A 1,153,433-nucleotide genomic window follows, 5' to 3' on the forward strand; every position below is an offset into this window, starting at 1 on the left:
TGTAAGCACAATACTGAAATGCCTTGTGAGTCATCCCTATATTCATATGCCCAATGTTGCTTTCCTCTTCCGATACACAATGCCTTACAGGACTGTCAGTAAATGAGTGTGTTGGAGGCCAGCTCTGTCCATCACTGTGGCTGTCGGATAGAGAGACCAACAGCTATGCAGGGGCTCCAGGTGCAATTCCTGGCCAATTTGAGAATTTATCCTCTCAGAGTTTGGGTGTTGTGTTGTGCTTATCACCATTTTACCATTTCTTTAGATGCAAAAATAAGCAGTATCAACTGATGTAGACTTGCAGTAGGCAGCCGATTTCTCCTGCATACGATCTCCCGGCCAGAAATGCCATACTGTCATTTCATTTCACGCTACGTATGAAACTGATTCTCTGATATGCACATTATTGAATTGTGAGTCATCTCTTAATTTGTATATGCTCAGTCGGTTTAATATTAATTTCCAGGGCTCTAGAGTAAGCAGTGTTTAGTTGTGTGCACTATGGTGAGTTGTCGTGTCACCTAGCATGGCAATACAACATGTGACTGCAACAGTGCCAACAGCACTGGGTAGTGTTGTCTACTTCACTGCATGAGAAATAGAGCTATCACGATGGCCAGTCTGACCTCAGTACTACATGTTTGCATGTTGGCCAGTGGATACTTGGAGCAAATCCAGTAATACTCACATATGAAGATTCGTTTATCTTTAACATCACAGAATCATGTTTCTATATCTGCTCCATCCCCATTCCCCAGTGGAAGGGGGTCACAATTATTTTGTGCACATGAGGCTGCTAGCAATTGGATCCTTTCTACTTTTCAAAATTGCATTAACTTTCCCGTGCTCATCCATCCCTGTCCTCAATCCTTTCCCTTGCTTACATTGGCCTGGCTATCTTTTTTTTGTTGATATCCCTTACAGTATTATTCCTCTTGCTTTACAATTCCCTTTTTGGAAATTTTGGTCCCTCTTTGGGGATTGAACTACTCTAAATTTTGTCTCCATGGTGTGAGCCAGCTGTGGAACAACACCATACATGAAGTCTTTGGCATGTGGGCTTACCACCTCTTCCATTTTTTACCGGAAGCCATTGCCCTTTTTGTGCTGTACAGCTAGCACAGTAGTCATTTCGTGTGCTTGGGGTGTTATGTACTCTTTTGATGGAGTCCTCTGAAAACAGGGATGACAGTTCTGATACATGAGCTGCTACCTCCCTGTGTATGCCTAGGAGTAGTGGCTTGTCATTCTGAAGCATTGGAACTCCCAGCAACAGCCCCTATGGCATTGGCCCTTGGTTTGGCTGAGTAGTGCACAAGGGGAGAGCCCCTGATTGGTTTTGGTGCTATTAGGGTCTACACTTTGTATCAAACATATCAGACTTAAAAAACCGGCCGTCTTTGGCTGACCTTTAGTCAGGAACGACTTTTCATGGTACCCCTTTTCAACTTACAACTATCCCCTCATGGGAGGAGGGTCAGACTCGCTTGCTTGGGGTCAAATCTTTTCCCCATTACCTGGTCTGCATCAAGACTGACAAGGACACCTTCCCACCATGAACCCATTATTTTGGTAGAAACTATCAAAGACAAGTTTGGCAAACCATTACTCCTCACTAGCCTTTGAATATGCTTCAGGGTGTCTTTTTCATAGAGACCTCATCTTCCAAACTGGTGAAGCGTGGGCCAGTCTGGAGTGGCAAGGCATTCATTTTGTTCATCATATTCAGAAAGGCACTAAGGACAACCACACTGATAATGACCACTTTATTCTGGTCTTTGAAGTGGATACCCCCAAGACAAGGTCAAGGTTATGGCTTATCACTGTGCACTGTGATGTATGTCCTGCCACTGCTAAAATGTTTTTGGTGTTTATGATTTGTACACATGTATTAATCCTGTATGCAATGAATGAGGATGCCCAGGTGTGCCTTTGTTCTACTGACCACATGTATTCATTGTCACAACTGTCGCTGGTTTGTAAGAAGGAAAGAATATATTGGGCTTTACGATCAGCTTCGCCTTGTGTCTACAAAAATCTACTATTGACTCTGTTACATCCTTTCCCCCACCTTATCCCAGTGATGCCTCACTCTTCTCTCCCTCTCCCCTCAACTTACATCTTCCTCCCCTCCAACTGTTGCTCCTTTCATCCACCAGAGAAGTGCCTCTTCTCTGGTGTCTGCTGCCATTAGGGCCTCCTCTCAGTCCAAGAGTCTGCTGGTACACATTGGCCATGGAACCGTCAGCTCTAGCATCCCCAAGGTTGCCTGGTCTCTCTTTATAGAACTAGCAGAAGCCTCTCTCCCCCCTTACCTCTCTGGCATCTAGCGTGTGTCCTCCTCTACTTATGAAAGAGAAGAAGGGACATAAGTCCTGGGATGAGGACACTCCATTGCTGAGGAGGATGGCATTCCATAGGGTTCAGTGTTAAGTATCCTTTTCCTCATCACTATTAAACAACTTGTGACCTCCGTCAAACTGTTGTTGGTCACCCCTGCTCTGCATGTGGATGACTTCTGTGTCTAAGTTATTTAACACTTGGTGGCTTTTGTGAAGTGACAGTTCCAGGGTGCCATGTGGTATGCTTCTGCATGGACCTTCTCACACAGTTTTCAGTTTTCTCCTCTTAAATTGTGGGTGGTGCATTTCTGTCACCATATTGTGTACGATACCTACTGGAGCTCTATCTCGAGACCCAATTTCTGATTGTGGTCCACCACTTCCATTTCTTGGGTCGTCTTATGACATTTACTTGTGTGTGTGTGTGTGTGGGGGGGGGGGGGGGAGGGGGGGGGTGGCATGGTAGCCAAATTTAGGGCTCTGTTGCTCCTTCCATACTGATCCTCTTGGAGCAGGTCCACCATTGTGGTATCTGTCTGATCATCAGTACCTTTTGCACTAACCGTATTGTTTCCTGGTTGAAGCTGGGATTGTCCCCCACTCACTGCCCTTCTGGTTCAACAGTCTAAGCTTCTTGTTTCCTATGCCATCACCATCTTCTCTTTCCCCACACATCCCTTATATTTTATACTTTAGCAGCAGGAAATTGCTCACTCTTCAGGTGAGTTTAACAGTTGGGCTCCAGCTTGCAGTCCTTTGCCATGATTTTTATCTTCCCTCTTTGTCCTGTTCCCCGTTCTCTCCAAAAACCTCCTCCTCCTCCTCCTTGGTTAGTTCCTTGATCCCAGATTCAGAGGGGTCTGTGTTTCATTGTTTGTTCTGCCAGCTTTTATGGGAGTTTCAGGCTGCTGTTGTGTTTTAATGGAATGGCTCTAGGCTCTAAATCTGCTAATTAGAAGGAATGTGCCTTCTGCTGGCAAGTAACACCATCTCTTACCTGCCCCATGTAGCATGTGTACTGCATAGCTAATGGCCATTTACCAGGTTCTTTAGTATGTTTAACAGTCCTCTCCCACCCACGTTATGTGCAGACTCGATAACTGCCCTTGAGGCTATCAGACAGTGGTTTTCCCTCCCTCTTCTTGGTCTATGACATCTAAGACCACCTTACCAATCTTGACCATGCTGGTTGTTCAGTTGACTTTCTTTGGGTTCCCACTCATGTGGGTATCCCAGGTAATGAACTGCTGATCCTGTGGCTGGAGGGTGTGCCCCTTTTGTGTGACCTCTCTGGTGCTGGGTTTGCAGCCTCATGTCCAATTCCTTTTTGCTCAGCCTTGAGCTGACCCTTGGAGGCCAACCCCCTGCCTAATAAACTTATTGCGATAAGGGGACTCTTGCCACATGGCCCACTGGGGATCTACCATCCTCTGCGAACTTCGTATTGGTCATACAAGGTTGAATCTAAGCCTCTTACTCCATAATGATCTGTAACCCCCACATTTTATGAGACTCCCCTACCATTTGGCCTTTTGCACTAAACACACTCTTCCATTCTCCATTATCACAGATGGTAGCATACAACCTTACATAGTTACATCTGTCCTTGGTTTTCATCATAAAAGTGGTTTGTTCCATGGATTTAAGTACCTGAATTGTCTTCCACAATTGGAGGCCGTCAGTTAGGAAGGCCTGCATCATTGCTTTCATGCTGGTCAGGTTTTCCTCTCCATTTTGTGCTGTTTCATCACCCCCCCCCCTCCGCCGCCACGGTGTTTTCCCCACTGTGTCGCACTCATGGTATGAAGTGCGAATGGGGTGGGTTAGCAGTGATTCCAGCACCATGTCACACATAGCACCATTGGGGTGTCTTATGATCTCCCCCTTCCTCCCTCCAGTTCTTTACTCTTCCTGCCACCCCAGTGTTCCATCTTCATTTGCCTGTTTTGCTTCGCCATCAAATAGATTGTGCTGTTGGTTTGCTGCTCCCACAGTCTCTGCCACTTTGGATCTTGGGACAAATGATGTCACTGTTTCGTTCCTCTCCTCATTCAGACAATCAATCAACATCTGCAGCCAGCAGGCAAGCAGTGAGACTTGGTATCTGCTCTCTTAGCATCTGTGTCAGGGTGTTACTAGCATTAATGACAAGTTTGAAATTATTACTTGTTTCCAAATAAAAACAGCCACTTTAGTGACCTGGTGAACTAGAACTACAAAATTATATGCTTAAATTTAGGAAATAATGGCCCGCTAAAAACAGAAAATTCTGGAATATGAGTTATTTGGTTACAGATAACTTTTCAAAAAGGGGGATTTTTTAAAAAAGTAAAATTATACTGTAAATTGGAACGTGAAAGGCTTTCAGTTGGGTTATATTTCTAATTCATAATTACTCATTCCTAATTCCAACTGCATGTGTTTGTACTGATATTGAAATTATTATTTATTCACCAAATTTATTTTTTGGTAAATGAGTTACATTATCAGGAAAATCGATTGTGAACAATCAGATGTTAGTGTATTCTTTGCTAGAATATGAAAATATTTAATCTGTTTAACAGTTGCACTAGTGTTACCCATCTAGCTAGATCAAAAAATAAATATATATTACAAGTTGACGATTGCAACTCACTCTGTTGTCACGTTGGGACAGTTGTCAAATGTGTGGCCATCACCAGCAGTGCGCTGAGCCTCAGTCACAGTCATCACTGCCCAGCACGGCTTGGGAGGGGGCTGACCCAGTGATGCCAGCATTCTAGGCTGCTGGCACAAGCCGCAGCAGTTTCTGGTGGTCCCATGTGTCAGCAGAACTGCCGCACCAGAGGCCAGTGAAGAAGGAAGGAATATCGACATCTGACATTCTGTCAACAGTGAGGCCGTCAGAGACAGAGCATAAGCTCTGACTGTTTCAAGGATGGGGGAGAAAATTGGCCTTGGCCTTTCAAAGGAACCATCCCAGAATTTGCCTTGATTGATCTAGGGAAATAATGGAAAACCTAAAACTGGATGGCAGGACACGGAATAAAGCCATCATGTTCCTGAATGTGAGATCAACACACTAGCTAATGTGGTGTAAACCTTCATCCAGAAGTGTTCACAGTTTCTTCTGTATCAGGAACTGCCATGAGTATGCAGCTTGAGGAATTTGCTTTCTTTGCTCAAAACAGTCTCCTCTGTACTGCAAGTTTTCTCTTGTGACTCCTTTGTGGGCTATTGAAAGAGACGCCACTACTGGCATGAACAGCACCTACACTAGCCTTCAGTGAAGTTACCATTTTGTTGGCCAGCTAAACTTCAGTAACTGAAATACCAGAAACAATTTCTGCCAGTACCTCTGTGTCACAGGAACAAACTGGCTTCAGAATTTTCCTCTCCAACATTCATAAGTAGTACATCTGGTAATTCAGAAATTTCAAACGGTTTTTCTTCTATACTCTCTACTTCATAAACATTATGTATATGCTTGCACGTATTTAACTTAATGCTATAATCAATACATGCATAGTAATATCTATGAATTCTTACTTTACAGTCAGTGCACACTAATTTGGAGTTACAGTGGATAATATTTTCTTCCACAAGGTAAACTTCAAGTGATTTTGTGGCTGGTACTTTCCAACCTCTGCCTACCTTTCTAGTTGAGTCCTTATTCATCAAAATACTGGATTCGTGCTTATGGTGGATGTTTTCATTTTACTTGTTAGTTTTGCTTTCACAATGACAATGAGCCTGTCAAACAGATTTGCTGTTACAAGCAACGTGAATGCAAGTACACCTTTATCCAAATGTTTCACCTGCTTTGCATTACCATGTAGAGTAAGTGGTGGTAATATGCACCCCCCCCCCCCCCCCCTTAATATCTTAATAATATTTAGCTGAACTCTAGTGGTGTATTAACATACCATTATTGGTTAATACTTAGATGCAACCTACTAAGTATTGGCAACAGTTTCAAATAGATTAAAAGTATGGTATTATTGCATTTTTAAGCTGTCTACACTAGTTTACAAGGTGTAAGTGACTGTAATGTGGACCTCAGGGTCCATATTATAAGCAGACCGTAAAATGTTTTTATTTCTGTTTTCAGATGCCTAGGACTAATCTGGCACCTAAATGAACCCGTAAAAGGCAGGTGTGGGATAAAAACAAAATGCGAGAGGCAGTGTCTGCTGTTGTAGTAAAAATCATGGGAGTTAAAAAAGCAAACATTGCGCTGTCCCAAAAACAACTCTGTGCCAGTATGTGTATGAGGCTAATACCTGACAGATGTTGAAACTAAAAAGTTTGGAAGAAAACCAGCTGCCCTGGAAAGAGAACTAGTGGTTTACATACACTATATGGAGGCCAAATTCTATTCTTTTACTAGTATGGATGTTAGAAAAATGGCCTACCAACTTGCAGTTGTGAATGGAAGGGCTTGTCTTGGCCATTTTCTTCGACGTCATCAAGATAAGCTTTCGATTAGAAAGCCAACTGGAACATCATATGCTCGAGCAAAACGCTTTTCGCATGAGAGAGTTAACTCATTCTACGACTTGCTATAAGCTGAATTCTGGAAACATAAGTATCCAGAAGATCGTGTATGGAACGTTGAGGAAACAGGCCTTAGTGTAGTTCAGACTGATACTGCAAGCAGAGGTAAACGCCAAATTTGTTCTCTGACTGCTGCTGAGTGTGGGTCTCTAGTAATGGTCATCTGTTTGCTGAGTGCAGGAGGTTCTTATGTTGCCCTGATGTTCGTATTCCCGAGAATGGATGAGGGGAAAGACCATTGTTTCAACTGATTTGCTGTACAAAAAAGAGTTAGAAGTCATTATTAAAGAAAAGAGAGGAAAAGAACTTTGCCAAAGACCCCCTAGTGAGATAAGCTTCTACATCCTTACATTTGTCCTCTAGCCATCCATTTCTGCTTCGCCATTTTGCGCTTCCTGTCGATCTCATTTTTGAGACGTCTGTGTACCTTGTTGGCTGCTTCATTTATTGCATTTTTATATTTTCTCCCTTCATCAATTAAATTCAATATCTCTTCTGTTATCCAAGGATTTCTAATAGCCCTCGTCTTTTTACCTATTTGATCCTCTGCTGCCTTCACTACTTCATCCTTCTACTGTATTTCCTTCCCTTGCCAAAGAAACACACTATATCATAGGATCCAACAGGTTTGCTTTCATGGAGCATCCACTGCCAAATATTCTCGCTGTAGTGAGTCTTAAGTGCACCCATAAATGTACGATCTAGCAGTTGCAGGACTAGAACAATTAGCCTCAATAACTTCGTCATTCTTGGGCGGCAGTTCATAGTTACAATTCGCTGAAACCTGCCAGCTTGATCACCCAACCTGTTGGCGTCGTCTTTTTTACCTGGTGTGCTAGGTGAAGGCAACTCCAATCGTTCACCTCCAGATACAATAACCTCTTTATCTGACGGCCTCTCAAGTCCGATGTCAGTTTTGTCTTCCGGGAGGAAATCTGCATCGGTGAATACGGACTGGTCCGTGGGCCATACTCCAGTAGCTTTCAAACCTTTAATAGCAAATAGCATTGTTGCACTTTTGATGAAAAATGCGTTGAAATTTGAAAGACCACCGCGGCCTGCACATCCCTCGGTCCATACGCGGAGTCCATACGGAGGGGAGAGGCGACAGGTATATATACCACACCGCCCGCCGGCATTGGACGTCAGTCAACAGGAGTAATCTGATGATGATGGCACGCTACGCCGTGACTGGAACACGATAGTGGGAAAAGGAAGAGAAGGAAACGTAGTAGGTGAATATGGATTGGGGTTAAGAAATGAAAGAGGAAGCTGCCTGGTAGAATTTTGCACACAGCACAACTTAATCGTAGCTAACACTTGGTTTCAGAATCATGAAAGGAGGTTGTATACATGGAAGAACCCTGGAGATACTAAAAGGTATCAGATAGATTATATAATGGTAAGGCAGAGATTAAGGAACCAGGTTTTAAATTGTAAGACATTTCCAGGGGCAAATGTGGACTCTGACCACAATCTATTGGTTATGTCCTGTAGATTAAAACTGCAAACAGGTGGGAATTTAAGGAGATGGGACCTCGATAAAGAGAAAGAACAAGAGGTTGTACAGAGTTTCAGTGAGAGCATAAAGGAACAATTGATAGTAATGGGGGAAAGAAATACAGTAGAAGAAGAATGGGTAGCTTTCAGAGATGAAATAGTGAAGGCAGCAGAGGATCAAGGAGGTAAAAAGACGAGGGCTAGTAGAAATCCTTGGGTAACAGAAGAGATATTGAATCTAACTGATGAAAGGAGAAAATATGAAAATACAGTAAGTGAAGCAGGCAAAAAGGAATACAAACGTCTCAAAAATGAAATCGACAGGAAGTGCAAAATGGCTAAGCAGGGATGGATAGAGGACAAATGTAAGGATGTAGAGGCTTGTCTCACCAGGGGCACCCAAAATCAGTTGCCTGTTACCTGTCTAGCGGCGTAGATCGGCGTGCAGTGGTGTACAATACGTCGTTTCTGTTCGTGAGATCCTTGTTGCCAGCATCAGTCACTGACATACTTCGGTATCTGGAAGTGCTGGATAACAGCGTTGCATTGCAAGAAAATTGCAGAAGACGAAGAGGAGCTATTTGCGGAGTACATTTCCCCATCATGTTCTAGTTCTGGGTGGAGATTTTAATTTGCCAGATACACCAGGTGACCAAGAAGTCAGTATAAATTTGAAAACTGAATAAATCACGGAATAATGTAGATAGGGAGGTACAAATTGACACACATGCTTGGAATGACATGGGATTTGATAAGAACAAAAAAAAAAAAAATACAAAAGCTCAAAAAATGTCCGACAGGTGGCGCTTCATCAGATCAGAATAGCATGACAAAGCAAAAATGATGTTCTTTACAGGAAATGCTCAATATGTCCACCATCATTCCTCAACAGTAATTGTAATCGAGGAATAATGTTGTGAAAAGCACTGTAAAGCATGTCCGGAGTATGTGGTGAGGCATTGGCGTTGGATGTTGTCTTTCAGCATCCCTAGAGATGTCGCTCGATCACGATACACTTGCGACTTCAGGTAACCCCAAAGCCAACAATAGCACGGACTGAGGTCTGGGGACCTAGGAGGCCAAGTGTGACGAAAGTGGCGGCTCAGCACACGATCATCACCAAACGACGCGCATAAGAGATCTGTCAAACATTTTGTGAATTTGTATTTTCTAATAAATCCCCATGTCATTCCAAGCATGTGTCTCAATTTTTAACTCTCTATCTACATTATTCCATGGTTTATCACTTTTTCCAATTTATACTGACTTTTTGATGACCCGTTAGACTGGGAGACTCAAACGTTTATAACGGGTGGCAGGGACAAAGAATCCAGTGAAATTTTTTTAAAGTGCTTTATCTGAAAAACTACCTTGAGCAGTTAAACAGAGAACCGACTCGTGGCGATAACATATTGGACATTCTGGCGACAAACAGACCCGAAACAGTTAACGCAGAACACGGAATCAGCGATCATAAAGCGGTTACTGCATCACTGATTTCAGCCATAAGTAGAAATATTAAAGAAGGTAGGAAGATTTTTCTGTTTAGCAAAAGTGACAAAAAGCAGATTACAGAGTACCTGACGGCTCAACACAAAAGTTTTGTCTCGTACAGATAGTGTTGAGGATCAGTGGACAAAGTTCAAAACCATCGTACAATATGCGTTAGATGAATACGTGCCAAGCAAGATCGTAAGAAATGGAAAAGAGCCACCGTGGTACAACAACCGAGTTTGAAAACTGCTGCGGAAGCAAAGGGAACTTCACAGCAAACATGAACATAGCCAAAGCCTTGCAGACAAACAAAAATTACGCGAAGCGAAATGTAATGTGAGGAGGGCTATGCGAGAGGCATTCAATGAATTCGAAAGTAAAGCTCTATGTACTGATTGGCAGAAAACCCTAAGAAATTTTGGTCTTATGTCAAAGCAGTAGGTGGAGCAAAACGAAATGTTCAGACACTCTGTGACCAAAATGGTACTGAAACAGACTGAAGGCCGAAGTACTAAATGGCTAATTCACAGAGGAAGACTGCACTGTAGTTCCTTCTCTACACTGTCGCACATATGACAAAATAGTAGATGTCGCAAGAGACGGCAGAGGGATCGAGAAACAATTAAAATCGCTCAAAAGAGGAAAGGCCGCTGGACATTATGGGATACCAGTTCGATTTTACACAGAGTACGCGAAGGAACTTGCCCCCCTTCTTGCAGCGGTGTAGCGTTCCGAACGATTGGAAAAGGGCACAGGTCATCCACGTTTTGAAGAAGGGACTACAAACAAATGTGCAGAACTATAGACCTATATCTCTAACGTCAATCAGTTGTAGAATTTTGGAACACGTATTATGTTCGAGTATAATGACTTTTCTGGAGACTAGAAATCTACTCTGTAGGAATCAGCACGGGTTTCGGAAAAGACGGTCGTGTGATACCCAGCTCTCGCTATTCGTCCATGAGACTCAGAAGGGCATAGACACGGGTTCACAGGTAGATGCCGTGTTTCTTGACTTCCGCAAGGCTTTCGATACAGTTCCCCACAATCGTTTAATGAACAAAGTAAGAGCATACGGACTATCAGACCAATTGTGTGATTGGATTGAAGAGTTCCTACATGACAGAACGCAGCATGTCATTCTCAATGGAGAGAAGTCTTCCGAAGTAAGAGTGATTTCAGGTGTGCCGCAGGGGAGTGTAATAGGACCGTTGCTATTGACAATATACATAAATGACCTTGTGGATATCATCGGAAGATCACTGAGGCTTTTTGCGGATGACGCTGTAGTATATCCAGAGGTTTTAACAATGGAAAATTGTACCGAAATGCAGGAGGATCTGCAACGAATTGACGCATGTTGCAGGGAATGGCAATTGAATCTCAATGTGGACAAGTGTAATGTGCTGCGAATACATAGAAAGATAAATCCCTTATCATTTAGCTACAATATAGCAGGTCAGCAACTGGGAGAACGCATTAGGAGTGATTTAAAATGGAATGATCATATGAAGTTGATCGTCGGTAAAGCAGATGCCAGACTGAAATTCATTGGAAGAATCCTAAGGAAATGCAATCAGACAACAAAGGAAGTAGGTTACAGTACCCTTGTTCGCCCACTGCTTCAATACTGCTCAGCAGTGTGGGATCCGCACCAGATAGGGTTGATAGAAGAGATAGAGATGATCCAACGGAGAGCCGCGCGCTTCGTTACAGGACGATTTAGTAATCGCGAAAGCGTTACAGAGATGACAGATAAACTCGAAGACTCTGCACGGAGACGCTCAGTAGCTCTGTATGGGCTTCTGTTGAAGTTTCTAGAACATACCTTCACCGAGGAGTCAAGCAGTATATTGCTCCCTCCTACGTATGTCTCGCGAAGAGACATGAGGATAAAATCAGAGAGATTAGAGGTCACACAGAGGCATACCGACAATCCTTCTTTCCACGAACAATACGAGACTGGAATAGAAGGGACAACTGATAGAGATACTCAAGGTACCCTCCGCCACACACCGTCAGGTAGCTTGCAGAGAATGGATGTAGATGTAACGAGCGTTCGATCGTCTGTTATGTTACAGCGTGTGTTAAGGAGGTGACACGAAAAGAACTGTTACCCGTTCCAAGCAAAGGGCTCCAATTTATGCAAACGTCTGTCACGCCTAAGGAAGGAACGCAAAAATAAACCGCGTGGTTTACAGGGATCGCCACGAAGGAAAACTAGTAATTTTGGGAGGAAACCCGTCGTCGTAGACAATTTCATAAAATCGATCCTTCCACAAACGATGGAGGGCTTTTACATCAATCTAAAAATAGTGCCGACATTACGGAAACTACAAATTGTCGTGAAACAAAAAACTCCAGTTTTACTCGTAACAGGCTCGCCAAAAGGAATATTTAACTTTTCTAAAATTCCATACTCTTTATGTAAGAAAGATTCTCTAATCTGTTTTTACACAAAACAAATAATCGTTGATGCTACCAAAACACATGTATCCTTTTTGACAGCTGACAATAGAGCAAATAGCCAATGGATATAACATTGTCCACATACTTTTCACGTACGTTTACGAAGGCAGTGACAAAAAATGTAGTGCAAATCGGACTAGTACAACACAAGAAATTGTAAATTTCTTGTTACTTTTTAAACACTCATCGTGTTGCAAGACCTGTTAAGTTTCAACGCAATCCTTCAAAGAAAACTTCTATCCTTTAGTAGAAACACAAAGTGAGAATAATTCTTAAATTCTACAGTTTCATTGCGCTTTATGGGGTAGAAGTAGAGGAACGTACATTCACATGAACAGGCATTCGGTTCCATGTTTGTAGTAAAATCCCGACTTACGTTCATATGTTAATATTATTTACTCTATAGCGTTATGTTTCGGAAGAAGCTATCGGCTTTTGTATTCTTTAAGGTACTAAAACACTCGTCTAAAAATTAACGCTGCCGGGCCGTGTATGCAGACGGCGTCGCCGCCGACTTAAAGCGCGCGCCGCGTCAGGGCGGTACTGCGTCGTGAGACAGCCTGTGGAGGCGCCCGGTGACGTGGCTGGGTAGCCAGAGTGGGGACAGACTGTAAACGGGCACAGTGAGGATCCATAAGAAACGCATTGTCGTTGATACAATCTGTCATATTTCAGTGTCAGTTAATAACGTATCTACCATTAAAACTTTCAGTCGGTCAGATTCAATGTATGGCCATTCGAAAGTCACAGTCGGTAGAGCGAAATGATGAGGTAGCTGGTAATGTGATTCTTGTTTGCGCCTCAGTGGATCCGAATATTTTTATTACTAGTCTTCGCTTTTTCTGTTAGGATCTGATACTTTTATTGCACCGAAAAGAAAGTATATTCTCTAATATTCGATGTTACATATGTACGTTCCATCTGAGGATGGAGTTTGTTCGAATGGTTTAATCTACAAGACAGATTGCACTACATGCAGTAAGATATAACAAGAAAGTGTAAAACAATTCTTTTTTATTTCACATGTTGTGAAGATTCTGCTGCTGAATAGGAACAAATATAAAGTAAGACTTTGAATCGCGCTATTTGTTACGGAGCTTCTCTTTCTGCCTTATAACATGTCCGTGGACACTACACGCAGAACACCGTGACTCTCACGTGGACAAGAGAGGAAAGGCGCGTTTTAATAGCGCTAGCTTAAGAATTTTACGCCCATGCATTTTGTAAAGTGGGTGATAGAGAGAAACGTGTGACGAGGGCCTCCCGACCGCTCGCCTGGTGCAGGTCTTTCGACTTGACGCCACTTGCGCGTCCTTGGAGATGAAATGATGACGATTAGGACAACACGACACCCAGTCCCTGAGCAGAGAAAATCTCCAACCCAGCCAGGAATCGAACCCGTCTGTCACGCTGACCACTCAGCTACCGGGGCGGACAACCGGGTGATGTGTGACCCAGATGCTGCCGCTGCGGTCGCGTGTACCACGTTGACACGCACATGCTTTATGCACAAGTCAGAGCGTTCGGCAGCACTTTCAACTTGGCACGCTCAAGACTGATGTTCACAACACCGTCCGTGTAGTGACGGCATTACACTTTCCTAAAACAGTGCACGGAGATCGGCGCAAATACTGTTGAGTGGTACTTAAGATAGGGAAATAAATTAGTGAAATCAAGGTGAAGTGATGTAGAAATTTAAAATTAATGAGAAACTTCGTTTAGCTTAGAAGAGTTACACTCTGGCAAACAACGGGCAGAGCAGAAGAGGCAATGACCGCGAAGTCAACACATTCAGGAGAAGCTATCGTCCTCCCCCACGTAAGCAGAAGCTGTCGATTCAGCCGTCAGGGCATCGCCCGTCCGGCTCACGTGTTTCTCAATTGTCACACGTGATCAAAGGCTCTCGCCTACATTCCGAGAGCCAATGACCGACGTTAAGAAGATTCTTCGCGAAGCTTTTCGACGTGACAAAAGAGGCAACGACAGCGATGTTGTTCACCTCCAGTGAAGTGAAGTGAATAAGTACGCGAGACGCAGGGGGCCCGACAGGAGTAGCTTTCAGTTCAGTTCCGGTACAGTCGGTGCTCAAGACCGTCATGCAGGAAGATACTACATCGTACACAGAAGCACCGAGTCCGCCAGAAGACAGAAGGTATTTGAGGCCAGATTTTTATGTACCCGAGTGACTCGTGAGGACGGGAAGGAGACAGCGCACATCAGCAGTCACATCCGAGTCGTCACCGTCCGATTCACGACTTCTTCCTCAATAATTAAACGGACCACCTCGCGATGCGCGTCTCCAGTCAACTGGGCGAAACGGCGACACGAGATACACACCGCCGTGCGTAATCAGACGCCGCCGCTCACGCAAGCAGAAGGCTTCGCAAACGACACAGTTGCCAGTATCCCAGCCAGAAACCCTTGTACAAAACTTTTATTGAAAGTTATCTTATGTAAAACTGCTGTTTCATTCTACCTCATACCTGAGCCAAGGATGAACCCACCCTGCAAAAATGTTGTTAAGAGAGAAAAAGTAATTTATTTAGTGTTTTTCACCCTGACATAATGCTTTAGAATCAAATGCCCTTTGCAATAGTGCTCATCCTGACAGATGACCATCACAAACAGAGAAAACCCAGTTACAGTACGGAGTAGAGAGGAGCGGAGAGTATTCGTTGTGAAGGGGTGCCGTCGAGAATAGATACGATGTGTCAGGGGACGAAAAGCAGTTCGCTATAAACTTAACGAAGAATGCCAACAAGTTAGGAATTACTACAATAATAGTGATTGCGATATTTCTCTCGGCAGTTTAAACCGAGTAGGTGAGCGAGTAAGGTAACCAGGAAAATAACAATAGCTACAGTTGTATGCTATAGCATACAATGTAAAGAATTTCAGGCAAATAGTTTCAGATCAAGTAATACTACAGTTAACGGTAACAGTCGAAGACACTAGCAGGAAGATAATTACGGAATTACAGTTACAAGAACAATAGGTAAAGGCACAGAAACAGAGATAGTTGGAGAGTAGATGCAATTTCAAGATAGCATTCAGAGAAGGAGAGATGTTGCAAAAGATTAGTATTAAATTAAGGTGAGAGGTGCTAGGTTTTCGCTTTGGCTCGCATAGTTTCTCTTGATGCTGTTCAGTTCTGACACGTTTCTAAACGCATTCTTTTCAGGGGGGGGGGGCGGTCTTAATTATGCTGCCGCCCAGAGTACATACATTCTGAAGGCCGAAATGGGGTGTGGCATTGTTTTAAATCCTTAGATGGTCCTTTGTACACTCCTGGAAATGGAAAAAAAAACACATTGACACCGGTGTGTCAGACCCACCATACTTGCTCCGGACACAGCGAGAGGGTTGTACAAGCAATGATGACACGCACGGCACAGTGGACACACCAGGAACCGCGGTGTTGGCCATCGAATGGCGCTAGCTGCGCAGCATTTGTGCACCGCCGCCTTCAGTGTCAGTCAGTTTGCCGTGGGATACGGAGCTCCATCGCAGTCTTTAACACTGGTAGCATGCCGCGACAGCGTGGACGTGAACCGTATGTGCAGTTGACGGACTTTGAGCGAGGGCGTATAGTGGGCATGCGGGAGGCCGGGTGGACGTACCGCCGAATTGCTCAACACGTGGGGCGTGAGGTCTCCACAGTACATCGATGTTGTCGCCAGTGGTCGGCGGAAGGTGCACGTGCCCGTCGACCTGGGACCGGACCGCAGCGACGCACAGATGCACGCCAAGACCGTAGGATCCTACGCAGTGCCGTAGGGGACCGCACCGCCACTTCCCAGCAAATTAGGGACACTGTTGCTCCTGGGGTATCGGCGAGGACCATTCGCAACCGTCTCCATGAAGCTGGGCTACGGTCCCGCACACCGTTAGGCCGTCTTCCGCTCACGCCCCAACATCGTGCAGCCCGCCTCCAGTGGTGTCGCGACAGGCGTGAATGGAGGGACGAATGGAGACGTGTCGTCTTCAGCGATGAGAGTCGCTTCTGCCTTGGTGCCAATGATGGTCGTATGCGTGTTTGGCGCCGTGCAGGTGAGCGCCACAATCAGGTCTGCATACGACCGAGGCACACAGGGCCAACACCCGGCATCATGGTGTGGGGAGCGATCTCCTACACTCGTCGTACACCTCTGGTGATCGTCGAGGGGACACTGAATAGTGCATGGTACATCCAAACCGTCATCGAACCCATCGTTCTACCATTCCTAGACCGGCAAGGGAACTTGCTGTTCCAACAGAACAATGCACGTCCGCATGTATCACGTGCTCTAGAAGGTGTAAATCAACTACCCTGGCCAGCAAGATCTCTGGATCTGTCCCCCATTGAGCATGTTTGGGACTGGATTAAGCGTCGTCTCACGCAGTCTGCACGTCCAGCACGAACGCTGGTCGAACTGAGGCGCCAGGTGGAAATGGCATGGCAAGCCGTTCCACAGGACTACATCCAGCATCTCTACGATCGTCTCCATGGGAGAATAGCAGCCTGCATTGCTGCGAAAGGTGGATATACACTGTACTAGTGCCGACATTTTGCATGCTCTGTTGCCTGTGTCTATGTGCCTGTGGTTCTGTCAGTGTGATCATGTGATGTATCTGACCCCAGGAATGTGTCAATAAAGTTTCCCCTTCCTGGGACAATGAATTCACGGTGTTCTTACTTCAATTTCCAGGAGTGTAAGATCTTGTCTTATTGTAAGCCCTGCCCTTGCTAACTATTTTTTCTCGTGGCTGAAGATCTGCGTCCTTTTTCGGTGTGAGACAAATTTGACAATTATTGGATGAGATTTCGAAGCACCTTATAATCCACGTACCGTCCAGTGTCTACCTTACCTATGTCAATGCCTAATATTTCTCGTGCAACCTGTATAATGAGGTCATCTGTGTCTTCCGGCTCATCTTCGCCGCCGGCTATTTTTCCTTTTTATGTAGACTGTAGCGAGGAGAAAGGAAACGGAAGGAACTATTAAGGTAAGCTGCACTGAGACCTTGCGCGGAATCTGCGGCAATGAGAAAAAATGTATGCAACCCTGGAACTCGAACCCGGGGTCCGCTGCTACATGATTCATTGCCCGTAGAGGCGAATCAGTTATATGAAAGCGTGCTGTCCGTTTATTCAAACATGTCACAAAGAACAGACATTGCGTATCCCTAATATTTCGCCTTTACTGCCCTCTCTGAAATTCGTCACACACAAATTATTCTCGGGACCGAGAGCTGTCTGAAACTCCAAGTATAAAGCTCTGAAATGTTTAGCGATTCGTTAAACGTGTAACGAAAAGACATGTTAAACGCCACTGATGGGGAAGCGTTTACCGAGGGCGACAAAAATGTTGTTTCTACTCAAGTCGGATTTCAGTGTGGCTGTGAAGTTATCTGGTAACGCACAACAGGTCTAGGTGAAAAGAAGGTAATTGTTGGATGTTATTAACGGCCTCCGGATTCCGTCGAGACAGAGTTATTCAAAGAAAGTCTACGCTCAGTAGTGCGGAAGTACCCAAATCGTGCAGTATTAGTTCCGAGCATAGACAAGGACACCGATGGATTCATTACAAGGTTTCCACATAAGTAGCCTTGCAGAGTACTGTTGAACATTTTCTTTCGAAAACTGTCTTGAGCACCTAGTTCGAGAGAGCACATACAATGGAAATACACACACAAAAAAAATTGCGTGACCCCGGTTACCAGAACTCGGGAAGATAAACGTTGGCTGTGGATATCGTATCAGATACACAGTCCCTTTGACTTTTTAAAGATGTCACTAAGCCCGACCACAGATGTGAGCAACCGTGTATGAGCAGCGCCTATTAGACAGACGGGGTCCGACAGCCGATCCGTTCCAGTCATTCCACCACGAAGGAGGTACACGGCTCGTGTTGTCTGTAGTTCAACCGTGCCTACACCGTCAATACAGCGGTCCGCATTGTTCGTTTGTGCCAGGAAGGGCTCTCAACAAGTGAAGTGTCAAGGCGAGTCGGAGTAAACGAAAGCGATGTCGATGACATGTCTCGCTCAGGATGCCCGGGGGCGACTACGGCAATCGATGACCGCTGCTTGCGGATTATGGCTCGGAGGTACCCCGACAGCAAAGCCAACATGTTGAATAATGCCTTTCGTGCAGCCACAGGACGTCGTGTTAAGACTCAAACAGTGCACAGTAACCTGCACGATGCACGTCTTCACTCCCGACGTCCGTGGCGAGGTCCATCTTCGCAACTACGACACAGTGCAGCGCGGTACCGATGGGCCCAACAACATGCCGGATGGACCTCTCAGCATTGGCATCACGTTCTCTGCACCGATGAGTCTCATATATACCTTCAACCAGACAATCGTCGGAGACGTGCTTGCAGGCAACCCGGTCAGGCTGAAAGCTTTAAATACACTGTCCAGCGAGTGCAGCAACATAGAGGTTCCCTGCTGTTTTGGGGTGGCATTATGTGGGGCCGATGTACTCTCTCGTGGTCATGGAAGGCGCCGCAACGGCTGTACAATACGTGAATGCCATCCTCCGACCGATTTTTTAATTTCGTTTTTAGTGCAACGAGATCGGCAGTATACAGTATATGGCCGAGGCATTCGTCTTCATGGACGACAATTCGCGGCCCCATCGTGCACATCTTGTGGCTGACTTCCTTCAGGATAACGACATCGCCCGACTAGTGTGGCCAGCATATTCTCCAGACATGTGCCGGCCGGAGTGGCAGAGCGGTTCTAGGCGCTACAGTCTGGAGCCGGGCGACAGCTACGGTCTCAGGTTCGAATGCTGCCATGGGCATGGATGTGTGTGATGTCCTTAGGCTAGTTAGAACTAATTAAACCTAAGTTCTAGGCGACTCATGACCTCGTAAGTCAATTTGCATAGTGCTCAGAGCCATTTGAACCATTTTTCTCCAGACATGTACCCTATCGAACATACCTGGGACAGACTGAAGAGGGCTGTTTATGGCCGACGTGACCCTCCAACCACACTGAGTGATCTACGCCGAATCACCGTTAGGAATGGGACAATCTGCCTTGATGAACTTGTGGATAGTATTCCACGACGAATACAGGTGTGCATTAATTCAAGAGGACGTGGTAGTGGGTATTACAGGTTCCGGTGTGTACACCAATCTGGGCAACCGACTCTGAAGGTCTCGCTATACGGTGGTACAACATGCCATGTGCTATTTTTATGAGCAATAATAAGGGCGGAAACGATGTTTATATCGATCTCTGTACAAAAAATTGGAATAGTTTCCGGAACCAACCGAAGTGATGCTAAACTTTTTTTGATGTAAGTATTTTAGAGCATGTAGCTACAAAGATGCCTGGACTCACCGAGGGTGTCGCTACAGAGACAGGCGTTAGTGATAATGACGTCACCGTAGCGACGATGGTTACTTAAGTTATTTAATCAATCAAGAAAGCTAGGAGATTAGTTGAGCAGAAAAGCGGTTGTTAGAATCTCAAACAGTGAATGGACATTATTTAGTTCCAGTATGATGGGTGTAGAGTAATTATAAGCCAAGTCTGAACAGATTCTAAATCGTGCCGTGGAAAAGTATGTGCCTAGTAAGCGAATGAAGGATGGAGAAGATACATTGCAGAAAATGATGAGGAAGCAGAGACTGTTGCACTCTCAGTTCAACAGGGAGCACGCTAACAACAATTCAAGGTTAGTAGAGATTCGTGATTCTGTGGAAAGATCGATGCTCGAGCATAAAGCTGCCACCGTCATACCTCAACAAATTATCTTGAAGAGATCGCGAGACTATTCTGGTCCTGCGTAAAACCGCTGAGTGGGGGGCGAAGCTTCAGCCTGGTGTGCTAGTAGAAAACAACAAAAGGAATGCTCAAGTTTTAAATTTCATGTTTAAGGAATATTTCACGCAGCAGAATCTTAGAAACATGCAGTCGTTACACTCTCGTGTCGACACCACGGTAATGGACATTCCTAGCCTAGAGAAGCAGCTGGAACATTTGGTAGCAAATAAGTCGCCAGGTCCTGACCGAATACCGATTCGGTTTCACAAACAGTACTCTACGGCATTGGCCCCTTACTTAGATTGCATTTATCGTGAATCTCTCGCATAACGCAAAGTCCCAAGTGACTGGAAAAAAGTGACTCCTATGTACACTAATGGCCATTAAGATTGCTATACTACGAAGATGACCTGCTACACGCGCGAAATATAACCGACAGGAAGAAGATGCTGTGATATGCAAATAATTAGCTTTCCAGAGCATTCACACAACATTGGCGACACCTACAACGTGCTGGCATGAGGAAAGTTTTCAACCGATTTCTCATACACAAACAGCAGTTGACCGGCGTTGTCTGGTGAAACGTTGTTGTCATGCCTCGTGTAAGGAGTAGAAATGCGTGCCATCACGTTTCCGACTTTGATAAATGTCGGATTCTAGCCTATCGCGATTGCGGTTTATCGGAGCGCGACATTGCAGCTTGGTCGAGATCCAATGACTGTTAGCAGAATATGGAATCGGTGGGTTCAGGAGCGTAATACGGAATGCCGTGCAGGATCCCAGCGACCTCGTATCACTAGCAGTCTAGGTGACAGACATCTTATCCGCATGGCTGTAACGGACCGTGCAGCCACGTCTCGATCCCTGAGTCAACAGGTGGGGACGTTTCCAAGACAACAACCATCTGCACGAACAGTTTGACGACGTTTGCAGCAGCATGGACTATGAGCTCTGTTACTCTTGACGCTGCATCACAGACAAGAGCGCCTGCGATGGTGTACTCAACGACGAACCTGGCTGCACGAATGGCAAAACGTCATTTTTTCGGATGAATGCAGGTTCTGTTTACAGCATCACGAAAGCGTGTATTCGTCATCGCCATACTGCTGTATCACCCCGCGTGATGGTATGGGGAGCAATTGGTTACAGGTCTCGGTCACCTCTTGTCCGCATTGGCGGCACTTTGAACAGTGGACGTTACATTGCAGATGTGCTACGACGGAAAAAATCGCAACACCACAAGCAGTTGTGAGAGATAAACGAAAGTTGGTAGGCGTGTTTCTACAATTGAAAAATAGTGTCGATTTAAATTTCGCGCCAGTCGCATAAGAATGGCGTTAGTGGGGGGGGGGGGGGGGGGCACTGTGAGGGTGCAGATCAGGTCTGCTGTAAATACACGCCGTGGCGGTTGTGAGCGTTAGTTACCTTCTAGATTGGACGTGGTGGTTTGATCTTAGCCAAGAATGCCTTTGAGGAGACAGAGACGCCATTACGATCATCTTAACGAGTTTGAACGAGGTCGTGTAATAGGGACACGAGAAGCTGGATGTTCCTCCAGCGATTTCGCAGGAGACTTGGCAGAAATGTAGCACTGTATACTGGCAACGGTGACCGCGAGAATGTACGGTTGCAAAAAGCTCGGGCTCCGACCGGTCACGTGGCGCTACCAAGAGGGAAGGCAGTCGTGTCTGGCGTACGTCTCTGGCACATCACATTTCTTCTGCAGTAGCAATTCGAACAGCAGTCGACGACATAACGAAATAAAAATCGATTACTTCAGGGACAGCCCCGAGCCAAGGCGCCCAGTAGCATGCATTTCACTGACCCCCAAACCACCGGCATTTGCGACACAAAACTCACATCGCACACCATTACAACACAATGCGTGCCCGTTTCAATGTTTGCATTCAACTTTCTGATCGTTACATCTGTTATTAACTTAGCAGCATGTCACTTTTGCAACGGCTTATTTCGCGCTTACGTTGCCCTGTGATGCTGCAATGTTAATTACTTAAATATCCTACATAGACAGACGTATTCCCGAAATTTCATTACTCTACATGATTTTTTGTTCGTTTGTTTCTGTGATTTTTTTTTATCGCCAGTTCATTTGTCCAGTCGCGGAAGCCGTCAGGCTCTGATGCCACCCTGCAACACACCTCTGCCAGGCAGGCTGCATAGAACCTGTAAATCAGTAACTGCACAGTCCAGCGAGCTAAGAAAGTTGCAACTCGGTCCGCAGAGGTCCTTCGTGTACACGAGACACTAGAACAGGTGGTGCACGCATCCGCGACAGGGTCACTGCTGCATTCACCGTGACACGTGCGGCCACTGGAGTGTGAGTGTGCCTCCCGGGCAGTCCCGTCGTAGCCGACAATTGGTGCCCACCGCTACGAACCCAGCATCGCCTCCGACTGCACACCGCCTTCGCTTCCTGTCCACAGTGTTAACTATACAGACGGCGCTTCTATGAAATCGGCAAAAAATCTCATACACCATTTAAAGAGTATTATGTCTTTGAAGAAAACTACACTGTCAAAAATTCCCTTTAACTAACAGCTAAAATTAAAAACTTTTCCATTTCTGATGATGGTAATTCCGTATCCTTTAACGTAGTTAATTTACTTGCTAACATTCACATTTATGAGACTATTAAAATTACTGATGAGAATCTTCTCCAAGACAAAAACCTAATGTACAAGAAATTAAAGATGTAATTAGGTTATTACTTCTGATACTCTCCTACAACTATTTCCAGTTTAACGCTGAATTTTTTTTTTTTTTACGACCGTAAGCCTTTGCCGTGCCCATTTGTATAACAAGTACGCTTGGCAACAGTTTTGTTAAACATCACCAAAGGCAGTACTTTAAGAAATTGGTGTCACCTGAGCAATTTTTCAGTCTTTAGGTACGGATCTTTCTGTGAGCGGTTGTATATAATTACTAAACATGGAGCTATTATATCAGCACACTCAGAGGAACATGACTGGTATACAATCTGGAACGGAAACCTTGCCTTTAATAAGTGATTTAAGCTGCTTTGCTACACCGAGGATATATGCTTCTCATTTTGGCACTTTATGTTGACTGGGCTTAGGGAATGCTTAATTCGTATTCTTTGATGAAGGAGTTTCGGAAAACCACGTTTCTTAACTCTACTTTAGTGGCACTGTCATCAGTGACTCCACTGTTACTTTCGCCCAGTGAAGGTACTGATTGCGTCTTGACACTGGTGTACTCTATGCATGACCAGAATCTCTTTGGGTTTTTCGAAACAGAGTTTTGTTGCGGAAATTATCAAGAGCATCTCGCACTGTAGTAACCGCTATATTTAGAACTTCTTCAAAACATTGCCAGTCTTGCGGATTTTGGATTCTTTTAGATTTGTCATGCTTTTTCGTTACTTCTGCAACAGCGATTTCACCCGTTTTGTCCATAGGGGATCAGTACCATCACTTATTAATCTATGTGGTATATATATCTCTCAATTGCAATCGATACTATTTCTCTGAAATCATTCCACACCTTTTCTACGCTTACATGATCAGATCGGAAGGAGTGGAGGCTGTTTCCTTAAAAATCGTTAAGAGCATTGTCAGCTTTTTTTAAACAAATGTACTTTAAGTTTCTTTTTGATGGTTGTAGGTATTACACTAATCAGTGTACGGGCAACTGACTTGGGGTCGCTAATCCCTGTATTCGTCAAGTACGCTTTCGTAACCATTTATGCTTCGAGTGGACTCACGAACTAATAGTTCAAAATACTTTTTTTAGAAAGCATTCAGTACTATTTCAGGTGACGTTTTAAGCCTGCCGCCGGCTTTAAACGTGTAAATTTTCCACCATATCGAGGATACATTGAAATCACCACCGACTATAATTGTGTGAGTGGGGTACCTTTTGAAATGAGACTCACGTTTTCTTTGAACTGTTCAGCAACTATATCCTCTCACTCGGGGGTCGGTAAAACGATCCAGTTTAGTCCGATTGACAAGTACAGCCTCTACCCAAACTATTTCGCAGGAACTATTTACTTCAGTTTCACTACAAGGTAAACTACTTCTGACAGCAATAAATACTCCAGCACCAACTATGTTTAATCTATCCCTTCTGAACGTTGTTAGGTCGTTTGAAAAAATTTCGGCTTAACTTATTTCCGGCTTTAGCCAGCTTTCCGTACCTATAACTGTTTGAGAGCTTCAGTTCTTTCTATTAGGGCCTGGAGCTCTGGTTCTTTCCCAACACAGTTACGATAATTTACAACACCGATCGTTTCTACAACCACCTTACTGTGTGTTACCTGCCCCCTTTTAGACAGACGCCATTTCTATGTTTTCCTGAGACCCTCTAACCTACAAATCCGCCCCCGCTACCCGTGTAGCCGCTTCCTGTGTGTAGTGGACTCCTGACCTATTAAGCGGAATCCAGAAACCCACTACCCTATGGCACAAGTCAAGGACTCTGAGGCCTACACAGTAAGATAACCACCCGAGCCTATGGTTCATACCTTTCACTCGGCTCTGCACCGAAGGATCACAGTCAGTTCTGTCGATGATGGTGCAGATTGTGAGCTCCGCCTTAAACTCGCTTAACCATATCCGCTAAACAAAACCAGAGAGAATCTCCTCCAATCCAAAGCGACACACGCCATTGGAACCGACTGGGGCCACCACCTGCTATTGGCTGCGCCCTGTACTCTTCATGGCATCCGGAACACTCTTTACAAATCAGGAATGACTCCCTCACCTTGTGCACACTGCCGTCCTTCCCCTCCTTGGCAGCCATGTTATTAAGGGGGCCCAATTACTCGCCTATTATTGGAGTTCCGAACTACCAGCAAATTCACCTTCTGTGAACGCCCAGAATTTGCGTTCCAAGAAGCTTCCTCTGGAGGCCCTACGATCAGCCCCTCGCAAAGTCGTTCGCTGCCTGCCACACTTTGGAATGATCTCTCACTCGACCACAGGTGAGGGATCAACCTCAGCGCTGCAGACCAACATAAATGTAGGATAATGGCACCAGTGCTGCTCAGAAATCTGCAGTCTGAGAAGACAATTCACAAATGCAAGGGGAAAAGACACAACAATGCTGTAAGTGAATATCAGAGACTTATCTATTATAAAGAACGTTCCTAGATGTAGAAAGCGACCGAAATTGTTAATTCCACTTATGAGATTCTAAAAGAATTAACTTATATGGTAAAATAAACCAAGTCTGCTTTTCTTCATGGTTACGTGACGTTACGTATATATCTGTTTTGTATTTTTATTCGTCCATGCCTTCCGTTTAAGCACTCACTCAAGCTAAACAGGTCTCTGCTGCCAAGTCATTATCACTTGTCATCGATGAAGGGTAAAAAACAAAGGAAAGGGTATTCACTTTCTTTTGCCTGATGGCGGATTTAAGGAGTGGGTATGCATAGCAAAAGCGCATTCTTACGCAAATTTGGTAAAAATAAACGTACGTTTATACCGTAACAGCGTTGCGTACGTGGATTAGGACTCTAGAATCATATTGATATACTAAGAAGGACAACCAAATCAGCATCCGCTGAAAAGTGGATAGTAGCACGAGGAGATTTATTTTTACTTTGCAGACCCTAGAAAATTCGAAGCCCAAGGGCCAGTTACAATCGAGTCCGCACAATTCGAAGGATGTAAGAAAAAGTTAGAATTAATTATTCTATTTAACTCGCCTTTATTCCAGATGGAATCAGGAAAAATCGAAATAAAATTGCGACTTTTTTTCTATTGTATCCCCAGTTTTCTTACATGTTATTTCCTTTTGTATTTGAAACGGAAGGCACGCACAAATCTTCAAAAATACATAAATTCAGCTTCATTCATTTTTCAATATTGAACAAACTGTTACGAATGGATGCATTTTGTGAACTAAATTTCTTATAAAGCACCTTATGTCTTTGGATTTAGCGTGTCACTTCTTATTTGTATCTGAGACTTCGGTTCCCAGACTAACCGTTAATGATTTAGCGTTCCGTTAAGCTATAACCTCAGACAAATACCCTTGCTACCCTGCATTGAGTAAGCCAATTCCATAAGCTTTCAGCAAGAGGCGGGAACTCGCCTCGCCGGTCTGCTTGCTCCCGCCTTTTAACAATTATCAGCAACATTATCTTTCTGCTCGATGATCGTTTGCAGCATGGATAGTAAAATCCCGAAACAATTCGTCACCTACTACTTCTCGAAGCATTCCACAGCGTCGAAACTCGTTTCTGTTTTACGAAAGTCGAAAACTTCCTGGAAGGTATTCTGACGTGAAAACGTCTAGTTTCTCCTTGGTCGGAGTTTCTTATATGACAAAATGGCGTCAGATTTGAATCACTATTAATTACGAGACCGACAGTGCGCAAACAAAGGTTAAGTCACGTGGTTGTCGCTTATTGCCTGTGTTGGCATATGCGGGTCATTGTTAGGAATCATCTTTATGTAAAGTTGTAAGCTAGGATTCTCATTCGTGTGTCATTGCGATGAACAGCTTAGGGAGCGCCGCTAGGAGTAATAGAAAATAAAAGTATTTGCCGGAATATAAACGAAAATCTATATTGAGTTTAAACCTACGACACACAGGAAGAGTTCGTCTCAGGACTTGTAAATATGCTCTAAATTACAGAAAACGCGAGAAAAGCCTAAAAAGGGCAGCGCTGAGAGAAGGCGACAGCTCCCTCAGAGTCGGAAAAAAAGGAAGAAATTGCGCAACGCGATAACGTACTCAAAGGCTATATCGTACCCCAGCCACTGAAAAGTCCAAAATTGTGAGTGTGACCACTGTAATAAAGATATTGTTAACTAAATTTCATATTAATATGAAACACATGTTACGATTTTATCCCGACGTTTTCACGAAAAATCTACGGCGCAGACCTGAACTGCACACACAGAAATTTATTTGCAACGGATTAATAATATGCTGTGGTATTTCGTGCACTGTTAAAACAACTGATGAAACAGACAGAATTATCTGGTGTAAGCTAGGCGTTGACTTGTAATTACAGAATGTCTGCGGGTCGCTCTGTTATGACAGTCGACTCGATTAGTGAAGAAGTTGCTTCGGTTTTCTCGAGGCATTTGGGAACAGGTTGAAACAAACGATTAACAACCGTCGACTGCATACAGTCGCAAAGGCTGATTTCAAATGTCTTTGGTAACTGTAAAGCTACTTCACCTGGGTAGGGGGGACAGCTACTAGTCGGAGGTAAACACTTCACCCTCACAGCGTTCTAATGTTGCCGGCTACACTATGCCACTCAGCGTCCGATGTAAACACAGCCGACAACAGGAAGTGTGACAGGACTACCAGACCGAGTTCAGAGCAGGAAACGGCCGGGGTCCCCGGTGGTCTAGTGGTAAGGGGGTCTGGAACGTTCCAGCGCCTCGGCTGGGGCTATTCGCCCCAGCCGGGCCGGGGTTCAATCCCCGGCCGGCGCTGGAATTTTCAGATTTCCGAACACTAGCCTCCACCTCTGCCCTGGCATGTGGCGCATGCCGGGCACCCCCGTGGGGTCCGTGCTTCGGATCCCACGTGGAGCTCACTCCCTCACTACAAAATATATCTCATTATGCTGCTGCAATCACTTATTTTAAATTTTAATACGCACACTTTCTTCACCAGACCACATCTGCATATATTTTCCAGGTACTTTCTACATATTATATCTCACTGTCAAAAGAAACAGCATAGTATCATGAACATTTGTAGGATTACAACAATGAAATAATATCCTTACTAAAAAAACTAATACGTTTTATTTTCGTTTTTGTTCTAAATGCTGCTAAGATAACTACAAGAAATTGGAAGCTGTTTTGGTATTTAATAATCAGTAATTAGAAAAATAAATTTGGCTATAATACTGATACATATATTACATAATTACTTAGTGCATTCTCAGTGCAGGAACAGGATAAATTGTTTCAATGTCAAAAGAAATGCAAAATATTATATCAAATTGTTTTTAATTATTCAAGAGTCAAAATGAGATTATGATATGACACAGGTCACTAATGAGGTACTCTCTTTCTTTGTATGAAAGAGGATAATTATCCTGGTTTTATGTGAGCTGAATGTTAAATTAAACAGATAACATTTAACATTTAAAAAACGAATTTCTTGACGATTTTACTGACAGGTCTACATGTTTCATATTATATTTCTGACGGTAGTTAGCTGACATCCTCTCAGGCTGAGCTTTATATGAAAGTATCTTGCAGGTCAGAAAATAAATTTTATTACTACCTCTACAGATTCAGTTGGTCTATTGTTGTTGTACTATTGTTGCATTGCGAGAGAGAGACTGCTACTATAGCTGTTTTCTTTTGCTATTAAATTCCGTGCCATATCTCCATTCTAAATGCTAAAAGGCGTGGATAAACTTTTAGCAATACTATTTCCTTTTCACCACATCGCTGCTAGGTGTCGCTACTGGTCCCTCACACAGTCAGTTGTCTGTAGCGCAGGGCTTCGCTACCAGTGGACTCTAGCGGAGCTGGCGACGACTCACTCTGCCGGGATTTGCTGCTTCATTCCTGAACGAGTACGCCGGCTGAAATACCCGCTAAATCCTCACACTAAACGAGAAGCGTAATAGCACCAATACCAAATAAGGCAACTCGTGGTCAGTGCGAATATTTTCAAACCACCACTATGATAACTCCTAGCTGAAAATACTGATACAAACTATTTGCAGAGGAATGGAGCACCTTACAGAAGCTGATTTAGAGGAAAATCAATTTGGAGGGTACAGCACCCATATTTATAACATCTTTCGATACAGAAAAAACTTTTGACGATGTTGACCAGAATATACAGTTTGAATTTAAGATGCAACCAGGAATAAAATATAGCGAGCGAAGCATTACTTAGAACTCCACCAGAAACGAGACAGCAGCTGTACGAGTTGAAGGACATGAAAGAAAGGAAATACGTGACAAGTGAGTGAGACAGGATTCTAGTCCATTCCCTGATGTTATTCATTCTTTATACAGGGTGTTTCACAAATCATGCTTCACACTACTCAGGGCTGTTCAGGGGACGTAACTGATGAAGTTTTACATAGGAATCTACTTCTGAAAACGTCAGCCAGCGACGTTACTGAGCGTCAAAGTTACAGATACCGGTGCCTACAAAAATAGAGGGATCCCACGAAGATGTTACAACCTTTCTAAGATGATGCAGATGGAAAAATGCATAAATTTGAGATTATGTCCTTGTACCGGAAAATTATAACAGAGAACCTTTCTGTTACCTCAGTATGTACCGTTATCGTTGTTGCTAAGATGTAGGACAGGGAGCTTTCAGGTGTGGTGGTACGGAACGAGAGAAGAAAACAATGTGCAGTACACATAGGCTGTTACATGCATACATCAGGAACCATGAGCACTTGTTCATCTTCGCTAGCGTTCTTTGTAGGAACTATATCGCTTCTGTCCGATATTTTGAGAATGATACAATTATTTTTTCCTAAAACCTAGCAGCTGAGTAGTGCTTGAAACGATATAAATGGTACTTATGATTTATGGTATGGAGACAGAAACGGTAGTTCACTTTAATGATAACAATATACAGCAAAATTCAGTAATGTTTCTGCAAAATGCCATAACACCCAAATCCTGAAACATAATCGGATATTTCGAATGTGGTACGACACCAGCTGTACAGTTTACTGGACAGATACAGAGTTTTCCGAAATTCTAGCACTTTTAGAGGGAACTAAGCGACAATATTTTTAATTTGAACCCCGTACGGAAACGTATACTTTCCGTGCTACAGCCGTTTGAATACATGTTTGCTAGGTGGGTATGCAACAGGGTAGCCTTCGTGGGATGGCGGAAGGGGTGGGGGAAGATGCTTACGTCGGATGTCATTCACCGTCAGCCCTGCCACTCTGACAAGGCTCGTGCGTCACTCAAGTGTCTGTCAGTATTAGAGCAATATTGCGGAGTGCACTTTTGCCGAATACACCGATATGATCCTACTGTATGGCGAAGTTCGTCGCCTTTATCAAGCTCGTTCTCAGCAGCGTCCAACTTCACGGCATACGCTTTTCGCCACAACTGCGCAACGACTTTGAGATAATGGTGCGTTCACCGTCAGCACGGGTGACTGCAGTGCTACAAAGAGACGCAGCGCACCTAAGTTTCAAAAGGCCGTATTGTAAAGAAGAGTGTTTCTAAAAACTTATCAAGTTTCCTTTCAATGAGTGGAATTGTGGAACTATCGATGTACTGGGTCACAGCTAATGACTTACTTGTACAAGTGGTCGCGTTACTAACATGTTTTCCGACGGCTGTAGCGAGGAAACGGTGCGTTACAGGAGATGGGTTCCAATTCAGAATACGAGTATTGTGTACTGATTCCCCATCTACACTAGGAGTTTGTAACGGAAATTTCGGAACATCGTGCATGTTTCCGGTATATTTTACAGTTGTTGTTCCACCATAATAGAAATTTCGAATACATTTCATAATTTCTGAGAGCTCATCAGGCGCGACCACCGTGTCCGCAGTATAAAACCCAGGGGGCCTCTTGCGTACGGGGGCTCTGACGCCCACGAGAACAACTGTAGGTAGAGAGCGCAACACAGCTTCTTTGATGGACATTTCACTCTAATGCTGCCAGATGTGTCTATTTTTAGAGGTATCTTGAACCGCCTCGCACCAGCTTTAAGCTCAAAGCCGAATGTCCCAAATTCTGGCCACTGCTAACATTCTGAAATACACTATCGGATCAAAAGTATCCAGACACCTGGTAGTGGACTTCAATATGCGGTATGACCACCTTTTGCCATTACGAGGGGTTAACCTCTGCTGGGAACGCTTTCAGTGTAGACGATATTTTATGCATCACACATGTTGAGAGTTTCATCTGTGTGTACGTACGTGACAATACACTGGCCAACAAGATCTCCACCTCTCTCCCCAATTTTGGAGCTATATGGGGTTATCCTTGCAACCAGGTCGAGATTTTGACGATGTAACAAATCAATTGAACTGAATATGATACGACATCCGTCAGGAGGACATCCACCAACTTTATCAATAAAGATCAAGTCGAATAGCTGCTTCCTTAAGGGCCAGAGGTGGCCCAACGCGTTATGACTTTCTCCTGAATGAGTCACCCAATTTAACAGCAATTGTTATCATTTGTTTGCCTTTACACGTACATCACATCTAACGATTTCCTTCACACTGGGATAATTTATTGGTGGTACTGCTTAGGGTGCAAATATGCAGGGTGTATCAAAAAGGATCAACCGATTTTTTTTTAAAAGTAACTATTATGTTATTCGACATATGTGCGTGAATAGCGTACTGCTGGAAAGAGCAAACCCTACGGCTTTACATGGTTACCGCTTGGCAGCAGCACTGTCCGACCATTTCAGTCCTAGTAAAAATGGTGTCGCGGCGACAGGAAGCGTTTTGTGTTCTGCATTTTGCGCAGTGTGGGCAGTAATAAGTGTTCGACGTGACTTTCGTACAAGGTACGATGATGATCCTTCTACAGCACAGAGCATTAGATGATGGCATCAACGATTAAGAGAAAGAGAAGGTTTGCGGAAAGGCGAATCGCCAGGCCGTCCCCGAATGCCTGACACAGACGTCAAACGCATCCGCCACAGTTTCACGAGGGGTCCGCAGAAATCCGTTCGCCGTGCAGCTCGAGAGCTCAGCACGTCCCCGATGTCCGTCTGGCGTCTCTGCGTCGACGTTTATGCATCAAACAATATTAAATTCAGCTAATGCGAGCTGTTCGTGAGGGCGATACATCGTGTGAAGTTCCATAATTTCACTCTTGTCAAGGTGGAGGATGGCCGTTTTCTCCCACAGTTAGTGTTTAGTGACGAGGCAACACTCCATTTACACAGAGAGGTGAACTGTCATAATGTGACAATATGAGGTACGGGACAACCACATGAAGGTGTACAACATAAAATAGACTCTCCTAAATTTAATGTATTTTGTACAGTTTAGAGGGAAAATGTGTATGATTCATATTTCTTTGCCGGAAACACTGTTACAGTAAGCATATATCTCGATATGCCTGAAAACTTTCTCTTCCCACAGTTTGATTCGAACGACTTCATTTTCCAATGCGATGGGGCACCGCGACAGTGGCATCTGGATGTGTGGGAATTTCTGAATCAAACGATTGCTGAACGATGGATCGTTCACACTGGACTAAATCACTCACCCTTAGACTACTAGACTCCAAGGTCACCGCACCCGACTATATGTGATTATATATGTATGGTTTTGTAAGAGACTCTTTATGTACCTACATTACCAACAGCAATAAATGAACTGAGACATCGCATAACAGCACCTGTGGAAACTGTAACTCCAGACATGCTTGCTGCAGTGTTGGTACAATTTGAACACCGCATTGACATGTTCCGTGCATCTCAACGATGCATATTGAACACCAATGAAAAGGATGAAAATAACTTTTAGTTTTCGTACATCAAAGGACAAAATTCATTGTATTCATTGTATATGTTTCTTAGTTCCAGAAATATAGACGGCCCAGGTCGGATGATTGTTTTTGATACACCACGTATAGATAATGCACTTCAAAACCTCCCAATAATTAGGCCACTACCAAGATGGGAGACAACAAGTAGTCACACATGCGTCTTTGCATGTGTTGGATAAAAAGTGGTAGCACAATGCCATAATATGACGGATGTGAGTCATTCGGTACGCACACTTTCTGTTGCTGACAGATGGTGGGCTGAAGTAGTAAAGTCAGCAGCACAAGTCGTGTTTGAGTCAGTTGCAGTGTGTACTCTCTCAGAGATGGAGAGGCTAGCTCGAGTGCCTTAATAGTATGTTTGGGAAACACGAAAAACGTGCTTGGGTGCAGACTGGAAGGGCACGTGGTCGGAGCGCGCAACAATCTTTCCTTCCAGTGCTGCATTCTACCAACTTACACGACGCCAAACGACGAGCCCTGTGCAGGAGCACCGCATACGTGGCAGCGGGACATACTGGGACATCCACCGTATTCATCCGGTAGAGTCCCCCCAATTATGGCCTGATCACCCAAATGAACTAAGTATTTCGTGGCACGTCTTACAGCAAATGATAAGACACCATATGGCGGTCCTAGCGAGACATCATCACAGATGGATGCACAGACAGTGTATGAAATCTTTCATGTGGGTGTGGAAAGTGATCGAGACGCGAGACGGAAATGTGATAAAGTGAATTTTAGTCAATGAAGACTGACATGAATTATAGCCAAACTGCCACTACTTTTCATTCACCTCCATGTATATTACCATACCCGTTTATTTTTACTCATAAAAATTTGTCAGTAATCTTGTATGAAATGTTTTCACAATTTTTGTTTGTTTTCTAGATGTATAGCAATTCGGTAAGAAAAATGGAAGAGTTTGATTTTTACTTACAATACTGCTCTGGCTGCACATTTTTCTGGGATCGGAACTGATGCCCTTAGCGTGAATGTACTTTGGCTTGCACCACAGCACATTTACTTGACGCAAAATACGACGAAATACTCTGCCAATACAGTTCGATTACCGTCTCGTAACTGTTGGACCTGGTGGTCTACCGGCACAGCGCGTGCCTGCAAATCGAGAATCTCGGGATCGAATCCCAGATGAACAAATAAATTTTTCTGTCTGCTTTTAATACAGCCTTCACCTCTCAATGATATGAGGAGTCGGTAGAAACAACATGTGGTGCGGATTCCACGTTAAACTGCCGATTCCCTTTCCCCGGTTGGACAACTGGAGTACGTTAATGATAAGCATGTCTTCAAAGTGCCGTCCGATTGAAAGACTTAAACGAGGGCACTGAAATAAGCGAAATTTAATATTATTATTACACTGTCCAGTCGCAGTAATCTGACCACGTGTTAAAATACGCAATAAACACCTTCTGCAGCACGAGACGTACAGGAATAGAGTCAATGATGTAACGACAGTCATAAGAAGCCATTCCTACCCCAGTACTTGTCATGCTGCGATAGAATTCTATCGATTGAGGATCCGTGGCACAAACTACTCGATCGAGGTGACCTTTCAGATTCTCGATTGGGTTTAAAGGCGGAAAATTTGGTGGTGAGGGCAGTACGGTAAATTCATCCTAGAGCTTTCAGAACCACGCACATACACTGCGAGCTATGTTACACGTGCATCTAGGGGTGGATTTGGTCCCCAAGGATAGGTGCGTACTAGGGTTGATCCATTGTGCCTTTCAGAACAACGAGATCACCCAGGGAGTGCCACGAAAACATTGCCCACACCATAACACTCCCTCAGGGTTGCAGGGCGTTTGCTTTCAATCTGTCCGATGGAGCACAAAATGTGATGAATATGGAGAGGCCACCTGTAGCACTCAGTGGACTTTCAGTTGTGGTACCGGCGTGCAAATGCAAGCTTTCAACGCCAATGAAGAGCAGTCAGCGTGGGTGCAGGGACCAGGTGCCCACTGCGGAAGCCCATAAGTTGTTGAGGAAACATTGGTGGCAGCCCTCGGTTCGCCTGGGCTGTCAGCTGCACAAAAGTTGCACGTCTTCTCGCCAGCACACACATCTGCAGCTATCGTTCACCTGTGTCGCCTACTGCCCGTAGTCCAACACACTTGCCTTGGAGCCGGATTAGAATACCGAGATTTTGCCACTCACGGTTTACTTTACATACAGTGGCATGTGAAAAGATTACAGATTTTGCCGTTTCGGAAATGCTTCCACCCTTGGGAAGAAAGCCAACGATTATGCCCTGTTGGACGTCACATAAATCGCCCCTTTTACGCATTATGACAACGACTTCACTGTTTCCAGCCTCCTCCCCCCACCCCCATTCATCACCTACTAATGCTATCTCCTGGAGTCTATGGGTTATTACACGTTGACCTCGAAAATAGGAGTTGGTCATATTAATATGACTGGATCTATTATTATTATTATTGAAACTTCCTGGCAGATTGAAAATGGGTGCCGCACCGAGACTCGAACTCGGGACCCTTGCCTTTCGCTGGCAAGTGCTCTACCAACTGAGCCACCCCAGCACGACTCACGCCCTGTCCTCACAGCTTTACCAGTGCCTCGTCTCCTACCTTGCAAACTTTACAGAAGCTCTCCTGCGAACCTATTATTGTTATTATTTCGTTGTTGTTCAGTTGCCTACAGTAATTTAATTGCTACAGTAAAATTTTCTTTGCCTTTGCTGGAGTTGTCTTTCAAGTTTGCAGGGTCCGGCGCTACTGGACTGCGATATTACTGTTATTTCAAAATGAGCCGTTTGTTACTCTTAAAACTAACAAGGAGAGCCCCCAGCGGTGGGATCGACTTTTTGAATCCAAATAAGCCGTAGTGCAACGTAAGATCCCTGCATCCAGGTGGCCCTCGGTTTGAAAGTAACTGACGGAAAAGATTTCAAAATTTTGCGTGATGCTACATAGCGTGAAGGAAGTCGTATTCCACAGTCTGGTTACGTGTCATAATGGTTACGATAGAAGCTTAACCATGCCTCGTCAGGTGCAGTAAAATTTTTTTAAAAATCTTTATCGAAATGACTTTGATGTTTATTTGTACTCTATTTATTGGTTTAAATGTAATTTATTTCGTTCTATTCTTTTGTCACATCGTTTTAGTCACCGTATGAACTTTTCCATTTGTTTAATTTTTCTTCCAATCGGAATTTTTGTGAATGTGTAATTTATTATACCTATCTGTTTGACTATTGAATTACTTCAAAACTCCGATAAATGAATTAAAAAACAAAAGACGAAATAATCTATTTATATTGACTGTGCATTAATGTGAAAAACGTTTTTCTTTGGGAGACGTGCCTTTTTTTGCATGGTAATCGATATACAAATATTTAAAACATAACATAAAATCTTTGTGCACTATGGAAATTATAGTGTAGATGAGGACATAAATGAGAGAATGTTTTCTAAGTAAAATAAAATTCAAGCAAAGTGAGAAATCGATATAATGTACACAATAACGTAGACGAAAATACAGGGTAATAAAAACAGGAGACATTAAATCGGAATTGATACATGAAGATAATTAAAAGTTCACAAACAAATATTTCCAGTGGAGAAGGGATGATAAGAAGAAAAACTAGACCAAATGAAGAAGTTCATATCACTATTGAATCACGTGACCCAGGAGTGGAACTAAAAAAATAAATATATATATTTACATCAGTTGAAGGAATATGATTATCAATGTCACTTCGATAAAGACCTAAAATAGATTTATTTCTCTGGTGAGATTCGAACCCACAACCTCATGCATGTGAAGCTAGTATCCTTTCAATTATCCTCATAACCAACTTATGTCATTCGGCTTTCTTCATACTATCGAGTCTCACACAAAATTCCGAATTTCTTTTCTCGTCACTTCCTCGCTAACGTCGACTCACCAGGATGAATGGCTGCAGTGTGCGATACTTGGGTGCTTAACCTACATAACCGTATAGATGGTTCCAGAAAGTCGATCCTACCGCTGGAGATATCTCCTTGTAAGGCATGACGAAAGAGGGCCGCCGTTTCATTATATACCCTGATATGGTGGTGGATACACATTTAGTAGTGTAGCAATACTAACACAATCGGTCTGAAACCTGCACGATCTAAGCAACAAGGAACGACTTCATACTTAGTCCAAAGGAAAATCTCCAGAATTACTAGAAAACTTATGGCCAATGCATCGAGTCCCCTGCAGTCATTTAGTCCGCGGCGACTGCTGAGAACCTTCAGAGCAGTCGACTACTTCGATGTTACACGTTCGGTGTCCTACTCTATGGAGCTGAGTCATGGACTCTATTAGGCATTTGAAATGCGATCGTATCGAAAAATATTAAGGATACCATCGACAGAGGGGTAAAATACAGGGAGCGAAAGGATATTTACAATTTGTACAGAAACCAGATGGCAATTATTAGAGTCGAGGGGCATGAAAGGGAAGCAGTGGTTGGAAAAGGAGTGAGACAGGGTTGTAGCCTCTCCCGATGTTATTCAATCTGTATATTGAGCAAGCAGTGAAGGAAACAAAAGAAAAATTTGGAGTAGGTATTAAAATTCATGGAGAAGAAGTAAAAACTTTGCGGTTCGCCGATGAAATAGTAATTCTGTCAGAGACGGCAAAGGACTTGGAAGAGCAGTTGAACGGAATGGACAGTGTCTTGAAAAGAGGATATAAGATGAACATCAACAAAAGCAAAACGAGGATAATGGAATGTAGTCAAATTAAATCGGGTGATGCTGAGGGGATTAGATTAGGAAATGAGACACTTAAATTAGTAAAGGAGTTTTGCTATTTAGGAAGTAAAATAACTGATGATGGTCGAAGTAGAGAGGATATAAAATGTAGACTGGCAATGGCAAGGAAAGCGTTTCTGAAGAAGAGAAATTTGTTAATATCGAATATAGATTTATGTATCAGGAAGTCGTTTCTCCGAGTATTTGTTTGGAGTGTAACCATGTATGAAAGTGAAACATGGACGATAACTAGTTTGGACAAGAAGAGAATAGAAGCTTTCGAAATGTGATGCTACAGAAGAATGCTGAAGATTAGATGGGTAGATCACGTAACTAATGAGGAGGTATTGAATAGGATTGGAGAGAAGAGAAGTTTGTGGCACAACTTGACTAGAAGAAGGGATCGGTTGGTAGGACATGTTTTGAGGCATCAAGGGATCACAAATTTAGCATTGGAGGGCAGCGTGCAGGGTAAAAATCGTAGAGGGAGACCAAGAGATGAATACACTAAGCAGATTCAGAAGGATGTAGGTTGCAGTAGGTACTGGGAGATGAAGCAGCTTTCACAGGATAGAGTAGCATGGAGAGCTGCATCACACCAGTCTCAGGACTGAAGACAAAAACAACACCATCGACAGATATAGTCAAAAATATAGCGGTACGAAAATGCAGAAATTCTCAACAGCATCCACATAGCAAAACTCGATTGTTTTGGTAGCGCAATTTCGCAACAATAAATAAAACTTGTTGAAATTAATAATTCAATGAAACATTAATGGCCGACCATTGTGGACGAGCTGTTCTAGGCGCTTCAGTCTCGAACCGCGCGACCGCTACGGTCGCAGGTTCGAATCCAGACTCGTGTGTGTGTGTGTGTGTGTGTGTGTGTGTGTGTGTGTGTGTGTGTGTGTGTGTGATGTCCTGAGGTTGGTTAGAACTACTTAAACCTAAGTTCTAAGGGACTGATGACCTCAGATGTTAAGTCCCATAGTGCTCAGAGCCATTTGAACCATTTCTTTGAAAGATTAATGGCATACGTGACCCACGACGCACAGGATTATCCAGGCTAAATAACTCAGACCAGCAGTTTGGGTTCAGCACTGAATCAATGGTCTGAAAAACCATGGACGGACAACAGATCATGCTATCGATCGACAGTGTTACTGGAAGACGAGGCACTTAAGAGAGGAAGAATGACAAGGCAGATAATGTTTAAAAATTACATAAATGCTCACCATTAAATCTAATAGTCCACTCATATAATCGCGCTAGCTGCCATTAAAATTAATCTGCAATTGGCATAGAGTTAAAATTTTTTGAACCTAGTGCTGTTAAAAGCATTCATGTTAACACTTATTTTGATCAATGTACGTATTTTTTGAGACATCCATTGTACGAGGACGTACAGAAAAGTAATGTTGAGAAGTTTTGAGTGAAAAGTCACAAAGATTTTTAAATAAAACAAACTTCATGAACATTCTGCATCGGTATTCTTCACGTCAATAAATTTAGTTTTCAACACACTCACCCTCGGAACCAGCACAATTTCCCCAACTAGATACTATTTTGTTGACACCGTCACAGTATATTGTTTGACTATGTTAACAGAGCCACAACCTTACCTCTGCTTGCACCGCTTGAAATAATTGAAGTGCTCGAAGGTTTTCTTAGTTTTGCACATAGACGAAAATCGAGACTGTGTGTAGGATGATCGACGGCAGTGAACCAAGGACGTCGGCTTGCTGCAGATGCCGCAGCGATCGAGTGTAGTTTGGCACTGCCGTGCTCAAGGAGAGTGTGCTCCACATGCGGACGAAGTCTTCGAATTCGTGCTTTTAGTGTTGTGAGCTTTTTCTCACCCCCAACATAGTCACGTCACACACCGCTATGTAACGCGGTACGAAGCAGAGGGCTGCAGATATCCATAGTAAAGATGTAGAATGTTACTGACTTCAAATAAAACAGACCGAGTCATTATCTTCTCAGCACGCCGTCGTGTTATAAGCACAAAAATCCAAAAAATTGTTTCAGAGCAAAGTATGCTGTATTTTTAAGTGAAGATCCTTGTAACGTACATCTGTGGTAAACGTTATGCTTGTGATATATGGTGACAATTCGTATTTATATTTACAATGGAAAGAGATTGACCAGTGGCCAACAGACAACTAAAACGCAAGTTGCTAGATGGATATTAACCGCAATAGCGCCCACGCTGCCACGGTAAGTAGGTGTTTTGGTTTCGCGATACATGTCGCCGTTTAACTGCCGCTCGTGGCGATACATTAAAGAGTGCTCTGTCTTATTGTCAAAGAGCCAGTACCCAGATTCAATCTAAAGAAATAAAGACGCGAATTCTGTGCGCCACATTTTCAGATGTCCCTCAAACGGTTCCAAAACTAGTTAACTCGAATTAAAAAAAATTCAAATAGTGAGTTGTGTCAGTTTTCCACATTTATGTTCAGTATACATTCACAGGCAGTTGAACAGTGGTTCCCAGCCTTTCTTAGGCCGTTGCTCCTGAGTGTCATCAGACATTTGCCAGTACCCCCTGTCCTACCCCCCCCCCCCCCCCTCCCTGAGGTCTGTGGCCTTCCCTCCCCCTCCCCCACATTATCACTAACTTTGGCACATAAATAAACTGTACAGTGAACAACTTTTCTAGGAACACTTTTATTTTCAAAATCATGAGAGGTGGGGGGTATTGTGTGTGTGTGTGTGGGGGGGGGGGGGGGGGGGGGGGAAGGCGATATTAGACTGAACGACGAAGGAATTCGTGATGCATTTCAAGGGCTAGCCACAATTACTTCTCAGATAAGAAAGCTAACTATCCAAAATAAGGATAAACACATGTTCCAAACGCTTCTCTTGCTCAACCTCTCTACAGTACGGTACTTGCTTGATCTGCACGTTGCAACCTCAATTAAAATCAACCGAGCAAAAATGTGTGCACGTACTGTTCATAAATCACTTGATTGTTACGCTCCTTGCTTCTGAAATATAAGACTTCAGGCTTTTAAATCTTGGTATCCGAACACAACATGTGAAGCTATTATCCTTTCCATTACACCTCACAACCAACTAACGTCACTCAGCTTTCTTAATGCTACGGAGTGTCACACAAAATTCAGAATTTCTTTTCTCGTCAGTTACTCGCAAACGTGGAGCCACCATTTTGAGTGGCTGCAGTGTCTTAACCTACATAACCGTACAGATGGTTTCAGACCAAGTGTTACTTGCAGAGCAGTAGGATAACGAGCTATCGGCCTGGCAATTGAGTTTGAGTTTGGCCGAAGCAACTTTAGGCACGAAGGGGATAATGATGTGTCCCTCCGAAAATAATTTCGCGTGGGCTGTAAGCGGCGCACAGCTCAGCGTTTACATAGTTTTCCAATTACATCTCACACAGGGAATATTATTATTAAGCCCAGTTTCAACAGCAGCGAATGGAAGCGAACTCAAGCGTACGAACATTTGCAGACCACTTGCCTGTATTCATTACCTTTCGTCTAAGAGGTCTGTTTAAAAAATTCCGGAACTTTGTCCACAAAAATTTTCTACGCTTACCTTCACATATTTGTATATGATCACCCCCACGACTGATAAACCGTTTCCACTTCTGGGAGCAGACTTGGTTCGCCTTTCGCTGGACCGTGCGTCTATCGTTACAAATCTTCGTCCTCTCAACTTGGTTTTCAACTTTGAAAATAAATGTCTGCAAGGGCCAAGCTGACCTGACAAGCTATTTTATATGTTGATCGTTCAGAACATTTCCCTACACATTGTGAAGATTGAACCTTCATGTCAACGTCATAACTGCAGACCCATCACCAGTTATAATTTTCTTAAGGAACATCTCGTTCTCATTTGGGTGATCCTAAGGCTCTTCTCAGATTGGGAGGTGGAGGTCTTTCTGCTCTTGACTCGTGAGCCGTGGCACGAACTTGGCGGCAACACGATACATTGCAAGATGCTGTATTAGGATTTCACGATCCAACTGCAATGTTACATTCTTCTGCAATCTCTCGGACAGTCAGTCTTCGTTCAGCACGCACAGGATCGTTGACGTTCCTGACACAAGCGTTGCTGGCAGAAGTCGGAGGACGAGCGTCGTCTTTAGCTTCCGTCCGGCCGTTCTTAAACCGTGTGAACCATCCGTAACACCGAGTGCGGCTTAAGCACTCATCACCGTAGGCTTCCTGCATCATTTGGCGTGTCTCTGTAGAGGTGTTCTTGAGTTTAGCTCTTATGTTCCTATGGGACCAACTGCTGATGTCATCAGTCCCTAGGCTTGCACCACTTATACACACCCACGCCCGAGTGAGGACTCTAACCTCCGACAGAGGGGAGCCACACGAACCGTGGCAAGGCCCCTAGACTGCGCAGCTACCCCGAGCGGCGGTTTTCTTGAGTTTCACGCAAAATTTATTGCAGGCGCATTGCTCCTCTAACTATACCCTCTCGAAGTTCGCCAACTGTGCGACACAACGTTCTAGTCAATACAGCACTGAACAATAAGCTAACAGACATACAACAGTGAAACTTCCCGCAGTTACACATTAAGCACACGCGCGTGCAGGGATGTCAACTGCATTTCGCCCCAACACGCCATTGGCGCGAAATTACGAACGTTCCCATTTTTTTTTAACACACCTCGTATATTCAAAATTTACGGTATGTTCTAGAAATTTGGCAAGTAAGCTTTCTCGGGATAGCTTATGTGTATCTTCAGGCATCTCCCAATTTCTTCAGCATCTCTGTTACATTCTCCTGTGAGCCAAACAAACCTGTGCTGTCTTTATTATGAACAGTTCAATATCCCCTGCTACTCGTATATGGGACAGGTCCCACACCATGGAGCAATATTAGAGTATGGGTCGCACCAATAGTTCAAAAAAGATCATCTTTGTGCACTGATTATATTTCTCTTTAATTCTAACAATAAATTACAGTTCGCCACCACCTTTATCTTTGACTGACACGATGTGATGGTTCCATTTCTTACTTCGTTATCACCAATGTTAAGACTCTCGCTTTTCCCGTTTATGCTTCATCTCATCACTATTGTCTTTGATTTACTCTGACCCCTAATTCTACACTCATTATATTGTATATTTCATTCATCAGATCCTGTAGTAATTCACTTTCACTGACAACGATAATATTATCAGCAAACACTGTCACTGATATCCTTTCAACCCGTATTTCAGTGCGAATCTTGAACCTCTCTCTTATTTTCTTCATTGCTTCTTTGATGCAAACATTGAACAGTATAGGCGAATAACTATATCAAAGTCTTACTCTCTTTTTAATCCTTGCACTTCGTTCTTGGTCTTCCACTCTTATTTCCTCTTGGGTCTTGTACTAATATATACCCGTCTCTGCCTAGAGCTATTTTCTTCACAACTTCGATCTTGCACCATTTTAAATTGTCGAACGCTTATCCAGGTGTAGAAATCGTTTGAGTTTTATTCAGTCCTGCTTCCATTCCGTATCCTTACAATGTGTTACACCGAGGTATTTGTGTGAGCTGACCGACTGAAAATGAGAGTTATTGATGCTGTAGTCATAGGACACTATGATTTTTCGTTTTGTGAACTGCACAATTTTAGGTTTTCGAACATCTAAAGCAAGCTGCAAAAACATCCGGAATTCTGTTTGAGTCTACGTACAAAAATGCATTGTTAGGAAAACAAACTAAACCAAGGAGGGACAAAATATCAGTAACGAACAACGTAGAATCTCTGTGGCTAATCTGGATTAAACTGCTACATCATCTTCAGCAACAACCAGGGCACAATCCAAGGAGGGATCTACACCCACATGGATATTGTGCAAATCATATCTAAGTGCCAGGCATAGGGTTTATCGAATCACCTTCACAATTGTCTATTATTCCAACTTCATGTCTTGAACTGCCCAAGATGTGGTGAAGACTAAAACGAGTCTGTCACGGAAGACTGTATTGAGTGTGATGTCTGCTCCCAACAGTGGCATGAAGAATGCACAGTTTACGAAAGTCATGGTGCATTTTCTTGTTATTGGTGTTAGTGCGTACTCTTGCCAGATGATGCAGCTACGAGCAGTGTCATATATATGACATTTAAGGTTTGGGTTAAACGTTACTCAGCTGTATCTGATAAATGTTGTTCCTAAATAAATGAGCAATGGTTTGCTACTTGTTTGTTTTAACTTTCTCATCAACTAGAAATGACCGACTAAATACTAAGCGCATACTCCTTCGTGAGTTTCCCCTGCAAAGCAAATTAATGAAGTCGAATAGTCCGTAGGAAGAATTTTTGTAGTTTCATGACTTTAGGATGGCATGACTGTGATGAGCTAAGAGCGGCTGACAAAAAATAATTGTTTTATTTATAACCTTAATGTTGCAATTGAGAATGGCGTGTCTGGTTGAAGTTTCCACATTAACTGAGCAACGTTCAACGATGCGTTTTCCCTTTCAGAAAGCAGAAAACGGCCGAAATATTTTCTCTAACGTTTTTTCAGTATGGTCGAAGCTGTGCGAAAGACGGAAATTTTTGATAAATACGTAGGACAGTTCAAAAACAATCTAACTTCAGTGACTAATAAAAAAACACCGTGGCCGGCCAATTGAACTGTCTCCTCCTTCGCTTAAAGCCGGCTCTGACGACATTACTTCTGATGGCCGACGTGTTGCAGTAGAACTGAATAGCAAAATAGCTGCAACAGGTAGTGGCACAGTCCACAACGTCGTCATTGACATGCTCAAGTACAGCGAAACAAGTCCAACGTGGGTCCCGAGAGAATTCACACAACACAAGGAAACAAAGAGTGCTATGAACGTGAAGGTGAACCTTTTTCGAACGAGATTTTAACGTGTGATTAAACTTTCGTTCAAAATGGGGAACCCGACTCGAAAAGACAAGGAGTGAAATGGAAGCACACTAGTTCACCTGTCCGAAAGGAATTCAAACTCGAGCATCAGCGAGGAAAGTGATGCTGGCCATCATTTGGATGCCAAAGTAGTTGTATTTTGGTGATTATTTGGAAGATCAGCGTACAGGATGCAGCGCTGACCACTCACTCATAGTGATGAGCAAAGTAAAGCCGAAAACGAGAGGAAAGGGTCGCCAATGTCAAAGAAAAGACGTGATACTATTACACAACAACGCTCGCCCAAACATAGCGCAGCTGATCCAAGAAACCACTGGAAGGGAAAAGAAACAGTAATGGGTTGGGAGACTCTGCGTCATTATCGCTACAGTCCAGATTTGACTTTCGTGAATTTTCATTTTCATATTGCTGATATTATGGAGAATGGAAGCTGTCTGCATTGTATTTGACTGGTAAGAAAAACTTCAAAAGTCAACCTCACTTGTAGAGCATTTATTGCTACCTGTTTGACCCGCTCAAGGACGCATCGCTTGGAAAGGATTCGGCGACAGCGAAGATGTTAAAACAATTTCAGTTTTACTTACTTCATTCGCATTTATCGCCTTTCTCTTGCCCAGCAGTATTTCGCAAAGGACTGGCAAAAGCGCAAGTTGCAGCCGTATATAACGAGATCAATATACATTTGCCTTCTGAATATTACACCTGTAATGGGTCCAACCTAAGGCAGTTTAAAAAATCGCAGGTGACACTCGTGTAAAAGAAGAGTAACAGAAAGGATGTGCAAAATTACAGACATCGATTTTCTGCAGAATCCTAGAACGTATTCTAAATATGATTATAATAAATTTCCTAGACACCGAAAAGCTTACGTCCAGAAATCAGCACGGTTTTAGAAAGCTCGTGTGAAACGCAGCTTGCCCTTTTCGCACATTATATACTGCGAACCAAGGATGAAGGGTCCCAAGCACATTGCACTCTCCTATATTTGAGAAAAGCCTTTGGCACGGTGCTCCACTGCACACTGTTAACCAAGGGCGTCGTATGAGCATACGGAGTCGGTTCCCAGATATGAGAGCGGCTTCAAGTCTACAACAGATACCAGTACGTTCTCGACGGCGAGCGTTGATCAGACACAAGGATATCGTCAGGAGTGTCTCAGGAAGTGTAACAGACAGCTGTTATGCTGTATAGACATAAATGAGGTGACAGGCTGAGTGAACAGCAGTCTGCGGCTGTTGATGATGCTGACGTGTACGGGAGAGTGTCGTCATTGAGTCACTGTAGGGGGGTACGATTAACGGGAAGCGCGGACAACTGAGAAACGCGCAGGAGTCAGTGAGGTACTGAGCCATGCCGACGCCGGTGCCTTAGTTAGCTGCGCTACGTTTTTCGGTTGAGGACCCAGGATACGAAGAGCTTCATCGAGGTGGTCCCACATATTCTCGATTCCGTTAAGCCCGGGAAGCCTGGTGGTCGGCGGAGTACAGCAAACTCATCCTGGTGCTTTTCACACTGCAAGCTGTGTCACAGATTTAGTTGTTCTGCTGGTAGATTCCGAGGGAAAAAAGACTCGACGTAGGTGTGGCAACGGTTCCGACCGATATTTCTGCTCATCCACTGTGCCTTCCAGAACGACGGGAGTGTCACGATAACGTTTGTGAGATCGTAACGATCCTTCCTCCTGTCCTAACCCTGCCGCCGACTGTTGCAGGGTGTTCACTTTCAGGTGAATCGCGCCCTACACGCCATCGTCTGTCTGTCACTTGGAAAGCCCGCAGGTCACCGTTCAGTGGACGCCCAGTCGCAGAACTGGCGTAAAAATTCCAGCCTTCGTCGAGGACGAACAGCAGTCAGCATAGGTGTGTGGACCAGGAGTCTGCTGTGGAGACCCACACATAGCATTTTTCGCTGAGTGGTCTTAGAGGAGACACTGTCGGTAGGCTCTTCGGTTCACGTGCATGGTCAGTTGCTCAGCAGTTGCACGTTATTCACCTGCGGTCTCCTTTAACTCCTGTCCTCTGTGGACCGTGGGGCACCACAACGGCCTCAGCGTCGGCTCTCGACAGCGCCATGCGCGGAGTGCTTTAAATATGGCAATACGCCAACATTTTACGAACTCTGCCGTTTCGAAAATGCATCCACCTGTGGCCCGAAAGGCAATGATCACGTCCTTTTGGATGTCACATAAGTGGCTGAGTTTCCGCGTTACGCATACCCTACTCATTAGCGTCGGACACAGGCGGTGATCACGTTAATGTGACTGGAGCCAGTGGTTAGAAAAAGGAAAGGAAAAGGAAACAGAAAGGGGAAAGGATGGTAAGCGGTGCCAGGAGCACCGGAAATGTGGTAATTATACGAATTGCTTGTACAGGAACTCCGAACGGAATAGGAGCAGCGGCAGTTTAAAAATTGTAAATGGTAGAATCACGGCTCAACAGTAAGTTTCTCGCCCAACCTGACGAAACAGATGTGGAGATTGAAAAACGAATGCATAACTGCTGGGAAACAGTCTGCGGTGAGTAGACAGTGCCTTTTTTCGGAGGGTTTAAAGAGCAATTTCAAGATTTGCGAGATAAAGGTTTAGATTACGTCGCAAGTATAACGAATTATGAGAAAGACTGCAGTGTGTAAGGGAAGCTTCTGGGATGTCCCATAACCGTGGCAGTAGTTCAGGGATTCGGCAGCACGAAGATATTTTGAAAGTGACTGAAGTTTTTTTGGAGACTGATAATAACCCTGTTCCTGACAAATGAATCCTGGTGATCAGTTACGAAGAAGGGGAGAAAATGTTTGAAAATAAAGCTCTTCTTATGGACGGACGTTTCAGAGGTGTTGGAAACAACTTGTTGATACCTGAAGCACGGAAGACTAGCTTTTTTACCAGAGGAAAGTCAAAATAATTGTGAAATATTTTTTCTCAACCGAGAAATGTCATAACTTGGTTGTCATTTAAAACTGCATTGCTTTACTTCGAAATGATTGCAAATTAAACTATGAAAACAGTGTTATCCGAGACATTTATTTTACAGTTGTAATTTTCATTTGAAGCAATGCCTGTGGAAGACATACAAGAACTGCGATTAGTGGAGCAATACAGGGATGAAGAAGTAGTTCGTTTGTCTTGCCGCACGTGTGCTGTAGAGTCCATCTTCCACCGGACTGCCTTGATGAAGCATGGAGAGTAACAGCGTAGCAAGTGCCCAGTGGCGTAGACTATTTAATCAGTCAATAGATGGAAAATGCTAGTACACAACCTGAAATGTGGAATTGGTGAAGACAGACAGTCGACTAAAATTATTTCGAAATAAATTCACTCTTAGGTTGGCTTCAGTTGCGTTAGATAATACTTCGATACCTAACACAACTGTATCAAAGTTATCTGCGTTCAGAGAATTTATTTCAAAGTGATTTCGGTCAGCTATCTACCGTCATCAATTCGATGCACAGGACCATGAATGCTGTCGAAGTTTGGCATAGCAAACGATACTCAATAAGGCAAAGGTATCTTAACCTACAATTTCTGATCAATACGCTAAAGGAGAATGCAATAAAACCAATATCTGAAATTGAAAAAAAATCTGTTGGTCAGCTTCTTCAGTGAAAGAGGTAAAAGATACATATGTGTTGAAAAAGAGTTAAAATATATTTTAAGAATACATAATGACTCGGTGGATCTAAGAAGTTTAAAATTTATATCATTCCTACGATAAAATGTGGAGAGGCGTTCTTATTACAAAACGGCACGCAGAGCCTCCCCATTGTCGCGGCTTCCTTTGCACGTCGGAGAACCCGCAGCTAAAATGTATGTGGTCAGAAACACCGCGTTGGCTCACAGGTCGCCGAGTCCACGGCTGCAGAATCCCATGACACCCTTCAAGAGGCGGCGAGGCATCTTGTACAGTAGTTATTTGAGAGTGAATTTTTTCCTCGCTCCTCAAGAGACGTCATCAAACGGATCTTCCTGCTTCTGGAGTGTCTACACGACTATGAGGGAATCCCGAAACGTTACATCTTCTTTTAGTTCTGCTCTCCGTTCCACACCTTCAAGGACCCACTTGTTTTCTGTGGCACTCGAACACTTGTACTTCTCCGATGTCATTTTCGCGAGGGATTTATGTACTGTGCTTATGCTTTATTAAGAAAAAACGGGAATTTTTTAAGTGTATAGGGGTGAAACGATTATCTTAATAACCGATAAAACAACTCCAGATATCGAGTATTACGTACCGGCTGACACTTCATTACAAAATGTTTACGGGCTGTCTGTTATCCCAGTCGCTTCCGTTTATGAAATGTACCGAACACATGAGCATTCTTCGATAAACAGTTCTGACATGGGTCTTGACAACACGATCGAATTACAGAGGTTCAAATAGTGAGATGCGACTGCGTGCAACTGCATAGGCAGATTTTCAGTCCCTGCATGTAATTGTAACGGAACTAAGGAGATTATAGCGACACGAACGTCAGCCGGGTAAATAAGTCGTACACTAAGTGGACATCCAGCGGACGCAAGTAAACACTTCCTGTTACACCACGCCACTGCTGCCTCGGTGTAAACACGGAGGACAACAGGAAGTGCTCTACGACCACTAGCTGGACTATGGAGCAAGAAACAGCCGGGGTCCCCGGTGGTCTAGTGGTAAGGGGGTCTGGAACGTTCCAGCGCCTCGGCTGGGGCTATTCGCCCCAGCCGGGCCGGGGTTCAATCCCCGGCCGGCGCTGGAATTTTCAGACTTCCGAACACTAGCCTCCACCTCTGCCTTGGCATGTGGCGCATGCCGGGTACCCCCGTGGGGTCCGTGCTTCGGGTCCCACGTGGAGCTCACTCCCACACTACAAACTAAACCTGGTTATGCTGGTGCAAGCATTTTAAATTTTAATTCACACACTTTCTTCACCAGACCACATCTACATATATTTTAAGGTACTTAATATATCTCACTATGGTATCAGTAATATTTGTAGGAAACTATGAAACAAAAACCTTACCAAAAAAATGATTTTTGTTATCCTTCGTGTGCTGAATACTTCTGAGGTAAATACCCAAACATCTGCCATTTTCTTGTAGTTAACAATGAATATTCGAAAAAAGTTTATCATACTGATTCATATATTACATAATGTATTTTACTCATTCTCAGTGCTGAAAAAGCAGTAATTATTTCAAAGTCATAAGAACATGCAAAATATTGTATCACAAGCCAACAAGGTGTTCTTTTTTGTATCATGATTTACTATGCGATTAATAAATTCTGTATAATAAATCGTTTCGTAACAATTGACAATACCTTTTAAAAATACATTGTTTTCACTTATTGCATTTTCAAAAACTAAAACAGGCCTTTTTTTCTCAAATTATTCTAGTGTCAAAATGAGATGTTTGATTTTACACAGGTCACTAATGACATAAACTGTTTTTTTTATAAAAACGATATTTCTCGTGGTTTTATGTGAGCTGAATGCTGTATCAAACAGATAACACTTAAAATTAATAAGAGGAATTTCTTGGTGATTTTACTAACACGCCCATATAGTTCATATAATATTTCGATTAATAGTTACATGACTACCTCTCTGCCTCTACTTTTTGTAAAAGTATCTTGTAGTTCAGAGAAAAAATTGTATTACTACCTCTCCAGGTTAAGTGCAGTTCAATGAAAGAGATTGTAAAGGCCGTACCGAAGATGCAGAATATTACGTTCTCTGCAAGGCATTTGCCATCAGTAATGAGTGAAACTGTAAAATAGAAATAAGGGCTGAAAAACGCCTATTACTGTTGTACTATTATATCACTAACGTTGCACTGCATAAACTTACTTACAGTTCTCGTTGCTGTTCAATATTCTTTAACTCACTATACTGTGCGATTATGTTGTTAACATTTAATGTAACAGTAGTCCTGTTCCGAGCCACATATCCATTTTTAATGCTTAAAAGTGTGGACAAAACTATTAGTAATACTAAATTACGAAGAGGGAATGATGAATGTAACATGCTGCGTACATTAATGTCGCTCGAGATGTAGTTTGCATTATATGTTATCAGAACAGAACTATTTTGTAATGTGTGAAATACACAAAAATACGGTAACAGACAAACCGAGCAGTGATGCTGTAATCTGTTTTGTAATAATAGTGTAAAGGAAGAAATAAACAGCATCTAGACATTTAAGTCACTCAATTTTCGCGGCCATTTTGCTGTTCATCACTTCGCTGCTAGATGTCGCTACTAGTTCCTCACACACTCAGTTGTCTGTAGTGCAGGGCTTCGCCACCAGAAGGCTCTATCAGCACCGGCGAGGACTCACTCTGTCGACGTTTGCTGCTTCACTCCTCAACATCTATGCTAACTGACGTGACTGCTAAATTTTCAGACTAAACGAAAAAAATAACACCAACACCAAATAAGGCAAATAGTGATAAGTGCGGATACTATCGAACCATCACTTTCATACGTCCTTGCTGAAAATAGTGATCCAAAATATTTACACAGGAATTAGAGGAGACGAGCTAGAGGAAAATCGATTTTGAGAGAACACACTAGCCGCTAGAGATCGGTTGAAGAAATTCAACCCATATTTATAACATCTATAGATGTTACAAAATAACTTCTGACAATTTTGAGCAAAATATACAGTTTGAATTTAAGATGATGCAACCAGCGACAAAATACAGTGAGCGGCATGTTATCTAGAGCTCTGCCAGAAATCAGACAGCAATTTTAAGACTTAAAAGACATAAAGGAAAGCTGGCAGTTGATAGTTGAGAAGAGAGAGTGAGAGAATGAAAGTGAGAGAATGAGAGAGACAGAGAGAGAGAGAGAGAGAGAGAGAGAGAGAGAGAGAGAGAGAGAGAGAGAGAGAGAGAGAGAGAGAGAGATAATGGGAGGGGGAGGGGGCGGTTCGGTTCTAGCCCATTCACCCATGTTATTCACTTTGCATACAGAATGTTTCACACGTCGTGCTACACACTTATCGCGTCTGTAGAGGGGACCTACCAGATGAAGTTTTACATAGGAATCGATGTCTGGAAACGTCATCCAGCGACGCTACAGGGTATCGAAGTTACAGGCGCTGGAGTCTGTAAAATATGTGTACACAGAAAGATTCAATGAAGATGTTACAAATTTTCTATGATAATGGAGATGGATAAATGTATAAATTTGAGGTTATGTCCCTATAACGGAAAATTGGAAGAGAAGACATTCCTGTTGCGTGTGACAGTATGTACCAGTAGTGTTGCAGCTAAGATGTAGGGCAGGAAACTTTCAGAGGTGGTAGTATGGACCGAATGTCCAGTACACATGGGCTGTAAAATGCATACCTTAAGAGCTGTGAGGACTTGTTCATCTTCGCTAGCATAAAACATATCTCCACTGTTGAACAAGTGCTCATAGCGCCTCAGGTATGCATTTTGTAGCCCATGTTTACCGGACATTTTTTTCTTACTTTGATCCATACTACCACCTATGAAAGTTAGCAACAACAGTACCAGTACTTGTATTCCGCCGTCAGAGGTATGATAACGATATTCCCTTGTAACTTCCGGAACATGATACATGATCAAATTGATAAATAATCACGGCATCACACTCTACTTACATACATTCGCCGGGGCTGGTGCCTGTATTTTGATGCTCTGTAGCCTCGTTAGATGACGTTTGCATGCATGAGTTACTAGGTAAAATTGCAAGCTCTAGAAATGTGAAACACCTTGTATAAAGAAAGCAACATACGAAATGAACAAGATATTTGGGAAATTAATCGAAGATAAGAAAGAAGAAATAGGAACTGTTTCCAAATCGACCTTTCATTTCGCTGCTGCTGATTTGAAATTTCGTGGCATTTATTCGCTCTGAAGAGGATCGTTCAAACGATGGTCGGAATGTAGTTATTTTAGTTGTTTCACTGATTTATAATGACATGGCATAGAACCCAAAATGATTTTCTCCAAGTTGTTTGTAGGAATTCTATCGCTTCTCACCGATATTTTCAGTATGGTACTGGTATTTTTTTTCCTACACCTACCAACTTTAATAGTGCTTGAAATGATGAAAATTGTCTCCATATCAAAAAGTATTAGGTACTGAGACGGTGCTTGGTTTTAATGATAACAATATACAGGAAAATTCAGCCATGTTTCTGCGAAGTTGCATTACGCCGAAATTCTGAAATACATCCGTATATTTCGAATGTCGTACAACAGCTGTAGGTAGGAGACGGGGTACTGCAGAAGTAAAGCTGTTTAGACGGGACATGAGTCGTGTTTGGGTAGCTCAGATGGTAGAGCACTCGCCCACGAAAGGCAAAGGTCCCGAGTTCGAGTCTCGGTCCCGCACACAGTTTTAATCTGCCGGGAAATTTCATATCGGCGCACACTCCACTGCAGAGGGATCTAATTCTGGAAAGAACTGTATAGTTAGTGGAGAGATACAGGATGTTGCAAAATTCCCGTTAAAAACTTCTAGGGAACTGAGTGACGATATTCTGAAGAGGAGCCCATGTATGGAAAGGTATATCCGTGCTACAGCCGTATAAATACACCTTCGCTAATGTGGTATGCAACAGGGTTATAATCACTGGAGGGGGGGGTTACTTACGTCTGATCCTATGCTGTCATTTGACGGCTGTCTCCTCTCTGACCTGGATCGAGTCTCGTTCATGTGACTGTGAGTGTTAGAGCAACATTTCTGAGTACACTTTTGCCGAATACACCGACACGAGTATCCTGTGTGGCCAAAGCGCACAGTACTGGAAGAGCTGCTGGTCGCCTTTATCAAGATCGTTGTCCACAACGTCTGACTCCTCCCCACACGCTTTTCGTTGCCATTGCACAACGTCTTCGACTATGGGTGTCTTCACCGTCAGCAGGTGGGTCTGTGGTGCCCCGTGGAGACGCAGCGCACGCGAATTGGAAAATATATTTATATGGATATTGTGTCTGTTCTTCCGGACATGTGCGAAAAGACGCTACGAATGTAGTGTGTGGACATACAAAGGTGAGAATGTGGGTCTCGCGGGAGGCGTGCGCGAGACAGTCCCTGTAGTCTCACTATCCTCTGTGCCGTCTGTGGCTCAGATGGATAGAGCGACTGCCATCTAAGCAGGAGATCCCTGGTTCAAGTTCCGGTCGGGGCACACATTTTCACCTGTCTTCGTTGATATCTATTAACGCCCGTCAGCAGCTGAAGGAAATAATATCATTGTAATTTCAAATTGGAAAACGCCCTCCTGTAAAACCAGTGTCTCTGAAGACCGATTTTTTTGATTCTTTGGTTATTAAAGAGTGAAACTGTAGAACAATAGATGTACTCGGTCACATCTACACTGAAATGCCAAAGAAACTATTATAATAATACGTATTCAAACACAGAGATATGTAAACAGGCTTAATATGGTGCTGCCGCCGGGAACGCCTATGTAAGACATGTGTCTACCGTAGTTGTTAGATCGGTTACTGCTGCTACAATGGCAGGTTATCAAGATTTAAGTGACTTTGAACGTGGTTTTATACTTGGCGCAAGGCCGATGGGACACAGCATCTACGAGGTAGCGATGAAGTGGGGATTTTCCTGTACGACCATTTCACGAGGGCACCCTGAATATCAGCAATCCAGTAAAACAATAAATCTCCAACATCTCTGCGGCCAGAAAAAAAATCCTGCAAGAATGGAATCTGAAGAGAATCGTTCAGAGTGGCGAAAGTGCAACCCTTCCGAAAATAACTGAAAATTTCAATGCTTGACCATCAACAAGTATCAGCATGCGAACCATTCATGGAAACATCATCTACATGGGCTTTCAGAGCCGAAGGCCCACTCGTGTACCCTTGCTCGCTGCACAGCACAAAGCTTTACGCCTCATTTGGGCCCATCGGTACGAACATTGGACTGTTGATGACTCGAAACATATTGCCTGGTTGGACGTGTCTCATTTCAAAATGTATATACAGTATGGAAGTGTATGGGTATGAATACGACATCATGACTCCATGGACCCTGCATGTCAGCTGGAAACTGTTCAAGCTGGTGGAGGCTCTGTGACGTTGTAGAGCGTGCGCATTCGGAGTTATGTGGGATCCCTGATACGTCTAGATACATCCTGTCTGATCACCTGAATCCATTCGTGTCCATTGTGGATTCCGACGGAAGTGGGTAATTCCAGCAGGACAATGGAGCGGCCCACACAACCACAGTTGCTACAGAGTGGCTGCAGGAACACTCTTCCGAGCCTAAACACTTTCGCTGGTCACCAAACTCCCCAAACATACTGTACGTTTCTAGTAAATTTTATAGCATTAACTAGCATATATGGAATGCCTTGCAACGTGTTGATCAGAAGAGATCTCTGCTCCCTCTTACTGGCAGCTCTGCAGGTTTCATGGTGTCAGTTCCCTGCAGCGCGACTTCAGCCATCAGTAGAGTCCATGCCACGGCGTGTTGAGGCACTTCTGCGTGCTCGCGGGGACCTTAAACGATATTTCTTTGGCTCCTCAATGTAACAAATTACTTATCAAAGTGACAGCGTTACCAACATGTTTTCAAGTGGTTCTAGTATACGGTACGTCTCGGGAGACAGGTTACAATTTAAAATAAGAGTATTATGTACTCAGTGCCCTCTACAAGTTGTAGCAGGTAGTGATGGGAATTTCAGAACATCCTGTACGTTTCCAGCAAACTGTATAGCCGTTGTCGTATTACAATTGGTATCTGCGAATACATTCCATAATTCGTGACAGATCGCGAGGCGCGACTGCAGAAATCCGTAGCGTTTACCCAGGGGGCGTCTCGGCTACGGCAGCTCTGACGGCTAGTTTGAAGGCCACTTTCAACTAGTGTTGCCAGAGGTGTCTCTTTTTAGAGATTCTACGACTCGCCCCACGTAAGCTTTAAAAAGGAAGACCAAATGCTCCAACTTCTGGCCTCTGCTAACATTTCGAAATACACTATCCTATCAGTGAGTGTACAGACACCTGTTAGTGGACATTAATATGCAGTGCGTCCACCCTTTGTCTTTATGGCGGCTTGAACTCTGCTCGGGACACTAAGTGAGGTGCCTACCGACAATTTACGCACCACACACGGATATCGTATCTACGTGTTTGTACACGCAAGGCAATAAATTGCTCAGCAAGATCGCCATATCTCTCATCAATTTTCAACATCTGGAGCACAATGGGCAGGTTCTTTAAAGCAGGTCGCGATTTTGAGGATGTAACGAACCAACTGAACTGAATTTGGTACGATATCCGTCAGAAGGGTATAAACTAACTTTATCAGTGAATGTCAAGCCTAGTAACTGACCGCGGAAAGGCCAGAGGTGGCCCAACACGTTATCGACTTATCAATTTGTGAAGCTCTTTGTCTTGAATTAATCATCCAGTTTTTCTTCAACTCTAATCATTCATTTGACCCTACACGTACAGTCATGCTCAAAACTATCCTAAAGGCCGAATTGAATTTCGCCTGATTCACATGCAACCCACATAACGCAACTGTCTAGCAGGTCCCCTTATCGCTCCTTGGTACAGTCGTTTGACTATTGGAAATGGTTCCAACAAATCACCACAAGAAAACACTGTTCTGTATCGCAATAACTCAAGATGTAAAGTAATACCACGATACTACAAATATCACGAAACACCTTACCACAGATAAGACTGCCCTTAAGGCTTGTAGCTCACATTTATTACAATAAATGACATACCTGACATTTTACCACTCTCATTATTACGTCAGATAGGTAATACACGTAGTAAATTCGTCGTATTCATGATTTCCTCTTCAAAGTAACATACCGTACTTATCATTGAACACAAAATGAGATTAAAAATTGAAGTTATTCACGGGCAACCAGTTGAGAATATGTATGAACTTCAAATGACACGACGAACCGTCTCGTTCTGCTTATGGATGCAAACTCAGGTCATGCAGACTAAGCAATGATTTCGTGCCTGACGGATACTAACTGTCACTCCTGATTAGGCGTACAGAGAGTGATATACCTCGATTTTAGACAGAGACAGTTTTCAAATTTCAACTTTAAATTACATATCGCAAGTATTTTTGCCGGACGCGAATTCCTACCCAGCACCTATTTTCACTGTTAACGAACGACGAGAGATGTTGAATCTTGGTTCTTAACAAGTAACTTACTTGAATTGCCGTGAGGTACGGCTTTGTACTGGGCAGGGATTCGAACGTATATCGGCAGGCAGTAACATCTCTTAGCTTTTGGTTTGGCAGCACTCGACAGCCATTTCTAGGCGCAAGTAATAGAAGAATGGCAGCGCGTTTTTGTTATCAAGTAACGTCTTCATCGATTACTTTAGTTTTAATGTAATCTATGAGTAATTGCTGATGTTTGATATTAACATGAAAAGAATTCTGTAGACAGAGAAAGAACCTCTTCTTGGGAAACTACTTGTATAGTGACCAAAAGGCACGAACTTATATTCAAGTACAGTGTTCCAGCAGCGGCATGAAGAAAATGATAGTAATAATGTCGGTAATAATCCAATTATCCGGTAACTTCACACTTCCCAGTGGATCTTCACGAACTAAGAAAATATCTGAATTTGTGAACATTTCAAAATGGCTTCACATCGAGCCTATGATGCCTACAAGGGTCTTTACATCCTGCTGACATGAGAATAGCATAATCTCCGCGTCAGAAGCTTTTTTCTACTTAAACATTTAATAGACTCGCGTTTTATCCACCGTGACTACTTTTGTAAGCTCAGCACATCATCCATTGCAGCTCACTCCTGGGGCTGGGAAATGTGGGCACAGTGGCCTGGTGGAACTATCACAGGAGCAATGCGTGGGTTCAGACATTTACTTTTAAGAAGCACAAACAGATTTACTTTGCGTCTGGTAACCTCAAAAGAAAGACGTTATAATCCAGAATTCGCAATACAAATCACGTTCCATCATTACCAACTGGGCAGAGCCAGGTTACGTTGGGAAATGACATAGCGGAAGTCATCGTAAACAGAAATACAGTCGCCAGTAAACTTACTTACATTAGAAAATTTTATTTTATTTTATGAACCGATAGCCATTTAAAGGATGGGGCTCTTATTTTACTTGTAATTGATTCAACTAGAGACGTTGAAAAATTTGGTGCTGGACTGTGATTCGAATTCGTTTCTCCTCTTTCGAGGATCTGAAGCTCTCGGGACATTATAGTTCAACCATTTCGTCCCTTTTCGCAAGACTGCAACCTTCTCTAGGTCTCCTCCAAAGGTAAGGATGTGGGTCCGAATCCTGATCCAATACAAAAATATTCATAGTTTCAGTTCAAGCCCTATAACGTGCACACCGTCCCGCTAGTGAAAACCAACGTGCGCTTTTAACGTCTATTCATGTGTTGCCAACAATCGCAATAGGTGTCATTATTTCTTGTCAAACACGCACACACCTTACCGTTGGTGAGTAAGCAACTGATATTTAAGCTATATTTGTTGATGCACGGTAGGCGTGTAGTTAGATTGTCACTTAGGTACAAAAGTTTGTATCCTTAGTTTAGATTCAAACACCTAGCAGCTGGTAAGGAAAAGCGATACGTAACATTTGATTTTACTTAATTAACAATACGATTACGTGTTGGGTTCGTATCTCCGTCATATAACTTCACATCATGCACTTAATCTTTAAATGCATGCGCACTTTGTTACTTGAGCTTGGAGGTATATCAGACATCTTTCGTGGTTAGTTAACAGGGACGAAATTGTCTTGTTAGGAGTCCAGGTTTATTACAAAAATTGTCGTCTTTTATTTTCAAGTTTAGATTTCATTACTGGTATTGGCAAAAATTTCGGTAATTCATGACTCTTCATGGATAGCCATCAATATGATATGATTAGATTACATTAGATCAATTTTTGGATCATAGATCATGAATACGATATTTCGTAATGATGTGTAACGTGTAATTTTAATGAAAGATTTCTTTACATACCATGATTCAATTTCTTTACAACAATTTCTTACTCTCTCTCATTCTTTTTGATTTCTCTCTCTCTCTCTCTCTCTCTCTCTCTCTCTCTCTCTCTCTCTCTCTCTCTCTCTCTCTCTCTATCATACACACACACATTCTTTTTTTCTTTATTTGTTTGTTTTGCTCGACTATCGGCGAGGCATCAAAACGTCTCTGAATGAGCTTCTTAGTTTTTAGTACACTTACGAAATAAATATAAAAACAACTGTGAGAGTTACTGGTATATGATGCTTAGTTTTCAGTCAGTTTGGAGTATTATTAGTAACCACGCTCCAGTCCCTAAACCTAGTTACAGAAATGCGAATCAGACGCATTACGTATTCCAGGCCGTAGCAACCGCGACTTGGAGACACCAGCTATGGTCACTTCCCAGCCCGCTGTACGATCACATCGGTTCGTCTTCTTTCTGCTGGTACTGTAACTGAGATTTGACAACAAGGCAACGTATGTTTGGCAACTCTGTGATCGACGAGTTCCTTCCTGGTGCGCACGGAATTTATCCTCAAAGTTCACTTGATTTTACCTGTCATTTCCATTGAATAATCTGATTTATTATCACGTTAGGTGTAACAAAAGATTGTAAATTTACGGTTTTCAGCCCAGGAAAGTCGTTGCACGTGGAAATCGCAACTAATCTCGTCCTTTAAATAGCGGTTTACGAGTGCTAGACATTATCGATCTCGTAAGAGTAAGCTAAGACACGTACTTCTACGCCAGCTCTATGGTAATGCGCTGACCTGAGAAATAGCATCTGTTATGGTTCGCACTTCCAGTCTCGCTGACTGTAACGTTTTTATCCCTTCTGTGAAAGAGCTACAAGCAGTCAGATAAAACATCGATAAGGAAATCGCAAAAAAATACTTTCGGCTCATAGTGCAATGGTGAAAACTTACAATGCTGCACAACAGGTAACTCCTCTTCCCGCAGCTGACAAACAAATTTTGGGTTTCTAGGAATACAAAACTTTACTTATGAAATGCGACATTTGCAATGCACGACGTTTTCAACAAAGAGATGGCGCAATACAGTAGCTCAAGTGGAAAGAAACACTTCCTTTTCAAATTTGTGCATCCTACACTGTTGGCTGTTCTGTGTAGGTGGCAGGTACGTGATTTTATTTCGGTGATTACAAAATAAAGTCGAATTTATGGACTGGGTAGTCGAGGCAGCTAGTTCATTGTGATTCGGTCAACCAAGTAAATGAATTTACTGAACCTGCTGCAAATTACTACAGGAAGCCTGTGTGTCAATTCTCATCCAGAGAGGTGCAACGGCGTTACGATAGAAAAATGAGCCACATACTTATAATATGCTTGTATATCTATGGACTGGGTTCGATTCCAACTTCTGTCAATGATTTTAGATAAGGAGAGACAGATTCCATTCTCTTCTGGCTACACCAAGTGAAGAAGATATAATGACATTGTGGTCTGAAATTGACATGAAAAATGATATTCCTTTTCTACAAAGTAGACGTTAGGATGAATCACAATAAAGACTGGAGCGGCGACACGTAGAAACCTTTCTTATACTTGTTATTTATTTCTAGTGACGAAACAAACGCTATGTAGGCTCACAGGACATTTAGTCCATATTTTATATGAGCTTCTGTATGTCGATAAAATCGGTTCTGATCTGGGAATGCAACTTAGACCGTACTTAACGCTGAATTTGATCCCTTCGTGAGAATACAGCACGTCTACAATTTGTTGTTTGTTCAGAACTGCAGATTCCTCAACATCTCCACATACTGCGCGTGAATGGGTTCGAATCCTGGCCCGGCACTATAGATTTCATTATGTATTATCAAGCTCTAGCATGATAACACCTATCTGCTGGTGGATAATTATTTTAATGTTTAATGTATTTTCATTCGTTGTCAACACTAACGATATGTGACGTTTTTGACACCCAGTGAGACGCAGAACTATTTGCGAGATCACTGTAAGTTCAAGATGTTAGTCCGAACCGGACAAAAATTCGGAAGCTGACGTATCTTTGTGTGTAGTCAAAAGCGATATGATGTGTGGAGCTGTATTCCCAGTGAGCACTGAACTCTTCGTCATATTATTCCTAGTTCAAACACGCTCACATGTCGCTGCTGGTGCAACAAACCCATATTTAACGTTCGTTTTCTCTAGAATATAACAGCGATAGATGCCGGGTTGGAGTCTTGGGAAGGAAAAACATGTATGTTTCGTCTCGTCATTTCAGTTAAAACATCTAGCTACTGCCGAGAAAACCCGAAATGTCACAGTTGATTGTGCGTCGATATCTATCCGATTAAGTTCTGAGTTCGAACCCCTGTCCAACACAAAGCCTTACCTCACGGCAATTCAAGTAAGTTACTTGTTAAGAACCAAGATTCAACATCTCTCGTCGTTCGTTAACAGGGACAATAGGTGCTGGGTAGGAATTCGCGTCCGGCAAAAATACTTGCGATATGTAATTTAAAGTTGGAATTTGAAAACTGGCTCTGTCTAAAATCGAGGTATATCACTCTCTGTATGCCTAATCAGGAGTGACAGTCAGTATCCGTCAGGCACGAAATCATTGCTTAGTCTGCATGACCTGAGTTTGCATCCATATGCAGAACGAGACGGTTCGTCGTGTCATTTGAAGTTCATAAATATTCTCAATTAGCTGCTCGTGAATATCTTTAATTTTTAATCTTATTTTGTGTTAAATAATAAGTACGGTATGTTACTTTGAAGAGTAAATCATGAATACGACGAATTTACCACGTGCATTACCTATCTGACGTAATAATGAGAGTGGTAAAATGTCAGGTATGTCATTTATTGTAATAAATGTGAGCTACAAGCCTTAAGGGCAGTCTTATCTGTGATAAGGTGTTCCGTGATATTTGTAGTATCGTGGTATTACTTTGCATCTTGAGTTATTGCAATACAGAACAGTGTTTTCTCGTGGTGACTTGTTGGAACCATTTTCAATAGTCAAACGACTGTACCAAGGAGCGATAAGGAGACCTGCTAGACAGTTGCGCTATGTGGGTTGCATGTGAATCAGTCGAATTTCAATTCAGGTCTTTCGGATACTATTGGGCATGAATGAACATCACGTGTATCGATTTCCATCGCGCTGGGGTAAGTCCTCCGGGATACGTTTATTCTCCTTAGTGTGTAAATATATTTGGAGCATGTCATTCAAAAACGTTTGAAACGACATAGACGGGAGCGGGTTGTTGTTAGGAGAGCAGAATGTATTAGACTCGCGGATCATGTGGTGTTATTGGCAGAGAGCGATAGAAGTATGACTGAAATGTTAAAAGAATTGAACAAGAGACGTGAGTAAATTGGAATGAGAAATAATAAGAAAAACGCAAAATGTCCGGTGATAGGTGCAAGAAAAGCAAGAACAACTACAATGTTAGGCAGGAAGATACACAACAATTTAGTGTTTTTAGATAACTGCGACGTGCTATTATGGACGACATTGGAAGTAATAAGGAGGTGAAAATACGCATAGCAATTGCCAACGAGACGTTTCATAACAGGAGGCTTTTATGTGGGTGCGTTGATAGGGGATAAAATAGGCAGGCACAGTGAGAAGTGAGGTGGTGTTGATTGGGAGAACAGAGAGAAATTTTAAAGGTAGCAGGATGAGCAAACACAATTGGCATGGACACTGAATGAGAATAGATTGTTTATTGATGGTATGAAGGAAATGGTGAATGCAAGAAGAAGAAGAAGAAGAAGAAGAAGAAGAAGAAGACGCAGAACATACCAGGTGGTGGACAGCGTAAGAACAGAAAATAGTTGTGAGAAAACAAGAGGGTAACAAATGATGGGACTGCATGGAGAACTACATGTGAAGACCTGCCCTAGGGCAGAACACTCATGGTGGTGGTGTTGATGAAGAGGAGACTTATGTAGGACATTTTGCAAAACGCCCATTTTCTTGTAATCCAAATTTAAACAAAACATAGGCAGCTTATAATTTGTAGTCTATAACCGACCGTGAATTGCGTGACAGATGGAACTTGCCAGTATACCAGTTATTAGGACTTATTCCCACTCCACTGACGTATGGAGCGTGCGAACCGTGGCTGCTTAAAAGCCTCTGTGCGTGCTGTGCTTAGTCTCTTCTGGTCTTCACGCTTCCTACAGTTACAATACGTAGGCGGTTTCAGTATATTCCATTCCTACTTTCATCATGTAACGTCAGTTCCAGAAACTTTCTAATTAGGTCTCCTCGAGATACTTTACTCTTCCACGGGATAGTCTGTGTCTACCATGAACTGTCCGTTAGTCAGTAAGTGGAATAACTGGTTTTCCGACACATGTCGCCATGTAACTGTCGCTCTGTCTCCACGCCAGAGAGACGGAAATTCTGTGTGCCACATTTGAAGATGAGTCTGTAAAGGTTACAAAACTAGTTAATGGAATTACAAATAGTTGAAAAAGTGAGTTTTTGCAGTTTTCCGTATTTACATTCAATGCACTAGTCACAGGCTCTAGGCGATCCTTAGGGGACAAGCTTAGTCGGTTGAGAGCGTGATGTGTCCCTCCGAGATTAATTTCACCTGGGCTTTAAGCGACTCACCGGTCAGCATTTACAGAGCTGCCAACTACATCTCACACCGGGAATATGACCAGGATTGGTTTGCATCGCAGCCTACGGAAGAGAACGCAAATCGAACGATCATTCGCAGTCATTCCCTCCATTGACTACCATTCGCCTATATTCAACAGTTAAGGATTCCTCCGGAAATATTCCAAGTAGACTTTCTCTGGATATTTTACGTTTCTTTCCAAGCGCCTGCCTGTTCAATTTGATCAGAAACTGTGTGACATTCTCCAACGGGTCAAAAAACCTGTGACCATTCGTGCCGCCCTTCTCTGTATACATTCAGTAAAGCCGGGCAGTTGTATCTGATTAGGATCCAAGAATCTCGAGCAATATTCGGGGATGGGTCGCAAGCGTGATTTGTAAGCAATTTCTTTTGTACACTGATTGTATTTTCCTAGAATTCTACCAACGAATTGCAGCCATCCACCGTATTTCCCTAAGACTGCGACTATGTGACGGTTCCATTTCAAATCTCTAGAAATTTTTACACCCAGGTATTCATGTGGGTTGAGCGATAGCGAATTTGACTCGCTGCACTATACTCGTAGGATAAGGTTATATCGTTTTGTGAACCGAACAATTTTACATTTCGGGAACATTTAAACTAAGTTGTCATGCTTTGCACTACACTGAAATCTTATGAAGGCGTGACTTCTTTCAAACAAACTTTATTACAGGCAACAGCATCATTTGCGAAAACACTGAAGTTCCAAATAGACCGCGTAACCACGGCCCCCTTCTCCTCTCCAAATTGCTGTCTGAAAACGGAAAGTCCCATATGTAAACCACCTTCAGAAGTTCGTTCACTTTCCGTATCAGTTAATGTGTTAAAAACTTGACCTGAAGAAACATAACCCTTTGCAGTTGAAGACGCTCAGTTGTAAGAGAAGCTAGTTTTTCGAAAACGTCTCAATATTTATGTACTGAACTAGGTGTTGTACAATTCTATAATTTTCAGGTACATTCGGCGACGTTTGTGGATACTGTCTGACAAATGTGTTGCGAATAAAGTGAGTAGTAAAGAAGTAATAAAGTGAAACATCAAGCCTGATGCTGACACCTTACTGCACGATCAGCGAAAATGTAGAAGTGATAAAAGTCTTTTTCCTTTCATCATTATGTCAGGGATGTCAGTGGGGAAAAAAAGTTTCGCCAAGTTTCAAAATTATGTGTGAAGTTTGTTGGAAGTCGCCACGTGCTGCCTTTCACAAATGCTCGGTGAATATAGTCTCGATAATTTGCGCGCCATGAAATTATGCTGCCTTAGACGAGTACGCAGTTTTTAACTTTTAACGCCCGACTTATTGCGTAAACCTATGCCTTTAAATGAAGGACGGAAGGAGGATTGCATTTAATGTGCTATCGATGTCGAGGTCATTAGAGACGGAGCAGGAGTTGGCACTGCGTCAGGGAAGGGTAAAAGAAGTCCGCCGTTCCCTTTCAAAGGAACCATCCCAGCATTTACTTGGAGCGATTCAGGAAAGTTACGGAAAACGTATCAGGATGGCCGGATGCGGATTTAAACGTCATCCTCCCGAATGCGAGTCTAGTGTACTAGTTGACAGCTCGTCGTGTAGAAGCTAGCGTTGTTGGTGATGGGATTCCGGGTTCGATTCACGGCTGGGTTGCTTTCTCCGCCCGGGAAGTAGGTGTCTGTGGTGTCATCATTTCATCATCATCCGTGAAGGTGGCGAAACTGGACTGTGTAAAGGTTGGGGCTTTGTACAGGCACTGATAACCGTGCAGTTAAGCGCCCCAAAAACCAATCATCATCATCATCATCATCATACCATGTAATAACCACTGCGGCAGCTCGTTCGGTATACATTTAAATGAGCAGATTAAGTCAGCATTTTTAGTATTTACATTGACTTCGTTCTTCATAAATGAAAGCAGGAACTATGACAAGACAAAGGAATTGGGATAACGAATGAGAAATACCTGATTGTGCTTCTGTTTGTAGATGACATGATTCACGTTCACGAAATGACCTCCAAAGATCTATATACCACCTGAACGAAATATGCAATGAATACAACTTTAAAATTTCTAGGAACAAAACGAAAATAAGTGCACTCCGAGGAAAATACTCAGTCAGTTTAAAACTAGTTTTGGATAATCCTGCTTTAGAACTGGTCTCTTAATCTTTCATCTAGGCTACGCTGTAAGATCTGATTTTTACTCTGATACTTAAAATAAATTACACAAATTCTAAGCTGTTTGTGACACTATTATCTGAATATTGGGCAATAAAGTACAAAAAGATTGTCCCGAAATTCTATAACGTGGTCGCGGTTCCTGTATTATGCTATGAAAGCGAAAACATGGTTAAAAAAAAAGCAAAGAAAATCACACGGCAGAGATGAGGTTCCTAAGAAATTCGAAGAGCTGCACAACAAGAAATGATTAGGAATGAAGATACTAGAGAAAAATTAAGTATTTTCAACAGAAACTAAAAAATTCAAAAATATCGTGAAGACTGGTGAGAATGCTACGTCCCAGACTTCCCCAAAATATTCTGAACTACAAGCGGAATGGAAGACGTGATATTGAAAGGCCTCGGACGTGGGAGCAATTTCGTTTGAGAGACTATCCCGCGCGGCGACTACTGAAGTACTTATACATTATAGAATTCTTAAGTTATACAACCAAAATAGTAAGTTTTAATGTAGTTTACGTTCACTGATGCAAAAAAAAAATATTTCTTGCTTTTTAAAGTGGGCTATGTTCTTTCTCAGGGTTCAAACTGTCTCCATGGAACAATATCTGTTAAGCGGTTTGGACTCTAAAACGAAACAGACTGTGTTACAAAGTTGGAAAGCAACTGAGAGAAAGAAGCAGCGTCGGTTTCTGCAGGAGGCGGCCATCATTTTGTAGGACAATGTTCGGGCACGCTCGGTTCAAGTCGTGACTGATTTGATCGGTATATAGGGATGGGGAGCGCCGCATCACGCACCACACTCATCTACATCTATATTTATACTCCGCAAGCCACCCAACGGTGTGTGGCGGAGGGCACTTTACGTGCCACTGTCATTACCTCCCTTTCCTGTTCCAGTCGCGTATGGTTCGCGGGAGGAAAGACTATCTGAAAGCCTCTCTCTAATTTTACATTCGTGATCTCCTCTGGAGGTGTAAGTAAGGGGAAGCAATATATTTGATACCTCATCCAGAAACGCACCCTCTCGAAATCTGGCGAGCAAGCTACACCGCGATGAAGAGCGGCTCTCTTGCAGAGTCTGGCACTTGAGTTTGTCAAACATCTCCGTAACGCTATCACGGTTACCAAATAACCCTGTGACGAAACGAGCCGCTCTTCTTTGAATCTTCTCTATCTCCTCCGCAAACCCGATCTGGTACGGATCCCACACTGATGAGCAATACTCAAGTATAGGTCGAACGAGTGTTTTGTAAGCCACCTCCTTTGTTGATGAACTACAGTTTCTAAGGACTCTCCCAATGGATCTCAACCTGGTACGCGCCTTACCAACAGTTAATTTTATATGATCATTCCATTTCAAATCGATCCGCACGCATACTCCGAGATATTTTACAGAAGTAACTGCTACCAGTGTTTGATCCGCTATCATATAATCATACAATAAAGGATCCTTCTTTCTATGTATTCGCAATACATTACATTTGTATATGTTAAGGGTCAGTTTCCACTCCCTGCACCAAGGGCCTATTCGCTGCAGATCTTCCGGCATTTCGCTTCAATTTTCTAATGCTGCAACTTCTGTGTATGCTACAGAATCATCCGCGAAAAACCGCATGGAATTCCGACACTATCTACTACCTCATTTATATATATATTGTGAAAAGTAATGGTCCCATAACACTCCCCTGTGGCACGCCAGATATTATTTTAACGTCTGTAGACGTCTCTCCAGTGATAACAACATGCTGTGTTCTGTTTGTTAAAACTCTTCAATCCAGCCACAGAGCTGGTCTGATATTCCGTGGGCTCTTACTTTATTTATCAGGCGACAGTGCGGAACTGTATCGAACGCCTTCCGGAAGTCGAGAAAAATAGCATCTACCTGGGAGCCTGTATGTAATATTTTCTGGGTCTCATGAACAAATAAAGTGAGTTGGGTCTCACACGATGGATGTTTCCGGAATCCATGTTGATTCCTACAGAGTAGATTCTGGGTTTCCAAAAACGACATGATACTCGAGCAAAAAACATGTTCTAAAATTCTACAACAGATCGACGTCAGAGATATAGGTCTATAGTTTTGCGCATCTGCTCTACGACCCTTCTTGAAGACTCGGACTACCTGTGCTCTTTTCCAATCATTTGGAGCCTTCCGTTCCCCTAGAGACTTGCGGTACACGGCTGTTAAAAGGGAGGGCAAGTTCTTTCGCGTACTGTGTAGAATCGAATTGGTACCCCGTCAGGTCCAGTGGACTTTCCTCTGTTGAGTGATTCCAGTTGCTTTTCTACTCCTTGGACACTTATTTCGATGTCAGCCATTTTCTCGTTTGTGCTAGGATTTAGAGAAGGAACTGCAGTGCGGTCTTCCTCTATGAAACATCTTTGGAAAAAGGTGTTTAGTATTTCAGCTTTACGCCTGTCATCCTCTGTTTCAATGCCATCATCACCCCGTAGTGTCTGGAGATGCTGTTTCCAACCACTTACTGATTTACATTGAGACCAGAACTTTCTAGGATATTCTGTCAAGTCGGTACATAGAATTTTACTTTCGAATTCACTGAACGCTTCACGCATAGCCCTCCTTACGCTAACTTTGACATCGTTTAGCTTCTGTTTGTCTGAGAGGTTTTGGCTGCGTTTATACTTGGAGTGAAGCTGTCTTTGCTTTCGCAGTAGTTTCCTAACTTTGTTGTTGAACCACGGTGGGTTTATCCCGTCCCTCACAGTTTTACTCTACACGTACCTGTCTAAAACGCATTTTACGATTGCCTTGAACTTTTTCCAAAAATACTCAACATTGTCAGTGTCAGAACAGAAATTTTCGTTTTGATCTGTTAGGTAGACTGAAATGTGCCTTCTATTACCCTTGCTAAACACGTAAGCCTTCCTCCCTCTTTTTATATTCCTATTAACTTCCATATTCAGGGATGTTGCAACAGCCTTATGATCACTAATCCCTGTTCTGCACATACAGAGTCGAAAAGTTTGGGTCTGTTTGTTATCAGTAGGTCCTAGATGTCATCTCCACGAGTCGGTTCTCTGTTTAATTGCATGAGGTAATTTTCGGATAGCGCACTCAGTATAATGTCACTCGACGCTCTGTCCCTACGCCCCATCCTAAACATCTGAGTGTCCCAGTCTATACCTGGTAAATTATTAACCTAGCTCGGCTGTTGCGTGTAACCTCCACCCATAATAATTCACAGCAACTATCCACTTCTACTTCACTACAGGATAAACTTCTACTAACAGCGACTAACTCTCCACCACCGGTTGCATGCAATCTATCCTTTATATCTGTCTGTACCTTTGTAAAAATTTCGGCAGAATTTCTCTCTGGTTTCAGCCAGCATTCTGTACCTATAACTATTTCAGCTTCGGTACTTTCTATCAGCGCTTGAAGTTCCGGTACTTTACCAACGCAGCTTCGACAGTTTACCATTACAATACCGATTGCTGCTTGGTCCCCGCATGTCCTGCTTTGCCCCGAAATCATTGAAGCTGCCGCCCTTTCTGTACTTGCCCAATGCCATCTAACCTAAAAAACCGCCCAGCTCACGCCACACAACCCCTGCTACCCGTGTAGCCGCTTGTTGCGTGTAGTTGACTCCTGACCTATCCAGCGGAACCCGAAACCCCACCACCCTATGGCTTAAGTCGAGGAATCTGCAGCCCACACGGTCACAGAACAATCTCAGCCTCTGATTCAGACCCTTTACTCAGCTCTTTACCAAAGGCCCGCAGTCTGTCCTGTCGACGATGCTGCAGATGGTGAGCGGTGAGCTCTGCTTTCATCCGGCTAGCGAGACTGGCAGTCTTCACCAAATCAGATAGCCAGGAAGGGTTTCCTCCGATCCATAGCGACACACATCATTGGTGTCGACATGAGCGACCACATGCAAATGGGTGCAAACTGTACCCTTCATGGCATCCGGAAGGACCCTTTCCACATCTGGAATGACTCACCCCGGTATGCACACGGATTGCACATTGGTTTTCTTCCCCTCTCTTGCTGCCATATCCCTAAGGGGCCCCATTACGCGCCTGACGTTGGAGCTCCCAACTACCAGTAAGACCACCCTCTGCGACTGCTCGGATCTTGCAGACCGAGGGGCAACCCCTGGAACAGGACAAGCAGCCACGTCAGGCCGAAGATCAGTATCGGCCTGAGACAGCCCCGGACTTGCGCCCTTCTGAGCTCAGCTTGATTCCTGACGTGAAGGTAGCGTTCTCGCTTTCCGCGTCTGGGTTCCCGGGTTCGATTCACGGCGGGGTCAGGGATTTTGTCTGCCTCGTGATGGCTGGGTGTTTTGTGATGTCCTTAGATTAGTTAGGTTTAAGTAGTTCTAAGTTCTAGGGGACTGATGACCATAGATGTTAAGACCCATAGTGCTCAGAGCCATTTGAACCATTTGTCGAACTTTGGGTATTCGGTTCGGAGCTGTTATGGAGATACGTCAGACAATAGACCGCTCCATTCGAACTACCTATACAACTGGCGTAGTTAGGGGTATCTTGCTCTTTCGACATCACTGGCGATGGCTTATATACATGAGCTGTTCAAAAAATATCCGACCTTTTTTAATTGTTGAAATCAACAATGGTATCAGGGCGCGCATGGGCTCATGTTATCAGGCATATTTAGCACACATACCTGATTTTCTCCACTACTTCGGAACACTTGCAAGTCGTACACGTTGGATTTAGTATTCTGAGCAAAGTGACGTCTTTACATCACATTTGGCTCCAAGCTTGGCGATTCTCAAGTTGAAACCATCGTGTGTTTGTGGACAAAGTAATGGGTACTGCAGGGCTAAAGGAGTGGTACAACCATTTCAAAGGTAGCCGCTAATCAATGAAGACAGAAGCCAGTTAAGGTACGCCCGCAATATCCGCAAATCAGGTCGTTACTGATCCCGCAATATTGCTGGTGAAGCAGAATGGACGAATCACTATCAGAGAAGTTGTAGTCTAATCCAAAAGCCGTAAAGTCAACTAACTAACTAGGTGTTACAATAACTAACGTCCGCCCGCGGTAGCTGAGTGGTCAGCACGACAGACTGTCAATCCTAAAAGACCGGGTTAGATTCCCGGCTGGGTCGGAGATTTTCTCCGCTCAGGGACTGGGTGTTGTGTTGTACTAATCATCATTTCATCCCCATCGACGCGCAAGTCGCCGAAGTGGCGTCAAATCGAAAGACTTGCACCAGGCGAACGGGCTACCCGATGGGAGGCCCTCGTCACACGCCATTATTATTATACAATAACGAACAACTTAAATTGGAAAGAACACATAGAAAATGTTGCGGTTAAGGCTAACCGAAGACTGCGTTTTATTGGCACAACACTTAGAAAACGTAACAGACCTACAAAGGACACTGCCTACACTACGCTTGTCCGTCCTCTTTTAGAATACTGCTGGGAAATGTGGGATCCTTAAAAGATCGGACTGACGGAGTAGATCGAAAAAGTCCAAAGAAAGGCAGCACGTCCTCCTATTATCGCGAAATATGAGAGAGTGTGTCACACAAATGATACAGGATTTTGGCTGGACATCATTAAAAGAAAAGCGTTTTTCTTTGCGACGGAATCTTCTCACGAAATTCCAATCACCAACTTTTTCCTCCGAATGCGAAAATATTTTGTTGACACCGACCTACGTAGGGAGAAACGACCACAACGATAAAATAAGGGAAGTCAGAGCTCGTATGGAAAGACACAGGTGATCATTCTTTCCGGGTGCTATGCGAGATTGGAATAATAGAGACTTGTGAAGGTGGTTCAATGAACAACCTGCCAGGCACTTAAATGTGATTTGCAGAGTATCCATGTAGATGCAAGTATAGGTGGTCACATTTTTACTATCCCCTGTATGTGCATATCGCTTCACACAACCTTTGTTACCTCAATGTCGATATCGGCATCATTTTCGAAATATGTGAGCTTTCTTATATTATCTGTAATGTTAATATACAACATGAACAGTAAGGCTCCCAACACGCTTCCCTCTGGCACAAGTGGTTACTTTTACACGTATAGATGAACTCTCCATTTAGGATGAGATGATGTGTCCTCCCTACAAAAATATTTTATTGGCCGTACTTTATACGGTGCAGGCAAATGGTCAACTACAATTGCTGTTTACTGTGAGGTAACCTCTAGCGTATCAGAAGCAGTTTAGGAACATTTTTTCAAATGAGTATACGCACTCGTATTTCGGCAGGTGCACAGTTTTGCCATTTCAATTTTTGCACGTTTCACAGATACCTTTTCGAAAATTTCGAGCAAAACAAATCGAAATCTTTATTACATCATGAAACAATGAAGAAGCAAATGCGGGTTTGTTCGCAAGCCCGAAGCAACATCTGGTACAAGAATCATGGATTTTAATAAAGTAGCTGTCGATAGGTTTTTTTCGTTGCTTACAGATGTAACTGACAATCACAAACTAATGACTTCTCAAATAACTAATTGTGTTGGAACAGGCGTCTCGGTTAATGCTAAAAACTAATCGAACATCGCAGCTTGCAAAGGGAACCGTCCAGTGCGATCGTTAACATCTGCAGAAAGGGGCGAAACTGCAACCAGCCTCATTAGTACGTCAGCAAGCGGAGCTGACATTCCTCCTACGATTATTTTTCCACGAAAGAAGAAGCAGAAAGAATTTGAGTTAGGACAGGCATCAGGAGGTTGCGCTGAGGTCCACAGCACAGCATGTATGGCCACAGAGTCCTTTGTATGGTTTCCACAATTAGTGGTATTTTCTAAGGCATCAAAGCAGGTCCCAGTTCTCCTTATATCAGATGGCCACTCAGCTCATACCACGAACATTGACGTTATGGACTACGCGAGGGAGAGTGGCGTTTCTTTACCACCACATTGCTCTCACAGACTTCAGCCGCTTGATGTTTGTTTTATAAATCCTCGTTATAGTGATCAGCTTCGAAAATGGCTACGGAACCATGCAGCGAAAGTCGTAACTATCTTTCAAATTTCAACGCTTTTTGGTTCAGCTTTCGTTTAAAGCGCAACAATGAAAACCGCTATTAAAGGTTTCGAAGCTACTGCAATATGGCCCACGGACCCATCCATATTCACGACGCACACTTCCTCCCGGCACACACAACTGACAGCGGACGTGATAGGCCGTCAGATAAAGAGGTTATTATATCTGAACAATTGGAATTGCCTCCAACTAGCACACCAGCTGAAAAAGACGACTCAAACGGGCTGGATAATCAAGGGGACGAGGTTTCAGCGAATTGTTACAATGAACTGACGCCTAAGAATAACAAAGTTATTGGGGCTAATTGTTCTAATCTTGGGTGCTCTTGGATGACAACTGACAACACAACCTCCTCATTTCATATTTCACCTGAGATTCTGATTTTCTTGTCAAAAGTTAACGAAAGCAAGAAAAGAGCGAGACTGAAAAGGGGGAACAACGTTGTTTTAACTGATTCGCCGTACAAAAAAAGAGTTAAAAGTCATTAATGGAAGAAATAGAAAAAAGAACTTTGACAAAGAAGAAAGAGCAAACAGAAAACTTTTTGCGAAAGAGAATAAAATTAAGAACTCAAAAAAGAGAGAAAGGTTCTGAAGGTAAATGGAAAAAAGGAGAGAGAATACAATACTAACGAGAGTGATTATGAGGAAAGTTCTGACTGTCAATGTGTATATTGTGGTGGGTTATATTCAAAATCAGTTGGAAGTTGGGTCGCTTGTTCCACCTGCAAAAAACTGACACACGATTCTTGTGCAGGAATAGATAGCGAAGATGATGAGTGTCTCCCCGTGTGTGAATTTTGTAAACAGCCTCAAGAAAAGGATACGATTCATGAAAACTGTAGTTTGACATTAATACTCACTTTAAACTAAAAAAAATAACGAGCAAGCCAATATTTTCTGCATTTCGGATAATTTTATACGTTTTTGTAATCACTTGTATTTACCACCCCATTGTGACGCATGCAAATGTTATAAATTTCTGTTTTTGAGTGAGAAAATATTGTTGTTTTATTTTATGGCAATGTTCTTGTATTTTTGTGATTAATACATCATAATGTGTTATTATAAAAATTTGTAAATCTCTTATTTATCAATTTTGTACATTTAATCAAAGTTTTCAACTGTGTACCCCATTATACCTTGGATTCCCCAACGTGTCGGATAAGAAAGATAAAAATACAATCACTACTCGTTTCTTCAACGACAATTTAAGCTGTGTTCTGTGGTTCCTCCCAGAGTTCATCACGATATATTCCGAAAAAAATCATAGTTAACGAACATTATAAATTGCTCTAGAAACGAAGGCAATCGCAGTTAACATTTAATAAGGCCACTGGTATCCTTCGAAATGCAACTAATCAACGTCATGCAGAACGTCGTGGGTCACAGCGGATGGGTGGAATCGAAATATGACATTTACCCACGATCGCTTCTTTTTGTCAATTTGTGCCATTAATTTCTCTGCTCCCTAATCTGATTTCGTATCTCCCCATCAGCTATTCGATCAAAACTTTTTTAGCATTCTTCTACACCACCACATTTCGGAAGTTTCTAGTCGTCTCCTGTTTGGGGAACCAGGCATGTTAACTACTGATTCGCAATATATTTATTCCGAAAGGCAAAAGGAACCCCGAAAACAATGAAAATAATTTTGTTTATTGGTGATTGTACCAGTTTTATTTACACTTAGTGTGAATATCAAAGTATTTTAGTCCAAATCCGTATTTAAAGGTTCTAAATGTCGGTTTAAATGGCAGCTTGCTATGTAAGACATGCCCACTTGTTTCTCTGTGCCATCTCTTCTTTGAGATGATAAGCCTAGGGACATTTTACCCGTAGCTTTGAGCTTTCACCTATTGAATACATTTTTTCTTGTCTCTCGTAGTCAGTTGTTTGCTAGAGTAATAACGTTTCTGAACAAAACAAATGCCAAGATCTACCCACAAAGTTTTCGAAAGAAGTTCTAGAAGACTTGCAAGAAATAAAAAAGTAAATATCATGAAACAAATGTTATGTTTATGTACAGCATGCGTACTATTGGAAAGTGAAAGAAACTATGAATTTAAATGAGTGCATGTACGACGGTAAGTGCAATACAACTTTAAATTTTCCGTAACTTTTCTAACTAAATGTACCTTTCCTCTCAAACCATTTATCCCAGAACCATGGAATTCTAACGACCAGTTTTCTTACTCGAGGGCATGAAGAGTCGAGGGATATGAAAGGGAAGCAGTGGTTGGGAAGAGAGTGAGACAGGGTTGTAGCCTATCCCCGATGTTATTCAATCTGTTTGCTGAGCAAGCAGTAAAGGAAACAAAAGAAAACTTCGGAGTAGGAATTAAAAACCATGGAGAAATTGTATTATAATGAACACTATGGTCTTTTAATTTTTGAAATTCGCCCGCAAAACCTGTCTTTCAAAATTTTTCTAAAAATTTCACTATTAATATATTATTCATGAAAAATTGTCAGCTTGTTGGAAAATAGTGGAAATGCATGTAAGAAATGTTTTGTGTTTTACCGTTAATATAACACAACTTAGGATAAGGGTCATATAAATAGATCAGTTAACTGGTGGAGATGGAAGATACGTTCTCCCCGTGAATATTGTGTTTAAAAACAAATGAATATTTTCAAATCAACAGATCATTTCATGAAGTCATAACTAGAAGTGAATAATCTCCACAAAAATTGGTAAGTTAATTACTTTGGTGCAAGAAAGTCTCCATCATTAAGGAGAACGATGTTTTCAATAACTTGCCGGCAGCCATAAAAAGCTTTACTACTGACAGATTTCAGTTTACGAGGAGCCTAAAGGATTTCTTGCTAACCATCTCTTCCGACACCATTAATGAATTGAATTACTTAGTAGAACAAGCGCGCGCGCGCGATTAAGCGTGTGTGTGTGTGTGTGTGTGTGTGTGTGTGTGTGTGTGTGTGTGTGTGTGTGTGTGTGAGAGAGAGAGAGAGAGAGAGAGAGAGAGAGAGAGAGAGAGAGAGAGAGAGAGAGAGAGAGAGAGAGAGAGAGAGAGAGAGAGGGGTCAAATAATACGTGTACTATCAGAAGTGTGACCAAATTTTCATTCCTCGTTCATGATCAGTCCATTTGCGGTCTGTGGATAATAAATTAGCATATTATTTTCCCATTGAGTATCTCCCCATTATGGATCAATTTCAATGGAAAGTACATATAATCTAACCCTCTTGTCTGCCCCACTTCTGTTGAAGGTTACACATGAGACAAATACCTTGTTGTTGTTGTTGTTGTTGTTGTTGTTGTCTTCAGTCCACAAACTGGTTTGATGTAGCTCTCCATGCACACACGCGAGACAGATGCTTCATCTCCCAGTACCAACTGCAACCTACATCCTTGTGAATCTGCTTAGTGTATTCATCTCCTGGTCTCCCTCCTCGATTTTTACCCTTCACGTTGCCCTCCAATATTAAACTGGTGATCCCTTGATGCCTAAGAACGTGTCCTACCAACCGACCCCATCTTCTAGTCAAGTTGTGCCACAAAGTTCTCTTCTCCAGTATCCTATTCAATACCTCCACATTAGTTATGTGATCTACCCATCTAATCTTCAGCATTCTTCTGTAGCACCACATTTCGAAAGCTTCTATTCTCTTCTTGTTCAAACTACTTATTGTCCATTATTCACTTCCATACGTGGCTACACTCCATACAAATACTCGGAGAAAAGACTTCCTGATACCTAAAGCTATACTCGATGTTAACAAATTTTTCTTCTTTAGAAACACTTTTCTTACCATTGACAGTCGACATTTTAAATCACTCCTAATGCGTACTCCCAGATAATTTATGGAATTAACTGCTTCCAGTTGCTGACCTGCCATTTTGTAGCTAAATGATAAGGGACCTATCGTTCTATGTATTCGCATCACATTACACTTGTCTACATTGAGATTCAATTGCCATTCCGTGCACCATGCGTAAATTCGCTGCAGATCCTCCTGCATATCAGTACAATTTTCCATTATTGCAACCTCTCGATACACCACAGCATCATCTGCAAAAAGCCTCAGAGACTTTCCGATGTCACTCACCAGGTCATTTATGAATATTGTGAATAGCAACGGCCCTATGACACTCCCGTGCGGCACACCTGAAATCACTCTTACTTCGGAAGACTTCTCTCCATTGAGAATGACATGCTGCGTTCTGTTATCTAGGAACTCCTCGATCCAAGCACACAACTGATCTGATAGTCCGTATGCTCCTACTTTGTTAATTAAACGACTGTGGGGTACTGTGTCAAACGCCTTGCGGAAGTCAAGAAACACGGCATCTACCTGTGAACCCGTGTCTAAGACCCTCTGAGTCTCGTGGACGAATAGCGCGAGCTGGGTTTCACACGGCCGTCTTTTTCGAAACCCATGCTGATTCCTACAGAGTAGATTTCTAGTCTCCAGAAAAGTCATTATACTCGAACATAATACGTGTTCCAAAATTCTACAACTAATCGACGTTAGAGATATAGGTCTATAGGTCTGCACATCTGTTCGACGTCCCTTATTGAAAACGGGGATGACCTGTGCCCTTTTCCAATCCTTTGGAACGCTTCGCTATTCTAGAGACCTAAGGTACACCGCTGCAAGAAGGGGGCAAGTTCCTTCGCGTACACTGTGTAAAACCGAACTGGTATCCCATCAGGACCAGCGGCCTTTCCTCTTTTGAGCGGTTTTAATTGTTTCTCTATTCCTCTGTCGTCTATTTCGATATCTACCATTTTGTCAACTATGCGACTTCAAGAGAAGGAAGCACAGTGCAGTCTTCCTCTGTGAAACAGCTTTGGAAGAAGACATTTAGTATTTCGGCCTTTAGTCTGTCATCCTCTGTTTCAGTACCATTTTGGCCACAGAGTGTCTGGACATTTTGTTTTGATCCACCTACCGCTTTGACATAGGACCAAAATTTCTTACGATTTTCTGCCAATTCAGTACATAGAACTTTACTTTCGAATTCACTGAAAGCCTCTCGCATAGCCCTTCTCACACTACATTTCGCTTCGCGTAATTTTTGTTTGTCTGCAAGGCTTTGGCTATGTTTATGTTTGCTGTGAAGTTCCCTTTGCTTCCGCAGCAGTTTTCTAACTCGGTTGTTGTACCACGGTGGCTCTTTTCCATTTCTTACGATCTTGCTTGGCACATACTCATCTAACGCATATTGTACGATGGTTTTGAACTTTGTCCACTGATCCTCAACACTATCTGTACTTGAGACAAAACTTTTGTGTTGAGCCGTCAGGTACTCTGTAATCTGCTTTTTGTCACTTTTGCTAAACAGAAAAATCTTATTACCTTTTTTAATATTTCTATTTACGGCTGAAATCGTCGTTGCAGTAACCGCTTTATGATCGCTGATTCCCTGTTCTGCATTAACTGATTCAAATAGTTCGGGTCTGTTTGTCACCAGAACGTCTAATATATTATCGCCACGAGTCGGTTCTCTGTTTAACTGCTCAAGGTAGTTTTCAGATAAAGCACTTAAAAATATTTCACTAGATTCTTTGTCCCTGCCACCCGTTATGAACGTTTGAGTCTCCCAGTCTATATCCAGCAAATTAAAATCTCCACCCAGAACTATAACTTGGTGGGGAAATCTACTCGAAATATTTTCCAAATTATTCTTCTGGTGCTGAGCCACAACAGCTGCTGAGCCTGGGGGCCTATAGAGACATCCAATTACCATGTCTGAGCCTGCTTTAACCGTGACCTTCACCCAAATCATTTCACAATTAGAATCTCCGTCAATTTCCTTCGATACTATTGCACTTCTTATCGCTATAAACACGCCTCCCCCTTTACTGTCCAGCCTTTCTCTGCGATATACATTCTAATCGGAGTTTAGGATTTCATTACTGTTTACATGTGGTTTCAGCCAACTTTCTGTCCCTAGTACTATATTGGCGTTGTGACCGTTTATTAATGAGAGCAGTTCTGGGACCTTTCTATAGACGCTCCTGCAGTTTACTATTAGCACATTAATATTGTTATTCCCTGTCGCATTTTGCCTACTCCTGCCTTGCCGCGTCTCAGGAGGCGTCTTGTCTGGCCTAGGGAGGGAATTCTCTAACCTAGTAAAAAGCCCATGTGCACTCCACACGTACTCCGCTACCCTCGTAGCCGCTTCCGGCGTGTAGTGCACGGCTGACCTATTCAGGGGGACCATACATTTCTCCACCCCATTGCGGAGGTCGAGAAATTTGCACCCCAGCTCTCCGAAGAATCGTCTGAGCCTATGGTTTAAGCCTTCCACTCGGATCCAAACCAGAGGACCGCGATCGGTTCTGGGAACGATACTACAAATAGTTAGCTCTGATTCCACCCCGCGAGCGAGGCTTTCCGCCTTCACCAACTCCGCCAACCGCCTGTACGAACTGAGGATGACCTCTGAACCCAGACGGCAGGAGTCATTGGTGCCGACATCAGCAACAATTTGCAGTCGGGTGAACCGAGTGCTCTCTATCGCCGCCGGTAGGGCCCCCTCCACATCTCGGATGAGACCCCCCGGCAAGCACACAGAGTGAACACTGGCCTTCTTCCCCGACCTTTCCACTATTTCCCTAAGGGGATCCATCACCAGCCTAACGTTGGAGCTCCCAATAACTAATAAACCCCTCCCCCCGTGTGCCTGCTCGGACCTTGCTGAAGGAGCAGCCACATGTCCATTCACAGGCAGAGCGGGCGATGCCACACGGCCAGCCTCCACATTGACCCTCCGCCTCGTGCGCCGCGAACGCCGCTGAACCCGCCACTCCCCTTGGGGAGAGGGTGGCCAGCCGCGCCCGGTACCCGCGAAGATGTCTCGACAGCAGGGACAGTGGGTGAAGCATCTAACACCTGGGGTGCACCATGCGAGGCACTAGACTCCCCACTGCCGCTACACTCCGAGGCAGCAAAAGCAAAAACACACGGAAGAAGAAGTGACAAGTAAGAAAAATACAGTTAATACTTAAATTAAGGTAGCTCGCTGCACAGCAGACGTGAAGCAGACGGCGGTTAGGGCGACACATGAACTTACAACATAAAAGTAATAACAGATAAAAATACATGTTCATGAACCTGAGAGAAAATCAGTCCATAAGTTTAAGCAAACGCTATCAGCAGTACAATGAGAATCAGCTTAATTTTTCAATTAACTCCTCGACAGAATAGAAGGAGTGACCCATGAGGAAACACTCCAGTTTCGATTTGAAAGCGCGTGGATTACTGCTAAGATTTTTGAATTCGAGTGGCAGCTTATTGAAAATGGATGCAGCAGTATACTGCACACATTTTTGCACAAGAGTTAAGGAAGTCCGATCCAAATGGAGGTTTGATTTCTCCCGAGTATTAACCGAGTGAAAGCTGCTTATTGTTGGAAATAAACTAATATAGGTAACAAGAAACGACAATAAGGAATATACATATTGAGAGGCCAATGTCAAAATACCCAGACTCCCTGAACAGAGGTCGACAAGAGGTTCGTGAACTCACACCACTTTTTGCCCGAACCTCTCGTTTCTTAGCCAAAAATATCCTTCTAGAATGGGAAGAGTTACCCAAAAACATAATACCATACGACATAAGTGAATGGAAATAAGCAAAGTAGACTAATTTACTTGGCGAAGTATCACTCACTTTCGGTACCGTTCGAATAGTGAAAATGGCAGTATTAAGTCTTTGAACAAGATCCTGAACGTGGGCTTTCCACAACACCTTACTATTTATTTGAACACCTAGGAATTTGAACCGTTCAGTTTCACTAATCATATGCCTATGCTGTGATATTAAAACGTCAGGTTTTGTTGAATTGTGTGTTAGAAACTGTAAAAACTGAATCTTACTGTGATTTAACGTTAGTTTATTTTCTACAAGCCATGGACTGAGGTCATGTACTGCACTACTTGAAACGGAGTCAATGTTGCACACAACATCCTTTACTACCAAGCTAGTGTCATCAGCAAACAAAAATATTTTAGAGTTACCTGTAATACTTGAGGGCATATCATTTATATAAATAAGGAACTATAGCGGCCCCAACACTGGTCCCTGAGGAACCCCCTCCCCTTGACAGTACACCACTCAGATCCCCCATCACACTGTATTACGTTCCCCCATTCCTGTAGATCGTTCCCTAATGCTCTTCCTGAAACACTGTACAACTTCTGATTCTGTCAGTTCTTTCAGGTCCCATCTCCTTAAATTCCCACCTTTTTCCAGTTTCTTCAGTTTTAATCTACAGTTCATAATCAATATATTGTGATCAGAGTTCACATTTGCCCCTGGAAATGTCATACAATTTAAAATATGGTTCCTAAATCTCTGTCTTACCATTATATAATCTATATGAAATATTGCAGTATCTCCAGGTCTCTTCCACGTATACAACCTTCTTTCATGATTTTTGAACCAAGTGTTAGTTATGATTAAGTTATGCTCTGGGCAAAAGCCTACCAGGCGGCTTCCTCTTTAATTTTTTACCCCCATTCCATATTCACCTACTACGTTTCCTTTTCTTCCATTTCCTACTGTCGAATTCCAGTCACCCATTAATATTAAATTTTCATCTCCCATCACTATCTGAATGATTTCTTTTATCTCATCACACATTCCATCAATTTCTTCATCATCTGAGGACTACTTTTACGACTTTGGTAGGCGTGGGATTCGTGGCTATCTTGGCCACAACAATGCGTTCACTATGCTGTATGTAGTAGCTTACCCGCATTCCTATTTTTATTAATTATTAGACCTACTCATGCATTAGCTTCATATTAGCCTTCCTAATACTTAAATCTATATCCGATGTTAACAATGACGCCGGTGGATGGACTATCACGAAATTACTGACCGTCGAGAATGTCACAAATATAACCGACAAGCTAATGGGCCCTTCACAGGAAAAGGTTTTTTGCCATAAAACGGGGAAAACTGAAACCCAGCAAATGAGTAAAAAAGTGTATATTCACTAACAAAAAAAATAGTGTACGCACACAACTTACACAACAATAGTCTGGGATTACTCTATTACGTAATACAGTTTTTGTGATTGTATCTTGCAGCTTTAGTTATTTTTAATTAAAAGAGGCTTTAAAAGGACAGAAAGAACGTGTTGGACTACGCTAGAGATCGTTCTGTTAGCACAGTCTTTACTTTGTAATCACTTTCGTTGACTTCGGCAACTCTCAACTAAAATCTCCAACCTAACCGAGACAATGCGCTACGATACAGCCGAGATCATGACAAGAGAATGGGCTACATCACACTCGAAGTAAATGTATATAGGTAAGGATCCCCATGACCTGTATACGTCTGTTATAAAAAATCTCCAAGCCACTCTCCTCAAATAGACCGCAATCTTCTCTTGACCTTCAACTGTTACTATTTCAGAATTGAAAACCAGATTCAAAGAAAATTTGGCTACAAGGCACAAAACTAGAAAAATAAAAATAATAAAAGTGAGAACGTGAAACATGTTAGCAATAACCATAAACAGGAGATTTTACAGAAAATAAAATTGAGAATGGAAATTATTAATATTATCGACCGTTTAGGAACTCTAGGCTACGAAAGGGATGAAAACACATATCGAATAAGTGGTGGAAGAGTTAGTGTGTTTTAAGATTAAATCCAAACAAGAATTAGAGAAAAACATATCGACGCAAGGCCTCTATTACGAAAAATTGCTAAATCTCGAGACAAATTGTGTCCTCCTGTATTTGATGAAATGTTTTGGCCCCTAGTACGGATGAAACAGTATCTGCAATATCAACAGGAACTTCGGATATGTGTTTCATATTTCATCCAAGCCTGCAGTCTATAAATATTTAAACAAAATACTATAACAAAATACCACTACAGGGGAATTACTTACGGAGTAGTTCTTGGTAAAGAAACACAGGACACAATTACGTATGTGGGCTTAATACGAACTACAACTGTGTTTATAAATCGCTATAGTTGCCTTGGACTAACGACGAGCGAATATCAATATAACCTGTACGCTTTTCAAAGCTGTTATCCATGAAAAAGCTAAACCACGTATCGCGAACAAAATACTATTTAACACCGAAACAATGATATTAGCTGACAATGGGCACAGACTTTAGTCAATGGGCACTGTTGAAAATTTGTGCCAGACCAGGATTAGCACCCGAGTCCCCTGGTTACTAGGGAGAGGCAATGATCACTGTGTCCGAATTACACAGTGGTCAACAGAATAGCACGAACTGCCCGAGCATGCCGTTCTTTAGATCCAAATTCTCAATTTCTCCATAGACTGGTAATGCACTGCTCCTTGAACATAATCCTCCTCCCCTTAATTATACAGTACATGGCCAAAAAAACAGACACCGAATATATGCAAACTTGGCCTTACGAACATTGCAGACGTCGTCTATGTAACACACGTCAAACTTCAAAGAATTTACCAATTCGTTGCATTGTTTACTATAGACCACAAATCAAGTAACGTAAAAAAAGCACTGCGTCTATTGAGATCATGATTCAGAGTTTAAAAAAAACTAATAAGTCGCCTACATATTACAGTTGCTGCCAAAAGAGGAGAACCATTATTTTCCCACAAAAGGAAATATAGTTAAAATGACGCTTCTATTTCGGTTAGTTTATGCGGTTACTAAAATTTGCCGTGAAAGTTACATAGTGGACTCTACTCTCCCCCCACCAGAAACGTAGTTATCGTGGCTGTTGTGAGACTTTTGTACACAGTTAGAGAAAGTGTGTTAAATGTGGCGCGGACGGAAACACTAGGCTACGCTACAGGGCAATCTGCTCGCACAACGTTTAGTCGGCATTCATAATCGTTGGCGTAAACAACTCTCAATCAAATTAACACCTTCCAACCTAACTTAGATCTCGGGCTACACTACCAATCGGCCTGTCATCACAACCAAATATTCATTGAGTGGGGGTGGGGGGATTTCCTGTATCTCTAGGAAAAACTGTCAGTTTTGTCAGACTCAACAGCAAGATTTACCAATGGTAAACACTTTTTAGACGGCTCGTAATTTTAGAATAGTCCTCTTCGTCTTACTTGGCATAAATTGTTCGCTGGCGTCCCAGCAGCTAGCTCCCTCAGTGTCTGCTTCTGCCATCGCACCACGCCAGTCTGCTGTTGTCCTAGCAGACCGAACGCACCGCACATCCGACACCTTCGGAACCACTCACTGGCCAGTTAGCAACTGAGCGGAACACTGTTTACATCGTGAAAGGAAAACTATGCAAAGATGTACACTTAAATGGCACGACTGAGTAGCACACACACAGTAATATCTGAGGAATGTCCTTCGACACGCGCAGAACGAAAGTCTTCTCGCGAACGTACAGCGTCTCTGAAAAAAAATCTAGTGACTATATTCCGGCGTTACGGCCAGGTTCTCATACAAATGAGCAAAAAAGGGTAAATTTGAAATTTTTTTTGAGACAATGAAAATACATTCGAACGATCTGTTTGGGAATTACGAGTGACAATACTATGAGCTTAATTTTAGATTTTCAATAAAAAATGGCGCCCGTAATTATGATTTGATCAAGGGCTTGCGAGACTGGAGTACGCAGAGTGCGTGCAGTGTGGCACCTCAGATGTTACCTGAATTCAAAAATGGGTAACATCAGTTGATACTACATTATTTCTCTGAACTTGAAAATGGATAACATCAGTCGATAATACATAAAATTAATGGGAGCGCATACCTAACCGCAATGAAACAACCTTCAATTTAACGATACAGTGCTAATTCGAACTTTGAGTTCGATTTTGAGGGGTATGTTTCACTCCTTATGCCTACACAAAAATTAGTTAATATTAACAAATGTCATATTATAGCTATAAGTTCCTAAGAAAAGTGTTTACTTTTAGGGGTCAGAGGTAGAAGTTAAGAGATCGAACCACTTTTAATTTATGCTGCATGCCGTTCTGAGAAAATCGTTACTCGAAAAAAAAAAGTGTTCAAAGTTTAGGGAAAACATTTAGTTATATTATTACTTCGATTTGCATGAACTGAGTGTTACACATATATTCTTAATGTCGCTGAAAACGAATCTGAAGTCAGATTTTCAATATTCAAAACAGCTAATCCAATACGGAGGGCAAACGATTATGTTTTGACCAATTTTTACCAAAAATGTATTTTCGTTATTTACGTTTAGTCTGCAATTCAAGGAGTATTTATCAGCCCTTCCTCGAGCTCTGATTGTTCCTAGACAGCAACTTCCTGTTCTTCTTGGCAGGAAAAGCCGATCTGTCTAAGCTGGATATGCAGCACTCGGCAGCCTGCACTTGATATTCGTCCGTATTTTCGGTGAGTATGTTTGCATGCATTCTGCAGTATGAATCCTTTTGAGCACGTGCGACACGGGACGAGTTATCATCTACATCTATATGGATACCCTGCAAAACACATTTAAGTGCCTGGCAAAGGGTTCATCGAATCACCTACACAACTGATAATTAATTGAAACCCTCAGCTGCCGACAGGTGTTGTTGATATACTTCGATGGGGACAGCTGAAAAGTGTGCCGCTACTGGGACTCGAACCCAGGATCTCCTGCTTACAAGGCAGACGCTCAATCCATCTGAGCTATCGAGGGCACAAATGAACAGCACGACTGCAGGAATTTATCCCTCGCACGCTTCCCGTGAGACTCACACCCCGAACCGCCCACAATCCGATTACGTAATGTACTTAATAGGTATTTGTCCATCCACTCATTACTGGCTCACACTAAGGTGACGATTCCCGTAAGATTTCCGGTAGCCTGTGCGCATTCGCAGACGAAGGTCAATGGCTGGGTGACGTTTAACCATAGATATGAAGATAGTAACTGTTCTAGAAAGAACAGGCGCCACTGACGACCGTGCAGCTCTTCTAGAATACATGATAGACCGGCCGATGTGGCCGAGCGGTTGTAGGCACTTCAGTCGGGAGCCACGCGACCGCTACGGTCGCAGGTTCAAATCCTGCCTCGAGCATGGATGTGTGTGATGTCCTTAATTTAGTTACGTTTAAGTCGTTCTAAGTTCTAGGAAACTGATGACCTCAGATGTTAAGTCCCAAAGTGCTCAGAGCCATTTGAACCATCAGTCCGTATGTTTGCACACTACTTACAGTAACTTATGCTAAGGACAACATACACACAACCATGCCCGAGGGAGGACTCGAACCTCCAACGGGGGGAGCCGCGCGAACCGTGACAAGGCGTTGGACACATGGCGGGTACCCCGCGCGGCTCATGGCAGCCGTGACACTGCTTCAAACAATGGACTGTAGAAACTTTTGTAAAGCACGGATTAAAAAAAAAAAAAACCTTTCCGTTCCAGGAGTCTAGACAAGTACACCTTTAAAAAATGCAACTACAAAGAAATTGAATTTTCGAACGGGGCAGGGCTTAAAACTTTGAAGAGTTAAATTTTAATGGCCGTTCTCTTGTATGCAAATAGTTTCACAGTAGAAATTTCTCTAGTTTTATTTATTTATTTATTTTTTGCTGTAGGTAAAGAAGGATAGGATTCTGAGAAGGGGGAAGGGGGGGGGGGGAGGAATCTCGCCTCTCCCACCTTGGAATTCTCAGTACAGAATTTTTATTCATTACGAGATTCTCAGCCACTTGCAGAAGTGATTTCGCGTGATTCTGCAAAACTTTTCCTTTAGCCAATCGTAGCAACTATAGGATTCCGTTCCTGCTGCATGACATGTCTCGGAACTTAAACTGACCAACTTATTTGCATAAAGAGCTAGCTTATCATCCGCTTCTTTACTTACTTAGACCGTTCATGGTCTGCAAAGCATTTTTTCTTTAATCGTTTTTTTATGTCTTTTATAAACTGCAACACTTTCTAAACTTTTCTAAACTTAACGCCGTTGAAGCATGGTCTTTTGCTGAATGACCAAAAAGCAATGCTGACAGCTGGGGTCCAAGGTTTTTGTTAATCAAGCCGTTTGTATTCTTGTTTGTATAACGCATATTTCTTTATATCTAATTGAGAAGTGAAATACCGGTTTTCGTAGATGCAGATTTAAAATATTTTAATATAACGCAATAAATATTTCATTAAAATTTTCATCCCCTTATGCTCGAAGTTAAAAACCAGTGAAACACGTAGTTTTTAAAAATTGTAACAGATTAGCCGAATACGAATTGTCAGATATGCTTTCATAATGGTTTCATAATGAACCATTTTCAGAAACGTGGAGCCGGATCTGGGGGTGAATTTCCTTCTCTCCGAGACACCCGGCTTCTTCTTCGACTTAGCCGGCAAACAGGCCGAGGACGCCGGGTGGGGACCGAATATGCAGCAGTTTGTGGATGGCGACGTCGTCACTGGCTGTTGCCTTCGTGCGGGCCTCTTGTGTAAAGGGGGAGCCAACCGTGGCCAAGTGAAGGTCTGTATTCCACAGGAACGAGTTAGCATGGCACTCAGATATTTCCACGAGTCGGCGGACGGGGGTCATTTGGGGTTCTTCAAGACCTTGAACCGAGTTCGGGAATACATGTTTTGGCCCAACCTATATCGCGATGGCAGGCGATTTCTTGGCAACTGTGTCCAGTGTAAGCGCGGTAAGCCCGATATGGGGCCGCACAGAGAACTACTACAGTCACTTAGGGAGCAGTGTCCTCTGGACTGCGACTCAAAGATCGAAACAACGATCGACGGAAACTGGCACCAGAAACGCACCAGCTCACTCTATTTCATCCCCTTAGGGGTTGAACTTCCAAGAACACCGAAACACGTATTTTCTTATTTGTAGCCTTCAAGTCAAATACCAATTTTCGTAGATGTAGCCTTAAAAATACTTTCATAGTTCTTCCATAATTATTTATCTCAAAATAAAATGTTCATCCATTATTTCACCTCATAGAGGTTAAATTCCCAATGATACTGGAACACATATTTCTTTATTTCTGACCTAGAAACCAGATACAAATGTTCGTATGCGTAGCTTCAAAATTACCTTAATAGCTACATGATTCAGAAATTCTTTCATGTCCTGCGTCTCCCCCTTAGAGGTGGAATTTTGAAATATGCAGTATAAGCGGTATAAGATCAACACCCTTTCCAAATCTCAAGGTTTATTTTCCTTGGCGGTCTGGACTGTGTGAGTTTCATAGTAATAGTCCTCCACACACACACACACACACACACACACACACACACACACACACACACACACACACACACCACTACCAATGCCACCACCACCTCCTGGGGAAATTTCTGCAGACGCCCTTGTTCCACTGCAGTCATATTTTGCCGACGACCTACATTTAGCAGCGTGGGAGGGATAGTGTCGTGCAACAGACAGTATACTCAGTAGACAACGAACTGTTCGTTGTGAAATCAGCGACGTATTAACCGAGACTGACACTGAAGGTGCTGAAGGTGAAGCACACTAGACTCGTGTCTACCACGGCTTCAAATAGTATCGATTTACTATGAACGGAAGTTCCGAAAAGTGAGCAAGTAATTTTACAGTAAATTCAGTACCGATGGTGAGGATATACAACGAAAAACATTTCTATAAAATTTCAGAAATAATGAAATATTCCACTCAAGTCGCTTGACAGAAAACGCAATGGATATGCTTGCACTTAAGACGGAAGGCCCTACGTGCTTACGCAGGCTTACGACAGATCGCAAAATTCGGCAGTAGGCGTAAGCCAACCTCTTGTGCTGCCATCTGTTATTGATGCCAGGCATCAAGGTCTCAGTAGTACGACCATCCACTGGAGAGTAGTTTGCTTTGTAAGCACTCCGTCTTCAGGCCACGAGTGACCTACTGGGACAGCACCATCCGACCGCCGTGTCATCATCCGTGGAGGATGCGAACAGGAGGGGCGGGGGTCAGCACACTGCTCTCCCGGTCGTTATGTTGGTATTTTTTGACCGGAGCCGCTACTATTGGGTCGAGTAGCTCCTCGATTGGCATCATGAGGCTGAGTGCACCCCGAGAAATGGCAAGAGCGCATGGCGGCCTGGATGATCACCCATCCAAGTGCCTTCAACGCCCGACAACGCACTTAACTTCGGTGATCCCACGTGAACCGATGCAACCTCCGCGGCAAGGCCGTTGCCGCAGATATTTTACAGTAGTTGCTTACGTTTCATAATTATCTAGTTTACGGGGAAAATGTAAAAAAGGCGATTGTCACCGAAGCTACAACTAATCTGAATTTCTGGTTAGTTATCAAGTGGTCTTGTGTGCGAGCCTGAATTTTTCATCCTTTGCGGTGGGAATGATTCAAACCCGTCATGTTCTTCTTATGAAGTGTTCTATTTATTTTGCACACAATGATCGTTTGTAGTTGTCTTGAGTTACTAGGTTGATAAATTTTTGTTTGGCTCACGTATCATAACTGAGATTTGCGCTTAATGGCTGAAGGTGAATTAGCGTAATGAGTAGTAGCGAATGTTACAGTAACATGTTTGTAAATTATTTCAGGTAAATTACGTTAGTCGTGTAATATTATCCGTATACCAGTACAGTATATGGGCCAATTACGTTAGTCATGGAATACTATCCGTATAAGACTATGTCACCTTGGTGTCCCGGAATTTGCTTCAATTTTGGAATCCACGAAAGAACTGGAAATTTTCCTTTACACAGCTTTCCATATAATTTCTATTACAGTGATTCAGTCTTGCCTGTCACTCGACTTTTCTGACTGTGAAATAAATTCTATCGCTCAGGTGCTTATTACCTCTTCGTGTTTCCATTTGCCGATATTGCGCATAAACACATATCTCAAAGTTGCTATGGACATTGATGGAGCGACACACTTTTCTATGGCGACACTGCAGTTTATAGATAGAAAAACCGATCAGTTAAAACGACATGGGTATTTTAGTTCTGAATAACCGATGTCTTTCAGTATTTGTTTGCTCTCGGTTATAACAAGTATCTTTTCATTTTTTCCTGATAACCACGTAAAAACAGATATATCAATTAGCCACAGATGTCGTAGTAAAATTTTTAGTTTTCAAATAAACCTTTTTAAAAAAAGACGAGTAATTTTTATTCGTAAGATTTCCATAGCACTGAAATACGGCGTTATTACAGAAAAAAATGGGAAAAGTTATGTATGCCACTTTAATAACACTGCTGATAGAAACGAGCAACAAATGGATTGGTCCAACATTGCCGAGACAATACTGTGCCTGTTATACAAGCAGAGCGCGAGACTGGACACAGTTTCTCGCTGTTGTCGAACGTCAGTTGTAACATAGAATGGCACCATCTGGAAGTCTGGAAGTATTTTACGATATGCGGTACGAGTGAAGAACAAAGTTAGATTTGGTCGACTTGCGACATCATACAAGGAAAAAAGTTAAAATTTAACAAATCATTCATAGTTCTGGATAAAAGTAGAAAGTGCCTGATCTGCTGCTGTGTCTACGTAGTATGCCGTTATCTGCTTTTAGCCCTTAAAAACAGAGAAATTAAAACGAAAAAGAGAGTTCTACTGCCGCAGTTTTCACTCTTTATCGCTGGACTATACGTAATGCCTGCATAGTGCTGTGATAACCGATTACAATATAATTTTTGAGCAGAGCTTCTAAAAACTATAATCAGTAGGATAATATTGCCAGTTTTCTGTAGTATAGAAGCACTCGCCAGCAGCGAAGATCGGACAAAGTTTTATTTGACTATTTAATTTAAAGAAATTAGAATTATATTAATACCGTCAGTTGCTCGCGGGCGTTGATAAATATCAACGTGGACAAGTGAAAATGTGTGCCGCGACCGGGACTCGAACCCGGGATCTCTTGCTAAAATGACAGACGCTCTATCCATCTGAGGCACAGAGGACACAGTGTATGGTTCGACTGCAGGGACTATCTCGCGCACGCCTCCTGCGAGACTCACATTCTCACCTTGAATGTCCATACACTACAGTCGTAGAGTCCCACTCCAACACACTCATTCCTCGTGGAAGACATGTCCATATCAATATAAGTATATGGTTCTGGCAATACCAGCCATGACCTTCTTCTGTGAAGATGCACACGTATTCCCCGAACTGGACTTGGTAAGAATGTGTTCCACGAGTAATGAGTGTGTCGGTGTGGGACACTACGAATGTAGTGTGTGGACATGCAAGGTGAGAATGTGAGTCTCGCGGGAGGCGTGCGCGAGATAGTACCTGCAGTCACACTATCGTCTGTGCCCTCGGTGGCTCAGATGGGCAGAGCACCTGCCATGTAAGCAGGAGATCCCGGGTTCGAGTCCCAGACGTGCACACATTGTCACCTGTCGCCGTTGATATATATCGACACACGTGAGCAGCTGACGGTATTAATATAATTCTAATTTCGTTCTGAACGGCTGCAGGTCATCATAAGGGTATTTAATTTGACATTTTGATTCCATTTATCAAGAAACTGAGAAAGTAAAAATTGTTTAATCTTTGTTTGATTTCTACGTTTACTAGAGAAAATAATGTAAATAAAAGACTGAAAATCGGTTATTACAAGAACTGGTATTGTGACGGGCTTTAACAATTAGCTTAAAGAAGGGTTGGGAAACTGATAAGAGCCGAAAACCAGTTATTTCAGCGATAACCAACATTCCCACTGGTGTTCTGAGTGGTAAGATTGACGCACAAGGACAACAAGAACAGTTTCTCAGAAAGGTTACTGGAGCTCTGATGTTCTCAAAATGAACGGGCTAGCCATTGGCGTCTGCGAGGGTGAAGGGGAGGGGGAGGGGAGGAGGTCGGGAGGGGAGGATAGGCAAAAGGGCACTTTCACCCATCGCCCCCAACCCTCCCTGGAATCTGGAGTAAAGAGTTTTTATTCGTTACAGTATACTCTTCCAGATAAGAATTCTCCACAATACTGATAAACCTTAGCTTTGGCCAGTTGTTGCGCTTATAGAGTTAGGGTCTTGTAGCTTGATGCACCTCGTAACTGACCAGCTGATTTGTACACAGAGTGCCAGTTTCAGAATCATGCACTCCAGCCCCGACGCGCCTTCCCCCCTCCCCACCACTGGAAATATTTCTGCAGACTCCAGTCTGCCACTGTGCATATATTTTGATAACATCCTGGTTTTAATAGCATCGGAGGAACAGCATTGTGCAGTAAAGGGTAGACCTAGCACAGAACACACCATTCACAATGAAACGCATCACTTAGTAGATGGTGAAGTACTCTGAAGCTAGCCAGATAGAAACAGAACCTCCTGGCACTGCATCTAACCCAAATTCTAATCTTACACTAATCTCTTGTATGTACCTACCACGCCCTCAAAGAGCCAACGATTTACTATTATCAGAAGTTCCGAAAAATGAGGAAGAAATTGACCCACACTTTTTTGCGTTGTTTATTATTTCGATTACACCATAAAGGGAATGGACTTGTAGCCACAGGTTACACAAGCGATAGATGGTTTAAAATACATAAAAAGAGATGACAATAAGAAACGCTTTTTAAAAACACAATGATGCACGGCTTTTACGATTTTTACAGGAAAAAAATGGATGACAAAATAAAGGTTTTTCAAAAATACGCTGGTAGACAATATTGGGGATTTTTTATCTTTATAGATGACTAGCGGAAAAGCTTGGTGTTGACCAGGCATTTATTTAGAGCTGTGCGTCCACGTCCGTACTATGCAGCGTCTGGCCTTGTCCTGAGTTTTTATGACGTATCTCCCGAAACATGTGTCGTACAATGATATAATTTTGTAGGTACATTCAGCGTCATATGCGGATACTGTCTGCAAAATTTATTGCGAATATAGTAGCAAAGAAGTAACAAATTTAAATGTCACGAATGCTGTGATGCCCACACACTTGGGTGTAACTAATGTACACGGGATGCTTGGCACGATCATTATGGCTACCATCACCTGTGGTCGTAATTGGACCAGCTGTGTCGACGTAGTGAAAATATAAATGTGCATAACATGGTAAACGTCCATTCTTCCCAGCCATCAGACCTGAACTACGATCAAAAATATCATAAAAAGTGGTAGGGGCAATGGCCTTGCCGCAGTGGATACACCGGTTCCCGTCAGATAACTGAAGTTTAGCACTTTCGGGCGTGGTCGGCACTTGGATGGGTGACCATATGGGCCGCTATGCGCTGTTGGCATTTTTCGGGTTGCACTCAGCCTTCCGATGCCAATTGAGGAACTACTCGTCCGAATAGTAGCGGCTCCAGTCAAAGGAAACTACCACAACGAGTGGGAGAGCCAGCTCCTCCTCCACCCTCAGTGAGAATGACGTGGCGGTCGGATGGTCCTGATTGGCCACTTGTGACCTGAACACGGAGTGCTTTTTTAAAGTAGTACTCCCTACATAAAACTGACAGTCTAGGCTCAGGGACTGTCCACGGTAAATGCTGCAATGGACCTACGAATACTATTAAAATAACGGTTTGAGTTCTCTTTAATTGTCCAATCATCTGAAGTGAGTCCTTATTGCAGTACGCTGAAAAATAGATTTTATGTTAATGGCGGATAAATTTTATGTGAATGGCGGCAAATTAACTTTACCCTAATGACACACAAGGTCAATGCCGTACTATCACGTAAAGTAGTCTCAGATCGAAATGTTTTGCATTACAAAATCTCCAATGTAGATTCATAATACCGCAATTATAATTCTCAAAATAATTTGGAGCTACGTTCAATGCATATTTAAATGCATCTTTCAAAACAATAACAGAATTCTCATTAGATCATCATTATCAATGGCTAGAGTATTCCTATTATTTCGTCTACCAAAAACCGCGTCTCACTATGGCTTCTTCAGTACGCTGTTTTGTTTTCCACTGTTGACAATAGAAACGATCTGGCAGATGTGACATTGTAGATGCGCAGTATGCGTGTCTTAATGCAAATAAACCGTCTGGAACATTTACCCTTGAACGTCCCTAGAATGGGATTTCATGGAACGTTATTACTTTCCTGTGTCCATTTCCATCACAAAAGCTGATCGCCACGACTGGGGAAGGGGAGGAGGGGGTGGGCTGAAAGTTGGCAGCAGTGGCAGAAAAACCGAAGAAAACCTCACGTTTTCGTCATTTGTTTTCATAATGAAGTAGTGCCAATTCATCACATCGCACGCTTTTCTCTCGGAAACGGTAAAATTCATCGTCTGGATATCAATGTCGCCTGCTGAGGTATGCAGTCGCACCACTCTGTACGAAATAGGTTCTAAGCTGATGCAGTCGACAAGTAACATCGAAATATATCGTCACCTAGAAATACATCGACACCTCGAAATAAATCCACACCTCGAAATAAATCGCCACCTCGAAATAAATCGCCACCTCGAAATAAATCGCAACCCTCGAAAAATCGCAACCTCGAAATAAATCGACACCGTGAAATAAATCGAAACCTCGAAATAAATCGACACCTCCAAACAACCGCTACACCGAAATGAGTCGATATCCCGAAGTATATCGACATCTAGACGCATTTCGGCTTACCATATAGACCGAAATCTCGATGCTAGTCGACATATCGAGATAAATTGAGGTACAGAAATATATCGATATCTCGAAATATATTGGTACCACGTAATATAAAGATATCTCTCAAAATAGCGATATCTAGAAATTTATGGATTACTAGAGATATGGAGGTACCTTGAATTATATCGATATCTCGATAAGAATCGATATCTGTAGTACACCAATACATGGAAATATATCGATACCTGGAAATATATAGACAACCTTAATTGTGTCGGTATATCAAAATAAATCGATATCTCGATATAATCGGATACTCTAAATCAATCGATATCTCGAAATAAATAGACTCCTCAATATAGATAGATATCTCGAAAAAAATCGATATCATGATTTAATGTGCGCATCTACGTAAGTCGATATATCGAATTGAATCGATAATGGGAAAAGTATGGACGTCTCAAAATAAATCTGTACCCCTAAGAAAACGATTATCGAAATAAATAGATATAACGAAATATATCGCTATCTTGATAAATACCATTATCTAGTGGTCGGATAAATGTTTCAAGATGACATGACATAACAGTATAGTCTACATACATGAAAATACTTTGGATTTTCAATATATCGATAGATTTCTAGACCTCGGGAAAAAAAATCTTTGATCCGACCTCGGGGCAAAAACGCAGACCTCGGGAAAAAACGTCGACCTCGGGGAAAAACGCCGACCTTAGGGCAAAAACGCCGACCTCGGGGAAAAACGCCGCCCTCGGGGGAAAACGCCGACCTCGGGGAAAAACGCCGACCTCGGGGAAAAACGAAGACATCGTGGAAAAACGCCGACCTTGGGGAAAAACGACGACATCGTGGAAAAACGCCGACATCGGGGAAAAACGCCGCTGTTGGGAAAAAACGCCGACCTCGGGGAAAAACGCCCACCTCGGGGAAAAACGCCGACCTCGGGGAAAAACGCCGACCTTGGGAAAAACGACGACATCGTGGAAAAACGCCGACCTTGGGGAAAAACGACGACATCGTGGAAAAACGCCGACATCGGGGAAAAACGCCGCTGTTGGGAAAAAACGCCGACCTCGGGGAAAAACGCCCACCTCGGGGAAAAACGCCGACCTCGGGGAAAAACGCCGACCTTGGGAAAAACGACGACCTCGGGAAAAACGACGACCTTCGGAAAACTGCTGACCTCAGGAAAAATCCAGTTCCATTAATTTACATAGACAATAATGTTAGTTACCATTAGGTTCTCAAAATGCAATCAAATTCCTGGTATTTATCACCTCACACAAAAGGTGGTCATGACAGAAAATTCTCGTTCTTTAGAAAGTTTAGAATGAGATGTTCTAAATAATGCAGATAATCCATTTACAATAATCTACAAGCACTGCACAATGAGAAGAGACTGTCAACCAGAGCACTTTGAAATAGTGCACAGCCAGGAAGACAGAGGTTGCATTGCTGTTTATAATCCTCTGGTGCTTGAGATTCAGAATCCAGGATTGCCTTGAATGAGAACAGCACGAATGAATGTCCTGCACCAGTATAGAACTTACTCTGGAACTCCACAGAAAATCACAAGGCACAATTATATCACATCATTTTCAGCAAACTACAGAAGCCTCTAGTGGACATAACAACGTCGTCACCTCCTTCACTAGTGAAAGATCTTAGTAGCTATTGAGTCAAGAGTAGGTGGCCAATTAATAATTTGTTGTTCAAAGCTAACTTCAGTGTATATGGGAATACTCAGTGGACATCTTTAACCATCATATTTTACTGTCTAAGATATGTCAACTTCCCAGACTATAAGTATAAGCAGAGCTTGGTCTTTACCAATCCGAGATTGTTTAGAATAGGTATCAATGGAATCAGATCCACTGGGCATTTAGAGCAACCTGCTTTAAACAATATGAGCAGGCAATAGACACAGACACAGAATTTGAAATTTCTCTGTGAAGCGGTTACCTTCATCGTCTTCAAACTTACTTTGTGTGCTGCGGTATGCGGAGGCACTAATAGCAACACAGTAAAACACAGAAGAAACTTATAAGTTGATGTAATCAGCCAGTAAGAAGCAGTAATATTCAAGTTTTAGTAATCGATTATTGACTTATTATCCGGCTTTGGTGCCTCAGACATGTCCGACGACCTTAAGATTTGGCATGAAACGAAGTCTGGAAGACACGTTACACGATAGAATTGGAAAAGTGTTCATGTGTTGTAAAAACCTAAGAAATCGTCCCGTTTTCGTCAATTGCCGTCGAATCGACGTAATGACATATCGTCACATTGGATGCTTTTCTCTATAAAACAGTTACATTTATCGTCTGGAAACTTATGTCCTGGCTGCGGCATGCGGAGGCACTAATAGCAACTCCATAGAACACAGAAGAAGCTTCTAAGTTATTGGTTCAAATGGCTCTGAGCACTATGGGACTTAACATCTGTTTTCATCAGTCCCCTAGAGCGTAGAACTCCTTAAACCTAACTAACCTAAGGACATTAAACACATCCATGCCCGAGCAGGATTCGAACCTCCGAGCGTAGCAGTCCCGCGGTTCCGGACTGAGCGCCTGAACTTCTTGACCACCGCGGCCGGCTCTAAGTTGATGTAATTGGCCAGTAAGAAGCAGTACAATTCAAGTTTTAGCTATCGATTATTGACTTATTGGCCGCCTATGGCGCCAGGGATATGACTGACGACGTTACGATTTTGCATGAAACGAGGTCTGGGAGCCACGTTACACGAGAATGTGTGAAAACTGATCATATGTAGTAAAAACTTAAGAAATCCTCCCGTTTTCGGCATCTACTATCGAATCGACGAAATACCAGATCGCCACAATGGCCGCTCTTCTCTCTGAAACGGTTACATTTATCGTGGGCAAAGCTATGTCGTGTGCTGCGATATGCGGAGACACTAAAAGCACCATAGTAGAACACAGAAGAAGCTTCTAAGTTGATGTAATAGCCAGTAAGAAGCAGTACAATTTAAGTTTATTTATCGATTTTTGAATTTTTAGCCTTCTTTGGTGCCTTGGATATCAGCTAGGTCCTTACCATTTTGCATGCAGGGACGACTAGCAGCCACGTTGCACGGGAGAATGTGAAAAGTGATCATATGTAGTAAAAACCTAAGAAGTCCGCCAGGTTTCGTCATTTGCTATCGAATCGACTTTATGTCAGTTCGTCACATTGGCCGCTCTACACTTTGAAACGGTTACATTTATCGTGTGGAAGGCTATGTCGCGTGCTGCGATATGCGGAGACACTAAAAGCACCATAGTAGAACACAGAAGAAGCTTCTAAGTTGATGTAATATCCAGTAAGAAGCAGTACAATTCAAGTTATCGATTTTGACTCTTTAGTCGGCTTTGGGGCTTGGACATGAACTACGAACTTAAGATTTTGCATGCAGGGAGGACTAGCAGCCACGTCGCACGGGAGTATTTGAAACCTATTTATATGTAGAAAAAACCTAAGAAATCCGCCCGTTTTCGTCATATGCTATCGAATCGATTTAATGACAGAACGTCACATTGGCAGCTCTACTCTCTGAAACGGTTACATTTATCGTGTGGAAGGCTATGACGCGTGCTGCGATATTCGGAGACACTAAAAGCACTATAGTAGAACACAAGAAGATTCTTAGTTGATGTAATAGCCAGTAAGAAGCAGTACAATTTAAGTTTAGTTATCGATTTTTCAATTTTTAGGCGGCTTTGGTGCCTTGGACATAAGCTATGACCTTAAGATTTTGCATGCAACGAGGACTAGCAGCCACGTTGCACGGGGGAATGTGAAAAGTGTTCATATGTAGTAAAAATCCAACAAATCCGACCGTTTTCGTCATTTGCTACCGAATCGACTTAATGTCACATCGTCACATTGGCCGCTCTACTCTCTGAAACGATACATTTATCATGTGGAAGGCTATGTCGCTTGCTGCGATATGCGGAGACACTAAAAACACCATAGTGGAACACAGAAGAAGCTACTAAGTTGATGTAATAGCCAGTAAGAAGCAGGACAATTCAAGATTAGTTATCGATTTTTTACTTTTTAGCCTTCTTTGGAGCCTTGGACATGAGCTAGGACCTTAAGATTTTGCATGCAGGGTCTAGCAGGCACGTTGCAGGGGACAATGAGAAAAGTGTTCATATGTAGTACAAACCTAACAAATCCGGCCCTTTTCGTCATTTGCTATCGAATCGACTTAATGTCAAATGGTCACATTGGCCGCTCTTCTCTCTGAAACGGTTACATTTATCGTGTGCAAAGCTATGTCGTGTACTGCGGAAAGCGGAGACACTAAAAGCACCATAGTAGAACACAGAAGAAACTTCTAAGTTGATGTACTAGCCAGTAAGTAGCAGTGCAATTCAAGTTATCGATTTTGTACTTTTTAGCCGGCTTTGAGGCACTGGACATGAGCTAGGAACTTAAGATTTTGCATGCAGGGAGGACTAGCAGCCACGTTGCACGGTAGTATGTGAAAAATATTCATATGTAGTAAAAACATAAGAAATCGGCCCGTTTTCGTCATTTGCTATCGAATCGAGTTTATGTCAGATCGGCGCATTGGCTGCTCTACACTCTGAAACGGTTACATTTATCGTGTGCAACGCTATGTCGCGTGCTGCGATATGCGGAGACACAAAAAGCACCATAGTAGAATACAGAAGAAGATTCTACGTTGATGTAACAGCCAGTAAGGAGCAGTACAATTCAAATTTATTTATCGATTTTTGACTTTACGCGTTACATAACTTGTAGGAACATGAAAAGTATTGACCTTGACGCTCTAACAGCCGATTGCTCAGAAATCTCATGGCCTCAAATAATCAGAGAACCTTCAATCGACGGCAAAATTAATGAACTTGGTGATAAACTCTTTGCCCTCTATGACAAACATGCACCTGCGCACACAGTCCGTGTAAGAAAATCTCCTGCTCCATGGCTGACAGCTGAATTACGTCAAAGGATGACTAATAATGATGCTGCCCACAGGCGTTTCAAGGCAGATCCGAAAACCGAGCGTTTCGAAGAATATAGAAAGCTACGGAACAGAGTGAAACAATGCATTCGCAATGCCAAAATCAGGCACGCTCGCTCCCTTGTATGCAGCGATCTGAAACCCACGACTCTATGGAAGAATCTCCGTAGCTTGGGGGTCGGAAAGGCAAAATCGGAAACTACTTTTCATGTGTCAGCTAACGAATTAAATGAATTCTTCTCTGCACCTCTGATTACCAGCACGGCTGATAATTACCGTCCACAAGAATCCCCAAACAGGATAACTAACAACGATACCTTCCATCTAAAACATGTAACAACAAATACGGCAAGAATAGCAATAATGAGAATCTCTTCTGATGCAATAGGCAACGACATTATCGGTATAACCATGATTAAGAATGTTGCCGATATCTTAGTACCTGTCTTAACTGACATATTTAATTTTTCCCTCGTGAACGGAATATACCCCACTGCATGGAAAAGAAGCATAATTCGACCCATCCCTAAGATCGAAAACCCGCAACTGCCTAGTGATTACCGACCAATTAGCATACAGCCAGCTGTTTCCAAAGCACTTGAGTATATTGTTCATGACCAAATCACTGAACACTTGCATGAATTCAGTCTATATGACAAATTTCAATCTGGTTTCCGTAAACATCACAGCACAAACACTGCTCTAATTAAAGTAACTGATGACCTGAAATATGCCATCGACAATCGAAAGGCAACAATATTGACGCTACTGGACTTCAGCAAAGCTTTTGACACTGTTAACTTTGACATATTACTCAGAAAAGTGCAACAGCTTAATTTCTCTGATAGTGCAATGAGATGGTTTGAAAGCTACTTAAAAGACAGACAGCAATGTGTTGTCTGCGCAAATGAAAAATCTTCCTCGAAACATGTTTCTTCGGGAGTGCCACAAGGATCAGTCTTAGGACCACTGTTGTTTTCGTCGGTTTTGTCCTCCTGTAAACATATGCCGACGACCTCCAGCTCTACCTAAGCGTCAGACCTGAAGACGTAAACACTGCAATCGCTCTGATGAATGATGATCTGTCTTCAGTAGTGACATGGGCGAAAAACCAGGGGCTTAAATTAAACGCAAAAAAGACGCAAGTAATCTTAATAGCCCATCAGAAATTAATAAGTTCAGATTTCCGCGAACGGCTACCTCCTATTCTGCTCGAAGGTACTCCAATACCATATCAGAAAACAGTGAAAAACTTGGGTGTAACTTTGGACGAGCATCTCAACTGGGCGGAGAATACAGTCGCAGTGTGCCGAAAGACGTCTGCTTCTCTCTATGCTCTCAAAAAGTTTCGGAACATATTCCCACAGAACTTGAAACGCCAGCTCGTGCAAGCACTCGTTCTACTGAACCTCCACTATTGTGATGTGATTCAACAAGGCATGAGTAGTGAAAACAAAAGACGGCTAGAGCTAACCATGAATGCCTGTGTGCGTTACACCTGCAACATTCGCCGATATGATCATGTTAGTGCTTCATACTCCGAGCTAGGGTGGCTGCGGCCGGACAAACTGCGTGACTACCACACTATATGTCTACTTCACCGACTCCTCGTCGCGCAAGCACCCCAGTACCTAGCTTCAGAGATTAAAAACGTGTAATGCCATCATAATCGAAACACGAGGTCGCTCTTATCTGGTATCCTAGCTGTGCCCACTCACAAAACAAAAACTTTTGCAAACTCCTTCTCAGTTGCCGCTGTTCGCCTCTGGAACAAACTGCCCCTCACCTTGAGGAAAATTCAATCTCCTGTTGCTTTTAAGAAGAAGTTGAAGCATTTCCTACTATCATCCGCATGAAAATTCTCCACAAAATTAATGTGCAAGGCCAATCCTCTCATATGTCAAATAGCAAAGCTAGCGTCTCCTATCTTGCTTCTGAGATGCCTTCCTCTTCATCTATCTCTATTAGCCACGCAGTCTTCTTTTCCTTTATATTTTCCTTAATTATGTTTCATCATGTCCCTCTATTCCTCTCCTCCCTTCACCATGAGTTCCCCCACACTCCCTGCTGCCAGCACTCCTATCTGAAATCTTTCTCTTCAATAATGTATTTTTCGAGGTGTACCTTTCTAATTGTTTATCTCACTTTTTGTATTAGATGTAGTTTAACATGCCTAATACAACATATGACTGTAAAATAAGTAGAGTGCCTGGTTAGATGTAAAAGAGGGGCTGATGGCCCTAATCTTGTCAGGTTAAATAAATAAATAAATAAATAAATTTGCTATCGAATCGACTTAAAGTCAGATCTTCACATTGGCCGCTCTTCGCTCTGAAAAGGTTACATTTATCTTGTGCGAAATGCGGAGACACTAAAAGAACCATAGTAGAACAGAGAAGGAGCTTCAAAGTTGAAGTAATAGCCAGTATAAAGCAGTACAATTAAAGTTTAGTTTTCGATTTTCGGCTTTTTAGCCGGCTTTGGCGCCTTGCACATGAGGTAAGACCTTAAGATTTTGCATGAAGGGAGGACTAGCACCAACGTTGCACGAAAGAATCTGAAAAGAGTTCATATGTAGTAAAAACCTAAGAAATACGCCAGTTTTCGTCATTTGCTATCGAATGGCCTTAATGTCACGTGGTCTCATTGGCCGCACATCTCTCTGAAAACGTTACATTTATCGTGTGAAAAACTATGTCGCGTGCTGCGGAGACACTAAAATAACCATAGTAGAACACAGAAGAAGCTTCTAGGTTGAAGTAATAGCCAGTAAGAAGCAGTACAATTCAAGTGTAGTTATCGATTTTTGACGTTTTAGCCGGGTTTGGTGCCTTGGACGTGAGCTAGGACCTTACGATTTTGCAAGAAGGGAGGACTAGCAGCCACGTTGCACAGCAGAATGAGAAAAGTGTTCATATGTAGTAAAAACCTAAGAAAACCAACCGTTTTCGTCATTTGCTATCGAATCGACTTAATGTCAGATCGTCACATTGCCCGCTCTTCTCTCTGGAACGGTTACATCTATTGTGTGCCAAGCTATGTAGCGTGTTGCAGAATGCGGAGACACTAAAATCACCACAGTTGAACACAGAGGAAGCTTCTAAATTGAAGTAATAGCAAGTAAGAAGTAGTTCAATTCAATTTTTAGTTATCGATTTTAGACTTTTTAGCCGGCTTTGGCGCCCTGGATATGAGCCAGGTACTTAAGATTTTGCATGCAGGGAGGAGTAGCAGTCACGTTGCACAGGAGAATGTGAAAATTGTTAATATGTAGTAAAAACCCGAGAAATACGCCAGTTTTCGTCATTTGCCTTGGAATCGACTTAATGTCCGATCGTCACATTGGCCACACGTCTCTCTGAAACGGTTGCATTTATCGTGTGAAAAACTATGTCGCTTGCTGCGGAATGCGGTGACACTAAAAGCCCCATAGAAGAACACAGAAGAAGCTTCTAAGTTGAAGTAATAGCCAGTAAGATGCCGTTCACTTCAAGTTTAGTTATCGATTTTTTGCTTTTTAGCCGGCTTTGGCGTCTTGGAGATGAACTAGGAACTTAAGATTTTGCACGAAGGGAGGACTAGCACCAACGTTGCACGGGAGAATGTGAAAAGCGTTCATATGCAGTAAAAATTTAAGAAATCCGCCCGTTTTCGTCATTTGCTATCGAATCGACGTAATGTGAGATCGTCACATTGGCCGCTCTTCTCTATGAAGAGGTTACATTTATCGTGTGCAAAACTATGTGGCGGAATGCGCAGACACTAAAAGCACCATAGTAGAACACAGAAGAAGCATCTAAGTTGATGTAATAGCAAGTAAGAAGCTGTACAATTCAAGTTTTAGTTATCGATTCATGACTTTTAAGCCGGCTTTGGAGCCTTGGACATGAGCTAGGACCTTAAGAATTTGCATAAAGGAGGCCTAGCAGCCGCGTTGCACGGGAGAATGTAAAAAGCGTTCATATGTAGTAAAAACCTAATAAATCTGCCCGTTTGCGTTATTTGCTATCGAATCGACTTAATGCCAGATCGTCACACTGGCCGCTCTTCTCTCTGTAACGGTTACATTTATCGTGTGCAAAGCTATGTCGCGTGATGCGGAATGCGGAGACACTAAAAGCACCATAGAAGAACACAGATGAAGCTTCTAAGTTGACGTAATAGCCAGTAACAGGGCGTAAAATATTAGTTGTAGCTACCGATTATTGACTTTTTAGCCGGCTTTCGTGCCTTGGCCATGAGCTAGGATCTTACGATTTTGCATGAAGTTAAGAATTACTGCCACGTTGCACGGGACAATGTGAAAAGTGTTCATATATTGTAAAAACCTAAGACATCCGCCCGTTTTCGTCATTTGCTATCGATTCTACTTAATGTCAGATCGTCACATTGGCTGCTCTTCTCCCTGAAACGGTTACATTTATCGTGTGCAAAGCTATATCACGGGCTGTGGAATGCAGAGACACGAAATGCAATATAGTAGAACACAGAAGGAGCTTCTAAGTTGATGTAATAGCTAGTAAGAAGCAGTATAATTCAAGTTTAGTCATCGATTTTTGACTTTATAGACGGCTTTGGTGCCTTGGACACGAGCTAGGACATTACGATTTTGCATGAAGTTACGACTAGCAGCCACGTTGCACGGGAGAATGTGAAAAGTGTTCATATGTAGTAAAAAGCTGAGAAATTCGCCCGTTTTCGTCATTTGCTATAGAATCGACATAATGTCAGGCCGTCACATTGGCCGCTCTTCTCTCTGAAACGGTTACATTTATCGTGTGCAAAGCTATGTCGCGTGCTGCGGCTTGATGTAATAACCAGTAAGAAGCAGTGCCATTCAAGTTTTAGTTATCAATTTTGACTTTTTAGCCGGCTTTGGTGCCTTGGAATGAGCTAGGACCTTACGATTTTGCATGAAGGGATGACTAGCAGCCACGTTGCACGGGAGAATGTGAAAAGTTTTCATATGTATTAAAAACCTAAGACATCAGCCCGTTTTCGTCACTTGCTATCGAATCGACTTAATGTCAGATGGCCATATTGGCCGCTTTTATCTCTGAAACGGCTACATTTATCGTGTGCAAAGCTATGTCGCGTGCTGCGATATGCGGAGACACTAAAAGCACCATAGTAGAACACAGAAAAAGCTTCTAAGCTGATGTAATAGCCACTAAGAAGCAGTAGGACTCAAATTTAGTTATCGATTTTTGAATTTTTAGCCGGCTTTGGTGCCTTGGACATAAGGTAGGAGCTTAAGAATTTGTATGAAGGGAGGACTAGCAGCCACGTTGCACGGGAGAATGTGAAAAATTTTCATATGTAGTAAAAACCTAAGAAATCCTCCCATTTTCGTCATTTGCTATCAAATCGACATAGTGTCAGGTCGTCACATTGGCCGCTCTTATCTCAGAAACGGTTACATTTATCGTGTGCAACGCTGTGTTGCGTGCTGCGGACTGCGGAGACACAAAACTCACCGTAGTAGAACACAGAAGAAGCTTTTAAGATGATGTCATAGCGAGTAAGAAGCAATACAATTAAAGTTTAGTTATCTATTGTTGACTTTTTAGCGTGCTTTGGTGCCTTGGACATGAACTAGGACCTTACGATTTTGCATGAGGGAGGACTAGCACTAACGATGCACGGGAGAATGTGAAAAGTGTTCATATGTATTAAAAACCTAAGAAATCTGCCCGTTTGCGTCATCTGCTATCGAATCGACTTACTTTCAGATCGTCACATTGGCTGCTCTGCTCTCTGAAATGGTTACATTTATATTTGCAAAGCTATGTCGCGTGCTGCGATATGCGGAGACACTAAAAGACCCATAGTAAAACACAGAAGAAGCTTCTAAGTTGATGTAATAGCCAGTAAGGAGCAGTACAATTTAAGTTTTAGTGATCGATTTTAAAATTTTTAGCCTGCTTTGGTGCCTTGGACAAGAGGTAGGACCTTACGATTTTGCATGAAGGGAGGACTAGCTGCCACATTGCATGGGAGTATGTGAAAAGTGTTCATATGTAGAAAAACCTAAGAAAATCGTCCGTTCTCAACAATTGCTATCGAATTGACTTTATGTCAGATCGTCACATTGGCCGCTATTCTCTTTGAAGCGGCTACTTTTATGGTGTGCAAAGCTATGTCGCGTGCTGCGATATGCGGAGACACTAAAAGCCCTAACAGTAGAACACAGAAGAAGCTTCTAAGTTGATGTAATAGCCAGTAGGCTGCAGTACAATTCAAGTTTATATATCGATTTTTGACTTTTTAGCCGGCTTTGGTGCCTTGGACTGAGCAAGGACCTTAAGAATTTGCATGAAGGGTGGACTAGCAGCCACGTTGCACGGGAGAATGTGAAAAGTGTTCATATGTAGTAAAAACCTAAGAAATCCGCTCGTTTTCGTCAATTGCTATCGAATCGACTTAATGTCAGATCGTCACACTGGCCGCCCTTCTCTCTGAAACGGTTACATTTATCGTATTCAAAGCTATGTCGCGTGCTGCGGAATGCGGAGACACTACAAGCACAATAGTAGAACACAGAAGAAGCTTCTATGTTGACGTAATAGCCAGTAAGAAGCAGTAAAATAATTGTTTTAGCTATCGATTATTGACTTTTTAGTCGGCTTTGGTGCCTTGGACATGAGCTGGGAAATTAAGAATTTATATTATGGGAGGACTAGCAGCCACGTTGCACGGGAGAATGTGAAAAGTGTTCATATGTAGTAAAAACCTAAGAAATTCGCCCGTTTTCGTCATTTGCTATCGATTCGACTTTATATCAGATCATCACTTTGGCCGCTCGTCTCTCTGAAACGGTTACATTTATCGTTTGCAAAGCTATGTTGCGTACTGCGAAATTCAGAGACACTAAAAGCACCATAGTAGAACACAGAAGAAGCTTCTAAGCTGACGTAATAGCCAGTAAGAAGACGTAAAATAATAGTTTTAGCTATCGATTATTGACTTTTTAGCCGGCTTTGGTGTCTTGGACATGAGCTAGGACCTTAACAATTTGTATTAAGGGAGGACTAGCAGCCACCTTGCACGGGAGAATGTGAAATGTGTTCAAATGCATTAAAAATCTAAGAAATCCGCTAGTTTTCGTCATTTGCTGTCGAATTGACTTAATATCAAATCTTCACATTGGCTGGTCTTCTCTCTGAAATGGTTACGTTTATCTATGCAAAGCTATGTCGCGTGCTGCGATATGCGGAGACACTAAAAGCGCCGCAGTAGAACACAAATGAAACTTCTAAGTTGATGTAATAGCCAGTAAGAAGAAGTACAATTTAAATTTAGTTATCGATTTTTGACATTTTAGACAGCTTTGGTGACTTGGACATGAGCTAGGACCTTACGATTTTGCATGAAGGTAGGACTAGCAGGCACGTTCACGGGACAATGTGAAAAGTGATCGAATGTAGTAAAAACCTAAGAAATCCGCTCGTTTTCGTCATTTGCTACCGAATCGACTTAATGTCACATCGTCACATTGGCCGCTCTTCTCTCTGAAACGGTTACATTTATCGTGTTCAAAGCTATGTCGCGTGCTGCGGAATGCGGAGACACTACAAGCACCGTAGTAGAACACAGAAGAAGCTTCTAAGTAGACGTAATAGCCAGTAAGAAGCCGTAAAATAATAGTTTTAGCTATGGTTTATTGACTTTTTAACCGGCTTTGGTGCCTTGGACATGAGCTATTAACTTAAGAATTTGTATTAAGGGAGGATTAGCAACCACGTTGCACGGGAGAATGTGAAAAGTGTTCATATGTAGTAAAAACTTAAGAAATCAGCCCGTTTTCGTCATTTGCTATCGATTTGTCTTTATATCAGATCGTCATATTGGCCGATCTTCTCTCTGAAACGGTTACATTTATCGTTTGCAAAGCTATGTTGCGTGCTGCGAAATTCGGAGACACTAAAAGCACCATAGTAGAACACAGAAGGAGCTTCTAAATTGATGTAATAGCCAGTAAGAAGCAGTACAATTCAAGTTTATTTATCGATTTTTGACTTTTTAACGGGCTTTGGTGCCTTGGACTGAGCAAGGACCTTAAGAATTTGCATGAAGGGTGGACTAGCAGCCACGTTGCACGGGAGAATGTGAAAAGAGTTCATATGTAGTAAAAACCAAAGAAATACGACCGTTTTCGTCATTTGGTATCGATTCGACTTTATATCAGATCGTCACATTGGCCGCTCTTCTCTCTGAAACGGTTACATTTATCGTGTGCAAAGCTATGTTGCCTGCTGCGATATGCGGAGGCACTAAAAGCACCATAGTAGAACACAGAAAAAGCTTCTTAGCTGATGTAATAGCCAGTAAGAAGCAGTAGAACTAAAATTTAGTTATCGATTTTTGAATTTTTAGCCGGCTTTGGTGCCTTGGAGTGAGCTAGGACCTTAAGATTTTGCATGAGGGGAGGACTAGCAGCCACGTTGCATGGGAGAATGTGAAAAGTGTTCATATGTAGTAAAAACCTAAGAAGTCCGCCCGTTTTCGTCAATTGCTATCGAATCGACTTAATGTCAGATCGTCACACTGGCCGCTCTTCTCTCTGAAACGGTTACATTTATCGTATTCAAAGCTATGTCGCGTGCTGCGGAATGCGGAGACACTACAAGCACAATAGTAGAAAACAGAAGAAGCTTCTATGTTGACGTAATAGCCAGTAAGAAGCAGTCAAATAATTGTTTTAGCTATCCATTATTGACTTTTTAGTCGGCTTTGGTGCCTTGGACATGAGCTAGGCACTTAAGAATTTCTATGATGGGAGGACTTGCAGCCACGTTGCACGGGAGAATGTGAAAAGTGTTCATATGTACGAAAAACCTAAGAAATCCGCCCGTTTTCGTCATTTGCTATCGATTCGACTTAATGTCAGATCGTCACATTGGCCGCTCTTCTCTCTGAAACGGTTACATTTATCGTGTTCAAAGCTATGTCGCGTGCTGCGGAATGCGGAGACACTACAAGCACCATAGTAGAACACAGAAGAAGCTTCTAAGTTGACGTAATAGCCAGTAAGAAGCCGTAAAATAATTCTTTTAGCTTTCGATTATTGACTTTTTAGTCTGCTTTGGTGCATTGGACATGAGCTAGGAAATTAAGAATTAGTATGATGGGTTGGACTAGCAGCCACGTTGCACGGGAGAATGTGAAAAGTGTTCATATGTAGTAAAAACCTAAGAATTCTGTCCGTTTTCGTCATTTGCTATCGATGCGACTTTATATCAGGTCGTCACATTGGCCGCTCTTCTCTCTGAAACGGTTACATTTATCGTGTGGAAAAAAATGTGGCGTGCTGCGGAATGCGCAGACACTAAAAGTAATATAGTAGAACACAGAAGTAGCTTCTAAGTTGATGTAAAAAACACTAAGAGGCATAGCAATTCAAGTTTTAGTTATCGATTTTTGACTTTTTAGACGGCTTTGGTGCCTTGGACTGAGCTAGGACCTTACAAATTTGTATGAAGTTAGGACTAGCAGCCACGTTGCACGGGAGAATGTGAAATGTGTTCATATGTACGAAAAACCTAAGAAATCTGCCCGTTTTCGTCATTTGCTATCGATTCGACTTAATGTCAGATCGCCACATTGGCCGCTCTTCTCTCTGAAACGGTTACATTTATTGTGTGCAAAGCTATGTTGCGTGCTGCGATATGCGGAGAAACTAAAAGCACCATAGTAGAACACAGAAGAAGCTTCTAAGTTGATATAATACCTAGTATGAAGCAGAACAATTCAAGTTTAGTTACCGATTTTTGACTTTTGAGCCGGCTTTGGTGCCTTGGACATTAGCTAGGACCTTACGATTTTGCATGAATTGACGCCTAGCAGCCACGTTGCACGGGAGAATGTGAAAAGTGTTCATATGTAATGAAAACCTAGGAAATCCGCCCGTTTTCTTCCTTTGCCATCGAATCGACTTAATGTCATATCGTCACAGTCGCAACTCTTCTCTCTGAAACGGTTACATTTATCGTGTTCAAAGCAATGTCGCGTGCTGCGGAATGCGGAGACACTACAAGCTCCATAGTCGAACACAGAAGAAGCTTCTAAGTTGACGTAATAGCCAGTAAGAAGCCGTAAAATAATTCTTTTAGCTATCGATTATTGACTTTTTAGTCGGCTTTGGTGTATTGGACATGAGCTAGGAAATTAAGAATTTGTATGATGGGTTGGACTGGCAGCCACGTTGCACGGGAGAATGTTAAAAGTGTTCATATGTAGTAAAAACCTAAGAATTCCGTCCGTTTTCGTCATTTGCTATCGATGCGACTTTATATCAGGTCGTCACATTGGCCGCTCTTCTCTCTGAAACGGTTACATTTATCGTGTGCGAAGCTATGTTGCGTGCTGCGAAATTCGGAGATACTACAAGCACCATACTAGAACACAGTAGGAGCTTCTAAGTTGATGTAATAACCAGTAAGAAGCAGTTCAATACAAGTTTTAGTTATCGATTGTTGACATTATAGGCGGCTTTGTTGCCTTGGACATGAGCTAGGACCTTACGATCTTGCATGAAGGGAGGACTAGCGGCCACCTTGCACGGATGAATGTGAAAAGTGTTCATATGTAGCAAAAACCAGAGAAATTCCTCCGTTTTCGTCATTTGCTATCGAATTGACTTAATGTCAGATCGTCACATTGGCCGCTCTTATCTCTGAAACGGTTACATTTATCGTGCGCCAAGGTATGTTGCGTGCTGCGATGTTCGGAGACACTAAATTCACCATAGTAGAACAAAGATGAAGCTTTGAAGTTGATGTAATAGCAAGTAAAAAGCAGTACAATTCAAGTTTAGTTATCGATTTTTGACATGTTAGACGGCTTTGGTGCCTTGGACATGAGCTAGGACCTTACGATTTTGCATGAAGGGAATACTAGCAGCCACGTTGCACGGGAGAATGTGAAAAGTGTTCATATGTAGTAAAAACCTAAGAAATCCGCACGTTTTCGTCATTTGCTATCGATTCGACTTTATATAAGATCGTCACATTGGCAGCTCTTCTCTCTGAAACGGTTACATTTATCGTGTGAAAAGCTATGTTGCGTGCTGCGAAATTCGGAGACACTAAAAGCACCATAGTAGAACACAGAAGGAGCTTCTAAGTTGATGTAATAACCAGTAAGAAGCAGTACAATACAAGTTTTAATTATCTATTGTTGACTTTATTGAGGGATTTGGTGCCTTGTACATGAGCTGGGACCTTACGATATTGCACGAAGGGAGGACTAGCATCCACCTTGCCCGGGAGAATGTGAAAAGTGTTCATATGTAGTAAAAACCTGAGAAATTCGTCCGTTTCGTCATTTGCTATCGAATTGACTTAATGTCAGATCGTCACGTTGGCCGCTCTTATCTCTGAAACGCTTACATTTATCGTGTGCAAAGCTATGTTGCGTGCTGCGATATGCGGAGACACTAAATTCACCATAGTAGAACACAGAAGAAGCTTGTAAGTTAATGTAATAGCCAGTAAGAAGCAGAACAATTCAAGTTTAGTTATCGATATTTGACTTTTTAGCCGGCTTTGGTGCCTTGGTCCGAGCTAGGACCTTAATATTTTGCATGACGGGAGGACTAGCAGCCACATTGCACGGGAGAATGTGAAAAGTGTTCATATGTAGTAAAAACCTAAGAGATCCGCCCGTATTCGTCATTTGCAATCGAATCGACATAATGTCAGATCGTCACATTGGCCGCTCTTCCCTCTGAAACGGTGACATTTATCGTGTGCATAGCTATGTCGCGTGCTGCGGAATGCGGAGACACCATAGTAGAACACAGAGGAGAAAGTTGATGTAATAGCCAGTAAGGAGCAGTACAATTTAAGTTTTAGTGATCGATTTTTAAATTTTTAGCCGGCTTTGGTGCCTTGGCCATTAGCTAGGACGTTAATATTTTGCATGAAGGGAGGACTACCAGCCACGTTGCACGGGAGAATGTGAAAAGTGGTCGAATGTAGTATAAACCTAAGAAATCCGCTCGTTTTCGTCATTTGCTATCGAATCGACTTAAAGCCACATCGTCACATTGGCCGCTCTTCTCTCTGAAACGGTTAAATTTAACGTGTGCAAAGCTATGTCTCGTGCTGCGGAATGCGGAGACACTACAAGCACCATAATAGAACACAGAAGAAGCTTCTAAGTTGATATAATACCCAGTATGAAGCAGTACAATTCAAGTTTAGTTATCGATTTTTGACTTTTGACCCGGCTTTAGTGCCTTGGATTTGAGCTAGGACCTTACGATTTTGCATGAAGTTACGCCTAGCAGCCACGTTGCACGGGAGAATGTGAAAAGTGTTCATATGTATTAAATACCTAGGAGATCCGCCCGTTCTTGTTCCTTTGCTATCGAATGACTTAATGTCATATCGTCACATTGGCCTCTCTTCTCTCTGAAACGGTTACATTTAACGTGTGAAAAGCTATGTCGCGTGCTGCGGAACGCGGAGACACTAAAAGCACCATACTAGACCACAGAAGAAGCTTCTAAGTTGATGTAATAGCCAATAAGAAGCAGTACAATTCAAGCTTTAGTTAACGATTTTTGACTTTTTAGTCAGCTATGATGCCTTGGACATGAGATAGGACCTTAAGATTTTGCATGAAGGGGGGACTAGCAGCCACGTTGCACGGGAGATTGTGACAAGTGTTCATATGTAGTAACAACCTAATAAATCTGCCCGTTTTCGTCATTTCCTATCGAATCGACTTAATGTCAGATGGTCACATTGGCCGCTCTTCTCTCTGAAACGGTTACATTTAACGTGTGCAAAGCTATGTCGCGTGTTACGGAATGCGTAGACGCTAAAAGCAACATAGTAGACCACAGAAGAAGCTTCTAAGTTGATGTAATAGCCAATATGAAGCAGTTCAATTCAAGTTTTAGTTAACGATTTTTGGCTTTTTGGCCGGCGTTGGTGCCTTGGACATGGGCTAGGACCTTACGATTTTGCATGAAAGGAGGACTAGCAGCCACGTTGCACGGGAGAATGTGAAGATGTTCATATGTAGTAAAAAGCTGTGAAATCCGCCCGTTTTCGTCATTTGCTATTGTATTGACTTAATGTCAGATCGTCACCTTGGCCGCTCTTCTCTCTGAAACGTTTACATTTATCGTGTGCAAAGATATGTCGCGTGCTGCGAATTGCGGAGACACTAAAGGCACCATAGTAGAAAACAGAAGAAGATTATAAGTTGATGTAATAGCCAGTAAGAAGCAGTAAAATAACAGTTTAGCTATCGATTATTGACTTTTTAGTCGGCATTGGTGCCTTGCACATGAGCTAGGACCTTGAGATTTTTCATGAAGGGAGGACTAGGAGCCACGTTGCACGGGAGAATGTGAAATCTGTTCATATATAGTAAAAACCTAAGAGATCCGCCCGTTTTCGTCATTTGCTATCGAATCGACTTAATGGCAGATGGTCACATTGTCCGCTATTCTCTCTAAAACGGTTACATTTAACGTGTGCAAAGCTATGTCGCGTGCTGCGGAATGCGGAGTCACTAAAAGCACCATAGTAGACCGCAGAAGAAGCTTCAGTGATGTAATAGCCAGTAAGAAGCAGTACAATTCAAGTTTTAGTTATTGATTATTGACTTTTTAGCCGACTTTGGTGTCTTGGACATTAGCTAGGACCTTAAAATTTTCTATGAATGGAGGAATAGCAGCCACGTTGCAAGGGAGAATGTGAAAGGTTTTCATATGTAGTAAAAACCTGAGAAATTGGAAAGTTTTCGTCATTAGCTTTCCAAACAACTTAATGTCAGATCATCACAGTTGCCGCTCATCTCTCGGAAATGCGGAATGCGGAGACAATGACAGCACCATAGTAGAACAAACAAGAAGCTTCTAAGTTGATGTAATAGCCAGTAAGAAGCAGTAGAATTCAAGTTAAGTTATCGATCGTTGAATTTTTAGCCGGCTTTGGTGCCTTGCACATGAGCTAGGACCTTTCGATCTTGCATGAAGGGAGGAATAGCAGCCACGTTGCACGGGAGAATGTGAAAAGTGTTCATATGTAGTAAAATCCTGAGAAATTCGCAAGTTTTCGTCATTTGCTATCGAATCGATTTAATGTCAGATCGTCACATTAGCCGCTCTTCTCTCTGAAACGGTTACATTTATCGTGTGCAAAGCTATGTCGCGTGCTGCGGAATGCGGAGACACTAAAAGCACCATAGTAGAACACAGAAGAAGCTTCTAAGTTGATGTAATAGCCAGTAAGAAGCAGTACAATTCAAGTTTAGTTATCGATTTTTGACTTTTTAGCCGCCTTTGGTGCCTTGGACATGAGCTATGACCTTTCAATTTTGCATGAAGGGAGGAATTTCAGATACGTTGCACGGGAGAATGATAAAAGTGTTCATATGTAGTAAAAACCTAAGAAATCAGCCCCTTTTCTTCACTTGCTAATGAATCGACTTAATGTCAGATCGTCACATTGGCCGCTCTTCTCCCTGAAACGGTTACATTTATCGTGTGCAAAGCTACGTCGCGTGCTGCAGAATTTGGAGACACTAAAAGCACCATAGCAGAACACAGAAGAAGCTTCTAAGTTGATGTAATAGCCAGTAAGAAGTTTTACAATTCAAGTTTCGTTATCGATTTTTGACTTTTTAGCCGACTTTGGTGCCTTAGACATTAGCTAGGACCTTAAGATTTTGCATGAAGGGAGGACTAGCCGCCACGTTGCACGCGCGAATGTGAAAAGTGTTCATGTGTAGTAAAAACCTAAGAAATCCGCCTGTTTTCTTCACTTGCTATCGAATCGACCTAATGTCAGATGGTCACATTGGCCGCTCTTCGCTCTGAAACGGTTACATTTATTGTGTGTAAAACGACGTCGCGCGCTGCGGAATGCGGAGACACCAAAAGCACCATAGTAGAACACAGAAGAAGCTTCTAAGTTGATGTAATAGCCAGTAAGAAGCAGTAAAATTCAGGTTTTAGTTATCGATTACTGACGTTTTTCCCTTCTTCGGTGCCTTGGAGATGAGCTAGGACCTTAAGATTTTACATGAAGGGAGGACTAGCATCCGCGTTGCACGGGTGAATGTGAAATGTGTTCATATGTAGTAAAACCCTCAGAAATCCTCCCGTTTTCGTCATTTGCTATCGAATCGACTTAATGAACGATCGAATCATTGGAGGCTCATATCTCTGAAACGGTTTCATTTATCGTCTTCAAAACTATGTAGCGTTTTGAAGTATGCGGAGACACTAAAAGCATCATAGTCGAACACAGAAAAAGCTTCTAAGTTGATATAATCGGGTAGTAAGGAGTACTACAATTCTAGTTTTATTTACCGATTATTGACTCACTAGCCTGGTTTGGTGACTTGGACATGAGTTAGTACCTTAAGATTTTGCATGAAAGGAGGTCTAGCAGCCGCGTTGCACGGGAGAATGTGAAAAGTGTTCATATGTAGTAAAAACCTGAGAAATCCTTCCGTTTTCGTTATTTGCTATCGAATCGACTTAATTCCAGATCGTCACATTTCCCGCTCTTCTCTCTGAAACGGTTACATATATCGTGTGCAAAGCTATGTCGCGTGCTGCGGTATGCGGGGACACTAAAAGCACCATAATAGAACACACAAGAAGCTTCTAAGTTGATGTAATAGCCAGAAAGAAGCAGTAAAATAAAAGTTTTCGTTATCAATTATTGACTTTTTACCCTTGTTTTGTGCCTTGGACACAAGCTAGGACCTTAAGATTTTGCATGAAGGGAGGTCTAGCATCCGCGATGCATGGAAGATGTGAAGAGTGTTCATATGTTGTAAAAACCAGAGAAATCCGTTCGTTTTCGTCATTTGCTATCGAATCTACTTTATGCCAGATCGTCACTTTGGCTGCTCTTCTCTCTGAAACGGTTACATTTGTCGTGTGCAAAGCAATGTCGCGTTCTGAGGTATGCGGAGACACTAAAAGCACCATAGTTGAACACAGAAGAAGCTTCTAAGTTGATGTAGTAGCCAGCAAGAAGCAATACAATTCAAGTTTTATTACCGATAATTGAATTTGTAGCCGACTTTGGTGCCTTGTACATGAGTTGGTACCTTAAGATTTTGCATGATTGGAGGTCTAGCAGACGCGTTGCATATGAAAATGTAAAAAGTGTTCATATGTAGTAAAAACCTGAGAAATACCCCCGTTTGCGTCATTTGCTATCGAATCGACTTAATGGCAGATCGCCACATTGGCCGCTCTTCTCTCTGAAACGGTAACATTCATCGTCTGCAAAGATATGTCGCTTGCCGCGGTATGTGGAGACACAAAAGCAACATAGTATAATACAGAAGCACATTCTAAGAAGATGTAATAGCCAATAAGAAGCAGTACTATTCAAGATTTAGTTGTCGGTTATTCACATATTTGCCACCTTTGGTACATTGGACATGACCGAAGACCTAAAGATTTTGCATGAAACGACGTCTGGAAACCACATTGCACGGGGGAATGTAGAAACTGTTCATATGTAGTAAAAACTAGAGAAAACCGCCCGCGTTCGTCATTTGCTACTGAATCTATTTTATTGCAACATCTTCACATTGGCCGCTTTTGTTTCTGAAACGGTTACATTTATCATCTTCAAAATTATGACGTGTTTTCCGGTCTGCGGAAAAACTGAAAACATCATATTAGAACACAGAAAAAGCTTCTGAGAAGATGTAATCGAAAGTAGGAAGCAGTACTATTCACGTTTTAGCTATCGGTTATTTACTAATTTGCCGGCTTTGGTGCATTGGACATCAGTTTAAATGGCTCTGAGCACAATGGGACTCAACTGCTGAGATCAATAGTCCCCTACAACTTAGAACTACTTAAATCTAACTCACCTAAGGAGATCACACACATCCATCCCCCAGGCAGGATTCGAACCTGCGACCTTAGCAGTCGCACGGTTGGACATGAGCTAGGACCTTAAGATTTTGCATGAAAGTACGTCTGTACGCCACGTTGCACGGGAGAATGTGGAAAGTGTTCAAATCTAGTAAAAACCTGAGGAATCCAATCGCTATCGTCGTTTGCTATCGAATCGAAAGTATTACCAGATCTTAACATTGGCCGCTTTTCTCTCTGAAACAGTTACATTTATCGTCTGGAAATTTATGTCGCGTATTGCAATATGCGGAAAAAACTGAAAACATTATATTAGACCACAGAAAAAGCTTCTAAGAAGATGTAATCCAAAGTAGGAAGCAGTAATATACAAGCTTTAGTTATCGGTTATTCACTTATTTTCCGCCTTGGTGCATTGGACATGAGCAAGGACCTTAAGATTTTGCATGAGAGTACGTCTGTACGCCACGTTGCACGGGTGAATGTAAAAGATGTTCATATGTAGTAACAACATGAGAAATCCGACCGTTTTCGACATTGTCCTTCGAATCGACTTAATGCCAGATCGTCACATTGGCTGCTTTTCTCTTTGAAACTGTTACATTCATCGTCTGCAAAGTTATGTTGATTGCCGCGGTATGCGCAGACACTAAAGGCACCATAGTAGAACACAGAGGATGCTTCTAAGAAAATGTAATCGGCCAGTAACAAGCAGTGTTATTCAAGTTTTAGTTATCAGTTATTCACATATTTGCCGGCTTTGGTACATTGGACATGACCGACGACCTAATGATTTTGCATGAAACGACGTCTGGAAACCACGATGCACAGGAGAATGTGAAAAGTGTTCACATGTAGTAACCACATGAAAAATCCGCCCGTTTTCGACATTTGCCATCGAATCGAATTAATGATAGAGCGTCATATGGGCCGCTTTTCTCACTGAAAAGGTTACATTTACCGTCTGCAAAATTATATCGCGTGTGGCCGTATGCGGAAAAAACTGAAAACATTATATTAGAAAACAGAAAAAGCTTCTAAGAAGGTGTAATCGCCAGTAAGAAGCAGTACTATTCATGTTTTATTTATTGGTAATTCACTTATTTTCCAGCTTTTGTGCATTGGACTTCAGCTAGGACCTAATGATTTCCATTAAAGTACGTCTGTACGCCACGTTGCACGGGATAATGTGAAAAGTGTACATAATATTAACAACATGAGGAATCCGCCCGCTTTCGTCATTTGCTATCGAATCGAATGTATTGCCAGATCTCCACATTGGCCGATTTTCTCTCTGAAACAGTTACATTTATCGTCTGGAAATTTATGTCGCGTATTGCAATATGCGGAAAAAACTCAAAACATCTTATTAGAACATAAAAACAGCTTCTAAGAAGATGTAATCGAAAGTAGCAAGCAGTACTATACTATTGACCTATTTGCCAGCTTTGGTGCATTGGGCATGAGCTAGGACCTTAAGATTTTGCATGAAAGGAGGACTAGCAGCCACGTTGCACGGGAGAATGTGGAAAGTGTTCATATGTATTAAAAACCTCAGAAATCCGCCCGGTTTCGTCATTTGCTATCGAATCGAATTATTTGCCAGATCGTAACATTGGCCGCTTTTCTCTCTGAAACGGTTACATTTAACGTATGCAAAATTATGTCGCGTGTTGCGGTATGCGGAAAAAACTAAAAACATTATATTAGAATACAGAAAAAGCTTCAAAGAAGATGTAATTGCCAGTAAGAAGCAGTACTATTCAAGTTTCAGTTATCGGTTTATTCACTTATTTGCCGGCTTTGGTGCATTGGACATGAGCTACGACCTTAAGATTTTGCATGAAAGTACGTCTGTACGCCACGTTGCACGGGAGAATGTGAAAAGTGTTCATATGTACTAACAACATGAGAAATCCGCCCGTTTTCGACATTTGCCATTGAATCGACTTATTGCCAGATCGTCATATTGGCTACTTTTCTCTCTGAAACGGTTAAATTTATCGTCTGTAAAGTTATGTCGCGTGTTGGGGTATGCGGAAAAAACTGAAAACATTATATTAGAACACAGAAAAAGCTTCAAAGAAGATATAATTGAAAGTAGGAAGCAGTAATATACATGCTTTAGTTATCGGTTATTCACTTATTTGCCGCCTTGGTGCATTGGACATGAGCTAGGACCTTAAGATTATGCATGAGAGTACGTCTGTACGCCACGTTGCACGGGAGAATATAAAAAATTTTCATATGTAGTAACAACATGAGAAATCCGCCCGTTTTCGTCATTTGCCATAAGAATCGACTTAACGCCAGATTGTCATATTGGTCGATTTTCTCTCTGAATCGGTCACATTCATCGTCTGCAAAGTTATGTCTCTTGCCGCGGTATGCGGAGACACTAAAAACACCATAGTAGAACTCAGAAGAAGCTTCTAAGAAGATGTTATCGGCCAGTAAGAAGCAGTAGTAGTCAAGTTTTAGTTATCGGTTATTGACTTATTTGCCGGCTTTGGTACATTGGACATGACCGACGACCTAAAGATTCAGCATGAAACGACGTCTGGAAACCACTTTGCACGGGAGAATGTGGAAACTGTTCATACGTAGAAAAAACTTCAGAAATCCGCCCGATTTCGTCATTTGCTATCGTATCGACTTTATTGCCACATCTTCACATTGGCCGCTTTTCTCTCTGAAACGGTTACATTTATCGTCTGCAAAATTATGTCGCGTGTTGCGGTATGCGGAAAAACTGAAAACATCCTATTAGAACACAGAAATATCTTCTAAGAAGATGTAGTAGCCAGTAAGAAGCAGTACTATTCAAGTTTTAGTTATCGGTTATTCCCTTATTTGTCGGCTTTGGTGCATTGGACAAGAGCTAGGACCTTACGATTTTGCATAAAAGTACGTCTGTACGCCAGAATACAGCATTTTCAGTTGTCAAACGGCTTCTAAAACCGAACTGTTCATTTGACAGCAAATTGTGTGATATCAAATGATCAATTAACCTTACATGCACAGCCTTTTCGGTAACTTTTGCAAACACTGATGGCATAGAAGTAGGTCTAAAATTATCTATATTATCCCTTTCTCCCTTTTCATAAAGCGGCTTTACTGCTGAGTACTTTAATCGCTCAGGAAACTGACCAATTCTAAAGGAAAAATTGCAAATATGGCTAAATACAGTGCTAACATGTGCAGCACAGTACTTTAATATGCTGCTAGGCACTCCATCATATCCATGAGAGTCCTTAGTCTTCAGTGATATAGTTATTGACTCAATCTCTCTCTTGTTTTTATCACAGAGGAGTATTTCAGACGTCAATCTCAGAAAGGTATTTGCTAAGAAATTTGTATGATTTCCTGTTGAAACTAAATTTTTATTTAGCTTGATTGTGACTACTTCTAACATTTTGATATAATTCGCCCTATGTTCTACATGAAATCATTATCCCACTAGTCAGCCAACTGTGCTGTCTATTACTGCTAGTACCCCATTCAGAATGTTCTAATGGAAAACAACTCTCAAAGAGCATGAGAAATGTGCCATGGAAAGCATTGTATTTATCATGTGTATTATTGGCACTATAGACATCTTGCCACTCTTGTTCCTTGACAAGTTTTAAAAAACACTCTATTGCTGTTGGATTGACTTTCCTACGTTGTTTGTAACTAAATATGACATTGGGTTGAGTACAAAAACCTTTTAGTGTTAAAATTTGTGCATTATGGTCTGAAAGGCCATTCACACTTTTACTAACAGGATGCCCATCTAGTATTGAGGAACGAATAAAAATATTGTCTATGACCGTGCTACTATTCGCCTGCACCCTAGTTTGAAAAAAAAACACATTTGGCATCAGATCATATGGATTTAGGAGATCTACCAACATCATTTTTCTTGGGACCGAGCGAGGTGGCGCAGTGGTTAAGGCACTGGACTGACATTCGGGAGGACGACGGTTCAGTCCCGCGTTCAGCCATCTTCATTCAGGTTTTCCGTGATTTCCCTAAATCACTCCCGGCAAATTCTGGGCTAGTTCCTCTCAAAGGGCATGGCCGACTTCCTTCCCCATCCTTCCCTAATCCGATGAGACCAATGACATCGCTGTCTGGTCTCCTTCCCCAAACAACCCAACCCCCCTTTTTCTTGCACAATCATATCCAAAATTAATATTGAAGTCCCCACATATAACTACTTTCTGGTACTTCCTACAAAGTGAATCAAGAACCCTCTCTAGCTTAAGCAAAAATGCTCTGAAGTTGGAGTTAGAGGCCCTATAAACACCAGCAATTAGAAGTTGAGTTTCACTAAATTCAACAAATGCTGCACAACTTTCAAATATCTGTTCAGTGCAGTGTCGTGATAAGTCTATGGTCTCAAATAACGTATTGTTTTTTATGTACGGAGACACCTCCCCACCCCGCAAGGAACTCCTTGAGAAACAGCCAGCTAATATGTAGCCTGGTAAAGGAAGCCTATAAGCTGGCCGCGGTGGTCTCGCGGTTCTAGGCGCGCAGTCTGGAACCGTGCGACTGCTACGGTCGCAGGTTCGAATCCTGCCTCGGGCATGGATGTGTGTGATGTCCTTAGGTTAGTTAGGTTTAAGTAGTTCTAAGTTCTAGGGGACTAATGACCACAGCAGTTGAGTCCCATAGTGCTCAGAGCCATTTGAACCATTTTTGAAGCCTATAAATTATCAATTTATTGAAGTGGTGCTCTGCGGTTCTAGGCGCTCAGTTCGGAACCGCGCGACTGCTACGGTCGCAGGTTCGAATCCTGCCTCGGGCATGGATGTGTGTGATGTCCTTAGGTTAGTTAGGTTTAATTAGTTCTAAGTTCTAGGCGACTGATGTCCCCATATGTTAATTTGCATAGTGCTCAGAGCCATTAGAACCATTTTTGAGCCTTAGAGGCACTTCCTTTATGCTGGTATACCAATCAGCTGACTTCAGTATTAAAAAGGTGCAGCTCTAACACCAAATACTACAGGAATTTTTCCATGAGTGACACCACTACCGCCACCACCACCCACTACACTGTCACCTATAAGCTTAGGTAGCCTCTCCTTCGCATACCTATTGAGGTGCAGGCCATGCCTAGTGAAACCCCATCTACTGATAGACCCAACTGGCACCACTGAGATGTGATCCATGCCCTCTCCCATCACTGCACTCCCCAGCCCCACAATTACGCCCCCAACAGCCGCATTAAGGTGTGGCCGATCATTATGCTGAAACAGTTGCACGAAAAGCACATTAGTGCCACCAGTTTGAGTAGCTATCTTAACCAAGTCACCACTGACATCATACCCCCTGTCCCTATTGCGACTGCTCCCAGCACCACCCACTATCACTACCTGATCCTCCTTTGTAAAATTCTTACATAACTCCCCTATGCTTTCAGCCACCTGAGCCAACCCTGCATTAGGCTTCACAATGCTTGTGACCTGGTACTCACTCCACAAAACCTCTTGCAAATGCTGGCCCACGCCTCTACCCGGTAACTACCTAGCAGCAGAACCTAGACCTCCTAATTGCTGAGGACGGCTGCAAGTTACCTCCATATACAGCTACACGAGGCTCCTCTCCGCTCAACTTTGACAGTTTGTCGTATCTATTGCATGTATGCAAAGTAAAACTGTCTGACTACCTCCTTTTCCTATCTATCTTCTTGTCAACTGCCAGTTCCCATTCCCCAGCACCCTTCACCCTCCTCAACTTATCTAGTTCCTCCTTTGCGCATTGTAACTGCACCTGAAGGGCACAGATCTTACGCTCCTGCTCCTCTATTAACTTGTTTCTACTACAGATTCTACATTCCCAGGACAGGATCACCCTCAAATGACCACTGGCTTCCCCACTGCATTCCCCCCAATGAAAATACTTTGAACAAATCCCACAGCGTAATCCACTACTCACAAACCTACGATATAGCCATCACTTCTCACTCACGATAAAATTTTACAGTTACTAAAAAAAACTATACGTCAACGTTACCAAAGTTCAGTTACAAAAGCAGCACTATTTAAGAACTAACAACTATGGTCTCGAAATTCTCTGCCTACTAAGAAAGCAGCTACTTGTATTAATACTACTACAACACAGCCGATACCAATACCAGCAAAACTTCACAAAATTATTGGCTAAAACCAAAAAATTTAAACGAAACGCCAGTTGAAAACTAAAGCACGAAATTTACTAAACGACTTCAACACAATGAAAACTCTATAAAACACAGCGAGCGAACGATTACAAGAGTTTATTAAGTCATTATTTCGCCTAAAATGGCAAGCAACACCACTGCAATCTATTCAGTTTAATAACTGTATTACAGAGCACAAACAAGTTCGTCAGTACTTAGCTTATAACCGCTGCAGATGCAGTGCACGCCGCAAAATGTAAACACACTGACGACGCGCGAGGCTTAGACGAACCATGAAAGCACACTTACACATAATAGACCACTTGAGTCAATACCACAGGAAGAAAGACTGAGATAAATGAAAATCCACTAATAATTTGCTTTTACGGCAAAAATAATAACACAAAGAAACTTTAAAATACGTAAATGAAGTCTAAAATTTATAAAACATTAACAAGCTATTTCAACAGCAGTGCAGCTCACGTGACGTCACACCCATGATGATCTGCCACCCCCCCTCCCCCCTGGGAAGGTGCCTATCTACCCCACCTTCGAAATATGCCTATCTATCCCCCTCAGAAGATATCTACCGAGCTACCCATCCATGGAAGATCTCTGTCAACCTGCACCTCCCCTCCCCCCTCAGATGATGTCTGTGTACCTACCCACACCCTTGGAATATGTGTGTCTACCTAAACCCCCCCCCCCTTAGAATATGTATGACTACCTACCCCTCCCCACAGAATATGAATGTCTACCTACCCCACCCCTCGGGAGATGTCTGTGTACCTACCCCTCTCAGAAGATATCTACCTACACCTCCCACATCGGAAGATTTCATACTACCTCTACCCCATCGAAAGCTGTCTGTCTCTCATCGCCCCATCACCTAATATGTAATTCTACCTACTTGCCTCCTTAGAAAATGTCAGTCTACTTAACTCTCCACAGGAGATGTCTGTCTACCTGCCCCCTCGGCAGATGTCTGCCTACCTCACCCCCCTAAGGAAGACGTTTGTCCACCTACCTCACCCTGTGAAGATGTCTATCTACACCCCCACAAAAACTCTCTCCCCACCTCGTAAGATGTCTATCACCCTGAAAGATGTCTCTCAACCCCCCCCCCCCAAACTAAGGAGATGTCTATCTACCTACCTGCCATCTCGGAATTTGTCTGTCTACCTATCCCAACCCTTACTCAGCCCCCCCACTCTGAAGTTGTTTACCCCTGTCTCGGAAGATGTCTAGAGACCCCCAAACTTTGGAAGGTGTCTTCCAGCCCCTCAGGCGATGTCTGTCTACCCCCCCCCCCCCTCAGAAGATGTCTGTCAGCATACCAACCACCCTGTAATTAGTCTGTCTACCTACCAACTGCCTCGGAATATATCTGTCTACCTCCCACCTCGGAAAATGTCTTCCAAACAGTCTCAGAAAAGCCCAGTCTACCAACTGCCAAATTTCAACCCCCGGAAGATTCCTATCCAACCCCCCCCCCCCCACTCGGAATATGTCTATCTACCTCCACTCTCGGTAGCTATCTACACCCCCCTCTCAGAGAATCTCTAACCCCACTCTCATAGGATGTCTGTCTACCTACCCTCACCACCATTCGAAGATGTATACCCCTTGGAGGATGTCTACTCCACCTGGAATATGTCTGTCTACCCACATTGGATGATGTCTGTCTATCTACTCAGCCCCCCTGGGAAGATGTCTGTTAAACTACCACCCCTTGGAATTTGTTTATCTATCATTACCTGCACAAAATATGTCCATCAACCTACAATCTCCTTCTGAAGATGTCTGTCTACCTACAGCTCCCGCTTGGAAGATGTCTGTCTACCTACAACCCCTCAGAAGACGTCTGTCTACCTATCTCCACATCAGAAAATGTCTGTCTCTCATCTCCCCACCCTTAGAATATGTCTGTCTACCTACACTCCCCATCGGAAATGTCTGTCTGCCTAAGCTCCCTCAAACCATGTCCGATTAGCTGTCCACCCCGGAAGATGTCTGTCTACCTACCCAACCATCAGAAGATGTCTGTCTACCTACCCCTCCCCCTCAGAAAATGTCTGTCTCTCATCCCCCTACCCTGAGTATATGTCTGTCTACTTACCTGCCCCCCCCTTGGAAAGATTTCTGTATACTTAAACCCAGCCCTCAGAAGATGTATGACTACCTACCCCTCCCATTGGAAGATGTATGTTTTCCAACCCTCCCTTCGGAATATTTCTGCCTACCTACCATCTATCACAAAGGATGTCTGTCAGCCTACAATTCCTTACAGGTGTCTGTCTACATACCCACCCACACTCGGAAGAAGTTTGTCTACCTGCCACTCCTTAGGAAATGTCGGTCTACCAACCCGCTTAGAAGATGTCTGTCTACCTATACACCTCTGATGACGACTGTCTACCTAACCCTCTCTGTAGATGCCTGTCTACCTACCCCCTTGGAATATGTCCGTCCTCCTACAACTCTTCAGAATATGTCTGCCTACCTACCCCCTCTCGTAAGATATCTGTCTACATATCCCCCCCCCCCCCGCCTGATCTGTCTACCTACCCCCTTCCCCTGTCATAAGATGAATGTCTACCTAAACCCCTCAGAAGATGTATGCCTATCTACCCCCTTCAAATGATTCGATTTTATCCCTCCTGTGGGAGATATCTGTCTCCCTACCCCTACCTCTGAGGATATCTGTCTGTCTACCCCCCCCCCCCTCTCGGAAGTTGTTAAACTACCACTCCTCTGGGAAGATATCTACTCCCACATCAGAGAATGTCCACACCCCTCTTGGAGGATGTCTGTATACCAAAACGCATACTTTGGAAGATGTCTCCCCCCATTTGAAAGATGTCTGTCTACCATGAACACCCCTGAGAAGATGTCTGTGTACTGAACTCACCCTCAGAATATATCTCCTCCTTACTTACCCCCCCCCTCCCTTGGAATATGTCTGTCTACCTACCCATTTCCCATAAGAAGATGACTGTCTACCTTATTCCCCCTCAGAAGGTGTATGTCTACATGCCACGCCTCGGAACATGTCTGCCTACCTAAAACCCTCGGAAGAGGTCCATCTACCTCGCATCTTGGAAGACATTTATTTACACCCCTCTTGGAAGATATCTACCCCTATGTTGGAGGATGACTACCTCCCTCTCGGATGATGTCTACCCTCTCTCTGAAATGTCTGTCTACATACCCTCCTCTCAAAAGATATTTCTCCTCCCTCAGATGATGTAAGTCTATCAACCCTCAAATGGAAAATGTCTGTCCTCCTAATCCCCCTCGGAAGATGTCAGTATACCTACCCACCTGTCTGTCTATGTACCCCCACTCCCATGATGTCTGTCTACCTCCCCCTTAGGTATATGTCTGTATACTTGCACCCGTTCGGAAGATGTCTGTATACCAAACACCCCTCCGAAGATGACTAGCTACCTACCCTGCCTCAGAAGGTGTCAGTCTACCTAACCCCTCGTTGGAAGATGTCTGTCTACAAAACTTCACTGGGAAGATGTCTGCCTACCTAACCCTGTCCATGATAATTGTCTGTTTACCAACACCTCTGCTTCGGAAGATGTCTGCCTACCTACAAATCCCACAACAGAAGATGTCTGTCTACCTACTTACACCCCTTGGAAGATGTCTCTCTACATCCCTCCAGTCATAAAGTATTGTCTACCAACCCATACTTCTGAATATGTCTGTCTACCTACCCCAGAAGATGATTGTCTAATTACCCCCTCATCTGAAGATGTCTGTCTACCTAGACCACACTTGGAAAATGTATGTCTATGTACACCCCTCAGAAAATGTCTGTCTCCCTACACCCTTCAGAAGATGTGTGTCTACCTACATGAACTTTTGTATGATATCTATCTACGACGCCCGTACTTGGAAGATGTTTGTCTACCTACCGCACCCATTGGAATATGTCTGTCTATGTACCCACCAACCATCGGAAGATGTATGTCCACCTACACATCCCCCTCGGAAGATGTCTGTCTACCTACACTCATCAGAAGATGTTGTCTACTTTCCACCATCGGAAAATGTCTCTCTACCTACCCCTCTTGGCAAATGTCATTCTACACCACCCCTCTGAAGAGGTCAGTTTACCTACAACATCCCAGAAGAAGTCAGTCTAACTCCCCCCTCTCGAAAAATGTCTATAGTCACCCTGCCTCGGACAATGTCTCTCTGCCTACGCCCCATCATGGAAGATGTCAGTCTACCCACCCACCCATCAGAAGAAGGCTGTCTACAACCATCCCCTCACATGATATGTCTGCCTACCAACCCCCTATTGGAAGATGTCTGGCTACCTACCCCACCCCACATCTGAAGATGTCTGTCTACCAACCCTCCACTTGGAAGATGTCTGTCCTCCTACAACCCCTCAGAAGATGCCCCTCTCAGAAGTTATCTGCCTAAATACCCCTCCTCGGATGGTTTCTGTCTACCTACACCCACAACCCGTCATAATATGAATGTTTACCTAAACCCCTCAGAATCTGTGTATTTATCTACCACACCTTGAATGATTTGTCTCTATCTTATCCCTATCTCGGAAGATGTCTGTCTCCCAACCCACCCCCTCTGAGGATGTCTGTATACCTACCCCCCTTCTCGAAAGTTGTCTGTCTACATTCACCACACATTTAAACATGTCTATCTATGTACCTCCTCTCAGAAGATATCTATCTATTGCTGCCATGGAAGAAAAGTATCTCCCCCCTCTCGGAAGATGTCAATCTACCACTCCTCTCAGAAGATATACACTCCCCATCTGAGAATGTCTACATCCTCTCTCATAGGATGTCTGTCTACCAAACTGCATCCTTTAGAAGGTGCTTCCCACCCCTTGGAAGATGTCAGTCTTCCAACACCCCCCTCCCCCCCTTGGAAGATGTCTTTCTACCGCACCCAGGCTCAGAAGATGTCTCCATACCTAAAACTCCTCGGAAGATGTCTTTCTACCTACCCACCCCATCAGAAGATGACTGTCGACGTTATCCCCCTCACAGAATGTCTAGGCCCCTCTCGGAGGATACTGTCTACCAAACTGCATCCTTTAGAAGGTGTTTCCCACCCCTTGAAAGATATCTGTCTTCCAACACCCCCCCCCCCCTTGGAAGATGCCTGTCTACCGAATCCAGCCTCAGAAGATGTCTCCATACCTACCACCGCTCGGAAGATGTCTGTCTACCCACCCACCCCGATCAGAAGATGACTGTCGACGTTATCCCCCTCAGAAGATGTCTGCCTACATACCCTCCCTCAGAAAATGTCTGCCTAGCTAAGACCAGTGGAAGATGTACAACTGCCTCCCATCTCGGAAGACATCCACTCCCCCCTCTCGGAGGATGACTATCTCCCTCTCGGAGGATGACTACCTCCTCTCTGAAGATGTCCGTCTATGTACCCTCCCCTCAAAAGATGTCTCTCCCCCCCTCAGATGATTTATGTCTACCAACCCCCACATGGAAAATGTCTGTCCTTCAAACCCCCTTGGATGATGTCTGTGTACCTACCCAACTGGAAGATGGCTGTCTACCTACCACCACTCGGGACATGTCTGTCTACCTTTCCCCTTGGTATATGTCTGTATACCTACACCCCTTCGGAAAATGTCTGTCTACCTACCCCATCACTTCAGAAGATGTAATTCTACTTACCACACATCGGAAAGTGTCAGTCTACCTATGCCCCACCCTCAGAAACTATCTGTCTACCTTGCCCCTTTGGAAGATGTCAGTTTACCAACCCCACTCACAAGATGTCTGCTTACCTACTCTCCCATCCAAAGATGTCTTTCTACCTACCCCCTCTTGGAAGATTTTGTCTACCCCCTCTCTGAGATGTCATTCTACACCCACTTGGAAGATGCCTATTTAACCCCTGGGAAGAAGTCCCTCCCTCTAAAAATGCCTACCTAAACCCTTCCACATCGGAAGACGCCAATCTAGCCCCCTTCAGCTGATGCCTATCAACACCCACCTCATAAGATTATCTATCCATACCTTCCTCGGAAGAGGTGTATCTACCCCCTCAGAAGATGTGTATCTGCCCCCATCCTTGGAAAATGTCTTTCTACCCCCCCTCAGAAGCTGTCTCTCTACCCCCCTTGGAAGATGTCTACCCCCCTTCAGAAGATTATCTACCCAGCCCAGGCGGAAAATATCTGTATCCCTCCACTCGGAAGGTGACTATCAACCAACACTATCTACCCAGCCCAGGCGGAAAATATCTGTATCCCTCCACTCGGAAGGTGACTATCAACCAACACCTCGGAAGATGTCTATCTACCCCACCCACAGATATCTACACCCACTGGAAGATACCTATCCCCACCTCAGAAGATGTCTATCCCCCAGGCGGATGTCTATAACTCACCTCATGAAAGATGCCTGTCTATCAACCCCCTCCTCTCAGAATATGTCTGTCTTCCTACCCCACCCCGTTAAGATTTCCATCTAGCTCCTCCTCTCAGAGAACATTTATCCTAGACTCAGAAGATTTCTACAGCCTCCCTTCATTTGGAATGTGTCTACTGCCCATTCTGAATATGTTTGTCTACCTCCAAATTCTAGGAAGATGTCTGTATGTCTGTCTACCTCACAAACTCGGGACAAGTCTATCTATCCCCGCTATGGAAGAAATCTATCTAACCCCCTCTCGGAATATGTCTATCTACCCTCCTTGCCAAAGATATCTACACCCCATCTTCGAGGAGCTGTATCCCCCCTTCATGAAAGATGCCTGTTTATCTACCCAAACCCATCAGAAGATGTAAGTGTACATACCACCACTCCTCACAGAAGATGTCTGTCTACTTACCGACATTTCTTGGAAGATGTCTGTCTACCGACCCCCCCCCCCAACCTTTGAAGATGTCTGACTACTCACCTCCCCCCATGGAAGAATACTATCTCCCCCTCCCAGAAGATGTCAATCTACTCTCCCCCTCGAAAATATCTCCCCCCCCCCCCCGGAAAATGTCTACCTCCCTCTCAAAAAAGGATATCTGTTTACCTATCTGGCCCCAGTCGAAAAATGTCTCCCCCCTTGGAAAATGTCGGTCTACCAAGCCTCCCCCTTGAAGACATCTGACTAAGAAACAACCCCTCAGAAGATGTCTGTCTAACTACCCCTCCTTGGAATTGTTTGTCTACCATTATCACCACAGAACATGTCTCCCCCCCCCCCCTCTTGGAAGATGTCTGTCTACCTACCACCCTTCAGAAGATGTCTGACCATGTACCCTGCTTTGGAATATGTCTGTCTACCTACCCCTCGCAGAAGATGTGTGTCTTCCTACCTCCCCACAGAAGATGTAGGTAAACAGATATCTTTCAAGAGGGAGTAGGTAGACAGACATCTTGCAAGGGAGTGGTATGTAGACAGAAATTACCAAGGGGTGGGGAATAATTAGACAGACTTCTTCCGAGGGGGGGTAGGTATACATACATTTTCTGAGTGTTCGTAGGTAGACAATCTTCTGAGGGGGTAGGCAGAAAGGCACCTTTCGAGGGGGTTGGTAGACTGACATCTCCCATTGGTGGATTGGTAGACAGCCATCTTCTGAGGGGTGTACTTAGACAGACATCATCTAGAGGGGTAAGTAGACCAACATCTTCCAAGGGGGTAGGTAGACAGACATCTTCTGAGGGTGTAGGAAGACAGACATCCTCGGAGGATGGGGGCAGGGGGTAGTTAGATAGACATCATCTGTGGAGGTGTGGATAAACAGACATCTTCTGAGGGGTAGGTAGACAGACATTTACCGAGTTGTGTTGTAGGTAGACAGATATCTCCCAAAGGGGGGGGGGGATAGGTAGACAGAGACTTTCCTGGTGGGTGGTTTGAGAATCTCCTGATGGGGGTTGGTAAACAGACTTCTTCTTAAGGGGGTAGGTACACAGACATCTACTGTTGGTGCGGGACAAATAGACATAATTCTTCTGAGGCTGGGGATGATAGACATCTTCTGAAGAAGGACACATAGACAGACATTTTCCAAGTTGGGCAGACTGACAGACATCTTCCGGGGAGTAGAAAGACATAGATGTTCCAAGGGTGGTAGGTAGACAGACATCTTCTGTGGGGGAGTAGGTTGGCAGACATCATGTTAGTTTGGGTATGTAGACAGACATCTTCCAAGGGGAGGGAGTATATAGGAAGATACCTTCTGAGGGGGATGATAGACATCTTATGGGAGTAGGTAAACAGACATAGTTGATAGACATATACATTCAGAGGGGGTAGTTAGACAGACATCTTCTGAGTGGTGGAAAATAGACCACTTCCAAGGGGGAGGTAGGCATCTTCCTAAGTGAGCGGGCAGGTTGCCTGACATCTTCCATGGGGTAGGTAGCCAATCATCTTCCAAAGATGGCTTGGGTAGGCAGATATATTCAATGGGGGGTAGGTAGACAGACATCTTCTGAGATGGTAGTAGATAGACATTTCTGAGTTGGGGTAGAAAGGCATTGTCCAAAGTGGGTAGATAGGAATCTTCCGTGTGTGGATGGAGTAGGTAGACAGACATTTTCTGAAAGGGGTGTAAGTAGACTGGCATCTTCTGTATGGGGGTAGGTAGACAATCATCTTCTGAAGGGGATGGGTACACAGACCTCTTCTGGGTTGTGGGTAGACAGACATCATCTGAGGGGGGGGTTGATAGACATCTTCTGCCAGTATTAGAAAGGCATCTTTGTGGGTGGAGCAGGCAGTTAGACAGACATCTTCCAAAGGGAGGCAGGTAGAGGGACATGTAGCACACGGGAGTAGGTAGACAATCATCTTCTGAGGGGGGAGATGGGTACACCAACGTTTTTGAGGGCGGGAGGTAGACAGTCATCTTTGGAGGTTGGGTATGTAGACAGACACCTTAGATAGGGGGTATAGGTAGACAGACTTCCAGTTAGGGGTTAGATAGAAATTCCTCCGAGGGGGGGGGGTAGATAGATAGACTTTTCCTTAGGGGGGATGGTTGGTAGTAAGACATCTTCTGAGGGGATTTAGGTAGACAGACATATTCTGAGGGCTGATAGGTAATCTTCCTATAGCAGAAGGGCAGGTAGACAAACATCTTCTGATTGTGGTTGGGAAAACTGCCATCTTCTGGGGGTATGTTGACAGACATCTACTGATGGGGTGGTAGATGGACATCTTATGACGGAGGTTGATAGACTTTTTCCAAGGGGGGGGGGGTTAGACTGACATCTTCTGAGGGGGGGATTGGTAGACAGACATCTTCTGATGGGTGTGTTGGTAACAGACTTCTTCTAAGGGAGGCAGTAGATAGACAGAAATCTTCTGGGGGGTGGTTAGGTAGACAGACATCTTCTGAGGATGGTAGGTAGACATACGTCTTCTGAGGATGAGGGAGGGGGGTAGGTAGATAGACATCATCTGAGGAGTTGTAGGTAGACAGAAACCTTCTGAGGGGGTAAGTAGACAGACATTTTCTGAGGGGTTTTGTAGGTAGAGAGGTATCTTCCAAGAGGGGGTAGGTAGACAGAGACCTTCCTAGGGGGTAGTTGGACAGACTTCTTCTGAGGGGGGCTGGAAATACAGACATCTTCCGAGGGTGCGGGACAGATAGACACACATCTACTGAGTTTGGTGATGTTAGACATTTTCCAAAGGGGGGCACATTGACGAACATTTTCCGAGTTGGGCAGGTAGACATATATCTTTGAAGGGGTAGACAGACATACATCTTCCAAGGGCGGTAGATAGACATTTTCTGAAGGGGTGGTACATTGGCCGACATCTTCTGAGGAGGGGGTAGATACACAATTTCTGAGCTGGGGTAGAAAGGCATCTTCCAAGGTGATTAGATAAGCATCTTCCATGAGTGGATGGGGTAGATAGACAGACATTTCCCGAAGGGGTGGGGTAGGTAGACATCTTACATACATGGGTAGGTAGACAATCATTTTCTGAGGGGAAGATGGGTACAGAGACATTTTACTGGGGGTAGGTAGACTGACATCTTCAAGGGGGTAGGTAGACAGACAACTGGGGGGGGGGGGTTGTTAGACAGACATGTTCTGAGGGGTTTTTAAGTAGACAGACATCTTCTGAGTAGGGGTAGTAGACATACAGCTTCAGAGGATGAGGGATATGTAGACAGACATCTTCTAAGGTAGCGTAGGTAGAGAGACAATTAGTGAGGGGGTAGGTAGACAGACATTATCCGAGGCTGGGTTGTAGGTAGACAGAAATAATCTGAGGGGTGTAGTTAGACAAGTATTTTCTGAGGCTAGGGGTATGTAGACAGACATTGTCCATGGGGATAGTTAGACACACCTTCTGAGGTAAGGGGAGTAGGAAGACTGACATATCCTGAGGATGGTAGGTAGGGGGTCACTTTCGAAGGGCGGGGGGGGGGGGGTAGTGAGAGAGACTTCATAGGAGGTGGGGGATGTTGGTAGATAGACATGTTCTGAGGGAGGTAGGTAGATAGACATGTTCAGAGGGAGGGGTGGTAGAAAGCAATATTCCGAATGAGTGTAGGTAGACATACATATTCCGAGGGGTGGTTGGTAGGCAGACATCTTCTGAGGTGGGGTAGGTAGGCAGTCGTTTTCTGAATTTGGGTATGATGACAGACATCTTCCAAGAGATGTGGGTATGAAGGCAGATATCTTCGTGGGGGGGAGCTAGGTAGCCAGACGTCTTCCGAGGGTGTTGGGTATGTAGGCATACATCTTCAAGGGCGGTTGGTAGACCGATATTTTCCAATGGGGGTAGGTAGACACACATACTATGAGTGGTGGTAAGTAAACACATCTTCCATGGGGTAGGTAGACAAACATCTTCCGAGGTGGGGTTGGTAGACATTCATTATCTGGGGTGTAGGTAGACTAACATTTTCGAGAGGGGTAGGACAGATATCTTCTGAGGGTGGTGTATTGGACAGACATCTTCCGAGGGGGTGTAGATAGACAACTTATGTAGGTGGTAGACAGACATCTGCTGACTGGGGGGGGGGGGGTAGGTAGACAGACATGTTCCAAGGGTAGGGTAGATAGATATACTACTTCTGAGGGGGGTGGTAGGTAGACAGACATCTTCTGAGAGGGGGCTGGTAGACAGATATTTTCCGTGAGGTGTTATAGGTAGACAGAAATCTTCCAAGGGGAGGGGTAGGTCGACTGACATTTTCTGAGGGGGCAGGTAGACAGACAACTTCTGGGGGGTAGATAGACATACATGTTCAGTTTGTGTGCATAAACAGAGACCTTCTGAGGTGGGTTAGGTTGGCAGCTATCTTATTAGTTTTGGCATGTAGAGGGAAGAGTATTGGTAGACAGGTATCTTCCGAGGGGGGTATGTAGACTGACATTGTCTAAGGTAGTTAGGTAGACATACACATTCCACAGGCAGATAGATAGACAGACATCTTCTGAGGGGGGTTAGGTAGCCATACATCTCCCGACAGGAGAGTTGGTGGACAGACACCTTCCAAGGATGGGGGGTAGGTAGACAGATATTTTCCAAGGGAGATTTAGGTAGACAGGCATTTTCCAAGGAGGGGTAGGTAGACATACATCTTGTGAGGATGGTTGGGGTAGGAAGACAGACAGCGTGGGGTAGGTAGACAGACATCTTATTAGAGGGTGTATGTAGACAGACAGTTTCCGAGGGCAGGTTGTAGGTAGACAGATATCTTACAGGGGGTGGAGTAGGTAGGCACTTATTTTCCAGGGCTGAGAGTATGTAGATAGACATAGTCCCGGTGGGCAATTAGACCGATATCTCCTGAGGGAGGGTAGGTACACAGGCATCTTCAGAGTGGGAGGATAGGTAGACAGACACCTTCTTAGAGTGGGATGATAGACATCTTTCCAACTGGGGTAGATAGACATTTTACGAGGGGGGGGGGAGTAGACAGACATCCTCCATGAGGTGGTAGACACACATATTACGAGGGGGGGGGGGTAGGTAGAAAGATTTCTTATAAGGTGGGGTAGGTTGGTAGACATCTTCTGAGGTTGAGTATGTAGGCACCAAGGGTACAGGATATGAAGACATATATCTTCCAAGGGGGGGGGGGGGGCAAGGTAGACAGAAATTCTCTAACAGAGGGATGATAGACTTCTTCCGAGGGGGGTAGGTATGCAGACATCGTATGAGGGGGTGTAGGAAGACATACATATACCAAGGCAGGGTAGGTAGACAAAAATCTTCTGAGGGGGATTGGAAGATAGACCTCTTCTGAGGGGCGAATGGAATACATACATCTTCCAAGGGGGTAGGAAGACAAAGTCCTCAAAGGGGGGGGGGGAGATGAACAGACATCCACCAAGGGGGTTAGATGGATGGTCATCTTCTCTTGTAGTGGGAGGGGGCAGGTAGGCTTCCATCTTCTGGGTGGTCAGTAGACAATCATCTTCTGAGTTGTGGTTCAGTAGGCAATCATGTTCAGAGGGGGGTAGGTAGACAGACATCTTCCGAGGTGGGATGATAGACATCTTCCAAAGGGGTGGAAAGTAGACAGGCATTTTACGAAGTGGGGTGCAGGTGGACTGACATCTCCCATGCAGTAGGTGGAAAATCATATTCCGAGTTCGGGTTCGATATACAGACATATTCAGAGGGAGGTGGTAGGTAGACAGCCATCTTCCGAGTGGGGATAGGTAGACATACTTTTCCCGAGAGGGGGTTGGGTAGACAGGCATTTACTGAGGGGTGGGGGGTAGGTAGATAGACATCTTCTGAAGGGGGGTAGGTAGACAGACATCTCCCGAGGAGGGGTGGTAGACATACAACTTTCGAGGGGCGGTAGGTAGACAGACATTTTCTGTTGGAGGGGTTGATTGACAGGCATCTTTCAGAAGTGAGGGGGTGCAGGTAGACTGAAATCTTCCGGGGGTAGGTAGACAATCATCTTCTGAGGGGGGTGTTGGGTAGACAGACATCCTCCGGGTTTTGGTAGACATAAATATTCCAAGGTGGGCAGGTAGACAGACATTTTCTGAGGGAGGGCCAGGTTGACAGACATCTTCAAATCGTGGGTTGGTAGACACACAACTTATGAGTGGGGGCGTACGTAGAGAGACATGTCCGGAGGTGGGGTAGGTAGACATACATGTTCCGAGGGGAGTGGTGGCTACTCATACATATTCCGAGTGTGTGTTTATGTGGGCAGACATCTTCCAAGAGGGGCTAGGTAGACAAACATCTTCCAAGGGGGGGGGGGGGGGTAAGTAGACAGACATCTTCCATGTGGGGTATGTAGACAGACATACTCTGACAGGGTGAGGCAGGCATATACCGTGGTTCGGTAGATAGACAGGCATCTTCGAGGGGTTGCTAGGTAGACATACACCTTCCGAGGGTAGTGGTAGGAAGTCATACATCTTCCAAAGCGGTTTTTTCGGTTGTCAAATGTCTTCCAAGAGGGGGGTCTGCACACATACATCCTCCAGGGATGGGAGGAGGGTTTGACAGAGATCTTCGGAGGTGGGGTAGTCAGTTACACATCTTTTGAAGTGGGTGTAGGTAGGCAGACACCTTCTAAATGGCGGTACCTAGAAAGATAGGCAGACATCTAGGGGGGGGGGGGGGAGGTAGGTAGACAGACAGTTTCTGATTGTGAGAATGGTGGTGGTGGTGGTGGTGGTTAGTGTTTAACGTCTCGTTGACAACGAGGTCATTAGAGACGGAGCGCAAGCTCGGGTTAGGGAAGGATTGGGAAAGAAATTGGCCGTGCCCTTTCAAAGGAACCATCCCGGCATTTGCCTGAAACGATTTAGGGTAATCACGGAAAACCTAAATCAGGATGGCCGGAGACGGGATTGAACCGTCGTCCTCCCGAATGCAAGTCCAGTGTGCTAACCACTGTGCCACCTCTCTCAATGTGTGAGAATGGTAGACAGACAGAATCATAGGGTGGGAGATCAGAGACAGTCATATTCTGAGGGTGGGGTATGTAGACAGCCATCTTCTGAGGGGGTAGATAAGAGTCTTCTGAAGGTGATGGAGAGATAGTCATCTTCCAAGTGCAGGTAGATAGGAACCTTCTGAGTTGGGGTAGCTTCCGAGCTAGGCGATAGATAGGCATCTTCACAGGGGGGATGTTAGATTGGCATCTTATGGGGTGGGGGTGGGGGGCGGCGAGTAGACAAACATCACCCGATAGGTGGTATGTATAGAGACATCTTCCATGGAGTAGTAGGTAGGCAGACATCTTCTGAAGGGTGGGGTAGGGAGACAGACATCATCAGAGCAGTAGTAGGTAGACAGACATTTTCCGAAGGGGGTGTATGTAGACAAATATTTTCTTAGATGGAGGGTAGCTGGGCACACATCTTCCAAGGGGTGGGGAGGGGGTAGGTAGACAGGCCTCTTCCAAAGGTGTGTAGGTAGACAGACATCTTCCAAGAAGGGGTATGTAGGCAAACATCTTCTGAAGGGTGGGTTAGGGAGACAGACATCATCCATGTGCGGAGTAGGTAGAGAGTGATCTTCTGAGGGGGGTGGGGGATGTAGATAGAAAGACATATTTTGAGAGGCTGGTAGGTAGGCAGACATGTTCCAAACGAGGGGGGGGGGGGGTTATGTAGACAGGTATCTTTCGAGGGTGTGTAGGTAGACAGTCATCTTCTGAGGGGGGGGAGGGGTTGGGAAAACTGACGTTTTCCGGTTGGGGGGATAAGTAGAGTCATCTTCTGAGGGGGAAGTGGGTAGACACACATTTTCAGAAGGCGTGAGTAGGTAGACAGACATATTACGAGGGGGGGGGGGGGGCGGGTGTACGTAGACAGTCATCTTACGAGGGGGGAGGAGGGTAAAAAGACAGGCATGTTCCAAGGTCCTCTATCAACTGCAAGACACCAGAACCGGCCTACAGTTGAATTTTCGATACCTAAAACTTGAGTAGTACTACTTCTTACCTGCCGCTTGCATCAAATTAGAAGCTCCTATTTTGTTGTTTGTGGTGCGACCGCATACCTCAGCACATGACTTAAGTTTCCAGATGTATATGTAAACAGTTCCGTGAGCAAAGCTGCCACTGCGACGATCTGGCATTACGATTAGGCGCGTGAGTGCGTGTGAAATCGCTCTCTAAGTTTTCATACATTTATAGGTTTCAGATACATATTTTAACGGTTTTTGTGATAATATTTACTATATAAGATACTTATTAATGGTTTCTTCATTCACATCCGCCTTTCTTGGGTAGTGACCTGATATTTGCGAGTGTTTCGTATCGAGCAACTTAACTTCTTACCTGTGTTTACATTCCGCGCTGACCAGTTGCAGCTGTAGCGGCGCATCCAAAGCTAAGTACTAATTAGTTGTTTGTGTATAGTGGTTTATTTTGGAACTTCAGTAGTCTTCAATCGGTGTCCTTGTTGTTTCCTGGTGAAATAATTACAGAAGAAATTGTCGCGAACTGTTTTCAGTTTCGTTACTGTGCCATTAGACGTTTGATAATCTTTCTGTTTTACCTTTTGTTTTATTTGCTGTTGATAAATACTGTTAATAATAGTAGCTACTTCCCTTGTACAGCAAGATTATGATTATTGTAGTCAGTTTTTTAACAGATTCTTATTGTACTAACGGAACTTAAATAAATGCGAAAGGTTTTCTTAGGTTTTTACTACATATTAACACGTTTCACATTTCCCCGTGCAACGTGGCGTTCAGACCTCGTTTGATGCAAAAGCTTGAGGTCCTCGATCATGTCCAAGGCACCAAAGCCGGCTAATAAGTCAGTAATCGATAACTAAAACTTGAATTGTACTGCTTCTTACTGGCCGAATACATCTTCTTAACACCTTCTTCTGTCTTCTACAGTGGTGCTTTTAGTGTCTCCGAAAACCGCACCAGGCGACATAAGTTTGCAGACTATAAATTTAACCGTCTCAGAGCGTAAAGCGGCCGATGTGACGATCTGCCAAAAAGTCGATTCGACAGCAAATGAAGAAAACGGTCGGATTTCTCAGGTTTTTACTACAAATGGACACTTTTCACATCATCCCGTGTAACGTGGCGTCCAGACCGCGTTTCATGCAAAATCTTAAGGCCCTAGCTCATGTCCAAGGTACCAAAGCAGGCTAATAAGTCAATAAATGATAACTAAAATTTGAATTGTACTGCTTATTACTGGTTCTTTCTCGCTGATTACACCAACAGAGAAGCTTCAACTGTGTCCTACTGTGATGCTTTGACTGTCTCACATAACGCAGCACGCGACATAAGCTTGCAGACGATATATGTAACAGATTCAGAGAGAAAAGCGGCCAATGTGACGATCTGGCAATAAGTCGATTAAATAGAAAATGACCAAAACGGGAGGATTTCTCAGGTTTTTACTGCATATGAACACTTTTCACATTATCCAGCGCAACGTGGCAGACAGACCTCGTTTCATGAACAATCTCAAGGTCATAGCTCATGTCCAAATAACCAAAGCCGGTTAATAAGTCAATAATAGATAAGTAAAATGTGAATTGTAATGCTTCGTACTGGCCGATTACATCTTCTGAGAGTCTTCTTCTGTGTTCTACTATTGTTCTTTTAGTGTCTAAGCATAGCGAAGGACACGATATAGTTTTGCAGATGATAAATATAACCATTGCAGAGAGAAAAGCGGCCAATATGACGATCTGGCATTAAGTCGATTCGATAGAAAATGACGAAAACGGACGAACTTCTCAGGTTTTCACTACATATGAACACATTTCACATTCCCCCGTGCAACGCGGCTGCTAGACTTCCATTCATGCCAAATCTTAAGGTCCTAGCTCATGTCCAAGGCACCAAAGCCGGCAAAAAAGTCAATAATCAATAACTAAAACTTGAATTTTACTACTTCTTACTGGCTATTACATCAACTTAGAACCTTCATCTGTGTTCTACTATGGTGCTTTTATTGGCTCCGCAAACCGCAGCACGCGACTTAGCTTTGCAGACGATAAATGTAACCGTTTCAGAGTGAAGAGTGGCCAATGTGACGATCTCACTTTAAGTCGATTTGATAACAAATGACGAAAACGGACGGATTTCACAGGTTTTTACTACTTGTGAACACTTTTCACATTTTCCCTTGTACCGCGGCTGCTAGTTCTTCTTTCATGCAAAATAGGAAGGTCCTAGCTCAAGTCCTAGGCACCAAAGAAGGGTAATAAGTCAATAATCGATAACTAAAACTTGAATTGTACTGCTTCTTACTGCCTATTACATCAACTTAGAAGCCTATGATGTGTTCTGCTATGCTGCTATTAGTGTCTCAGCATACCGCAGCACGCGACATAGATTTGCAGTCGATAAATGTAACCGTTTCATAGAGAAGACCGGCCAATGTGACGATCTATCTAAAAGCCGATTCGATAACAAATGACGAAAACGGACTGAATTCTCTGGTTTTTACTACAAATGAACACTTTTCACACTCGCTCGTGCAACGCGGCTGCTAGACCTCCCATCATGCAAAATCGTAAGGTCCTAGCTCATGTCAAAGGCACCAAAGGCTAAAAAGACAATAATCGATATGTAAAACTTGTATTGTATTACTTCTTACTGGCTATTACATCAACTTAGAAGCTTCTTCTGTGTTCTACTATGGTGCATTTAGTGTCTCCACGTACCGCAGCACGCGACATAGCTATGCAGACGATAAATGTAACCGTTTTAGAGAGAAGAGCGCCAATGTGACGATTAGACTTTAACTCGAATCGATAACATATGACGAAAACGGACGGATTACTCAGGTTTTTACTACATATGAACATTTTCACATTCTCCCGTGCAATGCGGCTGGTAGGCCTCCTTTCATGCAAAATCTTGAGGTCCTAGCTCATGTCTAAGGCACCAAAGAAGGGTAAAAAGTCAATAATCGATAGCTAAAACTTGAGTTGTACTGCTTCTTACTGGCTATTACATCATCTTAGGAGCTTCATCTGTGTTCTACTATGGCGCTTTTAGTATCTCCGCATACGCAGCACGCGCCATAGCTTTGCAGACGATAAATTTAACCGTATCAGAGAGAAGAGCGTCTAATCTGACGATCTGGCATTAAGTCGATTCGATAGCAAATGACGAAAACGGACGGGTTTCTCAGGTTATCACTACATATGAACACTTTTGCACATTCCCCCGAGCAACGCGGCTACTAGAGCTCCCTTCATGCAAAATCTGAAGGTCTTAGCTCATGCCCAACGCAACAAAGCCGTCTATAAAATCAATAATCGATAACGAAACTTGAATTCTACTGCTTCGTTTTGGCTATCACAACAAACTTAGAAGCTTCTTCTGTTTTCTATTATCGTGCTTTTAGTGTCTCCGCATACCGCAGCACGCGACATAGATTTGCACACGATAAATGTACCCGTTTCAGAGAGAAGAGCGGCCAATATGACGATCTGGCAAAAGTCGATTCGATAGCAAATGACGACATCGGCTGATTTCTCAGGTTTTCACTACATATGAACACTTTTCACATTCCCCCGTGCAACGCTTCTGCTAGAACTCCCTCATGCAAAATCTGAATGTCTATGCTCATGTCCAAGGCACCAGAGCCGTCTAAAAAGTCAATAATCGATAACTAAAATTTGAATTTTACTGCTCCTTACTGGCTATCACATCAACTTAAAAGCTTCTTCTGTGTTCTATTATGGTGCTTTTAGTGTCTCCGCATACCGCAGCACGCGACATAGATTTGCACACGATAAATGTAGCCGTTTCAGAGAGAAGAGCGGCCAATATGACGATCTGGCAAAAGTAGATTCGATAGCAAATGACGTAATCGGCGGATTTCTCAGGTTTTTACTACATATGAACACTTTGCACATTCCAATGTGCAACGCGGCTGCTAGAACTCCCTCATGCAAAATCTTAAGGTCCTAGCTCATGTCCAGGGCACCAAAGACGTCTAAAAAGTCAGTAATCGATTACTAAAACTTGAATTTTACTGCTCCTTACTGGCTATCACATCGACTTAGAAGCTTCTTCTGTGTTCTATTATGGTGCTTTTAGTATCTCCGCATATCGCAGCACGCGACATAGCTTTGCACACGATAAATGTAACCGTTTCAGAGAGAAGAGCCGCCAATATGACAATCTGGCAAATGTCGATTCGATAGCAAATGAGGAGAACGGGCGGATTTCCCAGGTTTCTACTACATATGAACACTTCTCACATTCCAACGTCAAACGCGGCTGCTAGACTTCCCTCATGCAAAATCTTAAGGAACTACCTCATGTCCAAGCCACTAAAGCCGTCTAAAAAGTCAATAATCGATAGTTAAAACTGGAATTGGGGTGCTACGTACTGGCTATCACATCAACTTAGAAGCTTCTTTTGTGATATATTATGGTGCTTTTAGTGTCTCCGCATACCGCATCATGCGACATATCTTTACATACGATAAATGTAACCGTCTCAGAGAGAAGAGCGGGAAATATGACGATCTGGCATTAAATCGATTCGATAGCAAATGACGAACACGGGCGTATTTCTCCGGTTTTCACTACATATGAACACATTTCACATTCACCCGTGCAACGCGGTTGCTAGACCTCCCTTCATGCAAAATCGTAATATCCTAGCTCATGTCCAAAGCACCAAAACCGTCTAAAAATTCAATAATAAATATCTAAAACTTGAATTGTACTGCTTCTAACTGGCTTTCACATCAACTTAGAAGCTTTCTCTGTGTTCTATTATGGGGCTTTTACTGTCTCCGCATACAGCAGCACGCGACATAGATTTGCACACGATAAATGTAACTGTTTCAGAGAGAATACCGGCCAATATGACGATCTGGCATTAAGTCGATTCGATAGTAAATGACGAAAACGGTCGGAATTCTCAGATTTTCACTACATATGAACACTTTTCACATTCCCCCGTGTCACGCGGCTGCTACACTTCCATTCATGCAAAATCTTAAGGTCCTAGCTCATGTCCAAGGCACCAAAGCCAGCTAAAAAGTCAATAATCAATACCTAAAACTTGAATTGGACTACTTCTTACTGGCTATTTCATCAACTTAGAAGCTTCATCTGTGTTCTACTATGGTGCTTTTCCTGTTTCCTCCTACGGCAACACGCGACATAGCTTTGCAGACGATAAGTACAACCGTTTGAGAGAGAAGAGCGGCGAATGTGACGATCAGGCTTTAAGTCGATTCGATAACAAATGACGAAAACGGACGGATTTCTCAGGTTTTTACTACATATGAACACTTTTCACATTCTCCCGTGCAACTCGGCTGCTAGTCCTCCTTTCATGCAGATTCTTAAAGTCCTAGCTCATGTCCAAGGCACCAAAGCCAGCTAAAATGTCAATAATCAATACCTAAAACTTGAATTGTACTACTTCTTACTGGCTATTACATCAACTTAGAAGCTTCATCTGTGTTTTACTATGGTGCTTTTAGTGTCTCCGCATACCGCAGCACGCGACATATTTTTGCAGACGATAAGTACAACCGTTTCAGAGAGAACGGCGGCCAATGTGACAATCTCGCATTAAGTCGATTCCATAACAAATGAAGAAAACGGACGGATCTCTCAGGTTTTTACTACATATGAACACTTTTCACATTCTCCCGTATAACTCGGCTGCTAGTCCTCCTTTCATGCTGATTCTTAAGGTCCTATCTCATGTCCAAGTCACCAAAGCCAGCTAAAAAGTCAATAATCGATACATAAAACTTGAATTGTACTACTTCTTACTGGCTATTACATCAACTTCGAAGCTTCATCTGTGTTCTACTATGGTGCTTTTAGTGTCTCCGCATACCGCAGCGAGCTACTAGCTTTGCAGACGATAAGTACAACCGTTTCAGGGAGAAGAGCGGCCAATGTGACGATCTGGCTTTGAGTCGATTCGATAACAAATGACGAAAACGGACGGATTTCTCAGGTTTTTACTACATATGAACACTTTTCACATTCTCCCGTGCAACGCGGCTGCTAGTCCTCCTTTCATGCAAAATCTTAAGGTTCCACATCATGTCCAAGCAACCAAATCCGGCTAAAAAGTGAATAATCGACATCTAAAACTTGAATTGTACTACTTCCAACTGGCTATTACTTCAGCTTAAGAAGCTACTTCTGTGTTCTACTATGGTGCTTTTAGTGTTTCCGCATAAGGCAGCACGCGACATAGCTTTGCAGACGATAAATGTAACCGTTTCAGAGAGAAGAGCGGCCAATGTGACGATCTGGCTTTAAGTCGATTCGATAACAAATGACGTAAACGGACGGATTTCTCAGGTTTTTGCTAAATATGAACACTTTTCACATTCTTCCGTGCAACGCGGCTGCTAGTCCTCCTTTCATGCAAAATCTTAAGGTCCTAGGACATGTCCAAGCCACCAAAAGCTCCTAAAAAGTGACTAATGGACAACTAAAACTTGAATTGTACTACTTCTTACTGGCTATTACTTCAACTTAGAAGCTACTTCTGTGTTCTACTATGGTGCTTTTAGTGTTTCAGCATACCGCAGCACGCGACATAGATTTTCAGACTATAAATGTAACCGTCTCAGAGAAAAAAGCGGCCAATGTGACGATCTGGCTCTAAGTCGATTCGATAACAAATGACGAAAACGGACGGATTTCTCAGGTTTTTACTACATATGAACAATTTTCACATTCTCCCGTGCAACGCGGCTGCTAGTCCTCCATTCATCCAAAATCTTAAGGTCCTAGGTCATGTCCAAGCCACCAAAGCCGGCTAAAGAGTGAATAATCGACAACTAAAACTTGAATTGTACTACTTCTTACTGGCTATTACTTCAACTTAGAAACTTCATCTGTGTTCTACTATGGTGCTTTTAGTGTCTCCGCATTCCGCAGCACGCGACATAGCTTTGCAGACGATAAATGTAACCGTCTCAGAGAGAAAAGCGGCCAATGTGACGATTTGGCTTTAAGTCGAATCGATAACAAATGACGAAAACGGACGGATTTCTCAGGTTTTTACTACATGTGAACACTTTTCACATTCTCCCGCGCAACGCGGCTGCTAGTCCTCCTTTCATGCAAAATCTTAAGGTCCTACGTCATGTCCAAGCCACCAAAGATGGTTAAAAAGTGAATATTCGACAACTAAAACTTGAATTGTACTACTTCTTACTGGCTATTACTTCAGCTTAGAAGCTACTTCTGTGTTCTACTATGGTGCTTTTAGTGTCTCCGCATACCGCAGCACGCGACATAGCTTTGCAGACGATAAATGTAACTGTTTCAGAGAGAAGAGCGGCCAATGTGACAATCCGGCTTTAAGTCGAATCGATAACAAATGACGAAACGGGACAGATTTCTCAGGTCTTTACTACATATGAACACTTTTCACATTCTCCCGTGCAACGGGGCTGCTAGTCCTCCTTTCATGCAAAATCTTAAGGTCCTAGGTCATGTCCAAGCCACCAAAGCCGGCTAAAAGTGAATAATCGACAACTAAACCTTGAATTGTACTACATCTTACTGGCTATTACTTCAACTTAGAAGCTTCTTCTGTGTTCAACTATGGTGCTTTTAGTGTCTCCGCATACCGCAGCACGCGACATAGCTATGCAAACTTTAAATGTAACCGTCTCAGTGAGAAAAGCGGCCAATGTGATGATCTGGCTTTAAGTCGATTCGATAACAAATGACGAAAACGGCCGGATTTCTGAGGTCTTTACTACATATGAACACTTTTCACATTCTCTCATGCAACGCGGCTGCTAGTCCTCCTTTCATGCAGAATCTTAAGGTCCTAGCTCATGTCCAAGGCACCAAAAAAAGCTAAAGAGTCAATAATCGATACCTAAAGCTTGAATTGTACTACTTCTTACTGGCAATTACTTCAACTTAGAAGCTTCATCTGTGCTCTACTATGGTCCATTTAGTGTCTCCGCATACCGCAGCACGCGACATAGCTTTGCAGACGATAAGTACAACAGTTTCAGAGAGAAGAGCGGCCAATGTGACGATCTGGCTTTAAGTCGATCGATAACAAATGACGAAAACGGACGGCTTTCTCAGGTTTTTACTACATATGAACACATTTCCCATTCTCCCGTGCAACTCGGCTGCTAGTCATCCTTTCAAGCAGAATCTTAATGTCCTAGCTCATGTCCAAGGCACCAAAGCCAGTTAAAAAGTCAATAATCAATACGTAAAACTTGAATTGTACTACTTCTTACTGGCTATTACATCAACTTCGAAGCTTCATCTGTGTTCTACTATGGTGCTTTTAGTGTCTTCGCGTACCGCAGAACGCGACATATCTTTGCAGACGATAAGTACAACCGTTTCAGAGAGAAGAGCGGCCAATGTGACGATCTGGCTTTAAGTCGATTAGATAACAAATGACTAAAACGGACGGATTTCTCAGGTTTTTACTACATATGAAGACTTTTCACATTCTCCCGTGCAACTCGGCTTCTAGTCATCCTTTCATGCAGAATCGTAAGGTCCTAGCTCATGTCCAAGCCACCAAAGCCGGCTAAAAAGTGAATAATCGATAACCAAAACTTGAATTGTACTACTTATTACTGGCTATTACATCAACTTAGAAGCTTCATCTGTGTTCTACTATGGTGCTTTTAGTGTCTCCGCATACGGCATCACGCGGCGTAGCTTTGCAGGCGATAAGTACAACCACTTCAGAGAGAAGAGCGGTCATTGTGACGATCTGGGTTTAAGTCGATTCGATAACAAATGACGAAAACGGACGGATTTCTCAGGTTTTTACTACATATGAACACTTTTCACATTCTCCCGTGCAACGCGGCTGCTAGTCCTCTTTTCATGCAAAATCGTAAGGTCCTAGGTCATGTCCAAGCCACCAAAGTCGGCTAAAAAGTGTGTAATCGACAAATGAAACTTGAATTGTACTACTTCTTACTGGCTATTACATCATCTTAGAAGCTTCTTCTGTTTTCTACTATGGTGCTTTTAGTGTCTCCGCATACCGAGGGCACGCAACATAGCTTTGCAGACGAGAAGTACAACCGTTTCAGAGAGAAGAGCGGCCAATGTGACGATCTGGATTTAAGTCGATTCGATAATAAATGACGAAAACGGACGGATTTCTCAGGTTTTTACTACAAATGAAAACTTTTCACATTCTCCCATGCAACTCGGCTGCTAGTCCCCATTTCACGCAGAATCTTAAGCTCCTACCTCATGTCCAAGGCACCAAAGCCAGCTAAAAAGTCAATAATCGATACCTAATACATGAATTGTACTACTTGTTACTGGCTGTTACATCAACTTAGAAGTTTCATCGGTGTTCTACTATGGTGCTTTTAGTGTCTCCGCATACCGCAGCACGCGACATAGCTTTGCAGACAATAAGTACAACCGTTTGAGAGAGAAGAGCGGCGAATGTGACGATCAGGCTTTAAGTCGATTCGATAACAAATGACGAAAACGGACGGATTTCTCAGGTTTTTACTACATATGAACACTTTTCACATTCTCCCGTGCAACTCGGCTGCTAGTCCTCCTTTCATGCAGATTCTTAAAGTCCTAGCTCATGTCCAAGGCACCAAAGCCAGCTAAAATGTCAATAATCAATACCTAAAACTTGAATTGTACTACTTCTTACTGGCTATTACATCAACTTAGAAGCTTCATCTGTGTTCTACTATGGTGCTTTTAGTGTCTCCGCATACCGCATCACGCGACATATTTTTGCAGACGATAAGTACAACCGTTTCAGAGAGAACGGCGGCCAATGTGACAATCTCGCATTAAGTCGATTCCATAACAAATGAAGAAAACGGACGGATCTCTCAGGTTTTTACTACATATGAACACTTTTCACATTCTCCCGTATAACTCGGCTGCTAGTCCTCCTTTCATGCTGATTCTTAAGGTCCTAGCTCATGTCCAAGTCACCAAAGCCAGCTAAAAAGTCAATAATCGATACATAAAACTTGAATTGTACTACTTCTTACTGGCTATTACATCAACTTCGAAGCTTCATCTGTGTTCTACTATGGTGCTTTTAGTGTTTCCGCATAAGGCAGCACGCGACATAGCTTTGCAGACGATAAATGTAACCGTTTCAGAGAGAAGAGCGGCCAATGTGACGATCTGGCTTTAAGTCGATTCGATAACAAATGACGTAAACGGACGGATTTCTCAGGTTTTTACTAAATATGAACACTTTTCACATTCTTCCGTGCAACGCGGCTGCTAGTCCTCCTTTCATGCAAAATCTTAAGGTCCTAGGACATGTCCAAGCCACCAAAAGCTCCTAAAAAGTGAATAATGGACAACTAAAACTTGAATTGTACTACTTCTTACTGGCTATTATTTCAACTTAGAAGCTACTTCTGTGTTCTACTATGGTGCTTTTAGTGTTTCAGCATACCGCAGCACGCGAAATAGATTTGCAGACGATAAATGTAACCGTCTCAGAGAAAAAAGCGGCCAATGTGACGATCTGGCTTTAAGTCGATTCGATAACAAATGACGAAAACGGACGGATTTCTCAGGTTTTTACTACATATGAACAATTTTCACATTCTCCCGTGCAACGCGGCTGCTAGTCCTCCTTTCATGCAAAATCTTAAGGTCCTACGTCATGTCCAAGCCACCAAAGATGGCTAAAAAGTGAATATTCGACAACTAAAACTAGAAATTGTACTACTTCTTACTGGCTATTACTTCAGCTTAGAAGCCACTTCTGTGTTCTACTATGGTGCTTTTAGTGTCTCCGCATACCGCAGCACGCGACATAGCTTTGCAGACGATAAATGTAACTGTTTCAGAGAGAAGAGCGGCCAATGTGACAATCCGGCTTTAAGTCGAATCGATAACAAATGACGAAACCGGACAGATTTCTCAGGTTTTTACTACATATGAACACTTTTCACATTCTCCCGTGCAACGGGGCTGCTAGTCCTCCTTTCATGCAAAATCTTAAGGTCCTAGGTCATGTCCAAGCCACCAAAGCCGGCTAAAAAGTGAATAATCGACAACTAAAGCTTGAATTGTACTACATCTTACTGGCTATTACTTCAACTTAGAAGCTTCTTCTGTGTTCTACTATGGTTCTTTTAGTGTCTCCGCATACCGCAGCACGCGACATAGCTATGCAGACGATAAATGTAACCGTCTCAGAGAGAAAAGCGGCCAATGTGATGATCTGGATTTAAGTCGATTCGATAACAAATGACGAAAACGGCCGGATTTCTGAGGTCTTTACTACATATGAACACTTTTCACATTCTCTCATGCAACGCGGCTGCTAGTCCTCCTTTCATGCAAAATCTTAAGGTATTAGGTCATGTTCAAGCCACCAAAGCCGGCTATGAAATGAATAATCGACAACTAAAACTTTAATTGTACTACTTCTTACTGGCTATTACTTCAACTTAGAAGCTTCTACTGTGTTCTACTGTGGTGTTTTTAGAGTCTTCGCATACCGCAGCACGCGACATAGCTTTGCAGACGATAAATGTAACCGTCTCAGAGAGAAAAGCGGCCAATGTGACGATCTGGTTTCAAGTCGATTCGATAAAAATGACGAAAACGGACGGATTTCTCAGGTTTTTACTACAAGTGAACACTTTTCACATTCACCCGTGCAACGCGGCTGCTAGTCCTCCTTTCATGCAAAATCTTAAGGTCCTAGGTCATGTCCAAGCCACCAAAGCCGGCTTTAAAGTGAATAATCGACAACTAAAACTTGAATTGTACTACTTCTTACTTTCTATTACTTCAACTTAGGAGCTTCTTCTGTGTTCTACTATGGTGCTTTTAGTGTCTCCGCATACCGCAGCACGCGACATAGCTTTGCAGACGATAAATGTAACTGTTTCAGAGAGAAGAGCGGCCAATGTGACGATCTGGCTTTAAGTCGATTCGATAACAAATGACGAAACCGGACGGATTTCTCAGGTTTTTACTACATATGAACACTTTTCACATTCTCCCGTGCAACGCGGCTGCTAGTCCTCCTTTCATGCAAAATCTTAAGGTCCTAGGTCATGTCCAAGCCACCAAAGCCGGCTAAAAAGTGAATAATCGACAACTAAAACTTGAATTTTACTACTTCTTACTGGCTATTACTTCAACTTAGAAGCTTCTTCTGTGTTCTACTATGGTGCTTTTAGTGTCTCCGCATACCGCAGCACGCGACATAGCTATGCAGACGATAAATGTAACCGTCTCAGAGAGAAAAGCGGCCAATGTGATGATCTGGCTTTAAGTCGATTCGATAACAAATGACGAAAACGGACGGATTTGTCAGGTGTTTACTACATATGAACACTTTTTGCATTCTCCCGTGGAACGCAGCTGCTAGTCCTCCTTTCATGCAAAATCTTAAGTTCCTAGCTCATGTCCAAGGCACCAAAAAAGGGTAAAAAGTCAATAATCGATACCTAAACCTTGAACTGTACTACTTCTTACTAGCTATTACATCAACTTAGAAGTTTCATCTGTGTTCTACTATGATGCTTTTAGTGTCTCCGGATACCGCAGCACGCGACATAGCTTTGCAGACGATAAGTACAACCGTCTCAGAGAGAAAAGCGGCCAATGTGACGATCTGGCTTTAAGTCGATTCGATGACAAATGACGAAAACTGACGGATTTCTCAGGTTTTTACTACATATGAACACTTTTCACATTCTCCCGTACAACGCGGCTGCTAGTCCTCCTTTCATGCAAAATCTTAAGGTCCTATGTCATGTCCAAGCTACCAAAGCCGGCTAAAAAGTGAATAATCGACAACTAAAACTTGAATTGTACTACTTCTTACTGGCTATTACTTCAGCTTAGAAGCTACTTCTGTGTTCTACTATGGTGCTTTTAGTGTTTCCGCATAAGGCAGCACGCGACATAGTTTTGCAGACGATAAATGTAACCGTTTCAGGGAGAAGAGCGGCCAATGTGACGATCTGGCTTTAAGTCGATTCGATATAAAATGACGAAAACGGACGGATTTCTCAGGTTTTTACTAAATATGAACACTTTTCACATTCTTCCGTGCAACGCGGCTGCTAGTCCTCCTTTCATGCAAAATCTTAAGGTCCTAGGACATGTCCAAGTCACCAAAGCCGGCTAAAAAGTGAATAATTGACAACTAAAACATGAATTGTACTACTTCTTACTGGCTATTACTTCAACTTAGAAGCTTCTTCTGTGTTCTACTATGGTGCCTTTAGTGTCTCCGCATACCGCAGCACGCGACATAGCCTTGCAGACGATAAATGTAACTGTTTCAGAGAGAAGAGCGGCCAATGTGACGATCCGGCTTTAAGTCGAATCGATAACAAATGACGATAACGAACAGATTTCTAAGGTTTTTACTACATATGAACACTTTTCACATTCTCCCGTGCAACGGGGCTGCTAGTCCTCCTTTCATGCAAAATCTTAAGGTCCTAGGTCATGTCCAAGCCACCAAAGCCGGCTAAAAAGTAAATAATCGACAACTAAAACTTGAATTGTACTACTTCTTACTGGCTATTACTTCAACTTAGAAGCTTCTTCTGTGTTCTACTATGGTGCTTTTAGTGTCTCCGCATACCGCAGCACGCGACATAGCAATGCAGACGATAAATGTAACCGTCTCAGTGAGAAAAGCGGCCAATGTGATGATCTGGCTTTAAGTCGATTTGATAACAAATGACGAAAACGGACGGATTTCTGAGGTCATTACTACATATGAACACTTTTTGCATTCTCCCGTGCAACGCAGCTGCTAGTCCTCCTTTCATGCAAAATCTTAAGTTCCTAGCTCATGTCCAAGGCACCAAAAATGGTAAAAAGTCAATAATCGATACCTAAACCTTGAACTGTACTACTTCTTACTAGCTATTACATCAACTTAGAAGTTTCATCTGCGTTCTACTATGGTGCTTTTAGTGTCTCCGGATACCGCAGCACGCGACACAGCTTTGCTGACGATAAGTACAACCATCTCAGAGAGAAAAGCGGCCAATGTGACGATCTGGCTTTAAGTCGATTCGATGACAAATGACGAAAACTGACGGATTTCTCAGGTTTTTACTACATATGAACACTTTTCACATTCTCCCGTGCAACGCGGCTGCTAGTCCTCCTTTCATGCAAAATCTTAAGTTCCTAGGTCATGTCCAAGCCACCAAAGCCGGCTAAAAAGTGAATAATCGACAACTAAAACTTGAATTGTACTACTTCTTACTGGCTATTACTTCAGCTTAGAAGCTACTTCTGTGTTCTACTATGGTGCTTTTAGTGTTTCCGCATAAGGCAGCACGCGACATAGCTTTGCAGACGATAAATGTAACCGTTTCAGAGAGAAGAGCGGCCAATGTGACGATCTGGCTTTAAGTCGATTCGATAACAAATGACGAAAACGGTCGGATTTCTCAGGTTTTTACTAAATATGAACACTTTTCACATTCTTCCGTGCAACGCGGCTGCTAGTCCTCCTTTCATGCAAAATCTTAAGATCCTAGGACATGTCCAAGCCACCAAAGCCGGCTAAAAAGTGAATAATTGACAACTAAAACTTGAATTGTACTACTTCTTACTGGCTATTACTTCAACTTAGAAGCTTCTTCTGTGTTCTACTATGGTTCTTTTAGTGTCTCCGCATACCGCAGCACGCGACATAGCTTTGCAGACGATAAATGTAACTGTTTCAGAGAGAAGAGCGGCCAATGTGACGATCCGGCTTTAAGTCGAATCGATAACAAATGACGAAATGGACAGATTTCTAAGGTTTTTACTACATATGAACACTTTTCACATTCTCCCGTGCAAGGGGGCTGCTAGTCCTTCTTTCATGCAAAATCTTAAGGTCCTAGGTCATGTCCAAGCCACCAAAGCCGGCTAAAAAGTGAATAATCGACAACTAAAACTTGAATTGTACTACTTCTTACTGGCTATTACTTCAACTTAGAAGCTTCTTCTGTGTTCTACTATGGTGCTTTTAGTGTCTCCGCATACCGCAGCACGCGACATAGCTATGCAGACGATAAATGTAACCGTCTCAGAGAGAAAAGCGGCCAATGTGATGATCTGGCTTTAAGTCGATTCGATAACAAATGACTAAATGGACGGATTTCTCAGGTCTTTACTACATATGAACACTTTTCACGTTCTCCCATGCAACGCGGCTGCTAGTCCTCCTTTCATGCAATATCTTAAGGTCCCCTGTCATGTCCAAGCCACCAAATCCGGCTATGAAATGAATAATCTACAACTAAAACTTGAATTGTACTACTTCTTACTGGCTATTACTTCAACTTAGAAGCTTCTTCTGTGTTCTACTGTGGTGCTTTTAGAGTCTTCGCATACCGCAGCACGCGACATAGCTTTGCAGACGATAAATGTAACCGTCTCAGTGAGAAAAGCGGCCAATGTGATGATCTGGCTTTAAGTCGATTCGATAACAAATGACGAAAACAAACAGATTTCTCAGGTCTTTACTACATATGAACACTTTTGGCATTCTCCCGTGCAACGCGGCTGCTAGTCCTTCTTTCATGCATAATCTTAAGTTCCTAGGTCATGTCCAAGCCACCAAAGCCGGCTAAAAAGTGAATAATCGACAACTAAAACTTGAATTGTACTACTTCTTACTGGCAATTACTTCAACTTAGAAGCTTCTTCTGTGTTCTACTATGGTGCTTTTAGTGTCTCCGCATACCGCAACACGCGACATAGCTTTGCAGACGATAAATGAAAGTGTTTCAGAGAGAAGAGCGGCCAATGTGACTATCTGGCTTTTAGTCGATTCGATAACAAATGACGAAACCGGACGGATTTGTCAGGTTTTTACTACATATGAACACTTGTCACATTCTCCCGTGCAACGCGGCTGCTAGTCCTCTTTCATGCAATATCTTAAGGTCCTAGGTCATGTCCAAGCCACCAAAGCCGGCTAAAAAGTGAATAATCGACAACTAAAACTTGAATTGTACTACTTCTTACTGGCTATTACTTCAACTTAGAAGTTTCATCTGTGTTCTGCTATGGAGCTTTTAGTGTCTCCGCATTCCGCAGCACGCGACATAGCTTTGCAGACGATAAGTACAACCGTTTCAGGGAGAAGAGCGCCCAATGTGACGATCTGGCTTTGAGTCGATTCGATAACAAATGACGAAAACGGATGGATTTCTCAGGTTTTTACTACATGTGAACACTTTCCACATTCACCAGTGCAACGCTGCTGCTAGTCCTCCTTTCATGCAAAATCTTAAGGTCCTAGGTCATGTCCAAGCCACCAAAGCCGGCAAAAATGTGAATAATCGACAACTAAAACTTGAATTGTACTACTTCTTACTGTCTATTATTTCAAGTTGGAAGCTTTTTCTGTGTTCTACTATGGTGCTTTTAGTGTCTCCGCATACCGCAGCATGCGACATAGCTTTGCAGACGATAAATGTAACCGTCTCAGAGAGAAAAGCGGCCAATGTGACGATCTGGCTATAAGTCGATTCGATAACAAATGACGAAAACGGGCGGATTTCTCAGGTTTTTAATACATATGAACACTTTTCACATTCTCCCGTGCAACGCGGCTGCTAGTCCTCCTTTTATGCAAAATCTTAAGTTCCTAGGTCACGTCCAAGCCACCGAAGCAGGCTAAAACGTGAATAATCGACAAATAAAATTTGAATTGTACTACTTCTTACTGGCTATTACTTCAACTTAGAAGCTTCTTCTGTGTTCTATGGTGCTTTTAGTGTCTCCGCATACCGCAGCACTCGACATAGCTTTGCAGACGATAAATGTAACCGTCTCAGAGAGAAAAGAGGCCAATGTGACGATCTGGCTTTAAGTCGATTCGATAACAAATGACGATAAACGACGGATTTCTCATGTCTTTACGACATATGAACTCTTTTTACATTCTCCTGTGCAACGCGGCTGCTAGTCCTCCTTTCATGCAAAATCTTAAGTTCCTAGGTCACGTCCAAGCCACCGAATCAGGCTAAAAAGTGAATAATCGACAACTAAAATTTTAATTGTACTACTTCTTACTGGCTATTACTTCAACTTAGAAGCTTCTTCTGTATTCTATGGTGCTTTTAGTGTCTCCGCATACCGCAGCACGCGACATAGTTTTGCAGACGATAAATGTAACCGTCTCAGAGAGAAATGCGGCCAATGTGACGATCTGGCTTTAAGTCGATTCGATAACAAATGATGAAAACGTACGGATTTGTCAGGTTTTTACTACATATGAACACTTTTTACATTCTCCTGTGCAACGCGGCTGCTAGTCCTCCTTTCATGCAAAATCTTAAGGTCCTAGGTCATGTCCAAGCCACCAAAGCCGGCTAAAAAGTGAATAATCAATAACTAAAACTTGAATTGTACTACATCTTACTGTCTATTACTTCAACTTAGAAGCTTCTTCTGTGTTCTACTATGGTGCTTTTAGTGTCTCCGCATACCGCAGCACGCGACATAGCTTTGCAGACGATAAATGTAAGCGTCTCAGAGAGAAAAGAGGCCAATGTGACGATCTGGCTATAAGTCGATTCGATAACAAATGACGAAAACGGGCGGATTTCTCAGGTTTTTACTACATATGAACACTTTTCACATTCTCCCGTGCAACGCGGCTGCTAGTCCTCCTTTCGTGCAAAATCTTAATGTCCTAGGTCATATCCAAGCCACCAAAGCCGGCTAAAAAGTGAATAATCGATAATTAAAACTTGAATTGCACTACTTCTTACTGGCTATTGCTTCAACTTAGAAGCTTCTTCTGAGTTCTACTATGGTGCTTTTAGTGTCTTCGCATACCGCAACACGCGACATAGCTTTGCAGACGATAAATGTAACCGTCTCAGAGAGAAAAGCGGCCAAAGTGACGATCTGGCTTTAAGTCGATTCGATAACAAATGACGAAAACGGACGGATTCCTCAGGTCTTCACTACAAATGAACACTTTTCACATTCTCCCATGCAACTCGGCTGCTACTCCTCCTTTTATGCAAAATCTTAAGGTCCTAGGTCATGTCCAAGCCACCAAAGCCGGCTAAAAAGTGAACAGTCGACAACTAAAACTTGAATTGTACTACTTCTTAATGGCTATTACTTCAACTTAGAAGCTTCTTCTGTGTTCTACTATGGTGCTTTTAGTGTCTCCGCATACCGCAGCACGCGACATAGCTTTGCAGACGATAAATGTAACCGTCTCAGAGAGAAAAGCGGCCAATATGACGATCTGGCTTTAAGTCGATTCGATAACAAATGACGATAAACGACGGATATCTGAGGTTTTTACGACATATGAACTCTTTTTACATTCTCCCGTGCAACGCGGCTGCTAGTCCTCCTTTTATGCAAAATCTTAAGTTCCTAGGTCACGTCCAAGCCACCGAAGCCGGCTAAAACGTGAATAATCGACAACTAAAATTTGAATTGTACTACTTCTTACTGGCTATTACTTCAACTTAGAAGCTTCTTCTGTGTTCTATGGTGCTTTTAGTGTCTCCGCATACCGCAGCACGCGACATAGCTTTGCAGACGATAAATGTAACCGTCTCAGAGAGAAATGCGGCCAATGTGACGATCTGGCTTTAAGTCGATTCGATAACAAAAGACGAAAACGGACGGATTTCTCAGGTTTTTACTACATATGAACACTTTTCACATTCTCCCGTGCAACGCGGCTGCTATTCCTCCTTTCATGCAAAATCTTAAGGTTCCACCTCATGTCCAAGCCACCAAATCCGGCTAAAAAGTGAATAATCAGTAACTAAAACTTGAATTGTACTACATCTTACTGTCTATTACTTCAACTTAGAAGCTTCTTCTGTGTTCTACTATGGTGCTTTTAGTGTCTCCGCATACCGCAGCACGCGACATAGCTTTGCAGACGATAAATGTAACCGTCTCAGAGAGAAAAGCGGATAATGTGACGATCTGGCTTTAAGTCGATTCGATAACAAATGATGAAAACGGACGGATTTCTCAGGTTTTTACTACATATGAACACTTTTCACATTCTCCCATGCAACATGGCTGCTAGTCCTCCTTTCATGCAAAATCTTAAGGTCCTTGGTCATGTCCAAGCCACCAAAGCCGGCTAAAAAGTGAATAATCGACAACTAAAACTTGAATTGTACTACTTCTTAATGGCTATTACTTCAACTTAGAAGTTTCTTCTGTGTTCTACTATGGTGCGTTTAGTGTCTCCGCATACCGCAGCACGCGACATAGCTTTGCAGACGATAAATGTAAGCGTCTCAGGGAGAAAAGAGGCCAATGTGACGATCTGGCTATAAGTCGATTCGATAACAAATGACGAAAACGGGCGGATTTCTCAGGTTTTTACTACATATGAACACTTTTCACATTCTCCCGTGCAACGCGGCTCCTAGTCCTCCTTTTATGCAAAATCTTAAGGACCTAGGTCATGTCCAAGCCACCAAAGCCGGCTAAAAAGTGAATAATCGACAACTAAAACTTGAATTGTACTACTTCTTACTGGCTATTACTTCGACTTAGAAGCTTCTTCTGTGTTCTACTATGGTGCTTTTAGTGTTTCAGCATACCGCAGCACGCGACATAGCTTTGCAGACGATAAATGTAACCGTCTCAGAGAGAAAAGCGGATAATGTGACGATCTGGCTTTAAGTCGATTCGATAACAAATGACGATAAACGAAGGATTTCTCAGGTTTTTACGACATATGAACTCTTTTTACATTCTCCCGTGCAACGCGGCTGCTAGTCCTCCTTTCATGCAAAATCTTAAGTTCCTAGGTCACGTCCAAGCCACCGAAGCAGGCTAAAAAGTGAATAATCGACAACTAAAATTTGAATTGTACTACTTCTTACTGGCTATTACTTCAACTTAGAAGCTTCTTCTGTATTCTAAGGTGCTTTTAGTGTTTCCGCATACCGCAGCACGCGACATAGTTGTGCAGACGATAAATGTAACCGTCTCAGAGAGAAATGCGGCCAATGTGACGATCTGGCTGTAAATCGAATCGATAACAAATGACGAAAACGGACGGATTTCTCAGGTTTTTACTACATATGAACACTTTTCACATTCTCCCGTGCAACGCGGCTGCTAGTCCTCCTTTCATGCAAAATCTTAAGGTTCCACCTCATGTCCAAGTCACCAAATCCGGCTAAAAAGTGAATAATCAGTAACTAAAACTTGAATTGTACTACATCTTACTGTCTATTACTTCAACTTAGAAGCTTCTTCTGTGTTCTACTATGGTGCTTTTAGTGTCTCCGCATACCGCAGCACGCGACATAGCTTTGCAGACGATAAATGTAACCGTCTCAGAGAGAAAAGAGGCCAATGTGACGATCTGGCTATAAGTCGATTCGATAACAAATGACGAAAACGGGCGGATTTCTCAGGTTTTTACTACATATGAACACTTTTCACATTCTCCCGTGCAACGCGGCTGCTAGTCCTCCTTTCATGCAAAATCTTAAGGTCCTAGGTCATGTCCAAGCCACCAAAGCCGGCTAAAAAGTGAATAATCGACAACTAAAACTTGAATTGTACTACATCTTACTGGCTATTACTTCGACTTAGAAGCTTCTTCTGTGTTCTACTATGGTGCTTTTAGTGTTTCAGCATACCGCAGCACGCGACATAGCTTTGCAGACGATAAATGTAACCGTCTCAGAGAGAAAAGCGGATAATGTGACGATCTGGCTTTAAGTCGATTCGATAACAAATGACGATAAACGAAGGATTTCTCAGGTTTTTACGACATATGAACTCTTTTTACATTCTCCCGTGCAACGCGGCTGCTAGTCCTCCTTTCATGCAAAATCTTAAGTTCCTAGGTCACGTCCAAGCCACCGAAGCAGGCTAAAACGTGAATAATCGACAACTAAAATTTGAATTGTACTACTTCTTACTAGCTGTTACTTCAACTTAGAAGCTTCTTCTGTGTTCTATGGTGCTTTTAGTGTCTCCGCATACCGCAGCACGCGACATAGCTTTGCAGACGATAAATGTAACAGTCTCAGAGAGAAATGCAGCCAGTGTGACGATCTGGCTTTAAGTCGATTCGATAACATAAGACGAAAACGGACGGATTTCTCAGGTTTTTACTACATATGAACACTTTTCACATTCTCCCGTGCAACGCGGCTGCTATTCCTCCTTTCATGCAAAATCTTAAGGTTCCACCTCATGTCCAAGCCACCAAATCCGGCTAAAAAGTGAATAATCAGTAACTAAAACTTGAATTGTACTACATCTTACTGTCTATTACTTCAACTTAGAAGCTTCTTCTGTGTTCTACTATGGTGCTTTTAGTGTCTCCGCATACCGCAGCACGCGACATAGCTTTGCAGACGATAAATGTAACCGTCTCAGAGAGAAAAGCGGATAATGTGACGATCTGGCTTTAAGTCGACTCGATAACAAATGATGAAAACGGACGGATTTCTTAGGTTTTTACTACATATGAACACTTTTCACATTCTCCCATGCAACGCGGCTGCTAGTCTTCCTTTCATGCAAAATCTTAAGGTCCTAGGTCATGTCCAAGCCACCAAAGCCGGCTAAAAAGTGAATAATCGATAACTAAAACTTGAATTGTACTACTTCTTACTGGCTATTACTTCAACTTAGAAGTTTCTTCTGTGTTCTACTATGGTGCTTTTAGTGTCTCCGCATACCGCAGCACGCGACATAGCTTTGCAGACGATAAATGTAACCGTCTCAGAGAGAAAAGAGGCCAATGTGACGATCTGGCTATAAGTCGATTCGATAACAAATGACGAAAACGGGCGGATTTCTCAGGTTTTTACTACATATGAACACTTTTCACATTCTCCCGTGCAACGCGGCTGCTAGTCCTCCTTTTATGCAAAATCTTAAGGACCTAGGTCATGTCCAAGCCACCAAAGCCGGCTAAAAAGTGAATAATCGACAACTAAAACTTGAATTGTACTACTTCTTACTGGCTATTACTTCGACTTAGAAGCTTCTTCTGTGTTCTACTATGGTGCTTTTAGTGTTTCAGCATACCGCAGCACGCGACATAGCTTTGCAGACGATAAATGTAACCGTCTCAGAGAGAAAAGCGGATAATGTGACGATCTGGCTTTAAGTCGATTCGATAACAAATGACGATAAACGACGGATTTCTGAGGTTTTTACGACATATGAACTCTTTTTACATTCTCCCGTGCAACGCGGCTGCTAGTCCTCCTTTCATGCAAAATCTTAAGGTCCTAGGTCATGTCCAAGCCACCAAAGCCGGCTAAAAAGTGAATAATCGATAACTAAAACTTGAATTGTACTACTTCTTACTGGCTATTATTTCAACTTAGAAGTTTCTTCTGTGTTCTACTATGGTGCTTTTAGTGTCTCCGCATACCGCAGCACGCGACATAGCTTTGCAGACGATAAATGTAACCGTCTCAGAGAGAAATGCGGCCAATGTGACGATCTGGCTTTAAGTCGATTCGATAACAAATGACGAAAACGGACGGATTTCTCAGGTTTTTACGACATATGAACTCTTTTTACATTCTCCAGTGCAACGCGGCTGCTAGTCCTCCTTTCATGCAAAATCTTAAGGTTCCACCTCATGTCCAAGCCACCAAATCCGGCTAAAAAGTGAATAATCAATAACTAAAACTTGAATTGTACTACATCTTACTGTCTATTACTTCAACTTAGAAGCTTCTTCTGTGTTCTACTATGGTGCTTTTAGTGTCTCCGCATACCGCAGCACGCGACATAGCTTTGCAGACGATAAATGTAACCGTCTCAGAGAGAAAAGAGGCCAATGTGACGATCTGGCTATAAGTCGATTCGATAACAAATGACGAAAACGGGCGGATTTCTCAGGTTTTTACTACATATGAACACTTTTCACATTCTCCCGTGCAACGCGGCTGCTAGTCCTCCTTTCGTGCAAAATCTTAATGTCCTAGGTCATATCCAAGCCACCAAAGCCGGCTAAAAAGTGAATAATCGACAACTAAAACTTGAATTGTACTACTTCTTACTGGCTATTACTTCAACTTAGAAGCTTCTTCTGTGTTCTACTATGGTGCTTTTAGTGTCTCCGCATACCGCAGCACGCGACATAGCTTTGCAGACGATAAATGTAACCGTCTCAGAGAGAAAAGAGGCCAATGTGACGATCTGGCTATAAGTCGATTCGATAACAAATGACGAAAACGGGCGGATTTCTCAGGTTTTTACTACATATGAACACTTTTCACATTCTCCCGTGCAACGCGGCTGCTAGTCCTCCTTTTATGCAAAATCTTAAGGTCCTAGGTCATGTCCAAGCCACTAAAGCCGGCTAAAAAGTGAATAATCGACAACTAAAACTTAAATTGTACTACGTCTTAATGGCTATTACTTCAACTTAGAAGCTTCTTCTGTGTTCTACTATGGTGCTTTTAGTGTCTCCGCATACCGCAGCACTCGACATAGCTTTGGAGACGATAAATGTAACCGTCTCAGAGAGAAAAGCGGCCAATGTGACGATCTGGCTTTAAGTCGATTCGATAACAAATGACGATAAACGACGGATTTCTCAGGTCTTTATGACATATGAACTCTTTTTACATTCTCCCGTGCAACGCGGCTGCTAGTCCTCCTTTCATGCAAAATCTTAAGTTCCTAGGTCACGTCCAAGCCACCGAATCACGCTAAAAAGTGAATAATCGACAACTAAAATTTGAATTGTACTACTTCCTACTGGCTATTACTTCAACGTAGAAGCTTCTTCTGTATTCTACGGTGCTTTTAGTGTCTCCGCATGCCGCAGCACGCGACATAGTTTTGCAGACGATAAATGTAACCGTCTCAGAGAGAAATGCGGCCAATGTGACGATCTGGCTTTAAGTCGATTCGATAACAAATGACGAAAACGGACGGATTTCTCAGGTGTTTACTACATATGAACACTTCTCACATTCTCCCATGCAACGCGGCTGCTAGTCCTCCTTTTATGCAAAATCTTAAGGTCCTATGTCATGTCCAAGCCACCAAAGCCGGCTAAAAAGTGAATAATCGACAACTAAAACTTGAATTGTACTACGTCTTAATGGCTATTACTTCAACTTAGAAGCTTCTTCTGTGTTCTACAATGGTGCTTTTAGTGTCTCCGCATACCGCAGCACGCGACATAGCTTTGCAGACGATAAATGTAACCGTCTCAGAGAGAAACGCGGCCAATGTGACGATCTGGCTTTAAGTCGATTCGATAACAAATGACGATAAACGAAGGATTTCTCAGGTTTTTACGACATATGAACTCTTTTCACATTCTCCCGTGCAACGCGGCTGCTAGTCCTCCTTTCATGCAAAATCTTAAGGTTCCACCTCATGTCCAAGCCACCAAATCCGGCTAAAAAGTGAATAATCAATAACTAAAACTTGAATTGTACTACATCTTACTGTCTATTACTTCAACTTAGAAGCTTCTTCTGTGTTCTACTATGGTGCTTTTAGTGTCTCCGCATACCGCAGCACGCGACATAGCTTTGCAGACGATAAATGTAACCGTCTCAGAGAGAAAAGAGGCCAATGTGACGATATGGCTATAAGTCGATTCGATAACAAATGACGAAAACGGGCGGATTTCTCAGGTTTTTATGACATATGAACTCTTTTTACATTCTCCCGTGCAACGCGGCTGCTAGTCCTCCTTTTCTGCAAAATCTTAAGTTCCTAGGTCTCGTCCAAGCCACCGAAGCAGGCTAAAACGTGAATAATCGACAACTAAAATTTGAATTGTACTACTTCTTACTGGCTATTACTTCAACTTAGAAGCTTCTTCTGTGTTCTATGGTGCTTTTAGTGTCTCCGCATACCGCAGCACGCGACATAGCTTTGTAGACGATAAATGTAACCGTCTCAGAGAGAAATGCGGCCAATGTGACGATCTGGCTTTAAGTCGATTCGATAACAAATGACGAAAACGGACGGATTTCTCAGGTGTTTACTACATATGAACACTTCTCACATTCTCCCATGCAACGCGGCTGCTAGTCCTCCTTTTATGCAAAATCTTAAGGTTCCACCTCATGTCCAAGCCACCAAATCCGGCTAAAAAGTGAATAATCAATAACTAAAACTTGAATTGTACTGTCTATTACTTCAACTTAGAAGCTTCTTCTGTGTTCTACTATGGTGCTTTTAGTGTCTCCGCATACCGCAGCACGCGACATAGCTTTGTAGACGATAAATGTAACCGTCTCAGAGAGAAATGCGGCCAATGTGACGATCTGGCTTTAAGTCGATTCGATAACAAATGACGAAAACGGGCGGATTTCTCAGGTTTTTACTACATATAAACACTTTTCACATTCTCCCGTGCAACGCGGCTGCTAGTCCTCCTTTCGTGCAAAATCTTAATGTCCAAGGTCATATCCAAGCCACCAAAGCCGGCTAAAAAGTGAATAATCGATAATTAAAACTAGAATTGTACTACTTCTTACTGGCTATTGCTTCAACTTAGAAGCTTCTTCTGAGTTCTACTATGGTGCATTTAGTGTCTTCGCATACCGCAACACGCGACATAGCTTTGCAGACGATAAATGTAACCGTCTCAGTGAGAAAAGCGGCCAAAGTGACGATCTGGCTTTAAGTCGATTCGATAACAAATGACGAAAACGGACGGATTTCTCAGGTCTTCACTACAAATGAACACTTTTCACATTCTCCCATGCAACGCGGCTGCTAGTCCTCCTTTTATGCAAAATCTTAAGGTCCTAGGTCATGTCCAAGCCACCAAAGCCGGCTAAAAAGTGAACAATCGACAACTAAAACTTGAATTGTACTACTTCTTAATGGCTATTACTTCAACTTAGAAGCTTCTTCTGTGTTCTGCTATGGTGCTTTTAGTGTCTCCGCATACCGCAGCACGCGACAAAGCTTTGCAGACAATAAATGTAACCGTCTCAGAGAGAAAAGCGGCCAATGTGACGATCTGGCTTTAAGTCGATTCGATAACAAATGACGATAAACGACGGATTTCTGAGGTTTTTACGACATATGAACTCTTTTTACATTCTCCCGTGCAACGCGGCTGCTAGTCCTCTTTTTCTGCAAAATCTTAAGATCCTAGGTCACGTCCAAGCCACCGAAGCAGGCTAAAACGTGAATAATCGACAACTAAAATTTGAATTTTACTACTTCTTACTGGCTATTACTTCAACTTAGAAGCTTCTTCTGTGTTCTATGGTGCTTTTTGTGTCTCCGCATACCGCAGCACGCGACATAGCTTTGTAGACGATAAATGTAACCGTCTCAGAGAGAAATGCGGCCAATGTGACGATCTGGCTTTAACTCGATTCGATAACAAAAGACGAAAACGGACAGATTTCTCAGGTTTTTACTACATATGAACACTTTTCACATTCTCCCGTGCAACGCGGCTGCTAGTCCTCCTTTCATGCAAAATCTTAAGGTTCCACCTCATGTCCAAGCCACCAAATCCGGCTAAAAAGTGAATAATCAGTAACTAAAACTTGAATTGTACTACATCTTACTGTCTATTACTTCAACTTAGAAGCTTCTTCTGTGTTCTACTATGGTGCTTTTAGTGTCTCCGCATACCGCAGCACGCGACATAGCTTTGCAGACGATAAATGTAACCGTCTCAGAGAGAAAAGCGGATAATGTGACGATCTGGCTTTAAGTCGATTCGATAACAAATGATGAAAACGGACGGATTTCTCAGGTTTTTACTACATACGAACACTTTTCACATTCTCCCATGCAACGCGGCTGCTAGTCCTCCTTTCATGCAAAGACTTAAGGTCCTAGGTCATGTCCAAGCCACCAAAGCCGGCTAAAAAGTGAATAATCGACAACTAAAACTTGAATTGTACTACTTCTTACTGGCTATTACTTCGACTTAGAAGCTTCTTCTGTGTTCTACTATGGTGCTTTTAGTGTTTCAGCATACCGCAGCACGCCACATAGCTTTGCAGACGATAAATGTAACCGTCTCAGAGAGAAAAGCGGCCAAAGTGTCGATCTGGCTTTAAGTCGATTCGATAGCAAATGACGAAAACGGACGCATTTCTCAGGTTTTTACTACATATGAACACTTTTCACATTCTCCCGTGCAACGCGGCTGCTAGTCCTCCTTTCATGCAAAATCTTAAGGTTCCACCTCATGTCCAAGCCAAAAAATCCGGCTAAAAAGTGAATAATCAATAACTAAAACTTGAATTGTACTACATCTTACTGTCTATTACTTCAACTTAGAAGCTTCTTCTGTGTTCTACTATGGTGCTTTTAGTGTCTCCGCATACCGCAGCACGCGATATAGCTTTGCAGACGATAAATGTAACCGTCTAAGAGAGAAAAGCGACAAATATGTCGATCTGGCTTTAAGTCGATTCGATAACAAATGATGAATACGGACGGATTTGTCAGGTTGTTACTACATATGAACACTTTTCACAATCTCCCGTGCAACGCAGCTGCTAGTCCTCCTTTCATGCAAAATCTTAAGGTCCTAGGTCATGACCAAGCCACCAAAGCCGGCAAAAAGTGAATAATCGACAACTAAAACTTGAATTGTACTACTTCTTACTGGCTATTACTTCAACGTAGAAGTTTCTTCGGTGTTCTACTATGGTGCATTTAGTGTCTCCGCATACCGCAGCACGCGACATAGCTTTGCAGACGATAAATGTAACCGTCTCAGAGAGGAAAACGGCCAAAGTGACGATCTAGCTTTAAGTAGATTCGATAACAAATGACGAAAACGGACGGATTTCTCAGGTTTTTACTACAAATGAACACTTTACAAATTCTCCCATGCAACGCGGCTGCTAGTCCTCCTTTTATGCAAAATCTTAAGGACCTAGGTCATGTCCAAGCCAACAAAGCCGGCTAAAAGTGAATAATCGACAACTAAAACTTGAATTGTACTACGTCTTAATGGCTATTACTTCAACTTAGAAGCTTCTTCTGTGTTCTACTATGGTGCTTTTAGTGTCTCCGTATACCGCAGCACTCGACATAGCTTTGCAGACGATAAATGTAACCGTCTCAGAGAGAAAAGAGGCCAATGTGACGATCTGGCTTTAAGTCGATTCGATAACAAATGACGATAAACGTCGGATTTCTCAGGTCTTTATGACATATGAACTCTTTTTACATTCTCCCGTGCAACGCGGCTGCTAGTCCTCCTTTCATGCAAAATCTTAAGTTCCTAGGTCACGTCCAAGCCACCGAATCAGGCTAATAAGTGAATAATCGACAACTAAAATTTGAATTGTACTACTTCCTACTGGCTATTACTTCAACTTAGAAGCTCCTTCTGTATTCTAAGGTGCTTTTAGTGTCTCCGCATACCGCAGCACGCGACATAGTTTTGCAGACGATAAATGTAACCGTCTCAGAGAGAAATGCGGCCAATGTGACGATCTGGCTTTAAGTCGATTCGATAACAAATGACGAAAACGGACGGATTTCTCAGGTGTTTACTACATATGAACACTTCTCACATTCTCCCATGCAACGCGACTGCTAGTCCTCCTTTTATGCAAAATCTTAAGGTCCTAGGTCATGTCCAAGCCACCAAAGCCGGCTAAAAAGTGAATAATCGACAACTAAAACTTGAATTGTACTACGTCTTAATGGCTATTACTTCAACTTAGAAGCTTCTTCTGTGTTCTACTAAGGTGCTTTTAGTGTCTCCGCATACCGCAGCACGCGACATAGCTTTGCAGACGATAAATGTAACCGTCTCAGAGAGAAAAGCGGATAATGTGACGATCTGGCTTTAAGTCGATTCGATAACAAATGATGAAAACGGACGGATTTGTCAGGTTTTTACTACATATGAACACTTTTTACATTCTCCCGTGCAACGCGGCTGCTAGTCCTCCTTTCATGCAAAATCTTAAGGTCCTAGGTCATGTCCAAGCCACCAAAGCCGGCTAAAAAGTGAATAATCGACAACTAAAACTTGAATTGTACTACTTCTTACTGGCTATTATTTCAACTTAGAAGTTTCTTCTGTGTTCTACTATGGTGCTTTTAGTGTCTCCGCATACCGCAGCACGCGACATAGCTTTGCAGACGATAAATGTAACCGTCTCAGAGAGAAATGCGGCCAATGTGACGATCTGGCTTTAAGTCGATTCGATAACAAATGACGATAAACGAAGGATTTCTGAGGTTTTTACGACATATGAACTCTTTTTACATTCTCCCGTGCAACGCGGCTGCTAGTCCTCCTTTCATGCAAAATCTTAAGTTCCTAGGTCACGTCCAAGCCACCGAAGCAGGCTAAAAAGTGAATAATCGACAACTAAAATTTGAATTGTACTACTTCTTACTGGCTATTACTTAAACTTAGAAGCTTCTTCTGTATTCTAAGGTGCTTTTAGTGTTTCCGCATACCGCAGCACGCGACATAGTTGTGCAGACGATAAATGTAACCGTCTCAGAGAGAAATGCGGCCAATGTGACGATCTGGCTTTAAGTCGATTCGATAGCAAATGACGAAAACGGACGGATTTCTCAGGTTTTTACTACATATGAACACTTTTCACATTCTCCCGTGCAACGCGGCTGCTAGTCCTCCTTTCATGCAAAATCTTAAGGTTCCACCTCATGTCCAAGCCACCAAAGCCGGCTAAAAAGTGAATAATCGACAACTAAAACTTGAATTGTACTACGTCTTAATGGCTATTACTACAACTTAGATGCTTCTTCTGTGTTCTACAATGGTGCTTTTAGTGTCTCCGCATACCGCAGCACGCGACATAGCTTTGCAGACGATAAATGTAACCGTCTCAGAGAGAAAAGCGGATAATGTGACGATCTGGCTTTAAGTCGATTCGATAACAAATGATGAAAACGGACGGATTTCTCAGGTTTTTACTACATATGAACACTTTTCACATTCTCCCATGCAACGCGGCTGCTAGTCCTCCTTTCATGCAAAATCTTAAGGTCCTAGGTTATGTCCAAGCCACCAAAGCCGGCTAAAAAGTGAATAATCGACAACTAAAACTTGAATTGTACTACTTCTTACTGGCTATTACTTCAACTTAGAAGTTTCTTCTGTGTTCTACTATGGTGCTTTTTAGTGTCTCCGCACACCGCAGCACGCGACATAGCTTTGCAGACGATAAATGTAACCGTCTCAGAGAGAAAAGAGGCCAATGTGACGATCTGGCTATAAGTCGATTCGATAACAAATGACGAAAACGGGCGGATTTCTCAGGTTTTTACTACATATGAACACTTTTCACATTCTCCCGTGCAACGCGGCTGCTAGTCCTCCTTTTATGCAAAATCGTAAGTTCCTAGGTCACGTCCAAGCCACCGAAGCAGGCTAAAACGTGAATAATCGACAACTAAAATTTGAATTGTACTACTTCTTACTGGCTATTACTTCAACTTAGAAGCTTCTTCTGTGTTCTATGGTGCTTTTAGTGTCTCCGCATACCGCAGCACGCGACATAGCTTTGCAGACGATAAATGCAACCGTCTCAGAGAGAAATGCGGCCAATGTGACGATCTGGCTTTAAGTCGATTCGATAACAAATGACGAAAACGGACGGATTTCTCAGGTTTTTACTACATATGAACACTTTTCACATTCTCCCGTGCAACGCGGCTGCTAGTCCTGCTTTCATGCAAAATCTTAAGGTCCTAGGTCATGTCCAAGCCACCTGAGCCGGCTAAAAAGTGAATAATCGATAACTAAAACTTGAATTGTACTACTTCTAACTGGCTATTATTTCAACCTAGAAGCTTCTTCTGTGTTCTACTATGGTGCTTTTAGTGTCTCCGCATACCGCAGCACGCGACATAGCTTTGCAGACGATAAATGTAACCGTCTCAGAGAGAAATGCGGCCAATGTGACGATCTGGCTTTAAGTCGATCCGATAACAAATGACGAAAACGGACGGATTTCTCAGGTTTTTACTATATATGAACACTTTTCACATTCTCCCGTGCAACGCGGCTGCTAGTCCTGCTTTCATGCAAAATCTTAAGGTCCTAGGTCATGTCCAAGACACCAAAGCCGGCTAAAAAGTGAATAATCGATAACTAAATCTTCAATTGTACTACTTCTTACTGGCTATTACTTCAACGTAGAAGCTTGATCTGTGTTCTACTATGGTGCTTTTAGTGTCTTCGCATACCGCAGCACGCGACATAGCTTTGCAGACGACAAATGTAACCCTCTCAGAGAGTAAAGCGGCCAAAGTGACGATCTGGCTTTATGTCGATTCGATAACAAATGACGAAAACGGACGGATTTCTCATGTTTTTACTACAAATGAACACTTTCCACATTTTCCAATGCAACGCGGCTGCTAGTCCTCCTTTTATGCAAAATCTTAAGGTCCTAGGTCATGTCCAAGCCACCAAAGCCGGCTAAAAAGTGAATAATCGACAACTAAAACTTGAATTGTACTACTTCTTAATGGCTATTACTTCAGCTTAGAAGCTTATTCTGTGTTCTACTATGTCGCTTTTAGTGTCTCCGCATACCGCAGCACGCGACATAGCTTTGCAGACGATAAATGTAACCATCTCAGATAGAAAAGCCTCCAATGTGACGATCTGGCTTTATGTCGATTCGATAACATATGACGAAAACGGACTGATTTCTCAGTTTTTTACTACATATGAACACATTCACATTCTCCCGTGCAACGCGGCTGATAGTCCTCCTTTCATGCAACATCTTAAGTTCCTAGGTCACGTCCAAGCCACCGAAGCAGGCTAAAAACTGAATAATCGACAACTAAAATTTGAATTGTACTACTTCTTACTGGCTATTACTTAAACTTAGAAGCTTCTTCTGTATTCTATGGTGCTTTTAGTGTCTCCGCATACCGCAGCACGCGACATAGTTTTGCAGACGATAAATGTAACCGTCTCAGAGAGAAATGCGGCCAATGTGACGATCTGGCTTCAAGTCGATTCGATAACAAATGACGAAAACGGGCGGATTTCTCAGGTTATTACTACATATGAACACTTTTCACATTCCCCCGTGCAACGCGGCTGCTAGTCCTCCTTTCATGCAAAATCTTAAGGTTCCACCTCATGTCCAAGCCACCAAATCCGGCTAAAAAGTGAATAATCAACAACTAAAACTTGAATTGTACTACATCTTACTGTCTATTACTTCAACTTAGAAGCTTCTTCTGTGTTCTACTATGGTGCTTTTAGTGTCTCCGCATACCGCAGCACGCGACATAGCTTTGCAGACGATAAATGTAACCGTCTCAGAGAGAAAAGCGGCCAATGTGGCGATCTGGTTTTAAGTCGATTCAATAACAAATGACGAAAACGGACGGATTTCTCAGGTTTTTACTACATATGAACACTTTTCACATTCTCCCGTGCAACGCGGCTGCTAGTCCTCCTTTTATGCAAAATCTTAAGTTCCTAGGTCACGTCCAAGCCACCGAAGCAGGCTAAAACGTGAATAATCGACAACTAAAATTTGAATTGTACTACTTCTTACTGGCTATTACTTCAACTTAGAAGCTTCTTCTGTGTTCTATGGTGCTTTTAGTGTCTCCGCATACCGCAGCACGCGACATAGCTTTGCAGACGATAAATGTAACCGTATCAGAGAGAAAAGCGGCCAAAGTGACGATCTGGCTTTAAGTCGATTCGATAACAAATGACGAAAACGGACGGATTTCTCAGGTCTTCACTACAAATGAACACTTCTCACATTCTCCCATGCAACGCGGCTGCTAGTCCTCCTTTTATGCAAAATCTTAAGGTTCCACCTCATGTCCAAGAAACCAAATCCGGCTAAAAAGTGAATAATCAATAACTAAAACTTGAATTGTACTACACCTTACTGTCTATTACTTCAACTTAGAAGCTTCTTCTGTGTTCTACTATGATGCTTTTAGTGCCTCCGCATACCACAGCACGCGACATAGCTTTGCAGACGATAAATGTAACCGTCTAAGAGAGAAAAGTGGCCAATATGACGATCTGGCTTTAAGTCGATTCCATAACAAATGATGAAAACGGACGGATTTGTCAGGTTTTTACTACAAATGAACACTTTTCACATTCTCCCGTGCAACGCGGCTGCTAGTCCTCCTTTTATGCAAAATCTTAAGGTCCTAGTTCATGTCCAAGCCACCAAAGCCGGCTAAAAAGTGAATAATCGACAACTAAAACTTGAATTGTACTACTTCTTACTGGCTATTATTTCAACCTAGAAGCTTCTTCTGTGTTCTACTATGGTGCTTTTAGTGTCTCCGCATACCGCAGCACGCGACATAGCTTTGCAGACGATAAATTTAACCGTCTCAGAGAGAAAAGCGGCCAATGAGGCGATCTGGTTTTAAGTCGATTCGATAACAAATGACGAAAACGGACGGATTTCTCAGGTTTTTACTACTTATGAACACTTTTCACATTCTCCCGTGCAACGCGGCTGCTAGTCCTCCTTTCATGCAAAATCTTAAGGTTCCACCTCATGTCCAAGCCACCAAATCCGGCTAAAAAGTGAATAATCGACAACTAAAACTTGAATTGTACTACTTCTTACTGGCTATTATTTCAACCTAGAAGCTTCTTCTGTGTTCTACTATGGTGCTTTTAGTGTCTCCGCATACCGCAACACGCGACATAGCTTTGCAGACGATAAATGTAACCGTCTCAGAGAGAAAAGCGGCCAATGTGACGATCTGGCTTTAAGTCGATTCGATAACAAATGACGATAAACGACGGATTTCTGAGGTTATTACGACTTATGAACTCTTTTTACATTCTCCCGTGCAACGCGGCTGCTAGTCCTCCTTTCATGCAAAATCTTAAGTTCCTAGGTCTCGTCCAAGCCACCGAAGCAGGCTAAAACGTGAATAATAGACAACTAAAATTTGAATTGTACTACTTCTTACTGGCTATTACTTCAGCTTTGAAGATTCTTCTGTGTTCTACTATGGTGCTTTTAGTGTCTCCGCATACCGCAGCACGCGACATAGCTTTGCAGACGATAAATATAACCGTCTCAGAGAGAAAAGCGGATAATGTGACGATCTGGCTTTAAGTCGATTCGATAACAAATGATGAAAACGGACGGATTTGTCAGGTTTTTACTACATATGAACACTTTTCACATTCTCCCATGTAACGCGGCTGCTAGTCCTCCTTTCATGCAAAATCTTAGGGTCCTAGGTCATGTCCAAGCCACCAAAGCCGGCTAAAAAGTGAATAATCGACAACTAAAACTTGAAATTTACTACTTCTTACTGGCTATTACTTCAACTTAGAAGTTTCTTCTGTGTTCTACTATGGTGCTTTTAGTGTCTCCGCATACCGCAGAACGCGACATAGCTTTGCAGACGATAAATGTAAGCGTCTCAGAGAGAAAAGAGGCCAATGTGACGATCTGGCTATAAGTCGATTCGATAACAAATGACGAAAACGGGCGGATTTCTCAGGTTTTTACTACATATGAACACTTTTCACATTCTCCCGTGCAACGCGGCTGCTAGTCCTCCTTTCATGCAAAATCGTAAGGTTCCACCTCATGTCGATGCCACCAAATCCGGCTAAAAAGTGAATAATCAATAACTAAAACTTGAATTGTACTACATCTTACTGTCTATTACTTCAACTTAGAAGCTTCTTCTGTGTTCTACTATGGTGCTTTTAGTGTCTCCGCATACCGCAGCACGCGACATAGCTTTGCAGACGATAAATGTAACCGTCTCAGAGAGAAAAGAGGCCAATGTGACGATCTGGCTATAAGTCGATTCGATAACAAATGACGAAAACGGGCGGATTTCTCAGGTTTTTACTACATATGAACACTTTTCACATTCTCCCGTGCAACGCGGCTGCTAGTCCTCCTTTTATGCAAAATCTTATGTTCCTAGGTCACGTCCAAGCCACCGAAGCAGGCTAAAAACTGAATAATCGACAACTAAAATTTGAATTGTACTACTTCTTACTGGCTATTACTTAAACTTAGAAGCTTCTTCTGTATTCTATGGTGCTTTTAGTGTCTCCGCATACCGCAGCACGCGACATAGTTTTGCAGACGATAAATGTAACCGTCTCAGAGAGAAATGCGGCCAATGTGACGATCTGGCTTCAAGTCGATTCGTTAACAAATGACGAAAACGGACGGATTTCTCAGGTTTTTACTACATATGAACACTTTTCACATTCTCCCGTGCAACGCGGCTGCTAGTCCTCCTTTTATGCAAAATCTTAAGTTCCTAGGTCACGTCCAAGCCACCGAAGCAGGCTAAAACGTGAATAATTGACAACTAAAATTTGAATTGTACTACTTCTTACTGGCTATTACTTCAACTTAGAAGCTTCTTCTGAGTTCTACTATGGTGCTTTTAGTGTCTCCGCATACCGCAGCACGCGACATAGCTTTGCAGACGATAAATGTAACCGTCTCAGAGAGAAAAGCGGATAATGTGACGATCTGGCTTTAAGTCGATTCGATAACAAATGATGAAAACGGACGGATTTGTCAGGTTTTTACTACATATGAACACTTTTGACATTCTCCCATATAACGCGGCTGCTAGTCCTCCTTTCATGTAAAATCTTAGGGTCCTAGGTCATGTCCAAGCCACCAAAGACGGCTAAAAAGTGAATAATCGACAACTAAAACTTGAATTGTACTACTTCTTACTGGCTATTACTTCAACTTAGAAGTTTCTTCTGTGTTCTACTATGGTGCTTTTAGTGTCTCCGCATACCGCAGAACGCGACATAGCTTTGCAGACGATAAATGTAAGCGTCTCAGAGAGAAAAGCGACCAATGTGGCGATCTGGTTTTAAGTCGTTTCGATAACAAATGACGAAAACGGACGGATTTCTCAGGTTTTTACTACATATGAACACTTTTCACATTCTCCCGTGCAACGCGGCTGCAAGTCCTCCTTTCATGCAAAATCTTAAGGTTCCACCTCATGTCCAAGCCACCAAATCCGGCTAAAAAGTGAATAATCGATTATTAAAACTTGAATTGTACTACTTCTTACTGGCTATTACTTCAACTTAGAAGCTTCTTCTGAGTTGTACTATGGTGCTTTTAGTGTCTCCGCATACCGCAGCACGCGACATAGCTTTGCAGAAGATAAATGTAACCGTCTCAGAGAGAAAAGCGGCCAAAGTGACGATCGGGCTTTCAGTCGATTCGATAACAAATGACGAAAACGGACGGATTTCTCAGGTTTTTACTACATATGAACACTTTTCACATTCTCCCGCGCAACGCGGCTGCTAGTCCTCCTTTCATGCAAAATCTTAAGGTTCCACCTCATGTCCAAGCCACCAAATCCGGCTAAAAAGTGAATAATCAATAACTAAAACTTAAATTGTACTACACCTTACTGTCTATTACTTCAACTTAGAAGCTTCTTCTGTGTTCTACTATGGTGCTTTTAGTGTCTCCGCATACCGCAGCACGCGACATAGCTTTGCAGACGATAAATGTAACCGTCTAAGAGAGAAAAGCGGCCAAATTGACGATCTGGCTTTAAGTCGATTCGATAACAAATGATGAAAACGGACGGATTTGTCAGGTTTTTACTACAAAAGAACACTTTTCACATTCTCCCATGCAACGCGGCTGCTAGTCCTCCTTTTATGCAAAATCTTAAGGTCCTAGTTCATGTCCAAGCCACCAAAGCCGGCTAGAAAGTGAATAATCGACAACTAAAACTTGAATTGTACTACTTCTTACTGGCTATTACTTCAACTTAGAAGCTTCTTCTGTGTTCCATGGTGCTTTTAGTGTCTCCGCATACCGCAGCACGCGACATAGCTTTGCAGACGATAAATGTAATCGTCTCAGAGAGAAAAGCGGCCAATGTGACGATCTGGCTTTAAGTCGATTCGATAACAAATGACTATAAACGACGGATTTCTGAGGTTTTTACGATATGAACTCTTTTTACATTCTCCCGTGCAACGCGGCTGCTAGTCCTCCTTTCATGCAAAATCTTAAGTTCCTAGGTCACGTCCAAGCCACCGAAGCAGGCTAAAACGTGAATAATCGACAACTAAAATTTGAATTGTACTACTTCTTACTGGCTATTACTTCAACTTAGAAGCTTCTTCTGTGTTCTATGGTGCTTTTAGTGTCTCCGCATACCGCAGCACGCGACATAGCTTTGCAGACGATAAATGTAACCGTCTCAGAGAGAAAAGCGGCCAATGTGACGATCTGGCTTTAAGTCGATTCGATAACAAATGACGATAAATGACGGATTTCTGAGGTTTTTACGACATATGAACTCTTTTTACATTCTCCCGTGCAACGCGGCTGCTAGTCCTCCTTTTATGCAAAATCTTAAGTTCCTAGGTCACGTCCAAGCCACCGAAGCCGGCTAAAACGTGAATAATCGACAACTAAAATTTGAATTGTACAACTTCTTACTGGCTATTACTTCAACTTAGAAGCTTCTTCTGTGTTCTATGGTGCTTTTAGTGTCTCCGCATACCGCAGCACGCGACATAGCTTTGCAGACGATAAATTTAACCGTCTCAGAGAGAAAAGCGGAGAATGTGGCTATCTGGTTTTAAGTCGATTCGATAACAAATGACGAAAACGGACGGATTTCTCAGGTTTTTACTACATATGAACACTTTTCACATTCTCCCGTGCAACGCGGCTGCTAGTCCTCCTTTCATGCAAAATTTTAAGGTTCCACCTCATGTCCAAGCCACCAAATCCGGCTAAAAAGTGAATAATCAATAACTAAAACTTGAATTGTACTACATCTTACTGTCTATTACTTCAACTTAGAAGCTTCTTCTGCGTTCTACTATGGTGCTTTTAGTGTCTCCGCATACCGCAGCATGCGACATAGCTTTGCAGACGATAAATGTAACCGTCTAAGAGAGAAAAGAGGCCAATATGACGATCTTGCTTTAAGTCGATTCGATAACAAATGATGAAAACGGACGGATTTGTCAGGTTTTTACTACATATGAACACTTTTCACATTCTCCCGTGCAACGCGGCTGCTAGTCCTCCTTTCATGCAAAATCTTAAGGTCCTATGTCATGTCCAAGCCACCAAAGCCGGCTAAAAAGTGAATAATCGACAACTAAAACTTGAATTGTACTACTTCTTACTGGCTATCACTTCAACTTAGAAGTTTCTTCTGTGTTCTACTATGGTGCTTTTAGTGTCTCCACATACCGCAGCACGCGACATAGCTTTGCAGACGATAAATGTAACCGTCTCAGAGAGAAAAGAGGCCAATGTGACGATCTGGCTATAAGTCGATTCGATAACAAATGACGAAAACGGGCGGATTTCTCAGGTTTCTACTACATATGAACACTTTTCACATTCTCCCGTGACACGCGGCTGCTAGACCTCCTTTCGTGCAAAATCTTAATGTCCTAGGTCATATCTAAGCCACCAAAGCCGTCTAAAAAGTGAATAATCGATAATTAAAACTTGAATTGTACTACTTCTTACTGGCTATTACTTCAACTTAGAAGTTTCTTCTGTGTTCTACTATGGTGCTTTTAGTGTCTCCGCATACCGCAGCACGCGACATAGCTTTGCAGACGATAAATGTAACCGTCTCAGAGAGAAAAGAGGCCAATGTGACGATCTGGCTATAAGTCGATTCGATAACAAATGACGAAAACGGGCGGATTTCTCAGGTTTTTACTACATATGAACACTTTTCACATTCTCCCGTGCAACGCGGCTGCTAGTCCTCCTTTTATGCAAAATCGTAAGTTCCTAGGTCACGTCCAAGCCACCGAAGCAGGCTAAAACGTGAATAATCGACAACTAAAATTTAAATTGTACTACTTCTTACTGGCTATTACTTCAACTTAGAAGCTTCTTCTGTGTTCCACTATGGTGCTTTTAGTGTCTCCGCATACCGCAGCACGCGGCATAGCTTTGCAGACGATAAATGTAACCGTCTCAGAGAGAAATGCGGCCAATGTGACGATCTGGCTTTAAGTCGATTCGATAACAAATGACGAAAACGGACGGATTTCTCAGGTTTTTACTACATATGAACACTTTTCACATTCTCCCGTGCAACGCGGCTGCTAGTCCTGCTTTCATGCAAAATCTTAAGGTCCTAGGTCATGTCCAAGCCACCAAAGCCGGCTAAAAAGTGAATAATCGATAACTAAAACTTGAATTGTACTACTTCTTACTGGCTATTATTTCAACCTAGAAGCTTCTTCTGTGTTCTACTGTGGTGCTTTTAGTGTCTCCGCATACCGCAGCACGCGACATAGCTTTGCAGACGATAAATGTAACCGTCTCAGAGAGAAAAGCGGCCAATGTGGCGATCTGGTTTTAAGTCGATTCGATAACAAATGACGAAAACGGACGGATTTCTCAGGTTGTTACTACATATGAACACTTTTCACATTCTCCCGCGCAACGCGGCTGCTAGTCCTCCTTTCATGCAAAATCTTAATGTTCCACCTTATGTCCAAGCCACCAAATCCGGCTAAAAAGTGAATAATCGATAATTAAAACTTGAATTGTACTACATCTTACTGGCTATTACTTCAACTTAGAAGCTTCTTCTGTGTTCTACTATGGTGCTTTTAGTGTCTCCGCATACCGCAGCACGCGACATAGCTTTGCAGACGATAAATGTAACCGTCTCAGAGAGAAAAGCGGCCAAAGTGACGATCTGGCTTTAAGTCGATTCGATAACAAATGACGAAAACGGACGGATTTCTCAGGTTTTTACTACATATGAACACTTTTCACATTCTCCTGTGCAACGCGGCTGCTGGTCCTCCTTTTATGCAAAATCTTAAGGTCCTAGATCATGTCCAAGCCACCAAAGCCGGCTAAATGTGAATGATCGCCAACTAAAATTTGAATTGTACTACTTCTTGCTGGCTATTACTTCAACTTTGAAGCTTCTTCTGTGTTCTACTATGGTGCTTTTAGTGTCTCCGCATACCGCAGCACGCGACATAGCTTTGCAGACGATAAATGTAACCGTCTCAGAGAGAAAAGAGGCCAATGTGACGATCTGGCTTTAAGTCGATTCGATAACAAATGATGAAAACGGAAGGATTTGTCAGGTTTTTACTACATATGAACACTTTTCACATTCTCCCATGCAACGCGGCTGCTAGTCCTCCTTTCATGCAAAATCTTAGGGTCCTAGGTCATGTCCAAGCCACCAAAGCCGGCTAAAAAGTGAATAATCGACAACTAAAACTTGAATTGTACTACTTCTTTCTGGCTATTACTTCAACTTAGAAGTTTCTTCTGTGTTCTACTATGGTGCTTTTAGTGTCTCCGCATACCGCAGCACGCGACATAGCTTTGCAGACGATAAATGTAACCGTCTCAGAGAGAAAAGAGGCCAATGTGACGATCTGGCTATAAGTCGATTCGATAACAAATGACGAAAACGGGCGGATTTCTCAGGTTTTTACTACATATGAACACTTTTCACATTCTCCTGTGCAACGCGGCTGCTAGTCCTCCTTTTATGCAAAATCTTAAGTTCCTAGGTCACGTCCAAGCCACCGAAGCAGGCTAAAACGTGAATAATCGACAACTAAAATTTGAATTGTACTACTTCTTACTGGCTATTACTTCAACGTAGGAGCTTCTTCTGTGTTCTATGGTGCTTTTAGTGTCTCCGCATACCGCAGCACGCGACATAGCTTTGCAGACGATAAATGTAACCGTCTCAGAGAGAAAAGCGGCCAATGTGGCGATCTGGATTTAAGTCGATTCGATAACAAATGACGAAAACGGACGGATTTCTCAGGTTTTTACTACATATGAACACTTTTCACATTCTCCCGCGCAACGCGGCTGCTAGTCCTCCTTTCATGCAAAATCTTAAGGTTCCACCTCATGTCCAAGCCACCAAATCCGGCTAAAAAGTGAATAATCGATAATTAAAACTTGAATTGTACTACTTCTTACTGGCTATTACTTCAACTTAGAAGCTTCTTCTGAGTTCTACTATGGTGCTTTTAGTGTCTCCGCATACCGCAGCACGCGACATAGCTTTGCAGAAGATAAATGTAACCGTCTCAGAGAGAAAAGCGGCCAAAGTGACGATCTGGCTTTAAGTCGATTCGATAACAAATGACGAAAACGGACGGATTTCTCAGGTTGTTACTACATATGAACACTTTTCACATTCTCCCGTGCAACGCGGCTGCTAGTCCTCCTTTCATGCAAAATCTTAAGGTCCTAGTTCATGTCCAAGCCACCAAAGCCGGCTAAAAAGTGAATAATCGACAACTAAAACTTGAATTGTACTACTTCTTAATGGCTATTACTTCAACTTAGAAGCTTCTTCTGTGTTCTACTATGGTGCTTTTAGTGTCTCCGCATACCGCAGCACGCGACATAGCTTTGCAGACGATAAATGTAACCGTCTCAGAGAGAAAAGCGGCCAATGTGACGATCTGGCTTTAAGTCGATTCGATAACAAATGACTATAAACGACGGATTTCTGAGGTTTTTACGACATATGAACTCTTTTTACATTCTCCCGTGCAACGCGGCTGCTAGTCCTCCTTTTATGCAAAATCTTAAGTTCCTAGGTCACCTCCAAGCCACCGAAGCAGGCTAAAACGTGAATAATCGACAACTAAAATTTGAATTGTACTACTTCTTACTGGCTATTACTTCAACTTAGAAGCTTCTTCTGTGTTGTATGGTGCTTTTAGTGTCTCCGCATACCGCAGCACGCGACATAGCTTTGCAGACGATAAATGTAACCGTCTCAGAGAGAAATGCGGCCAATGTGACGATCTGGCTTTAAGTCGAATCGATAACAAATGACGAAAACGGACGGATTTCTCAGGTTTTTACTACATATGAACACTTTTAAAATTCTCCCGTGCAACGCGGCTGCTAGTCCTGCTTTCATGCAAAATCTTAAGGTCCTAGGTCATGTCCAAGCCACCAAAGCCGGCTAAAAAGTGAATAATCGATAACTAAAACTTGAATTGTACTACTTCTTACTGGCTATTATTTCAACCTAGAAGCTTATTCTGTGTTCTACTATGGTGCTTTTAGTGTCTCCGCATACCGCAGCACGCGACATAGCTTTGCAGACGATAAATGTAACCGTCTCAGAGAGAAAAGCGGCCAATATGGCGATCTGGTTTTAAGTCGATTCGATAACAAATGACGAAAACGGACGGATTTCTCAGGTTTTTACTACATATGAACACTTTTCACATTTTCCCGTGCAACGCGGCTGCTAGTCCTCCTTTCATGCAAAATCTTAAGGTTCCACCTCATGTCCAAGCCACCAAATCCGGCTAAAAAGTGAATAATCGATTATTAAAACTTGAATTGTACTACTTCTTACTGGCTATTACTTCAACTTAGAAGCTTCTTCTGAGTTCTAGTATGGTGCTTTTAGTGTCTCCGCATACCGCAGCACGCGACATAACTTTGCAGAAGATAAATGTAACCGTCTCAGAGAGAAAAGCGGCCAAAGTGACGATCTGGCTTTAAGTCAATTCGATAACAAATGACGAAAACGGACGGATTTCTCAGGTTTTTACTACATATGAACACTTTTCACATTCTCCAGTGCAACGCGGCTGCTAGTCCTCCTTTCATGCAAAATCTTAAGGTTCCACCTCATGTCCAAGCCACCAAATCCGGCTAAAAAGTGAATAATCAATAACTAAAACTTGAATTGTACTACATCTTACTGTCTATTACTTCAACTTAGAAGCTTCTTCTGTGTTCTACTATGGTGCTTTTAGTGTCTCCGCATACCGCAGCACGCGACATAGCTTTGCAGACGATAAATGTAACCGTCTCAGAGAGAAAAGAGGCCAATGTGACGATCTGGCTATAAGTCGATTCGATAACAAATGACGAAAACGGGCGGATTTCTCAGGTTTTTACTACATATGAACACTTTTCACATTCTCCCGTGACACGCGGCTGCTAGTCCTCCTTTCGTGCAAAATCTTAATGTCCTAGGTCATATCCAAGCCACCAAAGCCGGCTAAAAAGTGAATAATCGATAATTAAAACTTGAATTGTACTACTTCTTACTGGCTATTACTTCAACTTAGAAGCTTCTGCTGAGTTCTACTATGGTGCTTTTAGTGTCTTCGCATACCGCAGCACGCGACATAGCATTGCAGACGATAAATGTAACCGTCTCAGAGAGAAAAGCGGCCAATGTGACGATCTGGCTTTAAGTCGATTCGATAACAAATGACGATAAACGACGGATTTCTCAGGTTTTTACGACATATGAACTCTTTTTACATTCTCCCGTGCAACGCGGCTGCTAGCCCTCCTTTTATGCAAAATCTTATGTTCCTAGGTCACGTCCAAGCCACCGAAGCAGGCTAAAACGTGAATAATCGACAACTAAAATTTGAATTGTACTACTTCTTACTGGCTATTACTTCAACTTAGAAGCTTCTTCTGTGTTCTACTATGGTGCTTTTAATGTCTCCGCATACCGCAGCACGCGACATAGCTTTGCAGACGATAAATGTAAGCGTCTCAGAGAGAAATGCGGCCAATGTGACGATCTGGCTTTAAGTCGATTCGATAACAAATGACGAAAACGGACGGATTTCTCAGGTTTTTACTACATATGAAAACTTTTCACAGTCTCCCGTGCAACGCGGCTGCTAGTCCTGCTTTCATGCAAAATCTTAAGGTCCTAGGTCATGTCCAAGCCACCAAAGCCGGCTAAAAAGTGAATAATCGATAAAAGAAAACTTGAAATGTACTACTTCTTACTGGCTATTATTTCAACCTAGAAGCTTCTTCTGTGTTCTACTATGGTGCTTTTAGTGTCTCCGCATACCGCAGCACGCGACATAGCTTTGCAGACGATAAATGTAACCGTCTCAGAGAGAAAAGCGGCCAATGTGGCTATCTGGTTTTAAGTCGATTCGATAACAAATGACGAAAACGGACGGATTTCTCAGGTTTTTACTACATATGAACACTTTTCACATTCTCCCGTGCAACGCGGCTGCTAGTCCTCCTTTTATGCAAAATCTTAAGGTCCTAGCTCATGTCCAAGCCACCAAAGCCGGCTAAAAAGTGAATGATCGACAACTAAAACTTGAATTGTACTACTTCTTAATGGCTATTACTTCAACTTAGAAGCTTCTTCTGTGTTCTACTATGGTGCTTTTAGTGTCTCCGCATACCGCAGCACGCGACATAGCTTTGCAGACGATAAATGAAACCGTCTCAGAGAGAAAAGCGGCCAATGTGACGATCTGGCCTTAAGTCGATTCGATAACAAATGACGATAAACGACGGATTTTTCAGGTTTTTACGACATATGAACTCTTTTTACATTCTCCCGTGCAACGCGGCTGCTAGTCCTCCTTTCATGCAAAATCTTAAGTTCCTAGGTCACGTCCAAGCCACCGAAGCAGGCTAAAACGTGAATAATCGACAACTAAAATTTGAATTGTACTACTTCTTACTGGCTATTACTTCAACTTAGAAGCTTCTTCTGTGTTCTATGGTGCTTTTAGTGTCTCCGCATACCGCAGCACGCGACATAGCTTTGCAGACGATAAATGTAACCGTCTCAGAGAGAAATGCGGCCAATGTGACGATCTGGCTTTAAGTCGAATCGATAACAAATGACGAAAACGGACGGATTTCTCAGGTTTTTACTACATATGAACACTTTTCACATTCTCCCGTGCAACGCGGCTGCTAGTCCTGCTTTCATGCAAAATCTTAAGGTCCTAGGTCATGTCCAAGCCACCAAAGCCGGCTAAAAAGTGAACAATCGATAACTAAAACTTGAATTGTACTACTTCTTACTGGCTATTATTTCAACCTAGAAGCTTCTTCTGTGTTCTACTATGGTGCTTTTAGTGTCTCCGCATACCGCAGCACGCGACATAGCTTTGCAGACGATAAATGTAACCGTCTCAGAGAGAACAGCGGCCAATGTGGCGATCTGGTTTTAAGTCGATTCGATAACAAATGACGAAAACGGACGGATTTCTCAGGTTTTTACTACATATGAACACTTTTCACATTCTCCCGTGCAACGCGGCTGCTAGTCCTCCTTTGATGCAAAATCTTAAGGTTCCACCTCATGTCCAAGCCACCAAATCCGGCTAAAAAGTGAATAATCGATTATTAAAACTTGAATTGTACTACTTCTTACTGGCTATTACTTCAACTTAGAAGCTTCTTCTGAGTTCTAATATGGTGCTTTTAGTGTCTCCGCATACCGCAGCACGCGACATAGCTTTGCAGAAGATAAATGTAACCGTCTCAGAGAGAAAAGCGGCCAAAGTGACGATCTGGCTTTAAGTCGATTCGATAACAAATGACGAAAACGGACGGATGTCTCAGGTTTTTACTACATATGAACACTTTTCACATTCTCCAGTGCAACGCGGCTGCTAGTCCTCCTTTCATGCAAAATCTTTGGGTTCCACCTCATGCCCAAGCCACCAAATCCGGCTAAAAAGTGAATAATCAATAACTAAAACTTGAATTGTACTACATCTTACTGTCTATTACTTCAACTTAGAAGCTTCTTCTGTGTTCTACTATGGTGCTTTTAGTGTCTCCGCATACCGCAGCACGCGACATAGCTTTGCAGACGATAAATGTAACCGTCTAAGAGAGAAAAGCGGCCAATATGGCGATCTGGCTTTAAGCCGATTCGATAACAAATGATGAAAACGGACGGATTTGTCAGGTTTTTACTACATATGAACACTTTTCACATTCTCCCCTGCAACGCGGCTGCTAGTCCTCCTTTCATGCAAAATCTTAAGGTCCTATGTCATGTCCAAGCCACCAAAGCCGGCTAAAAAGTGAATAATCGACAACTAAAACTTGAATTGTACTACTTCTTACTGGCTATCACTTCAACTTAGAAGTTTCTTCTGTGTTCTACTATGGTGCTTTTAGTGTCTCCGCATACCGCAGCACGCGACATAGCTTTGCAGACGATAAATGTAACCGTCTCAGAGAGAAAAGCGGATAATGTGACGATCTGGCTTTAAGTCGATTCGATAACAAATGATGAAAACGGACGGATTTGTCAGGTTTTTACTACATATGAACACTTTTCAAATTCTCCCATGCAACGCGGCTGCTAGTCCTCCTTTCATGCAAAATCTTAGGGTCCTAGGTCATGTCCAAGCCACCAAAGCCGGCTAAAAAGTGAATAATCGACAACTAAAACTTGAATTGTACTACTTCTTACTGGCTATTACTTCATCTTAGAAGTTTCTTCTGTGTTCTACTATGGTGCTTTTAGTGTCTCCGCATTCCGCAGCACGCGACATAGCTTTGCAGACGATAAATGTAACCGTCTCAGAGAGAAAAGCGGCCAATGTGGCTATCTGGTTTTAAGTCGATTCGATAACAAATGACGAAAACGGACGGATTTCTCAGGTTTTTACTACATATGAACACTTTTCACATTCTCCCGTGCAACGCGGCTGCTAGTCCTCCTTTCATGCAAAATCTTAAGGTTCCACCTCATGTCCAAGCCACCAAATCCGGCTAAAAAGTGAATAATCAATAACTAAAACTTGAATTGTACTACATCTTAGTGTCTATTACTTCAACTTAGAAGCTTCTTCTGTGTTCTACTATGGTGCTTTTAGTGTCTCCGCATACCGCAGCACGCGCCATAGCTTTGCAGACGATAAATGTAACCGTCTAAGAGAGAAAAGCGGTCAATATGACGATCTGGCTTTCAGTCGATTCGATAACAAATGATGAAAACGGACGGATTTGTCAGGTTTTTACTACAAATGAACACTTTTCTCATTCTCCCATGCAACGCGGCTGCTAGTCCTCCTTTTATGCAAAATCTTAAGGTCCTAGTTCATGTCCAAGCCACCAAAGCCGGCTAAAAAGTGAATAATCGACAACTAAAACTTGAATTGTACTACTTCTTACTGGCTATTACTTCAACTTAGAAGCTTCTTCTGTGTTCTACTATGGTGCTTTTAGTGTCTCCGCATACCGCAGCACGCGACATAGCTTTGCAGACGATAAATGTAACCGTCTCAGAGAGAAATGCGGCCAATGTGACGATCTGGCTTTAAGTCGAATCGATAACAAATGACGAAAACGGACGGATTTCTCAGGTTTTTACTACATATGAACACTTTTCACATTCTCCCGTGCAACGCGGCTGCTAGTCCTCCTTTCATGCAAAATCTTAAGGTTCCACCTCATGTCCAAGCCACCAAATCCGGCTAAAAAGTGAATAATCGATTATTAAAACTTGAATTGTACTACTTCTTACTGGCTATTACTTCAACTTAGAAGCTTCTTCTGAGTTCTACTATGGTGCTTTTAGTGTCTCCGCATACCGCAGCACGCGACATAGCTTTGCAGAAGATAAATGTAACCGTCTCAGAGAGAAAAGCGGCCAAAGTGACGATCTGGCTTTAAGTCAATTCGATAACAAATGACGAAAACGGACGGATTTCTCAGGTTTTTACTACATATGAACACTTTTCACATTCTCCAGTGCAACGCGGCTGCTAGTCCTCCTTTCATGCAAAATCTTAAGGTTCCACCTCATGTTCAAGCCACCAAATCCGGCTAAAAAGTGAATAATCAATAACTAAAACTTGCATTGTACTACATCTTACTGTCTATTACTTCAACTTAGAAGCTTCTTCTGTGTTCTACTATGGTGCTTTTAGTGTCTCCGCATACCGCAGCACGCGACATAGCTTTGCAGACGATAAATGTAACCGTCTCAGAGAGAAAAGAGGCCAATGTGACGATCTGGCTATAAGTCGATTCGATAACAAATGACGAAAACGGGCGGATTTCTCAGGTTTTTACTACATATGAACACTTTTCACATTCTCCCGTGACACGCGGCTGCTAGTCCTCCTTTCGTGCAAAATCTTAATGTCCTAGGTCATATCCAAGCCACCAAAGCCGGCTAAAAAGTGAATAATCGATAATTAAAACTTGAATTGTACTACTTCTTACTGGCTATTACTTCAACTTAGAAGCTTCTTCTGAATTCTACTATGGTGCTTTTAGTGTCTCCGCATACCGCAGCACGCGACATAGCTTTGCAGACGATAAATGTAACCGTCTCAGAGAGAAAAGCGGCCAATGTGGCGATCTGGTTTTAAGTCGATTCGATAACAAATGACGAAAACGGACGGATTTCTCAGGTTTTTACTACAATTGAACACTTTTCACATTCTCCCATGCAACGCGGCTGCTGGTCCTCCTTTTATGCAAAATCTTAAGGTCCTAGATCATGTCCAAGCCACCAAAGCCGGCTAAAAAGTGAATAATCGACAACTAAAACTATAATTGTACTACTTCTTAATGGCTATTACTTCAACTTAGAAGCTTCTTCTGTGTTCTACTATGGTGCTTTTAGTGTCTCCGCATACCGCAGCACGCGACATAGCTTTGCAGACGATAAATGTAACCGTCTCAGAGAGAAAAGCGGCCAATGTGACGATCTGGCTTTAAGTCGATTCGATAACAAATGACGATAAACGACGGATTTCTCATGTTTTTACTACATATGAACACTTTTCACATTCTCCCGTGCAACGCGGCTGCTAGTCCTCCTTTCATGCAAAATCTTAAGGTTCCACCACATGTCCAAGCCACCAAATCCGGCTAAAAAGTGAATAATCAATAACTAAAACTTGAATTGTACTACATCTTACTGTCTATTACTTCAACTTAGAAGCTTCTTCTGTGTTCTACTATGGTGCTTTTAGTGTCTCCGCATACCGCAGCACGCGACATAGTTTTGCAGACGATAAATGTAACCGTGTCAGAGAGGAAAGCGGCCAAAGTGACGATCTGGCTTTAAGTCGATTCGATAACAAATGACGAAAACGGACGGATTTCTCAGGTTTTTACTACATATGAACACTTTTCAAATTCTCCCGTGCAACGCGGCTGCTAGTCCTGCTTTCATGCAAAATCTTAAAGTCCTAGGTCATATCCAAGCCACCAAAGCCGGCTAAAAAGTGAATAATCGATAATTAAAACTTGAATTGTACTACTTCTTACTGGCTATTACTTCAACTTAGAAGCTTCTGCTGAGTTCTACTATGGTGCTTTTAGTGTCTTCGCATACCGCAGCACGCGACATAGCATTGCAGACGATAAATGTAACCGTCTCAGAGAGAAAAGCGGCCAATATGACGATCTGGCTTAAAGTCGATTCGATAACAAATGATGAAAATGGACGGATTTGTCAGGTATTTACTACATATGAACACTTTTCACATTCTCCCCTGCAACGCGGCTGCTAGTCCTCCTTTCATGCAAAATCTTAAGGTCCTAGGTCATGTCCAAGCCTCCAAAGCCGGCTAAAAAGTGAATAATCGACAACTAAAACTTGAATTGTACTACTTCTTACTGGCTATTACTTCAACTTAGAGGTTTCTTCTGTGTTCTACTAAGGTGCTTTTAGTGTCTCCGCGTACCGCAGCACGCGACATAGCTTTGCAGACGATAAATGTAACCGTCTCAGAGAGAAAAGAGGCCAATGTGACGATCTGGCTATAAGTCGATTCGATAACAAATGTCGAAAACGGGCGGATTTCTCAGGTTTTTACTACATATGAACACTTTTCACATTCTCCCGTGCAACGCGGCTGCTAATCCTCCTGTCGTGCAAACTCTTAATGTCCTAGGTCATATCCAAGCCACCAAAGCCGGCTAAAAAGTGAATAATCGATAATTAAAACTTGAATTGTACTACTTCTTACTGGCTATTACTTCAACTTAGAAGCTTCTTCTGTGTTCTACTATGGTGCTTTTAGTGTCTCCGCATACCGCAGCACGCGACATAGCTTTGCAGACGATAAATGTAACCGTCTCAGAGAGAAAAGCGGCCAATGTGACGATCTGGCTTTAAGTCGATTCGATAACAAATGACGAAAACGGACGGATTTCTCAGGTTTTTACTACATATGAAAACTTTTCACATTCTCCCGTGCAACGCGGCTGCTAGTCCTGCTTTCATGCAAAATCTTAAGGTCCTACATCTACATCTACATGACTACTCTGCAATTCACATTTAAGTGCTTGGCAGAGGGTTCATCGAACCACAATCATACTATCTCTCTACTATTCCACTCCCAAACAGCGAGCGGGAAAAACGAACACCTAAACCTTTCTGTTCGAGCTCTGATTTCTCTTATTTTATTTTGATGATCATTCCTACCTATGTAGGTTGGGCTCAACAAAATATTTTCGCATTCGGAAGAGAAAGTTGGTGACTGAAATTTCGTAAAAAGGTCTCGCCGCGACGAAAAACGTCTATGCTGTAATGACTTCCATCCCAACTCGTGTATCATATCTGCCACACTCTCTCCCCTATAACGCGATAATACAAAACGAGCTGCCCTTCTTTGCACCCTCTCGATGTCCTCCGTCAATCCCACCTGGTAAGGATCCCACACCGCGCAGCAATATTCTAACAGAGGACGAACGAGTGTAGTGTAAGCTGTCTCTTTAGTGGACTTGTTGCATCTTCTAAGTGTCCTGCCAATGAAACGCAACCTTTGGCTCGCCTTCCCGACAATATTATCTATGTGGTCCTTCCAACTGAAGTTGTTCGTAATTTTAACACCCAGGTACTTAGTTGAATTGACAGCCTTGAGAATTGTACTATTTATCGAGTAATCGAATTCCAACGGATTTCTTTTGGAACTCCTAGGTCACGTCCAAGCCACCAAAGCCGGCTAAAAAGTGAATAATCGATAAAAGAAAACTTGAAATGTACTACTTCTTACTGGCTATTATTTCAACCTAGAAGCTTCTTCTGTGTTCTACTATGGTGCTTTTAGTGTCTCCGCATACCGCAGCACGCGACATATCTTTGCAGACGATAAATGTAACCGTCTCAGAGAGAAAAGCGGCCAATGTGGCTATCTGGTTTTAAGTCGATTCGATAACAAATGACGAAAACGGACGGATTTATCAGGTTTTTACTACATATGAACACTTTTCACATTCTCCCGTGCAACGCGGCTGCTAGTCCTCCTTTTATGCAAAATCTTAAGGTCCTAGGTCATGTCCAAGCCACCAAAGCCGGCTAAAAAGTGAATAATCGACAACTAAAACTTGAATTGTACTACTACTTAATGGCTATTACTTCAACTTAGAAGCTTCTTCTATGTTCTACTATGGTGCTTTTAGTGTCTCCGCATACCGCAGCACGCGACATAGCTTTGCAGACGATAAATGTAACCGTCTCAGAGAGAAAAGCGGCCAATGTGACGATCTGGCTTTAAGTCGATTCGATAACAAATGACGATAAACGACGGATTTTTCAGGTTTTTACGACATATGAACTCTTTTTACATTCTCCCGTGCAACGCGGCTGCTAGTCCTCCTTTCATGCAAAATCTTAAGTTCCTAGGTCACGTCCAAGCCACCGAAGCAGGCTAAAAAGTGAATAATCGACAACTAAAATTTGAATTGTACTACTTCTTACTGGCTATTACTTCAACTTAGAAGCTTCTTCTGTATTCTATGGTGCTTTTAGTGTCTCCGCATACCGCAGCACGCGACATAGTTTTGCAGACGATAAATGTAACCGTCTCACAGAGAAATGCGGCCAAAGTGACGATCTGGCTTTAAGTCGATTCGATAACAAATGACGAAAACGGACGGATTTCTCAGGTTTTTACTACATATGAACAGTTTTCACATTCTCCCATGCAACGCGGCTGCTCAGTCCTCCTTTCATGCTAAATCTTAAGGTTCCACCTCATGTCCAAGCCACCAAATCCGGCTAAAAAGTGAATAATCAATAACTAAATCTTGAATTGTACTACATCTTACTGTCTATTACTTCAACTTAGAAGCTTCTTCTGTGTTCTACTATGGTGCTTTTAGTGTCTCCGCATACCGCAGCACGCGACATAGCTTTGCAGACGATAAATGTAACCGTCTCAGAGAGAAAAGCGGCCAATATGACGATCTGGCTTAGTCGATTCGATAACAAATGATGAAAATGGACGGATTTGTCAGGTATTTACTACATATGAACACTTTTCACATTCTCCCCTGCAACGCGGCTGCTAGTCCTCCTTTCATGCAAAATCTTAAGGTCCTAGGTCATGTCCAAGCCTCCAAAGCCGGCTAAAAAGTGAATAATCGACAAATAAAACTTGAATTGTACTACTTCTTACTGGCTATTACTTCAACTTAGAGGTTTCTTCTGTGTTCTACTAAGGTGCTTTTAGTGTCTCCGCATACCGCAGCACGCGACATAGCTTTGCAGACGATAAATGTAACCGTCTCAGAGAGAAAAGAGGCCAATGTGACGATCTGGCTATAAGTCGATTCGATAACAAATGTCGAAAACGGGCGGACTTCTCAGGTTTTTACTACATATGAACACTTTTCACATTCTCCCGTGCAACGCGGCTGCTAGTCCTCCTGTCGTGCAAACTCTTAATGTCCTAGGTCATACCCAAGCCACCAAAGCCGGCTAAAAAGTGAATAATCGATAATTAAAACTTGAATTGTACTACTTCTTACTGGCTATTACTTCAACTTAGAAGCTTCTTCTGTGTTCTACTATGGTGCTTTTAGTGTCTCCGCATACCGCAGCACGCGACATAGCTTTGCAGACGATAAATGTAACCGTCTCAGAGAGAAAAGCGGCCAATGTGACGATCTGGCTTTAAGTCGATTCGATAACAAATGACGATGAACGACGGATTTCTCAGGTTTTTTACGACATATGAACTCTTTTTACATTCTCCCTTGCAACGCGGCTGCTAGTCTTCCCTTCATGCAAAATCTTAAGTTCCTAGGTCATGTCCAAGCCACCAAATCCGGCTAAAAAGTGAATAATCGACAACTAAAACTTGAATTGTACTACTTCTTACTGACTATTACTTCAACTTAGAAGCTTCTTCTGAGTTCTACTATGGTGCTTTTAGTGTCTTCGCATACCGCAGCACGCGACAATGCTTTGCAGACGATAAATGTAACCGTCTCAGAGAGAAAAGCTGCCAATATGACGATCTGGCTTTAAGTCGATTCGATAACAAATGATGAAAACGGACGGATTTGTCAGATTTTTACTACATATGAACACTTTTCACATTCTCCCGTGCAACGCGGCTGCTAGTCCTCCTTTCATGCAAAATCTTAAGGTCCTAGGTCATGTCCAAGCCACCAAAGCCGGCTAAAAAGTGAATAATCGACAACTAAAACTTTTAATTGTACTACTTCTTACTGGCTATTACTTCAACTTAGAAGCTTCTTCTGTGTTCTACTATGGTGCTTTTAGTGTCTTCGCATACCTCAGCACGCGACATAGCTTTGCAGACGATAAATGTAACCGTCTCAGAGAGAAAAGCGGCCAAAGTGACGATCTGGCTTTAAGTCGATTCGATAACAAATGACGAAAACGGACGGATTTTTCAGGTTTTTACTACAAATGAACACTTTTCACATTCTCCCGTGCAACGCGGCTGCTAGCCCTCCTTTTATGCAAAATCTTAAGGTCCTAGGTCATGTCCAAGCCACCAAAGCCGGCTAAAAAGTGAATAATCGACAACTAAAACTTGAATTGTACTACTTCTTAATGGCTATTACTTCAACTTAGAAGCTTCTTCTGTGTTCTACTATGGTGCTTTTAGTGTCTCCGCATACCGCAGCACGCGACATAGCTTTGCATACGATAAATGTAACCGTCTCAGAGAGGAGCCGGCCAATGTGAGGATCTGGCTTTAAGTCGATTCGATAACAAATGACGAAAACGGACGGATTTCTCAGGTTTTTACTACATATGAACACTTTTCACATTCTCCCGTGCAACGCGGCTGCTAGTCCTCCTTTCGTGCAAAATCTTAAGGTCCTAGGTCATGTCCAAGCCACCAAAGCCGGCTAAAAAGTGAATAATCAACAACTAAAACTTGAATTGTACTACTTCTAACTGGCTATCACTTCAACTTAGAAGTTTCTTCTGTGTTCTACTATGGTGCTTTTAGTGTCTCCGCATACCGCAGCACGCGACATAGCTTTGCAGACGATAAATGTAACCGTCTCAGAGAGAAAAGCGGCCAATGTGGCTATCTGGTTTTAAGTCGATTCGATAACAAATGACGAAAACGGACGGATTTATCAGGTTTTTACTACATATGAACACTTTTCACATTCTCCCGTGCAACGCGGCTGCTAGTCCTCCTTTCATGCAAAATCTTAAGTTCCTAGGTCACGTCCAAGCCACCGAAGCAGGCTAAAAAGTGAATAATCGACAACTAAAATTTGAATTGTACTACTTCTTACTGGCTATTACTTCAACTTAGAAGCTTCTTCTATGTTCTACTATGGTGCTTTTAGTGTCTCCGCATACCGCAGCACGCGACATAGCTTTGCAGACGATAAATGTAACCGTCTCAGAGAGAAAAGCGGCCAATGTGGCTATCTGGTTTTAAGTCGATTCGATAACAAATGACGAAAACGGACGGATTTATCAGGTTTTTACTACATATGAACACTTTTCACATTCTCCCGTGCAACGCGGCTGCTAGTCCTCCTTTTATGCAAAATCTTAAGGTCCTAGGTCATGTCCAAGCCACCAAAGCCGGCTAAAAAGTGAATAATCGACAACTAAAACTTGAATTGTACTACTACTTAATGGCTATTACTTCAACTTAGAAGCTTCTTCTATGTTCTACTATGGTGCTTTTAGTGTCTCCGCATACCGCAGCACGCGACATAGCTTTGCAGACGATAAATGTAACCGTCTCAGAGAGAAAAGCGGCCAATGTGACGATCTGGCTTTAAGTCGATTCGATAACAAATGACGATAAACGACGGATTTTTCAGGTTTTTACGACATATGAACTCTTTTTACATTCTCCCGTGCAACGCGGCTGCTAGTCCTCCTTTCATGCAAAATCTTAAGTTCCTAGGTCACGTCCAAGCCACCGAAGCAGGCTAAAAAGTGAATAATCGACAACTAAAATTTGAATTGTACTACTTCTTACTGGCTATTACTTCAACTTAGAAGCTTCTTCTGTATTCTATGGTGCTTTTAGTGTCTCCGCATACCGCAGCACGCGACATAGTTTTGCAGACGATAAATGTAACCGTCTCACAGAGAAATGCGGCCAAAGTGACGATCTGGCTTTAAGTCGATTCGATAACAAATGACGAAAACGGACGGATTTCTCAGGTTTTTACTACATATGAACAGTTTTCACATTCTCCCATGCAACGCGGCTGCTCAGTCCTCCTTTCATGCTAAATCTTAAGGTTCCACCTCATGTCCAAGCCACCAAATCCGGCTAAAAAGTGAATAATCAATAACTAAATCTTGAATTGTACTACATCTTACTGTCTATTACTTCAACTTAGAAGCTTCTTCTGTGTTCTACTATGGTGCTTTTAGTGTCTCCGCATACCGCAGCACGCGACATAGCTTTGCAGACGATAAATGTAACCGTCTCAGAGAGAAAAGCGGCCAATATGACGATCTGGCTTAGTCGATTCGATAACAAATGATGAAAATGGACGGATTTGTCAGGTATTTACTACATATGAACACTTTTCACATTCTCCCCTGCAACGCGGCTGCTAGTCCTCCTTTCATGCAAAATCTTAAGGTCCTAGGTCATGTCCAAGCCTCCAAAGCCGGCTAAAAAGTGAATAATCGACAAATAAAACTTGAATTGTACTACTTCTTACTGGCTATTACTTCAACTTAGAGGTTTCTTCTGTGTTCTACTAAGGTGCTTTTAGTGTCTCCGCATACCGCAGCACGCGACATAGCTTTGCAGACGATAAATGTAACCGTCTCAGAGAGAAAAGAGGCCAATGTGACGATCTGGCTATAAGTCGATTCGATAACAAATGTCGAAAACGGGCGGACTTCTCAGGTTTTTACTACATATGAACACTTTTCACATTCTCCCGTGCAACGCGGCTGCTAGTCCTCCTGTCGTGCAAACTCTTAATGTCCTAGGTCATACCCAAGCCACCAAAGCCGGCTAAAAAGTGAATAATCGATAATTAAAACTTGAATTGTACTACTTCTTACTGGCTATTACTTCAACTTAGAAGCTTCTTCTGTGTTCTACTATGGTGCTTTTAGTGTCTCCGCATACCGCAGCACGCGACATAGCTTTGCAGACGATAAATGTAACCGTCTCAGAGAGAAAAGCGGCCAATGTGACGATCTGGCTTTAAGTCGATTCGATAACAAATGACGATGAACGACGGATTTCTCAGGTTTTTTACGACATATGAACTCTTTTTACATTCTCCCTTGCAACGCGGCTGCTAGTCTTCCCTTCATGCAAAATCTTAAGTTCCTAGGTCATGTCCAAGCCACCAAATCCGGCTAAAAAGTGAATAATCGACAACTAAAACTTGAATTGTACTACTTCTTACTGACTATTACTTCAACTTAGAAGCTTCTTCTGAGTTCTACTATGGTGCTTTTAGTGTCTTCGCATACCGCAGCACGCGACAATGCTTTGCAGACGATAAATGTAACCGTCTCAGAGAGAAAAGCTGCCAATATGACGATCTGGCTTTAAGTCGATTCGATAACAAATGATGAAAACGGACGGATTTGTCAGATTTTTACTACATATGAACACTTTTCACATTCTCCCGTGCAACGCGGCTGCTAGTCCTCCTTTCATGCAAAATCTTAAGGTCCTAGGTCATGTCCAAGCCACCAAAGCCGGCTAAAAAGTGAATAATCGACAACTAAAACTTTTAATTGTACTACTTCTTACTGGCTATTACTTCAACTTAGAAGCTTCTTCTGTGTTCTACTATGGTGCTTTTAGTGTCTTCGCATACCTCAGCACGCGACATAGCTTTGCAGACGATAAATGTAACCGTCTCAGAGAGAAAAGCGGCCAAAGTGACGATCTGGCTTTAAGTCGATTCGATAACAAATGACGAAAACGGACGGATTTTTCAGGTTTTTACTACAAATGAACACTTTTCACATTCTCCCGTGCAACGCGGCTGCTAGCCCTCCTTTTATGCAAAATCTTAAGGTCCTAGGTCATGTCCAAGCCACCAAAGCCGGCTAAAAAGTGAATAATCGACAACTAAAACTTGAATTGTACTACTTCTTAATGGCTATTACTTCAACTTAGAAGCTTCTTCTGTGTTCTACTATGGTGCTTTTAGTGTCTCCGCATACCGCAGCACGCGACATAGCTTTGCATACGATAAATGTAACCGTCTCAGAGAGGAGCCGGCCAATGTGAGGATCTGGCTTTAAGTCGATTCGATAACAAATGACGAAAACGGACGGATTTCTCAGGTTTTTACTACATATGAACACTTTTCACATTCTCCCGTGCAACGCGGCTGCTAGTCCTCCTTTCGTGCAAAATCTTAAGGTCCTAGGTCATGTCCAAGCCACCAAAGCCGGCTAAAAAGTGAATAATCAACAACTAAAACTTGAATTGTACTACTTCTAACTGGCTATCACTTCAACTTAGAAGTTTCTTCTGTGTTCTACTATGGTGCTTTTAGTGTCTCCGCATACCGCAGCACGCGACATAGCTTTGCAGACGATAAATGTAACCGTCTCAGAGAGAAATGCGGCCAATGTGACGATCTGGCTTTAAGTCGATTCGATAACAAATGACGAAAACGGGCGGATTTCTCAGGTTTTTGTTACATATGAACACTTTTCACATTCTCACGTGCAACGCGGCTGCTAGTCCTCCTTTCGTGCAAAATCTTAATGTCCTAGGTCATATCCAAGCCATAAAAAACGGCTTAAAAGTGAATAATCGATAATTAAAACTTGAACTGTACTACTTCTTACTATCTATTACTTCAACTTAGAAGCTTCTTCTGAGTTCTACTATGGTGCTTTTAGTGTCATCGCATACCGCAGCACGCGACATAGCTTTGCAGACGATAAATGTAACCGACTCAGAGAGAAAAGCTTCCAAAGTGACGATCTGGCTTTAAGTCGATTCGATAACAAATGACGGAAACGGACGGATTTCTCAGGTGTTTACTACAAATGAACACTTTTCACATTCTCCCATGCAACGCGGCTGCTAGTCCTCCTTTTATGCAAAATCTTAAGGTCCTAGGTCATGTCCAAGCCACCAAAGCCGGCTAAAAAGTGAATAATCGACAACTAAAACTTGAATTGTACTACTTCTTAATGGCTATTACTTCAACTTAGAAGCTTCTTCTGCGTTCTACTATGTTGCTTTTAGTGTCTCCGCATACCGCAGCACGCGACATAGCTTTGCAGACGATAAATGTAACCGTCTCAGAGAGAAAAGCGGCCAATGTGACGATCTGGCTTTAAGTCGATTCGATAACAAATGACGATAAACGACGGATTTCTCAGGTTTTTACTACATATGAACACTTTTCACATTCTCCCGTGCAACGCAGCTGCTAGTCCTCCTTTCATGCAAAATCTTAAGGTTCCACCTCATGTCCAAGCCACCAAATCCGGCTAAAAAGTGAATAATCGATAACTAAAACTTGAATTGTACTACATCTTACTGTCTATTACTTCAACTTAGAAGCTTCTTCTGTGTTCTACTATGGTGCTTTTGTGTCTCCGCATACCGCAGCACGCGACATAGCTTTGCAGACGATAAATGTAACCGTCTCAGAGAGAAAAGAGGCCAATGTGACGATCTGGCTAAAAGTCGATTCGATAACAAATGACGAAATCGGGCGGATTTCTCAGGTTTTTACTACATATGAACACTTTTCACATTCTCCCGTGCAACGCGGCTGCTAGTCCTCCTTTCGTGGAAAATCTTAATGTCCTAGATTATATCCAAGCCACCAAAGCCGGCTAAAAAGTGAATAATCGATAATTAAAACTTGAATTGTACTACTTCTTACTGGCTATTACTTTAACTTAGAAGCTTCTTCTGAGTTCTACTATGGTGCTTTTAGTGTCTTCGCATACCGCAGCACGCGACATAGCTTTGCAGACGATAAATGTAACCGTCTCAGAGAGAAAAGCGGCCAAAGTGACGATCTGGCTTTAAGTCGATTCGATAACAAATGACGAAAACGGACGGATTTCTCAGGTTTTTACTACAAATGAACACTTTTCACATTCTCCCATGCAACGCGGCTGCTAGTCCTCCTTTTATGCAAAATCTTAAGGTCCTAGGTCATGTCCAAGCCACTAAAGCCGGCTAAAAAGTGAATTATCGACAAGTAAAACTTGAATTGTACTACTTCTATATGGCTATTACTTCAACTTAGAAGCTTCTTCTGTGTTCTACTATGGTGCTTTTAGTGTCTCCGCATACCGCAGCACGCGACACAGCTTTGCAGACGAAAAATGTAACCATCTCAAAGAGAAAAGCGGCCAATGTGACGATCTGGCATTAAGTCGATTCGATAACAAATGACGATAAACGACGGATTTCTCAGGTTTTTACGACATATGAACTCTTTTTACATTCTCCCGTGCAACGCGGCTGCTAGTCCTCCTTTCATGCAAAATCTTAAGGTTCCACCTCATGTCCAAGCCACCAAATCCGGCTAAAAAGTGAATAATCAATAACTAAAACTTGAATTATACTACTTCTTACTGGCTATTACTTCAACTTAGAAGCTTCTTCTGTGTTCTACTATGGTGCTTTTAGTGTCTCCGCATAACGCAGCACGCGACATAGCTTTGCAGACGATAAATGTAAACGTCTCAGAGAGAAAAGCGGCCAATGTGACGATCTGGCTTTAAGTCGATACTATAACAAATGACGAAAACCCACGGATTTCTCAGGTTTTAACTACATATGAACACTTTTCACATTCTCCCGTGCAACGCGGCTGCTAGTCCTCCTTTCATGCAAAATCTTAAGGTTCCACCTCATGTCCAATCCACCAAAGCCGGCTAAAAAGTGAATAATCAATAACTAAAACTTGAATTGTACTACTTCTTACTGGCTATTACTTTAACTTAGAAGCTTCTTCTGTGTTCTACTACGGTGCTTTTAGTGTCTCCGCATACCGCAGCACGCGACATAGCTTTGCAGACGATTAATGTAACCGTCTCAAAGAGAAAAGCGGCCAATGTGACGATCTGGCTTTACGTCGATTCGATAACAAATGACGAAAACGGACGGATTTCTCAGGATTTTACTACATACGAACTCTTTTCACATTCTTCCGTGCAACGCGGCTGCTAGTCCTCCCTTCATGCAATATCTTAAGGTCCTAGGTCATGACCAAGCCACCAAAGCCGGCTAAAATGTGGATAATCGACAATTAAAACTTGAATTGTATTACTTCTTACTGGCTATTACTGCAACTTAGAAGCTTCTTCTGTGTTCTACTATGGTGCTTTTAGTGTCTCCGCATACCGCAGCACGCGACATAGCTTTGCAGACGATAAGTACAACCGTTTCAGAGAGATGAGCAGCCAATGTGACGATCTGGCTTTAAGTTGATTCGATAACAAATGACGAAAACGGACGGATTTCTCAGGTTTTTACTACATATGAACACTTTTCACATTCTCCCGTGCAACGCGGCTGCTAGTCCTCCTTTCATGCAAAATCTTAAGGTCCTAGGTCATGTCCAAGCCACCAAAGCCGGCTAAAAACTGAATAATCGACAACTAAAACTTGAATTGTACTACTTCTTACTGGCTATTACTTCATTTTAGAAGCTTCTTCTGTGTTCTACTATGGTGCATTTAATGTCTCCGCATACCGCAACACGCGACATAGCCTTGCAGATGATAAATGTAACCGTCCCAGAGAGAAAAGCGGCCAATGGGACGATCTGGCTTTAAGTCGATTCGATAACAAATGACGATAAACGACGGATTTCTCAGGTTTTTACGACATATGAACACTTTTTACATTCTCCCGTGCAACGCGGCTGCTAGTCCTCCATTCATGCAAAATCTTAAGTTCCTAGGTCACGTCCAAGCCACCGAAGCAGGCTAAAACGTGAATAATCGACAACTAAAGTTTGAATTGTACTACTTCTTACTGGCTATTACTTCAACTTAGAAGCTTCTTCTGTGTTGTATGGTGCTTTTAGTGTCTCCGCATACCGCAGCACGCGACATAGCTTTGCAGACGATAAATGTAACCGTCTCAGAGAGAAATGCGGCCAATGTGACGATCTGGCTTTAAGTCGAATCGATAACAAATGACGAAAACGGACGGATTTCTCAGGATTTTACTACATATGAACACTTTTCACATTCTCCCGTGCAACGCGGCTGCTAGTCCTGCTTTCATGCAAAATCATAAGGTCCTAGGTCATGTCCAAGCCACCAAAGCCGGCTAAAAAGTGAATAATCGATAACTAAAACTTGAATTGTACTACTTCTTACTGGCTATTATTTCAACCTAGAAGCTTCTTCTGTGTTCTACTATGGTGCTTTTAGTGTCTCCGCATACCGCAGCACGCGACATAGCTTTGCAGACGATAAATGTAACCGTCTCAGAGAGAAAAGCGGCCAATGTGGCGATCTGGTTTTAAGTCGATTCGATAACAAATGACGAAAACGGACGGATTTCTCAGGATTTTACTACATACGAACTCTTTTCACATTCTTCCGTGCAACGCGGCTGCTAGTCCTCCCTTCATGCAATATCTTAAGGTCCTAGGTCATGTCCAAGCCACCAAAGCCGGCTAAAATGTGAATAATCGACAATTAAAACTTGAATTGTATTACTTCTTACTGGCTATTACTGCAACTTAGAAGCTTCTTCTGTGTTCTACTATGGTGCTTTTAGTGTCTCCGCATACCGCAGCACGCGACATAGCTTTGCAGACGATAAGTACAACCGTTTCAGAGAGATGAGCAGCCAATGTGACGATCTAGCTTTACGTCGATTCGATAACAAATGACGAAAACGGACGGATTTCTCAGGTTTTTACTACATATGAACACTTTTCACATTCTCCCGTGCAACGCGGCTGCTAGTCCACCTTTCATGCAAAATCTTAAGGTCCTAGGTCATGTCCAAGCCACCAAAGCCGGCTAAAAACTGAATAATCGACAACTAAAACTTGAATTATACTACTTCTTACTGGCTCTTACTTCAACTTAGAAGCTTCTTCTGTGTTCTACTATGGTGCATTTAATGTCTCCGCATACCGCAACACGCAACATGGCCTTGCAGATGATAAATGTAACCGTCCCAGAGAGAAAAGCGGCCAATGGGACGATCTGGCTTTAAGTCGATTCGATAACAAATGACGAAAACGGACGGATTTCTCAGGTTTTTACTACATATGAACACTTTTCACATTCTCCCGTGCAACGCAGCTGCTAGTCCTCCTTTCATTCAAAATCTTAAGGTCCTAGGTCATGTCCAAGCAACCAAAGCCGGCTAAAAAGTGAATAATCGACAACTAAAACTTGAATTGTACTACTTCTTACTGGCTATTACTTCAACTTAGAAGCTTCTTCTGTGTTCTACTATGGTGCTTTTAGTGTTTCCGTATACCGTAGCACGCGACATAGCTTTGCAGACGATAAATGTAACCGTTTCAGTGTGAAGAGCGGCCAATGTGACGATCTGGCTTTAAATCGATTCGATAACAAATGACGAAAACGGACGGATTTCTCAGGTTTTTACTACATATGAACACTTTTCACATTCTCCCGTGCAACGCGGCTGCTAGTCCTCCTTTCATGCAAAATCTTAAGGGTCCACCTCATGTCCAAGCCACCAAATCCGGCTAAAAAGTGAATAATCAATAACTAAAACTTGAATTGTACTACTTCTTACTGTCTATTACTTCTACTTAGAAGCTTCTTCTGTGTTCTACCATGGTGCTTTTAGTGTCTCCGCATACCGCAGCACGCGACATAGCTTTGCAGGCGATAAATGTAACCGTCTCAGAGAGAAAAGCGGCCAATGCGACGATCTGGCTTTAAGTCGATTCGATAACAAATGACGAAAACGGACGGATTTCTCAGGTTTTTACTACATATGAACACTTTTCACATTCTCCCGTGCAACGCAGCTGCTAGTCCTCCTTTCATTCAAAATCTTAAGGTCCTAGGTCATGTCCAAGCAACCAAAGCCGGCTAAAAAGTGAATAATCGACAACTTAAACTTGAATTGTACTACTTCTTACTGGCTATTACTTCAACTTAGAAGCTTCTTCTGTGTTCTACTATGGTGCTTTTAGTGTTTCCGTATACCGTAGCACGCGACATAGCTTTGCAGACGATAAATGTAACCGTTTCAGTGAGAAGAGCGGCCAATGTGACGATCTGGCTTTAAATCGATTCGATAACAAATGACGAAAACGGACGGATTTCTCAGGTTTTTACTACATATGAACACTTTTCACATTCTCCCGTGCAACGCGACTGCTAGTCCTCCTTTCATGCAGAATCTTAAAGTCCTAACTCATGTTCAAGGCACCAAAGCCGGCTAAAAAGTGAATAATCGACAACTAAACCTTGAATTGTACTACTTCTTACTGGCTATTACTTCAACTTAGAAGCTTCTTCTGTGTTCTACTATGGTGCTTTTAATGTCTCCGCATACCGCAACACGCGACATAGCCTTGCAGATGATAAATGTTACCGTCCCAGAGAGAAAAGCGGCCAATGTGACGATCTGGCTTTAAGTCGATTCGATAACAAATGACGAAAACGGACGGATTTCTCAGGTTTTTACTACATATGAACACTTTTCACATTCTCCCGTGCAACGCGGCTGCTAGTCTTCCTTTCATGCAAAATCTTAAGGTCCTAGGTCATGTCCAACCCACCAAAGCCGGCTAAAAAGTGATTAATCGACAACTATAACTTAAATAGTACTACTTCTTTTTGGCTATTAGTTCAACTTACAAGCATCTTCAGTGTTCTAATATGGTGCTTTTAGTGTCTCCGCATACCGCAGCACGCGACATAGCTTTGCAGACGATAAATGTAACCGTTTCAGAGAGAAGAGCGGCCAATGTGCCGATCTGGCTTTAAATTGATTCGATAACAAATGACGGAAACGGACCGATTTCTCAGGTTTTTACTACATATAAACACTTATCACATTCTCCCGTGCAACCTGGCTGCTAGTCCTCCTTTCATGCAAAATCTTAAGGTCCTAGGTCATGTCCAAGCCAGCAAAGACGGCTAAAGAGTGAATAATCGATAACTAAAACTTGAATTGTACTACTTCATACTGGCTATTACTTCAACTTAGAAGCTTCTTCTGTGTTCTACTATGGTGCTTTTAGAGTCTCCGCATACCGCAGCTCGCGACATAGCTTTGCAGGCGTTAAATGTAAGCGTCTAAGAGAGAAAAGCGGCCAATGTGACGATCTGGCTTTAAGTCGATTCGATAACAAATGACGAAAACAAACTGATTTCTCAGGTTTTTACTACATATGAACACTTTTCACATTCTCCCATGCAACGCGGCTGCTAGTCCTCCTTTCATGCAAAATCTTAAGGTCCTAGGTCATGTCCAAGCCACCAAAGCCGGCTAAAAAGTGAATTATCGACAACTAAAACTTGAATTGTACTACTTCTTTATGGCTATTACTTCAACTTAGAAGCTTCTTCTGTGTTCTACTATGGTGCTTTTAGTGTCTCCGCATACCGCAGCACGCGACACAGCTTTGCAGACGATAAATGTAACCATCTCAGAGAGAAAAGCGGCCAATGTGACGATCTGGCATTAAGTCGATTCGATAACAAATGACGATAAACGACGGATTTCTCAGGTTTTTACGACATATGAACACTTTTTACATTCTCCCGTGCAACGCGGCTGCTAGTCCTCCATTCATGCAAAATCTTAAGTTCCTAGGTCACGTCCAAGCCACCGAAGCAGGCTAAAACGTGAATAATCGACAACTAAAATTTGAATTGTACTACTTCTTACTGGCTATTACTTCAACTTAGAAGCTTCTTCTGTGTTGTATGGTGCTTTTAGTGTCTCCGCATACCGCAGCACGCGACATAGCTTTGCAGACGATAAATGTAACCGTCTCAGAGAGAAATGCGGCCAATGTGACGATCTGGCTTTAAGTCGAATCGATAACAAATGACGAAAACGGACGGATTTCTCAGGATTTTACTACATATGAACACTTTTCACATTCTCCCGTGCAACGCGGCTGCTAGTCCTGCTTTCATGCAAAATCTTAAGGTCCTAGGTCATGTCCAAGCCACCAAAGCCGGCTAAAAAGTGAATAATCGATAACTAAAACTTGAATTGTACTACTTCTTACTGGCTATTATTTCAACCTAGAAGCTTCTTCTGTGTTCTACTATGGTGCTTTTAGTGTCTCCGCATACCGCAGCACGCGACATAGCTTTGCAGACGATAAATGTAACCGTCTCAGAGAGAAAAGCGGCCAATGTGGCGATCTGGTTTTAAGTCGATTCGATAACAAATGACGAAAACGGACGGATTTCTCAGGATTTTACTACATACGAACTCTTTTCACATTCTTCCGTGCAACGCGGCTGCTAGTCCTCCCTTCATGCAATATCTTAAGGTCCTAGGTCATGTCCAAGCCACCAAAGCCGGCTAAAATATGAATAATCGACAATTAAAACTTGAATTTTATTACTTCTTACTGGCTATTACTGCAACTTAGAAGCTTCTTCTGTGTTCTACTATGGTGCTTTTAGTGTCTCCGCATACCGCAGCACGCGACATAGCTTTGCAGACGATAAGTACAACCGTTTCAGAGAGATGAGCAGCCAATGTGACGATCTAGCTTTAAGTCGATTCGATAACAAATGACGAAAACGGACGGATTTCTCAGGTTTTTACTACATATGAACACTTTTCACATTCTCCCGTGCAACGCGGCTGCTAGTCCACCTTTCATGCAAAATCTTAAGGTCCTAGGTCATGTCCAAGCCACCAAAGCCGGCTAAAAACTGAATAATCGACAACTAAAACTTGAATTGTACTACTTCTTACTGGCTCTTACTTCAACTTAGAAGCTTCTTCTGTGTTCTACTATGGTGCATTTAATGTCTCCGCATACCGCAACACGCAACATGGCCTTGCAGATGATAAATGTTACCGTCCCAGAGAGAAAAGCGGCCAATGTGACGATCTGGCTTTAAGTCGATTCGATAACAAATGACGAAAACGGACGGATTTCTCAGGTTTTTACTACATATGAACACTTTTCACATTCTCCCGTGCAACGCGGCTGCTAGTCTTCCTTTCATGCAAAATCTTAAGGTCCTAGGTCATGTCCAACCCACCAAAGCCGGCTAAAAAGTGATTAATCGACAACTATAACTTAAATAGTACTACTTCTTTTTGGCTATTAGTTCAACTTACAAGCATCTTCAGTGTTCTAATATGGTGCTTTTAGTGTCTCCGCATACCGCAGCACGCGACATAGCTTTGCAGACGATAAATGTAACCGTTTCAGAGAGAAGAGCGGCCAATGTGCCGATCTGGCTTTAAATTGATTCGATAACAAATGACGAAAACGGACCGATTTCTCAGGATTTTACTACATATAAACACTTATCACATTCTCCCGTGCAACCTGGCTGCTAGTCCTCCTTTCATGCAAAATCTTAAGGTCCTAGGTCATGTCCAAGCCAGCAAAGACGGCTAAAGAGTGAATAATCGATAACTAAAACTTGAATTGTACTACTTCATACTGGCTATTACTTCAACTTAGAAGCTTCTTCTGTGTTCTACTATGGTGCTTTTAGAGTCTCCGCATACCGCAGCTCGCGACATAGCTTTGCAGGCGTTAAATGTAAGCGTCTAAGAGAGAAAAGCGGCCAATGTGACGATCTGGCTTTAAGTCGATTCGATAACAAATGACGAAAACAAACTGATTTCTCAGGTTTTTACTACATATGAACACTTTTCACATTCTCCCATGCAACGCGGCTGCTAGTCCTCCTTTCATGCAAAATCTTAAGGTCCTCGGTCATGTCCAAGCCACCAAAGCCGGCTAAAAAGTGATTAATCGACAACTAAAACTTGAATTGTACTACCTCTTACTGGCTATTACTTCAACTTAGAAGCATCTTCTGTGTTCTAATATGGTGCTTTTAGTGTCTCCGCATACCGCAGCACGCGACATAGCTTTGCAGACGATAAATGTAACCGTCTCAGAGAGAAAAGCGGCCAATGTGACGATCTGGCTTTAAGTCGATTCGATAACAAATGACGAAAACGGACGGATTTCTCAGGTTTTTACTACATGTGAACACTTTTCACATTCTCCCGTGCAACGCGGCTGCTAGTCCTCCTTTCATGCAAAATCTTAAGGGTCCACCTCATGTCCAAGCCACCAAATCCGGCTAAAAAGTGAATAATCAATAACTAAAACTTGAATTGTACTACTTCTTACTGTCTATTACTTCAACTTAGAAGCTTCTTCTGTGTTCTACCATGGTGCTTTTAGTGTCTCCGCATACCGCAGCACGCGACATAGCTTTGCAGGCGATAAATGTAACCGTCTCAGAGAGAAAAGCGGCCAATGCGACGATCTGGCTTTAAGTCGATTCGATAACAAATGACGAAAACGGACTGATTTCTGAGGTTTTTACTACATATGAACACTTTTCACATTCTCCCGTGCAACGCGGCTGCTAGTCCTCCTTTCATGCAAAATCTTAAGGTCCTAGGTCATGTCCAAGCCACCAAAGCCGGCTAAAAACTGAATAATCGACAACTAAAACTTGAATTGTACTACATCTTACTGGCTATTACTACAACTTAGAAGCTTCTTCTGTGTTCTACTATGGTGCATTTAATGTCTCCGCATACCGCAACACGCAACATAGCCTTGCAGATGATAAATGTAACCGTCCCAGAGAGAAAAGCGGCCAATGGGACGATCTGGCTTTATGTCGATTCGATAACAAATGACGAAAACGGACGGATTTCTCAGGTTTTTACTACATATGAACACGTTTCACATTCTCCCGTGCAACGCAGCTGCTAGTCCTCCTTTCATCCAAAATCTTAAGGTCCAAGGGTCATGTCCAAGCAACCAAAGCCGGCTAAAAAGTGAATAATCGACAACTAAAACTTGAATTGTACTACTTCTTACTGGCTATTACTTCAACTTAGAAGCTTCTTCTGTGTTCTACTATGGTGCTTTTAGTGTTTCCGCATACCGTAGCACGCGACATAGCTTTGCAGACGATAAATGTAACCGTTTCAGTGAGAAGAGCGGCCACTGTGACGATCTGGCTTTAAATCGATTCGATAACAAATGACGAAAACGGACGGATTTCTCAGGTTTTTACTACATATGAACACTTTTCACATTCTCCCGTGCAACGCGGCTGCTAGTCCTCCTTTCATGCAGAATCTTAAAGTCCTAACTCATGTCCAAGGCACCAAAGCCGGCTAAAAAGTGAATAATCGACAACTAAACCTTGAATTGTACTACTTCTTACTGGCTATTACTTCAACTTAGAAGCTTCTTCTGTGTTCTACTATGGTGCTTTTAATGTCTCCGCATACCGCAACACGCGACATAGCCTTGCAGATGATAAATGTTACCGTCCCTGAGAGAAAAGCGGCCAATGTGACGATCTGGCTTTAAGGCGATTCGATAACAAATGACGAAAACGGACGGATTTCTCAGGTTTTTACTCCATATGAACACTTTTCACATTCTCCCGTGCAACGCGGCTGCTAGTCCTCCTTTCATGCAAAATCTTAAGGTCCTAGGTCATATCCAAGCCACCAAAGCCGGCTAAAAAGTGAATAATCGATAATTAAAACTTGAATTGTACTACTTCTTACTGGCTATTACTTCAACTTAGAAGCTTCTTCTGAATTCTACTATGGTGCTTTTAGTGTTTCCGCATACCGCAGCACGCGACATAGCTTTGCAGACGATAAATGTAACCGTTTCAGAGAGAAGAGCGGTCAATGTGACGATCTGGCTTTATATCGATTCGATAACAAATGATGAAAACGGACGGATTTCTCACGTTTTTACTACTTATGAACACTTTTCACATTCTCCCGTGCAACGCGGCTGCTAGTCTTCCTTTCATGCAAAATCTTAAGGTCCTAGGTCATGTCCAACCCACCAAAGCCGGCTAAAAAGTGATTAATCGACAACTATAACTTAAATAGTGCTACTTCTTTTTGGCTATTAGTTCAACTTAGAAGAATCTTCTGTGTTCTAATATGGTGCTTTTAGTGTCTCCGCATACCGCAGCACGCGACATAGCTTTGCAGACGATAAATGTAACCGTTTCAGAGAGAAGTGCGGCCAATGTGACGATCTGGCTTTATATCGATTCGATAACAAATGATGAAGACGGACGGATTTCTCACGTTTTTACTACTTATGAACACTTTTCACATTCTCCCGTGCAACGCGGCTGCTAGCCCTCCTTTCATGCAAAATCTTAAGGTTCCACCTCATGTCCAAGCCACCAAATCCGGCTAAAAAGTGAATAATCCATAACTAAAACTTGAATTGTACTACTTCTTACTGTCTATTACTTCAACTTAGAAGCTTCTTCTGTGTTCTACCATGGTGCTTTTAGTGTCTCCGCATACCGCAGCACGCGACATAGCTTTGCAGGCGATAAATGTAGCCGTCTCAGAGAGAAAAGCGGCCAATGCGACGATCTGGCTTTAAGTCGATTCGATAACAAATGACGAAAACGGACTGATTTCTCAGGTTTTTACTACATATGAACACTTTTCACATTCTCCCGTGCAACGCGGCTGCTAGTCCTCCTTTCATGCAAAATCTTAATGTCCTGGGTCATGTCCAAGCCACCAAAGCCGGCTAAAAATTGAATAATCGACAACTAAAACTTGAATTGTGTTACTTCTTACTGGCTATTACTTCAACTTAGAAGCTCCTTCTGTGTTCTACTATGGTGCTTTTAGTGTCTCCGCATACCGCAGCACGCGACATAGCTTTGCAGACGATAAATGTAACCGTCTCAGAGAGAAAAGCGGCCAATGTGACGATCTGGCTTTGAGTCGATTCGATAACAAATGACGAAAACAGACAAATTTCTCAGGTTTTTACTACATATGAACACTTTCCACATTCTCCCATGCAACGCGGCTGCTAGTCCTCCTTTCATGTAAAATCTTAAGGTCCTAGGTCATGTCCAAGCCACCAAAGCCGGCAAAAAAAGTGAATAATCAATAACTAAAACTTGAATTGTACTACTTCTTACTGGCTATTACTTCAACTTAGAAGCTTCTTCTGTGTTCTACTATGGTGCTTTTAGTGTCCCCGCATACCGCAGCACGCGACATAGCTTTGCAGACGATAAATGTAACCGTCTCAGAGGGAAGAGCGGCCAATGTGACGATCTGGCTTTAAGTCGATTCGATAACAAATGACGAAAACGGACTGATTTCTCAGGTTTTTACTACATATGAACACTTTTCACATTCTCCCATGCAACGCGGCTGCTAGTCCACCTATCATGCAAAATCCTAAGGTCTTAGGTTATGTCCAAGCCACCAAAGCCGGCTAAAAGGTGAATAATCCATAACTAAAACTTGTATTGTACTACTTCTTACTGGCTATTGCTTCAACTTAGAAGCTTCTTCTGTGTCCTACTATGGTGCTTTTAGTGTTTCCGCATACCGCAGCACGCGACATAGCTTTGCGGACGATAAATGTAACCGTCTCAGAGAGAAAAGCGGCCAATGCGACGATCTGGCTTTAAGTCGATTCGATAACAAATGACGAAAACGGACTGATTTCTCAGGTTTTTACTACATATGAACACTTTTCACATTCTCCCGTGCAACGCGGCTGCTAGTCTTCCTTTCATGCAAAATCTTAAGGTCCTAGGTCATGTCCAAGCCACCAAAGCCGGCTAAAAAGTGATTAATCCACAACTAAATCTTGAATTGTACTACTTCTTACTATCTATTACTTCAAAATACAAGCTTCTTCTGTGTTCTAATATGGTGCTTTTAGTGTCTCCGCATACCGCAGCACGCCACATAGCTTTGCAGACGATAAATGTAACTGTCTCAGAGAGAAAAGCGGCCAATGTGACGATCTGGCTTTAAGTCGATTCGATAACAAATGACGAAAACAGACAAATTTCTCAGGTTTTTACTACATATGAACACTTTTCACATTCTCCCGTGCAACGCGGCTGCTAGTCCTACCTTCATGCAAAATCTTAAGGTTCCACTTCATGTCAAAGCCACCAAAGCCGGCAAAAAAAGTGAATAATCAATAACTAAAACTTGAATTGTACTATTTCTTACTGGCTATTACTTCAACTTAGAAGCTTCTTCTGTGTTCTACTATGGTGCTTTTAGTGTCTATGCATACCGCAGCACGCGACATAGCTTTGCAGACGATAAATGTAACCGTCTCAGAGAGAAAAGCGAGCAATGTGACGATCTGGCTTTAAGTCGATTCCATAACAAATGACGAAAACAGACAGATTTCTCAGGATTTTACTACATATGAACACTTTTCACATTCTCCCATGCAACGCGGCTGCTAGTCCTCCTTTGATGCAAAATCTTAAGGTCCTAGGTCATATCCAAGCCACCAAAGACGGCTAAAAGTGAATAATCGATTACTAAAACGTGAATTGTACTTCTTCTTACTGGCTACTACTTCAACTTAGAAGCTTCTTCTGTGTTCTACTATGGTGCTTTTAGTGTCTATGCATACCGCAGCACGCGACATAGCTTTGCAGACGATAAATGTAACCGTCTCAGAGAGAAAAGCGAGCAATGTGACGATCTGGCTTTAAGTCGATTCCATAACAAATGACGAAAACAGACAGATTTCTCAGGATTTTACTACATATGAACACTTTTCACATTCTCCCATGCAACGCGGCTGCTAGTCCTCCTTTCATGCAAAATCTTAATTCCCTAGGTCATGTCCAAGCCACCAAAGCCGGCTAAAAAGTGAATAATCGATAACTAAAATTTGAATTGTAGTACTTCTTACTGGCTATTGCTTCAACTTAGAAGTTTCTTCTGTGTCCTACTATGGTGCTTTTAGTGTTTCCTTATACCGCAGCACGCGACATAGCTTTGCAGACGATAAATGTAACCGTCTCAGAGAGAAAAGCGGCCAATGTGACGATCTGGCTTTAAGTCGATTCGATAACAAATGACGAAAACGGACGGATTTCTCAGGTTTTTCCTACATATGAACACTTTTCAGATTATCCCGTGCAACGCGGCTGCTAGTCATCCATTCATGCAAAATCTTATGGTCCTAGGTCATGCCACAGCCACAAAAGCCGGCTAAAAAGTGAATAATCGACAACTAAAACTTGAATTGTACTACTTCTTACTGGATATTACTTCAACTTAGAGGCTTCTTCTGTGTTCTACTATGGTGCTTTTAGTGTTTCCGCCTACTGCAGGACGCGACATAGCTTTGCAGACGATAAATGTAACCGTTTCAGAGAGAAGAGCGGCCAATGTGACGATCTGGTTTTAAGTCGATTCGATAACAAATGACGAAAACGGTCGGATTTCTCAGGTTTTTACTACATATGAACACTTTTCACATTCTCCCGTGCAACGCGGCTGCTAGTCTTCCTTTCATGCAAAATCTTAAGGTTCCACCTAATGTCAAAGCCACCAAAGCCGGCTAAAAAGTGAATAACCGACAACTAAAACTTGAGTTTTACTACTTCTTACTGGCTATTACTTCAAATTAGAAGCTTCTTCTGTGTTCTACTATGGTGCTTTTAGTGTTTAGGCATACCGCAGCACGCGTCATAGCTTTGCGGACGATAAATGTAACCGTCTCAGAGAGAAAAGCGGCCAATGCGACGATCTGGCTTTAAGTCGATTCGATAACAAATGACGAAAACGGACTGATTTCTCAGGTTTTTACTACATATGAACACTTTTCACATTCTCCCGTGCAACGCGGCTGCTAGTCTTCCTTTCATGCAAAATCTTAAGGTCCTAGGTCATGTCCAAGCCACCAAAGCCGGCTAAAAAGTGATTAATCCACAACTAAATCTTGAATTGTACTACTTCTTACTATCTATTACTTCAAAATACAAGCTTCTTCTGTGTTCTAATATGGTGCTTTTAGTGTCTCCGCATACCGCAGCACGCCACATAGCTTTGCAGACGATAAATGTAACTGTCTCAGAGAGAAAAGCGGCCAATGTGACGATCTGGCTTTAAGTCGATTCGATAACAAATGACGAAAACAGACAAATTTCTCAGGTTTTTACTACATATGAACACTTTTCACATTCTCCCGTGCAACGCGGCTGCTAGTCCTACTTTCATGCAAAATCTTAAGGTTCCACTTCATGTCAAAGCCACCAAAGCCGGCAAAAAAAGTGAATAATCAATAACTAAAACTTGAATTGTACTACTTCTTACTGGCTATTACTTCAACTTAGAAGCTTCTTCTGTGTTCTACTATGGTGCGTTTAGTGTCTATGCATACCGCAGCACGCGACATAGCTTTGCAGACGATAAATGTAACCGTCTCAGAGAGAAAAGCGAGCAATGTGACGATCTGGCTTTAAGTCGATTCCATAACAAATGACGAAAACAGACAGATTTCTCAGGATTTTACTACATATGAACACTTTTCACATTCTCCCATGCAACGCGGCTGCTAGTCCTCCTTTGATGCAAAATCTTAAGGTCCTAGGTCATATCCAAGCCACCAAAGACGGCTAAAAGTGAATAATCGATTACTAAAACGTGAATTGTACTTCTTCTTACTGGCTACTACTTCAACTTAGAAGCTTCTTCTGTGTTCTACTATGGTGCTTTTAGTGTCTATGCATACCGCAGCACGCGACATAGCTTTGCAGACGATAAATGTAACCGTCTCAGAGAGAAAAGCGAGCAATGTGACGATCTGGCTTTAAGTCGATTCCATAACAAATGACGAAAACAGACAGATTTCTCAGGATTTTACTACATATGAACACTTTTCACATTCTCCCATGCAACGCGGCTGCTAGTCCTCCTTTCATGCAAAATCTTAATTCCCTAGGTCATGTCCAAGCCACCAAAGCCGGCTAAAAAGTGAATAATCGATAACTAAAATTTGAATTGTAGTACTTCTTACTGGCTATTGCTTCAACTTAGAAGTTTCTTCTGTGTCCTACTATGGTGCTTTTAGTGTTTCCTTATACCGCAGCACGCGACATAGCTTTGCAGACGATAAATGTAACCGTCTCAGAGAGAAAAGCGGCCAATGTGACGATCTGGCTTTAAGTCGATTCGATAACAAATGACGAAAACGGACGGATTTCTCAGGTTTTTCCTACATATGAACACTTTTCAGATTATCCCGTGCAACGCGGCTGCTAGTCATCCATTCATGCAAAATCTTATGGTCCTAGGTCATGCCACAGCCACAAAAGCCGGCTAAAAAGTGAATAATCGACAACTAAAACTTGAATTGTACTACTTCTTACTGGATATTACTTCAACTTAGAGGCTTCTTCTGTGTTCTACTATGGTGCTTTTAGTGTTTCCGCCTACTGCAGGACGCGACATAGCTTTGCAGACGATAAATGTAACCGTTTCAGAGAGAAGAGCGGCCAATGTGACGATCTGGTTTTAAGTCGATTCGATAAAAAATGACGAAAACGGTCGGATTTCTCAGGTTTTTACTACATATGAACACTTTTCACATTCTCCCGTGCAACGCGGCTGCTAGTCTTCCTTTCATGCAAAATCTTAAGGTTCCACCTAATGTCAAAGCCACCAAAGCCGGCTAAAAAGTGAATAACCGACAACTAAAACTTGAGTTTTACTACTTCTTACTGGCTATTACTTCAAATTAGAAGCTTCTTCTGTGTTCTACTATGGTGCTTTTAGTGTTTAGGCATACCGCAGCACGCGTCATAGCTTTGCAGACGATAAATGTAACCGTTTCAGAGAGAAGAGCGGCCAATGTGACGATCTGGCGTTAAGTCAATTCGATAAAAAATGACGAAAACGGACGGATTTCTCAGGTTTTTACTACATATGAACACTTTTCACATTCTCCCATGCAAGGCGGCTGCTAGTGCTCCTTTCATGCAAAATGTTAAGGTCCTAGGTCATGTCCAAGCCACCAAAGCCGGCTAAAAAGTGAATAATCGACAACTAAAACTTGAATTGTACTACTTCTTACTGGCTATTACTTCAACTTAGAAGCTCCTTCTGTGTTCTACTATGGTGCTTTTAGTGTTTCCGCATACCGCAGCACGCGACATAGCTTTGCAGACAATAAATGTAACCGTTTCAGAGAGAAGAGCGGCCAATGTGACGATCTGGCTTTAAGTCGATTCGATAACAAATGACGAAAACTGGCGGATTTCTCAGGTTTTTACTACATATGAACACTTTTCACATTCTCCCATGCAACGCGGCTGCTAGTCTTCCTTTCATGCAAAATCTTAAGGTCCTATGTCATGTCCAAGCCACCAAAGCCGGCTAAAAAGTGAATAATCGACAACTAAAACTTGAATTGTACTACATCCTACTGGCTATTACTTCAACTTAGAAGCTTCTTCTGTGTCCTACTGTGGTGCTTTTAGTGTTTCCGCATACCGCAACACGCGACATAGCTTTGCAGGCGATAAATGTAACCGTCTCAGAGAGAAAAGCGGCCAATGTGACGATCTGGCTTTAAGTCGATTCGATAACAAATGACGAAAACGGACGGATTTCTCAGGTGTTCACTACATATGAACACTTTTCACATTCTCCCTTGCAACGCGGCTCCTAGTCCTACTTTCATGCAATATCTTAAGGTTCCACTTCATGTCCAAGCCACCAAACCCGGCTAAAAAGGGAATAATCAATAACTAAAACTTGAATTTTACTACTTCTTACTGGCTATTACTTCAACTTAGAAGCTTCTTCTGTGTTCTACTATGGTGCTTTTAGTGTTTCGCCATACCGCAGCACACGACATAGCTTTGTAGACGATAAATGTAACCGTTTCAGAGAGAAAAGCGACCAATGTGACGATCTGGCTTTAAGTCGATTCGATAAAAAATGTCGAAAACGGACGGATTTCTCAGGTTTTTACTACATATGAACACTTTTCACATTCTCGCGTGCAACGCGGCTGCTAGTCCTCCTTTCATGCAAAATCTTAAGGTTCCACCTATTGTCAAAGCCACCAAAGCCGGCTAAAAAGTGAATAACCGACAACTAAAACTTGAGTTGTACTACTTCTTACTGGCTATTACTTCAAATTAGAAGCTTCCTCTGTGTTCTACTATGGTGCTTTTAGTGTTTCTTTATACCGCAGCACGCGTCATAGCTTTGCAGACGATAAATGTAACCGTTTCAGAGAGAAGAACGGCCAATGTGACGATCTGGCTTTAAGTCGATTCGATAAAAAATGACGAAAACGGACGGATTTCTTAGGTTTTTACTACTTATGAACACTTTTCACATTCTCCCATGCAACGCGGCTGCTAGTCCTCCTTTCATGCAAAATCTTAAGGTCCTAGGTCATGTCCAAGCCACCAATGCCGGCTAAAAAGTGAATAATCGACAACTAAAACTTGAATTGTACTACATCCTACTGGCTATAACTTCAACTTAGAAGCTTCTTCTGTGTCCTACTATGGTGCTTTTAGTGTTTCCGCATACCGCAGCACGCGACATAACTTTGCAAGCGATAAATGAAACCGTCTCAGAGAGAAAAGCGGCCAATGTGACGATCTGGATTTAAGTCGATTCGATAACAAATGACGAAAACGGACGGATTTCTCAGGTTTTTACTACATATGAACACTTTTCACATTCTCCCATGCAACGCGGCTGCTAGTCCTCCTTTCATGCAAAATGTTAAGGTCCTAGGTCATGTCCATGCCACCAAAGCCGGCTAAAAAGTGAATAATCGACAACTAAAACTTGAATTGTACTACTTCCTACTGGCTATTACTTCAACATAGAAGCTTCTTCTGTGTTCTACTATGGTGCTTTTAGTGTTTCCGCATACCGCAGAACGCGACATAGCTTTGCAGACGATAAATGTAACCGTTTCAGAGAGAAGAGCGGCCAATGTGACGATCTGGCTTTAAGTCGATTCGATAACAAATGACGAAAACGGACTGATTTCTCAGGTTTTTACTACATGTGTATACTTTTCACATTCTCCCGTGCAACGCGGCTACTAGTCCTCCTTTCATGCAAAATCTTAATGTCCTATGTCATGTCCAAGCCACCAAAGCCGGCTAAAAAGTGAATAATCGACAACTAAAACTTGAATTGTACTACTTCTTACTGGCTATTACTTCAACTTAGAAGCTCCTTCTGTGTTCTACTATGGTGCTTTTAGTGTCTCCGCATTCCGCAGCACGCAACATAGCTTTGCAGACGATAAATGTAACCGTCTCAGAGAGAAAAGCGGCCAATGTGACGATCTGGCTTTAAGTCGATTCGATAACAAATGACGAAAACAGACGGATTTCTCAGGTTTTTACTACATATGAAGACTTTTCACATTCTCCCGTGCAACGCGGCTGCTAGTCTTCCTTTCATGCAAAATCTTAAGGTCCTAGGTCATGTCCAAGCCACCAAAGCCGGCTAAAAAGTAATTAATCCACAACTAAAACTTGAATTGTACTACTTCTTACTGGCTATTACTTCAACTTTAACAAGCTTCTTCTGTGTTCTAATATAGTGCTTTTAGTGTCTCCGCATACCGTAGCACGCGACATAGCTTTGCAGACGATTAATGTAACCGTCTCAGAGAGAAAAGCGGCCAATGTGACGATCTGGCTTTAAGTCGATTCGATAACAAATGACGAAAACGGACGGATTTCTAAGGTGTTTACTACACATGAACACTTTTCACATTCTCCCGTGCAACGCGGCTGCTAGTCCTACTTTCATGCAAAATCTTAAGGTTCCACTTCATGTCCAAGCCACCAAAGCCGGCAAAAAAAGTGAATAATCAATAACTAAAACTTGAATTGTACTACTTCTTACTGGCTATTACTTCAACTTAGAAGCTTCTTCTGTGTTCTACTATGGTGCTTTTAGTGTCTCCGCATACCGCAGCACGCGACATAGCTTTGCAGACGTAAATGTAACCGTCTCAGAGAGAAAAGCGGCCAATGTGACGATCTGGCTTTAAGTCGATTCGATAAAAAATGACGAAAACGGACGGATTTCTCAGGTTTTTACTACATATGAAAACTTTTCACATTCTCCCGTGCAACGCGGCTGCTAGTCCTCCTTTGATGCAAAATCTTAAGGTCCTAGGTCATATCCAAGCCACCAAAGACGGCTAAAAGTGAATAATCGATTACTAAAACGTGAATTGTACTTCTTCTTACTGGCTATTACTTCAACTTAGAAGCTTCTTCTGTGTTCTACTATGGTGCTTTTAGTGTCTATGCATACCGCAGCACGCGACATAGCTTTGCAGACGATAAATGTAACCGTCTCAGAGAGAAAAGCGAGCAATGTGACGATCTGGCTTTAAGTCGATTCAATAACAAATGACGAAAACAGACAGATTTCTCAGGATTTTACTACATATGAACACTTTTCACATTCTCCCATGCAACGCGGCTGCTAGTCCTCCTTTCATGCAAAATCTTAATTCCCTAGGTCATGTCCAAGCCACCAAAGCCGGCTAAAAAGTGAATAATCGATAACTAAAACTTGAATTGTAGTACTTCTTACTGGCTATTGCTTCAACTTAGAAGTTTCTTCTGTGTCCTACTATGGTGCTTTTAGTGTTTCCGTATACCGCAGCACGCGACATAGCTTTGCAGACGATAAATGTAACCGTCTCAGAGAGAAAAGCGGCCAATGTGACGATCTGGCTTTAAGTCGATTCGATAACAAATGACGAAAACGGACGGATTTCTCAGGTTTTTCCTACATATGAACATTTTTCAGATTATCCCGTGCAACGCGGCTGCTAGTCATCCATTCATGCAAAATCTTATGGTCCTAGGTCATGCCATAGCCACAAAAGCCGGCTAAAAAGTGAATAATCGACAACTAAAACTTGAATTGTACTACTTCTTACTGGATATTACTTCAACTTAGAGGCTTCTTCTGTGTTCTACTATGGTGCTTTTAGTGTTTCCGCCTACTGCAGCACGCGACATAGCTTTGCAGACGATAAATGTAACCGTTTCAAGGAGAAGAGCGGCCAATGTGACGATCTGGTTTTAAGTCGATTCGATAACAAATGACGAAAACGGTCGGATTTCTCAGGTTTTTACTACTTATGAACACTTTTCACATTCTCCCGTGCAACGCGGCTGCTAGTCTTCCTTTCATGCAAAATCTTAAGGTTCCACCTAATGTCAAAGCCACCAAAGCCGGCTAAATAGTGAATAACCGACAACTAAAACTTGAGTTGTACTACTTCTTACTGGCTATTACTTCAAATTAGAAGCTTCTTCTGTGTTCTACTATGGTGCTTTTAGTGTTTCGGCATACCGCAGCACGCGTCATAGCTTTGCAGACGATAAATGTAACCGTTTCAGAGAGAAGAGCGGCCAATGTGACGATCTGGCTTTAAGTCGATTCGATAAAAAATGACGAAAACTGACGGATTTCTCAGGTTTTTACTACATATGAACACTTTTCACATTATCCCATGCAACGCGGCTGCTAGTCCTCCTTTCATGCAAAATCTTAAGGTCCTAGGTCATGTCCAAGCCAAAAAAAGCCGGCTAAAAAGTGAATAATCGACAACTAAAACTTGAATTGTACTACATCCTACTGGCTATTACTTCAACTTAGAAGCTTCTTCTGTGTCCTACTATGGTGCTTTTAGTGTTTCCGCATACCGCAGCACGCGACATAGCTTTGCAGGCGATAAATGTAACCGTCTCAGAGAGAAAAGCGGCCAATGTGACGATCTGGCTTTAAGTCGATTCGATAACAAATGACGAAAACGGACGGATTTCTCAGGTGTTTACTACATATGAACACTTTTCACATTCTCCCTTGCAACGCGGCTGCTAGTCCTACTTTCATGCAAAATCTTAAGGTTCCACTTCATGTCCAAGCCACCAAACCCGGCTAAAAAGGGAATAATCAATAACTAAAACTTGAATTTTACTACTTCTTACTGGCTATTACTTCAACTTAGAAGCTTCTTCTGTGTTCTACTATGGTGCTTTTAGTGTTTCGCCACACCGCAGCACACGACATAGCTTTGTAGACGATAAATGTAACCGTTTCAGAGAGAAAAGCGAACAATGTGACGATCTGGCTTTAAGTCGATTCGATAAAAAATGTCGAAAACGGACGGATTTCTCAGGTTTTTACTACATATGAACACTTTTCACATTCTCGCGTGCAACGCGGCTGCTAGTCCTCCTTTCATGCAAAATCTTAAGGTTCCACCTATTGTCAAAGCCACCAAAGCCGGCTAAAAAGTGAATAACCGACAACTAAAACTTGAGTTGTACTACTTCTTACTGGCTATTACTTCAAATTAGAAGCTTCTTCTGTGTTCTACTATGGTGCTTTTAGTGTTTCGGCATACCGCAGCACGCGCCTTAGCTTTGCAGACGATAAATGTAACCGTTTCAGAGAGAAGAACGGCCAATGTGACGATCTGGCTTTAAGTCGATTCGATAAAAAATGACGAAAACGGACGGATTTCTTAGGTTTTTACTACTTATGAACACTTTTCACATTCTCCCATGCAACGCGGCTGCTAGTCCTCCTTTCATGCAAAATCTTAAGGTCCTAGGTCATGTCCAAGCCACCAATGCCGGCTAAAAAGTGAATAATCGACAACTAAAACTTGAATTGTACTACATCCTACTGGCTATAACTTCAACTTAGAAGCTTCTTCTGTGTCCTACTATGGTGCTTTTAGTGTTTCCGCATACCGCAGAACGCGACATAGCTTTGCAGACGATAAATGTAACCGTTTCAGAGAGAAGAGCGGCGTATGTGACGAACTGGCTTTAAGTATATTCAATAACAACGGATGAAAACGGACGGATTTCTCAGATTTTTACTGCATATGAACACATTTCACATTCTCCCGTGCAACGCCGCTGCTAGTCCTCTTTTCATGCAAAATCTTAAGGTCCTAGGTCATGTCCAAGCCACCAAAGCCGGCTAAAAAGTGAATAATCGACAACTAAATCTTGAATTGTACTACTTCTAACTGGCTATTGCTTCCACTTAGAAGCTTCTTCTGTGTTCTACTATGGTGCTTTTAGTGTCTCCGCATACCGCAGCACGCGACATAGCTTTGCAGACGATAAATGTAACCGTCTCAGAGAGAAAAGCGGCCAATGTGACGATCTGGCTTTAAGTCGAATCGATAACAAATGAAGAAAACGGACGGATTTCTAAGGATTTTACTGCATATGAACACTTTTCACATTCTCCCGTGCAACGCCGCTGCTAATCCTCCTTTCATTCAAAATCTTAAGGTTCCACTTCATGTCCAAGCCTCCAAAGCCGGCTAAAAAGTGAATAATCGATAACTAAAACTTGAACTGTACTACTTCATACTGGCTATTACTTCAACTTAGAAGTTTCTTCTGTGTTGTACTATGGTGCTTTTAGTGTCTCCGCATGCCGCAGTTCGCGACATAGCTTTGCAGACGATTAATGTAACCGTCTCAGAAAGAAAAGCGGCCAATGTGACGATCTGGCTTTAAGTCGATTCGATAACAAATGACGAAAACGGACGGATTTCTCAGGTTTTTACTACATATGAACACATTTCACATTCTCCCGTGCAACGCGGCTACTAGTCCTCCTTTCATGCTAAATCTTAAGGTCCTAGTTCATGTCATAGCCACCAAAGCCGGCTAAAAGGTGAACAATCGACAACTAAAACTTGAATTGTACTACTTCTTACAGGCTATTACTTCAACTTAGAAGCTTCTTCTGTGTTCTACTATGGTGCTTTTAGTGTCTCCGCATACCGCAGCACGCGACATAGCTTTGCAGACGATAAATGTAACCGTCTCAGAGAGAAAAGCGGCCAATGTGACGATCTGGCTTTAAGTCGATTCGATAACAAAGACGAAACCGGACGGATTTCTCAGGTTTTTACTACATATGAACACTTTTCACATTCTCCCGTGCAACGCGGCTGCTAGTCCTCCTTTCATGCGAAATCTTAAGGTCCTAGGTCATGTCCAAGCCACCAAAGCCGGCTAAAAACTGAATAATCGACAACTAAAACTTGAATTGTACTACTTCTTACTGGCTATTACTTCAACTTTGAAGCTTCTTCTGTGTTCTACTATGGTGCTTTTAGTGTCTCCGCATACCGCAGCACGCGACATAGCTTTGCAGACGATAAATGTAACCGTCTCAGAGAGAAAAGCGGCCAAAGTGACGATCTGGCTTTAAGTCGATTCGATAACAAATGACGAAAACGGACGGATGTCTCAGGTTTTTACTACGTATGAACACTTTTCACATTCTCCCGTGCAACGCGGCTGCTAGTCCTACTTTCATGCAAAATCGTAAGGTTCCACCTCATGTCCAAGCCACCCAAGCCGGGTAAAGAGTGAATAATCAATAACTAAAACTTGAATTGTACTACTTCTTACTGGTTATTACTTCAACTTAGAAGCTTCTGCTGTGTTCTACTATTGTGCTTTTAGAGTCTCCGCATACCGCAGCATGTGACATAGCTTTGCAGACGAAAATGTAACTGTTTCAGAGAGAAAAGCGGCCAATGTGACGATCTGGCTTTAAGTCGATTCGATAACAAATGACGAAAACGGACGGATTTCTCAGGTTTTTACTACATATGAACACATTTCACATTCTCCCGTGCAACGCGGCTGCAAGTACTCCTTTCATGCAAAATCTTAAGGTCCTAGGTCATGTCCAAGCCACCAAAGCCGGCTAAAAAGTGAATAATCGACAACTAAAACTTGAATAGTACTACTTCTTACTGGCTATTACTTCAACTTAGAAACTTCTTCTGTGTTGTACTATGGTGCTTTTAGTGTCTCCGCATACCGCAGCACGCGACATAGCTTTGCAGACGATAAATGTAACCGTCCCAGAGAGAAAAGCGGCCAATGTGACTATCTGGCGTTAAGTCAATTCGATAAAAAATGACGAAAACGGACGGATTTCTCAGGTTTTTACTACATATGAACACTTTTCACACTCCCCCGTGCAACGCGGCTGCTAGTCTTCCTTTCATGCAAAATCTTAAGGTCCTAGGTCATGTCCAAGCCACCAAGGCCGGCTAAAAAGTGATTAATCCACAACTAAAACTTCAATTGTACTACTTCTTACAGGCTATTACTTCAGCTTAGAAGCTTCTTCTGTGTTCTAATATGGTGCTTTTAGTGTCTCCGCATACCGCAGCACGCGACATAGCTTTGCAGACGATAAATGTAACCGTCTCAGAGAGAAAAGCGGCCAAAGTGACGATCTGGCTTTAAGTCGATTCGATAACAAATGACGAAAACGGACGGATGTCTCAGGTTTTTACTACGTATGAACACTTTTCACATTCTCCCGTGCAACGCGGCTGCTAGTCCTACTTTCATGCAAAATCGTAAGGTTCCACCTCATGTCCAAGCCACCCAAGCCGGCTAAAGAGTGAATAATCAATAACTAAAACTTGAATTGTACTACTTCTTACTGGTTATTACTTCAACTTAGAAGCTTCTGCTGTGTTCTACTATTGTGCTTTTAGAGTCTCCGCATTCCGCAGCATGTGACATAGCTTTGCAGACGAAAATGTAACTGTTTCAGAGAGAAAAGCGGCCAATGTGACGATCTGGCTTTAAGTCGATTCGATAACAAATGACGAAAACGGACGGATTTCTCAGGTTTTTACTACATATGAACACATTTCACATTCTCCCGTGCAACGCGGCTGCAAGTACTCCTTTCATGCAAAATCTTAAGGTCCTAGGTCATGTCCAAGCCACCAAAGCCGGCTAAAAAGTGAATAATCGACAACTAAAACTTGAATAGTACTACTTCTTACTGGCTATTACTTCAACTTAGAAACTTCTTCTGTGTTGTACTATGGTGCTTTTAGTGTCACCGCATACCGCAGCACGCGACATAGCTTTGCAGACGATAAATGTAACCGTCTCAGAGAGAAAAGCGGCCAATGTGACGATCTGGCGTTAAGTCGATTCGATAAAAAATGACGAAAACGGACGGATTTCTCATGTTTTTACTACATATAAACACTTTTCACATTCCCCCGTGCAACGCGGCGGCTAGTCTTCCTTTCATGCATCATCTTAAGGTCCTAGGTCATGTCCAAGCCACCAAAGCCAGCTAAAAAGTGATTAATCGACAACTAAAACTTCAATTGTACTACTTCTTACAGGCTATTACTTCAGCTTAGAAGCTTCTTCTGTGTTCTAATATTGTGCTTTTAGTGTCTCCGCATACCGCAGCACGCGACATAGCTTTGCAGACGATAAATGTAACCGTCTCAAAGAGAAAAGCGGCCAATGTGACGATCTGGCTTTAAGTCGAATCGATAACAAATGACGAAAACGGACGGATATCTCAGGTTTTTACTACGTATGAACACTTTTCACATTCTCCCGTGCAACGCGGCTGCTAGTCCTACTTTCATGCAAAATCGTAAGTTTCCACCTCATGTCCACGCCACCCAAGCCGGCTAAAAAGTGAATAATCAATAACTAAAACTTGAATTGTACTACTTCTTACTGGTTATTACTTCAACTTAGAAGCTTCTTCTGTGTTCTACTATGGTGCTTTTAGAGTCTCCGCATACCGCAGCACGCGACATAGCTTTGCAGACGATAAATGTAACCGTCTCAGAGAGAAAAGCGGCCAATGTGACGATCTGGCTTTAAGTCGAATCGATAACAAATGACGAAAACGGACGGATTTCTCAGGTTTTTACTGCATATGAACACTTTTCACATTCTCCCGTGCAACGCCGCTGCTAATCCTCCTTTCATGCAAAATCTTAAGGTTCCACCTCATGTCCAGTCCTCCAAAGCCGGCTAAAAAGTGAATAATCGATAACTAAAACTTGAATTGTACTACTTCTTACTGGCTATTACTTCAACTTAGAAACTTCTTCTGTGTTGTACTATGGTGCTTTTAGTGTCTCCGCATACCGCAGTTCGCGACATAGCTTTGCAGACGATTAATGTAACCGTCTCAGAGAGATAGGCGGCCAATATGACGACCTGGCTTTAAGTCGATTCGATAACAAATGACGAAAACGGACGGATTTCTCAGGTTTTTACTACATATGAACACTTTTCACATTCTCCCGTGCAACGCCGCTGCTAGTCCTCCTTTCATGCAAAATCTTAAGGTCCTAGGTCAAGTCCAAGCCATAAAAGCCGACTAAAAAAAGAATAATCGATAATTAAAACTTGAATTGTACTAAATCTTACTGGCTATTACTTCAACTTAGAAGCTCCTTCTGTGTTCTAGTATGGTGCTTTTAGTGTCTCCGCATACCGCAGCACGCGACATAGCTTTGCAGACGACAAATGTAACCGTCTCAGAGAGAAAAGCGGCCAATGTGACGATCTGGCTTTAAGTCGATTCGATAACAAGTGACGAAAATGGACGGATTTCTCAGGTTTTTACTACATATGAACACATTTCACATTCTCCCGTGCAACGCGGCTCCTAGTCCTCCTTTCATGCAAAATCTTAAGGTCGTAGGTCATGTCCAAGCCACCAAAGCCGGCTAAAAGGTGAACAATCGACAACTAAAACTTGAATTGTACTACTTCTTACTGGCTGTTACTTCAACTTAGAAGCTTATTCTGTGTTCTACTATGGTGCTTTTAGTGTCTCCGCATACCGCAGCACGCGACATAGCTTTGCAGACGATAAATGTAACCGTCTCAGACAGAAAAGCGGCCAATGTGACGATCTGGCTTTAAGTCGATTCGATAACATAGACGAAACCGGACGCATTTCTCAGGTTTTTACTACATATGAACACTTTTCACATTCTCCCGTGCAACGCGGCTGCTAGTCCTCCTTTCATGCGAAATCTTAAGGTCCTAGGTCATGTCCAAGCCACCAAAGCCGGCTAAAAAGTGATTAATCGACAACTAAAACTTCAATTGTACTACTTCTTACAGGCTATTACTTCAGCTTAGAAGCTTCTTCTGTGTTCTAATATGGTGCTTTTAGTGTCTCCGCATACCGCAGCACGCGACATAGCTTTACAGACGATAAATGTAACCGTCTCAAAGAGAAAAGCGGCCAATGTGACGATCTGGCTTTAAGTCGATTCGATAACAAATGACGAAAACGGACGGATATCTCAGGTTTTTACTACGTATGAACACTTTTCACATTCTCCCGTACAAAGCGGCTGCTAGTCCTAGTTTCATGCAAAATCGTAAGGTTCCACCTCATGTCCAAGCCACCCAAGCCGGCTAAAAGTGAATAATCAATAACTAAAACTTGAATTGTACTACTTCTTACTGGTTATTACTTCAACTTAGAAGCTTCTTCTGTGTTCTACTATGGTGCTTTTAGTGTCTCCGCATACCGCAGCACGCGACATAGCTTTACAGACGATAAATGTAACCGTCTCAGAGAGAAAAGCGGCCAATGTGACGATCTGGCTTTAAGTCGATTCGATAACAAATGACGAAAACAGACGGATTTCTCAGGTTTTTACTACATATGAAGACTTTTCACATTCTCCCGTGCAACGCGGCTGCTAGTCTTCCTTTCATGCAAAATCTTAAGGTCCTAGGTCATGTCCAAGCCACCAAAGCCGGCTAAAAAGTAATTAATCCACAACTAAAACTTGAATTGTACTACTTCTTACTGGCTATTACTTCAACTTTAACAAGCTTCTTCTGTGTTCTAATATGGTGCTTTTAGTGTCTCCGCATACCGTAGCACGCGACATAGCTTTGCAGACGATTAATGTAACCGTCTCAGAGAGAAAAGCGGCCAATGTGACGATCTGGCTTTAAGTCGATTCGATAACAAATGACGAAAACGGACGGATTTCTAAGGTGTTTACTACACATGAACACTTTTCACATTCTCCCGTGCAACGCGGCTGCTAGTCCTACTTTCATGCAAAATCTTAAGGTTCCACTTCATGTCCAAGCCACCAAAGCCGGCAAAAAAAGTGAATAATCAATAACTAAAACTTGAATTGTACTACTTCTTACTGGCTATTACTTCAACGTAGAAGCTTCTTCTGTGTTCTACTATGGTGCTTTTAGTGTCTCCGCATACCGCAGCACGCGACATAGCTTTGCAGACGTAAATGTAACCGTCTCAGAGAGAAAAGCGGCCAATGTGACGATCTGGCTTTAAGTCGATTCGATAAAAAATGACGAAAACGGACGGATTTCTCAGGTTTTTACTACATATGAACACTTTTCACATTCTCCCGTGCAACGCGGCTGCTAGTCCTCCTTTGATGCAAAATCTTAAGGTCCTAGGTCATATCCAAGCCACCAAAGACGGCTAAAAGTGAATAATCGATTACTAAAACGTGAATTGTACTTCTTCTTACTGGCTATTACTTCAACTTAGAAGCTTCTTCTGTGTTCTACTATGGTGCTTTTAGTGTTTTGGCATACCGCAGCACGCGTCATAGCTTTGCAGACGATAAATGTAACCGTTTCAGAGAGAAGAGCGGCCAATGTGACGATCTGGCTTTAAGTCGATTCGATAAAAAATGACGAAAACTGACGGATTTCTCAGGTTTTTACTACATATGAACACTTTTCACATTATCCCATGCAACGCGGCTGCTAGTCCTCCTTTCATGCAAAATCTTAAGGTCCTAGGTCATGTCCAAGCCAAAAAAAGCCGGCTAAAAAGTGAATAATCGACAACTAAAACTTGAATTGTACTACATCCTACTGGCTATTACTTCAACTTAGAAGCTTCTTCTGTGTCCTACTATGGTGCTTTTAGTGTTTCCGCATACCGCAGCACGCGACATAGCTTTGCAGGCGATAATTCTAACCGTCTCAGTGAGAAAAGCGGCCAATGTGACGATCTGGCTTTAAGTCGACTCGATAACAAATGACGAAAACGGACGGATTTCTCAGGTGTTTACTACATATGAACACTTTTCACATTCTCCCTTGCAACGCGGCTGCTAGTCCTACTTTCATGCAAAATCTTAAGGTTCCACTTCATGTCCAAGCCACCAAACCCGGCTAAAAAGGGAATAATCAATAACTAAAACTTGAATTTTACTACTTCTTACTGGCTATTACTTCAACTTAGAAGCTTCTTCTGTGTTCTACTATGGTGCTTTTAGTGTTTCGCCATACCGCAGCACACGACATAGCTTTGTAGACGATAAATGTAACCGTTTCAGAGAGAAAAGCGACCAATGTGACGATCTGGCTTTAAGTCGATTCGATAAAAAATGTCGAAAACGGACTGATTTCTCAGGTTTTTACTACATATGAACACTTTTCACATTCTCGCGTGCAACGCGGCTGCTAGTCCTCCTTTCATGCAAAATCTTAAGGTTCCACCTATTGTCAAAGCCACCAAAGCCGGCTAAAAAGTGAATAACCGACAACTAAAACTTGAGTTGTACTACTTCTTACTGGCTATTACTTCAAATTAGAAGCTTCTTCTGTGTTCTACTATGGTGCTTTTAGTGTTTCGGCATACCGCAGCACGCGCCTTAGCTTTGCAGACGATAAATGTAACCGTTTCAGAGAGAAGAACGGCCAATGTGACGATCTGGCTTTAAGTCGATTCGATAAAAAATGACGAAAACGGACGGATTTCTTAGGTTTTTACTACTTATGAACACTTTTCACATTCTCCCATGCAACGCGGCTGCTAGTCCTCCTTTCATGCAAAATCTTAAGGTCCTAGGTCATGTCCAAGCCACCAATGCCGGCTAAAAAGTGAATAATCGACAACTAAAACTTGAATTGTACTACATCCTACTGGCTATAACTTCAACTTAGAAGCTTCTTCTGTGTCCTACTATGGTGCTTTTAGTGTTTCCGCATACCGCAGAACGCGACATAGCTTTGCAGACGATAAATGTAACCGTTTCAGAGAGAAGAGCGGCGTATGTGACGAACTGGCTTTAAGTATATTCAATAACAACGGATGAAAACGGACGGATTTCTCAGATTTTTACTGCATATGAACACATTTCACATTCTCCCGTGCAACGCCGCTGCTAGTCCTCTTTTCATGCAAAATCTTAAGGTCCTAGGTCATGTCCAAGCCACCAAAGCCGGCTAAAAAGTGAATAATCGACAACTAAATCTTGAATTGTACTACTTCTAACTGGCTATTGCTTCCACTTAGAAGCTTCTTCTGTGTTCTACTATGGTGCTTTTAGTGTCTCCGCATACCGCAGCACGCGACATAGCTTTGCAGACGATAAATGTAACCGTCTCAGAGAGAAAAGCGGCCAATGTGACGATCTAGCTTTAAGTCGAATCGATAACAAATGAAGAAAACGGACGGATTTCTAAGGATTTTACTGCATATGAACACTTTTCACATTCTCCCGTGCAACGCCGCTGCTAATCCTCCTTTCATGCAAAATCTTAAGGTTCCACTTCATGTCCAAGCCTCCAAAGCCGGCTAAAAAGTGAATAATCGATAACTAAAACTTGAACTGTACTACTTCATACTGGCTATTACTTCAACTTAGAAGTTTCTTCTGTGTTGTACTATGGTGCTTTTAGTGTCTCCGCATACCGCAGTTCGCGACATAGCTTTGCAGACGATTAATGTAACCGTCTCAGAAAGAAAAGCGGCCAATGTGACGATCTGGCTTTAAGTCGATTCGATAACAAATGATGAAAACGGACGGATTTCTCAGGTTTTTACTACATATGAACACATTTCACATTCTCCCGTGCAACGCGGCTCCTAGTCCTCCTTTCATGCTAAATCTTAAGGTCCTAGTTCATGTCATAGCCACCAAAGCCGGCTAAAAGGTGAACAATCGACAACTAAAACTTGAATTGTACTACTTCTTACTGGCTATTACTTCAACTTAGAAGCTTCTTCTGTGTTCTACTATGGTGCTTTTAGTGTCTCCGCATACCGCAGCACGCGACATAGCTTTGCAGACGATAAATGTAACCGTCTCAGAGAGAAAAGCGGCCAATGTGACGATCTGGCTTTAAGTCGATTCGATAACAAAGACGAAACCGGACGGATTTCTCAGGTTTTTACTACATATGAACACTTTTCACATTCTCCCGTGCAACGCGGCTGCTAGTCCTCCTTTCATGCGAAATCTTAAGGTCCTAGGTCATGTCCAAGCCACCAAAGCCGGCTAAAAACTGAATAATCGACAACTAAAACTTGAATTGTACTACTTCTTACTGGCTATTACTTCAACTTTGAAGCTTCTTCTGTGTTCTACTATGGTGCTTTTAGTGTCTCCGCATACCGCAGCACGCGACATAGCTTTGCAGACGATAAATGTAACCGTCTCAGAGAGAAAAGCGGCCAAAGTGACGATCTGGCTTTAAGTCGATTCGATAACAAATGACGAAAACGGACGGATGTCTCAGGTTTTTACTACGTATGAACACTTTTCACATTCTCCCGTGCAACGCGGCTGCTAGTCCTACTTTCATGCAAAATCGTAAGGTTCCACCTCATGTCCAAGCCACCCAAGCCGGCTAAAGAGTGAATAATCAATAACTAAAACTTGAATTGTACTACTTCTTACTGGTTGTTACTTCAACTTAGAAGCTTCTGCTGTGTTCTACTATTGTGCTTTTAGAGTCTCCGCATACCGCAGCATGTGACATAGCTTTGCAGACGAAAATGTAACTGTTTCAGAGAGAAAAGCGGCCAATGTGACGATCTGGCTTTAAGTCGATTCGATAACAAATGACGAAAACGGACGGATTTCTCAGGTTTTTACTACATATGAACACATTTCACATTCTCCCGTGCAACGCGGCTGCAAGTACTCCTTTCATGCAAAATCTTAAGGTCCTAGGTCATGTCCAAGCCACCAAAGCCGGCTAAAAAGTGAATAATCGACAACTAAAACTTGAATAGTACTACTTCTTACTGGCTATTACTTCAACTTAGAAACTTCTTCTGTGTTGTACTATGGTGCTTTTAGTGTCTCCGCATACCGCAGCACGCGACATAGCTTTGCAGACGATAAATGTAACCGTCTCAGAGAGAAAAGCGGCCAATGTGACGATCTGGCGTTAAGTCGATTCGATAAAAAATGACGAAAACGGACGGATTTCTCAGGTTTTTACTACATATAAACACTTTTCACATTCCCCCGTGCAACGCGGCGGCTAGTCTTCCTTTCATGCAACATCTTAAGGTCCTAGGTCATGTCCAAGCCACCAAAGCCAGCTAAAAAGTGATTAATCGACAACTAAAACTTCAATTGTACTACTTCTTAAGGGCTATTACTTCAGCTTAGAAGCTTCTTCTGTGTTCTAATATGGTGCTTTTAGTGTCTCCGCATACCGCAGCACGCGACATAGCTTTGCAGACGATAAATGTAACCGTCTCAAAGAGAAAAGCGGCCAATGTGACGATCTGGCTTTAAGTCGATTCGATAACAAATGACGAAAACGGACGGATATCTCAGGTTTTTACTACGTATGAACACTTTTCACATTCTCCCGTGCAACGCGGCTGCTAGTCCTACTTTCATGCAAAATCGTAAGGTTCCACCTCATGTCCACGCCACCCAAGCCGGCTAAAAAGTGAATAATCAATAACTAAAACTTGAATTGTACTACTTCTTACTGGTTATTACTTCAACTTAGAAGCTTCTTCTGTGTTCTACTATGGTGCTTTTAGAGTCTCCGCATACCGCAGCACGCGACATAGCTTTGCAGACGATAAATGTAACCGTCTCAGAGAGAAAAGCGGCCAATGTGACGATCTGGCTTTAAGTCGAATCGATAACAAATGACGAAAACGGACGGATTTCTCAGGTTTTTACTGCATATGAACACTTTTCACATTCTCCCGTGCAACGCCGCTGCTAATCCTCCTTTCATGCAAAATCTTAAGGTTCCACCTCATGTCCAAGCCTCCAAAGCCGGCTAAAAAGTGAATAATCGATAACTAAAACTTGAATTGTACTACTTCTTACTGGCTATTACTTCAACTTAGAAACTTCTTCTGTGTTGTACTATGGTGCTTTTAGTGTCTCCGCATACCGCAGTTCGCGACATAGCTTTGCAGACGATTAATGTAACCGTCTCAGAGAGATAGGCGGCCAATATGACGACCTGGCTTTAAGTCGAATCGATAACAAATGACGAAAACGGACGGATTTCTCAGGTTTTTACTACATATGAACACTTTTCACATTCTCCCGTGCAACGCCGCTGCTAGTCCTCCTTTCATGCAAAATCTTAAGGTCCTAGGTCAAGTCCAAGCCATAAAAGCCGACTAAAAAAAGAATAATCGATAATTAAAACTTGAATTGTACTAAATCTTACTGGCTATTACTTCAACTTAGAAGCTCCTTCTGTGTTCTAGTATGGTGCTTTTAGTGTCTCCGCATACCGCAGCACGCGACATAGCTTTGCAGACGATAAATGTAACCGTCTCAGAGAGAAAAGCGGCCAATGTGACGATCTGGCTTTAAGTCGATTCGATAACAAGTGACGAAAATGGACGGATTTCTCAGGTTTTTACTACATATGAACACATTTCACATTCTCCCATGCAACGCGGCTGCTAGTCCTCCTTTCATGCAAAATCTTAAGGTCGTAGGTCATGTCCAAGCCACCAAACCCGGCTAAAAGGTGAATAATCGATAACTAAATCTTGAATTGTACTACTTCTTACTGGCTATTGCTTCAACTTAGAAGCTTCTTCTGTGTTCTACTATGGTGCTTTTAGTGTTTCCGCATACCGCAGCACGCGACATAGCTTTGCAGACGATAAATGTAACCGTCTCAGAGAGAAAAGCGGCCAATGTGACGATCTGGCTTTAAGTCGATTCGATAACAAATGACGAAAACGGACGGATTTCTCAAGTTTTTACTACTTATGAACACTTTTCACATTCTCCCGTGCAACGCGTCTCCTAGTCCTCCTTTCATGCAAAATCTTAAGGTCGTAGGTCATGTCCAAGCCACCAAAGCCGGCTAAAAGGTGAACAATCGACAACTAAAACTTGAATTGTACTACTTCTTACTGGCTGTTACTTCAACTTAGAAGCTTATTCTGTGTTCTACTATGGTGCTTTTAGTGTCTCCGCATACCGCAGCACGCGACATAGCTTTGCAGACGATAAATGTAACCGTCTCAGACAGAAAAGCGGCCAATGTGACGATCTGGCTTTAAGTCGATTCGATAACATAGACGAAACCGGACGCATTTCTCAGGTTTTTACTACATATGAACACTTTTCACATTCTCCCGTGCAACGCGGCTGCTAGTCCTCCTTTCATGCGAAATCTTAAGGTCCTAGGTCATGTCCAAGCCACCAAAGCCGGCTAAAAAGTGATTAATCGACAACTAAAACTTCAATTGTACTACTTCTTACAGGCTATTACTTCAGCTTAGAAGCTTCTTCTGTGTTCTAATATGGTGCTTTTAGTGTCTCCGCATACCGCAGCACGCGACATAGCTTTACAGACGATAAATGTAACCGTCTCAAAGAGAAAAGCGGCCAATGTGACGATCTGGCTTTAAGTCGATTCGATAACAAATGACGAAAACGGACGGATATCTCAGGTTTTTACTACGTATGAACACTTTTCACATTCTCCCGTACAAAGCGGCTGCTAGTCCTAGTTTCATGCAAAATCGTAAGGTTCCACCTCATGTCCAAGCCACCCAAGCCGGCTAAAAGTGAATAATCAATAACTAAAACTTGAATTGTACTACTTCTTACTGGTTATTACTTCAACTTAGAAGCTTCTCCTGTGTTCTACTATGGTGCTTTTAGAGTCTCCGCATACCGCAGCATGTGACATAGCTTTGCAGACGATAAATGTAACTGTTTCAGAGAGAAAAGCGGCCAATGTGACGATCTGGCTTTAAGTCGATTCGATAACAAATGACGAAAACGGTCGGATTTCTCAGGTTTTTACTACATATGAACACATTTCACATTCTCCCGTGCAACGCCGCTGCAAGTACTCCTTTCATGCAAAATCTTAAGGTCCTAGGTCATGTTCAAGCCACCAAAGCCGGCTAAAAAGTGAATAATCGACAACTAAAACTTGAATAGTACTACTTCTTACTGGCTATTGCTTCAACTTAGAAGCTTCTTCTGTGTTCTACTATGGTGCTTTTAGTGTTTCCGCATACCGCAGCACGCGACATAGCTTTGCAGACGATAAATGTAACCGTCTCAGAGAGAAAAGCGGCCAATGTGACGATCAGGCTTTAAGTCGATTCGGTAACAAATGACGAAAACGGACGGATTTCTCAAGTTTTTACTACTTATGAACACTTTTCACATTCTCCCGTGCAACACGGCTCCTAGTCCTCCTTTCATGCAAAATCTTAAGGTCGTAGGTCATGTCCAAGCCACCAAAGCCGGCTAAAAGGTGAACAATCGACAACTAAAACTTGAATAGTACTACTTCTTACTGGCTATTACTTCAACTTAGAAGTTTCTTCTGTGTTCTACTATGGTGCTTTTAGTGTCTCCGCATACCGCAGCACGCGACATAGCTTTGCAGACGATAAATGTAACCGTCTCAGAGAGAAAAGCGGCCAATGTGACGATCTGGCTTTAAGTCGATTCGATAACAAAGACGAAACCGGACGGATTTCTCAGGTTTTTACTACATATGAACACTTTTCACATTCTCCCGTGCAACGCGGCTGCTAGTCCTCCTTTCATGCGAAATCTTAAGGTCCTAGGTCATGTCCAAGCCACCAAAGCCGGCTAAAAAGTGAATAATCGACAACTAAAACTTGAATTGTACTACTTCTTACTGGCTATTACTTCAACTTTGAAGCTTCTTCTGTGTTCTACTATGGTGCTTTTAGTGTTTCCGCATACCGCAGCACGCGACATAGCTTTGCAGACAATAAATGTAACCGTTTCAGAGAGAAGAGCGGCCAGTGTGACGATCTGGCTTTAAATCGATTCGATAACAAATGACGAAAACGGACGGATATCTAAGGTTTTTACTACATATAAACACTTTTCACATTCTCCCGTGCAACGCGGCTGCTAGTCCTACTTTCATGCAAAATCGTAAGGTTCCACCTCATGTCCACGCCACCCAAGCCGGCTAAAAAGTGAATAATCAATAACTAAAACTTGAATTGTACTACTTCTTACTGGTTATTACTTCAACTTAGAAGCTTCTTCTGTGTTCTACTATGGTGCTTTTAGAGTCTCCGCATACCGCAGCATGTGACATAGCTTTGCAGACGATAAATGTAACTGTTTCAGGGAGAAAAGCGGCCAATGTGACGATCTGGCTTTAAGTCGATTCGATAACAAATGACGAAAACGGTCGGATTTCTCAGGTTTTTACTACATATGAACACATTTCACATTCTCCCGTGCAACGCGGCTGCAAGTACTCATTTCATGCAAAATCTTAAGGTCCTAGGTCATGTTCAAGCCACCAAGGCCGGCTAAAAAGTGAATAATCGACAACTAAAACTTGAATAGTACTACTTCTTACTGGCTATTACTTCAACTTAGAAACTTCTTCTGTGTTGTACTATGGTGCTTTTAGTGTCTCCGCATACCGCAGTTCGCGACATAGCTTTGCAGACGATTAATGTAACCGTCTCAGAGAGATAGGCGGCCAATATGACGATCTGGCTTTAAGTCGATTCGATAACAAATGACGAAATCGGGCGGATTTCTCAGGTTTTTACTACATATGAACACTTTTCACTATCTCCCGTGCAACGCCGCTGCTAGTCCTCCTTTCATGCAAAATCTTAAGGTCCTAGGTCAAGTCCAAGCCACCAAAGCCGACTAAAAAAAGAATAATCGATAATTAAAACTTAAATTGTACTACTTCTTACTGGCTATTACTTCAACTTAGAAGCTCCTTCTGTGTTCTACTATGGTGCTTTTAGTGTCTCCGCATACCGCAGCACGCGACATAGCTTTGCAGACGATAAATGTAACCGTCTCAGAGAGAAAAGCGGCCAATGTGACGATCTGGCTTTAAGTCGATTCGATAACAAATGACGAAAATGGACGGATTTCTCAGGTTTTTACTACATATGAACACATTTCACATTCTCCCATGCAATGCGGCTGCTAGTCCTCCTTTCATGCAAAATCGTAAGGTCCTAGGTCATGTCCAAGCCACCAAAGCCGGCTAAAAGGTGAATAATCGATAACTAAATCTTGAATTGTACTACTTCTTACTGGCTATTGCTTCAACGTAGAAGCTTCTTCTGTGTTCTACTATGGTGCTTTTAGTGTTTCCGCATACCGCAGCACGCGACATAGCTTTGCAGACGATAAATGTAACCGTCTCAGAGAGAAAAGCGGCCAATGTGACGATCTGGCTTTAAGTCGATTCGATAACAAATGATGAAAACGGACGGATTTCTCAAGTTTTTACTACATATGAACACTTTTCACATTCTCCCGTGCAACGCGGCACCTAGTCCTCCTTTCATGCAAAATCTCAAGGTCCTAGGTCATGTCCAAGCCACCAAAGCCGGCTAAAAAGTGAATAATCGACAACTAAAACTTGAATTGTACTACTTCTTACTGGCTATTACTTAAACTTAGAAGCTTCTTCTGTGTTCTACTATGGTGCTTTTAGTGTTTCCGCATACCGCAGCACGCGACATAGCTTTGCAGACAATAAATGTAACCGTTTCAGAGAGAAGAGCGGCCAGTGTGACGATCTGGCTTTAAATCGATTCGATAACAAATGACGAAAACGGACGGATTTCTCAGGTTTTTACTACATATGATCACATTTCACATTCTCCCGTGCAACGCGGCTGCTAGTACTCCTTTCATGCAAAATCTTAAGGTCCTAGGTCATGTCCAAGCCACCAAAGCCGGCTAAAAAGTGAATAATCGACAACTAAAACTTGAATAGTACTACTTCTTACTGGCTATTACTTCCACTTAGAAGCTTCTTCTGTGTTCTACTATGGTGCTTTTAGTGTCTCCGCATACCGCAGCACGCGACATAGCCTTGCAGACAATAAATGTAACCGTCTCAGAGAGTAAAGCGGCCAATGTGACGATCTGCATTTAAGTCGATTCGATAACAAATGACGAAAACGGACTGATTTCTCAGGTTTTTACTACATAAGAACACTTTTCACATTCTCCGGTGCAACGCGGCTGCTAGTCCTCCTTTCATGCAACATCTTAAGGTCCTAGGTCATGTCCAAGCCACCAAAGCCGGCTCGAAAGTGAATAATCGACAACTAAAACTTGAATTGTACTACTTCTTACTGGCTATTACTTCAACTTAGAAGCTTCTTCTGTATTCTATGGTGCTTTTAGTGTCTCCGCACACCGCAGCACGCGACATAGCTTTGCAGAAGATAAATGTAACCGTCTCAGATAGAAAAGCGGCCAATGTGACGATCTGGCTTTAAGTCGATTCGATAACAAATTACGAAAACGTACGGATTTCTCAGGTTTTTACTACATATGAACACTTTTCACATTCTCCCGTGCAACGCGGCTCCTAGACCTCCTTTCGTGCATAATCTTAAGGTCCTAGGTCATGTCCTAGCCACCAAAGCCGGCTAAAAAGTGAATAATCGACAACTAAAACTTGAATTGTACTACTTCTTACTGGCTATTACTTCAACTTAGAAGCTTCTTCTGTGTTCTACTATGGTGCTTTTAGTGTTTCCGCATACCGCAGCACGGGACATAGCTTTGCAGACGATAAATGTTGCCGTCTCAGAGAGAAAAGCGGCCAATGTGACGATCTGGCTTTAAGTCGATTCGATATCAAATGACGAAAACGGACGGATTTCTCAGGTTTTTACTACATATGAACACTTTTCACATTCTCCCATGCAACGCGGCTGCTAGACCTCCTTTCATGCAAAATCGTAAGGTCCTAGGTCATGTCCAAGCCACCAAAGCCGGGTAAAAGTGAATAATCGACAACTAAAACTAGAATTGTACTACTTCTTACTGGCTATTACTTCAACATAGAAGCTTCTTCTGTGTTCTACTATGTTGCTTTTAGTGTTTCCGCATACCGCAGCACTTGACAAAGCTTTGTAGACGATAAATGTAACCGTTTCAGAGAGAAGAACGGCCAATGTGACGATCTGGCTTTAAGTCGATTCGATAATAAATGACGCAAACGGACGGATTTCTCAGGTTTTTACTACATATGAACACTTTTCACATTCTCCCCTGCAACGCGGCTGCTAGTCCTCCTTTCATGCAAAATCTTAAGGTCCTAGGTCATGTCCAAGCCACCAAAGCCGACTAAAAAGTGAATAATCGACAACTAAAACTTGAATTGTACTACTTCTTACTGGCTATTACTTCAACTTAGAAGCTTCTTCTGTGTTCTAATATGGTGCTTTTAATGTCTCCGCATACCGCAGCACGCGACATAGATTTGCAGACGATAAATGTAACCGTCTGAGAGAGAAATGCGGCCAATGTGACGATCTGGCTTTAAGTCGATTCGATAACAAATGACGAAAACGGACTGATTTCTCAGTTTTTTACTACATATGAACACATTCACATTCTCCCATGCAACGCGGCTGCTAGTCCTCCTTTCATGCAAAATCTAAAGGTCTTAGGTCATGTCCAAGCCACCAAAGCCGGCTAAAAAGTGAATAATCGACAACTAAAACTTGAATTATTCTACATCTTACTGGCTATTACTGCAACTTAGAAGCTTCTTCTGTGTTCTAATATGGTGCTTTTAGAGTCTCCGCAAACCGCAGCACGCGACATAGATTTGCAGACGATAAATGTGACCGTCTCAGAGAGAAAAGCGGCCAATGTAACGATCTGGCTTTCAGTCGATTAGATATCAAATGACGAAAACAGACGGATTTCTCTGGTTTTTACTACATATGAACACATTTCACATTATCCCGTGCAACGCGGCTGCCAGTCCTCCTTTCGTGCAAAATCTTAACGTCTTAATTGATGTCCAAGCCCCCAAAGTCGACTAAAAAGTGAATAATAGACAACTAAAACTTGAATTGTACTACTTCTTACTTGCTATTGCTTCAACTTAGAAGCTTCTTCTGTGTCTACTATAGTGCTTTTAGTGTCTCCGCATACCGCAGCACGCGGCATAGCTTTGCAGACGATAAATGTAACCGTCTGAGAGAGAAAAGCGGCCAATGGGACGATCTGGCTTTAAGTCGATTCGATAACAAATGACGAAAACGGACGGATTTCTCAGGTTTTTACTACATATGAACACTTTTCACATTCTCCCGTGCAACGCGGCTGCTAGTCCTCCTTTCATGCAAAATCGTATGGTCCTAGGTCATGTCATAACCACCAAAGCCGGCTAAAAAGTGAATAATCGACTACTAAAACTTGAATTGTACTACTTCTTACTGGGTATTACTGCAACTTAGAAGCTACTTCTGTGTTCTACTATGGTGCTTTTAGTGTCTCCGCATACAGCAGCACGTGATATAGCTTTGCAGACGATAATGTAACTGTTTCAGAGAGAAAAGCGGCCAATGCGACGATCTGGCTTTAAGTCGATTCGATAACAAATGACGAAAACGGACGGATTTCTCAGGTTTTTACTACATATGAACACTTTTCACATTCTCCCGTGCAACGCGGCTGCTAGTCCTCCTTTCATGCAAAATCTTAACGTCCTAGGTGATGTCCAAGCCACCAAAGCCGGCTAAAAAGTGAATAATCGACAACTAAAACTTGAATTGTACTACTTATTACTGGCTATTGCTTCAACTTAGAAGCTTCTTCTGTGTTCTACTATGGTGCTTTTAGTGGTTCCGCGTGCTGCAGCACGCGACATAGCTTTGCAGACGATAAATGTAACCGTTTGAGAGAGAAGAGCGGCCAATGTGACGATCTGGCTTTAAGTCGATTCGATAACAAATGACGAAAACGGACAGATTCTCAGGTTTTTACTACATATGAACACTTTTCACATTCTCCCATGCAACGCGGCTGCAAAATCTTAAGGTCCTAGGTCATGTCGAAGCCACCAAAGCAGGCTAAATAGTGAATAATCGACAACTAAAACATCAATTGTACTACTTCTTACTGGCTATTACTTCAACTTAGAAGCTTCTTCTGTGTTCTACTATGGTGCTTTTAGTGTTTCCGCATACCGCAGCACGCGACATATTTTTGTAGACGATAAATGTAAACGTTTCAGAGAGAAGAGCGGCCAATGTGACAATCTGGCTTTAAGTCGATTCGATAACAAATGACGAAAACGGACGGATTTCTCAGGTTTTTACTACATATGAACACTTTTCACATTCTCCCGTGCAACGCGGCTGCTAGTCTTCCTTTCATGCAAAATCTTAAGGTCCTAGGTCATGTCCAAGCCACCAAAGCCGGCTAAAATGTGAATAATCGACAACTAAAACTTGAATTGTATTACTTCTTACTGGCTATTACTTCAATTTAGAAGCTTCTTCTGTGTTCTACTATGGTGCTTTTAGTGTCTCGGCACACCGCAGCACGCGACATAGCTTTGCAGACGATAAATGTAACCGTCTCAGAGAGAAAAGCGGCCAATGTGACGATCTGGCTTTAAGTCGATTCGATAACAAATGACGAAAACGGACTGATTTCTCAGGTTTTTACTACATATGAACACTTTTCACATTCTCCCGTGCAACGCGGCTGCTAGTCCTCCTTTCATGCAAAATCTTAAGGTCCTAGGTCATGTCCAAGCCACCAAAGCCGACTAAAAAGTGAATAATCGACAACTAAAACTTGAATTGTACTACTTCTTACTGGCTATTGATTCAACTTAGAAGCTTCTTCTGTGTTCTACTATGGTGCTTTTAGTGTTTCCGCATACCGCAGCACGCGACATAGCTTTGCAGACGATAAATGTAACCGTTTGAGAGAGAAGAGCGGCCAATGTGACGATCTGGCTTTAAGTCAATTCGATAACAAATGACGAAAACGGACGGATTTCTCAGGTTTTTACTACATATGAACACTTTTCACATTCTCCCGTGCAACGCGGCTGCTAGTCCTCCTTTCATGCAAAATCTTTAGGTTCCACCTCATGTCAAAGCCACCAAAAAGTGAATAATCGACAACTAAAACTTGAATTGTACTACTCCTTACTGGCTATTACTTCAACTTAGAAGCTTCTTCTATGTTCTACTATGGTGCTTTTAGTGTCTCCGCATACCGCAGCACGCGACATAGCTTTGCAGACGATAAATGTAACCGTCTCAGAGAGAAAAGCGGGCAATGTGACGATATGGCTTAAAGTCGATTCGATAACAAATGACGAAAACGGACGGATTTCTCAGGTTTTTAATACATATAAACACTTTTCACATACTCCCGTGCAACGCGGCTGCTAGTCCTCCTTTCATGCAAAATCTTAAGGTCCTAGGTCATGTCCTAGCCACCAAAGCCGGGTAAAAGTGAATAATCGACAACTAAAACTTGAATTGTACTACTTCTTACTGGCTATTACTTCAACTTAGAAGCTTCTTGTGTGTTCTACTATGGTGCTTTTAGTGTTTCCGCATACCGCAGCACGCGACATAGCTTTGCAGACGATGAATGTAACCGTTTCAGAGAGAAGAGCGGACAATGTGACGATCTGCCTTTAAATCGATTCGATAACAAATGCCGAAAACGGACGGATTTCTCAGTTTTTTACTACATATGAACACATTCACATTCTCCCGTGCAACGCGGCTGCAAGTACTCCTTTCATGCAAAATCTAAAGGTCTTAGGTCATGTCGAAGCCACCAAAGCCGGCTAAAAAGTGAATAATCGACAACAAAAACATCAATTGTACTACTTCTTTCTGCCTATTACTTCAACTTAGAAGCTTCTTCTGTGTTCTAATATGGTGCTTTTAGCGTCTCCGCATACCGCAGCACGCGACATAGCTTTGCAGACAATAAATGTAACCTTCTCAGAGAGAAAAGCGGCCAATGTGACAATCTGGCTTTAAGTCGATTCGATAACAAATGACGAAAACGGACTGATTTCTCAGGTTTTTACTACATATGAACACTTTTCACATTCTCCGGTGCAACGCGGCTGCTAGTCCTCCTTTCATGCAAAACCTTAAGGTTCCACCTCATGTCAAAGCCACCAAAGCCGGCTAAAAAGTGAATAATCGACAACTAAAACATGAATTGTACTACTCCTTACTGGCTATTACTTCAACTTAGAAGCTTCTTCTGTGTTCTACTATGGTGCTTTTAGTGTCTCCGCATACCGCAGCACGCGACATAGCTTTGCAGACGATAAATGTAACCGTCTCAGAGAGAAAAGCGGCCAATGTGACGATATGGCTTAAAGTCGATTCGATAACAAATGACGAAAACGGACGGATTTCTCAGGTTTTTAATACATATAAACACTTTTCACATACTCCCGTGCAACGCGGCTGCTAGTCCTCCTTTCATGCAAAATCTTAAAGTCCTAGGTCATGTCCTAGCCACCAAAGCCGGCTAAAAAGTGAATAATCGACAACTAAAACTTGAATTGTACTACTTCTTACTGGCTATTACTACAACTTAGAAGCTTCTTCTGTGTTCTACTATGGTGCTTTTAGTGTTTCCGCATACCGCAGCACGCAACATAACTTTGTAGACGATAAATGTAACCGTTTCAGAGAGAAGAGCGGCCAATGTGACGTTCTGACTTTAAATCGATTCGATAACAAATGCCGAAAACGGACGGATTTCTCAGGTTTTTACTACATTTGAACACTTTTCACATTCTCCCGTGCAACACGGCGGCTGCTCTTCCTTTCATGCAAAATCTTAAAGTCCTAGGTCATGTCCAAGCCACCAAAGCCGGCTAAAAAGTGAATAATCGATAACTAAAACTTGAATTGTACTACTTCTTACTGGCCATTACTTCAACTTAGAAGCTTCTTTTGTGTTCTACTATGGTGCTTTTAGTGTCTCCGCATACCGCAGCACGCCACATAGCTTTGCAGACGATAAATGTAACCGTCTCAGAGAGAAAAGCGGCCAATGTGACGATCTGGCTTCAAGTCGATTCGATAACAAATTACGAAAACGGACGGATTTCTCAGGTTTTTACTACATATGAACACTTTTACATTCTCCCATGCAACGCGGTTGCTAGTCCTCCTTTCATGCAAAATCTAAAGGTCTTAGGTCATGTCCAAGCCACCAAAGCCGGCTAAAAAGTGAATAATCGACAACTAAAACTTGAATTATTCTACATCTTACTGGCTATTACTTCAACTTAGAAGCTTCTTCTGTGTTCTAATATGGTGCTTTTAGAGTCTCCGCATACCGCAGCACGCGACATAGATTTGCAGACGATAAATGTGACCGTCTCAGAGAGAAAAGCGGCCAATGTAACGATCTGGCTTTCAGTCGATTCGATATCAAATGACGAAAACAGACGGATTTCTCTGGTTTTTACTACATATGAACACATTTCACATTATCCCGTGCAACGCGGCTGCCAGTCCTCCTTTCGTGCAAAATCTTAACGTCTTAATTGATGTCCAAGCCCCCAAAGTCGACTAAAAAGTGAATAATAGACAACTAAAATTTGAATTGTACTACTTCTTACTTGCTATTGCTTCAACTTAGAAGCTTCTTCTGTGTCTACTATAGTGCTTTTAGTGTCTCCGCATACCGCAGCACGCGGCATAGCTTTGCAGACGATAAATGTAACCGTCTGAGAGAGAAAAGCGGCCAATGGGACGATCTGGCTTTAAGTCGATTCGATAACAAATGACGAAAACGGACGGATTTCTCAGGTTTTTACTACATATGAACACTTTTCACATTCTCCCGTGCAACGCGGCTGCTAGTTCTCCTTTCATGCAAAATCGTATGGTCCTAGGTCATGTCATAACCACCAAAGCCGGCTAAAAAGTGAATAATCGACTACTAAAACTTGAATTGTACTACTTCTTACTGGGTATTACTGCAACTTAGAAGCTACTTCTGTGTTCTACTATGGTGCTTTTAGTGTCTCCGCATACAGCAGCACGTGATATAGCTTTGCAGACGATAATGTAACTGTTTCAGAGAGAAAAGCGGCCAATGCGACGATCTGGCTTTAAGTCGATTCGATAACAAATGACGAAAACGGACGGATTTCTCAGGTTTTTACTACATATGAACACTTTTCACATTCTCCCGTGCAACGCGGCTGCTAGTCCTCCTTTAATGCAAAATCTTAACGTCCTAGGTGATGTCCAAGCCACCAAAGCCGGCTAAAAGTGAATAATCGACAACTAAAACTTGAATTGTACTACTTATTACTGGCTATTGCTTCAACTTAGAAGCTTCTTCTGTGTTCTACTATGGTGCTTTTACTGGTTCCGCGTGCTGCAGCACGCGACATAGCTTTGCAGACGATAAATGTAACCGTTTGAGAGAGAAGAGCGGCCAATGTGACGATCTGGCTTAAAGTCGATTCGATAACAAATGACGAAAACGGACGGATTTCTCAGGTTTTTAATACATATAAACACTTTTCACATACTCCCGTGCAACGCGGCTGCTAGTCCTCCTTTCATGCAAAATCTTAAGGTCCTAGGTCATGTCCTAGCCACCAAAGCCGGGTAAAAGTGAATAATCGACAACTAAAACTTGAATTGTACTACTCCTTACTGGCTATTACTTCAACTTAGAAGCTTCTTCTATGTTCTACTATGGTGCTTTTAGTGTCTCCGCATACCGCAGCACGCGACATAGCTTTGCAGACGATAAATGTAACCGTCTCAGAGAGAAAAGCGGCCAATGTGACGATATGGCTTAAAGTCGATTCGATAACAAATGACGAAAACGGACGGATTTCTCAGGTTTTTAATACATATAAACACTTTTCACATACTCCCGTGCAACGCGGCTGCTAGTCCTCCTTTCATGCAAAATCTTAAGGTCCTAGGTCATGTCCTAGCCACCAAAGCCGGGTAAAAGTGAATAATCGACAACTAAAACTTGAATTGTACTACTTCTTACTGGCTATTACTTCAACTTAGAAGCTTCTTGTGTGTTCTACTATGGTGCTTTTAGTGTTTCCGCATACCGCAGCACGCGACATAGCTTTGCAGACGATGAATGTAACCGTTTCAGAGAGAAGAGCGGACAATGTGACGATCTGCCTTTAAATCGATTCGATAACAAATGCCGAAAACGGACGGATTTCTCAGTTTTTTACTACATATGAACACATTCACATTCTCCCGTGCAACGCGGCTGCAAGTACTCCTTTCATGCAAAATCTAAAGGTCTTAGGTCATGTCGAAGCCACCAAAGCCGGCTAAAAAGTGAATAATCGACAACTAAAACATCAATTGTACTACTTCTTACTGCCTATTACTTCAACTTAGAAGCTTCTTCTGTGTTCTAATATGGTGCTTTTAGTGTCTCCGCATACCGCAGCACGCGACATAGCTTTGCAGACAATAAATGTAACCTTCTCAGAGAGAAAAGCGGCCAATGTGACAATCTGGCTTTAAGTCGATTCGATAACAAATGACGAAAACGGACGGATTTCTCAGGTTTTTACTACATATGAACACTTTTCACATTCTCCCGTGCAACGCGGCTGTTAGTCTTCCTTTCATGCAAAATCTTAAGGTCCTAGGTCATGTCCAAGCCACCAAAGCCGGCTAAAATGTGAATAATTGACAACTAAAACTTGAATTGTACTACTTCTTACTGGCTATTGCTTCAACTTAGAAGCTTCTTCTGTGTTCTATTATGGTGCTTTTAGTGTTTCCACATACCGCAGCACGCGACATAGCTTTGCAGACGATAAATGTAACCGTTTGAGAGAGAAGAACGGCCAATGTGACGATCTGGCTTTAAGTCAATTCGATAACTAATGACGAAAACGTACGGATTTCTCAGGTTTTTACTACATATGAACACTTTTCACATTCTCCCGTGCAACGCGGCTGCTAGTCCTCCTTTCATGCAAAACCTTAAGGTTCCACCTCATGTCAAAGCCACCAAAGCCGGCTAAAAAGTGAATAATCGACAACTAAAACATGAATTGTACTACTCCTTACTGGCTATTACTTCAACTTAGAAGCTTCTTCTGTGTTCTACTATGGTGCTTTTAGTGTCTCCGCATACCGCAGCACGCGACATAGCTTTGCAGACGATAAATGTAACCGTCTCAGAGAGAAAAGCGGCCAATGTGACGATATGGCTTAAAGTCGATTCGATAACAAATGACGAAAACGGACGGATTTCTCAGGTTTTTACTACATATAAACACTTTTCACATACTCCCGTGCAACGCGGCTGCTAGTCCTCCTTTCATGCAAAATCTTAAAGTCCTAGGTCATGTCCTAGCCACCAAAGCCGGCTAAAAAGTGAATAATCGACAACTAAAACTTGAATTGTACTACTTCTTACTGGCTATTACTTCAACTTAGAAGCTTCTTCTGTGTTCTACTATGGTGCTTTTAGTGTTTCCGCATACCGCAGCACGCAACATAACTTTGTAGACGATAAATGTAACCGTTTCAGAGAGAAGAGCGGCCAATGTGACGTTCTGACTTTAAATCGATTCGATAACAAATGCCGAAAACGGACGGATTTCTCAGGTTTTTACTACATTTGAACACTTTTCACATTCTCCCGTGCAACACGGCGGCTGCTCTTCCTTTCATGCAAAATCTTAAAGTCCTAGGTCATGTCCAAGCCACCAAAGCCGGCTAAAAAGTGAATAATCGATAACTAAAACTTGAATTGTACTACTTCTTACTGGCCATTACTTCAACTTAGAAGCTTCTTTTGTGTTCTACTATGGTGCTTTTAGTGTCTCCGCATACCGCAGCACGCGACATAGCTTTGCAGACGATAAATGTAACCGTCTCAGAGAGAAAAGAGGCCAATGTGACGATCTGGCTTCAAGTGGATTCGATAAAAAAATTACGAAAACGGACGGATTTCTCAGGTTTTTACTACATATGAACACTTTTACATTCTCCCATGCAACGCGGTTGCTAGTCCTCCTTTCATGCAAAATCTTAAGGTCCTAGGTCATGTCCAAGCCACCAAAGCCGGCTAAAAAGTAAATAATCGACAACTAAAACTTCAATTGTACTACTTCTTACTGGCTATTACTTCAACTTAGAAGCTTCTTCTGTGTTCTACTATGGTGCTTTTAGTGTTTCCGCATACCGCAGCACGCAACATAACTTTGTAGACGATAAATGTAACCGTTTGAGAGAGAAGAGCGGCCAATGTGACGATCTGGCTTTAAGTCGATTCGATAACAATGGACGAAAAACGGACGGATTTCTCAGGTTTTTAATACATATGAACTCTTTTCACATTCTCCAGTGCAACGCGGCTTCTAGTCCTCCTTTCATGCAAAATCTTAAGGTCCTAGGTCATATCCAAGCCACCAAAGCCGGCTAAAAAGTGAATAATCGATAATTAAAACTTGAATTGTACTACTTCTTACTGGCTATTGCTTCATTTTAGAAGCTTCTTCTGTGTTCTACTATGGTGCTTTTAGTGTCTCCGCATACCGCAGCACGCGACATAGCTTTGCAGACGATAAATGTAACCGTCTCAGAGAGAAAAGCGGCCAATGTGACGATCTGTCTTTAAGTCGATTCGATAACAAATGACGAAAACGGACGGATTTCTCAGGTTTTTAATACATATGAACTCTTTTCACATTCTCCAGTGCAACGCGGCTGCAAGTCCTCCTTTCATGCAAAATCTTAAGGTCCTAGGTCATGTCCAAGCTACCAAAGCCGGCTATAAAGTGAATAATCGACAACTAAAACTTGAATTATACTACTTCTTACTGGCTGTTTCTTCAACTTAGAAGCTTCTTCTGTGTTCTACTATGGTGCTTTTAGTGTTTCCGCATACCGCAGCACGCACATAGCTTTGCAGACGATAAATGTAACCGTTTCAGAGAGAAGAGCGGCCAATGGGACGATGTGGCTTTAAGTCGATTCGTTAACAAATGACGAAGACTGACGGATTTCTCAGGTTTTTAGTGCATACGAACACTTTTCACATTCTCCCGTGCAACGTGGCTGCTAGTCCTCCTTTCATGCAAAATCTTAAAGTCCTAGGTCATGTCCAAGCCACCAAAGACGGCTAAAAAGTGAATAATCGATAACTAAAACTTGGATTGTACTACTTCATACTGGCTATTGCTTCAACTTTGAAGCTTCTTCTGTGTCTAATATGGTGCTTTTAGTGTCCTCGCATACCGCAGCACGCGACATAGCTTTGCAGACGATAAATGTAACCGTCTCAGAGAGAAAAGCGGCCAATGTGTCCATCTGGCTTTAAGTCGATTCGATAACAAATGACGAAACTGGACGGATTTCTCAGGTTTTTACTACTTAAGAACACTTTTCACATTCTCCCGTGCAACGCGGCTGCTAGTCCTCCTTTCATGCAAAATCTTAAGGTCCTAGGTCATGTCCAAGCCACCAAAGCCGGCTAAAGAGTAAATAATCGACAACTAAAACTTCAATTGTACTACTACTTACTGGCTATTACTTCAACTTAGAAGCTTCTCCTTTGTTCCACTATGGTGCTTTTAGTGTTTCCGCATACCGCAGCACGCGACATCGCTTTGCAGACGATAAATGTAACCGTTTCAGAAAGAAGAACAGCCAATGTGACGATCTGGCTTTAAGTCGATTCGATAACAAGAGACGAAAACGGACGGATTTCTCAGGTTTTTACTACATATGAACACTTTTCACATCCTCCCGTGCAACGCGGCTGCTAGTCCTCCTTTCATGCAAAATCTTAAGGTCCTAGGTCAAGTCCAAGCCATCAAAGCCGGCTAAAAAGTGAATAATCGATAGTTAAAACTTGAATTGTACTACTTCTTACTGGCTATTACTTCAACTTAGAAGCTTCTTCTTGTTGTACTGTGGTGGTTTTAGTGTTTCCGCATACCGCAGCACGCGACATAGCTTTGCAGACGATAAGTGTAACCGTTTCAGGGAGAAGAGCTTCCAATGTGACGATCTGGCTTTAAGTCGATTCGATAACAAATGACGAAAACGTACGGATTTCTCAGGTTTTTACTAGATATGAACACATTTCACATTCTCCCGTGCAACGCGGCTGCTAGTCCTCCTTTCATGCAAAAGCTTAAGGTCCTAGGTCATGTCCAAGCCAATAAAGCCGGCCAAAAACTGAATAATCGACAACTAAAACTTGAATTGTTCTACTTCTTACTGGCTATTGCTTAAACTTAGAAGCTTCTTATGAATTCTACTATGGTGCTTTTAGTGTTTCCGCATACCGCAGCACGCGACATAGCTTTGCAGACGATAAATGTAACCGTTTCAGAGAGAAGGGCGGCCAATGTGACGATCTGGCTTTAAGTCGATTCGTTAACAAATGACGAAAACAGACGGATTTCTCAGGTTTTTACTGCATATAAACACTTTTCACATTCTCCCGTGCAACGCGGCTGCTAGTCCTCCTTTCATGCAAAATCTTAAGGTCCTAGGTCATGTCCAAGCCACCAAAGATGGCTAAAAAGTGAATAATCGACAAATAAAACTTGAATTGTACTACTTCTTACTGGCTATTACTTCAACTTAGAAGCTTCTTCTGTGTTCTACTATGGTGCTTTTAGTGTCTCCGCATACCGCAGCACGCGACATAGCTTTGCAGACGATAAATGTAACCCTCTCAGAGAGAAAAGCAGCCAATGTGACGATCTGGCTTTAAGTCGATTCGATAACAAATGACGAAAACGGACGGATTTCTCAGGTTTTTACTACATATGAACACATTTCACATTCTCCCGTGCAACGCGGCTGCTAGTCCTCCTTTCATGCAAAATCTTATGGTCCTAGGTCATGTCCAAGCCACCAAAGCCGGCTAAAAAGTGAATAATCGACAACTAAAACTTGAATTGTACTACTTCTTACTGGCTATTACTTCAACTAATCAGCTTCTTCTTGTTGTACTATGGTGCTTTTAGTGTTTCGGCATACCGCAGCACGCGACAAAGCTTTGCAGACGATAAATGTAACCGTTTCAGAAACAAGAACGGCCAATGTGACGATCTGGCTTTAAGTCGATTCGATAACAAAAGACAAAAACGGACGGATTTCTCAGGTTTTTGCTACATATGAACACTTTCCACATTCTCCCGTGCAACGCGGCTGCCAGTCCTCCTTTCTTGCAAAATCTTAACGTCCTAGGTGATGTCCAAGCCACCAAAGCCGGCTAAAAAGTGAATATTCGACAACTAAGACTTGAATTGTACTACTACTTACTGGCTGTTACTTCAACTTAGAAGCTTATTCTGTGTTCTACTATAGTGCTTTTCGTGTTTCCGCATACTGCAGCACGCGACATAGCTTTGCAGACGATAAATGTAACTCTTTGAGAAAGAAGAATGGCCAATGTGACGATCTGGCTTGAAGTCAATTCGTTAAAAAGTGACGAAAACGTTCGGATTTCTCAGGTTGTTACTACATATGAACACTTTTCACATTCTCCCATGCAACGCGGCTGCTAGTCCTCCTTCCATGCAAAATCTTAAGGTCCTAGGTCATGTCCAAGCCACCAAAGCCGGCTAAAAAGTTAATAATCGACAACTAAAACTTCAATTGTACTACTTCCTACTGGCTATTACTTCAACATAGAAGTTTCTTCTGTGTTGTACTTTGGTGCTTTTAGTGTTTCCGCATACCGCAGCACGCGACATAGCTTTGCAGACGATAAATGTAACCCTCTCAGAGAGAAAAGCAGCCAATGTGACGATCTGGCTTTAAGTCGATTCGATAACAAATGACGAAAACGGACGGATTTCTCAGGTTTGTACTACATATGAACACTTTTCACATTCTCCCGTGCAACGCGGCTGCTAGTCCTCCTTTCATGCAAAATCTTAAGGTCCTAGGACATGTCCAAGCCATCAAAGCCGACTAAAAATTTAACAATCGATAGTTAAAACTTGAATTGTACTACTTCTTACTGGCTATTACTTCAACTTAGAAGCTTCTTCTTGTTGCACTATGGTGCTTTTAGTGTTTCCGCATACCGCAGCACGCGACATAGTTTTGCAGACGATAAGTGTAACCGTTTCAGAGAGAAGAGCGGCCAATGTGACGATCTGGCTTTTAGTCGATTCGATAACAAATGACGAAAACGTACGGATTTCTCAGGATTCTACTAGATATGAACACATTTCACATTCCCCCGTGCAACGCGGCTGCTAGTCCTCCTTTCATGCAAAATCTTAAGGTCCTAGGTCATATCCAAACCACCAAAGCCGGCTAAAAAGTGAATAATCGATAATTAAAACTTGAATTGTACTACTTCTTACTGGCTATTGCTTCATTTTAGAAGCTTCTTCTGTGTTCTACTATGGTGCTTTTAGTGATTCCGAATACCGCAGCACGCACATAGCTTTGCAGAAGATAAATGTAACCGTTTCAGAGAGAAGAGCGGCCGATGTGAAGATGTGGCTTTAAGTCGATTCGTTAACAAATGACGAAAACGGACGGATTTCTCAGGTTTTTACTGCATATGAACACTTTTCACATTCTCCCGTGCAACGCGGCTGCTAGTCCTCCTTTCATGCAAAATCTTAAGGTCCTAGGTCATGTCCAAGCCACCAAAGCCGGCTAAAAAGTGAATAATCGACAACTAAAACTTGAATTGTACTACTTCTTACTGGCTATTACTTCAACTTAGAAGCTTCTTCTGTGTTCTACTATGGTGCTTTTAGTGTCTCCGCATACCGCAGCACGCGACATAGCTTTGCAGACGATAAATGTAACCGTCTCAGAGAGAAAAGCGGCCAATGTGACGATCTGTCTTTAAGTCGATTCGATAACAAATGACGAAAACGGACGGATTTCTCAGGTTTGTACTACATATGAACACTTTTCTCATTCTCCCGTGCAACGCGGCTGCTAGTCCTCCTTTTATGCAAAATCTTAAGGTCTTAGGTCATGTCCAAGCCATCAAAGCCGTCTAAAAAGTTAACAATCGATAGTTAAAACTTGAATTGTACTACTTCTTACTGGCTATTACTTCAACTTAGAAGCTTCTTCTTGTTGCACTATGGTGCTTTTAGTGTTTCCGCATACCGCAGCACGCGACATAGCTTTGCAGACGATAAGTGTAACCGTTTGAGAGAGAAGAGCGGCCAATGTGACGATCTGGCTTTTAGTCGATTCGATAACAAATGACGAAAACGTACGGATTTCTCAGGATTTTACTAGATATGAACACATTTCACATTCCCCCGTGCAACTCGGCTGCTAGTCCTCCTTTCATGCAAAATCTTAAGGTCCTAGGTCTTATCCAAGCCACCAAAGCCGGCTAAAAAGTGAACAATCGATAATTAAAACTTGAATTGTACTACTTCTTACTGGCTATTGCTTCATTTTAGAAGCTTCTTCTGTGTTCTACTATGGTGCTTTTAGTGTCTCCGCATACCGCAGCACGCGACATAACTTTGCAGACGATAAATGTAACCGTCTCAGAGAGAAAAGCGTCCAATGTGACCATCTGTCTTTAAGTCGATTCGATAACAAATGACGAAAACGGACGGATTTCTCAGGTTTTTACTACACATGAACACTTTTCACATTCTCTCGTGCAACGCGGCTGCAAGTCCTCCTTTCATGCAAAATCTTAAGGTCCTAGGTCATGTCCAAGCCACCAATGACGGCTATAAAGTGAATAATCGACAACTAAGACTTGAATTGTACTACATCTTACTTGCTGTTTCTTCAACTTAGAAGCTTCTTCTTGTTGTACTATGGTGCTTTTAGTGTTTCCGCATACCGCAGCACGCACATAGCTTTGCAGACGATAAATGTAACCGTTTCAGAGAGAAGAGCGGCCAATGTGACGATGTGGCTTTAAGTCGATTCGCTAACAAATAACGAAAACGGACGGATTTCTCAGGTTTTTACTGCATATGAACACTTTTCACATTCTCCCGTGCAACGCGGCTGCTAGTCCTCCTTTCATGCAAAATCTTAAGGTCCTAGGTCATGTCCAAGCCACCAAAGCCGGCTAAAAAGTTAATAATCGACAACTAAAACTTCAACTGTACTACTTCTTACTGGCTATTACTTCAACATAGAAGCTTCTTCTGTGTTCTACTATGGTGCTTTTAGTGTTTCCGCATACCGCAGCAGGCAACATAGCTTTGTAGACGATAAATGTAACCGTTTCAGAGAGAAGAGCGGCCAATGTGACGATCTGGCTTTAAGTCGATTCGATAACAAATGACGAAAACGGACGGATTTCAAAGGTTTTTAATACAAATGAACACTTTTCACATTCTCCCGTGCAACGCGGCTGCTAGTCCTCCTTTCATGCAAAATCTTAAGGTCCTAGGTCATGTCCAAGCCACCAAAGACGGCTAAAAAGTGAATAATCGACAACTAAAACTTGAATTGTACTACTTCTTACTGGCTATTACTTCAACTTAGAAGCTTCTTCTGTGTTCTACTATGGTGCTTTTAGTGTCTCCGCATACCGCAGCACGCGACATAGCTTTGCAGACGATAAATGTAACCCTCTCAGAGAGAAAAGCAGCCAATGTGACGATCTGGCTTTAAGTCGATTCAATAACAAATGACGAAAACGGACGGATTTCTCAGGTTTTTACTACATATGAACACTTTTCACATTCTCCCGTGCAACGCGGCTGCTAGTCCTCCTTTCATGCAAAATCTTAAGGTCCTAGGTCATGTCCAAGCCATCAAAGCCGGCTAAAAAGTTAATAATCGATAGTTAAAACAAGAATTGTACTACTTCTTACTGGCTATTACTTCAACTTAGAAGCTTCTTCTTGTTGCACTATGGTGCTTTTAGTGTTTCCGCATACCGCAGCACGCGACATAGCTTTGCAGACGATAAATGTAACCGTTTCAGAGAGAAGAGCGGCCAATGTGACGATCTGGCTTTAAGTCGATTCGTTAACAAATGACGAAAACGGACGGATTTCTCAGGTTTTTACTACTTAAGAACACTTTTCACATTCTCCCGTGCAACGCGGCTGCTAGTCCTCCTTTCATGCAAAATCTTAAGGTCCTTGGTCATGTCCAAGCAACCAAAGACGGCAAAAAATTACATAATCGACAACTATAACTTCAATTGTACAACTTCTTACTGGCTATTACTTCAACTTAGAAACTTCTCCTGTGTTCTACTATGGTGCTTTTAGTGTTTCCGCATACCGCAGCACGCGACATAGCTTTGCAGACGATAAATGTAACCGTTTCAGAAAGAAGAACGGCCAATGTGACGATCTGGCTTTAAGTCGATTCGATAACAAAAGACGAAAACGGACGGATTTCTCAGGATTTTACTACATATGAACACTTTTCACATTATCCCGTGGAACGCGGCTGCCAGTCCTCCTTTCTTGCAAAATCTTAACGTCCTAGGTGATGTCCAAGCCACCAAAGCCGGCTAAAAAGTGAATAATCGACAACTAAACCTCGAATTGTACTCCTTATTACTGGCTGTTACTTCAACTTAGAAGCTTATTCTGTGTTCTACGATAGTGCTTTTAGTGTTTCCGCATACGGCAGCACGCGACATAGCTTTGCAGACGATAAATGTAACTGTTTGAGAAAGAAGAATGGCCAATGTGACGATCTTGCTTTAAGTCAATTCGATAACAAATGACGAAAACGGACGGATTTCTCAGGTTTTTACTACATATGAACACTTTTCACATTCTCCCATGCAACGCGGCTGCTAGTCCTCCTTTCATGCAAAATCTTAAAGTCCTAGGTCAGGTCCAAGCCACCAAAGCCGGCTAAAAAGTTAATAATCGACAACTAAAACTTCAATTGTACTACTTCTTACTGGCTATTACTTCAACATAGAAGCTTCTTCTGTGTTCTACTATGGTGCTTTTAGGGTTTCCGCATACCGCAGCACGCGACATAGCTTTGTAGACGATAAATGTAACCGTTTCAGAGAGAAGAGCGGCCAATGTGACGATCTGGCTTTAAGTCGATTCGATAACAAATGACGAAAACGGACGGATTTCTCAGGTTTTTAATACATATGAACTCTTTTCACATTCTCCAGTGCAACGCGGCTGCTAGTCCTCCTTCCATGCAAAATCTTATGGTCCTAGGTCATATCCAAGCCACCAAAGCCGGCTAAAAAGTGAATAATCGATAATTAAAACTTGAATTATACTACTTCTTACTGGCTATTGCTTCATTTTAGAAGCTTCTTCTGTGTTCTACTATGGTGCTTTTAGTGTCACCACATACCGCAGCACGCGACATAGGTTTGCAGACGATAAATGTAACCGTCTCAGAGAGAATAGCGGCCAATGTGACGATCTGTCTTTAAGTCGATTCGATAACAAATGACGAAAACGGACGGATTTCTCAGGTTTGTACTACATATGAACACTTTTCACGTTCTCCCGTGCAACGCGGCTGCCAGTCATCCTTTCATGCGAAATCTTAAGGTCCTAGGTCATGTCCAAGCCACCAAAGCCGGCTAAAAAGTGAATAATCGACAACTAAAACTTGAATTGTACTACTTCTTACTGGCTATTGCTTCAACTTAGAAGATTCTTCTGTGTTCTACTATGGTGCTTTTAGTATCTCCGCATACCGCAGCACGCGACATAGCTTTGCAGACGATAAATGTAACCCTCTCAGAGAGAAAAGCAGCCAATGTGACGATTCGATAACAAATGACGAAAACGGACGGATTTCTCAGGTTTTTACTAGATATGAACACATTTCACATTCTCCTGGGCAACGCGGCTGCTAGTCCTCCTTTCATGCAAAATCTTAAGCTCTTTGGTCATGTCCAAGCCACCAAAGCCGGACAGAAATTGAATAATCGACAACTAAAACTTGAATTGTTCTACTTCTTACTGGCTATTGCTTCAACTTAGAAGCTTCTTCTGTGTTCCACTATGGTGCATTTAGTGTTTCGGCATACCGCAGCACGCGACATAGCTTTGCAGACGATAAATGTAACCGTTTCAGTAAGAAGAACGGCCAATGTGACGATCTGGCTTTAAGTCGCTTCGATAACAAAAGACGAAAACGGACGGATTTCTCAGGTTTTTACTACATATGAACACTATTCACATTCTCCCGTGCAACGCGGCTGGAAGTCCTCCTTTCATGCAAAATCTTAAGGTCCTAGGTGATGTCCAAGCCACCAAAGCCGGCTAAAAAGTGAATAATCGACAAGTAAAACTTCAATTGTACTACTTCTTACTGGCTATTACTTCAACTTAGAAGCTTCTTCTTGTTGCACTATGGTGCTTTTAGTGTTTCCGCATACCGCAGCACGCGACATAGCTTTGCAGACGATAAGTGTAACCGTTTCAGAGAGAAGAGCGCCCAATGTGACAATCTGGCTTTTAGTCGATTCGATAACAAATGACGAAAACGTACGGATTTCTCAGGATTTTACCAGATATGAACACATTTCACATTCTCTCGTGCAACGCGGCTGCTAGTCCTCCTTTCATGCAAAATCTTAAGGTCCTAGGTCATGTCCAAGCGACCAAAGCCGGCTAAAGAGTGAATAATCGACAACTAAAACTTGAATTGTACTACTTCTTACTGGCTATTGCTTCAACTTAGAAGCTTCTTATGTGTTCTACTATGGTGCTTTTAGTGTTTCCGCATACCGCAGCACGCGACATAGCTTTGCAGACGGTAAATGTAACCGTTTCAGAGAGAAGAGCGGCCAATGTAACGATCTGGCTTTAAGTCGATTCGTTAACAAATGACGAAAACGGACGTATTTCTCAGGTTTGTACTACATATGAACATTTTTCACATTCTCCCATGCAACGCGGCTGCTAGTCCTCCTTTCATGCAAAATCTTAAGGTCCTAGGTCATGTCCAAGCCACCAAAGCCGGCTAAAGAGTGAATAATCGACAACTAAAACTTGAATTGTACTACTTCTTACTGGCTATTACTTCTACTTAGAAGCTTCTTCTGTGTTCTACTATGGTGCTTTTAGTGTCTCCGCATACCTCTGCACGCGACATAGCTTTGCAGACGATAAATGTAACCGTCTCAGAGAGAAAAGCGGCCAATGTGACGATCTGGCTTTAAGTCGATTCGATAACAAATGACGAAGACGTACGGATTTCTCAGGTTTTTACTACATATGAACACTATTCACATTCTCCCGTGCAACGCGGCTGCAAGTCCTCCTTTCATGCAAAATCTTAAGGTCCTAGGTGATGTCCAAGCCACCAAAGCCGGCCAAAAACTGAATAATCGACAACTAAAACTTGAATTGTTCTACTTCTTACTGGCTATTGCTTCAAATTAGAAGCTTCTTCTGTGTTCTACTATGGTGCTTTTAGTGTCTCCGGGTACCGCAGCACGCGACATAGCTTTGCAGACGGTAAATGTAACCGTCTCAAAGAGAAAAGCGGCCAATGTGACGATCTGGCTTTAAGTCGATTCAATAACAAATGACGGAAACGGACGGATTTCTCAGGTTTTACTACATATGAACACTTTTCACATTCTCCCGTGCAACGCGGCTGCTAGTCCTCCTTTCATGCAAAATCTTAAGGTCCTAGGTCATGTCCAAGTTACCAAAGCCGGCTAAAAAATGAATAATCAACAACTAAAACTTGAATTGTACTACATCTTACTGGCTATTACTTCAACTTAGAAGCTTCTTCTGTGTTCTACTATGGTGCTTTTAGTGTCTCCGCATACCGCAGCACGCGACATGGCTTCGCAGACAATAAATGTAACCGTCTCAGAGAGAAAAGCGGCCAATGTGACCATCTGGCTTTAAGTCGATTCGATAACAAATGACGAAACCGGACGGATTTCTCAGGTTTTTACTACTTAAGAACACTTTTCACATTCTCCCGTGCAACGCGGCGGCTAGTCCTCCTTTCATGCAAAATCTTAAGGTCTTAGGTCATGTCCAAGCAACCAAAGCCGGCAAAAAAGTAAATAATTGACAACTATAACTTCAATTGTACTACTTCTTACTGGCTATTACTTCAACTTAGAAGCTTCTCCTGTGTTCTACTATGGTGCTTTTAGTGTTTCCGCATACCGCAGCACGCGACATAGCATTGCAGACGATAAATGTAACCGTTTCAGAAAGAAGAGCGGCCAATGTGACGATCTGGCTTTAAGTCGATTCGATAACAAATGACGAAAATGGACGGATTTCTCAGGTTTTTACTACATATGAACACTTTTCACATTCTCCCGTGCAACGCGGCTGCCAGTCCTCCTTTCTTGCAAAATCTTAACGTTCTAGGTGATGTCCAAGCCACCAAAGCCGGCTAAAAAGTGAATAATCGACAACTAAAACTTGAATTGTACTCCTTCTTACTGGCTGTTACTTCAACTTAGAAGCTTATTCTGTGTTCTACTATAGTGCTTTTAGTGTTTCCGCATACGGCAGCACGCGACATAGCTTTGCAGACGATAAATGTAACTGTTTGAGAAAGAAGAATGGCCAATGTGGCGATCTGGCTTGAAGTCAATTCGATAACAAATGACGAAAACGGACGGATTTCTCAGGTTTTTACTACATATGAACACTTTTCACATTCTCCCATGCAACGCGGCTGCTAGTCCTCCTTTCATGCAAAATCTTAAGGTCCTAGGTCATGTCCAAGCCACCAAAGACGGCTAAAAAGTTAATAATCGACAACTAAAACTTCAATTGTACTACTTCTTACTGGCTATTACTTCAACTTAGAAGCTTCTTCTTGTTGTACTATGGTGCTTTTAGTGTTTCCGCATACCGCAGCACGCGACATAGCTTTGCAGACGATAAGTGTAACCATTTCAGGGAGAAGAGCGGCCAATGTGACGATCTGGCTTTAAGTCGATTCGATAACAAATGACGAAAACGTACGGATTTCTCAGGTTATTACACATATGAACACATTGCACATTCTCCCATGCAACGCGGCTTCTAGTCCTCCTTTCATGCAAAATTTTAAGGTACTAGGTCATGTCCAAGCCACCAAAGGCGGCCAAAAACTGAATAATCGACAACTAAAACTTGAATTGTTCTACTTCTTACTGGCTATTGCTTCAACTTAGAAGCTTCTTGTGTTCTACTATGGTGCATTTAGTGTTTCGGCATACCGCAGCACGCGACATAGCTTTGCAGACGATAAATGAAACCGTTTCAGAAAGAACAACGTCCAATATGACGATCTGGCTTTAAGTCGATTCGATAACAAAAGACGAAAACGGACGGATTTCTCAGGTTTTTAATACATATGAACTCTTTTCACAATCTCCAGTGCAACGCGGCTGCTAGTCCTCCTTTCATGCAAAATCTTAAGGTCCTAGGTCATATCCAAGCCATCAAAGCCGGCTAAAAAGTAAATAATCGTCAACTAAAACTTCAATTGTACTACTTCTTACTGGCTATTACTTCAACATAGAAGCTTCTTCTTGTTGTACTATGGTGTTTTTAGTGTTTCCGCATACCGCAGCACGCGACATAGCTTTGCAGACGATAAATGTAACACTCTCAGAGAGAAAAGCGGCCAATGTGACGATCTGGCTTTAAGTCGATTCGATAACAAATGACGAAAACGGACGGATTTCTCAGGTTTTTACTACATATGAACACTTTTCACATTCTCCCGTGCAACGCGGCTGCAAGTCCTCCTTTCATGCAAAATCGTAAGGCCCTAGGTCATGTCCAAGCCACCAAAGCCGGCTATAAAGTGAATAATCGATAATTAAAACTTGAATTGTAGTACTTCTTACTGGCTATTGCTTCAATTTAGAAGCTTCTTCTGTGTTCTACTATGGTGCTTTTAGTGTTCCCGCATACCGCAGCACGTGACATAGCTTTGCACACGATAAATGTAACCGTTTCAGAGAGAAGAGCGGCCCATGTGACGATCTGGCTTTAAGTCGAATCGTTAACAAATTACGAAAACGGACGGATTTCTCAGGTTTTTACTGCATATGAACACTTTTCACATTCTCCCGTGCAACGCGGCTGCTAGTCCTCCTTTCATGCAAAATCTTAAGGTCCTAGGTCATGTCCAAGCCACCAAAGCCGGCTAAAAAGTAAATAATCGACAACTAAAACTTGAATTGTACTACTTCTTACTGACTATTACTTCAACTTAGAAGCTTCTTCTGTTTTCTATTATGGTGCTTTTAGTGTCTCCGCATACCGCAGCACGCGACATAGCTTTGCAGACGATAAATGTAACCCTGTCAGAGAGAAAAGCAGCCAATGTGACCATCTGGCTTTAAGTCGATTCGATAACAAATGACGAAAACGGACGGATTTCTCAGGTTTGTACTACATATGAACACATTTCACATTCTCCCGTGCAACGCGGCTGCTAGTCCTCCTTTCATGCAAAATCTTAAGGTCCCAGGTCATGTCCAAGCCATCAAAGCCGGCTAAAAAGTAAATAATCGTCAACTAAAACTTCAATTGTACTACTTCTTACTGGCTATTACTTCAACTTAGAAGCTTCTTCTTGCTGTACTATGGTGTTTTTAGTGTTTCCGCATACCGCAGCACGCGACATAGCTTTGCAGACGATAAGTGTAACCGTTTCAGTAAGAAGAACGGCCAAAATGACGATCTGGCTTTAAGTCGCTTCGATAACAAAAGACGAAAACGGACGGATTTCTCAGGTTTTTACTACATATGAACACTATTCACATTCTCCCGTGCAACGAGGCTGCTAGTCCTCCTTTCATGCAAAATTTTAAGGTCCTAGGTCATGTCCAAGCCACCAAAGCCGGCCAAAAACTGAATAATCGACAACTAAAACTTTAATTGTTCTACTTCTTACTGGCTATTGCTTCAACTTAGAAGCTTCTTCTGTGTTCTACTATTTTGCTTTTAGTGTCTCCGTATACCTCTGCACGCGACATAGCTTTGCAGACGATAAATGTAACCGTCTCAGAGAGAAAAGCGGAAAATGTGACGATCTGGCTTTAAGTCGATTCGATAACAAATGACCAAAACGGACGGATTTCTCAGGTTTTTACTACATATGAACACTTTTCACATTCTCCCGTGCAACGCGGCTGCTAGTCCTCCTTTCATGCAAAATCTTAAGGTCCTAGGTCATGTCCAAGCCACCAAAGCCGGCTAAAAAGTGAATAATCGACAACTAAAACTTGAATTGTACTACTTCTTACTGGCTATTACTTCAACTTAGAAGCTTCTTCTTGTTGTACTATGGTGCTTTTAGTGTTTCCGCATACCGCAGCACGCGACATAGCTTTGCAGACGATAAATGTAACCGTTTCAGAGAGAAGAGCGGCCAATGTGACGATCTGGCTTAATTCGATTCGATAACAAATGACGAAAACGTACGGATTTCTCAGGTTTTTACTACATATGAACACTTTTCACATTCTCCCGTGCAACGCGGCTGCTAGTCCTCCTTTCATGCAACATTTTAAGGTCCTAGGTCATGTCCAAGCCACCAAAGCCGGCCAAAAACTGAATAATCCACAACTAAAACTTGAATTGTTCTACTTCTTACGGGCTATTGCTTCAACTTAGAAGCTTCTTCTGTGTTCTACTATTTTGCTTTTAGTGTCTCCGTATACCACTGCACGCGACATAGCTTTGCAGACGATAAATGTAACCGTCTCAGAGAGAAAAGCGGCCAATGTGACGATCTGGCTTTAAGTCGATTCGATAACAAATGACCAAAACGGACGGATTTCTCAGGTTTTTACTACATATGAACACTTTTCACATTCTCCCGTGCAACGCGGCTGCTAGTCCTCCTTTCATGCAAAATCTTAAGGTCCTAGGTCATGTCCAAGCCACCAAAGTCGGCTAAAAAGTGAATAATCGACAACTAAAACTTGAATTGTACTACTTCTTACTGGCTATTGCTTCAACTTAGAAGCTTCTTCTGTGTCTACTATGGTGCTTTTAGTGTCTCCGCATACCGCAGCACGCGACATAGCTTTGCAGACGATAAATATAACCATTTCAAAGAGAAGAGCGGCCAATGTGATGATCTGGCTTTAAGTCGCTTCGATAACAAAAGACGAAAACGGACGGATTTCTCAGGTTTTTACTACATATGAACACTTTTCACATTCTCCCATGCAACGCGGCTGCTAGTCCTCCTTTCATGCAAAATCTTAAGGTCCTAGGTCAGGTCCAAGCCACCAAAGACGGCTAAAAAGTTAATAATCGACAACTAAAACTTGAATTGTACTACTTCTTACTGGCTATTACTTCAACATAGAAGCTTCTTCTATGTTCTACTATGGTGCTTTTAGGGTTTCCGCATACCGCAGCACGCGACATAGCTTTGTAGACGATAAATGTAACCGTTTCAGAGAGAAGAGCGGCCAATGTGGCGATCTGGATTTAAGTCGATTCGATAACAAATGACGAAAACGGACGGATTTCTCAGGTTTTTAATACATATGAACTCTTTTCACATTCTCCCGTGCAACGCGGCTGCTAGTCCTCCTTTCATGCAAAATCTTAAGGTCCTAGGTCATATCCAAGCCACCAAAGCCGGCTAAAAAGTGAATAATCGATAATTAAAACTTGAATTGTAGTACTTCTTACTGGCTATTGCTTCATTTTAGAAGCTTCTTCTGTGTTCTACTATGGTGCTTTTAGTGTCTCCGCGTACCGCAGCACGCGACATAGGTTTGCAGACGATAAATGTAACCGTCTCAGAGAGAAAACCGGCCAATGTGACGATCTGTCTTTAAGTCGATTCGATAGCAAATGACGAAGACGGACGGATTTCTCAGTTTTGTACTACATATGAACACTTTTCTCATTCTCCCGTGCAACGCGGCTGCTAGTCCTCCTTTCATGAAAAATCTTAAGGTCCTAGGTCATGTCCAAGCCACCAAAGCCGGCTAAAAAGTGAATAATCGACAACTAAAACTTGAATTGTACTACTTCTTACTGGCTATTACTTCAACTTAGAAGCTTCTTCTGTGTTCTACTATGGTGCTTTTAGTGTCTCCGCATACCGCAGCACGCGACATAGCTTTGCAGACGATAAATGTAACCCTCTCAGAGAGAAAAGCAGCCAATGTGACGATTCGATAACAAATGACGAATACGGACGGATTTTTCAGGTTTTTACTAGATATGAACACATTTCACATTCTCCTGGGCAACGGGGCTGCTAGTCCTCCTTTCATGCAAAATCTTAAGGTCTTAGGTCATGTCCAAGCCAACAAAGCCGGCCGAAAACTGAATAATCGACAACTAAAACTTGATTTGTTCTACTTCTTACTGGCTATTGCTTCAACTTAGAAGCTTCTTCTGTGTTCTACTATGGTGCATTTAGTGTTTCGGCATACCGCAGCACGCGACATAGCTTTGCAGACGATAAATGTAACCGTTTCAGTAAGAAGAACGGCCAATGTGACGATCTGGCTTTAGGTCGCTTCGATAACAAAAGACGAAAAGGGACGGATTTCTCAGGTTTTTACTACATATGAACACTATTCACATTCTCCCGTGCAACGCGGCTGCAAGTCCTCCTTTCATGAAAAATCTTAAGGTCCTAGGTGATGTCCAAGCCAGCAAAGCCGGCTAAAAAGTGAATAATCGACAACTAAAACTTCAATTGTACTACTTCTTACTGGCTATTACTTCAACTTAGAAGCTTCTTCTTGTTGTACTATGGTGCTTTTAGTGTTTCCGCATACCGCAGCGCGCGACATAGCTTTGCAGACGATAAGTGTAACCGTTTCAGGGAGAAGAGCGGCCAATGTGACGATCTGGCTTTAAGTCGATTCGATAACAAATGACGAAAACGTACGGATTTCTCAGGTTATTACACATATGAACACATTTCACATTCTCCCATGCAACGCGGCTTCTAGTCCTCCTTTCATGCAAAATCTTAAGGTCCTAGGTCATATCCAAGCCATCAAAGCCGGCTAAAAAGTAAATAATCGTCAACTAAAACTTCAATTGTACTACTTCTTACTGGCTATTGCTTCAACTTAGAAGCTTCTTATGTGTTCTACTATGGTGCTTTTAGTGTTTCCGCATACCGCAGCACGCGACATAGCTTTGCAGACGGTAAATGTAACCGTTTCAGAGAGAAGAGCGGCCAATGTGACGATCTGGCTTTAAGTCGATTCGATAACAAATGACGAAAACGGACGGATTTCTCAGGTTTTTACTACATATGAACACTTTTCACATTCTCCCGTGCAACGCGGCTGCAAGTCCTCCTTTCATGCAAAATCGTAAGGTCCTAGGTCATGTCCAAGCCACCAAAGCCGGCTATAAGGTGAATAATCGATAATTAAAACTTGAATTGTACTACTTCTTACTGGCTATTGCTTCAATTTAGAAGCTTCTTCTGTGTTCTACTATGGTGCTTTTAGTGTTCCCGCATACCGCAGCACGTGACATAGCTTTGCACACGATAAATGTAACCGTTTCAGAGAGAAGAGCGGCCCATGTGACGATCTGGCTTTAAGTCGAATCGTTAACAAATTACGAAAACGGACGGATTTCTCAGGTTTTTACTGCATATGAACACTTTTCACATTCTCCCGTGCAACGCGGCTACTAGTCCTCCTTTCATGCAAAATCTTAAGGTCCTAGGTCATGTCCAAGCCACCAAAGCCGGCCAAAAACTGAATAATCGACAACTAAAACTTGAATTGTACTACTTCTTACTGGCTATTACTTCAACTTAGAAGCCTCTTCTGTTTTCTATTATGGTGCTTTTAGTGTCTCCGCATACCGCAGCACGCGACATAGCTTTGCAGACGATAAATGTAACCGTCTCAGAGAGAAAAGCAGCCAATGTGACCATCTGGCTTTAAGTCGATTCGATAACAAATGACGAAAACGGACGGATTTTTCAGGTTTGTACTACATATGAACACATTTCACATTCTCCCGTGCAACGCGGCTGCTAGTCCTCCTTTCATGCAAAATCTTAAGGTCCCAGGTCATGTCCAAGCCATCAAAGCCGGCTAAAAAGTAAATAATCGTCAACTAAAACTTCAATTGTACTACTTCTTACTGGCTATTACTTCAACTTAGAAGCTTCTTCTTGCTGTACTATGGTGTTTTTAGTGTTTCCGCATACCGCAGCACGCGACATAGCTTTGCAGACGATAAGTGTAACCGTTTCAGTAAGAAGAACGGCCAAAGTGACGATCTGGCTTTAAGTCGCTTCGATAACAAAAGACGAAAACGGACGGATTTCTCAGGTTTTTACTACATATGAACACTATTCACATTCTCCCGTGCAACGAGGCTGCTAGTCCTCCTTTCATGCAAAATTTTAAGGTCCTAGGTCATGTCCAAGCCACCAAAGCCGGCCAAAAACTGAATAATCGACAACTAAAACTTGAATTGCTCTACTTCTTACTGGCTATTGCTTCAACTTAGAAGCTTCTTCTGTGTTCTACTATTTTGCTTTTAGTGTCTCCGTATACCTCTGCACGCGACATAGCTTTGCAGACGATAAATGTAACCGTCTCAGAGAGAAAAGCGGCCAATGTGACGATCTGGCTTTAAGTCGATTCGATAAGAAATGACGAAAACGGACGGATTTCTCAGGTTTTTACTACATATGAACACTTTTCACATTCTCCCGTGCAACGCGAGTGCCAGTCCTCCTTTCATGCAAAATCTTAACGTCCTAGGTGATGTCCAAGCCCAGAAGTCGGCTAAAAAGTGAATAATCGACAACTAAAACTTGAATTGTACTACTTCTTACTGGCTATTGCTTCAACTTAGAAGCTTCTTCTGTGTTCTACTATGGTGCTTTTAGGGTTTCCGCATACCGCAGCACGCGACATAGCTTTGTAGACGATAAATGTAACCGTTTCAGAGAGAAGAGCGGCCAATGTGACGATCTGGCTTTAAGTCGATTCGATAACAAATGACGAAAACGGACGGATTTCTCAGGTTTTTAATACATATGAACTCTTTTCACATTCTCCAGTGCAACGCGGCTGCTAGTCCTCCTTTCATGCAAAATCTTAAGGTCCTAGGTCATATCCAAGCCACCAAAGCCGGCTAAAAAGTGAATAATAGATAATTAAAACTTGAATTGTACTACTTCTTACTGGCTATTGCTTCATTTTAGAAGCTTCTTCTGTGTTCTACTATGGTGCTTTTAGTGTTTCCGCATACCGCAGCACGCGACAAGCTTTGCAGACGATAAGTGTAACCGTTTCAGAGAGAAGAGCGGCCAATATGACGATCTGGCTTTAAGTCGAGTCGATAACAGATGACGAAAACGTACGGATTTCTCAGGTTTTTACTACATATGAACACTTTTCACATTCTCCCGTGCAACGCGAGTGCCAGTCCTCCTTTCATGCAAAATCTTAACGTCCTAGGTGATGTCCAAGCCCCCAAAGTCGGCTAAAAAGTGAATAATCGACAACTAAAACTTGAATTGTACTACTTCTTACTGGCTATTGCTTCAACTTAGAAGCTTCTTCTGTGTCTACTATGGTGCTTTTAGTGTCTCCGCATACCGCAGCACGCGACATAGCTTTGCAGACGATAAATGTAACCGTTTCAGAGAGAAGAGAGGCCAATGTGATGATCTGGCTTTAAGTCGATTCGTTAACAAATGACGAAAACGGACGGATTTCTTAGGTTTTTACTGCATATGAACACTTTTCACATTCTCCCGTGCAACGCGGCTGCTAGTCCTCCTTTCATGCAAAATCTTAAGGTCCTAGGTCATGTCCAAGCCACCAAAGCCGGCTAAAAAGTGAATAATCGACAACTAAAACTTGAATTGTACTACTTCTTACTGGCTATTACTTCAACTTAGAAGCTTCTTCTGTGTTCTACTATGGTGCTTTTAGTGTCTCCGCATACCGCAACACGCGACATAGCTTTGCAGACGATAAATGTAACCCTCTCAGAGAGAAAAGCAGCCAATGTGACGATCTGGCTTTAAGTCGCTTCGATAACAAAAGACGAAAACGGACGGATTTCTCAGGTTTTTACTACATATGAACACTTTTCACATTCTCCCATGCAACGCGGCTGCTAGTCCTCCTTTCATGCAAAATCTTAAGGTCCCAGGTCATGTCCAAGCCATCAAAGCCGGCTAAAAAGTAAATAATCGTCAACTGAAGCTTCGATTGTACTACTTCTTACTGGCTATTACTTCAACTTTGAAGCTTCTTGTTGTTGTACTATGGTGTTTTTAGTGTTTCCGCATACCGCAGCACGCGACATAGCTTTGCAGACGATAAGTGTAACCGTTTCAGTAAGAAGAACGGCCAATGTGACGATCTGGCTTTAAGTCGCTTCGATAACAAAAGACGAAAACGGACGGATTTCTCAGGTTTTTACTACATATGAACACTATTCACATTCTCCCGTGCAACGCGGCTGCAAGTCCTCCTTTCATGCAAAACCTTAAGGTCCTAGGTAATGTCCAAGCCACCAAAGCCGGCTAAAAAGTGAATAATCGACAACTAAAACTTCAATTGTACTATTTCTTACTGGCTATTACTTCAACTTAGAAGCTTCTTCTTGTTGTACTATGGTGCTTTTAGTGTTTCCGCATACCGCAGCACGCGACATAGCTTTGCAGACGATAAATGTAACCGTTTCAGAGAGAAGAGCGGCCAATGTGACGATCTGGCTTAATTCGATTCGATAACAAATGACGAAAACGTACGGATTTCTCAGGTTTTTACTACATATGAACACATTTCACATTCTCCCGTGCAACGCGGCTGCTAGTCCTCCTTTCATGCAACGTTTTAAGCTCCTAGGTCATGTCCAAGCCACCAAAGCCGGCCAAAAACTGAATAATCCACAACTAAAACTTGAATTGTTCTACTTCTTACGGGCTATTGCTTCAACTTAGAAGCTTCTTCTGTGTTCTACTATGGTGCTTTTAGTGTCTCCGTATACCTCTGCACGCGACATAGCTTTGCAGACGATAAATGTAACCGTCTCAGAGAGAAAAGCGGCCAATGTCACGATCTGGCTTTAAGTCGATTCGATAACAAATGACGAAAACGGACCGATTTCTCAGGTTTTTACTACATATGAACACTATTCACATTCTCCCGTGCAACGCGGCTGCAAGGCCTCCTTTCATGCAAAATGTTAAGGTCCTAGGTCATGTCCAAGCCACCAAAGCCGGCTATAAAGTGAATAATCGACAACTAAAACTTGAATTGTACTACTTCTTACTGGCTATTGCTTCAACTTAGAAGCTTCTTCTGTGTTCTACTATGGTGCTTTTAGGGTTTCCGCATACCGCAGCTCGCGACATAGCTTTGTAGACGATAAATGTAACCGTTTCAGAGAGAAGAGCGGCCAATGTGACGATCTGGCTTTAAGTCGATTCGATAACAAATGACGAAAACGGACGGAATTCTCAGGTTTTTAATACATATTAACTCTTTTCCACATTCTCCAGTGCAACGCGGCTGCTAGTCCTCCTTTCATGCAAAATCTTAAGGTCCTAGGTCATATCCAAGCCACCAAAGCCGGCTAAAAAGTGAATAATCGATAATTAAAACTTGAATTGTACTACTTCTTACTGGCTATTGCTTCATTTTAGAAGCTTCTTCTGTGTTCTACTATGGTGCTTTTAGTGTTTCCGCATACCGCAGCACGCGACAAGCTTTGCAGACGATAAGTGTAACCGTTTCAGAGAGAAGAGCGGCCAATATGACGATCTGGCTTTAAGTCGATTCGATAACAGATGACGAAAACGTACGGATTTCTCAGGTTTTTACTACATATAAACACAATTCACATTATCCCGTGGAACGCGGCTGCTAGTCCTCCTTTCATGCAAAATTTTAAGGTCCTAGGTCATGTCCAAGCCACCAAAGCCGGCCAAAAACTGAATAATCGACAACTAAAACTTGAATTGTTCTACTTCTTACTGGCTATTGCTTCAACTTAGAAGCTTCTTCTGTGTTCTACTATGGTGCTTTTAGTGTCTCCGTATACCTCTGCACGCGACATAGCTTTGCAGACGATAAATGTAACCGTCTCAGAGAGAAAAGCGGCCAATGTGACGATCTGGCTTTAAGTCGATTCGATAACAAATGACGAAAACGGACGGATTTCTCAGGTTTTTACTACATATGAACACTTTTCACATTCTCCCGTACAACGCGGCTGCCAGTCCTCCATTCATGCAAAATCTTAACGTCCTAGGTGATGTCCAAGCCCCCAAAGTCGGCTAAAAAGTGAATAATCGACAACTAAAACTTGAATTGTACTACTTCTTACTGGCTATTGCTTCAACTTAGAAGCTTCTTCTGTGTCTACTATGGTGCTTTTAGTGTCTCCGCATACCGCAGCACGCGACATAGCTTTGCAGACGATAAATGTAACCGTTTCAGAGAGAAGAGCGGCCAATGTGATGATCTGGCTTTAAGTCGATTCGTTAACAAATGACGAAAACGGACGGATTTCTCAGGTTTTTACTGCATATGAACACTTTTCACATTCTCCCGTGCAACGCGGCTGCTAGTCCTCCTTTCATGCAAAATCTTAAGGTCCTAGGTCATGTCCAAGCCACCAAAGCCGGCTAAAAAGTGAATAATCGACAACTAAAACTTGAATTGTACTACTTCTTACTGGCTATTACTTCAACTTAGAAGCTTCTTCTGTGTTCTACTATGGTGCTTTTAGTGTCCCCGCATACCGCAGCACGCGACATAGCTTTGCAGACGATAAATGTAACCCTCTCAGAGAGAAAAGCAGCCAATGTGACGATCTGGCTTTAAGTCGATTCGATAACAAATGACGAAAACGGACGGATTTCTCAGGTTTTTACTACATATGAACACTTTTCACATTCTGCCGTATAACGCGGCTGCTAGTCCTCCTTTCATGCAAAATCTTAAGGTCCCAGGTCATGTCCAAGCCATCAAAGCCGGCTAAAAAGTAAATAATCGTCAACTAAAGCTTCGATTGTACTACTTCTTACTGGCTATTACTTCAACTTAGAAGCTTCTTGTTGTTGTACTATGGTGTTTTTAGTGTTTCCGCATACCGCAGCACGCGACATAGCTTTGCAGACGATAAGTGTAACCGTTTCAGTAAGAAGAACGGCCAATGTGACGATCTGGCTTTAAGTCGCTTCGATAACAAAAGACGAAAACGGACGGATTTCTCAGGTTTTTACTACATATGAACACTATTCACATTCTCCCGTGCAACGCGGCTGCAAGTCCTCCTTTCATGCAAAATCATAAGGTCCTAGGTGATGTCCAAGCCACCAAAGCCGGCTAAAAAGTGAATAATCGACAACTAAAACTTCAATTGTACTTCTTCTTACTGGCTATTACTTCAACTTAGAAGCTTCTTCTTGTTGTACTATGGTGCTTTTAGTGTTTCCGCATACCGCAGCACGCGACATAGCTTTGCAGACGATAAGTGTAACCGTTTCAGAGAGAAGAGCGGCCAATGTGACGATCTGGCTTAACTCGATTCGATAACAAATGACGAAAACGTACGGATTTCTCAGGTTTTTACTACATATGAACACATTTCACATTCTCCCGTGCAACGCGGCTGCTAGTCCTCCTTTCATGCAAAATTTTAAGGTCCTAGGTCATGTCCAAGCCACCATAGCCGACCAAAAACTGAATAATCGACAACTAAAACTTGAATTGTTCTACTTCTTACTGGCTATTGCTTCAACTTAGAAGCTTCTTCTGTGTTCTACTATGGTGCTTTTAGTGTCTCCGTATACCTCTGCACGCGACATAGCTTTGCAGACGATAAATGTAACCGTCTCAGAGAGAAAAGCGGCTAATGTGACGATCTGGCTTTAAGTCGATTCGATAACAAATGACGAAAACGGACGGATTTCTCAGGTTTTTACTACATATGATCACTTTTCACATTCTCCCGTGCAACGCGGCTGCCAGTCCTCCTTTCATACAAAATCTTAACGTCCTAGGTGATGTCCAAGCCCCCAAAGTCGGCTAAAAAGTGAATAATCGATAACTAAAACTTGAATTGTACTACTTCTTACTGGCTATTGCTTCAACTTAGAAGCTTCTTCTGTGTCTACTATGGTGCTTTTAGTGTCTCCGCATACCGCAGCACGCGACATAGCTTTGCAGACGATAAATGTAACCATTTCACAGAGAAGAGCGGCCAATGTGATGATCTGGCTTTAAGTCGATTCGATAACAAATGACGAAAACGGACGGATTTCTCAGGTTTTTACTACATATGAACACTTTTCACATTCTCCCGTGCAACGCGGCTGCAAGGCCTCCTTTCATGCAAAATCTTAAGGTCCTAGGTCATGTCCAAGCCACCAAAGTCGGCTATAAAGTGAATAATCGACAACTAAAACTTGAATTGTACTACTTCTTACTGGCTATTACTTCAACTTAGAAGCTTCTTCTGTGTTCTACTATGGTGCTTTTAGTGTCTCCGCATACCGCAGCACGCGACATAGCTTTGCAGACGATAAATGTAACCATTTCACAGAGAAGAGCGGCCAATGTGACGATCTGGCTTAATTCGATTCGATAACAAATGACGAAAACGTACGGATTTCTCAGGTTTTTACTACATATGAACACATTTCACATTCTCCCGTGCAACGCGGCTGCTAGTCCTCCTTTCATGCAAAATTTTAAGGTCCTAGGTCATGTCCAAGCCACCATAGCCGGCCAAAAACTGAATAATCGACAACTAAAACTTGAATTGTTCTACTTCTTACTGGCTATTGCTTCAACTTAGAAGCTTCTTCTGTGTTCTACTATGGTGCTTTTAGTGTCTCCGTATACCTCTGCACGCGCCATAGCTTTGCAGACGATAAATGTAACCGTCTCAGAGAGAAAAGCGGCTAATGTGACGATCTGGCTTTAAGTCGATTCGATAACAAATGACGAAAACGGACGGATTTCTCAGGTTTTTACTACATATGATCACTTTTCACATTCTCCCGTGCAACGCGGCTGCCAGTCCTCCTTTCATTCAAAATCTTAACGTCCTAGGTGATGTCCAAGCCCCCAAAGTCGGCTAAAAAGTGAATAATCGATAACTAAAACTTGAATTGTACTACTTCTTACTGGCTATTGCTTCAACTTAGAAGCTTCTTCTGTGTCTACTATGGTGCTTTTAGTGTCTCCGCATACCGCAGCACGTGACATAGCTTTGCAGACGATAAATGTAACCATTTCACAGAGAAGAGTGGCCAATGTGATGATCTGGCTTTAAGTCGATTCGATAACAAATGACGAAAACGGACGGATTTCTCAGGTTTTTACTACATATGAACACTTTTCACATTCTCCCGTGCAACGCGGCTGCAAGGCCTCCTTTCATGCAAAATCTTAAGGTCCTAGGTCATGTCCAAGCCACCAAAGCCGGCTATAAAGTGAATAATCGACAACTAAAACTTGAATTGTACTACTTCTTACTGGCTATTACTTCAACTTAGAAGCTTCTTCTGTGTTCTACTATGGTGCTTTTAGTGTCTCCGCATACCGCAGCACGCGACATAGCTTTGCAAACGATAAATGTAACCCTCTCAGAGAGAAAAGCAGCCAATGTGACGATCTGGCTTTAAGTCGCTTCGATAACAAAATACGAAAACGGATGGATTTCTCAGGTGTTAACTACATATGAACACATTTCACATTCTCCCGTGCAACGCGGCTGCTAGTCTTCCTTTCATGCAAAATTTTAAGGTCCTAGGTCATGTCCAAGCCACCAAAGCCGGCCAAAATCTGAATAATCGTCAACTAAAACTTGAACTGTTCTACTTCTTACTGGCTATTCCTTCAACTTAGAAGCTTCTTCTGTGTTCTACTATGGTGCTTTTAGTGTTTCCGCATACTGCAGCACGCGACATAGCTTTGCAGACGATAAATGTAACCGTTTCTGAGAGTGGAGCGGTCAATGTGACGATCTGGCTTTAAGTCGAATCGATAACAAATGACGAAAACGGACGGATTTCTCAGGTTTTTACTACATATGAACACTTTTCACATTCTCCCATGCAACGCAGCTGCTAGTCCTCCTTTCACGCAAAATCTTGAGGTCCTAGGTCATGTCCAAGCCACCAAAGCCGGCAATAAAGTGAATAATCGACAACCAAAACTTGAATTATACTACTTCTTACTGGCTGTTTCTTCAACTTAGAAGCTTCTTCTGTGTTCTACTATGGTGCTTTTAGTGTCTCCGCATACCGCAGCACGCGACATAGCTTTGCAGACGATAAATGTAACCGTTTCAGAGAGAAGAGCGGCCAATGTGACGATCTGGCTTTAAGTCGATTCGATAACAAATGACGAAAGCGGCCGGATTTCTCAGGTTTTTACTACATATGAACACTTTTTCCCATTCTCCCGTGCAACGCCTCATCTAGTCCTCCTTTCATGCAAAATCTTAAGGTCCTAGGTCATGTCCAAGCAACCAAAGCCGGCAATAAAGTAAATAATCGACAACCAAAATATGAATTGTACTACTTCTTACTCGCTGTTTCTTCAACTTAGGAGCTTCTTCTGTGTTCTACTATGGTGCTTTTAGTGTCTCCGCATACCGCAGCACGCGACATAGCTTTGCAGACGATAAATGTAACTGTTTCAGAGAGAAGAACGGCCAATGTGACAATCTGGCTTTAAGTCGATTCGATAACAAATGACGAAAACGGACTGATTTCTTAGGTTTTTACTACATATGAACACTTTTCACATTCTCCCGTGCAAAGCGGCTGCAAGTCCTCCTTTCATGCAAAATCTTAAGGTCCTAGGTGATGTCCAAGCCACGAAAGCCGGCTAAAAAGTGAATAATCGACAACTAAAACTTGAATTGTACTACTTCTTACTGGCTATTACTTCAACTTAGAAGCTTCTTCTGTGTTCTACAATGGTGCTTTTAGTGTTTCCGCATACCGCAGCACGCGACATAGCTTTGCGGACGATTAATGTAACCGTCTCAGAGAGAAAAGCGGCCAATGTGACGATGTGGCTTTAAGTCGATTCGATAACAAATGACGAAAACGGACGGATTTCTCATGTTTTTACTACATATGAACAATTTTCACATTCTCCCATGCAACGCGGCTGCTAGTCCTCCTTTCATGCAAAATCTTAAGGTCCTAGGTCATGACCAAGCCACCAAAGACGGCTAAAAAGTGAATAATCGATAACTAAAACTTGAATTGTACTACTTCTTACTGGCTATTACTTCTACTTAGAAGCTTCTTCTGTGTTCTACTATGGTGCTTTTAGTGTCTCCGCAAACCGCAGTACGCGACATAGCTTTGCAGACGATAAATGTAACCGTCTCAGAGAGAAAAGCGGCCAATGTGATGATCTGGCTTTAAGTCGATTCGATAACAGATTTCTCAGGTTTTTACTACATATGAACACTTTTCACATTCTCCCATGCAACGCGGCTGCTAGTCCTCCTTTCATGCAAAATCTTAAGGTCCTAGGTCAAGTCCAAGCCACCAAAGCCGGCAAAAAATTGAATAATCGACAACTAAAACTTGAATTGTAATACTTCTTACTGGCTATTACTTCAACATAGAAGCTTCTTCTGTGTTCTACTATGGTGCTTTTAGTGTCTCCGCATACCGCAGCACGCGACATAGCTTTGCAGACGATAAATGTAACCGTTTCAGAGAGAAGAGAGGCCAATGTGACGATCTGGCTTTAAGTCGATTCGATAACAAATGACGAAAACGGACGGATTTCTCAGGTTTTTACTACATATGAACACTTTTCACATTCTCCCATGCAACGCGGCTGCTAGTCCTCCATTCATGCAAAATCTTAAGGTCCTAGGACATGTCCAAGCCACCAAAGCCGGCTAAAGAGTGAATAATCGACAACTAAAACTTGAATTGTACTACTTCTTACTGGCTATTACTTCTACTTGGAAGCTTCTACTGTGTTCTACTATGGTGCTTTTAGTGTCTCTGCATACCTCTGCACGCGACATAGCTTTGCAGACGATAAATGTAACCGTCTCAGAGAGAAAAGCGGCCAATGTGACGATCTGGCTTTAAGTTGATTCGATAACAAATGACGAAAACGGACGGATTTCTCAGGTTTTTACTACATATGAACACTTTTCACATTCTCCCGTGCAACGCGGCTGCTAGTCCTCCTTTCATGCAAAATCTTAAGGTTCCACCTCATGTCCAAGCCACCAAAGCCGTCTAAAAATCAAAAATCGATAACCAAAACTTGAATTGTACTGCTTCTTACTGGCTATTGCTTCAACTTAGAAGCTTCTTCTGTGTTCTACTATGGTGTTTTTAGTGTCTCCGTATACCGCAGCACGCGACATAGCTTTGCAGACGATAAATGTAACCGTCTCAGAGAGAAATGCGGCCAATGCGACGATCTGGCTTTAAGTCGATTCGATAACAAATGACGAAGACGTACGGATTTCTCAGGTTTTTACTACATATGAACACTTTTCACATTATCCCGTGCAACGCGGCTGCCAGTCCTCCTTTCGTGCAAAATCTTAACGTCTTAATTGATGTCCAAGCCCCCAAAGTCGACTAAAAAGTGAATAATCGACAACTAAAACTTGAATTGTACTACTTCTTACTTGCTATTGCTTCAACTTAGAAGCTTCTTCTGTGTCTACTATAGTGCTTTTAGTGTCTCTGCATACCGCAGCACGCGACATAGCTTTGCAGACGATACATGTAACCGTTTCAGAGAGAAGAGCGGCCAATGTGATGATCTGGCTTTAAGTCGATTCGATAACAAATGACGAAAACGGACGGATTTCTCAGGTTTTTAATACATATGAACTCTTTTCACATTCTCCAGTGAAACGCGGCTGCTAGTCCTCCTTTCATGCAAAATCTTAAGGTCCTAGGTCATATCCAAGCAACCAAAGCCGGCTAAAAAGTGAATAATCGATAATTAAAACTTGAATTGTACTACTTCTTACTGGCTATTGCTTCATTTTAGAAGCTTCTTCTGTGTTCTACTATGGTGCTTTTAGTGTCTCCGTATACCGCAGCACGCGACATAGCTTTGCAGACGATAAATGTAACCGTCTCAAAGAGAAAAGCGGCCAATGTGACGATCTGTCTTTAAGTCGATTCGATAACAAATGACCAAACGACGGATTCCTCAGGTTTTTACTACATATGAACACTTTTCACATTCTCCCGTGCAACGCGGCTGCTAGTCATCCTTTTATGCAAAATCTTAAGGTTCCACCTCATGTCCAAGCCAACAAATCCGGCTAAAAAGTGAATAATCGATAATTAAAACTTGAATTGTACTACTTCTTACTGGCTATTACTTCAATTTAGAAGCTTGTTCTGAGTTCTACTATGGTGCTTTTAGTGTCTTCGCAAACCGTAGCACGCGACATAGCTTTGCAGACGATAAATGTAACCGTCTCAGAGAGAAAAGCGGCCAAAGTGACGATCTGGCTTTAGGTCGATTCGATAACAAAAGACGAAAACGGACGGATTTCTCAGGTTTTTCCTAAAAATGAACATTTTTCACATTCTCCCATGCAACGCGGCTGCTAGTCCTCCTTTTATGCAAAATCTTAAGGTCCTAGGTCATGTCCAAGCTACCAAAGCCGGCCAAAAACTGAATAATCGACAACCAAAACTTGAATTGTTCTACTACTTACTGGCTATTGCTTCAACTTAGAAGCTTCTTCTGTGTTCTACTATGGTGCTTTTAGTGTCTCAGCATACCTCTGCACGCGACATAGATTTGCATACGATAAATGTAACCGTTTCTGAGAGTGGAGCGGTCAATGTGACGATCTGGCTTTAAGTCGAATCGATAACTAATGATGAAAATGGACGGATTTCTCAGGTTTTTACTACATATGAACACTTTTCACATTCTCCCGTGCAACGCCGCTGCCAGTCCTCGCTTCATGCAAAATGTTAACGTCCTAGGTGATGTCCAATCCCCCAAAGTCGGCTAAAAAGGGAATAATCGACAACTAAAACTTGAATTGTACTACTTCTTACTGGCTATTGCTTCAACTTAGAAGCTTCTTCTGTGTTCTACTATGGTGCTTTTAGTGTTTCCGCATACTGCAGCACGCGACATAGCTTTGCAGACGATAAATGTAACCGTTTCTGAGAGTGGAGCGGTCAATGTGACGATCTGGCAGTAAGTCGAATCGATAACAAATGACGAAAACGGACGGATTTCTCAGGTTTTTACTACATATGAACACTTTTCACATTCTCCCGTGCAACGCCGCTGCTAGTCCTCCTTTCATGCAAAATCTTGAGGTCCTAGGTCATGTCCAAGCCACCAAAGCCGGAAATAAAGTGAATAATCGACAACCAAAACTTGAATTATACTACTTCTTACTGGCAGTTTCTTCACCTTAGAAGCTTCTTCTGTGTTCTACTATGGTGCATTTAGTGTCTCCGCATACTGCAGCACGCGACATAGCTTTTCAGACGATAAATGTAACCGTTACAGAGAGAAGAGCGGCCAATGCGACGATCTGGCTTTAAGTCGATTCGATAACAAATGACGAAAGCGGACGGATTTCTCAAGTTTTTAATACATATGAACACTTTTCACATTCTCCCATGCAACGCCGCATCTAGTCCACCTTTCATGCAAAATATTAAGGTCCTAGGTCATGTCCAAGCCACCAAAGCCGGCAATAAAGTAAATAATCGACAGCCAAAATATGAATTGTACTACATCTTACTGGCTGTTTCTTCAACTTAGAAGCTTCTTCTGTGTTCTACTATGGTGCTTTTAGTGTCTCCGCATATCGCAGCACGCGACATAGCTTTGCAGACGATAAATGTAACTGTTTCAGAGAGAAGAACGGCCAATGTGACGATCTGGCTTTAAGTCGATTCGATAACAAATGACGAAAACGGACGGATTTCCCAGGTTTTTACTACATATGAACACTTTTCACATTCTCCCGTGCAACGCATCTGCTAGTCTATCTTTCATGCAAAATCGTAAGGTCCTAGGTCATATCCAAGCCACCAAAGCCGGCTAAAAAGTGAATAATCGATAATTAAAACTTGAATTGTACTACTTCGTACTGGCTGTTACTTCAACTTAGAAGCTTCATCTGTGTTCTACTATGGTGCTTTTAGTGTCTCCGCATACCGCAGCACGCGACATAGCTTTGCAGACGATAAATGTAACCGTTTCAGAGAGAAGAACAGCCAATGTAACAATCAGGCTTTAAGTCGATTCGATAACAAATGACGAAAACGGACGGATTTCTTAGGTTTTTACTACATATGAACACTTTTCACATTCTCCCGTGCAAAGCGGCTGCAAGTCCTCCTTTCATGCAAAATCTTAAGGTCCTAGGTGATGTCCAAGCCACCAAAGCCGGCTAAAAATTGAATAATCGACAACTAAAACTTGAATTGTACTACTTCTTACTGGCTTTTACTTCAACTTAGAAGCTTCTTCTGTGTTCTACAATGGTGCTTTTAGTGTTTCCGCATACCGCAGCACGCGACATAGCTTTGCGGTCGATAAATGTAACCGTCTCAGAGAGAAAAGCGGCCAATGTGACGATCTGGCTTTAAGTCGATTCGATAACAAATGACGAAAACGGACGGATTTCTCATGTTTTTACTACATATGAACCCTTTTCACATTCTCCCGTGCAACGCGGCTGCTAGTCCTCCTTTCATGCAAAATCTTAAGGTTCCACCTCATGTCCAAGCCACCAAAGCCGTCTAAAAATCAAAAATCGATAACCAAAACTTGAATTGTACTGCTTCTTACTGGCTATTGCTTCAACTTAGAAGCTTCTTCTGTGTTCTACTATGGTGCTTTTAGTGTCTCCGTATACCGCAGCACGCGACATAGCTTTGCAGACGATAAATGTAACCGTCTCAGAGAGAAAAGCGGCCAATGCGACGATCTGGCTTTAAGTCGATTCGATAACAAATGACGAAGACGTACGTATTTCTCAGGTTGTTACTACATATGAACACTTTTCACATTATCCCGTGCAACGCGGCTGCCAGTCCTCCTTTCGTGCAAAATCTTAACGTCTTAATTGATGTCCAAGCCCCCAAAGTCGACTAAAAAGTGAATAATCGACAACTAAAACTTGAATTGTACTACTTCTTACTTGCTATTGCTTCAACTTAGAAGCTTCTTCTGTGTCTACTATAGTGCTTTTAGTGTCTCTGCATATCGCAGCACGCGACATAGCTTTGCAGACGATACATGTAACCGTTTCAGAGAGAAGAGAGGCCAATGTGATGATCTGGCTTTAAGTCGATTCGATAACAAATGGCGAAAACGGACGGATTTCTCAGGTTTTTAATACATATGAACTCTTTTCACATTCTCTAGTGAAACGCGGCTGCTAGTCCTCCTTTCATGCAAAATCTTAAGGTTCCACCTCATGTCCAAGCCAACAAATACGGCTAAAAAGTGAATAATCGATAATTAAAACTTGAATTGTACTACTTCTTACTGGCTATTACTTCAACTTAGAAGCTTGTTCTGAGTTCTACTATGGTGCTTTTAGTGTCTTCGCAAACCGTAGCACGCGACATAGCTTTGCAGACGATAAATGTAACCGTCTCAGAGAGAAAAGCGGCCAAAGTGACGATCTGGCTTTAGGTCGATTCGATAACAAATGACGAAAACGGACGGATTTCTCAGGTTTTTCCTACAAATGAACACTTTTCACATTCTCCCATGCAACGCGGCTGCTAGTCCTCCTTTTATGCAAAATCTTAAGGTCCTAGGTCATGTCCAAGCCACCAAAGCCGGCCAAAATCTGAATAATCGACAACTAAAACTTGAATTGTTCTACTACTTACTGGCTATTGCTTCAACTTAGAAGCTTCTTCTGTGTTCTACTATGGTGCTTTTAGTGTCTCAGCATACCTCTGCACGCGACATAGATTTGCAGACGATAAATGTAACCGTTTCTGAGAGTGGAGCGGTCAATGTGACGATCTGGCTTTAGGTCGAATCGATAACAAATGACGAAAACGGACGGATTTCTCAGGTTTTTACTACATATGAACACTTTTCACATTCTCCCGTGCAACGCCGTTGCTAGTCCTCCTTTCATGCAAAATATTGAGGTCGTAGGTCATGTCCAAGGCACCAAAGCCGGAAATAAAGTGAATAATCGACAACCAAAACTTGAATTATACTACTTCTTACTGGCTGTTTCTTCACCTTAGAAGCTTCTTCTGTGTTCTACTATGGTGCTTTTAGTGTCTCCGCATACTGCAGCACGCGACATAGCTTTTCAGACGATAAATGTAACCGTTTCAGAGAGAAGAGCGGCCAATGTGACGATCTGGCTTTAAGTCGATTCGATAACAAATGACGAAAGCGGACGGATTTCTCATGTTTTTACTACATATGAACACTTTTCACATTCTCCCATGCAACGCCACATCTAGTCCTCCTTTGATGCAAAATCGTAAGGTCCTAGGTCATGTCCAAGCCACCACAGCCGGCAATAAAGTAAATAATCGACAGCCAAAATATGAATTGTATTACTTCTTACTGGCTGTTTCTTCAACTTAGAAGCTTCTTCTTGTTGTACTATGGTGCTTTTAGTGTTTCCGCATACCGCAGCACGCGACATAGCTTTGCAGACGATAAGTGTAACCGTTTCAGAGAGAAGAGCGGCCAATGTGACGATCTGGCTTAATTCGATTCGATAACAAATGACGAAAACGGACGGATTTCTTAGGTTTTTTCTACATATGAACACTTTTCACATTCTCCCGTGCAAAGCGGCTGCAAGTCCTCCTGTCATGCAAAATCTTAAGGTCCTAGGTGATGTCCAAGCCACCAAAGCCGGCTAAAAAGTGAATAATCGACAACTAAAACTTGAATTGTACTACTTCTTACTGGCTATTACTTCAACTTAGAAGCTTCTTCTGTGTTCTACAATGGTGCTTTTAGTGTTTCCGCATACCGCAGCACGCGACATAGCTTTGCGGACGATAAATGTAACCGTCTCAGAGAGAAAAGCGGCCAATGTGACGATCTGGCTTTAAGTCGATTCGATAACAAATGACGAAAACGGACGGATTTCTCAGGTTTTTACTACATATGAACACTTTTCACATTCTCCCGTGCAACGCGGCTGCTAGTCTTCCTTTCATGCAAAATCTTAAGTTCCTAGGTCATATCCAAGCCACCAAAGCCGGCTAAAAAGTGAATAATCGATAATTAAAACTTGAATTGTACTACTTCGTACTGGCTGTTACTTCAACTTAGAAGCTTCATCTGTGTTCTACTATGGTGCATTTAGTGTCTCCGCATACCGCAGCACGCGACATAGCTTTGCAGACGATAAATGTAACCGTTTCAGAGAGAAGAACGGCCAATGTGACAATCTGGCTTTAAGTCGATTCGATAACAAATGACGCAAACGGACGGATTTCTTAGGTTTGTACTACATATGAACACTTTTCACATTCTCCCGTGCAAAGCGGCTCCGAGTCCTCCTTTCATGCAAAATCTTAAGGTCCTAGGTCAAGTCCAAGCCACCAAAGCCGGTTAAAAAGTGAATAATCGACAACTAAAACTTGAATTGTAATACTTCTTACTGGCTATTACTTCAACATAGAAGCTTCTTCTGTCTTCTACTATGGTGCTTTTAGTGTTTCCGCATACCGCAGCACGCGACATAGCTTTGCAGACGATAAATGTAACCGTTTCAGAGAGAAAAGCGGCCAATGTGACGATCTGGCTTTAAGTCGATTCGATAACAAATGACGAAGACGTACGGATTTCTCAGGTTTTTACTACATATGAACACTTTTCACATTATCCCGTGCAACGCGGCTGCCAGTCCTCCTTTCGTGCAAAATCTTAACGTCTTATTTGATGTCCAAGCCCCCAAAGTCGACTAAAAAGTGAATAATAGACAACTAAAACTTGAATTGTACTACTTCTTACTGGCTATTGCTTCAACTTAGAAGCTTCATCTGTGTTCTACTATGGTGCTTTTAGTGTCTCCGTATACTGCAGCACGCGACATAGCTTTGCAGATGATAAATGTAACCGTCTCATAGTGAAGAGCGGCCAATGTGACGATCTGTCTTTAAGTCGATTCGATAACAAATGACCAAAATGACGGATTTCTCAGGTTCTTACTACATATGAACACTTTTCACATTCTCCCGTGCAACGCGGCTGCAAGCCCTCCTTTCATGCAAAATCTTAAGGTCCTAGGTCATGTCCAAGCCAAAAAAGCCGGCTATAAAGTGAATAATCGACAACTAAAACTTGAATTGTACTACTTCTTACTGGCTGTTTCTTCAACTTAAAAGCTTCTTCTGTGTTCTACTATGGTGCTTTTAGTGTTTCCGCATTCCGCAGTACGCGTCATAGCTTTGCAGACGATGAATGGAACCGTTTCAGAGAGAAGAGCGGCCAATGTGACGATGTGGCTTTAAGTCGATTCGTTAACAAATGATGAAAACAGACGGATTTCTCAAGTTTTTACTGCATATGAACACTTTTCACATTCTCCCGTGCAACGCGGCTGCTAGTCCTCCTTTCATGCAAAATCATAAGGTCCCAGGTCATGTCCAAGCCACCAAAGCCGGCTAAAAAGTGAATAATCGACAATTAAAACTTGAATTGTACTACTTCCTACTGGCTATTACTTCAAATTAGAAGCTTCTTCTGTGTTCTACTATGGTGCTTTTAGTGTCTCCGCATACCGCAGCACGCGACATAGCTTTGCAAACGATAAATGTAACCCTCTCAGAGAGAAAAGCAGCCAATGTGACGATCTGGCTTTAAGTCGATTCGATAACAAATGACGAAAACGGACGGATTTCTCAGGTTTGTACTACATATGAACACTTTTCACATTCTCCCGTGCAACGCGGCTGCTAGTCCTCGTTTCATGCAAAATCTTAAGGTCCTAGGTCATGTCCAAGCCACCAAAGCCGGCAATAAAGTGAATTATCGACAACCAAAACTTGAATTATACTACATCTTACTGGCTGTTTCTACAACTTAGAAGTTTCTTCTGTGTTCTACTATGGTGCTTTTAGTGTTTCCGCATACCGCAGCACGCGACATAGCTTTGCAGACGATAAATGTAACCGTTTCAGAGAGAAGAACGGCCAATGTGACGATCTGGCTTTAAGTCGATTCGATAACAAATGATGAAGACGGACGGATTTCCCAGGTTTTTACTACATATGAACACTTTTCACATTCTCCCGTGCAACGCGGCTGCTAGTCTTCCTTTCATGCAAAATCTTAAGTTCCTAGGTCATATCCAAGCCACCAAAGCCGGCTAAAAAGTGAATAATCGATAATTAAAACTTGAATTGTACTACTTCGTACTGGCTGTTACTTCAACTTAGAAGCTTCATCTGTGTTCTACTATGGTGCTTTTAGTGTCTCCGCATACCGCAGCACGCGACATAGCTTTGCAGACGATAAATGTAACCGTTTCAGAGAGAAGAACGGCCAATGTGACAATCTGGCTTTAAGTCGATTCGATAACAAATGACGCAAACGGACGTATTTCTTAGGTTTGTACTACATATGAACACTTTTCACATTCTCCCGTGCAAAGCGGCTCCGAGTCCTCCTTTCGTGCAAAATCTTAAGGTCCTAGGTCATGTCCAAGCCACCAACGCCGGCTAAAAAGTGAATAATCGACAACTAAAACTTGAATTGTACTACTTCTTACTGGCTATTACTTCAACTTAGAAGCTTCTTCTGTGTTCTGCAATGGTGCTCTTTGTGTTTCCGCATACCACAGCACGCGACATAGCTTTGCGGACGATAAATGTAACCGTCTCAAAGAGAAAAGCGGCCAATGTGACGATCTGGCTTTAAGTCGATTCGATAACAAATGACGAAAACGGACGGATTTCTCATGTTTTTACTACATATGAACACTTTTCACATTCTCCCATGCAACGCGGCTGCTAGTCCTCCTTTCATGCAAAATCTTAAGGTCCTACCTCAAGTCCAAGCCACCAAAGCCGGCTAAAAAGTGAATAATCGACAACTAAAACTTGAATTGTAATACCTCTTACTGGCTATTACTTCAACATAGAAGCTTCTTCTGTGTTCTACTATGGTGCTTTTAGTGTTTCCGCATACCGCAGCACGTGACATAGCTTTGCAGACGATAAATGTAACCGTTTCAGAGAGAAGAGAGGCCAATGTGACGATCTGGCTTTAAGTCGATTCGATAACAAATGACGAAAACGGACGTATTTCTCAGGTTTTTACTACATATGAACACTTTTCACATTCTCCCATGCAACGCGGCTGCTAGTCCTGCTTTCATGCAAAATCGTAAGGTCCTAGGTCATGTCCAAGCCACCAAAGACGGCTAAAAAGTGAATAATCGATAACTAAAACTTGAATTGTACTACTTCTTACTAGCTATTACTTCTACTTAGAAGCTTCATCTGTGTTCTACTATGGTGCTTTTGTTGAAATTATTACTGTTATAGGAATAATGATTCTTGATTTTTGGGACTTTATCTTTATAGATCACGAATTTTCTGTGTATGATATAATTAGAGCTGTGAATCTAATACGTATATAGTAGTAGAGTGTAATTGTAGTTAATACAACTATAATAGTTATAATAGTTTTCATATTGTTTTCTATTAACGATTGTATTACAATTCATTTTGGTAAGAATCCAAGGAATTGTGGTAGGCCACCTAAAGATAGTAATGATAAGAAATTTATGAATTTAATTTCGGTTTTTATATTTCTGGCTTAATAAATTCGATTTATGAAAAATAAAATTATTAGCTTAAATAATTAAACTATAATTAATCTTAATAGTGAGTAAATAATGAAGTATAGTTCTCAGATGTTTTCTCTGACTGTTAATGATCTAATTATTCAACCTAGGTGTCTGATTGATGAATATGCTAAAAGTTGTCGTAAGGATGTTTGATTTAAACCTCCTATTGCCCCAATAATAATTCTTAAGATAATAATTGTTCAAATGAAAGTTCTTAATTGAATACAATAAGATAAGACCATTATTGGGGCGATTTTTTGTCATGTTATTAATGTTAAACAATTATTTCATCTTGATGCTCCTATAACTTCTGGAAATCAGAAATGGAAAGGTGCAGCTCCAATCTTTAATAATAATCTAGATCTAATTATTATTGATGGGATAAATTCTGTTTCCCATCCCATGGGATATTTTATTTCTTCAGCAAAATTGAAAATAATAGTATTGGCGATGCTATTGCTTGGACAATAAAATATTTAATTGATGATTCGTTTATTATTATATTTTTATTTCTTGTTAGGAGCAGAATAAATGAAAGTAAGTTGATCTCAAGTCCTATTCAAACCCCAAATCAGGAATTTGATGAAATGGACATGATCGTTCCTATCATTAATGTTGATAGAAAGAGAAGTTTTGTAGAGTTGTTGGTCATTAAAAAGGAGAGGATTGATACCTCTATAAATGGGGTATGAACCCATTAGCTTGTTTAGCTTACCTTTTTACATTAAGGTGTATGATGCACATTAGTTTTTGATACTAAAGGAGGTAGTTTAATTCTGTCTTATGTAATTTTAATGAAGGTAATTTTATTTACTTTATTTACCCTATCAAGGTAACCCTTTAATCAGACACTTCATTTATTTAATATATAAATCGAAAGTTTTTTTTTTAATTCTTTTATGTATTATTTTGTTTAATTAGGATTAATTTATCCTGCTCCTTTTATTTTTTTATATATTTATATAATAATAATTTATTTTTATATATTACATTTAACTAAAATTAAAAGCTTATAAGTTTATTTTATCATTATCAATTGATTATTTTAATACACTTATTTACCTAGGATTATAGCTACTTATGTTTTTAGCTTAAAATAGGTTATTATAATATAATATATATAATAATATGTAATTTAATTTTTAATATTATTATAATTGGATATAATAAATAAGATTATTAATTTCAAATATAAAATATTATAATAAATTAAAATAATTATATTAATTATAATAATATAATTAATATAAATTATCTATAATTAGATTATTTAACTTACATATATATAAGTTAACTTAATATAAAAAAGAATTCATATTAATAACATATTATATTTCATTACATAATTGTATAAAATATATTTATTAAATTATTTTATCTTTCTTTATTTATTAGTGAAAAGAAAGATTAAATAAGAAAGAATATAATACATTTATTGCTATACATGTTCCATACTAATCTTTAATTATATATAATAGAGAAGTTGTTGTGGTCATACAGGGGAGCGTTTCTTTTTTTTTGTTAATGTTTGTGGTTTTTTTCTTTTTTTTCTTTAAATATTTGAATCTTTTATTTTTTCCTGATTTAATAAATTTAAAAATTTCTTATTTTTTATTTTTAAAAGTTTTATTCTTGCTTGTTTATTCACTTTTTCTTTGTATTATATGTAAGTTTTGTTAGACTAAATGTTCTTTTTGCAGTAATTTGATTTAATTATCAAGTGATTTTGGATTTAGCAATTGATTTAGTATCGGCATAATTCGTGCCAGCAGCCGCGGTTTTACGATTGATACAAGTGAATATTATTGGTTAAAACAGTTGTTTATACTACTAGGGTTGAAATATAAATTTGTAAGGTGAAATGTTAAAATTTATTTGTGGCCCTTTTTATGAATCTGTGAAATTTAAATAATAAACTAGGATTAGATACCCTATTATTTTAAATGTTAATTATATTTACCAGGGTACTATTAGTTAAGGTCTTTAAACCCATAGAATTTGGCGGTATCTCATTCCATTCAGAGGAACCTACCCCATGATTGATAATACACGATTTACTCTACTTAATTTATTTGTTTGTATATCTCCGTTATCAGAGAATCTTTTTAGAGTTATAATTCTCAAGATTTATAATTATAAAATATTTCAGGTCAAGATGCAGCTTATAGTTAAGAGGAGGTGGGTTACAATAGATTTTTGTTTATAACGGATTTGATAGTGAAATACTGTTAATGAAGGTGGATTTGATAGTAATTTAATTTATTTAATTTAACTGATATTGGCTCTGAGATGTGTACACATCGCCCGTCGCTCTCATTATTGATTATTCTATTTTATTTTAAAGTAGCTTCAATTTAGATGAGATAAGTCGTAACATAGTAGATGTACTGGAATGTGTATCTAGGAAGAGTTTCAAGATATAACTTATTAGTAAAGTGTTGCATTTACACTGAAAATTTTTCTGTGCAAATCAGGATATCTTGAATATTTATTTTATTATATTTATTTTTTGTTTATTTAATTATTTAATATAAATAATTTTATTGTATTTTGTCTTAGTATATTTTATAGAATTGATTTTTTAAATTATAGTGTATTGGTAATGTAAGTGTTTTATGAAATATTATTTTAAATTTTTTTAAGTAGATTTTATTTATTGTACCTTTTGTATCAGGGTTTATCAAAATTTTAGTATTTATTTTACTTGTCTCGATTTGGGTTGATTTATAAATAATTTATAGTTAATGTATCATAATTATTATTAAATTATTAATAGAAATGAGATGTTAATCGTTTCCCAAAATATCTAGTTTCTTAAGAAAAAATTTAATTTTTTAAAGTTATTTGTTTTTATTTAATTTTTTAAGTAAAAATATTAACTTATTTATTCTTCAAGGGATAAGCTTTGTGGTAATAACCTATAATTTACTTTATATAAATATAATAGTAAGCTTTAAACCAGCTATCTTTAAGATTACGTTTTAGTTCATTATTTTTTATTTTGATTTTATAAATATTTTAGGTTTTTTATTAAGATTATTAATTTAATTTTAAAACTTTTGTAATAATGATAGAATTAGTATATTTATTTGTATAAAATTTTTACCTTGTGAACTTATTATAAGGAACTAGGCAAAATTGATTTCCGCCTGTTTATCAAAAACATGTCCTCTTGTTAATACTTTGAGGTCTGGCCTGCTCACTGAGCGTATTTTTAAAGAGCCGCGGTATTTTAACCGTGCAAAGGTAGCATAATCATTAGTCTCTTAATTAGTGGCTGGAATGAATGGCTTGACAAGAAATCAACTGTCTCTTAATAAACTTTTGAATTTAACTTTTGAGTCAAAAGGCTTAAATTCTTCTTTAGGGCGAGGAGACCCTATAGAGCTTGACATTTTACTTTTATATAGTTTTTTTTGTCTTTCTATATTTAATGATGATGTTTTGTTGGGGTGACATGAAGAATAGATAAACTCTTCATTATTATATCATTTACTTATGTTTGTTATTTTGATCCATAATTTATGATCATAAGATTAAGTTACCTTAGGGATAACAGCGTAATTGTTTTTGAGAGCTCATATCGACAAAGCAGATTGCGACCTCGATGTTGGATTAAGAAAAATTTTGGGTGCAGGAGCCCAATGATTAGGTCTGTTCGACCTTTAAATTCTTACATGATCTGAGTTCAGACTGGCGTGAGCCAGGTCGGTTTCTATCCTAAGATTATTAATCCATATTAGTACGAAAGGACCATATGGTTAAAATATTTTTTGTTATATTGATTAATATTAATTTATTTACTATTTTGACAGATTAATGTGTTGAATTTAGAATTCGTTTATGTAGATTTTTTCTACAAATAGTACTGATACTGTATGATTTATTTATATTTATTTTGAATTTTCTTTTATTGGTTATTTGTGTTTTAATTAGTGTTGCCTTTTTAAATTTATTAGAGCGTAAGGTTTTAGGTTATATTCAGATTCGAAAGGGTCCAAATAAGGTAGGTTTTGTTGGAATTCCTCAGCTATTTAGAGATACTATTAAGTTAATTTGTAAGAAGCAGCCAATTCCTATTATATCTAATTACCTACTTTATTATTTTTCCCCTGTATTTAATTTAATGATTTCTTTAGCCGTTTGAGTAATTTTTCCTTATTTAACTTATATGTGTTCTTTTTCTTATGGATTTTTGTTTTTTTTATGTTGTACTAGATTAGGTGTTTATACTGTTATGATTGCTGGTTGATCTTCTAATTCAAATTATTCATTGTTAGGTTCTCTTCGTTCTGTTGCTCAAACAATTTCTTATGAAGTTAGTTTAGCTTTAATTTTATTGTCTTTAATTATTTTAATTGGTAGTTTTAATATGTTTGATTTTATAAACTATCAGCTTTATTTTTGGTTTATTATTATTTCTTTTCCTTTAGCTTTAGGCTTGTTTTGCTTCTTGTTTAGCTGAAACTAATCGTACTCCTTTCGATTTTGCTGAAGGGGAATCTGAGTTAGTTTCAGGATTTAATATTGAGTATGGTGCGGGTGGTTTTACTTTAATTTTTTTAGCTGAATATACTAGAATTGTTTTCATAAGAATATTATTGGCTTTAATTTTTTTAGGCGGTGATTTTTATTGTTTTATATTTTTTATTAAGCTTGCTATTATATCTTTTGGTTTTATTTGGGTTCGTGGAACATTACCACGGTTTCGTTATGATAAATTAATGTACTTAGCTTGAAAAAGTTTTTTACCTTTATCTTTAAATTTTTTTATTTTCTTTGTTGGTTTAAAGATTTTATTAATCTCATTTGTTTAGTGAAATTTTTTGAGGAAAGTTAATAGAAGAGTTAAACTTCTAATTTTAAGTTTTCAAAACATATGCTTTTCCTAAGCTAATTAACTTTTATTCCTTAATTAATTTATCTCATGCGTTTGCGACATGGACATTAATTAAGAAATATGTAAAGTAAATAATTGTTAAGATTTGACCTGTTATAATATAAGGTTCTTCAACAGGTCGTTTACCAATTCACGTTAGTAAGCATACAACAACTACTATAATTCAGAATAAAATTTGATTAATAGGGTAAAATTGAATACCTCAGAATGGTGTTTTATTATAAAATGGTAAAATTATTAAGATTCTAATTGATAAAAATAATGCAATAACACCTCCTAACTTATTAGGGATAGGTCGTAGAATTGCATATGCAAATAAGAAATATCACTCTGGTTGAATGTGAACTGGTGTTACTAATGGGTTGGCAGGTACAAAGTTATCTGGATCTCCTAATAGGTAAGGATTGATTAAACATAGTATAATTAATAATGATGTTATTATTACAAATGTAATAGAATCCTTAAAGGTAAAGTATGGATGGAATGGAATTTTTTCAATATCTCCATTTAGTCCAAGAGGATTATTTGATCCTGTTTGGTGAAGAAAAAATAAATGAATTGCTGCTATAGCAGCAATAATAAATGGTAATACAAAATGGAATGTGAAGAATCGATTTAATGTTGCATTATCAACAGCGAATCCTCCTCATACTCATTGGACTAAATCTGTTCCTAGGTATGGGATTGCTGATAATAAATTAGTAATTACTGTTGCACCTCAAAAAGATATTTGGCCTGAGGGTAAGACATATCCTATAAATGCAGTTGCTATAACTAAAAATAAAATCACTGTACCAATTATTCAGGTATGTATATATATATAAGATCCGTAGTAAATTCCCCGTCCTACATGTAAGTAAATACAAGTAAAAAATATAGATGCTTCATTTGCATGTAAGGTTCTGATAATTCAACCATTATTTACGTCTCGGCAGATGTGTACTACACTACTGAATGTATTTCAATATTTGATGTATAATGTATAGCTAAAAATAGTCCAGTTACGAATTGAATTACCAAACATAACCCTAATAGGGATCCAAAATTTCATCAAAATGAAATATTTGTTGGGGCAGGTAAGTCAATTAAAGAGTTATTAATAATTTTAATTAAAGGATGTCTTAATCGTAAGTGTTTATTCATTAGTAATTATCTTATTTTACGAATAGGTCCCTGATTAATATTAGTGATTTTAACAACTGCTAGTAGTGCTAAAAATAAATAAATTATTATTATTATTGTAATAATAAATGTAGGTCTGTTATATAATTTTTCTAAAGATATTGTTATTTCTTGATAATTGTTTGAATTATCAATATTTATAGTTTCGGTGTTTTTGAAAAAGTCTATAAATATTGATATATCTAGAATAATTATTATTGATATGATAAATACTCACATTATTAATGTAATAATTATAGTAATTGATTTAGGCTGAAATATTTCGTTTGATGCAATTCTTGTAATATAAATAAATAATACTAATATACCACCAAGAAATGTTAAAAATAAAATATATGATAATCAATATCTTTCTATTATTGTTCCTGTTATTAATCCAACTAGGAAGGTTTGAAGGATAATAAAAAGCATTATTGATATTGGGTGTCTTAATTTAATAAAATTAATATTTATTTTATTTGATAATGATATAATTATTATTTTGATCATTTCAGGGGTTAGTTTATTTAAAATATCGGTTTTGGGGACCGATGATGGAAGCTTTTCCACCTCTGAAGTTTTAAAAGTGGGGGCTGGACTTATTTCCGGTTTACAAGACCGGCGTTTTTTTTAAACTATTAAAACTAATTTTTATATTTTCTATTTTTAATTCTTTATTGATTTATTTTGCTGGTGTTTATGTTTTTTCTTCTAAACATAAACATTTATTAATGGTTCTTTTGAGATTAGAATATATTGTTCTTTCTTTATTTATATTAGTTATTGTTTTTCTTATTGAGTTTGAATATGATTATTTTTTTCCTGTTAATTTTAGTTTTTCCTGTTTGTGAGGGTGCTTTAGGTCTTTCTATTTTAGTTTCAATAATTCGTTCTCATGGTAATGATTTTTTTAATTCTTTTGGTTTATCTTTATGTTAAAGTATTTATTTATAACTATTTTTTTGATCCCTCTTTGTTTATTAAATAATTGTTGATGGTTGGTTCATTCTTTAATGTTTCTGTCGAGTTTTGTGTTTATAATTTGTGTTTATTCATATGCTGATTTGAATATAATTAGATATTATTTTGGTATTGATTATTTTTCTTTTAGTTTAATTTTGCTTAGTTTTTGGATTTGTTCTTTAATAATCACTGCTAGAGGTTCAGTTTATTTAAGTTCATATCATTCTATTTTTTTTGTTTTTATGGTTTTAATTTTAATAATTATGCTTTACTGTTCATTTGCTAGATTAAGTCTTCTTTCTTTTTATATTTTTTTTTGAGGCTAGATTAGTTCCTACTTTACTTTTAATTTTGAGCGTTTGCAGGCTGGTGTTTATTTAATTTTTTATACTTTGGTTGCTAGATTGCCTTTATTATTGGTCTTATTTAAGGTTTATGATTTTTCTAATATTTTATATTTTCCTTTATTAGTTGCTTTTGGTTCTTATTATTTTATGTTTTATGTATTTATAATTTTGGCTTTTTTAGTTAAGATACCTATATTTTTGGTTCATTTATGACTTCCTAAGGCTCATGTAGAGGCCCCTATTTCAGGTAGAATGATTCTTGCTGGTGTTTTATTGAAGTTAGGTGGTTATGGTATTTTTCGTGTTATAAAGGTTATTTCTTATTTGGGTTTAAAGTTTAATTATTTTTGAGTATCTTTAGGTTTATCTGGGGGTGTTATTGTAAGATTTATTTGTTTTCGTCACATTGATTTAAAGTCTTTAATTGCATATTCTTCTGTTGCTCATATAAGAATGGTTATTGGTGGATTGATGACTATGAATTGATGAGGTTGTGTAGGTTCTCTTTCTCTAATGGTCGGTCATGGTTTATGTTCTTCTGGTTTATTTTGTTTATCTAATATTATTTATGAACGTTTAGGTAGACGAAGATTATTAATTAACAAGTGTATAATTAATTTGATGCCAAGAATGGCTTTATGATGATTTCTTTTAAGATCATCAAATATGGCTGCTCCTCCTTCTTTAAATTTGGTAGGTGAAATTAGATTATTAAATAGAATTATATCTTGATCTTCTTTTAGATTCTTTGCTTTGATTTTTTTTATCTTTTTTTAGAGCTGTTTATACTTTGTATATATATTGTTATTCTCAGCATGGAAGTTATTATTCTGGTGTTTATACTTGTTCTCTTGGTTATTTTCGTGAATATCATCTTTTACTTTTACATTGATTACCTTTAAATATTCTCTGTTTAAAGGGTGAATATTTCTTTGTTTAGTTTGCTTAAGTATTTTAATTAAAAATATTGTTTTGTGGAATCAATGATATGAAGTTTTTCATCTTAGGCCGTGAATTTATTTTCTATTTGTTCTTTGAGTTTTTTTTCTTTGTTTTTTTCGAGAACTATAATTTTTATTTTAGGTATTTATTATTTAATAATTGATTATAGAGTTTTTGTTGAGTGAGAGCTTTTCAATTTAAATGGTTCTATAGTTGTTATAACTTTAATTTTGGATTCAATATCTCTTATTTTTATATCTTTTGTTATATATATTTCTTCTTTGGTTATTTATTATAGAGAGGATTATATATCTGGTGAAAAGAATATAAATCGTTTTATTATTATTGTTTTAATATTTATTCTTTCTATAGGTTTTTTAATTATTAGCCCTAATTGAATTAGAATTTTATTAGATTGAGATGGTTTAGGTTTAGTTTCTTATTGTTTAGTTATTTATTATCAAAATGTAAAATCTTATAGTGCAGGTATATTAACTGCACTTTCTAATCGTATTGGTGATGTTGCTATTTTGATTTCTATTGCATGAATGTTAAATTTTGGTGGTTGAAATTATATTTATTATTATGATTTTATTTCTAATTCTTTTGAAATAAAGCTCATTACTATATTAATTGTTTTAGCAGCTATAACTAAGAGAGCTCAGATTCCTTTTTCTTCATAACTTCCTGCTGCTATAGCAGCTCCTACTCCTGTTTCTGCTTTAGTTCATTCTTCTACTCTTGTTACTGCTGGTGTTTATTTATTAAATCGTTTTAGACCAATATTAGATACTTATAATTGTGGTTGATTTTTACTTTTAATTGGTTGTATAACTATATTTATGGCTGGATTGGGTGCTAATTTTGAATTTGATTTGAAGAAGATTATTGCTCTTTCTACTTTAAGACAACTTGGTTTAATTATAAGAATTTTGGCTATGGGTTATCCAAAGCTTGCATTTTTTCATTTATTGGCTCATGCTTTATTTAAGGCATTATTATTTATATGTGCAGGTTCAATAATTCATAATTTGAAGGATTCTCAGGAGATTCGTTTTATAGGATCAATTGTTAATTTCATACCTTTAACTTCAGTTTGTTTTAATGTTTCTAGTTTATCTTTGTGTGGTATACCTTTTTTAGCGGGATTTTATTCAAAGGATTTAATTCTTGAGATGGTTTGTTTAAGATGAATTAATTGTTTAATTTTTTTCTTTATTTTTTTTCTACTGGTTTAACTGCTTCTTATTCTTTTCGTTTGTTTTATTATTCAATATCTGGTGATAATAATTTTTATTCTAGATTTTCTTTTGATGATAAGGGTTATTATATTTCGTTTGGAATAATTAGTCTATTGTTTGTTGCTGTTTTTGTTGGTAGTCTTTTATCTTGATTAATTTTTCCTATTCCTCATGTGATTGCTTTACCTTATTATTTAAAGTTTTTAACTATTACAGTTGTTATTTTAGGTGCTTATATAGGTTATCTTATTTCTAATTTTGATTTCTCTCATAATTTATTTTCTTTAAGTATACTTTCTTTTGCTAGATTTGCCGGTTCTATATGATTTATACCTTTTCTTTCAACTAAGTTTATTAGATATATTCCTTTAAAAATACGTTATTATTCACCTAAGTCATTTGATTATGGTTGAGGTGAATTACTTGGTGGTCAACGTTTATATAGATTATTTATTTATTTAATTGATTATATTCAAGGTTGATATGATTCTAATTTCAAGATTTATCTTTTAACTTTTATTTTTTGAATATTTATTTTGGTAATATTATTTTTCGTTTACTTAAATAGCTAATAATTAGAGCGTGACACAAAGATGTTAAGGAAGTATTTTTTACTTTTAGGTATTTATAAATATAGATATATTGTTTTTAAAGTGAAAATGTAATGATTTATTTAAACTATATAAATTTTAGAAATGTTAACGGAGTTTAACTGCATACCGCAACACGCGACATAGCTTTGCAGACGATAAATGTAACCGTCTAAGAGAGAAAAGCGGCCAATATGACGATCTGGCTTCAAGTCGATTCGATAACAAATGATGAAAACGGACGGATTTGTCAGGTTTTTACTACATATGAACACTTTTCACATTCTCCCGTGCAACGCGGCTGCTAGTCCTCCTTTCGTGCAAAATCTTAATGTCCTAGGTCATATCCAAGCCACCAAAGCCGGCTAAAAAGTGAATAATCGATAATAAAAACTTGAATTGTACTACTTCTTACTGGCTATTACTTCAACTTAGAAGCTTCTTCTGAGTTCTACTATGATGCTTTTAGTGTCTTCGCATACCGCAGCACGCGACATAGCTTTGCAGACGATAAATGTAACCGTCTCAGAGAGAAAAGCGGCCAAAGTGACGATCTGGATTTAAGTCGATTCGATAACAAATGACGAAAACGGACGGATTTCTCATATTTTTACTACAAATGAACTCTTTTTACATTCTCCCGTGCAACGTGGCTGCTAGTCCTCCTTTTATGCAAATTCTTAAGGTCCTAGGTCATGTCCAAGCCACCAAAGCCGGCTAAAAAGTGAATAATCGACAACTAAAACTTGAATTGTACTACATCTTACTGGCTATTACTTCAACTTAGAAGTTTCTTCTGTGTTCTACTATGGTTCTTTTAGTGTCCCCGCATACCGCAGCACGCGACATAGCTTTGCAGACGATAAATGTAACCGTCTCAGAGAGAAAAGAGGCCAATGTGACGATCTGGCTATAAGTCGATTCGATAACAAATGACGAAAACGGGCGGATTTCTCAGGTTTTTACTACATATGAACACTTTTCACATTCTCCCGTGCAACGCGGCTGCTAGTCCTCCTTTCGTGCAAAATCTTAATGTCCTAGGTCATATCGAAGCCACCAAAGCCGGCTAAAAAGTGAATAATCGATAATTAAAACTTGAATTGTACTACTTCTTACTGGCTATTGCTTCAACTTAGAAGCTTCTTCTGAGTTCTACTATGGTGCTTTTAGTGTCTTCGCATACCGCAGCACGCGACATAGCTTTGCAGACGATAAATGTAACCGTCTCAGAGAGAAAAGCGGCCAAAGTGACGATCTGGCTTTAAGTCGATTCGATAACAAATGACGATAAACGAAGGATTTCTCAGGGTTTTACGACATATGAACTCTTTTTACATTCTCCCGTGCAACGCGGCTTCTAGTCCTCCTTTCATGCAAAATCTTAAGTTCGTAGGTCACGTCCAAGCCACCGAAGCAGGCTAAAAAGTGAATAATCGACAACTAAAATTTGAATTGTACTACTTCTTACTGGCTATTACTTCAACTTAGAAGCTTCTTCTGTATTCTATGGTGCTTTTAGTGTCTCCGCATACCGCAGCACGCGACATAGTTTTGCAGACGATAAATGTAACCGTCTCAGAGAGGAAAGCGGCCAAAGTGACGATCTGGCTTTAAGTCGATTCGATAACAAATGACGGAAACGGACGGATTCCTCAGGTTTTTACTACATATGAACACTTTTCACATTCTCCCGTGCAACGCGGCTGCTAGTCCTCCTTTCATGCAAAATCTTAAGGTCCTAGGTCATGTCCAAGCCACCAAAGCCGGCTAAAAAGTGAATAATCGACAACTAAAACTTGAATTGTACTACTTCTTGTTGGCTATCACTTCAACTTAGAAGTTTCTTCTGTGTTCTACTATGGTGCTTTTAGTGTCTCCGCATACCGCAGCACGCGACATAGCTTTGCAGACGATAAATGTAACCGTCTCAGTGAGAAAAGCGGCCAATGTGACGATCTGGCTTTAAGTCGATTCGATAACAAATGACGATAAACGACGGATTTCTCAGGTTTTTACTACATATGAACTCGTTTCACATTCTCCCGTGCAACGCGGCTGCTAGTCCTCCTTTCGTGCAAAATCTTAATGTCCTAGCTCATATCCAAGCCACCAAAGCCGGCTAAAAAGTGAATAATCGATAATTAAAACTTGAATTGTACTACTTCTTACTGGCTATTACTTCAACTTAGAAGCTTCTTCTGTGTTCTATGGTGCTTTTAGTGTCTCCGCATACCGCAGCACGCGACATAGCTTTGCAGACGATAAATGTAACCGTCTCAGAGAGAAATGCGGCCAATGTGACGATCTGGCTTTAAGTCGATTCGATAACAAATGACGAAAACGGACGGATTTCTTAGGTTTTTACTACATATGAACACTTGTCACATTCTCCCGTGCAACGCGGCTGCTAGTCCTGCTTTCATGCAAAATCATAAGGTCCTAGGTCATGTAAAAGCCACCAAAGCCGGCTATAAAGTGAATAATCGATAACTAAATCTTGAATTGTACTACTTCTTACTGGCTATTATTTCAACCTAGAAGCTTCTTCTGTGTTCTACTATGGTGCTTTTAGTGTCTCCGCATACCGCAGCACGCGACATAGCTTTGCAGACGATAAATGTAACCGTCTCAGAGAGAAAAGCGGCCAAAGTGACGATCTGGCTTTAAGTCGATTCGATAACAAATGACGGAAACGGACGGATTTCTCAGGTTTTTACTACATATAAACACTTTTCACATTCTCCCGTTCAACGCGGCTGCTAGTCCTCCTTTCATGCAAAATCTTAAGGTCCTAGGTCATATCCAAGCCACCAAAGCTGGCTAAAAAGTGAATAATCGATAATTAAAACTTGAATTGTACTACTTCTTACTGGCTATTATTTTCAACTTAGAAGCTTCTTCTGTGTTCTAATATGGTGCTTTTAGTGTCTCCGCATGCCGCAGCATGCGACATAGCTTTGCAGACGATAAATGTAACCGTCTCAGAGAGAAAAGCGGCCAATGTGGCGACCTGGTTTTAAGTCGATTCGATAACAAATGACGAAAACGGATGGATTTCTCAGGTTTTTACTACATTTGAACACTTTCCACATTCTCCCGTGCAACGCGGCTGCTAGTCCTCCTTTCATGCAAAATCTTAAGGACCTAGGTCATGTCCAAGCCAACAAAGCCGGCTAAAAAGTGAATAATCGACAACTAAAACTTGAATTGTACTACTTCTTACTGGCTATTACTTCAACTTAGAAGCTACCTCTGTGTTCTACTATGGTGCTTTTAGTGTTTCAGCATACCGCAGCAGGCGACATAGCTTTGCAGACGATAAATGTAACCGCCTCAGAGAGAAAAGCGGCCAATGTGACGATCTGGCTTTAAGTCGATTCGATAACAAATGACGATAAACGACGGATTTCTCAGGTTTTTACGACATATGAACTCTTTTTACATTCTCCCGTGCAACGTGGCTGCTAGTCCTCCTTTCATGCAAAATCTTAAGTTCCTAGGTCACGTCCAAGCCACCGAAGCAGGCTAAAAAGTGAATAATCGACAACTAAAATTTGAATTGTACTACTTCTTACTGGCTATTACTTCAACTTAGAAGCTTCTTCTGTATTCTATGGTGCTTTTAGTGTCTCCTCACACCGCAGCACGCGACATAGTTTTGCAGACGATAAATGTAACCGTCTCAGAGAGAAATGCGGCCAATGTGACGATCTGGCTTTAAGTCGACTCGATAACAAATGACGAAAACAGACGGATTTCTCAGATTTTTACTACATATGAACACTTTTCACATTCTCCCGGGAAGGCGGCTGCTAGTCCTCCTTTCATGCAAAATCTTAAGGTTCCACCTCATGTCCAAGCCACCAAATCCGGCTAAAAAGTGAATTATCAATAACTAAAACTTGAATTGTACTACATCTTACTGTCTACTACTTCAACTTAGAAGCTTCTTCTGTGTTCTACTATGGTGCTTTTAGTGTCTCCGCATACCGTAGCACGCGACATAGCTTTGCAGACGATAAATGTAACCGTCTAAGAGAGAAAAGCGGCCAATATGACGATCTGGCTTCAAGTCGATTCGATAACAAATGATGAAAACGGACGGATTTGTCAGGTTTTTACTACATATGAACACTTTTCACATTCTCCCGTGCAACGCGGCTGCTAGTCCTCCTTTCGTGCAAAATCTTAATGTCCTAGGTCATATCCAAGCCACCAAAGCCGGCTAAAAAGTGAATAATCGATAATAAAAACTTGAATTGTACTACTTCTTACTGGCTATTACTTCAACTTAGAAGCTTCTTCTGAGTTCTACTATGATGCTTTTAGTGTCTTCGCATACCGCAGCACGCGACATAGCTTTGCAGACGATAAATGTAACCGTCTCAGAGAGAAAAGCGGCCAAAGTGACGATCTGGATTTAAGTCGATTCGATAACAAATGACGAAAACGGACGGATTTCTCATATTTTTACTACAAATGAACTCTTTTTACATTCTCCCGTGCAACGTGGCTGCTAGTCCTCCTTTTATGCAAATTCTTAAGGTCCTAGGTCATGTCCAAGCCACCAAAGCCGGCTAAAAAGTGAATAATCGACAACTAAAACTTGAATTGTACTACATCTTACTGGCTATTACTTCAACTTAGAAGTTTCTTCTGTGTTCTACTATGGTTCTTTTAGTGTCCCCGCATACCGCAGCACGCGACATAGCTTTGCAGACGATAAATGTAACCGTCTCAGAGAGAAAAGAGGCCAATGTGACGATCTGGCTATAAGTCGATTCGATAACAAATGACGAAAACGGGCGGATTTCTCAGGTTTTTACTACATATGAACACTTTTCACATTCTCCCGTGCAACGCGGCTGCTAGTCCTCCTTTCGTGCAAAATCTTAATGTCCTAGGTCATATCGAAGCCACCAAAGCCGGCTAAAAAGTGAATAATCGATAATTAAAACTTGAATTGTACTACTTCTTACTGGCTATTGCTTCAACTTAGAAGCTTCTTCTGAGTTCTACTATGGTGCTTTTAGTGTCTTCGCATACCGCAGCACGCGACATAGCTTTGCAGACGATAAATGTAACCGTCTCAGAGAGAAAAGCGGCCAAAGTGACGATCTGGCTTTAAGTCGATTCGATAACAAATGACGATAAACGAAGGATTTCTCAGGGTTTTACGACATATGAACTCTTTTTACATTCTCCCGTGCAACGCGGCTGCTAGTCCTCCTTTCATGCAAAATCTTAAGTTCGTAGGTCACGTCCAAGCCACCGAAGCAGGCTAAAAAGTGAATAATCGACAACTAAAATTTGAATTGTACTACTTCTTACTGGCTATTACTTCAACTTAGAAGCTTCTTCTGTATTCTATGGTGCTTTTAGTGTCTCCGCATACCGCAGCACGCGACATAGTTTTGCAGACGATAAATGTAACCGTCTCAGAGAGGAAAGCGGCCAAAGTGACGATCTGGCTTTAAGTCGATTCGATAACAAATGACGATAAACGACGGATTTCTCAGGTTTTTACTACATATGAACTCGTTTCACATTCTCCCGTGCAACGCGGCTGCTAGTCCTCCTTTCGTGCAAACTCTTAATGTCCTAGCTCATATCCAAGCCACCAAAGCCGGCTAAAAAGTGAATAATCGATAATTAAAACTTGAATTGTACTACTTCTTACTGGCTATTACTTCAACTTAGAAGCTTCTTCTGTGTTCTATGGTGCTTTTAGTGTCTCCGCATACCGCAGCACGCGACATAGCTTTGCAGACGATAAATGTAACCGTCTCAGAGAGAAATGCGGCCAATGTGACGATCTGGCTTTAAGTCGATTCGATAACAAATGACGAAAACGGACGGATTTCTTAGGTTTTTACTACATATGAACACTTGTCACATTCTCCCGTGCAACGCGGCTGCTAGTCCTGCTTTCATGCAAAATCATAAGGTCCTAGGTCATGTAAAAGCCACCAAAGCCGGCTATAAAGTGAATAATCGATAACTAAATCTTGAATTGTACTACTTCTTACTGGCTATTATTTCAACCTAGAAGCTTCTTCTGTGTTCTACTATGGTGCTTTTAGTGTCTCCGCATACCGCAGCACGCGACATAGCTTTGCAGACGATAAATGTAACCGTCTCAGAGAGAAAAGCGGCCAAAGTGACGATCTGGCTTTAAGTCGATTCGATAACAAATGACGGAAACGGACGGATTTCTCAGGTTTTTACTACATATGAACACTTTTCACATTCTCCCGTGCAACGCGGCTGCTAGTCCTCCTTTCGTGCAAAATCTTAATGTCCTAGGTCATATCGAAGCCACCAAAGCCGGCTAAAAAGTGAATAATCGATAATTAAAACTTGAATTGTACTACTTCTTACTGGCTATTGCTTCAACTTAGAAGCTTCTTCTGAGTTCTACTATGGTGCTTTTAGTGTCTTCGCATACCGCAGCACGCGACATAGCTTTGCAGACGATAAATGTAACCGTCTCAGAGAGAAAAGCGGCCAAAGTGACGATCTGGCTTTAAGTCGATTCGATAACAAATGACGATAAACGACGGATTTCTCAGGGTTTTACGACATATGAACTCTTTTTACATTCTCCCGTGCAACGCGGCTGCTAGTCCTCCTTTCATGCAAAATCTTAAGTTCCTAGGTCACGTCCAAGCCACCGAAGCAGGCTAAAAAGTGAATAATCGACAACTAAAATTTGAATTGTACTACTTCTTACTGGCTATTACTTCAACTTAGAAGCTTCCTCTGTATTCTATGGCGCTTTTAGTGTCTCCGCATACCGCAGCACGCGACATAGTTTTGCAGACGATAAATGTAACCGTCTCAGAGAGGAAAGCGGCCAAAGTGACGATCTGGCTTTAAGTCGATTCGATAACAAATGACGGAAACGGACGGATTTCTCAGGTTTTTACTACATATGAACACTTTTCACATTCTCCCGTGCAACGCGGCTGCTAGTCCTCCTTTCATGCAAAATCTTAAGGTCCTAAGTCATGTCCAAGCCACCAAAGCCGGCTAAAAAGTGAATAATCGACAACTAAAACTTGAATTGTACTACTTCTTGTTGGCTATCACTTCAACTTAGAAGTTTCTTCTGTGTTCTACTATGGTGCTTTTAGTGTCTCCGCATTCCGCAGTACGCGACATAGCTTTTCAGACGATAAATGTAACCGTTTCAGAGAGAAAAGAGGCCAATGTGACGATCTGGCTATAAGTCGATTCGATAACAAATGACGAAAACGGCGGATTTCTCAGGTTTTTACTACAAATGAACACTTTTCACATTCTCCCATGCAACGCGGCTGCTAGTCCTCCTTTTATGCGAAATCTTAAGGTCCTAGGTCATGTCCAATCCACCAAAGCCGGCTAAAAAGTGAATAATCGACAACTAAAACTTGAATTGTACTACTTCTTAATGGCTATTACTTCAACTTAGAAGCTTCTTCTGTGTTTTACTATGGTGCTTTTAGTGTCTCCGCATACCGCAGCACGCGACATAGCTTTGCAGACGATAAATGTAACCGTCTCAGTGAGAAAAGCGGCCAATGTGACGATCTGGCTTTAAGTCGATTCGATAACAAATGACGATAAACGACGGATTTCTCAGGTTTTTACTACATATGAACACGTTTCACATTCTCCCGTGCAACGCGGCTGCTAGTCCTCCTTTCGTGCAAAATCTTAATGTCCTAGCTCATATCCAAGCCACCAAAGCCGGCTAAAAAGTGAATAATCGATAATTAAAACATGAATTGTACTACTTCTTACTGGCTATTACTTCAACTTAGAAGCTTCTTCTGTGTTCTATGGTGCTTTTAGTGTCTCCGCATACCGCAGCACGCGACATAGCTTTGCAGACGATAAATGTAACCGTCTCAGAGAGAAATGCGGCCAATGTGACGATCTGGCTTTAAGTCGATTCGATAACAAATGACGAAAACGGACGGATTTCTTAGGTTTTTACTACTTATGAACACTTGTCACATTCTCACGTGCAACGCGGCTGCTAGTCCTGCTTTCATGCAATATCATAAGGTCCTAGGTCATGTAAAAGCCACCAAAGCCGGCTATAAAGTGAATAATCGATAACTAAATCTTGAATTGTACTACTTCTTACTGACTATTATTTCAACCTAGAAGCTTCTTCTGTGTTCTACTATGGTGCTTTTAGTGTCTCCGCATACCGCAGCACGCGACATAGCTTTGCAGACGATAAATGTAACCGTCTCAGAGAGAAAAGCGGCCAATGTGGCGAACTGGTTTTAAGTCGATTCGATAACAAATGACGAAAACGGACGGATTTCTCAGGTTTTTACTACATATGAACACTTTTCACATTCTCCCGTGCAACGCGGCTGCTAGTCCTCCTTTCATGCAAAATGTTAAGGCACCACTTCATGTCCAAGCCACCAAAGCCGGCAAAAATGTGAATAATCAATAACTAAAACTTGAATTGTACTACTTCTTACTGGCTATTACTTCAACTTAGAAGCTTCTTCTGTGTTCTACTATGGTGCTTTTAGTGTCTCCGCATACCGCAGCACGTGACATAGCTTTGCAGACGATAAATGTAACCGTCTCAGAGAGGAAAGCGGCCAAAGTGACGATCTGGCTTTAAGTCGATTCGATAACAAATGACGAAAACGGACGGATTTCTCAGGTTTTTACTACAAATGAACACTTTTCACATTCTCCCATGCAATGCGGCTCCTAGTCCTCGTTTTATGCAAAATCTCAAGGTCCTAGGTCATGTCCAAGCCACCAAAGCCGGCTAAAAAGTGAATAATCGACAACTAAAACTTGAATTGTACTACTTCTTAATGGCTATTACTTCAACTTAGAAGCTTCTTCTGTGTTCTACTATGGTGCTTTTAGTGTCTCCGCATACCGCAGCACGCGACATAGCTTTGCAGACGATAAATGTAACCGTCTCAGAGAGAAAAGCGGCCAATGTGACGATCTGGCTTTAAGTCGATTCGATAACAAATGACGATAAACGACGAATTTCTCAGGTTTTTACGACATATGAACTCTTTTTACATTCTCCCGTGCAACGCGGCTGCTAGTCCTCCTTTCATGCAAAATCTTAAGTTCCTAGGTCACGTCCAAGCCACCGAAGCAGGCTAGAAAGTGAATAATCGACAGCTAAAATTTGAATGTTACTACTTCTTACTGGATATTACTTCAACTTAGAAGCTTCTTCTGTATTCTATGGTGCTTTTAGTGTCTCCGCATTCCGCAGCACGAAACATAGTTTTGCAGACGATAAATGTAACCGTCTAAGAGAGAAAAGCGGCCAATATGACGATCTGGCTTTAAGTCGATTCGATAACAAATGATGAAAACGGACGGATTTGTCAGGTTTTTACTACATATGAACACTTTTCACATTCTCCCGTGCAACGCGGCTGCTAGTCCTCCTTTCATGCAAAATCTTAAGGTTCCACCTCATGTCCATGCCACCAAATCCGGCTAAAAAGTGAATAATCAATAACTAAAACTTGAGTTGTACTACATCGTACTGTCTATTACTTCAACTTAGAAGCTTCTACTGTGTTCTACTATGGTGCTTTTAGTGTCTCCGCATACCGCAGCACGCGACATAGCTTTGCAGACGATAAATGTAACCGTCTAAGAGAGAAAAGCGGCCAATATGACGATCTGGCTTTAAGTCGATTCGATAACAAATGATGAAAACGGACGGATTTGTCAGGTTTTTACTACATATAAACACTTTTCACACTCTCCCGTGCAACGCGGCTACTAGTCCTCCTTTCATGCAAAATCTTAAGGTCCTAGGTCATGTCCAAGCCACCAAAGCCGGCTAAAAAGTGAATAAACGACAACTAAAACTTGAATTGTACTACTTCTTACTAGCTATTACTTCAACTTAGAAGTTTCTTCTGTGTTCTACTATGGTGCTCTTAGTGTCTCCGCATACCGCAGCACGCGACATAGCTTTGCAGACGATAAATGTAACCGTCTCAGAGAGAAAAGAGGCCAATGTGACGATCTGGCTATAAGTCGATTCGATAACAAAAGACGAAAACGTGCGGATTTCTGAGGTTTTTACTACATATGAACACTTTTCACATTCTCCAGTGCAACGCGGCTGCTAGTCCTCCTTTCGTGCTAAATCTTAATGTCCTAGGTCACGTCCAAGCCACCAAAGTCGGCTAAAAAGTGAATAATCGACAACTAAAACTTGAATTGTACTACTTCTTAATGCCTATTACTTCAACGTAGAAGCTTCTTCTGTGTTCTACTATGGCGCTTTTAGTGTCTCCACATACCGCAGCACGCGACATACCTTTGCAGACGATAAATGTAACCGTCTCAGAGAGAAAAGCAGCCAATGTGGCGATCTGGTTTTAAGTCGATTCGATAACAAATGACGAAAACGGACGGATTTCTCAGGTTTTTACTACATATGAACCCTTTTCACATTCTCCCGTGCAACGCGGCTGCTAGTCATCCTTTCATGCAAAATCTTAATTCCCTAGGTCATGTCCAAGCCACCAAAGCCGGCTAAAAAGTGAATAATCGATAATTAAAACTTGAATTGTACTACTTCTTACTGGCTATTACTTCAACTTAGAAGCTTGTTCTGAGTTCTACTATGGTGCTTTTAGTGTCTTCGCAAACCGTAGCACGCGACATAGCTTTGCAGACGATAAATGTAACCGTCTCAGAGAGAAAAGCGGCCAAAGTGACGATCTGGCTTTAGGTCGATTCGATAACAAATGACGAAAACGGACGGATTTCTCAGGTTCTTACTACAAATGAACACTTTTCACATACTCCCATGCAACGCGGCTGCTAGTCCTCCTTTTATGCAAAATCTTAAGGTCCTAGGTCATGTCCAAGCCACCAAAGCCGGCTAAAAAGTGAATAATCGACAACTAAAACTTGAATTGTACTACTTCTTAATGGCTATTACTTCAACTTAGAAGCTTCTTCTGTGTTTTACTATGGTGCTTTTAGTGTCTCCGCATACCGCAGCACGCGACATAGCTTTGCAGACGATAAATGTAACCGTCTCAGTGAGAAAAGCGGCCAATGTGACGATCTGGCTTTAAGTCGATTCGATAACAAATGACGATAAACGACGGATTTCTCAGGTTTTTACTACTTATGAACTCGTTTCACATTCTCCCGTGCAACGCGGCTGCTAGTCCTCCTTTCGTGCAAAATCTTAATGTCCTAGCTCATATCCAAGCCACCAAAGCCGGCTAAAAAGTGAATAATCGATAATTAAAACTTGAATTGTACTACTTCTTACTGGCTATTACTTCAACTTAGAAGCTTCTTCTGTGTTCTATGGTGGTTTTAGTGTCTCCGCATACCGCAGCACGCGACATAGCTTTGCAGACGATAAATGTAACCGTCTCAGAGAGAAATGCGGCCAATGTGACGATCTGGCTTTAAGTCGATTCGATAACAAATGACGAAAACGGACGGATTTCTTAGGTTTTTACTACATATGAACACTTGTCACATTCTCCCGTGCAACGCGGCTGCTAGTCCTGCTTTCATGCAAAATCATAAGGTCCTAGGTCATGTAAAAGCCACCAAAGCCGGCTATAAAGTGAATAATCGATAACTAAATCTTGAATTGTACTACTTCTTACTGGCTATTATTTCAACCTAGAAGCTTCTTCTGTGTTCTACTATGGTGCTTTTAGTGTCTCCGCATACCGCAGCACGCGACATAGCTTTGCAGACGATAAATGTAACCGTCTCAGAGAGAAAAGCGGCCAAAGTGACGATCTGGCTTTAAGTCGATTCGATAACAAATGACGGAAACGGACGGATTTCTCAGGTTTTTACTACATATGAACACTTTTCACATTCTCCCGTGCAACGCGGCTGCTAGTCCTCCTTTCGTGCAAAATCTTAATGTCCTGGGTCATATCGAAGCCACCAAAGCCGGCTAAAAAGTGAATAATCGATAATTAAAACTTGAATTGTACTACTTCTTAATGGCTATTACTTCAACTTAGAAGCTTCTTCTGTGTTCTACTATGGTGCTTTTAGTGTCTCCGCATTCCGCAGTACGCGACATAGCTTTTCAGACGATAAATGTAACCGTTTCAGAGAGAAAAGAGGCCAATGTGACGATCTGGCTATAAGTCGATTCGATAACAAATGACGAAAACGGCCGATTTCTCAGGTTTTTACTACAAATGAACACTTTTCACATTCTCCCATGCAACGCGGCTGCTAGTCCTCCTTTTATGCAAAATCTTAAGGTCCTAGGTCATGTCCAATCCACCAAAGCCGGCTAAAAAGTGAATAATCGACAACTAAAACTTGAATTGTACTACTTCTTAATGGCTATTACTTCAACTTAGAAGCTTCTTCTGTGTTTTACTATGGTGCTTTTAGTGTCTCCGCATACCGCAGCACGCGACATAGCTTTGCAGACGATAAATGTAACCGTCTCAGTGAGAAAAGCGGCCAATGTGACGATCTGGCTTTAAGTCGATTCGATAACAAATGACGATAAACGACGGATTTCTCAGGTTTTTACTACATATGCACTTTTTTTACATTCTCCCGTGCAACGCGGCTGCTAGTCCTCCTTTCGTGCAAAATCTTAATGTCCTAGCTCATATCCAAGCCACCAAAGCCGGCTAAAAAGTGAATAATCGATAATTAAAACTTGAATTGTACTACTTCTTACTGGCTGTTACTTCAACTTAGAAGCTTCTTCTGTGTTCTATGGTGCTTTTAGTGTCTCCGCATACCGCAGCACGCGACATAGCTTTGCAGACGATAAATGTAACCGTCTCAGAGAGAAATGCGGCCAATGTGACGATCTGGCTTTAAGTCGATTCGATAACAAATGACGAAAACGGACGGATTTCTTAGGTTTTTACTACTTATGAACACTTGTCACATTCTCCCGTGCAACGCGGCTGCTAGTCCTGCTTTCATGCAAAATCATAAGGTCCTAGGTCATGTAAAAGCCACCAAAGCCGGCTATAAAGTAAATAATCGATAACTAAATCTTGAATTGTACTACTTCTTACTGGCTATTATTTCAACCTAGAAGCTTCTTCTGTGTTCTACTATGGTGCTTTTAGTGTCTCCGCATACCGCAGCACGCGACATAGCTTTGCAGACGATAAATGTAACCGTCTCAGAGAGAAAAGCGGCCAATGTGGCGACCTGGTTTTAAGTCGATTCGATAACAAATGACGAAAACGGACGGATTTCTCAGGTTTTTACTACATATGAACACTTTTCACATTCTCCCGTGCAACGCGGCTGCTAGTCCTCCTTTCATGCAAAATGTTAAGGCACCACTTCATGTCCAAGCCACCAAAGCCGGCAAAAATGTGAATAATCAACAACTAAAACTTGAATTGTACTACTTCTTACTGGCTATTACTTCAACTTAGAAGCTTCTTCTGTGTTCTACTATGGTGCTTTTAGTGTCTCCGCATACCGCAGCACGTGACATAGCTTTGCAGACGATAAATGTAACCGTCTCAGAGAGGAAAGCGGCCAAAGTGACGATCTGGCTTTAAGTCGATTCGATAACAAATGACGAAAACGGACGGATTTCTCAGGTTTTTACTACAAATGAACACTTTTCACATTCTCCCATGCAATGCGGCTCCTAGTCCTCGTTTTATGCAAAATCTCAAGGTCCTAGGTCATGTCCAAGCCACCAAAGCCGGCTAAAAAGTGAATAATCGACAACTAAAACTTGAATTGTACTACTTCTTAATGGCTATTACTTCAACTTAGAAGCTTCTTCTGTGTTCTACTATGGTGCTTTTAGTGTCTCCGCATACCGCAGCACGCGACATAGCTTTGCAGACGATAAATGTAACCGTCTCAGAGAGAAAAGCGGCCAATGTGACGATCTGGCTTTAAGTCGATTCGATAACAAATGACGATAAACGACGAATTTCTCAGGTTTTTACGACATATGAACTCTTTTTACATTCTCCCGTGCAACGCGGCTGCTAGTCCTCCTTTCATGCAAAATCTTAAGTTCCTAGGTCACGTCCAAGCCACCGAAGCAGGCTAGAAAGTGAATAATCGACAGCTAAAATTTGAATGTTACTACTTCTTACTGGCTATTACTTCAACTTAGAAGCTTCTTCTGTATTCTATGGTGCTTTTAGTGTCTCCGCATTCCGCAGCACGAAACATAGTTTTGCAGACGATAAATGTAACCGTCTAAGAGAGAAAAGCGGCCAATATGACGATCTGGCTTTAAGTCGATTCGATAACAAATGATGAAAACGGACGGATTTGTCAGGTTTTTACTACATATGAACACTTTTCACATTCTCCCGTGCAACGCGGCTGCTAGTCCTCCTTTCATGCAAAATCTTAAGGTTCCACCTCATGTCCATGCCACCAAATCCGGCTAAAAAGTGAATAATCAATAACTAAAACTTGAGTTGTACTACATCGTACTGTCTATTACTTCAACTTAGAAGCTTCTACTGTGTTCTACTATGGTGCTTTTAGTGTCTCCGCATACCGCAGCACGCGACATAGCTTTGCAGACGATAAATGTAACCGTCTAAGAGAGAAAAGCGGCCAATATGACGATCTGGCTTTAAGTCGATTCGATAACAAATGATGAAAACGGACGGATTTGTCAGGTTTTTACTACATATAAACACTTTTCACATTCTCCCGTGCAACGCGGCTACTAGTCCTCCTTTCATGCAAAATCTTAAGGTCCTAGGTCATGTCCAAGCCACCAAAGCCGGCTAAAAAGTGAATAATCGACAACTAAAACTTGAATTGTACTACTTCTTACTAGCTATTACATCAACTTAGAAGTTTCTTCTGTGTTCTACTATGGTGCTCTTAGTGTCTCCGCATACCGCAGCACGCGACATAGCTTTGCAGACGATAAATGTAACCGTCTCAGAGAGAAAAGAGGCCAATGTGACGATCTGGCTATAAGTCGATTCGATAACAAATGACGAAAACGTGCGGATTTCTGAGGTTTTTACTACATATGAACACTTTTCACATTCTCCAGTGCAACGCGGCTGCTAGTCCTCCTTTCGTGCTAAATCTTAATGTCCTAGGTCACGTCCAAGCCACCAAAGTCGGCTAAAAAGTGAATAATCGACAACTAAAACTTGAATTGTACTACTTCTTAATGCCTATTACTTCAACGTAGAAGCTTCTTCTGTGTTCTACTATGGCGCTTTTAGTGTCTCCACATACCGCAGCACGCGACATACCTTTGCAGACGATAAATGTAACCGTCTCAGAGAGAAAAGCAGCCAATGTGGCGATCTGGTTTTAAGTCGATTCGATAACAAATGACGAAAACGGACGGATTTCTCAGGTTTTTACTACATATGAACCATTTTCACATTCTCCCGTGCAACGCGGCTGCTAGTCATCCTTTCATGCAAAATCTTAATTCCCTAGGTCATGTCCAAGCCACCAAAGCCGGCTAAAAAGTGAATAATCGATAATTAAAACTTGAATTGTACTACTTCTTACTGGCTATTACTTCAACTTAGAAGCTTGTTCTGAGTTCTACTATGGTGCTTTTAGTGTCTTCGCAAACCGTAGCACGCGACATAGCTTTGCAGACGATAAATGTAACCGTCTCAGAGAGAAAAGCGGCCAAAGTGACGATCTGGCTTTAGGTCGAATCGATAACAAATGACGAAAACGGACGGATTTCTCAGGTTTTTACTACAAATGAACACTTTTCACATACTCCCATGCAACGCGGCTGCTAGTCCTCCTTTTATGCAAAATCTTAAGGTCCTAGGTCATATCCAAGCCACCAAAGCCGGCTAAAAAGTGAATAATCGACAACTAAAACTTGAATTGTACTACTTCTTAATGGCTATTACTTCAACTTAGAAGCTTCTTCTAAGTTCTACTAAGGTGCTTTTAGTGTCTCCGCATACCGCAGCACGCGACATAGTTTTGCAGACGATAAATGTAACCGTCTCAGAGAGAAAGGCGGCCAATGTGACGATCTGGCTTTAAGTCGATTCGATAACAAATGACGATAAACGACGGATTTCTCAGGTTTGTACTACATATGAACACTTTTCACATTCTCCCGTGCAACGCGGCTGCTAGTCCTCCTTTCATGCAAAATCTTAAGGTTCCACCTCATGTCCAAGCCACCAAGTCCTGCTAAAAAGTGAAAAATCAATAACCAAAACTTGAATTGTACTACATCTTACTGTCTATTACTTCAACTTAGAAGCTTCATCTGTGTTCTACTATGGTGCTTTTAGTGTCTCCGCATACCGCAGCACGCGACATAGCTTTGCAGACGATAAATGTAACCGCCTAAGAGAGAAAAGCGGCCAATATGACGATCTGGCTTTAAGTCGATTCGATAACAAATGACGATAAACGACGGATTTCTCAGGTTTTTACTACATATGAACTCGTTTCACATTCTCCCGTGCAACGCGGCTGCTAGTCCTCCTTTCGTGCAAAATCTTAATGTCCTAGCTCATATCCAAGCCACCAAAGCCGGCTAAAAAGTGAATAATCGATAATTAAAACTTGAATTGTAGTACTTCTTACTGGCTATTACTTCAACTTAGAAGCTTCTTCTGTGTTCTATGGTGCTTTTAGTGTCTCCGCATACCGCAGCACGCGACATAGCTTTGCAGACGATAAATGTAACCGTCTCAGAGAGAAATGCGGCCAATGTGACGATCTGGCTTTATGTCGATTCGATAACAAATGACGAAAACGGACGGATTTCTTAGGTTTTTACTACATATGAACACTTGTCACATTCTCCCGTGCAACGCGGCTGCTAGTCCTGCTTTCATGCAAAATCATAAGGTCCTAGGTCATGTAAAAGCCACCAAAGCCGGCTATAAAGTGAATAATCGATAACTAAATCTTGAATTGTACTACTTCTTACTGGCTATTATTTCAACCTAGAAGCTTCTTCTGTGTTCTACTATGGTGCTTTTAGTGTCTCCGCATACCGCAGCACGCGACATAGCTTTGCAGACGATAAATGTAACCGTTTCAGAGAGAAAAGCGGCCAATGTGGCGATCTGGTTTTAAGTCGATTCGATAACAAATGACGATAAACGACGGATTTCTCAGGGTTTTACGACATATGAACTCTTTTTACATTCTCCCGTGCAACGCGGCTGCTAGTCCTCCTTTCATGCAAAATCTTAAGTTCCTAGGTCACGTCCAAGCCACCGAAGCAGGCTAAAAAGTGAATAATCGACAACTAAAATTTGAATTGTACTACTTCTTACTGGCTATTACTTCAACTTAGAAGCTTCTTCTGTATTCTATGGTGCTTTTAGTGTCTCCGCATACCGCAGCACGCGACATAGTTTTGCAGACGATAAATGTAACCGTCTCAGAGAGGGAAGCGGCCAAAGTGACGATCTGGCTTTAAGTCGATTCGATAACATATGACGGAAACGGACGGATTTCTCAGGTTTTTACTACATATGAACACTTTTCACATTCTCCCGTGCAACGCGGCTGCTAGTCCTCCTTTCATGCAAAATCTTAAGGTCCTAGGTCATGTCCAAGCCACCAAAGCCGGCTAAAAAGTGAATAATCGACAACTAAAACTTGAATTGTACTACTTCTTGTTGGCTATCACTTCAACTTAGAAGTTTCTTCTGTGTTCTACTATGGTGCTTTTAGTGTCTCCGCATTCCGCAGTACGCGACATAGCTTTTCAGACGATAAATGTAACCGTTTCAGAGAGAAAAGAGGCCAATGTGACGATCTGGCTATAAGTCGATTCGATAACAAATGACGAAAACGGCGGATTTCTCAGGTTTTTACTACAAATGAACACTTTTCACATTCTCCCATGCAACGCGGCTGCTAGTCCTCCTTTTATGCAAAATCTTAAGGTCCTAGGTCATGTCCAATCCACCAAAGCCGGCTAAAAAGTGAATAATCGACAACTAAAACTTGAATTGTACTGCTTCTTAATGGCTATTACTTCAACTTAGAAGCTTCTTCTGTGTTTTACTATGGTGCTTTTAGTGTCTCCGCATACCGCAGCACGCGACATAGCTTTGCAGACGATAAATGTAACCGTCTCAGTGAGAAAAGCGGCCAATGTGACGATCTGGCTTTAAGTCGATTCGATAACAAATGACGATAAACGACGGATTTCTCAGGTTTTTACTACATATGAACACGTTTCACATTCTCCCGTGCAACGCGGCTGCTAGTCCTCCTTTCGTGCAAAATCTTAATGTCCTAGCTCATATCCAAGCCACCAAAGCCGGCTAAAAAGTGAATAATCGATAATTAAAACTTGAATTGTACTACTTCTTACTGGCTATTACTTCAACTTAGAAGCTTCTTCTGTGTTCTATGGTGCTTTTAGTGTCTCCGCATACCGCAGCACGCGACATAGCTTTGCAGACGATAAATGTAACCGTCTCAGAGAGAAATGCGGCCAATGTGACGATCTGGCTTTAAGTCGATTCGATAACAAATGACGAAAACGGACGGATTTCTTAGGTTTTTACTACTTATGAACACTTGTCACATTCTCCCGTGCAACGCGGCTGCTAGTCCTGCTTTCATGCAAAATCATAAGGTCCTAGGTCATGTAAAAGCCACCAAAGCCGGCTATAAAGTGAATAATCGATAACTAAATCTTGAATTGTACTACTTCTTACTGGCTATTATTTCAACCTAGAAGCTTCTTCTGTGTTCTACTATGGTGCTTTTAGTGTCTCCGCATACCGCAGCACGCGACATAGCTTTGCAGACGATAAATGTAACCGTCTCAGAGAGAAAAGCGGCCAATGTGGCGACCTGGTTTTAAGTCGACTCGATAACAAATGACGAAAACGGATGGATTTCTCAGGTTTTTACTACATATGAACACTTTTCACATTCTCCCGTGCAACGCGGCTGCTAGTCCTCCTTTCATGCAAAATGTTAAGGCACCACTTCATGTCCAAGCCACCAAAGCCGGCAAAAATGTGAATAATCAATAACTAAAACTTGAATTGTACTACTTCTTACTGGCTATTACTTCAACTTAGAAGCTTCTTCTCTGTTCTACTATGGTGCTTTTAGTGTCTCCGCATACCGCAGCACGTGACATAGCTTTGCAGACGATAAATGTAACCGTCTCAGAGAGGAAAGCGGCCAAAGTGACGATCTGGCTTTAAGTCGATTCGATAACAAATGACGAAAACGGACGGATTTCTCAGGTTTTTACTACAAATGAACACTTTTCACATTCTCCCATGCAATGCGGCTCCTAGTCCTCGTTTTATGCAAAATCTCAAGGTCCTAGGTCATGTCCAAGCCACCAAAGCCGGCTAAAAAGTGAATAATCGACAACTAAAACTTGAATTGTACTACTTCTTAATGGCTATTACTTCAACTTAGAAGCTTCTTCTGTGTTCTACTATGGTGCTTTTAGTGTCTCCGCATACCGCAGCACCCGACATAGCTTTGCAGACGATAAATGTAACCGTCTCAGAGAGAAAAGCGGCCAATGTGACGATCTGGCTTTAAGTCGATTCGATAACAAATGACGATAAACGACGAATTTCTCAGGTTTTTACGACATATGAACTCTTTTTACATTCTCCCGTGCAACGCGGCTGCTAGTCCTCCTTTCATGCAAAATCTTAAGTTCCTAGGTCACGTCCAAGCCACCGAAGCAGGCTAGAAAGTGAATAATCGACAGCTAAAATTTGAATGTTACTACTTCTTACTGGCTATTACTTCAACTTAGAAGCTTCTTCTGTATTCTATGGTGCTTTTAGTGTCTCCGCATTCCGCAGCACGAAACATAGTTTTGCAGACGATAAATGTAACCGTCTAAGAGAGAAAAGCGGCCAATATGACGATCTGGCTTTAAGTCGATTCGATAACAAATGATGAAAACGGACGGATTTGTCAGGTTTTTACTACATATGAACACTTTTCACATTCTCCCGTGCAACGCGGCTGCTAGTCCTCCTTTCATGCAAAATCTTAAGGTTCCACCTCATGTCCATGCCACCAAATCCGGCTAAAAAGTGAATAATCAATAACTAAAACTTGAGTTGTACTACATCGTACTGTCTATTACTTCAACTTAGAAGCTTCTACTGTGTTCTACTATGGTGCTTTTAGTGTCTCCGCATACCGCAGCACGCGACATAGCTTTGCAGACGATAAATGTAACCGTCTCAGAGAGAAAAGAGGCCAATGTGACGATCTGGCTATAAGTCGATTCGATAACAAATGACGAAAACGGGCGGATTTTTCAGGTTTGTACTACATATGAACACTTTTCACATTCTCCCGTGCAACGCGGCTGCTAGTCCTCCTTTCGTGCAAAATCTTAATGTCCTAGGTCATATCCAAGCCACCAAAGCCGGCTAAAAAGTGAATAATCGATAATTAAAACTTGAATTATACTACTTCTTACTGGCTATTACTTCAACTTAGAAGCTTCTTCTGAGTTCTACTATGGTGCTTTTAGTGGCTTCGCATACCGCAGAACGCGTCATAGCTATGCAGACGATAAATGTAACCGTCTCAGAGAGAAAAGCGGCCAAAGTGACGATCTGGCTTTAAGTCGATTCGATAACAAATGACGATAAACGACGGATTTCTCAGGTTTGTACTACATATGAACACTTTTCACATTCTCCCGTGCAACGCGGCTGCTAGTCCTCCTTTCATGCAAAATCTTAAGGTTCCACCTCATGTCCAAGCCACCAAATCCTGCTAAAAAGTGAAAAATCAATAACCAAAACTTGAATTGTACTACATCTTACTGTCTATTACTTCAACTTAGAAGCTTCATCTGTGTTCTACTATGGTGCTTTTAGTGTCTCCGCATACCGCAGCACGCGACATAGCTTTGCAGACGATAAATATAACCGCCTAAGAGAGAAAAGCGGCCAATATGACGATCTGGCTTTAAGTCGATTCGATAACAAATGATGAAAACGGACGGATTTGTCAGGTTTTTACTACATATGAACACTTTTCACATTCTCCCATGCAACGCGGCTGCTAGTCCTCCTTTCATGCTAAATCTTAAGGTCCTATGTCATATCCAAGCCACCAAAGCCAGCTAAAAAGTGATAATCGACAACTAAAACTTGAATTGTACTACTTCTTACTGGCTATCACTTCAACTTAGAAGTTTGTTCTGTGTTCTACTATGGTGCTTTTAGTGTCTCCGCATACCGCAGCACGCGACATAGCTTTGCAGACGATAAATGTAACCGTCTCAGAGAGAAAAGAGGCCAATGTGACGATCTGGCTATAAGTCGATTCGATAACAAATGACGAAAACGGGCGGATTTTTCAGGTTTGTACTACATATGAACACTTTTCACATTCTCCCGTGCAACGCGGCTGCTAGTCCTCCTTTCATGCTAAATCTTAAGGTCCTAGGTCATATCCAAGCCACCAAAGCCAGCTAAAAAGTGATAATCGACAACTAAAACTTGAATTGTACTACTTCTTACTGGCTATCACTTCAACTTAGAAGTTTGTTCTGTGTTCTACTATGGTGCTTTTAGTGTCTCCGCATACCGCAGCACGCGACATAGCTTTGCAGACGATAAATGTAACCGTCTCAGAGAGAAAAGCGGCCAAAGTTACGATCTGGCTTTAAGTCGATTCGATAACAAATGATGAAAACGGACGGATTTCTCAGGTTTTTACTACAAATGAACACTTTTCACATTCTCCCGTGCAACGCAGCTGGTAGTCCTCCGTTTATGCAAAATCTTAAGGTCCTAGGTCATGTCCAAGCCACCAAAGCCGGCTAAAAAGTGAATAATCGACAACTAAAACTTGAATTGTACTACTTCTTAATGGCTATTACTTCAACTTAGAAGCTTCTTCTGTGTTCTACTATGGTGCATTTAGTGTCTCCGCATACCGCAGCACGCGACATAGCTTTGCAGACGATAAATGTAACCGTCTCAGAGAGAAAAGCGGCCAATGTGACGATCTGGCTTTAAGTCGATTCGATAACAAATGACGATAAACGACGGATTTCTCAGGTTTTATACGACATATGAACTCTTTTTACATTCTCCCGTGCAACTCGGCTGCTAGTCCTCCTTTCATGCAAAATCTTAAGGTTCCACCTCATGTCCAAGCCACCAAATCCGGCTAAAAAGTGAATAATCAATACCTAAAACTTGAATTGTACTACATCTTACTGTCTATTACTTCAACTTAGAAGCTTCTTCTGTGTTCTACTATGGTGCTTTTAGTGTCTCCGCATACCGCAGCACGCGACATAGCTTTGCAAACGATAAATGCAACCTTCTAAGAGAGAAAAGCGGCCAATATGACGATCTGGATCAAGTCGATTCGATAACAAATGTTCAAAACGGGCGGATTTGTCAGGTTTTTACTACATATGAACACTTTTCACATTCTCCCGTGCAACGCGGCTGCTAGTCCTCCTTTCATGCAAAATCTTAAGGTCCTAGGTCATGTCCAAGCCACCAAAGCCGGCTAAAAAGTGATAATCGACAACTAAAACTTGAATTGTACTACTTCTTACTGGCTATCACTACAACTTAGAAGTTTCTTCTGTGTTCTACTATGGTGCTTTTAGTGTCTACGCATACCGCAGCACGCGACATAGCTTTGCAGACGATAAATGTAACCGTCTCAGAGAGAAAAGAGGCCAATGTGACGATCTGGCTATAAGTCGATTCGATAACAAATGACGAAAACGGGCGGATTTCTCAGGTTTGTACTACATATGAACACTTTTCACATTCTCCCGTGCAACGCGGCTGCTAGTCCTCCTTTCGTGCAAAATCTTAATGTCCTAGGTCATATCCAAGCCACCAAGCCGGCTAAAAAGCGAATAATAGATAATTAAAACTTGAATTGTACTACTTCTTACTGGCTATTACTTCAACTTAGAAGCTTCTTCTGAGTTCTACTATGGTGCTTTTAGTGTCTTCGCATACCGCAGAACGCGACATAGCTTTGCAGACGATAAATGTAACCGTCTCAGAGAGAAAAGCGGCCAAAGTGACGATCTGGCTTTAAGTCGATTCGATAACAAATGACGAAAACGGACGGATTTCTCAGGTTTTTAATACAAATGAACACTTTTCACATTCTCCCATGCAACGCGGCTGCTAGTCCTCCTTTTATGCAAAATCTTAAGGTCCTAGGTCATGTCCAAGCCACCAAAGCCGGCTAAAAAGTGAATAATCGGCAACTAAAACTTGAATTGTACCACATCTTACTGGCTATTACTTCAACTTAGAAGTTTCTTCTGTGTTCTACTATGGTTCTTTTAGTGTCTCCGCATACCGCAGCACGTGACATAGATTTGCAGACGATAAATTTAACCGTCTCAGAGAGAAATGCGGCCAATGTGACGATCTGGCTATAAGTCGATTCGATAACAAATGACGAAAACGGGCGGATTTCTCAGGTTTTTACTACATATGAACACTTTTCACATTCTCCCGTGCAACGCGGCTGCTAGTCCTTCTTTCGTGCAAAATCTTAATGTCGTGGGTCATATCCAAGCCACCAAAGCCGGCTAAAAAGTGAATAATCGATAATTAAAACTTGAATTGTACTACTTCTTACTGGCTATTGCTTCAACTTAGAAGCTTTTTCTGAGTTCTACTATGGTGCTTTTAGTGTCTTCGCATACCGCAACACGCGACATAGATTTGCTGACGATAAATGTAACCGTCTCAGAGAGAAAAGCGGCCAAAGTGACGATCTGGCTTTAAGTCGATTCGATAACAAATGACGAAAACGGACGGATTTCTCAGGTTTTTACTACAAATGAACACTTTTCACATTCTCCCATGCAACGCAGCTGCTAGTCCTCCTTTTATGCAAAATCTTAAGGTCCTAGGTCATGTCCAAGCCACCAAAGCCGGCTAAAAAGTGAATAATCGACAACTAAAACTTGAATTGTACTACTTCTTAATGGCTATTACTTCAACTTAGAAGCTTCTTCTAAGTTCTACTAAGGTGCTTTTAGTGTCTCCGCATACCGCAGCACGCGACATAGCTTTGCAGACGATAAATGTATCCGTCTCAGAGAAAAAAGCGGCCAATGTGACGATCTGGCTTTAAGTCGATTCGATAACAAATGACGATAAACGACGGATTTATCAGGTTTGTACTACATATGAACACTTTTCACATTCTCCCGTGCAACGCGGCTGCTAGTCCTCCTTTCATGCAAAATCTTAAGGTTCCACCTCATGTCCAAGCCACCAAATCCGGCTAAAAAGTGAATAATCAATAACTAAAACTTGAATTGTACTACATCTTACTGTCTATTAATTCAACTTAGAAGCTTCTTCTGTGTTCTACTATGGTGCTTTTAGTGTCTCCGCATACCGCAGCACGCGACATAGCTTTGCAGACGATAAATGTCACCGCCTAAGAGAGAAAAGCGGCCAATATGACGATCTGGCTTTAAGTCGATTCGATAACAAATGATGAAAACGGACGGATTTGTCAGGTTTTTACTACATATGAACACTTTTCACATTCTCCCGTGCAACGCGGCTGCTAGTCCTCCTTTCATGCAAAATCTTAAGGTCCTAGGTTATGTCCAAGCCACCAAAGCCGGCTAAAAAGTGATAATCGACAACTAAAACTTGAATTGTACTACTTCTTACTGGCTATCACTTCAACTTAGAAGTTTGTTCTGTGTTCTACTATGGTGCTTTTAGTGTCTCCGCATACCGTAGCACGCGACATAGCTTTGCAGACGATAAATGTAACCGTCTCAGAGAGAAAAGAGGCCAATGTGACGATCTGGCTATAAGTCGATTCGATAACAAATGACGAAAACGGGCGGATTTCTCAGGTTTGTACTACATATGAACACTTTTCACATTCTCCCGTGCAACGCGGCTGCTAGTCCTCCTTTCGTGCAAAATCTTAATGTCCTAGGTCATATCCAAGCCACCAAAGCCGGCTAAAAAGTGAATAATCGATAATTAAAACTTGAATTATACTACTTCTTACTGGCTATTACTTCAACTTAGAAGCTTCTTCTGAGTTCTACTATGGTGCTTTTAGTGGCTTCGCATACCGCAGAACGCGACATAGCTATGCAGACGATAAATGTAACCGTCTCAGAGAGAAAAGCGGCCAAAGTGACGATCTGGCTTTAAGTCTATTCGATAACAAATGACGAAAACGGACGGATTTCTCAGGTTTTTACTACAAATGAACACTTTTCACATTCTCCCATGCAACGCAGCTGCTAGTCCTCCTTTTATGCAAAATCTTAAGGTCCTAGGTCATGTCCAAGCCACCAAAGCCGGCTAAAAAGTGAATAATCGGCAACTAAAACTTGAATTGTACTACATCTTACTGGCTATTACTTCAACTTAGCAGTTTCTTCTGTGTTCTACTATGGTTCTTTTAGTGTCTCCGCATACCGCAGCACGCGACATAGCTTTGCAGACGATAAATTTAACCGTCTCAGAGAAAATGCGGCCAATGTGACGATCTGGCTATAAGTCGATTCGATAACAAATGACGAAAACGGGCGGATTTCTCAGGTTTTTCTACATTTGAACACTATTCACATTCTCCCGTGCAACGAGGCTGCTAGTCCTCCTTTGATGCAAAATTTTAAGGTCCTAGGTCATGTCCAAGCCACCAAAGCCGGCCAAAAGCTGAATAATCGACAACTAAAACTTGAATTGTTCTACTTCTTACTGGCTATTGCTTCAACTTAGAAGCTTCTTCTGTGTTCTACTATGGTGCTTTTAGTGTCTCCGTATACCTCTGCACGCGACATAGCTTTGCAGACGATAAATGTAACCGTCTCAGAGAGAAAAGCGGCCAATGTGACGATCTGGCTTTAAGTCGATTCGATAACAAATGACGATAAACGACGGATTTCTCAGGTTTTTACGACATATGAACTCTTTTTACATTCTCCCGTGCAACGCGGCTGCTAGTCCTCCTTTCATGCAAAATCTTAAGTTCCTAGGTCACGTCCAAGCCACCGAAGCAGGCTAAAAAGTGAATAATCGTCAACAAAAATTTGAATTGTACTACATCTTACAGGCTATTACTTCAACTTAGAAGCTTCTTCTTTATTCTATGGTGCTTTTAGTGTCTCCGCATACCGCAGCACGCGACATAGCTTTGCAGACGATAAATGTAACCGTCTCAGAGAGAAATGCGGCCAATGTGACGATCTGTCTTTTAGTCGATTCGATAACAAATGACGATAAACGACGGATTTCTCAGGTTTTTACTACATATGAACACTTTTCACATTCTCCCGTGCAACGCGGCTGCTAGTCCTCCTTTCATGCAAAATCTTAAGGTTCCACCTCATGTCCGAGCCACCAAATCCGGCTAAAAAGTGAATAATCAATAACTAAAAAACTTGAATTGTACTACATCTTACTGTCTATTACTTCAACTTAGAAGCTTCTTCTGTGTTCTACTATGGTGCTTTTAGTGTCTCCGCACACCGCAGCACGCGACATAGCTTTGCAGACGATAAATGTAACCTTCTAAGAGAGAAAAGCGGCCAATGTGACGATCTGGCTTTAAGTCGATTCGATAACAAATGACGATAAACGACGGATTTATCAGGTTTGTACTACATATGAACACTTTTCACATTCTCCCGTGCAACGCGGCTGCTAGTCCTCCTTTCATGCAAAATCTTAAGGTTCCACCTCATGTCCAAGCCACCAAATCCGGCTAAAAAGTGAATAATCAATAACTAAAACTTGAATTGTACTACATCTTACTGTCTATTAATTCAACTTAGAAGCTTCTTCTGTGTTCTACTATGGTGCTTTTAGTGTCTCCGCATACCGCAGCACGCGACATAGCTTTGCAGACGATAAATGTCACCGCCTAAGAGAGAAAAGCGGCCAATATGACGATCTGGCTTTAAGTCGATTCGATAACAAATGATGAAAACGGACGGATTTGTCAGGTTTTTACTACATATGAACACTTTTCACATTCTCCCGTGCAACGCGGCTGCTAGTCCTCCTTTCATGCAAAATCTTAAGGTCCTAGGTTATGTCCAAGCCACCAAAGCCGGCTAAAAAGTGATAATCGACAACTAAAACTTGAATTGTACTACTTCTTACTGGCTATCACTTCAACTTAGAAGTTTGTTCTGTGTTCTACTATGGTGCTTTTAGTGTCTCCGCATACCGTAGCACGCGACATAGCTTTGCAGACGATAAATGTAACCGTCTCAGAGAGAAAAGAGGCCAATGTGACGATCTGGCTATAAGTCGATTCGATAACAAATGACGAAAACGGGCGGATTTCTCAGGTTTGTACTACATATGAACACTTTTCACATTCTCCCGTGCAACGCGGCTGCTAGTCCTCCTTTCGTGCAAAATCTTAATGTCCTAGGTCATATCCAAGCCACCAAAGCCGGCTAAAAAGTGAATAATCGATAATTAAAACTTGAATTATACTACTTCTTACTGGCTATTACTTCAACTTAGAAGCTTCTTCTGAGTTCTACTATGGTGCTTTTAGTGGCTTCGCATACCGCAGAACGCGACATAGCTATGCAGACGATAAATGTAACCGTCTCAGAGAGAAAAGCGGCCAAAGTGACGATCTGGCTTTAAGTCTATTCGATAACAAATGACGAAAACGGACGGATTTCTCAGGTTTTTACTACAAATGAACACTTTTCACATTCTCCCATGCAACGCAGCTGCTAGTCCTCCTTTTATGCAAAATCTTAAGGTCCTAGGTCATGTCCAAGCCACCAAAGCCGGCTAAAAAGTGAATAATCGGCAACTAAAACTTGAATTGTACTACATCTTACTGGCTATTACTTCAACTTAGCAGTTTCTTCTGTGTTCTACTATGGTTCTTTTAGTGTCTCCGCATACCGCAGCACGCGACATAGCTTTGCAGACGATAAATTTAACCGTCTCAGAGAAAATGCGGCCAATGTGACGATCTGGCTATAAGTCGATTCGATAACAAATGACGAAAACGGGCGGATTTCTCAGGTTTTTCTACATTTGAACACTATTCACATTCTCCCGTGCAACGAGGCTGCTAGTCCTCCTTTGATGCAAAATTTTAAGGTCCTAGGTCATGTCCAAGCCACCAAAGCCGGCCAAAAGCTGAATAATCGACAACTAAAACTTGAATTGTTCTACTTCTTACTGGCTATTGCTTCAACTTAGAAGCTTCTTCTGTGTTCTACTATGGTGCTTTTAGTGTCTCCGTATACCTCTGCACGCGACATAGCTTTGCAGACGATAAATGTAACCGTCTCAGAGAGAAAAGCGGCCAATGTGACGATCTGGCTTTAAGTCGATTCGATAACAAATGACGATAAACGACGGATTTCTCAGGTTTTTACGACATATGAACTCTTTTTACATTCTCCCGTGCAACGCGGCTGCTAGTCCTCCTTTCATGCAAAATCTTAAGTTCCTAGGTCACGTCCAAGCCACCGAAGCAGGCTAAAAAGTGAATAATCGTCAACAAAAATTTGAATTGTACTACATCTTACAGGCTATTACTTCAACTTAGAAGCTTCTTCTTTATTCTATGGTGCTTTTAGTGTCTCCGCATACCGCAGCACGCGACATAGCTTTGCAGACGATAAATGTAACCGTCTCAGAGAGAAATGCGGCCAATGTGACGATCTGTCTTTTAGTCGATTCGATAACAAATGACGATAAACGACGGATTTCTCAGGTTTTTACTACATATGAACACTTTTCACATTCTCCCGTGCAACGCGGCTGCTAGTCCTCCTTTCATGCAAAATCTTAAGGTTCCACCTCATGTCCGAGCCACCAAATCCGGCTAAAAAGTGAATAATCAATAACTAAAAAACTTGAATTGTACTACATCTTACTGTCTATTACTTCAACTTAGAAGCTTCTTCTGTGTTCTACTATGGTGCTTTTAGTGTCTCCGCACACCGCAGCACGCGACATAGCTTTGCAGACGATAAATGTAACCTTCTAAGAGAGAAAAGCGGCCAATATGACGATCTGGCTTTAAGTCGATTCGATAACAAATGATGAAAACGGACGGATTTGTCAGGTTTTTACTACATATGAACCCTTTTCACATTCTCCCGTGCAACGCGGCTGCTAGTCCTCCTTTCGTGCAAAATCTTAATGTCCTAGGTCATATCCAAGCCACCAAAGCCGGCTAAAAAGTGAATAATCGATAATTAAAACTTGAATTGTACTATTTCTTACTGGCTATTACTTCAACTTAGAAGCTTCTTCTGAGTTCTACTATGGTGCTTTTAGTGTCTTCGCATACCGCAGAACGCGACATAGCTTTGCAGACGATAAATGTAACCGTCTCAGAGAGAAAAGCGGCCAAAGTGACGATCTGGCTTTATGTCGATTCGATAACAAATGACGAAAACGGACGGATTTCTCAGGTTTTTAATACAAATGAACACTTTTCACATTCTCCCATGCAACGCGGCTGCTAGTCCTCCTTTTATGCAAAATCTTAAGGTCCTAGGTCATGTCCAAGCCACCAAAGCCGGCTAAAAAGTGAATAATCGGCAACTAAAACTTGAATTGTACTACATCTTACTGGCTATTACTACAACTTAGAAGTTTCTTCTGTGTTCTACTATGGTTCTTTTAGTGTCTCCGCATACCGCAGCACGCGACATAGCTTTGCAGACGATAAATTTAACCGTCTCAGAGAGAAATGCGGCCAATATGACGATCTGGCTATAAGTCGATTCGATAACAAATGACGAAAACGGGCGGATTTCTCAGGTTTTTACAACATATGAACACTTTTCACATTCTCCCGTGCAACGCGGCTGCTAGTCCTTCTTTCGTGCAAAATCTTAATGTCCTAGGTCATATCCAAGCCACCAAAGCCGGCTAAAAAGTGAATAATCGATAATTAAAACTTGAATTGTACTACTTCTTACTGGCTATTGCTTCAACTTAGAAGCTTCTTCTGAGTTCTACTATGGTGCTTTTAGTGGCTTCGCATACCGCAACACGCGACATAGCTTTGCAGACGATAAATGTAACCGTCTCAGAGAGAAAAGCGGCCAAAGTGACGTTCAGGCTTTAAGTCGATTCGATAACAAATGACGAAAACGGACGGATTTCTCAGGTTTTTACTACAAATGAACACTTTTCACATTCTCCCATGCAACGCAGCTGCTAGTCCTCTTTTTATGCAAAATCTTAAGGTCCTAGGTCATGTCCAAGCCACCAAAGCCGGCTAAAAAGTGAATAATCGACAACTAAAACTTGAATTGTACTACTTCTTACTGGCTATTACTTAAACTTAGAAGCTTCTTCTAAGTTCTACTAAGGTGCTTTTAGTGTCTCCGCATACCGCAGCACGCGACATAGCTTTGCAGACGATAAATGTAACCGTCTCAGAGAGAAAAGCGGCCAATGTGACGATCTGGCTTTAAGTCGATTCGATAACAAATGACGATAAACGACGGATTTCTCAGGTTTTTACGACATATGAACTCTTTTTACATTCTCCCGTGCAACGCGGCTGCTAGTCCTCCTTTCATGCAAAATCTTAAGTTCCTAGGTCACGTCCAAGCCACCGAAGCAGGCTAAAAAGTGAATAATCGTCAACAAAAATTTGAATTGTACTACATCTTACAGGCTATTACTTCAACTTAGAAGCTTCTTCTTTATTCTATGGTGCTTTTAGTGTCTCCGCATACCGCAGCACGCGACATAGCTTTGCAGACGATAAATGTAACCGTCTCAGAGAGAAATGCGGCCAATGTGACGATCTGTCTTTTATTCGATTCGATAACAAATGACGATAAACGACGGATTTCTCAGGTTTTTACTACATATGAACACTTTTCACATTCTCCCGTGCAACGCGGCTGCTAGTCCTCCTTTCATGCAAAATCTTAAGGTTCCACCTCATGTGAGAGCCACCAAATCCGGCTAAAAAGTGAATAATCAATAACTAAAAAACTTGAATTGTACTACATCTTACTGTCTATTACTTCAACTTAGAAGCTTCTTCTGAGTTCTACTATGGTGCTTTTAGTGTCTTCGCATACCGCAGAACGCGACATAGCTTTGCAGACGATAAATGTAACCGTCTCAGAGAGAAAAGCGGCCAAAGTGACGATCTGGCTTTATGTCGATTCGATAACAAATGACGAAAACGGACGGATTTCTCAGGTTTTTAATACAAATGAACACTTTTCACATTCTCCCATGCAACGCGGCTGCTAGTCCTCCTTTTATGCATAATCTTAAGGTCCTAGGTCATGTCCAAGCCACCAAAGCCGGCTAAAAAGTGAATAATCGGCAACTAAAACTTGAATTGTACTACATCTTACTGGCTATTACTTCAACTTAGAAGTTTCTTCTGTGTTCTACTATGGTTCTTTTAGTGTCTCCGCATACCGCAGCACGCGACATAGCTTTGCAGACGATAAATTTAACCGTCTCAGAGAGAAATGCGGCCAATATGACGATCTGGCTATAAGTCGATTCGATAACAAATGACGAAAACGGGCGGATTTCTCAGGTTTTTACTACATATGAACACTTTTCACATTCTCCCATGCAACGCGGCTGCTAGTTCTCCTTTCATGCAAAATCTTAAGGTTCCACCTGATGTCCAAGCCACCAAATCCGGCTAAAAAGTGAATAATCGACAACTAAAATTTGAATTGTACTATTTCTTACTGGCTATTACTTCGACTTAGAAGCTTCTTCTGTATTCTATGGTGCTTTTAGTGTCTCCGCATTCCGCAGCACGCGACATAGCTTTGCAGACGATAAATGTAACCGTCTCAGAGAGAAAAGCGGCCAATGTGACGATCTGGCTTTAAGTCGATTCGATAACAAATGACGAAAACGGGCGGATTTCTCAGGTTTTTACTACATATGAACACTTTTCACATTCTCCCGTGCAACGCGGCTGCTAGTCCTCCTTTCGTGCAAAATCTTAATGTCCTAGGTCATATCCAAGCCACCAAAGCCGGCTAAAAAGTGAATAATCGATAGTTAAAACTTGAATTGTACTACTTCTTACTGGCTATTACTTCAACTTAGAAGCTTCTTCTGAGTTCTACTATGGTGCTTTTAGTGTCTTCGCATACCGCAGCACGCGACATAGCTTTGCAGACGATAAATGTAACCGTCTCAGAGAGAAAAGCGGTCAAAGTGACGATCTGGCTTAAAGTCGATTCGATAACAAATGACGAAAACGGACGGATTTCTCATGTTTTTACTACAAATGAACACTTTTCACATTCTCCCATGCAACGCGGCTGCTATTCCTCCTTTTATGCAAAATCGTAAGGTCCTAGGTCTTGTCCAAGCCACCAAAGCCGGCTAAAAAGTGAATAATCGACAACTAAAACTTGAACTGTACTACTTCTTAATGGCTATTACTTCAACTTAGAAGCTTCTTCTGTGTTCTACTATGGTGCTCTTAGTGTCTCCGCATACCGCAGCACGCGACATAGCTTTGCAGACGATAAATGTAACCGTCTCAGAGAGAAAAGCGGCCAATGTGACGATCTGGCTTTAAGTCGATTCGATAACAAATGACGATAAACGACGGATTTCTCAGGTTTTTACGACATATGAACTCTTTTTACATTCTCCCGTGCAACGCGGCTGCTAGTCCTCCTTTCATGCAAAATCTTAAGTTCCTAGGTCACGTCCAAGCCACCGAAGCAGGCTAAAAAGTGAATAATCGACAACAAAAATTTGAATTGTACTACATCTTACTGGCTATTACTTCAACTTAGAAGCTTCTTCTTTATTCTATGGTGCTTTTAGTGTCTCCGCATACCGCAGCACGCGACATAGCTTTGCAGACGATAAATGTAACCGTCTCAGAGAGAAAAGCGGCCAATGTTACGATCTGGCTTTAAGTCGATTCGATAACAAATGACGATAAACGACGGATTTCTCAGGTTTTTACTACATATGAACACTTTTCACATTCTTCCGTACAACGCGGCTGCTAGTCCTCCTTTCATGCAAAATCTTAAGGTTCCACCTCATGTCCAAGCCACCAAATCCGGCTAAAAAGTGAATAATCAATAACTAAAACTTGAATTGTACTACATCTTACTGTCTATTACTTCAACTTAGAAGCTTCTTCTGTGTTCTACTATGGTGCTTTTAGTGTCTCTGCATACCGCAGCACGCGACATAGCTTTGCAGACGATAAATGTAACCGTCTAAGAGAGAAAAGCGGCCAATATGACGATCTGGCTTTAAGTCGATTCGATAACAAATGATGAAAACGGACGGATTTGTCAGGTTTTTACTACATATGAACACTTTTCACATTCTCCCGTGCAACGCGGCTGCTAGTCCTCCTTTCATGCAAAATCTTAAGGTCCTAGGTCATGTCCAAGCTACCAAAGCCGGCTAAAAAGTGAATAATCGACAACTAAAACTTGAATTGTACTACTTCTTACTGGCTATCACTTCAACTTAGAAGTTTCTTCTGTGTTCTACTATGGTGCATTTAGTGTCTCCGCATACCGCAGCACGCGACATAGCTTTGCAGACGATAAATGTAACCGTCTCAGAGAGAAAAGAGGCCAAAGTGACGATCTGGCTTTAAGTCGATTCGATAACAAATGACGAAAACGGGCGGGTTTCTCAGGTTTTTACTACATATGAACACTTTTCACATTCTCCCGTGCAACGCGGCTGCTAGTCCTCCTTTCGTGCAAAATCTTAATGTCCTAGGTCAAATCCAAGCCACCAAAGCCGGCTAAAAAGTGAATAATCGATAATTAAAACTTGAATTGTACTACTTCTTACTGGCTATTACTTCAACTTAGAAGCTTCTTCTGAATTCTACTATGATGCTTTTAGTGTCTTCGCATACCGCAGCACGCGACATAGCTTTGCAGACGATAAATGTAACCGTCTCAGAGAGAAAAGCGGCCAAAGTGACGATCTGGCTTTAAGTCGATTCGATAACAAATGACGAAAACGGACGGATTTCTCATGTTTTTACTACAAATGAACACTTTTCACATTCTCCCATGCAACGCGGCTGCTAGTCCTCCTTTTATGCAAAATCTTAAGGTCCTAGGTCATGTCCAAGCCACCAAAGCCGGCTAAAAAGTGAATAATCGACAACTAAAACTTGAATTGTACTACATCTTACTGGCTATTACTTCAACATAGAAGTTTCTTCTGTGTTCTACTATGGTTCTTTTAGTGTCTACGCATACCGCAGCACGCGACATAGCTTTGCAGACGATAAATGTAACCGTCTCAGAGAGAAAAGAGGCCAATGTGACGATCTGGCTATAAGTCGATTCGATAACAAATGACGAAAACGGGCGGATTTCTCAGGTTTTTACTACATATTAACACTTTTCACATTCTCCTGTGCAACGCGGCTGCTAGTCTTCCTTTCGTGCAAAATCTTAATGTCCTAGGTCATATCCAAGCCACCAAAGCCGGCTAAAAAGTGAATAATCGATAATTAAAACTTGAATTGTACTACTTCTTACTGGCTATTGCTTCAACTTAGAAGCTTCTTCTGAGTTCTACTATGGTGCTTTTAGTGTCTTCGCATACCGCAGCACGCGACATAGCTTTGCAGACGATAAATGTAACCGTCTCAGAGAGAAAAGCGGCCAAGGTGACGATCTGGCTTTAAGTCGATTCGATAACAAATGACGATAAACGACGGATTTCTCAGGTTTTTACGACATATGAACTCTTTTAACATTCTCCCGTGCAACGCGGCTGCTAGTCCTCCTTTCATGCAAAATCTTAAGTTCCTAGGTCACGTCCAAGCCACCGAAGCAGGCTAAAAAGTGAATAATCGACAACTAAAACTTGAATTGTACTACTTCTTAATGGCTATTACTTCAACTTAGAAGATTCTTCTGTGTTCTACTATGGTGCTTTTAGTGTCTCCGCATACCGCAGCACGCGACATAGCTTTGCAGACGATAAATGTAACCGTCTCAGAGAGAAAAGCGGCCAATGTGACGATCTGGCTTTAAGTCGATTCGATAACAAATGACGATAAACGACGGATTTCTCAGGTTTTTACGACATATGAACTCTTTTAATATTCTCCCGTGCAACGCGGCTGCTAGTCCTCCTTTCATGCAAAATCTTAAGTTCCTAGGTCACGTGCAAGCCACCGAAGCAGGCTAAAAAGTGAATAATCGACAACTAAAATTTGAATTGTACTACTTCTTACTGGCTATTACTTCAACTTAGAAGCTTCTTCTGCATACTATGGTGCTTTCAGTGTCTCCGCATACCGCAGCACGCGACATAGTTTTGCAGACGATAAATGTAACCGTCTCAGAGAGAAATGCGACCAATGTGACGATCTGGCTTTAAGTCGATTTGATAACAAATGACGAAAACGGACGGATTTCTCAGGTTTTTACTACATATGAACACTTTTCACATTCTCCCGTGCAACGCGGCTGCTAGTCCTCCTTTCATGCAAAATCTTAAGGTTCCACCTCATGTCCAAGCCACCAAATCCGGCTAAAAAGTGAATAATCAATAACTAAAACTTGAATTGTACTACATCTTACTGTCTATTACTTCAACTTAGAAGCTTCTTCTGTGTTCTACTATGGTGCTTTTAGTGTCTCCGCATACCGCAGCACGCGACATAGCTTTGCAGACGATAAATGTAACCGTCTAAGAGAGAAAAGCGGCCAATATGACGATCTGGCTTTAAGCCGATTCGATAACAAATGATGAAAACGGACGGATTTGTCAGGTTTTCGCTACATATGAACACTTTTCACATTCTCCCGTGCAACGCGGCTGCTAGTCCTCCTTTCATGCAAAATCTTAAGGTCCTAGGTCATGTCCAAGCCACCAAATCCGGCTAAAAAGTGAATAATCAATAACTAAAACTTGAATTGTACTTCATCTTACTGTCTATTACTTCAACTTAGAAGCTTCTTATGTGTTCTACTATGGTGCTTTTAGTGTCTCCGCATACCGCAGCACGCGACATAGCTTTGCAGACGATAAATGTAACCGTCTAAGAGAGAAAAGCGGCCAATAGGACGATCTGGCTTTAAGTCGATTCGATAACAAATGATGAAAACGGACGGATTTGTCAGGTTTTTACTACATATGAACACTTTTCACATTCTCCCGTGCAACGCGGCTGCTAGTCCTCCTTTCATGCAAAATCTTAAGGTCCTAGGTCATGTCCAAGCCACCAAAGCCGACTAAAAAGTGAATAATCGACAACTAAAACTTGAATTGTACTACATCTTACTGGCTATTACTTCAACTTAGAAGCTTCTTCTGTGTTCTACTATGGTGCTTTTAGAGTCTCCGCATACCGCAGCACGCGACATAGCTTTGTAGACGATAAATGTAAACGTCTCAGAGAGAAAAGCGGCCAATGTGACGATCTGGCTATAAGACGATTCGATAACAAATGACGAAAACGGGCGGATTTGTCAGGTTTTTACTACATATGAACACTTTTCACATTCTCCCGTGCAACGCGGCTGCTAGTCCTCCTTTCGTGCAAAATCTTAATGTCCTAGGTCAAATCCAAGCCACCAATGCCGGCTAAAAAGTGAATAATCGATAATTAAAACTTGAATTGTACTACTTCTTACTGGCTATTACTTCAACTTAGAAGCTTCTTCTGAGTTCTACTATGGTGCCTTTAGTGTCTTCGCATACCGCAGCACGCGACATATCTTTTCAGACGATAAATGTAACCGTCTCAGAGAGAAAAGCGGCCAAAGCGACGATCTGGCTTTAAGTCGATTCGATAACAAATGACGAAAACGGACGGATTTCTCAGGTTTTTACTACATATGAACACTTTTCACATTCTCCCGTGCAACGCGGCTGCTAGTCCTGCTTTCATGCAAAATCGTAAGGTCCTAGGTCATGTCCAAGCAACCAAAGCCGGCTAAAAAGTGAATAATCGACAACTATAACTTGAATTGTACTACTTCCTACTGGCTATTATTTCAACCTAGAAGCTTCTTCTGTGTTCTACTATGGTGCTTTTAGTGTCTCCGCATACCGCAGCACGCGACATAGCTTTGCAGACGATAAATGTAACCGTCTCAGAGAGAAAAGCGGCCAATGTGGCGATCTGGTTTTAAGTCGATTCGATAACAAATTACGGAAACGGACGGATTTCTCAGGTTTTTACTACATATGAACACTTTTCACTTTCTCCCGTGCAACGCGGCTGCTAGTCCTCCTTTCATGCAAAATCTTAAGGTTCCACCTCATGTCCAAGCCACCAAATCCGGCTAAAAAGTGAATAATCGACAACTAAAATTTGAATTGTACTACTTCTTACTGGCTATTACTTCAACTTAGAAGCTTCTTCTGTGTTCTACTATGGTGCTTTTAGTGTCTCCGCATACCGCAGCACGCGACATAGCTTTGCAGACGATAAATGTAACCGTCTCAGAGAGAAAAGCGGCCAATGTGGCGATCTGGTTTTAAGTCGATTCGATAACAAATTACGGAAACGGACGGATTTCTCAGGTTTTTACTACAAATGAACACTTTTCACATTCTCCCATGCAACGCGGCTGCTAGTCCTCCTTTTATGCAAAATCTTAAGGTCCTAGGTCATGTCCAAGCCACCAAAGCCGGCTAAAAAGTGAATAATCGACAACTAAAACTTGAATTGTACTACTTCTTAATGGCTATTACTTCAACTTAGAAGCTTCTTCTTTGTTCTACTATGGTGCTTTTAGTGTCTCCGCATACCGCATCATGCGACATAGCTTTGCAGACGATAAATGTAACCGTCTCAGAGAGAAAAGCGGCCAATGTGGCGATCTGGCTTTAAGTCGATTCGATAACAAATGACGATAAACGACGGATTTCTCAGGTTTTTACGACATATGAACTCTTTTTACATTCTCCGGTGCAACGCGGCTGCTAGTCTTCCTTTCATGCAAAATCTTAAGTTGCTAGGTCACGTCCATGCCACCGAAGCAGGCTAAAAAGTGAATAATACACAACTAAAATTTGAATTGTACTACTTCTTACTGGCTATTACTTCGACTTAGAAGCTTCTTCTGTATTCTATGGTGCTTTTAGTGTCTCCGCATTCCGCAGCACGCGACATAGTTTTGCAGACGATAAATGTAACCGTCTCAGAGAGAAATGCGGCCAATGTGACGATATGGCTTTAAGTCGATTCGATAACAAATGAAGAAAACGGACGGATTTCTCAGGTTTTTACTACATATGAACACTTTTCACATTCTCCCATGCAACGCGGCTGCTAGTCCTCCTTTCATGCAAAATCTTAAGGTTCCACCTCATGTCCAAGCCACCAAATCCGGCTAAAAAGTGAATAATCGACAACTAAAATTTGAATTGTACTATTTCTTACTGGCTATTACTTCGACTTAGAAGCTTCTTCTGTATTCTATGGTGCTTTTAGTGTCTCCGCATTCCGCAGCACGCGACATAGCTTTGCAGACGATAAATGTAACCGTCTCAGAGAGAAAAGAGGCCAATGTGACGATCTGGCTTTAAGTCGATTCGATAACAAATGACGAAAACGGGCGGATTTCTCAGGTTTTTACTACATATGAACACTTTTCACATTCTCCCGTGCAACGCGGCTGCTAGTCCTCCTTTCGTGCAAAATCTTAATGTCCTAGCTCAAATCTAAGCCACCAAAGCCGGCTAAAAAGTGAATAATCGATAGTTAAAACTTGAATTGTACTACTTCTTACTGGCTATTACTTCAACTTAGAAGCTTCTTCTGAGTTCTACTATGGTGCTTTTAGTGTCTTCGCATACCGCAGCACGCGACATAGCTTTGCAGACGATAAATGTAACCGTCCCAGAGAGAAAAGCGGTCAAAGTGACGATCTGGCTTAAAGTCGATTCGATAACAAATGACGAAAACGGACGGATTTCTCATGTTTTTACTACAAATGAACACTTTTCACATTCTCCCATGCAACGCGGCTGCTATTCCTCCTTTTATGCAAAATCTTAAGGTCCTAGGTCTTGTCCAAGCCACCAAAGCCGGCTAAAAAGTGAATAATCGACAACTAAAACTTGAACTGTACTACTTCTTAATGGCTATTACTTCAACTTACAAGCTTCTTCTGTGTTCTACTATGGTGCTCTTAGTGTCTCCGCATACCGCAGCACGCGACATAGCTTTGCAGACGATAAATGTAACCGTCTCAGAGAGAAATGCGGCCAATGTGACGATCTGGCTTTAAGTCGATTCGATAACAAATGAAGAAAACGGACGGATTTCTCAGGTTTTTACTACATATGAACACTTTTCACATTCTCCCATGCAACGCGGCTGCTAGTTCTCCTTTCATGCAAAATCTTAAGGTTCCACCTGATGTCCAAGCCACCAAATCCGGCTAAAAAGTGAATAATCGACAACTAAAATTTGAATTGTACTATTTCTTACTGGCTATTACTTCGACTTAGAAGCTTCTTCTGTATTCTATGGTGCTTTTAGTGTCTCCGCATTCCGCAGCACGCGACATAGCTTTGCAGACGATAAATGTAACCGTCTCAGAGAGAAAAGCGGCCAATGTGACGATCTGGCTTTAAGTCGATTCGATAACAAATGACGAAAACGGGCGGATTTCTCAGGTTTTTACTACATATGAACACTTTTCACATTCTCCCGTGCAACGCGGCTGCTAGTCCTCCTTTCGTGCAAAATCTTAATGTCCTAGGTCATATCCAAGCCACCAAAGCCGGCTAAAAAGTGAATAATCGATAGTTAAAACTTGAATTGTACTACTTCTTACTGGCTATTACTTCAACTTAGAAGCTTCTTCTGAGTTCTACTATGGTGCTTTTAGTGTCTTCGCATACCGCAGCACGCGACATAGCTTTGCAGACGATAAATGTAACCGTCTCAGAGAGAAAAGCGGTCAAAGTGACGATCTGGCTTAAAGTCGATTCGATAACAAATGACGAAAACGGACGGATTTCTCATGTTTTTACTACAAATGAACACTTTTCACATTCTCCCATGCAACGCGGCTGCTATTCCTCCTTTTATGCAAAATCGTAAGGTCCTAGGTCTTGTCCAAGCCACCAAAGCCGGCTAAAAAGTGAATAATCGACAACTAAAACTTGAACTGTACTACTTCTTAATGGCTATTACTTCAACTTAGAAGCTTCTTCTGTGTTCTACTATGGTGCTCTTAGTGTCTCCGCATACCGCAGCACGCGACATAGCTTTGCAGACGATAAATGTAACCGTCTCAGAGAGAAAAGCGGCCAATGTGACGATCTGGCTTTAAGTCGATTCGATAACAAATGACGATAAACGACGGATTTCTCAGGTTTTTACGACATATGAACTCTTTTTACATTCTCCCGTGCAACGCGGCTGCTAGTCCTCCTTGTATGCAAAATCTTAAGTTCCTAGGTCACGTCCAAGCCACCGAAGCAGACTAAAACGTGAATAATCGACAACTAAAATTTGAATTGTACTACTTCTTACTAGCTATTACTTCAACTTAGAAGCTTCTTCTGTGTTCTATGGTGCTTTTAGTGTCTCCGCATACCGCAGCACGCGACATAGCTTTGCAGACGATAAATGTAACCGTCTCAGAGAGAAATGCGGCCAATGTGACGATCTGGTTTTAAGTCGATTCAATAACAAATGACGAAAACGGACGGATTTCTCAGGTTTTTACTACATATGAACACTTTTCACATTCTCCCGTGCAACGCGGCTGCTAGTCCTCCTTTCATGCAAAATCTTAAGGTCCTAGGTCATGTCCAAGCCAACAAAGCCGGCTATAAAGTGAATAATCGATCACTAAAACTTGAATTGTACTACTACTTACTTGCTATTATTTCAACCTAGAAGCTTCTTCTGTGATCTACTATGGTGCTTTTAGTGTCTCCGCATACCGCAGCACGCGACATAGCTTTGCAGACGATAAATGTAACCGTCCCAGAGGGAAAAGCGGCCAATGTGGCGATCTGGTTTTAAGTCGATTCAATAACAAATGACGAAAACGGACGGATTTCTCAGGTTTTTACTACATATGAACACTTTTCACATTCTCCCGTGCAACGCGGCTGCTAGTCCTCCATTCATGCAAAATCTTAAGGTCCTAGGTCATGTCCAAGCCACCAAAGCCGGCTAAAAAGTGAATAATCGACAACTAAAACTTGAATTGTTCTACTTCTTAATGGCTATTACTTCAACTTAGAAGCTTCTTCTGTGTTCTACTATGGTGCTCTTAGTGTCTCCGCATACCGCAGCACGCGACATAGCTTTGCAGACGATAAATGTAACCGTCTCAGAGAGGAAAGCGGCCAAAGTGACGATCTGGCTTTAAGTCGATTCGATAACAAATGACGAAAACGGACGGATTTCTCAGGTTTTTACTACAAATGAACACTTTTCACATTCTCCCATGCAACGCGGCTGCTAGTCCTCCTTTTATGCAAAATCTTAAGGTTCCACCTCATGTCCAAGCCACCAAAGCCAGCTAAAAAGTCAATAATCAATACGTAAAACTTGAATTGTACTACTTCTTACTGGCTATTGCATCAACTTAGAAGCTTCATCTGTGTTCTACTATGGTGCTTTTAGTGTCTCCGCATACCGCAGCACGCGACATAGCTTTGCAGACGATAAATGTAACCGTCTAAGAGAGAAAATCGGCCAATGTGATGATCTGGCTTTAAGTCGATTCGATAACAAATGATGAAAACGGACGGATTTCTCAGGTTTTTACTACATATGAAAACTTTTCACATTCTCCCGTGCAACGCGGCTGCTAGTCCTCCTCTTACGCAAAATCTTAAGGTTCCACCTCATGTCTAAGCCACCTAATCCGGCTAAAAAGTGAATAATCAATAACTAAAACTCGAATTGTACTACATCTTACTGTCTATTACTTCAACTTAGAAGCTTCTTCTGTGTTCTACTATGGTGCTTTTAGTGTCTCCGCATACCGCAGCACGAGACATAGCTTTGCAGACAATAAATGTAACCGTCTCAGAGAGGAAAGCGGCCAAAGTGACGATCTGGCTGTAAGTCGATTCGATAACAAATGACGAAAACGGACGGATTTCTCAGGTTTTTACGACATATGAACTCTTTTTACATTCTCCGGTGCAACGCGGCTGCTAGTCCTCCTTTCATGCAAAAGCTTAAGTTGCTAGGTCACGTCCAAGCCACCGAAGCAGGCTAAAAAGTGAATAATCGACAACTAAAATTTGAATTGTACTACTTCTTACTGGCTATTACTTCGACTTAGAAGCTTCTTCTGTATTCTATGGTGCTTTTAGTGTCTCCGCATTCCGCAGCACGCGACATAGTTTTGCAGACGATAAATGTAACCGTCCCAGAGAGAAATGCGGCCAATGTGACGATCTGGCTTTAAGTCGATTCGATAACAAATGACGAAAACGGACGGATTTCTCAGGTTTTTACTACATATGAACACTTTTCACATTCTCCCGTGCAACGCGGCTGCTAGTCCTCCTTTCATGCAAAATCTTAAGGTTCCACCTCATGTCCAAGCCACCAAATCCGACTAAAAAGTGAATAATCAATAACTAAAACTTGAATTGTACTACATCTTACTGTCTATTACTTCAACCTAGAAGCTTCTTCTGTGTTCCACTATGTTGCTTTTAGTGTCTCCGCATACCGCAGCACGCGACATAGCTTTGCAGACGATAAATGTAACCGTCTCAGAGAGAAAAGGGGCCAATGTGACGATCTGGCTTTAAGTCGATTCGATAACAAATGACGAAAACGGGCGGATTTCTCAGGTTTTTACTACATATGAACACTTTTCACATTCTCCCGTGCAACGCGGCTGCTAGTCCTCCTTTCGTGCAAAATCTTAATGTCCTAGCTCATATCCAAGCCACCAAAGCCGGCTAAAAAGTGAATAATCGATAGTTAAAACTTGAATTGTACTACTTCTTACTGGCTATTACTTCAACAGAAGCTTCTTCTGAGTTCTACTATGGTGCTTTTAGTGTCTTCGCATACCGCAGCACGCGACATAGCTTTGCAGACGATAAATGTAACCGTCTCAGAGAGAAAAGCGGTCAAAGTGACGATCTGGCTTAAAGTCGATTCGATAACAAATGACGAAAACGGACGGATTTCTCATGTTTTTACTACAAATGAACACTTTTCACATTCTCCCATGCAACGCGGCTGCTAGTCCTCCTCTTATGCAAAATCTTAAGGTCCTAGGTCTTGTCCAAGCCACCAAAGCCGGCTAAAAAGTGAATAATCGACAACTAAAACTTGAACTGTACTACTTCTTAATGGCTATTACTTCAACTTAGAAGCTTCTTCTGTGTTCTACTATGGTGCTCTTAGTGTCTCCGCATACCGCAGCACGCGACATAGCTTTGCAGACGATAAATGTAACCGTCTCAGAGAGAAAAGCGGCCAATGTGACGATCTGGCTTTAAGTCGATTCGATAACAAATGACGATAAACGACGGATTTCTCAGGTTTTTACGACATATGAACTCTTTTTACATTCTCCCGTGCAACGCGGCTGCTAGTCCTCCTTTAATGCAAAATATTAAGTTCCTAGGTCACGTCCAAGCCACCGAAGCAGACTAAAACGTGAATAATCGACAACTAAAATTTGAATTGTACTACTTCTTACTAGCTATTACATCAACTTAGAAGCTTCTTCTGTGATCTATGGTGCTTTTAGTGTCTCCGCATACCGCAGCACGCGACATAGCTTTGCAGACGATAAATGTAACCGTCTCAGAGAGAAATGCGGCCAATGTGACGATCTGGTTTTAAGTCGATTCAATAACAAATGACGAAAACGGACGGATTTCTCAGGTTTTTACTACATATGAACACTTTTCACATTCTCCCGTGCAACGCGGCTGTTAGTCCTCCTTTCATGCAAAATCTTAAGGTCCTAGGTCATGTCCAAGCCACCAAAGCCGGCTATAAAGTGAATAATCGATCACTAAAACTTGAATTGTACTACTTCTTACTGGCTATTATTTCAACCTAGAAGCTTCTTCTGTGTTCTACTATGGTGCTTTTAGTGTCTCCGCATACCACAGCACGCGACATAGCTTTGCAGACGATAAATGTAACCGTCTCAGAGGGAAAAGCGGCCAATGTGGCGATCTGGTTTTAAGTCGATTCAATAACAAATGACGAAAACGGACGGATTTCTCAGGTTTTTACTACATATGAACACTTTTCACATTCTCCCGTGCAACGCGGCTGCTAGTCCTCCTTTCATGCAAAATCTTAAGCTCCTAGGTCATGTCCAAGCCACCAAAGCCGGCTAAAAAGTGAATAATCGACAACTAAAACTTGAATTGTACTACTTCTTAATGGCTATTACTTCAACTTAGAAGCTTCTTCTGTGTTCTACTATGGTGCTCTTAGTGTCTCCGCATACCGCAGCACGCGACATAGCTTTGCAGACGATAAATGTAACCGTCTCAGAGAGAAATGCGGCCAATGTGACGATCTGGCTTTAAGTCGATTCGATAACAAATGACGAAAACGGACGGATTTCTCAGGTTTTTACTACATATGAACACTTTTCACATTCTCCCGTGCAACGCGGCTGCTAGTCCTCCTTTCATGCAAAATCTTAAGGTCCTAGGTCATGTCCAAGCCACCAAAGACGGCTAAAAAGTGAATAATCGACAACTAAAACTTGAATTGTACTACTTCTTAATGGCTATTACTTCAACTTAGAAGCTTCTTCTGAGTTCTACTATGGTGCTTTTAGTGTCTCCGCATACCGCAGCACGCGACATAGCTTTGCAGACGATAAATGTAACCGTCTCAGAGAAAAAAGCGGCCCAAGTGACGATCTGGCTTTAAGTCGATTCGATAACAAATGACGAAAACGGACGGATTTCTCAGGTTTTTACTACAAATAAACACTTTTCACATTCTCCCATGCAACGCGGCTGCTAGTCCTCCTTTTATGCAAAATCTTAAGGTCCTAGGTCATGTCCAAGCCACCAAAGTCGGCTAAAAAGTGAATAATCGACAACTAAAACTTGAATTGTACTACTTCTTAATGGCTATTACTTCAACGTAGAAGCTTCTTCTGTGTTCTACTATGGTGCTTTTAGTGTCTCCGCATACCGCAGCACGCGACATAGCTTTGCAGACGATAAATGTAACCGTCTCAGAGAGAAAAGCGGCCAATGTGACGATCTGGCTTTAAGTCGATTCGATAACAAATGACGATAAACGACAGATTTCTCAGGTTTTTACGACATATGAACTCTTTTTACATTCTCCCGTGCAACGCGGCTGCTAGTCCTCCTTTCATGCAAAATCTTAAGTTCCTAGGTCACGTCCAAGCCACCGAAGCAGGCTAAAAAGTGAATAATCGACAACTAAAATTTGAATTGTACTACTTCTTTCTGGCTATTACTTCAACTTAGAAGCTTCTTCTGTATTCTATGGTGCTTTTAGTGTCTCCGCATACCGCAGCACGCGACATAGTTTTGCAGACGATAAATGTAACCGTCTCAGAGAGAAATGCGGCCAATGTGACGATCTGGCTTTAAGTCGATTCGATAACAAATGACGAAAACGGACGGATTTCTCAGGTTTTTACTACATATGAACACTTTTCACATTCTCCCGTGCAACGCGGCTGCTAGTCCTCCTTTCATGCAAAATCTTAAGGTTCCACCTCATGTCCAAGCAGCCAAATCCGGCTAAAAAGTGAATAATCAATAACTAAAACTTGAATTGTACTACATCTTACTGTCTATTACTTCAACTTAGAAGCTTCTTCTGTGTTCTACTATGGTGCTTTTAGTGTCTCCGCATACCGCAGCACGCGACATAGCTTTGCAGACGATAAATGTAACCGTCTAAGAGAGAAAAGCGGCCAATATGACGATCTGGCTTTAAGTCGATTCGATAACAAATGATGAAAACGGACGGATTTGTCAGGTTTTTACTACATATGAACACTTTTCACATTCTCCCATGCAACGCGGCTGCTAGTCCTCCTTTCATGCAAAATCTTAAGGTCCTAGGTCATATCCAAGCCACCAAAGCCGGCTAAAAAGTGAATAATCGATAATTAAAACTTGAATTGTACTACTTCTTACTGGCTATTACTTCAACTTAGAAGTTTCTTCTGTGTTCTACTATGGTGCTTTTAGTGTTTCCGCATACCGCAGCACGAGACATAGCTTTGCAGACGATAAATGTAACCGTCTCAGAGAGAAAAGTGGCCAATGTGACGATCTGGCTATAAGTCGATTCGATAACAAACGACGAAAACGGGCGGATTTCTCAGGTTTTTACTACAAATGAACACTTTTCACATTCTCCCATGCAACGCGGCTGCTAGTCCTCCTTTTATGCAAAATCTTAAGATCCTAGGTCACGTCCAAGCCACCGAAGCAGGCTAAAACGTGAATAATCGACAACTAAAATTTGAATTGTACCACCTCTTACTGTCTATTACTTCAACTTAGAAGCTTCTTCTGTGTTCTATGGTGCTTTTAGTGTCTCCGCATACCGCAGCACGCGACATAGCTTTGCAGACGATAAATGTAACTGTCTCAGAGAGAAAAGCGGCCAAAGTGACGATCTGGCTTAAGTCGATTCGATAACAAATGACGAAAACGGACGGATTTCTCAGGTTTTTACTACAAATAAACACTTTTCACATTCTCCCATGCAACGCGGCTGCTAGTCCTCCTTTTATGCAAAATCTTAAGGTCCTAGGTCATGTCCAAGCCACCAAAGTCGGCTAAAAAGGGAATAATCGACAACTAAAACTTGAATTGTACTACTTCTTAATGGCTATTACTTCAACGTAGAAGCTTCTTCTGTGTTCTACTATGGTGCTTTTAGTGTCTCCGCATACCGCAGCACGCGACATAGCTTTGCAGACGATAAATGTAACCGTCTCAGAGAGAAAAGCGGCCAATGTGACGATCTGGCTTTAAGTCGATTCGATAACAAATGATGAAAACGGACGGATTTGTCAGGTTTTTACTACATATGAACACTTTTCACATTCTCCCGTGCAACGCGGCTGCTAGTCCTCCTTTCATGCAAAATCTTAAGTTCCTAGGTCACGTCCAAGCCACCGAAGCAGGCTAAAAAGTGAATAATCGACAACTAAAATTTGAATTGTACTACTTCTTACTGGCTATTACTTCAACTTAGAAGCTTCTTCTGTATTCTGTGGTGCTTTTAGTGTCTCCGCATACCGCAGCACGCGACATAGTTTTGCAGACGATAAATGTAACCGTCTAAGAGAGAAAAGCGGCCAATATGACGATCTGGCTTTAAGTCGATTCGATAACAAATGATGAAAACGGACGGATTTGTCAGGTTTTTACTACATATGAACACTTTTCACATTCTCCCGTGCAACGCGGCTGCTAGTCCTCCTTCCATGCAAAATCTTAAGGTCCTAGGTCATATCCAAGCCACCAAAGCCGGCTAAAAAGTGAATAATCGTTAATTAAAACTTGAATTGTACTACTTCTTACTGGCTATTACTTCAACTTAGAAGTTTCTTCTGTGTTCTACTATGGTGCTTTTAGTGTTTCCGCATACCGCAGCACGAGACATAGCTTTGCAGACGATAAATGTAACCGTCTCAGAGAGAAAAGTGGCCAATGTGACGATCTGGCTATAAGTCGATTCGATAACAAATGACGAAAACGGGCGGATTTCTCAGGTTTTTACTACATATGAACACTTTTCACATTCTCCCGTGCAACGCGGCTGCTAGTCCTCCTTTCGTGCAAAATCTTAATGTCCTAGGTCATATCCAAGCCACCAAAGCCGGCTAAAAAGTGAATAATCGATAATTAAAACTTGAATTGTACTACTTCTTACTGGCTATTACTTCAGCTTAGAAGCTTCTTCTGAGTTCTACTATGGGGCTTTTAGTGTCTTCGCATACCGCAGCACGCGACATAGCTTTGCAGACGATAAATGTAACCGTCTCAGAGAGAAAAGCGGCCAAAGTGACGATCTGGCTTTAAGTCGATTCGATAACAAATGACGAAAACGGACGGATTTCTCAGGTTTTTACTACAAATGAACACTTTTCACATACTCCCATGCAACGCGGCTGCTAGTCCTCCTTTCATGCAAAATCTTAAGATCCTAGGTCACGTCCAAGCCACCGAAGCATGCTAAAACGTGAATAATCGACAACTAAAATTTGAATTGTACCACCTCTTACTGTCTATTACTTCAACTTAGAAGCTTCTTCTGTGTTCTATGGTGCTTTTAGTGTCTCCGCATACCGCAGCACGCGACATAGCTTTGCAGACGATAAATGTAACCGTCTCAGAGAGAAATGCGGCCAATGTGACGATCTGGCTTTAAGTCGATTCGATAACAAATGACGAAAACGGACGGATTTCTCAGGTTTTTACTACATATGAACACTTTTCACATTCTCCCGTGCAACGCGACTGCTAGTCCTGCTTTCATGCAAAATGGTAAGGTCCTAGGTCATGTCCAAGCCACCAAAGCCGGCTAAAAAGTGAATAATCGATAACTAAAACTTGAATTGTACTACTTCTTACTGGCTATTATTTCAACCTAGAAGCTTCTTCTGTGTTCTACTATGGTGCTTTTAGTGTTTCCGCATACCGCAGCACGCGAAATAGCTTTGCAGACGATAAATGTAACCGTCTCAGAGAGGAAAGCGGCCAAAGTGACGATCTGGCTTTAAGTCGATTCGATAACATATGATGAAAACGGACGGATTTCTCAGGTTTTTACTACATATGAACACTTTTCACATTCTCCCGTGCAACGCGGCTGCTAGTCCTCCTTTCATGCAAAATCTTAAGGTTCCACCTCATGTCCAAGCCACCAAATCCGGCTAAAAAGTGAATAATCAATAACTAAAACTTGAATTGTACTACTTCTTAATGGCTATTACTTCAACTTAGAAGTTTCTTCTGTGTTCTACTATGGTGCTTTTAGTGTTTCCGCATACCGCAGCACGCGAAATAGCTTTGCAGACGATAAATGTAACCGTCTCAGAGAGGAAAGCGGCCAAAGTGACGATCTGGCTTTAAGTCGATTCGATAACATATGATGAAAACGGACGGATTTCTCAGGTTTTTACTACATATGAACACTTTTCACATTCTCCCGTGCAACGCGGCTGCTAGTCCTCCTTTCATGCAAAATCTTAAGGTTCCACCTCATGTCCAAGCCACCAAATCCGGCTAAAAAGTGAATAATCAATAACTAAAACTTGAATTGTACTACTTCTTAATGGCTATTACTTCAACTTAGAAGTTTCTTCTGTGTTCTACTATGGTGCTTTTAGTGTTTCCGCATACCGCAGCACGCGACATAGCTTTGCAGACGATAAATGTAACCGTCTCAGAGAGAAAAGAGGCCAATGTGACGATCTGGCTAAAAGTCGATTCGATAACAAATGACGAAAACGGGCGGATTTCTCAGGTTTTTACTAAATATGAACACTTTTCACATTCTCCCGTGCAACGCGGCTGCTAGTCCTCCTTTCGTGCAAAATCTTAATGTCCTAGGTCATATCCAAGCCACCAAAGCCGGCTAAAAAGTGAATAATCGATAATTAAAACTTGAATTGTACTACTTCTTACTGGCTATTACTTCAACTTAGAAGCTTCTTCTGAGTTCTTCTATGGTGCTTTTAGTGTCTTCGCATACCGCAGCACGCGACATAGCTTTGCAGACGATAAATGTAACCGTCTCAGAGAGAAAAGCGGCCAAAGTGACGATCTGGCTTTAAGTCGATTCGATAACAAATGACGAAAACGGACGGATTTCTCAGGTTTTTACTACAAATGAACACTTTTCACATTCTCCCATGCAACGCGGCTGCTAGTCCTCCTTTTATGCAAAATCTTAAGGTCCTAGGTCATGTCCAAGCCACCAAAGCCGGCTAAAAAGTGAATAATCGACAACTAAAACTTGAATTGTACTACTTCTTAATGGCTATTACTTCAACTTAGAAGCTTCTTCTGTGTTCTACTATGGTGATTTAATGTGTCTCCGCATACCGAAACACGCGACATAGCTTTGCAGACGATAAATGCAACCGTCTCAGAGAGAAAAGCGGCCAATGTGACGATCTGGCATTAAGTCGATTCGATAACAAATGACGATAAACGACGGATTTCTCAGGTTTTTACGACATATGATCTCTTTTTACATTCTCCCGTGCAACGCGGCAGTTAGTCCTCCTTTCATGCAAAATCTTTAGTTCCTAGGTCACGTCCAAGCCACCGAAGCAGGCTAAAAAGTGAATGATCGACAACTAAAATTTGAATTGTACTACTTCTTACTGGCTATTACTTCAACTTAGAAGTTTCTTCTGTGTTCTACTATGGTTCTTTTAGTGTCTATGCATACCGCAGCACGCGACATAGTTTTGCAGACGATAAATGTAACCGTCTCAGAGAGAAATGCGGCCAATGTGACGTTCAGGCTTTAAGTTGATTCGATAACAAATGACGAAAACGGACGGATTTCTCAGGTTTTTACAACATATGAACACTTTTCACATTCTCCCGTGCAACGCGGCTGCTAGTCCTCCTTTCATGCAAAATCTTAAGGTACTAGGTCATATCCAAGCCACCAAAGCCGGCTACAAAGTGAATAATCGATAATTAAAACTTGAATTGTACTACTTCTTACTGGCTATTACTTCAACTTAGAAGTTTCTTCTGTGTTCTACTATGGTGCATTTAGTGTCTCCGCATACCGCAGCACGCGACATAACTTTGCAGACGATAAATGTAACCGTCTCAGAGAGAAAAGAGGCCAATGTGACGATCTGGCTATAAGTCGATTCGATAACAAATGACGAAAACGGGCGGATTTCTCAGGTTTTTACTACATATGAACACTTTTCACATTCTCCCGTGCAACGCGGCTGCTAGTCCTCCTTTCGAGCAAAATCTTAACATCCTAGGTCATATCCAAGCCACCAAAGCCGGCTAAAAAGTGAATAATCGATAATTAAAACTTGAATTGTACTACTTCTTACTGGCTATTACTTCAGCTTAGAAGCTTCTTCTGAGTTCTACTATGGTGCTTTTAGTGTCTTCGCATACCGCAGCACGCGACATAGCTTTGCAGACGATAAATGTAACCGTCTCAGAGAGAAAAGCGGCCAATATGACGATCTGGCTTTAAGTCGATTCGATAACAAATGACGAAAACGGACGGATTTGTCAGGTTTTTACTACAAATGAACACTTTTCACATTCTCCCATGCAACGCGGCTGCTAGTCCTCCTTTTATGCAAAATCTTAAGATCCTAGGTCACGTCCAATCCACCGAAGCAGGCTAAAACGTGAATAATCGGCAATTAAAATTTGAATTGTACTACTTCTTACTGGCTATTACTTCAACTTAGAAGCTTCTTCTGTGTTCTATGGTGCTTTTAGTGTCTCCGCATACCGCAGCACGCGACATAGCTTTGCAGACGATAAATGTAACCGTCTCAGAGAGAAATGCGGCCAATGTGACGATCTGGCTTTAAGTCGATTCGATAACAAATGACGAAAACGGACGGATTTCTCAGGTTTTTACTACATATGAACACTTTTCACATTCTCCCGTGCAACGCGGTGCTAGTCCTCCTTTCATGCAAAATCTTAAGGTTCCACCTCATGTCCAAGCCACCAAATCCGGCTAAAAAGTGAATAATCTATAACTAAAACTCGAATTGTACTACATCTTACTGTCTATTACTTCAACTTAGAAGCTTCTTCTGTGTTCTACTATGGTGCTTTTAGTGTCTCCGCATACCGCAGCACGCGAAATAGCTTTGCAGACGATAAATGTAACCGTCTCAGAGAGGAAAGCGGCCAAAGTGACGATCTGGCTTTAAGTCGATTCGATAACAAATGACGAAAACGGACGGATTTCTCAGGTTTTTACTACAAATGAACATTTTTCACATTCTCCCATGCAACGCGGCTGCTAGTCCTCCTTTTATGCAAAATCTTAAGGTCCTAGGTCATGTCCAAGCCACCAAAGCCGTCTAAAAAGTGAATAATCGACAACTAAAACTTGAATTGTACAACTTCTTAATGGCTATTACTTCAACTTAGAAGCTTCTTCTGTGTTCTACTATGGTGCTTTTAGTGTCTCCGCTTACCGCAGCACGCGACACAGCTTTGCAGACGATAAATGTAACCGTCTCAGAGAGAAGAGCGGCCACTGTGACGATCTGGCTTTAAATCGATTCGATAACAAATGACGATAAACGACGGATTTCTCAGGTTTTTACGACATATGAACTCTTTTTACATTCTCCCGTGCAACGCGGCTGCTAGTCCTCCTTTCATGCAAAATCTTAAGTTCCTAGGTCACGTCCAAGCCACCGAAGCAGGCTAAAAAGTGAATAATCGACAACTAAAATTTGAATTGTACTACTTCTTACTGGCTATTACTTCAACTTAGAAGCTTCTTTTGTATTCTATGGTGCTTTTAGTGTCTCCGCATTCCGCAGCACGCGACATAGTTTTGCAGACGATAAATGTAACCGTTTCAGAGAGAAGAGCGGCCAATGTGACGATCTGGCTTTAAGTCGATTCGATAACAAATGACGAAAACGGACGGATTTCTCAGGTTTTTACTACAAATGAACACTTTTCACATTCTCCCATGCAACGCGGCTGCTAGTCCTCCTTTTATGCAAAATCTTAAGGTCCTAGGTCATGTCCAAGCCACCAAAGCCGGCTACAAAGTGAATAATCGATAATTAAAACTTGAATTGTACTACTTCTTACTGGCTATTACTTCAACTTAGAAGTTTCTTCTGTGTTCTACTATGGTGCTTTTAGTGTCTCCGCATACCGCAGCACGCGACATAACTTTGCAGACGATAAATGTAACCGTCTCAGAGAGAAAAGAGGCCAATGTGACGATCTGGCTATAAGTCGATTCGATAACAAATGACAAAACCGGACGGATTTCTCAGGTTTTTACTACAAATGAACACTTTTCACATTCTGCCGTGCAACGCGGCTGCTAGTCCTCCTTTCATGCAAAATATTAAGGTTCCACCTCATGTCCAAGTCACCAAATCCGGCTAAAAAGTGAATATTCAATAACTAAAACTTGAATTGTACTACACCTTACTGTCTATTACTTCAACTTAGAAGCTTCTTCTGTGTTCTACTATGGTGCTTTTAGTGTCTCCGCATACCGCAGCACGCGACATAGCTTTGCAGACGATAAATGTAACCGTCTAAGAGAGAAAAGCGGCCAATATGACGATGTGGCTTTAAGTCGATTCGATAACAAATAATGAAAACGGACGGATTTGTCAGGTTTTTACTACATATGAACACTTTTCACATTCTCCCGTGCAACGCGGCTGCTAGTCCTCCTTTCGTGCAAAATCTTAATGTCCTAGGTCATATCCAAGCCACCAAAGCCGGCTAAAAAGTGAATAATCGATAATTAAAACTTGAATTGTACTACTTCTTAATGGCTATTACTTCAACGTAGAAGCTTCTTCTGTGTTCTACTATGGTGCTTTTAGTGTCTCCGCATACCGCAGCACGCGACATAGCTTTGCAGACGATAAATGTAACCGTCTCAGAGAGAAAAGCGGCCAATCTGACGATCTGGTTTCAAGTCGATTCGATAACAAATGACGATAAACGACGGATATCTCAGGTTTTTACGACATATGAACACTTTTCACATTCTCCCGTGCAACGCGGCTGCTAGTCCTCCTTTCGTGCAAAATCTTAATGTCCTAGGTCATATCCAAGCCACCAAAGCCGGCTAAAAAGTGAATAATCGATAATTAAAACTTGAATTGTACTACTTCTTACTGGCTATTACTTCAACTTAGAAGTTTCTTCTGTGGTCTACTATGGTGCTTTTAGTGTCTCCGCATACCGCAGCACGCGACATAGCTTTGCAGACGATAAATGTAACCGTCTCAGAGAGAAAAGAGGCCAATGTGACGATCTGGCTATAAGTCGATTCGATAACAAATGACGAAAACGGGCGGATTTCTCAGGTTTTTACTACATATGAACACTTTTCACATTCTCCCGTGCAACGCGGCTGCTAGTCCTCCTTTCGAGCAAAATCTTAATGTCCTAGGTCATATCCAAGCCACCAAAGCCGGCTAAAAAGTGAATAATCGATAATTAAAACTTGAATTGTACTAATTCTTACTGGCTATTACTTCAGCTTAGAAGCTTCTTCTGAGTTCTACTATGGTGCTTTTAGTGTCTTCGCATACCGCAGCACGCGACATAGCTTTGCAGACGATAAATGTAACCGTCTCAGAGAGAAAAGCGGCCAATATGACGATCTGGCTTTAAGTCGATTCGATAACAAATGACGAAAACGGACGGATTTCTCAGGTTTTTACTACAAATGAACACTTTTCACATTCTCCCATGCAACGCGGCTGCTAGTCCTCCTTTTATGCAAAATCTTAAGATCCTAGGTCACGTCCAATCCACCGAAGCAGGCTAAAACGTGAATAATCGGCAATTAAAATTTGAATTGTACTACTTCTTACTGGCTATTACTTCAACTTAGAAGCTTCTTCTGTGTTCTATGGTGCTTTTAGTGTCTCCGCATACCGCAGCACGCGACATAGCTTTGCAGACGATAAATGTAACCGTCTCAGAGAGAAATGCGGCCAATGTGACGATCTGGCTTTAAGTCGATTCGATAACAAATGACGAAAACGGACGGATTTGTCAGGTTTTTACTACATATGAACACTTTTCACATTCTCCCGTGCAACGCGGTGCTAGTCCTCCTTTCATGCAAAATCTTAAGGTTCCACCTCATGTCCAAGCCACCAAATCCGGCTAAAAAGTGAATAATCTATAACTAAAACTCGAATTGTACTACATCTTACTGTCTATTACTTCAACTTAGAAGCTTCTTCTGTGTTCTACTATGGTGCTTTTAGTGTCTCCGCATACCGCAGCACGCGAAATAGCTTTGCAGACGATAAATGTAACCGTCTCAGAGAGGAAAGCGGCCAAAGTGACGATCTGGCTTTAAGTCGATTCGATAACAAATGACGAAAACGGACGGATTTCTCAGGTTTTTACTACAAATGAACATTTTTCACATTCTCCCATGCAACGCGGCTGCTAGTCCTCCTTTTATGCAAAATCTTAAGGTCCTAGGTCATGTCCAAGCCACCAAAGCCGTCTAAAAAGTGAATAATCGACAACTAAAACTTGAATTGTACAACTTCTTAATGGCTATTACTTCAACTTAGAAGCTTCTTCTGTGTTCTACTATGGTGCTTTTAGTGTCTCCGCATACCGCAGCACGCGACACAGCTTTGCAGACGATAAATGTAACCGTCTCAGAGAGAAGAGCGGCCACTGTGACGATCTGGCTTTAAATCGATTCGATAACAAATGACGATAAACGACGGATTTCTCAGGTTTTTACGACATATGAACTCTTTTTACATTCTCCCGTGCAACGCGGCTGCTAGTCCTCCTTTCATGCAAAATCTTAAGTTCCTAGGTCACGTCCAAGCCACCGAAGCAGGCTAAAAAGTGAATAATCGACAACTAAAATTTGAATTGTACTACTTCTTACTGGCTATTACTTCAACTTAGAAGCTTCTTTTGTATTCTATGGTGCTTTTAGTGTCTCCGCATTCCGCAGCACGCGACATAGTTTTGCAGACGATAAATGTAACCGTTTCAGAGAGAAGAGCGGCCAATGTGACGATCTGGCTTTAAGTCGATTCGATAACAAATGACGAAAACGGACGGATTTCTCAGGTTTTTACTACATATGAACACTTTTCACATTCTCCCGTGCAACGCGGCTGCTAGTCCTCCTTTCATGCAAAATCTTAAACTATTAGGTCACGTCCAAGCCACCGAAGCAGGCTAAAAAGTGAATAATCGACAATTAAAATTTGAATTGTACTACTTCTTACTGGCTATTACTTCATCTTAGAAGCTTCTTCTGTATTCTATGGTGCTTTTAGTGTCTCCGCATTCCGCAGCACGCGACATAGTTTTGCAGACGATAAATGTAACCGTCTCAGAGAGAAATGCGGCCAATGTGACGATCTGGCTTTAAGTCGATTCGATAACAAATGACAAAACCGGACGGATTTCTCAGGTTTTTACTACAAATGAACACTTTTCACATTCTGCCGTGCAACGCGGCTGCTAGTCCTCCTTTCATGCAAAATATTAAGGTTCCACCTCATGTCCAAGTCACCAAATCCGGCTAAAAAGTGAATAATCAATAACTAAAACTTGAATTGTACTACACCTTACTGTCTATTACTTCAACTTAGAAGCTTCTTCTGTGTTCTACTATGGTGCTTTTAGTGTCTCCGCATACCGCAGCACGCGACATAGCTTTGCAGACGATAAATGTAACCGTCTAAGAGAGAAAAGCGGCCAATATGACGATGTGGCTTTAAGTCGATTCGATAACAAATAATGAAAACGGACGGATTTGTCAGGTTTTTACTACATATGAACACTTTTCACATTCTCCCGTGCAACGCGGCTGCTAGTCCTCCTTTCGTGCAAAATCTTAATGTCCTAGGTCATATCCAAGCCACCAAAGCCGGCTAAAAAGTGAATAATCGATAATTAAAACTTGAATTGTACTACTTCTTAATGGCTATTACTTCAACGTAGAAGCTTCTTCTGTGTTCTACTATGGTGCTTTTAGTGTCTCCGCATACCGCAGCACGCGACATAGCTTTGCAGACGATAAATGTAACCGTCTCAGAGAGAAAAGCGGCCAATCTGACGATCTGGTTTCAAGTCGATTCGATAACAAATGACGATAAACGACGGATATCTCAGGTTTTTACGACATATGAACACTTTTCACATTCTCCCGTGCAACGCGGCTGCTAGTCCTCCTTTCGTGCAAAATCTTAATGTCCTAGGTCATATCCAAGCCACCAAATCCAGCTAAAAAGTGAATAATCAATAACTAAAACTTGAATTGTACTACATCTTACTGTCTATTACTTCAACTTAGAAGCTTCTTCTGTGTTCTACTATGGTGCTTTTAGTGTCTCCGCATACCGCAGCACGCGACATAGCTTTGCAGACGATAAATGTATTCGTCTCAGAGGGAAAAGCGGCCAATGTGGCGATCTGGTTTTAAGTCGATTCGATAACAAATGACGAAAACGGACGGATTTCTCAGGTATTTACTACATATGAACACTTTTCACATTCTCCCGTGCAACACGGCTGCTAGTCCTCCTTTCATGCAAAATCTTAAGGTTCCACCTCATGTCCAAGCAGCCAAATCCGGCAAAAAAGTCAATAATCAATAACTAAAACTCGAATTGTACTACATCTTACTGTCTATTAGTTCAACTTAGAAGCTTCTTCTGTGTTCTACTATGGTGCTTTTAGTGTCTCCGCATACCGCAGCACGCGACATAGCTTTGCAGACGATAAATGTAACCGTCTCAGAGAGAAAAGCGGCCAATGTGACGATCTGGCTTTAAGTCGATTCGATAACAAATGATGAAAACGGACGGATTTGTCAGGTTTTTACTACATATGAACACTTTTCACATTCTCCCGTGCAACGCGGCTGCTAGTCCTCCTTTCATGCAAAATCTTAAGTTCCTAGGTCACGTCGAAGCCACCGAAGCAGGCTAAAAAGTGAATAATCGACAACTAAAATTTGAATTGTACTACTTCTTACTGGCTATTACTTCAACTTAGAAGCTTCTTCTGTATTCTATGGTGCTTTTAGTGTCTCCGCATACCGCAGCACGCGACATAGTTTTGCAGACGATAAATGTAACCGTCTAAGAGAGAAAAGCGGCCAATATGACGATCTGGCTTTAAGTCGATTCGATAACAAATGATGAAAACGGACGGATTTGTCAGGTTTTTACTACATATGAACACTTTTCACATTCTCCCGTGCAACGCGGCTGCTAGTCCTCCTTCCATGCAAAATCTTAAGGTCCTAGGTCATATCCAAGCCACCAAAGCCGGCTAAAAAGTGAATAATCGATAATTAAAACTTGAATTGTACTACTTCTTACTGGCTATTACTTCAACTTAGAAGTTTCTTCTGTGTTCTACTATGGTGCTTTTAGTGTTTCCGCATACCGCAGCACGAGACATAGCTTTGCAGACGATAAATGTAACCGTCTCAGAGAGAAAAGTGGCCAATGTGACGATCTGGCTATAAGTCGATTCGATTACAAATGACGAAAACGGGCGGATTTCTCAGGTTTTTACTACATATGAACACTTTTCACATTCTCCCGTGCAACGCGGCTGCTAGTCCTCCTTTCGTGCAAAATCTTAATGTCCTAGGTCATATCCAAGCCACCAAAGCCGGCTAAAAAGTGAATAATCGATAATTAAAACTTGAATTGTACTACTTCTTACTGGCTATTACTTCAGCTTAGAAGCTTCTTCTGAGTTGTACTATGGGGCTTTTAGTGTCTTCGCATACCGCAGCACGCGACATAGCTTTGCAGACGATAAATGTAACCGTCTCAGAGAGAAAAGCGGCCAAAGTGACGATCTGGCTTTAAGTCGATTCGATAACAAATGACGAAAACGGACGGATTTCTCAGGTTTTTACTACAAATGAACACTTTTCACATACTCCCATGCAACGCGGCTGCTAGTCCTCCTTTTATGCAAAATCTTAAGATCCTAGGTCACGTCCAAGCCACCGAAGCAGGCTAAAACGTGAATAATCGACAACTAAAATTTGAATTGTACCACCTCTTACTGTCTATTACTTCAACTAAGAAGCTTCTTCTGTGTTCTATGGTTCTTTTAGTGTCTCCGCATACCGCAGCACGCGACATAGCTTTGCAGACGATAAATGTAACCGTCTCAGAGAGAAATGCGGCCAATGTGACGATCTGGCTTTAAGTCGATTCGATAACAAATGACGAAAACGGACGGATTTCTCAGGTTTTTACTACATATGAACACTTTTCACATTCTCCCGTGCAACGCGGCTGCTAGTCCTCCTTTCGTGCAAAATCTTAATGTCCTAGGTCATATCCAAGCCACCAAAGCCGGCTAAAAAGTGAATAATCGATAATTAAAACTTGAATTGTACTACTTCTTAATGGCTATTACTTCAACGTAGAAGCTTCTTCTGTGTTCTACTATGGTGCTTTTAGTGTCTCCGCATACCGCAGCACGCGACATAGCTTTGCAGACGATAAATGTAACCGTCTCAGAGAGAAAAGCGGCCAATCTGACGATCTGGTTTCAAGTCGATTCGATAACAAATGACGATAAACGACGGATCTCTCAGGTTTTTACGACATATGAACACTTTTCACATTCTCCCGTGCAACGCGGCTGCTAGTCCTCCTTTCGTGCAAAATCTTAATGTCCTAGGTCATATCCAAGCCACCAAATCCAGCTAAAAAGTGAATAATCAATAACTAAAACTTGAATTGTACTACATCTTACTGTCTATTACTTCAACTTAGAAGCTTCTTCTGTGTTCTACTATGGTGCTTTTAGTGTCTCCGCATACCGCAGCACGCGACATAGCTTTGCAGACGATAAATGTAACCGTCTCAGAGGGAAAAGCGGCCAATGTGGCGATCTGGTTTTAAGTCGATTCGATAACAAATGACGAAAACGGACGGATTTCTCAGGTATTTACTACATATGAACACTTTTCACATTCTCCCGTGCAACACGGCTGCTAGTCCTCCTTTCATGCAAAATCTTAAGGTTCCACCTCATGTCCAAGCAGCCAAATCCGGCAAAAAAGTCAATAATCAATAACTAAAACTCGAATTGTACTACATCTTACTGTCTATTAGTTCAACTTAGAAGCTTCTTCTGTGTTCTACTATGGTGCTTTTAGTGTCTCCGCATACCGCAGCACGCGACATAGCTTTGCAGACGATAAATGTAACCGTCTCAGAGAGAAAAGCGGCCAATGTGACGATCTGGCTTTAAGTCGATTCGATAACAAATGATGAAAACGGACGGATTTGTCAGGTTTTTACTACATATGAACACTTTTCACATTCTCCCGTGCAACGCGGCTGCTAGTCCTCCTTTCATGCAAAATCTTAAGTTCCTAGGTCACGTCCAAGCCACCGAAGCAGGCTAAAAAGTGAATAATCGACAACTAAAATTTGAATTGTACTACTTCTTACTGGCTATTACTTCAACTTAGAAGCTTCTTCTGTATTCTATGGTGCTTTTAGTGTCTCCGCATATCGCAGCACGCGACATAGTTTTGCAGACGATAAATGTAACCGTCTAAGAGAGAAAAGCGGCCAATATGACGATCTGGCTTTAAGTCGATTCGATAACAAATGATGAAAACGGACGGATTTGTCAGGTTTTTACTACATATGAACACTTTTCACATTCTCCCGTGCAACGCGGCTGCTAGTCCTCCTTCCATGCAAAATCTTAAGGTCCTAGGTCATATCCAAGCCACCAAAGCCGGCTAAAAAGTGAATAATCGATAATTAAAACTTGAATTGTACTACTTCTTACTGGCTATTACTTCAACTAAGAAGTTTCTTCTGTGTTCTACTATGGTGCTTTTAGTGTTTCCGCATACCGCAGCACGAGACATAGCTTTGCAGACGATAAATGTAACCGTCTCAGAGAGAAAAGTGGCCAATGTGACGATCTGGCTATAAGTCGATTCGATTACAAATGACGAAAACGGGCGGATTTCTCAGGTTTTTACTACATATGAACACTTTTCACATTCTCCCGTGCAACGCGGCTGCTAGTCCTCCTTTCGTGCAAAATCTTAATGTCCTAGGTCATATCCAAGCCACCAAAGCCGGCTAAAAAGTGAATAATCGATAATTAAAACTTGAATTGTACTACTTCTTACTGGCTATTACTTCAGCTTAGAAGCTTCTTCTGAGTTCTACTATGGGGCTTTTAGTGTCTTCGCATACCGCAGCACGCGACATAGCTTTGCAGACGATAAATGTAACCGTCTCAGAGAGAAAAGCGGCCAAAGTGACGATCTGGCTTTAAGTCGATTCGATAACAAATGACGAAAACGGACGGATTTCTCAGGTTTTTACTACATATGAACACTTTTCACATTCTCCCGTGCAACGCGACTGCTAGTCCTGCTTTCATGCAAAATCGTAAGGTCCTAGGTCATGTCCAAGCCACCAAAGCCGGCTAAAAAGTGAATAATCGATAATTAAAACTTGAATTGTACTACTTCTTACTGGCTATTACTTCAACTTAGAAGCTTCTACTGAGTTCTTCTATGGTGCTTTTAGTGTCTTCGCATACCGCAGCACGCGACATAGCTTTGCAGACGATAAATGTAACCGTCTCAGAGAGAAAAGCGGCCAAAGTGACGATCTGGCTTTAAGTCGATTCGATAACAAATGACGAAAACGGACGGATTTCTCAGGTTTTTACTACATATGAACACTTTTCACATTCTCCCATGCAACGCGGCTGCTAGTCCTCCTTTTATGCAAAATCTTAAGGTCCTAGGTCATGTCCAAGCCACCAAAGCCGGCTAAAAAGTGAATAATCGACAACTAAAACTTGAATTGTACTACTTCTTAATGGCTATTACTTCAACTTAGAAGCTTCTTCTGTGTTCTACTATGGTGATTTAATGTGTCTCCGCATACCGCAACACGCGACATAGCTTTGCAGACGATAAATGTAACCGTCTCAGAGAGAAAAGCGGCCAATGTGACGATCTGGCATTAAGTCGATTCGATAACAAATGACGATAAACGACGGATTTCTCAGGTTTTTACGACATATGATCTCTTTTTACATTCTCCCGTGCAACGCGGCAGTTAGTCCTCCTTTCATGCAAAATCTTTAGTTCCTAGGTCACGTCCAAGCCACCGAAGCAGGCTAAAAAGTGAATGATCGACAACTAAAATTTGAATTGTACTACTTCTTACTGGCTATTACTTCAACTTAGAAGTTTCTTCTGTGTTCTACTATGGTTCTTTTAGTGTCTATGCATACCGCAGCACGCGACATAGTTTTGCAGACGATAAATGTAACCGTCTCAGAGAGAAATGCGGCCAATGTGACGTTCTGGCTTTAAGTCGATTCGATAACAAATGACGAAAACGGACGGATTTCTCAGGTTTTTACAACATATGAACACTTTTCACATTCTCCCGTGCAACGCGGCTGCTAGTCCTCCTTTCATGCAAAATCTTAAGGTACTAGGTCATATCCAAGCCACCAAAGCCGGCTACAAAGTGAATAATCGATAATTAAAACTTGAATTGTACTACTTCTTACTGGCTATTACTTCAACTTAGAAGTTTCTTCTGTGTTCTACTATGGTGCTTTTAGTGTCTCCGCATACCGCAGCACGCGACATAGCTTTGCAGACGATAAATGTAACCGTCTCAGAGAGAAAAGAGGCCAATGTGACGATCTGGCTATAAGTCGATTCGATAACAAATGACGAAAACGGGCGGATTTCTCAGGTTTTTACTACATATGAACACTTTTCACATTCTCCCGTGCAACGCGGCTGCTAGTCCTTCTTTCGAGCAAAATCTTAATGTCCTAGGTCATATCCAAGCCACCAAAGCCGGCTAAAAAGTGAATAATCGATAATTAAAACTTGAATTGTACTACTTCTTACTGGCTATTACTTCAGCTTAGAAGCTTCTTCTGTGTTCTACTATGGTGCTTTTAGTGTTTCCGCATACCGCAGCACGCGACATAGCTTTGCAGACGATAAATGTAACCGTTTCTGTGAGAAGAGCGGCCAATGTGACGATCTGGCTTTAAATCGATTCGATAACAAATGATGAAAACCGACGGATTTCTCACGTTTTTACTACATATGAACACTTTTCACATTCTCCCGTGCAACGCGGCTGCTAGTCTTCCTTTCATGCAAAATCTTAAGGTCCTAGGTCATGTCCAAGCCACCAAAGCCGGCTAAAAAGTGATTAATCCACAACTAAAACTTGAATTGTACTACTTCTTACTGGCTATTACTTCAACTTACAAGCTTCTTCTGTGTTCTAATATGGTGCTTTTAGTGTCTCCGCATACCGCTGCACGCGACATAGCTTTGCAGACGATTAATGTAACCGTCTCAGAGAGAAAAGCGGCCAATGTGACGATCTGGCTTTAAGTTGATTCGATAACAAATGACGAAAACGGACGGATTTCTCAGGTTTTTACTACATATGAACACTTTTCACATTGTCCCGTGCAACACGGCTGCTAGTCCTCCTTTCATGCAAAATCTTAAGGTTCCACCTCATGTCCAAGCAGCCAAATCCGGCTAAAAAGTGAATAATCAATAACTAAAAATCGAATTGTACTAAATCTTACTGTCTATTAGTTCAACTTAGAAGCTTCTTCTGTGTTCTACTATGGTGCTTTTAGTGTCTCCGCATACCGCAGCACGCGACATAGCTTTGCAGACGATAAATGTAACCGTCTCAGAGAGAAATGCGGCCAATGTGACGATCTGGCTTTAAGTCGATTCGATAACAATTCACGAAAACGGACGGATTTCTCGGGTTTTTACTACATATGAACACTTTCCACATTCTCCCGTGCAACGCGTCGCTAGTCCTCCTTTCATGCAAAATCTTAAGGTTCCACCTCATGTCCAAGCCATCAAAGCCAGCTAAAAAGTCAATAATCAATACCTAAAACTTGAATTGTACTACCTCTTACTGGCTATTGCATCAACTTAAAAGCTTCATCTGTGTTCTACTATGGTGCTTTTAGTGTCTCCGCATACCGCAGCACGCGACATAGCTTTGCAGACGATAAATGTAACCGTCTCAGAGAGAAAACCGGCCAATGTGACGATCTGGCTTTAAGTCGATTCGATAACAAATGACGAAAACGGACGGATTTCTCAGGTTTTTACTCCATATGAACACTTTTCACATTCTCCCATGCAACGCGGCTGCTAGTCCTCCTTCCATGCAAAATCTTAAGGTCCTAGGTCATATCCAAGCCACCAAAGCCGGCTAAAAAGTGAATAATCGATAATTAAAACTTGAATTGTATTACTTCTTACTGGCTATTACTTCAACTTAGAAGCTTCTTCTGAGTTCTACTATGGTGCTTTTAGTGTTTCCGCATACAGCAGCACGCGACATAGCTTTGCAGACGATAAGTACAATCGTTTCAGAGAGATGAGCCTCCAATGTGACGATCTGGCTTTAAGTCGATTCGATAACAAATGACAAAAACGGACGGATTTCTCAGGTTTTTACTACATATGAACACTTTTCACATTCTCCCGTGCACGCGGCTGCTAGTCCTCCTTTCATGCAAAATCTTAAGGTCCTAGGTCATGTCCAAGCCACCAAAGCCGGCTAAAAAGTGAATAATCGACAACTAAAACTTGAATCGTACTACTTCTTACTGGCTATTACTTCAACTTAGAAGCTTCTTCTGTGTTCTACTATGGTGCTTTTAATGTCTCCACATACCGCAACACGCGACATAGCCTTGCAGATGATAAATGTAACCGTCCCAGAGAGAAAAGCGGCCAATGTGACGATCTGGCTTTAAGTTGATTCGATAACAAATGACGAAAACGGACGGATTTCTCAGGTTTTTACTACATATGAACACTTTTCACATTTTCCCGTGCAACGCAGCTGCTAGTCTTCCTTTCATGCAAAATCTTAAGGTCCTAGGTCATGTCCAAGCAACCAATGCCGGCTAAAAAGTTAATAATCGACAACTAAAACTTGAATTGTACTACTTCTTACTGGCTATTACTTCAACTTAGAAGCTTCTTCTGTGTTCTACTATGGTGCTTTTAGTGTTTCCGCATACCGCAGCACGCGACATAGCTTTGCAGACGATAAATGTAACCGTTTCAGTGGGAAGAGCGGCCAATGTGACGATCTGGCTTTAAATCGATTCGATAACAAATGATGAAAACCGACGGATTTCCCACGTTTTTACTACATATGAACACTTTTCACATTCTCCCGTGCAACGCGGCTGCTAGTCTTCCTTTCATGCAAAATCTTAAGGTCCTAGGTCATGTCCAAGCCACCAAAGCCGGCTAAAAAGTGAATAATCAATAACTAAAACTCGAATTGTACTACATCTTACTGTCTATTACTTCAACTTAGAAGCTTCTTCTGTGTTCTACTATGGTGCTTTTAGTGTCTCCGCATACCGCAGCACGCGACATAGCTTTGCAGACGATAAATGTAACCGTCTCAGAGAGGAAAGCGGCCAAAGTGACGATCTGGCTTTAAGTCGATTCGATAACAAATGACGAAAACGGACGGATTTCTCAGGTTTTTACTACAAATGAACACTTTTCACATTCTCCCATGCAACGAGGCTGCTAGTCCTCCTTTTATGCAAAATCTTAAGGTCCTAGGTCATGTCCAAGCCACTAAAGCCGGCTAAAAAGTGATTAATCCACAACTAAAACTTGAATTGTACTACTTCTTACTGGCTATTACTTCAACTTACAAGCTTCTTCTGTGTTCTAATATGGTGCTTTTAGTGTCTCCGCATACCGCAGCACGCGACATAGCTTTGCAGACGATAAATGTAACCGTCTCAGAGAGGAAAGCGGCCAAAGTGACCAAAGTTTCGATCTGGCTTTAAGTCGATTCGATAACAAATGACGAAAACGGACGGATTTCTCAGGTTTTTACTACAAGTGGACACTTTTCACATTCTCCCATGCAACGCGGCTGCTAGTCCTCCTTTTATGGAAAATCGTAAGGTCCTAGGTCATGTCCAAGCCACCAAAGCCGGCTAAAAAGTGAATAATCGACAACTAAAACTTGAATTGTACTACTTCTTACTGGCTATTACTTCAACTTAGAAGCTTCTTCTGTGTTCTACTATGGTGCTTTTAATGTCTCCGCATACCGCAACACGCGACATAGCCTTGCAGATGATAAATGTAACCGTCCCAGAGAGAAAAGCGGCCAATGTGACGATCTGGCTTTAAGTTGATTCGATAACAAATGACGAAAACGGACGGATTTCTCAGGTTTTTACTACATATGAACACTTTTCACATTTTCCCGTGCAACGCAGCTGCTAGTCTTCCTTTCATGCAAAATCTTAAGGTCCTAGGTCATGTCCAAGCAACCCATGCCGGCTAAAAAGTGAATAATCGACAACTAAAACTTGAATTGTACTACTTCTTACTGGCTATTACTTCAACTTAGAAGCTTCTTCTGTGTTCTACTATGGTGCTTTTAGTGTTTCCGCATACCGCAGCACGCGACATAGCTTTGCAGACGATAAATGTAACCGTTTCAGTGAGAAGAGCGGCCAATGTGACGATCTGGCTTTAAATCGATTCGATAACAAATGATGAAAACCGACGGATTTCTCACGTTTTTACTACATATGAACACTTTTCACATTCTCCCGTGCAACGCGTCGCTAGTCCTCCTTTCATGCAAAATCTTAAGGTTCCACCTCATGTCCAAGCCATCAAAGCCAGCTAAAAAGTCAATAATCAATACCTAAAACTTGAATTGTACTACTTCTTACTGGCTATTGCATCAACTTAAAAGCTTCATCTGTGTTCTACTATGGTGCTTTTAGTGTCTCCGCATACCGCAGCACGCGACATAGCTTTGCAGACGATAAATGTAACCGTCTCAGAGAGAAAACCGGCCAATGTGACGATCTGGCTTTAAGTCGATTCGATAACAAATGACGAAAACACACGGATTTCTCAGGTTTTTACTCCATATGAACACTTTTCACATTCTCCCATGCAACGCGGCTGCTAGTCCTCCTTCCATGCAAAATCTTAAGGTCCTAGGTCATATCCAAGCCACCAAAGCCGGCTAAAAAGTGAATAATCGATAATTAAAACTTGAATTGTACTACTTCTTACTGGCTATCACTTCAACTTAGAAGCTTCTTCTGAGTTCTACTATGGTGCTTTTAGTGTTTCCGCATACAGCAGCACGCGACATAGCTTTGCAGACGATAAGTACAATCGTTTCAGAGAGATGAGCCTCCAATGTGACGATCTGGCTTTAAGTCGATTCGATAACAAATGACAAAAACGGACGGATTTCTCAGGTTTTTACTACATATGAACACTTTTCACATTCTCCCGTGCACGCGGCTGCTAGTCCTCCTTTCATGCAAAATCTTAAGGTCCTAGGTCATGTCCAAGCCACCAAAGCCGGCTAAAAAGTGAATAATCGACAACTAAAACTTGAATCGTACTACTTCTTACTGGCTATTACTTCAACTTAGAAGCTTCTTCTGTGTTCTACTATGGTGCTTTTAATGTCTCCACATACCGCAACACGCGACATAGCCTTGCAGATGATAAATGTAACCGTCCCATAGAGAAAAGCGGCCAATGTGACGATCTGGCTTTAAGTTGATTCGATAACAAATGACGAAAACGGACGGATTTCTCAGGTTTTTACTACATATGAACACTTTTCACATTTTCCCGTGCAACGCAGCTGCTAGTCTTCCTTTCATGCAAAATCTTAAGGTCCTAGGTCATGTCCAAGCAACCAATGCCGGCTAAAAAGTTAATAATCGACAACTAAAACTTGAAATGTACTACTTCTTACTGGCTATTACTTCAACTTAGAAGCTTCTTCTGTGTTCTACTATGGTGCTTTTAGTGTTTCCGCATACCGCAGCACGCGACATAGCTTTGCAGACGATAAATGTAACCGTTTCAGTGAGAAGAGCGGCCAATGTGACGATCTGGCTTTAAATCGATTCGATAACAAATGATGAAAACCGACGGATTTCTCACGTTTTTACTACATATGAACACTTTTCACATTCTCCCGTGCAACGCGGCTGCTAGTCTTCCTTTCATGCAAAACCTTAAGGTCCTAGGTCATGTCCAAGCCACCAAAGCCGGCTAAAAAGTGAATAATCAATAACTAAAACTCGAATTGTACTACATCTTACTGTCTATTACTTCAACTTAGAAGCTTCTTCTGTGTTCTACTATGGTGCTTTTAGTGTCTCCGCATACCGCAGCACGCGACATAGCTTTGCAGACGATAAATGTAACCGTCTCAGAGAGGAAAGCGGCCAAAGTGACGATCTGGCTTTAAGTCGATTCGATAACAAATGACGAAAACGGACGGATTTCTCAGGTTTTTACTACAAATGAACACTTTTCACATTCTCCCATGCAACGCGGCTGCTAGTCCTCCTTTTATGCAAAATCTTAAGGTCCTAGGTCATGTCCAAGCCACCAAAGCCGGCTAAAAAGTGATTAATCCACAACTAAAACTTGAATTGTACTACTTCTTACTGGCTATTACTTCAACTTAGAAGCTTCTTCTGTGTCCCACTATTGTGCTTTTAGTGTTTCGGGATACCGCAGCACGCGACATAGCTTTGCAGACGATAAATGTAACCGTCTCAGAGAGAAAAGCGGCCAATGTGACGATTTGGCTTTAAGTCGATTCGATAACAAATGATGATAAACGACGGATTTATCAGGTTTTTACGACATATGAACACTTTTCACATTCTCCCGTGCAACGCGGCTGCTAGTCCTCCTTTCATGCAAAATATTAAGTTCCTAGGTCACGTCCAAGCCACCGAAGCAGGCTAAAAAGTGAATAATCGACAACTAAAATTTGAATTGTACTACTTCTTACTGGCTATTACTTCAACTTAGAAGCTTCTTCTGTATTCTATGGTGCTTTTAGTGTCTCCGCATACCGCAGCAGGCGACATAGTTTTGCAGACGATAAATGTAACTGTCTCAGAGAGAAATGCGGCCAATGTGACGATCTGGCTTTAAGTCGATTCGATAACAATTCACGAAAACGGACGGATTTCTCGGGTTTTTACTACATATGAACACTTTCCACATTCTCCCGTGCAACGCGTCGCTAGTCCTCCTTTCATGCAAAATCTTAAGGTTCCACCTCATGTCCAAGCCATCAAAGCCAGCTAAAAAGTCAATAATCAATACCTAAAACTTGAATTGTACTACGTCTTACTGGCTATTGCATCAACTTAAAAGCTTCATCTGTGTTCTACTATGGTGCTTTTAGTGTCTCCGCATACCGCAGCACGCGACATAGCTTTGCAGACGATAAATGTAACCGTCTCAGAGAGAAAACCGGCCAATGTGACGATCTGGCTTTAAGTCGATTCGATAACAAATGACGAAAACGGACGGATTTCTCAGGTTTTTACTCCATATGAACACTTTTCACATTCTCCCATGCAACGCGGCTGCTAGTCCTCCTTTCATGCAAAATCTTAAGGTCCTAGGTCATGTCCAAGCCACCAAAGCCGGCTAAAAAGTGAATAATCGACAACTAAAACTTGAATTGTACTACTTCTTACTGGCTATTACTTCAACTTACAAGCTTCTTCTGTGTTCTACTATGGTGCTTTTAATGTCTCCACATACCGCAACACGCGACATAGCCTTGCACTTGATAAATGTAACTGTCCCAGAGAGAAAAGCGGCCAATGTGACGATCTGGCTTTAAGTTGATTCGATAACAAATGACGAAAACGGACGGATTTCTCAGGTTTTTACTACATATGAACACTTTTCACATTTTCCCGTGCAACGCAGCTGCTAGTCTTCCTTTCATGCAAAATCTTAAGGTCCTAGGTCATGTCCAAGCAACCAAAGCCGGCTAAAAAGTGAATAATCGATAGTTAAAACTTGAATTGTACTACTTCTTACTGGCTATTACTTCAACTTAGAAGCTTCTTCTGTGTTCTACTATGGTGCTTTTAGTGTTTCCGCATACCGCAGCACGCGACATAGCTTTGCAGACGATAAATGTAACCGTTTCAGTGAGAAGAGCGGCCAATGTGACGATCTGGCTTTAAATCGATTCGATAACAAATGATGAAAACCGACGGATTTCTCACGTTTTAACTACATATGAACACTTTTCACATTCTCCCGTGCAACGCGGCTGCTAGTCTTCCTTTCATGCAAAATCTTAAGGTCCTAGGTCATGTCCAAGCCACCAAAGCCGGCTAAAAAGTGAATAATCAATTACTAAAACTCGAATTGTACTACATCTTACTGTCTATTACTTCAACTTAGAAGCTTCTTCTGTGTTCTAATATGGTGCTTTTAGTGTCTCCGCATACCGCAGCACGCGACATAGCTTTGCAGACGATAAATGTAACCGTCTCAGAGAGGAAAGCGGCCAAAGTGACGATCTGGCTTTAAGTCGATTCGATAACAAATGACGAAAACGGACGGATTTCTCAGGTTTTTACTACAAATGAACACTTTTCACATTCTCCCATGCAACGCGGCTGCTAGTCCTCCTTTTATGCAAAATCTTAAGGTCCTAGGTCATGTCCAAGCCACCAAAGCCGGCTAAAAAGTGATTAATCCACAACTAAAACTTGAATTGTACTACTTCTTACTGGCTATTACTTCAACTTACAAGCTTCTTCTGTGTTCTAATATGGTGCTTTTAGTGTCTCCGCATACCGCAGCACGCGACATAGCTTTGCAGACGATAAATGTAACCGTCTCAGAGAGGAAAGCGGCCAAAGTGACCAAAGTGACGATCTGGCTTTAAGTCGATTCGATAACAAATAACGAAAACGGACGGATTTCTCAGGTTTTTACTACAAATGAACACTTTTCACATTCTCCCATGCAACGCGGCTGCTAGTCCTCCTTTTATGGAAAATCGTAAGGTCCTAGGTCATGTCCAAGCCACCAAAGCCGGCTAAAAAGTGAATAATCGACAACTAAAACTTGAATTGTACTACTTCTTAATGGCTATTACTTCAACTTAGAAGCTTCTTCTGTGTCCCACTATGGTGCTTTTAGTGTTTCGGCATACCGCAGCACGCGACATAGCTTTGCAGACGATAAATGTAACCGTCTCAGAGAGAAAAGCGGCCAATGTGACGATTTGGCTTTAAGTCGATTCGATAACAAATGACGATAAACGACGGAATTCTCAGGTTTTTACGACATATGAACTCTTTTTACATTCTCCCCTGCAACGCGGCTGCTAGTCCTCCTTTCATGCAAAATATTAAGTTCCTAGGTCACGTCCAAGCCACCGAAGCAGGCTAAAAAGTGAATAATCGACAACTAAAATTTGAATTGTACTACTTCTTACTGGCTATTACTTCAACTTAGAAGCTTCTTCTGTATTCTATGGTGCTTTTAGTGTCTCCGCATACCGCAGCAGGCGACATAGTTTTGCAGACGATAAATGTAACTGTCTCAGAGAGAAATGCGGCCAATGTGACGATCTGGCTTTAAGTCGATTCGATAACAAATCACGAAAACGGACGGATTTCTCAGGTTTTTACTACATATGAACACTTTCCACATTCTCCCGTGCAACGCGTCGCTAGTCCTCCTTTCATGCAAAATCTTAAGGTTCCACCTCATGTCCAAGCCACCAAAGCCAGCAAAAAAGTGAGTAATCGATAATTAAAACTTGAATTGTACTACTTCTTACTGGCTATTACTTCAACTTAGAAGCTTCTTCTGAGTTGTACTATGGTGCTTTTAGTGTTTCCGCATACCGCAGCACGCGACATAGCTTTGCAGACGATAAGTACAATCGTTTCAGAGAGATGAGCCTCCAATGTGACGATCTGGCTTTAAGTCAATTCGATAACAAATGACAAAAACGGACGGATTTCTCAGGTTTTTACTACATATGAACACTTTTCACATTCTCCCGTGCAACGCGGCTGCTAGTCCTCCTTTCATGCAAAATCTTAAGGTCCTAGGTCATGTCCAAGCCACCAAAGCCGGCTAAAAAGTGAATAATCGACGACTAAAACTTGAATTGTACTACTTCTTACTGGCTATTACTTCAACTTAGAAGCTTCTTCTGTGTTCTACTATGGTGCTTTTAGTGTCTCCGCATACCGCAGCACGCGACATAGCTTTGCAGACGATAAATGTAACCGTCTCAGAGAGAAATGCGGCCAATGTGACGATCTGGCTTTAAGTCGATTCGATAACAATTCACGAAAACGGACGGATTTCTCGGGTTTTTACTACATATGAACACTTTCCACATTCTCCCGTGCAACGCGTCGCTAGTCCTCCTTTCATGCAAAATCTTAAGGTTCCACCTCATGTCCAAGCCATCAAAGCCAGCTAAAAAGTCAATAATCAATACCTAAAACTTGAATTGTACTACTTCTTACTGGCTATTGCATCAACTTAAAAGCTTCATCTGTGTTCTACTATGGTGCTTTTAGTGTCTCCGCATACCGCAGCACGCGACATAGCTTTGCAGACGATAAATGTAACCGTCTCAGAGAGAAAACCGGCCAATGTGACGATCTGGCTTTAAGTCGATTCGATAACAAATGACGAAAACGGACGGATTTCTCAGGTTTTTACTCCATATGAACACTTTTCACATTCTCCCATGCAACGCGGCTGCTAGTCCTCCTTCCATGCAAAATCTTAAGGTCCTAGGTCATATCCAAGCCACCAAAGCCGGCTAAAAAGTGAATAATCGATAATTAAAACTTGAATTGTACTACTTCTTACTGGCTATTACTTCAACTTAGAAGCTTCTTCTGAGTTCTACTATGGTGCTTTTAGTGTTTCCGCATACAGCAGCATGCGACATAGCTTTGCAGACGATAAGTACAATCGTTTCAGAGAGATGAGCCTCCAATGTGACGATCTGGCTTTAAGTCGATTCGATAACAAATGACAAAAACGGACGGATTTCTCAGGTTTTTACTACATATGAACACTTTTCACATTCTCCCGTGCACGCGGCTGCTAGTCCTCCTTTCATGCAAAATCTTAAGGTCCTAGGTCATGTCCAAGCCACCAAAGCCGGCTAAAAAGTGAATAATCGACAACTAAAACTTGAATTGTACTACTTCTTACTGGCTATTACTTCAACTTAGAAGCTTCTTCTGTGTACTACTATGGTGCTTTTAATGTCTCCGCATACCGCAACACGCGACATAGCCTTGCAGATGATAAATGTAACAGTCCCAGAGAGAAAAGCGGCCAATGTGACGATCTGGCTTTAAGTTGATTCGATAACAAATGACGAAAACGGACGGATTTCTCAGGTTTTTACTACATATGAACACTTTTCACATTTTCCCGTGCAACGCAGCTGCTAGTCTTCCTTTCATGCAAAATCTTAAGGTCCTAGGTCATGTCCAAGCAACCAATGCCGGCTAAAAAGTTAATAATCGACAACTAAAACTTGAATTGTACTACTTCTTACTGGCTATTACTTCAACTTAGAAGCTTCTTCTGTGTTCTACTATGGTGCTTTTAGTGTTTCCGCATACCGCAGCACGCGACATAGCTTTGCAGACGATAAATGTAACCGTTTCAGTGAGAAGAGCGGCCAATGTGACGATCTGGCTTTAAATCGATTCGATAACAAATGATGAAAACCGACGGATTTCTCACGTTTTTACTACATATGAACACTTTTCACATTCTCCCGTGCAACGCGGCTGCTAGTCTTCCTTTCATGCAAAATCTTAAGGTCCTAGGTCATGTCCAAGCCACCAAAGCCGGCTAAAAAGTGAATAATCAATAACTAAAACTCGAATTGTACTACATCTTACTGTCTATTACTTCAACTTAGAAGCTTCTTCTGTGTTCTACTATGGTGCTTTTAGTGTCTCCGCATACCGCAGCACGCGACATAGCTTTGCAGACGATAAATGTAACCGTCTCAGAGAGGAAAGCGGCCAATGTGACGATCTGGCTTTAAGTCGATTCGATAACAAATGACGAAAACGGACGGATTTCTCAGGTTTTTACTACAAATGAACACTTTTCACATTCTCCCATGCAACGCGGCTGCTAGTCCTCCTTTTATGCAAAATCTTAAGGTCCTAGGTCATGTCCAAGCCACCAAAGCCGGCTGAAAAGTGATTAATCCACAACTAAAACTTGAATTGTACTACTTCTTACTGGCTATTACTTCAACTTACAAGCTTCTTCTGTGTTCTAATATGGTGCTTTTAGTGTCTCCGCATACCGCAGCACGCGACATAGCTTTGCAGACGATAAATGTAACCGTCTCAGAGAGGAAAGCGGCCAAAGTGACCAAAGTGACGATCTGGCTTTAAGTCGATTCGATAACAAATGACGAAAACGGACGGATTTCTCAGGTTTTTACTACAAATGAACACTTTTCACATTCTCCCATGCAACGCGGCTGCTAGTCCTCCTTTTATGGAAAATCGTAAGGTCCTAGGTCATGTCCAAGCCACCAAAGCCGGCTAAAAAGTGAATAATCGACAACTAAAACTTGAATTGTACTACTTCTTAATGGCTATTACTTCAACTTAGAAGCTTCTTCTGTGTCCCACTATGGTGCTTTTAGTGTTTCGGCATACCGCAGAACGCAACATAGCTTTGCAGACGATAAATGTAACCGTCTCAGAGAGAAAAGCGGCCAATGTGACGATTTGGCTTTAAGTCGATTCGATAACAAATGACGATAAACGACGGATTTCTCAGGTTTTTACGTCATATGAACTCTTTTTACATTCTCCCGTGCAACGCGGCTGCTAGTCCTCCTTTCATGCAAAATATTAAGTTCCTAGGTCACGTCCAAGCCACCGAAGCAGGCTAAAAAGTGAATAATCGACAACTAAAATTTGAATTGTACTACTTCTTACTGGCTATTACTTCAACTTAGAAGCTTCTTCTGTATTCTATGGTGCTTTTAGTGTCTCCGCATACCGCAGCAGGCGACATAGTTTTGCAGACGATAAATGTAACTGTCTCAGAGAGAAATGCGGCCAATGTGACGATCTGGCTTTAAGTCGATTCGATAACAAATCACGAAAACGGACGGATTTCTCAGGTTTTTACTACATATGAACACTTTCCACATTCTCCCGTGCAACGCGTCGCTAGTCCTCCTTTCATGCAAAATCTTAAGGTTCCACCTCATGTCCAAGCCACCAAAGCCAGCTAAAAAGTGAATAATCAATAACTAAAACTTGAATTGTACCACATCTTACTGTCTATTACTTCAACTTAGAAGCTTCTTCTGTGTTCTACTATGGTGCTTTTAGTGTCTCCGCATACCGCAGCACGCGACATAGCTTTGCAGACGATAAATGTAACCGTCTAAGAGAGAAAAGCGGCCAATATGACGATCTGGCTTTAAGTCGATTCGATAACAAATGATGAAAACGGACGGATTTGTGAGGTTTTTACTTCATATGAACACTTTTCACATTCCCCCGTGCAACGCGGCTGCTAGTCCTCCTTTCATGCAAAATCTTAAGGTCCTAGGTCATATCCAAGCCACCAAAGCCGGCTAAAAAGTGAGTAATCGATAATTAAAACTTGAATTGTACTACTTCTTACTGGCTATTACTTCAACTTAGAAGCTTCTTCTGAGTTCTACTATGGTGCTTTTAGTGTTTCCGCATACCGCAGCACGCGACATAGCTTTGCAGACGATAAGTACAATCGTTTCAGAGAGATGAGCCTCCAATGTGACGATCTGGCTTTAAGTCAATTCGATAACAAATGACAAAAACGGACGGATTTCTCAGGTTTTTACTACATATGAACACTTTTCACATTCTCCCGTGCAACGCGGCTGCTAGTCCTCCTTTCATGCAAAATCTTAAGGTCCTAGGTCATGTCCAAGCCACCAAAGCCGGCTAAAAAGTGAATAATCGACGACTAAAACTTGAATTGTACTACTTCTTACTGGCTATTACTTCAACTTAGAAGCTTCTTCTGTGTTCTACTATGGTGCTTTTAGTGTCTCCGCATACCGCAGCACGCGACATAGCTTTGCAGACGATAAATGTAACCGTCTCAGAGAGAAATGCGGCCAATGTGACGATCTGGCTTTAAGTCGATTCGATAACAAATGACGAAAACGGACGGATTTCTCAGGTTTTTACTACATATGAACACTTTCCACATTCTCCCGTGCAACGCGTCGCTAGTCCTCCTTTCATGCAAAATCTTAAGGTTCCACCTCATGTCCAAGCCATCAAAGCCAGCTAAAAAGTCAATAATCAATACCTAAAACTTGAATTGTACTACTTCTTACTGGCTATTGCATCAACTTAAAAGCTTCATCTGTGTTCTACTATGGTGCTTTTAGTGTCTCCGCATACCGCAGCACGCGACATAGCTTTGCAGACGATAAATGTAACCGTCTCAGAGAGAAAACCGGCCAATGTGATGATCTGGCTTTAAGTCGATTCGATAACAAATGACGAAAACGGACGGATTTCTCAGGTTTTTACTCCATATGAACACTTTTCACATTCTCCCATGCAACGCGGCTGCTAGTCCTCCTTCCATGCAAAATCTTAAGGTCCTAGGTCATATCCAAGCCACCAAAGCCGGCTAAAAAGTGAATAATCGATAATTAAAACTTGAATTGTACTACTTCTTACTGGCTATTACTTCAACTTAGAAGCTTCTTCTGAGTTCTACTATGGTGCTTTTAGTGTTTCCGCATACAGCAGCATGCGACATAGCTTTGCAGACGATAAGTACAATCGTTTCAGAGAGATGAGCCTCCAATGTGACGATCTGGCTTTAAGTCGATTCGATAACAAATGACAAAAACGGACGGATTTCTCAGGTTTTTACTACATATGAACACTTTTCACATTCTCCCGTGCACGCGGCTGCTAGTCCTCCTTTCATGCAAAATCTTAAGGTCCTAGGTCATGTCCAAGCCACCAAAGCCGGCTAAAAAGTGAATAATCGACAACTAAAACTTGAATTGTACTACTTCTTACTGGCTATTACTTCAACTTAGAAGCTTCTTCTGTGTACTACTATGGTGCTTTTAATGTCTCCGCATACCGCAACACGCGACATAGCCTTGCAGATGATAAATGTAACAGTCCCAGAGAGAAAAGCGGCCAATGTGACGATCTGGCTTTAAGTTGATTCGATAACAAATGACGAAAACGGACGGATTTCTCAGGTTTTTACTACATATGAACACTTTTCACATTTTCCCGTGCAACGCAGCTGCTAGTCTTCCTTTCATGCAAAATCTTAAGGTCCTAGGTCATGTCCAAGCAACCAATGCCGGCTAAAAAGTTAATAATCGACAACTAAAACTTGAATTGTACTACTTCTTACTGGCTATTACTTCAACTTAGAAGCTTCTTCTGTGTTCTACTATGGTGCTTTTAGTGTTTCCGCATACCGCAGCACGCGACATAGCTTTGCAGACGATAAATGTAACCGTTTCAGTGAGAAGAGCGGCCAATGTGACGATCTGGCTTTAAATCGATTCGATAACAAATGATGAAAACCGACGGATTTCTCACGTTTTTACTACATATGAACACTTTTCACATTCTCCCGTGCAACGCGGCTGCTAGTCTTCCTTTCATGCAAAATCTTAAGGTCCTAGGTCATGTCCAAGCCACCAAAGCCGGCTAAAAAGTGATTAATCCACAACTAAAACTTGAATTGTACTACTTCTTACTGGCTATTACTTCAACTTACAAGCTTCTTCTGTGTTCTAATATGGTGCTTTTAGTGTCTCCGCATACCGCTGCACGCGACATAGCTTAGCAGACGATTAATGTAACCGTCTCAGAGAGAAAAGCGGCCAATGTGACGATCTGGCTTTAAGTTGATTCGATAACAAATAACGAAAACGGACGGATTTCTCAGGTTTTTACTACATATGAACACTTTTCACATTCTCCCGTGCAACACGGCTGCTAGTCCTCCTTTCATGCAAAATCTTAAGGTTCCACCTCATGTCCAAGCCATCAAAGCCAGCTAAAAAGTCAATAATCAATACCTAAAACTTGAATTGTACTACTTCTTACTGGCTATTGCATCAACTTAAAAGCTTCATCTGTGTTCTACTATGGTGCTTTTAGTGTCTCCGCATACCGCAGCACGCGACATAGCTTTGCAGACGATAAATGTAACCGTCTCAGAGAGAAAACCGGCCAATGTGACGATCTGGCTTTAAGTCGATTCGATAACAAATGACGAAAACGGACGGATTTCTCAGGTTTTTACTCCATATGAACACTTTTCACATTCTCCCATGCAACGCGGCTGCTAGTCCTCCTTCCATGCAAAATCTTAAGGTCCTAGGTCATATCCAAGCCACCAAAGCCGGCTAAAAAGTGAATAATCGATAATTAAAACTTGAATTGTACTACTTCTTACTGGCTATTACTTCAACTTAGAAGCTTCTTCTGAGTTCTACTATGGTGCTTTTAGTGTTTCCGCATACAGCAGCATGCGACATAGCTTTGCAGACGATAAGTACAATCGTTTCAGAGAGATGAGATTCCAATGTGACGATCTGGCTTTAAGTCGATTCGATAACAAATGACAAAAACGGACGGATTTCTCAGGTTTTTACTACATATGAACACTATTCACATTCTCCCGTGCACGCGGCTGCTAGTCCTCCTTTCATGCAAAATCTTAAGGTCCTAGGTCATGTCCAAGCCACCAAAGCCGGCTAAAAAGTGAATAATCGACAACTAAAACTTGAATTGTACTACATCTTACTGGCTATTACTTCAACTTACAAGCTTCTTCTGTGTACTACTATGGTGCTTTTAATGTCTCCGCATACCGCAACACGCGACATAGCCTTGCAGATGATAAATGTAACCGTCCCAGAGAGAAAAGCGGCCAATGTGACGATCTGGCTTTAAGTTGATTCGATAACAAATGACGAAAACGGACGGATTTCTCAGGTTTTTACTACATATGAACACTTTTCACATTTTCCCGTGCAACGAAGCTGCTAGTCTTCCTTTCATGCAAAATCTTAAGGTCCTAGGTCATGTCCAAGCAACCAATGCCGGCTAAAAAGTTAATAATCGACAACTAAAACTTGAATTGTACTACTTCTTACTGGCTATTACTTCAACTTAGAAGCTTCTTCTGTGTTCTACTATGGTGCTTTTAGTGTTTCCGCATACCGCAGCACGCGACATAGCTTTGCAGACGATAAATGTAACCGTTTCAGTGAGAAGAGCGGCCAATGTGACGATCTGGCTTTAAATCGATTCGATAACAAATGATGAAAACCGACGGATTTCTCACGTTTTTACTACATATGAACACTTTTCACATTCTCCCGTGCAACGCGGCTGCTAGTCTTCCTTTCATGCAAAATCTTAAGGTCCTAGGTCATGTCCAAGCCACCAAAGCCGGCTAAAAAGTGATTAATCCACAACTAAAACTTGAATTGTACTACTTCTTACTGGCTATTACTTCAACTTACAAGCTTCTTCTGTGTTCTAATATGGTGCTTTTAGTGTCTCCGCATACCACAGCACGCGACATAGCTTTGCAGACGATAAATGTAACCGTCTCAGAGAGGAAAGCGGCCAAAGTGACCAAAGTGACGATCTGGCTTTAAGTCGATTCGATAACAAATGACGAAAACGGACGGATTTCTCAGGTTTTTACTACAAATGAACACTTTTCACATTCTCCCATGCAACGCGGCTGCTAGTCCTCCTTTTATGGAAAATCGTAAGGTCCTAGGTCATGTCCAAGCCACCAAAGCCGGCTAAAAAGTGAATAATCGACAACTAAAACTTGAATTGTACTACTTCTTAATGGCTATTACTTCAACTTAGAAGCTTCTTCTGTGTCCTACTATGGTGCTTTTAGTGTTTCGGCATACCGCAGCACGCGACATAGCTTTGCAGACGATAAATGTAACCGTCTCAGAGAGAAAAGCGGCCAATGTGACGATTTGGCTTTAAGTCGATTCGATAACAAATGACGATAAACGACGGATTTCTCAGGTTTTTACGACATATGAACTCTTTTTACATTCTCCCGTGCAACGCGGCTGCTAGTCCTCCTTTCATGCAAAATCTTAAGTTCCTAGGTCACGTCCAAGCCACCGAAGCAGGCTAAAAAGTGAATAATCGACAACTAAAATTTGAATTGTACTACTTCTTACTGGCTATTACTTCAACTTAGAAGCTTCTTCTGTATTCTATGGTGCTTTTAGTGTCTCCGCATACCGCAGCAGGCGACATAGTTTTGCAGACGATAAATGTAACTGTCTCAGAGAGAAATGCGGCCAATGTGACGATCTGGCTTTAAGTCGATTCGATAACAGATCACGAAAACGGACGGATTTCTCAGGTTTTTACTACATATGAACACTTTCCACATTCTCCCGTGCAACGCGTCTCTAGTCCTCCTTTCATGCAAAATCTTAAGGTTCCACCTCATGTCCAAGCCACCAAAGCCAGCTAAAAAGTGAATAATCAATAACTAAAACTTGAATTGTACTACATCTTACTGTCTATTACTTCAACTTAGAAGCTTCTTCTGTGTTCTACTATGGTGCTTTTAGTGTCTCCGCATACCGCAGCACGCGACATAGCTTTGCAGACGATAAATGTAACCGTCTAAGAGAGAAAAGCGGCCAATATGACGATCTGGCTTTAAGTCGATTCGATAACAAATGATGAAAACGGACGGATTTGTCAGGTTTTTACTACATATGAACACTTTTCACATTCTCCCGTGCAACGCGGCTGCTAGTCCTCCTTTCATGCAAAATCTTAAGGTCCTAGTACATATCCAAGCCACCAAAGCCGGCTAAAAAGTGAATAATCGATAATTAAAACTTGAATTGTACTACTTCTTACTGGCTATTACTTCAACTTAGAAGCTTCTTCTGAGTTCTACTATGGTGCTTTTAGTGTTCCCGCATACCGCAGCACGCGACATAGCTTTGCAGACGATAAGTACAACCGTTTCAGAGAGATGAGCCTCCAATGTGACGATCTGGCTTTAAGTCAATTCGATAACAAATGACAAAAACGGACGGATTTCTCAGGTTTTTACTACATATGAACACTTTTCACATTCTCCCGTGCAACGCGGCTGCTAGTCCTCCTTTCGTGCAAAATCGTAAGGTCCTAGGTCATGTCCAAGCCACCAAAGCCGGCTAAAAAGTGAATAATCGACAACTAAAACTTGAATTGTACTACTTCTTACTGGCTATTACTTCAACTTAGAAGCTTCTTCTGTGTTCTACTATGGTGCTTTTAATGTCTCCGCATACCGCAACACGCGACATAGCCTTGCAGATGATAAATGTAACCGTCCCAGAGAGAAAAGCGGCCAATGTGACGATCTGGCTTTAAGTCGATTCGATAACAAATGACGAAAACGGACGGATTTCTCAGGTTTTTACTACATATGAACACTTTTCACATTCTCCCGTGCAACGCAGCAGCTAGTCTTCCTTTCATGCAAAATCTTAAGGTCCTAGGTCATGTCCAAGCAACCAATTCCGGCTAAAAAGTGAATAATCGACAACTAAAACTTGAATTGTACTACTTCTTACTGGCTATTACTTCAACTTAGAAGCTTCTTCTGTGTTCTACTATGGTGCTTTTAGTGTTTCCGCATACCGCAGCACGCGACATAGCTTTGCAGACGATAAATGTAACCGTTTCAGTGAGAAGTGCGGCCAATGTGACGATCTGGCTTTAAATCGATTCGATAACAAATGATGAAAGCCGACGGATTTCTCACGTTTTTACTACATATGAACATTTTTCACATACTCCCGTGCAACGCGGCTGCTAGTCTTCCTTTCATGCAAAATCTTAAGGTCCTAGGTCATGTCCAAGCCACCAAAGCCGGCTAAAATGTGAATAATCGACAACTAAAACTTGAATTGTACTACTTCTTACTGGCTATTACTTCAACTTACAAGCTTCTTCTGTGTTCTAATATGGTGCTTTTAGTGTCTCCGCATACCGCTGCACGCGACATAGCTTTGCAGACGATAAATGTAACCGTCTCAGAGAGAAAAGCGGCCAATATGACGATCTGGCTTTAAGTCGATTCGATAACAAATGACGAAAATGGACCGATTTCTCAGGTGTTTACTAGACATGAACACTTTTCACATTCTCCCGTGCAACGCGGCTGCTAGTCCTCCTTTCATACAAAATCTTATGATCCTAGGTCATGTCCAGGCCACCAAAGCCGGCTAAAAAGTGATTAATCGACAACTAAAACTTGAATTGTACTACTTCTTACTGGCTTTTACTTCGACATAGAAGCTTCTTCTGTGTTCTACTATGGTGCTTTTAGTGTTTCCGCATACCGCAGCACGCGACATAGCTTTGCAGACGATAAATGTAACCGTCTCAGAGAGAAATGCGGCCAATGTGACGATCTGGCTTTAAGTAGATTCGATAACAAATGACGAAAACGGACGGATTTCTCAGGTTTTTACTACATATGAACACTTTTCACATTCTCCCGTGCAACGCAGCTGCTAGTCCTGCTTTCATGCAAAATCGTAAGGTCCTAGGTCATGTCCAAGCCACCAAGGCCGGCTAAAAACTGAATAATCGATAACTAAAACTTGAATTGTACTACTTCTTACTGGCTATAATTTCAACGTTGAAGCTTCTTCTGTGTTCTACTATGGTGCTTTTAGTGTCTCCGCATACCGCAGCACGTGACATAGCTTTGAAGACGATAAATGTAACCGTCTCAAAGAGAAAAGCGGCCAATGTGACGATCTGGCATTAAGTCGATTCGATAACAAATGACGATAAACGACGGATTTCTCAGGTTTTTACGACATACGAACTCTTTTTACATTCTCCCGTGCAACGCGGCTGCTAGTCCTCCTTTTATGCAAAATCTTAAGTTCCTAGGTCACGTCCAAGCCACCGAAGCAGGCTAAAACGTGAATAATCGACAACTAAAATTTGAATTGTACTACTTCTTACTGACTATTACTTCAACTTAGAAGCTTCTTCTGTGTTCTATGGTGCTTTTAGTGTCTCCGCATACCGCAGCACGCGACATAGCTTTGCAGACGATAAATGTAACAGTCTCAGAGAGAAATGCGGCCAATGTGACGATCTGGCTTTAAGTCGATTCGATAACAAATGACGAAAACGGACGGATTTCTCAGGTTTTTACTACATATGAACACTTTTCACATTCTCCCGTGCAACGCAGCTTCAAGTCCTGCTTTCATGCAAAATCTTAAGGTCCTAGGTCATGTCCAAGCCACCAAAGCCGGCTAAAAAGTGAATAATCGATAACTAAAACTTGAATTGTACTACTTCTTACTGGCTATAATTTCAACCTAGAAGCTTCTTCTGTGTTCTACTATGGTGCTTTTAGTGTCTCCGCATACCGCAGCACGCGACATAGCTTTGCAGACGATAAATGTAACCGTCTCAGAGAGAAATGCGGCCAATGTGACGATCTGGCTTTAAGTCGGTTCGATAACAAATCACGAAAACGGACGGATTTCTCAGGTTTTTACTACATATGAACACTTTCCACATTCTCCCATGCAACGCGTCGCTAGTCCTCCTTTCATGCAAAATCTTAAGGTTCCACCTCATGTCCAAGCCACCAAAGCCAGCTAAAAAGTCAATAATCAATACCTAAAACTTGAATTGTACTACATCTTACTGGCTATTGCATCAACTTAGAAGCTTCATCTGTGTTCTACTATGGTGCTTTTAGTGTCTCCGCATACCGCAGCACGCGACATAGCTTTGCAGACGATAAATGTAACCGACTCAGAGAAAAAACCGGCCAATGTGACGATCTGGCTTTAAGTCGATTCGATAACTAATGACGAAAACGGACGGATTTCTCAGGTTTTTACTCCATATGAACACTTTTCACATTCTCCCATGCAACGCGGCTGCTAGTCCTCCTTCCATGCTAAATCTTAAGGTCCTAGGTCATATCCAAGCCACCAAAGCCGGCTAAAAAGTGGATAATCGATAATTAAAACTTGAATTGTACTACTTCTTACTGGCTATTACTTCAACTTAGAAGCTTCTTCTGAGTTCTACTATGGTGCTTTTAGTGTTTCCGCATACAGCAGCACGCGACATAGCTTTGCAGACGATAAGTACAACCGTTTCAGAGAGATGAGCCTCCAATGTGACGATCTGGCTTTAAGTCGATTCGATAACAAATGATTAAAACGGACGGATTTCTCAGGTTTTTACTACATATGAACACTTTTCACATTCTCCCGTGCAACGCGGCTGCTAGTCCTACTTTCATGCAAAATCTTAAGGTCCTAGGTCATGTCCAAGCCACCAAAGCCGGCTAAAAAGTGAATAATCGACAACTAAAACTTGAATTGTACTACTTCTTACTGGCTATTACTTCAACTTAGAAGCTTCTTCTGTGTTCTACTATGGTGCTTTTAATGTCTCCGCATACCGCAACACGCGACATAGCCTTGCAGATGATAAATCTAACTGTCCCAGAGAGAAAACCGGCCAATGTGACGATCTGGCTTTAAATCGAATCGATAACAAATGACGAAAAAGGACGGATTTCTCAGGTTTTTACTACAAATGAACACTTTTCACATTCTCCCATGCAACGCGGCTGCTAGTCCTCCTTTCATGCAAAATCTTAAGGTCCTAGGTCATGTCCAAGCCACCAAAGCCGGCTAAAAATGAATAATATATACTAAAACTCGAATTGTACTACATCTTACTGTCTATTAGTTCAACTTAGAAGCTTCTTCTGTGTTCTACTATGGTGCTTTTAGTGTCTCCCCATACCCCAGCACGCGACATAGCTTTGCTGAATATAAATGTAACCGTCTCAGAGAGAAATGCGGCCAATGTGACGATCTGGCTTTAAGTCGATTCGATAACAAATGACGAAAACGGACGGATTTCTCAGGTTTTTACTACATATGAACACTTTCCACATTCTCCTGTGCAACGCGTCGCTAGTCCTCCTTTCATGCAAAATCTTAAGGTTCCACCTCATGTCCAAGCCACCAAAGCCAGCTAAAAAGTCAATAATCAATACCTAAAACTTGAATTGTACTACTTCTTACTGGCTATTGCATCAACTTAGAAGCTTCATCTGTGTTCTACTATGGTGCTTTTAGTGTCTCCGCATACCGCAGCACGCGACATAGCTTTGCAGACGATAAATGTAACCGTCTCAGAGAGAAAAGCGGCCAATGTGACGATCTTGCTTTAAGTCGATTCGATAACAAATGACGAAAACGGACGGATTTCTCAGGTTTTTACTACATATGAACACTTTTCACATACTCCCGTGCAACGCGGCTGCAAGTCCTCCTTTCATGCAAAATCTTAAGGTCCTAGGTCATGTCCAAGCCACAAAGCCGGCTATAAAGTGAATAATCTACAACTAAAACTTGAATTGTACTACTTCTTACTGGCTGTTTCTTCAACTTAGAAGCTTCTTCTGTGTTCTACTATGGTGCTTTTAGTGTCTCCGCATACCGCAGCACGCGACATAGCTTTGCAGACGATACATGCAACCGCTTCAGAGAGAAGAGCAGCCAATGTGACGATCTGGCTTTACGTCGATTCGATAACAAATGACGAAAACGGACGGATTTCTCAGGTTTTTACTGCATATGAACACTTTTCACATTCTCCCATGCAACGCGGCTGCTAGTCCTCCTTTCATGCAGGATATTAAGGTCCTAGCTCATGTCCAAGGCACGAAAGAAGGTTAAAAAGTAAATAATCGATACCTTAAACTTGAATTGTTCTACTTCTTAGTGGCTATTACATCAACTTAGAAGCTTCATCTGTGTTCTTCTACGGTGCTTTTAGTGTCTCCGCATACCGCAGCATGCGACATAGCTTTGGAGACGATAAATGTAACCGTTTCAGAGAGAAGAGCGGCCAATGTGACGATCTGGCTTTAAGTCGATTCGATAACAAATGACGAAAACGGACGGATTTCTCAGGTTTTTACTGCATATGAACACTTATCACATTCTCCCGTGCAACGCGGCTGCTAGTCCTCCTTTCATGCAAAATCTTAAGGTACTAGGTCATGTCCAAGCCACCAAAGCCGGCTAAAACGTGAATAATCGACAACTAAAACTTGAATTCTACTACTTCTTACTGGCTATTACTTCAACTTAGAAGCTTCTTCAGTGTTGTACTATGGTGCTTTTAGTGTTTTCGCATATCGCAGCACGCGACATAGCTTTGCAGACGATAAGTGTAACCGTTTCATAGAGAAGAGCGACCAATGTGACGATCTGGCTTTAAGTCGATTCGATAACAAATGACGAAAACGGACGGATTTCTCAGGTTTTTACTACATATGAACTCTTTTCACATTCTCCCGTGCAACGCGGCTGCAAGTCCTCCTTTCATGCAAAATCTTAAGGTCCTAGGTCATGTCCAAGCCACAAAGCCGGCTATAAAGTGAATAATCTACAACTAAAACTTGAATTGTACTACTTCTTACTGGCTGTTTCTTCAACTTAGAAGCTTCTTCTGTGTTCTACTATGGTGCTTTTAGTGTCTCCGCATACCGCAGCACGCGACATAGCTTTGCAGACGATAGATACAACATTTTCAGAGAGAAGAGCGGCCAATGTGACGATCTGGCTTTATGTCGATTCGATAACAAATGACGAAAACGGACGATTTTCTCCGGTTTTTACTACATATGAACACTTTTCACATTCTCCCGTGCAACGCGGATGCTAGTCCTCCTTTCATGCAACATCTTAAGTTCCTAGGTCATGTCCAAGGCACCAGAGAAGCGTAAAAAGTAAATAATCGATACCTAAAACTTGAATTGTACTACTTCTTACTGGCTATTACATCAACTTACAACCATCATCTGTGTTCTACTATGGTGCTTTTAGTGTCTGCATACCGCAGCACGCGACATAGCTTTGCATACGATAAATGTAATCGTTTCAGACAGAACTGCGGCCAATGTGACGATCTGGCTTTAAGTCGATTTGATAACAAATGACGAAAACGAACGGATTTCTCAGGTTTGTACTACATATGAGCACGTTTCACATTCTCCCGTGCAACGCGGCTGCTAGTCCTCCTTTCATGCAGGATATTAAGGTCCTAGCTCATGTCCAAGGCACCAAAGAAGTGTAAAAAGACAATAATCGATACCTAAAACTTGAATTGTTCTACATCTTAGTGGCTCTTACATCAACTTAGAAGCTTCTTCTGTGTTCTACTACGTTGCTTTTAGTGTCTCCGCATACCGCAGCATGCGACATAGCTTTGTAGACGATAAATGTAACCGTTTCAGAGAGAAGAGCGGCCAATGTGGCTTTAAGTCGATTCGATAACAAATGACCAAAGCGGACGGATTTCTCAGGTTTTTACTACATATGAACAATTTTCACATTCCCGCGTGCAACGCGGCTGCTAGTCCTCCTTTCACGCAAAATCTTACGGTTCCATCTCATGTCAAAGCCACCAAAGCCGGCTAAAAAGTGAATAACCGACAACTAAAACTTGAATTGTACTACTTCTTACTGGCTATTACTTCAACTTAGAAGCTTCTTCTGTGTTCTACTATGGTGATTTTAGTGTTTCGGCATACCGCAGCACGCGACATCGCTTTGCAGACGATAAATGTAACCGTTTCAGAGAGAAGAACGTCCAATGTGACGATCTGGCTTTAAGTCGATTCTATAACAAATGACGAAAACGGACGGATTTCTCAGGTTTTTACTACATATGAACACTTTTCACATACTCCCGTGCAACGCGGCTGCTAGTCTTCCTTTCATTCAAAATCTTAAGGTCCTAGGTCGTATCCAAGCCACCAAAGCCGGCTAAAAAGTGAATAATCGATAATTAAAACTTGAATTGTACTAATTCATACTGGCTATTACTTCAACTTACAAGCTTCTTCTGTGTTCTACTATGGTGCTTTAAGTGTCTCCGCATACCGCAGCACGCGACATAGCTTTGCAGACGAAAAATGTAACCGTTTCAGAGAGAAGAACGGCCAATGTAACGATCTGGCTTTAAGTCGATTCGATAACAAATGACGAAAACGGACGGATTTCTCAGGTTTTTACTGCATATGAACACTTTTCACATTCTCCCGTGCAACGCGATTGCTAGTCCTCCTTTCATGCAAAATCTTAAGGTCCTAGGTCATGTCCAAGCCACCAAAGCTGGCTAAAAAGTGAATAATCGACAACTAAAACTTGAATTGTACTACTTCTTACTGGCTATTACTTCAACTTAGAAGCTTCTTCTGTGCTCTACTATGGTGCTTTTAGTGTCTCCGCATACCGCAGCACGCGACATAGCTTTGCAGACGATAAATGCAACCGTTTCAGAGAGAAGAGCGGCCAATGTGACCATCTGGCTTTAAGTCGGTTCGATAACAAATGACGAAAACGGACGGATTTCTCAGGTTTGTACTACATATGAACACTTTTCACATTCTCCCGTGCAACGCGGCTGCTAGTCCTCCTTTCATGCAGGATATTAAGGTCCTAGCTCATGTCCAAGACACCAAAGAAGGGTAAAAAGTCAATAATCGATACCTAAAACTTGAATTGTAATACTTCTTAGTGGCTATTACATCAACTTAGAAGCTTCTTCTGTGTTCTACTACGGTGCTTTTAGTGTCTCCGCATACCGCAGCACGCTACATAGCTTTGCAGACGATAAATGTAACCGTTTCAGAGAGAAGTGCGGCCAATGTGACGATCTGGCTTTAAGTCAAATCGATAACAAATGATGAAAACGGACGGATTTCTCAGGTGTTTACTGCATATGAACACTTTTCACATTCACCCGTGCAACGCGGCTGCTAGTCCTGCTTTCATGCAAAATCTTAAGGTACTAGGTCATGTCCAAGCCACCAAAGCCGGCTAAAACGTGAATAATCGACAACTAAAACTTGAATTGTACTACTTCTTACTGGCTATTACTTCAACTTAGAAGCTTCTTCTGTGTTCTACTACGGTGCTTTTAGTGTCTCCGAATACCACAGCACGCGACATACCTTTGCAGACGATAAATGTAACCGTTTCAGAGAGAAGAGCGGCCAATGTGACGATCTGGCTTTAAGTCGATTCGATAACAAATGACGAAAACGGACGGATTTCTCTGGTTTTTACTGCATATGAAAACTTTTCACATTCTCCCGTGCAACGCGGCTGCTAGTCCTCCTTTCATGCAGGATATTAAGGTCCTAGCTCATGTCCAAGGCACCAAAGAAGGGTAAAAAGTCAATAATCGATACCTAAAACTTGAATTGTTCTACTTCTTACTGGCTATTACATCAATTTACAACCTTCATCTGTGTTCTACTATGGTACTTTTAGTGTCTCCGCATACCGCAGCACGCGACATAGCTTTGCAGACGATAAATGCAACCGTTTCAGAGAGAAGAGCGGCCAATGTGACGATCTTTCTTTAAGTCGATTCGATAACAAATGACGAAAACGGACCGATTTCTCAGGTTTTTACTACATATGAGCACTTTTCACATTCTCCCGTGCAACGCGGTTGCTAATCCTCCTTTCATGCAAAATCTTAAGGTCCTAGGTCATGTCCAAGCCACCAAAGCCGGCTAAAAAGTGAATAATCGACAACTAAAACTTGAATTGTACTACTTCGTACTGGCTATTACTTCAACTTAGAAGCTTCTTCTGTGTTCTACTACGGTGATTTTAGTGTCTCCGCGATCCGCTGCACGCGACATAGCTTTGCAGACGATAAATGTAACCGTCTCAGAGAGAAAAGCAGCCAATGTGACGATCTGGCTTTAAGTCGATTCGATAACAAATGACGAAAACGGACGAATTTCTCAGGTTTTTACTACATATGAACACTTTTCACATTCTCCCGTGCAACGCGGCTGCTATTCATCCTTTCATGCAAAATCGTAAGGTCCTAGGTCATGTCCAAGCCACCAAAGCCGGCTAAAAAGTAAATAATCGACAACTAAAACTTGAATTGGACTACTTCTTACTGGCTATTACTTCAACTTAGAAGCTTCTTCAGTGTTGTACTATGGTGCTTTTAGTGTTTTCGCATATGGCAGCACGCGACATAGCTTTGCAGATGATAAGTGTAACCGTTTCATAGAGAAGAGCGACCAATGTGACGATCTGGCTTTAAGTCGATTCGATAACAAATGACGAAAACGGACGGATTTCTCAGGTTTTTACTACATATAAACACTTTTCACATTCTCCCGTGCAACGCGGCTGCAAGTCCTCCTTTCATGCAAAATCTTAAGGTCCTAGGTCATGTCCAAGCCAAAAAAGCCGGCTATAAAGTGAATAATCTACAACTAAAACTTGAATTGTACTACTTCTTACTGGCTGTTTCTTCAACTTAGAAGCTTCTTCTGTGTTCTACTATGGTGCTCTTAGTGTCTCCACATACCGCAGCACGCGACATAGCTTTGCAGACGATAAATGCAACCGTTTCAGAGAGAAGAGCGGCCAATGTGACGATCTGGCTTTAAGTCGATTCGATAACAAATGACGAAAACGGACGGATTCCTCAGGTTTTTACTACATATGAACACTTTTCACATTCTCCCGTGCAACGCGGCTGCTAGTCCTAGTTTCATGCAAAATCTTATGGTTCTAGGTCATGTCCAAGCATCCAAAGCCGGCTAAAAAGTGAATAATCGACAACTAAAACTTGAATTGTACTACTTCTTACTGGCTATTACTTCAACTTAGAAGCTTCTTCTGTGCTCTACTACAATTCTTTTAGTGGCTCCGCATACCGCAGCACGCTACATAGCTTTGCAGACGATAAATGTAACCGTTTCAGAGAGAAGAGCGGCTAATGTGACGAACTGGCTTTAAGTCGGTTCGATAACAAATGACGAAAACGGACGGAGTTCTCAGGTTTTTACTACATATGACCACTTTTCACATTATCCCGTGCAACGCGGCTGCTAGTCCTCCTTTCGTGCAGGATATTAACGTCCTAGCTCATGTCCAAGACACCAAAGAAGGGAAAAAGTCAATAATCGATACCAAAACTTGAATTGTACTACTTCTTAGTGGCTATTACATCAACTTAGAAGCTTCATCTGTGTTCTACTATGGTGCTTTTAGTGTTTCCGCATACCGCAGCACGCGACATAGCTTTGCAGACGATAAATATAACCGTCTCAGAGAGAAGAGCGGCCAATATGGCGATCTGGCTTTAAGTCGATTCGATAACAAATGACGAAAACGGACCGATTTCTCAGGTTTTTACTACATATGAGCACTTTTCACATTCTCCCGTCAACGCGGTTGCTAATCCTCCTTTCATGCAAAATCTTAAGGTCCTAGGTCATGTCCAAGCCACCAAAGCCGGCTAAAAAGTGAATAATCGACAACTAAAACTTGAATTGTACTACTTCTTACTGGCTATTACTTCAACTTAGAAGCTTCTTCTGTGTTCTACTACGGTGATTTTAGTGTCTCCGCAATCCGCAGCACGCGACATAGCTTTGCAGACGATAAATGTAATCGTCTCAGAGAGAAAAGCAGCCAATGTGACGATCTGGCTTTAAGTCGATTCGACAACAAATGACGAAAACGGACGAATTTCTCAGGTTTTTACTACATATGAACACTTTTCACATTCTCCCGTGCAACGCGGCTGCTAGTCCTCCTTTCATGCAAAATCTTAAGGTCCTAGGTCATGTCCAAGCCACCAAAGCCGGCTAAAAAGTGAATAATCGACAACTAAATTTTGAATTGTACTACTTCCTACTGGCTATTACTTCAACTTAGAAGCTTCTTCAGTGTTGTAATATGGTGCTTTTAGTGTTTCCGCATATCGCAGAACGCGACATAGCTTTGCAGACGATAAGTGTAACCGTTTCAGAGAGAAGAGCGACCAATGTGACGATCTGGCTTTAAGTCGATTCGATAACAAATGACGAAAACGGACGGATTTCCCAGGTTTTTACTACATATGAACACTTTTCACATTCTCCCGTGCAACGCGGCTGCTAGTCCTTTTTTCGTGCAAAATCTTAAGGTCCTAGGTCATGTCCAAGCCACCAAAGCCGGCTAAAAAGTTAATAATCGACAACTAAAACTTGAATTGTACTACTTCTTACTGGCTATTGCTTCAACTTTGAAGCTTCTCCTGTGTTCTACTATTGTGCTTTTAGTGTCTCGGCATACCGCAGCACGCGACATAGCTTTGCAGACGATAAATGTAACCGTCTCAGAGAGAAAAGCGGCCAATGTGACGATCTGGCTTTAAGTCGAATCGATAATAAATGACTAAAACAGACAGATTTCTCAAGCTTTTACTACATATGAACACTTTTCACATTCTCCCATGCAACGCGGCTGCTAGACCTCCTTTCATGCAAAATCTTATGGTCCTAGGTCATGTCATAGCCACCAAAGCCGGCTAAAAGGTGAATAATCGACAACTAAAACTTGAATTGTACTACTTCTTACTGGCTATTACTTCAACTTAGAAGCTTCTTCTGTGTTCTGCTATGGTGCTTTTAGTGTTTCGGCATACCGCAGCACGCGACATAGCTTTGCAGACGATAAATGTAACCGTTTCAGAGAGAAGAACGGCCAATGTGACGATCTGGCTTTAAGTCGATTCGATAACAAAAGACGGAAACGGACGGATTTCTCAGGTTTTTACTACATATGAACACTTTTCACATTCTCCCGTGCAACGCGGCTGCAAGTCCTCCTTTCATGCAAAATCGTAAGGTCCTAGGGCATGTCCAAGCCACCAAAGCCGGCTATAAAGTGAATAATCGACAACTAAAACTTGAATTGTCCTACATCTTACTGGCTGTTTCTTCAACTTAGAAGCTTCTTCTGTGTTCTACTATGGTGCTTTTAGTGTCTCCGCATACCGCAGGACGCGACATAGCTTTGCAGACGATAAATGCAACCGTTTCAGAGAGAAGAGCGGCCAATGTGACGATCTGGCTTTAAATCGATTCGATAACAAAAGACGAAAACGGACGGATTCCTCAGGTTTTTACTACATATGAACACTTTTCACATTCTCCCGTGCAACCCGGCTACTAGTCCTCCTTTCATGCAGGATATTAAGGTCCTAGCTCATGTCCAAGGCACCAAAGAAGGGTAAAAAGTCAATAATCGATACCTAAAGCTTGAATTGTTCTACTTCTTAGTGGCTATTACATCAACTTAGAAGCTTCTTCTGTGTTCTACTACGGTGCTTTTAGTGTCCCCGCATACCGCAGCACGCGACATAGCTTTGCAGACGATAAATGTAACCGTCTCAGAGAGAAATGCGGCCAATGTGACGATCTGGCTTTACGTCGATTCGATAACAAATGACGAAAACGGACGAATTTCTCAGGTTTTTACTACATATGAACACTTTTGACATTCTCCCGTGCAACGCGGCTGCTAGTCCTCCTTTCATGCAAAATCTTAAGGTCCTAGGTCATGTCCAAGCCACAAAAGCCGGCTACAAAGTGAATAATCTACAACTAAAACCTGAATTGTACTACTTCTTACTGGCTGTTTCTTCAACTTAGAAGCTTCTTCTGTGTTCTACTATGGTGCTTTTAGTGTCTCCACATACCGCAGCACGCGACATAGCTTTGCAGACGATAAATGCAACCGTTTCAGAGAGAAGAGCGGCCAATGTGACGATCTGGCTTTAAGTCGATTCGATAACAAATGACGTAAACGGACGGATTCCTCAGGTTTTTACTACATATGAAAACTTTTCACATTCTCCCGTGCAACGCGGATGCTAGTCCTCCTTTCATGCAACATCTTAAGTTCCTAGCTCATGTCCAAGGCACCAAAGAAGCGTAAAAAGTAAATAATCGATACCTAAAACTTGAATTGTACTACGTCTTACTGGCTATTACATCAACTTACAACCTTCATCTGTGTTCTACTATGGTGCTTTTAGTGTCTGCATACCGCAGCACGCGACATAGCTTTGCATACGATAAATGTAATCGTTTCAGACAGAACTGCGGCCAATGTGACGATCTGGCTTTAAGTCGATTCGATAACAAATGACGAAAACGAACGGATTTCTCAGGTTTGTACTACATATGAGCACGTTTCACATTCTCCCGTGCAACGCGGCTGCTAGTCCTCCTTTCATGCAGGATATTATGGTCCTAGCTCATGTCCAAGGCACCAAAGAAGGGTAAAAAGACAATAATCGATACCTAAAACTTGAATTGTTCTACATCTTAGTGGCTATTACATCAACTTAGAAGCTTCTTCTGTGTTCTACTACATTGCTTTTAGTGTCTCCGCATACCGCAGCATGCGACATAGCTTTGTAGACGATAAATGTAACCGTTTCAGAGAGAAGAGCGGCCAATGTGGCTTTAAGTCGATTCGATAACAAATGACCAAAGCGGACGGATTTCTCAGGTTTTTACTACATATGAACAATTTTCACATTCCCGCGTGCAACGCGGCTGCTAGTCCTCCTTTCACGCAAAATCTTACGGTTCCATCTCATGTCAAAGCCACCAAAGCCGGCTAAAAAGTGAATAATCGACAACTAAAACTTGAAATGTACTACTTCTTACTGGTTATTACTTCAAATTAGAAGCTTCTTCTGTGTTCTACTATGGTGCTTTTAGTGCTCCGGCATACCGCAGCACGCGACATAGCTTTGCAGACGATAAATGTAACCGTTTCAGAGAGAAGAACGGCCAATGTGACGATCTGGATTTAAGTCGATTCTATAACAAATGACGAAAACGATCGGATTTCTCAGGTTTTTACTACATATGAACACTTTTCACATTCTCCCGTGTAACGCGGCTGCTAGTCTTCCTTTCATTCAAAATCTTAAGGTCCTAGGTAATATCCAAGCCACCAAAGCCGGCTAAAAAGTGAATAATCGATAGTTAAAACTTGAATTGTACTACTTCTTACTGGCTATTACTTCAACTTAGAAGCTTCTTCTGTGTTCTACTATGGTGCTTTTAGTGTCTCCGCATACCGCAGCACGCGACATAGCTTTGCAGACGATAAATGTAACCGTTTCAGAGAGAAGAACGGCCAATGTGACGATCTGGCTTTACGTCGATTCGATAACAAATGACGAAAACGGACGGATTTCTCAGGTTTTTACTGCATATGAACACTTTTCACATTCTCCCGTGCAACGCGATTGCTAGTCCTCCTTTCATGCAAAATCTTAAGGTCCTAGGTCATGTCCAAGCCACCAAAGCTGGCTAAAAAGTAAATAATCGACAACTAAAACTTGAATTGTACTACTTCTTACTGGCTATTGCTTCAACTTAGAAGCTTCTTCTGTGTTCTACGATGGTGCTTTTAGTGTCTCCGCATACCGCAGCACGCGACATAGCTTTGCTGACGATAAATGTAACCGTCTCAGAGAGAAAAGCGGCAAATGTGACGATCTGACTTTACGTCGATTCGATAACAAATGACGAAAACGGACGGATTTCTCAGGTTTTTAATACATATGAACACTTTTCACATTCTCCCGTGCAACGCGGCTGCAAGTCCTCCTTTCATGCAAAATCTTAAGGTCCTAGGTCATGTCCAAGCCACAAAAGCCGGCTATAAAGTGAATAATCTACAACTAAAACTTGAATTGTACTACTTCTTACTGGCTGTTTCTTCAACTTAGAAGCTTCTTCTGTGTTCTACTATGGTGCTTTTAGTGTCTCCACATACCGCAGCACGCGACATAGCTTTGCAGACGATAAATGCAACCGTTTCAGAGAGAAGAGCGGCCAATGTGACGATCTGGCTTTAAGTCGATTCGATAACAAATGACGAAAACGGACGGATTCCTCAGGTTTTTACTACATATGAACACTTTTCACATTCTCCCGTGCAACGCGGATGCTAGTCCTCCTTTCATGCAACATCTTAAGTTCCCAGCTCATGTCCAAGGCACCAAAGAAGCGTAAAAAGTAAATAATCGATACCTAAAACTTGAATTGTACCACTTCTTACTGGCTATTACATCAACTTACAACCTTCATCTGTGTTCTACTATGGTGCTTTTAGTGTCTGCATACCGCAGCACGCGACATAGCTTTGCATACGATAAATGTAATCGTTTCAGACAGAACTGCGGCCAATGTGAGATCTGGCTTTAAGTCGATTCGATAACAAATGACGAAAACGAACGGATTTCTCAGGTTTGTACTACATATGAGCACGTATCACATTCTCCCGTGCAACGCGGCTGCTAGTCCTCCTTTCATGCAGGATATTAAGGTACTAGCTCATGTCCAAGGCACCAAAGAAGGGTAAAAAGACAATAATCGATACCTAAAACTTGAATTGTTCTACATCTTAGTGGCTATTACATCAACTTAGAAGCTTCTTCTGTGTTCTACTACATTGCTTTTAGTGTCTCCGCATACCGCAGCATGCGACATAGCGTTGTAGACGATAAATGTAACCGTTTCAGAGAGAAGAACGGCCAATGTGACGATCTGGCTTTAAGTCGATCCTATAACAAATGACGAAAACGGACGGAGTTCTCAGGTTTTTACTACATATGAAAACTTTTCACATTCTCCCATGCAACGCGGATGCTAGTCCTCCTTTCATGCAACATCTTAAGTTCCTAGCTCATGTCCAAGGCACCAAAGAAGCGTAAAAAGTAAATAATCGATACCTAAAACTTGAATTGTACTACGTCTTACTGGCTATTACATCAACTTACAACCTTCATCTGTGTTCTACTATGGTGCTTTTAGTGTCTGCATACCGCAGCACGCGACATAGCTTTGCATACGATAAATGTAATCGTTTCAGACAGAACTGCGGCCAATGTGACGATCTGGCTTTAAGTCGATTCGATAACAAATGACGAAAACGAACGGATTTCTCAGGTTTGTACTACATATGAGCACGTTTCACATTCTCCCGTGCAACGCGGCTGCTAGTCCTCCTTTCATGCAGGATATTATGGTCCTAGCTCATGTCCAAGGCACCAAAGAAGGGTAAAAAGACAATAATCGATACCTAAAACTTGAATTGTTCTACATCTTAGTGGCTGTTACATCAACTTAGAAGCTTCTTCTGTGTTCTACTACATTGCTTTTAGTGTCTCCGCATACCGCAGCATGCGACATAGCTTTGTAGACGATAAATGTAACCGTTTCAGAGAGAAGAGCGGCCAATGTGGCTTTAAGTCGATTCGATAACAAATGACCAAAGCGGACGGATTTCTCAGGTTTTTACTACATATGAACAATTTTCACATTCCCGCGTGCAACGCGGCTGCTAGTCCTCCTTTCACGCAAAATCTTACGGTTCCATCTCATGTCAAAGCCACCAAAGCCGGCTAAAAAGTGAATAATCGACAACTAAAACTTGAAACGTACTACTTCTTACTGGTTATTACTTCAAATTAGAAGCTTCTTCTGTGTTCTACTATGGTGCTTTTAGTGTTCCGGCATACCGCAGCACGCGACATAGCTTTGCAGACGATAAATGTAACCGTTTCAGAGAGAAGAACGGCCAATGTGACGATCTGGATTTAAGTCGATTCTATAACAAATGACGAAAACGATCGGATTTCTCAGGTTTTTACTACATATGAACACTTTTCACATTCTCCCGTGTAACGCGGCTGCTAGTCTTCCTTTCATTCAAAATCTTAAGGTCCTAGGTAATATCCAAGCCACCAAAGCCGGCTAAAAAGTGAATAATCGATAGTTAAAACTTGAATTGTACTACTTCTTACTGGCTATTACTTCAACTTAGAAGCTTCTTCTGTGTTCTACTATGGTGCTTTTAGTGTCTCCGCATACCGCAGCACGCGACATAGCTTTGCAGACGATAAATGTAACCGTTTCAGAGAGAAGAACGGCCAATGTGACGATCTGGCTTTACGTCGATTCGATAACAAATGACGAAAACGGACGGATTTCTCAGGTTTTTACTGCATATGAACACTTTTCACATTCTCCCGTGCAACGCGATTGCTAGTCCTCCTTTCATGCAAAATCTTAAGGTCCTAGGTCATGTCCAAGCCACCAAAGCTGGCTAAAAAGTAAATAATCGACAACTAAAACTTGAATTGTACTACTTCTTACTGGCTATTGCTTCAACTTAGAAGCTTCTTCTGTGTTCTACGATGGTGCTTTTAGTGTCTCCGCATACCGCAGCACGCGACATAGCTTTGCTGACGATAAGTGTAACCGTCTCAGAGAGAAATGCGGCCAATGTGACGATCTGACTTTACGTCGATTCGATAACAAATGACGAAAACGGACGGATTTCTCAGGTTTTTAATACATATGAACACTTTTCACATTCTCCCGTGCAACGCGGCTGCAAGTCCTCCTTTCATGCAAAATCTTAAGGTCCTAGGTCATGTCCAAGCCACAAAAGCCGGCTATAAAGTGAATAATCTACAACTAAAACTTGAATTGTACTACTTCTTACTGGCTGTTTCTTCAACTTAGAAGCTTCTTCTGTGTTCTACTATGGTGCTTTTAGTGTCTCCACATACCGCAGCACGCGACATAGCTTTGCAGACGATAAATGCAACCGTTTCAGAGAGAAGAGCGGCCAATGTGACGATCTGGCTTTAAGTCGATTCGATAACAAATGACGAAAACGGACGGATTCCTCAGGTTTTTACTACATATGAACACTTTTCACATTCTCCCGTGCAACGCGGATGCTAGTCCTCCTTTCATGCAACATCTTAAGTTCCCAGCTCATGTCCAAGGCACCAAAGAAGCGTAAAAAGTAAATAATCGATACCTAAAACTTGAATTGTACTACTTCTTACTGGCTATTACATCAACTTACAACCTTCATCTGTGTTCTACTATGGTGCTTTTAGTGTCTGCATACCGCAGCACGCGACATAGCTTTGCATACGATAAATGTAATCGTTTCAGACAGAACTGCGGCCAATGTGACGATCTGGCTTTAAGTCGATTCGATAACAAATGACGAAAACGAACGGATTTCTCAGGTTTGTACTACATATGAGCACGTTTCACATTCTCCCGTGCAACGCGGCTGCTAGTCCTCCTTTCATGCAGGATATTAAGGTCCTAGCTCATGTCCAAGGCACCAAAGAAGGGTAAAAAGACAATAATCGATACCTAAAACTTGAATTGTTCTACATCTTAGTGGCTATTACATCAACTTAGAAGCTTCTTCTGTGTTCTACTACATTGCTTTTAGTGTCTCCGCATACCGCAGCATGCGACATAGCTTTGTAGACGATAAATGTAACCGTTTCAGAGAGAAGAACGGCCAATGTGACGATCTGGCTTTAAGTCGATCCTATAACAAATGACGAAAACGGACGGATTTCTCAGGTTTTTACTACATATGAACACTTTTGACATTCTCCCGTGCAACGCGATTGCTAGTCCTCCTTTCATGCAAAATCTTAAGGTCCTAGGTCATGTCCAAGCCACCAAAGCTGGCTAAAAAGTGAATAATCGACAACTAAAACTTGAATTGTACTACTTCTTACTGGCTATTGCTTCAACTTAGAAGCTTCTTCTGTGTTCTACTATGGTGCTTTTAGTGCCTCCGCATACCGCAGCACGCGACATAGCTTTGCAGACGATAAATGTAACCGTCTCAGAGAGAAAAGCGGCCAACGTGATGATCTGGCTTTAAGTCGATTCGATAACAAATGACGAAAACGGACCGATTTCTCAGGTTTTTACTACATATGAACACTTTTCACATTCTCCCGGGCAACGCGGCTGCTAGTCCTAGTTTCATGCAAAATCTTATGGTTTTAGGTCATGTCCAAGCATCCAAAGCCGGCTAAAAAGTGAATAATCGACAACTAAAACTTGAATTGTACTACTTCTTACTGGCTATTACTTCAACTTAGAAGCTTCTTCTGTGCTCTACTGTGGTTCTTTTAGTGGCTCCGCATACCGCAGCACGCTACATAGCTTTGCAGACGATAAATGTAACCGTTTCAGAGAGAAGAGCGGCTAATGTGACGATCTGGCTTTAAGTCGGTTCGATAACAAATGACGAAAACGGACGGAGTTCTCAGGTTTTTACTACATATGAACACTTTTCACATTCTCCCGTGCAACGCGGCTGCTAGTCCTCCTTTCGTGCAGGATATTAACGTCCTAGCTCATGTCCAAGACACCAAAGAAGGGAAAAAGTCAATAATCGATACCAAAACTTGAATTGTACTACTTCTTAGTGGCTATTACATCAACTTAGAAGCTTCATCTGTGTTCTACTATTGTGCTTTTAGTGTTTCCGCATACCGCAGCACGCGACATAGCTTTGCAGACGATAAATGTAACCGTCTCAGAGAGAAGAGCCGCCAATATGGCGATCTGGCTTTAAGTCGATTCGATAACAAATGACGAAAACGGACCGATTTCTCAGGTTTTTACTACATATGAGCACTTTTCACATTCTCCCGTGCAACGCGGCTGTTAATCCTCCTTTCATGCAAAATCTTAAGGTCCTAGGTCATGTCCAAGCCACCAAAGCAGGCTAAAAAGTGAATAATCGACAACTAAAACTTGAATTGTACTACTTCTTACTGGCTATTACTTCAACTTAGAAGCTTCTTCTGTGTTCTACTACGGTGATTTTAGTGTCTCCGCAAACCGCAGCACGCGACATAGCTTTGCAGACGATAAATGTAACCGTCTCAGAGAGAAAAGCAGCCAATGTGACGATCTGGCTTTAAGTCGATTCGATAACAAATGACGAAAAGGGACGGCTTTCTCAGGTTTTTACTACATATGAACACTTTTCACATTCTCCCGTGCAACGCGGCTGCTAGTCCTCCTTTCATGCAAAATCTTAAGGTCGTAGGTCATGTCCAAGCCACCAAAGCCGGCTAAAAAGTGAATAATCGACAACTAAATCTTGAATTGTTCTACTTCTTACTGGCTATTACTTCAACTTAGAAGCTTCTTTTGTGTTCTACTATGGTGCTTTTAATGTCTCCGCATACCGCAACACGCGACATAGGTTTGCAGACGATAAATGTAACCGTCTCAGAGAGAAAAGAGGCCAATGTGACGATCTGGTTTTAAGTCGATTTGATAACAAATTACGAAAACGGACGAATTTCTCAGGTTTTTACTACAGATGAAAACTTTTCACATTCTCCCGTGCAACGCGGCTGCTAGTCCCTTTTTCATGCAAAATCGTAAGGTCTTAGGTCATGTCATAGCCACCAAAGCCGGCTAAAAGGTGAATAATCGACAACTAAAACTTGAATTGTACTACTTCTTACTGGCTATTACTTCAACTTAGAACCTTCTTCTGTGTTCTGCTATGGTGCTTTTAGTGTTTCGGCATACCGCAGCACGCGACATAGCTTTGCAGACGATAAATGTAACCGTTTCAGAGAGAAGAACGGCCAATGTGACGATCTGGCTTTAAGTCGATTCGATAACAAAAGACGAAAACGGACGGATTCCTCAGGTTTTTACTACATATGAACACTTTGCACATTCTCCCGTGCAACCCGGCTAGTAGTCCTCCTTTCATGCAGGATATTAAGGTCCTAGCTCATGTCCAAGGCTCCAAAGAAGGGTAAAAAGTCAATAATCGATACCTAAAGCTTGAATTGTTCTACTTCTTAGTGGCTATTACATCAACTTAGAAGCTTCTTCTGTGTTCTACTACGGTGCTTTTAGTGTCTCCGCTTACCGCAGCACGCGACATAGCTTTGCAGACGATAAATGTAACCGTCTCAGAGTGAAATGCGGCCAATGTGCGATCTGGCTTTAAGTCGATTCGATAACAAATGACGAAAACGGACGGATTTCTCAGGTTTTTACTACATATGAACCCTTTTCACATTCTCCCGTACAACGCGGCTGCTAGTCCTCCTTTCATGCTAAAACTTAAGGTCCTAGGTCATGTCCAAGCCATCAAAGCAGGCTTAAAAGTGAATAATCGACAACTAAAACTTGAATTGTACTACTTCTTACTGGCTATTGCTTCAACTTTGAAGCTTCTTCTGTGTTCTACTATGGTGCTTTTAGTGTCTCCGCATAACGCAGCACGCGACATAGCTTTGCAGAAGATAAATGTAACCGTCTCAGAGAGAAAAGCGGCCAATGTGACGATCTGGCTTTAAGTCGAATCGATAACAAATGACGAAAACGGACGGATTTCTCAGGTTTTTACTACATGTGAACACATTTCACATTCTCCCATGCAATGCGGCTGCTAATCCTCCTTTCATGCAAAATCTTATGGTCCTAGGTCATGTCATAGCCACCAAAGCCGGTTAAAAAGTGAATAATTGACAACTAAAACTTGAATTGTACTACTTCTTACTGGCTATTACTTCAACTTACAAGCTTCTTCTGTGTTCTACTATGGTGCTTTTAGTGTTTCGATATACCGCAGCACGCGACATAGCTTTGCAGACGATAAATGTAACCGTTTCAGAGAAAAGAACGGACAATGTGACGATCTGGCTTGAAGTCGATTCGATAACAACTTACGGAAACGGACGGATTTTTCAGGTTTTTACTACATATGAACACTTTTCAAATTCTCCCGTGCAACGCGGTTAGTAGTCCTTTTTTCATGCAAAATCTTAAGGTCCTAGGTCATGTCCAAGCCACCAAAGCCGGCTAAAACGTTAATAATCGACAACTAAAACTTGAATTGTGCTACTTCTTACTGGCTATTACTTCAACTTAGAAGCTTCTTCTGTGTTCTGCTATGGTGCTTTTAGCGTCTCCGCATACCGCAGCACGCGACATTGCTTTGCAGACGATAAATGTAACCGTTTCAGAGGGAAGAACGGCCAATGTGACGATCTGGCTTTAAGTCGATTCGATAACAAAAGACGGAAACGGACGGATTTCTCAGGTTTTTACTACATATGAACACTTTTGACATTCTCCCGTGCAACGCGGCGGCAAGTCCTCCCTTCATGCAAAATCTTAAGGTCCTAGGTCATGTCCAAGCCACCAAAGCCGCCTTTAAAGTGAGTAATCGACAACTAAAACTTTAATTGTACTACTTCTTACTGGTTGTTTCTTCAACTTAGAAGCTTCTTCTATGTTCTACTATGGTGCTTTTAGTGTCTCCGCATACCGCAGCACGCGACATAGCTTTGCAGACGATAAATGTAACAGTCTCAGAGTGAAAAGCGGCCAATGTGACGATCTGGCTTTAAGTCGATTCGATAACAAATGACGAAAACGGACGGAATTCTCAGGTTTTTACTATATATCAACAATTTTCTCATTCTCCCGCGCAACGCGGCTGCAAGTCCTCCTTTCATGAAAAATCTTAAGGTCCTAGGTCATGTCCAAGCCACCAAAGCCGGCTAAAAAGTGAATAATCGCCAACTAAAATTTGAATTTTGCTACTTCTTACTGGCTTTTACATCAACTTAGAAGCTTCTTCTGTGTTCTATGATGCTTTTAGTGTTTCGGCATACCGCAGAACGCGACATAGCTTTGCAGACGATAAATGTAACCGGTTCAGACAGAACTGCGGCCAATGTGACGATCTGGCTTTAAGTCGATTTGATAACAAATGACGAAAACGGACGGAATTCTCAGGTTTGTACTACATATGAACACTTTTCACATTCTCCCGTGCAACGCGGCTGCTAGTCCTCCTTTCATGCAAAATCTTAAGGTTCCACCTCATGTCCAGGGCACCAAAGCCGACTAAAAATCAATAATCGATAACCAAAACTTGAATTGTACTTCTTCTTACTGGCTATTTCTTCAACTTAGAAGCTACTTCTGTGTTCTACTATGGTGCTTTTAGTGTCTCCGCATACCGCAGCACGCGACATATCTTTGAGGACGATAAATGTAACCGTCTCAGAGAGAAAAGCGGCCAATGTGACGATCTGGCTTTAAGTATTTTCGATAACAAATGACGAAAACGGACGGATTTCTCAGGTTTGTACTACATATGAACACTTTTCACTTTCTACCGTGCAACGCGGCTGCTAGTCCTCCTTTCATGCAAAATCTTAAGGTTCCACCTCATGTCCAGGGCACCAAAGCCGCCTAAAAATCAATAATCGATAACCAAAACTTGAATTGTACTGCTTCTTACTGGCTATTGCTTCAACTTAGATGCTTCTTCTGTGTTCTGCTATGGAGCTTTTAGAGTCTCCGCATACCGCAGCACGCGACATAGCTTTGCAGACGATAAATGTAACCGTCTCAGAGAGAAAAGCGGCCAAAGTGACGATCTGGCTTTAAGTCGATTCGATAACGAATGACGAAAACCGATGGATTTCCCATGTTTTTATTACATATGAACACTTTTCACATTCTCCCGTGCAACGCGGCAGCTAGTCCTCCTTTCATGCAAAATCTTAAGGTTCCACCTCATGTCCAGGGCACCAAAGCCGCCTAAAAATCAATAATCGATAACCAAAACTTGAATTGTACTGCTTCTTACTGGCTATTGCTTCAACTTAGAAGCTACTTCTGTGTTCTACTATGGTGCTTTTAGTGTCTCCGCATACCGCACCACGCAACATAGCTTTGCAGACGATAAATGTAACCGTCTCAGAGAGAAAAGCGGCCAATGTGACGATCTGGTTTTAAGTCGATTCGATAACAAATGACGAAAACCGATGGATTTCTCATGTTTTTATTACATATGAACACTTTTCACATTCTCCCGTGCAACGCTGCTGCTAGTCCTCCTTTCATGCATAATCTTAAGGTTCCACCTCATGTCCAAGGCACCAAAGCCGGCTAAAAATCAATAATCGATAACCAAAACTTGAATTGTACTGCTTCTTACTGGCTATTACTTCAACTTAGAAGTTTCTTCTGTGTTCTACTGTGGTGCTTTTAGTGTCTCCGCATATCGCAGCACGCGACATAGCTTTGCAGACGATAAATGTAACCGTCTCAGAGAGAAATGCGGCCAATGTGACGATCTGGCTTTAAGTCGATTCGATAACGAATAACGAAAACGGACGGATTTCTCAGGTTTTTACTACATATGAACACTTTTACATCCTCCCGTGCAACGCGGCTGCTAGTCCTCGTTTCATGCAAACTCTTAAGGTCCTAGATCATGTCCAAGCCACCAAAGCCGGCAAAAAAGTGAATAATCCACAACTAAAACTTGAATTATACTATTTCCTACTGGCTATTACTTCAACTTAGAAGCTTCTTCTGTGTTCTATTATGGTGCTTTTAGTGTCTCCGCATACCGCAGCACGCAACATAGTTTTTCAGTCGATAAATGTAACCATCTCAGAGAGAAAAGCGGCCTATATGACGATCTGGCTTTAAGTCGATTCGATAACAAATGACGAAAACCGATGGATTTCTCATGTTTTTATTACATATGAACACTTTTCACATTCTCCCGTGCAACGCTGCTGCTAGTCCTCCTTTCATGCATAATCTTAAGGTTCCACCTCATGTCCAAGGCACCAAAGCCGGCTAAAAATCAATAATCGATAACCAAAACTTGAATTGTACTGCTTCTTACTGGCTATTACTTCAACTTAGAAGTTTCTTCTGTGTTCTACTGTGGTGCTTTTAGTGTCTCCGCATATCGCAGCACGCGACATAGCTTTGCAGACGATAAATGTAACCGTCTCAGAGAGAAATGCGGCCAATGTGACGATCTGGCTTTAAGTCGATTCGATAACGAATAACGAAAACGGACGGATTTCTCAGGTTTTTACTACGTATGAAACCTTTTCACATTCTCCCGTGCAACGCGGCAGCTAGTCCTCCTTTCATGCAAAATCTTAAGGTTCCACCTCATGTCCAGGGCAACAAAGCCGGCTAAAAATCAATAATCGATAAAAAAACTTGGATTGTACTGCTCCTGACTGGCTATTGCTTCAACTTAGAAGCTACTTCTGTGTTCTACTATGGTGCTTTTAGTGTCTCCGCATACCGCAGCACGCGACATAGCTTTGCAGACGATAAATGTAACCGTCTCAGTGAGAAATGCGGCCAATGTGACGATCTGGCTTTAAGTCGATTCGATAACGAATGACGAAAACGGACGGATTTCTCAGGTTTTTACTACATATGAACCCTTTTCACATTCTCCCGTGCAACGCGGCAGCTAGTCCTCCTTTCATGCAAAATCTTAAGGTTCCACATCATGTCCAGGGCACCAAAGCCGGCTAAAAATCAATAATCGATAACCAAAACTTGAATTGTACTGCTTCTTACTGGCTATTGCTTCAACTTAGAAGCTACTTCTGTGTTCTACTATGGTGCTTTTAGTGTCTCCCCATACCGCAGCACGCGACATAGCTTTGCAGACGATAAATGTAACCGTCTCAGAGAGAAAAGCGGCCAATGTGACGATCTGGCTTTAAGTCGATTCGATAATAAATGACGAAAACGGACGGATTTCTCAGGTTTTTACTACATATGAACACTTTTACATTCTCCCATGCAACGCGGCTGCTAGTCCTCCTTTCATGCAAACTCTTAAGGTCCTAGATCATGTCCAAGCCACCAAAGCCGGCTAAAAAGTGAATAATCCACAACTAAAACTTGAATTGTACTATTTCCTACTGGCTATTACTTCAACTTAGAAGCTTCTTCTGTGTTCTACTATGGTGCTTTTAGTATCTCCGCATACCGCAGCACGCGACATAGCTTTGCAGACGATAAATGTAACCATCTCAGAGAGAAAAGCGGCCAATAGGACGATCTGTCTTTAAGTCGATTCGATAACAAATGACGAAAACGGACGGATTTCTCAGGTTTTTACTACATATGAACTTTTTTCACATTCTCCCGTGCAACGCGGCTGAAAGTCCTCCTTTCATGCAAAATCTTAAGGTACTAGGTCATGTCCAAGCTACCAAAGCCGGCTAAAACGTGAATAATCGACAACTAAAACTTGAATTGTACTACTTCTTACTGGCTATTGCTTCAAATTAGAAGCTTCTTCTGTGGTCTACTATGGTGCTTTTAGTGTCTCCGCATACCGCAGCACGCGACATAGCTTTGCAGACGATAAATGTAACCGTCTCAGAGAGAAAAGCGGCCAATGTGATGATATGGCTTTAAGTCGATTCGATAACAAATGACGAAAACGGATGAATCTCTCACGTTTTTATTACATATGAACACTTTTCACATTCTCCCGTGCAACGCCTCTGCTAGACCTCCTTTCATGCAAAATCTTAAGGTTCCACCTCATGTCCAAAGCACCAAAGCCGGCTAAAAATCAATAATCGATAACCAAAACATGAATTGTACTGCTTCTTACTGGCTATTACTTCAACTTAGAAGCTTCTTCTGTGTTCTACTTTGGTGTTTTTAGTGTCTCCGCATACCGCAGCACGCGACATAGCTTTGCAGCGATAAATGTAACCGTCTCAGAGAGAAAAGGGGCCAATGTGACGATCTGGCTTTAAGTCGATTCGATAACAAATGACGAAAACGGACGGATTTCTCAGGTTTTTACTACATATGAACCCTTTTCACATTCTCCCGTGCAACGCGGCAGCTAGTCCTCCTTTCATGCAAAATCATAAGGTTCCACCTCATGTCGAAGGCACCAAAGCCGGCTAAAAATGAAAAATCGATAACCAAAACTTGATTTGTACTGCTTCTTACTGGCTATTGCTTCAACTTAGAAGCTTCTTCTGTGTTCTACTATGGAGCTTTTAGTGTCTCCGCATACCGCAGCATGCGACATAGCTTTTCTGACGATAAATGTAACCGTCTCATAGAGAAATGCGGCCAATGTGACGATCTGGCTTTAAGTCGATTCGATAACGAATGACGAAAACGGACGGATTTCTCAGGTTTTTACTACATATGAACACTTTTCACATTCTCCCGTGCAACGCGGCTGCTAGTCCTCCTTTCATTCAAAATCTTAATGTCCTAGGTCATGTCCAAGCCACCAAAGCCGGCTAAAAGGTGAATAATCGACAACTAAAACTTGAATTGTACTACTTCTTACTGGCTATTACTTCAACTTAGAAGCTTCTTCTGTGTTCTACTATGGTGCATTTAGTGTTTCGGCATACGGCAGCACGCGACATAGCTTTGCAGACGATAAATGTAACCGTCTCAGAGAGAAAAGCGGCCAATGTGACGATCTGGCTTTAAGTCGATTCGATAACAAATGACGAAAACAGACGGAATTCTGAGGTTTTTACTACATATGAACATTTTTCACATTCTCCGGTGGAACGCGGCTGCAAGTCCTCCTTTCATGCAAAATCTTAAGGTCCTAGGTCATGTCCAAGCCACCAAAGCCGGCTGTTGTTGTTGTTGTCTTCAGTCCTGAGACTGGTTTGATGCAGCTCTCCATGCTACTCTATCCTGTGCAAGCTGCTTCATCTCCCAGTACCTACTGCAACCTACATCCTTCTGAATCTGCTTAGTGTACTCATCTGTCGGTCTCCCTCTACGATTTTTTCCCTCCACGCTGCCCTCCAATGCTAAATTTGTGATCCCTTGATGCCTCAAAACATGTCCTACCAACCGATCCCTTCTTCTAGTCAAGTTGTGCCACAAACTTCTCTTCTCCCCAATCCTATTTAATACCTCCTCATTAGTTACGTGATCTATCCACCTTATCTTCAGTATTCTTTTGTAGCACCACATTTCGAAAGCTTCTATTCTCTTCTTGTCCAAACTAGTTGTCGTCCATGTTTCACTTCCATACATGACTACACTCCAAACAAATACTTTCAGAAACGACTTCCTGATACATAAATCTATATTCGATGTTAACAAATTTCTCTTCCTCAGAAACGCTTTCCTTGCCATTGCCAGTCTACATATTATATCCTCTCTACTTCGACCATCATCAGTTATTTTACTTCCTAAATAGCAAAACTTTTTTACTACTTTAAGTGTCTCATTTCCTAATCTAATTCCCTCAGCATCACCCGATTTAATTTGATTACATTCCATTATCCTCGTTTTGCTTTTGTTAATGTTCATCTTATATCCTCCTTTCAAGACACTGTCCATTCCGTTCAACTGCTCTTCCAAGTCCTTTGCCGTCTCTGACAGAATTACAATGTCATCGGCGAACCTCAAAGTTTTTACTTCGTCTCCATGAATTTTAATACCTACTCCAAATTTTTCTTTTGTTTCCTTTACTGCTTGCTCAATATACAGATTGAATAACATCGGGGAGAGGCTACAACCCTGTCTCACTCCTTTCCCAACCACTGCTTCCCTTTCATGCCCCTCGATTCTTATGACTGCCATCTGGTTTCTGTACAAATTATAAATAGCCTTTCGCTCCCTGTATTTTACCCCTGCCACCTTTAGAATTTGAAAAAGAGTATTCCAGTCAACATTGTCAAAAGCTTTCTCTAAGTCTACAAATGCTAGAAACGTAGGTTTGCCTTTTCTTAATCTTTCTTCTAAGATAAATCGTAAGGTCAGTATTGCCTCACGTGTTCCAACATTTCGACGGAATCCAAACTGATCCTCCCCGAGGTCTGCATCTACCAGTTTTTCTATTAGTCTGTAAAGAATTCGCGTTAGTATTTTGCAGCCGTGGCTTATTAAACTGATAGTTCGGTAATTTTCACATCTGTCAGCACCTGCTTTCTTTGGGATTGGAATTATTATATTCTTCTTGAAGTCTGAGGGTATTTCGCCTGTCTCAACATCAAAGCCGGCTACAAAGTGAACAATCGACAACTAAAACTTGAATTGTCCTACATCTTACTGGCTATTGCTTCAACTTAGAAGCTTCTTCTGTGTTCTGCTATGGTGCTTTTAGTGTCTCCGCATACCGCAGCACGAGACATAGCTTTGCAGACGATAAATGTAACTGTTTCAGAGAGAAAAGCGGCCAATGTCACGATCTGGCTTTAAGTCGATTCGATAACAAATGACGAAAACGGACGGATTTCTCAGGTTTTTACTACATATGAACACTTTGCACATTCTCCCGTGCAACCCGGCTAGTAGTCCTCCTTTCATGCAAAATCTTAAGGTCCTAGGTCACATCCAAGCCACCAAAGCCGGCTAAAAAGTGAATAATCGACAACTAAAACTTGAATTGTACTACTTCTTACTGGCTATTACTTCAACTTAGAAGCTTCTTCTGTGTTCTACTATAGTGCTTTTAGTGTCTCCGCATACCGCAGCACGCGACATAGCTTTGCAGACGATAAATGTAACCGTCTCAGAGAGAAAATCGGCCAATGTGACGATATGGCTATAAGTCGATTCGATAACAAATGACGAAAACGGACGGATTTCTCAGGTTTTTACTACATATGAACCCTTTTCACATTCTCCCGTGCAACGCGGCTGCTAGTCCTCCTTTCATGCACAATCATAAGGTTCCACCTCATGTCCAAGCCACCAAAGCCGGCTAAATATCAATAATCGATAACCAAAACTTGAATTGTACTGCAGCTTACTGGCAATTGCTTCAACTTAGAACCTTCTTCTGTGTTCTACTATGGTGCTTTTAGTGTCTCCGCATACCGCAGCACGCGACATAGCTTTGCAGACGATAAATGTAACCGTCTCAGAGAGAAAAACGGCCAATGTGACGATCTGGCTTTAAGTCGATTCGATTACGAATGAAGAAACGTGCGGATTTCTCAGGTTTTTACTACATATGAACCCTTTTCACATTCACCCGTGCAACGCGGCTGCTAGTCCTCCTTTCATGCAAAATCTTAAGGTTCCACCTCATGTCCAAGGCACCAAAGCCGGCTAAAAATCAATAATCGATAACCAAAACTTGAAATATACTGCTTCTTACTGGCTATTGCTTCAACGTAGAAGCTTCTTCTGTGTTCTACTATGGTGCTTTCAGTGTCTAAGCATACCGCAGCACGCGAGATAGCTTTGCAGACGATAAATGTAACCGTCTCAGAGAGAAAAGCGGCCAATGTGACGATCTGGCTTTAAGTCGATTCGGTAACAAATGACGAATACGGACGGATTTCTCAGGTTTTTACTACATATGAACACTTTGCACATTCTCCCGTGCTACGCGGCTGCAAGTCCTCATTTCATGCAAAATCTTAAGGTCCTAGGTCATGCCCAAGCCACCGAAGCCGGCTAAAAAGTGAATAATCGACATTAAAACTTGAATTCTACTACGTCTTACTGGCTATTAGTTCATCTTAGAAGCTTCTTCTGTGTTCTACTATGGTGCTTTTAGTGTCTCCGCATACCGCAATACGCGACATAGCTTTGCAAACGATAAATGTAACCGTCCCAGAGATAAAAGCGGCCAATGTGACGATCTGGCTTTAAGTCGATTCGATAACAAATGTCGAAAACGGACGGATTTCTCAGGTTTTTACTAAATATGAACACTTTTCACATTCTCCCGTGCAACGCGGCTGCTAGTCCTCCTTTCATGCAAAATCGCAAGGTCCTAGGCCATGTCCAAGCCACCAAAGCCGGCTAAAAAGTGAATAATCGACAACTAAGACTTGAATTGTACTACTTCTTACTGGCTATTACTTTAACTTAGAAGCTTCTTCTGTGTTCTACTATGGTGCTTTAATGTCTCCGCATACCGCAGCACGCGACATAGCTTTGCAGACGATAAATGTAACCGTTTTAGAGAGACTAACGGCCAATGTGACGATCTTCCTTTAAGTCGATTCGATAACAAATGTCGAAAACGGACGGATTTCTCAGCTTTTTACTACATATGAACCCTTTTCACATTCTCCCGTGCAACGCGGCTGCTAGTCCTCCTTTCATGCAAAATCTTAAGGTTCCACCTCATAACTAGGGCACCAAAGCCGGCTAAAAATCAATAATCGATAACCAAAACTTGAATTGTACTGCTTCTTACTGGCTATTGCTTCAACTTAGAAGCTTTTTCTGTGTTTTACTATGGTGCTTTTAGTGTCTCCGCATACCGCAGCACGCGACATAGCTTTGCAGACGATAAATGTAACCGTTTTAGAGAGAAGAACGGCCAATGTGACGATCTTCCTTTAAGTCGATTCGATAACAAATGACGAAAACGGATGGATTTCTCAGGTTTTTACTACATATGAACACTTTTCACATTCTCTCGTGCAACGCGGCTTCAATCCTCGTTTCATTCATGCAAAATCTTAAGGTCCTAGGTCATGTCCAAGCCACCAAAGCCGGTTAAAAAGTGAATAATCGACAACTACAACTTGAATTGTACTACTTCTTACTGGCTACTGCTTCAACTTAGAAGCTTCTTCTGTGGTCTACTATGGTACTTTTAGTGTCTCCGCATACCGCAGCATGCGACATAGCTTTGCAGACGATAAATGTAACCGTCTCAGAGAGAAAAGCGGCCAATGTGACGATCTGGCTTGACGTCGATTCGATAACAAATGACTAAAACGGACGGATTTCTCAGGTTTTTACTACATATGAACACTTTTAACATTCTCCCGTGCAACGCGGCTGCTAGTCCTCCTTTCATGCAAAATCGTAAGGTTCCACCTCATAACTAGGGCACCAAAGCCGGCTAAAAATCAATAATCGATAACCAAAACTTGAATTGTACTGCTTCTTACTGGCTATTGCTTCAACTTAGAAGCTTTTTCTGTGTTCTACTATGGTGCTTTTAGTGTCTCCGCATACCGCAGCACGCGACATAGCTTTGCAGACGATAAATGTAACCGTTTTAGAGAGAAGAACGGCCAATGTGACGATCTTCCTTTAAGTCGATTCGATAACAAATGACGAAAACGGATGGATTTCTCAGGTTTTTACTACATATGAACACTTTTCACATTCTCTCGTGCAACGCGGCTGCTAGTCCTCCTTTCATGCAAAATCTCAAGGTCCTAGGCCATGTCCAAGCCACCAAAGCCGGCTAAAAAGTGAATAATCGACAACTAAGACTTGAATTGTACTACTTCTTACTGGCTATTACTTTAACTTAGAAGCTTCTTCTGTGTTCTACTATGGTGCTTTAATGTCTCCGCATACCGCAGCACGCGACATAGCTTTGCAGACGATAAATGTAACCGTCTCAGAGAGAAAAGCGGCCAATGTGACGATCTGGCTTTAAGTCGATTCGATAACAAATGACGAAAACGGACGGATTTCTCAGGTTTTTACTACATATGAACACATTTCACATTCTCCCGAGCACTTCGGCTGCTAGGCCTCCTTTCATGCAAAATCTTAAGGTCATAGCTCATGTCCAAGGCACCAAAGCCAGCGAAAAAGTGAATAATCGATAACTAAACTTGAATTGTACTACTTCTTACTGGCTATTACATCAACTTATAAGCTTCTTCTGTGTTCTACTATGGTGCTTTTAGTGTCTCCGCATACCGCAGCACGCGACATAGCTTTGCAGACGATAAATGTAACCGTTTCAGACAGAAGAGCGGCCAATGTGACGATGTGGCTTTAAGTCGATTCGATAACAAATGACGAAAACGGACGGATTTCTCAGGTTTTTACTACATATGAACACTTTTCACATTCTCCCGTGCAACGCGGCTGCAGGTCCTCCTTTCATGCAAAATCTTAAGGTCCTAGGTAATGTCCAAGCCACCAAAGCCGGCTAAAAAGTGAATAATCGACAACGAAAACTTGAATTGTACTACTTCTTACTGGCTATTGCTTCAACTTAGAAGCTTCTTCTGTGTTCTACTATGGTTCTTTTAGTGTCTCCACATACCGCAGCGCGCGACATAGCTTTGCAGACGATAAATGTAACCATCTCAGAGAGAAAAGCGGCCAATGTGACGATCTGGCTTGATGTCGATTCGATAACAAATGACGAAAACGGACGGATTTCTCAGGTTTTTACTACATATGAACGCTTTTCACATTCTCCCGTGCAACGCGGCTGTTACTCCTCCTTTCATGCAAAATTTTAAGGTCCTAGGTCATGTCCAAGCCACCAAAGCCGGCTAAAAAGTGAATAATCGACAAGTAAAACTTGAATTGTACTACTTCTTACGGGCTATTACTTCAACTTAGAAGCTTCTTCTGTGTTCTACTACGGTGCTTTTAGTGTCCACGCATACCCCAGCACGCGACGTAGCTTTGCAGACGATAAATGTAACCGTCTCAGAGAGAAAAGCGGCCAATGTGACGATCTGGCTTTAAGTCGATTCGATAACAAATGACGAAAACGGACGGATTTCTCAGGTTTTTACTACATATGAACACTTTTAACATTCTCCCGTGCTACGCGGCTGCTAGTCCTCCTTTCATGCAAAATCGTAAGGTTCCATCTCATGTCCAAGGCACCAAAGCCGGCTAAAAATCAATAATCGATAACCAAAGCTTGAAATGTACTGCTTCTTACTGGCTATTGCTATAACTTAGAAGCTTCTTCTGTAATCTACTATGGTGCTTTTAGTGTCTATGCATACCGCAGCACGCGACATAGCTTTGCAGACGATAAATGTAACCGTCTCAGAGAGAAAAGCGGCCAATGTGACGATCTGGGTTTAAGTCGATAAGATAACAAATGTCGAAAACGGACGGATTTATCAGGTTTTTACTAAATATGAACACTTTTCACATTCTCCCGTGCAACGCGGCTGCTAGTCCTCCTTTCATGCAAAATCTTAAGGTCCTAGGCCATGTCCAAGCCACCAAAGCCGGCTAAAAAGTGAATAATCGACAACTAAAACTTGAATTGTACTATTTCTTACTGGCTATTACTTTAACTTAGAAGCTTCTTCTGTATTCTACTATGGTGCTTTAATGTCTCCGCATACCGCAGCACGCGACATAGCTTTGCAGACGATAAATGTAACCGTCTCAGAGAGAAAAGCGGCCAATGTGACGATCTGGCTTTAAGTCGATTCGATAACAAATGACGAAAAGGGACGTATTTCTCAGGTTTTTACTACATATGAACACATTTCACTTTCTCCCGAGCACTTCGGCTGCTAGGCCTCCTTTCATGCAAAATGTTAAGGTCATAGCTCATGTCCAAGGCACCAAAGCCCACGAAAAAGTCAATAATCGATAACTAAAACTTGAATTGTACTACTTCTTACTGGCTATTACATCAACTTATAAGCTTCTTCTGTGTGCTACTATGGTGCTTTTAGTGTCTCCGCATACCGCAGCACGCGACATAGCTTTGCAGACGATAAATGTAACCGTCTCAGAGAGAAAAGCGGCCAATGTGACGATCTGGGTTTAAGTCGATAAGATAACAAATGTCGAAAACGGACGGATTTCTCAGGTTTTTACTAAATATGCACACTTTTTACATTCTCCCGTGCATCGCGGCTGCTAGTCCTCCTTTCATGCAAAATCTTAAGGTCCTAGGCCATGTCCAAGCCACCAAAGCCGGCTAAAAAGTGAATAATCGACAACTAAAACTTGAATTGTACTACTTCTTACTGGCTATTACCTCAACTTAGAAGTTTCTTCTGTGTTCTGCTACGGTGCTTTTAGTGTCTCCGCATATCGCAGCACGCGACATAGCTTTGCAGACGATAAATGTAACCGTCTCTGAGAGAAAAGCGGCCAATGTGACGATCTGGCTTTAAGTCGATTCGATAACAAATGACGAAAACGGACGGATTTGTCAGGTTTTTACTACATATAAACACATTTCACATTCTCCCGTGCACTTCGGCTGCTAGGCCTCCTTTCATGCAAAATGTTAAGGTCATAGCTCATGTCCAAGACACCAAAGCCAGCAAAAAAGTGAATAATCGACAACTAAAACTTGAATTGTACTACTTCTTCTGGCTATTACTTCAACTTAGTAGCTTCTTCTGTGTTCTACTACGGTGCTTTTATTGTCTCCGCATACCGCAGCACGCGACATAGCTTTGCAGACGATAAGTACAACCGTTTCAGAGAGAAGAGCGGCCAATGTGACGATCTGGCTTTAAGTCGATTCGATAACAAATGACGAAAAGGGACGTATTTCTCAGGTTTTTACTACATATGAACACATTTCACTTTCTCCCGAGCACTTCGGCTGCTAGGCCTCCTTTCATGCAAAATGTTAAGGTCATAGCTCATGTCCAAGGCACCAAAGCCAGCGAAAAAGTCAATAATCGATAACTAAAACTTGAATTGTACTACTTCTTACTGGCTATTACATCAACTTATAAGCTTCTTCTGTGTGCTACTATGGTGCTTTTAGTGTCTCCGCATACCGCAGCACGCGACATAGCTTTGCAGACGAAAAATGTAACCGTTTCAGACAGAAGAGCGGCCAATGTGACGGTGTGGCTTTAAGTCGATTCGATAACAAATGACGAAAACGGACGGATTTCTCAGGTTTTTACTACATATGAACACTTTTCACATTCTCCCGTGCAACGCGGCTGCAGGTCCTCCTTTCTTGCAAAATCTTAATATCCTAGGTAATGTCCAAGCCACCAAAGCCGGCTAAAAAGTGAATAATCGACAACGAAAACTTGAATTGTACTACTTCTTACTGGCTATTGCTTCGACTTAGAAGCTTCTTCTGTGTTCTACTATGGTGCTTTTAGTGTCTCCGCATACCGCAGCACGCGACATAGCTTTGCAGACGATAAATGTAACCGTCTCAGAGAGAAAAGCGGCCAATGTGACGATCTGGCTTTAAGTCGATTCGATAACAAATGACGAAAACGGACGGATTTCTCAGGTTTTTACTACATATAAACACATTTCACATTCTCCCGTGCACTTCGGCTGCTAGGCCTCCTTTCATGCAAAATGTTAAGGTCATAGCTCATGTCCAAGACACCAAAGCCAGCAAAAAAGTGAATAATCGACAACTAAAACTTGAATTGTACTACTTCTTACTGGCTATTACTTCAACTTAGTAGCTTCTTCTGTGTTCTACTACGGTGCTTTTATTGTCTCCGCATACCGCAGCACGCGACATAGCTTTGCACACGATAAATGTAACCGTCTCAGAGAGAAAAGCGGCCAATGTGACGATCTGGCTTTAAGTCGATTCGATAACAAATGACGAAAACGGACGGATTTCTCAGGTTTTTACTACATATGAACACTTTTCACATTGTCCCGTGCAACGCGGCTGCAAGTCCTCCTTTCATGCAAAATGTTAAGGTCATAGCTCTTGTCCAAGGCACCAAAGCCAGCGAAAAAGTCAATAATCGATAACTAAAACTTGAATTGTACTACATCTTACTGGCTATTACATCAACTTATAAGCTTCTTCTGTGTGCTACTATGGTGCTTTTAGTGTCTCCGCATACCGCAGCACGCGACATAGCTTTGCAGACGATAAATGTAACCGTTTCAGACAGAAGAGCGGCCAATGTGACGATCTGGCTTTAAGTCGATTCGATAACAAATGACGGAAACGGATGGATTTCTCAGGTTTTTACTACATATGAACACTTTTCACATTCTCCCGTGCAACGCGGCTGCAGGTCCTCCTTTCATGCAAAATCTTAATATCCTAGGTAATGTCCAAGCCACCAAAGCCGGCTAAAAAGTGAATAATCGACAACGAAAACTTGAATTGTACTACTTCTTACTGGCTATTGCTTCGACTTAGAAGCTTCTTCTGTGTTCTACTATGGTGCTTTTAGTGTCTCCGTATACCGCAGCACGCGACATTGCTTTGCAGACGATAAATGTAACCGTTTCAGACAGAAGAGCGGCCAATGTGACGATGTGGCTTTAAGTCGATTCGATAACAAATGACGAAAACGGACGGATTTCTCAGGTATTTACTACATATGGACACTTTTCACATTCTCCCGTGCAACGCGGCTGCAAGTCCTCCTTTCATGCAAAATCTTAAGGTCCTAGGTGATGTCCAAGCCACGAAAGCCGGCTAAAAAGTGAATAATCGACAACTAAATTTTGAATTGTACTACTTCTTACTGGCTATTACTTCAACTTAGAAGCTCCTTCTGTGTTCTACTATGGATCTTTTAGTGTCTCCGCATACCGCAGCGTGCGACATAGATTTGCAGACGATAAATGTAACCGTCTCAGGGAGAAAAGCGGCCAATGTGACGATCTGGCTTTATGTCGATTCGATAACAAATGACGAAAACGGACGGATTTCTCAGCTTTTTACTACATATGAACACTTTTCACATTCTCCCGTGCAACGCTGCTGTTAGTCCTCCTTTAATGCAAAATTTTAAGGTCCTAGGTCATGTCCAAGCCACCAAAGCCGGCTCAAAAGTGAATAATCGACAACTAAAACTTGAATTGTACTACTTCTTACTTTCTATTACATCAACTTAGAAGCTTCATCTGTGTTCTACTATGGTGCTTTTAGTGTCTCCGCATACCGCAGCACTCGACACAGCTTTGCAGACGATAAGTACAACCGTTTCAGAGAGAAGAGCGGCCAATGTGACGATCTGGCTTTAAGTCGATTCGATAACAAATGACGAAAAGGGACGTATTTCTCAGGTTTTTACTACATATGAACACATTTCACTTTCTCCCGAGCACTTCGGCTGCTAGGCCTCCTTTCTTGCAAAATGTTAAGGTCATAGCTCATGTCCAAGGCACCAAAGCCAGCGAAAAAGTCAATAATCTATAACTAAAACTTGAATTGTACTACTTCTTACTGGCTATTACATCAACTTATAAGCTTCTTCTGTGTGCTACTATGGTGCTTTTAGTGTCTCCGCATACCGCAGCACGCGACATAGCTTTGCAGACGAAAAATGTAATCGTTTCAGACAGAAGAGCGGCCAATGTGACGGTGTGGCTTTAAGTCGATTCGATAACAAATGACGAAAACGGACGGATTTCTCAGGTTTTTACTACATATGAACACTTTTCACATTCTCCCGTGCAACGCGGCTGCAGGTCCTCCTTTCATGCAAAATCTTAATATCCTAGGTAATGTCCAAGCCACCAAAGCCGGCTAAAAAGTGAATAATCGACAACGAAAACTTGAATTGTACTACTTCTTACTGGCTATTGCTTCGACTTAGAAGCTTCTTCTGTGTTCTACTATGGTGCTTTTAGTGTTTCCGCATACCGCAGCACGTGACATTGCTTTGCAGACGATAAATGTAACCGTTTCAGACAGAAGAGCGGCCAATGTGACGATGTGGCTTTAAGCCGATTCGATAACAAATGACGAAAACGGACGGATTTCTCAGGTTTTTACTACGTATGAACACTATTCACATTCTCCCGTGCAACGCGGCTGCAAGTCCTCCTTTCATGCAAAATTTTAAGGTCCTAGGTCATGTCCAAGCCACCAAAGCCGGCTCAAAAGTGAATAATCGACAACTAAAACTTGAATTGTACTACTTCTTACTGGCTATTACCTCAACTTAGAAGTTTCTTCTGTGTTCTACTACGGTGCTTTTAGTGTCTCCGCATACCGCAGCACGCGACATAGCTTTGCAGACGATAAATGTAACCGTCTCAGAGAGAAAAGCGGCCAATGTGACGATCTGGCTTTAAGTCGATTCGATAACAAATGACGAAAACGGACGGATTTCTCAGGTTTTTACTACATATAAACACATTTCACATTCTCCCGTGCACTTCGGCTGCTAGGCCTCCTTTCATGCAAAATGTTAAGGTCATAGCTCATGTCCAAGCCACCAAAGCCAGAAAAAAGTGAATAATCGACAACTAAAACTTGAATTGTACTACTTCTTACTGGCTATTACTTCAACTTAGTAGCTTCTTCTGTGTTCTACTACGGTGCTTTTATTGTCTCCGCATACCGCAGCACGCGACATAGCTTTGCAGACGATAAGTACAACCGTTTCAGAGAGAAGAGCGGCCAATGTGACGATCTGGCTTTAAGTCGATTCGATAACAAATGACGAAAAGGGACGTATTTCTCAGGTTTTTACTACATATGAACACATTTCACTTTCTCCCGAGCACTTCGGCTGCTAGGCCTCCTTTCATGCAAAATGTTAAGGTCATAGCTCATGTCCAAGGCACCAAAGCCAGCGAAAAAGTCAATAATCGATAACTAAAACTTGAATTGTACTACTTCTTACTGGCTATTACATCAACTTATAAGCTTCTTCTGTGTGCTACTATGGTGCTTTTAGTGTCTCCGCATACCGCAGCACGCGACATAGCTTTGCAGACGAAAAATGTAACCGTTTCAGACAGAAGAGCGGCCAATGTGACGGTGTGGCTTTAAGTCGATTCGATAACAAATGACGAAAACGGACGGATTTCTCAGGTTTTTACTACATATGAACACTTTTCACATTCTCCCGTGCAACGCGGCTGCAGGTCCTCCTTTCTTGCAAAATCTTAATATCCTAGGTAATGTCCAAGCCACCAAAGCCGGCTAAAAAGTGAATAATCGACAACGAAAACTTGAATTGTACTACTTCTTACTGGCTATTGCTTCGACTTAGAAGCTTCTTCTGTGTTCTACTATGGTGCTTTTAGTGTCTCCGCATACCGCAGCACGCGACATAGCTTTGCAGACGATAAATGTAACCGTCTCAGAGAGAAAAGCGGCCAATGTGACGATCTGGCTTTAAGTCGATTCGATAACAAATGACGAAAACGGACGGATTTCTCAGGTTTTTACTACATATAAACACATTTCACATTCTCCCGTGCACTTCGGCTGCTAGGCCTCCTTTCATGCAAAATGTTAAGGTCATAGCTCATGTCCAAGACACCAAAGCCAGCAAAAAAGTGAATAATCGACAACTAAAACTTGAATTGTACTACTTCTTACTGGCTATTACTTCAACTTAGTAGCTTCTTCTGTGTTCTACTACGGTGCTTTTATTGTCTCCGCATACCGCAGCACGCGACATAGCTTTGCACACGATAAATGTAACCGTCTCAGAGAGAAAAGCGGCCAATGTGACGATCTGGCTTTAAGTCGATTCGATAACAAATGACGAAAACGGACGGATTTCTCAGGTTTTTACTACATATGAACACTTTTCACATTGTCCCGTGCAACGCGGCTGCAAGTCCTCCTTTCATGCAAAATGTTAAGGTCATAGCTCTTGTCCAAGGCACCAAAGCCAGCGAAAAAGTCAATAATCGATAACTAAAACTTGAATTGTACTACATCTTACTGGCTATTACATCAACTTATAAGCTTCTTCTGTGTGCTACTATGGTGCTTTTAGTGTCTCCGCATACCGCAGCACGCGACATAGCTTTGCAGACGATAAATGTAACCGTTTCAGACAGAAGAGCGGCCAATGTGACGATCTGGCTTTAAGTCGATTCGATAACAAATGACGGAAACGGACGGATTTCTCAGGTTTTTACTACATATGAACACTTTTCACATTCTCCCGTGCAACGCGGCTGCAGGTCCTCCTTTCATGCAAAATCTTAATATCCTAGGTAATGTCCAAGCCACCAAAGCCGGCTAAAAAGTGAATAATCGACAACGAAAACTTGAATTGTACTACTTCTTACTGGCTATTGCTTCGACTTAGAAGCTTCTTCTGTGTTCTACTATGGTGCTTTTAGTGTCTCCGTATACCGCAGCACGCGACATTGCTTTGCAGACGATAAATGTAACCGTTTCAGACAGAAGAGCGGCCAATGTGACGATGTGGCTTTAAGTCGATTCGATAACAAATGACGAAAACGGACGGATTTCTCAGGTATTTACTACATATGGACACTTTTCACATTCTCCCGTGCAACGCGGCTGCAAGTCCTCCTTTCATGCAAAATCTTAAGGTCCTAGGTGATGTCCAAGCCACGAAAGCCGGCTAAAAAGTGAATAATCGACAACTAAATTTTGAATTGTACTACTTCTTACTGGCTATTACTTCAACTTAGAAGCTCCTTCTGTGTTCTACTATGGATCTTTTAGTGTCTCCGCATACCGCAGCGTGCGACATAGATTTGCAGACGATAAATGTAACCGTCTCAGGGAGAAAAGCGGCCAATGTGACGATCTGGCTTTATGTCGATTCGATAACAAATGACGAAAACGGACGGATTTCTCAGCTTTTTACTACATATGAACACTTTTCACATTCTCCCGTGCAACGCTGCTGTTAGTCCTCCTTTAATGCAAAATTTTAAGGTCCTAGGTCATGTCCAAGCCACCAAAGCTGGCTCAAAAGTGAATAATCGACAACTAAAACTTGAATTGTACTACTTCTTACTTTCTATTACATCAACTTAGAAGCTTCATCTGTGTTCTACTATGGTGCTTTTAGTGTCTCCGCATACCGCAGCACTCGACACAGCTTTGCAGACGATAAGTACAACCGTTTCAGAGAGAAGAGCGGCCAATGTGACGATCTGGCTTTAAGTCGATTCGATAACAAATGACGAAAAAGGACGTATTTCTCAGGTTTTTACTACATATGAACACATTTCACTTTCTCCCGAGCACTTCGGCTGCTAGGCCTCCTTTCTTGCAAAATGTTAAGGTCATAGCTCATGTCCAAGGCACCAAAGCCAGCGAAAAAGTCAATAATCTATAACTAAAATTTGAATTGTACTACTTCTTACTGGCTATTACATCAACTTATAAGCTTCTTCTGTGTGCTACTATGGTGCTTTTAGTGTCTCCGCATACCGCAGCACGCGACATAGCTTTGCAGACGAAAAATGTAATCGTTTCAGACAGAAGAGCGGCCAATGTGACGGTGTGGCTTTAAGTCGATTCGATAACAAATGACGAAAACGGACGGATTTCTCAGGTTTTTACTACATATGAACACTTTTCACATTCTCCCGTGCAACGCGGCTGCAGGTCCTCCTTTCATGCAAAATCTTAATATCCTAGGTAATGTCCAAGCCACCAAAGCCGGCTAAAAAGTGAATAATCGACAACGAAAACTTGAATTGTACTACTTCTTACTGGCTATTGCTTCGACTTAGAAGCTTCTTCTGTGTTCTACTATGGTGCTTTTAGTGTTTCCGCATACCGCAGCACGTGACATTGCTTTGCAGACGATAAATGTAACCGTTTCAGACAGAAGAGCGGCCAATGTGACGATGTGGCTTTAAGCCGATTCGATAACAAATGACGAAAACGGACGGATTTCTCAGGTTTTTACTACGTATGAACACTATTCACATTCTCCCGTGCAACGCGGCTGCAAGTCCTCCTTTCATGCAAAATTTTAAGGTCCTAGGTCATGTCCAAGCCACCAAAGCCGGCTCAAAAGTGAATAATCGACAACTAAAACTTGAATTGTACTACTTCTTACTGGCTATTACCTCAACTTAGAAGTTTCTTCTGTGTTCTACTACGGTGCTTTTAGTGTCTCCGCATACCGCAGCACGCGACATAGCTTTGCAGACGATAAATGTAACCGTCTCAGAGAGAAAAGCGGCCAATGTGACGATCTGGCTTTAAGTCGATTCGATAACAAATGACGAAAACGGACGGATTTCTCAGGTTTTTACTACATATAAACACATTTCACATTCTCCCGTGCACTTCGGCTGCTAGGCCTCCTTTCATGCAAAATGTTAAGGTCATAGCTCATGTCCAAGCCACCAAAGCCAGCAAAAAAGTGAATAATCGACAACTAAAACTTGAATTGTACTACTTCTTACTGGCTATTACTTCAACTTAGTAGCTTCTTCTGTGTTCTACTACGGTGCTTTTATTGTCTCCGCATACCGCAGCACGCGACATAGCTTTGCAGACGATAAATGTAACCGTCTCAGAGAGAAAAGCGGCCAATGTGACGATCTGGCTTTAAGTCGATTCGATAACAAATGACGAAAACGGACGGATTTCTCAGGTTTTTACTACATATGAACACTTTTCACATTGTCCCGTGCAACGCGGCTGCAAGTCCTCCTTTCGTGCAAAATCTTAAGGTCCTAGGTCATGTCCAAGCCACCAAAGCCGGCTCAAAAGTGAATAATCGACAGCTAAAACTTGAATTGTACTACTTCTTACTGGCCATTACTTCAACTTAGAAGCTTCTTCTGTGTTCTACTACGGTGCTTTTAGTGTCTCCGCAAACCGCAGCACGCGACAAAGCTTTGCAGACGATAAATGTAACCGTCTCAGAGAGAAAAGCGGCCAATGTGACGATCTGGCTTTAAGTCGTTTCGATAACAAATGACGAAAAGGGACGTATTTCTCAGGTTTTTACTACATATGAACACATTTCACTTTCTCCCGAGCACTTCGGCTGCTAGGCCTCCTTTCATGCAAAATGTTAAGGTCATAGCTGTTGTCCAAGGCACCAAAGCCAGCGAAAAAGTCAATAATCGATAACAAAAACTTGAATTGTACTACATCTTACTGGCTTTTACATCAACTTATAAGCTTCTTCTGTGTGCTACTATGGTGCTTTTAGTGTCTCCGCATACCGCAGCACGCGACATAGCTTTGCAGACGATAAATGTAACCGTTTCAGACAGAAGAGCGGCCAATGTGACGATGTGGCTTTAAGTCGATTCGATAACAAATGACGAAAACGGACGGATTTCTCAGGTTTCTACTACATATGAACACTTTTCACATTCTCCCGTGCAACGCGGCTGCAGGTCCTCCTTTCATGCAAAATCTTAATATCCTAGGTAATGTCCAAGCCACCAAAGCCGGCTAAAAAGTGAATAATCGACAACGAAAACTTGAATTGTACTACTTCTTACTGGCTATTGCTTCGACTTAGAAGCTTCTTCTGTGTTCTACTATGGTGCTTTTAGTGTCTCCGCATACCGCAGCACGCGACATTGCTTTGCAGACGATAAATGTAACCGTTTCAGACAGAAGAGCGGCCAATGTGACGATGTGGCTTTAAGTCGATTCGATAACAAATGACGAAAACGGACGGATTTCTCAGGTATTTACTACATATGGACACTTTTCACATTCTCCCGTGCAACGCGGCTGCAAGTCCTCCTTTCATGCAAAATCTTAAGGTCCTAGGTCATGTCCAAGCCACGAAAGCCGGCTAAAAAGTGAATAATCGACAACTAAATTTTGAATTTTACTACTTCTTACTGGCTTTTACTTCAACTTAGAAGCTCCCTTTGTGTTCTACTATGGTTCTTTTAGTGTCTCCGCATACCGCAGCGTGCGACATAGATTTGCAGACGATAAATGTAACCGTCTCAGGGAGAAAAGCGGCCAATGTGACGATCTGGCTTTATGTCGATTCGATAACAAATGACGAAAACGGACGGATTTCTCAGCTTTTTACTACATATGAACACTTTTCACATTCTCCCGTGCAACGCTGCTGTTAGTCCTCCTTTAATGCAAAATTTTAAGGTCCTAGGTCATGTCCAAGCCACCAAAGCCGGCTAAAAAGTGAATAATCGACAACTAAAACTTGAATTGTACTACTTCTTACTGGCTATTACTTCAACTTAGAAGTGTCTTCTGTGTTCTACTACGGTGCTTTTAGTGTCTCCGCATACCCCAGCACGCGACATAGCTTTGCAAACGATAAATGTAACCGTCTCAGAGAGAAAAGCAGCCAATGTGACGATCTGGCTTTAAGACGATTCGATAACAAATGACGAAAACGGACGGATTTCTCAGGTGTTTACTACATATGAACACTTTTCACATTCTCCCGTGCAACGCGGCTGCAAGTCCTCCTTACATGCAAAATCTTAAGGTAGTAGGTCATGTCCAAGCCACCAAAGCCGGCTCAAAAGTGAATAATCGACAACTAAAACTGGAATCGTACTACTTCTTACTAGCTATTGCTTCAACTTAGAAGCTTCTTCTGTGTTCTACTATAGTGCTTTTAGTGTCTCCGCATACCGCAGCACGCGACATTGCTTTGCAGACGATAAATGTAACCGTTTCAGGCAGAAGAGCGGCTAATGTGACGATCTGGCTTTAAGTCGATTCGATAACAAATGACGAAAACGGACGGATTTCTCAGGTTTTTACTACATATGAACACTTTTAACATTCTCCCGTGCAACGAGGCTGCTAGTCCTCCTTTCATGCAAAATCTTAAGGTCCTAGGTCATGTCCAAGCCACCTAAGCCGGCTCAAAAGTGAATAATCGACAATTAAAACTTGAATTGTACTACTTCTTACTGGCTATTACTTCAACTTAGAAGCTTCTTCTGTGTTCTACTACGGTGCTTTTAGTGTCTCCGCATACCGCAGCACGCGACATAGCTTTGCAGACGATAAATGTAACCGTCTCAGAGAGAAAACCGGCCAATGTGACGATCTGGCTTTAAGTCGATTCGATAACAAATGACGAAAACGGACGGATTTCTCAGGTTTTTACTACATATGAACACTTTTCACATTCTCCCGTGCAACGCGGGTGCAAGTCCTCCTTTCATGCAAAATCTTAAGGTCCTAGGTCACGTCCAAGCCACCAAAGCAGGCTAAAAAGTGAATAATCGATACCTAAAACTTGAATTGTTCTACTTCTTAGTGGCTATTACATCAACTTAGAAGCTTCTTCTGTGTTCTACTACGGTGCTTTTAGTGTCTCTGCATACCGCAGCACGCGAAATAGCTTTGCAGACGATAAATGTAACCGTCTCAGAGAGAAAAGCGGCCAATGTGACGATCTGGCTTTAAGTCGATTCGATAACAAATGACGAAAACAGACGGATTTCTCAGGTTTTTAGTACAAATGAACACATTTAGCATTCTCCCGTGCAACGCGGCTGCTAGTCCTCCTTTCATGCAAAATCTTAAGGTCCTAGGTCATGTCCAAGCCACCAAAGCCGGCTAAAAAGTGAATAATCGACAACTAAAAGTTGAATTATACTACTTCTTACTGGCTATTGCTTCAACTTAGAAGCTTCTTCTGTGTTCTAATACGGTGCTTTTAGTGTCTCCGCATACCGCAGCACGCGACATAGCTTTGCAGACGATAATGTAACCGTCTCAGAGAGAAAAACGGCCAATCGGACGATCTGGCTTTAAGTCGATTCGATAACAAATGACGAAAACGGACGGATTTCTCAGGTTTTTACTACATATGAACACTTTTCACATTCTCCCGTGCAACGCGGCTGCAGGTCCTCCTTTCATGCAAAATCTTAATATCCTAGGTAATGTCCAAGCCACCAAAGCCGGCTAAAAAGTGAATAATCGACAACGAAAACTTGAATTGTACTACTTCTTACTGGCTATTGCTTCGAATTAGAAGCTTCTTCTGTGTTCTACTATGGTGCTTTTAGTGTCTCCGCATACCGCAGCACGCGACATTGCTTTGCAGACGATAAATGTAACCGTTTCAGACAGAAGAGCGGCCAATGTGACGATGTGGCTTTAAGTCGATTCGATAACAAATGACGAAAACGGACGGATTTCTCAGGTTTTTACTACATATGAACACTTTTCACATTCTCCCGTGCAACGCGGCTGCAAGTCCTCCTTTCATGCAAAATCTTAAGGTCCTAGGTAATGTCCAAGCCACCAAAGCCGGCTAAAAAGTGAATAATCGACAACAAAAACTTTAATTGTACTACTTCTTACTGGCTATTGCTTCAACTTAGAAGCTTCTCCTGTGTTCTACTATGGTGCTTTTAGTGTCTCCGCATACCGCAGCACGCGACATAGCTTTGCAGACGATAAATGTAACCGTTTCAGACAGAAGAGCGGCCAATGTGACGACCTGGCTTTAAGTCGATTCGATAACAAATGACGAAAACAGACGGATTTCTCAGGTTTTTACTGCATATGAACAGTTTTCACATTCTCCCGTGCAACGCGGCTGCAAGTCCTCCTTTCATGCAAAATCTTAAGGTCCTAGGTCATGTCCAAGCCACCAAAGCCGGCTAAAAAGTGAATAATGGACAACTAAAACTTGAATTGTACTACGTCTTACTGGCTTTTGCTTCAACTTAGAAGCTTCTTCTGTGTTCTACTACGGTGCTTTTAGTGTCTCCGCATACCGCAGCACGCGACATAGCTTTGCAGACGATAAATGTAACCGTTTCAGAGAGAAAAGCGGCCAATGTGACGATCTGGCTTTAAGTCGATTCGATAACAAATGACGAAAACGGACGGATTTCTCAGGTTTTTACTACATATGAACACTTTTCACATTCTACCGTGCAACGCGGCTGCAAGTCCTCCTTTCATGCAAAATCTTAAGGTCCTAGGTCATGTCCAAGCCACCAAAGCCGGCTAAAAAGTGAATAATGGACAACTAAAACTTGAATTGTACTATATCTTACTGGCTATTACTTCAACTTAGAAGCTTCTTCTGTGTTCTACTATGGTGCTTTTAGTGTCTCCGCATACCGCAGCACGCGACATAGCTTTGCAGACGATAAATGTAACCGTCTCAGAGCGAAAAGCGGCCAATGTGACGATCTGGCTTTAGGTCGATTCGATAACAAATGTCGAAAACGGACGGATTTCTCAGGTTTGTACTACATATGAACACTTTTCACATTCTCCCATGCAACGCGGCTGTTAGTCCTCCTTTAATGCAAAATTTTAAGGTCCTAGGTCATGTCCAAGCCACCAAAGCCGGCTAAAAAGTGAATAATCGACAACTAAAACTTGAATTGTACTACTTCTTACTGGCTATTACTTCAACTTAGAAGTGTCTTCTGTGTTCTACTACGGTGCTTTTAGTGTCTCCGCATACCCCAGCACGCGACATAGCTTTGTAGACGATAAATGTAACCGTCTCAGAGAGAAAAGCAGCCAATGTGACGATCTGGCTTTAAGTCGATTCGATAACAAATGACGAAAACGGACGGATTTCTCAGGTTTTTACTACATATGAACACTTTTCACATTCTCCCGTGCAACGCGGCTGCAGGTCCTCCTTTCATGCAAAATCTTAAGGTCCTAGGTCATGTCCAAGCCACCAAAGCCGGCTAAAAAGTGAATAATCGACAGCTAAAACTTGAATTGTACTACTTCTTACTGGCTATTACTTCAACTTAGAAGCTTCTTCTGTGTTCTACTACGGTGCTTTTAGTGTCTCCGCAAACCGCAGCACGCTACATAGCATTGCAGACGATAAATGTAACCGTCTCAGAGAGAAAAGCGGCCAATGTGACGATCTGGCTTTAAGTCGATTCGATAACAAATGACGAAAACGGACGGATTTCTCAGGTTTTTACTACATATGAACACTTTTCACATTCTCCCGTGCATCGCGGCTGCAAGTCCTCCTTTCATGCAAAATCTTAAGGTCCTAGGTCATGTCCAAGCCACCAAAGCCGGCTCAAAAGTGAATAATCGACAACTAAAACTTGAATTGTACTACTTCTTACTGGCTATTACTTCAACTTAGAAGCTTCTTCTGTGTTCTACTACGGTGCTTTTAGTGTCTCCGCTTACCGCAGCACGCAACATAGCTTTGCAGACGGTAAATGTAACCGTCTCAGAGAGAAAAGCGGCCAATGTGACGATCTGGCTTTAAGTCGATTCGATAACAAATGACGAAAAGGGACGTATTTCTCAGGTTTTTACTACATATGAACACATTTCCTTTTCTCCCGAGCACTTCGGCTACTAGGCCTCCTTTCATGCAAAATGTTAAGGTCATAGCTCATGTCCAAGGCACCAAAGCCAGCGAAAAAGTCAATAATCGAGAACTAAAACTTGAATTGTACTACTTCTTACTGGCTATTACATCAACTTATAAGCTTCTTCTGTGTGCTACTATGGTTCTTTTAGTGTCTCCGCATACCGCAGCACGCGACATAGCTTTGCAGACGATAAATGTAACCGTTTCAGACAGAAGAGCGGCCAATGTGACGATGTGGCTTTAAGTCGATTCGATAACAAATGACGAAAACGGACGGATTTCTCAGGTTTTTACTACATATGAACACTTTTCACATTCTCCCGTGCAACGCGGCTGCAAGTGCTCCTTTCATGCAAAATCTTAAGGTCCTAGGTCATGTCCAAGCCACCAAAGCCGGCTAAAAAGTGAATAATCGACAACTAAATTTTGAATTGTACTACTTCTTACTGGCTATTACTTCAACTTAGAAGCTTCTTCTGTGTTCTACTATGGTTCTTTTAGTGTCTCCGCATACCGCAGCGCGCGACATAGATTTGCAGACGATAAATGTAACCGTCTCAGGGAGAAAAGCGGCCAATGTGACGATCTGGCTTTATGTCGATTCGATAACAAATGACGAAAACGGACGGATTTCTCAGCTTTTTACTACATATGAACACTTTTCACATTCTCCCGTGCAACGCGGCTGTTAGTCCTCCTTTAATGCAAAATTTTAAGGTCCTAGGTCATGTCCAAGCCACCAAAGCCGGCTAAAAAGTGAATAATCGACAACTAAAACTTGAATTGTACCACTTCTTACTGGCTAATACTTCAACTTAGAAGTGTCTTCTGTGTTCTACTACGGTGCTTTTAGTGTCTCCGCATACCCCAGCACGCGACATAGCTTTGCAGACGATAAATGTAACCGTCTCAGAGAGAAAAGCAGCCAATGTGACGATCTGGCTTTAAGTCGATTCGATAACAAATGACGAAAACGGACGGATTTCTCAGGTTTTTACTACATATGAACACTTTTCACATTCTCCCGTGCAACGCGGCTGCAAGTCCCCCTTACATGCAAAATCTTAAGGTCCTAGGTCATGTCCAAGCCACCAAAGCCGGCTCAAAAGTGAATAATCGACAACTAAAACTGGAATCGTACTACTTCTTACTGGCTATTGCTTCAACTTAGAAGCTTCTTCTGTGTTCTACTATAGTGCTGTTAGTGTCTCCGCATACCGCAGCACGCGACATTGCTTTGCAGACGATAAATGTAACCGTTTCAGACAGAAGAGCGGCTAATGTGACGATCTGGCTTTAAGTCGATTCGATAACAAATGACGAAAACGGACCGATTTCTCAGGTTTTTACTACATATGAACACTTTTAACATTCTCCCGTGCAACGAGACTGCTAGTCCTCCTTTCATGCAAAATCTTAAGGTCCTAGGTCATGTCCAAGCCACCAAAGCCGGCTCAAAAGTGAATAATCGACAATTAAAACTTGAATTGTACTACTTCTTACTGGCTATTAGTTCAACTTAGAAGCTTCTTCTGTGTTCTACTACGGTGCTTTTAGTGTCTCCGCATACCGCAGCACGCGACATAGCTTTGCAGACGATAAATGTAACCGTCTCAGAGAGAAAACCGGCCAATGTGACGATCTGGCTTTAAGTCGATTCGATAACAAATGACGAAAACGGACGGATTTCTCAGGTTTTTACTACATATGAACTCTTTTCACATTTTCCCGTGCAACGCGGCTGCTAGTCCTGCCTTCATGCAAAATCTTATGTTCCTAGGTCATGTCATAGCCACCATAGCCGGCTAAAAAGTGAATAATCGACAACTAAAACTTGAATTGTACTACTTCTTACTGGCTATTACTTCAACTTAGAAGCTTCTTCTGTGTTCTACTATGGTGCTTTTAGTGTTTCCGCATACCGCAGCACGCGACATACCTTTGCAGACGATAAATGTAACCGTCTCAGAGAGAAAAGCGGCCAATGTGACGATCTGGCTTTAAGTCGATTCGATAACAAATGACGAAAACGGACGGATTTCTCAGGTTTTTACTACATATGAACACTTTTCACATTCTCCCGTGCAACGCTCCGCTAGTCTTCCTCACATGCAAAATCTTAAGGTCCTAGGTCATGTCCAAGCCACCAAAGCCGGCTAAAAAGTGATTAATCGACAACTAAAACTTGAATAGTACTGCTTCTTACTGGCTATTGCATCAACTTAGAAGCTTCTTCTGTGTTCTAATACGGTGCTTTTAGTGTCTCCGCATACCGCAGCACGCGACATAGCTTTGCAGACGATAATGTAACCGTCTCAGAGAGAAAAACGGCCAATCGGACGATCTGGCTTTAAGTCGATTCGATAACAAATGACGAAAACAGACGGATTTCTCAGGTTTTTACTACATATGAACACATTTAACATTCTCCCGTGCAACGCGGCTGCTAGTCCTCCTTTCATGCAAAATCTTAAGGTCCTAGGTCATGTCCAAGCCACCAAAGCCGGCCAAAAAGTGAATAATCGACAACTAAAAGTTGAATTATACTACTTCTTACTGGCTATTGCTTCAACTTAGAAGCTTCTCCTGTGTTCTACTATTGTGATTTTAGTGTTTCCGCATACTGCAGCACGCGACGTAGTTTTGCAGACGGCAAATGTAACCGTTTCAGACAGAAGAGCGGCCAAAGTGACGATCTGGCTTTAAGTCGATTCGATAACAGATGACGAAAACGGACGGATTTCTCAGGTTTTTACTACATATGAACACTTTTAACATTCTCCCGTGCAACGCGGCTGCAAGTCCTCCTTTCATGCAAAATCTTAAGGTCCTAGGTCATGTCCAAGCCACCAAAGCCGGCTAAAAAGTGAATAATCGACAACTAAATTTTGAATTGTACTACTTCGTACTGGCTATTACTTCAACTTAGAAGCTTCTTCTGTGTTCTACTATGGTTCTTTTAGTGTCTCCGCATACCGCAGCGCGCGACATAGATTTGCAGACGATAAATGTAACCGTCTCAGGGAGAAAAGCGGCCAATGTGACGATCTGGCTTTATGTCGATTCGATAACAAATGACGAAAACGGACGGATTTCTCAGCTTTTTACTACATATGAACACTTTTCACATTCTCCCGTGCAACGCGGCTGCAAGTCCTCCTTTCATGCAAAATCTTAAGGTCCTAGGTCATGTCCAAGCCACCAAAGCCGGCTAAAAAGTGAATAATCGACAACAAAAACTTGAATTGTACTACTTCTTACTGGCTATTGCTTCAACTTAGAAGCTTCTCCTGTGTTCTACTATGGTGCTTTTAGTGTCTCCGCATACCGCAGCACGCGACATAGCTTTGCAGACGATAAATGTAACCGTCTCAGAGCGAAAAGCGGCCAATGTGACGATCTGGCTTTAGGTCGATTCGATAACAAATGTCGAAAACGGACGGATTTCTCAGGTTTGTACTACATATGAACACTTTTCACATTCTCCCATGCAACGCTGCTGTTAGTCCTCCTTTAATGCAAAATTTTAAGGTCCTAGGTCATGTCCAAGCCACCAAAGCCGGCTAAAAAGTGAATAATCGACAACTAAAACTTGAATTGTAGTACTTCTTACTGGCTATTACTTCAACTTAGAAGTGTCTTCTGTGTTCTACTACGGTGCTTTTAGTGTCTCCGCATACCCCAGCACGCGACATAGCTTTGCAGACGATAAATGTAACCGTCTCAGAGAGAAAAGCAGCCAATGTGACGATCTGGCTTTAAGTCGATTCGATAACAAATGACGAAAACGGACGGATTTCTCAGGTTTTTACTACATATGAACACTTTTCACATTCTCCTATGCAACGCGGCTGCAGGTCCTCCTTTCATGCAAAATCTTAAGGTCCTAGGTCATGTCCAAGCCACCAAAGCCGGCTAAAAAGTGAATAATCGACAGCTAAAACTTGAATTGTACTACTTCTTACTGGCTATTACTTCAACTTAGAAGCTTCTTCTGTGTTCTACTACGGTGCTTTTAGTGTCTCCGCAAACCGCAGCACGCGACATAGCTTTGCAGACGATAAATGTAACCGTCTCAGAGAGAAAAGCGGCCAATGTGACGATCTGGCTTTAAGTCGATTCGATAACAAATGACGAAAACGGACGGATTTCTCAGGTTTTTACTACATATGAACACTTTTCACATTCTCCCGTGCAACGCGGCTGCAAGTCCTCCTTTCATGCAAAATCTTAAGGTCCTAGGTCATGTCCAAGCCACCAAAGCCGGCTCAAAAGTGAATAATCGACAACTAAAACTTGAATTGTACTACTTCTTACTGGGTATTACTTCAACTTAGAAGCTTCTTCTGTGTTCTACTACGGTGCTTTTAGTGTCTCCGCTTACCGCAGCACGCAACATAGCTTTGCAGACGATAAATGTAACCATCTCAGAGAGAAAAGCGGCCAATGTGACGATCTGGCTTTAAGTCGATTCGATAACAAATGACGAAAAGGGACGTATTTCTCAGGTTTTTACTACATATGAACACATTTCACTTTCTCCCGAGCACTTCGGCTGCTAGGCCTCCTTTCATGCAAAATGTTAAGGTCATAGCTCATGTCCAAGGCACCAAAGCCAGCGAAAAAGTCAATAATCGATAAGTAAAACTTGAATTGTACTACTTCTTACTGGCTATTACATCAACTTATAAGCTTCTTCTGTGTGCTACTATGGTTCTTTTAGTGTCTCCGCATACCGCAGCACGCGACATAGCTTTGCAGACGATAAATGTAACCGTTTCAGACAGAAGAGCGGCCAATGTGACGATGTGGCTTTAAGTCGATTCGATAACAAATGACGAAAACCGACGGATTTCTCAGGTTTTTACTACATATGAACACTTTTCACATTCTCCCGTGCAACGCGGCTGCAGGTCCTCCTTTCATGCAAAATCTTAATATCCTAGGTAATGTCCAAGCCACCAAAGCCGGCTAAAAAGTGAATAATCGACAACGAAAACTTGAATTGTACTACTTCTTACTGGCTATTGCTTCGACTTAGAAGCTTCTTCTGTGTTCTACTATGGTGCTTTTAGTGTCTCCGCATACCGCAGCACGCGACATTGCTTTGCAGACGATAAATGTAACCGTTTCAGACAGAAGAGCGGCCAATGTGACGATGTGACTTTAAGTCGATTCGATAACAAATGACGAAAACGGACGGATTTCTCAGGTTTTTACTACATATGAACACTTTTCACATTCTCCCGTGCAACGCGGCTGCAAGTCCTCCTTTCATGCAAAATCTTAAGGTCCTAGGTCATGTCCAAGCCACCAAAGCCGGCTAAAAAGTGAATAATCGACAACTAAATTTTGAATTGTACTACTTCTTACTGGCTATTACTTCAACTTAGAAGCTTCTTCTGTGTTCTACTATGGTTCTTTTAGTGTCTCCGCATACCGCAGCGCGCGACATAGATTTGCAGACGATAAATGTAACCGTCTCAGGGAGAAAAGCGGCCAATGTGACGATCTGGCTTTATGTCGATTCGATAACAAATGACGAAAACGGACGGATTTCTCAGCTTTTTACTACATATGAACACTTTTCACATTCTCCCGTGCAACGCGGCTGTTAGTCCTCCTTTAATGCAAAATTTTAAGGTCCTAGGTCATGTCCAAGCCACCAAAGCCGGCTAAAAAGTGAATAATCGACAACTAAAACTTGAATTGTACCACTTCTTACTGGCTATTACTTCAACTTAGAAGTGTCTTCTGTGTTCTACTACGGTGCTTTTAGTGTCTCCGCATACCCCAGCACGCGACATAGCTTTGCAGACGATAAATGTAACCGTCTCAGAGAGAAAAGCAGCCAATGTGACGATCTGGCTTTAAGTCGATTCGATAACAAATGACGAAAACGGACGGATTTCTCAGGTATTTACTACATATGAACACTTTTCACATTCTCCCGTGCAACGCGGCTGCCAGTCCCCCTTACATGCAAAATCTTAAGGTCCTAGGTCATGTCCAAGCCACCAAAGCCGGCTCAAAAGTGAATAATCGACAACTAAAACTGGAATCGTACTACTTCTTACTGGCTATTGCTTCAACTTAGAAGCTTCTTCTGTGTTCTACTATAGTGCTTTTAGTGTCTCCGCATACCGCAGCACGCGACATTGCTTTGCAGACGATAAATGTAACCGTTTCAGACAGAAGAGCGGCTAATGTGACGATCTGGCTTTAAGTCGATTCGATAACAAATGACGAAAACGGACGGATTTCTCAGGTTTTTACTACATATGAACACTTTTAACATTCTCCCGTGCAACGAGACTTCTAGTCCTCCTTTCATGCAAAATCTTAAGGTCCTAGGTCATGTCCAAGCCACCAAAGCCGGCTAAAAAGTGAATAATCGACAATTAAAACTTGAATTGTACTACTTCTTACTGGCTAATACTTCAACTTAGAAGCTTCTTCTGTGTTCTACTACGGTGCTTTTAGTGTCTCCGCATACCGCAGCACGCGACATAGCTTTGCAGACGATAAATGTAACCGTCTCAGAGAGAAAACCGGCCAATGTGACGATCTGGCTTTAAGTCGATTCGATAACAAATGACGAAAACGGACGGATTTCTCAGGTTTTTACTACATATGAACTCTTTTCACATTTTCCCGTGCAACGCGCCTGCTAGTCCTGCCTTCATGCAAAATCTTATGTTCCTAGGTCATGTCATAGCCACCATAGCCGGCTAAAAAGTGAATAATCGACAACTAAAACTTGAATTGTACTACTTCTTACTGGCTATTACTTCAACTTAGAAGCTTCTTCTGTGTTCTACTATGGTGCTTTTAGTGTTTCCGCATACCGCAGCACGCGACATACCTTTGCAGACGATAAATGTAACCGTCTCAGAGAGAAAACCGGCCAATGTGACGATCTGGCTTTAAGTCGATTCGATAACAAATGACGAAAACGGACGGATTTCTCAGGTTTTTACTACATATGAACACTTTTCACATTCTCCCGTGCAACGCTCCGCTAGTCTTCCTCACATGCAAAATCTTAAGGTCCTAGGTCATGTCCAAGCCACCAAAGCCGGCTAAAAAGTGAATAATCGACAACTAAAACTTGAATAGTACTACTTCTTACTGGCTATTGCTTCAACTTAGAAGCTTCTTCTGTGTTCTAATACGGTGCTTTTAGTGTCTCCGCATACCGCAGCACGCGACATAGCTTTGCAGACGATAATGTAACCGTCTCAGAGAGAAAAACGGCCAATCGGACGATCTGGCTTTAAGTCGATTCGATAACAAATGACGAAAACGGACGGATTTCTCAGGTTTTTACTACATATGAACACTTTTCACATTCTCCCGTGCAACGCGGCTGCAGGTCCTCCTTTCATGCAATATCTTATGGTCCTAGGTCATGTCCAAGCCACCAAAGCCGGCTAAAAAGTGAATAATCGACAACAAAAACTTGAATTGTACTACTTCTTACTGGCTATTGCTTCAACTTAGAAGCTTCTCCTGTGTTCTACTATGGTGCTTTTAGTGTCTCCGCATACCGCAGCACGCGACATAGCTTTGCAGACGATAAATGTAACCGTTTCAGACAGAAGAGCGGCCAATGTGACGACCTGGCTTTAAGTCGATTCGATAACAAATGACGAAAACGGACGGATTTCTCAGGTTTTTACTGCATATAAACAGTTTTCACATTCTCCCGTGCAACGCGGCTGCAAGTCCTCCTTTCATGCAAAATCTTAAGGTCCTAGGTCACGTCCAAGCCACCAAAGCAGGCTAAAAAGTGAATAATCGATACCTAAAACTTGAATTGTTCTACTTCTTAGTGGCTATTACATCAACTTAGAAGCTTCTTCTGTGTTCTACTACGGTGCTTTTAGTGTCTCCGCATACCGCAGCACGCGAAATAGCTTTGCAGACGATAAATGTAACCGTCTCAGAGAGAAAAGCGGCCAATGTGACGATCTGGCTTTAGGTCGATTCGATAACAAATGTCGAAAACGGACGGATTTCTCAGGTTTGTACTACATATGAACACTTTTCACATTCTCCCATGCAACGCGGCTGTTAGTCCTCCTTTAATGCAAAATTTTAAGGTCCTAGGTCATGTCCAAGCCACCAAAGCCGGCTAAAAAGTGAATAATCGACAACTAAAACTTGAATTGTACTACTTCTTACTGGCTATTACTTCAACTTAAAAGCGTCTTCTGTGTTCTACTACGGTGCTTTTAGTGTCTCCGCATACCCCAGCACGCGACATAGCTTTGCAGACGATAAATGTAACCGTCTCAGAGAGAAAAGCAGCCAATGTGACGATCTGGCTTTAAGTCGATTCGATAACAAATGACGAAAACGGACGGATTTCTCAGGTTTTTACTACATATGAACACTTTTCACATTCTCCCGTGCAACGCGGCTACTGGTCCTCTTTTCATGCAAAATCTTAAGGTCCTAGGTCATGTCCAAGCCACAAAAGCCGGCTAAAAAGTGAATAATCGACAGCTAAAACTTGAATTGTACTACTTCTTACTGGCTATTACTTCAACTTAGAAGCTTCTTCTGTGTTCTACTACGGTGCTTTTAGTGTCTCCGCAAACCGCAGCACGCGACATAGCTTTGCAGACGATAAATGTAACCGTCTCAGAGAGAAAAGCGGCCAATGTGACGATCTGGCTTTAAGTCGATTCGATAACAAATGACTAAAACGGACGGATTTCTCAGGTTTTTACTACATATGAACACCTTTCACATTCTCCCGTGCAACGCGGCTGCAAGTCCTCCTTTCATGCAAAATCTTAAGGTCCTAGGTCATGTCCAAGCCACCAAAGCCGGCTAAAAAGTGAATAATCGACAACTAAAACTTGAATTGTACTACTTCTTACTGGCTATTACTTCAACTTAGAAGCTTCTTCTGTGTTCTACTACGGTGCTTTTAGTGTCTCCGCTTACCGCAGCACGCAACATAGCTTTGCAGACGATAAATGTAACCATCTCAGAGAGAAAAGCGGCCAATGTGACGATCTGGCTTTAAGTCGATTCGATAACAAATGACGAAAAGGGACGTATTTCTCAGGTTTTTACTACATATGAACACATTTCACTTTCTCCCGAGCACTTCGGCTGCTAGGCCTCCTTTCATGCAAAATGTTAAGGTCATAGCTCATGTCCAAGGCACCAAAGCCAGCGAAAAAGTCAATAATCGATAACTAAAACTTGAATTGTACTACTTCTTACTGGCTATTACATCAACTTATAAGCTTCTTCTGTGTGCTACTATGGTTCTTTTAGTGTCTCCGCATACCGCAGCACGCGACATAGCTTTGCAGACGATAAATGTAACCGTTTCAGACAGAAGAGCGGCCAATGTGACGATGTGGCTTTAAGTCGATTCGATAACAAATGACGAAAACGGACGGATTTCTCAGGTTTTTACTACATATGAACACTTTTCACATTCTCCCGTGCAACGCGGGTGCAAGTCCTCCTTTCATGCAAAATCTTAAGGTCCTAGGTCACGTCCAAGCCACCAAAGCAGGCTAAAAAGTGAATAATCGATACCTAAAACTTGAATTGTTCTACTTCTTAGTGGCTATTACATCAACTTAGAAGCTTCTTCTGTGTTCTACTACGGTGCTTTTAGTGTCTCCGCATACCGCAGCACGCGAAATAGCTTTGCAGACGATAAATGTAACCGTCTCAGAGAGAAAAGCGGCCAATGTGACGATCTGGCTTTAAGTCGATTCGATAACAAATGACGAAAACAGACGGATTTCTCAGGTTTTTACTACAAATGAACACATTTAGCATTCTCCCGTGCAACGCGGCTGCTAGTCCTCCTTTCATGCAAAATCCTAAGGTCCTAGGTCGTGTCCAAGCCACCAAAGCCGGCTAAAAAGTGAATAATCGACAACTAAATTTTGAATTGTACTACTTCTTACTGGCTATTACTTCAACTTAGAAGCTTCTTCTGTGTTCTACTATGGTTCTTTTAGTGTCTCCGCAAACCGCAGCGCGCGACATAGATTTGCAGACGATAAATGTAACCGTCTCAGGGAGAAAAGCGGCCAATGTGACGAACTGGCTTTATGTCGATTCGATAACAAATGACGAAAACGGACGGATTTCTCAGGTTTTTACTACATATGAACACTTTTCACATTCTCCCGTGCAACGCGGCTGCAAGTCCTCCTTACATGCAAAATCTTAAGGTCCTAGGTCATGTCCAAGCCACCAAAGCCGGCTCAAAAGTGAATAATCGACAACTAAAACTGGAATCGTACTACTTCTTACTGGCTATTGCTTCAACTTAGAAGCTTCTTCTGTGTTCTACTATAGTGCTTTTAGTGTCTCCGCATACCGCAGCACGCGACATTGCTTTGCAGACGATAAATGTAACCGTTTCAGACAGAAGAGCGGCTAATGTGACGATCTGGCTTTAAGTCGATTCGATAACAAATGACGAAAACGGACGGATTTCTCAGGTTTTTACTACATATGAACACTTTTAACATTCTCCCGTGCAACGAGACTGCTAGTCCTCCTTTCATGCAAAATCTTAAGGTCCTAGGTCATGTCCAAGCCACCAAAGCCGGCTCAAAAGTGAATAATCGACAATTAAAACTTGAATTGTACTACTTCTTACTGGCTATTACTTCAACTTAGAAGCTTCTTCTGTGTTCTACTACGGTGCTTTTAGTGTCTCCGCATACCGCAGCACGCGACATAGCTTTGCAGACGATAAATGTAACTGTCTCAGAGAGAAAACCGGCCAATGTGACGATCTGGCTTTAAGTCGATTCGATAACAAATGACGAAAACGGACGGATTTCTCAGGTTTTTACTACATATGAACTCTTTTCACATTTTCCCGTGCAACGCGGCTGCTAGTCCTGCCTTCATGCAAAATCTTATGTTCCTAGGTCATGTCATAGCCACCATAGCCGGCTAAAAAGTGAATAATCGACAACTAAAACTTGAATTGTACTACTTCTTACTGGCTATTACTTCAACTTAGAAGCTTCTTCTGTGTTCTACTATGGTGCTTTTAGTGTTTCCGCATACCGCAGCACGCGACATACCTTTGCAGACGATAAATGTAACCGTCTCAGAGAGAAAAGCGGCCAATGTGACGATCTGGCTTTAAGTCGATTCGATAACAAATGACGAAAACGGACGGATTTCTCAGGTTTTTACTACATATGAACACTTTTCACATTCTCCCGTGCAACGCTCCGCTAGTCTTCCTCACATGCAAAATCTTAAGGTCCTAGGTCATGTCCAAGCCACCAAAGCCGGCTAAAAAGTGTTTAATCGACAACTAAAACTTGAATAGTACTACTTCTTACTGGCTATTGCTTCAACTTAGAAGCTTCTTCTGTGTTCTAATACGGTGCTTTTAGTGTCTCCGCATACCGCAGCACGCGACATAGCTTTGCAGACGATAATGTAACCGTCTCAGAGAGAAAAACGGCCAATCGGACGATCTGGCTTTAAGTCGATTCGATAACAAATGACGAAAACGGACGGATTTCTCAGGTTTTTACTACATATGAACACTTTTCACATTCTCCCGTGCAACGCGGCGGCTGGTCCTCCTTTCATACAAAATCAAAAGTTCCTAGGTCATGTTCAAGCCACCAAAGCCGGCTAAAAAGTGAATAATCGACAACTAAAACTTGAATTGTACTACTTCTTACTGGCTATTGCTTCAACTTAGAAGCTTCTTCTGTGTTCTACTATGGTGCTTTTAGTGTCTCCGCATACCGCAGCACGCGACATAGCTTTGCAGACGATAAATGTAACCGTCTCAGAGAGAAAAGCGGCCAATGTGACGATCTGGCTTTAAGTCGATTCGATAACAAATGTCGAAAACGGACGGATTTCTCAGGTTTGTACTACATATGAACATTTTTCACATTCTCCCGTGCAACGCGGCTGCTAGTCCTCCTTTCATGCAAAATATTTAGGTACTACGTCATGTCCAAGCCACCAAAGAAGGCTAAAAATTGAATAATCGACAACTAAAACTTGAATTGTACTACTTCTTACTGGCTATTACTTCAACATAGAAGCTTCTTCTGTGTTCTACTATGGTGCTTTTAGTGTCTCCGCATACCGCAGCACGCGACATAGCTTTGCAGACGATAAATGTAACCGTTTCAGACAGAAGAGCGGCCAATGTGACGATCTGGCTTTAAGTCGATTCGATAACAAATGACGAAAACGGACGGATTTGTCAGGTTTTTACTATATATGAACACTTTTCACATTCTCCCGTGCAACGCGGCGGCTGGTCCTCCTTTCATACAAAATCATAAGTTCCTAGGTCATGTCCAAGCCACCAAAGCCGGCTAAAAAGTGAATAATCGACAACTAAAACTTGAATTGTACTACTTCTTACTGGCTATTGCTTCAACTTAGAAGCTTCTTCTGTGTTCTACTATGGTGCTTTTAGTGTCTCCGCATACCGCAGCACGCGACCTAGCTTTGCAGACGATAAATGTAACCGTCTCAGAGAGAAAAGCGGCCAATGTGACGATCTGGCTTTAAGTCGATTCGATAACAAATGACGAAAACGGACGGATTTCTCAGCTTTTTACTACATATGAACACTTTTCACATTCTCCCGTGCAACGCGGGTGCAAGTCCTCCTTTCATGCAAAATCTTAAGGTCCTAGGTCACGTCCAAGCCACCAAAGCAGGCTAAAAAGTGAATAATCGATACCTAAAACTTGAATTGTTCTACTTCTTAGTGGCTATTACATCAACTTAGAAGCTTCTTCTGTGTTCTACTACGGTGCCTTTAGTGTCTCCGCATACCGCAGCACGCGAAATAGCTTTGCAGACGATAAATGTAACCGTCTCAGAGAGAAAAGCGGCCAATGTGACGATCTGGCTTTAAGTCGATTCGATAACAAATGACGAAAACAGACGGATTTCTCAGGTTTTTACTACAAATGAACACATTTAGCATTCTCCCGTGCAACGCGGCTGCTAGTCCTCCTTTCATGCAAAATCTTAAGGTCCTAGGTCATGTCCAAGCCACCAAAGCCGGCTAAAAAGTGAATAATCGACAACTAAAAGTTGAATTATACTACTTCTTACTGGCTATTGCTTCAACTTAGAAGCTTCTCCTGTGTTCTACTATTGTGCTTTTAGTGTTTCCGCATACTGCAGCACGCGACGTAGTTTTGCAGACGGTAAATGTAACCGTTTCAGACAGAAGAGCGGCCAAAGTGACGATCTGGCTTTAAGTCGATTCGATAACAAATGACGAAAACGGACGGATTTCTCAGGTTTTTACTACATATGAACACTTTTAACATTCTCCCGTGCAACGAGGCTGCAAGTCCTCATTTCATGCAAAATCTTAAGGTCCTAGGTCATGTCCAAGCCACCAAAGCCGGCTCAAAAGTGAATAATCGACAACTAAAACTGGAATCGTACTACTTCTTACTGGCTATTGCTTCAACTTAGAAGTTTCTTCTGTGTTCTACTATGGTGATTTTAGTGTCTCCGCATACCGCAGCACGCGACATAGCTTTGCAGACGATAATGTAACCGTCTCAGAGAGAAAAACGGCCAATCGGACGATCTGGCTTTAAGTCGATTCGATAACAAATGACGAAAACGGACGGATTTCTCAGGTTTTTACTACATATGAACACTTTTCACATTCTCCCGTGCAACGCGGCTGCAGGTCCTCCTTTCATGCAAAATCTTATGGTCCTAGGTCATGTCCAAGCCACCAAAGCCGGCTAAAAAGTGAATAATCGACAACAAAAACTTGAATTGTACTACTTCTTACTGGCTATTGCTTCAACTTAGAAGCTTCTCCTGTGTTCTACTATGGTGCTTTTAGTGTCTCCGCATACCGCAGCACGCGACATAGCTTTGCAGACGATAAATGTAACCGTTTCAGACAGAAGAGCGGCCAATGTGACGACCTGGCTTTAAGTCGATTCGATAACAAATGACGAAAACGGACGGATTTCTCAGGTTTTTACTGCATATGAACAGTTTTCACATTCTCCCGTGCAACGCGGCTGCAAGTCCTATTTTCATGCAAAATCTTAAGGGCCTAGGTCATGTCCAAGCCACCAAAGCCGGCTAAAAAGTGAATAATGGACAACTAAAACTTGAATTGTACTACGTCTTACTGGCTTTTGCTTCAACTTAGAAGCTTCTTCTGTGTTCTACTACGGTGCTTTTAGTGTCTCCGCATACCGCAGCACGCGACATAGCTTTCCAGACGACAAATGTAACCGTCTCAGAGCGAAAAGCGGCCAATGTGACGATCTGGCTTTAGGTCGATTCGATAACAAATGTCGAAAACGGACGGATTTCTCAGGTTTGTACTACATATGAACACTTTTCACATTCTCCCGTGCAACGCGGCTGCTAGTCCTCCTTTCATGCAAAATATTTAGGTCCTGCGTCATGTCCAAGCCACCAAAGCCGGCTAAAAAGTGAATAATCGACAACTAAAACTTGAATTGTACTACTTCTTACTGGCTATTGGTTCAGCGTAGAAGCTTCTCCTGTGTTCTACTATGGTGCTTTTAGTGTCTCCGCATACCGCAGTACGCGACATATCTTTGCAGACGATAAATGTAACCGTTTCAGACAGAAGAGCGGCCAATGTGACGATCTGGCTTTAAGTCAATTCGATAACAAATGACGAAAACGGACGGATTTCTCAGGTTTTTACTACATATGAACACTTTTCACATTCTCCCGTGCAACGCGGCGGTTGGTCCTCCTTTCATACAAAATCATAAGTTCCTAGGTCATGTCCAAGCCACCAAAGCCGGCTAAAAAGTGAATAATCGACAACTAAAACTTGAATTGTACTACTTCTTACTGGCTATTGCTTCAACTTAGAAGCATCTTCTGTGTTCTACTATGGTGCTTTTAGTGTCTCCGCATACCGCAGCACGCGACATAGCTTTGCAGACGATAAATGTAACCGTCTCAGAGAGAAAAGCGGCCAATGTGACGATCTGGCTTTAAGTCGATTCGATAACAAATGACGAAAACGGACGGATTTCTAAGCTTTTTACTACATATGTACACATTTAACATTCTCCCGTGCAACGCGGCTGCTAGTCCTCCTTTCATGCAAAATCTTAAGGTCCTAGGTCATGTCCAAGCCACCAAAGCCGGCTAAAAAGTGAATAATCGACAACTAAAAGTTGAATTATACTACTTCTTACTGGCTATTGCTTCAACTTAGAAGCTTCTCCTGTGTTCTACTATTGTGCTTTTAGTGCCTCCGCATACCGCAGCACGCGAAATAGCTTTGCAGACGATAAATGTAACCGTCACAGAGAGAAAAGCGGCCAATGTGACGATCTGGCTTGAAGTCGATTCGATAACAAATGACGAATACAGACGGATTTCTCAGGTTTTTACTACATATGAACACATTTAACATTCTCCCGTGCAACGCGGCTGCTAGTCCTCCTTTCATGCAAAATCTTAAGGTCCTAGGTCATGTCCAAGCCACCAAAGCCGGCTAAAAAGTGAATAATCGACAACTAAAACTTGATTTGTACTACTTCTTATTGGCTATTGCTTCAACATAGAAGCTTCTTCTGAGTTCTACTATGGTGCTTTTAGTGTCTCCGCATACCGCAGCACGCGACATAGCTTTGCAGACGATAAATGTAACCGTCTCAGAGAGAAAAGCGGCCAATGTGACGATGTGGCTTTAAGTCGATTCGATAACAAATGTCGAAAACGGACGGATTTCTCAGGTTTGTACTACATATGAACACTTTTCACATTCTCCCGTGCAACGCGGCTGCTAGTCCTCCTTTCATGCAAACTATTTAGGTACTACGTCATGTCCAAGCCACCAAAGAAGGCTAAAAATTGAATAATCGACAACTAAAACTTGAATTGTACTACTTCTTACTGGCTATTACTTCAACTTAGAAGCTTCTTCTGTGTTCTACTATGGTGCTTTTAGTGTCTCCGCATACCGCAGCACGCGACATAGCTTTGCAGACGATAAATGTAACCGTTTCAGACAGAAGAGCGGCCAATGTGACGATCTGGCTTTAAGTCGATTCGATAACAAATGACGAAAACAGACGGATTTGTCAGGTTTTTACTATATATGAACACTTTTCACATTCTCCCGTGCAACGCGGCGGCTGGTCCACCTTTCATACAAAATCATAAGTTCCTAGGTCATGTCCAAGCCACCAAAGCCGGCTAAAAAGTGAATAATCGACAACTAAAACTTGAATTGTACTACTTCTTACTGGCTATTGCTTCAACTTAGAAGCTTCTTCTGTGTTCTACTATGGTGCTTTTAGTGTCTCCGCATACCGCAGCACGCGACGTAGCTTTGCAGACGATAAATGTAACCGTCTCAGAGAGAAAAGCGGCCAATGTGACGATCTGGCTTTAAGTCGATTCGATAACAAATGACGAAAACGGACGGATTTCTCAGGTTTTTACTACATATGAACACTTTTCACATTCTCCCGTGCAACGCGGCTGCAAGTCCTCTTTTCATGCTAAATCTTAAGGTCCTAGGTCATGTCCAAGCCACCAAAGCCGGCTAAAAAGTGAATAATCGAGAACTTAAAGTTGAATTATACTACTTCTTACTGGCTATTGCTTCAACTTAGAAGCTTCTCCTGTGTTCTACTATTGTGCTTTTAGTGCCTCCGCATACCGCAGCACGCGACATAGCTTTGCAGACGATAAATGTAACCGTTTCAGACAGAAGAGCGGCCAAAGTGACGATTTGGCTTTAAGTCGATTCAATAACAAATGACGAAAACGGACGGATATCTCAGGTTTTTACTACATATGAACACTTTTCACATTCTCCCGTGCAACGCGGCTGCAAGTCCTCCTTTCATGCAAAATCGTAAGGTGCTAGGTCATGTCCAAGCCACCAAAGCCGGCTAAATAGTGAATAATCGTCAACTAAAACTTGAATTGTACTACTTCTTACTGGCTATTGCTTCAACTTAGAAGCTTCTTCTGTGTTCTAATATGGTGCTTTTAGTGTCTCCGCATACCGCAGCACGCGAAATAGCTTTGCAGACGATAAATGTAACCGTCTCAGAGAGAAAAGCGGCCAATGTGACGATCTGGCTTTAGGTCGATTCGATAACAAATGTCGAAAACGGACGGATTTCTCAGGTTTGTACTACATATGAACACTTTTCACATTCTCCCATGCAACGCGGCTGTTAGTCCTCCTTTAATGCAAAATTTTAAGGTCCTAGGTCATGTCCAAGCCACCAAAGCCGGCTAAAAAGTGAATAATCGACAACTAAAACTTGAATTGTACTACTTCTTACTGGCTATTACTTCAACTTAGAAGTGTTTTCTGTGTTCTACTACGGTGCTTTTAGTGTCTCCGCATACCCCAGCACGCGACATAGCTTTGCAGACGATAAATGTAACCGTCTCAGATAGAAAAGCAGCCAATGTGACGATCTGGCTTTAAGTCGATTCGATAACAAATGACGAAAACGGACGGATTTCTCAGGTTTTTACTACATATGAACACTTTTCACATTCTCCCGTGCAACGCGGCTGCAGGTCCTCCTTTCATGCAAAATCTTAAGGTCCTAGGTCATGTCCAAGCCACCAAAGCCGGCTAAAAAGTGAATAATCGACAGCTAAAACTTGAATTGTACTACTTCTTACTGGCTATTACTTCAACTTAGAAGCTTCTTCTGTGTTCTACTACGGTGCTTTTAGTGTCTCCGCAAACCGCAGCACGCGACATAGCTTTGCAGACGATAAATGTAACCGTCTCAGAGAGAAAAGCGGCCAATGTGACGATCTGGCTTTAAGTCGATTCGATAACAAATGACGAAAACGGACGGATTTCTCAGGTTTTTACTACATATGAACACTTTTCACATTCTCCCGTGCAACGCGGCTACAAGTCCTCCTTTCATGCAAAATCTTAAGGTCCTAGGTCATGTCCAAGCCACCAAAGCCGGCTAAAAAGTGAATAATCGACAACTAAAACTTGAATTGTACTACTTCTTACTGGCTATTACTTCAACTTAGAAGCTTCTTCTGTGTTCTACTACGGTGCTTTTAGTGTCTCCGCTTACCGCAGCACGCAACATAGCTTTGCAGACGATAAATGTAACCGTCTCAGAGAGAAAAGCGGCCAATGTGACGATCTGGCTTTAAGTCGATTCGATAACAAATGACGAAAAGGGACGTATTTCTCAGGTTTTTACTACATATGAACACATTTCACTCTCTCCCGAGCACTTCGGCTGCTAGGCCTCCTTTCATGCAAAATGTTAAGGTCATAGCTCATGTCCAAGGCACCAAAGCCAGCGAAAAAGTCAATAATCGATAACTAAAACTTGAATTGTACTACTTCTTACTGGCTATTACATCAACTTATAAGCTTCTTCTGTGTGCTACTATGGTTCTTTTAGTGTCTCCGCATACCGCAGCACGCGACATAGCTTTGCAGACGATAAATGTAACCGTTTCAGACAGAAGAGCGGCCAATGTGACGATGTGGCTTTAAGTCGATTCGATAACAAATGACGAAAACGGACGGATTTCTCAGGTTTTTACTACATATGAACACTTTTCACATTCTCCCGTGCAACGCGGGTGCAAGTCCTCCTTTCATGCAAAATCTTAAGGTCCTAGGTCACGTCCAAGCCACCAAAGCAGGCTAAAAAGTGAATAATCGATACCTAAAACTTGAATTGTTCTACTTCTTAGTGGCTATTACATCAACTTAGAAGCTTCTTCTGTGTTCTACTACGGTGCTTTTAGTGTCTCCGCATACCGCAGCACGCGAAATAGCTTTGCAGACGATAAATGTAACCGTCTCAGAGAGAAAAGCGGCCAATGTGACGATCTGGCTTTAAGTCGATTCGATAACAAATGACGAAAACAGACGGATTTCTCAGGTTTTTACTACAAATGAACACATTTAGCATTCTCCCGTGCAACGCGGCTGCTAGTCCTCCTTTCATGCAAAATCTTAAGGTCCTAGGTCATGTCCAAGCCACCAAAGCCGGCTAAAAAGTGAATAATCGACAACTAAATTTTGAATTGTACTACTTCTTACTGGCTATTACTTCAACTTAGAAGCTTCTTCTGTGTTCTACTATGGTTCTTTTAGTGTCTCCGCATACCGCAGCGCGCGACATAGATTTGCAGACGATAAATGTAACCGTCTCAGGGAGAAAAGCGGCCAATGTGACGATCTGGCTTTATGTCGATTCGATAACAAATGACGAAAACGGACGGATTTCTCAGGTTTTTACTACATATGAACACTTTTCACATTCTCCCGTGCAACGCGGCTGTTAGTCCTCCTTTAATGCAAAATTTTAAGGCCCTAGGTCATGTCAAAGCCACCAAAGCCGGCTAAAAAGTGAATAATCGACAACTAAAACTTGAATTGTACCACTTCTTACTGGCTATTACTTCAACTTAGAAGTGTTCTACTACGGTGCTTTTAATGTCTCCGCATACCCCAGCACGCGACATAGCTTTGCAGACGATAAATGTAACCGTCTCAGAGAGAAAAGCAGCCAATGTGACGATCTGGCTTTAAGTCGATTCGATAACAAATGACGAAAACGGACGGATTTCTCAGGTTTTTACTACATATGAACACTTTTCACATTCTCCCGTGCAACGCGGCTGCAAGTCCTCCTTACATGCAAAATCTTAAGGTCCTAGGTCATGTCCAAGCCACCAAAGCCGGCTCAAAAGTGAATAATCGACAACTAAAACTGGAATCGTACTACTTCTTACTGGCTATTGCTTCAACTTAGAAGCTTCTTCTGTGTTCTACTATAGTGCTTTTAGTGTCTCCGCTTACCGCAGCACGCGACATAGCTTTGCAGACGATAAATGTAACCGTTTCAGACAGAAGAGCGGCTAATGTGACGATCTGGCTTTAAGTCGATTCGATAACAAATGACGAAAACGGACGGATTTCTCAGGTTTTTACTACATATGAACACTTTTAACATTCTCCCGTGCAACGAGACTGCTAGTCCTCCTTTCATGCAAAATCTTACGGTCCTAGGTCATGTCCAAGCCACCAAAGCCGGCTCAAAAGTGAATAATCGACAATTAAAACTTGAATTGTACTACTTCTTACTGGCTATTACTTCAACTTAGAAGCTTCTTCTGTGTTCTACTACGGTGCTTTTAGTGTCTCCGCATACCGCAGCACGCGACATAGCTTTGCAGACGATAAATGTAACCGTCTCAGAGAGAAAACCGGCCAATGTGACGATCTGGCTTTAAGTCGATTCGATAACAAATGACGAAAACGGACGGATTTCTCAGGTTTTTACTACATATGAACTCTTTTCACATTTTCCCGTGCAACGCGCCTGCTAGTCCTGCCTTCATGCAAAATCTTATGTTCCTAGGTCATGTCATAGCCACCATAGCCGGCTAAAAAGTGAATAATCGACAACTAAAACTTGAATTGTACTACTTCTTACTGGCTATTACTTCAACTTAGAAGCTTCTTCTGTGTTCTAATATGGTGCTTTTAGTGTTTCCGCATACCGCAGCACGCGACATACCTTTGCAGACGATAAATGTAACCGTCTCAGAGAGAAAAGCGGCCAATGTGACGATCTGGCTTTAAGTCGATTCGATAACAAATGACGAAAACGGACGGATTTCTCAGGTTTTTACTACATATGAACACTTTTCACATTCTCCCGTGCAACGCTCCGCTAGTCTTCCTCACATGCAAAATCTTAAGGTCCTAGGTCATGTCCAAGCCACCAAAGCCGGCTAAAAAGTGATTAATCGACAACTAAAACTTGAATAGTACTACTTCTTACTGGCTATTGCTTCAACTTAGAAGCTTCTTCTGTGTTCTAATACGGTGCTTTTAGTGTCTCCGCATACCGCAGCACGCGACATAGCTTTGCAGACGATAATGTAACCGTCTCAGAGAGAAAAACGGCCAATCGGACGATCTGGCTTTAAGTCGATTCGATAACAAATGACGAAAACGGACGGATTTCTCATGTTTTTACTACATATGAACACTTTTCACATTCTCCCGTGCAACGCGGCTGCAGGTCCTCCTTTCATGCAAAATCTTATGGTCCTAGGTCATGTCCAAGCCACCAAAGCCGGCTAAAAAGTGAATAATCGACAACAAAAACTTGAATTGTACTACTTCTTACTGGCTATTGCTTCAACTTAGAAGCTTCTCCTGTGTTCTACTATGGTGCTTTTAGTGTCTCCGCATACCGCAGCACGCGACATAGCTTTGCAGACGATAAATGTAACCGTTTCAGACAGAAGAGCGGCCAATGTGACGACCTGGCTTTAAGTCGATTCGATAACAAATGACGAAAACGGACGGATTTCTCAGGTTTTTACTGCATATAAACAGTTTTCACATTCTCCCGTGCAACGCGGCTGCAAGTCCTCCTTTCATGCAAAATCTTAAGGTCCTAGGTCACGTCCAAGCCACCAAAGCAGGCTAAAAACTGAATAATCGATACCTAAAACTTGAATTGTTCTACTTCTTAGTGGCTATTACATCAACTTAGAAGCTTTTTCTGTGTTCTACTACGGTGCTTTTAGTGTCTCCGCATACCGCAGCACGCGAAATAGCTTTGCAGACGATAAATGTAACCGTCTCAGAGAGAAAAGCGGCCAATGTGACGATCTGGCTTTAGGTCGATTCGATAACAAATGACGAAAACAGACGGATTTCTCAGGTTTTTACTACATATGAACACATTTAACATTCTCCCGTGCAACGCGGCTGCTAGTCCTCCTTTCATGCAAAATCTTAAGGTCCTAGGTCATGTCCAAGCCACCAAAGCCGGCTAAAAAGTGAATAATCGACAACTAAAAGTTGAATTATACTACTTCTTACTGGCTATTGCTTCAACTTAGAAGCTTCTCCTGTGTTCTACTATTGTGCTTTTAGTGTTTCCGCATACTGCAGCACGCGACGTAGTTTTGCAGACGGCAAATGTAACCGTTTCAGACAGAAGAGCGGCCAAAGTGACGATCTGGCTTTAAGTCGATTCGATAACAAATGACGAAAACGGACGGATTTCTCAGGTTTTTACTACATATGAACACATTTAACATTCTCCCGTGCAACGAGGCTGCAAGTCCTCATTTCATGCAAAATCTTAAGGTCCTAGGTCATGTCCAAGCCACCAAAGCCGGCTCAAAAGTGAATAATCGACAACTAAAACTGGAATCGTACTACTTCTTACTGGCTATTGCTTCAACTTAGAAGTTTCTTCTGTGTTCTACTATGGTGATTTTAGTGTCTCCGCATACCGCAGCACGCGACATAGCTTTGCAGACGATAATGTAACCGTCTCAGAGAGAAAAACGGCCAATCGGACGACCTGGCTTTAAGTCGATTCCATAACAAATGACGAAAACGGACGGATTTCTCAGTTTTTTACTACATATGAACACTTTTCACATTATCCCGTGCAACGCGGCTGCAGGTCCTCCTTTCATGCAAAATCTTATGGTCCTAGGTCATGTCCAAGCCACCAAAGCCGGCTAAAAAGTGAATAATCGACAACAAAAACTTGAATTGTACTACTTCTTACTGGCTATTGCTTCAACTTAGAAGCTTCTCCTGTGTTCTACTATGGTGCTTTTAGTGTCTCCGCATACCGCAGCACGCGACATAGCTTTGCAGACGATAAATGTAACCGTTTCAGACAGAAGAGCGGCCAATGTGACGACCTGGCTTTAAGTCGATTCGATAACAAATGACGAAAACGGACGGATTTCTCAGGTTTTTACTGCATATGAACAGTTTTCACATTCTCCCGTGCAACGCGGCTGCATGTCCTCCTTTCATGCAAAATCTTAAGGTCCTAGGTCATGTCCAAGCCACCAAAGCCGGCTAAAAAGTGAATAATGGACAACTAAAACTTGAATTGTACTACGTCTTACTGGCTTTTGCTTCAACTTAGAAGCTTCTTCTGTGTTCTACTACGGTGCTTTTAGTGTCTCCGCATACCGCAGCACGCGACATAGCATTGCAGACGATAAATGTAACCGTTTCAGAGAGAAAAGCGGCCAATGTGACGATCTGGCTTTAAGTCGATTCGATAACAAATGACGAAAACGGACGGATTTCTCAGGTTTTTACTACATATGAACACTTTTCACATTCTCCCCTGCAACGCGGCGGCTGGTCCTCCTTTCATACAAAATCAAAAGTTCCTAGGTCATGTCCAAGCCACCAAAGCCGGCTAAAAAGTGAATAATCGACAACTAAAACTTGAATTGTACTACGTCTTACTGGCTTTTGCTTCAACTTAGAAGCTTCTTCTGTGTTCTACTACGGTGCTTTTAGTGTCTCCGCATACCGCAGCACGCGACATAGCTTTCCAGACGACAAATGTAACCGTCTCAGAGCGAAAAGCGGCCAATGTGACGATCTGGCTTTAGGTCGATTCGATAACAAATGTCGAAAACGGACGGATTTCTTAGGTTTGTACTACATATGAACACTTTTCACATTCTCCCGTGCAACGCGGCTGCTAGTCCTCCTTTCATGCAAAATATTTAGGTCCTGCGTCATGTCCAAGCCACCAAAGCCGGCTAAAAAGTGAATAATCGACAACTAAAAGTTGAATTATACTACTTCTTACTGGCTATTGCTTCAACTTAGAAGCTTCTTCTGTGTTCTAATATGGTGCTTTTAGTGTCTCCGCATACCGCAGCACGCGACATTGCTTTGCAGACGATAAATGTAATCGTTTCAGACAGAAGAGCGGCCAATGTGACGACCTGGCTTTAAGACTATTCGATAACAAATGAAGAAAACGGACGGATTTCTCAGGTTTATACTACATATGAACACTTTTCACATTCTCCCGTGCAACGCGGCTGCAAGTCCTCCGTTCATGCATAATCTTAAGGTCCTAGGTCACGTCCAAGCCACCAAAGCCGGCTAAAAAGTGAATAATCGACAACTAAAACTTGAATTGTACTACTTCTTACTGGCTATATCTTCAACCCTAGAAGCATCTTCTGCGTTCTACTATGGTGCTTTTAGTGTCTCCGCATACCGCAGCACGCGATATAGCTTTGCAGACGATAAATGTAACCGTCTCAGAGAGAAAAGCGGCCAATGTGACGATCAGGCTTTAAGTCGATTCGATAACAAATGACGAAAACGGACAGATTTCTCAGGTTTTTACTACATATGAACACTTTTCACATTCTCCCGAGCAACGCGGCTGCTAGTCTTCCTTTCATGCAAAATCTTAAGGTCCTAGGTCATGTCCAAGCCACCAAAGACGGCTATAAAGTGAATAATCGACAACTAAAACTTGAATTGTACTACTTCTTACTGGCTATTACTTCAACTTAGAAGCTTCTTCTATGTTCTACTATGGTGCTTTTAGTGTCTCCGCATACCGCAGCACGCGACATAGCTTTGCAGACGATAAATGTAACCGTTTCAGACAGAAGAGCGGCCAACGTGACGATCTGGCTTTAAGTCGATTCGATAACAAATGACGAAAACGGACGGATTTCTCAGGTTTTTACTATATATGAACACTTTTCACATTCTCCCGTTCAACGCGGCTGCTAGTCCTCCTTTCATGCATAATCTTAAGTTCCTAGGTCATGTCCAAGCCACCAAAGCCGGCTAAAAAGTGAATAATCGACAACTAAAACTTGAATTGTACTACTTCTTACTGGCTATTGCTTCAACTTAGAAGCTTCTTCTGTGTTCTACTATGGTGCTTTTAGTGTCTCCGCATACCGCAGCACGCGACATAGCTTTGCAGACGTTAAATATAACCATCTCAGAGAGAAAAGCGGCCAATGTGACGGTCTGGCTTTAAGTCGATTCGATAACAAATGACGAAAACGGACGGATTTCTCAGGTTTTTACTACATATGAACACTTTTCACATACTCCCGTGCAACGCGGCTGCAAGTCCGCCTCTCATGCAAAATCTTAAGGTCCTAGGTCACGTCCAAGCCACCAAAGCAGGCTAAAAAGTGAATAATCGATACCTAAAACTTGAATTGTACTACTTCTTAGTGGCTATTATATCAACTTAGAAGCTTCTTCTGTGTTCTACTACGGTGCTTTTAGTGTCTCCGCATACCGCAGCACGCGAAATAGCTTTGCAGACGATAAATGTAACCGTCTCTGAGAGAAAAGCGGCCAATGTGACGATCTGGCTTTAAGTCGATTCGATAACAAATTACGAAAACGGACGGATTTCTCAGATTTTTACTACATATGAACACATTTCACATTCTCCCGTGCAACGCGGCTGCTAGTCCTCCTTTCATGCAAAATCTTAAGTTCCTAGGTCATGTCCAAGCCAGCAAAGCCGGCTAAAAAGTGAATAATCGACAACTAAAACTTGAATTGTACTACTTGTTACTGGCTATTGCTTCAACTTAGAAGCTTCTTCTGTGTTCTACAATGGTGCTTTTAGTGTCGCCGCATACCGCAGCACGCGACATAGCTTTGCAGACGATAAATGTAACCGTTTCAGACAGAAGAGCGGCCAATGTGACGACATGGCTTTAAGTCGATTCGATAACAAATGACGAAAACGGACGGATTTCTCAGGTTTTTACTACATATGAACACATTTCACATTCTCCCGTGCAACGCGGCTGCTAGTCCTCCTTTCATTCAAAATCTTAAGTTCCTAGGTCATGTCCAAGCCACCAAAGCCGGCTAAAAAGTGAATAATCGACAACTAAAACTTGAATTGTACTACTTCTTACTGGCTATTGCTTCAACTTAGAAGCATCTTCTGTGTTCTACTATGGTGCTTTTAGTGTCTCCGCATACCCAGCACGCGACTTAGCTTTTCAGACGATAAATGTAACCGTTTCAGAGAGAAAAGCCTCCAATGTGACGATCTGGCTCTAAGTCGACATGATAAGAAATGACGAAAACAGACGGAATTCTCAGGTTTTTACTTCATATGAACACTTTTCACATTCTCCCGTGCAACGTGGCTGCTAGTCCTCCGTTCATGCAAAATCTTAAGGTCCTAGGTCACGTCCAAGCCACCAAAGCCGGCTAAAAAGTGAATAATCGACAACTAAAACTTGAATTGTACTACTTCTTACTGGCTATATCTTCAACCCTAGAAGCATCTTCTGCGTTCTACTATGGTGCTTTTAGTGTCTCCGCATACCGCAGCACGCGATATAGCTTTGCAGACGATAAATGTAACCGTCTCAGAGAGAAAAGCGGCCAATGTGACGATCAGGCTTTAAGTCGATTCGATAACAAATGACGAAAACGGACAGATTTCTCAGGTTTTTACTACATATGAAAACTTTTCACATTCTCCCGTGCAACGCGGCTGCTAGTCCTCCTTTCATGCAAAATATTTAGGTCCTGCGTCATGTCCAAGCCACCAAAGCCGGCTAAAAAGTGAATAATCGACAACTAAAAGTTGAATTATACTACTTCTTACTGGCTATTGCTTCAACTTAGAAGCTTCTTCTGTGTTCTAATATGGTGCTTTTAGTGTCTCCGCATACCGCAGCACGCGACATTGCTTTGCAGACGATAAATGTAATCGTTTCAGACAGAAGAGCGGCCAATGTGACGACCTGGCTTTAAGACTATTCGATAACAAATGAAGAAAACGGACGGATTTCTCAGGTTTATACTACATATGAACACTTTTCACATTCTCCCGTGCAACGCGGCTGCAAGTCCTCCGTTCATGCAAAATCTTAAGGTCCTAGGTCACGTCCAAGCCACCAAAGCCGGCTAAAAAGTGAATAATCGACAACTAAAACTTGAATTGTACTACTTCTTACTGGCTATATCTTCAACCCTAGAAGCATCTTCTGCGTTCTACTATGGTGCTTTTAGTGTCTCCGCATACCGCAGCACGCGATATAGCTTTGCAGACGATAAATGTAACCGTCTCAGAGAGAAAAGCGGCCAATGTGACGATCAGGCTTTAAGTCGATTCGATAACAAATGACGAAAACGGACAGATTTCTCAGGTTTTTACTACATATGAACACTTTTCACATTCTCCCGAGCAACGCGGCTGCTAGTCTTCCTTTCATGCAAAATCTTAAGGTCCTAGGTCATGTCCAAGCCACCAAAGACGGCTATAAAGTGAATAATCGACAACTAAAACTTGAATTGTACTACTTCTTACTGGCTATTACTTCAACTTAGAAGCTTCTTCTATGTTCTACTATGGTGCTTTTAGTGTCTCCGCATACCGCAGCACGCGACATAGCTTTGCAGACGATAAATGTAACCGTTTCAGACAGAAGAGCGGCCAACGTGACGATCTAGCTTTAAGTCGATTCGATAACAAATGACGAAAACGGACGGATTTCTCAGGTTTTTACTATATATGAACACTTTTCACATTCTCCCGTTCAACGCGGCTGCTAGTCCTCCTTTCATGCATAATCTTAAGTTCCTAGGTCATGTCCAAGCCACCAAAGCCGGTTAAAAAGTGAATAATCGACAACTAAAACTTGAATTGTACTACTTCTTACTGGCTATTGCTTCAACTTAGAAGCTTCTTCTGTGTTCTACTATGGTGCTTTTAGTGTCTCCGCATACCGCAGCACGCGACATAGCTTTGCAGACGTTAAATATAACCGTCTCAAAGAGAAAAGCGGCCAATGTGACGGTCTGGCTTTAAGTCGATTCGATAACAAATGACGAAAACGGACGGATTTCTCAGGTTTTTACTACATATGAACACTTTTCACATTCTCCCGTGCAACCCGGCTTCAAGTCCGCCCCTCATGCAAAATCTTAAGGTCCTAGGTCACGTCAAAGCCACCAAAGCAGGCTAAAAAGTGAATAATCGATACCTAAAACTTGAATTGTTCTACTTCTTAGTGGCTATTATATCAACTTAGAAGCTTCTTCTGTGTTCTACTACGGTGCTTTTAGTGTCTCCGCATACCGCAGCACGCGACATAGCTTTGCAGACGATAAATGTAACCGTCTCAGAGAGAAAAGCGGCCAATGTGACGATCTGGCTTTAAGTCGATTCGATAACAAATGACGAAAACGGACGGATTTCTCAGGTTTTTACTACATATGAACACTTTTCACATTCTCCCGTGCAACGCGGCTGCAAGTCCTCTTTTCATGCTAAATCTTAAGGTCCTAGGTCATGTCCAAGCCACCAAAGCCGGCTAAAAAGTGAATAATCGAGAACTAAAAGTTGAATTATACTACTTCTTACTGGCTATTGCTTCAACTTAGAAGCTTCTCCTGTGTTCTACTATTGTGCTTTTAGTGCCTCCGCATACCGCAGCACGCGACATAGCTTTGCAGACGATAAATGTAACCGTTTCAGACAGAAGAGCGGCCAAAGTGACGATTTGGCTTTAAGTCGATTCAATAACAAATGACGAAAACGGACGGATATCTCAGGTTTTTACTACATATGAACACTTTTCACATTCTCCCGTGCAACGCGGCTGCAAGTCCTCCTTTCATGCAAAATCGTAAGGTGCTAGGTCATGTCCAAGCCACCAAAGCCGGCTAAATAGTGAATAATCGTCAACTAAAACTTGAATTGTACTACTTCTTACTGGCTATTGCTTCAACTTAGAAGCTTCTTCTGTGTTCTAATATGGTGCTTTTAGTGTCTCCGCATACCGCAGCACGCGAAATAGCTTTGCAGACGATAAATGTAACCGTCTCAGAGAGAAAAGCGGCCAATGTGACGATCTGGCTTTAGGTCGATTCGATAACAAATGTTGAAAACGGACGGATTTCTCAGGTTTGTACTACATATGAACACTTTTCACATTCTCCCATGCAACGCGGCTATTAGTCCTCCTTTAATGCAAAATTTTAAGGTCCTAGGTCATGTCCAAGCCACCAAAGCCGGCTAAAAAGTGAATAATCGACAACTAAAACTTGAATTGTACTACTTCTTACTGGCTATTACTTCAACTTAGAAGTGTCTTCTGTGTTCTACTACGGTGCTTTTAGTGTCTCCGCATACCCCAGCACGCGACATAGCTTTGCAGACGATAAATGTAACCGTCTCAGATAGAAAAGCAGCCAATGTGACGATCTGGCTTTAAGTCGATTCGATAACAAATGACGAAAACGGACGGATTTCTCAGGTTTTTACTACATATGAACACTTTTCACATTCTCCCGTGCAACGCGGCTGCAGGTCCTCCTTTCATGCAAAATCTTAAGGTCCTAGGTCATGTCCAAGCCACCAAAGCCGGCTAAAAAGTGAATAATCGACAGCTAAAACTTGAATTGTACTACTTCTTACTGGCTATTACTTCAACTTAGAAGCTTCTTCTGTGTTCTACTACGGTGCTTTTAGTGTCTCCGCAAACCGCAGCACGCGACATAGCTTTGCAGACGATAAATGTAACCGTCTCAGAGAGAAAAGCGGCCAATGTGACGATCTGGCTTTAAGTCGATTCGATAACAAATGACGAAAACGGACGGATTTCTCAGGTTTTTACTACATATGAACACTTTTCACATTCTCCCGTGCAACGCGGCTACAAGTCCTCCTTTCATGCAAAATCTTAAGGTCCTAGGTCATGTCCAAACCACCAAAGCCGGCTAAAAAGTGAATAATCGACAACTAAAACTTGAATTGTACTACTTCTTACTGGCTATTACTTCAACTTAGAAGCTTCTTCTGTGTTCTACTACGGTGCTTTTAGTGTCTCCGCTTACCGCAGCACGCAACATAGCTTTGCAGACGATAAATGTAACCGTCTCAGAGAGAAAAGCGGCCAATGTGACGATCTGGCTTTAAGTCGATTCGATAACAAATGACGAAAAGGGACGTATTTCTCAGGTTTTTACTACATATGAACACATTTCACTCTCTCCCGAGCACTTCGGCTGCTAGGCCTCCTTTCATGCAAAATGTTAAGGTCATAGCTCATGTCCAAGGCACCAAAGCCAGCGAAAAAGTCAATAATCGATAACTAAAACTTGAATTGTACTACTTCTTACTGGCTATTATATCAACTTATAAGCTTCTTCTGTGTGCTACTATGGTTCTTTTAGTGTCTCCGCATACCGCAGCACGCGACATAGCTTTGCAGACGATAAATGTAACCGTTTCAGACAGAAGAGCGGCCAATGTGACGATGTGGCTTTAAGTCGATTCGATAACAAATGACGAAAACGGACGGATTTCTCAGGTTTTTACTACATATGAACACTTTTCACATTCTCCCGTGCAACGCGGGTGCAAGTCCTCCTTTCATGCAAAATCTTAAGGTCCTAGGTCACGTCCAAGCCACCAAAGCAGGCTAAAAAGTGAATAATCGATACCTAAAACTTGAATTGTACCACTTCTTACTGGCTATTACTTCAACTTAGAAGTGTCTTCTGTGTTCTACTACGGTGCTTTTAATGTCTCCGCATACCCTAGCACGCGACATAGCTTTGCAGACGATAAATGTAACCGTCTCAGAGAGAAAAGCAGCCAATGTGACGATCTGGCTTTAAGTCGATTCGATAACAAATGACGAAAACGGACGGATTTCTCAGGTTTTTACTACATATGAACACTTTTCACATTCTCCCGTGCAACGCGGCTGCAAGTCCTCCTTACATACAAAATCTTAAGGTCCTAGGTCATGTCCAAGCCACCAAAGCCGGCTCAAAAGTGAATAATCGACAACTAAAACTGGAATCGTACTACTTCTTACTGGCTATAGCTTCAACTTAGAAGCTTCTTCTGTGTTCTACTATAGTGCTTTTAGTGTCTCCGCTTACCGCAGCACGCGACATAGCTTTGCAGACGATAAATGTAACCGTTTCAGACAGAAGAGCGGCTAATGTGACGATCTGGCTTTAAGTCGATTCGATAACAAATGACGAAAACGGACGGATTTCTCAGGTTTTTACTACATATGAACACTTTTAACATTCTCCCGTGCAACGAGACTGCTAGTCCTCCTTTCATGCAAAATCTTAAGGTCCTAGGTCATGTCCAAGCCACCAAAGCCGGCTCAAAAGTGAATAATCGACAATTAAAACTTGAATTGTACTACTTCTTACTGGCTATTACTTCAACTTAGAAGCTTCTTCTGTGTTCTACTACGGTGCTTTTAGTGTCTCCGCATACCGCAGCACGCGACATAGCTTTGCAGACGATAAATGTAACCGTCTCAGAGAGAAAACCGGCCAATGTGACGATCTGGCTTTAAGTCGATTCGATAACAAATGACGAAAACGGACGGATTTCTCAGGTTTTTACTACATATGAACTCTTTTCACATTTTCCCGTGCAACGCGGCTGCTAGTCCTGCCTTCATGCAAAATCTTATGTTCCTAGGTCATGTCATAGCCACCATAGCCGGCTAAAAAGTGAATAATCGACAACTAAAACTTGAATTGTACTACTTCTTACTGGCTATTACTTCAACTTAGAAGCTTCTTCTGTGTTCTAATATGGTGCTTTTAGTGTTTCCGCATACCGCAGCACGCGACATACCTTTGCAGACGATAAATGTAACCGTCTCAGAGAGAAAAGCGGCCAATGTGACGATCTGGCTTTAAGTCGATTCGATAACAAATGACGAAAACGGACGGATTTCTCAGGTTTTTACTACATATGAACACTTTTCACATTCTCCCGTGCAACGCGGCTGCAGGTCCTCCTTTCATGCAAAATCTTAAGGTCCTAGGTCATGTCCAAGCCACCAAAGCCGGCTAAAAAGTGAATAATCGACAGCTAAAACTTGAATTGTACTACTTCTTACTGGCTATTACTTCAACTTAGAAGCTTCTTCTGTGTTCTACTACGGTGCTTTTAGTGTCTCCGCAAACCGCAGCACGCGACATAGCTTTGCAGACGATAAATGTAACCGTCTCAGAGAGAAAAGCGGCCAATGTGACGATCTGGCTTTAAGTCGATTCGATAACAAATGACGAAAACGGACGGATTTCTCAGGTTTTTACTACATATGAACACTTTTCACATTCTCCCGTGCAACGCGGCTACAAGTCCTCCTTTCATGCAAAATCTTAAGGTCCTAGGTCATGTCCAAACCACCAAAGCCGGCTAAAAAGTGAATAATCGACAACTAAAACTTGAATTGTACTACTTCTTACTGGCTATTACTTCAACTTAGAAGCTTCTTCTGTGTTCTACTACGGTGCTTTTAGTGTCTCCGCTTACCGCAGCACGCAACATAGCTTTGCAGACGATAAATGTAACCGTCTCAGAGAGAAAAGCGGCCAATGTGACGATCTGGCTTTAAGTCGATTCGATAACAAATGACGAAAAGGGACGTATTTCTCAGGTTTTTACTACATATGAACACATTTCACTCTCTCCCGAGCACTTCGGCTGCTAGGCCTCCTTTCATGCAAAATGTTAAGGTCATAGCTCATGTCCAAGGCACCAAAGCCAGCGAAAAAGTCAATAATCGATAACTAAAACTTGAATTGTACTACTTCTTACTGGCTATTATATCAACTTATAAGCTTCTTCTGTGTGCTACTATGGTTCTTTTAGTGTCTCCGCATACCGCAGCACGCGACATAGCTTTGCAGACGATAAATGTAACCGTTTCAGACAGAAGAGCGGCCAATGTGACGATGTGGCTTTAAGTCGATTCGATAACAAATGACGAAAACGGACGGATTTCTCAGGTTTTTACTACATATGAACACTTTTCACATTCTCCCGTGCAACGCGGGTGCAAGTCCTCCTTTCATGCAAAATCTTAAGGTCCTAGGTCACGTCCAAGCCACCAAAGCAGGCTAAAAAGTGAATAATCGATACCTAAAACTTGAATTGTACCACTTCTTACTGGCTATTACTTCAACTTAGAAGTGTCTTCTGTGTTCTACTACGGTGCTTTTAATGTCTCCGCATACCCTAGCACGCGACATAGCTTTGCAGACGATAAATGTAACCGTCTCAGAGAGAAAAGCAGCCAATGTGACGATCTGGCTTTAAGTCGATTCGATAACAAATGACGAAAACGGACGGATTTCTCAGGTTTTTACTACATATGAACACTTTTCACATTCTCCCGTGCAACGCGGCTGCAAGTCCTCCTTACATACAAAATCTTAAGGTCCTAGGTCATGTCCAAGCCACCAAAGCCGGCTCAAAAGTGAATAATCGACAACTAAAACTGGAATCGTACTACTTCTTACTGGCTATAGCTTCAACTTAGAAGCTTCTTCTGTGTTCTACTATAGTGCTTTTAGTGTCTCCGCTTACCGCAGCACGCGACATAGCTTTGCAGACGATAAATGTAACCGTTTCAGACAGAAGAGCGGCTAATGTGACGATCTGGCTTTAAGTCGATTCGATAACAAATGACGAAAACGGACGGATTTCTCAGGTTTTTACTACATATGAACACTTTTAACATTCTCCCGTGCAACGAGACTGCTAGTCCTCCTTTCATGCAAAATCTTAAGGTCCTAGGTCATGTCCAAGCCACCAAAGCCGGCTCAAAAGTGAATAATCGACAATTAAAACTTGAATTGTACTACTTCTTACTGGCTATTACTTCAACTTAGAAGCTTCTTCTGTGTTCTACTACGGTGCTTTTAGTGTCTCCGCATACCGCAGCACGCGACATAGCTTTGCAGACGATAAATGTAACCGTCTCAGAGAGAAAACCGGCCAATGTGACGATCTGGCTTTAAGTCGATTCGATAACAAATGACGAAAACGGACGGATTTCTCAGGTTTTTACTACATATGAACTCTTTTCACATTTTCCCGTGCAACGCGGCTGCTAGTCCTGCCTTCATGCAAAATCTTATGTTCCTAGGTCATGTCATAGCCACCATAGCCGGCTAAAAAGTGAATAATCGACAACTAAAACTTGAATTGTACTACTTCTTACTGGCTATTACTTCAACTTAGAAGCTTCTTCTGTGTTCTAATATGGTGCTTTTAGTGTTTCCGCATACCGCAGCACGCGACATACCTTTGCAGACGATAAATGTAACCGTCTCAGAGAGAAAAGCGGCCAATGTGACGATCTGGCTTTAAGTCGATTCGATAACAAATGACGAAAACGGACGGATTTCTCAGGTTTTTACTACATATGAACACTTTTCACATTCTCCCGTGCAACGCTCCGCTAGTCTTCCTCACATGCAAAATCTTAAGGTCCTAGGTCATGTCCAAGCCACCAAAGCCGGCTAAAAAGTGATTAATCGACAACTGAAACTTGAATAGTACTACTTCTTACTGGCTATTGCTTCAACTTAGAAGCTTCTTCTGTGTTCTAATACGGTGCTTTTAGTGTCTCCGCATACCGCAGCACGCGACATAGCTTTGCAGACGATAATGTAACCGTCTCAGAGAGAAAAACGGCCAATCGGACGATCTGGCTTTAAGTCGATTCGATAACAAATGACGAAAACGGACGGATTTCTCATGTTTTTACTACATATGAACACTTTTCACATTCTCCCGTGCAACGCGGCTGCAGGTCCTCCTTCATGCAAAATCTTATGGTCCTAGGTCATGTCCAAGCCACCAAAGCCGGCTAAAAAGTGAATAATCGACAACAAAAACTTGAATTGTACTACTTCTTACTGGCTATTGCTTCAACTTAGAAGCTTCTCCTGTGTTCTACTATGGTGCTTTTAGTGTCTCCGCATACCGCAGCACGCGACATAGCTTTGCAGACGATAAATGTAACCGTTTCAGACAGAAGAGCGGCCAATGTGACGACCTGGCTTTAAGTCGATTCGATAACAAATGACGAAAACGGACGGATTTCTCAGGTTTTTACTGCATATAAACAGTTTTCACATTCTCCCGTGCAACGCGGCTGCAAGTCCTCCTTTCATGCAAAATCTTAAGGTCCTAGGTCACGTCCAAGCCACCAAAGCAGGCTAAAAACTGAATAATCGATACCTAAAACTTGAATTGTTCTACTTCTTAGTGGCTATTACATCAACTTAGAAGCTTTTTCTGTGTTCTACTACGGTGCTTTTAGTGTCTCCGCATACCGCAGCACGCGAAATAGCTTTGCAGACGATAAATGTAACCGTCTCAGAGAGAAAAGCGGCCAATGTGACGATCTGGCTTTAAGTCGATTCGATAACAAATGACGAAAACAGACGGATTTCTCAGGTTTTTACTACATATGAACACATTTAACATTCTCCCGTGCAACGCGGCTGCTAGTCCTCCTTTCATGCAAAATCTTAAGGTCCTAGGTCATGTCCAAGCCACCAAAGCCGGCTAAAAAGTGAATAATCGACAACTAAAAGTTGAATTATACTACTTCTTACTGGCTATTGCTTCAACTTAGAAGCTTCTCCTGTGTTCTACTATTGTGCTTTTAGTGTTTCCGCATACTGCAGCACGCGACGTAGTTTTGCAGACGGCAAATGTAACCGTTTCAGACAGAAGAGCGGCCAAAGTGACGATCTGGCTTTAAGTCGATTCGATAACAAATGACGAAAACGGACGGATTTCTCAGGTTTTTACTACATATGAACACTTTTAACATTCTCCCGTGCAACGAGGCTGCAAGTCCTCATTTCATGCAAAATCTTAAGGTCCTAGGTCATGTCCAAGCCACCAAAGCCGGCTCAAAAGTGAATAATCGACAACTAAAACTGGAATCGTACTACTTCTTACTGGCTATTGCTTCAACTTAGAAGTTTCTTCTGTGTTCTACTATGGTGATTTTAGTGTCTCCGCATACCGCAGCACGCGACATAGCTTTGCAGACGATAATGTAACCGTCTCAGAGAGAAAAACGGCCAATCGGACGACCTGGCTTTAAGTCGATTCCATAACAAATGACGAAAACGGACGGATTTCTCAGTTTTTTACTACATATGAACACTTTTCACATTATCCCGTGCAACGCGGCTGCAGGTCCTCCTTTCATGCAAAATCTTATGGTCCTAGGTCATGTCCAAGCCACCAAAGCCGGCTAAAAAGTGAATAATCGACAACAAAAACTTGAATTGTACTACTTCTTACTGGCTATTGCTTCAACTTAGAAGCTTCTCCTGTGTTCTACTATGGTGCTTTTAGTGTCTCCGCATACCGCAGCACGCGACATAGCTTTGCAGACGATAAATGTAACCGTTTCAGACAGAAGAGCGGCCAATGTGACGACCTGGCTTTAAGTCGATTCGATAACAAATGACAAAAACGGACGGATTTCTCAGGTTTTTACTGCATATGAACAGTTTTCACATTCTCCCGTGCAACGCGGCTGCATGTCCTCCTTTCATGCAAAATCTTAAGGTCCTAGGTCATGTCCAAGCCACCAAAGCCGGCTAAAAAGTGAATAATGGACAACTAAAACTTGAATTGTACTACGTCTTACTGGCTTTTGCTTCAACTTAGAAGCTTCTTCTGTGTTCTACTACGGTGCTTTTAGTGTCTCCGCATACCGCAGCACGCGACATAGCATTGCAGACGATAAATGTAACCGTTTCAGAGAGAAAAGCGGCCAATGTGACGATCTGGCTTTAAGTCGATTCGATAACAAATGACGAAAACGGACGGATTTCTCAGGTTTTTACTACATATGAACACTTTTCACATTCTCCCGTGCAACGCGGCGGCTGGTCCTCCTTTCATACAAAATCAAAAGTTCCTAGGTCATGTCCAAGCCACCAAAGCCGGCTAAAAAGTGAATAATCGACAACTAAAACTTGAATTGTACTACGTCTTACTGGCTTTTGCTTCAACTTAGAAGCTTCTTCTGTGTTCTACTACGGTGCTTTTAGTGTCTCCGCATACCGCAGCACGCGACATAGCTTTCCAGACGACAAATGTAACCGTCTCAGAGCGAAAAGCGGCCAATGTGACGATCTGGCTTTAGGTCGATTCGATAACAAATGTCGAAAACGGACGGATTTCTTAGGTTTGTACTACATATGAACACTTTTCACATTCTCCCGTGCAACGCGGCTGCTAGTCCTCCTTTCATGCAAAATATTTAGGTCCTGCGTCATGTCCAAGCCACCAAAGCCGGCTAAAAAGTGAATAATCGACAACTAAAAGTTGAATTATACTACTTCTTACTGGCTATTGCTTCAACTTAGAAGCTTCTTCTGTGTTCTAATATGGTGCTTTTAGTGTCTCCGCATACCGCAGCACGCGACATTGCTTTGCAGACGATAAATGTAATCGTTTCAGACAGAAGAGCGGCCAATGTGACGACCTGGCTTTAAGACTATTCGATAACAAATGAAGAAAACGGACGGATTTCTCAGGTTTATACTACATATGAACACTTTTCACATTCTCCCGTGCAACGCGGCTGCAAGTCCTCCGTTCATGCAAAATCTTAAGGTCCTAGGTCACGTCCAAGCCACCAAAGCCGGCTAAAAAGTGAATAATCGACAACTAAAACTTGAATTCTACTACTTCTTACTGGCTATATCTTCAACCCTAGAAGCATCTTCTGCGTTCTACTATGGTGCTTTTAGTGTCTCCGCATACCGCAGCACGCGATATAGCTTTGCAGACGATAAATGTAACCGTCTCAGAGAGAAAAGCGGCCAATGTGACGATCAGGCTTTAAGTCGATTCGATAACAAATGACGAAAACGGACAGATTTCTCAGGTTTTTACTACATATGAACACTTTTCACATTCTCCCGAGCAACGCGGCTGCTAGTCTTCCTTTCATGCAAAATCTTAAGGTCCTAGGTCATGTCCAAGCCACCAAAGACGGCTATAAAGTGAATAATCGACAACTAAAACTTGAATTGTACTACTTCTTACTGGCTATTACTTCAACTTAGAAGCTTCTTCTATGTTCTACTATGGTGCTTTTAGTGTCTCCGCATACCGCAGCATGCGACATAGCTTTGCAGACGATAAATGTAACCGTTTCAGACAGAAGAGCGGCCAACGTGACGATCTGGCTTTAAGTCGATTCGATAACAAATGACGAAAACGGACGGATTTCTCAGGTTTTTACTATATATGAACACTTTTCACATTCTCCCGTTCAACGCGGCTGCTAGTCCTCCTTTCATGCATAATCTTAAGTTCCTAGGTCATGTCCAAGCCACCAAAGCCGGCTAAAAAGTGAATAATCGACAACTAAAACTTGAATTGTACTACTTCTTACTGGCTATTGCTTCAACTTAGAAGCTTCTTCTGTGTTCTACTATGGTGCTTTTAGTGTCTCCGCATACCGCAGCACGCGACATAGCTTTGCAGACGTTAAATATAACCATCTTAGAGAGAAAAGCGGCCAATGTGACGGTCTGGCTTTAAGTCGATTCGATAACAAATGACGAAAACGGACGGATTTCTCAGGTTTTTACTACATATGAACACTTTTCACATTCTCCCGTGCAACGCGGCTGCAAGTCCGCCTCTCATGCAAAATCTTAAGGTCCTAGGTCACGTCCAAGCCACCAAAGCAGGCTAAAAAGTGAATAATCGATACCTAAAACTTGAATTGTTCTACTTCTTAGTGGCTATTATATCAACTTAGAAGCATCTTCTGTGTTCTACTATGGTGCTTTTAGTGTCTCCGCATACCCAGCACGCGACTTAGCTTTTCAGACGATAAATGTAACCGTTTCAGAGAGAAAAGCCTCCAATGTGACGATCTGGCTCTAAGTCGACATGATAAGAGATGACGAAAACAGACGGAATTCTCAGGTTTTTACTTCATATGAACACTTTTCACATTCTCCCGTGCAACGTGGCTGCTAGTCCTCCTTTCATGAAAAATCTTAAGGTCCTAGGTCATGTCCAAGCCACCAAAGCCGGCTAAAAAGTGAATAATCGACAACTAAAACTTGAATTGTACTACTTCTTACTGGCTTTGCTTCAACTTAGAAGCTTCTTCTGTGTTCTACTATGGTGCTTTTAGTGTCTCCGCATACCGCAGTACGCGACATAGCTTTGCAGACGATAAATGTAACCGTCTCAGAGAGAAATGCGACCAATGTGACAATTTGGCTTTAAGTCGATTCGATAACAAATGAAGAAAACGGACGGATTTCTCAGGTTTTTACTACATATGAAAACTTTTCACATTCTCCCGTGCAACGCGGCTGCTAGTCCTTCTTTCATGCAAAAACGTAAGGTCCTAGGTCATGTCCAAGCCACCAAAGCCGGCTAAAAAGTGAATAATCGACAACTAAAACTTGAATTGTACTACGTCTTACTGGCTTTTGCTTCAACTTAGAAGCTTCTTCTGTGTTCTACTACGGTGCTTTTAGTGTCTCCGCATACCGCAGCACGCGACATAGCTTTCTAGACGACAAATGTAACCGTCTCAGAGCGAAAAGCGGCCAATGTGACGATCTGGCTTTAGGTCGATTCGATAACAAATGTCGAAAACGGACGGATTTCTTAGGTTTGTACTACATATGAACACTTTTCACATTCTCCCGTGCAACGCGGCTGCTAGTCCTCCTTTCATGCAAAATATTTAGGTCCTGCGTCATGTCCAAGCCACCAAAGCCGGCTAAAAAGTGAATAATCGACAACTAAAAGTTGAATTATACTACTTCTTACTGGCTATTGCTTCAACTTAGAAGCTTCTTCTGTGTTCTAATATGGTGCTTTTAGTGTCTCCGCATACCGCAGCACGCGACATTGCTTTGCAGACGATAAATGTAATCGTTTCAGACAGAAGAGCGGCCAATGTGACGACCTGGCTTTAAGACTATTCGATAACAAATGAAGAAAACGGACGGATTTCTCAGGTTTATACTACATATGAACACTTTTCACATTCTCCCGTGCAACGCGGCTGCAAGTCCTCCGTTCATGCAAAATCTTAAGGTCCTAGGTCACGTCCAAGCCACCAAAGCCGGCTAAAAAGTGAATAATCGACAACTAAAACTTGAATTGTACTACTTCTTACTGGCTATATCTACAACCCTAGAAGCATCTTCTGCGTTCTACTATGGTGCTTTTAGTGTCTCCGCATACCGCAGCACGCGATATAGCTTTGCAGACGATAAATGTAACCGTCTCAGAGAGAAAAGCGGCCAATGTGACGATCAGGCTTTAAGTCGATTCGATAACAAATGACGAAAACGGACAGATTTCTCAGGTTTTTACTACATATGAACACTTTTCACATTCTCCCGAGCAACGCGGCTGCTAGTCTTCCTTTCATGCAAAATCTTAAGGTCCTAGGTCATGTCCAAGCCACCAAAGACGGCTATAAAGTGAATAATCGACAACTAAAACTTGAATTGTACTACTTCTTACTGGCTATTACTTCAACTTAGAAGCTTCTTCTATGTTCTACTATGGTGCTTTTAGTGTCTCCGCATACCGCAGCACGCGACATAGCTTTGCAGACGATAAATGTAACCGTTTCAGACAGAAGAGCGGCCAACGTGACGATCTGGCTTTAAGTCGATTCGATAACAAATGACGAAAACGGACGGATTTCTCAGGTTTTTACTATATATGAACACTTTTCACATTCTCCCGTTCAACGCGGCTGCTAGTCCTCCTTTCATGCATAATCTTAAGTTCCTAGGTCATGTCCAAGCCACCAAAGCCGGCTAAAAAGTGAATAATCGACAACTAAAACTTGAATTGTACTACTTCTTACTGGCTATTGCTTCAACTTAGAAGCTTCTTCGGTGTTCTACTATGGTGCTTTTAGTGTCTCCGCATACCGCAGCACGCGACATAGCTTTGCAGACGTTAAATATAACCGTCTCAGAGAGAAAAGCGGCCAATGTGACGGTCTGGCTTTAAGTCGATTCGATAACAAATGACGAAAACGGACGGATTTCTCAGGTTTTTACTACATATGAACACTTTTCACATTCTCCCGTGCAACCCGGCTGCAAGTCCGCCTCTCATGCAAAATCTTAAGGTCCTAGGTCACGTCAAAGCCACCAAAGCAGGCTAAAAAGTGAATAATCGATACCTAAAACTTGAATTGTTCTACTTCTTAGTGGCTATTATATCAACTTAGAAGCTTCTTCTGTGTTCTACTACGGTGCTTTTAGTGTCTCCGCATACCGCAGCACGCGAAATAGCTTTGCAGACGATAAATGTAACCGTCTCAGAGAGAAAAGCGGCCAATGTGACGATCTGGCTTTAAGTCGATTCGATAACAAATTACGAAAACGGACGGATTTCTCAGATTTTTACTACATATGAACACATTTCACATTCTCCCGTGCAACGCGGCTGCTAGTCCTCCTTTCATGCAAAATCTTAAGTTCCTAGGTCATGTCCAAGCCAGCAAAGCCGGCTAAAAAGTGAATAATCGACAACTAAAACTTGAATTGTACTACTTGTTACTGGCTATTGCTTCAACTTAGAAGCTTCTTCTGTGTTCTACAATGGTGCTTTTAGTGTCGCCGCATACCGCAGCACGCGACATAGCTTTGCAGACGATAAATGTAACCGTTTCAGACAGAAGAGCGGCCAATGTGACGACCTGGCTTTAAGTCGATTCGATAACAAATGACGAAAACGGACGGATTTCTCAGGTTTTTACTACATATGAACACATTTCACATTCTCCCGTGCAACGCGGCTGCTAGTCCTCCTTTCATTCAAAATCTTAAGTTCCTAGGTCATGTCCAAGCCACCAAAGCCGGCTAAAAAGTGAATAATCGACAACTAAAACTTGAATTGTACTACTTCTTACTGGCTATTGCTTCAACTTAGAAGCATCTTCTGTGTTCTACTATGGTGCTTTTAGTGTCTCCGCATACCCAGCACGCGACTTAGCTTTTCAGACGATAAATGTAACCGTTTCAGAGAGAAAAGCCTCCAATGTGACGATCTGGCTCTAAGTCGACATGATAAGAAATGACGAAAACAGACGGAATTCTCAGGTTTTTACTTCATATGAACACTTTTCACATTCTCCCGTGCAACGTGGCTGCTAGTCCTCCTTTCATGAAAAATCTTAAGGTCCTAGGTCATGTCCAAGCCACCAAAGCCGGCTAAAAAGTGAATAATCGACAACTAAAACTTGAATTGTACTACTTCTTACTGGCTTTGCTTCAACTTAGAAGCTTCTTCTGTGTTCTACTATGGTGCTTTTAGTGTCTCCGCATACCGCAGTACGCGACATAGCTTTGCAGACGATAAATGTAACCGTCTCAGAGAGAAATGCGACCAATGTGACAATTTGGCTTTAAGTCGATTCGATAACAAATGAAGAAAACGGACGGATTTCTCAGGCTTTTACTACATATGAAAACTTTTCACATTCTCCCGTGCAACGCGGCTGCTAGTCCTTCTTTCATGCAAAAACTTAAGGTCCTAGGTCATGTCCAAGCCACCAAAGCCGGCTAAAAAGTGAATAAGCGACAACTAAAACTTGAATTGTACTACTTCTTACTGGCTATTGCTTCAACTTAGAAGCTTCTTCTGTGTTCTACTATGGTGCTTTTAGTATCTCCGCATACCGCAGCACGCGACATAGCTTTGCAGACGATAAATGTAACCGATTCAGTGAGAAGAGCGGCCAATGTGACGATCTGGCTTTAAGTCGATTGGATAACAAATGACGAAAACGGACGGATTTCTCAGGTTTTTACTACATATGAATCCTTTTCACATTCTCCCGTGCAACGCAGCTGCTAGTCCTCCTTTCATGCAAAAACTTAAGGTCCTAGGTCATGTCCAAGCCACCAAAGCCGGCTAAAAAGTGAATAAGCGACAACTAAAACTTGAATTGTACTACTTCTTACTGGCTATTGCTTCAACTTAGAAGCTTCTTCTGTGTTCTACTATGGTGCTTTTAGTATCTCCGCATACCGCAGCACGCGACATAGCTTTTCAGACGATAAATGTAACCGATTCAGTGAGAAGAGCTGCCAATGTGACGATCTGGCTTTAAGTCGATTGCATAACAAATGAGGAAAAGGGACGGATTTCTCAGGTTTTTACTACATATGAATCCTTTTCACATTCTCCCGTGCAACGCGGCTGCTAGTCCTCCTTTCATGCAAAATCTTAAGGTTCCACCTCATGTCCAGTGCACAATAGCCGGCTAAAAATCAATTATCGATAACCAAAACTTGAATTGTACTGCTTCTTACTGGCTATTGCTTCAACTTAGAAGCTTCTTCTGTGTTCTACTATGGTGCTTTTAGTGTCTCCGCATACCGCAGCACGCGACATAGCTTTGCAGACGATAAATGTAACCGTCTCAGAGAGAAAAGCGGCCAATGTGACGATCTGGCTTTAAGTCGATTCGATAACAAATTACGAAACCGGACGGATTTCTTAGGTTTTTAGTACATATGAATACTTTTCTCATTCTCCCGTGCACCGCGGCTGCTAGTCCTCCTTTCATTCAAAATATTAAGGTCCTAGGTCATGTCCAAGCCACCAAAGGCGGCTAAAATGTGAATAATCGACAACTAAAACTTCAATTGTACTACTTCTTACTGGCTATTGCTTCAACTTAAAAGCTTCTTCTGTGTTCTACTATGGTGCTTTTAGTGTCTCCGCATACCGCAGCACGCGACATAGCTTTGCAGACGATAAATGTAACCGTCTCAGAGAGAAAAGCGGCCAATGTGACGATCTGGCTTTAAGTCGATTCGATAACAAATGACGAAAACGGACAGATTTCTCAGGTTTTTACTACATATGAACACTTTTCACATTCTCCCGTGCAACGCGGCTGCTAGTCCTCCTTTCATGCAAAATCTTAAGGTCCTATGTCATGTCCAAGCCACCAAAGCCGGCTAAAAAGTGAATAATCGACAACTAAAACTTGAATTGTGCTACTTCTTACTGGCTATTGCTTCAACTTAGAAGCTTCTTCTGTGTACTACTATGGTGCTTTTAGTGTCACCGCATACCGCAGCACGCGACATAGCTTTTCAGACAATAAATGTAACCGTTTCAGAGAGAAGAGCGGCCAATGTGGCAATCCGGCTTTAAGTCGATTCAATAACAAATGACGAAACCGGACGGATTTCTAGGTTTTTAATACATATGAACACTTTTAACATTCTCCCGTGCAACGCGGCTGCAAGTCCTCCTTTCATGCAAAATCTTAAGGTCCTAGGTCATGTCCAAGCCACCAAAGCCAGCTAAAAAGTGAATAATCGACAACTAAAATTTGAAATGTACTACTTCTTACTGACTATTAATTCAACTTAGAAGCTTCTTCTGTGTTCTACTATGGTGCTATTAGTGTCTCCGCATACCGCAGCGCGCGACATAGTTTTGCAGACGATAAATGTAACCGTTTCAGACAGAAGAGCGGCCAATGTGACGATCTGGTTGTAAGTCGATTCGATAACAAATGACGAAAACGGACGGATTTCTCAGGTTTTTACTACATATGAAGAAATTTCACATTCTTCCGTGCAACGCGGCTGCTACTCCTCCTTTCATGCAAAATCTTAAGGTCCTAGGTCATGTCCAAGCCGCCAAAGCCGGCTAAAAAGTGAATAATGGACAACTAAAACTTGAATTGTACTACTTCTTACAGGCTATTGCTGCAACTTAGAAGCTTCTTCTGTGTTCTACTATGGTGCTTTTAGTGTCTCCGCATACCGCAGCACGCGACATAGCTTTGCAGACGATAAATGTAACCGTCTCAGAGAGAAAAGCGGCCAATGTGACGATCTGGCTTTAAGTCGATTCGATAACAAATGACGAACACGGACGGATTTCTCAGGTTTTTACTACATATGAACACTTTTCACATTCTCCCGTGCAACGCGGCTGCTAGTCCTCCTTTCATGCAAAATATTTAGGTCCTACGTCATGTCCAAGATACCAAAGCCGGCTAAAATGTGAATAATCGACAAATAAAACTTGAATTGTACTACTTCTTACTGGCTATTGCTTCAACTTAAAAGCTTCTTCTGTGTTCTACTATGGTGCTTTTAGTGTCTCCGCATACCGCTGCACGCGACATAGCTTTGCAGACGATAAATGTAACCGATTCAGTGAGAAGAGCGGCCAATGTGACGATCTGGCTTTATGTCGATTCGATAACAAATGAGGATAACGGACGGATTTCTCAGGTTTTTACTACATATGAATCCTTTTCACATTCTCCCGTGCAACGCGGCTGCTAGTCCTCCTTTCATGCGAAATCTTAAGGTTCCACCTCATGTCCAGTGCACAATAGCCGGCTAAAAATCAATTATCGATAACCAAAACTTGAATTGTACTGCTTCTTACTGGCTATTGCTTCAACTTAGAAGCTTCTTCTGTGTTCTACTATGGTGCTTTTAGTGTCTCCGCATACCGCAGCACGCGACATAGCTTTGCAGACGATAAATGTAACCGTCTCAGAGAGAAAAGCGGCCAATGTGACGATCTGGCTTTAAGTCGATTCGATAACAAATGACGAACACGGACGGATTTCTCAGGTTTTTACTACATATGAACACTTTTCACATTCTCCCGTGCAACGCGGCTGCTAGTCCTCCTTTCATGCAAAATATTTAGGTCCTACGTCATGTCCAAGATACCAAAGCCGGCTAAAATGTGAATAATCGACAACTAAAACTTGAATTGTACTACTTCTTACTGGCTATTGCTTCAACTTAAAAGCTTCTTCTGTGTTCTACTATGGTGCTTTTAGTGTCTCCGCATACCGCTGCACGCGACATAGCTTTGCAGACGATAAATGTAACCGATTCAGTGAGAAGAGCGGCCAATGTGACGATCTGGCTTTATGTCGATTCGATGACAAATGAGGATAACGGACGGATTTCTCAGGTTTTTACTACATATGAATCCTTTTCACGTTCTCCCGTGCAACGCGGCTGCTAGTCCTCCTTTCATGCAAAATCTTAAGGTTCCACCTCATGTCCAGTGCACAATAGCCGGCTAAAAATCAATTATCGATAACCAAAACTTGAATTGTACTGCTTCTTACTGGCTATTGCTTCAACTTAGAAGCTTCTTCTGTGTTCTACTATGGTGCTTTTAGTGTCTCCGCATACCGCAGCACGCGACATAGCTTTGCAGACGATAAATGTAACCGATTCAGAGAGAAGAGCGGCCAATGTGACGATCTCTCTTTAAGTAGATTAGATAACAAATGACGAAAACGGACGGATTTCTTAGGTTTTTAGTACATATGAACACTTTTCTCATTCTCCCGTGCACCGCGGCTGCTAGTCCTCCTTTCATTCAAAATATTAAGGTCCTAGGTCATGTCCAAGCCACCAAAGGCGGCTAAAATGTGAATAATCAACAACTAAAACTTGAATTGTACTACATCTTACTGGCTATTGCTTCAACTTAGAAGCTTCTTCTGTGTTCTACTATGGTGCTTTTAGTGTCTCCGCATACCGCAGCACGCGACATAGCTTTGCAGACGATAAATGTAACCGTCTCAGAGAGAAAAGCGGCCAATGTGACGATCTGGCTTTAAGTCGATTCGATAACAAATGACGAAACCGGACGGATTTCTTAGGTTTTTAGTACATATGAACAGTTTTCTCATTCTCCCGTGCACCGCGGCTGCTATTCCTCCTTTCATTCAAAATATTAAGGTCCTAGGTCATGTCCAAGCCACCAAAGGCGGCTAAAATGTGAATAATCGACAACTAAAACTTGAATTGTACTACATCTTACTGGCTATTGCTTCAACTTAGAAGCTTCTTCTGTGTTCTACTATGGTGCTTTTAGTGTCTCCGCATACCGCAGCACGCGACATAGCTTTGCAGACGATAAATGTAACCGTCTCAGAGAAAAAAGCGGCCAATGTGACGATCTGGCATTAAGTCGATTCGATATCAAATGACGAAAACGGACGGATTTCTCAGGTTTTTACTACATATGAACACTTTCCACATTCTACCGTGCAACGCAGCTGCTAATCCTCCTCTCATGCAAAATCTTAAGGTCCCGCCTCGTGTCCAAGGCACCAAAGCCGGCTAAAAATCAATAATCGATAACCAAAACTTGAAGTGTACTACTTCTTACTGGTTATTGCTTCAACTTAGAAGCTTCTTCTGTGTTCTACTATGGTGCTTTTAGTGTCTCCGCATACCGCAGCACGCGACATAGCTTTGCAGACGATAAATGTAACCGTCTCAGAGAGAAAAGCGGCCAAAATGACGATCTGGCTTTAAGTCGATTCGATAACAAATGACGAAAACGGACGTATTTCTCAGGTTTTTACTACATATGGACACTTTTCACATTTTCCCGTGCAACGCGGCTGCTAGTCCTCCTTTCATGCAAAATCTTAAGGTACTAGGTCATGTCCAAGCCAATAAAGACGGCTAAAAGTGAATAATCGACAACTAAAACTTGAATTGTACTACTTCTTACTGGCTATTGCTTCGACTTAGAAGCTTCTTCTGTGTTCTACTATGGTGCTTTTAGTGTCTCCGCATACCGCAGCACGCGACATAGCTTTGCAGACGATAAAAGTAACCGTTTCATAGAGAAGAGCGGGAAATCTGACGAACTGGCTTTAAGTCGATTCGATAACAAATGACGAAAACGGACGGATTTCTCAGGTTTTTAGTACATATGAACACTTTTCATATTCTCCCGTGCAACGCGGCTGCTAGTTCTCCTTTCATGCAAAATCGTATGGTACTAGGTCATGTCAAAGCCAATAAAGCCGGCTAAAAAGTGAATAATCGACAACTAAAATTTGAATTGTACTACTTCTTACTGGCTATTACTTCAACTTAGAAGCTTCTTCTGTGTTCTACTATGGTGCTTTTAGTGTCTCCGCATACCGCAGCGCGCGACATAGCTTTGCAGACGATAAAGGTAACCGTCTCAGAGAGAAAAGCGGACAGTGTGACGATCTGGCTTTAAGTCGATTCGATAACAAATGACGAAAACGGACGGATTTCTCAGGTTTTTACTACATATGAACACTTTTCACATTCTCCCGTGCAACGCGGCTGCAAGTCCTCCTTTCATGCAAAATCTTAAGGTCCTAGGTCATGTCCAAGCCACCAAAGCCGGCTAAAAAGTGAATAATCGACAGCTAAAACTTGAATTGTACTACTTCTTACTGGCTATTACTTCAACTTAGAAGCTTCTTCTGTGTTCTACTACGGTGCTTTTAGTGTCTCCGCAAACCGCAGCACGCGACATAGCTTTGCAGACGATAAATGTAACCGTCTCAGAGAGAAAAGCGGCCAATGTGACGATCTGGCTTTAAGTCGATTCGATAACAAATGACGAAAACGGACGTATTTCTCAGGTTTTTACTACATATGAACACATTTCACATTCTCCCGTGCAACGCAGCTGCTAGTCCTCAATTCATGCAAAATCTTAAGGTTCCACCTCATGTCCAAGCCACCAAAGACGGCTAAAATGTGAACAATCCACAACTAAATCTTGAATTGTACTACATCTTACTGGCTATTGCTTCAACTTAGAAGCTTCTTCTATGTTCTACTATGGTGCTTTTAGTGTCTCCGCATACTGCAGCACGCGACATAGCTTTGCAGACGATAAATGTAACCGATTCAGAGAGAAGAGCGGCCAATGTGACGATCTGGCTTTAAGTCGATTCGATAACAAATGACGAAAACGGACGGATTTCTCAGGTTTTTACTACATATGAACACTTTTCACATTCTCCCGTGCAACGCAGATGCTAGTCCTCAATTCATGCAAAATCTTAAGGTTCCACCTCATGTCCAAGGCACCAAAGCCGGCTAAAAATCAATAATCGATAACCAAAAGTTGAGTTGTACTGCTTCTTACTGGCTATTGCTTCATCTTAGAAGCTTCTTCTGTGTTCTACTATGGTGCTTTTAGAGTCTCCACATACCGCAGCACGCGACATAGCTTTGCAGACGATAAATGTAACCGTCTCAGAGAGAAAAGCGGCCAATGTGAAGATCTGGCTTTAAGTCGATTCGATAACAAATGACGAAAACGGACGGATTTCTCAGGTTTTTACTACATATGAACACTTTTCACATTCTCCCGTGCAACGCGGCTGCTAGTCCTCCTTTCAGGCAAAATCTTAAGGTACTCGGTCATGACCAAGCCAATAAAGCCGGCTAAAAAGTGAATAATCGACAACTAAACATGTATTGTACTACTTCTTACTGGCTATTGCTTCAACTTAGGAGCTTCTCCTGTGTTCTACTATAGTGCTTTTAGTGTCTCCGCATACCGCAGCACGTGACATAGCTTTGCAGACGATAAATGTAACTGTTTCAGAAAAAAAAGCGGACAATGTGACGATCTGGCTTTAAGTCGATTCGATAACAAATTACGAAAACGGACGGATTTCTCAGGTTTCTTCTACATATGAACACTTTTCACATTCTCCCGTGCACCGCGGCTGCTAGTCCTCCTTTCATGCAAAATATTAAGGTCCTAGGTCATGTCCAAGCCACCAAAGACGGCTAAAATGTGAAGAATCCACAACTAAAACTTGAATTGTACTACTTCTTACTGGCTATTGCTTCAACTTAGAAGCTTCTTCTGTGTTCTACTATGGTGCTTTTAGTGTCTCCGCATACCGCAGCACGCGACATAGCTTTGCAGACGATAAATGTAACCGATTCAGAGAGAAGAGCGGCCAATGTGACGATCTGGCTTTAAGTAGATTCGATAACAAATGACGAAAACGGACGGATTTCTCAGGTTTTTACTACATATGAACCCTTTTCACATTCTCCCGTGCAATGCGGCTGCTAGTCCTCCTTTCATGCAAAATCTTAAGGTACTAGGTCATGTCCAAGCCAATAAAGCCGGCTAAAAGAGAATAATCGACAACTAAAACTTGAATTTTACTACTTCTTACTGGCTATTGCTTCAACTTAGAAGCTTCTTCTGTGTTCTACTATGGTGCTTTTAGTGTCTCCGCATACCGCAGCACGTGACATAGCTTTGCAGACGATAAATGTAACTGTTTCAGAAAGAAAAGCGGCCAATGTGACGATCTGGCTTTAAGTCGATTCGATAACAAATTACGAACACGGACGGATTTCGCAGGTTTCTACTACATATGAACACTTTTCTCATTCTCCCGTGCACCGCGGCTGCTAGTCCTCCATTCATGCAAAATATTAAGGTCCTAGGTCATGTCCAAGCCACCAAAGACGGCTAAAATGTGAAGAATCCACAACTAAAACTTGAATTGTACTACCTCTTACTGGCTATTGCTTCAACTTTGAAGCTTCTTCTGTGTTCTACTATGGTGCTTTTAGTGTCTCCGCATACCGCAGCACGCGACATAGCTTTGCAGACGATAAATGTAACCGATTCAGAGAGAAGAGTGGCCAATGTGACGATCTGGCTTTAAGTAGATTCGATAACAAATGACGAAAACGGACGGATTTCTCAGGTTTTTAGTACATATGAACACTTTTCACATTCTCCCGTGCAACGCAGCTGCTAGTCCTCAATTCATGCAAAATCTTAAGGTTCCCCTCATGACCAAGGCACCAAAGCCGGCTAAAAATCAATAATCGATAACCAAAACTTGAATTGTACTGCTTCTTATGGCTATTGCTTCAACTTAGAAGCTTCTTCTGTGTTCTACTATGGTGCTTTTAGTGTCTCCGAATACCGCAGCACGCGACATAGCTTTGCAGACGATAAATGTAACCGTTTCAGAGAGAAAAGCGGCCAATGTGACGATCTGGCTTTAAGTCGATTCGATGACAAATGACGAAAACGGACGGATTTCTCAGGTTTTTACTACATATGAACACTTTTCACATTCTCCCGTGCAACGCGGCTGCTAGTCCTCCTTTCATGAAAATCTTAAGGTACTAAGTCATGTCCAAGCCAATAAAGCCGGCTAAAAAGTGAATAATAGACAACTAAAACTTGAATTGTACTACTTCTTACTGGTTATTGCTTCAACTCAGAAGCTTCTTCTGTGTTCTACTATGGTGCTTTTAGTGTCTCCGCATACCGCAGCACGTCACATAGCTTTGCAGACGATAAATGTAACCGTTTCATTGAGAAATGCGGCCAATGTGACGGTCTGGCTTTAAGTCGATTCGATAACAAATGACGGAAACGGACGGATTTCTCAGGTTTTTACTACATATGAACACTTTTCACATTCTCCCGTGTAACGCGGCGGCTAGTCCTCCTTTCGTGCAAAATCTTAAGGTCCTAGGTCATGTCCAAGCCACCAAAGCCGGCCAAAAGGGAATAATCGATAACTAAAACTTAAACTGTACTACTTCTTACTGGCTATTACTTCAACTTAGAAGCTTCTTCTTTGTTCTGCTATGGTGCTTTTAGTGTCTCCGCATACCGCAGCACGCGACATAGCTTTGCAGACGATAAATGTAACCGTCTCAGAGAAAAAAGCGGCCAATGTGACGATCTGGCATTAAGTCGATTCGATATCAAATGACGAAAACGGACGGATTTCTCAGGTTTTTACTACATATGAACACTTTCCACATTCTACCGTGCAACGCAGCTGCTAATCCTCCTCTCATGCAAAATCTTAAGGTCCCGCCTCGTGTCCAAGGCACCAAAGCCGGCTAAAAATCAATAATCGATAACCAAAACTTGAAGTGTACTACTTCTTACTGGTTATTGCTTCAACTTAGAAGCTTCTTCTGTGTTCTACTATGGTGCTTTTAGTGTCTCCGCATACCGCAGCACGCGACATAGCTTTGCAGACGATAAATGTAACCGTCTCAGAGAGAAAAGCGGCCAATATGACGATCTGGCTTTAAGTCGATTCGATAACAAATGACGAAAACGGACGTATTTCTCAGGTTTTTACTACATATGGACACTTTTCACATTTTCCCGTGCAACGCGGCTGCTAGTCCTCCTTTCATGCAAAATCTTAAGGTACTAGGTCATGTCCAAGCCAATAAAGACGGCTAAAAGTGAATAATCGACAACTAAAACTTGAATTGTACTACTTCTTACTGGCTATTGCTTCGACTTAGAAGCTTCTTCTGTGTTCTACTATGGTGCTTTTAGTGTCTCCGCATACCGCAGCACGCGACATAGCTTTGCAGACGATAAAAGTAACCGTTTCATAGAGAAGAGCGGGAAATCAGACGAACTGGCTTTAAGTCGATTCGATAACAAATGACGAAAACGGACGGATTTCTCAGGTTTTTAGTACATATGAACACTTTTCATATTCTCCCGTGCAAAGCGGCTGCTAGTTCTCCTTTCATGCAAAATCGTATGGTACTAGGTCATGTCAAAGCCAATAAAGCCGGCTAAAAAGTGAATAATCGACAACTAAAATTTGAATTGTACTACTTCTTACTGGCTATTACTTCAACTTAGAAGCTTCTTCTGTGTTCTAGTATGGTGCTTTTAGTGTCTCCGCATACCACAGCGCGCGACATAGCTTTGCAGACGATAAAGGTAACCGTCTCAGAGAGAAAAGCGGACAGTGTGACGATCTGGCTTTAAGTCGATTCGATAACAAATGACGAAAACGGACGGATTTCTCAGGTTTTTACTACATATGAACACTTTTCACATTCTCCCGTGCAACGCGGCTGCAAGTCCTCCTTTCATGCAAAATCTTAAGGTCCTAGGTCATGTCCAAGCCACCAAAGCCGGCTAAAAAGTGAATAATCGACAGCTAAAACTTGAATTGTACTACTTCTTACTGGCTATTACTTCAACTTAGAGGCTTCTTCTGTGTTCTACTACGGTGCTTTTAGTGTCTCCGCAAACCGCAGCACGCGACATAGCTTTGCAGACGATAAATGTAACCGTCTCAGAGAGAAAAGCGGCCAATGTGACGATCTGGCTTTAAGTCGATTCGATAACAAATGACGAAAACGGACGGATTTCTCAGGTTTTTACTACATATGAACACTTTTCACATTCTCCCGTGCAACGCAGCTGCTAGTCCTCAATTCATGCAAAATCGTAAGGTTCCACCTCATGTCCAAGCCACCAAAGACGGCTAAAATGTGAACAATCCACAACTAAATCTTGAATTGTACTACATCTTACTGGCTATTGCTTCAACTTAGAAGCTTCTTCTATGTTCTACTATGGTGCTTTTAGTGTCTCCGCATACTGCAGCACGCGACATAGCTTTGCAGACGATAAATGTAACCGATTCAGAGAGAAGAGCGGCCAATGTGACGATCTGGCTTTAAGTCGATTCGATAACAAATGACGAAAACGGACGGATTTCTCAGGTTTTTACTACATATGAACACTTTTCACATTCTCCCGTGCAACGCAGATGCTAGTCCTCAATTCATGCAAAATCTTAAGGTTCCACCTCATGTCCAAGGCACCAAAGCCGGCTAAAAATCAATAATCGATAACCAAAACTTGAATTGTACTGCTTCTTATGGCTATTGCTTCAACTTAGAAGCTTCTTTTGTGTTCTACTATGGTGCTTTTAGTGTCTCCGCATACCGCAGCACGCGACATAGCTTTGCAGACGATAAATGTAACCGTCTCAGAGAGAAAAGCGGCCAATGTGACGATCTGGCATTAAGTCGATCCGATAACAAATGACGAAATCGGACGGATTTCTCAGGTTTTTACTACATATGAACACTTTTCACATTCTCCCGTGCAACGCGGCTGCTAGTCCTCCTTTCATGCAAAATCTTAAGGTACTCGGTCATGACCAAGCCAATAAAGCCGGCTAAAAAGTGAATAATCGACAACTAAAACATGTATTGTACTACTTCTTACTGGCTATTGCTTCAACTTAGGAGCTTATCCTGTGTTCTACTATAGTGCTTTTAGTGTCTCCGCATACCGCAGCACGTGACATAGCTTTGCAGACGATAAATGTAACTGTTTCAGAAAAAAAAGCGGACAATGTGACGATCTGGCTTTTCGTCGATTCGATAACAAATTACGAAAACGGACGGATTTCTCAGGTTTCTACTACATATGAACACTTTTCTCGTTCTCCCGTGCACCGCGGCTGCTAGTCCTCCTTTCATGCAAAATAATAAGGTCCTAGGTCATGTCCAAGCCACCAAAGACGGCTAAAATGTGAAGAATCCACAACTAAAACTTGAATTGTACTACTTCTTACTGGCTATTGCTTCAACTTAGAAGCTTCTTCTGTGTTCTACTATGGTGCTTTTAGTGTCTCCGCATACCGCAGCACGCGACATAGCTTTGCAGACGATAAATGTAACCGATTCAGAGAGAGGAGCGGCCAATGTGACGATCTGGCTTTAAGTAGATTCGATAACAAATGACGAAAACGGCGGATTTCTCAGGTTTTTACTACATATGAACACTTTTCACATTCTCCCGTGCAACGCAGCTGCTAGTCCTCTCTTCATGCAAAATCGTAAGGTTCCACCTCATGTCCAAGGCACCAAAGTCGGCTAAAAATCAATAATCGATAACCAAAACTTGAATTGTACTGCTTCTTATGGCTATTGGTACAACTTAGGAGCTTCTTCTGTGTTCTACTATGGTGCTATTAGTGTCTCCGCATACCGCAGCACGCGACATAGCTTTGCAGACGATAAATGTAACCGATTCAGAGAGAAGAGCGGCCAATGTGACGATCTGGCTTTAAGTAGATTCGATAACAAATGACGAAAACGGACGGATTTCTCAGGTTTTTACTACATATGAACCCTTTTCACATTCTCCCGTGCAATGCGGCTGCTAGTCCTCCTTTCATGCAAAATCTTAAGGTACTAGGTCATGTCCAAGCCAATAAAGCCGGCTAAAAGAGAATAATCGACAACTAAAACTTGAATTTTACTACTTCTTACTGGCTATTGCTTCAACTTAGAAGCTTCTTCTGTGTTCTACTATGGTGCTTTTAGTGTCTCCGCATACCGCAGCACGTGACATAGCTTTGCAGACGATAAATGTAACTGTTTCAGAAAGAAAAGCGGCCAATGTGACGATCTGGCTTTAAGTCGATTCGATAACAAATTACGAACACGGACGGATTTCTCAGGTTTCTACTACATATGAACACTTTTCTCATTCTCCCGTGCACCGCGGCTGCTAGTCCTCCATTCATGCAAAATATTAAGGTCCTAGGTCATGTCCAAGCCACCAAAGACGGCTAAAATGTGAAGAATCCACAACTAAAACTTGAATTGTACTACCTCTTACTGGCTATTGCTTCAACTTTGAAGCTTCTTCTGTGTTCTACTATGGTGCTTTTAGTGTTTCCGCATACCGCAGCACGCGACATAGCTTTGCAGACGATAAATGTAACCGATTCAGAGAGAAGAGTGGCCAATGTGACGATCTGGCTTTAAGTAGATTCGATAACAAATGACGAAAACGGACGGATTTCTCAGGTTTTTAGTACATATGAACACTTTTCACATTCTCCCGTGCAACGCAGCTGCTAGTCCTCAATTCATGCAAAATCTTAAGGTTCCCCTCATGACCAAGGCACCAAAGCCGGCTAAAAATCAATAATCGATAACCAAAACTTGAATTGTACTGCTTCTTATGGCTATTGCTTCAACTTAGAAGCTTCTTCTGTGTTCTACTATGGTGCTTTTAGTGTCTCCGAATACCGCAGCACGCGACATAGCTTTGCAGACGATAAATGTAACCGTTTCAGAGAGAAAAGCGGCCAATGTGACGATCTGGCTTTAAGTCGATTCGATGACAAATGACGAAAACGGACGGATTTCTCAGGTTTTTACTACATATGAACACTTTTCACATTCTCCCGTGCAACGCGGCTGCTAGTCCTCCTTTCATGAAAATCTTAAGGTACTAAGTCATGTCCAAGCCAATAAAGCCGGCTAAAAAGTGAATAATAGACAACTAAAACTTGAATTGTACTACTTCTTACTGGTTATTGCTTCAACTCAGAAGCTTCTTCTGTGTTCTACTATGGTGCTTTTAGTGTTTCCGCATACCGCAGCACGCGACATAGCTTTGCAGACGATAAATGTAACCGATTCAGAGAGAAGAGCGGCCAATGTGACGATCTGGCTTTAAGTCGATTCGATAACAAATGACGAAAACGGACGTATTTCTCAGGTTTTTACTACACATGGGCCCTTTTCACATTCTCCCGTGCAACGCGGCTGCTAGTCCTCCTTTCATGCAAAATCTCAAGGTACTAGGTCATGTCCAAGCCATCAAAGCCGGCTAAAAAGTGAATAATCGACAACTAAAACTTGAATTGTACTACTTCTTACTGGCTATTGCTTCAACTTAGAAGCATCTTCTGTGTTCTACTATGGTGCTTTTAGTGTCTCCGCATACCGAAGCGCGTGACATAGCTTTGCAGACGATAAATGTAACTGTTTCAGAAAGAAAAGCGGCCAATGTGACGATCTGGCTTTAAGTCGATTCAATAACAAATTACGAAAACGGACGGATTTCTCAGGTTTCTACTACATATGAACACTTTTCTCATTCTCCCGTGCACCGCGGCTGCTAGTCCTCCTTTCATGCAAAATATTAAGGTCCTAGGTCATGTCCAAGCCACCAAAGACGGCTAAAACGTGAAGAATCCACAACTAAAGCTTGAATTGTACTACTTCTTACTGGCTATTGCTTCAACTTAGAAGCTTCTCCTGTGTTCTACTATGGTGCTTTTAGTGTCTCCGCACACCGCAGCACGCGACATAGCTTTGCAGACGATAAATGTAACCGATTCAGAGAGAAGAGAGGCCAATGTGACGATCTGGCTTTAAGTCGATTCGATAACAAATGACGAAAACGGACGGAATTCTCAGGTTATTACTACATATGAACACCTTTCACATTCTCCCATGCAATGCGGCTGCTAGACCTCCTTTCATGCAAAATCTTAGTGTCCTAGGTCATGTCCAAGATACCAAAGCCGGCCAAAAGGGAATAATCGATAACTAAAACTTGAATTGTACTACTTCTTACTGGCTATCACTTCAACTTAGAAGCTTCTTCTGTGTTCTACTATGGTGCTTTTAGTGTCTCCGCATACCGCAGCACGCGACATAGCTTTGCAGACGATAAATGTAACCGTCTCAGAGAAAACAGCGGCCAATGTGACGATCTGGCTTTATGTCGATTCGATAACAAATGACGAAAACGGACGGATTTCTCAGGTTTTTACTACATATGAACACTTTTAACATTCTCCCATGCAACGCGGCTGCTAGTCCTCCTTTCATGCAAAATCTTAAGGTACTAGGTCATGTCCAAGCCATCAAAGCCGGCTAAAAAGTGAATAATCGACAACTAAAACTTCAATTGTACTACTTCTTACAGGCTATTGCTTCAACTTAGAAGCATCTTCTGTGTTCTACTATGGTGCTTTTAGTGTCTCCGCATACCGAAGCACGTGACATAGCTTTGCAGACGATAAATGTAACTGTTTCAGAAAGAAAAGCGGCCAATGTGACGATCTGGCTTTAAGTCGATTCGATAACAAATTACGAAAACGGACGGATTTCTCAGGTTTCTACTACATATGAACACTTTTCTCATTCTCCCGTGCACCGCGGCTGCTAGTCTTCCTTTCATGCAAAATCTTAAGGTCCTAGGTCATGTCCAAGCTATCAAAGCCGGCTAAAAAGTGAATAATCGACAACTAAAACTTCAATTGTACAACTTCTTACAGGCAATTACTTCAACATAGAAGCTTCCTCTGTGTTCTACTATGGTGCTTTTAGTGTTTCCGCATACCGCAGCACGCGACATAGCTTTGCAGACGATAAATGTAACCGATTCAGAGAGAAGAGCGGCCAATGTGACGATCTGGCTTTAAGTCGATTCGATAACAAATGACGAAAACGGACCTATTTCTCAGGTTTTTACTACACATGGGCCCTTCTCACATTCTCCCGTGCAACGCGGCTGCTAGTCCTCCTTTCATGCAAAATCTTAAGGTACTAGGTCATGTCCAAGCCATCAAAGCCGGCTAAAAAGTGAATAATCGACAACTAAAACTTGAATTGTACTACTTCTTACTGGCTATTGCTTCAACTTAGAAGCATCTTCTGTGTTCTACTATGGTGCTTTTAGTGTCTCCGCATACCGAAGCGCGTGACATAGCTTTGCAGACGATAAATGTAACTGTTTCAGAAAGAAAAGCGGCCAATGTGACGATCTGGCTTTAAGTCGATTCAATAACAAATTACGAAAACGGACGGATTTCTCAGGTTTCTACTACATATGAACACTTTTCTCATTCTCCCGTGCACCGCGGCTGCTAGTCCTCCTTTCATGCAAAATATTAAGGTCCTAGGTCATGTCCAAGCCACCAAAGACGGCTAAAATGTGAAGAATCCACAACTAAAGCTTGAATTGTACTACTTCTTACTGGCTATTGCTTCAACTTAGAAGCTTCTCCTGTGTTCTACTATGGTGCTTTTAGTGGCTCCGCACACCGCAGCACGCGACATAGCTTTGCAGACGATAAATGTAACCGATTCAGAGAGAAGAGAGGCCAATGTGACGATCTGGTTTTAAGTCGATTCGATAACAAATGACGAAAACGGACGGATTTGTCAGGTTTTTACTACATATGAACACTTTTCACATTCTCCCGTGCAACGCGGCTGCTAGTCCTCCTTTCATGCTAAATCTTAAGGTACTAGGTCATGTCCAAGCCAATAAAGCCGGCTAAAAAGTGAATAATCGACAACTAAAACTTGAATTGTACTACTTCTTACTGGCTATTGCTTCAACTTAGAAGCTTCTTCTGTGTTCTACTATGGTGCTTTTAGTGTCTCCGCATACGGCAGCACGTGACATAGCTTTGCAGACGATAAATGTAACTGTTTCAGAAAGAAAAACGGCCAATGTGACGATCTGGCTTTAAGTCGATTCTATAACAAATGAAGAAAACCGACGTATTTCTCAGGTTTTTACTACGTATGAACCCTTTTCACATTCTTCCGTGCAACGCAGCCGCTAGTCCTCTCTTCATGCAAAATCTTAAGGTTCCACCTCATGTCCAATGCACCAAAGCCGGATAAAAATCAATAATCGATAACCAAAACCAGAATTGTACTGCTTCTTATGCCTATTGCTTCAACTTAGAAGCTTCTTCTGTGTTCTACTATGGTGCTTTTAGTGTCTCCGCATACCGCAGCACGCGACATAGCTTTGCAGACGATAAATGTAACCGTCTCAGAGAGAAAAGCGGCCAATGTGACGATCTGGCTTTAAGTCGATTCGATAACAAATGACGAAAACGGACGGATTTCTCAGGTTTCTACTACATATGAACACTTTTCTCATTCTCCCGAGCACCGCGGCTGCTAGTCCTCCTTTCATGCAAAATATTAAGGTCCTAGGTCATGTCCAAGCCTCCAAAGCCGGCTAAAATGTGAAGAAACCACAACTAAAACTTGAATTGTACTACTTCTTACTGGCTATTGCTTCAACTTAGAAGCTTCTTCTGTGTTCTACTATGGTGCTTTTAGTGTCTCCGCATACCGCAGCACGCGACATAGCTTTGCATACGATAAATGTAACCGTCTCAGAGAGAAAAGCGGCCAATGTGACGATCTGGCTTTAAGTCGATTCGATAACAAATGACGAAAACGGACGTATTTCTCAGGTTTTTACTACACATGAACCCTTTTCACATTCTCCCGTGCAACGCGGCTGCTAGTCCTCCTTTCATGCAGAATCTTCAGGTACTAGGTCATGTCCAAGCCATCAAAGCCGGCTAAAAAGTGAATAATCGACAACTAAAACTTGAATTGTACTACTTCTTACTGGCTATTGCTTCAACTTAGAAGCATCTTCTGTGTTCTACTATGGTGCTTTTAGTGTCTCCGAATACCGAAACACGTGACATAGCTTTGCAGACGATAAATGTAACTGTTTCAGAAAGAAAAGCGGCCAATGTGACGATCTGGCTTTAAGTCGATTCGATAACAAATTACGAAATGGACGGATTTCTCAGGTTTCTACTACATATGAACACTTTTCTCATTCTCCCGTGCACCGCGGCTGCTAGTCCTCCTTTCATGCAAAATATTAAGGTCCTAGGTCATGTCCAAGCCACCAAAGACGGCTAAAATGTGAAGAATCCACAACTAAAACTTGAATTGTACTACTCCTTACTGGCTATTGCTTCAACTTAGAACCTTCTACTGTGTTCTACTATGGTGCTTTTAGTGTCTCCGCACACCGCAGCACGCGACATAGCTTTGCAGACGATAAATGTAACCGATTCAGAGAGAAGAGAGGCCAATGTGACGATCTGGCTTTCAGTAGATTCGACAACAAATGACGAAAACGGACGGATTTCTCAGGTTTTTACTACATATGAACACTTTTCACATTCTCCCGTGCAACGCAGCTGCTAGTCCTCTCTTCATGCAAAATCTTAAGGTTCCACCTTATGTCCAAGGCACCAAAGCCGGCTAAAAATCATTTATCGATAACCAAAACTTGAATTGTACTGCTTCTTACTGGCTATTGCTTGAACTTAGAAGCTTCTTCTGTGTTCTACTATGGTGCTTTTAGTGTCTCCACATACCGCAGCACGCGACATAGCTTTGCAGACGATAAATGTAACCGTCTCAGAGAGAAAAGCGGCCAAAGTGACGATCTGGCTTTAAGTCGATTCGATAACAAATGACGAAAACGGACGGATTTGTCAGGTTTTTACTACATATGAACACTTTTCACATTCTCCCGTGCAACGCGGCTGCTAGTCCTCCTTTCATGCAAAATCTTAAGGTATTAGGTCATGTCCAAGCCAATAAAGCCGGCTAAAAAGTGAATAATCGACAACTAAAACTTGAATTGTACTACTTCTTACTGGCTATTGCTTCAACTTAGAAGCTTCTTCTGTGTTCTACTATGGTGCTTTTAGTGTCTCCGCATACGGCAGCACGTGACATAGCTTTGCAGACGATAAATGTAACTGTTTCAGAAAGAAAAACGGCCAATGTGACGATCTGGCTTTAAGTCGATTCGATAACAAATGACGACAACGGACGGATTTCTCAGGTTTTTACTACATATGAACCATTTTCACATTCTTCCGTGCAACGCGGCTGCAAGTCCTCCTTTCATGCAAAATCTTAAGGTACTACGTCATGTCCAAGCCAATAAAACCGTCTAAAAAGTGAATAATCGACAACTAAAACTTGAATTGTACTACTTCTTACTGGCTATTGCTTCAACTTATGAGCTTCTTCTGTGTTCTACTATGGTGCTTTTAGTGTCTCCGCATACCGCAGCACGTGACATAGCTTTGCAGACAATAAATGTAACTGTTTCAGAAAGAAAAGCGGCCAATGTGACGATCTGGCTTTAAGTCGATTCGATAACAAATTACGAACACGGACGGATTTCTCAGGTTTCTACTACATATGAACACTTTTCTCATTCTCCCGTGCAACGCAGCTGCTAGTCCTCCTTCCATGCAAAATATTAAGGTCCTAGGTCATGTCCAAGCCACCAAAGACGGCTAAAATGTAAAGAATCCACAACTAAAACTTGAATTGTACTACTTCTTACTGGCTATTGCTTCAACTTTGAAGCTTCTTCTGTGTTCTACTATGGTGCTTTTAGTGTCTCCGCATACCGCAGCACGCGACATAGCTTTGCAGACGATAAATGTAACCGATTCAGAGAGAAGAGCGGCCAATGTGACGATCTGGCTTTAAGTAGATTCGATAACAAATGACGAAAGCGGACGAATTTCTCAGGTTTTTAGTACATATGAACACTTTTCACATTCTTCCGTGCAACGCAGCTGCTAGTCCTCAATTCATGCAAAATCTTAAGGTTCCCCTCATGACCAAGGCACCAAAGCCGGCTAAAAATCAATAATCGATAACCAAAACTTGAATTGTACTGCTTCTTATGGCTATTGCTTCAACTTAGAAGCTTCTTCTGTGTTCTACTATGGTGCTTTTAGTGTCTCCGCATACCGCAGCACGCGACATAGCTTTGCAGACGATAAATGTAACCGTCTCAGAGAGAAAAGCGGCCAATGTGACGATCTGGCTTTAAGTCGTTTCGATAACAAATGACGAAAACGGACGGATTTCTCAGGTTTTTACTACATATGAACACTTTTCACATTCTCCCGTGCAACGCGGCTGCTAGTCCTCCTTTCATGAAAATCTTAAGGTACTAAGTCATGTCCAAGCCAATAAAGCCGGCTAAAAAGTGAATAATAGACAACAAAAACTTGAATTGTACTACTTCTTACTGGTTATTGCTTCAACTCAGAAGCTTCTTCTGTGTTCTACTATGGTGCTTTTAGTGTCTCCGCATACCGCAGCACGTCACATAGCTTTGCAGACGATAAATGTAACCGTTTCATTGAGAAAAGCGGCCAATGTGACGGTCTGGCTTTAAGTCGATTCGATAACAAATGACGGAAACGGACGGATTTCTCAGGTTTTTACTACATATGAACACTTTTCACATTCTCCCGTGCAACGCGGCGGCTAGTCCTCCTTTCGTGCAAAATCTTAAGGTCCATGGTCATGTCCAAGCCACCAAAGCCGGCCAAAAGGGAATAATCGATAACTAAAACTTGAACTGTACTACTCCTTACTGGCTATTAATTCAACTTAGAAGCTTCTTCTTTGTTCTACTATGGTGCTTTTAGTGTCTCCGCATACCGCAGCACGCGACATAGCTTTGCAGACGATAAATGTAACCGTATCAAGGAAAAAAGCGGCCAATGTGACGATCTGGCTTTAAGTCGATTCGATAACAAATGACGAAAACGGACGGATTTCTCAGGTTTTTACTACATATGAACACTTTTCACATTCTCCCGTGCAACGCGGCTGCTAGTCCTCCTATCATGCAAAATCTTAAGGTGCTAGGTCATGTCCAAGCAACCAAAGCCGGCTAAAAAGTTAATAATCGACAACTAAAACTTCAATTGTACTACTCCTTACTGGCTATTACTTCAACATAGAAGCTTCTTCTGTGTTCTACTATGGTGCTTTTAGTGTTTCCGCATACCGCAGCACGCGACATAGCTTTGTAGACGATAAATGTAACCGTTTCAGAGAGAAGAGCGGCCAATGTGACGATCTGGCTTTAAGTCGATTCGATAACAAATGACGAAAACGGACGGATTTCTCAGGTTTTTACTACATATGAACACCTTTCACATTCTCCCATGCAATGCGGCTGCTAGACCTCCTTTCGTGCAAAATCTTAGTGTCCTAGGTCATGTCCAAGATACCAAAGCCGGCCAAAAGGGAATAATCGATAACTAAAACTTGAATTGTACTACTTCTTACTGGATATCACTTCAACTTAGAAGCTTCTTCTGTGTTCTACTATGGTGCTTTTAGTGTCTCCGCATACCGCAGCACGCGACATAGCTTTGCAGACGATAAATGTAACCGTCTCAGAGAAAACAGCGGCCAATGTGACGATCTGGCTTTATGTCGATTCGATTACAAATGACGAAAACGGACGGATTTCTCAGGTTTTTACTACATATGAACACTTTTCACATTCTCCCATGCAACGCGGCTGCTAGTCCTCCTTTCATGCAAAATCTTAAGGTACTAGGTCATGTCCAAGCCATCAAAGCCGGCTAAAAAGTGAATAATCGACAACTAAAACTTCAATTGTACTACTTCTTACTGGCTATTGCTTCAACTTAGAAGCATCTTCTGTGTTCTACTATGGTGCTTTTAGTGTCTCCGCATACCGAAGCACGTGACATAGCTTTGCAGACGATAAATGTAACTGTTTCAGAAAGAAAAGCGGATAATGCGACGATATGCCTTTAAGTCGATTCGATAACAAATTACGAAAACGGACGGATTTCTCAGGTTTCTACTACATATGAACACTTTTCTCATTCTCCCGTGCACCGCGGCTGCTAGTCCTCCTTTCATGCAAAATATTAAGGTCCTAGGTCATGTCCAAGCCACCAAAGACGGCTAAAATGTGAAGAATCCACAACTAAAACTTGAATTGTACTACTTCTTACTGGCTATTGCTTCAACTTAGAAGCTTCTTCTGTGTTCTACTATGGTGCTTTTAGTGTCTCCGCACACGGCAGCACGTGACATAGCTTTGCAGACGATAAATGTAACTGTTTCAGAAAGAAAAACGGCCAATGTGACGATCTGGCTTTAAGTCGATTCTATAACAAATGACGAAAACCGACGTATTTCTCAGGTTTTTACTACGTAAGAACCCTTTTCACATTCTTACGTGCAACGCAGCTGCTAGTCCTCTCTTCATGCAAAATCTTAAGGTTCCACCTCATGTCCAAGGCACCAAAGACGGCTAAAAATCAATAATCGATAACCAAAACCAGTATTGTACTGCTTCTTATGCCTATTGCTTCAACTTAGAAGCTTCTTCTGTGTTCTACTATGGTGCTTTTAGTGTCTCCGCATACCGCAGCACCCGACATAGCTTTGCAGACGTTAAATGTAACCGTCTCAGAGAGAAAAGCGGCCAGTGTGACGATCTGGCTTTAAGTCGATTCGATACCAAATGACGAAAACGGACGGATTTCTCAGGTTTCTACTACATATGAACACTTTTCTCATTCTCCCGAGCACCGCGGCTGCTAGTCCTCCTTTCATGCAAAATATTAAGGTCCTAGGTCATGTCCAAGCCACCAAAGACGGCTAAAATGTGAAGAATCCACAACTAAAACTTGAATTGTACTACTTCTTACTGGCTATTGCTTCAACTTAGAAGCTTCTTCTGTGTTCTACTATGGTGCTTTTAGTGTCTCCGCATACCGCAGCACGCGACATAGCTTTGCAGACGATAAATGTAACTGTTTCAGAAAGAAAAGCGGCCAATGTGACGATCTGGCTTTAAGTCGATTCGATAACAAATTACGAAAACGGACGGATTTCTCAGGTTTCTACTACATATGAACACTTTTCTCATTCTCCCGTGCACCGCGGCTGCTAGTCTTCCTTTCATGCAAAATCTTAAGGTCCTAGGTCATGTCCAAGCCATCAAAGCCGGCTAAAAAGTGAATAATCGACAACTGAAACTTGAATTGTACTGCTTCTATTGGCTATTGCTTCAACTTAGAAGCTTCTTCTGTGTTCTACTATGGTGCTTTTAGTGTCTCCGCATACCGCAGCACGCGACATAGCTTTGCAGACGATAACTGTAACCGTCTCAGAGAGAAAAGCGGCCAATGTGACGATCTGGCTTTAAGTCGATTCGATAACAAATGACGAAAACGGACGTATTTCTCAGGTTTTTACTACACATGAACCCTTTTCACATTCTCCCGTGCAACGCGGCTGCTAGTCCTCTTTTCATGCAGAATCTTAAGGTACTAGGTCATGTCCAAGCCATCAAAGCCGGCTAAAAAGTGAATAATCGACAACTAAAACTTGAATTGTACTACTTCTTACTGGCTATTGCTTCAACTTAGAAGCATCTTCTGTGTTCTACTATGGTGCTTTTAGTGTCTCCGCATACCGCAGCACGTGACATAGCTTTGCAGACGATAAATGTAACTGTTTCAGAAAGAAAAGCGGCCAATGTGACGATCTGGCTTTAAGTCGATTCGATAACAAATTACGAAAACGGACGGATTTCTCAGGTTTCTACTACATATGAACACTTTTCCAATTCTCCCGTGCACCGCGGCTGCTAGTCCTCCTTTCATGCAAAATCTTAAGGTCCTAGGTCATGTCCAAGCCACCAAAGACCGCTAAAATGTGAAGAATCCACAACTAAAACTTGAATTGTACTACTCCTTACTGGCTATTGCTTCAACTTAGAAGCTTCTACTGTGTTCTACTATGGTGCTTTTAGTGTCTCCGCACACCGCAGCACGCGACATAGCTTTGCAGACGATAAATGTAACCGATTCAGAGAGAAGAGAGGCCAATGTGACGATCTGGCTTTCAGTAGATTCGATAACAAATGACGAAAACGGACGGATTTCTCAGGTTTTTACTACATATGAACACTTTTCACATTCTCCCGTGCAACGCAGCTGCTAGTCCTCTCTTCATGCAAAATCTTAAGGTTCCACCTTATGTCCAAGGCACCAAAGCCGGCTAAAAATCATTTATCGATAACCAAAACTTGAATTGTACGCCTTCTTACTGGCTATTGCTTCAACTTAGAAGTTTCTTCTGTGTTCTACTATGGTGCTTTTAGTGTCTCCACATACCGCAGCACGCGACATAGCTTTGCAGACGATAAATGTAACCGTCTCAGAGAGAAAAGCGGCCAAAGTGACGATCTGGCTTTAAGTCGATTCGATAACAAATGACGAAAACGGACGGATTTGTCAGGTTTTTACTATATATGAACACTTTTCACATTCTCCCGTGCAACGCGGCTGCTAGTCCTCCTTTCATGCAAAATCTTAAGGTACTAGGTCATGTCCAAGCCAATAAAGCCGGCTAAAAAGTGAATAATCGACAACTAAAACTTGAATTGTACTACTTCTTACTGGCTATTGCTTCAACTTAGAAGCTTCTTCTGTGTTCTACTATGGTGCTTTTAGTGTCTCCGCATACGGCAGCACGTGACATAGCTTTGCAGACGATAAATGTAACTGTTTCAGAAAGAAAAACGGCCAATGTGACGATCTGGCTTTAAGTCGATTCTATAACAAATGACGAAAACCGACGTATTTCTCAGGTTTTTACTACGTATGAACCCTTTTCACATTCTTCCGTGCAACGCAGCTGCTAGTCCTCTCTTCATGCAAAATCTTAAGGTTCCACCTCATGTCCAAGGCACCAAAGCCGGCTAAAAATCAATAATCGATAACCAAAACTAGAATTGTACTGCTTCTTATGCCTATTGCTTCAACTTAGAAGCTTCTTCTGCGTTCTACTATGGTGCTTTTAGTGTCTCCGCATACCGCAGCACGCGACGTAGCTTTGCAGACGATAAATGTAACCGTCTCAGAGAGATAAGCGGCCAATGTGACGATCTGGCTTTAAGTCGATTCGATAACAAATGACGAAAACGGACGGATTTCTCAGGTTTCTACTACATATGAACACTTTTCACATTCTCCCGTGCAACGCGGCTGCAAGTCCTCCTTTCATGCAAAATCTTATGGTCCTAGGTCATGTCTAAGCCACCAAAGCCGGCTAAAAAGTTAATAATCGACAACTAAAACGTGAATTGTACTACTTCTTACTGGCTATTGCTTCAACTTAGAAGCTTATTCTGTGTTCTACTATGGTGCTTTTAGTGTCTCCGCATACCGCAGCACGCGACATAGCTTTGCAGACGATAAATGTAACCGATTCAAAGACAAGAGCGGCCAATGTGACGATCTGGCTTTCAGTAGATTCGATAACAAATGACGAAAACGGACGGATTTCTCAGGTTTTTACTACATATGAACACTTTTCACATTTTCACGTGCAACGCAGCTGCTAGTCCTCAATTCATGCAAAATCTTAAGGTTCCACCTCATATCCAAGGCACCAAAGCCGGCTAAAAATCAATAATCGATAACCAAAACTTGAATTGTACTGCTTCTTATGGCTATTGCTTCAACTTAGAAGCTTCTTCTGTGTTCTACTATGGTGCTTTTAGTGTCTCCGCATACCGCAGCACGCGACATAGCTTTGCAGACGATAAATGTAACTGTTTCAGAAAGAAAAGCGGCCAATGTGACGATCTGGCTTTAAGTCGATTCGATAACAAATTACGAAAACGGACGGATTTCTCAGGTTTCTACTACATATGAACACTTTTCTCATTCTCCCGTGCACCGCGGCTGCTAGTCTTCCTTTCATGCAAAATCTTAAGGTCCTAGGTCATGTCCAAGCCATCAAAGCCGGCTAAAAAGTGAATAATCGACAACTAAAACTTGAATTGTACTGCTTCTATTGGCTATTGCTTCAACTTAGAAGCTTCTTCTGTGTTCTACTATGGTGCTTTTAGTGTCTCGGCATACCGCAGCACGCGACATAGCTTTGCAGACGATAAATGTAACCGTCTCAGAGAGAAAAGCGGCCAATGTGACGATCTGGCTTTAAGTCGATTCGATAACAAATGACGAAAACGGACGTATTTCTCAGGTTTTTACTACACATGAACCCTTTTCACATTCTCCCGTGCAACGCGGCTGCTAGTCCTCCTTTCATGCAGAATCTTAAGGTACTAGGTCATGTCCAAGCCATCAAAGCCGGCTAAAAAGTGAATAATCGACAACTAAAACTTGAATTGTACCACTTCTTACTGGCTATTGCTTCAACTTAGAAGAATCTTCTGTGTTCTACTATGGTGCTTTTAGTGTCTCCGCATACCGAAGCACGTGACATAGCTTTGCAGACGATAAATGTAACTGTTTCAGAAAGAAATGCGGCCAATGTGACGATCTGGCTTTAAGTCGATTCGATAACAAATTACGAAAACGGACGGATTTCTCGGGTTTCTACTGCATATGAACACTTTTCTCATTCTCCCGTGCACCGCGGCTGCTAGTCCTCCTTTCATGCAAAATCTTAAGGTCCTAGGTCATGTCCAAGCCACCAAAGACGGCATAAATGTGAAGAATCCACAACTAAAACTTGAATTGTACTACTCCTTACTGGCTATTGCTTCAACTTAGAAGCTTCTACTGTGTTCTACTATGGTGCTTTTAGTGTCTCCGCACACCGCAGCACGCGACATAGCTTTGCAGACGATAAATGTAACCGATTCAGAGAGAAGAGAGGCCAATGTGACGATCTGGCTTTCAGTAGATTCGATAACAAATGACGAAAACGGACGGATTTCTCAGGTTTTTACTACATATGAACACTTTTCCCATTCTCCCGTGCAACGCAGCTGCTAGTCCTCTCTTCATGCAAAATCTTAAGGTTCCACCTTATGTCCAAGGCACCAAAGCCGGCTAAAAATCATTTATCGATAACCAAAACTTGAATTGTACTGCTTCTTACTGGCTATTGCTTCAACTTAGAAGCTTCTTCTGTGTTCTACTATGGTGCTTTTAGTGTCTCCACATACCGCAGCACGCCACATAGCTTTGCAGACGATAAATGTAACCGTCTCAGAGAGAAAAGCGGCCAAAGTGACGATCTAGCTTTAAGTCGATTCGATAACAAATGACGAAAACGGACGGATTTGTCAGGTTTTTACTACATATGAACACTTTTCACATTCTCCCGTGCAACGCGGCTGCTAGTCCTCCTTTCATGCAAAATCTTAAGGTACTAGGTCATGTCCAAGCCAATAAAGCAGGCTACAAAGTGAATAATCGACAACTAAAACTTGAATTGTACTACTTCTTACTAGCTATTGCTTCAACTTAGAAGCTTCTTCTGTGTTCTACTATGGTGCTTTTAGTGTCTCCGCATACGGCAGCACGTGACATAGCTTTGCAGACGATAAATGTAACTGTTTCAGAAAGAAAAACGGCCAATGTGACGATCTGGCTTTAAGTCGATTCTATAACAAATGACGAAAACCGACGTATTTCTCAGGTTTTTACTACGTATGAACCCTTTTCACATTCTTCCGTGCAACGCAGCTGCTAGTCCTCTCTTCATGCAAAATCTTAAGGTTCCACCTCATGTCCAAGGCACCAAAGCCGGCTAAAAATCAATAATCGATAACCAAAACTAGAATTGTACTGCTTCTTATGCCTATTGCTTCAACTTAGAAGCTTCTTCTGTGTTCTACTATGGTGCTTTTAGTGTCTCCGCATACCGCAGCACGCGACATAGCTTTGCAGACGATAAATGTAACCGTCTCAGAGAGATAAGCGGCCAATGTGACGATCTGGCTTTAAGTCGATTCGATAACAAATGACGAAAACGGACGGATTTCTCAGGTTTCTACTACATATGAACACTTTTCACATACTCCCGTGCAACGCAGCTGCTAGTCCTCTCTTCATGCAAAATCTTAAGGTTCCACCTTATGTCCAAGGCACCAAAGCCGGCTAAAAATCATTTATCGATAACCAAAACTTGAATTGTACGCCTTCTTACTGGCTATTGCTTCAACTTAGAAGTTTCTTCTGTGTTCTACTATGGTGCTTTTAGTGTCTCCACATACCGCAGCACGCGACATAGCTTTGCAGACGATAAATGTAACCGTCTCAGAGAGAAAAGCGGCCAAAGTGACGATCTGGCTTTAAGTCGATTCGATAACAAATGACGAATACGGACGGATTTGTCAGGTTTTTACTACATATGAACACTTTTCACATTCTCCCGTGCAACGCGGCTGCTAGTCCTCCTTTCATGCAAAATCTTAAGGTACTAGGTCATGTCCAAGCCAATAAAGCCGGCTAAAAAGTGAATAATCGACAACTAAAACTTGAATTGTACTACTTCTTACTGGCTATTGCTTCAACTTAGAAGCTTCTTCTGTGTTCTACTATGGTGCTTTTAGTGTCTCCGCATACGGCAGCACGTGACATAGCTTTGCAGACGATAATTGTAACTGTTTCACAAAGAAAAACGGCCAATGTGAGGATCTGGCTTTAAGTCGATTCTATAACAAATGACGAAAACCGACGTATTTCTCAGGTTTTTACTACGTATGAACCCTTTTCACATTCTTCCGTGCAACGCAGCTGCTAGTCCTCTCTTCATGCAAAATCTTAAGGTTCCACCTCATGTCCAAGGCACCAAAGCCGGCTAAAAATCAATAATCGATAACCAAAACTAGAATTGTACTGCTTCTTATGCCTATTGCTTCAACTTAGAAGCTTCTTCTGCGTTCTACTATGGTGCTTTTAGTGTCTCCGCATACCGCAGCACGCGACATAGCTTTGCAGACGATAAATGTAACCGTCTCAGAGAGATAAGCGGCCAATGTGACGATCTGGCTTTAAGTCGATTCGATAACAAATGACGAAAACGGACGGATTTCTCAGGTTTCTACTACATATGAACACTTTTCACATTCTCCCGTGCAACGCGGCTGCAAGTCCTCCTTTCATGCAAAATCTTATGGTCCTAGGTCATGTCTAAGCCACCAAAGCCGGCTAAAATGTGAAGAATCCACAACTAAAACTTGAATTGTACTACTTCTTACTGGCTATTGCTTCAACTTAGAAGCTTCTTCTGTGTTCTACTATGGTGCTTTTAGTGTCTCCGCATACCGCAGCACGCGACATAGCTTTGCAGACGATAAATGTAACCGATTCAAAGACAAGAGCGGCCAATGTGACGATCTGGCTTTCAGTAGATTCGATAACAAATGACGAAAACGGACGGATTTCTCAGGTTTTTACTACATATGAACACTTTTCACATTATCCCGTGCAACGCAGCTGCTAGTCCTCAATTCATGCAAAATCTTAAGGTTCCACCTCATGTCCAAGGCACCAAAGCCGGCTAAAAATCAATAATCGATAACCAAAACTTGAATTGTACTGCTTCTTATGGCTATTGCTTCAACTTAGAAGCTTCTTCTGTGTTCTACTATGGTGCTTTTAGTGTCTCCGCATACCGCAGCACGCGACATAGCTTTGCAGACGATAAATGTAACTGTTTCGGAAAGAAAAGCGGCCAATGTGACGATCTGGCTTTAAGTCGATTCGATAACAAATTACGAAAACGGACGGATTTCTCAGGTTTCTACTACATATGAACACTTTTCTCATTCTCCCGTGCACCGCGGCTGCTAGTCTTCCTTTCATGCAAAATCTTAAGGTCCTAGGTCATGTCCAAGCCATCAAAGCCGGCTAAAAAGTGAATAATCGACAACTAAAACTTGAATTGTACTGCTTCTATTGGCTATTGCTTCAACTTAGAAGCTTCTTCTGTGTTCTACTATGGTGCTTTTAGTGTCTCGGCATACCGCAGCACGCGACATAGCTTTGCAGACGATAAATGTAACCGTCTCAGAGAGAAAAGCGGCCAATGTGACGATCTGGCTTTAAGTCGATTCGATAACAAATGACGAAAACGGACGTATTTCTCAGGTTTTTACTACACATGAACCCTTTTCACATTCTCCCGTGCAACGCGGCTGCTAGTCCTCCTTTCATGCAGAATCTTAAGGTACTAGGTCATGTCCAAGCCATCAAAGCCGGCTAAAAAGTGAATAATCGACAACTAAAACTTGAATTGTACCACTTCTTACTGGCTATTGCTTCAACTTAGAAGAATCTTCTGTGTTCTACTATGGTGCTTTTAGTGTCTCCGCATACCGAAGCACGTGACATAGCTTTGCAGACGATAAATGTAACTGTTTCAGAAAGAAATGCGGCCAATGTGACGATCTGGCTTTAAGTCGATTCGATAACAAATTACGAAAACGGACGGATTTCTCGGGTTTCTACTGCATATGAACACTTTTCTCATTCTCCCGTGCACCGCGGCTGCTAGTCCTCCTTTCATGCAAAATCTTAAGGTCCTAGGTCATGTCCAAGCCACCAAAGACGGCATAAATGTGTAGAATCCACAACTAAAACTTGAATTGTACTACTCCTTACTGGCTATTGCTTCAACTTAGAAGCTTCTACTGTGTTCTACTATGGTGCTTTTAGTGTCTCCGCACACCGCAGCACGCGACATAGCTTTGCAGACGATAAATGTAACCGATTCAGAGAGAAGAGAGGCCAATGTGACGATCTGGCTTTCAGTAGATTCGATAACAAATGACGAAAACGGACGGATTTCTCAGGTTTTTACTACATATGAACACTTTTCACATTCTCCCGTGCAACGCAGCTGCTAGTCCTCTCTTCATGCAAAATCTTAAGGTTCCACCTTATGTCCAAGGCACCAAAGCCGGCTAAAAATCATTTATCGATAACCAAAACTTGAATTGTACTGCTTCTTACTGGCTATTGCTTCAACTTAGAAGCTTCTTCTGTGTTCTACTATGGTGCTTTTAGTGTCTCCACATACCGCAGCACGCGACATAGCTTTGCAGACGATAAATGTAACCGTCTCAGAGAGAAAAGCGGCCAAAGTGACGATCTGGCTTTAAGTCGATTCGATAACAAATGACGAAAACGGACGGATTTGTCAGGTTTTTACTACATATGAACACTTTTCACATTCTCCCGTGCAACGCGGCTGCTAGTCCTCCTTTCATGCAAAATCTTAAGGTACTAGGTCATGTCCAAGCCAATAAAGCAGGCTACAAAGTGAATAATCGACAACTAAAACTTGAATTGTACTACTTCTTACTAGCTATTGCTTCAACTTAGAAGCTTCTTCTGTGTTCTACTATGGTGCTTTTAGTGTCTCCGCATACGGCAGCACGTGACATAGCTTTGCAGACGATAAATGTAACTGTTTCAGAAAGAAAAACGGCCAATGTGATGATCTGGCTTTAAGTCGATTCTATAACAAATGACGAAAACCGACGTATTTCTCAGGTTTTTACTACGTATGAACCCTTTTCACATTCTTCCGTGCAACGCAGCTGCTAGTCCTCTCTTCATGCAAAATCTTAAGGTTCCACCTCATGTCCAAGGCACCAAAGCCGGCTAAAAATCAATAATCGATAACCAAAACTAGAATTGTACTGCTTCTTATGCCTATTGCTTCAACTTAGAAGCTTCTTCTGTGTTCTACTATGGTGCTTTTAGTGTCTCCGCATCCCGCAGCACGCGACATAGCTTTGCAGACGATAAATGTAACCGTCTCAGAGAGATAAGCGGCCAATGTGACGATCTGGCTTTAAGTCGATTCGATAACAAATGACGAAAACGGACGGATTTCTCAGGTTTCTACTACATATGAACACTTTTCACATTCTCCCGTGCAACGCGGCTGCAAGTCCTCCTTTCATGCAAAATCTTATGGTCCTAGGTCATGTCTAAGCCACCAAAGCCGGCTAAAATGTGAAGAATCCACAACTAAAACTTGAATTGTACTACTTCTTACTGGCTATTGCTTCAACTAAGAAGCTTCTTCTGTGTTCTACTATGGTGCTTTTAGTGTCTCCGCATACCGCAGCACGCGACATAGCTTTGCAGACGATAAATGTAACCGATTCAAAGAGAAGAGCGGCCAATGTGACGATCTGGCTTTCAGTAGATTCGATAACAAATGACGAAAACGGACGGATTTCTCAGGTTTTTACTACATATGAACACTTTTCACATTCTCCCGTGCAACGCAGCTGCTAGTCCTCAATTCATGCAAAATCTTAAGGTTCCACCTCATGTCCAAGGCACCAAAGCCGGCTAAAAATCAATAATCGATAACCAAAACTTGAATTGTACTGCTTCTTATGGCTATTGCTTCAACTTAGAAGCTTCTTCTGTGTTCTACTATGGTGCTTTTAGTGTCTCCGCATACCGAAGCACGCGACATAGCTTTGCAGACGATAAATGTAACCGTCTCAGAGAGAAAAGCTGCCAATGTGACGATCTGGCTTTAAGTCGATTCGATAACAAATGACGAAAACGGACGGATTTCTCAGGTTTCTACTACATATGAACATTTTTCACATTCTCCTTGCAACGCGGCTGCTAGTCCTCCTTTCATGCAAAATCTTAAGGTCCTAGGTCATGTCTAAGCCACCAAAGCCGGCTGAAAAGTGAATAATCGACAACTAAATCTTGAATTGTACTACTTCTTACTGGCTATTACTTCAACTTAGAAGCTTCTTCTGTGTTCTACTATGGTGCTTTTAGTGTCTCCACATACCGCAGCGCGAGACATAGGTTTGCAGACGATAAATGTAACCGTCTCAGAGAGAAAAGCGGACAATGTGACGATCTGGCTTTAAGTCGATTCGATAACAAATGACGAAAACGGACGGATTTCTCAGGCTTTTACTACATATGAACCTTTTTCACATTCTCCCGTGCAACGCAGCTGCTAGTCCTCCTTTCATGCAAAATCTTAAGGTTCCACCTCATGTCCAAGGCACCAAAGCCGGCTAAAAATCAATAATCGATAACCAAAACTAGAATTGTACTGCTTCTTATGCCTATTGCTTCAACTTAGAAGCTTCTTCTGTGTTCTACTATGGTGCTTTTAGTGTCTCCGCATACCTCAACACGCGACATAGCTTTGCAGACGATAAATGTAACTGTTTCAGAAAGAAAAGCGGCCAATGTGACGCTCTGGCTTTAAGTCGATTCGATAACAAATGACGAAAACGGACGGATTTCTCAGGTTTTTACTACATATGAACACTTTTCACATTCTCCCGTGCAACGCGGCTGCAAGTCCTCCTTTCATGCAAAATCTTAAGGTCCTAGGTCATGTCTAAGCCACCAAAGCCGGCTGAAAAGTGATTAATCGACAACTAAAACTTGAATTGTACTACTTCTTACTGGCTATTACTTCAACTTAGATGCTTCTTCTGTGTTCTCCTATGGTGCTTTTAGTGTCTCCGCATACCGCAGCACGCGACATAGCTTTGCAGACGATAAATGTAACCGATTAAGAGAGAAGAGCGGCCAATGTGACGATCTGGCTTTAAGTAGATTCGATAACAAATGACGAAAACGGACGGATTTCTCAGGTTTTTACTACATATGAACACTTTTCACATTCTTCCGTGCAACGCAGCTGCTAGTCCTCAATTCATGCAAAATCTTAAGGTTCCACATCATGTCCAAGGCACCAAAGCCGGCTAAAAATCAATAATCGATAACCAAAACTTGAATTGTACTGCTTCTTATGGCTATTGCTTCAACTTAGAAGCTTCTTCTGTGTTCTACTATGGTGCTTTTAGTGTCTCCGCATACCGCAGCACGCGACATAGCTTTGCAGACGATAAATGTAACCGTCTCAGAGAGAAAAGCTGCCAATGTGACGATCTGGCTTTAAGTCGATTCGATAACAAATGACGAAAACGGACGGATTTCTCAGGTTTTTACTACATAAGAACACTTTTCACATTCTCCCGTGCAACGCGGCTGCTAGTCCTCCTTTCATGCAAAATCTTAAGGTCCTAGGTCACGTCCAAGCCACCAAAGCCGGCTAAAAAGGATTAATCGACAATTAAAACTTGAATTTACTACCTCTTACTGGCTATTACTTCAACTTAGAAGCTTCTTCTGTGTTCTACTATGGTGCGTTAAGTGTCTCCACATACCGCAGCGCGAGACATAGGTTTGCAGACGATAAATGTAACCGTCTCAGAGAGAAAAGCGGCCAATGTGACGATCTGGCTTTAAGTCGATTCGATAACAAATGACGAAAACGGACGGATTTCTCAGGCTTTACTACATATGAACCTTTTTCACATTCTCCCGTGCAACGCAGCTGCTAGTCCTCCTTTCATGCAAAATCTTAAGGTTCCACCTCATGTCCAAGGCACCAAAGCCGGCTAAAAATCAATAATCGATAACCAAAACTAGAATTGTACTGCTTCTTATGCCTATTGCTTCAACTTAGAAGCTTCTTCTGTGTTCTACTCTGGTGCTTTTAGTGTCTCCGCATACCTCAACACGCGACATAGCTTTGCAGACGATAAATGTAAGTGTTTCAGAAAGAAAAGCGACCAATGTGACGATCTGGCTTTAAGTCGATTCGATAACAAATGACGAAAACGGACGGATTTCTCAGGTTTTTACTACATATGAACACTTTTCACATTCTCCCGTGCAACGCGGCTGCAAGTCCTCCTTTCATGCAAAATCTTAAGGTCCTAGGTCATGTCTAAGCCACCAAAGCCGGCTGAAAAGTGATTAATCGACAACTAAAACTTGAATTGTACTACTTCTTACTGGCTATTACTTCAACTTAGATGCTTCTTCTGTGTTCTCCTATGGTGCTTTTAGTGTCTCCGCATACCGCAGCACGCGACATAGCTTTGCAGACGATAAATGTAACCGATTCAGAGAGAAGAGCGGCCAATGTGACGATCTGGCTTTAAGTAGATTCGATAACAAATGACGAAAACGGACGGATTTCTCAGGTTTTTACTACATATGAACACTTTTCACATTCTTCCGTGCAACGCAGCTGCTAGTCCTCAATTCATGCAAAATCTTAAGGTTCCACCTCATGTCCAAGGCACCAAAACCATCTAAAAATCAATAATCGATAACCAAAACTTGAATTGTACTGCTTCTTATGGCTATTGCTTCAACTTAGAAACTTCTTCTGTGTTCTACTAAGGTGCTTTTAGTGTCTCCGCATACCGCAGCTCGCGACATAGCTTTGCAGACGATAAATGTAACCGTCTCAGAGAGAAAAGCGGCCAATGTGACGATCTGGCTTGAAGTCGATTCCATAACAAATGACGAAAACGGACGGATTTCTCAGGTTTTTACTACATATGAACACTTTTCACATTCTCCTGTGCATCGCGGCTGCTAGTCCTCCTTTCATGCAGAATCTTAAGGTCCTAGGTCATGTCCAAGCCACCAAAGCCGGCTAAAAAGTGAATAATCGACAACTAAAATTTGAATTGTACTACTTCTTACTGGCTATTACTTCAACTTAGAAGCTTCTTCTGTGTTCTACTATGGTGCTTTTAGTGTCTCCGCACACCGCAGCACGCGTCATAGCTTTGCAGACGATAAATGTAACCGTCTCAGAGAGAAAAGCGGCCAATGTGACGATCTGGCTTTAAGTCGATACGATAACAAATGACGAAAACGGACGGATTTCTCAGGTTTTTACTACATATGAACACTTTTCACATTCTCCCGTGCAACGCGGCTGCTAGTCCTTCTTTCATGCAAAATCTTAAGGTACTAGGTCATGTCCAAGCCAATAAAGAAGGCTAAAAAGTGAATAATCGACAACTAAATCTTTAATTGTACTAGTTCCTACTGGCTATTGCTTCAACTTAGAAGCTTCTTCTGTTTTCTACTATGGTGCTTTTAGTGTCTCCGCATACCTCAGCACGCGACATAGCTTTGCAGACGATAAATGTAACTGTTTCAGAAAGAAAAGCGGCCAATGTGACGATCTGGCTTTAAGTCGATTCGATAACAAATGACGAAAACGGACGGATTTCTCAGGTTTTTACTACATATGAACACTTTTCACATTCTCCCATGCAACGCAGCTGCTAGTCCTCAATTCATGCAAAATCTTAAGGTTCCACCTCATGACCAAGACACCAAAGCCGGCTAAAAATCAATAATCGATAACCAAAACTTGAATTGTTCTGCTTCTTATGGCTATTGCTTCAACTTAGAAGCTTCTTCTGTGTTCTACTATGGTGCTTTTAGTGTCTCCGCATACCGCAGCACGTGACATAGCTTTGCAGACGATAAATGTAACCGTTTCAGGGAGAAAAGCGGCCAATTTGACGGTCAGGCTTTAAGTCGATTCGATAACAAATGACGTAAACGGACGGATTTCTCAGGTTTTTACTACATATGAACACTTTTCACATTCTCCCGTGCAACGCGGCTGCTAGTCCTCCTTTCATGCAAAATCTTAAGGTACTAGGTCATGTCCAAGCCAATAAAGCCGGCTAAAAAGTGAATAATCGACAACTAAATCTTTAATTGTACTACTTCCTATCGGCTATTGCTTCAACTTAGAAGCTTCTTCTGTTTTCTACTATGGTGCTTTTAGTGTCTCCGCATACCTCAACACGCGACATAGCTTTGCAGACGATAAATGTAACCGATTCAGAGAGAAGAGCGGCCAATGTGACGATCTGGCTTTAAGTAGATTCGATAACAAATGACGAAAACGGACGGATTTCTCAGGTTTTTACTACATATGAACACTTTTCACATTCTTCCGTGCAACGCAGCTGCTAGTCCTCAATTCATGCAAAATCTTAAGGTTCCACCTCATGTCCAAGGCACCAAAGCCGGCTAAAAATCAATAATCGATAACCAAAACTTGAATTGTACTGCTTCCTATGGCTATTGCTTCAACTTAGAAGCTTCTTCTGTGTTCTACTATGGTGCTTTTAGTATCTCCGCACACCGAAGCACGCGTCATAGCTTTGCAGACGATAAATGTAACCGTCTCAGAGAGAAAAGCGGCCAATGTGACGATCTGGCTTTAAGTCGATTCGATAACAAATGACGAAAACGGACGGATTTCTCTGGTTTTTACTACATATGAACACTTTTCACATTCTCCCGTGCAACGCGGCTGCAAGTCGTCCTTTCACGCAAAATCTTAAGGTCCTAGGTCATGTCTAAGCCACCAAAGCCGGCTGAAAAGTGAATAATCGACAACTAAAACTTGAATTGTACTACTTCTTGCTGGCTATTACTTCAATTTAGAAGCTTCTTCTGTGTTCTGCTATGGTGCTTTTAGTGTCTCCGCATACCGCAGCACGCGACATAGCTTTGCAGACGATAAATGTAACCGATTCAGAGAGAAGAGCGGCCAATGTAACGATCTGGCTTTAAGTAGATTCGATAACAAATGACAAAAACGGACGGATTTCTCAGGTTTTTACTACATATGAACACTTTTCACATTCTTCCGTGCAACGCAGCTGCTAGTCCTCAATTCATGCAAAATCTTAAGGTTCCACGTCATGTCGAAGACACCAAAGCCGGCTAAAAATCAATAATCGATACCCAAAACTTGAATTGTACTGCTTCTTATGGCTATTGCTTCAACTTAGAAGCTTCTTCTGTGTTCTACTATGGTGCTTTTAGTGTCTCCGCATACCGCAGCACGCGACATAGCTTTGCAGACAATAAATGTAACCGTCTCAGAGAGAAAAGCGGCGAATGTGACGATCTGGCTTTAAGTCGATTCGATAACAAATGACGAAAACGGACGGATTTCTCAGGTTTTTACTACATATGAACACTTTTCACATTCTCCCGTGCAACGCGGCTGCTAGTCCTCCTTTCATGCAAAATCTTAAGGTACTAGGTCATGTCCAAGCCAATAAAGCCGGCTAAAAAGTGAATAATCGACAACTAAATCTTGAATTGTACTACTTCCTACTGGCTATTGCTTCAACTTAGAAGCTTCTTCTGTGTTCTACTATGGTGCTTTTAGTGTCTCCGCATACCTCAGCACGCGACATAGCTTTGCAGACGATAAATGTAACTGTTTCAGAAAGAAAAGCGGCCAATGTGACGATCTGGCTTTAAGTCGATTCGATAACAAATGACGAAAACGGACGGATATCTCAGGTTTTTACTACATATGAACACTTTTCACATTCTACCGTGCAACGCGGCTGCTAGTCCTCCATTCATGCAAAATCTTAAAGTACTAGGTCATGTCCAAGCCAATAAAGCCGGCTAAAAAGTGAATAATCGACAACTAAATCTTTAATTGTACTACTTCCTACTGGCTGTTGCTTCAACTTAGAAGCTTCTTCTGTTTTCTACTATGGTGCTTTTAGTGTCTCCGCATACCTCAGCACGCGACATAGCTTTGCAGACGATAAATGTAACTGTTTCAGAAAGAAAAGCGGCCAATGTGACGATCTGGCTTTAAGTCGATTCGATAACAAATGACGAAAACGGACGGATTTCTCAGGTTTTTACTACATATGAACACTTTTCACATTCTCCCGTGCAACGCGGCTGCTAGTCCTCCATACATGCAAAATCTTAAATTACTAGGTCATGTCCAAGCCAATAAAGCCGGCTAAAAAGTGAATAATCGACAACTAAATCTTTAATTGTACTACTTCCTACTGGCTATTGCTTCAACTTAGAAGCTTCTTCTGTTTTCTACTATGGTGCTTTTAGTGTCTCCGCATACCTCAGCACGCGACATAGCTTTGCAGACGATAAATGTAACTGTTTCAGAAAGAAAAGCGGCCAATGTGACGATCTGGCTTTAAGTCGATTAGATAACAAATGACGAAAACGGACGGATTTCTCAGGTTTTTACTACATATGAACACTTTTCACATTCTCCCGTGCAACGCGGCTGCAAGTCCTCCTTACACGCAAAATCGTAAGGTCCTAGGTCATGTCTAAGCCACCAAAGCCGGCTGAAAAGTGAATAATCGACAACTAAAACTTGAATTGTACTACTTCTTACTGGCTATTACTTCAATTTAGAAGCTTCTTCTGTGTTCTCCTATGGTGCTTTTAGTGTCTCCGCATACCGCAGCACGCGACATAGCTTTGCAGACGATAAATGTAACCGATTCAGAGAGAAGAGCGGCCAATGTGACGATCTGGCTTTAAGTAGATTCGATAACAAATGACGAAAACGGACGGATTTCTCAGGTTTTTACTACAGATGAACGCTTTTCACATTCTTCCGTGCAACGCAGCTGCTAGTCCTCAATTCATGCAAAATCTTAAGGTTCCACATCATGTCCAAGGCACCAAAGCCGGCTAAAAATCAATAATCGATAACAAAAACTTGAATTGTACTGCTTCTTATGGCTATTGCTTCAACTTAGAAGCTTCTTCTGTGTTCTACTATGGTGCTTTTAGTGTCTCCGCATACCGCAGCACGCGACATAGCTTTGCAGACGATAAATGTAACCGTCTCAGAGAGAAAAGCTGCCAATGTGACGATCTGGCTTTAAGTCGATTCGATAACAAATGACGAAAACGGACGGATTTCTCAGGTTTTTACTACATAAGAACACTTTTCACATTCTCCCGTGCAACGCGGCTGCTAGTCCTCCTTTCATGCAAAATCTTAAGGTCCTAGGTCACGTCCAAGCCACCAAAGCCGGCTAAAAAGGATTAATCGCCAATTAAAACTTGAATTTACTACCTCTTACTGGCTATTACTTCAACTTAGAAGCTTCTTCTGTGTTCTACTATGGTGCTTCAAGTGTCTCCGCACTCCGCAGCACGCGTCATAGCTTTGCAGACGATAAATGTAACCGTCTCAGAGAGAAAAGCGGCCAATGTGACGATCTGGATTTAAGTCGATACGATAACAAATGACGAAAACGGACGGATTTCTCAGGTTTTTACTACATATGAACACTTTTCACATTCTCCCGTTCAGCGCGGCTGCTAGTCCTCCTTTCATGCTAAATCTCAAGGTACTAGGTCATGTCCAAGCCAATAAAGCCGGCTAAAAAGTGAATAATCGACAACTAAAACTTGAATTGTACTACTTCTTACTGGCTATTGCTTCAACTTAGAAGCTTCTTCTGTGTTCTACTATGGTGCTTTTAGTGTTTCCGCATACCGCAGCACGCGACATAGCTTTGCAGACGATAAAAGTAACCGTTTCATAGAGAAGAGCGGACAATCTGACGAACTGGTTTTAAGTCGATTCGATAACAAATGACGACAACGGACGGATTTCTCAGGTTTTTACTACATATGAACACTTTTCACATTCTCCCGTGCAACGCGGCTGCTAGTCCTCCTTTCATGCAAAATCTTAAGGTACTAGGTCATGTCCAAGCCAATAAAGCCGGCTAAAAAGTAAATAATCGACAACTAAATCTTGAATTGTACTACTTCCTACTGGCTATTGCTTCAACTTAGAAGCTTCTTCTGTGTTCTACTATGGTGCTTTTAGTGTCTCCGCATACCTCAGCACGCGACATAGCTTTGAAGACGATAAATGTAACTGTTTCAGAAAAAAAAGCGGTCAATGTGACGATCTGGCTTTAAGTCGATTCGATAACAAATGACGAAAACGGACGGATTTCTCAGGTTTTTACTACATATGAACACTTTTCACATTCTCCCGTGCAACGCGGCTGCAAGTCCTCCTTTCACGCAAAATCTTAAGGTCCTAGGTCATGTCTAAGCCACCAAAGCCGGCTGAAAAGTGAATAATCGACAACTTAAAATTGAATTGTACTACTTCTTACTGGCTATTACTTCAACTTAGAAGCTTCTTCTGTGTTGTACTATGGTGCTTTTAGTGTCTGCGCAAACCGCAGCACGCGACATAGCTTTGCAGACCATAAATGTAACCGTCTCAGAGAGAAAAGCGGCCAATGTGACGATCTGGCTGTAAGTCGATTCGATAACAAATGACGAAAACGGACGGATTTCTCAGGTTTTTACTACATATGAACACTTTTCACATTCTTCCGTGCAACGCAGCTGCTAGTCCTCAATTCATGCAAAATCTTAAGGTTCCACATCATGTCCAAGGCACCAAAGCCGGCTAAAAATCAATAATCGATAACCAAAACTTGAATTGTACTGCTTCTTATGGCTATTGCTTCAACTTAGAAGCTTCTTCTGTGTTCTACTATGGTGCTTTTAGTGTCTCCGCATACCGCAGCACGCGACATAGCTTTGCAGACGATAAATGTAACCGTCTCAGAGAGAAAAGCTGCCAATGTGACGATCTGGCTTTAAGTCGATTCGATAACAAATGACGAAAACCGACGGATTTCTCAGGTTTTTACTACATATGAACACTTTTCACATTCTCCCGTGCAACGCGGCTGCTAGTCCTCCTTTCATGCAAAATCTTAAGGTCCTAGGTCACGTCCAAGCCACCAAAGCCGGCTAAAAAGGATTAATCGACAATTAAAACTTGAATTTACTACATCTTACTGGCTATTACTTCAACTTAGAAGCTTCTTCTGTGTTCTACTATGGTGCTTTTAGTGTCTCCGCATACCGCAGCACGCGACATAGCTTTGCAGACGATAAATGTAACTGTTTCAGAAAGAAAAGCGGCCAATGTGACGATCTGGCTTTAAGTCGATTCGATAACAAATGACGAAAACGGACGGATTTCTCAGGTTTTTACTACATATGAACACTTTTCACATTCTCCCGTGCAACGCGGCTGCTAGTCCTCCATTCATGCAAAATCTTAAAGTACTAGGTCATGTCCAAGCCAATAAAGCCGGCTAAAAAGCGAATAATCGACAACTAAATCTTTAATTGTACTACTTCCTACTGGCTATTGCTTCAACTTAGAAGCTTCTTCTGTTTTCTACTATGGTGCTTTTAGTGTCTCCGCATACCTCAGCACGCGACATAGCTTTGCAGACGATAAATGTAACTGTTTCAGAAAGAAAAGCGGCCAATGTGACGATCTGGCTTTAAGTCGATTCGATAACAAATGACGAAAACGGACGGATTTCTCAGGTTTTTACTACATATGAACACTTTTCACATTCTCCCGTGCAACGCGGCTGCAAGTCCTCCTTACACGCAAAATCTTAAGGTCCTAGGTCATGTCTAAGCCACCAAAGAAGGCTGAAAAGTGAATAATCGACAACTAAAACTTGAATTGTACTACTTCTTACTGGCTATTACTTCAATTTAGAAGCTTCTTCTGTGTTCTCCTATGGTGCTTTTAGTGTCTCCGCATACCGCAGCACGCGACATAGCTTTGCAGACGATAAATGTAACCGATTCAGAGAGAAGAGCGGCCAATGTGACGATCTGGCTTTAAGTAGATTCGATAACAAATGACGAAAACGGACGGATTTCTCAGGTTTTTACTACAGATGAACGCTTTTCACATTCTTCCGTGCAACGCAGCTGCTAGTCCTCAATTCATGCAAAATCTTAAGGTTCCACATCATGTCCAAGGCACCAAAGCCGGCTAAAAATCAATAATCGATAACAAAAACTTGAATTGTACTGCTTCTTATGGCTATTGCTTCAACTTAGAAGCTTCTTCTGTGTTCTACTATGGTGCTTTTAGTGTCTCCGCATACCGCAGCACGCGACATAGCTTTGCAGACGATAAATGTAACCGTCTCAGAGAGAAAAGCTGCCAATGTGACGATCTGGCTTTAAGTCGATTCGATAACAAATGACGAAAACGGACGGATTTCTCAGGTTTTTACTACATAAGAACACTTTTCACATTCTCCCGTGCAACGCGGCTGCTAGTCCTCCTTTCATGCAAAATCTTAAGGTCCTAGGTCATGTCCAAGCCACCAAAGCCGGCTAAAAAGGATTAATCGACAATTAAAACTTGAATTTACTACCTCTTACTGGCTATTACTTCAACTTAGAAGCTTCTTCTGTGTTCTACTATGGTGCTTCAAGTGTCTCCGCACACCGCAGCACGCGTCATAGCTTTGCAGACGATAAATGTAACCGTCTCAGAGAGAAAAGCGGCCAATGTGACGATCTGGATTTAAGTCGATACGATAACAAATGACGAAAACGGACGGATTTCTCAGGTTTTTACTACATATGAACACTTTTCACATTCTCCCGTTCAGCGCGGCTGCTAGTCCTCCTTTCATGCTAAATCTCAAGGTACTAGGTCATGTCCAAGCCAATAAAGCCGGCTAAAAAGTGAATAATCGACAACTAAAACTTGAATTGTACTACTTCTTACTGGCTATTGCTTCAACTTAGAAGCTTCTTCTGTGTTCTACTATGGTGCTTTTAGTGTTTCCGCATACCGCAGCACGCGACATAGCTTTGCAGACGATAAAAGTAACCGTTTCATAGAGAAGAGCGGACAATCTGACGAACTGGTTTTAAGTCGATTCGATAACAAATGACGACAACGGACGGATTTCTCAGGTTTTTACTACATATGAACACTTTTCACATTCTCCCGTGCAACGCGGCTGCTAGTCCTCCTTTCATGCAAAATCTTAAGGTACTAGGTCATGTCCAAGCCAATAAAGCCGGCTAAAAAGTAAATAATCGACAACTAAATCTTGAATTGTACTACTTCCTACTGGCTATTGCTTCAACTTAGAAGCTTCTTCTGTGTTCTACTATGGTGCTTTTAGTGTCTCCGCATACCTCAGCACGCGACATAGCTTTGAAGACGATAAATGTAACTGTTTCAGAAAAAAAAGCGGTCAATGTGACGATCTGGCTTTAAGTCGATTCGATAACAAATGACGAAAACGGACGGATTTCTCAGGTTTTTACTACATATGAACACTTTTCACATTCTCCCGTGCAACGCGGCTGCAAGTCCTCCTTTCACGCAAAATCTTAAGGTCCTAGGTCATGTCTAAGCCACCAAAGCCGGCTGAAAAGTGAATAATCGACAACTTAAAATTGAATTGTACTACTTCTTACTGGCTATTACTTCAACTTAGAAGCTTCTTCTGTGTTGTACTATGGTGCTTTTAGTGTCTGCGCAAACCGCAGCACGCGACATAGCTTTGCAGACCATAAATGTAACCGTCTCAGAGAGAAAAGCGGCCAATGTGACGATCTGGCTGTAAGTCGATTCGATAACAAATGACGAAAACGGACGGATTTCTCAGGTTTTTACTACATATGAACACTTTTCACATTCTTCCGTGCAACGCAGCTGCTAGTCCTCAATTCATGCAAAATCTTAAGGTTCCACATCATATCCAAGGCACCAAAGCCGGCTAAAAATCAATAATCGATAACCAAAACTTGAATTGTACTGCTTCTTATGGCTATTGCTTCAACTTAGAAGCTTCTTCTGTGTTCTACTATGGTGCTTTTAGTGTCTCCGCATACCGCAGCACGCGACATAGCTTTGCAGACGATAAATGTAACCGTCTCAGAGAGAAAAGCTGCCAATGTGACGATCTGGCTTTAAGTCGATTCGATAACAAATGACGAAAACCGACGGATTTCTCAGGTTTTTACTACATATGAACACTTTTCACATTCTCCCGTGCAACGCGGCTGCTAGTCCTCCTTTCATGCAAAATCTTAAGGTCCTAGGTCACGTCCAAGCCACCAAAGCCGGCTAAAAAGGATTAATCGACAATTAAAACTTGAATTTACTACATCTTACTGGCTATTACTTCAACTTAGAAGCTTCTTCTGTGTTCTACTATGGTGCTTTTAGTGTCTCCGCATACCGCAGCACGCGACATAGCTTTGCAGACGATAAATGTAACCGTCTCAGAGAGAAAAGCGGCGAATGTGACGATCTGGCTTTAAGTCGATTCGATAACAAATGACGAAAACGGACGGATTTCTCAGGTTTTTACTACATATGAACACTTTTCACATTCTACCGTGCAACGCGGCTGCTAGTCCTCCTTTCATGCAAAATCTTAAAGTACTAGGTCATGTCCAAGCCAATAAAGCCGGCTAAAAAGTGAATAATCGACAACTAAATCTTTAATTGTACTACTTCCTACTGGCTATTGCTTCAACTTAGAAGCTTCTTCTGTTTTCTACTATGGTGCTTTTAGTGTCTCCGCATACCTCAGCACGCGACATAGCTTTGCAGACGATAAATGTAACTGTTTCAGAAAGAAAAGCGGCCAATGTGACGATCTGGCTTTAAGTCGATTCGATAACAAATGACGAAAACGGACGGATTTCTCAGGTTTTTACTACATATGAACACTTTTCACATTCTCCCGTGCAACGCGGCTGCAAGTACTCCTTTCACGCAAAATCTTAAGGTCCTAGGTCATGTCTAAGCCACCAAAGCCGGCTGAAAAGTGAATATTCGACAACTAAAACTTGAATTGTACTACTTCTTGCTGGCTATTACTTCAATTTAAAAACTTCTTCTGTGTTCTCCTATGGTGCTTTTAGTGTCTCCGCATACCGCAGCACGCGACATAGCTTTGCAGACGATAAATGTAACCGATTCAGAGAGAAGAGCGGCCAATGTAACGATCTGGCTTTAAGTAGATTCGATAACAAATGACAAAAACGGACGGATTTCTCAGGTTTTTACTACATATGAACACTTTTCACATTCTTCCGTGCAACGCAGCTGCTAGTCCTCAATTCATGCAAAATCTTAAGGTTCCACGTCATGTCGAAGGCACCAAAGCCGGCTAAAAATCAATAATCGATAACCAAAACTTGAATTGTACTGCTTCTTATGGCTATTGCTTCAACTTAGAAGCTTCTTCTGTGTTCTACTATGGTGCTTTTAGTGTCTCCGCATACCGCAGCACGCGACATAGCTTTGCAGACGATAAATGTAACCGTCTCAGAGAGAAAAGCGGCGAATGTGACGATCTGGCTTTAAGTCGATTCGATAACAAATGACGAAAACCGACGGATTTCTCAGGTTTTTACTACATATGAACACTTTTCACATTCTCCCGTGCAACGCGGCTGCTAGTCCTCCTTTCATGCAAAATCTTAAGGTACTAGGTCATGTCCAAGCCAATAAAGCCGGCTAAAAAGTAAATAATCGACAACTAAATCTTGAATTGTACTACTTCCTACTGGCTATTGCTTCAACTTAGAAGCTTCTTCTGTGTTCTACTATGGTGCTTTTAGTGTCTCCGCATACCTCAGCACGCGACATAGCTTTGAAGACGATAAATGTAACTGTTTCAGAAAAAAAAGCGGTCAAAGTGACGATCTGGCTTTAAGTCGATTCGATAACAAATGACGAAAACGGACGGATTTCTCAGGTTTTTACTACATATGAACACTTTTCACATTCTCCCGTGCAACGCGGCTGCAAGTCCTCCTTTCACGCAAAATCTTAAGGTCCTAGGTCATGTCTAAGCCACCAAAGCCGGCTGATAAGTGAATAATCGACAACTTAAAATTGAATTGTACTACTTCTTACTGGCTATTACTTCAACATAGAAGCTTCTTCTGTGTTCTACTATGGTGCTTTTAGTGTCTCCGCACACCGCAGCACGCGTCATAGCTTTGCAGACCATAAATGTAACCGTCTCAGAGAGAAAAGCGGCCAATATGACGATCTGGCTGTAAGTCGATTCGATAACAAATGACGAAAACGGACGGATTTCTCAGGTTTTTACTACATATGAACACTTTTCACATTCTTCCGTGCAACGCAGCTGCTAGTCCTCAATTCATGCAAAATCTTAAGGTTCCACATCATGTCCAAGGCACCAAAGCCGGCTAAAAATCAATAATCGATAACCAAAACTTGAATTGTACTGCTTCTTATGGCTATTGCTTCAACTTAGAAGCTTCTTCTGTGTTCTACTATGGTGCTTTTAGTGTCTCCGCATACCGCAGCACGCGACCTAGCTTTGCAGACGATAAATGTAACCGTCTCAGAGAGAAAAGCTGCCAATGTGACGATCTGGCTTTAAGTCGATTCGATAACAAATGACGAAAACGGACGGATTTCTCAGGTTTTTACTACATATGAACACTTTTCACATTCTCCCGTGCAACGCGGCTGCAAGTCCTCCTTTCATGCAAAATCTTAAGGTACTAGGTCATGTCCAAGCCAATAAAGCCGGCTAAAAAGTGAATAATCGACAACTAAATCTTTAATTGTACTAGTTCCTACTGGCTATTGCTTCAACTTAGAAGCTTCTTCTGTTTTCTACTATGGTGCTTTTAGTGTCTCCGCATACCTCAGCACGCGACATAGCTTTGCAGACGATAAATGTAACTGTTTCAGAAAGAAAAGCGGTCAATGTGACGATCTGGCTTTAAGTCGATTCGATAACAAATGACGAAAACGGACGGATTTCTCAGGTTTTTACTACATATGAACACTTTTCACATTCTCCCGTGCAACGCGGCTGCAAGTCCTCCTTTCACGCAAAATCTTAAGGTCCTAGGTCATGTCTAAGTCACCAAAGCCGGCTGAAAAGTGAATAATCGACAACTAAAACTTGAATTTTACTACTTCTTACTGGCTATTGCTTCAACTTAGAAGCTTCTTCTGTGTTCTACTATGGTGCTTTTAGTGTCTCCGCATACCGCAGCACGCGACATAGCTTTGCAGACGATAAAAGTAACCGTTTCATAGAGAAGAGCGGACAATCTGACGAACTGGCTTTAAGTCGATTCGATAACAAATGACGAAAACCGACGGATTTCTCAGGTTTTTACTACATATGAACACTTTTCACATTCTCCCGTGCAACGCAGGTGCTAGCCCTCCTTTCGTGCAAAGTCATAAGGTCCTAGGTCATGTCCAAGCCACCAAAGCCGGCTAAGAAGTGAATAATCGACAACTAAAACTTGAATTGTACTACGTCTTACTGACTATTGCTTCAACTTAGAAGCTTCTTCTGCGTTCTACTATGGTGCTTTTAGTGTCTCCGCATACCGCAGCACGCGACATAGCTTTGCAGAAGATAAATGTAACCGTCTCAGAGAGAAAAGCGGCCAATTTGACGATCTGGCTTTAAGTCGATTCGATAACAAATGACGAAAACGGACGGATTTCTCAGGTTTGTACTACATATGAACACTTTTCACTTTCTACCGTGCAACGCGGCTGCTAGTCCTCCTTTCACGCAAAATCTTAAGGTCCTAGGTCATGTCTAAGCCACCAAAGCCGGCTGAAAAGTGAATAATCGACAACTAAAACTTGAATTGTACTACTTCTTACTGGCTATTACTTCAATTTAGAAGCTTCTTCTGTGTTCTCCTATGGTGCTTTTAGTGTCTCCGCATACCGCAGCACGCGACATAGCTTTGCAGACGATAAATGTAACCGATTCAGAGAGAAGAGCGGCCAATGTGACGATCTGGCTTTAAGTAGATTCGATAACAAATGACGAAAACGGACGGATTTCTCAGGTTTTTACTACATATGAACACTTTTCACATTCTTCCGTGCAACGCAGCTGCTAGTCCTCAATTCATGCAAAATCTTAAGGTTCCACCTCATGTCCAAGGCACCAAAGCCAGCTAAAAATCAATAATCGATAACCAAAACTTGAATTTTACTGCTTCTTATGGCTATTGCTTCAACTTAGAAGCTTCTTCTGTGTTCTACTATGGTGCTTTTAGTGTCTCCGCATACCGCAGCACGCGACATAGCTTTGCAGACGATAAATGTAACCGTCTCAGAGACAAAAGCGGCCAATGTGACGATCTGGCTTTAAGTCGATTCGATAACAAATGACGAAAACGGACGGATTTCTCAGGTTTTTACTACATATGAACACTTTTCACATTCTCCCGTGCAACGCGGCTGCTAGTCCTCCTTTCCTGCTAATTCTCAAGGTACTAGTTCATGTCCAAGCCAATAAAGCCGGCTAAAAAGTGAATAATCGACAACTAAAACTTGAATTGTACTACTTCTTACTGGCTATTGCTTCAACTTAGAAGCTTCTTCTGTGTTCTACTATGGTGCTTCTAGTGTCTCCGCATACCGCAGCACGCGACTTAGCTTTGCAGACGATAAAAGTAACCGTTTCATAGAGAAGAGCGGACAATCTGACGAACTGGTTTTAAGTCGATTCGATAACAAATGACGAAAACGGACGGATTTCTCAGTTTTTTACTACATATGAACACTTTTCACATTCTCCCGTGCAACGCGGCTGCTAGTCCTCCTTTCATGCAAAATATTAAGGTACTAGGTCATGTCCAAGCCAATAAAGCCGGCTAAAAAGTGAATAATCGACAACTAAATCTTGAATTGTACTACTTCCTACTGGCTATTGCTTCAACTTAGAAGCTTCTTCTGTGTTCTACTATGGTGCTTTTAGTGTCTCCGCATACCTCAGCACGCGACATAGCTTTGCAGACGACAAATGTAACTGTTTCAGAACGAAAAGCGGCCAATGTGACGATCTGGCTTTAAGTCGATTCGATAACAAATGACGAAAACGGACGGATTTCTCAGGTTTTTACTACATATGAACACTTTTCACATTCTCCCGTGCAACGCAGGTGCTAGTCCTCCTTTCATGCAAAGTCATAAGGCCCTAGGTCATGTCCAAGCCACCAAAGCCGGCTAAGAAGTGAATAATCGACAACTAAAACTTGAATTGTACTACATCTTACTGACTATTGCTTCAACTTAGAAGCTTATTCTGTGTTCTACTATGGTGCTTTTAGTGTCTCCGCATACCGCAGCACGTGACATAGCTTTGCAGACAATAAATGTAACCGTCTCAGAGAGAAAAGCGGCCAATGTTACGATCTGGCTTTAAGTCGATTCGATAACAAATGACGAAAAAGGGCGGATTTCTCAGGTTTTACTACATATGAACACTTTTCACTTTCTACCGTGCAACGCGGCTGCTAGTCCTCCTTTCATGCATAATCTTAATGTCCTAGGTCATGTCCAAGCCACCAAAGCCGGCTAAAAAGTGAGTAATCGACATTTAAAACTTGAATTGTACTACCTCTTACTGGCTATTGCTTCAACGTAGAAGCTTCTTCTGTGTTCTACTATGGTGCTTTTAGTGTCTCCGCATACCGCAGCACGCGACATAGCTTTGCAGACGAAAAATGTAACCGTCTCAGAGAGAAAAGCGGCCAATGTGACGATCTGGCTTTAAGTCGATTCGATAACAAATGACGAAAAAGGACGGATTTCTCAGGTTTTTACTACATATGAACACTTTTCACATTCTCCAGTGCAACGCGGCTGCTAGTCCTCCTTTCATGCAAAATCTTAAGGTTCCACCTTATGTGCAAGGCATCAAAGCCTTCTAAAAATCAATGATCGATAACCAAAACTTGAATTGTTCTGCTTCTTACTTTCTATTGCTTCAACTTAGAGGCTTCTTCTGTGTTCTACTATGGTGCTTTTAGTGTCTCCGCATACCGCAGCACGCGACATTGCTTTGCAGACGATAAATGTAACCGTCTCAGAGAGAAAAGCGGCCAATGTGACGATCTGGCTTTAAGTCGATTCGATAACAAATGACGAAAACGGACGGATTTCTCAGGTTTTTACTACATATGAACCCTTTTCACATTCTCCCGTGCAACGCAGCTGCTATTCCTCCTTTCATGCAAAATCTTAAGGTTCCACCTCATGTCCAAGGCACCAAAGCCGGCTAAATATCAATAATCGACAACTAAAACTTGAATTGTACTGCTTCTTATGGCTATTGCTTCAACTTAGAAGCTTCTTCTGTGTTCTACTATGGTGCTTTTAGTGTCTCCGCATACCGCAGCACGCGACATAGCTTTGCAGACGATAAATGTAACCGTCTCAAAGAGAAAAGCGGCCAATGTGACGATCTGGCTTTAAGTCGATTCGATAACAAATGACGAAAACGGTTGGATTTCTCAGGTTTTTACTACATATGAACACTTTTCACATTCTACCGTGCAACGTAGCTGCTAGTCCTCCTTTCATGCAAAATCTTAAGGTCCCACCTCATGTCCAAGGTACCGAAGCCGGCTAAAAATGAATAATCGATAACCAAAACTTGAATTTTACTACTTCTTACTGGCCATTGCTTCAACTTAGAAGCTTCTTCTGTGTTCTACTATGGTGCTTTTAGTGTCTCCGCATACCGCAACACGCGACATGGCTTGGCAGACGATAAATGTAACCGTCTCAGAGAGAAAAGCGGCCAATGTGACGATCTGGCTTTAAGTCGATTCGATAACAAATGACGAAAACGGACGGATTTCTCAGGTTTTTACTACATCTGAACACTTTTCTCATTCTCCCGTGCACCGCGGCTGCTAGTCCTCCTTTCATGCAAAATATTAAGGTCCTAGGTCATATACAAGCCACCAAAGTTTGCTAAAATGTGAAGAATCGAGAACTAAAACTAGAATTTTACTACATCTTACTGGCCATTGCTTCAACTTAGAAGCTTCTTCTGTGTTCTACTATGGTGCTTTTAGTGTCTCCGCATACCGCAGCACGCGACATAGCTTTGCAGACGATAAATGTAACTGTTTCACAAAGAAAAGCGGCCAATGTGACGATCTGGCTTTAAGTCGATTCGATAACAAATGACGAAAACGGACGGATTTCTCAGGTTTTTACTACATATGAACACTTTTCACATTCTCCCGTGCAACGCGGCAGCAAGTCCTCTTTTCATGCAAAATCTTAAGGTCCTAGGTCATGTCTAAGCCACCAAAGCCGGCTGAAAAGTGAATAATCGACAACTAAAACATGAATTGTACTACTTCTTACTGGCTATTACTTTAACTTACAAGCTTCTTCTGTGTTCTCCTATGGTGCTTTTAGTGTCTCCGCATACCGCAGCACGCGACATAGCTTTGCAGACGATAAAAGTAACCGTTCCTTAAAGAAGAGCGGACAATCTGACGAACTGGCTTTAAGTCGATTCGATAACAAATGACGAAAACGGACGGATTTCTCAGGTTTTTAGTACATATGAACACTTTACACATTCTCCCGTGCAACGCGGCTGCTAGTCCTCCTTTCATGCAAAATCTTAAGGTACTAGGTTATGTCCAAGCCAATAAAGACGGCTAAAAAGTGAATAATCGACAACTAAATCTTGAATTGTACTACTTTATACTGGCTATTGCTTCAACTTAGAAGCTTCTTCTGTGGTCTACTATGGTGCTTTTAGTGTCTCCGCATACCTCAGCACGCGACATAGCTTTGCAGACGATAAATGTAACTGTTTCAGAAAGAAAAGCAGCCAATGTGACGATCTGGCTTTAAGTCGATTCGATAACAAATGACGAAAACGGACGGATTTCTCAGGTTTTTACTACATATGAACACTTTTCACATTCTCCCGTGCAACGCGGCTGCAAGTCCTCCTTTCACGCAAAATCTTAAGGTCCTAGGTCATGTCTAAGTCACCAAAGCCGGCTGAAAAGTGAATAATCGACAACTAAAACTTGAATTTTACTACTTCTTACTGGCTATTGCTTCAACTTAGAAGCTTCTTCTGTGTTCTACTATGGTGCTTTTAGTGTCTCCGCATACCGCAGCACGCGACATAGCTTTGCAGACGATAAAAGTAACCGTTTCATAGAGAAGAGCGGACAATCTGACGAACTGGCTTTAAGTCGATTCGATAACAAATGACGAAAACGGACGGATTTCTCAGGTTTTTACTACATATGAACACTTTTCACATTCTCCCGTGCAACGCAGGTGCTAGTCCTCCTTTCATGCAAAGTCATAAGGTCCTAGGTCATGTCCAAGCCACCAAAGCCGGCTAAGAAGTGAATAATCGACAACTAAAACTTGAATTGTACTACGTCTTACTGACTATTGCTTCAACTTAGAAGCTTCTTCTGTGTTCTACTATGGTGCTTTTAGTGTCTCCGCATACCGCAGCACGCGACATAGCTTTGCAGAAGATAAATGTAACCGTCTCAGAGAGAAAAGCGGCCAATTTGACGATCTGGCTTTAAGTCGATTTGATAACAAATGACGAAAACGGACGGATTTCTCAGGTTTGTACTACATATGAACACTTTTCACTTTCTACCGTGCAACGCGGCTGCTAGTCCTCCTTTCACGCAAAATCTTAAGGTCCTAGGTCATGTCTAAGCCACCAAAGCCGGCTGAAAAGTGAATAATCGACAACTAAAACTTGAATTGTACTACTTCTTACAGGCTATTACTTCAATTTAGAAGCTTCTTCTGTGTTCTCCTATGGTGCTTTTAGTGTCTCAGCATACCGCAGCACGCGCACGCGACATAGCTTTGCAGACGATAAATGTAACCGATTCAGAGAGAAGAGCGGCCAATGTGACGATCTGGCTTTAAGTAGATTCGATAACAAATGACGAAAACGGACGGATTTCTCAGGTTTTTACTACATATGAACACTTTTCACATTCTTCCGTGCAACGCAGCTGCTAGTCCTCAATTCATGCAAAATCTTAAGGTTCCACCTCATGTCCAAGGCACCAAAGCCGGCTAAAAATCAATAATCGATAACCAAAACTTGAATTTTACTGCTTCTTATGGCTATTGCTTCAACTTAGAAGCTTCTTCTGTGTTCTACTATGGTGCTTTTAGTGTCTCCGCATACCGCAGCACGCGACATAGCTTTGCAGACGATAAAAGTAACCGTTTCATAGAGAAGAGCGGACAATCTGACGAACTGGCTTTAAGTCGATTCGATAACAAATGACGAAAACGGACGGATTTCTCAGGTTTTTACTACATATGAACACTTTTCACATTCTCCCGTGCAACGCAGGTGCTAGCCCTCCTTTCGTGCAAAGTCATAAGGTCCTAGGTCATGTCCAAGCCACCAAAGCCGGCTAAGAAGTGAATAATCGACAACTAAAACTTGAATTGTACTACGTCTTACTGACTATTGCTTCAACTTAGAAGCTTCTTCTGCGTTCTACTATGGTGCTTTTAGTGTCTCCGCATACCGCAGCACGCGACATAGCTTTGCAGAAGATAAATGTAACCGTCTCAGAGAGAAAAGCGGCCAATTTGACGATCTGGCTTTAAGTCGATTCGATAACAAATGACGAAAACGGACGGATTTCTCAGGTTTGTACTACATATGAACACTTTTCACTTTCCACCGTGCAACGCGGCTGCTAGTCCTCCTTTCACGCAAAATCTTAAGGTCCTAGGTCATGTCTAAGCCACCAAAGCCGGCTGAAAAGTGAATAATCGACAACTAAAACTTGAATTGTACTACTTCTTACTGGCTATTACTTCAATTTAGAAGCTTCTTCTGTGTTCTCCTATGGTGCTCTTAGTGTCTCCGCATACCGCAGCACGCGACATAGCTTTGCAGACGATAAATGTAACCGATTCAGAGAGAAGAGCGGCCAATGTGACGATCTGGCTTTAAGTAGATTCGATAACAAATGACGAAAACGGACGGATTTCTCAGGTTTTTACTACATATGAACACTTTTCACATTCTTCCGTGCAACGCAGCTGCTAGTCCTCAATTCATGCTAAATCTTAAGGTTCCACCTCATGTCCAAGGCACCAAAGCCAGCTAAAAATCAATAATCGATAACCAAAACTTGAATTTTACTGCTTCTTATGGCTATTGCTTCAACTTAGAAGCTTCTTCTGTGTTCTACTATGGTGCTTTTAGTGTCTCCGCATACCGCAGCACGCGACATAGCTTTGCAGACGATAAATGTAACCGTCTCAGAGACAAAAGCGGCCAATGTGACGATCTGGCTTTAAGTCGATTCGATAACAAATGACGAAAACGGACGGATTTCTCAGGTTTTTACTACATATGAACACTTTTCACATTCTCCCGTGCAACGCGGCTGCTAGTCCTCCTTTCCTGCTAATTCTCAAGGTACTAGTTCATGTCCAAGCCAATAAAGCCGGCTAAAAAGTGAATAATCGACAACTAAAACTTGAATTGTACTACTTCTTACTGGCTATTGCTTCAACTTAGAAGCTTCTTCTGTGTTCTACTATGGTGCTTCTAGTGTCTCCGCATACCGCAGCACGCGACTTAGCTTTGCAGACGATAAAAGTAACCGTTTCATAGAGAAGAGCGGAAAATCTGACGAACTGGTTTTAAGTCGATTCGATAACAAATGACGAAAACGGACGGATTTCTCAGTTTTTTACTACATATGAACACTTTTCACATTCTCCCGTGCAACGCGGCTGCTAGTCCTCCTTTCATGCAAAATATTAAGGTACTAGGTCATGTCCAAGCCAATAAAGCCAGCTAAAAAGTGAATAATCGACAACTAAATCTTGAATTGTACTACTTCCTACTGGCTATTGCTTCAACTTAGAAGCTTCTTCTGTGTTCTACTATGGTGCTTTTAGTGTCTCCGCATACCTCAGCACGCGACATAGCTTTGCAGACGATAAATGTAACTGTTTCAGAACGAAAAGCGGCCAATGTGACGATCTGGCTTTAAGTCGATTCGATAACAAATGACGAAAACGGACGGATTTCTCAGGTTTTTACTACATATGAACACTTTTCACATTCTCCCGTGCAACGCAGGTGCTAGTCCTCCTTTCATGCAAAGTCATAAGGCCCTAGGTCATGTCCAAGCCACCAAAGCCGGCTAAGAAGTGAATAATCGACAACTAAAACTTGAATTGTACTACGTCTTACTGACTATTGCTTCAACTTAGAAGCTTATTCTGTGTTCTACTATGGTGCTTTTAGTGTCTCCGCATACCGCAGCACGCGACATAGCTTTGCAGACAATAAATGTAACCGTCTCAGAGAGAAAAGCGGCCAATGTTACGATCTGGCTTTAAGTCGATTCGATAACAAATGACGAAAAAGGGCGGATTTCTCAGGTTTTACTACATATGAACACTTTTCACTTTCTACCGTGCAACGCGGCTGCTAGTCCTCCTTTCATGCATAATCTTAATGTCCTAGGTCATGTCCAAGCCACCAAAGCCGGCTAAAAAGTGAGTAATCGACATTTAAAACTTGAATTGTACTACCTCTTACTGGCTATTGCTTCAACGTAGAAGCTTCTTCTGTGTTCTACTATGGTGCTTTTAGTGTCTCCGCATACCGCAGCACGCGACATAGCTTTGCAGACGAAAAATGTAACCGTCTCAGAGAGAAAAGCGGCCAATGTGACGATCTGGCTTTAAGTCGATTCGATAACAAATGACGAAAAAGGACGGATTTCTCAGGTTTTTACTACATATGAACACTTTTCACATTCTCCAGTGCAACGCGGCTGCTAGTCCTCCTTTCATGCAAAATCTTAAGGTTCCACCTTATGTGCAAGGCATCAAAGCCTTCTAAAAATCAATGATCGATAACCAAAACTTGAATTGTTCTGCTTCTTACTTTCTATTGCTTCAACTTAGAGGCTTCTTCTGTGTTCTACTATGGTGCTTTTAGTGTCTCCGCATACCGCAGCACGCGACATTGCTTTGCAGACGATAAATGTAACCGTCTCAGAGAGAAAAGCGGCCAATGTGACGATCTGGCTTTAAGTCGATTCGATAACAAATGACGAAAACGGACGGATTTCTCAGGTTTTTACTACATATGAACCCTTTTCACATTCTCCCGTGCAACGCAGCTGCTATTCCTCCTTTCATGCAAAATCTTAAGGTTCCACCTCATGTCCAAGGCACCAAAGCCGGCTAAATATCAATAATCGACAACTAAAACTTGAATTGTACTGCTTCTTATGGCTATTGCTTCAACTTAGAAGCTTCTTCTGTGTTCTACTATGGTGCTTTTAGTGTCTCCGCATACCGCAGCACGCGACATAGCTTTGCAGACGATAAATGTAACCGTCTCACAGAGAAAAGCGGCCAATGTGACGATCTGGCTTTAAGTCGATTCGATAACAAATGACGAAAACGGTTGGATTTCTCAGGTTTTTACTACATATGAACACTTTTCACATTCTACCGTGCAACGTAGCTGCTAGTCCTCCTTTCATGCAAAATCTTAAGGTCCCACCTCATGTCCAAGGTACCAAAGCCGGCTAAAAATGAATAATCGATAACCAAAACTTGAATTTTACTAGTTCTTACTGGCCATTGCTTCAACTTAGAAGCTTCTTCTGTGTTCTACTATGGTGCTTTTAGTGTCTCCGCATACCGCAACACGCGACATAGCTTGGCAGACGATAAATGTAACCGTCTCAGAGAGAAAAGCGGCCAATGTGACGATCTGGCTTTAAGTCGATTCGATAACAAATGACGAAAACGGACGGATTTCTCAGGTTTTTACTACATCTGAACACTTTTCTCATTCTCCCGTGCACCGCGGCTGCTAGTCCTCCTTTCATGCAAAATATTAAGGTCCTAGGTCATATACAAGCCACCAAAGTTGGCTAAAATGTGAAGAATCGAGAACTAAAACTAGAATTTTACTACATCTTACTGGCCATTGCTTCAACTTAGAAGCTTCTTCTGTGTTCTACTATGGTGCTTTTGGTGTCTCCGCATACCGCAGCACGCGACATAGCTTTGCAGACGATAAATGTAACTGTTTCACAAAGAAAAGCGGCCAATGTGACGATCTGGCTTTAAGTCGATTCGATAACAAATGACGAAAACGGACGGATTTCTCAGGTTTTTACTACATATGAACACTTTTCACATTCTCCCGTGCAACGCGGCAGCAAGTCCTCTTTTCATGCAAAATCTTAAGGTCCTAGGTCATGTCTAAGCCACCAAAGCCGGCTGAAAAGTGAATAATCGACAACTAAAACATGAATTGTACTACTTCTTACTGGCTATTACTTTAACTTACAAGCTTCTTCTGTGTTCTCCTATGGTGCTTTTAGTGTCTCCGCATACCGCAGCACGCGACATAGCTTTGCAGACGATAAAAGTAACCGTTCCTTAAAGAAGAGCGGACAATCTGACGAACTGGCTTTAAGTCGATTCGATAACAAATGACGAAAACGGACGGATTTCTCATGTTTTTAGTACATATGAACACTTTACACATTCTCCCGTGCAACGCGGCTGCTAGTCCTCCTTTCATGCAAAATCTTAAGGTACTAGGTTATGTCCAAGCCAATAAAGACGGCTAAAAAGTGAATAATCGACAACTAAATCTTGAATTGTACTACTTTAAACTGGCTATTGCTTCAACTTAGAAGCTTCTTCTGTGGTCTACTATGGTGCTTTTAGTGTCTCCGCATACCTCAGCACGCGACATAGCTTTGCAGACGATAAATGTAACTGTTTCAGAAAGAAAAGCAGCCAATGTGACGATCTGGCTTTAAGTCGATTCGATAACAAATGACGAAAACGGACGGATTTCTCAGGTTTTTACTACATATGAACACTTTTCACATTCTCCCGTGCAACGCGGCTGCAAGTCCTCCTTTCACGCAAAATCTTAAGGTCCTAGGTCATGTCTAAGTCACCAAAGCCGGCTGAAAAGTGAATAATCGACAACTAAAGCTTGAATTTTACTACTTCTTACTGGCTATTGCTTCAACTTAGAAGCTTCTTCTGTGTTCTACTATGGTGCTTTTAGTGTCTCCGCATACCGCAGCACGCGACATAGCTTTGCAGACGATAAAAGTAACCGTTTCATAGAGAAGAGCGGACAATCTGACGAACTGGCTTTAAGTCGATTCGATAACAAATGACGAAAACGGACGGATTTCTCAGGTTTTTACTACATATGAACACTTTTCACATTCTCCCGTGCAACGCAGGTGCTAGTCCTCCTTTCATGCAAAGTCATAAGGTCCTAGGTCATGTCCAAGCCACCAAAGCCGGCTAAGAAGTGAATAATCGACAACTAAAACTTGAATTGTACTACGTCTTACTGACTATTGCTTCAACTTAGAAGCTTCTTCTGTGTTCTACTATGGTGCTTTTAGTGTCTCCGCATACCGCAGCACGCGACATAGCTTTGCAGAAGATAAATGTAACCGTCTCAGAGAGAAATGCGGCCAATTTGACGATCTGGCTTTAAGTCGATTCGATAACAAATGACGAAAACGGACGGATTTCTCAGGTTTGTACTACATATGAACACTTTTCACTTTCTACCGTGCAACGCGGCTGCTAGTCCTCCTTTCACGCAAAATCTTAAGGTCCTAGGTCATGTCTAAGCCACCAAAGCCGGCTGAAAAGTGAATAATCGACAACTAAAACTTGAATTGTACTACTTCTTACTGGCTATTACTTCAATTTAGAAGCTTCTTCTGTGTTCTCCTATGGTGCTTTTAGTGTCTCCGCATACCGCAGCACGCGCACGCGACATAGCTTTGCAGACGATAAATGTAACCGATTCAGAGAGAAGAGCGGCCAATGTGACGATCTGGCTTTAAGTAGATTCGATAACAAATGACGAAAACGGACGGATTTCTCAGGTTTTTACTACATATGAACACTTTTCACATTCTTCCGTGCAACGCAGCTGCTAGTCCTCAATTCATGCAAAATCTTAAGGTTCCACCTCATGTCCAAGGCACCAAAGCCGGCTAAAAATCAATAATCGATAACCAAAACTTGAATTTTACTGCTTCTTATGGCTATTGCTTCAACTTAGAAGCTTCTTCTGTGTTCTACTATGGTGCTTTTAGTGTCTCCGCATACCGCAGCACGCGACATAGCTTTGCAGACGATAAATGTAACCGTCTCAGAGACAAAAGCGGCCACTGTGACGATCTGGCTTTAAGTCGATTCGATAACAAATGACGAAAACGGACGGATTTCTCAGGTTTTTACTACATATGAACACTTTTCACATTCTCCCGTGCAACGCGGCTGCTAGTCCTCCTTTCCTGCTAATTCTCAAGGTACTAGGTCATGTCCAAGCCAATAAAGCCGGTTAAAAAGTGAATAATCGACAACTAAAACTTGAATTGTACTACTTCTTACTGGCTATTGCTTCAACTTAGAGCTTCTTCTGTGTTCTACTATGGTGCTTCTAGTGTCTCCGCATACCGCAGCACGCGACATAGCTTTGCAGACGATAAAAGTAACCGTTTCATAGAGAAAAGCGGCCAATGTGACGATCTGGCTTTAAGTCGATTCGATAACAAATGACGAAAACGGACGGATTTCTCAGGTTTTTACTACATATGAACACTTTTCACATTCTCCCGTGCAACGCAGGTGCTAGTCCTCCTTTCATGCAAAGTCATAAGGCCCTAGGTCATGTCCAAGCCACCAAAGCCGGCTAAGAAGTGAATAATCGACAACTAAAACTTGAATTGTACTACATCTTACTGACTATTGCTTCAACTTAGAAGCTTATTCTGTGTTCTACTATGGTGCTTTTAGTGTCTCCGCATACCGCAGCACGCGACATAGCTTTGCAGACGATAAATGTAACCGTCTCAGAGAGAAAAGCGGCCAATGTTACGATCTGGCTTTAAGTCGATTCGATAACAAATGCCGAAAAAGGGCGGATTTCTCAGGTTTTACTACATATGAACACTTTTCACTTTATACCGTGCAACGCGGCTGCTAGTCCTCCTTTCATGCATAATCTTAATGTCCTAGGTCATGTCCAAGCCACTAAAGCCGGCTAAAAAGTGAGTAATCGACATTTAAAACTTGAATTGTACTACCTCTTACTGGCTATTGCTTCAACGTAGAAGCTTCTTCTGTGTTCTCCTATGGTGCTTTTAGTGTCTCCGCATACCGCAGCACGCGACATAGCTTTGCAGACGAAAAATGTAACCGTCTCAGAGAGAAAAGCGGCCAATGTGACGATCTGGCTTTAAGTCGATTCGATAACAAATGACGAAAAAGGACGGATTTCTCAGGTTTTTGCTACATATGAACACTTTTCACATTCTCCAGTGCAACGCGGCTGCTAGTCCTCCTTTCATGCAAAATCTTAAGGTTCCACCTTATGTGCAAGGCATCAAAGCCTTCTAAAAATCAATGATCGATAACCAAAACTTGAATTGTTCTGCTTCTTACTTTCTATTGCTTCAACTTAGAGGCTTCTTCTGTGTTCTACTATGGTGCTTTTAGTGTCTCCGCATACCGCAGCACGCGACATTGCTTTGCAGACGATAAATGTAACCGTCTCAGAGAGAAAAGCGGCCAATGTGACGATCTGGCTTTAAGTCGATTCGATAACAAATGACGAAAACGGACGGATTTCTCAGGTTTTTACTACATATGAACCCTTTTCACATGCTCCCGTGCAACGCAGCTGCTATTCCTCCTTTCATGCAAAATCTTAAGGTTCCACCTCATGTCCAAGGCACCAAAGCCGGCTAAATATCAATAATCGACAACTAAAACTTGAATTGTACTGCTTCTTATGGCTATTGCTTCAACTTAGAAGCTTCTTCTGTGTTCTACTATGGTGCTTTTAGTGTCTCCGCATACCGCAGCACGCGACATAGCTTTGCAGACGATAAATGTAACCGTCTCAAAGAGAAAAGCGGCCAATGTGACGATCTGGCTTTAAGTCGATTCGATAACAAATGACGAAAACGGTTGGATTTCTCAGGTTTTTACTACATATGAACACTTTTCACATTCTACCGTGCAACGTAGCTGCTAGTCCTCCTTTCATGCAAAATCTTAAGGTCCCACCTCATGTCCAAGGTACCAAAGCCGGCTAAAAATGAATAATCGATAACCAAAACTTGAATTTTACTACCTCTTACTGGCCATTGCTTCAACTTAGAAGCTTCTTCTGTGTTCTACTATGGTGCTTTTAGTGTCTCCGCATACCGCAACACGCGACATAGCTTGGCAGACGATAAATGTAACCGTCTCAGAGAGAAAAGCGGCCAATGTGACGATCTGGCTTTAAGTCGATTCGATAACAAATGACGAAAACGGACGGATTTCTCAGGTTTTTACTACATCTGAACACTTTTCTCATTCTCCCGTGCACCGCGGCTGCTAGTCCTCCTTTTATGCAAAATATTAAGGTCCTAGGTCATATACAAGCCACCAAAGCTGGCTAAAATGTGAAGAATCGAGAACTAAAACTAGAATTTTACTACATCTTACTGGCCATTGCTTCAACTTAGAAGCTTCTTCTGTGTTCTACTATGGTGCTTTTAGTGTCTCCGCATACCACAGCACGCGACATAGCTTTGCAGACGATAAATGTAACTGTTTCACAAAGAAAAGCGGCCAATGTGACGATCTGGCTTTAAGTCGATTCGATAACAAATGACGAAAACGGACGGATTTCTCAGGTTTTTACTACATATGAACACTTTTCACATTCTCCCGTGCAACGCGGCAGCAAGTCCTCTTTTCATGCAAAATCTTAAGGTCCTAGGTCATGTCTAAGCCACCAAAGCCGGCTGAAAAGTGAATAATCGACAACTAAAACATGAATTGTACTACTTCTTACTGGCTATTACTTTAACTTACAAGCTTCTTCTGCGTTCTCCTATGGTGCTTTTAGTGTCTCCGCATACCGCAGCACGCGACATAGCTTTGCAGACGATAAAAGTAATCGTTCCTTAAAGAAGAGCGGACAATCTGACGAACTGGCTTTAAGTCGATTCGATAACAAATGACGAAAACGGACGGATTTCTCAGGTTTTTAGTACATATGAACACTTTACACATTCTCCCGTGCAACGCGGCTGTTAGTCCTCCTTTCATGCAAAATCTTAAGGTACTAGGTTATGTCCAAGCCAATAAAGACGGCTAAAAAGTGAATAATCGACAACTAAATCTTGAATTGTACTACTTTATACTGCCTATTGCTTCAACTTAGAAGCTTCTTCTGTGGTCTACTATGGTGCTTTTAGTGTCTCCGCATACCTCAGCACGCGACATAGCTTTGCAGACGATAAATGTAACTGTTTCAGAATGAAAAGCAGCCAATGTGACGATCTGGCCTTAAGTCGATTCGATAACAAATGACGAAAACGGACGGATTTCTCAGGTTTTTACTACATATGAACACTTTTCACATTCTCCTGTGCAACGCGGCTGCAAGTCCTTCTTTCATGCAAAATCTTAAGGTCCTAGGTCATGTCCAAGCCACCAAAGCCGGCTAAAAAGTGAATAATCGACAACTAAAACTAGAATTGTACTACTTCTTACAGGCTATTACTTCAACTTAGAAGCTTCTTCTGTGTTCTCCTATGGTGCTTTTAGTGTCTCCGCATACCGCAGCACGCGACATAGCTTTGCAGACGATAAAAGAAACCGTTTCATAGAGAAGAGCAGCCAATCTGACGAACTGGCTTTAAGTCGATTCGATAACAAATGACGAAAACGGACGGATTTCTCAGGTTTTTACTTCTTATGAACACTTTTCACATTCTCCCGTGCAACACGCCTGCTAGTCCTCCTTTCATGCAAAATCTTAAGGTACTAGGTCATGTCCAAGCCTATAAAGCCGGCTAAGAAGTGAATAATCGACAACTAAAACATTAATTGTACTACTTCTTAATGGCTACTGCTTCAACTTAGAAGCTTCTTCTGTGTTCTACTGTGGTGCTTTTAGTGTCTCCGCATACCGCAGCACGTGACATAGCTTTGCAGACGATAAATGTAACTGTTTCAGAAAGAAAAGCGGCCAATGTGACGATCTGGCTTTAAGTCGATTCGATAACAAATGACGAAAACGGACGGATTTCTCAGTTTTTTACTTCTTATGAACACTTTTCACATTCTCCCGTGCAATGCGGCTGCTAGTCCTCCTTTCATGCAAAATCTTAAGGGTCCACTGTATGTCCAAGGCACCACAGCCGGCTAAAATTCAATGATCGATAACCAAAACTTGAATTGTACTGCTTCTTACTTTCTATTGCTTCAACTAAGAGGCTTCTTCTGTGTTCTACTATGGTGCTTTTAGTGTCTCCGCATACCGCAGCACGCGACATAGCTTTGCAGACGATAAATGTAACCGTCTCAAAGAGAAAAGCGGCCAATGTGACGATCTGGCTTTAAGTTGATTCGATAACAAATGACGAAAACGGACGGATTTCTCAGGTTTTCACTACATGTGAACACTTTTCACATTCTCCCGTGCAATGCGGCTGCACGTCCTCCATTCATGCAAAATCTTAAGGTCCTAGGTCATGTCTATGATACCAAAGCCGGCTGAAAAGTGAATAATCGACAAGTAAAACATGAATTGTAGTACTTCTTACTGGCTATTACTTCAACTTACAAGCTTCTTCTGTGTTCTCCTATGGCGCTTTTAGTGTCTCCGCATACCTTAGCACGCGACATAGCTTTGCAGACGATAAAAGTAACCGTTTCATAGAGAAGAGCGGACAATCTGCCGAACTGCCTTTAAGTCGATTCGATAACAAATGACGAAAACGGACGGAATTCTCAGGTTTTTAGTACATATTAACACTTTTCACATTCTCCCGTGCAACGCGGCTGCTAGTCCCCCTTTCATGCAAAATCTTAAGGTACTAGGTCATGTCCAAGCCAATAAAGCCGGCTAAAAAGTGAATAATCGACAACTAAAACTTGAATTGTACTACTTCTTACTGGTTATTGCTTCAACTTAGAAGCTTCTTCTGTGTTCTACTATGGTGCTTTTAGTGTCTCCGCATACCGCAGCACGTGACATAGCTTTGCAGACGATAAATGTAACCATTACAGGGAGAAAAGCGGCCAATGTGACGGTCTGGCTTTAAGTCGATTCCATAACAAATGACGGAAACGGACGGATTTCTCAGGTTTTTACTACATATGAACACTTTTCACATTCTCCCGTGCAACGCGGCTGCTAGTCCTCCTTTCATGCAAAATCTTAAGGTACTAGGTCATGTCCAAGGCAATAAAGCCGGCTAAATAGTGAATAATCGACAACTAAATCTTGAATTGTACTACGTCCTACTGGCTATTGCTTCAACTTAGAAGCTTCTTCTGTGTTCTACTATGGTGCTTTTAGTGTCTACGCATACCTCAACACGCGACATAGCTTTGCAGACGATAAATGTAACTGTTTCACAAAGAAAAGCGGCCAATGTGAGGATCTGGCTTTAAGTCGATTCGATAACAAATGACGAAAACGGACGGATTTCTCAGGTTTTTACTACATATGAACACTTTTCACATTCTCCCGTGCAACGCGGCTGCAAGTCCTCCTTTCATGCAAAATCTTAAGGTCCTAGGTCATGTCTAAGCCACCAAAGCCGGCTGAAAAGTGAATAATCGACAACTAAAACTTGAATTGTACTACTTCTTACTGGCTATTACTTCAATTTAGAAGCTTCTTCTGTGTTCTCCTATTGTGCTTTTAGGCTCTCCGCATACCGCAGCACGCGAGATAGCTTTGCAGACGATAAAAGAAACCGTTTCGTAGAGAAGAGCGGCCAATGTGACGATCTGGCTTTAAGTCGATTCGATAACAAATGACGAAAACGGACGGATTTCTCAGGTTTTTACTTCTTATGAACACTTTTCACATTCTCCCGTGCAACGCGGCTGCTAGTCCTCCTTTCATGCAAAATCTTAAGGGTCCACCTTATGTCCAAGGCACCAAAGCCGGCTAAAATTCAATGATCGATAACCAAAACTTGAATTGTACTGCTTCTTACTTTCTATTGCTTCAACTTAGAGGCTTCTTCTGTGTTCTACTATGGTGCTTTTAGTGTCTCCGCATACCGCAGCACGCGACATAGCTATGCAGACGATAAATGTAACCGTCTCAGAGAGAAAAGCGGCCAATGAGACGATGTGGCTTTAAGTAGATTCGATAACAAATGACGAAAACGGACGGATTTCTCAGGTTTTTACTACATATGAACACTTTTCACATTCTCCCGTGCAACGCTTCTGCTAGTCCTCCTTTCATGCATAATCTTAATGTCCTAGGTCATGTCCAAGCCACCAAAGCCAGCTAAAAAATGATTAATCGACAACTAAAACTTGAATTGTACAACTTCTTACTGACTATTGCTTCAACTTAGAAGCTTCTTCTGTGTTCTACTATGGTGCTTTTAGTGTCTCCGCATACCGCAGCACGCGACATAGCTTTGCAGACTAAAAATGTAACCGTCTCAGAGATAAAAGCGGCCAATGTGACGATCTGGCTTTAAGTCGATTCGATAACAAATGACGAAAACGGACTGATTTCTCAGGTTTTTACTACATACGAACACTTTTCACATTCTCCCGTGCAACGCGGCTGCTAGTCCTCCTTTCATGCAAAATGTTAAGGTTCCACCTCATGTCCAAGGCACCAAAGCCGGCTAAAAATCAATAATCGATAACCAAAACTTGAAAATTACTGCTTCTTACTGGCTATTGCTTCAACTTAGAAGATTCTTCTGTGTTCTACTATGGTGCTTTTAGTGTCTCCGCATACCGCAGCAGGCGACATAGCTTTGCAGACGATAAATGTAACCGTCTCAGAGAGAAAAGCGGCCAATGTGACGATCTGGCTTTAAGTCGATTGGATAACAAATGACGAAAACGGACGGATTTCTCAGGTTTTTACTACATATGAACACTTTTCACATTCTCCCGTGCAACGCAGCTGCTAGGCCTCCGTTCATGCAAAATCTTAAGGTCCTACGTCATGTCTAAGCCACCAAAGCCGGCTGAAAAGTGAATAATCGACGCCTAAAAATTGAATTGTACTACATCTTACTGGCTATTACTTCAACTTAGAGGCTTCTTCTGTGTTCTACTATGGTGCTTTTAGTGTCTCCGCATACCTCAGCACGCGTCATAGCTTTGCAGACGATAAATGTAACCGTCTCAGAGAGAAAAGCGGCCAATGTGACGATCTGGCTTTAAGTCGATTCGATAACAAATGACGAAAACGGACGGATTTCTCAGGTTTTTACTACATACGAACACTTTTCACATTCTCCCGTGCAACGCGGCTGCTAGTCCTCCTTTCATGCAAAATCTTAAGGTCCTAGGTCATGTCCAAGACACCAAAGCCGGCTAAAAAGTGAATAATCCACAACTAAAACTTGAATTGTACTACTTCTTACTGGCTATTACTTCAACTTAGAAGCTTCTTCTGTGTTCTACTATGGTGCTTTTAGTGTCTACGCATACCGCAGCACGCGACATAGCTTTGCAGACGATAAATGTAACCGTTTCAGAGAGAGGAGCGACCAATGTGACGATCTGGCTTTAAGTCGATTCGATAACAAATGACGAAAAGGGACGGATTTCTCAGGTTTTTACTTCTTATGAACACTTTTCACATTCTCCCGTGCAACGCGGCTGCTAGTCCTCATTTCTTGGAAAATCTTAGGGACCTAGGTTAAGTCCAAGCCACCAAAGCCGGCTAAAAATGAATAATCGACAACTAAAACTTAAATTGTACTACTTCTTGCTGGCTATTGTTACAACTTACAAGCTTCTTCTGTGTTCTGCTATGGTGCTTTTAGTGTCTCCGCATACCGCAGCACGCGACATAGCTTTGCAGACGATAAATGTAACCGTCTCAGAGAGAAAAGCGGCCAATGTGATGATCTGGCTTTAAGTCGATTCGATAACAAATGACGAAAACGGACGGATTTCTCAGGTTTTTACTACATATGAACACTTTTCTCATTCTCCCGTGCACCGCAGCTGCTAGTCCTCCTTTCATGCAAAATATTAATATCCTAGGTCATGTCCAAGCCACCAAAGCCGGCTAAAATGTGAAGAATCGACAACTAAAACTTGAAATGTACTACTTCTTACTGGCTATTGCTTCAACTTAGTAGCTTCTTCTGTGTTCTACTATGGTGCTTTTAGTGTCTCCGCATACCGCAGCACGCGACATAGCTTTGCAGACGATAAATGTAACCGTCTCAGAGAGAAAAGCGGCGAATGTGACGATCTGGCTTTATGTCGATTCGATAACAAATGACGAAAACGGACAGATTTCTCAGGTTTTTACTACATATGAACACGTTTCACATTCTCCCGTGCAACGCGGCTGCTAGTCCTCCTTTCATGCAAAATCTTAAGGTACTAGGTCATGTCCAAGCCAATAAAGCCGGCTAAAAAGTGAATAATCGACAACTAAAACTTGAATTGTTCTACTTCTTTATGGCTATTGCTTCAACTTAGAAGCTTCTTCTGTGTTCTACTATGGTGCTTTTAGTGTCTCCACATACCGCAGCACGCGACATAGCTTTGCAGACGATAAATGTAACCGTCTCAGAGAGAGAAGCGGCCAATGTGATGATCTGGCTTTAAGTCGATTCGATAACAAATGACGATAACGGACGGATTTCTCAGGTTTTTACTACATATGAACACTTTTCTCATTCTCCCGTGCACCGCAGCTGCTAGTCCTCCGTTCATGCAAAATATTAATATCCTAGGTCATGTCCAAGCCACCAAAGCCGGCTAAAATGTGAAGAACCGACAATTAAAACTTGAAATGTACTACTTCTTACTGGCTATTGCTTCAACTTAGAAGCTTCTTCTGTGTTCTACTATGGTGCTTTTAGTGTCTCCGCATACCGCAGCACGCGACATAGCTTTGCAGACTAAAAATGTAACCGTCTCAGAGATAAAAGCGGCCAATGTGACGATCTGGCTTTAAGTCGATTCGATAACAAATGACGAAAACGGACTGATTTCTCAGGTTTTTACTACATACGAACACTTTTCACATTCTCCCGTGCAACGCGGCTGCTAGTCCTCCTTTCATGCAAAATGTTAAGGTTCCACCTCATGTCCAAGGCACCAAAGCCGGCTAAAAATCAATAATCGATAACCAAAACTTGAAAATTACTGCTTCTTACTGGCTATTGCTTCAACTTAGAAGATTCTTCTGTGTTCTACTATGGTGCTTTTAGTGTCTCCGCATACCGCAGCAGGCGACATAGCTTTGCAGACGATAAATGTAACCGTCTCAGAGAGAAAAGCGGCCAATGTGACGATCTGGCTTTAAGTCGATTGGATAACAAATGACGAAAACGGACGGATTTCTCAGGTTTTTACTACATATGAACACTTTTCACATTCTCCCGTGCAACGCAGCTGCTAGGCCTCCGTTCATGCAAAATCTTAAGGTCCTACGTCATGTCTAAGCCACCAAAGCCGGCTGAAAAGTGAATAATCGACGCCTAAAAATTGAATTGTACTACATCTTACTGGCTATTACTTCAACTTAGAGGCTTCTTCTGTGTTCTACTATGGTGCTTTTAGTGTCTCCGCATACCTCAGCACGCGTCATAGCTTTGCAGACGATAAATGTAACCGTCTCAGAGAGAAAAGCGGCCAATGTGACGATCTGGCTTTAAGTCGATTCGATAACAAATGACGAAAACGGACGGATTTCTCAGGTTTTTACTACATACGAACACTTTTCACATTCTCCCGTGCAACGCGGCTGCTAGTCCTCCTTTCATGCAAAATCTTAAGGTCCTAGGTCATGTCCAAGACACCAAAGCCGGCTAAAAAGTGAATAATCCACAACTAAAACTTGAATTGTACTACTTCTTACTGGCTATTACTTCAACTTAGAAGCTTCTTCTGTGTTCTACTATGGTGCTTTTAGTGTCTACGCATACCGCAGCACGCGACATAGCTTTGCAGACGATAAATGTAACCGTTTCAGAGAGAGGAGCGACCAATGTGACGATCTGGCTTTAAGTCGATTCGATAACAAATGACGAAAAGGGACGGATTTCTCAGGTTTTTACTTCTTATGAACACTTTTCACATTCTCCCGTGCAACGCGGCTGCTAGTCCTCATTTCTTGGAAAATCTTAGGGACCTAGGTTAAGTCCAAGCCACCAAAGCCGGCTAAAAATGAATAATCGACAACTAAAACTTAAATTGTACTACTTCTTGCTGGCTACTGTTACAACTTACAAGCTTCTTCTGTGTTCTGCTATGGTGCTTTTAGTGTCTCCGCATACCGCAGCACGCGACATAGCTTTGCAGACGATAAATGTAACCGTCTCAGAGAGAAAAGCGGCCAATGTGATGATCTGGCTTTAAGTCGATTCGATAACAAATGACGAAAACGGACGGATTTCTCAGGTTTTTACTACATATGAACACTTTTCTCATTCTCCCGTGCACCGCAGCTGCTAGTCCTCCTTTCATGCAAAATATTAATATCCTAGGTCATGTCCAAGCCACCAAAGCCGGCTAAAATGTGAAGAATCGACAACTAAAACTTGAAATGTACTACTTCTTACTGGCTATTGCTTCAACTTAGTAGCTTCTTCTGTGTTCTACTATGGTGCTTTTAGTGTCTCCGCATACCGCAGCACGCGACATAGCTTTGCAGACGATAAATGTAACCGTCTCAGAGAGAAAAGCGGCGAATGTGACGATCTGGCTTTATGTCGATTCGATAACAAATGACGAAAACGGACAGATTTCTCAGGTTTTTACTACATATGAACACGTTTCACATTCTCCCGTGCAACGCGGCTGCTAGTCCTCCTTTCATGCAAAATCTTAAGGTACTAGGTCATGTCCAAGCCAATAAAGCCGGCTAAAAAGTGAATAATCGACAACTAAAACTTGAATTGTTCTACTTCTTTATGGCTATTGCTTCAACTTAGAAGCTTCTTCTGTGTTCTACTATGGTGCTTTTAGTGTCTCCACATACCGCAGCACGCGACATAGCTTTGCAGACGATAAATGTAACCGTCTCAGAGAGAGAAGCGGCCAATGTGATGATCTGGCTTTAAGTCGATTCGATAACAAATGACGATAACGGACGGATTTCTCAGGTTTTTACTACATATGAACACTTTTCTCATTCTCCCGTGCACCGCAGCTGCTAGTCCTCCGTTCATGCAAAATATTAATATCCTAGGTCATGTCCAAGCCACCAAAGCCGGCTAAAATGTGAAGAACCGACAATTAAAACTTGAAATGTACTACTTCTTACTGGCTATTGCTTCAACTTAGAAGCTTCTTCTGTGTTCTACTATGGTGCTTTTAGTGTCTCCGCATACCGCAGCACGCGACATAGCTTTGCAGACGATAAATATAACCGTCTCAGAGAGAAAAGCGGCGAATGTGACGATCTGGCTTTATGTCGATTCGATAACAAATGACGAAAACGGACAGATTTCTCAGGTTTTTGCTACATATGAACACGTTTCACATTCTCCCGTGCAACGCGGCTGCTAGTCCTCCTTTCATGCAAAATCTTAAGGTACTAGGTCATGTCCAAGCCAATAAAGCCGGCTAAAAAGTGAATAATCGACAACTAAAACTTGAATTGTTCTACTTCTTTATGGCTATTGCTTCAACTTAGAAGCTTCTTCTGTGTTCTACTATGGTGCTTTTAGTGTCTCCGCATACCGCAGCACGCGACATAGCTTTGCAGACGATAAATGTTACCGTCTCAGAGAGAAAAGCGGCCAATGTGATGACCTGGCTTTAAGTCGATTCGATAACAAATGACGATAACGTACGTATTTCTCAGGTTTTTACTACATATGAACACTTTTCTCATTCTCCCGTGCACCGCAGCTGCTAGTCCTCCTTTCATGCAAAATATTAAGGTCCTAGGTCATGTCCAAGCCACCAAAGCCGGCTAAAATGTGAAGAATCGACAACTAAAACTTGAATTGTACTACTTCTTACTGGCTATTGCTTCAACTTAGAAGCTTCTTCTGTGTTCTACTATGGTGCTTTTAGTGTCTCCGCATACCGCAGCACGCGACATAGCTTTGCAGACGATAAATGTAACCGATTCAGAGAGAAGAGCGGCCAATGTGACGATCTGGTTTTAAGTAGATTCGATAACAAATGACGAAAACGGACGGATTTCTCAGGTTTTTACTACATATGAACACTTTTCACATTCTCCCGTGCAACGCAACTGCTAGTCCTCCCTTCATGCAAAATCTTAAGGTTCCACCTCATGTCCAAGGCACCAAAGCCGGCTAAAAATCAATAATCGATAACCAAAACTTGAATTGTACTGCTTCTTATGGCTATTGCTTCAACTTAGAAGCTTCTTCTGTGTTCTACTATGGTGCTTTTAGTGTCTCCGCATACCGCAGCACGCGACATAGCTTTGCAGACGATAAATGTAACCGTCTCAGAGAGAAAAGCGGCCAATGTGACGATCTGGCATTAAGTCGATTCGATAACAAATGACGAAAACGGACGGATTTCTCAGGTTTTTACTACATATGAACACTTTTCACATTCTCCCGTGCACCGCGGCTGCTAGTCCTTTCATGCAAAATCGTAAGGTCCTAGGTCATGTCCAAGCCTCCAAAGAAGGCTAAAAAGTGAATAATCGACGCCTAAAAATTGAATTGTACTAGTTCTTACTGGGTATTGCTTCAACTTAGAAGCTTCTTCTGTGTTCTCCTATGGTGCTTTTAGTGTCTCCGCATACCGCAGCACGCGACATAGCTTTGCAGACGATAAATGTAACCGTCTCAGAGAGAAAAGCGGCGAATGTGACGATCTGGCTTTAAGTCGATTCGATAACAAATGACGAAAACGGACAGATTACTCAGGTTTTTACTACATATGAACTCTTTTCACATTCTCCCGTGCAACGCGGCTGCTAGTCCTCCTTTCATGCAAAATCTTAAGGTACTAGGTCATGTTCAAGCCAATAAAGCCGGCTAAAAAGTGAATAATCGACAACTAAAACTTGAATTGTTCTATTTCTTTTTGGCTATTGCTTCAACTTAGAAGCTTCTTCTGTGTTCTACTATGGTGCTTTTAGTGTCTCCGCATACCACAGCACGCGACATAGCTTTGCAGACGATAAATGTAACCTTTTCACAGAGAAAAGCGGCCAATGTGACGATCTGGCTTTAAGTCGATTCGATAACAAATGACGAAAAGGGACGGATTTCTCAGGTTTTTACTTCATTTGAACCCTTTTCACATTCTCCCGTGCAACGCGGCTGCTAGTCCTCCTTTCATGCAAAATCTTAAGGTCCTAGGTCATGTCCAAGCCACCAAAGCCGGCTAAAAAGTGAATAATATACAACTAAAACTTGAATTGTACTACTTCTTACTGGCTATTGCTTCAACTTAGAAGCTTCATCTGTGTTCTACTATGCTGCTTTTAGTGTCTCCGTATACTGCAGCACGCGACATAGCTTTGCAGACGATAAATGTAACCGTCTCATAGTGAAGAGCGGCCAATGTGACGATCTGGCTTTGTCGATTCGATAACAAATGACGAAAACGGACGGATTTCTCAGGTTTTTACTACATATGAACCCTTTTTACATTCTCCCGTGCAACGCGGCTGCCAGTCCTCCTTTCATGCAAAATCTTAAGATTCCACCTCATGCACAAGCCACCAAGGCCAGCTAAAAATCAACAATCGATAACCAAATCTTGAATTGTACTGCTTCTTACTGAGTATTGCTTCAACTTAGAAGATTCTTCTGTGTTCTACTATGGTGCTTTTAGTGTCTCCACACACCGCAGTACGCGACATAGCTTTGCAGACGATAAATGTAACCGTCTCAGAGAGAAGAGCGGCCAATGTGACGATCTGGCTTTAAGTCGATTCGATAACAAATGACGAAAACGGACGGATTTCTCAGGTTTCTATTACATATGAACAATTTTCACATTCTCCCGTGCAACGCGGCTGCTAGTCCTCCTTTCTTGCAAAATCTTAAGGTCCTAGGTCATGTCCAAGCCACCAAAGACGGCTAAAACGTGAATAATCGACAACTAAAACTTGAATTGTACTACTTCTTACTGGCTATTGCTTCAACTTAGAAGCTTTTTCTCTTCTTCTGTGTTCTACTATGGTGCTTTTAGTGTTTCCGCATACCGCAGCACGCGACATAGCTTTGCAGACGATAAATGTAACCGTCTCAGAGAGAAAAGCGGCCAATGTGACGACAAGGCTTAAGGTCGATTATATAACAAATGACGAAACGGACGGATTTCTCAGGTTTTTACTACATATGAACCCTATTTACATTCTCCCGTGCAACGCGGCTGCTAGTCTTCCTTTCACGCAAAATCTTAAGGTTCCACTTCATGTCCAAGGCACCAAGGCCAGCTAAGAATCAACAATCGATAACCAAATCTTGAATTGTACTGCTACTTACTGAGTATTGCTTCAACTTAGAAGATTCTTCTGTGTTCTACTATGGTGCTTTTAGTGTCTCCGCATACCGCAGCACGCGACATTGCTTTGCAGACGATAAATGTAACCGTCTCAGAGAGAAAAGCAGCCAATGTGACGATCTGGCTTTAAGTCGATTCGATAACAAATGACGAAAACGGACGGATTTCTCAGGTTTTTACTACATATGAACACTTTTCACATTCTCCCGTGCAACGCGGCTGCTAGTCCTCCTTTCATGCAAAATCTTAAGGTCCTAGGTCATGTCCAAGCCACCAAAGCCGGCTAAAAAGTGATAAATCGAGAATTAAAACTTGGATTTACTACTTCTTACTGGCTATTGCTTCAACTTACAAGCTTCTTCTGTCTTCTACTATGGTGCTTTTAGTGTCTCCGCATACCGCAGCACGCGACTTAGCTTTGCAGACGATAAATGAAACCGTCTCATAGTGAAGAGCGGCCAATGTGACGATCTGGCTTTAAGACGATTCGATAACAAATGAAGAAAACGGACGGATTTCTCAGGTTTTTATTACATATGAACAATTTTCACATTCCCCCGTGCAACGCGCATGCTAGTCCTCCTTACATGCAAAATCTTAAGGTCCTAGGTCATGTACAAGCCACCAAAGCCAGCTAAAAAGTGAATAATCGACAACTAAAACATTAATTGTACTACTTCTTGCTGGCTATTGTTACAACTTACAAGCTTCTTCTGTGTTCTACTATGGTGCTTTTAGTGTCTCCGCATACCGCAGCACGCGACATAGTTTTGCAGACGATAAATGTAACCGTCTCAGAGAGAAAAGCGGCGAATGTGACGATCTGGCTTTATGTCGATTCGATAACAAATGACGAAAACGGACTGATTTCTCAGGTTTTTACTACATATGAACACTTTTCACATTCTCCCGTGCAACGCGGCTGCAAGTCCTCCTTTCATGCAAAATCTTAAGGTCCTAGGTCATGTTCAAGCCACCAAAGCCGGCTGAAAAGTGAATAATCGACAATTAAAACTTGAATTGTACTACTTCTTACTGGCTCTTACTTCCATTTTGAAGCTTCTTCTGTGTTCTCCTATTGTGCTTTTAGTGTCTCTGCATACCGCAGCACGCGACATAGCTTTGCAGACGATAAAAGTAACCGTTTCATAGAGAAGAGCGGCCAATCTGACGAACTGGCTTTAAGTCGATTCGATAACAAATGACGAAAACGGACGGATTTCTCAGGTTTTTACTACATATGAACCCTTTTCACATTCTCCCATGCAACGCGGCTGCAAGTCCTCCTTTCATGCAAAATCTTAAGGTCCTAGGTCATGTCCAAGCCACCAAAGCCGGCTAAAAATGAATAATCGACAACTAAAACTTAAATTGTACTACTTCTTGCTGGCTATTGTTACAACTTACAAGCTTCTTCTGTGTTCTACTATGGTGCTTTTAGTGTCTCCGCATACCGCAGCACGCGACATAGCTTTGCAGACGATAAATGTAACCGATTCAGAGAGAAGAGCGGCCAATGTGACGATCTGGCTTTAAGTAGATTCGATAACAAATGACGAAAACGGACGGATTTCTCAGGTTTTTACTACATATGAACACTTTTCACATTCTCCCGTGCAACGCAGCTGCTAGTCCTCCCTTCATGCAAAATCTTAAGGTTCCACCTCATGTCCAAGGCACCAAAGCCGGCTAATAATCAATAATCGATAACCAAAACTTGAATTGTACTGCTTCTTATGGCTATTGCTTCAACTTAGAAGCTTCTTCTGTGTTCTACTATGGTGCTTTTAGTGTCTCCGCATACCGCAGCACGCGACATAGCTTTGCAGACGATAATTGTAACCGTCTCAGAGAGAAAAGCGGCCAATGTGACGATCTGGCTTTAAGTCGATTCGATAACAAATGACGAAAACGGACGGATTTCTCAGGATTTTACTACATATGAACACTTTACACATTCTCCCGTGCACCGCGGCTGCTAGTCCTACTTTCATGCAAAATCGTAAGGTCCTAGGTCATGTCCAAGCCTCCAAAGAAGGCTAAAAAGTGAATAATCGACGCCTAAAAATTGAATTGTACTAGTTCTTACTGGGTATTGCTTCAACTTAGAAGCTTCTTCTGTGTTCTCCTATGGTGCTTTTAGTGTCTCCGCATACCGCAGCACGCGACATAGTTTTGCAGACGATAAATGTAACCGTCTCAGAGAGAAAAGCGGCGAATGTGACGATCTGGCTTTATGTCGATTCGATAACAAATGAGGAAAACGGACTGATTTCTCAGGTTTTTACTACATATGAACACTTTTCACATTCTCCCGCGCAACGCGGCTGCAAGTCCTCCTTTCATGCAAAATCTTAAGGTCCTAGGTCATGTCCAAGCCACCAAAGCCGGCTAAAAAGTGAATAATATACAACTAAAACTTGAATTGTACTACTTCTTACTGGCTATTGCTTCAACTTAGAAGCTTCATCTGTGTTCTACTATGGTGCTTTTAGTGTCTCCGTATACTGCAGCACGCGACATAGCTTTGCAGACGATAAATGTAACCGTCTCATAGTGAAGAGCGGCCAATGTGACGATCTGGCTTTGTCGATTCGATAACAAATGATGAAAACGGACGGATTTCTCAGGTTCTTACTACATATGAACCCTTTTTACATTCTCCCGTGCAACGCGGCTGCCAGTCCTCCTTTCATGCAAAATCTTAAGGTTCCACCTCATGCCCAAGCCACCAAGGCCAGCTAAAAATCAACAATCGATAACCAAATCTTGAATTGTACTGCTTCTTACTGAGTATTGCTTCAACTTAGAAGATTCTTCTGTGTTCTACTATGGTGCTTTTAGTGTCTCCACACACCGCAGCACGCGACATAGCTTTGCAGACGATAAATGTAACCGTCTCAGAGAGAAGAGCGGCCAATGTGACGATCTGGCTTTAAGTCGATTCGATAACAAATGACGAAAACGGACGGATTTCTCAGGTTTCTATTACATATGAACTATTTTCACATTCTCCCGTGCAACTCGGCTGCCAGTCCTCCTTTCTTGCAAAATCTTAAGGTCATAGGTCATGTCCAAGCCACCAAAGCCGGCTAAAACGTGAATAATCGACAACTAAAACTTGAATTGTACTACTTCTTACTGGCTATTGCTTCAACTTAGAAGCTTCTTCTCTACTTCTGTGTTCTACTATGGTGCTTTTAGTGTTTCCGCATACCGCAGCACGCGACATAGCTTTGCAGACGATAAATGTAACCGTCTCAGAGAGAAAAGCGGCCAATGTGACGACCTGGCTTTAAGACGATTCGATAACAAATGAAGAAAACGGACGGATTTCTCAGGTTTTTACTACATATGAACAATTTTCACATTCCCCCGTGCAACGCGCATGCTAGTCCTCCTTACATGCAAATTCTTAAGGTCCTAGGTCATGTACAAGCCACCAAAGCCAGCTAAATAGTGAATAATCGACGCCTGAAAATTGAATTGTACTACTTCTTACTGGCTATTACTTCAACTTAGAAGCTTCTTCTGTGTTCTCCTATTGTGCTTTTAGTGTCTCTGCATACCGCAGCACGCGACATAGCTTTGGAGACGATAAAAGTAACCGTTTCATAGAGAAGAGCGGCCAATCTGACGAACTGGCTTTAAGTCGATTCGATAACAAATGACGAAAACGGACGGATTTCTCAGGTTTTTACTACATATGAACCCTTTTCACATTCTCCCATGCAACGCGGCTGCAAGTCCTCCTTTCATGCAAAATCTTAAGGTCCTAGGTCAAGTCCAAGCCACCAAAGCCGGCTAAAAATGAATAATCGACAACTAAAACTTAAATTGTACTACTTCTTGCTGGCTATTGTTACAACTTACAAGCTTCTTCTGTGTTCTACTATGGTGCTTTTAGTGTCTCCGCATACCGCAGCACGCGACATAGCTTTGCAGACGATAAATGTAACCGATTCAGAGAGAAGAGCGGCCAATGTGACGATCTGGCTTTACGTAGATTCGATAACAAATGACGAAAACGGACGGATTTCTCAGGTTTTTACTACATATGAACACTTTTCACATTCTCCCGTGCAACACAGCTGCTAGTCCTCCCTTCATGCAAAATCTTAAGGTTCCACCTCATGTCCAAGGCACCAAAGCCGACCAAAAATCAATAATCGATAACCAAAACTTGAATTTTCTGCTTCTTATGGCTATTGCTTCAACTTAGAAGCTTCTTCTGTGTTCTACTATGGTGCTTTTAGTGTCTCCGCATACCGCAGCACGCGACATAGCTTTGCAGACGATAAATGTAAACGTCTCAGAGAGAAAAGCGGCCAATGTGACGATCTGGCTTTAAGTCGATTCGATAACAAATGACGAAAACGGACGGATTTCTCAGGATTTTACTACATATGAACACTTTACACATTCTCCCGTGCACCGCGGCTGCTAGTCCTACTTTCATGCAAAATCGTAAGGTCCTAGGTCATGTCCAAGCCTCCAAAGAAGGCTAAAAAGTGAATAATTGACGCCTAAAAATTGAATTGTACTAGTTCTTACTGGGTATTGCTTCAACTTAGAAGCTTCTTCTGTGTTCTCCTATGGTGCTTTTAGTGTCTCCGCATACCGCAGCACGCGACATAGTTTTGCAGACGATAAATGTAACCGTCTCAGAGAGAAAAGCGGCGAATGTGAGGATCTGGCTTTATGTCGATTCGATAACAAATGACGAAAACGGACTGATTTCTCAGGTTTTTACTACATATGAACACTTTTCACATTCTCCCGTGCAACGCGGCTGCAAGTCCTCCTTTCATGCAAAATCTTAAGGTCCTAGGTCATGTCCAAGCCACCAAAGCCGGCTAAAAAGTGAATAATATACAACTAAAACTTGAATTGTACTACTTCTTACTGGCTATTGCTTCAACTTAGAAGCTTCATCTGTGTTCTACTATGGTGCTTTTAGTGTCTCCGTATACTGCAGCACGCGACATAGCTTTGCAGACGATAAATGTAACCGTCTCATAGTGAAGAGCGGCCAATGTGACGATCTGGCTTTGTCGATTCGATAACAAATGATGAAAACGGACGGATTTCTCAGCTTTTTACTACATATGAACCCTTTTTACATTCTCCCGTGCAACGCGGCTGCCAGTCCTCCTTTCATGCAAAATCTTAAGGTTCCACCTCATGCCCAAGCCACCAAGGCCAGCTAAAAATCAACAATCGATAACCAAATCTTGAATTGTACTGCTTCTTACTGAGTATTGCTTCAACTTAGAAGATTCTTCTGTGTTCTACTATGGTGCTTTTAGTGTTTCCACACACCGCAGCACGCGACATAGCTTTGCAGACGATAAATGTAACCGTCTCAGAGAGAAGAGCGGCCAATGTGACGATCTGGCTTTAAGTCGATTCGATAACAAATGACGAAAACGGACGGATTTCTCAGGTTTCTATTACATATGAACTATTTTCACATTCTCCCGTGCAACGCGGCTGCTAGTCCTCCTTTCTTGCAAAATCTTAAGGTCCTAGGTCATGTCCAAGCCACCAAAGCCGGCTAAAACGTGAATAATCGACAACTAAAACTTGAATTGTACTACTTCTTACTGGCTATTGCTTCAAATTAGAAGCTTCTTCTCTACTTCTGTGTTCTACTATGGTGCTTTTAGTGTTTCCGCATACCGCACCACGCGACATAGCTTTGCAGACGATAAATGTAACCGTCTCAGAGAGAAAAGCGGCCAATGTGACGACCTGGCTTTAAGACGATTCGATAACAAATGAAGAAAACGGACGGATTTCTCAGGTTTTTATTACATATGAACAATTTTCACATTCCCCCGTGCAACGCGCATGCTAGTCCTCCTTACATGCAAAATCTTAAGGTCCTAGGTCATGTACAAGCCACCAAAGCCAGCTAAAAAGTGAATAATCGACGCCTGAAAATTGAATTGTACTACTTCTTACTGGCTATTACTTCAACTTAAAAGCTTCTTCTGTGTTCTACTATGGTGCTTTTAGTGTTTCCGCATACCGCAGCACGCGACATAGCTTTGCAGACGATAAAAGTAACCGTTTCATAGAGCAGATCGGCCAATCTGACGAACTGACTTTAAGACGATTCGATAACAAATGACCAAAACGGAAGGATTTCTCAGGTTTTTAGTACATATGAACACTTTACACATTCTCCCGTGCAACGCGGCTGCTAGTCCTCCTTTCATGCAAAATCTTAAGGTACTAGGTCATGTCCAAGCCAATAAAGCCGGCTAAAAAGTGAATAATCGACAACTAAAACTTGAATTGTACTACTTCTTTTTGGTTATTGCTTCAACTTAGAGGCTTCTTCTGTGTTCTACTATGGTGCTTTTAGTGTCTCCGCATACCGCAGCACGTGACTCAGCTTTGCAGACGATTAATGTAACCGTTTCAGGGAGAAAAGCGGCCAATGTGACGATCTGGCTTTAAGTCGATTCGATAACAAAAGACTAAAACGGACGGATTTCTCAGGTTTTTACTACATATGAACACTTTTCACATTTTCCCGTGCAACGAGGCTGCAAGTCCTCCTTTCATGCAAAATCTTAAGGTCCTAGGACATGTCCAAGCCACCAAAGCCGGCTAAAAAGTGAATAATCGACAACTAAAACTAGAATTGTACTACTTCTTGCTGGCTATTACTTCAACTTAGAAGCTTCTTCTGTGTTCTACTATGGTGCTTTTAGTGTCTCCGCATACCGCAGCACGCGACATAGCTTTGCAGACGATAAATGTAACCGTCTCAGAGAGAAAAGCGGCCAATGTGACGATCTGGCTTTAAGTCGATTCGATAACAAGCGATGAATACGGACGGATTTCTCATTTTTTTACTACATATGAACCCTTTTCACTTTCACCCATGCAACGCGGCTGCTAGTCCTCCTTTCATGCAAAATCTTAAGGTTCCACCTCATGTCCAAGGCACCAAAGCCGGCTAAAAATCAATAATCGATAACCAAAAGTTGAGTTGTACTGCTTCTTACTGGCTATTGCTTCATCTTAGAAGCTTCTTCTGTGTTCTACTATGGTGCTTTTAGAGTCTCCACATACCGCAGCACGCGACATAGCTTTGCAGACGATAAATGTAACCGTCTCAGAGAGAAAAGCGGCCAATGTGAAGATCTGGCTTTAAGTCGATTCGATAACAAATGACGAAAACGGACGGATTTCTCAGGTTTTTACTACATATGAACACTTTTCACATTCTCCCGTGCACCGCGGCTGCTAGTCCTCCTTTCATGCAAAATCGTAAGGTCCTAGGTCATGTCCAAGCCTCCAAAGAAGGCTAAAAAGTGAATAATCGACGCCTAAAAATTGAATTGTACTAGTTCTTACTGGGTATTGCTTAACTTAGAAGCTTCTTCTGTGTTCTACTATGGTGCTTTTAGAGTCTCCGCATACCGCAGCACGCGACATAGCTTTGCAGACGATAAATGTAACCGTCTCAGAGAGAAAAGCGGCCAATGTGAAGATCTGGCTTTAAGTCGATTCGATAACAAATGACGAAAACGGACGGATTTCTCAGGTTTTTACTACATATGAACACTTTTCACATTCTCCCGTGCACCGCGGCTGCTAGTCCTCCTTTCATGCAAAATCGTAAGGTCCTAGGTCATGTACAAGCCACCAAAGCCAGCTAAAAAGTGAATAATCGACGCCTGAAAATTGAATTGTACTACTTCTTACTGGCTATTACTTCAACTTAGAAGCTTCTTCTGTGTTCTCCTATTGTGCTTTTAGTGTCTCTGCATACCGCAGCACGCGACATAGCTTTGCAGACGATAAAAGTAACCGTTTCATAGAGAAGAGCAGCCAATCTGACGAAGTGGCTTTAAGTCGATTCGATAACAAATGACGAAAACGGACGGATTTCTCAGGTTTTTACTACATATGAACCCTTTTCACATTCTCCCATGCAACGCGGCTGCAAGTCCTCCTTTCATGCAAAATCTTAAGGTCCTAGGTCAAGTCCAAGCCACCAAAGCCGGCTAAAAATGAATAATCGACAACTAAAACTTAAATTGTACTACTTCTTGCTGGCTATTGTTACAACTTACAAGCTTCTTCTGTGTTCTACTATGGTGCTTTTAGTGTCTCCGCATACCGCAGCACGCGACATAGCTTTGCAGACGATAAATGTAACCGATTCAGAGAGAAGAGCGGCCAATGTGACGATCTGGCTTTAAGTAGATTCGATAACAAATGACGAAAACGGACGGATTTCTCAGGTTTTTACTACATATGAACACTTTTCACATTCTCCCGTGCAACGCAGCTGCTAGTCCTCCCTTCATGCAAAATCTTAAGGTTCCACCTCATGTCCAAGGCACCAAAGCCGGCTAAAAATCAATAATCGATAACCAAAACTTGAATTGTACTGCTTCTTATGGCTATTGCTTCAACTTAGAAGCTTCTTCTGTGTTCTACTATGGTGCTTTTAGTGTCTCCGCATACCGCAGCACGCGACATAGCTTTGCAGACGATAAATGTAACCGTCTCAGAGAGAAAAGCGGCCAATGTGACGATCTGGCTTTAAGTCGATTCGATAACAAATGACGAAAACGGACGGATTTCTCAGGATTTTACTACATATGAACACTTTACACATTCTCCCGTGCACCGCGGCTGCTAGTCCTACTTTCATGCAAAATCGTAAGGTCCTAGGTCATGTCCAAGCCTCCAAAGAAGGCTAAAAAGTGAATAATCGACGCCTAAAAATTGAATTGTACTAGTTCTTACTGGGTATTGCTTCAACTTAGAAGCTTCTTCTGTGTTCTCCTATGGTGCTTTTAGTGTCTCCGCATACCGCAGCACGCGACATAGTTTTGCAGACGATAAATGTAACCGTCTCAGAGAGAAAAGCGGCGAATGTGAGGACCTGGCTTTATGTCGGTTCGATAACAAATGACGAAAACGGACTGATTTCTCAGGTTTTTACTACATATGAACACTTTTCACATTCTCCCGTGCAACGCGGCTGCAAGTCCTCCTTTCATGCAAAATCTTAAGGTCCTAGGTCATGTCCAAGCCACCAAAGCCGGCTAAAAGTGAATAATATACAACTAAAACTTGAATTGTACTACTTCTTACTGGCTATTGCTTCAACTTAGAAGCTTCATCTGTGTTCTACTATGGTGCTATTAGTGTCTCCGTATACTGCAGCACGCGACATAGCTTTGCAGACGTTAAATGTAACCGTCTCATAGTGAAGAGCGGCCAATGTGACGATCTGGCTTTGTCGATTCGATAACAAATGATGAAAACGGACGGATTTCTCAGGTTTTTACTACATATGAACCATTTTTACATTCTCCCGTGCAACGCGGCTGCCAGTCCTCCTTTCATGCAAAATCTTAAGGTTCCACCTCATGCCCAAGCCACCAAGGCCAGCTAAAAATCAACAATCGATAACCAAATCTTGAATTGTACTGCTTCTTACTGAGTATTGCTTCAACTTAGAAGACTCTTCTGTGTTCTACTATGGTGCTTTTAGTGTCTCCACACACCGCAGCACGCGACATAGCTTTGCAGACGATAAATGTAACCATCTCAGAGAGAAGAGCGGCCAATGTGACGATCTGGCTTTAAGTCGATTCGATAACAAATGACGAAAACGGACGGATTTCTCAGGTTTCTATTACATATGAACTATTTTCACATTCTCCCGTGCAACGCGGCTGCTAGTCCTCCTTTCTTGCAAAATCTTAAGGTCCTAGGTCATGTCCAAGCCACCAAAGCCGGCTAAAACGTGAATAATCGACAACTAAAACTTGAATTGTACTACTTCTCACTGGCTATTGCTTCAAATTAGAAGCTTCTTCTCTACTTCTGTGTTCTACTATGGTGCTTTTAGTGTTTCCGCATACCGCAGCACGCGACATAGCTTTGCAGACGATAAATGTAACCGTCTCAGAGAGAAAAGCGGCCAATGTGACGACCTGGCTTTAAGACGATTCGATAACAAATGAAGAAAACGGACGGATTTCTCAGGTTTTTATTACATATGAACAATTTTCACATTCCCCCGTGCAACGCGCATGCTAGTCCTCCTTACATGCAAAATCTTAAGGTCCTAGGTCATGTACAAGCCACCAAAGCCAGCTAAAAAGTGAATAATCGACGCCTGAAAATTGAATTGTACTACTTCTTACTGGCTATTACTTCAACTTAGAAGCTTCTTCTGTGTTCTACTATGGTGCTTTTAGTGTTTCCGCATACCGCAGCACGCGACATAGCTTTGCAGACGATAAAAGTAACCGTTTCATAGAGCAGATCGGCCAATCTGACGAACTGACTTTAAGACGATTCGATAACAAATGACCAAAACGGAAGGATTTCTCAGGTTTTTAGTACATATGAACACTTTACACATTCTCCCGTGCAACGCGGCTGCTAGTCCTCCTTTCATGCAAAATCTTAAGGTACTAGGTCATGTCCAAGCCAATAAAGCCGGCTAAAAAGTGAATAATCGACAACTAAAACTTGAATTGTACTACTTCTTTTTGGTTATTGCTTCAACTTAGAGGCTTCTTCTGTGTTCTACTATGGTGCTTTTAGTGTCTCCGCATACCGCAGCACGTGACTCAGCTTTGCAGACGATTAATGTAACCGTTTCAGGGAGAAAAGCGGCCAATGTGACGATCTGGCTTTAAGTCGATTCGATAACAAAAGACTAAAACGGACGGATTTCTCAGGTTTTTACTACATATGAACACTTTTCACATTTTCCCGTGCAACGAGGCTGCAAGTCCTCCTTTCATGCAAAATCTTAAGGTCCTAGGACATGTCCAAGCCACCAAAGCCGGCTAAAAAGTGAATAATCGACAACTAAAACTAGAATTGTACTACTTCTTGCTGGCTATTACTTCAACTTAGAAGCTTCTTCTGTGTTCTACTATGGTGCTTTTAGTGTCTCCGCACACCGCAGCACGCGACATAGCTTTGCAGACGATAAATGTAACCGTCTCAGAGAGAAAAGCGGCCAATGTGACGATCTGGCTTTAAGTCGATTCGATAACAAGCGATGAATACGGACAGATTTCTCATTTTTTTACTACATATGAACCCTTTTCACTTTCACCCATGCAACGCGGCTGCTAGTCCTCCTTTCATGCAAAATCTTAAGGTTCCACCTCATGTCCAAGGCAACAAAGCCGGCTAAAAATCAATAATCGATAACCAAAACTTGAGTTGTACTGCTTCTTACTGGCTATTGCTTCATCTTAGAAGCTTCTTCTGTGTTCTACTATGGTGCTTTTAGAGTCTCCGCATACCGCAGCACGCGACATAGCTTTGCAGACGATAAATGTAACCGTCTCAGAGAGAAAAGCGGCCAATGTGAAGATCTGGCTTTAAGTCGATTCGATAACAAATGTCGAAAACGGACGGATTTCGCAGGTTTTTACTACATATGAACACTTTTCACATTCTCCCGTGCACCGCGGCTGCTAGTCCTCCTTTCATGCAAAATCGTAAGGTCCTAGGTCATGTCCAAGCCTCCAAAGAAGGCTAAAAAGTGAATAATCGACGCCTAAAAATTGAATTGTACTAGTTCTTACTGGGTATTGCTTAACTTAGAAGCTTCTTCTGTGTTCTACTATGGTGCTTTTAGAGTCTCCGCATACCGCAGCACGCGACATAGCTTTGCAGACGATAAATGTAACCGTCTCAGAGAGAAAAGCGGCCAATGTGAAGATCTGGCTTTAAGTCGATTCGATAACAAATGACGAAAACGGACGGATTTCTCAGGTTTTTACTACATATGAACACTTTTCACATTCTCCCGTGCACCGCGGCTGCTAGTCCTCCTTTCTTGCAAAATCTTAAGGTCCTAGGTCATGTCCAAGCCACCAAAGCCGGCTAAAACGTGAATAATCGACAACTAAAACTTGAATTGTACTACTTCTTACTGGCTATTGCTTCAACTTAGAAGCTTCTTCTCTTCTTCTGTGTTCTACTATGGTGCTTTTAGTGTCTCCGCATACCGCAGCACGCGACATAGCTTTGCAGACGATAAATGTAACCATCTCATAGTGAAGAGCGGCCAATGTGACGATCTGGCTTTGTCGATTCGATAACAAATGACGAAAACGGACGGATTTCTCAGGTTTTTACTACATATGAACACTTTTCACATTCTCCCGTGCAACGCGGCTGCAAGTCCTCCTTTCATGCAAAATCTTAAGGTCTTAGGTCATGTCTAAGCCACCAAAGCCGGCTGAAAAGTGAATAATCGACAATTAAAACTTGAATTGTACTACTTCTTACTGGCTCTTACTTCAATTTAGAAGCTTCTTCTGTGTTCTCCTATTGTGCTTTTAGTGTCTCTGCATACCGCAGCACGCGACATAGCTTTGCAGACGATAAAAGTAACCGTTTCATAGAGAACAGCGGCCAATCTGACGAACTGGCTTTAAGTCGATTCGATAACAAATGACGAAAACGGACAGATTTCTCAGGTTTTTACTACATATGAACACTTTTCACATTCTCCCGTGCAACGCGGCTGCTAGTCCTCCTTTCATGCAAAATCTTAAGGTACTAGGTCATGTCCAAGCCAATAAAGCCGGCTAAAAAGTGAATTATCGACAACTAAAACTTGAATTGTACTACTTCTTGCTGGCTATTGCTTCAACTTACAAGCTTCTTCTGTGTTGTACTATGGTGCTTTTAGTGTCTCCGCATACCGCAGCACGCGACATAGCTTTGCAGACGATAAATGTAACCCATTCAGAGAGAAGAGCGGCCAATGTGACGATCTGGCTTTAAGTCGATTCGATAACAAATGACGAAAACGGACGGATTTCTCAGGTTTTTACTACATATGAACACTTTTCACATTCTCCCGTGCAACGCGGCTGCTAGTCCTCCTTTCATGCAAAATCTTAAGGTCCTAGGTCATGTCCAAGCCACCAAAGCCGGCTAAAAAGCGAATAATATACAACTAAAACTTGAATTGTACTACTTCTTACTGGCTATTGCTTCAACTTAGAAGCTTCATCTGTGTTCTACTATGGTGCTTTTAGTGTCTCCGCATACTGCAGCACGCAACATAGCTTTGCAGCCGATAAATGTAACCGTCTCAGAGAGAAGAGCGGCCAATGTGACGATCTGGCTTTAAGTCGATTCGATAACAAATGACGAAAACGGACGGATTTCTCAGGTTTCTATTACATATGAACAATTTTCACATTCTCCCGTGCAACGCGGCTGCTAGTCCTCCTTTCTTGCAAAATCTTAAGGTCCTAGGTCATGTCCAAGCCACCAAAGCCGGCTAAAACGTGAATAATCGACAACTAAAACTTGAATTGTACTACTTCTTACTGGCTATTGCTTCAACTTAGAAGCTTCTTCTCTTCTTCTGTGTTCTACTATGGTGCTTTTAGTGTCTCCGCATACCGCAGCACGCGACATAGCTTTGCAGACGATAAATGTAACCATCTCATAGTGAAGAGCGGCCAATGTGACGATCTGGCTTTGTCGATTCGATAACAAATGACGAAAACAGACGGATTTCTCAGGTTTTTACTACATATAAACGCTTTTTACATTCTCCCGTGCAATGCGGCTGCCAGTCCTCCATTCATGCAAAATCTTAAGGTTCCTCCTCATGCCCAAGGCACCAAGGCCAGCTAAAAATCAACAATCGATAACCAAATCTTGAATTGTACTGCTTCTTACTGAGTATTGCTTCAACTTAGAAGATTCTTCTGTGTCCTACTATGGTGCTTTTAGTGTCTCCACACACCGCAGCACGCGACATAGCTTTGCAGACGATAAATGTAACCGTCTCAGAGAGAAGGGCGGCCAATGTGACGATCTGGTTTTAAGTCGATTCGATAACAAATGACGAAAACGGACGGATTTCTCAGGTTTCTATTACATATGAACAATTTTCACATTCTCCCGTGCAACGCGGCTGCAAGTCCTCCTTTCATGCAAAATCTTAAGGTCTTAGGTCATGTCTAAGCCACCAAAGCCGGCTGAAAAGTGAATAATCGACAATTAAAACTTGAATTGTACTACTTCTTACTGGCTCTTACTTCAATTTAGAAGCTTCTTCTGTGTTCTCCTATTGTGCTTTTAGTGTCTCTGCATACCGCAGCACGCGACATAGCTTTGCAGACGATAAAAGTAACCGTTTCATAGAGAACAGCGGCCAATCTGACGAACTGGCTTTAAGTCGATTCGATAACAAATGACGAAAACGGACAGATTTCTCAGGTTTTTACTACATATGAACACTTTTCACATTCTCCCGTGCAACGCGGCTGCTAGTCCTCCTTTCATGCAAAATCTTAAGGTACTAGGTCATGTCCAAGCCAATAAAGCCGGCTAAAAAGTGAATAATCGACAACTAAAACTTGAATTGTACTACTTCTTGCTGGCTATTGCTTCAACTTACAAGCTTCTTCTGTGTTGTACTATGGTGCTTTTAGTGTCTCCGCATACCGCAGCACGCGACATAGCTTTGCAGACGATAAATGTAACCCATTCAGAGAGAAGAGCGGCCAATGTGACGATCTGGCTTTAAGTCGATTCGATAACAAATGACGAAAACGGACGGATTTCTCAGGTTTTTACTACATATGAACACTTTTCACATTCTCCCGTGCAACGCGGCTGCTAGTCCTCCTTTCATGCAAAATCTTAAGGTCCTAGGTCATGTCCAAGCCACCAAAGCCGGCTAAAAAGCGAATAATATACAACTAAAACTTGAATTGTACTACTTCTTACTGGCTATTGCTTCAACTTAGAAGCTTCATCTGTGTTCTACTATGGTGCTTTTAGTGTCTCCGCATACTGCAGCACGCAACATAGCTTTGCAGCCGATAAATGTAACCGTCTCAGAGAGAAGAGCGGCCAATGTGACGATCTGGCTTTAAGTCGATTCGATAACAAATGACGAAAACGGACGGATTTCTCAGGTTTCTATTACATATGAACAATTTTCACATTCTCCCGTGCAACACGGCTGCTAGTCCTCCTTTCTTGCAAAATCTTAAGGTCCTAGGTCATGTCCAAGCCACCAAAGCCGGCTAAAACGTGAATAATCGACAACTAAAACTTGAATTGTACTACTTCTTACTGGCTATTGCTTCAACTTAGAAGCTTCTTCTCTTCTTCTGTGTTCTACTATGGTGCTTTTAGTGTCTCCGCATACCGCAGCACGCGACATAGCTTTGCAGACGATAAATGTAACCATCTCATAGTGAAGAGCGGCCAATGTGACGATCTGGCTTTGTCGATTCGATAACAAATGACGAAAACAGACGGATTTCTCAGGTTTTTACTACATATAAACGCTTTTTACATTCTCCCGTGCAATGCGGCTGCCAGTCCTCCATTCATGCAAAATCTTAAGGTTCCTCCTCATGCCCAAGGCACCAAGGCCAGCTAAAAATCAACAATCGATAACCAAATCTTGAATTATACTGCTTCTTACTGAGTATTGCTTCAACTTAGAAGATTCTTCTGTGTCCTACTATGGTGCTTTTAGTGTCTCCACACACCGCAGCACGCGACATAGCTTTGCAGACGATAAATGTAACCGTCTCAGAGAGAAGGGCGGCCAATGTGACGATCTGGTTTTAAGTCGATTCGATAACAAATGACGAAAACGGACGGATTTCTCAGGTTTCTATTACATATGAACAATTTTCACATTCTCCCGTGCAACGCGGCTGCTAGTCCTCCTTTCTTGCAAAATCTTAAGGTCCTAGGTCATGTCCAAGCCACCAAAGCCGGCTAAAACGTGAATAATCGACAACTAAAACTTGAATTGTACTACTTCTTACTGGCTATTGCTTCAACTTAGAAGCTTCTTCTCTTCTTCTGTGTTCTACTATGGTGCTTTTAGTGTCTCCGCATACCGCAGCACGCGACATAGCTTTGCAGACGATAAATGTAACCGTCTCAGAGAGAAAAGCGGCCAATGTGACGACCAGGCTTTAAGTCGATTAGATAACAAATGACGAAAACGGACGGATTTCTCAGGTTTTTACTACATATGAACACTTTTCTCATAATCCCGTGCAACGCGGCTGCTAGTTCTCCTTTCATGCAAAATGTTAAGGTTCCTCCTCATGTCCAAGGCACCAAAGCCGGCTAAAAATCAATAATCGATAACCAAAACTTGAATTGTACTGCTTCTTACTGAGTATTGCTTCAACTTAGAAGATTCTTCTGTGTTCTACTATGGTGCTTTTAGTGTCTCCGCATACCGCAGCACGCGACATAGCTTTGCAGACGATAAATGTAACCGTCTCAGAGAGAAAAGCGGCCAATGTGACGATCTGGCTTTAAGTCGATTCGATAACAAATGACGAAAACGGATGGATTTCTCAGGTTTTTACTACATATGAACACTTTTCACATTCTCCCATGCAACGGGGCTGCTAGTCCTCCTTTCATGCAAAGTCTTAAGGTCCTAGGTCATGTCCAAGCCACCAAAGCCGGCTAAAAAGTGAATAATCGACAACTAAAACTTGAATTGTACTACTTCTTACTGGCTATTGCTTCAACTTAGAAGCTTCTTCTGTGTTCTACTATGGTGCTTTTAGTGTCTCCACATACCGCAGCACGCGACATAGCTTTGCAGACGATAAATGTAACCGTCTCAGAGAGAAGAGCGGCCAATGTGACGATCTGGCTTTAAGTCGATTCGATAACAAATGACGAAAACGGACGGATTTCTCAGGTTTCTATTACATATGAACAATTTTCACATTCTCCCGTGCAACGCGGCTGCTAGTCCTCCTTTCTTGCAAAATCTTAAGGTCCTAGGTCATGTCCAAGCCACCAAAGCCGGCTAAAACGTGAATAATCGACAACTAAAACTTGAATTGTACTATTTCTTACTGGCTATTGCTTCAACTTAGAAGCTTCTTCTCTTCTTCTGTGTTCTACTATGGTGCTTTTAGTGTTTCCGCATACCGCAGCACGCGACATAGCTTTGCGGACGATAAATGTAACCGTCTCATAGTGAAGAGCGGCCAATGTGACGAACTGACTTTAAGACGATTCGATAACAAATGACCAAAACGGACGGATTTCTCAGGTTTTTAGTACATATGAACACTTTACACATTCTCCCGTGCAACGCGGCTGCTAGTCCTCCTTTCATGCAAAATCTTAAGGTTCCACCTCATGTCCAAGGCACCAAGGCCAGCTAAAAATCAACAATCGGTAACCAAATCTTGAATTGTACTGCTACTTACTGAGTATTGCTTCAACTTAGAAGATTCTTCTGTGTTCTACTATGGTGCTTTTAGTGTCTCCGCATACCTCAGCACGCGACATTGCTTTGCAGACGATAAATGTAACCGTCTCAGAGAGAAAAGCGGCCAATGTGACGATCTGGCTTTAAGTCGATTCGATAACAAATGACGAAAACGGACGGATTTCTCAGGTTTTTACTACATATGAACACTTTTCACATTCTCCCGTGCAACGCGGCTGCTAGTCCTCCTTTCATGCAAAATCTTAAGGTCCTAGGTCATGTCCAAGCCACCAAAGCCGGCTAAAAAGTGATAAATCGAGAATTAAAACTTGGATTTTCTACTTCTTACTGGCTATTGCGTCAACTTAGAAGCTTCTTCTGTCTTCTACTATGGCGCTTTTAGTGTCTCCGCATACCTCAGCACGCGACATTGCTTTGCAGACGATAAATGTAACCGTCTCAGAGAGAAAAGCGGCCAATGTGACGATCTGGCTTTAAGTCGATTCGATAACAAATGACGAAAACGGACGGATTTCTCAGGTTTTTACTACATATGAACACTTTTCACATTCTCCCGTGCAACGCGGCTGCTAGTCCTCCTTTCATGCAAAATCTTAAGGTCCTAAGTCATGTCCAAGCCAATAAAGCCGGCTAAAAAGTGAATAATCGACAACTAAAACTTGAATTGTACTACTTCTTTTTGGTTATTGCTTCAACTTAGAGGCTTCTTCTGTGTTCTACTATGGTGCTTTTAGTGTCTCCGCATACCGCAGCACGTGACATAGCTTTGCAGACGATTAATGTAACCGTTTCAGTGAGAAAAGCGGCCAATGTGACGATCTGGCTTTAAGTCGATTCGATAACAAATGACTAAAACGGACGGATTTCTCAGGTTTTTACTACATATGAACCCTTTTCACATTCTCCCGTGCAACGCGGCTGCTAGTCCTCCTTTCATGCAAAATCTTAAGATTCCACCTTATGTCCAAGGCACCAAAGCCGGCCAAAAATCAATAATCGATAACCAAAACTTGAATTGTACTGCTTCTTACTGGCTATTGCTTCAACTTAGAATCTTCTTCCGTGTCCTACTATGGTGCTTTTAGTGTTTCCGCATTCCGCAGCACGCGACATAGCTTTGCAGACGATAAAAGTAACCGTTTCATAGAGAAGAGCGGCCAATCTGACGAACTGACTTTAAGACGATTCGATAACAAATGACCACAACGGACGGATTTCTCAGGTTTTTAGTACATATGAACAGTTTACACATTCTCCCGTGCAACACGGTTGCTAGTCCTCCTTTCATGCAAAATCTTAAGGTACTAGGTCATGTCCAAGCCAATAAAGCTGGCTAAAAAGTGAATAATCGACAACTAAAACTTGAACTGTACTACTTCTTTTTGGTTATTGCTTCAACTTAGAGGCTTCTTCTGTGTTCTACTATGGTGCTTTTAGTGTCTCCGCATACCGCAGCACGCGACATAGCTTTGCAGACGATAAATGTAACCGTCTCAGAGAGAAAAGCGGCCAATGTGACGATCTGGCTTTAAGTCGATTCGATAACAAATGACGAAAACAGACGGATTTCTCAGGTTTTTACTACATATGAACACTTTTCACATTCTCCCGTGCTACGCGGCTGCTAGTCCTCCTTTCATGCAAAATCTTAAGGTCCTAGGTCATGTCCAAGCCACCAAAGCCGGCTAAAAAGTGAATAATCGACAACTAAAACTTGAATTGTACTACTTCTTGCTGGCTATTGCTTCAACTTACAAGCTTCTTCTGTGTTCTGCTATGGTGCTTTTAGTGTCTCCGCATACCGCAGCAGGCGACATAGCTTTGCAGACGATAAATGTAACCGATTCAGAGAGAAGAGCGGCCAATGTGACGATCTGGCTTTAAGTCGATTCGATAACAAATGACGAAAACAGACGGATTTCTCAGGTTTTTACTACATATGAATCCTTTTCACATTCTCCCGTGCAACGCGGCTGCTAGTCCTCCTTTCATGCCAAATCTTAAGGTTCCACCTTATGTCCAAAGCACCAAAGCCGGCTAAAAATCAATTATCGATAACCAGAACTTGAATTGTACTGCTTCTTACTGGCTATTGCTTCAACTTAGAAGCTTCTTCTGTGTTCTACTATGGTGCTTTTAGTGTCTCCGCATACCGCAGCACGCGACATAGCTTTGCAGACGATAAATGTAACCGTCTCAGAGAGAAAAGCGGCCAATGTGACGATCTGGCTTTAAGTCGATTCGATAACAAACGATGAATACGGACGGATTTCTCATTTTTTTACTACATATGAACCCTTTTCACTTTCTCCCATGCAACGCGGCTGCTAGTCCTCCTTTCATGCAAAATCTTAAGGTTCCACCTCATGTCCAAGGCACCAAAGCCGGCTAAAAATCAATAATCGATAACCAAAACTTGAGTTGTACTGCTTCTTACTGGCTATTGCTTCATCTTAGAAGCTTCTTCTGTGTTCTACTATGGTGCTTTTAGAGTCTCGGCATACCGCAGCACGCGACATAGCTTTGAAGACGATAAATGTAACCGTCTCAGAGAGAAAAGCGGCCAATGTGACGATCTGGCTATAAGTCGATTCGATAACAACTGACGAAAACGGACGGATTTCTCAGGTTTTTACTACATATGAACCCTTTTCACATTCTCCATTGCAACGCGGCTGCTAGTCCTCCTTTCATGCAAAATCTTAAGGTCCTAGGTCATGACCAAGCCACCAAAGCCGGCTAAAAAGTGACTAATCGACAACTAAAACTTGAATTGTACTACTTCTTACTGGCTATTGCTTCAACTTAGAAGCTTCTTCTGTGTTCTACTATGGTGCTTTTAATGTCTCCACATACCGCAGCACGCGACATAGCTTTGAGGACGATAAATGTAACCGTCTCAGAGAGAAGAGCGGCCAATGTGACGATCTGGCTTTAAGTCGATTCGATAACAAATGACGAAAACGGACGGATTTCTCAGGTTTTTATTACATATGAACAATTTTCACATTCTCCCGTGCAACGCGGCTGCTATTCCTCCTTTCATGCAAAATCTTAAGGTCCTAGGTCATGTCCAAGCCACCAAAGCCGGCTAAAAAGTGATTAATCGACAATTAAAACTTGAATTTACTACTTCTTACTGGCTATTGCTTCAACTTAGAAGCTTCTTCTGTCTTCAACTATGGTGCTTTTAGTGTCTCCGCATACTGCAGCACGCGACATAGTTTTGCAGACGATAAATGTAACCGTCTCATAGTGAAGAGCGGCCAATGTGACGATCTGGCTTTAAGTCGATTCGATAACAAAAGACGAAAACGGGCGAATTTCTCAGGTTTTTATTACATATGAACAATTTTCACATTCTCCCGTGCAACGCGGATGCTAGTCCTCCTTTCATGCAAAACCTTAAGGTTCCACCTCATGTCCAAGGCACCAAAGCCGGCTAAAAATCAATTATCGATAACCAAAACTTGAATTGTATTGCTTCTTACGGACTATTGCTTCAACTTAGAAGATTCTTCTGTGTTCTGCTATGGTGCTTTTAAAGTCTCCGCATACCGCAGCACGCGACATAGCTTTGCAGACGATAAATGTAACCGTCTCAGAGAGAAAAGCGGCCAATGTGACGATCTGGCTTTAAGTCAATTCAATAACAAATGACGAAAACGGACGGATTTCTCAGGTTTTTACTACATATGAACACTTTTCTCATAATCCCGTGCAACGCGGCTGCTAGTCCTCCTTTCATGCAAAATGTTAAGGTTCCTCCTCATGTCCAAGGCACCAAAGCCGGATAAAATTCAATAATCGATAACCAAAACTTGAATTGTACTGCTTCTTACTGGCTATTGCTTCAACATAGAAGATTCTTCTGTGTTCTACTACGGTGCTTTTAAAGTCTCCGCATACCGCAGCACGCGACATAGCTTAGCAGACGATAAATGTAACCGTCTCAGAGAGAAAAACGGCCAATGTGACGATCTGGCTTTAAGTCGATTCGATAACAAATGACGAAAACGGACGGATTTCTCAGGTTTTTACTACATATGAACACTTTTCTCATAATCCCGTGCAACGCGGCTGCTAGTTCTCCTTTCATGCAAAATGTTAAGGTTCCTCCTCATGTCCAAGGCACCAAAGCCGGCTAAAAATCAATAATCGATAACCAAAACTTGAATTGTACTGCTTCTTACTGAGTATTGCTTCAACTTAGAAGATTCTTCTGTGTTTTACTATGGTGCTTTTAGTGTCTCCGCATACCGCAGCACGCGACATAGCTTTGCAGACGATAAATGTAACCGTCTCAGAGAGAAAAGCGGCCAATGTGACGATCTGGCTTTAAGTCGATTCGATAACAAACGATGAATACGGACGGATTTCTCATTTTTTTACTACATATGAACCCTTTTCACTTTCTCCCATGCAACGCGGCTGCTAGTCCTCCTTTCATGCAAAATCTTAAGGTTCCACCTCATGTCCAAGGCACCAAAGCCGGCTAAAAATCAATAATCGATAACCAAAACTTGAGTTGTACTGCTTCTTACTGGCTATTGCTTCATCTTAGAAGCTTCTTCTGTGTTCTACTATGGTGCTTTTAGAGTCTCGGCATACCGCAGCACGCGACATAGCTTTGAAGACGATAAATGTAACCGTCTCAGAGAGAAAAGCGGCCAATGTGACGATCTGGCTATAAGTCGATTCGATAACAAATGACGAAAACGGACGGATTTCTCAGGTTTTTATTACATATGAACAATTTTCACATTCTCCCATGCAACGGGGCTGCTAGTCCTCCTTTCATGCAAAGTCTTAAGGTCCTAGGTCATGTCCAAGCCACCAAAGCCGGCTAAAAAGTGAATAATCGACAACTAAAACTTGAATTGTACTACTTCTTACTGGCTATTGCTTCAACTTAGAAGCTTCTTCTGTGTTCTACTATGGTGCTTTTAGTGTCTCCACATACCGCAGCACGCGACATAGCTTTGCAGACGATAAATGTAACCGTCTCAGAGAGAAGAGCGGCCAATGTGACGATCTGGCTTGAAGTCGATTCGATAACAAATGACGAAAACGGACGGATTTCTCAGGTTTTTACTACATATGAACCCTTTTTACATTCTCCCGTGCAACGCGGCTGCCAGTCCTCCTTTCATGCAAAATCTTAAGGTTCCACCTCATGTCCAAGGCACCAAGGCCAGCTAAAAATCAACAATCGATAACCAAATCTTGAATTGTACTGCTTCTTACTGAGTATTGCTTCAACTTAGAAGATTCTTCTGTGTTCTACTATGGTGCTTTTGGTGTCTCCGCATACCGCAACACGCGACATAGCTTTGCAGACGATAAATGTAACCGTCTAAGAGAGAAAAGCGGCCAATGTGACGATCTGGCTTTAAGTCGATTCGATAACAAATGACGAACACGGACGGATTTCTCAGGTTTTTACTACATATGAACACTTTTCTCATTCTCCCGTGCAACGCGGCTGCTAGTCCTCCTTTCATGCAAAATGTTAAGGTTCCTCCTCATGTCCAAGGCACCAAAGCATTCTAAAAATCAATAATCGATAACCAAAACTTGAATTGTACTGCTTCTTACTGGCTATTGCTTCAACTTAGAAGATTCTTCTGTGTTCTACTATGGTGCTTTTAGTGTCTCCGCATACCGCAGCACGCGACATAGCTTTGAAGACGATAAATGTAACCGTCTCAGAGAGAAAAGCGGCCAATGTGACGATCTGGCTTTAAGTCCATTCGATAACAAATGACGAAAACGGATTGATTTCTCAGGTTTTTACTACATATGAACACTTTTCACATTCTCCCATGCAACGGGGCTGCTAGTCCTCATTTCATGCAAAATCTTAAGGTCCTAGGTCATGTCCAAGCCACCAAAGCCGGCTAAAAATTGAATAATCGACAACTAAAACTTGAATTGTACTACATCTTACTGGCTATTGCTTCAACTTAGAAGCTTCTTCTCTTCTTCTGTTTTCTACTATGGTGCTTATAGTGTCTCCGCATACTGCAGCACGCGACATAGCTTTGCACACGATAAATGTAACCGTTTCAGAGAGAAGAGCGGCCAATGTGACGATCTGGCTTTAAGTCGATTCGATAACAAATGACGAAACCGGACGGATTTCTCAGGTTTTTATTACATATGAACCCTTTTCACATTCTCCCGTGCAACGCGGCTGCTCGTCCTCCTTTCATGAAAAGTCTTAAGGTCCTAGGTCATGTCCAAGCCACCAAAGCAGGCTAAAAAGTGAATAATCGACAATTAAAACTTGAATTTACTACTTCTTACTGGCTATTGCTTCAACTTAGAAGCTTCTTCTGTGTTCTACTATGGTGCTTTTAGTGTCTCCGCATACCGCAGCACGCGACATAGCTTTGCAGACGACAAATGTAACCGTCTCATAGTGAAGAGCGGCCAATGTGACGATCTGGCTTTAAGTCGATTCGATAACAAATGACGAAAACGGACGGATTTCTCAGGTTTTTACTACATATGAACCCTTTTTACATTCTCCCGTGCAACGCGGCTGCCAGTCCTCCTTTCATGCAAAATCTTAAGGTTCCACCTCATGTCCAAGGTACCAAGGCCAGCTAAAAATCAACAATCGATAACCAAATCTTGAATTGTACTGCTTCTTACTGAGTATTGCTTCAACTTAGAAGATTCTTCTGTGTTCTACTATGGTGCTTTTGGTGTCTCCGCATACCGCAGCACGCGACATAGCTTTGCAGACGATAAATGTAACCGTCTCAGAGAGAAAAGCGGCCAATGTGACGATCTGGCTTTAAGTCGATTCGATAACAAATGACGAAAACGGACGGATTTCTCAGGTTTTTACTACATATGAACACTTTTCTTATTCTCCCGTGCAACGCGGCTGCTAGTCCTCCTTTCATGCAAAATGTTAAGGTTCCTCCTCATGTCCAAGGCACCAAAGCATTCTAAAAATCAATAATCGATAACCAAAACTTGAATTGTACTGCTTCTTACTGGCTATTGCTTCAACTTAGAAGATTCTTCTGTGTTCTACTATGGTGCTTTTAGTGTCTCCGCATACCGCAGCACGCGACATAGCTTTGAAGACGATAAATGTAACCGTCTCAGAGAGAAAAGCGGCCATTGTGACGATCTGGCTTTAAGTCGATTCGATAACAAATGACGAAAACGGACGGATTTCTCAGGTTTTTACTACATATGAACACTTTTCTCATTCTCCCGTGCAACGCGGCTGCTAGTCCTCCTTTCATGCAAAATGTTAAGGTTCCTCCTCATGTCCAAGGCACCAAAGCCGGCTAAAAATCAATAATCGATAACAAAACTTGAATTGTACTGCTTCTTACTGGCTATTGCTTCAACTTAGAAGATTCTTCTGTGTTCTAGTATGGTGCTTTTAGTATCTCCGCATACCGCAGTACGCGACATAGCTTTGCAGACGATAAATGTCACCGTCTCAGAGAGAAGAGCGGCCAATGTGACGATCAGGCTTTAAGTCGATTCAATAACAAATGACGAAAACGGACGGATTTCTCAGGTTTTTACTACATATGAACGCTTTTCACATTCTCCCGTGCAACGGGGCTGCTAGTCCTCCTTTGATGCAAAATCTTAAGGTCCTAGGTTATGTCCAAGCCACCAAAGCCGGCTAAAAAGTGATTCATCGACTATTAAAACTTGAATTTACTACTTCTAACTGGCTGTTGCTTCAACTTAGAAGCTTCATCTGTGTTCTACTATGGTGCTTTTAGTGTCTCCGCATACTGCAGCACGCGACATAGCTTTGCAGACGATAAATGTAACCGTCTCATAGTGAAGAGCGGCCAATGTGACGATCTGGCATTGTCGATTCGATAACAAATGACGAAAACGGACGGATTTCTCAGGTTTTTATTACATATGAACAATTTTCACATTCTCCCGTGCAACGCGGATACTAGTCCTCCTTTCATGCAAAATCTTAAGGTCATAGCTCATGTCCAAGCCACCAAAGCCAGCTAAAAAGTGAATAATCGACAACTAAAAATTGAGTAGTACTACTTCTTACTGGCTATTACTTCAACTTATAAGCTTCTTCTGTATTCTACTATGGTGCTTTTAGTGTCTCCGCATACGCAGCACGCGACATAGCTGTGCAGACGATAAATGTAACCGTCTCAGAGAGAAAAGCGGCCAATGTGACGATCTGGCTTTAAGTCGATTCGATAACAAATGACGAAAACGGACGGATTTCTCAGGTTTTTACTACATATGAACACTTTTCTCATTCTCCCGTGCAACGCGGCTGCTAGTCCTCCTTTCATGCAAAATGTTAAGGTTCCTCCTCATGTCCAAGGCACCAAAGCCGGCTAAAAATCAATAATCGATAACCAAAACTTGAATTGTACTGCTTCTTACTGGCTATTGCTTCAACTTAGAAGATTCTTCTGTGTTCTACTATGGTGCTTTTAGTATCTCCGCATACCGCAGTACGCGACATAGCTTTGCAGACGATAAATGTCACCGTCTCAGAGAGAAAAGCGGTCAATGCGACGATCAGGCTTTAAGTCGATTCGATAACAAATGACGAGAACTGGCGTATTTCTCAGGTTTATACTACATATGAACACTTTTCACATTCTCCCGTGCAACGCGGCTGCAAGTCCTCCTTTCATGCAAAATCTTAAGGTCCTAGGTTATGTCCAAGCCACCAAAGCCGGCTAAAAAGTGAATAATCGACAACTAAAACTTGAATTGTACTACTTCTTACTGGCTATTGGTTCAACTTAGAAGCTTCTTCTGTGTTCTACTATGGTGCTTTTAGTGTCTCCACATACCGCAGCACGCAACATAGCTTTGCAGCCGATAAATGTAACCGTCTCAGAGAGAAGAGCGGCCAATGTGACGATCTGGCTTTAAGTCGATTCGATAACAAATGACGAAAACGGACGGATTTCTCAGGTTTTTATTACATATGAACAATTTTCACATTCTCCCGTGCAACGCGGCTGCTAGTCCTCCTTTCATGCAAAATGTTAAGGTTCCTCCTCATGTCCAAGGCACCAAAGCCGCCTAAAAATCAATAATCGATAACCAAAACTTGAATTGTACTGCTTCTTACTGGCTATTGCTTCAACATAGAAGATTCTTCTGTGTTCTACTACGGTGCTTTTAAAGTCTCCGCATACCGCAGCACGCGACATAGCTTTGCAGACGATAAATGTAACCGTCTCAGAGAGAAAAACGGCCAATGTGACGATCTGGCTTTAAGTCGATTCGATAACAAATGACGAAAACGGACGGATTTCTCAGGTTTTTACTACATATGAACACTTTTCTCATAATCCCGTGCAACGCGGCTGCTAGTCCTCCTTTCATGCAAAATGTTAAGGTTCCTCCTCATGTCCAAGGCACCAAAGCCGGCTAAAAAGTGATTAATCGACAATTAAAACTTGAATTTACTACTTCTTACTGGCTATTGCTTCAACTTAGAATCTTCATCTGTGTTCTACTATGGTGCTTTTAGTGTCTCCGCATACTGCAGCACGCGACATAGCTTTGCAGACGATAAATGTAACCGTCTCATAGTGAAGGGCGGCCAATGTGACGATCTGGCTTTGTCGATTCGATAACAAATGACGAAAACGGACGGATTTCTCAAGTTTTTACTACATATGAACCCTTTTTACATTCTCCCATGCAACGGGGCTGCTAGTCCTCATTTCATGCAAAATCTTAAGGTCCTAGGTCATGTCCAAGCCACCAAAGCCGGCTAAAAATTGAATAATCGACAACTAAAACTTGAATTGTACTACTTCTTACTGGCTATTGCTTCAACTTAGAAGCTTCTTCTCTTCTTCTGTTTTCTACTATGGTGCTTATAGTGTCTCCGCATACTGCAGCACGCGACATAGCTTTGCACACGATAAATGTAACCGTTTCAGAGAGAAGAGCGGCCAAGGTGACGATCTGGCTTTAAGTCGATTCGATAACAACTGACGAAACCGGACGGATTTCTCAGGTTTTTATTACATATGAACCCTTTTCACATTCTCCCGTGCAACGCGGCTGCTCGTCCTCCTTTCATGAAAAGTCTTAAGGTCCTAGGTCATGTCCAAGCCACAAAAGCAGGCTAAAAAGTGAATAATCGACAATTAAAACTTGAATTTACTACTTCTTACTGGCTATTGCTTCAACTTAGAAGCTTCTTCTGTGTTCTACTATGGTGCTTTTAGTGTCTCCGCATACCGCAGCACGCGACATAGCTTTGCAGACGATAAATGTAACCGTCTCATAGTGAAGAGCGGCCAATGTGACGATCTGGCTTTAAGTCGATTCGATAACAAATGACGAAAACGGACGGATTTCTCAGGTTTTTACTACATATGAACCCTTTTTACATTCTCCCGTGCAACGCGGCTGCCAGTCCTCTTTCATGCAAAATCTTAAGGTTCCACCTCATGTCCAAGGTACCAAGGCCAGCTAAAAATCAACAATCGATAACCAAATCTTGAATTGTACTGCTTCTTACTGAGTATTGCTTCAACTTAGAAGATTCTTCTGTGTTCTACTATGGTGCTTTTGGTGTCTCCGCATACCGCAGCACGCGACATAGCTTTGCAGACGATAAATGTAACCGTCTCAGAGAGAAAAGCGGCCAATGTGACGATCTGGCTTTAAGTCGATTCGATAACAAATGACGAAAACGGACGGATTTCTCAGGTTTTTACTACATATGAACACATTTCTCATTCTCCCGTGCAACGTGGCTGCTAGTCCTCCTTTCATGCAAAATGTTAAGGTTCCTCCTCATGTCCAAGGCACCAAAGCATTCTAAAAATCAATAATCGATAACCAAAACTTGAATTGTACTGCTTCTTACTGGCTATTGCATCAACTTAGAAGATTCTTCTGTGTTCTACTATGGTGCTTTTAGTGTCTCCGCATACCGCAGCACGCGACATAGCTTTGAAGACGATAAATGTAACCGTCTCAGAGAGAAAAGCGGCCATTGTGACGATCTGGCTTTAAGTCGATTCGATAACAAATGACGAAAACGGACGGATTTCTCAGGTTTTTACTACATATGAACACTTTTCTCATTCTCCCGTGCAACGCGGCTGCTAGTCCTCCTTTCATGCAAAATGTTAAGGTTCCTCCTCATGTCCAAGGCACCAAAGCCGGCTAAAAATCAATAATCGATAACAAAACTTGAATTGTACTGCTTCTTACTGGCTATTGCTTCAACTTAGAAGATTCTTCTGTGTTCTACTATGGTGCTTTTAGTATCTCCGCATACCGCAGTACGCGACATAGCTTTGCAGACGATAAATGTCACCGTCTCAGAGAGAAGAGCGACCAATGTGACGATCAGGCTTTAAGTCGATTCAATAACAAATGACGAAAACGGACGGATTTCTCAGCTTTTTACTACATATGAACGCTTTTCACATTCTCCCGTGCAACGGGGCTGCTAGTCCTCCTTTGATGCAAAATCTTAAGGTCCTAGGTTATGTCCAAGCCACCAAAGCCGGCTAAAAAGTGATTTATCGACTATTAAAACTTGAATTTACTACTTCTAACTGGATGTTGCTTCAACTTAGAAGCTTCATCTGTGTTCTACTATGGTGCTTTTAGTGTCTCCGCATACTGCAGCACGCGACATAGCTTTGCAGACGATAAATGTAACCGTCTCATAGTGAAGAGCGGCCAATGTGACGATCTGGCATTGTCGATTCGATAACAAATGACGAAAACGGACGGATTTCTCAGGTTTTTATTACATATGAACAATTTTCACATTCTCCCGTGCAACGCGGATACTAGTCCTCCTTTCATGCAAAATCTTAAGGTCATAGCTCATGTCCAAGCCACCAAAGCCAGCTAAAAAGTGAATAATCGACAACTAAAAATTGAGTAGTACTACTTCTTACTGGCTATTACTTCAACTTATAAGCTTCTTCTGTATTCTACTATGGTGCTTTTAGTGTCTCCGCATACGCAGCACGCGACATAGCTGTGCAGACGATAAATGTAACCGTCTCAGAGAGAAAAGCGGCCAATGTGACGATCTGGCTTTAAGTCGATTCGATAACAAATGACGAAAACGGACGGATTTCTCAGGTTTTTACTACATATGAACACTTTTCTCATTCTCCCGTGCAACGCGGCTGCTAGTCCTCCTTTCATGCAAAATGTTAAGGTTCCTCCTCATGTCCAAGGCACCAAAGCCGGCTAAAAATCAATAATCGATAACCAAAACTTGAATTGTACTGCTTCTTACTGGCTATTGCTTCAACTTAGAAGATTCTTCTGTGTTCTACTATGGTGCTTTTAGTATCTCCGCATACCGCAGTACGCGACATAGCTTTGCAGACGATAAATGTCACCGTCTCAGAGAGAAAAGCGGTCAATGCGACGATCAGGCTTTAAGTCGATTCGATAACAAATGACGAGAACTGGCGTATTTCTCAGGTTTTTACTACATATGAACACTTTTCACATTCTCCCGTGCAACGCGGCTGCAAGTCCTCCTTTCATGCAAAATCTTAAGGTCCTAGGTTATGTCCAAGCCACCAAAGCCGGCTAAAAAGTTAATAATCGACAACTAAAACTTGAATTGTACTACTTCTTACTGGCTATTGGTTCAACTTAGAAGCTTCTTCTGAGTTCTACTATGGTGCTTTTAGTGTCTCCACATACCGCAGCACGCAACATAGCTTTGCAGCTGATAAATGTAACCGTCTCAGAGAGAAGAGCGGCCAATGTGACGATCTGGCTTTAAGTCGATTCGATAACAAATGACGAAAACGGACGGATTTCTCAGGTTTTTATTACATATGAACAATTTTCACATTCTCCCGTGCAACGCGGCTGCTAGTCCTCCTTTCATGCAAAATGTTAAGGTTCCTCCTCATGTCCAAGGCACCAAAGCCGCCTAAAAATCAATAATCGATAACCAAAACTTGAATTGTACTGCTTCTTACTGGCTATTGCTTCAACTTAGAAGATTCTTCTGTTTTCTACTATGGTGCTTTTAGTATCTCCGCATACCGCAGTACGCGACATAGCTTTGCAGACGATAAATGTCACCGTCTCAGAGAGAAAAGCGGTCAATGCGACGATCAGGCTTTAAGTCGATTCGATAACAAATGACGAGAACTGGCGGATTTCTCAGGTTTTTACTACATATGAACACTTTTCACATTCTCCCGTGCAACGCGGCTGCAAGTCCTCCTTTCATGCAAAATCTTAAGGTCATAGCTCATGTCCAAGCCACCAAAGCCGGCTAAAAAGTGAGTAATCGACAACTAAAACTTGAATTGTACTACTTCTTACTGGCTATTGGTTCAACTTAGAAGCTTCTTCTGTGTTCTACTATGGTGCTTTTAGTGTCTCCACATACCGCAGCACGCGACATAGCTTTGCAGACGATAAATGTAACCGTCTCAGAGAGAAGAGCGGCCAATGTGACGATCTGGCTTGAAGTCGATTCGATAACAAATGACGAAAACGGACGGATTTCTCAGGTTTTTATTACATATGAACAATTTTCACATTCTCCCGTGCAACGTGGCTGCTAGACCTCCTTTCATGCAAAATCTTAAGGTCCTAGGTCATGTCCAAGCCACCAAAGCCGGCTAAAAAGTGATTAATCGACAATTAAAACTTGAATTTACTACTTCTTACTGGCTATTGCTTCAACTTAGAATCTTCATCTGTGTTCTACTATGGTGCTTTTAGTGTCTCCGCATACTGCAGCACGCGACATAGCTTTGCAGACGATAAATGTAACCGTCTCATAGTGAAGGGCGGCCAATGTGACGATCTGGCTTTGTCGATTCGATAACAAATGACGAAAACGGACGGATTTCTCAAGTTTTTACTACATATGAACCCTTTTTACATTCTCCCGTGCAACGCGGCTGCTAGTCCTCCTTTCATGCAAAATCTTAAGGTTCCACCTCATGTCCAAGGCACCAAGGCCAGCTAAAAATCAACAATCGATAACCAAATCTTGAATTGTACTGCTTCTTACTGAGTATTGCTTCAACTTAGAAGATTCTTCTGTGTTCTACTATGGTGCTTTTGGTGTCTCCGCATACCGCAGCACGCGACATAGCTTTGCAGACGATAAATGTAACCGTCTCAGAGAGAAAGGCGGCCAATGTGACGATCTGGCTTTAAGTCGATTCGATAACAAATGACGAACACGGACGGATTTCTCAGGTTTTTACTACATATGAACACTTTTCTCATTCTCCCGTGCAACGCGGCTGCTAGTCCTCCTTTCATGCAAAATGTTAAGGTTCCTCCTCATGTCCAAGGCACCAAAGCATTCTAAAAATCAATAATCGATAACCAAAACTTGAATTGTACTGCTTCTTACTGGCTATTGCATCAACTTAGAAGATTCTTCTGTGTTCTACTATGGTGCTTTTAGTGTCTCCGCATACCGCAGCACGCGACATAGCTTTGAAGACGATAAATGTAACCGTCTCAGAGAGAAAAGCGGCCATTGTGACGATCTGGCTTTAAGTCGATTCGATAACAAATGACGAAAACGGACGGATTTCTCAGGTTTTTACTACATATGAACACTTTTCTCATTCTCCCGTGCAACGCGGCTGCTAGTCCTCCTTTCATGCAAAATGTTAAGGTTCCTCCTCATGTCCAAGGCACCAAAGCCGGCTAAAAATCAATAATCGATAACAAAACTTGAATTGTACTGCTTCTTACTGGCTATTGCTTCAACTTAGAAGATTCTTCTGTGTTCTACTATGGTGCTTTTAGTATCTCCGCATACCGCAGTACGCGACATAGCTTTGCAGACGATAAATGTCACCGTCTCAGAGAGAAGAGCGACCAATGTGACGATCAGGCTTTAAGTCGATTCAATAACAAATGACGAAAACGGACGGATTTTTCAGCTTTTTACTACATATGAACGCTTTTCACATTCTCCCGTGCAACGGGGCTGCTAGTCCTCCTTTGATGCAAAATCTTAAGGTCCTAGGTTATGTCCAAGCCACCAAAGCCGGCTAAAAAGTGATTTATCGACTATTAAAACTTGAATTTACTACTTCTAACTGGATGTTGCTTCAACTTAGAAGCTTCATCTGTGTTCTACTATGGTGCTTTTAGTGTCTCCGCATACTGCAGCACGCGACATAGCTTTGCAGACGATAAATGTAACCGTCTCATAGTGAAGAGCGGCCAATGTGACGATCTGGCATTGTCGATTCGATAACAAATGACGAAAACGGACGGATTTCTCAGGTTTTTATTACATATGAACAATTTTCACATTCTCCCGTGCAACGCGGATACTAGTCCTCCTTTCATGCAAAATCTTAAGGTCATAGCTCATGTCCAAGCCACCAAAGCCAGCTAAAAAGTGAATAATCGACAACTAAAAATTGAGTAGTACTACTTCTTACTGGCTATTACTTCAACTTATAAGCTTCTTCTGTATTCTACTATGGTGCTTTTAGTGTCTCCGCATACGCAGCACGCGACATAGCTGTGCAGACGATAAATGTAACCGTCTCAGAGAGAAAAGCGGCCAATGTGACGATCTGGCTTTAAGTCGATTCGATAACAAATGACGAAAACGGACGGATTTCTCAGGTTTTTACTACATATGAACACTTTTCTCATTCTCCCGTGCAACGCGGCTGCTAGTCCTCCTTTCATGCAAAATGTTAAGGTTCCTCCTCATGTCCAAGGCACCAAAGCCGGCTAAAAATCAATAATCGATAACCAAAACTTGAATTGTACTGCTTCTTACTGGCTATTGCTTCAACTTAGAAGATTCTTCTGTGTTCTACTATGGTGCTTTTAGTATCTCCGCATACCGCAGTACGCGACATAGCTTTGCAGACGATAAATGTCACCGTCTCAGAGAGAAAAGCGGTCAATGCGACGATCAGGCTTTAAGTCGATTCGATAACAAATGACGAGAACTGGCGTATTTCTCAGGTTTTTACTACATATGAACACTTTTCACATTCTCCCGTGCAACGCGGCTGCAAGTCCTCCTTTCATGCAAAATCTTAAGGTCCTAGGTTATGTCCAAGCCACCAAAGCCGGCTAAAAAGTTAATAATCGACAACTAAAACTTGAATTGTACTACTTCTTACTGGCTATTGGTTCAACTTAGAAGCTTCTTCTGAGTTCTACTATGGTGCTTTTAGTGTCTCCACATACCGCAGCACGCAACATAGCTTTGCAGCTGATAAATGTAACCGTCTCAGAGAGAAGAGCGGCCAATGTGACGATCTGGCTTTAAGTCGATTCGATAACAAATGACGAAAACGGACGGATTTCTCAGGTTTTTATTACATATGAACAATTTTCACATTCTCCCGTGCAACGCGGCTGCTAGTCCTCCTTTCATGCAAAATGTTAAGGTTCCTCCTCATGTCCAAGGCACCAAAGCCGCCTAAAAATCAATAATCGATAACCAAAACTTGAATTGTACTGCTTCTTACTGGCTATTGCTTCAACTTAGAAGATTCTTCTGTTTTCTACTATGGTGCTTTTAGTATCTCCGCATACCGCAGTACGCGACATAGCTTTGCAGACGATAAATGTCACCGTCTCAGAGAGAAAAGCGGTCAATGCGACGATCAGGCTTTAAGTCGATTCGATAACAAATGACGAGAACTGGCGGATTTCTCAGGTTTTTACTACATATGAACACTTTTCACATTCTCCCGTGCAACGCGGCTGCAAGTCCTCCTTTCATGCAAAATCTTAAGGTCATAGCTCATGTCCAAGCCACCAAAGCCGGCTAAAAAGTGAGTAATCGACAACTAAAACTTGAATTGTACTACTTCTTACTGGCTATTGGTTCAACTTAGAAGCTTCTTCTGTGTTCTACTATGGTGCTTTTAGTGTCTCCACATACCGCAGCACGCGACATAGCTTTGCAGACGATAAATGTAACCGTCTCAGAGAGAAGAGCGGCCAATGTGACGATCTGGCTTGAAGTCGATTCGATAACAAATGACGAAAACGGACGGATTTCTCAGGTTTTTATTACATATGAACAATTTTCACATTCTCCCGTGCAACGTGGCTGCTAGACCTCCTTTCATGCAAAATCTTAAGGTCCTAGGTCATGTCCAAGCCACCAAAGCCGGCTAAAAAGTGATTAATCGACAATTAAAACTTGAATTTACTACTTCTTACTGGCTATTGCTTCAACTTAGAATCTTCATCTGTGTTCTACTATGGTGCTTTTAGTGTCTCCGCATACTGCAGCACGCGACATAGCTTTGCAGACGATAAATGTAACCGTCTCATAGTGAAGGGCGGCCAATGTGACGATCTGGCTTTGTCGATTCGATAACAAATGACGAAAACGGACGGATTTCTCAAGTTTTTACTACATATGAACCCTTTTTACATTCTCCCGTGCAACGCGGCTGCTAGTCCTCCTTTCATGCAAAATCTTAAGGTTCCACCTCATGTCCAAGGCACCAAGGCCAGCTAAAAATCAACAATCGATAACCAAATCTTGAATTGTACTGCTTCTTACTGAGTATTGCTTCAACTTAGAAGATTCTTCTGTGTTCTACTATGGTGCTTTTGGTGTCTCCGCATACCGCAGCACGCGACATAGCTTTGCAGACGATAAATGTAACCGTCTCAGAGAGAAAGGCGGCCAATGTGACGATCTGGCTTTAAGTCGATTCGATAACAAATGACGAACACGGACGGATTTCTCAGGTTTTTACTACATATGAACACTTTTCTCATTCTCCCGTGCAACGCGGCTGCTAGTCCTCCTTTCATGCAAAATGTTAAGGTTCCTCCTCATGTCCAAGGCACCAAAGCATTCTAAAAATCAATAATCGATAACCAAAACTTGAATTGTACTGCTTCTTACTGGCTATTGCTTCAACTTAGAAGATTCTTCTGTGTTCTACTATGGTGCTTTTAGTGTCTCCGCATTCCGCAGCACGCGACATAGCTTTGAAGACGATAAATGTAACCGTCTCAGAGAGAAAAGCGGCCAATGTGACGATCTGGCTTTAAGTTGATTCGATAACAAATGACGAAAACGGATTGATTTCTCAGGTTTTTACTACATATGAACACTTTTCACATTCTCCCATGCAACGGGGCTGCTAGTCCTCATTTCATGCAAAATCTTAAGGTCCTAGGTCATGTCCAAGCCACCAAAGCCGGCTAAAAATTGAATAATCGACAACTAAAACTTGAATTGTACTACTTCTTACTGGCTATTGCGTCAACTTAGAAGCTTCTTCTCTTCTTCTGTTTTCTACTATGGTGCTTATAGTGTCTCCGCATACTGCAGCACGCGACATAGCTTTGCACACGATAAATGTAACCGTTTCAGAGAGAAGAGCGGCCAATGTGACGATCTGGCTTTAAGTCGATTCGATAACAAATGACGAAACCGGACGGATTTCTCAGGTTTTTATTACATATGAACCCTTTTCACATTCTCCCGTGCAACGCGGCTGCTCGTCCTCCTTTAATGAAAAGTCTTAAGGTCCTAGGTCATGTCCAAGCCACCAAAGCAGGCTAAAAAGTGAATAATCGACAATTAAAACTTGAATTTACTACTTCTTACTGGCTATTGCTTCAGCTTAGAAGCTTCTTCTGTGTTCTACTATGGTGCTTTTAGTGTCTCCGCATACCGCAGCACGCGACATAGCTTTGCAGACGATAAATGTAACCGTCTCATAGTGAAGAGCGGCCAATGTGACGATCTGGCTTTAAGTCGATTCGATAACAAATGACGAAAACGGACGGATTTCTCAGGTTTTTACTACATATGAACCCTTTTTACATTCTCCCGTGCAACGCGGCTGCCAGTCCTCTTTCATGCAAAATCTTAAGGTTCCACCTCATGTCCAAGGTACCAAGGCCAGCTAAAAATCAACAATCGATAACCAAATCTTGAATTGTACTGCTTCTTACTGAGTATTGCTTCAACTTAGAAGATTCTTCTGTGTTCTACTATGGTGCTTTTGGTGTCTCCGCATACCGCAGCACGCGACATAGCTTTGCAGACGATAAATGTAACCGTCTCAGAGAGAAAAGCGGCCAATGTGACGATCTGGCTTTAAGTCGATTCGATAACAAATGACGAAAACGGACGGATTTCTCAGGTTTTTACTACATATGAACACTTTTCTCATTCTCCCGTGCAACGTGGCTGCTAGTCCTCCTTTCATGCAAAATGTTAAGGTTCCTCCTCATGTCCAAGGCACCAAAGCATTCTAAAAATCAATAATCGATAACCAAAACTTGAATTGTACTGCTTGTTACTGGCTATTGCATCAACTTAGAAGATTCTTCTGTGTTCTACTATGGTGCTTTTAGTGTCTCCGCATACCGCAGCACGCGACATAGCTTTGAAGACGATAAATGTAACCGTCTCAGAGAGAAAAGCGGCCATTGTGACGATCTGGCTTTAAGTCGATTCGATAACAAATGACGAAAACGGACGGATTTCTCAGGTTTTTACTACATATGAACACTTTTCTCATTCTCCCGTGCAACGCGGCTGCTAGTCCTCCTTTCATGCAAAATGTTAAGGTTCCTCCTCATGTCCAAGGCACCAAAGCCGGCTAAAAATCAATAATCGATAACAAAACTTGAATTGTACTGCTTCTTACTGGCTATTGCTTCAACTTAGAAGATTCTTCTGTGTTCTACTATGGTGCTTTTAGTATCTCCGCATACCGCAGTACGCGACATAGCTTTGCAGACGATAAATGTCACCGTCTCAGAGAGAAGAGCGACCAATGTGACGATCAGGCTTTAAGTCGATTCAATAACAAATGACGAAAACGGACGGATTTCTCAGGTTTTTACTACATATGAACGCTTTTCACATTCTCCCGTGCAACGGGGCTGCTAGTCCTCCTTTGATGCAAAATCTTAAGGTCCTAGGTTATGTCCAAGCCACCAAAGCCGGCTAAAAAGTGATTTATCGACTATTAAAACTTGAATTTACTACTTCTAACTGGCTGTTGCTTCAACTTAGAAGCTTCATCTGTGTTCTACTATGGTGCTTTTAGTGTCTCCGCATACTGCAGCACGCGACATAGCTTTGCAGACGATAAATGTAACCGTCTCATAGTGAAGAGCGGCCAATGTGACGATCTGGCATTGTCGATTCGATAACAAATGACGAAAACGGACGGATTTCTCAGGTTTTTATTACATATGAACAATTTTCACATTCTCCCGTGCAACGCGGATACTAGTCCTCCTTTCATGCAAAATCTTAAGGTCATAGCTCATGTCCAAGCCACCAAAGCCAGCTAAAAAGTGAATAATCGACAACTAAAAATTGAATAGTACTACTTCTTACTGGCTATTACTTCAACTTATAAGCTTCTTCTGTATTCTACTATGGTGCTTTTAGTGTCTCCGCATACGCAGCACGCGACATAGCTGTGCAGACGATAAATGTAACCGTCTCAGAGAGAAAAGCGGCCAATGTGACGATCTGGCTTTAAGTCGATTCGATAACAAATGACGAAAACGGACGGATTTCTCAGGTTTTTACTACATATGAACACTTTTCTCATTCTCCCGTGCAACGCGGCTGCTAGTCCTCCTTTCATACAAAATGTTAAGGTTCCTCCTCATGTCCAAGGCACCAAAGCCGGCTAAAAATCAATAATCGATAACCAAAACTTGAATTGTACTGCTTCTTACTGGCTATTGCTTCAACTTAGAAGATTCTTCTGTGTTCTACTATGGTGCTTTTAGTATCTCCGCATACCGCAGTACGCGACATAGCTTTGCAGACGATAAATGTCACCGTCTCAGAGAGAAAAGCGGTCAATGCGACGATCAGGCTTTAAGTCGATTCGATAACAAATGACGAGAACTGGCGTATTTCTCAGGTTTTTACTACATATGAACACTTTTCACATTCTCCCGTGCAACGCGGCTGCAAGTCCTCCTTTCATGCAAAATCTTAAGGTCCTAGGTTATGTCCAAGCCACCAAAGCCGGCTAAAAAGTTAATAATCGACAACTAAAACTTGAATTGTACTACTTCTTACTGGCTATTGGTTCAACTTAGAAGCTTCTTCTGAGTTCTACTATGGTGCTTTTAGTGTCTCCACATACCGCAGCACGCAACATAGCTTTGCAGCTGATAAATGTAACCGCCTCAGAGAGAAGAGCGGCCAATGTGACGATCTGGCTTTAAGTCGATTCGATAACAAATGACGAAAACGGACGGATTTCTCAGGTTTTTATTACATATGAACAATTTTCACATTCTCCCGTGCAACGCGGCTGCTAGTCCTCCTTTCATGCAAAATGTTAAGGTTCCTCCTCATGTCCAAGGCACCAAAGCCGCCTAAAAATCAATAATCGATAACCAAAACTTGAATTGTACTGCTTCTTACTGGCTATTGCTTCAACTTAGAAGATTCTTCTGTTTTCTACTATGGTGCTTTTAGTATCTCCGCATACCGCAGTACGCGACATAGCTTTGCAGACGATAAATGTCACCGTCTCAGAGAGAAAAGCGGTCAATGCGACGATCAGGCTTTAAGTCGATTCGATAACAAATGACGAGACCTGGCGGATTTCTCAGGTTTTTACTACATATGAACACTTTTCACATTCTCCCGTGCAACGCGGCTGCAAGTCCTCCTTTCATGCAAAATCTTAAGGTCATAGCTCATGTCCAAGCCACCAAAGCCGGCTAAAAAGTAGGTAATCGACAACTAAAACTTGAATTGTACTACTTCTTACTGGCTATTGGTTCAACTTAGAAGCTTCTTCTGTGTTCTACTATGGTGCTTTTAGTGTCTCCACATACCGCAGCACGCAACATAGCTTTGCAGCCGATAAATGTAACCGTCTCAGAGAGAAGAGCGGCCAATGTGACGATCTGGCTTTAAGTCGATTCGATAACAAATGACGAAAACGGACGGATTTCTCAGGTTTTTATTACATATGAACAATTTTCACATTCTCCCGTGCAACGCGGCTGCTAGTCCTCCCTTCATGCAAAATGTTAAGGTTCCTCCTCATGTCCAAGGCACCAAAGCCGCCTAAAAATCAATAATCGATAACCAAAACTTGAATTGTACTGCTTCTTACTGGCTATTGCTTCAACTTAGAAGATTCTTCTGTGTTCTACTATGGTGCTTTTAGTATCTCCGCATACTGCAGCACGCGACATAGCTTTGCAGACGATAAATGTAACCGTCTCATAGTGAAGAGCGGCCAATGTGACGATCTGGCTTTGTCGATTCGATAACAAATGACGAAAACGGACGGATTTCTCAGGTTTTTATTACATATGAACAATTTTCACATTCTCCCGTGCAACGCGGATGCTAGTCCTCCTTTCATGCAAAATCTTAAGGTCCTTGCTCATGTCCAAGCCACCAAAGCCAGCTAAAAAGTGAATAATCGACAACTAAAAATTGAATAGTACTACTTCTTACTGGCTATTACTTCAACTTATAGGCTTCTTCTGTATTCTACTATGGTGCTTTTAGTGTCTCCGCATACTGCAGCACGCGACATAGCTTTGCAGACGATAAATGTAACCGTCTCATAGTGAAGGGCGGCCAATGTGACGATCTGGCTTTGTCGATTCGATAACAAATGACGAAAACGGACGGATTTCTCAGGTTTTTACTACATATGAACCCTTTTTACATTCTCCCGTGCAACGCGGCTGCCAGTCCTCCTTTCATGCAAAATCTTAAGGTTCCACCTCATGTCCAAGGCACCAAGGCCAGCTAAAAATCAACAATCGATAACCAAATCTTGAATTGTACTGCTTCTTACTGAGTATTGCTTCAACTTAGAAGATTCTTCTGTGTTCTACTATGGTGCTTTTGGTGTCTCCGCATACCGCAGCACGCGACATAGCTTTGCAGACGATAAATGTAACCGTCTCAGAGAGAAAAGCGGCCAATGTGACGATCTGGCTTTAAGTCGATTCGATAACAAATGACGAACACGGACGGATTTCTCAGGTTTTTACTACATATGAACACTTTTCTCATTCTCCCGTGCAACGCGGCTGCTAGTCCTCCTTTCATGCAAAATGTTAAGGTTCCTCCTCATGTCCAAGGCACCAAAGCATTCTAAAAATCAATAATCGATAACCAAAACTTGAATTGTACTGCTTCTTACTGGCTATTGCTTCAACTTAGAAGATTCTTCTGTGTTCTACTATGGTGCTTTTAGTGTCTCCACATACCGCAGCACGCGACATAGCTTTGAAGACGATAAATGTAACCGTCTCAGAGAGAAAAGCGGACAATGTGACGATCTGGCTTTAAGTCGATTCGATAACAAATGACGAAAACGGATTGATTTCTCAGATTTTTACTACATATGAACACTTTTCACATTCTCCCATGCAACGGGGCTGCTAGTCCTCATTTCATGCAAAATCTTAAGGTCCTAGGTCATGTCCAAGCCACCAAAGCCGGCTAAAAATTGAATAATCGACAACTAAAACTTGAATTGTACTACTTCTTACTGGCTATTGCTTCAACTTAGAAGCTTCTTCTCTTCTTCTGTTTTCTACTATGGTGCTTATAGTGTCTCCGCATACTGCAGCACGCGACATAGCTTTGCACACGATAAATGTAACCGTTTCAGAGAGAAGAGCGGCCAATGTGACGATCTGGCTTTAAGTCGATTCGATAACAAATGACGAAACCGGACGGATTTCTCAGGTATTTATTACATATGAACCCTTTTCACATTCTCCCGTGCAACGCGGCTGCTCGTCCTCCTTTCATGAAAAGTCTTAAGGTCCTAGGTCATGTCCAAGCCACCAAAGCAGGCTAAAAAGTGAATAATCGACAATTAAAACTTGAATTTACTACTTCTTACTGGCTATTGCTTCAACTTAGAAGCTTCTTCTGTGTTCTACTATGGTGCTTTTAGTGTCTCCGCATACCGCAGCACGCGACATAGCTTTGCAGACGATAAATGTAACCGTCTCATAGTGAAGAGCGGCCAATGTGACGATCTGGCTTTAAGTCGATTCGATAACAAATAACGAAAACGGACGGATTTCTCAGGTTTTTACTACATATGAGCCCTTTTTACATTCTCCCGTGCAACGCGGCTGCCAGTCCTCCTTTCATGCAAAATCTTAAGGTTCCACCTCATGTCCAAGGCACCAAGGCCAGCTAAAAATCAACAATCGATAACCAAATCTTGAATTGTACTGCTTCTTACTGAGTATTGCTTCAACTTAGAAGATTCTTCTGTGTTCTACTATGGTGCTTTTGGTGTCTCCGCATACCGCAGCACGCGACATAGCTTTGCAGACGATAAATGTAACCGTCTCAGAGAGAAAAGCGGCCAATGTGACGATCTGGCTTTAAGTCGATTCGATAACAAATGACGAAAACGGACGGATTTCTCAGGTTTTTACTACATATGAACACTTTTCTCATTCTCCCGTGCAACGCGGCTGCTAGTCCTCCTTTCATGCAAAATGTTAAGGTTCCTCCTCATGTCCAAGGCACCAAAGCATTCTAAAAATCAATAATCGATAACCAAAACTTGAATTGTACTGCTTCTTACTGGCTATTGCTTCAACTTAGAAGATTCTTCTGTGTTCTACTATGGTGCTTTTAGTGTCTCCGCATACCGCAGCACGCGACATAGCTTTGAAGACGATAAATGTAACCGTCTCAGAGAGAAAAGCGGCCATTGTGACGATCTGGCTTTAAGTCGATTCGATAACAAATGACGAAAACGGACGGATTTCTCAGGTTTTTACTACATATGAACACTTTTCTCATTCTCCCGTGCAACGCGGCTGCTAGTCCTCCTTTCATGCAAAATGTTAAGGTTCCTCCTCATGTCCAAGGCACCAAAGCCGGCTAAAAATCAATAATCGATAACAAAACTTGGATTGTACTGCTTCTTACTGGCTATTGCTTCAACTTAGAAGATTCTTCTGTGTTCTACTATGGTGCTTTTAGTATCTCCGCATACCGCAGTACGCGACATAGCTTTGCAGACGATAAATGTCACCGTCTCAGAGAGAAGAGCGGCCAATGTGACGATCAGGCTTTAAGTCGATTCAATAACAAATGACGAAAACGGACGGATTTCTCAGGTTTTTACTACATATGAACGCTTTTCACATTCTCCCGTGCAACGGGGCTGCTAGTCCTCCTTTGATGCAAAATCTTAAGTTCCTAGGTTATGTCCAAGCCACCAAAGCCGGCTAAAAAGTGATTCATCGACTATTAAAACTTGAATTTACTACTTCTAACTGGCTGTTGCTTCAACTTAGAAGCTTCATCTGTGTTCTACTATGGTGCTTTTAGTGTCTCCGCATACCTCAGCACGCGACATAGCTTTGCAGACGATAAATGTAACCGTCTCATAGTGAAGAGCGGCCAATGTGACGATCTGGCATTGTCGATTCGATAACAAATGACGAAAACGGACGGATTTCTCAGGTTTTTATTACATATGAACAATTTTCACATTCTCCCGTGCAACGCGGATACTAGTCCTCCTTTCATGCAAAATCTTAAGGTCATAGCTCATGTCCAAGCCACCAAAGCCAGCTAAAAAGTGAATAATCGACAACTAAAAATTGAATAGTACTACTTCTTACTGGCTATTACTTCAACTTATAAGCTTCTTCTGTATTCTACTATGGTGCTTTTAGTGTCTCCGCATACGCAGCACGCGACATAGCTGTGCAGACGATAAATGTAACCGTCTCAGAGAGAAAAGCGGCCAATGTGACGATCTGGCTTTAAGTCGATTCGATAACAAATGACGAAAACGGACGGATTTCTCAGGTTTTTACTACATATGAACACTTTTCTCATTCTCCCGTGCAACGCGGCTGCTAGTCCTCCTTTCATGCAAAATGTTAAGGTTCCTCCTCATGTCCAAGGCACCAAAGCCGGCTAAAAATCAATAATCGATAACCAAAACTTGAATTGTACTGCTTCTTTCTGGCTATTGCTTCAACTTAGAAGATTCTTCTGTGTTCTACTATGGTGCTTTTAGTTTCTCCGCATACCGCAGTACGCGACATAGCTTTGCAGACGATAAATGTCACCGTCTCAGAGAGAAAAGCGGTCAATGCGACGATCAGGCTTTAAGTCGATTCGATAACAAATGACGAGAACTGGCGTATTTCTCAGGTTTTTACTACATATGAACACTTTTCACATTCTTCCGTGCAACGCGGCTGCAAGTCCTCCTTTCATGCAAAATCTTAAGGTCCTAGGTTATGTCCAAGCCACCAAAGCCGGCTAAAAAGTGAATAATCGACAACTAAAACTTGAATTGTACTACTTCTTACTGGCTATTGGTTCAACTTAGAAGCTTCTTCTGTGTTCTACTATGGTGCTTTTAGTGTCTCCACATACCGCAGCACGCAACATAGCTTTGCAGCCGATAAATGTAACCGTCTCAGAGAGAAGAGCGGCCAATGTGACGATCTGGCTTTAAGTCGATTCGATAACAAATGACGAAAACGGACGGATTTCTCAGGTTTTTATTACATATGAACAATTTTCACATTCTCCCGTGCAACGCGGCTGCTAGTCCTCCTTTCATGCAAAATGTTAAGGTTCCTCCTCATGTCCAAGGCACCAAAGCCGCCTAAAAATCAATAATCGATAACCAAAACTTGAATTGTACTGCTTCTTACTGGCTATTGCTTCAACTTAGAAGATTCTTCTGTTTTCTACTATGGTGCTTTTAGTATCTCCGCATACCGCAGTACGCGACATAGCTTTGCAGACGATAAATGTCACCGTCTCAGAGAGAAAAGCGGTCAATGCGACGATCAGGCTTTAAGTCGATTCGATAACAAATGACGAGAACTGGCGGATTTCTCAGGTTTTTACTACATATGAACACTTTTCACATTCTCCCGTGCAACGCGGCTGCAAGTCCCCCTTTCATGCAAAATCTTAAGGTTCCACCTCATGTCCAAGGCACCAAGGCCAGCTAAAAATCAACAATCGATAACCAAATCTTGAATTGTACTGCTTCTTACTGAGTATTGCTTCAACTTAGAAGATTCTTCTGTGTTCTACTATGGTGCTTTTGGTGTCTCCGCATACCGCAGCACGCGACATAGCTTTGCAGACGATAAATGTAACCGTCTCAGAGAGAAAAGCGGTCAATGCGACGATCAGGCTTTAAGTCGATTCGATAACAAATGACGAGAACTGGCGGATTTCTCAGGTTTTTACTACATATGAGCCCTTTTTACATTCTCCCGTGCAACGCGGCTGCCAGTCCTCCTTTCATGCAAAATCTTAAGGTTCCACCTCATGTCCAAGGCACCAAGGCCAGCTAAAAATCAACAATCGATAACCAAATCTTGAATTGTACTGCTTCTTACTGAGTATTGCTTCAACTTAGAAGATTCTTCTGTGTTCTACTATGGTGCTTTTGGTGTCTCCGCATACCGCAGCACGCGACATAGCTTTGCAGACGATAAATGTAACCGTCTCAGAGAGAAAAGCGGCCAATGTGACGATCTGGCTTTAAGTCGATTCGATAACAAATGACGAAAACGGACGGATTTCTCAGGTTTTTACTACATATGAACACTTTTCTCATTCTCCCGTGCAACGCGGCTGCTAGTCCTCCTTTCATGCAAAATGTTAAGGTTCCTCCTCATGTCCAAGGCACCAAAGCATTCTAAAAATCAATAATCGATAACCAAAACTTGAATTGTACTGCTTCTTACTGGCTATTGCTTCAACTTAGAAGATTCTTCTGTGTTCTACTATGGTGCTTTTAGTGTCTCCGCATACCGCAGCACGCGACATAGCTTTGAAGACGATAAATGTAACCGTCTCAGAGAGAAAAGCGGCCATTGTGACGATCTGGCTTTAAGTCGATTCGATAACAAATGACGAAAACGGACGGATTTCTCAGGTTTTTACTACATATGAACACTTTTCTCATTCTCCCGTGCAACGCGGCTGCTAGTCCTCCTTTCATGCAAAATGTTAAGGTTCCTCCTCATGTCCAAGGCACCAAAGCCGGCTAAAAATCAATAATCGATAACAAAACTTGGATTGTACTGCTTCTTACTGGCTATTGCTTCAACTTAGAAGATTCTTCTGTGTTCTACTATGGTGCTTTTAGTATCTCCGCATACCGCAGTACGCGACATAGCTTTGCAGACGATAAATGTCACCGTCTCAGAGAGAAGAGCGGCCAATGTGACGATCAGGCTTTAAGTCGATTCAATAACAAATGACGAAAACGGACGGATTTCTCAGGTTTTTACTACATATGAACGCTTTTCACATTCTCCCGTGCAACGGGGCTGCTAGTCCTCCTTTGATGCAAAATCTTAAGTTCCTAGGTTATGTCCAAGCCACCAAAGCCGGCTAAAAAGTGATTCATCGACTATTAAAACTTGAATTTACTACTTCTAACTGGCTGTTGCTTCAACTTAGAAGCTTCATCTGTGTTCTACTATGGTGCTTTTAGTGTCTCCGCATACTGCAGCACGCGACATAGCTTTGCAGACGATAAATGTAACCGTCTCATAGTGAAGAGCGGCCAATGTGACGATCTGGCATTGTCGATTCGATAACAAATGACGAAAACGGACGGATTTCTCAGGTTTTTATTACATATGAACAATTTTCACATTCTCCCGTGCAACGCGGATACTAGTCCTCCTTTCATGCAAAATCTTAAGGTCATAGCTCATGTCCAAGCCACCAAAGCCAGCTAAAAAGTGAATAATCGACAACTAAAAATTGAATAGTACTACTTCTTACTGGCTATTACTTCAACTTATAAGCTTCTTCTGTATTCTACTATGGTGCTTTTAGTGTCTCCGCATACGCAGCACGCGACATAGCTGTGCAGACGATAAATGTAACCGTCTCAGAGAGAAAAGCGGCCAATGTGACGATCTGGCTTTAAGTCGATTCGATAACAAATGACGAAAACGGACGGATTTCTCAGGTTTTTACTACATATGAACACTTTTCTCATTCTCCCGTGCAACGCGGCTGCTAGTCCTCCTTTCATGCAAAATGTTAAGGTTCCTCCTCATGTCCAAGGCACCAAAGCCGGCTAAAAATCAATAATCGATAACCAAAACTTGAATTGTACTGCTTCTTACTGGCTATTGCTTCAACTTAGAAGATTCTTCTGTGTTCTACTATGGTGCTTTTAGTTTCTCCGCATACCGCAGTACGCGACATAGCTTTGCAGACGATAAATGTCACCGTCTCAGAGAGAAAAGCGGTCAATGCGACGATCAGGCTTTAAGTCGATTCGATAACAAATGACGAGAACTGGCGTATTTCTCAGGTTTTTACTACATATGAACACTTTTCACATTCTTCCGTGCAACGCGGCTGCAAGTCCTCCTTTCATGCAAAATCTTAAGGTCCTAGGTTATGTCCAAGCCACCAAAGCCGGCTAAAAAGTGAATAATCGACAACTAAAACTTGAATTGTACTACTTCTTACTGGCTATTGGTTCAACTTAGAAGCTTCTTCTGTGTTCTACTATGGTGCTTTTAGTGTCTCCACATACCGCAGCACGCAACATAGCTTTGCAGCCGATAAATGTAACCGTCTCAGAGAGAAGAGCGGCCAATGTGACGATCTGGCTTTAAGTCGATTCGATAACAAATGACGAAAACGGACGGATTTCTCAGGTTTTTATTACATATGAACAATTTTCACATTCTCCCGTGCAACGCGGCTGCTAGTCCTCCTTTCATGCAAAATGTTAAGGTTCCTCCTCATGTCCAAGGCACCAAAGCCGCCTAAAAATCAATAATCGATAACCAAAACTTGAATTGTACTGCTTCTTACTGGCTATTGCTTCAACTTAGAAGATTCTTCTGTTTTCTACTATGGTGCTTTTAGTATCTCCGCATACCGCAGTACGCGACATAGCTTTGCAGACGATAAATGTCACCGTCTCAGAGAGAAAAGCGGTCAATGCGACGATCAGGCTTTAAGTCGATTCGATAACAAATGACGAGAACTGGCGGATTTCTCAGGTTTTTACTACATATGAACACTTTTCACATTCTCCCGTGCAACGCGGCTGCAAGTCCCCCTTTCATGCAAAATCTTAAGGTCATAGCTCATGTCCAAGCCACCAAAGCCGGCTAAAAAGTGAATAATCGACAACTAAAACTTGAATTGTACTACTTCTTACTGGCTATTGGTTCAACTTAGAAGCTTCTTCTGTGTTCTACTATGGTGCTTTTAGTGTCTCCACATACCGCAGCACGCAACATAGCTTTGTAGCCGATAAATGTAACCGTCTCAGAGAGAAGAGCGGCCAATGTGACGATCTGGCTTTAAGTCGATTCGATAACAAATGACGAAAACGGACGGATTTCTCAGGTTTTTATTACATATGAACAATTTTCACATTCTCCCGTGCAACGCGGCTGCTAGTCCTCCCTTCATGCAAAATGTTAAGGTTCCTCCTCATGTCCAAGGCACCAAAGCCGCCTAAAAATCAATAATCGATAACCAAAACTTGAATTGTACTGCTTCTTACTGGCTATTGCTTCAACTTAGAAGATTCTTCTGTGTTCTACTATGGTGCTTTTAGTATCTCCGCATACTGCAGCACGCGACATAGCTTTGCAGACGATAAATGTAACCGTCTCATAGTGAAGAGCGGCCAATGTGACGATCTGGCTTTGTCGATTCGATAACAAATGACGAAAACGGACGGATTTCTCAGGTTTTTATTACATATGAACAATTTTCACATTCTCCCGTGCAACGCGGATGCTAGTCCTCCTTTCATGCAAAATCTTAAGGTCCTTGCTCATGTCCAAGCCACCAAAGCCAGCTAAAAAGTGAATAATCGACAACTAAAAATTGAATAGTACTACTTCTTACTGGCTATTACTTCAACTTATAGGCTTCTTCTGTATTCTACTATGGTGCTTTTAGTGTCTCCGCATACGCAGCACGCGACATAGCTGTGCAGACGATAAATGTAACCGTCTCAGAGAGAAAAGCGGCCAATGTGACGATCTGGCTTTAAGTCGATTCGATAACAAATGACGAAAACGGACGGATTTCTCAGGTTTTTACTACATATGAACACTTTTCTCATTCTCCCGTGCAACGCGGCTGCTAGTCCTCCTTTCATGCAAAATGTTAAGGTTCCTCCTCATGTCCAAGGCACCAAAGCCGGCTAAAAATCAATAATCGATAACAAAACTTGGATTGTACTGCTTCTTACTGGCTATTGCTTCAACTTAGAAGATTCTTCTGTGTTCTACTATGGTGCTTTTAGTATCTCCGCATACCGCAGTACGCGACATAGCTTTGCAGACGATAAATGTCACCGTCTCAGAGAGAAGAGCGGCCAATGTGACGATCAGGCTTTAAGTCGATTCAATAACAAATGACGAAAACGGACGGATTTCTCAGGTTTTTACTACATATGAACGCTTTTCACATTCTCCCGTGCAACGGGGCTGCTAGTCCTCCTTTGATGCAAAATCTTAAGTTCCTAGGTTATGTCCAAGCCACCAAAGCCGGCTAAAAAGTGATTCATCGACTATTAAAACTTGAATTTACTACTTCTAACTGGCTGTTGCTTCAACTTAGAAGCTTCATCTGTGTTCTACTATGGTGCTTTTAGTGTCTCCGCATACTGCAGCACGCGACATAGCTTTGCAGACGATAAATGTAACCGTCTCATAGTGAAGAGCGGCCAATGTGACGATCTGGCATTGTCGATTCGATAACAAATGACGAAAACGGACGGATTTCTCAGGTTTTTATTACATATGAACAATTTTCACATTCTCCCGTGCAACGCGGATACTAGTCCTCCTTTCATGCAAAATCTTAAGGTCATAGCTCATGTCCAAGCCACCAAAGCCAGCTAAAAAGTGAATAATCGACAACTAAAAATTGAATAGTACTACTTCTTACTGGCTATTACTTCAACTTATAAGCTTCTTCTGTATTCTACTATGGTGCTTTTAGTGTCTCCGCATACGCAGCACGCGACATAGCTGTGCAGACGATAAATGTAACCGTCTCAGAGAGAAAAGCGGCCAATGTGACGATCTGGCTTTAAGTCGATTCGATAACAAATGACGAAAACGGACGGATTTCTCAGGTTTTTACTACATATGAACACTTTTCTCATTCTCCCGTGCAACGCGGCTGCTAGTCCTCCTTTCATGCAAAATGTTAAGGTTCCTCCTCATGTCCAAGGCACCAAAGCCGGCTAAAAATCAATAATCGATAACCAAAACTTGAATTGTACTGCTTCTTTCTGGCTATTGCTTCAACTTAGAAGATTCTTCTGTGTTCTACTATGGTGCTTTTAGTTTCTCCGCATACCGCAGTACGCGACATAGCTTTGCAGACGATAAATGTCACCGTCTCAGAGAGAAAAGCGGTCAATGCGACGATCAGGCTTTAAGTCGATTCGATAACAAATGACGAGAACTGGCGTATTTCTCAGGTTTTTACTACATATGAACACTTTTCACATTCTTCCGTGCAACGCGGCTGCAAGTCCTCCTTTCATGCAAAATCTTAAGGTCCTAGGTTATGTCCAAGCCACCAAAGCCGGCTAAAAAGTGAATAATCGACAACTAAAACTTGAATTGTACTACTTCTTACTGGCTATTGGTTCAACTTAGAAGCTTCTTCTGTGTTCTACTATGGTGCTTTTAGTGTCTCCACATACCGCAGCACGCAACATAGCTTTGCAGCCGATAAATGTAACCGTCTCAGAGAGAAGAGCGGCCAATGTGACGATCTGGCTTTAAGTCGATTCGATAACAAATGACGAAAACGGACGGATTTCTCAGGTTTTTATTACATATGAACAATTTTCACATTCTCCCGTGCAACGCGGCTGCTAGTCCTCCTTTCATGCAAAATGTTAAGGTTCCTCCTCATGTCCAAGGCACCAAAGCCGCCTAAAAATCAATAATCGATAACCAAAACTTGAATTGTACTGCTTCTTACTGGCTATTGCTTCAACTTAGAAGATTCTTCTGTTTTCTACTATGGTGCTTTTAGTATCTCCGCATACCGCAGTACGCGACATAGCTTTGCAGACGATAAATGTCACCGTCTCAGAGAGAAAAGCGGTCAATGCGACGATCAGGCTTTAAGTCGATTCGATAACAAATGACGAGAACTGGCGGATTTCTCAGGTTTTTACTACATATGAACACTTTTCACATTCTCCCGTGCAACGCGGCTGCAAGTCCCCCTTTCATGCAAAATCTTAAGGTTCCACCTCATGTCCAAGGCACCAAGGCCAGCTAAAAATCAACAATCGATAACCAAATCTTGAATTGTACTGCTTCTTACTGAGTATTGCTTCAACTTAGAAGATTCTTCTGTGTTCTACTATGGTGCTTTTGGTGTCTCCGCATACCGCAGCACGCGACATAGCTTTGCAGACGATAAATGTAACCGTCTCAGAGAGAAAAGCGGTCAATGCGACGATCAGGCTTTAAGTCGATTCGATAACAAATGACGAGAACTGGCGGATTTCTCAGGTTTTTACTACATATGAGCCCTTTTTACATTCTCCCGTGCAACGCGGCTGCCAGTCCTCCTTTCATGCAAAATCTTAAGGTTCCACCTCATGTCCAAGGCACCAAGGCCAGCTAAAAATCAACAATCGATAACCAAATCTTGAATTGTACTGCTTCTTACTGAGTATTGCTTCAACTTAGAAGATTCTTCTGTGTTCTACTATGGTGCTTTTGGTGTCTCCGCATACCGCAGCACGCGACATAGCTTTGCAGACGATAAATGTAACCGTCTCAGAGAGAAAAGCGGCCAATGTGACGATCTGGCTTTAAGTCGATTCGATAACAAATGACGAAAACGGACGGATTTCTCAGGTTTTTACTACATATGAACACTTTTCTCATTCTCCCGTGCAACGCGGCTGCTAGTCCTCCTTTCATGCAAAATGTTAAGGTTCCTCCTCATGTCCAAGGCACCAAAGCATTCTAAAAATCAATAATCGATAACCAAAACTTGAATTGTACTGCTTCTTACTGGCTATTGCTTCAACTTAGAAGATTCTTCTGTGTTCTACTATGGTGCTTTTAGTGTCTCCGCATACCGCAGCACGCGACATAGCTTTGAAGACGATAAATGTAACCGTCTCAGAGAGAAAAGCGGCCATTGTGACGATCTGGCTTTAAGTCGATTCGATAACAAATGACGAAAACGGACGGATTTCTCAGGTTTTTACTACATATGAACACTTTTCTCATTCTCCCGTGCAACGCGGCTGCTAGTCCTCCTTTCATGCAAAATGTTAAGGTTCCTCCTCATGTCCAAGGCACCAAAGCCGGCTAAAAATCAATAATCGATAACAAAACTTGGATTGTACTGCTTCTTACTGGCTATTGCTTCAACTTAGAAGATTCTTCTGTGTTCTACTATGGTGCTTTTAGTATCTCCGCATACCGCAGTACGCGACATAGCTTTGCAGACGATAAATGTCACCGTCTCAGAGAGAAGAGCGGCCAATGTGACGATCAGGCTTTAAGTCGATTCAATAACAAATGACGAAAACGGACGGATTTCTCAGGTTTTTACTACATATGAACGCTTTTCACATTCTCCCGTGCAACGGGGCTGCTAGTCCTCCTTTGATGCAAAATCTTAAGTTCCTAGGTTATGTCCAAGCCACCAAAGCCGGCTAAAAAGTGATTCATCGACTATTAAAACTTGAATTTACTACTTCTAACTGGCTGTTGCTTCAACTTAGAAGCTTCATCTGTGTTCTACTATGGTGCTTTTAGTGTCTCCGCATACTGCAGCACGCGACATAGCTTTGCAGACGATAAATGTAACCGTCTCATAGTGAAGAGCGGCCAATGTGACGATCTGGCATTGTCGATTCGATAACAAATGACGAGAACTGGCGTATTTCTCAGGTTTTTACTACATATGAACACTTTTCACATTCTTCCGTGCAACGCGGCTGCAAGTCCTCCTTTCATGCAAAATCTTAAGGTCCTAGGTTATGTCCAAGCCACCAAAGCCGGCTAAAAAGTGAATAATCGACAACTAAAACTTGAATTGTACTACTTCTTACTGGCTATTGGTTCAACTTAGAAGCTTCTTCTGTGTTCTACTATGGTGCTTTTAGTGTCTCCACATACCGCAGCACGCAACATAGCTTTGCAGCCGATAAATGTAACCGTCTCAGAGAGAAGAGCGGCCAATGTGACGATCTGGCTTTAAGTCGATTCGATAACAAATGACGAAAACGGACGGATTTCTCAGGTTTTTATTACATATGAACAATTTTCACATTCTCCCGTGCAACGCGGCTGCTAGTCCTCCTTTCATGCAAAATGTTAAGGTTCCTCCTCATGTCCAAGGCACCAAAGCCGCCTAAAAATCAATAATCGATAACCAAAACTTGAATTGTACTGCTTCTTACTGGCTATTGCTTCAACTTAGAAGATTCTTCTGTTTTCTACTATGGTGCTTTTAGTATCTCCGCATACCGCAGTACGCGACATAGCTTTGCAGACGATAAATGTCACCGTCTCAGAGAGAAAAGCGGTCAATGCGACGATCAGGCTTTAAGTCGATTCGATAACAAATGACGAGAACTGGCGGATTTCTCAGGTTTTTACTACATATGAACACTTTTCACATTCTCCCGTGCAACGCGGCTGCAAGTCCCCCTTTCATGCAAAATCTTAAGGTCATAGCTCATGTCCAAGCCACCAAAGCCGGCTAAAAAGTGAATAATCGACAACTAAAACTTGAATTGTACTACTTCTTACTGGCTATTGGTTCAACTTAGAAGCTTCTTCTGTGTTCTACTATGGTGCTTTTAGTGTCTCCACATACCGCAGCACGCAACATAGCTTTGTAGCCGATAAATGTAACCGTCTCAGAGAGAAGAGCGGCCAATGTGACGATCTGGCTTTAAGTCGATTCGATAACAAATGACGAAAACGGACGGATTTCTCAGGTTTTTATTACATATGAACAATTTTCACATTCTCCCGTGCAACGCGGCTGCTAGTCCTCCCTTCATGCAAAATGTTAAGGTTCCTCCTCATGTCCAAGGCACCAAAGCCGCCTAAAAATCAATAATCGATAACCAAAACTTGAATTGTACTGCTTCTTACTGGCTATTGCTTCAACTTAGAAGATTCTTCTGTGTTCTACTATGGTGCTTTTAGTATCTCCGCATACTGCAGCACGCGACATAGCTTTGCAGACGATAAATGTAACCGTCTCATAGTGAAGAGCGGCCAATGTGACGATCTGGCTTTGTCGATTCGATAACAAATGACGAAAACGGACGGATTTCTCAGGTTTTTATTACATATGAACAATTTTCACATTCTCCCGTGCAACGCGGATGCTAGTCCTCCTTTCATGCAAAATCTTAAGGTCCTTGCTCATGTCCAAGCCACCAAAGCCAGCTAAAAAGTGAATAATCGACAACTAAAAATTGAATAGTACTACTTCTTACTGGCTATTACTTCAACTTATAGGCTTCTTCTGTATTCTACTATGGTGCTTTTAGTGTCTCCGCATACGCAGCACGCGACATAGCTGTGCAGACGATAAATGTAACCGTCTCAGAGAGAAAAGCGGCCAATGTGACGATCTGGCTTTAAGTCGATTCGATAACAAATGACGAAAACGGACGGATTTCTCAGGTTTTTACTACATATGAACACTTCTCTCATTTTCCCGTGCAACGCGGCTGCTAGTCCTCCTTTCATGCAAAATGTTAAGGTTCCTCCTCATTTCCAAGGCACCAAAGCCGGCTAAAAATCAATAATCGATAACCAAAACTTGAATTGTACTGCTTCTTACTGGCTACTGCTTCAACTTAGAAGATTGTTCTGTGTTCCACTATGGTGCTTTTAGTATCTCCGCATACCGCAGTACGCGACATAGCTTTGCAGACGATAAATATCACCGTCCCAGAGAGAAAAGCGGCCAATGCGACGATCAGGCTTTAAGTCGATTCGATAACAAATGACGAAAACGGGCGGATTTCTCAGGTTTTTACTACATATGAACACTTTTCACATTCTCCCGTGCAACGGGGCTGCTCGTCCTCCTTTCATGCAAAATCTTAAGGTCCTAGGTTATGTCCAAGCCACCAAAACCGGCTAAAAAGTGAATAATCGACAACTAAAACTTGAATTGTACTACTTCTTACTGGCTATTGCTTCAACTTAGAAGCTTCTTCTGTGTTCTACTATGGTGCTTTTAGTGTCTCCACATACCGCAGCACGCGACATAGCTTTGCAGACGATAAATGTAACCGTCTCAGAGAGAAGAGCGGCCAATGTGACGATCTGGCTTTAAGTCGATTCGATAACAAATGACGAAAACGGACGGATTTCTCAGGTTTTTATTACATATGAACAATTTTCACATTCTCCCGTGCAACGCGGCTGCTAGTCTTCCTATCATGCAAAATCTTAAGGTCCTAGGTGATGTCCAAGCCACCAAAGCCCGCTAAAAAGTGATTAATCGACAATTAAAACTTGAATTTACTGCTTCTTACTGGCTATTGCTTCAACTTAGAAGCTTCATCTGTGTTCTACTATGGTGCTTTTAGTGTCTCCGCATACTGCAGCACGCGACATTGCTTTGCAGACGATAAATGTAACCGTCTCATAGTGAAGAGCGGCCAATGTGACGATCTGGCTTTGTCGATTCGATAACAAATGACGAAAACGGACGGATTTCTCAGGTTTTTATTACATATGAACAATTTTCACCTTCTCCCGTGCAACGCGGATGCTAGTCCTCCTTTCATGCAAAATCTTAAGGTCCTAGGTCATGTCCAAGCCACCAAAGCCGGCTAAAAAGTGAATAATCCACAACTAAAACTTGAATTGTACTACTTCTTACTGGCTATTGCTTCAACTTAGAAGCTTCTTCTGTGTTCTACTATGGTGCTTTTAGTGTCTCCGCATACCGCAGCACGCGACATAGCTTTGCAGACGATAAATGTAACCGATTCAGAAAGAAGAGTGGCCAATGTGACGATCTGGCTTTAAGTCGATTCGATAACAAATGACGAAAACGGACGGATTTCTCAGGATATTACTACATATGAACACTTTTCTCATTCTCCCGTGCAACGCGGCTGCTAGTCCTCCTTTCATGCAAAATGTTAAGGTTCCACCTCATGTCCAAGGCACCAAAGCCGGCTAAAAATCAATAATCGATAACCAAAACTTGAATTGTACTGCTTCTTACTGGCTATTGCTTCAACTTAGAAGATTCTTCTGTGTTCTACTATGGTGCTTTTAGTATCTCGGCATACCGCAGTACGCGACGTAGCTTTGCAGACGATAAATGTAACCGTCTCAGAGAGAAAAGCGGCCAATGTGACGATCAGGCTTTAAGTCGATTCGATAACAAATGACGAAAACGGACGGATTTCTCAGGTTTTTACTACATATGAACCCTTTTTACATTCTCCCGTGCAACGCGGCTGCCAGTCCTCACTTCATGCAAAATCTTAAGGTTCCACCTCATGTCCAAGGCACCAAGGCCAGCTAAAAATCAACAATCGATAACCAAATCTTGAATTGTACTGCTTCTTACTGAGTATTGCTTCAACTGTGAAGATTCTTCTGTGTTCTACTATGGTGCTTTTAGTGTCTCCGCATACCGCAGCACGCGACATAGCTTTTAAGACGATAAATGTAACCGTCTCAGAGAGAAAAGCGGCCAATGTGACGATCTGGCTTTAAGTCGATTCGATAACAAATGACGAAAACGGACGGATTTCTCAGGTTTTTACTACATATGAACACTTTTCACATTCTCCCATGAACGGGGCTGCTAGTCCTCCTTTCATGCAAAATCTTAAGGTCCTAGGTCATGTCCAAGCCACCAAAGCCGGCAAAAAAGTGAATAATCGACAACAAAAACTTGAATTGTACTACTTCTTATTGGCTATTGCTTCAACTTAGAAGCTTCTTCTCTTCTTCTGTGTTCTACTATGGTGCTTTTAGTGTCTCCGCATACCGCAGCACGCGACATAGCTTTGCAGACGATAAATGTAACCGTCTTAGAGAGAAAAGCGGCCAATGTGACAATCTGGCTTTAAGTCGATTCGAAAACAAATGACGAAAACGGACTGATTTCTCAGGTTTTTACTTTTCACATTCTCCCGTGTAACGGGGCTGCTAGTCCTCCTTTCATGCAAAATCTTAAGGTTCCACCTCATGTCCAAAGAACCAAGGCCGGCTAAAAATCAATAATCGATAACCAAAAATTGAATTGTACTGCTTCTTACTGGCTATTGCTTCAACTTAGAAGCTTCTTCTGTGTTCTACTATGGTGCTTTTAGTGTCTCCGCATACCGCAGCACGCGACATAGCTTTGCAGACGATAAATGTAACCGTCTCAGAGAGAAAAGCAGCCAATGTGACGATCTGGCTTTAAGTTGATTCGATAACAAATGACGAAGACGGACGGATTTCTCAGGTTTTTACTACATATGAACACTTTTCACATTGTCCCGTGCAACTCGGCTGCTAATCCTCTTTTCATGCAGAATCTTAATGTTACACCTCATGTCCAAGGCACCAAAGCCGCCTAAAAATCAATAATCGATAACCAAAACTTGAATTGTACTGCTTCCTACTGGCTATTGCTTCAACTTAGAAGCTTCTTCTGTGTTCTACTATGGTGCTTTAAGAGTCTCCGCATACCGCAGCACGCGACATAGCTTTGCAGACGATAAATGTAACCGTCTCAGAGAGAAAAGCGGCCAATGTGACGATCTGGCTTTAATTCGATTCGATAACAAATGACGAAAACCGACGGATTTCTCAGGTTTTTAAACATATGAACACTTTTCACATTCTCCCGTGCAACGCGGCTGCTAGTCCTCCTTTCATGCAAAATCTTAAGGTCCTAGGTCATGTCCAAGCCACCAAAGCCGGCTAAAAAGTGAATAATCGACAACTAAAACTTCAATTGTACTACTTCTTACTGGCTATTACTTCAACTTAGAAGCTTCTTCTGTGTTCTACTATGGTGCTTTTAGTGTCTCCGCATACCGCAACACGCGACATAGCTTTGCAGACGATAAATGTAACCGTCTCAGAGAGAAAAGCGGCCAATGTGACGATCTGGCTTTAAGTCGATTCGATAACAAATGACGAAAACGGACTGATTTCTCAGGTTTTTACTTTTCTTATTCTCCCGTGTAACGGGGCTGCTAGTCCTCCTTTCATGCAAAATCTTAAGGTTCCACCTCATGTCCAAAGAACCAAGGCCGGCTAAAAATCAATAATCGATAACCAAAACTTGAATTGTACTGCTTCTTACTGGCTATTGCTTCAACTTAGAAGCTTCTTCTGTGTTCTACTATGGTGCTTTTAGTGTCTCCGCATACCGCAACACGCGACATAGCTTTGCAGACGATAAATGTAACCGTCTCAGAGAGAAAAGCGGTCAATGCGACGATCAGGCTTTAAGTCGATTCGATAACAAATGACGAGAACTGGCGTATTTCTCAGGTTTTTACTACATATGAACACTTTTCACATTCTCCCGTGCAACGCGGCTGCAAGTCCTCCTTTCATGCAAAATCTTAAGGTCCTAGGCTATGTCCAAGCCACCAAAGCCGGCTAAAAAGTTAATAATCGACAACTAAAACTTGAATTGTACTACTTCTTACTGGCTATTGGTTCAACTTAGAAGCTTCTTCTGAGTTCTACTATGGTGCTTTTAGTGTCTCCACATACCGCAGCACGCAACATAGCTTTGCAGCTGATAAATGTAACCGTCTCAGAGAGAAGAGCGGCCAATGTGACGATCTGGCTTTAAGTCGATTCGATAACAAATGACGAAAACGGACGGATTTCTCAGGTTTTTATTACATATGAACAATTTTCACATTCTCCCGTGCAACGCGGCTGCTAGTCCTCCTTTCATGCAAAATGTTAAGGTTCCTCCTCATGTCCAAGGCACCAAAGCCGCCTAAAAATCAATAATCGATAACCAAAACTTGAATTGTACTGCTTCTTACTGGCTATTGCTTCAACTTAGAAGATTCTTCTGTTTTCTACTATGGTGCTTTTAGTATCTCCGCATACCGCAGTACGCGACATAGCTTTGCAGACGATAAATGTCACCGTCTCAGAGAGAAAAGCGGTCAATGCGACGATCAGGCTTTAAGTCGATTCGATAACAAATGACGAGAACTGGCGGATTTCTCAGGTTTTTACTACATATGAACACTTTTCACATTCTCCCGTGCAACGCGGCTGCAAGTCCTCCTTTCATGCAAAATCTTAAGGTCATAGCTCATGTCCAAGCCACCAAAGCCGGCTAAAAAGTGAGTAATCGACAACTAAAACTTGAATTGTACTACTTCTTACTGGCTATTGGTTCAACTTAGAAGCTTCTTCTGTGTTCTACTATGGTGCTTTTAGTGTCTCCACATACCGCAGCACGCAACATAGCTTTGCAGCCGATAAATGTAACCGTCTCAGAGAGAAGAGCGGCCAATGTGACGATCTGGCTTTAAGTCGATTCGATAACAAATGACGAAAACGGACGGATTTCTCAGGTTTTTATTACATATGAACAATTTTCACATTCTCCCGTGCAACGCGGCTGCTAGTCCTCCCTTCATGCAAAATGTTAAGGTTCCTCCTCATGTCCAAGGCACCAAAGCCGCCTAAAAATCAATAATAGATAACCAAAACTTGAATTGTACTGCTTCTTACTGGCTATTGCTTCAACTTAGAAGATTCTTCTGTGTTCTACTATGGTGCTTTTAGTATCTCCGCATACTGCAGCACGCGACATAGCTTTGCAGACGATAAATGTAACCGTCTCATAGTGAAGAGCGGCCAATGTGACGATCTGGCTTTGTCGATTCGATAACAAATGACGAAAACGGACGGATTTCTCAGGTTTTTATTACATATGAACAATTTTCACATTCTCCCGTGCAACGCGGATGCTAGTCCTCCTTTCATGCAAAATCTTAAGGTCCTTGCTCATGTCCAAGCCACCAAAGCCAGCTATAAAGTGAATAATCGACAACTAAAAATTGAATAGTACTACTTCTTACTGGCTATTACTTCAACTTATAGGCTTCTTCTGTATTCTACTATGGTGCTTTTAGTGTCTCCGCATACTGCAGCACGCGACATAGCTTTGCAGACGATAAATGTAACCGTCTCATAGTGAAGGGCGGCCAATGTGACGATCTGGCTTTGTCGATTCGATAACAAATGACGAAAACGGACGGATTTCTCAGGTTTTTACTACATATGAACCCTTTTTACATTCTCCCGTGCAACGCGGCTGCCAGTCCTCCTTTCATGCAAAATCTTAAGGTTCCACCTCATGTCCAAGGCACCAAGGCCAGCTAAAAATCAACAATCGATAACCAAATCTTGAATTGTACTGCTTCTTACTGAGTATTGCTTCAACTTAGAAGATTCTTCTGTGTTCTACTATGGTGCTTTTGGTGTCTCCGCATACCGCAGCACGCGACATAGCTTTGCAGACGATAAATGTAACCGTCTCAGAGAGAAAAGCGGCCAATGTGACGATCTGGCTTTAAGTCGATTCGATAACAAATGACGAACACGGACGGATTTCTCAGGTTTTTACTACATATGAACACTTTTCTCATTCTCCCGTGCAACGCGGCTGCTAGTCCTGCTTTCATGCAAAATGTTAAGGTTCCTCCTCATGTCCAAGGCACCAAAGCATTCTAAAAATCAATAATCGATAACCAAAACTTGAATTGTACTGCTTCTTACTGGCTATTGCTTCAACTTAGAAGATTCTTCTGTGTTCTACTATGGTGCTTTTAGTGTCTCCGCATACCGCAGCACGCGACATAGCTTTGAAGACGATAAATGTAACCGTCTCAGAGAGAAAAGCGGACAATGTGACGATCTGGCTTTAAGTCGATTCGATAACAAATGACGTAAACGGATTGATTTCTCAGGTTTTTACTACATATGAACAATTTTCACATTCTCCCGTGCAACGCGGATGCTAGTCCTCCTTTCATGCAAAATCTTAAGGTCCTTGCTCATGTCCAAGCCACCAAAGCCAGCTAAAAAGTGAATAATCGACAACTAAAAATTGAATAGTACTACTTCTTACTGGCTATTACTTCAACTTATAGGCTTCTTCTGTATTCTACTATGGTGCTTTTAGTGTCTCCGCATACCGCAGCACGCGACATAGCTTTGCAGACGATAAATGTAACCGATTCAGAAAGAAGAGTGGCCAATGTGACGATCTGGCTTTAAGTCGATTCGATAACAAATGACGAAAACGGACGGATTTCTCAGGATATTACTACATATGAACACTTTTCTCATTCTCCCGTGCAACGCGGCTGCTAGTCCTCCTTTCATGCAAAATGTTAAGGTTCCACCTCATGTCCAAGGCACCAAAGCCGGCTAAAAATCAATAATCGATAACCAAAACTTGAATTGTACTGCTTCTTACTGGCTATTGCTTCAACTTAGAAGATTCTTCTGTGTTCTACTATGGTGCTTTTAATATCTCGGCATACCGCAGTACGCGACATAGCTTTGCAGACGATAAATGTAACCGTCTCAGAGAGAAAAGCGGCCAATGTGACGATCAGGCTTTAAGTCGATTCGATAACAAATGACGAAAACGGACGGATTTCTCAGGTTTTTACTACATATGAACCCTTTTTACATTCTCCCGTGCAACGCGGCTGCCAGTCCTCACTTCATGCAAAATCTTAAGGTTCCACCTCATGTCCAAGGCACCAAGGCCAGCTAAAAATCAACAATCGATAACCAAATCTTGAATTGTACTGCTTCTTACTGAGTATTGCTTCAACTGTGAAGATTCTTCTGTGTTCTACTATGGTGCTTTTAGTGTCTCCGCATACCGCAGCACGCGACATAGCTTTTAAGACGATAAATGTAACCGTCTCAGAGAGAAAAGCGGCCAATGTGACGATCTGGCTTTAAGTCGATTCGATAACAAATGACGAAAACGGACGGATTTCTCAGGTTTTTACTACATATGAACACTTTTCACATTCTCCCATGAACGGGGCTGCTAGTCCTCCTTTCATGCAAAATCTTAAGGTCCTAGGTCATGTCCAAGCCACCAAAGCCGGCAAAAAAGTGAATAATCGACAACTAAAACTTGAATTGTACTACTTCTTATTGGCTATTGCTTCAACTTAGAAGCTTCTTCTCTTCTTCTGTGTTCTACTATGGTGCTTTTAGTGTCTCCGCATACCGCAGCACGCGACATAGCTTTGCAGACGATAAATGTAACCGTCTTAGAGAGAAAAGCGGCCAATGTGACAATCTGGCTTTAAGTCGATTCGAAAACAAATGACGAAAACGGACTGATTTCTCAGGTTTTTACTTTTCACATTCTCCCGTGTAACGGGGCTGCTAGTCCTCCTTTCATGCAAAATCTTAAGGTTCCACCTCATGTCCAAAGAACCAAGGCCGGCTAAAAATCAATAATCGATAACCAAAAATTGAATTGTACTGCTTCTTACTGGCTATTGCTTCAACTTAGAAGTTTCTTCTGTGTTCTACTATGGTGCTTTTAGTGTCTCCGCATACCGCAGCACGCGACATAGCTTTGCAGACGATAAATGTAACCGTCTCAGAGAGAAAAGCAGCCAATGTGACGATCTGGCTTTAAGTTGATTCGATAACAAATGACGAAGACGGACGGATTTCTCAGGTTTTTACTACATATGAACACTTTTCACATTGTCCCGTGCAACTCGGCTGCTAATCCTCTTTTCATGCAGAATCTTAATGTTACACCTCATGTCCAAGGCACCAAAGCCGCCTAAAAATCAATAATCGATAACCAAAACTTGAATTGTACTGCTTCCTACTGGCTATTGCTTCAACTTAGAAGCTTGTTCTGTGTTCTACTATGGTGCTTTAAGAGTCTCCGCATACCGCAGCACGCGACATAGCTTTGCAGACGATAAATGTAACCGTCTCAGAGAGAAAAGCGGCCAATGTGACGATCTGGTTTTAATTCGATTCGATAACAAATGACGAAAACCGACGGATTTCTCAGGTTTTTAAACATATGAACACTTTTCACATTCTCCCGTGCAACGCGGATGCTAGTCCTCCTTTCATGCAAAATCTTAAGGTCCTAGGTCATGTCCAAGCCACCAAAGCCGGCTAAAAAGTGAATAATCGACAACTAAAACTTCAATTGTACTACTTCTTACTGGCTATTACTTCAACTTAGAAGCTTCTTCTGTGTTCTACTATGGTGCTTTTAGTGTCTCCGCATACCGCAACACGCGACATAGCTTTGCAGACGATAAATGTAACCGTCTCAGAGAGAAAAGCGGCCAATGTGACGATCTAGCTTTAAGTCGATTCGATAACAAATGACGAAAACGGACTGATTTCTCAGGTTTTTACTTTTCTTATTCTCCCGTGTAACGGGGCTGCTAGTCCTCCTTTCATGCAAAATCTTAAGGTTCCACCTCATGTCCAAAGAACCAAGGCCGGCTAAAAATCAATAATCGATAACCAAAACTTGAATTGTACTGCTTCTTACTGGCTATTGCTTCAACTTAGAAGCTTCTTCTGTGTTCTACTATGGTGCTTTTAGTGTCTCCGCATACCGCAACACGCGACATAGCTTTGCAGACGATAAATGTAACCGTCTCAGAGAGAAAAGCGGTCAATGCGACGATCAGGCTTTAAGTCGATTCGATAACAAATGACGAGAACTGGCGTATTTCTCAGGTTTTTACTACATATGAACACTTTTCACATTCTCCCGTGCAACGCGGCTGCAAGTCCTCCTTTCATGCAAAATCTTAAGGTCCTAGGTTATGTCCAAGCCACCAAAGCCGGCTAAAAAGTTAATAATCGACAACTAAAACTTGAATTGTACTACTTCTTACTGGCTATTGGTTCAACTTAGAAGCTTCTTCTGAGTTCTACTATGGTGCTTTTAGTGTCTCCACATACCGCAGCACGCAACATAGCTTTGCAGCTGATAAATGTAACCGTCTCAGAGAGAAGAGCGGCCAATGTGACGATCTGGCTTTAAGTCGATTCGATAACAAATGACGAAAACGGACGGATTTCTCAGGTTTTTATTACATATGAACAATTTTCACATTCTCCCGTGCAACGCGGCTGCTAGTCCTCCTTTCATGCAAAATGTTAAGGTTCCTCCTCATGTCCAAGGCACCAAAGCCGCCTAAAAATCAATAATCGATAACCAAAACTTGAATTGTACTGCTTCTTACTGGCTATTGCTTCAACTTAGAAGATTCTTCTGTTTTCTACTATAGTGCTTTTAGTATCTCCGCATACCGCAGTACGCGACATAGCTTTGCAGACGATAAATGTCACCGTCTCAGAGAGAAAAGCGGTCAATGCGACGATCAGGCTTTAAGTCGATTCGATAACAAATGACGAGAACTGGCGGATTTCTCAGGTTTTTACTACATATGAACACTTTTCACATTCTCCCGTGCAACGCGGCTGCAAGTCCTCCTTTCATGCAAAATCTTAAGGTCATAGCTCATGTCCAAGCCACCAAAGCCGGCTAAAAAGTGAGTAATCGACAACTAAAACTTGAATTGTACTACTTCTTACTGGCTATTGGTTCAACTTAGAAGCTTCTTCTGTGTTCTACTATGGTGCTTTTAGTGTCTCCACATACCGCAGCACGCAACATAGCTTTGCAGCCGATAAATGTAACCGTCTCAGAGAGAAGAGCGGCCAATGTGACGATCTGGCTTTAAGTCGATTCGATAACAAATGACGAAAACGGACGGATTTCTCAGGTTTTTATTACATATGAACAATTTTCACATTCTCCCGTGCAACGCGGCTGCTAGTCCTCCCTTCATGCAAAATGTTAAGGTTCCTCCTCATGTCCAAGGCACCAAAGCCGCCTAAAAATCAATAATCGATAACCAAAACTTGAATTGTACTGCTTCTTACTGGCTATTGCTTCAACATAGAAGATTCTTCTGTGTTCTACTATGGTGCTTTTAGTATCTCCGCATACTGCAGCACGCGACATAGCTTTGCAGACGATAAATGTAACCGTCTCATAGTGAAGAGCGGCCAATGTGACGATCTGGCTTTGTCGATTCGATAACAAATGACGAAAACGGACGGATTTCTCAGGTTTTTATTACATATGAACAATTTTCACATTCTCCCGTGCAACGCGGATGCTAGTCCTCCTTTCATGCAAAATCTTAAGGTCCTTGCTCATGTCCAAGCCACCAAAGCCAGCTAAAAAGTGAATAATCGACAACTAAAAATTGAATAGTACTACTTCTTACTGGCTATTACTTCAACTTATAGGCTTCTTCTGTATTCTACTATGGTGCTTTTAGTGTCTCCGCATACTGCAGCACGCGACATAGCTTTGCAGACGATAAATGTAACCGTCTCATAGTGAAGGGCGGCCAATGTGACGATCTGGCTTTGTCGATTCGATAACAAATGACGAAAACGGACGGATTTCTCAGGTTTTTACTACATATGAACCCTTTTTACATTCTCCCGTGCAACGCGGCTGCCAGTCCTCCTTTCATGCAAAATCTTAAGGTTCCACCTCATGTCCAAGGCACCAAGGCCAGCTAAAAATCAACAATCGATAACCAAATCTTGAATTGTACTGCTTCTTACTGAGTATTGCTTCAGCTTAGAAGATTCTTCTGTGTTCTACTATGGTGCTTTTGGTGTCTCCGCATACCGCAGCACGCGACATAGCTTTGCAGACGATAAATGTAACCGTCTCAGAGAGAAAAGCGGCCAATGTGACGATCTGGCTTTAAGTCGATTCGATAACAAATGACGAACACGGACGGATTTCTCAGGTTTTTACTACATATGAACACTTTTCTCATTCTCCCGTGCAACGCGGCTGCTAGTCCTCCTTTCATGCAAAATGTTAAGGTTCCTCCTCATGTCCAAGGCACCAAAGCATTTTAAAAATCAATAATCGATAACCAAAACTTGAATTGTACTGCTTCTTACTGGCTATTGCTTCAACTTAGAAGATTCTTCTGTGTTCTACTATGGTGCTTTTAGTGTCTCCGCATACCGCAGCACGCGACATAGCTTTGAAGACGATAAATGTAACCGTCTCAGAGAGAAAAGCGGACAATGTGACGATCTGGCTTTAAGTCGATTCGATAACAAATGACGAAAACGGATTGATTTCTCAGGTTTTTACTACATATGAACACTTTTCACATTCTCCCATGCAACGGGGCTGCTAGTCCTCATTTCATGCAAAATCTTAAGGTCCTAGGTCATGTCCAAGCCACCAAAGCCGGCTAAAAATTGAATAATCGACAACTAAAACTTGAATTGTACTACTTCTTACTGGCTATTGCTTCAACTTAGAAGCTTCTTCTCTTCTTCTGTTTTCTACTATGGTGCTTATAGTGTCTCCGCATACTGCAGCACGCGACATAGCTTTGCACACGATAAATGTAACCGTTTCAGAGAGAAGAGCGGCCAATGTGACGATCTGGCTTTAAGTCGATTCGATAACAAATGACGAAACCGGACGGATTTCTCAGGTATTTATTACATATGAACCCTTTTCACATTCTCCCGTGCAACGCGGCTGCTCGTCCTCCTTTCATGAAAAGTCTTAAGGTCCTAGGTCATGTCCAAGCCACCAAAGCAGGCTAAAAAGTGAATAATCGACAATTAAAACTTGAATTTACTACTTCTTACTGGCTATTGCTTCAACTTAGAAGCTTCTTCTGTGTTCTACTATGGTGCTTTTAGTGTCTCCGCATACCGCAGCACGCGACATAGCTTTGCAGACGATAAATGTAACCGTCTCATAGTGAAGAGCGGCCAATGTGACGATCTGGCTTTAAGTCGATTCGATAACAAATAACGAAAACGGACGGATTTCTCAGATTTTTACTACATATGAGCCCTTTTTACATTCTCCCGTGCAACGCGGCTGCCAGTCCTCCTTTCATGCAAAATCTTAAGGTTCCACCTCATGTCCAAGGCACCAAGGCCAGCTAAAAATCAACAATCGATAACCAAATCTTGAATTGTACTGCTTCTTACTGAGTATTGCTTCAACTTAGAAGATTCTTCTGTGTTCTACTATGGTGCTTTTGGTGTCTCCGCATACCGCAGCACGCGACATAGCTTTGCAGACGATAAATGTAACCGTCTCAGAGAGAAAAGCGGCCAATGTGACGATCTGGCTTTAAGTCGATTCGATAACAAATGACGAAAACGGACGGATTTCTCAGGTTTTTACTACATATGAACACTTTTCTCATTCTCCCGTGCAACGCGGCTGCTAGTCCTCCTTTCATGCAAAATGTTAAGGTTCCTCCTCATGTCAAAGGCACCAAAGCATTCTAAAAATCAATAATCGATAACCAAAACTTGAATTGTACTGCTTCTTACTGGCTATTGCTTCAACTTAGAAGATTCTTCTGTGTTCTACTATGGTGCTTTTAGTGTCTCCGCATACCGCAGCACGCGACATAGCTTTGAAGACGATAAATGTAACCGTCTCAGAGAGAAAAGCGGCCATTGTGACGATCTGGCTTTAAGTCGATTCGATAACAAATGACGAAAACGGACGGATTTCTCAGGTTTTTATTACATATGAACAATTTTCACATTCTCCCGTGCAACGCGGATGCTAGTCCTCCTTTCATGCAAAATCTTAAGGTCCTTGCTCATGTCCAAGCCACCAAAGCCAGCTAAAAAGTGAATAATCGACAACTAAAAATTGAATAGTACTACTTCTTACTGGCTATTACTTCAACTTTTAGGCTTCTTCTGTATTCTACTATGGTGCTTTTAGTGTCTCCGCATACGCAGCACGCGACATAGCTTTGCAGACGATAAATGTAACCGTCTCAGAGAGAAAAGCGGCCAATGTGACGATCTGGCTTTAAGTCGATTCGATAACAAATGACGAAAACGGACGGATTTCTCAGGTTTTTACTACATATGAACACTTCTCTCATTTTCCCGTGCAACGCGGCTGCTAGTCCTCCTTTCATGCAAAATGTTAAGGTTCCTCCTCATGTCCAAGGCACCAAAGCCGGCTAAAAATCAATAATCGATAACCAAAACTTGAATTGTACTGCTTCTTACTGGCTACTGCTTCAACTTAGAAGATTGTTCTGTGTTCTACTATGGTGCTTTTAGTATCTCCGCATACCGCAGTACGCGACATAGCTTTGCAGACGATAAATATCACCGTCTCAGAGAGAAAAGCGGCCAATGCGACGATCAGGCTTTAAGTCGATTCGATAACAAATGACGAAAACGGGCGGATTTCTCAGGTTTTTACTACATATGAACACTTTTCACATTCTCCCGTGCAACGGGGCTGCTCGTCCTCCTTTCATGCAAAATCTTAAGGTCCTAGGTTATGTCCAAGCCACCAAAACCGGCTAAAAAGTGAATAATCGACAACTAAAACTTGAATTGTACTACTTCTTACTGGCTATTGCTTCAACTTAGAAGCTTCTTCTGTGTTCTACTATGGTGCTTTTAGTGTCTCCACATACCGCAGCACGCGACATAGCTTTGCAGATGATAAATGTAACCGTCTCAGAGAGAAGAGCGGCCAATGTGACGATCTGGCTTTAAGTCGATTCGATAACAAATGACGAAAACGTACGGATTTCTCAGGTTTTTATTACATATGAACAATTTTCTGATTCTCCCGTGCAACGCGGCTGCTAGTCTTCCTATCATGCAAAATCTTAAGGTCCTAGGTGATGTCCAAGCCACCAAAGCCCGCTAAAAAGTGATTAATCGACAATTAAAACTTGAATTTACTGCTTCTTACTGGCTATTGCTTCAACTTAGAAGCTTCATCTGTGTTCTACTATGGTGCTTTTAGTGTCTCCGCATACTGCAGCACGCGACATTGCTTTGCAGACGATAAATATAACCGTCTCATAGTGAAGAGCGGCCAATGTGACGATCTGGCTTTGTCGATTCGATAACAAATGACGAAAACGGACGGATTTCTCAGGTTTTTATTACATATGAACAATTTTCACCTTCTCCCGTGCAACGCGGATGCTAGTCATCCTTTCATGCAAAATCTTAAGGTCCTAGGTCATGTCCAAGCCACCAAAGCCGGCTAAAAAGTGAATAATCCACAACTAAAACTTGAATTGTACTACTTCTTACTGGCTATTGCTTCAACTTAGAAGCTTCTTCTGTGTTCTACTATGGTGCTTTTAGTGTCTCCGCATACCGCAGCAAGCGACATAGCTTTGCAGACGATAAATGTAACCGATTCAGAAAGAAGAGTGGCCAATGTGACGATCTGGCTTTAAGTCGATTCGATAACAAATGACGAAAACGGACGGATTTCTCAGGATATTACTACATATGAACACTTTTCTCATTCTCCCGTGCAACGCGGCTGCTAGTCCTCCTTTCATGCAAAATGTTAAGGTTCCACCTCATGTCCAAGGCACCAAAGCCGGCTAAAAATCAATAATCGATAACCAAAACTTGAATTGTACTGCTTCTTACTGGCTATTGCTTCAACTTAGAAGATTCTTCTGTGTTCTACTATGGTGCTTTTAGTATCTCGGCATACCGCAGTACGCGACATAGCTTTGCAGACGATAAATGTAACCGTCTCAGAGAGAAAAGCGGCCAATGTGACGATCAGGCTTTAAGTCGATTCGATAACAAATGACGAAAACGGACGGATTTCTCAGGTTTTTACTACATATGAACCCTTTTTACATTCTCCCGTGCAACGCGGCTGCCAGTCCTCACTTCATGCAAAATCTTAAGGTTCCACCTCATGTCCAAGGCACCAAGGCCAGCTAAAAATCAACAATCGATAACCAAATCTTGAATTGTACTGCTTCTTACTGAGTATTGCTTCAACTGTGAAGATTCTTCTGTGTTCTACTATGGTGCTTTTAGTGTCTCCGCATACCGCAGCACGCGACATAGCTTTTAAGACGATAAATGTAACCGTCTCAGAGAGAAAAGCGGCCAATGTGACGATCTGGCTTTAAGTCGATTCGATAACAAATGACGAAAACGGACGGATTTCTCAGGTTTTTACTACATATGAACCCTTTTTACATTCTCCCGTGCAACGCGGCTGCCAGTCCTCACTTCATGCAAAATCTTAAGGTTCCACCTCATGTCCAAGGCACCAAGGCCAGCTAAAAATCAACAATCGATAACCAAATCTTGAATTGTACTGCTTCTTACTGAGTATTGCTTCAACTGTGAAGATTCTTCTGTGTTCTACTATGGTGCTTTTAGTGTCTCCGCATACCGCAGCACGCGACATAGCTTTTAAGACGATAAATGTAACCGTCTCAGAGAGAAAAGCGGCCAATGTGACGATCTGGCTTTAAGTCGATTCCATAACAAATGACGAAAACGGACGGATTTCTCAGGTTTTTACTACATATGAACACTTTTCACATTCTCCCATGAACGGGGCTGCTAGTCCTCCTTTCATGCAAAATCTTAAGGTCCTAGGTCATGTCCAAGCCACCAAAGCCGGCAAAAAAGTGAATAATCGACAACTAAAACTTGAATTGTACTACTTCTTATTGGCTATTGCTTCAACTTAGAAGCTTCTTCTCTTCTTCTGTGTTCTACTATGGTGCTTTTAGTGTCTCCGCATACCGCAGCACGCGACATAGCTTTGCAGACGATAAATGTAACCGTCTTAGAGAGAAAAGCGGCCAATGTGACAATCTGGCTTTAAGTCGATTCGAAAACAAATGACGAAAACGGACTGATTTCTCAGGTTTTTACTTTTCACATTCTCCCGTGTAACGGGGCTGCTAGTCCTCCTTTCATGCAAAATCTTAAGGTTCCACCTCATGTCCAAAGAACCAAGGCCGGCTAAAAATCAATAATCGATAACCAAAAATTGAATTGTACTGCTTCTTACTGGCTATTGCTTCAACTTAGAAGCTTCTTCTGTGTTCTACTATGGTGCTTTTAGTGTCTCCGCATACCGCAGCACGCGACATAGCTTTGCAGACGATAAATGTAACCGTCTCAGAGAGAAAAGCAGCCAATGTGACGATCTGGCTTTAAGTTGATTCGATAACAAATGACGAAGACGGACGGATTTCTCAGGTTTTTACTACATATGAACACTTTTCACATTGTCCCGTGCAACTCGGCTGCTAATCCTCTTTTCATGCAGAATCATAATGTTACACCTCATGTCCAAGGCACCAAAGCCGCCTAAAAATCAATAATCGATAACCAAAACTTGAATTGTACTGCTTCCTACTGGCTATTGCTTCAACTTAGAAGCTTCTTCTGTGGTCTACTATGGTGCTTTAAGAGTCTCCGCATACCGCAGCACGCGACATAGCTTTGCAGACGATAAATGTAACCGTCTCAGAGAGAAAAGCGGCCAATGTGACGATCTGGCTTTAATTCGATTCGATAACAAATGACGAAAACCGACGGATTTCTCAGGTTTTTAAACATATGAACACTTTTCACATTCTCCCGTGCAACGCGGCTGCTAGTCCTCCTTTCATGCAAAATCTTAAGGTCCTAGGTCATGTCCAAGCCACCAAAGCCGGCTAAAAAGTGAATAATCGACAACTAAAACTTCAATTGTACTACTTCTTACTGGCTATTACTTCAACTTAGAAGCTTCTTCTGTGTTCTACTATGGTGCTTTTAGTGTCTCCGCATACCGCAACACGCGACATAGCTTTGCAGACGATAAATGTAACCGTCTCAGAGAGAAAAGCGGCCAATGTGACGATCTGGCTTTAAGTCGATTCGATAACAAATGACGAAAACGGACTGATTTCTCAGGTTTTTACTTTTCTTATTCTCCCGTGTAACGGGGCTGCTAGTCCTCCTTTCATGCAAAATCTTAAGGTTCCACCTCATGTCCAAAGAACCAAGGCCGGCTAAAAATCAATAATCGATAACCAAAACTTGAATTGTACTGCTTCTTACTGGCTATTGCTTCAACTTAGAAGCTTCTTCTGTGTTCTACTATGGTGCTTTTAGTGTCTCCGCATACCGCAACACGCGACATAGCTTTGCAGACGATAAATGTAACCGTCTCAGAGAGAAAAGCGGTCAATGCGACGATCAGGCTTTAAGTCGATTCGATAACAAATGACGAGAACTGGCGTATTTCTCAGGTTTTTACTACATATGAACACTTTTCACATTCTCCCGTGCAACGCGGCTGCAAGTCCTCCTTTCATGCAAAATCTTAAGGTCCTAGGTTATGTCCAAGCCACCAAAGCCGGCTAAAAAGTTAATAATCGACAACTAAAACTTGAATTGTACTACTTCTTACTGGCTATTGGTTCAACTTAGAAGCTTCTTCTGAGTTCTACTATGGTGCTTTTAGTGTCTCCACATACCGCAGCACGCAACATAGCTTTGCAGCTGATAAATGTAACCGTCTCAGAGAGAAGAGCGGCCAATGTGACGATCTGGCTTTAAGTCGATTCGATAACAAATGACGAAAACGGACGGATTTCTCAGGTTTTTATTACATATGAACAATTTTCACATTCTCCCGTGCAACGCGGCTGCTAGTCCTCCTTTCATGCAAAATGTTAAGGTTCCTCCTCATGTCCAAGGCACCAAAGCCGCCTAAAAATCAATAATCGATAACCAAAACTTGAATTGTACTGCTTCTTACTGGCTATTGCTTCAACTTAGAAGATTCTTCTGTTTTCTACTATGGTGCTTTTAGTATCTCCGCATACCGCAGTACGCGACATAGCTTTGCAGACGATAAATGTCACCGTCTCAGAGAGAAAAGCGGTCAATGCGACGATCAGGCTTTAAGTCGATTCGATAACAAATGACGAGAACTGGCGGATTTCTCAGGTTTTTACTACATATGAACACTTTTCACATTCTCCCGTGCAACGCGGCTGCAAGTCCTCCTTTCATGCAAAATCTTAAGGTCATAGCTCATGTCCAAGCCACCAAAGCCGGCTAAAAAGTGAGTAATCGACAACTAAAACTTGAATTGTACTACTTCTTACTGGCTATTGGTTCAACTTAGAAGCTTCTTCTGTGTTCTACTATGGTGCTTTTAGTGTCTCCACATACCGCAGCACGCAACATAGCTTTGCAGCCGATAAATGTAACTGTCTCAGAGAGAAGAGCGGCCAATGTGACGATCTGGCTTTAAGTCGATTCGATAACAAATGACGAAAACGGACGGATTTTTCAGGTTTTTATTACATTTGAACAATTTTCACATTCTCCCGTGCAACGCGGCTGCTAGTCCTCCCTTCATGCAAAATGTTAAGGTTCCTCCTCATGTCCAAGGCACCAAAGCCGCCTAAAAATCAATAATCGATAACCAAAACTTGAATTGTACTGCTTCTTACTGGCTATTGCTTCAACTTAGAAGATTCTTCTGTGTTCTACTATGGTGCTTTTAGTATCTCCGCATACTGCAGCACGCGACATAGCTTTGCAGACGATAAATGTAACCGTCTCATAGTGAAGAGCGGCCAATGTGACGATCTGGCTTTGTCGATTCGATAACAAATGACGAAAACGGACGGATTTCTCAGGTTTTTATTACATATGAACAATTTTCACATTCTCCCGTGCAACGCGGATGCTAGTCCTCCTTTCATGCAAAATCTTAAGGTATTTGCTCATGTCCAAGCCACCAAAGCCAGCTAAAAAGTGAATAATCGACAACTAAAAATTGAATAGTACTACTTCTTACTGGCTATTACTTCAACTTATAGGCTTCTTCTGTATTCTACTATGGTGCTTTTAGTGTCTCCGCATACTGCAGCACGCGACATAGCTTTGCAGACGATAAATGTAACCGTCTCACAGTGAAGGGCGGCCAATGTGACGATCTGGCTTTGTCGATTCGATAACAAATGACGAAAACGGACGGATTTCTCAGGTTTTTACTACATATGAACCCTTTTTACATTCTCCCGTGCAACGCGGCTGCCAGTCCTCCTTTCATGCAAAATCTTAAGGTTCCACCTCATGTCCAAGGCACCAAGGCCAGCTAAAAATCAACAATCGATAACCAAATCTTGAATTGTACTGCTTCTTACTGAGTATTGCTTCAACTTAGAAGATTCTTCTGTGTTCTACTATGGTGCTTTTGGTGTCTCCGCATACCGCAGCACGCGACATAGCTTTGCAGACGATAAATGTAACCGTCTCAGAGAGAAAAGCGGCCAATGTGACGATCTGGCTTTAAGTCGATTCCATAACAAATGACGAACACGGACGGATTTCTCAGGTTTTTACTACATATGAACACTTTTCTCATTCTCCCGTGCAACGCGGCTGCTAGTCCTCCTTTCATGCAAAATGTTAAGGTTCCTCCTCATGTCCAAGGCACCAAAGCATTCTAAAAATCAATAATCGATAACCAAAACTTGAATTGTACTGCTTCTTACTGGCTATTGCTTCAACTTAGAAGATTCTTCTGTGTTCTACTATGGTGCTTTTAGTGTCTCCGCATACCGCAGCACGCGACATAGCTTTGAAGACGATAAATGTAACCGTCTCAGAGAGAAAAGCGGACAATGTGACGATCTGGCTTTAAGTCGATTCGATAACAAATGACGAAAACGGATTGATTTCTCAGGTTTTTACTACATATGAACACTTTTCACATTCTCCCATGCAACGGGGCTGCTAGTCCTCATTTCATGCAAAATCTTAAGGTCCTAGGTCATGTCCAAGCCACCAAAGCCGGCTAAAAATTGAATAATCGACAACTAAAACTTGAATTGTACTACTTCTTACTGGCTATTGCTTCAACTTAGAAGCTTCTTCTCTTCTTCTGTTTTCTACTATGGTGCTTATAGTGTCTCCGCATACTGCAGCACGCGACATAGCTTTGCACACGATAAATGTAACCGTTTCAGAGAGAAGAGCGGCCAATGTGACGATCTGGCTTTAAGTCGATTCGATAACAAATGACGAAACCGGACGGATTTCTCAGGTATTTATTACATATGAACCCTTTTCACATTCTCCCGTGCAACGCGGCTGCTCGTCCTCCTTTCATGAAAAGTCTTAAGGTCCTAGGTCATGTCCAAGCCACCAAAGCAGGCTAAAAAGTGAATAATCGACAATTAAAACTTGAATTTACTACTTCTTACTGGCTATTGCTTCAACTTAGAAGCTTCTTCTGTGTTCTACTATGGTGCTTTTAGTGTCTCCGCATACCGCAGCACGCGACATAGCTTTGCAGACGATAAATGTAACCGTCTCATAGTGAAGAGCGGCCAATGTGACGATCTGGCTTTAAGTCGATTCGATAACAAATAACGAAAACGGACGGATTTCTCAGGTTTTTACTACATATGAGCCCTTTTTACATTCTCCCGTGCAACGCGGCTGCCAGTCCTCCTTTCATGCAAAATCTTAAGGTTCCACCTCATGTCCAAGGCACCAAGGCCAGCTAAAAATCAACAATCGATAACCAAATCTTGAATTGTACTGCTTCTTACTGAGTATTGCTTCAACTTAGAAGATTCTTCTGTGTTCTACTATGGTGCTTTTGGTGTCTCCGCATACCGCAGCACGCGACATAGCTTTGCAGACGATAAATGTAACCGTCTCAGAGAGAAAAGCGGCCAATGTGACGATCTGGCTTTAAGTCGATTCGATAACAAATGACGAAAACGGACGGATTTCTCAGGTTTTTACTACATATGAACACTTTTCTCATTCTCCCGTGCAACGCGGCTGCTAGTCCTCCTTTCATGCAAAATGTTAAGGTTCCTCCTCATGTCCAAGGCACCAAAGCATTCTAAAAATCAATAATCGATAACCAAAACTTGAATTGTACTGCTTCTTACTGGCTATTGCTTCAACTTAGAAGATTCTTCTGTGTTCTACTATGGTGCTTTTAGTGTCTCCGCATACCGCAGCACGCGACATAGCTTTGAAGACGATAAATGTAACCGTCTCAGAGAGAAAAGCGGCCATTGTGACGATCTGGCTTTAAGTCGATTCGATAACAAATGACGAAAACGGACGGATTTCTCAGGTTTTTACTACATATGAACACTTTTCTCATTCTCCCGTGCAACGCGGCTGCTAGTCCTCCTTTCATGCAAAATGTTAAGGTTCCTCCTCATGTCCAAGGCACCAAAGCCGGCTAAAAATCAATAATCGATAACAAAACTTGAATTGTACTGCTTCTTACTGGCTATTGCTTCAACTTAGAAGATTCTTCTGTGTTCTACTATGGTGCTTTTAGTATCTCCGCATACCGCAGTACGCGACATAGCTTTGCAGACGATAAATGTCACCGTCTCAGAGAGAAGAGCGGCCAATGTGACGATCAGGCTTTAAGTCGATTCAATAACAAATGACGAAAACGGACGGATTTCTCAGGTTTTTACTACATATGAACGCTTTTCACATTCTTCCGTGCAACGGGGCTGCTAGTCCTCCTTTGATGCAAAATCTTAAGGTCCTAGGTTATGTCCAAGCCACCAAAGCCGGCTAAAAAGTGATTCATCGACTATTAAAACTTGAATTTACTACTTCTAACTGGCTTTTACTTCAACTTAGAAGCTTCATCTGTGTTCTACTATGGTGCTTTTAGTGTCTCCGCATACTGCAGCACGCGACATAGCTTTGCAGACGATAAATGTAACCGTCTCATAGTGAAGAGCGGCCAATGTGACGATCTGGCATTGTCGATTCGATAACAAATGACGAAAACGGACGGATTTCTCAGGTTTTTATTACATATGAACAATTTTCACATTCTCCCGTGCAACGCGGATACTAGTCCTCCTTTCATGCAAAATCTTAAGGTCATAGCTCATGTCCAAGCCACCAAAGCCAGCTAAAAAGTGAATAATCGACAACTAAAAATTGAATAGTACTACTTCTTACTGGCTATTACTTCAACTTATAAGCTTCTTCTGTATTCTACTATGGTGCTTTTAGTGTCTCCGCATACGCAGCACGCGACATAGCTGTGCAGACGATAAATGTAACCGTCTCAGAGAGAAAAGCGGCCAATGTGACGATCTGGCTTTAAGTCGATTCGATAACAAATGACGAAAACGGACGGATTTCTCAGGTTTTTACTACATATGAACACTTTTCTCATTCTCCCGTGCAACGCGGCTGCTAGTCCTCCTTTCATGCGAAATGTTAAGGTTCCTCCTCATGTCCAAGGCACCAAAGCCGGCTAAAAATCAATAATCGATAACCAAAACTTGAATTGTACTGCTTCTTACTGGCTATTGCTTCAACTTAGAAGATTGTTCTGTGTTCTACTATGGTGCTTTTAGTATCTCCGCATACCGCAGTACGCGACATAGCTTTGCAGACGATAAATGTCACCGTCTCAGAGAGAAAAGCGGTCAATGCGACGATCAGGCTTTAAGTCGATTCGATAACAAATGACGAGAACTGGCGTATTTCTCAGGTTTTTACTACATATGAACACTTTTCACATTCTCCCGTGCAACGCGGCTGCAAGTCCTCCTTTCATGCAAAATCTTAAGGTCCTAGGTTATGTCCAAGCCACCAAAGCCGGCTAAAAAGTGAATAATCGACAACTAAAACTTGAATTGTACTACTTCTTACTGGCTATTGGTTCAACTTAGAAGCTTCTTCTGTGTTCTACTATGGTGCTTTTAGTGTCTCCACATACCGCAGCACGCAACATAGCTTTGCAGCCGATAAATGTAACCGTCTCAGAGAGAAGAGCGGCCAATGTGACGATCTGGCTTTAAGTCGATTCGATAACAAATGACGAAAACGGACGGATTTCTCAGGTTTTTATTACATATGAACAATTTTCACATTCTCCCGTGCAACGCGGCTGCTAGTCCTCCTTTCATGCAAAATGTTAAGGTTCCTCCTCATGTCCAAGGCACCAAAGCCGCCTAAAAATCAATAATCGATAACCAAAACTTGAATTGTACTGCTTCTTACTGGCTATTGCTTCAACTTAGAGGATTCTTCTGTTTTCTACTATGGTGCTTTTAGTATCTCCGCATACCGCAGTACGCGACATAGCTTTGCAGACGATAAATGTCACCGTCTCAGAGAGAAAAGCGGTCAATGCGACGATCAGGCTTTAAGTCGATTCGATAACAAATGACGAGAACTGGCGGATTTCTCAGGTTTTTACTACATATGAACACTTTTCACATTCTCCCGTGCAACGCGGCTGCAAGTCCTCCTTTCATGCAAAATCTTAAGGTCATAGCTCATGTCCAAGCCACCAAAGCCGGCTAAAAAGTGAATAATCGACAACTAAAACTTGAATTGTACTACTTCTTACTGGCTATTGGTTCAACTTAGAAGCTTCTTCTGTGTTCTACTATGGTGCTTTTAGTGTCTCCACATACCGCAGCACGCAACATAGCTTTGTAGCCGATAAATGTAACCGTCTCAGAGAGAAGAGCGGCCAATGTGACGATCTGGCTTTAAGTCGATTCGATAACAAATGACGAAAACAGACGGATTTCTCAGGTTTTTATTACATATGAACAATTTTCACATTCTCCCGTGCAACGCGGCTGCTAGTCCTCCCTTCATGCAAAATGTTAAGGTTCCTCCTCATGTCCAAGGCACCAAAGCCGCCTAAAAATCAATAATCGATAACCAAAACTTGAATTGTACTGCTTCTTACTGGCTATTGCTTCAACTTAGAAGATTCTTCTGTGTTCTACTATGGTGCTTTTAGTATCTCCGCATACTGCAGCACGCGACATAGCTTTGCAGACGATAAATGTAACCGTCTCATAGTGAAGAGCGGCCAATGTGACGATCTGGCTTTGTCGATTCGATAACAAATGACGAAAACGGACGGATTTCTCAGGTTTTTATTACATATGAACAATTTTCACATTCTCCCGTGCAACGCGGATGCTAGTCCTCCTTTCATGCAAAATCTTAAGGTCCTTGCTCATGTCCAAGCCACCAAAGCCAGCTAAAAAGTGAATAATCGACAACTAAAAATTGAATAGTACTACTTCTTACTGGCTATTACTTCAACTTATAGGCTTCTTCTGTATTCTACTATGGTGCTTTTAGTGTCTCCGCATACGCAGCACGCGACATAGCTTTGCAGACGATAAATGTAACCGTCTCAGAGAGAAAAGCGGCCAATGTGACGATCTGGCTTTAAGTCGATTCGATAACAAATGACGAAAACGGACGGATTTCTCAGGTTTTTACTACATATGAACACTTCTCTCATTTTCCCGTGCAACGCGGCTGCTAGTCCTCCTTTCATGCAAAATGTTAAGGTTCCTCCTCATGTCCAAGGCACCAAAGCCGGCTAAAAATCAATAATCGATAACCAAAACTTGAATTGTACTGCTTCTTACTGGCTACTGCTTCAACTTAGAAGATTGTTCTGTGTTCTACTATGGTGCTTTTAGTATCTCCGCATACCGCAGTACGCGACATAGCTTTGCAGACGATAAATATCACCGTCTCAGAGAGAAAAGCGGCCAATGCGACGATCAGGCTTTAAGTCGATTCGATAACAAATGACGAAAACGGGCGGATTTCTCAGGTTTTTACTACATATGAACACTTTTCACATTCTCCCGTGCAACGGGGCTGCTCGTCCTCCTTTCATGCAAAATCTTAAGGTCCTAGGTTATGTCCAAGCCACCAAAACCGGCTAAAAAGTGAATAATCGACAACTAAAACTTGAATTGTACTACTTCTTACTGGCTATTGCTTCAACTTAGAAGCTTCTTCTGTGTTCTACTATGGTGCTTTTAGTGTCTCCACATACCGCAGCACGCGACATAGCTTTGCAGACGATAAATGTAACCGTCTCAGAGAGAAGAGCGGCCAATGTGACGATCTGGCTTTAAGTCGATTCGATAACAAATGACGAAAACGGACGGATTTCTCAGGTTTTTATTACATATGAACAATTTTCACATTCTCCCGTGCAACGCGGCTGCTAGTCTTCCTATCATGCAAAATCTTAAGGTCCTAGGTGATGTCCAAGCCACCAAAGCCCGCTAAAAAGTGATTAATCGACAATTAAAACTTGAATTTACTGCTTCTTACTGGCTATTGCTTCAACTTAGAAGCTTCATCTGTGTTCTACTATGGTGCTTTTAGTGTCTCCGCATACTGCAGCACGCGACATTGCTTTGCAGACGATAAATGTAACCGTCTCATAGTGAAGAGCGGCCAATGTGACGATCTGGCTTTGTCGATTCGATAACAAATGACGAAAACGGACGGATTTCTCAGGTTTTTATTACATATGAACAATTTTCACCTTCTCCCGTGCAACGCGGATGCTAGTCCTCCTTTCATGCAAAATCTTAAGGTCCTAGGTCATGTCCAAGCCACCAAAGCCGGCTAAAAAGTGAATAATCCACAACTAAAAATTGAATAGTACTACTTCTTACTGGCTATTACTTCAACTTATAGGCTTCTTCTGTATTCTACTATGGTGCTTTTAGTGTCTCCGCATACGCAGCACGCGACATAGCTTTGCAGACGATAAATGTAACCGTCTCAGAGAGAAAAGCGGCCAATGTGACGATCTGGCTTTAAGTCGATTCGATAACAAATGACGAAAACGGACGGATTTCTCAGGTTTTTACTACATATGAACCCTTTTTACATTCTCCCGTGCAACGCGGCTGCTAGTCCTCCTTTCATGCAAAATGTTAAGGTTCCTCCTCATGTCCAAGGCACCAAAGCCGGCTAAAAATCAATAATCGATAACCAAAACTTGAATTGTACTGCTTCTTACTGGCTACTGCTTCAACTTAGAAGATTGTTCTGTGTTCTACTATGGTGCTTTTAGTATCTCCGCATACCGCAGTACGCGACATAGCTTTGCAGACGATAAATATCACCGTCTCAGAGAGAAAAGCGGCCAATGCGACGATCAGGCTTTAAGTCGATTCGATAACAAATGACGAAAACGGGCGGATTTCTCAGGTTTTTACTACATATGAACACTTTTCACATTCTCCCGTGCAACGGGGCTGCTCGTCCTCCTTTCATGCAAAATCTTAAGGTCCTAGGTTATGTCCAAGCCACCAAAACCGGCTAAAAAGTGAATAATCGACAACTAAAACTTGAATTGTACTACTTCTTACTGGCTATTGCTTCAACTTAGAAGCTTCTTCTGTGTTCTACTATGGTGCTTTTAGTGTCTCCACATACCGCAGCACGCGACATAGCTTTGCAGACGATAAATGTAACCGTCTCAGAGAGAAGAGCGGCCAATGTGACGATCTGGCTTTAAGTCGATTCGATAACAAATGACGAAAACGGACGGATTTCTCAGGTTTTTATTACATATGAACAATTTTCACATTCTCCCGTGCAACGCGGCTGCTAGTCTTCCTATCATGCAAAATCTTAAGGTCCTAGGTGATGTCCAAGCCACCAAAGCCCGCTAAAAAGTGATTAATCGACAATTAAAACTTGAATTTACTGCTTCTTACTGGCTATTGCTTCAACTTAGAAGCTTCATCTGTGTTCTACTATGGTGCTTTTAGTGTCTCCGCATACTGCAGCACGCGACATTGCTTTGCAGACGATAAATGTAACCGTCTCATAGTGAAGAGCGGCCAATGTGACGATCTGGCTTTGTCGATTCGATAACAAATGACGAAAACGGACGGATTTCTCAGGTTTTTATTACATATGAACAATTTTCACCTTCTCCCGTGCAACGCGGATGCTAGTCCTCCTTTCATGCAAAATCTTAAGGTCCTAGGTCATGTCCAAGCCACCAAAGCCGGCTAAAAAGTGAATAATCCACAACTAAAACTTGAATTGTACTACTTCTTACTGGCTATTGCTTCAACTTAGAAGCTTCTTCTGTGTTCTACTATGGTGCTTTTTGTGTCTCCGCATACCGCAGCACGCGACATAGCTTTGCAGACGATAAATGTAACCGATTCAGAAAGAAGAGTGGCCAATGTGACGATCTGGCTTTAAGTCGATTCGATAACAAATGACGAAAACGGACGGATTTCTCAGGATATTACTACATATGAACACTTTTCTCATTCTCCCGTGCAACGCGGCTTCTAGTCCTCCTTTCATGCAAAATGTTAAGGTTCCACCTCATGTCCAAGGCACCAAAGCCGGCTAAAAATCAATAATCGATAACCAAAACTTGAATTGTACTGCTTCTTACTGGCTATTGCTTCAACTTAGAAGATTCTTCTGTGTTCTACTATGGTGCTTTTAGTATCTCGGCATACCGCAGTACGCGACATAGCTTTGCAGACGATAAATGTAACCGTCTCAGAGAGAAAAGCGGCCAATGTGACGATCAGGCTTTAAGTCGATTCGATAACAAATGACGAAAACGGACGGATTTCTCAGGTTTTTACTACATATGAACCCTTTTTACATTCTCCCGTGCAACGCGGCTGCCAGTCCTCACTTCATGCAAAATCTTAAGGTTCCACCTCATGTCCAAGGCACCAAGGCCAGCTAAAAATCAACAATCGATAACCAAATCTTGAATTGTACTGCTTCTTACTGAGTATTGCTTCAACTGTGAAGATTCTTCTGTGTTCTACTATGGTGCTTTTAGTGTCTCCGCATACCGCAGCACGCGACATAGCTTTTAAGACGATAAATGTAACCGTCTCAGAGAGAAAAGCGGCCAATGTGACGATCTGGCTTTAAGTCGATTCGATAACAAATGACGAAAACGGACGGATTTCTCAGGTTTTTACTACATATGAACACTTTTCACATTCTCCCATGAACGGGGCTGCTAGTCCTCCTTTCATGCAAAATCTTAAGGTCCTAGGTCATGTCCAAGCCACCAAAGCCGGCAAAAAAGTGAATAATCGACAACTAAAACTTGAATTGTACTACTTCTTATTGGCTATTGCTTCAACTTAGAAGCTTCTTCTCTTCTTCTGTGTTCTACTATGGTGCTTTTAGTGTCTCCGCATACCGCAGCACGCGACATAGCTTTGCAGACGATAAATGTAACCGTCTTAGAGAGAAAAGCGGCCAATGTGACAATCTGGCTTTAAGTCGATTCGAAAACAAATGACGAAAACGGACTGATTTCTCAGGTTTTTACTTTTCACATTCTCCCGTGTAACGGGGCTGCTAGTCCTCCTTTCATGCAAAATCTTAAGGTTCCACCTCATGTCCAAAGAACCAAGGCCGGCTAAAAATCAATAATCGATAACCAAAAATTGAATTGTACTGCTTCTTACTGGCTATTGCTTCAACTTAGAAGCTTATTCTGTGTTCTACTATGGTGCTTTTAGTGTCTCCGCATACCGCAGCACGCGACATAGCTTTGCAGACGATAAATGTAACCGTCTCAGAGAGAGAAAAGCAGCCAATGTGACGATCTGGCTTTAAGTTGATTCGATAACAAATGACGAAGACGGACGGATTTCTCAGGTTTTTACTACATATGAACACTTTTCACATTGTCCCGTGCAACTCGGCTGCTAATCCTCTTTTCATGCAGAATCTTAATGTTACACCTCATGTCCAAGGCACCAAAGCCGCCTAAAAATCAATAATCGATAACCAAAACTTGAATTGTACTGCTTCCTACTGGCTATTGCTTCAACTTAGAAGCTTCTTCTGTGTTCTACTATGGTGCTTTAAGAGTCTCCGCATACCGCAGCACGCGACATAGCTTTGCAGACGATAAATGTAACCGTCTCAGAGAGAAAAGCGGCCAATGTGACGATCTGGCTTTAATTCGATTCGATAACAAATGACGAAAACCGAGGGATTTCTCAGGTTTTTAAACATATGAACACTTTTCACATTCTCCCGTGCAACGCGGCTGCTAGTCCTCCTTTCATGCAAAATCTTAAGGTCCTAGGTCATGTCCAAGCCACCAAAGCCGGCTAAAAAGTGAATAATCGACAACTAAAACTTCAATTGTACTACTTCTTACTGGCTATTACTTCAACTTAGAAGCTTCTTCTGTGTTCTACTATGGTGCTTTTAGTGTCTCCGCATACCGCAACACGCGACATAGCTTTGCAGACGATAAATGTAACCGTCTCAGAGAGAAAAGCGGCCAATGTGACGATCTGGCTTTAAGTCGATTCGATAACAAATGACGAAAACGGACTGATTTCTCAGGTTTTTACTTTTCTTATTCTCCCGTGTAACGGGGCTGCTAGTCCTCCTTTCATGCAAAATCTTAAGGTTCCACCTCATGTCCAAAGAACCAAGGCCGGCTAAAAATCAATAATCGATAACCAAAACTTGAATTGTACTGCTTCTTACTGGCTATTGCTTCAACTTAGAAGCTTCTTCTGTGTTCTACTATGGTGCTTTTAGTGTCTCCGCATACCGCAACACGCGACATAGCTTTGCAGACGATAAATGTAACCGTCTCAGAGAGATAAGCGGCCAATGTGACGATCTGGCTTTAAGTCGATTCGATAACAAATGACGAAAACGGACGGATTTCTCAGGTTTTTACTACATATGAACACTTTTCACATTCTCCCGTGCAACGCGGCTGCTAGTCCTCCTTTCATGCAAAATCTTAAGGTTCCACCTCATGTCCAAGGCACCAAAGCCGGCTAAAAATCAAAAATCGATAACCAAACTTGAATTGTACTGCTTCTTAATGGCTATTGCTTCAACTTAGAAGCTTCTTCTGTGTTCTACTATGGTGCTTTTAGAGTCACCGCATACCGCAGCACGCGACATAGCTTTGCAGACGATAAATGTAACCGTCTTAGAGAGAAAAGCGGCCAATGTGACGATCTGGCTTTAAGTCGATTCGAAAACAAATGACGAAAACGGACTGATTTCTCAGGTTTTTACTACATATGAACACTTTTCACATTCTCCCGTGCAACTCAGCTGTTAATCCTCTTTTCATGCAGAATCGTAATGTTGCACGTCATGTCCAAGGCACCAAAGCCGACCAAAAATCAATAATCGATAACCAAAACTTGAATTTTACTGCTTCTTACTGGCTATTGCTTCAACTTAGAAGCTTCTTCTGTGTTCTACTATGGTGCTTTTAGTGTCTCCGCATACCGCAGCACGCGACATAGCTTTGCAGACGATAAATGTAACCGTCTCAGAGAGAAAAGCGGCCAATGTGACGATCTGGCTTTAAGTCGAATCGGTAATAAATGACGAAAACGGACGGATTTCTCAAGTTTTTACTACATATGAACCCTTTTCACATTCTCCCGTGCAACGCGGCTGCTAGTCCTCCTTTCATGCAAAATCTTAAGGTTCCACCTCATGTCTAAGGCACCAATGCCGGCTAAAAATCAATAATCGAGAACCAAAACTTGAATTGTACTGCTTCTTACTGGCTATTGCTTCAACTTAGAAGCTTCTTCTGTGTTCTACTATGGTGCTTTTAGAGTCACCGCATACCGCAGCACGCGACATAGCTTTGCAGACGATAAATGTAACCGTCTTAGAGAGAAAAGCGGCCAATGTGACGATCTGGCTTTAAGTCGATTCGATAACAAATGACGAAAACGGACGGATTTCTCAGGTTTTTACTACATATGAACACTTCTCTTATTCTCCCGTGCAACGCGGCTGCTAGTCCTCCTTTCATGCAAAATGTTAAGGTTCCTCCTCATGTCCAAGGCACCAAAGCCGGCTAAAAATCAATAATCGATAACCAAAACTTGAATTGTACTGCTTCTTACTGGCTACTGCTTCAACTTAGAAGATTGTTCTGTGTTCTACTATGGTGCTTTTAGTATCTCCGCATACCGCAGTACGCGACATAGCTTTGCAAACAATAAATATCACCGTCTCAGAGAGAAAAGCGGCCAATGCGACGATCAGGCTTTAAGTCGATTCGATAACAAATGACGAAAACGGGCGGATTTCTCAGGTTTTTACTACATATGAACACTTTTCACATTCTCCCGTGCAACGGGGCTGCTCGTCCTCCTTTCATGCAAAATCTTAAGGTCCTAGGTTATGTCCAAGCCACCAAAGCCGGCTAAAAAGTGAATAATCGACAACTAAAACTTGAATTGTACTACTTCTTACTGGCTATTGCTTCAACTTAGAAGCTTCTTCTGTGTTCTACTATGGTGCTTTTAGTGTCTCCACATACCGCAGCACGCGACATAGCTTTGCAGACGATAAATGTAACCGTCTCAGAGAGAAGAGCGGCCAATGTGACGATCTGGCTTTAAGTCGATTCGATAACAAATGACGAAAACGGACGGATTTCTCAGGTATTTATTACATATGAACAATTTTCACATTCTCCCGTGCAACGCGGCTGCTAGTCCTCCTTTCATGCAAAATATTAAGGTCCTAGGTCATGTCCAAGCCACCAAAGCCGGCTAAAAAGTGATTAATCGACAATTAAAACTTGAATTTACTGCTTCTTACTGGCTATTGCTTCAACTTAGAAGCTTCATCTGTGTTGTACTATGGTGCTTCTAGTGTCTCCGCATACTGCAGGACGCGACATAGCTTTGCAGACGATAAATGTAACCGTCTCATAGTGAAGAGCGGCCAATGTGACGATCTGGCTTTGTCGATTCGATAACAAATGACGAAAACGGACGGATTTCTCAGGTTTTTATTACATATGAACAATTTTCACATTCTCCCGTGCAACGCGGATGCTAGTCCTCCTTTAATGCAAAATCTTAAGGTCCTAGGTCATGTCCAAGCCACCAAAGCCGGCTAAAAAGTGAATAATCCACAACTAAAACTTGAATTGTACTACTTCTTACTGGCTATTGCTTCAACTTAGAAGCTTCTTCTGTGTTCTACTATGGTGCTTTTAGTGTCTCCGCATACCGCAGCACGCGACATAGCTTTGCAGACGATAAATGTAACCGATTCAGAAAGAAGAGTGGCCAATGTGACGATCTGGCTTTAAGTCGATTCGATAACAAATGACGAAAAGGGACGGATTTCTCAGGATATTACTGCATATGAACACTTTTCTCATTCTCCCGTGCAACGCGGCTGCTAGTCCTCCTTTCATGCAAAATGTTAAGGTTCCACCTCATGTCCAAGGCACCAAAGCCGGCTAAAAATCAATAATCGATAACCAAAACTTGAATTGTACTGCTTCTTACTGGCTATTGCTTCAACTTAGAAGATTCTTCTGTGTTCTACTATGGTGCTTTTAGTATCTCGGCATACCGCAGTACGCGACATAGCTTTGCAGACGATAAATGTAACCGTCTCAGAGAGAAAAGCGGCCAATGTGACGATCAGGCTTTAAGTCGATTCGATAACAAATGACGAAAACGGACGGATTTCTCAGGTTTTTACTACATATGAACCCTTTTTACATTCTCCCGTGCAACGCGGCTGCCAGTCCTCCTTTCATGCAAAATCTTAAGGTTCCACCTCATGTCCAAGGCACCAAGGCCAGCTAAAAATCAACAATCGATAACCAAATCTTGAATTGTACTGCTTCTTACTGAGTATTGCTTCAACTGTGAAGATTCTTCTGTGTTCTACTATGGTGCCTTTAGTGTCTCCGCATACCGCAGCACGCGACATAGCTTTTAAGACGATAAATGTAACCGTCTCAGAGAGAAAAGCGGCCAATGTGACGATCTGGCTTTAAGTCGATTCGATAACAAATGACGAAAACGGATGGATTTCTCAGGTTTTTACTACATATGAACACTTTTCACATTCTCCCATGCAACGGGGCTGCTAGTCCTCCTTTCATGCAAAATCTTAAGGTCCTAGGTCATGTCCAAGCCACCAAAGCCGGCAAAAAAGTGAATAATCGACAACTAAAACTTGAATTGTACTACCTCTTATTGGCTATTGCTTCAACATAGAAGCTTCTTCTCTTCTTCTGTGTTCTACTATGGTGCTTTTAGTGTCTCCGCATACCGCAGCACGCGACATAGCTTTGCAGACGATAAATGTAACCGTCTTAGAGAGAAAAGCGGCCAATGTGACAATCTGGCTTTAAGTCGATTCGAAAACAAATGACGAAAACGGACTGATTTCTCAGGTTTTTACTTTTCACATTCTCCCGTGTAACGGGGCTGCTAGTCCTCCTTTCATGCAAAATCTTAAGGTTCCACCTCATGTCCAAAGAACCAAGGCCGGCTAAAAATCAATAATCGATAACCAAAAATTGAATTGTACTGCTTCTTACTGGCTATTGCTTCAACTTAGAAGCTTCTTCTGTGTTCTACTATGGTGCTTTTAGTGTCTCCGCATACCGCAGCACGCGACATAGCTTTGCAGACGATAAATGTAACCGTCTCAGAGAGAAAAGCAGCCAATGTGACGATCTGGCTTTAAGTTGATTCGATAACAAATGACGAAGACGGACGGATTTCTCAGGTTTTTACTACTTATGAACACTTTTCACATTGTCCCGTGCAACTCGGCTGCTAATCCTCTTTTCATGCAGAATCTTAATGTTACACCTCATGTCCAAGGCACCAAAGCCGCCTAAAAATCAATAATCGATAACCAAAACTTGAATTGTACTGCTTCTTACTGGCTATTGCTTCAACTTAGAAGCTTCTTCTGTGTTCTACTATGGTGCTTTTAGAGTCTCCGCATACCGCAGCACGCGACATAGCTTTCCAGACGATAAATGTAACCGTCTCAGAGAGAAAAGCGGCCAATGTGACGATCTGGCTTTAATTCGAGTCGATAACAAATGACGAAAACCGACGGATTTCTCAGGTTTTTAAACATATGAACACTTTTCACATTCTCCCGTGCAACGCGGCTGCTAGTCCTCCTTTCATGCAAAATCTTAAGGTCCTAGGTCATGTCCAAGCCACCAAAGCCGGCTAAAAAGTGAATAATCGACAACTAAAACTTCAATTGTACTACTTCTTACTGGCTATTACTTCAACTTAGAAGCTTCTTCTGTGTTCTACTATGGTGCTTTTAGTGTCTCCGCATACCGCAGCACGCAACGTAGCTTTGCAGACGATAAATGTAACCGTCTCAGAGAGAAAAGCGGCCAATGTGACGATCTGGCTTTAAGTCGATTCGATAACAAATGACGAAAACGGACTGATTTCTCAGGTTTTTACTTTTCTTATTCTCCCGTGTAACGGGGCTGCTAGTCCTCCTTTCATGCAAAATCTTAAGGTTCCACCTCATGTCCAAAGAACCAAGGCCGGCTAAAAATCAATAATCGATAACCAAAACTTGAATTGTACTGCTTCTTACTGGCTATTGCTTCAACTTAGAAGCTTCTTCTGTGTTCTACTATGGTGCTTTTAGTGTCTCCGCATACCGCAACACGCGACATAGCTTTGCAGACGATAAATGTAACCGTCTCAGAGAGATAAGCGGCCAATGTGACGATCTGGCTTTAAGTCGATTCGATAACAAATGACGAAAACGGACGGATTTCTCAGGTTTTTACTACATATGAACACTTTTCACATTCTCCCGTGCAACGCGGCTGCTAGTCCTCCTTTCATGCAAAATCTTAAGGTTCCACCTCATGTCCAAGGCACCAAAGCCGGCTAAAAATCAAAAATCGATAAGCAAACTTGAATTGTACTGCTTCTTAATGGCTATTGCTTCAACTTATAAGCTTCTTCTGTGTTCTACTATGGTGCTTTTAGAGTCTCCGCATACCGCAGCACGCGACATAGCTTTGCAGACGATAAATGTAACCGTCTCAGAGAGAAAAGCGGCCAATGTGACGATCTGGCTTTAAGTCGATTCGATAACAAATGACGAAAACGGACGGATTTCTCAGGTTTTTACTACATATGAACACTTTTCACATTCTCCCGTGCAACGCGGCTTCTAGTCCCCCTTTCATGCAAAATCTTAAGGTCCTAGGTCATGTCCAAACTACCAAAGCCGGCTAAAAAGTGAATAATCGACAACTAAAACTTCTATTGTACTACTTCTTACTGGCTATTACTTCAACTTAGAAGCTTCTTCTGTGTTCTACTATGGTGCTTTTAGTGTCTCCGCATACCGCAGCACGCAACGTAGCTTTGCAGACGATAAATGTAACCGTCTCAGAGAGAAAAGCGGCCAATGTGACGATCTGGCTTTAAGTCGATTCGATAATAAATGATGAAAACGGACGGATTTCTCAGGTTTTTACTACATATGAACCCTTTTCACATTCTCCCGTGCAACGCGGCTGCTAGTCCTCCTTTCATGCAAAATCTTAAGGTTCCACCTCATGTGTAAGGCACCAAAGACGGCTAAAAATCAATAATCGAGAACTAAAACATGAATTGTACTGCTTCTTACTGGCTATTGCTTCAACTTAGAAGCTTCTTCTGTGTTCTACTATGGTGCTTTTAGAGTCACCGCATACCGCAGCACGCGACATAGCTTTGCAGACGATAAATGTAACCGTCTTAGAGAGAAAAGCGGCCAATGTGACGATCTGGCTTTAAGTCGATTCGATAACAAATGACGAAAACGGACTGATTTCTCAGGTTTTTACTACATATGAACACTTTTCACATTCTCCCGTGCAACTCAGCTGTTAATCCTCTTTTCATGCAGAATCGTAATGTTGCACGTCATGTCCAAGGCACCAAAGCCGACCAAAAATCAATAATCGATAACCAAAACTTGAATTTTACTGCTTCTTACTGGCTATTGCTTCAACTTAGAAGCTTCTTCTGTGTTCTACTATGGTGCTTTTAGTGTCTCCGCATACCGCAGCACGCGACATAGCTCTGCAGACGATAAATGTAACCGTCTCAGAGAGAAAAGCGGCCAATGTGACGATCTGGCTTTAAGTCGAATCGGTAATAAATGACGAAAACGGACGGATTTCTCAGGTTTTTACTACATATGAACCCTTTTCACATTCTCCCGTGCAACGCGGCTGCTAGTCCTCCTTTCATGCAAAATCTTAAGGTTCCACCTCATGTCTAAGGCACCAATGCCGGCTAAAAATCAATAATCGAGAACCAAAACTTGAATTGTACTGCTTCTTACTGGCTATTGCTTCAACTTAGAAGCTTCTTCTGTGTTCTACTATGGTGCTTTTAGAGTCTCCGCATACCGCAGCGCGCGACATAGCTTTGCAGGCGATAAATGTAACCGTCTCAGAGAGAAAAGCGGCCAATGTGACGATCTGGCTTTAAGTCGATTCGATAACAAATGACGAAAACGGACTGATTTCTCAGGTTTTTACTTTTCACATTCTCCCGTGTAACGGGGCTGCTAGTCTTCCTTTCATGCAAAATCTTAAGGTTCCACCTCATATCCAAAGAACCAATGCCGGCTAAAAATCAATAATCGATAACCAAAACTTGAATTGTACTGCTTCTTACTGGCTATTGCTTCAACTTAGAAGCTTCTTCTGTGTTCTACTGTGGTGCTTTTAGTGTCTCCGCATACCGGAGCACGCGACATAGCTTTGCAGACGATAAATGTAACCGTCTCAGAGAGAAAAGCAGCCAATGTGACGATCTGGCTTTAAGTTGATTCGATAACAAATGACGAAGACGGACGGATTTCTCAGGATTTTACTACATATGAACACTTTTCACATTGTCCCGTGCAACTCGGCTGCTAATCCTCTTTTCATGCAGAATCTTAATGTTACACCTCATGTCCAAGGCACCAAAGCCGCCTAAAAATCAATAATCGATAACCAAAACTTGAATTGTACTGCTTCTTACTGGCTATTGCTTCAACTTAGAAGCCTCTTCTGTGTTCTACTATGGTGCATTTAGAGTCTCCGCATACCGCAGCACGCGACATAGCTTTGCAGACGATAAATGTAACCGTCTCAGAGAGAAAAGCGGCCAATGTGACGATCTGGCTTTAAGTCGATTCGATATAAATGACGAAAACGGACGGATTTCTCAGGTTTTTACTACATATGAACACTTTTCACATTCTCCCGTGCAACGAGGCTGCTAGTCCTCCTTTCATGCAAAATCTTAAGGTTCCACCTCATGTCCATGGCACCAAAGCCGGCTAAAAATCAAAAATCGATAACCAAACTTGAATTGTACTGCTTCTTGCTGGCTATTGCTTCAACTTAGAAGCTTCTTCTGTGTTCTACTATGGTGCTTTTAGACTCTCCGCATACCGCAGCACGCGACATAGCTTTGCAGACGAAAAATGTAACCGTCTCAGAGAGAAAAGCGGCCAATGTGACGATCTGGCTTTAAGTCGATTCGATAACAAATGACGAAAACGGACGGATTTCTCTGGTTTTTACTACATATGAACACTTTTCACATTCTCCCGTGCAACGCGGCTTCTAGTCCCCCTTTCATGCAAAATCTTAAGGTCCTAGGTCATGTCCAAACCGCCAAAGCCGGCTAAAAAGTGAATAATCGACAACTAAAACTTCTATTGTACTACTTCTTACTGGCTATTACTTCAACTTAGAAGCTTCTTCTGTGTTCTACTATGGTGCTTTTAGTGTCTCCGCATACCGCAGCACGCGACGTAGCTTTGCAGACGATAAATAAAACCGTCTCAGAGAGAAAAGCGTCCAATGTGACGATCTGGCTTTAAGTCGATTCGATAACATATGACGGAAAGGGACGGATTTCTCAGGTTTTTACTACATATGAACCCTTTTCACATTCTCCCGTGCAACGCGGCTACTAGTCCTCCTTTCATGCAAAGTCTTAAGATTCCACCTTATGTCCAAGGCACCAAAGCCAGCCAAAAATCAATAATCGATAACCAAATCTTGAATTGTACTGCTTCTTACTGGCTATTGCTTCAACTTAGAAGCTTCTTCTGTGTTCTACTATGGTGCTTTTAGTGTCTCCGCATACCGCAGCACGCGACATAGCTTTGCAGACGATAAATGCAACCGTCTCAGAGAGAAAACCGGCCAATGTGGCGATCTGGCTTTAAGTCGATTCGATATAAATGATGAAAACGGACGGATTTCTCAGGTTTTTACTACATATGAACCCTTTTCACATTCTCCCGTGCAACGCGGCTGCTAGTCCTCCTTTCATGCAAAGTCTTATGATTCCACCTTATGTCCAAGGCACCAAAGCAAGCCAAAAATCAATAATCGATAACCAAAACTTGAATTGTACTGCTTCTTACTGGCTATTGCTTCAACTTAGAAGCTTCTTCTGTGTTCTACTATGGTGCTTTTAGTGTCTCCGCATACCGCAGCACGCGACATAGCTTTGCAGACAATAAATGCAACCGTCTCAGAGAGAAAACCGGCCAATGTGACGATCTGGCTTTAAGTAGATTCGATATAAATGATGAAAACGGACGGATTTCTCAGGTTTTTACTACATATGAACCCTTTTCACATTCTCCCGTGCAACGCGGCTTCTAGTCCCCCTTTCATGCAAAATCTTAAGGTCCTAGGTCATGTCCAAACCACCAAAGCCGGCTAAAAAGTGAATAATCGACAACTAAATTTTCTATTGTACTACTTCTTACTGGCTGTTACTTCAACTTAGAAGCTGCTTCTGTGTTCTACTATGATGCTTTTAGTGTCTCCGCATACCGCAGCACGCGACGTAGCTTTGCAGACGATAAATGTAACCGTCTCAGAGAGAAAAGCAGCCAATGTGACGATCTGGCTTTAAGTTGATTCGATAACAAATTACGAAAACGGACGGATTTCTCAGGTTTTTACTACATATGAACACTTTTCACATTCTCCCGTGCAACTCGGCTGCTAATCCTCTTTTCATGGAGAATCTTAATGTTCCACCTCATGTCCAAGGCACCAAAGCCGGATAAAAATCAAAAATCGATAACCAAACTTGAATTGTACTGCTTCTTACTGGCTATTGCTTCAACTTAGATGCTTCTTCTGTGTTCTACTATGGTGCTTTTAGAGTCACCGCATACCGCAGCACGCGACATAGCTTTGCAGACGATAAATGTAACCGTCTTAGAGAGAAAAGCGGCCAATGTGACGATCTGGCTTTAAGTCGATTCGATAACAAATGACGAAAACGGACTGATTTCTCAGGTTTTTACTACATATGAACACTTTTCACATTCTCCCGTGCAACTCAGCTGTTAATCCTCTTTTCATGCAGAATCGTAATGTTGCACGTCATGTCCAAGGCACCAAAGCCGACCAAAAATCAATAATCGATAACCAAAACTTGAATTTTACTGCTTCTTACTGGCTATTGCTTCAACTTAGAAGCTTCTTCTGTGTTCTACTATGGTGCTTTTAGTGTCTCCGCATACCGCAGCACGCGACATAGCTCTGCAGACGATAAATGTAACCGTCTCAGAGAGAAAAGCGGCCAATGTGACGATCTGGCTTTAAGTCGAATCGGTAATAAATGACGAAAACGGACGGATTTCTCAGGTTTTTACTACATATGAACCCTTTTCACATTCTCCCGTGCAACGCGGCTGCTAGTCCTCCTTTCATGCAAAATCTTAAGGTTCCACCTCATGTCTAAGGCACCAATGCCGGCTAAAAATCAATAATCGAGAACCAAAACTTGAATTGTACTGCTTCTTACTGGCTATTGCTTCAACTTAGAAGCTTCTTCTGTGTTCTACTATGGTGCTTTTAGAGTCTCCGCATACCGCAGCGCGCGACATAGCTTTGCAGGCGATAAATGTAACCGTCTCAGAGAGAAAAGCGGCCAATGTGACGATCTGGCTTTAAGTCGATTCGATAACAAATGACGAAAACGGACTGATTTCTCAGGTTTTTACTTTTCACATTCTCCCGTGTAACGGGGCTGCTAGTCTTCCTTTCATGCAAAATCTTAAGGTTCCACCTCATATCCAAAGAACCAATGCCGGCTAAAAATCAATAATCGATAACCAAAACTTGAATTGTACTGCTTCTTACTGGCTATTGCTTCAACTTAGAAGCTTCTTCTGTGTTCTACTGTGGTGCTTTTAGTGTCTCCGCATACCGGAGCACGCGACATAGCTTTGCAGACGATAAATGTAACCGTCTCAGAGAGAAAAGCAGCCAATGTGACGATCTGGCTTTAAGTTGATTCGATAACAAATGACGAAGACGGACGGATTTCTCAGGATTTTACTACATATGAACACTTTTCACATTGTCCCGTGCAACTCGGCTGCTAATCCTCTTTTCATGCAGAATCTTAATGTTACACCTCATGTCCAAGGCACCAAAGCCGCCTAAAAATCAATAATCGATAACCAAAACTTGAATTGTACTGCTTCTTACTGGCTATTGCTTCAACTTAGAAGCCTCTTCTGTGTTCTACTATGGTGCATTTAGAGTCTCCGCATACCGCAGCACGCGACATAGCTTTGCAGACGATAAATGTAACCGTCTCAGAGAGAAAAGCGGCCAATGTGACGATCTGGCTTTAAGTCGATTCGATATAAATGACGAAAACGGACGGATTTCTCAGGTTTTTACTACATATGAACACTTTTCACATTCCCCGTGCAACGAGGCTGCTAGTCCTCCTTTCATGCAAAATCTTAAGGTTCCACCTCATGTCCATGGCACCAAAGCCGGCTAAAAATCAAAAATCGATAACCAAACTTGAATTGTACTGCTTCTTGCTGGCTATTGCTTCAACTTAGAAGCTTCTTCTGTGTTCTACTATGGTGCTTTTAGACTCTCCGCATACCGCAGCACGCGACATAGCTTTGCAGACGAAAAATGTAACCGTCTCAGAGAGAAAAGCGGCCAATGTGACGATCTGGCTTTAAGTCGATTCGATAACAAATGACGAAAACGGACGGATTTCTCTGGTTTTTACTACATATGAACACTTTTCACATTCTCCCGTGCAACGCGGCTTCTAGTCCCCCTTTCATGCAAAATCTTAAGGTCCTAGGTCATGTCCAAACCGCCAAAGCCGGCTAAAAAGTGAATAATCGACAACTAAAACTTCTATTGTACTACTTCTTACTGGCTATTACTTCAACTTAGAAGCTTCTTCTGTGTTCTACTATGGTGCTTTTAGTGTCTCCGCATACCGCAGCACGCGACGTAGCTTTGCAGACGATAAATAAAACCGTCTCAGAGAGAAAAGCGTCCAATGTGACGATCTGGCTTTAAGTCGATTCGATAACATATGACGGAAAGGGACGGATTTCTCAGGTTTTTACTACATATGAACCCTTTTCACATTCTCCCGTGCAACGCGGCTACTAGTCCTCCTTTCATGCAAAGTCTTAAGATTCCACCTTATGTCCAAGGCACCAAAGCCAGCCAAAAATCAATAATCGATAACCAAATCTTGAATTGTACTGCTTCTTACTGGCTATTGCTTCAACTTAGAAGCTTCTTCTGTGTTCTACTATGGTGCTTTTAGTGTCTCCGCATACCGCAGCACGCGACATAGCTTTGCAGACGATAAATGCAACCGTCTCAGAGAGAAAACCGGCCAATGTGGCGATCTGGCTTTAAGTCGATTCGATATAAATGATGAAAACGGACGGATTTCTCAGGTTTTTACTACATATGAACCCTTTTCACATTCTCCCGTGCAACGCGGCTGCTAGTCCTCCTTTCATGCAAAGTCTTAAGATTCCACCTTATGTCCAAGGCACCAAAGCAAGCCAAAAATCAATAATCGATAACCAAAACTTGAATTGTACTGCTTCTTACTGGCTATTGCTTCAACTTAGAAGCTTCTTCTGTGTTCTACTATGGTGCTTTTAGTGTCTCCGCATACCGCAGCACGCGACATAGCTTTGCAGACAATAAATGCAACCGTCTCGGAGAGAAAACCGGCCAATGTGACGATCTGGCTTTAAGTAGATTCGATATAAATGATGAAAACGGACGGATTTCTCAGGTTTTTACTACATATGAACCCTTTTCACATTCTCCCGTGCAACGCGGCTTCTAGTCCCCCTTTCATGCAAAATCTTAAGGTCCTAGGTCATGTCCAAACCACCAAAGCCGGCTAAAAAGTGAATAATCGACAACTAAATTTTCTATTGTACTACTTCTTACTGGCTGTTACTTCAACTTAGAAGCTGCTTCTGTGTTCTACTATGATGCTTTTAGTGTCTCCGCATACCGCAGCACGCGACGTAGCTTTGCAGACGATAAATGTAACCGTCTCAGAGAGAAAAGCAGCCAATGTGACGATCTGGCTTTAAGTTGATTCGATAACAAATTACGAAAACGGACGGATTTCTCAGGTTTTTACTACATATGAACACTTTTCACATTCTCCCGTGCAACTCGGCTGCTAATCCTCTTTTCATGGAGAATCTTAATGTTCCACCTCATGTCCAAGGCACCAAAGCCAGATAAAAATCAAAAATCGATAACCAAACTTGAATTGTACTGCTTCTTACTGGCTATTGCTTCAACTTAGATGCTTCTTCTGTGTTCTACTATGGTGCTTTTAGAGTCTCCGCATACCGCAGCACGCGACATAGCTTTGCAGACGATAAATGTAACCGTCTCAGAGAGAAAAGCGGCCAATGTGACGATCTGGCTTTAAGTCGATTCGATAACAAATGACGAAAACGGACTGATTTCTCAGGTTTTGACTACATATGAACACTTTTTACATTCTTCCGTACTACTCGGCAGCTAATCCTCTTTTCATGCAGAATCGTAAAGTTCCACCTCATGTCCAAGGCACCAAAGCCGCCTAAAAATCAATTATCGATAACCAAAACTTGAATTGTACTGCTTCTTACTGGCTATTGCTTCAACTTAGAAGCTTCTTCTGTGTTCTACTATGGTGCTTTTAGAGTCTCCGCATAGCGCAGTACGCGACATAGCTTTGCAGACGATAAATGTAACCGTCTCAGAGAGAAAAGCGGCCAATCTGACGATCTGGCTTTAATTCGATTCGATAACAAATGACGAAAACGGACGGATTTCTCAGGTATTTACTACATATGAACACTTTTCACATTCTCCCGTGCAACGCGGCTGCTAGTCCTCCTTTCATGCAAAATCTTAAGGTCCTAGGTCATGTCCAAGCCACCAAAGCCGGCTAAAAAGTGAATAATCGACAACTAAAACTTCAATTGTACTACTTCTTACTGGCTATTACTTCAACTTAGAAGCTTCTTCTGTGTTCTAGTATGGTGCTTTTAGTGTCTCCGCATACCGCAGCACGCGACATAGCTTTGCAGACGAAAAATGTAACTGTCTCAGAGAGAAAAGCGGCCAATGTGACGATCTGGCTTTAAGTCGATTCGATAACAAATGACGAAAACGGACTGATTTCTCAGGTTTTGACTACATATGAACACTTTTTACATTCTTCCGTACTACTCGGCAGCTAATCCTCTTTTCATGCAGAATCGTAAAGTTCCACCTCATGTCCAAGGCACCAAAGCCGCCTAAAAATCAATTATCGATAACCAAAACTTGAATTGTACTGCTTCTTACTGGCTATTGCTTCAACTTAGAAGCTTCTTCTGTGTTCTACTATGGTGCTTTTAGAGTCTCCGCATAGCGCAGTACACGACATAGCTTTGCAGACGATAAATGTAACAGTCTCAGAGAGAAAAGCGGCCAATCTGACGATCTGGCTTTAATTCGATTCGATAACAAATGACGAAAACGGACGGATTTCTCAGGTTTTTACTACATATGAACACGTTTCACATTCTCCCGTGCAACGCGGCTGCTAGTCCTCCTTTCATGCAAAATCTTAAGGTCCTAGGTCATGTCCAAGCCACCAAAGCCGGCTAAAAAGTGAATAATCGACAACTAAAACTTCAATTGTACTACTTCTTACTGGCTATTACTTCAACTTAGAAGCTTCTTCTGTGTTCTAGTATGGTGCTTTTAGTGTCTCCGCATACCGCAGCACGCGACGTAGCTTTGCAGACGATAAATGTAACCGTCTCAGAGAGATAAGCGGCCAATGTGACGATCTGGCTTTAAGTCGATTCGATAACAAATGACGAAAACGGACGGATTTCTCAGGTTTTTACTACATATGAACACTTTTCACATTCTCCCGTGCAACGCGGCTGCTAGTCCTCCTTTCATGCAAAATCTTAAGGTTCCACCTCATGTCCAAGGCACCAAAGCCGGCTAAAAATCAAAAATCGATAAGCAGACTTGAATTGTACTGCTTCTTAATGGCTATTGCTTCAACTTATAAGCTTCTTCTGTGTTCTACTATGGTGCTTTTAGAGTCTCCGCATACCGCAGCACGCGACATAGCTTTGCAGACGATAAATGTAACCGTCTCAGAGAGAAAAGCGGCCAATGTGACGATCTGGCTTTAAGTCGATTCGATAACAAATGACGAAAACGGACGGATTTCTCAGGTTTTTACTACATATGAACACTTTTCACATTCTCCCGTGCAACGCGGCTTCTAGTCCCCCTTTCATGCAAAATCTTAAGGTCCTAGGTCATGTCCAAACTACCAAAGCCGGCTAAAAAGTGAATAATCGACAACTAAAACTTCTATTGTACTACTTCTTACTGGCTATTACTTCAACTTAGAAGCTTCTTCTGTGTTCTACTATGGTGCTTTTAGTGTCTCCGCATACCGCAGCACGCAACGTAGCTTTGCAGACGATAAATGTAACCGTCTCAGAGAGAAAAGCGGCCAATGTGACGATCTGGCTTTAAGTCGATTCGATAATAAATGATGAAAACGGACGGATTTCTCAGGTTTTTACTACATATGAACCCTTTTCACATTCTCCCGTGCAACGCGGCTGCTAGTCCTCCTTTCATGCAAAATCTTAAGGTTCCACCTCATGTGTAAGGCACCAAAGACGGCTAAAAATCAATAATCGAGAACTAAAACATGAATTGTACTGCTTCTTACTGGCTATTGCTTCAACTTAGAAGCTTCTTCTGTGTTCTACTATGGTGCTTTTAGAGTCACCGCATACCGCAGCACGCGACATAGCTTTGCAGACGATAAATGTAACCGTCTTAGAGAGAAAAGCGGCCAATGTGACGATCTGGCTTTAAGTCGATTCGATAACAAATGACGAAAACGGACTGATTTCTCAGGTTTTTACTACATATGAACACTTTTCACATTCTCCCGTGCAACTCAGCTGTTAATCCTCTTTTCATGCAGAATCGTAATGTTGCACGTCATGTCCAAGGCACCAAAGCCGACCAAAAATCAATAATCGATAACCAAAACTTGAATTTTACTGCTTCTTACTGGCTATTGCTTCAACTTAGAAGCTTCTTCTGTGTTCTACTATGGTGCTTTTAGTGTCTCCGCATACCGCAGCACGCGACATAGCTCTGCAGACGATAAATGTAACCGTCTCAGAGAGAAAAGCGGCCAATGTGACGATCTGGCTTTAAGTCGAATCGGTAATAAATGACGAAAACGGACGGATTTCTCAGGTTTTTACTACATATGAACCCTTTTCACATTCTCCCGTGCAACGCGGCTGCTAGTCCTCCTTTCATGCAAAATCTTAAGGTTCCACCTCATGTCTAAGGCACCAATGCCGGCTAAAAATCAATAATCGAGAACCAAAACTTGAATTGTACTGCTTCTTACTGGCTATTGCTTCAACTTAGAAGCTTCTTCTGTGTTCTACTATGTGCTTTTAGAGTCTCCGCATACCGCAGCGCGCGACATAGCTTTGCAGGCGATAAATGTAACCGTCTCAGAGAGAAAAGCGGCCAATGTGACGATCTGGCTTTAAGTCGATTCGATAACAAATGACGAAAACGGACTGATTTCTCAGGTTTTTACTTTTCACATTCTCCCGTGTAACGGGGCTGCTAGTCTTCCTTTCATGCAAAATCTTAAGGTTCCACCTCATATCCAAAGAACCAATGCCGGCTAAAAATCAATAATCGATAACCAAAACTTGAATTGTACTGCTTCTTACTGGCTATTGCTTCAACTTAGAAGCTTCTTCTGTGTTCTACTGTGGTGCTTTTAGTGTCTCCGCATACCGGAGCACGCGACATAGCTTTGCAGACGATAAATGTAACCGTCTCAGAGAGAAAAGCAGCCAATGTGACGATCTGGCTTTAAGTTGATTCGATAACAAATGACGAAGACGGACGGATTTCTCAGGATTTTACTACATATGAACACTTTTCACATTGTCCCGTGCAACTCGGCTGCTAATCCTCTTTTCATGCAGAATCTTAATGTTACACCTCATGTCCAAGGCACCAAAGCCGCCTAAAAATCAATAATCGATAACCAAAACTTGAATTGTACTGCTTCTTACTGGCTATTGCTTCAACTTAGAAGCCTCTTCTGTGTTCTACTATGGTGCATTTAGAGTCTCCGCATACCGCAGCACGCGACATAGCTTTGCAGACGATAAATGTAACCGTCTCAGAGAGAAAAGCGGCCAATGTGACGATCTGGCTTTAAGTCGATTCGATATAAATGACGAAAACGGACGGATTTCTCAGGTTTTTACTACATATGAACACTTTTCACATTCTCCCGTGCAACGAGGCTGCTAGTCCTCCTTTCATGCAAAATCTTAAGGTTCCACCTCATGTCCATGGCACCAAAGCCGGCTAAAAATCAAAAATCGATAACCAAACTTGAATTGTACTGCTTCTTGCTGGCTATTGCTTCAACTTAGAAGCTTCTTCTGTGTTCTACTATGGTGCTTTTAGACTCTCCGCATACCGCAGCACGCGACATAGCTTTGCAGACGAAAAATGTAACCGTCTCAGAGAGAAAAGCGGCCAATGTGACGATCTGGCTTTAAGTCGATTCGATAACAAATGACGAAAACGGACGGATTTCTCTGGTTTTTACTACATATGAACACTTTTCACATTCTCCCGTGCAACGCGGCTTCTAGTCCCCCTTTCATGCAAAATCTTAAGGTCCTAGGTCATGTCCAAACCGCCAAAGCCGGCTAAAAAGTGAATAATCGACAACTAAAACTTCTATTGTACTACTTCTTACTGGCTATTACTTCAACTTAGAAGCTTCTTCTGTGTTCTACTATGGTGCTTTTAGTGTCTCCGCATACCGCAGCACGCGACGTAGCTTTGCAGACGATAAATAAAACCGTCTCAGAGAGAAAAGCGTCCAATGTGACGATCTGGCTTTAAGTCGATTCGATAACATATGACGGAAAGGGACGGATTTCTCAGGTTTTTACTACATATGAACCCTTTTCACATTCTCCCGTGCAACGCGGCTACTAGTCCTCCTTTCATGCAAAGTCTTAAGATTCCACCTTATGTCCAAGGCACCAAAGCCAGCCAAAAATCAATAATCGATAACCAAATCTTGAATTGTACTGCTTCTTACTGGCTATTGCTTCAACTTAGAAGCTTCTTCTGTGTTCTACTATGGTGCTTTTAGTGTCTCCGCATACCGCAGCACGCGACATAGCTTTGCAGACGATAAATGCAACCGTCTCAGAGAGAAAACCGGCCAATGTGGCGATCTGGCTTTAAGTCGATTCGATATAAATGATGAAAACGGACGGATTTCTCAGGTTTTTACTACATATGAACCCTTTTCACATTCTCCCGTGCAACGCGGCTGCTAGTCCTCCTTTCATGCAAAGTCTTAAGATTCCACCTTATGTCCAAGGCACCAAAGCAAGCCAAAAATCAATAATCGATAACCAAAACTTGAATTGTACTGCTTCTTACTGGCTATTGCTTCAACTTAGAAGCTTCTTCTGTGTTCTACTATGGTGCTTTTAGTGTCTCCGCATACCGCAGCACGCGACATAGCTTTGCAGACAATAAATGCAACCGTCTCAGAGAGAAAACCGGCCAATGTGACGATCTGGCTTTAAGTAGATTCGATATAAATGATGAAAACGGACGGATTTCTCAGGTTTTTACTACATATGAACCCTTTTCACATTCTCCCGTGCAACGCGGCTTCTAGTCCCCCTTTCATGCAAAATCTTAAGGTCCTAGGTCATGTCCAAACCACCAAAGCCGGCTAAAAAGTGAATAATCGACAACTAAATTTTCTATTGTACTACTTCTTACTGGCTGTTACTTCAACTTAGAAGCTGCTTCTGTGTTCTACTATGATGCTTTTAGTGTCTCCGCATACCGCAGCACGCGACGTAGCTTTGCAGACGATAAATGTAACCGTCTCAGAGAGAAAAGCAGCCAATGTGACGATCTGGCTTTAAGTTGATTCGATAACAAATTACGAAAACGGACGGATTTCTCAGGTTTTTACTACATATGAACACTTTTCACATTCTCCCGTGCAACTCGGCTGCTAATCCTCTTTTCATGGAGAATCTTAATGTTCCACCTCATGTCCAAGGCACCAAAGCCGGATAAAAATCAAAAATCGATAACCAAACTTGAATTGCACTGCTTCTTACTGGCTATTGCTTCAACTTAGATGCTTCTTCTGTGTTCTACTATGGTGCTTTTAGAGTCTCCGCATACCGCAGCACGCGACATAGCTTTGCAGACGATAAATGTAACCGTCTCAGAGAGAAAAGCGGCCAATGTGACGATCTGGCTTTAAGTCGATTCGATAACAAATGACGAAAACGGACTGATTTCTCAGGTTTTGACTACATATGAACACTTTTTACATTCTTCCGTACTACTCGGCAGCTAATCCTCTTTTCATGCAGAATCGTAAAGTTCCACCTCATGTCCAAGGCACCAAAGCCGCCTAAAAATCAATTATCGATAACCAAAACTTGAATTGTACTGCTTCTTACTGGCTATTGCTTCAACTTAGAAGCTTCTTCTGTGTTCTACTATGGTGCTTTTAGAGTCTCCGCATAGCGCAGTACGCGACATAGCTTTGCAGACGATAAATGTAACCGTCTCAGAGAGAAAAGCGGCCAATCTGACGATCTGGCTTTAATTCGATTCGATAACAAATGACGAAAACGGACGGATTTCTCAGGTATTTACTACATATGAACACTTTTCACATTCTCCCGTGCAACGCGGCTGCTAGTCCTCCTTTCATGCAAAATCTTAAGGTCCTAGGTCATGTCCAAGCCACCAAAGCCGGCTAAAAAGTGAATAATCGACAACTAAAACTTCAATTGTACTACTTCTTACTGGCTATTACTTCAACTTAGAAGCTTCTTCTGTGTTCTAGTATGGTGCTTTTAGTGTCTCCGCATACCGCAGCACGCGACATAGCTTTGCAGACGAAAAATGTAACTGTCTCAGAGAGAAAAGCGGCCAATGTGACGATCTGGCTTTAAGTCGATTCGATAACAAATGACGAAAACGGACTGATTTCTCAGGTTTTGACTACATATGAACACTTTTTACATTCTTCCGTACTACTCGGCAGCTAATCCTCTTTTCATGCAGAATCGTAAAGTTCCACCTCATGTCCAAGGCACCAAAGCCGCCTAAAAATCAATTATCGATAACCAAAACTTGAATTGTACTGCTTCTTACTGGCTATTGCTTCAACTTAGAAGCTTCTTCTGTGTTCTACTATGGTGCTTTTAGAGTCTCCGCATAGCGCAGTACACGACATAGCTTTGCAGACGATAAATGTAACAGTCTCAGAGAGAAAAGCGGCCAATCTGACGATCTGGCTTTAATTCGATTCGATAACAAATGACGAAAACGGACGGATTTCTCAGGTTTTTACTACATATGAACACGTTTCACATTCTCCCGTGCAACGCGGCTGCTAGTCCTCCTTTCATGCAAAATCTTAAGGTCCTAGGTCATGTCCAAGCCACCAAAGCCGGCTAAAAAGTGAATAATCGACAACTAAAACTTCAATTGTACTACTTCTTACTGGCTATTACTTCAACTTAGAAGCTTCTTCTGTGTTCTAGTATGGTGCTTTTAGTGTCTCCGCATACCGCAGCACGCGACGTAGCTTTGCAGACGATAAATGTAACCGTCTCAGAGAGAAAAGCGGCCAATGTGACGATCTGGCTTTAAGTCGGTTCGATAACAAATGACGAAAACGGACGGATTTCTCAGGTTTTTACTACATATGAACCCTTTTCACATTCTCCCGTGCAACCCGGCTGCTAGTCCTCCTTTCATGCAAAATCTTAAGGTTCCACCTCATGTCTAAGGCACCAAAGCCGGCTAAAAATCAATAATCGAGAACCAAAACTTGATTTGTACTGCTTCTTACTGGCTATTGCTTCAACTTAGAAGCTTCTTCTGTGTTCTACTATAGTGCTTTTAGAGTCACCGCATACCGAAGCACGCGACATAGCATTGCAGACGATAAATGTAACCGTCTCAGAGAGAAAAGCGGCCAATGTGACGATCTGGCTTTAAGTTGATTCGATAACAAATGACGAAAACGGACGGATTTCTCAGGTTTTGACTACATATGAACACTTTTTACATTCTTCCGTACAACGCGGCTGCTAGTCTTCCTTTCATGCAAAATCTTAAGGTTCCACCTCATGTCCAAGGCACCAAAACCGGCTAAAAATCAAAAATCGATAACGAAACTTGAATTGTACTGCTTCTTACTGGCTATTGCTTCAACTTATAAGCTTCTTCTGTGTTCTACTATGGTGCTTTTAGAGTCTCCGCATACCGCAGCACGCGACATAGCTTTGCAGACGATAAATGTAACCGTCTCAGAGAGAAAAGCAGCCAATGTGACGATCTGGCTTTAAGTCGATTCGATAACAAATGACGAAAACGGACAGATATCTCAGGTTTTTACTTTTCATATTCTCCCGTGCAACGGGGCTGCTAGTCCTCCTTTCATGTAAAATCTTAAGGTTCCACCTCATGTACAAAGAACCAAGGAGGGCTAAAAATCAATAATCGATAACCAAAACTTTAATTGTACTGATTCTTACTGGCTATTGCTTCAACTTAAAAGCTTCTTCTGTGTTCTACTATGGTGCTTTTAGTGTCTCCGCATACCGCAGTACGCGACATAGCTTTGCAGACGATAAATGTAACCGTCTCAGAGAGAAAAGCGGCCAATGTGACGATCTGGCTTTAAGTTGATTCGATAACAAATGACGAAAACTGACGGATTTCTCAGGTTTTGACTACATATGAACACTTTTTACATTCTTCCGTGCAACTCGGCTGCTAATCCTCTTTTCATGCAGAATCGTAATGTTCCACCTCATGTCCAAGGCACCAAAGCCGCCTAAAAATCAATTATCGATAACCAAAACTTGAATTGTACTGCTTCTTACTGGCTATTGCTTCAACTTAGAAGCTTCTTCTGTGTTCTACTATGGTGCTTTTAGTGTCTCCGCATACCGCAGCACGCGACATAGCTTTGCAGACGATAAATGTAACCGTCTCAGAGAGATAAGCGGCCAATGTGACGATCTGGCTTTAAGTCGATTCGATAACAAATGACGAAAACGGACGGATTTCTCAGGTTTTTACTACATATGAACCCTTTTCACATTCTCCCGTGCAACGCGACTGTTAGTCCTCCTTTCATGCAAAATTTTAAAGTCCTAGGTCATGTCCAAGGCACCAAAGCCGGCTAAAAATCAATAATCGATAACCAAACTTGAATTGTACTGCTTCTTACTGGCTATTGCTTCAACTTAGAAGCTTCTTCTGTGTTCTACTATGGTGCTTTTAGTGTCTCCGCATACCGCAGCACGCGACATAGCTTTGCAGACGATAAATGTAACCGTCTCAGAGAGAAAAGCGGCCAATGTGACGATCTGGCTTTAAGTTGATTCGATAACAAATGACGAAAACGGACGGATTTCTCAGGTTTTGACTACATATGAACACTTTTTACATTCTTCCGTGCAACTCGGCTGCTAATCCTCTTTTCATGCAGAATCGTAATGTTCCACTTCATGTCCAAGGCACCAAAGCCGCCTAAATATCAATAATCGATAACCAAAACTTGAATTGTACTGCTTCTTACAGGCTATTGCTTCAACTTAGAAGCTTCTTCTGTGGTCTACTATGGTGCTTTTAGAGTCTCCGCATACCGCAGCACGCGACATAGCTTTGCAGACGATAAATGTAACCGTCTCAGAGAGAAAAGCGGCCAATGTGACGATCTGGCTTTAAGTCGATTCGATAACAACAGACGAAAACGGACGGATTTCTCAGGTTTGTACTACATATGAACACTTTTCACATTCTCCCGTGCAACGCGGCTGCTAGTCCTCCTTTCATGCAAAGTCTTAAAGTCCTAGGTCATGTCCAAGTCACCAAAGCCGGCTATAAAGTGAATAATCGACAACTAAAACTACAATTGTACTTCTTCTCACTGGCTATTACTTCAACTTAGAAGCTTCTTCTGTGTTCTACTATGGTGCTTTTAGTGTCTCTGCATACCGCAGCACGCGACATAGCTTTGCAGACGATAAATGTAACCGTCTCAGAGAGAAAAGCGGCCAATGTGACGATCTGGCTTTAAGTCGATTCGATAACAATTGACGAAAACGGACGGATTTCTCAGGTTTTTGCTACATATGAACACTTTTCACATTCTACCGTGCAACGCAGCTGCTAGTCCTCCTTTCATGCAAAATCTTAAGATTCCACCTTATGTCCAAGGCACCAAAGCCGGCCAAAAATGAATAATCGATAACCAAAACTTGAATTGTACTGCTTCTTACTGGCTTTGCTTCAACTTAGAAGCTTCTTCTGTGTTCTACTATGGTGCTTTTAGAGTCTCCGCATACCGCAGGACGCGACATAGCTTTGCAGACGATAAATGTAACCGTCTCAGAGAGAAAAGCGGCCAATATGACGATCTGGCTTTAAGTCGATTCGATAACAAATGACGAAAACGGACTGATTTCTCAGGTTTTTACTTTTCACATTCTCCCGAGCAACGCGGCTGCTAGTCCTCCTTTCATGCAAAATCTTAAGGTCCTAGGTCATGTCCAAGCCACCAAAGCCGGCTAAAAAGTGAATAATCGACAACTAAAACTTCAATTGTACTACTTCTTACTGGCTATTACTTCAACTTAGAAGCTTCTTCTGTGTTCTACTATGGTGCTTTTAGTGTCTCCGCATACCGCAGCACGCGACATAGCTTCGCAGACGAAAAATGTAACCGTCTCAGTGAGAAAAGAGGCCAATGTGACGATCTGGCTTTAAGTCGATTCGATAACAAATGTCGAAAACGGACTGATTTCTCAGGTTTTTACTACATTTGAACCCTTTTCACATTCTCCCGTGCAACGCGGCTGCTAGTCCTCCTTTCATGCAAAGTCATAAGATTCCACTTTATGTCCAAGGCACCAAAGCCAGCCAAAAATCAATAATCGATAACCAAAAATTTAATTGTACTGCTTCTGACTGGCTATTGCTTCAACTTAGGAGCTTCTTCTGTGTTCTACTATGGTGCTGTTAGTGTCTCCGCATACCGCAGCTTGCGACATAGCTTTGCAGACGAAAAATGTAACTGTCTCAGAGAGAAAAGCGGCCAATGTGACGATCTGGCTTTAAGTCGATTCGATAATAAATGACGAAAACGGACGGATTTCTCAGGTTTTTACTACATATGAACACTTTTCACATTCTCCCGTGCAACGCGGCTGCTAGTCCTCCTTTCATGCAAAATCTTAAGGTTCCACCTCATGTCCAAGGCACCAAAGCCGGCTAAAAATCAAAAATCGATAACCAAAACTTGAATTGTACTGCTTCTTACTGGCTATTGCTTCAACTTAGAAGCTTCTTCTGTGTTCTACTATGGTGCTTTTAGAGTCTTCGCATACCGCAGCACGCGACATAGCTTTGCAGACGAAAAATGTAAACGTCTCAGAGAGAAAAGCGGCCAATGTGACGATCTGGCTTTAAGTCGATTCGATATCAAATGACGAAAACGGACGGATTTCTCAGGTTTTTACTACATATGAACCCTTTTCACATTCTCCCGTGCAACGGGGCTTCTAGTCCTCATTTCATGCAGAATCGTAATGTTCCACCTCATGTCCAAGGCACCAAAGCCGCCTAAAAATCACTAATCGATAACCAAAACTTGAATTGTACTGCTTCTTACTGGCTATTGCTTCAACTTAGAAGCTTCTTCTGTGTTCTACTATGGTGCTTTTAGAGTCTCCGCATACCGCAGCACACGACATAGCTTTGCAGACGATAAATGTAACCGTCTCAGAGAGAAAAGCGGCCAATGTGACGATCTGGCTTTAAGTCGATTCGATAACAAATGACGAAAACGGACTGATTTCTCAGGTTTTTATTTTTCACATTCTCCCGTGCATTGGGGCTGCTAGTCCTCCTTTCATGCAAAATCTTAAGGTTCCACCTCATGTCCAAAGAACCAAGGCCGGCTAAATATCAATAATCGATAACCAAAACTTGAATTGTACTGCTTCTTACTGGCTATTGCTTCAACTTAGAAGCTTCTTCTGTGTTCTACTATGGTGCTTTTAGTGTCTCCGCATACCGCAGCACGCGACATAGCTTTGCAGACGATAAATGTAACCGATTCAGAGAGAAGAGCGGCCAATGTGACGATCTGGCTTTAAGTTGATTCGATAACAAACGACGAAAACGACGGAGTTCTCAGGTTTTTACTACATATGAACCCTTTTCACATTCTCCCGTGCAACGCGGCTGCTAGTCCTCCTTTTTTGCAAAATCTTAAGAATACACCTTATGTCCAAGGCACCAAAACCGGCCAAAAATCAATAATCGATAACCAAAACTTGAATTGTACTGCTTCTTACTGGCTATTGCTTCAACTTAGAAGCTTCTTCTGTGTTCTACTATGGTGCTCTTAGTGTCTCCGCATACCGCAGCACGCGATATAGCTTTGCAGACGATAATTGTAACCGTCTCAGAGAGAAAAGCGGCCAATGTGACGATCTGGCTTTAAGTCGATTCGATAACAAATGACGAAAACGGACTGATTTCTCAGGTTTTTACTTTTTACATTCTCCCGTGCAACGGGGCTGCTAGTCCTCCTTTCATGCAAAATCTTAAGGTTCCACCTCATGTCCGAAGAACCAAGGCCGGCTAAAAATCAACAACCGATAACCAAAACTTGAATTGTACTGCTTCTTACTGGCTATTGCTTCAACTTAGAAGCTTCTTCTGTGTTCTACTATGGTGCTTTTAGTGTCTCCGCATACCGCAGCACGCGACATAGCTTTGCAGACGATAAATGTAACCGTCTCAGAGAGAAAAGCGGCCAATGTGACGATCTGGCTTAGAGTCGATTCGATAACAAATGACGAAAACGGACGGATTTCTCAGGATTTTACTACATATGAACCCTTTTCACATTCTCCCGTGCAACGCGGCTGCTAGTCCTCCTTTAATGCAAAATCTTATGGTTCCACCTCATGTCCAAGGCTCTAAAGCCGGCTAAAAATCAATAATCGATAACCAAAACTTGAATTGTACTGCTTCTTACTGGCTATTGCTGCAACTTAGAAGCCTCTTCTGTGTTCTACTATGGTGCTTTTAGAGTCTCCTCATACCGCAGCACGCGACATAGCTTTGCAAACGATAAATGTAACCGTCTCAGAGAGAAAAGCGGCCAATGTGACGATCTGGCTTTAAGTCGATTCGATAACAAATGACGAAAACGGACTGATTTCTCAGGTTTTTACTTTTCACATTCTCCCGTGCAATGGGGCTGCTAGTCCTCCTTTCATGCAAAATCTTAAGGTTCCACCTCATGTCCAAAGAACCAAGGCCGGATAAATATCAATAATCGATAACCAAAACTTGAATTGTACTGCTTGTTACTGGCTATTGCTTCAACTTAGAAGCTTCTTCTGTGTTCTACTATGGTGCTTTTAGTGTCTCCGCATACCGCAGCACGCGACATAGCTTTGCAGACGATAAATGTAACCGATTCAGAGAGAAGAGCGGCCAATGTGACGATCTGGCTTTAAGTTGATTCGATAACAAACGACGAAAACGACGGAGTTCTCAGGTTTTTACTACATATGAACCCTTTTCACATTCTCCCGTGCAACGCGGCAGCTAGTCCTCCTTTTTTGCAAAATCTTAAGAATACACCTTATGTCCAAGGCACCAAAACCGGCCAAAAATCAATAATCGATAACCAAAACTTGAATTGTACTGCTTCTTACTGGCTATTGCTTCAACTTACAAGCTTCTTCTGTGTTCTACTATGGTGCTCTTAGTGTCTCCGCATACCGCAGCACGCGATATAGCTTTGCAGACGATAATTGTAACCGTCTCAGAGAGAAAAGCGGCCAATGTGACGATCTGGCTTTAAGTCGATTCGATAACAAATGACGAAAACGGACTGATTTCTCAGGTTTTTACTTTTTACATTCTCCCGTGCAACGGGGCTGCTAGTCCTCCTTTCATGCAAAATCTTAAGGTTCCACCTCATGTCCGAAGAACCAAGGCCGGCTAAAAATCAACAATCGATAACCAAAACTTGAATTGTACTGCTTCTTACTGGCTATTGCTTCAACTTAGAAGCTTCTTCTGTGTTCTACTATGGTGCTTTTAGTGTCTCCGCATACCGCAGCACGCGACATAGCTTTGCAGACGATAAATGTAACCGTCTCAGAGAGAAAAGCGGCCAATGTGACGATCTGGCTTACAGTCGATTCGATAACAAATGACGAAAACGGACGGTTTTCTCAGGATTTTACTACATATGAACCCTTTTCACATTCTCCCGTGCAACGCGGCTGCTAGTCCTCCTTTCATGCAAAATCTTATGGTTCCACCTCATGTCCAAGGCACTAAAGCCGGCTAAAAATCAATAATCGATAACCAAAACTTGAATTGTACTGCTTCTTACTGGCTATTGCTGCAACTTAGAAGCCTCTTCTGTGTTCTACTATGGTGCTTTTAGAGTCTCCTCATACCGCAGCACGCGACATAGCTTTGCAAACGATAAATGTAACCGTCTCAGAGAGAAAAGCGGCCAATGTGACGATCTGGCTTTAAGTCGATTCGATAACAAATGACGAAAACGGACTGATTTCTCAGGTTTTTACTTTTCACATTCTCCCGTGCAATGGGGCTGCTAGTCCTCCTTTCATGCAAAATCTTAAGGTTCCACCTCATGTCCAAAGAACCAAGGCCGGCTAAATATCAATAATCGATAACCAAAACTTGAATTGTACTGCTTGTTACTGGCTATTGCTTCAACTTAGAAGCTTCTTCTGTGTTCTACTATGGTGCTTTTAGTGTCTCCGCATACCGCAGCACGCGACATAGCTTTGCAGACGATAAATGTAACCGTCTCAGAAAGAAAAGCGGCCAATGTGACGATCTGGCTTTAAGTCGATTCGATAACAAATGACGAAAACGGGCGGATTTCTCAGGTTTTTTTTACATATGAACACTTTTCACATTCTCCCGTGCAACACGGCTGCAAGTCCTCCTTTCAGGCAAATTCTTAAGGTCCTAGGTCATGTCCAAGCCACCAAAGCCGGCTAAAAAGTGAATTATCGACAACTAAAACTTGAATTGTACTACATCTTACTGGCTATTACTTCAACTTAGAAGCTTCTTCTGTGTTCCACTATGGTGCTTTTAGTGTCTGCGCATACCGCAGCACGCGACGTAGCTTTGCAGACGATAAATGTAACCGTCTCAGACAGAAAAGCGGCCAATGTGACGATCTGGCTTTAAGTCGATTCGATAATAAATGACGAAAACGGACGGATTTCTCAGGTTTTTACTACATATGAACCCTTTTCACATTCTCCCGTGCAACGCGGCTGCTAGTCCTCCTTTCATGCAAAGTCTTAAGATTCCACCTTATGTCCAAGGCACCAAAGCCGGCCAAAAATCAATAATCGATAACCAAAACTTGAATTGTACTGCTTCTTACTGGCTATTGCTTCAACTTAGAAGCTTCTTATGTGTTCTACTATGGTGCCTTTAGTGTCTCCACATACCGCAGCACGCGACATAGCTTTGCAGACTATGAATGTAACCGTCTCAGAGAGAAAAGCGGCCAATGTGACGATCAGGCTTTAAGTCGATTCGATAACGAATGACGAAAACGGACGGATTTCTCAGGTTTTTACTACATATGAACCCTTTTCATATTCTCCCGTGCAACGCGGCTGCTAGTCCTCCTTTCATGCAAAATCTTAAGGTCCTAGGTCATGTCCAAGCCACCAAAGCCGGCTAAAAATCAATAACCGATAAACAAAACTTGAATTGTACTGCTTCTTACTGACTATTGCTTCAACTTAGAAGCTTCTTCTGTGTTCAACTATGGTGCTTTTAGAGTCTCCGCATACCGCAGCGCGCGACATAGCTTTGCAGGCGATAAATGTAACCGTCTCAGAGAGAAAAGCGGCCAATGTGACGATCTGGCTTTAAGTCGATTCGATAACAAATGACGAAAACGGACTGATTACTCAGGTTTTTACTTTTCACATTCTCCCGTGCAATGGCGCTGCTAGTCCTCCTTTCATGCAAAATCTTAAGGTTCCACCAAATGTCCAAAGCACCAAGGCCGGCTAAAAATCAATAATCGATAACCAAAACTTGAATTGTACTGCTTCTTACTGGCTATTGCTTCAACTTCGAAGCTTCTTCTGTGTTCTACTAAGGTCCTTTTAGTGTTTCCGCATACCGCAGCACGCGACATAGCTTTGCAGACGATAAATGTAACCGTCTCAGAGAGAAAAGCGGCCAATGTGACGATCTGGCTTTAAGTCGATTCGATAGCAAATGACGAAAACGGACGGATTTCTCAGGTTTTTACTATATGTAAACCCTTTTCACATTCTCCCGTGCAACGCGGCTGCTAGTCCTCCTTTCATGCAAAATCTTAAGTTTCCACCTCATGTCCAAGGCACCAAAGCCGGCTAAAAATCAATAATCGATAATTAAAACTTGAATTGTACTGCTTATTACTGACTGTTGCTTCAACTTAGAAGCTTCTTCTGTGTTCTATTATGGTGCTTTTAGTGTTTCCGCATACCGCAGCACGCGACATAGCTTTGCAGGCGATAAACGTAACCGTCTCAGAGAGAAAAGCGGCCAATGTGACGATCTGGCTTTAAGTCGATTCAATAACAAATGACGAAAACGGACTGATTTCTCAGGTTTTTACTTTTCACATTCTCCCGTGCAACGGGGCTGCTAGTCCACCTTTCATGCAAAATCTTAAGGTTCCAAGTCATGTCCAAAGCACCAAGGCCGGCTAAAAATCAATAATCGATAACCAAAACTTGAATTGTACTGCTTCTTACTGGCTATTGCTTCAACTTCGAAGCTTCTTCTGTGTTCTACTATATTCCTTTTAGTGTCTCCGCATACCGCAGCACGCGACATAGCTTTGCACACGATAAATGTGACCGTTTGAGAGAGAAGAGCGGCCAATGTGACGATCTGGCTTTAAGTCGATTCGATAACAAATGACGAAAACGGACGGATTTCTCAGGTTTTCACTACATATGAACCCTTTTCACATCCTCCCGTGCAACGCGGCTGCTAGTCCTCCTTTCATGCAAAATCCTTAAGTCCTAGGTCATGTCCAAGTCACCAAAGCCGGCTAAAAAGTGACTAATCGACAACTAAAACTTCAATTGTACTTCTTCTCACTGGCTATTACTTCAACTTAGAAGCTTCTTCTGTCTTCTACTATGGTGCTTTTAGTGTCTCTGCATACCGCAACACGCGACATAGCTTAGCAGACGATTAATGTAACCGTCTCAGAGGGAAGAGCGGCCAATGTGACGATCTGGCTTTAAGTCGATTCGATAATAAATGACGAAAACGGACGGATTTCTCAGGTTTTTGCTACATATGAATACTTTTCACATTCTACCGTGCAACGCAGCTGCTAGTCCTCCTTTCATGCAAAATCTTAAGATTCCACCTTATGTCCAAGGCAACAAAGCCAGCCAAAAATGAATAATCGATAGCCAAAACTTGAATTGTACTGCTTCTTACTGGCTATTGCTTCAACTTAGAAGCTTCTTCTGTGTTCTACTATGGTGCTTTTAGAGTCTCCGCATACCGCAGCACACGACATAGCTTTGCAGACGATAAATGTAACCGTCTCAGAGAGAAAAGCGGCCAATGTGACGATCTGGCTTTAAGTCGATTCGATAACAAATGACGAAAACGGACTGATTTCTCAGGTTTTTATTTTTCACATTCTCCCGTGCAACGGGGCTGCTAGTCCTCCTTTCATGCAAAATCTTAAGGTTCCACCTCATGTCCGAAGAACCAAGGCCGGCTAAAAATCAACAATCGATAACCAAAACTTGAATTGTACTGCTTCTTACTGGCTATTGCTTCAACTTAGAAGCTTCTTCTGTGTTCTACTATGGTGCTTTTAGTGTCTCCGCATACCGCAGCACGCGACATAGCTTTGCAGACGATAAATGTAACCGTCTCAGAAAGAAAAGCGGCCAATGTGACGATCTGGCTTTAAGTCGATTCGATAACAAATGACGAAAACGGGCGGATTTCTCAGGTTTTTTTTACATATGAACACTTTTCACATTCTCCCGTGCAACACAGCTGCAAGTCCTCCTTTCAGGCAAATTCTTAAGGTCCTAGGTCATGTCCAAGCCACCACAGCCGGCTAAAAAGTGAATAATCGACAACTAAAACTTGAATAGTACTACATCTTACTGGCTATTACTTCAACTTAGAAGCTTCTTCTGTGTTCCACTATGGTGCTTTTAGTGTCTGCGCATACCGCAGCACGCGACGTAGCTTTGCAGACGATAAATGTAACCGTCTCAGACAGAAAAGCGGCCAATGTGACGATCTGGCTTTAAGTCGATTCGATAATAAATGACGAAAACGGACGGATTTCTCAGGTTTTTACTACATATGAACCCTTTTCACATTCTCCCGTGCAACGCGGCTGCTAGTCCTCCTTTCATGCAAAGTCTTAAGATTCCACCTTATGTCCAAGGCACCAAAGCCGGCCAAAAATCAATAATCGATAACCAAAACTTGAATTGTACTGCTTCTTACTGGCTATTGCTTCAACTTAGAAGCTTCTTCTGTGTTCTACTATGGTGCTTTTAGTGTCTCCGCATACCGCAGCACGCGACATAGCTTTGCAGACGATAAATGTAACCGTCTCAGAGAGAAAAGCGGCCAATGTGACGATCTGGCTTTAAGTCGATTCGATAACAAATGACGAAAAGGGACGGATTTCTCAGATTTTTACTACATATGAACACTTTTCACATTCTCCCGTGAAACACGGCTGCAAGTCCTCCTTTCAGGCAAAATTTTAAGGTCCTAGGTCATGTCCAAGCTACCAAAGCCGGGTAAAAAGTGAATAATCGACAACTAAAACTTGAATTGTACTACATCTTACTGGCTATTACTTCAACTTAGAAGCTTCTTCTGTGGTCTACTATGGTGCTTATAGTGTTTCCGCATACCGCAGCACGCGACATAGCTTTGCAGACGATAAATGTAACCGTCTCAGAGAGAAAAGCGGCCAATGTGACGATCTGGCTTTGAGTCGATTCGATAAAAAATGACGAAAACGGACGGATTTCTCAGGTGTTTACTACATATGAACCCTTTTCACATTCTCCCGTGCAACGCGGCTGCTATTCCTCCTTTCATGCAAAATCTTAAGGTCCTAGGTCATGTCCAAGCCACCAAAGCCGGCTAAAATGTGAATAAACGACAACTAAAACTTGAATTGTACTACTTCTTACTGGCTATTACTTCAACTTAGAAGCTTCTTCTGTGTTCTACTATAGAGCTTTTAGTGTTTTCGCATACCGCAGCACGCGACATAGCTTGCAGACTATAAATGTAACCGTCTCAGAGAGAAAAGCGGCCAATGTGACGATCTGGCTTTAAGTCGATTCGATAACGAATGACGAAAACGGACGGATTTCTCAGGTTTTTACTACATATGAACACTTTTCACATTCTCCCGTGCAATACGGCTGAACGTCCTCCTTTCATGCAAAATCTTAAGGTTCCACCTCATGTCCAAGGCACCAAAGCCGGCTAAAAATCAATAGTTGATAAACAAAACTTGAATTGTACTGCTTCTTACTGACTATTGCTTCAACTTAGAAGCTTCTTATGTGTTCTACTATGGTGCCTTTAGTGTCTCCACATACCGCAGCACGCGACATAGCTTTGCAGACTATAAATGTAACCGTCTCAGAGAGAAAAGCGGCCAATGTGACGATCAGGCTTTAAGTCGATTCGACAACGAATGACGAAAACGGACGGATTTCTCAGGTTTTTACTACATATGAACCCTTTTCATATTCTCCCGTGCAACGCGGCTGCTAGTCCTCCTTTCATGCAAAATCTTAAGGTCCTAGGTCATGTCCAAGCCACCAAAGCCGGCTAAAAATCAATAACCGATAAACAAAACTTGAATTGTACTGCTTCTTACTGACTATTGCTTCAACTTAGAAGCTTCTTCTGTGTTCTACTATGGTGCTTTTAGAGTCTCCGCATACCGCAGCGCGCGACATAGCTTTGCAGGCGATAAATGTAACCGTCTCAGAGAGAAAAGCGGCCAATGTGACGATCTGGCTTTAAGTCGATTCGATAACAAATGACGAAAACGGACTGATTACTCAGGTTTTTACTTTTCACATTCTCCCGTGCAATGGGGCTGCTAGTCCTCCTTTCATGCAAAATCTTAAGGTTCCACCTAATGTCCAAAGCACCAAGGCCGGCTAAAAATCAATAATCGATAACCAAAACTTGAATTGTACTGCTTCTTACTGGCTATTGCTTCAACTTCGAAGCTTCTTCTGTGTTCTACTAAGGTCCTTTTAGTGTTTCCGCATACCGCAGCACGCGACATAGCTTAGCAGACGATAAATGTAACCGTCTCAGAGAGAAAAGCGGCCAATGTGACGATCTGGCATTAAGTCGATTCGATAATAAATGTCGAAAACGGACGGATTTCTCAGGTTTTTGCTACATATGAATACTTTTCACATTCTACCGTGCAACGCAGCTGCTAGTCCTCCTTTCATGCAAAATCTTAAGATTCCACCTTATGTCCAAGGCAACAAAGCCAGCCAAAAATGAATAATCGATAGCCAAAACTTGAATTGTACTGCTTCTTACTGGCTATTGCTTCAACTTAGAAGCTTCTTCTGTGTTCTACTATGGTGCTTTTAGAGTCTCCGCATACCGCAGCACACGACATAGCTTTGCAGACGATAAATGTAACCGTCTCAGAGAGAAAAGCGGCCAATGTGACGATCTGGCTTTAAGTCGATTCGATAACAAATGACGAAAACGGACTGATTTCTCAGGTTTTTATTTTTCACATTCTCCCGTGCATTGGGGCTGCTAGTCCTCCTTTCATGCAAAATCTTAAGGTTCCACCTCATGTCCAAAGCACCAAGGCCGGCTAAAAATCAATAATCGATAACCAAAACTTGAATTTTACTGCTTCTTACTGGCTATTGCTTCAACTTAGAAGCTTCTTCTGTGTTCTACTATGGTGCTTTTAGTGTCTCCGCATACCGCAGCACGCGACATAGCTTTGCAGACGATAAATGTAACCGATTCAGAGAGAAGAGCGGCCAATGTGACGATCTGGCTTTAAGTTGATTCGATAACAAACGACGAAAACGACGGAGTTCTCAGGTTTTTACTACATATGAACCCTTTTCACATTCTCCCGTGCAACGCGGCTGCTAGTCCTCCTTTTTTGCAAAATCTTAAGAATACACCTTATGTCCAAGGCACCAAAACCGGCCAAAAATCAATAATCGATAACCAACACTTGAATTGAACTGCTTCTTACTGGCTATTGCTTCAACTTAGAAGCTTCTTCTGTGTTCTACTATGGTGCTCTTAGTGTCTCCGCATACCGCAGCACGCGATATAGCTTTGCAGACGATAATTGTAACCGTCTCAGAGAGAAAAGCGGCCAATGTGACGATCTGGCTTTAAGTCGATTCGATAACAAATGACGAAAACGGACGGATTTCTCAGGTTTTTACTTTTTACATTCTCCCGTGCAACGGGGCTGCTAGTCCTCCTTTCATGCAAAATCTTAAGGTTCCACCTCATGTCCGAAGAACCAAGGCCGGCTAAAAATCAACAATCGATAACCAAAACTTGAATTGTACTGCTTCTTACTGGCTATTGCTTCAACTTAGAAGCTTCTTCTGTGTTCTACTATGGTGCTTTTAGTGTCTCCGCATACCGCAGCACGCGACATAGCTTTGCAGACGATAAATGTAACCGTCTCAGAGAGAAAAGCGGCCAATGTGACGATCTGGCTTTAAGTCGATTCGATAACAAATGACGAAAAGGGACGGATTTCTCAGATTTTTACTACATATGAACACTTTTCACATTCTCCCGTGAAACACGGCTGCAAGTCCTCCTTTCAGGCAAAATTTTAAGGTCCTAGGTCATGTCCAAGCTACCAAAGCCGGGTAAAAAGTGAATAATCGACAACTAAAACTTGAATTGTACTACATCTTACTGGCTATTACGTCAACTTAGAAGCTTCTTCTGTGTTCTACTATGGTGCTTTTAGTGTTTCCGCATACCGCAGCACGCGACATAGCTTTGCAGACGATAAATGTAACCGTCTCAGAGAGAAAAGCGGCCAATGTGACGATCTGGCTTTGAGTCGATTCGATAAAAAATGACGAAAACGGACGGATTTCTCAGGTGTTTACTACATATGAACCCTTTTCACATTCTCCCGTGCAACGCGGCTGCTATTCCTCCTTTCATGCAAAATCTTAAGGTCCTAGGTCATGTCCAAGCCACCAAAGCCGGCTAAAATGTGAATAAACGACAACTAAAACTTGAATTGTACTACTTCTTACTGGCTATTACTTCAACTTAGAAGCTTCTTCTGTGTTCTACTATAGAGCTTTTAGTGTTTTCGCATACCGCAGCACGCGACATAGCTTGCAGACTATAAATGTAACCGTCTCAGAGAGAAAAGCGGCCAATGTGACGATCTGGCTTTAAGTCGATTCGATAACGAATGACGAAAACGGACGGATTTCTCAGGTTTTTACTACATATGAACACTTTTCACATTCTCCCGTGCAATACGGCTGAACGTCCTCCTTTCATGCAAAATCTTAAGGTTCCACCTCATGTCCAAGGCACCAAAGCCGGCTAAAAATTAATAGTTGATAAACAAAACTTGAATTGTACTGCTTCTTACTGACTATTGCTTCAACTTAGAAGCTTCTTATGTGTTCTACTATGGTGCCTTTAGTGTCTCCACATACCGCAGCACGCGACATAGCTTTGCAGACTATAAATGTAACCGTCTCAGAGAGAAAAGCGGCCAATGTGACGATCAGGCTTTAAGTCGATTCGACAACGAATGACGAAAACGGACGGATTTCTCAGGTTTTTACTACATATGAACCCTTTTCATATTCTCCCGTGCAACGCGGCTGCTAGTCCTCCTTTCATGCAAAATCTTAAGGTCCTAGGTCATGTCCAAGCCACCAAAGAGGGCTAAAAATCAATAACCGATAAACAAAACTTGAATTGTACTGCTTCTTACTGACTATTGCTTCAACTTAGAAGCTTCTTCTGTGTTCTACTATGGTGCTTTTAGAGTCTCCGCATACCGCAGCGCGCGACATAGCTTTGCAGGCGATAAATGTAACCGTCTCAGAGAGAAAAGCGGCCAATGTGACGATCTGGCTTTAAGTCGATTCGATAACAAATGACGAAAACGGACTGATTACTCAGGTTTTTACTTTTCACATTCTCCCGTGCAATGGGGCTGCTAGTCCTCCTTTCATGCAAAATCTTAAGGTTCCACCTAATGTCCAAAGCACCAAGGCCGGCTAAAAATCAATAATCGATAACCAAAACTTGAATTGTACAGCTTCTTACTGGCTATTGCTTCAACTTCGAAGCTTCTTCTGTGTTCTACTAAGGTCCTTTTAGTGTTTCCGCATACCGCAGCACGCGACATAGCTTTGCAGACGATAAATGTAACCGTCTCAGAGAGAAAAGCGGCCAATGTGACGATCTGGCATTAAGTCGATTCGATAGCAAATGACGAAAACGGACGGATTTCTCAGGTTTTTACTATATGTAAACCCTTTTCACATTCTCCCGTGCAACGCGGCTGCTAGTCCTCCTTTCATGCAAAATCTTAAGTTTCCACCTCATGTCCAAGGCACCAAAGCCGGCTAAAAATCAATAATCGATAACCAAAACTTGAATTGTACTGCTTATTGCTGACTATTGCTTCAACGTAGAAGCTTCTTCTGTGTTCTACTATGATGCTTTTAGTGTCTCCACATACCGCAGCACGCGACATAGCTTTGCACACTATAAATGTAACCGTCTCAGAGAGAAAAGCGGCCAATGTGACGATCAGGCTTTAAGTCGATTCGATAACGAATGACGAAAACGGACTGATTTCTCAGGTTTTTACTTTTCACATTCTCCCGTGCAATGGGGCTGCTAGTCCTCCTTTCATGCAAAATCTTAAGGTTCCACCTCATATCCAAGGCACCAAAGCCGGCTAAAAAGTGAATAATCGACAACTGAAACTTGAATTGTACTACTTCTTACTGGCTATTACTTCAACTTAGAAGCTTCTTCTGTGTTCTACTATGGAGCTTTTAGTGTTTCCGCATACCGCAGCACGCAACATAGCTTTGCAGACGATAAATGTAACCGTTTCAGAGAGAAGAGCAGCCAATGTGACGATCTGGCATTAAGTCGATTCGATAACAAATGACGAAAACGGACGGATTTCTCAGGTTTTTACTACATATGAATCCTTTTCATATTCTCGCGTGCAACGCGGCTGCTAGTCCTCCTTTCATTAAAAATCTTAAGGTCCTAGGTCACGTACAAGCCACCAAAGCCGGCTAAAAATCAATAATCGATAAAAAAACTTGAATTGTACTGCTTCTTACTGGCTATTGCTTCAACTTAGAAGCTTCTTATGTGTTCTACTATGGTGCTTTCAGTGTCTCCGCATACCGCAGCACGCGACATAGCTTTGCAGACGATAAATGTAACCGTCTCAGAGGGAAGAGCGGCCTATGTGACGATCTGGCTTTAAGTCGATTCGATAACAAATGACGAACACGGACTGTTTTTTCAGGTTTTTACTACATATGAACACTTTTCACATTCTCCCGTGCAACGCGGCTGCTAGTCCTCCTTTCATGCAAAATCTTAAGGTTCCACCTCATGTCCAAAGCACCAAGGCCGGCTAAAAATCAATAATCGATAACCAAAACTTGAATTGTACTGCTTCTTACTGGCTATTGCTTCAACTTCGAAGCTTCTTCTGTGGTCTACTATGGTCCTTTTAGTGTCTCCGCATACCGCAGCACGCGACATAGCTTTGCACACGATAAATGTAACCGTTTCAGACAGAAGAGCGGCCAATGTGACAATCTGACTTTAAGTCGATTCGATAACAAATGACCAACACGGACTGTTTTCTCAGGTTTTTACTACATATGAACACTTTTCACATTCTCCCGTGCAACGCGGCTGCTAGTCCTCCTTTGATGCAAAATCTTAAGTTCCTAGCTCATGTCCAAGGCACCAAAGAAGGGTAAAAAGTCAATAATCGATACCTAAAACTTGAATTGTACTACTTCTTACTGGCTATTACTTCAACTTAGAAGCTTCATCTGTGTTCTACTATGGCGCTTTTAGTGTGTCCACATACCGCAGCACGCGACATAGCTTTGCAGACGATAAATGAAACCGCTTCAGACAGAAGAGCGGCCAATGTGACAATCTGGCTTTAAGTCGATTCGATAACAAATGAAGAAAACGGACGGATTTCTCAGGTTTTTGCTATATACGAACACTTTTCACATTCTCCCATGCAACTCGGCTGCTAGTCCTCATTTCATGCAAAATGTAAAGTTCCTAGGTCATGTCCAAGACACCGAAGTAGGGTAAAGAGTCAATAATCGATACCTAACACTTGAATTGTACTACTTCTTACTGGCTATTACATCAACTTAGAAGCTTCATCTGTGATCTACTATGGTGCTTTTAGTGTCTCCATATATACCACAGTACGCGACATAGCTTTGCAGACGATAAATGTAACCCTGTCAGACAGAAAACGGCCAATGTGACGATCTGGCTTCAAAACGATGTGATAACAAATGACGAGAACGGACGGATTTCTCAGGTTTTTACTACATATGAACACTTTTCACATTCTCGGGTGCAACGCGGCTGATAGTCCTCAATTCATGCAAAATCTTAAGTTCCTAGCTCCTGTCCAAGGCACCAAAGAAGGGTAAAAAGTCAATAATCGATACCGAAAACTTGAATTGCACTACTTCTTACTGGCTATTACATCAACTTAGAAGCTTCATCTGTGTTCTACTATGGTGCTTTTAGTGTCTCAGCATACCGCAGCACGCGACATAGCTTAGCAGACGATAAGTACAACCGTTTCAGAGAGAAGAGCGGCCAATGTGACAATCTGGCTTTAAGTCGATTCGATAGCAAATGACGAAAACGGACGGATTTCTCAGGTTTTTACTACATATGAACACTTTTCACATTCTCCCGTGCAACGCGGCTGCTAGTCCTCCTTTCATGCAATATTTAAGTTCCTAGCTCATGTCGAAGGCACCAAAGAAGCGTGAAAAGTCAATAATCGATACCTAAAACTTGAATTGTACTACTTCTTACTGGCTATTACATCAACTTAGAAGCTTAATCTGTGTTCTGCTATGGTGCTTTTAGTGTCTCCGCATACCGCAGCACGCGACATAGCTTTGCAGAAGATAAATGCAAAAGTTTCAGAGAGAAGAGCGGCCAATGTGACGATCTTGCTATATGTCGATTCGATAACCAATGACGAAAACGGACGTATTTCTCAGGTGTTTTCTACATATGAACACTTTTCACATTCGCCCGTGCAACGCGGCTGCTAGACCTCCTTTCATGCAAAATCTTAAGTTCCTAGCTCATGTCCAAGGCACCAAAGAAGGGTAATAAGTCAATAATCGATAACTAAAACTTGAATTGTACTACTTCGTACTGGCTATTACATCAACTTAGAAGCTTCATCTGTGTTCTACTATGGTGCTTTTAGTGTCTCCGCATACCGTAGCACCCGACATAGCTTTGCAGACGATAAATGTAACCGTTTCAGACAGAAAAGCGGCCAATGTGACGATCTGGCTTTAAGTCGATTCGATAACAAATGACGAAAACGGACGGATTTCTCAGGTTTTTACTACATATGAACACTTTTCACATTCTCCCGTGCAACGCGGCTGCTAGTCCTCCTCTTATGCTAAATCTTAAGTTCCTGGCTCATGTCCAAGGAACCAAAGAAGGGTAAAAAGTCAATAATCGATTCCTAAAACTTGAATTGTACTACTTCTTACTGGCTATTACATCAACATAGAAGCTTCATCTGTTTTCTACTATGGTGCTTTTAGTGTCTCCGCATACCGCAGCATGCGACATAGCTTTGCAGACGATAAATGTAACCGTTTCAGACAGAACTGCGGCCAATGTGACGATTTGGCTTTAACTCGATTCGATAACAAATGACGAACACGGACGGATTTCTCAGGTTTTTAATAAATATGAACACTTTTCTCATCCTCCCGTGCAACGCGGCTGCTAGTCCTCCTTTCATGCAAAATCTTAAGTTTCCACCTCATGTCCAAGGCACCAAAGATGGCTAAAAATCAATAATCGATAACCAAAACTTGAATTGTACTGCTTATTACTGACTATTGCTTCAACTTAGAAGCTTCTTCTGTGTTCTACTATGGTGCTTTTAGTGTTTCCGCATACCGCAGCAGGCGACATAGCTTTGCAGGCGATAAATATAACCGTTTCAGACAGAAGAGCGGCCAATGTGACAATCTGGCTTTAAGTCGATTCGATAACAAATGACGAACACGGACTGTTTTCTCAAGTTTTTACTACATATGAACACTTTTCACATTCTCCCGTGCAACGCGGCTGCTAGTCCTCCTTTCATGCAAAATCTCAAGGTTCCACCTCATGTCCAAAGCACCAAGGCCGGCTAAAAATCAATAATCGATAACCAAAACTTGAATTGTACTGCTTCTTACTGGCTATTGCTTCAACTTCGAAGCTTCTTCTGTGTTCTACTATGGTCCTTTTAGTGTCTCCGCATACCGCAGCACGCGACATAGCTTTGCACACGATAAATGTAACCGTTTCAGACAGAAGAGCGGCCAATGTGACAATCTGGCTTTAAGTCGATTCGATAACAAATGACGAACACGGACTGTTTTCTCAGGTTTTTACTACATATGAACGCTTTTCACATTCTCCCGTCCAACGCGGCTGCTAGACCTCCTTTCATGCAAAATCTTAAGTTCCTAGCTCATGTCCAAGGCACCAAAGAAGGGTAATAAGTCAATAATCGATAACTAAAACTTGAATTGTACTACATTTTACTGGCTATTACATCAACTTAGAAGCTTCATCTGTGTTCTACTATGGTGCTTTTAGTGTCTCCGCATGACGTAGCACGCGACATAGCTTTGCAGACGATAAATGTAACCGTTTCAGACAGAAGAGCGGCCAATGTGACGATCCGGCTTTAAGTCGATTCGATAACAAATGTCGAAAACTGACTGATTTCTCAGGTTTTTACTACATATGAACACTTTTCACATTCTCCCGTGCAACGCAGCTGCTAGTCCTCCTTTCATGGAAAATCTTAAGTTCCTAGCTCATGTACAAGGCACCAAATAAGGGTAAAAAGTCAATAATCGATAACTAAAACTTGAATTGTACTACGTCTTACTGAGTATGCCATCAACATAGAAGCTTCATCTGTTTTCTACTATGGTGCTTTTAGTGTCTCCGCATATCGCAGCATGCGACATAGCTTTGCAGACGATAAGTACAACCGTTTCAGGGAGAAGAGCGGCCAATGTGACGATCTTGCTTTATGTCGATTCGATAACCAATGACGAAAACGGACGTATTTCTCAGGTGTTTTCTACATATGAACACTTTTCACTTCCGCCCGTGCAACGCGGCTGCTAGACCTCCTTTCATGCAAAATCTTAAGTTCCTAGCTCATGTCCAAGGCACCAAAGAAGGGTAATAAGTCAATAATCGATAACTAGAACTTGAATTGTACTACTTCATACTGGCTATTACATCAACTTAGAAGCTTCATCTGTGTTCTACTATGGTGCTTTTAGTGTCTCCGCATACCGTAGCACGCGACATAGCTTTGCAGACGATAAATGTAACCGTTTCAGACAGAAGAGCGGCCAATGTGACGATCTGGCTTTAAGTCGATTCGATAACAAATGACGAAAACGGACGGATTTCTCAGGTTTTTACTACATATGAACACTTTTCACATTCTCCCGTGCAACGCGGCTGCTAGTCCTCCTCTTATGCTAAATCTTAAGTTCCTGGCTCGTGTCCAAGGAACCAAAGAAGGGTAAAAAGTCAATAATCGATTCCTAAAACCTGAATTGTACTACTTCTTACTGGCTATTACATCAACATAGAAGCTTCATCTGTTTTCTACTATGGTGCTTTTAGTGTCTCCGCATACCGCAGCATGCGACATAGCTTTGCAGACGATAAATGTAACCGTTTCAGACAGAACTGCGGCCAATGTGACGATTTGGCTTTAACTCGATTCGATAACAAATGACGAACACGGACGGATTTCTCAGGTTTTTACTAAATATGAACACTTTTCTCATCCTCCCGTGCAACTCGGCTGCTAGTCCTCCTTTCATGCAGAATCTTAAGGTCCAAGATCATGTCCAAGGCACTAAAGCCAGCTAAAAAGTCAATAATCGATACCTAAAACATGAATTGTACTTCTTCTTATTGGCTATTACATCAACTTAGAAGTTTCTTCTGTGTTCTACTATGGAGCTTTCAGTGTTTCCGCGTACCGCAGCACGCGACATAGCTTTGCAGACGATAAATGTAAGCGTTTCAGAGAGAAGAGCAGCCAATGTGACGATCTGGCTTTAAGTCGATTCGATAACAAATGACGAAAACGGACGGATTTCTCAGGTTTTTGCTATATATGAACACTTTTCACATTCTCCCATGCAACTCGGCTCCTAGTCCTCATTTCATGCAAAATGTAAAGTTCCTAGCTCATGTCCAAGACACCGAAGTAGGGTAAAGAGGCAATAATCGATACCTAACACTTGAATTGTACTACTTCTTACTGGCTATTACATCAACTTAGAAGCTTCATCTGTGATCTACTATGGTGCTTTTAGTGTCTCCATATATACCACAGTAGGCGACATAGCTTTGCAGACGATAAATGTAACCGTGTCGGACAGAAAAGCGGCCAATGTGACGATCTGGCTTCAAAACGATGTGATAACAAATGACGAGAACGGACGGATTTCTCAGGTTTTTACTACATATGAATACTTTTCACATTCTACCATGCAACGCTGCTGCTAGTCCTCCTTTCATGCAAAATCTTAATTCCCTAGCTCATGTCCAAGGCACCAAAGAAGGGTAAAAAGTCAATAATCGATACCTAAAACTTGAATTGTACTACTTCTTACTGGCTATTACATCAACTTAGGAGCGTCATCTGTGTTCTACTATGGTGCTTTTAGTGTCTCCGCATACCCAGCACGCGACATAGCTTTGCAGACGATAAATGTAATCGTTTCAGACAGAAGAGCGGCCAATGTGACGATCTGGGTTTAAGTAGATTCTATAACAAATGACGAAAGCGGACGGATTTCTCATTTTTTTACTACATATGAACACTTTTCACATTCTCCCGTGCAATTCGGCTGCTAGTCCTCCTTTCATGCAAAATCTTAAGTTCCTAGCTCATGTACAAGGCACCAAAGAAGTGTAGAAAGTCAATAATCGATAACTAAAACTTGAATTGTACTACGTCTTACTGGCTATTCCATCAACATAGAAGCTTCTTCTGTGTTCTACTATGGTGCTTTTAGTGTCTCCGCATACCGCAGCATGCGACATAGCTTTGCAGACGATAAATGTAACCGTTTCAGACAGAACTGCGGCACAATGTGACGATTTGTCTTTAACTCGATTCGATAACAAATGACGAACACGGACGGATTTCTCAGGTTTTTACTACATATGAACACTTTTCAAATTCTCCCGTGCAACGCGGCTGCTAGTCCCCCTTTCATGCAAAATCTTAAGTTCCTAGCTCATTTCCAAGGCACCAAAGAAGGGTGAAAAGTCAATAATCGATACCTAAAACTTGAATTGTACTACTTCTTACTGGCTATTACATCAACTTAGAAGCTTCATCTGTGTTCTACTATGGCGCTTATAGTGTGTCCACATACCGCAGCACGCGACATAGCTTTGCAGACGATAAATGTAACCGCTTCAGACAGAAGGGCGGCCAATGTGACAATCTGGCTTTAATTCGATTCGATAACAAATGAAGAAAACGGACGGATTTCTTAGGTTTTTGCTATATATGAACAGTTTTCACTTTCTCCCATGCAACTCGGCTGCTAGTCCTCATTTCTTGCAAAATGTTAAGTTCCTAGTTCATGTCCAAGGCACGAAAGAAAGATAAAGAGTCAATAATCGATACCTAAAACTTGAATGGCACTACTTCTTACTGGCTATTACATCAACTTAGAAGCTTCATCTGTGTTCTACTATGGTGCTTTTAGTGTCTCCGCATATAGCAGCACGCGAATTAGCTTTGCAGACGACAAATGTAACCGATTCAGACAGATGAGCGGCCAATGTGACTATCTGGCTTTAAGTCGATTCTATAACAAATGACGAAAACGGACGGATTTCTCAGGTTTTTACTACATATGAACACTTTTCACATTCTCGGGTGCAACGCGGCTGTTAGTCCTCAATTCATGCAAAATCTTAAGTTCCTAGCTCCTGTCCAAGGCACCAAAGAAGGGTAAAAAGTCAATAATAGATACCTAAAACTTGAATGGCACTACTTCTTACTGGCTATTACATCAACTTAGAAGCTTCATCTGTGTTCTACTATGGTGCTTTTAGTGTCTCCGCATATAGCAGCACGCGAATTAGCTTTGCAGACGACAAATGTAACCGATTCAGACAGATGAGCGGCCAATGTGACTATCTGGCTTTAAGTCGATTCTATAACAAATGACGAAAACGGACGGATTTCTCAGGTTTTTACTACATATGAACACTTTTCACATTCTCCCATGCAACGCTGCTGCTAGTCCTCCTTTCATGCAAAATCTTAGATTCCTAGCTCATGTCCAAGGCACCAAAGAAGGGTAGAAAGTCAATAATCGATACCTAAAACTTGAATTGTACTACTTCTTACTGGCTATTACATCAACTTAGGAGCGTCATCTGTGTTCTACTATGGTGCTTTTAGTGTCTCCGCATACCCAGCACGCGACATAGCTTTGCAGACGATAAATGTAATCGTTTCAGACAGAAGAGCGGCCAATGTGACGATCTAGTTTTAAGTCGATTCGATAACAAATGACGAAAACGGACGGATTCCTCAGGTTTTCACTAGATATGAACACTTTTCACATTCTCCTGTGCAACTCGGCTGCTAATCCTCCTTTCATGCAAAGTGTTAAGGTCCTAGCTTATGTCCAAGGCACCAAAGACAGCTAAAAAGTCAATAATCGATAACTAAAACTCGAATTGTACTACTTCTTACTGGCTATTACATCAACTTAGAAGCTTCATCTGTGTTCTACTATGGTGCTTTTAGTGTCTCCGCATATAGCAGCACGCGAATTAGCTTTGCAGACGACAAATGTAACCGATTCAGACAGATGAGCGGCCAATGTGACTATCTGGCTTTAAGTCGATTCTATAACAAATGACGAAAACGGACGGATTTCTCAGGTTTTTACTACATATGAACACTTTTCACATTCTCCCATGCAACGCTGCTGCTAGTCCTCCTTTCATGCAAAATCTTGAGTTCCTAGCTCATGTCCAAGGCACCAAAGAAGGGTAGAAAGTCAATAATCGATACCTAAAACTTGAATTGTACTACTTCTTACTGGCTATTACATCAACTTAGGAGCGTCATCTGTGTTCTACTATGGTGCTTTTAGTGTCTCCGCATACCCAGCACGCGACATAGCTTTGCAGACGACAAATGTAACCGATTCAGACAGATGAGCGGCCAATGTGACGATCTGGGTTTAAGTCGATTCTATAACAAATGACGAAAGCGGACGGATTTCTCATTTTTTTACTACATATGAACACTTTTCACATTCTCCCGTGCAATTCGGCTGCTAGTCCTCCTTTCATACAAAATCTTAATTTCCTAGCTCATGTCCAAGCCACCAAAGAAGGGTAAAAAGTCAATAATCGATACTTAATACTTGAATTGTACCACTTCTTACTGGCTATTACATCAACTTAGAAGCTTCATCTGTGTTTTACTATGAAGCTTTTAGTGTCTCCACATACCGCAGCACGCGACATAGCTTTGCAGATGATAAATGTACCCGTTTCAGACAGAAGTGCGTCCAATGTGACAATCTGCCTTCAAGTCGATTCAACTGCAAATGACGAAAACGGACGGATTTCTCAGGTTGTTACTACATATGAACACTTTTCACATTCTCCCGTGCAACTCGGCTGCTAGTCCTCCTTTCATGCCAAATCTTAAGTTCTTAGCTCATGTCCAAGGCACCAAAGAAGGGTAAAAAGTCAATAATCGATACTTAAAACTTGAATTGTACTACATCTTACTGGCTATTCCATCAACTTAGAAGCTTCATCTGTGTTCTACTATGGTGCTTTTAGTGTCTCCGCATACCGCAGCACGCGACATAGCTTTGCAGACGATAAATGTAACCGTTTCAGAGAGAAAAGCGGCCAATGTGACGATCTGGCTTTAAGTCGATTCGATAACAAATTACGAAAACGGACGGATTTCTCATGTTTTTACTACATATGAACACTTTTCACATTCTCCCGTGCAATGCGGGTGCTAGTCCTCCTTTCATGCAAAATGCTAAGTTACTAGCTCATGTACAAGGCACCAAAGAAGGGTAAAAAGTCAATAATCGATACCTAAAACTTGAATTGTACTACTTCTTACTGGCTATTACATCAACTTAGAAGCTCCATCTGTGTTCTACTATGGTGCTTTTAGTGTCTCCGCATACCGCAGCACGCGACATAGCTATGCAGACGATAAATGTAACCGATTCAGACAGAAGTGCGGTCAATGTGACGATCTGGCTTTAAGTCGATTCGATAACAAATTACGAAAACGGACGGATTTCTCATGTTTTTACTACATATGAACACTTTTCACATTCTCCCGTGCAACGCGGCTGCTAGTCCTCCTTTCATGCAAAATCTTAAGTTCCTAGCTCATGGACAAGGCACCAAAGAAGGGTAGAAAGTCAATAATCGATAACTAAAACTTGAATTGTACTACGTCTTACTGGCTATTCCATCAACATAGAATCTTCATCTGTGTTCTACTATGGTGTTTTTAGTGTCTCCACATACCGCAGCATGCGACATAGCTTTGCTGACGATAAATGTAACCGTTTCAGACAGAACTGCGGCACAATGTGACGATTTGGCTTTAACTCGATTCGATAACAAATGACGAACACGGACGGATTTCTCATGTTTTTACTACATATGAACACTTTTCACATTCTCCCGTGCAACGCGGCTGCTAGTCCTCCTTTCATGCAAAATCTTAAGTTCCTAGCTCATGTCCAAGGCACCAAAGAAGGGTGAAAAGTCAATAATCGATACCTAAAACTTGAATGGCACTACCTCTTACTGGCTATTACGTCAACATAGAAGCTTCATCTGTGTTCTACTATGGTGCTTTTATTGTCTCCGCATATCGCAGCACGCGAATTAGCTTTGCAGACGACAAATGTAACCGATTCAGACACAAGAGCGGCCAATGTGACGATCTGGCTTTAAGTCGATTGTATAACAAATGACGAAAACGGACGGATTTCTCAGGTTTTTACTACATATGAACACTTTTCACATTTTCCCGTGCAACGCGGCTGCTAGTCGTCCTTACATGCAGAACCTTAAGGTCGTAGCTCATGTCCAAGGCACCGAAGCCAGCTAAAAAGTCAATAATCGATACCTAAAACTTGAATTGTATTATATCTTACTGGCTATTACATCAACTTAGAAGCTTCATCTGTGTTCTACTACGGTGCTTTTGGTGTCTCCGCATACCGCAGCACGCTACATAGCTATGCAGACGATAAGTACAACCGTTTCAGAGAGAAGAGCGGATAATGTGACGATCTGGCTTTAAGTCGATTCGATAACAAATGACGAAGACGGACGGATTTCTCAGGTTTTTACTACATATGAACACTTTTCACAATCTCCCTTGCAACTCTTCTGCTAGTCCTTCTTTCATGCAAAATCTTAATTTCCTAGCATACCGCAGCACGCGACATAGCTTTGCAGACGATAAATATAACCGTTTCAGACAGAAGAGCGGCCAATGTGACGAACTGGCTTTAAGTCGAATCGATAACAAATGACGAAAACGGACGGATTTCTCAGGTTTTTACTACATATGAACACTTTTCACATTCTCCTGTGCAACGCGGCTACTAGGCCTCCTCTTATGCTACATCTTAAGTTCCTAGCTCATGTCCAAGGAACCAAAGAAGGGTAAAAAGTCAATAATCGATTAATAAAACTTGAATTGTACTACTTCTTACTGGCTATTACATCAACTTAGAAGCTTCATCTGTGTTCTACTATGGTGCTTTTAGTGTCTCCACATACCGCAGCATGCGACATAGCTTTGCTGACGATAAATGTAACCGTTTCAGACAGAACTGCGTCACAATGTTTCGATTTGGCTTTAACTCGATTCGATAACAAATGACGAACACGGACGGATTTCTCAGGTTTTTACTACATATGAACACTTTTCACATTCTCCCATGCAACGCGGTTGCCAGTCACCCTATTATGCTAAATCTTAAGTTCCTAGCTCATGTCCACGGAACCAAAGTAGGGTAAAATGTCGATAATCGATACCTAAAACTTGAATTGTACTACTTCTTAATTTCTATTACATCAACTTAGAAGCTTCATCTGTGTTCTACTATGGTGCATTTATTGTGTCCGCATACCGCAGCACGCGACATAGCATTGCAGACGATAAAAACAACCGTTTCAGAGAGAAGAGCGGCCAATGTGACGATCTGGCTTTAAGTCGATTCGATAACAAATGACGAACACGGACGGATTTCTCAGATTTTTACTACATATGAACACTTTTCACATTCTCCCGGGCAACGCGGCTGCTAGTCCTCCTTTCATGCAAAATCTTAAGGTCATAGCTCATGTCCAAGGCACCAAACACAGCTAAAAAGTCAATAATCTATACCTAAAACTTGAATTGTACTACTTCATACTGGATATTACAACAACTTAGAAGATTCATCTGTGTTCTACTATGGTGCTTTTAGTGTCTCCGCATACCGCAGCACGCGACATAGCTTTGCAGACGATAAGTACAACCGTTTAAGAAAAAAGAGCGGCCAATTCGACGACCTGGCTTTAAGACGATTCGATAACAAATGACGAAAACGGACGGATTTCTCAGGTTTTTTCTACATATAAATGCTTTTCACATTCTCCCGTGCAACGCGGCTTCTAGTCCTCCTTTCATGCAGAATCTTAAGGTTGTAGCTCATGTCCAAGACACCAAAGACAGCTAAAGAGTCAATAATTGATACCTAATACTTGAATTGTACTAGTTCTCACTGGCTATTACATCAAATTAGAAGCTTCATCTGTGTTCTACTACGGTGCTTTTAGTGTCTCCGCATACCGCAGCATGCGACATAGCTTTGCAGACGATAAGTACAACCATTTCAGTGAGAAGAGCGGCCAATGTGACGATCTGGCTTTAAGTCGATTCGATAACAAATGACGAAAACGGACGGATTTCTCAGGATTTTGCTACATATGAACTCTTTTCACATTCTCACGTGCAACCCGGCTGCTAGACCTCCTTTCATGCAAAGTGTTAAGGTCCTAGCTCATGTCCAAGGCACCAAAGCCAGCTAAAAAGTCAATAATCGATAACTAAAACTTGAATTGGGCTACTTCTTACTGGCTATTACATCAACTTAGAAGCTTCATCTGTGTTCTACTATGGTACTTTTAGTGTCTCCGCATACCGCAGCACCCGACATAGCTTTCCAGACGATAAGTACAACCGTTATAGAGAAGAGATCGGCCAATGTGACGATCTGGCTTTAATTCGATTCGATAACAAATGACGAAAACGGATGGATTTCTCAGGTTTTTACTACATATAAACACTTTTCACATTCTCCCGTGCAACGCGGCTTCTAGTCCTCCATTCATGCAGAATCTTAAGGTTATAGCTCATGTCCAAGACACCAAAGACAGCTAAAGAGTCAATAATTGATACCTAATACTTGAATTGTACTAGTTCTCACTGGCTATTGCATCAAATTAGAAGCTTCATCTGTGTTCAACTACGGTGCTTTTAGTGTCTCCGCATACTTCAGCACGCGACATAGCTTTGCAGACGATAAGTACAACCATTTCAGTGAGAAGAGCGGCCAATGTGACGATCTGGCTTTAAGTCGATTCGATAACAAATGACGAAAACGGACGGATTTCTCAGGTTTTTACTACTTATGAACACTTTTCACTTTCTCCCGTGCAACTCGGCTGCTAGTCCTGATTTCATGCAAAGCGTTAAGGTTTTAGCTCATGTAAAAGGCAACAAAGCCTGCTAAAATGTCAATAATCGATACGTAAAACTTGAATTGTGCTACTTCTTACTGGCTCTTACATCAACTTAGAAGCTTCATCTGTGTTCTACTATGGTACTTTGAGTGTTTCCGCATCCCGCAGCACACGACATAGCTTTGCAGACGATAAGTACAACCGTTTCAGAGAGCAGAGCGGCCAATGTGACGATCTGGCTTTAAGTCGATTCGATAACAAATGACGAACACGGACGGATTTCTCAGGTTTTTAATACATATGAACACTTTTCATATTCTCCCGTGCAACGCGGCTGCTAGTCCTCCTTTCATGCAAAATCTTAGGTTCCTAGCTCATGTCCAAGGCACCATAGAAGGGTAAAAAGTCAATAATCGATAACGAAAACCTTAATTGTACTACTTCTTAGTGACTATTACTTGAACTTAGAAGCTTCATCTGTGTTCTACTATGGTGCTTTTAGTGTCTCCGCATACCGCAGCACGCGACATAGCTTTGCAGACGATAAGTACAACCGTTTCAGAGAGAAGAGCGGCCAATGTTACGATCTGGCTTTAAGTCGATTCGATAACAAATGACGAACAGAGACGGATTTCTCAGGTTTTTACTACATATGAACACTTTTCACATTCTCACGTGCAACGCGGCTGCTAGTCCTCCTTTCATGCAAAATCTTAGGTTCCTAGCTAATGTCCAAGGCACCAAAGAAGGGTAAAAAGTCAATGAACGATAAAGGAAACATTAATTGTACTACTTCTTAGTGACTATTACTTGAACTTAGAAGCTTCATCTGTGTTCTACTATGGTGCTTTTAGTGTCTCCGCATACCGCAGCACGCGACATAGCTTTGCAGACGATAAGTACAACCGTTTCAGAGAGAAGAGCGGCCAATGTGACGGTCTGGCTTTAAGTCGATTCGATAACAAATGACGATAACGGTCGGATTTCTCAGGTTTTTACTACATATGAACACTTTTCATATTCTCCCGTGCAAGTCGGCTGCTAGTCCTCCTTTCATGCAAAATCTTAAGGTCCTAGCTCATGTCCAAGGCACCAAAGCCAGCTAAAAAGTCAATAATCGATACCTAAAACTTGAATTGTACTACTTCTTACTGGCTATTACATCAACATAGAAGCTTCATCAGTGTTCTACTATGGTGCTTTTAGTGTCACCGCATACCACAGCACGCGTCATAGCATTGCAGACGATAAGTACAACCGTTTCAGAGAGAAGTGCGGCCAATGTGACGATCTGGCTTTAAGTCGATTCGATATCAAACGACGAAAACGGACGGATTTCTCATGTTTTTACTACATATGAACACTTTTCACATTCTCCCGTGCAACGCGGCTGCTAGTCCTCCTCTTATGCTAAATCTTAAGTTCCTAGCTCATGTCCAAGGAACCAAAGTAGGGTAAGAAGTCAATAATCGATACCTCAAACTTGAATTGTACTACTTCTTACTGGCTATTACTTCAACTTATAAGCTTCATCTGTGTTCTACTATGGTACTTTTAGTGTCTCCGCATCCCGCAGCACGCGACATAGCTTTGCAGACGATAAGTACAACCGTTTCAGAGAGAAGAGCGGCCAATGTGACCATCTGGCTTTAAGTCGATTCGATAACAAATGACGAAAACGGGTGGATTTCTCAGGTTTTTACTACATATGAACACTTTTCACATTCTCCCGTGCAACGCGGCCGGTAGTCCTCCTTTCATGCAAAATCTTAAGGTTATAGCTCATGTCCAAGACACCAAAGACAGCTAAAAAGTCAATAATTCATACCTAATACTTGAATTGTACTACTTCTCTCTGGCTATTACATCAACTTAGAAGCTTCATCTGTGTTTTACTAAGGTGCTTTTAGTGTCTCCGCATACCGCAGCACGCGACATAGCTATGCAGTCGATAAGTACAACCGTTTCTGAGAGAAGAGCGGATAATGTGACGATCTAGTTTTAAGTCGATTCGATAACAAATGACGAAAACGGACGGATTCCTCAGGTTTTCACTACATATGAACACATTTCACATTCTCCCGTGCAACTCGGCTGCTAATCCTCCTTTCATGCAAAGTGTTAAGGTCCTAGCTTATGTCCAAGGCACCAAAGACAGCTAAAAAGTCAATAATCGATAACTAAAACTCGAATTGTACTACTTCTTACTGGCTATTACATCAACTTCGAAGCTTCATCTGTGTTCTACTATGGTGCTTTTAGTGTCTCCGCATACCGCAGCACGTGACATAGCTTTGCAGACGATAAATATAACCGTTTCAGACAGAAGAGCGGCCAATGTGACGATCTGGCTTTAAGTCGATTCGATAACAAATGACGAAAACTGACGGATTTCTCAGGTTTTTACTACATATGAACACTTTTCACATTCTCCCGTGCAACGCGGCTGCTAGTCCTCCCCTTATGCTAAATCTTAAGTTCCTGGCTCATGTCCAAGGAACCAAAGAAGGGTAAAAGGTCAATAATCGATACCTAAAACTTGAATTGTACTACTTCTTACTGGCTATTACATCAACTTAGAATGTTCATCAGTGTTCTACTATGGTGCTTTTAGTGTCTCCGCATACCACAGCACGCGACATAGCATTGCAGACGATAAGTACAACCGGTTCAGAGAGAAGAGCGGCCAATGTGACGATCTGGCTTTAAGTCGATTCGATATCAAACGACGCAAACGGACGGATTTCTCATGTTTTTACTACATATGAACACTTTTCACATTCTCCCGTGCAGCGCGGCTGCTAGTCCTCCTCTTATGCTAAATCTTAAGTTCCTAGCTCATGTCCAAGGAAACAAAGTAGGGTAAGAAGTCAATAATCGATACCTCAAACTTGAATTGTACTACTTCTTACTGGCTATTACATCAACTTAGAAGCTTCATCTGTGTTCTACTATGGTACTTTTAGTGTCTCCGCATCCCGCAGCACGCGACATAGCTTTGCAGACGATAAGTACAACCGTTTCAGAGAGAAGAGCGGCCAATGTGACCATCTGGCTTTAAGTCGATTCGATAACAAATGACGAAAACGGGTGGATTTCTCAGGTTTTTACTACATATGAACACTTTTCACATTCTCCCGTGCAACGCGGCCGGTAGTTTTCCTTTCATGCAAAATCTTAAGGTTATAGCTCATGTCCAAGACACCAAAGACAGCTAAAAAGTCAATAATTCATACCTAATACTTGAATTGTACTACTTCTCTCTGGCTATTACATCAACTTAGAAGCTTCATCTGTGTTTTACTATGGTGCTTTTAGTGTCTCCGCATACCGCAGCACGCGACATAGCTATGCAGTCGATAAGTACAACCGTTTCTGAGAGAAGAGCGGATAATGTGACTATCTAGTTTTAAGTCGATTCGATATCAAATGACGGAAACGGACGGATTCCTCAGGTTTACACTCCATATGAACACTTTTCACATTCTCCCGTGCAACTCGGCTGCTAATCCTCCTTTCATGCAAAGTGTTAAGGTCCTAGCTTATGTCCAAGGCACCAAAGACAGCTAAAATGTCAATAATCGATAACTAAAACTCGAATTGTACTACTTCTCACTGGCTATTACATCAACTTAGAAGCTTCATCTGTGTTGTACTATGGTGCTTTTAGTGTCTCCGCATACCGCAGCACGCGACATAGCTTTGCAGACGATAAATATAACCGTTTCAGAGAGAAGAGCGGCCAATGTGACGGTCTGGCTTTAAGTCGATTCGATAACAAATGACATTAACGGACGGATTTCTCAGGTTTTTACTACATATGAACACTTTTCACATTCACCCGTGCAAGTCGGCTGGTAGTCCTCCTTTCATGCAAAATCTTAAGGTCCTAGCTCATGTCCAAGGCACCAAAGCCAGCTAAAAAGTCAATAATCGATACCTAAAACTTGAATTGTACTACTTATTACTGGCTATTACATCAACTTATAAGCTTCACCTGTGTTCTATTATGGTGCTTTTAGTGTCTCCGCATCCCGCAGCACGCGACATAGCTTTGCAGACGATAAGTACAACCGTTTCAGAGAGAAGAGCTGCCAATATGACGATCTGGCTTTAAGTCGATTCGACAACAAATGACGAACACGGACGGATTTCTCAGGTTTTTACTACATATGAACACTTTTCTCATTCTCCCGTGCAACGCGGCTGCTAGTCCTACTTTCATGCAAAATCTTAGGTTCCTAGCTCACGTCCAAAGCACCAAAGAAGTGTAAAAGGTCAATAATCGATACCTAAAACTTGAATTGTACTACTTCTTACTGGCTATTACATCAACTTAGAAGCTTCATCAGTGTTCTACTATGGTGCTTTTAGTGTCTCCGCATACCGCAGCACGCGACATAGCTTTGCAGACGATAAGTTCAACCGTTTCAGAGAGAAGAGCGGCCAATGTGACGATCTGGCTTTAAGTCGATTCGATAACAAATGACGAAACTGACGGATTTCTCAGGTTTTTACTACATATGAACACTTTTCACATTCTCCCGTGCAACGCGGCTGCTAGTCCTCCTTTCATGCAAAATCTTAAGTTCCTAGCTCATGTCCAAGGCACCAAAGAAGGGTGAAAAGTCAATAATCGATACCTAAAACTTGAATTGTACTACTTCTTACTGGCTATTACATCAACTTAGAAGCTTCATCTGTGTTGTACTATGGTGCTTTTAGTGTCTCCGCATACCGCAGCACGCGACATAGCTTTGCAGACGATAAATATAACCGTTTCAGACAGAAGAGCGGCCAATGTGACGATCTGGCTTTAAGTCGATTCGATAACAAATGACGAAAACGGACGGATTTCTCAGGTTTTTACTACATATGAACACTTTTCACATTCTCCCATGCAACGCGGCTGCTAGTCCTTCCCTTATGCTTTATCTTAAGTTCCTGGCTCATGTCCAAGGAACCAAAGAAGGGTAAAAGGTCAATAATCGATACCTAAAACTTGAATTGTACTACTTCTTACTGGCTATTACATCAACTTAGAAGCTTCATCAGTCTTCTACTATGGTGCTTTTAGTGTCTCCGCATACCACAGAACGCGACATAGCATTGCAGACGATAAGTACAACCGTTTCAGAGAGAAGAGCGGCCAATGTGACGATCTGGCTTTAAGTCGATTCGATATCAGACGACGAAAACGGACGGATTTCTCAGGTTTTTACTACATATGAACACTTTTCACATTCTCCCGTGCAACGCGGCTGCTAGTCCTCCTCTTATGCTAAATCTTAAGTTCCTAGCTCGTGTCCTAGGAACCAAAGTAGGGTAAAAAGTCAATAATCGATACCTCAAACTTGAATTGTACTACTTCTTACTGGCTATTACATCAACTTAGAAGCTTCATCTGTGTTCTACTATGGTGCATTTAGTGTGTCCGCATACCGCAGCACGAGACATAGCATTGCAGACGATAAGTACAACCATTTCAGAGAGAAGAACGGCCAATGTGACGATCTGGCTTTACGTCGATTCGATAACAAATGACGAAAACGGACGGATTTCTCAGGTTTTTACTACATGTGAACACTTTTCACATTTTCCCGTGCAACTCAGCTGCTAGTCCTCCTTTCATGCAAAGTGTTTAGGTTCTAGCTCATGTCCAAGGCACCAAAGCCAGCTAAAAAGTCAATAATCGATAACTAAAACTTGAATTGTGCTACTTCTTACTGGCTATTACATCAACTTAGAAGCTTCATCTGTGTTCTACTATGGTACTTTTAGTGTCTCCGCATCCCGCAGCACGCGACATAGCTTTGCAGACGATAAGTACAAACGTTTCAGAGAGAAGAGCGGCCAATGTGACGATCTGGCTTTAAGTCGATTCGATAACAAATGACGAAACTGACGGAATTCCCAGGTTTGTACTGCATATGAACATTTTTCACATTGTCCCGTGCAACTCGGCAGCTAGTCCTCCTTTCATGCAAAATGTTAACGCCCTAGCACATGTCAAAGGCACCAAAGCCAGCTAAAAAGTCAATAATCGATAACTAGAACTTGAATTGTACTACTACTTACTGGCTATTACATCAACTTAGAAGCTTCATCTGTGTTCTACTATGGTGCTCTTAGTGTCTCCATATATACCACAGCACGCGACGTAGCTTTGCAGATGATAAATTTACCCGTTTCAGACAGAAGTGCGTCCAATGTGACAATCTGCCTTTAAGTCGATTCAACAGCAAATGTCGAAAACGGACGGATTTCTCAGGTTGTTACTACATATGAACACTTTTCACATTCTCCCGTGCAACTCGGCTGCTAGTCCTCCTTTCATGCAAAATCTTAAGTTCTTAGCTCATGTCCAAGGCACCAAAGAAGGGTAAAAAGTCAATAATCGATACCTAAAACTTTAATTGTACTACATCTTATTGGCTATTCCATCAACTTAGAAGCTTCATCTGTGTTCTACTATGGTGCATTTAGTGTGTCCGCATACCGCAGCACGCGACATAGCATTGCAGACGATAAGTACAACCGTTTCAGAGAGAAGAGCGGCCAATGTGACGATCTGGCTTTAAGTCGATTCGATAACAAATTACGAAAACGGACGGATTTCTCATGTTTTTACTACATATGAACACTTTTCACATTCTCCCGTGCAACGCGGGTGCTAGTCCTCCTTTCATGCAAAATCTTAAGTTACTAGCTCATGTACAAGGCACCAAAGAAGGGTAAAAAGTCAATAATCGATACCTAAACCTTGAATTGTACTACTTCTTACTGGCTATTACATCAACTTAGAAGCTCCATCTGTGATCTACTATGGTGCTTTTAGTGTCTCCGCATACCGCAGCACGCGACATAGCTATGCAGACGATAAATGTAACCGATTCAGACAGCAGTGCGGTCAATGTGACGATCTGGCTTTAAGTCGAATCGATAACAAATGACGAAACCGGACGGATTTCTCAGGTTTTTACTACATATGAATACTTTTCAGATTCTACCATGCAACGCTGCTGCTAGTCCTCCTTTCATGCAAAATCTAAATTTCCTAGCTCATGTCCAAGGCACCAAAGAAGGGTAAAAAGTCAATAATCGATACTTAAAACTTGAATTGTACCACTTCTTACTGGCTATTACATCAACTTAGAAGCTTCATGTGTGTTCTACTATGGTGCTTTTAGTGTCTCCGCATACCGCAGCACGCGACATTGCTTTGCAGACGATAAATGTAACCGTTTCAGACAGAAGAGCGGCCATGTGACGATCTGGCTTTAAGTCGATTCGATAAAAAATTACGAAAACGGACGGATTTCTCATGTTTTTACTACATATGAACACTTTTCAGATTCTCCCGTGCCACGCGGCTGCTAGTCCTCCTTTCATGCGAAATCTTAAGTTCCTAGCTCATGGACAAGGCACCAAAGAAGGGTAGAAAGTCAATAATCGATAACTAAAACTTGAATTGTACTACGTCTTACTGGCTATTCCATCAACATAGAAGCTTCATCTGTGTTCTACTATGGTTCATTTAGTGTCTCAGCATACCGCAGCATGCGACATAGCTTTGCTGACGATAAATGTAACCGTTTCAGACAGAACTGCGGCACAATATGACGATTTGGCTTTAACTCGATTCGATAACAACTGACGAACACGGACGGATTTCTCAGGTTTTTACTACATATGAACACTTTTCACATTTTCCCGTGCAACGCGGCTGCTAGTCCTCCTTTCATGCAAAATCTTAAGTTCCTAGCTCATGTCCAAGGCACCAAAGAAGGGTGAAAAGTCAATAATCGATACCTAAAACTTGAATGGCACTACTTCTTACTGGCTATTACATCAACTTAGAAGCTTCATCTGTGTTCTACTATGGTGCTTTTATTGTCTCCGCATATCGCAGCACGCGAATTAGCTTTGCAGACGACAAATGTAACCGATTCAGATACAAGAGCGGCCAATGTGACGATCTGGCTTTAAGTCGATTGTATAACAAATGACGAAAACGGACGGATTTCTCAGGTTTTTACTACATATGAACACTTTTCACATTTTCCCGTGCAACGCGGCTGCTAGTCGTCCTTACATGCAGAATCTTAAGGTCGTAGCTCATGTCCAAGGCACCGAAGCCAGCTAAAAAGTCAATAATCGATACCTAAAACTTGAATTGTATTATATCTTACTGGCTAATACATCAACTTAGAAGCTTCATCTGTGTTCTACTACGGTGCTTTTGGTCTCTCCGCATACCGCAGCACGCTACATAGCTATGCAGATGATAAGTACAACCGTTTCAGAGAGAAAAGCGGATAATGTGACGATCTGGCTTTAAGTCGATTCGATAACAAATGACGAAACTGACGGATTTCTCAGGTTTTTACTACATATGAACTCTTTTTACATTCTCCCGTGCAACTCGGCTGCTACACCTCCTTTCATGGAAAGTGTTAAGGTCCTAGCTCATGTCCAAGGCACCAAAGCCAGCTAAAAAGTCAATAATAGATAACTAAAACTTGAATTGTGCTACTTCTTACTGGCTATTACATCAACTTAGAAGCTTCATCTGTGTTCTACTATGGTACTTTTAGTGTCTCCGCATACCGCAGCACCCGACATAGCTTTCCAGACGATAAGTACAACCGTTATAGAGAGAAGATCGGCCAATGTGACGATCTGGCTTTAAGTCGATTCGATAACAAATGACGAAAATGGATGGATTTCTCAGGTTTTTACTACATGTAAACACTTCTCACATTCTCCCGTGCAACGCGGCTGCTGGTCCTCCTTTCATGCAAAATCTTAAGTTCCTAGCATACCGCAGCACGCGCAATAGTTTTGCAGACGATAAGTACAACCGTTATAGAGAGAAGAGCGGCCAATGTGACGATCTGGTTTAAGTCGATTCGATAACAAATGACGAAAACGGACGGATTTCTCAGGTTTTTACTACATATGAACACTTTTCACATTCTCCCTTGCAACGCGGTTGCTAGTCACCCTATAATGCTAAATCTTAAGTTCCTAGCTCATGTCCACGGAACCAAAGTAGGGTAAAATGTCGATAATCGATACCTAAAACTTGAATTGTACTACTTCTTACTGGCTATTACATCAACTTAGAAGCTTCATCTGCGTTCTACTATGGTGCATTTATTGTGTCCGCGTACCGCAGCACGCGACATAGCATTGCAGACGATAAGTACAACCGTTTCAGAGAGAAGAGCGGCCAATGTGACGATCTGGCCTTAAGTCGATTCGATAAAAAAAGACGAACACGGACGGATTTCTCAGGTTTTTACTACGTATGAACACTTTTCACATTCTCCCGGGCAACGCGGCTGCTAGTCCTCCTTTCATGCAAAGTGTTAAGGTTCTAGCTCATGTCCAAGGCAACAAAGCCTGCTAAAAAGTCAATAATCAATACCTAAAACTTGAATTGTGCTACTTCTTACTTGCTATTACATCAACTTTGAAGCTTCATCTGTGTTCTACTATGGTACTTTGAGTGTCTCCGCATCCCGCAGCACGCGACATAGCTTTGCAGACGATAAGTACAACCGTTTCAGAGAGAAGAGCGGCCAATGTGACGATCTGGCTTTAAGTCGATTCGATAACAAATGACGAACACGGACGGATTTCTCAGGTTTTTACTACATATGAACACTTTTCACATTCTCCCGTGCAACGCGGCTGCTAGTCCTCCTTTCATGCAAAATCTTAAGGTCATAGCTCATGTCCAAGGCACCAAAGCCAGCTAAAAAGTCAATAATTGATACCTAATACTTTAATTATACTACTTCTCACTGGCTATTACATCAACTTAGAAGCTTCATCTGGGTTCTACTACGGTGCTTTTAGTGTCTCCGCAAACCGCGGCAAGCGACATAGCTTTGCAGGCGATTAATGTAACCGTTTCAGACAGAAGAGCGGCCAATGTGACGATCTGGCTTTAAGTCGATTCGATAACAAATGTCGAAAACGGACGGATTTCTCAGGTTTTTGCTACATATGAACTCTTTTCACATTCTCACGTGCAACCCGGCTGCTAGACCTCCTTTCATGCAAAGTGTTAAGGTCCTAGCTCATGCCCAAGGCACCAAAGCCAGCTAAAAAGTCAATAATCGATAACTAAAACTTGAATTGGGCTACTTCTTACTGGCTATTACATTAACTTAGAAGCTTCATCTGTGTTCTACTATGGTACTTTTAGTGTCTCCGCATACCGCAGCACCCGACATAGCTTTCCAGACGATAAGTACAACCGTTATAGAGAAGAGATCGGCCAATGTGACGATCTGGCTTTAATTCGATTCGATAACAAATGACGAAAACGGATGGATTTCTCAGGTTTTTACTACATATAAACACTTTTCACATTCTCCCGTGCAACGCGGCTTCAAGTCCTCCTTTCATGCAGAATCTTAAGGTTATAGCTCATGTCCAAGACACCAAAGACAGCTAAAGAGTCAATAATTGATACCTAATACTTGAATTGTACTAGTTCTCACTGGCTATTACATCAAATTAGAAGCTTCATTTGTGTTCTACTTCGGTGCTTTTAGTGTCTCCACATACCGCAGCACGCGACATAGCTTTGCAGACGATAAGTACAACCATTTCAGTGAGAAGAGCGGCCAATGTGACGATCTGGCTTGAAGTCGATTCGATAACAAATGACGAAAACGGACGGATTTCTCAGGTTTTTACTACATATGAACACTTTTCACAATCTCCCTTGCAACGCTTCTGCTAGTCCTCCTTTCATGCATAATCTTAATTTCCTAGCATACCGCAGCACGCGACATAGCATTGCAGACGATAAGTACAACCGTTTCAGAGAGAAGAGCGGCCAATGTGACGATCTGGCTTTAAGTCGATTCGATAACAAATGACGAAAACGGACGGATTTCTCAGGTTTTTACTACTTATGAACACTTTTCACTTTCTCGCGTGCAACTCGGCTGCTAGTCCTGATTTCATGCAAAGCGTTAAGGTTCTAGCTCATGTAAAAGGCAACAAAGCCTGCTAAAAAGTCAATAATCGATACGTAAAACTTGAATTGTGCTACTTCTTACTGGCTATTACATCAACTTAGAAGCTTCATCTGTGTTCTACTATGGTACTTTGAGTGTTCCGCATCCCGCAGCACGCGACATAGCTTTGCAGACGATAAGTACAACCGTTTCAGAGAGAAGAGCGGCCAATGTGACGATCTGGCTTTAAGTCGATTCGATAACAAATGACGAACACGGACGGATTTATCAGGTTTTTAATACATATGAACACTTTTCACATTCTCCCGTGCAACGCGGCTGCTAGTCCTCCTTTCATGCAAAATCTTAGGTTCCTAGCTCATGTCCAAGGCACCAAAGAAGGGTAAAAAGTCAATAATCGATAACGAAAACCTTAATTGTACTACTTCTTAGTGTCTATTACTTGAACTTAGAAGCTTCATCTGTGTTCTACTATGGTGCTTTTAGTGTCTCCGCATACCGCAGCACGCGACATAGCTTTGCATACGATAAGTACAACCGTTTCAGAGAGAAGAGCGGCCAATGTGACGATCTGGCTTTATGTCGATTCGATAACAAATGACGAACACAGACGGATTTCTCAGGTTTTTACTACATATGAACACTTTTCACATTCTCCCGTGCAACGCGGCTGCTAGTCCTCCTTTCATGCAACATCTTAGGTTCCTAGCTAATGTCCAAGGCACCAAGGAAGGGTAAAAAGTCAATGAACGATAACGAAAACATTAATTGTACTACTTCTTAGTGACTATTACTTGAACTTAGAAGCTTCATCTGTGTTCTACTATGGTGCTTTTAGTGTCTCCGCATACCGCAGCACGCGACATAGCTTTGCAGACGATAAGTACAACCGTTTCAGAGAGAAGAGCGGCCAATGTGACGGTCTGGCTTTAAGTCGATTCGATAACAAATGACGAACACGGACGGATTTCTCAGGTTTTTACTACATATGAACACTTTTCACATTCTCCCGTGCAAGTCGGTTGCTAGTCCTCCTTTCATGCAAAATCTTAAGGTCCTAGCTCATGTCCAAGGCACCAAAGCCAGCTAAAAAGTCAATAATCGATACCTAAAACTTGAATTTTACTACTTATTACTGGCCATTACATCAACTTATAAGCTTCACCTGTGTTCTATTATGGTGCTTTTAGTGTCTCCGCATCCCGCAGCACGCGACATAGCTTTGCAGACGATAAGTACAACCGTTTCAGAGAGAAGAGCGGCCAATGTGACGATCTGGCTTTAAGTCGATTCGACAACAAATGACGAACACGGACGGATTACTCAGGTTTTTACTACATATGAACACTTTTCACATTCTCCCGTGCAACGCGGCTGCTAGTCCTCCTTTCATGCAAATTCTTAGGTTCCTAGCTCACGTCCAAGGCACCAAAGAAGGGTAAAAAGTCAATAATCGATAACGAAAACCTTAATTGTACTACTTGTTAGTGACTATTACTTGAACTTAGAAGCTTCATCTGTGTTCTACTATGGTGCTTTTAGTGTCTCCGCATACCGCAGCACGCGACATAGCTTTGCAGACGATAAGTACAACCGTTTCAGAGAGAAGAGCGGCCAATGTGACGATCTGGCTTTAAGTTGATTCGATAACAAATGACGAAAACGGGTGGATTTCTCAGGTTTTTACTACATATGAACACTTTTCACATTCTCCCGTGCAACGCGGCTGCTAGTCCTCCTTCCATCCAAAATCTTAGGTTCCTAGCTCATGTCCAAGGCACCAAAGAAGGGTAAAAAGTCAATAATCGAAAACGAAAACCTTAATTGTACTACTTCTTAGTGACTATTACTTGAACTTAGAAGCTTCATCTGTGTTCTACTATGGTGCTTTTAGTGTCTCCGCATACCGCAGCACGCGACATAGCTTTGCAGACGATAAATATAACCGTGTCAGACAGAAGAGCGGCCAATGTGACGATCTGGCTTTAAGTCGATTCGATAACAAATGACGAAAACGGACGGATTTCTCAGGTTTTTACTACATATGAACACTTTTCACATTCTCCCGTGCAACGCGGCTGCTAGTCCTCCCCTTATGCTAAATCTTAAGTTCCTGGCTCATGTCCAAGGAACCAAAGAAGGGTAAAAGGTCAATAATCGATACCTAAAACTTGAATTGTACTACTTCTTACTGGCTATTACATCAACTTAGAAGCTTCATCAGTGTTCTACTATGGTGCTTTTAGTGTCTCCGCATACCACAGCACGCGACATAGCATTGCAGACGATAAGTACAACCGTTTCAGAGAGAAGAGCGGCCAATGTGACGATCTGGCATTAAGTCGATTCGATATCAAACGACGAAAACGGACGGATTTCTCAGGTTTTTACTACATATGAACACTTTTCACATTCTCCCGTGCAACGCGGCTGCTAGTCCTCCTCTTATGCTAAATCTTAAGTTCCTAGCTCATGTCCAAGGAACCAAAGTAGGGTAAAAAGTCAATAATCGATACCTCAAACTTGAATTGTACTACTTCTTACTGGCTATTACATCAACGTAGAAGCTTCATCTGTGTTCTACTATGGTGCATTTAGTGTGTCCGCATACCGCAGCACGCGACATAGCTTTGCAGACGATAAATGTAACCGCTTCAGACAGAAGGGCGGCCAATGTGACAATCTGGCTTTAATTCGATTCGATAACAAATGAAGAAAACGGACGGATTTCTTAGGTTTTTGCTATATATGAACAGTTTTCACTTTCTCCCATGCAACTCGGCTGCTAGTCCTCATTTCATGCAAAGTGTTTAGGTTCTAGCTCATGTCCAAGGCACCAAAGCCAACTAAAAAGTCAATAATCGATAACTAAAACTTGAATTGTGCTACTTCTTACTGGCTATTACATCAACTTAGAAGCTTCATCTGTGTTCTACTATGGTACTTTTAGTGTCTCCGCATCCTGCAGCACGCGACATAGCTTTGCAGACGATAAGTACAACCGTTTCAGAGAGAAGAGCGGCCAATGTGACGATCTGGCTTTAAGTCGATTCGATATCAAACGACGAAAACGGACGGATTTCTCAGGTTTTTACTACATATGAACACTTTTCACATTCTCCCGTGCAACTCGGCTGCTAGTCCTCCTTTCATGCAAAATGTTAACGCCCTAGCACATGTCCAAGGCACCAAAGCCAGCTAAACAGTCAATAATCGATAACTAGAACTTGAATTGTACTACTACTTACTGGCTATTACATCAACTTAGAAGCTTCATCTGTGTTCTACTATGGTGCTTTTAGTGTCTCCGGATACCGCAGCACGCGACATAGCTTTGCAGACGATAAGTACAACCGTTTCAGAGAGAAGAGCGGCCAATGTGGCGATCTGGCTTTAAGTCGATTCGATAACAAAAGACGAACACGGACGGATTTCTCAGGTTTTTACTACATATAAACACTTTTCACATTCTCCCATGCAACGCGGCTGCTAGTCCTCCTTTCATGCAACATCTTAAGTTCCTAGCTCATGTCCAAGGCACTAAAGAAGGATAAAAATTCAATAGTCCATAACTAATACTTGAATTGTACTACTTCTTACTGACTATTACATAAACTTAAAAGCTTCATCTGTGTTCTACTATGGTCATTTTAGTGTGTTCGCATATCGCAGCACGCGACATAGCATTGCAGACTGTAAGTACAACCGTTTCAGAGAGTAGAGCGGCCAATGTGACGATCTGGCTTTAAGTCGATTCGATAACAAATTACGAAAACGGACGGATTTCTCAGGTTTTTACTACATATGAACACTTTTCACATTCTCCCGTGCAACGCGGCTGCTAGTCCTCCTTTCATGCAAAATGTTAAGGTCCTAGCTCATTTCCAAGGCACCAAAGCCAGCTAAAAAGTCAATAATCGATAACTAAAACTTAAATTGAACTATTTCTTACTGGCTATTACATCAACTTAGAAGCTTCATCTGTGTTCTACTATGTTGTTTTGGTGTGTCCGCATACCGCAGCACGCGACCGTACATTGCAGACGATAAGTACAACCGTTTCAGTGAGAAGAGCGGCCAATGTGACGATCTGGCTTTAAGTCGATTCGATAACAAATGACGAAAACGGACGGTTTTCTAACGTTTTTACCACATATGAACGCTTTTCACTTTCTCCCGTGTAATTCGGCTGCTAGTCCTCCTTTCATGCAGAATCTTAATGTCCTAGCTCATGTCCAAGGCACCAAAGCCAGCTAAAAAGTCAATAATCGATAAATAATACTTGAATTGTACTACTTCTTACTGGCCATTACATCAACTTAGAAGCTTCATCTGTGTTCTACTATGTTGTTTTGGTGTGTCCGCATACCGCAACACGCGGCCGTACATTGCAGACGATAAGTACAACCGTTTCAAAGAGAAGAGCGGCCAATGTGACGATCTGGCTTTAAGTCGATTCGATAACAAATGACGAAAACGGACAGATTTCTCAGGTTTTTACTACATATGAACACTTTTCACATTCTCCCGTGCAACTCGGCTGCTAGTCCTCCTTTCATGCAGAATCTTAAGGTCCTAGCTCATGTCCAAGGCACCAAAGCGAGCTAAAAAGTCAATAATCGATACCTAAAGTTTGAATTGTACTACTTCTTACTGGATATTACATCAACTTAGAAGCGTCATCTGTGTTCTACTATGGTGCTTTTACTGTCTCCGCATACCGCAGCACGCGACATAGCTTTGCAGACGATAAATGTAACAGTTTCAGACAGAAGAGCGGCCAATGTGACGATCTGGCTTTAAGTCGATTCGATTACAAATGACCAAAACGGACAGATTTCACAGGTTTTTACTACATATGAAAGCTTTTCACAATCTCCCATGCAACGCGGCTGCTAGTCCTCTTTTCATGCAAAATGTTAAGGTCCTAGCTCATTTCCAAGGCACCAAAGCCAGCTAAAAAGTCAATAATCGATAGCAAAAACTTGAATTGTACTACTTCTTACTGCCTATTACATCAACTTAGAAGCTTCATCTGTGTTCTACTATGGTCATTTTAGTGTGTTCGCATACCGCAGCACGCGACATAGCATTCCAGACTGTAAGTACAACCGTTTCAGAGAGTAGAGCGGCCAATGTGACGATCTGGCTTTAAGTCGATTCGATAACAAATGTCGAAACCGGACGGATTTCTCAGGTTTTACTACATATGAAAACTTTTCACATTCTCCCGTGCAACGCGGCTGCTAGTCCGCCTTTCATGCAAAATCTTAGGTTCCTAGCTAATGTCCAAGGCACCAAAGAAGGGTAAAAAGTGAATGAACGATAACGAAAACATTAATTGTACTACTTCTTAGTGACTATTACTTGAACTTAGAAGCTTCATCTGTGTTCTACTATGGTGCTTTTAGTGTCTCCGCATACCGCAGCACGCGACATAGCTTTGCAGACGATAAGTACAACCGTTTCAGAGAGAAGAGCGGCCAATGTGACGGTCTGGCTTTAAGTCGATTCGATAACGAATGACGATAACGGACGGATTTCTCAGGTTTTTACTACATATGAACACTTTTTACATTCTCCCGTGCAAGTCGGTTGCTAGTCCTCCTTTCATGCAAAATCTTAAGGTCCTAGCTCATGTCCAAGGCACCAAAGCCAGCTAAAAAGTCAATAATCGATACCTAAAACTTGAATTTTACTACTTATTACTGGCTATTACATCAACTTATAAGCTTCACCTGTGTTCTATTATGGTGCTTTTAGTGTCTCCGCATACCGCAGCACGCGACATAGCTTTGCAGACGATAAGTACAACCGTTTCAGAGAGAAGAGCGGCCAATGTGACGATCTGGCTTTAAGTCGATTCGACAACAAATGACGAACACGGACGGATTTCTCAGGTTTTTACTACATATGAACACTTTTCACATTCTCCCGTGCAACGCGGCTGCTAGTCCTCCTTTCATGCAAATTCTTAGGTTCCTAGCTCACGTCCAAGGCACCAAAGAAGGTTAAAAAGTCAATAATCGATAACGAAAACCTTAATTGTACTACTTGTTAGTGACTATTACTTGAACTTAGAAGCTTCATCTGTGTTCTACTATGGTGCTTTTAGTGTCTCCGCATACCGCAGCACGCGACATAGCTTTGCAGACGATAAGTAGAACCGTTTCAGAGAGAAGACCGGCCAATGTGACGATCTGGCTTTAAGTTGATTCGATAACAAATGACGAAAACGGACGGATTTCTCAGGTTTTTACTACATATGAACACTTTTCACATTCTCCCGTGCAACGCGGCAGCTAGTCCTCCCCTTATGCTAAATCTTAAGTTCCTGGCTCATGCCCAAGGAACCAAAGAAGGGTAAAAGGTCAATAATCGATACCTAAAACTTGAATTGTACTACTTCTTACTGGCTATTACATCAACTTAGAAGCTTCATCAGTGTTCTACTATGGTGCTTTTAGTGTCTCCGCATACCACAGCACGCGACATAGCATTGCAGACGATAAGTACAACCGTTTCAGAGAGGAGAGCGGCCAATGTGACGATCTGGCTTTAAGTCGATTCGATATCAAACGACGAAAACGGACGCATTTCTCATGTTTTAACTACATATGAACACTTTTCACATTCTCCCGTGCAACGCGGCCGGTAGTCCTCCTTTCATGCAAAATCTTAAGGTTATAGCTCATGTCCAAGACACCAAAGACAGCTAAAAAGTCAATAATTCATACCTAATACTTGAATTGTACTACTTCTCACGGGCTATTACATCAACTTAGAAGCTTCATCTGTGTTGTACTATGGTGCTTTTAGTGTCTCCGCATACCGTAGCACGCGACATAGCTTTGCAGACGATAAATATAACCGTTTCAGACAGAAGAGCGGCCAATGTGACGATCTGGCTTTAAGTGGATTCGATACAAATGACGAAAACGGACGGATTTCTCAGGTTTTTACTACATATGAACACTTTTCACATTCTCCCATGCAACGCGGCTGTTAGTCCTCCCCTTATGCTAAATCTTAAGTTCCTGGCTCATGTCCAAGGAACCAAAGAAGGGTAAAAGATCAGTAATCGATACCTAAAACTTGAATTGCACTACTTCTTACTGGCTATTACATCAACTTAGAAGCTTCATCAGTCTTCTACTATGGTGCTTTTAGTGTCTCCGCATACCAGAGCACGCGACATAGCATTGCAGACGATAAGTACAACCGTTTCAGAGAGAAGAGCGGCCAATGTGACGATCTGGCTTTAAGTCGATTCGATATCAAACGACGAAAACGGACGGATTTCTCAGGTTTTTACTACATATGAACACTTTTCACATTCTCCCGTGCAACGCGGCTGCTAGTCCTCCTCTTATGCTAAATCTTAAGTTCCTAGCTCATGTCCAAGGAACCAAAGTAGGGTAAAAAGTCAATAATCGATACCTCAAACTTGAATTGTACTACTTCTTACTGGCTATTACATCAACTTAGAAGCTTCATCTGTGTTCTACTATGGTGCATTTAGTGTGTCCGCATACCGCAGCACGCGACATAGCTTTGCAGACGATAAATGTAACCGCTTCAGACAGAAGGGCGGCCAATGTGACAATCTGGCTTTAATTCGATTCGATAACAAATGAAGAAAACGGACGGATTTCTTAGGTTTTTGCTATATATGAACAGTTTTCACTTTCTCCCATGCAACTCGGCTGCTAGTCCTCATTTCATGCAAAGTGTTTAGGTTCTAGCTCATGTCCAAGGCACCAAAGCCAGCTAAAAAGTCAATAATCGATAACTAAAACTTGAATTGTGCTACTTCTTACTGGCTATTACATCAACTTAGAAGCTTCATCTGTGTTCTACTATGGTACTTTTAGTGTCTCCGCATCCTGCAGCACGCGACATAGCTTTGCAGACGATAAGTACAACCGTTTCAGAGAGAAGAGCGGCCAATGTGACGATCTGGCTTTAAGTCGATTCGATAACAAATGACGAAACTGACGGATTTCCCAGGTTTGTACTGCATATCAACATTTTTCACATTGTCCCGTGCAACGCTTCTGCTAGTCCTCCTTTCATGCAAAATCTTAATTTCCTAGCATACCGCAGCACGCGACATAGCTTTGCAGACGATAAATATAACCGTTTCAGACAGAAGAGCGGCCAATGTGACGAACTGGCTTTAAGTCGATTCGATAACAAATAACGAAAACGGATGGATTTCTCATGTTTTTACTACATATAAACACTTTTCACATTCTCCCGTGCAATTCGGCTGCTAGTCCTCCTTTCATGCAAAATGTTAACGCCCTAGCACATGTCCAAGGCACCAAAGCCAGCTAAACAGTCAATAATCGATAACTAGAACTTGAATTGTACTACTACTTACTGGCTATTACATCAACTTAGAAGCTTCATCTGTGTTCTACTATGGTGCTTTTAGTGTCTCCGGATACCGCAGCACGCGACATAGCTTTGCAGACGATAAGTACAACCGTTTCAGAGAGAAGAGCGGCCAATGTGGCGATCTGGCTTTAAGTCGATTCGATAACAAAAGACGAACACGGACGGATTTCTCAGGTTTTTACTACATATAAACACTTTTCACATTCTCCCATGCAACGCGGCTGCTAGTCCTCCTTTCATGCAACATCTTAAGTTCCTAGCTCATGTCCAAGCACCAAAGAAGGATATAAAGTCAATAGTCCATAACTAATACTTGAATTGTACTACTTCTTACTGACTATTACATCAACTGAAAAGCTTCATCTGTGTTCTACTATGGTCATTTTAGTGTGTTCGCATATCGCAGCACGCGACATAGCATTGCAGACTGTAAGTACAATCGTTTCAGAGAGTAGAGCGGCCAATGTGACGATCTGGCTTTAAGTCGATTCGATAACAAATTACGAAAACGGACGGATTTCTCAGGTTTTTACTACATATGAACACTTTTCACATTCTCCCGTGCAACGCGGCTGCTAGTCCTCCTTTCATGCAAAATGTTAAGGTCCTAGCTCATTTCCAAGGCACCAAAGCCAGCTAAAAAGTCAATAATCGATAACTAAAACTTGAATTGAACTATTTCTTACTGGCTATTACATCAACTTAGAAGCTTCATCTGTGTTCTACTATGTTGTTTTGGTGTGTCCGCATACCGCAGCACGCGACCGTACATTGCAGACGATAAGTACAACCGTTTCAGGGAGAAGAGCGGCCAATGTGACGATCTGGCTTTAAGTCGATTCGATAACAAATGACGAAAACGGACGGTTTTCTAACGTTTTTACCACATATGAACGCTTTTCACTTTCTCCCGTGTAATTCGGCTGCTAGTCCTCCTTTCATGCAGAATCTTAATGTCCTAGCTCATGTCCAAGGCACCAAAGCCAGCTAAAAAGTCAATAATCGATAAATAATACTTGAATTGTACTACTTCTTACTGGCCATTACATCAACTTAGAAGCTTCATCTGTGTTCTACTATGTTGTTTTGGTGTGTCCGCATACCGCAACACGCGACCGTACATTGCAGACGATAAGTACAACCGTTTCAGAGAGAAGAGCGGCCAATGTGACGATCTGGCTTTAAGTCGATTCGATAACAAATGACGAAAACGGACAGATTTCTCAGGTTTTTACTACATATGAACACTTTTCACATTCTCCCGTGCAACTCGGCTGCTAGTCCTCCTTTCATGCAGAATCTTAAGGTCCTAGCTCATGTCCAAGGCACCAAAGCGAGCTAAAAAGTCAATAATCGGTACCTAAAGTTTGAATTGTACTACATCTTACTGGCTATTACATCAACTTAGAAGCGTCATCTGTGTTCTACTATGGTGCTTTTAGTGTCTCCGCATACCGCAGCACGCGACATAGCTTTGCAGACGATAAATGTAACAGTTTCAGACAGAAGAGCGGCCAATGTGACGATCTGGCTTTAAGTCGATTCGATTACAAATGACCAAAACGGACAGATTTCACAGGTTTTTACAACATATGAAAGCTTTTCACAATCTCCCATGCAGCGCGGCTGCTAGTCCTCTTTTCATGCAAAATGTTAAGGTCCTAGCTCATTTCCAAGGCACCAAAGCCATCTAAAAAGTCAATAATCGATAGCAAAAACTTGAATTGTACTACTTCTTACTGCCTATTACATCAACTTAGAAGCTTCATCTGTGTTCTACTATGGTCATTTTAGTGTGTTCGCATACCGCAGCACGCGACATAGCATTCCAGACTGTAAGTACAACCGTTTCAGAGAGTAGAGCGGCCAATGTGACGATCTGGCTTTAAGTCGATTCGATAACAAATGTCGAAACCGGACGAATTTCTCAGGTTTTACTACATATGAACACTTTTCACATTCTCTCGTGCAACGCGGCTGCTAGTCCTCCTTACATGCAAAAAAGTTCCTAGCTCATGTCCAAGGCACCAATAAAGGGTAAAAAGTCAATAATCGTCACCTAAAACTTGAGTTGTACTACTTCTTACCGGCTGTTACATCAACATAGAAGCTACAACTGTTTTCTACTATGGTGCTTTTAGTGTCTCCGCATACCGCAGCAGTCGACATAGCTTTGCAGACGATGAGTACAAGCATTTCCGAGAGAAGAGCAGCTAATGTGACGATCTGGCTTTAAGTCGATTCGATAACAAATGACGAAAACGGACGGATTTCTCAGGTTTTTACTACATATGAAACCATTTCACACTCTAACGTGCAACTCGTCTGCTAGTTCTCCTTTCGTGCAAAATGTTAAGGTCCTAGCTTATTTCCAAGGCACCAAAGCCAGCTAAAAAGTCAATAATCGATAGCAAAAACTTGAATTGTACTACTTCTTACTGCCTATTACATCAACTTAGAAGTTTCATCTGTGTTCTACTATGGTGCTTTTTGTGTCTCCGCATACCGCAGCACGCGACATAGATTTGCAGACGATAAATGTAAATGTTTCAGACAGAAGCACGCCCAATGTGACGATCTGGCTTTAAGTCGATTCGATAACCAATGACGAAAACGGACGGATTTCTCAGGTTTTTACTTCATATGAACACTTTTCACATTCTCCCGTGCAACTCGTCTGCTAGTCCTCCTTTCATGCAAAATGTTAAGGTCCTAGCTCATTTCCAAGGCACCAAAGCCAGGTAAAATGTTAATAATCGATAACTAAAACTAGAATTGTACTACTTCTTACTGGCTATTACATCAACTTAGAAGCTTCATCTGTGATCTACTATGGTGCTTTTAGTGTCTCCACATACCGCAGCACGAAACATTGCTCTGCAGACGATAAGTACAACCATTTCAGAGAGAAGAGCGGCCAATGTGACGATCTAGCTTTAAGTCGATTCGATAACAAATGACGAAAACGGACGGATTTCTCAGGTTTTTACTACATATGAACACTTTTCACATTCTCCCGTGCATTGCAGGTGCTAGTCCTCCTTGCATGCAAAATCATACGTTCCTAGCTCATGTCCAAGGCACCTAAGAAGGGTAAAAAGTCAATAATCGATACCTAATACTTGATTTGTACTACTTCTTACTGGCTATTACATCAACTTAGAAGCTTCATCTGTGTTCTACTATGGTGCTTTTAGTGTCTCCGCATACCGCAGAAAGCGACATAGCTTTGCAGACGATAAGTACAACAGTTTCAGAGAGAAGAGCGGCCAATGTGACGATCTGGCTTTAAGTCGATTCGATAACAAATGACGAAAACGGACGGATTTCTCAGGTTTTTACTACATATGAACACTTTTCACAATCTCCTGTGCAACGCGGCTGCTAGTCCTCCTTTCGTGCAAAATCTTAAGTTCCTAGCTCATGTCCAAGGCACCAAAGAAGGGTAAAAAGTCAATAATCGATACCTAAAACTTGAATTGTACTACTTCTTACTGGCTATTACATCAACTTAGAAGCTTCATCTGTCTTGCACTATGGCGCTTTTAGTGTCTCCGCATACCGCAGCACGCGAAATAGTTTTGCAGACGATAAATGTAACAGTTTCAGACAGAAGAGCGGCCAATGTGACAATCTGGCTTTAAGTCGATTCGATAACAAATGACGAAAACGGACGGATTTCTCAGGTTTTTACAGCATATGAAAACTTTTCACATTCTCCCGTGCAACGCGGCTGCTAGTCCTCCTTTCATGCAAAATCTTAAGTTCCTAGCTCATGTCCAAGGCTCCAAAGAAGCGTTAAAAGTCAATAATCAAAACCTAAAACTTGAATTGTACTACTTCTTACTGGCTGTTACATCAACATAGAAGCTACAACTGTTTTCTACTATGGTGCTGTTAGTGTCTCCGCATACCGCAGCAGTCGACATAGCTTTGCAGACGATAAGTACAAGCATTTCCGAGAGAAGAGCAGCTAATGTGACGATCTGGCTTTAATTCGATTCGAAAACAAATGATGAAAACGGACGGATTTCTCAGGTTTTTACTACAGATGAACACTTTTCACATTCTCCCGTGCAACTCGGCTGCTAATCCTCATTTCATGCAAAATGTTAAGGTCCTAGCTGATGTCCAAGGCACCAAAGCCAGCTAAAAATTCAAGAATCGATAACTAAATCTTGAATTGTACTAGTTCTTACTTTCTATTACATCAACTTAGAAGCTTCATCTGTGTTCTACTATGGTGCTTTTAGTGTCTCCGCATACCGCAGCTCGCGACCTAGCTTTGCAAACGATAAGTACAATCGTTTCAGAGAGAAGAGCGGCCAATGTGACTATCTGGGTTTAAGTCGATTCGAAAACAAATGACGAAAACGGACGGATTTCTCAGGTTTTTACAACATATGAACAGTTCTCACATTCTCCCGTGCAACGCGGGTGCTAGTCCTCCTTTCATGCAAAATCTTAAGTTCCTAGCTCATGTCCCAGGCACCAAAGAAGGGTAAAAGTCAATAATCGATACCTAAAACTTGAATTGTACTACTTCTTACTTGCTATTACATCAACTTAGAAGCTTCATCTGTGTTCTACTATGGTGCTTTTAGTGTCTCCGCATACCGCAGCACGCGACATAGCTTTGCAGACGATAAGTACAATCGTTTCAGAGAGAAGAGCGACGAATTTGACCATCTGGCTTTAAGTCGATTCCATAACAAATGACAAAAACGGACGGATTTCTCAGGTTTTTACTACATATGAACACTTTTCACATTCTCCCGTGCAACGCGGCTTCTTGTCCTCCTTTCGTGCAAAATCGTAAGTTCCTAGCTCATGTCCAAGGTACCAAAGAAGGGTAAAAAGTCGATAATCGATACCTAAAACTTAAATTGTACTACTTCTTACTGGCTATTACATCAATTTAGAAGCTTCATCTGAGTTCTACTATGGTGCTTTTAGTGTCTCTGCATACCGCAGCACGCGACATAGCTTTGCAGAAGATAAATGCAAAAGTTTCAGAGAGAAGAGCGGCCAATGTGACGATCTTGCTTTATGTCGATTCGATAACCAATGACGAAAACGGATGTATTTCTCAGGTGTTTTCTACATATGAACACTTTTCACATTCGCCCGTGCAACGCGGCTGCTAGACCTCTTTTCATGCAAAATCTTAAGTTCCTAGCTCATGTCCAAGGCACCAAAGAAGGGTAATAAGTCAATAATCGATAACTAAAACTTGAATTGTACTACTTCTTACTTTCTATTACATCAACTTAGAAGCTTCATCTGTGTTCTACTATGGTGCTTTTAGTGTCTCCGCATACCGCAGCACTCTACATAGCTTTGCAGACGATAAGTACAACCGTTTCAGAGAGAAGAGCGGCCAATGTGACGATCTGGCTTTAAGTCGATTCGATAACAAATGACGAAAACGGACGGATTTCTCAGGTTTTTACTACATATGAACACTTTTCACATTCTCCCGTGCAACTGGGCTGCTAATCCTCACCTCATGCAAAATGTTAAGGTCCTAGCTGATGTCCAAGGCACCAAAGCCAGCTAAAAATTCAAGAATCGATAACTAAATCTTGAATTGTACTACTTCTTACTGGCTATTATATCAACTTAGAAGCTTCATCTGTGTTCTACTGTGGTGCTTTTAGTGTGTCCGCATACCGCAGAACGCGACATAGCTTTGCAGACGATAAGTACAACCGTTTCAGAGAGAAGAGCGGCCAATGTGACTATCTGGCTTTAAGTCGATTCGATAACAAATGACGAAAACGGACGGATTTCTCTGGTTTTTTAAACATATGAACAGTTCTCACATTCTCCCGTGCAATGCGGCTGCTAGTCCTCTTTTCATGCAAAATCTTAAGTTCCTAGCTCATGTCCAAGGCACCAAAGAAGAGTAAAAAGACAATCATCGATACATAAAACTTGAATTGTACTACTTCTTAAAGGCTATTACATCAACTTAGAAGTTTCATCTGTGTTCTACTATGGTGCTTTTAGTGTCTCCGCATACCGCAGCACGCGACATAGCTTTGCAGACGATAACTACAATCGATTCAGAGAGAAGAGCGGCCAATGTGACGATCTGGCTTTAAGTCGATTCGATAACAAATGACTAAAACGGACGGATTTCTCAGGTTTTTACTACATATGAACACTTTTCACATTCCCCCATGCAACTCGGCTGCTAGTCCTCCTTTCATGCAAAATGTTAAGGTCCTAGCTCATGTCCAAGGCACCAAAGCCAGCTAAAAAGTCAATAATCGGTAACTAAAACTTGAATTGTACTAGTTCTTACTGGCTATTACATCAACTTAGAAGCTTCATCTGTGTTCTACTATGGTGCTTTTAGTGTCTCCGCATACCGCAGCACGCGACATAGCTTTGCAGACGATAAGGAGAACCGTTTCAGAGAGAAGAGTGGCCAATATGACGATCTGGCTTTAAGTCGATTCGATAACAAATGACGAAACCGGACGGATTTCTCAGGTTTTACTACATATGAACACTTTTCACATTCTCCCGTGCAACGCGGCTGCTAGTCCTCCTTACATGCAAGATCTTAAGTTCCTAGCTCATGTCCAAGGCACCAATAAAGGGTAAAAAGTCAATAATCGTCACCTAAAACTTGAGTTGTACTACTTCTTACTGGCTGTTACATCAACATAGAAGCTACAACTGTTTTCTACTATGGTGCTGTTAGTGTCTCCGCATACCGCAGCAGTCGACATAGCTTTGCAGACGATAAGTACAAGCATTTCCGAGAGAAGAGCAGCTAATGTGACGATCTGGCTTTAAGTCGATTCGAAAACAAATGGTGAATCGGACGGATTTCTCAGGTTTTTACTACAGATGAACACTTTTCACATTCTCCCGTGCAACTCGGCTGCTAATCCTCATTTCATGCAAAATGTTAAGGTCCTAGCTGATGTCCAAGGCACCAAAGCCAGCTAAAAATTCAAGAATCGATAACTAAACCTTGAATTGTACTAGTTCTTACTTTCTATTACATCAACTTAGAAGCTTCATCTGTGTTCTACTATGGTGCTCTTAGTGTCTCCGCATACCGCAGCTCGCGACCTAGCTTTGCAAACGATAAGTACAATCGTTTCAGAGAGAAGAGCGGCCAATGTGACTATCTGGGTTTAAGTCGATTCGATAACAAATGACGAAAACGGACGGATTTCTCAGGTTTTTACAACATATGAACAGTTCTCACATTCTCCCGTGCAACGCGGCTGCTAGTCCTCCTTTCATGCAAAATCTTAAGTTCCTAGCTCATGTCCCAGGCACCAAAGAAGGGTAAAAAGTGAATAATCGATACCTAAAACTTGAATTGTACTACTTCTTACTTGCTATTACATCAACTTAGAAGCTTCATCTGTGTTCTACTATGGTGCTTTTAGTGTCTCCGCATACCGCAGCACGCGACATAGCTTTGCAGACGATAAGTACAATCGTTTCAGAGAGAAGAGCGCCGAATTTGACCATCTGGCTTTAAGTCGATTCCATAACAAATGACAAAAACGGACGGATTTCTCAGGTTTTTACTACATATGAACACTTTTCACATTCTCCCGTGCAACGCGGCTACTTGTCCTCCTTTCGTGCAAAATCGTAAGTTCCTAGCTCATGTCCAAGGTACCAAAGAAGGGATAAAAGTCGATAATCGATACCTAAAACTTGAATTGTGCTACTTCTTACTGGCTATTACATCAATTTAGAAGCTTCATCTGAGTTCTACTATGGTGCTTTTAGTGTCTCCGCATACCGCAGCACGCGACATAGCTTTGCAGAAGATAAATGCAAAAGTTTCAGAGAGAAGAGCGGCCAATGTGACGATCTTGCTTTATGTCGATTCGATAACCAATGACGAAAACGGATGTATTTCTCAGGTGTTTTCTACATATGAACACTTTTCACATTCGCCCGTGCAACGCGGCTGCTAGACCTCTTTTCATGCAAAATCTTAAGTTCCTAGCTCATGTCCAAGGCACCAAAGAAGGGTAATAAGTCAATAATCGATAACTAAAACTTGAATTGTACTACTTCTTACTTTCTATTACATCAACTTAGAAGCTTCATCTGTGTTCTACTATGGTGCTTTTAGTGTCTCCGCATACCGCAGCACTCGACATAGCTTTGCAGACGATAAGTACAACCGTTTCAGAGAGAAGAGCGGCCAATGTGACGATCTGGCTTTAAGTCGATTCGATAACAAATGACGAAAACGGACGGATTTCTCAGGTTTTTACTACATATGAACACTTTTCACATTCTCCCGTGCAACTGGGCTGCTAATCCTCACTTCATGCAAAATGTTAAGGTCCTAGCTGATGTCCAAGGCACCAAAGCCAGCTAAAAATTCAAGAATCGATAACTAAATCTTGAATTGTACTACTTCTTACTGGCTATCACGTCAACTTAGAAGCTTCATCTGTGTTCTACTATGGTGCTTTTAGTGTCTCCGCATACCGTAGCTCGCGACATAGCTTTGCAGACGATAAGTACAACCGTTTCAGAGAGAAGAGCGGCCAATGTGACTATCTGGCTTTAAGTCGATTCGATAACAAATGACGAAAACCGACGGATTTCTCAGGTTTTTACAACATATGAACAGTTCTCACATTCTCCCGTGCAACGCGGCTGCTAGTCCTCCTTTCATGCAAAATCTTAAGTTCCTAGCTCATGTCCAAGGCACCAAAGAAGAGTAAAAAGGCAATCATCGATACGTAAAACTTGAATTGTACTACTTCTTACTGGCTATTACATCAACTTAGAAGTTTCATCTGTGTTCTACTATGGTGCTTTTAGTGTCTCCGCATACCGCAGCACGCGACATAGCTTTGCAGACGATAAGTACAATCGATTCAGAGAGAGAAGAGCGGCCAATGTGACGATCTGGCTTTAAGTCGATTCGATAACAAATGACGAAAACGGACGGATTTCTCAGGTTTTTACTACATATGAATACTTTTCACATTCTTCCGTGCAACGTGGCTGCTAATCCTCCTTTCATGCAAAATCTTAAGTTCCTAGCTCATGTCCCAGGCACCAAAGAAGGGTAAAAATTCAATAATCGATACCTAAAACTTGAATTGTACTATTTCGTACTGGTTATTACATCAACTTACAAGCTTCATCTGTGTTCTACTATGGTGGTTTTAGTGTCTCCGCATACCGCAGCACGCGACATAGCTTTGCAGACGATAAGTACAATCGTTTCAGAGAGAAGAGCGGCGAATTTGACCATCTGGCTTTAAGTCGATTCCATAACAAATGACGAAAACGGACGAATTTCTCAGGTTTTTACTACATATGAACACTTTTCACATTCTCCCGTGCAAGTCGGCTGCTAGTCCTCCTTTCGTGTAATATCTTAAGTTCCTAGCTCATGTCCAAGGCACCAAAGAAGGGTAAAAAGTCAAGAATAGATACCTAAAACTTTAATTGTAATACTTCTTACTGGCTATTACATCAACTTAGAAGCTTCATCTGTCTTCTACTATGGTGCTTTTAGTGTTTCCGCATACCGCAGCACGCGACATAGCTTTACAGACGATAAGTACAACCGTTTCAGAGAGACGAGCGGCCAGTGTGACTATCTGGCTTTAAGTCGATTCGATAACAAATGACGAAAACGGACGGATTTCTAAGGTTTTTACTACATATGAACACTTTTCACATTCTCCCGTGCAACTCGGCTGCTAGTCCTCCTTGCATGCAAAATGTTATGGTCCTTGCTCATGTCCAAGGCACCAAAGCCAGCTAAAAAGTCAATAATCGATAATTAAAACTTGAATTGAACTACTTCTTACTGGCTCTTACATCAACTTAAAGGCTTCATCTGTGTTCTACTATGGTGCTTTTAGTGTCTCCGCATACCGAAGCACGCGACATAGCTTTGTAGGCGATAAGTACAACCGTTTCAGAGACGAGCGGCCAATGTGACGATCTGGCTTTTAGTCGATTCGATAACAAATGACGAAAACGGACGGATTACTCAGGTTTTTACTACATATGAACACTTTTCACATTCGCCCGTGCAACGCGGCTGCTAGTCCTTCTTTCATGCAAAATCTTAAGTTCCTAGCTCATGTCCAAGGCGCCAAAGAAGGGTAAAAAGTCAATAATCGATACCTAAAACTTGAATTGTACTACTTCTTACTTGCTATTACATCAACTTAGAAGCTTCATCTGTGTTCTACTATGGTGCTTTTAGTGTCTCCGCATACCGCAGCACGCGACATAGCTTTGCAGACGATAAGTACAATCGTTTCAGAGAGAAGAGCGCCGAATTTGACCATCTGGCTTTAAGTCGATTCCATAACAAATGACAAAAACGGACGGATTTCTCAGGTTTTTACTACATATGAACACTTTTCACATTCTCCCGTGCAACGCGGCTTCTTGTCCTCCTTTCGTGCAAAATCGTAAGTTCCTAGCTCATGTCCAAGGTACCAAAGAAGGGTAAAAAGTCGATAATCGATACCTAAAACTTAAATTGTACTACTTCTTACTGGCTATTACATCAATTTAGAAGCTTCATCTGAGTTCTACTATGGTGCTTTTAGTGTCTCCGCATACCGCAGCACGCGACATTGCTTTGCAGAAGATAAATGCAAAAGTTTCAGAGAGAAGAGCGGCCAATGTGACGATCTTGCTTTATGTCGATTCGATAACCAATGACGAAAACGGATGTATTTCTCAGGTGTTTTCTACATATGAACACTTTTCACATTCGCCCGTGCAACGCGGCTGCTAGACCTCTTTTCATGCAAAATCTTAAGTTCCTAGCTCATGTCCAAGGCACCAAAGAAGAGTAATAAGTCAATAATCGATAACTAAAACTTGAATTGTACTACTTCTTACTTTCTATTACATCAACTTAGAAGCTTCATCTGTGTTCTACTATGGTGCTTTTAGTGTCTCCGCATACCGCAGCACTCGACATAGCTTTGCAGACGATAAGTACAACCGTTTCAGAGAGAAGAGCGGCCAATGTGACGATCTGGCTTTAAGTCGATTCGATAACAAATGACGAAAACGGACGGATTTCTCTGGTTTTTTAAACATATGAACAGTTCTCACATTCTCCCGTGCAACGCGGCTGCTATTCCTCTTTTCATGCAAAATCTTAAGTTCCTAGCTCATGTCCAAGGCACCAAAGAAGAGTAAAAAGACAATCATCGATACATAAAACTTGAATTGTACTACTTCTTAAAGGCTATTACATCAACTTAGAAGTTTCATCTGTGTTCTACTATGGTGCTTTTAGTGTCTCCGCATACCGCAGCTCGCGACCTAGCTTTGCAAACGATAAGTACAATCGTTTCAGAGAGAAGAGCGGCCAATGTGACTATCTGGGTTTAAGTCGATTCGATAACAAATGACGAAAACGGACGGATTTCTCAGGTTTTTACAACATATGAACAGTTCTCACATTCTCCCGTGCAACGCGGCTGCTAGTCCTCCTTTCATGCAAAATCTTAAGTTCCTAGCTCATGTCCCAGGCACCAAAGAAGGGTAAAAAGTCAATAATCGTCACCTAAAACTTGAGTTGTACTACTTCTTACTGGCTGTTACATCAACATAGAAGCTACAACTGTTTTCTACTATGGTGCTGTTAGTGTCTCCGCATACCGCAGCACGCGACATAGCTTTGCAGACGATAAACGTAACCGTTTCAGAGAGAAGTGCGGCCAATGTGTCGATCAGGATTTAAGTCGATTCGATAACAAATGACGAAAACGGACGGATTTCTCAGGTTTTTACTACATATGAACACTTTTCACATTCTCCCATGCAACTCGGCTGCTAGTCCTCCTTTCATGCAAAATGTTAAGGTCCTAGCTCATGTCCAAGGCACCAAAGCCAGCTAATAAGTCAATAATCGGTAACTAAAACTTGAATTGTACTAGTTCTTACTGGCTATTACATCAAATTAGAAGCTTCATCTGTGTTCTGCTATGGTTCTTTTAGTGTCTCCGCATACCGCAGCACGCGACATAGCTTTGCAGAAGATAAATGCAAAAGTTTCAGAGAGAAGAGCGGCCAATGTGACGGTCTGGCTTTAAGTCGATTCGATAACAAATGACGATAACGGACGGATTTCTCAGGTTTTTACTACATATGAACACTTTTCACATTCTCCCGTGCAACGCGGCTGCTAGTCCTCCTTTCATGCAAAATCTTAAGGTCCTAGCTCATGTCCAAGGCACCAAAGCCAGCTAAAAAGTCAATAATCGATACCTAAAACTTGAATTGTACTAATTCTTACTGGCTATTACATCAACTTAGAAGCTTCACCTGTGTTCTATTATGGTGCTTTTAGTGTCTCCGCGTGACGCAGCACGCGACATAGCTTTGCAGACGATAAGTACAACCGTTTCAGAGAGAAGAGCGGCCAATGTGACGATCTGGCTTTAAGTCGATTCGACAACAAATGACGAACACGGACGGATTTCTCAGGTTTTTACTACATATGAACAGTTTTCACATTCTCCCGTGCAACGCGGCTGCTAGTCCTCCTTTCATGCAAAATCTTAGGTTCCTAGCTCATGTCCAAGGCACCAAAGAAGGGTAAAAAGTCAATAATCGATAACGAAAACCTTAATTGTACTACTTCTTAGTGACTATTACTTGAACTTAGAAGCTTCATCTGTGTTCTATTATGGTGCTTTTAGTGTCTCCGCGTCCCGCAGCACGCGACATAGCTTTGCAGACGATAAGTACAACCGTTTCAGAGAGAAGAGCGGCCAATGTGACGATCTGGCTTTAAGTCGATTCGATAACAAATGACGATAACGGACGGATTTCTCAGGTTTTTACTACATATGAACACTTTTCACATTCTCCCGTGAAACGCGGCTGCTAGTCCTCCTTTCATGCAAAATCTTAAGGTCCTAGCTCATGTCCAAGGCACCAAAGCCAGCTACAAAGTATATAATCGATGCCTAAAACTTGAATTGTACTACTTCTTACTGGGTATTACATCAACTTAGATGCTTCACCTGTGTTCTATTATGGTGCTTTTAGTGTCTCCGCATACCGCAGCAAGCGACATAGCTTTGCAGACGATAAGTACAACCGTTTCAGAGAGGAAAGCGGCCAATGTGACGATCTGGCTTTAAGTCGATTCGATAACAAATGACGAAAGCGGAAGGATTTCTCAGGTTTTTACTACATATGAACACTTTTCACAATCTCCCGTGCAACGCGGCTGCTAGTCCTCCTCTCATGCAAAATCTTAGGTTCCTAGCATACCGCAGCACGCAACATAGCTTTGCAGAAGATAAGTACAACCGATTCAGAGAGAAGAGCGGCCAATGTGACGATCTGGCTTTAAGTCGATTCGATAACAAATGACGAAAACGGACGGACTCCTCAGGTTTTTACTACATATGAACACTTTTCACATTCTCCCGTGCAACGCGGCTGCTAGTCCTCCCCTTATGCTAAATCTTAAGTTCCTGGCTCATGTCCAAGGAACCAAAGAAGGGTAAAAGGTCAATAATCGATACCTAAAACTTGAATTGTACTACTTCTTACTGGCTATTACATCAACTTAGAAGCTTCATCAGTGTTCTACTATGGTGCTTTTAGTGTCTCCGCATACCACAGCACGCGACATAGCATTGCAGACGATAAGTACAACCGTTTCAGAGAGAAGAGCGGCCAATGTGACGATCTGGCTTTAAGTCGATTCGATATCAAACGACGAAAACGGACGGATTTCTCAGGTTTTTACTACATATGAACACTTTTCACATTCTCCCGTGCAACGCGGCTGCTAGTCCTCCTCTTATGCTAAATCTTAAGTTCCTAGCTCATGTCCAAAGAACCAAATTAGGGTAAAAAGTCAATAATCGATACCTCAAACTTGAATTGTACTACTTCTTACTGGCTATTACATCAACTTATAAGCTTCATCTGTGTTCTACTATGGTACTTTTAGTGTCTCCGCATCCCGCAGCACGCGACATAGCTTTGCAGACGATAAGTACAACCGTTTCAGAGAGAAGAGCGGCCAATGTGACCATCTGGCTTTAAGTCGATTCGATAACAAATGACGAAAACGGGTGGATTTCGCAGGTTTTTACTACATATGAACACTTTTCACATTCGCCCGTGCAACGCGGCCGGTAGTCCTCCTTTCATGCAAAATCTTAAGGTTATAGCTCATGTCCAAGACACCAAAGACAGCTAAAAAGTTAATAATTGATACCTAATACTTGAATTGTACTACTTCTCACTGGCTATTACATCAACTTAGAAGCTTCATCTGTGTTTTACTATGGTGCTTTTAGTGTCTCCGCATACCGCAGCACGCGACATAGCTATGCAGTCGATAAGTACAACCGTTTCAGAGAGAAGAGCGGATAATGTGACGATCTGGCTTAAAGTCGATTCGATAACAAATGACGAAAACGGACGGATTCCTCAGGTTTTCACTACATATGAACACTTTTCACATTCTCCCGTGCAACTCGGCTGCTAATCCTCACTTCATGCAAAGTGTTAAGGTCCTAGCTTATGTCCAAGGCACCAGAGACAGCTAAAAAGTCAATAATCGATAACTAAAACTCGAATTGTACTACTTCTTACTGGCTATTACATCAACTTAGAAGTTTCATCTGTGTTGTACTATGGTGCTTTTAGTGTCTCCGCATACCACAGCACGCGACATAGCTTTGCAGACGATAAATATAACCGTTTCAGACAGAAGAGCGGCCAATGTGACGATCTGGCTTTAAGTCGATTCGATAACGAATAACGAAAACGGACGGATTTCTCAGGTTTTTACTACATATGAACACTTTTCACATTCTCCCATGCAACGCGGCTGCTAGTCCTGCCCTTATGCTAAATTCTAAGTTCCTGGCTCATGTCCAAGGAACCAAAGAAGGGTAAAAGGTCAATAATCGATACCTAAAACTTGAATTGTACTACTTCTTACTGGCTATTACATCAACTTAGAAGCTTCATCAGTCTTCTACTATGGTGCTTTTAGTGTCTCCTTATATCACAGCACGCGACATAGCATTGCAGACGATAAGTACAACCGTTTCAGAGAGAAGAGCGGCCAATGTGACGATCTGGTTTTAAGTCGATTCGATATCAAACGACGAAAACGGACGGATTTTTCAGGTTTTTACTACATATGAACACTTTTCACATTCTCCCGTGCAACGCGGCTGCTAGTCCTCCTCTTATGCTAAATCCTAAGTTCCTGGCTCATGTCCAAGGAACCAAAGAAGGGTAAAAGGTCAATAATCGATACCTAAAACTTGAATTGTACTACTTCTTACTGGCTATTACATCAACTTAGAAGCTTCATCTGTGTTCTACTATGGTGCTTTTAGTGTCTCCGGATACCGCAGCACGCGACATAGCATTGCAGACGATAAGTACAACCGTTTCAGAGAGAAGAGCGGCCAATGTGACGATCTGGCTTTAAGTCGATTCGACAACAAATGACGAACACGGACGGATTTCTCAGGTTTTTACTACATATGAACAGTTTTCACATTCTCCCGTGCAACGCGGCTGCTAGTCCTCCTTTCATGCAAAATCTTAGGTTCCTAGCTCATGTCCAAGGCACCAAAGAAGGGTAAAAAGTCAATAATCGATAACGAAAACCTTAATTGTACTACTTCTTAGTGACTATTACTTGAACTTAGAAGCTTCTTCTGTGTTCTACTATGGTGCTTTTAGTGTCTCCGCATACCGCAGCACGCGACATAGCTTTGCAGACGATAAGTACAACCGTTTCAGAGAGAAGAGCGGCCAATGTGACGATCTGGCTTTAAGTCGATTCGATAACGAATGACGATAACGGACGGGTTTCTCAGGTTTTTACTACATATGAACACTTTTCACATTCTCCCGTGCAACGCGGCTGCTAGTCCTCCTTTCATGCAAAATCTTAAGGTCCTAGCTCATGTCCAAGGCACCAAAGCCAGCTACAAAGTATATAATCGATACCTAAAACTTGAATTGTACTACTTCTTACTGGGTATTACATCAAATTAGATGCTTCACCTGTGTTCTATTATGGTGCTTTTAGTGTCTCCGCGTCCCGCAGCACGCGACATAGCTTTGCAGACGATAAGTACAACCGTTTCAGAGAGAAGAGCGGCCAATGTGACGATCTGGCTTTAAGTCGATTCGACAACAAATGACGAACACGGACGGATTTCTCAGGTTTTTACTACATATGAACACTTTTCACATTCTCCCGTGCAACGCGGCTGCTAGTCCTCCTTTCATGCAAAATCTTAAGGTCCTAGCTCATGTCCAAGGCACCAAAGCCAGCTACAAAGTATATAATCGATACCTAAAACTTGAATTGTACTACATCTTACTGGGTATTACATCAAATTAGATGCTTCACCTGTGTTCTATTATGGTGCTTTTAGTGTCTCCGCATACCGCAGCAAGCGACATAGCTTTGCAGACGATAAGTACAACCGTTTCAGAGAGGAGAGCGGTCAATGTGACGATCTGGCTTTAAGTCGATTCGATAACAAATGACGAAAGCGGACGGATTTCTCAGGTTTTTACTACATATGAACACTTTTCACAATCTCCCGTGCAACGCGGCTGCTAGTCCTCCTTTCATGCAAAATCTTAAGTTCCTAGCATACCGCAGCACGCAACATAGCTTTGCAGAAGATAAGTACAACCGATTCAGAGAGAAGAGCGGCCAATGTGACGATCTGGCATTAAGTCGATTCGATAACAAATGACGAAAACGGATGGATTCCTCAGGTTTTTAACATATGAACACTTTTCACATTCTCCCGTGCAACGCGGCTGCTAGTCCTCCCCTTATGCTAAATCTTAAGTTCCTGGCTCATGTCCAAGGAACCAAAGAAGGGTAAAAGGTCAATAATCGATACCTAAAACTTGAATTGTACTACTTCTTACTGGCTATTACATCAACTTAGAAGCTTCATCAGTGTTCTACTATGGTGCTTTTAGTGTCTCCGCATACCACAGCACGCGACATAGCATTGCAGACGATAAGTACAACCGTTTCAGAGAGGAGAGCGGCCAATGTGACCATCTGGCTTTAAGTCGATTCGATAACAAATGACGAAAACGGGTGGATTTCTCAGGTTTTTACTACATATGAACACTTTTCACATTCTCCCGTGCAACGCGGCCGGTAGTCCTCCTTTCATGCAAAATCTTAAGGTTATAGCTCATGTCCAAGACACCAAAGACAGCTAAAATGTCAATAATTGATACCTAATACTTGAATTGTACTACTTCTCACTGGCTATTACATCAACTTAGAAGCTTCATCTGTGTTTTACTATGGTGCTTTTAGTGTCTCCGCATACCGCAGCACGCGACATAGCTATGCAGTCGATAAGTACAACCGTTTCAGAGAGAAGAGCGGATAATGTGACGATCTGGCTTTAAGTCGATTCGATAACAAATGACGAAAACGGACGGATTCCTCAGGTTTTCACTACATATGAACACTTTTCACATTCTCCCGTGCAACTCGGCTGCTAATCCTCCTTTCATGCACAGTGTTAAGGTCCTAGCTTATGTCCAAGGCACCAGAGACAGCTAAAAAGTCAATAATCGATAACTAAAACTCGAATTGTACTACTTCTTACTGGCTATTACATCAACTTAGAAGCTTCATCTGTGTTGTACTATGGTGCTTTTAGTGTCTCCGCATACCACAGCACGCAACATAGCTTTGCAGACGATAAATATATCCGTTTCAGACAGAAGAGCGGCCAATGTGACGATCTGGCTTTAAGTCGATTCGATAACAAATAAAGAAAACGGACGGATTTCTCAGGTTTTTACTACATATGAACACTTTTCACATTCTCCCATGCAACGCGGCTGCTAGTCCTGCCCTTATGCTAAATCCTAAGTTTCTGGCTCATGTCCAAGGAACCGAAGAAGGGTAAAAGGTCAATAATCAATACCTAAAACTTGAATTGTACTACTTCTTACTGGCTATTACATCAACTTAGAAGCTTCATCAGTCTTCTACTATGGTGCTTTTAGTGTCTCCTTATATCACAGCACGCGACATAGCATTGCAGACGATAAGTACAACGGTTTCAGAGAGAAGAGCGGCCAATGTGACGATCTGGCTTTAAGTCGATTCGATATCAAACGACGAAAACGGACGGATTTTTCAGGTTTTTACTACATATGAACACTTTTCACATTCTACCGTGCAAGTCTGCTGCTAGTCCTCCTTTCACGCAAAGTGTTAAGGTCCTAGCTCATGTCCAAGGCACCAAAGCCAGCTAAAAAGTCAATAATCGATAACTAGAACTTGAATTGTACTACTACTTACTGGCTATTACATCAACTTAGAAGCTTCATCTGTGTTCTACTATGGTGCTTTTAGTGTCTCCGGATACCGCAGCACGCGACATAGCATTGCAGACGATAAGTACAACCGTTTCAGAGAGAAGAGCGGCCAATGTGACGATCTGGCTTTAAGTCGATTCGATAACAAATGACGAACACGGACGGATTTCTCAGGCTTTTACTACATATGAACACTTTTCACATTCTCCCGTGCAAGTCGGCTGCTAGTCCTCCTTTCATGCAAAGTGTTAAGGTCCTAGCTCATGTCCAAGGCACCAAAGCCAGCTAAAAAGTCAATAATCGATAACTAAAACTTGAATTGTACTACGTCTTACTGGCTGTTACATCAACTTAGAAGCTTCATCTGTGTTCTACTATGGTGCTTTTAGTGTCACCGGATACCGCAGCACGCGACATAGCATTACAGACGATAAGTACAACCGTTTCAGAGAGAAGAGCGGCCAAAATAACGATCTGGCTTTAAGTCGATTCGATAACAAATGACGAACACGGATGGATTTCTCAGGCTTTTACTACATATGAACACTTTTCACATTCTCCCGTGCAAGTCGGCTGCTAGTCCTCCTTTCATGTAAAGTGTTAAGGTCCTAGCTCATGTCCAAGGCACCAAAGCCAGCTAAAAAGTCAATAATCGATAACTAAAACTTGAATTGTACTACTTCTTACTGGCTACTACATCAACTTAGAAGCTTCATCTGTGTTCTACTATAGTGCTTTTAGTATCTCCGCATACCGCAGCACGCGACATAGCTTTGCAGGCGATAAGTACAACCGTTTCAGAGAGAAGAGCGGCCAATGTGACGGTCTGGCTTTAAGTCGATTCCATAACAAATGACGAAAACGGACGGATTTCTCAGGTTTTACTACATATGAACACCTTTCACATTCTCCCGTGAAACGCGGCTGCTAGTCCTCCTTACATGCAAAATCTAAAGTTCCTAGCTCATGTCCAAGGCACCAATAAGGGGTAAAAAGTCAATAATCGACACCTAAAACTTAAGTTGTACTACTTCTTAATGGCTGTTACATCAACATAGAAACTACATCTCTATTCTACTATGGTGCTTTTAGTGTCTCCGCATACCGCAGCAGTCGACATAGCTTTGCAGACGATAAGTACAGGCATTTCAGTTAGAAGAGCAGCCATTGTGGCGATCTGGCTTTAAGTCGATTCGATAACAAATGACGAAAACGGACGGTTTTCTAACGTTTTTACCACATATGAACGCTTTTCACATTCTCCCGGGCAATTCGGCTGCTAGTCCTCCTTTCATGCAGAATCTTAATGTCCTAGCTCATGTCCAAGTCACCAAAGCCAGATAAAAAGTCAATAATCGATAAATAATACTTGAATTGTACTACTTCTTACTGGCCATAACATCAACTTAGAAGCTTCATCTGTGTTCTACTATGTTGTTTTGGTGTGTCCGCATACCGCAGAACGCGACCGTACATTGCAGACGATAAGTACAACCGTTTCAGGGAGAAGGGCGACCAATGTGACGATCTGGCTTTAAGTCGATTCGATAACAAATGACGAAAACGGACAGATTTCTCAGGTTTTTACTACATATGAACACTTTTCACATTCTAAAGTGCAACTCGGCTGCTAGTCCTCCTTTCATGCAGAATCTTAAGGTCCTAGCTCATGTCCAAGGCACCAAACACAGCTAAAAAGTCAATAATCGATACCTAAAGTTTGAATTGTACTACTTCTTACTGGCTATTACATCAACTTAGAAGCGTCATCTGTGTTCTACTATGGTGCTTTTAGTGTCTCCGGATACCGCAGCACGCGACATAGCTTTGCAGACGATAAATGTAACAGTTTCAGACAGAAGAGCGGCCAATGTAACGATCTGGCTTTAAGTCGATTCGATTACAAATGACCAAAACGGACAGATTTCACAGGTTTTTACTACATATGAAAACTTTTCACAATCTACCATACAACGCGGCTGCTAATCCTCCTTTAATGCAAAATGTTAAGGTCCTAGCTCATTTCCAAGGCACCAAAGCCAGCTTAAAAGTCAATAATCGATAACTAAAACTTGAGTTGTACTACTTCTTACTGGCTATTGCTTCAACTTAGAAGCTTCATCTGTGTTCTACAATGGTCATTTTAGTGTGTTCGCATACCGCAGCACGCGACATAGCATTGCAGACTGTAAGTACAATCGTTTCAGAGAGTAGAGCGGCCAATGTGACGATCTGGCTTTAAGTCGATTCGATAACAAATGACGAAAACGGACGGATTTCTCAGGTTTTTACTACATATGAACACTTTTCACATTCTCCCGTGCAACGCGGCTGCTAGTCCTCCTTTCATGCAAAATGTTAAGGTCCTAGCTCATTTCCAAGGCACCAAAGCCAGCTAAAAAGTCAATAATCGATAACTAAAACTTGAATTGTACTACTTCTTACTGGCTATTACATCAACTTAGAAGCTTCATCTGTGTTGTACTATGGTGCTTTTAGTGTCTCCGCATACCGCAGCACGCGACATAGCTTTGCAGACGATAAGGAGAACCGTTTCAGAGAGAAGAGTGGCCAATGTGACGATCTGGCTTTAAGTCGATTCGATAACAAATGACGAAAACGGACGGATTTCTAACGTTTTTACCACATATGAACGCTTTTCACATTCTCCCGTGCAACTCGTCTACTAGTCCTCCTTTCATGCAAAATCTTAATTTCCTAGCTCATGTCCAATGCACCAAAGAAGGGTAAAAAGTCAATAATCGTCACCTAAAACTTGAGTTGTACTACTTCTTACTGGCTATTACATCAACTTAGAAGCTTCATCTGTGTTCTACTATGGTGCTTTTAGTGTGTTCGCATACCGCAGCACGCGACATATCTTTGCAGACGATAAATGTAAACGTTTCAGACAGAAGAACGGCCAATGTGACGATCAGGCTTTAAGTCGATTCGATAACAAATGACGAAAACGGACGGATTTCTCAGGTTTTTACTACATATGAACACATTTCACACTCTAACGTGCAACTCGTCTGCTAGTTCTCCTTTCATGCAAAATGTTAAGGTCCTAGCTCATTTCCAAGGCACCAAAGCCAGCTAAAAAGTCAATAATCGATAGCAAAAACTTGAATTGTACTACATCTTACTGCCTATTACATCAACTTAGAAGTTTCATCTGTGTTCTACTATGGTGCATTTTGTGTCACCGCATACCGCAGCACGCGACATAGATTTGCAGACGATAAATGTAAATGTTTCAGACAGAAGCACGGTCAATGTGACGATCTGGCTTTAAGTCGATTCGATAACCAATGACGAAAACGGACGGATTTCTCAGGTTTTTACTACATATGAACACTTTTCACATTCTCCCGTGCAACTCGTCTGCTAGTCCTCCTTCATGCAAAATGTTAAGATCCTAGCTCATTTCCAAGGCACCAAAGCCAGCTAAAAAGTTAATAATAGATAACTAAAACTAGAATTGTACTACTTCTTACTGGCTATTACATCAACTTAGAAGCTTAATCTGTGTTCTACTATGGTGCTTTTAGTGTCTCCGCATACCGCAGAAGGCGACATAGCTTTGCAGACGATAAGTACAACCGTTTCAGAGAGAAGAGCGGCCAATGTGACGATCTGGCTTTAAGTCGATTCGATAACAAATGATGAAAACCGACGGATTTCTCAGGTTTTTACTACATATGAACACTTTTCACATTCTCCCGTGCAACTCGGCTGCTAATCCTCATTTCATGCAAAATGTTAAGGTCCTAGCTGATGTCCAAGGCACCAAAGCCTGCTAAAAATTCAAGAATCGATAACTAAATCTTGAATTGTACTACTTCTTACTGGCTATTACATCAACTTAGAAGCTTCATCTGTGTTCTACTATGGTGCTTTTAGTGTCTACGCATACCGCAGCTCGCGGCACAGCTTTGCAGACGATAAGTACAACCGTTTCAGAGAGAAGAGCGGCCAATGTGACTATCTGGCTTTAAGTCGATTCGATAACAAATGACGAAAACGGACGGATTTCTCAGGTTTTTACAACATATGAACAGTTCTCACATTCTCCCGTGCAACGCGGCTGCTAGTCCTCCTTTCATGCAAAATCTTAAGTTCCTAGCTCATGTCCAAGGCACCAAAGAAGAGTAAAAAAATCATCGATACATAAAACTTGAATTGTACTACTTCTTACTGGCTATTACATCAACTTAGAAGTTTCATCTGTGTTCTACTATGGTGCTTTTAGTGTCTCCGCATACCGCAGCACGCGACATAGCTTTGCAGACGATAAGTACAATCGATTCAGAGAGAAGAGCGGCCAATGTGACGATCTGCCTTAAGTCGAATCGATAACAAATCACGAAAACGGACGGATTTCTCAGGTTTTTACTACATATGAATACTTTTCACATTCTCCCGTGCAACGTGGCTTCTAATCCTCCTTTCATGCAAAATCTTAAGTTCCTAGCTCATGTCCCAGGCACCAAAGAAGGGTAAAAAGTCAATAATCGATACCTAAAACTTGAATTGTACTACTTCTTACTGGCTATTACATCAACTTAGAAGCTTCATCTGTGTTCTACTATGGTGCTTTTAGTGTCTCCGCATACCGCAGCACGCGACATAGCTTTGCAGACGATAAGTACAACCGTTTCAGAGAGAAGAGCGGCCAATGTGACGATCTGGCTTTAACTCGATTCGATAACAAATGACGAAAACGGACGGATTTCTCAGGTTTTTACTACATATGAACACTTTTCACAATGTCCCGTGCAACGCGGCTGCTAATCCTAATTTCGTGCAAAATCTTAAGTTCGTAGCTCATGTCCAAGGCACCAAAGAAGGGTAAAAAGTCAATAATCGATGCCTAAAACTTGAATTGTACTACTTCTTACTGGCTATTACATCAACTTAGAAGCTTCATCTGTGTTCTACTATGGTGCTTTTAGTGTCTCCGCATACAGCAGCACGTGACATAGCTTTGCAGACGATAAGTACAACCGTTTCAGAGAGAAGAGCGGCCAATGTGACGATCTGGCTTTAAGTCGATTGGATAACAAATGACGAAAACGGACGGATTTCTCAGGTTTTTACTACATATGAACACTTTTCACATTCTCCCGTGCAACGCGGCTGCTAGTCCTCCATCACGCAAAATCTCAAGTTCCTAGCTCATGTCCAAGGCACCAAAGCCAGCTAAAAAGTCAATAATCCATAACTACAACTTGAATTGTACTACTTCTTACTGGCTATTACATCAAATTAGAAGCTTCATCTGTGTTCCACTATGGTGCTTTTAGTGTCTCCTCATACCGCAGCACGCGACATAGCTTTAGAGACGATAAATGTAACCGTTTCATACTAAGAGCGGCCAATGTGACGATCTGGCTTTAAGTCGATTCGATAACAAATGACGAAAACGGACGAATATCTCAGGTTTTTACTACATATGAACACTTTTCACATTCTCCCGTGCAACGCGGCTGCTAGTCCTCCTTTCGTGCAAAATCTTAAGTTCCTAGCTCATGTCCAAGGCACCAAAGAAGGGTAAAAAGTCAATAATCGATACCTAAAACTTGAATTGTAATACTTCTTACTCGCTATTACATCAACTTAGAAGCTTCATCTGTGTTCTACTATGGTGCTTTTAGTGTCTCCGCATACCGCAGCACGCGACATAGCTTTACAGACGATAAGTACAACCGTTTCAGAGAGACGAGCGGCCAATGTGACGATCTGGCTTTAAGTCGATTCGATAACAAATGACGAAAACGGACGGATTTCTAAGGTTTTTACTACATATGAACACTTTTTACGTTCTCCCGTGCAACCCGTCTGCTAGTTCTCCTTTCATGCAAAATGTTAAGGTCCTAGCTCATTTCCAAGGCACCAAAGCCAGCTAAAAAGTCAATAATCGATAGCAAAAACTTGAATTGTACTACATCTTACTGCCTATTACATCAACTTAGAAGTTTCATCTGTGTTCTACTATGGTGCATTTTGTGTCACCGCATACCGCAGCACGCGACATAGATTTGCAGACGATAAATTTAAATGTTTCAGACAGAAGCACGGCCAATGTGACGATCTGGCTTTAAGTCGATTCGATAACCAATGACGAAAACGGACGGATTTCTCAGGTTTTTACTACATATGAACACTTTTCACATTCTCCCGTGCAACTCGTCTGCTAGTCCTCCTTTCATGCAAAATGTTAAGATCCTAGCTCACTTCCACGGCACCAAAGCCAGCTAAAAAGTTAATAATCGATAACTAAAACTAGAATTGTACTACTTCTTACTGGCTATTACATCAACTTAGAAGCTTAATCTGTGTTCTACTATGGTGCTTTTAGAGTCTCCGCATACCGCAGAAGGCGACATAGCTTTGCAGACGATAAGTACAACCGTTTCAGAGAGAAGAGCGGCCAATGTGACGATCTGGCTTTAAGTCGATTCGATAACAAATGATGAAAACGGACGGATTTCGCAGGTTTTTACTACATATGAACACTTTTCACATTCTCCCGTGCAACTCGGCTGCTAATCCTCATTTCATGCAAAATGTTAAGGTCCTAGCTGATGTCCAAGGCACCAAAGCCTGCTAAAAATTCAAGAATCGATAACTAAATCTTGAATTGTACTACTTCTTACTGGCTATTACATCAACTTAGAAGCTTCATCTGTGTTCTACTATGGTGCTTTTAGTGTCTACGCATACCGCAGCTCGCGACACAGCTTTGCAGACGATAAGTACAACCGTTTCAGAGAGAAGAGCGGCCAATTTGACTATCTGGCTTTAAGTCGATTCGATAACAAATGACGAAAACGGACGGATTTCTCAGGTTTTTACAACATATGAACAGTTCTCACATTCTCCCGTGCAACGCGGCTGCTAGTCCTCCTTTCATGCAAAATCTTAAGTTCCTAGCTCATGTCCAAGGCAACAAAGAAGAGTAAAAAGACAATCATCGATACATAAAACTTGAATTGTACTACTTCTTACTGGCTATTACATCAACTTAGAAGTTTCATCTGTGTTCTACTATGGTGCTTTTAGTGTCTCCGCATACCGCAGCACGCGACATAGCTTTGCAGACGATAAGTACAATCGATTCAGAGAGAAGAGCGGCCAATGTGACGATCTGCCTTAAGTCGATTCGATAACAAATCACGAAAACGGACGGATTTCTCAGGTTTTTACTACATATGAATACTTCTCACATTCTCCCGTGCAACGTGGCTGCTAATCCTCCTTTCATGCAAAATCTTAAGTTCCTAGCTCATGTCCCAGGCACCAAAGAAGGGTAAAAAGTCAATAATCGATACCTACAACTTGAATTGTACTACTTCTTACTGGCTATTACATCAAATTAGAAGCTTCATCTGTGTTCCACTATGGTGCTTTTAGTGTCTCCTCATACCGCAGCAAGCGACATAGCTTTAGAGACGATAAATGTAACCGTTTCATACAGAAGAGCGGCCAATGTGACGATCTGGCTTTAAGTCGATTCGATAACAAATGACGAAAACGGACGAATATCTCAGGTTTTTACTACATATGAACACTTTTCACATTCTCCCGTGCAACGCGGCTGCTAGTCCTCCTTTCGTGCAAAATCTTAAGTTCCTAGCTCATGTCCAAGGCACCAAAGAAGGGTAAAAAGTCAATAATCGATACCTAAACTTGAATTGTAATACTTCTTACTCGCTATTACATCAACTTAGAAGCTTCATCTGTGTTCTACTATGGTGCTTTTAGTGTCTCCGCATACCGCAGCACGCGACATAGCTTTACAGACGATAAGTACAACCGTTTCAGAGAGACGAGCGGCCAATGTGACGATCTGGCTTTAAGTCGATTCGATAACAAATGACGAAAACGGACGGATTTCTAAGGTTTTTACTACATATGAACACTTTTTACGTTCTCCCGCGCAACCCGTCTGCTAGTTCTCCTTTCATGCAAAATGTTAAGGTCCTAGCTCATTTCCAAGGCACCAAAGCCAGCTAAAAATTCAATAATCGATAGCAAAAACTTGAATTGTACTACTTCTTACTGCCTATTACATCAACTTAGAAGTTTCATCTGTGTTCTACTATGGTGCATTTTGTGTCACCGCATACCGCAGCACGCGACATAGATTTGCAGACGATAAATGTAAATGTTTCAGACAGAAGCACGGCCAATGTGACGATCTGGCTTTAAGTCGATTCGATAACCAATGACGAAAACGGACGGATTTCTCAGATTTTTACTACATATGAACACTTTTCACATTCCCCCGTGCAACTCGTCTGCTAGTCCTCCTTTCATGCAAAATGTTAAGATCCTAGCTCATTTCCACGGCACCAAAGCCAGCTAAAAAGTTAATAATCGATAACTAGAACTAGAATTGTACTACTTCTTACTGGCTATTACATCAACTTAGAAGCTTAATCTGTGTTCTACTATGGTGCTTTTAGAGTCTCCGCATACCGCAGAAGGCGACATAGCTTTGCAGACGATAAGTACAACCGTTTCAGAGAGAAGAGCGGCCAATGTGACGATCTGGCTTTAAGTCGATTCGATAACAAATGATGAAAACGGACGGATTTCGCAGGTTTTTACTACATATGAACACTTTTCACATTCTCCCGTGCAACTCGGCTGCTAATCCTCATTTCATGCAAAATGTTAACGTCCTAGCTGATGTCCAAGGCACCAAAGCCTGCTAAAAATTCAAGAATCGATAACTAAATCTTGAATTGTACTACTTCTTACTGGCTATTACATCAACTTAGAAGCTTCATCTGTGTTCTACTATGGTGCTTTTAGTGTCTACGCATACCGCAGCTCGCGACACAGCTTTGCAGACGATAAGTACAACCGTTTCAGAGAGAAGAGCGGCCAATGTGACTATCTGGCTTTAAGTCGATTCGATAACAAATGACGAAAACGGACGGATTTCTCAGGTTTTTACAACATATGAACAGTTCTCACATTCTCCCGTGCAACGCGGCTGCTAGTCCTCCTTTCATGCAAAATCTTAAGTTCCTAGCTCATGTCCAAGGCACCAAAGAAGAGTAAAAAGACAATCATCGATACATAAAACTTGAATTGTACTACTTCTTACTGGCTATTACATCAACTTAGTAGTTTCATCTGTGTTCTACTATGGTGCTTTTAGTGTCTCCGCATACCGCAGCACGCGACATAGCTTTGCAGACGATAAGTACAATCGATTCAGAGAGAAGAGCGGCCAATGTGACGATCTGCCTTAAGTCGATTCGATAACAAATCACGAAAACGGACGGATTTCTCAGGTTTTTACTACATATGAATACTTCTCACATTCTCCCGTGCAACGTGGCTGCTAATCCTCCTTTCATGCAAAATCTTAAGTTCCTAGCTCATGTCCCAGGCACCAAAGAAGGGTAAAAAGTCAATAATCGATACCTACAACTTGAATTGTACTACTTCTTACTGGCTATTACATCAAATTAGAAGCTTCATCTGTGTTCCACTATGGTGCTTTTAGTGTCTCCTCATACCGCAGCACGCGACATAGCTTTAGAGACGATAAATGTAACCGTTTCATACAGAAGAGCGGCCAATGTGACGATCTGGCTTTAAGTCGATTCGATAACAAATGACGAAAACGGACGAATATCTCAGGTTTTTACTACATATGAACACTTTTCACATTCTCCCGTGCAACGCGGCTGCTAGTCCTCCTTTCGTGCAAAATCTTAAGTTCCTAGCTCATGTCCAAGGCACCAAAGAAGGGTAAAAAGTCAATAATCGATACCTAAAACTTGAATTGTAATACTTCTTACTCGCTATTACATCAACTTAGAAGCTTCATCTGTGTTCTACTATGGTGCTTTTAGTGTCTCCGCATACCGCAGCACGCGACATAGCTTTACAGACGATAAGTACAACCGTTTCAGAGAGACGAGCGGCCAATGTGACGATCTGGCTTTAAGTCGATTCGATAACAAATGACGAAAACGGACGGATTTCTAAGGCTTTTACTACATATGAACACTTTTTACGTTCTCCCGCGCAACCCGTCTGCTAGTTCTCCTTTCATGCAAAATGTTAAGGTCCTAGCTCATTTCCAAGTTACCAAAGCCAGCTAAAAAGTCAATAATCGATAGCAAAAACTTGAATTGTACTACATCTTACTGCCTATTACATCAGCTTAGAAGTTTCATCTGTGTTCTACTATGGTGCATTTTGTGTCACCGCATACCGCAGCACGCGACATAGATTTGCAGACGATAAATGTAAATGTTTCAGACAGAAGCACGGCCAATGTGACGATCTGGCTTTAAGTCGATTCGATAACTAATGACGAAAACGGACGGATTTCTCAGATTTTTACTACATATGAACACTTTTCACATTCTCCCGTGCAACTCGTCTGCTAGTCCTCCTTTCATGCAAAATGTTAAGATCCTAGCTCATTTCCACGGCACCAAAGCCAGCTAAAAAGTTAATAATCGATAACTAAAACTAGAATTGTACTACTTCTTACTGGCTATTACATCAACTTAGAAGCTTAATCTGTGTTCTACTATGGTGCTTTTAGAGTCTCCGCATACCGCAGAAGGCGACATAGCTTTGCAGACGATAAGTACAACCGTTTCAGAGAGAAGAGCGGCCAATGTGACGATCTGGCTTTAAGTCGATTCGATAACAAATGATGAAAACGGAGAGATTTCGCAGGTTTTTACTACATATGAACACTTTTCACATTCTCCCGTGCAACTCGGCTGCTAATCCTCATTTCATGCAAAATGTTAACGTCCTAGCTGATGTCCAAGGCACCAAAGCCTGCTAAAAATTCAAGAATCGATAACTAAATCTTGAATTGTACTACTTCTTACTGGCTATTACATCAACTTAGAAGCTTCATCTGTGTTCTACTATGGTGCTTTTAGTGTCTACGCATACCGCAGCTCGCGACACAGCTTTGCAGACGATAAGTACAACCGTTTCAGAGAGAAGAGCGGCCAATGTGACTATCTGGCTTTAAGTCGATTCGATAACAAATGACGAAAACGGACGGATTTCTCAGGTTTTTACAACATATGAACAGTTCTCACATTCTCCCGTGCAACGCGGCTGCTAGTCCTCCTTTCATGCAAAATCTTAAGTTCCTAGCTCATGTCCAAGGCACCAAAGAAGAGTAAAAAGACAATCATCGATACATAAAACTTGAATTGTACTACTTCTTACTGGCTATTACATCAACTTAGAAGTTTCATCTGTGTTCTACTATGGTGCTTTTAGTGTCTCCGCATACCGCAGCACGCGACATAGCTTTGCAGACGATAAGTACAATCGATTCAGAGAGAAGAGCGGCCAATGTGACGATCTGCCTTAAGTCGATTCGATAACAAATCACGAAAACGGACGGATTTCTCAGGTTTTTACTACATATGAATACTTCTCACATTCTCCCGTGCAACGTGGCTGCTAATCCTCCTTTCATGCAAAATCTTAAGTTCCTAGCTCATGTCCCAGGCACCAAAGAAGGGTAAAAAGTCAATAATCGATACCTACAACTTGAATTGTACTACTTCTTACTGGCTATTACATCAAATTAGAAGCTTCATCTGTGTTCCACTATGGTGCTTTTAGTGTCTCCTCATACCGCAGCACGCGACATAGCTTTAGAGACGATAAATGTAACCGTTTCATACAGAAGAGCGGCCAATGTGACGATCTGGCTTTAAGTCGATTCGATAACAAATGACGAAAACGGACGAATATCTCAGGTTTTTACTACATATGAACACTTTTCACATTCTCCCGTGCAACGCGGCTGCTAGTCCTCCTTTCGTGCAAAATCTTAAGTTCCTAGCTCATGTCCAAGGCACCAAAGAAGGGTAAAAAGTCAATAATCGATACCTAAAACTTGAATTGTAATACTTCTTACTCGCTATTACATCAACTTAGAAGCTTCATCTGTGTTCTACTATGGTGCTTTTAGTGTCTCCGCATACCGCAGCACGCGACATAGCTTTACAGACGATGAGTACAACCGTTTCAGAGAGACGAGCGGCCAATGTGACGATCTGGCTTTAAGTCGATTCGATAACAAATGACGAAAACGGACGGATTTCTAAGGTTTTTACTACATATGAACACTTTTTACGTTCTCCCGCGCAACCCGTCTGCTAGTTCTCCTTTCATGCAAAATGTTAAGGTCCTAGCTCATTTCCAAGTTACCAAAGCCAGCTAAAAAGTCAATAATCGATAGCAAAAACTTGAATTGTACTACATCTTACTGCCTATTACATCAACTTAGAAGTTTCATCTGTGTTCTACTATGGTGCATTTTGTGTCACCGCATACCGCAGCACGCGACATAGATTTGCAGACGATAAATGTAAATGTTTCAGACAGAAGCACGGCCAATGTGACGATCTGGCTTTAAGTCGATTCGATAACCAATGACGAAAACGGACGGATTTCTCAGATTTTTACTACACATGAACACTTTTCACATTCTCCCGTGCAACTCGTCTGCTAGTCCTCCTTTCATGCAAAATGTTAAGATCCTAGCTCATTTCCACGGCACCAAAGCCAGCTAAAAAGTTAATAATCGATAACTAAAACTAGAATTGTACTACTTCTTACTGGCTATTACATCAACTTAGAAGCTTAATCTGTGTTCTACTATGGTGCTTTTAGAGTCTCCGCATACCGCAGAAGGCGACATAGCTTTGCAGACGATAAGTACAACCGTTTCAGAGAGAAGAGCGGCCAATGTGACGATCTGGCTTTAAGTCGATTCGATAACAAATGATGAAAACGGACGGATTTCGCGGTTTTTTACTACATATGAACACTTTTCACATTCTCCCGTGCAACTCGGCTGCTAATCCTCATTTCATGCAAAATGTTAACGTCCTAGCTGATGTCCAAGGCACCAAAGCCTGCTAAAAATTCAAGAATCGATAACTAAATCTTGAATTGTACTACTTCTTACTGGCTATTACATCAACTTAGAAGCTTCATCTGTGTTCTACTATGGTGCTTTTAGTGTCTACGCATACCGCAGCTCGCGACACAGCTTTGCAGACGATAAGTACAACCGTTTCAGAGAGAAGAGCGGCCAATGTGACTAACTTTCTTTAATTTGATTCGATAACAAATGACGAAAACGGACGGATTTCTCAGGTTTTTACAACATATGAACAGTTCTCACATTCTCCCGTGCAACGCGGCTGCTAGTCCTCCTTTCATGCAAAATCTTAAGTTCCTAGCTCATGTCCAAGGCACCAAAGAAGAGTAAAAAGACAATCATCGATACATAAAACTTGAATTGTACTACTTCTTACTGGCTATTACATCAACTTAGAAGTTTCATCTGTGTTCTACTATGGTGCTTTTAGTGTCTCCGCAAACCGCAGCACGCGACATAACTTTGCAGACGATAAGTACAATCGATTCAGAGAGAAGAGCGACCAATGTGACGATCTGCCTTAAGTCGTTTCGATAACAAATCACGAAAACGGACAGATTTCTCAGGTTTTTACTACATATGAATACTTCTCACATTCTCCCGTGCAACGTGGCTGCTAATCCTCCTTTCATGCAAAATCTTAAGTTCCTAGCTCATGTCCCAGGCACCAAAGAAGGGTAAAAAGTCAATAATCGATACCTAAAACTTGAATTGTACTACTTCTTACTGGCTATTACATCAATTTAGAAGCTTCATCTGTGTTCTACTATGGTGCTTTTAGTGTCTCCGCATACCGCAGCACGCGACATAGCTTTGCAGACGGTAAGTACAACCGCTTCAGAGAGAAGAGCGGCCAATGTGACGATCTGGCTTTAACTCGATTCGATAACAAATGACGAAAACGGACGGATTTCTCAGGTTTTTACTACATATGAACACTTTTCACAATGTCCCGTGCAACGCGGCTGCGAATCCTAATTTCGTGCAAAATCTTAAGTTCGTAGCTCATGTCCAAGGCACCAAATAAGGGTAAAAAGTCAATAATCGATGCCTAAAACTTGAATTGTACTGCTTCTTACTGGCTATTACATCAACTTAGAAGCTTCATCTGTGTTCTACTATGGTGCTTTTAGTGTCTCCGCATACAGCAGCACGTGACATAGCTTTGCAGACGATAAGTACAACCGTTTCAGAGAGAAGAGCGGCCAATGTGACGATCTGGCTTTAAGTCGATTGGATAACAAATGACGAAAACGGACGGATTTCTCAGGTTTTTACTACATATGAACACTTTTCACATTCGCCCGTGCAACGCGGCTGCTAGTCCTCCTTTCATGCAAAATCTTTAGTTCCTAGCTCATGTCCAAGGCACCAAAGAAGGGTAATAAGTCAATAATCGATAACTAAAACTTGAATTGTACTACTTCTTACTGGCTATTACATCAACTTAGAAGCTTCATCTGTTTTCTACTATGGTGCTCTTAGTGTCTCCGCATACCGCAGCACGCGACATAGCTTTGCAGACGATAAGTACAACCGTTTCAGAGATAAGAGCGGCCATTGTGACGATCTGGCTTCAAGTCGATTCGATAACAAATGACGAAAACGGAAGGATTTCTAAGTTTTTTACTACATATGAACACTTTTCACATTCTCCCGTGCAACGCGGCTGCTAGTCCTCCATCACGCAAAATCTCAAGTTCCTAGCTCATGTCCAAGGCACCAAACCAGCTAAAAAGTCAATAATCCATAACTACAACTTGAATTGTACTACTTCTTACTGGCTATTACATCAAATTAGAACTTCATCTGTGTTCTACTATGGTGCTTTTAGTGTCTCCTCATACCGCAGCACGCGACATAGCTTTAGAGACGATAAATGTAACCGTTTCATACAGAAGAGCGGCCAATGTGACGATCTGGCTTTAAGTCGATTCGATAACAAATGACGAAAACGGACGAATATCTCAGGTTTTTACTACATATGAACACTTTTCACATTCTCCCGTGCAACGCGGCTGCTAGTCCTCCTTTCGTGCAAAATCTTAAGTTCCTAGCTCATGTCCAAGGCACCAAAGAAGGGTAAAAAGTCAATAATCGATACCTAAAACTTGAATTGTAATACTTCTTACTCGCTATTACATCAACTTAGAAGCTCCATCTGTGTTCTACTATGGTGCTTTTAGTGTCTCCGCATACCGCAGCACGCGACATAGCTTTACAGACGATAAGTACAACCGTTTCAGAGAGACGAGCGGCCAATGTGACGATCTGGCTTTAAGTCGATTCGATAACAAATGACGAAAACGGACGAATTTCTAAGGTTTTTACTACATATGAACACTTTTTACATTCTCCCGTGCAACTCGGCTGCTAGTCCTCCTTTCATGCAAAATGTTATGGTCCTTGCTCATGTCCAAGGCACCAAAGCCAGCTAAAAAGTCAATAACCGATAATTAAAAATTGAATCGAACTACTTCTTACTGGCTATTACACCAACTTAAGGGTTTCATCTGTGTTCTACTATGGTGCTTTTAGTGTCTCCGCATACCGAAGCACGCGACATAGCTTTGTAGGCGATAAGTACAACCGTTTCAGAGAGAAGAGCGGCCAATGTGACGATCTGGCTTTTAGTCGATTCGATAACAAATGACGAAAACGGACGGATTACTCAGGTTTTTACTACATATGAGCACTTTTCACATTCTCCCGTGGAACGCGGCTGCTAGTCCTTCTTTCATGCAAAATCTAAGTTCCCAGCTCATGTCCAAGGCACCAAAGAAGGGTAAAAAGTCAATAATCGATACCTAAAACTTGAATTGTAATACTTCTTACTGGCTATTACATCAACTTAGAAGCTTCATCTGTGTTCTACTATGGTGCTTTTAGTGTGTCCTCGTAGCGCAGCACGCAACATAGCTTTGCAGATGATCAATGTAACCGTTTCAGACAAAAGAGCGGCCAATGTAACGATCTGGCTTTAAGTCGATTCGATAACAAATCACGAAAACGGACGGATTTCTCAGGTTTTTACTACATATGAACACTTTTCACATTCTCCCGTGCAACGCGGCTGCTTGTCCTCCTTTCATGCAAAATCTGAAGTTTTTAGCTCATGATCAAGGCGCCAAAGAAGGGTAAAAAGTCAATAATCGATACCTAAAACTTAAATTGTACTACTTCTTACTGGCTATTACATCACCTTAGGAGCTTCATCTGTGTTCTACTTAGGTGCTTTTAGTGTCTCCGCATACCGCAGCACGCGACATAGCTTTCCAGACGATATATGTAACCGTTTCACACAGAAGAGCGGCCAATGTGACGATCTGGCTTAGATTCGATTCGATAACAAATGTCGAAGACGGATGGATTTCTTAGGTTTTTACTACATATGAACACTTTTCACATTCTTCCATGCAACTCGGCTGCTAGTTCTCCTTTCATGCAAAATGTTAAGACCCTAGCTCATGTCCAGGGCACAAAGCCAGCTAAAAAGTCAATAATCGTTAACTAAAACTTGAATAGTACTACTTCTTACTGGCTATTACATCAACTTAGAAGCTTAATCTGTCTTCTACTATGGTGCTTTTAGTGTCTCCGTATACCGCAGCACGCGACATAGCTTTGCAGACGATAAACGTAACCGTTTCAGAGAGAAGTGTGGCCAATGTGTCGATCAGGATTTAAGTCGATTCGATAACAAATGACGAAAACGGACGGATATCTCAGGTTTTTACTACATATGAACACTTTTCACATTCTCCCGTGCAACGCGGCTGCTTGTCCTCCTTTCATGCAAAATCTGAAGTTCCTAGCTCATGATCAAGGCACCAAAGAAGGGTAAAAAGTCAATAATCGATACCTAAAACTTGAATTGTAATACTTCTTACTGGCTATTACATCAACTTAGAAGTTTCATCTGTGTTCTACTATGGTGCTTTTAGTGTCTCCGCATACCGCAGCTCGCGACACAGCTTTGCAGACGATAAGTACAACCGTTTCAGAGAGAAGAGCGGCCAATGTGACTACCTGGCTTTAAGTCGATTCGATAACAAATGACGAAAACGGACGGATTTCTCAGGTTTTTACAACATATGAACAGTTCTCACATTCTCCCGTGCAACGCGGCTGCTAGTCCTCCTTTCATGCAAAATCATAAGTTCCTAGCTCATGTCCAAGGCACCAAAGAAGAGTAAAAAGACAATCATCGATACATAAAACGTGAATTGTACTACTTCTTACTGGCTATTACATCAACTTAGAAGTTTCATCTGTGTTCTACTATGGTGCTTTTAGTGTCTCCGCATACCGCAGCACGCGACATAGCTTTGCAGACGATAAGTACAATCGATTCAGAGAGAAGAGCGGCCAATGTGACGATCTGCCTTAAGTCGATTCGATAACAAATCACGAAAACGGACGGATTTCTCAGGTTTTTACTACATATGAATACTTTTCACATTCTCCCGTGCAACGTGGCTGCTAATCCTCCTTTCATGCAAAATCTTAAGTTCCTAGCTCATGTCCCAGGCACCAAAGAAGGGTAAAAAGTCAATAATCGATACCTAAAACTAGAATTGTACTAGTTCTTACTGGCTATTACATCAACTTAGAAGCTTCATCTGTGTTCTACTATGGTGCTTTTAGTGTCTCCGCATACCGCAGCACGCGACATAGTTTTGCAGAAGATAAATGCAAAAGTTTCAGAGAGAAGAGCGGCCAATGTGACGATCTTGCTTTATGTCGATTCGATAACCAATGACGAAAACGGACGGATTTCTCAGGTGTTTTCTACATATGAACACTTTTCACATTCGCCCGTGCAACGCGGCTGCTAGTCCTCCTTTCATGCAAAATCTTTAGTTCCTAGCTCATGTCCAAGGCACCAAAGAAGGGTAATAAGTCAATAATCGATAACTAAAACTTGAATTGTACTACTTCTTACTGGCTATTACATCAACTTAGAAGCTTCATCTGTTTTCTACTATGGTGCTTTCAGTGTCTCCGCATACCGCAGCACGCGACATAGCTTTGCAGACGATAAGTACAACCGTTTCAGAGATAAGAGCGGCCATTGTGACGATCTGGCTTCAAGTCGATTCGATAACAAATGACGAAAACGGAAGGATTTCTAAGTTTTTTACTACATATGAACACTTTTCACATTCTCCCGTGCAACGCGGCTGCTGGTCCTCCATCACGCAAAATCTCAAGTTCCTAGCTCATGTCCAAGGCACCAAAGCCAGCTAAAAAGTCAATAATCCATAACTACAACTTGAATTGTACTACTTCTTACTGGCTATTACATCAAATTAGAAGCTTCATCTGTGTTCTACTATGGTGCTTTTAGTGTCTCCTCATACCGCAGCACGTGACATAGCTTTAGAGACGATAAATGTAACCGTTTCATACAGAAGAGCGGCCAATGTGACGATCTGGCTTTAAGTCGATTCGATAACAAATGACGAAAACGGACGAATATCTCAGGTTTTTACTACATATGAACACTTTTCACATTCTCCCGTGCAACGCGGCTGCTAGTCCTCCTTTCGTGCAAAATCTTAAGTTCCTAGCTCATGTCCAAGGCACCAAAGAAGGGTAAAAAGTCAATAATCGATACCTAAAACTTGAATTGTAATACTTCTTACTCGCTATTACATCAACTTAGAAGCTTCATCTGTGTTCTACTATGGTGCTTTTAGTGTCTCCGCATACCGCAGCACGCGACATAGCTTTACAGACGATAAGTACAACCGTTTCAGAGAGACGAGCGGCCAATGTGACGATCTGGCTTTAACTCGATTCGATAACAAATGACGAAAACGGACGGATTTCTAAGGTTTTTACTACATATGAACACTTTTTACATTCTCCCGTGCAACTCGGCTGGTAGTCCTCCTTTCATGCAAAATGTTATGGTCCTTGCTCATGTCCAAGGCACCAAAGCCAGCTAAAAAGTCAATAATCGATAATTAAAACTTGAATTGAACTACTACTTACTTGCTATTACACCAACTTAAGGGTTTCATCTGTGTTCTACTATGGTGCTTTTAGTGTCTCCGCATACCGAAGCACGCGACATAGCTTTGTAGGCGATAAGTGCAACCGTTTCAGAGAGAAGAGCGGCCAATGTGACGATCTGGCTTTTAGTCGATTCGATAACAAATGACGAAAACGGACGGATTACTCAGGTTTTTACTACATATGAGCACTTTTCACATTCTCCCGTGCAACGCGGCTGCTAGTCCTTCTTTCATGCAAAATCTAAGTTCCCAGCTCATGTCCAAGGCACCAAAGAAGGGTAAAAAGTCAATAATCGATACCTAAAACTTGAATTCAACTACTTCTTACTGGCTATTACATCAACTTAAAGGCTTCATCTGTGTTCTACTATGGTGCTTTTAGTGTCTCCGCATACCGAAGCACGCGACATAGCTTTGCAGGCGATAAGTACAACCGTTTCAGAGAGAAGAGCGGCCAATGTGACGATCTGGCTTTTAGTCGATTCGATAACAAATGACGAAAACGGACGGATATCTCAGGTTTTTACTACATATGAACACTTTTCACATTCTCCCGTGCAACGCGGCTGCTTGTCCTCCTTTCATGCAAAATCTGAAGTTCCTAGCTCATGATCAAGGCACCAAAGAAGGGTAAAAAGTCAATAATCGATACCTAAAACTTGAATTGTAATACTTCTTACTGGCTATTACATCAACTTAGAAGCTTCATCTGTGTTCTACTATGGTGCTTTTAGTGTGTCCGCATAGCGCAGCACGCGACATAGCTTTGCAGACGACAAAGCGTAACCGTTTCAGAGAGAAGAGCGGCCGATGTGTCGATCTGGATTTAAGTCGATTTGACTCTCTCAGGTTTTTACTACATATGAACACTTTTCACATTCTGCCATGCAACGTGGCTTCTAGTCCTCCTTTCATGCAAAATCTTAAGGTCCTAACTCAAGTCCAAGGCACCAAAGCCGGTTAAAAGGTCAATAATCGATAATTAAAACTTGAATTCTACCACTTCTTACTGGTTATTACATTAACTTAGAAGCTTCGTCTGTGTTCTACTATGGTGCTTTTAGTGTCTCCGCAAACCGCAGAACGCGACATAGCTTTGCAGACGGTAAATGTAGCCGTTTCAGAGAGAAGATCGGCCAATGTGACGATCTTTCTTCAAGTCGATTCGATAACAAATGACGAAAACGGACGGATTTCTCAGGTTTTTACTACATATGTACACTCTTCACATTCGCCCGTGCAACGCGGCTGCTAGTCCTCCTTTCATGCGAAATCGTATAGTCCTAGCCCATGTCCAAGGCACAAAAGCAATCTAAATGGCAATAATCGATAACTAAACTTGCATTGTACTACTTCTTACTGGCTGTTACATCAACTAAGAAGCTTCGTTTGTGTTCTACTATGGTGCTTTTAGTGTCTCCGCATACCGCAGCACGAGCCATAGCTTTGCAGACGATAAGTACAACCGTTTCAGAGAGAAGAGCGGCCAATGTGACGATCTGGCTTTAAGTCGATTCGGTAACAAATGACGAAAACGGACGGATTTCTCAGGTTTTTACTACATATGAACACATTTCTCCCTTCTGCCGAGCAACGCGGCTGCTAGTCCTCCTTTCATGCAAAATCTAAACGTCCTAGGTCATGTCCAAGACAACAAAGCCGGCTAAAATGTCAATAATCGATAACTTAAACGGGAATTGTACTACATGTTACTGGCTATTACATATACTTAGAAGATTCATTTGTGTTCTACTATGGTGCTTTTAGTGTCTCCGCATACCGCAGCACGCAACATAGCTTTGCAGACGATAAGTACAACCGTTTCAGAGATAAGAGCGGCCAATGTGACGATCTCTCTTTAAGTCGATTCCATAACAAATGACGAAAACGGACGGATTTCTCAGGTGTTTTCTACATATGAACACTTTTCACATTCGCCCGTGCAACGCGGCTGCTAGACCTCCTTTCATGCAAAATCTTAAGTTCCTAGCTCATGTCCAAGGCACCAAAGAAGGGTAATAAGTCAATAATCGATAACTAAAACTTGAATTGTACTACTTCTTACTGGCTATTACATCAACTTAGAAGCTTCATCTGTGTTCTACTATGGTGCTTTTAGTGTCTCCGCATACCGCAGCACTCGACATAGCTATGCAGACGATAAGTACAACCGTTTCAGAGATAAGAGCGGCCATTGTGACGATCTGGCTTTAAGTCGATTCGATAGCAAGTGACGAAAACGGACGGATTTCTAAGGTTTTTACTACATATGAACACTTTTTACATTCTCCCGTGCAACTCGGCTGCTGGTCCTCCTTTCATGCAAAATGTTATGGTCCTTGCTCATGTCCAAGGCACCAAAGAAGGGTAAAAGGTCAATAATCGATACGTAAAACTTGAATTGTAATACGTCTTACTGGCTATTACATCAACTTAGAAGCTTCATCTGTGTTCTACTATGGTGCTTTTAGTGTCTCCGCATACCGCAGCCCTCGACATAGCTATGCAGACGATAAGTACAACCGTTTCAGAGAGAAGAGCGGCCAATGTGACGATCTGGCTTTCAGTCGATTCGATAACAAATGACGAAAACGGACGGATATCTCAGGTTTTTACTATATATGAACTCTTTACACATTCTCCCGTGCAACGCGGCAGATAGACCTCTTTTCATGCAGAATCTTAAGGTCCTAGCTCATGTCCAAGGCACCAAAGCTGGGGAAAATGTCAAAAATCGATAACTAAAACTTGAATTGTATTACTTCTTACTGGCTATTACATAAACTTAGTAGTTTCATTGTGTTCTACTATGTTGCTTTTAGTGTCTCAACATACTGCAGCACGAGACATTGCTTCGTAGACGGTAATGTAACCGTTTCAGAGAAAAGGGCGGCCAATGTGACGATCTGGAATTAAGTCGATTCGTTAACAAATGACGAAAACGAACGGATTTCTCAGGTTTTTACTACATATGAATACTTTTCACTTTGTCACGTGCAACGGGGCTGCTAGACTTCCCATCACACAAAATCGTAAGGTCCTAGCTCATGTCCAAGGCACCAAGGATGTTAAAAATTGAATAATCGGTAACTAAAACTTGAATTGCTTTGTTTCTTACTGGCTATTACATCAACTTAGAAGCTTCATCTGTCTTCTACTATGGTGCTTTTAGTGTCTCCGTATACCGCAGCACGCGACATAGCTTTGCAGACGATAAACGTAACCGTTTCAGAGAGAAGTGCGGCCAATGTGTCGATCAGTATTTAAATCGATTCGATAACAAATGACGAAAACGGTCGGATTTCTCAGGTTTTTACTACATATGAACCCTTTTCACATTCTCCCGTGCAACGCGGCTGCTAGTCCTCCTTTCATGCAAAATCTTAAGGTCCTAGCTCATGCCAAGGCACCAACGCCGGCTAAAAAGTCAATACTCGATAACTAAAACTTGAGTTGTACTACTTCTTATTGTTTATTACATCAACTTGGAAGGTTCATCTGTGTTGTACTATGGTGGGTTTAGTGTCTCCGGATACGGCAGCACTCGACAGAGCTTTGCCGACGACAAATGTAACCGTTTCAGAGAAAAGAGCGGCGAATGTGACGAACTGGATTTAAGTCGATTCAATAACAAATGACGAAAACGGACGGATTTCTCATGTTTTTACTACATATGAACACTTTTCACATTCTCCCATGGAATGCGGCTATTAGTCCTCCTTTCATGCGGAATCTTAAGGCCCTAGCTGAAGTCCAAGGCACCAAAGCCGGCTATAAAGGCAATAATCGATAACTGAAACTTGATTAATACTGGTTCTTACTGGCTATTACATCAACTTTGAAGCTTCTTCTGTGTTCTACTATGGTGCTTTTAGTGTCTCCGCATACCGCAGCACGCGACATAGCTTTCAGACGATAAATGTAAACGTTTCAGAGAGAAGAGCGGCCATAGTGACGATCTGGCTACAAGTCGGTCGACAACAAACGACGAAAACGGATTGATTTCTCAGGTTTTTACTACACACGAACACTTTTCACATTCGCCCGTGCAACGCGCCTGCTAGTCCTCCTTTCTTGCAAAATCTTATGGTCCTAGCTCATGTGCAATGCTCCACAGCCGGCTAAAAAGTCAACTATCTATAACTAAAACTTGAACTCTACCACTTCTTACTGGCTATAACATTAACTTAGAAGCTTCGTCTGTGTTCTACTATGGTGCTTTTAGTGTCTCCGCATAGCGCAGCACCCTTCATAGCTTTGCAGACGATAAATGTAACCGTTTCAGGGAAATGAGCGCCCAATGTAACGATTTATGTTTAAGTCGATTCGATAACAATTGAGGAAAGGAATGTATTTCTCAGGTTTTTACTACATATGAACACTTTTCACTTTCTCCCGTGCAACGGGGCTGCTAGACTTTCCATCATACAAAATCTTAAGGTCCTAGCTCATGTCCAAGACACCAAAGAAGGGTAAAAAGTCAATAATCGGTAACTAAAACTTGAATTGCTTTGTTTCTTACTGGCTATTACATCAACTTAGAAGCTTCATCTGTGTTCTACTATGGTGCTTTTAGTGTGTCCGCATAGCGCAGCACGCGACATAGGTTTGCTGACGACAAACGTAACCGTTTATGAGAGAAGAGCGGCCAATGTGTCGATCAGGATTTAAGTCGATTCGATAACAAATGACGAAAACTGACGGATTTTTCAGGTTTTTAATACATATGAACACTTTTTTTATTCTCCCGTGTAACGCGGCTGCTAGTCCTCCTTTCATGCAAAATCGTATAGTCCTAGCCCATCTCCAAGGCACAAAAGCAGGCTAAAAGGCAATAATCGATAACTAAACTTGCATTGTACTACATCTTACTGGCTTTTCACAATGTCCCGTGCAACGCGGCTGCTAATCCTAATTTCGTGCAAAATCTTAAGTTCGTAGCTCATGTCCAAGGCACCAAAGAAGGGTAAAAAGTCAATAATCGATGCCTAAAACTTGAATTGTACTACTTCTTACTGGCTATTACATCAACTTAGAAGCTTCATCTGTGTTCTACTATGGTGCTTTTAGTGTCTCCGCATACAGCAGCACGTGACATAGCTTTGCAGACGATAAGTACAACCGTTTCAGAGAGAAGAGCGGCCAATGTGACGATCTGGCTTTAAGTCGATTGGATAACAAATGACGAAAACGGACGGATTTCTCAGGTTTTTACTACATATGAACACTTTTCACATACTCCCATGCAACTCGGCTGCTAGTCCTCCTTTCATTCAAAATCTTAAGGTCCTAGCTCATGTGCAAGGCACCAAAGACGGCTAAAAAGTCAATAATCAATAACTAAAACTTGAATTGTACTACTTCTTACTGGCTATTACATCGACTTAGAAGATTCTTCTGTGTTCTACTATGGTGCTTTCAGTATCTCCGCATACCGCAGCACGCGACATAGCTTTGCAGACGATAAATATAAGCGTTTCCGATAGAAGAGCGGCCAATGTGACAAAATGGATTTAAGTCGATTCGATAACAAATAACTAAAATGGACGGATTTCGCTGGTTTTTACTACATATGAACACTTTTCACATTCTGCCGCGCAACGATGCTGCTAGTCCTCCTATCATGCAAATTCTTAAGGTCCAAGCTCATGTCCAAGGCACAAAAGAAGGGTAAAAGTTCAAGAATCGATAACTAAAACTTGAATTGTAATGTTTCTTACTGGCTATTACATAAACTTAGAAGCTTCTTCTGTGGTCTACTATGGTGCTTTTAGTGGCTCGCGCATACCGCAGCACGCGACATAGCTTTGCAGACTATAAATGTAACCGTTTCAGGGGAAGGAGCGGATAATGTGACGATCTGGCTTTAAGTCGACTCGATAACAAATGGCGAAATCGGACGGATTTCACAGGTTTTTACTACATATGAACACTTTTCACATTCTCCCTTGATACGCAGTTGCTAGTCCTCCTTTCATGCAAAATCGTATAGTCCTAGCCCATGTCCAAGGTATAAAAGCCGACTAAAAAGTCAATAATCGATAACTAAATCTTTCATTGGACTACTTCTTACTGGCTGATACATCAACTTAGAAGCTTCATCTGTGTTCTACTATGGTGCTTTAGTGTCTCCGCATACCGCAGCACGCGACATAGCTTTGCAGACGACAAAGCGTAACCGTTTCAGAGAGAAGAGCGGCCGATGTGTCGATCTGGATTTAAGTCGATTCGACTTTCTCAGGTTTTTACTACATATGAACACTTTTCACATTCTGCCATGCAACGTGGCTTCTAGTCCTCCATTCATGCAAAATCTTAAGGTCCTAGCTCAAGTCCAAGGCACCAAAGCCGGTTAAAAAGTCAATAATCGATAATTAAAACTTGAATTCTACCACTTCTTACTGGCTATTACATTAACTTAGAAGCTTCGTCTGTATTCTACTATGGTGCTTTTAGTGTCTCCGCATACCGCAGCACGCGACATAGCTTTGCAGACGATAAATGTAGCCGTTTCGGAGAGAAGATCGGCCAATGTGACGATCTTTCTTCAAGTCGATTCGATAACAAATGACGAAAACGGACGGATTTCTCAGGTTTTTACTACATATGTACACTTTTCACATTCGCCCGTGCAACGCGGCTGCTAGTCCTCCTTTCATGCAAAATCGTATAGTCCTAGCCCATCTCCAAGGCACAAAAGCAGGCTAAAAGGCAATAATCGATAACTAAACTTGCATTGTACTACATCTTACTGGCTGTTACATCAACTTAGAAGCTTCGTTTGTGTTCTACTACGGTGCTTTTAGTGTCTCCGCAAACCGCAGCACGCGACATAGCTTTGCAGACGATAAATGTAAACGTTTCAGAGAGAAGAGCGGCCATAGTGACGATCTGGCTACAAGTCGATTCGACAACAAACGACGAAAACGGATTGATTTCTCAGGTTTTTACTACACACGAACACTTTTCACATTCGCCCGTGCAACACGCCTGCTAGTCCTCCTTTCTTGCAAAATCTTATGGTCCTAGCTCATGTGCAATGCTCCAAAGCCGGCTAAAAAGTCAATTATCTATAACTAAAACTTGAACTCTACCACTTCTTACTGGCTATAACATTAACTTAGAAGCTTCGTCTGTGTTCTACTATGGTGCTTTTAGTGTCTCCGCATAGCGCAGCACCCTTCATAGCTTTGCAGACGATAAATGTAACCGTTTCAGGGAAAAGAGCGCCCAATGTAACGATTAATGTTTAAGTCGATTCGATAACAATTGAGGAAAGGAATGTATTTCTCAGGTTTTTACTACATATGAACACTTTTCACTTTCTCCCGTGCAACGGGGCTGCTAGACTTTCCATCATACAAAATCTTAAGGTCCTAGCTCATGTCCAAGACACCAAAGAAGGGTAAAAAGTCAATAATCGGTAACTAAAACTTGAATTGCTTTGTTTCTTACTGCCTATTACATCAACTTAGAAGCTTCATCTGTGTTCTACTATGGTGCTTTTAGTGTGTCCGCATAGCGCAGCACGGGACATAGGTTTGCTGACGATAAATGTAACCGTTTATGAGAGAAGAGCGGCCAATGTGTCGATCAGGATTTAAGTCGATTCGATAACAAATGACGAAAACTGACGGATTTTTCAGGTTTTTAATACATATGAACACTTTTTTCATTCTCCCGTGTAACGCGGCTGCTAGTCCTCCTTTCATTCAGAATCTTAAGGTCCTAGCTCATGTGCAAGGCACCAAAGCCGGCTAAAAAGTCAATAATCAATAACTAAAACTTGAATTGTACTACTTCTTACTGGCTATTACATCGACTTAGAAGATTCTTCTGTGTTCTACTATGGTGCTTTCAGTATCTCCGCATACCGCAGCACACGACATAGCTTTGCAGACGATAAATATAAGCGTTTCCGATAGAAGAGCGGCCAATGTGACAATATGGATTTAAGTCGATTCGATAACAAATAACTAAAATGGACGGATTTCTCAGGTTTTTACTACATATGTACACTTTTCACATTCGCCCGTGCAACGCGGCTGCTAGTCCTCCTTTCATGCAAAATCGTATAGTCCTAGCCCATGTCCAAGGCACAAAAGCAGGCTAAAAGGCAATAATCGATAACTAAACTTGCATTGTACTACATCTTACTGGCTGTTACATCAACTTAGAAGCTTCGTTTGTGTCCTACTATGGTGCTTTTAGTGTCTCCGCATACCGCAGCACGCGCCATAGCTTTGCAGACGATAAATGTAACCGTTTCAGAGAGAAGAGCGGCCAATGTGACAATCTGGAAATAAGTCGATTCGATAACAAATAACGAAAACGAGCGGATTTCTCAGGTTTTTACTAGATATGAACACTTTTCACGTTCTCTCGTGCAACGAGGCTGATAGACTTCCCTTCATGCAAAATCTTAAGGTCCTACCTCATGTCCAAGGCTCCAAAGAAGGGTAAAAAGTCAGCAATGGATAACTATACCTTGCATTGTACTACTTCTTGCTGGCTATTACATCAACTTATGGGCCTCATCTGTGTTCTACTATGCTGCTTTTAGTGTCTCCGGATACCGCAGCACGTGACATAGCTTTGCAGACGATAAATGTAACCGTTTCAGGGAGAAGAACGGCCAATGTGACGATCTGGCTTTAAGTCGATTCGGTAACAAATGACAAAAATTAACGGAATTCACAGGTTTTTACTACTTATGAACACTTATCACATTCTCCCTTGCAACGCGCCTGCTAGTCCTCCTTTCATGCAAAATCTTAAGGTTCCACCTCATGTCCAAGGCACCAAAGCCGGCTAAAAATCAATAATCGATAACCAAAACTTGAATTGTACTGCTTCTTACTGGCTATTGCTTCAATTTAGAAGCTTCATCTGTGTTCTACTAAGGAGCTTTTAGTGTCTCCACATACCGCAGCACGCGACATAGCTTTGCAGACAATAAACGTAACCGTTTCAGAGAGAAGTGCGGCCAATGTGACGATCTGGATTTATGTCGATTCGATAACAAATGACGAAAACGGACGGATTTCCCTGGTTTTTACTACATATGAACACTTTTCACACTCTCCCGTGCAACGCGGCTGCTAGTCCTCCTTTCATGCTAAATCTTAAGGTCCTAGGTCATGTCCAAGCCAATAAAGCCGGCTAAAAAATGAATAATCGACAACTAAAACTTGAATTGTACTGTTTCTTACTGACTATTCCATTATCTTAGTAGCTTCATCTGGGTTCTACTAAGGAGCTTTTAGTGTCTCCACATACCGCAGCACGCGACATAGCTTTCCAGACAATAAACGTAACCGTTTCAGAGAGAAGTGCGGCCAATGTGACGATCTGGCTTTAAGTCGATTCGATAACAAATGATGAAAACGTACGGATTTCTCAGGTTTTTACTACATATGAACACTTTTCTCCCTTCTGCCGAGCCACGCGGCTGCTAGTCCTCCTTTCATGCAAAATCTAAACGTCCTAGGTCATGTCCAAGGCAACAAAGCCGGCTAAAAAGTCAATAATCGATAACTTAAACGGGAAATGTACTACATCTTACTGGGTATTACATCAACTTAGAAGATTCATATATGTTCTACTATGGTGCTTTTAGTGTATCCCCATACCGCAGCACGCGACATAGCTTTGCAGACGATAAATGTTACCGTTTCAGAGTGAAGAGCGGCCACTGTGACGATCTGGCTTTAAGTCGATGCGATAACAAATGACGAAAATGGACGGATTTCTCAGGTTTTTACTACATAAGAACACTTTTCACATTCTCCCGCGCAACGCAGCTGCTAGTCCTAGTTTCATGCAAAATCGTAAGGTCCTAGCTCATGTCCAAGGCACCAAAGCCGGATAACAAGTCAATAATCGATTACTAAACTTGAATTGTACTACTTCTTGCTGGCTATTACATCAACTTAGAAGCTTCATCTGTGTTCTACTATGGTGCTTTTAGTGTCTCGCTCATACCGCAGCAAGCGACATAGCTTGGCAAGACGATAAATGTTACCGTTTCAGAGAGAAGAGCGGCCAATGTGACGATCTGGGTTTAAGTTGATTGGATAACAAATAACGAAAACGGTCGGATTTCTCAGTTTTTACTACATATGAAGACTTTTCACATTCTCCCGTGCAACGCGGCTGCATGTCCTCCATTCATGCAAAATCTTAAGGACCTAGCTCATGTCCAAGGTACCAAAGCCGGCTATAAAGTCAGTAATCGATAACTAAAACTTGCATTGTACTACTTCTTACTGGCTTTCGACTTAGAAGCTTCTTCTGTGTTCTCATATTGTGCTTTTAGTGTCGACGCTTACCGCAGCACGCGACGTAGCTTTGCAGACGATAAATGTAACCGATTCAGAGAGAAGAGAGGCAAATGTGACGATCTGGCTTTAAGTCGATTCGATAACAATTGACGAAAACGGACGGATTTCTCAGGTTTTAACAGCATATGAACACTTTTCACATTATCCCGTGCAACGTGGCTGCTAGTCCTCATTTCATGCAAAATCTTAAGGTCCTACCTCATTTCCAAGGCACCCAAACCGGCTAAAAAGTCAATAATCGATAACTTAAATTTGAATTGTACTACTTCTTACTGGCTATTACATCAACTTAGGAGCTTCTTCTGTGTTCTACTATGGTACTTTTAGTGTCTCCACGTGCCGCAGCAAGCGACATAGCTTTGCAGACGGCAAATGTAACCATATCAGAGAGAAGAGCGGCCAATGTGACGATCTGGTTGTAAGTCGATACGATAACAAATGACAAAAACCGCCGGATTTCTCATGTTTTTTCTATATACGAACACTTTTCACATTCTCCCGTGCAACGCAGCTGCTAGTCCTCCTTTCATGAATAGTCGTAAGGTCATAGCTTATGTTCAAGGCGCCAAGGAATTCTAAAACTTTAATAATCGATAACTAAAACGTGAATTGTACTACATCTTACTGGCTATTACATAGCCGGGTAAAAAGTCAAAAATCGATAACTGAATCGTGAATTGTACAACTTCTTACTGGCTATTACACCAACTTAGATGCTTCATCTGTGTTCTACTATGGTGCTTTTAGTGTCTCCGCATACCGCAGCACGCGACATAGCTTTGCAGACGATGAATGTAACCGTTTCAGAGAGAAGTGTTTCGAATGTGACGATCTGACTTTAAGTCGATTCGATAACAATTGACGAAAACGGACGGATTTCTCAGGTTTTTACTATATATTAACACTTTTCACATTCTCTCGTGCAACGCGGCTGCGATTCCTCCTTTCATGCAAAATCTTAAGGTCCTAGCTCATGTCCAAGGCACCAAAGCCGGCTAAAAAGTCAATAATCGAAAACTAAACTTGAATTGTACTACTTCTTGCTGGCTAATACATCTTCTTAGAAGCTTCTTCTGTGTTCTACTATGGTGTTTTTAGTGTCTTCACATACCGCAGCACGCGACATACCTTTGCAGACGATAAATGTAACCGTTTCAGAGAGAAGTGCTTCCAATGTGACGATCTGACTTTAAGTCGATTCGATAACAAATTTCGAAAACGGACGGAATTCTCAGGATTTTACTATATATTAACACTTTTCACATTCTCTCGTGCAACGCGGCTGCGAGTCCTCCTTTCATGTAAAATCTTAAGTTACTAGCTTATGTCCAAGGCACCAAAGCCGGCTAAAAAGTCAATAATCGATAACTAAACTTGACTTGTACTACTTCTTGCTGGCTATTACATCAACTTAGAAGCTACTTTGTGTTCTACTATGTTGCTTTTAGTGTCTCGCACATAGAGCAGCACGCGACATAGCTTTGCAGACGATACATTTAACCGTTTCAGAGAGAAGAGCGGCCAGTGTAACGATCTGGCTTTAAGTCGATTCGATAACAAATGACGAAAACGGACGGATTTCTCAGTTTTTTACTATATATGAACACTTTTCACTCTCTCCCGAACAACGCGGCTGCTAGTCCTCCTTTCATGCAAAATCGTAAGGTCCTAGCTCATGTAAAAGGCACCAAAGCCGGCTAAAAATTCAGTAATCGATAACTAAAACTTGAATTGTACTATTTCTTTCTGGCTATTACATCAACTTAGAAGCTTCTTCTGTGTACTGGTAGGGTGCTTTTAGTGTCTCCCAATATCGCATCATGCGGCATAGCTTTGCACACGTAAAATTTAACCGTTTCAGAGAGAAGAGCCGCCAACTTGACGATATGGCTTAAAGTCGATTTACTAACAAATGACGAAAACGGGCGAATTTCACATGTTATAACTACATATGGACACTTTTCACATTTTCCCGTGCAACCCAGCTGCTAGTCCTCCTTTCATGCAAAATCTTAAGGTCCTAGCTCATGTCCAAGGCACCAAAGCCGGCTAAAAAGTCAATAATCGATAACTAAACATGAATTGTACTACACCTTGCTGGCTATTAAATCAACTTAGAAGCTTTATCTGTGTTCTACTATGTTGCTTTTAGTGTCTCGCTCATAACGCAGCACGCGACATAGCTTTCCAGACGATAAATGTAAACGTTTCAGAGAGAAGCGCGGCCAAAATGACGATCTGGCTTAAAGTCGATTTGATAATAAATAACGAAAAGGAGCGAATTTCTCATGTTTTATTTACATAAGAACACTTTTCACATTTTCCCGTGCAACCCAGCTGCTAGTTCTCCTTTCATGCAAAATATTAAGGTCCTAGCTCATGTCCCAGGTACCAAAGCCGGATAAAAAGTCAATAATCGATCAATAAAACGTGAATTGTACTACTTCTTACTGGCTATTGCATCGAATTAGACGCTTCTTCTGTGTTCTACCATGGTGCTTTTAGTGTCGCCGCATACCGCAGCACGCCACATAGCTTTGCAGACGAGAAATGTAACCGTTTCAGACAGAAGTGCGGCCAATGTGACGAATTTTCTTTAAGTCGATTCAATAACAAATGACGAAAACGCTCGGATTTCTCAGGTTTTTACTACATATGAACACTTCTCACATTCTCCCATGCAACGCGGCTAATAGTCCTCCTTTCATGCAAAATATTCAGGTTCCACCTCATGTCCAAGGCACCAAACCCGGCTAAGAAGTCAATAATCGATTGCTAAAACATGAATTGTACTACTTCTTACTGCGTATTACATCAACTTAGAAGCTTCTACTGTGTTCTACTATGCTGATTTTAGTGTCTCCGCATACCGCAGCACGCGACATAGCTTTGCAGACGATAAATGTAACCGTTTCAGAGAGAAGAGCGGCCAATGTGACGATCTGGCTTTAAGTCAATTTGATTACAATGACGAAAACAGACGGATTTCTAAGGTTTTTACTACATATGAACACTTTTCACACTTTCCCGTGCAACGCGGCTGCTAGTCTTTCTTTCATGCAAAATCTTAAGGTCCTAGCTCATGTCCAAGGCACCAAAGCCGGCCTAAAAGTCAATAATCGATAACTAAAACGTGAATTGTACTACTTCTTACTGGCTATTACATAAACTTAGAAGCTTTTTCAGGTTTCTACTATGGTGCTTCTTGTGTCTCCGCATACCGCAGCACTTGACATCGCTTTGCAGACGATAAATGTAACCGTTTCAGAGAGAAGAGCGGACAATGTAACGTCCTGGCTTTAAGTCGATTCGATAACACATGACGAAAACGGACAGATTTCTCAGGTTTTTACTACATAGATACACTTTTCACATTCTCCCGGGCAACGCAGCTACTAGTCCTCCTTTGATGCAATATCTTAAGGTCCTATCTCACGTCCAAGGCACCAAAGCCGGCTAAAAAGTCAATAGTAGATAACGAAAACTTGAATTGCGCTACTTCTTACTGGCTATAACATCAAATTAGAAACTTCATCTGTGTTCTAGTATAAGCTTTTAGTGTCTCCGCATACGGCACCCAGCGACATACCTTTGCAAACGTTAAATGTAACAGTTTCAGAGGGAAGAGCGGCCAATGTGACGATCTGGCTTTAAGTCGATTTGATAACAAATGACGAACAATACGGATTTCTCAGGTTTTTACTATATATGAACACTTTTTACATACTACCGTGCGAAGCTTCTGCTAGACTTCCCTTCATGCAAAATCTTAAGGTCCTAGCTAATGTCCAAGGCACCAAAGAAGGGTAAAAGGTCAATAATCGATAACTAAAACCTAAATTGTACTATTCCTTACTTGCTATTACATCAGCTTAGAATCTTCTTCTGTGTGCTACTATGGTGCTTTTAGTGTCTCACGCATACCGCAGAACGAGACATAGGTTTGTAGACTATAAATGTGACCGTTCCAGAGAGAAGAGTGGCCAATGTAACGTCCTTGCTTTAAGTCGATTTGATAACAAATGACGAAAACAAACGGATTTCTCAGGTTTTCACTATGTATGAACAATTTTCACATTTTCCTATGCAACGCGGCTGCTTGTCCTCCCTTCATGCAAAATCTTATGGTCCTAGCTCATGTCAAAGGCAACAAAGAAGGGAAAAAGGTCAATAATCGATAACTAAAACTAGAATTGTAATGTTTCTTTCTGGCTATTACATAAACTTAGAAGCATCTTCAGTGTTCTACTATGGTGCTTTTAGAGTCGCCGCATACTGCAGCAAGCGACATAGCTTTGCAGACAATAAATGTAACCGTCTCAGAGAGAAGAGCGGCCAATGTAACAATCTGGCTTTAAGTCGATTTGATAACAAATGACGAAAACGGACGGATATCTCAGGTTTTAACTACATAAGAAAACTTTTCACATTCTCCCGTGCAACGCGGCTGCTAGTCCTCCTTTAATGCAAAATGTTAAGGTCCTAGCGCATGTCCAAGGCACCAAAGACGGCTAAAAAGTTAATAATCGATAACATAAACATGAAGTGTACTACTTCTTACTGGCTATTACATCAACTTAGAAGCTTCTTCTGTGTTCTACTATGGTGCTTTTAGTGTCTCGCGCATACCGCAGCACGCGACATAGCTTTGAAGACGATAAATGTAACCGTTTCAGAGAGAAGAGCGGCCAATGTAACGATCTGGCTTTAAGTCGATACGATAACAAATCACGAAAACGGACAGATTTCTCAGGTTTTATACTACAAATGACCCTTTTCACATTCTTCCGTGCAACGCGGCTGCTAGTCCCCCTTTCATGCAAAATCTTAAGGTCCTAGCTCATGGCCAAGGCAACAAAGCCGGCTAAAAAGTCAATAATCGGTAAGTGAAGCTTAAATTGTACTACTTCTTACTGGCTATTACATCAACTTAGAAGCTTGATCTGTGTTCTACTATGGTGCTTTTAGTGTCTCCGCATACCGCAGCACGCGACATAGCTTTGCAGACGGTAAATATAAACGTTTCAGAGAGAAGAGCGGCCAATGTGACGATGTTGCTTTAAGTCGATTCGATAACAAATGGCGAAAATGGACAGATATCTCTGGTTTTTACTACATATGAACACTTTTCACATTCTCCCGTGTAACGCGGCTCCTAGTCCTTCTTTCATGCAAAATCTTGAGGAATTAGCTCATGTCCAAGGCACCAAAGCCGGCTAAAAATTCAGTAATCGATAACTAAAATTTGAATCGCAGTACTTCTTACTGGCTATTACATCAACTTAGAAGCTTCATCTGTGTTCTACTATGGTGCTTTTAGTGTCTCCGCATACCGCATCCAGCGACATAGCTTTGCAGACGGTAAATGTAACCGTTTCAGAGGGAAGAGTGGACAATGTAACGTCCTGGCTTTAAGTCTATTCGATAACAAATGACAAAAACGGACAGATTTCTCTGGTTTTTACTACATATGAACACTTTTCACATTCTCACGTGCAACGCGGCTGCTAGTCCTCCTTTCATGCAAAATCTTAAGGTCCTAGCTCATGCCCAAGGCACCAAAAAGGCTAAAAAGCAATAATCGATAACTAAAACGTGAATTGTACTACTTCTTACTGGCTATTACATAAACTTAGAAGCTATTTCAGTGTTCTACTATGGTGCTTTTAGTGTCTCCGCATACCGCAGCATGCGACATACCTTTGCAGACGATAAATGTAACTGTTTCAGATAGAAGAGCCGCCAATGTTGCGATCTGGCTTTAAGTCGATGCGTTAACAAATGACGGAAACGGACGGATTTCTCAGGTTTTTACTATATATGAACACTTTTTACATACTACCGTGCGAAGCGGCTGCTAGACTTCCTTTCATGCAAAATCTTAAGGTCCTAGCTAATGTCCAAGGCACCTAAGAAGGGTAAAAGGTCTATAATCGATAACTAAAACCTAAATTGTACTATTCCTTACTAGCTATTACATCAGCTTAGAATCTTCTTCTGTGTGCTACTATGGTGCTTTTAGTGTCTCACGCATACCGCAGCACGCGACATAGCTTTGCAGACTATAAATGTAACCGTTTCAGAGGGAAGAGCGACCAATGTGACGATCTGGCTTTAAGTCGATTTGATAACAAATGACGATCACCACGGATTTCTCAGGTTTTTACTACATATGAACACTTTTCATATTCTCACGTGCAACGCGGCTGCTAGTCCTCCTTTCATGCAAAATCTTAAGGTCCTAGCTCATGCCCAAGGCACCAAAAAGGCTAAAAAGCAATAACCGATAACTAAAACGTGAATTGTACTACTTCTTACTGGCTATTACACAAACTTAGAAGCTATTTCAGTGTTCTACTATGGTGCTTTTAGTGTCTCCGCATACCGCAGCACAGGACATACCTTTGCAGACGATAAATGTAACTGTTTCAGATAGAAGAGCCGCCAATGTTTCGATCTGGCTTTAAGTCATTGCGTTAACAAATGACGAAAACGAACGGATTTCTCAGGTTTTCACTATGTATGAACAATTTTCACATTTCCCTATGCAACGCGGCTGCTTGTCCTCCCTTCATGCAAAATCTTATGGTCCTAGCTCATGTCAAAGGCACCAAAGAAGGGTAAAAGGTCAATAATCGATAACTAAAACTAGAATTGTAATGTTTCTTACTGGCTATTACATAAACTTAGAAGCTTCTTCTGTGTTCTACTATGGTGCTTTTAGTGTCTCGAGCATACCGCAGCACGCGACATAGCTTTGCAGACTATAAATGTAACCGTTTCAGAGGGAAGAGCGGCTAATGTGACGATCTGACTTTAAGTCGACTCGATAACAAATGACGAAAACGGCTGGATTGCTAAGGTTTTTACTAGATATGAACACTTTTCACATTCTCCCGTGCAACACGGCTGCTAGTCCTCCTTTCATGCAAAATCGTAAGGTCCTAGCTGTTGTACAAGGCACCAAAGACGGCTGAAAAGTGAATAATCAATAACGAAAACTTGAATTGTACTACATCTTACTGGCCATTACATCAACTTAGAGGCATCTTCAGTGTTCTACTATGGTGCTTTTAGTGTCTCCGCATACTGCAGCAAGCGACATGGCTTTGCAGACAATAAATGTAACCGTTTCAGAGAGAAGAGCGGCCAATGTAACAATCTGGCTTTAACTCGATTTGATAACAAATGACACTTTTCACATTCTCCCCTGCAACGCGGCTGCTAGTCCTCCTTTCATGCAAAATCTTAAGGTCGTAGCTCATGTCCAAGTCACCAAAGCCGGCTAGAAAGTGAATAATCGATAGCAAAAACTTGAATTGTACTACTTCTTACTGGCTACTACATCAACTTAGAAGCTTCCTCTATGTTCTAGTATAGTGCTTTTATTGTCTCCGGATACCGCAGCACGCGGCATTGCTTTGGAGACGATAAACGTAACCGTTTCAGAGAGAAGAGCGGCCATTGTAACGATCTGGCTTTAAGTCGATTTGATAAGAAATGACAAATACGGCCGGATTTCTCAGGTTTTAACTACATATGAACACTTTTCACATTATCCCGTGCAACGCGGCTGCTAGTCCTCCTTTAATGCAAAATGTTAAGGTCCTAGCGCATGTCCAAGGCACCAAAGACGGCTAAAAAGTTAATAATCGATAACATAAACATGAAGTGTACTACTTCTTAATGGCTATTACATCAACTTAGAAGCTTCTTCTGTGTTCTACTATGGTGCTTTTAGTGTCTCGCGCATACCGCAGCACGCGACATAGCTTTGAAGACGATAAATGTAACCGTTTCAGAGAGAAGAGCGTCCAATATAACGTCCTTGCTTTAAGTCGACTCGATAACAAATGACGAAAACTGCCGGATTTCTCGGCTTTTTACCACATATGAACACTTTTCACATTCTCCCGTGTTACGCGGCTGCTAGTCCTCCTTTAATGCAAAACCTTAAGGTCCTAGCTCATGTCCAAGGCACCAAAGCCGGCCAAAAAGTTAATAATCGATAACAAAAACTTGAATTGTACTACTTCTTACTGGCTACTACAACAACTTAGAAGCTTCCTCTATGTTCTAGTATAGTGCTTTTAGCGGCCAATGTAACGATATGGCTTTAAGTCGATTTGATAACAAATGACGAAAACGGGCTGATTTCTCAGGTTTTTACTACATATGAACACTTTTCATATTCTCCCGTGCAACGCAGCTGCTAGTCTTCCATCCTTGCAAAATCGTAAGGTCCTAGCTCGTGTCCAAGGTACCAAAGCCGGCTATGAAATCAGTAATCTATAACTGAAACTTGGATTGTACTAGTTCCTACAAGCTATTACCTCAACTTAGAAGCTTCTTCTGTTTTCTACTATGGTGCTTTTAAAGTCTCCGCATACCGCAGCACGCGACATAGCTTTGCAAACGATAAATGTATATGTTACAGAGAGAAAAGCGGCCAATGTAACTATATGGCTTTAAGTCGATTACATAAAAAATGGCGAAAACGGACGGATTTCTCAGGTTTTTACTGTATATGAACACTTTTCACATTCTCCCTTGCAAGGCGGCTGCTAGACTATGCTTCATGTAAAATGTTAAGGTCCTAGCTCATGTCCAAGGCACCAAAGAAGGGTAAAAGGTCAATAATCGATAATCAAAACTTGAATTGCACCGTTTCTTACTGGCTATAACATCAACTTAGAATCTTCTTCTGTGTTATACTATGGTGCTTTTAGTGTCTCGCGCATACCGCAGCACGCGACCAAGCTTTGCAGACGATAAATGTAACCGTTTCAAAGAAAAGAGCGGCCAATGTGTCGATCAGGATTTAAGTCGGTTCGTTAACAAATGACGAAAACGGACGGTTTTCTCAGGATTTTACTACATATGAACGCTTTTCACATTCTCTCGTGCAACGTGGCTGCCAGACTTCCCTTCATGCAAAATCTTAAGGTCGTAGCTCATGTCGAAGGCACCGAAGCCGGCTAAAAATCAATAATCGATAACCAAAACTTGAATTTTACTGCTTCTTACTGGCTATTACATCATCTTGGAAGCTTCTTCTGTGTTCTACTATGGTGCTTTTAGTGTCTCCTCATACCGCAGCACGCGACATAGATTTGCAGACAACAAATGTAACCGTCTCAGAGAGAAGATCCGCCAATGTGACGATCTGGCTTTAAGTCGATTCGATAACAAATGACGAAAACGGACGGATTTCTCAGGTTTTTATTACATATGAACACTTTTGACATACTCCAGTGCACACGGCTGCTAGTCCTCCTTTCATGCAAAATCTTAAGGTCTTAGCTCATGTCCAAGGCACCAAAGCCGGCTAAAAAGTCAATAATCTATAACTAAAACTTGAGTTGTACTGCTTCTTAGAGGCTATTACATCGAATTAGAAGCTTCTTCTGAGTTCTACTATGGTGCTTCTAGTGTCTCCGCATACCGCAGCACGCGGCATAGCTTTGCACACGATAAAGTAACCGTTTCAGAGAGAAAACGGCCAATGTGACGATCTCGCATTACGCCGATTCGAAAGCAGATGACGAAAACGGGCGGATTTCTTAGGTTTTTACTGCACATGAAAACTTTTCACGTTCTCCCGTGCAACGTGGTTGCTAGACCTCCCTTCATGCCAAATCTTAAGGTCCTAGCTCACGTCCAAGGCACCAAAGCCGGCTAAAAATTCAATAATCGATAACTAAAACTTAAATTATACTGCTTCTTACTGACTATTACACCAAATTAAAAGCTTCTTCTGTTTTCTACTATGGTGCCTTTAGTGTCTCCGCATACCGCAGCACGCTACATAGCATTGCAAACGATAAATGTAACCGTTTCAGAGAGAAAACGGCCAATGTGACGATCTGGCATTACGTGGATTCAAAAGCAGATGTGAAAACGGGCGGATGTATTAGGTTTTTAGTACATATGAACACTTTTCACATTCTCTCGTGTAACGTGGCTGCCGGACCTTGTTTAATGCTAAATCTCAATTTAGTAGGTCATTTCACTGGCACCAAAGCCGGCTAATAAATCAATAATCGATAACTAAAACCTGAATTGTACTGTTTCCTACGGGCTAATTACATCAACCTAGAAGCTTCTTTTGTGTTCTACTGTGTTGCTATTAGTGCCTCCGCATACCGCAGCACACAGCATAAGTTTGCAGACGATGAAGGTAACCGCTTCACAGAGAAATTTCAAATTCTGTGTCTGTGTCTACTGCCTGCTCATATTGTTTAAAGCAGGTTGCTCTAAATGCCCTTGATACCCATTCTAAACAATCTGGGATTGGGAAAGACCAAGCTCTGCTTATAGTTATAGTCTGGGAAGTTGACATATCTTAGACAGTAAAATATGATGGTTAAAGATGTCCACTGAGTATTCCCATATACACTGAAATTAGCTTTGAACAACAAATTATTAATTGGCCACCTACTCTTGACTCAATAGCTACTAAGATCTTTCACTGGTGAAGGAGGTGACGACGTTGTTACGTCCATTAGAGGCTTCTGTAGTTTGCTGAGAATGATGTGATATAATTGTGCCTTGTGATTTTCTGTGGATTTCCAGAGTAAGTTCTACACTGGTGCAGTACATTCATTCCTGCTGTTCTCATTCGAGGCAATCCTGGATTCTGAATCTCAAGCACCAGAGGATTAGAAACAGCAATGCAACCTCTGTCTTCCTGGCTGTCCACTATTTCAAAGTGCTGTGGTTGACAGTCTCTTCTCATTGTGCAGTGCTTGTAGATTATTGTAAATGGATAAACTGCAATATTTAGAACATCTTATTCTAAACTTTCTAAAGAACGAGACTTTTCTGTCACGACCACTATTTGTGTGAGGTGATAAATACCAGGAATTTGGTTGCATTTTGAGAACCTAATGGTAACATACATTAGTGTCTGTGTAAATTAATGGAACTGGATTTTTCCTAAGGTCGGCAGTTTTCCGAAGGTCGGCGTTTTTCCCGAGGTCGACGTTTATCCCAAGGTCGGCGTTTTTCCCCGATTTTGGCGTTTTTTCCCAACGGCGGCGTTTTTCCCCGAGGTCGGCGTTTTCCCACGATGTCGTCGTTTTTCCCCGAGGCCGGCGTTTTACCCCGAGGTCGGCGTTTTTTCCCTAGGTCTGCGTTTTGGACCGAGGTCGGATCGGCGATTTTTTCCCCAAGGTCCAGAAATCTACCGATATATTGAAAATCCAAAATATTTTCATGTATATCGAACTAAACTGATATGTCATGTCATCTTGAAACATATATCCGACCACTAGATATCGGTATTTATCGAATAGCGATATATTTCGAGATATCTATTTATTTCCAGAATCGTTTTCTTAGGGGTACAGATTTATTTGGAGACGTCCATTTTTTTCCCATTATCGATTCATTTCGATATATTGACTTATGTCGAGGCACACATTATATCGAGATGTCGATTTATTTCGAGATATCTATCCATATTGAGGAGTCCGTTTTTTTCGAGGTATCGATTGATTTCGAAGTATCCATTTATGTCGAGATATCGATTTATTTTGATATACCGACACAAATCGGGTTGTCTATATATTTCGAGGTATCGATATATTTCAGTGTATCGATGTACTTCAGATATCTATTCCTTTCGATATATCGATATATTTCAAGAAACCTCTATAACTCAAGTAATCCATAAATTTCTAGATATAGTATTTTAAAGATATCTTTATAATACGAGGTACCAATATATTTCAAGATATCGATATGTTCCTATACCTCGATTTATCTCGAGAGGCCTTGTGCTTCGAGATATCGATCTATTTGGTAAGCTGAAGTGCGTCTGGATGTCGATATATTTCGGGATATCGAATCATTTCGATGTAGCAGTCTTTTGGAGGTGTCGATTTATTTCGAAGTTTCGATTTTTTTCATGGTGTCGATTTATTTCGAGGTTGCGATTTATTTCGGGGTGGCGATTTATTTCTAGGTGTTGATTTATTTCGAGGTGTCGATATATATCGATGTGACGATATATTTCGACGTTACTTGTCGACTGCATCAGCTTAGAACCTATTTCGTACAGAGTGGTGTGACTGCATACCTCAGAAGGCGACATTGATATCCAGACGATGAATGTAAACGTTTCCGAGAGAAAAGCGTCCAATGTGACGAATTGGCACTGCGTCATTATGAAAACAAATTACGGAAACGTGAGGTTTCTGCCACTCAAAGTGCTGCCAACTTTCACCCCACCCCCTCCTCACTCTCCCCAGTCGTGGCGATCAGCTGGTGTGATAGAAATGGACACAGGAAAGTAATAACGTTCCATGAAATCCCATTCTAGGGACGTTCAAGGGTAAATGTTTCAGACGGTTTATTTGCATTAAGACACGCATACTGGACATCTACAATGTCACATCTGCCAGATCGTTTCTATTGTCAGCAGTGGAAAACAAAACAGCTTACTGAAAAAGCCATAGTGAGACGCGGTTTTTGGTAGACGAAATAATAGGAATACTCTAGCCACTGATAATGATGATCTAATGAGAATTCTGGTATTGTTTTGAAAGATGCATTTAAATATGCATTGGATGTAGCTCCAAATTATTTTGAGAATTATAATTGCGGTATGGTGAATCTACATTGGAGATTTGGTAATGCAAAACATTTCGATCTGAGAATACTTTACGTGATAGAATGGCATTGACCTTGTGTGTCATTAGGGTAAAGTTAATTTGCCGCCATTAAGATAAAATTTATCCGCCATTAACATAAAATCTATTTTTCAGCGCACTTCAATAAGGACTCACTTCAGATGATTGGACAATTAAAGAGAACTCAAACCGTTATTTTAATAGTATTCGTAGGTCCATTGCAGCATTTACCGTGGACAGTCCCTGAGCCTAGACTGTCAGTTTTATGTAGGGAGCACTACTTTAAAAAAGCACTCCGTGTTCAGGCCACAAGTGGCCAATCAGGACCATCCGACCGCCACGTCATTCTCACTGAGGGTGGAGGAGGAGCTGGCTGTCCCACTCGTTGTGGTACTTTTCTTTGACTGGAGCCGCTACTATTCGGCCGAGTAGTTCCTCAATTGGCATCGCAAGGCTGAGTGCAACCCGAAAAATGGAAACAGCGCATAGGGGGCCGGATGGTCACCCATCCAAGTGCCGACCACGCCCGAAAGTGCTAAACTTCAGAGATCTGACGGGAACAGGTGTATCCACTGCGGCAAGGACGTTGCCCCTACCACTTTTACATGATATTTTTGATCGTAGATCAGGTCTGATGGCTGGAAAGAAAGGACGTTTACCATGTTATGCACATTTATATTTTCACTACGTCGACACAGCTGGTCCAATTTCGACCACAGGTGATGGTAGCCATAATGATCGAGCCAAGAATCCTGTGTACATTAGTTGCACCCATGAGTGTGGGGATCACAGCATTCGTGACATTTAAATTTGTTACTTCTTTGCTACTATATTCGCAAGAAATTTTGCACACAGTATCCGCATATGACGCTGAATGTACCTACAAAATTATATCACTGTACGACACATGATTCAGGAGATACGTCATAAAAACTCAGGACAAGGCCAGACGCTGCATAGTACGGACGTGAACGCACAGCTGTAAATAAATGCCTGGTCAACACCAAGCTTTTCCGCTAGTCATCTATAAAGATAAAAAAATCCCAATTACTGTCCACCAGCGTATTTTTGAAAAACCTTTATTTTGTCATCCATTTTTTTCCTGTAAAAATCGTAAAAGCCGTGCATCATTGTGTTCTTAAAAATCGTTTCCTATTGTCATCCCTTTTTATGTATTTTAAACCATCTATCGCTTGTGTAACCTGTGGCTACAAGTCCATTCCCTTTATGGGGTAATCGAAATAATGAACAACGGAAAAAAGTGTGGGTCAATTTCTTACTCATTTCTCGGAACTTCTGATAATAGTAAATCGTTGGCTCTTTGAGGGTGTGGTAGGTACATACAAGAGATTAGTGTAAGATTAGAATTTGGGTTAGATACAGTGCCAAGAGGTTCTGTTTCTATCTGGCTAGCTTCAGAGTACTTCACCATCTACTAAGTGATGCGTTTCATTGTGAATGGTGTGTTCTGTGCTAGGTCTACCCTTTACTCCACAATGCTGTTCTTCGATGCTATTAAAACCAGGATGTTATCAAAATATATGCTCAGTGGCGGACTGGAGACTGCAGAAATATTTCCAGTGGTGGGGAGGGGGGAAGGCGCGTCGGGGCTGGAGTGCATGATTCTGAGACTGGCACTCTGTGTACAAATCAGCTGGTCAGTTACGAGGTGCATCAAGCTACAAGACCCTAACTGTATAAGCGCTACAACTGGTCAAAGCTAAGGTTTAGCAGTATTGTGGAGAATTCTTATCTGGAAGAGTATGAGTATACTGTAACGAATAAAAACTCTTTACTCCAGATTCCACGGAGGGTTGGGGGCGATGGGTAAAAGTGCCCTTTTGCCCATCCTCCCCTCCCCACCTCCTCCCCTCCCCCTCCCTCCCCCTCCCCTCCCCCTCCCCTCCCCCTCCCCTCCCCCCCCTCCCCTTCGCAGACGTCAATGGCTGGCCTGTTCATTTTGAGAACATCAGAGTTGCAGTAACCTTTCTGAGATACTGTTCTAGATGTCCATGCGCGTCAATCTTACCACTCACAACAGCAGTGGGAATGTCGGTTATCGCTGAAACAACTGGTTTTCGGCTCTTATCAGTTTCCCAGCCTCACTTTAACCTAATTGTTAAAGCCCGTCACAATACCAGTTCTTATAATAACCGATTTTCAGTATTTTATTTACATTATTTCCTCTTGTAAACGTAGAAATCAAACAAAGATAAAAAATTTTTTACTTTCTCAGTTTCTTGATAAATGGAATCAAAACGTCAAATACATTTATGATGACCTGCAGCCGTCCAGAACGAAATTAGAATTATATTAATACCGTCAGCTGCTCACGGGTGCCGATATATATCAACGGGGACAGGTGACAATGTGTGCACGTCTGGTACTCGAACCCGGGATCTCCTGCTTACATGGCAGGCGCTCTGCCCATCTGAGCCACCGAGGGCACAAACAATAGTGTGACTGCAGCTACTATCTCGCGCACGCCTCCCGCGAGACTCACATTCTCACCTTGCATGTCCACACACTACATTCGTAGTGTCCCACACCAACACACTCATTACTCGTGGAACAAATTCTTACCAAGTCCCGTAACAGTTCGGGGAATACTTGTGCATCTTCACAGAAGAAGGTCATGGCTGGTATTGCCAGAAACATATACTTATATGGATATGGACATGTCTTCCACGAGGAATGAGTGTGTTGGAGTGGGACTCTACGACTGTAGTGTATGGACATTCAAGGTGAGAATGTGAGTCTCGCAGGAGGCTTGCGCGAGATAGTCCCTGCAGTCGAACCATACATTGTGCGCTCGGTGGCCTAGATGGATAGAGCGTGTGTTATTTTAGCAAGAGATCCCGGGTTCGAGTCCCGATCGCGGCACACATTTTCACTTGTCCACGTTGATATTTATCAACGCCCGTGAGCAACTGACGGTATTAATATAATTCTAATTTCTTTAAATTAAATAGTCCAATAAAACTTTGTCTGCTGTTCGCTGCTTCTCTCAAAATATAGCGAGTGCTTCTATACTACAGAAAACTGCCAGTATTATCCTACTGATTTTAGTTTTTAGAACTCTGCTCAAAAATTATATTGAAATCGGTTATCAAAGCACTATGCGGGCATTACGTATAGTCCAGCGATAAAGAGTGAAAACTGCGGCAGGAGAACTCTCTTTTTCGATTTAATTTCTCTGTTAAGGGCTAAAAGCAGATAACGGCATACTACGTAGACACAGGCAGCAGATCAGGCACTTTCTATTTTTATCCCGAACTATGAATGATTTGTAAAATTTTAACTTTTTTCCTTGCATGATGTCGCAAGTGACCAAATCGACCATTGTGCTTCACTCGTACTGCATATCGTAAAATACTTCCAGGCTTCCAGATGGTGCCATTCTGTGTTACAACTGACGTTCGACAACAGCGAGAAACTGCGTCCATTCTCGCGCACTGCTTGTATAACAGGCACAGTATTGTCTCGGCAATGTTGGACCAATTCATTTGTTGCTCGTTTCTATCAGCAGTGTTATTAAAGTGGCATACATCACTTTTCCCATTTTTTCTGTAAGAACGCAGTATTTCAGAGCTATGGAAATCTTACGAATAAAAATTACTCGTCTTTTTTAAAAAAGGTTTATTTGAAAACTAAAAATTTTACTACGACAGCTGTGGCTAATTGGTATATCTGTTTTTACGTGGTTATCAGGAAAAAATAAAAAGATACTTGTTATAACCGAGAGCAAACAAATACCGAAAGCCATCGGTTATTCAGAACTAAAATACCCATGTCGTTTTAACTGATCGGTTTTTCTATCTCTAAACTGCAGTGTCGCCACAGAAAAGTGTGTCGTTCCATCAATGTCCATAGCAACTTTGAGATATGTAAGTGTTTATGCGCAATATCGGCAAATGGAAACACGAAGAGGTAATAAGCACCTAAGCGATAGAATTTATTTCACAGTCAGAAAAGTCGAGTGACAGACAAGACTGAATCACTGTAATAGAAATTATATGGAAAGCTGTGTAAAGGAAAATTTCCAGTTCTTTCGTGGATTCCAAAATTGAAGCAAAGTCCGGGACATCAAGGTGACATAGTGTTATACGGATAGTATTCCATGACTAACGTAATTGGCCCACATACTGTACTGGTATACTGATAATATTACACTACTAAGGCAATTTACCTGAAATAATTTAGAAACATGTTACTATAACATTAGCTACTACTCATTACGCTAATTGACCTTCAGCCATTAAGCGCAAGCGCAGATCTCAGTTATGATACGTGCGCCATCCAAAAATTAATCAAGGTGGTAACTCAACAAAACTACAAACGATCATTGTGTGCAAAATAAATAGAACACCTCATAAGAAGAACATGACGAGTTTGAATCATTCCCACCGCAAAGGATGAAAAATTCAGGCTTGCACATAAGACCACTTGATAACTAACCAGAAATTCAGATTAGTTGTAGCGTCGGTGACAATCGCCTTTTTTACATTTTCCCCGTAAACTAGATAATTATGAAACGTAACAACTACTCTAAAATATCTGCAGCAACGGACTTGCCGAGGAGGTTGCATCGGTTCACGTGAGATCACCGAAGTTAAGTGCGTTGTCGGACGTTGAAGGCACTTGGATGGGTGATCATCCAGGCCGCCATGCGCTCTTGCCATTTCTCGGGGTGCACTCAGCCTCATGATGCCAATCGAGGAGCTACTCGACCCAATAGTAGCGGCTCCGGTCAAAGAAACCATCATAACGACCGGGAGAACAGTGTGCTGATCCCCGCCCCTCCTGTTCGCATCCTCCACGGATGATGACACGGCGGTCGGATGGTCCCGTCCCAGTAGGCCACTCGTGGCCTGAAGACGTAGTGCTTACAAAGCAAACTACTCTCCAGTGGATGGTCGTACTACTGAGACCTTGATGCCTGGCATCAATAACAGATGGCAGCACAAGAGGTTGCCTTACGCCTACTGCCGAATTTTGCGATCTGTCGTAAGCCTGCGTAAGCACGTGGGGCCTTCCGTCTTAAGTGCAAGCATATCCATTGCGTTTTCTGCCGCGCGACTTGAGTGGAATGTTTCATTATTTCTGAAATATTATAGAAATGTTTTTCGTTGTATATCCTCACGAACGGTACTGAATTTACTGTAAAATTACTTGCTCACTTTTCGGAACTTCCGTTCATAGTAAATCGATACTATTTGAAGCCGTGGTAGACACGAGTCCATTGTGCTTCACCTTCAGCACCTTCTGTGTCAGTCTCGGTTCCTGTGTCGCTGATTTCACAACGAACAGTCCGTTGTCTACTGAGTATACTGTCTGTTGCACGACACTATCCCTCCCACGCTGCTAAATGTAGGTCGTCGGCAAAATATGACTGCAGTGGAACAAGGGCGTCTGCAGAAATTTCCCCAGGAGGTGGTGGTGGCATTGTTAGTGTGTGTGTGTGTGTGTGTGTGTGTGTGTGTGGAGGCCATTACTATGAAATTCACACAGTCCAGACCGCCAAGGACAATAAACCTTGAGATTTGGAAAGGGTGTTGATCTTATACCGATTATACTGCATATTTCGAAATTCCACCTCTAAGGAGGATACACAGGAAATGAAAGGATTTTTGAAACATGTAGCTATTAAGGTAATTTTGAAGCTAGGCAGACGAAAACTTGTATCTGGTTCCTAGGTCAGAAATAAAGAAATATGTGTTCCAGTATTATTGGGAATTTAACCTCTATGAGGTGAAATAGTGGATGAACATTTTATTTTGAGATAAATAATTATGAAAGATCTATGGAAGTATTTTTAAGGCTACATCTACGAAAATTGGTATTTGACTTCAAGGTTACAAATAAGAAAATACGTATTTTCGTGTTTTTGGAAGTTCAACCCCTAAGGGGATGAAATAGAGTGAGCTGGTGTGTTTCTGGCGCCAGTTTCCGTCGATCGTTGTTTCGATCTTTGAGTCGCGGTCCAGAGGACACTGCTCCCTAAGCGACTGTAGTAGTTCCCTGTGCGGCCCAACATCGGGCTTACCGCGCTTACACTGGACACAGTTGCCAACAAATCGCCTGCCATCACCATATAGGTTGGGCAAAACATGTGTTCCCGAACTCGGTTCAAGGTCTTGTAGAACCCCAAATGATCCCCTACCGCCGAATCGTGGAAATATCTGAGTGCCATGCTAACTCTTTCCTGTGGAATACAGAACTTCCCTTCACCACGGTTGTCTTCCCCTTTACACAAGACCCCCCACCCCCCGAAGACCTCGCCATCCGCCAACTGCTGCCGAATCGGTCCCCACCCGGGGTCCTCGGCCTGTTTGCCGGCTAAGTCGCAGAAGAAGCCGGGTGTCTCGGAGAGAAGGAAATTCACCCCAAGATCCGGCTCCACGTGGCCCTTGCCTTCCCCAGACTCTGCCGCGAACATACGGCTGAGAGCGTCGCCAATTCATTGTCTCTTCCACTAATATGCCGAACCTGGAGATAAGTCTTGTCATCTTAACTTCGGTATGATTTTTAGCGATCTTATTAATCAAAGTTTAACGACTGGCACTGGCCAAATAACTCACGGAGGCTCATTGGTTTCAGTCCAGTTGTATTGCTCACCTGTTCTCCAGATAAGGTTGTGTAGTTTATGTCTCAGAAAAGTGTCTGCCCTTGATGTGTGTTTTGTTAGAGATAATTGGCAGCGGTCGACGCTAGCATACTGGGAGCAGAGCACCACGGCGGCAGAGAGATATTTAAGGCCATGTCCTCTCCTTTACATCTTGGGTTATGTTGTCACTTTTGCGTGATTCCATCTTTCCGGTGCTGAACTATGGCATCCAAAGTTCAATTGCATTGCCAAGTTGAGTATATTTCTATGTCATTCACTGCCTCGTGGATCTCTTGTATTGATTTGAATCCTTGGTCTGCTCGCGTCTATCGCCAATTCACGCGAAATATTGAAGCTACCTTATTTTAAGGGTATTGTCATATAGTCATGTTCTAGTTGTAATCATTCTAAGAATATTGTTGATTAATCAACTGAGTAAGTAAATTTGAAGGTCCGTTTTGTCAAAATTAAAGGACCCCCTTAATTGTTTTAGTCATTTTTATATAGTTTTGTTTAGGAAAGTTGGCTAGCCGAACGTTAAATATCTGTATTCTTACGCTTAATCTGTTTCTCCCCTGATTGCAAGTAGTGAGAGTTCTGCTATGAATTTTATGGACATTTGTGCTATTTAAGTAAAGCTTTACCTAAGTATATTTACCTAGTCATATTCAAATTTCAAGTTTTACGGGTCTCGTTCCACTTAACGAAATTTATTTATTATTTGTCCAACTGATCTGGCCTTGTAAGGCAGTCTCCTCTATTATTGTGATTGTGATTTTATAATGCTTTTGATTGTAATAAAATATGTAGCAACTACAACGGTTTACTATTGTGATTTTGGTGTGTCACTACCATACCCCATTTCACAGAGGATGAAATGTTTCATGAAATATATGAAAACCTGTTTTTGATACATTCAACCATTAAGAGGGGTAGAATATAGGATGTAATGTTTTATGAAAGTATTTCAGTGCGAAGGAATTTTTAAAGCAAAATCTATGAAAATTGTGTTATTGAAAACTACGTGTTTCACTGTTTTTGGAACTACAACCTCCAAGAAGGTGCAATAGGGGCACAGGTTTCACTGACCCATAGCCTTCCAGCCCAACCTGCAAAGTATACGGACTTGAAATTTGTGGAAGGTGTAAATCTTACGCTGAAAGCGTCATTTAAGAAGAGATTGTTCGAAATTTCACTCCTAAGGAGGTGAAATATGGGTTGAAAGTTTTTTTTTAAATATGTCCCTATGTCCCTATTGAAGCTATAACTACAAAACTACGAAAATTGACATTTGGTGTCTCAGACAGAAACAAAAAAGAAACAGGATTTTAGCATTTTCCCAAATTCTTCCAATGGGGGATAAAATAATTAGTGAAGGTTTTTTGAAAATAAATCATTATTAAAGAACTACTGAAGCCTTTTTATAGCTACATCTATGAAAATAGGTACTTGACATTTCGGTTGGAAGTAAAAAAAATGTGTTTCGTGGCTTTTGGAAATTTATCTGATTAATAGAGTGAAATAGGGGATGAAAAGTTTTATGAAATATTTCACTATGAAAGCATTTTTAGAATTAAATGGATGAAGATTTGAATTTGGCTCCTCGGTTCTAAATAGAAGAATACGTGTTTAACTGTTTTTGAAAACCCAACCCCTAAAGGGTGTGAGATGTTTCAGAAAAAGGTTCATTATGAAAGCATTACTAAATATATCAGACAATTCGTATTCGGCTAATGTGTTACAATTTTTAAAAACTACGTGTTTTTCTGGTTTTGGAACTTCGAGCATAAGGGGATGAAAATTTTAATGAAATATTTATTGCGTTATATTAAAATATTTTAAATCTGCATCTATGAAAACCGGTATTTCACTTCTCAATTAGATATAAAGAAATATGCGTTAGGGAATGAAAGACTCTACGGAGATATCACCACAAGAATACAAACGGCTTGATTAACAAAAACCTTGGACTCCAGCTGTCAGCATTGCTTTTTGGTCATTCAGCAAAAGACCATGCTTCAAAGGCGTTAAGTTTAGAAAGTTTAGAAAGTGTTGCAGTTTATAAAAGATATAAAAAAACGATTAAAGAAAAAAATTATTTGCAGACCATGAACGGTCTACGCAAGTAAAGAAGCGGATGATAAGCTAGCTCTTTATGCAAATGAGTTGGTGAGTTTAAGTTCCGAGACATGTCATGCAGCAGGAACGGAATCCTATAGTTGCTACGATTGGCTAAAGGAAAAGTTTTGCAGAATCACTCGAAATCACTTCTGCAAGTGGCTGAGAATCTCGTAATGAATAAAAATTCTGTACTGAGAATTCCAAGGTGGGAGATGCAAGATTCCTCCCCCCCGCCTTCCCCCTCCTCACAATGCTATCCTTCTTTACCTACAGCAAAAAATAAATAAATACATTAATAAATAAAACTAGAGAGATTTCTACTGTGAAACTATTTGCATACAAGAGAACGGCCCTTGAAATTTAACTCTTCAAAGTTTTAAGCCCTGCTCATTCCGGATATTGATCAGAAAGTGTTAATCCACCTGTGAAACCTGAGTATATAATCCCTGTGACATTTGATCAACGGTGTTCCATAAGGACAGGTTCTCATTCAAAACGTTCGAAAATTCAATTTCTTTGTAGTTGCATTTTTTAAAGGTGTAATTGTCTAGATTCTTGGAACGGAAAGGTTTTTTTTTTAGTCCGTGCTTTACAAAAGTTTCTGCAGCCCATTGTTTGAAGCAGTGTCACGGCTGCCGTGAGCCGCGCGGGGTACCCGCAATGTCTCCAACGCCTTGTCACGGTTCGCGCGGCTCCCCCCGTTGGAGGTTCGAGTCCTCCCTCTGGCATGGTTGTGTGTGTGTTGTCCTTAGCATAAGTTACTGTAAGTAGTGTGCAAACATAGGGACTGATGGTTCAAATGGCTCTGCGCACTTTGGGACTTAACATCTGAGGTCATCAGTTTCCTAGAACTTAGAACGACTTAAACCTAACTAAATTAAGGACATCACACACATCCATGCTCGAGGCAGGATTTGAACCTGCGACCGTAGCGGTCGCTTGGCTCCCGACTGAAGCTCCTACAACCGCTCGCCCACATCGGCCGGTCTATCATGTATTCTAGAAGAGCTGCACGGTTGTCAGTGGCGCCTGTTCTTTCGAGAACAGTTACTATCTTCAAATCTATGGTTAAACGTTACCCAGCCATTGACCTTCGTCTGTGCGAATGCGCACAGGTTGCCGGAACTCTTACGGGAATCGTCACCTTAGTGTGAGCCAGTAATGAGTGGATGGACAAATACCTATTAAGTACATTACGTAATCGGATTGTGGACGGTAGGGGATGTGAGTCTCACGGGAAGCGTGCGAGGGATAAGTTCCTGCAGTCGTGCTGTTCATTTGTGCCCTCGATGGCTCAGATGGATTGGGCGTCTGCCATGTAAGCAGGAGATCCTGGGTTCGAGTCCCAGTAGGGGCACACTTTTCAGCTGTCCCCATCGAAGTATATCAACAACACCTGTCGGCAGCTGAGGGTTTCAATTAATTATCAGTTGTGAAGGTGATTCACCGAACCCTTTGCCAGGCACTTAAATGTGTTTTGCAGGGTATCCATATAGATGTAGATGATAACTCGTCCCGTGTCGCACGTGCTCAAAATGATTCATACTGCAGAATGCATGCAAACATACTCACCGAAAATACGGACGAATATCAAGTGCAGGCTGCCGAGTGCTGCATATCCAGCTTTGACAGATCGGCTTTTCCTGCCAAGAAGAACAGGAAGTTGCTGTCTAGGAACAATCAGAGGTAGAGGAAGGGTTGATAAATACTCCTTGAATTGCAGACTAAACGTAAATAACGAAAATACATATTTGGTAAAAATTGGTCAAAACATAATCGTTTGCCCTCCGTATTGGATTAGCTGTTTTGAATATTGAAAATCTGACTTCAGATTCGTTTTCAGCGACATTAAAAATATATATGTAACACTCAGTTCATGCAAATCGAAGTAATAATATAACTAAATGTTTTCCCTAAACTTTGAACACATTTTTTTCGGGTAACTATTTTCTCAGAACGGCATGCAGCATAAATTAAAAGTGGTTCGTTCTCTTTACTTCTACCTCTGACCCCTAAAAGTAAACACTTTTCTTAGGAACTTATAGCTATAATATGACATTTGTTAATATTAACTAATTTTTGTGTAGGCACAAGGAGTGAAACAAACCCCCAAAAATCGAACTCAAAGTTCGAATTAGCACTGTATCGTTAAATTTAAGGTTGTTTCATTGCGGTTAGGTAAGCGCTCCCATAAATTTTATGTTTTATCGACTGATGTTATCCATTTTCAATTTCAGAGGAATAATGTAGTATCAACTGATGTTACCCATTTTTGAATTCAGGTAACATCTGAGGTGCCACACTGCACGCACTCTGCGTACTCCAGTCTCGCAGGCCCTTGATCAAATCATAATTACGGGCGCCATTTTTTATTGAAAATCTAAAATTAAGCTCATAGTATTATCACTCGTAATTCCCAAACAGATCCTTCGAATGTATTTTCATTGTCTCAAAAAGAATTTCAAATGTACCCTTTTTTGCTCATTTGTATGAGAACCTGGCCGTAACGCCGGAATATAGTCACGAGATTTTTTTTCAGAGACGCTGTACGTTCGCGAGAAGACTTTCGTTCTGCGCGTGTCGAAGGACATTCCTCAGATATTACTGTGTGTGCTACTCAGTCGTGCCAGTTAAGTGTACATCTTTGCATAGTTTTCCTTTCACGATGTAAACAGTGTTCCGCTCAGTTGCTAACTCGCCAGTGAGTGGTTCCGAAGGTATCGGATGTGCGGTGCGTTCGGTCTGCTAGGACAACAGCAGACTAGCGTGGTGCGATGGCAGAAGCAGACACTGAGGGAGCTAGCTGCTGGGACGCCAGCGAACAATTTATGCCAAGTAAGACGAAGAGGACTATTCTAAAATTACGAGCCGTCTCAAAAGTGTTTACCATTGGTAAATCTTGCTGTTGAGTCTGACAAAACTGGCAGTTTTGCCTAGAGATACATTAGAGAGAGATACAGGAAATCCCCCCACCCCCCTCACTGAATTTTTGGTTGTGATGACAGGCCGATTGGTAGTGTAGCCCGAGATCTAAGTTAGGTTGGAAGGTGGTAATTTGATTGAGAGTTGTTTACGCCAACGATTATGAATGCCGACTAAACGTTGTGCGAGCAGATTGCCCTGTAGCGTAGCCTAGTGTTTCCGTCCGCGCCACATTTAACACACTTTCTCTAACTGTGTACAAAAGTCTCACAACAGCCACGATAACTACGTTTCTGGTGGGGGGAGGGTAGAGTCCACTATGTAACTTTCACTGCAAATTTTAGTAACCGCATAAACTAACCGAAATAGAAGCGTAATTTTAGCTACATTTCCTTTTGTGGGAAAATAATGGTTCTCCTGTTTCGGCAGCAACTGTAATATGTAGGCGACTTATTAGTTTTTTTTTAACTCTGAATCATGATCTCAATAGACGCAGTGCTTTTTTTACGTTACTTGATTTGTGGTCTATAGTAAACAATGGAACGAATTGGTAAATTCTTTGAACTTTGACGTGTGTTACATAGACGACGTCTGCAATGTTCGTAAGGCCAAGTTTGCATATATTCGGTGTCTGTTTTTTTGGCCATGTACTGTATAATTAAGGGGAGGAGGATTATGTTCAAGGAGCAGTGCATTAGCAGTCTATGGAGAAATTGAGAATTTGGATCTAACGAACGGCATTCTCGGGCAGTTCGTGCTATTCTGTTGACCACTGTGTAATTCTGACACAGTGATCAATGCCTCTCCCTTGTAACCAGGGGACTCGGGTGCTAATCCTGGTCTGGCACAAATTTTCAACAGTGCCCATTGACTAAAGTCTGTGCCCATTGTCAGCTAATGTCATTGTTTCGGTGTTAAATTGTATTTTGTTCACGATACGTCGTTTAGCTTTTTCATGGATAACAGCTTTGAAAAGCGTACAGGTTATATTGATATTCGCTCGTCGTTAGTCCAAGGCAACTATAGCGATTTATAAACACAGTTGTAGTTCGTATTAAGCCTACATACGTAATTGTGTCCTGTGTTTCTTTACCAAGAACTGTTTCGTAAGTAATTCTCCTGTAGTGGTATTTTGTTTTAGTATTTTGTTTAAATATTTATAGACTGCAGGCTTGGATGAAATATGAAACACATGTCCGAAGTTCCTGTTGATACTGCAGATACTGTTTCATCCGTACTAGGGGCCAAAACATTTCATCTAATACAGAAGGACACAATTTGTCTCGAGATTTAGCAATTTTTCGTAATAGAGGCCTTGCTTCGATATATTTTTCTCTAATTCTTGTTTGGATTTAATCTTAAAACACACTACCTCTTCCACCAGTTATTCGATATGTGGTTTCATCCCTTTCGTAGCCTAGATTTCCTAAACGGTCGATAATATTAATAATTTCCTTTCTCAATTTTATTTTCTGTAAAATCTCCTGTTTATGGTTATTGCTAACGTGTTTCACGTTCTCACTTTTATTATTTATATTTTTCTAGTTTTGTGACTGGTAGCCAAATTTTCTTTGAATCTGGTTTTTAATTCTGAAATAGTAACAGTAGAAGTTCAAGAGAAGATTGCGATCTATTTGAGGAGAGTGGCTTGGAGATTTTTTATAGTAGACGTACACAGGTCATGGGGATCCTTACCTATATAAATTTACTTCGAGTGTGATGTAGCCCATTCTCTTGTCATGATCTCGGCTGTATCGTAGCGCATTGTCTCGGTTAGGTTGGAGATTTCTGTTGAGAGTTGCCGAAGTCAACGAAAGTGATTACAAAGTAAAGACTGTGCTAACAGAACGATCTGTAGCGTAGTCCAACACGTTCTTTCTGTCCTTTTAAAGCCTCTTTTAATTAAAAATAACTAAAGCTGCAAGATACAGTCACAAAAACTGTGTTACGTAATAGAGTAATCCCAGACTATTGTTGTGTAAGTTGTGTGCGTACACTATTTTTTTTGTCAGTGAATATACATTTTTTACTCATTTGCTGGGTTTCAGTTTTCCCCGTTTTCCGGCGAAAAACCTTTTCCTGTGAAGGGCCCATTAGCTTGTCGGTTATATTTGTGACTTTCTCGACGGTCAGTAATTTCGTGATAGTCCATCCACCGGCGTCATTGTTAACATCGAATATAGATTTAAGTATTAGGAAGGCTAATATGAAGCTAATGCATGAGTAGGTCTAATAATTAATAAAAATAGGAATGCGGGTAAGCTACTACAAACAGCATAGTGAACGCATTGTTGTGGCCAAGATAGCCACGAATCCCACGCCTACCAAAGTCGTAAAAGTAGTCCGCAGATGATGAAGAAATTGATGGAATGTGTGATGAGATAAAAGAAACCATTCAGATAGTGATGGGAGATGAAAATTTAATATTAATGGGTGACTGGAATTCGACAGTAGGAAATGGAAGAAAAGGAAACGTAGTAGGTGAATATGGAATGGGGGTAAAAAATGAAAGAGGAAGCCGCCTGGTAGGTTTTTGCCCAGAGCATAACTTAATCGTAGCTAACACTTGGTTCAAAAATCATGAAAGAAGGTTGTATACGTGGAAGAGACCTGGATATACTGCAATATTTCATATAGATTATATAATGGTAAGACAGAGGTTTAGGAACCAGATTTTAAATTGTATGACATTTCCAGGGGCAAATGTGGACTCTGATCACAATATATTGATTATGAACTGTAGATTAAAACTGAAGAAACTGGAAAAAGGTGGGAATTTAAGGAGATGGGACCCGAAAGAACTGACAGAATCAGAAGTTGTACAGTGTTTCAGGAAGAGCATTAGGGAACGATCTACAGGAATGGGGGAAAGTAATACAGTGTGATGGGGGATCTGAGTGGTGTACTGTCAAGGGGGAGGGGGTTCCTCAGGGATCAGTGTTGGGGCCGCTCCAGTTCCTTATTTATATAAATGATATGCCCTCAAGTATTACGGGTAACTCTAAAATATTTCTGTTTGCTGATGACACTAGCTTGGTAGTAAAGGATGTTGTGTGCAACATTGACTCCGTTTCAAGTAGTGCAGAACATGACCTCAGTCCATGGCTTGTAGAAAATAAACTAACGTTAAATCACAGTAAGATTCTGTTTTTACAGTTTCTAACACACAATTCAACAAAACCTGACGTTTTAATCTCACAGCATGGGCATATGATTAGTGAAATTGAACGGTTCAAATTCCTAGGTGCTCAAATAAATAGTAAGGTGTTGTGGAAAGCCCACGTTCAGGATCTTGCTCAAAGACTTAATACTGCCATTTTCACTATTCGAACGGTACCGAAAGTGAGTGATACTTCGACAAGTAAATTAGTCTACTCTGCCTATTTCCATGCACTTATCTCATATGGTATTATGTTTTTGGGTAACTCTTCCCATTCTAGAAGGATATTTTTGGCTCAGAAACTGGAGGTTCAGGCAAAAAGTGGTGTGAGTTCACGAACCTCTTGTCGACCTCTGTTCAGGGAGTCTGGGTATTTTGACCTTGGCCTCTCAATATGTATATTCCTTATTCTCGTTTCTTGTTACCAATATTAGTTTATTTCCAACAATAAGCAGCTTTCACTCGGTTAATACTCGGAAAAAATCAAACCCCCATTTGGTTCGGACTTCCTTAACTCTTGTGCAAAAATGTGTGCGGTATACTGCTGCATCCATTTTCAATAAGCTGCCACTCGAATTCAAAAATCTTAGCAGTAATCCACGCGCTTTCAAATCGAAACTGGAGTGTTTCCTCATGGGTCACTCCTTTTATTCTGTCGAGGAGTTAATTGAAAAATTAAGCTGATTCTCATTGTACTGCTGATAGCGTTTGCTTAAACTTATGGGCAGATTTTCTCTCAGGTTCATGAACATGTATTTTTATCTGTTATTACTTTTATGTTGTAAGTTCGTGTGTCGCCCTAACCGCCGTCTGCTTCACGTCAGCTGTGCAGCGAGCTACCTTAATTTAAGTATTAACTGTATTTTTCTTACTTGTCACTTCTTCTTCCGTGTGTTTTTGCTTTTAGGAAGCTTTAATTGTCGAGTGCTAGTAATAGAGTTACATAGATTTCGTGTTTGTTTTGAATACAGTCAGAGAGAGTCCTTGTAGTCTGCCATAGTGCCAGTAGTGCTGGTGTTTGTTTTGAATACAGTCCAGAGACAGGTAGTGCTATTTTCATTGTTTTCTACAAGAAGTCGTTAGCAATCACAGTTTAGTCAGTAATCAGCCGCCTTTAGTGAATTAGCAGTCTACTTAAAAGTTCATTAAGTCTCTTCAGTAAATTGATTCCTTAGGATGGATAGGATGTGTGACTGCTGTGTACAGACGCTGGCCACTCTTCGCGAACAGCTGAGCGTGTTGATGGCCGCGGTCAGCCGTCTTCAGGCTGCTGCCTCGGAGTGTAGCGGCAGTGGGGAGTCTGGTGCGTCGCATGGTGCACCCCAGGTGTTAGATGCTTCACCCACTGTCCCTGCTGTCGAGACATCTTCGCGGGTACCGGGCGCGGTTGGGCCACCCTCTCCCCAAGGGGAGTGGCGGGTTCAGCGGCGTTCGCGGCGCACGAGGCGGAGGGTCAATGTGGAGGCTGGCCGTGTGGCATCGCCCGCTCTGCCTGTGAATGGACATGTGGCTGCTCCTTCAGCAAGGTCCGAGCATGCACACGGGGGGAGGAGTTTATTAGTTATTGGGAGCTCCAACGTTAGGCTGGTGATGGAGCCCCTTAGGGAAATAGCGGAAAGGTCAGGGAAGAAGGCCAGTGTTCACTCTGTCTGCTTGCCGGGGGGTCTCATCCGAGATGTCGAGGGGGCCCTACCGGCGGCGATAGAGAGCACTGGGTGCACCCGACTGCAAATTGTTGCTGATGTCGGCACCAATGACTCCTGCCGTCTGGGTTCAGAGGTCATCCTCATTTCGTACAGGCGGTTGGCGGATTTTATGAAGACAGAAAGCCTCGCTCGTGGGGTGGAATCAGAGCTGACTATTTGTAGTATCGTTCCTAGAACCGATCGCGGTCCTCTGGTTTGGAGCCGAGTGGAAGGCTTAAACGAGGCTCAGACGATTCTGCGGAGAGCTGGGGTGCAAATTTCTCGACCTCCGCAATGGGGTGGAAAAATGTAGGGTCCCCCTGAATAGGTCAGGCGTGCACTACACGCCGGAAGCGGCTACAAGGGTAGCGGAGTACGTGTGGAGTCCACATGTGGTTTTTTTTTTAGGTTAGAGAATTCCCTCCCTAGGCCCGACAAGACGCCTCCTTAGACGCGGCAAGGCAGGAGTAGGCAAAATGCAACAGGGAATAACAGTATTAATGTGCTAATAGTAAACTGCAGGAGCGTCTATAGAAAGGTCCCAGAATTGCTCTCATTAATAAACGGTCACAACGCCCATATAGTACTAGGGACAGAAAGTTGGCTGAAACCACATGTAAACAGTAATGAAATCCTAAACTCAGATTAGAATGTATATCGCAGAGAAAGGCTGGACAGTAAAGGGGGAGGTGTGTTTATAGCGATAAGAAGTGCAATAGTATCGAAGGAAATTGTGAAATGATTTGGGTCAAGGTCACGGTTAAAGCAGGCTCAGGCATGGTAATTGGATGTCTCTATAGGCCCCAGGCTCAGCAGCTGTTGTGGCTCAGCACCAGAAGAATAATTTGTAAAATATTTCGAGTAGATTTCCCCACCATGTTATAGTTTTGGGTGGAGATTTTAATTTGCTGGATATGGACTGGAAGACCCAAACGTTCATAACAGGTGGCAGGGACAAAGAATCCATTGAAATATTTTTAAGTGCTTTATCTGAAAACTACCTTGAGCAGTTAAACAGAGAACCGACTCGTGGCGATAATATATTAGACCTTCTGGTGACAAACAGATCCCAACTATTTGAATCAGTTAATGCAGAACAGGGAATCAGCGATCATAAAGCGGTTACTGCAACGACGATTTCAGCAGTAAATAGAAATATTAAAGGAGGTAGTAAGATTTTTCTGTTTAGCAAAAGTGACAAAAAGCAGATTACAGAGTACCTGACGGCTCAACACAAAAGTTTTGTCTCAAGTACAGATAGTGTTGAGGATCAGTGGACAAAGTTCAAAACCATTGTACAATATGCGTTAGATGAGTATGCACCAAGCAAGAACGTAAGAAATGGAAAAGAGCCACCGTGGTACAACAACCAAATTAGAAAACTGCTGCGGAAGCAAAGGGAACTTACCAGCAAACATAAACATAGCCAAAGCCTTGCAGACAAACAAAAATTACGCGAAGCGAAATGTAGTGTGAGGAGGGCTATGAGAGAGGCTTTCAATGAATTCGAAGGTAAAGTTGTATGTACTGACTCTGCAGAAAATCTTAAGAAATTTTGGTCCTATGTCAAAGCGGTAGGTGGATCAAAACAAAATGTCCAGACACTCTGTGACCAAAATGGTACTGAAACAGAGGATGACAGACTAACGGCCGAAATACTAAATGTCTTCTTCCAAAGCTGTTTCACAGAGGAAGACTGCACTGTGCTTCCTTCTCTTGAAGTCGCACAGTTGACAAAATGGTAGATATCGAAATAGACGACAGAGGGATAGAGAAACAATTAAAATCGCTCAAAAGAGGAAAGCCCTCTGGTCCTAATGGGATACCAGTTCGATTTTACACAGAGTACGCGAAGGAACTTGCCCCCCTTCTTGCAGCGGTGTACCGTAGGACTCTAGAATAGCGAAGCGTTCCAAAGGATTGGAAAAGGGCACAGGTCATCCCCGTTTTCAAGAAGGGACGTCGAACAGATGTGCAGAACTATAGACCTATATCTCTAACGTCGATCAGTTGTAGAATTTTGGAACACGTATTATGTTCGAGTATAGTGTCTTTTCTGGAGACTAGAAATCTACTCTGTAGGAATCAGCATGGGTTTCGAAAAAGACGGCCGTGTGAAACCCAGCTCGCGCTATTCGTCCACGAGACTCAGAGGGCCTTAGACACGGGTTCACAGGTAGATGCCGTGTTTCTTGACTTCCGCAAGGCTTTCGATACAGTTCCCCACAATCGTTTAATGAACAAAGCAAGAGCATACGGACTATCAGATCAGTTGTGTGCTTGGATCGAGGAGTTCCTAGATAACAGAACGCAGCATGTCATTCTCAATGGAGAGAAGTCTTCCGAAGTAAGAGTAATTTCAGGTGTGCCGCAGGGGAGTGTCATAGGACCGTTGCTATTCACAATATTCATAAATGACCTGGTGGATGACATCGGAAAGTCTCTGAGGCTTTTTGCAGATGATGCTGTGGTGTATCGAGTGGTTGCAACAATGGAAAATTGTAGTGATATGCAGGAGGATCTGCAGCGAATTGACCCATTGTGCACGGAATGGCAATTGAATTTCAATGTAGACAAGTGTAATGTGATGCGAATATATAGAAAGATAGGTCCCTTATCATTTAGCTACAAAATAGCAGGTCAGCAACTGGAAGCAGTTAATTCCATAAATTATCTGGGAGTACGCATTAGGAGTGATTTAAAATGGAATGATCATATAAAGTTGATCGTCGGTAAAGCAGATGCCAGACTGAGATTCATTGGAAGAATCCTAAGGAAATGCAATCCGACAACAAAGGAAGTAGTTTACAGTACGCTTGTTCCCCCACTGCTTGAATACTGCTCAGCAGTGTGGGATCCGCACCAGATAGGGTTGATAGAAGAGATAGAGAAGATCCAACGGAGAGCAGCGCGCTTCGTTGCAGGATCATTTAGTAATCGCGAAAGCGTTACGGAGATGATAGATAACCTCCAGTGGAAGACTTTGCAGGAGAGACGCTCCGTAGCTCTGTATGGGCTTTTGTTGAAGTTTCGAGAACATACCTTCACCGAAAAGTCAAACAGTCTATTGCTCCCTCCTACTTATTTCTCGCGAAGAGACCACGAGGATCAAATCAGAGAGATTAGAGCCCACACAGAAGCATACCGAGAATCCTTCTTTCCACGTACAATACGAGACTGGAATAGAAGGGAGAACCGATAGAGGTTCTCAGGGTACCCTCCGCCACACACCGTCAGGTGGCTTGCGGAGTACGGATGTAGATGTAGATACTGACACGTTCCATGACCTTGAAGATTTGCTCCTCAATTTGGGCCTATGGAACTTGACATGCGCAAAGAAAGAGGGAAACAGAAGATATATTGAATTTAATTTATGAAAGGAGAAAATACAAAAATGCTGTAAATTAAGCCGACAAAAAGAAATACAAACGTCTCAAAAATGAGATCGACAGGAAGTGCAAAATGGCTAAGCAGGGATATCTAGAGGACAAACGTAAGGATGTAGAGGCGCATATCACTAGGGGCATGATAGATACTGCCTAAAGGAAAATTAAAGAGACCTTTAGAGAAAAGAGATTCACTTGTATGCATATCAAGAGCTCAGATGGAAACCCTGTTATCAGCAAAGAAGGGATTGCAGAACGGTGGAAGGTGTATATAGAGGATCTATACAAGGGCAATATACTTGTGGACAATATAATGGAAATGGAAGAGGATGTAGATGAAGATGAAATGGGAGATGACATACTGCGTGAAGAGTTTGACAGAGCACTGAAAGACCTTAGTGGAAATAAGGTTCCGGGAGTAGGCAACATTCCATTAGAACTACTGACAGGCTTGGGAGACCCAGCTCTGACAGAACGTGACCGTCTGATGAGCAAGATGCATGAGACAGCCGAAATACCGTCATACTTCAAGAAGAATGAAATAATTCCAATTTCAAAGAAAGCAGGTGTTGACAGTTGTGAAAATTAGCGAACTATCGGTTTAATAAGTCACAGCTGCAAAATACTAACGCAAATTCTTTACAGACGAATGGAAAAAATGGTAGAAGCCGACCTCAGGGAAGACCAGTTTGGATTCCGTAGAAATACTGGAACATGTGAGGCAATACTGACCCTACGACTTACCTTATAAAGTAGATTAAGGAAAGGCAAACTTACGTTTCTAACAATTGTAGACTTAGAGAAATCTTTTGACAATGTTGACTGGAATACTCTCTTTCAAATTCTGAAGGTGGCAGGGGTAAAATACAGGGAGTGAAAGGCAATTTACAATTTGTACAGAAAGTAGGTGGCAGTTATAAGAGTCGAGGGATATGAAAGGGAAGCAGTGGTTGGGAAGGGAATGAGACAGGGTTGTAGACTATCCCCAATGTTATTCAATCTGTTTATTGAGCAAGCAGTAAAGGAAACAAAAGAAAAATTCCGAGTAGAAATTAAAATCCATGGATAAGAAACTAAAACCTTGAGGTTTGCCGATGACGTTGTAATTCAGAGACAGCAAAGAACCTAGAAGAGTAGCTGAACAGAATGAAGTGTCCTGAAGGGATGATATAAGATCAGCATCAATAAAAGCAAAACGAGGATAATGGAATGTAGTCGAATTAAGGTGGGTGATGCTGAGGGAATTAGATTAGGAAATGAGACATTTAAAGTAGTAAAGGAGTTTCGCTATTTAGGGAGCAAAATAACTGATGACGGTCGAAGTAGAGAGGATATAAAATGTAGACTGTCAATGGTAAGAAAAGTGTTTCTAAAGAAGAAAAATTTGCTAACATCGAGTATAGCTTTAGGTATCAGGAAGTCTTGTCTCCGAGTATTTGTATGCAGTGTAGCCACGTATGGAGGTGAATAATGGACAATAAATAGTTTGAACAAGAAGAGAATAGAAGCTTTCGAAATGTGGTGCTACAGAAGAATGCTGAAGATTAGATGGGTAGATCACATAACTAATGTGGAGGTATTGAATAGGATACTGGAGAAGAGAACTTTGTGGCACAACTTGACTAGAAGATGGGGTCGGATGGTAGGACACGTTCTGAGGCATTAAGGGATCACCAATTTAATATTGAAGCGCAGCGTGGAGGGTAAAAATCGAGGAGGGAGACCAGGAGATGAATACACTAAGCAGATTCACAAGGATGTAGGTTGCAGTGGGTACTGGGAGATGAAGCTGCCACACGATACAGTAGCATGGAGAGCTGCATCAAACCAGTCTGTTGACTGAAGACAACAACAACAACAACAACAACAACAAGGTATTTTTCTGATGTGTAACCTTCAACAGAAGTGGGGCAGACAAGAGTGTTAGATTATATGTACTTTCCATTGAAATTGATCCATAATGGGGAGATACTCAATGGGAAAATAATTTGCTAATTTCCTATCCACAGACCGCAAATGGACTGATCATGAACGAGGAATGAAAATTTAGTCACACTTCTGATTGTACTCGTATTATTTGACCCCCCCCCCCCCTCTCTCTCTCTCTCTCTCTCTCTCTCTCTCTCTCTCTCTCTCTCTCTCTCTCTCTCTCTCACACACACACACACACACACACACACACACACACACACACACACACACACACACTCTCAATCGCGCGCGCGCGCGCGCTAGTTCTACTAAATAATTTAATTCATTAATGGTGTCGGAAGAGATGGTTAGCAAGAAATCCTTTAGGCTCCTCGTAAACTGAAATCTGTCAGTAGTAAAGCTTTTTATGGCTGCCGGCAAGTTATTGAAAACATAGTTCTCCTTAATTATGGAGACTTTCTTGCACCAAAGTAATTAACTTACCAATTTTTGTGGAGATTATTCACTTCTAGTAATGACTTCATGAAATCAGCTGTTGATTTGAAAATATTCATTTGTTTTTAAACACAATTTTCACGGGGAGAACGTATCTTCTATCTCCACCATGTTAAACTGATCTATTTATATGACCCTTATCCTAAGTTGTGTTATATTAACGGTAAAACACAAAACATTTCTTACATGCATTTCCACTATTTTCCAACAAGCTGACAATTTTTCATGAATAATATATTAATAGAGACATTTTTAGAAAAATTTTGAAAGACAGGTTTTGCGGGCAAATTTCAAAAATAAAATGACCATAGTGTTCATTATAATACAACTTCTCCATGGTTTTTAATTCCTACTCCGAAGTTTTCTTTTGTTTCCTTTACTGCTTGCTCAGCAAACAGTTTGAATAACATCGGGGATAGGCTACAACCCTGTCTCACTCCCTTCCCAACCACTGCTTCCCTTTCATATCCCTCGACTCTTCATGCCCTCGAGTAAGAAAACTGACCGTTAGAAATCCATGGTTCTGGGATAAATTGTTTGAGAGGAAAGGTACATTTAGTTAGAAAAGTTACGGAAAATTTAAAGTTGTATTGCACTTAACGACGTACATGCACTCATTTAAATTCATAGTTTCTTTTACATTCCAATAGTACGCATGCTGTACAAAAACATAATATTTGTTTCATGATATTTACTTTTTTATTTCTTGCAAGTCTTCCAGAACTTCTCTAGAAAACTTTGTGGGTAGATCTTGTCATTTGTTTTGTTCAGAAACGTTATTACTATAGCAAACAACTGACTACGAGACAAGAAAAAATGTATTCAATATGTGAAAGCTCAAAGCTACGGGTAAAATGTCCCTAGGCTTATCATCTCAAAGAAGAGATGGCACAGAGAAACAAGTGGGCATGTCTTACATAGCAAGCTGCCATTTAAAGCGACATTTAGGACCTTCAAATAAGGATTTGGACTAAAATACTTTCATATTCGCACTAAGTGTAAATAAAACTGGTACAATCACCAATAAACAAAATTATTTTCATTGTTTTCGGGGTTCCTTTTGCCTTTCGGAATAAATATATTGCGAATCAGTAGTTAACATGCCTGGTTCCCCAAACAGGAGACGACTAGAAACTTCCGAAATGTGGTGGTGTAGAAGAATGCTAAAAAAGTTTTGATCGAATAGCTGATGGGGAGATTCGAAATCAGATTAGGGAGCAGAGAAATTAATGACACAAATTGACAAAAAGAAGCGATTGTGGGTAAATGTCATATTTCGATTCCACCCATCCGCTGTGACCCATGACGTTCTGCATGACGTTGATTAGTTGCATTTCGAAGGATACCAGTGGCCTTATTAAATGTTAACTGTGATTGCCTTCGTTTCTACAACAATTTATAATGTTCGTTAACTATGATTTATTTCGGAATATATCGTGATGAACTCTGGGTGGAACCACAGAACACAGCTTAAATTGTCGTTGAAGAAACGAGTAGTGATTGTATTTTTATCTTTCTTATCCGACACGTTGGGGAATCCAAGGTATAATGGGGTACACAGTTGAAAACTTTGATTAAATGTACAAAATTGATAAATAAGAGAGTTACAAATTTTTATATGAACACATTATGATGTATTAATCACAAAAATACAAGAACATTGCCATAAAATAAAACAACAATATTTTCTCACTCAAAAACAGAAATTTATATCATTTGCACGCGGTAGAATGGGGTGGTAAATACAAGTGATTACAAAAACGTATAAAATTATCGGAAATGCAGAAAATATTGGCTTGCTCGGTATATTTTTTTTAGTTTAAAATGAGTATTAATGTCAAACTACAGTTTTCATGTATCGTATCCTTTTCTTGAGGCTGTTTACAAAATTCACACACGGGGAGACACTCATCATCTTCGCTATCTATTCCTGCACAAGAATCGTGTGTCCATTTTTTGCACGTGGAACAAGCGACCCAACCTCCAACTGATTTTGAATATAACCCACCACAATATACACACTGACAGTCAGAACTTTCCTCGTAATCACTCTCGTTAGTATAGTATTCTTACTGCTTTCTTCCATTTATCTTCAGGCTCTTTCTCTCGTTTTTGAGTTCTTAATTTTATTCTCTTTCGAAAAAAGTTTTCTTTTTGCTCTTTCTTCTTTGTCAAAGTTCTTTTTCTGTTTCTCCCATTAATGTCTTTTAACCCTTTTTTTGTACTGCGAATCAGTTAAAACAACGTTCTTCCCCCTTTTCAGTCTGGCTCTTTTCTTGCTTTCGTTAACTTTTGACAAGAAAATCAGAATCTCAGGTGAAATATGAAATGAGGAGGTTGTGTTGTCAGTTGTCATCCAAGAGCACCCAAGATTAGAACAATTAGCCCCAATAACTTTGTTATTCTTAGGCGGCAGTTCATTGTAACAATTCGCTGAAACCTCGTCCGCTTGATTATCCAGACCGTTTGAGTCGTCTTTTTCAGCTGGTGTGCTAGGTGGAGGCAATTCCAATTGTTCAGATATAATAACCCCTTTATCTGACGGCCTATCACGTCCGCTGTCAGTTGTGTGTGCCGGGAGGAAGTGTGCGTCGTGAATATAGATGTGTCCGTGGGCCATATTGCAGTAGCTTCGAAACCTTTAATAGCGGTTTTCATTGTTGCGCTTTAGACGAAAGCTGAACCAAATAGCGTTGAAATTTAAAAGATAGTTACGACTTTCCCTGCGTGGCTTCGCAGCCATTTTCGAAGCTGATCACTATAACGAGGATTTATAAAACAAACATCAAGCGGCTGAAGTCTGTGAGAGCAATGTGTTGGTGAAGAAACGCCACTCTCCCTCGCGTTGTCCATAACGTCATTGTTCGTGGTATAAGCTGAGTGGCCATCTGATATAAGGAGAACTGTGACGTGCATTGATGCCTTAGAAAATACCACAAATTGTGGAAACCATACAAAGAATGACTCTGTGGCCATCCATGCGGTGCTGTGGACCTCAGCGCAACCTCCTGCTGCCAGTCCTAACTCAAATTCTTTCTGCTTCTTCTTTCGTGGAAAAATAATCGTAGGAGGAATGTCAGCTCCGCTTGCTGACGTACTAATGAGGCTGGTTGCAGTTTCGCCCCTTTCTGCAGATGTTAACGATCGCACTGGACGGTTCCCTTTGCAAGCTGCGATGTTCGATTGGTTTTTAGCATTAACCGAGACGCCTGTTCCATCACAATTAGTTATTTGAGAAGTCATTAGTTTGTGTTTGTCAGTTAAATTTGTTAGCAACGAAAAAAACCTATCGACAGCTAATTTGTTAAAACCAATGATTCTTGTACTAGATGTTGCTTCGGGCTTGCGAAGAAACCCGAATTTGCTTCTTCATTGTTTCATGATGTAATAAAGATTTCTATTTGTTTTGCTCGAAATTTTCGAAAAGGTATCTGGGGAACGTGCAAAAATTTAAATGGCAAAACTGTGCACCTGCCGAAATACGAGTGCGTATACTCATTTGAAAAAATGTTCCTAAACTGCTTCTGATACGCTAGAGGTTACCGCACAGTAAACAGCAATTGTAGTTGACCGTTTGCCTGCACCGTATAAAGTACGGCCAATAAAATATTTTTGTAGGGAGGACACATCATCTCATCCTGAATGGAGAGTTCATCTATACGTGTAAAAGTAACCACTTGTGCCAGAGGGAGTGTGTTGGGAGCCTTACTGTTCATGTTGTATATTAACATTACAGATAATATAAGTAAGCTCACATGTTTCGAAAATGATGCAGATATCGACATTGAGGTAACAAAGTTCGTGTGAAGCGATATGCACATACAGGAGATAATAAAAATGTGACCACCTATACTTGCATCTAAATGGATACTCTGCAAATCACATTTAAGTGCCTGGCAGATTGTTCATCGAACCACCTTCACAAGTCTCTATTATTCCAATCTCGCATAGCACCCGGAAAGAATGATCACCTGTGTCTTTCCATACGAGCTCTGACTTCCCTTATTTTATCGTTGTGGTCGTTTCTCCCTACGTAGGTCGGTGTCAACAAAATATTTTCGCATTCGGAGGAAAAAGTTGGTGATTGGAATTTCGTGAGAAGATTCCGTCGCAACGAAAAACGCTTTACTTTTAATGATGTCCAGCCCAAATCCTGTATCATTTGTGTGACACACTCTCTCATATTTCGCGATAATAGAAAATGTGCTGCCTTTCTTTGGACTTTTTCGATCTACTCCGTCAGTCCTATCTTGTAAGGATCCCACATCTTCCAGCAGTATTATAAAAGAGGACGGACAAGCGTAGTGTAGGCAGTCTCCTTTGTAGGTCTGTTACGTTTTCTAAGTGTCGTGCCAATAAAACGCAGTCTTTGGTTAGCCTTAACCGCAACATTTTCTGTGTGTTCTTTCCAATTTAAGTTGTTCGTTATTGTATAATAATAATGGCGTGTGACGAGGGCCTCCCATCGGGTAGACCGTTCGCCTGGTGCAAGTCTTTCAATTTGACGCCACTTCGGCGACTTGCGCGTCGATGGGGATGAAATGATGGTTAGTACAACACAACGCCCAGTCCCTGAGCGGAGAAAATCTGCGACCCAGCCGGGAATCTAACCCGGTCTTTTAGGATTGACAGTCTGTCGTGCTGACCACTCAGCTACCGCGGGCGGACGTTAGTTATTGTAACACCTAGTTATTTAGTTGACTTTACGGCTTTTAGATTAGACTGCAACTTCTCTGATAGTGATTCGTCCATTCTGCTTCACCAGCAATATTGCGGGATCAGTAACGACCTGATTTGCGGATATTGCGGGCGTACCTTAACTGGCTTCTGTCTTCATTGATTAGCGGCTACCTTTGAAATGGTTGTACCACTCCTTTAGCCCTGCAGTACCCATTACTTTGTCCACAAACACACGATGGTTTGAACTTGAGAATCGCCAAGCTTGGAGCCAAATGTGATGTAAAGACGTCATTTTGCTCAGAATACTAAATCCAACGTGTACCACTTGCAAGTGTTCCGAAGTAGTGGAGAAAATCAGGTATGTGTGCTAAATATGCCTGAAAACATGAGCGCATGCGCGCCCTGTACCATTGTTGATTTCAACAATTAAAAAAGGTCGGATATTTTTTGAACAGCTCATGTATATGAGCCATCGCCAGTGATGTCGAAAGAGCAAGGTACCCCTAACTACGCCAGTTGTATAGGTAGTTCGAATGGAGCGGTCTGTTGTCTGACGTATCTCCATAACAGCTCCGAACCGAATACCCCAAAGTCCGACAAATGGTGCAAATGGCTCTGAGCACTATGGGTCTTAACATCTATGGTCATCAGTCCCCTAGAACTTAGAACTACTTAAACCTAACTAACCTAAGGACATCACACAACACCCAGCCATCACGAGGCAGACAAAATCCCTGACCCCGCCGTGAATCGAACCAGGGAACCCAGACGCGGAAAGCGAGAACGCTACATTCACGTCAGGAATTAAGCTGAGCTCAGTAGGGCGCAAGTCCGGGGCTGTCTCAGGCTGATACTGATCTTCGGCCTGACGTGGCTGCTTGTCCTGTTCCAGGTGTTGCCCCTCAGTCTGCAAGATCCGAGCAGTCGCAGAGGGTGGTCTTACTGGTAGTTGGGAGCTCCAACGTCAGGCGCGTAATGGGGCCCCTTAGGGATATGGCAGCAAGAGAGGGGAAGAAAACCAATGTGCAATCCGTGTGCATACCGGGGTGAGTCATTCCAGATGTGGAAAGGGTCCTTCTGGATGCCATGAAGGGTACAGGTTGCACCCATTTGCAGGTGGTCGCTCATGTCGGCACCAATGATGTGTGTCGCTATGGATCGGAGGAAACCCTCCCTGGCTACCTGATTTGGTGAAGACTGCCAGTCTCGCTAGCCGGATGAAAGCATAGCTCACCGCTCACCATCTGCAGCATCGTCGACAGGACTGACTGCGGACCTTTGGTAAAGAGCTGAGTAAAGGGTCTGAATCAGAGGCTGAGATTGTTCTGCGACCGTGTGGGCTGCAGATTCCTCGACTTGAGCCATAGGGTGGTGGGGTTTCGGGTTCCGCTGGATAGGTCAGGAGTCCACTACACGCAACAAGCGGCTACAAGGGTAGCAGGGATTGTGTGGCGTGGGCTGGGCGGTTTTTTAGGTTAGATGGCATTGGGCAAGTACAGAAAGGTCGGCAGCCTCAACGAGTTCGGGGCAAAGCAGGACATGCGGGGACCAAGCAGCAATCGGTATTGTAATGGTAAACTGTCGAAGCTGCGTTGGTAAAGTACCGGAACTTCAAGCGCTGATAGAAAGTACCGAAGCTGAAATCGTTATAGGTACAGAAAGCTGGCTGAAACCAAAGAGAAATTCTGCCGAAATTTTTACAAAGGTACAGACAGGTAGAAAGGATAGATTGCATGCAACCGGTGGTGGAGAGTTAGTCGCTGTTAGTAGAAGTTTATCCTGTAGTGAAGTAGTAGTGGATAGTTCCTGTGAATTATTATGGGTGGAGGTTACACGCAACAGCCGAGCTAGGTTAATAATTGGCTCCTTTTACCGACCTCCCGACCCAGCAGCATTAGTGGCAGAACAACTGAGAGAAAATTTGGAATACATTTCACATCAATTTTCTCAGCATGTTATAGTCTTAAGTGGAGATTTCAATTTACCAGATATAGACTGGGACACTCAGATGGGTCGTAGGGACAGAGCGTCGAGTGACATTATACTGAGTGCGCTATCCGAAAATTACCTCGAGCAATTAAACAGAGAACCGACTCGTGGAGATAACATCTTGGACCTACTGATAACAAACAGACCCGAACTTTTCGACTCTGTATGTGCAGAACAGGAATCAGTGATCATAAGGCTGTTGCAACATCCCTGAATATGGAAGTTAATAGGAATATAAAAAGAGGGAGGAAGGTTTACGTGTTTAGCAAGAGTAATAGAAGGCAGATTTCAGTCTACCTAACAGATCAAAACGAAAATTTCTGTTCTGACACTGACAATGTTGAGTATTTATGGAAAAAGTTCAAGGCAATCGTAAAATGCGTTTTAGACAGGTACGTGTAGAGTAAAACTGTGAGGGACGGGATAAACCCACCGTGGTTCAACAACAAAGTTAGGAAACTACTGCGAAAGCAAAGACAGCTTCACTCCAAGTATAAACGCAGCCAAAACCTCTCAGACAAACAGAAGCTAAACGATGTCAAAGTTAGCGTAAGGAGGGCTATGCGTGAAGCGTTCAGTGAATTCGAAAGTAAAATTCTATGTACCGACTCGACAGAATATCCTAGAGTGTTCTGGTCTCACGTTAAATCAGTAAGTGGTTGGAAACAGCATGTCCAGACACTCCGGGGTGATGATGGCATTGAAACAGAGGACGACAGGCGTAAAGCTGAAATACTAAACACCTTTTTCCAAAGATGTTTCATAGAGGAAGACCGCACTGCAGTTCCTTCTCTAAATCCTAGCACAAACTAGAAAATGGCTGACATCGAAATAAGTGTCCAAGGAGTAGAAAAGCAACTGGAATCACTCAACAGAGGAAAGTCCACTGGACCTGACGGGGTACCAATTCGATTCTACACAGTACGCGAAAGAACTTGCGCTCCCTTCTAACAGCCGTGTACCGCAAGTCTCTAGGGGAACGGAAGGCTCCAAATGATTGGAAAAGAGCACAGGTAGTCGTCGAGCAGATGCGCAAAACTATAGACCTATATCTCTGACGTCGACCTGTTGTAGAATTTTAGAACATGTTTTTTGCTCGAGTATCATGTCGTTTTTGGAAACCCAGAATCTACTCTGTAGGAATCAACATGGATTCCGGAAACATCCATCGTGTGAGACCCAACTCGCTTTATTTGTTCATGAGACCCAGAAAATATTAGATACAGGCTCCCAGGTTGATGCTATTTTTCTTGACTTCCGGAAGGCGTTCGATACAGTTCCGCACTGTCGCCTGATAAATAAAGTAAGAGCCCACGGAATATCAGACCAGCTCTGTGGCTGGATTGAAGAGTTTTAACAAACAGAACACAGCATGTTGTTATCACTGGAGAGACATCTACAGACGTTAAAATAATCTCTGGCGTGCCACAGGGGAGTGTTATGGGACCATTACTTTTCACAATATATATAAATGAGGTAGTAGATAGTGTCGGAAGTTCCATGCGGTTTTTCGCGGATGATTCTGTAGCATACACAGAAGTTGCAGCATTAGAAAATTGTAGCGAAATGCCGGAAGATCTGCAGCGGATAGGCCCTTGGTGCAGGGAGTGGCAACTGACCCTTAACATATACAAATGTAATGTATTGCGAATACATAGAAAGAAGGATCCTTTATTGTATGATTATATGATAGCGGATCAATCACTGGTAGAAGTTACTTCTGTAAAATATCTCGGAGTATGCGTGCGGATCGATTTGAAATGGAATGATCATATAAAATTAACTGTTGGTAAGGCACGTACCAGGTTGAGATCCATTGGGAGAGTCCTTAGAAACTGTAGTTCATCAACAAAGGAGGTGGCTTACAAAACACTCGTTCGACCTATACTTGAGTATTGCTCATCGGTGTGGGATCCGTACCAGATCGGGTTTGCGGAGGAGATAGAGAAGATTCAAAGAAGAGCGGCGCGTTTCGTCACAGGGTTATTTGGTAACCGTGATAGCGTTACGGAGATGTTTGACAAACTCAAGTGCCAGACTCTGCAAGAGAGCCGCTCTTCATCGCGGTGTAGCTTGCTCGCCAGATTTCGAGAGGGTGCGTTTCTGGATGAGGTATCGAATATATTGCTTCCCCCTACTTATACCTCCCGAGGAGATTACGAATGTAAAATTAGAGAGATTAGAGAGAGCACGGGGGCTTTCAGACAGTCTTTCCTCCCGCGAACCATACGCGACTGGAACAGGAAAGGGAGGTAATGACAGTGGCACGTAAAGTGCCCTCCGCCACACACCGTTGGGTGGCTTGCGGAGTATAAATGTAGATGTAGATGAGTGTGGTGCGTGATGGGGTGCTCCCCATCCCCATATACCGATCAAATCAGTCACGACTTGAACCGAGCGTGCCCGAACTTTGTCCTACAAAATTATGGCCGCCTCCTGCAGAAACCGACGCCGCTTCTTTCTCTCAGTTGCTTTTCTGCTTTGTAACACAGTCTGTTTCGTTTTAGAGTCCAAACCGCTTAACAGATATTGTTCAAATTTGGCATGGAGACAGTTTGAACCCTGAGAAAGAACATAGCCCACTTTAAAAAGCAAGAAATTTTTTTTTTGCACAGTGAACGTAAACTACATTAAAACTTACTTATTTTGGTTGTATAACTTAAGAATTCTATAATGTATAAGTACTTCAGTAGTCGCCGCGCGGGATAGTCTCTCAAACGAAATTGCTCCCACGTCCGAGGCCTTTCAATATCACGTCTTCCATTCCGTTTGTAGTTCAGTAAATACTAAAAATGCTGACTTAATCTGCTCATTTAAATGTATACCGAACGAGCTGCCGCAGTGGTTAGTACATGGTATGATGATGATGATGATGATGATGATGATGATGATGTTTGGTTTTTGGGGCGCTTAACTGCACGGTTATCAGCGCCTGTACAAAGCCCCAACCTTTACACAGTCCAGTTTCGCCACCTTCACGAATGATGATGAAATGATGGCACCACAGACACCTACTTCCCGGGCGGAGAACGCAACCCAGCCGTGAATCGAACCCGGAATCCCATCACCAGCAACGCTAGCTTCTACACGACGAGCTGTCAACTAGTACACTAGACTCGCATTCGGGAGGATGACGTTTAAATCCGCATCCGGCCATCCTGATACGTTTTCCGTAACTTTCCTGAATCGCTCCACGCAAATGCTGGGATTATTCCTTTGAAAGGGAACGGCGGACTTCTTTTACCCTTCCCTGACGCATTGCCAACTCCTGCTCCGTCTCTAATAACCTCGACATCGATAGCACATTAAATGCAATCCTCCTTCCGTCATTCATTTAAAGGCATAGGTTTACGCAATAAGTCGGGCGTTAAAAGTTAAAAACTGCGTACTCGTCTAAGGCAGCATAATTTCATGGCGCGCAAATTATCGAGACTATATTCACCGAGCATTTGTGAAAGGCAGCACGAGGCGACTTCCAACAAACTTCACACATAATTTCGAAACTTGGCGAAACTTTTTTTCCCTCTGACATCCCTGACAGAATGATGAAAGGAAAAAGACTTTTATCACTTCTACATTTTCGCTGTTCGTGCAGTAAGGTGTCAGCATCAGGCTTGATGTTTCACTTTATTACTTCTTTACTACTCACTTTATTCGCAACACATTTGTCAGACAGTATCCACATACGTCGCCGAATGCACCTGAAAATTATAGAATTGTACAACACCTAGTTCAGTACATAAATATTGACGTTTTCGAAAAACTAGCTTCTCTTACAACAGAGCGTCTTCAACTGCAAAGGGTTATGTTTCTTCAGGTCAAGTTTTTAACACATTAACTGATACGGAAAGTGAACGAACTTCTGAAGGTGGTTTACATATGGGACTTCCCGTTTTCAGACAGCAATTTGGAGAGGAGAAGGGGGCGGTGGTTACGCGGTCTATTTGGAACTTCAGTGTTTCCGCAAATGATGCTGTTGCCTGTAATAAAGTTCTGTTTGAAAGAAGCCACGCCCTCATAAGATTTCAGTGTAATGCAAAGCATGACAACTTAGTTTAAATGTTCCCGAAATGTAAAACTGTTCGGTTCACAAAACGATATAACCTTATCCTACGAGTATAGTGCAGCGAGTCAAATTCGCTATCGCTCACCCCACATGAATACCTGGGTGTAAAAATTTCTAGAGATTGGAAATGGAACCGTCACATAGTCGCAGTCTTAGGGAAATACGGTGGCTGGCTGCAATTCGTTGGTAGAATTCTAGGAAAATACAATCAGTGTACAAAAGAAATTGCTTACAAATCACGCTTGCGACCCATCCCCCAATATTGCTCGAGATTCTTGGATCCTAATCAGATACAACTGCCAGGCGATACTGAATGTATACAGAGAAGGGCGGTACGAATGGTCACAGGTTTTTTGACCCGTTGGAGAATGTCACACAGTTTCTGATCAAATTGAACAGGCAGGCGCTTGGAAACAAACGTAAAATATCCAGAGAAAGTCTACTTGGAATATTTCCGGAGGAATCCTTAACTGATGAATATAGGCGAATGGTAGTCAATGGAGGGAATGACTGCGGATGCTCGTTCGATTTGCGTTCTCTTCCGTAGGCTGCGATGCAAACCAATCCTGATAATATTCCCGGTGTGAGATGTAGTTGGCAGCTCTGTAAATGCTGACCGGTGAGTCGCTTAAAGCCCACGTGAAATTAATCTCGGAGGGACACATCACGCTCTCAACCGACTAAGCATATCCCCTAAGGATCGCCTAGAGCCTGTGACTAGTGCATTGAATGTAAATACGGAAAACTGCAAAAACTCACTTTTTGAACTATTTGTAATTCCATTAACTAGTTTTGTAACCTTTACAGACTCATCTTCAAATGTGGCACACAGAATTTCCGTCTCTCTGACGTGGAGACAGAGCGACAGTTACATGGCGACATGTGTCGGAAAACCAGTTATTCTACTTACTGACTAACGGACAGTTCATGGTAGACACAGACTATCCCGTGGAAGAGCAAAGTATCGCGAGGAGACCTAATTAGAAAGTTTCTAGAACTGACGTTACATGATGAATGTAGGAATGGAATATACTGAAACCGCCTACGTATTGTAACTGTAGGAAGCGTGAAGACCAGAAGAGACTAAGCACAGTACGCACAGAGGCTTTTAAGCAGCCACAGTTCGCACGCTCCATACGGCAGTGGAGTGGGAATAAGTCCTAATAACTGGCATACTGGCAAGTTCCATCTGTCACGCAATTCACGGTCGTTAATAGAATACAAATTATAAGCTGCCTATGTTTTGTTTAAATTTGGATTACAAGAAAATGGGCGTTTTGCAAAATGTCCTACATAAGTTTCCTCTTCATCAACACCACCACCACCATGAGTGTTCTGCCCTAGGGCAGGTCTTCACATGTAGCTCTCCATGCAGTCCCATCATTTGTTACCCTCTTGTTTTCTCACAACTATTTTCTGTTCTTACGCTGTCCACCACCTGGTATGTTCTGCGTCTTCTTCTTCTTCTTCTTCTTCTTCTTCTTCTTCTTGCATTCACCATTTCCTCCATACCATCAATAAACAATCTCTTCTCATTCAGTGTCCATGCCAATTGTGTTTGCTCATCCTGCTACCTTTAAAATTTCTCTGTTCTCCCACTCAACACCACCTCATTTCTCACTGTACCTGCCTATTTTATCCCCTATCAGCGCACCCACATAAAAGCCTCGTGTTATGAAACGTCTCGTTGGCAATTGATATACGTATTTTCACCTCCTTATTACTTCCAATGTCGTCCATAATAGCACGTCGCAGTTATCTAAGAACACTAAATTATTGTGTATCTTCCTGCCTAACATTATAGTTGTTCTTGCTTTTCTTGCACCTATCACCGGACATTTTGCGTTTTTCTTATTATTTCTCATTCCAATTTACTCACGTCTCATGTTCAATTCTTTTAACATCTCAGTCATACTTATTTCGCTCTCTGCCAATAACACCACATGATCCGCGAGTCTAATACATTCTGCTCTCCTAACAACAACCCGCTCCAGTCTATGTCGTTTCAAACGTTTTTGAATGACATGCTCCAAATATATTTACACACTAAGGAGAATAAACGTATCCCGGAGGATTTACACCAGCGCGATGGAAATCGATACACGTGATGTTCATTCATACCCAATAGTACCGAACGACCTGAATTGAATTTCGCCTGATTCACATGCAACGCACATAACGCAACTGTCAAGCAGGTCTCCTTATCGCTCCTTGGTACAGTTGTTTGACTATTGAAAGTGGTTCCAACAAGTCACCACGAGAAAAAACTGTTCTGTATCGCAATAACTCAAGATGCAAAGTAATACCACGATACTACAAATATCACGGAACACCTTATCACAGATAAGACTGCCCTTAAGGCTTGTAGCTCACATTTATTACAATAGACATTTTACCACTCTCATTATTACGTCAGATAGGTAATGCACGTAGTAAATTCGTCGTATTCATGATTTACTCTTCAAAGTAACATACCGTACTTATTATTTAACACAAAATAAGATTAAAAATTAAAGGTATTCACGAGCAGCTAATTGAGAATATTTATGAACTTCAAATGACACGACGAACCGTCTCGTTCTGCATATGGATGCAAACTCAGGTCATGCAGACTAAGCAATGATTTCGTGCCTGACGGATACTAACTGTCACTCCTGATTAGGCATACAGAGAGTGATATACCTCGATTTTAGACAGAGCCAGTTTGCAAATTTCAACTTTAAATTACGTATCGCAAGTATTTTTGCCGGACGCGAATTCCTACCCAGCACCTATTGTCCCTGTTAACGAACGACGAGAGATGTTGAATCTTGGTTCTTAACAAGTAACTTACTTGAATTGCCGTGAGGTAAGGCATTGTATTGGGCAGGGATTCGAACTCAGAACTTAATCGGATAGATATCGACGCACAATCACTGTGACATTTCGGATTTTCTCGGCAGTAGCTAGATGTTTTAACTGAAATGACGAGACGAAACATAATTTTTTTTCCTTCCCAAGACTCCAACCCGGCATCTGCCGCTGTTATATTCTAGAGAAAACGAACGTTAAATATGGGTTTGTTGCACCAGCAGCGACATGTGAGCGTGTTTGATCTAGAAATAATATGACGAAGAGTTCAGTGCTCACTGGGAATACAGCTCCACACATCATATCGCTTTTGACTACACACAAAGATACGTCAGCTTCCGAATTTTTGTCCAGCTCGGACTAACATCTTGAACTTACAGTGATCTCGCAAATAGTTCTGTGTCTCACTGGGTGTCAAAAACGTCACATACATTAAACATTAAAATAATTATCCACCAGCAGATAGGTGTTCTCATGCTAGAGCTTGATAATACATAATGAAATCTATAGTGCCGGGCCAGGATTCGAACCCATTCTCGCGCAGTATGTGGAGATGTTGAGGAATCTGCAGTTCTGAACAAACAACAAATTGTAGCCGTGCTGTATTCTCACGAAGGGATCAAATTGAGCGTTAAGTACGGACTAAGTTGCATTCCCAGATCAGAACCGATTTTACCGACATACAGAAGCTCAGATAAAATATGGACTAAATGTCCCGTGAGCCTACATAGCATTTGTTTCGTCACTAGAAATAAATAACAAGTATAAGAAAGGTTTCTACGTGTCGCCGCTCCAGTCTTTATTGTGATTCATCCTAACGTCTACTTTGTAGAAAAGGAATATCATTTTTCATATTAATTTCAGACCACAATGTCATTATATCTTCTTCACTTGGTGTAGCCAGAAGAGAATGGAATCTGTCTCTCCTTATCTAAAATCATTGACAGAAGTTGGAATCGAACCCAGTCCATAGATATACAAGCATATCATAAGTATGTGGCTCATTTTTCTATCGTAACGCCGTTGCACCCCACTGGATGAGAATTCTGACACACAGGCTTCCTGTAGTAATTTGCAGCCGGTTCAGTAAATTCATTTACTTGGTTGACCGAATCACAATGAACTAGCTGCCTCGACTACCCAGTGCATACATTCGACTTTATTTTGTAATCACCGAAACAAAATCACGTACCTGCCACCTACACAGAACAGCCAACAGTCTAGGATGCGCAAATTTAAATAGGAAGTGTTTCTTTCCACTTGAACTACTGTATTGCGCCATCTCTTTGTTGAAAACGTCGTGCAGTGCAAATGTCGCATTTCATAAGTAAAGTTTTGTATTCCTAGAAACCCAAAATTTGCTTGTCAGCGGCGGGAAGAGGAGTTACCTGTTGTGCAGCATTGTAAGTTTTCACCATTGCACTATGAGCCGAAAGTATTTTTTTGCGATTTCCTTATCGATATTTTATCTGACTGCTTGTAGCTCTTTCACAGAAGGGATAAAAACGTTACAGTCAGTGAGACTGGAAGTGCGAACCATAACAGATGCTATTTCTCAGGTCAGCGCATTACCATAGAGCTGGCGTAGAAGTACGTGTCTTAGCTTACTCTTACGAGTTCGATAATGTCTAGCACTCGTAAACCGCTTTTTGAAGGACGAGATTAGTTGCGATTTCCACGTGCAACGACTTTCCTGGGCTGAAAACCGTAAATTTACAATCTTTTGTTACACCTAACGTGATAATAAATCAGATTATTCAATGGAAATGACAGGTAAATCAAGCGAACTTTGAGGATAAATTCCGTGCGCACCAGGAAGGAACTCGTCGATCACAGAGTTGCCAAACATACGTTGCCTTGTTGTTAAATCTCAGTTACAGTACCAGCAGAAAGAAGACGAACCGATGTGATCGTACAGCGGGCTGGGAAGCGACCATAGCTGGTGTCTCCAAGTCGCGGCTGCTACGGCCTGGAATACGTAATGCGTCTGATTCGCATTTCTGTAACTAGGTTTAGGGACTGAAGCGTGGTTACTAATAATACTCCGAACTGACTGAAAACTAAGCATCATATATCAGTAACTCTCACAGTTGTTTTTATATTTATTTCGTATTTGTACTAAAAACTAAGAACCTCATTCAGAGACGTTTTCATGCCTCGCCGATAGTCGAGCAAAACAAACAAATAAAGAAAAAAAGAATGTGTGTGTGTATGATAGAGAGAGAGAGAAAAAGAATGAGAGAGAGTAAGAAATTGTTGTAAAGAAATTGAATCATGGTATGTAAAGAAATCTTTCATTAAAATGACACGTTACACATCATTACGAAATATCGTATTCATGATCTATGAAACAAGAATTGATCTAATGTAATCTAATCATATCATATTGATGGCTATCCATGAAGAGTCATGAATTACCGAAATTTTTGCCAATACCAGTAATGAAATCTAAACTTGAAAATAAAAGAGGACAATTTTTGTAATAAACCGGGACTCCTAACAAGACCCTTTCGTCCCTGTTAACTAACCACGAAAGATGTCTTATATACCTCCATGCTCAAGTATCAAAGAGCGCATGCATTTTAAGATTAAGTGCATGATGTGAAGTTATATGACGGAGATACGAACCCAACACGTAATCGTATTGTTAATTAAGTAAAATCAAATTTACGTATCGGTTTTCCTTACCAGCTGCTAGGTGTTTGAATCTAAACTAAGGATACAAACTTTTGTACCTAAGCGACAATCTAACTACACGCCTACCGTGCATCCACAAATATAGCTTAAATATCAGTTGCTTACTCACCAACGGTAAGGTGTGTGCGTGTTTGACCAGAAATAATGACAACTATTGCGATTGTTGGCAACACATGAATAGACATTAAAAGCGTACGTTGGTTTTCACTAGCGGGACGATGTGCACGTTATAGGGCTTGAACTGAAACTATGAATATTTTGGTATTGGATCAGGATTCGGACCCACATACTTACCTTTGGAGGAGACCTAGAGAAGGTTGCAGTCTTGCGAAAAGGAACGAAATGGTTGAACTATAATGTTCCGAGAGATTCAGACCCTCGAAAGAGGAGAAACGAATTCGAATCACAGTCCAGCACCAAATTTTTCAACGTCTCTAGTTCAATAAATTACAAGTAAAATAAGAGCCCCATCCTTTAAATGGCTATCGGTTCATAAAATAAAATAAAATTTTCTAATGTAAGTAAGTTTACTGGCGACTGTATTTCTGTTTACGATGACTTCCGCTATGTCATTTCCCAACGTAACCTGGCTCTGCCCAGTTGGTAATGATGGAACGTGATTTGTATTGCGAATTCTGGATTATAACGTCTTTCTCTTGAGGTTACCAGAGGCAAAGTAAATCTGTTTGTGCTTCTTAAAAGTAAATGTCTGAACCCACGCATTGCTCCTGTGATAGTTCCACCAGACCATTGTGCCCACATTTCCCAGACCCAGGAGTGAGCTGCAACGGATGATGTGCTGAGCTTACAAAAGTAGTCACGGTGGAAAAAACGCGAGTCTATTAAATGGTTAAGTAGAAACAAGCTTCTGATGCGGAGATTATGCTATTCTCGTGTCAGCAGGATGTAAAGACCCTTGTAGGCATCATAGGCTCGATGTGAAGCCATTTTGAAATGTTCACAAATTCAGATATTTTCTTAGTTCGTGAAGATCGACTGGGAAGTGTGAAGTTACCGGATAATTGGATTATTACCGTCATTATTACTATCATTTTCTTCATGCCGCTGCTGGAACACTGTACTTGAATATCAGTTCGTGCCTTTTGGTCACTATACAAGTTATTTCCCAAGAAGAGGTTCTTTCTCTGTCTACAGAATTCTTTTCATGTTAATATCAAACATCAGTAATTACTCATAGATTACATTAAAACTAAAGCAATCGATGAAGACGTTACTTGATAACAAAAACGCGCTGCCTTTCTTCTATTACTTGCGCCTAGAAATGGCTGTCGAGTACTGCCAAACCAAAAGCCAAGAGATCTTACTGTTTGCCGATATACGACGCTGTCAATTTTTCCATTAGATTTGGTCGACGTGACCTATTTCAAGTTGTGTATGACAGAAAATGTTTTAGAAAATCAATTGTTTTCCTTTGCAATAAAGAAAAAGATTTTCATTCTAAGCTACCCAAGTTCAAAATTTTTGGAATATTAGTTCCAGTTAAATATTCGCTTCTATAATGTAGGAAAGTATTTCGCATTTGCAAAACTCGGATCCGGCCCACTGACCTTACACTCAGCCGCCGGCCATAAATTCTGGCTCAGAGTGACACCAGATTAAGTAACCTAATATAGCGAAGACTATTTGCCAGTGCTCTCTCTCACCGGAAAATACGCAGTTCACTCATTAATTGGGCTCCATTAGTACACTGTAACAGTAATTTCTGTGTGTCTGCAATGCATACGGATTGTAGAATTTAGCGGTGCTCTCTCTCCCACTTCTGTATACAATATGACTGACCTAAACGGGCCCTTTATCGTTACAGGCCCTGGACAGTGCTACATCATACTGACAACAGTAATGTTCTTATACTGACAATCTGACTGTTCGGTTTACCTGATTTTGTAATCATTTAAATAAGACAACATGACCTTCCAGTGGGAGACATTTCGTTCTCCCTTTTCCTTCTGTGACATTTTTCCGTAAGCTATTTGCCTTCCAATCAGCGAAATGCGGCAGAGTACGGCCGGAAAACGATTTACAAACCACGATTTAGTCCCGTTAAGACGATTTCTTCAAACATTGTCGTTGCTGAAGGAATTTACTTTCGTCTTAAATCGTCTCAAGCAGCAACGTTCACAGACATCCCAAATACGTAAAAGCTCATTATCCTGGTACGAAGTTTGTAAAACAAACTTCCCACAGTTTGTGTCAGGTTGATCTTTTTGTCTGATAGCACTGCCTAAGTATCACAAGTAGTGTCCCTGTAGCTGTGGGAATCATTGGTTAATAACGAGTTTAACACCAATGGGTATAGTATTGCTAAATATTCAAATTAATTATCAACCTAAGTCTGAGTTCATCCGCAGACTGTAGCGAATTTATAATACTGAAGCTAGACTTTGCATCCTTGTCCTCCTTGAGTGGGCATTGGAAGGCTTTTGCACACACGTACACAACACTATGAATACTTCGAACGCAATAGTTAACGTTGCTCTCATAAACTACTTTTGTTTTTTTAATTCTTCTAGGTGTTCAGGATGCAATATGTGTTGTATTACAGCCTCAGAGCAAAACATTGACCGCCGAGCCGTCCACATAAGGTGGACAACACAGTCGTGCTCCTCTCAGGATCCTGTGTCCGGCAGTAAGTTCGATCTGCAACATTGTAGACTGCGGCACTTCCCAGAGGAAGTCTTGAGTTCAGTCTTAGTACATTAATCTTGACTAAGGCCGTAGTCTTGAGGTAAAACGCGAGACGCTAATATGACGTCTGGCGACCGGAAGCAGACAACGACAAAATTTTTATCGCCCCTTTCCTCTCGGTGCTGAAGCTATGCGTGCAATTCAAGCGAATCTACAACATATTTCGCTTTGTGTCACACTGGTAATAATAGTTCGGTTCAACAATGTTTTAGCGAAAGATTTCTTTACCGAGCATCTGCCTCTGAACACCGCATGCGTCTGAGTTCTCTGGGACCCGTTTGCTGCCTACCGGCGGGGGCTGAGGCACTGCGCTGCCTTCTGCCGACAACATCTGCTCCACTCCACACTCTCAACCATGTAAAATGCTTTAATGTTGTTGAGTAGTGACCCATAAAATCTGCCTACGATTTGTGTTTCACTCTTCATAGCAAAGGAGGCACAAAACCGTTTTTATTTGATGATTACTTTATTACATTAGAATGCAGTACATCAATGTGACGCAGAATTTATTTCATTGTTTCTGATCCAGTGCGCTATAATTAAAGCGTCATATTCTGTTCCTTTCCTTGCACAGGAGATTCTTCAAATAATTTATTATTGTCATGGATTCATGTGTGTTACTCAAGGCACAGGGAGTAAATGCAATGTAATGTGTTTGGTTTCTTTCTTTGATTTTCTATGGTAAATGGATGAAAAAGATTGCGTCAATACCTATCAGAACCTGCTCTATAGCGACTAAGGCAAATTGCTTGTTTTGAGGTCCATAAATTAATTAATGGGGAAGTGAACGCTGTTCACAAATGATATTTAGAATATTCAATTGGATTTAAGGCGAAAAAATTGCCCATATTTGAAGCTACCCAGAGAAAAAGTAAGTTGCTAGAGACACTGTCAGCACATGTCTGCAGGGAAGTTTAGCATAGAGTAATCAAGAGGCTCATTTCCTTCATACTTATCACCCTGGCATGTGAGTCTTAAGTGAAGAACAATATTGAAATTCGTATCGTTGATGGTCGTTTCGAATTTCTTCAGAGACGCTGGTATTGCGAAGCAGCTTGGAAGTCAGAACGCCATGACCTATGACGATTAACACAACTTACTGAGTCGAGCTACCAAGAAGATTTGATGTGTAAAGGTTTTCTTCCGATTTCGATACAGAATTTTTTCTGGAAATTCGCAGCTCCTTAAAAAAAAAAAGCTCGCACACGATGGTCCCTACCTCAGTTGGAACTGACGACTGATTGAGCCGTTCTGACACGAGACATGGGCGGTACCACCGGGTTACAGACACACTGCTACCTTTGCACCACTCTCATCATGGTATTGGTCGCTCACCCTCATAACGCATCGTGAAAGATAATAAAAGTTGCCACTTATGTGAAGAATAGCATTTCTTTAGCCAAAAAATTGAATTTTCTGCCTCAGTATCTTAGTTTACGTAAGGATTATACAGCATGAGCCATTCAAATGGAAAGGTAATATCAAGTAAATTTAGTGAGCCAATTCAGTACCATAGGCGGAAGTGATTGCACTGTCACAGTGTTGCCTAATGTTTGTGACGATGTTGCCAAATCTCAGGTGTGCTAGGAACAGCTGTGTAGCGGTATGCGTGGAGAATCCCCTGCTCGTGTCTTACGGGGATATGGAGAGGAACCGCAGGGTTTGGTTAGGATGCAGCGTTTTCTCCTAGCAGTTGTGTCAAACATTAAGGTGTATAATCTTCCATCACGATTACAGTTTCCTACAAAATATATACAAATAAAACACTTACCTTGTTTCTTTCCGACAGAAGATTATTTCAGTACGATAAAAAGTTTTTGGAAATCTCTTATGCCCACCTGTCACCAAAGTAAGATAAACACTTTGCACCTCGTAATCGATTGCATGTATGTGCAGTCTTGTGATGCTTAAATAACGCTCAAAGGACATTAAGTCCATATTTTATCTGAGCTTCTGTATGTCGATAAAATCGGTTCTAAACTGGGAATGCAACTTAGACCGTACTTAACGCTGAATTTGATCCCTTCGTGAGAATACAGCACGGCTACTATTTGTTGTTTGTTCAGAACTGCAGATTCCTCAACATCTCCACATACTGCGCGTGAATGGGCTCGAATCCTGGCCTGGCACTATAGATTTCATTATCTATTATCAAGCTCTAGCATGAGAACACCTATCTGCTGGTGGATAATTATTTTAATGTTTAATGTAATTTCATTCGTTGTCAACACTAACGATATGTGACGTTTTGACACCCAGTGAGACACAGGACTATTTGCGAGATCACTGTAAGTTCAAGATGTTAGTCCGAGCTGGACAAAAATTCGGAAGCTGACGTATCTTTGTGTGTAGTCAGAAGCGATATGATGTGTGGAGCTGTATTCCCAGTGAGCACTGAACTCTTCGTCATATTATTTCTAGTTCAAACACGCTCACATGTCGCTGCTGGTGCAACAAACCCATATTTAACGTTCGTTTTCTCTAGAATATAACAGCGATAGATGCCGGGTTGGAGTCTTGGGAAGGAAAAAAATGTATGTTTCGTCTCGTCATTTCAGTTAAAACATCTAGCTACTGCCGAGAAAATCCGAAATGTCACAGTTGATTGTGCATCGATATCTATCCGATTAAGTTCTGAGTTCGAATCCCTGCCCAATACAAAGCCTTACCTCACGGCAATTCAAGTAAGTTACTTGTCAAGAACCAAGATTCAACATCTCTCGTCGTTCGTTAACAGGGACAATAGGTGCTTGGTAGGAATTCGCATCCGGCAAAAATGCTTGCGCTATGAAATGTAAAGTTGGAATTTGCAAACTGGCTCTCTCTAAAATCGAGGTATTTTCACTCTCTGTATGCCTAATCAGGAGTGACTGTTAGTTTCCGTCAGGCACGAAATCTTTGCTAAGTCTGCATGACCTGGGTTTGAATCCATATGCAAAACGAGACGGTTCGTCGTGTCATTTGAAGTTCATACATATTTTCAACTGGTTGCCCGTGAATAACTTCAATTTTTAATCTCATTTTGTGTTCAATGATAAGTACGGTATGTTACTTTGAAGAGTAAATCATGAATACGACGAATTTACTACGTGTATTACCTATCTGACGTAATAATGAGAGTGGTAAAATGTCAGGTATGTCATTTATTGTAATAAATGTGAGCTACAAGCCTTAAGGGCAGTCTTATCTGTGATAAGGTGTTCCGCGATATTTGTAGTATCGTGGTATTACTTTACATCTTGAGTTATTGCGATACAGAACAGTGTTTTCTGGTGGTGATTTGTTGGAACCATTTTCAATAGTCAACCGACTGTACCAAGGAGCGATAAGGGGACCTGCTAGACAGTTGCGTTATGTGGGTTGCATGTGAATCAGGCGAAATTCAATTCGGGCTTTATGATAGTTTTGAGCATGACTGTACGTGTAGGGGCAAATGAATGATTAGAGTTGAAGAAAAACTGGATGATTAATTCAAGACAAAGAGATTCACAAATTCATAAGTCGATAACGTGTTGGGCCACCTCTGGCCTTTCCGCGGGCAGTTACTAGGTTTGACATTGACTGATAAAGTTAGTGGATACCCTTCTGACGGATATCGTACCAAATTCAGTTCAGTTGGTTCGTTACATCCTCAAAATCGCGACCTGCTTTAAAGAACCTGCCCATTGTGCTCCAGATGTTGAAAATTGGTGAGAGATATGGCGATCTTGCTGAGCAATGTATTGCCTTGCGTGTACAAACACGTAGATACGATATCCGTGTGTGGTGCGTAAATTGTCGGTAGGCACCTCACTTAGTGTCCCGAGCAGAGTTCAAGCCGCCATAAAGACAAAGGGTGGACGCACTGCATATTAATGTCCACTAACAGGTGTCTGTACACTCACTGATAGGATAGTGTATTTCGAAATGTTAGCAGAGGCCAGAAGTTGGAGCATTTGGTCTTCCTCTTAAAGCTTACGTGGGGCGAGTCGTAGAATCTCTATAAAGAGACACCTCTGGCAACACTAGTTCAAAGTGGCCTTCAAACTAGCCGTCAGAACTGCCGTAACCGAGACGCCCCCTGGGTAAACGCTACGGACTTCTGCAGTCGCGCCTCGCGATCTGTCACGAATTATGGAATGTATTCGCAGATACCAATTGTAATACGACAACGGCTATACAGTTTGCTGGAAACGTACAGGATGTTCTGAAATTCCCATCACTATCTGCTACAACTTGTAGAGGGGACTGAGTACATAATACTCATATTTTAAATTGTAACCTGTCTCCCGAGACGTAACGTATACTAGAACCACTTGAAAACATATTGGTAACGCTGTCACTTTGACAAGTAATTTGTTAAATTGAGGAGCCAAAGAAATATCGTTTATGGTCCCCGCGAGCACGCAGAAGTGCCTCAACACGCCGTGGCATGGACTCTACTGATGGCTGAAGTCGCGCTGCAGGGAACTGACACCATGAAACCTGCAGAGCTGCCCATAAATCCGTAACAGTAAGAGGGAGCAGAGATCTCTTCTGATCAACACGTTGCAAGGCATTCCAGATATGCTAGTTAATGCTATAAAATTTACTAGAAACGTACAGTATGTTTGGGGTGTTTGGTGGCCAGCGAAAGTGTTTAGGCTCGGAAGAGTGTTCCTGCAGCCACTCTGTAGCAACTGTGGTTGTGTGGGCCGCTCCATTGTCCTGCTGGAATTACCCACTTCCGTCGGAATCCACAATGGACACGAATGGATGCAGGTGATCAGACAGGATGTATCTAGACGTATCAGGGATCCCACATTACTCCGAATGCGCACGCTCTACAACGTCACAGAGCCTCCACCTGATTGAACTGTCCGCAGTTGACATGCGGGGTCCATGGAGTCATGATGTTGTCTTCATACCCATACACGTCCATACTGTATATACATTTTGAAATGAGACACGTCCAACCAGGTATTATGTTTCAGGTCATCAACAGTCCAATGTTCGTACCGATCGGCTCAAATGAGGCGTAAAGCTTTGTGCTGTGCAGTCAGCAAGGGTACACGAGTGGGCCTTCGGCTCTGAAAGCCCATGTAGATGATGTTTCCATGAATGGTTCGCATGCTGATACTTGTTGATGGTCAAGCATTGAAATTTTCAGTTATTTTCGGAAGGGTTGCACTTTCGCCACTCTGAACGATTCTCTTCAGATTCCATTCTTGCAGGATTTTTTTTCTGGCCGCAGAGATGTTGGAGATTTATTGTTTTACTGGATTGCTGATATTCAGGGTGCCCTCGTGAAATGGTCGTACAGGAAAATCCCCACTTCATCGCTACCTCGTAGATGCTGTGTCCCATCGGCCTTGCGCCAAGTATAAAACCACGTTCAAAGTCATTTAAATCTTGATAACCTGCCATTGTAGCAGCAGTAACCGATCTAACAACTACGGTAGACACATGTCTTACATAGGCGTTGCCGGCGGCAGCACCATATTAAGCCTGTTTACATATCTCTGTGTTTGAATACGCAATATTATAATAGTTTCTTTGGCATTTCAGTGTAGATGTGACCGAGTACATCTATTGTTCTACAGTTTCACTCTTTAATAACCAAAGAATAAAAAAAATCGGTCTTCAGAGACACTGGTTTTACAGGAGGGCGTTTTCCAATTTGAAATTACAATGATATTATTTCCTTCAGCTGCTGACGGGCGTTGATAGATACCAACGAAGATAGGTGAAAATGTGTGCCCGGACCGGAACTTGAACCAGGGATCTCCTGCTTACATGGCATTCGCTCTATCCATCTGAGCCACCGACGGCACAGAGGATAGTGAGACTACAGGGACTGTCTCGCGCACGCCTCCCGCGAGACCCACATTCTCACCTTTGTATGTCCACACACTACATTCGTAGCGTCCTTTCGCACATGTCCGGAAGAACAGACACAATATCCATATAAATATATTTTCCAATTCGCGTGCGCTGCGTCTCCACGGGGCACCACAGACGCACCTGCTGACGGTGAAGGCACCCTTACTCGAAGACGTTGCGCAATGCTAACGAAAAGCGTGTGGGGAGGAGTCAGACGTTGTGGACAACGATCTTGATAAAGGCGACCAGCAGCTCTTCCAGTACTGTGCGCTTTGGCCACACAGAATACTCGTGACGGTGTATTCGGCAAAAGTGTGCTCAGAAATGTTGCTCTAACACTTACAGACACATGAACGAGACTCGATCCAGGTCAGAGAGGAGACAGCCGTCAAATGACAGCATAGGATCAGACGTAAGTAACCCCCTCCCCCTCCAGTGATTATAACCCTGTCGCATACCACATTACCGAAGGTGTATTTATACGGCTGTAGCACGGATATACCTTTCCATACATGGGCTCCTCTTCAAAATATCGTCACTCAGTTCCCTAGAAGTTTTTAACGGGAATTTTGCAACATCCTGTATCTCTCCACTAACTATACAGTTCTTTCCAGAATTAGATCCCTCTGCAGTGGAGTGTGCGCCGATATGAAACTTCCCGGCAGATTAAAACTGTGTGCGGGACCGAGACTCGAATTCGGGACCTTTGCCTTTCGTGGGCGAGTGCTCTACCATCTGAGCTACCCAAACACGACTCACGCCCCGTCTAAACAGCTTTACTTCTGCAGTACCCCGTCTCCTACCTACAGCTGTTGTACGACATTCGAAATATACGGATGTATTTCAGAATTTCGGCGTAATGCAACTTCGCAGAAACATGGCTGAATTTTCCTGTATATTGTTATCATTAAAACGAAGCACCGTCTCAGTACCTAATACTTTCTGATATGGAGACAATTTTCATCATTTCAAGCACTATTAAAGTTGGTAGGTGTAGGAAAAAAAATACCAGTACCATACTGAAAATATCGGTGAGAAGCGATAGAATTCCTACAAACAACTTGGAGAAAATCATTTTGGGTTCTAGGCCATGTCATTATAAAACAGTGAAACAACTAAAATAACTACATTCCGACCATCGTTTGAACGATCCTCTTCAGAGCGAATAAATGCCACGAAATTTCAAATCAGCAGCAGCGAAATGAAAGGTCGATTTGGAAACAGTTTCTATTTCTTCTTTCTTATCTTCGATTAATTTCCCAAATATCTCGTTCGTTTCGTATGTTGCTTTCTTTATACAAGGTGTTTCACATTTCTAGAGCTTGCAATTTTACCTAGTAACTCAAGCATGCAAACGTCATCTAACGAGGCTACAGAGCATCAAAATACAGGCGCCAGCTCCGGCAAATGTATGTAAGTAGAGTGTGATGCCGTGATCATGTATCAATTTGATCATGTATCATGATCCGGAAACGAATGAGTCGAAAGTTACATACCTCTGACGGCTAACTTTCAAAGGTGGTAGTATGGATCAAAGTAAGAAAAAATGTCCGGTAAACATGGGCTACAAAATGCATACCTGAGGAGCTATGAGCACTTGTTCAGCAGTGGAGATATGTTTTATGCTAGCGAAGATGAACAAGTCCTCACAGCTCTTAAGGTATGCATTTTACAGCCCATGTGTACTGGACATTCGGTCCATACTACCACCTCTGAAAGTTTCCTGCCCTACATCTCAGCTACAACACTACCGGTAGATCCTGTCACACGTAACAGGAATGTCTTCTCTTCCAATTTTCCGTTATAGGGACATAACCTCAAATTTATAGATTTATCCATCTCCATCATCATAGAAAATTGGTAACATCTTCATTGAATCTTTCTGTGTACACATATTTTACAGACTCCAGCGCCTGTAACTTCGATACCCTGTAGCGTCGCTGGATGACGTTTCCAGACATCGATTCCTATGTAAAACTTCATCTGGTAGGTCCCCTCTACAGACGCGATAAGTGTGTAGCACGACGTGTGAAACATTCTGTATGCAAAGTGAATAACATGGGTGAATGGGCTAGAACCGAAGCCCCCCCCCTCCCATTATCTCTCTCTCTCTCTCTCTCTCTCTCTCTCTCTCTCTCTCATTCTCTCACTTTCATTCTCTCACTCTCTCTTCTCAACTATCAACTGCCAGCTTTCCTTTATGTCTTTTAAGTCTTAAAACTGCTGTCTGATTTCTGGCAGAGCTCTAGATAACATGCCGCTCACTGTATTTTATCGCTGGTTGCATCATCTTAAATTCAAACTGTATATTTTGCTCAAAATTGTCAGAAGTTATCTTGTAACATCTATAGATGTTATAAATATGGGTTGAATTTCTTCAACCGATCTCTAGCGGCTAGTGTGTTCTCTCAAAATCGATTTTCCTCTAACTCGTCTCCTCTAATTCCTGTGTAAATATTTTGGATCAGTATTTTCAGCCAGGACGTATGAAAGTGATGGTTCGATAGTAACCGCAATTATCACTATTTGCCTTATTTGGTGTTGGTGTTATTTTTTTCGTTTAGTCTGAAAATTTAGCAGTCACATCAGTTAGCATAGATGTTGAGGAGTGAAGCAGCAAACGTCGATAGAGTGAGTCCTCGCCGGTGCTGATAGAGCCTTCTGGTGGCGAAGCCCTGCACTACAGACAACTGAGTGTGTGAGGAACTAGTAGCGACATCTAGCAGCGAAGTGATGAACAGCAAAATGGCCGCGAAAATTGAGTGACTTAAATGTCTAGTTGCTGTTTATTTCTTCCTTTACACTATTATTACAAAACAGATTACGGCATCACTGCTCGGTTTGTCTGTTACCGTATTTTTGTGTATTTCACACATTACAAAATAATTCTTTTCTGGTAACATATAATGCAAACTACATCTCGAGCGACATTAACGTACGCAGCATGTTACATTCATCATTCCCTCTTCGTAATTTAGTATTACTAATAGTTTTGTCCACACTTTTAAGCATTAAAAATGGATATGTGGCTCGGAACAGGACTACTGTTACATTAAATGTTAACAACATAATCGCACGGTATAGTGAGTTAAAGAATATTGAACAGCAACGAGAACTGTAAGTAAGTTTATGCAATGCAACGTTAGTGATATAATAGTACAACAGTAATAGGCGTTTGTCAGCCCTTTTTTCTATTTTACAGTTTCACTCATTACTGATGGCAAATGCCTTGCAGAGAATGTAATATTCTGCATCTTCGGCTACGGCCTTTACAATCTCTTTCATTGAACTGCACTTAACCTGGAGAGGTAGTAATATAATTTTTTCTCTGATCTACAAGATACTTTTACAAAAAGTAGAGGCAGAGAGGTAGTCATGTAACTATTAATCGAAATATTATATGAACTATATGGGCGTGTTAGTAAAATAACCAAGAAATTCCTCTTATTAATTTTAAGTGTTATCTGTTTGATTCAGCATTCAGCTCACATAAAACCACGAGAAATATCGTTTTTATTAAAAAAAAAAAAACAGTTTATGTCATTAGTGACCTGTGTAATATCAAACATCTCATTTTGACACTAGAATAATTTGAGAAAAAAAGGCCTGTTTTAGTTTTTGAAAATGCAATAAGTGAAAACAATGTATTTTTAAAAGGTATTGTCAATTGTTAAAAAACGATTTATTATACAGAATTTATTAATCGCATAGTAAATCATGGTACTAAAAAGAACACCTTGTTGGCTTGTGATACAATATTTTGCATTTTCTTATGACTTTGAAATAATTACTGCTTTTTCAACACTGAGAATGAGTAAAATACATTATGTAATATATGAATCAGTATGATAAACTTTTTTTTCGAATATTCATTGTTAACTACAAGAAAATGGCAGATGTTTGGGTATTTACCTCAGAAGCATACAGCACACGAAGGATAACAAAAATCATTTTTTTGGTAAGGTTTTTGTTTCATAGTTTCCTACAAATATTACTGATATCATAGTGAGATATATTAAGTACCTTAAAATATATGTAGATGTGGTCTGGTGAAGAAAGTGTGTGAATTAAAATTTAAAATGCTTGCACCAGCATAATCAGGTTTAGTTTGTAGTGTGGGAGTGAGCTCCACGTGGGACCCGAAGCACGGACCCCACGGGGGTGCCCGGCATGCGCCACATGCCAAGGCAGAGGTGGAGGCTAGTGTTCGGAAGTCTGAAAATTCCAGCGCCGGCCGGGGATTGAACCCCGGCCCGGCTGGGGCGAATAGCCCCAGCCGAGGCGCTGGAACGTTCCAGACCCCCTTACCACTAGACCACCGGGGACCCCGGCTGTTTCTTGCTCCATAGTCCAGCTAGTGGTTGTAGAGCACTTCCTGTTGTCCTCCGTGTTTACACCGAGGCAGCAGTGGCGTGGTGTAACAGGAAGTGTTTACCTGCGTCCGCTGGATGTCCACTTAGTGTACGACTTATTTACCCGGCTGACGTTCGTGTCGCTATAATCTCCTTAGTTGCGTTACAATTATATGCAGGGAATGAAAATCTGCCTATGCAGTTGCACGCAGTCGCAACTCACTATTTGAACCTCTGTAATTCGATCGTGTTGTCAAGACCCATGTCAGAACTGTTTATCGAAGAAAGCTCATGTGTTCGGTACATTTCATAAACGGAAGCGACTGGGATAACAGACAGCCCGTAAACATTTTGTAATGAAGCGTCAGCCGGTACGTAATACTCGATATCTGGAGTTGTTTTATCGGTTATTAAGATAATCGTTTCACCCCTACACACTTAAAAAAATTCCCGTGTTTTCTCAATAAAGCATAAGCACAGTACATAAATCCCTCACGAAAATGACATCGGAGAAGTACAAGTGTTCGAGTTCCACAGAAAACAAGTGGGTCCATGAAGGTGTGGAACGGAGAGCAGAACTAAAATAAGATGTAACGTTTCGGGATTCCCTCATAGTCGCGTAGACACTCCAGAAGTAGGAAGATCCGTTTGATGACGTCTCTTGAGGAGCGAGGAAAAAATTCACTCTCAAATAACTACTGTACAAGATGCCTCGCCGCCTCTTGAAGGGTGTCATGGGATTCTGCAGCCGTGGACTGGGCGACCCGTGAGCCAACGCGGTGTTTCTGACCACATACATTTTAGCTGCGGGTTCTCCGACGTGCAAAGGAAGCCGCGACAATGGGGAGGCTCTGCGTGCCGTTTTGTAATAAGAACGCCTCTCCACATTTTATCGTAGGAATGATATAAATTTTAAACTTCTTAGATCCACCGAGTCGTCATGTATTCTTAAAATATCTTTTAACTCTTTTTCAACACATATGTATCTTTTACCTCTTTCACTGAAGAAGCTGACCAACAGATTTCTTTTCAATTTCAGGTATTGGTTTTATTGCATTCTCCTTTAGCGTATTGATCAGAAATTGTAGGTTAAGATACCTTTGCCTTATTGAGTATCGTTTGCTATGCCAAACTTCGACAGCATTCATGGTCCTGTGCATCGAATTGATGACGGTAGATAGCTGACCGAAATCACTTTGAAATAAATTCACTGAACGCAGATAACTTTGATACAGTAGTGTTAGGTATCGAGGTATTATCTAACGCAACTGAAGCCAACCTAAGAGTGAATTTATTTCGAAATAATTTCGGTCGACTGTCTGTCTTCACCAATTCCACATTTCAGGTTGTGTACTAGCATTTTCCATCTATTGACTGATTAAATAGTCTACGCCACTGGGCACTTGCTACGCTGTTACTCTCCATGCTTCATCAAGGCAGTCCGGTGGAAGATGGACTCTACAGCACACGTGCGGCAAGACAAACGAAATACTTCTTCATCCCTGTATTGCTCCACTAATCGCAGTTCTTGTATGTCTTCCACAGGCATTGCTTGAAATGAAAATTACAACTGAAAAATAAATGTCTCGGATAACACTGTTTTCATAGCTTAATTTGCAGCCATTTCGAAGTAAAGCAATGCAGTTTTAAATGACAACCAAGTTATGACATTTCTCGGTTGAGAAAAAATATTTCACAATTATTTTGACTTTCCTCTGGTAAAAAAGCTAGTCTTCCGTGCTTCAGGTATCAACAAGTTGTTTCGAACAACTCTGAAATGTCCGTCCATAAGAAGACCTTTATTTTCAAACATTTTCTCCCCTTGTTCGTAACCGATCACCAGGATTCATTTGTCAGGAACAGGGTTATTATCAGTCTCCAAAAAAACTTCAGTCACTTTCAAAATATCTTCGTGCTGCCGAATCCCTGAACTACTGCAGTCTTTCTCATAATTCGTTATACTTGCGACGTAATCTAAACCTTTATCTCGCAAATCTTGAAATTGCTCTTTAAAACCCTCCGAAAAAAGGCACTGTCTACTCACCGCAGACTGTTTCCCAGCAGTTATGCATTCGTTTCTCAATCTCCACATCTGTTTCGTCAGGTTGGGCGAGAAACTTACTGTTGAGCCGTGATTCTACCATTTACAATTTTTAAACTGCCGCTGCTCCTATTCCGTTCGGAGTTCCTATACAGGCAGTTCGTATAATTACCACATTTACACACGCGAGACAGATGCTTACCATCCTTTCCCCTTTCTGTTTCCTTTTCCTTTCCTTTTTCTAACCACACGCTCCAGTCACATTAACGTGATCACCGCCTGTGTCCGACGCTAATGTGTAGGGTATGCGTAACGCGGAAACTCAGCCACTTATGTGACATCCAAAAGGACGTGATCATTGCCTTTCGGGCCACAGGTGGATGCATTTTCGAAACGGCAGAGTTCGTAAAATGTTGGCGTGTTGCCATATTTAAAGAACTCCGCGCATGGCGCTGTCGAGAGCCGACGCTGAGGCCGTTGTGGTGCCCCACGGTCCACAGAGGACAGGAGTTAAAGGAGACCGCAGGTGAATAACGTGCAACTGCTGAGCAACTGACCATGCACGTGAACCGAAGAGCCTACCGACAGTGTCTCCTCTAAGACCTCTCAGCGAAAAATGCTATGTGTGGGTCTCCACAGCAGACTCCTGGTCCACACACCTATGCTGACTGCTGTTCGTCCGCGACGAAGGCTGGAATTTTCACGCCAGTTCTGCGACTGGGCGTCCACTGAACGGTGACCTGCGGGCTTTCCAAGTGACAGACAGACGTTGGCGTGTAGGGCGCGATTCACCTGAAAGTGAACACCCTGCAACAGTCGGCGGCGGGGTTAGGACAGGAGGAAGGATCGTTACGATCTCACAAACGTTATCGTGACACTCCCGTCGTTCTGGAAGGCACAGTGGATGAGCAGAAATATCGGTCGGAACCGTTGCCACACCTACATCGAGTCTTTTTTCCCTCGGAATCTACCAGCAGAACAACTAAATCTGTGACACAGCTTGCAGTGTGAAAAGCACCAGGATGAGTTTGCTGTACTCCACCGACCACCAGGCTTCCCGGGCTTAACGGAATCGAGAATATGTGGGACCACCTCGATGAAGCTCTTCGTATCCTGGGTCCTCAACCGAAAAACGTAGCGCAGCTAACTAAGGCACCGGCGTCGGCATGGCTCAGTACCTCACTGACTCCTGCGCGTTTCTCAGTTGTCCGCGCTTCCCGTTAATCGTACCCCCCTACAGTGACTCAATGACGACACTCTCCCGTACACGACAGCGTCATCAACAGCCCCAGACTGCTGTTCACTCTGCCTGTCACCTCATTTATGTCTATACAGTATAACAGCTGTCTGTTACACTTCTTGGGACACTCCTGACGATACCCTTGTGTCTGATCAACGCTCGCTGTCGAGAACGTATTGGTATCTGTTGTAGACTTTAAGCCGCTCTCATATATGGGAACCGACTCCGTATGCTCATACGAGGCCCTTGGTTAACAGTGTGCAGTGGAGCACCGTGCCAAAGGCTTTTCTCAAATATAGGAGAGTGCAATGTGCGTGGGACCCTTCATCTGTGGTTCGCAGTATATAATGTGCGAAAAGGGCAAGCTGCGTTTCACACGAGCTTTCTAAAACCGTGCTGATTTCTGGACGTAAGCTTTTCGGTGTCTAGGAAATTTATTATAATCATATTCAGAATACGTTCTAGGATTCTGCAGAAAATCGATGTCTGTAATTTTGCACATCCTTTCTTTTACTCTTCTTGTACACGAGTGTCACCTGCGATTTTTTAAACTGCCCTAGGTTGGACCCATTACAGGTGTAATATTCAGAAGGCAAATGTATATTGATCTCGTTATATACGGCTGCAACTTGCGCTTTTGCCAGTCCTTTGCGAAATACTGCTGGGCAAGAGAAAGGCGATAAATGCGAATGAAGTAAGTAAAACTGAAATTGTTTTAACTTCTTCGCTGTCGCCGAATCCTTTCCAAGCGATGCGTCCTTGAGCGGGTCAAACAGGTAGCAATAAATGCTCTACAAGTGAGGTTGACTTTTGAAGTTTTTCTTACCAGTCAAGTACAATGCAGACAGCTTCCATTCTGCATAATATCAGCAATATGAAAATGAAAATTCACGAAAGTCAAATCTGGACTGTAGCGATAATGACGCAGAGTCTCCCAACCCATTACTGTTTCTTTTCCCTTCCAGTGGTTTCTTGGATCAGCTGCTCTATGTTTGGGCGAGCGTTGTTGTGTAATAGTATCACGTCTTTTCTTTGACATTGGCGACCCTTTCCTCTCGTTTTCGGCTTTACTTTGCTCATCACTATGTGTGAGTGGTCAGCGCTGCATCCTGTACGCTGATCTTCCAAATAATCACCAAAATACAACTACTTTGGCATCCAAATGATGGCCAGCATCACTTTCCTCGCTGATGCTCGAGTTTGAATTCCTTTCGGACAGGTGAACTAGTGTGCTTCCATTTCACTCCTTGTCTTTTCGAGTCGGGTTCCCCATTTTGAACGAAAGTTTAATCACACGTTAAAATCTCGTTCGAAAAAGGTTCACCTTCACGTTCATAGCACTCTTTGTTTCCTTGTGTTGTGTGAATTCTCTCGGGACCCACGTTGGACTTGTTTCGCTGTACTTGAGCATGTCAATGACGACGTTGTGGACTGTGCCACTACCTGTTGCAGCTATTTTGCTATTCAGTTCTACTGCAACACGTCGGCCATCAGGAGTAATGTCGTCAGAGCCGGCTTTAAGCGAAGGAGGAGACAGTTCAATTGGCCGGCCACGGTGTTTTTTATTAGTCACTGAAGTTGGATTGTTTTTGAACTGTCCTACGTATTTATCAAAAATTTCCGTCTTTCGCACAGCTTCGACCATACTGAAAAAACGTTAGAGAAAATATTTCGGCCGTTTTCTGCCTTCTGAAAGGGAAAACGCATCGTTGAACGTTGCTCAGTTAATGTGGAAACTTCAACCAGACACGCCATTCTCAATTGCAACATTAAGGTTATAAATAAAACAATTATTTTTTGTCAGCCGCTCTTAGCTCATCACAGTCATGCCATCCTAAAGTCATGAAACTACAAAAATTCTTCCTACGGACTATTCGACTTCATTAATTTGCTTTGCAGGGGAAACTCACGAAGGAGTATGCGCTTAGTATTTAGTCGGTCATTTCTAGTTGATGAGAAAGTTAAAACAAACAAGTAGCAAACCATTGCTCATTTATTTAGGAACAACATTTATCAGATGCAGCTGAGTAACGTTTAACCCAAACCTTAAATGTCATATATATGACACTGCTCGTAGCTGCATCATCTGGCAAGAGTACGCACTAACACCAATAACAAGAAAATGCACCATGACTTTCGTAAACTGTGCATTCTTCATGCCACTGTTGGGAGCAGACATCACACTCAATACAGTCTTCCGTGACAGACTCGTTTTAGTCTTCACCACACCTTGGGCAGTTCAAGACATGAAGTTGGAATAATAGACAATTGTGAAGGTGATTCGATAAACCCTATGCCTGGCACTTAGATATGATTTGCACCATATCCATGTGGGTGTAGATCCCTCCTTGGATTGTGCCCTGGTTGTTGCTGAAGATGATGGAGCAGTTTAATCCAGATTAGCCACAGAGATTCTACGTTGTTCGTTACTGATATTTTGTCCCTCCTTGGTTTAGTTTGTTTTCCTAACAATGCATTTTTGTACGTAGACTCAAACAGAATTCCGGATGTTTTTGCAGCTTGCTTTAGATGTTCGAAAACCTAAAATTGTGCAGTTCACAAAACGAAAAATCATAGTGTCCTATGACTACAGCATCAATAACTCTCATTTTCAGTCGGTCAGCTCACACAAATACCTCGGTGTAACACATTGTAAGGATACGGAATGGAAGCAGGACTGAATAAAACTCAAACGATTTCTACACCTGGATAAGCGTTCGACAATGTAAAATGGTGCAAGATCGAAGTTGTGAAGAAAATAGCTCTAGGCAGAGACGGGTATATATTAGTACAAGACCCAAGAGGAAATAAGAGTGGAAGACCAAGAACGAAGTGCAAGGATTAAAAAGAGAGTAAGACTTTGATATAGTTATTCGCCTATACTGTTCAATGTTTGCATCAAAGAAGCAATGAAGAAAATAAGAGAGAGGTTCAAGATTCGCACTGAAATACGGGTTGAAAGGATACCAGTGACAATGTTTGCTGATAATATTATCGTTGTCAGTGAAAGTGAATTACTACAGGATCTGATGAATGAAATATACAATATAATGAGTGTAGAATTAGGGGTCAGAGTAAATCAAAGACAATAGTGATGAGATGAAGCATAAACGGGAAAAGCGAGAGTCTTAACATTGATGATAACGAAGTAAGAAATGGAACCATCACATCGTGTCAGTCAAAGATAAAGGTGGTGGCGAACTGTAATTTATTGTTAGAATTAAAGAGAAATATAATCAGTGCACAAAGATGATCTTTTTTGAACTATTGGAGCGACCCATACTCTAATATTGCTCCATGGTGTGGGACCTGTCCCATATACGAGTAGCAGGGGATATTGAACTGTTCATAATAAAGTCAGCACAGGTTTGTTTGGCTCACAGGAGAATGTAACAGAGATGCTGAAGAAATTGGGAGATGCCTGAAGATACACATAAGCTATCCCGAGAAAGCTTACTTGCCAAATTTCTAGAACATACCGTAAATTTTGAATATACGAGGTGTGTTAAAAAAAAAATTGGGAACGTTCGTAATTTCGCGCCAATGGCGTGTTGGGGCGAAATGCAGTTGACATCCCTGCACGCGCGTGTGCTTAATGTGTAATTGCGGGAAGTTTCACTGTTGTATGTCTGTTAGCTTATTGTTCAGTGCTGTATTGACTAGAACGTTGTGTCGCACAGTTGGCGAACTTCGAGAGGGTATAGTTAGAGGAGCAATGCGCCTGCAATAAATTTTGCGTGAAACTAAAGAAAACCGCCGCTCGGGGTAGCTGCGCAGTCTAGGGGCCTTGCCACGGTTCGTGTGGCTCCCCTCTGTCGGAGGTTAGAATCCTCCCTCGGGCGTGGGTGTGTGTAAGTGGTGCAAGCCTAGGGACTGATGACATCAGCAGTTGGTCCCATAGGAACATAAGAGCTAAACTCAAGAACACCTCTACAGAGACACGCCAAATGATGCAGGAAGCCTACGGTGATGAGTGCTTAAGCCGCACTCGGTGTTACGGATGGTTCACACGGTTTAAAACGGCCGGACGGAAGCTAAAGACGACGCTCGTCCTCCGACTTCTGCCAGCAACGCTTGTGTCAGGAACGTCAACGATCCTGTGCGTGCTGAACGAAGACTGACTGTCCGAGAGATTGCAGAAGAATGTAACATTGCAGTTGGATCGTGAAATCCTAATACAGCATCTTGGAATGTATCGTGTTGCCGCCAAGTTCGTGCCACGGCTCACGAGTCAAGAGCAGAAAGACCTCCACCTCCCATTCTGAGAAGAGCCTTAGGATCACCCAAATGAGAACGAGATGTTCCTTAAGAAAATTATAACTGGTGATGAGACGTGGGTCTGCAGTTATGACGTTGACATGAAGGTTCAATCTTCACAATGTGTAGGGAAATTTTCTGAACGATCAACATATAAAATAGCTTGTCAGGTCAGCTTGGCCCTTGCAGACATTTATTTTCAAAGTTGAAAACCAAGTTGAGAGGACGAAGATTTGTAACGATAGACGCACGGTCCAGCGAAAGGCGAACCAAGTCTGCTCCCAGAAGTGGAAACGGTTTATCAGTCGTGGGGGTGATCATATACAAATATGTGAAGGTAAGCGTAGAAAATTTTTGTAGACAAAGTTCCGGAATTTTTTAAACAGACCTCTTAGACGAAAGGTAATGAATACAGGCAAGTGGTCTGCAAATGTTCGTACGCTTGAGTTCGCTTCCATTCGCTGCTGTGGAAACTGGGCTTAATAATAATATTCCCTGTGTGAGATGTAATTGGCAAACTATGTAAACGCTGAGCTGTGCTCCGCTTACAGCCCACGCGAAATTATTCTCGGAGGGACACATCATTATCCCCTTCGTGCCTAAAGTTGCTTCGGCCAAACTCAAACTCAATTGCCAGGCCGATAGCTCGTTATCCTACTGCTCTGCAAGTAACACTTGGTCTGAAACCATCTGTACGGTTATGTAGGTTAAGACACTGCAGCCACTCAAAATGGTGGCTCCACGTTTGCGAGTAACTGACGAGAAAAGAAATTCTGAATTTTGTGTGACACTCCGTAGCATTAAGAAAGCTGAGTGACGTTAGTTGGTTGTGAGGTGTAATGGAAAGGATAATAGCTTCACATGTTGTGTTCGGATACCAAGATTTAAAAGCCTGAAGTCTTATATTTCAGAAGCAAGGAGCGTAACAATTAAGTGATTTATGAACAGTATGTGCACACATTTTTGCTCGGTTGATTTTAATTGAGGTTGCAACGTGCAGATCAAGCAAGTACCGTACTGTAGAGAGGTTGAGCAAGAGAAGCGTTTGGAACATGTGTTTATCCTTATTTTGGATAGTTAGCTTTCTTATCTGAGAAGTAATTGTGGCTAGCCCTTGAAATGCATCACGAATTCCTTCGCCATTCAGTCAAATATCGCCTTCCCCCCTACACAATACCCTCCACCTCTCATGATTTTAAAAATAAAAGTGTTCCTAGAAAAGTTGTTCACTGTACAGTTTATTTATGTGCCAAAGTTAGTGATAATGTGGGGGAGGGAAGGCCACAGACCTCAGGGAGGGGGGGGGGGGGGCTAGGACAGGGGGTACTGGCAAATGTCTGATGACACTCAGGAGCAACGGTCTAAGAAAGGCTGGGAACCACTGTTCAAGTGCCTGTGAATGTATACTGAACATAAATGTGGAAAACTGACACAACCCACTTTTTGAATTTTTTTAAATTCGAGTTAACTAGTTTTGGAACCGTTTGAGGGACATCTGAAAATGTGGCGCACAGAATTCGCGTCTTTATTTCTTTAGATTGAATCTGGGTACTGGCTCTTTGGCAATAAGACAGAGCACTCTTTAATGTATCGCCACGAGCGGCAGTTAAACGGCGACATGTATCGCGAAACCAAAACACCTACTTACCGTGGCAGCGTGGGCGCTATTGCAGTTAATATCCATCTAGCAACTTGCTTTTTAGTTGTCTGTTGGCCACTGGTCAATCTCTTTCCATTGTAAATATAAATACGAATTGTCACCATATATCACAAGCATAACGTTTACCACAGATGTACGTTACAAAGATCTTCACTTAAAAATACAGCATACTTTGCTCGGAAACAATTTTTTTGATTTTTGTGCTTATAACACGACGGCGTGCTGAGAAGATAATGACTCGGTCTGTTTTATTTGAAGTCAGTAACATTCTACATCTTTACTATGGATATCTGCAGCCCTCTGCTTCGTACCGCGTTACATAGCGGTGTGTGACGTGACTATGTTGGGGGTGAGAAAGAGCTCACAACACTAAAAGCACAAATTCGAAGACTTCGTCCGCATGTGGAGCACACTCTCCTTGAGCACGGCAGTGCCAAACTACACACGATCGCTGCGGCATCTGCAGCAAGCCGACGTCCTTGGTTCACTGCCGTCGATCATCCTACACACAGTCTCGATTTTCGTCTATGTGCAAAACTAAGAAAACCTTCGAGCACTTCAATTATTTCAAGCGGTGCAAGCAGAGATAAGGTTGTGGCTCTGTTAACATAGTCAAACAATATACTGTGACGGTGTCAACAAAATAGTATCTAGTTGGGGAAATTGTGCTGGTTCCGAGGGTGAGTGTGTTGAAAACTAAATTTATTGACGTGAAGAATACCGATGCAGAATGTTCATGAAGTTTGTTTTATTTAAAAATCTTTGTGACTTTTCACTCAAAACATGTCAACATTACTTTTCTGTACGTCCTCGTACAATGGATGTCTCAAAAAATACGTCCATTGATCAAAATAAGTGTTAACATGAATGCTTTTAACAGCACTAGGTTCAAAAAATTTTAACTGTATGCCAATTGCAGATTAATTTTAATGGCAGCTAGCGCGATTATATGAGTGGACTATTAGATTTAATGGTGAGCATTTATGTAATTTTTAAACATTCTCTGCCTTGTCATTCTTCCTCTCTTAAGTGCCTCGTCTTCCAGTAACACTGTCGATCGATAGCATGATCTGTTGTCCGTCCATGGTTTTTCAGACCATTGATTCAGTGCTGAACCCAAACTGCTGGTCTGAGTTATTTAGCCTGGATAATCCTGTGCGTCGTGGGTCACGTATGCCATTAATCTTTCAAAGAAATGATTCAAATGGCTCTGAGCACTATGGGACTTAACATCTGAGGTCATCAGTCCCTTAGAACTTAGGTTTAAGTAGTTCTAACTAACCTAAGGACATGACACACACACACACACACACACACACACACACACACACACACACACACACATACACGCACGCCCGAGTCTGGATTCGAACCTGCGACCGTAGCGGTCGCGCGGTTCGAGACTGAAGCGCCTAGAACAGCTCGTCCACAATGGCCGGCCATTAATGTTTCATTGAATTATTAATTTCAACAAGTTTTATTTATTGTTGCGAAATTGCGCTACCAAAACAATCGAGTTTTGCTATGTGGATGCTGTTGAGAATTTCTGCATTTTCGTACCGCTATATTTTTGACTATATCTGTCGATGGTGTTGTTGTTGTCTTTAGTCCTGAGACTGGTGTGATGCAGCTCTCCATGCTGCTCTATCCTGTGAAAGCTGCTTCATCTCCCAGTACCTACTGCTACCTACATCCTTCTGAATCTGCTTAGTGTATTCATCTCTTGGTCTCCCTCTACGATTTTTACCCTGCACGCTGCCCTCCAATGCTAAATTTGTGATCCCTTGATGCCTCAAAACATGTCCTACCAACCGATCCCTTCTTCTAGTCAAGTTCTGCCACAAACTTCTCTTCTCTCCAATCCTATTCAATACCTCCTCATTAGTTACGTGATCTACCCATCTAATCTTCAGCATTCTTCTGTAGCATCACATTTCGAAAGCTTCTATTCTCTTCTTGTCCAAACTAGTTATCGTCCATGTTTCACTTTCATACATGGTTACACTCCAAACAAATACTCGGAGAAACGACTTCCTGATACATAAATCTATATTCGATATTAACAAATTTCTCTTCTTCAGAAACGCTTTCCTTGCCATTGCCAGTCTACATTTTATATCCTCTCTACTTCGACCATCATCAGTTATTTTGCTTCCTAAATAGCAAAACTCCTTTACTATTTTAAGTGTCTCATTTCCTAATCTAATTCCCTCAGCATCACCCAATTTAATTTGACTACATTCCATTATCCTCGTTTTGCTTTTGTTGATGTTCATCTTATATCCTCTTTTCAAGACACTGTCCATTCCGTTCAACTGCTCTTCCAAGTCCTTTGCCGTCTCTGACAGAATTACTATTTCATCGGCGAACCTCAAAGTTTTTACTTCTTTTCCATGAATTTTAATACCTACTCCAAAATTTTCTTTTGTTTCCTTCACTGCTTGCTCAATATACAGATTGAATAACATCGGGAGAGGCTACAACCCTGTCTCACTCCTTTTCCAACCACTGCTTCCCTTTCATGCCCCTCGACTCTAATAATTGCCATCTGGTTTCTGTACAAATTGTAAATATCCTTTCGCTCCCTGTATTTTACCCCTCTGTCGATGGTATCCTTAATATTTTTCGATACGATCGCATTTCAAATGCCTAATACAGTCCATGACTCAGCTCCATAGAGTAGGACACCGAACGTGTAACATCGAAGTAGTCGAGTGCGAATCCTAATGACTGCTCTGAAGGTTCTCAGCAGTCGCCGCGGACTAAATGACTGCAGGGGACTCGATGCATTGGCCATAAGTTTTCTAGTAATTCTGGAGATTTTCCTTTGGACTAAGTATGAAGTCGTTCCTTGTTGCTTAGATCGTGCAGGTTTCAGACCAATTGTGTTAGTATTGCTACACTACTAAATGTGTATCCACCACCATATCAGGGCATATAATGAAACGGCGGCCCTCTTTCGTCATGCCTTACAAGGAGATATCTCCAGCGGTAGGATCGACTTTTTGGAACCATCTATACGGTTATGTAGGTTAAGCACCCAAGTATCGCACACTGCAGCCATTCATCCTGGTGAGTCGACGTTAGCGAGGAAGTGACGAGAAAAGAAATTCGGAATTTTGTGTGAGACTCGATAGTATGAAGAAAGCCGAATGACATAAGTTGGTTATGAGGATAATTGAAAGGATACTAGCTTCACATGCATGAGGTTGTGGGTTCGAATCTCACCAGAGAAATAAATCTATTTTAGGTCTTTATCGAAGTGACATTGATAATCATATTCCTTCAACTGATGTAAAAATATATATATATATATATATATATATATATATATATTTAGTTCCACTCCTGGGTCACGTGATTCAATAGTGATATGAACTTCTTCATTTGGTCTAGTTTTTCTTCTTATCATCCCTTCTCCACTGGAAATATTTGTTTGTGAACTTTTAATTATCTTCATGTATCAATTCCGATTTAATGTCTCCTGTTTTTATTACCCTGTATTTTCGTCTACGTTATTGTGTACATTATATCGATTTCTCACTTTGCTTGAATTTTATTTTACTTAGAAAACATTCTCTCATTTATGTCCTCATCTACACTATAATTTCCATAGTGCACAAAGATTTTATGTTATGTTTTAAATATTTGTATGTCGATTACCATGCAAAAAAAGGCACGTCTCCCAAAGAAAAACGTTTTTCACATTAATGCACAGTCAATATAAATAGATTATTTCGTCTTTTGTTTTTTAATTCATTTATCGGAGTTTTGAAGTAATTCAATAGTCAAACAGATAGGTATAATAAATTACACATTCACAAAAATTCCGATTGGAAGAAAAATTAAACAAATGGAAAAGTTCATACGGTGACTAAAACGATGTGACAAAAGAATAGAACGAAAGAAATTACGTTTAAACCAATAAATAGAGTACAAATAAACATCAAAGTCATTTCGATAAAGATTTTTAAAAAAATTTACTGCACCTGACGAGGCATGGTTAAGCTTCTATCGTAACCATTATGACACGTAACCAGACTGTGGAATACGACTCCCTTCACGCTATGTAGCATCAGGCAAAATTTTGAAATCTTTTCCGTCAGTTACTTTCAATCCGAGGGCCACCTGGATGCAGGGATCTTAAGTTGCACTACGGCTTATTTGGATTCAAAAAGTCGATCCCACCGCTGGGGGCTCTCCTTGTTAGTTTTAAGAGTAACAAACGGCACATTTTGAAATAACAGTAATATCGCAGTCCAGTAGCGCCGGACCCTGCAAACTTGAAAGACAACTCCAGCAAAGGCAAAGAAAATGTTACTGTAGCAAGTAAATTACTGTAGGCAACTGAACAACAACGAAATAATAACAATAATAGGTTCGCAGGAGAGCTTCTGTAAAGTTTGCAAGGTAGGAGACGAGGCACTGGTAAAGCTGTGAGGACAGGGCGTGAGTCGTGCTGGGGTGGCTCAGTTGGTAGAGCACTTGCCCGCGAAAGGCAAGGGTCCCGAGTTCGAGTCTCGGTGCGGCACCCATTTTCAATCTGCCAGGAAGTTTCAATAATAATAATAATAATAATAGATCCAGTCATATTAATATGACCAACTCCTATTTTCGAGGTCAACGTGTAATAACCCATAGACTCCAGGAGATAGCATTAGTAGGTGATGAATGGGGGTGGGGGGAGGAGGCTGGAAACAGTGAAGTCGTTGTCATAATGCGTAAAAGGGGCGATTTATGTGACGTCCAACAGGGCATAATCGTTGGCTTTCTTCCCAAGGGTGGAAGCATTTCCGAAACGGCAAAATCTGTAATCTTTTCACATGCCACTGTATGTAAAGTAAACCGTGAGTGGCAAAATCTCGGTATTCTAATCCGGCTCCAAGGCAAGTGTGTTGGACTACGGGCAGTAGGCGACACAGGTGAACGATAGCTGCAGATGTGTGTGCTGGCGAGAAGACGTGCAACTTTTGTGCAGCTGACAGCCCAGGCGAACCGAGGGCTGCCACCAATGTTTCCTCAACAACTTATGGGCTTCCGCAGTGGGCACCTGGTCCCTGCACCCACGCTGACTGCTTTTCATTGGCGTTGAAAGCTTGCATTTGCACGCCGGTACCACAACTGAAAGTCCACTGAGTGCTACAGGTGGCCTCTCCATATTCATCACATTTTGTGCTCCATCGGACAGATTGAAAGCAAACGCCCTGCAACCCTGAGGGAGTGTTATGGTGTGGGCAATGTTTTCGTGGCACTCCCTGGGTGATCTCGTTGTTCTGAAAGGCACAATGGATCAACCCTAGTACGCACCTATCCTTGGGGACCAAATACACCCCTAGATGCACGTGTAACATAGCTCGCAGTGTATGTGCGTGGTTCTGAAAGCTCTAGGATGAATTTACCGTACTGCCCTCACCACCAAACTTTCCGCCTTTAAACCCAATCGAGAATCTGAAAGGTCTTTCAATTGGACGGCACTTTGAAGACATGCTTATCATTAACGTACTCCAGTTGTCCAACCGGGGAAAGGGAATCGGCAGTTTAACGTGGAATCCGCACCACATGTTGTTTCTACCGACTCCTCATATCATTGAGAGGTGAAGGCTGTATTAAAAGCAGACAGAAAAATTTATTTGTTCATCTGGGATTCGATCCCGAGATTCTCGATTTGCAGGCACGCGCTGTGCCGGTAGACCACCAGGTCCAACAGTTACGAGACGGTAATCGAACTGTATTGGCAGAGTATTTCGTCGTATTTTGCGTCAAGTAAATGTGCTGTGGTGCAAGTCAAAGTACATTCACGCTAAGGGCATCAGTTCCGATCCCAGAAAAATGTGCAGCCAGAGCACTATTGTAAGTAAAAATCAAAGTCTTCCATTTTTCTTACCGAATTGCTATACATCTAGAAAACAAACCAAAATTGTGAAAACATTTCATACAAGATTACTGACAAATTTTCATGAGTAAAAATAAACGGGTATGGTAATATACATGGAGGTGAATGAAAAGTAGTGGCAGTTTGGCTATAATTCATGTCAGTCTTCATTGACTAAAATTCACTTTATCACATTTCCGTCTCGCGTCTCGATCACTTTCCACACACACATGAAAGATGTCATACACTGTCTGTGCATCCATCTGTGATGATGTCTCGCTAGGACCGCCATATGGTGTCTTATCATTTGCTGTAAGACGTGCCACGAAATACTTCGTTCATTTGGGTGATCAGGCCATAATTGGGGGGACTCTACCGGATGAATACGGTGGATGTCCCAGTATGTCCCGCTGCCACGTATGCGGTGCTCCTGCACAGGGCTCGTCGTTTGGCGTCGTGTAAGTTGGTAGAATGCAGCACTGGAAGGAAAGATTGTTGCGCGCTCCGACCACGTGCCCTTCCAGTCGGCACCCAAGCACGTTTTTCGTGTTTCCCAAACATACTATTAAGGCACTCGAGCTAGCCTCTCCAACTCTGAGAGAGTACACACTGCAACTGACTCAAACACGACTTGTGCTGCTGACTTTACTACTTCAGCCCACCATCTGTCAGCAACAGAAAGTGTGCGTACCGAATGACTGACATCCGTCATATTATGGCATTGTGCTACCACTTTTTATCCAACACATGCAAAGACGCATGTGTGACTACTTGTTGTCTCCCATCTTGGTAGTGGCCTAATTATTGGGAGGTTTTGAAGTGCATTATCTATACGTGGTGTAACAAAAACAATCATCCGACCTGGGCCGTCTATATTTCTGGAACTAAGAAACATATACAATGAATACTTTTTGTATTTTGTCCTTTGGTGTACGAAAACTAAAAAAGTTATTTTCATCCTTTTCATTGGTGTTCAATATGCATCGTTGAGATGCACGGAACATGTCAATGCGGTGTTCAAATTGTACCAACACTGCAACAAGCATGTCTGGAGTTACAGTTTCCACAGGTGCTGTTATGCGATGTCTCAGTTCATTTATTGCTGTTGGTAATGTAGGTACATAAAGAGTCTCTTACAAAACCATACATATATAATCACATATAGTCGGGTGCGGTGACCTTGGAGTCTAGTAGTCTAAGGGTGAGTGATTTAGTCCAGTGTGAACGATCCATCGTTCAGCAATCGTTCGATTTAGAAATTCCCACACTTCCAGATGCCACTGTCGCGGTGCCCCATCGCATTGGAAAATGAAGTCGTTCGAATCAAACTGTGGGAAGAGAAAGTTTTCAGGCATATCGAGATATATGCTTACTGTAACAGTGTTTCCGGCAAAGAAATATGAATCATACACATTTTCCCTCTAAACTGTACAAAATACATTAAATTTAGGAGAGTCTATTTTATGTTGTACACCTTCATGTGGTTGTCCCGTACCTCATATTGTCACATTATGACAGTTCACCTCTCTGTGTAAATGGAGTGTTGCCTCGTCACTAAACACTAACTGTGGGAGAAAACGGCCATCCTCCACCTTGACAAGAGTGAAATTATGGAACTTCACACGATGTTATCGCCCTCACGAACAGCTCGTATTAGCTGAATTTAATATTGTTTGATGCATAAACGTCGACGCAGAGACGCCAGACGGACATCGGGGACGTGCTGAGCTCTCGAGCAGCACGGCGAACGGATTTCTGCGGACCCCTCGTGAAACTGTGGCGGATGCGTTTGACGTCTGTGTCAGGCATTCGGGGACGGCCCGGCGATTCGCCTTTCCGCAAACCTTCTCTTTCTCTTAATCGTTGATGCCATCATCTAATGCTCTGTGCTGTAGGAGGATCATCATCGTACCTTGTACGAAAGTCACGTCGAACACTTATTACTGCCCACACTGCGCAAAATGCAGAACACAAAACGCTTCCTGTCGCCGCGACACCATTTTTACTAGGACTGAAATGGTCGGACAGTGCTGCTGCCAAGCGGTAACCATGTAAAGCCGTAGGGTTTGCTCTTTCCAGCAGTACGCTATTCACGCACATATGTCGAATAACATAATAGTTACTTTTTTTAAAAAAATCGGTTGATCCTTTTTGATACACCCTGCATATTTACACTCTAAACAGTACCACGAATAAATTATCCCAGTGTGAAGGAAATCGTTAGATGTGATGTACGTGTAAAGGCAAACAAATGATAACAATTGCTGTTAAATTGGGTGACTCATTCAGGAGAAAGTCATAACGCGTTGGGCCACCTCTGGCCCTTAAGGAAGCAGCTATTCGACTTGATCTTCATTGATAAAGTTGGTGGATGTCCTCCTGACGGATGTCGTACCATATGCAGTTCAATTGATTTGTTACATCGTCAAAATCTCGACCTGGTTGCAAGGAGAATCCCATATAGCTCCAAAATTGGGGAGAGAGGTGGAGATCTTGTTGGCCAGTGTATTGTCACGTACGTACACACAGATGAAACTCTCAACATGTGTGATGCATAAAATATCGTCTACACTGAAAGCGTTCCCAGCAGAGGTTAACCCCTCGTAATGGCAAAAGGTGGTCATACCGCATATTGAAGTCCACTACCAGGTGTCTGGATACTTTTGATCCGATAGTGTATTTCAGAATGTTAGCAGTGGCTAGAATTTGGGACATTCGGCTTTGAGCTTAAAGCTGGTGCGAGGCGGTTCAAGATACCTCTAAAAATAGACACATCTGGCAGCATTAGAGTGAAATGTCCATCAAAGAAGCTGTGTTGCGCTCTCTACCTACAGTTGTTCTCGTGGGCGTCAGAGCCCCCGTACGCAAGAGGCCCCCTGGGTTTTATACTGCGGACACGGTAGTCGCGCCTGATGAGCTCTCAGAAATTATGAAATGTATTCGAAATTTCTATTATGGTGGAACAACAACTGTACAATATACCGGAAACATGCACGATGTTCCGAAATTTCCGTTACAAACTCCTAGTGTAGATGGGGAATGAGTACACAATACTCGTATTCTGAATTGGAACCCATCTCCTGTAACGCACCGTTTCCTCGCTACAGCCGTCGGAAAACATGTTAGTAACGCGACCACTTGTACAAGTAAGTCATTAGCTGTGACCCAGTACATCGATAGTTCCACAATTCCACTCATTGAAAGGAAACTTGATAAGTTTTCAGAAACACTCTTCTTTACAATACGGCCTTTTGAAACTTAGGTGCGCTGCGTCTCTTTGTAGCACTGCATTCACCCGTGCTGACGGTGAACGCACCATTATCTCAAAGTCGTTGCGCAGTTGTGGCGAAAAGCGTATGCCGTGAAGTTGGACGCTGCTGAGAACGAGCTTGATAAAGGCGACGAACTTCGCCATACAGTAGGATCATATCGGTGTATTCGGCAAAAGTGCACTCCGCAATATTTCTCTAATACTGAGAGACACTTGAGTGACGCACGAACCTTGTCAGAGTGGCAGGGCTGACGGTGAATGACATCCGACGTAAGCATCTTCCCCCACCCCTTCCGCCATCCCACGATGGCTACCCTGTTGCATACCCACCTAGCAAACATGTATTCAAACGGCTGTAGCACGGAAAGTATACATTTCCGTACGGGGGCTCAAATTAAAAATATTGTCGCTTAGTTCCCTCTAAAAGTGCTAGAATTTCGGAAAACTCTGTATCTGTCCAGTAAACTGTACAGCTGGTGTCGTACCACATTCGAAATATCCGATTATATTTCAGGATTTGGGTGTTATGGCATTTTGCAGAAACATTACTGAATTTTGCTGTATATTGTTATCATTAAAGTAAACTACCGTTTCTGTCTCCATACCATAAACCATAAGTACCATTTATATCGTTTCAAGCACTATTCAGCTGCTAGGTTTTAGGAAAAAATAATTGTATCATTCTCAAAATATCGGACAGAAGCGATATAGTTCCTACAAAGAACGCTAGCGAAGATGAACAAGTGCTCATGGTTCCTGATGTATGCATTTAACAGCCTATGTGTACTGCACATTGTTTTCTTCTCTCGTTCCGTACCACCACACCTGAAAGTTTCCTGTCCTACATCTTAGCAACAACGATAACGGTACATACTGAGGTAACAGAGAGGTTCTCTGTTATAATTTTCCGGTACAAGGACATAATCTCAAATTTATGCATTTTTCCATCTGCATCATCTTAGAAAGGTTGTAACATCTTCGTGGTATCCCTCTATTTTTGTAGGCACCGGTATCTATAACTTTGACGCTCTGTAGGGTCGCTGGATGACGTTTTCAGAAGTAGATTCCTATGTAAAACTTCATCAGTTACGTCCCCTGAACAGCCCTGAGTAGTGTGAAGCATGATTTGTGAAACACCCTGTATAAAGAATGAATAACGTCAGGGAATGGACTAGAATCCTGTCTCACTCACTTGTCACGTATTTCCTTTCTTTCATGTCCTTCAACTCGTACAGCTGCTGTCTCGTTTCTGGTGGAGTTCTAAGTAATGCTTCGCTCGCTATATTTTATTCCTGGTTGCATCTTAAATTCAAACTGTATATTCTGGTCAACATCGTCAAAAGTTTTTTCTGTATCGAAAGATGTTATAAATATGGGTGCTGTTCCCTCCAAATTGATTTTCCTCTAAATCAGCTTCTGTAAGGTGCTCCATTCCTCTGCAAATAGTTTGTATCAGTATTTTCAACTAGGAGTTATCATAGTGGTGGTTTGAAAATATTCGCACTGACCACGATTTGCCTTATGTAGCATTGGTGCTATTACGCTTCTCGTTTAGTGTGAGGATTTAGCGGGTATTTCAGCCGGCGTACTCGTTCAGGAATGAAGCAGCAAATCCCGGCAGAGTGAGTCGTCGCCAGCTCCGCTAGAGTCCACTGGTAGCGAAGCCCTGCGCTACAGACAACTGACTGTGTGAGGGAACAGTAGCGACACCTAGCAGCGATGTCGTGAAAAGGAAATAGTATTGCTAAAAGTTTTATCCACAATTTTTAGCATTTAGAATGGAGATATGGCACGGAATTTAATAGAAAAAGAAAACAGCTATAGTAGCAGTCTCTCTCTCGCAATGCAACAATAGTACAACAACAATAGACCAACTGAATCTGTAGAGGTAGTAATAAAATTCATTTTCTGACCTGCAAGATACTTTCATATAAAGCTGAGCCTGAGAGGATGTCAGCTAACTACCGTCAGAAATATAATATGAAACATGTAGACCTGTCAGTAAAATCGTCAAGAAATTCGTTTTTTAAATGTTAAATGTTATCTGTTAAATTAAACATTCAGCTCACATAAAACCAGGATAATTATCCTCTTTCATACAAAGAAAGAGAGTACCTCATTAGTGACCTGTGTCATATCATAATCTCATTTTGACTCTTGAATAATTAAAAAAAATTGATATAATATTTTGCATTTCTTTTGACATTGAAACAATTTATCCTGTTCCTGCACTGAGAATGTACTAAGTAAATATGTAATATATGTATCAGTATTATAGCCAAATTTATTTTTCTAATTACTGATTATTAAATACCAAAACAGCTTCCAATTTCTTGTAGTTATCTTAGCAGCATTTAGAACAAAAACGAAAATAAAACGTATTAGTTTTTTTAGTAAGGATATTATTTCATTGTTGTAATCCTACAAATGTTCATGATACTATGCTGTTTCTTTTGACAGTGAGATATAATATGTAGAAAGTACCTGGAAAATATATGCAGATGTGGTCTGGTGAAGAAAGTGTGCGTATTAAAATTTAAAATAAGTGATTGCAGCAGCATAATGAGGTATATTTTGTAGTGTGGGAGTGAGCTCCACGTGGGATCCGAAGCACGGACCCCACGGGGGTGCCCGGCATGCGCCACATGCCAGGGCAGAGGTGGAGGCTAGTGTTCGGAAATCTGAAAATTCCAGCGCCGGCCGGGGATTGAACCCCGGCCCGGCTGGGGCGAATAGCCCCAGCCGAGGCGCTGGAACGTTCCAGACCCCCTTACCACTAGACCACCGGGGACCCCGGCCGTTCCCTGCTCTGAACTCGGTCTGGTAGTCCTGTCACACTTCCTGTTGTCGGCTGTGTGTACATCGGACGCTGAGTGGCATAGTGTAGCCGGCAACATTAGAACGCTGTGAGGGGGAAGTGTTTACCTCCGACTAGTAGCTGTCCCCCCTACCCAGGTGAAGTAGCTTTACAGTTACCAAAGATATCTGAAATCAGCCTTTGCGACTGTATGCAGTCGACGGTTGTTAATCGTTTGTTTCAACCTGTTCCCAAATGCCTCGAGAAAACCGAAGCAACTTCTTCACTAATCGAGGCGACTGTCATATCAAAACGACCCGCAGACATTCTGTAATTACAAGTCAACGCCTAGCTTACACCAGATAATTCTGTCTGTTTCATCAGTTGTTTTAACAGTGCACGAAATACCACAGCATATTATTAATCCGTTGCAAATAAATTTCTGTGTGTGCAGTTCAGGTCTGCGCCGTAGAATTTTCGTGAAAACGTCGGGATAAAATCGTAACATGTGTTTCATATTAATATGAAATTTAGTTATCAATATCTTTATTACAGTGGTCACACTCACAATTTTGGACTTTTCAGTGGCTGGGGTACGATATAGCCTTTGAGTACGTTATCGCGTTGCGCAATTTCTTCCTTTTTTTCCGACTCCGAGGGAGCTGTCGCCTTCTCTCAGCGCTGCCCTTTTTAGGCTTTTCTCGCGTTTTCTGTAATTTAGAGCATATTTACAAGTCCTGAGACGAACTCTTCCTGTGTGTCGTAGGTTTAAACTCAATATATAGATTTTCGTTTATATTCCAGCGAATATTTTTATTTTCTATTACTCTTAGCGGCGCTCCCTAAGCTGTTCATCGCAATGACACACGAATGAGAATCCTAGCTTACAGCTACACCAGTTTACAACATTACACAAAGATGATTCCTAACAATGACCCGCATATGCCAACACAGGCAATAAGCGACAACCACGTGGACTTAACCTTTGTTTGCGCACTGTCGGTCTCGTAATTAATAGTGATTCAAATCTGACGCCATTTTGTCATATAAGAAACTCCGACCAAGGAGAAACTAGACGTTTTCACGTCAGAATACCTTCCAGGAAGTTTTCGACTTTCGTAAAACAGAAACGAGTTTCGACGCTGTTGAATGCTTCGAGAAGTAGTAGGTGACGAATTGTTTCGGGATTCCACTATCCATGCTGCAAACGATCATCGAGCAGAAAGATAATGTTGCTGATAATTGTTAAAAGGCGGGAGCAAGCAGACCGGCGAGGCGAGTTCCCGCCTCTTGCTGAAAGCTTATGGAATTGGCTTACTCAGTGCAGGGTAGCAAGGGTATTTGTCGGAGGTTATAGCTTAACGGAACGCTAAACCATTAACGGTTAGTCTGGGAACCGAAGTCTCAGATACAAATATGAAGTGACACGCTAAATCCAAAGGCGTAAGGTGGTTTATAAGAAATTTAGTTCACAAAATGCATCCATTCGTAACAGTTTGTTCAGTATTGAAAAATGAATGAAGCTGAATTTATGTATTTTCGAACATTTGTGTGTACCTTCCGTTTCAAATACTAAAGCAAATAACATGTAAGAAAACTGGAAATACGTTAGTAAAAATAAAATCAAAATTTTATTTCGATTTTTCCAGATTTCATCTAGTGTAAAGTCGAGTTAAATAGAATTAATTATTCGAACTTCGAATTGTGCAGACTCGATTGTAACTGTCCCTTGCGCTTCGAATTTTGTAGAGTCAGGAGTAATGTCTAAAAAGTAAAAACAAATCTTTTCGTACTACTATCCACGTTGCAGTGGATGCTGGTTTGGTTGTCCTTTTTAGTATATCAGTATGATCATAGAGTCATAATCAACGTACGCAACGCTGTTACAGCATAAACGTACGTTTATTTTTACCAAAGTCGCGTAAGAATGCGCTTTTGCCATGCATCCCAACTCCCTAAATCCGCCATCAGGCAAAAGAAAGTGAATACTCTTTCCTTTGTTTTCACCCTTCATCGATGACAATTGATAATGACTTGGCAGCAGAGACCTGTTTAGCTTGAGTGAGTGCTTAAACGAAAGGCATGGACGAATAAAAATACAAAACAGATATATACGTAACGTCACGTAACCATGAAGAAAAGCAGACTTGGTTTATTTTACCACATAAGTTAATTCTTTTAAAACATCGTAAGTAGAATTAACAATTTCGGTCGCTTTCAACATCTAGGAATGTTCTTTATAATAGATAAGTTTCTGATATTTACTTATAGCATTCTTGTGTCCTTTCCCCTTGCATTTGGAGTTGTCTTCTCTGACTGCAGATTTTTGAGCAGCAGTGATGTCATTATCCTACATTTATGTTGGTCTGCAGCGCTGAGGTTGATCCCTCACCTGTGGTCGAGTGAGAGATCATTCCAGAGTATGGCAGGCAGCGAAAGACTTTGCGAGGGGCCGATCGTAGGGCCTCCAGAGGAACCTTCTTGGAACGCAAATTCGGGGTGTTCACAGAAGGTGAGTTTGCTGGTAGTTCGGAACTCCAATAATAGGCGCGTAATTGGGCCCCCATAGTAACATGGCTGCCAAGGTGTGGAAGGATGGCAGTGTGCACAAGGTGGGGGAGTCAGTCCTGATTTCTAAAGAGTGCTTCCGGATGCCATGAAGAGTACAGGGTGCACCCAACTGCAGGTGGTGGCCCCAGTCGGTGCCAATGGCTTGAGTCGCTTTGGATTGGAGGAGATTCTCTCTCCTTTTGTTTAGTGGAAATGGTAAAGACTGCCAGTCTTGCTTGCGAGATTAAAGCGGAGCTCACCATCTGCAGCATCATCGACAGAACCGACTGTGGTCCTTCGGTGCAGAGCCGAGTGGAAGGTATGAATCATAGGCTCAGGCGGTTATGTGACTGTGTAGGCCTCAGAGTCCTTGACTTGTGCCATAGGGTAGTGGGTTTCTGGATTCCGCTTAATAGGTCAGGAGTCCACTACACGGGTAGTGGGGGCGGCTGGGGTGCATTTTTAGGTTAGAGGGTCTCAGGAAAACATAGAAATGGCGTCTGTCTAAAAGGGGGCAGGTCACACACAGTAAGGTGGTTGTAGAAACGATCGGTGTTGTAAATTATCGTAGCTGTGTTGGGAAAGAACCAGAGCTCCAGGCCCTAATAGAAAGCACTGAAGCTCAAACAGTTATAGGTACGGAAACCTGGCTAAAGCCGGAAATATGTTAAGCCGAAATTTTTTCAAACGACCTAACAACGTTCAGAAGGGATAGATTAAACATAGTTGGTGCTGGAGTATTTATTGCTGTCAGAAGTAGTTTACCTTGTAGTGAAACTGAAGTAGATAGTTCCTGCGAAATAGTTTGGGTAGAGGCTGTACTTGTCAATCGGACTAAACTGGATCGTTTTACCGACCCCCGAGTGAGAGGATATAGTTGCTGAACAGTTCAAAGGAAACGTGAGTCTCATTTCAAAAGGTATCCCACTCGCACAATTATAGTCGGTGGTGATTTCAATGTATCCTCGATATGGTGGAAAATTTACACGTTTAAAGCCGGCGGCAGGCTTAAAACGTCACCTGAAATTGTACTGAATGCTTTCTAAAAAAAGTATTTTGAACTATTAGTTCGTGAGCCCACTCGAAGCATAAATGGTTACGAAAGCGTACTTGACCTCACAGCAGCAAATATTCCTGGATGAATAGGTAGTATCATGACGAATACAGGGATTAGCGACCACAAGTCAGTTGCCTGTACACTGAATAGTGTAACACCTACAACCATCAAAAAGAAACTTAAAGTACATCTGTTTAAAAAAAGCTGACAATGCTCTTAACGATTTTTAAGGAAACAGCCTCCACTCCTTCCGATCTGATCATGTAAACGTAGAAAAGATGTGGAATGATTTCAGAAAAATAGTATCGATTGCAATTGAGAGATATATATACCACATAGATTAATAAGTGATGGTACTGATCCCTCATGGACAAAACGGGTGAAATCGCTGTTGCAGAAGTAACGAAAAAGCATGCCAAATCTAAAAGAATCCAAAATCCGCAAGACTGGCAATGTTTTGCAGAAGTTCTAAATATAGCGGTTACTACAGCGAGATGCTCTTGATAATTTCCGCAACAAAACTCTGTTTCGAAATCTGGCGAAAAACCCAAAGAGATTCTGGTCATGCATGAAGTACACCAGTGTCAAGACGCCATCAGTACCTTCACTGCGCGAAAGTAACGGTGGAGTCACTGATGACAGTGCCACTAAAGTAGAGTTAAGAAACGTGGTTTTCCGAAACTCCTTCAGCAAAGAATACGAAGTAAGCATTCCCGAAGCCCAGTCAACAGAAAGTGCCAAAATGAGAAGCATATATCCTCGGTGTAGCAAAGCAGCTTAAATCACTTTTTAAAGGCAAGGTTTCCGTTCCAGATTGTATACCAGTCAAGTTCCTCTGAGTGTGCTGATACAATAGCTCCATGTTTAGTAATTATATACAACCGCTCACAGAAAGATCCGTACCTAAAGACTGGAAAATTGCTCAGGCCACACCAATTTCTTAAAGTACTGCCTTTTGTGATGTTTAACAATACTGTTGGCAAGCGTACTTGTTATACAAATGGGCACGGCATAGGCTTACGGTCGTAAAATATATTTCAGCGTTAAACTGGAAATAGTTGTAGGAGAGTATCAGAGGTAATAACCTAATGACATCTTTAATTTCTTGTACATTAGGTTTTTGTGTTGGAGAAGATTCTCATCAGTAATTTTAATAGTCTCATAAATGTGAATGTTAGCAAGTAAATTAACTACGTTAAAGGATACGGAATTACCATCATCAGAAATGGAAAAGTTTTTAATTTTAGCTGTTAGTTAAAGGGAATTTTTGACAGTGTAGTTTTCTGCAAAGACATAGTACTCTTTAAATGGTGTACGAGATTTTTTGCCGATTTCGTAGAAGCGCCGTCTGTATAGTTAACACTGTGGACAGGAAGCGAAGGCGGCGTGCAGTCGGAGTCGATGCTGGGCACCAATTGTTGGCTACGACGGGACTGCCCGGGAGGCACACTTACACTCCAGTGGCCGCACGAGTCACGGTGGATGCAGCGAAAGGTCCGCAGCAGCACTGATACTGTCGCGGTTGTGTGCACCACCTGTTCTAGTGTCTCGTGTGCACGAAGGACCTCTGCAGACGGAGTTGCAACTTTCTTAGCTCGCTGGACTGTGCAGTTACTGATTTACAGGGGCTATGCTCTATGCAGCCTGCCTGGCAGAGGTGTGTTGCAGGGTGGCATCAGAGCCTGACGGCTTCCGCGACTGGACAAATGAACTGGCGATAAAAAAAAAATCACAGCAACAAACGAACAAAAAATCATGTAGAGTAATGAAATTTCGGGAATACGTCGGTCTATGTAGGATATTTAAGTAATTATCATTGCAGCATCACAGGGCAACGTAAGCGCGAAATAAGCCGTTGCAAAAGTGACATGCTGGTAAGTTAATAACAGATGTAACGATCAGAATGTTGAATGCAAACATTGAAACGGGCACGCATTGTGTTGTAATGGTGTGCGATGTCAGTTTTGTGTCGCAAATGCCGGTGGTTTGGGGGTCAGTGAAATGCATGCTACTGGGCGCCTTGGCTCGGGGCTGTCCCTGAAGTAATCGATTTTTATTTCGTTATGTCGTCGACTGCTGTTCGAATTGCTACTGCAGAAGAAATGTGATGTGCCAGAGACGTACGCCAGACACGACTGCCTTCCCTCTTGGTAGCGCCACGTGACCGGTCGGAGCCCGAGCTTTTTGCAACCGTACATTCTCGCGGTCACCGCTGCCAGTATACAGTGCTACATTTCTGCCAAGTCTCCTGCGAAATCGCTGGAGGAACATCCAGCTTCTCGTGTCCCTATTACACGACCTCGTTCAAACTCGTTAAGATGATCGTAATGGCGTCTCTGTCTCCTCAAAGGCATTCTTGGCTAAGATCGAACCACCACGTCCAATCTAGAAGGTAACTAACGCTCACAACCGCCACGGCGTGTATTTACAGCAGACCTGATCTGCACCCTCACAGTGCCCCCCCCCCCTACTAACACCATTCTTATGCGACTGGCGCGAAATTTAAATCGACACTATTTTTCAATTGTAGAAACACGCCTACCAACTTTCGTTTATCTCTCACAACTGCTTGTGGTGTTGCGATTTTTTCCGTCGCTGTATGTTCAAGAATTCTGCAGCAAATGGATGTTAACGATATTGGACTGTAATTTTGCAGGTCCGTCCTATTACTGTTCTTATACACTACTGGCCATTAAAATTGCTACAGATGATAAACGGGTATTCATTGGACAAATATATTATACTAGAACTGACATGTGATTACATTTTCACGCAATTTGGGTCCATAGATCCAGAGAAATGAGTACCCAGAACAACCACCCTTGGCCGTAATAACGGCCTTGATACGCCTGGGCATTGAGTCAAACAGAGCTTGGATGGCGTGTACAGGTACAGCTGCCCATGCAGCTTCAACACGATACCACAGCTCATCAAAAGTAGTGACTGGAGTATTGTGACGAGCCCGTTGCTCGGCTACCATTGACCAGGCCTTTTCAGTTGGTGACAGATCTGGAGAATGTGCTGGCCAGGGCATCAGTCGAAAATTTTCTGTATCCAGAAAGGCCAGTACAGGACCTGTAACATGTGGTCTTGCATTATCCTGCTGAAATGAAGGGTAGAGCCACGGGTCGTAGCACATCTGCAATGTAACGTCCACTGTTCAAAGTGCCGCCAATGCGGACAAGAGGTGACCGAGACGTGTAACCAATTGCTCCCCATACCATCACGCGGGGTGATACAGCAGTATGGCGATGACGAATACACGCTTTCGTGATACTGTAAACAGAACCTGCATTCATCCGAAAAAAATGACGTTTTGCCATTCGTGCAGCCAGGTTCGTCGTTGAGTACACCATCGCAGGCGCTCTTGTCTGTGATGCAGCGTCAAGAGTAACAGAGCTCATAGTCCATGCTGCTGCAAACGTCGTCAAACTGTTCGTGCAGATGGTTGTTGTCTTGGAAACGTCCCCACCTGTTGACTCAGGGATCGAGACGTGGCTGCACGGTCCGTTACAGCCATGCGCATAAGATGTCTGTCACCTAGACTGCTAGTGATACGAGGTCGCTGGGATCCTGCACGGCATTCCGTATTACGCTCCTGAACCCACCGATTCCATATTCTGCTAACAGTCATTGGATCTCGACCAAGCAGCAGTGTCGCGCTCCGATAAACCGCAATCGCGATAGGCTAGAATCCGACATTTATCAAAGTCGGAAACGTGATGGCACGCATTTCTCCTCCTTACACGAGGCATGACAACAACGTTTCACCAGACAACGCCGGTCAACTGCTGTTTGTGTATGAGAAATCGGTTGAAAACTTGCCTCATGCCAGCACGTTGTAGGTGTCGCCACCGGCGCCAATGTTGTGTGAATGCTCTGGGAAGCTAATTATTTGCATATCACAGCATCTTCTTCCTGTCGGTTATATTTCGCGCGTGTAGCAGGTCATCTTCGTAGTATAGCAATCTTAATGGCCATTAGTGTACATAGGAGTCACTTTTTTCCAGTCACTTGGGACTTTGCGTTATGCGAGAGATTCACGATAAATGCAATCTAAGTAAGGGGCCAATGCCGTAGAGTACTGTTTGTGAAACCGAATCGGTATTCGGTCAAGACCTGGCGACCTATTTGCTACCAAATGTTCCAGCTGCTTCTCTAGGCTAGGAATGTCCATTACCGTGGTGTCGACACGAGAGTGTAACTACTGCATGTTTGTACGATTCTGCTGCGTGAAATATTCCTTAAACATGAAATTTAAAACTTGAGCATTCCTTTTGTTGTTTTCTACTAGCACACCAAATTGAAGCTTCGCCCCCCACTCAGCGGTTTTACGCAGGACCAGAATAGTCTCACGATCTCTTCAAGATAATTTGTTGAGGTATGACGGCGGCAGCTTTATGCTCGAGCATCGATCTTTCCACAGATGCACGAATCTCTACTAACCTTGAATTGTTGTTAGCGTGCTCTCTGTTGAACTGAGTGTGCAACAGTCTCTGCTTCATCATCATTTTCCGCAATGTATCTTCTCCATCCTTCATTCGCTTACTAGGCACATACTTTTCCACAGCACGATTTAGAATCTGTTCAAACTTGGCTTATAATTACTCTACACCCATCATACTGGAACTAAATAATGTCCATTCACTGTTTGAAATTCTAACAACCGCTTTTCTGCTCAACTACTCTCCTAGCTTTCTTGATTGATTTAATAACTTAAGTAACCATCGTCGCTACGGCGACGTCATTATCACTAACGCCTGTCTCTGTAGCGACACCCTCGGTGAGTCCAGGCATCTTTGTAGCTACATGCTCTAAAATACTTACATCAAAAAAAGTTTAGCATCACTTCGGTTCGTTCCGGAAACTATTCCAATTTTTTGTGCAGAGAGCGATATAAACATCGTTTCCGCCCTTATTATTGCTCATAAAAATAGCACATGGCATGTTGTACCACCGTATAGCGAGACCTTCAGAGTCGGTTGCCCAGATTGGTGTACACACCGGAACCTGTAATACCCACTACCACGTCCTCTTGAATTAATGCACGCCTGTATTCGTCGTGGAATACTATCCACAAGTTCATCAAGGCAGATTGTCCCATTCCTAACGGTGATTCGGCGTAGATCACTCAGTGTGGTTGGAGGGTCACGTCGGCCATAAACAGCCCTCTTCAGTCTGTCCCAGGTATGTTCGATAGGGTACATGTCTGGAGAAAAATGGTTCAAATGGCTCTGAGCACTATGCAAATTGACTTACGAGGTCATGAGTCGTCTAGAACTTAGAACTAATTAAACCTAACTAGCCTAAGGACATCACACACATCCATGCCCATGGCAGCATTCGAACCTGAGACCGTAGCTGTCGCCCGGCTCCAGACTGTAGCGCCTAGAACCGCTCTGCCACCCCGGCCGGCACATGTCTGGAGAATATGCTGGCCACACTAGTCGGGCGATGTCGTTATCCTGAAGGAAGTCAGCCACAAGATGTGCACGATGGGGCCGCGAATTGTCGTCCATGAAGACGAATGCCTCGGCCATATACTGTATACTGCCGATCTCGTTGCACTAAAAACGAAATTAAAAAATCGGTCGGAGGATGGCATTCACGTATTGTACAGCCGTTGCGGCGCCTTCCATGACCACGAGAGAGTACATCGGCCCCACATAATGCCACCCCAAAACAGCAGGGAACCTCTATGTTGCTGCACAGTGTATTTAAAGCTTTCAGCCTGACCGGGTTGCCTCCAAGCACGTCTCCGACGATTGTCTGGTTGAAGGTATATATGAGACTCATCGGTGCAGAGAACGTGATGCCAATGCTGAGAGGTCCATCCGGCATGTTGTTGGGCCCATCGGTACCGCGCTGCACTGTGTCGTAGTTGCGAAGATGGACCTCGCCACGGACGTCGGGAGTGAAGACGTGCATCGTGCAGGTTACTGTGCACTGTTTGAGTCTTAACAGGACGTCCTGTGGCTGCACGAAAGGCATTATTCAACATGTTGGCTTTGCTGTCGGGGTACCTCCGAGCCATAATCCGCAGGCAGCGGTCATCGATTGCCGTAGTCGCCCCCGGGCATCCTGAGCGAGACATGTCATCGACATCGCTTTCGTTTACTTCGACTCGCCTTGACACTTCACTTGTTGAGAGCCCTTCCTGGCACAAACGAACAATGCGGACCGCTGTAGGCACGGTTGAACTACAGACAACACGAGCCGTGTACCTCCTTCGTGGTGGAATGACTGGAACGGATCGGCTGTCGGACCCCGTCTGTCTAATAGGCGCTGCTCATACACGGTTGCTCACATCTGTGGTCGGGCTTAGTGACATCCTTAAAAAGTCAAAGGGACTGTGTATCTGATACGATATCCACAGCCAACGTTTATCTTCCCGAGTTCTGGTAACCGGGGTCACGCAATTTTTTTTTATGTGTGTATTTCCATTGTATGTGCTCTCTCGAACTAGGTGCTCAAGACAGTTTTCGAAAAAACATGTTCAACAGTACTCTGCAAGGCTACTTATGTGGAAACCTTGTAATGAATCCATCGGTGTCCTTGTCTATGCTCGGAACTAATACTGCACGATTTGGGTACTTCCGCACTACTGAGCGTAGACTTTCTTTGAATAACTCTGTCTCGACGGAATCGGGAGGCCGTTAATAACATCCAACAATTACCTTCTTTTCACCTAGACCTGTTGTGCGTTACCAGATAACTTCACAGCCACACTGAAATCCGACTTGAGTAGAAACAACATTTTTGTCGCCCTCGGTAAACGCTTCCCCATCAGTGGCGTTTAACATGTCTTTTCGTTACACGTTTCACGAATCGCTAAACATTTCAGAGCTTTATACTTGGAGTTTCAGACAGCTCTCGGTCCCGAGAATAATTTGTGTGTGACGAATTTCAGAGAGGGCAGTAAAGGCGAAATATTAGGGATACGCGATGTCTGTTCTTTGTGACATGTTTGAATAAACAGACAGCACGCTTTCATATAACTGATTCGCCTCTACGAGCAATGAATCATGTAGCAGCGGACCCCGGGTTCGAGTTCCAGGGTTGCATACATTTCTTCTCATTGCCGCTGATTCCGCGCAAGGTCTCAGTGCAGCTTACCTTAATAGTTCCTTCCGTTTCCTTTCTCCTCGCTTCAGTCTACATAAAAAGGAAAAATAGCCGGCGGCGAAGATGAGCCGGAAGACACAGATGACCTCCTTATACAGGTTGCACGAGAAATATTAGGCATTGACATAGGTAAGGTAGACACTGGATGGTACGTGGATTATAAGGTGCTTCGAAATCTCATCCAATAATTGTCAAATTTGTCTCACACCGAAAAAGGACGCAGATCTTCAGCCACGAGAAAAAATAGTTAGCAAGGGCAGGGCTTACAATAAGACAAGATCTTACACTCCTGGAAATTGAAATAAGAACACCGTGAATTCATTGTCCCAGGAAGGGGAAACTTTATTGACACATTCCTGGGGTCAGATACATCACATGATCACACTGACAGAACCACAGGCACATAGACACAGGCAACAGAGCATGCACAATGTCGGCACTAGTACAGTGTATATCCACCTTTCGCAGCAATGCAGGCTGCTATTCTCCCATGGAGACGATCGTAGAGATGCTGGATGTAGTCCTGTGGAGCGGCTTACCATGCCATTTCCACCTGGCGCCTCAGTTGGACCAGCGTTCGTGCTGGACGTGCAGACTGCGTGAGACGACGCTTCATCCAGTCCCAAACATGCTCAATGGGGGACAGATCCAGAGATCTTGCTGGCCAGGGTAGTTGATTTACACCTTCTAGAGCACGTTGGGTGGCACGGGATACATGCGGACGTGCATTGTCCTGTTGGAACAGCAAGTTCCCTTGCCGGTCTAGGAATGGTAGAACGATGGGTTCGATGACGGTTTGGATGTACCATGCACTATTCAGTGTCCCCTCGACGATCACCAGAGGTGTACGACGAGTGTAGGAGATCGCTCCCCACACCATGATGCTGGGTGTTGGCCCTGTGTGCCTCGGTCGTATGCAGACCTGATTGTGGCGCTCACCTGCACGGCGCCAAACACGCATGCGACCATCATTGGCACCAAGGCAGAAGCGACTCTCATCGCTGAAGACGACACGTCTCCATTCGTCCCTCCATTCACGCCTGTCGCGACACCACTGGAGGCGGGCTGCACGATGTTGGGGCGTGAGCGGAAGACGGCCTAACGGTGTGCGGGACCGTAGCCCAGCTTAATGGAGACGGTTGCGAATGGTCCTTGCCGATACCCCAGGAGCAACAGTGTCCCTAATTTGCTGGGAAGTGGCGGTGCGGTCCCCTACGGCACTGCGTAGGATCCTACGGTCTTGGCGTGCATCTGTGCGTCGCTGCGGTCCGGTCCCAGGTCGACGGGCACGTGCACCTTCCGCCGACCACTGGCGACAACATCGATGTACTGTGGAGACCTCACGCCCCACGTGTTGAGCAATTCGGCGGTACGTCCACCCGGCCTCCCGCATGCCCACTATACGCTCTCGCTCAAAGTCCGTCAACTGCACATACGGTTCACGTGCACGCTGTCGCGGCATGCTACCAGTGTTAAAGACTGCGATGGAGCTCCGTGTGCCACGGCAAACTGACTGACACTGAAGGCGGCGGTGCACAAATACTGCGCAGCTAGCGTCATTCGATGGCCAACACCGCGGTTCCTGGTGTGTCCACTGTGCCGTGCGTGTCATCATTGCTTGTACAGCCCTCTCGCTTTGTCCGGAGCAAGTATGGTGGGTCTGACACACCGGTGTCAATGTGTTTTTTTTTCCATTTCCAGGAGTGTACAAAGGACCATCTAAGGATTTAAAACAGCGCCACACCCCATTTCGGCCTTCAGAATGTATGTACTCTGGGCGGCAGCATAATTAAGACCGCCCCCCCCCCCCCTGAAAAGAATGCATTTAGAAACCTGTCAGAACTGAACAGCATCAAGAGAAACTATGCGAGCCAAAGCGAAAACCTAGCACCTCTCACCTTAATTTAATACTAATCTTTTGCAACATCTCTCCTTCTCTGAATGCTATCTTGAAATTGCATCTACTCTCCAACTATCTCTGTTTCTGTGCCTTTACCTATCGTTCTTGTAACTGTAACTCCGTAATTATCTTCCTGCTAGTGTCTTCGACTGTTACCGTTAACTAGTATTACTTGATCTGAAACTATTTGCCTGAAATTCTTTACATTGTATGCTATAGCATACAACTGTAGCTATTGTTATTTTCCTGATTACCTTACTCGCTCACCTACTCGGTTTAAACTGCCGAGAGAAATATCGCAATCACTATTATTGTAGTAATTCCTAACTTGTTGGCATTCTTCGTTAATTTTATAGCGAACTGCTTTTCGTCCCCTGACACATCTTATCTATTCTCGACGGCACCCCTTCACAACGAATACTCTCCGCTCCTCTCTACTCCGTACTGTAACTGGGTTTTCTCTGTTTGTGAGGGTCATCTGTCAGGATTTTTGCAGGGTGGGTTCATCCTTGGCTCAGGTATGAGGTAGAATGAAACAGCAGTTTTACATAAGATAACTTTCAATAAAAGTTTTGTACAAGGGTTTCTGGCTGGGATACTGGCAGCTGTGTCGTTTGCGAAGCCTTCTGCTTGCGTGAGCGGCGGCGTCTGATTACGCACGGCGGTGTGTATCTCGTGTCGCCGTTTCGCCCAGTTGACTGGAGACGCGCATCGCGAGGTGGTCCGTTTAATTATTGAGGAAGAAGTCGTGAATCGGACGGTGACGACTCGGATGTGCGCTGTCTCCTTCCCGTCCTCACGAGTCACTCGGGTACATAAAAATCTGGCCTCAAATACCTTCTGTCTTCTGGCGCCGAGGCTGCTGCTTGCTATTCCATTACAGCGGCGGACTCGGTGCTTCTGTGTACGATGTAGTATCTTCCTGCATGACGGTCTTGAGCACCGACTGTACCGGAACTGAACTGAACTGAAAGCTACTCCTGTCGGGCCCACTGCGTCTCGCGTACTTATTCACTTCACTTCACTGGAGGTGAACAACATCGCTGTCGTTGCCTCTTCTGTCACGTCGAAAAGCTTCGCGAAGAATCTTCTTAACGTCGGTCATTGGCTCTCGGAATGTAGGCGAGAACCTTTGATCACGTGTGACAATTGAGAAACACGTGAGCCGGACGGGCGATGCCCTAACGGCTGAATCGACAGCTTCTGCTTACGTGGGGGAGGACGATAGCTTCTCCTGAATGTGCTGACTTCGCGGTCATTGCCTCTTCTGCTCTGCCCGTTGTTTGCCAGAGTGTAACTCTTCTAAGCTAAACGAAGTTTCTCATTAATTTTAAATTTCTACTTCACTTCACCTTGATTTCACTAATTTATTTCCCTATCTTAAGTACCACTCAACAGTATTTGCGCCGATCTCCGTGCACTGTTTTAGGAAAGTGTAATGCCTTCACTACACGGACGGTGTTGTGAACATCAGTCTTGAGCGTGCCAAGTTGAAAGTGCTGCCGAACGCTCTGACTTGTGCATAAAGCATGTGCGTGTCAACGTGGTACACGCGACCGCAGCGGCAGCATCTGGGTCACACATCACCCGGTTGTCCGCCCCGGTAGCTGAGTGGTCAGCGTGACAGACGGGTTCGATTCCTGGCTGGGTTGGAGATTTTCTCTGCTCAGGGACTGGGTGTCGTGTTGTCCTAATCGTCATCATTTCATCTCCAACTACGCGCATGTCACCGAAGTGGCGTCAAGTCGAAAGACCTGCAGCAGGCGAGCGGTCGGGAGGCCCTCGTCACACGTTTCTCTCTATCACCCACTTTACAAAATGCATGGGCGTAAAATTCTTAAGCTAGCGCTATTAAAACGCGCCTTTCCTCTCTTGTCCACGTGAGAGTCACGTTGTTCTGCGTGTAGTGTCCACGGACATGTTATAAGGCAGAAAGAGAAGCTCCGTAACAAATAGCGCGATTCAAAGTCTTACTTTATATTTGTTCCTATTCAGCAGCAGAATCTTCACAACATGTGAAATAAAAAAAACTTATTTTGCACTTTCTTGTTATATCTTACTGCATGTAGTGCAATCTGTCTTGTAAATTAAACCATTCGAACAAACTCCATCCTCAGATGGAACGTACATATGTAACATCAAATATTAGAGAATATACTTTTATTGCACTGAAAAGAAAGTATCAGATCCTAACAGAAAAAGCGAAGACTAGTAATAAAAATGTTCCGATCCACTGAGGCGCAAACAAGAATCACATTACCAGCTACCTCATCATTTCGCTCTACCGACTGTGACTGTCGAATGGCCATACATTGAATCTGACCTACTGAAAGTTTTAATGGTAGATACGTTATTAACTGACACTGAAATATGACAGATTGTATCAATGACAATGCGTTTCTTATGGATCCTCACTGTGCCCGTTTACAGTCTGTCCCCACTCTGGCTACCCAGCCACGTCACGGGGCGCCTCCACAGGCTGTCTCACGACGCAGTACCGCCCTGCCGCGGCGCGCGCTTTAAGTCGGAGGCGACGCCGTCTGCATACACGGCCCGGCAGCGTTAATTTTTAGACGAGTGTTTTAGTACCGTAAAGAATACAAAAGACGATAGCTTCTTCCGAAACATAACGCTATAGAGTAAATAATATTAACATATGAACGTAAGTCGGGATTTTACTACAAACATGGAACCGAATGCCTGTTCATGTGAATGTACGTTCCTCTACTTCTACCCCATAAAGCGCAATGAAACTGTAGAATTTAAGAATTATTCTCACTTTGTGTTTCTACTAAAGGATAGAAGTTTTCTTTGAAGGATTGCGTTGAAACTTAACAGGTCTTGCAACACGATGAATGTTTAAAAAGTAACAAGAAATTTACAATTTCTTGTGTTGTACTAGTCCGATTTGCACTACATTTTTTGTCACTGCCTTCGTAAACGTACGTGAAAAAGTATGTGGACAATGTTATACCCATTGGCTATTTGCTCTATTGTCAGCTGTCAAAAAGGATACATGTGTTTTGGTAGCATCAACGATTATTTGTTTTGTGTAAAAACAGATTAGAGAATCTTTCTTACATTTTGTTTTAAGAATAAAGGGTATGGAATTTTAAAAAAAGTTAAATATTCCTTTTGGCGAGCCTGTTACGAGTAAAATTGTATTTTTTTGTTTCGCGGCAATTTGTAGTTTCCGTAATGTCGGCACTATTTTTAGATTGATGTAAAAGCCCTCCATCGTTTGTGGAAGGATCGATTTTATGAAATTGTCTACGACGACGGGTTTCCTCCCAAAATTACTAGTTTTCCTTCGTAGCGATCCCTGTAAACCACGCGGTTTATTTTTGCGTTCCTTCCTTAGGCGTGACAGACGTTTGCATAAATTGGAGCCCTTTGCTTGGAACGGGTAACAGTTCTTTTCGTGTCACCTCCTTAATACACGCTGTAACATAACAGACGATCGAACGCTCGTTACATCTACATCTACATCCATTCTCTGCAAGCTACCTGACGGTGTGTGGCGGAGGGTACCTTGAGTATCTCGAGTATCTCTATCAGTTGTCCCTTCTATTCCAGTCTCGTATTGTTCGTGGAAAGAAGGATTGTCGGTATGCCTCTGTGTGACCTCTAATCTCTCTGATTTTATCCTCATGTCTCTTCGCGAGACATACGTAGGAGGGAGCAATATACTGCTTGACTCCTCGGTGAAGGTATGTTCTAGAAACTTCAACAGAAGCCCATACAGAGCTACTGAGCGTCTCTCCTGCAGAGTCTTCGAGTTTATCTGTCATCTCTGTAACGCTTTCGCGATTACTAAATCGTCCTGTAACGAAGCGCGCGGCTCTCCGTTGGATCTTCTCTATCTCTTCTATCAACCCTATCTGGTGCGGATCCCACACTGCTGAGCAGTATTGAAGCAGTGGGCGAACAAGGGTACTGTACCCTACTTCCTTTGTTGTCGGATTGCATTTCCTTAGGATTCTTCCAATGAATTTCAGTCTGGCATCTGCTTTACCGACGATCAACTTCATATGATCATTCCATTTTAAATCACTCCTGATGCGTTCTCCCAGTTGCTGACCTGCTATATTGTAGCTAAATGATAAGGGATCTATCTTTCTATGTATTCGCAGCACATTACACTTGTCCACATTGAGATTCAATTGCCATTCCCTGCACCATGCGTCAATTCGTTGCAGATCCTCCTGCATTTAGGTACAATTTTCCATTGTTACAACCTCTGGATATACTACAGCGTCATCCGCAAAAAGCCTCAGTGATCTTCCGATGATATCCACAAGGTCATTTATGTATATTGTGAATAGCAACGGTCCTATGACACTCCCCTGCGGCACACCTGAAATCACTCTTACTTCGGAAGACTTCTCTCCATTGAGAATGACATGCTGCGTTCTGTCATGTAGGAACTCTTCAATCCAATCACACAATTGGTCTGATAGTCCGTATGCTCTTACTTTGTTCATTAAACGATTGTGGGGAACTGTATCGAAAGCCTTGCGGAAGTCAAGAAACACGGCATCTACCTGTGAACCCGTGTCTATGCCCTTCTGAGTCTCATGGACGAATAGCGAGAGCTGGGTATCACACGACCGTCTTTTCCGAAACCCATGCTGATTCCTACAGAGTAGATTTCTAGTCTCCAGAAAAGTCATTATACTCGAACATAATACGTGTTCCAAAATTCTACAACTGATTGACGTTAGAGATATAGGTCTATAGTTCTGCACATTTGTTTGAAGTCCCTTCTTGAAAACGTGGATGACCTGTGCCCTTTTCCAATCGTTCGGAACGCTACACCGCTGCAAGAAGGGGGGGCAAGTTCCTTCGCGTACTCTGTGTAAAATCGAACTGGTATCCCATAAGGTCCAGCGGCCTTTCCTCTTTTGAGCGATTTTAATTGTTTCTCGATCCCTCTGCCGTCTCTTGCGACATCTACTATTTTGTCATATGTGCGACAGTGTAGAGAAGGAACTACAGTGCATTCTTCCTCTGTGAATTAGCCATTTAGTAGTTCGGCCTTCAGTACCATTTTGGTCACAGAGTGTCTGAACATTTCATTTTGCTCCACCTACTGCTTTGACATAAGACCAAAATTTCTTAGGTTTTTCTGCCAGTCAGTACATAGAACTTTACTTTCGAATTCATTGAATGCCTCTCGCATAGCCCTCCTCACATTACATTTCGCTTCGCGTAATTTTTGTTTGTCTGCAAGGCTTTGGCTATGTTCATGTTTGCTGTGAAGTTCCCTTTGCTTCCGCAACAGTTTTCAAACTCGGTTGTTGTACCACGGTGGCTCTTTTCCATTTCTTACGATCTTGCTTGGCACATACTCATCTAACGCATATTGTACGATGGTTTTGAACTTTGTCCACTGATCCTCAACACTATCTGTACTTGAGACAAAACATTTGTGTTGAGCCGTCAGGTACTCTGTAATCTGCTTTTTGTCACTTTTGCTAAACAGAAAAATCTTCCTACCTTCTTTAATATTTCTACTTATGGCTGAAATCAGTGATGCAGTAACCGCTTTATGATCGCTGATTCCGTGTTCTGCGTTAACTGTTTCGGGTCTTTTTTTCGCCAGAATGTCCAATATGTTATCGCCACGAGTCGGTTCTCTGTTTAACTGCTCAAGGTAGTTTTTCAGATAAAGCACTTTAAAAAAATTTCACAGGATTCTTTGTCCCTGCCACCCGTTATAAACGTTTGAGTCTCCCAGTCTAACGGGTGATCAAAAAGTCAGTATAAATTGGAAAAAGTGGTAAACCATGGAATAATGTAGATAGAGAGGTAAAAATTGAGACACATGCTTGGAATGACATGGGAATTTATTAGAAAAAACAAATTCACAAAATGTCTGACAGATCTCTTATGCGCGTCGTTTGGTGATGATCGTGTGCTGAGCCGCCACTTTCGTCACACTTGGCCTCCTAGGTCCCCAGACCTCAGTCCGTGCTATTATTGGCTTTGGGGTTACCTGAAGTCGCAAGTGTATCGTGATCGAGCGACATCTCTAGGGATGCTGAAAGACAACATCCAACGCCAATGCCTCACCACATACTCCGGACATGCTTTACAGTGCTTTTCACAACATTATTCCTCGATTACAATTACTGTTGAGGAATGATGGTGGACATATTGAGCATTTCCTGTAAAGAACATCATTTTTGCTTTGTCATGCTATTCTGATCTGATGAAGCGCCACCTGTCGGACATTTTTTGAGGTTTTAGTATTTTTTTTTTTTTTGTTCTAATCAAATCCCATGTCATTCCAAGCATTTGTACCTCCCTATCTACATTATTCCGTGATTTATTCAATTTTCAAATTTATACTGACTTCTTGGTCACCTGGTGTATCTGGCAAATTAAAATCTCCACCCAGAACTAGAACATGATGGGGAAATGTACTCCGCAAATAGCTCCTCTTCGTCTTCTGCAATTTTCTTGCAATGCAACGCTGTTATCCAGCACTTCCAGATACCGAAGTATGTCAGTGACTGATGCTGGCAACAAGGATCTCACGAACAGAAACGACGTATTGTACACCACTGCACGCCGATCTACGCCGCTAGACAGGTAACAGATTTTGGGTGCCCCTGTAGGCCAGTGGCAGGGTTCTCCCGGAAAATGCCGCTTCCCCCACCAAAAGCGCTGCTCGCTCTTGAGTTTACAGACAGACTATACCTTGAAACCAACACCAACTGAAAGCCAGTATGGTGTATGGCGAGTCTGTACTGAAGAAAGATGGCGTACAAGGCGTTCTTCCATCTCTTTGGTCAATGTTCGAACACACTTTCAGAATATCTGTCTTGCTTGATATTGCGCTGCACGTTTGGAAAGACTCCCCAGCGTGCGTTTTCCATGCTATGACGATATAAACTCGGCATTCTCAAAGCTCTACGTTCGAATGAACAGTCCGGGTGCCGATGGCATAACCGACACGTGCCCTTAGCGCCAGGATGTCACCCAGAACAAGTCCGGCCCAAAGGGCCTCCCCTAAACAGCCGCCAGTTCCGCAAACTGGAAGCTGTATCAAAGTTGTTACCGTATCGTCACAGTCCAACACATGTTAGACTGTGTTGAAATTCAAGTTTTTCTGGATATTAATATAATATGAATGTGCTTGAAGGTCTCCCGGGCATGCAGCTGTAGGCAGTATCTATCTTACCCCTGGTGAGACAAGACTCTACATCCTTACATTTGTCCTCTATCCATCCCTGCTTAGCCATTTTGCACTTCCTGCCGATTTCATTTTTGAGACGTTTGTATTCCTTTTTGCCTGCTTCACTTACTGTATTTTCATATTTTCTCCTTTCTTCAGTTAGATTCAATATCTCTTCTGTTACCCAAGGATTTCTACTAGCCCTCGTCTTTTTACCTACTTGATCCTCTGCTGCCTTCACTATTTCATCTCTGAAAGCTACCCATTCTTCTTCTACTGTATTTCTTTCCCCCATTACTGTCAATTGTTCCTTTATGCTCTCACTGAAACTCTGTACAACCTCTTGTTCTTTCTCTTTATCCAGGTCCCATCTCCTTAAATTCCCACCTGTTTGCAGTTTTAATCTACAGGACATAACCAATAGATTGTGGTCAGAGTCCACATTTGCCCCTGGAAATGTCTTACAATTTAAAACCTGGTTCCTTAATCTCTGCCTTACCATTATATAATCTATCTGATACCTTTCAGTATCTCCAGGGTTCTTCCATGTATACAACCTCCTTTCATGATTCTGAAACCAAGTGTTAGCTACGATTAAGTTGTGCTGTGTGCAAAATTCTACCAGGCAGCTTCCTCTTTCATTTCTTAACCCCAATCCATATTCACCTACTACGTTTCCTTCTCTTCCTTTTCCCACTATCGTGTTCCAGTCACGGCGTAGCGTGCCATCATCGTCAGATTACTCCTGTTGACTGACGTCCTATGCCGGCGGGCGGTGAGGTATATATACCTGTCGCCTCTCCCCTCCACTGACTCCGCGTATGGACCGAGGGATGTGCAGGCCGCGGTGGTCTTTCAAATTTCAACGCTTTTTTGATCAAAAGTGCAACAATGCTATTTGCTATTAAAGGTTTGAAAGCTACTGGAGTATGGCCCACGGACCAGTCCGTATTCACCGATGCAGATTTCCTCCCGGAAGACAAAACTGACATCGGACTTGAGAGGCCGTCAGATAAAGAGGTTATTGTATCTGGAGCTGAACGATTGGAGTTGCCTTCACCTAGCACACCAGGTAAAAAAGACGACGCCAACAGGTTGGGTGATCAAGCTGGCAGGTTTCAGCGAATTGTAACTATGAACTGCCGCCCAAGAATGACGAAGTTATTGAGGCTAATTGTTCTAGTCCTGCAACTGCTAGATCGTACATTTATGGGTGCACTTAAGACTCACTACAGCGAGAATATTTGGCAGTGGATGCTCCATGAAAGCAAACTTGTTGGATCCTATGATATAGTGTGTTTCTTTGGCAAGGGAAGGAAATACAGTAGAAGGATGAAGTAGTGAAGGCAGCATAGGATCAAATAGGTAAAAAGACGAGGGCTATTAGAAATCCTTGGATAACAGAAGAGATATTGAATTTAATTGATGAAGGGAGAAAATATAAAAATGCAATAAATGAAGCAGCCAACAAGGTACACAGACGTCTCAAAAATGAGATCGACAGGAAGCGCAAAATGGCTAAGCAGATATGGATGGCTAGAGGACAAATGTAAGGATGTAGAAGCTTATCTCACTAGGGGGTCTTTGGCAAAGTTCTTTTCCTCTTTTTTCTTTAGTAATGACTTCTAACTCTTTTTTGTACAGCAAATCAGTTGAAACAATGGTCTTTCCCCTCATCCATTCTCGGGAATACGAACATCAGGGCAACATAAGAACCTCCTGCACTCAGCAAACAGATGACCATTACTAGAGACCCACACTCAGCAGCAGTCAGAGAACAAATTTGGCGTTTACCTCTGCTTGCAGTATCAGTCTGAACTACACTAAGGCCTGTTTCCTCAACGTTCCATACACGATCTTCTGGATATTTATGTTTCCTGAATTCAGCTTATAGCAAGTCGTAGAATGAGTTAACTCTCTCATGCGAAAAGCGTTTTGCTCGAGCATATGATGTTCCAGTTGGCTTTCTAATTGAAAGCTTATCTTGATGACATCGAAGAAAATGGTCAAGACAAGGCCTTCCAGCAATTTCATTTCTGAAGTTTGTTGCAATTCCATTCCCAACTGCAAGTTGGTAGGCCATTTTTCTAACATCCATACTAGTAAAAGCATAGAATTTGGCCTCCATATAGTGTATGTAAACCACTAGTTCTCTTTCTAGGGCAGCTGGTTTTCTTCCAAACTTTTTAGTTTCAACATCTGTCAGGTATTAGCCTCATACACATACTGGCACAGAGTTGTTTTTGGGACAGCACAATGTTTGCTTTTTTAACTCCCATGATTTTTACTACAACAGCAGACACTGCCTCTCGCATTTTGTTTTTATCCCACACCTGCCTTTTACAGGTTCATTTAGGTGCCAGATTAGTCCTAGGCATCTGAAAACAGAAATAAAAACATTTTACGGTCTGCTTATAATATGGACCCTGGGGTCCACATTACAGTCACATACACCTTGTAAACTAGTGTAGACAGCTTAAAAATGCAATAATACCATACTTTTAATCTATTTGAAACTGTTGCCAATACTTAGTAGGTTGCATCTAAGTATTAACCAATAATGGTATGTTAATACACCACTAGAGTTCAGCTAAATGTTATTAAGATATTATGGGGGGGGGGGGGGGGGGGTGCATATTACCACCACTTACTCTACATGGTAATGCAAAGCAGGTGAAACATTTGGATAAAGGTGTACTTGCATTCACGTTGCTTGTAACAGCAAATCTGTTTGACAGGCTCATTGTAATTGTGAAAGCAAAACTAACAAGTAAAATGAAAACATCCACCATAAGCACGAATCCAGTATTTTGATGAATAAGGACTCAACTAGAAAGGTAGGCAGAGGTTGGAAAGTACCAGCCACAAAATCACTTGAAGTTTACCTTGTGGAAGAAAATATTATCCACTGTAACTCCAAATTAGAGTGCACTGACTGTAAAGTAAGAATTCATAGATGTTGCTATGCATGTATTGATTATAGCATTAAGTTAAATACGTGCAAGCATATACATAATGTTTATGAAGTAGAGAGTATAGAAGAAAAACCGTTTGAAATTTCTGAATTACCAGATGTACTACTTATGAATGTTGGAGAGGAAAATTCTGAAGCCAGTTTGTTCCTGTGACACAGAGGTACTGGCAGAAATTGTTTCTGGTATTTCAGTTACTGAAGTTTAGCTGGCCACAAAATGGTAACTTCACTGAAGGCTAGTGTAGGTGCTGTTCATGCCAGTAGTGGCGTCTCTTTCAATAGCCCACAAAGGAGTCACAAGAGAAAACTTGCAGTACAGAGGAGACTGTTTTGAGCAAAGAAAACAAATTCCTCAAGCTGCATACTCATGGCAGTTCCTGATACAGAAGAAACTGTGAACACTTCTGGATGAAGGTTTACACCACATTAGCTAGTATGTTGATCTCACATTCAGGAACATGATGGCTTTATTCCGTGTCCTGCCATCCAGTTTTAGGTTTTCCATTATTTCCCTAGATCAATCAAGGGAAATTCTGGGATGGTTCCTTTGAAAGGCCAAGGCCAATTTTCTCCCCCATCCTTGAAACAGTCAGAGCTTATGCTCTGTCTCTGACGGCCTCACTGTTGACAGAATGTCAGATGTCGATATTCCTTCCTTCTTCACTGGCCTCTGGTGCGGCAGTTCTGCTGACACGTGGGACCACCAGAAACTGCTGCGGCTTGTGCCAGCAGCCTAGAATGCTGGCATCACTGGGTCAGCCCCCTCCCAAGCCGTGCTGGGCAGTGATGACTGTGACTGAGGCTCAGCGCACTGCTGGTGATGGCCACACATTTGACAACTGTCCCAACGTGACAACAGAGTGAGTTGCAATCGTCAACTTGTAATATATATTTATTTTTGATCTAGCTAGATGGGTAACACTAGTACAACTCTTAAACAGATTAAATATTTTCATATTCTAGCAAGGAATACACTAACATCTGATTGTTAACAATCAATTTTCCTGATAATGTAACTCATTTACCAAAACATAAATCTGGTGAATAAATAATAATTTCAGTATCAGTATAAACACATGCAGTTGGAATTAGGAATGAGTAATTCTGAATTAGCAATATAACTCAACTGAAAGCCTTTCAGGTTCCAATTTGCAGTATAATTTTACTTTTTTAAAAAAAATTCCCCTTTTTGAAAAGTTATCTGTAACCAAATAACTCATATTCCAGAATTTTCTGTTTTTAGCGGGTCATTATTTCCTAAATTTAAGCATATAATTTTGTAGTTCTAATTTACCAGGGCACAAAAGTGGCTGTTTTTATTTGGAAACAAGTAATAATTTCAAACTTGTCATTAATGCTAGTAACACCCTGACACAGATGCTAAGAGAGCAGATACCAAGTCTCACTGCTTGCCTGCTGGCTGCAGATGTTGATTGATTGTCTGAATGAGGAGAGGAACGAAACAGTGACATCAATTGTCCCAAGATCCAAAGTGGCAGAGACTGTGGGAGCAGCAAACCAACAGCACAATCTATTTGATGACGAAGCAAAACAGGCAAATGAAGATGGAACACTGGGGTGTCAGGAAGATTAAAGAACTGGAGGGAGGAAGGGGGAGATCATAAGACACCCCAATGGTGCTATGTGTGACATGGTGCTGGAATCACTGCTAACCCACCCCAGTTCCCACTTCATACCATGATTGCGACACAATGGGGGATGACACAAGAAGAGGGGGTGGTGATGAAACAGCACAAAATGGAGAGGAAAACCTGACCAGCATGAAAGCCTTCAATTGTGGAAGAGAATTCAGGTACTTAAATCTAGGGAACAAACCACTTTTATGATGAAAACCAAAGACAGATGTAACTATGTAAGGTTGTATGCTACCATCTGTGATAATGGAGAATGGAAGAGTGTGTTTAGTGCAAAAGGCCAAATGGTAGGGGAGTCTCATAAAATGTGGGGGTTACAGATCATTATGGAGTAAGAGGCTTAGATTCAACCTTGTATGACCAATACGAAGTTCGCAGAGGATGGTAGATCCCCAGTGGGCCATGTGGCAAGAGTCCCCTTATCGCAATAAGTTTATTAGGCAGGGGGTTGGCCTCCAAGAGTCAGCTCAAGGCTGAGCAAAAAGGAATTGGACATGAGGCTGCAAACCCAGCACCAGAGAGGTCACACAAAAGGGGCACACCCTCCAGCCACAGGATCAGCAGTTCATTACCTGGGATACCCACATGAGTGGGAACCCAAAGAAAGTCAACTGAACAACCAGCATGGTCAAGATTGGTAAGGTGGTCTTAGATGTCATAGACCAAGAAGAGGGAGGGAAAACCACTGTCTGATAGCCTCAAGGGCAGTTATCGAGTCTGCACATAACGTGGGTGGGAGAGGACTGTTAAACATACTAAAGAACCTGGTAAATGGCCATTAGCTGTGCAGTACACATGCTACATGGGGCAGGTAAGAGATGGTGTTACTTGCCAGCAGAAGGCACATTCCTTGTAATTAGCAGATTTAGAGCATAGAGCCATTCCATTAAAACACAACAGCAGCCTGAAACTCCCATAAAAGCTGGCAGAACAAACAATGAAACACAGACCCCTCTGAATCTGGGATCAAGGAACTAACCAAGGGGGAGGAGGTTTTTGGAGAGAACGGGGAACAGGGCAAAGAGGGAAGATAAAAATCATGGCAAAGGACTGCAAGCAGGAGCCCAACTGTTAAACTCACCTGAAGAGTGAGCAATTTCCTGCTGCTAAAGTATAAAATATAAGAGATGTGTGGGGAAAGAGAAGATGGTGATGGCATAGGAAACAAGAAGCTTAGACTGTTGAACCAAAAGGGCAGTGAGTGGGGGACAACCCCAGCTTCAACCAGGAAACGATACGGCTAGTGCAAAAAGTACTGATGATCAGATAGATACCACAATGGTGGACCTGCTCCAAGAGGATCAGTATGGAAGGAGCAACTGAGCCCTAAATTTGGCTACCATGCCCCCCCCCCCCCCCCACACACACACACACACACACACAAGTAAATGTCATAAGACGACCCAAGAAATGGAAGTGGTGGACCACAATCAGAAATTGGGTCTCGAGATAGAGCTCCAGTAGGTATCGTACACAATATGGTGACAGAAATGCACCACCCACAATTTAAGAGGAGAAAACTGAAAACTGTGTGAGAAGGTCCATGCAGAAGCATACCACATGGCACCCTGGAACTGTCACTTCACAAAAGCCACCAAGTGTTAAATAACTCAGACACAGAAGTCATCCACATGCAGAGCAGGGGTGACCAACAGTTTGACGGAGGTCACAAGTCCTTTAACAGTGATGAGGAAAAGGATACTTCACTGAACCCTATGGAATGCCATCCTCCTCAGCAATGGAGTGTCCTTATCCCAGGACTTATGTTCCTTCTTCTCTTTCATAAGTAGAGGAGGACACACGCTAGATGCCAGAGAGGTGAGGGGGGGAGAGAGGCTTCTGCTAGTTCTATAAAGAGAGACCAGGCAACCTTGGGGATGCTAGAGCTGACGGTTCCATGGCCAATGTGTACCAGCAGGCTCTTGGACTGAGAGGAGGCCCTAATGGCAGCAGACACCAGAGAAGAGGCACTTCTCTGGTGGATGAAAGGAGCAACAGTTGGAGGGGAGGAAGATGTAAGTTCAGGGGAGAGGGAGAGAAGAGTGAGGCATCACTGGGATAAGGTGGGGGAAAGGATGTAACAGAGTCAATAGTAGATTTTTGTAGACACAAGGCAAAGCTGATCGTATACCCCAATATATTCTTTCCTTCTTACAATCCAGCGACAGTTGTGACAATGAATACATGTGGTCAGTAGAACAAAGGCACACCTGGGCATCCTCATTCATTGCATACAGGATTAATACATGTGTACAAATCATAAACACCAAAAACATTTTAGCAGTGGCAGGACATACATCACAGTGCACAGTGATAAGCCATAACCTTGACCTTGTCTTGGGGGTATCCCCTTCAAAGACCAGAATAAAGTGGTCATTATCAGTGTGGTTGTCCTTAGTGCCTTTCTGAATATGATGAACAAAATGAATGCCTTGCCACTCCAGACTGGCCCACGCTTCACCAGTTTGGAAGATGAGGTCTCTATCAAAAAGACACCCTGAAGCATATTCAAAGGCTAGTGAGGAGTAATGGTTTGCCAAACTTGTCTTTGATAGTTTCTACCAAAATAATGGGTTCATGGTGGGAAGGTGTCCTTGTCAGTCTTGATGCAGAGCAGGTAATGGGGAAAAGATTTGACCCCAAGCAAGCGAGTCTGACCCTCCTCCCATGAGGGGATAGTTGTAAGTTGAAAAGGGGTACCATGAAAAGTCGTTCCTGACTAAAGGTCAGCCAAAGACGGCCGGTTTTTTAAGTCTGATACGTTTGATACAAAGTGTAGACCCTAATAGCACCAAAACCAATCAGGGGCTCTCCCCTTGTGCACTATTCAGCCACACCAAGGGCCAATGCCATAGGGGCTGTTGCTGGGAGTTCCAATGCTTCAGAATGACAAGCCACTACTCCTAGGCATACACAGGGAGGTAGCAGCTCGTGTATCAGAACTGTCATCCCTGTTTTCAGAGGACTCCATCAAAAGAGTACATAACACCCCAAGCACACGAAATGACTACTGTGCTAGCTGTACAGCACAAAAAGGGCAATGGCTTCCGGTAAAAAATGGAAGAGGTGGTAAGCCCACATGCCAAAGACTTCATGTATGGTGTTGTTCCACAGCTGGCTCACACCATGGAGACAAAATTTAGAGTAGTTCAATCCCCAAAGAGGGACCAAAATTTCCAAAAAGGGAATTGTAAAGCAAGAGGAATAATACTGTAAGGGATATCAACAAAAAAAAAAGATAGCCAGGCCAATGTAAGCAAGGGAAAGGATTGAGGACAAGGATGGATGAGCACGGGAAAGTTAATGCAATTTTGAAAAGTAGAAAGGATCCAATTACTAGCAGCCTCATGTGCACAAAATAATTGTGACCCCCTTCCACTGGGGAATGGGGATGGAGCAGATATAGAAACATGATTCTGTGATGTTAAAGATAAACGAATCTTCATATGTGAGTATTACTGGATTTGCTCCAAGTATCCATGGCAAACATGTAGTACTGAGGTCAGACTGGCCATCGTGACAGCTCTATTTCTCATGCAGTGAAGTAGACAACACTACCCAGTGCTGTTGGCACTGTTGCAGTCACATGTTGTATTGCCATGCTAGGTGACACGACAACTCACCATAGTGCACACAACTACACACTGCTTACTCTAGAGCCCTGCAAATTAATATTAAACCGACTGAGCATATACAAATTAAGAGATGACTCACAATTCAATAATGTGCATATCAGAGAATCAGTTTCACACCTAGCGTGGAATGAAATGACAGTATGGCATTTCTGGCCGGGAGATCGTATGCAGGAGAAATCGGCTGCCTACTGCAAGTCTACATCAGTTGATACTGCTTATTTTTGCATCTAAAGAAATGGTAAAATGGTGATAAGCACAACACAACACCCAACCTCTGAGAGGATAAATTCTCAAATTGGCCAGGAATTGCACCTGGAGCCCCTGCATAGCTGTTGGTCTCTCTATCCGACAGCCACAGTGATGGACAGAGCTGGCTTCCAACACACTCATTTACTGACAGTCCTGTAAGGCATTGTGTATCGGAAGAGGAAAGCAACATTGGGCATATGAATATAGGGATGACTCACAAGGCATTTCAGTATTGTGCTTACACACAATCAGTTGCATATATGGTGTGCTGTTTGGATGCTCTTGCTGCCATGGTATGCCAAAAGCTTATCCCTCACACCCAATGACAGGTCCTGTAAGCAAATAAGTAAACACTAAATCAGAATGCAGGCATTGTGTATTGAAACAGGAAAGTAACATTGAGCATATTTGAATTTATAGACGTCTCACAAGGCATTTCAGTATAGTGCATATTACATAATTAATCTCATACCTGGTGTGCTGTGTGGAATCTCCAGCTACTTTTTTTAAACCAAAAGCTTACCCTTCACGCCCAGTGACAGGCCTTGTAAGTATACAAACATTAAAACAGACAGGAAGACAAGATGTCCAGCGAGTGAGATCACAGGTGTTTTCTTCGTCCACTAAAAGAACTTATTTGAGAGGAAATAGTGTCAAATTTAAATTTCCTTTGTTTTGTATATTTGCTGTAGTGTCCATTCTTGTCACAAAACTGAATATTTGCGTCCCCATAGAGATTATTCTTGAAAAAAAAAAAAAAAAAAAGACTTTGTGTAATCTGAAGTCACGATAATTGTGACATAATGCGAAATTTTGCATTCCAAAACACAAAAAATTCTATTCAAATTTTCTTGATAGCGGAAAATTCGTTTAAGAAAGGCAGCTACTAGTTTCATCAGTGCCTATTGTTACAATAAAAGTATAATTAAAAGTTTTTTAAATTGTATTTAACTAACACATTTCATATTGTTCACTAGTTAGAGGTGATCTAGGCATAAATTTAAAACCTGACCAAACACTAAAGTAAATTCTCTAAAAGCAAAGTAATTACTAATTCACTCTCCTGTCATTGTATCTCTAAATCAGTACAAAAACAACAACAATGGCATGTAAGACCTCCATGTCATTTTTGCATACATATAGCCAATCTCGTGTCCTGGACAAATTTAAAACTTAATTATTCTTTTGAAACTGATCATGAGTGGGAAATGTGGAAGCTGTTATAGCATTGTGAGTAGAGGGATTTGTTGCTAACCTTGTAGGAAATATTTTCACTGGGGGAGGGAGAGGTGGGGGGAGAATCTTGGGAGAACAGAAGAGGCTCTCTCCTGGAACTGCAGAGTATGCAGTAGGAACATTTTGGTTGGGGTACAGGAAAGGAAAATGTGTGCCCTTGGGGCACAGTTGAAGGAAGGAACTGATAAGGATCAAGAGAGATAGGGAGGTTGTGAACTGGCAGCTTGTAGGAGGGTAGGAAGAAAGACAACATGATCTGATGTTTTTGGGGTTGATGATAAAACTGTGTGTCTACCACTGCCAGAGCCTCTGGTAGAACACGGAGCAAGAAATGTGCAGCACACTTCAACTGAGGCCAAGAAGCTTAGAAATATACAAAATGTTAGGAAGAAGAAAGTGCTGCTGCTAGGTATTAGGCATGGGTGAGTTGTAGGCCCCGGGTTACAGGAATGTTTAGGGGCAATATACCAGGCCACCAGTATGTTCCAGCCAAATGCAGGGCTAAGTCATGTGATAGAGGACTTAAGGTCTTTACAAAAGAAGACCATGTAGTGATAGTGGGTGGGGCAGGAAACAGTTTGCACAGGGATAGGGCACATGACATAGGTGGTGACCTGGGCAAGATAGCTTCCCTGACTTGTGGCAGTACACTTTGTTGAGCTGTTCCGGTGTCACGATTGGCCACACCTTGATGGAGATGTGAGGCGAATCAATTTGGGGTTAGGGATTGCTCTGAGGGAAGCCAACTTTGCTCACGTGCCCGTCGGGACTATCAACAGATGGGGTTTCACTGGGTGTGGCCTATACCTAAACAGGACTGGCAAAGGAAGATTGGTACAGCTGATTCGTGAAAGTATAGGGGGTGGATCTCGGGCCACACATGGTCAAATACCTGTTGTCATCAGTATGAGAAGTAGGTCTTTTTTAGGATAAATCCAGACAACAGGTTCCCCTGCCTAAAGAGTGTCTCCAGCAGTTTGAATTAACAGGGCTTGATATCACCAAGATATTAATAATTTTGTGTTTGTATGGATCTCCCAGAGACAGTGTGGACACTGTTTTTCAATAAATTAACAGAATTTCTATATAAAGTCTCAAGTACAAAGCTCAGCACAATTCTGTGTGGGGACATTAAAATCAACATGAATATCATAAATGAATCCAGCAGCACCTTCATAAATATACTTCAAAGTTTTGGTCAATAGTGCAACAAGGGTTGCTACAATGACTTCATCAGTAATTGACCATGTTGCCACAAATATGGGCAGGGAAAAATGTGATGTAGCTGTAAAAGATCTCGGATTATCAGACCATCTCTGTCAAACAACAACAGTAATATGTGACATGAAATCATCCCATAAACTACAAGCCTACAAATGACATCCATTGGAAATGAAAATAAAAGATTTTTCAAAGGAACTAGCAAAAAAAAAAAAAAAAAAAAAAAAAAAAACCTCTGGGATGAAGTGTATAGGGAAACCAATGTGAATAAGAATCCACATTATTTAAATTGAAGGCATTTCCAAAAGTATGCATGTCTGTATCAACGTCACACAAAAGTAGATGGATAACAGCAGGTACTAAGAAGTCCTCCCAAACAATTAAATACCTCACTTCCATGGAAAAGAGTCACAATGATCCATAGGAAGGTGCTGATAGCTGCAACAAAATCGTTTAATGACACAGTAATATATAATGCAGGGAATAAAAGCAAAGTAGTCTGGGATGTTATAAAAACGGGAACGGGAACAGGGAGAGGCAAAGAAAGACAGACAGAATAACATATTGCTAAGGGAGGAGGATAAGGTAATAAATAAGCCACAACACTTATCAAAGTATGTAAATGAGCATTTTTCAAGTATTTTAGGGAAGTTACGGCAAGAATTCCCCAAAACAAATAAAACCCCTGTAAAAAAATTTTGCACTAAATACAATGATGTTACTTCAAATCACAGATAATGAAGCCAGTAAAACTTTAGTTTTCGAACAAAGTCAGTAGGCTTAAATGAAGTACCAATGTGTGTACTAAAACAATGCATAGAAGTTATACAAGGTCCCTTAACACACATAATAAATGAATCCTGTACACCAGGGACATTTCCACAGCAGTTAAAACAGGCAAGAGTTGTGCCTTTGTTTAAGAAAGGTCCCCCCCAGGGGGCTCGCGGTCCTTTCGTGAGTACGTGCGTGGCGAGCACGGGGCCCCGAGCTATTGCAGCCTTCCTTCTTTTTCCGGGCTGCATTTCCTTTCCCTTCCCCTCCTTTCCTGTCCTTCATCCTTCCCTCCGACCTCTCCTCTCCCTCTCTTGGTGTCCCTACTTATGGTGTCCTTCCTTATGTTGGCCCTGCTATTCTCCTGGTTCTGTTGACCTTGCAATTCGGCCTTGTTCTGTAATTCCTTCATCCTTTTGGTATTCTCTGGTCCCCTCTGGGGTTTGACCTCCATCACTAAATTTTCTTCCGTAGTGTGAGCCATTTGGGGAAGAGCACCTTACCTAGTGTCTCCGGCGTGTGCCATCATCATTGATTCCATCGTTTCCTTTACGTCGTTGTTTGACGCTAGGGTCCATAGCCAGCACGGTAGCCAGCCCGTGTGGTGGGGTCGCTATGTACCCTTTTGGTTGAGCCCCCTGAAAACACAGGGATCACACGTCTGATACCTGAGCTGTGACCTCCTCATGTAAGCCTAGGAGTGGTTGCTTGTCGTCCTGGAGCATCGGAACTCTCAGCAATGGCCGCCGTGCCAGACGGCCCTTGCTGTGGCTGGGTGGCGCCCATGAGGAGAGCCCCTGATCGGAGTGGGTGGTATCAGGGCGGACACTATGCTCATGAAACGCATAAGAGTCCACAACTCTGGCCGTTCTCCGGCCGTCTCTTTGACTGGAAAAGATTCTTCACGTGCTGCTTCCTCTGCCCCTTCCGCCTTCCCTTCCGTGGCTACCCCCTGGGAGGAGGGCCAGGCTCGTCGGCTGGGGGCGAAACCTTTCCCTCGCTATCTGGTTTGCGCCAGAACTGATGGGGATACTTTTACTCATACGAAACCTATGTTTTTTGTTGAACACATCGAAGACAAGTTTGGCGAGGTGGACTCTATCAGCAAGATGCGGTCTGGGTCGCTGTTGATTAAAACCGCTTCAGCTACCCAGTCTGCAGCTCTTCGTGCCTGTACCCATCTTGGTACGATTCCTGTGTCAATTACCCCACACCAGTCCTTGAACATGGTGCAAGGTGTAATTTTCCATAGAGACCTCCTCCTTCAATCTGATGAGGAACTTCGGGACAATCTAAGCCGGCGGGGTGTTCACTTTGTTCGGCGGGTTCAGAGGGGTCCGAAGGACAACCGCGTTGACACTGGTGCCTTTATCTTGGCCTTTGAAGGGGACACCCTCCCTGAGAAGGTCAAGATTATGGTCTATCGGTGTGACGTGAAGCCATACATCCCACCACCTATGCGATGTTTCAAGTGTTTGCGTTTTGGCCACATGTCTTCGCGCTGTTCGCAGGCCCCCCTCTGTGGTGACTGTGGACATCCGTTCCATGAGGGAAGTTCCTGTGTTCCCCCTCCTGTGTGCGTAAATTGTCGTGGAAATCATTCTTCACGGTCACTGGATTGCCCAGTGTATCAGAAAGAGAAAAAGATACAGGAGTATAAGACTCTTGATCGTCTCACCTATACCGAGGCCCGTAAAAAGTATACACGCCTTCATCCAGTGACCCTGACAACTAGTTATGCTTCAGCAGTATCTTCACCCCCTCCTCCTCATTCCTTACCCCAGTCCCGAACCCCTTTCCTCCCCCCTCCCCCTGCGGTTCCCACACCATCCCCCCCGGGCACCGCTTCCTCTCCCCGGCTGGAGAAGTGTCCTGCTTCTTCGGCGTCTGCCGGTCATGGGCGCCCCTCGCGGGATCCCCCTTCCTGGCACCTTCTAGGCCAAAGGTCTGCTGCCACGTGGCCACCACGAGAACCACGGTCTGCGGGCCCTCAGATCGCCCGCTCTCTTTCTGTTCCCGATCTTGCTGTGGCTGGCTCCATTTTGTTGCACAGCCCTCCTCGATCCCAAACAGGAAGAAAGAAGAAGCACAAGTCCCGGGACAAGGAGTCTCTGGTATCGCCAGAGGTCTCGTCCCCATCTTCACAACCTAACTCTGACCTGTTATTCATGGATGTCGCCCCCTCCTTGTCAGTGACGGGTGGTGACCCACCGGCATGACTGACATTAGCCTGTTCACCCCCCAATTGACTCATCATTCTTTGGCTATCCAATGGAACTGTAATGGCTATTACCGTCACCTACCGGAGTTGCAATCCCTTCTTTCGTTTTACTCTGCGGCTTGTGTGGTTCTACAAGAAACTCATTTTACTGGTGGTCACTCACCAACCCTCCGTGGCTTCCGTGCTTTCTGTCGAAATCGGGTCGGCCCCCTACGGGCGTCTGGCGGAGTTTGCACGTTGGTCCGAATGGACATTGCCAGCACGTGGATTCCTCTCCAAACTACATTGGAAGCAGTTGCTGTTAGGATCCACCTGGACTCTGGAGTCACAATTTGCAATCTGTATCTCCCTCCTGACAGAACTCCTACACCTGGCTCCTTAAGTGCCCTCCTTCAGCAACTTCCTCCTCCCTTCCTTATACTTGGCGATTTTAATGCACATCATCCCTTGTGGGGCAGTGCATTTCCATCTAGTCGGGGTCATCTCATTGACCAGTTTATTACCGACCACGACTTGTGCCTTCTTAACGATGGCTCCCCTACCCATTTCAGTGCCGGTCATGGTAGCTTTTCTGCCATTGATCTTTCTCTCTCTTCTCCCTCCCTCCTCCCTTCCCTAAAATGGTCACCGCACGACGACCTTTGCGATAGTGACCACTTCCCGTTGATTCTCTCGCTCCCTTCCCGCTCCCCCATGGACAGATCACCTCGTTGGTCCTTCCAACGTGCCAATTGGCCTCTGTATACTGCACAGGTCGTTTTTTCTCCCTCATTGTCGGATGGTATTGATGATGTCATACGTGACATGTCTGACGCGATTGTTCACGCTGCTAGCCTTGCTATCCCGCGCTCATCTGGACCATTTCGCCGCCGGCAGGTCCCTTGGTGGAGTTCGGACATTGCCGTTGCCATCCGTGATCGCCATCGAGCTTTGCAACACCTTAAGAGGCATCCATCCGTTGCCAATCTTATTACCTTTAAACGCCTTCGCGCAAAAGCCCGTTACTTAATCAAACGGAGCAAACGGATGTGTTGGGAACGCTTTGTTTCTTCCCTCGGTTCTGCTGTCCCTCTGTCGCGGGTATGGGCTACACTTCGCTCTCTCCAAGGTTGCCATCGGCAGTCTACCCTCCCGGGTCTTCACCTCCCGGATGGCCTTTGCACGGACCCGTTGATTCTCGCGGAACACCTTGCGACCCATTTTGCAACAGCGTCGGCATCAGCCTCCTATCCGGCTGCTTTCCTTCCCCAGAAACAGCGGGCCGAAGCTTCCGCCTTATGTTTTACCCCCAGCCAGTCAGAATCATACAACGACGCTTTTACTGAATGGGAACTTCTTTCCGCACTCTCCTCTTCTCATGATACGGCCCCTGGCCCAGACTTCATTCATAACCAACTGCTTCAACATCTCAGTGCTCCACAACAGCGACATCTTCTCCGGGTATTTAACCGTATTTGGCTCCAGGGTGACTTCCCTTCTCAATGGAGGGATAGCATCGTGGTTCCCGTCATTAAGCCCGGTAAGAACCCCCTGTTCGTCGACAGCTATCGGCCAATTAGTCTGACGAACGTTGTTTGTAAGTTACTTGAACGGATGGTAGCCCGTCGGCTCACTTGGGTCCTCGAATCTCGGCGTCTGTTGTCCCCTTACCAGTGTGGCTTCCGAGAGGGACGGTCTCCGATCGATCATTTACTTCGCTTGGAATCCGCAGTTCGGCAGGCCTTTTCCCAGCGCCGCCATTTGGTTGCTGTATTTTTCGACCTTCGCAAGGCCTATGATACGGCTTGGCGCCATCATATCTTAGTTACACTTCATGAGTGGGGTCTTCGGGGCCCACTCCCGATTTTTATCCGCCAGTTCTTGTTTCATCGTTCGTTTAGGGTTAGGGTTGGTACAGTTTTAAGTTCTCCGCGAACCCAGGAGAATGGCATCCCTCAGGGTTCCGTATTGAGTGTACTTCTGTTCCTCATTGCTATAGATGGACTTGTGGCCTCCGTCGGTCCTTTGGTCACTCCTGCTCTGTATGTGGATGATTTCTGCATTTGGGTTAGTTCCTCTTCGATGGCCGCTGCAGAGCGTCAGCTCCAGGGTGCTATACGGCGTGCCTCTGCATGGACCATCTCACACGGATTTCAGTTTTCTCCTTTAAAATCGCGAGTGGTCCACTTTTGTCGCCGTGTGACAGTCCACCCCAATCCAGAGCTCTATCTCAATGCACAACGATTACCTGTGGTCCCACAGTTTCGTTTCCTTGGCCTTCTTTTCGACAACAAGCTCACTTGGCTGCCTCATATCAGACGCCTGAAGATAGGATGTTTCCGTAAACTAAACGTCCTTCGCTTCCTTGCCCACACCTCTTGGGGTGCTGACCGTTCCACTCTCCTCCACCTTTATCGGGCCTTAGTGTTGTCTCGCTTGGACTATGGTTGTCAAGTTTACGGTTCAGCTGCCCCTTCTACATTGCACCTCTTGGATCCGGTCCACCATCGTGGTATCCGTTTGGCCATCGGTGCCTTCCCGACTAGCCCTGTAGATAGTCTCCTGGTTGAGGCTGGGATCCCCCCCCTTTCCGTTCGGCGCTCCCAGCTTCTGGTTTCGTATGCAATCGCTGTCCGTTCCTCTCCCACTCATCCTTCCTATTCTATCCTGTTCCCTGCCCAAGGAAGTCGCCCACCTGACTCCCGCCCTCGGGCGGGTTTACCGGTTGGGCTCCGCCTAGCGTCTCTTCGCCGTGACTTTCAGCTTCCTTCCTTTTCCTGTATCCCACGTTCCCTCCCCAACACACCTCCTTGGTTAGTTCCTCGGCCCCGAGTTCGGATGGATCTCTGCCGAGGTCCGAAAGATTCCGTTCCCCCGATGGTGTTCCGTTGTTTTTTCCGCCGCATTTTATCTGAGTTTCGGGATGCTGTTGTTTTTTACACTGATGGCTCTAAATCTGCTGATCGTGTGGGCTATGCCTTCACCTCCTCTGTAGGCATGGAAAATCATCTCCTGCCAAATGCATGTGGGGTGTTCGCTGCGGAATTGATGGCGGTCTCCCGGGCCCTGGCCTTTATTAAACAGTCCAAGCTCAATCGCGTTTTGTTATGTACAGACTCAATGAGTGGCCTTCAGGCACTTGACCAGTGTTTCTCCCGTCATCCCTTGGTCTCCTCCATCCATGACCATCTCGCTGATCTCCACCATGCTGCTTGTTCTGTTAGCTTCCTTTGGGTCCCTGGCCATGTGGGCATCCAAGGAAATGAGCTTGCTGATCGTTTGGCTGGGGGAGCAGTCACTTACCCCCCATTCCCTGTCACCCCTCCTGTGGCGGATTTACGGCTTCATCTCAAATCCCACTTTGCGCAATCATGGGCCACATCCTGGGAGGCTACCTCCTTGTCTAATAAACTTCGTGCGATTAAGGTGACACCTGTCCCATGGCGTTCTTCCTTACGCCTCTCGCGAAAGGACTCAACCACCCTCTGTCGTCTTCGCATCGGCCATACCAGGCTGACCCATGGTTTTCTTTTGCGTGGTGAGCCACCCCCACTTTGTGGTTGTGGAGCTTTCCAGTCAGTGGCCCACATTTTGGTGGAATGCCCCCTTCTTTTAGCTCTGCGTACTAAGTACAGACTTCCCTGCACTTTACCCTTAATATTAGCAGACGATTCCCGGATGGTTGAACTGGTTCTCAGTTTCCTCCGTGAAAGTGGTTTTTATTCTCAGTTTTAAGGATTTTCATCTCCCTCTGGAGTAGGGGCAGGGCGGTGAGGGTTTGGATGTCTCCCACTGTAGGCTGTGCTTGGAGATTCCTGACTCCCCTCCCTGGCCATGTTCCTTCTTTTTTCCCTTTTACTGTTTTTATCGCCTTTTAGGTTTGTTTAATCCCTTTTACAATCCGCCCTTTTACACTCTGGCGGTTGAACGCTTTTAAATAGCATGTGGTCTTGCATGTACTGCTTCACAGGTGGGATATTTCCTCTCTTGAGTTTGCCCATTTACTGACTTCCCTCCTTGTGTTTTTATCATTGACGACACAACTGCACTTTTTTTTAGCCTTTTACCTTTTACCTTTATCGTTTTTGACTCTTCTGAGCTGTCCCTCTGTCGGAACTGACCGTCTTTGTAACAAGGGACTGATGACCTTGCTGTTTGGTCCCTTCAACCCCAATCAACCAACCAACCAAGAAAGGTAATGCAGAAAATTACAAGCTGTCACCATTCTCAAAAATAATAGAAGCAATTATGAAAAACAGATTAATGAATTACCTGAATAAATACAATCTTTTAAGTGAATCACAGTTTTGTTTGTGATGTGGCAAAAATACGGAGTCAGCTGTCGTAGAATGCACAAAAGTTGTACTTGATGCTCTTGATAAAGAAGAGTCTGTCAGAGGGTTCCTTTATGATCTTTCTAAGCCCTTTGATGCAGTCGACCACAAGATTCAATTAAATCAATTAGAAGCATTAGGAGAAAGAGTGGTAGCTAAGGACTGGTTTTGATCATACCTAGCAGATAGGGTACAAAGAATAGTGATAACACATACTTCAAATAGAGCTTAACATTTAGTAAAACACTTACCTGAACAAATGTAAGCACATTACACACATCCATGCCCGAGGCAGGATTTCAACCTGCGACCGTAGCAGTCGTGCGGATCTGGACTGAACTGCTCTGCCACCACGGCCGGCGAAAAATACATTAATATGGGGTTTCCGCAAGGTATCAAATTAGGACCAATAGTATTCCTGATGTACATCAATGACTTTCCCAGTAGTGTTACTCATGGTGAAAAAATTCTTTTCACTGATGACAGCAATATTATAGTTAGTGAGAAAACAAGAGAACTCCTCTAAGAGAAAGCAAATGAAACTCTCAAGGAAGTCTACAATTGATTGATTTTTATTGTTGTAGAGACCTCAGAGGCATTACAAAACAGAGAAACTTCTGGTACAAATTGATATTGCATAGTAATTTTAGCCAATTACAGACTTACTCATATATAGAAGCATGTAAAAACTGATCACAAAGTGTAGTCATACCATATTCTTTGCTTCCCTTGAAAATTCATCCGTTCCATAAATGTTGAGTTCAAGAAGAAATTCTTTTACTTTTTTTTTTTCATTGGAAGATCTCTGATATGTTGGGGCATGGCATAAAAAAATTTTATGGGCTTGTATAAAGAGCACTTTTGTGTTTTCTTATAGATACATCAGAAAGAAACTAGGTCTTGCTTGTTTCTTGTTTTATAATTATGCCGCATGTCATACTGTTGATACTTCGGATAGTTTTCCTTGGTATAAATATTGACAGCAGGGTCATAATCTGTAATTTTTTAAAGCTTGGTCTACAGTGAGCTCTGGGTGCCAAGCTACATATCAGTCTTATTGCCTTATTTTGTAGTTTGAAGACATTAGCTGCCTTGCTTTGATGTCCCCACAGTAAATGTGACTGTGGTTTCTTATGCTTTAAGTACTGGCACATTTAGACAAAGACACAGCTTCCTTGGAGAAAATATTCCTTTGCTAATGCTGCTTCCCACCTTTTTGAATCAATTGAGATTCCTAGGAAATCAACAGCATTTGAGCTCTGCTCAAGTTCAGTGTTATTATTCCACGATACATACAGGTCTTGATTTTTTTTTCTTTTTTTTGACACAAAGGGAATTAGCTTTACACCAGTTTTCAACTTTGACAGTGCACTGGTCTGCTTAATATTTGACCTTCTGTGCTGTTTCTGCAGTTATACAGCCTGCAAGATCATCTGCAAATAAGTAACTCCTAGCTGATGGCCCAACTATGTTACATGATAAGTCATATATATAAATAATAAATAGAATTGGGCCAAGTACAGAACATACCCACAAGTAAGTAATCTGATTCTGTACCATTAAAAACCACCTTCTGCACTCTATTACTTAGATAAGATTTTATCAATTCCCGAGCACTTCGTGTAAAGCCATAGAATTGCACTTTGTTCAATAAGATTTCATGAGACACAGTGTCAAAAGCTTTTCATAAATCACAGAGTTTATTGTGAACCATGAGCTTGCTTTCTAGTTGCTTCACACACTGTGTTAAAAGTGATAAGGCAGATTTAACAGTTCCTAACCCTGATCTGAAGCCAAATTGTCTATCACTGAAGATATAGTTTCCTTCAAAGTATTTTACTATTTAATATAGCTTCTATCACTTTAGACAAGACTGGCACAATTGAAACAGGCCTAAAATTATCACAACTTTGGAGGCTGCCTTTTTTGTGTTTTCGAGTGACTTTACTGCCCTGGGGAACTGAGCCTCCAAAATACATGTATTTACTACATGTGTTATCAATTCTGGCAGCTGAACTGAATCACATTTAACATGGCTGAACTTAAACCATCAACGTCATCAGTAAAACTGTTCTTCATTTTCCTCAGTATATAGGTAACATCCTGTACCTTGACAAATTTAAAGCTAAATGTACTTCCAGGTTTTGTGGTGTTTCTCAGGCAGTATTTATGGTCAGTGACTATATTGTAAGTGCCAATCACCTTCTCAGTGTAGGATGTATTTAACTGTGCAGCATTCAGATTGCTGCCTTCAGCCTGTGAAGACATTTTCCTGTTGCATTGACTGTTAATGATATTATTTTCTGATGTTAGTATTATATCTTCATTTTTTCATACACCTAGCTTCCTTTAAGGCCTGTCTTAATCTTTCCTTTTTCACTGTGAGCATGTCTTTAAATACTTGAGAACCTGTACTTTTGTACAGGCATAATATTGATCACACTCCCTCTTGATCTCCAACACCTTTTCACCCTTGACCTTATTTACTCTTAGTGCCTTTTTATTATTTGGTACCTTAATGGGAAACGACATCTTAGCATATACAGAAAGAGTAGATATGAGTTCTTCCACCTTTCTACCTATTGCATGTTCTCGATAAACTTGCAACCAATAACTTTTATCAATATTAGACTTAAACATATTTAGATTATCATAATTGACCACACATACACTCTTTCCTGCCATGTGGCCAGATACCCAGGTCTTAATTACGTCTGACTTCAGATGCACTAACTCATTTGATACAAATATATTGTCAATACATGTACCAGTACCTTTATAATGAAGCCTTGTTATTTCAGTGGTTGTAATATAAAGACCAAATGAATTTAATAAATTATTTGCATATGAGTTACAGATAGTGGACAACTGAAAATTCAAATTGAAATCTCCACAGACTGTCAGTATTGCCTCACGTGTTCCAATATTTCTACGAAATCCAAACTGACCTTCCCCAAGGTCGGCTTCAACTAGTTTTTCCATTTGTCTGTAAAGAATTCACATTAGTATTTTGCAGCAGTGACTTATTAAACTGATAGTTTGGTAATTTTCTCATCTGTCAACGCTTGCTCTCTTTGGGATTGGAATTATTATACTCTTCTTGAGGTCTGAGGGTATTCCGCCTGTCTCATACACCTTGCTCACCAGATGGCAGAGTTTTGTCAGGACTGGCTCTCCCAAGGCCGTCAGTAGTTCTAATGTAATGTTGTCTACTCCTGGGGCCTTGGTTCGACTCAGGTCTTTCAGTGCTCTGTCAAACTCTTCACACAGTATCATATCTCCCACTTCATTTTCATCTACGTTCTCTTCCATTTCCATAATATTGGCCTTGTATATACCCTCTATATACTCCTTCCACCTTTCTGCTTTCCCTTCTTTGCTTAGAACTGGGTTTCCATCTGAGCTCTTGATGTTCATACAAGTGGTTCTCTTTTCTTCAAAGGTCTCTCAAATTTTCCTGTAGGCAGTATCTATCTTACCCCTAGTGAGATCAGCCCCTACAGCCTTACATTTGTCCTCTAGCCATCTTGCACTTCCTGTCAATCACATTTTGAGACGTTTGTATTCCTTTTTGCCTGCATTTTTATATTTTTTTCCTTTCATCAATTAAATTCAATATTTCTTCTGTTACCCAACGGTTTCTACTAGACCTCTTCTTTTTACATATTTGATCTTCTGCTGCCTTTACTGTTTCATCCCTCAATGCTACCCATTCTTCTTCTACTGTATTTCCTTCCCCCATTGGTGTCAATTGTTCCCTTATGTTGTCCCTGAAACTCTGTACAACCTCTGGTTCTTTCAGTTTATCCAGGTCCCATCTCCTTAAATTCCCACCTTTTTGCAGTTTCTTCAGTTTTAATCTACAGGTCCTAACCAATAGATTGTGGTCAGAGTCCACATCAGCCCCTGGAAATGTCTTACAATGTTTCCTTTCCTCCCTACCAAATTCCATTCACCCATGACTATTAAATTTTCGTCTCCCTTCACTACCTGAATAATTTCTTTTACCTCATCATACATTTTATCAATTTCTTCATCATGTGCAGAGCTAGTTGGCATATAAACTTGTACTACTGTAGTAGCGTTCACTATGCTGTTTGTAGTAGCTTACCCGCATTCCTATTCATTATTAAACCTACTCCTGCATTACCCCTATTTGATTTTGTGTTTATAGCCCTGTATTCAACTCACCAAAGTCTTGTTCCTCTTGCCACCGAACTTTACTAATTCTCACTATATCTAACTTTAACCTATCCATTTCTCTTTTTAAATTTTCTTACATACCTGCCCTATTAAGGGATCTGACATTACACGCTGCGATCCGTATAATGCCAGTTTTCTTTCTCCTGATAATGACATCCTCGAGTAGGCCCCTCCTGGAGATTATAATGGGGGACTATTTTACCCAAGAAGACACCATCATTTAACCATACAGTAAAGCTGCATGCCCTCAGGAAAAATTATGGCTGTAGTTTCCCCTTGCTTTCAACTGTTCGCAGTACCAGCACAGCAGGGCCATTTTGATTAGTGTTTCAAGCCCAGATCATTCAATCATCCAGACTGTTGCTCCTGCAACTACTGAAAAGGCTGCTGCCCCTCTCCAGGAACCACACGTTTGTCGGGCCTCTCAACAGATACCCCTCCGTTGTGGTTGCTCCTACAGTACGGCTATCTGTATCGCTGAGGCACGCAAGCCTCCACACCAATGGCAAGGTCCATGTTTCTTGGGGTGGGGGGAGGGTGTACTTTTCATTAATAATCCAAATTATTAGCATTGATATTGTTGTGTCTTAACGTATTATTATAATACATTATTAATGTTAGTGTTATTATTATTTTGTTTTCTGTGTAATATTGTTCCTGGTCATGTGTAAGTTAGCGCCTGAAGCATCTAATCTAGTCAGGGTAAATAAGCCATAAATAAATAAGTTTGGGAATTTTGTTGCAAAAATACAACAGTTAACTGATAAAATTTGTCAAAGTGTCTTCACTCTGAATGCTGTCTGATTTTGTTATCTGTATGTCAACTGCTTTGTGTTCATCAGAGTATCTCAGACTACCATGTAGGCTAAAAACCACCATGTGCACCCCGCAAGTACTTACCTAACTGAGTTGCTGCTTCCTTTGTGTAGTGTACCCTGACCTGTCTAGGAGAGTCCTACAATTATCCACCCAATAATGGAGGTCCAGCCAAGACTGTCAGACTCAACAAAGCCTCTGGCCGAGATTGTCCACTTGGCTCCAGACCTTAGGACCCCAGTCAACTCTGGAAACTGTGCTGCAAATCGTGAGCTGTTCTTGCACTCCATATGAGAGGCCAGCAGCCTCCACCAGTCATCTGAATGAACTGAGGATGACCTCGGAACCCTCGCAAAAGGCACTGTCAGAACTGATGCCACTCCTCGGAGATGACTGCACCCTGCAAGCTCAATAGCCACAGGCAAAGATGCCCCATCTCGGATGAGGCTCCCTGACAGACCTACTGAGTGCATATTGGCTATCTTTCTGGCTCTGAACAATATTTCCCTAATGTGTCCAACACTTGTGAACCCCTCCTCCGTTGAGCTCGCTCAGATGCCGTCGGAGGAGTGACACACAGACGAGTGGGCGTGGCTGGACAGCCAGCCTCCACATGCCTAACCTAGCAGTGTAGTTAGTCATTCAAGAGAAATGACGACTGTGCTACACACTGCCTGAATTTCCACTTTAAAGGTACAAAAATGTGAGACTTCTTGTATTTAAGAGGTGTAAACTCATGGAATTTAAGAATTAATCTATGAAGAAAACAGAAAAATCTAAAGACATAACTAGCTGTTGTCCACATCTGGAACCAGTGTGTAACTCAGCTTTACTTGTTTCTTGTGAAGACGAGATTTAAAAAAGATTGTGCTCTGGGTTGATCTATATTTATTTTTGTCGTTATGAAATTTTGGACTTTATTTACAAGCCAGTCAGTGCCCAACTGTGAATTTACGGAAAAGCTGAATAATACAGCAATACTGAGCATTAGCTGAAGTTTAGATATCTTAGGAACCTGTGCATACTGTCAGTCTTTTAGCCTCCTTCTTTTAGAGAGTCTTTGTACATATGATGGGCTACAAGCACACTTTTATAACAACAGCTTAATAATCATATATTTTACTCTTCCATAAAAAAAAAATTAAATAACAATCAGTACTTTTCAGCCATGACTAGAACCCCCCCAAAAAAAGATCTATGCGAAGAGGCATCGGACGTCTCAACAGTGATGACTGACAACTGTGTCATCCTCAGCTAACCAAATTAATTGGAGGGTCACGTGGTCAGCACACCTCTGTCCCGGACCTTGCCAGTTTTTGGCAACGGCGATGCTACTTCTCAGTCGAGTAGCTTCTCAGTTGGCCTTACAAGGGCTGTGTGCACCCTTATTGAACCTTGCCCACACAGCAAAGTACAGAGAGCTTCACTCACAATGTTTCATCGAGATGTGCGTCGGTTAAAATCACACGTGGTTTCTTACAGGGCTCAGAATTTTGCTGCCAAGCTGGATAACAGACATGTCTAATCCCACAACCATAGGTTTTTATTACAGTCCCAATGTATTTGACTAAATTGCTCGCTAACAAATGAATACTTCACTTACCAACATTTACAGGCTTTGTGAAAATTGGCTACATCTTTCAACAGAACTTTGCCCACTTCATCATAGCTTGATGTGAGGAGTAAGAATATCATGGTCAAAATTTTGTGTTTGCTTCGAATAACAGTATGCTATTAATCACTTAACTTAAACTATATGCTAGTACATTTGTATGTCATCCTGATACCAGGTTCCCACCATATATTTAATTCCCTTGAGAATCAGCTAGCAAATCTCCTTACACTCTATTCGTGCATGGTACGACATATGACCAGCTGTCTGCTATCCTGAATGGACTGTGACCAACAACCACCTAAACTGACTCGTGTGATGGAATGGGGCATTTACACAACATTTTAAAATATTTCACATTCCAAGCTAAAATTTCAATTGAAACAGGAACTTTCTTTCTGTGGCCATAAAATGATGTAGACCTAAGTATGAAGCTATTATAATCGTTACAGGACAACTTTTCAACACTGTCATACAACATACACAAGTTCTTGTGAGTTCATAGTAGAGGTCCACCTTGAGCCGTGCAATTAATTACGAATGAAGCACGGTATTGATATTAAATGTCTGAGTGATAGTCAGTGTAGAGAGTAATTTAAAACAGATTTGTGCAATAGCTGGGAATAAGGGGATCTGGCTGAGCTCGTCTGGAAAGCGGCGGTGAGGGGAAACTTTCACTGTGGCAGCCTGGCCCAGTAAGTGTCTTTGTGATCCCTAATGGCACCACCGTGTGGATGGACAAGAGTCAAGACATTCTGCATTGTTCACTCACACAAATATTTTACGTGTTGGAGTGAGAAGTAATGTTTGTGAAAGATGCAATTGACTGCCAAATGCAGAAAATCTGGCTTTGGGATGTGTGCCAGAGATTGCTGTCTTACAGGTGAACTCCCAGCTAGGCCTTTTAAATGCCACCAAACACATAACTCTTACAAAAATTTTGTTAAGGGATTTAAGACCTTTGGACAGTGGTTCATCTTGATGTTTTTCAGAGTGACAGAGAGCTAAAAGGAAGCTGCCTCACTGACACGGGAGAGAGATACGAATAGTGAGGCATGACTTTTTCCAAGGGGTATAGCAGAAATGGAAGCAATGGTTGCCCGAGTAAAACATAGCCCAGGGAAGGGGAGTGGTGCTCTCTGAGGAGCATTTTTCCCAGTCAGAGCTTGGAAGATCCAGAGCACAGCCAGTAAAATTAAGCACATATAGAAAAATTCGGCAATTTGAGGTTTCTCTCCTCACAGTTGCTACACTGATGTGTAAGGAGACTTGTCAAATATTTGGCCAGCCACAGAAGTGGTCTGCTGCTACTGAATGATTTCAAGTCATCTTGTAAATACAATCTCAGAGATTCATTCGGAACATTTGTATTGCAAAGTCGTTAACACTCTGCTTCTAAAATCCACAAAAAGTGTGACAAATTACCTCCAATAACTTATTAGTTTCAGTAGTTCTATTCTGTGCTCATAAACCAACTAATCACAATACATGTTCCACAGTCGTAAAACACTCCTTCCCACCCAAACACACAACCTCTCAAAGCTTCCAGAATGAAATTTTCTCTCTGCAGCAAAGTGTACACTGATTTAAAACTGTGTGCTGTACTGAGACTCTAGCTCAGTACCTTTGCCTTCTGTGGGAAAGTGCTCTACCAACTGAGCCACCTAAGCATGACTCATGACCCATCCTCACAGCTTTACTTCCTCCAGTGCCTCATCTCCTACCATCCAAACTTCAGAGAAGCTGTCCTGCAATGCTGGAAGAAAGGATATAGCAAAGACATGGCTTGTCACAGGGTGGGGGATGTTTACAGAATGAAATTTTCACTCTGCAGTGGAGGGATATGGCGGCTAAGGAGGGGAAGAAATCCAGTGTGCACTCCGTGTGCATTCCGGGAGGAGTCATTCCTGATGTGGAAAGGGTCCTTCCGGATGCCATGAAGAGCACAGGGTGCAGCCAGCTGCAGGTGGTGGCACATGTCGGCACTAATGACGTGTGTCGCTTTGGATCTGAGGAAATTCTCTCTGGATTCCAGCGGCTATCTGATTTGGTGAAGGCTGCCGGTCTTGCTTATGAGATGAAGGCAGAGCTCACCATCTGCAGCATCGTTGACAGAACCGACTGCGGACCTTTGGTGCAGAGCCGGGTGGAGGGTCTGAATCAGAGGCTCAGACGGTTTTGCGACCGTATTGGCTGCAAATTCCTTGACTTGCGCCATAGGGTGGTGGGGTTTCGGGTTCCGCTGAATAGGTCAGGAGTTCACTACACTCAGCTGGCGGCTACACGGTTAGCGGAGGCTGTGTGGCGTGGACTGGGCGGTTTTTTAGGTTAGAAGGCCTCGGGAAAGTACGGGGTGGGCTGCAATGTCAAAGGGTGCTTGGCAATTACAGGACGTGCTTGGATCAAGGAACAGTCGGAATTATAGTTGTAAACTGTTGTAGTTGCGCTGGAAAAGTCCCTGAGATTCAAGCGCTAATAGAAAGCACAGAAGCGGATATCGTTATAGGTACAGAAAGCTGGCTAAAGCCTGAAATAAGTTCTGCAGAAATTTTTACGAAGTCTCAGACGGTGTTCAGGAAAGATAGATTAGGCAGAATTGGTGGTGGAGTGTTGGTGTCTGTCAGTAGTGGTTTATCTTGTAGTGAAGTCGAAGTAGATACTCTGTGCGAATTGGTGTGGGTGGAGGTTATACTTAACAGCCGAATTAAGTTAATAATTGGCTCCTTCTACCGACCCCCAGACTCCGATGATACAGTTGCGGAACAGTTCAGAGAAAGTTTGAGTCTCGTAACAAATAAATACCCCACTCATACGGTTATAGCTGGTGGGGATTTCAACCTACCCTCGGTATGTTGGCAAAAATACTTGTTCAAAACCGGTGGTAGGCACAAAACGTCTTCCGAGATTGTCCTAAATGCATTCTCCGAAAATTATTTAGAGCAGTTAGTCCACGAACCCACGCGAATTGTAAATGGTTGCGAAAACACACTTGACCTCTTGGCCACAAACAATCCAGAGCTGATAGAGAGCATCATGACTGATACAGGGATTAGTGATCACAAGGTCATTGTAGCTAGGCTCAATACCATATCTTCCAAATCCATCAGAAACAAACGCAAAATAATTTTATTTAAAAAAGCGGATAAAGTACCACTAGAAGCCTTCCTAAAAGACAATTTCCATTCCTTCCGAACTGACTATGCGAATGTAGACGAGATGTGGCTCAAATTCAAAGATATAGTAGCAACAGCAATTGAGAGATTCATACCTCATAAATTGGTAAGAGATGGAACGGATCCCCCGTGGTACACAAAAAAGGTCCGAACGCTGTTGCAGAGGCAACGGAAAAAGCATGCGAAGTTCAGAAGAACGCGAAATCCTGAAGATGGGCTAAAATTTACAGACGCGCGAAATTTGGCACGTACTTCGATGCGAGATGCCTTTAATAGGTTCCACAACGAAACATTGTCTCGAAATTTGGTAGAAAATCCGAAGAAATTCTGGTCGTATGTAAAGTACACAAGCGGCAAGACGCAGTCAATACCTTCGCTGCGCAGTGCCGATGGTACTGTTATCGACGACTGTGCCGCTAAAGCGGAGTTATTGAACGCAGTTTTCCGAAATTCCTTCACCAGGGAAGACGAATGGAATATTCCAGAATTTGAAACACGAACATCTGCTAGCATGAGTTTCTTAGAAGTAGATACCTTAGGGGTTGCGAAGCAACTCAAATCGCTTGATACGGGCAAGTCTTCAGGTCCAGATTGTATACCGATTAGGTTCCTTTCAGATTGCGCTGATACTATAGCTCCCTACTTAGCACTCATATACAACCGCTCGCTCACCGATAGATCTGTACCTACAGATTGGAAAATTGCGCAGGTCGCACCAGTGTTCAAGAAGGGTAGTAGGAGTAATCCATTTAACTACAGACCTATATCATTGACGTCGGTTTGCAGTAGGGTTTTGGAGCATATACTGTATTCAAACATTATGAATCACCTCGAAGGGAACGATCTATTGACACGTAATCAGCATGGCTTCAGAAAACATCGCTCTTGTGCAACGCAGCTAGCTCTTTTTCGCACGAAGTAATGGCCGCTATCGACAGGGGATCTCAAGTTGATTCCGTATTTCTAGATTTCCGGAAAGCTTTTGACACCGTTCCTCACAAGCGACTTCTAATCAAGCTGCGGAGCTATGGGGTATCGTCTCAGTTGTGCGACTGGATTCGTGATTTCCTGTCAGGAAGGTCGCAGTTCGTAGTAATAGACGGCAAATCATCGAGTAAAACTGAAGTGATATCAGGTGTTCCCCAGGGAAGCGTCCTGGGACCTCTACTGTTCCTGATCTATATAAACGACCTGGGTGACAATCTGAGCAGTTCTCTTAGGTTGTTCGCAGATGATGCTGTAATTTACCGTCTAGTAAGGTCATCCGAAGACCAGTATCAGCTGCAAAGCGATTTAGAAAAGATTGCTGTATGGTGTGTCAGGTGGCAGTTGACGCTAAATAACGAAAAGTGTGAGATGATCCACATGAGTTCCAAAAGAAATCCGTTGGAATTCGATTACTCGATAAATAGTACAATTCTCAAGGCTGTCAATTCAACTAAGTACCTGGGTGTTAAAATTACAAACAACTTCAGTTGGAAGGACCACATAGATAATATTGTCGGGAAGGCGAGCCAAAGGTTGCGTTTCATTGGCAGGACACTTAGAAGATGCAACAAGTCCACTAAAGAGACAGCTTACACTACACTCGTTCGTCCTCTGTTAGAATATTGCTGCGCGGTGTGGGATCCTTACCAGGTGGGATTGACGGAGGACATCGAGAGGGTGCAAAGAAGGGCAGCTCGTTTTGTATTATCGCGTTATAGGGGAGAGAGTGTGGCAGATATGATACACGAGTTGGGATGGAAGTCATTACAGCATAGACGTTTTTCGTCGCGGCGAGACCTTTTTACGAAATTTCAGTCACCAACTTTCTCTTCCGAATGCGAAAATATTTTGTTGAGCCCAACCTACATAGGTAGGAATGATCATCAAAATAAAATAAGAGAAATCAGAGCTCGAACAGAAAGGTTTAGGTGTTCGTTTTTCCCGCTCGCTGTTCGGGAGTGGAATAGTAGAGAGATAGTATGATTGTGGTTCGATGAACCCTCTGCCAAGCACTTAAATGTGAATTGCAGAGTAGTCATGTAGATGTAGATGTAGATGTAGATGTAGTGTGTGCTGATGTGAAACTTCCTGGCAGATTAAAACTGAGACTCAAACTCAGATCCTTTGTCTTTAGCAGGCAAGTGCTCTCAAAGCTTGTCACAGTTTGGAGCTACCATGTACACAAAGCCATTGCTGCTAATTTTGGCTAACAATAAAAGACAAGCTGCTCCATTACACTCAGTCCAATACATTATTGATAGAGTAGTTTGTATTAGGAAACCTGCAATAAAGTTCTATGCATGCACACGGATTAGCATTTTACTTAAGTGTCAGTGTACACCATTTTCCCAAAACTGTGAAAAAGAGAATAATGTATCATGTAATAAAATGTACTGTAGCCTGTTTGATGCATCAGTCCATTTGTCACAAGCAACTGGAGTTGAGTAAAATAGTGTTAATAGCAGACTAAGTGTGAAATGGTATATTGAAACTTACTTAACATACTTGTAGACAGAGTGTCAGGGACACAGATTATTAATAACAACTTTTTCATTTATGGTCTTGTGCTGGTATGAACTACCAATTTTCTTTTGGTTCCAGCTGTATGGAATTGAGTTCTCACAAGCTTTTTGTTGAGTACTCGTAAACCGATGTCAGATGGTAGCTGACTCTCATACCAAACACGACCTCATCCACAGCCATGTTGCCAGCACTATCATGAAGATGGCTGCAGTATAATTGGATAAATAAGATGATCTACTCACCACACTGGTGGCAGCAGAAACTATATGTAAAGGATATAGAAATGTGGAAGCTTTCAGAGCCAATGGCTCTTCCTTCTAGCAGAAGATTTGAAGGGAAAGAAAGAAGACTGGCAAGACTTAAGAAAGGGAGAGAGTTATGGAAAAGTTGCCCAAAACCATAGGTCAGAGGAGACTTACCAGACAGGATGAGAAGGAAAGACTGATCCTTGGTGCCTGCGCTGGATGAGATTTGAAAACCTGAGAGCTTAATGATGGAAGATGCGGTAATAAGCAAGATACAATTAATTGGAAAAAAAAGTCATTTGGAGTCAATATGAGCTGAAAGCTAACTGCATTGTACATGATAGGCATATATGGGGTGGGGGAAGATGGTGGAGATTGTGTGTGTGGGGGGGGGGGGGGGTGGGGGAGATAGATGGACTGCAAAATGAAAGGGGAGCAAAGAGAAGGAATAGTTACTGAGAATAAATTCTGACAACACTATGATGCAATTTTACTTTTTTAAGCTGATGTTTCTCATTGATTGTGTAAACAAAACCAACGGATCACATACTTTTGGACATATAAATACAGACTGATTATTGGCTCCAGTGTCCAAGGTTGTTGAATAAGTCAGTTTGCAGTCTGCTTGTTTCTATTAAATCATTGTCCACCCACATTAGCTGAGTTGTGAGTGTGACATACTGTCGATCTTAAGGGCCTGCATTTGATCCCCAGCTGGATAAGAGATTTTCTCCACTCAGGGACTGGGTGTTGTGTTGTCCAGATAATCACCTATTCATCCCCATCCAAGCACAATTCGCCAAAGTGGTGTGAAATTAATTAGTTTGTTTATTTTCATTCATTTTAGAAAAACATCTGTCTGTCTCTAATTTGATTGTCTTGGCCATGGTTTCTAAATCTGCCTCTACTTGTGTGACACGCCTCGTGATGTCATCATGAGGAGTAACGCACTTTCCTACTTTTGTCATCATGTGCTACTTAAAGGTTTGACATTGATTTCATTATGTTTTGCTAAAACTGTTAGTTTTGAAAACTAGGTGGCCATTTGAGTGATCCTTTTGTTCAAGTCAGTACCAATTTTGGTTAATTTAGCATCATTACTGTCAAGTTTTTTCATTATTTCCTGAAATTTTTCCGTAAACAGTTTCTCATTGTTCTGTAAACTTGTATTCATCTGCTGAAATTGTTGCATGACTGCACTGATAAATTGTGAGAAATTTACTGTTTGAACATTATCTGCCCCCGTAAATTGTGAGAATTTACTGCTTGTGATTCACTTTCCATATCTTGCAACTCTATGTTACTGTCGGTTGCTACAGCTGGATTATTTAGGTTCTGTATTTCATTTACTGTTTCACTTGTTTGAGCAAGTGTAATTTAATTCTATGCTGCTTCATGGGATACGGAACTTGCAGTAGGCAAACTGTTTATGTTATCCATTCTATGAGTCATGACCGTATCAATAGTAATAAGATTTTTTTTTTTTAAAAACTCGTCTCTACAATGTTTAGCTTGTATGTAATGTTATTCAAACAATGTGTAGAGTTGATCTATTATTGACAATGTCTCTACTGAGCTGTGTATCGGCCATTTTGCAGTAATTATTGTCGTACTTTGAAAAAAACAAAAAATATACACTCAGCAGTAAAAATTACTTTTTAACTTTAGCAAAACTTCACTATATATTGTGAGTTAATGAAAGATTGTGCCAACAAACAGCCCAAGATGCTATGGGGCAATGTATCACAGGATGGCATTTGGCACCTTTATGATCATCTATGTGTGTCAGAATATACACCTGCGTTGCCATCAGACAGTGGTATGCATTGTAGTGATGTGACAGGACACCCTTCACTGTGACACGTGTTTCATTTGACCTGAATTACAATGATGTCACATCGTGTGACAAAAATGACTATTTCGTTGAGGGTGTTGCAGTTTCTTCTTTCAGCAGAGTATATGGTATGCATTTCATTGTAACCTTTCAAGTTTAGTAAATAAATCACCTTCCTTGACAAGGATCTCAATATTTGCTTATTTTCTGTTTATTGTTGTTACTAAGTATATACTACAGGTCAAAATTATTCGATCACCTATGAAAAAAGCTATGCACTTTATTTTAATAGACAACTACACTCTTCAAAGTAAATAGTCTAACAATACAAATATTTTCTCTCTCTGTCATTAAGTACCCTTCGTGCTAAGAACAGCTGCACAGACTGTTGGCATTATGGAGATAATATTTTTGCAGAGATTACAGTCCCATGCATCTGTAATCCATAGATTTTCAACATTAGATGACGTCAGTTCTCTGATCTCTCTGCCATGTTCATCCCAGTGGGTGAGGTGGAGCAGTGGTTAGCACACTGGACTTGCATTCGGGAGGACAACGGTTCAAACCCATGTCCAGCCATCTTGATTTAGGTTTTCTGTGATATCCCTAAGTCGCTTCAGGCCAATGCCGTGATGGTTCTTGTGAAAGGGCAGAGTGGACTTCCCTCCCCATCCTTCCCTAATCCAAGCTTGTGCTCCGTCTCTAATAACCTTGTTTTCAATGGGACATTAGTGTTTAATCTCCCTCCCTCAAGTTCATCCCGTAAGTATTCGATGGGATTTAAGTGAGGTGGCTGACTTCACCAGACCATACTCTTCAGTTTCCCAAATTTCTTTCCTCTATTGACACAATTTAGAAGTCTGTCTGAGATCATTGTCTTGCTGCAGATCAACCCACAACTAATATGCCTCTTGGCAGATTGAACTGAATTGTTGATCAGTACTGACTTCATATGTTCTCCACGATGTCAATGAGTAAACATTCAGTGAAGGCTTACAAATTTAAAACTCGATTAATCCTTGGACCATTGCTGTGCCCATTGCAATCAGTTCAACTTCTCTCTATCCATCTATGTAAGTCATGGTCACACAAATGGCATTGCTCTGCTGAGACAAAGGTTGGAGCTTCTCACATATTGTTTACTTTATTATTAATTTTAGGTGCAGGAGGAGTCCTCACATTTACTCTGTAAACATAGGAACTAATCTTTGCTTTACGGTGTTACTCAGGGTCTTCCAGATTGTCAAACACTTGAGCTGGCACCAGAGCAATGTATACACTACTGTAGGCTTGGTTAGGCCAAATTTTGTTCCTATTGCCTTGCTAGAATAGCCTTTGTGATGCAGAGCTACAATTACAGCACTTTTTTCAATTTCGACCTCCTCCTTCTTCCATCTTATTAGGATGCATTACAGCATGAACTTGAACAAGTATAGAAACTCACTTCTAGATGCACACAGTGTACAAAGGCAGCAAAAGAAATGAGACCTATTTAAATGGAACCCTCTTAGGTAAAGGCCACCAGTGTTGTGGAGACTCACCACACCTCTCTGGGTGAACAATGATTTTGATACATAACAGATGAGCTTAGTTTTTGCATGTTTTACTATCAAAACAGGTTTATGACACAATACTCAACGTTAAATCCCTGTTTTTAACACAAATCAATAGCTGTGATGGAAAACTTTTCTTCACTTTTGCATCTAAAATTCGTAGACAATGCGTGTGATCATCTGGACCACAGCCCTTGGACACCCAAAAAGATCAAAATGCATCTGACAGCAAGCCATCCAAGTCATTGGCACATCTCAAGAGCCCAAGTAGCATGTACGTGGTTTTATAGTGATCCCAACATAAACTGCTTCCAAACCTCAGAAATGGAATTCTGTGATTGAAATTCAACCTTTGTAAGAGATTAGAATGTATGCCACTTACTACTAGCACAGACATACTGCTATTTTAAGTGTTCTCTCTGTCAAGGTAACTGTAACTGAATTGGCAGAGATGTGACTAAACACAGAAATGATATTGAGTTGCTACAACAAAATCAGGGATCTTCTCTTTATAACAGTATCTAATTTTGTAATACGTTTCTGCTGCTGAATCGTGTAATACAGTGCCTATGTAGCACCAAAATGTTCCATCTTCAAAATTTGAATTCAGAATATTTTCATGTGCTTTTGGAAGGTGTGAAATGTCACAACTTGTATCCCTAGAAGTGTTGGTATTATAATTGCCAGCTCAGAGACATGGTTATTCATTACAAATGATGGGGGAAAAAGCCTCCAATTGAATAGAAAGCTGAAATATAAATGAGTAAGTGAACGTAGAATTGCTCATTGGATTACACTGTGTCTGTTATTGTTATATTTCCAATTCTTAATTTTCTGCATTCAGTTACAGTTATCATTGTACAGCTTGCTACATTGAAGCATGGAGATCACCCCAAGACAGTTAAGATCACAGGGAACATGGGATTAGTGTCTGAACTGAAATGATTCCAAGCAAGCTACCCTGGGAATTGATAATACTAAAAGTGAGTACTGCTTGGAGTATCTGACAAATTTTGCAGGGTCAGAAACACAAACATTTTACAGAAAAAGTACAAGATGTGGTGAACATTTTGACTGCAGTCTGGTATATTGAACTGCTATGGGTGAAACAGAGTACAGTACTGCTCAAAGTAGAGGTGCTAGTTCTTGGAGTGCATTTACAGTAACCAGGATGAAATGTTTGTGGCTTTGCTTGCCTGTGTGAGAAGGACTGTTGCTAAAGAAAAAATCCATTTTATTTTGCCAAATGTGTTTAAAAGTAAAAAATAATACATGTATTGACTGAATTATAAAGGTAACTAATGATAATGGTGTTTCAGACATTCTAGACTACATCTTGGGTACAGTTACAAGAATTATCAGGTGCTGTGAAAAATGGTATTGGCTGCTAAACATTTACATGTAATGCTGTGGTAATTTAGGATCAAGAAAGTGCCTTAAAAAAATATACGAAAAAGGAGACAAACATTTTTTTCAAGTTGAAGTGACTGTACCTCATGTGGCAATAGCTGAAACAAATCTAAATAATTTTTTCTGTTCATATAGAAGATAACATGTTTAATAAACAATGCTGTTTTTAACAATAGTATAGTGAATACTATGCCTTATCTTACGATAACATTAGAATAATATTTAAATACCTAAATTTGGGAGTTGTTATAGCCAGTAGTGTCTGCAACACATCAAACAGAGCTTTTCGTTAGCTACCATTGTATGTTTCAGCACCATGTTAACAAGCCTGCCACTCCTATCATACCTTTATATAGGGTGTATATAAAGTCCAGGAACACTTTCAAGTAATTACTGCACAAGAACTAAACATTGTACAGATATCATACATATTGCAATTTGAAGCCAAACTGTAAAAAAACTTCCAAACAAACGGGGCACTGCTTCATCATGTGGTAGAGGCAGTACATACACCAGATCTTTAATGTGTCCCCACAGAAAAAAGTCACATGGAGTGAGATGTGGTGATTGGGGAACCATTTAGTGAAACACCTGTACTCTTCTGTAGCAAGGCCGATCCATCGATGCAGCAGCTCTGTGTTCAGTCACCCACAAACTTCACGATGAAAATGGGTTGGAGCTCCAAGAGCTGAAAGATGAATGAAGGGTCCAGTTGCATTTGAGGTATCAGCCATTGCTGCAACACATCCAAGTAGGAATATCCAGTAACAGTGCTCTCAGTGAAGAAGAATTGCCTGTACTGTTTTTGGTATGACATGGCACAAAAAACATTTACTTCTGGGGACTCATGCTCAAATTCAATGCATTCTTGTGGACGCTTTGTACCCCCAGATATGACAATTATGCCTGTTCACTTTCCCATTAGTGTGAAAAGTGGCTTCCCTGCTAAATATTATGTAATCAAAGCCATTACCATCCCCATTCAGTTTTTGCAACTCTGAACAAAACTCAAAACGCTTCTCTTTGTCATCATCATTGAGTTCCTGCACTAGCTCCAGTTTGAATGATTTCATTGACACCTTCTGTAGCAGGACTTTTCACTATGTCATTGGAGCTATTTTGAGATCATGGGATGCACGACGCACAGATTTTCTCGGACTCCTTATAGATGACTCTCGTATGCACTCCTCATTCACTTCACTCACACTGGGACATCTGCTTCTCTTTCCCGGGCACAAGCAACCCATCATAACAAATTTGTTGTGCCAGTGGTAAATGGCCTTCCTTGTTGGTGGCTCCTTACCACACTAGCTTTTGTTGGACGCCAACACACCACGTTTGTGACTTTTGGTGACTATCCTCAAGTTACGAAACTACACTGTGGTGGTATACATTAAAAAAAAACTTTCAGTGTCTCTTTGAAATGACACATGTATGATAGGTGCACACTGTTTGGTTCTTGTGCAATAAATAATTGAAAGTGTTTGTGGTCTTTATGTACGCCTCATATTTTTTTATACATGGCAAAATCATGATATTCTCAACATTAGAAATGTTCATAATGTAACCATATGCATAAATTAATTTGCAAATGAATGTAAAATGACTCATTCCTCATCATTATGATCCATAGAACATGTATCCTACTAACTAAATTGGATTAGATGATGATGCATCACTATTAAATCATTTGCCTGTATTCTCTCTGTCGCCAAAAAGTGTATTATTAAGGGAGATAAGACTATTAGTTTGTTCTTTCAGTTGTCACTTGAAACTGAAAATAACATTGATATGAATGATCATCAAAAAGAAAAGAAACTTTATGGTTCCATGGACCTTTTACAAGTCTCAACCAACTATGCAGACTGAAGAGATGAATGAAAATTTGACCGAATTCCGAGATTTGAACCCAGATCCTCTGCTCACTGGGCAGATGCACGAACCACTACACCACCCTGGCACAGTGGCTCTGCACTGTTTGCCCCAGCATGCCTCCCTCCTCAGTCCACTTTTTTCCCCAAAACACAAAGAGCACCACAGAGGATGTCAAACTGTCATGGAATGGCACCTCAGTTTTGAATGAAATGGGGATTCCTCTCTGGAACCATATAGTTTCATTTAATGAAAGCAGCTATACCTGGGTCTCAGGCAGGACCTCCTGTTTCGTTTGATTCTGAGGTACTATTCCAATACTGTTGGACATGTTCCACACCCAGGAGGATACCCTCTTTTGTGGGTCTGTGGAATAAATAATTAATGTAATCTAGTCTGAGAGCCCCTCCTCTTGTGGCAGTTTATTGTATATCACTGGAGCAACAAGGCATTGTGACTAAAAAGGACACACCATTCCCATTTTCTGGAATGGTTGCAAGGCAAATGCACTTACTTGCAGGCCTTTATTATGGATAACAATCTGTTGAAGCATTAAAGAACACAGTTAACATTTCTGAATTGTGACACACTTTATAGACCAGAATTGTCTTCTCTAGGTCTCAACATGAATTTGATGAAGGGTAATTGCCTGAAACTTTACTGATAAAGGCAAAATAGTTCTCTTAATTCACCTCAAAAGCACGATAACCGACCTCGATATCAGATGGAGCAATAAATGAAATATTCGAAAGTGTCATTCATTGGTTCTCAATAAATGGTCTAGCACATCATTTACAAAGAAAAGGCATCTTATTCAGTTTTGTACAAGGAAAGACAAATCATCACTAATAATGAAGCATTACGGATAAGAAATATCTGAAGACTGATTGTTAAAAATACTTGGGGGTACATAGTGATGAGAACAAGAATTATAAAACTGAGTGCAGCAACATTTGCTCTAAATTTGATTGCCATAAGTGGCAATGACAGCACTAGAAAATTTAACTTCCTTCTTTCATTGATGTCATATTTAGAATGTGGGCCTCTGACCCGACCCCCCCCCCCCCCCCCTACACACACTCACAAACGCACAGTGCCTATCCTCAAACTTCACATAGATAAAGAAATTAGGTAGCCTCACAACACATACACTCTTACAAAGTTTGTTTTGCAGGATCAGCACAATTTGAAAATAATACTAGCATTCATAAATACAATACTAGGAGGAAAACAGTGGGATTTAATCTTCTTGTAGCACAGAAAGAAGCATATCATGCAGCCATAAAAATATTTGACCACCTCCCTTTAATTAACAAGGTGCTGGCTGATAATGAAAGTTGACAAGTGCTATTTCATAGATGAATTTCTGAGAAGGAAACAACAGGTTAGCCACGAGCACTGATGTGCTGCTTCCTGGACTTTGGTAGGCGGGCCAGCCCCGGACTGAATCAGCCCAGCAGCTTAACAAAGAGGGACGGTGTGCCGGCAAGCCTGAATGTGGTTTTTAGGCAGTTTTCCACATCCCACATAGTAAATACTGCTCTGGTCCCCATGTACCACCTCAGTTACACAACTTGCAGACAGCTGAAAAACATTCGCACTATTTCATGACTTACACTAGACGCAGACAGCTAAGATACATTACTTCAGTCCTGGGGGGTACATGATGGTGACAGGAAGGGCATCGGGCAACAACACTCTGACACTAACATTGCCAACTCTATAGTAACAGGGTCAGCCCCGTATTGAAGTGGGGCAAAGGCCCAAGCAAAAGGTGAGAAGGTGACATCCAAAAATGAACATATCTACTAAATGCAATTTATCACAGTCAACATGAAACATATTTTGGGCATACATAAGAATGAAAATAGCATACTGCAGTGTGAATGCCTTTTACTTTTAGGCCAAAAGGCAGTTCATATATGTAAATCAAATCAAGAATGAAAATATTCCTTTAAAAAGAGCATTTAAATATTCATTACATGAACCATGAGCGATTTTCAAAACCAAAAAATCTTCTTCTTTCTTTCAAAATAACTTACCTCTTACTGTATAATGCTTGTTATACCATATCATTTCATATATTTTTATAGTGTAGTATGTGATACCATAGAAAAAACTGTAAAGTGGCCACTATAGTACTAATATTCGTTTTCAATGTTTTATTCAAATTTCAGGTTTATTATTATTTGAAATGTTTCAGATCACCATGCCAGAATAAAATGACATAACTGTGGCATTAACTATCTTTAGAAGTATTCTTTGACATAAGTGTTACATGCAAACAAGAATAATTTTCTTAACAGTCACAGGCAACATGGAAATATCATCGGGGATGGTTGTGTTCCAACTTAAGTACTAGTGATTTCGGCAGGCTTCTTAAAAAATAGTTTACTGTAAACCATCAACATCTTTTTTCCTATTATCTTAGACTGGATGGCTGAAAAGTACTTGGGCTTTTGTAGTGGTTCATCTGCTCTTTTACATCTAGTTGGGACTTCTAGAATGCATTTGTCTCAACATCAGTATGAGTGTTTCCCATAGCTTTGTACTTGTGTATGGAAATGCATTTTATTTCACATATTTAATGTGAAATCCCTATCTAAGGACCTACAAGATGTACATCGGCGAGCAAGGTTTCTTAGCTGAGTCACTGATTGTAGATCTCATTGTATTCCTCTTTTGTTACAATTGTTGGCCTTTTTCTTAGAAGTTTTCCTATTCTATCAAAAGTGGAGTCAGTGCATAAGTAACTGTGTCCTTTTAATAATAATAATTAGTAGTGCTATGCAACATATTATGAGGGAGCACGGAAGCACAAACAGTTGCTCTGCATTAGAGAAACAGTGTGACTGGAATGGAAATCACTCGACTGGATGTAATGGATTAGTTATCCTTCACACAAAATGTGTATGTGGACACACATGTATTTTCCTAGGCTTGTATCTTGGCAAATGTTTGATTTCACTTAAATTGTATGATTATCTAGGTTCTGCTTATCCTGTTTGTTTTGTTCCATTCTGTGTCTCATTTATTTTAAATTCCTGACATGCTTGCTTTTGCATGTAAGCTCCTCATATAAAATTTTGTTGAGGATTAAGACAGCAACAAAGTTCAGTAAATAGTCAGCATGAACTAATGCTGTGCAATGGGAACCCCAGAAAAGCAGACGATAAAAGCTCTCAGGTTACAATTGCCTTCCTCAACTTCCAGAAAACACTTGCTGGGGGGGCAGGGTGCTTGCTATGCCCTCATAATTCTTTATGCTACTTTTGATTTTTGGGTCATGACAAATGTTGACCATCTTGATGAGATCAGTCTCATTGACTGGGTGCACATTTGTCAAACATGGATTTCATGAGCTGGGGACTTGTTAACACGAACAGTCGATTGCTACTCTAAACTCTGGACATGCTTTTGCCTACCATCCAATGACACAGTAATGGAACATTGTACGTCATAGTGCATGGGATTTTGATCTTATTGGCTGAACTGTGAACATTGTAGGAGAAAAATAATTTTGAAAATGCACCATTTGTCAATAAGGGTTGAGGGGAGTGAAACAATCATTACTGAGTAACTGCTATGGAATATGCTGTACTGGGGCAAGCAGGGTTCTGTTTGGGTGGGCCCCAAATAAGCTTGTGATTATCTCACTGTATAAATTTCCAGAGGGTTATTGGTTGACCCTACCACCCCATCAGCAAACAAACATTTAACAGTATCAGGAGAATTATTAAAGAATGTTGCAGTAGTTAGAGAACACAGATTTGAACCGTTGCCTCGTGACTCACATTCATGTGTGTATCTTCTTCTGCTTCTACACAATGAGCACTGATCCAAAGGAATTGCTGAAGAAATGGTCTTGAATGATTATTGATTCATTCAAGAGACATACTTGAGGTACAGGGACTTCTGAAATTAAGTTATGCAACAGGCACGGCACCCTTTCAGAAGAGTGGGCATGTTACCAATTTCCTGAGAGACAATTCTGCTGCAGTACGGACAACAGGTTCATCACATTGTGGGAGTGAAATGGCACTCCAAAGTTGAAGTACAAGGAACAGTAAATTTCTTGTTGGCCAAACATATAAATTGCACACAAATTCGCCATGAAATTCTTGCAGTGTAGCATCCAGTCATAGTGAAACAGTGCCAACAATTTGATGAAGACCATTCAGTCTTTCCAGCAAGCTCGGTGGATGTTTGACAGGAAAGAGATTTTCCATCAAAGAGGAAATTCACACATCAGTCCTCAAATTGTTCCATAACTGAGGTGCACATTTATATTTTCAAGAAACTGAACAGTTTGTGGGATGTTACAATTGTTGTTTACAGGTTTTAGTGACTGTAGTGAAAAGTAGTATCTGCATCACTTTGAATTGTATTGCAGCATACAGTAAAAGTTACTCAGTCTGCCATAGTAATGGGTAACTTTCTTTGTGAAGTCTCATAGTTTCCTACTGCTTTTACACCTTTCTTTGACAATCATCAGATGTCAGGTTACTCCTGGATGCATCAGTGAATGGAATCCTACTCTGCTGACTGAGTACCCATTCTGTGTTTTCCCGTACCCAACTCCACAGACCAATGCTTTGGGGGAGGGATGCTACTTCTATCTGAGGCCACATTGATAATGTGGAGACTTGGATTCTGTCTTGACCATAGTTCCCAGATATCTGGTTGGAAACCCAACTCCCAACTCTACTTTGTTGGGATAGATAAAATTCCTGGTTACATAAAAATGGACAACATTATATAAAATGATGTGGTCTTCACTTCAAATTGCTCATTACCAATTTCTAATGAGGGGCAGTCTTGTATGAGTTACTGACTTAAACTCCTCCTTTTATTAACAGCACTAAGTGGCCATACTTGACTCAATAGCCATTGTTTTCGAGTAGTGCATCAGATGTCAATCGTGACGGTGCTTTGTAATTCTCTGCTGAAAAAATTGAATAGGGTTGTGCAGTTTCCTTCCCCTGTGGCAGCCTTAGTTGTCATGATGATCTTATCAAAACATTCGAAAGAGAAATTGTGACGAAGGAAGCTGGGATAATTTTTTAATTTTTACTTCCCCCTTGTTTTGCAATATGCCTCCTTCAAATTTGTTTCTTCACTTTCAACTAATTACCATTAACATATGTGAATTGTAATCTGCATTTTCATAAAAGAGAAAGGCAGCCCCCTCAGGTTGAATTTTGTCTGTGTAATTGATTTTCTAATTTATATTGAGTATTCCTAGTTAGTATCTTTTATTATAGGGCAAAATCAGTCATTTTTATGTAACTTTAATTCCGATGTTGACTTATAAATGGGAAGTTGTGCACTGGCCATACATAACTGTGTATTATTGGGAGGATGTGAAAAGTGAAAGTAGAAGACTGTGCATCTGTCGGCTACATCATTTACAGTAGACAGTACTGCACATCCAACCCCTATGTTTTCAGCCAGTATGTAGACACCGAGGACAACAAAGGAACAAAGCAGGCAAACCACAACAAAATGGCAGTTTACTTGCAGCACAGTCTAAACTATGTTGAAAAATGATTTGACTTTGAAGAAAGTGTCTACAGGACTTTCAAACCATTTTCACTGACAGTGAAACAGAGCTCAGTTTCAGAATATCTAGAAGTTATTTCTTGTAGATGGGGTTTTGATGTTTGAAGAATGTGTGCAGTTAAAGAATTTTCTCAAGGATGAAGAGAAGAACTTTTCAAGCTGAAATCTGATTAGTGGAAGGAATTTTTTTTCATTGTTATGAAAACTATGACAACTTCTTAAAACTTTTCCGTTTTGTTTCAGATGATGGTGAACACTTGGTGAGCTGAGAGGAACCTTTTCCCAGCAGCAACATTAGAAGCTGAAATAATAATAATAATAATGAAGATGGTTTAGTGATTTACATGTCTCCAGTTTTATTGAGGAAGAAGAGAAGATTCTATGAAAGAGATTGAAAAGTGAGCAAAAATCTCAATAAAGTAAAAAAAAAAAAAAAACATTGAATTGTAGCCTGTGTGTGTTTAGTCTTGGTTTTTAAAAAATATCCCGATTTAGTTCAGAAAAAACTTGGTGACTGGTCTGTACTAATACAGCTGCCTTCTAAATGGGCAGTGCACAGCTCTTTTGCATTTTCTTGTGGGTGCCTATGAGCCACAACTCTTATGCTCTAAACAGGTTGTCGACTCCAGGCTACCACTGGAAGATGGTTTGTCTCACAGTAGTGGTTCTCTGTTTGAATGATGTCACTGTGGTGTATGACAAATTGACAGGCAACTTATCATGCTGCTATACACTTACAATGTAGATAAGCCTGAAATGATCCTTCAGAGCATGTTTACAGACAACACGGTTGAAGATTTTAATGAATCTGTCTCACAGAGACTTCTGTTCAATAGTAGATTATGATAAATATTCTGGCCAACAAAGTATCTGATTCCATTAAATTTTCAGCTATGTTTTTTCAATAATTGCAAATCTGCTGTTCAAAAATGGAAGCCTTTTGGATTGATATTTTGTTTTAAATTTCTTTCTGTTTCTTTGAGATTATAAATTTCATGTGTTTCACATTTTCAAATTATTTGGTTATGAAAATGCCTCATAGCACTTCTGTATCAAGTAGAAACTGTTATAATTTTTCATAACCACTAGAACAGTTCCTGAAGTTAATATTGTAAAAATGTACCTTTGATGCTTTGCACCCGTGAGTTGAGTTGTGCTATCATTGTTAACTTTCTCAATAGTTTTAGTGAGGTTACTGAATGAGAGTAGTTGTCTTGGACTTGATGTCACATGGAACCAAGTGCAGTTTTATCTGTTGGACTGAGTAATGAGAACTCAGTGTATATCATGAACTGTAATTTGCTTTTAAACTTCTGCAACTTTGAAATCAGTGACTCTTTTTAGCCAGTTGCCAAAGCTTTAGAAATGTGGTGTTAGCTGTTGATTACATTTGGAGAATTGGGCTTATCAAAAGCTACAATGTTGTTTCATCAGCAAGTCAAGATCTTAACTGAAACTATATGACCTAGAGCCCACATGAATTGTACTTCTAAATATATTTGGATGGTGAGCTGAGCCACAAAATACTTCAAATCTTGTTGATACTGTTTTCTAGGTTATGCAACAAATGTCATTGGAACTCTATCCTACAGTGTCATATCCCAACATTACACTTCAGACAGTTCTGACAAACAAATGTTACACCGTTTCAATATTTTCTTGTTGTTTGGAGTGAGTAACGGGACTCTTATAATACACAGGAAGAGAGAAGAAATAAAGCTCTTGATATCAGAGGCAGGAAGGGTCTTGGAAGATAAGTTGAATGGAATGGAAGGGATAAAAATCAGAAATTTTTGACATTCCTACCTGGAATTTCCGTTGGTTGTTTTAAAAATGCTAAAATTCCACCAACCGACATATTGCCCCCTGCCAGTGGTGTGGTGTGATGTGATGTGATGCAACATGGAGGGGCAGCTGGTCAGCACACTTCTGTCCTGGGATTTTTTTTACTGTGGAACCACTACTACTCAGTCAAGCAGCTCCTCACAAGACTGACTGCATTTTGTACCAGTCACACCCCCCCCCCCCCCCCCCCCCCCCCCCGAGGAAAAATTGCTGCAGTTAGTCGAATGGCACAGCTAAGGAGGCAGACAGTGGAATGGGTAGTGTGTTAAATAGCAGTTCTAAGATGAACATAAGACAAGAATAATGGAATGTAGTCAAGTTGAATCAGGAGATGCGGAATGAATAACGAGGGATGATCAGCGAGTTTGCATTTGAAAGCTGTACGAGGAGGGGTCAAAAAGCTTCTACCCTAACAAATAAAGAGTGAAAGAAATTTCATAATATCAATTTATTTGTATATATAATACCTGTGTACACTAATACACTTGGAGGCATGCTCAGATAACTCCTGCAAACCATTCAAATAAAAGATCTTTGATTTCAATTGCAACAAAGCATCAGTCACTGCATCATCATCATCCTTTGAGGTATTTTTTTTTTCAGTTTGGGAAAAGGAAAAAGTCTGACACAGTCAGATCTGGAGAATATGGCAGGTGACACTTTGACACGTTCCACATCATTATGAAAGAATCGTGTTCATGATCCATGGAACAAGTAATATAACTAACTAACTTGAATGGGAAGTTTTTCATTGTCCATTATACGAGGTTTGTCCGGAAAATACGTATAAAGGTTGAATAATGTCTTTATGTTACAGGTTGCAGTCACCATCAGGTGAGAGTACTGCTGTAATCAATCAAATCAATGCTCAGTTCGAGTCAGGGCACTCTGCGTGAAGGTGGGAGTGTGCAGCAGATTGTGTTCTTAAAGACCGTGGATTGACAGAATGATTGCTGACGAGCTGTCAACCCTCAAAACAATTGTTCACAAAAACTTGAAATGAAGAAATTGTACCAAAGCTCTTGACACCAGAACAGAAAGCAAAGAGGGTTGCGTGCTGTAAGGATTGGTTGGAAGCAGAGGAACGAGGGGACTTTCTCAACCGAGTCATCACTGGAGACGTGTCCTGGTTTTAGAAAATCTATGTGGAGCTCAAAGCAAGGTATGGAAACTAGCAGGAGAACCGAGAACAAGAGAGTCACGAAAATCAAGGTCCAATGTGATGACAGTGTTGATTCTTGGAGCATTGTTCACAAGGAATTTGTCCCTCCCAGCCAGAGATTGAACGGAAATTTTTACGTTGAAGTTCTGACACGTCTCGGAGGTCTTGTGGCAAAAGTTCGACCCTTCATCACAAGAATGCGCCCGCACACATGTCGCTCGTTGTGTTTTTGGCCCGAAGCTCAATCACCACTGGATTTAGTCCCGTGTGAGTTCTTCATGTTCCCAAAAATGCGTAATGGTGTGGCATTGGGAGATGTGGAAACGACATGGCAACTAAACAACATCACAACTGAAGACTTTCAGCAATGTTATCAACAGTGGAAATGGCGTTGGCAGAAGTGTATCACGGCTCAGGGTGAGCACTTTGAAGGAGACCATATTGTAATACCTGAATAATTGTAAAATAAAGTTATTATGCAACTTTTATATGTATTTTTCGGACAAACCTCGCAGATTAGGAAATGAGACACTGAAGATAATAGAAGTGTTTTGTTATTTGGGTAACAAAATAATTGATTTTGGCTGACACAGAGAGGATATAAAATGCAGGCTGGACTGTATATCTGAGAAAGAGGAATATGTTAGGAGTGGATGTAAATGTTACGGAGTCTTTTCTGGAGGTATCTGCATGAAGTGTAGCCTTGCTCCGAAACGAGATGTGAACAACAAGCAGTTGAAGCTAGAAAAGGATGGTATCTTTTGAAATGTGTTTCTAGGAAGAAATTTTGATGATTACGTGGATAAAACATAAGGTAAACTCTGTCCATCGGTACTGGCCGACCACCGTGTCATCGTTTACCAATGACGTCCAGCACACCACTATCCTGCCTGTGTCAGTTTTCTTGTCCTCGAGTTCCTCAGTTGGCATCACAAGGGTGAATGTACACTTTCCCAATCCTCTCACCCAGGAAAATCCCTGGCAGTACACGGAATCTAAACCTGCGTCCTCGCCATGATAGGCAGCAGCAGTGAACACTAAGTTACAGAGGTAGTCAATAAGTGGATAGATGACTACTACTGGCACTCGACACCCTCTGCACTGCACCTAGAGGTGGCTAATGGAATAATTATGCAGTTGCAAATCAAATTACCAGGGACATAGTATTGAAAGAAATTTTCAGCACAACATGAGTAAAAGAAGGAACTGGTTGATAAGACATACCCTGATGCATCGAGGAATCATCAATTTGGTGTTGGTGGGATTTGAGTGAGAGGAGGAAAAACTGTTGAAGGGGAAATACAGTAAGCAGGTTCAAATAGATGTAGGCTTGCATAGAGAGCTGCATCAAACCAGTCTTTGGACTGAAGACCACAACAACAAAAACAGTAGGCTGTGTGTAGGAATTTTCTGTGGTCAGGAAAGCAATGAGAAATGATTTTCTGATTAAGAAAAGTGCAAACACTATACATTAATGTGGTGTAAAATGTTTCTTGAGCTGTTTATGAAGCCAGAGAAATCTTATATTAGTTCTTTTGGCATGAAAAACCTGTACACGATGATTAAACTACACCTACCCATGGGTTTTATGCAACTTGCAATGCCTACAAATGTCATGGGCAAGATTTTCATTTCTCTCACCCACTACATGCAAATTACTAGTCCTACATAAAAAAATGAACAGGATCTTTTTGTGGGAAATTTAATGTAGTCATTTCTTTTTGGGAGGGGAGGGGATACATTTTTACTAGAAGCCATAGTTTTTGAATTATTTAACAAAAAGTACAAGACAGGAATTCAAATGCTTTTTTTCTTGAATGCCACAGAAAGTGTGGTGTCCAACAAAGTACAAAATGTAATGTAGTTAATTTTGATACAAAAAGGTTCTGTTCATTGTTTTTGCAGGACTAACAGTGTGCATGTAGGGAGGAGAGAAGATTAAAATCATGGGTGTGGTTCTTGAAGATGTTGCAGGTTCCATAAAACTTTATGGCAGGGGCAGCTGAATAACCCTGTGTATGATCCACAAGATTCAACAACATGCTGATCAAACCTCATGGTCAAACATGGCTGCTGATAGAAAATAGGTGGTTCATATTGGCTTGAGTATCCCCATTATGTGACTGCTGTAAAGAAGAGGATGTGGGGTGTTCTCTGTCAGCTTTTATACCCACACTGGTATGCCAAAAGGCATTAAAATATACAAGGCATGCCAGAAAAGTAAGTACCATTGTGGGAAAGGACTCATGAAAACATTTCTTCAGACCGTAACAGCCACCACTGTTCAGACATTTGTCATAGCAGTAATCCAACTTTTCTATGCCCTTTTCATAGAAAGATAATACCAGTTAAGACCTCCAATACTGATCACACTTGCTTACATCATCATAGGTGTTCAAGCACCTTCATCCTGACTGATGATGAAGTAAAAGTGGTAGTCCGAAGATGTGAGATCAGCACTGATTGGCAGGTGGTCTCACTGTTCCGAAATGAATTGTTTAGTAAGGTTTTCAGTGCCACCAGCAGAAATGAAGCATCATAATGATTCGATTGAGAGTTTTGCATCTTTTGTTTTGAATAGTGTGATGGAGTTCTCTCGGTGTTTTGCAGTATCATACCGCTTTCATGGTTTCAGCTCTGAGAAGGAACTCAACAAGCAGAATGCCTTGTTGGTCGCAGAATCCATTTCACCTGACTTTTTGCACTTGCAACTTCATTATGATTTCTTTTTTGGGGGTGGTGGAGGATTGTCGGACTGTCAGTTCCTTCACTCCATAGATTGTTGATTTTATTTTGGAGTGTCATGAAGACCCCAAGTTTCATCACCAGTCACGATTCTATTTAAGAACTCATCTTCCTTATCACTGTATTCAGTGCTGAAATGTCAAAACTCTGCCAAGGTACATAATTTTGAAAGCATTTTTCAAACGCAATTCACAAAAATTTAAGCAATTTATGACTGAGTCATGCAAAACAGTTTTTGAAATACTTTCTTATTGTGAACCATGTGTTTTCTCACCCATACCATCAGTGACAACAGAAGGCTGTCCAACACATGCTTCGTCATGAGTGTTTCTTCAACTGTCTCATCCACTTTCTCACCGTAAATGTCTACAAGTTGATGAATTTCAGGTGGCTTAATGTTCTGTGTGTTGGAACTAAACATAACAGAGCACACTTCACAGTCACTGGGCTCAGAGGTTGTCCTAAAGATTTTGACTGATCACTAACAAATATAAATACCACAAAATTGAGCTGCAGTGTCAAGACAATGAACCAGAGAAATGTGTGAACCTACAACACAAGTGCTGCAGTGGCAGTAGAATGTTTTGGTAATTACTTTCAGGATGCACCTCATACTTAGGACTTCGATGGAAGTGCCAGTCACCTTTTAATGTAAATTTTTGCTTATGATGGAAATTATGTTTAAGCAGTGTGGGTGTGGCAAGGGGGTAATTAACAGTTGAACTATCTTTGTTTTGTTTATCTCTCTCTAGTCATGACAGGTAATGTGAATCAAGGACAAAGGTACTTTCTGAGTTACCTTAGTCAAGCTCCAACCCTTCTGTCCTGTACAGCTACTTGCTTTTATCCTGAGGTTGTTACTCTCTGGTCAGCAGGTGCTCCTAAAAAAAATTGCATACATTGTGTAAAAAAATCTACATTTACAAAGAATTTGTCGGGTCAGAGATGTTAGTAATGCTCAAGATATGGTGTGACTATTGGTATAGGGGCAATTCAGAAAATATCGCCTGTCTACATTATGGCACAACTGGAATATGCTTGCTCAAATAGTGACAATGCATTCAGCTGAACTGGTAACCAGTGCTTCATATACCAACATTGTCTCCCCCTATAAAAAAAGCTTCTTTTCCTCTCTTAAACACTCGAAAATTGTGTGTATGTAGTTTGTTTTCATATACAGGGTGTATTAAAAGAGCTGTCACCATTACCTACACTGCTTGCATGGTGTTAATTTGCACACAGATTTCTGGTTGTTCCACTGGAAAGCTTACCAAGACATTTACAGCATAAAACCGATACCTGCTTGTATTTTAAAAAATGTACACAGCTTAAAGGTAGTGCAACTGCAGCTCTGTAGAATTACCATGCCTTTCATGCAGTACAACATTTTTAACCTCTGGGATTTGCTATGAAGTAATTACTCGATGCCATACGAAAAACAAAACAGCCTCACTGCTAATATTTCTAACATACGTAATAGGTGATGGGAACAATGAAACCAACAAAATTAAGAAGACCCTTAGCATTTTTTTTAAATTCATCTATCTTTTACAGTAAATTTCAGCCATAAATGTTTCGTAGGCACATTACAACATTAACAAACACTGCATTATAAATATAATTTGGGACTTCAGTGTGCAACTATATACATGACCATTTTTATTACTTAAGGGTTAATTTTATCAACTTACAGAAACAGTTAGTTTAAGAAACATTTAATCATGCCGATGGTCACCTGTTATCTCACTGCTACATAGTGTTAAACCATAAGCTAGGTGGAAGACTCACTGGACGAAAAATTGTTAGAACTACCTACATACATTGGTAAAAAGCACTTCTGCTGGTCTCAAAATACTTTATTGTGCGCTTCTGTTCCAAATGACAACTTCACAGCTACAGTAATTTCACCAATAAGGTGGGCTACAAATAGGTTGTAATATTCTGACCTGAGTAGCTCTTCAGCAAATAGAGCTACATAATATGTGCTACTGTTTTTACATGACCACTAATGCTAGTCATGTTTACAATAGAAACAATAATTAGGCCCAATACATTTAAAATTGTATGCCTACAGCCAGAATGTACTACTTGTTGAAAATGAAAATTCATCAAAATACTTGTAGTACACACTGAAATACCTTGCATCCATTCTCTCTTGCTGCAATAAAGCTAAATCTCATAGCCAAGGGCAGTTGTACATTGTTGAGGGGAACTAGAACAGCTAGTAAATGTAACTAAATAATATCTGTATTCATTTGAGTTTGTTTCACCAAGATCCAGATTATGTTGTCACTTATGTGCCCTTGTTCTCACATTAACCGATTAGTTTTCAATTTTGGCCAATTGATACAAGACAGACTTATAACTCCTTCATGTTCATTGTTATTGGCAATAACTTTATTAGCTCTGATGACAATACAAAACTTGATAAACAAGTCAATGCAATCTGTGCCAGCACTTACCTCTTTCAAATTTTGTTTACATTCAGTGCTATTCATTTTGTTCTAAGGCTTGTGTTTAGTATAAATAACCAATGGTGCATCTGTAGGCCATACCAGGTCCAATATTAAAACTGCCTCAATTTGATCCCATAGATTGCCACTTTACTGATGTGGCATTTAATAAATTAAAAAGAGCATCTCTCTTGAAATATTTACAAACTGAATACTGCTGAACAAGACGTACGTACATTTTGACACAGTTATACAATTGAAAACGTTGACAGATGCTCCAAAAATTTCTTTTGCAACCTGAATACTGAAACATGTTCTAGGAACTACTTTAAAATGTTAAAATTCTACACTAGAAGACACTCTGTTTCATTTTTATATTACTGCAGAAGGGCAGGAGCAAGATAAGGTACTTTCAGGTTCCAGTACTGACCATGGTCTTACTGTCATCCAGTTAGAAACATTCACACAATGTTAGTCATAGCAGAAGCACTTCCACTACAATGGTTGTGACAAGTATGCTCCTAAACCCTATTATTCTCATTTACTTTCTTGTGGTTTACATTGTTCACTGATAAACAATGGCATCCTAGCAGACACTGTAGAAATAAACTTCTTTGGACCAAATACATGTTAAAAGTTTATTAGTATTTCTGTCACAACAATAGAAGGTAAGTAAGGTTGCTCCACACCAAAATTATAAAATTTTTTACTGCCAACACCAGTTGTTCTGCTCCAAAATCAAACTAAATTTTTAGGTCTTCTGTGTGGTCTGCAAGTTCGTTTATGTTGGGAGCATATGTTTTACTTAATAGACAAGTTTTCTAGAACTTGTGATTTAGTAGAAAGCAAAGAAAAAACTAAAAGGCGATGAAATGAGAAATTAGAATGTGTGAGAATCACTCCAATTAGGCCAGTGGCTATATAATCTTGGTGGTGCACAGAACTGGGTTCTCAAGGCTGAGAAGAGACAGAAAAATGAAGTGAGATGTTTATGTTCCTTTGAAAGATCTAGAGACACTAGGAAGGATTATGTATGCCAATCAAGGACTATTTAAGACCATGACAGTTGGTCCTCTTGACTAGGGGTGTGAGAGAACAAACCACCACAGAAGAAAGGGAAAAATATTGTGAACTGCTATGCCAGATAGACAAATGTGTAAATTCATTAACTGAACACATAACAGGTATTGACTAGTAATAAGTTTCGCCAAAGCCAGTTGTCATTGGTTAGGTCAATACATGCCTAAGATGTCATTTTTCATGAGTAACACTGTGTGAACAAAGAACAGCTCTCAAGCATACTAAACATCAATGACCCGCTGCCTACTGGAATAACAAAGTTTCTTTATGGACCACATTTTGATTACTTGGCAGAAGCAATCTCTAGTTTATAGTGGGCTGTAATGATATCAAGCATAATATCTCATAACTTTGGCATTCTGCTGTTTTTAGGGCAGTGCTTAACAAATCAAAGAAGTTAGCCAAGATAAGGCACCATTTTTTATAATACCTGCCACTCTGCTTGTGTCATGTTAATGGAAACTGACAATCATAGCACCCACAATGGTTCAATTTTCACTTTCACAAAAAGAAAACCAGACTGTCTGTGGGTTTGGTGTTCAGCAGGGGGCAAAATCTTGTTAGTGGTCTCGCTGCGAGACTCAAAAGCATTCTAATGCCCGTGCTTACATCACCGGGTTTTGAGAGAACTGTCGGAAGGCAGCAGTGTTATTCTTGGCAAAAATTACTATTGGGACAGCAAATGCATTAAATCACTAGAAACTGCTGTCAGGTAGAACCACTGTACTCATTAACAACCAGAATCATTTCTATAAGTATCGCATATGAGTGCAGCTTATGGAAACTATATGGACATGAGTTCAAAATCCCTTTCTTATCTGCAGGAATTTACACTAGATTATCACACAACAGCTGTAGGGACCTAGAATAAGTTTATTCATTGAGAATACAGAAAATTGCGACACTCTCATTTCGTTATTTTCAACAGAACAACCAAAGGAAATGGAAAATCTAGCTGAAGAAATTAATAAATTACACCACAAAATTCAATTCACTTCATGTCACTGTAGGAATGAAACATTAACAAAACTTTTTATATAAAATTCTACAATTACCAGGGTTACCATCCATATCAATATAAAAATGTGTTCTTCAGAAGAATGTTTAATCACATGCGTAATGATCCAATGGATACAAGTGAAATATAAAAAGAAACACAATTTGTAAAATCAGCTGCCTCCAGTTATGAATACATTCCCGCTGTAATGCATAAATTAAACCAACCACCCACAAACAGAAAGACCATCTTTGTAATAAGCTGACCTTCCTCAAGGAAGATTTCATGCCAACCTCTTCAAGTTGTATGACATAAAAATAAGCTTCTTCACAAGCAACACAATACTGAAAGCACTAAGCAAGAATATCACAAGTCAGGTATGTCCAAACTTCTGCAATAAACAAACTGGTAGAAGCACAGGGATGCACTCTGTCCTAACATCCAGAACAAATCCGACTTTGCAGAATGAGTTACTGGGCAAGAATTGTGGCAAACAGTGTAGAAAAGAACCAGGCAAGATATCTGACTTTCTTGTAGGAACTGAAATATCTTTCAACACAGATACAGCACCAGTCTACTTGCTCAATGACAAATCTTGCCTTCACAACTATGAAGACTTTCCATTTCAAAAATAATTAAATAAAAAAAACCCTGCCCCCTATCTCTCTTTACATCTTACCTACATTGATATCACTATAAATAATCTTGCATGATATATCTAAGCCTTCTACTCTTGTTTTTAAAAGTAAACTTCATGTACATAGCAAGAGCTGGAAATATTGGAACTTAACTCTATTATTGGGCATTCATGTTCAGTTTTGATTAAAGTATTTACCCACACACTTTTATTGTCTCTGAGCAAAGTATGTTATATCTTCATAACACGCATCAGTTGTACAGTGCTGGCTAAGTTTAGTAATCAATTGTGCCTCATGGGCATGACTATTGTCTGAAGTAGTGATGGAAGGAATTGACACTTTGAATGCTGCATAGAGGGCTATGTGAGTGTCTTTTCTGAGCAGCACATTGCAAATCATACCAGATAAGCTCAATGTTCAAATCTGGGGAGTTTAGTGGCCAGTGGAAGTGTTTAAATTTAGAAGAGTGTTCCAGGAACCACTTTGTAGCAATTCTGGACCTGCCAACTGTATCATTGTCCTGCTGGAATTGACCGAGTCCATCAGAATTCCCAATGGACAGGATGCTTATGTATGTGTCACCTTTCAGGGTCATACCTAGCCATATACTCCAACTGCATGCCTCCTACATCATTACAGAGCCTCCACCAGCTACAAATGTCCCCTACTGACATGCAGTGTCCATAGATTCAAGAGGTTGTCTCCATGCCTGTACATGTCCAACTGCACGACACAGTTTGAAATGAGACTTGTCCGACCAGGCAATGCGTTTCCACTCATCAACAGTCAAATATCGGTGTTGATGGACCCAGGTGAGGCATAAAGCTTTGTGTCATTCAGTCAACAAGGGTACACAAGTGGACCTTCCGCTACAAAAGTTCATATCGGTGATGGTTCACACTCTGACACTTGTCCATGGCCCAGCATTGAAATATGAAGAAGGGTTGCACTTCTGTCACTTTGAATGATTCTCTTCAGTTGTTGGTCCTGTTTTTGCAGGATCTTTCTTCGGCTGCAACGATGTCGGAGATCTTATGTTTTACTAGATTCCGGATATTCACTGAATGCTCATGAAAATAACCACTTCATTCTTACGTTGGAGATGCTTTGTCCCATTGCTCATATGCCAACTATAACACCACATTCAAATTCACGTAAATCTTGATAAGCTGCAATTGTAGCAGCACTAAGCAATCTAGCATCTGTGCCAGTTAAATGTTGTCTTATATAGGCATTGCCGACTGCAGTGCCATAATCTGTATGTTTACAAATCCCTGTATTTGAATACGCATGCCTAAGCCAGTTTTGTTGGCAATTCAGAGTATATACATATCCAGTGAGAAGATAATGATATGTTACCAATCCACATACTGTGATGGAAGAGGTACATGACAGGGAATGTGTTGTGTTGTTTGATGGTTGATGGTATTCTGGGACCATTTTATCCTCAGAAAAGAAACAGTTACCTTGATATACTCAGGCTGTTACTATGACTGGCTGACTCCCGAGACACAGTCTTTTTCCAGCAATATGGTGCACTGTGGCAGATGTTGCGGACCAGGTGTTACGAGGTATGCTGAAATGGCAGGGGTGGTCCTATTCCCTGGTGTTCTAGGCCAACAGGCATTAGAAACGTGGGCTTGTTTCTGTGAGCACATACCAAGGACAGAGTCTAACAAGCAGCTGTCAACCACATCAAAAATTTAATGAACAAAATCATTTCTGTCCTTGCCACAGGTGATGCAGATATAATGTGCTCAATGTGGATCGATCCTGATAACAGACTGGAAATTGTGCCCACCACCACTGGTGCACACATGTTGAAATTGATTAAACTGCATAAAACTTTGTGACAATACCTTAGGTCTAATTTGTTTGCATGCTGTTACACAACATAAGTGTTCTGTAACTTTTGAGACACTCTGTTTATCCTCTGCCCATGGCAGGTTAAAAACCTTATTGTGCTGTCAGAGCCCTTGATATGTTCTCAGAAAGAGGCTAAACCACCACACATTTCAAGTCACCTGCTGTCCAGTTTATGTGGTGTTTGCTCCACTGACAACATATACATTTTTATGCCTCAATAGTCTTCTGCAAGGGTCCCACTGCATGCAACTTGCCATCACATTATTTGGTTGAAAACTAGTAGACATGGGCCTGCAGTGATTCCTGTTGTGTTTGAGACTGACTGTCAACGGCAACTTACAATGTTCATCTCGATGACTAACTACGAGTTAGGATCTTAATGTGGCCACATTGTGTGGTACAACATTCCTTGTAGACAAGCATTTGGGAGAGAATAATCCCATACGAGGAGGGTTGAGGAAAGAGCATGTAAAAGGCACATTATAAAATATGTGATGAAGGGAGGCAAATAACGTTGAGTAGCATCTATCGACCCACTTCACTGAGTGGTCAGCATATCTGACTGCCATGCAGTTCATTTCCAGTCATGTCACACCTTCTCTCTGCTCAGGGAGTGGGTGATATGTTGTCCTTATTATTGATTCATCATCGCCAGCATGAAAGTCACCCACCGTGGTGTCAACAGAAAAGACCTGCAACTTGTCAGCGAAACTTACCCAGCAAGTGACTCCCAGGTATCAATGTCCATATGACCACTTTATTCCACCTAGAGCATTAGAAAGGGAAACGTACCAAAGAGGAACAGTGACCAAATATGCTAAATGTGTTGGGCTATAAACAAACAAGGATACTATTTCAAAATTTAAAAGCTTTTGTCTACCTTGGTCACCAAAGTCTGAACATTATGGCCTTTCCTCAGAAACATACAGTGATCAGAAGTCCAAAGTAGCAACCGAAAAAAGATATCTTATCAGTGTACTATCAGATATGAGGCTCCTCTGAAATTGTCTATGGAGGTTTTTTACTTTCTCCTACATAAAGGGTGAGATGAACTCCGCTGATAAAATTCAATTGGTGGTTCAAAGATGTTTTATGAGTATTTTAGTACAATGGATCTTGGTCTTCTGTGGCTCACTGCAAAGTAATAATGTAATTATGATTTATTTAGTTTGTTACCTTCATTTCTTCTGAAAATACACTGTCCAGCAGACACGTTAATGTGACTACCCGTCAAGACCTCGAATAACCTCTTTTTGCAGTGCACACCGTTGCGAGACATGCAGGAGGAGATTCATGGAAATGATCATATGGCATTAATGACTGGCAGACCCCATCCAGGCTCGATCAGTTGCCTACTGCAATTCTTTTCATTTTATGCTGCTTTTGAGACATGCTTGTTGATGACAAGAACAACACAATGCCCACTTTCCAAGGACACAAAAATCCCGTATCAAACTGGGCTCCCCCACGTGGCTGTGAGGTTCTGTATTAACAGGGGTGTGGAGCCATTACGATTTCATTGCCAAGTCCAGGTGTTCTAGGTTTCTCATGTGAGGATCCACGGACAATACACCCTGGCAGGGGGGTTCCCACAGATTCTCAGTTGGTTTATATCTGAGGACTTTGGTGGTTAGAGGCATGTGATAAACTCGTCCTGTTGCTGTTTGAACCACACATGAGCTGCGAGCTGTGTTGCATTGTACTGCTGGTAAATGTCACTATGCTGAATAAAAACAAACGGTGTGTACGGGTGGACACGGCCCTCGAGGACAGACGGATACATCTGTTGATCCTTTGTGCCTCCCAGAATATCATCACCACCCAGGGAATGCCACAGACTCCCTCCCCTGTCGTGCCCCATTCTGACAGTTGTTGCAGTGTGTTTTGCTTTCAGACATTTAACAATGTGCATTCCAATAGCCATCTGTCATTTGAAATGCCTCTCAGTTCATCTGGGTGGTCAGTTGTTTAACAGATGCACGTCTCTGCAGCTGACACTCACCCCTGTCATCTGTGGCCCATGACTACACAACAGTATCCACGGCACCATTCTGCTGAGCACAGTATACTTTAACCACACTGACATGCGAACAGTTTACAGACTTACTCATTCCCAAATGCTTCCACCCTTTCCCCAAAAGCCAATGACAGTGCACATTTTGTCTCCTCCTTACAGTGACAACTGCACTATTTTCTCTGGCTCCCAACATGCTTTGTATACCCTTCACTGCTAGTGGTGTTGTCTGTGAGTGGTTACTGCATGTCGATTTTGATTGCAGGCAGTGGTCACATTAATATTATGGACCAGACCATGTATCTACACAATAAAGAAAAGAACCGAGTGTAGCATATCAACTGTATTTTGTCAAAAAATATGCAAGTTTTTTCCACAGAAACGGAAAATTTCTAAATTCGTTCCCCTGTTGAAAAAGAGTGATAATCTTGAAACAGAAAACTGCAGACCTGTCTCACTTCTCCCAACTTTCTCTAAGGTTTTGGTGATACTAATCAAATATAGAGTGACACATTATCTTAATTATGGAATCTGATAAATAGTAATCAGCATGGATTTCTAGCTGGGAGTAGTAGCGAAACAGCTGTACTGGAAAAAACCCAAAGGAAATAATTATTAAATTGGGAGAGGGAAAAAGTGTTGTCAGGATAAATCTAGAGCTGTCAAAAGCCTTTGACACTGTTGACCACAGCATACTTTTGGAAAAGCTTGAAGCTATAGGTATCAGAGGACCGGAACAAAAAGTGGCTTGAGTGGTATCTGGAAAAGAGGATGCAGGTGGTTGGAATTACAGCACCAAAAGAAGTCTATTAGGCCCCTTGCTGTTCCCCATTTACATTAATTATATTCATGTGCCAGAGAGAAAAGCTAGAATCAAGTTGTTTTGCTGAAGATACTAGTTTAATTGTTTGTTTTATGAAGCAGTCATTGCACACTATTGTGGACCATGTCCTACAAGATACACAAAAATGGCTCAGTGCTAACACTGAATGCAAAAAAAAACTAATTATGTGCAATATGTAAGAATAAGTGAACATGACGACCTACATCTCACTATGGAGGGAAACAACTTGAAAGAGTTCAGTGAGCAAAATTCCTGGGTATGCACATTGATGAGAAGATAAACTGGAAGGACCATGTGGTGAGCTTAGCACTAAAACCCAATTCAGCATGTTTTGTACTTGGAATAATTTCAAGAGTTTGTAGTAATGACTGTACCAGATTAGTATATTTTGGCTATTTCCAGTCAATTGAGGCCTATAGGATAGTATCCTTGAGGAAAAACAAATTGTTGTTTAAATGAGATTTTCAAATTACAAAAACACCCTATTCAGATAACGACCCAGAGCCCACATCAAACACGTTGTAGGCCCCTTTTTAAAGCATTGGAAATTTTTGCAATTCCATCATTATACATTCTGAAATGTCTGTCGGTGATCAAACAAAATCGCGACAAAATGAAAAACCAATACAGGTTACCATACACGGCAATGTAAAAATCTCCACTTACAGGCTGTAATAAGGACCCAAAGTCAGAAACATGTATGTAATCACGGAATCAAAATTTTTAATGCACTACCAAAACATATCAAAGAGCTGGAAAATTAGGATAAATTTAAAACTCTTATAAAGAACCACATGCTTGACAAATGTTATTACAGCATAAGTGAATAGCTGTGCACAAATGTATAAGGATTTAATTTCATGTGATGAACAAAATTTCATCAGTGAATGTGTCTGGCAAGCCCATAAGAAGATCAATAACCACATACTTAAAAAATGTCACTAAAGTATAAGTGAATAGCTCTGCTCAACTGTAGAAAAATATATGATGTGGCAAATGAAATCACAACTTCAAGGAATAGGTCTGTCCAGCACATAATTTCTTGTGTCATAAAAACAGTTATTTGTTGTATATTGTAATAAAAATGAGATAAATTAATATGAATACAGCACAAATTTGATCATTGGGATGTTGTGGTCTTAAGTCCTGATACTGGTTTGATGCAGCTCTCCATGCTACTCTATCCTGTGCAAGCTGCTTCCTCTCCCAGTACCTACTGCAACCTACATCCTTCTGAATCTGTTTACTGTATTCCTCTCTTGGTCTTCCTCTACGTTTTTACCTTCCCTGCTGCCCTCCAATACTAAATTGGTGATGTCTGAGAACATGTCCTACCAACCGATCCCTTCTTCTACTCAAGTTGTGCCACAAACTCGCCTTCTCCCGAATCGTATCCAATACCTCCTCATTAGTTATATGATCTCCCCATCTAATCTTCAGCATTCTTCTGTAGCACCACATTTCGAAACCTTCTATTCTCTTATTGTCCATGTTTCACTTCCATACCAGGATACACTCCATACAAATACTTTCAGAAACGACTTCCTGACACATAAATCTATACTCGATGTGAACAAATTTGTCTTCTTCAGAAACGCTTTCCTTGCCATTGCCAGTCTACATTTTATATCCTCTCTACTTCTCATCAGTTATTTTGCTCCCCAAATAGCAAAACTCATTTACTACTTTAAGTGTCTCATTTCCTAATATAATTCCCTCAGTATCACCTGACTTAATTCGACTACATTCCATTATCCTTGTTTTGCTTTTGTTGATGTTCACCTTATATCCTCCTTTCAAGACACTATTCATTCCGTTCAACTGCTCTTCCAGGTCATTTGCTGTCACTGGCGAACCTCAAAGTTTTTATTTCTTCTCCATGGCTTTTAATACCTACTCCGAACTTTTCTTTTGTTTCCTTTACTGCTTGCACAATATACAGATTGAATAACATCGAGGAGAGGCTACAACCCTGTCTCATTCCCTTCCCAACCACTGCTTCCCTTTCATGTCCCTCGAATCTTATAACTGCCATCTTGTTTCTGTACAAATTGTAAATAGCCTTTCGCTCCCTGTATTTTACCCCTGCCACATTTAGAATTTGAAAGCAAGTATTCCAGTCAACATTGTCAAAAGCTTTCTCTAAGTCTACAAATGCTGGAAATGTATGTTTGCCTTTCCTTAATCTAGCTTCTTAGATAAGTCGTAGGGTCAGTATTGCCTCATGTGTTCCAATATTTCTACGGAATCCAAACTGATCTTCCCCGAGGTTGGCTTCTAGTTTTTCCATTCATCTGTAAAGAATTTGCGTTAGTACTTTGCAGCTGTGACTTATTAAACTTATAGTTTGGTAATTTTCTCATCTGTCAACGCTTGCTCTCTTTGGGATTGGAATTATTATACTCTTCTTGAGGTCTGAGGGTATTTCGCCTGTCTCATACACCTTGCTCACCAGATGGTAGAGTTTTGTCAGGACTGGCTCTCCCAAGGCTGTCAGTAGTTCTAATGGAAGGTTTTCGACTCAGGTCTTTCACTGCTCTGTCAAACTCTTCATGCAGTATCATATCTCCCATTTCATCTTCATCTACATCTACATCTCTTCCATTTCCACAATATTGTCCTCAAGTACATCACCCTTGTATAGACCCTCTATATACTCCTTCCAACTTTCAGCTTTCCCTTCTTTGCTTAGAACTGAGTTTCCATCTGAGCTCTTGATATTCATACAAGTGGTTCTCTTTAATTTTCCTGTAGGCAGTATCTATATTACCCCTGGTGAGACAAGCCTCTACATCCTTACATTTGTCCTCTACCCATCTCTGCTTAGCCATTTTGCACATCCTGTCGTTCTCATTTTTGAGACATTTGTATACCCTTTTGCCTGCTTCATTTACTGCCTTTTTATATTTTCTCCTTTCATCAGTTAGGTTCAATATCTCTTCTGTTACCCAAGGATTTCTAGCAGCCCTCATCTTTTTTCCTACTTTATCCTCTGCTGCCTTCACCACTTCGTTCCTCAAAGCTACCCATTCTTCTTCTACTGTATTACTTTCCCCCATTCCTGTCATTTGTTCCCTTATGGTCTCCTTGAAGCTCTGTACAACCACTGGTTCTTTCAGTTTATCCAGGTCCCACCTTTTTGCAGTTTCTTCAGTTTTAATCTACAGGTCATAACCAATAGATTGTGGCCAGAGTCCACATTTGCCCCTGGAAATGTCTTACAATTTAAAACCTGTTTCCTAAATCTCTGTCTTACCATTATATAATGTGAAATATTGCAGTATCTCCAGGTCTCTTCCACATATACAACCTTCTTTCATGATTCTTGAACCCAGTGTTAATCATAGCTAAATTATGCTCTGAACAAAATTCTACCAGATGGCTTCCTCTTTCATTTCTCCCCCCCCCCCCCCCCCCCCCCCAAATCCATATTCACCTACCACGTTTCCTTATTTCCCTTTTCCTGCTACCGAATTGCAGTCACCAATGACTATTAAATTTTCGTCTCCTTTCACTATCTGAATAATTTCTTTTACTTCATCATACATTTCTTCGTCATCTGCAGAGCTAGTTGGCATATAAAGTTCTACTACTGTGGTAGGCGTGGGCTTCGTGTCTATCTTGGCCACAATAACGCGTTTACTATGCTGTTTGTAGTAGCTTACCCACACTCCTATTTTTTTTATTCATTATTTAACCTAATCCTGGTTACCCCTAATTGATTTTGTGTTTATAACCCTGTAGTCACCTGACCAAAAGTCTTGTTCCTCCTGCCACCGAACTTCACCAATTGCCGCTATATCTTACTTTAACTTATCCATTTCCCTTTTTAAATTTTCTAACCTACCTGCCCGATTAAGGGATCTGAAATTCCACGCTCCGTTCCGTAGAACGTCAGTTTTCTTTCTCCTGATAACGACATCCTACTGAGTAGAGCTCGCCCAGAGATCCGAATGGGGGATTATTTTACCCCCGAAATGTTTTACCGAAGAGGACGCCATCATCATTTAACCATACAGTAAATGTGCATGCCCTCAGGAAAAATTTCTGCCATAGTTTCCCCTCGCTTTCAGCCATTCGCAGTACCAGCACAGCATGGCCGTTTCGGTTCGTGTTACAAGGCCAGATCAGTCAATCATCCATAATGTTGCCCTGCAACTACTAAAAAGGCTGCTGCCCCTCTTTAGGAACCACACGTTTGTCTGGCTTCTCAACAGATACTCCTCCGTTTTGGTTGCCCTATGGTACGTCTATCTGTATCACTGAGGCAAGCAAGCCTCCCCACCAACGGCAAGGTCCATGGTTCATGGTTCATTGGGATGATGATAAATAAAAGTGGCGAGTGGATGAGTGTGTTATGCATTGCAAGGCAAAACACAGCCAACTGGGCACGGTATAGCAAGAGCCAACGCTGCAGCACACTACTGGAACAGAAACCTTTCATCATTTTCCACTATGGAAGTGTTTAGAGAACGTGAGCTTAAGTCCTAAACGAACATAGTGTGGATGTGTAAGCCCTCAGCCTTCGTGCACTAAATTCTTCTCATCTCAGTACCACAGCCTTCGCCATCGGCGTAACCGTGGAATGCAGTAAGGGGTTGGCTGTTCGACCACAAGAAGCGGCAGCCTGCCCTGAGTTACAAGGGGCTAACGGAAATTCGCGGGGATTGTCAGCTGCACTGTTTTGCTGCTTTACCTACAACTCAGACTATTGTGGTCGTGACATTTCTTGTACCTATTAAGTGTTGCAACAATGTATTTGTATGATTTCAGCTGTTACAACTGCGACTCTTTGGCATCACGGTAATAGGGTACGGCATTTTTTCGCCTGTTTAACTGCACAGTATTATTTTTCGCTATCGATTTGCTGTAGTAACTTAGAACATATTCTGAGGTCAAACAGAACGACCTCAACGCGAGCCAGCATGAATTTCGAGAATATACACTCCTGGAAATGGAAAAAAGAACACATTGACACCGGTGTGTCAGACCCACCATACTTGCTCCGGACACTGCGAGAGGGCTGTACAAGCAATGATCACACGCACGGCACAGCGGACACACCAGGAACCGCGGTGTTGGCCGTCGAATGGCGCTAGCTGCGCAGCATTTGTGCACCGCCGCCGTCAGTGTCAGCCAGTTTGCCGTGGCATACGGAGCTCATTCGCAGTCTTTAACACTGGTAGCATGCCGCGACAGCGCGGTCGTGAACCGTATGTGCAGTTGACGGACTTTGAGCGAGGGCGTATAGTGGGCATGCGGGAGGCCGGGTGGACGTACCGCCGAATTGCTCAACACGTGGGGGATGAGGTCTCCACAGTACATCGATGTTGTCGCCAGTGGTCGGCGGAAGGTGCACGTGCCCGTCGACCTGGGACCGGACCGCAGCGACGCACGGATGCACGCCAAGACCGTAGGATCCTACGCAGTGCCGTAGGGGACCGCACCGCCACTTCCCAGCAAATTAGGGACACTGTTGCTCCTGGGGTATCGGCGAGGACCATTCGCAACCGTCTCCATGAAGCTGGGCTACGGTTCCGCACACCGTTAGGCCGTCTTCCGCTCACGCCCCAACATCGTGCAGCCCGCCTCCAGTGGTGTCGCGACAGGCGTGAATGGAGGGACGAATGGAGACGTGTCGTCTTCAGCGATGAGAGTCGCTTCTGCCTTGGTGCCAATGATGGTCGTATGTGTGTTTGGCGCCGTGCAGGTGAGCGCCACAATCAGGACTGCATACGACCGAGGCACACAGGGCCAACACCCGGCATCATGTTGTTGGGAGCGATCTCCTACACTGGCCGTACACCTCTGGTGATCGTCGAGGGGACACTGAATAGTGCACGGTACATCCAAACCGTCATCGAACCCATCGTTCTACCATTCCTAGACCGGCAAGGGAACTTGCTGTTCCAACAGGACAATGCACGTCCGCATGTATCCCGTGCCACCCAACGTGCTCTAGAAGGTGTAAGTCAACTACCCTGGCCAGCAAGATCTCCGGATCTGTCCCCCATTGAGCATGTTTGGGACTGGATGAAGCGTCGTCTCACGCGGTCTGCACGTCCAGCACGAACTCTGGTCCAACTGAGGCGCCAGGTGGAAATGGCATGGCAAGCCGTTCCACAGGGCTACATCCAGCATCTCTACGATCGTCTCCATGGGAGAATAGCAGCCTGCATTGCTGCGAAAGGTGGATATACACTGTACTAGTGCCGACATTGTGCATGTTCTGTTGCCTGTGTCTATGTGCCTGTGGTTCTGTCAGTGTGATCATGTGATGTATCTGACCCCAGGAATGTGTCAATAAAGTTTCCCCTTCCTGGGACAATGAATTCACGGTGTTCTTATTTCAATTTCCAGGAGTGTAGATCATGCAAAACCCAATTCACTTAAAAAGCACAGTTGTCCTGGTGAGTGAAATGCGTTTCGGAAATCAGTAAACACCGTTTTCCCCTGTCTGCCTTGATCTCTGGTTTTCAGACTGTCGTTCGAGTCGGGTTGCACGTAGTCGATGTTTTCGGAATCCATGCTGCTTAGCAGGGGGGAGCTCATTCAGTCTGAGGTAACTCGTTACGCCTGAGTTCAGAATTATAAATTTTCTGCTTGACCAAGATTTCGTGCCACCGTGAAGACCAGCCTAGACTTCAGGGTGGCTCTAATGCCACTCTTGATTCCTTGTGGATAGCTTGGAAGTTAATGCTGATAATCTCCGAGAACTGTACACAGTCGTATGCGTGAATACAAGGTGCGCTGATAAAAAGTAAAACATTTATTAACTGTCGGCTGCTACTTGGTAATCAGCACGTGATTACCGACGCAAAAGGTAATACAGAGTTTGACAGTAGGCGTACAAAAAATATCTCGTGACCAAAGACGTAAGCGTAGTTATGGCGATTCGCTTCTTAAAAGTTTACACAAGTACAGATGGAAATTGTGCTCGAATACGTGATACAAATAAAGCAATATACTGATGTGAGTTGGGCGTTTTACTGCTCTGTAACTGGCAACAGGATCGCGTTTACGTGTATGTTATCTGGGCATCACAACTAATTAAAATAAATCCTCCCCCCCCCCCATAAGCATAAAAAAGCAAATGTCGGGCTTGGTAGTCTAGCGATAATGAGCGTGCAGGAACAGTATAAGTCGCGAGTTCGAATCTCGGTGCCTCTCTTTTTTTTATTTTAAAGTGCAGTGTGCCATGTTTTTGGCTAAATATACCACTTAATCTTTTACCCTTGTTTTCGTCTGTCTGTTGCAGATCCTTTGCTTCAGGAACGGGGAGATGTATCAAGTTGAAATTTTTTTCACATACTGAGGTCGTGTTCCCTTCACGGTGTAAAATATACAGACCTAGAGGGCACTTTCTGTTGACCTACACTAATGAAAATTAGCAAGGAGCAAGGTTTTACAGTACACGTAAAGGAAAAATCCGAAAACTGGCAATTTGTAATTATATCACACGGAAATTGTTATCCAACATCGAACTTCAAATTACAACATCAGTAGTTCAGCGTTCATGTTGACTGGGTCCCAATACTAAACGTCAAATATCGCGCAAGGAATGGCAGTATTGTGTTTCGGAATGTAGCCGTCATCAGATATCCATATGCGATTACTGCATGTGCAAATGTCGTTCAAAGTTGCATGTGAAGCAAAATTTCGCAGAATAGACGCAGTTAGCCTCAATGCAAAACTTCTAATTACTCTAATAACAGTAATACTTAAATATCTTCAACATTTCTCGGTCCTGTCACCAACTGTATAAACATTAATTTTAATAATGAACAGTCTCAGTTGCACCGTTTATCTAGAATTTACCTGTGTTTCAGTCGGGATAACCCAACCTTCTTCACAATAACATATCTACTGTCTGTCCATAGTGGACATCGCCAAGTTAATACTACTAATTCATAAACTATCGCCAGACTGTAAAACTTATCTGGCACTGCCTCGGCCCCACTTCGCGACCGCGATACGGCAGCCACGAGTGCTGTACTGGATCTCCACTATGAACACACAGTAAACACTGTTATTCTGAAGAAGGTTGAGTTATCCCTACTGAAACCTGGGTAAAGTCTAGGTAAGCGGTGCAGCAGAGGCTGTTCATTATTAAAATAATAATACTGGTCGCCTGCTTCCTGCATGACTTTGTCACATTTATACTATTAAAATGAAAACATTCTCGAAAATCTTTTAATCCGTGGGATCGGTATCTTGCCAGGATCAATGTCGATAACGGGTGGCCGGCCGCGGTGGTCTCGCGGTTCTAGGCGCGCAGTCCGGAACCGTGCGACTGCTACGGTCGCAGGTTCGAATCCTGCCTCGGGCATGGATGTGTGTGATGTCCTTAGGTTAGTTAGGTTTAAGTAGTTCTAAGTTCTAGGGGACTAATGACCACAGCAGTTGAGTCCCATAGTGCTCAGAGCCATTTGAACCATTTTTGATAACGGGTGAAAATAGTCGAGATTCTCTATTCCCGGAACGTATGAACTGTCTACATACATAATTAAGTTTGTATAACATCCTCACCGAGCGAGTCCATTTTTTGGTTTTTTTTTTTTGTATATTATGCAATGTACCTTTTTTCTCTTTTGAAAATGACGTGTAAGATTTGGCAGTTCATGGATGACTGACATGCAATGATTCAAACCCTTTACATTCTTATGCCTTGTCTTAAATAACAATGCTGCAATGAGACTGAAAATTGAAACCTATTACAGGGTTGCCACAACTTTCCCCCAAGTGAAAGACCTAAATTGTAAAAAAAAAAAAATGTAATGACCTCTGTGTTTCTGAACGTGTGAACAAAAATCTTAAGTACTTAACATCAAAATGTTGTGTAATGAACTGCTTGTAGATGGAGAAAGGAAGGCCAATGGTAGATATGTTTAATTAAGATCACTGATTTTATTTTCATAAAGCAAAACCCATTTGGTGACGAAAATATGCATTTTCTTGGAGTTGCGAGACACATTCCTGAAAGCAGTGATGGTATTTAAAATAATCTCAGAAAAAAGTAGGCCTCTCGAAATAAATGTACAAGGTGGGGAAGAGGTGTGTCAACCAACACTGTAGGTGACTGCAAATAAAATTATGCTTGTTGTTCGTTATTGTCGGTTATTACTCACTGAGTTATGTCTATTATCTACAGGTATTGTGTGATTTTTTTTTCTTTCAATAAATACATGACTTCATACTGTACAAACTGCCTGCAATTGCCACAATTTTTTTTTTCTTATCGTCCATTCTTTCAAATATATATACTACTTTCGAAGTGCCAAAATATAATATAATAAATAAATTTTGTATCAAACGCCGCACTGTACAATGTACTTGCTGTGAGACAGTCACGATTCCCGAAATACATCGCCTGGGGCCGAGGAGGGGCACCACAGTCCTAGGTCCATGGTAGTACCCGCACATTAGTGGCAAACTATGGGCTTTGGATCGGCAGGCCCGATCCGTTAGAGAGACCCACAGAAATGGCCTGCAATTTTTGCCCGCCACGAAAGTCCATTCATGTGGCCAGCCATTCACATGTCACAGTCACCACGTCGATGAAATGAGACCGCGGCGATAACACACGCAACGGGTAACTCGAGCAAATACTCTGAGAGTAGTCAGCAACTCACCGTAAGGATGATCGCCCAGGCACATAGAAAAGACCATCAAACTCTATAACTAAATTTTTGGCTACAGCCTTTGTCAGAAAACGAAAGTTGTTGTGACTTTTTTTTACCGTCAGTTCATTTGTCCAGTTGCGGAAGCTGTCAGGCGCTGACGCCACGCTGCAACACACCACTGCCAGGCGGGCTGCATCGAGCACAGCCCCTGTAAATCAGCAACTGCACAGTCCAGCGAGCTAAGAAAGTTGCAACTCGGTCTGCAGAGGTCCTTCGTGCACACGAGACACTAGAACAGGTGGTGCACACAACCGCGACAGTATCAGTGCTGCTGCGGACCTTTCGCTGCATCCACCGTGACTCGTGCGGCCACTGGAGTGTAAGTGTGCCTCCCGGGCAGTCCCGTCGTAGCCGACAATTGGTGCCCAGCATCGACTCCGACTGCACGCCGCCTTCGCTTCCTGTCCACAGTGTTAACTATACAGACGGCGCTTCTACGAAATCGGCAAAAAATTAGATACACCATTTAAAGAATATTATGTTTTTGAAGAAAACTACACTGTCAAAAATTCCCTTTAACTAACAGCTAAAATTAAAAACTTTTCCATTTCTGATGATGGTAATTCCGTATCCTTTAACGTAGTTAATTTACTTGCTAACATTCACATTTATGAGACTATTAAAATTACTGATGAGAATCTTCTCCAACACAAAAACCTAATGTACAAGAAATTAAAGATGTCATTAGGTTATTACTTCTGATACTCTCCTACAACTATTTCCAGTTTAACGCTGAAATTTTTTTTACGACCTTAAGCCTTTGCCGTGCCCATTTGTATAACAAGTATGCTTGGCAACAGTTTTGTTAAACATCACCAAAGGCAGTACTTTAAGAAATTGGTGTCACCTGAGCAATTTTTCAGTCTTTAGGTACGGATCTTTCTGTGAGCGGTTGTATATAATTACTAAACATGGAGCTATTATATCAGCACACTCAGAGGAACTTGACTGGTATACAATCTGGAACGGAAACCTTGCCTTTAATAAGTGATTTAAGCTGCTTTGCTACACCGAGGATATATGCTTCTCATTTTGGCACTTTCTGTTGACTGGGCTTAGGGAATGCTTAATTCGTATTCTTTGCTGAAGGAGTTTCGGAAAACCACGTTTCTTAACTCTACTTTAGTGGCACTGTCATCAGTGACTCCACTGTTACTTTCGCCCAGTGAAGGTACTGATTGCGTCTTGACACTGGTGTACTCTATGCATGACCAGAATCTCTTTGGGTTTTTTGAAACAGAGTTTTGTTGCGGAAATTATCAAGAGCATCTCGCACTGTAGTAACCGCTATATTTAGAACTTCTTCAAAACATTGCCAGTCTTGCGGATTTTGGATTCTTTTAGATTTGGCATGCTTTTTCGTTACTTCTGCAACAGCGATTTCACCCGTTTTGTCCATGGGGGATCAGTACCATCACTTATTAATCTATGTGGTATATATCTCTCTCAATTGCAATCGATACTATTTCTCTGAAATCATTCCACATCTTTTCCACGTTTACATGATCAGATCGGAAGAAGTGGAGGCTGTTTCCTTAAAAATCGTTAAGAGCATTATTAGCTTTTTTAAAATAGATGTACTTTGAGTTTCTTTTTGATGGCTGTAGTTGTTACAGTATTCAGTGTAGCAGCAACTGCCTTGTGGTCGCCAATCCCTGTATTCGTCATGATACTACCTATTCATCCAGGAATATTTGCTGCTAAGAGGTCAAGTACGCCTTCGCAATCTCTTATGCTTCGAGTGGGCTCACGAACTAATTGTTCAAAATAAGTTTTTTAGAAAGCATTCAGTACAATTTCGGCTGACGTTTTATGCGTACCGCCGCCTTTAAAGGTATAAATTTTCCAGCATATCGAGGATAGATCGAAATCAACACCGACTATAATTGTGGGAGTGGGGTACCGATTTGAAATGAGACTGACGTTTTCTTTGAACTGTTCAGCAACCATATCCTCTCAGTCGGGGTCGGTAAAACGATCCAGTTTAGTCCGATTGACAAGTACAGCCTCTACCCAAACTATTTCGCAGGAACTATCTACTTCAGTTTCACTACAAGGTAAACTACTTCTGACAGCAATAAATACTCCAGCACCAACTATGTTTAATCTATCCCTTCTGAACGTTGTTAGGTCGTTTGAAAAAATTTCGGCTTAACATATTTCCGGCTTTAGCCAGGTTTCCGTACCTATAACTGTTTGAGCTTCAGTGCTTTCTATTAGGGCCTGGAGCTCTGGTTCTTTCCCAACACAGCTACGATAATTTACAACACCGATCGTTTCTACAACCACCTTACTGTGTGTTACCTGCCCCCTTTTAGACAGACGCCATTTCTATGTTTTCCTGAGACCCTCTAACCTAAAAATCCGCCCCCACTACCCGTGTAGTGGACTCCTGACCTATTAAGCGGAATCCGGAAACCCACCACACTATGGCTCAAGTCAAGGAATCTGAGGCCTACACAGTCACATAACCGCCTGAGCCTATGATTCATACCTTCCACTCGGCTCTGCACCGAAGGACAACAGTCGGTTCTGTCGATGATGCTGCAGATTATGAGCTCCGCCTTAAACTCGCTTAACCATATCCGCTAAACAAAAGGAGAGAGAATCTCCTCCAATCCAAAGCGACACAAGCCATTGGCACCGACTGGGGCCACCACCTGCAGTTGGGTGCACCCTGTACTCTTCATGGCATCTGGAAGCACTCTTTAGAAATCAGGACTGACTCCCCCACCTTGTGCACACTGCCATCCTTCCACACCTTGGCAGCCATGTTACTAAGGGGGCCCAATTACGCGCCTATTATTGGAGTTCCGAACTACCAGCAAACTCACGTTCTGTGAACACCCCGAATTTGCGTTCCAAGAAGGTTCCTACGATCGTCCCCTCGCAAAGTCTTTCGCTGCCTGCCACACTTTGGAATGATCTCTCACTCGACCACAGGTGAGGGATCAACCTCAGCGCAGCAGACCAACATAAATGTAGGATAATGACATCACTGCTGCTCGAAGATCTGCAGTCAGAGAAGACAACTCCAAATGCAAGGGGAAAAGACACAAGAATGCTATAAGTAAATATCAGAAACTTATCTATTATAAAGAACATTCCTAGATGTTGAAAGCGACCGAAATTGTTAATTCTACTTACGATGTTTTAAAAGAATTAACTTATATGGTAAAATAAACCAAGTCTGCTTTTCTTCATGGTTACGTGACGTTACGTATATATGTTTTGTATTTTTATTCGTCAATGCCTTCCGTTTAAGCACTCACTCAAGCTAAACAGGTCTCTGCTGCCAAGTCATTATCAATTGTCATTGATGAAGGGTGAAAGCAAAGGAAAGAGTATTCACTTTCTTTTGCCTGATGGCGGATTTAGGGAGTTGGGATGCATGGCAAAAGCGCATTCTTACGCGACTTTGGTAAAAATAAACGTACGTTTATGCCGTAACACCGTTGCGTACGTTGATTATGACTCTATGATCATACTGATATACTAAAAAGGACAACCAAACCAGCATCCACTGCAACGTGGATTGTAGTACGAAAAGATTGGTTTTTACTTTTTAGACATTACTCCTGACTCTAGAAAATTCGAAGCGCAAGGGACCGTTACAATCGAGTCTGCACAATTCGAAGTTCGAATAATTAATTCTATTTAACTCGACTTTGCTCTAGATGAAATCAGGAAAAATCGAAATAAAATTTTGATTTTCTTTTTACTAACGTATTTCCAGTTTTCTTACATGTTTTTTGCTTTAGTATTTGAAACGGAAGGTACACACAAATGTTCGAAAATACATAAATTCAGCTTCATTCATTTTTCAATGCTGAACCAACTGTCACGAATGGTTGCTTTTTGTCAATTAAGTTTCTCATAAAGGACCTTATGTCTTTGGAGCTAGCGTGTTACTCCTTATTTGTATCTGAGACTTCTGTTCCCAGACTAACCGTAAATGTCTTAGCGTTCCGTTAAGCTATAACCTCCGACAAATACCTTTTGTACCCTGCATTGAGTAAGGCAATACTATAAACTTTCGCCTCGCCCGGTCTGCTTGCTCCCGCTTTTTAATACTTATGAGCAACATTATCTTTCCGCTCGATGATCGTTTGCAGCTTGGATGGTGGAATCCCGAAACAATTCGTTACCTGCTACTTCTCGTTGCATTCCACAGCGTCGAAACTCGTTTCTGTTTTACGAATGTCGGAAACTTCCTGGAAAATATCCTAAAGTGAAAAACGTCTACTTTCTCCGTGGTCGAAGTTCCTTGTGTGACAAAATGGCGTCAGATTTGAATCACTATTAATTACGAGACTGACAGTGCGCAAACAAAGGTTAAGTCCACGTGGTTGTCACTTATTGCCTGTATTGGCATATGCGGGTCATTGTTAGGAATCATCTTTATGTAAAATTATAAACTGGTGAAGCTGTTAGCTAGGATTCTCATTTGTGTGTCATTGCGATGAACAGCTTAGGGAGCGCCGCTAGGAGTAACAGAAAATAAAAATATTCGCTGGAATATAAACGAAAATCTATATTGAGTTTAAACCTACGACACATAGGAAGAGTTCGTCGCAGGACTTGTAAATATGCTCTAAATTACAGAAAACGTGAGAAAAGCCCTCCCAGAAGCCTAAATAGGGCAGCGCTGAGAGAAGGTGACAGCTCCCTCAGAGTCGGAAAAAAAGGAAGAAATTGCGCAACGCGATAACGTACTCAAAGGCTATATCGTACCCCAGCCACTGAAAAGTCCAAAATTGTGAGTGTGACCACTGTAATAAAGATATTGTTAACTAAATTTCATATTAATATGAAACACATGTTACGATTTTATCCCGACGTTTTCACGAAAACTCTACGGCCCAGACCTGAACTGGACACACAGAAATTTATTTGCAACGGATTAATAATATGCTGTGGTATTTCGTGCACTGTTAAAACAACTGATGAAACAGACAGAATTATCTGGTGTAAGCTAGGCGTTGACTTGTAATTATAGAATGTGTGCGGGTCGTTTTCATATGACAGTCGCCTCGATTAGTGAAGAAGTTGCTTCGGTTTTCTCGAGGCATTTGGCAACAGGTTGAAACAAACGATTAACAACCGTCGACTGCATACAGTCGCAAAGGCTGATTTCAAATGTCTTTGGTAACTGTAAAGCTACTTCACCTGGGTAGGGGGGACAGCTACTAGTCGGAGGTAAACACTTCCCCCTCACAGCGTTCTAATGTTGCCGGCTACACTATGCCACTCAGCGTCCGATGTAAACACAGCCGACAACAGGAAGTGTGACAGGACTACCAGACCGAGTTCAGAGCAGGAAACGGCCGGGGTCCCCGGTGGTCTAGTGGTAAGGGGGTCTGGAACGTTCCAGCGCCTCGGCTGGGGCTATTCGCCCCAGCCGGGCCGGGGTTCAATCCCCGGCCGGCGCTGGAATTTTCAGATTTCCGAACACTAGCCTCCACCTCTGCCCTGGCATGTGGCGCATGCCGGGCACCCCCGTGGGGTCCGTGCTTCGGATCCCACGTGGAGCTCACTCCCTCACTACAAAATATACCTCATTATGCTGCTGCAATCACTTATTTTAAATTTCAATACGCACACTTTCTTCACCAGACCACATCTACATATATTTTCCAGGTACTTTCTACATAAGACATCTCACTGTCGCAAGAAACTGCATAGTATCATGAACATTTGTAGGATTGCAACAATGAAATGAAATCCTCACTAAAAAAACTAATAAGTTTTATTTTCCTTTTTGTGCTAAATGCTGCTAAGATAAATACCAAAACAGCTTTCATTTTCTTGTAGGTAATTATGAAAGTAAGTTTGGCTATAATACTGAATAAATTATCTCAATGTCAAAGAAATGCAAACTATTATATCAATACCATCACACAAGATATTTTCAGGTGTCTCAGTCTGCCTTTTCTTTTTAGTATCCTGATTGATTATACGATAATAAATAAATTCTGTATCAGAAATCGTTTCGTAACAGTTCACACTCAGTGCCATTTATAAGTGTATATTGTCAGCAATTGTAGTTTTAAAACGAACACAGGCCTTTTTTTCAAATTATTCAAGTGTCAAAATGAGATTAAGATAGGATACAGGTCACTAATGAGATAAACTCTTTGTTTGTATGATACAGGATAATTCTCCTGGTCTTATGTCAGCTGAATGCTAAATTAAACAGTTAACATTTAAAATAACGAATTTTACTGACAGGTCTACATGTCTCATATAATATTTCTGTTGGTAGTTTCATGACAACCTCTCAGGCTCAGCTTTATATAAAAGTATCTTGCAGGTCAGAAAAGAAATTTTATTGCTACCTCTACAGATTCAGTTGGTCTATTGTTGTTGTACTATTGTTGCAATGCGAGAGAGAGAGAGAGAGAGAGAGAGAGAGAGAGAGAGAGAGAGAGAGAGAGAGAGAGAGAGAGAGACTGCTACTATAGCTGTTTTCTTTTGCTATTAAATTCCGTGCCATACCTCCATTCTAAATGCTAAAAGGCGTGGATAAAACTTTTAGCAATACTATTTCCTTTTCACCACATCGCTGCTAGGTGTCGCTACTGGTCCCTCACACAGTCAGTTGTCTGTAGCGCAGGGCTTCGCTACCAGAGGGCTGTAGCCGAGCTGGCGACGACTCACTCTGCCGGGATTTGCTGCTTCATTCCTGAACGAGTACGGCGGCTTAAATACCCGCTAAATCCTCACACTAAACGAGAAGCGTAATAGCACCAATGCTACATAAGGCAAATCGTGATCAGCGAAACCACCACTATTATAACTGCTTGCTGAAAATACTGATACAAACTATTTAGGGCGGAAGGGAGCACCTTATCGAAGCCGATCTAGAGGAAAATCCATTTGGAGGGAACAGAACCCATATCTATAACATCTTTAGATACAGAAACTTTTGACAATGTTGACCAGAATATGCAGTTTGAATTTAAGATGCAACCAGGAATAAAATATAGCGAGAGAAACATTACTTAGAACTCCACCAGAAATGAGACAGAGGCTGTACAAGTCGAAGGACATAAAAGTAAGGCAATACGTGAGAAGTGAGTGAGACAGCGTTCTAGTCCATTGCCTGATGTTATTCATTCTATATGCAGGGTGTTTCACACTACTCGGGACTGTACAGGGGATTTAACTGATCAAGTTTTACATAGGAATCTACTTCTGAAAACGTCATCTTGCGATGCTACAGAACGTCAATGTTATAGGAACCGGCATCTACAAAAATAGATGGATCCCACGAAGATGTTACAAACTTTCTAAGATGATGCAGATGGATAAATGCGTACATTTGTGATTATGTCCTTGCACCGGAAAATTATAACAGAAAACCTTTCTGTTACCTCTGACAGTATGTACCGTTATCGTTGTTGATAGGATGTAGGACAGGAAACTTGCAGAGGCGGTGGTATGGAACGAAAGAAGAAAACAATGTGCAGTACACATAGGCTGTAAGATGCATACATCATGAACCATGAGCACTTGTTCATCATCGCTTGCGTGAAAGCCATCTCCACTATTGAACAAGTGCTTACAGCTCCAGAATTATGCAGTTTAGAGTCCATGTTTGCTGCACTTTTTTTCTTGTTTCGGTCTATACTGCCGCCTCTGAACGTTGCCTACCCTACAATCCTAGCAACAACAGTACCAGTACTTGTATTCCACTGTCAGAGGCAGGATAACGATTTTGACTTACAACTTTCGACACGTTTGTTTCCGGTACAGGGGCCCTTACCTCAAATCGATACATTTGTCTGTTTCCATCATACTAGGAAGTTTGTAACACAATCACGGATCATCTTGCATATACATACATTTACCGGAGCTGGCGCCTGTGACTTTGATGCTCCACAGCGTCGGTGGGTGACGTTCGCAGGCATGAGTTTCTAAGTAAAACTGCAAGCTCTAGAAGTGTTGTGGCTCAGTGGTCTGAAGAAGATGGTTCTTGCGAGGAAGGAAATATATTTGAAGATGCAAGTAGTGAAGAATTAGCCAATGAACCTGCAGATGTGAATATTGAGGCAGATGGCAGTCCTTCCGATAATATTACTTCATCAGAGTCTGAAAATGGAGTACCACCACAAAAAGGTATAGAAGACCACACATACATTAGTCGGAATGGAGCGATTTGGAAATTAGATCCTCCTGCAACTTTTCGTACGCCTGTCCATAACATCGTAAAGAAGGTACCTAGTCCAGCCCTTGGTTTGAATACCTGTAAACCTAAGGATGCCTGGGACTATTTCATCTCCAAGGAAATGATCATCTGCACAAATATTGAAGGCAGAAGAGTGGCTGCTTTACGTGGAAAAACGTTTTGCTTCCTGGAATGGTGGGTTTTCTTGGTCTTTCACTGCTTTCTGGTGATGAGAAGACTTGGGATGTCCTTATTAGAGAATTATTCTAGGATGAAAAGGAAAATCCTACATAGAAGGCTACCTTGTCAGTAAATAGATTCGAGGATATAAGGAGAATGATTAGATTTGATGACAGGCGTACCCGTGAAGCTCGATCTGCAGATGACGCAGCAGTTCGCTATGTATGGGAACTATTTCTTGACAAGTGTAGAAATAGAATAAATCCCAATCATTCGCTCACAGTTAACGAACAGCTAGTCCTAATCCGTGGAAGATGCAGCTTCACCCAGTATATGCCCTCTGAACCAGCCAAGTGTGGCATAAAAATATTTTTGTTATGTGATCATATGCTTTAGAGGGAACTGTTTACACGAGAAGGAAGCCCCATGAATTTATTCAGAAAAATCTTGGATTGAATGTAGTGAAAGATCTTGCTAAAAGCATTCAATGATCATCAAAAAATATTACTGTTGACAACTTCTTTACTAGTGTGCTTCAGAAGCAAATTACAGTGGTGGGAACAATCAAACAAAATAAATCAGAAATTCCTAATGGGATGAAACCATCTGTCTCAAGAGCAATTCATTCCTCTTTGTTTGCATTTATAGGTGTCATTACAATGGTGAGTTATCTTCCCAATAAGAAGAAGTCTATAGTTCTCATTAGCACAATGCAATACGACAGAAACATTGATGAAACTCATGCAAAAAAAGAAACCAGATGCAATAAACTTCTATAACTCTACGAAGGGTGGAGTAGATAAATGGACCAGAATATTCGTTATTACACTTGCAAGAGACAAACGAGAAGATGTCCATTTGCATTATGGATGAATATGATGGACATCGCAGCAATGACCACTGAAATTTTATTTTCCGCCCAACATCTGACATACCATAGTGGAAGAAGTCATAAAAGGCGTTTGTTCCTAAGAGGTTTAGCAGAGGAAATGGTAAGACCTCTAATCGAACTTCATATTCAGATCCCTAATCTTCCAAAGAAAATCGTTGATGATACGCGAAGATGTCATATTGCCGAACCAACTACATGTTTCAGGAAAAAGAAGAAGATGCAATTGTTGTCCATATAAGAAACACAGGAAAAGTGCTATGACATGCATTAAGTGCAAACCCAACATTTGTAAGGAACATAGTGGCGTTCTTTGTGCTTCTTGTTTGTCACATGTTGAAAACTAAGAAAGATGCAATTTTATGTGAACAATGAATAATAACTTTTTATAAAAATATTGCCTATACACATAATACTGTGAATAATGAGCATGTTTTAATTGAAGAAATTGGTTGTAATAAGTGTTTTAAAATGTAAACTGCAAGTTATAAGTGAATTAATAAAATAATTTGTATATGTTGTTTGTAAAGGAAAGTAACTAATAAAAATTCACTCTTAGAGTTTTATATAAAAGAAATGTTAATCAGGCCCACCAGATCCTGTCACTGTATCTTAGGAATCTTGCGATATGACAAAAAATTTGACAGAACGAAATTTAACTCCAAAGAATGAATATGTGGAAAGAGGAAAATTTTAAATTAGGTCAGGGCCTTGGAGGCCCTGCATATGCATTCACGTGTGTTTTCGGCACCATGCATCCTAGCGTTAAGAGAAACAGAATGTTTGCATAAAGGCAAACCGCCGGGCTGTCCCCGAGTGAATGATACAGACGTCAAACGCATCATCCACAGTTTCACGAGGGGTCCGCAGAATTCCGTTCGCCGTGCAGCTCGACAGCTCAGCACGCCCCCGATGTCCGTCTGGCGTCTATGCGTCGACGTTTCTGCATCAAACAATATTAAATTCAGCTACTGCGAGCTGTTCGTGAGGGTGCTAACATCGTGTGAAGTTCCGTAATTTCACTCTTGGCAAGGTGGAGCATGGCTGTTTTCTCCCACAGTTTGTGTTTAGTGAGGAGGCAACATTCCATTTATACGGAGAGGTGAACTGTCATAATGTGACAATATGAGGTACGGGACAACCACATGAAGTTGTACATCATAAAATAGACTCTCCTAAATTTAATATTTGTATTATGTATTTCTATTTTTTGTCTGCATCCTAGATATTTATAGGCATCTGATTATTCCAGCGCTTCTATGCAGTCGCCGTGGTTATCCAATATGTAATCTTCTTGTTTAGTGTTTTCCCTTGCCTATGCTATTTTTCTTACATTTGTCTGTTCCAAAAGCCATATTTATATAATTGCTGAATACTTATGTTATCTTTAGTAATTGGTTGAGTTGTTGATTTTTTGCTGCCAGTAGTTTTAGATCACCCATGTGTGGGTATGTTCCAGTAATATTGTATCCATAATTTGTATTATTTAGCATGTTGGATAGTGGGTTCAGAGCAAGGCAGAACCAGAAAGGACTTAATGAGTCTCCTTAGTATATTCCACGCTTAATCTGTATTGGCTGTGATGTGATATTATTTGAATTTGTTTGGATATTAAGTGTCGTTTTTCATTACTATGTTTAGGAACTGTATCAATTTAGGATCTACTTTGTATATTTCCAATATTTATAGTAACCATGAGTGGGGTACACTATCAAAACCTTTTCGGTAATCAATGTATGTGTAGTGTAGCGACCTTTGTTTAGTTTTAGCTTGATATGTAACCTCTGCATCTATTATCAGGTGCTCTTTACATCCTCGTGCTCCTTTGCAACAGCCTTTTTGTTCTTCATTTATAATTTTGTTCTGTGTTGTATGTATCGTTATTTTCTGTGTAATGACTGAAGTTAATATTTAGTATATTGTTGGTAGGAATGCCATGGGCAATAATTTGCTGGGTTTGCTGTGTGTGCTTGATCTTTAGGTTTCAGACAAGTTATTCCTTGTGTATGCGTATCAGGGAATGTGTATGGGTCTGCAATGTAACTGTTAAATAATTTAGTTAGATGTGAATGTGTTGACGTGAACTTCTTTAGGCAGAAATTTGCTATTTTATCTTTTCCAGTGGTTTTCCAATTGTGTGTAGAATTAATTGCTTTGGTCGCTTCATGTTGCAAAATTATCACTTCAGGCATTTGTGGTATCATCTTTTATGTCTCTGTTTTCGCTTGTATCCACCGTGCATGTCTTTTATGTTGTACCGGGTTTGACCATATGTTGTTCCAGAAGTGTTCCATGTCTGTTGTTTGGTGGATTGTCTATTTTAATGCGTGTGTTATCTATTGTCTGGTAAAATTTCTTTTGGTTTGTGTTGAATGTTTGGTTTTGTTTCCTTCTATTTTCACTTTTTTTTGTATGTTCTAAGTCGTTTGGCCAATGCTTCTAATTTCTGCTTCTTTTCATCTAATTGCTCTATAGCTTCTTGTTGTGAGATTTTACCTAACCTTTTTGGTTTTTTATATGATATTTCTTTTCTTAGAAATTGTGTTAGCTGTCTGATGTCTTCTCTCAGTTTTTCTATTCCGATCTGTAGCCTGTGTTGCCATGCAGGTTTTGTGGGTTTCTTCTGTGTGTTGGTTGGTTCTGATGACTGTCTAGTGTGTAAATTTAGTATAGAGAGTGCTCCTATTTAAACCAGTAGTTGTAACTCTCCCATAGTTGTGTTTCCATTTATTTTGTTGTGTATGATTGTGTTGATAGCTTTTATTGTTGTTTCGACTTGTGGGTTATTTGGCGGTGTATGCAAGAATGGTCTAATGTCTGTATTTGTGTCTTTGTATTCTATATATGTCAGCTGAAATTTTTCTTTTATATCTAACATGTGTGTCACTCCGTGTTCTATTTGTACTTGTTCTGGTGGCAGTCTTAAGATTTCGTTTTCCTCTGATTGTTTAATTGATGCGTGTTGTTCTTTGTTTGTTTGCTCTGGGATGTGTGAGTCCATTACTGTATTATTTTCTTCTTCTTCTGATTGGGCATTATTTTGTTCCAGTATTTGTTGTTCTCGTTGTTTGATGTTTTCTAATTCTGATTATTACACGGATCTGATCAGCTAGTCGTTGTTCTGTTAAAAATTTTAAATCTGGGCATCTGGTAGGAAATGTTGTGTATACTTGTGATCTGTATCCAGTTGTATTGGTTGCTAGGTTTGTTGCTTGGTATTATTATTATTTCGTTGTTGTTCTGTTGGTTAAACGTGTGTGTAGCGTTGCCAGGTTACTTACTACAGTAATTTTTTTTTTTTTTTTTTTGCCTTTGCTAGAGCCGTCTTTTAAGTTTGCAGGAGCCACCGCTAGTTGCTTCTATTGGACTGCGACATTACTGTTCTTTCGAAATGTGCCGTTTGTTACTCTTAAAACCAACATGGAGAGCTCCCCAGCGGTGGGGTCGACTTTTTGAAACCAAATAAGCGGTAGTGTAACTCAAGACCCCCCAGTATCAGACCCTACATCCAGGTGGGCCTCCGTTTGCAAGTAACTGACGCAGAAGAGTTCGGAATTTTGCGTCATGCTATATAGCGTTAAGGAAGTCTTATTCCATAGTCTGGTTGCGTGTCATAATGGTTAGGACAGAAGCTTAAGCATGCCTCGTCAGGTGCAGTAAAATTTTTTTTAAATCCTTATCGAAATGACTTTGGTGCCTATTTTTACTCAATTTATTGTTTTAAATGTAATTTCTTTCGTTCTATTCCTTTGTCACATTGTTTTAATCACCGTATGAACTTTTCCATTTGTTTCATTTTTCTTTGCATCATTCTTCTTCCAATCGGAATTTTTGTGAATGTGTATTTTATTGTACCTATCTGTTTGACTATTCAATTACTTCAAAACTCCGATAAATTAATTAAAAAAACAAAAGACGAACTAATCTATTTATATTGACTGTGCATTAACGTGAAAAACGTATTTTTCATTACAAGACGTGCCTTTTTCTGCATGGTAATCGACATACAAATATTTAAAACATAACCTAAATTCTTTGTGTACTATGGAAATGTATGGTAGATGAGGATATGAATGAGAGAAGGTTTTCTAAGTAAAACAAAATTCAAGCAATGTGAGAAATCGATATAATGAACACAATAATGAAAACACAGGGCCATAAAAATAGGAGAAATTAAATCGGAATTAGTACATGAAGATAATTAAAAGTTCACGAACAAATATTTCCAGTGGAAAATGGATGATAAGAAGAAAAATTAGACCAAATGAAGAAGTTCATATCACTATTGAATCAAGTGACCGAGGAGCGGAAATAAAAAAAAAAATATATTTACATCAGTTGAATGAAAATGATTATCAATATCACTTCGATAAACACCTAGCATAGATTTCTTCCTCTGGTGAGATTCGAACCCACAACCTCATGCATGTGAAGCTAGTATTTTTTCCAATACCCTCACAACCAACCTAGGTCATTCGGCTTTCTTCACGTTATTGAGTCTCACACAAAATTCCGAATTTCTTTTCTCGTCAGTTCCTCGAAAACGTCTACCCACCAGGATGAATGGCTGCACTGTGTGATACTTGGGTGCTTAACCTACATAACCCTATAGATGGTTACAGAAAGTCGATCCTACCCCTGGAGAAATCTCCTTGTAAGACATAACGAAAGAGTGCCGCCGTTTCATTATATCTACTGATACGGTGGTGGACACACAGTTAGTAGTGTAGCCATAGTAACACAAACGGTCTGAAAACTGCACGATCTAAGCAACGAGGGACTACCTCGCACTTAGTCCAAAGGAAAATCTCCAGAATTACTAGAAGACTTGTAGACAAAGAACCGAGTCCCCTGAAGTCATTTAGTCCGTAGCGACTGCTGAGAACCTTCAGAGCAGTCATTAGGATTCGCACTCTACTACTTCGATGTTACACGTTCGGTGTCCTACTCTATGGAGCTGAGTCATGGACTGTATTAGGCATTTGAAATGCGATCGTATGGAAAAATATTAAGGATACCATCGACAGATTTAGTCAAAAGTACGGCGGTACGAAAATGTAGAAATTCTCAACAGCATCCAGAGAGCAGAACTCGATTGTTTTGGTAGCGCAATTCCGCAACAACAAATAAAACCTGTTGAAATTAATAATTCAAGGAAACATTAATGGCCGGCAGTCTGGACGAGCGTTTCTAGGCGCTTCAGTCTGAAACCGTGCGACCGCTACGGTCGCAGGTTCGAATCCTGCTCTGGAAATGGGTGTGTGTGATGTCCTTAGGTTAGTTAGGTTTAAGTAGTTGTAGGTTCTAGGGGACTGATGAGCTCCGATGTTAAGTCCCATAGTGCTCAGAGCCATATGAACCATTTTTTGAAAGATTAATGGAATATGTGATCCACGACGCACAGGATTAACCTGGCTAAATACCTCAAACCAGCAGTTTGGGTTCAGCACTGAATCAATGTTCTGAAAAACCATGGACGGACAACAGATCATGCTATCGATCGGCAGTGTTACTGGAGGACGAGGTACTTAAGAGAGGAAGAATGACAATGCTTAAAAATTACATAAATGCTCACCATTAAATCTAATACTCCACTCATATAATCGCGCTAGCTGCCATTAAAATTAATCTGCAATTGGCATACAGTTAAAATTTTTTGAACCTAGTGCTCTTAACAGCACTCATGTCACCACTTATTTTAATCAATGTATTTATTTTCTCAGACATCCACCGTACGAGGACGCACTGAAAAGTAATGTCGACAGATGTTTTACGTGAAAACTCTCAAAGCTTTTTAAATAAAACAAACTTCATTAACATTCTACATTGTATTCTTCACGTCTATAAATTTATTTCTCAAGACACTCACCCTCGGAACCAGCAAAATTTCCCCAACTAGATACTATTTTGTTGACACCGTCACAGTGTACTGTTTGACTATGTTAACAGAGCCACAACCTTACCTCTGCTTGCACCGCTTGAAATAATTGAAGTGCTCAAAGGTTTTCTTAGTTTTGCGATAGACGAAAATCGAGACTGTGTGTAGGATGATCGACGGCAGTGCAAGGACGTCGGCTTGCTGCAGATGCCGCAGCGATCGTGTGTAGTTTGGCACTGCCGTGCTCAAGGAGAGTGTGCTCCACATGCGGACGAAGTCTTCGAATTCGTTATTTTAGTTTTGTGAGCTCTTTCTCACCCACCAACATAGTCACTCAGATAAGAGAGGTAACTATCCAAAATAAGGATAAACACTTGTTACAAAACGCTCCTTACGCAAAATCGGAGGCCTCTAGGAGCAGAGGGCTGCAGATATCCAAAGTAAAGATGTAGAATGTTACTGACTTCATCAAATAAAACAGACCGAGTCATTATCTTCTCAGCACGCCGTCGTGTTATAAGCACAAAAATCCAAAAAATTGTTTCAGAGCAAAGTATGCTGTATTTTTAAGTGATGATCTTTGTAATGTACATCTGTATTAAACGTTATGCTGGTGATATATGGTGACAATGCGTATTTATATTTACAATGAAGAGAGATTGACCAGTGGCCAATATACAACTAAAACCAAGTTGTCAGACGGATATTAACGGCAATGGATTAGTGGAGAAATACAGGGATGAAGAAGTAGTTCGATTGTCTTGCCGCATGTATGCTGTAGAGCACATCTTCCACCGGACTGCCTTGATGATGCATGGATGGTAACAGCGTAGTAAATGCCCGGTGGCGAAAAGGTCATGAATTCGTAGACTATATAGTCAGTCAATAGATGGAAAATCCTAGTACACCATCTGAAATGTGGAATTGGTGAAGACAGACAGTCGACCAAAATTATATCGAAATAAATTCATTCTTAACTTGTCTTCAGTTGCGTTAGGTAACACCTCGGTAGCTAACACATCTGCGTTCAGAGAATTTATTTCGAAGTGATTTCGGTCAGCTATCTACCGTCATCAATTCGATGCACAGGACCATGAATACTGTCGAAGTTTGGCATAGCAAACGATACTCAATCAGGCAAAGGTATCTGAACCTACAATTTCTGATCAATATGCTAAAGGAGAATGTAATAAAATCAATACCTGAAATTTAAGGAAATGTAATCCGTCGGTTAGCCTCTTCAGTGAAAGAGATTAAAAATAAATCCGTGTTGAAAAGGAGTTAAAAGATATTTTAAGAATACATAATGACTTGGTGGATTTAAGGAGTTTAAAATTTACGTCATTCGTACGAAAAGTTCGTAAAATAAGACAGAAGTAATGTTGTAGAACGGAAAATGTAAAAAAAAAAATATTTTTTTAAACATGGCTATGCACTATGTGCATAGACAGCCTTAAGCCTAGATAAAATGTGGAGGGGCGATCTTATTACAAAACAACAGGCAGAGCCTCCCCATTGTCGCGGCTTCCTTTGCAGGTCGCAGAAACCGCAGCTAAAATGTATGTGGCCAGAAACACCACGTTGACTCACGGCCGCAGAAGCCCATGACACCCTTCAAGAGGCGGTGAGGCATCTCGTAGAGTAGTTATATGAGAGTGAATTTATTCCTCGCTCCTCATGAGACATCATCAAACTTATTTTCCTGCTTCTGGAGTGTCTACAGCGAGTATGAGGGAATCCCGAAACGTGACATCTTACTTTTGTACTGCTCTTCGTTCCACACCTTCAAGGACGAACTTCCTTTCTGTGGCACTCGAACACTTGTACTTCTTCGATGTCATTTTCACGGCGGATCTATGTACTGTGCTTATGCTTTATTGAGAAAACATGGGAATTTTTCAAAGTGTTTAGGGATGAAACGATTATCTTAATAACCGATAAACCAATTCCAGATATCGAGTATTACGTACCGGCTGGCACTTCATTACGAAATGTTTACGGGGCTGTCTGTTATGACAGTCGCTTCCGTTTATGGAATGTACCGAACACAGGAGGTTTCTTCGGTAAACAGAAGTTCTTACATGGGTCTTGACAACACGATCGAATTACAGAGGTTCAAATAGTGAGACGCGACTGTGTGGTACTGCATAGGCAGATTTCGGTCCCTGGAAATAACTGTAACTCAACTAAGGACTTTATAGCGACACGAACGTCAGCCGGGTAAATAAGTCCCACACTAAGTGGACATCCAGTGGACGCAGGTAAACACTTCCTGTTACACCACGCCACTGCTGCCTCGGTGTAAACACGGAGGACAGCAGGAAGTGCACTACGACCACTAGCTGGACTCCAGAGCAGGAAACAGCCGGGGCCCCCGGTGGTCTAGTGGTAAGGGGGTCTGAAACGTTCCAGCGCCTCGGCTGGGGCTATTCGCCCCAGCCGGGCCGGGGTTCAATCCCCGGCCGGCGCTGGAATTTTCAGACTTCCGAACACTAGCCTCCACCTCTGCCTTGCCATGTGGCGCATGTCAGGCACCCCCGTGGGGTCCGTGCTTTGGATCCCACGTGGAGCTCACTCCCACACTACAAACTGTACCTGATTATGCTGCTACAAACATTTAAAATTTTAATTCGCACACTTTCTTCACCAGACTTCATCTACATATATTTTAAGGTATTTAATATATCTCACTATCAAGATAAACTGCTTGGTATATTTGTAGGATTACAACTATGAAATAAAACCCTTACAAAAAAAAAAATTTGTTTTCCTTCGTGTACTGAATACTGCTGAGGTTAATACCCAAACATGTGCCATTTTCCTGTAGTTACCAGTGAATATTCGAAAAAAAGGTTATCGTACTGATTCATATATTACATACTGTATTTCACACATTCTCAGTGCTGAAAAAGCAATAATTATTTCAACGTCATAAGAAAATACAAAATATTACATCAATAGCAAATCACAAGCCAACACTGTGTTATTTTTAGTATCATGATTGACTATGTGATAAATAAATCCTGTATAAGAAATCGTTTCGTAATAGTTGACAATATCTTTTAAAAATACTTTTCACTAATTGCATTTTCAAAAACGAACAAAGGCCTTCTTTTTTCTCAAATTATTCTAGTATCAAAATGAGATGTTTGATGTGATACAGGTCACTAAAGAGATAAACTCTTTTTTGTATGAAAAACGTTATTTCTCGTGGTTTTATGTGAGCTGAATGCTGAATCAAACAGATAATACTTAACGTTAACAAGAGGAATTTCTTGGGGATTTCACTAACAAGCCCATATATTTGATATAATATTTCGATTAATAGTTATATGACAACCTCTCTGCCTCTACTTTTACATAAAGTATCTTTTGGATCAGAAAAGAAATTATGTTACTACTTCTATGAGTTAAGTCTGGTTGAATGAAAGAGATTGTAAAGGCCTTAGCCGAAGATGCAGAATGTTACCTTCTCTGCAAGGCATTTGCCATCAGTAATGAGTGAAACTGTAAAATAGGAAAAATGGATGACAAACGTCTATTACTGTTGTACTATTATATCACTAACGTTGCATTGCATAAACTTACTTACAGTTCTCGTTGCTGTTCAATATTCTTTAACTCACTATACCGTGCGATTATTTTGTTAACATTTAATATAACAGTAGCCCTGTTCCGAGCCACATATCCATTTTTAATGCTTAAAACTGTGGACAAAACTATTAGTAATACTAAATTACGAAGAGGGAATGATGAATGTAACATGCTGCATACATTAATGTCGCTCGAGATGTAGTTTGCATTATATGTTACGAGAACAGAATTATTTTGTAATGTGTGAAATACACAAAAATACGGTAACAGACAAACCGAGCAGTGATGCCGTAGTCTGTTTTGTAATAATAGTGTAAAGGAAGAAATAAACAGCAACTAGACATTTAAGTCACTCAATATTCGCGGCCATTTTGCGGTTCATCACTTCGCTGCTACGTGTCGCTACTAGTACCTCACACACTTCATTGCCTGTAGTGCAGAGCTTCGCTACCAGAGGGCTCTATCAGCATCGGCGAGGACTCACTCTGTCGGCGTTTGCTGCTTCACTGCTCAACATCTATGCTCGCTGATATGCTGCTAAATCTTCAGAATAAACGAAAAAAATAACATCAACACCAAATATGGCAAATAGTGATAATTGTGAATACTACCGAACCATCTCTTTCATACGTCCTGGCTGAAAATACTGATCCAAAATATTTACAGAGGAATGGAACACATTAGAGGAGACGAGCTATAGGAAAATCGAACACACTAGCCGCTAGAGATCGGTTGAAGAAATTCAACCCATATTTATAACATCTATAGATGTAGAAAATAACTTTTCACAGTTTTGACCAATATATAGTTTGAATTTAAGATGCAACCAGCGATAAAATACAGTGAGCGGCATGTTATCTAGAGCTCTGCCAAAAATCAGCCAGCAGATTTAAGACTTATAAGAAAGCTGGTAGTTGATAGTTGAGGAGGGAGAGAGAGAGTGAGTTTGCATACAGAAAGTTTCACACGTCGTGCGACACACTTATCGCGTTTGTAGAGGGGACCTACCTGGGAATCGATGTCTGGTAACGTCATCCAGCGAGGCTACAGAGTATCAAAGTTACAAGCGCTGTAGTCTGTAAAATGTGTGTACACAGGTAGATCCAATGAAGATGTTAGCAATTTTCTATGATGATGGAGATGGATAAATCTGAGGTTATGTCCCTATAACGGAAAATTGGAAGAGAAGACATTCCTGTTGCGTGTGACAGTATGTACCGGTAGTGTTGCAGCCAAGTTGTAGGGCAGGAAACTTTCAGAGGTGGTAGTATCGACCGAATGTCCAGTACACATGGGCTGTAAAATGCATACCTTAAGAGCTGTGAGGACTTGTTCATCTTCGCTAGCATAAAACATATCTCCACTGTTGAACAAGTGCTCATAGCGCCTCAGGTATGCATTTTGTAGCCCATGTTTACCGGACATTTTTTTCTTACTTTGATCCATACTACCACCTATGAAAGTTAGCAACAACAGTACCAGTACTTGTATTCCGCCGTCAGAGGTATGATAACGATATTCCCTTGTAACTTCCGGAACATGATACATGATCAAATTGATAAATAATCACGGCATCACACTCTACTTACATACATTCGCCGGGGCTGGTGCCTGTATTTTGATGCTCTGTAGCCTCGTTAGATGACGTTTGCATGCATGAGTTACTAGGTAAAATTGCAAGCTCTAGAAATGTTAAACACCTTGTATAAAGAAAGCAACATACGAAACGAACGAGATATTTGGGAAATTAATCGAAGATAAGAAAGAAGAAATAGAAACTGTTTCCAAATCGACCTTTCATTTCGCTGCTGCTGATTTGAAATTTCGTGGCATTTATTCGCTCTGAAGAGGATCGTTCAAATGATGGTCGAAATGTCGTTATTTTAGTTGTTTCACTGTTGTATAATGACATGGCCTAGTACCCAAAATGATTTTCTTAAATTTGTTTGTAGGAATTCTATCACTTCTCAACGATATTTTCAGAATGATAGTAGTATTTTTTCCTACACCTACCAACTTTAATAGTGCTAGAAATGATGAAAATAGTACCTAATACTTTTTGATATGAAGACAGAGACGGTGCTTGGTTTTAATGATAACAATATATAGGAAAATTCAGCCATGTTTCTGCGAAGTAGCATTACGCCGAAATTCTGAAATACATCCGTATATTTCGAATGTGGTACAACAGCTGTAGGTAGGAGACGATGTACTGCAGAAGTAAAGCTGTTTAGACGGGGCGTGAGTCGTGTTTGGGTAGCTCAGATGGTAGAGCACTTGCCCATGAAAGGCAAAGGTACCGAGATCGAATCTTGGTCCCGCACAGAGTTTTAATCTGCCGGAAAGTTTCATATCGGCGCACACTCCGCTCCAGAGGGAACTAATTCTGGAAACAGCTGTATAGTTACTGGAGAGATACAGGATGTTCCAAAATCACGTTAAAAACTTCTAGGGAAATGAGTAATGATATTTTGAAGAGGAGCCCATGTATGGAAAGGTATATCCGTGCTACAGCCGTATGAATACACCTTCGCTAATGTGGTATGCAACAGGGTTATAATCACTGTGGGGGGGGGGAGGGGGGTTACTTACGTCGGATCGTATGATGTCATTTGACAGCTGTCTCCTCTCTGACCTGGTTCGAGTCTCGTTCATGTTTCTGTGAGTGTTAGAGGAACATTGCTGAGTACACTTTTGCCAAATATACCGACACGAGTATTCTGTGTGGCGAAGCTCACAGTACTGGAAGAGCTGCTGGTCGCGTTTATCAAGATCGTTGTCCACAGCGTCTGACTCCTCCCCACACGCTTTTCGTTAGCATTGCGCAACGTCTTCGAGAAAGGGTGCCTTCAACGTCAGCAGGTGCGTGTGTGGTGCCCCGTGGAGACGCAGCGCACGCGAATTGGAAAATATATTTATATGGATATGGTGTCTGTTCTTTCGGACATGTCCGAATGGACGCTACGAATGTAGTGTGTGGTCATACATAGGTGAGAAAGTGGGTCTCGCGGGAGGCGTGCGCGAGATAATTCCTGTAGTCTCACTATCCTCTGTGCCGTCGGTGGCTCAGATGGATAGATCGACTGCCATGTAAGCAGGAGATCCATGGTTCAAGTTCCGATCGGGGCACACATTTTCACCTGTCTTCGTTGATATATATCAACGACCGTCAGCAGATGAAGGAAATAATATCATTCTAATTTCAAATTGGAAAAGGCCCTCCTGTTAAAACAGTGTCTCTGAAGACCGATTTCTCTGTTTCTTTGATTATTAACGAGTGAAACTGTAGAACAATAGATGTACTAGATCATATTTACACTGAAATGCCAAAGAAACTAGTATAATAACACATATTCAAACAGAGAGGTATATAAACAGGCTTAATATGGTGCTGCGGCCGGCAACGCCTGTTGTTGTTGTTGTTGTTGTTGTTGTTGGGATGTTTAAGGGGGACTAAACAGCTAAGGTCATCAGTCCCCCATTCCAAAAAAACCAGCGAAACAAAATTTACGGAACAGGTAAAACCTCAAGGGGGGAGGAGACGCCCCTCCCCCCAGTCACTGAAAGAACACCAATGTGTCAGCGAACACTAGAGACAAGAAGAGTACAGACGAACACTGGACAGAAAGAAACGGAAGAAAATCAGAGGGTCGGAGACTGGTTGACTGACCATGGGTACAAAAATTGGGAAAGAGTCAACCATCCGAATACACACATTAAAATCTGCAACCAATGAGACACTCGAGGACAAGATACACAGAAAGGGAAAGGGACAGGTCCCCCTAAATGGAACCATAAAAAGGACTACCACAGATAAAATTTAAAACGTCGTCAGCCATGGAGGCATCGTCGCATAAAACCAAAGGCAACGTGCCCGGGAGATTAAAAGTCTGCCGGAGGATGCACAGGCGGGGACACTCCAACAAAATGTGGGCGACCGTCAACCGGGACCCACACTGACACAGGGGGGGATCCTCCTGACGCAAAAGATGTCCGTGCGACAGGTAGGTATGGCCGATGCGGAGCCGACACAGGATGACAGAGTCCCTGCGAGAAGCCCGCAGGGAGGACTGCCACACATCGGTCGTCTCCTTGACAGCCCGCAGTTTATTCGGAGAAGTCAGGCTACGCCACTCGTCACGCCACATCTGAAGCACCTTATGGCGCAACGCCAGCTGCAAATCACGAGCCGGGAGGCCGATCGCCAAAGTGGGGGCGTCGACCGCCCCTTTGGCCAGCCTGTCGACACGTTAATTCCCCAGGATGCCAACGTGACCTGGCGTCCAAACAAAGACCACCGAACGACCAGAGCGGGTAATGGCAAAAACAGACTCCTGAATAAAGGATATACCAGAGGAGAAGAGGTATAGCAGCGGTCGATAGCCTGGAGGCTGCTCAGGGAGTCACTGCAGATGACGATGGACGTACCTGAGCAGGAACGCATATGCTCAAGAGCGCGCAATATGGCCACCAGCTCTGAAGTAAAAATACTGCAGCCAGCCGGCAAGAAGCGCTGTTCAACATGGCCAGCGTGAGGAAAAGCGTAGGCAGGACGACCATCCACCAGGGAACCATCAGTGTAGACAGGCTCACAGCCTGAAAATGAGGCGACGAGCGCAAGAAAACGGTGACGGAGGGCCACATGCGGAACCGAGTCCTTGGGTTCCCGTGCCAAGTCCAGGCGGACGGACGGACGGGTCATACACCAGGGAGGCGTGGGTGCACAGGCCCGGAAGGGCGGCAGAAGAGGGAACGACCCCAGTTCCGACAGCAGGGACTGGACACGGACAGCAATGGAAAGCCCAGACCTGGGTCGCCGGTCGGGCAGAGGGAGGACCCTGGCAGGGAAAAGCAGGCGATGATTGGGATGGCCCGGTGAGCAATGCACGTGGACAGCATAGTCGGCGAGCAGTCGGTGGCGGCGACTCCGCAGCGGGGGAACCCCGGCCTCCACCAGCAGACTATCCACGGGGCTCGTACGGAAAGCACCAGTTGCAAGCCGAACCCCACAGTGGTGTATGGGGTCCAACAACGTCAACACTGAGGGCGATGCAGACCCATAGGCCAGGCTCCCATAATCAAGCCTGGACTGCACAAGGGCTCTGTACAATCGCAACAGCGTGCTGCGATCTGCACCCCAAGACACATGGCTCAGGCAGCGGAGGGCGTTGAGGTGCTGCCAGCCCTTTTGCTTCAGCTGAGTAATATGAGGAACCCATGTCAGCCGGGGAACCAAAGACGAGTCCTAAGAAGCGGCTAGTGTCCACCACTTCAAGTAGGTGACCGTCGAGGTAAAGTTCCGGATGAGGGTGGACGGTCCGACGCCTGCAGAAGTGCATAACTCGAGTCTTGGCCGCAGAGAACTGAAATCCATGAGTCAGAGCCCATGATGCCGCCTTGCGAACGGCTGCTTGCAGCCTGCGTTCGGCGACTCCCGTAGTCGTTGAGCTAAATGAGATGCAGAAGTCGTCGGCATACAAAGAAGGAGACACCGACGACCCCACAGCTGCAGCCAGACCATTAATGGCCACTAGAAATAAGGAAACGCTCAATACCGAGCCCATTTTCCTGTATATAAGATGAACTAGAGGCGGCACCGACTTGCACCCGGAAAGAGCGGCGCAATAAAAAGTTTTGAAGAAAAGCTGGAAGCTGACCACGAAGACCCCACTCGCGCAACGTAGCAAGGATGTGATGCCTCCATGTTGTGTCATATGCCTTCTGCAGATCAAAAAATACAGCAACGAGATGCTGACGGCGGGAAAAGGCCGTATGGATAGCAGATTCCAGCCGCACCCAATTGTCCGCAGCAGACTGGCCCTGACGGAAGCCACCCTGGGATGGAGCGAGGAGACCGCGCGACTCAAGGACCCAACACAAACGCCGCCCCACCATACGTTCGAGCAATTTGCACAAAACGTTGGTTAGTGTAATGGGACGATAGCCGTCCACCGCCAGAGGGTCCGCACCGGGCTTCAAGATGGGAACGATAACACCCTCTCGCCATTGCGACGGGAACACACCCTCGCTCCAAATGCGGTTAAAGATGGTGAGGATGTGTCTCTGGCAGTCCCTGGAGAGATGCTTCAGCATCTGTGCGTGGATGCAGTCCGGTCCTGGCGCTGTATCAGGGCAATTGGCGAGGGCAGCGAGGAATTCCCTCTCGCTGAAAGGAGCATTGTATTTTTCAGAACGACGTGTGTGGAATGATAACGGCGTCCGCTCGGCGTGCTCCTTTAGAGAGCGAAAGGCAGGAGGGTAAGTTGCAGTCGCAGAGCTCGTAGCAAAGTGCGTGGCAAGGTGGTCAGCAATGGTGGCGGCGTCCGTGCAGACAGCGCCGTCCAGGGATTTTCCAGGGACACCCATAGGGGTCTGGTATCCATAAATCCGCCGGATGCGGGACCACACGAGCGACGGGGAGACACGGGAGCCCAAGGATGAAATGTACCTCTCCCAGCATTCCTGCTTACGCCGTGCAATAAGACGACGGGCCAAGGCACGGAGCTTCTTAAAGGTGATGAGGGTCTCCAGAGATGGGTGCCGCTTATGACGCTGGAGAGCCCGCCTACAGTCGCGAATAGCCTCAGCAATCTCCGGTGACCACCAGGGGACAGACTTCCTCCAAGGGAGTCCAGAAGAGCGAGGGATGGCAGTCTGGGCCGCAGAAATAATTGACGAGGTCAAGACACGGACCACCTCGTCAATGTCACCCTGTGGGAGAGAAGCAATGGTGGCAGCGGAAGTAAAAGCCGGCCAGTCAGCCCTGTTGAGAGCCCAGCGGGGCAGGCGCCCAGAAGAATGACACTGGGGCAGTGACAAATAGATGGGAAAATGGTCACTACCACACAGATCAGGATGAACTCTCCAGTGAAGGGATGGGACAAGTCCAGGGCTGCAAAGAGAGAGATCGATGGCCGAGAACGAGCCATGGGCCACACTGAAATGTGTGGGAGCACCGGTGTTCAAGAGGCTAAGGTCGAGCTGAGCCAACACATGCTCCACAGCGCGACCACGGTCATCGGAGACAGTCCCACCCCATAGAGGGTTGTGGGCATTGAAATCGCCCAGAAGCAGCAATGGCGGCGGGAGTTGAGCCAGCAGCGCAGCCAAGACATGTCGGGGGAGTTGCCCATACGGAGGAACGTAAACAGAGCAAACAGTAATAGCCGGCGAGAGCTCAATCCTGACAGCGACTGCCTCTAACGGCGTCAGAAGGGGTACTGGTGAGCTACAGACAGAGTGGTCAACAAAGAGGCAAACTCCACCTGAAGCTCGTTGACAGTCAGCGCAGTTCTTATAGTATCCCCGATAACCGCGAAGGGCAGGGGTCCGCATTGCTGGAAACCAAGTTTCCTGAAGAGCAATGCACAGAACAGGGGAAACACTCAAAAGCATCTGGAGCTCAGGCAGGTGGCGGAAATAACCGCCGCAATTCCACTGGAGAATGGAAGCAGGAAGGGCCTGGGAGGGCGTTAAGTCCACTAAGAGGCAGACGGCGCCGCAGAGTCAACGGCCGCCACCGAGCGAGAGTCAGCTGTGTCCATAGGAGAGGTCCCCGAGGGTTCCGGGAGGGCGAGATCCGCGGCAGAGGCGAGGATCTCCACCGCATCCCCAGAGCCAGAGCTATTGACAGCAGGCGGTACTGAAACTGCCAGAGCATCCTTCTTGTTGGACACGTTCCGGTCCTTCTTCTCGCGTCTGTCCTTTGGCTTAGAGGGCTGGGAGAGTTTCTCTGAAGGAGCGTCGGAGGCTGACGACGCAGAAGCCCTACGACCAGCAGGTGGATGAACCTTCAGCCACTGGCTGACATCCGGCGGGGTAGCAGAAGAAACGGAAGAAGGGAGGGCCCCGAGGGACCCCTTCCGCGAGAGAGGAGCCGGCAGAGACGACGCTGGCGGAGACGACGCCGGCGGAGACGACGCCTGCATAGAAGGGGGAGGGGGAGGGGGAGGGAGAGGGGGAGGGATCGAGCCCCCTGGTTTTGGAGCAGATGTCACTTCTGAAGCATGTGCGGGGGGAGTGACAGAAGGGGGTTTGCCCCCAACTGCTAAGGGGGCAACAGAGGAAGGCTTGCCCCCAGACACAAGGGGGGCAGACAGAGATGGACAGCCCCGAGGGCCAACTGAAGGCGGCACAGAGGAGGCGACAACTGCCGCCCGCGAGGGCGACGATAACGTAGCTGCAGCATAAGAAGTTTGAAGAGGGACAGGATGCAACCTTTCAAATTTCAGTTTTGCCTCGCGATAAGTAAGCCGGTCCAGGGTCTTAAATTCCATAATCTTCCGCTCCTTATGAAGAACGGGGCAGTCCGGCGAGCATGGAGAGTGGTGTTCCCCACAGTTGACACAGACAGGCGGATGCGCACATGGAGAATCGGGATGAGAGGGGCGTCCGCAATCTCGACATGTGGCACTGGATGGGCAACGGGAGGACATATGCCCAAACTTCCAGCACTGGAAGCACCGCATCGGGGGAGGGACGTATGGCTTGACGTCACAACAGTAAACCATTACCTTGAACTTCTCAGGCAATACAGCACCCTCGAAGGCCAAGATAAAGGCACCGGTGGCCACCCTGTTGGTCTTGGGTCCTCTGTGCACACGACGGACAAAATGCACACCACGTCGTTCCAAGTCAGCTCTCAGCTCGTCATCGGACTGTAACAAGAGGTCGCGATGGTAAATAATCCCCTGGACCATATTTAAGCTACTGTGGGGAGTGACGGTAACAGGGACGTCTCCCAGCTTATCACACAAGAGCAACGCCCGTGACTGGGCTGGGGAGGCCGTCTTGAGGATGGTTGGTTGGTTGATTGGGGTTGAAGGGACCAAACAGCAAGGTCATCAGTCCCTTGTTACAAAGGCGGTCAGTTCCGACAGAGGGACAGCTCAGAAGAGTCTAAAACGGTAAAAGGTAAAAGGCTAAAAAAGTGCAGTTGTGTCGTCAATGATAAAAACACAAGGAGGGAAGTCAGTAAATGGGCAACCTCAAGAGAGGAAATATCCCACCTGTGATGCAGTACAAGCAAGACCACATGCTATTTAAAAGCCTTCAACCGCCAGAGTGTAAAAGGGCGGATTGTAAAAGGGATTAAACAAACCTAAAAGGCGATAAAAACAGTAAAAGGGAAAAAGGAAGGAACATGGCCAGGGAGGGGAGTCAGGAATCTCCAAGCACAGCCTACAGTGGGAGACATCCCAACCCTCACCGCCCTGCCCCTACTCCAGAGGGAGATGAAAATCCTTAAAACTGAGAATAAAAACCACTTTCACGGAGGAAACTGAGAACCAGTTCAACCATCCGGGAATCGTCTGCTAATATTAAGGGTAATGTGTAGGGAAGTCTGTACTTAGTACGCAGAGGTAAAAGAAGGGGGCATTCCACCAAAATGTGGGCCACTGACTGGAAAGCTCCACAACCACAAAGTGGGGGTGGCTCACCACGCAAAAGAAAACCATGGGTCAGCCTGGTATGGCCGATGCGAAGACGACAGAGGGTGGTTGAGTCCTTTCGCGAGAGGCGTAAGGAAGAACGCCATGGGACAGGTGTCACCTTAATCGCATGAAGTTTATTAGACAAGGAGGTAGCCTCCCAGGATGTGGCCCATGATTGTGCAAAGTGGGATTTGAGATGAAGCCGTAAATCCGCCACAGGAGGGGTGACAGGGAATGGGGGGTAAGTGACTGCTCCCCCAGCCAAACGATCAGCAAGCTCATTTCCTTGGATGCCCACATGGCCAGGGACCCAAAGGAAGCTAACAGAACAAGCAGCATGGTGGAGATCAGCGAGATGGTCATGGATGGAGGAGACCAAGGGATGACGGGAGAAACACTGGTCAAGTGCCTGAAGGCCACTCATTGAGTCTGTACATAACAAAACGCGATTGAGCTTGGACTGTTTAATAAAGGCCAGGGCCCGGGAGACCGCCATCAATTCCGCAGTGAACACCCCACATGCATTTGGCAGGAGATGATTTTCCATGCCTACAGAGGAGGTGAAGGCATAGCCCACACGATCAGCAGATTTAGAGCCATTAGTGTAAAAAACAACAGCATCCCGAAACTCAGATAAAATGCGGCAGAAAAAACAACGGAACACCATCGGGGGAACGGAATCTTTCGGACCTCGGCAGAGATCCATCCGAACTCGGGGCCGAGGAACTAACCAAGGAGGTGTGTTGGGGAGGGAACATGGGATACAGGAAAAGGAAGGAAGCTGAAAATCACGGCGAAGAGACGCTAGGCGGAGCCCAACCGGTAAACCCGCCCAATGGCGGGAGTCAGGTGGGCGACTTCCTTGGGCAGGGAACAGGATAGAATAGGAAGGATGAGTGGGAGAGGAACAGACAGCGATTGCATACGAAACCAGAAGCTGGGAGCGCCGAACGGAAAGGGGGGGGATCCCAGCCTCAACCAGGAGACTATCAACAGGGCTAGTCGGGAAGGCACCGATGGCCAAACGGATACCACGATGGTGGACCGGATCCAAGAGGCGCAATGTAGAAGGGGCAGCTGAACCGTAAACTTGACAACCATAGTCCAAGCGAGACAACACTAAGGCCCGATAAAGGTGGAGGAGAGTGGAACGGTCAGCACCCCAAGAGGTGTGGGCAAGGAAGTGAAGGACGTTTAGTTTACGGAAACATCCTATCTTCAGGCGTCTGATATGAGGCGGCCAAGTGAGCTTGTTGTCGAAAAGAAGGCCAAGGAAACGAAACTGTGGGACCACAGGTAATCGTTGTGCATTGAGATAGAGCTCTGGATCGGGGTGGACTGTCACACGGCGACAAAAGTGGACCACTCGCGATTTTAAAGGAGAAAACTGAAATCCGTGTGAGATGGTCCATGCAGAGGCACGCAGTATAGCACCCTGGAGCTGCCGCTCTGCAGCGGCCATCGAAGAGGAACTAACCCAAATGCAGAAATCATCCACATACAGAGCAGGAGTGACCAAAGGACCGACGGAGGCCACAAGTCCATCTATAGCAATGAGGAACAGAAGTACACTCAATACGGAACCCTGAGGGATGCCATTCTCCTGGGTTCGCGGAGAACTTAAAACTGTACCAACCCTAACCCTAAACGAACGATGAAACAAGAACTGGCGGATAAAAATCGGGAGTGGGCCCCGAAGACCCCACTCATGAAGTGTAAGTAAGATATGATGGCGCCAAGCCGTATCATAGGCCTTGCGAAGGTCGAAAAATACAGCAAACAAATGGCGGCGCTGGGAAAAGGCCTGCCGAACTGCGGATTCCAAGCGAAGTAAATGATCGATCGGAGACCGTCCCTCTCGGAAGCCACACTGGTAAGGGGACAACAGACGCCGAGATTCGAGGACCCAAGTGAGCCGACGGGCTACCATCCGTTCAAGTAACTTACAAACAACGTTCGTCAGACTAATTGGCCGATAGCTGTCGACGAACAGGGGGTTCTTACCGGGCTTAATGACGGGAACCACGATGCTATCCCTCCATTGAGAAGGGAAGTCACCCTGGAGCCAAATACGGTTAAATACCCGGAGAAGATGTCGCTGTTGTGGAGCACTGAGATGTTGAAGCAGTTGGTTATGAATGGAGTCTGGGCCAGGGGCCGTATCATGAGAAGAGGAGAGTGCGGAAAGAAGTTCCCATTCAGTAAAAGCGTCGTTGTATGATTCTGACTGGCTGGGGGTAAAACATAAGGCGGAAGCTTCGGCCCGCTGTTTCTGGGGAAGGAAAGCAGCCGGATAGGAGGCTGATGCCGACGCTGTTGCAAAATGGGTCGCAAGGTGTTCCGCGAGAATCAACGGGTCCGTGCAAAGGCCATCCGGGAGGTGAAGACCCGGGAGGGTAGACTGCCGATGGCAACCTTGGAGAGAGCGAAGCGTAGCCCATACCCGCGACAGAGGGACAGCAGAACCGAGGGAAGAAACAAAGCATTCCCAACACATCCGTTTGCTCCGTTTGATTAAGTAACGGGCTTTTGCGCGAAGGTGTTTAAAGGTAATAAGATTGGCAACGGATGGATGCCTCTTAAGGTGTTGCAAAGCTCGACGGCGATCACGGATGGCAACGGCAATGTCCGAACTCCACCAAGGGACCTGCCGGCGGCGAAATGGTCCAGATAAGCGCGGGATAGCAAGGCTAGCAGCGTGAACAATCGCGTCAGACATGTCACGTATGACATCATCAATACCATCCGACAATGAGGGAGAAAAAACGACCTGTGCAGTGTACAAAGGCCAATTGGCACGTTTGAAGGACCAACGAGGTGATCTGTCCATAGGGGAGCGGGAAGGGAGCGAGAGAATCAACGGGAAGTGGTCACTATCGCAAAGGTCGTCGTGCGGTCACCATTGTAGGGAAGGGAGGAGGGAGGGAGAAGAGAGAGAAAGATCAATGGCAGAAAAGCTACCATGACCGGCACTGAAATGGGTAGGGGAGCCATCGTTAAGAAGGCACAAGTCGTGGTCGGTAATAAACTGGTCAATGAGATGACCCCGACTAGATGGAAATGCACTGCCCCACAAGGGATGATGTGCATTAAAATCGCCAAGTATAAGGAAGGGAGGAGGAAGTTGCTGAAGGAGGGCACTTAAGGAGGCAGGTGTAGGAGTTCTGTCAGGAGGGAGATACAGATTGCAAATTGTGACCCCAGAGTCCAGGTGGATCCTAACAGCAACTGCTTCTAATGTAGTTTGGAGAAGAATCCACGTGCTGGCAATGTCCGTTCGGACCAACGTGCAAACTCCGCCAGACGCCCGTAGGGGGCCGACCCGATTTCGACAGAAAGCACGGAAGCCACGGAGGGTTGGTGAGTGACCACCAGTAAAATGAGTTTCTTGTAGAACCACACAAGCCACAGAGTAAAACGAAAGAAGGGATTGCAACTCCGGTAGGTGACGGTAATAGCCATTACAGTTCCATTGGATAGCCAAAGAACGATGAGTCAATTGGGGGGTGAACAGGCTAATGTCAGTCATGCCGGTGGGTCACCACCCATCACCGACAAGGAGGGGGCGACATCCATGAATAACAGGTCAGAGTCAGGTTGTGAAGATGGGGACGAGACCTCTGGCGACACCAGAGACTCCTTGTCCCGGGACTTGTGCTTCTTCTTTCTTTCTGTTTGGGATCGTGGAGGGCTGTGCAACAAAATGGAGCCAGCCACAGCAAGATCGGAACAGGAAGAGAGCGGGCGATCTGGGGGCCCGCAGACCGTGGTTCTCGTGGTGGCCGCGTGGCAGCAGACCTTTGGCCTAGAAGGTGCCAGGAAGGGGGATCCCGCGAGGGGCGCCCATGACCGGCAGACGCCGAAGAAGCAGGACACTTCTCCAGCCGGGGAGAGGAAGCGGTGCCCGGAGGGGATGGTGTGGGAACCGCAGGGGGAGGGGGGAGGAAAGGGGTTCGGGACTGGGGTAAGGAATGAGGAGGAGGGGGTGAAGATACTACTGAAGCATAACTAGTTGTCAGGGTCACTGGATGAAGGCGTGTATACTTTTTACGGGCCTCGGTATAGGTGAGACGATCAAGAGTGTTATACTCCTGTATCTTTTTCTCTTTCTGATACACTGGGCAATCCAGTGACCGTGAAGAATGATTCCCACGACAATTTACGCACACAGGAGGGGGAACACAGGAACTTCCCTCATGGAACGGATGTCCACAGTCATCATAGAGGGGGGCCTGCGAACAGCGCGAAGACATGTGGCCAAAACGCAAACACTTGAAACATCGCATAGGTGGTGGGATGTATGGCTTCACGTCACACCGATAGACCATAATCTTGACCTTCTCAGGGAGGGTGTCCCCTTCAAAGGCCAAGATAAAGGCACCAGTGTCAACGCAGTTGTCCTTCGGACATCTCTGAACCCGCCGAACAAAGTGAACCCCCCGCCGGCTTACATTGTCCCGAAGTTCCTCATCAGATTGAAGGAGGAGGTCTCTATGGAAAATTACACCTTGCACCATGTTCAAGGACTGGTGTGGGGTAACTGACACAGGAATCGTACCAAGATGGGTACAGGCACGGAGAGCTGCAGACTGGGTAGCTGAAGCGGTTTTAATCAACAGCGACCCAGACCGCATCTTGCTGATAGAGTCCACCTCGCCAAACTTGTCTTCGATGTGTTCAACAAAAAACATAGGTTTCGTATGAGTAAAAGTATCCCCATCAGTTCTGGCGCAAACCACATAGCGAGGGAAAGGTTTCCTCCCCAGCCGACGAGCCTGGCCCTCCTCCCAGGGGGTAGCCACGGAAGGGAAGGCGGAAGGGGCAGAGGAAGCAGCACGTGAAGAATCTTTTCCAGTCAAAGAGACGGCCAGAGAACGGGCAGAGTTGTGGACTCTTATGCGTTTCATGAGCATAGTGTCCGCCCTGATACCACCCACTCCGATCAGGGGCTCTCCTCATGGGCGCCACCCAGCCACAGCAAGGGCCGTCTGGCACGGCGGCCATTGCTGGGAGTTCCGATGCTCCAGGACGACAAGCAACCACTCCTAGGCTTACTTGAGGAGGTCACAGCTCAGGTATCAGACGTGTGATCCCTGTGTTTTCAGGGGGCTCAACCAAAAGGGTACATAGCGACCCCACCACACGGGCTGGCTACCGTGCTGGTTATGGACCCTAGCGTCAAACAACGACGTAAAGGAAACGATGGAATCAATGATGATGGCACACGCCGGAGACACTAGGTAAGGTGCTCTTCCCCAAATGGCTCACACTACGGAAGAAAATTTAGTGATGGAGGTCAAACCCCAGAGGGGACCAGAGAATACCAAAAGGATGAAGGAATTACAGAACAAGGCCGAATTGCAAGGTCAGCAGAACCAGGAGAATAGCAGGGCCAACATAAGGAGGGACACCATAAGTAGGGACACCAAGAGCGGGAGAGGAGAGGTCGGAGGGAAGGATGAAGGACAGGAAAGGAGGGGAAGGGAAAGGAAATGCAGCCCAGAAAAAGAAGGAAGGCTGCAATAGCTCGGGGCTCCGTGCTCGCCACGCACGTACTCACGAAAAGACCGCAAGCCCCCTGGGGGGCCGTCTTGAGGAGGATGGACCCATTCCTCATTTTAGACAAACCCGCCACTTCCCCAAACTTATCCTCCAGGTGTTCCACAAAAAACATAGGCTTTGTCGAAAGAAAGGAGTCACCGTCAGTCCTGCTGCAGACAAGGTATTGTGGTACATAAGGCTCCTGCTTGGCACTAGATCTGCGTCCCTCCCATGGCGCAGCCAACGAGGGGAACGACTGAGGATCATATTGTGCAGCATCGAATTCAATTTTGCCTCGCTTAGAGACGCTGGTGGGAGTGCGACCACCAGCTTGGTGAGATTTATTGCGCTTCATTGCGCCACATCCGCCCAGATGCCACCTACTCCGAACGAGGGCTCTCCCCAAGGACGCCACCCAGCCAAAGCAACGGGTACCTGGCCGATATCCCATTGCCCGGAGTCCCCGTGCCCCAGACAAGATGGGCACATACTCCTTGGCATGCATGGGGAGGAAACAACTCTGGCATCTGTAGTGCGATCCCTGCGTGGTCAGGGGGCTACCACCAAGAGGGTACATGACGACCCCACCACAACGGACTGGCTACCGTGCTGGATTTTAGGTGTTGAAAGGGTCCACAGTTGCCGTGGGCGCTAAGAAGGGGATTGCGCACAAGACGAGGAGGCAACCCAGAAGACATGGGGTGTAAATCCCTCCACACGACAATAGATAGCATGCAATATGGAGGTGCACGATGGACCAATAGAAAAACACCACGTAAGGCGTCCTTCCCCAAATGGCACGCACTAACAACGGAAATTTTGAAAATGGCAGGTCAAACCCAAGTGGGGACCATCACATAAGGCCGAAACTGTGAAGACTCCTTTTAGTCGCCTCTTACGACAGGCAGGAATACCGCGGGCCTATTCGTACCCCCGAACCCGCAGGGGGGGCAACGCCTGTGTAAGACGTGTGTCTGGCGCAGTTGTTAGATCGGTTACTGCTGCTACAATGGCAGGTTATCAAGATTTAAATGACTTTGAACGTGGTTTTATACTCGGCGCAAGGCCGATGGGACACAGCATCAACGAGGTAGCGATGAAGTGGGGTTTTTCCTGTACGACCATTTCATGAGGGCACCGTGAATATCAGCAATCCAGTAAAACAACAAATCTCCGACATCTCTGCGGCCGGAAAAAAATCCTGCAAGAATGGAATCTGAAGAGAACCGTTCAGCGTGGCGAAAGTGCAACGCTTCCACAAATTACTGAAAATTTCAATGCTTGACCATCAACAAGTATCAGCATGCGAAATATTCAATATATCTACATGGGCTTTCAGAGCCGAAGGCCCACTCGTGTACCCTTGCTCGCTGCACAGCACAAAGCTTTACGCCTCATTTGGGCCCATCGGTACGAACATTGGACTGTTGATGACTCGAAACATATTGCCTGGTTGGACGTGTCTCATTTCAAAATGTATATACAGTATGGAAGTGTATGGGTATGAATACGACATCATGACTCCATGGACCCTGCATGTCAGCTGGAAACTGTTCAAGCTGGTGGAGGCTCTGTGACGTTGTAGAGCGTGCGCATTCGGAGTTATGTGGGATCCCTGACACGTCTAGATACATTCTGTCTAATCACCTGCATCCATTCGTGTCCATTGTGGATTCCGATGGAAGTGGGTAATTCCAGCAGGACAAAGGAGCGGCCCACACAACCACAATTGCTACAGAGTGGCTGCAGGAACACTCTTCCGAGCTTAAACACTTTCGCTGGCCACCAAACTCCCCAAACATACTGTACGTCTCTAGTAAATATTATAGCATTAACTAGCATATCTGGAATGCCTTGCAAAGTGTTGATCAGAGGAGATCTCTTCTCCCTCTTACTGTTACGGATTTATGGGCAGCTCTGCAGGTTTCATGGTGTCAGTTCCCTGCTGCGCGACTTCAGCCATCAGTAGAGTCCATGCCACGGCGTGTTGAGGCACTTCTGCGTGCTCGCGGGGGCCATAAACGATATTTCTTTGATTCCACAATGTAACAAATTACTTGTCAATGTGACAGCCTTACCAACATGTTTTCAAATGGTTCTAGTATACGGTACGTCTCGGGAGACGGGTTAAAATTTAAAATATGAGTATTATATACTCAGTCCCCTCTACAAATTCTAGCAGGTAGTGATGGGAATTTCAGAACATCCTGTACGTTTCCAGCAAACTGTATAGCCGTTGTCGTGTTACAATTGGTATCTGCGAATACATTCCATAATTTGTGACAGATCGTGAGGCGCGACTGTAGACGTCCGTAGCGTTTACCCAGGGGCGTCTCGGCTACGGCAGCTCTGACGGCCACGAGAATAGCCGGAGGTAGAGAGCGCAGCACGGCTAGTTTGAAGGCCACTTTCAACTAGTGTTGCCAGAGGTGTCTCTTTTTAGAGATTCTACGACTCGCCCCACGTAAGCTTTATCTGCTAACATTTCGAAATACACTATCCTATCAATGAGTGTACAGACACCTATTAGTGGACATTAATATGCAGTGTGTCCAACCTTTGTCTCTATGGCGGCTTGAACTCTGCTCGGGACACTAAGTGAGGTGCCTGCCGACAATTTACGCACCACACACGGAGATCGTATCTACGTGTTTGTACATGCAAGGCAATACATTGCTCAGCAAGATAGCCATATCTCTCACCAATTTTGAACATTTGGAGCACAATGGGCAGGTTCTTTAAAGCAGGTCGCGATTTTGGCGATGTAATGAACCAACTGAACTGAATTTGGTACCATATCCATCAGGAGGGTATCCACTAACTTTATCAGTCAATGTCAAGCCTAGTAACTGCCAGAGGTGGCCCAACACGTTATCGACTTATCAATTTGTGAAGCTCTTTGTCTTGAATTAATCATCCAGTTTTTCTTCAACTCTAATCATTCATTTGCCCCTACACGTACAGTCATGCTCAAAACTATCCTAACGACCGAATTGAATTTCGCCTGATTCACATGCAACCCACATAACGCAACTGTCTAGCAGGTCCTCTTATCGCTCCTTGGTACAGTCGTTTGACTATTGAAAGTGGTTCCAACAAGTCACCACGAGAAAACATTGTTCTGTATCGCAATAACTCAAAATGTAAAGTAATACCACGATACTACAAATATCACGGAACACCTTATCACAGATAAGACTGCCCTTAAGGCTTGTAGCTCACATTTATTACAATAAATGACATACCTGACATTTTACCACTCTCATTATTATTATGTCAGATAGGTAATGCACATTGTAAATTCGTCGAATTCATGATTTACTCTTCAAAGTAACATACCGTACTTATTATTTAACACAAAATAAGATTAAAAATTAAAGGTATTCACGAGCAGCTAATTGAGAATATTTATGAACTTCAAATTACACGACGAACCGTCTCGTTCTGCATATGGATGCAAACTCAGGTCATGCAGACTAAGCAAAGATTTCGTGCCTGACGGAAACTAACAGTCACTCGTGATTAGGCATACAGAGAGTGATATACCTCGATTTTAAACAGAGCCAGTTTGCAAATACCAACTTTAAATTACATAGCGCAAGTATTTTTGCCGGACGCGAATTCCTACCCAGCACCTATTGTCCCTGTTAACGAACGACGAGAGATGTTGAATCTTGGTTCTTAACAAGTAACTTATTTGAATTGCCGTGAGGTAAGGCTTTGTGTTGGACAGGGGTTGGAACTCAGAACTTAATCGGATAGATATCGACGCACAATCAACTGTGACATTTCGGATTTTCTCGGCAGTAGCTAGATGTTTTAACTGAAATGACGAGACGAAACATACATTTTTTTCCTTCCCAAGACTCCAACCCGGCATCTATCGCTGTTATATTCTAGAGAAAACGAACGTTAAATATGGGTTTGTTGCACCAGCAGCGACATGTGAGCGTGTTGGAACTAGAAATAATATGACGAAGAGTTCAGTGCTCTCTGGGAATACAGCTCCACACATCATATCGCTTTTGACTACACACAAAGATATGTCAGCTTCCGAATTTTTGTCCAGCTAGGACTAACATCTTGAACTTACAGTGATCTCGCAAATAGTCCTGTGTCTCACTGGGTGTCAAAACGTCACATATCGTTAGTGTTGACAACGAATGAAAATACATTAAACATTAAAATAATTATCCACCAGCAGGTAGGTGTTCTCATGCTAGAGCTTGATAATACATAATGAAATCTATAGTGCCGGGCCAGGATTCGAACCCATTCACGCGCAGTATGTGGAGATGTTGAGGAATCTGCAGTTCTGAACAAACAACAAATAGTAGCCGTGATGTATTCTCACGAAGGGATCAAATTCAGCGTTAAGTACGGTCTAAGTTGCATTCCCAGTTCAGAACCGATTTTATCGACATACAGAAGCTCAGATAAAATATGGACTAAATGTCCTTTGAGCGTTATTTAAGCATCACAAGACTGCACACACATGCAATCGATTTCGAGGTGCAAAGTGTTTATCTTACTTTGGTGACAGGTGGGCATAAGAGATTTCCAAAATAATCTTTTGTCGGAAAGAAACAAGGTAAGTGTTTTATTTGTATATATTTTGTAGGAAACTGTAATCGTGATGGAAGATGATACACCTTACTGTTTGACACAACTGCTAGGAGAAAACGCTGCATCCTAACCAAACCCTGCGGTTCCTCTCCATATCCGCGTAAGACACGATCAGGGGATTCTCCACGCATACCGCTACACAGCTGTTCCTAGCGCACCTGAGATTTGGCAACATCGTCACAAACATTAGGCAACACTGTGACAGTGCAATCACTTCCGCCTATGGTACTGAATTGGCTCACTAAATTTACTTGATATTACCTTTCCATTTGAATGGCTCATGCTGTATAATCCTTACGTAAACTAAGATACTGAGGCAGAAAATTCAATTTTTTGGCTAAAGAAATGCTATTCTTCACATAAGTGGCAACTTTTATTATCTTTCACGATGCGTTATGAGGCTGAGCGTCCAAAACCATGATGAGAGTGGTGCAAAGGTAGCAGTGTGTCTGTAACCCGGTGGTACCGCCCATGTCTCGTGTCAGAACGGCTCAATCAGTCGTCAGTTCCAACTGAGGTAGGGACCATCGTGTGCGAGCTTTTTTTTTAAGGAGCTGAGAATTTCCAGAAAAAATTCTGTATCGAAATCGGAAGAAAACCTTTACACATCAAATCTTCTTGGTAGCTCGACTCAGTAAGTTGTGTTAATCGTCATAGATCATGGCGTTCTGACTTCCAAGCTGCTTCGCAATACCAGCGTCTCTGAAGAAATTCGAATCGACCATCAACGATACGAATTTCAATATTGTTCTTCACTTAAGACTCACATTCCAGGGTGATAAGTATGAAGGAAATGAGCCTCTTGATTACTCTATGCTAAACTTTCCTGCAGACATGTGCTGACAGTGTCTCTAGCAACTTACTTTTTCTCTGGGTAGCTTCAAATGTGGGCAGTTTTGTCGCCTTAAATCCAATTGAATATTCTAAATATCATTTGTGAACAGCGTTCACTTCTCCATTAATTAATTTATGGACCTCAAAAGAAGCAATTTGCCTTAGTAGCTATAGAGCAGGTTCTGATAGGAATTGACGCAATCTTTTTCATCCATTTACCATAGAAAATCAAAGAAAGAAACCAAACATTACATTGCATTTACTCCCTGTGCCTTGAGTAACACATATGAATCCATGACAATAATAAATTATTTGAAGAATCTCCTGTGCAAGGAAAAGAACAGAATGTGACGCTTTAATTATTGCGCACTTGATCAGAAACAATGAAATTAATTCTGTGTCACATTGATGTACTGCATTCTAATGTAATAAAATAATCATCAATTAAAAACGGTTTTGTGCCTCCTTTGCTATCAAGAGTGAAACAGAAATCGTAGACAGATTTTATGGGTCACTACTCAACAACATTAAAGCATTTTACATGGTTGAGAGTGTGGAGTGGAGCAGATGTTGTCGGCAGAAGGCAGCGCAGTGCCTCAGCCCCCGCCGGTAGGCAGCAAACGGGTCCCAGAGAACTCAGACGCATGCGGTGTTCAGAGGCAGATGCTCGGTAAAGAAATCTTTCGCTAAAACATTGTTGAACCAAACTATTATTACCAGTGTGACACAAAGCGAAATATATTGTAGATTCGCTTGAAATACACGCATAGCTTCAGCACCGAGAGGAAAGGGGCGATAAAAATTTTGTCGTTGTCTGCTTCCGGTCGCCAGACGTCATATTAGCTAGTCTCGCGTTTTACCTCAAGACTACGGCCTTAGTCAAGAATAATGTACTAAGACTGAACTCAAGACTTCCTCTGGGAGGTGCCGCAGTCTACAATGTTGCAGATCGAGCTTACTGCCGGACACAGGATCCAGAGAGGAGCACGACTGTGTTGTCCACCTTATGTGGACGGCTCGGCGGTCAATGTTTTGCTCTAAGGCTGTATCTACAACACATATTGCATCCTGAACACCTAGAAGAATTAAAAAACAAAAGTAGTTTATGAGAGCAACGTTAACTATGGCGTTCGAAGTATTCATAGTGTTGTGTACGTGTGTGCAAACGCCTTCCAATGCCCACTCAAGGAGGGCAAGGATGCAAAGTCTAGCTTCAGTATTATAAATTCGCTACAGTCTGCGGATGAACTCAGACTTAGGTTGATAATTAATTTGAATATTTAGCAATACTATACCCATTGGTGTTAAACTCGTTATTAACCAATGATTCCCACAGCTACAGGGACACTACTTGTGATACTTAGGCAGTGCTATCAGACGAAAAGATCAACCTGACACAAACTGTGGGAAGTTTGTTTTACAAACTTCGTACCAGGATAATGAGCTTTTACGTATTTGGGATGTCTGTGAACGTTGCAGCTTGAGACGATTTAAGACGAAAGTAAATTCCTTTAGCAACGACAATGTTTGAAGAAATCGTCTTAACGGGACTAAATCGTGGTTTTTAAATCGTTTAGCGGCCGTACTCTACCGCATTTCGCTGATTGGAAGGCAAATAGATTACGGAAAAATGTCACAGAAGGAAAAGGGAGAACGAAATGTCTCCCACTGGAAGGTCATGTTGTCTTATTTAAATGATTACAAAATCAGGTAAAACGACCAGTCAGATTGTCAGTATAAGAACATTACTGTTGTCAGTATGATGTAGCACAGCCCACGGCCTGTAACGATAAAGGGCCCGTTTAGGTAAGTCATATTGTATAAAGAAGTGGAAGAGAGAGCACCGCTAAATTCCACAATCCGTATGCATTGCAGACACACAGAAATTACTGTTACAGTGTACTAATGGAGCCCAATTAATGAGAGAACTGCGTATTTTCCGGTGAGAGAGAGCACTGGCAAATAGTCTTCGCTATATTAGGTTACTTAATCTGGTGTCACTCTGAGCCAGAATTTATGGCCGGCGGCTGAGCGCAAGGTCAGTGGGCCGGATCCGAGTTTTGCATGTGCGAAATACTTTCCTAAATTATAGAAGCGAATATTAAACTGGAACTAATATTCCAAAAATTTTGAACTTGGATAGCTTTGAATGAAAATCTTTTTCTTTATTGCAAAGGAAAACAATTGATTTTCTAAAACATTCTCTGTCATACACAACTTGAAACAGGTCACGTCGACCAAATCTTATGGAAAAATTGACAGCGACGTATATCGGCAGGCAGTAAGATCTCTTGCCTTTTGGTTTGGCAGTACTCGACAGCCATTTCTAGGCGCAAGTAATAGAAGAAAGGCAGCGCGTTTTTGTTATCAAGTAACGTCTTCATCGATTACTTTAGTTTTAATGTAATCTATGAGTAATTGCTGGTGTTCGATATTAACGTGGAAAGAATTCTGTTGACAGAGAAAGAACCTCTTCTTGGGAAACTACTTGTATAGTGACCAAAAGGCACGAACTGATATTCAAGTACAGTGTTCCAGCAGCGGCATGAAGAAAATGATAGTAATAATGACGGTAATAATCCAATTATCCGGTAACTTCACACTTCCCAGTGGATCTTCACGAACTAAGAAAATTTCTGAATTTGTGAACATTTCCAAGTGGCTTCACATCGAGCCTATGATGCCTACAAGGGTCTTTACATCCTGCTGACATGAGAATAGCATAATCTCCGCGTCAGAAGCTTGTTTCTACTTAAACATTTAATAGACTCGCGTTTTATCCACCGTGACTACTTTTGTAAGCTCAGCACATCATCCGTTGCAGCTCACTCCTGGGGCTGGGAAATATGGGCACAATGGCCTGGTGGAACTATCACAGGAGCAATGCGTGGGTTCAGACATTTACTTTTAAGAAGCACAAACAGATTTACTTTGCGTCTGGTAACCTCAAGAGAAAGACGTTATAATCCAGAATTCGCAATACAAATCACGTTCCATCATTACCAACTGGGCAGAGCCAGGTTACGTTGGGAAATGACATAGCGGAAGTCATCGTAAACAGAAATACAGTCGCCAGTAAACTTACTTACTTACATTAGAAAATTTTATTTTATTTTATGAAGCGATAGCCATTTAAAGGATGGGGCTCTTATTTTACTTGTAATTGATTGAACTAGATACGTTGAAAAATTTGGTGCTGGACTGTGATTCGAATTCGTTTCTCCTCTTTCGAGGATCTGAATCACTCGGAACATTATAGTTCAACCATTTCGTTCCTTTTCGCAAGACTGCAACCTTCTCTAGGTCTCCTCCAAAGGTAAGTATGTGGGTCCGCATCCTGATCCAATACAAAAATATTCATAGTTTCAGTTCAAGCCCTATAACGTGCACACCGTCCCGCTAGTGAAAACCAACGTGCGCTTTTAATGTCTATTCATGTAGTAACATTACAGGACATATTGGGACATATTGAAGTATTCGATACTGTAGACTTTTAGGGGATGTTGATACAGATATGCAAAATGAAAAGGGAAACTTTGGTGATGTTTAAATATTGTACTGTGTCAATATTAGGACATTTTGCACAGAAAGAACAAAAATAGAATTAATATAAGTATATATTAGTGTTAGTAACCTATTTTCATTCAATTTTGTAATTATATTTCATTTTGTAAAAGAAAGAATCACTGTTTGCTGTAGCTCTGACTAATTGTATAAATTATCAGTTTTTAGCTAAATTATTTCGTATAATATGGACAAAATACTTTTAAAAAACTCACCAGCTAAAGAGAAAGTCTGTAAATGAACGTTTAATGCACACTTCTGGAACTTTCTATGGAGAAATTCTATATTATCATCCCAAAAATACGAAAACTTGTGAAAACTGTTTCATAACCTAATTTCGAAAGACGATTTGTATCAAGAAATATTGCTAAAAAGATTTATTTACGTTTTGAAACAGGATTTAAATCATTTTACATATAAATAATAGTTCTAAATCACACAAGAAATATCCAGAATCAAATGTCAAGATATTTCTGGAAACGTCGGTGCAAGTCTGGTGAAGGTTATCCGAAGGCTGGTAGAAAAATGTTATAAACTCTATTTGGAAATTATGCTTGTAAGAATTTATATGTGCTGATCCTTTTACTTGCTTTAATCTGTGCTAAAGTTCTGTAATGTCTGATTTGGTTTTAAGTCGTGAATTGCTACCGTATTGTGAACAAAGCATTGTCAAAGACTCTCATTGTTTGGAAGGATATTAGTACACCTAGGAGAGGTCAGTGGGCAGTTCGGATGTGCAGTGCGGTTGGCTGGGAGAGTCTGTTGTTGAGTCTGTCAGTTCTGTTTGTAAATAAACGTCTATAATGAAGAATTACTTGATGTCGTCAATATGAACTCAAGACCTTTTGCACGAAGCAGACACCTCCTAATGCAACGTTTTAATTTGGTGTTGAGGAGTTGAAATGTTTTAATGTGTTGCCAGCAATCGCAATAGGTGTCATTATTTCTGGTCAAACACGCACACACCTTACCGTTGGTGAGTAAGCAACTGATATTTAAGCTATATTTGTGAATGCACGGTAGGCGTGCAGTTAGATTGTCGCTTAGGTACAAAATTTTGTATCCTTAGTTTAGATTCAAACACCTAGCAGCTGGTAAGAAAAACCGATACGTAACATTTGATTTTACTTAGTTAACAATACGATTACGTGTTGGGTTCGTATCTCCGTCATATAACTTCACATCATGCACTTAATCTTTAAATGCATGCGCACTTTGTTACTTGAGCATGGAGGTATAACAGACATCTTTCGTGGTTAGTTAACAGGGACGAAAGGGTCTTGTTAGGACTCCCGGTTTATTACAAAAATTGTCGTCTTTTATTTTCAAGTTTAGATTTCATTACTGGTATTGGCAAAAATTTCGGTAATTCATGACTCTTCATGGATAGCCGTCAATATGATATGATTAGATTACATTAGATCAATTCTTGTTTCATAGATCATGAATACGATACTTCGTAATTATGTGTAACGTGTCATTTTAATGAAAGATTTCTTTACATACCATGATTCAATTTCTTTACAACAATTTCTTACTCTCTCTCATTCTTTTTGATCTCTCTCTCTCTCTCTCATACACACACACACACACACACACACACACACACACACACACACACAGACACACACACACACACACACACATTCTTTTTTTCTTTATTTGTTTGTTTTGCTCGACTATCGGCGAGGCATGAAAACGTCTCTGAATGAGCTGCTTAGTTTTTAGTACACTTACGAAATAAATATAAAAACAACTGTGAGAGTTACTGATATATGATGCTCAGTTTTCAGTCAGTTCGGAGTATTACTAGTAACTACGCTCCAGTCCCTAAACCTAGTTACAGAAATGCGAATCAGACGCATTACGTATTCCAGGCCGTAACAGCCGCGACTTGGAGACACCAGCTATGGTCACTTCCCAGCCCGCTGTACGATCACATCGGTTCGTCTTCTTTCTGCTGGTACTGTAACTGAGATTTGACAACAAGGCAACGTATGTTTGGCAACTCTGTGATCGACGAGTTCCTTCCTGGTGCGCACGGAATTTATCCTCAAAGTTCACTTGATTTTACCTGTCATTTCCATTGAATAATCTGATTTATTATCACGTTAGGTGTAACAAAAGATTGTAAATTTACGGTTTTCAGCCCAGGAAAGTCGTTGCACGTGGAAATCGCAACTAATCTCGTCCTTTAAATAGCGGTTTACGAGTGCTAGACATTATCGATCTCGTAAGAGTAAGCTAAGACACGTACTTCTACGCCAGCTCTATGGTAATGCGCTGACCTGAGAAAAAGCATCTGTTATGGTTCGCACTTCCAGTCTCACTGAGTGTAACGTTTTTATCCCTTCTGTGAAAGAGCTACAAGCAGTCAGATAAAACATCGATAAGGAAATCGCAAAAAATTACTTTCGGCTCATAGTGCAATGGTGAAAACTTACAATGCTGCACAACAGGTAACTCCTCTTCCCGCCGCTGACAAGCAAATTTTGGGTTTCTAGGAATACAAAACTTTACTTATGAAATGCGACATTTGCACTGCACGACGTTTTCAACAAAGAGATGGCGCAATACAGTAGACCAAGTGGAAAGAAACACTTCCTATTTAAATTTGCGCATCCTAGACTGTTGGCTGTTCTGTGTAGGTGGCAGGTACGTGATTTTATTTCGGTGATTACAAAATAAAGTCGAATGTATGCACTGGGTAGTCGAGGCAGCTAGTTCATTGTCATTCGGTCAACCAAGTAAATGAAATTAATGAACCTGCTGCAAATTACTACAGGAAGCCTGTGTGTCAGAATTCTCATCCAGTGTGGTGCAACGGCGTTACGATAGAAATATGAGCCACATACTTATGATATGCTTGTATATCTATGAACTGGGTTCGATTCCAACTTCTGTCAATGATTTTAGATAAGGAGAGACAGATTCCATTCTCTTCTGGCTACAGCAAGTGAAGAAGATATAATGACATTGTGGTCTGAAATTAACATGAAAAATGATATTCCTTTTCTACAAAGTAGACGTTAGGATGAATCACAATAAAGACTGGAGCGGCGACACGTAGAAACCTTTCTTATACTTGTTATTTATTTCTAGTGACGAAACAAACGCTATGTAGGCTCACAGGACATTTAGTCCATATTTTATCTGAGCTTCTGTATGTCGATAAAATCGGTTCTGAACTGGGAATGCAACTTAGACCGTACTTAACGCTGAATTTGATCCCTTCGTGAGAATACAGCACGGCTACAATTTGTTGTTTGTTCAGAACTGCAGATTCCTCAACATCTCTACATACTGCGCGTGAATGGGTTCGAATCCTGGCCCGGCACTATAGATTTCATTATGTATTATCAAGCTCTAGCATGAGAACACCTATCTGCTGGTGGATAATTATTTTAATGTTTAATGTATTTTCGTTCGTTGTCAACACTAACGATGTGTGACGTTTTTGACTCAGTGAGACACAGAACTATTTACGAGACCACTGTAAGTTCAAGGTGTTAGTCCGAGCTGGACAAAAATTCGGAAGCTGACGTGTCTTTGTGTGTAGTCAAAAGCGATATGATGTGTGGAGCTGTATTTCCAGTGAGCACTGAACTCTTCGTCATATTATTTCTAGTTCAAATACGCTCACATGTCGCTGCTGGTGCAACAAACCCATATTTAACGTTCGTTTTCTCTAGGATGTAACAGCGATAGATGCCGAGTTGGAGTCTTAGGAAGGAAAAAAAATAATGTTTCGTCTCGTCATTTCAGTTAAAACATCTAGCTACTGCAGAGAAAATCCGAAATGTCACAGTTGATTGTGCGTCGATATCTATCCGATTAAGTTCTGAGTTCGAATCGCTGCCCTATACAAAGCCTTACCTCACGGCAAATTCAAGTAAGTTACTTGTTAAGAACCTAGATTCAACATCTCTCGTCGTTCGTTAACAGGGACAATAGGTGCTGAGTAGGAATTCGCGTCCGGCAAAAATGCTTGCGCTATGAAATTTAAAGTTGGAATTTGCGAACTGGCTCTGTCTAAAATCGAGGTATATCACTCTCTGTATGCCTAATCAGGAGTGACAGTTAGTATCCGTCAGGCACGAAATCATTGCTTAGTCTGCATGACCTGAGTTTGCATCCATATGCAGAACGAGACGGTTCGTCGTGTAATTTGAAGTTCATAAATATTCTCAATTAGCTGCTCGTGAATACCTTTAATTTTTAATCTTATTTTATGTTAAATAATAAGTACGGTATGTTACTTTGAAGAGTAAATCATGAATTCGACGAATTTACTACGTGCATTACCTATCTGACGTAATAATGAGAGTGGTAAAATGTCAGATATGTCATTTATTGTAATAAATGTGAGCTACAAGCCTTAAGGGCAGTCTTATCTGTGATAAGGTGTTCCGTGATATTTGTAGTATCGTGGTATTACTTTACATTTTGAGTTATTGCGATACAGAACAGTTTTTTTTTCTCGTGGTGACTTGTTGGAACCACTTTCAATAGTCAAACGACTGTACCAAGGAGCGATAAGGAGACCTGCTAGACAGTTGCGCTATCTGGGTTGCATGTGAATCAGGCGAAATTCAATTCAGGTCGTTCGGATACTATTGGGCATGAATTGACATCACGTGTATCGATTTCCATCGCGCTGGTGTAAGTCCTCCGGGATACGTTTATTCTCCTTAGTGTGTAAATATATTTGGAGCATGTCATTCAAAAACGTTTGAAACGACATAGACGGGAGCGGGTTGTTGTTAGGAGAGCAGAATGTATTAGACTCGCGGATCATGTGGTGTTATTGGCAGAGAGCGAAAGAAGTATGACTGAAATGTTAAAAGAATTGAACAAGAGACGTGATTAAATTGGAATGAGAAATAATAAGAAAAACGCAAAATGTCCGATGATAGGTGCAAGAAAATCAAGAACAACTATAATGTTAGGCAGGAAGACACACAACAATTTAGTATTTTTAGATAACTGCGACGTGCTATTATGGACGACATTGGAAGTAATAAGGAGGTGAAAATACGTATAGCAATTGCCAAAGAGACGTTTCATAACAGGAGGCTTTTATGTGGGTGCGTTGATAGGGGATAAAATAGGCAGGCACAGTGAGAAATGAGGTGGTGTTGAGTGGGAGAACAGAGAGAAATTTTAATGGTAGCAGGATGAGCAAACACAATTGGCATGGACACTGAATGAGAAGAGATTGTTTATTGATGGTATGGAGGAATTGGTGAATGCAAGAAGAAGAAGAAGAAGAAGAAGAAGACGCAGAACTTACCAGGTGGTGGACAGCGTAAGAACAGAAAATAGTTGTGAGAAAACAAGAGGGTAACAAATGATGGGACTGCATGGAGAGCTACATGTGAAGACCTGCCCCAGGGCAGAACACTCATGGTGGTGGTGTTGATGAAGAGGAGACTTATGTAGGACATTTTGCAAAACGCCCATTTTCTTGTAATCCAAATTTAAACAAAACATAGGCAGCTTATAATTTGTAGTCTATAAACGACCGTGAATTGCGTGACAGATGGAACTTGCCAGTATACCAGTTATTAGGACTTATTCCCACTCCACTGACGTATGGAGCGTGCGAACTGTGGCTGCTTAAAAGCCTCTGTGCGTGCTGTGCTTAGTCTCTTCTGGTCTTCACGCTTCCTACAGTTACAATACGTAGGCAGTTTCAGTATATTCCATTCCTAAATTCATCGTGTAACGTCAGTTCTAGAAACTTTCTAATTAGGTCTCCTCGCGATACTTTGCTCTTCCACGGGATAGTCTGTGTCTACCATGAACTGTCCGTTAGTCAGTAAGTGGAATAATTGGTTTTCCGACACATGTCGCCATGCAACTGTCGCTCTGTCTCCACGTCAGAGAGACAGAAATTCTGTGTGCCACATTTGAAGATGAGTCTGTAAAGGTTACAAAACTAGTTAATGGAATTACAAATAGTTCAAAAAGTGAGTTTTTGCAGTTTTCCGTATTTACATTCAATGCACTAGTCACAGGCACTGGGCGATCCTTAGGGGATATGCTTCATCGGTTGAGAGCGTGATGTGTCCCTCCGAGATTAATTTCACCTGGGCTTTAAGCGACTCACCGGTCAGCATTTACAGAGCTGCCAACTACATCTCACACCGGGAATATTACCAGGATTAGTTTGCATCGCAGCCTACGGAAGAGAACGCAAATCGAACGAGCATTCGCAGTCATTCCCTCCATTGACTACCATTCGCCTATATTGAACAGTTAAGGATTTCTCCGGAAATATTCCAAGTAGACCCTTCTCCCCTCCAAATTGCTGTCTGAAAACGGGAAGTCCCATATGTAAACCACCTTCAGAAGTTCGTTCACATTCCGTATCAGTTAATGTGTTAAAAACTTGACCTGAAGAAACATAACCCTTTGCAGTTGAAGACACTCTGTTGTAAGAGAAGCTAGTTTTTCGAAAACGTCTCAATATTTATGTACTGAACTGGGTGTTGTACAATTCTATAATTTTCAGGTACATTCGGCGACGTATGTGGATACTGTCTGACAAATGTGTTGCGAATAAAGTGAGTAGTAAAGAAGTAATAAAGTGAAACATCAAGCCTGATGCTGACACCTTACTACACGAACAGCGAAAATGTAGAAGGGATAAAAGTCTTTTTCCTTTCATCATTCTGTCAGGGATGTCAGAGGGAAAAAAAAGTTTCGCAAAGTTTCGAAATTATGTGTGAAGTTTGTTGGAAGTCGCCACGTGCTGCCTTTCACATATGTTCGGTGAATATAGTCTCGATAATTTGCGCGGCATGAAATTATGCTGCTTTAGACGAGTACGCAGTTTTTAACTTTTAACGCCCGACTTATTGCGTAAACCTATGCCTTTAAATGAAGGACGGAAGGAGGATTGCATTTAATGTGCTATCGATGTCGAGGTCATTAGAGACGGAGCACGAGTTGGCACTGCGTCAGGGAAGGGTAAAAGAAGTCCGCCATTCCCTTTCAAAGGAACCATCCCAGCATTTGCTTGGAACGATTCAGGAAAGTTACGGAAAACGTATCAGGATTGCCGGATGCGGATTTAAACGTCATCCTCCCGAATGCGAGTCTAGTGTACTAGTTGACAGCTCGTCGTGTAGCTAGCGTTGCTGGTGATGGGATTCCGGGTTCGATTCACGGCTGGGTTGCTTTCTCCGCCCGGGAAGTAGGTGTCTGTGGTGTCATCATTTCATCATCATTCGTGAAGGTGGCGAGACTGGACTGTGTAAAGGTTGGGGCTTTGTACAGGCGCTGATAACCGTGCAGTTGAGCGCCCCACAAACCAAACATCATGATCATCATGATCATCATCATCATCATCATCATCATCATCATCATCATCATCATCATCATCATCATCATCATAATACCATGTACTAACCACTGCGACAGCTCACTTAATATAAATTTAAATGAGCAGATTAAGTCAGCATTTTTAGTATTTACACTGACTTCGTTCTTCATAAATGAAAGCAGGAACTACGACAAGACAAAGGAATTGGGATAACGAATGAGAAATACCTGATTGTGCTTCTGTTTGTAGATGACATGATTCACGTTCACGAAATGACCTCCAAAGATCTATATACCACCTGAACGAAATATGCAATGAATGTAACTTTAAAATTTCTAGTAATAAAACGAAAATAAGTGCACTCCGAGGAAAATAGTCAGTTTAAAACTAGTTTTGGATAATCCTGCTTTAGAACTGGCCTCTTAATCTTTCATTTAGGCTACGCTGTAAGATCTGATTTTTACTCTGATACTTAAAATAAATTACACAAATTCTAAGCTGTGTGTGACACTATTATCTGAACATTGGGCAATAAAGTACAAAAAGATTGTCCCGAAATTCTATAACGTGGTCGCGGTTCCTGTATTATGCTATGAAAGCGAAAACATGGTTAAAAAAAAAAAAAGCAAAAAAAATCACACGGCAGAGATGAGGTTCCTAAGAAATTCGAAGAGCTGCACAACAAGAAATGATTAGGAATGAAGATACTAGAGAAAAATTAAGTATTTTCAACAGAAACTAAAAAATTCAAAAATATCGTGAAGACTGGTGAGAATGCTACGTCCCAGACTTCCCCAAAATATTCTGAACTACAAGCGGAATGGAAGACGTGATATTGAAAGGCCTCGGACGTGGGAGCAATTTCGTTTGAGAGACTATCCCGCGCGGCGACTACTGAAGTACTTATACATTATAGAATTCTTAAGTTGTACAACCAAAATAAGTAAGTTTTAATGTAGTTTACGTTCACTGATGCAAAAAAAAATTTCTTGCTTTTTAAAGTGGGCTATGTTCTTTCTCAGGGTTCAAACTGTCTCCATGCCAAATTTGAACAATATATGTTAAGCCGTTTGGACTCGAAAACGAAACAGTCTGTGTTACAAAGTAGAAAAGCATCTGGGAGAAAGAAGCGGCGTCGGTTTCTGCAGAAGGCGGCCATCATTTTGTAGGACAATGTTCGGGCACGCTCGGTTCAAGTCGTGACTGATTTGATCGGTATATGGGGATGGGGAGCGCCGCATCACGCACCACGCCTAAAGGATTTCTTGCTAACCATCTCTTCCGACACCATTAATGAATTGAATTATTTAGTAGAACTAGCGCACGCGCGCGATTGAGTGTGTGTGTGTGTGTGTGTGAGAGAGAGAGAGAGAGAGAGAGAGAGAGAGAGAGAGAGAGAGAGAGAGAGAGAGAGCGGGGATCAAATAATACGTGTATAATCAGAAGTGTGACTAAATTTTCATTCCTCGTTCATGGTCAGTTCATTTGCGTTCTGTGGATAGTAAATTAGCATATTATTTTCCCATTGAGTATCTCCCCATTATGGATCAATTTCAATGGAAAGTACATATAATCTAACCCTCTTGTCTGCCCCACTTCTGTTGAAGGTTACACATCAGACAAATACCTTGTTGTTGTTGTTGTTGTTGTTGTTGTTGTTGCTGCTCTTGTCTTCAGTCCACAGACTGGTTTGATGCAGCTCTCCATGCTACTGTATCGTGTGGAAGCTTCATCTCCCAGTACCCACTGCAACCTACATCCTTGTGAATCTGTTTAGTGTATTCATCTCCTGGTCTCCCTCCTCGATTTTTACCCTCCACGCTGCCCTCCAATATTAAATTGGTGATCCCTTAATGCCTCCGAACGTCTCCTACCATCCGACTCCATCTTCTAGTCAAGTTGTGCCACAAAGTTCTCTTCTCCCGTATCCTATTCAATACCTCCACATTAGTTATGTGATCTACCCATCTAATCTTCAGCATTCTTCTGTAGCACCACATTTCGAAAGCTTCTATTCTCTTCATGTTCAAACTATTTATTGTCCATTATTCACCTCCATACGTGGCTACACTGCATACAAATACTCGGAGAAAAGACTTCCTGATACCTAAAGCTATACTCGATGTTAGCAAATTTTTCTTCTTTAGAAACACTTTTCTTACCATTGACAGTCTACATTTTATATCCTCTCTACTTCGACCGTCATCAGTTATTTTGCTCCCTAAATAGCAAAACTCCTTTACTACTTTAAATGTCTCATTTCCTAATCTAATTCCCTCAGCATCACCCACCTTAATTCGACTACATTCCATTATCCTCGTTTTGCTTTTATTGATGCTGATCTTATATCATCCTTTCAGGACACTTCATTCTGTTCAGCTACTCTTCTAGGTTCTTTGCTGTCTCCGAATTACAACGTCATCGGCAAACCTCAAGGTTTTAGTTTCTTATCCATGGATTTAAATTTCTACTCAGAATTTTTCTTTTGTTTCCTTTACTGCTTGCTCAATAAACAGATTGAATAACATTGGGGATAGTCTACAACCCTGTCTCATTCCCTTCCCAACCACTGCTTCCCTTTCATATCCCTCGACTCTTATAACTGCCACCTGCTTTGTGCACAAATTGTAAATTGCCTTTCGCTCCCTGTATTTTACCCCTGCCACCTTCAGAATTTGAAAGAGAGTATTCCAGTCAATATTGTCAAAGGATTTCTCTAAGTCTACAAATGTTAGAAACGTATGTTTGCCTTTCCTTAATCTAGCTTCTTAGATAAGTCGTAGGGTCAGTATTGCCTCACATGTCCCAGTATTTCCACGGAATCCAAACTGGTCTTCCCTGAGGTCGGCTTCTACCATTTTTTCCATTCGTCTGTAAAGAATTTGCGTTAGTATTTTGCAGCTGTGACTTATTAAACTGATAGTTAGCTAATTTTCACACCTGTCAACACCTGCTTTCTTTGAAATTGGAATTATTTCATTCTTCTTGAAGTCTGACGGTATTTCGGCTGTCTCGTGCATCTTGCTCATCAGACGGTCACGTTCTGTCAGAGCTGGGTCTCCCAAGCCTGTCAGTAGTTCTAATGGAATGTTGCCTACTCCCGGAACCTTATTTCCACTAACGTCTTTCAGTGCCCTGTCAAACTCTTCACGCAGTATGTCATCTCCCATTTCATCTTCATCTACATCCTCTTCCATTTCCATTATATTGTCCTCAATTACATTGCCCTTGTATAGATCGTCTATATACACCTTCCACCTTTCTGCAATATCTTCTTTGCTGATAACAGGGTTTCCATCTGAGGTCTTGATATGCATACAAGTGAATCTCTTTTCTCTAAAAGTCTCTTTAGTTTTCCTTTAGGCAGTATCTATCATGCCCCTAGTGATATGCGCCTCTACATCCTTACGTTTGTCCTCTAGATATCCCTGCTTAGCCATTTTGCACTTCCTGTCGATCCCATTTTTGAGACGTTTGTATTTCTTTTTGTCGGCTTAATTTACTGCATTTTTGTATTTTCTCCTTTCATAAATTAAATTCAATATATCTTCTGTTACCCTCTTTCTTTGCGCATGTCAAGTTCCGTAGGCCCAAATTGAGGAGCAAATCTTCTAGGTCATGGAACGTGTCAGTATCTACATCTACATCTACATCCGTACTCCGCAAGCCACCTGACGGTGTGTGGCGGAGGGTACCCTGAGTACCTCTATCGGTTCTCCCTTCTATTCCAGTCTCGTATTGTACGTGGAAAGAAGGATTCTCGGTATGCTTCTGTGTGGGCTCTAATCTCTCTGATTTTATCCTCGTGGTCTCTTCGCGAGATATAAGTAGGAGGGAGCAATACACTGTTTGACTCTTCGGTGAAGGTATGTTCTCGAAACTTCAACAAAAGCCCATACGGGGCTACGGAGCGACTCTCCTGCAGAGTCTTCCACTGGAGGTTATCTATTATCTCCGTAACGCTTTCGCGATTACTAAATGATCCTGCAACCAAGCGCGCTGCCCTGCGTTGGATCTTCTCTATCTCTTCTATCAACCCTATCTGGTGCGGATCCCACACTGCTGAGCAGTATTCAAGCAGTGGGCGAACAAGTGTACTGTAACCTACTTCCTTTGTTGTCGGATTGCATTTCCTTAGGATTCTTCCAATGAATCTCAGTCTGGCATCTGCTTTACCGACGATGAACTTTATATGATCATTCCATTTTAAATCACTCCTAATGCGTACTCCCAGATAATTTATGGAATTAACTGCTTCCAGTTGCTGACCTGCTATTTTGTAGCTAAATGATAAGGGACCTATCTGTCTATGTATTCGCATCCCATTACACTTGTCTACATTGAGATTCAATAGCCATTCCGTGCACCATGCGTCAATTCGCTGCAGATCCTCCTGCATATCAGTACAATTTTCCATTGTTGCAACCTCTCGATACACCACAGCATCATCTGCAAAAAGCCTGAGAGACTTTCCGATGTCATCCACCAGGTCATTTATGAATATTGTGAATAGCAACGGACCTATGATACTCCCCTGCGGCACACCTGAAATCACTCTTACTTCGGAAGACTTCTCTCCATTGAGAATGACATGCTGCGTTCTGTTATCTAGGAACTCCTCGATCCAAGCACACAACTGATCTGATAGTCCGTATGCTCTTACTTTGTTCATTAAACGACTGTGGGGAACTGTGTCAAACGCCTTGCGGAAGTCAAGAAACACGGCATCTACTTGTGAACCCGTGTCTAAGGCCCTCTGAGTCTCGTGGACGAATAGCGCGAGCTGGGTTTCACACGGCCGTCTTTTTCGAAACCCACGCTGATTCCTACAGAGTAGATTTCTAGTCTCCAGAAAAGTCATTATACTCGAACATAATACGTGTTCCAAAATTCTACAACTGATCGACGTTAGAGATATAGGTCTATAGTTCTGCACATCCGTTCGACGTCCCTTCTTGAAAACGGGGATGACCTGTGCCCTTTTCCAATCCTTTGGAACGCTTCGCTCTTCTAGAGACCTACGGTACACCGCTGCAAGAAGGAGGGCAAGTTCCTTCGCGTACTCTGTGTAAAATCGAATTGGTATCCCATCAGGACCAGAGGCCTTTCCTCTATTGAGCAATTTTAATTGTTTCTCTATCCCTCTGTCGTCTATTCTATTTCGATATCTACCATTTTGTCAACTGTGCGACTTCAAGAGAAGGAAGCACAGTGCAGTCTGACTCTGTGAAACAGCTTTGGAAGAAGACTTTTAGTATTTCTGCCTTTAGTCTGTCATCCTCTGTTTCAGTACCATTTTGGTCACAGAGTGTCTGGACTTTTTTTTCGATCCACCTACCGCTTTGACATAGGACCAAAATTTCTTAGGATTTTCTGCCAAGTCAGTACATAGAACTTTACTTTCGAATTCATTGAAAGCCTCTCGCATAGACCACCTCACACTACATTTCGCTTCGCGTAATTTTTGTTTGTCTGCAAGGCTTTGGATATGTTTATGTTGGCTGTGAAGTTCCCTTTGCTTCCGCAGCAGTTTTCTAACTCGGTTGTTGTACCACGGTGGCTCCTTTGCATTTCTTACGATCTTGCTTGGCACATACTCATCTAACGCATATTGTACGATGGTTTTGAACTTTGTCCACTGATCCTCAACACTATCTGTACTTGAGACAAAACTTTTGTGTTGAGCCGTCAGGTACACTGTAATCTGCTTTTTGTCACTTTTGCTAAACAGAAAAATCTTATTACCTCTTTTAATATTTCTATTTACGGCTGAAATCGTCGATGCAGTAACCGCTTTATGATCGCTGATTCCCTGTTCTGCATTAACTGATTCTAATAGTTCGGGTCTGTTTGTCACCAGAAGGTCTAATATATTATCGCCACGAGTCGGTTCTCTGTTTAACTGCTCAAGGTAGTTTTCAGATAAAGCACTTAAAAATATTTCAATGGATTCTTTGTCCCTGCCACCCGTTATGAACGTTTTAGTCTCCCAGTCTATATCCAGCAAATTAAAATCTCCACCCAGAACTATAACATGGTGGGGAAATCTACTCGAAATATTTTCCAAATTATTCTTCTGGTGCAGAGCCACAACAGCTGCTGAGCCTGGGGGCCTATAGAGACATCCAATTACCATGTCTGAGCCTGCTTTAACCGTGACCTTCACCCAAATCATTTCACAATTAGAATCTCCGTCAATTTCCTTCGATACTATTGCACTTCTTATCGCTATAAACACGCCTCCCCCTTTACTGTCCAGCCTTTGTCTGCGAACTATATGGGCGTTGTGACCGTTTATTAATGAGAGCAGTTCTGGGACCTTTCTATAGACGCTCCTGCAGTTTACTATTAGCACATTAATATTGTTATTCCCTGTTGCATTTTGCCTACTCCTGCCTTGCCGCGTCTCAGGAGGGGTCTTGTCGGGCCTAGGGAGGGAATTCTCTAACCTAAAAAAAAAGAAAAACCATGTGCACTCCACACGTACTCCGCTACCCTCGTAGCCGCTTCCGGCGTGTAGTGCACGCCTGACATATTCAGGGGACCCTACATTTCTCCACCCCATTGCGGAGGTCGAGAAATTTGCACCCCAGCTCTCCGCAGAATCGTCTGAGCCTCTGGTTTAAGCCTTCCACTCGGATCCAAACCAGAGGACCGCGATCGGTTCTGGGAACGATACTACAAATAGTTAGCTCTGATTCCACCCCGCGAGCGAGGCTTTCCGCCTTCACCAACTCCGCCAACCGCTTGTACGAACTGAGGATGACCTCAGAATCCAGACGGCAGGAGTCATTGGTGCCGACATCAGCAACAATTAGCAGTCGGGTGCACCCAGTGCTCTCTATCGCCGCCGGTAGGGCCTCCTCCACATCTCGGATGAGACCCCCGGCAAGCAGACAGAGTGAACACTGGCCTTCTTCCCCGACCTATCCGCAATTTCCCTAAGGTGCTCCATCACCAGCCTAACGTTGGAGCTCCCAATAACTAATAAACCCCTCCCCCCGTGTGCCTGCTCGGACCTTGCTGAAGGAGCAGCCACATGTCCATTCACAGGCAGAGCGGGCGATGCCACACGACCAGCCTCCACATTGACCCTCCGCCTCGTGCGCCGCGAACGCCGCTGAACCCGCCACTCCCCTTGGGGAGAGGGTGGCCCAACCGCGCCCGGTACCCGCGAAGATGTCTCGACAGCAGGCACAGTGGGTGAAGCATCTAACACCTGGGGTGCACCATGCGACGCACCAGACTCCCCACTGCCGCTACACTCCGAGGCAGCAGCCTGAAGACGGCTGACCGCGGCCATCAACACGCTCAGCTGTTCGCGAAGAGTGGCCAGCGTCCGTACACAGCAGTCACACATCCCATCCATCCTAAGGAATCAATATACTGAAGAGACTTAATCAACTTTTAAGTAGACTGCTAATTCACTAAAGGCGGCTGATTACTGACTAAACTGTGATTGCTAACCACTTCTTGTAGAAAACAATGAAAATAGCACTACCTGTCTCTGGACTGTATTCAAAACAAACACTAGCACTACTGGCACTATGGCTGACTACAAGGACTCTCTCTGACTGTATTCAAAACAAACACGAAAACTATTTAACTCTATTACTAGCACTCGACAATTAAAGCTTCCTAAAAGCAAAAACACACGGAAGAAGAAGTGACAAGTAAGAAAACTACAGTTAATACTTAAATTAAGGTAGCTCGCTGCACAGCAGACGTGAAGCAGACGGCGGTTAGGGCGACACATGAACTTACAACATAAAAGTAATAACAGATAAAAATACATGTTCATGAACCTGAGAGAAAATCAGTCCATAAGTTTAAGCAAACGCTATCAGCAGTACAATGAGAATCAGCTTAATTTTTCAATTAACTCCTCGACAGAATAGAAGGAGTGACCCATGAGGAAACACTCCAGTTTCGATTTGAAAGCGCGTGGATTACTGCTAAGATTTTTGAATTCGAGTGGCAGCTTATTGAAAATGGATGCAGCTGTATACTGCACACATTTTTGCACAAGAGTTAAGGAAGTCCGATCCAAATGGAGGTTTGATTTCTGCCGAGTATTAACCGAGTGAAAGCTGCTTATTGTTGGAAATAAACTAATATCGGTAACGAGAAACGACAATAAGGAATATACATATTGAGAGGCCAATGTCAAAATACCCAGTCTCCCTGAACAGAGGTCGACAAGAGGTTCGTGAACTCATACCACTTTTTGCCCGAACCTCCCGTTTCTGAGCCAAAAATATCCTTGTAGAATGGGAAGAGTTACCCAAAAACATAATACCATACGACATAAGTGAATGGAAATAATCAAAGTAGACTAATTTACTTGGCGAAGTATCACTCACTTTCGGTACCGTTCGAATAGTGAAAATTGCAGTATTAAGTCTTTGAACAAGATCCTGAATGTGGGCTTTCCATGACACCTTACTATTTATTTGAACACCTAGGAATTTGAGCCGCTCAGTTTCACCAATCATTTGCCCATGCTGTGAGATTAAAACGTCAGGTTTGTTGAATTGTGTGTTAGAAACTGTAAAAACTGAATCTTACTGTGATTTAACGTTAGTTTATTTTCTACAAGCCATGGACTGACGTCATGTACTGCACTACTTGAAACGGAGTCAATGTTGCACACAACATCCTTTACTACCAAGCTAGTGTCATCAGCAAACAGAGATATTTTAGAGTTACCCGTAATACTTGAGGGCATATCATTTATATAAATAAGGAACTGGAGCGGCCCCAACACTGATCCCTGAGGAACCCCCTCCCCCTTGACAGTACACCACTCAGATCCCCCATCACACTGTATTACTTTCCCCCATTCCTGTAGATCGTTCCCTAATGCACTTCCTGAAACACTCTACAACTTCTGATTCTGTCAGTTCTTTCAGGTCCCATATCCTTGAATTCCCGCCTTTTTCCAGTTTCTTCAGTTTTAATCTACAGTTCATAATCAATATATTGTAATCAGAGTCCACATTTGCCCCTGGAAATGTCTGACAATTTAAAATCTGGTTCCTAAATCTCTGTCTTACCATTATATAATCTATATGAAATATTGCAGTATCTCCAGGTCTCTTCCACGTATACAACCTTCTTTCATGATATTTGAACCAAGTGTTAGCTATGATTAAATTATGCTCTGGGCAAAAACCTACCAGGTGGCTTCCTCTTTCAATTTTTACCCACATTCCATATTCACCTACTGCGTTTCCTTTTATTCCATTTCCTACTGTCGAATTCCAGTCACCCATTAATATTAAATTTTCATCTCCCATCACTATCTGAATGATTTCTTTTATCTCATCACACATTCCATCAATTTCTTCATCATCTGCGGACTACTTTTACGACTGTGGTAGGCGTGGGATTCGTGGCTATCTTGGCCACAACAATGCGTTCACTATGCTGTTTGTAGTAGCTTACCCGCATTCCTATTTTTATTAATTATTAGACCTACTCATGCATTAGCTTCATATTAGCCATCCTAATACTTAAATCTATATTCGATGTTAACAATGACGCCGGTGGATGGACTATCACGAAATTACTGACCGTCGAGAAAGTCACAAATATAACCGACAAGCTAATGGGCCCTTCACAGGAAAAGGTTTTTCGCCGGAAAACGGGGAAATCTGAAACCCAGCAAATGAGTAAAAAAATGTATATTCACTGACAAAAAAAAGTGTATGCACACAACTTACACAACAGTAGTCTGGGATTACTCTATTACGTAACAGTTTTTGTGATTGTATCTTGCAGCTTTAGTTATTTTTAATTAAAAGAGGCTTTAAAAGGACAGAAAGAACGTGTTGGACTACGCTACAGATCGTTCTGTTAGCACAGTCTTTACTTTGTAATCACTTTCGTTGACTTCGGCAACTCTCAACAGAAATCTCCAACCTAACCGAGACAATGTGCTACGATACAGCCGAGATCATGACAAGAGAATGGGCTACATCACACTCGAAGTAAATTTATATAGGTAAGGATCCCCATGACCTGTGTACGTCTACTATAAAAAATCTCCAAGCCACTCTCCTCAAATAGATCGCAATCTTCTCTTGAACTTCTACTGTTACTATTTCAGAATTAAAAACCAGATTCAAAGAAAATTTGGCTAGCAGCCAAAAACTAGAAAAATAAAAATAATAAAAGTGAGAACGTGAAACACGTTAGCAATAACCATAAACAGGAGATTTTACAGAAAATAAAATTGAGAAAGGAAATTATTAATATTATCGACCGTTTAGGAACTCTAGGCTACGAAAGGGATGAAAACACATATCGAATAAGTGGTGGAAGAGTTAGTGTGTTTTAAGATTAAATCCAAACAAGAATTAGAGAAAAACATATCGAAGCAAGGCCTCTATTACGAAAAATTGCTAAATCTCGAGACAAATTGTGTCCTTTTGTATTAGATTAAATGTTTTGGCCCCTAGTACCGATGAAACAGTATCCTCAGTATCAACAGGAACTTCGGACATGTGTTTCATATTTCATCCAAGCCTGTAGTCTATAAATATTTAAACAAAATACTATAACAAAATACCACTACCGGGGAATTACTTACGAAGTAGTTCTTGGTAAAGAAACACAGGACACAATTACGTATGTAGGCTTAATACGAACTACAACTGTGTTCATAAATCGCTATAGTTGCCTTGGACTAACGACGAGCAAATATCAATATAACCTGTACGCTTTTCAAGGCTGTTATCCATGAAAAAGCTAAACGACGTATCGTGAACAAAATACAATTTACCACCGAAACAATGACATTAGCTGACAATGGGAACAGACTTTAGTCAATGGGCACTGTTGAAAATTTGTGCCAGACCAGGATTAGCACCCGAGTCCCCTGGTTACAAGGGAGAGGCATTGATCACTGTGTCCGAATTACACAGTGGTCAACAGAATAGCACGAACTGCCCGAGAATGCCGTTCGTTAGATCCAAATTCTCAATTTCTCCATAGACTGCTAATGCACTGCTCCTTGAACGTAATCCTCCTCCCCTTAATTATACAGTACATGGCCAAAAAAACAGACACCGAATATATGCAAACTTGGCCTTACGAACATTGCAGACGTCGTCTATGTAACACACGTCAAAGTTCAAAGAATTTACCAATTCGTTGCATTGTTTACTATAGACCACAAATCAAGTAACGTAAAAAAAGCACTGCGTCTATTGAGATCATGATTCAGAGTTAAAAAAAAAAAAACTAATAAGTCGCCTACATATTACAGTTGCTGCAGAAAGAGGAGAACCATTATTTTCCCACAAAAGGGAATATAGTTAAAATGACGCATCTATTTCGGTTAGTTTCGGCGGTTACTAAAATTTGCAGTGAAAGTTACATAGTGGACTCTACCCTCCCCCCACAAGAAACGTACTTATCGTGGCTGTTGTGAGACTTTTGTACACAGTTAGAGAAAGTGTGTTAAATGTGGCGCGGACGGAAACACTAGGCTACGCTACAGGGCAATCTGCTCGCACAACGTTTAGTCGGCATTCATAATCGTTGGCGTAAACAACTCTCAATCAAATAACCACCTTCCAACCTAACTTAGATCTCGGGCTACACTACCAATCGGCCTGTCATCACAACCAAATATTCATTGAGGGGGGGTGGGGGGATTTCCTGTATCTCTCTCTAATGTATCTCTAGGCACAACTGCCAGTTTTGTCAGACTCAACAGCAAGATTTACCAATGGTAAACACTTTTGAGACGGCTACTAATTTTAGAATAGTCCTCTTCGTCTTACTTGGCATAAATTGTTCGCTGGCGTTCCAGCAGCTAGCTCCCTCAGTGTCTGCTTCTGCCATCGCACCACGCCAGTCTGCTGTTGTCCTAGCACACCGAACGCACCGCACATCCGACACCTTCGGAACCACTCACTGGCCAGTTAGCAACTGAGCGGAACACTGTTTACATCGTGAAAGGAAAACTATGCAAAGATATACACTTAAATGGCACGACTGAGTAGCACACACACAGTAATATCTGAGGAATGTCCTTCGACACGCGCAGAACGAAAGTCTTCTCGCGAACGTACAGCGTTTATGAAAAAAAAAAATCTCGTGACTATATTCCGGCGTTACGGCCAGGTTCTCATACAAATGAGCAAAAAAAGGTACATTTGAATTTTTTTTGAGACAATGAAAATACATTCGAAGGATCTGTTTGGGAATTACGAGTGATAATACTATGAGCTTAATTTTAGATTTTCAATAAAAAAATGGCGCCGGTAATTATGATTTGATCAAGGGCCTGCGAGACTGGAGTACGCAGAGTGCGTGCAGTGTGGCACCTCAGATGTTACCTGAATTCAAAAATGGGTAACCTCAGTTGATACTACATTATTTCTCTGAAATTGAAAATGGATAACATCAGTCGATAATACATAAAATTTATGGGAGCGCATACCTAACCGCAATGAAACAACCTTAAATTTAACGATACAGTGCTAATTCGAACTTTGAGTTCGATTTTGAGGGGTTTGTTTCACTCCTTATGCCTACACAAAAATTAGTTAATATTAACAAATGTCATATTACAGCTATAAATTCCTAAGAAAAGTGTTTACTTTTAGGGGTCAGAGGTAGAAGTTAAGAGATCGAACCACTTTTAATTTATGCTGCATGCCGTTCTGAGAAAATCGTTACTCGAAAAAAAAAGTGTTCAAAGTTTGGGGAAAACATTTAGTTATATTATTACTTCGATTTGCATGAACTGAGTGTTACACATATATTCTTAATGTCGCTGAAAACGAATCTGAAGTCAGATTTTCAATATTCAAAACAGCTAATCCAATACGGAGGGCAAACGATTATGTTTTGACCAATTTTTATCAAAATTGTATTTTCGTTATTTACGTTTAGTCTGCAATTCAAGGAGTATTTATCAACCCTTCCTCTACCTCTGATTGTTCCTAGACAGCAACTTCCTGTTCTTCTTGGCAGGAAAAGCCGATCTGCCTAAGCTGGATATGCAGCACTCGGCATCCTGCACTTGATATTCGTCCGTATTTTCGGTGAGTATGTTTGCATGCATTCTGCAGTATGAATCATTTTGAGCACGTGCGACACGGGACGAGTTATCATCTACATCTATATGGATACCCTGCAAAACACATTTAAGTGCCTGGCAAAGGGTTCATCGAATCACCTTCACAACTGATAATTAATTGAAACCTTCAGCTGCCGACAGGTGTTGTTGATATACTTTTGATGGGGACAGCTGAAAAGTGTGCCCCTACTGGGACTCGAACCCACGATCTCCTGCTTACATGGCAGACGCTCAATCCATCTGAGCCATCGAGGGCACAAATGAACAGCACGACTGCAGGAATTTATCCCTTGCACGCTTCCCGTGAGACACATCCCCAACCGTCCACAATCCGCATACGTAATGTCCGTAATAGGTATTTGCCTATCCACTCATTACTGGCTCACACTAATGTGACGATTCCCGTAAGAGTTCGGGCAACCTGTGCGCATTCGCACAGACGAAGGTCAATGGCTGGGTAACGTTTAACCATAGATATGAAGATAGTAACTGTTCTCGAAAGAACAGGCGCCACTGACGACCGTGCAGCTCTTCTATAATACATGATAGACCGGCCGATGTGGCCGAGCGGTTCTAGGCGCTTCAGTCGGGAGCCACGCGACCGCTACGGTCGCAGGTTCAAATCCTGCCTCGAGCATGGATGTGTGTGATGTCCTTAGGTAAGTTAGGTTTAAGTCGTTCTAAGTTCTAGGAAACTGATGACCTCAGATCTTAAGTCCCAAAGTGCTCAGAGCCATTTGAACCATCAGTCCCTATGTTTGCACACTACTTACAGTAACTTATGCTAAGGACAACACACACACAACCATGCCCGAGGGAGGACTCGAACCTCCAACGGGGGGAGCCGCGCGAACCGTGACAAGGCGTTGGACACATGGCGGGTACCCCGCGCGGCTCATGGCAGCCGTGACACTGCTTCAAACAATGGACTGTAGAAACTTTTGTAAAGCACGGATTAAAAAAAAAAACCTTTCCGTTCCAGGAGTCTAGACAAGTACACCTTTAAAAAATGCAACTACAAAGAAATTGAATTTTCGAACGGGGCAGGGCTTAAAACTTTTAAGAGTTAAATTTTAATGGCCGTTCTCTTGTATGCAAATAGTTTCACAGTAGAAATTTCTCTAGTTTTATTTATTTATTTATTTTTTGCTGTAGGTAAAGAAGGATAGGATTGTGAGGAGGGGGAAGGGGGGGGAGGAATCTTGCCTCTCCCACCTTGGAATTCTCAGTACAGAATTTTTATTCATTACGAGATTCTCAGCCACTTGCAGAAGTGCTTTCGCGTGATTCTGCAAAACTTTTCCTTTAGCCAATCATAGCAACTATAGGATTCCGTTCCTGCTGCATGACATGTCTCGGAACTTAAACTGACCAACTTATTTGCATAAAGAGCTAGCTTATCATCCGCTTCTTTACTTACTTAGACCGTTCATGGTCTGCAAAGCATTTTTTGCTTTAATCGTTTTTTTATGTCTTTTATAAACTGCAACACTTTCTAAACTTTTCTAAACTTAACGCCGTTGAAGCATGGTCTTTTGCTGAATGACCAAAAAGCAATGCTGACAGCTGGAGTCCAAGGTTTTTGTTAATCAAGCCGTTTGTATTCTTGTGGTGATATCTCCGTAGAGTCTTTCATTCCCTAACGCATATTTCTTTATATCTAATTGAGAAGTGAAATACCGGTTTTCGTAGATGCAGATTTAAAATATTTTAATATAACGCAATAAATATTTCATTAAAATTTTCATCCCCTTATGCTCGAAGTTAAAAACCAGTGAAACACGTAGTTTTTAAAAATTGTAACAGATTAGCCGAATACGAATTGTCAGATATGCTTTCATAATGAACCATTTTCAGAAACGTGGAGCCAGATCTGGGGGTGAATTTCCTTCTCTCCGAGACACCCGGCTTCTTCTTCGACTTAGCCGGCAAACAGGCCGAGGACGCCGGGTGGGGACCGAATATGCAGCAGTTTGTGGATGGCGACGTCGTCACTAGCTGTTGCCTTCGTGCGGGCCTCTTGTGTAAAGGGGGAGCCAACCGTGGCCAAGTGAAGGTCTGTATTCCACAGGAACGAGTTAGCATGGCACTCAGATATTTCCACGAGTCGGCGGACGGGGGTCATTTGGGGTTCTTCAAGACCTTGAACCGAGTTCGGGAATACATGTTTTGGCCCAACCTATATCGCGATGGCAGGCGATTTCTTGGCAACTGTGTCCAGTGTAAGCGCGGTAAGCCCGATATGGGGCCGCACAGAGAACTACTACAGTCACTTAGGGAGCAGTGTCCTCTGGACTGCGACTCAAAGACCGAAACAACGATCGACGGAAACTGGCACCAGAAACGCACCAGCTCACTCTATTTCATCCCCTTAGGGGTTGAACTTCCAAGAACACCGAAACACGTATTTTCTTATTTGTAGCCTTGAAGTCAAATACCAATTTTCGTAGATGTAGCCTTAAAAATACTTTCATAGTTCTTCCATAATTATTTATCTCAAAATAAAATGTTCATCCATTATTTCACCTCATAGAGGTTAAATTCCCAATGATACTGGAACACATATTTCTTTATTTCTGACCTAGAAACCAGATACAAATGTTCGTATGCCTAGCTTCAAAATTACCTTAATAGCTACATGATTCAGAAATTCTTTCATGTCCTGCGTCTCCCCCTTAGAGGTGGAATTTTGAAATATGCAGTATAAGCGGTATAAGATCAACACCCTTTCCAAATCTCAAGGTTTATTTTCCTTGGCGGTCTGGACTGTGTGAGTTTCATAGTAATAGTCCTCCACACACACACACACACACACACACACACACACACACACACACACACACACACACACACACACCACTACCAATGCCACCACCACCTCCTGGGGAAATTTCTGCAGACGCCCTTGTTCCACTGCAGTCATATTTTGCCGACGACCTACATTTAGCAGCGTGGGAGGGATAGTGTCGTGCAACAGACAGTATACTCAGTAGACAACGAACTGTTCGTTGTGAAATCAGCGACGTATTAACCGAGACTGACACAGAAGGTGCTGAAGGTGAAGCACACTAGACTCGTGTCTACCACGGCTTCAAATAGTATCGATTTACTATGAACGGAAGTTCCGAAAAGTGAGCAAGTAATTTTACAGTAAATTCAGTACCGATGGTGAGGATATACAACGAAAAACATTTCTATAAAATTTCAGAAATAATGAAATATTCCACTCAAGTCGCGTGACAGAAAACGCAATGGATATGCTTGCACTTAAGACGGAAGGCCCTACGTGCTTACGCAGGCTTACGACAGATCGCAAAATTCGGCAGTAGGCGTAAGCCAACCTCGTGTGCTGCCATCTGTTGTTGATGCCAGGCATCAAGGTCTCAGTAGTACGACCATCCACTGGAGAGTAGTTTGCTTTGTAAGCACTCCGTCTTCAGGCCACGAGTGACCTACTGGGACAGCACCAACCGACCGCCGTGTCATCATCCGTGGAGGATGCGAACAGGAGGGGCGGGGGTCAGCACACTGTTCTCCCGGTCGTTATGTTGGTATTCTTTGACCGGAGCCGTTACTATTCGGTAGAGTAGCTCCTCGATTGGCATTATGAGGCTGAGTGCACCCCGAGAAATGGCAAGAGCGTATGGCGGCCTGGATGATTACCCATCCAAGTGCCTTCAACGCCCGACAACGCACTTAAATTCGGTGATCTCACGTGAACCGATGCAACCTCCGCGGCAAGGCCGTTGCCGCAGATATTTTAGAGTAGTTGCTTACGTTTCATAATTATCTAGTTTACGGGGAAAATGTAAAAAAGGCGATTGTCACCGAAGCTACAACTAATCTGAATTTCTGGTTAGTTATCAAGTGGTCTTGTGTGCGAGCCTGAATTTTTCATCCTTTGCGGTGGGAATGATTCAAACCCGTCATGTTCTTCTTATGAAGTGTTCTATTTATTTTGCACACAATGATCGTTTGTAGCTGTCTTGAGTTACTACGTTGATAAATTTTTGTTTGGCGCACGTATCATAACTGAGATTTGCGCTTAATGGCTGAAGGTGAATTAGCGTAATGAGTAGTAGCGAATGTGACAGTAACATGTTTGTAAATTATTTCAGGTAAATTACGTTAGTCGTGTAATATTATCCGTATACCAGTACAGTATATGGGCCAATTACGTTAGTCATGGAATACTATCCGTATAAGACTATGTCACCTTGGTGTCCCGGAATTTGCTTCAATTTTGGAATCCACGAAAGAACTGGAAATTTTCCTTTACACAGCTTTCCATATAATTTCTATTACAGTGATTCAGTCTTGTCTGTCACTCGACTTTTCTGACTGTGAAATAAATTCTATCGCTCACGTGCTTATTACCTCTTCGTGTTTCCATTTGCCGATATTGCGCATAAACACATATCTCAAAGTTGCTATGGACATTGATGGAGCGACACACTTTTCTATGGCGACACTGCAGTTTATAGATAGAAAAACCGATCAGTTGAAACGACATGGGTATTTTAGTTCTGAATAACCGATGTCTTTCAGTATTTGTTTGCTCTCGGTTATAACAAGTATCTTTTTATTTTTTCCTGATAACCACGTAAAAACAGAAATACCAATTAGCCACAGATGTCGTAGTAAAATTTTTAGTTTTCAAATAAACCTTTTTAAAAAAAGACGAGTAATTTTTATTCGTAAGATTTCCATAGCACTGAAATACGGCGTTATTACAGAAAAAAATGGGAAAAGTTATGTATGCCACTTTAATAACACTGCTGATAGAAACGAGCAACAAATGGATTGGTCCAACATTGCCGAGACAATACTGTGCCAGTTATACAAGCAGTGCGCGAGAATGGACGCAGTTTCTCGCTGTTGTCGAACGTCAGTTGTAACATAGAATGGCACCATCTGGAAGTCTGGAAGTATTTTACGATATGCGGTACGAGTGAAGAACAAAGTTAGATTTGGTCGACTTGCGACATCATACAAGGAAAAAAGTTAAAATTTAACAAATCATTCATAGTTCTGGATAAAAGTAGAAAGTGCCTGATCTGCTGCTGTGTCTACGTAGTATGCCGTTATCTGCTTTTAGCCCTTAAAAACAGAGAAATTAAAACGAAAAAGAGAGTTCTCCTGCCGCAGTTTTCACTCTTTATCGCTGGACTATACGTAATGCCTGCGTAGTGCTGTGATAACCGATTACAATATAATTTTTGAGCAGAGCTTCTAAAAACTATAATCAGTAGGATAATATTGCCAGTTTTCTGTAGTATAGAAGCACTCGCCAGCAGCGAAGATCGGACAAAGTTTTATTTGACTATTTAATTTAAAGAAATTAGAATTATATTAATACCGTCAGTTGCTCGCGGGCGTTGATAAATATCAACGTGGACAAGTGAAAATGTGTGCCGCGACCGGGACTCGAACCCGGGATCTCTTGCTAAAATGACAGACGCTCTATCCATCTGAGGCACAGAGGACACAGTGTATGGTTCGACTGCAGGGACTATCTCGCGCACGCCTCCTGCGAGACTCACATTCTCACCTTGAATGTCCATACACTACAGTCGTAGAGTCCCACTCCAACACACTCATTCCTCGTGGAAGACATGTCCATATCAATATAAGTATATGGTTCTGGCAATACCAGCCATGACCTTCTTCTGTGAAGATGCACACGTATTCCCCGAACTGGACTTGGTAAGAATGTGTTCCACGAGTAATGAGTGTGTCGGTGTGGGACACTACGAATGTAGTGTGTGGACATGCAAGGTGAGAATGTGAGTCTCGCGGGAGGCGTGCGCGAGATAGTACCTGCAGTCACACTATCGTCTGTGCCCTCGGTGGCTCAGATGGGCAGAGCACCTGCCATGTAAGCAGGAGATCCCGGGTTCGAGTCCCAGAAGTGCACACATTGTCACCTGTCGCCGTTGATATATATCGACACACGTGAGCAGCTGACGGTATTAATATAATTCTAATTTCGTTCTGAACGGCTGCAGGTCATCATAAGGGTATTTAATTTGACATTTTGATTCCATTTATCAAGAAACTGAGAAAGTAAAAATTGTTTGATCTTTGATTTCTACGTTTACTAGAGAAAATAATGTAAATAAAAGACTGAAAATCGGTTATTACAAGAACTGGTATTGTGACGGGCTTTAACAATTAGCTTAAAGAAGGGTTGGGAAACTGATAAGAGCCGAAAACCAGTTATTTCAGCGATAACCAACATTCCCACTGGTGTTCTGAGTGGTAAGATTGACGCACAAGCACAACAAGAACAGTTTCTCAGAAAGGTTACTGGAGCTCTGATGTTCTCAAAATGAACGGGCCAGCCATTGGCGTCTGCGAGGGTGAAGGGGAGGGGGAGGGGAGGAGGTCGGGAGGGGAGGATAGGCAAAAGGGCACTTTCACCCATCACCCCCAACCCTCCGTGGAATCTGGAGTAAAGAGTTTTTATTCGTTACAGTATACTCTTCCAGATAAGAATTCTCCACAATACTGATAAACCTTAGCTTTGGCCAGTTGTAGCGCTTATAGAGTTAGGCTCTTGTAGCTTGATGCACCTCGTAACTGACCAGCTGATTTGTAGATAGAGTGCCAGTTTCAGAATCATGCACTCCAGCCCCGACCCGCCTTCCCCCCTCCCCACCACTGGAAATATTTCTGCAGACTCCAGTCTGCCACTGTGCATATATTTTGATAACATCCTGGTTTTAATAGCATCGAAGGAACAGCATTGTGCAGTAAAAGGGTAGACCTAGCACAGAACACACCATTCACAATGAAACGCATCACTTAGTAGATGGTGAAGTACTCTGAAGCTAGCCAGATAGAAACAGAACCTCCTGGCACTGCATCTAACCCAAATTCTAATCTTACACTAATCTCTTGTATGTACCTACCACGCCCTCAAAGAGCCAACGATTTACTATTATCAGAAGTTCCGAAAAATGAGGAAGAAATTGACCCACACTTTTTTGCGTTGTTTATTATTTCGATTACACCATAAAGGGAATGGACTTGTAGCCACAGGTTACACAAGCGATAGATGGTTTAAAATACATAAAAAGAGATGACAATAAGAAACGCTTTTTAAAAACACAATGATGCACGGCTTTTACGATTTTTACAGGAAAAAAATGGATGACAAAATAAAGGTTTTTCAAAAATACGCTGGTAGACAATATTGGGGATTTTTTATCTTTATAGATGACTAGCGGAAAAGCTTGGTGTTGACCAGGCATTTATTTAGAGCTGTGCGTCCACGTCCGTACTATGCAGCGTCTGGCCTTGTCCTGAGTTTTTATGACGTATCTCCCGAAACATGTGTCGTACAATGATATAATTTTGTAGGTACATTCAGCGTCATATGCGGATGCTGTCTGCAAAATTTATTGCGAATATAGTAGTAAAGAAGTAACAAATTTAAATGTCACGAATGCTGTGATGCCCACACACTTGGGTGTAACTAATGTACACGGGATGCTTGGCACGATCATTATGGCCACCATTACCTGTGGTCGTAATTGGACCAGCTGTGTCGACGTAGTGAAAATATAAATGTGCATAACATGGTAAACGTCCATTCTTCCCAGCCATCAGACCTGAACTACGATCAAAAATATCATAAAAAGTGGTAGGGGCAATGGCCTTGCCGCAGTGGATACACCGGTTCCCGTCAGATCACTGAAGTTTAGCACTTTCGGGCGTGGTCGGCACTTGGATGGGTGACCATCCGGCCCCCTATGCGCTGTTTCCATTTTTCGGGTTGCACTCAGCCTTGCCATGCCAATTGAGGAACTACTCGACCGAATAGTAGCGGCTCCAGTCAAAGGAAACTACCACAACGAGTGGGAGAGCCAGCTCCTCCTCCACCCTCAGTGAGAATGACGTGGCGGTCGGATGGTCCTGATTGGCCACTTGTGACCTGAACACGGAGTGCTTTTTTAAAGTAGTACTCCCTACATAAAACTGACAGTCTAGGCTCAGGGACTGTCCACGGTAAATGCTGAATTGGACCTACGAATACTATTAAAATAACGGTTTGAGTTCTCTTTAATTGTCCAATCATCTGAAGTGAGTCCTTATTGCAGTACGCTGAAATATAGATTTTACGTTAATGGCGGATAAATTTTATGTGAATGGCGGCAAATTAACTTAACCCTAATGACACACAAGGTCAATGCCGTACTATCACGTAAAGTATTCTCAGATCGAAATGTTTTGCATTACAAAATCTCCAATGTAGATTCATAATACCGCAATTATAATTCTCAAAATAATTTGGAGCTACGTTCAATGCATATTTAAATGCATCTTTCAAAACAATAACAGAATTCTCATTAGATCATCATTATCAATGGCTAGAGTATTCCTATTATTTCGTCTATCAAAAACCGCGTCTCACTATGGCTTCTTCAGTACGCTGTTTTGTTTTCCACTGTTGACAATAGAAACGATCTGGCAGATGTGACATTGTAGATGCCCAGTATGCGTGTCTTAATGCAAATAAACCGTCTGGAACATTTACCCTTGAACGTCCCTAGAATGGGATTTCATGGAACGTTATTACTTTCCTGTGTCCATTTCCATCACACCAGCTGATCGCCACGACTGGGGAAGGGGAGGAGGGGGTGGGCTGAAAGTTGGCAGCAGTGGCTGAAAAACCGAAGAAAACCTCACGTTTTCGTCATTTGTTTTCATAATGAAGTAGTGCCAATTCATCACATCGCACGCTTTTCTCTCGGAAACGGTAAAATTCATCGTCTGGATATCAATGTCGCCTGCTGAGGTATGCAGTCGCACCACTCTGTACGAAATAGGTTCTAAGCTGATGCAGTCGACAAGTAACATCGAAATATATCGTCACCTAGAAATACATCGACACCTCGAAATAAATCCACACCTCGAAATAAATCGCCACCTCGAAATAATTCGCCACCTCGAAATAAATCGCAACCTCGAAAAATCGCAACCTCGAAATAAATCGACACCGTGAAATAAATCGAAACCACGAAATAAATCGACACCTCCAAAAAACCGCTACATCGAAATGAGTCGATATCCCGAAGTATATCGACATCTAGACGCATTTCGGCTTACCACATAGACCGAAATCTCGATGCTAGTCGACATATCTAGATAAATCGAGGTATAGAAATATATCGATATCTCGAAATATATTGGTACCACGTAATATAAAGATATCTCTAAAAATAGCGATATCTAGAAATTTATGGATTACTAGAGATATGAGGGTACCTTGAATTATATCGATATCTCGAGAAGAATCGATATCAGTAGTACACCGATACATGGAAATATATCGATACCTGGAAATATATAGACAACCTTAATTGTGTCGGTATATCAAAATAAATCGATATCTCGATATAATCGGATACTCGAAATCAATCGACATCTCGAAATAAATAGACTCCTCAATATAGATAGATATCTCGAAATAAATCGTTATCATGACTTAATGTGCACATGTATGTAAGTCGATATATCGAATTGAATCGATAATGGGAAAAGTATGGACGTCTCAAAATAAATCTGTACCCCTAAGAAAACGATTATCGAAATAAATAGATACAACGAAATATATCGCTATCTTGATAAATACCGTTATCTAGTGGTCGGATAAATGTTTCAAGATGACATGACATAACAGTATAGTCTACATACATGAAAATACTTTGGATTTTCAATATATCGATAGATTTCTAGACCTCGGGAAAAAAAAATCTTTGATCCGACCTCGGGGCAAAAACGCAGACCTCGGGAAAAAACGTCGACCTCGGGGAAAAACGCCGACCTTAGGGCAAAAACGCCGACCTCGGGGAAAAACGCCGACCTCGGGGCAAAAACGCCGACCTCGGGGAAAAACGCCGACCTCGGGGAAAAACGCCGACCTTGGGAAAAACGACGACATCGTGGAAAAACGCCGACCTTGGAGAAAAACGACGACATCGTGGAAAAACGCCGACATCGGGGAAAAACGCCGCTGTTGGGAAAAAACGCCGACCTCGGGGAAAAACGCCCACCTCGGGGAAAAACGCCGACCTCGGGGAAAAACGCCGACCTTGGGAAAAACGACGACCTCGGGAAAAACGACGACCTTCGGAAAACTGCTGACCTCAGGAAAAATCCAGTTCCATTAATTTACATAGACAATAATGTTAGTTACCATTAGGTTCTCAAAATGCAATCAAATTCCTGGTATTTATCACCTCACACAAAAAGTGGTCATGACAGAAAAGTCTTGTTCTTTAGAAAGTTTAGAATGAGATGTTCTAAATAAAGCAGATAATCCATTTACAATAATCTACAAGCACTGCACAATGAGAAGAGACTGTCAACCAGAGCACTTTGAAATAGTGCACAGCCAGGAAGACAGAGGTTGCATTGCTGTTTATAATCCTCTGGTGCTTGAGATTCAGAATCCAGGATTGCCTCGAATGAGAACAGCACGAATGAATGTCCTGCACCAGTATAGAACTTACTCTGGAACTCCACAGAAAATCACAAGGCACAATTATATCACATCATTTTCAGCAAACTACAGAAGCCTCTAATGGACATAACAACGTCGTCACCTCCTTCACTAGTGAAAGATCTTAGTAGCTATTGAGTCAAGAGTAGGTGGCCAATTAATAATTTGTTGTTCAAAGCTAACTTCAGTGTATATGGGAATACTCAGTGGACATCTTTAACCATCATATTTTACTGTCTAAGATATGTCAACTTCCCAGACTATAAGTATAAGCAGAGCTTGGTCTTTACCAATCCGAGATTGTTTAGAATAGGTATCAATGGAATCAGATCCACTGGGCATTTAGAGCAACCTGCTTTAAACAATATGAGCAGGCAATATACACAGACACAGAATTTGAAATTTCTCTGTGAAGCGGTTACCTTCATCGTCTTCAAACTTACTTTGTGTGCTGCGGTATGCGGAGGCACTAATAGGAACACAGTAAAACACAGAAGAAACTTATAAGTTGATGTAATCAGCCAGTAAGAAGCAGTAAAATTCAAGTTTTAGTAATCGATTATTGACTTATTATCCGGCTTTGGTGCCGCAGACATGTCCGACGACCTTAAGATTTGGCATGAAACGAAGTCTGGAAGACACGTTACACGATAGAATTGGAAAAGTGTTCATGTGTTGTAAAAACCTAAGAAATCGTCCCGTTTTCGTCAATTGCCGTCGAATCGACGTAATGACATATCGTCACATTGGATGCTTTTCTCTATAAAACAGTTACATTTATCGTCTGGAAACTTATGTCGCTGGCTGCGGCATGCGGAGGCACTAATAGCAACTCCATAGAACACAGAAGAAGCTTCTAAGTTATTGGTTCAAATGGCTCTGAGCACTATGGGACTTAACATCTGTTGTCATCAGTCCCCTAGAGCGTAGAACTCCTTAAACCTAACTAACCTAAGGACATTAAACACATCCATGCCCGAGCAGGATTCGAACCTCCGAGCGTAACAGTCCCGCGGTTCCGGACTGAGCGCCTGAACTTCTTGACCACCGCGGCCGGCTCTAAGTTGATGTAATCGGCCAGTAAGAAGCAGTACAATTCAAGTTTTAGCTATCGATTATTGACTTATTAGCCGCCTTTGGCGCCAGGGATATGACTGACGACGTTACGATTTTGCATGAAACGAGGTCTGGGAGCCACGTTACACGAGAATGTGTGAAAACTGATCATATGTAGTAAAAACTTAAGAAATCCTCCCGTTTTCGGCATCTACTATCGAATCGACGAAATACCAGATCGCCACAATGGCCGCTCTTCTCTCTGAAACGGTTACATTTATCGTGGACAAAGCTATGTCGCGTGCTGTGATATGCGGAGACACTAAACGTACTATAATAGAACACAAAAGAAGATTCTAAGTTGATGTAATAGCCAGTAAGAAGCAGTACAATTCATGTTTAGTTATCGTTGTTGATTTTTTAGCCGGCTTTGATGCCTTGGACATGAGCTAGGACCTTAAGATTTTGCATGCTGGGAGGACCAGCAGCCACGTTGCACACGAGGATGTGAAAAGTGTTCATATGTAGTAAAAACCTAAGAAGTCCGCCAGATTTCGTCATTTGCTATCGAATCAACTTAATGTCAGATCGTCACATTGGCCGCTCTTCTCTCTGAAACGATTACATTTATCTCGTGCAAAGCTATGTCGTGTGCTGCGATATGCGGAGACACTAAAAGCACCATAGTAGAACACAGAAGAAGCTTCTAAGTTGATGTAATAGCCAGTAAGAAGCAGTACAATTTAAGTTTATTTATCGATTTTTGACTTTTTAGCCTTCTTTGGTGCCTTGGATATCAGCTAGGTCCTTACCATTCTGCATGCAGGGACGACTAGCAGCCACGTTGCACGGCAGAATGTGAAAAGTGTTTATATGTAGTAAAAACCTAAGAAATCCGCAATTTCGTTATTTGCTATCGAATCGACTTAATGTCAGATCGTGACATTGGCCGCTCTTCTCTCTGAAACGGTTACATTTATCGTGTGCAAAGCTATGTTGCGTGCTGCGATATGCTGAGACACTAAAAGCACCATAGTAGAACACAGAAGAAGCTTGTAAGTTGTTCTAATAGCCAGTAAGAAGCAGTACAACTCAAGTTTAGTTATCGATTTTTGACTTCTTAGCCGTCTTTTGTGCCTTGGACATGAGCTAGGACCTTAAGATTTTGCATGCAGGGAGGACTAGCAGCCACGTTGCACGGGAGAATGTGAAAAGTGATCATATGTAGTAAAAACCTAAGAAGTCCGCCAGGTTTCGTCATTTGCTATCGAATCGACTTTATGTCAGTTCGTCACATTGGCCGCTCTACACTTTGAAACGGTTACATTTATCGTGTGGAAGGCTATGTCGTGTGCTGCGATATGCGGAGACACTAATAGCACCATAGTAGAACACAGAAGAAGCTACTAAGTTGATGTAATAGCCTGTATGCAGCAGTAAAATTCAAGTATAGTTATCGATTTTTTACTTTTTAGCCTTCTCTGGAGCCTTGGACATTAGGTAGGACATTAAGTTTTTGCATGCAGGGAGGTCTAGCAGCCACGTTGCAGGGGACAATGAGAATAGAGTTCATATGTAGTAAAAACCTAACAAATCCGACCGTTTTCGTCATTTGCGATCGAATCGATTTAATGTCAGATGGTCACATTGGCCGCTGTTCTCTCTGAAACGGTTACATTTATCGTGTGCAAAGCTATGTCGCGTACTGCGATATGCGGAGACACTAAAAGCACCATAGTAGGACACAGAAGAAGCTTCTAAGTTGATGTAATATCCAGTAAGAAGCAGTACAATTCAAGTTATCGATTTTGACTCTTTAGTCGGCTTTGGGGCTTGGACATGAACTACGAACTTAAGATTTTGCATGCAGGGAGGACTAGCAGCCACGTCGCACGGGAGTATTTGAAACCTATTTATATGTAGAAAAAACGTAAGAAATCCGCCCGTTTTCGTCATATGCTATCGAATCGACTTAATGACAGAACGTCACATTGGCAGCTCTACTCTCTGAAACGGTTACATTTATCGTGTGGAAGGCTATGACGCGTGCTGCGATATTCGGAGACACTAAAAGCACTATAGTAGAACACAAGAAGATTCTTAGTTGATGTAATAGCCTGTAAGAAGCAGTAATATTTAAGTTTAGTTATCGATTTTTGAATTTTTAGGCGGCTTTGGTGCCTTGGACATAAGCTATGACCTTAAGATTTTGCATGCAACGAGGACTAGCAGCCACGTTGCACGGGAGAATGTGAAAAGTGTTCATATGTAGTAAAAATCCAACAAATCCGACCGTTTTCGTCATTTGCTACCGAATCGACTTAATGTCACATCGTCACGTTGGCCGCTCTACTATCTGAAACGGTTACATTTATCGTGTGGAAGACTATGTCGCTTGCTGCGATATGCGGAGACACTAAAAGTACCATTGTAGAAGAAGATTCTAAGTTGATGTAATAGCCAGTAAGAATCAGTACAATCCTAGTTTAGTTATCGATTTTTGACTTTTTAGCCGGCTTTGGTGCCTTGGACCTGAGCTAGGACATTAATATTTTGCATGCAGGGAGGACTAGCAGCCACATTGCACAGGAGAATGTGAAAAGTGTTCATATGTAGTAAAAACCTAAGAAATCCGCACATTTTCGTCATTTGCTATCGAATCGACTTAATGTCAGATCGTCACATTGGCCGCTCTACTCTCTGAAACGGTTACATTTATCGTGTGGAAGGCTATGTCGCTTGCTCCGATATGCGGAGACACTAAAAGTACCATTGTAGAACACAGAAGAAGATTCTAAGTTGATGTAATAGCCAGTAAGAATCAGTACAATCCTAGTTTAGTTATCGATTTTTGACTTTTTAGCCGGCTTTGGTGCCTTGGACCTGAGCTAGGACATTAATATTTTGCATGCAGGGAGGACTAGCAGCCACATTGCACAGGAGAATGTGAAAAGTGTTCATATGTAGTAAAAACCTAAGAAATCCGCACATTTTCGTCATTTGCTATCGAATCGACTTAATGTCAGATCGTCACATTGGCCGCTCTACTCTCTGAAACGGTTACATTTATCGTGTGGAAGGCTATGTCGCTTGCTCCGATATGCGGAGACACTAAAAACACCATAGTGGAACACAGAAGAAGCTACTAAGTTGATGTAATAGCCAGTAAGAAGCAGGACAATTCAAGATTAGTTATCGATTTTTTACTTTTTAGCCTTCTTTGGAGCCTTGGACATGAGCTAGGACCTTAAGATTTTGCATGCAGGGTCTAGCAGCCACGTTGCAGGGGACAATGAGAAAGAAGTTCATATGTAGTAAAAACCTAACAAATCCGCCCCTTTTCGTCATTTGCTATCGAATCGACTTAATGTCAGATGGTCGCATTGGCCGCTCTTCTCTCTGAAACGGTTACATTTATCGTGTGCAAAGCTATGTCGTGTACTGCGGAATGCGGAGACACTAAAAGCACCATAGTAGAACACAGAAGAAACTTCTAAGTTGATGTACTAGCCAGTAAGAAGCAGTGCAATTCAAGTTATCGATCTTTGACTTTTTAGTCGGCTTTGGGGCACTGGACATGAGCTAGGAACTTAAGATTTTGCATGCAGGGAGGACTAGCAGCCACGTTGCACGTTAGTATGTGAAAACTATTCATATGTAGTAAAAACAAAAGAAATCAGCCCGTTTTCGTCATTTGCTATCGAATCGAGTTTATGTCAGATCGTCACATTGGCTGCTCTACACTCTGAAACGGTTACATTTATCGTGTGCAACGCTATGTCGCGTGCTGCGATATGCGGAGACACAAAAAGCACCATAGTAGAATACAGAAGAAGATTCTACGTTGATGTAACAGCCAGTAAGGAGCAGTACAATTCAAAGTTATTTATCGATTTTTGACTTTACGCGTTACATAACTTGTAGGAACATGAAACGTATTGACCTTGACGCTCTAACAGCCGATTGCTCAGAAATCTCATGGCATCAAATAATCAGAGAACCTTCAATCGACGACAAAATTAATGAACTTGGTGATAAACTCACTGCCCTCTATGACAAACATGCACCTGCGCACACAGTCCGTGTAAGAAAATCTCTTGCTCCATGGCTGACAGCTGAATTACGTCAAAGGATGACTAATAATGATGCTGCCCACAGGCGTTTCAAGACAGATCCGAAAACCGAGCGTTTCGAAGAATATAGAAAGCTACGGAACAGAGTGAAACAATGCATTCGCAATGCCAAAATCAGGCACGCTCGCTCCCTTGTATGCAGCGATCTGAAACCCACGACTCTATCGAAGAATCTCCGTAGCTTGGGGGTCGGAAAGGCAAAATCGGAAACTACTTTTCATGTGTCAGCTAACGAATTAAATGAATTCTTCTCTGCACCTCTGATTACCAGCACGGCTGATAATTACCGTCCACAAGAATCCCCAAACAGGATAACTAACAACGATACCTTCCATCTAAAACATGTAACAACAAATACGGCAAGAAAAGCAATAATGAGAATCTCTTCTGATGCAATAGGCAACGACATTATCGGTATAACCATGATTAAGAATGTTGCCGATATCTTAGTACCTGTCTTAACTGACATATTTAATTTTTCCCTCGTGAACGGAATATACCCCACTGCATGGAAAAGAAGCATAATTCGACCCATCCCTAAGATCGAAAACCCGCAACTGCCTAGTGATTACCGACCAATTAGCATACAGCCAGCTGTTTCCAAAGCACTTGAATATATTGTTCATGACCAAATCACTGAACACTTGCATGAATTCAGTCTATATGACAAATTTCAATCTGGTTTCCGTAAACATCACAGCACAAACACTGCTCTAATTAAAGTAACTGATGACCTGAAATATGCCATCGACAATCGAAAGGCAACAATATTGACGCTACTGGACTTCAGCAAAGCTTTTGACACTGTTAACTTTGACATATTACTCAGAAAAATGCAACAGCTTAATTTCTCTGATAGTGCAATGAGATGGTTTGAAAGCTACTTAAAAGACAGACAGCAATGTGTTGTCTGCGCAAATGAAAAATCTTCCTCGAAACATGTTTCTTCGGGAGTGCCACAAGGATCAGTCTTAGGACCACTGTTGTTTTCGTCGGTTTTGTCCTCCTGTAAACATATGCCGACGACCTCCAGCTCTACCTAAGCGTCAGACCTGCAGACGTAAACACTGCAATCGCTCTGATGAATGATGATCTCTCTTCAGTAGTGACATGGGCGAAAAACCAGGGGCTTAAATTAAACGCAAAAAAGACGCAAGTAATCTTAATAGCCCATCAGAAATTAATAAGTTCAGATTTCCGCGAACGGCTACCTCCTATTCTGCTCGAAGGTACTCCAATACCATATCATAAAACAGTGAAGAACTTGGGTGTAACTTTGGACGAGCATCTCAACTGGGCGGAGAATACAGTCGCAGTGTGCCGAAAGACGTCTGCTTCTCTCTATGCTCTCAAAAAGTTTCGGAACATATTCCCACAGAACTTGAAACGCCAGCTCGTGCAAGCACTCGTTCTAGCGAACCTCCACTATTGTGGTGTGATTCAACAAGGCATGAGTAGTGAAAACAAAAGACGGCTAGAGCTAACCATGAATGCCTGTGTGCGTTACACCTGCAACATTCGCCGATATGATCATGTTAGTGCTTCATACTCCGAGCTAGGGTGGCTGTGGCCGGACAAACTGCGTGACTACCACACTATATGTCTACTTCACCGACTCCTCGTCGCGCAAGCACCCCAGTACCTAGCTTCAGAGATTAAAACCGTGTAATGCCATCATAATCGAAACACGAGGTCGCTCTTATCTGGTATCCTAGCTGTGACCACTCACAAAACAAAAACTTTTGCAAACTCCTTCTCAGTTGCCGCTGTTCGCCTATGGAACAAACTGCCCCTTACCTTGAGGAAAATTCAATCTCCTGTTGCTTTTAAGAAGAAGTTGAAGTATTTCCTACTATCATCCGCATAAAATTCTCCACAAAATTAATGTGCAAGGCCAATCCTCTCATATGTCAAATAGCAAAGCTAGTGTCTCCTATCTATCTTGCATCTGAGATGCCTTCCTCTTCATCTATCTCTATTAGCCACGCAGTCTTCTTTTCCTTTATATTTTCCTTAATTATGTTTCATCATGTCCCTCTATTCTTCTCCTCCCTTCACCATGAGTTCCCCCCACACTCCCTGCTGCCAGCACTCATATCTGAAATCTTTCTCTTCAATAATGTATTTTTCGAGGTGTACCTTTCTAATTGTTTATCTCACTTTTTGTATTAGATGTAGTTTAACATGCCTACTACAACATATGACTGTAAAATAAGTAGAGTGCCTGGTTAGATGTAAAAGAGGGGCTGATGGCCCTAATCTTGTCAGGTTAAATAAATAAATAAATTTGCTATCGAATCGACTTAATGTCACATGGCCACATTTGCCGCTCTTCTCTCTGAAACAGTTACATTTATCGTGTGCAAAGCTATGTCGCGTGTTGCAGAATGCGGAGACACTAAAAGCACCACAGTTGAACACAGAGGAAGCTTCTAAATTGAAGTAATAGCAAGTAAGAAGTAGTTCTATTCAATTTTTAGTTATCGATTTTAGACTTCTTAGCCGGCTTTGGCGCCCTGGATATGAGCCAGGTCCTTAAGATTTTGCATGCAGGGAGGACTAGCATTCAGTTTGCACAGGAGAATGTGGAAAGTGTTCATATGTAGTAAAAACCTAAGAAATACGCCAGTTTTCGTCATTTGATATCGAATCGACTTAATGTCAGATGGTCACATTGGCCGCTCTTCTCTTTGAAACGGTTACATTTATCGTGTGCAAAGCTATGTAGCGTGCTTCGGAACTCGGAAACACTAAAAGCACCATCCTAGAACACAGAAGAAGCTTCTAAGTTGATGTAATAGCCAGTAAGAAGCAGTACCATACAAGTTTACTTACCGATTTTTGAGTTTTTATCCGGCTTTGGTGCGTTGGACTTGAGCAAGGGCCTTATGATTTTGCATGAAGGGAGGACTAGCAGCCACGTTGCACGGGAGAATCTGAAAAGAGTTCATATGTAGTAAAAACCTAAGAAATCAGCCCGTTATCGTCATTTGCTATCGAGTCGACTTAATGTCAGATCGTCACATTGGCCGCTCTTCTCTCTTAAACGGTTACATTTAATGTGTGCAAAGCTATGTCGCGTGCTGCGAAATGCGGAGACACTAAAAGCACCATAGTAGAACACAGAAGAATCTTCTATGTTAATGTAATGGACAGTAAGAAGCAGTACAATTCAAGTTTTAGTTACAGGTTATAGAATATTTACCCGGGTTCGGTGCCTTGGACATGAGCTACGACCTTAAGATTTTGCATAAAGGGAGGACTAGCAACCTTGTTGCACGGGAATATTTCAAAAGTGTGCATATGTAGTAATAACATAAGAAATCAGACCGTTTTCGTCATTTGCTATCGAATCGACTTAATGTCAGATAGCCACATTTGCTGCTCTACTCTCTGAAACAGTTACATTTATCGTGTGCAAAGCTATGTCACGTGCTGCGGAATGCGGAGACACTAAAAGCACCACAGTAGAACACAGACGAAGCTTCTATGTCGATGTAATAGCCAGTAAGAAGCAGTACAATTCAAGTTTAGTTATCGATTTTTGGCTTTTTAGCCGGGTTTGGCGCCTTGGACATGAGCTAGGACCTAAGGATTTTGCATGCCGGGTGGACTAGCAGTCACGTTGCACAGGAGAATGTGAAAAGTGTTCATATGTAGTAAAAACTTACTAAATCCGCCCGTTTTCGTCATTTGCTATCGAATCGACTTAATGTCAGATAGCCACATTTGCTGCTCTTCTCTCTGAAACAGTTACATTTATCGTGTGCAAAGCTATGTCACGTGCTGCGGAATGCGGAGACACTAAAGGCACCATAGTAGAACACAGAAGAAGATTCTAAGTTGATGTAATAGCCAGTAAGAAGCAGTACAATTCAAGATTTTGTTATCGATTTTTGACTTTTTAGCCGGCTTTGGTGCCTCGGACACGAGCTACGACCTTCTGTTTTTGCATGAAGGGAGGACTAACAGCCACGTTGCACAGGGGAATGAGAAAAGTGTTCATATGTAGTAAAAACCTAAGAAAACCAACCGTTTTCGTCATTTGCTATCGAATCGACTTAATGTCAGATCGTCACATTGCCCGCTCTTCTCTCTGGAACGGTTACATTTATTGTGTGCCAAGCTATGTAGCGTGTTGCAGAATGCGGAGACACTAAAATCACCACAGTTGAACACAGAGGAAGCTTCTAAATTGAAGTAATAGCAAGTAAGAAGTAGTTCAATTCAATTTTTAGTTATCGATTTTAGACTTTTTAGCCGGCTTTTGCGCCCTGGATATGAGCCAGGTCCTTAAGATTTTGCATGCAGGGAGGAGTAGCAGTCACGTTGCACAGGAGAATGTGAAAATTGTTGATATGTAGTAAAAACCCGAGAAATACGCCAGTTTTCGTCATTTGCCTTGGAATCGACTTAATGTCCGATCGTCACATTGGCCACACGTCTCTCTGAAACGGTTGCATTTATCGTGTGAAAAACTATGTCGCTTGCTGCGGAATGCGGTGACACTAAAAGCCCCATAGAAGAACACAGAAGAAGCTTCTAAGTTGAAGTAATAGCCAGTAAGATGCCGTTCAATTCAAGTTTAGTTATCGATTTTTTGCTTTTTAGCCGGCTTTGGCGTCTTGGACATGAACTAGGACCTTAAGATTTTGCACGAAGGGAGGACTAGCACCAACGTTGCACGGGAGAATGTGAAAAGCGTTCATATGCAGTAAAATTTAAGAAATCCGCCCGTTTTCGTCATTTGCTATCGAATCGACTTAATGTGAGATCGTCACATTGGCCGCTCTTCTCTATGAAGAGGTTACATTTATCGTGTGCAAAACTATGTGGCGTGCTGCGGAATGCGCAGACACTAAAAGCACCATAGTAGAACACAGAAGAAGCATCTAAGTTGATGTAATAGCAAGTAAGAAGCTGTACAATTCAAGTTTTAGTTATCGATTCATGACTTTTAAGCCGGCTTTGGAGCCTTGGACATGAGCTAGGACCTTAAGAATTTGCATAAAGGAGGCCTAGCAGCCGCGTTGCACGGGAGAATGTAAAAAGCGTTCATATGTAGTAAAAACCTAATAAATCTGCCCGTTTGTGTTATTTGCTATCGAATCGACTTAATGTCAGATCGTCACACTGGCCGCTCTTCTCTCTGTAACGGTTACATTTATCGTGTGCAAAGCTATGTCGCGTGATGCGGAATGCGGAGACACTAAAAGCACCATAGAAGAACACAGATGAAGCTTCTAAGTTGACGTAATAGCCAGTAACAGGCCGTAAAATATTACTTGTAGCTACCGATTATTGACTTTTTAGCCGGCTTTCGTGCCTTGGCCATGAGCTAGGATCTTACGATTTTGCATGAAGTTAAGAATTACTGCCACGTTGCACGGGACAATGTGAAAAGTGTTCATATATTGTAAAAACCTAAGACATCCGCCCGTTTTCGTCATTTGCTATCGATTCTACCTAATGTCAGATCGTCACATTGGCTGCTCTTCTCCCTGAAACGGTTACATTTATCGTGTGCAAAGCTATATCACGGGCTGCGGAATGCAGAGACACGAAATGCAATATAGTAGAACACAGAAGGAGCTTCTAAGTTGATGTAATAGCTAGTAAGAAGCAGTATAATTCAAGTTTAGTTATCGATTTTTGACTTTATAGACGGCTTTGGTGCCTTGGACACGAGCTAGGACATTACGATTTTGCATGAACTTACGACTAGCAGCCACGTTGCACGGGAGAATGTGAAAAGTGTTCATATGTAGTAAAAACCTGAGAAATTCGCCCGTTTTCTTCATTTGCTATAGAATCGACATAATGTCAGGCCGTCACATTGGCCGCTCTTCTCTCTGAAACGGTTACATTTATCGTGTGCAAAGCTATGTCGCGTGCTGCGGCTTGATGTAATAACCAGTAAGAAGCAGTGCCATTCAAGTTTTAGTTATCAATTTTGACTTTTTAGCCGGCTTTGGTGCCTTGGAATGAGCTAGGACCTTACGATTTTGCATGAAGGGATGACTAGCAGCCACGTTGCACGGGAGAAAGTGAAAAGTTTTCATATGTATTAAAAACCTAAGACATCAGCCCGTTTTCGTCATTTGCTATCGATTTGTCTTTATATCAGATCGTCATATTGGCCGCTCTTCTCTCTGAAACGGTTACATTTATCGTGTGCAACGCTGTGTTGCGTGCTGCGGACTGCGGAGACACAAAATTCACCGTAGTAGAACACAGAAGAAGCTTTTAAGATGATGTCATAGCGAGTAAGAAGCAATACAATTAAAGTTTAGTTATCTACTGTTGACTTTTTAGCGTGCTTTGGTGCCTTGGGCATGAGCTAGGACCTTACGATTTTGCATGAAGGTGGACTAGCACTAACGATGCACGGGAGAATGTGAAAAGTGTTCATTTGTATTAAAAACATAAGAAATCTGCCCGTTTGCGTCATCTGCTATCGAATCGACTTACTTTCAGATCGTCACATTGGCTGCTCTGCTCTCTGAAATGGTTACATTTATCTTTGCAAAGCTATGTCTCGTGCTGCGATATGCGGAGACACTAAAAGACCCATAGTAAAACACAGAAGAAGCTTCTAAGTTGATGTAATAGCCAGTAAGGAGCAGTACAATTTAAGTTTTAGTGATCGATTTTAAAATTTTTAGCCTGCTTTGGTGCCTTGGACAAGAGGTAGGACCTTACGATTTTGCATGAAGGGAGGACTAGCTGCCACATTGCATGGGAGTATGTGAAAAGTGTTCATATGTAGTAAAAACCTATAAATTCGTCCGTTCTCAACATTTGCTATCGAATTGACTTAATGTCAGATCGTCACATTGGCCGCTCTTCTCTTTGAAGCGGCTACTTTTATGGTGTGCAAAGCTATGTCGCGTGCTGCGATATGCGGAGACACTAAAAGCCCCAACAGTAGAACACAGAAGAAGCTTCTAAGTTGATGTAATAGCCAGTAGGCTGCAGTACAATTCAAGTTTATATATCGATTTTTGACTTTTTAGCCGGCTTTGGTGCCTTGGACTGAGCAAGGACCTTAAGAATTTGCATGAAGGGTGGACTAGCAGCCACGTTGCACGGGAGAATGTGAAAAGTGTTCATATGTAGTAAAAACCCGAGAAATCCACCCGTTTTCGTCAATTGCTATCGAATCGACTTAATGTCAGATCGTCACACTGGCCGCTCTTCTCTCTGAAACGGTTACATTTATCGTATTCAAAGCAATGTCGCGTGCTGCGGAATGCGGAGACACTACAAGCACAATAGTAGAACACAGAAGAAGCTTCTATGTTGACGTAATAGCCAGTAAGAAGCAGCAAAATAATTGTTTTAGCTATCGATTATTGACTTTTTAGTCGGCTTTGGTGCCTTGGACATGAGCTGGGAAATTAAGAATTTATATTATGGGAGGACTAGCAGCCACGTTGCACGGGAGAATGTGAAAAGTGTTCATATGTAGTAAAAACCTAAGAAATTCGCCCGTTTTCGTCATTTGCTACCGATTCGACTTTATATCAGATCGTCACATTGGCCGCTCGTCTCTCTGAAACGGTTACATTTATCGTTTGCAAAGCTATGTTGCGTGCTGCGAAATTCAGAGACACTAAAAGCACCATAGTAGAACACAGAAGAAGCTTCTAAGTTGACGTAATAGCCAGTAAGAAGACGTAAAATAATAGTTTTAGCTATCGATTATTGACTTTTTAGCCGGCTTTGGTGTCTTGGACATGAGCTAGGACCTTAACAATTTGTATTAAGGGAGGACTAGCAGCCACCTTGCACGGGAGAATGTGAAATGTGTTCAAATGCAGTAAAAATCTAAGAAATCCGCTAGTTTTCGTCATTTGCTGTCGAATTGACTTAATATCAAATCGTCACATTGGCTGCTCTTCTCTCTGAAATGGTTACATTTATCTATGCAAAGCTATGTAGCGTGCTGCGATATGCGGAGACACTAAAAGCGCCGCAGTAGAACACAAATGAAACTTCTAAGTTGATGTAATAGCCAGTAAGAAGAAGTACAATTTAAATTTAGTTATCGATTTTTGACATTTTAGACAGCTTTGGTGACTTGGACATGAGCTAGGACCGTACGATTTTGCATGAAGGTAGGACTAGCAGGCACGTTCACGGGACAATATGAAAAGTGATCGAATGTAGTAAAAACCTAAGAAAGCCGCTCGTTTTCGTCATTTGCTATCGAATCGACTTAATGTCACATCGTCACATTGGCCGCTCTTCTCTCTGAAACGGTTACATTTATCGTGTTCAAAGCTATGTCGCGTGCTGCGGAATGCGGAGACACTACAAGCACCATAGTAGAACACAGAAGAAGCTTCTAAGTTGACGTAATAGCCAGTAAAAAGCCGTAAAATAATAGTTTTAGCTATGGTTTATTGACTTTTTAACCGGCTTTGGTGCCTTGGACATGAGCTATTAACTTAAGAATTTGTATTAAGGGAGGATTAGCAACCACGTTGCACGGGAGAATGTGAAAAGTGTTCATATGTAGTAAAAACTTAAGAAATCAGCCCGTTTTCGTCATTTGCTATCGATTTGTCTTTATATCAGATCGTCATATTGGCCGATCTTCTCTCTGAAACGGTTACATTTATCGTTTGCAAAGCTATGTTGCGTGCTGCGAAATTCGGAGACACTAAAAGTACCATAGTATAACACAGAAGGAGCTTCTAAATTGATGTAATAACCAGTAAGAAGCAGTACAATTCAAGTTTTAGTTATCAATCTTTGACTTTTTATCCGCCTTTGGTGCCTTGGACATGAGCTAGGACCTTAAGATTTTGCATGAAGCGAGGACTACCAGCCACGTTACACGGGAGAATGTGAAAAGAGTTCATATGTAGTAAAAACCTGAGAAATTCGTCCGTTTTCGTCATTTGCTATCGAATCGACTTAATGTAATCCGTCACATTGGCCGCTCTTCTCTCTGAAACGGTTACATTTATCGTGTGCAAAGCTATGTTGCCTGCTGCGATATGCGGAGACACTAAAAGCACCATAGTAGAACACAGAAAAAGCTTCTTAGCTGATGTAATAGCCAGTAAGAAGCAGTAGAACTAAAATTTAGTTATCGATTTTTGAATTTTTAGCCGGCTTTGGTGCCTTGGAGTGAGGTAGGACCTTAAGATTTTGCATGAGGGGAGGACTAGCAGCCACGTTGCATGGGAGAATGTGAAAAGCGTTCATATGTAGTAAAAACCTAAGAAGTCCGCCCGTTTTCGTCAATTGCTATCGAATCGACTTAATGTCAGATCGTCACACTGGCCGCTCTTCTCTCTGAAACGGTTACATTTATCGTATTCAAAGCTATGTCGCGTGCTGCGGAATGCGGAGACACTACAAGCACAATAGTAGAACACAGAAGAAGCTTCTATGTTGACGTAAAAGCCAGTAAGAAGCAGTAAAATAATTGTTTTAGCTATCCATTATTGACTTTTTAGTCGGCTTTGGTGCCTTGGACATGAGCTAGGCCCTTAAGAATTTCTATGATGGGAGGACTTGCAGCCACGTTGCACGGGAGAATGTGAAAAGTGTTCATATGTACGAAAAACCTAAGAAATCCGCCTGTTTTCGTCATTTGCTATCGATGCGACTTTATATCAGGTCGTCACATTGGCCGCTCTTCTCTCTGAGACGGTTACATTTACCGTGTGCGAAGCTATGTTGCGTGCTGCGAAATTCGGAGATACTACAAGCACCATACTAGAACACAGTAGGAGCTTCTAAGTTGATGTAATAACCAGTAAGAAGCAGTTCAATACAAGTTTTAGTTATCGATTGTTGACATTATTGGCGGCTTTGTTGCCTTGGACATGAGCTAGGACCTTACGATCTTGCATGAAGGGAGGACTAGCGGCCACCTTGCACGGATGAATGTGAAAAGTGTTCATATGTAGCAAAAACCTGAGAAATTCCTCCGTTTTCGTCATTTGCTATCGAATTGACTTAATGTCAGATCGTCACATTGGCCGCTCTTATCTCTGAAACGGTTACATTTATCGTGCGCCAAGGTATGTTGCGTGCTGCGATGTGCGGAGACACTAAATTCACCATAGTAGAACAAAGAAGAAGCTTCGAAGTTGATGTAATAGCAAGTAAAAAGCAGTACAATTCAAGTTTAGTTATCGATTTTTGACATGTTCGACGGCTTTGGTGCCTTGGACATGAGCTAGGACCTTACGATTTTGCATGAAGGGAATACCAGCAGCCACTTTGCACGGGAGAATGTGAAAAGTGTTCATATGTAGTAAAAACCTAAGAAATCCGCACGTTTTCGTCATTTGCTATCGATTCGACTTTATATCAGATCGTCACATTGGCAGCTCTTCTCTCTGAAACGGTTACATTTATCGTGTGCAAAGCTATGTTGCGTGCTGCGATATGCGGAGACACTAAATTCACCATAGTAGAACACAGAAGAAGCTTGTAAGTTAATGTAATAGCCAGTAAGAAGCAGAACAACTCAAGTTTAGTTATCGATATTTGACTTTTTAGCCGGCTTTGGTGCCTTGGTCCGAGCTAGGACCTTAATATTTTGCATGAGGGGAGGACTAGCAGCCACATTGCACGGGAGAATGTGAAAAGTGTTCATATGTAGTAAAAACCTAAGAGATCCGCCCGTATTCGTCATTTGCAATCGAATCGACATAATATCAGATCGTCACATTGGCCGCTGTTCCCTCTGAAACGGTGACATTTATCGTGTGCATAGCTATGTCGCGTGCTGCGGAATGCGGAGACACCAAAAGCCCCATAGTAGAACACAGAAGAGAAAGTTGATGTAATAGCCAGTAAGGAGCAGTACGATTTAAGTTTTAGTGATCGATGTTTAAATTTTTAGCCGGCTTTTGTGCCTTGGCCATGAGCTAGGACCTTAATATTTTGCATGAATGGAGGACTAACAGTCACGATGCACGGGAGAATGTGAAAAGTGATCGAATGTAGTAAAAACCTAAGAAATCCGCTCGTTTTCGTCATTTGCTATCGAATCGACTTAATGTCAGATCGTCACACTGGCCGCTCTTCTCTCTGAAACGGTTACATTTATCGTGTGCAAAAAGCTATGTCGCGTGCTGCAGAATGCGGAGACACTAGAAGCACCATAGTAGAACACAGAAGGAGCTTCTAAGGTGATGTTATAACCAGTAAGAAGCAGTACAATTCAAACTTTAGTTATCGATTTTTGACTTTTTAGCCGGCTTTGGTGCCTTGGACATGAGCTAGGACCAAAAGATATTGCATGAAGGGAGGACTTGCACCCACGTTGCGCGGGGGAATGTGAAAAGTGTTCATATGTAGAAACAACCTAATAAATCTGCCCGTTTTCGTCATTTGCTATCGAATCGACTTAATGTCAGATGGTCACATTGGCCGCTCTTTTCTCTGAAACGGTTACATTTAACGTGTGCAAAGCAATGTCGCGTGCTGCGGAATGCGGAGACACTAAAAGCACCATAGTAGACCACAGAAGAAGCTTCTATGTTGATGTAATAGCCAGTTACCAGCAGTACCATTCAAGTTTAGTTATCGATTTTAGACTTTTTATCCGGCTTTGGTGCACGGGATTGAGCTAGGACCTTAACATTTTTCATGAAGGGAGGACTAGCAGCCACGTTGCACGGGAGAATGTGAAAAGTGTTCATATGTAGTAAAACCTAATAAATCCGCCTGTTTTCGTCATCTGCTATCGAATCGACTCAATGTCATATGGTCACGTTGGCTGCTCTTCACTCTGAAACGGTTACATTTATCGTGTGCAAAGCTATGTCGCGTGCTGAGGAATGCGGAGACACTACAAGCACCATAAAAGAACACAGAAGAAGTTACTAAGTTGATGTAATAGCCAGTAAGAAGCACTACAATTCAAGTTTAGTTATCGATTTTTGACTTTTTAGCCGGCTTTGGTGCTTTGGACATGTGCTAGGACCTTAAGATTTTGCAAGAAGTAAGGACCAGCAGCCACGTTGCACGGGAGATTGTGAAAAGTGTTCATATGTAGTAAAAACATAGGAATCCGTCCGTTTTCGTCTTTTGCTGTCGAATCGACTTAATGTCAGATCGTCACATTGGCCGCTCTTCTCTCTGAAACGGTTACATTTGTCGTGTGGAAAGTTACGTCGCGTGCTGCGATATGCGGAAACACTAAAAGCACCATAGTAGAACACAGATGAAGCTTCTAAATTGATGGAATAGCCAGTATGAAGCAGTAAAATAATAGTTTTAGCTATCGATTATAAACTTCTTAGCTGGCTTTGGTGCCTTGGACTGAGCTAGGCCCTTAAGAATTTCTATGAAGGGTGGACTAGCGTCCACGTTGCACGGGAGAATGTGACATGTGTTCATATGTAGTAAAAACCTAGGAAATCCGCCCGTTTTTGTTCCTTTGCTATCGAATCGTCTTAATGTCATATCGTCACATTGGTCTCTCTTCTCTCTGAAACGGTTACATTTAACGTGTGCAAAGCAATGTCGCGTGCTGCGGAATGCGGAGACACTAAAAGCACCATAGTAGACCACAGAAGAAGCTTCTATGTTGATGTAATAGCCAGTTACCAGCAGTACCATTCAAGTTTAGTTATCGATTTTAGACTTTTTATCCGGCTTTGGTGCACGGGATTGAGCTAGGACCTTAACATTTTTCATGAAGGGAGGACTAGCAGCCACGTTGCACGGGAGAATGTGAAAAGTGTTCATATGTAGTAAAACCTAATAAATCCGCCTGTTTTCGTCATCTGCTATCGAATCGACTCAATGTCATATGGTCACGTTGGCTGCTCTTCACTCTGAAACGGTTACATTTATCGTGTGCAAAGCTATGTCGCGTGCTGAGGAATGCGGAGACACTACAAGCACCATAAAAGAACACAGAAGAAGTTACTAAGTTGATGTAATAGCCAGTAAGAAGCACTACAATTCAAGTTTAGTTATCGATTTTTGACTTTTTAGCCGGCTTTGGTGCTTTGGACATGTGCTAGGACCTTAAGATTTTGCAAGAAGTAAGGACCAGCAGCCACGTTGCACGGGAGATTGTGAAAAGTGTTCATATGTAGTAAAAACATAGGAATCCGTCCGTTTTCGTCATTTGCTGTCGAATCGACTTAATGTCAGATCGTCACATTGGCCGCTCTTCTCTCTGAAACGGTTACATTTGTCGTGTGGAAAGTTACGTCGCGTGCTGCGATATGCGGAAACACTAAAAGCACCATAGTAGAACACAGATGAAGCTTCTAAATTGATGGAATAGCCAGTATGAAGCAGTAAAATAATAGTTTTAGCTATCGATTATAAACTTCTTAGCCGGCTTTGGTGCCTTGGACTGAGCTAGGCCCTTAAGAATTTCTATGAAGGGTGGACTAGCGTCCACGTTGCACGGGAGAATGTGACATGTGTTCATATGTAGTAAAAACCTAGGAAATCCGCCCGTTTTTGTTCCTTTGCTATCGAATCGTCTTAATGTCATATCGTCACATTGGTCTCTCTTCTCTCTGAAACGGTTACATTTAACGTGTGAAAAGCTATGTCGCGTGCTGCGGAACGCGGAGACACTAAAAGCACCATAGTAGAACACAGAAGGAGCTTCTAAGGTGATGTTATAACCAGTAAGAAGCAGTACAATTCAAGATTTAGTTATCGATTTTTGACTTTTTAGCCGGCTTTGGTGCCTTGGACATGAGCTAGGACCAAAAGATATTGCATGAAGGGAGGACTTGCACCCACGTTGCGCGGGGGAATGTGAAAAGTGTTCATATGTAGAAACAACCTTATAAATCTGCCCGTTTTCGTCATTTGCTATCGAATCGACTTAATGTCAGATGGTCACATTGGGCGCTCTTCTCTCTGAAACGGTTACGTTTAACGTGTGCAAAGCTATGTCGCGTGCTGCGGAGTGCGGAGACACTAAAAGCACCACAGTAGACCACAGAAGAAGCTTCTAAGTTGATGTAATAGCCTATAAGAAGCAGAACAATTCAAGTTTTAGTAAACGATTTTTTAGTTTTTAGCCAGCTTTGGTGCGTTGGACATGCGCTATGACCTTTAGATTTTGCATGAAGGGGGGACTAGCAGCCACGTTGCGCGGGAGAATGTGAAATGTGTTCATATATAGTAAAAACCTAAGATCCGCCCGTTTCCGTCATTTGCTATCCAATCGACTTAATGTCAAATGCACACATTATCCGTTCTTCTCTCTGAAATCGTTACGTTTATCGTGTGCAAACCTATGTCACGTGCTGCGGAATGCGGAGACGCTAAAAGCAACATAGTAGAACACAGAAGAAGCTTCTAAGTTGATGTAATAGCCAGTAAGGAGCAGTACAACTCAAGTTTAGCTATCGATTTTTAACTTTTTATCCCGCTTTAGTGCACGGGACTGAGCTAGGACCTTAAGATTTTGCAGGAAGGGAGGACTAGCAGCCACGTTGCACGGGAGAATGTGAAAAGTGTTCATATGTAGTAAAAACCTAAGAGATCCGCCCGTATTCGTCATTTGCTATCGAATCGACTTAATGTCAGATCGTCACATTGGCCGCTCTTCCCTCTGAAACGGTGACATTTATCGTGTGCAAAACGATGTCGCGTGCTGCGGAATGCGGAGACACCAAAAGCCCCATAGTAGAACACAGAAGAAGAAGTTGATGTAATAGCCAGTAAGGAGCAGTACAATTTAAGTTTTAGTGATCGATTTTTAAATTTTTAGCCGGCTTTGGTGCCTTGGCCATTAGCTAGGACGTTAATATTTTGCATGAAGGGAGGACTACCAGCCACGTTGCACGGGAGAATGTGAAAAGTGATCGAATGTAGTAAAAACCTAAGAAATCCGCTCGTTTTCGTCATTTGCTATCGAATCGACTTAAAGCCACATCGTCACATTGGCCGCTCTTCTCTCTGAAACGGTTAAATTTAACGTGTGCAAAGCTATGTCTCTTGCTGCGGAATGCGGAGACACTACAAGCACCATAATAGAACACAGAAGAAGCTTCTAAGTTGATATAATACCCAGTATGAAGCAGTACAATTCAAGTTTAGTTATCGATTTTTAAATTTTTAGCCGGCTTTGGTGCCTTGGCCATTAGCTAGGACGTTAATATTTTGCATGAAGGGGGGACTAGCAGCCACGTTGCACGGGAGATTGTGACAAGTGTTCATATGTAGTAACAACCTAATAAATCTGCCCGTTTTCGTCATTTCCTATCGAATCGACTTAATGTCAGATGGTCACATTGGCCGCTCTTCTCTCTGAAACGGTTACATTTAACGTGTGCAAAGCTATGTCACGTGTTACGGAATGCGTAGACGCTAAAAGCAACATAGTAGACCACAGAAGAAGCTTCTAAGTTGATGTAATAGCCAATATGAAGCAGTTCAATTCAAGTTTTAGTTAACGATTTTTGACTTTTTGGCCGGCGTTGGTGCCTTGGACATGACCTAGGACCTTACGATTTTGCATGAAATGAGGACTAGCAGCCACGTTGCACGGGAGAATGTGAAGATGTTCATATGTAGTAAAAAGCTGTGAAATCCGCCCGTTTTCGTCATTTGCTATTGAATTGACTTAATGTCAGATCGTCACCTTGGCCGCTCTTCTCTCTGAAACGGTTACATTTATCGTGTGCAAAGATATGTCGCGTGCTGCGAATTGCGGAGACACTAAAGGCACCATAGTAGAAAACTGAAGAAGATTATAAGTTGATGTAATAGCCAGTAAGAAGCAGTAAAATAACAGTTTAGCTATCGATTATTGACTTTTTAGTCGGCATTGGTGCCTTGCACATGAGCTAGGACCTTGAGATTTTTCATGAAGGGAGGACTAGGAGCCACGTTGCACGGGAGAATGTGAAATCTGTTCATATATAGTAAAAACCTAAGAGATCCGCCCGTTTTCGTCATTTGCTATCGAATCGACTTAATGGCAGATGGTCACATTGTCCGCTATTCTCTCTAAAACGGTTACATTTAACGTGTGCAAAGCTATGTCGCGTGCTGCGGAATGCGGAGTCACTAAAAGCACCATAGTAGACCGCAGAAGAAGCTTCTGTGATGTAATAGCCAGTAAGAAGCAGTACAATTCAAGTTTTAGTTATTGATTATTGACTTTTTAGACGGCTTTGGTGCCTTGGACATTAGCTAGGACCTTAAAATTTTCTATGAATGGAGGAATAGCAGCCACGTTGCAAGGGAGAATGTGAAAGGTGTTCATATGTAGTAAAAACCTGAGAAATTCGAAAGTTTTCGTCATTAGCTTTCCAAACGACTTAATGTCAGATCATCACAGTTGCCGCTCATCTCTCGGAAATGCGGAATGCGGAGACAATGACAGCACCATAGTAGAACAAAGAAGAGGCTTGTAAGTTGATGTAATAGCCAGTAAGAAGCAGTAGAATTCAAGTTTAGTTATCGATTGTTGAATTTTTGGCCGGCTTTGGTGCATTGCACATGAGCTAGGTCCTTTCGATCTTGCATGAAGGGAGGAATAGCAGTTACGTTGCACGGGAGAATGTGAAAAGTGTTCATATGTAGTAAAAACCTAAGAAATCAGCCCCTTTTCGTCACTTGCTAATGAATCGACTTAATGTCAGATCGTCACATTGGCCGCTCTTCTCCCTGAAACGGTTACATTTATCGTGTGCAAAGCTATGTCGCGTGCTGCAGAATTCGGAGACACTATAAGCACCATAGTAGAACAGAAAAGAAGCTTCTAAGGTGACGTAATAGCCAGTAAGAAGCAGTAAAAAAATAATAGTTTTAGCTATCGATTATTATGATTTTAGCCGGAATTGGTGCCTTGGACATGAGCTAATACCTTAGGAATGTGTATGAAGGGGAGACTAGCAGCCACGTTACACGTGAGAATGTGAAAAGTGTTCATATGTAGTAAAAACCTGAGAAATCCGCCCGTTTTTGTCATTTGCTATAGAATTGACTTAATGTCAGATCGTCACATTGGCCGCTCTTCTCTCCGAAACGGTTACATTTATTGTGTGCAAAGCTATGTCGCGTGCTGCGGAATTGGGGGACACTAAAAGCACCATAGTAGAACACAGATGAAGCTTCTAAGTTGATGTAGTACCCATTAAGAAGCAGTAAAATAATAGTTTTAGTAATCGATATTTGACTTTTACCTGGCTTTGGTGCCTTGGACATGAACTATTACCTTAAGAATTTGCATGAAGGGGAGACTAGCAGCCACGTTGCATGGGAGAATGTGAAAAGTGTTCATATGTAGTAAAACCTGAGAAATCCGCCTCTTTTCTTCACTTGCTATTGAATCGACTTAATGTCAGATCGTCAAATTGGCCGCTCTTCTCCCTGAAACGGTTACATTTATCGTGTGCAAACCTACGTCGCGTGCTGCAGAATTTGGAGACACTAAAAGCACCATAGTAGAACACAGAAGTAGCTTCTAAGTTGATGTAATAGCCAGTAAGAAGTTTTACAATTGAAGTTTCGTTATCGATTTTTGACTTTTTAGCCGACTTTGGTGCCTTAGACATTAGCTAGGACCTTAAGATTTTGCATGAAGGGAGGACTAGCCGCCACGTTGCACGCGCGAATGTGAAAAGTGTTCATGTGTAGTAAAAACCTAAGAAATCCGCCTGTTTTCTTCACTTGCTATCGAATCGACCTAATGTCAGATGGTCACATTGGCCGCTCTTCGCTCTGAAACGGTTACATTTATTGTGTGTAAAACGACGTCGCGCGCTGCGGAATGCGGAGACACCAAAAGCACCATAGTAGAACACAGAAGAAGCTTCTAAGTTGATGTAATAGCCAGTAAGAAGCAGTAAAATTCAGGTTTTAGTTATCGATTACTGACGTTTTTCCCTTCTTCGGTGCCTTGGAGATGAGCTAGGACCTTAAGATTTTACATGAAGGGAGGACTAGCATCCGCGTTGCACGGGTGAATGTGAAATGTGTTCATATGTAGTAAAACCCTCAGAAATCCTCCCGTTTTCGTCATTTGCTATCGAATCGACTTAATGAACGATCGAATCATTGGAGGCTCATATCTCTGAAATGGTTTCATTTATCGTCTTCAAAACTATGTAGCGTTTTGAAGTATGCGGAGACACTAAAAGCATCATAGTCGAACACAGAAAAAGCTTCTAAGTTGATATAATCGGGTAGTAAGGAGTACTACAATTCTAGTTTTATTTACCGATTATTGACTCACTAGCCTGGTTTGGTGACTTGGACATGAGTTAGTACTTTAAGATTTTGCATGAAAGGAGGTCTAGCAGCCGCGTTGCACGGGAGAATGTGAAAAGTGTTCATATGTAGTAAAAACCTGAGAAATCCTTCCGTTTTCGTTATTTGCTATCGAATCGACTTAATTCCAGATCGTAACATTTCCCGCTCTTCTCTCTGAAACGGTTACATATATCGTGTGCAAAGCTATGTCGCGTGCTGCGGTATGCGGGGACACTAAAAGCACCATAATAGAACACACAAGAAGCTTCTAAGTTGATGTAATAGCCAGAAAGAAGCAGTAAAATTCAAGTTTTCGTTATCAATTATTGACTTTTTACCCTTGTTTTGTGCCTTGGACACAAGCTAGGACCTTAAGATTTTGCATGAAGGGAGGTCTAGCATCCGCGATGCATGGGAGATGTGAAGAGTGTTCATATGTTGTAAAAACCAGAGAAATCCGTTCGTTTTCGTCATTTGCTATCGAATCTACTTTATGCCAGATCGTCACTTTGGCTGCTCTTCTCTCTGAAACGGTTACATTTATCGTGTGCAAAGCAATGTCGCGTTCTGAGGTATGCGGAGACACTAAAAGCACCGTAGTTGAACACAGAAGAAGCTTCTAAGTTGATGTAGTAGCCAGCAAGAAGCAATACAATTCAAGTTTTATTACCGATAACTGAATTTTTAGCCGACTTTGGTGCCTTGTACATGAGTTGGTACCTTAAGATTTTGCATGATTGGAGGTCTAGCAGACGCGTTGCATATGAAAATGTAAAAAGTGTTCCTATGTAGTAAAAACCTGAGAAATACCCCCGTTTGCGTCATTTGCTATCGAATCGACTTAATGGCAGATCGCCACATTGGCCGCTCTTCTCTCTGAAACGGTAACATTCATCGTCTGCAAAGATATGTCGCTTGCCGCGGTATGTGGAGACACAAAAGCAACATAGTATAATACAGAAGCACATTCTAAGAAGATGTAATAGCCAATAAGAAGCAGTACTATTCAAGATTTAGTTGTCGGTTATTCACATATTTGCCACCTTTGGTACATTGGACATGACCGAAGACCTAAAGATTTTGCATGAAACGACGTCTGGAAACCACATTGCACGGGGGAATGTAGAAACTGTTCATATGTAGTAAAAACTAGAGAAAACCGCCCGCGTTCGTCATTTGCTACTGAATCTATTTTACTGCAACATCTTCACATTGGCCGCTTTTGTTTCTGAAACGGTTACATTTATCATCTTCAAAATTATGACGTGTTTTCCGGTCTGCGGAAAAACTGAAAACATCATATTAGAACACAGAAAAAGCTTCTGAGAAGATGTAATCGAAAGTAGGAAGCAGTACTATTGACGTTTTAGCTATCGGTTATTTACTAATTTGCCGGCTTTGGTGCATTGGACATCAGTTTAAATGGCTCTGAGCACAATGGGACTCAACTGCTGAGATCAATAGTCCCCTACAACTTAGAACTACTTAAATCTAACTCACCTAAGGAGATCACACACATCCATCCCCCAGGCAGGATTCGAACCTGCGACCTTAGCAGTCGCACGGTTGGACATGAGCTAGGACCTTAAGATTTTGCATGAAAGTACGTCTGTACGCCACGTTGCACGGGAGAATGTGGAAAGTGTTCACATCTAGTAAAAACCTGAGGAATCCAATCGCTATCGTCGTTTGCTATCGAATCGAAAGTATTACCAGATCTTAACATTGGCCGCTTTTCTCTCTGAAACAGTTACATTTATCGTCTGGAAATTTATGTCGCGTATTGCAATATGCGGAAAAAACTGAAAACATTATATTAGACCACAGAAAAAGCTTCTAAGAAGATGTAATCGAAAGTAGGAAGCAGTAATATACAAGCTTTAGTTATCGGTTATTCACTTATTTTCCGCCTTGGTGCATTGGACATGAGCAAGGACCTTAAGATTTTGCATGAGAGTACGTCTGTACGCCACGTTGCACGGGTGAATGTAAAAGATGTTCATATGTAGTAACAACATGAGAAATCCGACCGTTTTCGACATTATCCTTCGAATCGACTTAATGCCAGATCGTCACATTGGCCGCTTTTCTCTTAGAAACTGTTACATTCATCGTCAGCAAAGTTATGTTGATTGCCGCGGTATGCGCAGACACTAAAGGCACCATAGTAGAACACAGAGGATGCTTCTAAGAAAATGTAATCGGCCAGTAACAAGCAGTGTTATTCAAGTTTTAGTTATCAGTTATTCACATATTTGCCGGCTTTGGTACATTGGACATGACCGACGACCTAATGATTTTGCATGAAACGACGTCTGGAAACCACGATGCACAGGAGAATGTGAAAAGTGTTCACATGTAGTAACCACATGAAATATCCGCCCGTTTTCGACATTTGCCATCGAATCGAATTAATGATAGAGCGTCATATGGGCCGCTTTTCTCACTGAAAAGGTTACATTTACCGTCTGCAAAATTATATCGCGTGTGGCCGTATGCGGAAAAAACTGAAAACATTATATTAGAAAACAGAAAAAGCTTCTAAGAAGGTGTAATCGCCAGTAAGAAGCAGTACTATTCATGATTTATTTATTGGTAATTCACTTATTTTCCAGCTTTTGTGCATTGGACTTCAGCTAGGACCTAATGATTTCCATTAAAGTACGTCTGTACGCCACGTTGCACGGGATAATGTGAAAAGTGTACATAATATTAACAACATGAGGAATCCGCCCGCTTTCGTCATTTGCTATCGAATCGAATGTATTGCCAGATCTCCACATTGGCCGATTTTCTCTCTGAATCAGTTACATTTATCGTCTGGAAATTTATGTCGCGTGTTGCAATATGCCGAAAAAAACTGAAAACATCATATTAGAACACAGAAAAAGCTTCTAAGAAGATGTAATCGCCAATAAGAAGCAGTACTATTTAAGTTTTAGTTATCGGTTATTCACTTATTTGCCGCCTTTGGTACATTGGACATAACCGACGACGTAAAGATTTTGCATGAAACGACGTCTGGAAACCACATTGCACGGGGGAATGTGGAAACTGTTCATATGTAGTAAAAACTAGAGAAAACCGCCCGCTTTCGTCATTTGCTACCGAATCTATTTTATTGCAACATCTTCACATTGGCTGCTTTTCTCTCTGAAACAGATACATTTATCGTCTGGAAATGTATGTCGCGTATTGCAATATGCGGAAAAAACTCAAAACATCTTATTAGAACATAAAAACAGCTTCTAAGAAGATGTAATCGAAAGTAGCAAGCAGTACTATACTATTGACCTATTTGCCAGCTTTGGTGCATTGGGCATGAGCTAGGACCTTAAGATTTTGCATGAAAGGAGGACTAGCAGCCACGTTGCACGGGAGAATGTGGAAAGTGTTCATATGTATTAAAAACCTCAGAAATCCGCCCGGTTTCGTCATTTGCTATCGAATCGAATTATTTGCCAGATCGTAACATTGGCCGCTTTTCTCTCTGAAACCGTTACATTTAACGTATGCAAAATTATGTCGCGTGTTGCGGTATGCGGAAAAAACTAAAAACATTATATTAGAATACAGAAAAAGCTTCAAAGAAGATGTAATTGCCAGTAAGAAGCAGTACTATTCAAGTTTCAGTTATCGGTTTATTCACTTATTTGCCGGCTTTGGTGCATTGGACATGAGCTACGACCTTAAGATTTTGCATGAAAGTACGTCTGTACGCCACGTTGCACGGGAGAATGAGAAAAGGTTTCATATGTAGTAACACCATGAGAAATCCGCCAGTTTTCGTCATTTGCCATCGAATCGACTTAATGACAGATCGTCACACTGGTGGCTTTTCTCTCTGAAACGGTTACATTCATCGTATGCAAAGTTATATCGCTTGCCGCGGTATGCGCAGACACTAAAAGCACTATAGTAATCACAGAAGAAGCTTCTAAGAAGATGTAATTGGCCAGTAACAAGCAGTACTAGTCAAGTTCTAGTTATCGGTTACTCACTTATTTTCCGGCTTTTGTGCATTGGACATGAGCTAGGACCTTAGGATTTTGCAAGAAAGTACGTCTGTAAGACACGTTGCACGGGAGAATGTGGAAAGTGTTCATATGTAGTAAAAACCTGAGAAACCCGATCGCTTTCATCATTTGCTATCGAGTCGAATGTATTGCCAGATCGTCCCATTGGCCGCTTTTCTCTCTGAACAGGTTACATCCATCGTCTGCAAAATTATGTCGCGTGTTGCGGTATGGAAAAAAACTGAAAACATTATATTAGAACACAGAAAAAGCTTCGAAGAAGATGTAATCGCCAATAAGAAGCAGTACTATTCAAGATTTAGTTATCGGTAATTCACTTATTTTCCGGCTTTGGTATATTGGGCATGACCGACGACCTATAGATTTCGCATGAAACGACGTCTGGAAATCACATTGCGCGGGGGAATGTGAAAACTGTTCATATGTAGTAAAAATTTGAGAGATCCGCTAGCTTTCGTCATTTGCCACCGAATCGACTTGATGCCAGATCGTCACATTGGCCGCTTCTCTCTCTGAAACAGTTACATTTATCGTCTGGAAATGTATGTCGCGTATTGCAATATGCGGAAGAAACTGAAAACATCATATTAGATCACAAAAAAACCTTCTAAGAAGATGTAATCGAAAGTAGCAAGCAGAACTATACTATTGACTTATTTGCCGGCTTTGGTGCATTGAACATCAGTTCAAATGGCTCTGAGCACAATGGGACTCAACTGCTGAGGTCGTTAGTCCCCTAGAACTTAGAACTACTTAAACCTAACTCCCCAAGGAGATCACACACATCCATGCCCCAGGCAGGATTCGAACCTGCGACCTTAGCAGTCGCACGGTTGGACATGAGCTTGGACCTTAAGATTTTGCATGAAAGTACGTCTGTACGCCACGTTGCACGGGAGAATGTGAAAAGTGTTCATATGTACTAACAACATGAGAAATCCGCCCGTTTTCGACATTTGCCATTGAATCGACTTATTGCCAGATCGTCATATTGGCTACTTTTCTCTCTGAAACGGTTACATTTATCGTCTGTAAAGTTATGTCGCGTGTTGGGGTATGCGGAAAAAACTGAAGACATTATATTAGAACACAGAAAAAGCTTCAAAGAAGATATAATCGAAAGTAGGAAGCAGTAATATACATGCTTTAGTTATCGGTTATTCACTTATTTGCCGCCTTGGTGCATTGGACATGAGCTAGGACCTTAAGATTATGCATGAGAGTACGTCTGTACGCCACGTTGCACGGGAGAATATAAAAAATTTTCATATGTAGTAACAACATGAGAAATCCGCCCGTTTTCGTCATTTGCCATAAGAATCGACTTAACGCCAGATTGTCATATTGGTCGATTTTCTCTCTGAATCGGTCACATTCATCGTCTGCAAAGTTATGTCTCTTGCCGCGGTATGCGGAGACACTAAAAACACCATAGTAGAACACAGAAGAAGCTTCTAAGAAGATGTTATCGGCCAGTAAGAAGCAGTAGTAGTCAAGTTTTAGTTATCGGTTATTGACTTATTTGCCGGCTTTGGTACATTGGACATGACCGACGACCAAAAGATTCAGCATGAAACGACGTCTGGAAACCACTTTGCACGGGAGAATGTGGAAACTGTTCATACGTAGAAAAAACTTCAGAAATCCGCCCGATTTCGTCATTTGCTATCGTATCGACTTTATTGCCACATCTTCACATTGGCCGCTTTTCTCTCTGAATCGGTTACATTTATCGTCTGCAAAATTATGTCGCGTGTTGCGGTATGCGGAAAAACTGAAAACATCCTATTAGAACACAGAAATATCTTCTAAGAAGATGTAGTAGCCAGTAAGAAGCAGTACTATTCAAGTTTTAGTTATCGGTTATTCCCTTATTTGTCGGCTTTGGTGCATTGGACAAGAGCTAGGACCTTACGATTTTGCATAAAAGTACGTCTGTACGCCAGAATACAGCATTTTCTGTTGTCAAACGGCTTCTAAAACCGAACTGTTCATTTGACAGCAAATTGTGTGATATCAAATGATCAATTAACCTTACATGCACAGCCTTTTCGGTAACTTTTGCAAACACTGATGGCATAGAAGTAGGTCTAAAATTATCTATATTATCCCTTTCTCCCTTTTCATAAAGCGGCTTTACTGCTGAGTACTTTAATCGCTCAGGAAACTGACCAATTCTAAAGGAAAAATTGCAAATATGGCTAAATACAGTGCTAACATGCAGCACAGTACTTTAATATGCTGCTAGGCACTCCATCATATCCATGAGAGTCCTTAGTCTTCAGTGATATAGTTATTGACTCAATCTCTCTCTTGTTTTTATCACAGAGGAGTATTTCAGACGTCAATCTCAGAAAGGTATTTGCTAAGAAATTTGTATGATTTCCTGTTGAAACTAAATTTTTATTTAGCTTCATTGTGACTACTTCTAACATTTTGATATAATTCGCCCTATGTTCTACATGAAATCATTATCCCACTAGTCAGCCAACTGTGCTGTCTATTACTGCTAGTACCCCATTCAGAATGTTCTAATGGAAAACAACCCTCAAAGAGCATGAGAAATGTGCCATGGAAAGCATTGTATTTATCATGTGTATTATTGGCACTATAAACATCTTGCCACTCTTGTTCCTTGACAAGTTTTAAAAAACACTCTATTGCTGTTGGATTGACTTTCCTACGTTGTTTGTAACTAAATATGACATTGGGTTGAGTACAAAAACCTTTTAGTGTTAAAATTTGTGCATTATGGTCTGAAAGGCCATTCACACTTTTACTAACAGGATGCCCATCTAGTATTGAGGAACGAATAAAAATATTGTCAATGACCGTGCTACTATTCGCCTGCACCCTAGTTTGAAAAAAAAACACAGTTGGCATCAGATCATATGGATTTAGGAGATCTACCAACATCATTTTTCTTGGGACCGAGCGAGGTGGCGCAGTGGTTAAGGCACTGGACTCACATTCGGGAGGACGACGGTTCAGTCCCGTGTTCAGCCATCTTGATTCAGGTTTTCCGTGATTTCCCTAAATCACTCCCGGCAAATTCTGGGTTAGTTCCTCTGAAAGGGCATGGCCGACTTCCTTCCCCATCCTTCCCTAATCCGATGAGACCAATGACATCGCTGTCTGGTCTCCTTCCCCAAACAACCCAACCCCCCTTTTTCTTGCACAATCATATCCAAAATTAATATTGAAGTCCCCACTTATAACTACTTTCTGGTACTTCCTACAAAGTGAATCAAGAACCCTCTCTAGCTTAAGCAAAAATGCTCTGAAGTTGGAGTTAGAGGCCCTATAAACACCAGCAATTAGAAGTTGAGTTTCACTAAATTCAACAAATGCTGCACAACTTTCAAATATCTGTTCAGTGCAGTGTCGTGATAAGTCTATGGTCTCAAATAACGTACTGTTTTTTATGTACGGAGACACCTCCCCACCCCGCAAGGAACTCCTTGAGAAACAGCCAGCTAATATGTAGCCTGGTAAAGGAAGCCTATAAGCTGGCCGCGGTGGTCTCGCGGTTCTAGGCGCGCAGTCTGGAACCGTGCGACTGCTACGGTCGCAGGTTCGAATCCTGCCTCGGGCATGGATGTGTGTGATGTCCTTAGGTTAGTTAGGTTTAAGTAGTTCTAAGTTCTAGGGGACTAATGACCACAGCAGTTGAGTCCCATAGTGCTCAGAGCCATTTGAACCATTTTTGAAGCCTATAAATTATCAATTTATTGAAGTGGTGCTCTGCGGTTCTAGGCGCTCAGTTCGGAACCGCGCGACTGCTACGGTCGCAGGTTCGAATCCTGCCTCGGGCATGGATGTGTGTGATGTCCTTAGGTTAGTTAGGTTTAATTAGTTCTAAGTTCTAGGCGACTGATGACCCCATATGTTAATTTGCATAGGGCTCAGAGCCATTAGAACCATTTTTGAACCTTAGAGGCACTTCCTTTAAGCTGGTATACCAATCAGCTGACTTCAGTATTAAAAAGGTGCAGCTCTAACACCAACTACTACAGGAATTTTTCCATGAGTGACACCACTACCGCCACCACCACCCACTACACTGTCACCTATAAGCTTAGGTAGCCTCTCCTTCGCATACCTATTGAGGTGCAGGCCATGCCTAGTGAAACCCCATCTACTGATAGACCCAACTGGCACCACTGAGATGTGATCCATGCCCTCTCCCATCAGTGCACTCCCCAGCCCCACAATTACGCCCCCAACAGCCGCATTAAGGTGTGGCCGATCATTATGCTGAAACAGTTGCACGAAAAGCACATTAGTGCCACCAGTTTGAGTAGCTATCTTAACCAAGTCACCACTGACATCATACCCCCTGTCCCTATTGCGACTGCTCCCAGCACCACCCACTATCACTACCTGATCCTCCTTTGTAAAATTCTTACATAACTCCCCTATGCTTTCAGCCACCTGAGCCAACCCTGCATTAGGCTTCACAATGCTTGTGACCTGGTACTCACTCCACAAAACTTCTTGCAAATGCTGGCCCACACCTCTACCCGGTAACTACCTAGCAGCAGAACCTAGGCCTCCTAATTGCTGAGGACGGCTGCAAGTTACCTCCATATACAGCTACACGAGGCTCCTCTCCGCTCAACTTTGACAGTTTGTCGTATCTATTGCATGTATGCAAAGTAAAACTGTCTGACTACCTCCTTTTCCTATCTATCTTCTTGTCAACTGCCAGTTCCCATTCCCCAGCACCCTTCACCCTCCTCAACTTATCTAGTTCCTCCTTTGCGCATTGTAACTGCACCTGAAGGGCACAGATCTTACGCTCCTGCTCCTCTATTAACTTGTTTCTATTACAGATTCTACATTCCCAGGACAGGATCACCCTCAAATGACCACTGGCTTCCCCACCGCATTCCCCCCAATGAAAATACTTTGAACAAATCCCACAGCTTAATCCACTACTCACAAACCTACGACGTAGCAATCACTTCTCACTCACGATAAAATTTTACAGTTACTAAAAAAAACTATACGTCTACGTTACCAAAGTTCAGTTACAAAAGCAGCACTATTTAAGAACTAACAACTATGGTCTCGAAATTCTCTGCCTACTAAGAAAGCAGCTACTTGTATTAATACTACTACAACACAGCCGATACCAATACCAGCAAAACTTCACAAAATTATTGGCTAAAACCAAAAAATTTAAACTAAACGCCAGTTGAAAACTAAAGCACGAAATTTACTAAACGACTTCAACACACTGAAAACTCTATAAAACACAGCGAGCGAACGATTACAAGAGTTTATTAAGTCATTATTTCGCCAAAAATGGCAAGCAACACCACTGCAATCTATTCAGTTTAATAACGTATTACAGAGCACAAACAAGTTCGTCAGTACTTAGCTTATAACCGCTGCAGATGCAGTGCACGCCGCAAAATGTAAACACGCTGATGAGGCGCGAGGCTTAGACGAACCATGGAAGCACACTTACACATAATAGACCACTCGAGTCAATACCACAGGAAGAAACACTGAGATAAATGAATATCCACTAATAATTTGCTTTTACGGCAAAAATAATAACACAAAAAAACTTTAAAATCCGTAAATGAAGTCTAAAATTTATAAAACATTAACAAGCTATTTCAACAGCAGTGCAGCTCACGTGACGTCACACCCATGATGATCTGCCCCCCCCCCCCCCCTGGGAAGGTGGCTATCTACCCCACCTTCGAAATATGCCTATCTATCCCCCTCAGAAGATATCTACCGAGCTACCCATCCATGGAGGATCTCTGTCAACCTGCACCTCCCCTCCCCCCTCAGATGATGTCTGTGTACCTACCCACACCCTTGGAATATGTCTGTCTACCTAAACCCCCCCCCCCCCTTAGAATATGTATGACTACCTACCCCTCCCCACAGAATATGAATGTCTACCTACCCCACCCCTCGGGAGATGTCTGTGTACCTACCCCTCTCAGATGATATCTACCTACACCTCCCACATCGGAAGATTTCATACTACCTCTACCCCATCGAAAGCTGTCTGTCTCTCATCGCCCCACCACCTAATATGTAATTCTACCTACTTGCTCCTTATAAAATGTCAGTCTACGTAACTCTCCACAGGAGATGTCTGTCTACCTGCCCCCTCGTCAGATGTCTGCCTACCTCACCCCCCTAAGGAAGATGTTTGTCCACCTACCTCACCCTGTGAAGATGTCTATCTATACCCCCACAAAAACTCTCTCCCCACCTCGTAAGATGTCTATCACCCTGAAAGATGTCTCTCAACACCCCCCCCCCCACACACTAAGGAGAAGTCTATCTACCTACCTGCCCTCTCGGAATTTGTCTGTCTACCAATCCCAACCCCTACGCAGCCCCCCCACTCGGAAGTTGTTTACCCCTGTCTCGGAAGATGTCTAGAGACCCCCAAACTTTGGAAGGTGTCTTCCAGCCCCTCAGGCGATGTCTGTCTACCCCCCCCCCCTCAGAAGATGTCTGTCAGCAAACCAACCACCCTGGAATTAGTCTGTCTACCTACCAACTGCCTCGGAATATATCTGTCTACCTCCCACCTCGGAAAATGTCTTCCAAACACAGTCTCAGAAAAGCCCAGTCTACCAACTGCCAAATTTCAACCCCCAGAAGATTTCTATCCAACCCCCCCCCCCCACTCGGAATATGTCTATCTACCTCCACTCTTGGTAGCTATCTACACCTCCCTCTCAGAGAATCTCTAACCCCACTCTCATAGGATGTCTACCTACCCTCACCACCATTCGAAGATGTCTACCCCTTGGAGGATGTCTACTCCACCTGGAATATGTCTGTCTACCCACGTTGGATGATGTCTGTCTATCTACTCAGCCCCCCTGGGAAGATGTCTGTTAAACTACCACCCCTTGGAATTTGTTTACCTATCATTACCTGCACAAAATATGTCCATCAACCTACAATCTCCTTCTGAAGATATCTGTCTACCTACAGCTCCCGCTTGGAAGATGTCTGTCTACCTACAACCCCTCAGAAGACGTCTGTCTACCTATCTCCACATCAGAAAATGTCTCTCATCTCCCCACCCTTAGAATATGTCTGTCTACCTACACTCCCCATCGGAAATGTCTGTCTACCTAAGCTCCCTCAAACCATGTCCGATTAGCTGTCCACCCCGGAAGATGTCTGTCTACCTACCCAACCATCAGAAGATGTCTGTGTACCTACCCCTCCCCCTCGGAAAATGTCTGTCTCTCATCCCCCTACCCTGAGTATATGTCTGTCTACTTACCTGCCCCCACTTGGAAAGATCTCTGTATACCTAAACCCAGCCCTCAGAAGATGTATGACTACCTACCCCTTCCATTGGAAGATGTATGTTTTCCAACCCTCCCTTCGGAATATTTCTGCCTACCTACCATCTATCACAAAGGATGTCTGTCAGCCTACAATTCCTTACTGGTGTCTGTCTACATACCCACCCACACTCGGAAGAAGTTTGTCTACCTGCCACTCCTTAGGAAATGTTGGTCTACCAAACCCCTTAGAAGATGTCTGTCTACCTATACACCTCTGATAAGACTGTCTACCTAACCCCCTCTGTAGATGCCTGTCTACCTACCCCCTTGGAATATGTCCGTCCTCCTACAACTCTTCAGAATATGTCTGCCTACCTACCCCCCCTCTCGTAAGATATCTGTCTACATATCCCCCCCCCCCCCGCATGATCTGTCTACCTACCCCCTTCCCCTGTCATAAGATGAATGTCTACCTAAACCCCTCAGAAGATGTATGCCTATCTACCCCCTTCAAATGATTCGATTTTATCCCTCCTGTGGGAGATATCTGTCTCCCTACCCCTACCTCTGAGGATATCTGTCTGCCTACCCAACCCCCCCCTCTCGGAAGTTGTTAAACTACCACTCCTCTGGGAAGATATCTACTCCCACATCAGAGAATGTCCACACCCCTCTTGGAGGATGTCTGTATACCAAAACGCATACTTTGGAAGATGTCTCCCCCCCTTTGAAAGATGTCTGTCTACCATGAACACCCCTCAGAAGATGTCTGAGTACTGAACTCACCCTCAGAATATATCTCCTCCTTACCTACCCCCCCCTCCCTTGGAATATGTCTGTCTACCTACCCATTTCCCATAAGAAGATGACTGTCTACCTTATTCCCCTCAGAAGGTGTATGTCTACATGCCACACCTCGGAACATGTCTGCCTACCTAAAACCCTCGGAAGAGGTCCATCTACCTCGCATCTTGGAAGATATTTATTTACACCCCTCTTGGAAGATATCTACCCCTGTGTTGGAGGATGACTACCTCCCTCTCGGATGATGTCTACCCTCTCTCTGAAATGTCTGTCTACATACCCTCCTCTCAAAAGATATTTCTCCTCCCTCAGATGATGTAAGTCTATCAACCCTCAAATGGAAAATGTCTGTCCTCCTAATCCCCCTCGGAAGATGTCTGTATACCTACCCACCTGTCTGTCTACGTACCCCCACTCCCATGATATCTGTCTACCTCCCCCTTAGGTATATGTCTGTATACCTACACCCGTTCGGAAGATGTCTGTATACCAAACACTCCTCCGAAGATGACTATCTACCTACCCTGCCTCAGAAGGTGTCAGTCTACCTAACCCCTCGTTGGAAGATGTCTGTCTACAAAACTTCACTGGGAAGATGTCTGCCTACCTAACCCTGTCCATGATAATTGTCTGTTTACCAACACCTCTGCTTCGGAAGATGTCTGCCTACCTACAAATCCCACAACAGAAGAGGTCTGTCTACCTACTTACACCCCTTGGAAGATGTCTCTCTACATCCCTCCAGTCATAAAGTATTGTCTACCAACCCATACTTCTGAATATGTCTGTCAGCCTACCCCAGAAGATGATTGTCTAATTACCCCCTCATCTGAAGATGTCTGTCTACCTAGACCCCACGTGGAAAATGTATGTCTATGTACACCCCTCGGAAAATGTCTGTCTCCCTACACCCCCTCAGAAGATGTGTGTCTACCTACATGAACTTTTGTATGATATCTGTCTACGACGCCCGCACTTGGAAGATGTTTGTCTACCTACCGCACCCATTGGAATATGTCTGTCTATGTACCCACCAACCATCGGAAGATGTATGTCCACCTACACATCCCCCTCGGAAGATGTCTGTCTACCTACACTCATCAGAAGATGTTGTCTACTTTCCACCATCGGAAAATGTCTCTCTACCTACCCCTCTTGGCAAATGTCATTCTACGCCACCCCTCTGAAGAGGTCAGTTTACCTACAACCCCCCAGAAGAAGTCTGTCTAACTACCCCCCCTCTCGAAAAATGTCTATAGTCACCCTGCCTCGGACAATGTCTCTCTGCCTACGCCCCATCATGGAAGATGTCAGTCTACCCACCCACCCATCAGAAGAAGGTTGTCTAAACCATCCCCTCACATGATATGTCTGCCTACCAACCCCCTATTGGAAGATGTCTGGCTACCTACCCCACCCCACATCTGAAGATGTCTGTCTACCAACCCTCCACTTGGAAGATATCTGTCCTCCTACAACCCCTCAGAAGATGCCAGTCTACATAAACCCTCTCAGACATTATCTGCCTAAATACCCCTCCTCGGATGGTTTCTGTCTACCTACACCCACAACCCGTCATAATATGAATGTTTACCTAAACCCCTCAGAATCTGTATATTTATCTACCACACCTTGAATGATTTGTCTCTATCTTATCCCTATCTCGGAAGATGTCTGTCTCCCAACCCACCCCCTCTGAGGATGTCTGTATACCTACCCCCCTTCTCGAAAGTTGTCTGTGTACATTCACCACACATTTAAACATGTCTATCTATGTACCTCCTCTCGGAAGATATCTATCTATTGCCGCCATGGAAGAAAAGTATCTCCCCCCTCTCGGAAGATGTCAATCTACCACTCCTCTCAGAAGATATACACTCCCCATCTGAGAATGTCTACATCCTCTCTCGTAGGATGTCTGTCTACCAAACTGCATCCTTTAGAAGGTGCTTCCCACCCCTTGGAAGATGTCTGTCTTCCAACACCCCCCTCCACCCCTTGGAAGATGTCTTTCTACTGCACCCAGGCTCAGAAGATGTCTCCATACCTAACACTCCTCGGAAGATGTCTTTCTACCTGCCCCCCCCCCCCCGCCCCCAATAGGAAGATGACTGTCGACGTTATCCCCCTCACAGAATGTCTAGACCCCTCTCGGAGGATACTGCTTACCAAACTGCATCCTTTAGAAGATGTTTCCCACCCCTTGAAAAATATCTGTCTTCCAACACCCCCCCTTGGAAGATGCCTGTCTACCGAATCCAGCCTCAGAAGATGTCTCCATACCTACCACCACTCGGAAGATGTCTGTCTACCCACCCACCCCGATCAGAAGATGACTGTCGACGTTATCCCCCTCAGAAGATGTCTGTCTACATACCCTCCCTCAGAAGATGTCTGCCTAGCTAAGACCAGTGGAAGATGTACAACTGCCTCCCATCTCGGAAGACATCTACTCCCCCTCTCGGAGGATGACTATCTCCCTCTCGGAGGATGACTACCTCCTCTCTGAAGATGTCCGTCTATGTACCCTCCCCTCAAAAGATGTCTCTCCCCCCTCAGATGATTTATGTCTACCAACCCCCACATGGAAAATGTCTGTCCTTCTAACCTCCTTGGATGATGTCTGTGTACCTACCCAACTGGAAGATGGCTGTCTACCTACCCCATCACTTCAGAAGATGTAATTCTACTTACCACACATCGGAAAGTGTCAGTCTACCTATGCCCCACCCTCAGAAACTATATGTCTACCTTGCCCCTTTGGAAGATGTCAGTTTACCAACCCCACTCAAAAGATGTCTGCTTACCTACTCTCCCATCGAAAGATGTCTTTCTACCTACCCCCTCTCGGAAGATTTTGTCTACCCCCTCTCTGAGATGTCATTCTACACCCACTTGGAAGATGCCTATCTAAACCCCTGGGAAGAAATCCCTCCCTCTAAACATGCCTACCTAAACCCTTCCACATCGGAAGATGCCAATCTAGCCCCCTTCAGCTGATGCCTACCAACACCCACCTCATAAGATTATCTATCCATACCTTCCTCGGAAGAGGTGTATCTACCCCCTCAGAAGATGTGTATCTGCCCCCATCCTTGGAAAATGTCTATCTACCCCCCTCAGAAGCTGTCTCTCTACCCCCCCTTGGAAGACGTCTACCCCCCTTCAGAAGATTATCTACCCAGCCCAGGCGGAAAATATCTGTATCCCTCCACTAGGAAGGTGACTATCAACCAACACCTCAGAAGATGTCTATCTACCCCACCCACAGATATCTACACCCACTGGAAGATACCTATCCCCACCTCAGAAGATGTCTATCCCCCAGGCGGATGTCTATAACTCACCTCATGAAAGATGCCTGTCTATCAACCCCCTCCTCTCAGAATATGTCTGACTACCTACCCCACCCCTGTTAAGATTTCCATCTAGCCCCTCCTCTCAGAGAACATTTATCCTAGACTCACAAGATTTCTACAGCCTCCCTTCATTTGGAATGTGTCTACTGCCCATTCTGAATATGTTTGTCTACCTCCAAATTCTAGGAAGATGTCTGTATGTCTGTCTACCTCACAAACTCGGGACAAGTCTATCTATCCCCGCTATGGAAGAAATCTATCTAACCCCCTCTCGGAATATGTCTATCTACCCTCCTTGCCAAAGACATCTACACCCCATCTTCGAGGAGCTCTATCCCCCCATCATGAAAGATGCCTGTTTATCTACCCGAACCCATCAGAAGATGTAAGTGTACATACCATCACTTCCCACAGAAGATGTCTGTCTACTTACCGACATTTCTTGGAAGATGTCTGTCTACCGACCCCCCCCCCCCCCCAACCTTTGAAGATGTCTGACAACTCACCTCCCCCCATGGAAGAATACTATCTCCCCCCTCCCAGAAGATGTCAATCTACTCTCCCCCTCGAAAATATCTCCCCCCCCCCCCCGGAAAATGTCTACCTCCCTCTCAAAGGATATCTGTTTACCTATTTGGCCCCAATCGAAAAATGTCTCCCCCCTTGGAAACTGTCAGTCTACCATCCTCCCCCTTGAAGACGTCTGACTAAGAAACAACCACTCAGAAGATGACTGTCTAACTACCCCTCCTTGGAATTGTTTGTCTACCATTATCACCACAGAAAATGTCTCCCCCCCCCTCTTGGAGGATGTCTGTCTACCTACCACCCTTCAGAAGATGTCTGACCATGTACCCTGCTTTGGAATATGTCTGTCTACCTACCCCTCGCGGAAGATGTGTGTCTTCCTACCTCCCCACAGAAGATGTAGGTAAACAGATATCTTTCAAGAGGGAGTAGGTACACAGACATCTTGCAAGGGAGTGGTATGTAGACAGAAATTACCAAGGGGTGGGGAATAATTAGACAGACTTCTTCCGAGGGGGGTAGGTATACATACATTTACTGAGTGTTCGTAGGTAGACAATCTTCTGAGGGGGTAGGCACAAAGGCACCTTTCGAGGGGGTTGGTAGACAGACATCTCCCATTGGTGGATTGGTAAACAGCCATCTTCTGAGGGGCGTACGTAGACAGACATCATCTAGAGGGGTAAGTAGACCAACATCTTCCAAGGGGGGTAGGTAGACAGACATCTTCTGAGGGTGTAGGAAGACAGACATCCTCGGAGGATGGGGGCAGGGGGTAGGTAGATAGACATCATCTGTGGAGGTGTGGATAAACAGACATCTTCTGAGGGGTAGGTAGACAGACATTTACCGAGTTGTGTTGTAGGTAGACACATATCTCCCAAAGGGGGGGGGGAGGGATAGGTAGACAGAGACTTTCCTGGTGGGTGGTTTGAGAATCTCCTGAAGGGGGGTTGGTAAACAGACTTCTTCTTAAGGGGGTAGGTACACAGACATCTACTGTTGGTGCGGGACAAATAGACATAATTCTTCTGAGGCTGGGGATGATAGACATCTTCCGAAGGAGGGCACGTAGACAGACATTTTCCAAGTTGGGCAGACTGACAGACATCTTCCGGGGAGTAGAAAGACATAGATGTTCCAAGGGTGGTAGGTAGACAGACATCTTCTGTGGGGGAGTAGATTGCCAGACATCATCTTAGTTTGGGTATGTAGACAGACATCTTCCAAGGGGAGGGAGTATATAGGAAGATACCTTCTGAGGGGGATGATAGACATCTTATGGGAGTAGGTAAACAGACATAGTTGATAGACATATACATTCAGAGGGGGTAGTTAGACAGACATCTTCTGAGTGGTGGAAAATAGACCACTTCCAAGGGGGAGGTAGGCATCTTCCTATGTGAGCGGGCAGGTTGCCTGACATCTTCCATGGGGTAGGTAGCCAATCATCTTCCAAAGATGGGTTGGGTAGGCAGATATATTCAATGGGGGGTAGGTAGACAGACATCTTCTGAGATGGTAGTAGATAGACATTTCTGAGTTGGGGTAGAAAGGCATTGTCCAAAGTGGGTAGATAGGAATCTTCCATGTGTGGATGGGGTAGGTAGACAGACATTTTCTGAAAGGGGTGCATCTTCTGTACGGGGGTAGGTAGACAATCATCTTCTGAGGGGAAGATGGGTACAGAGACATTTTACTGGGGGTAGGTAGACAGACATCTTCAAGGGGGTAGGTAGACAGACAACTGGGGGGGGGGGTTGTTAGACAGACATGTTCTGAGGGGTTTTTAAGTAGACAGACATCTTCTGAGCAGGGGTAGTAGACATACAGCTTCAGAGGATGAGGGATATGTAGACAGATATCTTCTAAGGTAGCTTAGGTAGAGAGACAATTAGTGAGGGGGTAGGTAGACAGACATTATCCGAGGCTGGGTTGTAGGTAGACAGAAATAATCTGAGGGGTGTAGTTAGACAAGTATTTTCTGAGGCTAGGGGTATGTAGAGAGACATTGTCCATGGGGATAGTTAGACACACCTTCTGAGGTATGGGGAGTAGGAAGACTGACATTTCCTGAGGATGGTAGGTAGGGTGTCACTTTCGAAGGGGGGGGGGGGGGTAGTGAGAGAGACTTCATAAGAGGTGGGGGATGTTGGTAGATAGACATGTTCTGAGGGAGGTAGGTAGATAGACATGTTCAGAGGGAGGGGTGGTAGAGAGCAATATTCCGAATGAGTGTAGGTAGACATACATATTCCGAGGGGTGGTTGGTAGGCAGACATCTTTTGAGGTGGGGTAGGTAGGCAGTCGTTTTCTGAATTTGGGTCCGTTGACAGACATCTTCCAAGAGAAGTGGGTATGAAGGCAGATATCTTCGTGGGGGGGAGCTAGGTAGCCAGACGTCTTCCGAGGGTGTTGGGTATGTAGGCATACATCTTCAAGGGCAGTTGGTAGACCGATATTTTCCAATGGGGGTAGGTAGACACACATACTACGAGTGGTGGTAGGTAAACACATCTTCCATGGGGTAGGTAGACAAACATCTTCCGAGGTGGGGTTGGTAGACATTCATTATCTGGGGTGTAGGTAGACTAACATTTTCGAGAGGGGTAGGACAGATATCTTCTGAGGGTGGTGTATTGGACAGACATCTTCCGAGGGGGTGTAGATAGACAACTTATGTAGGTGGTGGACAGACAACTGCTGACTGTGAGGGGGGGGTAGGTAGACATGTTCCAAGGGTACGGTAGATAGATATACTACTTCTGAGGGGGTGGTAGGTAGACAGACATCTTCTGAGAGGGGGCTGGTAGACAGATATTTTCCGTGAGGTGTTATAGGTAGACAGAAATCTTCCAAGGGGGGGTAGGTCGACTGACATTTTCTGAGGGGGCAGGTAGACAGACAACTTCTGGGGGGTAGATAGACATACATGTTCAGTTTGTGTGCATAAACAGAGACCTTCTGAGGTGGGTTAGGTTGGCAGCTATCTTATTAGTTTTGGCATGTAGAGGGAAGAGTATTGGTAGACAGGTATCTTCCGAGGGGGGTATGTAGACTGACATTGTCTAAGGGAGTTAGGTAGACATACACATTCCACAGGCAGATAGATAGACAGACATCTTCTGAGGGGGGTTAGGTAGCCATACATCTTCCGACAGGAGAGTTGGTGGACAGACACCTTCCAAGGATGGGGGGTAGGTAGACAGATATTTTCCAAGTGAGATTTAGGTAGACAGGCATTTTCCAAGGAGGGGTAGGTAGACAAACATCTTCCGAGGATGGTTGGGGTAGGAAGACAGACAGTGTGGGGTAGGTAGACAGACATCTTATTAGAGGGTGTATGTAGACAGACAGTATCCGAGGGCAGGTTGTAGGTAGACAGATATCTTACAGGGGGTGGGGTAGGTAGGCACGTATTTTCCAAGGCTGAGAGTATGTAGATAGACATAGTCCCGGTGGGCAATTAGACCGATATCTCCTGAGGGAGGGTAGGTACACAGACATCTTCAGAGTGGGAGGACAGGTAGACAGACACCTTCTAAGAGTGGGATGATAGACATCTTTCCAACTGGGAAAGATAGACATTTTACGAGGGGGGGGAGTAGACATACATCCTCCATGAGGTGGTAGACACACATATTATGAGGGGGGGGGGTAGGTAGAAAGATTTCTTATAAGGTGGGGTAGGTTGGTAGACATCGTCTGAGGTTGAGTATGTAGGCACCAAGGGTAGAGGATATGAAGACATATATCTTCCGAGGGGGGGGGGCAAGGTAGACAGAAATTCTCTAACAGAGGGATGATAGACTTCTTCCGAGGGGGGTAGGTATGCAGACATCGTATGAGGGGGTGTAGGAAGACATACATATACCAAGGCAGGGTAGGTAGACAAAAATCTTCTGAGGGCGGTTGGAAGATAGACCTCTTCTGAGGGGCGAATGGAATACATACATCTTCCGAGGGGGTAGGAAGACAAAGTCCTCCAAGGGGGGGGGGGGGGAGATGAACAGACATCCACCAAGGGGGTTAGATGGATGGTCATCTTCTGTTGTAGTGGGAGGGGGCAGGTAGGCTTCCATCTTCTGGGTGGTCAGTAGACTATCATCTTCTGAGTTGTGGTTCAGTAGGCAATCATGTTCAGAGGGGGGTAGGTAGACAGACATCTTCCGAGGTGGGATGATAGACATCTTCCAAAGGGGTGGAAAGTAGACAGGCATTTTACAAAGTGGGGTGCAGGTGGACTGACATCTCCCATGCATTAGGTGGAAAATCATATTCCGAGGTCGGGTTCGATATACAGACATATTCCGAGGGAGGTGGTAGGTAGACAGCCATCTTCCGAGTGGGGATAGGTAGACATACTTTTCCCGAGAGGGGGTTGGGTAGACAGGCATTTACCGAGGGGATGGGGGGTAGGTAGATAGACATCTTCTGAAGGGGGGTAGGTAGACAGACATCTCCCGAGGAGGGGTGGTAGACATACAACTTTCGAGGGGCGGTAGGTAGACAGACATTTTCTGTTGGAGGGGTTGATTGACAGGCATCTTTCAGAAGTGAGGGGTGCAGGTAGACTGAAATCTTCCGGGGGTAGGTAGACAATCATCTTCTGAGGGGGTGTTGGGTAGACAGATATCCTCCGGGTTTTGGTAGACATAAATATTCCAAGGTGGGCAGGTAGACAGACATTTTCTGAGGGAGGGCCAGGTTGACAGACATCTTCAAATGGCGGGTTGGTAGACACACAACTTATGAGTGGGGGCGTAGGTAGAGAGACATGTCCGGAGGTGGGGTAGGTAGACATACATGTTCCGAGGGGAGTGGTGGCTAGTCATAGATATTCCGAGTGTGTGTTTATGTGGGCAGACATCTTCCAAGAGGGGCTAGGTAGACAAACATCTTCCAAGGGGGGGGGGGGGGGGTAAGTAGACAGACATCTTCCTTGTGGGGTATGTAGACAGACATATTCTGACAGGGTGAGGCAGGCATATACCGTGGTTCGGTAGATAGACAGGCATCTTCGAGGGGGTGCTAGGTAGACATACACCTTCCGAGGGTAGTGGTAGGAAGTCATACATCTTCCAAAGCGGTTTTTTCGGTTGTCAAATGTCTTCCAAGAGGGGGGTCTGCACAGATACATCCTCCGGGGATGGGAGGAGGGTTTGACAGAGATCTTCGGAGGTGGGGTAGTCAGTTACACATCTTTTGAAGTGGGTGTAGGTAGGCAGACACCTTCTAAATGGCGGTACCTAGGAAGATAGGCAGACATCTTCGGGGGGGGGGGGGAGGTAGGTAGACAGACAGTTTCTGATTGTGAGAATGGTGGTGGTGGTGGTTAGTGTTTAATGTCTCGTCAACAACGAGGTCATTAGAGACGGAGCGCAAGCTCGGGTTAGGGAAGGATTGGGAAAGAAATTGGCCGTGCCCTTTCAGAGGAACCATCCCGGCATTTGCCTGAAACGATTTAGGGTAATCACGAAAAACCTAAATCAGGATGGCCGGAGACGGGATTGAACCGTCGTCCTCCCGAATGCGAGTCCAGTGTGCTAACCACTGTACCACCTCTCTCGATGTGTGAGAATGGTAGACAGACAGATAGTGTGGGAGATCAGAGACAGTCATATTCTGAGGGTGGGGTATGTAGACAGCCATCTTCTGAGGGGGTAGATAAGAGTCTTCTGAAGGTGATGGAGAGATAGTCATCTTCCAAGTGCAGATAGATAGGAATCTTCTGAGTTGGGGTAGCTTCCGAGCTAGGCGATAGATAGGCATCTTCACAGGGGGGATGTTAGATTGGCATGTTATGGGGTGGGGGGGGGGCGAGTAGACAAACATCACCCGATAGGTGGTATGTATAGAGACATCTTCCATGGAGTAGAAGGTAGGCAGACATCTTCTGAAGGGTGGGGTAGGGAGACAGACATCATCAGAGCAGTAGTAGGTAGACAGACATTTTCCGAAGGGGGTGTATGTAGACAAATATTTTCTTAGATGGAGGGTAGCTGGGCAGACATCTTCCAAGGGGTGGGGAGGGGGTAGGTAGACAGGCCTCTTCCAAAGGTGTGTAGGTAGACAGACATCTTCCAAGAAGGGGTATGTAGGCAAACATCTTCTGAAGGGTGGGTTAGGGAGACAGGCATCATCCACGTGCGGAGTAGGTAGAGAGTGATCTTCTGAGGGGGGTGGGGGATGTAGATAGAAAGACATATTTTGAGGGGCTGGTAGGTAGGCAGACATGTTCCAAACGAGGGGGGGGGGTAAGTAGACAGGTATCTTCCGAGGGTGTGTAGGTAGACAGTCATCTTCTGAGGGGGGAGGGGGTGGGAAAACTGACGTTTTCCGGTTGGGGGGATAAGTAGAGAGTCATCTTCTGAGGGGGAAGTGGGTAGACACACATTTTCAGAAGGATTGAGTAGGTAGGCAGACATATTACGAGGGGGGTGGGTGGCGGGTGTACGTAGACAGTCATCTTACGAGGGGGGAGGGGGGTAAAAAGACAGGCATGTTCCAAGGTCCTCTATCAACTGCAAGACACCAGAACCGGCCTACAGTTGAATTTTCGATACCTAAAACTTGAGTAGTACTACTTCTTACCTGCCGATTGCATCAAATTAGAAGCCCCTATTTTGTTGTTTGTGGTGCGACCGCATACCTCAGCACATAACGTAAGTTTCCAGATGTATATGTAAACAGTTCCGTGAGCAAAGCTGCCACTGCGACGATCTGGCATTACGATTAGGCGCGTGAGTGCGTGTGAAATCGCTCTCTAAGTTTTCATACATTTATAGGTTTCAGATACATATTTTAACGGTTTTTGTGATAATATTTACTATATAAGATACTTATTAATGGTTTCTTCATTCACCTCCGCCTTTCTTGGGTTGTGACCTGATATTTGCGAGTGTTTCGTATCGAGCAACTTAACTTCTTACCTGTGTTTACATTCCGCGCTGACCAGTTGCAGCTGTAGCGGCGCATCCAAAGCTAAGTACTAATTAGTTGTTTGTGTATAGTGGTTTATTTTGGAACTTTAGTAGTCTTCAATCGGTGTTCTTGTTGTTTCCTGGTGAAATAATTTCAGAAGAAATTGTCGCGAACTGTTTTCAGTTTCGTTACTGTGCCATTAGACGTTTGATAATCTTTCTGTTTTACCTTTTGTTTTATTTGCTGTTGATAAATACTGTTAATAATAGTAAATACTTCCCTTGTACAGCAAGATTATGATTATTGTAGTCAGTTTTTTAACAGATTCTTATTGTACTAAAGGAACTTAAATAAATGCGAAAGGTTTTCTTAGGTTTTTAATATATATTAACACGTTTCACATTTCCCCATGCAACGTGACGTTCAGACCTCGTTTGATGCAAAAGCTTGAGGTCCTCGATCATGTCCAAGGCACCAAAGCCGGCTAATAAGTCAGTAATCTATAACTAAAACTTGAATTGTACTGCTTCTTACTGGCCGAATACATCTTCTTAACACCTTCTTCTGTCTTCTACTGTGGTGCTTTTAGTGTCTCCGCAAACCGCAGCAGGCGACATAAGTTTGCAGACTATAAATTTAACCGTCTCAGAGCGTAAAGCGGCCGATGTGACGATCTGCCAATAAGTCGATTCGTCAGCAAATGAAGAAAACGGTCGGATTTGTCAGGTTTTTACTACAAATGGACACTTTTCACATCATCCCGTGCAACGTGGCGTCCAGACCGCGTTTCATGCAAAATCTTAAGGCCCTAGCTCATGTCCAAGGTACCAAAGCAGGCTAATAAGTCAATAAATGATAACTAAAATTTGAATTGTACAACTTATTACTGGTTCTTTCTCGCTGATTACACCAACAGAGAAGCTTCATCTGTGTTCTACTGTGATGCTTTGACTGTCTCCGCATAACGCAGCACGCGACATAAGCTTGCAGATCTGGCAATTAGTCGATTAAATAGAAAATGACGAAAACGGGAGGATTTCTCAGGTTTTTACTACATATGAACACTTTTCACATTCTCCCGCGCAACGTGGCAGACAGACCTCGTTTCATGAACAATCTCAAGGTCATAGCTCATGTACAAATAACCAAAGCCGGTTAATAAGTCAATAATAGATAAGTAAAATGTGAATTGTAATGCTTCGTACTGGCCGATTACATCTTCTGAGAGTCTTCTTCTGTGTTCTACTATGGTTCTTTTAGTGTCTAAGCATAGCGAAGGACACGATATAGTTTTGCAGAAGATAAATATAACCATTGCAGAGAGAAAAGCGGCCAATATGACGATCTGGCATTAAGTCGATTCGATATCAAATGACGAAAACGGCCGAATTTGTCAGGTTTTCACTACATATGAACACATTTCACATTCCCCCGTGCAACGCGGCTGCTCGACCTCCCTTCATGCCAAATCTTAAGGTCCTAGCTCATGTCCAAGGCACCAAAGCCGGCTAAAAAGTCAATAATCGATAACTAAAACTTGAATTGTACTACTTCTTACTGGCTATTACATCAACATAGAACCTTCTTCTGTGTTCTGTTATGGTGCTTTTATTGTCCCCGCATACCGCAGCACGCGACTTAGCTTTGCAGACGATAAATGTAACCGTTTCAGAGAAAAGAGCGGCCAATATGACGAGCTGGCAAAAGTCGACTCGATAGCAAATGACGATCTCACTTTAAGTCGATTCGATAACAAATGACGAAAACGGACGGATTTCCAGGTTTTTACTACTTGTGAACACAGTCTCCCTTGTACCGCGGCTGCTAGTTCTTCTGTGGTGCAAAATTGTGAGGTCCTAGCTCAAGTCCTACGCACCAAAGAAGGGTAAAAAGTCAATAATCGATAACTAAAACTTGAATTGTACTACTTCTTACTGCCTATTACATCAACTTAGAAGCCACTTATGTGTTCTGCTATGCTGCATTTAGTGTCTCCGCATACCGGAGCACGCGACATAGATTTGCAGTCCATAAATGTAACCGTTTCAGAGAGAAGACCGGCCAATGTGACGATCTAGCTAAAAGCCGATTCGATAACAAATGACGAAAACGGACTGATTTCTCTGTTTTTTACTACAAATTAACACCTTTCACATTCTCTCGTGCAACGCGGCTGCTAGACCTCCCATCATGCAAAATCGTAAGGTCCTAGCTCATGTCAAAGGCACCAAAGGCTAAAAACACAATAATCGATATCTAAAACTTGTATTGTATTTCTTCTTACTGGCTATTACATCAACTTAGAAGCTTCTTCAGTGTTCTACTATGCTGCATTTAGTGTCTCCGCGTACCGCAGCATGCGACATAGCTTTACAGACGATAAATGTAACCGTTTTAGAGAGAAGAGCGGCCAATGTGACGATTAGACTTTAACTCGAATCGATAACAAATGACGATAACGGACGGATTGCTCAGGTTTTTACTACATATGAACACTTTTCACATTCTCCCGTGCAATGCGGCTGCTAGGCCTCCTTTCATGCAAAATCTTGAGGTCCTAGCTCATGTCTAAGGCACCAAAGATGGGTAAAAAGTCAATAATCGATAGCCAAAATTTGAGTTGTACTGCTTCTTACTGGCTATTACATCATTTTAGAAGCTTCATCATTGTTCTACTATGGTGCTTTTAGTATCTCCGCATACGCAGCACGCGCCATAGCTTTGCAGACGATAAATTTAACCGTATCAGAGAGAAGAGCGTCTAATCTGACGATCTGGCATACGTCGATTCGATAGCAAATGACGAAAACGGGCGGGTTTCTCAGGTTTTCACTACATATGAACACTTTTGCACATTCCCCCGAGCAACGCGGCTACTAGAGCTCCCTTCATGCAAAATCTGTAGGTCCTAGCTCATGCCCAACGCAACAAAGCCGTCTATAAAATCAATAATCGATAACTAAATTTGAATTGTACTGCTTCGTACTAGCTATCACATGAACTTAGAAGCTTCTTCTGTATTCTATTATGGTGCTTTTAGTGTCTCCGCATACCGCAGCACGCGACATATCTTTGCACACGATAAATGTAACGGTTTCAGAGAGAAAGGCGGGCTATATGACGATCTTGCATTAACCTGATTCGATAGCAAATGACGCAAACGGGCGGATTTCTCATTTTTTCACTACATATGAACACTTTTCACATTCCCCAGTGCAACACAGCTCCTAGACCTCCCTTCATGCAATATCTTAAGATCCTAGCTCATGTCAAAGGCACCAAAGCCGTGTAAAAGGTCAATAATCGATAACTAAAACAAAAATTGTAATGCTTAGTACAGGCTATCACATCATCTTTGAAGCTTCTTCTGTGTCCTATTATGGTGCTTTTATTGTCTCCGCATACCTCAGCACGCGACATAGCTTTGCACACGATAATTGTAACCGTTTCATTGAGAAGAGCGGCCAATATGACGATCTGGCAAAAGTCGAATCGATAGCAAATGACGAAAACGAGCGGATTTCTCCGGTTTTCACTACATATGAACACTTTTCACATTCCCCCGTCCAACGCGGCTGCTAGACCTCCCTTCATGCAAAATCTTAAGGTCCTAGCTCATGTGCAAGGCACCAAAGCCGTCTAAAAAATCAATAATCGATAACTTAATCTAGAATTGTACTGCTTCGTTTCCGGTATCACACCAACTTAGAAACTTCTTCTGTGTTCTATTGTGGTGCTTTTAGTGTCTACGCATACCGCAGTACGCGCATAACTTTGAACACGATACATGTAACCGTTTCAGAGAGAAGAGTGGCCAATATAACGATCTGGCAAAAGTCGATTCGATAGCAAATGACGAAATCGGCGGTTTTCTCAGGTTTTCACTAAATATGAACACTTTGCACTTTCCCCCGTGGAACGCGGCTGCTAGAACTCCCTCATGCAAAATCTTAAGGTCCTAGCTCATGTCCTAGGCACCAAAGCCGTCTAAAACGTCAATAATCGATAACAAAAACTTGAATTGTACTGCTTCGTACTGGTTATCACATCAACTTAGAAGCTTATTCTGTGTTCTATTATGGTGCTTTTAGTGTCTACGCATACCGGAGCACGCAACTTAGCTTTGCACACGATAAATGTAACGGTTTCAGACAGAAATGCGGGTAATATGACGATCTGGCATTAAGTCGATTCGATAGCAAATGAGGAAAACGGGCGGATTTCTCAAGTTTTCACTACATATAAACACTTTTCACATTCCCCCATGCAACGCGGCTGCTAGACCTCCCTTCATGCAAAATCTTAAGGTCCTAGCTCATGTCCAAGGCACGAAAGCCGTCTAAAAATTCAATAATCGATAACTGAAACTTGAATTGTACTGCTTCTAACTGGCTATCACATCAACTTAGAAGCTTCTTCTGTGATCTATAATGGGGCTTTTAGTGTCTCCGCATACCGCAGCACGCTACATAGCTTTGCACACGATAAATGTAACTGTTTCAGAGAGATAACCGGCCAATATGACGATTTGGCATTAAGTCGATTCGATAGCAAATGACGAAAACGGGCGGAATTCTCAGATTTTCACTACATATGAACACTTTTCACATTCCCCCGTGCAACGCGGCTGCTAAACTTCCATTCATGCAAAATCTTAAGGTCCTAGCTCATGTCCAAGGCACCAAAGCCGTCTAAAAAGTGAATAATCGATAACTAAAACTTGAATTGTACTGCTTCGTACTGGCTATCACATCAACTTGGAATATTCTTCTGTGTTCCATTATCGTGCTTTTAGTGTCTCTGCATTCCGGAGCACGTTACATAGCTTTGCACACTATAAATCTAACCTTCTCTGAGAGAAGAGCGGCCAATATGACGATGTGGCATTACGTCGATTCGATAGCAAATGACGAAAACGGGTGGATTTCTCATGTTTTCACTACATATGAACACTTTTCACATTCCCCCGTGCAACGCGGCTGCTAGACCTTACTTCATGCAAGGTCGTAAAGTCCTAGCTCATGTTCAAGGCACCAAAATCGTCTAAAAATTAAATAATCGATAACTAAATCTTGAATAGTACTGCTTCGTACTGGCTATCACATCAACTTAGAAGCTTTTTCTGTTTTATATTATTGTGCTTCTAGTGTCTCTGCATACCGCAGCACGCGACATAGCTTTGCACACGATGAATGTAACCGTTTCAGAGACGAGTGCGGCCAGTATGACGATCTGGCATTAAGCTGATACGATAGCATATGACGAAAACGGGCGGATTTCTCAGGTTTTCACTACATATGAACACTTTTCACATTCCCCCGTGCAACGCGGTTGCTAGACCTCGCTTCATGCAAAATCTTAAGGTCCTTGATCATGTCTAGGGCACCGAAGCCGTCTAACAAGTTATTAATCGATAACTAAAACTTGAATTGTACTGCTACGTAATGACTTTCACAGCAACTTAGAAGCTTCATATATGTTCTATTATGGAGCTTTTAGTGACTCCGCATACCGCAGCACGCGACATAGCTTTGCAAACCATAAATGTAACCGTTTCAGAGAGAAGAGCCGCCAATATGACGATCTGGCAAATGTCGATTCGATAGCAATGAGGAGAACGGGCGGATTTTCCAGGTTTCCACTGCATATGAACACGTTTCACATTCCCCCGTGCAACGCGGCTGCTAGACCTCCCTCATACAAAATCGTAAGGAACTACCTCATGTCCAAGCCACGAAAGCCGTCTAAAAAGTCAATAATCGATAGTTAAAACTTGATTTGGACTGCTCCGTACTGTCTATCACATCAACTTAGAAGCTTCTTCTGTGATCCTTTATGGTGCTTTTAGTGTCTCCGCATACCGCAGCACGCGACAAAGCTTTGCACACGATACATGTCACCGTTTCAGAGAAAAGAGCGGCCAATATGACGATCTGGCAAAAGTCGATTCGATAGCAAATGACGAAAACGGGCGGATATCTCAGGTTTTCACTGTATATGAACACGTTTCACATTCCCCCGTGCAACGCGGCTGCTACACCTCCCTTCATGCAAAATCTTAAGGTCCTAGCTCATGTCCAAGGCACAAAAGCCGTCTACAAAGTCAATAATCTAAAACTAAAACTTGAAATTCACTGCTTCGTACTATCTATCACATCATCTTAGAAGCTTTTTCTGTGTTCTACTATGGTGCTTTTAGTGTCTCAGCATACCGCAGCACGCGACATAGCTTTGTACACGATAAATGTAGCGGTTTCAGAGAGAATAGCGTGCAATATGACGATCTGAAATTGATTCGATAGCAAATGATGAAAACGCTCGGATATCTCAGGTTTTCTCTACATATGAACACATTTCACATTCCCCCGTGCAACGCGTCTCTTAGACATCCCTTTATGCAATATCTGCAGGTCCTAGGTCATCTCAAAAGAACCAAAGCCGTCTAAAAAGAAAATAATCGATAGATAAAACTTGAATTGTACTGCTTCGTACTGGCTATCACATCAACTTAGAAGCTTCTTCTGTGTTCTATTATGGTGATTTTAGTGTCTCCGCATACCGCAGCACGCGATATAGCTTTGCACACGATAAATCTAACGGTTTCAGAGAGAAAAGCGGGCAATATGACGATCTGGCATTAAGCTGATACGATAGAAAATGACGAAAATGGGCGGATTTCTCAGGTTTTCACTACATAAATTCAATTTTCACATTCCCCCGTGCAACGCGGCTGCTAGACCTTACTTCATGCAAAGTCGTAAAGTCCTAGCTCAAGTTCAAGGCACCAAAATCGTCTAAAAATTCAATAATCCATAACTAAACCTTGAATAGTACTGCTTCGTACTGGCTATCACATCAACTTAGAAGCTTCTTCTGTGTTCTATTATGGTGATTTTAGTGTCTCCGCATACCGCAGCACGCGACATAGCTTTGCACACGATAAATGTAACCGTTTCAGAGACAAGTGCAGCCAGTATGACGATCTGGCATTAAGTCGATTCGATAGCAAATGACGAAAACGGGCTTATTTCTCAGGTTTTCACTACATATGAACACTTTTCACATTCCGCCGTGCAACGCGGCTGCTAGACCTCACTTCATGAAAAATCTTAAGGTCCGAGCTCATGTCGAAGGCACCAAAGCCGTATAAAAAGTCAATAATCGATAACAAAAACTTGAATAGTCCTGCTACGTACTGGCTGTCACATCAACTTAGAAGCTTCTTCTGTGTTCTATGTTGGTGCTTTGAGGGTCCCCGCGTACCGCAGCACGCTACATAGCTTTGCACACGATAAATGTAACCGTTTCAGAGAGAAGACCAGTTATAAGACGAACTGGCAAAAGTCGATTCGATAGCAAATGACGAAAAGGGCGGATTTCTAAGGTTTTCACTACATATGAACACTTTTCACATTACCCCGTGCAACGCGGCTGCTAGACGTCCCTTCATGGAAAATCTTAAGGTCCTAGCTCATGTGCAATGCACCATAACCGTCTAAAAGGTCAATAATCGATAACTAAAACTTGAATTGTACTGCTTCGTTTTGGCTATCACACCAACTTAGAAGCTTCTTCTGTGTTCTATTATGGTGCTTTTAGTGTCTCCGCATACCGCAGCACGCGACAAAGCTTTGCACACGATAAATGTCACCGTTTCAGAGAGAAGAGCCGAAAATATGACGATCTGGCAAATGTCGATTCGATAGCAAATCACGAAAACGGGTGTATTTCCCAGGTTTTCACTACATATGAACACTTTTCACATTCCCCAGTGCATTACGGCTGCTAGACCTCCCTTCATGCAAAATCGTAAGGTCCTAGCTCATGTCCAAGGCACCAAAGCCGTCTAAGAAGTCAATATCGATAACTAAAACTTGATTTGTACTGCTTCTTACTGGCTATCACTTCAACTTAGAAGCTTCTTCTGTGATCCATTATGGTGATTTTAGTGTCTCCGCATAACGCAGCACGCGACATGGCTTTGCACACGAATAATGTAACCGTTTCAGAGAGAGGGGCGCGAAATATGACGATCTGGCATTAGGTCGATTCGATGGCAAATGACGAAAACGGGCGGATTCCTCAGGTTTTCACTACATATGAACACTTTTCACATTCCCCAGTGCATAACGGCTGCTAGACCTCTCTTCATGCAAAATCGTATGGTCCTACCTCGCGTGAGATGCAACAAAGCCGTCTAAAAAGTCAATACTCAAAAATTAAAACTTGAATTGTACTGCGTCGTAGTGGCTATCACATCAACTTAGAAGCTTCTTCTTTGATCTATTATGGTGCTTTTAGTGACTCCGCATACCGCACAACGTGACATAGCTTCGCACACTATAAATGTAACCGTTTTAGAGAGAAGTACGTCCAATATGACGATCTGGTATTAAGTCGATTCGATAGCAAATGAAGAAAACGGGCGGGTTTATCAGGTTTTCCCTACATATGAACACTTTTCACATTACCCCGTGCAACGCGGCTGCTGGAACTCCCTTCATGCAAAATTTTAAGGTCCTAGCTCATGTCCAAGGCACCTAAGCCGTCTAAAAAGTCAATAATCGATAGCTAAAACTGGAATTGTACTGCATCTAACTGGCTATCACATCAACTTAGAAGCTTCTTCTGTGTTCTATTATGGAGGTTTTAGTGTCTCCGCATACCGCAGCACGAGACATAGCTTTGCACACGATAAATGTAACCGTTTCAGTGAGAAGAGCTGCCAATACGACGATCTTTCAAACGTCGATTCGATAGCAAATGAGGAGAACGGGCGGATTTCCCAGGTTTTCACTACATTGAACACTTCTCACATTCCCTCGTCAAACGCGGCTGCTAGACCTCCCTAATGCAAAATCTTAAGGACCTACCTCATGTCCAAGCCACGAAAGCCGTCTAAAAAGTCAATAATCGCTAGTTAAAACTTGAATTGGACTGCTTCGAACTGGATATCACATCAACTTAGAAGCTTCTTCTTTGATCTATTATGGTGCTTTTAGTGACTCCGCATACCGCAGCACGTGACATAGCTTTCCTAACGATAAATGTAACCTTCTCAGGGTGAAAACCGGCCATTATGACGATCTGGCAAAACTCGAATCGACAGCAAATGACGAAGACGGGCGGATTTCTCAGGTTTTCGCTACATAAGAACACTTTTCACATTCCCCCGTGCAACGCGGCTGCTAGATCTCCATTCATGCAAAATTTTAAGGTCCTAGCTCATGTCGAAGGCACCAACGCCGTCTAAAAAGTCAATAATCGATAGGTAAAACTTGAATTGTACTGCTTCGTTTTGGCTATCACATCAACTTAGAAGCTTCTTCTGTGTTCTATTATGGTGCTTTTATTGTCTACGCATACCGCAGCACGCGACATACTTTTCACACGATAAATGTAACCGTTTCAGAGAGAAGAGCGGCCAATATGACGATCTCACAAAAGTCGATTCGATAGCAAATGACGTAATCGGCGGATTTCTCGGTTTTTACTACATATGAACACTTTGCACATTCCCCCGTGCAACGCGGCTGCTAGAACTCCCTCATGCAAAATCTTAATATCCTAGCTCATGTCCAGTGCACCAAAGCCGACTAAAATGTCAATAATCGATAGCTAAAAGAATTATTTTACGGCTTCTTACTGGCTATTACGTCAACTTAGAAGCTTCTTCTGTGTTTTACTATGGTGCTTGTAGTGTCTCCGCATTCCGCAGCACGCGACATAGCTTTGCACACGATAATTGTAACCGTTTCATAGAGAAGAGCGGCAAATATGACGATCTGGCAAAAGTCGATTCGATAGCAAATGACGAAAACGGGCGGATTTCTCATGTTTCCACTACATATGAACACTTTTCACATTCCCCCGTGCAACGCGGTTGCTAGAACTCGCTTCATGCAAAATCTTAAGGTCCTGGATCATGTCCAAGGCACCGAAGCTGTCTAAAAAGGTAATAATCGATACCTAAAACTTGAATTGTACTGCTGCGTACTTTCTATCACTTCAACTTAGAAGCTTATTCTGTGTTCTATTATGGAGCGTTTAGTGTCTCCGCATACCGCAGCACGCGACATAGCTTTGCACACGACAAATGTAACCGTTTCAGAGAGAATTCCGGCCAATATGACGATCTGGCATTAAGTCGATTCGATAGCAAATGACGAAAACGGGCGGATTTCTCAGAATTTCACTACATATGAACACATTTCACATTCACCCGTGGAACGCGGATGCTAGACCTCCATTCATGCAAAATCGTAATGTCCTAGCTCATGTCCAAGTCACCAAAGCCGTCTAAAAAGTAAATAATCGTTAACTAAAACTTGAATTGGACTGCTTCGTACTGGCTATCACTTCAACTTAGAAGCTTCTTCTGTGTTCTATTATGATGCCTTTAGTGTCTCCGCATACCGCAGCACGCGACATAGCTTTGCACAGGATAAATGTAACCGTTTAAGAGAGAAGAGAGGCCAATATGACGATCTGGCATTAAGTCGATTCGATAGCAAATGACGAAAACGAGTGGATTTCTCAGGATTTCACTACATTTGAACACTTTTCACATTCCCCCGTCCAACGTGGCAGCTAGAGTGCTTTCATGCAAGGTCTTAAGGTCCCAGCGCATGTCCAAGGCACAAATATCGTCTAAAAAGTCAATCATCGATAACTAAATCTTGAATTGTACTGCTTCGTACTGGCTATCACATCAAATTGGAAGCTTCTTCTGTGTTCTATTATGGTGCTTCTAGTGCCTCCGCAACCACAGCACGCGACATAGCTTTGCACACGAAAAAAATAATCGTTTCCGAGAGAAGAGCGTCCAATATGACGATATGGCATGAAGTCGATTCGATAGCAAATGACCAAAACGGGGGGATTTCTCAGGTTTTCACTACATATGAACACATTTCACATTCCCCCGTGAAAGACCGGTGCTAGAACTCCCTCATGCAAAATATTAACGTGCAAGCTCATGTCCAAGGCACCAAAGCCGTCTAAAAAGTCAACAATCGATAGCTAAAAATTGAATTGTACTGCTTCGTTTTGGCTATCACACCATCTTAGAAGCTTCTTATGTTTTCTATTATCGTGCTTTTAGTGTCTCCACATACCGCAGCACGCGACAAAGCTTCGCACACGATAAATGTAACCGTTTCAGAGAAGAGAGCGCCCAATATGACGATCTGGCTAAAGTCTATTCCATAGCAAATAACGAAAACGGGCGAATTTCTCAGGTTTTTACAACATATGAACACTTTTCACATTCCCCCGTGCAACGCGGCTGCTAGTCCTCCCTTCATGCAAAATCTTAAGGTCCTGGATCATGTCCAAGGCACCGAAGCCGTCTAAAAAGGTAATAATCGATACCTAAAACTTGAATTGTACTGCTGCGTACTTTCTATCACATCAACTTAGAAGCTTGTTCTGTCTTCTATTATGGAGCTTTTAGTGTCTCCGCATACCGCAGCACGCGACATAGCTTTCATAGCTTTGCACACGAGAAATGTAATCATTTCAGAGAGAAGAGCGGCCAATATGACGATCTGGCATTAAGTCGATTCGATAGCAAATGACGAAAACGAGCGGATTTCTCAGGATTTCACTACATATGAACACTTTTCACATTCCCCCGTGCAACGCGGCTGCTAGACTCCTTTCATGCAAGGTCGTAAGATCCTAGCGCATGTTCATGGCACCAAAATCGTCTAAAAAGTCAATAATCTGTAACTAAATCTTGAATTGTACTGCTTCGTACTGGCGATCACATCAACCTAGAAGCTTTTTCTGTGTTCTATTATAGTGATTCTAGTGTCTCCGTATTGCACAGCACGCGACATAGCTTTGCACACGATAAATGTAAAAGTTTCAGAGTGAAGAGCTGCCAATATGGCGATCTGGCATTAAGTCGATTCGATAGCAAATGACGAAAACGGGCGGATTTCTCACGTTTACACTACATATGAACACTTTTTACATTCCCCCGTCCAACGCGGTTGCTAAACCTCCCGTCATGCAAGGTCGTAAGGTCCTAGCTCATGCCCAAGTCACCAAAATCGTCTGAAAAGTCAATAATCGATAACTAAAACTTCAATATTACTGCTTAGTACTATTTATCTCATCATCTTAGAAGCTTCTTCTGTGTTCTATTATGGTGCTTTTAGTGTCTCCGCATACCACAGCAGCGGCATTGATTTGCACACGATAAATGTAACCGTTTCAGAGAGAATACCGTCCAATATGACGATCTGGCATTAAGTCGATTCGATAGCAAATGACGAAAACGGGCGGATTTCTCAGGTTCTCACAACGTATGAACAGTTTTCACATTCCACAATGCAACGCGGCTACTAGACCTACCTTTATGCAAAATCTTAAGGTCCTAGCTCATGTCCAAGGCACCAAAGCCGTTTAAAAAGTCAATAATCGATAACTGAAACTTGAAATGTACTGCTTCGGACTGGCTATCACACCAATTTAGAAGCTTCTTTTGTGTTCTGTTATGGTGCGTTTAGTGTCTCCGCATACCGCAGCACGCGACATAGCTTTGCACACGATAAACGTAATCATTTCAGAGAGAATAGCGGGCAATATGACGATCTGGCATTAATTCGATTCGATAGCAAATGACGAAAACGGGCGGATTTCTCAGGTTTTCACCACACATGAACACATTTCACATTCTCCCGTGCAACGCGGCTGCTAGACTCCTTTCATGCAAGGTCGTAAGGTCCTAGCGCATGTACATGGCACCAAAATCGTCTAATAAGTCAACAATCTGTAACTAAATCTTGAATTTTACTGCTTCGTACTGGCGATCACATCAACCTAGAAGCTTTTTCTGTGTTCTATTATGGTGCCTCTAGTGTCTCCGCATACCACATCACGCGACATAGCTTTTCACACGATAAATGTAACCGTTTCAGAGTGAAGAGCTGCCAATATGACGATCTGGCATTAAGTCGATTCGATAGCAAATGACGAAAAAGGGCGGATTTCTCACGTTTACACTACATATGAACACTTTTCACATTCCCCCGTCCAACGCGGTTGCTAAACCTACCGTCATGCAAGGTCGTAAGGTCCTAGCTCATGACCAAGTCACCAAAATCGTCTGAAAAGTCAATAATCGATAACTAAAACTTCAATTGTACTGCTTAGGACTGACTATCTCATCAACTTAGAAGCTTCTTCTGTGTTCTATTATGTTGCTTTTAGTGTCTCCGCATACCACAGCAGCGACATTGCTTTGCACACGATGAATGTAACCGTTTCAGAGAGAATACCGGCCAATATGACGATCTGTCATTAATTTGATTCGATAGCAAATGACGAAAACGGGCGGATTTCTCAGGTTTTCACAACGTATGAACACTTTTCACATTCCCCAGTGCAACGCGTCTACTAGACCTACCTTTATGCAAAATCTTAAGGTCCTAGCTCATGTCCAAGGCACCAAAGCCGTTTAAAAAGTCAATAATCGATAACTGAAACTTGAAATGTACTGCTTCGGACTGGCTATCACACCAATTTAGAAGCTTCTTTTGAGTTCTGTTATGGTGCTTTTAGTGTCTCCGCATACCGCAGCACGCGACATAGCGTTGCACACGATAAATGTAACCGTTTCAGAGAGAAGAGCGGGCAATATGACGATCTGGCATTTAGTCGATTCGATAGCAAATGACGAAAACGGGGGGATTTCTCAGGTTTTCACTACATATGAACACTTTTCACATTCCCCCGTCCAACGCGGTTGCTAAACCTACCGTCATGCAAGGTCGTAAGGTCCTAGCTCATGAACAAGTCACCAAAATCGTCTGAAAAGTCAATAATCGATAACTAAAACTTCAATTGTACTGCTTAGTACTGATTATCTCATCATCTTAGAAGCTTCTTCTGTGTTCTATTATGGTGCTTTTAGTGTCTCCGCATACCACAGCAGCGGCATTGATTTGCACACGATAAATGTAACCGTTTCAGAGAGAATACCGTCCAATATGACGATCTGGCATTAAGTCGATTCGATAGCAAATGACGAAAACGGGCGGATTTCTCAGGTTTTCACTACGTATGAACAGTTTTCACATTCAACAATGCAACGCGGCTACTAGACCTACCTTTATGCAAAATCTTAAGGTCCTAGCTCATGTCCAAGGCACCAAAGCCGTTTAAAAAGTCAATAATCGATAACTGAAACTTGAAATGTACTGCTTCGGACTGGCTATCACACCAATTTAGAAGCTTCTTTTGTGTTCTGTTATGGTGCGTTTAGTGTCTCCGCATACCGCAGCACGCGACATAGCTTTGCACAGGATAAATGTAACCGTTTAAGAGAGAAGAGAGGCCAATATGACGATCTGGCATTAAGTCGATTCGATAGCAAATGACGAAAACGAGTGGATTTCTCAGGATTTCACTACATTTGAACACTTTTCACATTCCCCCGTCCAACGTGGCAGCTAGAGTGCTTTCATGCAAGGTCTTAAGGTCCCAGCGCATGTCCAAGGCACAAATATCGTCTAAAAAGTCAATCATCGATAACTAAATCTTTAATTGTACTGCTTCGTACTGGCTATCACATCAACCTAGAAGCTTATTCTGTGTTCTATTATGGAGCTTTTAGTGTCGCCGCATACCGCAGCACGCGACATAGCTTTCATAGCTTTGCACACGAGAAATGTAAACATTTCAGAGAGAAGAGCGGCCAATATGACGATCTGGCATTAAGTCGATTCGATAGCAAATGACGAAAACGAGCGGATTTCTCAGGATTTCACTACATATGAACACTTTTCACATTCCCCCGTGCAACGCGGCTGCTAGACTCCTTTCATGCAAGGTCGTAAGATCCTAGCGCATGTTCATGGCACCAAAATCGTCTAAAAAGTCAATAATCTGTAACTAAATCTTGAATTGTACTGCTTCGTACTGGCGATCACATCAACCTAGAAGCTTTTTCTGTGTTCTATTATAGTGATTCTAGTGTCTCCGTATTGCACAGCACGCGACATAGCTTTGCACACGATAAATGTAAAAGTTTCAGAGTGAAGAGCTGCCAATATGGCGATCTGGCATTAAGTCGATTCGATAGCAAATGACGAAAACGGGCGGATTTCTCACGTTTACACTACATATGAACACTTTTTACATTCCCCCGTCCAACGCGGTTGCTAAACCTCCCGTCATGCAAGGTCGTAAGGTCCTAGCTCATGCCCAAGTCACCAAAATCGTCTGAAAAGTCAATAATCGATAACTAAAACTTCAATATTACTGCTTAGTACTATTTATCTCATCATCTTAGAAGCTTCTTCTGTGTTCTATTATGGTGCTTTTAGTGTCTCCGCATACCACAGCAGCGGCATTGATTTGCACACGATAAATGTAACCGTTTCAGAGAGAATACCGTCCAATATGACGATCTGGCATTAAGTCGATTCGATAGCAAATGACGAAAACGGGCGGATTTCTCAGGTTTTCACAACGTATGAACAGTTTTCACATTCCACAATGCAACGCGGCTACTAGACCTACCTTTATGCAAAATCTTAAGGTCCTAGCTCATGTCCAAGGCACCAAAGCCGTTTAAAAAGTCAATAATCGATAACTGAAACTTGAAATGTACTGCTTCGGACTGGCTATCACACCAATTTAGAAGCTTCTTTTGTGTTCTGTTATGGTGCGTTTAGTGTCTCCGCATACCGCAGCACGCGACATAGCTTTGCACACGATAAACGTAATCATTTCAGAGAGAATAGCGGGCAATATGACGATCTGGCATTAATTCGATTCGATAGCAAATGACGAAAACGGGCGGATTTCTCAGGTTTTCACCACACATGAACACATTTCACATTCTCCCGTGCAACGCGGCTGCTAGACTCCTTTCATGCAAGGTCGTAAGGTCCTAGCGCATGTACATGGCACCAAAATCGTCTAATAAGTCAACAATCTGTAACTAAATCTTGAATTTTACTGCTTCGTACTGGCGATCACATCAACCTAGAAGCTTTTTCTGTGTTCTATTATGGTGCCTCTAGTGTCTCCGCATACCACATCACGCGACATAGCTTTTCACACGATAAATGTAACCGTTTCAGAGTGAAGAGCTGCCAATATGACGATCTGGCATTAAGTCGATTCGATAGCAAATGACGAAAAAGGGCGGATTTCTCACGTTTACACTACATATGAACACTTTTCACATTCCCCCGTCCAACGCGGTTGCTAAACCTACCGTCATGCAAGGTCGTAAGGTCCTAGCTCATGACCAAGTCACCAAAATCGTCTGAAAAGTCAATAATCGATAACTAAAACTTCAATTGTACTGCTTAGGACTGACTATCTCATCAACTTAGAAGCTTCTTCTGTGTTCTATTATGTTGCTTTTAGTGTCTCCGCATACCACAGCAGCGACATTGCTTTGCACACGATGAATGTAACCGTTTCAGAGAGAATACCGGCCAATATGACGATCTGTCATTAATTTGATTCGATAGCAAATGACGAAAACGGGCGGATTTCTCAGGTTTTCACAACGTATGAACACTTTTCACATTCCCCAGTGCAACGCGTCTACTAGACCTACCTTTATGCAAAATCTTAAGGTCCTAGCTCATGTCCAAGGCACCAAAGCCGTTTAAAAAGTCAATAATCGATAACTGAAACTTGAAATGTACTGCTTCGGACTGGCTATCACACCAATTTAGAAGCTTCTTTTGAGTTCTGTTATGGTGCTTTTAGTGTCTCCGCATACCGCAGCACGCGACATAGCGTTGCACACGATAAATGTAACCGTTTCAGAGAGAAGAGCGGGCAATATGACGATCTGGCATTTAGTCGATTCGATAGCAAATGACGAAAACGGGGGGATTTCTCAGGTTTTCACTACATATGAACACTTTTCACATTCCCCCGTCCAACGCGGTTGCTAAACCTACCGTCATGCAAGGTCGTAAGGTCCTAGCTCATGAACAAGTCACCAAAATCGTCTGAAAAGTCAATAATCGATAACTAAAACTTCAATTGTACTGCTTAGTACTGATTATCTCATCATCTTAGAAGCTTCTTCTGTGTTCTATTATGGTGCTTTTAGTGTCTCCGCATACCACAGCAGCGGCATTGATTTGCACACGATAAATGTAACCGTTTCAGAGAGAATACCGTCCAATATGACGATCTGGCATTAAGTCGATTCGATAGCAAATGACGAAAACGGGCGGATTTCTCAGGTTTTCACTACGTATGAACAGTTTTCACATTCAACAATGCAACGCGGCTACTAGACCTACCTTTATGCAAAATCTTAAGGTCCTAGCTCATGTCCAAGGCACCAAAGCCGTTTAAAAAGTCAATAATCGATAACTGAAACTTGAAATGTACTGCTTCGGACTGGCTATCACACCAATTTAGAAGCTTCTTTTGTGTTCTGTTATGGTGCGTTTAGTGTCTCCGCATACCGCAGCACGCGACATAGCTTTGCACAGGATAAATGTAACCGTTTAAGAGAGAAGAGAGGCCAATATGACGATCTGGCATTAAGTCGATTCGATAGCAAATGACGAAAACGAGTGGATTTCTCAGGATTTCACTACATTTGAACACTTTTCACATTCCCCCGTCCAACGTGGCAGCTAGAGTGCTTTCATGCAAGGTCTTAAGGTCCCAGCGCATGTCCAAGGCACAAATATCGTCTAAAAAGTCAATCATCGATAACTAAATCTTTAATTGTACTGCTTCGTACTGGCTATCACATCAACCTAGAAGCTTATTCTGTGTTCTATTATGGAGCTTTTAGTGTCTCCGCATACCGCAGCACGCGACATAGCTTTCATAGCTTTGCACACGAGAAATGTAAACATTTCAGAGAGAAGAGCGGCCAATATGACGATCTGGCATTAAGTCGATTCGATAGCAAATGACGAAAACGAGCGGATTTCTCAGGATTTCACTACATATGAACACTTTTCACATTCCCCCGTGCAACGCGGCTGCTAGACTCCTTTCATGCAAGGTCGTAAGGTCCTAGCGCATGTACATGGCACCAAAATCGTCTAAAAAGTCAATAATCTGTAACTAAATCTTGAATTGTACTGCTTCGTACTGGCGATCACATCAACCTAGAAGCTTTTTCTGTGTTCTATTATAGTGCTTCTAGTGTCTCCGTATTCCACAGCACGCGACATAGCTTTGCACACGATAAATGTAACCGTTTCAGAGTGAAGAGCTGCCAATATGGCGATCTGGCATTAAGTCGATTCGATAGCAAATGACGAAAACGGGCGGATTTCTCACGTTTACGCTACATATGAACACTATTCACATTCCCCCGTTCAACGCGGTTGCTAAACTTCCCGTCATGCAAGGTCGTAAGGTCCTAGCTCATGCCCAAGTCACCAAAATCGTCTGAAAAGTCAATAATCGATAACTAAAACTTCAATATTACTGCTTAGTACTGACTATCTCATCAACTTAGAAGCTTGTTCTGTGTTCTATTATGGTGCTTTTAGTGTCTCCGCATACCACAGCAGCGGCATTGCTTTGCACACGATAAATGTAACCGTTTCAGAGAGAATACCGGCCAATATGACGATCTGGCATTAAGTCGATTCGATAGCAAATGACGAAAACGGGCGGATTTCTCAGGTTTTCACTACGTATGAACAGTTTTCATATTCCACAGTGCAACGCGGCTACTAGACCTACCTTTATGCAAAATCTTAAGGTCCTAGCTCATGTCCAAGGCACCAAGGCCGTTTAAAAAGTCAATAATCGATAACTGAAACTTGAAATGTACTGCTTCGGACTGGCTATCACACCAATTTAGAAGCTTCTTTTGTGTTCTGTTATGGTGCGTTTAGTGTCTCCGCATACCGCAGCACGCGACATAGCTTTGCACACGATAAATGTAACCGTTTCAGAGAGAAGAGCGGGCAATATGACGATCTGGCATTTAGTCGATTCGATAGCAAATGACGAAAACGGGGCGATTTCTCAGGTTTACACTACATATGAACACATTTTACATTCCCCCGTGAAAGACGGCTGCTAGAACTCCCTCATGCAAAATCTTAAGGTCCCAGCTTATGTCCAAGGCACCAAAGCCATCTAAAATGTCAAAAATCGATAACACAAACTTGAATTGTACTGCTTCTTACTGGCTATCACATCAACTGAGAAGCTTCTTCTGTGATCTATTATGGTGCGTTTAGTGTCTCCGCATACCGCAGCGCGAGACTTTGCTTTGCACACGATAAATGTAACCGATTCAGAGAGAAGAGCGGCCAATATGACGATCTGGCATTAAGTCGATTCGATAGCAAGTGACGAAAACGGGCGGATCTCTCAGGTTTTCACTACATATGAACACATTTCACATTCCGCCATGCAACGCAGCTCCTAGATCTCCCTTCATGCAATATCTTAAGGTCGACGCTTATGTCAAAGGAACCAAAGCCTTCTTAAAAGTCAATAATCGATAACTGAAACTTTAATTGTACTGCTTCGTACTGGATATCATGTCATCATAGAAGCTTCTTCTGTGTTCTGTTATGGTGCTTTTAGTGTCTCCGCATACCGCAGCACGCGACATAGCTTTGCACACGATAAACGTAATCATTTCAGAGAGAATAGCGGGCAATATGACGATCTGGCATTAATTCGATTCGATAGCAAATGACGAAAACGGGCGGATTTCTCAGGTTTTCACCACACATGAACACATTTCACATTCTCCCGTGCAACGCGGCTGCTAGACTCCTTTCATGCCAGGTCGTAAGGTCCTAGCGCATGTACATGGCACCAAAATCGTCTAATAAGTCAACAATCTGTAACTAAATCTTAAATTTTACTGCTCCGTACTGGCGATCACATCAACCTAGAAGCTTTTTCTGTGTTCTATTATGGTGCCTCTAGTGTCTCCGCATACCACATCACGCGACATAGCTTTTCACACGATAAATGTAACCGTTTCAGAGTGAAGAGCTGCCAATATGACGATCTGGCATTAAGTCGATTCGATAGCAAATGACGAAAAAGGGCGGATTTCTCACGTTTACACTACATATGAACACTTTTCACATTCCCCCGTCCAACGCGGTTGCTAAACCTACCGTCATGCAAGGTCGTAAGGTCCTAGCTCATGACCAAGTCACCAAAATCGTCTGAAAAGTCAATAATCGATAACTAAAACTTCAATTGTACTGCTTAGGACTGACTATCTCATCAACTTAGAAGCTTCTTCTGTGTTCTATTATGTTGCTTTTAGTGTCTCCGCATACCACAGCAGCGACATTGCTTTGCACACGATGAATGTAACCGTTTCAGAGAGAATACCGGCCAATATGACGATCTGTCATTAATTTGATTCGATAGCAAATGACGAAAACGGGCGGATTTCTCAGGTTTTCACAACGTATGAACACTTTTCACATTCCCCAGTGCAACGCGTCTACTAGACCTACCTTTATGCAAAATCTTAAGGTCCTAGCTCATGTCCAAGGCACCAAAGCCGTTTAAAAAGTCAATAATCGATAACTGAAACTTGAAATGTACTGCTTCGGACTGGCTATCACACCAATTTAGAAGCTTCTTTTGAGTTCTGTTATGGTGCTTTTAGTGTCTCCGCATACCGCAGCACGCGACATAGCGTTGCACACGATAAATGTAACCGTTTCAGAGAGAAGAGCGGGCAATATGACGATCTGGCATTTAGTCGATTCGATAGCAAATGACGAAAACGGGGGGATTTCTCAGGTTTTCACTACATATGAACACTTTTCACATTCCCCCGTGCAACGCGGATGCTAGACCTCCCTTCATGCAAGGTCACAAGGTCCTAGCCCATGTCCAAGGCACAAAATCGTCCAAAAATTCAATAATTGATAAATAAAACTTGAATTGTACTGCTTCGTACAGGCTATCACATCAATTTAGAAGCTTCATCTGTGTTCTATTATGTTGCTTTTAGTGTCTACGCATACCGCAGCAGACAACATAGCTTTGCACCCGATAAATGTAACCGTTACAGAGAGAAGAGCGGCCAAATTGACGATCTGGCAAAAGTCGATTCGATAGCTAATGTCGAAAACGGGCAGATTTCTCACGTTTTCACTGCATATAACCACTTTTCACATTCCCCCGTGCAACGCGGCTGCTAGATCTCCCTTCATGCAGAATCTTAAGGTCCTAGCTCACGTCCAAAGCACCAAAGCCGTCTAAAAAGTCAATAATCGGTAACTAAAACTTGAATTGTACTGCTTCGTACTGGCTATCACATCAACTTAGAAGCTTCTTCTGTGTTCTATTATGTTGCTTTTAGTGTCTCCGCATACCACAGCAGCGACATTGCTTTGCACACGATGAATGTAACCGTTTCAGAGAGAATACCGGCCAATATGACGATCTGTCATTAATTTGATTCGATAGCAAATGACGAAAACGGGCGGATTTCTCAGGTTTTCACAACGTATGAACACTTTTCACATTCCCCAGTGCAACGCGTCTACTAGACCTACCTTTATGCAAAATCTTAAAGTCCTAGCTCATGTCCAAGGCACCAAAGCCGTTTAAAAAGTCAATAATCGATAACTGAAACTTGAAATGTACTGCTTCGGACTGGCTATCACACCAATTTAGAAGCTTCTTTTGAGTTCTGTTATGGTGCTTTTAGTGTCTCCGCATACCGCAGCACGCGACATAGCGTTGCACACGATAAATGTAACCGTTTCAGAGAGAAGAGCGGGCAATATGACGATCTGGCATTTAGTCGATTCGATAGCAAATGACGAAAACGGGGGGATTTCTCAGGTTTTCACTACATATGAACACTTTTCACATTCCCCCGTGCAACGCGGATGCTAGACCTCCCTTCATGCAAGGTCACAAGGTCCTAGCCCATGTCCAAGGCACAAAATCGTCTAAAAATTCAATAATTGATAAATAAAACTTGAATTGTACTGCTTCGTACAGGCTATCACATCAATTTAGAAGCTTCATCTGTGTTCTATTATGTTGCTTTTAGTGTCTACGCATACCGCAGCAGACAACATAGCTTTGCACCCGATAAATGTAACCGTTACAGAGAGAAGAGCGGCCAAATTGACGATCTGGCAAAAGTCGATTCGATAGCTAATGTCGAAAACGGGCAGATTTCTCACGTTTTCACTGCATATAACCACTTTTCACATTCCCCCGTGCAACGCGGCTGCTAGATCTCCCTTCATGCAGAATCTTAAGGTCCTAGCTCACGTCCAAAGCACCAAAGCCGTCTAAAAAGTCAATAATCGGTAACTAAAACTTGAATTGTACTGCTTCGTACTGGCTATCACATCAACTTAGAAGCTTCTTCTGTGTTCTATTATGATGCCTTTAGTGTCTCCGCATACCGCAGCACGCGACGTAGCTTTGCACACGATAAATGTAACCGTTTAAGAGAGAAGAGCGGCCAATATGACGATCTGGCATTAAGTCGATTCGATAGCAAATGACGAAAACGAATGGATTTCTCAGGATTTCACTACATTTGAACACTTTTCACATTCCCCCGTCCAACGCGGCAGCTAGACTGCTTTCATGCAAGGTCGTAAGGTCCCAGCGCATGTCCAAGGCACCAATATCGTCTAAAAAGTCAAAAATCGATAACTAAATCTTGAATTGTACTGCTTCGTACTGGCTATCACATCAACCTAGAAGCTTCTTCTGTGTTCTATTATGGTGCTTCTAGTGTGTCCACATACCACAGCACGCGACATAGCTTTGAACACGAAAAAAATAATAGTTTCCGAGAGAAGAGCGTCCAATATGACGATATGGCATGAAGTCGATTCAATAGCAAATGACCAAAACGGGGGGATTTCTCAGGTTTTCACTACATATGAACACATTTCACATTCCCCCGTGAAAGACCGGTGCTAGAACTCCCTCATGCAAAATCTTAACGTCCAAGCTCATGTCCAAGGCACCAAAGCCGTCTAAAAAGTCAACAATCGATAGCTAAAAATTGAATTGTACTGCTTTGTTTTGGCTATCACACCATCTTAGAAGCTTCTTATCTTTTCTATTATCGTGCTTTTAGTGTCTCCACATACCGCAGCACGCGACAAAGCTTTGCACACGATAAATGTAACCGTTTCAGAGAAAAGAGCGCCCATTATGACGATCTGCCTAAAGTCTATTCCATACCAAATAACGAAAACGGGCGAATTTCTCAGGTTTTTACAACATATGAACACTTTTCACATTCCCCCATGCAACGCGGCTGCTAGACCTCCCTTCATGCAAAATCTTAAGGTCCTGGATCATGTCCAAGGCACCGAAGCCGTCTAAAAAGGTAATAATCGATACCTAAAACTTGAATTGTACAGCTGCGTACTTTCTATCACATCAACTTAGAAGCTTATTCTGTGTTCTATTATGGAGCTTTTAGTGTCTCCGCATACCGCAGCACGCGACATAGCTTTCATAGCTTTGCACACGAGAAATGTAAACATTTCAGAGAGAAGAGCGGCCAATATGACGATCTGGCATTAAGTCGATTCGATAGCAAATGACGAAAACGAGCGGATTTCTCAGGATTTCATTACATATGAACACTTTTCACATTCCCCCGTGCAACGCGGCTGCTAGACTCCTTTCATGCAAGGTCGTAAGGTCCTAGCGCATGTACATGGCACCAAAATCGTCTAAAAAGTCAATAATCTGTAACTAAATCTTGAATTGTACTGCTTCGTACTGGCGATCACATCAACCTAGAAGCTTTTTCTGTGTTCTATTATAGTGCTTCTAGTGTCTCCGTATTCCACAGCACGCGACATAGCTTTGCACACGATAAATGTAACCGTTTCAGAGTGAAGAGCTGCCAATATGGCGATCTGGCATTAAGTCGATTCGATAGCAAATGACGAAAACGGGCGGATTTCTCACGCTTACACTACATATGAACACTTTTCACATTCCCCCGTCCAACGCGGTTGCTAAACCTCCCGTCATGCAAGGTCGTAAGGTCCTAGCTCATGCCCAAGTCACCAAAATCGTCTGAAAAGTCAATAATCGATAACTAAAACTTCAATATTACTGCCTAGTACTGACTATCTCATCAACTTAGAAGCTTCTTCTGTGTTCTATTATGGTGCTTTTAGTGTCTCCGCATACCACAGCAGTGGCATTGCTTTGCACACGATAAATGTAACCGTTTCAGAGAGAATACCGGCCAATATGACGATCTGGCATTAAGTCGATTCGATAGCAAATGACGAAAACGGGCGGATTTCTCAGGTTTTCACAACGTATGAACAGTTTTCACATTCCACAGTGCAATGCGGCTACTAGACCTACCTTTATGCAAAATCTTAAGGTCCTAGCTCATGTCCAAGGCGCCAAAGCCGTTTAAAAAGTCAATAATCGATAACTGAAACTTGAAATGTACTGCTTCGGACTGGCTATCACACCAATTTAGAAGCTTCTTTTGTGTTCTGTTATGGTGCGTTTAGTGTCTCCGCATACCGCAGCACGCGACATAGCGTTGCACACGATAAATGTAACCGTTTCAGAGAGAAGAGCCGCCAATATGACGATCTGGCAAATGTCTATTCGATAGCAAATGACGAAAACGGGTGGATTTCTCATGTTTTCACTACATATGAACACCTTTCACATTCCCACGTCCAACGCGGCTGCTAGAACTCCCTCATGCAAAATCTTAAGGTCCCAGCTTATGTCCAAGGCACCAAAGCCATCTAAAATGTCAATAATCGATAACTAAAACTTGAATTGTACTGCTTCTTACTGGCTATCACATCAACTTAGAAGCTTCATCTGTGCTATTGTGGTGTTTTTAGTGTCTCCGCATACCGCAGCACGCGACATAGCTTTGCACACGATGAATGTAACCGTTTCATAGAGAAGAGCGGCCAATTGGACGATATGACAAAAGTCGATTCGATAGCAAATGACGAAAATTGGCGGATTTCACAGGTTTTCACTTTATATGAACACTTTTCACATTCCCCCGTGCAACGCGGCTCCTAGATCTCCCTTCAAGCAAAATCTTAAGGTCCTAGCTCATGTCCAAGGCACCGAAGCCGTCTAAAAAGTCAACAATCGATAGCTAAAAATTGAATTATATTGCTTCGTTTTGGCTATCACATCAACTTAGAAGCTTCTTCTGTGTTCTATTATGGTGCTTTTAGTGTCTCCGCATAGCGCAGCACGCGACATGGCTTTGCACACGATAAATGTAACCGTTTTAGTGAGAATACCAGCCAAAATGGCGATCTGGCATTTAGTCGATTCGATAGCAAATGACGAAAACGGGCGGATTTCTCAGGTTTTTTTTGCATATGGAAACTTTTCACGGTCTCCAGTGCAACGCGGCTGTTAGACCTCCCTTCATTCAAAATCGTAAGGTCATAGCTCATGTCCAAGGCACCAAAGCAGTCTAAAAAGTCAATAATCGATAACTAAAACTTGAACTGTACTGCTTCGTACTGTCTATCACATCAACTGAGAAGCTTCTTCTGTGATCTATTATGGTGCGTTTAGTGTCTCCGCATACCGCAGCGCGAGGCCTTGCTTTGCACACGATAAATGTAACCGATTCAGAGAGAAGAGCGGCCAATATGACGATCTGGCATTAAGTCGATTCGATAGCAAGTGACGAAAACGGGCGGATCTCTCAGGTTTTCACTACATATGAACACATCTCACATTCCCCCATGCAACGCAGCTCCTAGATCTCCCTTCATGCAATATCTTAAGGTCGACGCTTATGTCTAAGGAACCAAAGCCTTCTTAAAAGTCAATAATCGATAACTGAAACTTGAATTGTACTGCTTCGTACTGGATATCATGTCATCATAGAAGCTTCTTCTGTGTTCTGTTATGGTGCTTTTAGTGTCGCCGCATACCGCAGCACGCGACATAGCTTTGCACACGATAAACGTAATCATTTCAGAGAGAATAGCGGGCAATATGACGATCTGGCATTAATTCGATTCGATAGCAAATGACGAAAACGGGCGGATTTCTCAGGTTTTCACCACACATGAACACATTTCCCATTCTCCCGTGCAACGCGGCTGCTAGACCTCCCTTCATACAAAATCGTAAGGTCCTAGCTCATGTACAAGGCACCAAACCCCGTATAAAAAGTCAATAATTGATAACTAAAACTACAATAGTACTGCTTCGTACTGGCTATCACATCAACTTAGAAGCTTCTTCTGTGATCCATTATGGTCCTTTTAGTGTCTCCGCATAACGCAGCACGAAACGTAGCTTTGCACACGATAAATGTAACCGTTTCAGAGAGAAGAGCGGCCAATATGACCATCTGGCAAAAGTCGATTCGATAGCAAATGACGAAAACTGGAGGATTTCTCAGGTTTTCACCACATATGAACATTTTTCACATTCCAACGTGCAACGCGGCTGCTATAACTCCCTCATGCAAATCGTAAAGTCCCAGCTCATCTCCATCTAAAAAGTCAATAATCGATAACTAAAACTTGAACTGTACTGCTTCTTACTGGCTATCACATCAACTTAGAAGCATCTTCTGTGTTCCATTATGGTGCTTTTAGTGTCTCCGCATACCACAGCACGCGACATATCTTTGCACACTATAAATGTAATCGTTTCAGAGAGAATACCGGCCAATATGACGATCTGGCATTAAGTCGATTCGATAGGAAATGACGAAAACAAGCGGATTTCTCAGGTTTTCAATGCATATGAACAGTTTTCACATTCTCCCGTGCAACGCGGCTGCTAGACCCCCCTTCATTCAAGGTCGTAAGGTCCTAGCTAATGTCCAATTCACCAATATAGTCTAAAAATTCAATAACCGATAACTAAAACTTGAATTGTACTGCTTCGTACAGGCTATCACATCAGGACAGGTCGTAGCTCATGTCAAAGGAACCAAAGCCGTCTAAAAAGTCAATAATCGATAACAAAATCATAAATTGTACTGCTTGGTACTGGCTATCACATCAATTTAGACGCTTCTTCTGTGTTCTGTTATGGTGCTTTTAGTGTCTCCACATACCGCAGCACGCGACATAGCTTTGCACACGATACATGTAACCATTTAAGAGAGAAGACCGGGCAATATGACGATCTGGCACTAAGTCGATTCGATAGTAAATGTCGAAAACGGGCGGATTTCTCAGTTTTCCACTATATATGAACACTTTTCACATTCCCCCGTGCAACGCAGCTCCTAGACATCCTTTCATGCAATATCGTAAGGTCGTAGCTCATGTCAAAGGAAAAAGGTTTCCACTATATATGAACACTTTTCACATTCCCCCGTGCAACGCAGCTCCTAGACATCCTTTCATGCAATATCGTAAGGTCGTAGCTCATGTCAAAGGAACCAATGCCGTCTAAAAAGTCAATAATCGATAACTAAAACTTGAATTGTAGTGCTACGTGCTGGCTTTCACATCAACATAGATGCTTCTTCTGTGTTCTATTATGGTGCTTTTAGTGTCTCCACATACCACAGCAAGCGACATAGCTTTGCACACGATAAATGTAACCGTTTCAGAGAGAAAAGTGGCCAATATGACGATCTGGCATTAAGTCGATTCAATAGCAAATGACGAAAGCAGGCGGATTTCTCCGGTTTTCACTACATATGAACACTTTTCACATTCCCCCATGCAACGCGGCGGCTAGACCTCCCTCCCTGCAAAATCTTAAGGTCCTAGATCATGCCCACGGCACCAAAGCCGTCTAAAATGTCAATAATCGATAACTAAAACTTGAATTGCACAGCTTTGTACTGGCTATCACATTAACTTAGGTGCTTCTTTTGTATTATATTATGGTGCTTTTCGTGTCTCCACATACCGCAGCACGCGACATAGCATTGCACACGATAAATGTAACCATTTCAGAGAGAAGAACCGTCAATATGACGATCTCGCATTAAGTCGATTCGATAGCAAATGACGAAAACGGGCCGATTTCTCAGGTTTTCACTACATATGAACACTTTTCACATTCCCCTGTGCAACGCGGCTGCTATACCTACCTTCTTACAAAATCTTAAGGTACTAGCTCATGTCCAAGGCACCAAAGCCGTCTAAAAAGTCAATAATCGGTAACTAAAACTTGAAATGTACGGCTTCGTACTGGCTATCACATCAACTTAGATGCTTCTCCTATGTTCCATTATGGTGCTTTTAGTGTCTAGGAATTCCGCAGTAGGCGAGATAGCTTTGCACACGATAAATGTAACCGTTCAAGAGAGAAGAGCGGCAAATATGAAGATCTGGCATTAGGTCGATTCGATAGCAAATAACGAAAACGGGCGGATTTCTCAGCTTTTCACTACATACGAAACTTTTCACATCACCCCGTGCAACGTGGCTGCTAGAATTCCCTTCATGCCAAATCTTAAGGTCTTAGATCATGTTCGATTCACCAAAGCCGTCTAAAAACTCAATAATCGATAACCAAAACTTGAATTGTACTGCTACGTGCTGGCTTTCACATCAACTTAGAAGCTTCTTCTGTGTTCTATCACATCAACTTAGAAATTTCCTCTGTGTTCTGTTATGGTGCTTTTAGTGTCTCCTCATACCGCAGCACGCAAGATAGCTTTGCACACGATAAATGTAACCGTTTCAGAGAGAACAGCGGCCAAGATGACGATCTGGCATTAAGTCGAATCGATAGCAAATAACGAAAACGGGCGGATTTCACAAGTTTTCACTACATATCAACACTTTTCACATTCTCCCAAGCAACGCGGCTGCTAGACCTCCCTTCCTGCAAAATCTGAAGGTCGTAGCTCATGTCCAAGGCACCAAAGCCGTCTAAAAAATGCAATAATCGATAACTGAAACTTGAATTGTACTGCTTCGTACTGGCTATCACATTAACTTAGGTGCTTCTTTTGTATTATATTATGGTGCTTTTCGTGTCTCCACATACCGCAGCACGCGACATAGCATTGCACACGATAAATGTAACCATTTCAGAGAGAAGAACCGTCAATATGACGATCTCGCATTAAGTCGATTCGATAGCAAATAACGAAAACGGGCGGATTTCTCAGGTTTTTACAACATATGAACACTTTTCACATTGTCTCGTGCAACGTGGCTGCTAGACCTCCCTTCATGCAAAATCTTAAGGTCCTAGCTCATGTCCAATGCACCAAAGCCGTCTAAAAAGTCAATAATCGATAACTAAAACTTGAAATGTACGGCTAAGTAATTTCTATCACATCAACTTAGATGCTTCTTCTGTGTTCTATTATGGTGCTTTTAGTGTTCAGGCATTCCGCAGCTCGCGACATAGGTTTGCACACGATAAATGTAACCGTTTCAGAGAGAATACCGGCCAATATGACGATCTGGCATTAAGTCGATTCGATAGCAAATGACGAAAACGGGCGGATTTCTCAGGTTTTCACTACATATGAACACTTTTCACATTCCCCCGTGCAACGTGGCTGCTAGACCTCCCTTCATGCAAAATCTTAATGTCACAGCTCTTGTTGAAGGCACCAAAGCCGTCTGACAAGTCAATAATCGATAACTAAAACTTGAATTGTACTGCTTCGTACTGGTATCACATCAACTTAGAAGCTTCTTGTGTGTTCTATTACGCTGTTTTTAGTGTCTCCGCATACCGCAGCACGCGATATGGCTTTGCACACGACAAATGTAACAGTTTCAGAGAGAAGAGCGGACAATATGACGATCTGGCATTAAGTCGATTCGATAGCAAATGACGAAAACGGGCGGATTTCTCAGGTATTCACTACATATGAACACTTTTCACATTCCCCCGTGCAACGCGGCTGCGAGACCTCCATTCCTGCAAAATCTTAAAGTCCTAGCTCATGTCCACGGCACCAAAGCCGTCTGACAAGTCAATAATCGATACGTAAAACTTGAATAGTACTGCTTCGTACTGGCTATCACATCAACTTAGATGCTTCTTTTGTATTATATTATGGTGCTTTTGGTGTTACCACATACCGCAGCACGCGACATAGCTTTGCACACGATAAATGTAACCATTTCAGAGAGAAGAACGGCCAATATGACGCTCTGGCATTAGGTCGATTCGATAGCAAATAAAGAAAACGGGCGGATTTCTCAGGTTTTTACAACATATGAACACTTTTCACATTCTCTCTTGCAACGTGGCTGCTAGACCTCCGTTCATGCAAAATCGTAAGGTCCCAGCTCATGTCCAAGGCACCAAAGCCGTCTAAAAAGGTAATAATCGATAACTAAAACTTGAAATGTACGGCTAAGTATTTTCTATCACATCAACTTAGATGCTTCTTCTGTGTTCCATTATGGTGCTTTTAGTGTCTAGGCATTCCGCAGTAGGCGAGATAGCTTTGCACACGATAAATGTAACCGTTCAAGAGAGAAGAGCGGCAAATATGAAGATCTGGCATTAGGTCGATTCGATAGCAAATAACGAAAACGGGCGGATTTCTCAGCTTTTACTACATACGAAACTTTTCACATCACCCCGTGCAACGTGGCTGCTAGAATTCCCTTCATGCAAAATCTTCAGGTCCTAGCTCATGTCCAATGCACCAAAGCCGTCTAAAAAGTCAATAATCGATAACTAAAACTTGAATTGTAGTGCTACGTGCTGGCTTTCACATCAGCTTAGAAGCTTCTTCTGTGTTCTAACACATCAACTTAGAAATTTCTTCTGTGTTCTGTTATGGTGCTTTTAGTGTCTCCTCATACCGCAGCACGCGACATAGCTTTGCACGCGATAAATGTAACCGTTTCAGAGAGAAGAGCGTCCAATATGACGATCTGGCATTAAGTCGATTCGATAGCAAATAAAGAAAACGGGCGAATTCCTCAGGTTTTTACAACATATGAACACTTTTCACATTCTATCGTGCAACGTGGCTGCTAGACCTCCCTTCATGCAAAATCTTCAGGTCCTAGCTCATGTCCAATGCACCAAAGTCGTCTAAAAAGTCAATAATCGATAACTAAAACTTGAATTGCACTGCTTCGTACTGGCTATCACATCAACTTAGTAGTTTCTTGTGTGTTCTATTATGCAGTTTTTAGTGTCTCCGCATACCGCAGCACGCGACATAGCTTTGCACACGATAAATGTAACCATTTCAGAGAGAAGAACCGTCAATATGACGATCTCGCATTAAGTCGATTCGATAGCAAATGACGAAAACGGGTCGATTTCTCAGGTTTTCACTACATATGAACACTTTTCACATTCCCCTGTGCAACGCGGCTGCTATACCTACCTTCTTACAAAATCTTAAGGTACTAGCTCATGTCCAAGGCACCAAAGCCGTCTAAAAAGTCAATAATCGATAACTAAAACTTAAAATGTACGGCTTCGTACGGGCTATCACATCAACTTAGATGCTTCTCCTATGTTCCATTATGGTGCTTTTAGTGTCTAGGCATTCCGCAGCAGGCGAGATAGCTTTGCACACGATAAATGTAACCGTTCAAGAGAGAAGAGCGGCCAATATGAAGATCTGGCATTAGGTCGATTCGATAGCAAATAACGAAAACGGGCAGATTTCTCAGGTTTTTACAACATATGAACACTTTTCACATTCTCTCGTGCAACGTGGCTGCTAGACCTCCCTTCATGCAAAATCTTAAGGTCCTAGCTCATGTCCAATGCACCAAAGCCGTCTAAAAAGTCAATAATCGATAACTAAAACTTGAAATGTACGGCTAAGTACTTTCTATCACATCAACTTAGATGCTTCTTCTGTGTTCTATTATGGTGCTTTTAGTGTTCAGGCATTCCGCAGCTCGCGACATTGGTTTGCACACGATAAATGTAACCGTTTCAGAGAGAATACAGGCCAATATGACGATCTGGCATTAAGTCGATTCGATAGCAAATGACGAAAACGGGCGGATTTCTCAGGTTTTCACTACATATAAACACTTTTCACATTCTCGCGTGCAACGCGGGTGTTATACCTCCCTTCATGCAGGGTCGTAAGGTCCTAGCGCATATCCAAGGCACCAAAGCCGTCTAAAAAGTCAATAATCGATAACTAAAACTTGAATTGCACTGCTTCGTACTGGCTATCACATCAACTTAGTAGTTTCTTGTGTGTTCTATTATGCAGTTTTTAGTGTCTCCACATACCGCAGCACGCGACATAGCTTTGCACACGATAAATGTAACCATTTCAGAGAGAAGAACCGTCAATATGACGATCTCGCATTAAGTCGATTCGATAGCAAATGACGAAAACGGGCAGATTTCTCAGGTTTTCACTACATATGAACACTTTCCACATTCCCCTGTGCAACGCGGCTACTATACCTACCTTGATGCAAAATCTTAAATTACTAGATCATGTCCAAGGCGCCAAAGCCGTCTAAAAAGTCAATAATCGATAACTAAAACTTGAAATGTACGGCTTCGTACTGGCTATCACATCAACTTAGATGCTTCTCCTATGTTCTATTATGGTGCATTTAGTGTCTAGGCATTCCGCAGCAGGCGAGATAGCTTTGCACACGATAAATGTAACCGTTTAAGAGAGAAGAGCGGCCAATATGAAGATCTGGCATTAGGTCGATTCGACAGTAAATAACGAAAACGGGCGGATTTCTCAGGTTTTTACAACATATGAACACTTTTCACATTCTGTCGTGCAACGTGGCTACTAGACCTCCCTTCATGCAAAATCTTAAGGTCCTAGCTCATGTCCAATGCACCAAAGCCGTCTAAAAAGTCAATAATCTATAACTAAAACTTGAATTACACTGCTTCGTACTGGCTATCAGATCAACGTAGAAGCTTCTTGTGTGTTCTATTATGCTGTTTTTAGTGTCTCCGCATACCGCAGCACGCGATATGGCTTTGCACACGACAAATGTAACAGTTTCAGAGAGAAGAGCGGCCAATATGACGATCTGGCATTAAGTCGATTCGATAGCAAATGACGAAAACGGGCGGATTTCTCAGGTTTTCAATACATATGAACACTTTTCACATTCCCCCGTGCAACGCGGCTGCGAGACCTCCATTCCTGCAAAATCTTAAAGTCCTAGCTCATGTCCACGGCACCAAAGCCGTCTGACAAGTCAATAATCGGTAAGTAAAACTTGTATTGTACTGCTTCGTACTGGCTATCACATCAACTTAGTAGTTTCTTGTATGTTCTATTATGCAGTTTTTAGTGTCTCCGCATACCGCAGCACGCGACATAGCTTTGCACATGACAAATGTAACCGTTTCAGAGAGAAGAGCGGCCAATTTGACGATCTGGCATTAAGTCGATTCATTAGCATATGACGAAAACGGGCGGATTTCTCCGGTTTTCACTACATATGAACACTTTTCACATTCCCAAATGCAACGCGGCAGCTATACTTCCCTCCCTGCAAAATCTCAAGCTCCGAGCTCATGTCCTTTCACCAAAGCCGTCTAAAAAGGCAATAATCGATAACTAAAACTTAAATTGTACTGCTACGTGCTGGCTTTCACATCAACGTAGATGCTTCTCCTGTGTTCTAACACATCAACTTAGAAATTTCTTCTGTGTTCTGTTATGGTACTTTTAGTGTCTCCTCATACCGCAGCACGCGACATAGCTTTGCACACGATTAATGTAACCGTTTCAGAGAGAAAAGCGGCCAATATGACGATCTGGCATTAAGTCGATTCTATAGCAAAATGACGAAAGCAGGCGGATTTCTCCGGTTTTCACTACATATGAACACTTTTCACACTCCCCCATGCAACGCGGCGGCTAGACCTCCCTCCTCGGAAAATCTTAAGGTCCTAGCTCATGCCCACGGCACCAAAGCCGTCTAAAAAGTCAATAATCGATAACTAAAACTTGAATTGCACTGCTTCGTACTGGCTATCACATCAACTTAGTAGTTTCTTGTGTGTTCTATTATGCAGTTTTTAGTGTCTCCGCATACCGCAGCACGCGACATAGCTTTGCACATGACAGTCACATCAACTTAGAAGGTTCTTCTGTGTTCTATTATTATGCTTTTAGTGTTCAGGCATTCCGCAGCTCGCGACATAAGTTTGCACACGATAAATGGAATAGTTTCAGAGAAAAGAGCGGCCAATATGACAATCTGGCATTAAGTTGATTCGATAGCAAAAGACGAAACGGGCTGATTTCTCAAGTTTTCACTACATATGAACACGTTTCACATTCCCCCATGAAACGTGGCTGCTAGACCTCACTTCATGCAAAATCGTAAGGTCCTAGCACATATCCAAGGCACCAAAGAAGGGTAAAAAGTCAATAATCGATAACTAAAGCTTGAATTGTACTACTTCTAACTGGCTATTATATCAACTTAGAAGCTTAGAAGTAAGAAGTAGTACAATTCAAGTTTTAGGTATCGATTATTGACTTGTTAGCTGGCTTTGGTGGCTTGGACATGAGCTAGGACCTTAATATTCCGCATGAAAGGAGGACTAGCAGCCGAGTTGCACGGGAGAATGTGAAAAGTGTTCATATGTAGTAAAAAACCTGAGAAATCCGTCCGTATCGTCATTTATTATTGAATCGATTTAAAGCCAGATCTTGATATTGGCCGCTCGTCTCTCTGAAACGGTTCTACTTATCATCTGCAAAGCTATGTCGCGTGCTGCGGTATGCGGAGACACTAAAAGCACCATAGTAGAAAACAGATGAAGCTTCTAAATTGATGTAATAGCCAGTAAGAAGTAGTACAATTCAAGTTTTAGTTATGGATTATTGACTTTTTAACCTTCTTTCGTGCCCTGGACATGAGCTAGGAACTTAGGATTTTGCATGAAAGGAGGACTAGCAGCCGAGTTGCACGGGAGAATGTGAAAAGCGTTCATATGTAGTAAAAACTAGAGAAATCCGTCCGTTTTCGTCATTTGTTATCGAATCGACTTAAAGCCAGATCGTCACATTGGCCGCTCTTCTCTCTGAAACGCTTGTACTTATCGTCTCCAAAGCTATGTCGCGTGCTGCGGTATGCGGAGCCACTAAAAGCACCATAGTAGAACACAGATGAAGCCTCTAAGAAGGTGTAATAGACAGTAAGAAGTAGTACAATTCAAGTTTTAGGTATCGATTATTGACTATTTACCCTTCTTTGGTGCCTTGGACATGAGCTAGGAACTTAAGATTTTGCACGAAAGGAGGACTAACAGCCGCGTTGACTTGGACATGAGCTATGACCTTACGATTTTGCATGAGTGGTTGTCTAGAATACGCGTTGCACGGGGAATGTGAAAAGTGTTCATACGTAGTGAAAACCTCAGAAATGCGCCCGTTTTCGTCATTTGCTATCGAATCGACTTAATGCGAGATCGTCATATTGGCCGCTCTTCTCTCTGAAACGGTTACATTTATCGTGTGCAAGGCTATATAGCGTGCTGCGGTATGCGGAGACACTAAAAGCACTATAGTAGAACACAGAAGAAGCTTCTAATTTGATGTGATAATGAGTACGAAGCAGTACAATTCAAATTTTAGTTATCGATTATTGAAATTTTCGAAGGCTTTGGTGCCTTGGATATGAGCTAGGACCTTAAGATTTTGCATGTAGGGAGGTCTAGCAGCCGCGTTGCACGGAGGAATGTGAAACGTGTTCATTTGTAGTGGAAACCTGAGAAATTCGCACGTTTTCGTCATTTGCTATCGAATCGACTTAATGCCAGATCGTCACATTAGCCACACGTCTCTCTTTAACGATTATATTTATCGTGTGCAAAGCTATGTCGCGTGCTGCGGTATGCGGAGACACTAAAAGCAATATATTAGAACACAGAAGAAGCTTCTAAGTTGATGTGATAGCCAGTACGAAGCAGTAAAATTCAAGTTTTATTTATCGTTTATTGACTTTTTAGACGGCATTGGTGCCTTGGACATGAGCTAGGACCTTAAGATTTTAAATGAAGGGAGGTCTGGCAGCCGCGTTGCACGGGGGAATGTGAAAACTCTTCATATGTAGTGAAAACGTGAGCATTCCTCGGGTTTTCGTCACTTGCTATTGAATCGACGTAATGCCAGATCGTCATATTGGCCGCTCTTCTATCAGAAACGGTTATATTTATCATGTGGAAAACCAAGTCGCGTGCTGCGATATGCGGAGACACTAGTAGCACCATAATAGAACACAGAAGAAGCTTCTAAGTTGATGTGATAAAGAGTACGAAGCAGTAAAATTCAAGTTTTAGTTATCGATTATTGACTATTTCGACGGATTTGGTGCTTTGGAGATGAGCTATGACCTTAAGATTTGGCATGAAGGGAGGTCTAGCAGCCGCGTTGCACGGGGGAATGTGAAAAGTGTTCATTTGTGGTGAAAAGCTGAGAAATCTGCACGTTTTCGTCATTTGCTATCGAATCTACTTAATGCCAGATCGTCATATTGGCGACACTTCTCTCTTTAACGGTTATACTTATCGTCTGCAAAGCTATGTCGTGTGCTGCGGTACGAGGAGACAGTAAAAGCACCATAGTAAAACACAGATGAAGCTTCTAAGTTGATATAATAGCCAGTTAGAAGTAGTACAATTCAAGCTTTAGTTATCGATTATTGACTTTTTACCCTTCCTTGGTGCCTTGCATATGTGCTAGGACCTTAAGCTTTTGCATGAAGGGAGGTCTAGCAGCCGCGTTGCACCGGGGAATGTGAAAACTCTTCATATGTAGTGAAAACGTGAGGAATTCGCTCGTTTTTGTCACTTGCTATCGAATCGACGTAATGCCAGATCGTCATATTGGCCGCTCCTCTATCTGAATCGGTTACATTTATCATGTGGAAAACTATGTCGCGTGCTGCAGTATGCGGAGACACTAGTAGCACCTTAATACACTCCTGGAAATTGAAATACGAACACCGTGAATTCATTGTCCCTGGAAGGGGAAACTTTATTGACACATTCCTGGGGTCGGATACATCACATGATCACACAGACAGAACCACAGGCACATAGACACAGGCAACAGAGCATGCACAATGTCGGCACTAGTACAGGGTATATCCACCTTTCGCAGCAATGCAAACTGCTATTCTCCCACGGAGACGATCGTAGAGATGCTGGATGTAGTCCTGTGGAACGGCTTGCCATGCCATTTCCACGTGGCGACTTGGACCAGCGTTCGTGCTGGACGTGCAGACCGCGTGAGACGACGCTTCATCCAGTCCCAAACATGCTCAATGGGGGACAGATCCGGAGATCTTGCTGGCCAGGGTAGTTGACTTACACCTTCTAGAGCACGTTGGGTGGCACGGGATACATGCGGACGTGCATTGTCCTGTTGGAACAGCAAGTTCCCTTGCCGGTCTAGGAATCGTAGAACGATGGGTTCGATGACGGTTTGGATGTACCGTGCACTATTCAGTGTCCCCTCGACGATCACCAGAGGTGTACGGCCAGTGTAGGAGATCGCTCCCCACACCATGATGCCGGGTGTTGGCCCTGTGTGCCTCGGTCGTATGCAGTCCTGATTGTGGCGCTCACCTGCACAGCGCCAAACACGCATACGACCATCATTGGCACCACGGCAGAAGCGATTCTCATCGCTGAAGACGACACGTCTCCATTTGTCCCTACATTCACGCCTGTCGCGACACCACTGGAGGTGGGCTGCACGATGTTGGGGCGTGAGCGGAAGACGGCCTAACGGTGTGCGGGACCGTAGCCCAGCTTCATGGAGACGGTTGCGTATGGTCCTCTAAACTTGAATTGTACTACTTCTTACTGGCTATTACATCAACTTAGAAGCTTCATCTGTGTTCTACTATGGTGCTTCTAGTGTCTCCGCATACCGCAGCACGCGACATAGCTTTGCAGACGATAAATGTAACCGTTTCAGATAGAAGAGCGGCCAATGTGACAATCTGGCTTTAAATCGATTCGATAACAAATGACGAAAACGGACGGATTTCTCAGGTTTTTACTACATATGAATACTTTTCACATTCTCCCGTGCAACTCGGCTGCTGGTCCTCCTTCCATGTAAAATGTTAAGGTCCTAGCTCATGTCCAAGGCACCAAAGCCAACTAAAAATTCAATAATCTATAACTAAAACTTGAATTGTACTACTTCTCACTTGCTATTACATCAACATAGAGGCTTCATCTGTGTTCTACTATGGTGCTTTTAGTGTCCCCGCATACCACAGCACGCGACATAGCTTTGCAGACGATAAATGTAACCGTTTCAGACTGAAGTGCGGCCAATGTGACGATCTGGCTTCAAGTCGATTCGATAACAAATAACGAATACGGACGGATTTCTAGGTTTTTACTACATATGAACACTTTTCACATTCTCCAGTGCAACTCGGCTGCTAGTCCTCCTTTCATGCAGAATCTTAAAGTCCTAGCTCATGTCCAAGGCACCAAAGCCAGCTAAAAAGTCAATAATCGATACCTAAAACTTGAATTGGACTACTTCTTACTGGCTATTACATCAACTTAGAACCTTCATCTGTGTTCTACTATGGTGCTTTTAGTGTCTCCGCATACCGCAGCACGAGACATAGCTTTGCAGACGATAAGTACAATCGATTCAGAGAGAAGAGCGACCAATGTGACGATCTGGCTTTAAGTCGATTCGATAACAAATAACGAATACGGACGGATTTCTAGGTTTTTACTACATATGAACACTTTTCACATTCTCCAGTGCAACTCGGCTGCTAGTCCTCCTTTCATGCAGATTCTTAAGGTCCTAGCTCATGTCCAAGGCGCCAAAGCCAGCTAAAAATCCATAATCGATACCTAAAACTTGAATTGTACTACTTCTTACAGGCTATTACATTTAATTAGATGCTTCATCTGTGTTTTACTATGGTGGTTTTAGTGTCTCCGCAAACCGCAGCACACGTCATAGTATTGCAGACGATAAGTACAACCATTTCAGAGAGAAGAGCGACCAATGTGACGATCTGGCTTTAAGTCGATTCGATAACAAATGACGAATACGGACGGATTTCTCAGGTTTTTACTAGTTATGAACACTTTTCACATTCTCCCGTGCAACTCGGCTTCCAGTCCTCCTTTCATGCAGATTCTTAAGGTCCTAGCTCATGTCCAAGTCGCCAAAGCCAGCTAAAAAGTCCATAATCGATACCTAAAACTTGAATTGTACTACTTCTTACAGGCTATTACATTTAATTAGATGCTTCATCTGTGTTTTACTATGGTGGTTTTAGTGTCTCCGCATACCGCAGCACACGTCATAGCATTGCAGACGATAAGTACAACCATTTCAGAGAGAACAGCGGCCAATGTGACGATCTGGCTTTAAGCGATTCGATAACAAATGACGATAACCAACGGATTTTTCGGGTTTTTACTGCATATGAACACTTTTCACATTCTCCCGTGCAACTCAGCTGCTAGTCCTCCTTTCATGCAGAATCTTAAGGTCCTAGCTCATGCCCAAGGCACCAAAGCCACCTAAAAAGTCAATAATCGATACCTAAAACTTGAATTGTACTACTTCTTACTGGCTATTACATCAACATAGAAGCTTCATCTGTGTTCTACTATGGTGCTTTTAGTTCTCCACATACCGCAGCACGCGACATAGCTTTGCAGACGATAAGTACAATCGTTTCAGAGAGAAGAGCGACCAATGTGACGATCTGGCTTTAAGTCGATTCGATAACAAATGAAGAAAACGGACGGATTTCTCAGGTTTTTACTGCATATGAACACTTTTCACATTCTCCCGTGCAACTCAGCTGCTAGTCCACATTTCATGCTTAATCTTAAGGTCCTAGCTCATGTCCAAGGAACCAAAGCCAGCTAAAAAGTCAATAATCGATACCTAAAACTTGAATTGTACTACTTCTTACTGGCTATTACATCAACTTAGAACCTTCATCTGTGTTCTACTATGGTGCTTTTAGTGTCTCCGCATACCGCAGCACGCGACATAGCTTTGCAGACGATAAGTACAATCGTTTCAGAGAGAAGAGCGACCAATGTGACGATCTGGCTTTAAGTCGATTCGATAACAAATGACGAAAACGGACGGATTTCTCATTTTTTTACTACATATGAACACTTTTCACATTCTCCCGTGCAACTCGGCTGCTGGTCCTCCTTTCATGCAGATTCTTAAGGTCCTAGCTCATGTCCAAGGCACCAAAGCCAGCTAAAAAGTCCATTATCGATACCTAAAACTTGAATTGTACTACTTCTTACTAGCTATTACAATAAATTAGATGCTTCATCTGTGTTTTACTATGGTGGTTTTAGTGTCTCCGCATACCGCAGCACACGTCTTAGCTTTGCAGACGATAAGTACAACCGTTTCAGAGAGAAGAGCGGCCAGTGTGACATTCTGGCTTTAGGTCGATTCGATAACAAATGACGAATACGGACGGATTTCTCAGGTTTCTACTACATATGAACACTTTTCGCATACTCCCGTGCAACTCGGCTGCTAGTTCTCCTTTCATGCAGAATCTTAAGGTCCTAGCTCATGTCCAAGGCACCAAAGCCAGCTAAAAAGTCAATAATCGATACCTAAAACTTGAATTGTACTACTTCTTACTGGCTATTACATCAACTTAGAAGCTTCATCTGTGTTCTACTATGGTGCTTTTAGTGTCTCCGCATACCGCAGCACGCGACATAGCGATGCAGTCGATAAGTACAATCGTTTCAGAGAGAAGAGCGACCAATGTGACGATCTGGCTTTAAGTCGATTCGATAACAAATGACGATAACGAACGGATTTTTTGGGTTTTTCCTGCATATGAACACTTTTCACATTCTCTTGTGCAACTCAGCTGCTAGTCCTCCGTTCATGCAGAATCTTAAGGTCCTAGCTCATGTCCAAGGCACCAAAGCCAGCTAAGAAATTAATAATCGATACCTAAAACTTGAATTGGACTACTTCTTACTGGCTATTACATTAAATTAGATGCTTCATCTGTGTTTTACTATTGTGGTTTTAGTGTCTCCGCATACCGCAGCACACGTCATAGCTTTGCAGACGATAAGTACAACCGTTTCAGAGAGAAGAGCGGCCAATGTGAAGATCTGGCTTTAAGTCGAGTCGATAACAAATGACGAAAACGGACGGATTTCTCAGGTTTTTACTACATATGAACACTTTTCACATTCTCCCGTGCAAATCAGCTGCTAGTCCTCCTTTCATGAAGAATCTTAAGGTCCTAGCTCATGTCCAAGGCACCAAAGATAGCTATAAAGTCAATAATCGATACCTAAAACTTGAATTGTACTACTTCCTACTATCTATTACATCAACTTAGAAGCTTCATCTGTGTTCTACTATGATGCTTTTAGTGTCTCCGCATACCGCAGCACGCGACATAGCTTTGCATACGATAAGTACAACCGTTTTAGACATAAATGCGGCCAATGTGACGATCTGGCTTTGCAGACGATAAGTACAACCGTTTCAGAGAGAAGAGCGGCCAATGTGACGATCTGGCTTTTAGTCGATTCGATAACAAATGACGAAAACGGACGGATTTCTCAGGTTTTTACTACATATGAATACTTTTCACATTCTCCCGTGCAACTCGGCTGCTGGTCCTCCTTCCATGCAAAATGTTAAGGTCCTAGCTCATGTCCAAGGCACCAAAGCCAGCTAAAAATTCAATAATCTATAAATAAAACTTGAATTGTACTACTTCTCACTTGCTATTACATCAACATAGAGGCTTCATCTGTGTTCTACTATGGTGCTTTTAGTGTCCCCGCATACCGCAGCACGCGACATAGCTTTGCAGACGATAAATGTAACCGTTTCAGACTGAAGTGCGGCCAATGTGACGATCTGGCTTCAAGTCGATTCGATAACAAATGACAAATACGGACGGATTTCTAGGTTTTTACTACATATGAACACTTTTCACATTCTCCAGTGCAACTCGGCTGCTAGTCCTCCTTTCATGCAGAATCTTAAAGTCCTAGCTCATGTCCAAGGCACCAAATCCAGCTACAAAGTCAATAATCGATACCTAAAACTTGAATTGTACTACTTCTTACTGGCTCTTACATCAACTTAGAACCTTCATCTGTGTTCTACTATGGTGCATTTAGTGTCTCCGCATACCGCAGCACGCGACATAGCTTTGCAGACGATAAGTACAATCGATTCAGAGAGAAGAGCGACCAATGTGACGATCTGGCTTTAAGTCGATTCGATAACAAATGACGAATACGGACGGATTTCTCAGGTTTTTACTACATATGAACACTTTTCACATTCTCCCGTGCAACTCGGCTGCCAGTCCTCCTTTCATGCAGATTCTTAAGGTCCTAGCTCATGTCCAAGGCGCCAAAGCCAGCTAAAGAGTCCATGATCGATACCTAAAACTTGAATTGTACTACTTCTTACAGGCTATGACATTTAATTAGATGCTTCATCTGTGTTTTACTATGGTGGTTTTAGTGTCTCCGCATACCGCAGCACACGTCATAGTATTGCAGACGATAAGTATAACCATTTCAGAGAGAAGAGCGACCAATGTGACGATCTGGCTTTAAGTCGATTCGATAACAAATGTAGAAAACGGACGGATTTCTCAGGTTTTTACTGCATATGAACACTTTTCACATTCTCCCGTGCAACTCAGCTGCTAGTCCACCTTTCATGCAGAATCTTAAGGTCCTAGCTCATGTCCAAGGCACCAAAGCCACCTAAAAAGTCAATAATCGATACCTAAAACTTGAATTGTACTACTTCTTACTGGATATTACATCAACTTAGAAGCTTCATCTGTGTTCTACTATGGTGCTTTTAGTGTCTCCCCATACCGCAGCACGCGACATAGCTTTGCAGACGATAAGTACAATCGTTTCAGAGAGAAGAGCGACCAATGTGACGATCTGGCTTTAAGTCGATTCGATAACAAATGACGATAACGAACGGATTTTTCGGGTTTTTCCTGCATATGAACACTTTTCACATTCTCCCAGGCAACTCAGCTGCTAGTCCTCCTTTCATGCAGAATCTTAAGGTCCTAGCTCATGTCCAAGGCACCAAAGCCAGCTAAGAAATTAATAATCGATACCTAAAACTTGAATTGGACTACTTCTTACTGGCTATTACATTAAATTAGATGCTTCATCTGTGTTTTACTATTGTGGTTTTAGTGTCTCCGCATACCGCAGCACACGTCATAGCTTTGCAGACGATAAGTACAACCGTTTCAGAGAGAAGAGCGGCCAATGTGACATTCTGGCTTTAAGTCGATTCGATAACAAATGACGAAAACGGACGGATTTCTCAGGTTTTTACTACATATGAACACTTTTCACATTCTCCCGTGCAAATCAGCTGCTAGTCCTCCTTTCATGAAGAATCTTAAGGTCCTAGCTCATGTCCAAGGCAATAAAGATAGCTATAAAGTCAATAATCGATACCTAAAACTTGAATTGTACTACTTCTTACTATCTATTACATCAACTTAGAAGCTTCATCTGTGTTCTACTATGGTGCTTCTAGTTTCTCCGCATACCGCAGCAGGTGACATAGCTTTGCAGACGATAAATGTATCCGTTTCAGATAGAAGAGCGGCCAATGTGACAATCTGGCTTTAAATCGATTCGATAACAAATGACGAAAACGGACGGATTTCTCAGGTTTTTACTACATATGAATACTTTTCACATTCTCCCGTGCAACTCGGCTGCTGGTCCTCCTTCCATGCAAAATGTTAAGGTCCTAGCTCATGTCCAAGGCACCAAAGCCAGCTAAAAATTCAATAATCTATAACTAAAACTTGAATTGTACTACTTCTTACTTGCTATTACATCAACATAGAGGCTTCATCTGTGTTCTACTATGGTGCTTTTAGTGTCCCCGCATACCGCAGCACGCGACATAGCTTTGCAGACGATAAATGTAACCGTTTCAGACTGAAGTGCGGCCAATGTGACGATCTGGCTTCAAGTCGATTCGATAACAAATGACGAATACGGACGGATTTCTAGGTTTTTACTACATATGAACACTTTTCACATTCTCCAGTGCAACTCGGCTGCTAGTCGTCCTTTCATGCAGAATCTTAAAGTCCTAGCTCATGTCCAAGGCACCAAAGCCAGCTAAAAAGTCAATAATCGATACCTAAAACTTGAATTGGACTACTTCTTACTGGCTATTACATCAACTTAGAACCTTCATCTGTGTTCTACTATGGTGCTTTTAGTGTCTCCGCATACCGCAGCACGCGACATAGCTTTGCAGACGATAAGTACAATCGATTCAGAGAGAAGAGCGACCAATGTGACGATCTGGCTTTAAGTCGATTCGATAACAAATGACGAATACAGACGGATTTCTCAGGTTTTTACTACATATGAACACTTTTCACATTCTCCCGTGCAACTCGGCTGCCAGTCCTCCTTTCATGCAGAATCTTAAAGTCCTAGCTCATGTCCAAGGCGCCAAAGCCAGCTAAAAAGTCCATAATCGATACCTAAAACTTTAATTGTACTACTTCTTACAGGCTATTACATTTAATTAGATGCTTCATCTGTGTTTTACTATGGTGGTTTTAGTGTCTCCGCATACCGCAGCACACGTCATAGTATTGCAGACGATAAGTATAACCATTTCAGAGAGAAGAGCGACCAATGTGACGATCTGGCTTTAAGTCGATTCGATAACAAATGACGAATACGGACGGATTTCTCAGGTTTTTACTACATATGAACACTTTTCACATTCTCCCGTGCAACTCGGCTGCCAGTCCTCCTTTCATGCAGATTCTTAAGGTCCTAGCTCATGTCCAAGGCGCCAAAGCCAGCTAAAAAGTCCATAATCGATACCTAAAACTTGAATTGTACTACTTCTTACAGGCTATGACATTTAATTAGATGCTTCATCTGTGTTTTACTATGGTGGTTTTAGTGTCGCCACATACCGCAGCACACGTCTTAGCTTTGCAGACGATAAGTACAACCGTTTCAGAGAGAAGAGCGGCCAATGTGACGATCTGGCTTTAAGCGATTCGATAACAAATGACGATAACGAACGGATTTTTCGGGTTTTTACTGCATATGAACACTTTTCACATTCTCCCGTGCAACTCAGCTGCTAGACCTCCTTTCATGCAGAATCTTAAGGTCCTAGCTCATGCCCAAGGCACCAAAGCCACCTAAAAAGTCAATAATCGATACCTAAAACTTGAATTGTACTACTTCTTACTGGCTATTACATCAACATAGAAGCTTCATCTGTGTTCTACTATGGTGCTTTTAGTTCTCCACATACCGCAGCACGCGACATAGCTTTGCAGACGATAAGTACAATCGTTTCAGAGAGAAGAGCGACCAATGTGACGATCTGGCTTTAAGTCGATTCGATAACAAATGAAGAAAACGGACGGATTTCTCAGGTTTTTACTGCATATGAACACTTTTCACATTCTCCCGTGCAACTCAGCTGCTAGTCCACCTTTCATGCAGAATCATAAGGTCCTAGCTCATGTCCAAGGAACCAAAGCCAGCTAAAAAGTCAATAATCGATACCTAAAACTTGAATTGTACTACTTCTTACTGGCTATTACATCAACATAGAGGCTTCATCTGTGTTCTACTATGGTGCTTTTAGTGTCCCCGCATACCGCAGCACGCGACATAGCTTTGCAGACGATAAATGTAACCGTTTCAGACTGAAGTGCGGCCAATGTGACGATCTGGCTTCAAGTCGATTCGATAACAAATGACGAATACGGACGGATTTCTAGGTTTTTACTACATATGAACACTTTTCACATTCTCCAGTGCAACTCGGCTGCTAGTCCTCCTTTCATGCAGAATCTTAAAGTCCTAGCTCATGTCCAAGGCACCAAAGCCAGCTAAAAAGTCAATAATCGATACCTAAAACTTGAATTGGACTACTTCTTACTGGCTATTACATCAACTTAGAACCTTCATCTGTGTTCTACTATGGTGCTTTTAGTGTCTCCGCATACCGCAGCACGCGACATAGCTTTGCAGACGATAAGTACAATCGATTCAGAGAGAAGAGCGACCAATGTGACGATCTGGCTTTAAGTCGATTCGATAACAAATGACGAATACAGACGGATTTCTCAGGTTTTTACTACATATGAACGCTTTTCACATTCTCCCGTGCAACTCGGCTGCTAGTCCTCCTTTCATGCAGATTCTTAAGGTCCTAGCTCATGTCCAAGGCACCAAAGCCAGCTAAAAAGTCCATAATCGATACCTAAAACTTGAATTGTACTACTTCTTACTGGCTATTACATTAAATTAGATGCTTCATCTGTGTTTTACTATGGTGATTTTAGTGTCTCCGCATACCGCAGCACACGTCATATCTTTGCAAACGATAAGTACAACCATTTCAGAGAGAAGAGCGGCCAATGTGACGATCTGGCCTTATGACGATTCGATAAAAAAATGACGATAACGAACGGATTTTTCAGGTTTTTACTGCATATCAACACTTTTCACATTCTCCCGTGCAACTCAGCTGCTAGTCCTCCTTTCATGCAGAATCTTAAGGTCCTAGCTCAAGTCCAAGGCACCAAAGCCCCCTAAAAAAGTCAATAATCGATACCTAAAACTTGAATTGTACTACTTCTTACTGGCTATTACATCAACTTAGAAGCTTCATCTGTTTTCTACTATGGTGCTTTTAGTGTCTCCGCATACCGCAGCACGCGACATAGCTTTGCAGACGATAAGTACAACAGTTTCAGAGAGAAGAGCGGCCAATGTGACGATCTGGCTTTAAGTCGATTCGGTAACAAATGACGAAAACGGACGGATTTCTAGGATTTTACTACATATGAACACATTCCACATTCTCCCATGCAACTCGGCTGCTAGTCCTCCTTTCATGCAGAATCTTAAGGTCCTAGCTCATGTCGAAGGCACCAAAGCCAGCTAAAAAGTCAATAATCGAAACCTAAAACTTGCATTGTACTATATCTTACTGGCTATTACATCAACTTAGAAGCTTCATCTGTTTTCTACTATGGTGCTTTTAGTGTCTCCGCATACCGGAGCACGAGACATAGCTTTGCAGACGATAATTAGGACCGTTTCAGAGAGAAGAGCGGGCAATGTGAAGATCTGGCTTTAAGTCGAGTCGATAACAAATGACGAAAACGGACGGAATTCTCACGTTTTTACTACATATGAATACTTTTCACATTCTCCCGTGCAACTCGGCTGCTGGTCCTCCTTCCATGCAAAATGTTAAGGTCCTAGCTCATGTCCAAGGCACCAAAGCCAGCTAAAAATTCAATAATCTATAACTAAAACTTGAATTGTACTACTTCTTACTTGCTATTACATCAACATAGAGGCTTCATCTGTGTTCTACTATGGTGCTTTTAGTGTCCCCGCATACCGCAGCACGCGACATAGCTTTGCAGACGATAAATGTAACCGTTTCAGACTGAAGTGCGGCCAATGTGACGATCTGGCTTCAAGTCGATTCGATAACAAATGACGAATACGGACGGATTTCTAGGTTTTTACTACATATGAACACTTTTCACATTCTCCAGTGCAACTCGGCTGCTAGTCCTCCTTTCATGCAGAATCTTAAAGTCCTAGCTCATGTCCAAGGCACCAAAGCCAGCTAAAAAGTCAATAATCGATACCTAAAACTTGAATTGGACTACTTCTTACTGGCTATTACATCAACTTAGAACCTTCATCTGTGTTCTACTATGGTGCTTTTAGTGTCTCCGCACACCGCAGCACGCGACATAGCTTTGCAGACGATAAGTACAATCGATTCAGAGAGAAGAGCGACCAATGTGACGATCTGGCTTTAAGTCGATTCGATAACAAATGACGAATACAGACGGATTTCTCAGGTTTTTACTACATATGAACACTTTTCACATTCTCCCGTGCAACTCGGCTGCCAGTCCTCCTTTCATGCAGATTCTTAAGGTCCTAGCTCATGTCCAAGGCGCCAAAGCCAGCTAAAAAGTCCATAATCGATACCTAAAACTTTAATTGTACTACTTCTTACAGGCTATTACATTTAATTAGATGCTTCATCTGTGTTTTACTATGGTGGTTTTAGTGTCTCCGCATACCGCAGCACACGTCATAGTATTGCAGACGGTAAGTATAACCATTTCAGAGAGAAGAGCGACCAATGTGACGATCTGGCTTTAAGTCGGTTCGATAAAAAATGACGAAAACGGACGGATTTCTCATTTTTTTACTACATATGAACACTTTTCACATTCTCCCGTGCAACTCGGCTGCTAGTCCTCCTTTCATGCAGATTCTTAAGGTCCTAGCTCATGTCCAAGGCACCAAAGCCAGCTAAAAAGTCCATAATCGATACCTAAAACTTGAATTGTACTACTTCTTACTGGCTATTACATTAAATTAGATGCTTCATCTGTGTTTTACTATGGTGATTTTAGTGTCTCCGCATACCGCAGCACACGTCATATCTTTGCAGACGATAAGTACAACCATTTCAGAGAGAAGAGCGGCCAATGTGACGATCTGGCCTTATGACGATTCGATAAAAAAATGACGATAACGAACGGATTTTTCAGGTTTTTACTGCATATCAACACTTTTCACATTCTCCCGTGCAACTCAGCTGCTAGTCCTCCTTTCATGCAGAATCTTAAGGTCCTAGCTCAAGTCCAAGGCACCAAAGCCCCCTAAAAAAGTCAATAATCGATACCTAAAACTTGAATTGTACTACTTCTTACTGGCTATTACATCAACTTAGAAGCTTCATCTGTTTTCTACTATGGTGCTTTTAGTGTCTCCGCATACCGCAGCACGCGACATAGCTTTGCAGACGATAAGTACAACAGTTTCAGAGAGAAGAGCGGCCAATGTGACGATCTGGCTTTAAGTCGATTCGGTAACAAATGACGAAAACGGACGGATTTCTAGGATTTTACTACATATGAACACATTCCACATTCTCCCATGCAACTCGGCTGCTAGTCCTCCTTTCATGCAGAATCTTAAGGTCCTAGCTCATGTCGAAGGCACCAAAGCCAGCTAAAAAGTCAATAATCGAAACCTAAAACTTGCATTGTACTATATCTTACTGGCTATTACATCAACTTAGAAGCTTCATCTGTTTTCTACTATGGTGCTTTTAGTGTCTCCGCATACCGGAGCACGAGACATAGCTTTGCAGACGATAATTAGGACCGTTTCAGAGAGAAGAGCGGGCAATGTGAAGATCTGGCTTTAAGTCGAGTCGATAACAAATGACGAAAACGGACGGAATTCTCACGTTTTTACTACATATGAACACTTTTCACATTCTCCCGTGCAACTCGGCAGCTAGTCCTCCTTTCATGCAGAATCTTAAGGTCCTAGCTCATGTCCAAGGAACCAAAGCCAGCTAAAAAGTCAATAATCGATACCTAAAACTTGAATTGTACTACTTCTTACTGGCTATTACATCAACATAGAAGATTCATCTGTGTTCTACTATGCTGCTTTTAGTGTCTCCGCATACCGCAGCACGCGACATAGCTTTGCAGACGATAAGTACAACCATTTCAGAGAGAAGACCGGCCAATGTGACGATCTGGCCTTATGACGATTCGATAAAAAAATGACGATAACGAACGGATTTTTCAGGTTTTTACTGCATATCAACACTTTTCACATTCTCCCGTGCAACTCAGCTGCTAGTCCTCCTTTCATGCAGAATCTTAAGGTCCTTGCTCAAGTCCAAGGCACCAAAGTCCCCTAAAAAGTCAATAATCGATACCTAATACTTGAATTGTACTACTTCTTACTGGCTATTACATCAACTTAGAAGCTTCATCTGTGTTCTACTATGGTGCTTTTAGTGTCTCCGCATACCGCAGCACGCGACATAACTTTGCAGACGATAAGTACAACCGTTTCAGAGAGAAGAGCGGCCAATGTGATGATCTGGCTTTAAGTCGATTCGGTAACAAATGACGAAAACGGACGGATTTCTAGGTTTTTACTACATATGAACACATTCCACATTCTCCCAGGCAACTCGGCTGCTAGTCCTCCTTTCATGCAGAATCTTAAGGTCCTATCTCATGTCCAAGGCACCAAAGCCAGCTAAAAAGTCAATATTCGAAACCTAAAACTCGCATTGTACTACTTCTTACTGGCTATTACGTCAACTTAGAAGCTTCATATGTGTTCTACTATGGTGCTTTTGGTGTCTCCGCATACCGCAGCACGCGACATAGCTTTGCAGACGATAAGTACAACCGTTTCAGAGAGAAGAGCGGCCAATGTGACGATCTGGCTTTAAGTCGATTCGGTAACAAATGACGAAAACGGACGGATTTCTAGGTTTTTACTACATATGAACACATTCCACATTCTCCTGTGCAACTCGGCTGCTAGTCCTCCTTTCATGCAGAATCTTAAGGTCCTAGCTCATGTCCAAGGCACCAAAGCCAGCTAAAAAATCAATAATCGAAACCTAAAACTTGAATTGTACTATATCTTACTGGCTATTACATCAACTTAGAAGCTTCATCTGTTTTCTACTATGGTGCTTTTAGTGTCTCCGCATACCGGAGCAAGAGACATAGCTTTGCAGACGATAATTAGGACCATTTCAGAGAGAAGAGCGGCCAATGTGATGATCTGGCTTTAAGTCGAGTCGATAACAAATGACGAAAACGGACCGATTTCTCAGGTTTTTACTACATATGAACACTTTTCACATTCTCCCGTGCAACTCTGCAGCTGGGCCTCCTTTCATGCAGAATCTTAAGGTCCTAGCTCATGTCCAAGGAACCAAAGCCAGCTAAAAAGTCAATAATCGATACCTAAAACTTGAATTGGACTACTTCTTACTGGCTATTACATCAACTTAGAAGCTTCATCTGTGTTCTATTATGGTGCTTTTAGTGTCTCCACATACCGCAGCACGCTACATAGCTTTGCAGACGATAAGTACAACCGTTTCAGAGAGAAGGGCGGCCAATGTAACGATCTGGCTTTAAGTCGATTCGATAACAAATGACGAAAACGGACGGATTTCTAATGTTTTTGCTACATGTGAACACTTTTCACATTCACCCGTGCAACTCGGCTGATAGTCCTCCTTTCATGCAGAATATCAAGGTCCTAGCTCATGTCCAAGGCACAAAAGCAAGCTATAAAGTCAATTATCGATACCTAAAACTTGAGTTGTACTACCTCTTACTGGCTATTACATCAACTTAGAAGCTTCATCTGTTTTCTACTATGGTGCTTTTAGTGTCTCCGCATACTGGAGCACGAGACATAGCTTTGCAGACGATAATTACGACCGTTTCAGAGAGAAGAGCGGCCAATGTGATGATCTGGCTTTAAGTTGAGTCGATAACAAATGACGAATGCGGACGGATTTCTTAGGTTTTTACTACATATAAACACTTTTCACATTCTCCCGTGCAACTCCGGTGCTAGTTCTCCTTTCATGCAGAATCTTAAGGTCCTAGCTCATGTCCAAGGCACCAAAGCCAGCTAAAAAGTCAATAATCGATACCTAAAACTTAAATTGTACTACTTCTTACTGGCTATTACATCAACTTAGAAGCTTCATCTGTGTTCTACTATAGTGCTTTTAGAGTCTCCGCATACCGCACCACGCGACATAGATTTGCAGACGATAAGTACAACCGTTTCAGAGAGAAGAGCGGCCAATGTGACGATCTGGCTTTTAAGTCGATTCGATAACTATTGACGAAAACAAACGGATTACTCAGGTTTTTACTACATATGAACACTTTTCACATTCTCCCGTGCAACTCGGCTGCTAGTCCTCCTTTCATGCAGAATCTTAACGTCCTAGCTCATGTCCAAGGCACCAAAGCCAGATAAAAAGTCAATAATCACTACCTAAAACTTGAATTGTACTACTTCTTACTGGCTATTACATCAACTTAGAAGCTTCATCTGTGTTCTACTATGGTGCATTTAGTGTCTCCGCATACCGCAGCACGCGACATAGCTTTGCAGACGATAAGTACAACCGTTTCAGAGAGAAGAGCGGCCAATGTGACGATCTGGCTTTAAGTCGATTCGGTAACAAATGACGAAAACGGACGGATTTCTAGGTTTTTACTACATATGAACACATTCCACATTCTCCCATGCAACTCGGCTGCTAGTCCTCCTTTCATGCAGAATCTTAAGGTCGTAGCTCATGTCCAAGTCACCAAAGCCAGCTAAAAAATCAATAATCGAAACCTAAAACTTGAATTGTACTATATCTTACTCGCTATTACATCAACTTAGAAGCTTCATCTGTTTTCTACTATGGTGCTTTTAGTGTCTCCGCATACCGGAGCACGAGACATAGCTTTGCAGACGATAAGTACAACAGTTTCAGAGAGAAGAGCGGCCAATGTGACGATCTGGCTTTAAGTCGATTCGGTAACAAATGACGAAAACGGACGGATTTCTAGGATTTTACTACATATGAACACATTCCACATTCTCCCATGCAACTCGGCTGCTAGTCCTCCTTTCATGCAGAATCTTAAGGTCCTAGCTCATGTCGAAGGCACCAAAGCCAGCTAAAAAGTCAATAATCGAAACCTAAAACTTGCATTGTACTATATCTTACTGGCTATTACATCAACTTAGAAGCTTCATCTGTTTTCTACTATGGTGCTTTTAGTGTCTCCGCATACCGGAGCACGAGACATAGCTTTGCAGACGATAATTAGGACCGTTTCAGAGAGAAGAGCGGGCAATGTGAAGATCTGGCTTTAAGTCGAGTCGATAACAAATGACGAAAACGGACGGAATTCTCACGTTTTTACTACATATGAACACTTTTCACATTCTCCCGTGCAACTCGGCAGCTAGTCCTCCTTTCATGCAGAATCTTAAGGTCCTAGCTCATGTCCAAGGAACCAAAGCCAGCTAAAAAGTCAATAATCGATACCTAAAACTTGAATTGGTCTACTTCTTACTGGCTATTACATCAACTTAGAACCTTCATCTGAGTTCTACTATGGTGCTGTTAGTGTCTCCGCATACCGCAGCACGCGACATAGCTTTGCAGACGATAAGTACAACCATTTCAGAGAGAAGACCGGCCAATGTGACGATCTGGCCTTATGACGATTCGATAAAAAAATGACGATAACGAACGGATTTTTCAGGTCTTTACTGCATATCAACACTTTTCACATTCTCCCGTGCAACTCAGCTGCTAGTCCTCCTTTCATGCAGAATCTTAAGGTCCTTGCTCAAGTCCAAGGCACCAAAGTCCCCTGAAAAGTCAATAATCGATACCTAATACTTGAATTGTACTACTTCTTACTGGCTATTACATCAACTTAGAAGCTTCATCTGTGTTCTACTATGGTGCTTTTAGTGTCTCCGCATACCGCAGCACGCGACATAACTTTGCAGACGATAAGTACAACCTTTTCAGAGAGAAGAGCGGCCAATGTGATGATCTGGCTTTAAGTCGATTCGGTAACAAATGACGAAAACGGACGGATTTCTAGGTTTTTACTACATATGAACACATTCCACATTCTCCCAGGCAACTCGGCTGCTAGTCCTCCTTTCATGCAGAATCTTAAGGTCCTATCTCATGTCCAAGGCACCAAAGCCAGCTAAAAAGTCAATATTCGAAACCTAAAACTTGCATTGTACTACTTCTTACTGGCTATTACATCAACTTAGAAGCTTCATATGTGTTCTACTATGGTGCTTTTGGTGTCTCCGCATACCGCAGCACGCGACATAGCTTTGCAGACGATAAGTACAACCGTTTCAGAGAGAAGAGCGGCCAATGTGACGATCTGGCTTTAAGTCGATTCGGTAACAAATGACGAAAACGGAAGGATTTCTAGGTTTTTACTACATATGAACACATTCCACGTTCTCCTGTGCAACTCGGCTGCTAGTCCTCCTTTCATGCAGAATCTTAAGGTCCTAGCTCATGTCCAAGGCACCAAAGCCAGCTAAAAAATCAATAATCGAAACCTAAAACTTGAATTGTACTATATCTTACTGGCTATTACATCAACTTAGAAGCTTCATCTGTTTTCTACTATGGTGCTTTTAGTGTCTCCGCATACCGGAGCAAGAGACATAGCTTTGCAGACGATAATTAGGACCATTTCAGAGAGAAGAGCGGCCAATGTGATGATCTGGCTTTAAGTCGAGTCGATAACAAATGACGAAAACGGACCGATTTCTCAGGTTTTTACTACATATGAACACTTTTCACATTCTCCCGTGCAACTCTGCAGCTGGGCCTCCTTTCATGCAGAATCTTAAGGTCCTAGCTCATGTCCAAGGAACCAAAGCCAGCTAAAAAGGCAATAATCGATACCTAAAACTTGATTTGGACTACTTCTTACTGGCTATTACATCAACTTAGAAGCTTCATCTGTGTTCTATTATGGTGCTTTTAGTGTCTCCACATACCGCAGCACGCTACATAGCTTTGCAGACGATAAGTACAACCGTTTCAGAGAGAAGAGCGGCCAATGTAACGATCTGGCTTTAAGTCGATTCGATAACAAATGACGAAAACGGACGGATTTCTAATGTTTTTGCTACATGTGAACACTTTTCACATTCACCCGTGCAACTCGGCTGATAGTCCTCCTTTCATGCAGAATATCAAGGTCCTAGCTCATGTCCAAGGCACAAAAGCAAGCTATAAAGTCAATTATCGATACCTAAAACTTGAGTTGTACTACCTCTTACTGGCTATTACATCAACTTAGAAGCTTCATCTGTTTTCTACTATGGTGCTTTTAGTGTCTCCGCATACTGGAGCACGAGACATAGCTTTGCAGACGATAATTACGACCGTTTCAGAGAGAAGAGCGGCCAATGTGATGATCTGGCTTTAAGTTGAGTCGATAACAAATGACGAATGCGGACGGATTTCTTAGGTTTTTACTACATATAAACACTTTTCACATTCTCCCGTGCAACTCCGGTGCTAGTTCTCCTTTCATGCAGAATCTTAAGGTCCTAGCTCATGTCCAAGGCACCAAAGCCAGCTAAAAAGTCAATAATCGATACCTAAAACTTAAATTGTACTACTTCTTACTGGCTATTACATCAACTTAGAAGCTTCATCTGTGTTCTACTATAGTGCTTTTAGAGTCTCCGCATACCGCACCACGCGACATAGATTTGCAGACGATAAGTACAACCGTTTCAGAGAGAAGAGCGGCCAATGTGACGATCTGGCTTTTAAGTCGATTCGATAACTATTGACGAAAACAAACGGATTACTCAGGTTTTTACTACATATGAACACTTTTCACATTCTCCCGTGCAACTCGGCTGCTAGTCCTCCTTTCATGCAGAATCTTAACGTCCTAGCTCATGTCCAAGGCACCAAAGCCAGATAAAAAGTCAATAATCACTACCTAAAACTTGAATTGTACTACTTCTTACTGGCTATTACATCAACTTAGAAGCTTCATCTGTTTTGTACTATGGTGATTTTAGTTTCTCCGCATACCGGAGCAAGAGACATAGCTTTGCAGACGATAATTAGGACCATTTCAGAGAGAAGAGAGGCCAATGTGATGATCTGGCTTTAAGTCGAGTCGATTACAAATGACGAAAACGGACCGATTTCTCAGGTTTTCACTACATATGAACACTTTTCACATTCTCCCGTGCAACTATGCAGCTAGGCCTCCTTTCATGCAGAATCTTAAGGTCCTAGCTCATGTCCAAGGAACCAAAGCCAGCTAAAAAGTCAATAATCGATACCTAAACTTGAATTGGACTACTTCTTACTGGCTATTACATCAACTTAGAAGCTTCATCTGTGTTCTATTATGGTGCTTTTAGTGTCTCCACATACCGCAGCACGCTACATAGCCTTGCAGACGATAAGTACAACCGTATCAGAGTGAAGAGCGGCCAATGTAACGATCTGGCTTTAAGTCGATTCGATAACAAATGACGAAAACGGACGGATTTCTAATGTTTTTGCTACATGTGAACACTTATCACATTCACCCGTGCAACTCGGCTGATAGTCTTCCTTTCATGCAGAATATCAAGGTCCTAGCTCATATCCAAGGCACAAAAGCAAGCTAAAAAGTCAATTATCGATACCTAAAACTTGAGTTGTACTACTTCTTACTGGCTATTACATCAACTTAGAAGCTTCATCTGTTTTCTACTATGGTGCTTTTAGTGTCTGCGCATACCGCAGCACGCGACATAGCTTTGCAGACGATAAGTACAACCGTTTCAGAGAGAAGAGCGGCCAATGTGACGATCTGGCTTTAAGTCGATTCGATAACAAATGACGAAAACGGAAGGATTTCTAGGTTTTTACTACATATGAACACATTCCACATTCTCCCGTGCAACTCGGCTGCTAGTTCTCCTTTCATGCAGAATCTTAAGGTCCTAGCTCATGTCCAAGCCACCAAAGCCAGCTAAAAAGTCAATAATCGATACCTAAAACTTGAATTGTACTATATCTTACTGGCTATTACATCAACTTAGAAGCTTCATCTGTTTTCTACTATGGTACTTTTAGTGTCTCCGCATACTGGAGCACCAGTCATAGCTTTGTAGACGATAATTACGACCGTTTCAGAGAGAAGAGCGGCCAATGTGATGATCTGGCTTTAAGTTGAGTCGATAACAAATGACGAAAACGGACGGATTTCTCAGGTTTTTACTACATATGAACACTTTTCACATCCTCCCGTACAACTCCGGTGCTAGTTCTCCTTTCATGCAGAATCTTAAGGTCCTAGCTCATGTCCAAGGCACCAAAGCCAGCTAAAAAGTCAATAATCGATACCTAAAACTTAAATTGTACTACTTCTTACTGGCTATTACATCAACTTATAAGCTTCATCTGTGTTCTACTATAGTGCTTTGAGAGTCTCCGCATACCGCAGCACGCGACATAGCTTTGCAGTCGATAAGTACAATCGTTTCAGAGAGAAGAGCGACCAATGTGTCGATCTGGCTTTAAGTCGATTCGGTAACAAATGACGAATACGGACGGATTTCTCAGGTTTTTACTACATATGAACACTTTTCACATTCTCCCGTGCAACTCGGCTGCTAGTCCTCCTTTCATGCAGATTCTTAAGGTCCTAGCTCTTGCCCAAGGCACCAAAGCCAGCTAAAAAGTCCATAATCGATACCTAAAACTTGAATTGTACTACTTCTTACTTTCTATTACATTAAATTAGATGCTTCATCTGTGTTTTACTATGGTGGTTTTAGTGTCTCCGCATACCGCAGCACGCGTCATAGCTTTGCAGACGATAAGTACAACCGTTTCAGAGAGAAGAGCGGCCAATGTAACGATCTGGCTATAAGTCGATTCGATAACAAATGACGAAAACGGACGGATATCTAATGTTTTTGCTACATGTGAACACTTTTCACATTCTCCCGTGCAACTCGGCTGATAGTCCTCCTTTCATGCAGAATCTTAAGGTCCTAGCTCATGTCCAAGGCATCAAAGCCAGCTAAAAAGTCAATAATCGATACCTAAAACCTGAATTGTACTATATCTTACTGGCTATTACATCAACTTAGAAGCTTCATCTGTTTTCTACTATGTTGCTTTTAGTGTCTCCGCATACTGGAGCACGAGACATAGCTTTGCAGACGATAATTACGACCGTTTCAGAGAGAAGAGCGGCCAACGTGATAATCTGGCTTTAAGTTGAGTCGATAACAAATGACGAAAACGGACGGATTTCTAAGGTTTTTACTACATATGAACACTTTTCACATTCCCCCGTGCAACGCGGCTGCTAGTCCTCCTTTCATGCAGAATCTTAAGGTCCTAGCTCATGTCCAAGGCGTCAAAGCCAGCTAAAAAGCCAATAATCGATACCTAAAACTTGAATTGTACTACTTCTTACTGGCTATTACATCAACTTAGAAGCTTCATCTGTGTTCTACTATGGTGCTTTTAGTGTCTCCGCATACCGCAGCACGCGACATAGCTTAGCAGACGATAAGTACAACCGTTTCAGAGAGAAGATCGGCCAATGTGACGATCTGGTTTTAAGTCGATTCGATAACAAATGACGTAAACGGACGGATTTTTCGGGTTTTTACTGCAAATGAACACTTTTCACACTCTCCCGTGCAACTCGGCTGCTAGTCCTCCTTTCATGCAGAATCTTAAGGTCCTAGCTCATGTCCAAGGCACCAAAGCCAGGTAAAAAGTCAATAATCGATTCCTAAAACTTGAATTGTACTACTTCTTACCGGCAATTACATCATCTTAGAGGCTTCATCTGTGTTCTACTATGGTCCTTTTAGTGTCTCCGCATACCGCAGCACGCGACATAGCTTTGCAGACGATAAGTCCAACCGTTTCAGAGAGAAGAGCGGCCAATGTGACGATCTGGCTTTAAGTCGATTCGATAACAAATGACGAAAACGGACCGATTTCTCAGGTTTTTACTACATATGAACACTTTTCTCATTCTCCCGTGCAACTCGGCTGCTAGTCCTCCTTTCATGCAGAATCTTAAGGTCCTAGCTTATGTCCAAGGCACCAAAGCCAGCTAAAAAGTCAATAATCAGTACCAAAACATAGAATTGTACTACTTCTTACTTGCTATTACATCAACTTAGAAGCTTCATCTGTATTCTACTATGGTGTTTTTTGTGTCGCCGCATGCCGCAGCACGCGACATAGCTTTGCAGACGATAAGTACAACCGATTCAGACAGAAGAGCGGCCATTGTGACGATCTGGCTTTAAGTCGATTCGATAACAAATGACGAAAACGGACGGATTTCTCAGGTTTTTACTGCATATGAACACTTTTCACATTCTCCCTTGCAACTCAGCTGCTAGTTCTCCTTTCATACAGAATCTTAAGGTCCTAGCTCATGTCCAAGGCACCAAAGCCACCTAAAAAGTCAATAATCGATACCTAAAACTTGAATTGTACTACATCTTACTGGCTATTACATCAACTTAGAAGCTTCATCTGTGTTCTACTATGGTGCTTTTAGTGTCTCCGCATACCGCAGCACGCGACATAGCTTGGCAGACGATAAGTACAATCGTTTCAGAGAGAAGAGCGACCAATTTGACGATCTGGCTTTAAGTCGATTCGATAACAAATGACGAATACGGACGGATTTCTCAGGTTTTTACTACATATGAACACTTTTCACATTCTCCCGTGCAACTGGGCTGCTAGTCCTCCTTTCATGCAGAATCTTAAGGTCCTAGCTATGTCCAAGTCTCTAGAGCCAGCTATAAAGTCAATAATCGATACCTGAAACTTGAATTGTACTATATCTTACTGGCTATTACATCAACTTAGAAGCTTCATATGTGTTCTACTATGGTGCTTTTAGTGTCTCCACATACCACAGCAAGCAACATAGCTTTGCAGACGATAGGTACAACCGTTTTAGACAGAAATGCGGTCAATGTGAAGATCTGGCTTTAAGTCGAGTCGATAACAAATGACGAAAACGGACGAATTTCTCAGGTTTTTACTACATATGAACACTTTTCACATTCTCCCGTGCAAATCAGCTGCTAGTCCTCCTTTCATGCAGAATCTTAAGGTCCTAGCTCATGTCCAAGGCACCAAAGCCACCTAAAAAGTCAATAATCGATACCTAAAACTTGAATTGTACTACATCTTACTGGCTATTACATCAACTTAGAAGCTTCATCTGTGTTCTACTATAGTGCTTTGAGAGTCTCCGCATACCGCAGCACGCGACATAGCTTTGCAGTCGATAAGTACAATCGTTTCAGAGAGAAGAGCGACCAATGTGACGATCTGGCTTTAAGTCGATTCGGTAACAAATGACGAATACGGACGGATTTCTCAGGTTTTTACTACATATGAACACTTTTCACATTCTCCCGTGCAACTCGGCTGCTAGTCCTCCTTTCATGCAGATTCTTAAGGTCCTAGCTCTTGCCCAAGGCACCAAAGCCAGCTAAAAAGTCCATAATCGATACCTAAAACTTGAATTGTACTACTTCTTACTTTCTATTACATTAAATTAGATGCTTCATCTGTGTTTTACTATGGTGGTTTTAGTGTCTCCGCATACCGCAGCACGCGTCATAGCTTTGCAAACGATAAGTACAACCGTTTCAGAGAGAAGAGCGGCCAATGTAACGATCTGGCTATAAGTCGATTCGATAACAAATGACGAAAACGGACGGATATCTAATGTTTTTGCTACATGTGAACACTTTTCACATTCTCCCGTGCAACTCGGCTGATAGTCCTCCTTTCATGCAGAATATCAAGGTCCTAGCTCATGTCCAAGGCACAAAAGCAAGCTAAAAAGTCAATAATCGATACCTAAAACTTGAGTTGTACTACTTCTTACTGGCTATTACATCAACTTAGAAGCTTCATCTGTTTTCTACTATGGTGCTTTTAGTGTCTGCGCATACCGCAGCACGCGACATCGCTTTGCAGACGATAAGTACAACCATTTCGGAGAGAAGAGCGGCCAATGTGACGATTTGGCTTTAAGTCGATTCGATAACAAATGACTAAAACGGAAGGATTTCTAGGTTTTTACTACATATGAACACATTCCACATTCTCCCGTGCAACTCTGCTGCTAGTCCTCCTTTCATGCAGAATCTTAAGGTCCTAGCTCATGTCCAAGGCATCAAAGCCAGCTAAAAAGTCAATCATCGATACCTAAAACCTGAATTGTACTATATCTTACTGGCTATTACATCAACTTAGAAGCTTCATCTGTTTTCTACTATGTTGCTTTTAGTGTCTCCGCATACTGGAGCACGAGACATAGCTTTGCAGACGATAATTACGACCGTTTCAGAGAGAAGAGCGGCCAACGTGATAATCTGGCTTTAAGTTGAGTCGATAACAAATGACGAAAACGGACGGATTTCTAAGGTTTTTACTACATATGAACACTTTTCACATTCCCCCGTGCAACGCGGCTGCTAGTCCTCCTTTCATGCAGAATCTTAAGGTCCTAGCTCATGTCCAAGGCGTCAAAGCCAGCTAAAAAGCCAATAATCGATACCTAAAACTTGAATTGTACTACTTCTTACTGGCTATTACATCAACTTAGAAGCTTCATCTGTGTTCTACTATGGTGCTTTTAGTGTCTCCGCATACCGCAGCACGCGACATAGCTTAGCAGACGATAAGTACAACCGTTTCAGAGAGAAGATCGGCCAATGTGACGATCTGGTTTTAAGTCGATTCGATAACAAATGACGTAAACGGACGGATTTTTCGGGTTTTTACTGCAAATGAACACTTTTCACACTCTCCCGTGCAACTCGGCTGCTAGTCCTCCTTTCATGCAGAATCTTAAGGTCCTAGCTCATGTCCAAGGCACCAAAGCCAGCTAAAAAGTCAATAATCGATTCCTAAAACTTGAATTGTACTACTTCTTACCGGCAATTACATCATCTTAGAGGCTTCATCTGTGTTCTACTATGGTCCTTTTAGTGTCTCCGCATACCGCAGCACGCGACATAGCTTTGCAGACGATAAGTACAACCGTTTCAGAGAGAAGAGCGGCCAATGTGACGATCTGGCTTTAAGTCGATTCGATAACAAATGACGAAAACGGACCGATTTCTCAGGTTTTTACTACATATGAACACTTTTCTCATTCTCCCGTGCAACTCGGCTGCTAGTCCTCCTTTCATGCAGAATCTTAAGGTCCTAGCTTATGTCCAAGGCACCAAAGCCAGCTAAAAAGTCAATAATCAGTACCAAAACATAGAATTGTACTACTTCTTACTTGCTATTACATCAACTTAGAAGCTTCATCTGTATTCTACTATGGTGTTTTTTGTGTCGCCGCATGCCGCAGCACGCGACATAGCTTTGCAGACGATAAGTACAACCGATTCAGACAGAAGAGCGGCCATTGTGACGATCTGGCTTTAAGTCGATTCGATAACAAATGACGAAAACGGACGGATTTCTCAGGTTTTTACTGCATATGAACACTTTTCACATTCTCCCTTGCAACTCAGCTGCTAGTTCTCCTTTCATACAGAATCTTAAGGTCCTAGCTCATGTCCAAGGCACCAAAGCCACCTAAAAAGTCAATAATCGATACCTAAAACTTGAATTGTACTACATCTTACTGGCTATTACATCAACTTAGAAGCTTCATCTGTGTTCTACTATGGTGCTTTTAGTGTCTCCGCATACCGCAGCACGCGACATAGCTTGGCAGACGATAAGTACAATCGTTTCAGAGAGAAGAGCGACCAATTTGACGATCTGGCTTTAAGTCGATTCGATAACAAATGACGAATACGGACGGATTTCTCAGGTTTTTACTACATATGAACACTTTTCACATTCTCCCGTGCAACTGGGCTGCTAGTCCTCCTTTCATGCAGAATCTTAAGGTCCTAGCTATGTCCAAGTCTCTAGAGCCAGCTATAAAGTCAATAATCGATACCTGAAACTTGAATTGTACTATATCTTACTGGCTATTACATCAACTTAGAAGCTTCATATGTGTTCTACTATGGTGCTTTTAGTGTCTCCACATACCACAGCAAGCAACATAGCTTTGCAGACGATAGGTACAACCGTTTTAGACAGAAATGCGGTCAATGTGAAGATCTGGCTTTAAGTCGAGTCGATAACAAATGACGAAAACGGACGAATTTCTCAGGTTTTTACTACATATGAACACTTTTCACATTCTCCCGTGCAAATCAGCTGCTAGTCCTCCTTTCATGCAGAATCTTAAGGTCCTAGCTCATGTCCAAGGCACCAAAGCCACCTAAAAAGTCAATAATCGATACCTAAAACTTGAATTGTACTACATCTTACTGGCTATTACATCAACTTAGAAGCTTCATCTGTGTTCTACTATGATGCTTTTAGTGTCTCCGCATACCGCAGCACGCGACATAGCTTTGCAGTCGATAAGTACAACCGTTTTAGACATAAATGCGGCCAATATGACGATCTGGCTTTAAGTGGATTCGATAACAAATGTCGAAAACGGACGGATTTCTAGGTTTTTACTACATATGAACACTTTTCACATTCTCCGGTACAACTCGGCTGATAGTCCTCCTTTCATGCAGAATCTTAAGGTCCTAGCTTATGTCGAAGGAACCAAAGCCAGCTAAAAAGTCAATAATCGATAAATAAAACTTGAATTGGACTACTTCTTACTGGCTATTACATCAACTTAGAACCTTCATCTGTGTTCTACTATGGTGCTTTTAGTGTCTCCGCATACCGCAGCACGCGACATAGCTTTGCAGACGATAAGTACAACCGTTTCAGAGAGAAGAGCGGCCAATGTGACGATCGGGCTTTAAGTCGATTCGGTAACAAATGACGAAAACGGACGGATTTCTAGGTTTTTACTACAAATGAACACTTTTCACATTCTCCCGTGCAACTCTGCTGCTAGTCCTCCTTTCATGCAGAATCTTAAGGTCCTAGCTCATGTCGAAGGAACCAAAGCCAGCTAAAAAGTCAATAATCGATAAATAAAACTTGAATTGGACTACTTCTTACTGGCTATTACATCAACTTAGAACCTTCATCTGTGTTCTACTATGGTGCTTTTAGTGTCTCCGCATACCGCAGCACGCGACATAGCTTTGCAGACGATAAGTACAACCGTTTCAGAGAGAAGAGCGGCCAATGTGACGATCGGGCTTTAAGTCGATTCGGTAACAAATGACGAAAACGGACGGATTTCTAGGTTTTTACTACATATGAACACTTCTCACATTCTCTCGTGCAACGCGGCTGCTAGTCCTCCTTTCATGCAGGATCTTAAGGTCCTAGCTCATGTCGAAGGAACCAAAGCCAGCTAAAAAGTCAATAATCGATACCTAAAACTAGAATTGTACTATATCTTACTGGCTATTACATCAACTTAGAAGCTTCATCTCTGTTTTACTATGGTGGTTTTAGTGTCTCCGCATACCGCAGCACGCGACATAGCTTTGCAGACGATAAGTACAACCGTTTTAGACATAAATGCGGCCAATATGACGATTTGGCTTTAAGTGCATTCGATAACAAATGACGAAAACGGACGGATTTCTAGGTTTTTACTACATATGAACATTTTTCACATTCTCCCGTACAACTCGGTTGATAGTCCTCCTATCATGCAGAATCTTAAGGTCCTAGCTCATGTCCAAGGCACCAAAGCCAGCTAAAAAGTCAATAATCGATACCTAAAACTTGAATTGTACTATATCTTACTGGCTATGACATCAACTTAGAAGCTTCATCTGTTTTCTACTGTGGTGCTTTTAGTGTCTCCGCATACTGGAGCACGAGACATAGCTTTGCAGAAGATAATTACGACCGTTTCAAAGAGAAGAGCGGCCAATGTGATAATCTGGCTTTACGTTGAGTCGATAACAAAGGACGAAAACGGACGGATTTCTCAGGTTTTTACTACATATGAACACTTTTCACATTCTCCCGTGCAACTCGGCTGCTAGTCCTCCTTTCATGCAGATTCTTAAGGTCCTAGCTCTTGCCCAAGGCACCAAAGCCAGCTAAAAAGTCCATAATCGATAAATAAAACTTGAATTGTACTACTTCTTACTTTCTATTACATTAAATTAGATGCTTCATCTGTGTTTTACTATGGTGGGTTTAGTGTCTCCGCATACCGCAGCACGCGTCATAGCTTTGCAGACGATAAGTACAGCCATTTCAGAGAGAAGAGCGGCCAATGTGGCGATCTGGCTTTAAGTCGATTCGATAACAAATGACGAAAACGGACGGATTTCTAAGGTTTTTACTACATATGAACACTTTTCACATTCTCCCGTGCAACTCGGCAGCTAGTCCTCCTTTCATGCAGAATCTTAATTTCCTAGCTCATGTCCACGGAACCAAAGCCAGCTAAAAGGTCAATAATCGATACCTAAAACTTGAATTGGTCTACTTCTTACTGGCTATTACATCAACTTAGAACCTTCATCTGTGTTCTACTATGGTGCTCTTAGTGTCTCCGCATACCGCAGCACGCGACATAGCTTTGCAGACGATAAGTACAACCGTTTCAGAGAGAAGAGAGGCCAATGTGACGATCGGGCTTTAAGTCGATTCGGTAACAAATGACGAAAACGGACGGATTTCTAGGTTTTTACTACATATGAACACTTCTCACATTCTCCCGTGCAACGCGGCTGCTAGTCCTCCTTTCATGCAGGATCTTAAGGTCCTAGCTCATGTCCAAGGAACCAAAGCCAGCTAAAAAGTCAATAGTCGATACCTAAAACTAGCATTGTACTATATCTTACTGGCTATTACATCAACTTAGAAGCTTCATCTGTGTTTTACTATGGTGGTTTTAGTGTCTCCGCATACCGCAGCACACGTCATAGCTTTGCAGACGATAAGTACAACCGTTTCAGAGAGAAGAGCGGCCAATGTGAAGATCTGGCTTTAAGTCGAGTCGATAACAAATGACGAAAACGGATGGATTTCTCAGGTTTTTACTACATATGAACACCTTTCACATTCTCCCGTGCAAATCAGCTGCTAGTCCTCCTTTCATGCAGAATATTAAGGTCCTAGCTCATGTCCAAGGCACCAAAGATAGCTATAAAGTCAATAATCGATTCCTAAAACTTGAATTGTACTACTTCTTACTGTCTATTACATCAACTTAGAAGCTTCATCTGTGTTCTACTATGATGCTTTTAGTGTCTCCGCATACCGCAGCACGCGACATAGCTTTGCAGACGATAAGTACAACCGTTTCAGACAGAAGAGCGGCCATTGTGACGATCTGGCTTTAAGTCGATTCGATAACAAATGACGAAAACGGACGGATTTCTCAGGTTTTTACTGCATATGAACACTTTTCACATTCTCCCTTACAACTCAGCTGCTAGTTCTCCTTTCATGAAGAATCTTAAGGTCCTAGCTCATGTCCAAGGCACCAAAGCCACCTAAAAAGTCAATAATCGATACCTAAAACTTGAATTGTACTACATCTTACTGGCTATTACATCAACTTAGAAGCTTCATCTGTGTTCTACTATGGTGCTTTTAGTGTCTCCGCATACCGCAGCACGCGACATATCTTGGCAGACGATAAGTACAATCGTTTCAGCGAGAAGAGCGATCAATTTGACGATCTGGCTTTAAGTCGATTCGATAACAAATGACGAATACGGACGGATTTCTCAGGTTTTTACTACATATGAACACTTTTCACATTCTCCCGTGCAACTCGGCTGCTAGTCCTCAATTCTTGCTGAATCTTAAGGTCCTAGCTATGTCCAAGTCTCCAGGGCCAGCTATAAAGTCAACAATCGATCCCTGAATCTTGAATTGTACTATATCTTACTGGCTATTACATCAACTTAGAAGCTTCATCTGTGTTGTACTATGGATCTTTTAGTGTCTCCGTATACCGCAGCACGCGACGTAGCTTTGCAGACGATAAGTACAACCGTTTCAGAGAGAAGAGCGGCCAATGTGACGATCTGGCTTTAAGTCGATTCGATACCAAATGACGAAAACGGACGGATTTCTAGGTTTTTACTACATATGAACACATTCCACATTCTTCCGTGCAACTTGGCTGCTAGTCCTCCTTTCATGCAGAATCTTAAGGTCCTAGCTCATGTCCAAGGCACCAAAGCCAGCTAGAAAGTCAATAATCGATACCTATAACTTGAATTGTACTATATCTTACTGGCTATTACATCAACTTAGAAGCTTCATATGTGTTCTGCTATGGTGCTTTTAGTGTCTCCACATACCGCAGCAAGCAACATAGCTTTGCAGACGATAAGTACAACCGTTTTAGACAGAAATGCGGTCAATGTGAAGATCTGTCTTTAAGTCGAGTCGATGACAAATGACGAAAACGGACGGATTTCTCAGGTTTTTACTACATATGAACACTTTTCACATTCTCCCGTGCAACTCGGCAGCTAGTCCTCCTTTCATGCAGAATCTTAAGTTCCTAGCTCATGTCCACGGAACCAAAGCCAGCTAAAAAGTCAATAATCGATACCTAAAACTTGAATTGGTCTACTTCTTACTGGCTATTACATCAACTTAGATCCTTCATCTGTGTTTTACTATGGTGCTTTTAGTGTCTCCGCATACCGCAGCACGCGACATAGCTTTGCAGACGATAAGTACAATCGTTTCAGAGAGAAGAGCGACCAATGTAACGATCTGGCTTTAAGTCGATTCGATAACAAATGACAAAAACGGACGGATTTCTAGGTTTTTACTACGAATGAACACTTTTCACATTCTCCCGTGCAACTCGGCTGCTAGTCCTCCTTTCATGCAGAATCTTAAGGTCCTAGCTCATGTCCAAGGCACCAAAGCCAGCTAAAAAGTCAATAATCGATAAATAAAACTTGAATTGGACTACTTCTTACTGGCTATTACATCAACTTAGAACCTTCATCTGTGTTCTACTATGGTGCTTTTAGTGTCTCCGCATACCGCAGCACGCGACATAGCTTTGCAGACGATAAGTACAACCGTTTCAGAGAGAAGAGCGGCCAATGTGACGATCGGGCTTTAAGGCGATTCGGTAACAAATGACGAAAACGGACGGATTTCTAGGTTCTTACTACATATGAACACTTGTCACATTCTCCCGTGCAACGCGGCTGCTAGTCCTCCTTTCATGCAGGATCTTAAGGTCCTAGCTCATTTCCAAGGAACCAAAGCCAGCTAAAAAGTCAATAATCGATACCTAAAACTAGAATTGTACTATATCTTACTGGCTATTACATCAACTTAGAAGCTTCATCTGTGTTTTACTATGGTGGTTTTAGTGTCTCCGCATACCGCAGCACACGTCATAGCTTTGCAGACGATAAGTACAACCGTTTCAGAGAGAAGAGCGGCCAATGTGAAGATCTGGCTTTAAGTCGAGTCGATAACAAATGACGAAATCGGACGGATTTCTCAGGTTTTTACTACATATGAACACCTTTCACATGCTCCCGTGCAAATCAGCTGCTAGTCCTCCTTTCATGCAGAATCTTAAGGTCCTAGCTCATGTCCAAGGCACCAAAGATAGCTATAAAGTCAATAATCGATACCTAAAACTTGAATTGTACTACTTCTTACTGTCTATTACATCAACTTAGAAGCTTCATCTGTATTCTACTATGATGCTTTTAGTGTCTCCGCATACCGCAGCACGCGACATAGCTTTGCAGACGATAAGTACAACCGTTTTAGACATAAATGCGGCCAATATGACGATCTTGCTTTAAGTGCATTCGATAACAAATGACGAAAACGGACGGATTTCTCAGGTTTTTACTACATATGAACACTTTTCACATTCTCCCGTACAACTCGGCAGCTAGTCCTCCTTTCATGCAGAATCTTAAGATCCTAGCTCATGTCCAAGGAACCAAAGCCAGCTTAAAAGTCAATAATCAATACCTAAAACTTGAATTGGTCTACTTCTTACTGGCTATTACATCAACTTAGAAGCTTCATCTGTGTTCTACTATGGTGCTTTTAGTGTCTCCGCATGCCGCAGCACGCGACATAGCTTTGCAGACGATAAGTACAACCGTTTCAGAGAGAAGAGCGGCCAATGTGACGATCTGGCTTTAAGTCGATTCGATAACAAATGACGAAAACGGACGGATTTCTAGGTTTTTACTACATATGAACACATTCCACATTCTCCCGTGCAACTCGGCTGCTAGTCCTCCTTTCATGCAGAATCTTAAGGTCCTAGCTCATGTCCAAGGCACCAAAGCCAGCTAAAAAGTCAATAATCGAAACCTAAAACTTGAATTGTACTATATCTTACTGGCTATTACATCAACTTAGAAGCTTCATCTGTTTTCTACTATGGTGCTTTTAGTGTCTCCGCATACCGGAGCACGAGACATAGCTTTGCAGACTATAATTAGGACCGTTTCAGAGAGAAGAGCGGCCAATGCAATGATCTGGCTTTAAGTCGAGTCGATAACAAATGACGAAAACGGACGGATTTCTCAGGTTTTTACTACATATGAACACTTTTCACATTCTCCCGTGCAACTCTGCAGCTAGGCCTCCTTTCATGCAGAACCTTAAGGTCCTAGCTCATGTCCAAGGAACCAAAGCCAGCCAAAAAGTCAATAATCGATACATAAAACTTGAATTGGTCTACTTCTTACTGGCTATTACATCAACTTAGAACCTTCATCTGTGTTCTACTATGGTGCTTTTAGTGTCTCCGCATACCGCAGCACGCGACATAGCTTTGCAGACGATAAGTACAACCGTTTCAGAGAGAAGAGCGACCAGTGTGACATTCTGGCTTTAAGTCGATTCGATGACAAATGACGAAAACAGACGGATTTCTCAGGTTTTTACTACATATGAACACTTCTCACTTTCTCCCGTGCAACGCGGCTGCTAGTCCTCCTTTCATGCAGAATCTTAAGGTCCTAGCTCATGTCCAAGGCACCGAAGATAGTTAATAAGTCAATAATCGATACCTAAAACTAGAATTGTACTATATCTTACTGGGTATTACATCAACTTAGAAGCTTCATCTGTGTTCTACTATGGTGCTTTTAGTGTCTGCGCATACCGCAGCACACGTCATATCTTTGCAGACGATAAGTACAACCATTTCAAAGAGAAGAGCGGCCAATGTGACGATCTGGCCTTATGTCGATTCGATAAAAAAATGACGATAACGAACGGATTTTTCGGGTTTTTACTGCATATGAACACTTTTCACATTCTCCCATGCAACTCAGCTGCTAGTCCTCCTTTCATGCAGAATCTTAAGGTCCTAGCTCAAGTCCAAGGCACCAAAGCCACCTAAAAAGTCAATAATCGATACCTAAAACTTGAATTGGTCTACTTCTTACTGGCTATTACATCAACTTAGAAGCTTCATCTGTGTTCTACTATGGTGCTTTTAGTGTCTCCGCATGCCGCAGCACGCGACATAGCTTTGCAGACGATAAGTACAACCGTTTCAGAGAGAAGAGCGGCCAATGTGACGATCTGGCTTTAAGTCGATTCTATAACAAATGACGAAAACGGACGGATTTCTAGGTTTTTACTACATATGAACACATTCCACATTCTCCCGTGCAACTCGGCTGCTAGTCCTCCTTTCATGCAGAATCTTAAGTTCCTAGCTCATGTCCAAGGCACCAAAGCCAGCTAAAAAGTCAATAATCGAAACCTAAAACTTGAATTGTACTATATCTTACTGGCTATTACATCAACTTAGAAGCTTCATCTGTTTTCTACTATGGTGCTTTTAGTGTCTCCTCATACCGGAGCACGAGACATAGCTTTGCAGACTATAATTAGGACCGTTTCAGAGAGAAGAGCGGCCAATGTGATGATTTGGCTTTAAGTCGAGTCGATAACAAATGACGAAAACGGACCGATTTCTCAGGTTTTTACTACATATGAACACTTTTCACATTCTCCCGTGCAACTCTGCAGCTAGGCCTCCTTTCATGCAGAATCTTAAGGTCCTAGCTCATGTCCAAGGAACCAAAGCCAGCTAAAAAGTCAATAATCGATACCTAAAACTTGAATTGGACTACTTCTTACTGGCTATTACACCAACTTAGAATCTTCATCTGTGTTCTACTATGGTGCTTTTAGTGTCTCCGCATACCGCAGCACGCGACATAGCTTTGCAGACGATAAGTACAACCGTTTCAGATAGAAGAGCGGCCAGTGTGACATTCTGGCTTTAAGTCGATTCGATAACAAATGACGAAAACGGACGGATTTCTCAGGTTTTTAATACATATGAACACTTCTCACATTCTCCCGTGCAACGCGGTTGCTAGTCCTCATTTCATGCAGAATCTTAAGGTCCTAGCTCATGTCCAAGGCACCAAAGCCAGCTAATAAGTCAATAATCGATACCTAAAACTAGAATTGTACTATATCTTACTGGCTATTACATCAACTTAGAAGCTTCATCTGTGTTCTACTATGGTGCTTTTAGTGTCTCCGCATTCCGGAGCACGAGATATAGCTTTGCAGACGATAATTACGACGATTTCGGAGAGAAGAGCGGCCAATGTGATGATCTGGCTTTAAGTCGAGTCGATAACAAATGACGAAAACGGACGGATTTCTCAGGTTTTTACTACATATGAACACTTTTCATATTCTCCCGTGCAACTCGGCTGCTAGTCCTCCTTTCGTGCAGAATCTTAAGGTCCTAGCTCATGTCCAAGGCACCAAAGCCCGCTAAAAAGTCAATAATCGATACCTAAAACTTGAATTGGACTACTTCTTACTAGCTATTACATCAACTTAGAACCTTCATCTGTGTTCTACTGTGGTGCTTTTTTGTGTCCCCGCATACCGCAGCACGCGACATAGATTAGTAGACGATAAGTACAATCGTTTCAGAGAGTAGAGCGGCCAATGTGACGATCTGGCTTTAAGTCGATTCGATAACAGATGACGAAAACGGACGGACTTCTCAGGTTTTTACTACATATGAACACTTTTCACATTCTCCGTGCAACTCGGCTGCTAGTCCTCCTTTCATGCAGATTGTTAAGGTCCTAGCTCATGTCCAAGTCACCAAAGCCAGCTAAAAAAATATAATCGATACCTAAAACTTGAATTGGAATACTTCTTACTGGCTATTACATTAAATTAGATGCTTCATCTGTGTTTTACTATGGTGCTTTTAGTTCTCCACATACCGCAGCACGCGACATAGCTTTGCAGACGATAAGTACAATCGTTTCAGAGAGAAGAGCGACCAATGTGACGATCTGGCTTTAAGTCGATTCGATAACAAATGAAGAAAACGGACGGATTTCTCAGGTTTTTACTGCATATGAACACTTTTCACATTCTCCCGTGCAACTCAGCTGCTAGTCCACATTTCATGCTTAATCTTAAGGTCCTAGCTCATGTCCAAGGAACCAAAGCCAGCTAAAAAGTCAATAATCGATACCTAAAACTTGAATTGTACTACTTCTTACTGGCTATTACATCAACTTAGAACCTTCATCTGTGTTCTACTATGGTGCTTTTAGTGTCTCCGCATACCGCAGCACGCGACATAGCTTTGCAGACGATAAGTACAATCGTTTCAGAGAGAAGAGCGACCAATGTGACGATCTGGCTTTAAGTCGATTCGATAACAAATGACGAAAACGGACGGATTTCTCATTTTTTTACTACATATGAACACTTTTCACATTCTCCCGTGCAACTCGGCTGCTGGTCCTCCTTTCATGCAGATTCTTAAGGTCCTAGCTCATGTCCAAGGCACCAAAGCCAGCTAAAAAGTCCATTATCGATACCTAAAACTTGAATTGTACTACTTCTTACTAGCTATTACAATAAATTAGATGCTTCATCTGTGTTTTACTATGGTGGTTTTAGTGTCTCCGCATACCGCAGCACACGTCATAGCTTTGCAGACGATAAGTACAACCGTTTCAGAGAGAAGAGCGGCCAATGTGACTTTCTGGCTTGAAGTCGATTCGATAACAAATGACGAAAACGGACGGATTTCTCAGTTTTTTACTACATATGAACCATTTTCAAATTCTCCCATGCAACTCGGCTGCTAGTTCTCCGTTCATGCAGAATCTCTAGGTCCTAGCTCATGTCCAAGGCACCAAAGCCATCTAAAAAGTCAATAATCAGTAACTAAAACTTGAATTGTACTATTTCTTTCTGGCAATTACATCATCTTAGAAGCTTCATCTGTGTTCTACTATGGTCCTTTTGGTGTCTCCGCATACCGCAGCACACGTCATAGCTTTGCAGACGATAAGAACAACCGTTTCAGAGAGAAGAGCGGCCAATGTGAAGATCTGGCTTTAAGTCGATTCGATAACAAATGACGATAACGGGCGAATATCTAGGTTTTTACTACATATGAATACATTCCACATTCTCCCGTGCAACTCGGCTGCTAGTCCTCCTTTCATGCAGAATCTTAAGGTCCTAGCTCATGTCCAAGGCACCAAAGCCATCTAAAAAGTCAATAATCGATACCTAAAACTTGAATTGTACTACTTCTTACTGGTTATTAGATCAACTTAGAAGCTACATCTGTGTTCTACTATGGAGCTTTTAGTGTCTCCACATACCGCAGCACGCGACATAGCTTTGCCGACGATAAGTACAACCGTTTCAGAGATAAGAGCGGCCAATGTGGCAATTTGGCTTTAAGTCGATTCGATAACAAATGACAACAACGGACGGATTTCTCAGGTTTTTACTACATATAAACACTTTTCACACTCTCCCGTGCAACTCGGCTGCTAGTTCTCCTTTCATGCAGAATCTTAAGGTCCTAGCTCATGTCCAAGGCACCAAAGACAGCTAAAAAGTCAATGATCAATACCTAAAACTTGAATTGTACTACTTCTTACTGGCTATTACATCAACTTAGAAGCTTCATCTGTGTTCTACTTTGGTGCTTTTAGGGTCTCCGCATACCGCAGCACGCGACATAGCTTTGCAGACGATAAGTACAACCGTTTCAGAGAGAAGAGCGGCAAATGTGACGATCTGGCTTTAAGTCGATTCGATAACAAATGACGAAAACGGACGGATTTCTCAGGTTTTTACTACATATGAACACTTTTCACATTCTCCCGTGCAACTCGGCTGCTAGTCCTCATTTCATGCAGATTCTTAAGGTCCTAGCTCATGTCCAAGGCACCAAAGCCAGCTAAAAAGTCAGTAATCGATACCTAAAACTTGAATTGTACTACTTCTTACTGGCTATTACGTCAACTTAGAAGCTTCATCTGTGTTCTACTGTGGTGCTTTTTGTGTCTCCGCATACCGCAGCACGCGACATAGCTCTGCAGACGATAAGTACAACCGTTTCAGAGAGAAGAGCGGCCAATGTGACGATCTGGCTTTAAGTCGATTCGATAACAAATGACGAAATCGGACGGATTTCTCAGGTGTTTACTACATATGAACACTTTTTACATTCTCCCATGCAACTCGGCTGCTAGTCCTCCTTTCATGCAGATTCTTAAGGTCCTAGCTCATGTCCAAGGCACCAAAGCCAGCTAAAAAGTTAATAATCAATACCTAAAACTTGAATTGTACTACTTCTTACTGGCTATTACATCAACTTAGAAGCTTCATCTGTGTTCTACTATGGTGCTTTTAGTGTCTCCGCATACCGCAGCACGCGACATAGCTTTGCAGACGATAAGTACAATGGTTCCAGAGATAAGAGCGGCCAATGTGACGATCTAGCTTTAAGTCGATTCGATAACAAATGACGAAAACGGACGGATTTCTCAGGTTTTTACTACATATGAACACTTTTCACATTCTCCCGTGCAACTCGGCTGCTAGTTCTCCTTTCATGCAGAATCTTAAGGTCCTAGCTCATGTCCAAGGAACCAAACCCAGCTAAAATGTCAATAATCATTACCTAAAACTTGAATTGTACTACTTCTTACTGGCTATTACATCAACTTAGAAGCTTCATCTGTGTTCAACTATGGTGCTTTTAGTGTCTCCACATACCGCAGCACGCGACATAGCTTTGCAGACGATTAGTACAACCGTTTCAGAGAGAAGAGCGGCCAATGTGACGTTCTGGCTTTAAGTCGAATCGATAACAAATGACGAAAACGGACGGATTTCTCAGGTTTTTACTACATATAAACACTTTTCACACTCTCCCGTGCAACTCGGCTGCTAGTCCTCCTTTCATGCAGAATCTTAAGGTCCTAGCTCATGTCCAAGGCACCAAAGCCAGCTAAAAAGTCAATAATCAGTACCAAAACATAGAATTGTAGTTCTTCTTACTTGCTATTACATCAACTTAGAAGCTTCATCTGTGTTCTACTATGGTGCTTTTTGTGTCTCCGCATGCCGCAGCACGCGACATAGCTTTGCAGACGATAAGTACAACCGTTTCAGAGAGAAGAGCGGCCAATGTGACGATCTGGCTTTAAGTCAATTCGATAACAAATGACGAAAACGGACGGATTTCTCAGGTTTTTACTACATATGAACCCTTTTCAAATTCTCCCATGCAACTCGGCTGCTAGTTCTCCTTTCATGCAGAATCTTAAGCTCCTAGCTCATGTCCAAGGCACCAAAGCCAGCTAAAAAGTCAATAATCAGTAACTAAAACTTGAATTGTACTACTTCTTACTGGCAATTACATCATCTTAGAAGCTTCATCTGTGTTCTACTATGGTCCTTTTAGTGTCTCCGCATACCGCAGCACGCGACATAGCTTTGCAGACGATAAGTACAACCGTTTCAGAGAGAAGAGCGACCAATGTGACGAGCTGGCTTTAAGTCGATTCGATAACAAATGACGAAAACGGACGGATTTCTCAGGTTTTTACTACATATGAACACTTTTCACACTGTCCCGTGCAACTCGGCTGCTAGTCCTCCCTTTCATGCAGAATCTCAAGGTCCTAGCTCATGTCCAAGGCATCAAAACCAGCTAAAAAGTCAATAAACGATACCTAAAACTTGAGTTGTACTACTTCTTACTGGCTATTACATCAACTTAGGAGCTTCATCTGTGTTTTACTATCGTGGTTTTAGTGTCTCCGCATACCGCAGCACACGTCATAGCTTTGCAGACGATAAGAACAACCGTTTCAGAGAGAAGAGCGGCCAATGTGAAGATCTGGCTTTAAGTCGCTTCGATAACAAATGACGATAACGGGCGAATATCTAGGTTTTTACTACATATGAATACATACCACATTCTCCCGTGCAACTCGGCTGCTAGTTCTCCTTTCATGCAGATTCTTAAGGTCCTAGCTCATGTCCAAGGCACCAAAGCCAGCTAAAAAGTCCATACTCGATACCTAAAACTTGAATTCTACTACTTCTTACTTTCTATTACATTAAATTAGATGCTTCATCTGTGTTCTACTATGGTGCTTTTAGTGTCTCCGCATACCGCAGCACGCGACATAGCTTTGCAGACGATTAGTACAACCGTTTCAGAGAGAAGAGCGGCCAATGTGACGTTCTGGCTTTAAGTCGAATCGATAACAAATGACGAAAACGGACGGATTTCTCAGGTTTTTACTACATATAAACACTTTTCACACTCTCCCGTGCAACTCGGCTGCTAGTCCTCCTTTCATGCAGAATCTTAAGGTCCTAGCTCATGTCCAAGGCATCAAAGCCAGCTAAAAAGTCAATAATCAGTACCAAAACATAGAATTGTACTTCTTCTTACTTGCTATTACATCAACTTAGAAGCTTCATCTGTGTTCTACTATGGTGCTTTTTGTGTCTCCGCATGCCGCAGCACGCGACATAGCTTTGCAGACGATAAGTACAACCGTTTCAGAGAGAAGAGCGGCCAATGTGACGATCTGGCTTTAAGTCGATTCGATAACAAATGACGAAAACGGACGGATTTCTCAGGTTTTTACTACATATGAACCCTTTTCAAATTCTCCCATGCAACTCGGCTGCTAGTTCTCCTTTCATGCAGAATCTTAAGGTCCTAGCTCATGTCCAAGGCACCAAAGCCAGCTAAAAAGTCAATAATCAGTAACTAAAACTTGAATTGTATTACTTCTTACTGGCAATTACATCATCTTAGAAGCTTCATCTGTGTTCTACTATGGTCCTTTTAGTGTCTCCACATACCGCAGCACGCGACATAGCTTTGCAGACGATAAGTACAACCGTTTCAGAGAGAAGAGCGACCAATGTGACGAGCTGGCTTTAAGTCGATTCGATAACAAATGACGAAAACGGACGGATTTCTCAGGTTTTTACTACATATGAACACTTTTCACACTGTCCCGTGCAACTCGGCTGCTAGTCCTCTTTTCATGCAGAATCTCAAGGTCCTAGCTCATGTCCAAGGCACCAAAGCTAGCTAAAAAGTCAATAAACGATACCTAAAACTTGAGTTGTACTACTTCTTATTGGCTATTACATCAACTTAGGAGCTTCATCTGTGTTTTACTATCGTGGTTTTAGTGTCTCCGCATACCGCAGCACACGTCATAGCTTTGCAGACGATAAGAACAACCGTTTCAGAGAGAAGAGCGGCCAATGTGAAGATCTGGCTTTAAGTCGCTTCGATAACAAATGACGATAACGGGCGAATATCTAGGTTTTTACTACATATGAATACATACCACATTCTCCCGTGCAACTCGGCTGCTAGTTCTCCTTTCATGCAGATTCTTAAGGTCCTAGCTCATGTCCAAGGCACCAAAGCCAGCTAAAAAGTCAAAAATCGATACCAAAAACTTGAATTGTACTACTTCTTACTGGCTATTACATCAACTTAGAAGCTTCATCTGTGTGCTACTATGGTGCTTTTAGTGTCTCCGCATACCGCAGCACGCGACATAGCTTTGCAGACGATAAGTACAACCGTTTCTGAGTGAAGAGCGGCAAATGTGACGATCTGGCGTTAAGTCGATTCGATAACAAATGACGAAAACAGACGGATTTCTCAGGTTTTTACTACATATGAACACTTTTCACACTCTCCCGTGCAACTCGGCTGCTATTTCTCCTTTCATGCAGAATCTCTAGGTCCTAGCTCATGTCCAAGGCACCAAAGCCAGCTAAAAAGTCAATAATCAGTAACTAAAACTTGAATTGTACTACTTCTTACTGGCAATTACATCATCTTAGAAGCTTCATCTGTGTTCTACTATGGTCCTTTTGGTGTCTCCGCATACCGCAGCACACGTCATAGCTTTGCAGACGATAAGAACAACCGTTTCAGAGAGAAGAGCGGCCAATGTGAAGATCTGGCTTTAAGTCGATTCGATAACAAATGACTATAACGGGCGAATATCTAGGTTTTTACTACATATGAATACATTCCACATTCTCCCGTGCAACTCGGCTGCTAGTCCTCCTTTCATGCAGAATCTTAAGGTCCTAGCTCATGTCCAAGGCACCAAAGCCATCTAAAAAGTCAATAATCGATACCTAAAACTTGAATTGTACTACTTCTTACTGGTTATTACATCAACTTAGAAGCTACATCTGTGTTCTACTATGGTGGCTTTAGTGTCTCCGCATACCGCAGCACACGTCATAGCTTTGCAGACGATAAGTACAACCGTTTCAGAGATAAGAGCGGCCAATGTGGCAATTTGGCTTTAAGTCGATTCAATAACAAATGTCGAAAACGGACGGATTTCTCAGGTTTTTACTACATATGAACACTTTTCACATTCTCCCGTGTATCTCGGCTGCTAGTCCTCATTTCATGCAGATTCTTAAGGTCCTAGCTCATGTCCAAGGCACCAAAGCCAGCTAAAAAGTCAGTAATCGATACCTAAAACTTGAATTGTACTACTTCTTACTGGCTATTACGTCAACTTAGAAGCTTCATCTGTGTTCTACTGTGGTGCTTTTTGTGTCTCCGCATACCGCAGCACGCGACATAGCTCTGCAGACGATAAGTACAACCGTTTCAGAGAGAAGAGCGGCCAATGTGACGATCTGGATTTAAGTCGATTCGATAACAAATGACGAAATCGGACGGATTTCTCAGGTGTTTACTACATATGAACACTTTTTACATTCTCCCATGCAACTCGGCTGCTAGTCCTCCTTTCATGCAGATTCTTAAGGTCCTAGCTCATGTCCAAGGCACCAAAGCCAGCTAAAAAGTCAATAATCAATACCTAAAACTTGAATTGTACTACTTCTTACTGGCTATTACATCAACTTAGAAGCTTCATCTGTGTTCTACTATGGTGCTTTTAGTGTCTCCGCATACCGCAGCACGCGACATAGCTTTGCAGACGATAAGTACAATGGTTCCAGAGATAAGAGCGGCCAATGTGACGATCTAGCTTTAAGTCGATTCGATAACAAATGACGAAAACGGACGGATTTCTCAGGTTTTTACTACATATGAACACTTTTCACATTCTCCCGTGCAACTCGGCTGCTAGTTCTCCTTTCATGCAGAATCTTAAGGTCCTAGCTCATGTCCAAGGAACCAAACCCAGCTAAAATGTCAATAATCATTACCTAAAACTTGAATTGTACTACTTCTTACTGGCTATTACATCAACTTAGAAGCTTCATCTGTGTTCTACTATGGTGCTTTTAGTGTCTCCACATACCACAGCACGCGACATAGCTTTGCAGACGATTAGTACATCCGTTTCAGAGAGAAGAGCGGCCAATGTGACGTTCTGGCTTTAAGTCGAATCCATAACAAATGACGAGAACGGACGGATTTCTCAGGTTTTTACTACATATAAACACTTTTCACACTCTCCCGTGCAACTCGGCTGCTAGTCCTCCTTTCATGCAGAATCTTAAGGTCCTAGCTCATGTCCAAGACACCAAAGCCAGCTAAAAAGTCAATAATCAGTACCAAAACATAGAATTGTACTTCTTCTTACTTGCTATTACATCAACTTAGAAGCTTCATCTGTGTTCTACTATGGTGCTTTTTGTGTCTCCGCATGCCGCAGCACGCGACATAGCTTTGCAGACGATAAGTACAACCGTTTCAGATAGAAGAGCGGCCAATGTGACGATCTGGCTTTAAGTCGATTCGATAACAAATGACGAAAACGGACGGATTTCTCAGGTTTTTACTACATATGAACCCTTTTCAAATTCTCCCATGCAACTCGGCTGCTAGTTCTCCTTTCATGCAGAATCTTAAGGTCCTAGCTCATGTCCAAGGCACCAAAGCCAGCTAAAAAGTCAATAATCAGTAACTAAAACTTGAATTGTACTACTTCTTACTGGCAATTATATCATCTTAGAAGCTTCATCTGTGATCTACTATGGTCCTTTTAGTGTCTCCGCATACCGCAGCACGCGACATAGCTTTGCAAACGATAAGTACAACCGTTTCAGAGAGAAGAGCGACCAATGTGACGAGCTGGCTTTAAGTCGATTCGATAACAAATGACGAAAACGGACGGATTTCTCAGGTTTTTACTACATATGAACACTTTTCACACTGTCCCGTGCAACTCGGCTGCTAGTCCTCCTTTCATGCAGAATCTCAAGGTCCTAGCTCATGTCCAAGGCACCAAAGCCAGCTAAAAAGTCAATAAACGATACCTAAAACTTGAGTTGTACTACTTCTTACTGGCTATTACATCAACTTAGGAGCTTCATCTGTGTTTTACTATCAGTAACTAAAACTTGAATTGTACTACTTCTTACTGGCAATTATATCATCTTAGAAGCTTCATCTGTGATCTACTATGGTCCTTTTAGTGTCTCCGCATACCGCAGCACACGTCATAGCTTTGCAGACGATAAGAACAACCGTTTCAGAGAGAAGAGCGGCCAATGTGAAGATCTGGCTTTAAGTCGCTTCGATAACCAATGACGATAACGGGCGAATATCTAGGTTTTTACTACATATGAATACATACCACATTCTCCCGTGCAACTCGGCTGCTAGTCCTCCTTTCATGCAGATTCTTAAGGTCCTAGCTCATGTCCAAGGCACCAAAGCCAGCTAAAAAGTCCATACTCGATACCTAAAACTTGAATTCTACTACTTCTTACTTTCTATTACATTAAATTAGATGCTTCATCTGTGTTTTACTATGGGGGCTTTAGTGTCTCCGCATACCGCAGCACACGTCATAGCTTTGCAGACGATAAGTACAGCCATTTCAGAGAGAAGTGCGGCCAATGTGACGATCTGGCTTTAAGTCGATTCGATAACAAATGACGAAAACGGACGGATTTTTCGGGTTTTTACTGCATATGAACACTTTTCACATTCTCCCGTGTATCTCGGCTGCTAGTCCTCCTTTCATGCAGAATCTTAAGGTCCTAGCTCATGTCCAAGGCACCAAAGCCAGCTAAAAAGTCAAAAATCGATACCAAAAACTTGAATTGTACTACTTCTTACTGGCTATTACATCAACTTAGAAGCTTCATCTGTGTTCTACTATGGTGCTTTTAGTGTCTCCGCATACCGCAGCACGCGACATAGCTTTGCAGACGATAAGTACAACCGTTTCTGAGTGAAGAGCGGCAAATGTGACGATCTGGCTTTAAGTCGATTCGATAACAAGTGACGAAAACAGACGGATTTCTCAGGTTTTTACTACATATGAACACTTTTCACACTCTCCCGTGCAACTCGGCTGCTAGTTCTCCTTTCATGCAGAATCTCTAGGTCCTAGCTCATGTCCAAGGCACCAAAGCCAGCTAAAAAGTCAATAATCAGTAACTAAAACTTGAATTGTACTACTTCTTACTGGCAATTACATCATCTTAGAAGCTTCATCTGTGTTCTACTATGGTCCTTTTGGTGTCTCCGCATACCGCAGCACACGTCATAGCTTTGCAGACGATAAGAACAACCGTTTCAGAGAGAAGAGCGGCCAATGTGAAGATCTGGCTTTAAGTCGATTCGATAACAAATGACGATAACGGGCGAATATCTAGGTTTTTACTACATATGAATACATTCCACATTCTCCCGTGCAACTCGGCTGCTAGTCCTCCTTTCATGCAGAATCTTAAGGTCCTAGCTCATGTCCAAGGCACCAAAGCCATCTAAAAAGTCAATAATCGATACCTAAAACTTGAATTGTACTACTTCTTACTGGTTATTACATCAACTTAGAAGCTACATCTGTGTTCTACTATGGTGGCTTTAGTGTCTCCGCATACCGCAGCACACGTCATAGCTTTGCAGACGATAAGTACAACCGTTTCAGAGATAAGAGCGGCCAATGTGGCAATTTGGCTTTAAGTCGATTCAATAACAAATGTCGAAAACGGACGGATTTCTCAGGTTTTTACTACATATGAACACTTTTCACACTCTCCCGTGAAACTCGGCTGCTAGTACTCCTTTCATGCAGAATGTTAAGGTCCTAGCTCATGTCCAAGGAACCAAAGTAAGCTAAAATGTCAATAATCAATACCTAAAACTTTAATTGTACTACTTCTTACTGGCTATTACATCAACTTAGAAGCTTCATCTGTGTTCTACTATGGTGCTTTTAGTGTCTCCGCATACCGCAGCACGCGACATAGCTTTGCAGCGATAAGTACAATGGTTCCAAAGAGAAGAGCGGCCAATGTGACGATCTAGCTTTAAGTCGATTCGATAACAAATGACGAAAACGGACGGATTTCTCAGGTTTTTACTACATATGAACACCTTTCACATTCTCCCGTGCAACTCGGCTGCTAGTTCTCCTTTCATGCAGAATCTTAAGGTCCTAGCTCATGTCCAAGGAACCAAACCCAGCTAATATGTCAATAATCATTACCTAAAACTTGAATTGTACTACTTCTTACTGGCTATTACATCAACTTAGAAGCTTCATCTGTGTTCTACTATGGTGCTTTTAGTGTCTCCACATACCGCAGCACGCGACATAGCTTTGCAGACGATTAGTACAACCGTTTCAGAGAGAAGAGCGGCCAATGTGACGTTCTGGCTTTAAGTCGATTCGATAACAAATGACGAAAACGGACGGATTTCTCATGTTTTTACTACATATAAACACTTTTCACACTCTCCCGTGCAACTCGGCTGCTAGTTCTCCTTTCATGCAGATTCTTAAGGTCCTAGCTCATGTCCAAGGCACCAAAGCCAGCTAAAAAGTCCATACTCGATACCTAAAACTTGAATTCTACTACTTCTTACTTTCTATTACATTAAATTAGATGCTTCATCTGTGTTTTACTATGGTGGCTTTAGTGTCTCCGCATACCGCAGCACACGTCATAGCTTTGCAGACGATAAGTACAGCCATTTCAGAGAGAAGTGCGGCCAATGTGGCGATCTGGCTTTAAGTCTATTCGATAACAAATGACGAAAACGGACGGATTTCTCGGGTTTTTACTGCATATGAACACTTTTCACATTCTCCCGTGTATCTCGGCTGCTAGTCCTCCTTTCATGCAGAATCTTAAGGTCCTAGCTCATGTCCAAGGCACCAAAGCCAGCTAAAAAGTCAAAAATCGATACCAAAAACTTGAATTGTACTACTTCTTACTGGCTATTACATCAACTTAGAAGCTTCATCTGTGTTCTACTATGGTGCTTTTAGTGTCTCCGCATACCGCAGCACGCGACATAGCTTTGCAGACGATAAGTACAACCGTTTCTGAGTGAAGAGCGGCAAATGTGACGATCTGGCTTTAAGTCGATTCGATAACAAATGACGAAAACAGACGGATTTCTCAGGTTTTTACTACATATGAACACTTTTCACACTCTCCCGTGCAACTCGGCTGCTAGTTCTCCTTTCATGCAGAATCTCTAGATCCTAGCTCATGTCCAAGGCACCAAAGCCAGCTAAAAAGTCAATAATCAGTAACTAAAACTTGAATTGTACTACTTTTTACTGGCAATTACATCATCTTAGAAGCTTCATCTGTGTTCTACTATGGTCCTTTTGGTGTCTCCGCATACCGCAGCACACGTCATAGCTTTGCAGACGATAAGAACAACCGTTTCAGAGAGAAGAGCGGCCAATGTGAAGATCTGGCTTTAAGTCGATTCGATAACAAATGACGATAACGGGCGAATATCTAGGTTTTTACTACATATGAATACATTCCACATTCTCCCGTGCAACTCGGCTGCTAGTCCTCCTTTCATGCAGAATCTTAAGGTCCTAGCTCATGTCCAAGGCACCAAAGCCATCTAAAAAGTCAATAATCGATACCTAAAACTTGAATTGTACTACTTCTTACTGGTTATTACTTCAACTTAGAAGCTACATCTGTGTTCTACTATGGTGGCTTTAGTGTCTCCGCATACCGCAGCACACGTCATAGCTTTGCAGACGATAAGTACAACCGTTTCAGAGATAAGAGCGGCCAATGTGGCAATTTGGCTTTAAGTCGATTCAATAACAAATGTCGAAAACGGACGGATTTCTCAGGTTTTTACTACATATGAACACTTTTCACACTCTCCCGTGAAACTCGGCTGCTAGTTCTCCTTTCATGCAGAATGTTAAGGTCCTAGCTCATGTCCAAGGAACCAAAGTAAGCTAAAATGTCAATAATCAATACCTAAAACTTGAATTGTACTACTTCTTACTGGCTATTACATCAACTTAGAAGCTTCATCTGTGTTCTACTATGGTGCTTTTAGTGTCTCCACATACCGCAGCACGCGACATAGCTTTGCAGACGATACGTACAACCGTTTCAGAGAGAAGAGCGGCCAATGTGACGATCTGGCTTTAAGTCGATTCGATAACAAATGACAACAACGGACGGATTTCTCAGGTTTTTACTACATATAAACACTTTTTACACTCTCCCGTGCAACTCGGCTGCTAGTTCTCCTTTCATGCAGAATCTTAAGGTCCTAGCTCATGTCCAAGGCACCAAAGCCAGCTAAAAAGTCAATAATCAATACCTAAAACTTGAATTGTACTACTTCTTACTGGCTATTACATCAACTTAGAAGCTTCATCTGTGTTCTACTATGGTGCTTTTAGGGTCTCCGCATACCGCAGCACGCGACATAGCTTTGCAGACGATAAGTACAACCGTTTCAGAAAGAAGAGCGGCAAATGTGACGATCTGGCTTTAAGTCGATTCGATAACAAATGACGAAAACGGACGGATTTCTCAGGTTTTTACTACATATGAACACTTTTCACATTCTCCCGTGCAACTCGGCTGCTAGTCCTCATTTCATGCAGATTCTTAAGGTCCTAGCTCATGTCCAAGGCACCAAAGCCAGCTAAAAAGTCAATAATCGATTCCTAAAACTTGAAGTGTACTACTTCTTACTGGCTATTACGTCAACTTAGAAGCTTCATCTGTGTTCTACTGTGGTGCTTTTTGTGTCTCCGCATACCGCAGCACGCGACATAGCTCTGCAGACGATAAGTACAACCGTTTCAGAGAGAAGAGCGGCCAATGTGACGATCTGGCTTTAAGTCGATTCGATAACAAATGACGAAATCGGACGGATTTCTCAGGTGTTTACTACATATGAACACTTTTTACATTCTCCCATGCAACTCGGCTGCTAGTCCTCCTTTCATGCAGATTCTTAAGGTCCTAGCTCATGTCCAAGGCACCAAAGCCAGCTAAAAAGTCAATAATCAATACCTAAAACTTGAATTGTACTACTTCTTACTGGCTATTACATCAACTTAGAAGCTTCATCTGTGTTCTACTATGGTGCTTTTAGTGTCTCCGCATACCGCAGCACGCGACATAGCTTTGCAGACGATAAGTACAATGGTTCCAGTGAGAAGAGCGGCCAATGTGACGATCTAGCTTTAAGTCGATTCGATAACAAATGACGAAAACGGACGGATTTCTCAGGTTTTTACTACATATGAACACTTTTCACATTCTCCCGTGCAACTCGGCTGCTAGTTCTCCTTTCATGCAGAATCTTAAGGTCCTAGCTCTTGTCCAAGGAACCAAACCCAGCTAATATGTCAATAATCAGTACCTAAAACTTGAATAGTACTACTTCATACTGGCTATTACATCAACTTAGAAGCTTCATCTGTGTTCTACTATGGTGCTTTTAGTGTCTCCACATACCGCAGCACGCGACATAGCTTTGCTGACGATTAGTACAACCGTTTCAGAGAGAAGAGCGGCCAATGTGACGTTCTGGCTTTAAGTCGATTCGATAACAAATGACGAAAACGGACGGATTTCTCAGGTTTTTACTACATATGAACACTTTTCACATTCTCCCGTGCAACTCGGCTGCTAGTTCTCCTTTCATGCAGATTCTTAAGGTCCTAGCTCATGTCCAAGGCACCAAAGCCAGCTAAAAAGTCCATACTCGATACCTAAAACTTGAATTCTACTACTTCTTACTTTCTATTACATTAAATTAGATGCTTCATCTGTGTTTTACTATGGTGGCTTTAGTGTCTCCGCATACCGCAGCACACGTCATAGCTTTGCAGACGATAAGTACAGCCATTTCAGAGGGAAGTGCGGCCAATGTGACGATCTGGCTTTAAGTCGATTCGATAACAAATGACGAAAACGGACGGATTTTTCGGGTTTTTACTGCATATGAACACTTTTCACATTCTCCCGTGTATCTCGGCTGCTAGTCCTCCTTTCATGCAGAATCTTAAGGTCCTAGCTCATGTCCAAGGCACCAAAGCCAGCTCAAAAGTCAAAAATCGATACCAAAAACTTGAATTGTACTACTTCTTACTGGCTATTACATCAACTTAGAAGCTTCATCTGTGTTCTACTATGGTGCTTTTAGTGTCTCCGCATACCGCAGCACGCGACATAGCTTTGCAGACGATAAGTACAACCGTTTCTGAGTGAACAGCGGCAAATGTGACGATCTGGCTTTAAGTCGATTCGATAACAAATGACGAAAACAGACGGATTTCTCAGGTTTTTACTACATATGAACACTTTTCACACTCTCCCGTGCAACTCGGCTGCTAGTTCTCCTTTCATGCAGAATCTCTAGGTCCTAGCTCATGTCCAAGGCACCAAAGCCAGCTAAAAAGTCAATAATCAGTAACTAAAACTTGAATTGTACTACTTTTTACTGGCAATTACATCATCTTAGAAGCTTCATCTGTGTTCTACTATGGTCCTTTTGGTGTCTCCGCATACCGCAGCACACGTCATAGCTTTGCAGACGATAAGAACAACCGTTTCAGAGAGAAGAGCGGCCAATGTGAAGATCTGGCTTTAAGTCGATTCGATAACAAATGACGATAACGGGCGAATATCTAGGTTTTTACTACATATGAATACATTCAACATTCTCCCGTGCAACTCGGCTGCTAGTCCTCCTTTCATGCAGAATCTTAAGGTCCTAGCTCATGTCCAAGGCACCAAAGCCATCTAAAAAGTCAATAATCGATACCTAAAACTTGAATTGTACTACTTCTTACTGGTTATTACATCAACTTAGAAGCTACATCTGTGTTCTACTATGGTGGCTTTAGTGTCTCCGCACACCGCAGCACACGTCATAGCTTTGCAGACGATAAGTAGAACCGTTTCAGAGATAAGAGCGGCCAATGTGGCAATTTGGCTCTAAGTCGATTCAATAACAAATGTCGAAAACGGACGGATTTCTCAGGTTTTTACTACATATGAACACTTTTCACACTCTCCCGTGAAACTCGGCTGCTAGTTCTCCTTTCATGCAGAATGTTAAGGTCCTAGCTCATGTCCAAGGAACCAAAGTAAGCTAAAATGTCAATAATCAATACCTAAAACTTGAATTGTACTACTTCTTACTGGCTATTACATCAACTTAGAAGCTTCATCTGTGTTCTACTATGGTGCTTTTAGTGTCTCCACATACCGCAGCACGCGACATAGCTTTGCAGACGATACGTACAACCGTTTCAGAGAGAAGAGCGGCCAATGTGACGATCTGGCTTTAAGTCGATTCGATAACAAATGACAACAACGGACGGATTTCTCAGGTTTTTACTACATATAAACACTTTTCACACTCTCCCGTGCAACTCGGCTGCTAGTTCTCCTTTCTTGCAGAATCTTAAGGTCCTAGCTCATGTCCAAGGCACCAAAGCCAGCTAAAAAGTCAATAATCAATACCTAAAACTTGAATTGTACTACTTCTTACTGGCTATTACATCAACTTAGAAGCTTCATCTGTGTTCTACTATGGTGCTTTTAAGGTCTCCGCATACCGCAGCACGCGACATAGCTTTGCAGACGATAAGTACAACCGTTTCAGAGAGAAGAGCGGCAAATGTGACGATCTGGCTTTAAGTCGATTCGATAACAAATGACGAAAACGGACGGATTTCTCAGGTTTTTACTACATATGAACACTTTTCACATTCTCCCGTGCAACTCGGCTGCTAGTCCTCATTTCATGCAGATTCTTAAGGTCCTAGCTCATGTCCAAGGCACCAAAGCCAGCTAAAAAGTCAATAATCGATACCTAAAACTTGAATTGTACTACTTCTTACTGGCTATTACGTCAACTTAGAAGCTTCATCTGTGTTCTACTGTGGTGCTTTTTGTGTCTCCGCATACCGCAGCACGCGACATAGCTCTGCAGACGATAAGTACAACCGTTTCAGAGAGAAGAGCGGCCAATGTGACGATCTGGCTTTAAGTCGATTCGATAACAAATGACGAAATCGGACGGATTTCGCAGGTGTTTACTACATATGAACACTTTTTACATTCTCCCATGCAACTCGGCTGCTAGTCCTCCTTTCATGCAGATTCTTAAGGTCCTAGCTCATGTCCAAGGCACCAAAGCCAGCTAAAAAGTCAATAATCAATACCTAAAACTTGAATTGTACTACTTCTTACTGGCTATTACATCAACTTAGAAGCTTCATCTGTGTTCTACTATGGTGCTTTTAGTGTCTCCGCATACCGCAGCACGCGACATAGCTTTGCAGACGATAAGTACAATGGTTCCAGAGAGAAGAGCGGCCAATGTGACGATCTAACTTTAAGTCGATTCGATAACAAATGACGAAAACGGACGGATTTCTCAGGTTTTTACTACATATGAACACTTTTCACATTCTCCCGTGCAACTCGGCTGCTAGTTCTCCTTTCATGCAGAATCTTAAGGTCCTAGCTCATGTCCAAGGAACCAAACCTAGCTAAAATGTCAATAATCATTACCTAAAACTTGAATTGTACTACTTCTTACTGGCAATTACATCATCTTAGAAGCTTCATCTGTGTTCTACTATGGTCCTTTTAGTGTCTCCGCATACCGCAGCACGCGACATAGCTTTGCAGACGATAAGTACAACCGTTTCAGAGAGAAGAGCGACCAATGTGACGAGCTGGCTTTAAGTCGATTCGATAACAAATGACGAAAACGGTCGGATTTCTCAGGTTTTTACGACATATGAACACTTTTCACACTGTCCCGTGCAACTCGGCTGCTAGTCCTCCTTTCATGCAGAATCTCAAGGTCCTGGCTCATGTCCAAGGCACCAAAGCCATCTAAAAAGTCAATAAACGATACCTAAAACTTGAGTTGTACTACTTCTTACTGGCTATTACATCAACTTAGGAGCTTCATCTGTGTTTTACTATGGTGGTTTTAGTGTCTCCGCATACCGCAGCACACGTCATAGCTTTGCAGACGATAAGAACAACCGTTTCAGAGAGAAGAGCGGCCAATGTGAAGATCTGGCTTTAAGTCGCTTCGATAACAAATGACGATAACGGGCGAATATCTAGGTTTTTACTACATATGAATACATACCACATTCTCCCGTGCAACTCGGCTGCTAGTCCTCCTTTCATGCAGAATCTTAAGGTCCTGGCTCATGTCCAAGGCACCAAAGCCATCTAAAAAGTCAATAATCGATACCTAAAACTTGAATTGTACTACTTCTTACTGGTTATTACATCAACTTAGAAGCTACATCTGTGTTCTACTATGGTGCTTTTAGTGTCTCCACATTCCGCAGCACGCGACATAGCTTTGCAGACGATAAGTACAACCGTTTCAGAGATAAGAGCGGCCAATGTGACGATTTGGCTTTAAGTCGATTCAATAACAAATGTCGAAAACGGACGGATTTCTCAGGTTTTTACTACATATGAACACTTTCACGTTCTCCCGTGCAACTCGGCTGCTAGTTCTCCTTTCATGCAGAATGTTAAGGTCCTAGCTCATGTCCAAGGAACCAAAGTAAGCTAAAATGTCAATTATCAATACCTAAAACTTGAAGTGTACTACATCTTACTGGCTATTACATCAACTTAGAAGCTTCATCTGCGTTCTACTATGGTGCTTTTAGTGTCTCCGCATACCGCAGCACGCGACATACCTCTGCAGACGATAAGTACAACCGTTTCAGAGAGAAGAGCGGCCAATGTGACGATCTGGCTTTAAGTCGATTCGATAACAAACGACGAAAACGAACGGATTTCTCAGGTTTTTACTACATATGAACACTTTTCACATTCTCCCATGCAACTCGGCTGCTAGTCCTCCTTTCATGCAGAATGTTAAGGTCCTAGCTCATGTCCAAGGCACCAAAGCCATCTAAAAAGTCAATAATCGATACCTAAAACTTGAGGTGTACTACTTCTTACTGGCTATTATATCAACTTAGAAGCTTCATCTGTGTTCTACTATGGTGATTTTATTGTCTCCGCCTACTGCAGCACGCGACATAGCTTTGCAGACGATAAGTACAACCGTTTCAGAGAGAAGAGCGGCCAAGTACGAACTGGCTTTACGTCGATTCGATAACAAATGACGAAAACGGACGGATTTCTCAGGTTTTTACTACATATGAACACTTTTCACATCCTACCATGCAACTCGACTGCTAGTCTTCCTTTCATGCAGAATCTTAAGGTCCTATCTCATTTCCAAGGCAGCAAAGCCAGCTAAGAAATCAATAATCGATACCTAAAACTTGAATTGCACTACTTCCTACTGGCTATTACATTAACTTCGAAGCTTCATCTGTGTTCTACTATCATGCTTTTAGTGTCTCCGCATAACGCAGCACGCTACATAGCTTTGAGGACGATAAGAACAACCGTTTCAGAGAGAGAAGAGCGGCCAATGTGACGATCTGGCTTTAAGTCGATTCGATAACAAATGACGAAAACGGACGGATTTCTCATGTTTTTACTACATATAAACACTTTTCACACTCTCCCGTGCAACTCGGCTGCTAGTCCTCCTTTCATGCAGAATCTTAAGGTCCTAGCTCATGTCCAAGGCACCAAAGCCAGCTAAAAAGTCAATAATCAGTACCAAAACATAGAATTGTACTTCTTCTTACTTGCTATTACATCAACTTAGAAGCTTCATCTGTGTTCTACTATGGTGCTTTTTGTGTCTCCGCATGCCGCAGCACGCGACATAGCTTTGCAGACGATATGTACAACCGTTTCAGAGAGAAGAGCGGCCAATGTGACGATCTGGCTTTAAGTCGATTCGATAACAAATGACGAAAACGGACGGATTTCTCAGGTTTTTACTACATATGAACCCTTTTCAAATTCTCCCATGCAACTCGGCTGCTAGTTCTCCTTTCATGCAGAATCTTAAGGTCCTAGCTCATGTCCAAGGCACCAAAGCCAGCTAAAAAGTCAATAATCAGTAACTAAAACTTGAATTGTACTACTTCTTACTGGCAATTACATCATCTTAGAAGCTTCATCTGTGTTCTACTATGGTCCTTTTAGTGTCTCCGCATACCGCAGCACGCGACATAGCTTTGCAGACGATAAGTACAACCGTTTCAGAGAGAAGAGCGACCAATGTGACGAGCTGGCTTTAAGTCGATTCGATAACAAATGACGAAAACGGACGGATTTCTCAGGTTTTTACGACATATGAACACTTTTCACACTGTCCCGTGCAACTCGGCTGCTAGTCCTCCTTTCATGCAGAATCTCAAGGTCCTAGCTCATGTCCAAGGCACCAAAGCCAGCTAAAAAGTCAATAAACGATACCTAAAACTTGAGTTGTACTACTTCTTACTGGCTATTACATCAACTTAGGAGCTTCATCTGTGTTTTACTATGGTGGTTTTAGTGTCTCCGCATACCGCAGCACACGTCATAGCTTTGCAGACGATAAGAACAACCGTTTCAGAGAGAAGAGCGGCCAATGTGAAGATCTGGCTTTAAGTCGCTTCGATAACAAATGACGATAACGGGCGAATATCTAGGTTTTTACTACATATGAATACATACCACATTCTCCCGTGCAACTCGGCTGCTAGTCCTCTTTTCATGCAGAATCTTAAGGTCCTGGCTCATGTCCAAGGCACCAAAGCCATCTAAAAAGTCAATAATCGATACCTAAAACTTGAATTGTACTACTTCTTACTGGTTATTACATCAACTTAGAAGCTACATCTGTGTTCTACTATGGTGCTTTTAGTGTCTCCACATTCCGCAGCACGCGACATAGCTTTGCAGACGATAAGTACAACCGTTTCAGAGATAAGAGCGGCCAATGTGACGATTTGGCTTTAAGTCGATTCAATAACAAATGTCGAAAACGGACGGATTTCTCAGGTTTTTACTACATATGAACACTTTCACGTTCTCCCGTGCAACTCGGCTGCTAGTTCTCCTTTCATGCAGAATGTTAAGGTCCTAGCTCATGTCCAAGGAACCAAAGTAAGCTAAAATGTCAATTATCAATACCTAAAACTTGAAGTGTACTACATCTTACTGGCTATTACATCAACTTAGAAGCTTCATCTGCGTTCTACTATGGTGCTTTTAGTGTCTCCGCATACCGCAGCACGCGACGTACCTCTGCAGACGATAAGTACAACCGTTTCAGAGTGAAGAGCGGCCAATGTGACGATCTGGCTTTAAGTCGATTCGATAACAAACGACGAAAACGAACGGATTTCTCAGGTTTTTACTACATATGAACACTTTTCACATTCTCCCATGCAACTCGGCTGCTAGTCCTCCTTTCATGCAGAATGTTAAGGTCCTAGCTCATGTCCAAGGCACCAAAGCCATCTAAAAAGTCAATAATCGATACCTAAAACTTGAGGTGTACTACTTCTTACTGGCTATTATATCAACTTAGAAGCTTCATCTGTGTTCTACTATGGTGATTTTATTGTCTCCGCATACTGCAGCACGCGACATAGCTTTGCAGACGATAAGTACAACCGTTTAAGAGAGAAGAGCGGCCAAGTACGAACTGGCTTTACGTCGATTCGATAACAAATGACGAAAACGGACGGATTTCTCAGGTTTTTACTACATATGAACACTTTTCACATCCTACCATGCAACTCGACTGCTAGTCTTCCTTTCATGCAGAATCTTAAGGTCCTATCTCATTTCCAAGGCAGCAAAGCCAGCTAAGAAATCAATAATCGATACCTAAAACTTGAATTGCACTACTTCCTACTGGCTATTACATTAACTTAGAAGCTTCATCTGTGTTCTACTATGATGCTTTTAGTGTCTCCGCATAACGCAGCACGCTACATAGCTTTGAGGACGATAAGAACAACCGTTTCAGAGAGAGAAGAGCGGCCAATGTGACGATCTGGCTTTAAGTCGATTCGATAACAAATGACGAAAACGGACGGATTTCTCCGGTTTTCACTACATATGAACACTTTTCACATTGTCACGTGCAACTCGGCTGCTAGTCCTCCTTTCATGCAGTATCTTAAGGTCCTAGCTCATGTCCAAGGCACCAAAGCCAACTAAAAAGTCACTAATCAGTACCAAAACATAAAATTGTACTTCTTCTTACTTGCTATTACATACTTAGAAGCTTCATCTGTGTTCTACTATGGTGCTTTTTGTGACTCCGCATGCCGCAGCACGCGACATAGTTTTGCAGACGATAAGTACAACCGTTTCAGAGAGAAGAGCGGCCAATGTGACGATCTGGCTTTAAGTCGATTCGATAACAAATGACGAAAACGGACGGATTTCTTAGGTTTTTACTACATATGAACCCTTTTCAAATTCTCCCATGCAATTCGGCTGCTAGTTCTCCTTTCATGCAGAATCTTAAGGTCCTAGCTCATGTCCAAGGCACCAAAGCCAGCTAAAAAGTCAATAATCAGTAACTAAAACTTGAGTTGTACTACTTCTTACTGGCTATTACATCAACTTAGAAGCTTCATCTGTGTTTTACTATGGTGGTTTTAGTGTCTCCGCATACCGCAGCACACGTCATAGCTTTGCAGACGATAAGAACAACCGTTTCAGAGAGAAGAGCGGCAAATGTGAAGATCTGGCTTTAAGTCGATTCGATAACAAATGACGATAACGGGCGAATATCTAGGTTTTTACTACATATGAATACATTCCACATTCTCCCGTGCAACTCGGCTGCTAGTCCTCCTTTCATGCAGAATCTTAAGGTCCTAGCTCATGTCCAAGGCACCAAAGCCAGCCAAAAAGTCAATAATCAGTACCTAAAACTTGAATTGTACTACTTCTTACTTGCTATTACATCAACTTAGAAGCTTCATCTGTGTTCTACTATGGTGCTTTTAGTGTCTCCGCATACCGCAGCACGCGACATAGCTTTGCAGACGATAAGTACAACCGTTCCAGAGAGAAGAGCGGCCAAGTGACGATCTGGCTTTAAGTCGATTCGATAACAAATGACGAAAACGGTCGGATTTCTCAGGTTTTTACTACGTATGAACACTTCTCACATTCTCCCGTGCAACTCGGCTGCTAGTCCTCCTTTCATGCAGATACGTAAGATCCTAGCTCATGTCCAAGGCACAAAAAGCCAGCTAAAAAGTCAATAATCGGTACCTAAAACTTGAATTGTACTATTTCTTAGTGGCTATTACGTCAACTTAGAATCTTCATCTGTGTTCTACTATGGTGCTTTTAGTGTCTCCGCATACCGCAGCACGCGACATAGCTCTGCAGACGATAAGTACAACCGTTTCAGAGAGAAGAGCGGCCAATGTGACGATCTGGCTTTAAGTCGATTCGATAACAAACGACGAAAACGAACGGATTTCTCAGGTTTTTACTATATATGAACACTTTTCACATACTCCCATGCAACTCGGCTGCTAGTCCTCCTTTCATGCAGATTCTTAAGGTCCTAGCTCATGTCCACGGCACCAAAGCCAGCTAAAAAGTCAATAATCAGTACCTAAAACTTGAAATGTACTACTTCTTACTGGCTATTACATCAACTTAGAAGCTTCATCTGTGTTCTACTATGGTGCTTTTAGTGTCTCCGCATACCGCAGCACGCGACATAGCTTTGCAGACGATAAGTACAAACGTTTCAGAGAGAAGAGCGGCCAATGTGACGATCTGGCTTTAAGTCGATTCGATAACAAATGACGAAAACGGACGGATTTCTCACGTTGTTACTACATATGAACACTTTTCACTTTCTACCATGCAACTCGGCTGCTAGTCCTCCTTTCATGCAGAATCTTAAGGTCCTATCTCATTTCCAAGGCAGCAAAGCCAGCTAAGAAATCAATAATCGATACCTATAACTTGAATTGCACTACTTCCTACTGGCTATTACATTAACTTAGAAGCTTCATCTGTGTTATACTATGATGCTTTTAGTGTCTCCGCATAACGCAGCACGCTACATAGCTTTGAGGACGATAAGTACAACCGTTTCAGAGAGAAGAGCGGCCAATGTGACGATCTGGCTTTAAGTCGATTCGATAACAAATGACGAAAACGGACGGATTTCTCAGGTTTTTACTACATATGAACACTTTTCACATTTTCACGTGCAACTCGGCTGCTAGTCCTCCTTTCATGCAGAATCTTAAGGTCCTAGCTCATGTCCAAGGCACCAAAGCCAGCTAAAAAGTCAATAATCGATAAATAAAACTTGAATTGTACTACTTCTTACTGGCAATTACATCATCTTAGAGGCTTCATCTGTGTTCTGCTATGGTGCTTTTAGAGTCTCCGCATACCGCAGCACGCGACATAGCTTTGCAGACGAAAAGTACAACCGTTTCAGAAAGAAGAGCGGCCAATGTGACGATCTGGCTTTAAGTCGATTCGATAACAAATGACGAAAACGGACGGATTTCTCAGGTTTTTACTACATATGAAAACTTTTCACATTCTCCCGTGCAACTCGGCTGCTAGTCCTCCTTTTGATGCAGAATCTGAAGGTCCTAGCTCATGTCCAATTCACCAAAGCCAGCTAAAAAGTCAATAATCGATACCTAAAACTTGAAGTGTACTACTTCTTACTGGCTATTATATCAACTTAGAAGCTTCATCTGTGTTCTACTATGGTAATTTTATTGTCTCCGCATACTGCAGCACGCGACATAGCTTTGCAGACGATAAGTACAACCGTTTCAGAGAGAAGAGCGGCCAAGTACGAACTGGCTTTAAGTCGATTCGATAACAAATGACGAAAACGGACGGATTTCTCAGGTTTTTACTACATATGAACACTTTTCACATTCTACCATGCAACTCGACTGCTAGTCCTCCTTTCATGCAGAATCTTAAGGTCCTATCTCATTTCCAAGGCAGCAAAGCCAGCTAAGAAATCAATAATCGATACCTAAAACTTGAATTGCACTACTTCCTACTGGCTATTACATTAACTTAGAAGCTTCATCTGTGTTCTACTATGATGCTTTTAGTGTCTCCGCATAACGCAGCACGCTACATAGCTTTGAGGACGATAAGTACAACCGTTTCAGAGAGAGAAGAGCGGCCAATGTGACGATCTGGCTTTAAGTCGATTCGATAACAAATGACGAAAACGGACGGATTTCTCCGGTTTTTAATACATATGAACACTTTTCACATTTTCACGTGCAACTCGGCTGCTAGTCCTCCTTTCATGCAGAATCTTAAGGTCCTAGCTCATGTCCAAGGCACCAAAGCCAGCTAAAAAGTCCATAATCGATACCTAAAACTTGAATTGTACTACTTCTTACTGGCTATTACATTAAATTAGATGCTTGATCTGTGTTTTACTATGGTGGTTTTAGTGTCTCCGCATACCGCAGCACGCGACATAGCTTTGCAGACGATAAGTACAACCGTTTCAGAGAGAAGAGCGGCCAATGTGACGATCTGGCTTTAAGTCGATTCGATAACAAATGACGAAAACGGACGGATTTCTCAGGTTTTTACTACATATGAACACTTTTCACATTGTCCCTTGCAACTCGGCTGCTAGTCCTCCTTTCATGCAGAATCTTAAGGTTCTAGCTCATGTCCAAGGCACCAAAGCCAGCTAAAAAGTCAATAATCGATAAATAAAACTTGAATTGTACTACTTCTTACTGGCAATTACATCATCTTAGAGGCTTCATCTGTGTTCTGCTATGGTGCTTTTAGAGTCTCCGCATACCGCAGCACGCGACATAGCTTTGCAGACGAAAAGTACAACCGTTTCAGAGAAAAGAGCGGCCAATGTGACGATCTGGCTTTAAGTCGATTCGATAACAAATGACGAAATCGGACGGATTTCTCAGGTTTTTACTACATATGAAAACTTTTCACATTCTCCCGTGCAACTCGGCTGCTAGTCCTCCTTTTGATGCAGAATCTTAAGGTCCTAGCTCATGTCCAAGGCACCAAAGCCAGCTAAAAAGTCAATAATCTATACCTAAAACTTGAAGTGTACTACTTCTTACTGGCTATTATATCAACTTAGAAGCTTCATCTGTGTTCTACTATGGTGATTTTATTGTCTGCGCATACTGCAGCACGCGACATAGCTTTGCAGACGATAAGTACAACCGTTTCAGAGAAAAGAGGGGCCAATTTGACGATCTGGCTTTAAGTCGATTCGATAACAAATGACGAAATCGGACGGATTTCTCAGGTTTTTACTACATATGAACACTTTTCACATTCTCCCGTGCAATTCGGCTGCTAGTTCTCCTTTTGATGCATAATCTTAAGGTCCTAGCTCATGTCCAAGGCACCAAAGCCAGCTGAAAAGTCAATAATCGATACCTAAAACTTGAATTGTACTACTTCTTACTGGCTATTACATCAACTTAGAAGCTTCATCTGTGTTCTACTATGGTGCTTTTAGTGTCTCCGCATACCGCAGCACGCGACATAGCTTTGCAGACGATAAGTACAACCGTTTCAGAGAAAAGAGGGGCCAATTTGACGATCTGGCTTTAAGTCGATTCGATAACAAATGACGAAATCGGACGGATTTCTCAGGTTTTTACTACATATGAACACTTTTCACATTCTCCCGTGCAATTCGGCTGCTAGTTCTCCTTTTGATGCATAATCTTAAGGTCCTAGCTCATGTCCACGGCACCAAAGCCAGCTAAAAAGTCAATAATCAGTACCTAAAACTTGAAATGTACTACTTCTTACTGGCTATTACATCAACTTAGAAGCTTCATCTGTGTTCTACTATGGTGCTTTTAGTGTCTCCGCATACCGCAGCACGCGACATAGCTTTGCAGACGATAAGTACAACCGTTTCAGAGAGAAGAGCGGCCAATGTGACGATCAGGCTTTAAGTCGATTCGATAACAAATGACGAAAACGGACGGATTTCTCAGGTTTTTACTACATATGAACACTTTTCACATTCTCCCGTGCAACTCGGCTGCTAGTCCTCCTTTCATGCAGAATCTTAAGGTCCTAGCTCATGTCCAAGGCACCAAAGCCAGCTATAAAGTAAATAATCAGAACCTAAAACTTGTATTGTACTACTTCTTACTCGCTATTACATCAAATTAGAAGCTTCATCTGTGTTCTACTATGGTGCTTTTAGTGTCTCCGCATACCGCAGCACGCGACATAGCTTTGCAGACGATAAGTACAAAGGTTTCAGAGAGAAGAGCGGCCAATGTGATGATCTGGCTTTAAGTCGATTCGATAACAAATGACGAAAACGGACGGATTTCTCACGTTGTTACTACATATGAACACTTTTCACTTTCTACCATGCAACTCGGCTGCTAGTCCTCCTTTCATGCAGAATCTTAAGGTCCTATCTCATTTCCAAGGCAGCAAAGCCAGCTAAGAAATCAATAATCGATACCTAAAACTTGAATTGCACTACTTCCTACTGGCTATTACATTAACTTAGAAGCTTCATCTGTGTTCTACTATGATGCTTTTAGTGTCTCCGCATAACGCAGCACGCTACATAGCTTTGAGGACGATAAGTACAACCGTTTCAGAGAGAAGAGCGGCCAATGTGACGATCTGGCTTTAAGTCGATTCGATAACAAATGACGAAAACGGACGGATTTCTCAGGTTTTTACTACATATGAACACTTTTCACATTTTCACGTGCAACTCGGCTGCTAGTCCTCCTTTCATGCAGAATCTTAAGGTCCTAGCTCATGTCCAAGGCACCAAAGCCAGCTAAAAAGTCAATAATCGATAAATAAAACTTGAATTGTACTACTTCTTACTGGCAATTACATCATCTTAGATGCTTCATCTGTGTTCTGCTATGGTGCTTTTAGAGTCTCCGCATACCGCAGCACGCGACATAGCTTTGCAGACGAAAAGTACAACCGTTTCAGAAAGAAGAGCGGCCAATGTGACGATCTGGCTTTAAGTCGATTCGATAACAAATGACGAAATCGGACGGATTTCTCAGGTTTTTACTACATATGAAAACTTTTCACATTCTCCCGTGCAACTCGGCTGCTAGTCCTCCTTTTGATGCAGAATCTGAAGGTCCTAGCTCATGTCCAAGGCACCAAAGCCAGCTAAAAAGTCAATAATCGATACCTAAAACTTGAAGTGTACTACTTCTTACCGGCTATTATATCAACTTAGAAGCTTCATCTGTGTTCTACTATGGTAATTTTATTGTCTCCGCATACTGCAGCACGCGACATAGCTTTGCAGACGATAAGTACAACCGTTTCAGAGAGAAGAGCGGCCAAGTACGAACTGGCTTTAAGTCGATTCGATAACAAATGACGAAAACGGACGGATTTCTCAGGTTTTTACTACATATGAACACTTTTCACATTCTACCATGCAACTCGACTGCTAGTCCTCCTTTCATGCAGAATCGTAAGGTCCTATCTCATTTCCAAGGCAGCAAAGCCAGCTAAGAAATCAATAATCGATACCTAAAACTTGAATTGCACTACTTCCTACTGGCTATTACATTAACTTAGAAGCTTCATCTGTGTTCTACTATGATGCTTTTAGTGTCTCCGCATAACGCAGCACGCTACATAGCTTTGAGGACGATAAGTACAACCGTTTCAGAGAGAGAAGAGCGGCCAATGTGACGATCTGGCTTTAAGTCGATTCGATAACAAATGACGAAATCGGACGGATTTCTCAGGTTTTTACTACATATGAAAACTTTTCACATTCTCCCGTGCAACTCGGCTGCTAGTCCTCCTTTTGATGCAGAATCTTAAGGTCCTAGCTCATGTCCAAGGCACCAAAGCCAGCTAAAAAGTCAATAATCTATACCTAAAACTTGAAGTGTACTACTTCTTACTGGCTATTATATCAACTTAGAAGCTTCATCTGTGTTCTACTATGGTGATTTTATTGTCTGCGCATACTGGAGCACGCGACATAGCTTTCCAGACGATAAGTACAACCGTTTCAGAGAAAAGAGGGGCCAATTTGACGATCTGGCTTTAAGTCGATTCGATAACAAATGACGAAATCGGACGGATTTCTCAGGTTTTTACTACATATGAACACTTTTCACATTCTCCCGTGCAATTCGGCTGCTAGTTCTCCTTTTGATGCATAATCTTAAGGTCCTAGCTCATGTCCAAGGCACCAAAGCCAGCTGAAAAGTCAATAATCGATACCTAAAACTTGAATTGTACTACTTCTTACTGGCTATTACATCAACTTAGAAGCTTCATCTGTGTTCTACTATGGTGCTTTTAGTGTCTCCGCATACCGCAGCACGCGACATAGCTTTGCAGACGATAAGTACAACCGTTTCAGAGAAAAGAGGGGCCAATTTGACGATCTGGCTTTAAGTCGATTCGATAACAAATGACGAAATCGGACGGATTTCTCAGGTTTTTACTACATATGAACACTTTTCACATTCTCCCGTGCAATTCGGCTGCTAGTTCTCCTTTTGATGCATAATCTTAAGGTCCTAGCTCATGTCCACGGAACCAAAGCCAGCTAAAAAGTCAATAATCAGTACCTAAAACTTGAAATGTACTACTTCTTACTGGCTATTACATCAACTTAGAAGCTTCATCTGTGTTCTACTATGGTGCTTTTAGTGTCTCCGCATACCGCAGCACGCGACATAGCTTTGCAGACGATAAGTACAACCGTTTCAGAGAGAAGAGCGGCAAATGTGACGATCAGGCTTTAAGTCGATTCGATAACAAATGACGAAAACGGACGGATTTCTCAGGTTTTTACTACATATGAACACTTTTCACATTCTCCCGTGCAACTCGGCTGCTAGTCCTCCTTTCATGCAGATTCTTAAGGTCCTAGCTCATGTCCAAGGCACCAAAGCCAGATAAAAAGTTAATAATCAATATCTAAAACTTGAATTGTACTACTTCTTACTGGCTGTTACATCAACTTAGAAGCTTCATCTGTGTTCTACTATGGTGCTTTTAGTGTCTCCGCATACCGCAGCACGCGACATAGCTTTGCAGACGATAAGTACAACCGTTTCAGAGAGAAGAGCGGCCAAGTACGAACTGGCTTTAAGTCGATTCGATAACAAATGACGAAAACGGACGGATTTCTCAGGTTTTTACTACATATGAACACTTTTCACATTCTACCATGCAACTCGACTGCTAGTCCTCCTTTCATGCAGAATCTTAAGGTCCTATCTCATTTCCAAGGCAGCAAAGCCAGCTAAGAAATCAATAATCGATACCTAAAACTGGAATTGCACTACTTCCTACTGGCTATTACATTAACTTAGAAGCTTCATCTGTGTTCTACTATGATGCTTTTAGTGTCTCCGCATAACGCAGCACGCTACATAGCTTTGAGGACGATAAGTACAACCGTTTCAGAGAGAGAAGAGCGGCCAATGTGACGATCTGGCTTTAAGTCGATTCGATAACAAATGACGAAATCGGACGGATTTCTCAGGTTTTTACTACATATGAAAACTTTTCACATTCTCCCGTGCAACTCGGCTGCTAGTCCTCCTTTTGATGCAGAATCTTAAGGTCCTAGCTCATGTCCAAGGCATCAAAGCCAGCTAAAAAGTCAATAATCTATACCTAAAACTTGAAGTGTACTACTTCTTACTGGCTATTATACCAACTTAGAAGCTTCATCTGTGTTCTACTATGGTGATTTTATTGTCTGCGCATACTGCAGCACGCGACATAGCTTTCCAGACGATAAGTACAACCGTTTCAGAGAAAAGAGGGGCCAATTTGACGATCTGGCTTTAAGTCGATTCGATAACAAATGACGAAATCGGACGGATTTCTCAGGTTTTTACTACATATGAACACTTTTCACATTCTCCCGTGCAATTCGGCTGCTAGTTCTCCTTTTGATGCATAATCTTAAGGTCCTAGCTCATGTCCAAGGCACCAAAGCCAGCTGAAAAGTCAATAATCGATACCTAAAACTTGAATTGTGCTACTTCTTACTGGCTATTACATCAACTTAGAAGCTTCATCTGTGTTCTACTATGGTGCTTTTAGTGTCTCCGCATACCGCAGCACGCGACATAGCTTTGCAGACGATAAGTACAACCGTTACAGAGAAAAGAGGGGCCAATTTGACGATCTGGCTTTAAGTCGATTCGATAACAAATGACGAAATCGGACGGATTTCTCAGGTTTTTACTACATATGATCACTTTTCACATTCTCCCCTGCAACTTGGCTGCTAGTCCTCCTTTCATGCAGAATCTTAAGGTCCTAGCTCATGTCCAAGGCACCAAAGCCAGCTATAAAGTAAATAATCAGAACCTAAAATTTGTATTGTACTACTTCTTACTCGCTATTACATCAAATTAGAAGCTTCATCTGTGTTCTACTATGGTGCTTTTAGTGTCTCCGCATACCGCAGCACGCGACATAGCTTTGCAGACGATAAGTACAACCGTTTCAGAGAGAAGAGCGGCCAATGTGACGATCAGGCTTTAAGTCGATTCGATAACAAATGACGAAAACGGACGGATTTCTCAGGTTTTTACTACATATGAACACTTTTCACATTCTCCCGTGCAACTCGGCTGCTAGTCCTCCTTTCATGCAGAATCTTAAGGTCCTAGCTCATGTCCAAGGCACCAAAGCCAGCTATAAAGTAAATAATCAGAACCTAAAATTTGTATTGTACTACTTCTTACTCGCTATTACATCAAATTAGAAGCTTCATCTGTGTTCTACTATGGTGCTTTTAGTGTCTCCGCATACGGCAGCACGCGACATAGCTTTGCAGACGATAAGTACAACCGTTTCAGAAAGAAGAGCGGCCAATGTGACGATCTGGCTTTAAGTCGATTCGATAACAAATGACGAAATCGGACGGATTTCTCAGGTTTTTACTACATATGAAAACTTTTCACATTCTCCCGTGCAACTCGGCTGCTAGTCCTCCTTTTGATGCAGAATCTGAAGGTCCTAGCTCATGTCCAAGGCACCAAAGCCAGCTAAAAAGTCAATAATCGATACCTAAAACTTGAATTGTACTACTTCTTACTGGCTATTATATCAACTTAGAAGCTTCATCTGTGTTCTACTATGGTAATTTTATTGTCTCCGCATACTGCAGCACGCGACATAGCTTTGCAGACGATAAGTACAACCGTTTCAGAGAGAAGAGCGGCCAATGTGACGATCTGGCTTTAAGTCGATTCGATAACAAATGACGAACACGGACCGATTTCTCAGGTTTTTACTACATATGAACACTTTTCACATTCTCCGGTGCAACTCGGCTGCTAGTCCACCTTTCATGCAGAATCTTAAGGTCCTAGCTCATGTCCAGTGCACCAAAGCCAGCTAAAAAGTCAATAATCAATACCTAAAACTTGAATTGTACTACTTCTTACTGGGTATTACATCAACTTAGAAGCTTCATCTGTGTTCTACTATGGTGCTTTTAGTGTCTCCGCATACCGCAGCACGCGACATAGCTTTGCAGACGATAAGTACAACCGTTTCAGAGAGAAGAGCGGCCAATGTGACGATCTGGCTTTAAGTCGATTCGCTAACAAATGACGAAAAAGGACGGATTTCTCAGGTTTTTACTACATATGAACACTTTTCACATTCTACCATGCAACTCGACTGCTAGTCCTCCTTTCATGCAGAATCTTAAGGTCCTATCTCATTTCCAAGGCAGCAAAGCCAGCTAAGAAATCAATAATCGATACCTAAAACTTGAATTGCACTACTTCCTACTGGCTATTACATTAACTTAGAAGCTTCATCTGTGTTCTACTATGATGCTTTTAGTGTCTCCGCATAACGCAGCACGCTACATAGCTTTGAGGACGATAAGTACAACCGTTTCAGAGAGAGAAGAGCGGCCAATGTGACGATCTGGCTTTAAGTCGATTCGATAACAAATGTCGAAAACGGACGGATTTCTCCGGTTTTTACTACATATGAACACTTTTCACATTTTCACGTGCAACTCGGCTGCTAGTCCTCCTTTCATGCAGAATCTTAAGGTCCTAGCTCATGTCCAAGGCACCAAAGCCAGCTAAAAAGTCCATAATCGATACCTAAAACTTGAATTGTACTACTTCTTACTGGCTATTACATTAAATTAGATGCTTGATCTGTGTTTTACTATGGTGGTTTTAGTGTCTCCGCATACCGCAGCACGCGACATAGCTTTGAGGACGATAAGTACAACCGTTTCAGAGAGAAGAGCGGCCAATGTGACGATCTGGCTTTAAGTCGATTCGATAACAAATGACGAACACGGACCGATTTCTCAGGTTTTTACTACATATGAACACTTTTCACATTCTCCGGTGCAACTCGGCTGCTAGTCCTCCTTTTGATGCAGAATCTTAAGGTCCTAGCTCATGCCCAAGGCACGAAAGCCAGCTAAAAAGTTAATAATCGATACCTAAAACTTGAAGTGTACTACTTCTTACTGGCTATTATATCAACTTAGAAGCTTCTTCTGTGTTCTACTATGGTGATTTTATTGTCTCCGCATACCGCAGCACGCGACATAGCTTTGCAGACGATAAGTACAACCGTTTCAGAGAAAAGAGTGGCCAATTTGACGATCTGGTCTTTAAGTCGATTCGATAACAAATGACGAAAACGGACGAATTTCTCAGGTTTTTACTACATATGAACACTTTTCACATTCTCCCATGCAACTCGGCTGCTAGTTCTCCTTTCATGCAGAATCTTAAGGTCCTAGCTCATGTCCAAGGCACCAAAGACAGCTAAAAAGTCAATAATCGATACCTAAAACTTGAATTGTACTACTTCTTACTGGCTATTACATCAACTTCGAAGCTTCATCAGTGTTCTACTATGGTGCTTTTAGTGTCTCCGCATACCGCAGCACGCGACATAGCTTTGCAGAAAACAAGAACAACCGTTTCAGAGGTAAGAGCGGCCAATGTGACGATCGGGCTTTAAGTCGATTCGATAACAAATTACGAAAACGGACGGATTTCTCAGGTTTTTACTACATATGAACACTTTTCACATTCTCCCGTGCAACTCGGCTGCTAGTCCTCCTTTCATGCAGAATCTTAAGGTCCTAGCTCATGTCCAAGGCACCAAAGCCAGCTATAAAGTAAATAATCAGAACCTAAAATTTGTATTGTACTACTTCTTACTGGCTATTACATCAAATTAGAAGCTTCATCTGTGTTCCACTATGGTGCTTTTAGTGTCTCCGCATACCGCAGCACGCGACATAGCTTTGCAGACGATAAGTACATACGTTTCAGAGAGAAGAGCGGCCAATGTGACGATCTGGCTTTAAGTCGATTCGATAACAAATGACGAAAACGGACGGATTTCTCAGTTTGTTACTACATATGAACACTTTTCACATTCTCCCGTGCAACTCGGCTGCTAATCCTCCTTTCATGCAGATTCTTAAGGTCCTAGCTCATGTCCAAGGCATCAAAGCCAGCTTAAAAGTCAATAATCAATACCTAAAACTTGAATTGTACTACTTCTTACTGGCTATCACATCAACTTAGAAGCTTCACTGTGTCCTACTATGGGGCTTTTAGTGTCTCCGCATACCGCAGCACGCGACATAGCTTTGAGGACGATAAGTACAACCGTTTCAGAGAGAAGAGCGGCCAATGTGGCGATCTGGCTTTAAGTCGATTCGATAACAAATGATGAAATTGGACGGATTTTTCAGGTTTTTACTACATATGAACACTTTTCACATTTTCCCGTGCAACTTGGCTGCTAGTCCTCCTTTCATGCAGAATGTTAAGGTCCTAGCTCATGTCCAAGGCACCAAAGCCAGCTAAAAAGTCAATAATCGATACCTAAAACTTGAATTGTACTACTTCTTCCTTTGTATTACATCAACTTAGAAGCTTCATCTGTGTTCTACTATGGTGCTTTTAGTGCATCCGCATACGGCAGCACGCGACATAGCTTTGCAGAAAACAAGAACAACCGTTTCAGAGGTAAGAGCGGCCAATGTGACGATCGGGCTTTAAGTCGATTCGATAACAAATTACGAAAACGGACGGATTTCTCAGGTTTTTACTACCTATGAACACTTTCACATTCTCCCGTGCAACTCGGCTGCTAGTCCTCCTTTCATGCAGAATCTTAAGGTCCTAGCTCATGTCCAATGCACCAAAGCCAGCTATAAAGTAAATAATCAGAACCTAAAATTTGTATTGTACTACTTCTTACTGGCTATTACATCAAATTAGAAGCTTCATCTGTGTTCCACTATGGTGCTTTTAGTGTCTCCGCATACCGCAGCACGCGACATAGCTTTGCAGACGATAAGTACAAACGTTTCAGAGAGAAGAGCGGCCAATGTGACGATCTGGCTTTAAGTCGATTCGATAACAAATGACGAAAACGGACGGATTTCTCAGGTTGTTACTACATATGAACACTTTTCACATTCTCCCGTGCAACTCGGCTGCTAATCCTCCTTTCATGCAGATTCTTAAGGTCCTAGCTCATGTCCAAGGCATTAAAGCCAGCTAAAAAGTCAATAATCGATAAATAAAACTTGAAGTGTACTACTTCTTACTGGCTATCACATCAACTTAGATACTTCACTGTGTCCTACTATGGTGCTTTTAGTGTCTCCGCATACCGCAGCACGCGACATAGCTTTGAGGACGATAAGTACAACCGTTTCAGAGAGAAGAGCGGCCAATGTGGCGATCTGGCTTTAAGTCGATTCGATAACAAATGATGAAATTGGACGGATTTTTCAGGTTTTTACTACATATGAACACTTTTCACATTTTCCCGTGCAACTCGGCTGCTAGTCCTCCTTTCATGCAGAATGTTAAGGTCCTAGCTCATGTCCAAGGCACCAAAGCCAGCTAAAAAGTCAATTATCGATACCTAAAACTTGAATTGTACTACTTCTTCCTTTGTATTACATCAACTTAGAAGCTTCATCTGTGTTCTACTATGTTGATTTTATTGTCTCCGCATACCGCAGCACGCGACATAGCTTTGAGGACGATAAGTACAACCGTTTCAGAGAGAAGAGCGGCCATTTTGACGATCTGGCTTTAAGTCGATTCGATAACAAATGACGAAAACGGACGGATCTCTCAGGTTTTTACTACATATGAACACTTTTCACATTCTCCCGTGCAACTCGGCTGCTAGTCCTCCTTTTGATGCAGAATCTTAAGGTCCTAGCTCATGTCCAAGGCACGAAAGCCAGCTAAAAAGTCAATAATCGATACCTAAAACTTGAAGTGTACTACTTCTTACTGGCTATTATATCAACTTAGAAGCTTCATCTGTGTTTTACTATGGTGGTTTTAGTGTCTCCGCATACCGCAGCACGCGACATAGCTTTGCAGACGATAAGTACAACCGTTTCAGAGAAAAGAGGGGCCAATTTGACGATCTGGTCTTTAAGTCGATTCGATAACAAATGACGAAAACGGACGGATTTTTCAGGTTTTTACTACATATGAACACTTTTTACATTCTCCCATGCAACTCGGCTGCTAGTTCTCCTTTCATGCAGAATCTTAAGGTCCTAGCTCATGTCCAAGGCACCAAAGACAGCTAAAAAGTCAATAATCGATACCTAAAACTTGAATTGTACTACTTCTTACTGGCTATTACATCAACTTCGAAGCTTCATCAGTGTTCTACTACGGTGCTTTTAGTGTCTCCGCATACCGCAGCACGCGACATAGCTTTGCAGAAAACAAGAACAACCGTTTCAGAGGTAAGAGCGGCCAATGTGACGATCGGGCTTTAAGTCGAATCGATAACAAATTACGAAAACGGACGGATTTCTCAGGTCTTTACTACATATGAACACTTTTCACATTCTCCCGTGCAACTCGGCTGCTAGTCCTCCTTTCATGCAGAATCTTAAGGTCCTAGCTCATGTCCAAGGCACCAAAGCCAGCTATAAAGTAAATAATCAGAACCTAAAATTTGTATTGTACTACTTCTTACTGGCTATTACATCAACTTAGAAGCTTCATCAGTGTTCTACTATGGTGCTTTTAGTGTCTCCGCATACTGCAGCACGCGACATAGCTTTGCAGAAAACAAGTACAACCGTTTCAGAGGTAAGAGCGGCCAATGTGACGATAGGGCTTTAAGTCGATTCGATAACAAATTACGAAAACGGACGGATTTCTCAGGTTTCTACTACATATGAACGCATTTCACATTCTCCCGTGCAACGCGGCTGCTAGTCCTCCTTTAATGCATAATCTTAAGGTCCTAGCTCATGTCCAAGGCATCAAAGCCAGCTAAAAAGTCAATAATCGATACCTAAAACTTGAATTGTACTACTTCTTACTTTCTATTACATCAACTTAGAAGCTTCATCTGTGTTCTACTATGGTGCTTTTAGTGTCTCCGCATAACGCAGCACGCTACATAGCTTTGCAGACGTTAAGTACAACCGTTTCAAAGAGAAGAGCGGCCAATGTGACGATCTGGCTTTAAGTCGAAACGATAACAAATGACGAAAACGGACCGATTTCTCCGGTTTTTACTACATATGAACACTTTTCACATTTTCACGGGCAACTCGGCTGCTAGTCCTCCTTTCATGCAGAATCTTAAGGTCCTAGCTCATGTCCAAGGCACCAAAGCCAGCTAAAAAGTCCATAATCGATACCTAAAACTTGAATTGTACTACTTCTTACTGGCTATTACATTAAATTAGATGCTTGATCTGTGTTTTACTATGGTGGTTTTAGTGTCTCCGCATACCGCAGCACGCGACATAGCTTTGCAGACGATAAGTACAACCGTTTCAGAGAGAAGAGCGGCCAATGTGACGATCTGGCTTTAAGTCGATTCGATAACAAATGACGAAAACGGACGGATTTCTCAGGTTTTTACTACATATGAACACTTTTCACATTCTCCCGTGCAACTCGGCTGCTAGTCCTCCTTTCATGCAGAATCTTAAGGTTCTAGCTCATGTCCAAGGCACCAAAGCCAGCTAACAAGTCAATAAACGATAAATAAAACTTGAATTGTACTACTTCTCACTGGCAATTACATCATCTTAGAGGCTTTATCTGTGTTCTGCTATGGTGCTTTTAGAGTCTCCGCATACCGCAGCACGCGACATAGCTTTGCAGACGATAAGTACAACCGTTTCAGAGAGAAAAGCGGCCAATGTGACGATCTGGCTTTAAGTCGATTCAATAACAAATGACGAAATCGGACGGATTTCTCAGGTTTTTACTACATATGAAAACTTTTCACATTCTCCCGTGCAACTCGGCTGCTAGTCCTCCTTTTGATGCAGAATCTTAAGGTCCTAGCTCATGTCCAAGGCACCAAAGCCAGCTAAAATGTCAATAATCGATACCTAAAACTTGAAGTGTACTACTTCTTACTGGCTATTATATCAACTTAGAAGCTTCATCTGTGTTCTACTATGGTGATTTTATTGTCTCCGCATACTGCAGCACGCGACATAGCTTTGCAGACGATAAGTCCAACCGTTCCAGAGAAAAGAGGGCCCAATTTGACGATCTGGCTTTAAGTCGATTCGATAACAAATGACGAAATCGGACGGATTTCTCAGGTTTTTACTACATATGAACACTTTTAACATTCTCCCGTGCAACTCGGCTGCTAGTCCTCCTTATGATGCATAATCTTAAGGTCCTAGCTCATGTCCAAGGCACCAAAGCCAGCTAAAAAGTCAATAATCGATACCTAAAACTTGAATTGTACTACTTCTTACTTTCTATTACATCAACTTAGAAGCTTCATCTGTGTTCTACTATGGTGCTTTTAGTGTCTCCGCATACTGCAGCACGCGACATAGCTTTGCAGACGATAAGTACAACCGTTTCAGAGAAAAGAGGGGCCAATTTGACGATCTGGCTTTAAGTCGATTCGATAACAAATGACGAAAACGGACGGATTTCTCAGGTTTTTACTACATATGAACACTTTTCACATTCTCCCGTGCAACTCGGCTGCTAGTCCTCCTTTAGATGCAGAAATTTAAGGTCCTAGCTAATGTCCAAGGCACCAAAGCCAGCCAAAAAGTCAATAATCGATACCTAAAACTTGAAGTGTACTACTTCTTACTGGCTATTATATCAACTTAGAAGCTTCATCTGTGTTCTACTATGTTGATTTTATTTTCTCCGCATACCGCAGCACGCGACATAGCTTTGAGGACGATAAGTACAACCGTTTCAGAGAGAAGAGCGGCCAATGTGACGATCTGGCTTTAAGTCGATTCGATAACAAATGACGAAAACGGACGGATTTCTCAGGTTTTTACTACATATGAACACTTTTCACATTCTCCCGTGCAACTCGGCTGCTAGTCCTCCTTTCATGCAGAATCTTAAGGTCCTAGCTCATGTCCAAGGCACGAAAGCCAGCTAAAAAGTCAATAATCGATACTTAAAACTTGAAGTGTACTACTTCTTACTGGCTATTATATCAACTTAGGAGCTTCATCTGTGTTCTACTATGGTGATTTTATTGTCTCCGCATACCGCAGCACGCGACATAGCTTTGCAGACGGTAAGTACAACCGTTTCAGAGAAAAGAGGGGCCAATTTGACGATCTGGTCTTTAAGTCGATTCGATAACAAATGACGAAAACGGACGGATTTCTCAGGTTTTTACTACATATGAACACTTTTCACATTCTCCCATGCAACTCGGCTGCTAGTTCTCCTTTCATGCAGAATCTTAAGGTCCTAGCTCATGTCCAAGGCAACAAAGACAGATAAAAAGTCAATAATCGATACCTAAAACTTGAATTGTACTACTTCTTACTGGCTATTACATCAACTTAGAAGCTTCATCAGTGTTCTACTATGGTGCTTTTAGTGTCTCCGCATAACGCAGCACGCGACATAGCTTTGCAGAAAACAAGTACAACCGTTTCAGAGGTAAGAGCGGCCAATGTGACGATCGGGCTTTAAGTCGATTCGATAACAAATTACGAAAACGGACGGATTTCTCAGGTTTCTACTACATATGAACACATTTCACATTCTCCCGTGCAACGCGGCTGCTAGTCCTCCTTTAATGCATAATCTTAAGGTCCTAGCCCATGTCCAAGGCATCAAAGCCAGCTAAAAAGTCAATAATCGATACCTAAAACTTGAATTGTACTACTTCTTACTTTCTATTACATCACCTTAGAAGCTTCATCTGTGTTCTACTATGGTGCTTTTAGTGTCTCCGCATACCGCAGCATGCGACATAGCTTTGCAGACGGTAAGTACAACCGTTTCAGAGAGAAGAGCAGCCAAGTGGCGATCTGGCTTTAAGACAATTCAAAAACAAATGACGAAAACGGACGGATTTCTCAGGTTTTTACTACATATGAACACTTTTCACATTTGCACGGGCAACTCGGCTGCTAGTCCTCCTTTCATGCAGAATCTTAAGGTCCTAGCTCATGTCCAAGGCACCAAAGCCAGCTAAAAAGTCCATAATCGATACCTAAAACTTGAATTGTACTACTTCTTACTGGCTATTACATTAAATTAGATGCTTGATCTGTGTTTTACTATGGTGGTTTTAGTGTCTCCGAATACCGCAGCACGCGACATAGCTTTGCAGACGATAAGTACAACCGTTTCAGAGAGAAGAGCGGCCAGTGTGACGATCTGGCTTTAAGTCGATTCGATAACAAATGACGAAAACGGACGGATTTCTCAGGTTTTTACTACATATGAACACTTTTCACATTCTCCCGTGCAACTCGGCTGCTAGTCCTCCTTTCATGCAGAATCTTAAGGTTCTAGCTCATGTCTAAGGCACCAAAGCCAGCTAACAAGTCAATAAACGATAAATAAAACTTGAATTGTACTACTTCTTACTGGCAATTACATCATCTTAGAGGCTTCATCTGTGTTCTGCTATGGTGCTTTTAGAGTCTCCGCATACCGCAGCACGCGACATAGCTTTGCAGACGATAAGTACAACCGTTTCAGAGAGAAGAGCGGCAAATGTGACGATCTGGCTTTAAGTCGATTCGATAACAAATGACGAAATCGGACGGATTTCTCAGGTTTTTACTACATATGAAAACTTTTCACATTCTCCCGTGCAACTCGGCTGCTAGTCCTCCTTTCATGCAGAATATTAAGGTCCTAGCTCATGTCCAAGGCACCAAAGCCAGCTAAAATGTCAATAATCGATACCTAAAACTTGAAGTGTACTACTTCTTACTGGCTATTATATCAACTTAGAAGCTTCATCTGTGTTCTACTATGGTGATTTTATTGTCTCCGCATACTGCAGCACGCGACATAGCTTTGCAGACGATAAGTACAACCGTTTCAGAGAAAAGAGGGGCCAATTTGACGATCTGGCTTTAAGTCGATTCGATAACAAATGACGAAATCGGACGGATTTCTCAGGTTTTTACTACATATGAACACTTTTAACATTCTCCCGTGCAACTCGGCTGCTAGTCCTCCTTATGATGCATAATCTTAAGGTCCTAGCTCATGTCCAAGGCACCAAAGCCAGCTAAAAAGTCAATAATCGATACCTAAAACTTGAATTGTACTACTTCTTACTGGCTATTACATCAACTTAGAAGCTTCAGCAGTGTTCTACTATGGTGCTTTTAGTGTCTCCGCATACCGCAGCACGCGACATAGCTTTGCAGAAAACAAGTACAACCGTTTCAGAGAGAAGAGCGGCCAGTGTGACGATCTGGCTTTAAGTCGATTCGATAACAAATGACGAAAACGGACGGATTTCTCAGGTTTCTACTACATATGAACACATTTCACATTCTCCCGTGCAACGCGGCTGCTGGTCCTCCTTTAATGCATAATCTTAAGGTCCTAGCTCATGTCCAAGGCATCAAAGCCAGCTAAAAAGTCAATAATCGATACCTAAAACTTGAATTGTACTACTTCTTACTTTCTATTACATCAACTTAGAAGCTTCATCTGTGTTCTACTATGGTGCTTTTAGTGTCTCCGCATACCGCAGCATGCGACATACCTTTGCAGACAGTAAGTACAACCGTTTCAGAGAGAAGAGCAGCCAAGTGGCGATCTGGCTTTAAGTCAATTCGATAACAAATGACGAAAACGGACGGATTTCTCAGGTTTTTACTACATATGAACACTTTTTACATTCTCCCGTGCAACTCGGCTGCTAGTCCTCCTTTTGATGCAGAATCTTAAGGTCCTAGCTCATGTCCAAGGCACCAAAGCCAGCTAAAAAGTCAATAATCGATACCTAAAACTTGAAGTGTACTACTTCTTACTGGCTATTATATCAACTTAGAAGCTTCATCTGTGTTCTACTATGGTGATTTTATTGTCTCCGCATACCGCAGCACGCGACATAGCTTTGCAGACGATAAGTACAACCGGTTCAGAGAAAAGAGGGGCCAATGTGACGATCAGGCTTTAAGTCGATTCGATAACAAATGCGAAAACGTACGGATTTCTCAGGTTTTTACTACATATGAACACTTTTCACATTCTCCCGTGCAACTCGGCTGCTAGTCCTCCTTTCATGCAGAATCTTAAGGTCCTAGGTCACGTGCAAGGCACCGAAGCCAGCTAAAAAGTCAACAATCGATACCTAAAACTTGAATTGTACTATTTCTTACTGGCTATTACATCATCTTAGAAGCTTCATCTGTTTCTACTATGGTGCTTTTAGTGTCTCCGAATACCGCAGTTCGCGACATAGCTTTGCAGACGATAAGTACAACCGTTTCAGAGAGCAGAGCGGCCAATGTGACGATTTGGCTTTAAGTCGATTCGATAACAAATGACGAAAACGGACGGATTTCTCAGGTTTTTACTACATATGAACACTTTTCACATTCTCCCGTGCAACTCGGCTGATAGTCCTCCTTTCATGCAGAATCTTAAGGTCCTAGCTCATGTCCAGATCACCAAAGCCAGCTAAAAAGTCAATAATCGATACCTAAAACTTGAATTGTACTACTTCTTACTGGCTATTACATCATATTAGAAGCTTCATCTGTGTTCTACTATGGTGCTTTTAGTGTCTCCGAATACCGCAGTACGCGACATAGCTTTGCAGACGATAAGTACAACCGTTTCAGAGAGCAGAGCGGCCAATGTGACGATTTGGCTTTAAGTCGATTCGATAACAAATGACGAAAACGGACGGATTTCTCAGGTTTTTACTACACATGAACACTTTTCACATTCTCCCGTGCAACTCGGCTGCTAGTCCTCCTTATGATGCAGATCTTAAGGTCCTAGCTCATGTCCAAGGCACCAAAGCCAGCTAAAAAGTCTATAATCGATACCTAAAACTTGAAGTGTACTACTTCTTACTGGCTATTACATCAACTTAGAAGCTTCATCTGTGTTCTACTATGGTGCTTTTAGTGTCTCCGCACACCGCAGCACGCGACATAGCTATGCAGACGATAAATACAACCGTTTCAGAGAGAAGAGCGGCCAAAGTGACGATCGGGCTTTAAGTCGATTCGATAACAAATGACGAAAATGGACGGATTTCTCAGGTTTCTACTACATATGAACACATTTCACATTCTCCCGTGCAACGCGGCTGCTAGTCCTCGTTTAATGCTGAATCTTAAGGTTCTAGCTCATGTCCAAGGCACCAAAGCCAGCTAAAAAGTCAATAATCGATACCTAAAACTTGAAGTGTACTACTTCTTACTGGCTATTATATCAACTTAGAAGCTTCATCTGTGTTCTGCTATGGTGATTTTATTGTCTCCGCATACCGCAGCACGCGACATAGCTTTGCAGACGATAAGTACAACCGTTTCAGAGAAAAGAGGGGCCAATTTGACGATCTGGCTTTAAGTCGATTCAATAACAAATGACGAAAACGGACGGATTTCTCAGGTTTTTACTACATATGAACACTTTTCACATTCTCCCGTGCAACTCGGCTGCTAGTCCTCCTTTTGATGCAGAATCTTAAGGTCCTAGCTCATGTCCAGATCAACAAAGCCAGCTAAAATGTCAATAATCGATACCTAAAACTTGAATTGTAATAATTCTTACTGGCTATTACATCATCTTAGAAGCTTCATCTGTGTTCTACTATGGTGATTTTATTGTCTCCGCATACCGCAGCACGCGACATAGCTTTGAGGACGATAAGTACAACCGTTTCTGAGAGAGGAGCGGCCAATGTGACGTTCTGGCATTAAGTCGATTCGCTAACAAATGACGAAAACGGACGGATTTCTCAGGTTTTTACTACATATGAACACTTTTCACATTCTCCCGTGCAACTCGGCTGCTAGTCCTCCTTTCATGCAGAATCTTAAGGTCCTAGCTCATGTCCAGATCACCAAAGCCAGCTAAAAAGTCAAAAATCGATACCTAAAACCTGAATTGTACTACTTTTTACTGGCCATTACATCATATTACAAGCTTCATCTGTGTTCTACTATGGTGCTTTTAGTGTCTCCGAATACCGCAGTACGCGACATAGCATTGCAGACGATAAGTACAACCGTTTCAGAGAGCAGAGCGGCCAATGTGACGATTTGGCTTTAAGTCGATTCGATAACAAATGACGAAAACGGACGGATTTCTCAGGTTTTTACTACATATGAACACTTTTCACATTCTCCCGTGCACCTAGGCTGCTAGTCCTCCTTTTGATGCAGAATTTTATGGTCCTAGCTCATGTCCAAGGCACCAAAGCCAGCTAAAAAGTCAATAATCGATACCTAATACTTGAAGTGTACTACTTCTTACTGGCTATTACATCAACTTAGAAGCTTCATCTGTGTTCTACTATGGTGCTTTTAGTGTCTCCGCACACCGCAGCACGCGACATAGCTATGCAGACGATAAGTACAACCGTTTCAGAGAGAAGAGCGCCCAATGTGACGATCGGGCTTTAAGTCGATTCGATAACAAATGACGAAAATGGACGGATTTCTCAGGTTTCTACTACATATGAACACATTTCACATTCTCTCGTGCAACGCGGCTGCTAGTCCTCCTTTAATGCAGAATCTTAAGGTCCTAGCTCATGTCCAAGGCACCAAAGCCAGCTAAAAAGTCAATAATCGATACCTAAAACTTGAAGTGTACTACTTCTTACTGGCTATTACATCATCTTAGAAGCTTCATCTGTGTTCTACTATGGTGATTTTATTGTCTCCGCATACCGCAGCACGCGACATAGCTTTGCAGACGATAAGTACAACCGTTTCAGAGAGAAGAGCGGCCAATGTGACGATCGGGCTTTAAGTCGATTCGATAACAAATGACGAAAACGGACGTATTTCCCAGGTTTCTACTACATATGAACACATTTCACATTCTCCCGTGCAACGCGGCTGCTAGTCCTCCTTTAATGCAGAATCTTAAGGTCCTAGCTCATGTCCAGAGCACCAAAGCCAGCTAAAAAGTCAATAATCGATACCTAGAACTTGAATTGTACTACTTCTTACTGGCTATTACATCAACTTAGAAGCTTCATCTGTGTTCTAATATGGTGCTTTTAGTGTCTCCGCATACCGCAGCACGCGACATAGCTTTGAGGACGATAAGTACAACCGTTTCAGTTAGAGGAGCGGCCAATGTGACGTTCTGGCATTAAGTCGATTCGATAACAAATGACGAAAACGGACGGTTTTCTCAGGTTTTTACTACATATGAACACTTTTCACATTCTCCCGTGCAACTCGGCTGCTAGTCCTCCTTTCATGCAGAATCTTAAGGTCCTAGCTTATGTCCAGATCACCAAAGCCAGCTAAAAAGTCAATAATCGATACCTAAAACTTGAATTGTACTACTTCTTACTGGCTATTACATCATATTAGAAGCTTCATCTGTGTTCTACTATGGTGCTTTTAGTGTCTCCGCTTACCGCAGCACGCGACATAGCTTTCCAGACGATAAGTACAACCGTTTCAGAGAGAAGAGCGGCCAATGTGACGATCTGGCTTTAAGTCGATTCGATAACAAATGACGAAAACGGACGGATTTCTCAGGTTTTTACTACATATGAACACTTTTCACATTCTCCCGTGCAACTCGGCTGCTAGTCCTCCTTTTGATGCAGAATCTTAAGGTCCTAGCTCATGTCCAAGGCACCAAAGCCAGCTAAAAAGTCAATAATCGATACCTAAAACTTTAAGTGTACTACTTCTTACTGGCTATTATATCAACTAAGAAGCTTCATCTGTGTTCTACTATGGTGATTTTATTGTCTCCGCATACCGCAGCACGCGACATAGCTTTGCAGACGATAAGTACAACCGTTTCAGAGAAAAGAGGGGCCTATTTGACGATCTGGCTTTAAGTCGATTCGATAACAAATGACGAAAACGGACAGATATCTAAGGTTTTTACTACATATGAACACTTTTCACATTCTCCCGTGCAACTCGGCTGCTAGTCCTCCTTTTGATGCAGAATCTTAAGGTCCTAGCTCATGTCCAAGGCTCCAAAGCCAGCTATAATGTCAATAATCGATACCTTAAACTTGTATTGTACTACTTCTTACTGGCTATTATATCAACTTAGAAGCTTCATCTGTGTTCTACTATGGTGATTTTATTGTCTCCGCATACCGCAGCACGCGACATAGCTTTGCAGACGATAAGTACAACCGTTTCAGAGAGAAGAGCGGCCAATGTGACGATCTGGCTTTAAGTCGATTCGATAACAAATGACGAAAACGGACGGATTTCTCAGGTTTCTACTACATATGAACACATTTCACATTCTCCCGTGCAACGCGGCTGCTAGTCCTCCTTTAATGCAGAATCTTAAGGTCCTAGCTCATGTCCAAGGCACCAAAGCCAGCTAAAAAGTCAATAATCGATACCTAACACTTGAATTGTACTACTTCTTACTGGCTATTACATCAACTTAGAAGCTTCATCTGTGTTCTACTATGGTGCTTTTAGTGTCTCCGCATACCGCAGCACGCGACATAGCTTTGAGGACGATAAGTACAACCGTTTCAGAGAGAGGAGCGGCCAATGTGACGTTCAGGCATTAAGTCGATTCGATAACAAATGACGAAAACGGACAGATTTCTCAGGTTTTTACTACATCTGAACACTTTTCACACACTCCCGTGCCAATCGGCTGCTAGTCCTCCTCTCATGCAGAATCTTAAGGTCCTAGCTCATGTCCAGATCACCAAAGCCAGCTAAAAAGTCAATAATCGATACCTAAAACTTTAATTGTACTACTTCTTACTGGCTATTACATCATCTTAGAAGCTTCATCTGTGTTCTACTATGGTGCTTATAGTGTCTCCGCATACCGCAGCACGCGACATAGCTTTCCAGACGATAAGTACAACCGTTTAAGAGAGAAGAGCGGCTAATGTGACGATCTGGCTTTAAGTCGATTCGATAACAAATGACGAAAACGGACGGATTTCTAGGTTTTTACTACATATGAACACATTCCACATTCTTCCGTGCAACTCGGCTGCTAGTCCTCCTTTCATGCAGAATCTTAAGGTCCTAGCTCATGTCCAAGGCACCAAAGCCAGCTAAAAAGTCAATAATCGATACCTAAAACTTGAAGTGTACTACTTCTTACTGGCTATTATATCAACTTAGAAGCTTCATCTGTGTTCTACTATGGTGATTTTATTGTCTCCGCATACCGCAGCACGCGACATAGCTTTGCAGGCGATAAGTACAACCGTTTCAGAGAAAAGAGGGGCCAATTTGACAATCTGGCTTTAAGTCGATTCGATAACAAATGACGAAAACGGACGGATTTCTCAGGTTTTTACTACATATGAACACTTTTCACATTCTCCCGTGCAACTCGGCTGCTAGTCCTCCTTTTGATGCTGAATCTTAAGGTCCTAGCTCATGTCCAGATCACCAAAGCCAGCTAAAAAGTAAATAATCGATACCTAAAACTTGAATTGTACTACTTCTTACTGGCTATTACATCATCTTAGAAGCTTCATCTGTGTTCTACTATGGTGATTTTATTGTCTCCACATACCGCAGCACGCGACATAACTTTGCAGACTATAAGTACAACCGTTTCAGAGAGAAGAGCGGCCAATGTGACGATCTGGCTTTAAGTCGATTCGATAACAAATGACGAAAACGGACGGATTTCTCAGGTTTCTACTTCATATGAACACATTTCACATTCTCCCGTGCAACGCGGCTGCTAGTCCTCCTTTAATGCAGAATCTTAAGGTCCTAGCTCATGTCCAAGGCGCCAAAGCCAGCTAAAAAGTCAATAATCGATACCTAAAACTTGAATTGTACTACTTCTTAATGGCTATTACATCAACTTAGAAGCTTCATTTGTGTTCTACTATGGTGCTTTTAGTGTCTCCGCATACCGCAGCACGCGACATAGCTTTGAGGACGATAAGTACAACCGTTTCAGAGAGAGGAGCGGCCAATGTGACGTTCTGGCATTAAGTCGATTCGATAACAAATGACGAAAACGGACGGATTTCTCAGGTTTTTACTACATATGAACACTTTTCACATTCTCCCGTGCAACTCGGCTGCTAGTCCTCCTTTCATGCAGAATCTTAAGGTCCTAGCTCATGTCCAGATCACCAAAGCCAGCTAAAAAGTCAATAATCGATACCTAAAACTTGAAGTGTACTACTTCTTACTGGCTATTATATCAACTTAGAAGCTTCATCTGTGTTCTACTATGGTGATTTTATTGTCTCCGCATACCACAGCACGCGACATAGCTTTGCAGACGATAAGTACAACCGTTTCAGAGAGAAGAGCGGCCAATGTGACGATCGGGCTTTAAGTCGATTCGATAACAAATGACGAAAACGGACGGATTTCTCAGGTATCTACCACATATGAACACATTTCACATTCTCCAGTGGACGCGGCTGCTAGTCCTCCTTTAATGCAGAATCTTAAGGTCCTAGCTCATATCCAGAGCACCAAAGCCAGCTAAAAAGTCAATAATCGATACCTAGAACTTGAATTGTACTACTTCTTACTGGCTATTACATCAACTTAGAAGCTTCATCTGTGTTCTACTATGGTGCTTGTAGTGTCTCAGCATACCGCAGCACGCGACATAGCTTTGAGGACGATAAGTACAACCGTTTCAGTTAGAGGAGCGGCCAATGTGACGTTCTGGCATTAAGTCGATTCGATAACAAATGACGAAAACGGACCAATTTCTCAGGTTTTTACTACATATGAACACTTTTCACATTCTCCCGTGCAACTCGGCTGCTAGTCCTCCTTTTGATGCAGAATCTTAAGGTCCTAGCTCATGTCCAGATCACCAAAGCCAGCTAAAAAGTCAATAATCGATACCTAAAACTTGAATTGTACTACTTCTTACTGGCTATTACATCATCTTAGAAGCTTCATCTGTGTTCTACTATGGTGATTTTATTGTCTCCGCATACCGCAGCACGCGACATAGCTTTGCAGACGATAAGTACAACCGTTTCAGAGAGAAGAGCGGCCAATGTGACGATCGGGCTGTAAGTCGATTCGATAACAAATGACGAAAACGGACGTATTTCTCAGGTTTCTACTACATATGAACACATTTCACATTCTCCCGTGCAACTCGGCTGCTAGTCCTCCTTTAATGCAGAATCTTAAGGTCCTAGCTCATGTCCAAGGCACCAAAGCCAGCTAAAAAGTCAATAATCGATACCTAAAACTTGAATTGTACTACTTCTTACTGGCTATTACATCAACTTAGAAGCTTCATCTGTGTTCTACTATGGTGCTTTTAGTGTCTCCGCATACCGCAGCACGCGACATAGCTTTGAGGACGATAAGTACAACCGTTTCAGAGATAGGAGCGGCCAATGTGACGTTCTGGCATTAAGTCGATTCGATAACAAATGACGAAAACGGACGGATTTCTCAGGTTTTTACTACATATGAACACTTTTCACATTCTCCCGTGCAACTCGGCTGCTAGTCCTCCTTTCATGCAGAATCTTAAGGTCCTAGCTCATGTCCAAGGCACCAAAGCCAGCTAAAAAGTCAATAATCGATACCTAAAAGTTGAATTGTACTACTTCTTACTGGCTATTACATCAACTTAGAAGCTTCATCTGTGTTCTAATATGGTGCTTTTAGTGTCTCCGCATACCGCAGCACGCGACATAGCTTTGAGGACGATAAGTACAACCGTTTCAGTTAGAGGAGCGGCCAATGTGACGTTCTGGCATTAAGTCGATTCGATAACAAATGACGAAAACGGACAGTTTTCTCAGGTTTTTACTACATATGAACACTTTTCACATTCTCCCGTGCAACTCGGCTGCTAGTCCTCCTTTCATGCAGAATCTTAAGGTCCTAGCTTATGTCCAGATCACCAAAGCCAGCTAAAAAGTCAATAATCGATACCTAAAACTTGAATTGTACTACTTCTTACTGGCTATTACATCATATTAGAAGCTTCATCTGTGTTCTACTATGGTGCTTTTAGTGTCTCCGCTTACCGCAGCACGCGACATAGCTTTCCAGACGATAAGTACAACCGTTTCAGAGAGAAGAGCGGCCAATGTGACGATCTGGCTTTAAGTCGATTCGATAACAAATGACGAAAACGGACGGATTTCTCAGGTTTTTACTACATATGAACACTTTTCACATTCTCCCGTGCAACTCGGCTGCTAGTCCTCCTTTTGATGCAGAATCTTAAGGTCCTAGCTCATGTCCAAGGCACCAAAGCCAGCTAAAAAGTCAATAATCGATACCTAAAACTTTAAGTGTACTGCTTCTTACTGGCTATTATATCAACTTCGAAGCTTCATCTGTGTTCTACTATGGTGATTTTCTTGTCTCCGCATACCGCAGCACGCGACATAGCTTTGCAGACGATAAGTACAACCGTTTCAGAGAAAAGAGGGGCCTATTTGACGATCTGGCTTTTAGTCGATTCGATAACAAATGACGAAAACGGAAAGATTTCTAAGGTTTTTACTACATATGAACACTTTTCACATTCTCCCGTGCAACTCGGCTGCTAGTCCTCCTTTTGATGCAGAATCTTAAGGTCCTAGCTCATGTCCAAGGCTCCAAAGCCAGCTAAAATGTCAATAATCGATACCTAAAACTTGTATTGTACTACTTCTTACTGGCTATTATATCAACTTAGAAGCTTCATCTGTGTTCTACTATGGTGATTTTATTGTCTCCGCATACCGCACACGCGACATAGCTTTGCAGACGATAATTACAACCGTTTCAGAGAGAAGAGCGGCCAATGTGACGATCTGGCTTTAAGTCGATTCGATAACAAATGACGAAAACGGACGGATTTCTCAGGTTTCTACTACATATGAACACATTTCACATTCTCCCGTGCAACGCGGCTGCTAGTCCTCCTTTAATGCAGAATCTTAAGGTCCTAGCTCATGTCCAAGGCACCAAAGCCAGCTAAAAAGTCAATAATCGATATCTAACACTTGAATTGTACTACTTCTTACTGGCTATTACATCAACTTAGAAGCTTCATCTGTGTTCTACTATGGTGCTTTTAGTGTCTCCGCATACCGCAGCACGCGACATAGCTTTGAGGACGATAAGTACAACCGTTTCAGAGAGAGGAGCGGCCAATGTGACGTTCAGGCATTAAGTCGATTCGATAACAAATGACGAAAACGGACGGATTTCTCAGGTTTTTACTACATCTGAACACTTTTCACACACTCCCGTGCCAATCGGCTGCTAGTCCTCCTCTCATGCAGAATCGTAAGGTCCTAGCTCATGTCCAGATCACCAAAGCCAGCTAAAAAGTCAATAATCGATACCTAAAACTTGAATTGTACTACTTCTTACTGGCTATTACATCATCTTAGAAGCTTCATCTGTGTTCTACTATGGTGATTTTATTGTCTCCACATACCGCAGCACGCGACATAACTTTGCAGACGATAAGTACAACCGTTTCAGAGAGAAGAACGGCCAATGTGACGATCTGGCTTTAAGTCGATTCGATAACAAATGACGAAAACGGACGGATTTCTCAGGTTTCTACTTCATATGAACACATTTCACATTCTCCCGTGCAACGCGGCTGCTAGTCCTCCTTTAATGCAGAATCTCAAGGTCCTAGCTCATGTCCAAGGCACCAAAGCCAGCTAAAAAGTCAATAATCGATACCTAAAACTTGAATTGTACTACTTCTTAATGGCTATTACATCAACTTAGAAGCTTCATTTGTGTTCTACTATGGTGCTTTTAGTGTCTCCGCATACCGCAGCACGCGACATAGCTTTGAGGACGATAAGTACAACCGTTTCAGAGAGAGGAGCGGCCAATGTGACGTTCTGGCATTAAGTCGATTCGATAACAAATGACGAAAACGGACGGATTTCTCAGGTTTTTACTACATATGAACACTTTTCACATTCTCCCGTGCAACTCGGCTGCTAGTCCTCCTTTCATGCAGAATCTTAAGGTCCTAGCTCATGTCCAGATCACCAAAGCCAGCTAAAAAGTCAATAATCGATACCTAAAACTTGAAGTGTACTACTTCTTATTGGCTATTATATCAACTTAGAAGCTTCATCTGTGTTCTACTATGGTGATTTTATTGTCTCCGCATACCGCAGCACGCGACATAGCTTTGCAGACAATAAGTACAACCGTTTCAGAGATAAGAGGGGCCAATTTGACGATCTGGCTTTAAGTCGATTCGATAACAAATGACGAAAACGGACGGATTTCTCAGGTTTTTACTACATATGAACACTTTTCACATTCTCCCGTGCAACTCGGCTGCTAGTCCTCCTTTTGATGCAGAATCTTAAGGTCCTAGCTCATGTCCAGATCACCAAAGCCAGCTAAAAAGTCAATAATCGATACCTAAAACTTGAAGTGTA

At 42.2% G+C, this 1,153,433-nt stretch overlaps 1 non-coding gene across 1 annotated transcript; it reads right to left on the reverse strand.

Moving 5' to 3' along the window:
• Window positions 1-84,535: 84,535 nt before the first annotated feature.
• On the reverse strand, window positions 84,536-84,610 carry Trnat-ugu (transfer RNA threonine (anticodon UGU)). The gene has a single exon. It is a non-coding gene; the product is annotated as a tRNA-Thr (tRNA).
• Window positions 84,611-1,153,433: the final 1,068,823 nt, after the last annotated feature.

This window comes from Schistocerca gregaria, unplaced genomic scaffold (genome assembly GCF_023897955.1).
Source record: "Schistocerca gregaria isolate iqSchGreg1 unplaced genomic scaffold, iqSchGreg1.2 ptg000043l, whole genome shotgun sequence".
Lineage (NCBI taxonomy): Eukaryota > Metazoa > Arthropoda > Insecta > Orthoptera > Acrididae > Schistocerca > Schistocerca gregaria.